This window comes from Crocodylus siamensis, chromosome 1, assembly GCF_052110815.1.
Source record: "Crocodylus siamensis isolate JL-2025a chromosome 1, ASM5211081v1, whole genome shotgun sequence".
NCBI classification, from domain to species: domain Eukaryota; kingdom Metazoa; phylum Chordata; order Crocodylia; family Crocodylidae; genus Crocodylus; species Crocodylus siamensis.
Genome location: NC_143395.1, coordinates 289,328,888 through 290,414,461, shown reverse-complemented (window position 1 = coordinate 290,414,461; position 1,085,574 = coordinate 289,328,888). Strand labels below are relative to the sequence as shown.

The 1,085,574-nt window shown below is 43.3% G+C and overlaps 11 protein-coding genes, 4 long non-coding RNA genes and 1 other non-coding gene across 27 annotated transcripts; 9 read left to right on the top strand and 7 right to left on the bottom strand.

Moving 5' to 3' along the window:
* The first annotated feature begins 31,268 nt into the window (after positions 1 to 31,268).
* Positions 31,269 to 60,970, top strand: LOC149874600 (granulocyte-macrophage colony-stimulating factor receptor subunit alpha-like). The gene is made up of 12 exons (XM_090031662.1): positions 31,269 to 31,421; positions 34,716 to 34,844; positions 34,973 to 35,106; positions 37,985 to 38,117; positions 42,082 to 42,211; positions 42,308 to 42,480; positions 43,267 to 43,403; positions 47,499 to 47,537; positions 48,588 to 48,717; positions 53,932 to 54,031; positions 57,336 to 57,423; positions 60,124 to 60,970. Exons 2-12 carry the CDS (start codon positions 34,760 to 34,762, stop codon positions 60,232 to 60,234), a joined length of 1,260 nt encoding a protein of 419 aa, XP_089887788.1. The 5' UTR covers positions 31,269 to 31,421; positions 34,716 to 34,759; the 3' UTR covers positions 60,235 to 60,970.
* Positions 60,971 to 84,335: 23,365 nt separating this feature from the next.
* Positions 84,336 to 122,548, top strand: LOC149874599 (granulocyte-macrophage colony-stimulating factor receptor subunit alpha-like). 4 transcript variants are annotated; one of them, XM_090064416.1, is made up of 13 exons: positions 84,337 to 84,568; positions 89,897 to 90,015; positions 91,614 to 91,729; positions 91,901 to 92,034; positions 93,736 to 93,853; positions 94,974 to 95,100; positions 96,670 to 96,845; positions 99,638 to 99,786; positions 110,978 to 111,016; positions 112,036 to 112,165; positions 117,917 to 118,013; positions 118,446 to 118,533; positions 119,923 to 122,548. In XM_090064416.1, the coding sequence occupies exons 3-13, from the start codon at positions 91,645 to 91,647 to the stop codon at positions 120,010 to 120,012; spliced, it is 1,233 nt and encodes a 410-aa protein (XP_089920542.1). In that variant the 5' UTR covers positions 84,337 to 84,568; positions 89,897 to 90,015; positions 91,614 to 91,644; the 3' UTR covers positions 120,013 to 122,548. The 4 variants fall into 4 exon arrangements, with proteins under 4 accessions (XP_089920552.1, XP_089920542.1, XP_089920534.1 ...); XM_090064408.1 differs by lacking the exon at positions 89,897 to 90,015 and having other exon boundaries at positions 84,338 to 84,568; XM_090064426.1 differs by lacking the exons at positions 89,897 to 90,015; positions 91,614 to 91,729 and having other exon boundaries at positions 84,336 to 84,568.
* Positions 122,549 to 129,851: 7,303 nt separating this feature from the next.
* On the bottom strand, positions 129,852 to 134,414 carry SLC25A6 (solute carrier family 25 member 6). The gene is made up of 4 exons (XM_090064393.1): positions 134,200 to 134,414; positions 131,871 to 132,357; positions 130,907 to 131,047; positions 129,852 to 130,521 (listed from the first exon to the last, which is right to left on the bottom strand). Exons 1-4 carry the CDS (start codon positions 134,308 to 134,310, stop codon positions 130,364 to 130,366), a joined length of 897 nt encoding a protein of 298 aa, XP_089920519.1. The 5' UTR covers positions 134,311 to 134,414; the 3' UTR covers positions 129,852 to 130,363.
* A 10,134-nt stretch (positions 134,415 to 144,548) lies between these two features.
* Positions 144,549 to 200,906, bottom strand: ASMTL (acetylserotonin O-methyltransferase like). Of its 2 annotated transcripts, none has more exons than XM_090064379.1 (13): positions 200,688 to 200,905; positions 196,882 to 197,013; positions 195,073 to 195,120; positions 194,434 to 194,498; positions 190,844 to 190,905; positions 187,137 to 187,245; positions 176,368 to 176,794; positions 163,625 to 163,787; positions 158,852 to 159,036; positions 155,672 to 155,804; positions 154,188 to 154,331; positions 153,309 to 153,431; positions 144,549 to 144,969 (listed from the first exon to the last, which is right to left on the bottom strand). In XM_090064379.1, exons 1-13 carry the CDS (start codon positions 200,898 to 200,900, stop codon positions 144,755 to 144,757), a joined length of 2,019 nt encoding a protein of 672 aa, XP_089920505.1. In that variant the 5' UTR covers positions 200,901 to 200,905; the 3' UTR covers positions 144,549 to 144,754. The 2 variants fall into 2 exon arrangements, with proteins under 2 accessions (XP_089920505.1, XP_089920495.1); XM_090064369.1 differs by lacking the exon at positions 144,549 to 144,969 and adding an exon at positions 148,584 to 151,338 and having other exon boundaries at positions 200,688 to 200,906.
* TRNAT-AGU (transfer RNA threonine (anticodon AGU)) lies at positions 152,695 to 152,768 on the top strand. Its single transcript has one exon. It is a non-coding gene; the product is annotated as a tRNA-Thr (tRNA).
* A 25,552-nt stretch (positions 200,907 to 226,458) lies between the features above and the next one.
* LOC149874594 (P2Y purinoceptor 8-like) lies at positions 226,459 to 278,782 on the bottom strand. Of its 5 annotated transcripts, none has more exons than XM_090064314.1 (4): positions 278,708 to 278,782; positions 265,607 to 265,706; positions 259,408 to 259,452; positions 226,459 to 232,516 (listed from the first exon to the last, which is right to left on the bottom strand). In XM_090064314.1, exon 4 carries the CDS (start codon positions 232,450 to 232,452, stop codon positions 231,376 to 231,378), a length of 1,077 nt encoding a protein of 358 aa, XP_089920440.1. In that variant the 5' UTR covers positions 232,453 to 232,516; positions 259,408 to 259,452; positions 265,607 to 265,706; positions 278,708 to 278,782; the 3' UTR covers positions 226,459 to 231,375. The 5 variants fall into 5 exon arrangements, with proteins under 5 accessions (XP_089920440.1, XP_089920457.1, XP_089920448.1 ...); XM_090064331.1 differs by having other exon boundaries at positions 265,607 to 265,703; positions 278,708 to 278,777; XM_090064322.1 differs by lacking the exon at positions 259,408 to 259,452.
* LOC149874595 (uncharacterized) lies at positions 238,957 to 245,615 on the top strand. Its single transcript, XR_016444406.1, has 4 exons — positions 238,957 to 239,077; positions 240,298 to 240,458; positions 243,761 to 243,816; positions 244,343 to 245,615. It is a non-coding gene; the product is annotated as an uncharacterized LOC149874595 (long non-coding RNA).
* A 25,745-nt stretch (positions 278,783 to 304,527) lies between the features above and the next one.
* Positions 304,528 to 318,673, bottom strand: LOC149874593 (P2Y purinoceptor 8-like). 2 transcript variants are annotated; one of them, XM_090031660.1, is made up of 2 exons: positions 318,631 to 318,673; positions 304,528 to 306,119 (listed from the first exon to the last, which is right to left on the bottom strand). In XM_090031660.1, exon 2 carries the CDS (start codon positions 306,004 to 306,006, stop codon positions 305,038 to 305,040), a length of 969 nt encoding a protein of 322 aa, XP_089887786.1. In that variant the 5' UTR covers positions 306,007 to 306,119; positions 318,631 to 318,673; the 3' UTR covers positions 304,528 to 305,037. The 2 variants fall into 2 exon arrangements, with proteins under 2 accessions (XP_089887786.1, XP_089887787.1); XM_090031661.1 differs by having other exon boundaries at positions 304,528 to 306,074; positions 318,631 to 318,666.
* Positions 318,674 to 347,626: 28,953 nt separating this feature from the next.
* Positions 347,627 to 355,045, bottom strand: LOC149874592 (uncharacterized). Its single transcript, XR_016444394.1, has 3 exons — positions 354,911 to 355,045; positions 348,722 to 354,568; positions 347,627 to 347,808 (listed from the first exon to the last, which is right to left on the bottom strand). It is a non-coding gene; the product is annotated as an uncharacterized LOC149874592 (long non-coding RNA).
* A 17-nt stretch (positions 355,046 to 355,062) lies between these two features.
* AKAP17A (A-kinase anchoring protein 17A) lies at positions 355,063 to 365,550 on the top strand. 2 transcript variants are annotated; one of them, XM_090064284.1, is made up of 5 exons: positions 355,063 to 355,199; positions 355,692 to 356,543; positions 358,769 to 358,917; positions 361,321 to 361,561; positions 363,845 to 365,550. In XM_090064284.1, the coding sequence occupies exons 2-5, from the start codon at positions 355,782 to 355,784 to the stop codon at positions 364,745 to 364,747; spliced, it is 2,055 nt and encodes a 684-aa protein (XP_089920410.1). In that variant the 5' UTR covers positions 355,063 to 355,199; positions 355,692 to 355,781; the 3' UTR covers positions 364,748 to 365,550. The 2 variants fall into 2 exon arrangements, with proteins under 2 accessions (XP_089920410.1, XP_089920418.1); XM_090064292.1 differs by having other exon boundaries at positions 355,128 to 355,272.
* A 7,800-nt stretch (positions 365,551 to 373,350) lies between these two features.
* ASMT (acetylserotonin O-methyltransferase) lies at positions 373,351 to 388,205 on the top strand. Its single transcript, XM_090031659.1, has 8 exons — positions 373,351 to 373,422; positions 374,944 to 375,118; positions 376,584 to 376,713; positions 377,844 to 377,912; positions 380,302 to 380,420; positions 384,296 to 384,436; positions 387,173 to 387,295; positions 387,994 to 388,205. Exons 1-8 carry the CDS (start codon positions 373,351 to 373,353, stop codon positions 388,203 to 388,205), a joined length of 1,041 nt encoding a protein of 346 aa, XP_089887785.1.
* Positions 388,206 to 480,302: 92,097 nt separating this feature from the next.
* On the top strand, positions 480,303 to 497,276 carry LOC149874589 (uncharacterized). Its single transcript, XR_016439958.1, has 4 exons — positions 480,303 to 481,202; positions 485,195 to 485,275; positions 489,112 to 489,197; positions 497,052 to 497,276. It is a non-coding gene; the product is annotated as an uncharacterized LOC149874589 (long non-coding RNA).
* Positions 497,277 to 542,339: 45,063 nt separating this feature from the next.
* LOC149874588 (uncharacterized) lies at positions 542,340 to 751,753 on the top strand. Its single transcript, XR_016444391.1, has 5 exons — positions 542,340 to 542,464; positions 629,776 to 629,849; positions 674,382 to 674,595; positions 731,015 to 731,181; positions 749,855 to 751,753. It is a non-coding gene; the product is annotated as an uncharacterized LOC149874588 (long non-coding RNA).
* DHRSX (dehydrogenase/reductase X-linked) lies at positions 742,626 to 997,112 on the bottom strand. The gene is made up of 7 exons (XM_090064262.1): positions 996,835 to 997,112; positions 945,053 to 945,160; positions 923,503 to 923,571; positions 844,124 to 844,225; positions 821,621 to 821,828; positions 792,285 to 792,492; positions 742,626 to 743,100 (listed from the first exon to the last, which is right to left on the bottom strand). The coding sequence occupies exons 1-7, from the start codon at positions 997,064 to 997,066 to the stop codon at positions 742,906 to 742,908; spliced, it is 1,122 nt and encodes a 373-aa protein (XP_089920388.1). The 5' UTR covers positions 997,067 to 997,112; the 3' UTR covers positions 742,626 to 742,905.
* Positions 984,839 to 1,068,350, bottom strand: ZBED1 (zinc finger BED-type containing 1). Of its 2 annotated transcripts, none has more exons than XM_090064249.1 (2): positions 1,068,222 to 1,068,350; positions 984,839 to 989,916 (listed from the first exon to the last, which is right to left on the bottom strand). In XM_090064249.1, exon 2 carries the CDS (start codon positions 989,863 to 989,865, stop codon positions 987,778 to 987,780), a length of 2,088 nt encoding a protein of 695 aa, XP_089920375.1. In that variant the 5' UTR covers positions 989,866 to 989,916; positions 1,068,222 to 1,068,350; the 3' UTR covers positions 984,839 to 987,777. The 2 variants fall into 2 exon arrangements, with proteins under 2 accessions (XP_089920375.1, XP_089920364.1); XM_090064238.1 differs by lacking the exon at positions 1,068,222 to 1,068,350 and adding an exon at positions 996,835 to 996,972.
* On the top strand, positions 1,067,455 to 1,068,950 carry LOC149874585 (uncharacterized). The gene is made up of 2 exons (XM_090046288.1): positions 1,067,455 to 1,067,544; positions 1,068,075 to 1,068,950. Exons 1-2 carry the CDS (start codon positions 1,067,455 to 1,067,457, stop codon positions 1,068,948 to 1,068,950), a joined length of 966 nt encoding a protein of 321 aa, XP_089902414.1.
* The last annotated feature ends 16,624 nt before the right edge of the window (positions 1,068,951 to 1,085,574 follow it).

The following is a 1,085,574-nucleotide window of genomic DNA, read 5'->3' as shown; positions in this document are numbered from 1 at the left end:
AGAGAACTGAATGAGATTTTTCAGAAATGTCCAGATAATTTATTCTTCAGAAAATACTTTTTGGTCCTGCAAAACTATTAATGGATTTGAGATAAATCCATATAATACTTTGCCTGTAAAAAAAGATTTAAGGGGATTGAGAAATCCCCTTAAGGGGCAAGGGACTGGGAATCTCTTTCATTTGAGATTTTTAAAAATGAAACCCTTTCAGTTTTCCATTTCAGAATGTACTTACATTTATAATACCTAAGAAGGACAGCAAAACCTGAACACTAAGTATTTTTCATTGCCAGTCAATATATGGCAAATAACATAGAATAAACTTTTTCATTATTAAGGGAAAAAAATGTAATCTATGCCAGGTACATTTTTTCCAGATTTTTCAGTTCAGCTAGGAAACCCTAAATTCTTTCACAGCTTTGCTCAGGACTTCTCAGAGTGTGATTCCAGCTAAATGTTCTGTGTGCGATGATTAAACTAAAGCAAATAAACTCTTTTTTTCCTAATTAAGAACATCCACATTCCAGGTAAATGCTCTTTAACTTATGCATATTGATTTCACATCTTTACTTATATTGTCATAACTTTCCCAAGCATCCTCTTGCACAGGGGTGGCCAGGCTGTGGTACTGTGTACCTCAAGTGGCATGGGTAGCCTCTGTAGTGAATCAGGAAGTAAACAAACAGCAGGGTGGCAAATAGAGCAGGAAGCAGAGCAGCAGCTTGGTCAGGGAGCATAGGACAGGAAGCAGCAAGCAGACCTGCCGGGGATTGGAGTTGCACATAGGTAGGGAGCAGGGCTAATTTGTGGCATGTCTGCCAGAAAGGTTGCCCACCATGTGGTCTTGTAAATAAACCTTTAGAAATTCATTAACTGAGAACTAGAGCAGAATTATACAAATAGTTCTGATAACATACTATCAAAAATAGATTTTACTTCTATCTAGTCCTTCTCAAAGGAATATATGATTACAGAAGATGTAAGCTTTGTTGGCAGTCTCTGGGCAGGACAGAGCAGGGCATGGCTCAACAGGACACTGTCTTGTAGCATATAGAGAAACCCTTTCAAGACTGACCTTCCCAGACTGACCCTTCCTTGGCATTTTATCTGTTCACTTTCTAAAGGATGAACTTATCTGCTCACACCATGTTGTGAAACTGAGAAAACTGACATGATGCATTGTATTTCTTTCTTTCAAATGAAAGCCAGATAATCCAGTTACTTTATAAAACTTTGTATATGGTACCATAATTGTCCCTACATCTCTCACTCAGATATTTCCATTTCTACCCTCCTGTAAGGTGGCATGATTGCTGGGTCTTAGACTGTAGCCTTTCCCTAAAATGGGGCTGGGGTTCCCCCAGGTACCAGCCAGAAAACTGGCAGTATCACAGTTCCTCCCCATTGCTCAGATCTATGTTTAGAAAACTGAGATACCCAAGTCCACTGTATTTCCCACTTCAGCGGCCTGTACCAGAAACGGACAATTTCAAAATCCTCAGGTCAGGTGCTGCCTAACCATGGAAATGCCTCCAATCCAGAGCCACCAAAGCACCCCAGAATTAATAGTGCTAAGCAGTTTGTGGAACACAAGGGTTCAATTAGTCTCATCCTGTAGAGTTTCATACCCTGACTGCCCATGTCCCTGAAGGGTCATAATTCTAACCAGCAGCCTACAGGTTTTTGAAACAACAGCTGTCGAGCCATACCTTCAAAAGATTATTCACAGCTGTGAAGCCACAGTGCAGCAAAGTACCTCTCTGCAGTCCAGAGGGAGGTACTTAAGCCCTATAGAGGGCATAAAGAAAGACAAACCGCTCTTCTCTAAGACATATGCTATTGGTTAGCATCAGCAGCCAGTCAGACTGGCTTTTGTAAGTCCCCATCTTAGTGCCCTACTCTTCCAATGAATTGTTGATGAGTTCCAGACAATAACTCAAAACCTAGACACCACTACAGTTGCAGCATTTGAAACCCTCTACTTCCTTCTGTGGCTATAGCCTTAATCTGTTTTATGCTTTCTCATGCAGCAGCTTTCTACCTTTCTATGTCTGCCCAAGTGCTATGGGCTGCAAATGACTGAACAGAATCTACACTATTCCTCTTTCACTTGACTAATATGAGGAAGTATCATGGGGGGGCAGGTCCAGCTGGAGTCACTGCAAGGCATTAAAAGGGCTGCCATAGTACAGTAAGATCTGTAGCTGTTGTGTCTTACAGTGTTTTCCTTGTACTGTCCCTTTAAGGCCAAAGCCCTCATGTTCAGCACTGTAGGGTTCAGATGCTTTGTGGCAGTTTTGCAGTACTGGGGACTTCCTTTTCTCTGCCATGAGGAGGGACAGGCATTCTTGGTTCCTCTGTCTCCACAGGACTCACAGGTCAAGGCAGAAGCAGAGCAAGTATAAGTTCTGCATATATATACTGAGGGCAATTGTTAGGATCCACCCTGGATATGATTCAGAATTATAATAATAAATACTTGTTAGTTCAACCCAGGAGTGTCCAGAGTGTTGCTGCTGAACTCACAACATATCAGTAGTCTACTCACAAATTTTTTTCTTTCTCTTCCAAAATTAACACTACAAACAAATCAATCTAAGAATTATATTGGTTTGTCTCAAATAGAATTCTTCAAGTGTTACAAGAATATGATCGGTCTATAAGTTTACTGCCTTCTTTACCTTCTTTAAATTAATATGGAGTTAGAGGTTATTGTTTTGTCTTATTTTTAACTTAGGCATTATCTGCTTCTTTCCCACATCCAAGGAGGGCCATTTCATGCTCATAAGCTCGTCTAACACCTATCTCAACAATACAGTTGGTCATTTAAGAGATATTACCAATCGAAACTTGCTTATCACCAGGGATCTTGGTTTTTCATTTGCTGTGGAAAAACATGGATTTTCTCCTTTAAAGGAGAAAAATGAGGATTTAGAGTTAGATGCCTTGATGCTCCAAGATGCTTTTCTCCATAAACAGAGGGTGAAGTTCAGGCATGTAGGGGTATTTCCAATCCTAAACAAAGCTGCCAAGTAAGTATAAAGTGCCTGGTCCATGGTTACAGAGTGAATATGTGAAAGAAGAGGAAACTGAACAAGGGTCGTACAAGAATCAATACCTGTTGCACCCTGAGGATGATTGATGCATACTAAGCACTTACCATATTTTATGGTGTATAGGTTGATACATAATATAAGTCAACCCCGTATTTCTGTAAAAATAAGTGACGATTGTTGTATGACTGGTATATAAGACAACCTCACCTCAGTGTGCAAGGCACTGGAAGCCTTGGTGGGCTCACGGGAGAGGGAGCATGTTGGCAGGTTCCTGGGAAGTTGGATTGAGCCCCTGGAAGCTCAGGCAACACCTGGCCGGCTGGTAGCCCTTTCAGCCAGCCCCAGAGGGTGTTGCTGCCATACAGGGAAGAACCAGGCCTCCCGCAGCTCAGGGACTGCCTGGCCTGGTGGCAGCTCACTTCCTGGCAATGGGACAGGCAGAGAGACTCTGCCAAAAGCAGGATAGGCTCACCATTTGTGTCTTCAGCTGGGTCCTGTGGTCAGCAGCATGCCTGGCACTGGCTGGGAAAGAGCTGGCTTGCCGCAGAGGTAGCACAGAGTGTGGAGCAAGGGCAAGGGGGTGGGGGGAGGCTAGGAAAAATGTGGATTTTGAGTTCCTTTTTTTAACTCAAAAATTGTTGGTTTTTTACCAGAGAAAACCAAGATCCCTAACTATCAACTAACTATCAGCTATCCCTAACTGTGAACAAGGACAGTCCAGTGGTTGATGCTTTAGCCCAGGGGCAGGAAAAATATGGCCCACAGGCTGGTTCCGGCTTGCCAGGCCATTCTATCTGGACTATGGGGCACCTACAAAGTTTAGACAATTAATATTTCTCTGTTCCTGGCTCCCTCTCAAAGATGACAGGAGCCAGAGCCAGCAGCACCCAGGGGAAGCTGGCAGGAGCCAAGACAGCCCAGCCCCTCCACCTCAGCCCTCTCCCACCCCTACCCCACACCCTGAAGTGTCTGCATGGATGTAGCTGCTCCCCGTACACACACCCACATGCTCCCTCACCCCACACCTATCCACCCTCACACACTCCTCCCCCACACACCCACACCCTCCCCTATATACCCACATACTCACAGCCCCCCACAAAACTATACCCACCCCATGCGTCCCACACCCTCACAGTTTACAAGAGTAAGACTTCATTTTAAACTATTGTGTGATCATCTCTATGTACATTACACAAACATGTAAATGAGGACAAAAAGTTTTTTTGAAATCAAATTAATGAACGTGGTAGATGTTTGATTCTTAGAATATAATTTGGTATTTTTCTGGTTCTGAGATGGCAAAAACCCTTGTGAAAAGGAGTATTTCCTGGGGCAAGGGGAGGGACTTCTGGTGGCAAAGGTCAGGGGGGTAGGGGACAGGACTTCCAGTTCCAAGATGACAATCAGGGGGCAGGGCATCTGTCAAGGGACATGGTTACCCATGAAGCCCTTGACAGCTTCCCAAAACTCGGTAAGCAGCCCTTTGCCTGAAACAAATGCCTGCCCCTGCTCTAGCCACTACTTTGTTCTGTCACAGACACCTTGTATGTCCAAGTCATATAGCTCCCCTGTGTTTCTTTTTCACCTTTGTAAAATGGTGATAATGCCTTTTCCCTACATGATGGGAGGAAGTGCATTAAAGATTTTGAGATACCCAGATATATGGTAATAGAAGAACATATAAGTAATGAGGAAAGTTGGTTCCAGCCTGAACGACTGATTTATTTATTTACCCACTGGGAGATCCAGTTTTATGATAGAAATAAAGTGCGCCCATCTGGCTTCAAACAGCTACTCATGTGCAGCCTTACTCTGTACTGTAAGGGGTACGAGTTCAACAGCTTCGTGAAACCCCTGAAGTAGGTGTTGGTTGTCTCAAGGACCACCCCCAAACTCACCTGGCATGACTTTGCCATTACACCAGTGGAGGGAGTAGCCTCCGGAGGATCCTCAGGAGTGATCACGTCACCAGCCAGATGTTTATGGAGTTCCACCTCCCCTACACCGCAAACCTTGCACCAACCTCCGACGGGAAAAGAGGACCTGCAACTGCAACGTCATAGGAGTCAATCCGCTCAGCTTTCCTGCCTGTACCTGGCAAGGTTCTCCCTGATGTCGCTCCTCCGACATCTCCCTTCCTTCTTTGTCCCCAGCCCATCTCCATGGCCCAATACCTGGTATCAACCAGACAGCCGAGCTTCCGTACCCCCTGGGTCAGACGCAGCCTCTCTCCCCGGATCTCTGTCCTTGTCTCCCCACTGACCGGAGATTACAGCACCGTGTTCCCTTGATGGTGCATGGAGCTTGTTGCCCCAAGTTCTCTCCCCTGTCTGGGGTTCAATTTTATTTCCACCGGTGCAGGGAGCTCCCACAGCCTCTGCTGCCACTTCCTGCCCGGGTTGTCTTTGATCGTGCCAACCAAATATACAAACTATTACTTCAGTTTATTTACATAAACTATAAGGCACAGTCTACAAATATAACCTTAATATTCCTTAGACTACCTGGGTGCCCTCCAGGGCAGGGGCCCTACTCCCAAGGTACCACCACAGGAAAGGAGGTTGGGGGAAAGAAAAGGAGAGGGAGACCCCAAAGACTCCTAAGCCCCCCCACTATCACCCAGGAGCAGCCCATGTGGTGCCCCTTCACAACCTTGGGGGGTCGGTCCCCTGTGGGGACCCTATCTCCAGGGTAACTGGAGAGTTGCCTCCCCTTATCCAGGTTGAGCTCTGTTCCCCACCAGGCTTTCCTGCCGCCTGACTCTGCTGCCACTGGCCTGGCTTAAGGGCACATGCACCACTGTGTGTAGTGGGTGCTTTGCCTTGTGCTAGGGGTTGGAGGCCTGGGCAGCCTTGTATGGCACCAGGGCTCGGTCTGCTCCTGGACCCTCTGGGCAGCATTGTCTGCACTGAGCTGCTGCCCCATGCCAGCAGCTGTAGACCCAAGCCACCTCAAGCAGCTCCCAGGGTCTCTCACTCTCTGTGCAGCGCCTCCTGCACTGAGCTCCCAGCCTTGTGCAGAAGTTGGTGACCTGAGCCACCCACGTGGCTCCAAAGATCCTGCTCCATGCACCAACCTCTGCACTGTGGCTCTGGCCACGTGACAGAGGTTACAGACCCAAGCCCCATCATGCAACTGCCAGGGTCTAGACTCCATACGCCGTGCTGCACACTGAGAGTCTAACCACTGGAACTGTTCACAGCTCCCTGCCAACAGAAGTCATTAGGGGTTTTTCCGGGCTACTGCTTCACCCTGCTGAGCAGCAGTTTCAGAGCAGTCATAGGTTAAGGCTTCATGCTGTCTCAGACCTGCACAATTATGCCTTGCCACTAGACCAGTGGTTCTCAACCTTCAACTCACTGGCTGCATGCAGCCCAGCAACACACTGCTGTGGGTCATGTGACATCCTGTTAAAACATTTTTTTAAATGGATACACAGGAAGTACATTGTGTGGACGCATTCAGCATAACACACTGAGAGCTGCAAGTGTGACCCACTATGGCAAATAGGTTGAGAACCATTGTACTAGGTGGTGTGGTAAGCAGGGGTATGGGCCAGAGCTAGGACCCTATCCCTCCTCTGGGGTTGGAGAGGAGGGGAGAGGCGGCATGTAGCTCAGAGGTGGAGAAACCAGCATAGGGACGGTGACTTCCCTGCCTCTGCAGCAGCAGGAGCTGAGCCAGAGCTTCAGGTGGGAGGGAGGAACTCTTTAAAAACTGTTTGAAGTGAAGGGGGTGGAGAGGGTGACAAGTAAACAGAAAGGAGTGACCTAAGGAGTTTAAAAGAGCGTAAGGGCCAAAATCTTGGGGCAATGAAATGGCATTTTGTTGGGCCAGGGGGTGACAGGAGGGGATTCTGAGGAAGGAGTCGGGTTAGGGGTGGCAGGGATTGTGCTAGCTGGGATGATGGCACTGTCCTAACCCAGGAGGCTGGGGGGAAAGGAGTCTTCTTCAAGGATCCCTATAGAGCAGTGGTTCTCAAACTTTTTTTTTGTGGACCACTTGAAAATTGCACTTGAAATGGTCTCGGCGGACCACTTAATAAACTTTTTTTTTTTGTTCTACAAATAAAAGCACACAACTCAGATTTTAATATTAGTAGTCTTACCTTACAAGTACAGATATCCTTGATTGTTCCACAACCTTTCTGCGGACCACCTGAATGGAGCTCACAGACCAGTGGTGGTCCACAGTTTGAGAACCACAGTTTGAGAACCTCTGCTATAGAGCTCACCTGGTGAAAAAATACAGTTTGTTTACTACAGAGTTTAAAAACAGTTAATTGAATTTCATGAGTTCTGGTTGATAGTTCCCTACATCCCAGGGGTTTCCATTATCTTATATGCCTTGGGGGGAGTCTTGCTTGCCTCTCAGCTATTATTCTGAACCCAGGTGGGAAAAATCAAGTCAATAAATTTAATTTTCCACACAGATCCCTAGGCTTCATGCGCTAAACTAGAGTTAAGAGGCAGGGAGACCAGCCAAGCTTTGGAGGGTGGAAGGGGGTAGAGGGGCTAGAAGGTCATCATCCAGTGATGCCAAAGAACTGCAAATTGAAAGCTTTATCTTTGGGGAGCGAGGAAAAATATCTTATCTGGACCTAGATAGAATGACTCACAGATAGTCCATACCCCAAGTGACTTTAAAATGCTTAGAGGGCAGTTAGAATGGATTAACACCTTTTAAAACGTAAATGCTCCCATTTTAAATGCCTTTACATGGAAAGTGCAATGGACACAAACCCCAGCAACGCATGAGAATAGAGACCACTACTTTCAGTATAAAAAAGACACAAAATAAGAGAAGAAAGGTAAGAGTGAGATTAGACATTAGAGTTAGCAAATGCTAATTCTGAGAAATGTTAGTCTTTGTTAAGGTTAACACGTGCTGGTTATCAGTCACATGTTCAGGGTTAATATCATTTAATGTACACTACTCAGACCTACTGCTAGAGACCAGGTGGACAGGGGGGTGGCTAGGGACTGCAAGTCTCCTCCATGCCTGCCCTACTTGCTTGCTCTGTAGTCACAGTTTAAGTCAGGTATCAGATGAAGAAAGGGCCCTCCTGTGCTGCTTGGATCACCCATTCCACAATTCAGATCACCCTGATGCCCCCATCAGCCCCCTGGATCCCTCTTACACCCCATGATCAGCCCATCCACCCCTGGACCACCTCCCCAGCCACAATTGGCCCCTCCATCTCCAGTCTGCTTCCTTGCCACTCCAGTCTTCATAACAACAGCAGTGGCAGCTACTGGGCTCCCTGAAGCCCAGGCCACCCCTGTGCTCCTAGATCCAGCCCAGATCAGGCCACACAGATGCCTGGCAGCACCTTGTCTCCCTGCTCCCCCACTCCCCTCCATTTCCCCCCTGCCCCTCCTTCAGTTGCAGAGCCTGGCTGCTGGATCTGGGTGCACAGTGGCACCATGGTCTGCAGGGACCCCAGAACCAAGCAGAGAGGTTAAAAACACCCTCCTTCCCCCACAACTGGCAGCTCCTCTGCCACTCTTGAGCTGATAAGGTCAGCAGGACAATCATCCAGAGGTGGAAAGGGAGACATCTGACGGTAGAAGGGGTGATTTTGGGGGCAGAGATCTAGGGGTCAGGGGAACATTTTAGAGGACAGAGGGGACAGCAGCCTGACAGCTCCCCAGTCACATTCCCCTCTTTCCCCTGCCCCCTGCCTCTTTCTGACTCCAACCCTGGTGCCCTTCCCCTGGCTGTCCTTCCTTTGGCTCCCCTACCTTCGTCCTCAATCTTTTCCCTCCCTTCCACTCACCCTCAACCCTGTAAGAGTAATTTAGTTGGGCTTCTGACCTATTTGACTAGAAAAACAGACAGAGACCCAAAGTGCTGATACTGCTTATTTCAGTTAAATGTTCTGAAATAAAGAATCCTGCATGCCTTGTTTTTGTCTATGATATATTACCCTGTATACAGATGTTAAGTTTATTTTTCTGTCTGAGAAACCAGAAACTGATAACTATTTCTATAAGCACAATGTTTCACTCTCCTTTAAGTAAACAGCCTGTATATCTGTGTGTGTGTTAACGATCAGTGATTTACTGTCCAAGGTCATATTTTTTTTCCTCTTTCTCTGTCTTAAGTATAAATATGCTTGTAAACTTAGAAAGGGACAGGATAGGAAAGAGAGGTGCAGGCGTGGCACTCTATATTAAGGAGGAATACACATCCTCATCAATTAGCAAGGAGTCAGGGGAGGGGCACTCTGAAGTGCTTTGGGTTACAGTACAAGGCAGTCGAGGGGAAAGAGACTTAACGGTGGGAGTCTACTACAGACCTCCCAACCAGGGAGAAGAGCTTGACCAGGAATTCTTGGGTCAGCTCACAGAGGTAGTGAAGGCTAAGGATGTGGTAGTCATGGGGGACCTGAACTTCCCGGACATCTGGGAACAACAGTCAGCCAGGTCTGAATGCTCACGTAGGTTCCTAGCCAGAATGCAGAACCTCCATCTAACCCAGGAGGTGCACAGCCCCACCAGGGGGGACACCTTGTTGGACCTAGTGCTGGCCATGGGTGATGACCTGGTGAGGGGGCTGCGGGTGCTCAACCACCTGGGCAACAACGATCATCGCCTGCTGGAATTCACCGTCCAGCGCAAGGTGGCAAAGGCATGCAGTAAGGTAGTGGCCCTAGATTTTAGGAGGGCAAACTTAAACAAACTAAGGAGGATAGTCGGAGAAGCGCTGAGGTCCCGGAGGGGAGGGGAGCCAGGTGTCCAAGGAGAGTGGTCGCTCCTTAAGGAGACGATCCTCCAAGCCCAAAGGAAGGTAATCCCAACGAGGATCAAAGGGAGCAGGAGAGCACACAAGCCTCCATGGCTCACCAAAAGGATCCGGGAATGTCTTCTTGCTAAAAAGGAGGCTTACACCCAATGGAAAGAAGGGGTCATCATCAGGGAGGACTATTCTGTAGTTGCTTGGGGATATAGGGGGTTAGTTAGGAAGGCCAAGGCAGAGATGGAACTGGGACTAGCTTCCCAGATTAAGGACAATAAGAAGTCCTTTTTTAAATACATAGGGGGTAAAAAGAAGGTCGCGGGTAATGTGGGGCCCTTGTAGGACGCGTTGGGAAATTTGGTCATCACACCAGATGGCAAAGCTAACATGTTTAACGATTTCTTTGCCTCCATCTTCCTAAGTAGGGACCAGAACAGCCACCTCCCTGCTGGGCCCCCCTCGGGCCCTGGGGGATGCACACCTGGGCCACAGGTTAGCGAGGATTTAGTTAGGGAGCTTCTGGAGGGGTTAGCAGTGGATATAGTCTTCCTGGACTTCCGGAAGGCTTTTGACACTGTCTCTCACCCCGTTCTCATTAAGAAACTGGGGGGCTGTGGTGTAGACACCCACACAGTCAAATGGGTCGAGAACTGGCTGGAGGGCTGCACCCAGAGGGTGGTAGTAGATAGGTCCTTCTCAACCCGGAGGGATGTGGGCAGTGGGGTTCCCCAGGGCTCGGTCCTCGGGCCCGCACTGTTCAACATCTTCATCAGTGATTTGGACAAGGGGGTAAAAAGCACCCTGTTCAAATTTGCTGATGACACTAAGATGTGGGGGGACGTGGGCACACTAGAAGGATGCAACAGGCTACATTCAGACCTAGACAGGTTACAAGGGTGGGCGGACGAGAATAGGATGGGTTTCAACACAGACAAGTGCAAGGTGATGCACCTCGGGAGGAACAACCGGCACCATACCTACAGGTTAGGGAACTCCCCTCTTGTCAGCATGGAGGCAGAAAAGGATCTTGGGGTCATCATTGACTCCAAGACGAACATGGGCCGGCAGTGTGGGGAGGCAGTTAGGAAGGCCAACCGCACCTTGGCATGCATCCACAGATGCATCTCAAGCAGGTCCAGGGAGGTGATCCTCCCCCTCTATGCAGCACTGGTCAGGCCGCAGTTGGAGTACTGCATCCAGTTCTGGGCACACTTCAAGAGGGATGTCGGCAGCATGGAGAGGGTCCAGAGGAGGGCCACTCATATGATCAGGGGACAACGGGCAGGCCCTTTGAGGAGAGGCTGCGGGACCTGAACCTGTTCAGCCTCCAGAAGAGAAGGCTGAGGGGGGATCTAGTGGCCTGTTAGAAACTAGTCAGGGGGGATCAGCAGGCATTGGGGGAGTCACTGTTCCCCTGAGCACTACCAGGAGTGACCAGGAATAACGGTCACAAGCTGGCAGAGGGTAGGTTTAGGTTAGATATCAGGAGGCACTACTTCACGGTCAGGGCGGCTAGGTTCTGGAACCAACTTCCAAGAGAAGTGGTGCTGGCTCCTACCCTGGGAGTTTTTAAGAGGAGGTTAGATGCACATCTTGCTGGGGTCGTTTGACCCCAGTATTCTTTCCTGCCATGGCAGGGGGTCGGACTAGATGATCTGCTCAGGTCCCTTCTGGCCCTAGAAACTATGAAACCATGAAATCCTTTGAAACAGAGAAGTGGGTGATTTCCCATGCTGTATGGAATTCTCCCTGTGATCACTGTATAACCCTAAATAAAGAAAAGCTGGCTCTGTCACTTCTGATTCAACCCCAACGCAAAGTTGGATTTCTTCCACAACCCCATCCCCTGTTGCCCAGTTGTTTCCAGCTGTCAGTCCAGGACTGTAGAGTGCTGTAATGTAGGTATTCCACTCGAAAGCAGTGCCTCCTAAAATACTAAAGGACTGACAATTGATACTTTTATCTCAGATAGTTTCATCTCACCCAGAGTTAACTTTCTCATGCTAAGTAGTACCACTCAAAGATAATCCTCACCAGAAGTAGAGTAACTTTACAATGCCTGAAGGGAACTTAGTACTTGTTAATAAGCTTTGATGTGTGATCACTCAACTTTTAAATGCTTTTAACATGATCTAATTGTAATGTGTAATCTTACTGTAAGAGAAATTTCTAGAATGATTTGACACCAGTGGTACCTGTGTTTATACACACACGTATGCATGCAAGTTTCAGAAGAGTTTCACATTACAGTACTATTGAGTCTCACCTCAATAGTTGTTGTATAAATCCTTGTGATATACAACACTATACATTGCTTTGCATGCATTGATAATTTTTTCAAAGATTTACCCAGGACCAAAGTCAAACTGACCAGTCTGTAGTTTGCAGGATCATCCCTTTTCCCTTTCTTAAAGATGCGCACCATATTGACCCTCTTCCAATCATCTGGGACCACTCCTGAGTTCCACGACTCTTCAAACAGCTTGGCCAGTGATGCTGCTATAAACTTAGCCAGTTTTTTTTCAGGACTCTTGGGTGCAGGTGGTGGGTCCCAGCAGACTTGAAAATGTCCAAGCATTGTAAGAGATCCCAAACCTGTTCAGGACAGATTTCATGTAGCCTGTGCCTTCCCCATGTTCCCTGGGCCTCTGGTCAGGTGAACAGACCCCATTTGATTTCAGGAATACCAACATGAAATATGTATTTAGGACTTCTGCCTTTTTGTGGGCATTGACTGTGAGCTGCCCCTGAGTAGTTAGTAGTGGTTCCACAGTGGAGCTTGATATTTTTCTTGCTCCCAATGTATCTGTAGAAGGACTTTTTGTTGTCTTTTATTCCAATTGCCAGTTTGATCTCCATGCCTGCCTTAGCTTTCCATATCTCGTATCTGCAGGCCCCGGCAATACAGGTATATTCCTCTCTGGTTGCTGAGCCATTCTTCCATTGCTTAAATGTTTCTTTTTTTCTTTTACATTAGCTCCCTAATATCCCTGTTGAACCAAGCAAGTCTATTGCCTCCTTTCCCACTTTTTGCTCATGTGTGAATCGCCCATTTTTGAGTTGAGAGAATTGTCTCCTTAAGGAAGCACCACCATTCCTAAACTCCCAGATCATCCAGTTGCTGGTTGTAGAGGGCCTCTCTACACTTGAGTTTGCCAAAATCTGCCTCCTTGAAATCTAAGACTTCTCTCCTGCTAACTTATTTCCAAGTCTTAGAGTGGATGGTGAACCTAATCAGGTTGTGATTGCTGTCTTCCAAATACCACCAATCCTTAGGTCAGCTATGATGTCCTCCACTTTGGCCAGCACTAAATCCAGAATGGCTTTACCCCTAGTAGGCCTTCTACAACCTGTGTCAGAAATAGGTTGTCTATTGTTGCCAAGATGTTGGCTGACCTGCTGGAGGCAGCTGAGTGATCCTTCCAACAGATATCAAGGTACTTGATGTCATCCATGACAATCATGTCTCTAGTACTAGCTGCCTCAGTCAGTTCTCTAGAGTATTCCTGATCACTCTCATCTTCTTGGAAGAGAGACCTGGAAGACTGGAGGTCATGGGACGATCAGCACCCCAGGCGGCTTGTCCAGGGGCACAGAGGGGCTCCCACTGCTGTGCACACACTGGGATAGGCATGAGGGGCACGTGCACACCAGATTTGTATGCAGGGCAGAAGCAGACCGCCACTGCAGTCTGGACTCTGTGCCTTACTGCCGCCGCCTCAGGAGCTGCCCGACACCATGTGCCTGCCAGCTCCACGCTGCGCTGTGTCCCCTGCCCACCCAGCAGCAGCAGGCACATGGAGTTGCACAGCTCTAACAGCAGTGGCAAAGGCAGTGGGGCACAGAGGCCCAACCCACAATGGCAGCACACCTCCTCCTTTGCACAAATCTGGTGGGCATGTGTCTCCCGTGCTTCCTCTGGGGTACACTCAGTGGTGAGAGTGCCCTCACCCCCTGCACCCTTGGATGAGCCACCGGGGGCTCCAGTAGTCTCATGACCCACCCTGAGGCCCCATTCAATCCAGCCCCTGACCCTGCCTCTGCCCTATTCCCTCTCACACTGTGGGGGCCTTTATCTGCTCTCTTGCCCCTGCCCCACCGCCCCTTTCCCTTCACAGACTAGGACTTGCCTGCCATGCTGGGCAGTGATCCATATGCCTGGACTGGCTGCGAGTGTCTGAGTCTGTGCTCCCCACTCTGCCAACCCCCACTGCAGCCTCCAGAGCCCTTGCCTGGGCTGCCCTGCAGCCCTACCTGCTGAGCCACACTTATGGGGGGCCTAAGCACTGTTAGCCCAGGTCTTCCACTGCCTATGTTGCCGAGTATATCCTGGGTGTTTGTGATTATCTGGGAGCTGAAAGGGAGGAGAAAGGTAAACATCAAGGTTCTGACAAAACTTACCTGGGACATAGACACGTCTTGGAGATGCACAAAAGGACACAGGGTCTGATTAAGGGCTAACTTGGCACATCTACACTTGTGCTTTAATGTACAGTAGACCCCTTTTACTGCACATTAAAGCAGCACATAAAAATGGTGTCATTTTGCTAATGTACAGTAAAATAGGCTACTGTGCATTAAGCATCACTGAAAAAATGTGTGCTTTTGGTAGGGCTCATTAGGGGCCTCTTAATGCACAGTTATTTTGTACCTTATATTAGAGGTACTAAATTTATTGCACAATAGGAAAAGTGCATCAATGGACATATAGATATGCTCACTTAAAAATATTAGGTGACTAATATAGACTTACTTAAAGTCAAATTCAGACCTTGAGCCTGCAAGTCCCTATGTAATGAATAGCATGGGCTGCTGTGTTCCCATGCAACAGGGAGGAAATTTAAGTTAGTTGAGCTTTGAGATAACTGCCATAAATCGAATGACCTGCCATAAATCGATGGCTGCCTGATGTCTTAAGAGAGCTATTGTTAGGCTATGAGTGGTTTTAAGGACTCCTCCAAATCACTATAAAAGAAAAGAGAGACTATTATACACAGGCAATTGCTGATGATCAGGGATCCTAGTTTTCTCTGATTCAAAAAAAAGTCCCCAGTTTTCAGGTTAAAAAAAGTAACCCACAATTCACATTTTTCCGTGATCAAAATAAAGCATCACTAATATATAGAGATATATATAGTGGCATTTCATTTTGATCACAGAAAAATGTGGAGTTGGGTTACTTTTTAAATCAGAAAATTGGGGATTTTTTTCAGAGTAAACCAGGATCCCTGCTGATCATTGATTAATAAATAATATATGTTGACTGAAAGAAATGATTAAGCTTTCATTTTCCTCAAATCACCTCTAAACTCAAAGGGGACCAATTAGTGCAGAATTATGACATTTGCACAAAGAAAAAGATGGCAGAGTAGCAATAGTTACCACACCAACATCCAAGGGAATGGCCCTTAGACCTTTTCCTAGTGATGTCATTCAAGTACATCAAAGGGAAATATATCCCAAAATATATCTCCACTAAATGCTGGAATCCAGTGAAGGGGTGCCTGAAGTAGCTTGCATTTAATTCAGTGCTATTGCAGCCAGATGACTTCCATACAAAAACTGTCTTGTTTAGAGTTACCTTGGGTGTCTCGGGTAGATCAATAGAGCATAATCTCCAGGTCTGATATGCTAATCATTAATCTCAAATGGTGAATAAGCCATATTGCATTAACTGCATGTTGCCATTTGGTATTTTGAATACATACTTCATTTGCCAAAAATTGCAGTTTTAAGGCAACCAAAAGTATTAGGGAATTCTCAGACAGTTTAGCAAGCACTTCGAGATGAAAAAGGAGGAAAAACTAGTAAAAAACTAAGTTTAGCTAAATTTAATTTTGTAAAGGTTAACAATCCCATGAAAGCAAAATATTTTGTATTGAAAAAATTATATTGCTTGATCTGAAATACTTTTTCTCCATTTGGGAGGGGGAGGGGGGAAGGGTGGAAACAACTGCTGTTTCATTTTGGTTCAACTCAAAACTATTTTTTTCCTGTTCTTTAATTCAACCACAAAACAGACAAATTATTTACACAGTGGTAGTGCTGAAGGAAACAGAAAACCTCTTTCTGACTGAACCTGAAATCTTAGTTATTTTAAATTTGACTTGCACCTCTTCAGTACCAATCAAGCAAATAAATAAGAAGGAAAGGGAGAAAATCCTGGATTATTACATTAATACAATGGAGGCCAACCATTTTGGCAGGTGTGCTGCAAATTAAGCCCTGCACCCTCTTTGAGTGGCACTCCAGTCCTCTTCCCTTGTCTGATCCACTGCTCTACCTTCTACTCCCTGCCTTATGCTCCTTACTCCATCTTATGTTCTGCTTTCTGTTCCTTTCCCTATCTGCCACTGTGGACACTTGTACACAGAGTGATATTACCATGTACACATGAAAATTTCCCTTTGTGTGCCTTAATGGGATCATACATTACATGATCATGAGTTTGGGAGATGTTAAATGAGTTTGTATCATTGCGAATGAAACTATATGCCAATGTAGTTTAGTTTGCAATGTTGCAACTTGGAACACTGCAGCCATTAATCTGTCAGCTCACCCCCCAGCTGCAAGAGAGGCAGGCAGGCTCCACCAAAGAAAAGGATTGGGTCGCTCACCACTTCTGCCCTCACCAGGCTCCTGAGACTGGCAAGATGCTTGGGGCTGCCCAGAAAGGGGCTGAATTGCTCCTGGGGCAGTGTGGGGAAGCAGCAAGAGGGTGATTGGGTGTGCTGGCAGCCAGAGAAGGTAGCAGGGATGGTGCACATAGTGCTAGAAGCCCAGGTGGCCTCAAGGAAGGGTTGGATTGGGCACTTCTGAGCTGGGGCAGCACCTGGCCAGTTAGCAGGCCACTTGTGTGGCCCCATGCATAATCCCCAGTGACTTCTTCACCCACCAGCACACCAAGTCACACTCCTGCCACTTCCCCATACTGCCCCAGGGGAAGCTGGCCCATTCCTGGGCAGCCCTAGGTGTTCTGGCAGCTGCAGGTGCCTGCTAAAGGCAGACGCAGTGAGAGACCTGATCCTTTTTTTGGTAGAGCCTGTCCACCTCTCCCATAGCCCGGGGATGGGGGGTGGTATGTGACAGATTAATGGTACAGATTAATGGCCCCCCCGACCATAGGACAGACAGGTATGTTCCACTGGAAAAAAGTAGAAAAAGGATCAGGCCCCTTGCCACTTCTGCTTTCAGCAGGTGTTTGCAGCGACCAGGATAATGCCATATATACAGTGACAGAAATATAAAACCCACCATTTCAATTTAGAGGTCAAAGAATGCAATCCTGAAGGACTAAACCCCTATCACATGTACAAGCAGCTTGTGCTGCCTGCTTCCCCCCGCCCCCGGTCTACTGTGTGCCATACACACAGGCTGCCTCTGCCACTTGTGGCTCACATGCCACAGGCTGGTTACCCCTGCATTAGTACACAGTAACATAACATATGATAATAAAAATAAAGATTTTTCTTTGGTTGTTGGGATGATCTCAAGGAAAGGAGAAATAATCCTTCTAAAATGTAGTGTTCTGCATGCTAACACTGAGTTGTGTACTGGCTTGGCATGTACCTTTTTGCAAAATAAATTATTTTTACAGGTGTGCAAATAGTTTTGGCATCAGTATAATACTACTGATAACATCTTCTATGTATTTTTTTTTATTTTTAATTCTTTAACTATACTATATTCCAAACCTAGCATATTAAGTCATTGCCAAAACTATTTTTTATGTGCATGCTTTAGTATAGTATTCAGCTCGAGGTCTTGAGGACTGGATCCAGACTGCAGGGCTTCTGGTAAAGACCATGGGGCTTCTCACAGGCCTGACCTCAATGACAGGGCTTCTGGCCATGGCTGTTAGCATTGCTGTGTCGGTTAATGTTGCCAAACTCCAGAGTCAAGCCTGCTGGAGACATGGTGTCATTGATGGGGTTGAACACTGCTAATTCTAATTGCCAGCAGTGACTGATAACACAAAATTCTGTGATTTTCACTCCAGGGGTGTTGGCCATATTGACACTGAGGCTCTGGCAGCTGTGGTGACAAGTTTGAATAGCAGTGGTGTTATCTCTTTCCCTGCTGGCAGCTATGGCAAAAAGCCCCACAGACCATAAGTTTAATATCCTTGCTCTAGTACTTGTTGGGCAGGTAGAACTTTACACAGGTTTCCTCATGTTTTACAAAACCTCCCATTTCCTGCTGACTTTAGCCAAAAAAAAAAAAAAACCCATCTTATCATAATGTCATGTTTCCCTTTTTCCAAAGGTGGGAAACATTGTGTTTTTTCCTAGTTTGCAATATGTCTCATGGGTCCTTGGTTAAAAAATGACAGAAGATAATGTAAGTAAAATAAATCAGTTAGAATGACATAACAAATTGAAGATGTCTAGTACTTCTAGTAAACTCTTGAGTGGGTTTCAATTTATGCTGTTATCTTCCCTCTTAAAGCAATCTGCCCCATGTACTCCAGTTCAATCCAGAAATTTATTCTAGAGTTTGCAGACTCTAGACTTTAAAGGAACAAAATCCTAGTGTTGTAAATTACTACAGTCTTGTGGGACTACAATGTGTATGGAATTATATTTGAGCCCCTAACTGGCTTTGCAAGTAAGTCAGTCACTGTTCATATCTATTTGGACTGCTGCTCCAAAGATAATTTTCTGTGTTTTGATCGTATCACTCTTTTTTTGCATCCTTCCGGTAACCTTCCCTTCATGTAAACACAAGACAGTTCTTTTCCCTTTGAAGGCCTACCCACATTCACTGTTCCTATTACAATCTCCCATTCACTATTAAGATGTCTATCCTTCCTGCAATTGATCTACAATACCAGGCTACATTGCCCATTTGCTAAAATCCAGGTCTGTACAAGCAATCAGACTAAATTTGTTGTGGATTTTCTGCTGAACTATTTCCTAATGTACAAGCATGCTTGAGACATTCAAAATATACAGTATAAAAATGCACTGGGGAGGGAGAGCAAGAGGCAGCAGGGAGTAAGAGGTGCTCTGTTTACCAGGGCATCCCTTGGAATAACCAGGAACAATGGCCATAAACTGGTAGAGAGTAGATTTAGGTTGGGCATCAGAATCTGGAACGGACTTCCAAGGGAAGCTCTACCCTACCTTGGGGGTCTTCAAGAGGAAACTGGGCAAGCACCTGGCTGAGGCACGTGACCCCAGCACTTTTGCATGCCATGGGCAGGGAGTCGGACTCGATGATCCATTGAGTTCCCTTCTGCCCCTAGCATCTACGAATCTATGAATCTATATGGCAGACACTAACCTTTTTGGCTAGACAGATCAGCACTTGCTGACACGCTATATCACTGACAGCATGTCTTTTTTTCCTTAGTGTACTTCTCCTTTTCTGCTTCTATAGGCTGCAGATTAGTTCCAGTCACAACTGCATCTCATCCATTCTCATGGGATGCTCATGAGCACAGCAGAGGTAGAGCAGGACATTGAGTCAACTATTTGTAGGGGAAGCAGAAGGGAGCTGTGGAGATTTTTGGTATCCTTAACTTCAAATTAAAAGTAAAGCATTATCAAGCCTGTGTGTAGTTGCATTTTTTTAAAGCTTGCTGTCAGAAACATATCTATTTCCTTCAGAATAAAACTGAAGAGAAGAGCCCAGGCTGCTGTACTTAAACATATTTTTAAACTGTAACCTGACTGTACCCTGGGAAAGATCCAAAGGAATTCTTACTCTAGATATTGTAGTCTTTGTTGAGCTGGCCTAAAAGGGTTAATCATAGACAATTAGGGTTGGAAGGGACTTCAGAAGGTCATCTAGTCCAGCCCCATGCTCAGAACAGGACCATTGCTAACTAAATCATCCTAATCAAGGCTTTGTCTAGCTGGGTTTTTTAAAACTCTAAACAGAGATTCCACAAACTTCCTGGGTAGCCTGTTCCAAGGCTTTACTGCCCTCCAAGTGAGAAAGTTCTTCCTAATATCTAACCTAAACTTTCATTGCTGCAACTTGAGACCATTGTTCCTTGTTCTGCAGCTGCCACAACTGAGAATAGTCTATCTTCATCCTCCTTGCAACCTCCCTTTAGGTTGTTGAAGGCTGCTATTAAATCCTTCCTCAGTCTTCTCTTCTCTAAGCTAAATAAGCCCAGTTCCTTCAGCTTCTCTTCATAAGTCATGTGCCCCAGTCCCCTCACTATTTTTGTTGCCCTCCACTGGACTGTCTATTATTTGTCCACATCCTATCTGTATTGGGGGTCCAAAACTGACCATAATACTCCAAACACAGCCTTACCAGTGCTGAATAGAGGGGAATAATCACTTCCCTTGATCTGCTGGCAACACTCTTACTAATGCAGCCCAGTATGCTGTTAGCCTTCTTGGTAACAAGGGCACACTGTTGGCTCATATTCAGCTTATTTTCATTGTAACCCCCAGGTCCTTTTCTAAGGCTGCTGCTTAGCCAGTCAGTCCCCAACCTGTACCAATACATGATAATGTTCCGTCCTAAGCGCAGGACCTTGTACTTATACTTATTGAACCTCCTGAGATTTCTTGTAGTCCAGTTCTTCAATTTGTCACGGTCTCTTTGAATCCTAGCCCTACCCTCCAGCATATCTACTACTTCCCCTAGCTTGGTGTCACCAGCAAACTTGCTGAAGGTGCACTCCATTCCGGCTTCCAGGTTGTTGATGAAGATACTGAACAAAACCAACCCCTGGGGCTCTCTACTTGATACCAGCCACCAACTACACATTGAACTATTGATTCCTACCCTCTGATTCCAATGATCCATCCAGTTTTCTATCCACCTTACAGTCTATTCTTCTAAACTGTACTTCCTTAGCTTGCTTGCACAAATGTTTTGGGAGACTGTATTAAAAGCCTTGCTAAAGTCAAGATATATAAGGTCCACAGGTCTTCCCACATCCACAAGTTCAGGTATCTCATCATAGAAGGCAATCAGGTTGGTCAGGAATGACTTTCTCTTGATAAATCCATGCTGACTAGTCCTAATCACTTTCTCCTATGATCATGTAATGGATGAAAGCAAGATCAACTTTTATGATACAGGCTCATTTTTTTTCTCTGAATTATCACATTGGGCCCATACCTGCAATCCTAACTCATCTTAAACTCCAGCTGCTTTTTCTGGGTATGGCCTGTGGGAGCTGTCTACTGTAAACAACTGCATTCTGAACAAGCACCATTTATACAATTAGCAAATCCATTACTTTATTTTTTACTTTGTACTTCATTCTTTCAATTCCTCCAGTGAATATTCTTTCCAGGTGGCTTCATTAAATTTTATGTCTAGTTGGTGCACAGAAAAGTATTCTTTCTTTCAACTGGCTCATAAATCTTTTTGCCTTATAAAATCATTTAAACCCAAGGCCTTAATTTTCACAGCTGCTATAGAACCCCAGGCCAACCTCTGTTAATACTGATATTGTTTCACAAGAAGTTAATTTTAAAAGGCTATTTCCTACCCTAGATCCCTGGAGTTTCATCACAGTGCTACCTTTCTGGATCCTAGAGAAAAATTGTTCATCTCATACGTCTTTACAAAGGACTTGACAGGAAGTGCCCTAGTCATGTTGTTGAGTGCCTATAGTGCAACCAGTAAAATCAATTTTATACCATGTGTAAATGGTGTTCCCACTGCAGATTCCCACTTTTGTCTCAGCTAAATTGGAGAAAAAAATCCTACCATCTGCTTATCCACCACTGCTGGCAGCAATATGGCAGATTTCTGAAATGAAATAGTGCTTAAACAAAATGTATAGCTCTCAGGGATCAGGACAAAGATAAGGTTTATTCCAAAGGAGAAACCTCTTTCTTTCCTCCTCTTTCAAGATACAGAAAGATAAGGATTTGTACAGAAAATAACTTGTATCCATCCCAACTCTGAAATACCTCAACTTCTTTCAGAGTGGACAACCCATCCCCTCCAGGATTCCATGAATTTCCTGGTAAATTAAACTCCTTATCCTTCCAAAATGGGTTGGGAGTCAGGGGCACTAGCAGGGATGGAGGATAGTGGGCTGTGGGATAGGAGTGAGGGGTACCAGCAGAGCCAGGGGACTGTGAGTTGGGAGTAAAGGACAACAGCAGAGCCGGGGGGGCGGGGCGGGGGAGGTTGGGAATGAGGGGGGGCCTTGAGTCCAAAAAGGTTCAAAACCACTGTTCTATAGTATAAAAAAAAAGATGCCTCATTCCTCCACCTGGATAAAATTAAGATTTGAGCAGAGCTATTTGCTTTCACTCTTAGACAAATTAATAAGTAGTAATTTAAGCTGTTTGGCACCTTCTCCTCACTCAGACAAAGCAGTTCCCGGGAGCCGAATGCAGATTAGAAAATAATTTTGGAACACTAACCAAAGCTGTTATTTCCAGCTAAGGCCCTACTAGGTAACATCTAAGAACTGAGAAATTGCATTAGTAATAAAAAGGAAGCAAAGAAGCTTGTTGGTGTAAAATGAGACACTGTGCTCAAGTATTCTACAGCAAGAAAAAGTCCCTTAGCTCAAAATATAAACAAATATCTCATAAAGGGTTGCAAGATCCTATCCATTCCATTCTGCAATCATAAGTTAATTAGAAACTAGGGAATTATAAAATCATTACATTTAATGGAAAGAAAAGCAATTTTCAACAGAGAAGCTTCCTGGCACTGTGTACTTAGATGTTTGTAGCTTGACTTGTACAAGTGCACAATTACATGACACATGACTTGTCATGTAAATTATAATATGAACACAGTTACACATTACACCAGTGATTCAGTTAGTCTATAAGGTGCACCCCTACTCTGCCTTCTGCCTTTGTAATTAATTGTACTGTTCGAGTGGGCGGAAACCTAGAATCATTTTGAAATAAATCTACCAAAAATAAGTATTGTGCAAAAGAATACGATAAGTTTCCAAGAACTCTGGGCATTAACATCAGAACTGTTTATTCTATCACAGACCAGCTTTGTGTACAAAGAGGGTGGTTGCTCTTTGAGTGATATAGACTTAACTGTTCTAACTACTCTTTTTTTCCAAGGTCTTTTTAAACATTTCATATGCTGGTGAGGCTTTCTGAAGATTTTATTTCAGAATGATATTATCAACAGGTCTGCTCATTGCCCAAGCTGCTGCCCTTCTTGATTCTAAACTAAAGCACCATTTCCAGGAGACTGTTCAGGCCTTCTAAAATTATTATGGCTCTCTCTTTTGTTTCACAATTACCTGTAAAATAATCAATGGTTGTTCCTGTGAAAGTCAGTAACAAACTACCTCTGAGTGTCAGTGTGGCAGACTATGGGTTTGTTGTAATATTTCTGTTTTAAATGTCTTCATGTTGTTATAATATTGTGTGCCTCAGTTTACCTGTAAAGCTAGTACATGGGGAAAGATTTAATAGAGGCCCTTGTAAGCCCCTGCTCGTCAGAAAGCTGTCTACATGCAGGAGATGACAAGATGGACTTCCAGCATCTACAGAGACCTGAATAACTGTGTTGACAAGGTGGGATTGGCCGTGACACCCAGAAAGACATAAGTATGCCAATGGGCAGGCTATCATAACCAAGCAGTGTCGGCCTGATAGGGGTTGATCTGAAGAGAAACCATCATGGAAGCTTAAGGGCACATGGCCACTCAGGCTGGAGAGGAAACAGTTGAGCTACCTTTGGGGTGCTCAGAGCTCTGTGGGCTTGATTGTGGATAAAGGGGCTGTTTCCCTCTTTGGGGGCGCTTGAGGTGGCCTCCACCCCAGTAAATGCCTTTGTTGAAGAAGAAGTGTTTGTTTTACTGCTTGAAACTTTGGGGTACACTTCTGACTAACAAGAGGTAAAGCCCAGCGTCCCAGGCCTCCTGTTACCATGTGGATCAAGTCTTTTGCTGAAACATACATGCGTACACTGGCAAAACACACAGTGGGGTAGCACCAGGACTTCTCTCTTGGCAGATGAGTGACAGCATGTATATATATTAGGGATGCACCAATAGAGAATTTTTGGGCCAATACCAGTGGCTGATTTTTAACGAGCCATATTGGCAGATACCAATCCAATTCCAATATGCAACCAGGCAGCATGGAGAGCAGTGTCCAGCTGGTAATTTTGTTGTGGGGGGAGGGGCATGGAGGGGCAGATCAAGGCCCCTACATGAGGGAGGGAGTGGGGCTAGGGTAGGTACAGGTGCTGCACAGCCAATGCAAAGCAGGGGATGACACTGAGAGCAGCTTATCCAGGGAGCATGGAGGAGGGCAGGCAGTTCCCACCACTGAACATACCCTGGGAGGGCATGGAGGGCATGTGTCCCTGGATCTGTGTATGGGGTGAGGACAGGCTGCCACTGCAGGCTGGAGCTGGGGTGGTGACAGGCTCTTCCCAATGGAGGGATTGGACCAGCTTGCACTCAGAGCTACAGGGGGATAAGGAGGGGAGGCTACAGCCACCCCAAAATTCACCATAGCCCCCCACCATGAAGAACCCAGCACTGCCCACAGTAGCAGCATGCCCTTGCCCCATGTGCAGATCCAGGGGCACAAACCCCCATGACCTCCTGTGGGTGCATGTAGAAGTGGGAGCTGTCCTTCCCCCCGATGAGCTGCTCATGGCTCTGTCCTCCTCTGCTGTGCGGTACCTGCCCCAGCCCCAGCCTCACTCCCTCCCTCACCACTGGCGCCTCAATCTGCCCCCCACCATGCTCCTTCCCTTACAACAGACTTATCATCCAGACCTGACTTCTCTCCATGCTGGGATTTGCCATATTATTGACTACACCAGCCAAAAAAAGCCAATTGCCAATACAGTCAATTTTCCTTATATTGATGCCAATCCAATATGAGACCGATATATTAGTGCACCTCAAATATATATATATATACATATAGATGCACCTCTCCATGACAGCACAGAGCTGCCAGCAGTGGTATGAGCCTCCCCACCCAGGCCCACTGTGCCATGCCATACCGGGACCTAACCACTGAGCTTCATAGGCCCCCAGGGGAGGGCAGAAGAGTAGGGAGCCCCAAACCTGCAATGGGCAGCCCACACCTCCCCCTCCCCACCATGGGCTCTGTTTCATTGTAAATATATCAATGAAACATTGTGTTCAGCTGATACCTATATATATAGCGGTGTTTCATTTTAATTACATATTTGGGGGGGGTTAATCAGAGAATTTGACATTTTTATCAGAGAATTTGCAATTTTTAAGCAGAGAAAACCAGGATCCCTGGCAAGAGCTATAATTTTTACATTTTCTCACTAAAGCTACATATAAGTAGATGAATTAATGGGTTTAAAGACTCACACAGAGTGCAGTACGATTGCACTTAGGGTGTTTATGCATGTGCTGGCGGGGGGAGGGGAGGACATTTTGATTACAGCAGCTCCCAGACAACTGCTTTAATTAAAATGCTGCAGTGCAATGTGTATTCAGCACCCTGCATTTCAAAATGGCACTGAGGGCACTTTAAACTAAAACTTTTTCAACACCATTTAATTAAAGCACCCTCTCTGCCATTTTGAAACACGGGATGCTGAATAAATGTGATGCCGGAGCATGCTGGAGCATTCTAATTAGATTAATCAATTAATCAAGCCTGCTCTGACATGTTCTAATTAGAATTCAGCAGAGCATGGATACAGGCACCCTTAGAGGCCCTACAAGTGCCACTTTAGATGCTGCATTAAGTACAACTTAAAATCCTAAAAAGTAGAATAGAATATGGCCTTGCTGTTCATAAAGCACTGTAGTCACATTTAAAGCTATATTAATACAGCAACTACATTAAAAAGCTGCATAAACTTGGCAACTTTTCTTTGCTTTGTGAAATACCATGTTAACATTTCAGATGTTCTATTAGGGCTGTCCCAACCCCTCCCTTACCCCAAGTCATATAGACTGCCTATCACCATCACTTATGTTTTGTCTAGATTCAGGTTCAATTGGTTCACCCACATCCAATACCCAACTTCATCCAGGCACTGGGAAAGTACAGAGACTGTAGGGTCAAGGTCAGATGAGAAAGAAGAGCTGGGTGTCACCAACGTACTGCTGATACCTTACTCCAAATTTCTGGAAATCTTGGAAGATCTTCTCATTGCTTTACATCTGAAACCAAGGTCTCCTGTGCATTTTCACCAAACCATCACCAGGTCAGTTCTACATAAAATTTGCAAACAAAGGATTTGTTAATTCAAATTAAATCCAGGTTCTCTCAAATGTAATAGATACTCTTTAATAGTTTTATGTGCAAGTAGCTCTGATGCCAGTACAAAAGTGACCACACAGGGAGTTACTCAAGTCATAGATTTTCATAGATTTCATAGACATTAGGGCTGGAAGGGACCTCGGGAGATCATCGAGTCCAGCCCCCTGCCCAAAGGGCAGGAAGTCAGCTGGGGTCATAGGATCCCAGCAAGATAAGCATCCAATTTACTCTTGAAGGTGTTCAATGTAGGTGCATGAACCACCTCCGCTGGCAGACTGTTCCAGCCCTTGGGGGCTCGGACAGTAAAGAAATTCTTCCTTATGTCCAGCCTGAAACGGTCTTGCAGGAGTTTGTGACCGTTCGACCTCGTCATCCCTTGGGGCGCTCTGGTGAACAAACATTCCCCCAGATCCTGGTGGTCACCCCTGATAAACTTATAGGTGGCCATCAGATCACCCCTGAGCCTGCGCTTTTTCAGGCTAAAGAGTCCCATGGCTCTCAGCCTGTCATCGTAAGATCTGTTTTCCTGACCTCTGATCATGCGCGTGGCTCTCCTCTGGACTCTCTCAAGCTTCTCCACATCCTTTTTGAATTGTGGAGCCCAAAACTGGACGCAGTACTCCAGCTGCGGCCTCACCAAGGCCGAGTACAAGGGGAGAATGATGTCTCAAGAATCATTTTTCCAGAATAGTCATTATTCTGAAATAGTTATTCAGGAAAAATTTCAGCTTTAGATAAACCATAAAATCATTTTTAATTCCCACCTTTTAGCATTCAGTAAAAATCTTAGTGAAAACACTACGGAATCAAAAGGTTCTAGACTTCAGCAAAAGCAAAGGAGGACAAATTTTATTCCATACTTTAGGAGTCTGTATATAGACTTGGACTGGAATAATAAAAGGTAGTAATTAAAGCTGATCTATCAGCAGTTAGCTTGATGCAGTTGCGGGCGGTGTATTTTATATGTAAACAAAGATAAGGATGTTAATTTAGTAAATAATAGAATGTGCTATCATTGTACAAAAATACTCCACAAAATTCCATTTAACACAACATGAACACAATATTGGAAATTGCAAAAATCAATCACAGTTAGGAAATGCCACATACATGGTAGGCTACACTCCCCAAATTTGCTCCTTTGTGCATATCCATCAGTCATCAGACAGTCTTGAAGTATATACTTGCATTGGATTTTTTCACAGAACACTGCATTTATTCATTCATTATGGTCATGGATACATAAGGCAATCAATTGTTTGACTTTGTAAACTTAATTACACACTTAATGAAGGTTGGTGGGTCTTTGTATGCATGGGTAAATTATAGTTTCAGCTACAGTAGTGTAAATTGAGGGTAAGGCCACTTACTGCAGACTTATACCAATATGAGAGAAGAATCTAATTCATATATTCTGTAAAAGACATTGTGAAAGAAGGTGAGAAGAAAAAAGGACCTTACTTGTATAGCATTTGTGAAATCTTCCACTTGGGAATACATCATAGCTTCATTGTTGCTGCTGTGGCTGACTGAGGAATTGAATGACGGAAGCAAAAGAAGCATCTGGCTGGAGTAGTACAAAGGAATACAGCTGTTCTTGCCCAACTCCCAAGATATCCAGACATCCAGAAGCATTGTGGACCTCAACAGATTTGTCTTCTTGTAGGTACTCTTTCCTTAAGAAGATAATATGTGGCTATAGTTAGAATCATGTGATGTGATTCTACTGCCACAACTCCAGAGACTAAAACTAAAGACTAAAAAAGATATACAAACAGAATCAGGTTGGGGGATCTAAAAGTGGCAAAATCATCTTCTTTGTGCCTATCCCAAAGAGTCTACATCTTTACCTTCTCTTCAAATCTATCTGTTTCTTCAGCCCAGCAAGGACTCCCTGCCTTATCCAAGCTTATTTCAGGACACATTTTTATTTTTTAAGCCTAAAATCAAGAAGGATGACAGCTGCCCCCACCTGGCCCTACTACTGCTAGAGGCTCCTTCTCATCCATCCCTCTTTTGCCAGAGCCTATTTTCCCATCACAGTAGTCTTCTACTAATCCTTAAGGCATTTTAGGGAATACCTGAAAGCTTCCCAGATGAGTCTGATAATGTACAGGGCCAGCTGTACCTATATATGTCTCCTGGCCCATCAAGGGACAAGTCTACCTCCTTACAAGGGACTATCTTTTTATTGTATATGTGTACAGCACCTAACAAAATAGGGCCTTGATCTCCTGACTGGGGTCCAAATGTGCAACTATCAGAAAAATAATTATAAACAATGTGAAACACTGTTTTTCATCCTTGGCTTGCACCGGTTTTCCTGATATGCAAGTTTTAGAACATAAGAGGAAACCATACCATTCTAGAAACCCATGTAATAAATCAGCCCTGAAAGTGGTATAAACAAATTTAATTATGATCATATTTATCTTAGTGCAGGGGTCAGCAACCCCCAGCATGCATGCTGAGCATGGCACACAAGGCCATTTTGCTCAGCACATCACTGCCAGCCTGATCTCTAAGCTGCCAGCCAAGAAGCACAGGCTGCTCTCAGCAGGCGGCTGGGAGGCTGCAAGCCTTGCTGCAAACAGATGGGGCTACGTGGGCCAGCTTCAGGCGGGAAGCTGCAAACGGCTGCTCTGGGCTCCGGCACTCCAGCACCTTACAAGGTAGACACTGTGGGTTTTTTGGCACTCCAGCCAAAAATATTGTCTACCCCTGTCTTAGTGTGTTTCAAATGAAAGGTTTCTCTTGTTAAATTGACTTTTTCTTATCATAAAACAAATATGGCCCACATTCCTACTTCTGGCATATCCCTTAACAAAACAATGTTTAATTTTCCTTCTAATTATGCAAGTTTGAATGTCAGCTATAGGACCTGCTTCTTTTCACATGTACCATAGTGGAAATTAGAAGTCATTGCCCTGAAGCTAGTGAAATTTAACATTTGTGAAAACACTGTGAAGGGAGAATGCTAGCTGCTATAGTTCCTATTTCATGTTCAGCCATTTTGTACTCTTGACCACTCTGCAACTGAACTCCAACTAGCTTCAAGCATCAAGGACAATAAAAAGTCCTTTTTCAGATATGTGGGGAGCCGGAGGAAAAGCAAGGGCAACATTGGACCCCTGCTGAACTAGATGGGGCAACTGACGCCCAGGAAAAAGCCAACCTATTAAATGGGTACTTTGTGTTGGTCTTTCATCAGTCCCATAGGACGCCCATGCCCGCTACAGGACAGGGAGGTCCAGGTGAGGGAGATCCCCTGCCCTCCATTAATGCTGACCTCGTGAAGGAACACCTTGAGAAGCTGAATACCTTCAAGTCAGCCAGCCCTGACAACCTGCACCCCAGGGTAATCAAGGAGCTGGCGAGTGTCATAGCCCAGCCCCTGGCACGGGTCTTTGAAAACTCCTGGCACTCTGGTGTAGCTCCTGAAGACTGGAAGAAGGCCAATGTGGTGCCTATCTTCAAGAAAGGGAGGAAAGCGGATCCGGCTAACTATAGGCCCATCAACCTGACTTCTATCCCAGGGAAGATGTTAGAAAGGTTTATTAAAGAGGCCATCCTTAATGGACAGGCCGACGCCAACATCCTAAGGGATAGCCAGCACGGGTTTGTTGCAGATAGGTCTTGCTTGACCAATCTCATTTCCTTCTACGACCAGGTGACCTATCACCTGGACAAGGGAGAAGAGATTGATGTCATATATCTTGACTTCAAAAAAGCCTTCAAACTGGTATCCCATGATCACCTCTTGGCAAAACTGGCCAATTGTGGCCTTGGGTCCACCATGATCTGCTGGCTAGGAAACTGGCTCCGTGGTCAGACCCAGAAGGTAGTAATTAATGGAAGTCACTCATCATGGTGTCCTGTGACCAGTGTCCTTTCTTCCCAAGGCTCTGTCCTTGAACCCATATTGTTCAACATCTTCATTAATGATGTGGACATTGGAGTCAGGAGCAGACTGGCCAAGTTCGCCAATGACACAAGCTTTGGGGCAAAGCATCCACACCTGAAGACAGGAGGGTGATCCAGGCTGACCTGGACAGGCTCAGCAAATGGATGGATGAGAACCTGATGGTGTTTAACACCAAAAAATGCAAGGTTCTCCACCTTGGGAAGAAAAACCTGCAGCATCCTTATAGGCTCGGCAGTGGTACGCTGGCTAGCACTACAGAAGAAAGAGACTTGGGGGTCACCATTGACCACAAGATGAACATGAGCCTGCAATGCAATGCTGCAGCTACTAAATTGACCAAAACACTGGCTTGCAGCCATAGATGCTTCTCAAGCAAATCCCAAGACATCATTCTCCCCCGTACTTGGCCTTGTGCATCCAGTTTTGGGCTCCACAATTCAAAAAGGATGTGGAGAAGCTTGAGAGAGTCCAGAGAACAGTCATGCACATGATCAGAGGTCAGGAAAGCAGACCTTATGACGACAGGCTGAGAGCCATGGGGCTCTTTAGCCTGGAAAAGCGCAGGCTTGGGGGTGATCTGATGGCCACATATAAGTTTATCAGGGGTGACCACCAGGATCTGGGGGAATGTTTGTTCACCAGATCGCCCCAAGGGGTGACGAGGTCGAACGGTCATAAACTACTGCGAGACCATTTCAGGCTGGACATAAGGAAGAATTTCTTTATTGTCTGAGTCCCCAAGGTCTGGAACAGCCTGCCATCAGAGGTGGTTCAAGCACCTACATTGAACACCTTCAGGAGCAAATTGGATGCTTATCTTGCTGGGAATCTATGACCCCAGCTGACTTCCTGCCCTTTGTGTGTGGGGCTGGACTCGATGATCTTCTGAGGTTTCTTCCAGCCCTAATGTCTATGAAATCTATGAAATCTTTATTGAAGCAATCAGTTTTGGCCATCCATATGGTAATCATAACAAATAGAAGTGTGTGTTTCCCAGGTACATTGCACATAATTTTACTGTACTCATTTAATCTGACAAGTTCCTTACCTAAAAGCTCTTTTAGGAACAATCAGTAACAAAAGGTCTTATTTATGAAAGTGAGGTTATTTGTAAAAGATATGTTTTCTAAGTACACATTTACATCTGTTGGAGGATTAACGCCTGGTAGATCCAACAGTGGAAATGGAGCTAGATAGAATGGGAAGGAAGTTTAGTTTACTTTGTTAGTTTACTGCTTGCATATTTTATGCAAAATCATATATGTTGTGCAAATACAGAGATTAAGGAAGTTCAGGAAGCTACAGATAAATGACTGAAATACTTACTCACTTTGTGTCTTGCAACATTTCCTATCAACCAAATAGAGTGGAAAATAACAACTAAGAAGTAAGAAAGACTATGTTGTAGATGCACTTGCATGACTTCAGATTCAAGCCTTTCAAACCTTCCTGAGCTGGGCTACCTAGATATAACTACAACAGTTAAAAGAGATAAAATTGTTTGAAAATCAGGAGGTAAGTCTATTTTTGCTTCATCGGATACTATAACTTACAATTAAAAATATTTATAATGGAAAAAAGAGATTTAAGCTAGGCCTTTTCTTATATTTAGGAGGATCTACTATTGTTCCATTAATATTTTAAAGTGAAATCTGAAGTTAAATTTTTCTTAAACATCAAAAAATGAGTGCTTAAATTTCTAGCATTGCCTGCCACCTCAGGGAAAGACTGTTTTTCCTCATTTGTGTTTCTTTGTCTCATCTGACATGTGTTTTGCAATATTTACATGAAAGTTTATAAGCTGAATTGAATTCTTTTTGGAAAATAAGAAGAAACTATTTGGCTATTGCCTCCTATAAAGAAAGTCAGGTATCACTATCATTCATATTAGTCTGAGCACCAGACAAGTATCAGGACTGTTTGATAACATTCAAGACAATGTGACAACAGTTTTACGTTTCTGGCTAGTAAATTCAAGACAGACCAGTGGAAGAGATGATAATAATTTCAACCACTTAAATACATTTCTGAATTTAAAATTAACCATAATCACTCCTACAATAGCTTTCAGTCAGCATACACCAGTGGTCAAAAAGCAACCAAAATGCATTCAAAAAATGGGATAGAAAGTGATATTGAAACTATTTCAGGGTATTTATTGTAAAACCAATAGTATGCCATAAGTTAGAATGTTGTGTCCTGATCACTCCCAATGCATAGGCTGGAATTCAATTACCGGATGTGTAGCTCCTCATGATGACCATGTACTTGTGCATGCTGGGAATGCATGCTGGCAACAAAGTGTGGCAAAATGCAAGAGCTCCCTGCTTTTTCTTCTAGGACATGTACCCGGGAAGCTGGGTGCCTTCACCCAGGTTGGGAAGTTTCTGTGACTTCCAAGTACAGCATTCTAACCATCACACCACTGGTCAACTCTTCTCCAGCAGTCCTTTAGAAGCTGCCACACTAGGCTGGCATAAGAGGGAGGTGTGAGACAGAAATGTGAAGCCAGGAAGAAGGGAGCAAACCAGAGGGTGTGCAACTCAAATAGCTGTTGGCCTGGAAGGAAGAGGATATTTTGGCTAATTCCATTTTGGGTGTCTAAGGCTGCTCTGCATCCACATGGGTGCATGTTCTGGTTTTCTCTGATTTAAAAAAATCTCCAGTTTTCAGTTAAAAAAAGGAACCCTGATTCCACATTTTTCTGTGATTTAAATGAAATGCCATCAATAGCTAGATAGATAGATAGATAGATAGATAGATAGATAGTGGTGTTTCATTTTAATCATGGAAAAATGTGGATTTGGGGTTACTTTTTCTTAACTGCAAATTGACAGGTTTTTTTAAATCATAGAAAACCAGGATCCTGGTCTATTACATAGTTGCACACAGTGGTCTATATGTGCAGGGCTGCATGTCAAAGAATAGAATTTCAGCCTGTGTATAAGTGTTGTTTTGGACACTTAGGCAACCCATATCACATGTAGACAATGAAATCTGGAAACTTAGATGACCAGAACAGAACAGAATTTCACCCTACAGACCCAGACAGGCCAAATTGTGACAGTAGCTCCTGCTAGGGATGCAAATTTTGTTTTAAAAATTATCCATTTAACCACCTCAAATTAATAGGGCTGTGCAAAACAGCACCATTTTGTTCTGATTTCCATTTTGCCATATTAAAGGGACAGTGTTTCATTTCATCATTTCATTTCATTTTGAAGCACTGTTCCATTTTGTATTATATAGTAGAATATCTCTATACTAGTGATGTTTCATTTGAATCATGGAAATTGTGGTTTTTGGGTTATTTTTTAAATCCAAAAATTGGGTGTTTGGGTTTTTTTAATTAGAGAAAACCAGTATCGCTGCTGATTAGGATCCAGTCCTCAGTCCCCTAAAGGCCCAGTCCACTAAGTGTTCTTGGATAACAATACAATGTATACTAACATGTAGCTCGCCACAGGAGATCATTAGCTAAGCTGAGAAAAGGGGGAATAATATTATAATCATAAAGTATAAAGAATTGATAAAATGATAAAAGAGTGGGTTTTGCCGAAAGAGGATGCACCCATCCTATTCAATGTTTTCATTAGTGACATTAATGCAATGCTTGTTTTGGAAATGTTGGAGATAACACATTGCCAATATAAAGAAGGATTCAATCATTATACCTAAAGAATTAGATCATCTCCCTCTGCACCTCTGTTAGTTTCATGAACCCTAAGAGGGTCACATGTGTAAATGCCGAGACATTTTAGTCAACTGTGCAGTAAGCGTCTCATATAGACATGCCCATAGAGTGGACAATCATGCGTTTGAGGACTAACACCAAGAATTTTTGCTGTAAGGTAAGGACTCATACACTAAAGGCAGCAGAGAAGCAGAGGAACCATAGTGTACTGGTCAATCATAGGAAAACGATGAGCTGCCAACTGTGCTGCACCCATGAAAAAGTTTAATGCAATTTTAGAATGTATTATGCAGGTTATTGCTACTACAGAGAAGAGAAGATTAGCAAGACTGTATGAGGCATTGGTAGGAACATGAAAATTATATTTAAACTGGAAATTAGAAGATTTCTAGTGTTTTAAAATAGTGTTTAGAACAAAGTAGTGGGGCAGGAAACCTGAATTACTTCAATATGGAGCTTGGTAAGTTCATAGAAGTGACAGGATGTTAAGGATAGAAGTTATTCCTGAAGCAGTAAGCTAAACATGTGATATATACAGTATATTTGAGTATTTCATACCTACCTGAAGGGCTAGAAAGGAAAGTCAGTCTCTGGGAAGTGTCTGCAAATCTCATGCTTCAGGGCTTCTGCTCATCACCTAGAAGTGCTAAGAAAAATGCTTTCCACTTTAATTATTTGGCTTCTTTTGGGTGTTTGGGTTTTGCTTTGGGGGTTTGTTTTATTTTTTGTTTGGTTGGTTTCTTTCTCTTTCCTTTGAAGCATGGGACTTTAGCTATGGCTAGACGTAGGTGTTTTGTTGTGGTGCACTGATTCTCCTAATGCTAATGATAAATTTCCAAGTGCCTGACTGAAGGGTTTTGTTTATATACTTAGGATCATACCAGCTCCCAGAGCTGGATGAAAGCAGCGGATGAATTTAGTTGTCTGGGAGGCCCCTTTGAGTCCTATATTATTATGTCTCTAAACCCCAATTCAATGCCTTAGCCATTGAACCCTGCTACTAGTAGGTACATGATAAATGCTTAGATACCTTTAGACAATAGTTAGAAACAGTCTTTTTTCTTAAACGAAATTATAGGAATCTAAGTGCTCCTTGTATCTTTCTTCTCTTCAAGGTTTCGTTCCTGTGTTTTCAAAGGAGAGGGAAAAAAAAGAAATCATGATGGCTGTTCCAGGGCTCACAGTCATGATCTGGTGCATCATGTCATTTTCTTCAGTGCAGGCTGTCCTCCAGTGTACAGACTGTAAGTGAAATACGTTGACTGAGATATTTTAAAAAACTGGGTTTTGTCATGCTATGCCTGAAAAATAATGGCCTCTTCACTTGAAAACGTGGAGAAATCCTATCACATCTTTCTGATGTTCATTTCAGTAAACGACACACCTTCGCTCATTACAAACTTGAGGGTGAATCTGAGAAAACTAGAGATGACCTGGGAGAGCAGTCTCAATGTTACCAAATTCTCATGTACACTGGAAAAGGATCAGATTTTTGTAACTTTCGATGTAAGTTTTCTGCTTACTGATTACTACAAGCATTTACTTATTTTTTTCCCTTTATATGCTTAATTTCTTAAACAAAAATGTACTTGTATTCAGTAAAATTATAACAACTAACAAAGTGACTCATGTTTAAGGACCTCCTGGAGATCTGGAGGTTGCTGGATATGAAAGTTGCTCAATGCAAAACCACCTTTTGATCTACTAACACAGGGGTAGGCAAAATATGGCCCACAGGGTGGTTTCATCTGGCCTGAGGGCACCCACCAATTAATTGTACCCTCCTGTGTGGGATGGCTCCAGCCCCAGCCCCAGCCCCAGCCCTAGCCCCAGTCAGCATGCATAGCTTCTGGGCAGGACCACTGCTGCAGCTGCTGGGAGACCTGCTTGGCTTTCCCAGCCTCCAGAGGCTCCTCCTGCATCCCTACTGCAGTGCTCCCTCTGGGCAGCAGGTAGGGAAGCTGCAGCTGAGTGGGAGTGTGGAGCTTGGGGCTGGCAGGAGTGTGAAGCCCAGAGTCCATGCCCAGCAGGGGTGTGGGAGCATGGAGCTCAGGTGGGTAGGCTGTGAACATGTGTTAGGTTTGTGGGGTGTGACAGAGGGTGAAAGAGTGTGGAGACTCCCCTGCATGCTCCCCCCTATGATGCAAAGCCCTTGCCACTGGTGGCAGCAGGCAGTGGGCCCTCTGGGTGCTTGTGGCCTGCACAGGCACAGCTGCCCAGCAGTGCATGGCTCCAGCCAGTCCTAGGAGCTGCACGTGGCAGCAAGGAGCAGAGCCAAGCCAGCCCGTCTCTATTGCACAGGGCTCCCTGCCACCCACATGTAGCTCTAGGGACTCACACGGCACTGTGGGAAAGCTCTGCATCATGGAGGCGGCTGTCTTCCCCGCTCCTTGCCACCATGTGCAGCTCACAGGACTCCACTGGGAAGCAGTGCCCCTTCCAGCAGAGTCCTGTGAGCTGTACAAGATGGCAGGGAGCGGGGAAGGCAGCCGGCTCTATCACCCCTGGAGCTGTACATGAGCCCCGAACGAGAGAGGCGGGCCAGCCTGGCTCTGCTCCTCACCACCATGAGCAGCTCCTGGAACTGGCTGGAGTTGCGCACTGCCCAGTGGCTGTGTCTGTGTGGACCACAATCATTTGGAGGGCCTGCTGCCTGTTGCTGCTGCTGCCACCAGCTGTGGGGGCTGTGTGCCATAGCAGGAGTGTGTGTGGGGGGTGCCCACACTCCCCTACCCCCATCACACTCTACAAACCCCCCACACCCACACCACCCCCAAAACCCTCCCACATATACACACACTCCTTAATATATCCCACATCTCCCCACACACAGCTACACCCTCACAAACCCCACACACTCACATACCCCACCATACACACACCTCACTCCCCCAACCACACCCCACACTCTCCCCCACACACAATACACAAGAGTAAGACTTTATTTTTGACCTATTATGCAATCATCTCTATATATAGTATTCAAATACACATAAATTAGGACAAAAATATTTTTTGAAAGAAGATTAAAATATGCTATAGTAGATGTTTGACATTTAGTGTATGATTTGGGGGTTTTTTTCTGTTTCCAAGATGGCAACCCCCACCTTCCCAAAGTAGTATTACCAGGGCAAGGAGAGAGAATTCTGGTAGCAAAAATCAGGGGTCAGAGGATAGGACTTCCAGTCCCAAGTTGGTGACCAGGGGGTGGGTGTTAGCCCTGCACTTGTCAAGGCGCAGGGCTAACATTGCAGCCCTTGACAACTCACCAAAACTCATTAAGCATCCCTCCAGCCAAAATAATTGCCCACCCCTATACTAACCTCTGTGAGTAAAATGTAAACCTTTAGGCCATGTGTAGATGAAACAAGAGGCATGTGTGAATGACACTTTAAAGTGGGCTAAATGCTTTTGCACCACTTTAATGGTGTTGGTGTTTGCACGCCTCGGAGGTGTATTGCGCATTAATTCCAGCCGCTGTAGGAAATTCAGCGGTGTAATATGCCTTAAAGGACTTGGGGCACAGCAAACTAAAACTGCTTTGAGGAGTTTTTGTTTACTGCTCCTACAGCTGTGGAGTGAAGCACCGGGCTCCATGCAGCTCAGGGGCTCCGCAGGCAGCCTGACAGTAGCCCGGAAAAGCAGGCTCTACCCAAGAAAAGCAGCAAGTCTGATCTTTTTGTTTCCCCTCCCTGGAGCTTTCCTGTCTGAGCTGCGTAGGTACCCAGTGCTTCCCTCCATGGCTGCAGTGGCTCCCCAGGACTGCCCAAGCTGGGTGCCTGCAGAGGGGTGCTGCCTGAGAGGGCCACTGCTGCTGCAGAGGGATGCACCAGCCCCCCGCCCCCACAGTGCAGGGACTGCTCTGCTGACAGCTTACCCTCCCCTCCCCCCGGAAGAGGAAGGCAAGTCAGCAGGGTGTGTGCATGACACAGGGGTTTAATCAGCCCTAAATTGAAGTGGAGTTTCTTAAAACCCACCACTTCAATTTAGGGCCCCTGTTTCATTTACATATGCCCTTAGACCACAGTATGACTTTTGAAGGAAGAATGGGTGGGTAAGCACAGGGGTCCCTTCTGTGCATGCAAATAAGGGTGTGATGGGATCTAATGAGTGATCCACACAATCACACCCGCTTCCTGCCATGCTACATGTGCATGGGAGGAGGCATGTATGTGGGACTGTGAATCTGATCCCATCCTACCCTATTGCTGGTGCAGGGGGAACCCACTCCCATCCAGTTTTAATTTGCTGCAGGGTGTCTGAGGCACCCCTGAGTCTAGGAGCTCTGTCAGCTGATTCTAGCTTGGGCTGTTCATAGAACAAGAAGCACCTAAAGCAGCAAATGAAAAATAAAGGATTAAAATGAATGTGTGTTACTTTCCAGGCCACTAATACAAGCTGCAGGCTTGAAATTTTAGAAGCAGAAGATCTACCCCTACATAAGGGACTACTATATATAGTTAAAGCAGACTACAACAATAATACATATTCAAGACAATGCAGGTTTATTCCTCAAGGTAATGCACTTGCACTTGTGAAAAGTTTTGACGTTATTTGCAATATTTTTGTGGCAAGTCTCTCAGAATAGGTTTCTATCCTTTATTTCTATATATTATTACATATGGTTTTATAAATCTGCTAAACTGATTCAGTTTTGTAATACATTCTGGTCCTTATTCTGCAAGAATCACTATGCCAGTGAACAAGTCAATGTTTCCAGAGTAAATAACATTTGTCATGATAGTCCCTTACATACAGATCCAAGGGATTTAAGAGTTTATCGATGGGCTTAAGATTAACTACATACAGCCAGATCCAGGGGAGGTGCAGTGATGACATTGCACCGATTGCTGCTCCACTTGAGCTTTAAAACCAACTGCCTAGGAAAGGCAGCACATTTCTATTCAGGCAGTGCTGAGAATATCGATAGGCTGTCCCTGATTCCTCTCCATTTCAACTGTTAACAAACCTCTCTCCTTTTTAATAGGCTTGATGTTTCACTGTCTAAACTATCCTTTCTTCTGCAGTTTTGCAGTCTGATTGCCATTCCTTGTAATATCTCTCTTCTGCTTCACAACCCTAAAAACTGTTTTCAGCTCTAGCTAAAAACTTTAACTGGGATGCGGTGAAACTAGCTCAGGTGTAGAAATGCCCAGCAGTGAAATATCGGAGTCACTGTTAAAATGCTCAAGCAGGCTAGAAGTTGTTTTATTAATCTGAATACGAGATGTATCTTTAACTATAATGACAACAGGACTGATAAAATATCCTGTGATAATTTTTGCCGAGTTTATTGTGGTTTTTTTAACTTAATATATACTCTAGCAAATTACAGCACATACCTGCTGTGGCTCAGGCCAGAAGCCACGGGGTGCTAAAGCATGCCTCCCAGCCACTGCCAACGGGAAGGGAAGAGAAAAGCCCTTCAAGGTTTCCCCACTCCCTGCTCAAGTGGAGGGGGATGTGGCCCAGTATGCTGAGCTTTAACCCCCACTCCCTGGCCCACATAGGACCCCAGTCTGTCTGGGTTGGGGAGTGTGCTGTCCCTGCTAGGCTTATCTCCCACTCCCCGCTCCAGGCCCAGGCCACCAGGCTGAGAGGTAGAGAGGGGGATTTAAACCCCATCCCTGCCTACAAGGAACCCCCACTGGGGTCTGTCTGGTGCAAGGGGTGGTGCAGCCCATGCCAGCCTTTAACCCCCCTGCTACTTGCTGAGGGGCAGTCCCTGCCAGGCTTCCCCCCCTTGAGTGGAGATGGGGGGGCATGGCCACACCCCAGCCTGGGGCTTACACACTGAGGTGGGGAGGTAGGGGGGTTTGAACTCCCTTCCAGTCCCACATGGGACCCTAGACAGGGTTTGATGGGGGGCAGCCCATGTCAAGCTTTTGCCCCCCAGCTCAAGCAAAGACTGGGGTGCCTGGCCAGACCCAACCTGGGGCTGGCACTTTGAGGTGAAGGGGAAGGGAGATTTGAACTCCATGCTGGTCTGCCTAGGGGGTCAGCCTCTGCCATGCTTCTGTGCCCCCCCTTCCTGCTCAGCACAGGGGGAGTCCATGCCAGGGTTTTGCCCTCCCCTTGAGTAGAGAGGAGGGGATGTGGCCAGGCCCTGGCCAGGGGCTCACAAAGAGGTTGGGAAGCCCTCCTTGCCTGCATGGAACCACAGCCTGGGTCTCCCTCGGTGGGAGGGGGCAGCCCTTGCCATGCCCCCATACACTGCTTGAATGGGGAGTAAGGCGTACGGCCACTCCCAAGCTGGGGGGTTTGCAGCATTTGCCCAGGAGGGGCAGCCTCTGCCAGGTTTTTGCCCTCCACCCCCGTACTCACTTTAATGGAGGGGGGGAGCATTGCTACACCCCAGCCTGGGGCTCACACACTCAGGTAGGGAGGGAGGGGGCTTTAAGCCCCCTGCCTCCCTGCCTCAGCATACCAGCCCTTGGCCATGCCATAGCTAAGCCCTCTGTTCTCTGCTCAAGCAAGGGAAAAAATCCTGGCAAGGACTAAAGTCCTTCCCCCCCACTACCACCCCAATCAGGGAGCAAACCACAGCTGGTGTCCAGAACGAGTGAGGGGGCTTTCAACTCTCCTCCCCACATCCACACAGGACCCCAGCCAGGGTCTGCCTGACAGGGGTGAATCAGTCTCTGCCTAGCTTTTCCTCTGCTTCCTGCTCAAGCCAGTTGCAATCCAGGCTGGCACACTAAGGTGGGGATTTCCTCCTCTCTGCCTTATCATGCCAGCCTGGATTGTGTTTGGCCACACACCCCTCCCCTCTGCTTCAGCAGGGAGCAGGGAAAAAGCTGGGCAGAGGAGGGGGTTTAACTCACCCTCCCTCCCCTGTGCCTCTGCCTGCTGGCCTGGTCAGTGTCTGGCCATGCCCCACAACTTATCCCTCCACTTGAATATGAAGCAGGGGAGAAGATTTATGGGCTGCTCGTCCGTGCAAGGCAGTCCTAGCTGGGATTTAGAGCCAGGTTTCCCACCCAGTGATAGTGCTCTGGCTAGGGAGCAGTGGTGGGGCCAGCCCTGCTCTGGTGGAGCACACAGTTCAGCCTAGGGCTGAAAAGCATCCTGGGATGCTGAAATAGTGTTAACTTAAACCAGGCAGGGGTCTGGGGCAAAAGTTCCATGAACTGGTTTGACCTAAATCAGTTAAGTCTCATAGTACATCCAACTAGGTTTTTCTTAACCCAGTTTCAGCCATTTTGAAAGTGGTTTAAGTGTACTGAACTTCCTTTCTGTTACAAGTTTAAACAAAGTTGTGATCATTTAAACTGATTTATGTGTAACTTCTGTCCCTAGCCCTTAGGCTAATGAGCTCTCAGCTCAACTGTGCACTCCTCTGTGTAGGGCTGACTAGGTTCCACATGCACACTGCTCTCTCTTCCCCTTACTCCAGCCTCAAGCTTGTCTTCCTTTTTGCCTTGCTCCCCACCACCCCTCAGCCTCCGGAGGTTTCTGGGAGTTGCAGTCCAAATTGACACTGGAACAGGTTTCCTAGAAAAAAGGTGGAAGCTCCATCTTTGGAAGTTTTCAAAACCCAGCTAGACAAAGCTCTGGCTGGTATGATCTAGTTGGGGATGGTCCTGCTTTGAGCAGGAAGTTGAACTAGGGGACCTCCTGAGGTCCCTTCCAACCTTAACTTTCAATGATTCTATGATTCTAAGACAGCCAGCACCTCTCTTCCGACTGCCCCTTGGTTTCTCCTTCTGTTACACACATTACATTCATGTTGAACTTATTAGTAAAGCTTCTAGTTTAAGTGGAGTAAAATGTGTGTTGTGAAAAATGTGTGTTATGTGACAAAGCACCACACCATCTGCACCTGCCTTTTCAAAATACTTGATCTGCCAATGGGTGCATCAGTCTACAAATGAAATCCTAAAATTGCCTCTTCGACTGCTTGAACAAGTACTGTACACACTAGGGCCTAAGGGCCATTGAGAAAAGGGTAGGTAGTATGACCACTTTCTCTTCCCTACTTGATTTGAGAATGAAAGAGCTTGTGATCTGGTATCACCCTAAATTGCATGCTGCTGTCAGTATGAGGTTATGTGGGCAATTTGGATGGCCTTTATGTCCAGGTGCCTAATTTTTATGTGTTGCAGTGTCCAAGTGAAGATGCCTATGAGGGTGAGTTGATCTGGCCCTGTATCCTAAAGCAATAGTCCATTGTTTTGCAATGTGGGGTCTTTTTTACTTATAGGCCTCAGAGGAACTGTAAATTCAAATGACATTTTCAGTATAAAAGATATGGTGGCATATTCCAATATAAAAAATTATATTGGCATATTCCAATATAAAAGATATGGTGACAAAAAATGAACACCTGCACACTTAGATAACTGAACTATTCAGCTGGAGTCACAGATGCTATTATAAATTTGTGCAAAGATGTACCTGGTTTGGCCATTAGTTTTCTTGCTCTTCACAAATCCAGTGTAATGTATAAATTGACATGTCAACTTTTCTATTTTTTTCCAGGCATGAATGGAACATCTGTGGAAAATTTCTCCTGCACGGTTTACAACCGTTCCTTCATGAATTGCACTTGGAATGCTGGGAGAAATGCTCCAAAAGATACCCAATATTTTCTTTATCAGCAGTTCTCAAAGTACATAGCATTCACTGGTTTAAAGACCATTTCCATTTGGATTTATTTGTAAGGGGATGTTCTCGGTGTTTAATTGAACTATTTTGGTATTTGCAGGTCAGAAGATGAGACAGAATGTCAGCAGTACATAAAAGATGCTCACGGAAGACATACCGGATGTATATTTCAACAAGTTGACAGACGTAACCAGGTTTATTTCCTGGTGAATGGGTCTAGTACAGAATCAGAGATTCAGTTTTATGATGAGTATATCAAGCTGTATAAAACTGGTAAGAAAGAAGTTTCTTTCCACTTTTAAACAAAGGAAGGTAGGGAAGAACCATGCTTTGTTGCAGAATTTTGCTCCAGAATATAAACTTTCCCACCTCATCCCGCAGTTTTCTTAGAAACCCATTTCTAGCTTTTATAATTGAAAAGGTATTCCCAATGTAAACCATGAATAAATGAATGCAGTGGTGAGGAGTCTGCATAAATGTAGAGACAGTCCAAAATAATACCTGTGACCAGTGGGGATAACTCAATTTATTTGAAATGGAGTATTAACTCTTAGACACAATGTTGTAAATATTCTACACTATTTCATCAAAGACTTCGTTAACAGAAATAACTAATGGTCTTTTCCCATAGTCCTGTAGTTCTTGGTCTCCCTAGCTGCAAAAAGCCACAATTATCTAGCTTCTCCTCTTTAAAACTGTGATGCTTATTGTCAAGATAAAAGCCAGACATACTAGCCATTTAGGTCATGGGAAAAAATGGAATTTATTAGGAAAATAAATGCCACAAAAGTTATATTGCTAGCTTTAGCTGACCTTTTTGAAAAATTAAAACTAAAACCGCTACAGAAATTCCCCTCTACTACACTGGGTTGTCACTGAAACTCAGGAGTCTTTTGCAGAAATTTGTTCCAGTTAACCACAAAGTACCAAAGTACAAGGATGTATTCTCTGAGGCACCCTTGCAAAGCAACATCATACACTTTCCTCCTGATACTGATGCTTTATGATTCTTTAAGCTATTGACTCTTTAGGACCTGTAATATCAATGCTTTCTTTCAGAAATTCTCCCCCCTCCACTTCATATCACTGTAAAATGTGTTGAAGATCCACCACATTGTACAGTGCAATGGGAAGACCCCTTTGAGCATAACAGATGTTTTGAATATGAAATTGACATACAAAGTAAAGAAAATGAGGTAAGAGTTATTTTTGGGACAGCTTTTGAAATTGGTATATAATCTATGTTTACACACACAGACAAGTATACACACAACATTTACATAACACTTCTATCCACTACTGAGGCAATAATCATACAAAGTATCATCCTTAATTTTAGATTCAGTCAACTATTCATGTACGATATCATAGTTATTTCCTCATTTACTAATTCTGTTTCCAAGACAAGTGGTACTGGCTCCTACCGTGGGGGTCTTTAAGAGGAGACTAGATGAACACCTTGCTGGGGTCATTTGACCCCAGTACTCTTTCCTGCCATGGCAAGGGGTCGGACTTGATAATCTGCTCAGGTCCCTTCCGACCCTACCAACTATGAAAATATGAAACTATGAAACTATGACTGTCTTCCTATGCTTCAATTGTTTATTCCCAGCCTTGGCTAACTGTGCTTCCATGTGGTATTTCACTTCCTATTACACCATTGCTCCCACTAACCCAGAAAGACTGTAACCCTACTGTGGCAAGGCACCATTTGTGCCTGCCACTTTAAGACCTGGGGCCAAGCAGCCAGCAGGTGCTTAATTGCGGTGGCCATTTTAGAGCTCTGGTTGCCCATGTAATCAGGGCATTTTGCTGCTGGCTGGTGGTGGCAGCATCATCACCTGGCTGTGAGGCTTCATGAAACACAGGAGCTGTAGGGAATGGTCAGGAGGCTCCTGGTCCTGGGCATGACCTAAAACTGCACCCTGCTGGGAATGGGTGGCCTGGTGGTGCGGGAGCCCCCAGGAAATGTCAGGCCAGTTACCAACACAGTGAAAGGCAGGTCAGGGTGCCTTAACTCCAGCTCCCACAACCGGGTGGGTTACCCCCTTGTAGGGTCTGGCAGGTGGACCCCAGAGAGAGAGTGGGGCCATAGATTCAGAAACCTGTCTTGAAATTCCCCCACATTGGCCCTTTTCTAATCTTCAAGAACCTCTCTCGAGTGCCATGAGTTCTCAAGTATCCTTGCCACTGGTCATGCTATGATGTCAGCCAGCTGTTTTAGCACCCCTGGGTGCATTCTATCTGGACCATCTGACTTGTGGATGTCCAGTCTCTCAAGCTGTTCCCTCATAAAATCTTCACCAATTATACATGTTCCCCACCCAGTTCCACACTCATGTAGCTGAGTGGAGAACAAGTTCCCCAGCCTTTCCCCACCCACTCCACACTCACAGAGCTGAGTGAGCAACAAGCTCCCCATTCTCCTCCCAGCATGCAGGGGCTGGGAGCTGTCCTGGTCAGGGGCAGGTCCCAGCCCCATGTCCCAATCAGGTGATCAAGGCACGGGATTTGGAAAGTGCTGCAGGAGTGAGGTAGGTCCCAGTCCCCTGACCTGATCTGCCAATGGGGCAGCTAGCAGCAATCTGGCTGCTAGTTTCCCCACCAGCAGATTGGGGCAGGAAGCTGAGACCTGCCCCTCCCCTGCAGCATTTTCCAAGTCCCCTGCCCCTGATCAGAGAGCCAGGGCCAGGAGTTCCCTGCTGCTGGGGCAAAGACACATTGTCCCCACAGCCTCCTGGCCCAGTGCTGCCTGCCAGCCCCTGGGCTAACACCTAGGGGGAGCTTAGAACTCCCCACAGTGGCAGTAGGGGTTCATTGCAGGACCCCAGGAAGTGGGAGCAGCTTGCTGCCATTGGCAGCAAATCTGCTTCTGCTTCCCTGCACTTGGAGACACCTGCCTAGGACTATTTACTCATGGGTAGTTAACACATTATTATTTCTGTAGGATTTTAGGTAGCAGCACACAACTTAATTGTTATTAAAAAGCAAATAATCAGTTGTTATTTTAGCTGCTGTTACACAATTTTCCAAAATTATTCATTGTTGCATTAGTTTATTATTAATACCTTCCATAACTAGATTCTTATTCTACTTTCCTGGATCCTGTTTGTGACTTAAATGTAACCTTTAGAGGTGCACTGCTACGTCAGTCCATATCATATCAGCACTGATAAAATGAAAAATGATGTTATCAGTAATTGGCTTTTTTTGGGCCGATGTGGCTGATAATGTCACTGATAAATGCTGTGTGCATGCATGCTGTGTGCAGTCAGGAGTGCAGCCTGACAGCTTGGAAAGCAGGCTCTGGCCGGTAAGTCTGTGGAAGAGAAGGTGCATGTGGGAAGGAAAGGGCATGCAGGGGCAACCTGGCACTGTCTCCAGCCCTGAGAGCATAGCGGGCATGCCCCAGGGGTGAATGCATCAGTGGGAGCTGCTCTCTGCCCTCCCCCGGATGAGCTGCTCATGGCTGTGTTCCATGCCCTGCCCCACCCCAGCTGTGCACTGCCTGCCCCTGCTCTAGCCCCAATCCCACTCCCTCCCTCACTGCTGGGAGCTTCAGTCTGCCCCCTCCATGCCCCTTCCTTCCCCAATGCCCCATCCCCCATCAGACTTACTAGCCTGATGCTGATTTCCAAGCTGCCGGACTGCATATCAGCAATTGAATCAGTATCAGCCGATATGGCTCATTAATAATCAGTCATTGGTATTGGCCCAAAAAATTTTTATTGGTGCACTCCTAATAGCCTTGTTGATTAGTGATTGTGTACCAGCTTAAGCATGTATCATTTATAACTCAGGGTGTGTACAGATGTGCCCCATGTACATTTTACAGTGCTGTAATTTAGAGCATTTTTATAGCACTTTAAAGTTACAGCACGCTTAAACATTACAGAAGTACAGTGTTTGGTGTGGGGGGCTCCGAGCGTCCCTGAGCTTTCCAGGCTAAGAGGCAGGAGGTGTGCTGCAGCTTTCTGGGGCTGCAGGAGACTGTGTACAGCAACAGAACAGGTGAACTGGAGAAGGTGGAGCTGGGAAGAGAGGCTGTGAATCAGCTTCGTATCCTACCCCTTGCTCCCCCACCCCCGCTCAGTTCTGGGAGCTGTGGGCAGGCTCCAGGGAACCCTGGCAGCTTTCCCGGTTTCAGCCTGTTCAGCTTTCCCTGCTCCTGGAATACCCTAGGGGGTCTCACCTGCTGGAACTCCCCCGGCCAATGGCGAAAGCCACCAGAAGGGGCACAGAGGGGGAAAGGGGAACTGGCAGAAGCTTGGAAAACATACCAGAGATACCTGGAAGTCTTGAAATGTTACTCTCAGCAGTGTTTTCAGAAAATTGTCTGTATCAAGCTGCAAGACAGAAAAATGAATGCCAGCAAGCAAACACTATCAGCATTGAAACCATGTTTATATGATACCAGCTCCACTGGATAGTATATATCACAAGGATACTTGACAACCATCTCCTAAAACAGATCCTGTACTCCTAACTTATTGAAGGTTACTACTCTAAGGGTGAGCAAAAGAAGAGATGCAAGAACACCTTGAAGGCCAATCTGAAGAAATGCAGTACTAACATCAATACACAGGAGCCTTAAGTACTGAAACATCCTTATTGGTGCCATGATATAAAATAAGGCATTAATCATTTTGAGCAAACTCACTTCACTGGAGGTGGATCAATGAGAGAGACAAAAGGAAAGTATTGTGACTGGACACCACCAGGATCTGCTTTTTCCTCCCAGAACCATCTGCCACATCTCCAGGCAAATGTATAGTTCTCAGATGAGCCTCCTCAGTCATCTCTGGACTCACCAATGACCTCCTTATTTAATTCCTTATTTATTGGAAGGCTGTCATCCTCATATTGAATAAGGACTTGGGGAACAGACCCAATGAAAGGAGAGAGATGAAATTGCCTGTAGAAAAAAAGTGGGGAGGGGGGCAAGGAAGATCTTCAACTGCAGCCACTTGTAGATCCAGGAGATTGGCTTTACTCTTCCTCACGTTCCTCCCCTCCCCCCACCCACAATTCCTGATAAATCAAAGAGGTCAGAGGAAAGTGAGCCCCAGAGATCCACCAAACTGAAAAATCATTATTTGCACAACTCTAGCAGTGGGATGATACTAATATCATTTCTCTAGTACAACCTATTGCATACTCTTCACAGCTAAGCTATTTTACATTCTATTTGCACCTTCTGCTGCACTGGTCAAGCAAGGTAATGCTAATGGAAGAAATTGGCTTGTATTGCATCATAAATCATGTAAAAAAACATTTTCTTTGTTTGTCAGGTTGATCCAAACAAAGGAAACAAAGTTCCTCCTATAATTGTAAGTATTGCTTCTCCCATACTAATTTCCAGTTATGGCTGGCATTGTGTTCAATCTATCGGAGGGTCATTATTCCTAACACACAAAGGGTTTGATGTTAATACTACAAAACTGAACATGTAATGCTCTATCTGTACTCACAAGTTTCTTAAATATACAACATTTTAGGCTTAAGTGATAATCAATAGTTTTGTAACTGGATGCTCTAGGACAAATCATGTGCTTTAGTCAAAGGTAGAACTTTCCACAACAAAAAAGGCTGTTTTATGGGCATAATTTGACACATCAATTTCTGTGAAAGATGGCAAGCTTCCTTTTTCTTTCCCTCCTTCATATCAATTTAAATAAATCTAGGAAAACATTGAGTGCTTGAGACACTTTTGAATGCTTTTGAGTGAGGTTTAAATAAGGAGAACAATCTGTCCTATGAGCCCACCTCAGTCCATAAAATATATGACAAGGCAGGATACATTTCCACCTTACATGCACACACACTTTGATTATTCTGTATCACACACACATATAGATATCGCTATCACAAGGTTTCATGAGCTGTAGTTCACTTAACACATGCCATGATAGTATGTTAACCATTTGATGGCCTCAAGCAATACCATGTGACAGACAGTGAAGAGCATTGGGAGGGTATAGAAAGTTTACTCTTCTTAATATCACCTAACCCTGCAAACCTCTGATAAAACAAACTGATAGAAATCCATCTTCCTTTCTTCTATTTTTGTTAAAGAGCTATTAGCAAGCAAGGGGAATAAGAAGTCTCCTTAGAGCACAAGAATTAAAATGCAGGTTGTGATCTTTCAAATTTTAATGGAGGAAAAATATCTTCCAAAATGAAAAATGTCAGTGGAGGGATGGGCTAATTTATTAAGGGATAGTTCTGGAAGAAACTTGGCAGTTAACCATACTCTTTTTACACCGCGGAATAACAATGCTCTTCATGTAAAGCTCAGATCAGTAAATGCAAACTTGCACATTATTAACATCTATACAGAGATTGAGTATTTTTGTTCCCCATAATTGTTTTGGTTTTAGGTAAATCAGGAAACCTACATATTTGAAAACTTCAATGTGAAGAAAAAATACCTCTTGCAAATCAGAGCCCGTTCAAAAACGTGTCTCTTCAGCGAAAAATGGGGGGAGTGGAGCAAACCAGTTGAGTTTGGTAAGAATGAAAGACTGCATGATCTTAACCTAATTTTATTCCAGTAGTCCCCTATCTACCTCACTTGCCATCTTGTATTCACAGAGGCACAGTTATATTAATTCTGTTAAGCCATTTCTTCTTTCTTTTTTCCAGTTGGTAATGAAAAGAGAGGTTTGGTTTGTCTTGTAATACTGGGGCAGCTCTCATATAGTAGGAGAAGGGAACCCAATGTAAGAACCCAGATGGTTATGACCAGGGATCCTGGTTTTCTCTGAGAAAAAAAATCCCAAATTTTCTGATTTAAAAAAACAACACAAAATTCACATTTTTCTGTGATTAAAATGAAGCATCACTAAATATATATACATGTATGTGTGTCTATATATATATATATTTATATAGAGATATACAAATAGGCTTCTTCTGTCTGTCCAGAGCACTTTGATTAGTTGCCTTGGCAGCCAACCACAATGCTTACTGAAACAACCAATCAGAGTGCTCCAGCAGGCAGAATGAGTGTGGTATTATGATAGATCCTAAGGCATTTCAAACAGATATGCAAGCAAGTCAGAACTAGAATGAAGCACTGGGCCCCCCAGCACCACTGAAGGGTGGGGGAAAGAAGTGGTGAGGGGCCCAATCCCCTTTTTTCCCCCCAGAGCCTGCCCACCTCTCCTGCAGCCAGGGGATTGGGGCGGGGGGGAGGCGAGCTGCCAGCAGGCCCTGATCTGCAGGGGACCCCGGTGCTTCCCTCCATAGTGGCAGCACCCCCGGGACTTCCCAGGTGGGGTGCAAGTGGATGGGTGCTGCCCAGTGGGCACCGCTGCCATGGAGGGAAGCATTGGTATGCCCTGCAGCTCGGGGGCTGCATGACCTGCTGGCAGCTTGCTCCCCAGCTGTGGGAGATGCAGGCAGGCTCCAGGGGGAAGAAAAAAAAAATCAGGCTCCTCACCACGTTTTTGTCTTTTTTTCTCCGTGGATGCAGCCTCTGAGCTGTGGGGAGCCCCAGTGCTTCCCTCCTTAGTGGCAGTGCCCCTAGGGCTGCCCAGGCAAGGTGCTAGATACACAGATACATCACTAGCTCACAGGCAGCACCCACCAAATCCAACAGAGCATGGGGCACAGGAAGCCTGGGTGTGCTTGGGGAAGCTTGGGCTTGGTGGGCTTCCAGCGCCCCGTGCACCAACTCTGCCACCTTCCCTCCATGTGGGACCACCCAGGAATGGGCTGGCTGTCCAAGGAAGGTAGCAGGAGGGTATCTGGGTGTGCTGGCAGCCAGAAGAGATGGTGGGGATGGGGCACTGGAAGCCCACCAAGGCTGAGCTTCCCCGAGCACGTCCAGGGTTGCAGTGCCCCATGCACCCTCCCCACCACCTTCTCCGGATAGGGCAATTGTACACGTAAGTAATATCACTGTAATTTGTTGCACAGCAAACTAAAATACATGGGATGTGTTTTACTTTTCTACATAAAAAGTCATTTAAACTGAAATACGTCACCGAACATATACACTGTTATGAAATGTAATTGTAACATGCCGCCAAATACATACAGTGTTAATTAAATCATTAAAAAGGACAAATAAACAACTAAAAGGGGCAATTTCCTCACATGTTCAAGGGCCCTTAGTCATATATACAAGGGCCTCTTATTCTATGACTATAAACAAGTCACAAGGTCAGACAAAATGTGTATTTATATTCCTAAGCCTGTGTTTACACATGGACACCTTTATGTAGCCTTTTCAAGGGTGAGAAGTTTTGATTCCATTAAAGTATTCAGTCAGAAGATAACTAGAAATCCTGTATTTAAAGAAATACTTTTGCAATAAAAATGTAATCACAAATGTTTTGCAGGTTTCAGCTAGTGTGTGTTAGTGGTGTTTTATTTTAATTGCAAGAAAATGTGAATTTGGGGGGGGGTAAATAAAAAAATTTGGGGTTTTTTTATTAGAGAAAACTAGGATCCCTGGTTATGACTGAAGCAGCAGTTGGTGTTTACAGGCTCCACATTTTCCTCTGTCAGCAGATCATTATTGTGGCCTTTCTTCTTTCTTCTCTCTCCTCTGCCTCCCTTCCTCTTTCTTTGGCTCTTCATCTTCCTCTTTGTCCTTACCAGCCGGGTCACCAACCCAAGGAATTTTTTTTTTTAGTTTTATTAATATCCAATTTTTTTTTACTGTTGTGTGTTTTTAATTGATAATGTAAATGTCACTTTTCTGCTAGGCCCTGCCCTGCCTCAAGGTCCCAGTTAGAAAGTCTGGGTTCACTTTTAGGGGTTTAACATCAACCATAGTAAAAATCTTTGTTTGCCAATAGAAAATTTGCAGTGAAAAAAATGCCTTGGGTTGTCAATCCTGTTTGACTTCAGCAATGCTTTTACACTGTTCTGCCACCCATGTCCCTACCCACCTGGGGCCCCCTACTCACCTTCACACCCTGATGCCCTGCACCATGCAGCCCAACCCTCAGACTTACCCCCACTGGCCCCACTCTTCCCATTCCACCATGGACTTCCAAAGAAGCCTAACTGTGATATATAGAGTCTGGGATACACAAGCAGTGGCACATGGCCAAGAGAACACTACAGTCCCCCTCAGACACCAGTGGCATAGCTGCGCTCTTTCTGATGGTACTTCAGTCAAGCTGTGGCGGCTTAGTGTTTTTATACTTCTTTCTCTTCCTGCTTATGTATCTTTATCTTTTCCTCCTTGCCTCTTCAGTGTCTTTCCCTTCTCCATTCCTGTCTTGCCTCTTCTTCTGGAGGAATCCTCCTAAACCTCTGGGCTAGTGACAGAAGTTACACATAAACCAATTCAAGTGATTAGGAACCAGTTTAAACCTGTAACAGAACAGAAGTTCAATGCACATAAACCAGTTTTAAAATGGCTGAAACTCATTTAAGATAAACCTGGTTGAATGTAGTATCCTATTTAACTGATGTAGCTCAAACCAGTTAATGGAACTTCTGTCCCAGACCCGCTCCTGATTCAGCTTAACTTACAGTCCTCCAGCTTCCCAGGAGGCTCTTTAGCCTAGGGCTGTGCTCTCTGCTCCATGGAACAGGGCTGGCTGCATACCCAGCTACCAACAGGGACTTTTCCACTCCTGGCAGCCAGGAGCCCGATCACTGGGCCATGCCACCTACTCAGCCAGCAGGCCAGCTGAGAAGGGAGTGGGTAGAAAAACAGCCACATTGAGGGCCTCTCCCCATGCACCTGGCACAACCCAGATGGGGATCCAGAGATGGGTGGGGTGCCATTCCCCCTGCACTTCCTCCTCAGCCAGCTGCTGACCAAGCAGGGGGCATGGCCAGGTAATAGGTCCAATTCCTAGCTCCTGGTGCAGGGGGGAGGAGAAATGCCTCACTGGGGAGTTTCCCCCCTCCCTGCTTCCCCCCACACCAGAAACACCCCAGCTGGCTGTCCAGTGCCAGGTGGAGCAGAGGGGAAGTTTCCTCTAGACCCCCTCCTCAACCAGCCCAGACTGAGGAGGGGGCATGGCGAAAGGACCCAGCTCCAGGCTTGGGGAGAGAGGAAAATGCACCCTGCTGGGAGCTTCCCCCCCACTCCTGCATGGAGGAGACACTGGGGCTGTGATGTGGGGTGGAGAAGGGGGTTCCCCCCGGACCCTCCTCATCTGGCCCAGACAGAGGAAGAGCCATGTCTAGAGAGACCAGCTCTGGGCACAGAGAGAGAAGGAGAAACACCCTGTGGCAGAGCACCTTTGATGCCTGCCACTTTAACAGCTTAGACAGAGCAGCCTGCAGGTAGCTGCATTCCCAATCAGGGGTTACATAGCCATCAGGAGGCTCCCTGGTTGAGGAAAAGGGCTCAGATGCTGGCAATAAGAAAAGGCTGAGCAGGGGAGCCAGAAGTTTGCTGCAAGCAGCTGGAGAGGGAACATTGCCCGACTGAAGCTGCTGCTCACATAACATCTTGGAGGTACAGGGCAGGAACTATGGGGATGGCAGGAGATTCCTGGTCCTGGGGCATCACCTAAAACTACACTCTGCTAGGGATGGATAGTGTAGTGGGGCTGCTTGTGGTGGGGTGGTGCCCAGGAACTGCCAAACTAGTTGCCTCCCTAGTGAAAGGCAAGTATGGGGTGTCTTATATCCCCAGCCCCCACAATCTGGTTGATAATCCAGCAGGAAGGGGAGCCAGGCATGTCTACATACACCTGAGCACCATGGGTGTAAGACCCTGAGGCCCCAGTGGAAGGGGTTTGAAAGTAGCCCCAGTGAGGGGGCATAGTGTTGGCCTCAGCAAGGGGGCAGAATAGTAGCCCTAGTGAGGGGGTATGGAGTGCATGGAAGGGTCCTGCAGAGTACGGTTGCAAGGGCAACCTGAAGGACTGCACATGTGAACTGGGTCTGCGTAGGTGGGCCTGAAGTGCTGCACAGGGCTGCAAAGAGTAGAGTTGCCAGTGGGTCCTGAAGGACTTCACACAGGCTGGCCCCAAGAGTTGGATGAAAAGTTGAAGGCCCTAGTGAGAGGGCATAAGTGGAGGCCCAGGCACATGCGAGGATGCCCATGGGAGACTTATGATTTTGTTGCCATCTGCAAGGCATGGGACACAGTATAGGAGAGATCAGAGCCACATATAATGCCCTAGGCTTTGGGGCCCATAATGAGCAGCCTCCCATATTTTATATCAGTTTTAAAACAGCAAGACATGGCAGAAGAGACAGGGCAGACTGCTGAAGACAGGTGGGCAGACCAGCATTGTGGCCAGCCTAGTGAATTCCCCCAGTCATACACCCCAGTGGGGCCTACCCTCCTCCCCCTTGCTTCCTTCAGCACTGGGGAGGCCCCGGCTGAGGATCTGGTGGGAGAATCCCCCTCAAGTCCCCTCCTGAGCTAAATGGAAGCTAAAAAGGGGGAATGGCTGGGGAAATCACCTATGTCCTGGCTCAGTTCAATCTAAGCAGCTAACAGAAACCTGAAAAGATTGAATCAATTCAGCCTCAGGCTTTTTGATTGTCTGTACTTAACCCGAGACTTCATAGAGTGGGTTCTTCTCTGCTTCTGAGGAAATTTTATCTTCCAGATGTTTCTCAATCCCCTGAAAAACACCAGGGTTAAAATATTTTTCAGATTATTAAATGTTGCATAGATTTCATATTTGTAGCCAATATTATTAAATATCAAAGTAGTTATCTGACATCATTGTATAAAAACCCATTTGCTTTGCTAATAATTTCTGACTTTTTTTACTGTCTGCCTTTCAGGTTTCAATGAAGAATATTTGTCCAGTCTTACAATAACGTTAATCTTTATAGCACTTGGAACAATCCTAGTGGTATTGTTTGTCTGTTTTCTCTGCAAAAGGTAAATCTAACTTATCAATACAGACACTTTTTTTTTGTAATATGCACACATTTCCTACAAGCCAACTAACACGTTTATTTTGATATTTATTTTGTTTGTTTTATGGTTTCAGTAAAACTGTGACAAGAAATAAGATGCACGGCAAGGGTTTTCTGGTATAAGTTTTATTGGATCAACTGTATTTTTGAGAGAGATGTTGGACAAGCCTTTAGTCATGAGAGGCCTACTTCTTTCCTTAAGTAACTGTTTTCACTCACATCAGGAGTGTCAGACTCACCTGACCCCCCCAGGCTGCATATGGACCTCAACAAGCCTTGTGTTCTGAATCCATACCCACCTCCAGTGACAAGTGGGGATGGTACAGAGGTTAATGCAGTTGTTACTTGCCCTTTAACTGCTGAAACATGTCCCCTGAATTCTGGGAGAGGGTGGACCCCATCACCAAATTCCCAGCCTCTCCAGGAGACCTGCAGGCTGGATGAAATAGTTGAAAGGTATCTTTGATACCCTTCAAATAGTTGGAGGTATCTTTGATACCTCCGATTTACACCAAATTAAACAATTGCTTTTTTTCAGATAGTTAGCTTAGCCTGTGTCTGCTTCTTTCTCAGATCTGAATAAGGGTACTTTATTCCCAAGCACTTATCCAACATTTCTCCCAACTATACGGTTGGTCCAATAAAAGCTAAACCGAAAAAACAAAAATTGCCTCTCTTAAATTTCCTGGACCATGATGTCCACAACAAAACTCCAACCCTACTCATAAAAAACAAGATAGTTAGGTAGTGCTGTTGAAGCCTACAGGTAGAAGGTCTACCTGTGAGATGCGTAGAAGCATTAATTCATCATTAATAATCAATAACAAATAATTAAAGAGTATTAATTTTACAGCTTTGTTCTCCTGGGTGTCTATTGGCTCTAATGTAAAATAAATATACAATTCTAATATCCTGGCTTGTTAGCATTTTCCATATACTTTGCACTGGTGGCACAGGGTCCAAAAGGCCATCTTGGCTTAATAGAGAAGTCACAGATCTTCTGAAAAAGAAAAGGGAGACTAACCAATGATGGAAGCTAGAAGTAGGCCTCATGGAGAACTGTATAAGATTGGCCCATGCCTGTAGGGGGCAGATTAGAAAAGCAAAGGCAGTGACCAAATTCAAGTTAGCAATCAAAATTAAGGACAATGAGAAGTCCTTCTATAGGTACGTAGGTAACAGGAGGATAACCAGTGGAAACATGGGACCGCTTCCCAATGCATCTGGACATCTGATCACTAACACCAAGGAGAAAACTGAACTCCTAAGTGAGTATTTCATATCTGTATTCCACCAGTCTAAGAATGATAGCCTGCCAAATGCAAATATGACACAGAATACAGGCTTATGATGCAAATATGACACAGAACTCAGATTTATGATGCAATTGGTTCCTGAAAATCGTGTCTTAAGTTGAAATGTCATAACTTGGAACCAGATTTCCCATAGGAACAGTGTTACAAATGGGGGATTAGGTCCTTTAGAACAGTCAATACTGCATGTAGCTGGTAAGTGGTAGAAGGGGGAAGAGAAGGGGCTTGGGGGTGCAGATCAATGCACTCCACAGTGAGGGAGGGACTAGGGCTGGGGCAAGTGCTGCCCAGCCAGGGCCAGGTGGGCACAGCAGGGGGTGGGGGTGGTGGCTTCCATTGCTGCACATTGCTCATCTGGCAGTTCATCAAGCAGTTCCCACCACTGCTCCTGCCTCTGATCTTGGAGGACATGGGGGGTCTTGTGCCCCCAAATTTGCATGCGGTGAGGCGGGCTGTGCTCCGGGTGGGCAGTGGGGGCTATGACAATTTTTCAGATTGCTGCAGGCCCCCACCTTCCCTTCCCCCTCCCCCTCCCCCTCTGCCACTTACCCACTGCACGCAGTATTGACTGCCGTAAAGATGAAATTCCCATTGGAATGGCAAAACAGGGTGTCAATTTATAAACGTCATAAATGACGTTCATCACAATTCAAAGTTGTTAGTCAATGTAGAGCTGGTGAGAGAACAGCTAAAGAGGCTAGCTATCTGTAAATCAGCAGGACCAGATGAACTCCATCTGAGAGTGCTGAACGACCTAGCCAAAGTCATCGCAGGACCACTGGTGAACCTCTTTGAGAATTCATGGTTCTTAGGAGAGGTCCCAGAAAACTGGAAGAGGGCCAGTTAGGCTGATGATCCAGGTGGACCTAGACAGATTAGTTAGAGGGGTGGACCAGAACCAGGTGCTATTCAACACTAAGAAGTGTAAAGTGTTCCATCTGGGAAGGAAAAATCCTCAACAAAATTACAGGCTCAGTGGTGCTACACTAGCTAGCACCGTGTCCAAAAGGGACCTGGGGGTCATAATTGACCATAAAATGAATATGAGCCACCAGTGTGATAATGCAGTTAGCAAAGCAAACAATACACTGGCATGCATCAACTAATACATCTCAAGCAAAAATAAGGAAGTTATTCTCCCACTCTACTCAGCAGTGGTGAGGCTGTAGCTGGAGTATTGCATCCAGGTCTGGGTACCACACTTCAAGAAGGATGTAGAGAAGCTTGAGAGAGTCTAGAGAAGAACCACTTGTATGATTAGAGGCCTGATGAACAAGTCATATGAGGAAAGGTTGACAGATATAGGACTGTTCAGCCTAGGAAAGAAGACTTGGGGTGCATTTGGTGGCAGCTTACAAATATATCAGGGGTGAGGCTAGTCAAACAAGAATTCACCAAAGCAACCAAGGGGAAAACTAGAAGCATTGGTCATAAACTCCTAGAAGAAGGTTTAAGACTGGATATAAGGAAAAACTTCTTCATGGTTCATGTGACCAGACTCTGGAATAGACCCCAGATCTATTGGGTCATATAAACATTATACGGGGCTGGTGAAGGCACCTACCCTAGAGATCTTCAAAAAGAGACTGGATGCATATCTTCCTGTGGTTATTTGACCCCAACAGTCTTTCCTGCCCAGAGCAGGGGGGCTGGACCCAGTGATCTCACAAAGTCCCTTCTAACCCTAAACTTCTGTGAATCTGTGAATTTCCAAAAGTACAAGACAATCAACTTATGATGCCCAATGGTTTCTTTATTCTAGTTAAGATCCTCAGGTAAGTTACAATATCTTAAAATAATTCAACATCACAATTTAGTTAATGCATTGTTTCCTTTTAGCCTAACAGAGAAAAATAAGATCTCTCTCTCCAACATACAATAGAAGACCAAATATATAAACACATTCTGTGCTAAATCTGTTCTTTTCATCACTATCCCTTTTTGTTCCCATAGGTACTGTAATTTGAAAAAAATATTTTCTCCAGTACCACAACCAAGAAATAAATTTAACACTCTTTTATTTGATGAACAACCTATGCAGGTACAGTTTTTCCATTTGTATGGCATTTGCTGAATCTATCACATCATGGAAGTAATGGCAGAGTTTTCAATTCATAAACATCAGCATAGCTGGTCATTAATTCTTTTTTACTACTTTGCTGTGGTATGTACTGATAAAGCAATTATCTTCAGCCACAAAATAAAGGTGGAGTTAAGATTTTAGATGGACAGGTAATCTTTTGCCAGTTCTCTCAAGCTAACTTTTATGTCTCAGGGTAAAACAGACGTCACCTGATGTATCATTTGTGCCACCATAATTTTTATGGTGCAACAATGCTGAGGATATAGACATGACTACCCTTTTTGTGACACATCAGAAATGAGACAAAAGGTTCTAATAAATTATGCTACTGCCTGCACTCTCTCACCACACCAAGCAAGTGCTCTGGGGGCTTGAAGGGCCCAGTCTTGTGCACCCAAGGCAGATCCAGCCCCAGATCCAGCCCTTACCTGCATTTTGGTAACCTGTCTTTCTACCTTTAAAGAAACTCAGCATGATGGAACAATCAACACTTGTAATCTGTGGATACTGACTGCGTAGTACAAGGAATCCAACTTTTATAAATCTAAACATGAGACAAGGGCAAAAATATAAAGAACAGTATTTAGCCAAGACTCCTGTGCTATATTTTCATTATATTCTTATTCTACAGCAAGGGTAGGCAACGTTTTTTGGCCAGAGTGCCGAAAAACCTCACAATGCCTACCTTGGAAGGTGCCAGAGTGCCAGCATGCGAGAAAAAAACAAAATGAGGGCAGGGGGTACATGACAGGATGCCCTGCTTGTACCCCTTGCCCCCCAGCCCAGGCTCTGTGGCTGTCAGCAGCTACCCAGAACCTGGGCCAGTTGCAAACATCTGCTGCCTCCCTGTCCCGGCCCTGGCCCCAGCTGGCTCCCAGCCCCAGACCTGGCCTAGGGCTCCAAGAAGGCAGGACATACTGGCAATGCTCCCCACTGTGCTGCCCTCACTGCTTCTGCAAAGAAGCTTTGAAACCCAGCATGGCAGGGCACAGCAGGGGGCACAGAAAGCTGCTTGGTCTGAGCTCTCTGCTGCCCTGCCACACTTCTCCTGTATGCACGGGAGCAGTGTGGGCAGCAGCGCTGGGTTGTGCCTGCAGGGGAAGTGTGGCAGAGGAGCTCGGAGCAGGCAGCCCCCTGCTGTGTCCTGCCATGCCAGGTTCCAACGCTGCTTTGCAAAAGTAGTGAGGGCAACACAGCAGGAAGCACTGCTGGTATGCGCTGCCTCCCCAGAAGCCGGGTCTGGGGCTGGGAGACAGCTGGGGCCAGGGTGGAGAGGCAGCAGATGTTTGCAGCTGGCCCAGGTTCTGGGTAGCTGTTGATAGCCACGGCGCCCAGGCTGCTTGCAGCAGGGCTTCCATGGGAGCAGTCTGGGCTCTGTGGCTATTAGCAGCTACCCAGAGCTGGGGCCATCTGCAGCCGAGAGGCTGCAAACAGCTGCTACCCTCCCGCCCTGGCCCTAGCTACCCTCCCGCCCCAGCCCTGGGCTCTGGGAATGCAGCAGGTGCCGGCACTGCACCCATTGGGGCCAGGGCTGGGGAGGCAGCATCTGTTTGTAGCCTCCAGGCTACAGCCAGCCTCATGGAACCCGGGCTGCTCCCAGCAGAGCTTGCAGCATCCTAGATACCTGCTGGGATCAGCCCAGGCTCCCAGCTGGCAGCAGCTACCCAGAGCTGAGGCAGGCTGCAGCCAGGAGGCTGCGAACAGCTGCTGCCTGCCCGGCTCCAGTGCATGCTGAGGAAAACGGCCTCACACGCCATGCTTGGCATGCATGCCAGGGGTTGCCAACCCTTGTCCTACAGTCTTCATCCAACACTTATTAAAGTTATTTGGGATGTTGTCAAATGGGATGTCTGTACAACTTCCACAGAACTGCTGAAAGCTTTAAGCATACTTCAGCTATTCATCCATCCCTGGTTTGCACGAAGCAAACCAAGCAATGAGGCATTGAAGTTATCCTGTGAGTTTCACCTGCTGATGCTCTTGAGATTTCTGACACCAGTATGCTTGAAAGTGGCAATGGGGGTTTGGTCTCAGATCAGCTAAACTTTCTTGGGCTAGGCACATGTAGAGTGGGAGAAGGTGAACAGGCCACACTTGACAGTGGCACTGGAAATAATATAGACATGCCCTGGATTAAAGCTGTAGTGTAGCAACCACATAGTTTCACTCTGCCTACAATTGACTATAGTAACCAAGTCTGAAAAATCAGGAAACAGAGTTTTGCAAGCTGAAATAACTTTTCCCCCTATCTCTGAGGTCTGCTGGGGAAGTTAATTTATGCATACAAAGTGATACTTTTATTTTTACTCAACTGGACATAAGTAGTTGATGTTATGCCCTGTTCCTTCACATGGCAATTGTGTGGGGATTTGAGATTGGGTTTAAGATAGATGATGTGAATGTACTGTCTTTTGGGAATATCTTTTATATTGCAAAGCATGTAAAGTTGATTTTTGCCTTTGGGGGACTATAATACTAAGGTACCTGTAGTAGCTTTCTATTTAAGGGTTACACTCTGATTTACAAGATATACATGGCTAAAGAAAAAAATGGTGAAGTACCACTAATCATTAATCAAATCAGTTGAGATTACAAGAGTTAAATCTGTAGCTACTCTCAGGCATGAACTTAATGCCTATCTTTTTCTGATTTCAACAGAAAGAATATGAGGATATAGAAATCAAATATGAAAGTGAAGAAATAGAAATAACTGCTGTCGAAGAAATGGCATTGCCTCCCAAAGAAAAAGGAAGCATTTGCATTCCCTAATTCAAACATTAGCATAAAACTTTGTGACCCTAGGATATTTTGTATGACTTTTCACACATTCTCCTTAGTTTTCACATGGATGGTAGCACTGAGTACTGTACTGATCAGCTTGTCTGTCACTGTCATTGAATATACGTTGCTTTTAGTATGTCAAATTTTAACTTTTTCAGCGAAAATTTTCCATTTGGGATTTCTACCTCAATGTGAATATCCCCTCTACATTTCAATAACAAATTTTCAGTAACTTATTGGTATGTCTTTAGGGGAAAAGATATGTTGTTCTGCCTACTTAAAAAAGAATCCTGTAGAAATATCAGAATCAGGCACATAAATTCTACCTAGGACCTGCTTTAGGGCATGAAAGTCCTTTATTGGACCTTTTCGTAGGTGACTGTTACAGAAATAGCTACATGTCCTTCCACCAGAGAGAGTCTCTCTAAGTGCACCCTCTCAGGAGTCAGGCCTTGTGCTTTTACATCCTAGACCAGGATCTGGCTACCATTCTCTGGATATCAACCATTTTTAGTTGTGGCCCTTTTTTAATAACTTCAGAAAAATTATATTAAAAAAGGTTGACTTTGAAGACTTTCTTTTGAATAACTCAAGAGACAGGGAATGCCAGAATAAAAGTTCCCAGTTTACCTTTAACTTGCCTTCCATGTGTGCCTCTTTCCACTCCTAGTCTGGATGCTACTCACTGAATGGGTAGCTATTCAGTATTTTATTTAAGCCTCATTATTCCACATCCTTGTAGCTCTGTGCCTTCCAAGCATTAATGAACTCATCTGCACAAAAGCTCTTGAGAAGCAGGCATAGAGTATTGTCATTTTTTTTTACAGATGAGAAATTGAAAGAAATGAAAGTGGAGCAGTTAAAATTGTTGACTACCTGCAGCTTGAGTGCCTAGCTCAATGGTTTTCAACTTTTTTGAGATTCAAGGCACCCCTCAGAAAATGGCCACTCTTACCTGCCACTCATTTTTGTTGCAAAAAATTCAGACAGAACACAAGAGATCAGCATGTTTTTAACACTGTGAATTCCTATTTGAAATCTCTATGTTTATCTTGTGAAAAAGGTTTGCACACCTAAAAGTGCTTACATTGCATGGCACCTTGCAGCACACCTAGAAGGATTCATAGATTTCATAGACATGAGGGCTGGAAGGGACCTCGGGAGATCATCGAGTCCAGCCCCCTGCCCAAAGGGCAGGAAGTCAGCTGGGGTCATAGGATCCCAGCAAGATAAGCATCCAATTTACTCTTGAAGGTGTTCAATGTAGGTGCTTGAACCACCTCCGCTGGCAGACTGTTCCAGCCCTTGGGGGCTCGGACAGTAAAGAAATTCTTCCTTATGTCCAGCCTGAAACGGTCTTGCAGGAGTTTGTGACCGTTCGACCTCGTCATCCCTTGGGGCGCTCTGGTGAACAAACATTCCCCCAGATCCTGGTGGTCACCCCTGATAAACTTATAGGTGGCCATCAGATCACCCCTGAGCCTGCGCTTTTCCAGGCTAAAGAGTCCCATGGCTCTCAGCCTGTCATCGTAAGATCTGTTTTCCTGACCTCTGATCATGTGCATGGCTCTCCTCTGGACTCTCTCAAGCTTCTCCACATCCTTTTTGAATTGTGGAGCCCAAAACTGGACGCAGTACTCCAGCTGCAGCCTCACCAAGGCCGAGTACAAGGGGAGAATGACGTCCCAGGATTTGCTCGAGAAGCATCTATGGATGCAAGCCAGCGTTCTGGTTGCTTTTCTAGCCACAGCATCGCATTGCAGGCTCATGTTCATCCTGTGGTCAATGATGACCCCCAAGTCTCTTTCTTCTGTAGTGCTAACCAACGTAGCACTGCCGAGCCTATCAGGAAACTGCAGGTTTTTCCACCCAAGGTGGAGAACCTTGCATTTTTAGGTGTTAAACACCATCAGGTTCTCATCCGCCCATTTGCTGAGCTTGTCCAGGTCAGCCTGGATCACCCGCCTGTCTTCTGGCGTGGATGCTTTGCCCCAAAGTTTTGTGTCATCAGCAAACTTGGCCAGTCCACTCCTGACTCCAATGTCCACATCATTAATGAAGATGTTGAACAGTATGGGTCCAAGGACAGAGCCTTGAGGGACCCCACTGGTCACAGGGCACCACAATGAGTGACTGCCATCAATTACAACCCTCTGGGTCCGACCATGGAGCCAGTTTCCCAGCCAGCGGATCGTGGTGGAGCCAAGGCCACAACTGGGCAGTTTGGCCAAGAGGTGATCATGGGATACCAGATCAAAAGCTTTTTTGAAGTCAAGATATATGACATCAATCTCTTCTCCCTCGTCCAGGTGATAGGTCACCTGGTCATAGAAGGAAATGAGATTGGTCAAACAAGACCTACCCGCAACAAACCCGTGCTGGCTATCCCTTAGAATGTTAGCCTGGGCCAGTCCCTCAAGGATGGCCTCCTTAATAAAGTTTTCTAAGATCTTCCCCAGGATAGAAGTCAGGCTAATGGGCCTGTAGTTAGCCGGATCCACTCTCCTCCCTTTCTTGAAGATTGGCACCACATTGGCCTTCTTCCAGTCTTCGGGCACTACACCAGAGCGCCAGGAGTTTTCAAAGATCCGTGCCAGGGGCTGGGCTATGACGCTTGCCAGCTCCCTCAGTACCCTGGGGTGCAGATTGTCAGGGCCGGCTGACTTGAAGGTATCCAGCTTCTCAAGATGTTCCTTCACGAGGTCAGCATTTATGGAGGGTAGGGGATCCCCATCACCCAGATCTCCCTGTCCCATAGCAGGCATGGGCGTCCCATGGGACTGATGAAAGACTGACGCAAAGTACCTATTTAATAGGTTGGCTTTTTCCTGGGCGTCAGCTGTCAGTTGCCCCATCTGGTTTAGCAGGGGTCCAACATTGCCCTTGCTTTTCCTCCGGCTCCCCACATATCTGAAAAAGGACTTTTTGTTGTCCTTGATGCTTGAAGCTAGTTGGAGTTCAGTTGCAGCCTTGGCTTTCCTGGTTTGCTCCCTGCAGGACCGGACCAGCGCAGAATAATCCTCCTTGGAGGTGAATCCCGTCCTCCATCCTTTGTAGGCTTTCCTTTTTAGCTGCAGGAGGTCCGCTAGGTCCCTGGAGAGCCAGGAGGGCTGCTGTGCCTTCTTGCTGCCTTTCCTCCGTGTTGGAATAGATTTAGCTTGTGCACTGAGGATCGCTTCCTTGAGAAGCAACCACTCTTCTTGAACTCCCATCTCCCTGGGGTCATGGTCCCTGAGGGCCTGACCGACAAGCCTCTTGAGCTTGTCAAAGTCGGCTTTTCTGAAGTCAAGGACTTCTGTGTTGCTGACTGACTTGCCAGCTTTACGGCGGATGGTGAAGGTGATCAGCTCATGGTCGCTGTCACCCAGCTTCCCATCGATCACTAGGTCACCTATTAGGTCGTCCCCCCATAGCCAGTACCAGGTCAAGCAGCGCTTTGCCTCTCATTGGCCCATAGACTTCTTGAGTCAGGTAGAGGTCATCCACACACGAGAGAAAGCTTTGCAACTGCTCAGGTTTTGCTGAGTGATCTTCCCACAAGATATCCGGGTAATTGAAGTCACCCATGACAACCAAGGTCCTGGAGCAAGTGGCCTCGGTCAGTTCCCGGGCGAACTCCTGGTCAAGCTCAGGACTTTGAGTGGGAGGTCTGTAGTAGACTCCCACCTTTGTGTCCCCTGTGCCGTATTCCCCACGAATTTTTGCCCAGAAGGTCTCTAGCTGTCCATGCCGGTCACCAACATCAGCTTGCAGGGACATGTAGCTTTCCTTGACATACAGAGCTACACCCCCGCCCCTTTTGTCAACACGATCCCTCCTGTACAGGGTATAGCCCTCTATACCTGTGGTCCAGTCATGGGTGGAGTCCCACCAGGTCTCCATTATCCCAATGATGTCATAATTCTTTGCACTGAGCAGGAGGACGAGCTCGTCCTGCTTGTTGCCCAGGCTCCTGGCATTAGTGTACAGGCAGCCAAGTGTCCTCTTGGGGGCTCTTGCCTTGCCCACAGATTGTGCCAGGGCTGGGGCAGGGGTGGTCTCCCTTAAGTGCCTTGGTCCGTTGGCTTTGCAAGGGCCACTCAGTGGGCCAGCAGTGGCAGTAGTCCCCCCATCCCCCAGCGGGCTTAGTTTAAAGCCCGGTGGAGCAGGTCAGCCAGCCTGGCTGAGAAGAGCCTCCTCCCCAGGGGAGAGAGGTGGAGGCCATCTCTTCCCAGCAGCTCACTGCCTCTCTCGCCAAAGAGCGGGCTGTGGTCATGGAAGCCAAAGCCTTACTGATGACACCAGCTCCGCAGTCTTTGGTTCACTGCGTGGATCCTCCTCTCCCTCCTCAGCTCATAGCCCGAGACTGGGAGGATCAATGAAAACACCACGAGCTCCCAGACCCCTAAGCCCCGCTCCCAAATCCCTGTAGTGCCTCATGACCTGGCTGGGGGTGCTCCGAGCCGTGTCATTGGTGCCCACATGAATAAGGAGCATGGGGTAGTGGTCCGTAGGCCGGAGGAGCTGCGGGATCCTCTCCACAATGTCTCAGATGCGGGCCCCCGGGAAGCAGCAGACTTCCCGGGCTAAGGGGTCGGGGCGGCAGATTGCCCCCTCAGTGCCCCGCAGGATGGAGTTTCCCACAACAAACACCTTTCGCTTTGTCTTGGGGAGAGCGGGGGCAGTAGCTGTGGTTGAGCCTGGGTTGCCTGCGGGAGCTGGCAACTGAGCAGGCTCTGCTGGGGCTGCAAAAGGTGTGAACCTGTTGCTAGGCTCCGGCGAGGGAGGGGCCTTGGTGCAGCGGGCCTTGGGGCCCTTGACCACCTTGGTCCATGCCCCTGACTGGGCAGAGCGGGAGGTCCCAGAGTCCTCCTTAGTCGTGGAGGGAGACGGTGCTCTCCCCTGCAGCTCCCGGGGGAGAAGGGCCTGGCAGTAGGAGTCTATCTCCTGCTCGCAGTCCCTGATGGCACGCAGTCTCTGGACTGTGGTCTGGAGCTCCTCCAGCTGGCGCGCCAGGGACCCCAGTAGGGAGCAGACCCCGCAAGGGGAGGTGGCCATGCTCCCGGGCCCCAGAGCCTGAAAAAGGGGCAGGCAGCCCCTGCAGCCAAGAGCCAGGGGCTCCGTCTGCGTGGAGCCCGGAACCAGGGGCTCCGTCTGGGTGGCCGTCTCTGCGGTGCCCAGTGGAGGGGCCGCAGAGCCCGAGGGGACCCGAGGGGTGCGGCGCGTGCCCATCCGTGTCATGCCTCTGGTAGGCTGGCTACGGCTGGGGCTGACTACTCTGTGGGGGTCGCAGGCAGGGTCTCGTGCCCTCCCGCGCCCTCTCCTGCGCGAACTCCGCGCTAACTCAAGCACCTGTTTACGCAGGATCTCAAGACACCCTAAGGGGCCATCACACTGTGGTTGAGAATCTCTGGCCTAGCTTGAGATATCTAGGGTCCAGTTGTACTACATACATCTGCACTCCCTTTGTACAATTAAAACTGGGTTAGCACATATATGGTTCATATAAAGAAGTGGCTCAATAGGTATAGTTGGAATGTTCACGATTAAAATTTAAAAAATAAATGAAAGGGAGAAAGATGGTATTTATATAATTTAAAGGCTAGCTTTAAAAATTGCCTGATATCTTAATTTTAAAGAATATTTTGTTTTTTATAGTCTTTCAGGTATTTCATATGGTTCAAAATATAAATCATATCTCTCTTATGGCCTTTAGCCTACCTCTTATATGTTCCATTATAAAAATAATGCTGGGGTTTGTTTTCCACTTTTTTAACTCATTTTTGGTGTGAATCTCTGGACATCTTGGGCATCTATACTTTTGCTTTGGAGTGGAGGTGGGGGGCAGTGCTTCAAAATGGCTATGGGGCAATTTAAGTAAAGCTTATTTGATGAGCTTTACTTAAAACACCCCCGCCACCATTTTTAAACAGGGGGACACTGAATACACATGATGTGGAGGCTGCTGGATTAGTTGAGTCTGCTTTGATGCTTGCTAGCCAATGTTCCCTCTAAGCTATGTGGTATACATGGCCATGCAAGCGCACCCGGCAGTGTGATATGAGCACGCCTGTGTGACCGCGCACACCACACAGCTTAGAGGGAACACTGTTGATAACTAGCATGTGTCGGAGCAGAGCTTTGTAACATGTATAGGTGCCCATAAGTTACATCTCTTTTCCTATAAGAGCCTTCCTTTAAGGTGTTTAACTTTAATTTAATAGATACATTATCATAGAATCATAGAAGTAGGGGCGGAAGGGACCTTGTAGATCGTCAAGTCCGACCCTCCTGCCTGGGCAGGAGAAAAACTGGGCTCCAATGACTCCAGCCAGTTGGCATCAAGCCTCTCCTTAAAGACCCCCAGGGTAGGAGCCAGAACCACTTCCTTTGGAAGTTGGTTCCAGCTCCTAGCCGCCCTAACTGTGAAGTAGTTCTTACGGATGTCTAGTCTAAACCAACTCTCCAACAACTTGTGTCAGTTATTCCTTGTTATGCCGGGGGCGCAAGGGGAAACAAGTTCTCTCCAAACAAAAGGGAAACAAAAGGTTTTCCGAACTATAATATAAAAACTTTGTAAAGCCTCATTTCTCATATATCTCCTATAGTTTCCATACTGTGTTCTCAGAGAATAACAAACTGCTAAACATGATACTTAAAAAAACAAGTAACACAGACTGAGATTTATAGCAGGGATCAAAAAGATGCAAGATCTGTTGAAGTTGCTTTTAATAACTCTTCCCCCACAATTGTAAAAGCTTGTTTCTTCAATAGAATTGAAAATACTTTTCCAAATCCACTGATTTTTTTCAGTGGTGAAGACAGATTTTGAGCCTTCCATTCATGGGCTGGAAACAACGTGCAGCGCATTATACAGTAGTTCTGATTAGCTCAGCTCAGCAGCTATGTGAGTGTAACAAGGTGTCTATACTTTCAAGAAGGAACAGTCAGCCCTACTGAGAGAGCCCAGCTGCAGGACATTTGAATGGGCAAGGAGTGTCCGACTCAAGGCTTTATAAAGCTCCCAGAAGAGTAAGCAAGGAAAGAGGAAGTGAACTGTTAACAGGACAGCTTGCTGCACAGAGGGGCCAGGCTTCTGGCCTAGGACCAGAACCAACAGGCTCCCCTCCTTGTGCCCAGAACAGGGTTGAAGGGTTGTGTTGTGTTTGTGTATTTGATTGCTTGTTTGCTGCTTAAAGGTTGTGTTTTATTTGGGAGGACTGCCTGAGAAATGCCTGCAGGAGCAAAACCCACCTGCAGAATCCAGCAGCCTAGGCACCCTGCTTACAGCAAGCCATCAATGTTAAAAAAACACATAAAATATATATAAATAAAATATATATGCCTGGATGCATTGTGGCAAACACTTCATTTCAAAAGAAAAAATAAGTCTAGTAGTTAACTTATACCACAACTGACAGAAATAGGTAGTGAAGGTGCATCACCATTACACATAGTTGCAGGAAAGTGTGATCCAACACATGACACTAAATAATAAAAAAACTTTGAATAGCATTTTGTTTAAAGAGCCACAGAGTGTTAGTTGAAAAACATCTTGGCCTCAGATGTATTGCTCCGTAAGGGGCAACTAGAATGGCAGTTTACTTCTGATCGCTATAATACGTAACTATTCATTTATTTCTTTAACTAGATTTATACCAGGCTATCTCCAAAAGGGTTCAAGGCAGCTTACAATCCAAAAAATAAAGTTATGAAAACAGAGATTGAGCCCTGACTCATTTCCCTCCTCACCCCCATTCCCTCTAATTTCTCACTCATAGATTTCATAGATTTCATAGACATTAGGGCTGCAAGGGACCTTGGGAGATCATCGAGTCCAGCCCCCTGCCCAAAGGGCAGGAAGTCAGCTGGGGTCATAGGATCCCAGCAAGATAAGCATCCAATTTGCTCTTGAAGGTGTTCAATGTAGGTGCTTGAACCACCTCCGCTGGCAGACTGTTCCAGCCCTTGGGGGCTCAGACAGTAAAGAAATTCTTCCTTATGTCCAGCCTGAAACAGTCTTGCAGGAGTTTGTGACCATTCGACCTCGTCATCCCTTGGGGCGCTCTGGTGAACAGACGTTCCCCCAGATCCTGGTGGTCACCCCTGATAAACTTATAGGTGGCCATCAGATCACCCCTGAGCCTGCGCTTTCCAGGCTAAAGAGTCCCATGGCTCTCAGCCTGTCATCTTAAGATCTGTTTTCCTGACCTCTGATCATGCGTGTGGCTCTCCTCTGGACTCTCTCAAGCTTCTCCACATCCTTTTTGAATTGTGGAGCCCAAAACTGGACGCAGTACTCCAGCTGCGGCCTCACCAAGGCTGAGTACAAGGGGAGAATGACGTCCCGGGATTTGCTCGAGAAGCATCTATGGATGTAAGCCAGCATTTTGGTCGCTTTACTAGCCGCAGCATCGCATTGCAGGCTCATGTTCATCTTGTGGTCAATGATGACCCCCAAGTCTCTTTCTTCTGTAGTGCTAACCAACGTAGCACTGCCGAGCCTATCAGGAAACTGCAGGTTTTTCCTCCCAAGGTGGAGAACCTTGCATTTATCGGTGTTAAACACCATGAGGTTCTCGTCTGCCCATTTCCTGAGCTTGTCCAGGTCAGCCTGGATCACCCGCCTATCTTCTGGCGTGGATGCTTTGCCCCAAAGTTTGGTGTCATCAGCAAACTTGGCCAGTCCACTCCTGACTCCAATGTCCACATCATTAATGAAGATGTTGAACAGTATGGGTCCCAGGACAGAGCCTTGAGGGACCCCACTGGTCACAGGGCACCATGATGAGTGACTGCCATCAATCACAACCCTCTGGGTCCGACCACGAAGACAATTTCCCAGCCAGCTGATCATGGTGGAGCCAAGGCCACAACTGGGCAGTTTGGCCAAGAGGTGATCATGGGATACCAGATCAAAAGCTTTTTTGAAGTCAAGATATATGACATCAATCTCTTCTCCCTCGTCCAGGTGATAGGTCACCTGGTCATAGAAGGAAATGAGATTGGTCAAACAAGACCTACCCGCAACAAACCCGTGCTGGCTGTCCCTTAGAATGTTAGCCTGGGCCAGTCCCTCAAGGATGGCCTCCTTAATAAAGTTTTCTAAGATCTTCCCCAGGATAGAAGTCAGGCTAATGGGCCTGTAGTTAGCCGGATCCACTCTCCTCCCTTTCTTGAAGATTGGCACCACATTGGCCTTCTTCCAGTCTTCGGGCACTACACCAGAGCGCCAGGAGTTTTCAAAGATCCGTGCCAGGGGCTGGGCTATGACACTCGCCAGCTCCTTGAGTACCCTGGGGTGCAGGTTGTCAGGGCTGGCTGACTTGAAGGTATCCAGCTTCTCAAGGTGTTCCTTCACGAGGTCAGCATTGATGGAGGGTAGGGGATCCCCAACACCCGGATTTCCCTGTCCCATAGCAGGCATGGGCATCCCGTGTGACTGATGAAAGACTGACACAAAGTACCCATTTAATAGGTTGGCTTTTTCCTGGGCGTCAGCTGTCAGTTGCCCCATCTGGTTTAGCAGGGGTCCAACATTGCCCTTGCTTTTCCTCCGGCCACAGAGAGGCTCCTTTTCTGCTCCGGGGCTGCGTGGAGGCTGGGCTCAACCTGGATAGTGGTGGCGGTGGCCCGCTGGGTTTTTCTTCCTGCCTGCCTTCTTCCTCAGCTCCCTGTAAACCACACACACCCAGATCCAGCCTGCGCATACCCACCAAACCCCACAGCTTCCCACTTACCCACCAGCCCCACCAGAGATTGCCTGGAAGCTCCCCATAGAGGAAGACTGGGCAGGAGGGAGGAGGCAGGGTGGCAACTGTCAGGCAGCCATGAGGCCCAGCAGAGTTGCAGCAATCCCAAACTGGCATGTAGAGAGCTGCCAGGCCCACCCACTATGCGCAGAAGCTCCCTGCTCTTCTGCCAAGCCCAACCAGCACCCCTTCCCTGGCTGCCCAGCAGCATCCCACCCCACTGATCCTCCCTCCCCCATGCCTCCTATTCCCCATTCACATGCCTCATCCCAGCTTCCTCTGCCCTTAGCTCCCTTCCCCATACCCCTTCCATTCCTGCTCCTCCTGGCTCCTCTCCACCCCTTCACTCTTTTCCCTCCCCATTCACGTGTTGCAGTCTCCAGAAGTCTCCAGCTGTCAGTCCACAACTGCAGAATCCCAGAGAATATCAAATCCATGCAGGTAAATGTGCCTCCTGGGATGCTGGAGGACTGCAAATAAGTCATTTTATCTCAGTGGAGTAGCCAGAAGTTAAAGTAACTCGACCTAGGTAACAGGGTTCAGAGATAACCCTCACCCTAAGTGGAGTAACTTAAAGAGACCTAGAGGGCACTAGGCACTTGTGAACAAGCCTTAAAGTGTGAACACTCCCGTTTTAAGTGCCATTAATATGCCATTTAATATGGGGATGAGTGCCTTTAATATGATCTAACTGTAATGTGTAACCTCACCCTCATAGGGGGGTGCACTGTCTCATGTTTTATCCTCAATAACTGTGTAGTTAAGGCACTTCCCCTAGAAGCCAAGGATATGGGTTCCAGTCCCTGTAGAAATAAAGTTTATAGTTTGCTGACACTCCCTAATTTGGAGAAGCTGGGAACTAAGACATGGTCTTCCAGTGAAGGAGCTATTTTTTTATTGGAGCCAGACAAAGGGTCTGCAGAGAGGTTGCCTACAGCTCCATGATAAAACCTGGTATATAGTTCTCACTCATGTACGTATGGCTCTGTTTACTGAACCTGGTGATCGCTACACGAGTGGCAAATGAGACAGAATTTAATGCTCACCACTAGTACGGCAACTGCAGAGGGAGTGAAGGACTCCCTGACCAGGTAGACAGGAATAGGTCCTGTGACCAGAAAAGGGGAAAGACTAGGGAGTATAAAAGCTTACATTAGGGAAGAAGGGGCAGTCAAGCCCAGACTTTGGAAGACAGTGCATTGCCCTTGCAGAATTGAGGAAAGGTCACTGATGCCAAAGCAGGGAATAAACCTCCACTGGCATTTTTGGTTCAAGTAGCAAACCTAAGGGATGAAACCTTAAGTTAGACTGTGTCCATTTACTCTAAGCTCAGAGTGAGCCTAAATTGGAATTTAAATTCAATGGACACCGGTGGACTGGAGGCAACTAGAAGGGGAGATGAGGCCACAAAACAGGATGCTCATCATTCTGTGAGAGATACTCCCACCTGATGAACAGGTCAAAAAGGAGCAGCCATAAGAGCCTTAAGGCTGCAATCTAATCTGGGTGTCTGCCACTGTGGTTTAGAAGTTAGGCTGTGTGTTTGCCAAGTCTGGGGCTCCGAGTTGTGAGACCACAGAGGGCAGAAGCAAGGAGGTTGCTTATGGATTGGGCCAAAAGCACAAGTTCCCTAGAGACTGAGGGCCTGGAATGGGCTGGGCTCTGGAATCAAGCTGTATAAATTACAATAGAGACAGGATAGCCTGCAGGAGGAAATAGTGAGCAGCAGAACTGCTGCTGGCCCAATGGGATGTGTTTTCACCTCCCAGAGTATCTTAACAGCGAGGTATGGAAAGTGAATTGGGACTGGCAGAGCTTTATGAGATGATAGGATCTGCAGTAGCAAGATGGAGCACTCCTTCCACTTGAGTCCTGTCACAGGCAAAGATTTGAGTGGCAGCTAGCAGGCTCTTTAGCTCCAAAATAAAATCTCAGGTGTAGTTGTTCTCATTCTGTTATGACTGTTTTTTGACCCTGAGTGATGATCACTACTACAGGCACTGGGCCCCGACTTTGAATTCATAACTCTTTGATTTCCTTGTATGGTGTTTCAATAACCACACCACAGATCAGGCATTACTCAGACCCTTGTTTAGCACTCCTTTTGATGCTGAGCTACTGTCTTTGCCAGCAGCCATCTCACTGAAACACATGTTCTCCAACTTACTCATTTCCTCCTGAACCCACAGATCTGCCTTTCCTGGTTGCCCAGGAGCCTAGCTTCAAAAAAGATCCAGAAAGGGACTTAGATAGTGTCTAGCTTGAAGTATGGTAGATGAAGCGCTGTGCTGGCAAAACAGTGAGCTACAGATTCAAGCTCCATATGGAAGGAATGTCTAGAACCCCACTACCACCACCAGCTGCTCATGGACTTCTTTGGGACTTGGACACCATGGGTGTGCTGGTACATACTTAACATCAAAATTCAGGACCCAGCTATGCAGTGAAATGAATGTGTGTAGGAGAACTAGGACCTCCTCAGGTAGGAACATAGGTGTATGGTGCTCTGTGTTCATCAAAAATATTACACTTCAAAGTGCTAGGTGCAGGATGTCTCCAGTGTCTTGGGGCATGTCCATGATGCCTTCAATGAGATAGGGAGATGTGCTAGGGAGACCTGGTGCTCCTCCAAGCGCCCTGCTGCTTTGGCTAGTCAAACTGCTTAGCTGCAGCCTCCAGCTGTCCCCTGCCTGGAGGCAATTCAGCCTGCTGCTCCAGTTGCCTGCCACCACCATGCCTCTCCCTGGGGCCAGAAATACTGTTTTGCTGGCTCCTCACTAACATGGAGCTTTAAGCTGCTCTAGACGTGCTGTGGCATTTCTGACACACCGCTCCTGAAGCTGCTCTGTGCTGCAGTAAGCTCAGGATGCTGGCTGTCCCTTTCTTCCTCTCCGTCTCCCTCACAAGAATGAACCATACAGGACTAAGAGAGTAGTGACACCAAGAGGGGATGAAGCCTTATGCTCTATGGCGAGAGGTGTCCGTAGCAAGAATATAAATTGGTGCTAGAGTCACGTGTTTCCTTGGTGCAAGGGTTGGCAATATGTTTCCACTGGGCACCAAAGTCTTTACCTAGCTCTCTGCCATGGGCTGCAAAGAAGGGTGCTCTGGAGGCACAGCTGGGTGCTATCTCATCCCCTGTGATGCTCCAGGCCAGGTCAGACCTTCCCAGCCAGTATCCAAGCCCAGTCCTGAGCCTAAAGGGTCCAAAATCAAGCAATACACCGTGGGGAATGCTTGACCCCAGCTCACCGCATGGGCATCAATTCCAAACTTCTTCCCAATTTGGGATCCTCTAAGTTGGGAATTATACTGCCCTGGGCTTGTTGTACAGAGTCCCAGTATCTGTGGGCTGATCCCTGCCTTGGCTAATTCTTGTTTCTTTTATGAAGGATGTAAATAACATCCTCATCCTGTGAACCCAGTGGGAACAAGCAACAGAAGACAGTTTTGAAATCTGAGCCTGCTTTCGAGCCACTCCTGTGCCCAAAAGAAGCCCTGTCCTCGCCAGTGCTTCTCCAGCCTTCACTCTGATATTTTTGCATAAACTGAAGTGAACAGGTACAAACCACTCAATGCATGAGCCCCTGCATTTGCAGTCAGTGCCCAGAGAAACCCCTCTAGCCTCATGGCTCAGTTTCTTGTTAGGCCTTACCATACTGATCTGTGTATAGGCAGGGGCTTCTGATGTTTTAACTGTCTTACCCACTAAAGCAGGAGTATGGCAATTATTTTGGCTGGAGGGCCACTCAGTGAGTTTTGGTGACCTGTCAAGGACAACATCCATCTTTCTCTCTTCTCTTTTCTCTCTCTCTCTCTGCCTCTCTCTCCCCTCTCCCCTCTCCCCCCACACCTTTCCTCTTTCAGTCTCTGTCTCTGTCTCCCTTCCTGCCTCCCTGCATCCCTCCAGAACCCAGCCAGAGCTGTAGTTCACTAGAAGCCCTGACACTCAGCTGTAGAAAAGACAGTTTTGAAATCTGATGGGGATTTCTGCCACAGAGGGTGGGTGGGAACGTCAGCTGTGGAGACTGCCAGCAGTTCTACTTGGGACCTCTGAACATGCTTGTGGCATCCACAGCTGACACTGCTGCCCTCCCACTACAGCAGAAGCCCTTGCCTGGGTCCATAGCTGATGCTGCCACATCAAGAGCTGATGCTGCTGGGCAGAAGCAGTCCTGGCCACGCACCTGGTGTGGTGGAAACAGCTCTGCCCACCTGCCTGGTGCCACGTGGAGGAGGCTGCAGCCAGAGCTGGAGCCACCAGCCGCCAATGGGCCAGATCCAATGTGTTGGTAACCTCCCACCTGCGGGCCAGATCCAATCTGTTCGCAGGCCAGATCTGGCCCACAGGCCATATTTTGCCCAACCTTGTGTGCAACTTAATTGCTTCTTCCAATTAGCATGAAGGAAATACAAGCAGGAACCCCATAATTTTGAATCCTAATGATGCACTAAGAAGATCTGGGAAAGTGACTCCAGGAGGGCTGTATGTGAGAAGCAGGATTTGTTTTCATATCTTTTACTACATGAACTACATAGTTGTGAAAGGTGTTAGACACATTTCATGCTCTCCCTCAGAGCTCAAGTCTTGGAGACCTGAGGAAAGGCATTTTGTGCTGGAAGTAATGTCTAACTTCCCTTCCAATCATAAAGAGGTTCAATAAATGATATTATTAAATATGCCCTGCTTCTGAGACATTACCTGGACTATCACGGCTACAAAAACACTTCACCACAGTCCAGGAGAGGGAGGGCTGACATGGTCACAGCAACAAACAAGAAAAATGATTTTAGCTTTCCTAATTTTTATTTTTGGTGGGTATTTTTGGTGCCTGTGGATTTTCCCTTCATATAGCTAGCCTGCCTTGTAAAGAACCTACCTTCATTACTAAAAAAACATGAATACTCGGTATTTGAAGTTGTCTTGGGGTCTTCTACTCGGATTACCCCACAAAAATGTTTTGCAGTAATAATGGCTTCAGAAATAAGAATATATATTAATTAAAAAACAGCTGTTACTTTTTTTTGCATAAACCATGTACCAGTTTCAGATCCGGGGAAAACTAGGAAGTTACTCAAACTGAATGTGACTCAATTTTACCCAGAAAAAAAAAACCTAAATATAAACTAAAGAAAAGAATTTGGTTCTGTTATCTTACTCCTTGTTGTGTAACCTGAATAATAGAATAGGGTGAAAATATTTCAGGAAAATAGTTTTGTTTCTAAAATATATAGTTTTCACTCTACCAAAGCTATTCATGAATTCAAATCAAATTTGGCAAATACCGCTGGCTCCAAAATTGGGAAAAATTGGGAAGTCACTATATTTTTCATTTTTTAAATGTTTCTTTTTCATTTAAAAAAATATTTTTATTTCAAAACATGACTAAATGGGATATTTTAAAAGAAGGAAACAAAGTATTATAAAGCCTGAAGATGACTTTCTACAGAAACTTAAAAACATAGACCACCTACCCAGCAACACCCTCCTAGCCACCCTGGGTGTTACCAGCCTATATACCAATATCCCACACCAGGATGGCGTCCAAGCCTGCCTTACATATCCACAGGAACAAGATTACAACTCAGAATACAGACCCAAAGATATTACTGACCTTATACACTTCAATCCTCACACACAACAATTTCACTTTTAATAACCAGCACTTCCTCCAGAAGATGGGAACAGCTTTGGACACCAAAATGGCCCCACAGTATGCCAACCTTTTTATAAGCCACCTGGAAGAAGACTTCCTCAAGAACTGTACCATCAAACCCTTGCTATACTTAAAATATATTGATGACATCTTCATCATTTGTACTGAAAACTTGCAATCTCTGATTGAGTTCCATCAGAAATTCAGTAGTCACCATCCCTCCATCTGGCTCTCTCCAGAATACTCCAGCACCAACATCTCCTTTTTAGACACAATGATCAGTATCCAGAACGATAAATTACAGAGCACGTTATACAAGAAACCCACAGACCAACATACATATCTGCATAGAACCAGCAATCACCCTAAATGCACCAAAAAAAGCTGTGATATACAGCCGAGGCCTCAGATACCACCGAATTTGCACTGAAGAGAACACCTGGGATTGCCACCTCACCTATCTTAAAAAGACTTTCACCCATCAAGGACACTCCTCCTGAGAGATAAATTGCACATTTGAAAGAGCCACCCAGATACCATGTGAAGAACTGCTGCAGTACAGAAGAACCTCTCCCTCCCACAAATCACACACCACTGGTTATGATATATCACCCCTCCCTGGTTATGATATATCACCCCTCCCTCAAACCCATACAGAAAATCCTCGAACAATTGCAACTCATAGAAAGAGACCCTATTCTTAAAGAGATCTTCCCAGAGCCACCCATCCTAGCCTTCAGACAAGCACCAAACTTTGCCAGCCTCATCACCAGAAGCAAATTTCCCCAGACCCAGACCACACCAAATGGATCCAGACCAGGCCATGCCAAGAAATCCAAAACCCGCCAACACATCTCCACCACCCCCACAATCACTACACCTCACAACAGAGCCATCAGCATTCCTGGATCTTACAGCTGCACCTCCAGAAATGTAATATGTCTCATCCAATGCACCAAATACCCTGACAGAAAATACATAGGTGAGACCAAACAACAGCTGCACACCAGAATGAATGCATAATGGAAATCTATCAATGGCGGGAATACCCAGTTACCTGTGGGGGCACATTTCTCACAAGAAAACCACTCTCTCTCCAATCTCTCAGTCCTGATCCTCAAAGGAAACTTACAAAACACTTCCCAGAGACGAGCCTATGAACTTCACTTCATCAACCTCCTGGATACTAAAAATCATGGACTAAATATAGACATTGGATTTATGACACATTATAACCTGCCTGACATCTGACTCCCCACGTACTTCTCCACTGTTCATCCCCCTTCTCTCTCCCTTCCCCCCCCAGCCTGTCTCTCACCCATTGACTCCTCAGTCTACATCTTCACTGACTACCTGTGCTGTATGCATACCAGCCCAGCCTCTGGCTTCTTTACTTCGCATTCCATCCAGGAAGAGCACATACCAACTGCTGAAACTTCCTCAGCCTGACGAACGGTTTTTGAACCTGAAAGCTTGCTTAAAAATTGTTTTCCAACTATTTAGTTGGTTTAATAAAAGATATCAGATTCACCCAAAGAACTTTGTCTGCCTTGGGAGAACTAAAGTTTCTTTTTTATCTGGGTTTGTTGTTATCTTTCTAGGTCTGCCTGCTACCCAAAAATGAATTATGTACACAGCTCAGCTTTTAGCACTCCTCTTCCTCTGCTCAGATTATTACTCTAGTTGCACAGTGCCTCCATAAACCAATGAAAAGTGCTATACACTACAAAGAAATCCCTATGTAGGAGACTAGGAATCTTCTCCAAAAGTTCTTCAGACATTGTGCATTAAGTTGTATCTGATAAAATGCATAAGTTGTACTAGGAGACAGTATAAGAATACAGGCTTCCAACCTTCTTCTTCCCCTCCCAGGGCAGTAACTCAAAGTCAGGTTCCCTCTTACTGGTTCTCTTTCTGCTCCCGTAATTACTTTCGGCCTAGGAGCTTCTGTAAGCTGCTACAGTAAAGTCTCTTCCTGGGGAACATGCTGACATCCTATTACTGATGCAAGCCAGGAACTGAAACCCTAAAGAAATGAGGAAATAAAACACTGAAAAAGAGAAACTATCTATCTGGATTGTACAGATAAAAAATAAAGCTTCTACTTAGGGTCCAACAGAAAGTCAGCCAAAAGCCAGACTAGGCATGAAGCGATGTATCTCTTCACAGGAACTCCTTTGGTAAGATGTAATATGTGGCTATCATTGTAAAGTGCTGCTCTGTTAGGGGTGTAAATGGATTTAAGTGCCTAAAAGCAATCCTGTTCCACCCTGCTGCTAGAGTCTCTGAAAAAACTGAGTGCTGAAGCGTACTGTTATAGGTTACCTTAATACCATTCTAAATCTGTGGGAAGTTATGCTGTCTTAAAGTTAGAACAGATTCAGAGCAGTCACAGGTTAAGGCTTAATGCTGTCTCAGACCTGCACAACTATGATTTTCCCCTAAACAGCCTGCCCAGCATGAGCATGGACATCGGCAGGAGCTATGGCGTGGGAGAGGATGAGGAGAGTGGCATGTAGCTCAGAGGCTGAGAAACCAGCATGGGATCTGTGACTTCCCTCCCTCTGCAGCAGCAGGAAGGGAGAAAGGGGTGAGGGTGGGAGGGGAGAAATCTTGAAAAACTGTTTGAAATAAAGGTGGAGAGTGAAGTTGTTACTTTAAATTACCCATTGCCAAATTAAGAGTGAGACTTCATAAAGGGGGATAAAGCAAAATGCCATGTATATTGATTACATAAATTAGACATAGAGGTTTGGACACAGCAGTCATATAGACACACAAATCATCACACAGACACACACAATACAACCATTCCATTCAGACATTATAGGTACCAGCAGCAGTTGTTCAATAATGGCACTGGGTGGCTGGACCAGGCCTTAATGAGAAAGAAAGATCCTGGGGATAGCAGCTTTGGAGCAGGGTGAAACAGACATATCTGTGCTCTGATGAAACAGCAGTTGACAGAGAGACTCACTCAACTTGCCATTTCTTAAGTCTTCTTTTATGGGGATTGGCATCCTTTGTTTCAGCACTTTGGGGCTTTTCCATACCCAGCTTCTGTTTTTGCAGTTGTTCTTTGTTCATCTTCAGCTTATCTCAGCCCGAGGTCAGTTTGGTCATCAAAGTTGGTATCTTAGACTGGAGTGTTCTTGCTGCCCATCTGGCAGGATGGGTGCATTCCTCCTCCTCGTTATCTTCTTTGTGCTTGGCCTCAAAGGGATTCTTCAGCTATTCATTAATTAGTTTACTGACTGGTAACTTACATTTGGTGCCTTCTTGCTTACATAAACAGTTAAATCTTCTTTTCCCATCTCTATGCCATTCTCTCACTATTCACCGTTTTACACATACTTGTACATAAAGGCTATGCAGAGTTCATTCACTTATGTCAAGCAGAAGGATACAAAATGGAGTTTTCAAGTTTCTTACAGGACAAGACTAACATGGCAACTATAGGCCCATTAGTCTTACTTCAATCCTGGGGAAACTCTTTGAGAAGATCATCAAGGAGCACATCTGTGATGGACCAGCAGCAGGGATAATGCTCAAGGGCAACCAGCACGGTTTCATTAGGGGCAGGTCCTGTCAGACCAACCTGATTGCCTTCTATGATCAGGTCACAAAAGCATTGGACGCAGGTTTCACGGTAGTCTTTCTGGACTTCAGCAAGGCCTTTGACACTGTCTCCCACCCTGTTCCTATCAAAAAATTAGGTGACTGTGGCATTGATGCCTACACAGTCAGATGGATTGCAAATTGGCTGAAGGGTCGTACTCAAAGGGTAGTAGTGGATGGGTCTTTTTCGACCTGGAGGGAAGTGGGCAGTGGAGTCCCCCAGGGCTTGGTCCTTGGGCCTGCACTGTTCAATTTCTTTATTAGTGACTTGGATGATGGGATAAAAAGTAGCCTGTTTAAATTTGCTGATGATACCAGGATTTGGGGTGAGGTGGGCATGCTAGTAGGAAAGGACAGATTACAGCAGGACCTGGACAGGTTACAGGGGTGGGCTAATGAAAATAGGATGGGTTTCAATACTGACAAGTCCAGGGAGTGCAGCGGGAACCAGCAGCACACTTATAAGCTGGGAAACTCCCTTCTCGAGAGCACAGTGGCAGAAAGAGATCGTGGGAGTCATTATTGACAGGGAATAATGGCCACAATGGGTAACAAGGAATAACAGCCACAAATTGTTAGAGAGTAGGTTAAGACTAGACATCTGAAGGCACTACTTCATAGTCAGGGTGGCTAGGATCTGGTACCAACTTCCAAGGGAAGTGGTGCTGGCTCCTACCCTGTGGGTCTTTAAGAGGAGACTTGATGTCTACCTGGCTGGGGTCATTTGAGCCTGGTTTTCTTTCCTGCCCAGGACTGAGGGTCAGACTTGATGATCTACAAGGTCACTTCTGACTCTATTTCTATGAATCTATGGTTACATTTCACTATTATTGCACTCTATGTTAACATCAGCTACATTAGTTCAGTTCCTGCTACAAAGTAAAGTGAGAATAGTGTAAAAAAAATCTTTATTTTAAAATTAAAGGACCAAAATTTTGCATGCATCACAGACAATTGGGATTGGTTGGGAAGGGGAAGGGGAGTTGGGTGAGGGGTAGTGAGGGGTCTTGTGGCTGCGATGGGGGAGCTGTGCTGGCCCAGGAAGCTGGGGGAAGAGAGACATAGCCACAGGTCATAGCACAGGTCTGAGAACCAGCATGCTCATTGCATGGCATAGCACACACCAGGGCAGGGATGAGAAGTTTGTAGGACCAGATAAACTGAGACACAATGAAGTGGCCAGCCATCCAACAGGAGGGGGAGGTGGAGGTAGAGGGTCCTGGCTGGCACAGGGAGGGGTGGCACAGCCATTGGCTGTGGTGACAGTGGGGAAGCGAGAGGGCTGGTACAACAAGGAAGAAGGAAGGTTGAGCATCATCCCACCTTGGTCTCCTATAATTCTTTAAGGTTATATAAAGAGTTTTTATATCAGTATTTAAAGCATTGATATTTTATATCAAATTCAGGAAATGGGAAAAAAACCAAGACTTTCTCATGTGTTTATGAACTATGGGTGGTGGTAAAGGGCTGGGCCCTTAAGAGGCCCTGGCTGAGCCCAATAGATTGGGCCCATGCCTGCCTGCTCCAACAAATCCCAGCAGCACTGCCTTCTCCAGGGAAGGCTGCGGATGAGGCAAGATAAAATCAGGGGTAGTGTGGGAGGGTCATGCACCCTGGGTGGGGGGTGTAGCAGGATGCTTAAGGCATCTGCCCCTTTCAGAGGCCATAGCAGCCTGTAGGTGGGGCCAGAGCTGAATATGGGGTAATATGACCCCAGGAGCCCATGGGTGGTAGCTAAGACTCCCCTGATTGAAGGAGGGCTAGGATTATGTAGGATATAAGCCCAGACCCTGCAAGCAGCTGACAGTGAGATTCTGGAAGCTGGTGAGGACATATTGCCTGGCAGGAAGGCTGCAGCTCCTCAATGCCAGCAGGGAGAAAACAGTAAGAAGCCTGGAGGTCTGGGAAGGAACCATAGGGATGGAGGTTTCAGAGGACCCAGTATGGGGTCTGTAGCCCTGAGAGAGGTACTGCATGTCTGGGGACCTATTTAGGGGTCTGGATGAGCCCAGAGTGGGGGGCTGTGTTTGTGTGACATGTGGAGGGATCTGGAGCCTAATGGGGGGTTGAGTGTGGGAGCCCAGAGACCAAGGGAAGAAAGCTGGGTCCAGAGGGCCTAGGGGTGAGATGGACCTGGCCAAGAGGTCTGGAGGTCTGTAGTGTGTGTGTGAAATGGGCTGTATTTAATTCAGATTTGGCCTGAATCAGGGACAGAGATTCAGTTCATTGATTCAGATCACTGTCTCTGTTTCTATTTGGCCGAATCCAAAACTGAAGATTCAATGCTGATTCAGAAAATCAACGATTTGGCCATAGACCCAACTTTAAATGTTTTTTCTACATACCTTGAGGTACCAACCATGGCTTATGAATGCTGCAATGCTGGGGCAGATGAAGCGTCCTGCAGGAGTGCGGGGTGGGGGGGAGGGGAGAGGTTGGCGGCAAACCCAGAAGTGGACCAGAAGTACTTCTGGTCCACTTCCAGGCGGGTCTGCTGGGGATCACATGAGGGGGCCCTCCTGCGGCCCCTAGCTCAGCAATCAGCCATGGGGGGACTCCAGGTGCCCCCCCCCCAGACCCAGGAGGCACCAGTTGCCAAGCCAGGGAGGTGGGGTGGGGCAGCAAACTCCCCAGCAGACCTGGAAGTGCACTTCCGAGGCTTCTGGGGCTTCTGATGTACTTCTGAGTCTGCTGCCAAGCGTGCTGGGGAGTCCCCCATGCTTCTGTGGGAAGCTCCAGCAGCCCCACCACTGCAGCATTCATGAGCCACCTGGTACCTTGAGATATGTAGAAAAAAAAATTTAACGCTGTGTCTATGTCTGAATCACCAAATCTTTCCGAATCTCTCTAAATCAATTCAAAGGGTTCCAATTCGATTCAGAGAAATTAAAGAGTCTTCTGATTTGATTCAGGTTCAGAGATTCAGCCATCAAATTGGGCCAAATCTGTGCTGAATTGAATCAGGGACCAAAGCTTCACACAGCCCTAGTCTGTAACCCAAAAGGGGCAAGGAATGGGGTTGGATGCCCATGCCCCAGGAGGGGCATGTAACATCAGGATTGCCAGGGCAGGATAATATGGAGGTGGGTTCTTGGTGTGACTGACAACTGCACCCTACTGAGCTTTGTGGTCACAGTGGTAGGGCTGCTTGTGGTAGGGTAGCCCCTAGAACAGGTGTGGGCAAAATATAGCCCATGGGATGGATCCAGCCCAGCAAGTGACTTCATGCCACCCAAGGATTGTTGCCTATCAGTTCACTGTATCTGGCCCAGCCCCAGGCTTTGCCTGCTGTGTTGGCATGGGAATGAGCAGAGCTCAGCCCCACGAGGGCAGTGTGTGCTGCACTCCTGCCCTCACCTGAGGGACACCCCAACCCTAGTCCTGCAGGTAGAAAGTGGTGGTAGTGAGCAAAGTAAGGGTGGAAGCAGTAGGGAGGAAGGTACAGAAGCAATGCAGAAGTGGGGGCAGGCAGGTCAGCAGGGGAAGCAGTGGCAGCAGTGGGAGTGCAGGGCCTGGGCTGGCAGAGTCCACCTGGTTCCATTGCACAAGGCTCCTGGGGCTCGCATACAAGTTCCCAGGTTCTCCACCTGAGCCATGTGCCTCTGTGGGGAGCTCTATGCGATGCACTTGATGGCCTGGACCTACTCACTACCTTGCACAGGTCATGAGGAATGACAGGGAATCAGGCCGGCTCCCCCCTGCTCCCTGCCACCCCAGTCAAGCCCCATGAACTGCATTTCCAGCTTCAACTTTGGGGCTTCCCTCAGCAACACAGGGTTTGGGCATGTGAGTCCCCATGATGGAGCCAGTAGCCTGGCCATGTGCAGTCCTGGGGCTCACCATTCCTGGAGCTTGCCAGGGGCCACACACACCCCACCATACACATGCACGCATACTTCCCCATGCACATCTCACACCTACACCCCCCACACACACACCCAGCCACCATCCTCTCTACACACCCCACATCCCCATACCCACAGTTCCCCCACAACTTCCTTCCACACACACACTGCAAATCCCCCATACCCACCCACCCTCCCACATCCACATCCTCCCCCACAACTGCCCCCCACACACACACCGCAAATCCCCCATACCCACCCACTCTCCCACATCCACATCTTCCCCCACAACTCCCATGGCCCTGTCCCACATAGTGAGATTTGGGGGGGACTCAGTTCCCCTCCCCGCTCTCCACCTGAATCTTCCATAGTTTTGTCCCACCCTAAGAAGGGGGATGATGAGTGCTGAGCTGACAAGATCATGCAGTTGCCTGCAAAAAGCCATGCCAAACCAAATCCCAAGGCCCCTATTCCATCGCAGTGCTCCCAAGCCTTGCTGGGGTCTGTCCTATGCCTTTAAGCTCAGCACAACACATGGGAAATCTTAACTTAAGGTAAACTGAATTTAATTGAACTGGAATTTTCCATGCCTGTCTGGCCCTTTTCCCCTAGATGAAGGGAGGAAGGCATCACCACAGATAACCCTGGCAGCAAGGGGTGGAGGCTTCCCCATCACCACAGATAAACTCTGGTGACAAGCAGTTGAGCTGCCACATGGCAAGGACGAGGAGTGCAGGGAGGCATGGTTCTGCAGGCTGCATGCTGTTGCTGCAGTTAACCCTCAGTGGCTTGATGCTGGGAGCAGAGCTGTTGGGCTACAAGACCGTGGAGACCACAGAAGCATGCTTTCCTATTATCCATGCTCCATGCCCTCACTGCGGTTAACCTCCTATGGCTCTGAACTAGGGGACAAAATCAAGTTAAAAACAATTTTCTATTTGCTGCTTTTCTGTGGCTCACTCTTAAAGGCAGAATGACGGTGTTGCAAAAATAGGTGTATTGATAGATTGTTCATGTTGGGCAGGAGGAATAAGATTGCTCATAAATTCCTAAGTCTACTTTGAAGTTCCATAGGTGAAATAGAATCTGCCCATAGGTGTCTAAATCCTTAAACACCTGAACTAACTGGCTGAAGATGTAAATGCTCTCAGGGCTGGAACTAACAGTGGTGGAGCTCTACCTGCTTTGATCAGTGGCACAATTTTTTCTCACTAATCCAAACACCAACTGTATTCCACTGTATGGGTGGACTGTGTTGAGAGTTAAAGGAAGTTGAGAGTTAAGGGAAATAGTGACTAAGTAATGCTGTCACAAGACTTCCTATTATGTAAGGAAGAACTAAAGTTACTACACAGTGACAAAGTAGAAACTATATTATTGCTCTGCCGTTCCAGCGTCAGACCTGAGCATTGCAGTCCTCGCATCATTCTTGCAACATTCTGTTAAATGAAATAAAGGAGTTTTTGAGAAGGTAGGAATTTTTGTCTATTTATGATTTCATCTGCCATAAATGTTTTCAGTGGAATAAATGTCTTGAATGAGCATACTTTTTGCTTGAGAGAGGCTGAGACAAAGTATTTAGGATCTGTTTATATTTTCCCATATAACTGAAATATTTCTAAGAAATCAGTAAAAGAGTACTCAACTTTTCAACACTACTGCAATGTCCAATAAAGATGATGCCAAGGCTTTTTCCACTGTGCATTGCTCTATTTCATTCAACACCTTTCTTTTTTTTAAGCCACAGTAAACCATAGAATCATAAAAAAATCAGGGCGGGAAGGCATCTCAGGACGTGATCTAGTTCAACCCCCTGCTCAAAGCAAGACCATCCCCAACTAGATCATCCCAGCCAAAGTTTAGTCTAGCCAGATCTTAAAAATCTCCAAGGATGGAGATTCCACCACCTCTCTGGGGAACCTTTTCTAGTATTTTTCTACCCTCCTAGTCAGAGAATTCTTCCTAATAACTAACCTAAACTTCCCTTGCTACAACTTGATACTGTTGCTCCTTGTTCTGTCATCTCCCACCACTGAGAACAGTGTAGCTCCATCCTCTTTCAAACCCCACTTCAGGTAGTTGAAGGCTGTTATTTAAATCTCTTCTCAGTCTCCTCTTCTCTAGACTAAATACAAGCCCAGTTCCCTCCAGTCTTTCCTCATAAGTCATGTTCCCCAGCCCCCTCACCATTTTTGTCACCCTCCACTGGACTTTCTCCAATCTGTCCACATCCTTTCTCTGTTGGGGGCCCCCCACCAGTACTCCAGATGTGGCTTCACCAGTATTGAATAGAGGGGAATAATCACTTCCCTTGATCGGCTAGCAATACTCCTACCAATGTAGCCCAGTGTGCCGTTAGCCTTCTTGGCAACAAGGGCACACTGTTGGCTCTTATTCAGCTTATTGGCCATTGTAACCCCTAGGTCCTTTTCTGCAGAGCTGCTGCCCAGCCACTTGGCTGTACGGGTGCATGGGATTGCTCCATCCTAAGTGCAGCACTTGTCCTTGTTGAACCTCATAAGATTCCTTTTGGCCCAATCCTCCAATTTGTCTAAGTCACTCTGAATCCTAGCCCTACCCTCCGGCATATCTACTACCCCCCTGCCTTCTCTCCCCCTCCCCCCAACCCCAGCTTGTTGTCATCTGCAAACTTGCTGAGGGTGCACTCTATGCCATCTTTCAGGTCACCAATGAAGATCTTGAACAAAACTGGTCGCAAGACCAACCCGTGGGGCACTCTACTTCATACTGGCTGCCAACTAGATATTGAGGCATTTATTACTACTCTCTGAGCCCAATGCTCCAGCCAGTTTTCTGTCCACCTTACAGTCCGTTCATCCAGCTCCCTACCTCCTTAGCTTGCCTGCAAGAATGTTGTGGGCTATATCAAAAGCTTGCTAATATCAAGGTAAACCATATCCCCTGGTCTCCCCACATCCACAGAGCCAGTCTTCTCATTATAGATGGCAATCAGGTTAGTCAGGCATGACTTGCCCCTGGTAAATCCATGCTGACTGTTCCTGATCACCTTTTTCTCCTCCAAGTGCTTAGAAATGGATTCTTGGAGGATCTGCTCCATGATTTTTTCAGGGACTGAGGTGGAGCTGACTGGTCTGTAGTTCCCTGGAACTTCCTTTTTCCCTTTCTTAAATATGGACACTATGTTTGCCTTTTCCAATCATCCAGGACTCCTCCTGATCACCATGAGTTTTCAAAGATGATAGCCAAAGGCTCTGCAACCTCATCAGCCAACTCCTTCAGCACCCTCTGGGGCATCCCATATGCCCCCATGGACTTGTACACGTCCAGCTCATCTAAATAGTCCGTAATCTGTTCCTTTACCACTGTTGGCCTCTCACCTCCTCCCCAAATTGTGCTGTCAGGTGCAGTAGTCTGGGAGATGACTTTGGCTGTGAAGACTGGGGCAAAAAAGACATTGAGCTCTTCAGCCTTTTCTGCATCCTCTGTCACAAAGTTGCCTCCCTCTTTTCAGTAAGGGACTCACACTTTCTCTGATCTTTCTCTGGCTACCAACATACATGTAGAAACCATTCTTGTTGCCTTCACATCCCTTGCAAGCTGCAACCCCAGTTGTGCTTCGGCCTTCCTGACTTCACCCCTGCATGCCCGAGCAATGGTCTTATATGCCTCCCTATGTATTTGTCACTTCTTATATAAGCTTCCTTCTTGTGACTTAGTTTACTGAAGAGTTGCCTGCTAAGCCAAGCTGGTCTTTTGCCATACTTGCTCGTCTTCCTGCACATCAGGATGGCTTGTTCCTGTACTCGTAGTAAGGCTTCTTTAAAATACAGCCAGCTCTCCTGGACTCCTTTTCGCATCAGTCTGGCTTCCCAGGGTATTCTGCCTTTGATTTCCCTGAATGAGTCTAAGTCTGCTTTTCTGAAGTCCAGGGTCTTTACTCTGCTGCTTTCTTTCCTTCCTTTCCTTGGGATCCTGAACTCAATCATCTTGTGATGCCCAAGTTGCCATACTGCTGCCCAAGTTGCCATACACTGCTACATTCCCAACCAATTCTTCCCTGTTTGTGAGCAGCAGATCAAGAAGAGCGCAGCCCCTAGTTTGCTGCTCCAGCACTTGCACCAGGAAGTTATCCCTAATGTTCTTCAAACACATCCTAGGTTGCCTCCACACTGCTGTATTGCCCTCCCAGCAGATGTCAGGGTGACTAAAGTCCCCCATGAGAACCAGGGCTTATGACTGGGAAACTTCTGCTAGCTGTTTTGAAGAAGGCCTCATCCACCACTTCCTCCTGATCGCAGTGGTCTATATCAGACCCCCACTCCAACATCACCCATATTGGTCTCCCCTCTAACCTTAACCCAGAGGCCTATCTCCAGTTTCATACTGGAGCTCTGAGCAGTCATACAGCTCTTTTACATAAAGTGCAGCAACTCCTCCTCTTCTCCTCTGCCTGTCCTTCCTGAACAGCTTGTATCCATCTGTGACAGTGGCCCAGTCATGTGAACTATCCCACCAAGTCTCTGTTATTCCAATCACACCATAGTTCTGTAACTGTCCAAGGACTTCCAATTCTTCCTGCTTCTTTCCCAGGCTCTGCGAACTCGTGTACAGGCACCTATGGTAACTAATCAATTGCTCTGATATCTCAGGAAGTATGAGAGCACCTTCCCTGTTGCCCCCTCCCACTTGCTCTTCCTCCAGGTCTCTCACTTCCCCACTTAGCTCAGGGCTTTGATCTCCATCCCCAGGCAAACATAATTTTAAAGCCTTCCTCACTAGTTTAGCAAGCCTGTCTGCGAAGATGCTTTTCCCTCTCTTTGTCAGGTGGATCCCATCTCTTCCCAGCAATCCTTCTTCTTTGACGATGGGCTGGTGTTCCAAGAAGCCAAATCCCTGCTGGTGAAACCACCTGCATAGCCAGGTGTTGATCTGCAGGATGCACTCATTCCTGCACAGGCCCTTTCTCTTGCCCGAAGGATCGACAAGAAAACAACCTGAGCCCCAGACCTGCTCACCATTGCCCCTAGAGCCCTGTAGTCACTTTTGATCTCCTCAGGGTTTCCCCTGACAGTATCATTGGTGCTCACATGAATGGGCAGCATAGGGTAGTGGTCAGAGGGCTGGATGAGTCTCAATAAACCCTCCATGACATATCTCTGATCTGTCAGCATACTTCCCAAGACAACAGGTCAGGTGGGCAGATGACTCCCTCTGTCCCCTGCAGAAGGGAGTCTCCAACCACCACTGCCCAGTGCTTTTTTTGGTGGCGGTTGTCTCAGTTGTTCCCACCTTGGTGAGGCCTGGCCTGTCCTCCTCCACCAATGAAATGTGCTCTTCCCTCTCTGTTGCCAGGCTGCATATAAGTTCTCCGGATGAGCTGCTGGAGTTCTTCTGGAGAACAAATGCTGCTACCTCAATGGTTTAAAAAAATCTAATGGAAATTTATAGAACACTTTCCCTTGCACTTGGTAAGATGGATATCATTGCACAGGCTGTATCTGGGGTCAGATTCTCATCTACCTATTAGGCATATAAGTGTACTTACGCTCCTAAGTATGATCCTGTTCCAACCTACTCAGGTCCCTGAAAAACAGGTATCTGTTTCTCTTTTCCTTTCTCTTCTTTTTATTATTACTTTTTAATGACTTCAGTCTTAAAGGGTTATATGACAGTAGTATGTTACAAAAGCAGAGGCTTTGGTGCATTCTCACCACCTGAGCTGGGTGGAATAGTATCACGCACTGAGATTTATGTCCATTTATATACCTAATAGATGGAAGTGAGTATGACCCATTGTACTCAGATACAGGAGGCAGTTCAATGTTTGTTTATAAATCCTGGCTCTTAATTTCACTTAAGTACTATAATATTGAACATTTCACATCATGGAAATATGTAAGTGTTTGTTTCTACCACATGTGAAGATAAAAGTTTCCCCATGCCATTTTAGAAAGCTATAATAGATAATCTGACTTACTAACTGAACTGCATAACTGTATTTACCCCACCCTTCTTATCTTACCGTTAGCCTTGATGCCCTACTTGTCCCTCTCTTTCTCTCCCTATTCTTCTCTACAATTTTCTCCAACATATAGAATAGTTCTCTCAGATATGTGTGAAGCAGGTTGGAAAACAGAAAGCATGTGTTCTGTCTAATTTTTAAAACTTTCTGTTCAGTTTTTCTGCTCTGTGTTAGTCACATGGACCCTTCTGTAAAGTCACATCCTGATAACCAACATTCATGCTATGTAACAATGACTCCCCAAAAGGAAATGATTCGCACTTTTTTTTTAATGTATGCAGTAACATCAAGTTCAATGTCAGACATTATAGCTGTCTTGACCTGGGCTCAGTTTCATCTTGCAGAATAGCTGTTCTACTTTTCCAGTTATCTGGGTACTCTCAAGTTATAACAAAGGTTTCCAGCATAGCATGATGGATGGTTATGTCTGCACTTCAAAATGGAATTGGATTGTAGCCTGTTCTTTTGAAATGGTTGCAAGTTGTAGTGTGGAAAGGTAAAATCATTCACAGAATATAGCCTTGTGCTTACTTTTTCTGTAATTCAAGTGTTCCCTGGGGAGGTTAATCATCATGAAACCTTAACAGATTTGTTTTCATAATAGGGGGAAAATATGCAATAGTCTGATCTGTTTCCTGGTAGAAATTCTTCTAAGAAGAAAAACACATTTGACAGAAACAGATATTGAAAGAAGAAAGACCCATACTGTTCCAAGAAGGAATGTGTGGGTTTCTATACCAGTGAAATAAAGAACCTTTAGTATTTTATGATCATATTTGTATCTGAATTTCCTAGATTTCATAGATTTCCAGGGTCAGAAGGGACCTAATCAGATCATCGAGTCCAACCCCCTTCTCTGGGGTCAACTGACCCCAGCCAAGTGCTTGTCTAATCTCCTTTTGAACACCTCCAAGGTAGGGGAAAGCACCACCTCTCTTGGAAGCCCGTTCCATATTTTGGCAACCCTAACCATAAATAATTTCTTCCTGATGTCCAATCGAAATCTATTCTCTTTCAGTTTATGACTGTTGTTTCTAGTAACTCCAAGGGGCACCCTGGTAAACAGAGTAGAAGAGCGCGCCTGTTTGCGGGGCCTGTTCGTGCGGCTCGGGAGTGTGGCTCCCACCTGGTGTGGCTATATAGGGACGGGAGGGGAGAAAAACCCCTTCCTGATCCCCTACAGCTAGCCCAACTGGCCCAGTTCCCTCCCCTGCCCCAGCTTACTTGATTGCTGCTGCTGGCTTCTGCTGGCTCCTCACCCACCAGTATTGCCGCTCCACTCAGTAGGGTCGGGGGGGGAGCCAAGGGCTCATGCGCACTGCTGCACACGTGTGCTTCCTTTGGCATCCTGGCCTGACCCAGACAAATTTTGTCCTGCGTATCTAAGAGTATGTCTATCCATCAGCATGTCTTGGCACAAATACCCTGAACACGCCCCATGCACCTGATCCTTTTCACATGCTCCAAACCCAAAAATTCAACAATCAGACTGATATCTCAGATTCTTATATAGCCCTTATGATAGTACAGGAGTACATCACACACTTGACAGTATCCCTGATGAGAAGGAAAAAGCTATTAAACTTTGATGCAGTGCAGAACTGAGACATAGAGGGTGCATCTACACATGCAATTAGGGTGGCTGAATAAACTTTGATGCAGTTCACATTTGCACATGCACCTGAAACCATAGCATGTTTAGCTAGGGCATGAGCAATCCTGGTTGGCAGGGAGCCTGCCAGCCTGGGGATGCTCTGACCTAGCTCAATGTGCTGCAGAGGGCTGGCTGGGGTAGGAGGTGTTTTTGGTGCTGGGCTTACCAGCAGGCAGCCCCTGCACTGAAATACCCTTGTGCCCCAGCCAACCCCATCAAGAATAAATACTAAAGGTTTTTTACATGTGCATTGCAGTGGAGTAAATAACTCCACTGTAACATAGTACTTGTGTTTAGTAGTACTATCCTAATGGGGAGTTGGTTATAGCTCCACAGTAAACATCTCATGTAGATGCATCCAAGGAGGCTAAGGACAAAATCATATTTCCCCATGACACTGAGGTGTGTAACTTACAGAGATATGTAAATTTAATTTTTGGAACCTACGCACAACTTGGATTCCATGTAGACCTGTGCACAGAGCTGCCAGGGGTAAAATGGTAGTGATAAGCAAAGTGGTTGTGGGGTTAGGGCACCTCCCTGGGATACAGAAAACCCATATTCTAGGGCCTCGTCAGCTTACAGGGTTTGAAACTGCATCTCCTACTTCCCAGCAAAGTGCTCTAACTACCATGTGTCAATATATCAGGCATTGCCCCAAACTCCCTTCAGTCATCTCTTTGTCACTCTCCCATTGCACTTTGTATTTTATATGCACTACAAAAAAGGATTTAGAGCACCAGGAAAGTTTCTGCAGCCTTTGAAGCAGAATCTTAGCCAGAATTCAGCTCCTTTTCTTAAAAACAATCAAGTTTTACAGAAGCCCAAATTAATCCTAACATCGTTCCTTTTCTTCAGGTGTTATTCCTGTCTATTCCCAAGCAACATCATGGTGATCACTTTAGGTGTGTCTGCCATGATCTGGTGCATCCTGCCATTTCATCCAGTGCATGCTACTATCCAGTGTACATACTGTAAGTGAAATCCTTTGATCTGAGGCATTTGAAAAAATTGAGTTTCATTTCATTTCACACTTAGGATATTTGCAATGAAGCAAAGGTTGGTTTTCTGTGCCATGCCTTTGCACCTAAAAACTTTGAGAGAACTTACCACATCTTTCTGATATTTATTTATAAAACTTTCAGCAAATGAGACAACCTCACCCATTACAAACTTGACGGTGAATCTGAAAGGACTAGAGCTGACTTGGGACAGCAGTCTCAATATTACCAAATACCAATGTACTATGAAAACAAAAAACAGCTTTGTAGAAAAAGAGGTAAGTTTGCTACTCACCTCCTGCTAGAAACACTTACTTATGTCTTTCCCTTTTATAGCCTTAATTTCTTAAACAAGAATGTGTGTAGGACTGGTCAAATCTCAGGGTGCCTGTATATGTGCAGGGATGCAGCTCTGATGTACTGTAACTACAGCATGTTGGAGCAGACTCGATTAATTAAATCTGCTGGAGCATGCCAATTAGTGTGCTCCATCAGCCTTTGTGTCTTGTGTATTATTATCCCTATGCTTCAAAATGGCGGTGAGGGCACTTTAACTAAAGCTTGCTGAATGAGCTTTAGTTAAAGCACCCCCCACCACCGTTTTGAAGTACAGTACACTGAATACATGAGCCCCTCTAATTAAAGATCCCACCCGGGAGCACTTGTAAAGATGCATTTAATATTCAACAAGATTACTCATTTTGTTTCCAAGACCTCCTGGAGGTCTCTGTATGTAGTTAAGAATGAGGGACAATATTCAGAAAAGGAGTGATTCTGAAAATCACTGGGATTTTCAGTGAGCAAGACAAGGCAATGACCAACTGAGCATCCCATTTAGGTCCAGCAATATCATTGTGATGCTGTGGGAAAGGGGAGAAACAAAAATTGCTTGATGTCATATTTGCATCGTTATAATAACAACTTTTACTATAGAACAAATGCCAAACAAATAGATGTCCTGACCCTTTGTCATGCTACATTGGTAGCATGACAAAAGCTACTGATAAATTGTGCCACTTCATTATGGCCATCTCCTTGGTCTATGGTGGTAAAATGTCAGAAGCCCAGAGCTGTCTGCACTCTCCCAGCACCCTGGGAAGGAGTCCAGGACTTCAGGTGCCTGAAGTCAGGAAAACTGGGTTAGATTGGTTCCCTCAATCCCCTGGAGCAATCCCCTGGAAAAGCCTTGCTTTTCCCACCTAGAAAAATGCACCTCCAGGGCACATCTCTGCAAATGGAGTAATGCCAGCATGGGACCTAGTGAATCCTGGGCACCCTGTGTCTCCATGCTGGGATCAGAAGTGAACCATGCCTCATGCAGAGGCATGGGTCAGCATTAATCTTGCCAGGGACTGGGGTATGAGTTGGGTAATCCCCAGCATCCCATGCCTCCATGTGAAGCTGATGCTCTTTGTTGGGTGACACATAGATCCCACCACAGTTGATCTGCTTCAGCTTGGCAATATGTTTCTACCCTAAGAGTTTAACATGGTGCAAGAATTACTGAGTGACATTCAGTGTTTTGTGTGATGCAGGAGCTCAGTCACATGGTTACAATGTCCCATGTGGGAGGGGCACTGTATGGAGCAGATTTTCTTTTGCCCTTCCAGAAGAGAAGGGAGCACACTGCTGCTATCCATAGTTCCCTACAAAATCTGCTAAAGCTCTTTAATGAAGGAGTTCCATGGACTTTAGTGGGAGAGAAGTATTGGGGGAGCCAAAGAGTAAACTGTTCACAACCCTGGCACCAATGCCTGTAGTTCCCCCTGGATTTCTCCTTCAGGAATTAATGCAGCTGGGAACAGAGCAAATATAGGCCTGGACCCTCACAAGACTTACACACATCTGTAACTTTGCCCACTGTGAGCTGTCCCACTAGCTGCAGCTGGCATTTTGATTGGGTTATTCCTGGGGCAATGGCCACCTACAATAGGAATGGAAAAAACAAAGGATTGACACAGATGTATGTTGTCTTTCAGGAGGACAAGAAAAACTGCATATTTTCAGGGAGGCCTATACATGAAGGAGCAATCTTTAGAGTTGAAGGAAACTATGACACGGTCTCATATTCAAGTGAATGCACATTTATTCCTGAAGGTAACTTTCAGAGCACTCTGCAGGCTAAAGCATCTGGTTAAAAATGACTACCCTATCTAAGGGCAATCAGACAGACAGACCCCACCCAGACCCTGCACCACCGCCCCCTCCAAGGAGCAGGGCTTGTGGGGAGGCCAGCAGTGCTATCCTCACTCCCCCCTGCCCCCAGCCCTACTCCTTGGAGGTGGCAGCAGCATGGGGTGCTGGCGGAGGGGGCTGAAGGGAATGGTAGGGATAGAGTGGAATGGCAGAGCGCCAACATAACTGCAGGGGTGTTGGGGATGGAGCAGGAATGGAGTGGGGTGGACCAGAGATGGAGGGGACTGAGTGCTCCCCCAACTCCTTGGAGGCAGCAGCAGCACAGGGTGGTGGGGGCATGGCATTGGCCTCACCACCCCTGCTCCATCCCCTCTGTCCCTGCCATCATGGTTGTGCTCCATCCCCACCATAATTCTTGACAGGCAATTAGCTAGATGGTGGTGGGGATAGAAGCACAGAGGTAGGTAGCAAGGCCAGTGCCGTAATGCCACCACCCCACACCATTGCTGCCTCCAAGAAGCAGAGCCATGGATAAAGTTAAGGCCAGCAGTGCTGGCCTTGCCCCCCGCCATCCCCACCATCATGGCAGCACTCCAGACGTGAGGGCCAGACACAGGGCGGCAGTAGAGCAAGGCAGTGGGTGGTGCTGGCCGCCACGTGCAAGCCTCCCCACCACGCCACCACTCGCAGTACAATGTGGTGGGTAGTGGCGCTCCATTCTTCCCCATTCCCGATCATTGTTGACAGGCAATTCACTAGTTTCAAAATAAAACTCTGACTACAACCGGGATCTTCACTGAAGCAACTTATGATTAATATGAGCCATATTTCAACTGTCATAACTTCATCTGCAGGTAATAAGTATATATGATGCAATTTTTAAAAATATAGTATCTACAATCAGGGGCTTAAACTAAACACTTGAAAATGCTAATGTTCAAAACCTCTCAGGGTCAAACTAACATAAACAGAGATCTGCTTATTTTGACCATTATTTTGCTCAGCCAATTAGTTTTCTAGTTTTCTTGGTTAATCTAACCAGTAATGCATAACTAGTCATAAAATTCTCCTGTGCTCTTAGGTTTGAGTGGAACATCGGTGGAAAATTTTACCTGTATGATTTATAATGTTTCCTTCATGAATTGCACTTGGACTCCTGGCAGGAATGCTTCAGAAGATACTCAATATTTTCTTTACCAGTTCTCAAAGTAAATGATTTTCATTGGCTTAAGAAAATTTTGCATTCTGATTTGATAGATGATGTTTTCAGGGCAAAAAGTACTCTGCCCATTGTGCCTGTAAAGATGCACTTGGATGGCAGATTCTATCCTGGGCAAATGCTGCTTCCCAGAGGTATAAGTTTATGATTTATGATAAATGCCATTTATGTAGATTTATCTCAGATTTCACTATGCATAGTTAGGCCTGGCGATTTACACATGTTCAAAAGCAATCCAACATGAGAAAATGCCATCTAACCCAAATCTACCTGGGAAAGTTAAAGGATTCAGTGCAAATCTCTGAATCATGACTAGAAACTATTTTGATAGAGAAAGAGGGAAAGCGACAAACTGTTTGCCTAACAGGCTAGCGGTTAGGACACTTGCCCAGGAAGCATGAGCCTATACTTCTAGTCCTCTCTTATCTTTTTTTGTTTGTTTGTTTAAACCTACATCTCTCACTTTTAACAAAATGTCCTAAACAAATGGCAGGGCCAACTGAACCTCCACCTCTCCTACTGAAGCTGGCCCTCTAGAAAACCAACATGTGAAAAGATGTGGGGCACAAGGGGTGCAGCAACATGAGATGCTTTGCTGAACATTAAATTAATATAATGCACAGTAAAGTGTCACTGTCTACATGTACACAGCAATTATTGCATAGCAGATTAGTCTCGTCTGCCATTTTCTAAGTACCTGTAGATACAAGTACTGGAAATTGGTGCATTAAACTAATGTGCCAAAGCACACATGTAAACACTGACCGAGTGAAAATTGCTCCCACTTAGCTTAGGTAGCAGGAGGCCACAGGAGATAGGGAGAGCTGTCCCAGCTCAGTGGGACACCGCCTGCCAGTCCCATGGATATCAGGGCCCGTTCAATCTCCATGGGGCAGAGAGAGCTGTTATGGTTGCTGGCACAGCTCTCCCATCCCGTGGAGATCAGGACCAGCCCCCATGTCCCCTGCCAGCCCAGAGCTGGCACCTGGGGGAGCCTGGAACTCTGCCCAGAAATTTCAGGCACATTAATTGCATGTAGATGCAACCAAGGAGAAAGAGAAGAGGGAGGGATCTTGATACTTTGGCTATTGAGGAGAGCACTAGCCTGGAAAGGAGAAATCCATGGATTCTGGCTCCTGCTCCTAATGCTGCGCTAAATTTGCAATAGAGAGCCACTGGATAAAATGATGTTAGACTCCTGTTTCCAGGGCCATCTGTCCCAAGCACGAGGCTTTTGGGTAAATGGTGGGTGTGCTCTCTTCTTTTTCTTTTGTCAGTCTCAAGTTGTACCTTTACACCAATCAAAGTTTTGAAGAATTACAAAGAAAGTATGCTCTTTCTCTAGATGGATACCTAGCCATATTGGGCAAAGCTAGTCACACAGATTGGAATCTTAAGTAAAGTATGGATGTCTAAGGCCTGTTCTGCCTCCCAGAGGTATGAGTGAAGCTTGCAAATCTGGGAAACAGAATGAAGGTCAAAGTGCTACATGGATGTGCCATAGGAAAAGTAGATTCTTGCCCTTAGTGCTTTAACTGAAACTATTTGGTATTTGCAGCAAAGATGAGATGGAATGCCAACATTACATAAAAGATGCACATGGAAGACATACTGGATGTAGGTTTCAAGATGTGATGATAGAAGACACTAATCCGGTTTACTTCCTGGTGAATGGATCCAGCAAAAAATCAAAGATTCAGTTTTATGATGAGTACATCAAGCTCCATGAAATTGGTAAGCAGGAAGTTTCTTTCCACTCTGACACCCAGCAGATAGAAGAGAGCCTGCCCTATGTTTTAGAATTATACACTGCTTTCTGCATATCCTTCTGCAGCATCTAATGAAAGGAGCTTCAGCCCATGAAACCTTGTGCTAAATATATATCTCCCTGATTTATCTTTAAGGTGTAATTTGACCCTGCCTTCTACAGCATTCTTCTTCAGCTTTCATTTATAGTGAGCTGTGTTTTCTAGTCTTTCTAACTATAAAGATATAATTCCAAATTGTAACCAAGTACAAATTAATCCAGCAATGTTTGCCTAAATAAAAAATTAGTTAGGAAAGGCAAGAGCTTTTTAATTTGTTTGGAAATACACATTGTACTTCTGAAACTCAGTGGTGTCACTATTCTCAACTACAGTGCCCTTCATCCAAGTACTGAAAAGGACTGAAAAATGTCTTACCCAGAATATACACTTACCCAGATTTAATGTAAATAATGCTTATAAGCAGGGATCCTAGTTTTTGCTGATAACCTGAAAATTGGGGATTTTTTTAAAGTAACCCAAAATCCACATTTTTTTTATAATCAAAAAGAAACACCACTGTATGTATATTTATTTATTACTAGCTTTTCCTTTTTGATTATGGAAAAATATGGGATTATGGAAAAATGTGGATTTTGGGTTACCTTTTTTAACCCGAAAATTGGTGATTTTTTTTTAGCAGAGAAAACCAGGATCCTTGCTTACAAAGTACCCACTGTTGTCAGTAGCAGTCCTGGAACCACCCTCATTTTCAAGGCTTAGCTCTCAAATTATCACAACCTGTGAAAATCAGAGGGGCTACTCAGTTTGGGGGCTGTTAATACAAAGCATTATTCACATAATGCATATGAAGCATTATTCACAGTCCTGTCAGTACTGTGGTATTAGCACCCCCAAAGGAACTAGCTTTCTATCATTTTCAAGGTTTTTAATTTACCTACATACCACACATACCTTTTCTCCAAAAATTAGCCCTCCAAAACTGGGGTGCACATTTTAATTGAGGAAGCTGATTTCCATGCCAGAATGGAAGCATGAGGATGCTGTAATGGCTCCATGAAGGAAGGTCAAATTCTATTTAAATAACTTCTAGCTATTTAAAACATATTGTGGCTGCCCATCCAAAAGCTGTTGCCAATTTGGTAATGGTCATCACATGGTTAAAGCTTGAGCTGCATAGTTTGCAAGACGAGAGAGAGTGATGCTGAAGAGAAGACTCTGACCCTGCTCCATGCATGGAGGCTCACATAGGCATGATGCAGGACAAGTGATTTTTGTTTTCTTTTGTTCTGCCTTCCCAAAACAAGGTGTGTCTTATTTGGAAATGTGTGGTATGCAAGAAAATATGGTAGTTATAATGTAGGAAGATACAGTTACTGTGCAGGTAACTAGAATGCAATTAAATTGCACAGTAGATAGTGAGGCTGGATGATGTTGTGCTATCGGTTTATGCCATACTTCCCTGATTGCCCCAAAGCCCAGGGACTAAATCCTATTTCATTACATGAGCATAAATGGTATGTACACAGGCACGTAACTGCAGCTTTTATCACTTATGCATAGCTTCTGATTCAGCTCCAGGCACACAAGCCTACTTGCCCCTGCATATCCTCAGTAGGACTGTACTCAGAGAGGGCATCTGTGTGGTGAAATAGGATCACCCCTGTATGTGCAAAAGAGCAGGTAAGTCCCAAAAATCTAGTCACAGAAAAGCCACAACAAGAGGGGATTAGATGCAGGTTGCAGCTCCAAACCTTACTAGTTAGAGTGCTTGTTCAGGGAGCAGAATGTGGTCCCTCTCACTCTTGGAGAGTCTGAAACTTCACCACTTGCTTTCCAAAAAGTGCCATAATACAGACAGCTTTCAGGCTCCTCTCCTGCCGTCTTCCTGAAGCTGGCCCTCTGGGCAACCAAAGGAAGAAGACACATGGAGCCAGGTAAAAGAAAACCAAGCAAAGTATATATGGCTCAATTATATGGATGCTATTGTAGGTGGGAAGGGATCTTAGGTTCTAACATAGGCCTTTCCTTCCAAATTTAAAAAATTTCCCAGGGCTGCTTGCTTAATGAAAAGGCAAATACAAGATGCAATAGCCCAGTTTTAAAAAGAGGTCTGAAGAGGATCTGGGATATGTAGAGGCTTCAGCCTGCATAGTATGCAGTGCAGGTTCAAACCCCCTGTAGATGAGACAGGCCTAGAACCCCCTGCTCCCTGGACAAGTATCCTCACCATTTGGCTTCTGGGTTAAAACATGGATGGGTCCTCCATCTCCATTTTACCTCCAGCTGATATGTGTTCAGAGTGATGGTATCTAACTGCAGGGAGTTGTACATAATTGTGTATAAGTGCTAAAAGCTGCAGTTACGTAGCCATATATATGCCATTTAGGATTTAGACCCAAGTGTCACTGTGTTAAAAATGTCCAGCTCTTCACTTCTGAGATAGAGATCTAAGTTGTCAATACCACACTCAGTTGCAAACTAGAAATGTAAGCTTAGAGTAGAAGTATCTGAATGTAATATAAAAATAAATACCACAAAGCTTACTGGGCTGACTGGACCACTGAATTTCATAAAATAAAATAAAGCACTGGAGAATCACATAAAGCACTGTAGAGACTTCTGTTAAAAATTGCTCCAGTTTAACCTAGTATAGATATATATTCACTCATACGTGACTGCAGACCAGGCTGCTGACCGTATCTTTTACCAAGGCAAACTGGTCCTTTATCAATTGTAATATAGATGGTTCTGTTTCAGAATTTCTTACTGCTCCAACAAATATCACTGTAAACTGTACTGAAGAGCCTCCCCTTTGTATTGTGGAATGGGAACCGCCCCGTACAAGCAAGAAAAACAGGAATCATTGTTTTCGATATAACATTGACATACAAAGCAAACCAGCTATGGTAAGAGTAATTTTGCAGATGATTCTCAACGCTAGTCTGTCCTCTGCATTCACACACACAGAATACATAAGCCTCTCTCTCCAGTCCTGAGTTATTCCTCATGTGTAGCATTAGCCTTCCTTTTAGATCCAACCATCCCAAATGTTACCTAGTCTATTGCCTCTTTTGCTAACCCATGGCTGTCTTTCTTAAATGGCAATTATTTATGCTCACAATATTCTTTCTTGGCTTTTTTTATTCTCTTATTCTTATATTCGGGGGGAGGGGGGGATGGTGATTTCCCTTCTGGTAGTCCATTTCTCTCTCTCACCATTACTGTCCCCTTAATAAACACCCAGGTCCTGGGGAAACCTTAAAATAAAGTTGACACTACAACTTGCTTTTCCTAGGGACGTTTGAAAAACTCATCTTGCATTCTGTTCACTATCCCAAAATGTGAAAATGTTGTTTTTACCTCTCTTATCCATAGATTCTTCCTGAGCTTCTGAAACCTCATCCTTTATGAACTGGGAGCTTCCTGAGTCCCCTTACCCATTAGTCAGTCTACCCATTAGACCTTATCTACTATTTCATTGAGTTGGTCAAAATCTGCCTGGTATCCTTGTTTAATTGCTCCCATGCCTTCCCTTTCTTAAAATGCCCTGGGTCCCTGTGGCTACCTCAGGGTTTAGGTAAAGGACAAAAGGTTAAATCAAGGCTACCCAGCGGAGAAAGATAAAATTAAGGCTATGACAGGGCATTCGTAGATCCAAATTCTATCCTGGGGAAAGCAGGTGTTGTTCCTCACAGGAAGTGCTCAGAGTTGAACCTGATCCATGGTGTATGAGTCTCTATTAAATGTCCTAGCAAATTGGGAAAAGCTTGACAAGTGATAGAATGTGCAAGAAGAGAGCTTGGTTTGGAAGACATGAGTCAAAGGGGCCAGTAAGGGAGTACTTAAAATATAGAGAGTTCTGCCTTTATGACTGTATTCAAACAGACCTTAAAATCCTAGAAGTATAGAAAATGAGGGTTGGAAGAGACCTCAGGAGGTCATGTAGTCCAACCCCCTGCTCAAAACAGGACAAGCCCCAACTAGATAACCCTAGCCAGGGCTTTGTCAACCTGGGTCTTGGAAACCTCCAAAGATGGAGATTTCACCAGTGCTCTAGGTCACTTTTTCTGATGTTTTACTACCCTCCTAGTGAGAAAGTTCTTCCTAATATCTAACCTAAACTTCCCTTGCTGCAACTTGATTTCATAGATTTCATAGGCATTAGGGTTGGAAGGGATCTCGGGAGATCATCGAGTCCAGCCCCCTGCCCAAAGGGCAGGAAGTCAGCTGGGGTCATAGGATCCCAGCAAGATAAACATCCAATTTACTCTTGAAGGTGTTCAATGTAGGTGCTTGAACCACCTCCGATGGCAGACTGTTCCAGACCTTGGGGGCTTGGACAGTAAAGAAATTCTTCCTTATGTCCGGCCTGAAACGGTCTTGCAGGAGTTTGTGACCGTTCGACCTCATCATCCCTTGGGGCACTCTGGTGAACAAATGTTCCCCCAGATCCTGGTGATCACCCCTGATAAACTTATAGGTGGCCATCAGATCACCCCTGAGCCTACGCTTTTCCAGGCTAAAGAGTCCCATGTCTCTCAGCCTGTCATCATAAGATCTGTTTTCCTGACCTCTGATCATGTGCGTGGCTCTCCTCTGGACTCTCTCAAGCTTCTCCACATCCTTTCTGAATTGTGGAGCCCAAAACTGGACGCAGTACTCCAGCTGCGGCCTCACCAAGGCCAAGTACAAGGGGAGAATGACGTCCCGGGATTTGCTCGAGAAGCATCTCTGGATGCAAGCCAGCATTTTGGTCGCTTTACTAGCCACAGCATCGCATTGCAGGCTCATGTTCATCTTGTGGTCAATGATGACCCCCAAATCTCTTTCTTCTGTAGTGCTATCCAATGTAGCACTGCCGAGCCTATCAGGAAGCTGCAGGTTTTTCCTCCCAAGGTGGAGAACCTTGCATTTTTTGGTGTTAAACACCATCAGGTTCTCATCTGCCCATTTCCTGAGCTTGTCCAGGTCAGCCTGGATCACCCGCCTATCTTCTGGCGTGGATGCTTTGCCCCAAAGTTTGGTGTCATTGGCGAACTTGGCCAGTCCACTCCTGACTCCAACGTCCACATCATTAATGAAGATGTTGAACAGTATGGGTCCAAGGACAGAGCCTTGAGGGACCCCACTGGTCACAGGGCACCACAATGAGTGACTGCCATCAATTACAACCCTCTGGGTCCGACCATGGAGCCAGTTTCCCAGCCAGCGGATCGTGGTGGAGCCAAGGCCACAACTGGGCAGTTTGGCCAAGAGGTGATCATGGGATACCAGATCAAAAGCTTTTTTGAAGTCAAGATATATGACATCAATCTCTCCTCCCTCGTCCAGGTGATAGGTCACCTGGTCATAGAAGGAAATGAGATTGGTCAAACAAGACCTACCCGCAACAAACCCGTGCTGGCTATCCCTTAGAATGTTAGCCTGGGCCAGTCCCTCAAGGATGGCCTCCTTAATAAAGTTTTCTAAGATCTTCCCCAGGATAGAAGTCAGGCTAATGGGCCTGTAGTTAGCCGGATCCACTCTCCTCCCTTTCTTGAAGATTGGCACCACATTGGCCTTCTTCCAGTCTTCGGGCACTACACCAGAGCGCCAGGAGTTTTCAAAGATCCGTGCCAGGGGCTGGGCTATGACGCTTGCCAGCTCCCTCAGTACCCTGGGGTGCAGATTGTCAGGGCCGGCTGACTTGAAGGTATCCAGCTTCTCAAGGTGTTCCTTCACGAGGTCAGCATATATGGAGGGTAGGGGATCCCCATCACCCGGATCTCCCTGTCCCATAGCAGGCATGGGCGTCCCATGGGACTGATGAAAGACTGATGCAAAGTACCTATTTAATAGGTTGGCTTTTTCCTGGGCGTCAGCTGTCAGTTGCCCCATCTGGTTTAGCAGGGGTCCAACATTGCCCTTGCTTTTCCTCTGGCTCCCCACATATCTGAAAAAGGACTTTTTGTTGTCCTTGATGCTTGAAGCTAGTTGGAGTTCAGTTGCAGCCTTGGCTTTCCTGGTTTGCTCCCTGCAGGACCGGACCAGCGCAGAATAATCCTCCTTGGAGGTGAATCCCGTCCTCCATCCTTTGTAGGCTTTCCTTTTTAGCCACAGGAGGTCCGCTAGGTCCCTAGAGAGCCAGGAGGGCTGCTGTGCCTTCTTGCTGCCTTTCCTCCGTGTTGGAATAGATTTAGCTTATGCATTGAGGATCGCTTCCTCGACAAGCAACCACTCTTCTTGAACTCCCATCTCCCTGGGGTCATGGTCCCTGAGGGCCTGACCGACAAGCCTCTTGAGCTTGTCAAAGTCAGCTTTTCTGAAGTCAAGGACTTCTGTGTTGCTGACTGACTTGCCAGCTTTACGGCGGATGGTGAAGGTGATCAGCTCATGGTCGCTGTCACCCAGCTTCCCATCAATCACTAGGTCGCCTATTAGGTCGTCCCCCTGTAGCCAGTACCAGGTCAAGCAGCGCTTTGCCTCTCGTTGGCCCATAGACTTCTTGAGTCAGGTGGAGGTCATCCACACACGAGAGAAAGCTTTGCAACTGCTCGGATTTTGCTGAGTGATCTTCCCACAAGATGTCCGGGTAATAGAAGTCACCCATGACAACCAAGGTCCTGGAGCAAGCGGCCTCGGTCAGTTCCCAGGCGAACTCCTGGTGAAGCTCAGGACTTTGAGTGGGAGATCTGTAGTAGACTCCCACCGTTGTGTCCCCTGTGCCGTATTCCCCACGAATTTTTGCCCAGAAGGTCTCTAGCTGTCCATGCCGGTCGCCAACATCAGCTTGCAGGGACATGTAGCTTTCCTTCACATAGAGAGCTACACCCCCGCCCCTTTTGTCAACACGATCCCTCCTGTACAGGGTATAGCCCTCTATACCTGTGGTCCAGTCATGGGTGGAGTCCCACCAGGTCTCCGTTATCCCAATGACATCATAATTCTTTGCACTGAGCAGGAGGACGAGCTCGTCCTGCTTGTTGTCCAGGCTCCTGGCATTAGTGTACAGGCAGGCAAGTGTGCCCTTGGGGGCTCTTGCCTTGCCCACAGATTGTGCCAGGGCTGGGGCAGGGGTGGGCTCCCTTAAGTGCCTTGGTCTGCTGGCTTTGCAAGGGTCGCTCAGCAGGCCAGCAGTGGCAGTAGTCCCCCCATCCCTCAGTGGGCTTAGTTTAAAACCCGGTGGAGCAGGTCAGCCAGCCTGGCTGAGAAGAGCCTCCTTCCCAGGGGAGAGCGGTGGAGGCCATCTCTCCCCAGCAGCTGGCTGCCTCTCTCGCCAAAAAGCGGGCTGTGGTCATGGAAGCCAAAGCCTTCCCGATGACACCAGCTCCGCAGTCTTTGGTTCATTGCATGGATCCTCCTCTCCCTCCTCAGCCCATAGCCCGAGACTGGGAGGATCGACGAAAACACCACCTGAGCTCCCAGACCATTGCTCCTTGTTCCATCATCTGCCACCACTGAGAACAGTCTAGCTCCATCCTCTTTTGAACCCCGCTTTAGGTAGTTAAAAGCTGCTATCAAATCCCCCCTCAGTCTTCTCTTCTGCTGAATAAATAAACCCAGTTCACTCAGCCTCTCCTCAGAAGCCATGCTCCATCCCCCAAATCATTTTTGTTGCCTTCCACTGGGATGTCTCCAACTTTTCCACATCCTTTCTATAGTGGGAGGCCCAAAACCGGACACAGTACTCCAGATGTGATCTCACCAGTGCAGAATTGAGCAGAATAATTATTTCCCTCGATCTGCTGGCAACGCTCCTACTAATGCAGCCCAGTATGCTATTAGCTTTCTTGGCAACAAGGGCACACTGCTGACTCATATCCAGCTTATTGTCCACTAAGTGGACTTTGCACTTGTCCTTGTTGAACCTCATGAGACTTCTTTTGGCCCAATCCTCCAGTTTTTCTAGGTCACTCCAAACCCTAGCCCTACCCTTCACTTTATGTGCTACACCCCTCCAGCTAGGTGTCATCTGCGAACTTGCTGAGGGTATAATCCATCCCATCTTCCAGACTGTTAATGAAGATACTGAACAAAACAGACCCCTGGGGCACTTCATTTGATACTGGCTGCCAGTTAGACATCAAGCCATTGATTATTACCAATCCAGCCAGCTTTCTATCCACCTTACAGTTCATTCATCCAACCCAACTTCCCTTCTTACAGCCTGAGTCCTATGGACATTACAAGAAAGAAACTCGATAGGAAAGCACAAGAGGACAACATTTGGGAAACTGGGCTAAAAGACCAGACTTTCTGACTAAAGAATAATTGAGGGGGTTAATTATGACCTACTGGGTGCACCTTACTGCGTACCTGATTAAGTACCATCTACATGTGTGCCCATTTTAGGGTGCAGGAAATGAACTGACTCCACTATAAGCAAGTACTGAATGAAACAAATATTATCCTATGGCAGAGTCACTTAGTGTGCTGAAAAGCATGTGTAGACAGTGACTGGGGCTGGCTAGGGCACAAAAGTGCTTCTGAGCAAGGGCTGCCTGCCAGCTAGCCCTGTGCTGTAGCACCTTTGGCAGGTCCAGACAAGCATGGATGTGTGGTATCAAGCACCGCAGACCTCTTGGCACTGCACATGCTGCACATGCAGGTGTTCCCTGAACTGCTAAGTTGCAGCACAAGGGAGGGGGTTTGACCCCAGGAGATCCTGGGGTCAAAAAACCCATTCTTTAAAAAGTAGGGCAGCACATGTGGTGGCAGTGCATGCCATCCAAAATCAGAGCCTGGCTTGCTAGAGCCACACTCTGGCTCCTGCCCAGGCTCCCTGCTGCAGGATTGCCATGCTGCAGCTTCCAGAGGCCCCTAACACTCCAGGTAAGGGTGCTGGGGTCAGCACAGTTGCTGGCCCCAGGCTCTCCAACCCCACCCAGGGCAACGTGCTGCATATCAGAAGGTGCCTGGCATGGGCATTCCAGGGGGACAAGTAGCAGCAGCACACATTGTGCTGCTGCTGTTTGTCGTTGGGGAAACCCCTGTTCCTGCTGGTGGGGGCGAGTCCTTTGTGCCCCAGCATCTTCACTGTCCTCTGCCACCACTAGGAGCCCAGGGTTGACTCCCATGCCCTCTGCCAGCCTGGGGCTGCTCCACCCTAGTTCAAACAGCTGTGGTATGCAGGTGCACGTGAAGATGCTATGCCCAGGGACAGCTGACTCTGGCACAAACTACGCTGGAGTTTATTGCTACATGCTAATTACATGTGTAGATGCACCCACTGAATATTAAGTGATTAATTTAAGGGGCTAATTTAGACCTACTGAAAGACAAAGTCAGATCTGAAAGTCCTTGCATGATAGGATTGCTGTGCACCAGTGCAAGCAGGCACCAACTTTAGCTTTGAACTTACTTTAGCTTTGAGACAATCAAACAGAATGACCACATGATGGCAGCCTAGCACCATGAATTGTATAAGCAGGTCTAAAAACTGTCTGATTTCAGCTACTTTCTGTGAGAGAGAGCTAGAGAACTAATCTCAGATCCAATTGTTCCCTGATGTGGGGGAACAGCCTGTAATACAGGCTTTGAATTGTGCAGTTTAATCCCACCTCCATATTTGGGCTCTGTCCCAACTCTGCAGAGTCCATTCCTTCTCCAAATATCTCAAATTCCTTCCCAGCCTTTCTTTGTGCAAAAATACACTGCCTCATTATAACATCCTTCATTTTCCCATCCTCCCAGTACCCTTGCTAAGTCGATTCCGTTCCAATCTTTCCAGCAAAACCTCTTCCAAAGCCCCATCCCCTTGTGTGAGTGACAGCATCATTCAGCTAAATTTTCCACGTGTCTTCGTATGGAAGAGAAAACACTTGGAATTGGTTCTTTAGGCCCTCACTTGTAAAACTTTCTCTATGCCTATAAGCACTCCCCTGACCTCTGTGTTGGTGCATTGCCTGGGGCTTCCAGCATGTCACAAAGCTTTCTGTGACCTTCATTAAAGGGGGTCAGTAAAGGGTCAGTTCCTTATTCCAGACCAATGTTAGACATCTATTCTGTCTTTCTCCTCCACCTAATCCAGCAGCACAAAAAAGGCTTTTTTTCTCTCAAATGTAATAGGTAAATCAGATTTACTGCTACAGTTTAATTTGCATAGTTTATTCCTAGATGAGAAAAATAAATGAAAATAAAGAACTCTTCACCATTCACCACATGTAGCAGCTACTCTGTGGGTGTGTCTACATGTGCATTAGATCTGAGAGCAGTTTATTCATGAGTAAATGTTCCCAGGTAGGAGTCTACACATGTAGGAAAGTGGGAGAAGATTTGCTGCTCCTGCTTCCTGGGGCTCTCTAATGGGCCCCTGCTGCCACCAGGGGGAGCTCTAGGATTCCCCTGGGTGCTAGCCCAGGAGCTGGTATGGAGCACCACCAGGGGACTTGGAAAGAGCTTCAGGGGAGAGGCAGGTCCCAGCTCCCTGCCCCAATCCACCAGTGGGGCAGCTAACAATGAGCTGGGGGGGATTACTTGCTATTAGCTGCCCCACTAGTGGATCAGAGCAGAGGACTGGGACCTGCCCCACCTCTATCACCCAACTGGGGCAGGGGGCTGGGACCTGCCCCTGAGCGGGACAGTTCCCAGCCCCCACTCCGCAATCACAGTATGTAGGCTAGAGAACCTGTTCCCTACTCAGTTCTCTGATTGTGGAGCTAGGTAAAGAACAGACTTCTCAGTCCCAGCTAGCAGGGAGCTCCCAACACCAGCTCCATGGTCATGGGGCCAGTGCTGGGAGATCCTGATATCCCAGTGCCAGCTCCGCAGTCACTGAGCTGGTGCTGGGAGGTCAGGATCTCCAAGCACAGGCCCCGTGAACATAGAATCATAGAAGTAGGGTCGGAAGGGACCTTGTAGATCTTCAAGTCCAACCCCCTGCCTGGGCAGGAGAAAAAACTGGGCTCAAATGATCCCAGCTTGGTAGGCATCAAGCCCCCTCTTAAAGACCCCCAGGGTAGGAGCCAGCACCGCTTCCCTTGGAAGTTGGTTCCAGATCCTAGCCGCCCTGACAGTGAAGTAGTTCTTATGGATGTCTAATCTAAACCTACTCTCCAACAAGTTATGGCCATTATTCCTTGTTATGCCAGGAGGTGCTAGGGGAAACAAGGTCTCTCCCAAACCCTTCTGGTCCCCTCTAGTGAGTGTATAGACTGTCACCAGGTCCCCCCTCAACCTTCTCTTAATCATGGAGCTGGTGCTGGGAAATAAGGATCTCCCAGCCCCCCCACTCCCAGATCACAATTGGGAAGAAGGGGCTGGGAGATAAGAAACTCCCAGCCCAAGTTGCCAGTTCCGATCTCGGAGTGGGCCAGGGGCTTGAAGCTCCCTGCTGCTAGGGCAGGGAGACATAGTCCTTACCTGGGCTCTGGTGGCCAAGCCTGTCCTGGCAGCAGGCAGGTCCTGGAGGCAGGGAACAATTTCCCACTCCCTGGTGACTGACTGACTGGGAGCAGATTTGAAATGGTGTGCAAAATGGACCATATTCAATTCAGATTCAGCCCGAATCAGGGACAGTGATTTGATTCATTGATTCGGATCACTTTCCCAATTCAATTCACCCGAATCCAACGATTCAGTGCTGTTTCGGAGACTCAGCAATTCAGCCATAGACACAGCTTTAAATATTTTTTCTACATGCCTCGAAGTACCAGTCATGGCTCACGAACACTGCGAAGCTGGGCTGGATGGATCATTGCACAGGAGCACGGGGGGGCCCCCCTGAGTGCTCGGCAGTGAACCCAGAAGTGGACTGGAAGTACTTCTGGTCCACTTCCGGGCCTGCCGCCGACCATGTGGGGGACTCCCCCTTTCACCCCCTGGCTCAGCGGTCAACTGCTGGGGGCCCCCAAATGCCCCCCCAGACCCAGGAGACTCCGGTCACTGAGTCGGGGGGTGGGGCTCCCCCTGTGCTCCGGACTGGAGCGCACTGGAAGCAGACTGGAAGTGCTTCTGGTCCACTTCCGGGTCCATTGCTGAGTGTTCTGGGGATTCCCTCCCCCCATCCCTCCACTCCCGTGCTCCCATGGGATGCTGCATCCACCCCAGTGGAGCCCCCTGGTACCTTGAGGTATGTAGAAAAAATATTTAAAGCTGTGTCTATATCCAAATCATCAAATCTTTACGAATCAATTTAGAGGGTTCCGATTCGATTCAGAGAGATTAAAGGGTCTCCTGATTCAATTCAGATTCAGAGATTTGGCTGCCAAATCGGGCCGAATCTCTGCTGAATTGAATCAGCGACTAAAGCTTTGCACAGCCCTACAGATTTGCTCCTGGTCAGGAGTCTACATGAGTCCTACTGCACAGTTAGTGATCGCAAGTAAATTTGCTACTTGCATTTGCAGATAGCAAATCTACTCGTGTTTAGCAAGTATCATTATGATACTGACCAAAATGAGAGAAGCAGGGCATGTTTATACATCACCATATGGTAACATTGTTACTGCCGTGTTCTAGTACTTCCTTTTGGAAGTACTAAGCATGGTGCAGTACAGGCTGTTACTGCGCCATGCAGGTAGCACATGTTTAGATTGAGGGAAGCACATGACTAGCAGCGCACTATAGCCAGGAAGCATGCCACTATGGTGGCATAACTGGCAATTACATGTAGATGCACATGATTGCTATGTCACTGTACAGCACCATGCAGTGATGTAGCATATTGTACGCCTGTGTGAAGTGGGTAGTATTCGCTTCAGATTTGGATTCAGACAATTCAGAGGACAGTGATTCAATTCGGTGATTCAAATCATTCTCCCAAACTGATTTGACTGAATCTGATTTGGCTGCTGCTGAAGCACCCAAATCACATAGGTCCCATCTCCTACCTACTCTCAATGGCTGTCCCAGCCCCATTCACTGGCTGCTGCCAGGTGGGGGGGTAATTCCCACTGCCCCCCACCTCATGGGGGCCTCTGCCATGAACCCCAGGACTCCTGCACACTCCCCCAGCTCCCCCATGGCTGTCCTGCCTGCCCCAGCTCCAGCCCTTAAACAAATTAAAAAATACCCTAGAATCACTGGCTCCTGCCCAGCATGGGGTAAAGGGGGGTGTGATCCCCGCTGCCCTCCACTGCACTGTGCTGCATGGGGAGCTCTGCACAAGTCCCCAGAAGCCCCGAGGCTGCTGTAGGAGCCAGTGAGTAGAGGGGTTTTTCTTTTTTTTCTTTTTTCTTAAAGTGCCAGAGCTGGGGCAGGCAGGGCAGCCATGGAGGGCATTAGGGGAGCAGTCAGGGATTAGCAGGTGCTTGGGAGGGCTGGGGGAGCAGGCAGAGGATGTGGCCTGGCAGGGGCCCCATGGTCCCCTCCCCCAGTCCCGCCTCCCCTGCCCCCTACTTACCAACTCGTCTGGGTCTGGCTCCCTGCTGCAGTGGGCAGGGACTGCCTGAATCACTGAAGCTCTTCGAATCTTTTCTGAATCAATTCGGAGAGCTTTGAATCAATTTCGACTTATTAACTGGTCCCCTGATTCAATTTGGATTCGGAGATTTGGCCACCAAATCAGGCTGAATCTTCTCTAAATTGAATCAGCACCAGAAACTTCACACAGCCCTAGTGTATCACTATGTCGCTGCAGGGTGATGTGTTAGATGCACCCACAGAGTAGGGTCTACATGTGCAGAATGGTGAATAGTTGTTTATCATAACTATTTCTTCACTGTTTCTCCCAACTGAAAAATCAAGCATTCAAAGACGTCTAGTAGAGGAAAACGAATGAGTTTTTTATAATAACACTTACTGTATAATCATCAGCGAGCCTGGTTTTCTCTGATTTTAAAAAAATCCCCAATTTTTGGTTAAAAGAAAGTAATCCCAAATCCACATTTTTCTGTGATTTCAATGATATGCTGCTAATATATAGATATGTATATATTGGTGTTTCATTTTGATCATAGCAAAATGTGGATTTGGGGTTACTTTTTTTAAACTGAAAATTGGGGATTTTTTAAAATCAGAGAAAACTGGGATCCCTGATAATCATCACAGCTTAAATATGCCATATGTTACCATGGGCCAATCAAGTAAAAGAAGAAGAAAAGAAAAGAAATAGCTGGATTATTAGGTTTACTTGGTAATAAAATAATGATAAAGTAAAAATATATCTTTTGTTGTCAGGCTGATCCCGCAGAAAGGAGTGATGATCCTCTTATAATAGTAAGTCTTCTATTTCCATAAGGATCTACAGTTTTTTGCTGCCTTGATCTATACACTTATCGCTGTGTAAAGTATTATTACAAGCGTGCAAATAATTTTCATGCCCAGGTGACAACTAAATATTTAATGCTTTTTATTATATACTTTTATTTACAAAATTCTGAAAAATTCCAGATCACAATCAGTGGATTTGGTAATAGAGATGCTTCAACACATTTGATACTTTCTACACACCTAATTTTCCACTAATTTCAGAAGGCAATAAAACATCTTTTGATTATTATCTGATCTTGCATTTAGTCGAAGAAAAGGTGACAACATGGTTTGTTTCCTTCTTTTAAGATAGCTTAACTAAAGACACAGAAAAAACTTGAGCTCATATAAAGCACTGGTGCTCTATTGAGGCACAAACATTTGCCATAACTCCCTTCTTTAAGTAATTTACTTTATATATACTGCCTCAGTCCAGAAAACTATCCTAGACCTTAGAGGAATTAAATCCCAGCAAGAGAACTATAGATTTATAGAGTAACATAGATCTTGTGGGTCTATACAATATGTATGGGATAGTAATTATGACACTTTAGTGCCTGAGTCTTAAAGCAATAATGTGTCACAAACACAGTGAGGAGTATTAGGAGAATGCAAGAATTTACTTCTCACAATATCACCTAACCCTGCAAATCTCTGATACGACAAACTGATAGAAGTCCATATTCCTTTTCAGCTTCTATTAAAGAGCCATTAGCAAGGAAGGGGACCAAGAAGTCTCTTTTGAGCACAAGAATTAAATTGCAAGTTGTCACCTTTCAAATTGTAACGGAGGAAAAATAACTTCCAAACAGAAAACAGTCAGTGGAGGGACATGCTTTGGAAGAAACTGCATATACCCACACTCTGTTTACACTAGGGAGAAATGGTCTTCATGTAAAGCTTGCATTAGAAAATGGAAAGTTGGCATTATTAATGTCTATGCAGAGACTGAGTACTTTTTTTCCTCATAATTGCTTTGATATTAGGTAAATGAGAACACCTACAGATTTGAACATTTTAATGTGAAGAAAAAGCACTTCTTGAAAATCAGAGCCCGTGGATACAATTGTCACATAAGTGAAAACTGGGGGGAATGGAGTGAAACAACTGAGTTTGGTAAGAATGGAAGACTGCGTATTCTTGACCTAATTTTATCCCAGTAATTCCCTATCTATCTCACTTGCTATCTTCCACTCACAGGGCACATCTACATGAGATGCTTTACTGTGCATTAGACTAACTTAATGAGCAGTAAAATGTCACCATCTACTCGTGCGCAGGACTTACTACATAGTAAATTAGTCTAATGCACAGTTTGCTAGTACCTGTAGATACAGGTACTGGATCAGGGGTGGGCAATTATTTTGGTTGGAAGGCTGGCTGCTTAATGAGTTTTGGTGAGTTGTTGAGGACCACAAGGGTAGCCCTGCTGCTTGACAGGTGGCTCTACATCCTGGTCGCCATCTTGGAACCAGAAATCCCACCCCTAACCACTGAACACTGCCACCAGAAGTCCCTCCCCTTGTCCCTTCAAAATACTTCTTTTGGGAGGGGAGGGTTGCCACCTTGGAACCAAAAAAACAAACAAACAGTTAAACACCTACTATAACATATTTTAATGTTTTTGTATAAATATTGTTGTCATGATTTGTATTTGTGTAGTGTATATAGAGGTGATTGAATAATAACTCAAAAAATAAAGTTTTACTCTTGTGTATTGTGAACATGGGGTGTGGTTAGGGGTGTGTACATAGTGAAGTGTGGGGAGCATGTATAGTGGGTTTGTGATGGGTGTGCCTGTGTGTGTGGGGACAATAGGGTATGTTGGAGGGGTGAATATGTGGGGAGATTGTGGGGGGAGGGTCTGGGTGTATGAGGTTTGTGGGGGAGTGGAGATCCACACACTCCCCCCCCAGCACACAGCCCCTGCCAGTGGCAGGAGTAGCAGACTTGGGGTGCTCATTGCTCATGACCAGTGCAAGCACTGCTGTTGGCAGTGCCTGGCTCTGGCCAATATTGCACATGGGGGTGAGAAGCACAGCCCAGTTGGCCCACCTCTATCATGTGGGGCTCCATGTGGCACACATGCAGCTCTTGCACTCATGCACCATTGGAGGAAAGCCCCACACAGTGGAGCCAGCTGCCTTCACCACTCCCTGCCACGCAGGCACTGGGACTCCATGGTGAAGCAGAGCCTGGGGCTCCCCTCCACTTCTGCATGATAGAGGCATCCAGCCAGGCTGTGCTCCTTGCCCCCATGTGAAAAGCTAGCTGGAGTTGCACAACTCTGGCAGCAGCACCTGCACTGGGCACAAGTGCCCCAACCACCCCACTTGGTGCTGCTGCCACCACTGGTGGAGGCTCTGTGCCATGGGTGGGGAGTGAGTAGGGGATTCCCACACCTCCCCACCCTTCCTTAAACCCATCCCCTACCACCCCCTGAGCACAGGCTCTGCACTGCTGCCAGCCCAAATCCCATGCTCTGTCTTCCTGCCCAGGTGCAGCTTCCCTTCCCTTCCTGCCCCCGCCCCTTCCCTAACCAGTGCCTGGAGTGAGTGGGACACTGAAGAAACCAAGCAGGTCCCTCAGCAACTATAGCAGTGACAGCAGCAGCCCCGCTTGGAAGCTGCATGCTGGCAGGGCTGGGGCCTTCTATGCACAAGGGTGGGAGCAAGCCAGAATAGGATATGTTGCAGGGGTGTGTCTTTTGTGGAATAGATGATGCGTTGGCAAGGGACGGGGGGACATGTACCCCCCCGAAATTGTCCCTTACTGGCTGGGGAGTGGGGAGCACTGGCTGGTGACTCCCTGAGAAGTGCTGGTGGCATTTCCAGTTTTTGCCAGCCAGCAACATTTCTGGGTTGCTGCTGGCACTTCTGGGATTGGCCGCTGGGGGTCCCCCCGCACTAGTGATAGGCCACTGGTGCCTCCCCTAGAGCCAGAAGGCACCAGTCGCCCATGATATGTGGGTATCTCATTCCCACCCTCACAGGCAGAAGGGCTGGGTGAGGTACAATTAATTAGTGGGCGTCCATGGGCAAGATGAAATTGCCTGATGGGCTGAACCAGGCCCATGGGCTGTATTTTGCCTGCCCCTGTACTAAATTAACGACACATTAGCTACTGCACAGTAGTGCATATGTAAACACTAACAGGTCCAAGGAGGTGATACTGCCCCTTTATGCAGCATTGGTTAAGCTGCAGTTGGAGTACTGCGTACAGTTTTGGGCACCATACTTCGAGGGATGTGGACAACCTTGAAAGGGTTCAGAGGAGGGCCACTTATATGGTATGGGGCCTGCAGGCAAAACCTTACAAGGGGAGATTGAAGGCCCTGGATCTCTTCGGCCTCCGCAAGAGAAAGCTGAGAGGTGATCTTGTGGCCTCCTACAAATTTACCAGGGGAGGGGACAGCAAGGAATAGGAGATGCTCTGTTTACCAGGGCACCCTTTGGAGAAACTAGGAACAACAGCCACAAACTGTCAGAGAGCAGATTTAGGTTACACATCAGGAAGAACTTCTTTACAGTAAGGGTTGCCAAAACCTGGAATGGGCTTCCAAGGGAGGTAGTGCTCCCCCACTACCTTAAGGGTCTTTAAAGGAGGCTAGACATGCACCTTGCTGAGATCGTCTGACCCCAGCGCTGTTTCCTGCCCAGGGCAGGGGGTCAGACTCGATCTGCTAAGGTTCCTTCTGACCCAAACATCTATATAACTGAAAGCAAATCTACCCGATTGTGACACCAGCAGGGGGCTAGCCTTGTACCTGGGGCAGAGTCACATGGCTGTGATGCCTCTGTAGCTGGCTCAGACTGGTCTCCAGATGCCTGGCCTGACCCCTGGGGCCTATGCCCCTAGTTGTTGCCTGCCCCTGGGTACCATGTCTTTCTGCTGTGGGCACAGGCCAGCCACAGCAGTGCTGCAGACCCTGGCTCTGCCCCCTGGGGCCTGTGTCTCCACTGCCTGGCCCCCAGGCTCCATGCCTCTACCGTGGGCATATGGCAAGCCCAGATGACACCCGGAGTCCCTGCCTGAGGCCCGGAGGCTCTTAGCAGCACCTGTGATGGCAGCGTCCCTGACATCAGAGACATCAGCTTGGAGCCCCTTCTGGACTAAGCAAAAGATCTGCGACCTCATAGTGGTCTGAGGTAGGGCAGACATGCAGTAGCAGTTCGGCTAGACTACTCAGTCAAATGTCTATATACAGGAGGAGATGGCGGCCTGCATGTGGAAGCATTGCCAACAATGGTCCGAGCAACAGCACAACGTAAACGTCAAGGCTGTGCAGACTCAGTGCATCAACCTCATGGATCACAACCTCCAGTCCAGGGCTGCCCGCAGGACTATGTTCTTCATGCAACAGCTGGACTGCATCCTGGGTGCAAGGGACCTTGACGAGGGCTGAGAGAACACGAAGGCTAGCTCTTTCTGCTTGTTCCCCATTGGTATACAGGCAGCTAAGGCCCCCAACTGACACCCTCAATTTCCTGAGACACTATGGGAGAATCATTCTGTTAACATTTTCAAAAACAGTTATCTTAATGTCCTCCACATGGGAGCTTTCCTGTGTGCCAGTCCCCAGGCATACTCCACTTGGAGTTTCCCCACCTCCCAGTCACTTTAAAGCCCCGTTCAGGAGATCAGCCATCCTGGCTGAGAGCAGGGACTTACCTCTCCACATGAGGTGCTTGCTGTCTAGTTCCAGGAGTCCTCTCTCCCTGAAGTGCATGCTGTGGTCAAAGAAACCAAAGCCTTTGTGGTATCACCACTGTTGCAGGCATCTGTTTACTTCTTCCACACAGCCTTCCCTCTTGGGTCCATGGCCTGCAACAGGGAGCACAGAAGAAAAAACTACTTTAGCCCCCAGCCCCCTGTAGTCACTCATGACCCAGTTGACTACTCCTGGCCATGTCATTCATTCCCATGTGGATGAGAAGCATGGGGTAGTAGTCAGAGGGATGGACAAGCTTGGGCATCCTCTCCGCAATGTCCTGGATGCAGGCCCCAGGAAGGCAGCAGACCTCTTGGGCCAAGGGGTCCAGACGGCAAATAGAGGCATGGAGGGACCTCAGGAGAGAGTCCCCACTACCAGGTGTCCCCTCCTATGGGTGGGAGTACTTACCTCCGGAGTACTTACCAGCCCCTTTGTTGGGCTTCTGTCAGGCCCAGGCAGCAATCACACAGAAGGCAGCAAACCCACAACAATCAGGAACAACCAGCAATCAACAGTCACTCAGCAGTCATCTGTCACTCCCAGCCTCTCAGGGCACACACCACACCAAACAAGCAGTCAGCACAACCAGATACAGGCAGCTGGATCACTTACCTTTCCTGGGCAGGATCTGGTCCCTGGCTTCTCTCCTCCTTCCTCCTCTTGCCTCCAGCAACTGCCAGCAAACTGCTTTCCCTGTTGGCAGGCCCTGTTTGCTTGGCAAGGTGTGTAGCATGCATGTTCCCCAGGGACAAATAGTAGTAGCACAAGGTGTGCCACTGCTTCTTGTCTCCAGGGGAAACAAATGTCCACACTTGTTTGGATGTGGCCTTGTATATATGTTTTCACCCCTAAAGGTGCATGCCCACAAACCAGAACATGCATTTCCCTGGGGACAAGTAGTAACGGCACATATTTTCCGGGACGTCATTCTCCCCTTGTACTCGGCCTTGGTGAGGCTGCAGCTGGAGTACTGCGTCCAGTTTTGGGCTCCACAATTCAAAAAGGATGTGGAGAAGCTTGAGAGAGTCCAGAGGAGAGCCACGCGCATGATCAGAGGTCAGGAAAACAGATCTTACGATGACAGGCTGAGAGCCATGGGACTCTTTAGCCTGGAAAAGCGTAGGCTCAGGGGTGATCTGATGGCCACCTATAAGTTTATCAGGGGTGACCACCAGGATCTAGGGGAACGTCTGTTCACCAGAGCGCCCCAAGGGATGACGAGGTCGAATGGTCACAAACTCCTGCAAGACCGTTTCAGGCTGGACATAAGGAAGAATTTCTTTACTGTCTGAGCCCCCAAGGGCTGGAACAGTCTGCCAGCGGAGGTGGTTCAAGAACCTACATTGAACACCTTCAAGAGTAAATTGGATGCTTATCTTGCTGGGATCCTATGACCCCAGCTGACTTCCTGCCCTTTGGGCAGGGGGCTGGACTCGATGATCTCCCGAGGTCCCTTGCAGCCCTAATGTCTATGAAATTTATGAAATCTATGAAATATTTGTGCTGTTGTTAGCTGTCTCCAGGCATGCCCCTGCACATGCACTTTGGCATGCAGCAAATGGCCCCAGATGGGGTAAGGGGTTGGCTTCAGCAGCCTTACCTGATATCCTGAGGGCCTCCTGGGGCAGCAACGATGGTAGTCTGACTGCTTGTAGCCTGGCTGGCAGCTGGAGCACAGCTCTGGCTGGCCATGTTCTGGCTACTTGTGGGGCATGCTGCTGCCAGGCATGGCGCGCCACTTTTTTTGGTGTGGCTTTTTTAGATACCAGGATTTCCCAGTATCTAAATTTGCTGCTGCACTGCAAATATGCAGCACAGCAAATGGATTATCATGCTTTGTATGTGTTTTGAGGTACCTCAAAGGGCTTTGGGGTACCACAAATCCTACATTCCCACTCATGGGGATGCAGCCCAACTTTTCTAATATTCCACAGCAACACACAGCATCCTTAAAATGATCTCCTAGCACCCCAGGATGCTGTGGCACCTTTGTTGAGAATCACTGCTGGAAAGTAGCAAGTTAAAGGATTTTAAAATAACACAGATTTTATACAATTATTCATTACTATCAAGCACCAAAGTGTTATTTGACTTCACTGTATAAGAACCCATTCACTATGCTAGTAATAACTAAATTTGTGATTACCTTTCAGGTAATGATGAAGAATCTATGTCTTTAACCATAATAGTTTTAATCTTTATACTTGGAACAGTCACAGTGGCACTGCTTGTGCTTCTTTTCTCCAAAAGGTAAATGTAACTAACCCTAATCAATTGCAATTGTGTCTGTTTTATTTATATGGTTATTGTTAATTTTTTCACTAGTACTAAAGTTTGCTGACTTGTCAAAATTTTCATCCACTTTGTGCTGATGTAAATGACTTCAAAAAGTACAGGGCAGTTGAATATGAGACTCAGTATTTCTTTACTGGAGTAAAGTTCCTAATTATACTTAGAAGCATGACTGTTATTCAGTAACAAAATAAATAACATCAATCAAAATTTGAGATAATTTAAGAATATCACTCCACTTTAAGTTAATCTAATCAATTTTTTTATTACCCCTGTTCTTTATCTCAGGAAAGGAAAATAAGAACATTCTCCAAAATAGCAGAGAAAATATAAGCACGTGTTCTATACTAAATCTTTTCTTTTCCTTACCATCCTCTTTTTGTCCCATAGGTATTGTAATATGAGAATTTTTTTCCCTCCTATTCCACAACCAAAAAACAAATTTAGTGAACCTGCAGCCACTGATTCAAAAATACAGGTGTGTATATTTGTGTGTGTGTGTGTGCTGCTTGCATTTCAATTTTTATATATTGTAGGAATTTCATGTGAAGTAATATTTGGTGTTGGATGGAGTGTTTCATCCTAGAAGTGCTCTTACTGTAGTGATGATAAACTAGTAATCCTTCACTACATATCTCATCAAAAGTAAAGACTGAATTATTAGATTTTTACCTGGGTTGGTAAATTTGCCTGTAATACCAGATTGATGTCTGTGTCTTGAAGATATCCAGAAAAATACAACACTAGCCAATGGATCTGCTAGAATGACAAAAAGTATACATGTCACAATCTTGATTTAAAATATGGAATTAAGTGAAAGAAATAAAGGCAAGTCTTTTGCCAGTACTGATGTATTTTATCTTAATTACTGTCTTAAATTTAATTTGAATTTTACCTGACTAAAATTCTACTTTACCTACAGTATATGTGGATTAGTTTCTACTATAGACAACTAGGAAACAGAAAGAGAGATCACCAGGGATTCTGGTTTTCTCCGATAAAAATTCCCCAATTTTCAGGTTATAAAAGTAACCCAAAGATCCACATTTTTCCATGATTAAAATGAAACACCATTACACACATGCGCACATGCACTTGCACAAACACACGCACACGTACTGTTTCATTTTGATCATGGGAAAATGGGATTTTGGGTTACTTTTTTAACCCAAAAATTGTGGATATTTTTTTTTTACCAGAGAAAACCAGGATCCCTGGAGATCACAAGCTGTGAGTAACTTTCTTTTTCATGTCTTGAGGAATAGATTAAATCACTTAATGTCCAAGTCAACACCTTAATTTTTATTCCGTTTCACATAATTAATTGAGAGACAGTCCTGTGCTCTAACTCGCCAGTAGTCCTGAAATAATCACAGTTGGGTCTCAGGATATATATTTACACCTTTTTGGAAACATCCGATGCACTGCCAAGTATTTCATGCCCATTTTGCCATAAGGTGGGGAGGAAGGTGTTATGCTATTCAATGTACTTTTTCCTTTTAATGGACAAACTATGATATACAGGCAACCCCTGCTTAATAATAATTTGCTTAGTGTTATTCTGCTATAACGCTTGTTTTTCACTGATACCTGATTCCACTTAGGCTCGAAAAGTTTCATTATAATGCTCACAATTGCCATTTGGTTTGTCAAAAACTTTCAAAAACTTGTCAAAAAGTTTCGCTTAACGTTATTTTCTGCTTAACGCTCATTTTTTCAAGAATCAGTTGGGAGTGCTAAGCGGGGGTTGTACCTGTACAAAAGAAAAATGAGTCAAAAAGGCACTATTGAATAAACAGGAGCTGCAAGGAGTAAATCTGTTCCTAATCCCATGTATGAAATACAAATCTTTTTCTTCTTTCCACAGAGAGAATTTGAGACTCCACCAATAAAATATGAAACTGAAGAAGTAATAACTACTGTGGAAGAAATGTCTCCATTTCCAAAAGCAAACTGAAACATTTGGATTTCCCAGCTCAGACAATCAAGATACCCTTATGGCAACTGCAAGATATTCTGTGTCATTTTTAATGGATGGTAGAGCTATACATACATACAATTGCCTAAAACTTTAAAAACTTATTTTCAGTTGCTTCTAATTTTACAGTGAGCACTGGCAGAAAGCCGTGGCCGTTGCTATGGGAACCTGGCTGCAGGCTCCCAGCCAGCAGCTAGCCCCTCCCAGACCAACAGTGAACTTCTGTTTGGTCTGGGATTATTCTGTAACTCAGAATCCTTTGAAGAAATCAGTCTGAGTTACAGCTGGGAGCTGCACTTGTGTCTGCAACCTTGGAACAGTTTCAAATGTAGGGGGAAGTGGGGGGAGCTGCTGCTGTTTCACTCTTTTCCCTGTACACTAGCCTGTAGCAATGTGGGTGAGCTGTATTGCCCAGCTGTAACCCTGGATGAAACAAACGTAGAGGTTTGGCTACGTTTATGCATCTCCAGCAAAACCAAGGAAGCGATTCTTCCACTCTACTCGGCTTTGGTGAAACCGCAGCTGGAGTACCACATCCAATTCTGGGCACCACACTTCAACATGGATGTGGGAAAACTTCAGAGAGTCCAGGGAAGGGACACCTGTATGATCAAGGACTTGCATAGCAAGCCATATGAGGAGAGGCTGAAGGACCCATAACTATTCAGGCTTATTGTGAGCCGTGAGCCCCTGGGCCATACTGGGAACTGCACTGCATATATGAGCAGCCTCCTTGCCCTCTAACCTGGAATTTTGGGTCAACATTAGGATGCACCAGGGTTTACAGGCCTCCCATTCTTAAATTTCCTAAAATATATTTAGGAAATGAAAGCAAGAACTTGGAATCCACAAAGATAATGGATTGAATTTAATGGCTAACTAGGAGTCCCATTTTAGGAATTTGTAATGCAGCCATTTTGGGAAAGACAGACAGTGGACTTGGTGGTGTAATGAAACCCCGGAAAATGCAGCCATGCAAAATCCCTGTTTTTTATTGAGCATCTTCACAGGATGTGATGTAAAATACAAAGCATAAACAGTTGGACAACATTCCAGAGAGAATGTACACCTCATCATCCCTAACACTGTGTGTATGAAAGTTGGATCAAAGATAACAAGGTAAGGCAATAACCTGGTCCCGGGCCAAGAAAGACTGTGAGAGGGAGGTAGCTGGCAGGAAGCCAGGAGACCCAGGTGTGGAGAGGCCTCTACAGAGGGGCAGAAGTTTAGGGCCCAGCCAGGCCATGAAGCAACCAACAGCACAGAGGCCTAGGGTTGTGGATAAAGGGGCAAAGACAGAATAAGGGCCCCTGGTAAAAGCTACAAGGATGCAGCACGAAGCTGACAAGCCCATAGAGTGGCGAGGAATACAGCCACAAGTGCATCTCAGCGGAACCTGATCTGATTGTACTTTACGTTGGGTTTGTTTTGAGTTTTCTTTACAAGAACTTCCTCAGCACAAAGCTGCAGTGAGTCCAGTTATAGGGAGATATGCCTGTAGCCAAAAGACACCCAAAAAGGAACTGTCAGCCAAGGTCTCTCATCCTTGTAATGGCAGGACATGCAAGTGAGAAGCAACCACCCTTCTAGCCTTGGATGTAGTAAGGGTGGGGTAAAGGGGAAGTTGGAGCCCCATGAAGAAACCAAAGGTGTGGGACCTCATAAGCTATCTGCAGGAACTGTCTCCCAAGAACATCGAGTCATGGCAAGCTAGCAGCCGCTACCAGAACCTGCAGGTGACACTACTTAGGATCCCACCCTGACGTCACACAGGTTAGGGCATCAGTTAAGAACGGAATTAAGCCCTACAATACATACTTGTGATAAGGTACAATGGCTTTCTGAACAGTATCCCATAGCAAAATATGTGTTCTATAGATGCTGTGCCCAGGTTAGTACTAAAGATCAGTATTTGTCCTCCTCTTTCACCCCAACTCCAAAATAATCCTTATATGAAATAGAGATGCAGTTTCCCTATACTGGAGTAATAATGTCCAATAACTGTAAAAGTCATGGTCTGAGGCTGACTAGCTAGAATATACACACACTTAGGTTTTGACTGTGCAGGAGATACAGAAAAAGTCTTTTAAGTACACTACATACACCTGCACCGTTCTGGCTAGTAAAAATGTTCCATGTGGTGAAATATAGGATAGTTTCATAGTTTCATAGTAGCTAGAGTCGGAAGGGACCTAGGTAGATCATCTAGTCCGACCCCCTGCCTTAGCAGGAAAGAGCACCGGGGTCAGATGACCCCGGCAAGGTGCTCATCTAACTTCCTTTTAAAAATCCCCAGGCTAGGAGCCTGCACCACTTCCCCTGGAAGCTGGTTCCAGGCCCTAGCCACCCTGACTGTGAAGTAGCGTCTCCTAATATCTAATCTAAACTTACCCTCCGCCAGCTTGTGACCGTTATTCCTGGTCACTCCTGGCAGCGCACGGGGGAACAGGGACTCCCCCAATACCTGCTGATCCCCCCTGACCAGTTTGTAGCAGGCCACAAGGTCCCCCCTTAACCTTCTCTTGTGGAGGCTAAACAGGTTCAGGTCCCGTAGCCTCTCCTCATAAGGCCTGCCCTGCTGACCCCTGATCATACGAGTGGCCCTCCTCTGAACTCTTTCCATATTGTCCACGTCCCTCTTGAAGTGTGGCGCCCAGAACTGGACGCAGTACTCCAGCTGCGGCCTGACCAGTGCCGCATAGAGGGGGAGGATCACCTCCCTGGACCTGCTCAAGATGCATCTGTGGATGCATGACAGGGTACGGTTGGCCTTCTTGACTGCCTCCCCACACTGCCGGCCCATGTTCATCGTGGAGTCAATGACGACTCCAAGATCCTTTTCCGTCTCTGTGCTGGCAAGAGGGGAGTTCCCCAACCTGTAAGTGTGGTGCCGGTTCTTCCTCCCCATGTGCAACACCTTGCACTTATCAGTGTTAAACCCCATCCTATTCTCATCCGCCCACCGTTGCAACCTGTCAAGGTCAGCTTGTAGCCTATTGCACCCTTCTAGTGCACCCACATCCCCCCACATCTTAGTGTCATCAGCAAACTTGAACAGGGTGCTTTCTACCCCCTCATCCAAGTCACTGATGAAGATGTTGAACAGTGCGGGCCCGAGGACCGAGCCCTGCGGAACCCCACTGCCCATGTCCTTCCAGGTCGAGAAGAATCCATCCACTACCACCCTCTGGGTGCGGCCCTCCAACCAGTTGGCGACCCATTTGACCGTGTGGGCATCGACACCACAGTCTCCCAGCTTTTTGATGAGGACAGGGTGAGAGACAGTGTCGAAAGCCTTCCGGAAGTCCAGAAAGACTACATCCACAGCAACCCCTGCGTCTAATGATTTGGTGACCTGATCGTAAAAGGCCACCAGGTTGGTCTGACAAGACCTGCCACTGATGAACCCATGTTGGTTGCCCCTGAGCATGCATTCCCCCGCAAGGCCCTCCTGGATGTGTGCCAGGATAATTTTTTCAAAGAGCTTACCCGGGATTGAGGTAAGACTAACTGGCCTGTAATTTCCCGGGTCCTCTTTTTTTCCCTTTTTGAAGATAGGGACCACATTGGCCCTCTTCCAGTCCTCCGGCACCTCACCAGAGCACCACGAGTGCTCATAGAGCCGCGCCAGGGGTCCCGCAATGACCTCGGCCAGTTCCTGTAGAACCCTAGGGTGAAGATCGTCCGGACCAGCGGACTTGAACACGTCCAGCCTCTCCAGAAGTACCCTAACTAAGATAGAATTGGGGCAAAGGGTAAATAAAAAAAACCCAGTCAGATTCTTATTTATAATTCAATACTAAATTATATTACTAAAATATATCTGAAAACAGCATTTTCACTTAATTATCTATATTCTTAAAGGCTTTGTGTTGTGGGAGTGAGAAGAACTTTAGAGCTATATGGTAAAAAACATCCTGAAGGCTTATAATTTTTAAAAGAGCAAAGATATTTGTGGATGATACAATAAACATATCAGCTCTATAGCTGGGATAATGTTAGACAAGTTTTCAAAGGAAGTTTTGGATTTGAAAGTTTATCTAGCTTTATCCCATCTATACAGTTGGTCCAATAAAAGATATCTGACATTCTGTACCACATATGGTCACGCGTCCCAGGTACGTCTCCTACATGCCGAGATCATTGTTGTTTCACTTCTATTGATTACCTTCTCCCCCCACACCTCCCTTTTATTTTTCATGCAATACAAAATCATACACATATGAACCACGTACAACCCCTGCCGGGGAGTTTCTGTTGCCCAGTGCTTCCTACCACACTTGAACAGCACACGAAGGAAGCCCCACAAGCAGTGCTGAATTATGACATGCTGAGGTTCTAAACTTTACCCAGTTTAAGAGGCCCCATATGATAAAAATAATCAATGAAATTCCTGAAAATGGATTTTCATGAAGTTTTAAGATTATTTCTGCACGAATTTATGAATTCAATATAACAACTATAGAGCCATATATATGCATATTTTAGTCATATTAGAAGGAAAATGTCCAGTTTTTTTCTTATTTAGAGGCCTCATATTGCAAGGCCCTAAACTGTAGTTTAAGTAGTTTAAGCCTTAATCTGGCACTGCCCGCAGGGGGCAGGGAAGGCAGCTGCCTCCAGCACGAGGTTTCCTCTCCATGCTGTGCAAGTGCAGCAGGTAGTGCGGGCAAGAGACCGCTTGCAGTCCCTGCTGATGTGCAGTGCTGGCCACAGCCACATGCCACTGGGCATCAGCACCTGTGCCAGACAAGAGCACCCCTGCTTGCTGTTGTAACAGGGTCTTCCCAGCATGCACCTCTTGTACCTTGATATGGAAATGAAGGATTTTGAAATTAAACAGCCCTCAACGCTGGGAATTGGGACCCAGTGGGTAGTAAACGTGCAAAGGACAAGTTTAGGGTGCCTTGCCCCTTGCATTGGCATGAGCACTGCTGGGCAGCATTTGGGTCACCATGACCTTAAGAATCTGTGTACTCCGAGTCTTGTATATTAGTTGAGCTGAGGCAACTAACCTGTTTGGTTTTCCAAACACATACAAAGCCTCTGGTTGTTTTTGTTACAAATTCATTAAAAACAGAGACTGGATCAGGAAGCCAGAAATAATTGACCACAAGTGGAGATTTAGCTTGTAAAGCTAGTGGCAGGCCTCTGGATAATGACAGTAATCCTGCTTCATACTCATAGTTTCATAGTTTGTAGGGTCGGAAGGGACCTGAGCAGATCATCTAGTCCGACCCCCTGCCGTGGCAGGAAAGAGTACTGGGGTCAAATGATGATCATCTAACCTCCTCTTAAACACCCCCAGGGTAGGAGCCTGTACCACTTCTCTTGGAAGCTGGTTCCAGACCCTAGCCACCCTGACTGTGAAGTAGCGCCTCCTGATATCTAACCTAAACCTACCCTCTGCCAGCTTGTGACCGTTATTCCTGGTCACTCCTGGCGGTGCTTGGGGAAACAGTGACTTTCCCTAGCTTATAACAGGCCACAAGATCCCCCCTCAGCCTTCTCTTTTGGAGGCTGAACAGGTTCAGGTCCCGCAGCCTGTCCTCATAGGGCCTGCTCTGTTGTCCCCTGATCATACGAGTAGCCCTCTTCTGGATCTTCTCGATGCCGTCGACATCCCTCTTGAAGTGCGGCGCCCAGACCTGGACGCAGTACTCCAGCTGCGGCCTGACCAATCCCGCATAGAGGGGAAGGATCACCTCCTTGGACCTGCTCGAGATGCATCTGTGGATGCATGCCAAGGTGCGGTTGGCCTTCCTTACTGCCTCTCCACACTGCCGGCCCATGCTCATCTTGGAGCCAATAATCACTCCCAGATCCCTTTCCGCCTCCGTGCTGACAAGAGGGGAGTTCCCCAGCCTGTAGGTATGGTGCCGGTTGTTCCTCCCGAGGTGCATCACCTTGCACTTGTCTGTGTTGAAACCCATCCTATTCTCGTCCACCCACACTTGTAACCTGTCCAGGTCTGATTGTAGCCTGTTGCATCTTTCCAGTGTGCCCACGTCCCCCCACATCTTAGTGTCATCAGCAAATTTGAACAGGGTGCTTTTTACCCCCTCATCCAAATCACTGAGGAAGATATCGGACAGTGCGGGCCCGAGGACCGAGCCCTGCGGAACCCCACTGCCCACGTCCTTCCAGGTCGAGAAGGACCCATCCACTACCACCCTCTGGGTGCGGCCCTCCAGCCAGTTGGCAACCCATTTGACTGTGTGGGTGTCTACACCACAGCCCCCCAGTTTCTTAATGAGAACAGGGTGAGAGACAGTGTCAAAAGCCTTCCAGAAGTCCAGGAAGACTATATCCACTGCTACCCCTGCATCTAATGATCTGGTGATCTGATCATAAAAGGCCACCAGGTTGGTCTGACAGGACCTGCCACTGATGAACCCATGTTGGTTGCCCCTAAGCATGCAGTCCCCTGCTGGCCCCTCCTGGATGTGTGCCAGCATAATTTTTTCAAACAGCTTGCCTAGGATCGAGGTGAGACTAAGCAGCCTATAGTTTCCTGGGTCTTCCTTCCTGCCTTTTTTGAAGATGGGGACCACATTGGCCCTCTTCCAGTCCTCCGGTACCTCACCAGAGCACCACGAGTGCTCGTAAAGCCGTTCCAGGGGACTTGCAATGACCTCGGCCAGTTCCTTTAGAACTCTAGGGTGGAGATCATCTGGGCCTGCTGACTTGAATACATCTAGCCCCTCCAGAAGCTCCCTAACTAAATCCTCGCTAACCCGTGGCCCAGGTGTGCCTCCCCTGGGGCCCAAGGAGGGCCCAGCAGGGAGGTGGCTGTTCTGGTCCCTACTTAAGAAGATGGAGGCAAAGAAATCGTTAAACATGTTAACTTTACCATCTGGTGTGATGACCACGTTACCCATGTCAGCCTGCAAGGGCCCCACATTACCCAGGACCTTCTTTTTACCCCCTACGTATTTAAAAAAAAGACTTATTGTCCTTAATCTGGGAAGCCGTTCCCAGTTCCATCTCTGCCTCATAGCAGAGAGGTACAGATTGATGGGCAAGTGATAGAAGAAGATCCTGAATTCCTCTGGGTCAAGCGGTGTACCAGCTGGCTCAAGAGTAGTGCCATGACAGATAACACAAAGCAGGTGGAAAAGCTGTCAATCAAAGACTGTACCAAAATGCAATTGAGCAAGCTGCAGGATTAGTACCAGAAAACAAGAGAGCAGCAGCAGCAATCAGTGGGAAGCCTGCTTCAAGCTGTGCGCATGCTGGGTTGAGTAAAATAGACTCAGGGACCTAGTCAAGAACACGCATATAAAGGTCTCAGTCAGAGACTGTCGCACATTGGTACAGAGGACACTGCATGGCTACGGAACACAGCTATGCTACCACACAACGGTCAAAAACAGAACTTGCATCGTGTCATATCAATGATATGAAATATGTGATATAGTATAGAAAGTAGACATGCAGTATGTAATAAAATTAGTAGAAATAAAAAGTAAAAGATAAAATTCCCCACCCCCCAAAAAAAGGCATGACACAGAGAAGATTAGTCTGTCTTTTTGACTCCACATTTACGCCTGACCACTGCTGCTCAACCTAGATGGGCAAGCCCAGTGCTGGCGTGCAGTCGGGGCTGTCACAGAGTGGAGGCCGACATGTTCAGGGGACCAACCAGGGGCTCCCATGTACAGCCTATATACCACCCCCCCCCAGTTATACCTCACAAACACAGCACCCACTGTGAAGTGAGTGGAAGATGCCAAATGGACCATGCTCACTGGAACTGAAAGTGAAGAAATACCATATGATTAAGTAGTACAGAATTCTGTCTGTATTACCATTGAATTATATGGAAAGTGGTGTTTTCAGATGGAAATATGCTTACTACACCCACTGTAAACTTGAGAGCCATCAGACACAGATAGTTTCATCTTTACACAGCACTCCAAAGGAAAAAAAAAAAAAAAAAAAAAAAAAAAAAAAAAAAAAGAGATTCCTCCCAATATACACCACTTACAACCTCAGCAATACTGCTGGAATACTTCTGCCTTCAGTTAGTTTAAATACAGCTGTAAGGTAGTAAAGCTATTCTCTTCACACAGAAGTCCTGTCTCTTGCCGCTAGCCGTTATACGTGCTGTATTAAGAGCAGCAGCATAAAAAGCTCTAAACTTCACTGTCTGGATTTTGAATGGGAAAGGGGCCAAAAACAACCTGTAAATTAAATTTCAATAGCATCTCATCTAAACAGCAAGTGAACAAGCTTGTACATCAAGGGTCTTGTCCCCATTTGTTAAATCTCCTACATTGTTCACACTGCTTTTGCGGTCTTCCCACAAGCGAGCATTAAATCTGTGTACAAAGATCTGAAAATTGAGGCCAGATCTCCCTTAAAAAAGCACCAATTTATCAAATCAAACTCCATGCAACTACAGCATACAAAATGCTAGATCAATATGGGGATCAAAATACTCTTCTCCCAAAGACTGTTGTCCCAAACCAAATCCCTTTTATAAACGCACTGGACATATCTACATACGCAATTAATGTGACTGAGTTTACTGCACAATTTGCACTGGAGTAAACTAATCCAAGCACAGCATCTACGTATTTAAGTACACTAATTTACTGTACTGTTGGATACTAGTGGTTGGTGACAGGACTATTGGGCAGTGCAATAAGTTAGGCTACAACAGACCAATTATGGCATGTGTTTAGATGGCAATGCTTTACTGAGCAAATTAGTCTACTGCACCCCCTGGTTGCTGATCAAGCCCAACCCAGCTTAAGATACCAGACAATAAAGAACACACGCAAGTAAATAACATTTCCAAGCAGCCATAATACCTTCTAGTGACCTAACTTCCCTAGTCCAGTGAGATAAAAATAACGCCCCCCAAATCCTATAAAACTAAAACACTCATTTTTAAAACTAATACTGCTCTGTATAATTTAAAAGTTGAACTGTTCATTGCTCTGTACTTAATGCAGTCATTAATTCTTCCAAAGCATGAAAAAACACTTTGAGCGGGGGAGGGGGGGGAAGAGAAGAAAAGAGATATTAACTTGTAGTTCAAAGATGACCGCCTTTGGGATTACCTAGACAGGGACCCCAAAATGCCTTCTTGAGATCCTTAGAACAATCATTACATTCCTTCATTATGGGTACATCTACTCATGAACATTACTGCCAGGTAGACTAATTAGCTCCACAGGAAAGCATCACAGTCCACATGTATGCTGGTACTAGGTTGCAGTAAATGCATTAACTCCCTTTACTGTTCCCAGCAGTAGTATCTTACAGTGGAGTCATTAAGTGCAGTGAAACACACACGTACATGTGGCAGTTGGTGGTAAATTGTGCCCAGTCAGCCCCTCCACCTTCCAACACCAAGACCTGGAGCTGACCCCCTATGCTCCCTTCTAGTCCAGGGCTGCTTCATCCTGGCTCAAACTGCTGCTGCCCCAGGCGCATCTGTGAGCACTATGCCTGGGAGCAGCTGACTCCAAGACAAACTGCTCTAGAGTTTATTATGTTGCATTAATAGTGGAAAGCAGTCGAGGACTAGGACTCCTTTGAAAAGCCATAGCCAGCAGTCCAAGACACTCCTATCAAAGATGGAAATGTACAACCATTTAACTGACCCTATTTGTATATAAAAGGGTTCCTTGAAGATCTCGCATATATCAGGCATAAAAACTAATGTAATAGATGTACTGTTTTACAATCCATTGATTTGCCTGGCACAATTACCATGTCAAAGGAGGCATCTTCTCCTATGATTAGCTTGCAAGCAATTTCCCAAAGCAGACCAAAACCGTATATAAATAGTAAGTTTACCAGTGTCTGAGTAAGTATTGTTTATTGTTTCACAGCAAAATGCCCCAATTTAAAAACATAATTGCTAGATGTTCAGCTGTGCAAAATGGTACATAGTGCTCGAGTACAAGTGGAAAGAGACATGATTTGTTAACAAGTACTTCTCAAATACAGTTTTATGGTCATAAGATGGGACTTGAAACTAGAGACCAATCCAAAAAAAACAAAAATTTAGAAACAACAATTGTTGCCTAAATTGCTTGGTCAAATCAACCATTTTGGGCCCAGAACTAGTGCTACTGACCCAAATCACCAATATGGAAAATTTGCTGGGCTGAACTGTCAGTTTCAGTGCCTTTATTGGAAACAAATCTTGCAGTGGATCAGTTCCTGGAAAATTTCTAGCCCCATCTACAAACATGATCTGGCCCCAATAAATAACACTCAACACAGGAATTTCTTGGAGGTCAATGGTCCATAATGGTACAGCTTTCTACATGATCTGCTAAATTTTGTTTCCAAGTCTAGTTAGGGTCTTTTAAACAAATTTCTTGAATTCATCATACAGCACGAGCACAAAGGCACCCCCCATTCCTCGGAGAACATTAGACCATGCGCCTTTGAAGAAAGCTTTTCCACCCTCGTCCCGTGCGATCTTCCTCCAACAATCAACTGTTCCTTTGTACATGATGTCAGCTGTAGAAAAACAAAAGTATTTTATTTGTTTGCAATTTACATAATTTGGGGCTGGAACAACCCTTATACTTGGTTTCATGCACCATAAAGTTGTTTCCTGTTTAAGCAGAACGCACTGATATAAATGCAAAAGACATGCAAAAGCCCCCTAACAAGTCTGATTTCCCACCTGCTCTTTTGAGATACTTAAATCCATCATGATCCCACTCCTTTTAGACACTAAAGAATCCTCCCCTTTGAGTTCAGCTGTCTTGGCTATTGATATTTTTAGCAGATGTGAAGCCAAGTAAAAAACACAATAGCCAAGTGTCATTTTGGTAATATATTAGATTTATATAGCAGACAGCAGAATAATTTCAGATTACAGGGGAAAACTGAAGTTTACCTCCTTTACGCCCCGACTGCATCATCATTCGACGTCGCACCGTATCGAAAGGATAGGAGACAACACCAGCCACGGCAGTCACCGTTTGTGCAATCATCCAGCTTATCACAATGTGAGTGTTCCTGGGATCTGGGAGCATTCCTGCAATTAAGATGCCACAATATAAATTCGTGTCTTACACCCACTCATAAAATATTAAACAGGTGCTTTCCTAAGAACAGCAACAGTAATGGCATCTTCACCAACTACAATCAAAACAAAAGGGTAAAGCAACTCATCTCCTGTGAAAATGTTAGACATGCATAAAGTGCAACAACAGAACTGCACTCAGATTGCTTTACAGCAGTGAAGAATATTCTGTGTCAGTAGTTCAGATTAAAAGGCACAAAGTCCCGAGATAAAATTATCCATTAGAAATATCTCCTCAAAAGTCAATTGTCCCACACTTGAAAATGCCTCAATTCTAATATCTTTGAAACTATGTGCAAGTTGATGAAGGAGAATATTCCATTCTTCAAGGCAGTTGTTTAACCACCAAATTAGGTCAACAGGAGACTTTATGATGTGAATGTAACTAACTATATAACATGTTAATTACTAGGGTCAATTGAATCAAGTTCCCTAAAATTGCTTAAACCCATTTAAGAGTGGGGGAAGGGGACATTTTCCTTTTGCTAGAAGCAGCTCTTAAACTTTGCAAACCCTAACACCATAAAGTTGCATCCTGCATTTTCACAAGGGTCTAGCAAAGTCAGCATTATTCATTACTACTTCAATACTACTCTGAAGCTTTTAGCAGGTCTATCAGAAAAATACTGGTTTCAGCACTTCAGACAAATAGCAGCAGAAGTATTTCAAACAGCCACTTGGCTCATTATATTGAAACTGTGAGCAGGCACTCAAAGTCAGCAAATGTCATCATTAAGACTGATAACATAACCTACAGTTGCTTTATAAAATTTACCTTTTGCTGTATCATAGATTCCAAAGTAAGCCGCTCTGTAGATGATGATACCCTGTACTGAGACATTGAACCCTTGATATAAGCCACGCAGACCATCAGACTTGGTGATTTTGACTAGACAGTCCCCAAGGCCAGCAAATTCTCTGTCGGCACCAGCTTTTCCAACATCAGCAGCTAAACGGGTTCTTGCAAAATCCAACGGGTAAACAAAGCAGAGAGAAGTGGCACCAGCTGCACCACCAGAGGCCAGATTACCAGCAAAATACCTCCAGAACTGAGTGTGCTTGTCTACTCCACCTAGGAACACCTGCTTATACTTATCCTTGAAGGCAAAGTTGAGGGCCTGAGTGGGGAAATATCTAATGACATTTGCAAAATTTCCACGCCAGAAGGACAGCACCCCTTGTTCTTTTGGGATACGCACTACGCAATCAATGATGCCTTTGTACTGTTTATCAACAGCAATTTGTTTACTTGCATATTGTACCTGCCAAAAAAGAAAAAAGTGTTATTGTTTTGACCATAAGGAAAGCTTACTTGCAGAAAATACTGCAAGTTCAGACCAGGTTCCATATTCATACTGCAATACCAAAGAAATGAGGATTCCCAAGTTTGAGTGGCCTTACCCAATTATTTCTCAAAGCACGCCTCCATTGACCACCACAAACTACTTTTACAATCACTTCTGAAAGGGTAAAATAGGTAAAGTCAGATTGTTACATAAAGTAAATAAATAAAGTGAAGCTACTGCTAAGTCTAATTTTATAATGTAAATATTTGCATTAGGGGACCACCACACAAATATTAATGCTTTGATTTGCCTCACCAAAAAAGGAAATTTAAGTAGTCCAACGATAGCAACTGGTCCTCCTTCTTAAAAACATGAATTAAAAAAAGTTCAGATTTATTTTTCCCTACTAAACACAGGAGAAACAAAAATCAGGACTTACCAAAGCAGACACCAAAACTAGTACAATGCTACAATCAAGTGCAAAACCCCAGCATTTAGGGGTGAAGACATTTCAAAGTTTAAAGTTCTTTAGAAGCAAGCTGAGGTGGGTTAGTTCAAATACTGGAAACCTTTAATGCAGTGTTTCTTAACCTGTGGGTCATGACCCAGAAGTGGGTCACAAGAATATCCGAGGTCACAAACAAACTTTAAAAATGGATTCTCCCTTAATGGAGAAAAACATGGGAAAAATAGCTTCTCTCTTTCAGGCTGACCTAGTTCCAGCCTCCGAGGGAGATTTGGGGCTGCCTGGGCACCCCCGGATCCCCCCCCACTGCCCCATACACTGGGGGACTGGGGCCTGGGGCAGAGCAGCAACAGGTCAGGATTAAGGGGGACTGTCCATCTATATTTACAAATGGGTTCCCGTACAAAAAGAGGTTAAGAACCCCTGCTTTAATGCACTTAAGACACTTGACCCCTAACATTCACCTCACAGCAATGAGTATGTCAACTCCTCCATCTTCTGCCTGACTTTAGACTAAACAGGGGACTAACTTCCCCTCTTGCCTCCACCTTGACCCAGTTTATCCTGCCAATGCCCCGGGGGCTCCTCAATAGCTTTTATCCCCATCCAAGGCAAGAAGGGCAGAAGCAAAGAGAAACTGCCATTTTCCCCAAGGTCACAAGAAACCAGAAGCAAGACAAGGAACTAGGACTCCTGCCCTGCAGCAGCCCCCTTGCGTCACAGTGCAGCTGGATCTCACACACCGAATGGAAAAAAAAGGGAGCGAGAGACAGCTGGGAGGGTGTTTCCCGCGGCTCCACAGCCCTCCCTCTGCTTCCCAAGCAAGGCAGCTGCTCTCCGCAGGGCCTGCAATCCCCCCTTCCCTCATCCATGCCCAGGCAGGGCTGGGCTGTAGAAGCAGGCCTGCTTCGCTGCCGCTGCGGCCTTTATGACGTCCAGAAAAGGCAACCAATCAGCGGGGTGGGGAGGGGGAGGGCGCCAAACGCTCTGGAGCTGCGGAAGTGGGGTGTCTCCATAGCAGCCAGAGAGGGAAGAGGGGCTGCCGACGGCAGACCCCGTGACTTAAGAGCCTCGCGGCAGCCTCGGCAGTCACGTGACGGCCGGAAACATGGCGGCCACCTCCCCCTCCGCCGGACGGAAGGGGAGCGGGGAAAAGAACCTCCCCCATCAGGCAACACGTCAGAGCGGAACCGGCTCCCAACAGCCACGCGCAGCTACCCACGTGACCCCCGTGCCGGGCCTAGCGCCCATCGTTCCCGCCGGCGCGAGCGGCAGTCCCCGCGCTTGCGTGGGCGCGTGGGGAGGCGGGGGGGAAGTCACGCGCGCCCCGGTGTTCTGCACGCGGCGCCGACCTGCAGCAGCAGCTTGACCCGCTCGATGGGCGCCACCGCCGTCTTGCTGATGGCCGCGGCCACGCCGCCCGCCAGGAAGTCCTTGAGGAAGGAAATGGCCTGGTCTGCCATGTTGTCGCTGGCTGCCGTGGGGTTGTGGTAGTGGTGGTGTGGGGGGTGACACGCACAGAGACACCCACGGCCGCTCGCGCCGAAAGGACCTCCCTGCCTGCGCGCATGAGCTAAATGCCCGACGCCGCCGGCCCCGCCCTCCGCCGCACCCCATTGGCTGCGCAGAGGGGGGCGTGGCCGCACCGGCCTCACCGCCCCCCACCCCGTGCCTCTGACTTGTCTGCCCAGGCCCCGCCCCGCTCCCCGCTGGCAGCTGCCAATTACTTCTAGCCCAACGCTGGCGCTCGCGGCCGTTGGCTCCGCCCCTCCCCCCTGCAGACAGCGGCTGCCCGAGGCGTCTTGGTGTTCGAAAGCTTGCGAGGAAGAATTGTTTCAGCTATTTGAGTTGGCCTAATAGAAGATACCGGATTTACCCAAAGAATCTTGTCTGCTTGTGTCCTTAGGCCGATAGGGATACAACCTACACCCCTGAAAGGGGCTCGGGGTTGGGGGACCCTGGGGTGCTGTGAGACCTGCCTCAGGGTGTGCCCTGCCCTCCTCACACACTTCAAAGCAGAACGCGGGCTTGAGCCAGCGGCTGTCTTGCCCAGCTTCCGGGTCTGGCAGGGCAGGACCCCAGTGACCATGGGGTTAGCTCTCATCAAGGAGCAGAGTTTCACTTAGCAGCATCCACTGACTCCCAGGACTCATTTGAGGGCCAGTAGACACTATCTACTCTGCTCTGCTCCATGACTGGTCCCCATGCTACAATCCCTTGGGACCCGTTCTGGATCCCCCTTGGCACTCATTAGCTTTTGACCTCCGCTCCTGTCCCTGTTTTTTATTGTCTGTCCCAAGGAGTCTGCTGTCATGGTTTCCTGTAGCCTCCCTGCCTGAGGGAGGCTGGTAAGAAATTTGGTGGGCTAGGCTCACGTGATTGAAGGATGACAAATAGGCCTGGTGTGTCTGACAGGGCAGGACCCCTGGTGGTCCCCCTGTCCCTCTTCTGCTCACGTCAATGGGCAGAGTTTCACTAGGCAGCATCCACTGGCTCCTTGGACCGATTTGAGGGCCAGTGGGCTCTGCCCGGTGTGCTCTGCTCCCTGTTTCACTTTGGCACCCTGGTTATGAACCTTTGACCTCCACTCCTGTCCGTTTTCATTGTTATTTGTCCCAAGTAGTCAGTAACACGTCACTTGTGGCCCCCAGTAGTAAAGGGAGCTTCTTGGTTCCTTGGTGGGAAGGGCCTGGGCCCATGAAATCCCTCCATGTGTTAAAGTTCTATGTCCGACAGAGCAGGACCCCCCGTGACCGCCGAGTGGTTCTTGCCGTTCTCTGCTCACAGCTCTGGGCAGTTTCACTAGGTGCCGTACACTGGGTCCTTGGACTTGCTTGCAGGGCAGTGGGTGCTGGCTGGGGTGCTTTGTTCCATGTCACCTTCCAGATCCCTTATTTTGGACCTGCGGCCTCGCTCTCTTCCCTATTTTCTTTTTTTACGTCATCTCAAAAAATTAATTGTTGCTTTCTTGGTAGCCCCCATTTTAAGGGAGGCTTGTAGTTTTTCTTGGTGGGCATTGGCCCACAATCCCTTGAAAGCAGCAAGTAGGCCTGTGTCACGCAGTTGATACGTACCCTTTAATGACATGGGGAGGGAGGCTAACCATTGCTTTTTACGCATTAACCCCATGTTAACCTTACATATCAAATAAGCCTGTCTCTGAGAGTATAGGACCCACTGACTGGGGCCTCCTTTCCCACCTCCACTCATGTCTCCACGTAGAGTTTCACTGGGTGGCGTCTACTAGCTCCCTGGACTCCTTCAGGGGCCACTGGGTGCTGGCCAGGGTACTGTGCTCCTTGTCCCCTCTCAGCACACTCATTTTGAACCTGTGACCTCACTCCCACTCGTTTTCTCTTTAATTCCCCAAAATCAATTAGCATGCACCCAATAGCTCCTCCCCCCCAGAAACAGGGTGGGGGGAGTAACTGTTGCTCTTTGGGTGAACATTATGGGTCAAATATGCCTCTGACAGTGCAGGACCCTCAGTGATTGTGGGGCCAACTTCCTGTCTCTTCTCCGCTTACATCACCTAGCAGTTTCACTGGCTCCTTCGACTCGTTCAGGTGTGCAGTGGGCACTGGCTCCTTGTCCCCTTCTGGATCTGTCATAATTTATCTATGACCCTCACTCCTTTCCCTATTTTCTTTTTACTTGTCCCAAGCAGTTAGGTGGGATGCCTACAGTGTAGCCTCCCTTACTAAAGGAGGCTTATAGTTTCTCTACTGGGCCTTGGCCATGGACCCTTTGGCACCCTTTGACAAACAGACCTGTCTCCAAAAGCAAAGGGGACCATGGGGCCATCTTCCTGTGCCTCCTTTGCTCACGTCTCCAGGCAGTTTCACTGTGTGGCATCCACTGGCTCCTTGGACTCGTTTGGGGGGCAGTGCACTGCAGCCCCCTTTTGGAGCACTCATTATTAATCTTTGACCCCCACTCCCTTCCCTGTTTTCAGATTTGTTGTCCCACAAAATCCATTGTTGTGTCCCCAGTAGTCCCTTTAATTAAGGAAGGCTTAAGGAGTTTTCCTGGTGGGCTTAGCCCACCCTTAAAATAGCATAACAAATAGACTTGTCACCAACAGTTTTTGTCTCCTCTGCTCATGTTTCCAGGCAGTATCCACTGGCTCCTTGGATGTGTTCAAGGGCCAGTGGATGCTAGCCAGTGTGCTCTGTGCCACAGATCCCCATAGAGCACTCATTGTATCACATGCATTCCTGTCCCTCATTTTGCATTAGTTGTCCCAAGACTGTTCCTGCAGACTTAGTGACTGACCCCTTCTAGAAACAGAGGGGATTTCTGTGTGCACTCATCATGCCCATGTTTTGTAACAAATAGGCCTGTCTCCAACAGTTCCTGTCCCTTAGCTATTCATGTCTCTGGACAGTTTCACTGGCTGGCGTCCACCAACTTCCATTTGGGGGGCAATGAGCAGTGGCCAGTGTGCTCCTCTGCTCAGTATCACCCCTCTTGCAAACATGATCTAAATTTTGTTTTGTTTTCTTAGGCATGCACATTGTGGTGCAGTCTTAAAAAAAACCCTACCAAACAAAAAAAACAAACACTTCCTTCTTCCCCCCAGTAATATGCACATTTTCTCTTTGATGCTAAACATTTCTTGATAAAATCATGTAACCCATGAATTTATGTTATTCCACTGTCATAAAGTTTAACTTTTTAATTTAGAACTTTTGTTTCTAATGTGCAATTTAAGTTTTGTCAGCAGTCACGTGCTATATATATTTTCTTTTCTAGCAGTCTTTGGCTCAGTTCAGGAAATGAGGCCGTAAACTACAAATCTAATTTAGCTGCATATATACTTTATCAGCATAACAAGATATTCAGGGGGTGATCAAATTTAGTATGAAGCTATCTCAGTTTAAATGCTTCATTATGGTACAGGATGAGACAGTTGCCCACCAAGTTAATTTATAGGCCTGGACAACAATGCACTCTATGCAGTCTTGATGTGTAATCAGATACTCAGCTGCATGAAGCTCACTGCAGGATATGGGCCTTTGTTGCAAACTTACATGACCTGTATATGTCATCAGATCCCACATAACTACTGAAAGTGATATTTTTAGCTTAAATGCCACATTTCTATCTAAAATTATACCTATTTTTAAAAAAAATAAGACCCAAAATTAGTGTCTCTCTATAAAGGTTTAGCTTACTTTTGCATTTAGCAGCGCTTTGTATATCACTAGTTTCACTAATTAGCTTATATGGAACTTTCATACACTGAAAAACAAAACAAAACAAAACAATTTTTTAACATAGAAAAGTAGGATTGCAGAATAGCAAAAAATTACAGTTGGATAAATATCTGTAACCACTGCCAACACATTCACGTAATTTACCAGATTTCAAAATGACTGTATCCCTTTATGTAGAAGGTTGTATAAGTATAGAGTACTATGCACTTTGCCTGTACTCTGTCCTATCAGATGATGCACAACATGCATCAAAGCATGTAAAGAAAAGTGTTTTGAATTTTACTTACTGATCTTGCAGCTAGACTCACTGTGTCTGTATAGATTTAATTATGTGATCAACATTATACTGTATTATTTGAGAAACAATATGTGACTATGATCAAAGACTGAAAAACATATTCATAAGGATAGCCCATGCAGCCTTAACTATGGCACTTTCTGACTTTTGAATGCTTAACTATGACACTTTAACATCCTCCTAATATAATGCTCTATAGGAGTTTGTAGTTTTTTTGTTTCTTCTTGATAAAACCAAAACTATGTTTAAAAGAACTTTATTTTCCAGGCCATTGAGATTTTGTTAGCTTGCAAAATGAGAATATGGAGTAAATTTATGCCATTATAGGGAACTTTTGGGATAGACACAACTGAATGTCCTGTCCCATGCACTTTACACACTTAAATGGCATGTATGAGGCCACATAGCTGCCATTTTTAGTACTTACACACAATTTACGATTCCATGGTATATCCCTATTCTGAGGGCCCTTACTGTTTTATACCAATAGCCTAGCATTTAGAGCACTTCCCCAGAAAGCAGCAGACCCAGGATTTAGGCCCTCAAAAGGGGGGTTGAATTAGCTTTTTACTAAGTACTCTAACCACAAATTAGGCATTATTGACAGCTTAGTTCCGCCTTTCTCTTGAAATCAAGCCATCGTAGAAGCAGTTGCAGGCCAGATGGGGGAGGCAAAACTCCCCTTCACTGCACCACCCAGGTGAGCTCTGCCGCATGTGCCCCCTCCCACCCCCCCTCAAGCTCCTGGGACCTACAGTGCAGGCAGCCCCCTCCACATCCTATTTTTCTGTCTATCTGCCTGGCCACAGCACAGCCCTCCTGAGCCTGCTCAGTGGCTGAGTGCATGCTTGTACACACAAAAATAAAGTGAGCGCAGCCTCACAAAAACCTACGCATCTCTGATTTAGGCTGTAAGGTGCAGCTCTACACTGCCTTCTCCCTGACTTCAGACTAACCCAGCTAAGACCTGTCTCTAAATCACAAACTGTGCATTAGTGCCACAAACTGCAGTTACACAGTCTCATATGTGCCATTTAGGTGGGTAAAATGAACTAGGATTTATCACTACAAGCAGTTATTTTCTCCCAGTCTAGTCTACCATCATTCTTCACTGTTTCAGTACACGCTATTCTAAAGCCATCTTTTTTTCAGGCCCCCGCTTTTTGTATCTTTATTTTCAGCTTCTTTTTCCTCCTTTCTAGATCACTGCCCCAATCACTCTTATCCTTCTTACTTTCCCCCTTCCACCTCCTTTCATTCTCTTTCCTTCTGTGTTCGTACATCTAATTTAGATCCTCTGGAAAATCTGACTGTTCCACTCCACCTTACAAGATTTAGGCTTAACCACATGAAATTCTGATCCATATTATACAGGCTTGCTTGGACTTGGGGTAGAAGAGCTTGGTTATATGGAAGGAGAAGAAACAGGAAATAGATACAGAACTGACACGCTTCTATGAAGGGCATTAGGGAAATAAACAATGAAGGTTTCCTATTAAATACAGAAGATGGAGGGGGAAGGAGGGAACATGAGATGTTTCTACTGTGATGCAGCTATAAAGGAGGCACCATCATGGCCAAGACAAGTGTTAACACAAAGGTATTATGTCCCAGGGCATACAGAACATGGTCAGTAAGCACCATGCAAACATGCATCAGTCCATTCATGTATGGTAGGAACACCTTGAATCAGGACGTCCCTCAGGCTGAAATATTTTTAACATCATTGTCTGAACAGGTCTGGCTCTCTTCCATTTTCTTTTCCTTTTATTTCTGACCTGGATTTCTTTATATATAAATTGGATTTCCCCCCCTTTACTATAACTCTGTCATCCACTTTCACAAGCCCACACATGAAGTAGTACTATCAGAGGTGAGCTGCTGGCTGATATTAAGCAAAATGAACTGGTCACCACCCCTCTTCTCCTCCAATCGCTACAGCTTCAGAGTTTGTGCTTTGCCACTAGTCTGCTAGTTCCAAGAAATCTTATAACATGCAGAGAAGTCTGTCTTGAGTTTGCTATGGAGAACTGATATCCTAGTTCTCCTTTCCAGTTTTGTTGGGATTACACAGTCACAGCAGCATTTGACCCCGATTTCTTTACGCTCTTAGCTAACCTCTGTAATATTTTACAGTGTGTAATATGTAAATTCTTTTCTGGGTAATAATTCATGCATAATAGTAAGTATTCACTGGATCTCACAGAGCACTGGCCAGATAAGTTTATCTGAGCATAACTTTAATCTCCTTTCTGCAATACATATATCTCTGCACTATTTAATGTCCATGCCATCTATGTGTTGATTCTGGAATGAATGAATGAATGAAAGGTCAGACAAAAAAGCACAAAATATATTTGCATAGGGGGATGCTCAAAAGGAAAGTCCTGTCACGGCCACCTCAATTGCATCTTTTTGCTCTTAAGTGCAGTTTTGCCATGAAAGGACGTGATGTCACCCAAGGATTTTTCCACGGACCTCAGCTGTAACATATCTCTACTATGTCAGGGTACTTACCTTAGGGATGAACTTTGTACTTAAGACGCAAGTTTAATTTTACAAAGGTGAAGAAATAATTGCAGGAGCTATGACTCAGTTTCCAGCTGCCTGCACACATGATATGTTCAGGTGAGGAAAGTGGAACAAGTTCAGTTGTATATAACCTGTAGGTCTCAAAACTGATAAGCATAAATCAAGGGGGGGTCTATGGGCATAATACAGAACCATATGTAGTACTGGTAATGGAGGTGACATGGAAATACATATTTAGAGAGAGAAGAGAGTCAGAGTTTGTCACTGCAGTGCTATGCTGTCCTCATGATTTAGTTTAATCACATTAAATATGACATGACCTGGAGACAACCACTTCCACTATGCATTTCCTAGGGCTATTGGTAAGACTTTAACAGAAAGATGCTTATTTTTGACAAAAATCTTTTGTAGAGTTTCAATTTTAACTTGAAAAATCAGTAAATTGATTTTTGAATTTACTAAGTCCTATCAACTAGTCTGATTTTTTAAATAAGGACTGATGATTAAAAGCATTGCATTCATCCCTGATCGATTCATAGATGGCATGGACATTAAATGCTGCAGGGATGAAAATGTCAATGATGAAAATTAACTGTAGGCATAAAGTCTTGTAGTAAATTTTATTAGAGAAATAACATTATAACATTAATATTTTTATGTAGCTGATATAATATACTACAGATTTCCAAAGTAATTTAGTTCCAGACCCAGATTGGTACATTGTACGCTTTACATAGGACCCAACCTGACTTTAAGTACTTATGTGCAACTCCAGATCCAGCAGACACAAAGCTTATTAGGCTTCTTTCATTCAGCACCTCTGCAAAGATCCCTAGGCACCTAAATTTAGGTTTCTGTACACAGCTAGAACAGCCCCAGGCTGAGCCAAATTCCCACCATGCTCTGTTATGATCCACAATGGGGATGGGACTCCACCTAAGATCCTAGAGAGGCCCAATCTTGTTAGACACTGTCAGAGTATACCTAACACACACTGACAGCACTAGCTTCAGTAGAAAGTGCAGCGATTTATCTTTTTTTATAACCAGTTAGTGGTTAAAGCACTCACTCAGGAAGTGGGAGACTGGGATTATAGGCCATCCAGTTACAGGACCAGAAGATGAAGAAGCAAGAACTGTTTATTCATTTTAGATTAAACTAGTGGTTCTAGACCTTTATTTAGACTTGAGGCATCTTGCATTAGATTCAAGGTACCTGCTAGAATGTGTCAGCTCCTAGCTTTCACTTGTTTTTTGACTATGGAAAAATATTAGAACAATTGTTCTGTTGCAAATAATTTAGAAAGACCACAGTGGGTCAGAATGTTTTTAACATTGTGGATTCTTGTTTGAAACCTCTCGGTTCATCTTGTGAATCGTGTGTAGGAGTTTGCTCCTGAGGGCACCCTTAAAAGAATATAACAACCTCCTGGTTGAATCATTGCATTAGACAATCTTTGGATAAAATAAAAAAAAATATTCCTGAAAACAGGGATCAGACTTCAGAATTCCTCCTTCTTCACTGAATGGCCTCATCATCATTGAGCCATAGCATCAGGCTCCCTCCCGTTCACCTCCTTCTGCTCCCATGACTGCTGAGATATCCCGGGCTTGTTTTAATAGGGCGGGAAGGGAGGAAAAAGGGGAGCAATGGGAGCTTTGAGCCACACTAGGACCTGGTCGTTAGGGTCCTTTCTTGGAGGTAGGGGATGTGCATTTGTATCCTTCAGGCTAAGGAAGGCCTACAACTTAAGTTTCCCCACACTCAGTACAAGTGCTCCAATCACTAAGCAATTATTCAAAATGTGGGCATCCTCCCCAGCTACTAGACAACTACCCTCAGTGGAGGTCTGTACATGCTAGAACCCAAGGCACTAGAGACATCTAAATATGCAACCTTGACTCAAGCACTATGCTCAACATACCCATGTGCTTTGCGTTTCCTACTGAATATTGTACATGGCTTAGCATAGGCAGTGCAAGTTAATTAACTCTCCCCATGTAGGCATTCCTGACACCTACCCCCATCTATTTGGGGCACCCTCTTGGGCAAAGTGTCTATGAGGCTGATCTCGTTCTGGTTCTAAATTGATATTTATCATGGTACTGCTACCATTCTCCCACCTCCCCCACCCCAAGGCCTACAGCTCATGAGATAGATCTGGCCCACAAGGGAGCCTTGGCAGAATTCCAACTGTAAGGGCAGAGGCTGGCAGTAGCACCAGCCACCTAAGACCCAAACTGGGTTATTTCAGCCCACCACTCAAACACACTGTGAATCTCTGCTTTAATCTAATTTCACTTCCCTTCCCCACCCCGATTGGCTCCATTCCTCTTTTTAGATCATTCTCTCATTCCTACTTCTCATCTCAAAGCTTCAGATCTACCTCACTTCTTCCTTCTAATCTTCTATTTATATAATTCGCCCTCATTATTTTCCATATCTATTTTTTTTCTTATCTTTTGCTGTTCCCTTTTTCTGTCTCTTCACAATCTTCCCCTGGCCTACCTTGAAAATGCAAGGATCAGTACTTGTACCCATTCATCTTTTACCTTATACTGTCTTCCACTTGCAGGTCTTTTTGTAAGTCGCCCCCCCCCGCACTGCTGTGTTTTTGCTTAAAGTCGTTTAAAGACTATTAAGACCACGTAGAAACCATATGGACACAGGGGTGCATCTACACATGCAATTAATGTGACTGAATATACTCCACTCAGTTTGAGCCAGAGTAAACTAATCCCAATGTCACTGTCTACATGTGTTTAAGCATGGTAATTTACTGGGCTGCTGGATACCACTTGCATCTGACAGGACTATCCAGTAGTGCAGTGAATTAGTCTGCTGCCCCCGCCAAGTTTTGCACATGTGTAGACAGTGATGCTTTATTGCACAGCAAATTCATCTACTGCACAGTAAAGCATATAGTGCAGATGTACTCAGGGGTTCCAAATGACTGCTTACTAGCTAAATTAAAACTTAAATGTTTACTATTAGCAGGGATCCTGGTTTTCTCCAATTAAAAAATCCACAATTTTTGGATTAAAAAAAAAGTAACCCAAACCCCACATTTTCCCATGATTAAAATGAAACAACGCTATATAACTATCAATTATTGGTGTTTCATTTTAATCATGGAAAAATGTGGATTTTGGGTTACTTTTTTTAAACCAAAAATTGGGGAATTTATTTTAACAGAGGAAAACCAGGATCCCTGGCTATTAGGTTCTAGTGCTACTGAAGATAAGAAGTCCTACCAGATAGCTCCCACTCACCCATCATTCCCTACTTTAAGCCTTTCACCCTTGGTGAAAGCATATGGTAGCATGAACTGATTTAGAAATAAGGTCATTCTAATCCAGGAGTGGGCCAGATGCGGCCCGCCAGGCCATTCTGTCTGGTCTGCGGAGCCCCAGATTAATATTAATCTGCCCTGGGCTGCCTGTCATAAGGCCCCCGATGGCTTGCCAAAACTCAGTAAGCGGCCTTCTGCCCAAAATAATTGCCTGCCTCTGCTCTAATCTGACTCAACAAGGGAGAAGGGGTTCATTAATAATTCCAAAGTTACAATATAATCAAACAGCCACATAAGAATTGTGGGTGATTTCTGGAAGTACTAGCAACTCCATATGATCAAAACATCACTGCTGTGAAATGAAGAAAATAATCCTGACATTTTATTCACATTTCAGAATGTTTATAATTTTCAGTTCTTGAAATACAGTAATTTATGAAATTTCTGAAGTCATCTATTAATTACGTAAGATGCTAATGGAAAACCAATTATAGATCTACATAATTAAAAAGAAAGACATCAGACATGACTGGTGTGCCCCAAGTTAATTGCTGAATAAAAATTTTCTAACACTTGGTACAAAAGATAGCATCTAACAAATTTCCTGTCAGTATAATTTTTACATTTGTGAATCCATGGTGTTCTAGTAAACTTTGGTATTCAGATCCACTTCTCTCCTTTCCCTCTGTCTGCACAAGCATGTTTAAAGACTGCAGTAAAGCCGTGCTTCTGTTTTTCTTCTCATCATCCAACACCACTTCAGACAGCAGAAGACCACAGCCTAATTTAAAACAAAAGATGCCAGAATTCTAGTCTGTGATTAGACTGAAAAGAATTGCAGATACCATGAAAAAATGTAAAAGGTACAATACTAGTAGCTTTTTCAATTATTCACTCACAATTTTCTAGACCAAACAACTATACGCAATCAAGCTATTACATACGTTAATCCCTTTAAAAATGACATCTCTTCAATATCAAGGGAGTAAATATAGCTGGTTATTAAATCACATTTGAATCTCTCTCCTCTCCTAAGGCAGACATGTGCTGGACCTGAAGTGAAGGTTGTGAGAAAAAACAGAAGTCACACTTGTTCCTATTTTCTCTGAAACAGCCATTACTTAATTTTTACACTGTAGTAGTTAGTGTCTAAAAGACAAAATGGATGGAGGGAAGTATTTTGCTAGGTAGCGTACATACAGAAAATAACTGTTCAATAGAGGCCCTCTCCACTTTTGCTGTGGGGATCAGGCTCATTGTGCTAAGCAAAGATCCTTAAAAAAATCCCCAATTTTCTGATTTTAAAAATGAAACACCACTATATATATATTAGCAATGTTTCATTTCGATCATGGAAAAATGTAGATTTGGGTTACTTTTTTTAATCTGAAACTTGGGGATTTTTTTTAAAATCAAAGAAAACCAGGATCCCTGGTGCTGAGCCAATGGTTCTCAACCTTTTTTGTACCAGGACCTACTTGTCAACATTGATGGCCAGTCCAAACCCAGTACCCCTCACTCACAACCCACTCCCCCACCCCCCAGGCCACCAGTGTGTAGGGGAGGAAGGGGAGGCCCATGGGGCCCCCAAGTAGCCCCTCAAAGGCTGGAGCTCTGGCAGGCTGCAAGGGAAAAGCCACGGTTTCCCACATTTTTCTCTTTTAAAAGAGAATCCATTTTTACAGTGTGTTTGTGATCCTTTCATATACTCTTTCATATACTCTTTGGGTCATGACCAGGGATCCGGGTTTTCTCTGATAAAAAAAAATCCCCAATTTTCGGATTAAAAAAGTAACCCCAAATCCACATTTTTCTATGATTAAAATGAAACACTACTAATATCTATATCTATGTTAGTGGTTTCATTTTAATCATGGAAAAATGAGAGATTGGTCAGATTGGTATAGACTGGGGGGTTTTGCCTTTCTCTGTGGCAAACGGCTTGGTCCTCTTCCTGGGATCCCCTGAACACATTCTAACAACCTTTATAGCAGAGCCCCTCCTTTACTTCTTTGAGTCTTGTCTTGTTCCAGGACTGACTGTGTAGTTTTGCTAATAGGTTAGATGATGGATTCATCTAGGATGATCCTGCCTCAGGCAGGGTGTTGGACTAGATGACCTCTTGAGGTCCCTTCCAGCCCTACTTGTTTATGATTCTATGAGAGTATTTATTTGACCACATAGCCTGTATGGCTAAGAGACAATGTATGAGAAATCTTTTTCCTCATATCACAATTTCTCTTTGCCTCACTGGCCAAATTCAAAATTGCTGCTTCTGATCACATAGGTTAGATTATCATTGCTAAACAACTGAGCTTGCTTTGACTTAAAACAGCTGAAGCAACAACCTGGACAGGAAGACGTGAACAGAAAATAAACTAAATTTGCTAGGGGGAATAACTTCAAACAACAGGGACACGGAAATGCCATCCATAAAACCTTGACAAAATATAGTCAAGAAATAAATACACTGCCACCCTGGGTATGATGCCCATATGTGGCAAAAGCTGCATGTGGAAGGGGAGATTTATAGTTAAGGATACTTTTATAATAAAAATGAAGTTCTTCTTTGGTGTTGGCTATGCAGGAAGTAAACCAGATCCTCATAATGCTCTCTTCTAGTCTTAACATCTATTAACCCAGATTGTCATGGCTTGAAGGCAGTAAATCTTTCAGGCAGTGTGCAGAAACACATGTATAGGATAGTGGCAAAAATGAATTTTAAGTTTTCACAGCTGACAAAAACAGCATACATTTTGAATGCATTAAGATAAAAACGTGCAGTGCATCCATTTAATATACAGAGAGAAAGAACACAAAAAGAGTGATATTGAACAAAATATATGATGTCTCAAGTAAAAGAGGATGATGACCTATGTGTCGGTACCACTTCAGATCTTCTTACTAAGAACAGCAGCTAATAGTGGTATCAATTTCAACCCAATTTGTTTTAAATTTGGTCACTCAGGAAAATGAACATGGTAACCATCATCTCCTTGCTACCTCAACCAGACTAAATTTGGACTCATGGGCTGTGTCCAGATAAGCATGGATGTGTTTCTCCAGGAATGAGTAGCAGTAGCACACCTTGTGCCACTACCGTGTATCCCCCAGGAACGCCTGTGCATGTAGCAGGTTAGCCTGGGTGGGGTAAGGGAGGCTGGGGCCAGCAATTTTACTGGGGGCTTCCTGGGGCTGCAGCCGTGGCAGGAAGCCTGGCTGGCAGCCAGAGCATGGCTCTGGCCAGCCAGGCTCCAATTTTGGATGGCATGCCGCTGATGCCACATGCGGTTTTTTGACCCCAGGATCTCCCAGGGCCAAACCCTCCTCCTCCATGCTGCAAGGTAGCAGTGCAGGGAACGCCTGCATGTACAGTCTGTGGCACCACATACCGTACGTCTGAGCTTGTCTGGACGCAGCCCTGAAGGTTTTTTATTTTTGGCTCCAAGCAGCTGGAGTCCTCTGACAAGAAAGAACGATACAGTAGCTTTGTAGTGTTGTTCCTATCAACTACTCTAAGTCCTATCATCAACTGTAACAAGGGAAAACTACCACTAAATTCAGTGGTAGTAGGTTTTGGTTGATCAACACTTTGGTTTGGGGATGTCAGTGTTTCTTGGTAGGGAGGGTTTGGACATGAAAGGACAGGCCTTCCTGGGCAGAATATATTAACTCTTTTCCCAGAAACGAAGTCTTCAGTTCTACCCTTAATGCTAAATAAGGCAACTGGATGTTGGAAAACACTAGGGAGAAGCAACCTATGGCATCAAGGTGATGGTAAGGGAGTCCAGAAACTTCTCTGCTGCTCATCCAGCCCAAGAATCAGGTAACAAATCCAAAGTTGAAGTGGAGGCCAAGAAAAGGGAGGTTAACCATTAGACCACCCTTCCTAAACTCTGACACTGGTCAACTGATACTGAGATATCCATCACCACAACCCCTTTGGTCTCCTTGATAGAGAAAATATTTCACTTCTGCAGTGGAATCAGTATGTATAATTCAGTAGAAAAGTGGAAACCGAAAAGAAGACGACATTATACTATCACTTCAATCACACTTCACTCCCTAATAGTCTTTCCAATTTCCCTGTCTCTATCCCTTACTTTAATCTTATTGTTTTGCCGATCTCTTCCACCTTTTGCACTGATCCCTTTGGTGTCTCAGCCACAAGGAAATATTAACCCATTTTTCAGCACTGTATTTCTTCTATGCTGTTTATAAAAGATAATGGTAACTCATCCCACACTCCAAAGTGAAATTCAGACAAATGAGCTGAATTCAGATGAACATACACATGAGATCACATATACAGTTACATTCATGTCAATGGGTGAATTGCATCATATCAACACAGGTATTCTTCAGTCCCATAAAGCAATTTACCAAAACAGCAAGAAGAGAATAAGCAGGCTTTATTGCTGGTATCAGTTCAGACATGTTTTTCCCCCCCAACATAATCCCTCATTACAGGCAATTAAAGTCTTCCTCATCGTGAATGTCCCCAAATTATCCATGAATATAATCACTGTTCAGACAGCTTTTTCACAATAGAAGACAACACTAAGACCTAGTCATTATATCAACAGTGAACAGACACAAAATTCTGTCTAGGAAGCTGCATATTTATGTCTGCAATTTGTGACAGACCATCTGTCTAACTTCTCCCCAATTTGGGATACTTAAACTGATCATACAGTCCTGCCCCTAACTGCTTTTACCATGCCTAATTTGCTGTTGTGCACATCATAATTCCAGGAATTCATTAGGAATCTTGGGTGCAGACTGGGATTATGAAAAGCAAGTGAAAACATTAGTAATGTCCTTTCCCACTCTGCTTTCTGAAAGGCAGCAGTGCATCTTTTGTGCTTGTCAGCAAATATCCCTTGTAACAGTGTGAGCACGCTCTGACAATACAGACATCACCCGCAGTGCAAAACGTATTTTCCTGCAACCCTCATTAGCCACCCTTTGTCAGACATTCAAAAGTAGTTAGTGAAAATTATTTCATATGTGCCAGTTGACATAGAAATCCACTTGTTACAATGGCATCGTGTCTTTGCTAAAATGGATGCTTCCAAGGTAAGTTCTCTATTTTTAAAAAAAAACTTAGTATTGATGCTCTTCTAATGTAAATACTTAATCTCAATAAGTGAGTATGCAATACTCAGAGGGTTCTGATTTAGGTATCTGACAGTAACAGTATTACAATCCTGGTGTTTGCCTGCATCAGCAATATGCTGTATTTAAACACAATTAAACTTCTTTTTGTTGCAAGAATAACACTTGAAACTTGTTGGTATGATGCCTTTACTGGAATGAATCCTATTTAAATTTATACCAGTTAGAAGACAGAAATAAGAATTTTTTGTACTAGAGAGAAAGGAGTTTTAGACTTGTCTAGTAGCTAGACATTTTGAAAGAGGTCACTTGGTCTTTGAAATGCAATGCTTGCACTGCTTAGACAAGCGTTGCAAAATTTGACTCATTTACTGCTAACGGTGAATAAAGATTCTTATGTGGAAGAGACTGCTTGGTACAGTGGTGGCCAACTTTTTGGCAGGAATGCCACAAATGAACTCTGCACCCTCTAAGGGTCTCACCATGATCCCTTTCCCCTGACTGCTCTTTCTGCCTCCTGCCCTGTACTACATGCCCAATCTGCTGCTCTGCTTTTCTTTTTTGCCCCATTTGCTGGTGCCCTGTCTTCCTGCCGTAGGCCACACATGTGGCAGGCTGGCCATGCCTGGAGTAGTACAACTTGACAAGTTTTTACAATGATTTTGCATGGCTGTACTACAGATTGTAGTATGACCCCTATTGATAAGGCTGACTCACCAGCTCACCTTTGCCCTGCTCAGTGCTCAATGAGCAAAGTAACTAAGTTACTGACAGGCATTTATGGTACAAGATTAACTTGAAAAGACAAACTCTGCCAGACAAATCTATGTAATTGTTGCCCTTGTTCATAGAATCTTTAACAGCTGCTGAGCTTGACTGTTTAGAGCAGGCAGAGCCTCCCTTTCATCCTGGCTGAGTGGGGATATTGCTATGGAAATCTGCTGCAGCAAGGTCTGAAGTTGACTATTGTCTTAGGCGAAGCAATATTTGAGAGGAATGATTCCGGCTCTCAGTTTGAGAATGCGTGTGTTGGACAATTCACTTCTAGAATTTATGAAATTGCAATTTCTAGAGAACTGCAAATCTTCAGTCAACAAGAAACTAGTGACTTGACAGTTGTGTGGATTTTTCAAAAGTACCACAATGCCCAAGGAGCAGGTGCACAGAATATTAAGACCCATCTCAAAATACCACCCTTTGTTTTGTTTTTATTTTCATCTGCAAAAAAGACATGCATCTCAGGGTTAAATCTCCCTCTTCTACTTCTGATCCAAACAGCAAAGGAAATTAAGGGCGGGGAAAAGATCACCAACACTTCAACACCCCCAAATTTCCATTGCTGGTAAAGTTGTTTCAAAACACTGTTTTTGTGAAAACAAACAAAATGGCTGATAGCAACTAAATATGCTGCTTAGTGAGAGAGAAAACTTCCTTTAGTTTTAAACAATTTTCCAGAGGACTGCAGCCAAAAAGTGGGCTTACAGTTCACATAGACATATCCAGGCTAACTTGAGTTTTTACAGCAATGTAGTTGCTGCAGCAGCAGAGAACTCACCTAGGCTGCAAAACCCACCCACACAGCTGGGCAATTACACAATGCTGAGCTCTGTGCTGCTGGAGCTACACAGTTGTCAGTTTATACTACAGGCTGCATTTCTGGATGGGATACAGACATATCACAGACCATGAGAAATTTCATACAAAGTTCTTGACATAGTAGGCAGTTGGCAAAACAAAGCATACTAGCGGATAGTTAATACATGTTGTCTAAACTATCAAAGCTTGGTACCTCAGTTATTTGTAGCATAAAAAAACTAATGTGAAGAAAGTTTTCTGAAACCCAGAATAGTGTCTAGAAAGTTTCCTGTGATCTTTATTTGTACACTGGTGAAGCCATATTTTTCCAACAACTGCTTATATTCAGAGGCACTTCTCTGCTTGCCTTCAGTCATACTGAGGGACTGCAGTACAGCTCTAGGAGGGTATATCTTCTCTTTGTTGAGAACAATTTCTGCCACTAGCAAGGCACTTCCTGCATTTCCAAAACAACCAGAAATGGTTCAATAAGATATACTAGTCTTCAAAACATCAACAATGTCATTTCAAACACTTATAAACAGCAGGAAGTGTTCCTAATGTTGATGGGTTTTACCTACAAACTTTTAGAGGACATTTTCTTCCCATTTAAAGAAACTCTACCAGGGTGAGAAGAGACTTATTTTGTTGTTGAAAAAGGGGGATTGTGGAGCATTATCTCAGCCAAACCCTTCAGATTACCTCCTGATTTTGTGCCTGATGTTTAGTCTAATTTTTACAGGAAGCAAGCTATTTCTTATTCATTTGTCACAGACTGGTTTGAGGCAAGAAATTTATTCCAACATGGTCTTGCAGGACTGTCTTGAGGTATTCTGCATGGTCCAGATAAACACCTACTTCACAGGAAAGTGTTCAAGCCACTAGAGAGCCACACTTCCTTTTAGGATACAGAATTAATATAGCATGCTAGATGGTTTGGCCATGAGCAAGCATTCATTTCTAGTGGTAGAAATTTTGGAGAACTATCCCCCCAGAAGAAGTAATGTTTCTGGGAGAAGGAGTAGTATAGGTGCTCAGTCTGCAACTGCCCTCTCTTCCCTGCTTCTTGTACCTTTCCCAGACTGGGGTGATCCCGGTCTGGGGAAGGCATGAGAAACAGCGGCTCCTCTACTCCTCCCGTTCGTGAAAGAATGAAGCAGAGAAGAAAGCTCCCTGCACTTCCCTAAACGGGACACCCACCACTCCATGACCCTCTGGTAGAACAGTAAGGTAGGGCAGTAGGGCAAATCCCTTCCCCCACCCAATCCTCATCTCATTAGTCCCCTGCATTTTCTCCAAACTGGGGTGACCCCGGTCTGAGGAAGGCAGAGAAACCTTTCCCTGTTGCTCGACTCCTGGCAGGATCATGAGGTGGCATGCAGTAGCTGCTCCCCTCACCTTCCCCAGACAAGGTTATACCAGTCTCAGGAAGGCACGGGGACCATTTCCATGGTGCTCAACTCCCCAGGGAGAAGTCTAGTGTCAGGGGAATTCTTTCCTGTGGTAGAAACTCCCCCATAGGAGAAATCTTTATTACTGAGAGAGGGAGATCTTTCTTCTGCAGAAGGCATTTTTCCCCAAAGGAAAAACTTGATGAATGCCTGTACACTTACGTTTCTACATGAAGCACAACAATTTTCCCAATAGAAATGAAATACCTCTACATGGCTCATTTTATGGTTGTACTCTTTATTATCTTTAAAAGATCTTTTATGCCATGCATAGGATATTACAGTGCACAGGGGAGGTTCATATATTGTGTTTTATATATAAAAGAGGTACTTTTATATACAGTGTTTTTATATATAAAAGAGGTGCCGTGGCTTAGTTGGTTAAAGCACCTGTCTAGTAAACAGGAGACCCTGGGTTCAAATTCCAGCGGTGCCTTGAGGGTTAATTTCATTAGCACCCAGAATGACAGGCACTTTGTACATTCAGAGGACAAGCAGTCTCTGCCTGAAGATTTCACAAAAGTCCAAGTTTTCTAAAAGTTTATGCATATGTTTTAATTGAAGGAGCGTAAGTAATTGCATCTGTTCAAAAAACATTCGCTCTTATGCACAGGGAAAAAAATGCACAAGCTTTAGTGTTTGCAGTTATGGTCTAAGGCACTTAGCACCATACTAAAATTTCTGGGATAGGGATACAATCAAAAACAGATATATTTATATATCAACTTATAAAGCTATACAGAAACAAGTGCATCATTTGTATAATGCATGCACTGAAGGCTTTTTGTTTCTTTGTCTGGTAATATGTTGTGCCATTATGATATGCATGAAGGCTTCTGTTTTAGGATAGAGAAGAGAAAGTTGACAGATTCAAGCATCTTTAATTGGCAAGTGTCATAAAAGTTCTTAAAAAAATTTCAGGGTATTAAATATCCTATAACCTTAAAACACCTCACAATATGAAAAAAATTCTTACCTGGTTTGCAAGCAGCCGATATTTTGCTTAACAGCATGTGAATCTTTTCATCAGTCCAGTCGTGTAGAATGCGGGAAAGAATATACAGATCTGCTTCTGGAAAATTATCTTTGAAGAAGTCACCTGTTAAAATATGTATTTGGTAGGTACAATTCTACAATGCACACTGAAAACTGTTCAGAGAAAAAATTGTGTATAGTAAGAACTCTGTTTGTGTACAGAGTGAGTGTTAAGATAGCTTAGGGTCAGTTTAGTTTCAGTGCATATGGGCTATGGACTTCCTGCTCTGTTTAGCAAGTCCATGGACAACTTTAGAGACAGAAAGCAATCTTAGTTTGCATCCTATAATAAAAGTAGACCCAATGGAGGTGATAGACATGGTTCTCTGAATGATTGAGGAGAACAGCAATCTACATTTTGGGAAGCTCAGAATTGGTAAAATCAAGGTTACAAGGACAAGTTGTCATGAATAAAGACTTCAGTGGAGGTAAACTAAAGGAAATGGAATATATAGAAGATATTCTGATTTTCAGTTATAGAAAACAGATTCATTAACATGAATAATTTATGGACTCCTAAGTCAAGAAGAAAGGTGGCATTTACTTAACAATACTCTTGTCATCACCTAGTTAATTCTGCAAATAGGGAGTGCCTGGTCAAGTATCCCAGTGAAGCCCTACTAGTATTACTTAATTCATCCACGTTCCCTACTCACAGCCTACTTTTTTCTTCCGCTTAAACATAAGGCAGAGTCCTCTATGATATCTTTACTTGTACCAAGGTGTAGGCTCTACCTACCCTACTGTGGGAGTCAGCCAGGGTGACTTATGCTGCAGTGCCCTATGACTGGAAATATCAAAGTCCAGTAATTGCACTTACCGGATGTGAATGTCACTGGAGCTGTATGCTGTCTGACAGGTTGAAAGTGAGAGACATTTGCAATGACTTCTGGAAGGTCAAACACAGTCACCTTGAGGTTTGGGTATTTTTGAACCAATTCATTAGCCAAAGCTCCAGTACAACCTGTGGAAATTAAAAACAAATTAAGGAAAAAAAACACACAAACAAATAAACAAAATATCCCCCTTGTATTAGTAGGCAGTTTAAAGCTTATATTGTTCTTTACTACAATTTTGTAGGGGAAAGAAGGCAGGTGATAGTCTAAGGGACACAGCACTGTCATAAGATTTGGGTTTTACCTTTTACTTTACCACTGACATACTGGGTGACTGGACAAGTCAAATCATTTAGCTTCTCAATATTCCACTTTCCTTTTTCAGAAATAGAGATAACGGCACTTGCCCCGTTGACGATCTACACATGAAAAGAGCTATACAAAAAAACCATTCATTATTATGGTTTTTACAAGGGCATTTGACAAGTGGAATGTGACACGTGCTATCCTTAAGATGCAAAGAGTAGGGTCTCCAGCCTTTACTGCAGAAGTCCACTGGTAAAAGCAGCTCTAGCCTTGCTGTTTGTGTGTTTACACCTCTAAAGTGCTGGGACATTGATAGGAACAGCATTCCTTCTTATGCTGCCATCTACAGGGCTCTGAAGTAATATGCCCCAGAGAACGTCTGGTGCCCAATTTGATGCCTTTATGGACTGGAATTGGTACATCCTAGTTCTGAGCTATGGAAAAAAAATCAACACAAAAAACAAACGCCATGCAAGTGTGATGGCCATCTTATTTTGTTCAATTTGTAATTTTACTCACTGAAAGCCTGAAATCTTTTAAAAATTCAGTGGACATTTGAAATTTGTTCCATTTAAGTCTAGGACTTCCACAGTGCTTTCCAGCAGTAGGTCTCTAAGTTCCTTATGCAAGCAACTGAACACTTTGCAGATTACAGAGGTCAAAACTTTTGGAGATGATTAACAATTTTAAGCATCTAACTCAAGACGTTTTAAAGGGGCTTACTTCAAGAAAATACTAAGAAGAAAGCCATTGCAAAACATCAAGTTTGGCACTCAAAAATGTTGCATGATAAGTAAAATCACTGATCACTTCTGGAAAAAAATCTGAGCCTAAATGTTTTGTGACGATTCCAGAATAAGATTCCAGTGGTAGGTCTGAAAATGGAACTATCTGGTCCTTTAACTGCTGGAACATAATGTTACCCATTGGAAAACACTTATTAGCTGTACTCAAAATTATTTTTAAAAAAATACTCAACTTCCATGTCAGCTTCATTCTAGCACATCTATTAAATTTTACAATACAATGCCAAGCTAATAACAACAGAAAACCTATCAGTTAGAGAAATCAATATTTTTAGAACTTAATTAAATAAAGAAAATGGAACTGTGATACAATTATTTTTCATTGGCATGTTGGTAAAACAGTACCATAGGCTTACCTCCTAAATCACAGGCAGATCTAAACTGGGAAAGATCAAAAGCTGTCGCCACATCTTTTGCTGTCAATTTGGCAATACTGTGCATGGCTGCCATAAAACGTTGCTTAACTTCCATACTCTGGTAATAAGAGTCCTTAAAAAAGAAGTCAAAATTAAATAGATGCCTATCCAAAGCTGTAGGTGCTTCTTTATTTATTTATTTGGGGGGGGGGGGGGGGCGTAGATGCATAGTTAACACTACAAAGATTAATTCAGTAGGATGCCAGCCAGCAACCACCTCCAAACAGCCCTTTCTATCTCTTCATTGCTATGGTAAGAATATCTTTGAGTGCTTTGCAAAATCCAGACTATATGCACCTTTTGCTACATCTCCAAAAAGACCACCACATTCAGCTGAAGTGCCATACAGACCTCCCTAATTATAACGAGGGAGGACCAATGGCTCTGTTGCTTGAAACTACAGCACAGAAAAAGCATGACAAACCTTCTGATGCTGACAAGAAGCCTTTTTAAAACAAATAATATACCTTCATATATTAAATTAGTAACCATAATTGTATAACACCTGGGATAGCCAGGTGTTTTCCTATTGTAAGATTGTTTTCAAATCCTTTAACATTATTTTGTTTTTTTGTTTCCTACCAAGCTTCCAAAATGATTTCTCTGAAAAAAGTAATAGGTTTTTTGGGGGAGGTTTTTGTCAGCAGGACTTCTCTTAGCAGGCAGTGTGTAACTGGAAGTTACACAAAGAAAATAAATGCTTTAAGTGGTTTCCATAAGCCCCAAGAAGACTTTTAATAGTACAATTAGAGTAGATTACAATGTTGTACTTGTATACAGTTTTAGACAGTTTAAGGCAAAAAGGAAAAAGAAAGCTCTAAACTGCTTATTTTATCCAGATTCCTGAGCAGGTTTTGTAGCCGGCACTGAACTTCATGTGGCTATGGCTACACCATTACCAGCATGGAAGTTAACTAGCTGAAGAATCCCTACAAATGGAGGTGTACCAATACATCAGTCCATATCATATCAGAACAATTAAAAGGACATTATTGGCAATTAGCTTTTATTCAGTGATGTGGCCAATAATGTCACCGATAAATGCTGTGCACATGCACCCAGGCATGGCATGCATGCAGCCAGGAGTACAGCCCAGCAGCCTGGAGAGCAGTGTCTGGCTGGTAAGTCTGTTGAGGGAAGAGGTGGAGGGAAGATAGGTGGTGGGTGGGGGGAGGGAGAGTGAGGCCCCTGCAGTGAAGGAGAGAATGGGGCTGAAGGAGGGGCAGGCCCCCATATCTGTGCATGGGGTAAGGGTGGATTTTTTATGTGAAAAGTTAATTTCACCTAAAAGTGAAACCAATTTCAAGGCCTTACACAAATTTTGTCCTAGCTATTTTCCAGCCCTGAAGTCAGTGGGAGCTACTCAAAACCTAGGAAAAATAGAAGCTGTGAATCCCATCAAGCCAACAAGCTTCATCATCCTCCACTCAGTCGACCAGCCTCCACCACACATGCTACTACATGCTTTTTACTTCATGCCCCAGTCATAGCACTCTTCCTATCTCAAATGCATAAAAAGCAAGATAAAATATGGCAGAAAAATGTCAGGGAAACATCCTTTTGGGTTAGGGTACAAACAAGCAAGGACAAACTGAAGCTACTTTCCGACCTGCTAAACTGTGTTATACATAAGGCCTAAATTACCATATTTAACTGAATCCAAATCGAGTTCCACCCCCCACCCCACCACATTCAGTGTGGGGTAAATAGCTCTTATCTTGGATTCAAGTACAAGGTTGGGGGTTAGGGGGTAGGCAGCTGCTGGAATTCCTTTTGTGGACCCGACCCAGGTTTGGAGCTGAAGTTAGGCCCCCAGAAGCTGCATGCTGCCTCTCCCCCTATAACCTTGTACTCAAATTCAATCTGAGGGGCTTTCTCCCACATCTCCTGCCATTCTGATGGGGCAAAAAAACCCCTCATTTTTGATCCAAGTAAATTCTTATATTATAAAAGCCTTAGTCTGTCAGTCTGTCCATAACTCTTTATTCACACTCTTACTGGCTGGCTAAAATAGCCAATCAGAGTGCTCTAAGAGCATTGGGACAGGAGACTCCACAGTAGAGCACTGCCATGACAACAAGGACACGGGAGGAGCTGGCCTTGCTCCCCCACTACAAGGTGACGAAAAAGGGTGGAGAGAGCAGACCGGCCCTGAAGTGGCAGATGGGGAGGGTGGGAGGAGAGGGCTCATTCCGCCACAACCAGAGAGGAAATGGGGTCGGGGTCAGACACGGGGCTTGGTTTCCATGTGCGCCTCCCCTTAATGGTGGCTGAGCTCCGAAGCAGACCTGAGGTGGCAGCTATGGAAGAAACGGCGCGGGGGGACAAGGCCAGTAGCACTGGCTTCTCCATCCCCCCAGCCACCTGAGACAGTAGGGGGTTAAGGTGGGGCAGGAAATGGGCCCGTACAGAGTGCAGCAGGGGGGAGGAGGAGCAACAGGAACAAGCACCAAACGAGAAGTGGGGGTTGGGGATGGACATGCTGCATCCTTCCCTGCCCCCACCCCCCAAAGAATGGGACCAGTGGCAGGATGGAATGGGGGACCGGACCCAGATGGGGGGGGTGGGAGCAGACACGGGGCTCTGTTCCCCCCCCACATCATTCTTGACAGGCAGTTGGCTAGTATAGTATAAATGAAATGGGAATGGAACGCACACTTGAGAAACAGCTGAAGCACAGAAATCCATAAGTCTTCTAGAATCAATGCAAAGTAAGTTTATCAACACAGATAAAAATCAGAGAAGAGTATATATGCAAATCAAAGCTGATTCTGACCTCAGAAGCAGAGTAAAGGTCAAATGTTGGCTGAATAACATTACATAAATGGTGAAATATTTCATCTAAGCGAAGGACCGGAATTTTGCATAACAGACTTTTGGCAAAGCAGCAGTATATCTATATTAGCCATTGTTTTTGGTAACTATATAACGACATCCATTTTTTGTGCCCAAGTTTAAAAAGACCAGGAAATAATATTCTAAGAGTCCTACTCAATTATGACATGCTCATTCTACATTCTCAATCCAGTTTTTGGGGTGCTCTGATTTCCTGGACTTAAAATTACTTTGATTAGTGCACAGATGGCATAAACATAAAATAAACACCCAAGCCTTCATTACCTGAAATAAGTTCTCGGATTTTTTCCCAAAAGCCCGATAGTTCTGCATGGTTCCCTCTTTAACAGCAGATTCCAGATGTGTAAAGAGAGGCCAAAGATGGTCATTTGAGTGGATAATGTAGCCATGAAGTGAGTCCTCACTGTCTGATGCCAGATATATGTTTGCTGAATCTGTATTACTGTAACCTTAACAGGAAGGGAACAAAACAAAACAAAAACCCCTTACAATTCGTTTATGATGCTAAACATTTAACTAAAAAAAAAAATCCAATTTTCAGCTGGTATAAGTTGGCACAGCTCCACTGACTCCAAGAGCTATGCAGATCTATCCATTTCAGCTGAAGACCTGCCTCCTGATTTGCATAATCAAAGTGAAAAAAAAAAAAGACTGATACAGTGTAAAGCATACATTTGATTTTCATTGAAATGTTATCTAAATTGCAGCAAGTTCAAACACAAAACAGTCATTTGCATTCAAGATACCATTTTGTGTTACAGATTTAATGAATTCAGACTTATTACAAGGGGTGCACTGATAAAGATTTTTTTAGGCCAATACTGATGGCCAATTATTAACAAGCAATATCAGCCAATACCGATCAGATTACTGATATGCTGCCCAGAGCAGCGTCTGGATGGTAGGTCTGATGGGGGGATGGGGCTGAGGGAAAGGGTGAAGGGAAGCAAATTGAGGCCCCCATGGTGAAGAAGGGAGTGGAGCTGGGGCTAGGGCAGAATTAGGCACTGCCCAGCTGAGATGGGATGGGGCAGGACAAAGCCATGACCGGCTTATCCAGAGGGATGCGGGGAGGCAGGGAGTGGCTCCTGTCTCTACATGCACCCCTGGGGGAGGCACTGGGGGCACATGCTCCCCTGGATCTATGTGTTGGGCCAGGGCTATGATCAGGGTGAGTGGTGATGGTGCAGGAAGCATAGGGTTTGGGAGGGCTACAGCAAATTTTGGGGTGTCTGTAGCCCACCTCTAACGCCGCCACCACTCACCTGCCCTGAACGCAGCCCCAACCCAACCCCCCTGCTGGAAAAAGCCCCGAGCCTGCAGTGGCAGCCCACCCTTGCCCTACCCACAGATCTGGGGACACATGGCCCCCATGCCTCCCTCAGGGGTGTGTGAAGCAACAGGAGCCATTCCCCTTCCCTCCCCATGCCCCCTGGACAAGCCCTGCCAGCTTGAAAGTGCCCATCCCTGCCCCTTGCTCACTCCCTCCCCTCACTGCAGGGGACTCGATCTGCCCCCCACACCCTCTCCTTCTTCCATACGCCTTCCCCCCCACAAATTTAACGACCAGATGCTGCTCTCCATATTGCTGGGCTGCATTCTTGGCTGTGTGCATGTTGTGGCTGCATGCGTGTACATAGAATTTAATCGTCGAGTTTATCAGCCACATCAGCCAGAAAAAGCCGATTGCGAATAATGTCAATTTTCCTTTTATCAGTGCCAATATGGTGTGGACTGATGCATCAGTGCACCTCTACTTATTACTGTGGTGGGCTTCTGTTCTGGTCCTTAATGTGTTCCCAGGATATTTTCATTTCAAGATCACTCCTTTTTTCATGAAGATTTTGAAACCCAGTGAGCATCAAATACTATCCAAGCAACTATAGCATTCAAAAGTCCTAATCAGGGTTGGGGGTAGGATAGTCTTAAGCAGTTGTGAGCTATGCACTGGCCAGGCATGGAAAAGAGGGTTGGGGGCGTCTCTCATATTTTAGTCCTCAAAGCTGAGTGGTTATGAGTCTTTTCCTGCCTAGGTGAATGCCCTGTTATAGGCCGCACCTTACAGGAAGGTTTGAACCTGAACCTCTAAATTGCCAGCACAATGCATGAACTAGCACACTACTAGTTAGGCCAGCAGTCATCAAGGTTTTGGAGCCACGGGTCAAATCAATGTAGGTCAGGTGCCAGATGGGCTGGTGCTCCCAACCATGCCCACTACTACTGCTTCTCGCCACTGGCCGGTCAGGACAGCATAGGCCAAGACCCCACCCCTGAGAGATGTCTAGAAGCCCAGCCCTCCTGCTTTCTGGGCTGGTATCCCAAGCACTCAGCTACTGCAACTTAAATTCCTCCTCCTCATACCTGTTACTCATGGATTTCTGCCCATTTACATTTTGTAACCTTGACATACTTGTTCACAAAGGTTAGGGACAGAAGGTACAGTTTAAGTGATCAGAAACTGTCTTAAACTTGTAAAAGAACGTAAGTTCAGTTCACATAAATCAGTTTCAAAATGGCTGAAACTGGTAAACCTGGTTGGATGTAATATCCAACTTAACTGACTTGGGTCAAACCGGTTTATGCAATTGCTGTCCCTGAACCCTTCCTGGTTTAGGTTAAACCACAGTTCCCTAGCATCCCAGCATGCTTTTCAGCCCTGAACTGGGCTATACTGCCTGCTCCAGAGAGGAGGGCTGGCCCTACCCCTTGGCTCTGTAGCCAAAGCAGGGGAGAGGAAATGGCCAGACATCAGCCAGCGTGGCCCCCTAAGGCAAAGGGAGCAGCTTATTCACCCCTCCCTCCCCTCTCCCACAAGGGTATAGCAGCCAGGGTCTTCCTGGCCAGGGTATAGCAGACGCTGTGAGGTTCCCTGTCTGCAGCCTCAAGCAAATGGGGAGAGGGAGGTGGATTTAAATCTCCCCCTCTGTCTCTGGGCTCACCAGCAACCCTGGCCCACGGAGCAGCACAGCAGCCCTCATCAACCATTTCCCCCACTCCCCACGCCAGTGGCAGGGAAGGAAGCTTAGCCAGAACCAGGCGGCATGTCTCCCCCATCTTCGTGCCTCACCAGTGGCTGCAGCTGGGGCTGTGGAGCTGAGCTGGGTGGTGCTGCTGAGTGGAGGCAGGGGCCCAGCCTGGACTGGGCCACAGGGCTGGGCCCTTCACAACAGGCTGTGGCTCGGGTTGGGGCCACAGGGGATGACTGGCCAGATTGCTCCCACCTCTCTGTGCCCAAGATGGGCAGAGATGTCACAGGGCCACAGCCGCTAGACAGGGCCCTTCCTAGTGGCTGCGGCTCTGTGATAAACTGGCCTGGCAGCACAGGCATGGGCTAGCCGACTAGGGGGCTGCCCGGAGGTGCCAGTGAGCCCCAAGCCCGGCAGCTGCCTGCTACAGCCGCTGCAACACCCCCTGCCCTGTGCAGTACCTGGCAGCTGTGGCTGCATTACAAGCTGAGGGCTGGCCAGGGCCCAGGTGGGTTGTTGTGGCCCCCCTGCCTCTAGCTGCTCCACTGCTGCTGCTGCCCTCCCGCATGCACCATGCTGGGCGTATGGGTCGGAAATTTCAGCCCAGCAACTTCTACCCAGGGCACGGAGTTCCAGCTCTAGCCCCGACTGCCTTTAACCCACTGCACCCACCCACAGGGCCTGCCTATCACGCAGGCAGAGCAGATAGAGTTCAGCGGAGATCTGAAGCTGGAGTTCCATACACTGGGTAGAAGCCAAGGGGCTGAAGCTCCCCCTGCCCTGAACAGCACTATGTGGGGCCACACGAGCCACAGCTGGTGGTGAAGGGAACAGAACAGCCCTGCCAGGTCCGGTCAGCTTCTCCGTGTCCCCAGTGGCTGGTCCCTGTCCCACTACTACTGCTGCTGTGCTGCTCCAGGCCGTGGGCGACAGGGGAAGCTTTAGCTCGTGGCTTCCACCCAGCGCATGGAGGTCCGGCTCCAGCTCTCAGCTGCCTTCTACCCACTCTGTTCACGCAGTACGATGAGAAGCCCCTGTGGGTGCAGCTGATGGAAGGCAGCCGGAGCTGAGCCAGAGCTGGGCAGAATTTTCTCAGTTCATTAACATCAAAACCTCATAAGTTGTTTTTGTGCAGCTCTACAGTAAAGATAGCTAGAGGTAGAGCACTTGCCTTTGGAGGTTCTTCCTCCTCCTTTTTCCATTATGTGATTTATTCATTCACAGTTAAGCTTCTTGTGATCAGCATTTTACCTTAGGACTTTCTTTTTCATTTTTCCTACAAAAAAGAAACAGCTGAGAAGGTTCTCAGGTGTCTCCTTTGTGGGAAATCTTTTCCAGGTTTACCACCAAGGCAATGTGTATGCAAAAATTTAACTTTGCACTGCATAATTTTAAGGCAGATCTTTTAAACACTGCCTGTTTGTTTCTTAAACACTAGCAATTTATAACTGCTGAACTTAGTTGCTAACTATAAGATGGCAGAGTCTGAAATTCTTCCCTCACTTGCATCCATCCTATTTAAATAATTATTTTTTTTACTAAGGTCACATTCAGCAGAATTTAGCTCCCCGTTTTACAAATTCTAGTAATGAAACCTTATGCAACCCTGAGGAATAGGTATTAACACTCATGCAGTGGACAACTATTTACACAGACAAAACAGAGATGGTTGAAGCGGATTATGGAAGAGAGGCTAAGAGGTTGTTAATGTTGATAAAAAGTGAGAATGAAAGTGCTAACTAAAACTAGAACTAAGCAAAAGACCCTGCAAATAGGAACTACTGGCAGAAGTGAATTAACTAACAAAACCAGAGGGGGAAAAACAGATGCACAATGCCACCTAGGTCATTCAGGTCCCTTCTTGTGACAATACAGCACTGTTGTATGTTTTTTTAGGGTTCTGCCCAATCTACCCAGCAACAAACAGTAAACAATCAAGTGATAAATGGCAAACTTTAAGTATAATTTTTCCAGAATCGCGCATAACTTGAAACTTTAGATAATTAAATATGAACTAATCCTTCTTCCATTTCTCTGTCCCCCACACATGAATTGGTTTTATTTAAGTTACCTTGAAGGGTTTTCTCCAGCAATCCAAGAGCAGCACAAGCATCAAGCAGTCTTTCTGTTCCACACACAGAGGCATTTATTGTATTTGCAACATCCACAGCCTGCAGTACACCTTTATTCTTCAAAAGATCGAACACTTTGAGCTTAGAGGCCACAAACAAAGCCTGTGTATATGAAAAAGTATTAATAAGTTAAATTTAAAACTAAAATTTGCCAGAGAAACACACAGGTTTGGTCCAGTTCGGAGATGTAGACCTTACAGAAATCACTGAGTTAAATCCCCAAGTAAAAGCAAAAACAATACTCTAAGGAATTCGATATTCTAAAACTTGCTTGAGTCTACCTTTAGGTCAAAGTCAAATTTAATCTGGATTATTTCTCAGTGAAAATACCTCCCCTAATATCTAGGAAATACGCCCCAATCTATTTAAATAGTTACATTTATTCCATACTAATTTTCTAAGACAACACGTCGCTGCTGCATCTGGAAAACCTTAATGCTTAAACTGTATAAACTCAGCAAAGTAGAGAATTTTCATAGTAAGCACAATGTACAACTTTATAGCTGAATTTAAATTCCATGAAAACACAGGAGCTTTGATGAATGGCATTGGGATAATTAAAACAATAGGAAAAGGTCAATATAATCAAGAGAGAGAAAAGAAACAATATTTTATATAAGAAAATCAAGCAGAAAGAATTAAGTTTAAATAAGGCAGAGTCTTCAAAAAAATCTCTCCAACATGCTCCAAACATGTTTGGTTATTTTTGCGTATGTGCATCCCTTTTCTACATTAAATTTTATCTATCATTTAGTTGCTCATTCACTCAATAGTGCAAGATCCTTCAGTAGTTCCTCACAGTCCACCTTAGTCTCTTTGAACGCATGTCATCTGCAGATTTGGCCACATCACTATTCACCCCCTTTTCCAGACACTTTATATGTTAAACAGCACCAGTCCCAACACTGACCCCTGGAGAACCCCACTACTTCATTACATCCTGCAAATTGACCATTTATATTCAGTCTTTGCTCTCTATCCTTAAACCAATTCCTAATCCATGAGCAGATTTTCCCTGTAATCTCACGACTAAAACTTCATTAAGAGCCTTTGATGGGGAACCTTTGTCAAAGGCTTTTTGGAAGTCCACCTGCTTACTGACACCCTCAAAGAACTCCAGAAGGTTGGTGAAGCATGATTTCCCTTTGACAAGAGCCATCCTGATTCCTCCAACAAGTCATTTTTATCCATGTACCAAACAATTCTTTTTTCTTTTTCTTCTTGTTTCTACCAAATTTCCAGGAATAAAATTTAGACTCACAAGCCTGAAGTTCCCTGGGGTTCCCTTACAGCCCTTTTTGTCACAATGGCAATCCTCCAGTCCTCTGGTACCAAGGCCATGTTTAGTGACAGATTGCCTACTACAGTTTCGAAACTGCCAAGCTCCTGTGTGAGTTCCTGAGGACCTTAGGGTGAAGGCCACCAGGTCTTGCTAATTTCCTACTATTGGGTCCATCCACATGAGCACAGACGTGCATTTTGCAGCATCTCATAGCCCTCTGAGATGCTGCAAGAGACACATGCTGGAATGAAAAATGTAACTCGCGTTGCAAATAAACCCCTGGATATCCAGGGGTCAAAAAAACCATGGAGAAAAGAAGTGGGGCAGGGCACAGTCCCAGACCATGCCCTGAGGCAACCAGAGGCTTGGTCTTCCAGAGACGCTCTGGTAGCCAGCCAGAGCGTCTCTCTGGTTGGCCCTCGCCCTGGTGCTGAAGCACACTGCCTGCCCGTGCAGGACAGGCAGCATGCCAGTCACAGGGAGCTGGACCTGGGTTCCTGCCAGTAAGTGAGAAGGGGGGAGGGAGGGAGACTGGAGAAGGGAGGAGGGTACCGTGGAGGGACCCCTGTTAGCTCCGCCCACTCCCCCAGCTCCCTGACCCCATCCCCCCACCCGCTCCCCCAGCTTCCCAATCACTGCTCTGCCTGGCCCCATCCCTCATCTGGCCCCCAATCACTGTCCTGCCTGGCCCCAGCATCCCAGCTATTAAAAGAAAAAAGAAAAAAAACCCCACACTCACCGGCAGTAACAACTGCCATCAGGGTCACTGGGGTCATGTGGCAAAGCCCCCTTCCCCGCCCCCAGCATACGGCTGGGTGACAGTCGCAGCAGCCCCAGCTGCCCAACACTTCATAGCCCTGCGGCAGGGCTCACGGGATGGGGCAGTGACAACATGGGTGCCAGGTGGCTGCGCGGTTGGGGCTCTGCCACAAGGCCCCAGTCCTCACAGCCCCTGCTACTGTGAGGCAAATGTAAGGCTTTTATTTATTTTTTTTTAAGTACCAGGAAGCTGGGGCAGGGGCAGCCATCAGGGGACCTGGGAGTGCAAGCAAGAAATGGGGCCAGGTGGAGCAGCCATTGAGGGTCTGGGGGAGCAGGTGGGGCAGCCATCGGGGTATAGGAGCCAGCAGAGGATGGGACCAGGCAGGGCAGCAATCTGGGAGTCTGGGGGAACAAGTGGGGGTGGGGCACATGGGCCCTGCAGGGGACATGTGGCCCCTGTGGGGGGACTGTAACTCCTGTTGGGGGGCTGTGGCAGCAAAACATAGGTATTTAGAATCAATTTTATTATGATGATAGAAACACTGGTACATCTTCCAAACTGCTTTAATGCTATAGAAATATCAATAAAACATTGCCCTACTGATCTGTCTCTCTCTCTCTTCTCTCTATATATAGTGGTCTTTTGTTTTAATTGTGGAGAACATGGATTTCAGGGTATTTTACAGAGTGACTCTGGGATTTTTTTTAAAATCAGGGATTGTTCAGTTTTCAAATAGAGAACATCAAAATTCCTGCTAGGAAGGCAAGTGCCAGGACGCAGGAAGAAGAGCCTGCTCAGAGCTGGCACCTTGGACCCAGCTGGAAGTAGCTGACCTCCTGGGGCCAGGAGGATGTGCTTTGGTAGTTCAAAGCAGGCTGCCACACTGGGAGCATCTTTTGAGTGATAGCTGCCCAGATGGCTGGGGAGGGGGCACACACAGTAGTGCCGCATGAAAACTAACTTTGTAGTCACAGCCCACTGGCCCAGAGGGGCAGATGCCTCATCCGGGTCTGGCAGGTGCACAGCAGGTCACAGCCCCCCCCCCCCAAGACTGCTGCAGTGGGTAGAGGGTGCAGGGAGCTCTCAGAGCTGCTTCGTCAGTCCAGCTGGCACAAGGCGTAGTGTCCCCAGGTACCAATTGGCTAGGCCCCAGAAGCTCCTGAGAGCGCGTAGCCCTGAGCTACTTGTCAGGGCAGCTTTTTGTTCCGATGGAACCAGGACAAAGCAGGTTTTTATACTGCTGGTGACAGCACAGGTGCTGGCTCCAGGCCCCAACTTCCCCTGGCTTGCTGATCCAGCCAAGCAGGGTTATTTTGCCCCACACCAAAGTGCATGTCCAGACGCATACACTGAAGCAAAGCACCCTGGCTCAAATTTGTACCACTTCTATTTGAGCTGCTGCAAGCGCATATGCTTGCATGTGTGAATGCCCCCATTTAGTTTATTAGTTTCCTCTACAACCTCATCTACTCAAACTTCCACTTGGATCAGCTACACTAACTCAATCCTTAGAGGAGTGAATCTGGCAAGGAATCTCTCTAACATCTTCTATAGCAAAGACAGATGCAAAGAATGCATTTAGTTTCTCCCCCGTGTTCCTCCCATCTTTTAGTGCTCCTTTTATACCCTGATTATTCAAAGGCTCAAATGAGTCCCTACCAGCTCTTTAGCTTCTAATGTACTTAAAGACATTTTTATTGTTACTTTTTGTGGCTCTGACAAGTTGTTCCTCAATTCTGCTTTTGATTTACCAGAGTTTATACTTTTTTATTTTCTGTATTAGGATTTGACTTCCATTTTTTTGAAGGAAGCCTTTTGTCCAGTTATTGCCTCTGCAATTCTGCCATTGAATTATACCAGCGTTATTTTGGTCCACCTTTTTATTTATGGTATGTATTGCTCCATGCATCCAACAGAGCATTCACAAGCAGCATGGGCACTTGCTTAAGAGTTCTTCACCAAATTACAGGCTTCTTTTAACCTCTAATTAGCTTCCCCAATTTCAAAGGGAAATTATGATAGTAGCCTTTCCTTCTCATCTCCCATCCTACACAGGCATCAGTCCCAATTGCACTGTGGTTACTATTGCAAAGCAGCTCAGTAACACTTACCCCTTGCATAAAATCCTGTGCACTAGTTAGGAATAGGTCAAGAATGGACTTTCCTCTTGTAGTCTCCAGGACTAATTATTCCAGAAAGCAGTCTTTTATAATGTTAAGAAACGTGGTCTCCACCTCCCGGTATGAGGAGAGATTGACCCAGTCTGCTTGTGGTTTGAAGCGATCAGTTACTACTGTAGGGTTTTTTGGTTTCTTTTTTTAAAATTTAGCAGCCTCTCAACTCCCTTAGTATTTCTAATTGGCTGCTGCTGCTGCCGCCACCGCCACCACCCTGGGGGGGCGTGGGAGTCAACAGCATATCCTCAGATGTACTTCTTTTTTATTGAAAATACAACATTCCTATCCACAGAAATTCTATGGTATGCATTTTATCATTTTTTTTAAAAAGCTTACCTATTTGATTCAAGGCAATTTTTGATGTAGAGTTACTCCTGCACCAGTACAACCTATACCATCATTGCTACATAACTTTTGATTTTCCCCTTGATTTTCCTCATTCCACCATGTTTCATCCCACCTCGATTTCAGACCGAATCATGAAAATGGACTTAAAATGTAGTGATTAAGAAGTCATGCAATTTGCTATAGAATAACTGTTAATGTTAACATCACCATACTTTTTTAATTTTCCAAAGGAGTACGAATGTTGTGGCTGTGATAAGTCCAAAGAATATGCAAGGAGCAAGGATATTTCAATCTCTTGGTGGACCTTCTTTCTGCCTGTAAAGCTTACCTAGACCAGTTCTACAGTTGGAAGAGATAGTAATAAGAGATATTATCAAAACACTTTGATGCTTTAATCTTCACAATATTTTCTCCATCTTGCAGATAGAAAAAAGTGGAGGCAAAACCATCTTTCTCCATATTGCCAAATCTTCTCACAGCCTTGGGAAACATGACATCCACAGCGACATCAAACCATGAGTGGCTGCAGACACCTTTCCTTCTCCCCACACTTGACAATTAGTAATGGTCCCTGCGAGGCCAAACTCCAATATATTCCATCATTTATGCATCTCAGCTTCTCTCTAGATATAAACTTTCCTGATGACCTCAAATGTAACTCGAGTTTTGTTGAAAATTTGGAATATTACCTCCTGCTAGCCATACACAAAATAAAGCAAATACACAGCATCTTCTGTAACATGTTAATCCGAAAGTGGAAAACTTAAGATACTGTTTCTTTAATATCAATGCCTGGCATTAATACAATAAGATGCTGAAAAATGGTTTATTTTAGAAATCAGCGATGCCTTGGCTTCTTCATACCTAGCTGGATTCGCTAGAGCTGCTGGGATGAGCCCAACTCTATACTAACTCTAATTCTGCGGTGCTCAACCTATCTGGCCCGTGGTGCCTGACAAGTGGTACAGGGCTGGGCCATAGGCTGGATCCAGCATGGCATCAGTTCACATGGCTAGTCTGCAGGTATTATCAGGCTGCAGAGCAACCCTGCATCCTGGCCCAGCCTTGCACACTCAGATCAGGCTATGAAGTGACCCTGCACACTAACCCAACATGCACAAGCAAGATCTGGCCTGCAGGGCTCCCTGTGGGTTCAGCAGCAGGGAAAACAGCAATTAAACACTGCCACCACTCCCCCTGCCAACAGAATTCTAGACCCATTGGGAGCCATGGGGCCTGATATTTAGCTGCTCTACTGAGGTGTTATTTACTGGGTCTATCATAGAATCACAGAAGTAGGATCAGAAGGGACCATGTAGAACATCAAGTCCCAGCCCCTGCCTGGGCAGGAAAAAAAAAAAAAAAAAAAAGTGGGCTCAAATGACTCTAGCCAGGTAGGCATCCAGCCTCTTCTTAAAGACTCCCAGGGTAGGAGCCAGCATCACTTCCCTTGGAAGTTGGTTCCAGATCCTAGCCCCTCTAACTGTGAAGTAGTTCTTACAGATGTCTAATCTAAACCCATTCTCCAACAACTTATGGACATTATTCCTGGTCATGCCAGGGGGCGCAAGAGGAAACTGTGTCTCCCCCAAACCCTTCTGGTCCCCCCTAGTGAGTTTATAGACAGTCACCAGGTCCCCCCTCAGCTTTCTCTTGTGAAGGCTGAACAGGTTCAGGTTCCGCAGTCTCTCATTGTAGGGTCTGCCCTGCTGTCCCCAGATCATGCGGGTGGCCCTCCTCTGGACCCTCTCCATGTTGTCCACATCCCTCCTGAAGTGGGGCACACTGAACTGGACACTACTCCAGCTGTGGCCTGACCAGTGTCACAGAGGGGGAGGATCACCTCCTTGGCCCTACTTGTCGTGCATCCACAGGTGCATCTCAAGATCAGGTTAGCCCTGCCAACCGTGACCTTGCATTGTTGGCCCATATTCATCTTGGGGACAATAAATGATTCCAAGATCCCTTTCTGCCTCTGTGCTCTCAAGAAGGGCGTTTCCCATAAGTGTGCTGCTGGTTACTACTGCCCAAGTGCAGCACCCTGCACTTGTCAATATTGAAACACATCCTGTTTTCGTTAGCCCGTCCCTGTAACTTATCCAGGTCTTGCTGCAGTCTTTCCCTCCCTACTAGCGTGCTCACCTCACCCCAAATTTTGGTATCATCAGCAAATTTAAACAGGTTGCTTTTCACCCCATCATCCAAATCGCTGATAAAGAAATTGAACAGCGCAGGCTCAAGGACCGAGTCCTGGGGGACTCCACTGCCTATTTCTCCCCCGGTCAAATATGACCCGTCCACCACCACCCTCTGAGTATGACCCTTCAGCCAAACTGCAATCCGTCTGACTGTGTAGGCATCAATGCCACAGTTGCCTAGTTTTTTTAAAATGAAGATGGGGTTCGAGACAGTGTCAAAGGCCTTGCTGAAGTCCAGAAAGACTACATCCACGGCAACACCATCATCCAATGCTTTTGTAACCTGATCATAAAAAGGCAATCAGGTTGGTCTGACGTGACCTGCCCCTAATGAAACCGTGCTGGTTGCCCTCGAGCATCATCCCTGAGGCCGGTCCGTCGCAGATGTGCTCCTTGATGAAACTCTCAGAGGAGTTTCCCTAGGACTGAGGTAAGACTGTCAGGCCTATAGTTGCCCGGGTCCTCCCTCCTCCCTTTTTTTAAAGATGGGGACCATGATGGCTATTTTCCAATCATCTGGCACCTGGCCTGAGCACCACGAGCGCTTGTAAAGCCATGCCAAGGGCCCTGCAATAACCCCTGCTAGCTCCCTCAACACCCTGAGGTGGAGAGCATCTGGATCCGCTGATCTGAACACATCCAGCCCCTCCAGAAGCTCTCTAACCCAGTCCTCCCCAACCTGAGGCCTGGAGGCGTTCCCCTCAAGTCAGTCTTGCATCACAGTGGGGAAGTCCTGGTCCCTGCACAAGAAAACGGAGGTGAAGAACTGGTTAAAGTGGTGGTAGCGCCAGAGGAGAAAGCAGACCTGATTGCCCAGAGGATCTTGCAGGGGCCACACATTTCCCGGTGCTTTCTTCATCCTCCCTATATATTTGAAAAAGGAATTTTATCATCTTTGATTTTGGATGCTAGTCCTAGCTCTATGTCCACCTTAGCTTTCCTGACAGCCCCCCTACAGGCCCAAGCAGAGGAGGTATACTCTTCGGAGACAGCACCCCCCTTGCACCAGTTGTACGCTGCCTTTTTGGCAAATCAGGCATTCCCGGACACCCTTGGTGAGCCAGGGGGGCTTTCGGGCACTCCTGCCCCCCTTGCTTCTTGTTGGGATGGTCACCCCTTGGGCCCTGAGTATTGTCTCTTTAAAGACATGACCACTCATCTTGGGCACTGAGTTCCCCTGCTCTCGGGAACCCCAGCGCCTCTCCCACTAATCTCCTCAACTTGTTGAAGTTGGCCCTCTTCAAGTCTAGGGCTACCGCCTTGCTGCACGCCCTCGACACCCTGCGTTGGATGGCGAGTTCCAGCAAGCGATGATCGCTATCACTCAGGTGGTCAAGAACCTGGAGGCCCCTTATAGGTTGTCGCCTCTGGCCAGGACCAGGTCCAACAGGCCATTTCCTCTGGTGGGACTGTGCACCTCCTGAATTAAGTGGAGGTCCCGTATCTCGGTCAGAAACCTCCTGGAACGGAGGTTTCTGACCTGGCTGACTGTTTCTCCCAGCAGATGTCTGGGTGATTTAAATCACCCATGACAACTACATCCCTTGCCATAAGTGCCTCTGCAAGCCGGCCTGAAAATTCCCTGTCCTGCTCCTCCTCTTGGTTGGGGGGGGGGGGTTCTATACTAGGTTGGGTCTCTCTTTTCATTTAATAGAGAGGTTGGGTCTCTCTCCCCACAGCCCCTTGTATCTTGACCCAGAGCGCTTCAGCTTGCCCCTCCTCTGACCCTGGTATTTCAAGTGCTCAACCTACTCCAGTCTCTCTGCATTTGGAGAGGAACCCCCTCTGCCATTTTTAACAGCTGCAGATGTCACAATTGTAGCTCTCTATTCACATCTCTAGACAATTTTGTTCTTCTACCTGTGATGATCTAATCATATCATCATCATCAACCCATCTCTCTTCTTTCATGGTCCTCCACTATTCTACCTTTTAAAACAAGAGACTTGGCAGCAATTCAGTATTTTTCATCTACCTGTTTCCAGTCACAAGACTATTAGTGAAAGTGAATTTGGCTTGTGCTATGCTACCTGCATGTCTTCATGAAGAATGTGGCAACGAGTTATGGCACTTTAATCATCACCTCACAAGACAATGTTTCAGTAACAAATAAATAGAAAACAAAAACATGGAGATAAAGGAGTTTCTTAGAAAAGGCTACAGGAGAAACATTAATGGATGAAGGACTGAAGTAGAGTATGATGGGCGCTACATACATTTTAAAATACACATTAAAAATGGGCAATTTAAAAATATTTCTTCAGCCAAAGTTAATTATTAGGTCACTAAGGTATAGTTGTCTTGATTACCCTATAAGAAGTGTTACTGTGCCAGACAGGGAAATTCAAGTCAAATAATTGTACTGTGAAAGCAGGATTTAAGCTGTGCTTTAAGTACAAAAAAAAAAAATCACAACAGATCTCAACTATGCAGTCACTATTGACATACCTATTATATTTCTCACAAGGTTTAAAAGTTGCCTTAGTTAAGATTTTGATTACTGCTAAATAAAGCAGACATTTTGTGAAGGGCTTTGGATCTCTTCCCAGCAAACGCAACTAGTCATCAGTTTGAAAAGTTACGCAATTAACTTACTTCTGGTATGCCCCTGTCCCCTCCTGATTCTATTTTTTCCATGGTTGTAAAGTAAACTGTACTGGTACATCTAAAATCAGTGGGAATTCAAGAACAAAGTTTAAGCCAAGCATTGCAATTTTCTCAAATTTAAATGTGCTAGTTTCATAGTTAGTAGGGTCTGAAGGGACCTGAGCAGATCATCAAGTCCGACCCCCTGCCATGGCAGGAAAGAGTACTGGGGTCAAACGACCCCAGCAAGATGTTTGTCTAAGCCTCCTCTTAAAGACCCCCAGGGTAAGAGCTAGCACCACTTCTCTGGGAAGCTGGTTCCAGATCCTAGCCGCCCTGACAGTAAAGTAGTGCCTCCTGATGTCTAGCTTAAATCTACCCTCTACCAGCTTGCGATTGTTATTTCTAGTCACTCCTGGTAGTGCTCAGGGAAACAGGGACTCCCCCAGTGCCTGCTGGTCCCCTGCAACTAGTTTGTAACAGGCCACTAGATCCCCCCTCAGCCTTCTCTTGTGGAGGCTGAACAGGTTCAGGTCCCATAGCCTCTCCTCGTAGGGCACGCCCTGCTGTCCCCTGATTGTGTGAGTGGCCCTCCTCTGGACCCTCTCCATGTTGTCCACATCCCTCTAATTTTCTAAGATTCTATGAAAAGCTATTAAATGAAGAAGTCAACAGCCTCACAGAGGGCATATCTACATGTCTTCAATATCCAGTAGCTTATTTTAATGTGCATTAAAGCATTGTAAAAGGAAGTGTGCGTTTGCTAGTGAGCAAAATAACGCTAATATTTTAGTATGTTAATGCACTGTTTTCTAGTACTTCACAATGAAGGGTGCATTTATATCTGCATTTTAACGTGCATAAAGCATCACTATAAAACCCATATTATTTAGCCTATTTTAATGCTTATTAGCTACTGTGCATTAAGCCTCACCTAAAAACCATTTGTGTTTATAGCTGTGCTCCACAAAGGCAGGTGGGGAGGAGGAGGAAGAGGAACAGGACACATGCTTTAATTAGTGCTGTTCTGAGAGCTGTGCTAATTAAAGCATCCAGAGTGTCACATGTATCAGTATCCCTGCACTGAAAAGTGGCATAGGGACACTTCAAGCTTTAGTTAAAGTACTTCTATTTTTCAGTGTGGGGATACCAATACATGTGATGCTCAAATCTGCTGCAGCATAGAATCATAGAAGTAGGGTCGGAAGGGACCTTGTAGATCTTCAAGTCTGACCCCCCACCTGGGTGGAAGAAAAACTGGACTCAAATGAGTTCAGCCAGGTAGGCATCAAGCCTCTTCTTAAAACCCCCCAGGGTAGGAGCCAGCACCACTTCCCTTGGATGTTAGGGCGGCTAGCATCTGGAACCAACTGCAAAGTAGTTCTTGCGGATGTCTAATCTAAATCTACTCTCTAATAACTTGTGTCCATTGTTCCTTGTCATGCCAGGGGGCACTAACGGAAAGTGTCTCCCCCAAACCCTTCTGGTCCCCCCTAGTGAGTTTATACAGTCACCAGGTCCCCCCTCAGCTTTCTCTTGTGAAGGCTGAACAGGTTTAGGTCCCACAGTCTTTCATGGTAGGGTCTGCCCTGTAGTCCCCGGATCATGTGGGTGGCCTTCCTCTGAACCCTTTCAATGTTGTCCACATCCCCCCTGAAATGGGGCACACAGAACTGGATGCAGTACTCCAGCTGTGGCCTGACCAGCATCACACAGAAGGGGAGGATCATCTCCCTGGCTCTACTTGAGATGCACCTGTGGATGCACAACAAGGTCTGGTTAGCCCTGCCAACCATGACCTCGCACTGTCGGCCCATGTTCATCTTGGAGTCAATGACTCCAAGATCCCTTTCTGCCTCCGTGCTCTCAAGAAGGAAGGGAGTTTCCCATTCTATAAGTGTGCTGCTGGTTTCTAATGCCCAAGTGCAGCACCCTGCGCTTGTCAGTATTGAAACGCATCCTGTTCGTCAGCCCACTCCTGTAACCTTGCAGATCTTGTTGCGATCTTTCCCTCCCTACTAGCATGCTCACTTCACCCCAAATTTTGGTATCATCAGCAAGTTTAAACAGGTTGCTTTTCACCCCATCGTCTGGATCGCTGATGAAGAAATGGAACAGCGCAGGTCCAAGGACCGAGCCCTGGAGGACTCCACTGCCCACTTCCCCCCAGGTCAAATATGACCCATCCACCACTGCCCTCTGCGTATGACCCTTGAGCCAATCTGCAATCCATCTGACTGTGTAGGCATCAATGCCAGTCACCTATTTTTTTTAAATGAGGATAGGGTGGGAGACAGTGTCAAAGGCCTTGCTGAAGTCTAGAAAGACTACGTTCACAGCAACACCTGCATCCATTGCCTTTGTGACCTGATCATAAAAGGCAATTAGGTTGTTCTGACATGACCTGCCCCTAATGAAACTGTGCTGGTTGCCCTTGAGCATCATCCCTGAAGCCAGCCCATCACAGATGTGCTCCTTGAGGATCTTCTCAAAGAGTTACCATGCTCCAGCAGACTCAGTTGAGTCCGCTCCAATGTGCTGTAATTACAGCACATCAGAACAGACTTTCCGCACGTGTATAGGAGCATGCTCTTCAGTTAATGTGCATTTTCCTAGTACCTCACAATGGAGGGTGCCTATACATTAGCTGGGAGGCTGCTCCAACACGCTGGAATTCCAGTGTGTCAGAGTCAACTTGATTGAGTGTGGCAATTACCATGCTCCAGCAACCTCCTGTATCATCATCCCCATGTTTCAAAATGGTGGCAGGGGTGATTCCTCTAAACCTCACCATTTTGAAGCACAGGGACTCTGATACATGAGATGCTCTGGGCACTTTAGAACAGCTGTTGGAGCCACTGTAATTAAAGCCCGCCTGGCACTCCCAAAGCTATATATAAACACCTGGAAGTACTAAGTTTGATGCGGAGACACAGAGACCGAGTGTATCCACATTCCCTACAGGCACTTTAAAATGCCCCTCAGCTTCTCTCCGCGTAATACGTCTTTTGCCTGCTGGATCAGATGCATACAAGTCAGTCCTGAGGCCCCTCCTGTATTAAACAGCTTCCCACTGGAATGTGCACTATGTAAATACAAATAGTGCAGCCTGTGACACTGGTGTAGATAGAGCAACATACACATAGGTATATCAAAGAGCTGGCCTAATATGCCAGGGTATTTGCCAATGTTTTATTTTTGAAAGCCTCTTTTCTCATGCCATTTAGTAGTTTCCACAGCTTTTATTGTTAGAACCTGTATATGTATTAAAAATTAGTAATATGAATTAATATTTTAATGCTAAAAAGAGTATATAAGACTGGTTTACCTTTGAAGCTCTAAATCCATCCAGAAGTTCTAAAATTTTAGATGGGAATTTATCTGGATTTTCCATCACTCCATTCTGATTTTCCACAGGCACCATGCAATTAGGCTTGATGATATTACTGCTTCCAGGGCTGCAAACACCTCCTGAAGAGTGTGTTTTACTTCTGTCCAATTTGATAGCACCTTTATACTGTAGGGGACTTGAAGAATCATTCTCCTCATCACTTAGGTTCTCAAAAGTCTCTACAGACGGGATAGAGTCATGCTTTATATGATGTATAGTATGTTTGGGAGGTGGATAGTACAGCTCTACTAACTTTTTGCAGAAGTGATTCAGAGGAAATCCCACCACATTTAAAAAGTCTCCGTGAACGTATTCCACTAACATTCCACCAAGGGCTTGGATTCCATAGCCTCCAGCTTTGTCCCTGGCAGAAAAAAAAATGCAGTCATGATAACAGTTAGAAGGAAGCCTAGCAGTAACTAACAGCATCAGTCACAGATCTCAGTTTGTAAACATGCCCTCACAAGAGAAATAGCAGAACTTTGCATAGTTTGAACCATCAAGTTAACACTAGGGATGGATTAAACCAACCTGTAAGAGGTCAAAGTTCAACATTTCAGCTTCTGAGTTGCAATAGAAATACTGTGCTCTATCACTACAGCCCCAACAGTTCAAGTACAGAAGGTATCAACATCTATCAAGCTTTTCAGCCCTGTGTAGCTCCAATGAAATCAAGGTGGCTCTTGTCCACTATCTATTCTTAATCTTTATTTAACCTAATTAAAAGTCATTTTGTAGATCTAATTTCAGTGTCCGGTGCATAGCACTTCAGATTTCAATGGGCCAAATTCTACCCATGGAAGCAGGTATGCAAGTTTCACTAGATCAAATGCACCCCTAGAAAATTCCATCAATAAAAGATCCTCTTGGCCAATACCAGTAGCCAATTATTATTAACCAACCATATCGGTCAATACCAATCCAATAACCAATACTTAGTATATTTAGCACCCTTTCTAAGTGTAGGGAAGCCGATACAGGAAACATAGCAACACTTTAGAGTGGTTCTGAGAGCAGCTCCAATTAAAGCACCACCCCTCCCCATTCATAGAGCACATGTAAAAGTGCCTGTACTAGTTGCAGCAGACAGGGCTAGCTTAGCAGTGCCTGTGACTGGCTGTGCAGAGCCCTTCAGCCCCTGGCCTATAACCCCAGCCTGGGGACAGTTGCCAGAGCTTGCCTGGCTGCTCGTAGCTGGGTGGTCTCTGGCCCAGGCTCCCTGCTCTCCTCCCTCTGCCCAGGGCAGGGCCATGTGCAGGGGTGACTGGTGCCTCCTGAATCTGGGGGGGGGGGGGGGGGGGGTGTCACAATTTGTAGGTGGGCCCAGGGCAGCCCGAAAGCCCCATATCCACTCCTATACTTCTGTGCCACAGCTTAGTGGTGGGACGGGGGGGAGCAGGGCACTGGCCTGCATGTCAAAAAAACTGCCCCATCCTGAAGGGTGCTGAGTCAGGGGCCAAACTCAGGGAGAGCACATGCCTACCCCCACCATGCTCCTCCTACCACTCACCTGTGGCCATGGGACTGAATGGACCCAGCCTTGGGAAAGGCAGGACTCTGCTGCACACAGCAAGGGGGAGCAGCTGCCTCGGCCGCTGGGGCACAGACCCCCAGGCACTGCAGGTTGAGTCACATTAGGGTGGGTTAGGCAGCTCAGCTCTGCCCAACCTTCCCTAGTCAAGTCTATGGCATTTGGTGCCTTTTTCAGCAGCTACCCTGGCCCTAACCCCAGCCCAGTCTGTGCCGTGCCACACCAGCACTCAGCAGCTGCTCTACCCCAGCCCAGCCTGGCTCAATAGTGAAGGGATGGGGGTGTACCCGGGGTCAACCTGGCTCACAGGAGGTACCTCAACTATCCAGGGTCCCCTGCCAGAAGGCATAAGTATCAGAGAACATCTTTGGCTTCAAATGTCCAAAAAGAGCAGATAGCCAATAATGTAAGTTTCCCATTTACTGATGCCGATTTAATGTGTACCAATTCATCAGTTGCTTCTCTAGAATTTTCTCCACACAAATCCATGGTGAATTAAGCTCAGTGACAAGTTACTATAAAATGTTTTATTAAACAGCAGTCACAAAGCCTGCAGAACTCTGAAGAGTATATTACCTGGGACAAGCTTCTGCCATTTTTATACACAGTGTACTCTTTTTCCTTGAATTCAGTGCCACCTGCACAATAAATTACTATTTCATAAGACTAAAGTTGATGAACTCTAGCACTTAAGTTTGAGCAAGATAGGCTCCTGACATTTCACAATATTCTCTTTCCAAATTGTCCACTCGCCAACAATTACTGGAACAGTGAGAAATCAGTAAACTAAAGGAGTCAGCCTCACTGGAATTGTGATATTCCACACAGACCATGGGATCATCTGTCCTTCATATGGTTTCTAGACATCTTTAAAAAAAGACAGTATTTAAAAATAGTTTTGTTGACTATATGAACATTTGTACAGTACTTTGAAGATAAAGTGTTTTCTGTAGGACTGTTATTTAAATACTAATATTAATGACTAGTATTAACATTAAAACTTATTTTAAAAGGAAATAACGCAACACTTCTGAAAAGTGTATTGTGCAAAGACATTACACTGTGGCAAAATGCAAGTGTTACACTGACCGCCTACACCAGTAATACTGTTATGCCAGAACAGATGCAATAATTCATACAACATGACCATGAGAATACCCTTCTCTGCTTCTATAATTTTAGACTCATCACCAGGAATCCTGGTTTTCTCCAATAAAAAAACCCAAACAAACAAACACCCTTCCTCCCCCCAATTTCCAGGTTAAAGTAGTAACCCCAAATCCACATTTTTTCCCCTGTGATCAAAATGAAACGCCTCTATATATGCATTTCATTTTGATCATGGAAAAATATGGATTTGGGGTTACTTTTTTCTTTTAACCAAAAAATTGGGGATTTTTTTTTTTAATTAGACAAAGCCAGGATCCCTGCTAATCATCTCCCACTATAAAAACTATTGATTCAAACATTCGATTAATAGTGCTCACAGTTCACACCTGCTGCAGTGCCTCAGCACCTTCTTGTACAGAACTGCATGCAATGCCACAATATCACCTAAACAGAAACTGCATTCAAAAGATGAGAGGTCACGTGGTTAAAACATGACTTTTGGTTAAACTCCCTCCCACTCATTTCCTAAATAAAACTCCTCCAGTGCTAAATTTTAAGTAACTGGTAAATATTTATACTTTCTAGCTTTGATAGTGAAAGACTTGCACCTCACCGACATTTGAAACTAGATGCAGTTACTGATATGTGGCTAATCATAAGCATTTTTTCCTCATTTAAGGTCAGAGGCAGCATATTATAACAGTTCAACTCTATTAGATCCTGCAACCAATAAAATGCCCTCAAGGCCCTGGTTTTCTGAAAAACAAAATGTCTTTTTGTTTTGTGTTTAATCCAGTATACAAGTATCAGTGCTGTCAACAAAATACTCTTTACTGACTGCCCCCTAGATCACTATTGAAAAATGTAACCCATGATCTAAGTCACTATCTTCCTACAGGCAAACCAAAGGAGACAGGATTTACATTTCATAAAAATATTTCTAAAGCTGTCTGAGAAATATGGTAGAAAATACTCTTTTTGTCATTTGTTCAACTAGTAAATCTTGCCCCCTTAAAACTGTTAGTTCCAATGTACTCCAACTGCTTAGCAAAGGGCAAGTGGGCAGGACAATCTCTCTGCTACATTGGCCACTGCAAAAGGCTATAGTGGACAAGCCAGATGGTAGGATAATGTACTACCTGTCTCAGTCTGACTGAGACGTTTTAGTTTTTGAGCAGACACAATATTAGACTCCAGAATCCCTACAAGTTAAAGTTAGGTTCAGAATTAACTGTGGTTTGAAGTGGGTACAATTCCCCCGATTTCCATAAAGCTGTCCTTAAGCCTACACTCCTTGGGAAGACAGGCTAAAAACCTAAAGCTCTCTCTTGCCAAATCTGCACTATGAATTTTAATTACACACAGGGTTTGAAGAGTCTGCTTGCCTACACTAGAGGCAAACAGGAAATGTTTTCTGGAGATAACACACATGATGGGAGGAGACCCAGATCATTTCTGTAAAAACTCAGTTTCATTACAGGAATTACTTATAACAGTTCCAGTACTTGTACAGCAACATCTCAGAGTTTTCCTAAGGCGCAGCACAATCTCACAAGATTTGACTGTCACCATTCAAAAGTCACAGACCACAAGTCATTAGCCTACACCCTGCAAGCTGTACCCAGCCCAGGGAGCCATTTGATCCAACCTGCAGACACGGGGTTTTGGCAGCAGGAGCTTTCTCTGTGTTGCCACAGGGAGAAACGACACTGGTGGCTGGGTCCTAGTGACCATCTCTTCCAAGTGCTCATATTATTTTGCATGCATTTAATAGGTTGCCATCTTTAATTTCTCCAACAAAACCAGAGATCAGGCTTCTACTCCTTTCCATTACACAGTTTGAAGCTGGACTGGCTTGTGCTAGAGGGAGAAGTAGAAGAGATGCTATGAGCTTCTGACCTATCAAAGCACTCTTGGACACTGGGTAGTAGCAGAGACAACCATGCTGAAGATGTGTTCACTTGCTCTTTCAGAGGCATAACCATAACATGCATTTCTCATGACATGCCTGATATTCTAGCTAAAATTGCCACGAATTTGCCCCTCAAGGTCACAGTTTAATCAGCTGTATAGGCAGGGGAGATTAAATCAAAGTTTCCAAAAGCATACTTCAAATTTCTATTCTAATCTGTACTCTACAAAATGTATTCCCCCTACTCTTAGGCAGCTTAAGTGACCACGCATTCTTTGCAACAGACTGCTAATGCCTTAGGTTTCTTCCCCCACCCAGGAATGAATATGCTCCTGCCCAAACTTAAATGTTCTGGTTTCAATGGAATTTACATTGGTTCTTTTCACTCTAATAAATATTTATTAATTAATTTTGTAGTCAGTTGCTTAAAGCAAGGTTAATGAAACATGAAAGTTGATTTTAATGCAAGGTGACTTACGGAGTCAAGTCTTCAGGCCCAGATGAGCCATGTTTATTGAACCACCCTACGGAACTATCATAAACTAGGTGAAAGCCACCTTTAACTTTCAGAACTGGAGTCGGCTGGAAACCAGGTCTGCTCCAGGTGCTATAAACTGCCAGACAGACAGACAGTTGGACACACCCATTCACCCGAAGCATGTCTCCTGTAGCGGAAGAATCCGGCAACTGTGGGCATAGAGCTGGCAGAAATGCATTTCCGATGCCTTTACATGTCAAGAACAGTTGAAAAGAAATAGAACTGAACTGAAAAGTCAGATCCACGGCTAGTCATAAGAAAGTTTAATTGATTAAAATAACTAAAGTCAAAACAGTGGACAGCATGATCAATGATATGGGGAACAGCTACATATAAATGCCATACCTCTCACTTGGACATGCAGGGCAAGTTAAGCTTGGTGCTTAGCTTATTTACCTCAGCAACATTTGTTATTTATTTATTTATTTAAGTGCAAGATGGCATACGATTGTTCTCTGTAAATACATGAGGAAAGGGGAAGACTTAAGCTAGCATGCAATACTAGTGCAAGGACAAATGGGTCTAAATTGGCAGTGATGAGAAATATTTTTGAAAATTCAAGGAAGTTCAACTATCAGAGTTTAGAAATGGTACAGCAGTAAGAGTAAAAAGAAAGCTACCTAATTAGTGGTAAGATGGAGACTGATCAATGTACAGAGGAGATTGTATGCCATGACTGTATGAATGAGCAAGGAATTGGATTTAGTGCCTTACAGTTAGAGAGAAAGAGTTGGGCTAGGTCTTGTGGGAAACCAGAAAGAAAAAAAAAAATCTTACAGCATCCTCACACTGCTAAGGGATTCTATACCATCAAGTACCAAGCATTTCAGTGGACATGGTCTACACATGTAACTGATGCAAAGCAATAAACTCTGGTGCTTTTTGCACCAGTTTACTGCTCCTGAGCACCATGTCTTGATGTGCACCTGGGACCACAGCACACCAAGCTGGACTGAACAGCCCCAGTTCACAGGAGACCCTAGGAGTCAGCCTGCCAGTCCAGGGCTGTTCCGACTGGCTGAACGTACTAGAGAGGCTGGCTGGGGCACAAGGGTGCTCCAGTGTGGGGCTAGCTAACAGGTAGCATGCCCCACTCCACACTGAAGTATCCTCATGCCCCAGCCAGCTCTATCAGCATCTACAAGCATGTGGCTGTGCACTAAAGAATGCTGCTGCAGGATAGTACTTGTAAATACAAGTACTAACCTTCAGTGGAGCTAATCAGTTTCCTGCAGCCTAACAGGGCTGCACATGTAAGTGTTGAGACTTTACTGGACAGCTAATTAGAAAACACTGCAATAAACATCTCATGTAGATGTGCCCTGTGAGATGTTCCACACTTTCAAGACCCATTCTAGTAATGAACAAGTTTCACTCCAAAAGACATAACAGAAGCAAGCATATAGCCAGTTAGCATTGAGTGTTCCAGTTATGCATCCCCTGACAGAACTCTTAAAGGAGACAAAACACTTTCTGACTTGCACTTGTTAGTAGAGAGCATGAAAACAAGCCAGGTTCTATTCTGTAGCGATTGTCTAGGTCAGTACTGACAACAGAATTAGGATCCATAGAGAGCTAGAAAAAAAGTGCTTGCTTAAACTCAGTGTGATAAGACTTGAATTTAACCCCTTAGGTAGAAGACTTGAAGGGACTGTACTAAAATTAGTGCATCCATCTTCTATGTTTAGATTTTAGACTGGTAACACCTGCAAAATGTTACTATTTGCCTGCCCAGTCTAGTGGTCTCATTTGGTATTAAGACCCCTGTGGACAATTATCTAGATGACCAGAATCAACACTGCAGATGGCACTTTTTATTTGCAGAGGGACTGAGGGTTAAGTGAGGCTAGAGGCTGAGAAACCCTTCCAAGCCTAGAAGCAGTCCATTTACTAGAATATAGAAGAGGTAAAGCCCAAACTATATGTAGTGAGCCCACTCAACAATCAGAAATTTGGCTGATGCACAGACAGTTGATAAACTTTGGGCAGATCTCAATACTGTTTTATTACCAACTCCAAAGCTGAGTTGGTCCAATCAACTTGCAGGTTATTAGTGATATACAGTTCTCCAACAACAGTAAAGGGACAAGCCCTAATCATGTGTAAGCAGCCAAGTATAATCTGGTGCCACACTAATTGGTGTCCATGTTTAAGTGGCGAGTGCCTTCTAATGTTGAAATCAATGGGATTTTGGCAGTTTACATGGCTCATACTGAACAGTGGTTGGACTGTTTAGGTGAGTTTGCTGTGTTACTGCATGTCAACTATATCTTGTAAGCAGAAAACTTCAGCCTTTTAAGGGACCTGACAAATGTTACATTTATGGTGCAATTAATGGATTAATCTCACCATATATTGTAATGCATCATGGATTCAGCCAATTTATGGCACAATAAAAATGTAACACTTTTGTAGCTGGTTTTGACTGCACTTTAAAAATTGAAGGTGTAGCACGGGCCAGACGTGTGACTGCCCAATTTCTAGTCCTGATTTCTGAGCTGAGCACTGGGATTGAGGACTGGGTCTCAGGGTTCAGGACATAGTTGTTCCCTGCCTGAGGACAGGGTTTGGTCAGGAGACCTGAACCACAAGCCAGGGCTGCCCTGTGCCCAATCCTAACTTGACACTCAGAGCTGTGTCCAGGCAAGCAATCGAGCATGGCTATGTAGTGCGTGGCACCACAGACCCACCTGCAGTACCACAAACACACTACACATTCAGGTGTTCCCTGAACTGCAAGATGCAGTGTGGGAGGTTCTTTTGTTTGCCTGTTTGATCCTGGGGTCAAAACACATGCAAAAAAGAAAAGAAAAAAAATTATTTACTTATTTAATGGGGAAGCAATGCATGCCACTCAAAACCAGAGCCTGGCCGGCTGTAGCAACACTTCAGCTGCAAGCCAGGCTCCAAGCAGAAGGATTGCCATGGTTGCAGCTGCCCAAGGCCCCCAGGACCCAGCTAAGGCTGCTGGGGCAAGCACAGATGTCGATTTCAGCCTACCCTACTCTGTGTGGGGTAACTTCCTGCACACCAGATAGGTGTTCCCCAGGGACAAATAGCAGCACAAGGTGTGCTGCTGCTTCTTGTCCCCCAGAAAACAAATGTCTACGTTTATGTGGGTATGGCTGAGATGAGCATCAGGACTAAGTACAGGGCAGCTTTGCATTCTGGGACACAACTGCCTCCTACCAATTGCTGGCTTAAGCTGGGAATAGCCCCAGGTCTAAAAACCTGAGGCTGGGGAGAGGCACTTGAATTTTGGGTACCCTGGGTTTTAAACAGTTGGGCTGCACACACGCAAGGCTGCCCACATGTCTCTTAGACCCAGGACTGCCCCGTGCCTGACCTTGTAGCTCAGCTGAGCATTGGGACAGGGCATAAGACAGTCCTAAGGTTCGAGACAAAGCTGTACCCTGCCCAGTCCCTAGACTGATCCCAGGGACAGTAGCTGGATGTGGAGCAGTGGCGGGCATCATCACATGCAAGCTTCCCCTGTTCCCCATGTCCAGCCAGGCAGGCTGTGCCTGTGCAGCCAACATGTACCCCTGGTTGACAACCCATTATAGACCATCTCTGCAGCTGTTCCAGTTTGGGTTCACCTGTTCTGAACATTGCTGGCCAGAATTGTACACAGTATCATCTCACCAGTGCCTTGTACAATGGTATAATAATTCTATGTCTGTATTGGAAATCCCTCGACTGCTGAAGCCAAGATTGCTTTTTGCCCATCATGGCTACACCACATTAGTAGTCTACTAATACTGCCTGATATTGCTTCCCCCCCATCATTTCCAAAATGACAAAATTCAGTTTATAGCAGATTATTTTAATCTAAATATACAACTTCAGACTATTAATAGCTATAAAATTTGGATAAAATTTATGTGGTAAATTTCTGTTTCTATAACATCCTTTCCATTAAGCATTGTTGCTTCCATGTTCTACACTACTGTCCATACTGAAGACTGGGGGAAAAGTCCTCTTTTAGTTTTTTAATCATATGCAGATGATTTAAATCTCAACCCCCCCCTCCCCCCTTCTGTTACACTTGTTTCCTTGGGCCCTTGTTATGTATATAGTTGAAAAGGAGTGTTGCTACTCATTTTAAATATTCTTGCAAAAAAGCAAAAAACTCAACTTCCAGCTATTACCACTCCCATAACTATACCTGCTGACTGCTAAGGTAGGATACAGACATTCAGTTTCTGGAAGAAGTTACCACTATTCTGGTAGAAGCCACAAGTCTGCATCCATTCAAGCTTTTTTTTTTTTTTTTACTAGAGCAAAAAATGGAAGTGCCAGGAAAACAATACCACAACAACAAAACAACAACAAGGTAGAAGTAGAAGACTACCTTGCACACTTTCCTCTGGGTTAACTCCTCCTGGGGACCAGGAGAAAATGGAGCTAGGGGAAAGGCTACTATCCCTTGCAGAATGCATGGGAGGCAACTACTCCCACCCCTCCCATAGACCAAGAGAAGGGAAGAACAGCTTGTAAGCTGCTCCCCACCCAATTCTTACTCTCAGGTTCCTGGAGTGAGAAGCAAGCAGGGGCCTTTACCCTACTGCTCCATTCCCCTGGGAATGAGGGGACTGAAACAGCTTATACCTTTCCTCAAACTGCAGTGATTCTGGTCTCAGAAAGGTGCAAGGAGTAAGGGAGAAGGCGTGATTGCAGGCTGAATGCCTGTTTTGTTGCCCCCAACAAATGAATTTCTAGAGGTAGAAATTTCCACCACTCAAAGTGAATGCTTACAAGCAGCCTAAGATGTACTTCTCTTTGTTAATGGAGTCCTTCTCATCCATTTTTGTAAGTTCTCTGCTTATACCCAATACCATTTCTGAGCCAATTATCCAAGCAATTAGCTCTGGAGCTCTTTTCCACAATATTGTTTTCTTTGCTCGAGATACACATTCCAGTTTTCACACATTTGACTTGAAAGAATTAAGCCATCTCCCCTTGCAAATATTTGGGCTGTTTAGTCTTGCCAACTTCAATAACTAGCTCATTTAAATTTTTCTTGAATTAGTTTCTTTATAGAAGAATCTATCATGGAACGTTACAGCTGTCCCTGCCCACTAAAAGCAAGTCTACAGACAGACCGCATCACCTCTAGTTGTTTCAGTTACTTTGATGCGATTCAGTTCCACTGAATTTAATAATATATCATTTTTACTTCCCAATATCTTCAATGGCATTAGGCCCTTACACTGGTAAGCAACTCTGTAAGAAGATAATTAGCTAATGTCCATCATGTACACGCATTTCTGTAATATACAAAATACAAATTGGCTTATTGCAGAATATTACAGTATTTAACTGTGCTGTCTATTGCCTGAATTTTCAAATGAAGGGAGTATTGAAAGTGTTCCTAGAAGTCTTGGGGAGAAAAAAAATTATCGTTAACAATTTTTAAACTGGGAACTCCTGTACTAGTAAAATACTGAGAACAATATCCACATCACTTGCTTCACACAGAGCATCAGCTACTGTATAGAGCTATGACCAATTTCTTCAGAACACATGGCAAAGTGCTTCTATATAATTGAGTCTCAGAGCCCTCTAAGGCCTTAATTCAAGTCAATGCTGCTGGCTTCCACAAAACTACTTACATTGGTTCTCCACTGTGAATGTATTCCCATAAAAGCTCCTCAGATAGGTCAGCAAATTTAACTTTTGTCTCTTCATAGAAATCGGTGACTTCAGTCTCTAGACGATTATCTAAAACGTTAAAAACAAAAATTTGATAGAAATTAGAATAAAAATGATAAAACAGGCAGTGTTTTATCTTTAGCCTATACTGTACCAGTCACTGTTTACCTGACCAAAAAAATAAAATTGAACTATTCCCTTTTAGAGACATTATATATATATGTTGATGTTCCTAGAATTAATGGGAACAAGTAGGGAGAAGGGAGGGAGATAAGTGGACCTATGCGAGTCCAAAAAAAAAAAAAAAAAAAAAAAGTCAAAATGAGTAGAACTCTACCACCTCTTTTTCTGCAGGTTCACCTCACAGCATCTCTCTACCCAGAGAAGTCATTATTTGTCAAAATCTGGATAGTAGTAGCTTCTTCCTAAATGGGATGCTTGCAGAATTAATTCTGTTCTTGCATAACTATTGGTCAACTGCTGACATTGACAGCACATCTCACTTGAACAAAGTCACATTCATGGCACATGTCCAACACCAAGTAAAAGAAATACAGGTTTCCCCTTGCTTTATACGGTATATGCATTCCTGGAAAACTGTGCACAACTCAAATTCACATAAAGGGAACCCACTTTACTATGTAACAAATAGGGATACGTTCCAAGACATCGACTGTACTGACCCCTAGACCCATTTCTACCACTTTTACAAGATAATTTTGGTGCTCTCCAACAGCAAACAGTGCCCACTGCTTGTGTGTACCATCATAATGGGGATGGCAACTACAGAATCACACATCACAGACCACAAGCAAGGAGTACGGATCCATGCAGGAGATTGTGGTCCCTGTCACTCTCACAATGCACCACACAAAGTAGCCATCTGCAGGTTTCCACCACACTGATTGCATAACAGTGAATTTACCTCACATAATAAATGTTGGTATCAAGAGGGTGATCACATGAGAGCAAATTCACACATAACAAACCTGCATAAAGCAAGGGAAACCTGTACAGCAACCACCCTCTAACACCATAGATGTCATCAAAGACCCATTATATCCAAGAGGGTGCTACATAACTGCAGCTGCATGCATATGCATACAACAGCTGGATCAGATTTGCTTTTATGCAGAAGTCCCCACTGACTAATTGCTTCCTTTTAAAATGTAACATCCCCTCTCCCCTTTTTAAACCTTGCCTCAAGCTGGTTTCTAGAGCTGGATGGGGCAGGGGGAGGCTGTTTTGTTTTTTGTCTGAGACAGCCTACAAGTTTCACATATACTGGTATCAAACCAGGTTCTTATTTCTTAAGGCATGTTGATTTCCTTCCCTTCCCCTACCACATCAATATCTCCTTTTCATTTGCAGTGCAGAACTCCAGCTAGCATTCTGATAGCAGCAGAAGTTGCTCAGGCAAAATATGCAAGAGATCTGCAGCACAAGTCATAGTGAGGAATTTTATCTAAGGCTATAATGAGTAATGAAAAGTTTAAGAACATTTCCCATAAAGCAAACCTTGTTTGTTTGTAACCATCTGGTTAAAATAAATACTGTGCATGTGTAAGTATATATTGTTGATAATATATGAACAGAATATACATTTATAAAAATCTGACTGCTGTTTAAAGATAACAATTCAGTAACTAGGTTTCCAATGACCCACGAACTGAAAAACTACATGCTGTAAAAAGATCTTGTCAGCTGTAGTATTTTGGGAAGTATATTCATTTGAGTACACAATATTTTAAATTACATTCTACTGTGACTTAAAAATTCATATGTTTAGCAGACTCTAATGTAATGCCCTCAATACTACAGGACTAGTCTTCCTTACATATTACTAGCATTTTATACGGTTTGTATTAATCCCCTCAAAGTTTTTGGTCTGTTGTTAGACAGGGCTCTTGCCTACATCCGCACATTATATTCATAAGAGTATGGGCCTACTGACAAACTTTTGTTTTCAAAGATTAAAAAGCAACCCCCCCCCCCACCCCAAAAAAAAAAAAAGCCCCAAAGCCACCACATCCATTCTAGGGAATGAAGCTTCCATAAGTGTTATACAGAATCTATAAAAACAGAGAAAAAGATCTGGTCAAAATTCAGCAATCTGATCCTCATAAAGGGAGTTTCACTAGCGAACGACCTTCTCAGTTTTTAGACCGAGTTGTAACCAAGGTGGGGGAGGAGAGGAAATCAAGCCATGGAATAATACAACACAGAACAGTTTAAAAATAGAATCCCTTATTGGTCAGATTTTTTTTGTGATGTTAAACAGATTTACTGTGATGTTAAACACAAAATGGTCCAACTCAAGTCTTACAGAATTAATGTCTTAATACACTGCCTTTTATTTAATCTAGCACCCAAGGAGATTTATTTAAAAAAGGACTACTATTAAAAAGAAAACTATTAACAAAGGAAACCTGTTTCTACTAATCTCTTTCTACCATTTAAGTATTGAAAACACTAGATAATCTTCATGTTATGTCTACTCTACGGAACCACAATTCTCAAAATAAGCCAAACAAACACAAACAAGAAATTAACTATGGGCCAGATTCTACCGCCTCTCACATGTTCTACAGGATCATACTCCCAAGTCTAATCCAATACCCAGAATAGCGAAAAAATATTCTTGTACATTTAGCACCACTGAAGTGACTACTGTGCCTCATACTCCTTGGATGAAGGCTGTGCAAGATGTACAAAGTGTTAGCAATAAAAACCTAGGATTCTGGACTAGCCCAGGGAATGATACAACACCTTGTTCGACGAGTGACAAAAAGATTTTAAATACTCGTAGTAAATCAAGCCAAGTTAAGTGAGCCTAAACAAAATCAAAGTCCAGTAATTAGCTATAAAGTGATGAATTCTCAAACAGGTGACAAAGAGGCAGTCTGTTTCTCTTCAACTTCTCAAGTCAGTCGGGCTCTTCGGCAACTGGTGTCAGAGACTTCTCACTCTTGAAGCGCATGAGCTGTTTTACTGCCTTTTTATACCCTTAGTTTAGCATCCTCAAAGCATTCTTTAGTTGTGTAAATCAAGAGCGTCCCAAGCAGTAATTGACAGGAAAAGCCTGCTCATTACTGTTATCAGGAATTTTTAATTTGAATGAGTTAACCTCTTCTTACCGAAGAAGGTATCCAATTTGAAACATCAAGAAACTGATTAACAGCCAGGAAAACCATTCTAAAAATCAGGAGGAGACATTACATAATGGAAAGTGTCTCTTCCTGCACATAAACATGAGTTAGTCGCAAAAGAAATATTTACCATACTAATTAATCAAGGATAGATATTTCATATGGTTACACACCAGACAACCAAGAGTCTGCTTGAAATCATTCTGAATATAGCAAGATAAGCTGGAAGAGATACTTCATTATTCCTTCTTAGATGGCCTAGCCATGAACTTGCATCCTTCTGCGTAATGCAGTTAGCATTACTATTCTGTATTTTAACTTTTAGTAGGCCCAAGCTTAGCATGAGTTCCGGAGTCACTCATTATAAAGTTTGTGTTTTAGTGGGGCTGTTTATTTAATCAACTGACAAGGGGAGCAGAAATAGACCCTCTACCAAAAGACTCTAACCTCCTATTTAGGCTATGGATGCCTATAAAATACTTGGACTTTTATAAAGTGCATCTCTACTCTGTAATTACCTTTACTGTTGCAATGAACAATAGCCACTCCTGTAAAGACACTGTGTTCCTTCCCACTCAGCCTATAAAAAAGGAAAAAAAAAAAAAAATTACAATTCAGACAATAACTTTATGAAATCTGTCATTTGCAAAAAGTCTTAATAATACAAAGATGCATTACTTATACCAAAGTTGGTTGCCCAGTGAAATAAGCAAGGCCTGGAAAACTACAAACAGCGCTATGATTTCCTATATATAATATACAGGGCTTGGATTTATACTTCTTTCACCCCTCAAAGTGATAAAGAGGCAAACCCCCCCAAAAACAACAAACCCCCCCCCCACTATGGAAGGTTTTTAGAAACTACCAAATCCAACACACAGGTTACGTCCCCATGAGTAGGAACATGCATCTCCCCAGCGACAGCAGTGGCACCCGAGTTGCCCCCAGCAGTCTTACCTAGGGTCCTGGGGGCCTCCCATGACTGCAGCAATCTGGGCACCCAGAGCCCAGCTGGCAGCTAGATCATAGTTCTGTCTGTCCAGGCTCTGGTTTTGGGTGGTGCACACTGCAGCCACACACACCATCCTGCTCTTTTTCCGGCATGGGTTTTTTAAATACCAGGAATTCCCAGTATCCAGTTTTGCCACTGCTACAAATATGAAGAATGGCAAACAAGCAATCACAAGCACCATGTGCATTTCACAGTGCCTCAAAAGGCTTTGAGGCGTCACACGTTCCTGCTTGCGGGGATGCGCCTAGTGTCCCAAAGGGATAAATGCCTGCTGGCTCTTCAGGGGTTAGATAGCTGGTGATGTCAGCATTTACAACGCCAGAAGAGATGCAGCCATCCGACAAAATAGAAAAAAACCCCACATTATAATTTCTGTAACCAGATACCAACACCTAGGTTATACAGCCTTTTTTCGTGCCAAGTAGTACATGAGCGAGTATTCGCATATATTTCAAATCAGCCTAATGACATGGCAGGTTACCGCTAAAAAAAAAGTCAGTAATCTATTTGTAGGGGACCCCAGAACCTCACATTTCTCCCAATGTACTGTCTCTTGTACCAAGAAACAGACTGAGGTTGCCCTGGAATAACTCTTTACCCCAAAAAGCCTCTATTCCACTGCCCTTATACTAGACCCCACAGCTACAGTAAGGACTCTGACAGCTCTAGCTTGTGAAAGAAATGTTAGGTCCCCCTTTGCATATAAAGAGCTAGTGTGAATCATCTGAAACTCTCTACTGACTGCTTATGGAAAGAGTAGACAGAAGAACAGAAGGATTTATTACATAGAAGAAAAGTTATCCAAGGAATCTCTCTGGAATTCAGCTAGTGATTCCGCCAGCCCTGGCTCCTGGAACCCCTGAACCTCAAAGCCTGGGATCAAAAAGCCCATGATTCTCTCCTACTAGACAGTAAAGAGCCTCCAGGATAGCCCCTAACATTATACTAGTTGCTTATGGAGTCATCAGAAGCCTCCAGAAGGGTCTTGTCTTTGAGACGTCTGGTATTCCTCCGCTAGTGATGGCACATCTCCCTCAGCTGCCTTTCATATGGGGGAGTTGATTTTCCCATTACAGGTAGGCAACACCGAGTGCCAATTCAGTAATGTCTCCTGCTTGTATCCAGGAGGAGCAATCACCTTTAAATATACATCCCTAAGTTCCTCAGCTAAACCATCTCCAAAACTATGAAGACGTACATAAACCGCATAACAATCTACATGGTGATAAGTGATGTAAATGGATACAACCCAACATATTCTTTCCAACAAGAACATGCATGCCATATCTGTACAACAAAATATTTGTGAAACCCCACGGACCCCCAAAACATAACTGGGACACAAATATCTTCACTCACTGTTAGGGGCAATGCTTTTAAATTAGGCTCGAGTTGGTGGCAGGGCAGCGTGCAAAGCCAAACTTGCTGTTTTATAGCAAAAGGATTTTATTCTCCAGAACAAGCGATGGATGTTTCTCAGGGAACGCTGAGCTTATACTTACACAACTGCTAATAAACTTAACAAGTAGCTGATCATTTTTGCTTTTTATCTATGAAGTGTAGCCATAATGTATATTAATAATGCAATATTAGAAAAACAAATATGGAATACCTTAAGATGATCTTTGACACAATTAAAAAAAAAAAAAATCAACTAAAATATTACACTGAGTGGTGTTAAAGTCAATGGGATTACTTGAGAAATGAAGTATTACTCCATGTAAGAAAATCTGCAACTGGCCCTTTAAAAGTCTGTATGACTGATCATGATGATTAGTTTACACAAACCAAACAAGAATTTGTATTAATAATACTGACAGAATATTAACCCTAGAAGGGATTAACTGGGAAAAAAAAAAAAGTTTCAGGTATACTGAATGGATATCTATGTTTTTTAAAAGACCATTTGTGGTGATAGTAATGCAAATGAGAGGTAATCCAATTCTGAAATTCTCTTTTGTAATATGATTATGGGTTTTTTGTAAAATAGAACATTGATATAATAAAGTTACATAAATCATAACTGTCTCACTATTGACAAGCAGCATAGAAGTGTTAGATGTTTGTTATGGTATATTTTGTGCAGAATTGCAAGTCCTCCAAAATAGAAGGACACCAAGTTATCATGCAAGGCAAAGTAGTTTTCTTCAGATAAAGTACAAATCTAAGTTCTCCTTTAAAGCATCAGAACAGGATAAACAAGCCAACATTAGAGAGATCAAATAAGAACTACTGTATTAGCTTATCACAGCTTCCAGGACTGTGTAATTAGAGCTTAAAAATGGCAGTGGTGGCCTTAGAGTTGCTGGGGCCCTGGGCAAGTCATTTGGGACCCCTTAGAGGCTTTAGTTCTGATGACCTACAAGCAAGTCAGGCATTAGTCGCAAAATTTTGGGGCCCCCGGCAGTCGCACAGTTTGCCCTCCTCTAAGGCCGCCACTAAAAAAATGGCAACAAACTTTAAAGAAACAGCTTGTAAATGCAAGAAAGAGGCTCCAAAATGGAGAGTATGGCATCATTAAAACTTAAGGGATCAAAAGTGTTCCACAGAGAGGAATGGAGGCCCAAGATTACTGGAAAGATTCCAAAAATTGATAAGAAGGTATAACAAGGTAAGCAAAAAAGAAAGTTTTTCTCTTGCCTAAAGTACAATAAAAATAAAATTTGCCGATATACAGAAGAATACAAATAAACAAGTTCCTGATTAGCTTTCTCCAAATTCCTCACAAACACCAACTCTGTATGCAAGAGAAAGCAAGGGTCCAATAACTAAACATCTGCTTCATTTTAAGAGGTTATAATAGATTAGGAAAACAGTAAAGATAGGAAGAAACTACATTAGTTAACTTTATAGTTGAGATGTCAAAAGATCAGTTAGAAGAGTCAAAAGAATGATTACTATATACACACACACACCCCCCCCCAATAAAAAACTCAAAAAACCTCCTTTAACATATTACTACTTTGTGATAATGCAAGTGGTAAGTTTTACATACCTGCATGTATGAGTTTAGAGAATCTGCACATCTACAACCACTTTTCAAAGCATTATTTTGAATAGCCTGACTTGTTTAACAGCCTACTGAAAGCTACAAACCTTGACAGCATCCTGTATGCATCTTGTTTATCAATTGGTTTCTCCAGAATGTGTTCATCAACAGTCTGAAATGGAAAGACAAAAAGTTCTGCCTCTCTGCTGAAACAGGTTTCATTCCATGGCATTACCTGGCCCCCTAAGCAATATCAGCCAACTAAAGACCTGTCAACAAACCTTGGAGAAGCAAGCCCCCCCGACCCTCCTCCTTTTCTGAAAATATAAAGCGGATATCAGTCCAAGCTTTCTTTCCTTCCTTTGGCAGTTAGATCTGTAAAGGTAAGAGGATAATTTAGCCTCTACTAATATTGTCCTCCCTCCTGAGGCTACCAGTAAAAGAGAAAGTGCCACTTAAATGGCACTGCTAAATAGCCACCACAGGACACTGAGCATCATCCTCATTTCCCGATGTACACAGTCTCATAACCAAGTGCCTCTCCCCAAATACAGAGCTCAGTGTGAATTATGGAATAAAAGTCTCAATAAAATCCAGGTGGGGACCTACTGTCTGTCACTTGGTATTAGAAAGTATACAAGAGAAATAATGTAAGACTGGAGGGGAAGGGGTGGGGGGAGAAAAATTGAGTCGAGTCATTCAAGTGCACCACAAATGAGAAAAAAAGAACGAAACAGAATTCTTACCACAATAGTGTCTGCTCCTATGACAATATCTGGAGTTCTAAGGTGTTTCTAGAAAGGCAGAGAGAATATTTCTAAAAAAAGACTGTAAATCCACAGTGGAAAAAACTGTTAAAGATACTGATTCATATTACCATCCATGAGAAGAACCAGTGGTTTACTCTCCCACATTACTTAGAGTTGTGCAAACACTAGTCTATGGAGGAGGTCTGGACAGGTGTAACCAAGACCAGCATTTTACCTACAGGAAGTTATTGGTAAAAAGTACATAAAGCAAAGTGCTCAATTTGATCCACAGGGTTCATGTGGAGTTTCAGGATGGGCAGTAGAAAAATCAAATAGTTTTTCCCGTAAGCCAAGTAGACTGCAAGTCACTAAGATTAAATTTGGGGTCTCCGCAATTCCAGTCATGTTTGAGACCAGAATTGCCATTTTGGTACATATTACTAGCACAGTGCTCAGTCACTCAAGTTTAAATACAAAAAACTCACAATAAACAGAGGTTCCTCCCCACCCTTTCTTCTTTCCCTTTCTTGAACTGCAAGCTGTTTTTGCAGTCCAGTTTTGTTTTGCTTTCCTATACTTTATTTTTGTTAATTCAAATACTTGCCCTACAATTTGCCAGATTAAAGCTAAAATATAGCTAGGACTTGCATTTACTTATTTGAGATGGAGACAACTCTATATACAATATACTGTTTAAAGCAGCTTGCTTTCATATAATGAAGAGGATCTAGTCTAACTATTAAAGTAGAAATAAAGAATATATCTGCTAGGAAGAACACAGCCAAGTCTGGAAAACAGTAACTATGGTTTAATATAAAGCAGTAGTATTTTTTAAATTTTGCAAGTTTTAACTGGAAATTTTGCAATTACAAGTCTACTATCTGCTAACACAGCACACAACCTAAAAAAAACAAAACAAAAAAACCAGACATAAACAAGTACTATTTGAGTAACCATTTACCATGGAGCTATTGCAATATTTGCTCTGAGAAGCCATTTAATTTGGCAACAGGGTTTATTTGAAGTTTTCAGCATCCCCAAGTTGACCCCGCACAGAGGGTCAGTGAGCCACTATTCCTATCTTCCAGGATAAAGGTCATGAAGGATATGTTGGCAAGTCCAACAGGATATGACGTTCTATAATCAGGTTTTTCAATTAGCTGGACTTCAGACTAGGTCATGGCACAGAAATAGCCATACTTGCTGGCTGAGCATATTACAGGGTAATGGATCAAATCAAGTATCCATAGCAATACTATCCCAGGGTGTTGTTGCCTTCACTATGAACTTTACAGAGGGACAGACAAGATGCCTTTGCTCACGTTGTTAGGAGAGAGAGCAAATGTTAGTTTTCCCCCTTCATTTATGAAGGCTTAGACTGCTCACTCTTGTTACATCTCTTATTCAATGAGATTTCAAGATGCTGAGGAACTAGGTATATTGTCAACATGTCTTCGGTGGGACCTAAATGAAACTGCATCTCTAATCAAGTACCTGAAAAAGACCAGCACACAATCTGCTGATTTTAAAACTTAAACCAATTGGTTGTAGGCTCTTGAAAAGAATGGACAATTACACCTCTGCAAAAACAGCAGCAGACACTCTACAAGCTGAAGGCTTTGCACTTCCTCCTGCCAAGACTAATCCATTTCAGCTGGTAATTGTCAGCAACAACATGCAGGAAAAATATCAGTCCACCTTAAAATGAGTCAAGTGCGCTTTGAAATGAATTTATCGATGCATTCAGTTTAATAATAGCTACAACACCCACCTCACAAAAGTTGATTACTGAAATAAATGACTTACTACATGCATTCTATTTGCCACTTCAAGTGCCTTCTGCTTTGCTGTTTCTATTGCATACTTATAAGGGGTTGCAAAAGATGACTTCTCAAGCGTCTCTTTAAACCATGATGGAACCACCTCAAATCGGAGGCCCTACATGATAGAAAGTAAAAATAGAGCAGTGAGCCTCACTCCAGTATATTAGAGGGAACCTGCAAAAGCAAGAAATTAAATGAGTGAAATAAATATGGTTTTTGCTTGGTTTTTTTGTTGTTTAAGTAGTACTTAATCAAGAAGTATTAATAGTAAGATAGAGGTGCATAGAAGCCAAAATAAATTTACTTGAGAAATATTACAGAAAGCCTTCTGGTTTACCATGTTAAAAGGTCAACTACAGATTGCCAAGCATCTTTAAAAATACAGATAATTTTTTAAACTTATATTACTACTAGTTTTTCTTTATTACTACAAATCTACTGAGAATTTCACAGTCCAATACAAACATTGTAAGTTTTACTCTTTAAGTCAGCATAAGGGTTTATTTTTCCTTATTTTATAAGCTATGTCCATTGTGTCAGCAATACTCAGTAACCTGTTGTAAATTAAAACTTTCAATAAGCAAACAGCTCCATATAAAAGTGAAGAAATACAATCCAGGAAAGCATTCAGCTTTTACATTTGGTATGCATGCAGTCTTTTTACTTCCATCACCTATTCATTTAAGCACGTACAAAAAAAAAAAAAAAAAAAAAAGCCTGTTCTGGTAGGATCTTCTGACATCTTCCTGTATAAGATTTGTGTTCTTTCCAATTAAATTATATTGGTTTTATGGCCTTTAATGAGCATTTCTTTAGCCTCATGTGTTTATTTGTGCAAAAGGTTTTTTTAATAGTTTTATAGTACATCCTTTAATGGAAACGGGAATCCAAAATATAGAAGCAGACATTCATAACTAGATCACATACATGTAGCTTTATCACAGCAACCTGCTCGCTTCACAGGTTTCTTTCTTGAGTCTGTAGCTTTGAGGCAAGATTTGATCTTGTTTTACTAGTGACTTCAGTAGGAGCAAGACTGCACTCAAGAGACTTAAATCACTGTATGCAACAGTTCTTTCACTACTTCAGTTCACCCATTTCTTCCTAACTTACTCTCATATCCCTCTTCATCCCCATGTATCATGTACATTCCAGCATTTCTTCCACCAAGTATACTAATAATGAGCCATCTTGATTAGATGAGATACATGCGTTTGGCAACTGCTATATTCATGTAACCTCCCTAACTCAAGGTCTTCCCAATGAGTTTCTATTTGTTCCATTTACACCACAAAGGCTGCTGCTTCAGAGTGTGTTTTTCTAAGTACTATGCACTTTGAGACTACTAAAAAAAAAAAAAAAAAAAAAGTAATATAAAAACTGGTGGATTGTCTTTCTTGATTATTACTTCACCTGAAGTCCCATTCATTTTCAGGTGATCCCCAGAGGCAATAAGAGTATCTTTAGCACCATAGGCACGAATCCTTAACACACTGAAGAATCATTAGCCACTATACCCTATTAATTATAGGAGTATTGTTTCAACAAGTCTGGGACTTGTCACTGCTGGAATAATTACTGCTGCAAAGTAGTGCAAGACTATGTGACTGGTCCTTTCATTCATTTATGTATTTTGCTGTATTACCCAAAGGTTAATAAGTGTATGGGATACATTACCAAATAGATAGCAAAGAACAAAACAAGGCTGGAGAGAGAAACTCAGTTCTAGAGAACAGATGATTGAGGGACAGGGGCATAACCCCCCCAAAAAACAACCACATTAAAAACACACCTTCCCCCCAAAAGGAAGGAGGAAAAGCATACGTTTATTGGAAGTGTTGACATATGCACTCCTAAAAATAGAAACATTAATTGCTGGTAGGCAAAAGTAAAACCAGACCATCTCACAGGTTACAGCAGCAATCATGATGTGCTCACCAGGATGCCCAATAGGTTCAAATATAAAAAATGAGAGCAAGTACTACAGCACTGTATAACGTAAAGAGGGTTCCCCCTCACCCCAGCCCTGAGATTCCAACCCACAGCAATACAAAACTAGTTTACTGGGCCACATCTTCAAGTGCAAAGAATCATAAATCTACCCATTAACACTGACTAACACGTCCAGTCAGTCATTACCACCGATTATGGACCTGGCATCTTATTTTCTACCTTCACACATTTCACTGACTACAGGTTATACGGGTGACTGGCTCAGAAGATCTCTCCCCCCTCTGGCCTGGCAGCTCAGATCAAGACTGTCCTGCTGATAACCCACCTGCTCCCTTGACCCAACAAGCTCCATATGTTGCACTTTGGGCCCAAGAACCCCAGATCTGCACAATTCCCAGAGCTTCCTTCCTTATAGGATCAAAGAGTGGGATAGCTGGCAAGGACCTCCAGGAGGTCATCTAAATTCTACTCCACACCCCTGCCTGAGGCAGGATCATCCCTATCCAAACCATCCTATATAGATCAATAATCAAAACACCTTAAAAAACTACAATCAACCCTGAAACAACACCACAAGACAGTGACATAACCAGCCACAGGTAAAAGCAAGAAGAACACAGCATCCTGCTTCTGTAAAAGGTTGTCAAGAGATCTCAGGTGAAGAGCTACTCCCTGGCTATAGAGTCAAAAAGCCCTCACAGCCCTTACCACTCTGACCACAGGGTAAAATACCTTCCTGACCCCAAATATGACAACCAGCCTGACCCTAAGCAGAGGGGCAAGACCCTCAAGCCAGGAACTTGCAGCTTTACATCCCAGCAGGAGCACTGGGACACCCAAGGGCAGATTCAGGAGGGGGGAGGCAGCAATGTACTTGCACCTCCCTCCAATTCCCGCTCCACCCAAAGTTTAAAACCTGTCAAAGGCAGCAGCATTTCTAGACCGATAGAGCCGAGGAAACTACGTAACCTCATGCCTCATAACCGTCTACCTGATAGCTTCTAAACTCTTCCACACGTATTAGATTACCATATTTCCAGAATCAAAAAAAAGAGGACATCAGAAGGGGGGGAGGGGAGGGAGCTGGCACTTTGCCCACTGCACCCAGTCCGAGGCATTCAAGCTGCTTGGGCCCAGGAAAAGTGGAGGCAAAGCAAAAAAACACTGGACGTTTGTCCACATTATAAAAACCCTCCCAGACATGAGGAGAGGGGCGCAAAAAAAGAGGATGTGCCCTGGAAAGCCTGGACATATGGTAACCCTAGCCGTTAAGGACCCTTTCTCCCATTTCAGCATCTGGGTGTATGCCTAGTCAAGCTAGTCTGTCTTTTGCAACTCTGCTGTCTGCCAACCTCTCCTGGCCACACAACTCTTATTCACACCCCTGCAGACTGTTTGCAAGGCATCCCAATGAAGGCAGAATAGCTGTGGCTTCCATGCAAAACCCAGCAATACACCGCCATTCCCGAAGCTTCTAGCTTCTTTTTAACTGGAGAAAGATACGTGTTGCACTAGGGCCTTGTCACACATGAGTTTTGGGCAGCTCCCGGAGCTCTTCACCCCTGGACAGCCTTGCACCTGGATGTGGGGAACTGGGCTGAAGTCCTTGTTGCGCGGCTCGAAGCGACACCACTCCCGGGCAGGCTTTGCTCGGACCCGGGTCCCTAACTCGTGTTGCTGGGCTAGAGCAGGCCGCAGCTTAGTGCGTTTCTCAACCCCAGAAGTAGGCCGCAAGCACATACACGAAAGGGTCAGGAACCAACTTTGAAAACGGATCCTCCTTTAAAGGAGAACAACGTGAAGGGAGGTGCCAGCTAAAGGGCAAGGGGCACTCACCACGCTGCAGAGGATCTCCTGCCGGCGCGGAGAGGCGCTGGCCAGCACCACCCGCTTGCTGCCCAGCTTCCCTAGCACCGGCTTCAGCGCCATGCCCGCCAACAGGCCAAGGTAAGCGGCGCGGGGGCAGGACGCGTTTATACGGCGCCGAGCGGAGTCACCCACGCTGCGACTGCCCCGCCCCGGGCTCCAGAGACGCCAGACTGCCCGCATGCGCATGCGCTCTGCAGAGGTGCGCACGCTCGCTGCCCGCCTGCACACGCGCCGATCATATTTACGCACACTCCCTGCCTGCATTCGTACTCACACGCACGCTGCCCGCCTTCACCGCCCGACGCTCCTCCGCCCATAATCACGTCTACATACAGACACAGCCGTATATTCACACACAGCAGCGCGCCCTGCCCGTGCTCTCACACCCATATTCGTATATCGCCAGCGCAAGCGCTGCCTGCGCTCGCACACATTGCCCGTGTTCATTAGACCCCTGGTTTAAACTCGAGCACTCCCCGTTCAGAAAATGCCGGCTCGTAGTTTTCCTTTCTTTTTTTTTTAGTTACAGAAAAATAATAAAGTAATTGATTCTTCTGTTGCAAAGAGCTGAGAAAACCAGTGTGCCCTGCTGCAAGTTTTGACCCTATGGATTTTGTGTGGATTTCCCCTGAGTTTTTCCTGTGAATCCTGTTTGTGCACACTTGAAAGGATATCAAGGCACCCTGGTTGAGAATCGTTGTGTATTCACACATGCACGTATATGTGTGTGTATGTGTGAAATTATATATAAATGTGTGTGTGTGTGTGTGTGAAATATAGACACCTGTCTATCTTTTACACACACACACACATACATATCTATATATATATTTCACACACATAGACATATATATCTATATATATTTCACACACATACACACACTCCCTCCCATCTAAATCCTCCAAAAGCATTGGCATGGATTTTCAAAAGCTGGAGAATATAAACCTTCTTCAGTACCGAGCCCAAATGTCTCGCCTGTTTGAAGACAACTGTGGGAAGTTATCATAGTCCATGTAGATACACCTCGGTAGAAATTCTTTAGAAACACGAGATAACCTGCAGAAATAAGCAGGGAAACTATGCATTTGAAAAAAAAAAAAACAACCCAAAACACAGTGCAAATGCCTTGTATAGTTTTTAGACATACAGAAAAAAATGAAAGATGTGCAAATTTGGTCTTTTTTTTTTACAGGAATGACATTTTGAATGAGGGGTTCTAGATATTATCTGTAATTCCTTGTAAGCTGGCCTGTGACCTCACCCCTGAGCTGTTGATAATTACTTACAGTCCATCCCATGACAATGAGCCAAACTATTCTTATAGAATAATTTAATTCATTCAGAGATTTTAAGGTTAGGGGAGACATTTGAGACAGATGAATGCTTTTATACTGAGGTAGCCTAAATTAACACAAGTCTTGTGAGAGCTTCAGGTTTTGGGGTGGAAACCAGCATTACCTGCACAAGGGTGCAAAGTGCAACACCTCTCCCTATACCTTCAACTAATGACGATGATGGGTCAAAGAGACTGCAGAAATATATTCACAGTATATTTCAGTTGGCAGTTGTGGGTTCACATGAAGGAATTAAGAACTGTTAGAAGCTCAAGTTTTCTAACAACTCATAAAAGTCAATGTTGATACCGAGATGTAGTGGCATAACAGTAGCAGCACGGGTCCCACAGTGGGTGCTGCTTGTACCACAGCTGCAGTGAGTGCCATGTGTGGTGCCATGTGCGGTGCATGTCCTAGGCCCCATGCACAGGGTTGGTCTGGTGGCATGTGAGTCTGCTGAGACTCAGGCAGCGCTAGGGGCAATAGGGCTCTGCAGGCTGAATCTGGCCCTCAAACCATATTTTTGACACCCCTCAAATCAGGGAAGCAATTTTCCCCCCCTTTGTCTACACTCCTATTTGTCAGCTATCCTCTTGATTTGCAGTAGGATTTTTTTGCTTTAAAAAATCATGCAGGTAGTTGAGTTTCTATACGTTCTGGAGTCTGTTCCATAAGAATGCAGACACCTCAGACAAATAGAGGAGGTAACTGAAAGACTATAATTTCTCTGGTAACAAAAGCAGATAGCTTATAGAGGTTCCTTTAGGTGAAAATCACGAGAAATTTTGCCCTTATTATGTTTTGTCTATTGCTTTAATTTTGAAAAAGGGCATAACTTCTAGCCTTCTTTGACATATTTTGTCCAGAAAAGGGTTGTATATTTAAGTGCACTACGAATGCAAAAAGTAACAAATAAAACATTTTAAAGCCCTCCCTCCTGTTACTCTATCTAGCTGCTAAGTTAGTTATGAAGGTTTACAAAGTTCAAAAAACTCTATGTGAACGAGCCAAGCAATATCACAAGTAAGCTAACACAGGAGGTGATGTGACAGGTAATCGTTATAAACTACTCAATGGCAAATTTTCAGAAGTTAGAGGAATAAGTATGAGACTCCATGAGTTGACTGAGATGAAGAACAATGACACCAGTAGTTATCAGAAAAATACCTATCTAAGCTGGCTGAGCTGGTCAAAGTTTAGCTTGTCCAAGGTTAGTTATGAAACTGTTGACTTTTTCAAATGCCCACTGTATTTTTAAAAAGCAGAGTAAGAACTGGAGCTCTGAACTGCAGAGGTTTATCCTGTATCCTAAGATCTGTTATTTTAGTTCTATATTCCTGCTTTCTTTTCTACATTCTCACACCCACCTCATCTGTAAAGTGTGAGAGAGGATCAAGTTCTACTCTTCTCTACAGCAATATAGATTCAGAATAAATTTCTCCAGTTGAAATTTTCAGTTGCTTTACTCAGATATACTGTCTCTACAAGTTCTAATACTTATTGTGCAAGGGAACTATAAACCCCCCTGCTCCTTCCCCATCTACCCACACTTCCACAATAAGCTTGCAGGATTCCAGTGAAGTCCCTATAGAGGAGAAATATTACATACTAAATACAAGATTCAATTTTTCAGGGAAAATCTTCATTATAGAAATCCAGACTTTTTAAAAGACATCCTACAGAACCCTGAAGCCTTGTAATTGCTCATTAGCTGTGTCCTCACTATTTGTAAAAAGAGTAATCATTTCGCTTATGTAATGTATAGGGATGTTTTAAGAATACATCAGTACACCAGTATTAGAGACAATCTATCTCTGGACAATCTGAGCCCATTTTTAAAAGATCAGCTCCAGGAACCTCACACTCCCTTCTAGTTAAAAAGGATATTGTTCAACAGAACTTAAATATTAAAAAAGTGAGTTTATTTATGAGATTTACATCCTGCCCTTTCCAAAGGGCTCAGAGCAGCTGACAATAAACAAATGACAGGATTCACCAACACCCCAAAACGTGAGAACTCCAGCTCCTCCTACCCCCAAACACCACCTCCCTGGCTGTCTCACCCAAGTAAACCCTCCCATCAATCTCAGCTACACGTCCCAGCCACCACTTGCATCCAGCTACAAGAAACCTTTCCCCCCATTACTCCCTGCCTATCCCATTCCTACCACCTTGCCTCAGCCCCAAAGGAGATCCACCTCCTCATTCTTCCCCGATGTCCTCTCCAAGCTTAACGTAGTCATTTTCAGTCTGTAGATTTGTAAACATTAGTGTCCAAAATGATCTACTGTCCAGCTAGATTTATTTAAGTAGTTGTTCTATATTGGAGGATTTTGTTTTGCTTGTTTTTTGTGTTTTGTTTGTTTGTTATTATCAAAAAAAGCCCAAGCCTCTGATTAATTCCTGTGGTCATGGTGAGTCTGGGAAGAAAATTAAATTATCTTAGAGAAAATCACTTTCACTAGATCCATTTTCACTAGATATATTTGTTTTGCGTGATGCCTAAGTGAATTTTGTGAAACTATTTGCAGTCACCAGAATGTATTCTCCTTTTGTCTCCTATCTAAAAATCAACCAATACAAGTCTGATGCATATATATTACCTTTTCATGTTTCACACATTTAGACATTCTTGTGATAATATTGTATGGATCAATATATCTTAGGCCCAAAGGAACCTAAATGAACCATTTCTTAACAAAAGTATTTATACTTAATAGTTTCCAAACTTGGAGTTGAAACCTTAAGTAGGTTATAACATATATGAGTGGATTACAGGTCCAACAGAACTGTATTTAACGACAATGTGGAAATAGGAAATCTCCAAAAATGTATTAATCAAATGTTATAGATTCATTTTAATTAGCCAGTTCTATCATTATAGTGGGATATCCAATATGAGCTGTAATTGCTGGTCCAGAGATTTTTCTTTTCTGTAAACCTTGCTGTTATAACCCACTTTAGATCTGAAAAAGTACTCCAGGAATAGCAGGAAATCCCTCTTTCCCAGAGTGTAAGTGGTGGTGGCTATGTCCAGCCATCTTTTTTAGAATCAGCATGTCTGTGTAACCAGCTGCAGGATTGGATTAGTTAGCATCTGAATAAGTTGTTCTACAGTTGTGTTTACAGCACTGGTTAGTAGCAGATAACTGACTTGATTCCTTGACATTGTCTTTTTTGAAGCCTGAATGTTTAAAATAGAAAGAGAGGTCATATGGACTAAGTACAGATAATCAAAAGGCCCAAGGCTGAATTGATTTAGTCTTTGCAGGTTAGTCTAAACTGCAAAAATTAAACTGAGAAACAACTGTACAGACATTCATTTTTGATTCAGGAAATGCAGCCACATGCCGGCAGTAGCTCAGGCGAGAAGCTGTGGGGTACTAAATCACAGCTCTCTGTGATGTAGCCAGCATGGGATGTGTGTTCTCTTTCACCAGATTGTTCATTATTTCACCTTTGCTGATCACAGAAGCACATAATAAAAGCACATAAACTTTAAGGTTGATCACTTCCTGTTCACATGGTTGTCACCCTTTCTTTTTTCCTGATATTTATCTTACAACAACATCCTTTTGCCCAGAATGGACTGCTACTTCACTTGTAGCAAATGATTTTTTCGGCAAATTTTCCTGCTGTACTATGGGATAATTCTTTTGCATTTGTATTTTTTGGTTTGATTAACTTAGTGAATTGTTATCTTTGTTCCTCAGATTTATGGAGCAGAATCCTACTTAACTTTACATCCCCAAATGACATTTACTGAACTATAAAAGTGCCACTTTTGGCACTTATTCATAATTGTGGAAGCCACTTTTGTATCACCAACAGACCATTCTCTACCTGGCTTCTTTTACAATTCTCTCTCTTCACTTGCTTGCCATGCCTTTCCTTTTGGGAGGTGGGATTTCCTGACTATAGTCAAGATAGTGGCTGGGATTACTTTACAGGATTCCTCCACTCCTACACCCTGTGATCACCACATCTTAAATGTCCTGGGCATATGCCATCTTTGGGATCTAATATTACTCTTCTTACCAGATGCAAGATTCAGTAACAGTAACAGTTCACTCCCCTTTCTCATTTACTTATTCTAAGGCTGCTCTCACCACAGCCAGGTGTGAAACTGTCAGATTCGCTATCTTATTCATTTATTCCATGGCTGTTCTTTCCACAGCTGGGAATGAAAATGGTCCAGTTCACTTTCTGAGATGCTTATTCCTCAGCTGTTCTCTCAACAGCCACAGTTAAAGCAGTCCAAGTCACTTCCTTCCTCACTCATTCCCTGAAGCTTGCCCCTTTATCCCAGGCTGTCCCAGGGAAGAAGTGCCTGCCCTCTCATCTCTTGGTCCAGCAAACTCTCCTCTTCTTGCTTTCCTTCCCTCAGGAAATATAACACCAAAACTGGCACTCACCAAATCACCGCTCACAATTAATCCAGGACGATGGTGTTGCCACTTCATTCCAGTACGTAACTGTGGTGCCCCCAGCTGGTGCTTGTGAGTATCGACCCACTCCATGGTCTGGGCCCCCGACTCGCCTGCCATGACTTGATGGAATGGAAAAGGAGGGGTTCAGTGGTGTTCCTTCCCCCGACCCAAAGGTGGGGATACTCAGGAGTTCACCGCGGATGTTCTCAGGGCTCCGCCTCCCCTACATCCCATCCACTCACCAACCACATGGGTCTTTGTGTTACCACACCAGTGCTGGGCCACAGCCCATCTGTTGCCCTGAGGGGCCTTCACCTTCTCTAAAGTGGATTGGGCACACACTTGGGGATTCAGCCTGCCCACCCATCTTCCTCTTGGGTCCACCCCGATCCTTGCACCGGCCCTGAGGCCTCAGATGGGTGCTTTAGAGCTGGGGTGGATAGGCCGGTTGTGTTCCCTTATGGAGAAATGCCGACTGTGAGCCTCTCATGCTCTGGGACTGAGGTTTATAATGTCCTGGGTGGCTTCCAACTGCTGCCCTTGCCCGTTTACAGAGCTGGAGAGCTGGTTTGTGCTAGTGTCTAAGGCCTCAGCCAGCCCAGAGTCTCACCAGCTGGCTACCCCCCCCCCACCTCATCTGGCTTCTGGCGGGGTTTTTGAATCTCCTGTGGTGGCAGCCTCAGCTGATATAATCAGCTGGCCACTATCCAGCTTAATCAACAGCTGCTTGAGGAACTGGTGTAACACTGGCTCATGCAGCTCTTTCTCCACCCCCATCTGCCTCCTCAGTAAGTTTGCGGTGGCATCGGGGTCCCTATTCCCCTCTCTGGGAGCATTGGGGTCTGCCCCCAGCACTTCCAGCCCTCAAGGGTGTATGTCGCTTTTAGATGTCGTACAGCTTCAGCCCCTTCTTGATAGGTGCCTTGCTTCCAAACGACGTCAGGGTGAGATTGGGCTCTGGTGCCACCTAGATGGTGTGGGTGCTGCTCCTACTCGCTTGTCACGTCTTCAGTGTTCTTTTTTGGGGAGGCAGTTCCCTTCAGGTGGCCCCCAAAGCGAAGAGGTCTCGACCCTGGTCTTTCTTCGTGGGGCTCTGAACCTCCCCTTTATCCCACCTTTATCACATCCATGGCCTGGGCAAACGCTGCACCCTTCAGGTCTTCCCCGGATGATCTTTTTTCACCCAGACTGCCTGCCTTGGAATGGGCCGGATCTTCTCAGCCAGCACAATCTTACCCACAGCAGTTCCTCAGCTTTGGGTTGGCTTGGGCATCTAAACCTGCCCCGGCTTGGGGCGAACTGGAACTCAAAATAAATCCAACAGAAAATATCCGGCCTTTGTCAACGGACCCCTGGGACCCTGTCTCTCAGTGCCCTCTTGGTCACCCAGAAGTGGGGGGAGAAAGAAGAAGGGGAACTTGCCTGTCCCTTCCCTCCTAGTAGTTGTTGGGGTGGGCAGCCACCCTGTGCCCCACCCTGATCCGTCTTCCCAGTGTAACCACCCCCGGGTCTCAGCTGACCTGCAATTGATCTCCTGTTCTTCCCAAGCTGGTGGGGCTCGTAGTTCCCACACCAGTCTGTACCTTCCTCCCTGCTGAGCTGCCTGTGAGAGCTAGCAGCTCCTTGCCATCCCCAGCCACCATAACTGCATTCCCTACAATGGCTGGAGCAGAGTCCAGTGGGGAACACCTGGATTCTTGACAGTGTATACCATCCCAGCCCTTCAAGTGTGGGATCTGATACATACAATCACTCTCACCCTGTCTCAGGTCAGGTGCTACTGCTTCTACTGTAATAAGCATCAAGGTAGGTCCCTTGTTACAATAAATTACTATCCTATAAGAATAAGAAGTTAATTCCCCAATGAGAGAGGGTGTAGTAAATCACCCCAGAAGCAAGATAAAAAAAAATTGGTTTATTAGTAACTCCCCTGTAGTTTGTGTAGAACCCTTCACCTTCCTTTTGCTCTCCACCACTGTGCAGCCCACTCCCCCAAGCCAGTCAGCTCCACTCCAATCCCACTCTCTTTTCTCTTTCCTGCCCATACCAGTGGATCCTTTCTCTATGGTACCTTCTCTCAGCCAGTAAGTTTCTCCTGTCTTCCTCACCAGTAGCTGCTGGATCCTAATTAGTTAACATTCACCCAGGGTGTGATTCCCTTTCCCAACTGTGTTTACTAAGAAATTAACTTTGCCCTGTCCCTGACCTGACTCTCTCCTGTACTTGCAACTTTGTAACATCAAAGAAAGGGGGCTGTCTTTGCCCTGTTACACCCCACCAATTCACAGTCGACTTAACTCCATTCCTTCAAAGAGGGTCAGAAAAAATCTTTTCAAGGACAATGTTGTTAATCTTTGAGACATCTTCCTTTAGGAGTTTCCTGTAGAAGATGGCTTTCTCAATGCACAACTAGGAATCTCTCACTTACACATGAATATTCCTGACCTCACAAAAGCCTGCTCACTTTACTTATCTCGTTCTCCTAGAGAGTAAGAGACTAAGGGTGAAGTTACATTACACTCCGGCCATCCTAAATCTGTGGAATGTTAAGCAATGTCAAAGTTAAAATGTGCTTGTAAGGAGGGGCATGGCTAAGAGCCAAGACACCTGGGGTCTATTCCTGCTTGAGGGTGAAGGAAGGGGGCTGGGAGGAGTGCTGGGTTGCTGGATTGCTTGATTTATCTCTGTGGAGTAGACTAAAGTTACCCTAACACAAGCTAGGTAGTACAGCCCAGAGTTAACCCTTGCCAAAAAGGATATAACTTTGGGATGCTCAGGGTGGTATTACAGGTTACCTGTAAATTATTCTAAAGGCACTTAAAATGGGACAATCCATACATTAAAGTATGTTGAACTGTGCTAAGCACTCTCCAAGCCTCTTAAAGCACTTTGGGCAAGGGGTTATATTTGTGCTAAGCTAGGATATTGTTAGTTTGCTTCACAAATATAAAGCAACCAATTTTCAGTCATCCAGCATCCCAGGATGCATGGCTTTCAGCCCATCTACCACTGATAAACTGTCCACCCTCCCAAGCTCTACTGCCAAGGAATGGTATTGGCCCCAAGAAAACACTCCCACTTGTTCCCAGTGGGTATGACCTCAACCCGTGTGGCACCATGCTGCCAGCTCCAAAGATACCAGGATCTGGAGACATGATCCAGACCCCTGAGCTGGGGGCCCTTCAGAGCCTTTGTCCTACATTCAGGCAGGTCTCCAGGAGAATCTGTGGGCTTGTGGGGGTGGGATGTAGCTTCCTTCCCTAGCTTTGTGCATTCCTGAGGGGAAGGTGGAGCCAGCTGGGCTGCTAAGCACAGAGCATGGCGAGACCATGGAGCCTGGGGATGGATGCTTTCCTGGGCTTCATGCTCTCATGGTGCTTAGCCCCTGCCACTCCACTCTCAGAGGAGGGATAGAGTCCTGTTTTCCAGGCCATCTAGTGGCAAATCACAGTTGTGCAGGCTGGAGGTGGCATTGAGCCAGAATGTGGAACTGCTCTGAAACTGTTCTAACTTTAACACTGCCTATTGTTCCATGGATGTAGAATGGCTTAAAGGTAACCTGTCAGAGGGCACTTAGTGTGAATTAACAAGCTTTAATGTGTCCATAGCATGGTCTAACTGTAATGTGTGTGTAAATGCACTCTAATGGCCCAGGCTAGAACCAAGCTGTCTCTCCTCTCCCTTCTCCCACACCTCTCCCTCCCTTCCCCACACCCCCACTATCCAGAGCAAAAGGCATATAACCTTGTGGCTTGTTTTCTTTCCCTTAACCTCACATATTTCCTTCTCTTGGCTGCCCAAAAGACCAGCCATCAAATGGATGGCTGGAGAAAGGGACTGGATAATGGATATCCCGTGGCATTTTGTCACACAACTCTAGTTTAATCATATGCATCAATAGCTACCTAAAGTTTGTACATTAAAAATCAGATCAATTTTAGAGAGGAAGACCTTAAGGGAAGGTCCCACACAAAATTAGTTGATGTACAACTGAATTAAAAAATTAGCAAAATATTAAACAAAAAGATAAAACACTAAGTGACTATTAATTGTTTTAATGGTGCCAAAAGCAAATTATACAACTGGGTTAGTGCCATTTAGATGCTTAAAGAGAAAGAAGGGTCTGCTCTTGGACTTATCTAAGAATCCCTATCTGGTATTTTAGTGAGGTTATGGGTCTGGTGCAAGTTAAGGGTCTGACTGACCAAATGTATCTTATTTAAAGGTCAGGCTAGTGCTAGATGCACTAAATTAGCATCTGTGAGTGATTAGGTCTACAGTGTTTTAGCACAGGGGTGGGCAAAATACAGCCCATGGGCTTGATCCAGCCTGAAGCGGTGTGGCAGGGTGGGACCTAGGGGTGCCGTGAGCTCCCCTAACGCCCCCTACCTACCGTGCCAAATCGGTTTCAATGCACCCTCTTTATCTCGCCCGCCACATCTTTGATGTTAATGTAGTAAAAGGGAGACTGCCTTTTTACCCTCTTTGGCACGGTGCCCTGAGATGTCCCAGTCCATGCCCTGCCTTCGGTGACATGGTGCACTCTAACCTCTGGGGCTACGCGTGGGCCCTACCATCACCCGGGCCCTCAAAGGCTCTCTGCCTTGTCTCTGTTCCCCGTGCCCTCACGGACACTCCCTGGCCTGTCTCAACTGTCTGCTTGCGCTCTCTCGGGCACTCCCTGGCTTCTCCTGTGGCTACCACCCGCTCTGGGGCCCTTGTCTGAGCTCTCCCGCCCACGCTGGGGCCTGTCTCTGCACTCCCGCCCGCACTGGGGCCTCGCCTCGCGATTCCCTGCCCGCACTGGGCCTTGCCTCGTGATTCCCGGCCCACACTGGGGCCTTGCCTCGCGATTCCTGCCCGTGCTGGGGCTTTGCCTCGCGATTCCCACAATCAAGGCTCAGGTGGCCGTAGCCATGCCTAGACCCCAGACCCCCTTCTCGGGTCTTACGCCCCACTGGGGCTTCTTGCCTGTGCCCGCACCAGGGCTTTCCCTGCAATACTATCCACAGTGGGGCCGGGGTCAATACACCCCAAAACGCGGTGCCTTCTCCGCGGATAAAACTAATATATCCTGGTTTCCGGTGCTACTTCAGGGAAGCAGCCCCACGATGTCCAATGCCACCCGCTCAAAGACAACCTCCACCAAAGGCATCGGAACTAAAGGAGCGTTTGGAGGTTGTCTTGGATTCACTTTTTGGCAAACAAGACATGAAGTGCAATACCTCGCCACTTCCTGCAACAGTCCTGGCCAAAAAAATCTTGCCTGAATACAGGCTTCAGTCTTGTCCCTGCCCATAGGGAGCAGGGACAAGACTTCCCCCCATAGGGAGCTCATGAGCCACCTTCAATAAAGCTCTTTGATACCGCCGAGGCACCAGCAACAGTATGACTTCCCCTCCTTCGGGCTTTCCTTGTTCCAGGAGATCAAACTTGGTACAGGAGATCATTTCTTATCTTGAATCTTGGTGTCGTCTTCATCAGCTCCAGCCATAATACCTCACTGTTTCGCTGGGCCAAGTGTTCTTGCAATGCAGACCAAAAATCTGGCTCCCGACTCTGTTCCAACTGGAAATGTTCATCTTCCCACAAGTGTGCAATGTCCACCTCTTGTTCAGCCCTTTCCTCGGGAGGAAGATGTTTGGTTGCATCCGCGAGCACTTCAGCCCTCTCCCCTGGCCTCATGCTGGTTATCTCTTCCAACAACTTGGGCCAGTCACAGCCCAGTGCTACTGGATAGGGTAAACACTCAGCAACTCCAACTAGTATCTGACAGGTCCTCTTGCCTACTTGTAGGGTGGATGCCACCCTGTTGATTTCAAGGGAATCCCCACACCAACATTGCACCTTTACTCGATCCGCTACTACCCTTTCTTTTCTTGGTACTATGTCACTCTGCACCATAGTCTGTAATGAGCCTGAGTCTAGCATAGCCTGTACCTTTTTTCAATCCACTGTCACTTCCATCATAAGTGCAGGTGGCTTGTCTCCTGCCTCAGCATCACCTCTGGTTCTATAGCCACATATCCCTACTCAGATCATTGGTCATGGGTGGGTGCTTCCAATCGTGTTGGCTAACAGTGTCTGTTGTCCTGCAGCATGATCCTGTAGGCCTTGTGTTGTTAGACGTAGCCGGTTCTTGACTTGCTGCTGTGACTCTGGATCTGGGATTGGCGTCTGCTCCCGTTGCGTGCTCTCGATGGACCCAAGGGCTCTTTTCCTCATACAGGCAAACGACAGTCTTATGATGCATGCTGCCGTATGAAAGTTTCCTTGGCAATGCACAATTGTGACAGGTGCCCCTTTGGGGTCCATCCACTGGTGACCCCGCCCACCTGTTAGAGGCCAACCACCCGCCTTCTCTCCTGCCATGCCTTGTGTTAATTGATTAATTAGAAGATGTTAATTAAGTGGGAGGCTGCATATTTTACTGCCCTGAGGCAAAGGGGGCATTATCTGCAGCTCCTTTCCTCCCCTACACCACAGCCCAAGCCTCACAGATGGTACTCACATCATTTAGTCTGGACCTTACTCTACTCTGTCCCCCTTGTCCTCCCTGGGCTCTCCACGGCCCTGTCTTGCTCTATGCCTCACTGGGTAAATGCTGCCCCCCCGGGCTTCTCAATGCCCCCCCTCTGGGGCTGGGGTCTACATGCTGCCATGGCTCCCCTATGAGGCCTCCTCCAACCCCTGATAGCCTCACCCAAACCTCCGGTTCTAAACAGCAAACACAAAACACAAGGTCCTGGGGTATAATATAAAAATCTAAGATGCCCGGCTAAAACATCATTCAATCCCTACCAGGGAATTCTCGCTCCATAAGAGCAATCAGGAGCTGCTCGTGCAGTCAGGCTTCTCCCCTTTGCTTGCTCCAGCAGAGCTCTTTCTCCCTTGACTGCTAGTGGGGAACTGCCAGCCTGGCCTCAGCCCTGGGGGCTTAAATGTGAACCAGGCCCTGCCTCTTTCGGTCAGCTGACTGCTGGCAGGTGTGGGTCACCAGCTAACTCTGGTTACCCTGGTAACTGGCAGCTGGGGCTCCTCACTCACAGCTAGGGCTTTCTTTAAAAGAAGCAGGGCACCTAAGTGCTCTGCAGCATCCCCCATACTCACCCACCTGCATCCACGCACACACCCACACCCTTCCCCCATGCCCTCCACACACACCCACAGCCCCCCCAGACCCCATAACCACCCACCCCTCAATACCCCACACCCCCTACAGTATACAAAAGTAAGACTTCATTTTGAGCTATTATGCAATCACTGCTATATACACCACACAAACACACACAAATCAGGACAAAAATGTTTTTAAAAATAAAAATAAAATATGTTGTTGTTCATGTTTGATTTTTATTATATAATTTTTTTTTCTAGTTCCCAGATGGCAAACCCCTTTCCCAAAAGGAGTACTTCTAGGAACAAGGGAAGGGACTTCTGGTGACAAAGGTCAGGGGTTAGGGGGGTGGGACTTCTGGTTGCAAAATGGTGACCAGGGGCCAGGGCACTTGTCAAGGGGCGGGGCTACCCTTCTGGCCCTTGAAGCTTGCCAAAGCTTGTTAAGTGGCTCTCCACCCAAAATAATTGCTTGCCCCTGTTTTAGCTGTTCTGTCACCTAAATGACTGGATCTATCATTTTTTTCTCCTACTAATACAGTAAAACATATAAAGAAATGTTTCACACACTCTTTTTTCCAGTATACCCAAAATCATAACCCCAAGATCAAGAGCTTGACCAGGAGTTCACCAGGGAATTGGCCGAGGCCGCACGCTCCTGGTCCATGGTTGTCATGGGAGAGTTCAGCTACTGGGACATCTCATGGGAAGAGCACTCAGCCAAATCCTAATGGTCACAAAACTTCCTCTCATGCGTGGATGAGCTGTATTTGATACAGGAATTCTGCGGGCCGATGAGAGGTAAAGCACTGCTCGACCAGGTTCTGGCAATGGGCGACGACCTTATCAGCGACCTAATGATCAAAGGGAAGCTGGGTGACAGTGATCACAAGCTGATCACCTTCAACATCCTCTGTAAAGCTGGCAAGTCAGTCAGTAATACAGAAGTCCTTGACTTCAGGAAAGATGACTTTGACAAGCTCAGAAAGCTTATCAGTGAGGTCCTAAGGGACCATGACCCAAAGGAGAGGGGAGTTCAGGAAGAGTGGTCACTCCTCAAGGGAATGATCCTGGATACACAAGCGAAATCTATCCCATCTCAGAGGAAAGGCAGCAAAAGGGCACATCAGCCCCCCTTGCCTCTGCAGGGAACTAGAGGACTTCCTACATCTGAAAAGAAAGGCCTACAAAGGATAGAGGATGGGATCCACCTCCAAGGAGGAATATTCTGCACTGGTCTGAACGTGCAGAGAGCAAACCAGAAAAGCCAAGGCTACGACTGAACTTCAACTGGCTACAAGTATCAAGGACAATAAAAAGTCCTTTATTAAATATGTGGGGGCCCTGGAGGAAAAGCAAAGTTGGGCCCCTGCTAAACCAGACAGGACAGTTGACAACTGACGCCCAGGAAAAAGCCAACTTGCTAAATGGGTATTTTGCATTGGTCTTTCACGAGTCCCACGGGATGCCCCTGCCCATTACAGGATGGGAAGGCCTGGTTGAGGGAGATTCCTTACCCTCCATCAATGCTGACCTTGTGAAGGAACACCTTGAGAGGCTGTATACCTTCAAGTCAGCCAGCCCTGACAGCTTACACCCCAGGGTACTCAAGGAGCTAGCAAGCATCATAGCTCAGCCCCTGGCATGGATCTTCAAGAACTCTTGGTGCTGTGGTGAAGTGCCCAGTGATTAGAAGAAGGCCAATGTGGTGCCTATCTTCAGGAAAGGGAGGAAAGTGGATCCAGCAAACTACAGGCCCATCAGCCTGACCTCTATCCCAGAGAAGATCCTAGAAAAGATTCTCAAAGAGACCATTCTCAACATACTGGCCGATGGCAAAATCCTGAGGGATAGCCAGCATGGGTTTTTCATGGGTAGGTCTTGCTTGACCAATCTTCTTTCCTTTTATGACCAGGTGACCTATCCCGTGGACAATGGGGAAGAGATTGATGTCATATATCTTGACTTTGAAAAAGCCTTCAATCTGGTATTTCATGATCACCTTTCAGCAAAACTGGCCAACTGTGGCCTCAGCTTCACCACGGTCCGCTGGCTGGGGAATTGGCTCCATGGTCGGACCCAGAGGGTGGTGGTTGATGGAAGTCAATCGTCATGGTGCGCTGTGACCAGTGGGGTACCTTAAGGCTCTGTCCTTGGGCCTATAGTATTCAACATCTTCATTAATGATGTGGACATTGGCATCAGCATCAGACTGGCCAAGTTCACCAATGACACCAAACTTTGGGGTAAACCCTGAGGACAGGAGGGCGATCCAGGCTGATCTTGACAGGCTCAGAAAATGGGTGGACAAGAACATCATGGTGTTTAACAAGAAAAAATGCAAGGTTCTCCACCTTGGGAAGAAAAACCCACAGCATGCTTATAGGCTCGGCAGTGCTACGTTGGCTAGCACTACGGATGAACGGGACTTGGGGGTCATAACTGACCACAAGATGAACATGAGCCTTCAATGTGATGCTGCAGCTAGTAAAGTGAGCAAAATGTTGGCTTGCATCCATAGATGCTTCTCAAGCAAATCCCGGGACGTCATTCTCCCATTGTACTCAGCCTTGGTGATGCCGCAGCTGGAGTACTGCATCTAGTTTTGGACTCCACAATTCAAAAAGGATGTGGAGAAGCTTGAGAGAGTTCAGAGGAGAGCCACATGCATGATCAGAGGTCAGGAAAATAGACCTTATAATGAGAGACTGAGAGCTATGGGACTCTTCAGCCTGGAAAAGTGCAGGCTTAAGGGTGATTTGGTAGCCATCTATAAGTTTATCAGGGGTGTTCACCAGGATCTGGGGGAACATCTGATCACCAGAACACCCCAAGGGATGACAAGATCAAACCGTTTCAGGCTGGACATAAGGAAGACTGTCTTTACTGTCCAAGCCCCCAAGGTTTAGAATGGACTGCTGCCGGAGGTTGTTCAAGCCTTCAAGAGACTTTGAACACCTTTAAGAGACATTTGAATGTTTATCTTGCTGAGATCCTATGACACATGCTGACTTCCTGCCCCTGGGGCAGGGAGCTGGACTTGAAGATCTTTTGAGGTGCCTTCCAGCCCTAATGTCTATGAAATCTAAATGTCTATGAAATGACCCTAAACCCAGGGGAAAATGCTTTAAGAATACTTTTGTTTTCAGCACTGGCATGCTGGCATATTGTTTTTTTCTTTTCTTTTTTTTTTCTTAAACCACAAATCAGTTTGTATCATTTGTTACCACAAATGTTGTAATACAACTTGCTCTGCTTCTAGATTGTACCAGTTCCTGCAAAACAAAATAAAATAAAACCAGGGCACAAACAATACCCCTCCCAAAACCACAGATCTTTGTTCTTTATAATGGAGTTATACAGGTAAACTGTTTAACTGACTTAGTCCACAGCCTGCTGAGTGACCTTGGATGTCAGTTTCCCTTCTGTAAAATGGGGATAATAATTCTGCCCTTTTTTTGTAGAATGATTGGAGACCTAGGAATGAAATGGGCTAGATATTATTATTCAGTTTTGTAAATTATCATTCTAATCTACCAGCACAAGAAATTCAAGAATTAGTCCTTAAATAGTAAAAATGTCAAAAATAATAATATTACTCCCTACAAAAAAAATCCTTCCACACAAGAAATTTAAACAAAACAAAATATTCAGAGTTATTTTTTATTTACATCTTACATCTTAGAAATGTATCTCTTGGTTTTCCACAATGAAAATTATAAACTTTGAAAATAAAATCAAGTGCAAGTTTAATTATATTTTTGGCAAAATTAAACAAGTATCTGACTGTAAAACCAATTTGAAAACATTGTTTTCATTCTTAAATTAATCAGAGATAAGTGTTAAAATAATTTATTTTGATGTGCTATTATAGAAAACAATTTGAAATAAACAAGCTTATTCTATCTTAGTCAGGCTTGCCTTTTCTGCATTCTGATGTAAAAAGGAAATCAAGGTAAATTCAACAAATCTTTTGCAAAAGATATTGATTGCAGAATATTTATTGGTTAATCAGTAATACAAGTCCTACTTTAAAATGACTGACTAGCCCTTAGCTTCTTGTTTCCTAAATATATAGGTGGCAATATAAAGTCTAACTTGTTCTGAAATGCATATGCAAGTTAGTCTTTAAGGGCATTCATATACATATCTTTTTGTCCTGGGATGTGCCAGATATCCATCACTTTGGAGTAGATTTGATTAACCAAGTCTGCTCTGCACACAAGCTGATGTGAAATGCACTACACAGTGTGCAGTTGCATAAGCAGTGAAATGTGTGTCAGCATGTAGAAAATGGCAGCAGTGCACTTTTGAACTAGAGCACCTCTGATGTGTTTTAATTCAAAAGCGTGCCGCCGCCATTTTCTCAGTGCTGACATGCATTTGGTCACTTATACAACTGTAAGCACCCTACGCCCTTACATATATAAAAATGTCCTAAAGTGCCAACCCTGCCCTTCCTTCTACTAACCTCAGACTAACAGGGCTAACTACCTCTGCTTAAATATCTAGTTTAGATATATAGCTTTTTTCAGATTACCAGTGGAGGGCAGTATATTACTGTTCTCTTTGTATTTCCTATGCTGTCTAATCTTCAAATAACATCTATCACATAACTGTAATGTTTTTCTTTTTAATATCCTTGCAAAAGATCCCAATAAAGGTGCAACTCCTTCCAACATTTGCACATATGATTAATTTTAAGCATGCCAACAGCCTTACTGAATATATCTCAAGGCTAATAATGGGTATGCAAACATACTTAGAAGTTGTGTGCTTGCAGGGCCATAAGCAGCTACTTGACAGCTTCATAGATAAATTGCTTTATTATCTGGATAGAACACTGATAAAAGCTAGGTCCAAGAAAGCACTTAAGCCATGGAAAACTTTAAGCACACACTTTTATGCTCCATACTGGACACATCTACACAAGATGTTTACTGCAGAGTAGACTTATTAGTTCCACAGTAAACATCTCACCTATAGGACAATATTTATATTTCAATATTTAAGTATAATGTCTCAATATTCCTTACCGTGATGCTATATCTGACCATGGACAATTTTCCAGCCAGAGTGGAGACAAATGACCAAATGGATGGTAAACTATTTCATCTCAGCAGACTCTGAGCCAAAACCAAGACCACCCTGACCTCAGTCATTGAGCTCCAGTACACTGGTGATGCTGTAGTGTGTGGTTACTCAGATGCAGACCCTCAGACAATTGTTGACATCTTTACAGATGCATACAAGAAAGTGGGACTGATGCTTAACGTTCAGAAGACTAAGATCTTCCATCAACAAGCTCCTAATGATAGTCCCCAGCTCCAGTAATCCAAATCCATGGTGAGACTCTGGAGAACATTTTGTATTTCCTGAACCTCAGATGCCATCTAACAGAAAGCTGACATCAGTGAAGAAATCCAACATCACCTCAGATGTGCAAGTGGTCACCGGAAAGAAACAAGTGTTTGATGATCATGATATCAGATCTGAAACCAAGCTCATGGTTTATCAAGCAGTCATGATCTCCCACCTTGCTGTATGGAGCTGAGTTGTAGAAAATGAATAGGAGACATCTAAAGTTGCTGGGAAATGACCCTCTCAGCAGCACAGAAGTGGAAAGGGATCTCAAAGTCATAGTGGACTCCAAAATGAACATGAGTCATCAATGTGACAAAATCATCACCAAATCTAACCACACTTTATCATGCATCAGCAGGTGCATGACAAATAAAACCAAAGAGGTGATACTTCCCCTCTATGCAGCATTGGTCAGATTACAGTTGAAGTACAGTGTCCAGTTTTGAGCACTGTACTTCAAGAAGGATGTTGATAGACTCGAGGGTGTCCAGAGGAGGGTTGGTCAGGGGCTTACAGGACAAGCCATATGAGGAGAGTCTGAGGGACCTGGACCTCCTTAGCCTCCACAAGAGAAGGCTGAGAGGTGATCTTGTGACTGCCTACAAATTCATTAGGAGGACACAGCAAGGGATCGGAGATGCTCTGTTCACCAGGATGCCTCTTGGGGTAACAAGGAACAATGGTCACAAACTGACAGAGAGCAGATTTAGGCTAGATATCAGGAAAAACTTCTTCATGGTAAGGGTGGACAAAATTTGGAATGGGCTTCCAAGGGAGGTGGTGCTCTCCCCTACCTTGGGGGTCTTCAAGACAAGGCTAGATAGGCATCTGGTTGTGGTCATCTGCCTAGGCAGGGGTTCAGACTCGATGATCTGTTGAGGTCCCTTCTGACCCTAGCATCTATGAATCTATGAATCCATGAATAAGCACCATCAATGCTGCCTGAGGAAGATCCTCTGAATCCAGTGAAAAGACAGATGCACCAATGTTAGTGTCATCCTGCAAGCAAATACCACAGCTATTGAGGCAACGATCATCTGGCATCAACTTCACTGAGCTGGCCGTGTCATCAAGATGTCTGACTCCAGACTCCTGAGGCAAGTTTTATCCTAACACCTCAGCCAAGTTGTATGCTTAAGAGGAGGCCAGAGAAAGCACTTCCAGGATGTCCTCAAGGCCAATGTAAAACAAATGCAACACTGGTGTCAACTCATGGGAGACTATTGCCCAGGACCACCCCAAAGGGAGTGGGGAAAGCAGGAGCAGCAAAAACAGTGTCATAGATCGAATCAACAATCCAAAGCCACCGAACCATACAGAAATGTGTCTCAGCTGCAGTAGAGTCTGTCGTTCCCAGATAGGCCTCATCAACCATCTTTGGACACAGATAAAATGATCATGGAAGACAAGCATCCTCAGCTCTGAGGGATCGCCAAAGAAGAAAAAACATCTCATATCTATATGTGCAGCCCTACTAGGCTGCAGGAAACTAATTAACTCTGCAGCAGGGTAGTACTTGTAAATACAAGTAGTATTCTCCTGTGGAGTTTTTTACAGTAGACATTGATGTGGCTGATTGGAGCACTAGGGTGCTTCAGTGTGAGGGATGCCTGCTGGCTGGTGCCAAACTGTAGCACACTCGTGCCCCAGCCAGACCCTCCTCAGCATGTTGAATCAGATTAAAGCAGCCCTGGGCTAGCTGGGGCTGTTCCTGTCAGGCTCAATGTGCTGCAGGCTTGAGTGCATGTGTAAACGCAGTGCCTGGGAACAATAAACTATGGTGCAATAAGCACTGTTGTTTATTGCTTTGTCTTAAAAGCATGTATAGACACACCCAATGAGGTCTAAAACTTTTTTAAGTATAAAAATTAAATTAGATCATCAGAAAACTTACACTGAATAAGATTAATTTAAAAATATAATTTTCTGGAAAGTTTCAAGGACATTTTATCAGAACTGTATTTATTTGAAAGAGTTTAAAAGTGCCTTTAAAAAAATGTATCTCTTCTCCAAAACTTTATTTCCGTGTCCCTTTATTTCCGTGACCCCAAGACTGTATCCAGGGGTCAAAAAAACTGGCAGGAAAAAAAAAAATCAAGCAATGTACACTCAGGAAGCATGCCCTTGCAGTGCAGCGAACACCAGACTGTGTGGTATGTAGCGCTGCAAATGTGTTTGTAGCACCACATACCGCACAACCATGCTTGTCTGGATGCTTCCAATGTGTTTGTAACCCGAGTAACCTGTTTGTTTAGCACCTCATGCTGTTTATTGCTTTCTTTTCCTCTGAGGTTTCCTATCAGATGTATATCATAACTTGCTTATAGACTCTACTTCCTGGTCCACAACAAATCTGTTGTTTTTAGATATATGTCTTGCTGAGAGTATCTGCCACCAGTGATAAGCAAGGATGCTGTTTTTCTCTGATTGAAAAATATCCCAATTTTCAATTTACAAAAAGTAACCCAAATCCACATTTTTCCATGATTAAAATGAAACACCACTATTACATAGATACATATATGGTGGCGTTTTATTTTGATCATGGAAAAATATGTATTTTGGGTTACTTTTTTTAACTAAAAAATTGGAGACTTTTTTTAAATCAGAGAAAACCAGGATTCCTGGTGATGACTTTTCTGGGCAGACTCATACCCTCATATCCTAGTCCTAAAGTCTTAACAAATAGAGTTTCAAGAGCTTATCTAGCAGTGTCCACTTCTGAGAGGCCCAAGAAGGAGAACATTTGTTCTGATCCATTATCCAGTCCAAACTGGCCAAACACAATGAACAGGTAATATGCCCCAAATGATGCCGTATTCTACCTAGATATGAACTTAGAAAAGGCCTGCTTTTTAGAACCAAATTGGGCCAACATGCAGGGCAAGCAATACCACAACTCTTGATCCCTCAACCTTATTGGGCCCCACTATCGAAGTTGGCCTATGAAAACCCCTTAGGAGGGCACACGGGAAAGGCAAAAATGGAGGCTAGACTAACTAAATGGTGTTTTTGGCCATACCTATACAAACAAGTGGACTGGGCTTGCCCTAATTGTCAGTGGGTCAGCCTCTGGAAGCCCTCTCAGGCTCCATTGCAGCCCATGGTGGTAGCGTTGGACCCGTTTTCACAGTTAGTGCTAGACAGTTGGATTGCTACCAAAAAGTTCAGCGGGCCACCAGTTTGTATTGGTACTGACTACGACACTCAGTTTCCAGATGCAATTCCTCTACATACTGTTACAGGACCCCTCATAGCAGAGGAACTATTCAAATGGGTATCAAGGGTTGGCATCCTCAAAGAAATAATTACAGACCAAGGAACAAATGTTATGTCCCATGTCATGCATAGCCTGTGCCAGGTATTTAAAATTCAGCACCTACGTACAGCTGTGTATCACCCCCAAACCAAGGAGCTGGTGGAAAGATTTAATGGGACCCTGAAAAATATGTTACACCAGTGCACCCAAGAAGAACCCCATAAATGGGACTTCATAGATTTTAGGGTCAGAAGAGACCATTAGATCATCAAGTCTGACCCCCTGCTCTGGGCAGGAAAGAGTGCTGGGATCAAGTTACCCCAGCCAGGTGCTTGTCTAATCTCCTTTTGAATACCTCCAAGGTAGGAGAAAGAGCCACCTCTCTTGGAAGCCCATTCCATATTTTAGCAACCCTCACCATAAAGAATTTCTTCCTGATGTTCAATCTAAATCTACTCTCCTTCAGTTTATGTCCATTGTTTCTAGTAACCCCGAAGAGCATCCTGGTAAACAGAGTATCTCCCTGCAGGGAAAGAGGAGCCTTCTGGGGAAGAGATAGCAGTGGGGGAAGAGAGAAGCACGCCTTGGGAGCAACACTTCCAGAGCAGTTTCTCCATGAGAATATAGCAGCCCTGAGAAAGGAGGGTCAGCGTGCCAGATGTGAAAGGGCAGACGGAGATAGAAGGTGAAGCCTGGGACAGCAGGCGAGCGGGGGGTGGATCCCCAAGAGCAGGCTCTGAGCAGGAAAGGGAGCTTAGCCATGCTCTACTGAGCAGTGAGATTGCAGCTTAAGGGATGTCATTGAGAGGTGTGGTGCAAGGGGCAGGAGAGCTCCACCTGAAATAAGCACACTGCAGGAGAAGCAGCTGCTCCTAGCAGGTTCCAGTGGAAGCTGGGTTTTTTCTTTCTTTCTCTTTACTTAAGTAGTAATTGAGGTAAGTGGGACTATCAGTGGGTTTGTGGAATGAGGGTGTCAGAGTGGCTATGACACCACCTGAAACTGTTAAAGGGACAGAATTTGTTAGAGCTGCAGACTGTGGCTGGAGCCCAGCAAGAAAGGTGGTAAGAACTATCAGAGAAGCAACAGGTTGAGAGTGAGAGAGAGGAATAAACCCTGGGATTACAAACCCCAGAAAGGGCTCTTTTTTAACTATTTAATTTACAATTCCGGGCGGGGCATCTTGAGATTGGGACACATCAGGCCCAACCACAATAATAGGCAGGACTTACCTGATGCAGGTGGAAGCCAGTGAGTCTATTTTCATCTGGGTCATTGAGTCATACACAGATAGCACCTAGAATGAAAAAAAAAAAGAAAGAAAGTTATCTCACTTAAGAAAGTCTATGATTGCAATTAGCAACAAAACATCTGGGTGGCACTAGGACAGGGTGTGGGGGAGGTTGGAGCCCCAGAAAAAATCCCGACAGTAGCTGCCGGTGACAAACTATAGTTGGCTATGACCCAACATCAGGAAGAAATTCTTTATGGAGAGGGTTGCCAAAATACGAAATGGGCTTCCAAGAGAGGTGGTGCTTCCCCCTACCTTGGAGGTGTTCAAAACGAGATTAGACAAGCACCTGACTGGGGTTACTTGACCCCAGCGCTCTTTCCTGCCGAGAGCAGGGGTCAGACTCGAAGATCTAATAGGTCCCTTCCGATCCAAGAAATCTGTGAAGTCCCATTAATGGGGTTCTTCTTGGTCTTGGGTACCACCTCCTGACTAATAATATCACAGGAATTTAAAGACATGGAAGGTGAGCGTTGGAACATACTGTAGCAAAGCAATGCTAAGCAACAACAGTAAGAAGGGATTAGGCCGTGAATATCCAAGCTGCATTAGACTTACGTTTGACCTGAAGTAAGACCCTTACAGTCTTGCTGTAGTTCTTGCTGCTCTGGAGAGTTGTAGTACATTTGGACTGTTGCCTTGCCTATAATACATCACAGTCTGTGAATTGGCTCAAGGTTTCACAGCTTCTAATATGTATGAGCAGAATCTGGAAAGATGGTTGGCCACTTGCATAAATCTTATTACATCCTTTGGTTTGAGCATTTCCTTAATGGCTCTTACTTTCTCTTGGTCTAGCCCAAGTCCTTCAGAAGTCTACAGACATCCAAAGTGGGGGAAATCGGTTCTCTTGATCTTCTGATTGGTCACACCCAGCCTAATAGTTCTCTCCTGCAGCACCAATTCAAAAGTTGCTGGAACTTGGTGCCATGGCCCCGTATTGTCTCTTCCTTTACACTTCATTTTCCCTCAGTAAGAACGCTCACAGCTCCAGTATTGAGATCAGGAAGTCTCTCTAGTGTCTATTTCAGTTTTCACAGAAACGTCTTTAAGCTCAGGTTGAAACCCATATATATGTGAACCCAGCAGTATGTTACAGAAGGTAGTTTAGTTCAGCATGCCCGAAATCATTCTGGAAAATGTATTTTTTCCCATGGATAAATTAGGTGCCATTATCTAGCTTGTAATAGATAGTGATATCTTATTCACATTCAGTTACTAATTTGGGATCAATGCAGATTCTCAGTATCCCTTGTGGTTATTTCACCACTGTTTGCTGATCCATGCTATGGTTGTTTCAGTGCTGTAATTAAACCTCTTCTGTCCAACCTTGTCAGGTCATTCTGCAATCAATTCACCAAATTTAATGCTACAATGCAGTTTAGTAGCCTCAGGAAGTTGGAGTTGGTTTCAAACTGTTTTCCCCAAAGGTAAGTATCTCCTTAGAATATTTAAATATATGTTTAAAAATTGTATTTGTTGGTGAATACTGAACACAGCCCATTGTGACTGTTTATATTAGGGGCAAGCAAAATACAGCCTGCAGGCTGGATCTAGCCCTCCAGGCCATTCTATCTGGCCCATAGGGCCCCTACAAAAAACAACTATTACTAACCTGCAGCTGCCCCTCTGAAATCCAGCAGGAGGCATGACCTTTCAGAGCTTGCATGCCATTGGACTGGGTGGGCTCTGTGCTTCCACCTCCATGGGGCTCCCAGCACTGCAGCTGGAAACCCTATGTGGAGGCAGCAAGCGTGATGGCATGCTGCTGGACAGCTAGTGAGTGGGGAGGGGAGCTCCTACCTGCAGGAGGGGGATGTTGGCTTAGAAACGGTATTTAAAGTTCCAGACTGCTGACACCTAAGAGAGAGAGCTGCGGAGTGGAGCCTGGATCCTGATCAGATGTACCTTGACTCTGATGACAGCCCTAGGATTGGTAGATATAGAATTGCTTGATTGTTTGTATTGTTGCTTTTTTGTTATTACTCTGTATCAATAAATTCGCCTATTATCAACTGGAATGGGACCCACAAGAGGTCTGGGAACCCTCAGGGTTCACGGAGGTCCATCAGGACCATGTCTATTTGGATGTGAAGGCAGCCTCCCTATATTATAATTACATCAAGATGTGGCAGGCAAGAAAAGAGGGTGCCCATCAGGCCAAACTGGCATGGTTGAGGGGCCCTAGGAGATCACGGCCATCCTTGGAGACCCCATCCCTTGACAGCAGGGTATGGGTATGAGGGAGGGTGGGAGGTGGGAGGACCACCCACACACTCCCCCAGAGGGTGCGCAGCTTCCACTGTCAGCAGCAGCCACAGGCAGGGAGCTCAAGGCACTTGTGCCTGGTGCAGGCACTGATACCCAGCAAGGCGCAGGTCCATCCAGCGCTGTGGGCAGGGGCAGGGAGTGCAGACTGTTCGTCCGCCCCTAACATAGGGCCTCCACACAGCACTCCTGGAGCTCCTACCTTTACACTGGGGGAAGCCCCACAAGCCAGCTGCCTTCGTTGCCCATGCCATGCAGGTCCCTGGACTGCTGGGAGCGGAAGGAGCCCTGCCCACTGCTTTCCCAGGGAGTCCAGTGTGGGGCTTACCCTGCTGTGAGTGCAGGAGCTGCAGGTGCACGATGTGGAGCCCCTGTGATAGTGGCAGGCTGGGCAGGCTGCACTCTTTGCCCCTGTCCATAGCACTGGCCAGAGCTGTGCCCCACTGGGTGCTGTGCACCACATGGGGAAGTGTGTGGAGGGTCCCCACACCCTTCACCTTCCTTCACACCCCCCACCCTGCCTCCATAACTCCCACTGACACACCCCAACATACCCTATGCCTCCCCACAGCCACATGCCCTCAAACCCCCACACCTCACCATACACCCCACCAAGCAAACGCCATACACAATATGCAATAGTAAGACTTTATTTTTGAATTATTATGCAATCACCTCTATATAGACTACTCAAACACAAATCATGACAAAAATATTTTTTGTAATAAAATTACAATATGTTATAGTAGGTGTTTGGCTTTTAGCATATGATTTGGTTTTTTTCTGGTTCTAAGATAGCAATTCCCCCTCCTAAAAGGAGTATTTGCTGCGGGGGGGGGGGGGGGGGGGTAAGGGGAGGAACTTCCGGTAGCAAAGCTCAGGGGTTAGGGACTTCCAGTCCCAATATGCTGGCCAGAGGACGGGGCAACTGTCAAGGGGCAGGGGTACCCATGCGTCCCTCAACAGCTCACCAAAACCCATTAAGCGGCCTTCCATCCAAAATAGTTGCCTGCCCCTGCACTAGGGCTTTTACTTAAATATTTGTATCTATCAAGTGTGGGAAAAACCAATCCCTGATTAACATAGATATGCTGACAAAACTTGTAAGCACACATCAGGCTGATGCCTCAGAAGTTGCAGGAAGGCCATTGGCTTGGGACACTGGGGAGCTACAAGCAAAGAACTGCTAACACGCCCAGGGAGCTTCAGGTTCCAAAGAGTGAATAAAATATACCAGCATAAGCTGAGAAGCAGGAAAAAAGTATCAGAACTGGTTTAGTAATTAGATGCTTTCAAGCAAAAGGAGTTAACTCCTCCCAGCCTCGTCAGGGAATTGCTGCAGGAGAAAGACTAGGAAGACTGCCGTTGCCTTAACACAAGCAGACACTGGCCCAAACAGGAGGTTGAGATCTATCAGAGAGGAGTTTGTTGTCAGGCCTTTGTTGTTTTGTGGCATCTATAACTCTCTTTGTACTGTGTTATTTCTTATTTTACCTGTCACATGGTCTATAAACTATGTATTTAGAAACCAGAAATCCCCTGCTAGGTAGACTGAGGAAGTAATGTATCTAAGCAACCAGATGTTTGAGACCACTGTGGCATGACAGCAGTGTTTAAGGTGACTTGCAGCATCCCACTAGCCATGAGACGAATAAGAAATGGAGTCTGCACCTGAGAATATGCCTGAAAGAGGAAGAGCTAGCATGCTCGTCACTACTAAGACCCACAGAGTTTGAAAACGTGTAGGATTTAGTGACTGACTCCACCCACTGCAGACTAGTGTCTATCTAGTAATCAGGACTGTAGCAGGATGTGACAGTGTCACCTCTAAAGCCATTTTTTATTTGATACATTAAACAATGTGTTGTCAAGTATATTGGCACTATTTTTATGTTCCAAAGAGATAGCAAAATTCACAGCTATATAGACTTAATATGTGTTTTTTCCAAATGGTAGTGAAAATGCATTGTTGTGTAGATCCTGTGCAGAGAGGACAGTCTAATGGGGAGTCAATGACTTATTTTAGTGGTATTCTAAAATCTGTTTTTTGAATTTAGTTGTGGATAGTGTGTACAGTAATGTCAGCCCCAGCTTGTAAAATGTCAAGAAAATTAACAGAAAGGCAAAAATCTCAGTCACCAAAGGTGCTTAGGAAACAAGAGAAACCATTGAAGGAAACAGAAAAAATAGAAAAGCATACAGAAATAGAAAACAAATACCTATTACTTCATACTTCCTCTGCCTGTATAACTCCAAGCTTTAAAGTAACCTACATATGACATAGACACACATAGGAAACAATTTCCAATCATGTTTTTTGCCCTTGTTTTGTATTTATTTTATCACATGCGCACACAAAATGGCCGAAGTACTTTACAGCAATTAAAATAGTAGATCACACAATCCTAGAGAAAAAAATAGAAATCTATACAGTTATCCTGACACGACCCCTCCCCATAAAATTATCCCAGCCACCCAGAAAATAAAACAATCAAATATCTCTGAGCTGTCTGTATTCCCTCAAATGAAGGTGCCACCTACAAGGACTCCTCATTAACATACCAAACTATCCAATCACCTCAAGAGAACTGGTTTCAAATCATGCTTCACATAGAAAAGTTGGTAAACTTTAGGCATTTTATCCAAAAATTCAAATGATAGCAGTCATGGTAGGCCAACGTATAAAGCCTCATCCAATATTCACAACTGTCAACCAAAAGTCTCCTAAATGAGCTCGCTCAGAGTTAAATCAACCTCAGTTAGAATCTACAAAGATATTGCTGAACTGTTTTGGCTCAGTTTTGTGGGAAAACTAGCATGTCTCTGACAAAAGTGGCATAAGCTTCTTTCCCCAAGATGAAACAAAAAAAATTTTGGTGAGTGAGATCGGCTCAAGGGGGACTTTCCCCACTTCCCCCGGGTCAGGGAGATCGGCTGTTGGGCCCCCCAACGGGTTGCTGACTGGTGTTGGCAGGGCACGTGCCTCCCCTGACTCAAGAGGCACCAGTCACCCATGGGTCTATAACTTTGTGGCATTTCACAAAAGACTTTCCAAAGGTCAAAGGACAATACCCTTGGTTCTTTGAATGCATCAGTTATATATCTACTAGGAAATTAGCTTCACAGTCCACACCACCCAGTCCAAAAGGCAATATACATAGGGCCAGGTTCTGCATTCCTTATGCAGCGAAATACTCTCTTTGACTTGAATGGAAGTTTCCCTGAGCACCTAGGGTACTCCCTAGGGGTGGCCTGTGGGCCCTTGCCCAGCCACTACTCCCCTCATCACTGCCTGTGATAGCAGTTGAAATCTCAGGGCTCCCTCCTCTCTTCTCAAGCTTCCACTTTTGGTGCCTGCTCCCAGGAGCAGACAACATGCAGTGCAGTGCAGGGAGCTGAGGGTAAGCCTGGGGCCATGCAGGTCCCTGGTGCAATGGTGGCTGGGGAAGCATCTGCACAGGTATATGATGTAGAAGTGAGGGGGGGCACCTGCATGCCCACATGTTATATTGGGGATACATCCATATGGCATGCAGCCTGGGAGGCCTGTGGCTCACCTTGTCTAAGGCAAGTAATATTTTTACAAAGTGTTGTGCATGTATTATATTTTATACATCTTATTTTACTTTCTTTTTAGAAGTAGGTGTTGGATAGCTTCCTACGCATTCAAAAATGTCAACTTTATATGAAACACTTTAAAATATCACTAGAATATTATATGAAAAATTCAGATAATTTTCGAACAAAATCACTATATGCATTGTTTTTCATCTTGGGGATAATTTCCACTGGTACTTCACTTTTTGATTGGGGATTAAAGGCAGAAGGAAATCCTTACAAAGTTAGATACAAGTTTTGTTTTGTATTTTTTGTTACCTAGCAAATATAACAAAAAACGGACTTTAGAGTGTTGGCGGTGCAATAGTTTAATGATAGAACAAAGACATATTCATCTCAGGAGGACTGGGTTCAAATCGTGCCTTAATTGGAAAGTCAGGTAGATTGCAGTGATCTGATCTTGAAACTGTTGATGAAAGGCAGGGCTTCTGTGTGATACCTTGTATTAGACCATTTGAAAAGTTGGGAGAAAAGCCCAATAAGATTTTTGGCATCAAGGTTTTTTTCTCAGGTCTGAGAAAGATGCAGGTTCAGTTGTGCGGCAAAGCTTGCTTTTCCTTTTGCAAGAATGAAACCAAATTTTAAATAAATAATTAGGAACAAATATTTTGGGAAGTTTAACAAAATCTTTAGTTACCATGTTTCCAATAATTAGTCAGTTGCAGATCTGGGTAAAGTATGATGCAATGTACTGCAACACAATAGGTCAGGATATTGAAATAAGTAGTTCTGAACATATCATTGTCCAATAATCCTGAGTACCTAATTAGTACCCAGGAAAGTGGTGCGTGTCAACTGTCCAGACCCTTTCTTTCGTTCCTTTTTTCATTTGTTTGTTCATTCCTTTATTCTTTCTCTTATCTCTCTCTCTTTCTCTCTTTCTCCCTCCTGAAACAAATGCAGTTCCAATATGGAAAGATCAAAATCAAACATAGTGATGCCAGGACTTATGAGAAGAGTTTAGAGACAGGATCTTCAGGTGGGTTATATCAGCCAGATGACCATGAATGGCAATATTCCCATTTCAAATTGTTAAGAATCTGGGCCATAAACTTTGAGAAAAGTGAAAATGCTGTCCATAAATTAAATAATGCAATATTCTCATGGTTTGTAATGGGAATTTAGTTTAAGGGGACCACAAAATTTGTTGTATTTTAAATTGGTATAAAACAACCTGAGTAACAGCAGCAAAATTATTACTGTAGTGGGTTGGTGTATGAAAATTGCTACTTAAACTATCCATATCTCACTTTCATAAATGTCAGTTTTTAAGAATGTTATGATGTAATCTGTCTAGCAGTTGGGGCATTGATGTGGCTTAAGGTACTGATGTTGGTCTTCAATAGTTTCTTTGTCCTACGAGATATTGTGATATTTGAAATTGAAATAAAAATATTAACCTAATTAACCACTTTTAAGATTAATGTGGTTAGTAAAGGATGTGTAAAAGTCAAGAGTGCAAAATATCAGTGTTGTGATGACTTCACAGTGGCTATACATAATGCATTCATGATAAAATCATTCTTTTGCTATTACAAGATAAGAAAGCAATATCTAAATATACAATATACACGTTATTTACAAAGCTCTCTCTCTGTGCAGAGCTCTGTCTCTCTCTGTGACATTCTAATATCATTTTTATACAGTAATTTTAACTAAAAACTGGGAATAATTAACCTTTGAAGGTTTTTTGGCTTATTGTTTGCTGTCAAATCATAGTTACACTCCATAAAATAATATCTTGCACTTGAATCCTTGGAGTTTCACTGGATCATTTCTCTCTTTGGATGACTTTGGTTCATCTTACTCTGTCTTATGCAGTCCTGTGTGTTTTCAAGATGAAATGGTAATTTAAGACAATGCGTGAAATACCTTCTGTTTGATGTCACTGGATTCCTGTTGCTGTGGGAAAGGTTTTTGCAGGGTACCAGGTAAAAATAGTTTTCATGCTACTTTTCCACTTCTGGGGTCGATGGTTAAAAAACACTTTCTTGCCTTTGCAAACATACCTTAACTCCCTCTATCCCTTCCATTGGCCCACTTGACATTGACCTGGCTGACATTGTCCTGGCAGAGAATAAACTTTCCCTCCTGATATCCATGTTGTCACTGAGTGATACTTTACGACCAAACACCTGTTTGAATTTTTGGTAAAATTCTTTGGATGCAAAGTAGTAAATGAAGGGGTCAAGGCAATTGTTCAAGCAACTGAGGCACAGGGTGAGCTTGTAAGCAGGGTAGAAACTCTTGTTATAAAAGATACGGTTGATCATATGTACGAATAAAATAAAGTTATTAGGAGCAAAGCAAGTGATAAACACCAAGAGAACTATTCCAGCCAGGTAGATGGATCTTGTTGTTTGTCTGTTATGATGGGTGTTAGAGGTCTGAACAAGCTTCCGAATAGTGCCAATGTAGCAGGCTACAGTCACGATGAACGGGATCAGGAAGAGGAAAACAAACAGGGTGAGAAGAAAGACTGCCCATTGTAACATGCTGGGTAGCATGTCCCGTTTAAGAACATCAAAACAAGTTACAATCTTCAGTTCTTGCACATTGTAGGTTAGGTCTTTGGTTGCCAGTGGGTGCAGGGCTATCATTAAAATGATCCATATTCCAATGCAGGCAGCAAATGCATATCTCTTCCTTCTCCACTTAATTAACTTCATAGGATACACTACACCCAAGTACCGCTCTATGCTGATGCAGGTCATGGTGAGTATAGAAGAATACATGTTGGAGTAGAACATCACTGTTACTAAGCTGCACACTTTCTTACCGAAGATCCAGTGGTTGCCCTTTATATGATAAATAATCTGGAAGGGGAAACAGCTTGCCAAGGCGAGATCTGTGATGCTGAGGTTAATCATGAAGATCACTGAGGGTGTTCTGGGTTTGATGTGACAACACAGCACCCAAAGTGAGAACAGATTGCCGGGAATGCTGATTAAAGCTACCAAGCTGTATACTATTGGGAGGGTGTACGTAATAGCTTTATTCTGAAGCATTGCCACAGTATCATTGTCCAGGTGGTTTGTGTTATTATTCATCATTCACAAAGAAGTTGTTGATTCTGAAAATCCTGTTGGCTCATATCATGAATGTTCCATTAAAAATCTAGGAGAGAAATGGAAAGGATAAAAAAGAGATATGTCAAAATAGTAGGTAAAAACAAACTCTTCCTATTAACGAAATGTAAAAAGTAGCATAATTCAAGTTTGTGTTTCAGTTCAATTTTGGATTGAACTATATTTTATATCAAAATGATTTCTTAAAAATATTATGTGTGCAGTCCAAATACTATTAAAATCAATGGCAAAACTCCTATTAACTTTAATTTATCCTCAAAGTTCTGGTTGACCTTTGTATTTTCAGCAGCATCTTCCTGGTTCTGTTCAACTAAAGCCAACCTGCCTCCTTTGGATTAGAATAGCTTTACCTCTTACACCAATACTTTCCTGCTTTTGTCCAGTTCCATAGCAATGCAAATCAGTTAAGTACCAAGGATTCCACTTACCTTAAAATGGAAAACTGTTGAGTTATTGATTTTTAATACCTTCAAAACATAAACAAAAAAGGTAGAAAAGTACTGGCTAAGAGCGTGCACACTCTAGCTTTCACAAGATGCAGTTTACCAAATAAATGAGGAATGGTACGATAAAGGTTTGGATTGGCTTACAGGACAGAGGCATTGGCCAAACTAGAATTAATAAGTTACATTCTAATAAAAAGAAAAGTTGAAGGTGTTCTACTATATCCAGCTCTGTGTTTCCAAGATGAAAGTTATTAAAACAGTATCTTATTTAACAATAATTGTTATCTGATAATAGGGATTTTGCAAAAATCTCAGTCATCTCCTCTAGCTTTGTAGGCTCCAACCTACATGACCATTGGCTTTGTCCTTATATAGAAAGTTTTCCTTCAGCAATACTATCACCTATGTCATCAGGTTATCACTATTTATTTCTTATACTAGAATAGCAGCTTGGTGTTTTCTCTTTATTATATCTGTTTTTGTTTACTTAGTATGTATTTTTTACATTATTCTGTGTGATTTTATGACCCCATGACCAAACACATCCTCCTTTTATGTCTCTAGTTGACTAATCTGAAAATTCATTACATAATGTTGAGAAGCAATGTTAATGTTTCTCCATTTAAAACTTCAGTAGGGATTTGCTTAGTATTAGATTCACCATCTATTTTCCTGAAGTTACCTGTTTCCAAAACAATTCAAATCAGTAAAGTTGTAGGATTAAAGAGCAAGGAGATTTTTTCCAGAATTGTGAGAAAATATTGACTCTCTATGTATATATTTGTACAAATAAAAACCTCCTTTCTCAAATGCTAAAAATATATAGTTCGGTCACCAAAATGCATTTTATAATTGTGCTGGTATTTCAGTGGCAAACACATTGAAACTGTGATTGACAAGAGCAGTGATTCTTACCTAGATGTCTTGAGATCCTTTCAAGGGTGCATGCAATGTTAGGTGTGCAAACATGATTTACTAGATAAATATAGAGATTTCAAATAGGAATTCATAGTTTCAAAACCATTCTGTGGGCTTTCTACATTCATTGCAATAGACAAATTGCTCTTCTATTTTTCTGTAGGCAAAAAACTAAGAACTGGAGTTTGGAAGGCATGTCCTGAGACTATCAAAGCATGCCTTGAGTCAAAAAAGGTCGAGAATCACTGCGCTAGAGAAATAGAACAATTGATCAACTGACTTAGGATTTTTCAGTGAGAAAACAAAGAGGAATCATTGCCAATCACCTTGTTATCTGCACTGTCCAAAGGCAAGTGTTTAAACAATGAATACAATTTGTATTTTTATGAAACATTATATGGATTGATTTATTTCATTTTAACTTTTGATGATAAAACTGCATGGGTCTTCTGAGACACTCTGCAGAGTCTGCATAGGAAGAATTATTTTGATTCCAATTGTTTTTGGCCATTGATATACAAAGACTTATGGTATTTGAATCCCAAAATCTGTTTTCTCTTTTAAACTGTAACATCATATAAAGATAGCAGGTGGTAGAAGGAGGTAAGATATCTTTCCCTCCAATTGACAGAAAATGCAAATCATATAGTGAAGGAGTACGCTGAAGCCCTAGAAATAGATACAGGATAAGACAGGGGGTTTCTTGTCACGGAAGAGTAGCACTGAAAGAAATATGTCTACTTTCTTCATATTAAAAGTGCTAGAGAAAACAGATGTTTTTCTTTTTACACGTTTGTTCTTTTCCTGTTGTTAATGCAAAATGCACCTATGAAAATTGTAACAAAAACTGCTGAAAAATGGTATTACTGTTTAATGAAAAGTACCATGATTTTTAAACACGGTACACTAATTGCTCTATCCAAACTCAGGTTAGAGTATGAAACACCATGTTTCAAATCTTTTTACAAGACAAAAATTCAAAATGTTTCATTTATAATCTGTCAAAACATTCTATTTCAATATTCTGATCCATTTTATGTCAAAATAAAATGTTTTATATAAAAATGTAAAAATACTTAATGTTCTTAGCTTTGATATATTTGTGAGACAAGATGCAGCAATCAAAAACACAAAGGGCAGCATATGAGTATAGGAAAGATCAAAAAGGTGTGGAAAACTGAAAAAAAACCTTAAAAAATAGAAAATCTAGAACAAAACAAAAGAAAAAAAAGATTTCCTTCAATGGAATATTTGTTGAAAAAAATTGTTAATGTGAACATGATTTTAAAAAAGACCCTTGCTTTCTACACAATTGCATTTTTCAATGGAAAAAGTTGTATTGACTTTTTTCTTTTTGATTAGGATTGATATAATTAGTGCCCTATCAGGGTAGCGTAATTTAGGAACATGAATTTCTATTGCCATATGGGATGATGGGGCAATATTTACATGCATCTGTCTGATTCACTGATGTGATGTACCCATTTACAGTTGGGTCAACTGTGGCAGTACTTGACAAAATCCCACCCAAAGCTTGGCTCATGCCTCTGGAGCTATAGTATGATGCCTTAACTGCTCTGCCACTATGTTCCAGCAATAGATTTTTTTTTCATAGCCTGATAAAGTAAGCAATTGGACTGAACAGGAAAGCTTAAAATTTAAGCAACAGACAGGCATGGCTATTGGTTAAAAAGAAACAAATCAACACTATGCTTAAAGGACAGGATGTAGAAGGTAAAGCATCTGCTGAGGATTTGATTCTACATGGACCTCTCTGATTACTCCCTTGATAACACGACTCTGGGCAAATATTGGAGATATGGTACTCAAGTGAATGGATTTTTTTTCCAGAGGAGGAACAGAAGAAAGGTCATTGTGCAAGGAGAAGTAGCAATACTTTGGAAATACTGGCTAGAGCAAGGGTTTCTTCAAATGAGGAAAAAAACACATCTTAGTCACTGTTCTGGACCACAGGATTGTCAGTTTAGGTTCTGATTAAACTAAGTTGAAATAATTATTTTAAACAAAAGAATGTACCATATTCTCTCACATACACTCACACTTTTTTCCCAGTGCATGGGGGGCATGGCAAAAAAGAGCAAGATGAAAAGCGCAGCTGTGCCACAAATTTCTGCCTCAATCAATGTAGATCCCGACTCGTAGAGAGCAGAACAACGAGCAGGCTTGGCTCCCTAGCTGCTGCTACTCAGGGCCCTGCCACATGCTCAAATTAAAGTTGGATTGCAACCAGCTATAACGTTGCCACACATTTTCAAGTCCTAACTTTGTAGCTGTTTGGCTACAATTATAGCTAAACATTTTGGACATTTTGATGGTGTGAAAATTACTTTGCATATGTGGCCAGTCTCAAATTACTGTGTGATTAATCAGTTAATTGTGTAATATATATTATGTGTGGCTGGGGGCTCAGTTACTGCCAGGAACTCTTTTTTTCTTTATCTTTCATTTAAAAAACAAGGTATATAGTCTATTCTGGTGCATGTTTTATAGTCTATTTTGGTGCATGTTGTATGTGAGAAAATATGGCATGTTATCTGCTTTGCTGAATAAGAATAGACTTACCATGATCATGAAAGTTAAGCATGTGCTTTACTGAAACAGGGTCTAAAATAATTGGTGCTGCTTTGCCATGGTAATAACCTTAATCTGATGAATTTAACTTCTAAAACAAAGGCTACAATATTGATTGAAATCACAGGCAGTGATGTTGATCACTCCAGGAATTGGTTACTGAGGCTTTGCTTTTCCTCGGGAAAATGATGTGTTCTTACGCTTTGATAGTTATCTCAGTAAAAAATACCAGCAGAACCTGTGCACTGTAGTTTTTACCTCAGTGTAGCTAGACAAGATAAACAGAGGTAAAAAACTCAGAAGCAAGAAGGATTAGGATTGGCCCTATCAACGAACAATTCAGTATAAATTATCCATGCCTTGTCTTCTTTAAGATTTTATATCGTAATGATTATTTGAATGTAAAAGAAAAACAAAATGCATCTATTTTTGCAATGAAGACATAGCCTGAGAAAATTACCATAGGAGCCTTGAACCTGAGCCTTTTCCATGGTAATCTGGCTACAAGCTGGCCTTACCTAGTCAGTATAGCAGCTGTTTTGCATTACTGCATTCTGCTGTTCTTCTGAAGTCCCTTTAGGTGTTTCCTGGGGCAGCTCACAAATGATGGAGTCAACTGAACATATGATTGTCTTCTTTTCCTTATAATATATTGTGCAGGTTTTTTTCCAGTTCTAATTTAACTAGATGGGAAGAAAACAGGACTCTAAATTGTTTCTTGTTCTACAAATGTAGTGTTTTCTTTGTTTTTCTCTTTGAGTTTTCTATTGCCCATCTCCTCTGTATTTCTTTATATATTTCTATGCCAGAAGCAATGCTGCAAGTTTAAGGATGCTTCCCATAACATGTATTGGGAATTACTCACTTGCACTGGGCTTAAGTTGTATTTTGGCATGATTTCTGGCTCTTAACATGCGATTCCCTTACAGAAGTACTTCTTTTCTGAACTCACCGTTTATTTCTGAGTCCCTCTTGGCCTAGCTATACTTTCCTTCCTATTTTGCGACACCTGAATTCCTCTGGCAGTGATTTTGAAGGGGGCATCTTCCTGGTATCTGTGACAGAGTTTGGTGAGGCTTGGTTCCTTGATCTGGCTCAGTAAGATCAGGACCTTCACATCAGGTGGAAGACAGTCACCCCAGTCAGATGCTCTAAGGTATTTAGATGCCTAATCCCCACTGAAGTCAATAAAAGGTATCTAAATACCTTTGAGGATGTGGGCCTAAACCTTCTAGGAACTTATGCTGCTGATTTGTACTAAGGTTTCTACTGCCATTTACTTCATACTGGGTGTCTCTACACATGCATTTTAATACACAGTAGACCATTTTATTGTGCATTAAAGTATCACATAAAAAACCACGACATTATGATAATGCACAGTAAAACAGTCTACATTAAGCATCATTAAAAAACATACACATATGCTACTGTGCATTAGTGCAACCTAATGCACATTAATTTAGTCACTTATATTAGAGCTGAATCATTTATACATAGCTAAATCACTTATATTAGAGAGCACTTACACATGTGTTGGACTTTTGATTAATCGAGTCTGCTGGAGCACATAAATTGATGCACTCTGGCAGCCTCTCACATAAGGTCTATCAGAGGTGCATCATGCCTTCGCAACGAGAAAATGGCAGCAGTGAGCTTTGAACTAAAACACATTTGATGCGCTTTAGTTCAAAGCGCGCCACCGCCTTTTTCTCGGTGCTGAGATACTGCACTGCTGATACACAATGTGCGGGTGCTTTTAATTAGCATGGCTTGCCAATTAAAAGCATCCAGTGCTACAACAGAAACACTTGGAAAAATGCCCGTAGGTATCAAATTGAATGAACATTAGAAAAGGTGCATTAATATGCATGTGTAGACTCGCCTACTGTTTCGTAGTGTCTGAAGTATTGAAAATGTCTGCTGTAATCAAAGCTCTCTGAGCCTGTGATTTACATTGTATTAGAAGGGCAGAACTTTTAATTGCCTGACCTTCTTTAAAAAAAGGAAAAAAATAAAAGGGCATGTCGTCTTATGTTGTGTGCACTGTCCATGGATTCAGGTGTGCACTTCTGGAAAAATAATAACATTACATAGCTAAATTATTTCTTACTGTCTATCTTTTGGTGTCAGAAATCAAATCAATTCCCTGTTTTATTTTGCATTTAAGTTTCTTTTGAGTAAAGTACAAAACATGAATAAAGAAACCAAAACATAGATTTCACTCCAAGAATGGCCACGTAAGATAGCTAACTTGAAGTTAAAAAGTGACATAAAGTCCTTCTGGAGATAAAAGTGGCTTTATGTTTTACCTCAATGTAGTGAGTCAAACTGAACCTCGCTGGGAGTATAGAATTGACCTCAACCAGCTACGCCAATGTGAAAATTTTGGAAAAAATGATCGAAGAGACCCTTCTTGACGGGCTGGCTGATGGCAACATCCTGAGGGATATCCAGCATGGGTTTGTTGTGGGTAGGTCCTGCCTGACCAATCTCATCTCCTTCTATGACCAGGTGACATATCATCTGAACAAGGGAGAAGAGATTGACATCATATATCTGGACTTTTAAAGAGCCTTTGATCTGGTATCCCATGATCTCCTCATGGAAAAACTGGCCAACTGCAGCCTCAGGTATGTCACAATCTGATGGCTGGGGAATTGGCTCTAAGGTCTGACCCAGACAGTGCTAGTCGATGGAAGTGAATCACTGTGGCACTCTGTGACCAGTGGTGTCCCCCAGGGCTCCACCCTTGGACCTGTACTCTTTAACGTCTTTATAAATGATGTGGACACTGGTGTCAGAAGTGGACTGGCCAAGTCCAGTGATGACACCAAACTTTGGAGTAGAGTGTCCACACCCGAGGATAGGCTGGTGATCTAGGCTGGCCTTGATAGGCTTAGAAAGTGGGCAGATAAAAACCTGATAACTTTCAATACAGATAAATGCACAGTTCTCCACCTCAGGGGAAAAAAACCCACATCATGCTTATAAGCTCAGCAGTGCTACGCTCGCTAGCACCATGGGCAAAAGGGACTTGGGGATCATGATTGACCACAAGATGAACACGAGCCACCAGTGCAATGTCACAGCTGTAAAGCAAACAAAACTCTGGCTTGCATCTACAGATGCTTCTCAAGCAAATTTCAGGATGTCATCCTCCTGTTGTACTTGCCTTGGTGGGGCCACAGCTGGAGTACTGCATCCAATTCTGGGCTCCACAATTCAAAAATGATGTGGAAAAGCTTGAGAGATCCCAGAGGACAGCCACACACATGATCAGTGGGCAGGAAAACAGACCTTATGATGAGAGGCTGAGAGCCATTGGACTCTGCAGTCTGGAAAAGCGCAGGCTCAGGGTTGACCTGGTGGCAGCTTATAAATATATAAGTAGTGTACATCAGGATCTGGGGGAATGCCTGTTCACCAGAGTACTCCAAGGGATGACAAGATCCAATGGTCACAGACTCCTCCAAGACCATTTTAGGTTGGACATAAGGAAAAACATCTTTACTGTCCAAGCCATCAAGGCCTGGAATAGACTCCCTCCAGAGGTGCAAGCACCTATTCTGGACTCTTTTAAGAAACATTTGAACACTTATTTTGCTGGGATCCTTTCACCCTAGCTGACTTCCTGCCCCTGGGACAGGGGGCTGGACTCGATGATCTTCTGAGGTCCCTTCTAGCCCTAATGTCTATGAAATCTTGTCAGTGGAATCTTGTCAAAGGAAACAGTGTCTTGTTTCCATTATTATCTGACATCAAGGTAGGCCTCTTGGTGTAGAAACAACTTATTTTTGCAGTGAGGACATAACCCTAATGTATAAATATTACCTCTTCCCTTATAATACAGAACTGAGAACCTGTGCAAGAAACCTGCAAGAAACTGAACTTCCTGACTATAGCAGTTCAAGAAAAACATCTATTTTTGCAAGAGAAAACATATAATTCTGTCTCATAAAATGTATTTCACCTGTCAAAGTGAGAGGAAGGAAATGGCCATTTGGAGACAATGTAAGTGGTTAGACTTGCAAGAGCTAACCAAACAATTCTTATTAACTATGGAATTTAAACACACGGGAGGGTAGAAACACCATGAAAAAAAATGTACAAATCTGATAGCACTGCTGAAGAAGTAGCATAAACACCTAACTTTAAGTTTCCTGTGTCTTTCCTGGACCTCTTTTGTTTCCACAGATCACTATTTCACACCATTCAGAATTTCTCAGAAGTAGTTTTTAAAACAATGTCTATTTTTGCTAAACACTGAGTCAGCAACATTGAGAGCTCTAAGCTCAACATGGTTGCAGCAGCCATAGCTGTTTTATACATCAGGCCAGTCAAATTGCTCAGAGCAAAATCCACAGTCACACAATCTCCATGTCTGTAGGATCCCTGTCTATACAAGAGGCCAGATGCTCGGCAGGTATAAATCTGATGTCAGTGGAGTCAGGCTGATTTACACGAGTTGGTGATCTAGTTCTCAGACTTCTATTGTTGCCAGGCTGGGAATTTCTAAAGAAATGCCCTCGTATTTGTCTGTGAATTAGGTGTCACAGTCAGAGGCATAACAGGGCAGCTCTGTACCTTGGGCAGCACTAGCTGCAGTACTAATGAATCAGCTGTTGCTGAAATAGGGGCTATTTTTGAACCTCCCCCCCCACTACGGTGGCACCCAGGATTGTTGCACTGGTTTCCTTCCCCTCTCCCCCTTTTAAGTTACACTACTGGTGACAGTTACATTTTTCATGTTGTAAACTGAATCACATTAAACTAATGCCAAACTGTACCTACATGTTCTTTGTCCTATTGACACCTGACCCATGTTGATTTAGCTTAGCTTGTCTTATTGATAAGGAGAATTAAGCAAAAGTGCTATAGGTTTCAGTAAAATTAAGTATACCTACAAAGCTTTGAACAATATCCAGTGATGTAGCTTCATCCAGTGATGGAGGTTATAACTTCCAATGATGCAGTTTATGATCTTTGGCTTTCCTATGAGTATTCACAGACGTTAGTCTTTAACTTAAATTGTTTTTTAAATAGTTTTAGCTAAATCATTGTAAAGGAAACCCCAAGTAGATCAGAGTAAAAATTGGAGCAAAAACACATATTTTAGCACAACAGGGACTAATTTCATTTTGTCTTAAACCAGAAATTAATGCTAAACTGAAAAAAATATATACTCAACCTGAAATAATATCCACATAGTAGTTTGTTCCCATTTAACTGCTTGGGTTTTACTTCACTTTTAAAATGATGTTGCTTTCTCATGTGGACAAATCCCAAACTAGTGCAAGTTTGGATACAGACAAGCTTTGTCATTGTGGACCTACAGCTTTTCCACACTGGAGCCTTTGCTGCTCTAGCTGTGGCAGCACAGCTACTCCAGCATGGTAGAGTTGTGTCATAAGCCAAGAGAAAGAGTTTTTTTATGATTGTTACACTACCTCAGCAAACGTTAGCTAAACTGACAAAACCCTCTTCTGCCAACAGACTGTACCCAGACCAGAATTTGCCAGCATACTTATGGCAGCTAGGGAGTGTGGTCTTTTAATACTGATAGCAGACATAGTTCATCCTGGCAACACATTGCAGAGTAGACCTGGCTTTAATGCAGTGCAGGTTTAAGTGACTTGTACCTCCTATAGTCATTTGGGTTTAAAACACTACTAAATACAATGACAGCCTCTTACACTGACTTTGCACTCAGGTCTAAATAATAAGTTCTAACTTTCATATAGTGCTTTCAATCCATAGATGACAAAATTCTGCACAAGGGAGGCAAGTAGCAATACGAGAGGGTCCAGAGAAGGGCCACTTGCATGGTCTAGGGGCAGCGGGCAGACCCTATGAAGAGAAGCTAAAGGGCCTGAACCTACTCAGTCTCCACAAGAGAAGGCTGAGAGGAGATCTGGTAGCCACTTACAAACTCACCAGGAGGGAGGCTCTGTTCCCACCGAGGTTACTAGAAATAATTGCCACAAATAGTGAGAGAGAAGGATCAGGCTGGACGTCAGGAGACATTACCTTACAGTTAGGGCCTCCAGGCTCTGGAATGGGCTCCCAAGCGAGCTGGTACTCTCTCCTACCTTGGGGGTCTTCAAGAGGAGGCTGGACAGATATTTGGCTGGGGTGATATGACCCTGGCACCCATTCCTGCCTGTGGCTGGGGGTCAGAGCTTATGATCTGTTGAGGTCCCTTCCAATGCTAAGAACTATGATACTATGATACTAATATTTCCATGATACAGAAGGAGAAATCAAAGTGCAAAAGAAACAAAGGCCATTCTGTAGGTCAGTGGTAAAGCTAGGCCTGGAATGTAAGACTCCTAAGTAGCAATCCAGAACCCTGTCTGCTGGGATGCACTTCTTGCAAGATGACTACAAATGGAAAACAATGCAGAACCAAACCTAAGTGTTCATTTGTTCTTTGTGCTGAGGCTTCACAGAAATAGACTTCTTCAGAGAAAGCTTCTGAAGTGAATATAACATTTTGGAATGGCACTGAATTAAAGTGACATTGTGAAATTTAATGTTCATGCTGTGCTTTTATAATGCAAAGTTCCATTTCAGAGCTCAGCTTAATTAACATATTGCATAGTTCCATATATGTTTAAAAAGTTTTTGTGTACTGTCTACATCCAAAATCAACAATGGCTTCCGTTCTGTAATTGCTTTGTACGACAAAAGATGTTATTAGATATGTGTGATGCAATCAAAAGGAAGACGTGTACTTTTTTATTTCCTTCAAGATCTCAACTGCCTGTTCCAAAAAGTACGAATTTCTAGTTCAGGATACCTATAGGTAGTTTTGGGAAAGACTTTGAAGAAAGCCTCAACATTCTTGGAAATCTCCCCCACAATCTTGTATTTATGCTGTATAGTATAATTACTATTGTAGTATTTTTATTTTAACCTTCATACATTCCCATGGGGTAATTTCCTACCCCAGACGCATATTTTCTGCAGTAACTTAAAGTTAATTAATTCTAAAAACTTTTCTTTGTAGGACATTGTCACCTGCACCACAGTGCAAAATATCCCCAAAGAACAGCCAGCTTACATGAATAGTTAGCTCTCTGTGCCCAGAAGAGGTCCAGGAAAAACTGCCCAGGGTAACCTGTTACCCCAGGCATGAATGTGGTTTTCCATATGGGGTAACAATTTACCCCAAGCCCATATTAAACGCATTGAAGTAACCTGTTACCCCAATGCAATTTCTGTATAAATGACAGGCATAGACCTGTGGTCACTTTGGACGGATGCATCTGAAAGTTCAGCATTCATTCACACCTGATTCATGTCTTCTTCAGGTATCCATCGTAACTAATGGATGGCGATCCTCCACTCTGCTTGTGCAGAAGATGTGGTAATCCCTTTTGCTAACCACTTGTTTGCAGGCAGCAAGGCCATCAAAACACCCCGGTCCCTTTCCAAAAAAACCCTTTGTCACACCCAAATCCACTTCTGCTCTCTTTTCTCATGGCAAAACTCTGCCTCACCTGCCCCTTTCATAGCATACAAGCTAGTTTGCCCTGTGCTTGTGGGAAGTGAGGTCAAGGAGCAAAGGGACAGCAGAGAAGAAATACAACAACATCATACTAAAATACAGCATACACTATGGAGTTCCCTTCAATGATAAGGGCTTGACACCCCCTATTCCCCTTTTACCTGCTTTTAATAAGCCCCTGCATGTGTGGTTTCCAAACAACATCCATCCACATTTGGCTTGCCTGCAAAGGATGGATGGTGGTCTCTGGCTTTTGTGCCCAGGAGGAGAAGGTGCTGCCTGTGCTGCCATAGGGCAGGATGGAATTGCTTCTGTGACAGCATAGGTGGGCAGGCTTGTCTTTGATTGTTATATGCATTCAGCAGTAATCAATTTTTTTCTGCAGTCCAGAGTGAGAAGACAGTGCATATTAAGTACTGAAGCCTGTCTTGCACAGGTAACCAGAGATGACAGTGACACATCCACTGATCAAATCTTATCCCAAGGCAGTGAGGATGCTGACTTTGTTCCAGACATGAGAGACAGTTCAGAGCAAGAAGACAGTGTGTCTATGGAAGTTTCATCCAGCTCGGATGAGGATTAGCTGGTGCCACAAGCAGAAGTGGTGCCAACACTTCCAGTGGGAAAGGGAAGAGGACCAACCCAGGGCCACCGTGGAAGGCGGAGGAGAGCTACAGCAGGACATGGAGCAGAACCACTCCCACCACCCCCAGAAAACATTGCAGATAATGACACCTTTGAGGAAGGAATGGCAAATTGTGGGGAAAGATTCCACAGCAAATATCATCGGAGAACAGCCAAGGACATAGCTCATGAAAGTGCTGGGCCAACAAGAGAAAGTAATTAAGACACAGTGGTGGAAATGGTCTACCCACTTCTCTCACAACAGATCCTGACTGTTATCATAAGAGAAACTAAAAGAAAAGCAAAAAGAAGATTCAGGAAGTGGACTGATAGCCATCCTGAAAATAGAAGAGAGTGGAAAAAGCTGGATGAAACAGAGTTGAAAGCCTACATTGGCCTGCTGCCACTGAGTGATCTATACCATAGTGGTCACAAGGCACTGGAGGAGTTGTGGGAGCAATGTACCAGGCATCCTTGCTTCCGTGCCACCATGAGTTTAAAACAATTCTGCCAAATCAACAGCTACCTGAGATTTGACAACAAACTGACACATGAGGAAAAGAGAGCTATGGACAAGCTTGCTGTCCTCAGAAATATTTGGACACAATTTGTGGAGCAGCTCAGGAAATGGTATATTCCAGGAATACACCCAACGGTTGATGAGCAGCAAATTGTGTTCAGGGGTTGCTGTCCCTTCAGACAGTATATGCCCAGCAAGCCTGCCAAATATGACTTGAAAATTTGGTGGTGCAGTGATGCACCAATATCATTCCCCCTGTTTGGAGACATCTATCTGGGCAAGGAACCAGCAGCTCCATGCCAAGGTGATCTTGGTACCCAGGTCATTGATGTAAGATAGGAAGGAATATTGCGGGTGACAGTTTCTTCAAAAGTACTGAGCTGCAGAAAGACTGCTACAGCAGGACTTGACCTATGTGGGTACAATTAGGAAAAACAAGGCCAATATCCCAAACAAAATTTAAGCAAATTGAAGAAAGAAAACTTTTTTACTTTTGATGGGGAACTCACCCTAGTTTCCTATGTTCCAAAGAAGTCCAAAGTTGTGCTGTTGCTGTCTTCAGTGGGTGAAGAACAAAAAAAGCTGGACATCATCCATGACTACAATAAAAACAAGGGTGGGGAGGATAACCTTGACCACTTAGTCCGTATGACCAGCTGCAGATGTAAAATCAACAGGTGGCCAATGACACTAGTTTTCAATATGCTGGATGTGGCTGCCATTGCCAGCCTCATCATTTCGCTAGGCCACAATGAAAACTGGAAGCATATTAAGAATATGGCACTTTTTTTTTTTTTGCAGGAGCTTGGAGAACAGTTGATCAAAGAACGAATAAAATGAAGATTGATGGATACATGTAATCTGTCTAAGTCTGTCAAGTCCGATATGACTGCCCTAAATTACAAATTGCCACAACGTACCCCAATAGAACCTTCTGCAAGCATGAGTGGACATTGTGTTTCTTGTCCAAGGACAGATGACCACAAAACCTGTGATATACTGTGGTGCACACAATGCAAAGAGTGTAAGCGATTTGCTTGTGTGCACCACAGTATATCACTGCTGCTTTGTGAGGAATGCAATATTTAGTTAAAACAGTTAGGAAATGTTTTTGGAAGTAATTGTTAGTTTGAAAACAGTGTGAACTGCAGACTTAGCAAATTGTTCATTCATGTTTTGAAAATAAAAAATGTTTACATTTTGTCCATAGTTCTAGTTAAATAATATTTTGGGTTCAAATCATCATAAATACTCTTTCAAATAATCTGTATGTTTAATAAATAGTTTTTGTACATTTATACTGTTGTTACTGGTTCCATTTTGTTCACACAGGTAGGGTAGCAAGTTACCAAATGAGAACAACTATGTCGAATTGTGGAGTAACAAGTTACCCCATGAGAACAACACTTAGGGTTTCATGAGAATGGATGAGGGTTAAAATCATTTTAATTTTTCATTTCCCTCTGTTTTGTAAAACTCTTAAGTATTTCCTGTCATGTTCTTGAGAAAGCCACTCAGAAATACACACACACATTTACAAGTTTGTCTTGATGATACAAAACTCATAAATAACATTATTTTTTTCTTTTTCTTTTCTTTGAAGACAGGCTGTGACAGTACTGAACTGTGGTTCATTTAAAGACACAATGGAGTTCATGGAATTGTGCTGAGGTAATTGAGAACAAAATGCATAATGAATCCTAGCTCCACATGCAAAGGCTATTATAGGATCAAAACTAAGATCTTCAGCATCAGAGATGAAGGCTTCTAGATCCTGAGCTGAAGGACATCCATGCTTTCAGTGCAAAAAGGCCCAGGTCTGCTCTTTGCTGTGAGTGGTAACTATGAGCATGTCCATAATATATTTAAGTGCTAGGAAGCACTGCTGTAAAATATACCTTACCCTCTCGCTCCTGCTTCACATGCTGCCAGCTGAAAAACTGTCATGTAGTCAATGTTTAGTGAGCACAACACAGGACACATCCAACACTACTGTCAGGCTCTCAGGTTTAGTTGTACTATGAGACCAGCTCTGGCTGCACCCTGTGGTGCTCTACCAGCAGCTATGTAACATTTTTCTTTCAATATGTGACATGCATAGAGTAGAAACAAGTGGAAAGGGCATTTTTCCATAGTAGTGTGACCTGTCTGATGCTGGGTTGGCAGCCTTATGAACCAGAACCTTGGGCACCTCTTGAACTCCTGTGGACCTTGTTGAGTGAATGTGTAAACATTAGGGGCTACAGACTATACAGGCAGGATAGAACAGGGAGGAAAGGTGGGGGTGTGGTGCTCTACATCAAAGAGCAATACACGTTCTCAACTAACAGTTTGGGGGCAGAGGAGGGGCAAGCTGAAGTGCTCTGGGTCAGAATACAGGGGGGTCATGGGGAAAGGGACTTAACAGTCAGGGTCTACTACAGACCACCCAACCAAGGGGAGGAGCTGGACTGTGAATTCTCGAGTCAGCTTGCAGAGGCACTTAAGGCAAGGGATATACTCGTCATGGGTAATCTAAATTACCCAGACATCTGCTGGGAGAAGCAGTCAGCCAGGTTGGACCGCTCATGAAAGTTCCTTGCTGAGATACACAGCACCTCCACTTCACCCAGGAGGTGCACAGTGCCTCCAGGGGGAATGCCCTCCTGGACCTGGTCCTGGCCACAGGTGATGATCTGGTAAAGGGACTCCAGGTTCTTGACCACCGGAGTGACAGTGATCATTGCCTACCGGAATTCACCATCCAGCACAGGGTGTCAAGGGCCTGCAGCAAGGCAGTAGCCCTTGACTTCAAGAGGGACAACTTCAACAAGTTGAGGAGATTGGTAGGAGAGCCACTGGGATCCTGGAGGGTAGTGGAACTGTGTTTCCAAGATGAGTGGCTGTTCCTTAAGGAGACAATCCTCCAAGCGTAAGGGGTGACAGTCCCAACAAGAATCAAAGGGGGCAAGAGTGCTCAAAAGCCCCCCTGGCTCACCAAATGCATTCAGGAATGCCTGAAAGCCAAAGAAGAGGCATACATCCAGTGGAAGGGAGGGGCTATCACCAAAGAGGAGTATACCTCCATCGCTTGGGTTTGTAGCGGGGCTGTTAGGAAAGCTAAGGCAGATACAGAACTAGAGCTAGCATCAAGAATCAAGGACAACAAACAGTCCTTTTTTAAATACATAGGGAGTATGAAGAAAGCACCAGGTAATGTGGGGCCCCTGTGGGATATGCTTGGCAATCTGGTGGTTGCACCAGAGGAAAAGGCAGACTTTTTTAACAATTTCTTTGCCTCCATTTTTTTGTGCAGGGACTGGGACTCCCCCACTGAGATTCAGGACAGACTCAGGAGAGAGTCCGCCAGGCCTAGGGTCAGGGAGGACTGAGTTAGGGAACTTCTGGAGGGGCTGGATGTGTTCAAATCAGCAAGTCCAGGTGCTCTCCACCCCAGGGTTCTGAGGGAATTGGCAGGGGTTATTGAGGGGCCCTGGCATGGCTTTACAAGCACTTGTGCTGTTCTGGCCAGGTGCCAGATGACTGGAAGAACGCCAATGTTGTCCCCATTTTCAAAAAAAGGAGGAGGGAGGACCCAGGCAACTACAGGCTCATTAGTCTTACTTCAGTCCTGGGAAAGCTCTTTGAGAAGATTATCCAGGAGCAAATCTGGGAAGGATCAGCAGGGGGGATGATGCTCAGGGGCAACCAGCATAGATTCCTTAGGGGCAGGTCCTGTCAGACCAACCTGATTGCCTTCTATGATCAGGTGACAAAATCTTTGGACACAGGTGTCGTGGTGGATGTAGTCTTTCTGGACTTCAGGAAGGCCTTTGACACTGTCTCCCACCCCATTCTCATTAAAAAGCTAGGCGACTGTGGCATTGATGCCTACACAGTCAGATGGGTTACAAATTGGCTGAGGGGCCTCACCCAGAGAGTGGTGGTGGACGGGTCATATTCAAACTAGAGGGATGTGGGCAGTGGAGTCCCCCAGGGCTCAGTCCTCAGGCTCACACTGTTCAATCTCTTTATTAGTGACTTGGACAAGGGAGTGAAAAGCACCCTGTTCAAATTCTCTGATGACATCAAGATTTGGGGTGAGGTGGGCAGGCTGGAAGGGAGGGACAGGATACAGCTGGACCTGGACATGTTACAGGTGTGGATGAATAAGAATAGGATGGGATTCAATACTGACAAGTGCAGGGTACTGCACTTAGGCAGTAAGAACCAGCAGCATACCTATAGGCTGGGGAACTCTCTTCTCGAAAGCGCAGTAGCAGAAAGAGATCTTGGAGTCATTATTGATTCCAAAATGAACATGAGCCACCAATGTGAGGATGTGGTCAGTAAGGCCAACTGCACCCAGTTATGCATCCACAGATGCATCACAAGCAGGGCCAGAGAGGTGATCCTCCCCCTCTATCTGACACTGGTCAGGCCACAGTTGGAATACTGCATCTGGGTCTGGGCGCCGCACTTTAGGAGAGATGTGACCAGCATGGAGAGGGTCCAGAGGAGGGCCACTCGCATGACCCAGGAACAGCAGAGAAGACCCTATGAGGAGAGGCTACGGGACCCAGACTTCACAAGAGAAGGCTGAGAGGGGACCTGGTGGCCATCTATAAACTTACCGGGCGGACCAGCAGGGAATGGGAGAGAGTCTGTTCCCCTGAGCACCTCCCGGAATAACAAGGAATAACGGCCATAAGTTGTTTGAGAGTAGGTTCAGGCTGGACATTAGAAGGCATTATGTCACAGTCAGGGCAGCTAGGATCTGGAACCAACTTCCAAGGGAAGTGATGCTGGCTCCTATCTTGGGGGTCTTTAAGAGGAGGCTTGACAGTTACCTAGCTGGGGTCATATGAGCCCAGTATTCTCCCCAGCCCAGGGCAGGGGGTTGGACTTGAAGATATACTTAGGTCCCTTGTGACCCTACATCTATGAATCTATGAATCTATGATGGGCAGCCCTTCTCCTTAATTGAGTGGCCAAGATTCAGGTGGTTCATGGCCCTCATGGCCCCATGCTACCAAGTGTCTGCATGCATCACCTTCAGCAGGATGGTGGTGCCCCCCCTGTATGAGGCATTCAGGGGGATACTTGAGGGAGGAGCTTTGCAAGGCAGGACCATAGGTGGCCTTATACTTCAACTCAGACATCTGAAGCAGCTGGGGTGGAGAACATGCATACCTCTCCCTCACAGAGCACTGTTGCGACCAGTCAGGCCATTGGTGGGCTCTCCTTCAAGCTGAGGTGATGGATGGGTCCCACACGGCAACTGAGATCATGGGGGCCATGTACCGCTTGGTCCAGGGGTGGCTCATTGGGCAGGGCAAGCTCACCTGCACGATCATGGTCACCGACAGTGGAGCCAATATGGTAAAGGTGGTCCTGATGCCAACTTTGTTGGCATCTGCTGTGTGGCACATAAGTTCCACCTCATTGTCAGGGATGCCTTGGAGGGGGACAAGGCTGCTGGTGAGGGCACCAGTACCACCAGTAAGTTCATTTCAAAATTCAGGAAGGTGGTAGGCTACTTCCTCCAGAGCATCAAGGGGGACAAACAAGCAAAGCTGAACATCCTGCAGCACGAAATCATGCAGGATATGGAGACTCGGTGGCACTTCACATACCGGATGTTCGAGAGGCTGGTGGAGCAACAGAGGGCCATCCATTAGATAGCCTTGCTTGGGGAGATTGGGATCAGCAGCCCCCTTAACAGAGCTGAATGGGATACCACCTCCTAGATCTTGGTGGTCCTCAAGCTCTTCCTCAAGGCCACTGAGACCCTCAATGCTGGCAATGCCCTCCTTAGCCAGGTGATCCCCATAGTGAGGTAACTTCAGAGCCAAATGAAGAGCTTCCAGGGGATCAGTGTTCCTGGCTGGGGCAAGCTGTTGTCACCAGATGTTGAAGCACTGGTGAGGCAGCTGAAGGAGGGCATCAGGAAATGGCTTGATCCCTTGCACTCCAGAATGGTTCACATGCTGGCCACCATGTGTGACCCAAGGATGAAGGGCAGAGTATGTAGCAGCCAAAGCCTGAATCAGTGGATGGAGGTGCTGCTGAAGAGAGTCAGGGAGGCGGAATGGTGGAGGTGGGGGGACATGGAAGAGGAGGATCCACTGTCCCATGCTATCAAGGGATGCTAACAAATCTACCAGCCAGTCTCCTCCTCCACCACAGGTGCTGCCAATGTGGGTCAAGGGCATGGCTTCCATAGTGGGGTCCAGAGGCACCAGACTGCACCATCAGGCAGGTAGCACTCAGGCCTTGGTGGCTGCCTATCTTTCTGAGGATGTGCAGCCACTACTGTGTGACCCCTTGGCCTACTGGGCAGGCTGCAGCCAGATGTCGCTAGATTTGGCCACGGTTGTCTGGGAACTCCTATCCTGTCCACTAACCAGTGTTCCAAGTGAGAGGGTGTTCAGCATTGCTGGGGATGTAGTGACACCCCACCACATCTGCTTGGATCTTGGTTTAGTGGAGCAGTTGGTGTTCCTCAAGGTGAAACTCCCACTGCTGGGGTTCCCCAAGTTCCAGGTGCAGGCAGAGTGAATGCTGCCCTCCTCACCCTGTCTGCATCTATTTCCTTTTTTCATTTTTGAAAAGCCAGTTAATGCCCTGCTCTCAGAGCTGAAGGGGGCACTCACTGCATCACCAGCCAGAAGGGGAAGAACATGTCCCTGCTGAGCTTCCATGCCAGGATGAAATTGGAGGTATGAGTTGGGGCTATGGGGAAAGAGGAGGCCCAGGTCCTGGGCATGACCACTAAAACAGCACTCTGCCAGGGTCGGTGGGGGGCCTGGTGGGACTCCTGGCAGGGTGGCAGCCCCAGGAAATGCCAGGACTGAGGATCCTCCTGGTAAAAGGTGGGTATGAGGTACCATAACCTCCAGCTACCACACGCACGCACACAGTCCTGGTTGGGGAAAGCCAAACCCATCACGTCTTTGACAGGCCTGAGGCTTGCTGGTTGCAGTGAATCCTTAAAGATTGTCTACTTAAGAAATGGCCACTCATCTTGGACACCCAGTTATGAACTCAACTTAGCTGCCTGGGATGCCAGCTTTCAGGTTGAAAAACCCTTTGTCAGGCAGAGGAAGCACCTGCAGTTGGTCTGTTTGTGTGCTGTTCCTGGATGAAAGGAATAATAAAGAAGCCAGAGGCTGGCATGCAATGTAGGCAAGAAAGGCAGTCAGTGAAAATGGAAATGGAAGCATCAGGGGGTGAGGGACAAGTTGGGGGAGGGGTGGGGGATGTGGCAGCACAGGTAAAAATGGAGAGGTACCTGGGAAGTCAGATGTCCGGCAGGTTGTAGTGTGTCATAAATCCAATGTTTATATTGAGTCCATGAGTTTCTGTACCACTTGGCTTTCTTCATCAGGAAAGAAAGGCTCTGTGACAGTTTGGCCGGCTGAGATGCTATTCATGCTACTGTGCTGCTCGCTAAGTTACTTTATTACCTGTTGTCATTTAAAGTGGTAGACAGGAATGAGGCTGTAGGGGAGGAAGAGACCTCATTGGGGCACACTACCAAGTCATGTAGAGGTCTCAGTGCCAGTGAGGGCACGCCTTAACACATACACAGTGTCAACCATGTCACAAGTTTTGCTTGTCAGCAGCCTGAGGTGCAGTTTCCCACAATCCCCTGTACCTATCTCCTTGAAAACTGGCAGGCTTCATGGCCTCAGCAGGGATAGCATGCCCGCAGTTTTCACCCTGTTGTGCCTTAACACACACGTAACACGAGTTTTGCTTGTCAGCAGCTTGAGGTGCAGTTTCCCAGAAACCCCTCCACCTATCTCCTTGAAACTTGGTAGGCTTTGTGGCCTCAGCAGGGGTTATCATCCCTGCAGTTTTCACCCTCCTGCACCTTCACACTTACAAGTGACATGAGTTTTGCTTTCAAGACTTTGGAGTGCTGTTTCCCAGAAACCAATGCACCTATTTCCTTGAAACTCAGCAGAATTCATGGCCTCAGAAGGGGCTACCATCTCTGCAGGTTTCATCCAAATAAGAAAGGACAAAGTTATAGGCAGTTTTATGCTTCCCCATTATAGCCTATGGGCAAAACGTCAAACCAGTGTCAAAACAGTGAAACAATTTTGACTAAACAAAATGGAACAGCTGTTTCAAAATGAAGCAAAACTCAAACCAAAACTCTGTTCTGTCAGAACATTGAAATGGAAGTCAAAACAGAACAGTGCTGTTTCGCACAGCCTTACCAGGGATCACCATTGCCACAGCCACCCCTGTTTGGGAAGCTAGTACTGAGCTCATGCCACTGGCACAAGTGCAGCAGCCTCTTTGTGAAGAGGTAAGCATTTGCTTCCCCACATCACATCTTTCCCAGAGTGCCAAAATTTCAAGTGAGGCCTCTGCTGATATTACGTTTTGCATTTTGATTCTTAAAATACAGCTGTTGTACTCTGCCTGATAGGCAAGGGGTTTTGCAGGTCTTTAGCAGGCCCTGGCCCTGGAAAAGTTTATACAAGTACTGAAACACTGGCATGTTAGAGGAGTTCCAGAGAACCTAATGAGTCAGATCTGCAGCTGGTATTAATTCTCACGGCTCCACTTCCACATGTTTAAATGAGCAGGGGGTTAATATGTGTGACACTGCAGCATTTTAATTACAGTGGCTACACGGGACAGTGAGTGAGCTTGGAATGTGTCTGCCCCCAGCACCTGGCACAGCTTTCTCTGCTCCACCCACCTCCATCCTGGGCAAGTGCCCAGCCTCCCTGCTGGATGCTGCCCATGAGAGAGGTGGCACGAGGTCTGGGGGCTCTGTTTAGCCTGGCCCCAGCAGTCAGAGGCTCGGTCTTGGACAAGGGGAGCCAAACAGAGAGCTGAGCCCCTGTCTGCATTGTGCCCAGCTTGCCGGGGCTGAGCTCAGCAGATCCCCCAGGACCTCATGCTGCCTCTTCCATGGGCAGCATCCAGCAGGGAGGCTGGATACTTGCCCGGGACAGAGGTATTTGGAGCAGGGAAAGCCATGCTGGGTGCTGGAAGCAGACACAGTCCCAGCCTGCCTGCTGTCCCGAGTGGAAGCCCCAGCATGGGCTTTTAAGGGCACCTGAATCCTGGGTGGAAAGCAAGGCATCCCATCCCAATGACAGGGCTGCATTGCCGGGCCAGCGAACTTGGCCTCAGGGAGAGGCATGGGGGAGCTGCTATCAAAGGCCCTGCTTGCGCTGTGCTGCCAACTTCCCCTGCAGGAAGTTGTGGGGGGACTTTTCCCTTGTGCTTTGACAGAATCCCTCGTGCCTCCTACCCCCTCTTCCAACTAGTCCCCAAGTCAGTTGGCATACCAACAGGGACTGCTGCTCCTGGAACCACTGCTTCACCTCCAGCGTCTTCGCCTTGCACCTCCCACCACATCTTTTCTTGGTAGCACCTGGTGGTAGTGTGGGGCCCCACAGGCTTGGCTCTGGCCCGCTCACTCACATAGACAGCGTTAAGGTGCCTTAACCTGTGGGTTATTAATTGTGTCTAAATTTGATACTTGCTTTATGCAAGTATTAAATTTAGGCAGTTAACCTAAAATCTCTGTTTTTAAGGCGCATGAAGACCTGTACACATGTAGTCCTGCACATAGTGATCAGAAGAAAATGAAATAAAATCTTTTTTGGTCTGAATGATGCAACTGTCTACCTCTTATTTATTATCATCTTTCACAGTTTACTTGTAAGACTGACTGCTTTACGTTGTCCAAAAATTGCTTCCTCTTTATTTTCTTTGAGACAAACTCATGGCAGATGGGCCAAATGTGGCATTTTTGTCTCATATATCACTTAAAATTATTCTAGCACAGGTTTAGGGAAAACACAAAATGAAATGTGCTGTGAGATGATGAAATTCCAGGTGCAGAAGCCTATGAGTCTGATGGAACTAAATTGTTGTGCACTAGTCATGTTTCTTCAGCAGTTAATTCAGTGCGGCTGTATTTCTTGGGCAATATGTGGGTAAATCATGGGAACAGCTGGAGCACAAAAATGCAGCTGAAGGTGGTAAGAAATGCCAGGAAAGGTAATACTTAAAAGAATTAACCAAAAACAACCATGACATGAGAGCCACATACAGGCATTATGTTTCTACCGGGAGAATCACTGCTCCCCTGAAACAGAGCTTCTCTTGCTAGTATGAAAGTCTGTACACTTGCCACCTGTGTGATCAAAGGTGGAACTGAGCACCCCTGCAGACTGGGATGGTCTCCATGTGGAACGATTTCTCTCCTCCCTGTTCTTTGGAGAAATCCAGCTGCAGCTTCTCCTGAGCCCTTCCTAGACCCAGCTCACTGGGAAAGGCACAGGGATCAGGGGAGAGAGGGCATCTGCAGGCCAGAGTACTTGTATCTTCCATCCCTTGGGAAGATATTAGGAAGAAATAAATACCTGTCCATGGCCAAAGAAAAGAAATGTGAAAAAGGAGGAGAGACTTATTGGTAAGTATTAAAGAGAATAATACAATAATACAGATAGGCAAAATGGGAAAAAAATGGTTATCCCAAGTCTAATGCCTATTTGTTATGTCTACTAAATAGAACTGCTCTCAAGTATACCTGTATAACCCCGCTGAAAGCACTGATACATTGGGACCAGGTGAACATATGTATTTTGAGGAGGAAAGTGTTACTGTGACTTCTGGACCTTAAGTAGTGATCATAATCCAGGTAACTGAAAAAAATATAGTGTTCTGTCACGCTATTTACTGTCCATAGCTTCAGACAATACTTCTCACCCTTGTTTTCAAAGTCCACTACTTTTGGTGACTGTGCTCATCACATGAGATCTCTTAGGGTATATGCAGACAAAACTGGGGCCCTAAATTGAAGCAGTGGGTTTTAAAAAACACTGCTTCCATTTAGGGCTGATTAAACCCCCATGTTGTGCATACACCCTGTTGACTTACCTGCCTCTCCGGTAGGGAGGGGAGGGTGGAGCAGTCCCTGGGCTGCGGACGCGTGGGAGGGAGGGAAGCTGATGCTTCCCCCCACGTGGCACCCACCCACAGGCATCTGACTCAGGCAGTCCCAGGAGGCACCACAGCTACAGAGGGAAGCACCAGGCCCCCGCGTACCTCAGGCAGGCAGGCTCCAAGGGGAAAACAAAGATCAGGCTTGCTGCTTTTCTTCGGTGGAGCCTGCCTTCCTGGGCTGCTGCCAGGCTGCCTGCAGGCCTTCCTGCAGAGCTGTTGAGCTGCACGGAGCCCAGTGCTTCACTCGGCAGCTGTAGGAGCAGTAAACTAAAACTCCTTCAAAGAGTTTTATTTTGCCGCACCCTAAGTCATTTAAGGTGCATTACACCACTGAATTTCCTACAGTGGTTGGAATTAATGCGCAATATGCTGCCAAGGCGTGCAAACACCGACACCATTAAAGTGGTGCAAAAGCATTTAGCCCACTTTAAAGTGTTGGACACACATGCCTCTTGTTTCATCTACACACAGCCTTAGGCTATATAACAGCTGTGGTCCACAAGGTAGCTTTCAGTGCTTATCTTCCTATAGTTTCTCATTTTGTGTGTACTCTTACTTCGAGACATTTAACAGTCCTATTTTTCTGTGTCCGGTTTAGTTAGCAGTACATATATGTCCCTTAGCTGGATATGATCCTGTTACTGTAGGAAGTTTCTCTGTTTCACCAATAATTCCACAGGCAATCAACAGGATATGGACCATGGTCATGCGACACAATGGCTGACTGCCTTCACTCTGTGGTCCCCTGATGTTTGGTACACAGATCTCTAGAACAGTCATGTGTTGTTTACATCTTTTTTAATATGAACAACTAAGGACATGCATATTGTCTGTTCACACTCTACAATACACAGGAGGAATAATTATGACTCAGTAATCTTAAGGCCAGTTCTGCTGCTCTTTCATTTATGTTACTTACACTGGAGTCAATGGCAGTTTTATGTCCATGATGATTCAAAGGCAGCACAAATCTGATAGGCACTTTGGAAATAATTTTGAAAATAGATAAATCACTAGACTGCAAAATTTAGACTGGAATATTTCAATAAGACAAGAAGGTGAAAAGGGAGAAGGGAAAAGGACTTTTCTCAGAGGCACCTCATTTCCTTCAAGGCCTTTTTTGCTAGTCGCTCAATATAGAGACTAAGAAGACATATAACAGTATAACACGATGAAAACATAACCGCCCACTTAGCAGTAATTGTTTCATTCTCTTGCAAATACGTCTTCGATTGATGATATAGGCCAAAGTTCACTTGTACTGAACTATGCTAAAGCCAGGCTAAACTAATGCTTTTATATTTTAAAGAGCAGAGTGTTCCTTAGAACTCTTGCTGAGATAAATTATGTATATAAATTACCTACAAATCAAGAAAGGAATCCCATTCCTTCTAGTACTGAAAAAAAAATATGTCAGCTAATATATTATTCATGGAATAGTATCAGAGTCCAGACAATGCACTGATGGTGTGGGGCTAACTGAATTAATGGAGCAAATTATACTTTCACTGACTTCAGTATGACTTCCAATGCATTGTCAGGTAAGCCTTATTTCTGCTGATGTAAGAGATAATTTCAGACATACTCTGTCAAGTGGACTTAAATGTTTTCAAGGTGCTGTCATTGAACAGGTGCTGATTTTTTTATGACTTGAGATTGAAAAAGAAGGGCAAAGATGCAGAGGTTGTGAGTGTTATTCATTTTTTAATTAAAAATTATACCTTAATGTTAGTTTAATCATTCTGTGATCTTTGCATGTGATTTGTCTGGTCCTACCTTGAAAATTCAGTTGTTGAGACTACCACAGTGTTTGTAGCAGCAGAAAGATAGGATCTATGGGACACACCCTGCTTGCTTAGGTTGAATTTGTGGTTTGTACTCTTTAATTTTGAAGTGTACAGAATAAGACTGAAAAACAAAATGAGGTATGAAAATAAGACTAAGTTTCAAGTTGCGTAAGGTCTCAGGAGCTTCAGAATCATTCTGTGATATGGAAATGCTTATAGCCTGATATAGAAAAAAAAGCCTAATGTGCTAAAACACCAAACTTTTAAGTTTCTGATCCTATATGTGCCTGCACTAGCACCCAACCTCCTTATTCAGCATATGGGAAAAGTTAATTGCCTTATAATAGTGATCTAAAAGACCCACAAGCTGAGTGAGGATTGCCTAGTGTTAGGAAATAGCAAGCCTAAAGGCTTCTTCTGCTGTTTAACATCATCTTCAGGGCTGCTGGCTAGTGCCTTCATTTAAGAAGGAAGCAGAAGCCTTGGTCCTTGTCATGAGGGTAGACACCTGCACATTTTCTTTGAAAGAATTGAACAGGATTACTATTTATAGCAGTGGTCTTCTAAACCAATGCTTTAATGGTCTAAGCACTTGCCCAGGAAGTAGGAGACTTGGATTCAATGCCTTCTACAGCCTGAAAGGATTCAAACCCACATCTACACTCCCCAAAGAGTACCCTACCCAAAGTCTGTTGGAGACAGTGTTCATTCTCCCTCCAGACACTGGACCACAATGGAGAAAATGGAGGCAGCATCCATGGCGAGCAGGAGATAGCTCTGTACTCTGCTCAAGAGCTTTAGCTACAAGGCCATTACACAAAAGGTATATCACAATACTAACGCATACATGTTTTTAAAAATAAAGTAAGTACCTGAGAGATCTGATCTGGATGGCAGATATGCTGTGAGAGCACGTACTTGACTGTGTCTAGCAATGGTGTTTCGTCTTCTAGTTTCTAGATCCTGACTGGGCTTAAGTAAGAGGCAGGTACTGGCTGCTCAGACTGGGGCAGTTCTGAACATGAGCAGAAGCAGAACTATAGATGCCAGGGGAACTGTAAGGTCAAACAGGAAGGAGTGTCTGCAGTCCAAGGTTCTCTATTGCTGTAACCACAAGTTAGACTTCATATTAAGTTGGGGCCTCAGGAAATAATGGAAAGATCATTTTGATAAAAGTGAAGAGCATTATATCATTGAAAGATTATTTTTTCTTTTTAAAATGTCATCTGCTCCTGCTATTCAAAGAACAATCCCCATGGTTGTTTTATTCCAAGGTAAAGGAAGCCTTTAGGTAATAAACTAAAACAATGATTCTCGGCCAGAGTTCAATGGCACCGTGGGGTACTGTGAGATCCTTTTAAAGGTGCTGCAGGGTGCAGTTCAATATTAGCACTGCTAAGTGTGAGTCACAAGATAAAGCCAGAGATTTCAAATAGAAAATGATAGTTTCAAAAACATTTCTAATCTCTTGTGGTCTGCTTGAGTACCTTGCAACAACAGAGTTGCTCCATTATTTTTCCATAGTCAAAATACAAACAAAATTCAAGAGCTGACCTTTTCCAAGTGGTGTTTCGAGTCTAATGGGAGGGTGTCTTGAATCTGAAAAGGTTAAGAACCACTGCATTAAGAAAATGATTTGCTTGCCTTGAACCTTATGAACTGTTTTTATCAGCACAAAGTAGATGGAAGTTAATTTAAAATGAAACCTGGGTCTCTATCAGAAAAGTAAAAAGTTGAAAGCAGGTCTTTCTCTCCTAAACAGAAGATTTAATTTCTCTTTTTAATCTATATCATTTACTGGACCATAAAGGAGACTTTACTGTGGGAGTTTCTTCATTGCTGTGGTCCTATTTCCCTAGCAATGGATGCAATGCTGCTAACAGGACTTTGAAGCATCCTCCAAAAACCCAAATCTCAACTTGGTTTCAATGAGAATGGAAATAGGCCAATCCCAAGTACTGTAATTAGAAAATCCTGTTATTTGTCTGTCTTTGAGAAAGTATTAAGAAACATCCACATTAGTGATTTTCATTTTTCTTTCTTTAGGGATTTTGCTTCATCTATAGCCACAGGACTTTCAGTAGAAGTGTTAGCCTACCATTCCACCATGAAACAGGACTGTGTGATATGGAAATATGTATATTATTTCTGTAAACATCTTCTATTTTAAACTCTTGATACATGTCTTTAAGTGCAAAGAGTAAGCTGTTTTAGTAAATTAATGGTCTATCTAAAGTTTATGTGTAGATGATTCATAAGAGGCTAAGATTGAATCTGTATGTCAATCTAAAGGGCTAGGGACAGAAATTACGCATAAACTGCTATAATGATTGCAAATTAGTTCAAATCTGTAACACAACAGAAGTTCAGTACAGATAAGCAGCTTTCAAAATGGCCAAAACCAGTTTAAGGTAAACCTGGAGGGATGTAATCTCACACTAACTGATTTAAGTTAAATTGCTTTATTGAACTTGTGTCCCAGCACCTCTCCAGAGTCAAGTTAACTCACAGTCCCACAACATCCAAGGTGCTTTGCATCTCCCACACAAACCTCCTCCCACCCCACTTGTAGGGAGGGCAGGCTAGCCTTGATCTAAGCTGTTTGCTCTAGCCAAGCAGGGTGGTATGCTCTGCAACTTCTGGCCTGGGTCACTGCAAGCATGTGGCTGCTATTCTGGAATCAAAAAGTGAATTTCTGTTCACTTCCTTATCTACACAGCTTCAGCTAACCTGCAAAGATTGAATTGATTCAGCCTTGGGCTTTATGGCTGCTTGTACTTAGCCTAGGAAAACTCTAGCAAAAACAATTCTTCGTTAAAAAAATGACAGTCTGTTAAAAAGGGGAATAGCTCACAGTGGTACCAAAGGGGAAGTGATAACCATAACACCACACATAAATAGATTTGAGAGAGAAATTATGCTTGAATTTCACTAACATGGAAGAAGAAGTTAATCAACATTTGGAAATCTAGAAGGTTATCCTAACGTCTTATAGAAGAAAGCCCACATGATAAAAGCAAAGACAAGAACATGCAAATATAAAGGTTGAGATTTCTATAGTAGGGCAAGGAATTATGTGTAATTGAAGATGTAAGTCTGAATCTCTTACAGGACTGAAAAATCTCAACCAAGGTCCCTTAATCAAAACATATAGTCAATGGGAATTTCAGGAGAACAGCTTTAGGCTGCTTCCTCCCTCTCTCTTTGACACATACACACTGAGGAAGAATAGGAAAGCAGAATTTCAGTCTTTAAAAAGACATTTGTTTAATTTTTTTCTGTTTAAGCAAATTTTTACATTTTATGAAAGAATCTGGGCAGGAAATCTCATTTGTTATTAAAATCTTTTCTAGAACCAGCTGTCAGCTGTGCAGGTAAGCAATGCTGGAGCAAGCAGACATACTAGATACCAAAGATAAAAGGATATGCTGATTAAAATCACTTCCTCAGATGAAAAGAAAAAAGTTTTAAAAAGTTAAATTTGCTGTTCAGCTCAAGTTCCTCTTTCTTCCCCTTTCAATTCTCTGAAATGTTTATAGAAAAATATCAAAAACAATATTCATATGTTGTTTCCTCAGTTCAAGCTTTCTATCCCTCCTACATTTATGGAAATACTAAGATATACTATAAAAGATACTTTTGCAAACTACAGTTGTTTTTAAAGCATTCTGTGATGCCAAGAGATGGATGACATTACAAACAAACACAATGAACTATTTTACTTCCCAGCTACCGGGCAATAGAAAACTACTCTCCTTTTCCAAGCATCACAGAAAACAGAAAACACATAGAAACTCATCAGACAAAAAAACTTAATGTTTATACCATCACAACAGGAAATATTTTGAAAGGGCCATGCTAATCACAAGACAGACCACTTTGTGAACAGTGAACATGTGTTTACATTAGGTTCCTATTTTTAGGTCATATCACGTGCATACTGCCTGCTCATACTGTTTGTATTTTATGAACAACAAAATAATGGATTACCATTGCCTTAAATAGGTGCAGGATCTTACTTTATGCCTATCTGGCTAGATTTACCACATTCAAATTCATTTTTTCAGTAAAGAGTAAGGCTAGTTTATTATAATTATAGGTTTCTCTTATTTGTCACCCCTAGCTTTAGCACGAGAATTCCAGTCTGGCTTCCATCTCCTGTGCAAACAGGGAAGGGAAAAAAGAAGGCAATGCTTTCCTCTTTTTGTCACATGGTGTGAAACAGCAACAGTGATGCTGTGACTAAGAGATACCACTTGGAATATATGTTATAGATTACAAAAGTAATGCATTTTGTTTTAAGATTAAAGGAATTGTCCATAGCATTGAACATGCCTACAATGTGTGGACATCTGTGAAGATGACCTGTCTCAGTATGCATTGAGCTAAAGCTAAACGATGGGCAAAAATTAAACAAAGGCATTACAGTCCTTCTCACAGCTTTCTGTGAAAATAGTCCTTCTCCAAATCATACAGAGAAAGCATTAATTGACTGGGAGGGCAACGTATTGCTAGAACCCTGGCATAGACTCAGGAACTGGCAGTGAGTTTAATTATCAGATATCCCAGAGTTTAAATGCTGAATTGGCTGCTGACTTTTTTGTGATTTTTTGCAAAGCACTTTCCCTCTCCCATTCTTCAGTGGGGAATGACAAGTTTGTTTACATCTTCTCATGGGAATGTGTGAGGGATGAATTAATCAGTGTTTGCTTGGACCAATGCATCCCTATAAAAGTTTAGGGAAACAATAAGGCTAGGGATAGACATTATACATAAGCTGGTTGAAGTGATCAGAAACTGGCTTGACTCTGTAACAGAACAGACGTTCAGCGCACATAAACCAGTTTCAAAACAATCGAAACTGGTTTAAAATAAACCTGGCTGAATGCAGTATCAGGCTTAACTGATCTGGCTCAAACTGATTTATGCATTGCCTGTCCCAGACCTCTTGCTGGTTTAAGGGCTCTCTACTCCACCCAGCCAGGCTGGGCCCATCCCTCTGCTCCCCAGCTGGAGCAGGGACAGGCAGGGGTGGGGGTCTGGCCAGGGAGGGGTTTAATTCCCCCCTCCCCATCCCACCGCCGGCATCTGATGAAGCCGCCTGGAGCCAGCACCGGGCTGCCCTGTGTCTGTTCTGTTGCCACCACTGCCCCGTGGGGCAGCCAGAGGGTGGTGATGCGGTGGACACACAGGGCAGCCCAGTGGTGGCAGCTTCGGGAAGCTACACCTGGAAGTGCTGGCAGTGGGACAAAGAGGGACTTTCCCCCCAGCTTTGAATGTCTGTCCCCTACCTAAGGATTTTGAAATTACTGGGGTACATAGTACCTGTCTTCCTTGTCTGGATAAGCACCATGCCTAATCCCCAGGGGCCAAAAAAAAAAGATGTATTGCTTACCATGAGTTGAAGACTTTTGCACACATTAGCACACATTAGCTCCCTTGCTTAAAAAGCTGATTCCATGCATAACTGTTTTCTGGCCAAACTTTTTCTCATTTGTACTTGCATCAGGAAGAGAAAGAACTTTATGCACACTTTTAAAAATAATTGACTGGATTCACTCTGGCCTAGGGATGACCCCTGCTAAAGGTGTTGGGTGCACAAACACAAAAGTCAACAGAGACTGGAGATGTGTGCTAGCTAAAACAATAGCTGATGAGTTTCTGTGGGCCTCCGGAAGAAACTGAAACCTCAATTTGAAAACCTTATCATCTGCATAACTATGCATTCAAATTGCTCTTTTGTTGTTAATGGGATTCCTAACATTGTACAGCTAAGTATGCATGTGTGCATATATAACATATTTTATGGATGAGATCTACAACTCTTCTCCTACAGCATAATCTTTTCAGATACTACGGCAACTCTTTGTGGCAACCACATGAAACAAGCCTGAGGGAAAACATACCAAAGTTAGGGTCAAATGATTTGAAATGTCATATTTTTAGTTGCCTAATTTCAGGCTCATTAAAGGGTACTGATTTTCATGGGATGAGTTCAACATGCTAGGCCCATTTAGGGTGTTCTAGGTTGGGCACCCAACAACTGAGGAACACCAAATCTTGAGTCACATTTGAGAAATCTTGCTTTACATGAAATATATGAAGAGGGTTTTGCTTCTGCCTAGACTGCAGTAAATCAGTAACAAGAAAAAGAAAGCAAGCTGTACAAACATTGAGGTATATTTTTTTCTGGCTGTCTTTCTATGCACATCAAGTGCCTAATATTACACAACATCAAAAAGCCAACTTTCTCTTTTCTTTGTACACTGAGTGTGGGTACTTTTGATTTTTTATCTTATTCACACCATGACTTCCCAGTAAAATTTAAAAGCCACAAACACTCAAACTTCACATGACAAAAAAATGACTGCTGTCTTAACAGTTGTTGTTTGAAAACTAGAGGGTCATGGTTAGTCAAAGAGTCATGCTTAGTCAAAGCTATATCATACAAGGAGTCCAAAAAGGCATTTGATTTGGTCAGAGTGCAACCCAACACAAGACCTACCCTATACTATGGGCTTTATGTAGTACTTGTTACATTTACCACAGCCCTGAATTGGTGCTTAAACTTCTTTGCAATGCCTGGACAGAAATAGGTGCCTAAGAATATGATCCAAAATACAGCATACTGAGCAAGGAACTGCCTAAGGTAGACTATGGCAAATAGCTGAAGTGCCATATATCTCATACATACAACTTCATGAGATTGCATAGGGCCTCTCTCACAAAACACAGCAGGGGGAAACAAAAGCATCACTGCCTTTGTTTCACAGCAGGGGGAAACAAAGGCATCACATCCAGTGGCTAGAGCCCAAGATATGGGAGTCTTGACTTCAATTCTATCTACTATCAGAGGAACTAAGCCAGCATTTCCCAGATGAGCAGATTAACCATCTGACAATAGGGAATTCTAGGGTACACAAATACTCGCTTTACACTAAGATTTTGAAGTATGCATGGCAGCGTGGACAGGGGCCCACATCTTTCCCTGATGGGGGGAAAAATGGGTCTTATCAGAGGTGCCTGCTTTTTTGCAGACATGTGGTTTTGAAGTTCTTTTAGCTAGAGGCAGAGGCAGTAGCTTTGCTGGATTGGTTTACAGAAACCAAAGCCAGAAGGGGCCACTGATAAGCATGAATTGTGAAGCCTGCAGCCTAGGAAGTATATGGTTAAAGCACTGTCATCAGAGATAAAAGAGGCTGTCGAAGGGAAAGAAAGGTTGAAAGTTAAAGGGAGTCCCATAGGATGAATGTCAAGACCCAGAAAAGAGCGTGGGGACTTCAGAGAACTGTTGGAGAAAGGGACTGAGAGTAGGGCCCTGAGCAGAAAGCTGCTTTTGCCCAGCTTAAGATTGACATTGCAAGTGCCCCCGCCTTTGCTTATCCAGTCCCTGGCCATCCTTCTGTTACACAAATTTCCCGTGCTGAAAAAGCAATTGCAGCTGTCATCCTGCAAGAGGATCTGGCAAGTAATAAATTACACCCTGTTGCATATACTTCTTGCATGTTAACCACTCATGAGCAGCAATGGGTTGTTTGTGAAAGAGTATTTAGCACAAATACGAGCTATCCAACATTGGGAGTATCTTATTGGAATGTCACAAATCTTTTTGCAGTCAGTACACTCTCTTTTAAGGTTCATCTTATCAGAAGAAAATGGTGAGGGTCACATATCTAACACCTGGGTTGCACAATGGGCATTATGGCTGAATATGAAGTTACATTTCAGAAAATTCAAAAGCCAGCAATAGCACCTTTTGGTCTTTTGGTGCAGGTTTCTATGCATGAATGCCCTCTGCCACCTCTGTTTCATGCTCAGCCATTGGTCTCTGCAGGTCATCTGCAACAGGGCTGCTGAAAACAAAAGACTGGAGTCATTTACTGTCTTGTTTAAGCAACATTTAATTATGCCTTACAAAATTTAACAACTGCAACAGAATGGACTGAGAATAGGCCACACATGAACACCTTACAATCTACATAGTTAGAGCATTCACCCATAAGGTGGATGTTTCAATTTCTCAGTCAGCAGAGGGACTTAAACCTGACATTTATGGAAGGCATTGTCCCTTGTGCCCCCCTCACAGGAACCTAAATGATTCACAAGGAGCTAAACCCAGTGATTAAAATACCAGTAGTCTGCATTGGTTCTGGTGCTTAAAGACCTCCTTCCTGATGCTATAGCTGAGGTGGAGCTGTGATAGTAAGTAGGACTTTTCAGAAGAAGATAGCACCAGGTCTCCATGGAGGTGAGACTACTCAGCATGGAGGCTATGGAAAAGATAATGCATCCAGGGGCTGTATTGCCTTTTCTACTGAAGCTGCCTCCAGCCCATCTTCTGGGTGAAGCCCATTCCCTAAAGGGCCAGTGCCACAGAGGCAATGGGGTCTCATGCTTCCACATGAAGCCATCCAAGCCTTTGCACATATATCTCAGGATCACCATGACTAGGGAAAAATATTACACATAAACCAGTTTAAGTGATCAGAAACTGGTTTAAACCTATAACAGAACAGAGGTCCAGTGCACGTAGATCAGTTTGAAAATGGCTGAAATCAGTATGAGATAAACCTGGTTGAATGTATCAGACTTAATTGATTTGGGTCAAATCAGTTTATGCAATGTCTGTCCCAGACCCCTTCCTGGTTTAACTTAAACCAGAGTTCCCCAGCATCCCTTGCAGCCCTGGGCAGGGCTGCCTGCTCCACAGCAGAGCTGGCCCCACCCCTCTGCTCCCTGGCTGGAGCTCTGGCAGAGACTGCAGGCACAACAGTTTCTGCTTGGCTTCCCTGTGTTCCCCTACTCCACCTGCCCCACCACTCCATGTGGTATGCCAGCTAATACCGAGAACTGTCTGTGTAAGGGAGGCAGAACAAAGCCAGACAGAACAGTGTCCACTTAGGACTTTTTGGAGCTAATCAACAGTTCAGCTGGTAATTTCCCTCCATTCCTTCCTTGGGAAAAGTTGTATAAGAGCTTGAACTAATGAAAGAGGCTTTTGTTTTCTTGATGGGGTGTTAAATGCTGCTATCAACTCCCTACTGAGCTGATCAGGAGCAGTGAGGGGAGGGGATCCCTCCTTAATCAGAGCATCCTGCCAGGGCCTGGCCACACCCCCCTCACTCAGCCCCCACCGTGGCTTCTAGCCTGAGCCACTTCAGGTACATGCCTGCATTTTCTCAGTGCAAAAGGAATGTCTGTACGGTTACAAACCAGTTCAGCCTAGCTAGGTTAGACTAACCTGCAAAGATTGAATCAGTTCAGGCTCAGACTTTTTGAATGTCTGCCCCTAGCTGTTATGGCTGGTGAATTAGTCTTTTTAAAGGGGCTCCTGCCCCTTTTGTTGAAAGAACTCTTTGCCCTGCCTCTGAAGCCTGTACAATCACAACTTTGCTTGGTCAAATGTCCCTTGTTTCACAGATTCTTTTATGCACTGTTTGCTCTCACTGATTTATTTTAAAATCGTAGATTAATCAATTATAAAGAATTGTTTTTTCTACAATTGGCTTGTCCCAGTCTGTTCTCTTTTCAAGTTCACTGACTGGTGAACAGCAGATTAGGCCCCAGGCCATGATGTATTAGACATTTTGGCTGTATCTTCTTTCAAGTGTCCTGCAACAGACAGACTAGAACAGAGAAGAAGGGGGTAAATTCTCTCCTTATCCCTATTAGGGGCTTAAAATGAAAGGGGCGGGGGAGTGGGTGGAAATCACAAGAGATAGACATGGAATTCCAACTTGCAGTTCTCAGTTCCTGCCCCTGTGTTTTGTAATGCACTCCACATAGTTTGCAGCTTAATCAGCCTTTCATGCATTTTAGAGCATCCATCACAGTAGGTAAGTGGAAAACAGATGTATTGCAAGTATTTCAAATATTTTGCTGGCTTATCTCTTACTTTTACTCTGGCCTTCCATTGAAATATGTTCAATATCAGGAGCTCGGATTAAAGACAATATATACAGATAGCACATTTATTCCAGCCACCTGCTCCCAGGGGTATTCCCTTTTAAAGCTGGGTCCCCAACCCCACTTCCTTTTCAGACCTATTTATGCTTTCAGAAAAGCTTAATGGGACCTAATATACATGAAAATCCAGCTCACTAAATCATATGGCAGGATGGATCAGCCAAAGCACTCTGTACCTCAGATATCCTCTGTTAAATATCATTAGACTCCCAAAAGGCACGTGGAGCAAGGCATGTGGAATAATAGCTCTGCACATGCTATATAACTCAATACAAGACCTCAGCTACCTTTCACAACTTCCTTTCACTTCCCACAGTACTAATGTATAATTAGAGCATATTTAAAGGGCTAAATCCAATTTCATTGTGTATGCCTAAAATGCAAGGATGCATCTAGGTAACTGCATTTTGTTGCACTTGCAAACAGCTTGCAATCTAGCTCTGCACACACAAAACTGTGTGCACCCACTCGGCATTCTCTGTAGGGCTATCATCTAGCTAGCACCTGAGTGGCACAATAGGATTACACTGAGACGTGTGCAAATCCTTACATTTTAGTTGGGAAGGAGAGGAGGTAGGGCACCGCACACCTTTAAGCCCAATAACATTCTGGCACTGTCCCTAAGGAGAAGAGAGTCAGACCCTAGACGCCGCTCATTTAGATGGGAAGTATCTTACGCTTCCTAAGCCATTATTCTAACTACCACAGGCCAGACAATGCCTAGAGCCCTCTACAGGTCTTGTCTTGAAGTTGACCTATTAAGTGGCTGAGAGAGAGAAATACATTAGTTAGTGGTTTTTGGCTCAAAAAGAGAAGAGGGCAGAGTTACTTTAGGAGACAAACTTGATAAAATTTCCCTTCTCACCAAAACCACTACCACTGAGTTTTCACAGACTTCTTTCTTTCAAACATTAAATCAGCTGGGGAAATGAGCTATTAAACCATTCCCTGTGGATCCACTTACTCGGGAAGAAAAACAAATAGACTAAAACAAGGAGAGAAATTATAGTATAATGTTCAGTCATGAAACAGCGCATCAAAGAGTTAAAAAGAAGGGAAGAGAACTAAGGAAGTAATGATTGCTTTTGAATGTATTGCAAATCTGAGATAGGTTTCGGAACATACAGAACAAAATGTATAGATGATTAAGGAAAGCTAATAAAGTAAGTTAATTTGTAGAGCTAATAGAAATGGTAAGGTCCACTTTGGCAAATGAAGTCCAGCAGGTTAACAAAATAACAGGTGCAAGTTTTTCACTCATGCCTGAATCCTAAACCAAAGAGATAATTCTAATAGTAAGTGTTAGCCAGCTTCTCTGGTTTTTTCAGGAACTTTTTAGGAAAATTAATAATATTTATAGATGAATACATTTTAATATTGGATAAAATACAGAATCAGAGGGAATCGTTAAGATCCCTTATAACTGACCTCAGCATTAGTGTCCAAAAGTCGGTTGGACTGCCATTGTCAAACGGGCAAAAGCAGAATGCTTTTAGGAGTAGTTGCATGCTGATATATGTTTGTTACAAAGATGTTATAAGCTCTTCTGCAGCAAGTTTACTGTATACGGCTTTGTTCCCACTAAGGAAATTAGTAATTTCTTGCCATTGATAATGATTCGGCTTCAGGAGTGTTAGTCTTAATATAGCTGTGCTGTTTTAACACCATGCTAAGAGCATTAGAATTCTCAAAGCAAATCTAATCATCACAGGCTTCAGTCCTGCTGTTGGGTTAATCTCTATCTCACATTGATAACTACAATACCATAGTACAAATGATGGGAAATGTCTAAAAAATGTCCCTAGTTTTGCATCAATAGAGAAAAATAAAATAAGCAGTTGACAGAATTGAGATCTCACTTTTGCAATCTCTTAGGCTCCGATGTACAAATGCATTTTGAAGCTTAGGTGCCATTAGTAGCACCCACATACTTAAGTTTTTAAGTTTTTACTCCTGGGCAATCCCACAGTGATATTTACATGCATAAAGTTAAGTACGAGTATTTGGTTTGCGGGATAAGGGCTTAAAAGGCAGCAATTTAAATCCATCTATGCTCGGCAGATGTATGACAAGAAAAACACACTTACACTATGTGGCTTCCTTGGTAGAGGGACTTTCATTTACTATATGTCTGCCTAGTACTGAACACAACAGGACCCTAACCTGTTTAAAACTTCTTTGATACAACAGTACCAAATAACAATGGCCAGCATTATCCAACTGTTTTTAAACCAAAGTCCACTATGAATTATATGGCAAGACATTCCTATCTCTCCAAAGGGACAATTCTTCAGAATTGACCTACCTATACTAAGAGAAAACACCTTCACTGAAGAGAATGTCATACAGAAGCACAACCGTATGTAACACATTGTCAATCCAGAGAAAGAGAGAGAGAGAGATTATGGCCATGTCCAGACCCATTGGAAGTCTATCTGCAACATCACACACCACACATGTAGCTGTTCCCTGTGCTGCTACCTTGCAGCCCAGGAGGTTTTTTTTGACCCTGGGAAATCCCAGGGACCCAGGTAAGGCTGCTGGGGTCAACACAGTTGCTGGCCCCAGCCTCCCCTACCCCATCCAGGGTAACCTACCACATGCCAGAAAGCACGTGGCATGGGCATTCCCTGGGGACAAGTAGCAGCAGCACAAGTCTAAACTCATTCCCACTGAACTCAGTAGAAACTTTGCCAGTGAGAGAAACTAAACTCCTAAAAAAAGTCTATTCTAATTTTGTGTATAATGCTTCTTTCCTACAACTGAGATTTCTGATATTAGCCAAGATAGGGTAGTTATTTGCTGTGGGTTTACTTTATCACGCCCCAAAATGTGATTTTGTATTAATCTGACTCTAATATTATTATTATCTAGTATTTATAGTCCAGTGGCTTTTATAAGACAGCCAGGTTGGGCCTCCATTTTGCTAGGTGCTAAGGAAAGATAATAAACAAGAAGAGTTCCTCTTTCAAAGAATGTATAATATAGCTATAAGTAAGTGGGTTGGGGTGGATGGAAGCAACAAAAATAATTGCACGGAAACTGTGTTGAGCTAGGCACAGCAATAATCACACAGGAAGTACACAGAGTCTGGTTCAAAGAAAGATTTTCTGTGTCTCTTCACCCAAGATAAAAAAACAGAGATGAGTATATTTAGTTAGACTGTATACTCCTATATTTAGGAGACTGGATGCACACTTTGCTAGGGTTATTTAACCCCAGCAGTCTTTCCTGCCCAAAGCAGGGGGCCTTGGACACGATGATCTCATGAGGTCCCTTCCAGCCCTAAACTTATGTGAATCTGTGCATCTGAGTTACTCTGTTGGTGGACTACAATGTGGGGGTTTGAGAGTGGTGGCACAGAGTACAGGACCTCCTAAGGTGCCTTCCAGTACTGTTTTTATGATGCTTTATGGACCAACACAGTCTAGAGGTCCCATTGAGCATCTAATGCAGGAGTGGGCAATTATTTCGGACAGATGGCGGCTTACTGAGTTTTGGCAAGCCATAAAGGGTTGCATGACACGCAGCCAGAGGCAGATAAATATACATTTTCTAAATTTTTAGGGGCCCTGCAGGCTGCATAGAATAGCCTGAAGGGCCACATCCAGCCCACAGGCCACATTCTGCCCACCCCTGATCTAATGGATAAAGATCAAGCAGCAAAAGGCAGTTACAGAGTACCTACCTACCTGCTATATTAAGGGTAAAGATATGACATGCTGGTTTATATAGTGCTTCACATAAGCCACCAAACACTGTCACATAATAATGATTGTTTATTAACAACAGGGGCTGGATGGAAGCTAAGGTGAAAAGATCTGTAGCTTGTTGTGTACTCCCCCCAGTTGCTGGCTAGTGAAAACCATTTTGGAGTCACATTTAAAGGTTTGCTAGTGTGTGTTTATGTCCTTTATTCTTCTCTTGAAGCTCCCTTGATATGGTATGGGTGGGCACAGACTAGAGCAGCTCATCTGCTTTACTGGCTGCTTTAAATTGCATCAAGATCTAGTTCAGTCATCAAGGTTGAAAGAAGAAAGAAATGTGGTCAGAAAAGTCTATGCCCTCCTTCATCCTTCAAGAGAAAAATAGAAGACATAAAGGCATATCAATAGAGGACAGAATAGCAGAAAAACAGAATGTCCTCTATGATGGCCACCCTAGTGGCACTCCTTACCCTCCAACAGGTGTCAGTGATGTCATTAGCTCCTGCAGGAGAAACATCTGACCTCAAAATCAGGTCTTCACTTAGAATTAAAGGGCAAACTAGGTTTCAAAAGCTTAGTTTGATAAGGCATTTATTTGTAATTGTATAAGGTACTACATACGGTATTTAACTAATGGCTTTGGCTCACAAAAGGTGTTTTGTATGATATACCTTTATTATATATGTACCTATAGTATGTATGTGTGTGTGTGTATGGATATAAACATACATGCATACTATATGGATGTACACACACATACACAATTTTTATATTAATATAGTATATTGTTATAGATCTGTATCATAGTTTAGTTCAGCTAATAGTCTTGATCTGGCTCCAAGAGGACTTTCAGTGTGTTGTACTAGCATTCATCTTCTGGCAGTGGCAAAAATGAATGATCTGGATTTTGATGAGAGGGGATGTTTTGAAGACCTGTAAGACTACCATTTATTACTGTTCTGCATAATTGGAGGACCTAGTGGGGAGGAGGTTTCTAAAAACACAGATAATACAGATAAAACACAGATAATATCCTCCCTTATTTATTGTTCAGAAATGCCTGAGATGTTCTGATACTGCAGTGAAGGCACTCCTGTATGAACTTAGATACATAAATGAGGGGCTGAGGAACCTGAAAGCCAGGGTTTTCCTGGAGACATTAGGTGGGAAGACAACTAGAGACATGTCTACACTACAGTGGCAGTGTGTTCCGGCTGGGATGGTGGAAAGGTCTTGAGCACACATTATGCATGCACTTCCATTGACATACTTCAAGCTTAAAAATGCTACCTTGAGGCTTCTCAGGGCGTTTCTCCTTGGCCTCAGGCATGCTTGAAAGTGATCATAAAGCAGGCTCATCATGCATTAAGGTATTGACAGTGGGAGGAGGTAGGCAGGACACTCAGGAATGTCCTGATCACTTCAGTGTGCACCTGCTCTAGGAGTCTTGATATGCTGTCTTAGAGCTGGGCACCTTGGAAACTTTGGGAGTTGGGCTTCTGACTCCCACCTCCTACTTATTTGCCAGGCAGTCTGTGGGTTGGCTCTTAGGAAACCAGACAGGTTTGAAAACATGCATTGCAGGCAGAGGTCCATCAGCAAATCTCCTGGCTTTTGTTAGAATTTGGTTGTAATTGCTGTGGTCACTTGGAATGCTTTGATTTCCATGAGCTGGCGTTTTTTTAGACGATTGCAAAATGTTTGGCTTTTTCCATTGTTCAGTGCGTAACCTCATGCAATATTTACAACACATTCATTTGAATACTGAATTGCATGTTTCCTCATGGCTATTTCTACACTGCTTCTTTCTATGGCAATGTAGAGCTTTCCTAATATTGGGGAACTGACTTTCACAGCATTTCCACATGTAACGTGTGTAGGGGGGATTCTCATGACCATTTTAATATAGGGAGCTGGGGTGCAAAGAGCACGAAATGCCTAGGACCTGATTTTTTCAGAGTGCTGAAATTTCTATAGCACCTTATGGTCCCAAAGTGCTGCTTCTATTGACTTCACTTGCAGCTGTGAGTACTCAGCCCTTCAACACATCAGGCCCCAGGTGCCCCATATGAGGAAGTAGAAAATGAGGAACTCACAATTTGCAGCCACCTGTGGAGGAACCTGGTGACCTGAGATCATTGTGATACTTTATTTTGAAGCACCTGGCACCAGATGAACCTCCTAAGTGAGGGGCCAATGGGAGAGCCAAGCCCCCTCAGACCACAGTCTGAAAGAACCAGCATGCTCTAGCTAATAGGAAAATTCAAAGGATAGAGCTGAGTCTTCAGTCCCATGCTCCCCTCGTCCTCCCCTGTTATCCTACTCAGGCCTACAAGGAGGAGTCTCTACAGACCGGAACCTGCCCCTGAAGTAGCGAGGTGCCTAAGTTTGAGCACTTTGTACACATTTTTGTTGTTATTTTGTTGGTTTTTGGATTTGGCTTTCTCCAGCAGCATGCATGATCTGTGGGGCAGAAGCAGCAATAGAAGTTTTCAACAACATGGCTTAAAATGTGGTATTCTAGCATGGACAAAGAAATCCATTTTCCCTGGACCTTGTTTTGAAAAATGCTAGAAATATTTTTGCTGAACTTTTCTAAAAATATTTGTTATAAAGCAAACAATAAGCAGGGGGAAAAAATGGAATTTGAAAGAGCTGTAAGCAACTGACTTCTGGGTCACATAATAGAAACAGTTTGACAACTTTTGACAACAGTTTGACAACCTGGAGGATATGTACCACTACGGGCACTGCTACATCACTCATCATCACTCCTTTGGTGTTATTTCCCCATCTTGAATGGATTCCAGCAGGTTTCTACATAACTGCTGGTGATAACTGATGTTAGTTCAGTTGAACATGTTGTGTGCTAATGGGGAGAACAAGGATTTACCTGGTAGCCGTGTTTGTCTGAGACAAAAAGACGTACAAAAAACTAGAATTCTTGGTTCCAAAATGATACCTTTTATTAGACCAACTGGGAAATAGCAAGAACATTGTCCTTTTCTGCAAGCTTTCGGGATCAAAGTCTCTTCATCAGGCTCTGGGAAAAGTACAGATGGTACAAGATGGTAAAATGTCCCCATAGGTAGGAAATTAACTTCATTTTTGCATAGAGGGAGCTGAAATAGAAGGCTGTCCCTCTCATGGACCCAGAGGGAGACAGCCTTCCATCTTCAGCTCCCTCTGTGCAAAAATGAAGTTTGGTTCCTACCTATGGGGACTTTTTACTATCTTGTACCATCTATACTTTTCCCAGAGCCTGATAAAGGGATTTTGATTCTGAAGTCTTGCAGAAAAAGGACAGTTTTCTTGCTATTTTCTAATTGGTCTAATACAAGGTATCATTTTGGAACCAAGAATTCTGGTTTTTTGTATGGGGAGAACAAGCGCACATACAGGAGCATTTTGATCAGTTGGTTCTAAAACACTGGCTTTTCAATAATGTTGCTTTAATCACTGTCTCTTGGAAATTGTTCCTCAACCTTATAATGGTAGTTATTTAACCATTTCTGTAATGTTTAACTGAAATAAATCCTTGCTCAATTCCATCCTTAAAATGCCATGCTCTAGAATACCCCCTTACTCGATTAGTAACTGTCTATGTAATATATATAAACTATTATGTATGAAAACTAGCTAGAAATAATGCAATCCTTTCCACCTGAAAAAATGGGTTCAGCTTACGGCAGCTCCCTAGGGAACTGGTCTTTTATTGATTGGAGCTGATACTTCCACAAATAGATTTTACTCTGTGTACCTGTGTAAAGTGCAAGAAAGAGCGGGGGAAAGTCTTTACAAATAATCTATGACTGAGAATCATAGTTTAAAAAAAATAAAATTTCAAGATATATCCAAGTGCAAAGAAGCATTGAGACCACTTGCTAGCAGAGTTTTAGAATGTGGCACTTTTTAGAAAGGTCAGCAACCACAACCGAGACCAGATCACTGAAAAAGCTGATCGGCCAAGAGGTGCTTTCTTCTTGTCCTTTTGAATGTATCCTTTTCTTGTGTTCATATTAGTTGGAATGAGCATGTGTTCTGGAAGTGTCTGGTAAAGGACTGTGTGAAGAAAGGAAATTAAAAGGTATAATGGAAGGCATGCCTCCCCAGAAAGGGAGAATCAAAGTTGTGGTCTTCAACGTACCATGAGTTTTGATAATGAAAAAGTATGTGTTTTGGCATTTACAGTTTTGCATCAACTGTGTTGTACCTGTAGTCACCTTAATTGCTTTACAAGGAATATCTCTTATATGTGTATTCATTTTCTAGGTATGGCATTTTAATGCTTAATTCCAAGTTTGTTTCTAGTGTACGAACCTATGGAGCTATAATTAACTAGAGTGCATCAGCAGCTAACGGTTAACTCTTCTCTACTGTAGGAAAGCATCTGACAGGAAAATATAGCTTCTCATGAAAAAAGATGCATGAACACCTAGCTCTGAGATAGTAGGCTTATGTACTCTTGACTGTCTATCAATCAAATTTGTCTGTACAGCATGTGAAGTTAAGTTATAATATGAATACTAGTTAAATTCAACATTTAAAAATGACCTATTATATCAGATCTACTCAGAATCCACTTCTTTTCCAGGTTTTGTTTAGGTGGTCGGTGCTTTTAAGATACACTGATCAACACTGAAAAATGAGGCGGTCATGGGAAGATTTCAATCAGAGCCCCAGTTGAAAAGCTTCCTAATTAAAAAATACATGAAAAACATTTCAAAACACAAACAATTCAATGGCATAAAAATTAATCCTGTGTAAACTTTGACATTGATTAGAATTACATTTAGAAAAATACCTGGATTACTCATTTTAAACCCATTTTTAGAATGCAGCCCTAAGTATGGAATCACTGTCAGATTTCCTCCACGTGAACAGTGAGCCTGAAAGTGCTTTTTTTGGAACCAGAAAGTCACTATGTTATTTACCACCAACTTCAGGAAAAAAAAAATAGCAACTATGTGTAAATCAAACACATGATTTAAATATCATTGAGATACAAAACTGGAACTTTACAGTGACATTTGTATTAAATCATTTTTTGGAATGGAAGCTTTCTTTTAAATCTGTATTTAAAGAGAATTAAATGCTCTTAGATAATGTCCGAAAGCAGGAAACAAAAAGCACGGCAACCAACTGAACTCATCAATCTACCAGTCATCAGAACTGCAGTTGTCAGCGGTGTGGCCTCTTCTGCATTTCTGTTCATTTTTAAACCAAGTGACTACTGTGTAATTATCAAGAGACAATAAATGTGGAACACCACTGTTATTTTAGCAGACTTTAAAATGCCCTTTTGCTTAGTCCAGTGACAGATTGTCATGAACAAGCCATGGGTGTCCTATTCCCCACATCCTGTTGCAAGAGTTGTATAGAGAGAGCCAGGGATGGTTTATTTCATCATGCTAACAGTAGAATATAAGAAATATTATGAAAACCCTTCCCCCTCTCCAGTCCCCCCTCCAGCCATAACCCACCCAAAACACAGAGGTCTTTAATGGGTAGACCACATTTACCACAGTCAGTTCCCCAGATAGATTTGATTTTCATTTTTGTCGCTGTGTTTAAACTGCTTTTTTCTCCAGTGCAGGGTTCTTTCTCTCCCCTTTTCACACCATCCCAAGTCATTGATCCCAATTAAGAATAAATTACAAAAATATTTAAAAACTACTGGGCTAATTCATGTGCTTACAGTTACCAATGAAATAAAAAAATACATAGTTAATTGCAGGCACAGAAGACACCATTTGGAAATGGTCCTACGAAAGGAAGGCACAAGACTCCTACGTGATTTTGGACCAATCTCTTAGGCTATGTGCAGACTACAATCAAGAAATGTCCGTGTGTAATCAAAGGCGAACTAACTTTAATCTACCTAGCGCTGGTGGGCTTCAGTCCAGACAGTACAAGGCTGGCTGGGATCCTGGATACTAACTTGGATGCTGTAGTCTGCCCTGCTGGTACCTGAGGTAACTAGATTACTGATAATTTTGTATGCTTCTATGCGCGCTATAATCATGCATCAGAATGCTGTAGATGTATCCTTAATCTCTTGATTCCCTTTCTGTAAGGCGATACTGGTAGCACTTTACCTTTCAGTTATGGTAATTGTATAGTAACATATATATATGTAGGATAGATATGCCTTGGGAACCCACTGAAAATTGATCTAAGTCACTTAGATGTTTTTCCAGATTTTACTTAGCCCCTATTTTTTGTATATTGTTCAATATTTAACACCCAAAAGGCACTTTTTCCAAAACAGCAGCTCCAGACAGATAGCTGATGTCTAAATATTAAAACATTATGAGCAAAGGTCACTTTCAACATTTAGCCTGTGGTAACTGGAACATATTCAGGAATCATTAAAGAGAGTTAAATCTTACATTTCTCTTGATGATCTGCTAGGCCTACAAGCAACATTTTTAATTTTTTTACCGTAGTAGTTTCACTAATATTCTCTTCTGAAGGACAGCAAATGAAGCATGCAGGTGAGTACTGTACCCTGAGAAGCTATGTGCTGCTGTCACACTGTCTGGATTACATGTTTATACCATAAGGCTGCCAGTAAAGCTCTTAGTAAAATCATATCTTTTTATGATATGCATAATATGTACTAATTTCAAAGGGCAGGGAGGGGAGGTTTGTGTCTGCTGTAAGCCTCACTGCACATCTCAGTCTTAGGATGAGTATAAATCAGGACTCTGCAATTATTCAAGGTATCTGCCTGGTTCAGTTAAAAAACTCGGCACAAAATTCTTCATTTATTACTTACCAAAGCTAAAAATGGATTTTCCTTCTATTTTTAAAATATTAGTTGACATTCAATACAGCTATTACTGTTCTTCTTACCAAAAGAAAAATACACACCCTTTATCTCTACATTCTGACAAGTGATTTATGCCGAATTCACATCTTTAATTCTAATGAGTTCTCGTCTGCTGCTCTACCTCCTGCAGTAATTGTGAGTGATAGCAAAGTTATGCCTTATAATAATTATTTTATTTCTAAAGTCCATAGTCATCAGATGTATATAGCTCATCACTATGCAATGAACTTTGGGCCTTTTTCTGTGAATAACAAACATGGCAAAATGAACCAATCTTTACACTGCCTACTGAGAAAATAATTTTAAAAATAAGCAAGAAAAATAAGGGAAAAGTTGTCTTTCTTACCTGTTCCAGGCTGAACTGTGGAGCATGAAATGCCTTTAGATAATAGAGAGGGTTTGAGGTTCCACTCGCTCAGTGTTCTCAGGAAGTGACCATATATTTATGCAACCGTTAACTGTTTCCTCACTCAAGAAGGGAAATTAAGCATCTCTCTTTCAATTTAAAAAAAAAAATTGGTAATAAGTCCCACTTTTTTAAGTATAGTGTTGTAGTGCTTGACATGTTCTGTACCTGATTTCTGTGTCACAATGAAATATGAAACTTGCAAGAAAAGAGATGAGTCTTACTAAGTAGGTAAAGGAAAACAAGTATAGCTAGTGTACATACTTCAAAGTGAAAACCATGAAGTGTTCAAAAGTGGCAAATTAGTCAGTTAGAAGCCTTAGATGTTTTCAGAAAGACTTTCAACATTCAGGAGCCTTAATCTCACAGAAAGTCAATAGCATTACAGCTATCGAGGCCTAGGCCCCATACAAGGACTTTGGCTACGCTGAGAGTTGCAGTGCATAAGACTTAGATGCCTTGTCACAGATCCATTCCCCTGAATCAGATACTGGGGCTCTCCATGTCATGCCTGAAGAAAGTTAGATCCACAAAAGCCAGTGTGAGGGGTGGAGAGCCATCCTAAGCCAGTCAAGTGAAACTCTGAGGACAGGTTTGTGTCTAAGTCCTAGAGATGGTGGAGGTCTGACAGTTTACTTGTGGTTGCAAAAAGGTCCTTCCCTCCATGCAGGATTCCCAGGCCTGATCTGTATGTGTCTCTTTAAGGTAGGTGTCTATGCTTTCTTTCAAACACAAGTGCAAAGTGAATTAGCATCTCTCTTTTGGGATATGGCTGGAAGGAGAGTAAATGCAGGTGCCCATTTTTAAACAATTGTCTTATGGTTAGAAGTTTAAAACCCACAACCCCTACCTTCCAGCAGACTGCCAGGATATCTGGTACACCAAGGGACCAGGGGTTTGAATTCCCTTTGGCTAAAACTCTTCCAGCCTGCATAGACTGGAATACATGATTACTCATTGGGTTGGAAAAAGAAAGGGAGAGTGTGGCCCCATTGTATGGTGCTTACCAGGGAAGGGGACAATCTGTATCCTAGTCCTGCTTCAGAAATCTTGTTGATGTGTTTCTACATTAAACTGTCTTTGGATAAAATCCATAAGTACTTGGCAGAGCTGGGACTGGAATCTCCCTCTGCTGGGTGATTGCCTTCATGCTAATATTGTCTTCCTCTTTCTGGTGCAATTCATATTTAAATACTCCATGTACTGTAGTGTGCAACAATGTCAACAGGTAGGTGTGAAAGTGTTTCCCCCGCCCACTCACCCAAAGATCTAGACTTGTGGTTAGGTGTTCTCCTGTGAGATGAAAGATGTGGACTTGATGTGCTCACCTCACTTATAGGAGAGAAATTAAGCCAAGCCTTCCACAGCTTGGCTTAGTGCTCTAACTAGCAAGCTACTGATAAGGGCCTGAGTTCCTAGAGTTACTTTGAAGAGCAGTGTTTTTGGAAACGTTGCTTTAAGCATTCTCTCTAGTAGGGAAACTCCTATGTTCTCTTGTCACTTTCATTTCCAATAATGCATTGTTCAACTTCTAGTTCAGCCATTTGCCATAGACAGCCCATGCTTGTTTAACCCTTGAGCACTAGTAAGGGTCACAAGAGCCCTGTATTAATAGGGGTCATAAGAGTCCTGTATTCATTCCTGCTCAGGGCAGGGGGTCGGACTAGATGATCTGCTCAGGTTGCCTCTGACCCTTCTTCTATGAAACTATGAAACACATAGGACAGGTCTGAAGTTCCACGATGTGTATGTTCAGAATCTGGTGCGTTCTTTGTTTTTGTTGAATAAACCGCTGTTATGATGGATGACATTCTTTAATATACTCAGAGTTTAGCTAATGCCAGACCCAGGGGTCTCTACTCCCACCTTTGGAACTTTGATCAAAAGTCCACTTGACTTTATTGGGCTTTGGAGGTGGGTTTTTTTGATGCAGACTTTAGACCTGAACCTGGGATGCCTGTAATAATGATAGGAATTTTGACAGGGAAAACAGTTATCAGAGTGTTTTGTATGGAGGACAGGAGAAGGAAATGAAGTGGAACATATTTGGTCTAAGAAGCCATGTAGCCACATATGGGTGCATATAGTTTAAGCTATACATTAAGAGGCTAATATTAATATTAATCAAGTAGTCTCATCATGATGCCTCTTTTCACATAGGAACAGACCCTTTGTTTTTATAAACAAGCTCTTACATACGCAAAACAAATGAGGCTTCTAGAAAAGCTATTAACACTCAAACTAGCCACCAGAAGTAGATTTCAAATTCACTTTATGGGCATGTCCACACATGCAAGCATGTGCACTTGCAGCAGCTCAAATAGAAGCAGTGCAAATTTGAGCTGGGGCTTTTTGCCTCAGCGCATGTGGTCAGACATGCTCTTTGTTAAGAAGCAATTTGTGCCACTTGAGGCAAAATAACCCTGCCTGGCTCCTCCCAGATCTGTAGCCAGGGGGAGCTAGAGCTTGGGGCCAGCACCTGTGCTGTCCCCAGCAGTATAAAAAGACACCCTATCTTGGCCTGATCTGTACAGAAAGCTGCCCTAGCAAGCAGCTCAGGGCTACTCACTCTCAGGAGTTCCTGGGGCCCAGCTAATTGGTATCTGGGGACACTATCCCTTGTGCCAGCTGGACTGCTGCAGCAGCATCCCAAATCCATTTTTAAAAATACCCCAAAATTCATGTTCTTCTACAATTAAAACAAAAGAGCACTCTACACACACACACACATATATATATCTATAGAGAGAGAGACAGAGAGACAGCGATCAGTTGGGCAATGATTTATTGGTATATTTACAATATTAACGCAATTTGGAAGCCTATCAGTATCTCTATCATTATGATAAAAATAAAATCTAAATAACTATATGTGTTGATGTATGCTTTTGGTTTTCTTCACATATGATGGGTATGTGATGGGGGGACATGGTGTTTGCAGGAAGGGGGTGAAAAAGAGTGTGGGAGAAGGTGGATGGGTATGTGTGTGTGTGTGTGTGTGTGTGTGGAGGGATGTGAGTTGGTGTGTGGGTAGGTGTGGAGCAATTGCTGGAGGGACTGTGGGTGTGGGGACCTTGTGGGGGGGCTGCTCAGGAGGGGTGGGTCTCCTGGCCCCCATAGGGTGCAGCCCCCCTCCCACAGCACATGGAATGCCCCACCCATAGGGCCCCAGCTCCTCCCTGGAGGGCCACAGCCCCCCTGCCCAGGACCCATAACTTACTTTTCACAGTAGCAGTGGGAGTGGGGTGCTCTGAGCCTGCTGCTGCCAGCTCCTAGCTCTTGGGGACTGTGTGCTAGGCCCAGCTGGGTCCTACCAGCCCTGGGGACCCTCTGCTGCCCAGCCGGGCTGGTCCTGTGACAGCAAGACCTGGTACAGCATACGGGGACCATGTTCCAGGCGCAGCTGGGTCCTGCCAACCCTTGGGACCCTCTGCTGCCCGGCCGGGCCAGTCCCTTGGCAGCAGGACCCACCGTGGCACATGGGGACCACGTCTGGGTGCTGTGGGCCCTGAAGCTGCTCGTGCTGGCCGGCTGGGCCAGTCCCTTGGTGGCAGAACCTTGCATGGCATGTGGGGACTGTGTGCCAGGCCCTGCAAGCCCTGGGGACCCTCTGCCACCAGGCTGGATCAGTCCCTTGACAGAAGGACCCAGTGCAGCATGTGGGGACTGCGTGCTGGGACCAGCTAGGTCCTGCTGGCCCATGAATGCCACCCCCCTACACACTTATCTTGGACAATACCGAGGGCCAGGGGCAGCAGGAGAACCAAAGCCAAAACCAGAGCAACTCTTTTGGAGGACTGACTCCCTGCTGGGTCTGGGCATGGTCTGGGACTGTGCCTTGCTCCGCTGTTCTGTGGAGCAGGGGTTTTTTTGATATTGAGGGGTCTAATTTTCTCCCTGCACTGCAAACTTGCAGCCCGGGGAACATTTTTTCATTCCTGCATGTGCCTCTTGCCCCACCTCAAAGGGGTTTGAGATGGAGCAAGAGGCACATGCATTCTCATCTGGACACACCCTATGTGTCTGCAGCAGGGCACTGTTGGTGCCTGACACTTTAAGGTCTGAGACAAGCAGCCAACAGGTGCTTGATTGTGGCAGCCATTTTAGATCTCTGGCAGCCTATATAAATGGAGCAGTTTGCTGCTGGCAGGCTAGGCAGAAACATTGCCTGGCTGCAGGCTAAATGCTATAGCTTGGAGATAAGGGCAGGCACTTAAGGGGATGGTTTGGAGGCTCCTGGTCCTGCATATGACCTAAAACTTCACCCTGCTGGGAGTGGGTGGCCTGGTGGGGCTGCCAGTGGTCCAGGAGCCCCCAGGAAATGCCAGGCCAGTTACCACCTTGGTGAAAGGTGGGTCAGGGTGCCTTAACCCTTAGCTCCCACAACACTGTGGGTACAAGGGGGCCAGGTATGGCTATGGCCACCTGAGCTGAAGGAGGGTATAAGACCCACACAGGGCCAGGCATGGCCATGGCCACCTGAGCCCCTGCCAGGGAGGGAAGCCCAGTGGCCCCAGTGAGGGGGTGGGTGTGGAACCCCAATGAGGGGGAAAACCAGATGGATGGGAGCCCAGTATATGCATGCGTGAGAGTATAGAGTTGCCTGGTGAGGGGTGTGGGGAGGAATTAGCCCAGGGTTCAGCCCAAGGCCAGGCCATGCACAGCATGGGAACTCGCGGGAACTGAAGGGACTGTGTAGCAAAGCCAGTATGTGGGTAACAAAGCCTGATGGCCCAGAGGGGTTGCTCAAGGAGGAGGAGAGCAGTGGAGTATGGCCCAGTAATGGGCCATATGCCAGAGACCCCATTGAGAGAGGGGCAGAATGGAAGAGGCCTCCTCTAAGAGAGGAGGTGGTATGAATGTGTGTATGCGTGCAGCCCAACTTTAGACTCAATTTGCTCTGGTCTCAGGCCAGGAATAATATTAACCTGGATGCCATCTGCAAGGCTTGGGCTGTGGTGTAGGGGAGGATTGGAGCTGCAGATAGTGCCTCTGGCATTGGGGCAAGAATGGGAAGCCTCCCACCTAATTAATACCATAATTACATATCATCAAGGTGTGGCAGAAGAGGAGGTGGATGGTTGACTCAGAAACAGGTGGGTGGGCCAGTGACAGACCGGCCCCAAGAGCCGTCTGTTACAGTGTCCATACAGAAGTTTTCCAGCTGCAAAAAACTGGTGGCATTTATGCATAGTCTGCAATTTCATCACACATCTAAAGTCCACACAGCTACTGAGCATATTCAGTAGGGTTAGTACTAGCTGGGGTATTATACAATTATGTGCACATGTACCTGAGAATAAGTGAGCGGGGGGGAGCTGTTTTATCCCTAATCATTGGGTGTATCTACACATACCTATTAATGCACAGCAATAAACTCTGGAGCCCAGGTGTGCATCTCCACATGTGCCTGACATTGCAGCATGTAGAGTTGGATCAAAGCAGCCCTGGCTGACAGGGAACCCCGGGAGGCATCCTGGCAGCCTGGGGCTCCTTCCTGCAGCTCAATGTGCTACAGAGGGGATGGCAGAGGAATAAGGGTGTTTCAGAGTAAGGCTAACTGGCAGGCAGCCCCTACATTGAAGCACATTTATGTCCTAGCCACTCAGGGCAGCATCTACATGTGTGTTGCTACAAGTACTAAGGTGCTGTGGAGTAAATTGGTTTACTCCAGCCTAATAGGGGTGCATGTGTAGGCACCAAGGGGTTAGCTGTACAGCCAAGTAGCTAGTGCTCAGTAAACATCTCATGTAGATGTGCCCATTGAGTAGTTAGGACATTTGCTTAGGAAGTGGGAGAACCTAGTTCTAGGCCCACCTTATTTAAAGGCAGCTTAAGCCTATACCTCTGTGACTTCCCAGTACAGAGCTCCAACTGTTGGGCATTATCCAGCCTTCCTCTTGAAGCTGAGACACTGTATCTTGCATTAGTAATCACTGAATAAAATCAATGGAGAGCAACAGTGAACTTGCTGCTAACCACCATGACCTGCTCCCTTCCAGAACAGTAAGCATGTCTACATGTGAATATGCACACTTCTAAACTTAATGCACCTTGTCCTAAGGTGTGTTAATGTGATTTAGGTATGCATCATCTACACATGCACACCTTAAGGTGCATTAAAAGTGTCTCCACCCACCTCCATCCTTGACAAGCACCCAGCCTCCCTGTTGGACACTGTCCAAGGGGAGAGGCAGTATGAGCTCCTGGGGGCTCTACATGGCTCAGCCTGGGCATGCTAGGTGCAACATACTTGAGGGCTCAACTGTGGATCAGGCAGGCCAAGGAGAGAGCCTAGCCCCACCTGCTTTGCACCCAGCCTGTTTGGGCTGAGCCATACAGAGCCCCCAGGAGTTCACACCACCTCTCCCATACACAGTGTCCAGCAGGTAGTTTGGGCTTTTGCCGGGGACAGAAGTGGGTAGAGCAGGGAAAGCCATGCTGGTTGCTGGAGGCAGATGCAGTCCCAGCCTGCTTGTTGTCCCAGGCAGAAGCTGCAGGCTTCTAAGGGCACCTGAATCCCAGGCAGGCAGCGAGGTGTCCTGCCCCTGCAGGGCTGCATTGCCCAGCCAGAAAACCTTCCCTGAGGGACAGGCCCTACCCACACTGTGCTGTCGCAGGGGAGGCCTTTCCCTTGTGCCTTCTGCCCTCTCTGCCCACTTGGTGCCTTGTTGGTTGACACACCAACAGGGACTGCTGCTAGCGGAACCACCAGCTCCAGCATGTGTGCCTTGGAGAACAGCATCTACCGTGTCATCTTCTTGGCGGCATCTAGCAGCAGTGCAGGGCCCTGTGGGCTCAGCTCTGGCCCACTCAGTTGACACAGACAGCTTTAAGGTGCCTTGAGGCATCTACATGTGGGTTCAGGTGCCTAAATTTAATATCTGCTTTATGTGGGTATCAAATTTAGATGCAATTAGCTTAAAATTGCCCTTTTTTAAAGTGCATTAAGGGCATGTACATGTAGACCCTCACACTTAATATGCCTTAAAAACGGTGCCTTACATTGACATATGTAGACATGCCCAGTATCTATCTCACTAAGCCATATGCCCTCTGGCATGTTTGTTTCCTGCTAGTCCCAGATACCTCTCTCTCTTGGCTGCCCAAGAGGCCAGCTTTAAGAGGAGGGCTGGAAAAATAGTTAGGTAATAGCTTGGTGACTTATTCAGTATGGTCAGAAGGATCTAGTTTCTCTTTCTGCCTCAGCTATTGGAGGTAAAACATGGTAGGGTCTTTTTCACCCCAGCAACTTTGGCAAGGTAAAATTCTGTGGTTTTTGCATAGCTGGCATATAAAAGTCACACATCTGCCTAGACAGGCCATGTGCATCCTCAGCAGCCATGTGGGTGCTTAGACATTAATGGTGCACATGGAGTAGAACTGCAAGCTGTGTATGAGGGCCAAATATGCCAGCTATATGGCTGGAAAACTGCCATTTGGACAGCAGTGTAAAAAATTTGCTCTGCCTGAGCAAGCTCCTTCCTTTATGTGTGTTTTCTTTTGGATTTTAATATAGAGATTAAAATCATGACCCTAAATGACTACTTTACCAGTGACTTTCAAATGGGCCTAATTTTATCTCCTTATTATCTCCATATTTCCAAGAACAAAAAACCCCTTATCTTATAGGCACAGTCCTGCCCATCAGTATTTGTTTTGGCCTCCATCAGAAAGATGCATAGCTATGTGCAACTTTAAACCCATGCCTAATTCTTTGGTCCTCACATGAGTGCAGTGGGAGTATGTATGCTTTTGTGCTTTAAATTAAGCACATGCTTAAGTGTTTTGCTGGGTGGAGGCCAGACTGTTCAGCCCCAAGTCAGTTATTTTTATCTTTGTTCTTAAAGGGCTATGTGCAGAAATCTCAACAGCACTTTGCATAAAGATGTCAGGATATGGCCTCAACAGTTATTCTCTCCTTGAAAGCTTCTGGTTTCTGCCAAAAAGCTGAATCAACTGTCAGCATTCTCAGTTACACTGAGCTTAGATAAACAGAAAGCATTTTCAGATTGTTAGCTCCAAGCAGCCAAGCACCTCTGGCTATCCCTCTGCCCCCTAAGCGTGAGATTAGCTAAAATCATGATTTTTTTCCCCCCGCTTTATCTTCTGGAGCCTTTCAGCTACATGTAGTTCGTTTTCAAGCCTTTCCCTGCTACCATATAATGTTTAGAAACTTGCTGCTTTTAATTACAGAGATAATTATGTATTGATTTGGCTCCAGGATGTAGAATTCCACAAGAACTTCAAATACTGTTCAGCTTACGCTAAAACTTCAGTAACTGTAGCAGTGCTATTTGGAAATAATTGCAAGAAAAACAGTTTGGTGGATTAATTTTACAGAATGCAGCCACTTGCAGAAAAAATTCTGTAAAGATTTGGGGCCAAATTATTATTCATTAGCTTAGGGGTGCTAAAGATTTTCACATTATGACTACTGCTTTAACATTATATGAATTCATTAGCTTTGGATGAAACCCCAGTGTTTTTGTTGTCAATTGTAAAATTCAGCCTAACTTTAGTAGGATCAGAATATTACCTCATGAGTCTTGCTGGAGTTGAACAGAAACAGCATCATGAGAGGGCCTTTTTTCCGTCTTCGTTAATTGATTTGCATTTTTTATTAGTCCACCATCTTAGAAAATGCGGACATCATTGTATTTGTGGTGGACTTACCAATACAGCCTGGCATGCCAGGCTCAGAGAATCTTTGTTGTGATTGGTGGAGCCCATCCATCAATCAGGTAACTGCTGGGAAGGGGCTGGCCCTGGCCCTGCCCCTGCTGGGGCTGAGGGTGCAAAGAGCCCAAGACCTGATTATAGCCTGCATTTTGCAGGTCTCATAGCACACTGGGGGAGGAGCCTCTGGAGTGAATAAAAGGAACAGCGTTCTCAGCGTGCAACACAAGCGTCAAGGGACAGAGAAGAGGAGAGGCAAAGAAGAGCTGGTGTGAGCTGGCCAGCGGGCAGAACCAGTACCCTGAAGAGCCAAAAGATGCCTCTTTGCGAGTGGGACCAGCTGTTTGAGAAGGCTCAGGTCTGCAACCCCTGGCATGAGGCCAGGGACCCCAGTGCATGCAGCAGTGCATGGAGCCCCCAGACCCTGGGAGCTTCATGAGGCACCTTGGGTCTTCAGCCCCCCTGGTGTGAGGCTGGAAACCTGGAGCTGGCAGCAGGGTGCGGAGCTCAACCCAGGGAGCTGCTTGAGGTAGCTGGGGTCCACCCTTTCCTGGCATGCAGGCAGGACTCCTGCGCACACTCAGTGCGTGGCTGGTCCCAGGTGGGGACCCAGGCCTCGGAGCCACAGAAGGTGGCCTGAGTCCCTGACCGTGAGCACAAGGCAGAGCCCTTGGTGCACGTGATGGTGCATGGGGCCACCTATATTTTGTGAGAGATCACATTATATGTTGTGAACATTTTTATCTATGTATTTGATAGTTCAGTAGAGTGTTAAGTATAAACCTGCAAAGGGACTCTGCTGGGATCCCATCCCTGATGGTTATATACACTTACCTGGGTATGGGTGTGTTTTGACTGTTGTTTCATTGGATTTATACATGCTTACCTGTACCTACCTATTGTTTGTCAGTCCCCAGGCTGTAGCAGTGCATGGGATTCTTCTGTCCTAAGTACATGACTGCACTTGTCCTTGTTGAATCTCATGAGATTTCTTTTGGATCCAATTTGTCTAGGTCACTCTGAATCCCAGCCCTACCCTTCAGTATATCTGTTGCCCTGAGGGGTCAGGGCAATGCTCAGGATCTCAATATTTCACTGTTAGACAGGAGGGCATGGTGTACAATTGCACATATACAAACACACAAATCAATTAGGTGCATACACACACACACTACTAGCTCAGGCACATACACATCCAAACCAGCCTAGGCACATGCATACCTATCACCAATTCAAGCACATACACTATACACCCCAAAAGTTAGGCACAGATCACTAATTTGTATATCATGCCATGCACATGCACACGCACATATTCAAAATAGCCAGTCTCTCTTGGGTAGCCAAGAAAGAGAGGTATCTGGGACTAGGAGGAAACAAACACTCCCAGCAACTTTCACTCCTTACGCTTCTACTTTCTTACTGTAACCTTTCCCAGGTATCCCAAGCACACATGCGTGCATACATGTGCACACACGCACAACTTAGGAACTCACCTGTGTGTATGCGTAGGAGGGTGGCATGTGTGGAATTAGTGAATACACATATATAGATATCATTGTGTGTGTGTGTGTGTGGTATATGAATTAGTAATCCATGTATGTGTATTGGATGTGCAGGTATTGGTAACTGATTCTGTCTAAATTTAGTGTGTGTAGTGTGGATGGGCTTAAACTGATGATAAGTGTACATGAACCTAGACTGGTGACTCAAATGTTTTCTTTCAGTCTGGCAGGGCACTGTGTGTGCCTGCCACTTTAAGGCCCTGGAGCTGGCAGCTTCCATGTGCCTAATGAGGGCAGCCATTTTAGGCTTAGGGCTGCCTATATAAACAAGGCAGTTTGGCTGCTGGAGGGCAGGTGGTAGCACTGTCTGGTTAGAGGTCTGCTGAGTTTCATTTGAAGTTAAGGAAGGAGCTGTAGGGGATGGTAAGAGGCTCCTGGTCCTGGGTATGACTGGGTAGTGGATGGCCTGGTGGGGCTCCCAGTGGTGCAGGAGCCCCCAGGTAATGCCAGGTCAGTGCTCACCCTGGTGAAAGGCAGGTTGGGGTGCCTTAACCCCTAGCCCTCACTTTTGGGTGGGTTGCATACACCTGAGGTAGTTGTGGGGGTGCAAGCCCTGAGGAGGAGAGTTGGAAGCCAGGTGTGGCCAAGGCTGCCTGAGCCCTATGGGGGTTTGAGACCCTGAAGAGGAAAGTTGGGGCCAGGCATGGCTATGGCCACCTGAGCCCACCTGTGGAGGGAAGCCCCAAGACCCTGAGTAAAGGAGGTGTTATGAGCAGTGTGGAGCCCCCAGTATGGGGGGGGCTGAGAGAGAGCTGAGTCCTGATCCCTGATTCCAGTAAGTCCTCCAATGTGGGGAGGCAGAGTTTGGGTTGAATATAACACCAGTGGTAGTACCATGACCTGCCTGGGGGGTGAGAGTCCCCTGTGAGACCCTGAGGCCCCAGCTGTGGTATGAGGTAACCCTAGTTCCCCACCTCCATGGAGGAGGACCCAGAGAGGGGGACCTGGGGATAAGAGTATGGGTCATACGTGCTCTTTTGAAAGGACCTGCATCAATCTCACTTCTGGCTGCCTACATAGCAAGAGGATTGTACATGTGGCCAGTGTATACAGTATTATCTTGTATGCTAGGTAAATAGGCAGTCTCCTAGAATGTGGGAGACCCCTTCTTTTTTGAATCGGGTAGAGAGGAAATTTAAATACTGCTTTCTGAGAACCTGTCTGAGCAGCCTACCTAATAGTCTATAGTAAGACCAGACCCCTGGTCTTTTTTTGTTTGTTTGTTTTGAATGGCACCTATGCCATTCAAAACAATAGTACATCATGATATTCTTGTGTATCTAGCCCAGAAAAATCTAAACATCTTATTTTCAAAACACCAAAGCAAACTGAGTGTTCCTCAAATATTCTCTTCATTTTCTATTAATCTGTTTTTTGTTGTTGTTTGTTTTTTATTTATTCCCCCCCCCCCCATTCATCCAATATTCTTTGTTTCTCACTTGAAATGGGAAGCAACTTCATGGTCTTAAGGCACCAGGATCACAAAGGTGGCCTCTTTCCTCTAGAGCCCCATGCTATAACATGTCTGCACTAGAGAAACGTAAAATTAGGCCTTGGGATTTACAGGAAAATATGATAACACTGATTGAGCAACTATTAATATTGCATCAATAATTTTATTTCCAAGTGTGACCAAATTTCTAAGCAAAGTGGCCTGTCTGGAGGTGGTTTATGAAGCTAACTAAATTGTATTTCATTAACAAAAAACTGTGCCATCCTGATGGAAGGGCACAGAAAAGACTAGCTTTATTATGAAGGGCTAAATAAATTTCCCTTTTCTTATAATTGTGGGAACCCCCCTCCACCCCTGCCCCCCCGACTCAAAACAATGAATTTAATACAGATCCACTGTGTAAGGGGGGAGCTGTTTCCCTGCCTTCTGTGGATCCAGCTTCATGAGAACTTCAGTCCTTCAGTAAAGGGACATCTTGTTGTTATTCCTTCTCTTATGCATACATTAAGGAAGCTAGGAACTGCTCCCAGTAAGCTAGCACGCCTAGTTAGAAAAAAATCTCCCCATTCTTTCCCCTGTTTATCTATTCACAGCAAAGTAACCATCTCAGATTTTCTGGGGCAATTTTGAATTTTGGGGCTGTCTCAGTGTCCCATTTGCCAAAAAATGGGACTCATGTTTCAGATTTGAAAAATTAGTCTCGGGGGTTAAGTACAGACTATCAAAAAGCTGGAGGCTGAATCAATTGAATCTTAACAGGTTAGTCTAAGTTGCATAGTTTGAACTGATAAGCAAGCCAACAGGTATTCATTTTTTATTCTATACAGGCAATCGCATCCTTGCACTAGCCCACGCCAGAAGCTGGGGGGTGCTAGAGCATGCCTCTATCCTTGGGCCAAAACTAGCCCACCCACCCTGTTAGGGGGGAAGGGAAAAGCATCCTGGGATGCTAGGGGACTGTGAGTTAACTTGAATCTAGAGGGGATTTGGGACAGATATTCAATGAACTGATTTAACCTAAATCAGACTACATCTACCCAGGTTTATTTTAATGGCCATTTTGGTTTTGGCCATTTTGAAAGTGGTTTATGTGCACTGAACTTCTGTTTATATTAGATTCAAACCAGTTTGATCACTTATACCAATGTAATGTGTAATTTCTATCCCTAGCCAGGCTGATGCCAAACAACATCAAGTTATGTCTGCTGAGAGGACAGAACACAATGTTTCCTGGTGCCATGGGGATGCAGCTCTATTACTTTCAGATCAGAAAGTGCTCATGGGCTGTCTCTTGGAACAGAGGGAGTATAGCCTCAGTCATGAGAATCACACTCTGCTGAGAAACGGAGGTAAAGCAGACCACTCTATCTCCACTGCAAAACCAAGGTAGTTGCCTTGCACTGAGGTTCTCATGAATGTGGCTGTGTTATTTCTGGTTTGAGAGGTTGGCTGTGGGTTACCACTCAGACAGAGTAGTACAGCCGTGTGAACATATGTTAATTCCGTCAACAGTGCTACCCTATAGCTGATACATTAACTAGAACCAGAAGCCATATCATATACTGGTTCTGGAGGCCAATAAAGTATCCAGAACTGTGTTCTGAATTTTGGTCTCTAAATCAAGGTGGGCACCTTAATTCATAGTGCTTTCCAAGTACCCCTAGGGGTATGCATACCTCAGTTGACAACCTCTGTTCTAGGAGAACAGGATTTAAATTTCCCCTGTCTGATTCAAAATAGAAGGTCTCCTACATCCTAGGAGAGTGCCCATATTCCTAGTTTGAGGTAACCTGAGGTCAAGCTCTGTCAGTTGAAACTGTTCTGTTCTGTCTTTTATATAAAATATTATTAACATGAAGACAGAATAAAAATAACTTGTATAGTTTGATGCTTCTGTGGGACATAGAAGACCTTAGGTCAAATTTTCTCTTTGAATTGGAAAGAGAGGGGATTTGAACCTCGTATCCCCCAGCACAAAACAGTGATATCTTGAGTCCCCTGAAATTAATGGGAAATCTTCCATTGACTTCAGTGGAGCCATAAGTTCACCATGTCTCCAGCTGTCTGTTTGTGGCAAAGCAGATAAAAAAGCACAAGGCAAAGCATATGATACTTGGACTGATTCCATGGTTTGCTGAATAGCTTGATGTGTCACCATGAGCTCCTAGAGAGAATTAAGCTAAAGTTTTCCCAATTTCAGCATAAGCAAAGGAAGTGATTTAGGATTTTTCTAAATGACAGTTTATAACCTACTGTAAAAAAAAACAAACAAAAAAAAAAACCTGAGCTCACTCAGGCCAGCCATATAAGCCAGCCACACAAGTATGGAACTCAGCACAGACTAATTAACTTGCCAGTTTAGCTCCTTGGTAGTGTGCCTAGATTGCTTCTAGCACCTGGCCAAGCTCAGGACAAATGCATGTGTTGGTATATATCTCTGCGCTGCACTGCAGTCTGCAGCAAGGAAATACTCTGAGCTGATAAAATCTCTCAACGGTAACAGAGAAAGCAAAACAAAGACAAAAAACAATCCTATCTTCAAGAAAGAACCTGGAGGATGACCTACTAAAATCCCCAGCAAAACCTACACAAGTAGTGGACTAAAAGCAAAACCTTTGGTAAAAATCTGCTGGGCATGCAGACCAGTTTACCTGGACAGCACTTAACTTGACAAAATGAAACTTCAGAGGGACTTTAGACCAGTATCTGCAAACTATTATGAAACTAACATGTCAGAAGATGTTAGGACTCAGTGCTTTCCAAAGCATCATTGTCACGGAGTCACAGAAGTGCCCCATGACTGTGAGGGTGATTGGCAGAGCTGCCAATCACCCGGGCAGCTCAGGTGCTGGTTACCAGGGCAACCAGGCGGGTCACATGGCCAGAAGGGGTCAGGGCCAGGCCTTTATAAACAGCTTAGGCCAGAGCCTGACTTGCAGTTCCCTTTTGGCTGCCGTAGGAGCAGGAGCTCTGTGGCTGAGCTGAGTGGCCTGAGTTAAGTGGTCGCAGCCTTACCACACTAACCGGCTGCGATGATGCGGGGAACAAGATCACCCTGACGGGAGGTAGGACTGAGAGCCCTGGCGGGGCTTGGAGTTATGGTTAGGCGTATGGAGCCTCTGTGTTTATGTTGCAGCCAGATGGCTTGAGGTTATGTTACAGTTTGCACCGGAGGACCAGGTGAGGCTGTAGGGGAGCGAGGAGGCCTCACGGGGGCTCCCCAACAACTTGGGGGTTCCCAGTGCCCAGTAGGGGCACAGTTGCCAGCAGGGCACTACTGTTGGTGCTGAAGAGGCACCGTATTGCGCCAGGGAGGCGCGGTGGACGGGGTTGCCGACCTCGGCCCATAAGGGTGGTGTTTGCCCAGTTGGGCAAACGGACCCAGAGCAGGGTCAAGGGGACAGGCACGGCAGCGAGCGCCTCTGCCCCTAGTGCGAGGCGTGCAGTGTCAGCCCTAGAGAGGGCAAGGCCCCAGAGCGGGGCAGAGACGGAGCGCGAGGCGTGCAGTGTCAGCCCTAGAGAGGGCAAGGCCCCAGAGCGGGGCAGAGACGGAGCGCGAGGCGTGCAGTGTCAGCCCTAGAGAGGGCAAGGCCCCAGAGCGGGGCAGAGACGGAGCGCGAGGCGTGCAGTGTCAGCCCTAGAGAGGGCAAGGCCCCAGAGCGGGGCAGAGACGGAGCGCGAGGCGTACAGTGTCAGCCCTAGAGAGGGCAAGGCCCCAGAGCGGGGCAGAGACGGAGCGCAAGGTGCTAGGCGTCGGCCCCTAAGAGGGCAAGGCCCCAAAGCGGGGCAGAACAAGCGGCGAGAGCGAGCCGGCCCAAGGGCGCCGGTAGATAGGGCGGCGAGAGCGCTCTAGACCCAGGGGGAGCCAGCTATTAGCTGGACGCCGGCAAGAAGCCGGCCCAAAGGCGCCGGTAGAGAGGGCGGCAATAGTGAGCCGGCCCAAGGGGGAGCCAGCGATTAGCTGGACGCCAGCGAGAACCCGGCCCAGGGGGCGCCGGTATTAGGTGACGCTAGCGAGCCAGACCCAGGGGGCGCCAGCGATTAGCTGAACGCCAGCGAGACAGGCCCGCAGGGAGCGGGCTGGAGATAGGAGCCCGGCCCAAGGGGGCACCAGGTGGGCGAGGAGCCCCAGGGCCCGAGAGAGAAAGAACGAGGGCACCCGAGGGGCGAGGGACTATACAAACGTCCCCCAGAACAGCTGCGAGGCTTGGGGCGTGCTGAAGGGGAGGTTTGGAGGCACGCATAGCCCTTAAGGTGGGGCGCATATAGATACCCCATTCTGGAGTAGGGACCGGAACATCAGTACTGTACACTAGGGAAACAGGCAGCCTCCCATACTACTTATTGGTCATCAAAGTCGTGGCGGGCGAGATTCTGAGGGTGCTACGTTCACCCTAACATGACAGTAGGGGGCGCTAGGGAGTTCACGGCTGCCCCTAGGCCTCACTCCCTCACAATCATCTTAGCACTGAATTCATATTCCATGAATGATCCTACTGACTTTCTGAGGTGCAGTGCTCTTTAATAAGAGTGCACATTTTGTATTATAATTTGGTCCTTGCAATCCATTTTCAATAGTTGTTACATTTTCTAGTCAAATGCCTGTATTTATGTGTTTGTATACAATTATTCTGTTGAATATTTAAAGTAATGTTGGGGTCGGAAATTGTGATGTTCAGTTAGACACCCCAAAGTTCAGAGGCTAAACAGAATGGTTTAGGGAAGGGTTATCCAGCTCATGGCTAGAGGGTCACATATAGACAAGGAGCCATGGGTATGGCTTGTGTGGGGTGTTACCTCTGGCCGCTTAGATGTTGGACAGTCCTGGTTTAGGGCTCTAGGCCTTATAAATGTACATCTCTTCCTTTCTGGTTTCACAGAGGAGCCCTTCAGAATTTCCAGACAAACTTACTTTGACTTTTATTGACATCAAAATCTGACATTTTTTTTCCCCCAAGTCTTCAACATTTTTTCCCTTCCAGTTTTTTAGGGAAGGATCTCTTTTTAGTTTCCAACTTAATAGACCCCAAATGCATGTTGACTGCCCCATATATTTTCTGTTTGAACAATGTGGCCTTGTATCTTTATCCTGTTGCTGCTGCAACATTTTTAACCAGTTCTGGGCCTGAGATATGAGGGTTACATACTGCAATGCACTCTAGACTACAACACTTCAAACCCACACTGTATTTAAAAAAGTGAACGTGCAGTAGCAGGTGGACCGGGGTACAATCCTCAAGTAGTTGTACCAAAAAAACGAAACAAGGAATTTGAGAGTACAACTCCTTCAAAAGAATGAAACAGGAGAATAAATGTCATTACTTGGGGATAGTTGTGCCTCAGTAATGGAAGGAGTTCATTTAAAGCTCCTGCTTGCATGCTCTCATTCAGGTGTAAACTCATCTTAGCTTGCTTTGCATTTTTAAGCTAAAACCAACTGAAGTCACTCTACATATCCAAGGGTCAAAAAAAACCGTGCCAAAAAAAAAAAAATCTTTTTTTTTTTTTTAAATGAAGCAGTGCACATGGGGGGGGGGGGAGAAGCATGTGCCACTCAAAACTAGAGGTATACTCCATGAGCCTGGATCACTGCCCTTGGATGCCCCCAGGTAAGGACGGTGGGGCCAGTCCAGTGCTATCAAGGTAGTGGACTTTATGGTGAGGGAAAGGCTGTGACCTGAATGCAGAGAAAGAGGAGCACAAGCTAAATGAACAGTTCCTCTGGACTAAAGATGGCAGAGTAGTGTGGGACCCTCCAGACCTGTTTCTGGGAAAGAGTTAAGGAAGTAATTTCACGTATTTATTTCATTTAGTTTTCTGTCATCCAAAAATGCAGACCTCACATCCATACATTTCAACACTTCAAAAAATGTTTGTTTTCATTCAGATTGGGGTTGTGGTTGAAATGTCTAGCTTGGAGAGATTTTGATTGCATCTAACTGATCTTCCCACTGTTACTACTTATCTGAAGTGCTTAAATCAGGTGTAGAAAGGCCTGCATTGGGTATGGAACTGAAATTGACTATAAAAATCCCACGGAAATAAGTAACTATTTGCATAGACTTCTATGGTCTTTGGAAAAGACTCTAATACTATTTACTTGTCATGTTCCTGAGTGGCACTTATGCATAGCTTGGGATTCTGTTCCCACTTGTACTGGGAAGGAGGGTTCTTCCATCTTTTCACTGCAATGTTAGGGCATTCACCCAGAAGTCCTGTGTTTTAGATTCTTTGCACCCAAGGGAGTGTTGAACCTGTCACCTGCTCCCCCAGCAAAATGCTCTAATCAGCCATAATAGTCAGACTGGCCCACTGCATCTTGCATTTAATAAATATCCATTGAATAAATGGGATTGGCTAGTCTCAGCTCCTGTGGAATTTAGGGCTCCTTCTCTTCCAGAGTAACATCCATTTTACTAAGCCACTCTCTCTGTAGCTTGCTTTCTTCCTGAGGCCATACATCATCTTCTCTTGACAGCACAGTGGACCAGCTTCAAGTCATGAGCTGGAAAGTGTCCAGGGTAATGACCTCAAAGTTGGAGTACTTTTGCTGGGAAGCAGGACCCAGGTTTAAACCAATTCTGGGTGGTGTGCCCACAGCATTACACACATGCCTAGGGAATTTCTATTCTGGGCAGATATTGAGCTTAGTGGTACAGCTTATTGTTCATGCTTAGTAGGGCAGTATGGGAAGAGGGGAACTATGTTAAATCCCAAACTGAGTAAAATACCAAAAACAGCAGTTACCTGGCTATGTTAAGTGCCAATTGGGTGGATGAAGAGGAAGTATGATCTAGCCCTAAATCCTCCAAACTGTAATTCATGGTGAAGAATTAGAAATGATGCTGCAGCTTTTGTGCTTACATTACATACGGATTCATTCAATGCTACGCTTGCATCATCTCAACACTATTGGTAAACTGCATACTGCTGTAGGAGCTGATTTGAAAGCTGGCACATACTTGCTGACTAATTCCTGGCCTACTGTTTAGCAGATTTCAGTTTGATTAATCCTGACACCTAATTGCAGGTTTTTAACAGCTAGTTCCTGTGGCCCCATTTGGAAAGATATATTTTTGTTCTGATTCTTGTTTGGGCTACACCCTTATCTTCCCCTCTAACAGTGTGAAGAGGCTGATGAAATAGACATAAATGTAATTTACCAGTGCTCACAATTTCATAATATTTAATACTTGCAGAGGTTTTCCTAAAGTAATGTGTAGTTCATAAGCTCAAACTTAATGCCATAGGACTCAGGCTAAAAAGGGCAATACATCTCACATGGTGATAAATACAACCAGCTTAATGGTTGCAGAGATATGTAAATCACAGAGTGGGGATTGCTGCATTCTAAAGAGGACTTTCTCCTGTGGGAAAATGGGCAGTGTTGTCATCACTACATTTCCTGGTGACTTGTGCTTAAGGAGGCAGCCAAGGGCTTGACAGGAGCTGGACTGGAAGTGACTACAGTGGAAATGCTTCAAGGCAGTACATTCTATCCAAGCAGAACAATATTCTGAACTCTCTCTTGTGCTTATGCAACTGTAATTCATGCTCCTTCTGCACATGCATTGCAATAAGTACATGATTAGAAACTATTTTGCCATGCATGAATGGTCCTGCTCTAGAAATGAATCAGGATTGTGTAGTGAAGGAGACTGTTGTCTGCTGGACCCCTCTTCATCTGTAACTAGAAAATGAGGGTGTACACAAGATTTCAGAGAGAGGATTTTTATGACTAAGATAGTTAAATGTTGTCCTAGAGAATTAAATGCAGCCTCTGGTTTTGCAACAGGTTTTGGGTCTTAAACTAAGCTTGTCATAGGTAGGCCCCTTTTGTGCATTTCTCTGTGTTGTGAGTAATTGACTTAAGACCTGGAGGCTGACTCACAAAAGGTCTGAGGTCAGACCACTCTTGCGTCCCACCAGACACCAAGTGGCAGGACCTGCTTGGCGAGGGTGTGTCTGGGGCACCCAAGTGGCTGAGTCTGTACTCCACCCTCATCCCACAAGCCACTGGGGACCTCAACAATGGCTCTATGGAGGAGCCACCAGCTATGGGCATGTATGTGGTGAGCTTCACAGACACCCCTGTCTCCTGCCTCTTCTGTGGGCAGAGGGAGACTCTGGCGCGCACAACCCTCGGGTGTACCGGGCTGCAGCCCCTCCACCTCCAGAATCTCCTACTGAGGCTCCGGTTGAACTTTACCCTGCACTTTTTTTTGTTTTTGGTCACCCCCCATCCATAGCCCCACCAAGTCCCAGAACCTCCTGGTCAACCTCCTCCTGGCCCTGGCCAAGAAGGCCCTGTACTTGACCAGGAAGGAGGCTCTGGCTGGGAAGGTGCCTGGAGACTGCAGGGCCACTTTCTTTTCACTTGTCCATGCATGTTTCCAAGCAGCACCAGTGGGTAGCATCATCCACTGGCTCCTTGGATGCCTTTAAGGACTAGTAGGTATGGCCTAGGGGGCACTGCTTGGTGTCCCCCTCTGGAGAACTTCTTTTCATGCTTTGAACCTTTGACCCCCCCCCCATCACTTCTACCCTTTTCTTCCTTAGTTGTCCCACTAAAGAAAATAAAATTAGTTGCATCTTTCAATTTTTGGACCCACACAGTGGGGACTGTTACTATTAGTTAACTAGGTGGGACTTAAGGCCCACAATCTCTGGAAGATCTAAATAGACAGAAGGTCTGAGGACCTGTACTGCCTTTATGGAATGCTAAGCACTCTTAACTGCAACTGAAATCAATAGGAGCTGTGCTACCAATCTATAGGCTAGGGACAGATATTACACATAGACTGGTATAAATAATGGGAAACCAGTCTGAATCTGTAACACAACAGAAGTTCAGTGCACATAAATTGCTTTCAAACTGGTTTTGGCTGTTTTAAGATGGATGTAGTATTAGGTTTAACTGATTTAAGTTTAAATTGGTTTATTGAATTTCTATCCCAGATCCTCTCCAGATTCAAGTTTAACTCGGTCTCCTAGCATCCCAGGATGCTTTGCATCTCCCACACAAACTTTCCCTTGCAGTCTTGGCCCAAGCTGTCTGTAATCAGCTAAGCTTGGAGGTGTGCTCTAGTGCCCCCCAGCTTCTGGCCTGGGCCACTGCAGGCATGTGGCTGCATTTTCAGAATCAAAAGTGAATGTCTGTTCACTTGCTTATTAGTTCCATCTAGATGGGTAGGCCAGCCTGCAAAGATTGAATTGATTCAGCCTGTCTGTACTTAGCTGTAAAGTGCTTATAACATGTTTAGTAAAGCTGGCTGGACCCTTTTTTTTTTTTTTTTTTTTTTTTTTTTTGATAGAACAGTTTTCTATCAATAACTTTTTCTTTCAAAGAAATCAAAATGCTTCATGGGTACATGGGGAGCTCGCTGAAATGCTTGATGAGATCAAGCAGGCAGACTATCTGTCTAACTTGCAGCCTGCCACCCAGTCAATCAGATGGCTGGTGGGCAAACTGGCAGGAAAACAAACTTCCTAGCTGCCTGCTCCTCGGGTTGTTCAACCCCCAGCTGGATGCTTGTTGAGCATGCTGGTTCCCAGGCTACCCACCTGGCAGGCAAGCATAATGTCCCTCAGTCAGAATGTCCAGTGACCTGGCTCTGGAAAGTCTATGGCTTATGCTTTCTGGGTAGATACCCTGACCACTCAGTTTTGGGGGCTAAAGCATGGCAGGCATTTACCCAGGAAGCAGAAAACCTGTCTTCCTAGCATCACCCCTTTGCTTAAAGGTAGTTGAAACTTGCATCTCTATGCTTTGTATCACAGTGTACTAATCACCACATGACAGGTCAAACATTCCTCTATTTCTCCTTTTGCAGATGAGTCACTGTGAGGGGAATGTCCTACTTCATTAAAAACTAGGACTCTAGCTAGATTCCCAAGCAACTTCCTTTCAATCGCAGCACATATTTTGCTGACCAAAACAGTTCTTCTGGCCTGAGTGTGTTTTCACAGAGTTCTTCTCCTGGATGAGTTGGCCATGTCAGGAGAATGGGAGGAGACTGTATCCCCAAGAATATTTTCTACAACAAGATTTGAGATGGCTCTAGAAAGCATGGTTGCCCTCCATGGTCATACAACAACATGTGCAAAAATTGTATGAAGTAATTTAACATCAGCATAGAAAGCTCTGAGGAATGTGCAGAATCCCATCCAATCTGGAGGGGAACGTCTCTGCCACTAGGTGCAGGTCAGCGTGAAGTGGCTTTGATCTGAAGAATGAAAGAAAAGCAAGAAAGAAGAAAGCAGCATGCTGTAAACTTGGACTCCCAGACTACGCATGGATCTGTGAAAGATGTAACAAGCTGTGATACTGAAATTGGGCTTATCAGCTGCAAGTGAATTCATCGGGCACCTGCCTAGACATCTTGTGCGTATACCATGATCCAGAGGATTGATGGTTGCCTATTACTGTCAGGGTAGCATGCACATATCTGTGACCATGCCCAGCCTGGCTGAGTGCACTTATGTATCCGCAGCATAAAGCAGAGCTGAAAGTGCCCAGCCATGTGCCTGGGTACCAGGAACTTTAAAGGGCATCTCTCAGACATTTAAGGCAGGGAGGTATAGTGTGGGACATGGTCCAAGATATGGTTCCCTACTGCCTGGACATATGCTCTAGGTTATGGCTGATTGCCTCCCCTTAAAAGATCCTTGATGGCAGGCAGGAACTTCAAAGAGCTCCTGAGCAGCCTGAGACCAGCTTCAGCGTTCTGGAGATAATCTTAATTATGACAAGTCCCTAACTTTTGAGTGCTTGGTTTTTACGGTCTTAAAACTATGTTTTCAACATTAGTTTTCATGTGAACAATTACTGTACAGGCACACATCTGAACAGGCAGGGTTCTTCTGCTGCTAACACAAGTTCTCTAGCCACGCTGCATTGCTCAGGTGCTGTTAAGTTACACAGGGAATCTCTGCTGGCCTGAATCATATTTACTGTGCCATGTGTCATCATCTCTCCCATCAACAAGGGTTGTGTCAGGACCTGGAAGAATTTCTAAGAAACTCTTAGAATGGGAGTATGGTAGAGCACTGCTTCACCTTTCCAACACTTTAGAAAGCCAGGGAAGTCCTCCCACATGCTCTAACTGTTACTGAGGCAAGTATTCCAGCATTATGATGCAACCACTGGTGGAGACGTAGTAGAAAACTGAGTCTCGCATCTCTGTCAGATGTGAATATCCAGCTGTGATGATGGGTAGTGTATGTTTGGTCACCTACTTGCCTACAATGAAAAGGACATCTGTTGGAGGCCAAACCTTCCTGGCGACTTGGAGCTGTGATGATCCAGTAGCATAAACAAAAAAGACCATTGCAAGGTGATGTACACTTTTGACCCAAGCTTGTCCTCTAGAGTGCACATGAACTATGCTAGGGATATAGGGCCATATTTTTCATGCACTAGTGTATGGGTATTACACTCAGTCTGGAGGCATCTCACCACAACCATTCTGCCAGATGCAGCACTGGTTTGGTTTTTTTTGTGTTTTGAGTTCTCATTGCTGTGCTATTCAACCACTCAAGATGATATACAGCTGAACCAAACATACACCTTGGGCCTGTTGTCTTTGCGGCAAATATTTCCAATTTCTTGTAAAAGGTTTTAATTTATTTTGCAATAATTACTAACTTGTTTCTTACTCAGTAACTGTAAAAGCACAGCAGGAAGGAAGCATCCCACCCATCATTAGTCTATCGTTCACCATCTCTAAAAGGTGTCATCCTAAACTCTTCAGCAAGCCATTTTAATGCAATAAAAATAAAAAGTGCTGCAGATGCTTTGAGGTTTGTTTAACATGAGATATAACCTTTATGTGCATTAAAGCACTTGCTTTTTGCAAACAACATGTCCAGACATGTTTACTGATTGGCGGGGGGTGGTGTGAATAACCAGGGCAAAGAAGCACACTTTGTTTTGCTCAGGATAACGGGTGAACTATTTTTTCTTTAACCAAACTGCCAGGACTCACTTTCCACATTATTTCCCTCAAAATTAGTGAGAAAAATTGAAGTGAATGTTTTAATGGTGAGTGTGGCATGTGAATAAATAAAGTCACTGCCTTGATACTTTTCCCAGGTAGAAGAGTTTATCACCTATTTTAAAAACAGGGAAAGTGAGATTCAGAGGGCAAGTGCTTAATGCAGTTTGAAGGACTCCCTACTGGAGCTTGGATTAGATCTCTAGCTTCTAGTTCTATGGTCCAAACAGTTTGTTTCTTACAAGTAGCTTATCTTATTGCTTGCCATCATAAAGCAATACTTAGAGATGAGGGCCATATTCTCAAGGTGCCTCAACCTGTGGTGAACTGCTCGCATTTAAAGTAATGCCCCTGAATTGTGTTGAGTTATTCCAGGTTTACAGCACTGTAAATGAGAGCAGAACCTGCTCCAAGCTCCATGTCTGCGCTTACACTTGTGCCTGCCCAGCTGTACATGCAAAATTCTAAACATATTCGTTCACACAAGCACTCAGATGTCTAAGCAGGGGAAGTTCATATGCTAGTTCCTAGGTGGATGGGCTATGGGGTGTAATCCTAAAGCAAGCAGGCTCTGAAGTAGCGTGAGAGTTGCTAGAAATAGGGGGAGGAGACTCTGAGGTAGTTGCTAGGGCAGGGAAAAGGATGTAGCTGAGAACTCAATTTGTATCAAACATTTGTGTTCGTCCTTCCTTCTTGTGTCCCTGTGACAAGTTATTTAGCAGAATTTGCAGATTTGACATGGCTGCACCGTGAGTGCTGCTTCTATGGCCTTGAGCTTGCAACTATGTGCCTTAGTGTCCCAGCTCCTACTTGTGCTTGTGAAAAGAGAAAATCAAAGGTCTGAAGGAAAGGGGTTGAAATTGCAGGGTTTGGTGAGTAAGATCGGCTGCTGACTTGCACTGCTGCTTAGTTCCTCTTTGGTATAACATAGTTGGACAGCCATGGAGTAGTGGGGAGTGGGGTAGAAAAACAGCTAACAGAATATAATGGTAGCCTTTTTCAGAGCATTCAGTCTGAGCAGAGCTGTTGCACTAAAATAGCTTAGGGATGCTGCATGACCTGTGCCCCCTTCAGCTGCAGAACTGAGGAGGGAAGCTCCAAGTGCAAATCTGCCTAGTTTGAACTTACAAAAAAACCACTTGCCATCTGTGGGCCTCCACAGAAGTTCCCTGAGGTTAAGCTGTGAGTGCCTCCCAGCTTCTGCTGTGGTAACCCCTACAGATGGAGGGGAGCTTAGAGCCAACCTCTGAGTTGTGATGGTAAATGAGCGTGTGGGCCAATTTTGGTGTGTATCAGCAGGCTGGAAGGCCTGAGCCTGACTCTGGTAGGTTTGCCTGAGGGTAGGTGGCTCAGCAGCCTAGGTTAACAGAAGTGCTTAAGGTACATGATTCAGAGGCATGAGTTTTTTTGAAACCAGTGGCCCATCGGGGAATGACATAGCTAACATTGTATCTAGTCACCTATGACTCCCCAGCTTGAACAACCCAGCACTGGTTTGCAGCTGGATTGATTGTGGGAGCAGCATTCAGCACAAATACAGACACAGGGTGGTCTCATGCCTCTGGAGGTGTAGCAAGATACTTCAACCACTACGGGCTTTTGTATATGTGCTTGCACCACAGCACTGGGCACTTTTAAAAGTGCCTGGGGCTCCGACACATGCATTGGTATAAATAGTGAAACACGTGTCAGTGCTGAGAAAATGGCAGCAGCGCACTTTTTAACTAAAATGCGTCAAAAGCGTTTTAGTGCAAAGGCGCGCTGCCACCACTTTCTCAGTGCTGATGTGCATTTTGCTATTTATACAAATGCATGCGGCACAGCACATTAGCTCGCATGCGGAGCAGGATCAATGAATCGAGTCTGCTCTGATGTGCTGGATCTCTGGTGCACTGGAGCAGACAAATGTATGTGTATAAATGCCCTATAGTACCACACCTCAGTGCACATACTGTGCTGCTGTTGAAAAAGCACAAGCATTATGTTTCAAGGCTGAATATACCAACAGTGGAAGTACCAATTGCGGAAAGGAAATAATATTTGCATGGACAAATTAAGCTTTGGCTGTAGGTCTTTTTACTTTTCTTTATTACAAAACTGTGTTCCTCTTCACTCCCACTTTTGACAACAATGTGCATCTTTTCAGGCTCAACATATTTCTCTCCCTTTCACCCCCCAAATTTGATATTTATTTTATTGTTTTCAGTCAGAATTAAACACATGGGATATAAAAATATTCCTGTATTTCAAAAAACGTGTTCCAAGGGAGGGCAAGCCCCCACACTCATTTTTTTTCCTTGTGTATCTAATTTAAATAATTTATGTCCCATCATGCATTGTTGTTAAGCTAAGGGATATTTGGGGGTTTTTTTCCCCCCCACCAAACATCTTGAGCCATATTACATGCCCCATTTGTTTTCAGAATAATATAAAGCTAGTTATGATAAAGTTCCCTGGGGTACTTTTTCTCTATTTCATATACTCTAACGTTCCAAGGTGGAACAGCTGCTTTGCTCTCAGGACAACCTTATCTAATGAATAATACATTTTGTTTCGGATCCAAGGCATTTTAATTCTTCACTGTATTTCTCTTAATGTTATTGCCATACTTTGCTTTTCACTAGACGTCTCGGGCAAGCATCTGCAGATCTTCCTTCGTACCTTCCGTCGAAATTCTTTGGAACAGAAATAGTAAACAAATGGGTCAAAGCAGCAATTGAGGCTGTTCAATGCCAGGGAAAGCTTATATTCCACATAAACAGTCTTTTCTTGGGCAGCATAGACTAAATGCATGATTGTTATCACAATATTAGGCACATAACACACCACAAATATTGTAAGCAACACCATTATCAAATATACTGTATGCCTCTTAGTTTCAGTGAGTTGCGAGGAAGAGGAAGTAAGAAGCGTTCTGATGATTGCAGTGTAGCAGAAGCCCATAATCAGTGAGGGCACAAGATAGAACAGAAGGACTTGAGAGCCAAAATAAGCAATGAAATAACTCTTGGAAGGCAACATATGTCTGGGCAGCACATCAAAGCAAGTGACTATCTTCAGCTCGTCTACAGAGATGGTTAGGTCTGTCTTCATGAGTGGAATTTGCAGTAGCAAAACAAATGCCCACATAATGATGCATGCCAGGAGAGCTGTTCTAATGGATCTCATTCTCTTGTATCTCAATGGACATACGATTCCTAGGTACCGCTCGAAGCTGATACTTGACATGGTTAAAAGGGAACAATACATATTCCCATAAAATAGCACAGTCACAACTTGACATAAAACCGGCCCAAAGTGCCAGTTATTTCCCTGTAAATGGTAGATAGCTTGAAAAGGTAGGAGGACGCTGTACAACAAGTCTGCAATTGTTAAGTTAATGGCAAACACAATGGCAGAAGACCAAGGTCTTGAGTAATAACAGAGGAACCACAAGGAAATTGAATTGAGAGGAATGCTGATGGAAAAAATGGAAAGATAGAGGACAGGCAAGGTGGTCTGGAGCATTTGGTTCTTCAGCATCTCTATCGTGGAGTTTGACACCATGTTTATAGGATCAATTCAGTGATCTCTTCGGGACTGGAGCAACTGGAAAAGCTTCAGATGTCTTCTCCCTCATAAGAAGAAAATGGAACTGATATTAAACCCAGGTGTTTTTCCTTAAAAAAAAAAAAAAAAAAAAATAGCACATGATCTTCCTTTTTATTTTAAGAGCAAGTAAATGTACACATGAGAAGTCCTGATTTCCCCCCCCCCCCATCCATTTAATGCATGTATGATTCAAGTGGCACTTGGGGAGAGTGTGGGGTTAATTTTTGGCATGCCTGCCAAAGGTTTGGCCACCACTGAGTTAGAATGTGTAAAACTTACCTTACTGCATTCATATGCGTTTTGCATTGTTTTAGGGTAATGGGGTCCTTAGTCAAGGGGTACTTTATAAATGTTGGATGCTTACCTTCAATGGGATTTAACTAGAATGCATGAGAGGGGAGCGGATTTCATTAATTGAGTCTACTCTGCATTAGAACCCTCTAGCTCACTGCAGCATCACGTGTATAAGCCCCTACGGGTTCAAAAATGGCTGCTGGGGTACTTCAAGTAAAGTTTGTTGATTGAGCTTTAGTTAAAGCATCCTGCAGCCATTTTTAAATGCATGGAGGTTTAGTACACATGACACTGTGGCATATTAATTAAAGTGGCTCTCTGGGACCTGCTTTAACTAAAATGCGCTCCCCTACCCCTGAGCACATGTATAGGCAGCCATTTTGAACTACCTTTTTGAGTATGGGGCCTAAACCTGTAATAAAACAATGGCACTTTAAACCCAAGAGGCTGAATCATGAGTGGTGCTGAGCACTTGTAACTCACATTTCACCATCTCTGCTATCAACATTATACAATGAAGACACGAGGCCAAGGGCAGAATCCTAAAAAATCCTGAGCATTCCTTGAAGTCTATGGTATCTGAATGTACTTAGCATCTTGTGAAGCTAGGCCTTAAGGCCAGAGAAAGTACAAGCATGTGCCACAGGGGCAAAAATAATGTAGCCCTTTTTCTTGCCCCCTTCACAGGTTTTAGGACTTTGTTAGTCAACTTCCTATTTGAGAAGAACTCATAGACACAGAGCCTGGATATTTTATTAGTTTATTTTATACTGTACACATCAGCACTGGAGAAGAGATGGAAAATTCTCATTCATGCAATCTCTTCATGCAGGGGTCTAAGAGTCGCATCCATTCATTTCTTTCAGGAAATAATGCTGTCTCTGCCTCGCTGGTCCTGATTAAATAGATAAAGGCAGTGTGCAAATTCCTTTGCTGCTTACTATCATTCCCTCCATTTACCCTAAAAGAAAACTGTGCAACAAACTTATACTCACAAAATCTTCTTGATAGTTTGAATAGTGCCCCAAGGTAGGTAAAAGAATGAGACCATGAGTAACAGTGCCATCTGGTGACTTCTGAAACAATATTCAATTGGTTCTCAACAAAGGTCTTTTTAGCAATAATAGTGTTTTGAAATATTCACGGCTACAAAAGGCTGATGGAATTGTCACAGAAGTCATATGTGGTTATTCTTAAATGCAAAATTAAAGAGAAAGTACAAGCCTAATTCTGTTCCTACTGAAGTCATTGGAAGCAGTTCCCTGTATCTAGGACTCTAAGTAATTTGAAATCTGAGAACACTGCCTAATACTGAAAGGGTTTAATATATTTTCTGTCAAAAGCACCCATGAGTGGGCAAATGAATATCAAAAGTTTTGGGGAGTAGAACCCCAGGTGATGCATGTTATTATAGCTCCTGTAAAGTTCATGAAGGAGTGACCATTTATAGCAGCTGAAGATCTACCTGTTGGTACTAAGTGAGCTCAGTTCTTCTTGATGACTTAGCTTTCACTAGAATAGGATGGAGCACAGTGGTCTAGTAACAGCATGGCTCAACACCAGTATTCGCCAACGGACGCCACCCATATTATATGCAAGACACATGATGCACATGTTCATTTTCACTTAATGTAACTAATAAAATCTTGTATGAAAATGAAATGATAACTTAAACCTGGCAGCCAAATCATAATAACAACAACTAATAATGGTTTTATCTGCAGGAGCTCTGCACTTCTGATTTCCTCCTAGAAATGATGCTGTCTGTTGTGAGTGTTAACTTGGTGTGCTCATTTCCATGGTATTAAACAGACAGTTTATGAACTGTAGGCACATACAGCAGCATACAAAAATCAATATCGTCTTCTTTTTTAATTTAGCAATTTTCCATTGCCTCTAATAACTAGGACCTTACTATGTGCCACAAGTGACTGGGAGACTCAAAGGATAACAAAGTTCTTAAACAAGCAAAGTTTTTGAATACACATAATTTTTTTTAAAAGGAAGGCTAATGGATCAGAGACCCTGCTTCATTCATTGATAAGGGTCTGAGATAGCTCTGTTTTCATTCTTTATGATATATTATGTCCTACTATATAAGCAAAGATCCTTCTACCAGCCACCTTAGACTCTTTGTTATTTATTAACACATGAGGTGAACCCACTGAGCGCTTATGGATTAGCAGAGTGAGAATTGCAACATATCTACTTGACCAGCGGTGAATACTTTTTTGATAAATCCTGTTGGTTATTTCTGTGACTCCAGTAACCACTCATATCTCAGTATCTCACAGACATTAGCAGGATGGTTCCTCTGCTAATTACTTTACTTTGCTCTGTGTTTGCAGCTGCTATGCATTAATGCTCCCTCATAAATTAAAGTTATGCCAGGGCCAGCTGAAACAGAATGAAAGAGCTTTTTAGGGAATTGTGATCGTCTTGCCATCATTTTGTCTCATGAGCTTCTTAACATCACCCGATTTCTGTCAGGAGGCAATGAAGAAATTGACCATACCTCCATATTAACTTTGTGAAAATAATATTAGCACATTCTACACATGAGACAGTGAGACATGGTTGGCTAGGTTGTGACTCGAGGCATGAGAAGGAGAAAAGAATACTTCTTACACTTTACTTTTTGCAGATTTTGGTGCAGAGATAGGTGGGTGTGTGGGAAAGGGCTAATAGCCTGGTTTCTGCACACACTGGCCAAATATTGGCTAGCAGTAAATTCCTACTGTTAAGAGTCAAGGAAGTAACTTGGATATATTTTTTTTAAGGTCTTGTATTCACTGCAACAGGTAGCTGAAACTACTCAACTCATAGTAGCCTAGTTTCACCAAATGATGTCATGGTTAGTGTAGAGGCATTGGATTAGCAGCTGATGAAAACTGTTAACTCATGCTCTAACCAGCATCTCCAGCTTCATTGCAATGCTAATTTAAAGGCCAGCATTCAACACTCTGGCTGGGTAGCTAGCTGGGTTTAAAGTGCCAGTTAACTTGGGATAGCGGGGTTTTGTTGTTGTTTTTTTGTACATATGTGGATCAAGATAGGTATAATACTCAAATTATATCACAAGTTAATACTTCAGTTAAGGCAAGCCCCTGAGGTGTGAATTGGCCCAAAGCAAAACACTCAAAAAGGCAAACGATAGATGAAGCATGGTAAAAACTACTGAGTATATGAAGATGCTATTGATAGCATATTGAGCACATTGCTTTTAAAAATGGCCCTCAATCTTTTTATCTGGATACAAAACTATGCTTAAGGTATGCAGGTAGTTTATTATAGAGTGAGCCCTAGATGAATAGTGATAAAGAGTGAAGTAGAAAGGGCTGGGTTTTTTTTCAAGTTCTCACAAACATTAAATGATTTCCTTTCAGCTCGTGCACAAGTTAGGATGCATTTAAAACCTGAATTCCATTGGTTGGAGTCCGCTGCTACTTCAGAGGCATAGGCATGAAATATTGTTTAATTTATTTAATCACCTTTAAGATCAGAGATTAAAAAAAACAGAACACATGGGAAATAAGATGGTAATTAGGTAGCAATATTCTGTGCCTGTTTTGATAAACATTTTTAGATGAAGACAGTATCACCAGTTGCAATAATTCAGAAATCCTTAGATTGATGTAAAAACCATGAGATTGCTTTAAAAGTCTTGAGATTTAAAAAAAATATTTTGTGATTTCTTTATTTTCCTTAGGAGGGTCCATATTTTCAAGCTTTACTCACATGGATTAGAAACTGGCTTTTTTAAAAAGTGGCAATTCTCACAAAAGCATGTAATTCCAGGAAGTGGAGCTTTCAAAAGGACCCCAAATATTGATAAACTTGTATTAAAGGAATCAGAAGAGTAGGTCATACTATGGAAGACCCACACTAACTTTAGATTCTAACAAGAATTCCCTTCACAAAAAATTCTGTTACATTGATTCTGCATTAAATCAATGGACAAAGCGCCCAGCAACTGAAACTCATTCTGTTTATTCATGGACTACTACCACTGAAGAAGAACCTTGTCTTTCAGAATTAGATATTAAAAATATGATAAAAGTAATCAGAAAGTTAAATCCTCAAGCAGATTCACTGGCTGGGGAATGAACATATGAATGCGATTCATTATATCTAAAAATACTTCTCTGGCAGATGCCATGCTGCAGCTGAAATATACAATTGCCATGAGAGAACTTGTTTAAAATTGGCAGGAAAACATGGAAAGAAGTCAAGAGTCAACTGTATATACAATTATATTAAAAGAACCTGATGAAAGTTTCAATGTCAAGCGCTGCAAAACTAGGAAACTTCAGACTTAATGTTCCCTGTGCAATATTAATTCAACTGTCTCTGGCATAAGCTCCCATCCAATCTTTTGTTACTTGATGACATTCCATCTTTTCTACAATATGCCTTCCTCAAGCAGTGTGGCTTATCACTAAGATCAAGTCACCATCATAACTCCTCCTGGGGGTTTGGGGGTCACTGCACCTCAGGCTACTGACAGGCATAACTCATGACATAGGTGACACTGTGTGTGTTAAGGTGCAGCAGGTTGAAAACTGCAGGGGTGGTGGCCCCTGCTGAGACCACAAATCCTGCCAGCTGTCAAAGAGATAGGTGCAGGGGGAGTTTGGCTTCTGAGGCCCTGCATCTTTGGCTGCTGACAGGCAAAAGTCATGACATGGGTGACACTGTGGGTGTTAAGGTGTAGCAGGGTGAAAGCTGCAGGCCTGCTAACCCCTGCTGAGGCCACAAAGCCTGCCAGCCTCAAGGAGATGGGTGCAGGGGTGTTCTGGGGCCCTGCTTCCTTAGCTGCTGACAGACAAAACTTGTGACATGGGTTCTCGTGCAACTGACTTGTCTCTTGTCTGCGGGCAGTAGATTGTTTATATTGATTATTTTCCCTCCTTAGTCTGTGGTTTAGTAGGTGTTAAACCATGCTCGTTAACTCATTATGTAGTAAGTAGGTACTGTGCATTGAGCTGGTCACTGAGTGAATCATGATTAATTGGTAACTAGTAACACAGTAGCTTAGCAGCCAGGCCTGCAGTAGTTAACCCCCCTGTTCCCCAAGACAGACAGTTGCACAAGCAACCATGTCACAGGTTTTGCCTGTAAGCAGGTTGGGGTGCAAGGCCCCAGAACTCAGAAGCCCTGCACCAATATCCTCAACAGCTGACAGGCTTCATGGCCTCAGCAGGGGCTACCATCCCTGCAGCTTTCACCCTGCTGCGCCTTAACACACACAGGGTCATCTATGTCACAAGTTTTGCTTGTCCACAGCTTGAGGTTCAGTTCTCCCCAAACCTCTGCACTTCTCTTCTTGAAATCTGGCAGACTTTGTGGCCTCATCAGGGGCCACCACCCCTGGAGTGTTCACCCCAATGTGGTGTAACACATACACATGACATGAGTTTTGCTTTCAAGAATTTGGGGTGCAGTTCCCCACGAATCCCTAAACCAACCTTCTTGAAACTTGGCAGATGTTATGCACTCAGCAGAAGCTACCAGTTCAGGAAGTTTCATCCAAATCAGAGACAAAACAATGAAGGTATAGATATTTAATTGATTCCCCATTATACCCTATGGCAGTATCTCTGAGGCAGCTCCAAAGCTCTGGAGCTGCTTGGGCTGGATCAAAGCGGGACCCCAGTCTGGAGCTCCAGATCACATTGCTTGTATCCGAAGTGGCCAGATCTTAAGCCAGATCAAATAGCTGCCTACTTGCACAGGCCTACTGCCTAGGGTCCACCAGAACTGATTGCCCAGGAAAATAGAAACTTAACTACCACTCAGGTTGGATTTGGCAATTTTCTATTTTAATCAAAGGGAAAACTGCAACCCTGTATATCTAGCAATAGGCAGTGCTATTATGACCATATCTAGCAATAAATGATGCTGCTATGACCATATAACAGCAGCACCTGTAAGATTTCTACAATGACTGAAAACAGGATGTCCAACCAATACAGCGAACTCCTGGTTTCAAAGAAAATTCATACTACGCCAAAACTGATCCTGATATAAGAATGTCTAGTTTATTCTCTTTTGTAGTACAGGCAAAAACCACTATGACAAGGTACATCTATGATTGGTTTCTCTTTTGTTGCCCTTCTCTGTGGGGTTTTACAATAGTATTCAAAAAGAACTTTTTTGTATTAGTCATTTAATAACTGTAAATATGTATCCCATTCCCACCTCGGTTCTGGACTGAATACAATGCTGATGTGGAAATAGCATTTAAATTTCAATCTTGAAAGGTTTATGCCTTCCAAGAATAAGTGGGAGAGCTTCTGGCATATTCTTTGGTAATGAAAGAGTTGCCAGTTTTAGTTAGCAGAGAGGACAATGGCAATACCTGGGCTCTAGAAAGGACATTAAAGGATTACTGAGTCTCTTTGTGTAGGCAGAAAAGTATCTGCCTTACAGTGGAGCTGGACAAGCTGTCAGGCTTTGAGGTTAGTCCTGACAAGTCCTCCCGTCAAAGGAAGGCTATTCAAAGGAAGTGTTGGAGAACAGAGGATCCAGAGAAAAAAATGACTTTTCTGATTAAGAGGTCTTTTGCAGAGGTTTTGTGATGACAGAAACTGTGCCAAGTCCCGGTCAGACTCACAGGACTGGTGGAGTGAGGCCTGTCTGTAATTCTAGGCCATTCTTTCCAGTAAACTTCCCTGGAAGCTGGAAAGTAAAACCCTGCTTTTGCTGGACTCTCAGAATCGTGGTGGGTACAACCCTTTATTCAAAACTTGGCTTGTAATGGAAACCTTGTTTTAACCCTAGCATGAATGGATGGACCAATAATAAACCATTAAAAATACACTGTCAGGAATAGTTGTAGAAGATGGAGTAAATAGGGCCTTACATGCAGTATGGAGATGAAAAGATCTAACGCCCCATGACTTTATGCTGATTCCATGATTAAACTTGTAACCCTATTTCACATGCAGGAGAAAGGGTGTACTTTGCCTCTCCTCTTGCTGCATGTTTCTTGCTGACGAGAACAGAAAGTGCTCTTAGGAAACTTCTCTGCTGTACGTCACCTGTGTGCCACAGAGAAAAGCAGAACTAGATAATTGCAAAATACCCTTTATTGCAAGATCATCCTATCCTTACTCATCCTTTCAGCTACACAAGGGTGGCCCCACTATTTCCCAAAACGATTCATGCAAGCTTCTTCCCAGGTGCCCTGTCAAACCCCTTTGGAGCCTTGAGGGACACCTTGTTATAGAAACAAATTTATGGCCGCATCCAGATGAGCACAGACACGTGGTATGTGGTGCTACAGACCATCTGTGGTGCCACACTTTGTATATTCCATCATTCTCTGTGCTGCTACCTTGTAGTTCGGGGGGATTTTGTGACCCCAGGAGATCCCAGGGTCAAAAAAAAAACCCACACAGAAAAAAAGTGGGGTGGTACACGTGGCAGCAGCATGCACCAACCCAAACCAGGGCTTGACCGGTTTGAGCCACACTCTAGCTGCTGGCCTGGTTTTAGTTCCTGCAGTGGTTACAGCCCCAGGAGGCTCCCAAGGCTGCAGGGGCCAGCACAGTTGCTGGCCCCAGGCTCTCCTACCTTGCCCAGGGTAACCTGCTGTGCAGACAAGCAGCAGTGGCACAAAGGTGTGCCACTGCTGCTTGTCCCTGGGGAAACAACTGTCCATGCTCATGTGGACATGGCCTACAGTTCACAAATTTTTATTAGGAAATACCTATTCATTGTAAAAGAGCTGCACTGACTAAATGGATGTATAATTGACCAGTTTAAACTGATAGAAACCCCTGACAGCCTCCCACCTTAAACTAGTTTCAAACTAGTTTCAAGGTAGTTAAAGCATGTCTGCATAAATGTCTTGCACCAGTTTATTTAGATCAATTTAAAAAATCAATGTAGTTAAACCAGTGTAACTTTTTTTCCAAGTGAAGCCAAGCCACTGACAACACTACAAAGTGAGTATATCACATTATTTAACAGAATTCACATCTGCTTCATACACATGTATAAGATATGAAGTGGATGGAGAATCGCTATGATGATGAGTGTGAAGTCTACTTCCTTCCATATATAGTACACTCTCAATTCACAGTTGAGAATTTGTCTCTACTGAGAAAACACCGCTTTTTGTGGTATAAACTCCTCTAGAGGAGACAAGGCACAAATCATTTTTAATTTGCAAAATCTACTTGAGTGGAGCCCTACTTATTACTGACCTTGGTTAAATATATTCAGGTAAAAACAACCACTTCTTTCTCTCCACTAGGACTTCACATTGAGATAACTTGATCAAGATAGCTATTTCACCTTTCTTCTAGTGAAGACATAGCCTGATACCTAGAATTTTGATCCTGAAGTGACCTGCTAGGTCACTTTAATTCCTGATTAAATTACATGATAGTATATGTGCACATTCCATAGTTTGTAATGAAGGCAGGCTAGAGATGCACCTTATAGACTAACTGAATCAAAGATGCATACACGTTTGTGAACAGGGGTTCACTTCATGTTAAGCTCTTCCTAACACCCTACAAAATCATACAATATTTAATTGCTGTATTTAGATGCACATATGCTATTATAAATTAGTTGCTCGAATTACTTCCTAATGAGTAGACACTTCAAAGAGTTTCGCTTTCATCAAAACACAGAATATACTTCCATAATGTACTGGAAAGAGTCACTAACACCTGAGTTCCTGAAATGAAGGAAAGCAAGTATTGACATTATTTTTGGCTATTATTACCTGCTCCATCTCATTTAATTGGTAGATTCCTTTGCTTTCTCTTTTAGGAAATCCCAAATTCAGTTGTTTTGATGATATGAAGTCCCAGAACATTTATCCTCCAAAAATCTGCCACAAAATCCACTATGTCCAGTGAAGTAAACCCTTGCTATTTCCAAAAAGAAAAGCAAAGAATTGTGTTCCAGGTTGATTCTGAGTCTCTTCTTCTGAGTGCCGAGTCACTGGCTTTGCTTTGCACTAGAATCTAAAGTATGACCTCAGCAGAGCTGGCTTGGAAAGTTGCTGGGAAATTTTGTGTTACTTTTTCAATTTGGTTTGTTTACAATCAGACTGAAAAAAACCATTTTTTTAAATTTCCCACAAAGAGGAAATTCTGAGAAAAGCTTATCTTGGAATTACTGAAAGAAAGTGTTCCTTAAAATAAAGAGCTCCTCAGTCTGTGCTGCAGTTTGGTGATATGGTTATACTGTCGTTTTCACTTTTACTATGAGCCTTTAAATTAACAGGATTATCAGATTCATGAGCAGGGATCCTGGTTTTCTCTGATTTAAAAAAAACCACAATTTTCAGTTAAAAACACAGTAACCCACATTTTGCCACAATCAAAATAAAACACCACCATATACATGTCTATATATTAGTGGTGTTTCATTTAAATCATGGCAAAATGTGGATTTGGGGTTACTTTTTTAACCAAAAATTGGGGATTTTTTAAAATCAGATAAAACCAGGATCCTTGTCCATGAGACTGCTGAGGTTTTCAGGATCTGTGGCTCCTGCCCTGTGGACCTCCCCAAAATGGCAAGCTCAGGCTCTGAGTCCAGGTCCCACAGGAGGAAACCTGGAAGTTCCCACCTCCAGCTGCCTGGCTCCTCTGCTATCTTCAGGGCTTCCACATTCCCTGATGGAGCTAGGTGGTGTAAGCCGTGGGCAGAGCTGGGACTCCCAGAGCATCCAGACTTTTGGCTGCACAGCAAGGACCTTGGGAGCCCTGGCCAAGCTTTCTACTTTAGAGAAGTGGTTGCCTTCAAGGGTCTTTGGCTCCATGACCATCTCACTACCTCAAGGCTCCAGCACAGACCAAACACCAGGTGGACCACCTCAGGAGCCCAGCATCTATCGCCCTAGGGCAGCCCTACCAGTTGCACGAGCTAAGAGGTATGAGTGTTTCGGGCCCTGGGACAGTCTGAAAGAATCCCTGTAGGATCTTATTAGAACTTGGATTCAATAAAAATCTATCAAAGTGAAGGTGGTTCCAAAAAAATATTTTGAGTTGAATAAATCATCATTTCCCAAGAAAAATGTGGGCAAAAAACTTCCAGGCAGTTTTATCACCTGCCTGATTGATTCTTCCTCTTTGAGGCACTGACAGCAGAACTGGGAGTTTCCTGGCTCAGTCCCTTGCCACTTAAGCTATTCACATTTCCGCTGTATAGGTTGGAACAATTTTCAGAATAAAAATCAAACAAGTACCTCCGGGCATAAACTGGAAGAAGCAAAATATAAGCATACCATATATGTATGTGTGATAATGCACACTCCAGGTTTTAAAAAAAAACCCAACTGAAAAGGGGAAAAAAGGGGACATCTTCTTATAGAAACAAATCTATGATTCACAGATTTTTACTAGTGCTAAAAAGTAAAAATAGCAGACTGAGACACTGAAATTCTCAGCAAATAAGAGAATACCCTGAAATTGAATATCAGAACCTTCTTCCATCTTATGCCAAAGTAAAGGTTCTAGAGAAAGCTTCTGACTTTTTTGTGTAATTTGTCAGGCGCATTGTCAAAAGAATAATAGAAACTCAAGAAAAACACAATAAAAGTTCTGTGACCTAGTGTGGTTTAATTTAAACTAACAAGTAATCCTCCTGAGGCGGCAAATAGATGAAGGAGGCCAGAGGTCAAACAGATTTATGTAGCATCTGGTCAACAGAAAAAAAAATCATTTACAACAACCTTTGATTGGGAGGAACACTTTAAACACATTTTATTTTCCTGGATTCTAAATAGCTGAAAGTGATTCTCCAAGCTTCTGCAACTTTTTTAAAAGGGAATTCCTTTCAAAGTTATTCAGTATCACGTAAAATAAAATTTGTATTTACATATGACACAGGACTAAAAAGACTTCATTTGCTAACGAAGAACTAAGAACTCACTAGAAAATCTGAAATGGCCTGTCTGATCCTCCTCTCATTACATTCAGGGAGGGTTTGCTACTAAGTTCAGCTGGAACAGGACAGGACCCTACTGTTAGATGCTCTTAAATCTAGTGAGCTTGGTTTTACTGGATATTTGATAGTGAGGTCAATAAGCTGAAGGATCACAGAGAAAACTCTCAGGATTCTGGAAACTCAAAAGAAACGTCTGCGGTGTCTGAGATTAACAGCAGCATTATTTTTTGTGATCTTTGCTGATCACTTAACAGTTTTGAACATGTAACACTTGTCTTAATTATATTAATATCTAGCAATGAATATGCATCAGCACACTTGATTATGATATACTAATCATATAAACATAACATTTATTTATTGTATTTTATTATTTTAGGGAACCCCAAAATGGCATAAGTACTACATGCACACACAAAGTGTTCATATCATTTTGAGCACTGTAAAATAATTTAAAAACATTAAAAATAATACTGCAATTTTAATACTATAATGCCCGTTCTATCAGTGAAACAAATAACAGCAATGATGTGGCAGTGATGCATTATCTGGGATATATACCAGTTACTTAGTAATGAACCAGATCGGCACAATCAAACAAAAAGTTTGTTCTTTTTGATGTTTAAAAGAACCACAAATTTTGAACACTGCTTTATTTACACTAGTGGTTCCCAACTTTGGCAGGCCCATGGGCAACAATATGAATCACAGTAAGGAACGTCAGGCAACATCATACTTTATTCTCCTTGGCAATCTGAATATAAGATGTAAAACAAGGTGGCCTGTGGCCATAAAGAATAGTAGAGGATCTCTTGAGCACGATGCTGGCCACAGACCATACAGCTGAGGAACACTGATTTAGAGTACCCGCACATAACTCAGTACATATGGAAATTTCTGGTGGGCATGCACAGTAAAAAAAAAAATCCCATGATATGTACAGATCACTAGAAATCCTGTACATCCCACAGGACCTCAACAAGGGCTTGAATTACTGTTTATGTGTACACACGTCATAGTATTTGCAAGAACAAGTACATGCGTATAGAATTTATGGTGCATGAGTAAAAGCAAATATTTTGCATTCTGTGGACCAAATCCAAAGATGCTATATCCTCAAGCAGTGGTTTTTAGCAAAAAACAGTTGATTTCAAGGGGAGTCTGCCTGATCAAGAACAGTGTAAAAAGTTCTGAGTCAGGACCTTAGGATATGGTTTTTTGTACTAAAATACAAAAAATAATAATAACTTGAGCATTTACAATCGAGCACTGTGAATCAAATATTCCCAGCATTTGTTGCTTGACTCTAGGAGGAGGAATAAGTATTGCTTCTATAAGGTACTTATTGCCAAAAGATTAATATCTTACCTGAATATCAACAACATCCGATTACCTGAAACATTGCTGTCTGAATGAATGAACCGTTTGTTGCAGTGGTATGATAAGAGCTCATATACTGTATTGCGACACCTACTTCCTTTTTTTCACTAGTGATATTTTTCTTTCTTTTAGCTGGGGGGAGGGTCACATGAAATTGTTATTTTTCTTAGCTGGGGGGTGAGGTTACATGAAAAGTTTTCTAAAGGAGTAAACATTGGCCCAGCCATGAAAAAGAAATACTATCACTGGCACTGTGATATTCACTCACTGTATATGACAAATACTTGATTTATTATGAAAGACACTTTTCCAGTGTTACATGCTGCTTTGTAATAATGCCACAGTTCTAACATTTCTTCAGTATCTTATGTGAAGCTTGTAAACCTGTGAAGTTTATTAGACTATTCAACATAAAGCCCCCTTACTGTCAATGACTTGCTCAAAGCTCTAATTGAAGTAAAAATCCTTGAGACCCCAAAGAAAGATTCACAAAATAAACATATTCCCAACTCAGTTCGCGGTCAGAACCTAAGTCCTTAAGCATGTCCAGAACACATCTAGGCTGTGTACAGATATTCATTTCTAGCAGAAGAAATGTTTTGTCATAGAAAAATAGCCTGGAAGCTAGATTGCACAGACATCTTCTAGCTCCTGGGAGGAAAGCTCTGGGCTGGCCTACGTGGCAGCGTACCTTGCAGCTGGGAACTGCAATATCCAAATAGTTTTGAGGGTCTGGAGATAATTACGTAATGCCTGTTGGTAACTAATGAGTTAAATACCTACCTAATACTGAATCTGCTGCAGTGACAGAGGTTACATAAATGCAACTAGTTTTGTCTAGATCTAATTTCCCACCAATGTATTTCTTTTTACAAAACACTCTATGTCTAAGCCAACATACTGCCACTGACAGCTTTGCAAAGAACATGGCGACAGGCAGCCTGTTGAAGCTGGGTGTGCCATTTGGGTACAAATTCAAGTCTTCTAGCCCAGACAAGTTCAAGTTTGCTATACATTATCAACAATGGCAATATGGTAAAAAAGCATCCCCATGTTGAACAGTTAGCCCAGAAAAATGTGGCATCCACCACCCCCACCTGAAACTTTCAGGTCCTTCAAACTGTGGCTAACACCTTAATTTCCACCCTTTAACTTCCTGTCAACATATATAGCTCACCATTTTTAGGTGCCTTTCCTGTAAAAGACAGCAGTATCAGTTGTCAACAATGTAACAACAGTCCACTAGCCAATAAGAAAGTTACAGGTAACATTTTCACTAACTTCAACACAATCATAGAAAGACTTCTTACTGGTGCATTGGGTGACCCTGGGTTCTCAGTAATACCAATTATGATAATTTCTGACTTCTGTGCAGTCACTAATGGATTTTATTTTTGTAATAATTCTGTGAAGTAGAAAACTAGACATCTTTTAACAGGAGAGAACTGAAGCACAGGATAGATTAAGTAGTTTGTCTAAGGTAACACAAGAAGCTTGTATGAATTGTACAAAAAATTTCACTCATGTGCATGTATGTTCTTTAAAAATACTATACCTCCTATATTGTGCTTTTCTGCAGCAGATCTCAAAGGGTATGTCTGCACTGCAGACAGCGACTGTAATGCAGACATACCTAGTAGGGCTGTGTGAAACAGCTGTTTCGTTTCGACTTCCATTTCACCATTTCAAAGGAACAGTGTTTCATTTCGCTATTTCAAAGCACTGTTCCATTTTATTTAGTCAAAACTGTTTTGCTGTTCCGACACTGTTTCGATGAGTTTTGATGTTTTGCCCATAGGCAATGGGGAATCATGAAAATGCCTATATCTCTGTCATTTCTTGTCTGGCTTTGAAGAAAATTGTAGAGATGGTAGCCCCTTCTGAGGGCTTGAAGCTTGCCAAGTTTCAAGGAGATAGGTGTAGGGTTTCCTGGGAAACTGCACCTCAAACTGTTCAAAGCAAAACTCATCACTTGCTGGCAGCGGCAGCTTGCTGTCATCCTGCACGCAGCTCTGGGGGCCCCAGGAGGGCTGTGGAGCTGTGCCAGACTCCTCCTGGGAGGTTCAAGGCCCCCAGATCTGTGTGGTGGATGACAGGAGGCTGCTGCTGCTGCTGCCTGGGGCCAGTGGCAGCATAAGTCTTCCTTGGTGCCCGGTGCTGGGGTGCTTGGGAAGACCTGGGAAAATGATCAGAGAGCTGTGGGAAAGATCAAGGAGCTGGAGAATCCAACCAAGAACTGGAGAATCCAACCAGGAACCCCAGCTGCCAGTTCAATTCCTTAGCTCTCTATTTCCCCAGGTCTTCCTGGGGGACATAGGCCCCCAGATCTGCATGTTGGGTTTCAGCAGGCTCCTGCTGCAGTTTCAACGGCATCAGAGCAGTCCTTTCCCCCTCCCTCTCCTTAGTTTCTGTTTAGCTGTAAGCAAACTGGGATTTGAAACTCGAAATGTTTGGAAACTTTCAAAACATTTCGAGTGCCCTTGTTTCACAGCTGTTTTGAAGCCTTTTGTTTTGTTTTGATTTCACTGTTTTGAGCTCAAAACGTGTTGAAACAGCTTTGAAACAAAACACCTGGTGAAATTTTTCACAGCCCAAATACCTGGCTGGCTCATGTACTGGTAACAATGTATTTTTAACAGCATAGAGCTCCAGACATATTGCAAAACATGTCTTTGAGGCTGGGTAAATACTCAGGAGTGAGCTCTGTGCTGCTGAGATTGGATTATCACCATTACCTGCACAGGGACAGTAATGTAGGCATATCCACCCAAAATACTTTACAAAAGAGACAAGTATTTTGTAGATGTGGAAAATGATTAATCAATCTCTTCAAACATAAGCATGTTCTGAGTCAGAACATACCAGATTTTACCACATTTTACATAGGTCCTACTATTTTTAGACACTAGGCAAGCATCATGTAGGTGGCCAGTCTGTGATACATAGGCAGCTTCTGTGTGTAGCACATAACAGATCAAGGAGAGGACACAGAAGCAGATAGGGAAGGAAGCAGAGAGCAGAGCAGGAAATCAGCCAGGGAATATAGAGTACAGAGCATAACGCAGTGTAGTGGTTTGGGCAGAGGTACAGAGTCAAAGTGGCCTTTGGGGAGGGAGTAGAGCTAATTTGTGCCACACATGCCAAAAGGTTTGGTCCCCTGTTGTAGGATATGTCTGTGCCACCTCTGAACCATGCTAGAGGGTACTACAATGAAGCACGCCACCCCCCTTCCACATGTGTTGCCTTGCTAAATGGATATAAGGGGACTGCTTTGATGGAGTGCTAGTCATGAACCAAAAAGCTCTCCCAAAACAGCAATTGAGTTGCTGGGCACCCAGTATCACACAGCTCTGTTACATCAGTTTTGGCAGGTAGTAAGCCCAGAGGGAGCAGCCTTCACTCTAATGCTGTTGAGAGGTGGTATAGATCTACAGGATATGTAGGTGTCATGTCCTACCAGATACTTATCCAGTATCTGTTCTTAAAGATAGCACATGCTTTGTAAAATGTGCTATAATCTGATATATACTTACTTAGAACATGTTTTTGTTCGGTGGAAGAGATTGTTATTTAGGTCTTGCAACTTGTAAAATGATACTTGCCTCCCTCGTTAAATACTTTGGGTAAGCCTACACTTCTGTCACTTTGTAGGCATTGGTAACAATCCAGCTCAGCATCCTAAAGCTCACTTCTTTCTCCCCCACCTGAATATGTACCCCACTTGTAGGCTGGGTTTTGTAATTAACAGCCTGTGTCTATATGAGTGGTGGACTCATAAGCATAAGCAAGTTTTAAGTGACTAAACAGTAACCACCGTTACTGTGCAGTACCATCCCTCCATGTTTTTTTCCCAGTGCTATTGCACAGTAGCAACAAGCTACTGTGCAATAGATCATTTCTACTGCACAGTAGGGGTGTGCAAAACAGGCCGTATTGAATTTGGATTTGGCCCAAATCAGGGGACAGTGATTCGATTTGTTGATTCAGATCACTGTCCTGTTTCCATTTGGCCAAATCCGAATCTGAAGATTTGATAGTGATTTGTAGAATCAACGATTCGGCCATAGACACAGCTTTAAATGTTTTTTCTACATACATCAAGGTACCAGGTGGGGCTTGTGAGAGCTGCAATGGTGAGACGGATGGAGCGTCACACAGGAGTGTGGGAGGGCCCCTTGTGTGCTCAGCTGATGACCCCCCCCATGAACCTCTGACTCAGCAATTGGCCACAATGGGACCCTGGGGGTCCCCCCAGGCCCAGGAGGCACCAGTCCCCAAGCTGGGTAGAGGGCCAGGGTCCCCCGCATGCTCCACGGTGGACCTGGAAGTAGACCAGAAGTGCTTCTGGTCCACTTCTGGGTCCACTGCTGAGCGCGCTGGGGACCCCTTCCCCTCCCTCCCCACCACTCCTGTGGGACACTCTATCTGCCCCACCATCTCAGCATTCATGAGCCACCTGGTACCTTGAGGTATATAGAAAAAAACATTTAAAGCTGTGTCTATGTCTGAATTATTGAATCACTCTGAATCTCTCCAAATCAATTCGGAACCTCTGAATCAATTCGGAGAGATTAAAGGGTCTCTTGATTTGATTCAGGTTCGGAGATGTGGCTGCTGAATCGGGCTGAATTTCCGCTGAATTGAATCAGCAACTGAAGCTTCGCACAGCCCTACTGCACAGTAGTGTTGCGTCATGGTTAGTGCCCGGCAGTGCTACTGTGCAGTAATGTCTTTTCTAGATGTGCCCACCAGGGGTGATGCATGTGGGTCCACCCCCTACTGCCATCAGTGCCTGCAGGTGGTCGCCAACCCCTGGTCAGTGCTCACCACCTGCTGCCGCCAGTGCTGGCAGCATCTGCAGGAGCTCCATGCTTACCGCCACCATGTTCTTGCCACTGCCAGCGCAGCTGTGCCCCCCAGCTGCCAGGGGCATGCATCGTTCATGGTGCCCATAATGAGTTACATTCCACTGTAACAAAACTGAACTTGTCAGGCAGTAGATGACAGACCACAGCAGCCAGTACCTACCTAACGTTACATAAAAGCCTTCAGGTTTCCTCATCCTCCAAAGCCCTTTCAAGGCAAGATGAGGGAATGAACTGAAGTGCACTGTACTCGGGCACAGTTCAATGCCCTACCAGCTTTACTTTTCATTTCCAGGGAGAAACCAAGTTTGAACACCTTAACTGTTCTTGATCACAGTGCTCTTCAGTTCATTCCCTCATCTTGACTTGAAAGGGCTACTGAGAATGAGGACAATTGTAATATTATAATCCTGAAATAGTATTAAGACCTCATAGCAGGGTGAGGGAAGTACATTAGAGGTACTTCAGGACTGAATCATGTGCCCTAAACTTAGTATTTCACTAATTTCAGGATTCAGCTAATGCTGTATAATTTCCTTGTGTCATGCCTATCGCTACTATTCTATTACCATTATTTGTTTATCTGTTTATACTTTGCAACCAGTCCTGATGAAATCAGTGAGGCTTTTCATGGAGAAAGGTGTTGTTCAGCATGGCTATGACTGTCAGAATATGACCTTGGGAGTTGGAAGCACCTCTTATAAAGCACTGAACACACTAGAAAACATGAGCCATTTCCTTAGGGGGTGTACACTGGACAGCTGAAAACAACATAGATCAGATGTGCTCAGCTCCTGGCCTGTGCACAAATCTGGTGCCTGGTGCCAGGTCTTCTGGCCTGCAAGGCTCCCCGCAAGTATGTGGGGAGCCTTGAAGGCTGTGACGCCATGCACTAGATAGGGCATGCAGGGCAGTATGGGGCCCAATTGTGGTGTGTGGGGCCAGGTGGAGGCAGTGTGGGGCCCTGATCTCCGTGCATGGGGCTGGACAAGAGGAGGTGTGAGGCCCTGGAGCCCAATCCTGGTCTGCAGAGTCTGATCTAGCCCACTGACCAGCCCCTTGCCATTCATATGGCTTGTGGGGCCTGAAGGTTGAGCACTACAGATATAGCTAAATTTTGACACAAGCTGGAGTTTCAAAGCTAAACCAGAGACAGCTGAAATGAGACTAAACAGAAAACAAGAGGACAGAGATGTGCTGTTATTATATGGGTATGATTCAGTTGCTGGAGGCCTTGTGGAAGAAGTGGGTTTCCAAGAGAGATTTCAGTAAGGAGAGGATGATGTGGAAAGCTACTAATATTTGAACTTCCCCCTGATTAAGACAACACTCTTGTCTGTATTAGAAAAAAAAATCACCAGATTAATTAAAACAGTAACAAATCAATCTAGCTAAACTAATACAAACGTCTAATGTAGATGCACTTAACTGATTGATCCTCACTTAAATCAGTTTATTACACTTCAGTAGTTTACTGGCACAAACTAATAAGATGGTTTAAGTAGGGATTAAGCTGATTTAATGTGTCTGCATTAGGATTTGCATTGTTGGCCTAGTTAATCTGGTGCATTCATGCAACTTCAGACATGCCAACAAAACCTCAGAAACACATCAAAAGTAAAAAGGTTCAACTGATTCCCTCACACACCCCATTTTCATTACTTATATTTGCAGGAAACTCTCTCTGCTTCCACCAGGTGCAGATTTTAATTTCACAGTAAAACAAAGGAATTTACTTGTTTCTTGGCCTACATATACAACTCATTTTCTTCTGAAGTGCCCTCATAAGAAATTAAACAGTAATATCAACAATAGTTCCTCTTGTATCAGTAACTGAGATATACTTCTGTGTATTTAAAAAAATAAAAGTACTTAATCTAAACAGAGTTGTGAGACACTTTTTTGACTGAAGCACAGGTTTAATGATGTGCAAGGAGAAATAGATTCAGGGATCTTAAGGCTGGAAAAGATCTTTATGATCTAGCTGGGCCTTCAATATATTATAGGCCATAGCACTTCACCCCAGTGATTCATGCTTGAATTCAATACATTCTGATAGAAAGTCATTAATAAGGGATTGTTTTTTCTCCAATGGCTTTCACATGCTATTTCTATGGAATCAGTATTCTGTTAATTTTGATAGCAAAAATGATCCCAGAAAGTCAAATACAGGCAGTCGTCAGACTTATGACACAATTGGTTCCTGAAAACTGTGTCTTAAGGCGAAATGTTGTAACTCAGAACCAATTTTCTCATAAGAAATGATATTATAAATTGGGGGTTGGTTCCTGAACCAAGGCTAGGTACCCTATTTTCACTAAAAATACCCCAGAATTTTGTACTTAATCAATTATAGATGAGTAATATAGCTACATTAATGTATTTATACTGTAAAAGCAATCATATTGATTTGGAAGGACTTCTTTGAGGTGACGTTGCTGGATTTTTTGAAAGGCTCTTGGTTGGACTTTTTGAAGGGTTTTTGGCTGGAGTGTTCTCAGGAGTCTTGGCTGCAGGTTTTTCTGGTGTCTTCTCTGCTTTCTTAAAGAAAGTGTCCAAGGACAGATGTTCTCCAGGGAGATGAGCGATGCAGTGAAGTTGTTCACTGGCGTGCCGTTGCATCAGATCAAGCATTGTAAAGTCGAAACTGATGTAATAAAATTGAAATAGGGTGTCAATTTATAAATACTGTAAGTGAGAAATGTTGTAACTCAAAACATTGTAAGTTGAGGGCTGCCTGTATGTTAATGTGATCCTGTCACTGTACAACATTAAACAACTAAACATTGTTCCGGATTTCAAGTCTGGAGACATCCTTACTCTCATGGGAAACATGCAGGAAGATTGATGTCAAAGTCTGAAATATTTTTGATTAGGGTGCACAACAGAAAAAGGGTACAAAACAAAACAGGGTACTTACAAATTGAAATAGGCTGGTTATGCAAAACAAATTTAGTTAAATCCTGTTCTAACAAGCAATCCTTTTAGTATGGAAGAACAGGTTGATTCTGTTGATGAATTTTGATGTAATCAGTGTGACAATATTTACTTTCCTGTTTTTGATAAAACAGACAGAAAACAGGAGGATGGAATAGCGCAACTTTTGCTGATATTCTCAGGATACAAAGGGGCTGGTCACAGGCCAATGATCTCAGTGGGTAGGTTAGCCATGATAGATGTTCCTCTGTATCTTGGCTCACTTGCCCAGCCTGTTATGTCATCTGACTGTTCTCCTTTACTTGTCATTCTCATGGGTGACCAAGCTAGATGTGTTGTCTCATCTTGCTCTGCTGATGCTGTGAAGTGCAATTGGTCTCAGAATCACAGGAAGGGCTGACAGAGAGAGGGAGGATAGGAGAAAGGCAGTGGAGAGAATGTAAGAATCACATATGGAATGCAAAGATAGGGCAGGATTTCCCATGCACCAGGCTAGGGTTCTTGATGGTCTGGTGATGGTGATCAGGCATCTTCATGACTGTGCTGGACTGGATATCTGATAGTTGAGGTTGACCAACAAAAAACAGAATCTCCGGAGTCTAGCAAAGCTCTGTTGGCCTTTCCTGGGGAATTCCCAGAAGTCTGTTTATCAGTTTGGTCCTTAAATTTTCTCTCTCTAAAATTCTGGTTAGGAGAGTGGATTAGTCTCTCTCTCCATTATTTCATACTTCACTTTTGACTTGGCTCTATGACAGGACTTAATCTTAACCCAATACTTGAACTGTATAAGAAGCATTTCTTGTTTGGATTATTGCAGTCTTTCTGTTCCCTTTTCAAAACTCTTCAACTTAAGTTTATTGTTACACTTAAGATTTTTGTAAAACTTTAGGAACTTCCACTTACTGCCCACGGTTGAGCTTGCAGAACATACATATAGACCCCAATTGTTCCTACTGCATCTAGGAAAATCTTTCACATATCAGTCTGCTGTTGGGAAAATGGGTCACTCATGCAAAACCCATTTTTCTCTGCCCTTCACATACATTAGTGTGAGAAGCAGTAAATACCACAATGCTTCTCATAATATAAGCCTTAAAAGTATCACTTATCATGACAGTATTAGCTGAAATGATAGCTGAAAACTCACTTTGTGAACAAGAAAGACTGTCTGCAAAGTGAGAACTTCAGTGTGTCAAAAATGGTTTCCATTTCAGTGCGGAAAGAAGCCAAAAACTTTCACATGTTTTGTAACAAACCTGGAGAAAGGAGAACCTGGAGAAAGGAGTCTAGTGGTTTAGAGCACTTTGCTGGGGGAATAGGAGACTTCCTTTAGGCAGAAAGGGAAACTGAACCCAGGTCTCCCACATTTCTTGCATGATTTGTCCAATCACAGAGAGGTATCAGTTTCTTTTGTAATGAATGATAGTATCATTTTTTCATCTAACCATGTTTTGAAGGAAAGCACTGATCCACCCCCACCCCTACACCCATTCACTGTGGTCTTAGGCATGTATCTTCTAGCAAAGATTCAGAGCTGTGGATCTCAAATGGAGGGAGGCTCAAAAAATCCCCCCTAGGAACAAGATTTCAGACACATTCTTTTTCTTGTTTTTTTTCTATTGGCCAGCTTATGTACTTCCTATGTACTTATGTACCAAGTTCCCTAATGTTAGGTGTTGCTACTCACCAGTCTCTTTGCAAATCAAGATAATAGTGACTTTTGATAGTGCAGGGAATTAAATTTAGGTCTCCTGAGTCCTATACTAGTACCTTAACTACTAGATTTATTGCCATCCACTATTTTGCTCATAACATACTTATATAAGGGCCCAAACCTGGCATTACACTGAAAAAAATAAAAAAGATCTCAGTATTGACAAATCCTGGATTGTCTAGCAGTGATCAGATTTTTGGGGTATCGGCCCCTCATTAATTTACAAATACTAGAATTGATGAAGTGATGTTGTAACTGTGACGGTCCAGGAAATATGCAAGAGAGAAGGATTTTTCTTTTATTGGATATAATCTTTTATTGGCCCAAATATCACAACCATGCAGTTGGTTCAATAAAAAATGCCATGAAGAGATTCATTAGCACTGGAATTGCTTTTAGGACTGAAGCAGTGTCACTAGACTCTGAGAATGTGTCTCAGCGTTCAAAGAATTCTTGATCCAGTGTGACGAACCTTGTGACATGCTTGCACAATCTTGCCAAGTTGCTGTGAGTGAGTTTGCCCCATGTGAAATATTCAGTATAGTAGAAACGTAGAACTCCTTTTTCACAGAGTGAATATTACAGGTTTGAATGTTCCTTAAAAGCTGAAAAGTGACTCTCTGAAATCATCCTATTACTCAGTTATGCCCCTGATACCAGTCTAATAATGGTAAGCACTAGAATTCTGAAAAGCTTTCGGTGTTCAGCAGCTACAGAGGCTATCTATAACTGAGTCAAGAATAAACAGTTTAATGCTTTATTTTCCAAATGTATTTCCTTAATTTGCCCATTAAAAACCACTAAAAAATACAATATACTTGCCAGCTGCAAGTCAGCATTAGCTAAAGAAGCTATCATCCTGACTTATAGTTTTTATAGTTTACTATTCTGTGTAGCTTTTGCCTACAGTGCATATCACAAGCTAAAATTAAATTTAAGAAAACAATTCTTGCACAGTGTACATATAAAACATGCAGTATTGCTCATTGACATTTTGAATATAGTATGTACAACTGTTTTGATCTCAGGCAAGCTCAATGTTTTAGATTTAATATCATAGAAATCATTGTGATATGGGAGTGTCTACTTAACATATTCTGTAGCTAAAATATATTAATTTCTTTACCCATAATTGTTTATCTGTAAATTGCCTATTTAAAACAATACAGGTTATCTGATCCAGAGTTGCCATATAATGTACTTGCATGTGTTCCTGTCTTTCCTATGAAGAACTATGCCAGTAAATACTGGACATGTCTACACAAGACACTAACTTCACAGTAGCCTAACAACACTGTGCAGTAGTGTGCTGGGCAAAACCTGTGTTCATAGAATCATAGAAGTAGGGTCAGAAGGGACCCTGTAGATCTTCAAGTCCGACCCCCTGCCTGGGCGGGAGAAAAGACCGGACTCAAATGAGTCAGGTAGTCATCAAGCCTCTTCTTAAAGATCCCCAGGGTAGGAGCCAGCACCACTTCCCTAGGAAGTTGGTTCCAGCTCCTAGCCGCCCTAACTATGAAGTAGTTCTTGCGGATGTCTAATCTAAATCTACTCTCTAATAACTTGTGTCCATTGTTGCTTGTCATGCCAGGGGGCGCTAGGAGAAACAATGTCTCCCCCAAACCCTTCTGGTCCCCCTAGTGAGTTTATAGACAGTCACCAGGTCCCCCCTCAGCCTTCTCTTGTGAAGGCTGAACAGGTTTAGGTCCCACAGTCTTTCATTGTAGGGTCTGCCCTGTAGTCCCCAGATCATGCGGGTGGCCCGCCTCTGGACCCTTTCATTGTTGTCCACATCCCTCCTGAAATGGGGCACACAGAACTGGACATAGTACTCCAGCTGTGGCCTGACCAGTGTCGCATAGAGGGGGAGGATCACCTCCCTGGCTCTACTTGAAATGCACCTGTGGATGCATGACAAGGTCCAGTTAGCCCTGCCAGCCGTGACCTCACATTGTCGGCCCATGTTCATCTTGGAGTCAATAATGACTCCAAGATCCCTTTCTGCCTCTGTGCTCTCAAGAAGGGAGTTTCCCATTCTGTAAGTGTGTTGCTGGTTTCTACTGCCTAAGTGCAGCGCCCTGCACTTGTCAGTATTGAAACGCATCCTGTTTATGTCAGCCCACTCCTGTAACCTATCCAGGTCTTGTTGCAGTCTTTCCCTCCCTGCTAGCGTGCTCACCTCACCCCAAATTTTGGTATCATCAGCAAATTTAAACAGGTTGCAATTCACCCCATCGTCCAAATTGCTGATGAAGAAATTGAACAGTGAGGCCCCAGGACCGAGCCCTGGGGGACTCCACTGCCCACTTCCCGCCAGGTTGAATATGACCCGTCCACCACCACCCTCTGAGTACGACCCTTGAGCCAATCTGCAATCCATCTGACTGTGTAGGAATCAATGCCACAGTCGCCTAGTTTTTTAATGAGGATGGGGTGGTGTTAATACACTACTGCGCAGTAGTATTAGGCTAAGCATCACTATAACAGCCATGTGCTGGCACTAGTGTACAGTAGTGCAAGTTACTGTGCATTGATTTAGTACTTGGTTAACCAAATACTAAATTTAATGTGTAATAACTACTGCACATTAATGAACATGTAGATGCGCCCGTTGTGGGCCACATGATATTAGTTTTAGGCATCATGTGGCTTACTGATTTCTGTGAGATGTAGTAACATGGCAATGACACAAAGAAGTGCACTGGACTTTCATGATCTTTAAAATGTAGGAGTATATGGGAGTTTAAATAATTAGCTGTTATTAAGAAGTCATTTGGCATCTCCTGTTCATCGTGAGCAAGAAATTCTATAATATCTGTTATCTACCAGGGGTTGTTTAAATTTAAGTCCTGAGCTGGTCTTCCAGAGCCTTCAGATCCATTCAATTTAAATATTTTTCCTGCACAGGAATTCTTCAGTGGTAAGAGACCTGTAGCAGCTCCTGCCCCTCTTTCTCTCACAAAATTCAAGTTATTTCTATTTTCAGAATATAGGATACACCAATGGGAAAAGGCCCCTAGCCAGGGCATCCCTATACCCCACTGTTTTCCACTTATCAGAACAGCCACTGGATACCACTAGCAACTGGTACAGTTTAGACTCTCATTCTTCTCTAAATGGTATAGTGAGACTGACTTGTGCTGAGCTGACTGAGGCTCAAGGCAGCTGAAAAGACTGCAATAAGGCTAGCTGTGCTTGTTCTCTCAAATACAGCTTCTGCTTAGCACATCTTGTTGGGCTAAAGAATCAGGTCACTGATGTCTTGATGAATCTATCAGTATAATAATGCCTGTCTTTATATTAGTATAATATGGAAAAGAACTGATAAACCACACAATCATAATGGGGTAAATCAATGTATGGGTATGTTTCCCCCCTCTGTGCAGTAGTGTGCTACTGTAAAAACAACACCAGAACACTGGAATAGTAGAAATCACAAGCAGGACAGACCTATTAAGCAATGTACTTTTCCCCTTTGCCTGTGAAGCTTCATTTCCACACTCTAAATTTTGGTTATGTTTTTGTCCAGTCTAACTTTAAATGGCTCAAGCATTATAGTCTCCTACAGAAGTTTGCTACTTCAGATGCCAAGAGACCTTGCAATCATGACATTCAGAATGTTTTCTCTTTCTGAATCATGTTCTCTAGTTCTTAGTTATGACCCCTTGAAGCAAACTAAACTATTTTCATCCTCAGAATAAGGAATGTATTATATGTTTGGAGCATTGCCAACTTCATTGAAAGCCTCTGTAGCTGAGAATGACAGTGCTGTGGCTCAGGGTTCTTGAGTTAAGTGTGGTGAATGTGCAGATGACAGTATATACCAGTAATTATAGGAGGTAAATGAAATAGAGATAAGTGTAATTTTGAAAGACAAATGTTGATAGATTCCATTTTAATCATGCAATTTCATACTTTTGACCAGGAAAAAAGAGATTACTCCTAATGATATCCAAATAGTACAGTAGGAATGTTAGGAAGAGCCAAGTTTTAAATGAGCCATTAGGTGTGGCAGGAAACTGCCTTGGAGAGGAGAGATGTAATTTCAGAAAAGTCTCTTGCAACAGGATGAAGGTGGTCCAACAAAGGCTATTGTCTGATAATACTATTTTCAAAATAGAGTTATAACCTGTATTTCCTATGTCTCATCTCTTTCCTACACGGTGCTACTTAAAGTTCAGGGTGGTTCTCACATTCTTTTTCTCTCTTCCTTGCCCATATCAGATCTTATCAAAGCTCTTGGCAGTCACTGATGCTGTGGTTTCAGAACATTTCTCTCTGCTGCAAAAAAAAAAATAAATGTTTGTATGCAATGTTTTTGACTTCCTTCTCCATGCTCTTCATTACATGCAATTCAGTGGTAAAGTGTCTTAATATTACTCTATCAGTTGGACTCACTTTGCTTTCTCCTCAGGATACACATTTTGAAATTTACTTATTAAGTAATCCATACCTATGCCTATGTTACTGGCCAGCTCCCCATTAGATGCAAACAAGAAAAAAATTATTGCTTTAACTGTAGATACCAGCATAAAGCTGAACTCCAGTTATCTCTCCTTCTCATTATATATACTTATTAAGTTATATTTTGCCTATGTGTCTCTTTACATGGCTCATAAGAAAGTGTTTGGTTTTGACTCAGTGAATTATAAATTCAGAACCATCAGTTAAAATTTACAGTTATTAAAGAATTCAACAATCTGTGTGAAGGGCCCACATTAATTTAACACCAAACTTCAGTTAGTTATAGTAATAGGATGCCATTCAAGCTAATACATTTCACATGTGTTGGGATTTGTCTCTAAAGACACAAGCAGCATAGCTAGAAAGAAAAAATGGCATACTCTTGAGATAAGTTAGATGGATATTCACAGTTTGCATGATCAAAACACGGTATGCTAAGGACTTTTCAATGGCAACAGTACTTTTCATTATCCATCTTCTCTGGCTCTCAAACTCCTTTGAATAATAGTAAAACTTTGCAATGTTCCTGCAAGGAAGGAAGCCTTGTGATAGTCCTTTGAAGATACAGGAACTACAGCACATACAGGATGGTGTAAATTGCCTTGGTCAAACAAGAAATCTGTTGGAGAGGCCAGATCAGAGCACAGTCCAGTGATCTGACTAGAGAACAGAGTATATTCAGATAACCAGGGGCTGCAGTTTTCATGCTATAATATTCAAAGTCATTGCTCATGTTGAAAAGGCATGACGCAGCAGTGGGTGCAAGCAAAATAGAAAGCACGTTCCAGATTTAGACAATAATAATAATAAATCACCCCTTGGCCTTCAACAATGTTTGCATTAGCACAAAGGATGTTTTATATTCCAAAAATTATATAGTTCCTAAATGGAGCAGGGGGAGGGGGAAGGGGGGAGGCATTATAAAGACATTTTTGGCAGACCTTGTTAAATGTAGTTTTCTATATAAACTTACTGCAAATCTTTTGTATTAGGCAAATAAATGAGATTTTTTTCTTATTCTTGATCAAAAGCTTTCCCCAGAGGAAGATGAAAAGAAATCTAAAGCTTCATGAAAGAAACTGAAGAGGATCTTACTTCCCAATGGGACAAAAGTTGAGTTTGCAGAAAGAAAAGGACCCTGTGGAAGAATGGAAACACAATCAAACATATTAAAAATGGCATTTAAGTTTTAGATTTACTCTTACTTTACACCATAGGATGTACATTCTTAAGTGCATTACAGTGTACATGTATTTCTGTGGTAGAATTAAACTGATGTATTACAATAGCACTTGTAATCAGGTTTCTTTCAAGTCATTTTTATTACAGGGGTTTGGAACAGGCTACCCCCCAGAGATGGTACAATCACCCACCCTGGCAATCTTTAAAAAGTGTCTTGACACCCGCCTTGCTGGGATCGTCTGATCCCAGCAGTCTTTTCTGCCCAAGTGCAGGGGGGCTAGACTCGATGATCTGTAAGGTTCCTGCCAGCCCCTAATATCTATGAAACACAGACACATTCAGTCCTGACTGTCTCAGGAGCTACATGAATGGTCAGTGACAAACAAAGATCACAGCTTATACAATGAGTGAATTGTGGCAACCACTTCCGTTAAAATAATAAAAAAAATAAAACTTGTGTAATATCTGAGAGAGAGACAGACAGACAGAAAGCCAGAGTTCACATGTTTTATTGTTCATGATTTTAAGAGAAGCATACTCAGTGCATGCAGTTTAAAAAAAACAATGACCTTGATAATATTTCCTGGAAAAGGCCAGGTGATGGTTTGGGAGCTAACATCTGAAAATCTTATATTGTGTGAGATATCTTTCTTTGAACTCATTCTCAGTACTGACAAAAATTTTAACTCTTTGACTGGATTTAACTCTTTGACTGGATTGCTGCCATTCTAGTGTTCTTAGGAAGTTTTGTAAAAGAATCAGGATTTTTCCAATTTTTTCCAGTGGCCACAAGGATGTTTTCATGTAGCCATCTGCTGAAAATTTTGGCACGATATTACTTTGCTTAGTTAACTGACAAGTTCTTTCTTTTGTTCTAGGAAAATTAGAAATACTACCAATACTGAGAAGTTTCAGAAAAGGCTAATTATAACTGATATATTCTTTTCATAATTGTCTGAGCTCATGTATAAGTTCTTGACTTTGAAGGATAAAATTGCAAGGGGTAGCAGCAGCAGGAGATGAGGGAGCATGCAAACAGGAGGAGAGGAGAGGTACTGCTAAGGGTGGAGGGGAAGGGAAGGTGGGTGCCAAGAGTGGGAGGAGGGAGTGAGATGGGAGGGGACTGAATTATTCCCCATTTTAGGGACTTCTGCTGCTTTTCCTGTGGCATGGTCAGCCTGGGGGAAGAGGTGAAGGTGGAAGCTGGGAGTGGGGGTGCAGCCATTCCTGTTGCTGATCACTAAATCCTGGATCTGCCCATGGTCACTTTAAAATGTTGCTCACAATAGGAAGTTCTGTTTAGCTAGTTTTCTTTTCACTTCTAAATAACATAGTCTTGCCTCCTGTAGGAGTATGTAAGATTTAGGGTAGCATCGAGGTATACCAAGGACTTGATTGTATGGTTTGGATGTAAACTTGACCACCTCTGGGTATAGGACTGTGGCAGGGCACTGTGTGTGCCTGCCACTTTAAGGCCCTGGAGCTGGCAGCCTCCAGGTACCTAATGAGGGCAGCCATTTTGGGTTCAGGGCTGCCCTTATAAACAAGGCAGTTTGGCTGCTGGAGGTCAGGCAACAACATTGCCTGGCCAGAGGGCTGCTGAGTTTCATTTGGAAGTAAGGGAGGAGCTGTAGGGGAAGGTCAGGAGGCTCCTGGTTCTGGGCATAACCTAAAACTACACCCTGCTGGGAGTGGGTGGCCTGGTGGGGCTCCCAGTGGCGCGGGAGCCCCCAGGAAATGCCAAGCCAGTTACCACCCTGGTGAAAGGTGGGTTGGGGCACTGTAACCCCTAGCCTTCACCTTTGGGTGGGTCGCATGCTATTGGAGGTAGTCATGGGGGTGCAAGCCCCGAGGAGGAGAGTGGAGAGTTGGAGGCCAGGTGTGGCCGAGGCCACCTGAGCCCTGCGGAGTTTTGAAATGCCAAGCTGGAGAGCTGGGGCCAGGCATGGCTATGTGAGTCCCCCGAGGAGGGAAGCCCTGAGACTCTGAGTAGAGGAGGTATTGTGAGCAGTGAGAAGCCGCCAGTGTGAAGGGGGGGCGTAGCGTGAGAAGCCCCCAGTGTGGGGGGGCAGTGTGAGAGGCCTCCAGTGTAAGGGAAGAATGGTGGGGTTCAGCCAGAGAGTGAGAGAGCTGAGTCCTGACCCCAGTAAGTCTTCCAATGTGGGGAGGTGGAGTTTGGGTCAAATATAACATCTGAGCCCCAGTTGTGAGGGGGCAGCATGGGAAGCTCCAGTTGTGAGGGGGCAGCAATGGGAAACCCCAGTAGAAGCCCCAGTGTGAGGAGCAGAGGGATGGAGTCCAGTGAAGGAAGAATGGGGGCTTAGCCAGAGCAAGAGAGAGCTGAGTCCTGACCCCAGTAAGTCCTCCAATGCTGGGAGGCAGAGTTTGGGTCAATATAACATCTGTAGGAGCACCACATCCTGCTGCCCAGGGCAGGAGTGAGAGTCCCTTGCGAGATCCTGAGGCACCAGTTGTGGTGTGAGGTACCCCCAGCTCCCCATATCCATGGAGGACCCAGAGAGGGGGACCCCGGGAAAAGAGTACGGGTCATACATCAAGGCCTGCCAGAGCTTCCCCTGACTGGCCCAGGCGGAGGCCAGGACCAGGAGTGTCAGAAGGGCAAGGAGACCCACTGAAAGGGATGCCCAAGAGCCAGGGGCCTGGGGTCCCGACTGGCCTGGAGGTGTGCCGGGGCTAGTGTGAGCCAAAGGTCCCAGTGAGGGGACCACACCCAAAGGGGAACCAATGGCAGGGAGATATGTGGCCTGTTATGACGGTGGCAGAGTCTGCCTGAAGGGAGGAACCCAGGTGGGGTCCCACAATAGGATTCTGGGCCCCGTCGTGGGGGACTGGCGTGTGTGAGAACATCATGAGGTCATCTGCAAGCCTTGGGCTGTGGTGTAGGGGAGGAATGGAGCCGCAGATAGCACCCCCTAGCAGCAGGGCAGAAAATGGGCAGTCTCTCGCTTAATTTACATCTTTATTAATCAATTAAGATCAAAGCGTGGCGGGTGTGAAGGCAGGTGGTTAGCCCCAGAACAGGTGGGTGGGCCGCATGGAGAGCAGCCCCAAGCAGGCCCTTGTTACAAGGACCATCTTATGAAGGAACAACAGAATATATTTAACCTAGTGCAGACACCATTTCAATGAGATATGCTGGAAACATACAGAAAAATCATTAAAATCATAATTATATCAATATGGTAACCCCTGCATTTAATGGAAGTTCTTGAGCGAAAGAAGCACAAATCAAACCTTTTCAGCTAAGTACAGACAGTCAAAAAGCCTGAGGCTGAATTCATTAAATCTTTGCAGGTTAGTCTAACTGCTAAGCAAGTGAATAGATATTCACTTTTGATTCTGGAAATGCAGACACATGCAGTGGCCCAGGCCAGAAGCCAGAGCGTGGTAGAGCATGGCTCCCTGCTCACCTGGAGCAGACAGCTAGAGCTAACCCACCCACCTTGTGAGGGGTAAGCTGGGGGATGGGGGAGATGCAAGCATCCTTGGATGTTGGGAAACTTCGGTAACTTGAATGTGGAGGGGATCTGGGACAGAAGCTCAATAAATCAGTTTAACCTAAATCAGTTAAGTCTGATATTACATCCATCCAGGTTTATCTTCAACTGGTTTCAGCCATTTTGAAAGAAGTTTATGCGCACTGGATTTCTGTTGTGTTACAGATTTGGACCAGTTTCTGATCACTTATCCCAGTTTATGTCTAATTTCTGTCCCTAGTTGCTAAGATCTTGACAGTGTAAGATAAGAAAGCACAGATTCCCAACCCTGTATGTGAAATGCCAAAAATCATAAGTGATGTACACTTATACAGAGCTAATAAAAATCCCAAATTATTTGTGGTAAAGCAAGTAGCAAATAATAATAATAAAAAACCCCAGAATAGAATGGAAAGAAGGCAATGATCAGAAGGAAAAGCATTTTCATTTCATAAAATTTATGACAGAAAATGTTCAGAGGTTGCTTCCCTGGATGACGGGCGGACACAGGTGACTTAAAAAAAATCACCTTTGCGTTTTCCCTGAGCTATCCCAAAAGCTATGAAAACTTGAAGTAGCTCCTCAACAGGGCTACTTTGTTACTAGACCCCTGTCAGTCTCTCTCTTCAGATTCACAAGTTCAGTTGGGTGGGATGACTGGAAAATGAAGGAGGATGGGAACCCTTTTAAGGAAAATAGCGTTCTACAGGAAGGGTGTTGTTGATTCACTGGGTATAATGCTTTGCACAATCTCTGTCATAAAGCAATGCTCTTGCATAGTGTTAGGAAACTGTGTACTGCTACAGGGTGTGTCCTTTGCTGCGCTGTAAAACTGGTTTTCTGATCACTTCTGGTTGTTCGAGACCTATTTAAATATTTGGGGTTATTACAGGCTACATGAAGATTAAAAAGAGTTTATATCTGTTGTGCTGGCCAAATTGCAATTAGAATTTTGCATACCTGAAACGAACTCTGTTCTAGAGTCTCCTGGATTAAAGCCAGAAAGAGCCGGTGCAGTATTTCATAAAATGTGCAGTTTCAGTTTTATTACTTAAGTATTACTAAATACAGTATTATTCTTCTCTTTCTCTTGTTCAGTGTTATAATTGAGTAGTGTTATAACTGGCTGTTTAAATCATTGCCATGACCTACTGTAGAAGAGACTGCATTTCAGAAAGGTTTAATAGTTCTAGTATGCTAAACTATAACTTACTGACAAATTTTGGGGATAAGAGGTACTACATAATATTAGCTACTTTTATTAACTAAAGGAATTTGTCATAGTCTGTTGAAAAAGATTTGTGGTAATCTATACTCAACCAAATTTGGGGATAAAGGAAAAGAGGGAGGGCTGTATCTGAGTTGTAGCCATATTCTTGAAGTTTGAACTAACTGCACATGAAAACAAGATACCATTTGCTTAAGATTGAAGATAAGTGTATCTGACATCCTGATACCAGAACTTTTAAAAAAACAAATATTGCTAGACAGGATAAGACAGTGCGGTTTGATCTGTCCCCACCTACCCCAGGGAGCAAACCTCTACTACCCAATAAATGCTCAAAATTGCAGCTTTCCAGTCTCTTGAAGCTGAACCCCTGGACTTGTATTTAGACTTTGTTGTATGAAAAGCAATAGAGAAGCTTCTGTTTCACTGGGAAAAAAGGATCCAGGTGTACCCACTCCATCCTAGAGCAGCAGCCACCTCACTGAGCTACACTGCTTCTAGTTTATGCTTTTTCTTCTGTCTCAACATCTCTCTCTTTTAGCTAACCAAAAGGTCCAGCTTCAAAAGGAGCTGTCTATTTGTAACATTCAGAAAAGCTTGGGCTCTAAGGCTCACCCGGGAAACAAGTAGGCCCTATTGTATGGGCACTAGTGGGTGACTATTACAAGAAAATACTTGGGACAACTAAAAAAACAGGATAGGAGTGTTGTGTAGGTCAGAGGGTCAAAACATGAAAATAAGTGTGCCTGAGGGGGACACCGAGTAAAGCCCCCTGGGCCGTACCCACCAGTCCTCAGAAGCATCCAAGGAGCTGGTGGATGTCGTCCACTGGTGCTCTGCCTGGAAACATGCATAGACAAGTGAGAGGAAAATGGCCCTGCAGTCTCCTGGCACCCTCCTGGTCAGAGCCTCCTTCCTGGTCAAGTACAGGGCCCACTTGGCCAGGGCCAGGAGGCGGTTGACCAGGAGTTCCTGGGACTTGGTGGGGCCATGGATGGGGTGACCAAAACCAAAAAGGTGGGGGGGTGAAATTCAACCAGAACCTCAAGAAAAGGTTCTGGAGGGGGAGAGGCTGCAGCCCAGCACACTCAAGGGTCATGTGTGCTAGGGTCTCTCTCTGCCCGCAGAAGGGGCAGGAGACTGAGGTGTCCATGAAGCTCGCCACATACACGCCCGTGGCGATGGTTCCATGGAGAGCCACCAGCTGAGGTCCCCAGTGGCTCGTGGGATGAGGGTGGAGTACAGACTCAGCCACTGCGGTGCCCCAGTCACGCCATCACCAAGCAGGTCCCACCACCAGAAGGAGGACCTGATGTCTGGGTAACTCAGAGAGATAGTTTCAAATCCTCTCTGGACATGGCAGGGGATAGAATCTAGGTTTCCCACTTCCTGTGCAAATGTCCTAATTACTCGGCTATTAGGGCTAAAACAGGGGAGGGTGTCTAACACTGGTCAGGGTTTTGTTGCTGAGAAGAATGTTGTGATACACCTAACAAGATATTCTATGCCTGTATACCCATGCAGTTAGACAAAAATAACTGGTATAATGCTAATAAAAAGGCCTGTTGGAAACAAATACAATTTCTTGTCACCATAAACCAAAACTGCTCATAGTAAATTGCAAACTATATTCCATGTGGTGATTTGACCTTCATGCTTTGTCTGCACTTTCACTCTGGTGGTTGAAACCACCCACAGAGCTTCATGAAAACAAGCATACTCAACAGATCTAGCAATAAGGAAATCTATCTATCTGTCCATTTATAGAACTGCCTACATCTGTACACTCTGAACATCAGCCACAAAGTAGAATGACACAGTGAATCGTTTTGTCTGTCAGCTTATTTTAACTGTGGAAGAACAAAAAGATGAACAGATAAGAAAAAACCTAAAGCGTGTCTGACATCAGTCATTGTATTAGAGGACTGAAGGGCAGCAATCATAGGATCTGTCTTTAACAAGAGATGTAGTAGGGATGCTTCTGAGAATTACAGACCAATAAGGTTTTCTTTCAGTCTCCAGAAAATTGGTGGAGACGATAATGAAAAACAGATGGCCTGTGAGTTTTACACAAAACCAGTTGAACTCATTGCCACAAATTCTTGTTAAGGTAAAGAGTTTAAAAGGACTCACAAACAGTAAGACCTGTTAAAAGATGATAAGAAAAATCAATAGGAGATATAGATAGAAAAGATGCATGGATTCTTGCCTCAGGGCATACATCAGCTGATGATAGGTTGAAGATAAGAAGAAATATTTTCATAGTTGTTAGGAGGTGGAAAGGATCTTACATAGTTTCATAGTAGGTAGGGTCAGAAGAGACCTGAGCAGACATCAAGTCTAACCCCCAATCATGGGTAGGAAACAATGCTGGGGTCGAACAACCCTGACTAGGTGCTTATCTAGCCTCCTTTTGAAGACCTCCAGGGTGGGAGTGAGTACAACTTCCCTTGGAAGTTGGTTCCAGATCCAAGCCACCCTGACAGCGAAGTAGTGCCTTCTACTATCTTAGGATATCTAGCCTGAATCTACTCTTGGTCAACTTATGACCATTATTCCTTGTTACCCCTGGTAGTGCTCAGGGGAACAAGGACTCTCCCATAGCCTACTGGTTCCCCTTGGCCAGTTTGTAGATGGCCACCAGATCCCCTCTCAGCCTTCTCTTGTGGAGGCTGAACAGGTTCAGGTCCCGTAGCCTCCGCTCTTAGGGCCTGTTTTGCTGCCCCCTGATCATGTGAGTGGCCCTCCTCTGGACCCTCTCCATGCTGTCCACATCCCTCCTGAAGTGCGGCGCCCAGAACTAGATGCAGTACTCCAACTGCGGCCTGACCAGTGTCACATAGAGGAGGAGAATCACCTCCTTGGACCTGCTCATGATGCATCTGTGGATGCATGACAAGGTGCGGTTATCCTTCCTGACTGCATCCCCACATTGGCGGCCCATGTTCATTTTGGAATCAATAATGACACCAAGATCCTTTTCTGCCTCTGTGCTGACTAGAAGGGAGTTCCCTAGCCTGTAGATATGCTGCTGATTCTTCCTCCCCAGGTGCAGCACCTTGCACTTGTCAGTGTTGAATCCCATCCTGTTCTTATCTACCCACCGCTGTAACCTGTCTAGACCTAGTTGCAGCCTGTCCCTCTCCTCCAGCATGCCCACTTCTCCCCACATTTTAGTGTCATCCACAAATTTGAACAAGGTGCTTTTCACACCCTTGTCCAAGTCCCTGATAAAGATGTCGAACAATGTGGGCCCGAGGACTGAGCCCTGGTGGACCCCACTGCCCACATCCCTGCAGGCTAAAAAAGACCCATCCACCACCACTCTCTGGGTGTGGCCCTCCAGCCAATTTGTGACCCATCTGACTGTGTAGGCATTGAAGCCACAGTTGCCTAATTTCTTAATGAGAATGGGGTGAGAGACAGTGTTGAAGGCCTTCCTAAAGTCCAGAAAGGCTATGTCCACCACAACACCTGCATCCAAGGATTTTGTGACTTGGTTGTAGAAGGCTACCAGGTTGGTCTGACAGGACCTGCCTCGAATGAACCCATGTTGGTTGCCCCTAAGCATGATCTCCCCTGCTGGTCCCTCACAGATGTGCTCCTGGATAATTTTCTCAAAGAGCTTCCCCAGGACCAAGGTAAGACTAATGGGCCTGTAATTTCCTGGGTCCTCCTTCCTCCCTTTTTTGAAAATGGGGATCACATTGGCCCTTTCCCAGTCCTCCAGCACCTCGCCAGAGCACCGTGAGTGCTCGTAAAGCTGTCGCAGGGGTCCTGCAATGACCTCTGCTAATTCCCTCTGGGGTGGAGATCATCAGGACCTGCTGATTTAAACACATCTAGACCCACCAGAAGTTCCCTGACTAGGTCCTCACTGACCCTGGGCCTGGTAGATCAGTGTGTCCAGCCCGCCTGCACTTGGGCAGAAAAGACTGCTGGGATTAGACGACCTCAGCAAGATGGGCACTAAGACACTTTTTGAAGATCACCAGGGTGGGTGACTACCACCACGGGGGGGAGCCTGTTCCAAACCCCACTCTTACTATGGGCTACCACTCCCCTCCATGGTATGTCCCCTCTGTGGGGCCCAGGCCATCTGCTTGTTAGAAATATTATTAAAAATGCATTACGAATAGTGTTGTTAGAACAGCACAGCTGCCAGCTCTCCCTGGTGGGAGGAGGGGATAGAGGAGAAGCTACCAAGGGCTCTTTGTATTAAGGTATCACTCTCTTTGTTTTGCAAATTTACTATCTCTTTGTTACAGTAAAGCATATACTCCTTAGTTTTCTCATGTAGATAAGAGTAATTGCAATTTTTAATGATCCTGTCCTTGAGACAGAAAGAGGGTTTGAACTTTTGGTAACCTGAAGAGCTTTCTAAGCATGCGTGATCAACTAATGCATATAAGCCTATCCGCCCCGCATACGTAAGTAGTTAATTATAATGCACATGGGACGTATGAAGTGACGTATTTACATATATGTTTGTATGAACCGAAAATGAGTTGTAAGAGTTCCTGCTTCTGCACACGTGCTCAGGAGAGAGAGGATAAAAGCCAGCTGAGAGTTGTCCTCAGCGGGCGGAGTGGTCCTTTGTTTCCACTCCAACCCTATTTGCAAATATACCTTTTGTGTTGCTAATAGAGTGTGTCTGAGAGTTCTTTGCCTCCCGAGAAATGAACCGCAGCCATTTCTGCAACATGCTGCTGCCTCCACTACCACACATGACCAATTTCAATCCTCAGTGGTAGTGAGGAGGGGCTAATTTAGCAGCATAGTAATTTAGCATGTGCTATAGGGAGAGAAGGGGGATCCTCAAGTAAAGGAACCACAGAGGGGATCAGCAGCATGGTATGGAGTGGAGAGGGTGGGGCACTAAGATGCTTTTTGAATATCACCAGGGTGGGTGACTGTACCACCTTGAGGGGGAGCCTGTTCCATGCCCAAACACCAGGGCAGCCCAGCACCAGGGTAGGTGACTGTACCACCTCAGGGGGGAGCCTGTTCCAAACCCTTGACACTCGACTTGTAAAGAAGTATTTTCTTATGTAGCAGGCTCACCTTTCAGAGCTTGGGTTGAGTCCCAGGCTTGAGATCCTGCTGTTTTGGTTGGTGGAGCCCATACGCCAATCAGGAGGCAGCAGGAGACATAAAGTCACACCCCTTTCCTGAGGGGAGGGGCAAAAGAGCTCTCCCGGACCTGATTGAAGATTGTAAACTGTCAGGTCCAGAAGACTTCAGGGGCAAAGGCCTGAAGCATGTAAAAGGAGCTGCGTGCCCAGCACAAGGGCAGATGCAGCAAGTGACTCAAGAAGAGCGGAGCCAAGAAAAGCTGGGGAGCTCTCCCCCATTGGGCAATAGGCCGAAGGCTCCTGAAGCTGCCACTGGGGGAGTAGCCTTGGGAGCAGTGTGAAATTGCTCGGGCTGTTGACAGTGCACAGGGACAAGGTGTGGAGACCTGGCCCTGAGGGTGGTGTGAGGCTGCTTGGGCCCATCACGGTGCATGGTTTTGTGCATGGAGCCCAGGCTTTGGGATCTGCAAGCAGCAGCTTGAGCCTGCAACCCCAGCAGGGCCAGCGGGTCTCACAGTGTGTAGGGCAGCGCATGGGGCAAAGGCCTTGGGGCTGCAGTGAGGTGGCTCAGGCCCCATCTCCCAGCAAGCAGCCAGGTCCCATGGTGCGCAGGGCAGCACACGGGCCCCAAGCCTTGGGAGTCAGGGAGCATCGGAGGCTGCTTGGCTAAGCCACCCAGCATGAGGACAGCTGGCTGGAGCCTGAAGAGCCTAGCCTGTGCTAAGAGAGCCCTCAGTGCTGAGCCAGGGCATGGTGACATGGTAGTGCTGCAGCATGAGGCCCAGCACCCAGGAGCCAGCAGCAGTGATGCAGCAGCTGAGATGAGCTGAGTCCTCAGTGCCCAGAGCGGGCACAGGGTAGAGAGGAGCCCAGCAGTGCAGGAGAGGCCTGGAGAAGCGCTCCAGCAGAGGAGACCCCATCAAGCTGCATCCTGACCACCACCACCTGAGGGAGCCTGAGTCATTGGGCCTTTGGGTCCCACAGGAGAAAGACATTTGGGGCGGGCAAACCCAAAGGGGCTGGGTGAGCAGCCCCAACCTAGTCAAGGCCCTAAGGGGAGGGGCCCCTGGTGCTTCCTGGACACCTCCCAAGGGTCCCCATGGGAAGGAGGACTATCTCTTGCCATGGGTCAGGGACTATATTAAGGAATAGATCCTGTTAAGATTGTTCATGTTTGCGCCTTATATTTTGTAACTGAAATGCTGTATTGTGATATTGTAAATAGTGTTATTTAGGGTTTGACCTTGGTTATTAGTGTTCTCTGTGTAAATATATGTATATGATATTTAGTTTTATGTTTCTGTATATTGTATATAGTTAAGAACTTTGGGGTCTATGGAGGAAAGAGGGAACTGTTTGAAATTCTGGCATTGCTCTCACAGCACCCCCTCCTGCCTACCCATCCTATTCAACTGAGAATAGGGAACACCTTTGGGTGTACCTGGGATACATTTATATCTAGTCTAAAGTGATCTTCAATCACCTTGTACCCATTATTTCTAGTCCTCCCCAGGGGGGCCTTGGTGAATAGTCCCCCAGGCCCTGATGTACTCCCCTGATGTACTTATAGGCTGCCACCAAGTCCCCTCTGAGTCTTTTCTTCTCCCAGCTGAACAGTCCCAAGTCTTTCAGCCTCCCCTTATATGACATGGTCTCTAGGCCTCTAATCATGCCCATGTACCTCCTTTAGACTCTCTCGAGCTTCTCCACATCTTTCCTGAAGCATGGCACCCAGAATTGTATATCCTCATTCATGGCAGATTTTTTTCCATGATTACCCACTACAGAATTGTTTACACCTGTCTCTGAATGATCTAATCTCTGCCAGAGATAGGACAATGGACTAGAAGCAGCACAATCTGCTCTGACAGCTGTCCTGGCATTCCTAGTCATGCTACATATCTAGCACTGCTCCTGAGTCTTGGGACAGCAAGGAACCAAAGGAAAGAAATAATAAACCTAGTTAGGATTTCAGGCCCATAAAAATCCAGACATATGTAACTCAGGGAGTTCAGCCCTTTCCTGAAATGTTCCCCCGCTTAATCAAGACCTTCATATGCTCTCATGAACTGGAAATGGAGTGCTAAAAAGAAAAGGCCAGACAGAAATTAGCTAAGTTTTAGAAAAAACCCAGCACTGCATAAACAAACAAACTTCACCACTGGGGGCAGGAACAGATCAAGTCATTTAACATTATTTGAGCAGATATTTGGAAAAAAGGGGAGCGAGAGGAAAACATAAAAAAGCCTGAAAGAGATTTTGTTAAATTAATGATGAAACCAAATACCTCAAGGAATCCAGGGCTGCCCAGTCCTATAATAAGTTTAATATTTATCGTAGTGCTCTGCAACCTACTTCTGTTTCCTGTACTGAAGAGGAAGCATCTGATTTCCCCTTTCCAGTTGTGCTGGCTGCATGTCATTAATATTGCATGAAATGCAGTATAATCTCTGCCACAGTGTAGATCAGAGACCAGTAACCATGGGCTGGAAAAACCCAACTCCAGTCCAATGTGGCCTGGATAGCTTCAGCAGCACATGAACAGCAAGGAGGCTTTCCCTATGCCCACACCGAAGCCAGGAAGCTAAGAACTGAGCCTGCACCAGAGCAGGGGGCTGGAGGAAGAGGTGGCAGTCACTCCCAGTTTGCTTGGCCCTGGCATGCTCATAGGGAGCAGTGGTGCAAATGCAGCTGGAAAGTGCCTGGCTCCTTCACAGCTCCTCACAGCCCTGCTCTAATGTGGTTACAGGCAAGAGCAAAGGCAAAGCCCTCTAGCTCTACAGACAGAATCCAGCCCATAGCCTGTATGTTGCCAAACACTAGAATAAATAATCCTACTAAAATTATGGAAGCCTGAACTGGGAGAACATAATTTAATTATAGTGCATGCAAGTGACATACAGGGTGCATCTACACATGCAATTAATGCAAAGCAATACACTCAGGTGAGTATTTACAGCAGAGTTTATTGCTCCTGGGAGCACCACTTGAACATGCACCTGGGACCTCAGCACACTGAGCCAAGGCAGAGCAGCCCTAGCTCACAGGGGGCTCTAGGGGGTCAGCCTACCAGCCCAGGTCCACACCATGTTGAGCCAGGGGGGAGCAAGGGGCTGGCTGGGGCACAAAGGTGCTCCAGTGTGGGGCTAGCCAGCAGGCAGTCCACACTGACGTACCCTTTTTGCCCCAGCCAGCCCCATCAGCATCTACACATGCACTGCTTTTGTAGACAAGTACTATCCTGCTGTGAAGTTTATTAGTTTACTCCAGCCTAACAGGGGTGCATGTATAGACATGTGACAGAGCTAACTAAACTACTCCACAGTCAACATCTCATGTAGACATGCTCACAGAGATACATGAGGCCTGCTCTATAAACATTACCTTTTTAACTGGAAGTAGTATAACCACCATAACACACTGTCATGGTCCAGCAGGCAGGCTGGCCCACCTAGTGCGTAAAGCCAGACATAGACCTGGCTGTTGCAGGGGTAAAGATCAGAAGCCACAAGTCAGGAGCCAAACAGGCAAGCCAGGATCAGGAGCTGGAAATCAGAAACCTAGTTACCAAGTCTGAAGGAAAAGTCACATGGAAAGGCCCAAGAGTAAGTCAAAGCAGGGTCAGGAGTCAGGTGACAGATCTGCAGGGAGAATCCAAAGGCTGAAATCAAAGAGCAAGCCAAAGACAAGGGAAACAGGAGCTGGGTAAGGAATTGGGAAGGAAGCTTCTTGGAGGCTGAAGCCAATTGTGCTGTACAGCAAGGCTGAGGTGCTGGAGAAGTTCCTTAAATGCAGCTCCAGAGCCAGTCAGAGAAAAGGGGGTAGGGGTCAGCTTGCCTTGATTAGCAGTAACTGGGTTAGTATACTTAAGGGCTTTAGGGCAGGAGCCTGCCTGAACCTTACTGAGCTGACCTGGGTGTAGTACAGGAGCCTTACACATGTCATGGTAGTGTAAGAGTGATGTTGCAGCCAAGATGGTCTAGAAATTATGCTAGAAACAAGGATTTTGTAGTGTTATATCTTTTATTGGACCAACTGCATAGTTGGGATAGAGTTAGACAAACTTTTGAATGCAAGACATTTTTCACCAGGTAACCTGATGACCAATTGCCTTCATCAGACATCATCCTAAGAAATTAATGTGTCATAGATTCATAGAAGAGTAGAACTGGAAGGGCCTCATAAGCATAGATCCTGGTTTTCCCTGATAAAAAATATCAAATTCTCTGCCAAAAAACCCACAAATGCTCTAATAAAAAACACAAAATCTGTGATTAAAATTAAAGGCCCCCCACAGCCCTGCTGATGCCCCTCACTCCCCACCCACAGCCCCCACCAGCCTTGCTGCCCCTTGCCCACAGCCCCTGCTCCCCCAGCCTTGCTACAGATCCGGGTCTGTAGCCCCCTGCCCCTGCTCCGCCTGCTGCGGTCTCAAGCAGGGCAGCTCCCCGCTGCCGCACACACTCCCACAAGTAGTGGGGACCAGGACCCCCAGATCTGTATGTGGGGCAGGCGCAGGCTGCAGGCATGGGCTCCCTCTGAGCTTCCTTGCCCCGGGACCTCCGCAGCCCTGTAGGCATGACTTGGTGTGGCTGGGGACAGCAGAGCCATGTGGGGATCTCCTTGCTGCTGTGAGCTCCCTCCCGCTGCCCTGGCAACATGCCTCCTGCCACTGCTTTCTTTGAGAGGTGCAGCCCGATGCTACTGCCCTCACTGCAGCCCCGTATGCAGGAGGCGCGTCACCAGGGCAGCACAGGGCAAGCAGCAGTGAGGAGATCCCTGCGCAGCTCCTCTGCTCCTTGCCACACTGGGTCATGGTGGAGGAAAGCAGGGTGGCAGGGAACAGCTGGCCCGCTGCCTGCCTCACGCATAGCTTTGGGGGCATGGGTCCCCCTTGCTCTCTGGGAGTGCATGCAGCAGTGGTGAGCCTGCTCTCCCCCTGACCTGGACAAGCCACCTGTGGCCCCATCCTGCTCCCCGCTGGAGCCCTGCAGGCGTGCATTGCAGCCCTGAGCCCCAAGCCTCAAGTCCCACCCAGCTGGGCAGCAGCCCCAGCCCTGCCCAGCTCCCTCCCTACAGGGGTCTCAATCCCTCTCTTCCCCCATACCCCTACTTACCTGCTGGAGCTGCTGTATAGGCTGCTCCAGGGCCACGTGTATGTCCATGCATGTGGTGCCTCGTCTCAGCACCCTCCTCTGCCAGCCTGCAGGGAGCTCACTGCAAAATGACAAAATCCGCGGGTTTCTCTTGTAAAACAAGAAATCCGTGTTTGCTTCTGGTAAAAGGTAAAGCCTGTGGTTTACTCCATTTTTCCGTGGGAAATGGAAAACCCGGATCCCTGCTTAAGAGGTCTTCTAGTCCAACCCCCTATTCAAGACAGGATCATCACTGTCTAAATCAATGGTTGGCAATGTTTTAAAGTGCTGGGCTGGTGCTTGTGACCCCATCACTATCCTAACCTGCCAACCCCTTACCATTACTATGGGCTACCACTCCCCTTCATGGCATGTCCCCTCTGTGGGGCCCAGGCCATCTGCTGCTGCCTCCACTATCACACATAACTAATTTCAATCCTCAGTGGTAGTGGGGAGGGGCTAATTTAGCAGCATGGTAATTTAGCAAGTGCTATAGAGAGAGAAGGGGGTTCCTGAAGTAAAGAAGCTGCAGAGGAGATCAGCAGCATGGTGTGGAGTGGAGAGGGTGAGGCTGGGCTGAATTTTGTGCCACTAATCCCCTGCACTGCCATAGACCAGAACCAAGCACTTCCAGCCTGTGGGCCACACATTGCCAATCCCTGGTCTAGACTTTCCCAGGCAAGTATTTGTTTAATCTACTTGTAAAAACTTTGAAGGTGGAGCTTCCACAATCTTTTTAAGGGTGCAGGCAAAAGTACAGCTCCCCATTGTAATGGAAAATACTTTGCAGGAAGATTTGTGAGTTAAAACAATCCCCCAGACCAAACAGAAGTTCACTGTGCATTTCAGGGGGGAGGAGAATCTAGCCACCGGCTGCCAGCCTGCATCTGGTTTCCCCTAGCAATGGCACCTCCTCCCTGCCAGCCCATGCTGTTTTCAGAACAGGAGGATCCCCAACCTCAGGAGGTTTCCAATACACCAAACTCACCCTCCAGTGGGGGCTGAAAAACCCCTCAGACTGAATTCCCTTTGATCCCTTTCCCCCACTCCCATTCTGAAAACAGCTAGGAGGCTGGCAGACACATGCTACAGAAAAAGCTGTTTTGAAACACCTTCTTCTGAACTCTCATACAATGAGGGTTCAGATTTTTGCCCAATTGGCCATTTTGAAGTGGTCTGTAGCCATGCACTTGTGCTTGGTCATTGCTATAGACTGCTTTCTGTGGCCATATAGGGCAAAAATTGTCACTTCTGTCTGTGCCCTATAGAGGTAATCTATTTCAATGGTTGATCAACCTCAGAGTTAGAAAGTTCTTAGTTTCCAACCTAAAATTCCCTTCTTGCAATTTCCCTCATCCATCCCCTGTGGCCAAAGAGAGCAGTCTATTACCATTCTCTTTATAAACACACTTCATGCCTTTGAAGATTCAATTAAATCTCCTCTGGTCTTCTCTTCTCCATACTTCTCTTCTCCGATTCTTCCAACCTTTCCTCATCAGTGAAGTTTTGTGGACCTTTATGCATTTTTGTTGTCACAACACCTGTGCCAACAGGCTCTGCCTTTAATCAGAATTAATGTAGTCATGACATCTGCTGTTTACAGCTCATTGAATTGTATACAGTATAGTAATATGAATCACGACAGGAAACTGTTGCTTCCACGTAATTTCTTCAGATCAGCTTTGAGGTTCTCAAACCAAATGTGATCATTAGATATTTGATTATCCTACTAGTTAAGCACTGTACACTATTACATTACTAATTCTGTTCCAGCAAGTATCACCACACATACTAAGTACAGGGACAGGTTACCGGGGTGGGTGGATGAGAATAGGAAGGGATTCAACACTGACAAGTGCAAGGTGCTGCACCTGGGAAGGAACAACCGGCACCATACCTACAGGTTGGGGAACTCCCTTTTCAGTACAGAAGCAGAAAAGGATCTTGGAGTCATCACTGACTCCAAGATGAACATGGGCCGGCAGCGTGGGGATGCAGTCGAAAAGGCCAACCGCACCTTGTCATGCATCTACAGATGCATCTCAAGCAGTTCCAAGGAGGTGATACTCTCCCTCTATGCAGCACTGATCAGGCCGCAGCTGGAGTATTGCGTCCAGTTCTGGGTGCCACACTTCAAGAAGGATGTGGACAACATGGAGAGGGTCCAGAGGAGGGCCACTCACATGATGAGGGGGCAGCAGGGCCGGCCCTATGTGGAGAGGCTACGAGACCTGAACCTGTTTAGCCTCCAGAAGAGAAGGCTGCGGGGGGATCTAGTGGCCTGTTACAAACTAGTCGGAGGGGACCAGCAGGCACTGGGGAAGTCCCTGTTCCCCCGAGCACTGCCAGGAGTGACCAGGAATAATGGTCACAAGCTGGCAGAGGGTAGATTTAGGGTAGGTATCAGGAGGTGCTACTTCATGGTCAGGGCGGCTAGGATCTGGAACCAACTTCCAAGAGAAGTGGTGCAGGCTCCTACCCTGGGGGTGTTTAAGAGGAGGCTAGATTCACACCTTGCTTGGGTTGTTTGACCCCAGTACTCTTTCCTGCCGTGGCAGGGGGTCGGACTCGATGATCTACTCAGGTCCCTTCCGACTCTAGAATCTATGATCTAGTCTCTGATGACTTTTATCTAAAGTAATGCAAAGTATATATTAAACCATATCCCTAGGTGTAGCTGCCTTAGTTGTTAAATGATATCACCACATTCCCTGTAAACGAGCATTAAATTTCACAAGGAATAACTAACATGAGATCCTTCAGGGGAGTTATGGGCTAGCAGGAAAAACTTGCTGGCTTGTTATAAAACCAAAAATATGCATTGTTGTACAATGTATCCTGTCTCAAAGTACTTAAAGTCTACATATACAGTACAGGATGTACTAAGAGACACAAAACATAGTGCTGTCAAATAATTAATTTTCCTTCTCTCTTCCTTTCCTCTCTCATCAGAAGCAAAGTTGCTAAACGCAAAGTGGTACAAAACTACATATGGCCAGAAACAGCTTATGCTTCATCAAAGGATGGAGCTGCAATACAAAATCTGAGAAAATTATGGCAGAAAAGATCATTTAGATCTTTTAGTCTCATGTTAATATAAGATTGTCTATAAAATCTTTTCACAACTTCGTTCTGTCCTTTGTGATCAAAGACCTAAGGAAGAAAGTCTTGCATTTGAAAGCTTATCTAACTTTAACTCAACTACCTAGTTGGTCCAGTAAAAGATACCACCCTAAGAAATCCTCGCCCCTCATATAATTTCTGGACCATCATGGCTATGGCCTTACTCTTATACTCCAGTCCTAACAGATTTACCTACCTTATAGATGTCAGGCAGGGTCAAGGACATCTGCCTTGCAATTTTTTTTGCTTAGTGTCCTATATCTATGTTGTCCCCTATGCTGCCTACCTGTGCTACATAGGCATTTACAAAGTGTAGTCCTTTAAAAGTGCTAGACAACATCTGTGTAATTCTAACGATGTAACATTCTAAGGCTAAATCCTCAGTAAGCAGTGTGCTAAAATGCGAAATAGCCTACGTGTTTTCCCTGTTCAGTGACAGTTTTTAAATATAATAGACTACTACTCAGAATTTAGATAATCCTTTCCTGTTCTTATCACCTAATGCTATTAAATCAAATTGATAATAAGCATTAAGAGGACTAAATTGCCTTTGTTCAGAACTATTTATCCCAATAGTGTAGGACATTCTTCAGTGAGACCACTTTCAGAATCAATTTAGAAGCAGAAACATGAAGATTCTTGTGAAAACAGTGGCATAGATACCTCTGAGGTTTTATTAAAGCTAACAAGAGCACCCTCTAGTGGACTTTCCACTTTCGACTTTTTACAAATCGACTTTTTCTGATAGATGAATGCCAACTGTCAGATTTTAAAATTTTAATTCCCCAAATGATGAGATTTGCACTAATGCTCTGATTTTTTCTTCCTTTCTTTGTCTGCAAGCACCATAAGTAGGAACAGAGGTTTTTTCATTCTTTGGTAATGGGGCAGCGTTAGCTGACAAAGTTTCCAGCTCCTGCTGGGATTGTGGTGGATAAAGTAATAATTAAGATAAAAACAAATGTGCAAGCCTTACTCTGCAAACATAATTATACAATAGTATAATAGATTAGCATTCTTTTTCTGAATTTGTGAGACCCCTCATGGCCTGTTTAGAAACTGTCAGTATGTAACTAGACTGTGTTTGTGTGTGAATATTTGTTTTTGAGCTCAAGCTGTGCTGGTGTACTTTCTGACAGACAGACTTTTGGAGTCTGAAGACCACCAGATGCAACAAAGTTAATAGATTTCTAATTAAAACTGAGATTCTCACCTAATCACTTATCTCTAGCAAATGAAGCTATAAAGGAATAGGAAACATGACAAGAGCTGCAATAAAATTGTGAAAATGATCTGTTTTCTGTGTTTGTAGGATGGGTCCCAATCCTTTCTTTGCCTTTTGGACATTATTTTAATATATTTAGTACTAACCAGCTTAAAACAAGTTTACTGATACTCCCCAACCCTCTTTCCCATATACACCACACACAAAAAAGTATTCCCAACAATTTATTCTTAGCGTTGACAGCAGAAAGTCAATTTGTAAACTGACTTTTACAAACCTCATGTATATTGGATCTTTTTCTCTGCCATTTAGTTTTTGAGCCTGGGGTGCTTGCATACTGCAAGTTTTCAAACTTTTCCCCACAGTCAAAATGGTTAGAAACAAACTTACAAATAAATAAATGAAAGGGGTGGGAATCTCATATTACCATACACTTGTAGAGTCTCAAGCTTCAAGAAAATTACCAATTATTTGAAGTGAAGTATGAGGGAGACAACCTCATCTAGGGCAGTGGCCTCCAAAGTGGGGTGCATGCACCCCAAGAAGTGCAGAAGACAATCCATTGGGGTGCAGGAAGAAAATATTAGAACTTCTATTTATATTTCTATAAATATACATATATTGGGGGTGCGTGCTCAAAACTTTTTTACTGATAGGGGTGTGCGATCAAAAAAGTTTGGAGACCACTGATCTAGGGAACTGTAGTGGCTTATTCCTCCTCTAGCCTGGCCCAGTCATCCCCATCAGCTGGTCCAGTGCTCCTAGGCAGGCAAGCTATAATCCTCTCGCCCGCTGCAGCTGGGCTCTCACCTCTGAGCCATGCATCCTGTTACAGGGACATAGCGCTGGACCAGGACTTAGGAAACTCAGTTCTTCAGCAGGCCTGCTGGCTGAAATAGGGAATTCATTTCACTGCCAGGTCCCCTTCTCTATAATGGGAATAATGATACCGACTCCCTTTGCCAAGTGCTTTGAGGTCTATGGCTGAAAAAGAAGCAGCAACATGGCCTCTGGTAGATGCTGACAGTTCATCCCACACGTAAGTCAGACAAACAGGAACTACCACAGGGAAGAATGGGGTGTGGATCCATCTCATGGAGAAGCGGGAAGCCATGAACTCCCCTGGGGAATTTGCTGCCGCATCGGGAGCAGCTCTGGGAAATTTCAACCTACAATAGTGTCAGGTTTGGAAAGTGCAGGAAAACAATGACAACCTGGGGCTGGGCTCACCGTATCAGTGGAACCAGGTCCCCATCTCATTATGCATGCAGATATTTTCAACTCCAGAGTGTACTGAGTTTACCGCCGTTCAGGGAGGTGGACGTTCTTTGCTTTTCTTCGGGCTCTGGTTGGTTGGTTTGCTCTATGCAGTACCAGTGCCCAGGGTCGAGGTGCTTCCCAGGCATCCCAGCTTGCGTGCCAAGCCTTGTACTGGGGTTATGGGCAGAAGTTTGGCCAGAAGGGAACGGCTGGTGCTTCTTCTATGGCAACATCAGGTAGGGGGGAGAACAGGGGCACCCTGGTTCAGAGCCCTACAAGCTAGAGCACCCCCTCACACTCCCTGCACCCCTGAGGCTACTACTGCTGGGCAGCACCCCCTGCCACCCACCACACAAGCGCTCTCCTAGGTTCTTTCTCTCCCTCACCCCTCCTGTAGGAACCACGCTCCCGTCCCCGCGCATGCGCACAAACGCTCGGGAGGGTCTCTTTCCTCCGCCTCCTGTAGGCACCACTATCCTGTGCCTGCGCAAAAGTCCTCCGCTGGGGCTCGAGTGTGCGTTCTCTCGCCCCCACCCCCCTCCGTAGGCATCGCTCCCTCATACCACGCCCGCGTGTGCGCCCAAGTCCTCCGCTCGGGCTCTTTGACCTTCTTCCTCCGCCACCCAACTCTCTTCCTCCCGGCTCCTGTCCCCCCTCCGGCCGCGAGGGGCCGCACTTGCGGAAAGCTGAGGTGCCCGTGGAATCCTGGGGGCCAGCCCGGAAGCGGAAGCTTCTCCTTCTGCCCGAGAGAGGGAGCGGGGGAAGTGTCTGCGCTGTAGAGCACCGGCGCGCGGGAGAGGGAGGGGGCGATTTCCTTTCGGGTCCGGCGCGCCGGCGGGACAGCCGACGCCGGTGAGTGGAATGTCGTGGGGGGGGGCCGCGCTGCGAACTTTGCCAACGGCCATCAACCGTCATTGGGGGCGGGGTGAGTCTGGCGCGCTTCTGTCTGCACTTAAGAGTAGGCAGGAACTTGCCCGACCCCCGTTGCTTTGCCTCCCCCGTGCCTGCTCCTGCCCTGGCTGCAGGGAAGGCTAACCAGAGCCTGTTCAGCTATGTGCGTCCTGGGGGAAGGTGCCATGGCGTATTAATGCTCACGGGGGGTGGGGAACGGCAAGCCCAAGGTCAAGTGGAGGAGGCATGTGTCACCCTCCATCCTGTGCCTGGTGCAGGGACGGGCCAAAATGAAACTCGCCTTGTGTGGTGGCGCTAGCAAATGTTCAGCTACAGTTGCTGGGATGAGGTGCTGCCGTTTCCTGCTGGTCAGAGGTTCCCATTTAAACTGTGGTACCGTTTTCCCAATACGCAAAATTGTGTTGGATTGAGTTGAGTGTTCGTGTTCTGCAGATCGTGGTGTGCCCTCACCGAGAAGACCGGGCCATGCCTACTGTTGCCAGCAGCTGGCTCCACACCTGAGGTGCCTGCCCCAGCGCAGCCATGGCAGCCGCCACCATCGTACACGACACGTCAGAGGCGGTGGAGCTGTGCGGCACCCATGGGCTGTACCTGAAGCCCATCACAAAGATGACAATCAGCGTGGCACTGCCCCAGCTGAAGCAGCCGGGCAAGTCAATCTCCAACTGGGAGGTGATGGAGCGGCTGAAGGGCATGGTGCAGGCCCACCAGTTCTCCACCTTGCGCATCGCCAAGAGCACCATGGATTTCATCCGCTTTGAGGGCGAGGTGGAGAACAAGAGCCTGGTAAAGTCTTTCCTGGCCTGCTTGGACGGCAAGACCATCAAGCTCAGTGGCTTCTCCGACATCCTCAAAGTCCGAGCAGCCGAGTACAAGATAGACTTCCCCACCAGGCACGACTGGGACTCTTTCTTCCGCGATGCCAAGGACATGAATGAGACGCTGCCAGGGGAGAGGCCGGACACCATCCACCTGGAAGGCCTGCCCTGCAAGTGGTTTGCTGCCAAGGACTCAGGCTCGGAGAAGCCTAGTGAAGACGTTCTGGTGAACGTGTTTGAGAAATTTGGGGACATCCGCAATGTGGACATCCCCATGCTCGACCCCTACCGGGAAGAGATGACCGGCAGGAACTTCCACACCTTTAGCTTCGGAGGCCACTTGAACTTTGAGGCTTACGTGCAGTACCGTGAGTACGCAGGTTTCATCAAGGCCATGAATGCCCTCCGAGGGATGAAGCTGATGTTCAAAGGAGAAGATGGCAAAGCAGTGGCTTGTAACATAAAGGTGAGGAGCTGCATGGAGATAATGTGACAGTTTTGAAAGGCTCCCGAGCTTGTTAGCTTAGGGCCTGCATGGATGAAACCAGGAGATCTATATAGTTATTCACCTGTAGACATGGAAAGGTCAGAGATATGACAGGATCATGCAGGAACATAAGAATTGCCATTGACTGGGTCTGACTGTAGGTCCGGACCTTGCCCGGTGTCCTGTGTCATGCTGGCAGAAAGGAGATGCTGAAAGGAAGAGGGAGCACGGTCATGACCAGGGATGTTTTTTTTTTTTCTTCACTGTTCCCTTCTCACTTGCTACCATTTCAGGTCTAGGCCATTCTGATTCAGAGGCTTCACCTATCACTTCCATGCTCAATAACTACTCATGCCCCTTTCCTCCAAGAATTGGGTCAATCACTTTTTGGCATGATGGAAGTCACAATGTCTTCAGGTATAGAAAAACAAAATAGGAATTTTAGGTTAATTTTTTTTTTTAGAACTTTTTGTGGCTCTTCTGGCTCTATGGTGTTGACAGCAGAGTGACTTGATAGGTAAATTTACACATTAGATAAAAAGTATTTTTTATTTATTCCTAGTTTTCCAATGATCCAAGTGACTTGTATAAGCAGATGGAGTGAGATGGATAGGTTTTATGTAACAATTACTTGTGTTGATTAACAGTTGCCTCGTTAGACCTCTGCCTTTTCCATTTGTGCACAGATGACACTCCCAGATTAATACCAACAAGCCTGCTGACTTCAGTATTTTGTGCATTTATAACAATTTAGAAAATTGAGGCCACATTTCAAAGCAAGACTAAATATCTAGTTCTGCAGCACACTTATGCAAAAAAGAACCTTGAACTTGGAAAGCACTCGGAATTATTTTTCCCTTTAAAATATAGATACAAAATTGTGCCTAGTGGATATCTACGCAGCCAGTTTGTGTAGTTGCACATTTCTCAATCATATATGAAGCTGATATGCAAGCAGCACTTGTAAAGTTATTACCTTGCATAAAACTTGACTTACTGGTATTTATAGACTTTGCTAGAAAAGTAAAAGGCAGAGTAATTCCAGTCCTAATTTATGGCATGCTTCTAGTCCACACATAACTAATTCTGGCCAGTAGGGTAAAGTGTTGCTTTCTTTACCTATTTTTGCAACCTTCACTGCCCCATTAGGTACATTTTTGGAGCAGCTGCTTCAATATGCTGTTTGGTGGGTCACAATTCTAGATACAAGCATGTTGAAAAACATCTGTGTTCAGTGGTTCCTAGAGACAAAAGATGGTTTTCTTGGCATTGGTGAGACTGATGACTATGTAAGGGCATTGAGTCTAGTCTGCTTTTTGCTAGTTGCAAATTCAAGTTTAAAATTCGCATCTAAGTTACAAATAACTATACTGAAGATGAAAGCATTAAGTAGTTCAGTTTTAGGGCAGAGTCACTTTTCTGTGGTTCACACATTATTTAAGTCTTTTAGTTTGGCTAAGCAAGACTTGTTTTTGGGTGGTTTAATCTGAAAATCATGCACTTTTCATATAAACTTATTTTTTTTATAAAAGAACTTGATCAGTTAACACTTCAAAATGCATCTTTTCAACTTCAGGGAAAAGGTTTGATTATAAATTAAGCCATGCACTAAACTTCTCATGTCCTATAGACTTGATGAATCCCTAAGCAAGAGTTGATTGTGGGGTGGGGGGGAACAGACAGTGTGGTTGCATCCCCCTTTGGTTGTTTAGTGCATGCATAGTGAACTCTCCAGCTCATCAGCCCAGCTTCTGACAGACTGCCTTCAGCATAACTCCAGACCCTTCAAGTACTACCACCACTTGCCCTACCTTTTTCACTGCTGCAGAATTCAGTGGTGGGCAGGGGATGTGTCTAGCATTCACCGTCTGGGCTCTACAGCCAATTCAAAGTGTCAGGTCCAGTAGGAACTGTATCAGCAAGCTGGTGAGCACAGGAAGTTTGCTGTCCATATGCCACTTAGCCAAAGGGGTATGTGGCTACTTCTCCCCATCTCCTTCCCCCTCAAAGTCTCCTCTTTTGGATTGGCCCAATGTTTCTAAATACCTCAAAAATGCTTTTCCTAACATTTCTTGTAACAGTTTTGTAAACTCAGAAAAATTCTTGGGCCTCAGGGATTTTAGTTTTTGGGAGATAGTGGAGGTAAAATACTGACATTTGGACAGACTGTTAGAACTCACTGGTCTTAACTGTGTTCTTTAAAGGTATCTTTTGATTCCACAAAACACTTGAGTGATGCATCAATTAAGAAACGTCAGCTTGAGCGGCAAAAGCTTCAAGAGCTTGAAAAACAAAGAGAAGAACAAAAGCGTAAAGAAAAAGAAGCTGAGGAAAAACAGAAGGAGGAAGAAAGGTAAATCTCCCTTAAATAACTTTTTAATATTTCACATGACAACAAAATACAGCATGATTACATGTCCTTCACCATGTTCTTCTCATTTCCCTCAAGTGAAAATGCACCTTGTCTAAATCAGTTTGTTTCAAAATGATTGCCTTTGGACCTGACATCTTCAGCCCATAAAAAATAGGAACATTTAATTAAGTTTTATTCTCACTTCTTTCTTAATGTACTCCTTTTTGTCCTGTTTGATTGTCCATTGTATCTGTAACCCAAGCTTTAACGACATACTTTTAGGTGTACCCCAAAACCTTGTAGTCATTCTGTCCTCCTTTAGTGGGAGGTTTTAAATGTCTCTCTTAGTTTTAAACCTTTAGGATGGGATTTTAGGCAATGGGAATTAGGATACTAGAAAGGTTAAGCCCCTCTGATTGTAATAATAAGTCAACCAGAATTCAGTCCATTTATATTAACTTTCCATAAAGTTATCCCTTTTTATTTTATTGGGGGGAGGGGGTAGCATTAAAATACTGGTACATCTCAAGAGCTTTTACTTCTGGAAAACCACAGTCACGCATGTTTCCCCACATCTCATACCACCAATGTGCTCTAGCCCTCACTTGGAAGGACTGCCTTTTGGGGTTAGAATAGATCAGTTTCCATGGCCAAGCCAGTCCTTAGTGCCCATGAGATTGTATATTGTAGTTTAAATGTCATCGCCTGGAAAACATTGTTTTTCTAGGCCTCAGTTGTTCTGTTGCCATCATTCATGAAAAACAGTTGTACAGAATGACAATAACATGGTTATTTTGAGGAGTGTGTAGTTAATAAAAGATTTAGTCAAATTTTATATTTTTTTGTGGAAATGTGCTTGCTAGAGCTGGCTAGTTTAAATACTGAAACTAGTGGTTTTCATTTAGATTATAAGTAGGGATCCACTGAAAGCACTATTCAGTTTACACAGAAAATGCAAAATCAGGCATTTTCTGCAAAAAAAACCCCCATTTTTTTAAATACAAAATAATGGCGAGCTCCACAAAAAATCACAGGCTCACTGCAACAAAAAATAAACAAACAAAAAAAGCCCATGCTTCTGATCATGGAGCCCAGGATGCTTGCAGCAGAGAACCTGCAAGCAGCTGCTTGCCATGCTGCCTGCTGTGAGCAGCCCAGTCTCCACAGCAAGGACTTGCCTGGGCCTGGGCCTGGGCCAGCTGTGGCAGGCAGTTGGGAAGCTGTAGGTGGCTGCATCAGGCTCCACTGAGCCCTGGCCCAGCTTCTTGCCAGCAGTGGATGCATGTGTGCCTCAGGGCTTACAGTGGGGAAGGAGCTGATTGGTGGAGGGGCCCTGTCTGCGCTGCTGCTTGCCCCTTGGTAGCAGAGAGGTGAACATCGCAGTTTTAGATGTGCCATGGTTTTTGCTTCCCGCTGCTGATTGGCAAAGGGGCCCTGGTAGCCACATTGCTTTCTGCTGTCTGGACTGGATGTAAACCACAGTAAATTTAAAACTGCAGTTTTCACCTCCTGACCATCAGGAGCGAGCGGCAGGGCTGACTGGGCCCCTCTGCCAGTCAGTGGCATGGTGGGCTTGGGGGGAAACGTGAGGTTGCCGCACAGCGTGCTTCCAGCACAAATTCCAGTCCTCCCTAATTACAGGTACACCAGCGAAACGTGGAGCATTAACCTGGGGGTAGCAAATGCTGTTACAGTTGTATATACTAGGGAAATGTACCCCACACACAGGTGTTCATCTTTTGTCATTTAGATGATAATTTTTCAAGAGTTGTTTTTCAGCATTCCTTACTGAAGCAAAACTTGACTTTGGTGGAAATTTTTCTAGTTAGGAAGATGGGTCATCTTGAGCTGTTGACTGTTGTGCTTATGTTAAAGTGGATTTCTGCAGCCACAGGGTCAAGCTTTTAGGTGTCTGTTTCCAAAGACTATTCCATTTACTTATGCAGCTGTTCTTGAAAATGTTGTCTTTGTTATTATCTACAATTTTGTATTTTTTGTCTCGGAAGGATACATTATCTAGTCAGCTGATGATATTGTTGTATATATGGTTTCATCAGTAAAATATTTTATTTTGCTTTCATTGATTCTATGTTTGATGTTTAGGTTTTACTTATCCCCATCTCTAGAGTCTGACATCAGCTTAGTTCTGATGGTTTTGAGGGAGCGGAAACATTTACAAATGTTCACTGAAGGTATTACTACACTTCCTACTTCTGCCTGGTTGTGTTAGTAATCAACAATTTAAAAAATATTGTTAACCATAAATTAGAAGATGTCTTTTCATATTTTATACACATATGTGTGCGCGCACATGTGCACAAATGCACATGCATTTTAAAATGTATGTTACCAAAAACCTAAAATTGTGCCTATGACTAACTGAAGGAAAAAATCTCATTTTAGGAAACAAAAGGAACTCGAAGAATATGAGAGAGAGAGAAAACGTGAAGAAAAGTTACGCAAAAGAGAACAGAAACAAAAGGACCGTGAACTGCGCAGAAACAAAAAGCAACTTGAAAAAATGCAAGCAGAAGAACAGAAAAAACTTCAAGAAAAAATAAAACTGGAAGAAAGGAAGCTTCTGCTAGCTCAGAGGAATCTTCAGTCCATTAGGCTAATTGCAGAGCTACTGAGCAGAGCAAAGGTAAACTTTTTTGACATCTCTGTTCACAAGCCAAACTGCTGAATTTTTGCATGCTCCAGCAGTCAGTCCTTGTTACATCATTGGCTGTAAGTTCAAGCAGCTATCTTGAATCCGTAAGACGGTTATAGTATGTATCGGTTTCTTGAAGGGACAGAACAAAAGAAGAACCTGAAAATACAGTCTTGAAGAACATCTTACAACAATTTCTCTTGATGCATGCCTTATTTCTGAAACTGCAGGATAAAGATGTGCTGAACATGTTAAAAGGAACTAAACAGGGGTATAAGACATAGGAGTCAAGTTCTCATGCATAAGTTATTAACAGTTAATGTTAGAAAAATGCATTGAGAATACAGATAATACTTTGTTAGAAAAATATGCTTTTGTATTGTCCAACTGGCGTTAAGATTTGATTGTTAAGTCATGTCCAAATCCATTGTCAATGTTATATTCCCATATATTCTGTGAAAAAGGATGCACAGGTCTCACTTGGAAGAAGTCGTAAACATTTGGGGGTAGTAATAATGTGTGTAAATTATTTTAAGTAAGTAGTAAAAAAGAAGCACAGGGCAATACAGAACTTTATTTCTTGTTTCCATCATATCAGGAATTCAGTGCAGAAAAGTGCAAGGTAACTGCATCTAGGGGGAAGGAACCAGCAACACACCAGTAGGCTGGGGAACACCCTTCTTATCAACACGGTGGCAGAAAGGGATCTTGGAGTTATTGTTGACTCCAGGATGAACATGAGCTGCCAATGCAAGGAAGCGGTCAGTAAGGCTAACCGCACCTTGTCATACATCTATAGATGCAGACAGGACCAGGGAGGTGATCCTTCCCTTCTATGCGGTGTTAGTCAGGCCACAGTTGGAGTACTGTGTCCAGTTCTGGGCACTGTACTTCAAGAGGGATGTGGCTAGCATTGAGAAGGTCCAGAGGAGGGCTATTCGCATGAGGCAGGCCCTACGAAGAGAGGCTAAAGGGCCTGAACCTATTTAGCCTCCACAAGACAAGGCTGAGAGGGGATCTGGTGGCCATTTACAAACTCTCCAGGGGGGACCAACGAGAACTGGGAGGAGGCTCTGTTCCTCCAGGCAACGCCTGGGGTTACTAGGAATAATGGCCACAAATTGTTAAAGAGAAGGTTTGGGCTGGACATCAGGAGACATTACCTTTCAGTTAGAGCGGCCAGGCTCTGCAATAGGCTCCCAAGTGAAGTGGTACTCTTTCCTACCTTGGGGGTCTTCAAGAGGAGGCTGGACAGATATTTGACGGGTGATATGACCCTGGCACCCGTTTCTGCCCAGAACAGGGAGTCAGACCTGATGATTTGTTTAGATCCCTTCCAACCCTAAGCACTGTGATGCTATGAACTTGTACTGGAATGTGTGAATTGTTAACATACTAACACAACATTCTATTTCATCCATCAGGTTGCAGTGTGTGCATCACTTTGGTGTTTCATATCCCCACTGAGTTAGAGTTTAATCTCAGAAAAATACATCTGGCATGAACAGTAATGTAATGGGCCACTTCTGTGCCCTGGACGGTGATGCTGCAAGTTGCAAGGGCAGTGGTCAGGGTTTTGCTGCTGTGAGGGGTCACCTCCTTATTTTGCCACCAACATGTAACCAGTAGCCATTTAAAAACAAATTTTCAGTGGCAAAAAAGGCAAGAGGATTAACCCTCCTTGACACTCTGCCCCCTACCTTGCAACACTGTTTCTGCTGGACACTGTCACTGTGTGGTATAGACCCATTGCTGCTGCTCTGCCCTCCCCACTGCTGGCATTGGAAATACTTCATGGAAAGGTGGTGGGGAGAGAAAAGATGGGAGGCTAAGGCTCCATTTTGGTGACTTTTCCTACACCTCTTTGTGCTCGGAGCTTATGGTCCACTTGCCCATCCTTTGTTGCTATGCTGCTGGGGATGACCCTTAAGAAGAAACCTAATCTGAACTTCCCCAGAAAACATTTGTCTAATCTCTGCTTAATGAAAGACCTTTGACCTCTCTCTTTAATCTAGAGATTAAATCTTATTACCTATTTGGCAACTAACTTGGTTGATTCTATTTTTCCAGTTTTATTTCTGAAAACAGTGCTTTTACTGCATAGTTCTATAAACCCATTTTTAAATAGCTTTCATGTTGGCAGCCAAACTTTGTCCAGAAAACAGTCTGTTTTACTAACTTATTGTTGTTATATAAGTGTAGTGCATCTCGGAGAGGTGAGCACATTTATGAACTTTCCAATCAATTTTCTTCCTGCCCTTTGGTGTCTTTTAGGCAGTAAAACTTCTAGAGCAAGAACATAATGAAGAAAAACTCCGTCTTCAACAGTTGGAGGAGAGGCGAAGACTGCAAGAGGCTGAACTTAGACGTGTAGAGGAAGAAAAAGAAAGAGCACTAGGATTACAGAGGAAAGAAAAGGAACTAAGGCAGAAGCTATTAAATAATCTACTGAGCAAAAAAATGGATGAGTTACAACAGAACAAGGAGGAAACAAAGGTATCTCAGTCTGGCTTTTTGAAAACTGCATTGGGTGGGGTTCCCCAAACTCTGTCATCCAGCTGCATAACATCTACCTCGGGACAGTCTGTTGCATGTAAGCTAACTCAGGTCTGTCAGAGGGAAGTAGTATCCCATGAAAGTGTGAACTCTCAATCCAAGTATTTAAATGGAAATCTACACAGTGAAGCTCTTGTCAGGGAAAGCAAAAAATTTAATTTCATTAATACTGAAAGCTGTTCTGATAAGAAAAGCTCAGGTGTACTTTCTTGTATTCCTTCTAATAACCAGCAACACAAGAGTATACCAAGCCAAGACCAAAATATTTGCAGGAAGGGCCTGCACTGTGAACAAGGAAAGTGTAACAGAGAGCCAAGTAGGGGGAGTATTGACACATATACAGATGATGGTAAGGACAAAAGAGAGAGGAGCAAAACCAGAAGAGACTTAAGTAATCAGGATGAAAAATCCAGTAAAGAAAGAAGACTCCATAAACACTCTAGTAAAAGTTACAGCCCTCACCGAAGAAGTATAAGCCCAGATCCTACCCGTTATAAGAGGGCCTTCAGTAGTGAGAGTAAACGTGTTGAAGAGAGAAGTCACAGTCGCAAAAGCCTCAGCAAGAAACGAAGACACCGAAAGAGATCACTGAGCAAACAAAGAAGTACTTGGAGCAGGTAGTAGAGGGTATAGCCTTTTCTAAAGGCTGTTACAGGACAGATTAGGACCAGAAGGTCCTATGTGTGACTACTATGGAAGGAAAAAAATAAAAAACAACTTTTAGATACTGGTGAATATCTAACTTGAATTGTAGTTCATGGAACCAAGGTACAGATAACGTTTTGTTGGTGTTTCTTTGTGATCTGTTGTCTTTTTTTTTTTAGATTACCACAATAATGAAGGTATAACCACTTGTGCTTGAGTTTCAATAGGTCTTAACAGTCAACCTAACTATGTTTTCATTCACTTCTAGTTTTCTAAATCTTCTCATTAGAACATTTAGGTTTCAAAATCTGCATCACGTCTTCTGGTTTAAGAGAAATATGCAAGTGCCAGCTATCAGGAATTCCAGGTTTAGGAAGTTACTGTATTCAAAATATTTGATTAAACTTTTTCTTGTAAATTTAATGAAACCGGACGTAACAAAGCAAAACGTTTGCTAATTGAGCCAGGGGCAATATTTTTGTATACTTGCTAGAAGTTTTACAAAATACCTTTTAAATTTGTGCTGTAATGCTTCCATTTTTCATTGAGATTTGTATACTTGCTGTAAAGCTGCAGGACCCAGATGACTGTGGCATGTAATGCCATTGATATATTTCAAAACTTCTTTCCATTTCAAGTAGGTTTACTAATACACTTCTAGGATACTAGGAAATAGTAGTCATTGGAAAAATGGTCAGAAAGCTGTTTTCTTCTTTAAAGTGTTTAACTTCTTAATTATTCAGAGTAGTTTCAAATCAATTAAAGACTTGTTTCAAGTATATATGTGGTTAGATGTTGTTTTTTTCAAAAGGGGCCTTCTTGCTAAATTATTTTTACTTGCAATGTTCATATTCAAGGCTGCAATATACCTTATTAAGTAACTTTTTATAATATTTTGCTTCTGCACATGCAGCTCAGGTATATTAAAAAAAGTTGTAACTTTACAGTGAAAGAACAGGTTGGCTTGCATTTTTATGGTGAAATTGAAGAAGCTATTTCCAGTGAACCAGAATTGCTGTTTTTATATGTCAGTATATTAAAAATATACAAAACTACTATATTCAACCTGTGTGGCTTGCTTTGTGAACATTACCTGATTATGTACTTCAGTAATCAGTCTGATGCTTCTTTCTAGTAGACGTTTCTGTAACATTCAACTAGGCTATCTATTATATCAGATCACTAACTGTAATATCTGCTCAGTTACCACCTAAAATATGCCTGTTTCCTGGAGTCAGTTCAGAAAATGCGGGTGAACTGCATGCTATGGCATGTGTTAGCGTCTCATCACACAAAAAATTAACGCTCAAATAAGGGATCAGCTGAAGATGCGCTGCTCTATAGTGCCTTAGGGAACTTGTGTTCCCTAGGATTTATTTTTCATACGTTCAGGGATGGTGCAGTCCAGTCTTGCCCCTGTGACTGTGAGCAGGGAGGGACGGAGGAGATGGGAGGGGGAAGCCAGCAGCCTTAAGCTGTCCATTGGGCTTTGCCCAGTCTGAGCTGGAGGGGGTTAGGGGTGGATTGGAGCCCTAAGCTGTCCCAGCTGGGTTACTGAGGAGAGCCGGGTTGGGTCTTGCAAGGCAGAAAAAAACGTTAACTAAGAGTTTAATTTGTTTGAAATGTAAAACTGACTTTTAAAAAAATGTGATAAGAACAGTTACAATTTTTTTCCTGTTGAACTGCGAGGAGGCTTTGTGAATGACTTCATATCAGAAAGGTATATGTTGAATCTGCTTATCCTTGGCCATCTGTAGCAGCTTTAAAAAGGATATCTCTTCTCATTTGGAGTTTAATCTGCCTGATCAACAAGGTCTTAGCTAATTAACAGCCACTGCTGACACTTCAGAATACTGACATTTTTATTTAAAATGTCAAAAAAGCTGGTGGGAAGAAGAGTCCCACAACTCTGAGAAATAGAAGGCACTTGTCCATCCAGCAAGAAAGCTGGGCGGATGGTAAAAGGTCAGCAGGATATACAGCAGGTTATAAAGACAGATGGACATAGCAGTAGCTAACTGGAAGAATGTTCTTACTCATCATTTCTAGACATTCTAATGCAGTGATTTTCAATCGGTACCATGGCACCCTGGGGTGCCTTGAAATCCTTTAAAGTACTGCAGGATGCATCACAATGTTAGCAGTGTTAGGTGTGCAAATACAATTCACAAGATAAACTCAGACATTTAAAATAGGAACGAATAGTTTTTAAAACCCACTGAGTTGTGGTCTGAGATTTTTTGCAAGAGAAGATTTGTTTTATTGCTTTTCTGTAGTCAAAACAGAGAGCTGACATTTTCTGAGAGGTACCTGGAGTCTACCAAGTTGTGCCTTTTGACTAAAAAGGTTGAGAACTACTGTTCTAACCTTTAAGGGGAAAAGCTATCTAACAACTTGTCTGAATACTACCTTTGGATGCTAATGAGACTTGGATGAAACACGCGAAATCTTAACACACTTAAAAAAAATTGTGCTGTCTAGTCCAGACAAGGTTCATAGAATATTAAGTCTACTAGGCTGAATTCAGTATTTTAAAGTGAAGGCTGTTATAAGTTGATCCAACATCCAAAGGGGTGGCAGGATAAATGCTGCATATATGGCCTCAAGGCGTGATAAGCCCCAAAATTACAACCATGTCCTGAAGAAGAATGTATTGCATTCAAAAGCTTATGTAGTTTATTCTACCCATTCAGTTGATCCAATAAAAGATATCACTCAGCAAAATCATTGTCTTACATATTTCTTGGACTATCATGGCTTCAATATCACTACAACTATCCATTCTTGTGGCAATTTTCTTAGTTGCAAATATTACCCAAGCACTATGGTATAATAATTCCATTGTGCTATTAGCTTGTACCAAATTTAATAAAAGTTTTAAGATTTAAAGTTCAAGGATTATACTATATTTTGTTTGAATAGCTTTGCCTACAGCATGTTTTAGCACTATGCTAAGATGCTAAATTATGTATTCCAAGAATGATAGCAACCTTAATTTTGTCTTCCTGACTTTCTTCATATTTTAACAGGAGTTTAGAGTTTAAGCCTCAGTAACAGTACATGGAAACAGCAATGCTCCATATGTTGCTTTTCAAAACACCATCCGGGCTGGTGCAGGTATCGGTAATCCTTAGCCAGTCTCCCTTCTTGTAATAATCCTATTTGGTGATTATGTCTCGCATCCTCAAAAACAGTGTTGGCCGTAGTAGAAAAGCTCTTTCAATTGGGTTTAATCAATTTTATGGTCATTTTATCACCAATCCTCCCCTGCCTTAACTTAGGTAAAATGACCATCAGGCTTGTAGAGAAGCACTACTTTAGTGATTAGTTGTACACCTAACCCTGTGGTTATTTAACCAAGCCTACAATAAAAATAAAGTGTGAAATATTTTAGGAACAAAAGACTGGAAGATAAACTACCTCAGGCAAGTGAGTGAGTCTCTCATTTGCAAGCTATCCCAAGAAATTGCCAAAATTACCACTTCTTACTATCACATGCAGCAGCAAGGCACAGTTTGGAAAACACTAAGAACACTAACATACCACAAATAAAAGGTCACTTCCAGTGCCTGGATTCTGCAATGGCTCAAGAAAACTGTAGCAAAAGAATTAATCTCACACTACAAAGGAAGGTAAAAACCAGACTGATTTATACTAGTTTGACTCAGAAGAAAGATTTCTTCCTGACTTCAGAACTGGTGAGAGGTACAGCCCTGAGCAGAAAACCAAGACCTTACACCTATGAGCCTTTTCACCTTTAACAAAAATATAACTCATGCTATCATAATGTCTTGTTCCTGTAACAGGGCTACCTGGAGAAAAGCAGCTTACAAACTGAAGGCCAGGAGTTATCAGCTAATGGACTCCTTATGTTTAGTTCAAGTGCTACAATGCTGCACAGTTTGGAAAGTGCCTCAGTCCTGTTTTTTTAAAAAAAGCAGTAGCTAGTCCATATTCTGAAAAAAAAAATCAGTGAAGCTTTATGCTTGTTTAGAGTCCAACAGACATCAACATGATTCCTCACAAGAACAACAATCCCTCCAATGAATCCCTTTGCAGGATTGAACTTTAGTAAAGAAATATTCTCTTCTCAGTTTTCAAAATTTCCAAATAATAGTCTCTGTCCAGGAGTAATCTGGGGGTTATCTGGGGTCAAGGAAGCTGTATTTGAATGGGTTTCAAATTGGGAGAATGGGTAAGGTGATGTAAAATACTGTTTCCTCTTTAAAAAAGAATCATGCAATATCTTTTGAATAGCTCTAATGCCAAAAGAATGAATAAAACTTGACAAGGGACTGATGACTAGGAATGATAAAGTTTAAGTGACATTTGGGAAGGAAATGGCTTACTGAAGAAGCTACCATGTGCTTCAGTGAAAATTAATTCTGATTTGACCACATACAATGCTTTACAAAATCACACTTGGTGCATGTGCGGAAATATTTTAATCTGTGCTCTATCAATATCATAAAGGCAGATGAAATTCACTTTGAGTATGATTAACGAATGTCATTACATACTTTGATACGTAGCTAACATTTGTCCTCCAAAGAAACCTTTTTATACTCAGTGTAAGGCAAATAGAGAAAGGTAAAGACTCTCCAGTATCTTGTACATCTTAACATGAATGTCACAGAGTCTGAAATGTGGCATACAAATGTATCTTATGATGGTAAGAAAATGTTATATTTGCTATTTGGTTGGTTGATCATGTTGTTACCGATTGTATTGCATTACTGAGTTAAAGAGCAAAACTTTTGAGGGCATCTGTCATTTTTGGGGCTTACCATGAGATATGAATATTTAAACATGTTCTTTTGAAGTAGGAGACCACAACATATAACCATCATCCCATCACTGTCCTGGCAGTATCCTAGCTTTCACCTTTTTTCAGGAGGTCCATCTATTCTCCTTAAACTTCAACTAAAGAGGCAGCACATGCAAAGGCAGATTTGGGGAAGACAGAAAATTGTTAGCATTCTTCTGTAACATAGTTGCATCTTATGTAACTTGCTGTAGTGTGTTCCAAATTAGGCCTAAACCTAGTGATATTACTGAATTTCACCAAAAGGAGATGGAAGTTGAATTAATTATAACACACAATTATCTAGGCTCATGCACAAACAATTGTTAAGTTATTTCACAATTTATTGTTTATCTTCTGTTTTACATAGTTCATTCTCATAATGTCATGATAGAGAAGCAATAAGCCAGAATAAGGTAGGAGTTTTACTAGGTAAAAGATAATGAATTATTTCAATTGATTTAAGAAATTTTGTAACAAATTTAAGCTGTCTAAAGCATTCTGTAAAAGACTTCAGATGAAGATTTCATTGCCTAGATTTCTTAATCATGACAATGTGTTAGAGTTCAAACCATGCTGCTTATTTTAAACGTTTTAAATAAAAACATGATAAATATATAAAACTAATTTTTACTAATGAAAAAATGTAATAATATACTTTTATGATAAAGAAGCTCATACATCCAAATCTTTGCTATAAAACCAATGTGAAATGAAAATCTTTAAGGAATACCACCCCAAACAACCATAGGCTGCTTAACTATTGAGTAACAGTGAGTGCATCTACATGTGCAGTTAATGCAAAACAATAAACTGTGGCGCATATCACACCGGAGTTTATTGCTCTTGGGAGCTGGATCTCCACATGTGCCCGAGACCGCAGCATGTTATCTGGGTTGGAGCTGGGTCTGGTTGGCAGTAAGCTGAAGGGTCAGCCTGGGGCTGCTCCACCTCTGCTCAGTGTGCTGCAGAGGAGCTGGCTGCATCACAAGGGTGCTCCAGTGCAGGTAGCCCCACACTGACACACCTTCATGTCCCAGCCAGCCCTGTCAGCACTTACATGTGAGTTGTTGCACAGTAAAGAACTTTGTAGCAGGATAGTATTTGTATATATGAGTACTAACCTACAGCAGAGTTAATTAGTTTCCTGCAGCCTAATAAGTCTGCACATATAGATACCGAGACTTTACTGCAGAGCTAACTAGGCATCTCTTCGGTAAGTGTTTCATGTAGATGTTCCCAGTTTGTATATTATGAGAATTTTAACCTTCTTACTAACTTTTATCACTTAAGTGCAAGAATAATCAAATGCTAATACAGAGCTGGTTTATATGGCTTCATTTGTTGGTATAAGCTATTGGTGATGGAGTGAGTTAAGTGACTTTATATTATTACCAAAAGATCTATCCAGTAATGACAGAACCATTCAGGAGTGAAAAGACAACATAAAGGATCTATTCTCACTTTAAAAAATGTTTCTACAGAGTAGTGCCGATGGAAAAGGAACAGAGTTGTAAAAAGCTGGCCATAGGGCCAGAACAGATGCACAGCAGACTGACCCATGGAAAGGAATTTGCAGATGGAAGCTGTTGCTCAAACTAAACCAGCAGGCATCTCCTAGCATGGTTTTGCACAAACTGGTATGCTATAAAAAATTGATACCAAGGTACTGGAAATTTCCAAAGGCAAAGTTGCAAGAAGCTGTAAAGAAAATGCCTTGTTTTCACTCAGCTGGGAAAATAACTGATAATTCTGGCTAGACATTTCAAGTCTTCACCAGAAGAGTCATGGGATGCTTTGATTCACCTAGATCAGCTTTGTCAAGGAGAGAAATGAAGGTATGTCAACCTGGGGAAACTATAAAATACCTTGGTATTGTTCAACACACTGGTCCAAAGGCTAAATCAAGAGAGATCATGAGTAGCCCTGCTTTTCCTTGGCTAGTAAGTTTCAGTCCATACCAAGTCCTCAGCACCCTTGGGGTGGCAAACACTCAAGCATGCACCCTATGAAGCCTAGCATTGTGGCACTGTACTTGTGGGATGTCCATGGGATGGCTTCACTGCACTTTCAGGTTTGTGTATGTGAGTGGGTGTGGGTGAGTAGGTCATATTCAAGTGTGTCCCTTCCCAGGGACAGTAAGGACATGGTGTCAATGTACTCTAGGTGTACCTTCTGTTTCAAAGGAACCAAAGTCTTATACACTGACAGCTATCCTGTTAACACTTGTCTTTTAAGGCTGTGTCTCAGGAGACCACTAGAAAGAGGATAAGAACACAGCTGTCAGAGCAACTTGCATGAATTACCTGATGAATTTTCCATCTGTCTCAAGAAACCAGTCACTGCAACTACAAAGCTGAACTCATTAAGCCATCTTTATGCCTATTCCATTTATACATGTATCGTTTACCCAAATGATGACTTGCTTATGTTTAAATTAAATGCTTCCAACTCTTTGAGGCCATGCAAGAAATAGATGGGCATATTTAATGCGGAACAAGATAATTTTGAACTCAATGTTAAGTTATTTGTATGAAATTCTAAATTTTGCATTTGAATGACTTGGTTGAACTGAGGTGACTAATCTGTAGGTTGCCATGTTACGACCTGACTTAAGCTTGAGCTATGTATGCACTGTAGACAGTGATTGACAAGGAAATAAAAAAGATATTGAAGTAACCAAATGCATTAAATGTTATTTTGCTGTAATATATTTTTGTTAAGATGCTCAAATAATTGTAAAAAAACCAAAACAGCCATGTCAAAGAAGAAAGTTAAACTAAGGTAAAGAAGTGACACACGCCAGTGTTAAACAACATTCCAAACTGGGGAAGAAAAGGAAATGATAAACCCTCCTGCAGCTAAGACAGCCTTTCAAAATCAGAAGGGAAGTCTGCAAGACACCTGGTTCAATCCAGTTCCTAAAGTTTCGGTGAAGCAAAGACATTTCAATAAAACCAATCAGATACCGTTTATTAGAATATTACAACCAGGCATCTAGAAATATTGGGCATAGACTGGAGGAAAAGTGGACTTCTCCCAAGCTCAGTGAATAAAATAAACCCACTCAGCAAAAGTTCCCAAGGGAACAGAGAAGCCTGGCCAGTGGACTTGTTTCTCCCTTGAATCTGAGGCTAGGTGTAAGCATTGTCTTTATTGATACAAATAAGTCTTTGCTATTATGTACCATAATAAAGTTTTTGAGTTATGACTGGAATGGCCTCTATGGTCCTCAGTCTCACTGTCACCTACAGTTAAAATTTAGAGTAAGAAGTTCAGTGATTGGGAATAAATAAAGATCAATAGTTTAACGGTTCACCTTGGTGTCAGAATCACTAATGCAGAATAGTTTAGAATAAGGACAAACCTACATTTTGAACAAGTCTGCAGTAAGAACATGAATTGAACTATTCTCTTTACACTTGATAAACCATAACATCCTATGCAGAATTCAAGTTCTGATATTGTAAATGCTTTTCTCTAATTGTTTCTATTTTGCTTTCTGTAATTTTTCATTTTCAAGTGCAATTTCAAGTATAATTGCTGGTGCTTCTCTACTCTGCGCCTTTAAAACAGATACTCAAAGAACAATGATAAACCTAAGAGAAGTAACTGTATGAAGAAAATTCTTTGAGTAATGTGTTTTGTAGCACAGCTTTGCTTTCTCACAACTAATAAGATTAAGTCAACTACCCAGAGTGATCTGTGCCTAGTGGAAAAGAGGCTTATTTAAATAAAGAAGCCAAGAGGATCTCTCACAGAGTACTGAAGGAAAATGGACTCTGCAGAAGACCTTAATTATCCTCAGATCTTATTTCAATACAACCATGGATTTTTTTTCTCAAAGGTAAGAATTACAAATAACACTTGGATAAGATACTAAAATAAGGATGGTAGACAGTTTCAAATATCCTTTACAGGCTTAATTAAAACCGTGAGAAAGAAGTAGACTCAATAAAAGTGATCCGAGTTTTAAATAGGTATAGAGGAAATTTTTAGAAAAAATTCAGAGAGATGTCAGAGACCATTATGAACAATTGTTTGTAATCCCCTGATTTTAGGAGGTCTGGGCAAATTGAATATTTACTTGAGCTGTCTGAATATAAAGCCCTACAAATAAGGTTTTGCTACGTAAAATTGCCCACAACAGAATTTCTCCGAGACATTGTTTTAGATGTTTGCTTTGGATGCAAATCTCTGGGTTAGATTTTGCAATGCCCAGCATCAAGCAATGAGGTTTTAGAAAAGCATTCTTGTCTCTATTTAAAGCATTCTTTAATTAAAAGCATTCTTGTCTCTATTTATCTATAGTTGCTAAGTAGCAGACAATACATAATGCCTTAATTATATACTTTGGCAAATTACATTAATTGATAGGTGGGGTGAACTCATCTAGTTTATTACTTTTCTTTCCAGAATCATTATGGAAAGAAAGCAAAGGTAGAAACTCAGTGATTGCATCTATATTTTTTGTAAGAATTCTTCAGGGCATTATTTCAATAAGTTGGTAATATATCCTGCTTTGTCAAAAGACAGTGTGGCAAAATAAAGAACAGGTGTCATAGGAAGAAATACTCAAAGACTTTCCTCTCAACTGTCATTGAAAGGGAAAAAATATGAGCCAGCTCCAGCAGAGTTTTGTAAGCACTCAGGGAAGTGGTGTGTGGCCAACACCATTCAAATTTGTGATCAAAACACAATTTAAAAGCATCTCAAAATAGTTTAGTTTCAGGCTGCATAGAATTCTCTCTCAAAGGGGCTGGGAGAATTCTGGGGGTATTCATAACGCATTGTGACAATCATGGGGTTAGTACTGCCACCTTTTTACAGCATTTTAAAAGGATTTGTTTTAAATAGTGTATAAAATCTAAGAACTATGACTTTGTTAGCCATAAGTGATACGGTTTAACTTGAGCTTAGGCAATGTAGCTATGTCAAAGGGATCCACGATTGTTCTGGCTTTTATATACAAGGCTTTTTCCTTTTTTTTTCTGATGTGTCACCTCTTTGACCCTTTCCTTATAGAACAGGGATTTGGGGTTTCCTATAGTTCTATAAAGTCAAGAAAATGTATACACAATACCTGGGCTTCACATACAAGTATTTACTTGATAGCAAGGAACAAAAATGAAAAAAGCAGTACAAAGCAAGCACTGGTATCAGTGCTCAAAGCAACTGCAGTTCAGTCACAGCATTTTCTTAGCTATAAAACATTTTAATGGGGTTTCATCATTGTTTTTGTAAATTACTCTTGCATATCAAGCTGCTGATCAATAGGTGGTAGGTGATCAATAGCTACTTATCAGCGATATAGCTGCTGATAATACTTGCTCTTATTTCAGCCTCATGCTCCTTTATTTGCTTCCAGACTATGTTTACTGCCTGTGAATTGGGAGTATTTGATCTACTGCTAGAGTCAGAAGAGCCCCTATCTTCAGATGTTATTGCTGGGCGCTTGGGTACCAGTACCACTGGAATGGAAAGATTACTTGATACCTGTGTGGGGTTAAAGCTATTAAGAGTTGAACTGAACAGTGAAGGAGGTAACACTGTCTCAAAGGGATGTGACTAAAGATTGGTTTTCAAGATTTTATTTAACACCAGGTGGGAGGCTGAGCTGTAAGATCAAAAACAAAAATGTCAGGATGAGACATGAGCAGCAACATGACTTCTGCTGCAATTGAGTTCTAAAAAACGGAACCGGGACGGTGGCACCTGTCAGCCCAGTGGGGCAACAGTGGGGGAGAGGAGGAGAGGCAGAGGAACAGAGCACCCCTACCCCAACCCTGGCTGCCAGGCCCTGTTGTGGGGAGCCAAGGGAAAACCCCCCTTTCCCACACAGCCAGGAGGCTTGGCTCCATCACTGCCACAGGTGGGAGGATTCCCTGGGGCCAAATTCCTTGTCCTTGTAACTGGGCATGGCAGTACACAGGGAGCTGGGCACCAAGGGGGACTTCTCTCTAGCCCAGCACAGAGTCCCCAGCCTGTGACTACCCCCTTCCAAGGGGAATCCTTCCCTCCCTCTCCCCGGGTAACTGGGAGGCTTGCTGCTGCCACTGGGAGGGAGATAGGGAGGATTCTCCTGGACTGGGTGCCTGCCTGCACGGCTGGGCATAGCAGGATGGAGGGAGCCCCATACCTCAGGGGACTACCCCATCCCAGAGGACTGCTCTCCTCCTCCCACTTGTAGAGGTACAGCCAAGGAGCAGCCTGGCCACACAGGAGAGATGGAGGGGGATCCGCTCAGCATGCAGCTTCCCCTTGAGCAAGGCAGCCCTGGGGTGGGGGACCCTGGTTCAGGCCAAGGAAGCCCCGCAAGGCATGGGTCTTCCCCTATGCCACCACACCCAGCTATGCAGGCCAGCAGCTGTCCTGGGGGAACGCTGCCCCCACTCCTATCTGTGGCAGCAGCAGAGCTAAGCTGCCCGGCTGCTCCACTTACCGGGTCAGGGCAGCTCTGGGCTGGGGGAAGCCGGCGAGGGATGGGGCTCTTCCCATGCTCTGATTGTACATCTGGGGGAATCCCCCCCGCTCCCTCCTGTGGCAGGAGCTGAGCTGAGCAGCTGCCCACTTGCACAACAGGAGAGGGTTCCCCTTGCATGGGGCTCCCCACAGCAGGCCAGCCCCAAGCTGGGAGACCCTGGGAATCGCTCTGAGGTGCAGGGCTCGCCCTCTGTGAGCAGAAGTCTGGTGTGGGGGTCTGGCACTGGGATGTGAGGGGGCAGCAGGGGCTTGTGGGCATGTGCTGGGCAGTTAATCAGGGAGGGCCCCCGCTTAGCTGGGCTGGGCTCCCTGATGGCTGGGAGGAGTGCTTAAATCTACTTTGTCTTCTGACTTGTGGCAATGCAGGCCTCTGCCTGCCTTTCCTAAGTGAAAATTGAACATGAGTTCAGTTCATTATCGGTTCCAGCTATGCAGCGTAGAGAAACCTCTGAAGATAGGATGTATTCCACCTTGGGCTATTTGACTGTCTGTACTTAGCCAATGTGTCTTCTCTTGTTCTTTCAGTCTTTTACAGAAACACAGAAGTTTCCAACCTCTACCTTGCAAAAGCAAGTCCCAAGTCTCTGTACCATAATATGATGTACTACTCCAAGACTGTCTACCTGTGCTGGCACTATTTGACAGATGCTGTGAGGTAAGAAAAGGCATACTTATGTCACGGTGCAAAATTACGCTCCAATGTTGCAAGAAACCACTTTGCTGCATTGTGAAGCTGCTTCTGAAAAGGTGTCTGGGGAAACAAGAGAAAATGAAGACACTGAGTGGTAATTGCTTGGAAAGTACTTTGTAGCACTAAGTATTATTATTATTATTACTGCATGTGCTCATTTTTGCCAGAGGATGAATTCACTGAAGAGTCCAGAAACAGACTATTTTACTATGCTTATTTCCTGTGCCCCAAGGGGGGGCGCACTTAATCATAACAGCTTTTGCTGAAGGAGGCCCTCCGTGAAGTATGATAATGAATAGTGACAGTGATGGATGGCTGCACAATCCCTAATGGATTCCATTGCAAAGGCAGAAGAAAATGAAGAGGGATGGCAGTTTCTATTGGATCCGCTTCACTGTGGGTGCTAATGCAGTTATATCCATATACATCAGGTGGGGATTTGCCCACAATCTTTGGTATAAAAAGTATCAGTTGTAATCCTTCATTTTAAGTGATGTTCCAGTATAAATATGCCATAACAATAAATGAAACATATCTTTCCTTTCAGAATCTTTCGTAAGGCTCTCAGGTTCATAGAAAAGTGGGCTGGAAGGGACCTCTAGAGGTCATCTACTCCAGCCCCCAGCCTAAAGCAGGATCAGTCCCATCCAAACCATACCATACAAATCCATACTCTAAACTCTACATAAGACTATCCTCAACCCTGACACCAAGTTGATCTAACACCCTGACATTCCACAGGTATACCAGGGGAACCACAGCAGCCAATGTCCTGCTTCTATAAAATATTGTCAATATACGCTCAAGAGGTACCAGCTACAAAGTAAGGCAAAAATCTGGACAGTCCATACCAATCAAACACGGGGTAAAATTCTTTCCTGACTCCAAGTATGGCTTTCAGCGTGGTTAGGGTGATCAGAAAAAGAAGCAGATATGCAATGACACAAGTACTTTCTTTGTACCATAATGAAATATGTATATTAATAAGCTTATGTTGCAACAGTTATAGACAGTTACAGACCAAAATAAAAACAAATCAGTATACATTTAAAATACAAAATATAAGATTTTACTTTTTTTTTTTTGTCCTAAAGAGAAGGGAAAAATCAGTATGAGAGAGCATTTGGCATTTCATCGAAAGATCTCTTTGGGGCTGTCTACAGGTAATAATTAATAGAATGCTGGGAGTTGTATGCTTATCTTTAACGTGGATGATGGTTTTCTATTAATTTCAATTATGAAATATGATAATGCTATGATAATTAGTTCCATTCATATGAAAAATCCTGTAGTACCCTCCATTTTAGTGGTGTCCAGTTCTGAAGCTCTCTGGGATTTGCAACATACTTCTCATCTTCTTATGTAAGCACAACATTTGTATGTGCAATCCAGTGTGAAAAAAGTCATGGACACCATTCGTGACAATGGAAAAGTCTGATTTAAAAACATCTGGGAGCTATTAGGTTTAGCAACAAAAAATTGGTAACTGATAAGTGCATTAACTATTTTATTTTACTTCCTCATTAAAAGGTTCTTACCTTACTTATGGTAATAAATTCCTTGTTGTTTTTTTTTAAGCTGTAGAAATATAAATGACATTCTGCAGTGTCAAAAATACCTTACTCTGCGCACAGGATAATAGCCAGAGTTTAGTATTTAAGCCAAGAGTTACAGAAGTATTATATAATACTAGACCAGGGGCAGGCAATTATTTTGGCTGGAGGGCCACTTAATGAGTTTTGGTGAGCTGTCAAGGGCCACATGGGTAGCCCTGCATTGACAGTTGCCCTGCCCCCAGTTGCCATATTGGGACCAAAAGTCCCGCCCCTAACCCCTGACCTTTGCCCCTGGAAGGTCCTGCCCTTGGGCCCTTCCCAATACCCCTTTTGGTCGGAGGGGGGTTGCATCTTAAAACCGGAAAAAAAAAAACAAATCATACACTAAACATCAAACACCTACTATAACATATTTTAATTTTATTACAAAAAATATTTTTGTCATGCTTCATTTTGCATAGTGTATATAGAGGTGATTGCATAAGAACTCAAAAATGAAATCTTACTCTTGTATATTGTATGTGTGGGGTGGGGCGGTGGTTGGGGTTGTTTACATAGTAGGGTGTGGGGATGTGTGTGTATGGTGGGGGATTGTGTATAATGAGGTGTGAGTATATGGTGAGGTGTGGGGAGTGGGGGTGGGGCTGTAAGGGGGCATGACTATGTGTGTGGGGGCATAGGGCAGTGGTCTCCAAACTTTTTTGATCGCGCACCCCCATCAATAAAACATTTTTGAGCACACCCCACCAATATATGTATATTTATATTCATACACCCCATCAGTAAAAATTTTTTGAGCATGCACCCCCAATATATGTATATTTATATAAACAGAAGTTCTAATATTTTCTTCCCACACCCCAATGGATCGTCTTGTGCACCCCCTGGGGTGTGCGCACCCCACTTTGGAGACCACTGGCATAGGGTATGTTCAGGTGTATATATGTCAGTGGAGATTGTGGGAGTAGGGTGGGAGATGTGAGAAGGATGGGGATGTGGGGATCCCCCCACACTCCCCAACATGGCGCACAACTGCAGGTGGAGGGGCTTAGGGCACTTGTGCCTGGTGCAAATACTGGCACCCAGCAGGGCATGGTTCTGGGCAGCACTGCAGACGGGGGGGCGGTGAGAAGCACAGTTTGCCCGGCCCACCTCTATTGCAGGGGCTCTGCATGGCATGCCTATAGCTCCCATACTCACACTGGGAGAAGCCCCATGCTGGACTCCAGGGGGAACCAGGGGGTGGGGTTCCCTCCACTTCCGGTGCACAGCAGGGTCGAGGAAGGCAGCCAGCTCCAACATGGGACTTCCTCTGGTGTGAGTGCAGGCGTGCTGCACAGAGCCCCTGCAATACAGATGGCTGAGCAAGCTGTGCTTCTCACCCCTGCCCACAGCGCAGGCTGGAACTATGACCTGCCAGGTGCCAGCACCTGCGCTGGGCATGAGCACCCTGAGTGCCCCACCTGCGGCTGCTGCCAACATTGGAGGCTGCGCTCCATGTGGGGGAGTGTGGGGGCGTCCTCACAACCACAGCCTGCCCAGCCGAGCTCTGCACTCCTGCCACCTCCCTGGGCATGGGCTCTGCACTGCACTGCCCAGCTGCATCTCTACCACCCTCACCATGCCTTGCTGCTTCCCTGCCCGCCACCCAGAGCAAGCTGGATGCTGGGGAAGCGAAACAGGTTCTGATGGGGGTGGCTGGACTCCCGCCCAGAAGCTGCATGCTGGCAGGGCCGGGTCCTTCCACCCACGAGGCTGGGAGGAAGGTGCAATAGGGTATGTTGTAGGGGTGCATACGTGTGGGCACCTTGCTCCCACCTTTGTGGGCGGAAGGGCTGGGCAGGGCACAATTTGCTGATGGGTGCCGTGGGCTGGTTGAAAGTGCCTGGCATGCCTGATTCAGCCCGTGGGCCATATTTTGCCCACCCTGTACTAGACTATAGACAGCATATCATAATGTATTTGTCCTACAAATAATATTCTGTCATATGACTAGATCAGAAGAAGAGATGATCAAATTCATGTATGGTTTGAATGAAATATGGAGTATATGTGGTAGAGATGTAATTGCTGCATTTGACCTTTCACCTTTCACCCACATTTATGATCTAGGAGGTAAGTGTCATTACAACATTGACATTTCTCCTTTTTAAGCTATGGAAAAATACTGCATGCATGAAGTATTGGAGTAGTGGAAAAGCAGGACAGATTTGATTGCCTGAGTAAATCAAAAGAGGAGATTTTTATATTTTGCTGGAGATTAGAAAAAAGATATGGGAATGGTAAAAGCATTTTAATGCTAAATGATTTTTTTTGTCTGAAGAGCATCATATATCTAAATAGCAGCTTATTTTCTTCCTTGTTGATTTGTCAGGTTTTCATATTTCTCTTCTCCCATTGCTTAATGAATACTGCCAGAGCAGCTTCCAGGCTATTCTCCTTCACTTTAATCAGTGTTTTTAGGTTGATAAATTGCCCATTCACTTCTGATCCCCAACAGCGTTACTGTTATAGCTCTATTTTACTCCTGTCATTATTTGTAGCACCAGGCAGTCTTCATCTCTACTTTCTTAAGTGGGAAGGTTGGTTAGTTGGTTGCTTTGGACTTTTTCAGGGTGAGGTTTTTTTTTTTGAAGGGGTTGAGTTATTTTTGCTTTTCCATTTTTCAAAAATGTAAAAAACAAACAAAATCAGGTGAATGTGTCCTGGATACTCTGATCTCTCAAACTTTAAAGGCTTGTATTAGTGTCCAGACAGATAGTATTTTTCCTTGCAAAGATTTTATGACTCATATCGATAACTTTTTACTGGAGCCTTGAATAATATGAAACTAACCTCTGCCAATATACAGCAAGCTCAGCCCAGAAATGTGACTGCCAGAATTCAGCAGATATTTTCAGTTGCTTCATCCTCCCTGTCTGGTTTATGAAGCTCCCTTAGATGATAACGTTTTCTTGAGTGAATTTTTTCATAACTTTCATGCTCTCGGTTCTAAATCAGTCATAGTGAGAAAATTCGTGGACTTCAGAACAGAAGTACCTAGCTGAATCATGTTCCATGTACATGCTTTGTTCTTCCCTTGAAAATCTGTAAAAAATATTGAGCTTTTGCAAAAAATAATTTAACCACTATTAGGAATTAAAAGACAAAACCTTGTTTTGGAAACAGACAGTCATTCCTTCAGTAGGAATGCTTTAGTGTTTCTGAATCTTCCTGCATTCCCTGGGAACTCTGAGTCAATGGTAGCCCTGGGAGATCTAGCATCCAAGCTCTCCACTGCACAGGGCTGTCAAGGAACCCGGGCAATCCCACAAATCTGTTGTACAGGCTATTGTAGAGGTAGGATGTTGATGAGCAAGCTGGCAGGAAACCAGGCATTTACATTTGCCAGATTTTGGTCAAAAGTTTTTTGTCAGAACCAAATAGGACATAAATATGCAAAAAGTCAAGGATTTTTGTGGGTGGTATCTTTTAGTGGACCAACTGCATAGCTGGGATAAAGTTAGATGAGCCTTTGACTACAAAGAAGTATTCTTCAGGTCTTTTGGTATTTGAAAGCTTGTCCAATATAATTCCTGGACCATCATGGCTACAACACCACTTTAACACTAGTATCATAGAATATTTTCTTTTTGATACTCAGTAGGCATGTGTACACCTGCATTAATGCGTCATAATTACAGTGCATAAAGTTAGTACCTGTTATTACTAATATTATAATTACTATTATTAATTACTCATATTATTATTCTTATTATAATAATTAGTACTAACTTCATGTGCCATGATCAGCACTATTGTGCAGTAGTACTGGCACACATCTTTTATGTGATCCTAATGCACATTAGATGAATTCTCCTGTGCAATAGTACATTAATATGGTTTTTACCATGATGAGCTAATGTGCAGTAGAATTAGTCTACTGCACTTTTAGCATCTCATGTAGATGTACCCAGTAATTTTTCATAGAAAATAAATGTTGTCAGAAAATTCAATCAAACTCTAATTTTAAGCAAGCATATTCTGAAACTCTGTGTGTTCAGAACAGTGCAGTTTTCCAAAACTGTCCCATTGCAACTTTAATTACAAGTTTTTACTTCCTCCTGCCATTTCCCATCAGCCTAGAAAATTGCACAATTGTGCTGTTGCTTTGGGATTTTAGTTCTCTACTTCTCAGAAGTTATTCAGTATTTTTATTAAAAGGGAATTGAAAAATGTTGTTGGTTGCTGAATGTATCAAGTCTTTATTTAAAGGAAGCTGTAGAAGTTGTCAGGCTTGCCATGAGTTCTAATTTGTCCTCATCTATCCTTTTCTCTCTTTTCATTGTCCATGTAGGAAAAAACTTTCCATGTTCTTTTTGGATCCGATTCAAAATCTATAGGAGTTAGTAGGAACCATTCCAATGATTACAGTGGTTTTTGCATCAAGCTGCTGTTAAATAATCAATGCACAGAGATTCATGCTTATGACTAATTACATAGTACTTAAGCCCTGTGCTTGTAGGATGATGGACAGAAAACACACAGCAGAGCAGCCAGTTTAGCATTAAGTTTTTCAAGGATCTGTTATTAAAGGGAGCAAAACATTAATATAAAACCTTGAGAAAACCATATCAAATGAAAGCCATTTAAAGTGAATGTCAATGCACAGTCCCTTGCTCTTTCTTTCCTTTTTGTGGGTTGTTCTACAATCCAAACAAAATCTAATACTGAAAAATATTGCCCCATAAATACTATTTTGAATAGTGAACAGTAAGTTAGGCAATGCATTGGCAGCCCTTGTATCTTTCATCTTTAGATAATCTGGTTATTTTGGCCCTGGATGAATATGGCATTTCTCTTATATAACATTATCCATTGTTAGAAATGAAATGGGAGGTACATAGAGGTTTTATTAAGACAGCTTAGAGAGAAATGTTCAGAAGATTCTTGCTACAGCCAGCATGATAATTATGATACTCTATGCCTTGAGGAGAGAGCCGTGATCTTGGGTCTGTTTTTGGAACTGCGGCTGGACAGATCATTTCATTACTCTGTGCCTCAGTTTTTCCATCTGTAAAATGGGGATATCAATAATGACCTCATAATCTGTTTAGATATTTATGTATGAAAAGGGCTATATAAATTTTGGCTATTATTATTAAGTTAAAAGATTTCCTAATTGCTGGAGAAAGAATTATTAGTCTTATAGCTAACAGTGACTTTTAACATGGTAGGCCACTTATTCCTTAGCTTTTAGTCGTATCTACTTCTAGTGGAAAAAATTTCAAGATGTAGGGGGGTGGTAAGGTTCATAATTAAAGACATCCTTGTTTTATGGAGTTTTGAGCAGATCCATCTCTCTTTAAAAAAAAAAAGTCAAGATTTCATGAAAAATAATGAAATATTTATTGTTATGAGTAGCTATCCAACAGTTTTCTACAGTTTTTGTTTAGAGAAGCCTATGTTTTCAGTAATAAAAAGCAAAACCCAAAGAAAATCAATAACTGTGGACTGCTTTTTAAAAGCTGAAACAAAAAATTGGTATTTCATGAAAATTAGTTTTCAAAGAGAAAAATAAATCTCTTTGTATGCAAGTATTTAACCAGTTTTATTTGCATTATATTTCATTGATTTTTAAATACAACTGTTTAGAGTCTAGTATCAAAAACACAGAACTAGATGTTGGGAGATCTGAATTGTATTTCAGAGTAGACAAGAGATTTTCTGAGGAACATTGGGCAGGTCAATAATCTTTTTTGTATTTTATAAAATCATAGTGTTGGAAGGGACCTCAAGGGTAATCTTTTCCAGCCCCCTGCGTAGCTGCAAGATTCACTATCCCGAAATCATCTGTTTCCTGTTTTGTAAGATATGGATAATAAACCTAACTTAGAAGGTGCTCTGAGGCTGAATTCATCGTGGTCCATATTTCTTAGGATGATGTGATATAAAAATCTGTCCATGTATGTATGTGAACTTTTACACCTCTTATTTTACTTCCCTATGAGGATGTGCAGGTGGTTTGGCCCAAGAATGTATTTCCTTGTACCCAAATTCTACAGTCACAATTTATGACCTACCTAAAGTGGCACAAGTGGCAAAGGAGCATTTTATACCCCCAGAGGAACATCGGATAATGTTCCATGAAGGTAAAGTTGGTTCATTTTGTGTGTGGTCATGTGCAGAGAAAAAAATTGTTGAGGGATCATGCTTACGATGGAATTTAACTAGCAATATAAGCATTTTTCCTTTATTACTCACTAGGGTGATGCTGAGTTATACATTGGCAAAAATGTACACCCAAATGCCCCATTAAGCAACAATGTAAAAAGAAAGCGAGAAGATTTTTTTCTGATATCATATGGTAGACATGGTACACATATGGCTTCCCCAAGTTGTGGTAGGTCTAGAGTGAAACACGGCTGAGAGTAGTAGTAGGACTGTAGAGGTGCAGAAGAATGCCCATGTTACATCTGAGGAGATACAGGCTATTATCACAGAACCTACTTTTCATTGTCACCCTGAGGGCACCTCATTTAGGTCTCAGTTTTTTAGATACCACTTTCCTTGCTGTGCAGTCTCCTAATTCTCTCCCTCCAGACTGGGGTCTTTGGCTGCAAACCCCTGAAATTCACTGGGATTGCCTTAGCAGTTCTGATGGCATAGTTCAGTCTCTGCAGTCCTGACGTGTTAGAGACAGCCAAAAGGTTTTTCAGTGCATAAAGCAAAATACTATTCATTCAGAAGGAAAAGCATTTAAAAGAAAGTAAGTATTAAAACAATTAACAGTTTGCATGCTGCCTAGCTGCACAGGTTGTCACTCATCCTCCATCTGGAGACCCTAGCAGGTGTTCAGTTCTTCAAAATCCCTTGCACGACCAGTTCCTCTTGGTCACGCTCAGGGGCCTGTCAGTTGTGTCCACTTCCATTAGGTCAAGACTTTCATTTTTATTTATAGATATAAATGAGAGTCTTGACCTAGTATAGATACAGATTTTTATAAAAATTAACAGGTAATAGGTTTCAAATTTTTCATAATCTCAAAATATATGTTACAATTGTAAGGTTAACTGAACATTGGGAAACCTTGTTCTAGGTAGCTTATTTTTCACTATTTAAATAGAAACATTTTTTTTTCTGCAATGAGAAAGCACGTAACTGAGACTAGTGATCCAGTGGTAAAGAAGTTGACAAGGAGGGAAGACTTAGAAACAAAGAGAAATGTGACAGGTGATATACATCCACTGACTGTGATGGGAGAAGGTGAAGCACACAAGGAGATACTGGCAGAGACATCTGTTCAGCAGCACAGAGACAGAAAGAAAAAGAGAGAATGCCAGTATGGGTTCGGTACCCAAGTAGATATCCAAAGGTCATTACCAACTATCCAGTACTGGTAGATTTGCTCAGTTTGCTGGCAGTAAATCATCAGGGGTAGGGACAGACATTGCACATAATCTGGTTTAAGTGATCAGAAACTGGTTTAAACCTGTAATAGAACAGACATTCAATGCACATAAACCAGCTTGAAAGTGGCTGAAACCAGTTTGAGATAAACCTGGTTGAATGTAGCATCAGATTTAACTGATTTGGGTCAAAATGGTTTATGCAATGTCTGTCCCAGATCCCTCCCCGGTTTAACTTAATCCCTAGCATCCCAGATACTTTGTAGCCCAGGGCAGGGCTCTGCTCCAGAGAGCTGGGCTGGCCCCTGCCCTCCCTCACTGGAGCTCCTGCAGAGATGGCAGGCACAGCAGCCTCTGCCTGGCTTCCTCCTGTCCCCCTCTCCCTTCACCACTCCCTGCTCAAGCAGGGATCCCACTCTCCCAGAGCATGGCCCATAGCCAGCATGTGATATGCTAGTTAATACTGAGTGGTGTCTGTGTAAGATAGACAGACAATGTTGGCTTAGGGCTTTTTGGAGCTAACAGGTAGCTGGTAATGTCCCTCCATTCCATCCTTGGAAAAAGCTGTTTAAGAAGAGATTGAACCAATGAAAGAAGCTTTTGTTTCATTTTGATGGGCTAATAAATGCTATTAACTCCTGGTGTAACTCCCTGCTGTGTAAGTAAATGCCATGTAACTCCCTGCCAGCTCCCTCACTGGTCAGCAGCAGTGAGGGGGGAGGGGGAACCCCTTCCTAATCAGTGTCTTGCTGGGGCCTGGCCATACCCCTCCTCCACTTAGCCCTAAGGAAGGGAAAGGAGGGCTGCTCCAGCTCCCCCTGGCTTCTAGCCTGAGCCACTGCAGGCATATACCTCCATTTCTTCAGTCCAGAGGGGATGTCTCTCTGGTTACAAACTGGTTCAGCCTAGCCAGGTTAGACTAACCTGCAAAGACTGAATCAGTTCAGGCTCAGACTTTTTGAATGTCTGTCCCTAGCCCTTTAGGTCACGAATGCCTCTTTAGATTGGAGGCTATTTTAAGTTGAATTAAGTTGATTTTCAGCTAAGTGAAAACTAACCTTTTCTTTATGAAGAGGCCTACACCTTTTTTAATTGCATTGTGCACATTAATTTTAATTTGTTTGGAGAAAGTTTAAAACACTAAAATATTTTCCAAAGTATTTGGTATCTCTTTTAAATGTTTTGATGCTCTAATATCCAAGGCCATATTTTAAAAAAGGAACAAACATCCCCCACGCTGCCAGACTGCACTGCCATTTTTGTTATTCAGTGTTAGTGACTACTTAACATTGACTAAGGAAATGAAAAATGAGGAAATTAACATGGCTTCCCACCAAGTCCCTTGAACAACTTTGGAATTGTACTGCTTGCAATGCATGAATTTAAAATGCTTGCCTAATTAGATAATGTTTTTCCTTTTTTTCCTTTTTTGTTTTTTGTGGGGGGGGCACACTGTTTATTTTGTTTTTTTTGGTACAGGAGATTTTTTTAAAGACCCAGTTCCAGAAGCTGACCTCTACATTTTGGCTAGAATCCTGCATGACTGGCCAGATGACAAATGCATGCATCTCCTTGAAAAAATACACAAAGTTTGCAAGCCTGGTATGTTTTCCTCTTTGAAAAGCAGGGGCTTAACACATCATTTGTTTGAGGTATTATTTTAAACAGCCATTTGGATGAAGGGCTTTTAGTGCATGATGAATTTGTGATGACCACATTAAACAACAAGAAAAATGATGATGATGACAGAAACAATAATCACAGGTGGTTTCTAAGTTTGGCCACTTCACTATCCACATATGGAGGCAGAATTTCACATGAACTTAAAGATGAAGACAGGTGACATTTTGATACAGAATTAGTGGTTAGAATTCAACAGCTATAATACTTTTTTGAATCAGGCCCTTTTCTCCCAATACAAGTTAGATACTAGGTTATCATTAGGTACCTGTCTGCATATTTATGTGCTTGGAAATATCTTTGAAATTATAGCTTTTAGGACCTGGTCTTTAGAGATGCTGAGTAATCACAACTCCAGGTAATTTAATAAAAAATAAATTACTTTTGAATCACAGTTATTTGCTTCCCTTCACTGTCTGTTTTGTAGGGCACGTAGTAATAGAATGATGCATGCAGCTCCTGATGATACCTTATTAGCTTTTATAGCAATGACACATGATTTTACTTTTAGTAAAGTCTGGTCTCTAAGTGGTTAGTTCATGCTCATGAAGTTGGAAAATAAGCTTTGGTTCTGTCCATTTATAAATCAACATATGTTTTAAATCTCTTTATTCAATCAGGGGGTGGAGTACTGGTGGTTGAAACACTTCTGAATGAAGACAAAAGTGGACCTTTGGATACCCAGGTCTATTCTTTGAACATGCTGGTACAGGCTGAAGGGAAAGAAAAAACATCATCCGAGTACAGCAACCTTCTCAGGGCAGCAGGCTTCAAAGAAGTTCAAGTCAAGAAAACTGGAAAGCTCTATGATGCAATTTTAGGAAGAAAATAATTGTCTGTTTCTTCTTCTCTATTGTTAGGTACAGAAATGGCATAAAGAGATAAGCTTTTATTAGGCTGCAATAGTCATCCCAGCTCCAGTCAATTTCTTTGTGCAATAATACAATGTTAGCACAGTCACTAATTACATATGTTGAGCGTATATGGATTGACAGTCTGGCAGCTTGAATACAACTTTCCTTTCACTGTGAACCCTAAATGGTTAGGAAAAGAGACGTTAATACACATTTAACAAAAAGCATCACTTGAAAGCAATGTATTGTAGAACATTTATACTTCTTGCTTTTTATACAGTTTATACTGTGTCCAATTTTATACTTTTTCTACTCTGCCCAAGTTTAGCTTGTTATTTTGAAGTTTAGTTTATATTTTGTTTCCTTCCTGAAAAAAATATAACTTACCTCTGTATTAAAATCAGATCCATTTAGATTCTATGGGAGTCCCTAAAATGTAAAAAAAGCAACTTCTCTCATGTCAATATTTCATAGAGTTATAGAGAAGTAAGGCTGGAAGGGACCTCCAGAGGTCCACCCCGCTGCCTGAGGCAGGATCAGGCCTATCCAAATCATCCTGTACAAATTATAATCTAAACTCTATGTAAAACTGCAATCAACCCTGACACAACACAGACTTAAGACCCAATTTGTGACCTTCCAGTTTTATTGAATATTCCTGAATACTGTTTCAAGCCATAGGAGCAAGGGGTAGCCAATGATGATGAAAGGTAACAAATTAAAAACTAATAACATTATTTGTTCACTATAGTACACATTTAATCTCTGGCACTCATTAGTATAGTGTAACCACTAAATGCTCTGATAGTCCCCAGACAAATATCATTTACAGGGTCCCATACCCCTTGCTGGTTTAAATTAAATCAGACTCCCCCAGCATCCAAGCATGCTCTCTGCACTGGGTGGGGCTCTCTGCTCTACAGCAGGGCTGGCCCCTCCCCTCTGCTCCCTGGCTGCAGCTCTAGCAGAGGCTGCAGGCATCTGTCTGGCTTCTACTCCCCTCACACTCTCTGCTAAGCAGGCATTCCCCCTTCCCTCACAGACACCTCTCAGCATTAGCCAGCAGACCGCATGCTGGCTACCTCCAAGCTGTGGCACATGGGGCAAGGGTAGAATCAACAGATAGCAGGTAACATCGATCTGTTTTCTTAATGGGGTGATAAACACTGAGTTAGAGGTGATATGATAAACATTCCCTGCTGAGCTGTTTAGGATGGGGGGTGGGTGGGGGGGAACCCTTCCTAAGTGCAGCATCCTGCTGGGGCCTGGCCACATCCCCCTCAGCTTAGCTCTGTGCAAGGAAAGGGGGGGGCCTGCTCTGGCAGCCCCGGCTTCTAGCCTGAGTCACTGAAGGCATGGGCCTGCATTTGTGGGATGTCTGTCTGCTTACAAAACTGATATAGCCTGGCCAGGTTAGACTAACCTGCAAAGATTAAATCAATTTAGGCTCAGGCTTTTTGAATGCCTGTCCCTAGCTCAGAAGTCATGTGCCTCAGTGCCCTAACCATTTTTGTTGCTCTCCAATTTGTCTATATCCTTTCTGTAGTGGAGGGCCCAAAACTGAACCATGGTACTCTAGATATGGCCTCACCACTGAACAGAGGGAAACGATCACTTCCCATGATTGGGTGGCAAAGCTCCTACTAATGCAGCCCAGTATGCTGTTAGCCTACTTCACAACAAAGGCACATTGTTGCCTTCCCAGGGGAACCTACCCATCAGTTTCTTGAGTGAGTCAAAGTCTGCTTTCTGGAAGCCCAGGGTCTGTACTGTATTGCTCTCCTTCCTTCTTATTTTCAAGGTCCTGAACTCTGTCTTGTGGCAATTGCTGCCCAAGTTGCTATCCACCCTAAATTCCTCACCAATTCTTCCCTGTTTATGAGCAGCATGTCAAGAAGAACATGGCCCCTATTTGGCATCTCCAACACATACACCAGGAAGTTGTCCTCAACATTCTCCAAAAAACTTCCTGGATTGCCTGCGCGCTGCTGTACTGTTTTCCCAGCAGGTATCACAGTAATTGGAGTCCTCCATGAGAACCTGGGCCTGTGATCAGGAAACTTCTGCTAGCTATTTGAAAAAAACATCATCCACCTCATCCCCTTGGTCTGGTGGTCAATAACAGACTCACCATGACATCACCATTGGTGCTCTCCTTCTTTACCCTAACCCAGAGACTTTCAACAGACCTATCTCCAGTTTCATATTGGAGCTCTAAGCAATGATATGGCTCAGAGCTCCAATAATGTATGGAATGGCCCTTTACATAAATGGCCCTTTACATAAAGAGCAACTCCTCCTCTTTTTTCATGCTTGCCCTTCCTGATCTTTTCTGATCCTGATCCTTCCTTTGTACCCATCCATGACAGTGCTCCAGTCATGTGAGCTATCCCACCAAGTCTCTGTTACTCCAATCATGTCATAGTTCTGTGACTATGTGAGGACTTCCCATTCTTCCTGATCATTTCCCAGGCTCTGTGCATCAGTGTACAGACACCAGAGGTAACTAACTGATTGATCCACTTTATCAGGAAACATTAGAAGGCCTCCACCGTTGCCCTATCCTGCTTGCATTTCCTTCAGGCACTCACTTCCCCATTTACCTGAGGGCTTTGTTCTCTATCCCCCAATGAAGCTAATTTAAAGCTTTCTCACTAGGTTAATGAGACTGTCTGCAAAGATATTATGTGGTAAGTTTCCATTTCTACCACCATGGAGAGTGCCCCAAGTAGTATCACTGGTGGTGTCCTGGATCTGACATGCAACGATAGGCAAGGCAGACCCAGAGGACATTTCCATGATAGTATACTCATATCCATTGAAACTCATCCCCAAAAAGTACTATGCCATTGTCAGCATGTGCAGTTCTCACAATGTTTGGTCCCTGGTGTCTGAAATTTCAGCTGTACTGTAAAGTGACGTGTCTTTCCCCAAGGTTGAAGCTACATGCTGGTAACTTGGTTTGCAAGATGTTATACCTAGGCTTTCCTGTTGTGGGTTCAGTAAAAACCATGTAGGGTTTTCCCAGCTCCTTTCTTTGATTTCAGCAGTGTGACCAAAATCCTTTCCAAACTCCTGCAATGTGTGAGGTCTAACACTTCTGTGGGCAACATTTTAAGTAGGATGTCAGACTTTTGGTACCTTCTATGGTATGGATTAATATGGTTATTGGTATAAATAAACCCATTGATTCACTCTGCCATGAGAATGTTTAATTCTCTCAGATCACCTCTTTTATTCCTTAGGGCTGTTAATTTCTCACTGTATTCTCCCTGTACCTCTTTCAGTTGGACTTTAACTCTATTACAGTCTGATTTATGTAAGGTTAACTTTCCCTGCAAGATAATTGTTGCCAGATCTAAACCCAGTAAAACACTGAATTCATAGCTGCTAAAATGAAATTGAGATCCTTCCTCTAGGATTTTGTCTGCAGTTTCTTATAGATCTGTATCTGTTAAGATTCCAGCTGCATGGAAGGAATCCCCTATGCCCAGCTACATATGTAGCTACCTATTTTCCCTATGTTACCTCCATAAGCCTTTATATGCTATGTTCCTGAAGACCTCCAGATGTGTCAATAGCTCTGGAAGGAAACATTTGCAGCTCTACACATATCTGATTTCAGTGGGCTTAGTCCCTAAGTCTCCTACCCCACTCCTAATTGGCTCATCAAAATGTTTCTGTCTGAAGACACCTCATGACTTAGTTTCTCTGGGGTACTAGGAATGAGTCAGGACACCAGAGACTGACAGTGTTTTGCTATTTTTCAGAGAGCCCACTGATTGCAAAAGCAAAATGTGCTCTGAATACAGCATTCCAAATATTCTAAAACTTTTGCACAAATGGCTACAAGAGGTGGCCAGACACAGTCACAGTGAGGTCAGCAGCAGATCAACACGCTTATGTCAGCTGCCTTTGCTGAGATCTGTTGATGGCTGACCTCTGAGTTCAGGCTATTCCTTTTTATGCACAGTTTTCAGACAAATCTCTGACCTCGTTTGTCTAAAACTAAACAAGGCCACTCTTGTGGTTGTTTCTGACTGACTGAATTCTCTTTATACAGGATGTTCACATCTTCCAGTTTTTACATAGGCCTAAGTATTCCACACTGCTTCTACCTAGCAACTTTATTTTTATTTAACAAAGCTACCTACTTAGCATTTTATCTGATAAATTTTACTTTTTACAACTGCTGCTGCTAGGTTTCCCCCTTGATTCCATTTTCCTGATATCAAATGTGTATTTTTACTAAATATGTTTTACCCATAATCCTAGAGGATTTAAGTCAGTATAGTGATGCTCCTTGTCGCAGGACACTGAGATGTGCCTGCTCCTTTAAGGGCAGTGGCAGATTAGCTGGAGAGCGCCACAGCTGCAGGTTGCCATGGGAGCAGGTTAATGAAGGAATTCGCTGGCACCTGCACCTGCATCAGCTGGCCAGGAGGAGGCAGGGCCCTGGGTACATATAAGCCCCAGGGCTGAGGCCAGCAGGGGTTAGTTCCCAGGCAGCTGCCAGGGGAAGGAGCTCCTGCAGTGAATAACTGCTCAAAGATGCCGTGGCTGCCTGATATACTGCTTACAGGACTAACGGGGCTCCAGGAACTCATCAGGTATCCTGGGCTGCAAGGCACTCAATGCCTGTGGAGAAGTTTGTCTCTCTTAAAGAGACAGAGTGCACCCTGGACTGTTTGTATTATGTTATAGCCCAGGGGCTCATTTTTTTGTTGTTGTTTGTACACCGGTGGACCGGGATGAGGCTAATTGGGGAAGAGGAGGTCTCATTGGGGCACACTAGCATGTACAGCCCCAGCACTGGAGAGGGCACAACAGATACAGGACATGTAGAGACCCCAGCGCTGGGGAAGATGCTGCTACAGGGGGTGTAGAGACCACAGCACCAGAGGGCACTGCTACAAGGGCCCAGGGCCTGGTGACAACAGGAGGCCAAGCTAGACTGAGGCCTCATGACAGGGAACAATATTTAAATACCACCTGTAAGGCATGGGGCAAGGTAAAAGGGAGGCTTTGGAGCCATGCATCTAGCCCATAAGATTTGGGGTGTCCTGCAATGCACCTACTTAGAGCGGGACCCAGCAAGGGGTCTAAGAACCCACAGGGTTTAGTGGGGTCCATCAGTACTGTGACTGCACAGCAACTTGAGGGTAGCCTCTCTAGCTATTATTGAAACCAACAAGACATGGCAGCCAAGATTAGAAGGCACCTGCAGGGTGAAGCAGGCACTGTCATGAAGCCCTAGGGGCATCATGGCCATCCCTGGTGACCCTGCACCATGACACACATATATAAGAAGACCACAGCAATGTATAAGCCTGTGAGGGACAGACTAGAAGGGAATCTGTGGTACCATACTCAGATGACAGAAGTGGCCCACTCCATGCTGGGTAGCTTCTTGCTATGTGGCAATTCCTACCTGAAACACAGGCAAACTCAATGTGGATACTTCCTAATTTTTAAGTATTTGACTTTGCAATGTTTATGTAGCTTTTTTATATGTAGTCTCACTGTGACTTGACATTTCATTTAAAGGAGGCTACATATCAGTACACTGAAACTGAGACTTAAAATCTGATCAGGGATTATGGTGATGGAGTCTTTTTTTTTTTCTTTGAGTAAAATCCTGCTTGGAGAACTGAGGTCTTAAGTCACCAATATCAGGTCCTATTAAACTGACCAAAAGAAGAGGAGGAGAAAAACCCCTCTAAATTAGAGTCTTGGGGCATTTGTAGACAACACATTAAAGTGGATTAAATGCCCTTTTGCACTGCTTTAATGACGTTGCTGTTTGCACAAGTTTACAAATTTGGCGGCATATTGCACCTCAAATGACTTTGGGGCGCAGCAAACTAAAACACCTCTGAGGAGTTTTAGTTTGCTACCTTACTGCTGTGGAGGGAATCACCAGGTCCCGTGCAGCTCAGGGGCTCTGCATGCAGCCCGACAGTAGCCCAGGAAGGCACTAAAGGGGAAAAAAAATGTGGTGAGCCTGATCTTTTTTCTTTTTTTTTTCTTCCCTGGAGCCTGCCTGCCTGAGCTGCATGGGGGCCCAGTGCTTCCCTCTGTAGCTGTGAAGTCTCCTGAGACCTCCAGAGCTGGATGCCTGTGGGTGGGTACTATTTGCGGGGGACTCACTGTTGCTACAGAGGGAAGCAACAGCACCCCCGCAGCTCAGAGACCTCTTGGCCCACTGGCAGCTTGCCCTCCTCCCCTCTCCGCCGCTGGAGAGGCAGGTAGGGACACGAGTGTACAGGACATGGGGGTCTACTTTGCCCTAAATTGAAGCAGTGTTTTTTAAAAAAACCTGCTTCAATTTAGGGAGAATTAAACTCCTGTGTCATCTACAAATGGCCTTGGCTGCTAAATACTGCAAGTCTGCTAAACACTACAAATACAGAGGTAAATTTTGTTATACATACACACACACACACACACACACACACACACACACGCACACGAATAAAGTGCACATTCTGAAAAACTGTGGACAGTTGCATGTCATTTTCTTGTTTTCTAGAATATCCTCTAGGAACCTAGGGATTTCAAAACTCCTAAGCAAATGAATAGATGTCATTACCAAAAATTGAAAAAACTGTTTTCTGGTTTTGTTGTTGGTGGTCTGAATATGTGTCTACACTTTAGAATTCAAAGATCACTATAACCCTATTACCTAATTCTCATGTTGAGAAACCAGGGCTCACTCCCGATATAGCTTACCATGTATTTATTTGGAATAGAACATCATTATGAAGAAAGACTGAAAGAGCTAGGATTATTTAGCCTGGAGAAGGGAAGAAGACCAGGGGAGGGAGGGGGATTAGATAACAGTCTTATAATACCAAGAGGGTGATTAGACAAAGGATGGAGATGGGTTTTTCTGTGTGGCTGTAGGGGCAAGAATGGAAGCAATAGCCTCAAAATACATCAGGGGAAATTTAGGTTGCAAATTAGGAGACTATGACTGTGAGGGTGGTCAAGCATTAGAACAGGCTGCCTATGGAAGTTTTGGATTTCCAGACTTGGAAACTTTCAAAAGCAGATTAGGAAGACACTTGTCTGGGATGATTTAGTCAAGGGTGATCCTACCTGTTGGACTAGATGATCTTGTGAGGTCCCTTCCAGCCCTCCTTTCCTATGATCCAATGAGCATATTATTTGTCCTCTAAGCACCGAAGGAAAGTATAAGCAGGTATCTAACATTATTGGGAAATGAGATACTCTCCTCATGCATATATAAAACCTTGCATATTGGTAATTAGAAATATGGGCAAATATTGCACTAAAGGGGCTGCTATAATATAATAACTCTTTATTATAATCAAATCAATTACTGTTAAAATAATGAGCCAGTAAAAAGCAATAAAATTCCTGTGCACCAAATGATAAAATTTAGTACATTACAATGTAAAATAGAACATTTTATTCTTTAAATTATGCATGAAACTATTGAGCTTAAAAAGTTAATTCATCTCAATCAAATTTTGCTCATGCTTTTGATTTTTATGCACTCATTATTGTTCTTGCCCTGTTAAAGAAATGTTAATTATCTTTTACCTAGATGTAGTTATGTCTTCTGCCATTAGGTGTAGCTATTGGTATATTCTTGTTATAATTTAGTACCACTCGTTTTGTTATGCATATAAAACTTCTGAGAACTAAACAATTGTAGGTGATTATAGCTAAAAATATTTGAAAGCACACGCATGTCAGGTACTAAGGAGAAACATAAAACTAGTCTTGAAAACCAAGGGTAATAACTTTCCTCTGTGTTCAACGGGAGCAAACAGGCATTTTGTGTGCAAATTTTGGTCATGAATTATGTAAGGAACATGGTGGAGCTACATTTCATAATCCTGTTGGTGGTGATTGTTGCCAGCTGGCATATGTGAAACAGCACCTCTGAAGTCTATATTTCTTTATCATTTATCATGTGATAACAGCCAGGCTGGGACTTCCCTTTTTTTAAGCATTTACAGATATAATCCCTGCACATTGTTTGAACAGTTCTCAAGACAGTTTACAGCCTAAGGCCCTAATGTAGTCAGGACTTTTAAGATGATGTTTAACTTCTCACACAACAAGGAGTCTAGTTAAAACACATACAGGGATGCTGGTAGGACTGGCGGCCTAAAGATTAAGTTCTACAAGGTGAATAAAACAAAAAGGTGTATAGTGATATCATCAAAAACACAGGAATCCCTTAGAATAGACTAGGTGTACATGTGATTCATAGTTAAAGTCTGCAGTTCCGGCTACAGATATTATTGCAAGGAGCCTCATCACTAGTCACAGCTGAGTCTGGTGTGAGGCACAGCCGGAGAGTGATTTATTCCCCTTTGCAATATGATTCATTGCCAAAGCCTGCAGACCAAAATACAAAGCAGCACTTAATACTTCCTGCTTTTTATGCCTGAAAATGTGCTTGATTTCCTACTTGTCTGACATTGAGTCTAATTTTGGCTTGCCTTCTGGCTCTTACACTTTAGTTTCTGATTCTTCCTGGGTTGCTTATTCTTGAGTTTTGGCTTTAACTGCTGGTCCAGATTGCCCGTACCCTGGTTGTTTCAGCTCTTGGGTCATGCACTGTAAGGTATGGTGAACTGAGAATTTCTTCCTATTACAATAAGTTATCATTAGCAGTGCAGAGACCCAGGTTTGATTCATTATTTATTTGTGTACATTTTTATTTTTCACTTGCTCTCAGTACTTTACAAAATATATCAATAAACACAACTGTTTTAACAGGTGCTGACCCAATTAAGTTGCCATGTGCACAATGTTCATTAGCTCTCCCTTGCCCCGCTATTTATTTCATCTGTCTCCAGAGTACCAGAATAAGACTTGCAGCAGGGAACTTCTTGTTGCAGGCACTAGGTTGGCCTGCACCTGCAGAAGGTATTCTGAGCTGATTAGTTTCCTCCTTGTTCAAGGCAGTACTCATGCTCCCTAAGTCCTGCTCTGTGGAAGAAGGTTATTTTAACAGGGTTAGATGGGCTGCTTCTCTTGTTGCAGCTTATGGCATTTTGAGTGAGCCTTGCCACTGAAGGGGCATATCTACACAAGATGCTACGTTGCCATAGCAATGCGCAACAGCAATGTAGCATTAGTGGGCACAAACCATGATGCTGCAGCTACGTCGCAGTAGAAACATGTTCCCTTGCTAAGGCAATGTAGCAGCTAAAAGTAACCGTGTGCCACCAGCACAACACAGTATGGGCTGTTACTGCACTGTCATTTAGTACTACCTTTTGGTGCAATAACAGCAGCAGCTTATAGACATGTATAGATGGGCCCACGTTTGATTATGTAACTTTTGCCTCAGGTGGAAAACATGGTGAGCCAACTTGACAGTGTGGTAGGAGGTTTTAGCTGTTGAAGCTGAATACTGTAGCTGTATTACATGATTTACTACTTGCCCTTACACTTGTATAGGGCATTTCACCAGTCAATTTCAAAGTACTTTAAGAAGAAAGTTGCTCTCACTGCCAACAGTTGACAGATGGGGTGCCCAACGCACAGAAGTAAAATGACTTATCTGAGGTTCACCACAAGCTGGAGATACAACTGGGATAGAATGTAGGCTTTCCGAGTCCCAGTCCTGTTGTTCTACCGCTAAGCTACACTGTAATTACAAACTGAACTGGCTTGCTTTCATGAGTACAGTAAGTACCCACCCTGCACACACTGCAGATGACTGCAGATTTTGCCTTGATTGGCTTAACAACGTTTTAAGTGCATTTCGTTGTAAAACTAGCCTTTGCTAGCCACCTTTCTGTTTTGCTAGTTAAATGTAGACTGGTTTATACTGACATTTGGCTGGGATGGAATTTTGTCCTGTATTAATATTGCCTTATTTCTGTATAATCCTATGATGCTCTATTTTAGCTATGTTAACAGTGACTGTTTGAAGCAACTCTTTAGCTGCTTAGGCCAGTATTTACATGTGGGCAATAGATGCCTTACAGTGGGCACATCTACATGAGGTGCTGTGGTACAGAAGCAATGAGCTACTGCACAGTTGCTAGTTGCTACTGTGCAGTAGTGATAAAAAAAAACTGTGCAGGGATGGTACTGCACAGTAATGCTGGTTATTGTGCAGTCATTTATTACTTGGTTAAGCGAGTATGCGTATGCGGCTCATGTAAACACAACCAGTGATACCCAGTAGTAGATTTAGAGTAATGTGCTGTGGGTTTTTTTTTTAAATTAATATGTTATCTGGGAAATGAGTGAATATTCCTATAGTAATATTTATTTACGTTTTTATCTTCAACTGAGTAATATAGTGCTAGCCACCTACCATATTAGTAAAGCTTCTAATTTCTTTTTAACTGGAGAAATGTAGTGTAGCACATCACATATAACACAATACATATCTGTGCCCCCCTTTTGGAAAATCTGGTTCTGCCCATGTGCCCTGCCCACTCACTCCTGCTATATGTGTGTGCCAAATCTCAGCAATGAGGCAAAATTGCTTCTGGTGAGCACATGAGGAACATGCGAATCAAAACACCTGAGACAGTCTCACTTCAGAACTGCTGCTTTGTTTGTAGTATCTGGCATGTTTCTCACCAGTGCTCACAAGTTTAACACAGAGAGGGATAGATGTGTGCTTGATATATCTAAATCAGGGCTTGATATCTTTCTAAAAACAAATGCTCCAGTCCAACCATAGCTATTGAGTTTGATGCAAGTATTATTGGATGAATTTCTGTAGCTTAAATTATGTGTGAGGTCAAATTAGATGGCCCTCTATCTTTAAATTTGGTGGGTAATGATGAATCATAGTTCCACTGTGGAGCAAGCCTTTTTTTTTTTTTTTTTTTGCCAGGTAGTAAGCTGGCTCTATAAAGATATGCTGTCTTGCAGTAGTTTGAGATTTCAGCTATTCCCTACCCAAACTGCTGTGACTATGTAGTGTTCTTTACCTGTGAGTTATGAGGCATGAAGGTGACTTTGCCTGTAGCTGCTGCATCTGTGTAATTTGTTCTGAATGCTTGCTTGCTATCTAAACAATGAGAGGCGTTTCTTCCTGCAGCAACTCTGCTCAAAAACAGAATAATAAAATGCAGCTGACTGAAAGCCATGATCATTGTTGCCTGCCTGTCTGACTCAGTCTATTTGTATTTAAGGCAGGGAAAATGCCAATTTTGCTTATTCAACTATGTTGCTGGTAGGTGTTATAAGGCTTTGGCCCCTTTTTGGCTGGTGCCTTGCCCCCTAGTGATGTCAGGGTGAGATTGGGCTTTGGTGCCACCTAGATGGTTTGGGCAGTGCTCCTGCTTGCCTGCCACATCTTTGATGTTTGTTGTTGGGAAGGCAGTTCCCTGTCGGTGGCCCAAAGGGGTCTCAACCCTAGTCTTTCTTTGTGGGGCTCCAACCTGCCCTTTACTGCAGCCTTACCACATCCATGGCCCGGGCAAACGCTGTGCACTGCAGGTCTTCCCCTGGATGATCTCGCCTCTTCCACGCTGCCCGCCTCAACATGGGTCGGGTCTTCCTGGCTGTCAATCTTTCCCATGTTGGTCACTCTTCTTCAGGTTGGCTGTCAGGCAACTAAATCTGCCCTGGCTGGGGCTAACTGTAACTGAGGAAAACTTAACTGAAACTTGTCCAGTGTTTGCCAATGAGCTCCTGGGATTCCATCTCCCTGGACCCACTTGGTCACTTGGGGGGCATCTCATCTGTCCCTTCCTGCCTAGCAGGTGTGGGGACAGGCAGCCACGCTATGCCCAGCCTCCATCAGCTCTCCCAGCGTGATCTTCCTGAGGCTGGCTGACCTGTCTCCCCAGCACCACAGCTGCATCTCTGGCTGCTTTTTGAGCAGCCCATGCCTCTCCAAAGCCACACCCCCAGGGCTCCCCGATTCACAGACTCAGGCAGCTCCAGAACTGCTGAGTCTGTGTCAGCATCTCTCCCCAGCTACCGCTTATCTTCATCCCTGTGGTGAGTATCAGGGCACACTGGGCAGGGGTTTGGGATGTGTTGGGTGGGCTTTTGCCTCCCCTCTCACAAACTATAATGATCATGTTTACTTCATAAGTAGTTTGGAAGAAATGGAAGTATATGACAAGAATGATCCAAATACTTTATGCAGGCAAGGTTCTTTGGGTAGACATGATATTTTGTATTAGACCAACTAAATAGTTGGGGGAAGTCCTTTGCAAGCTCTCAGGCACAAACACCCTTCTTCAGGCATTTTGCGCCCAAAAGCTTGCAAATAACTTTTTTTCCAACTATTTACCTGGTCTAATAAGAGATATCACATCTACCCAAAGTACCTTGCCTGCTTATGTCCTTAGACTAACATGGCTACAACCAACACCCCAGATATGAGTTGTGGGGGAAAGTATAATGTCTCCTCGTTCCCTGCACTGAGGTGCCCTTAAGCACATGTGCTGGCATAAACTTTCTCCTTACTATCTTAGAAAAACAACAAAAAATGGATGTAGAACATCAGGCACATCTTATTATCTTTCTGTAACCCTTGTCCTCTCACATGCTTCCCAGCTCCACAACTATCTGCTGGCATTCTTGCTATGTAAAGACTAATTTAATTGTCAGATCTGCAGGACAAGGAGCAGTCATTTCATACGTCTGTGAAGTCTCATAGAGTTCTATGAATAAAGAGAAAGCATTCAGTCTTTTGCAAAGAGTTTTGACTAGCCAGTATGGCTGGGTCAACTATGATGCAAACAAGCATTTGCCACACTTGGCTTAGGTTTAGGTGGCTTACTTTAAGTTGCCTGTACTTAAACAGGGAGCAGTGTGTGCAGGTTTACTGCTGCTAGAAGCGGTATGGGCAGCCCAGGTTATGTAACTTGAGGGGGGGCAGGGAGGCTGTTAGGTCCTGGGGGAGCGAGAGTTAGTGGTCCACAGGGGAAGAGGTTGCCTGGTGGAGGGAGAGATAATCAGAGGGCTAAAAATACCCCAGCCAGGGTTGGGAGTAGAGGTAGGAACAACACAGTCCTGGGGCTAGGATGAGCAGCTGGGTTTTCCCAGTCCTGAGACTGTGCTGTTAACATGTGCAGGTATATGTTAGGTCTAGTTAAACCTTTGTAGATTGGATTAAGTTTTTATTGATCTAAAGTTAGAATGAACTAACTTCCTCCTAATTTACCTCCTGAGGTGAACTAACTTAGATTGGGTGCACCATTTTGGGGGTAGTTTAAATCCTGTGAACGCCTGATGACTAGTCATTTAGATCAACCTAACCTTGGTTAGGATCAACCTCGGTTAGGCTGATCTAAATGTAATGCTTTTATGTACCCCTAATAAAAACAGTTTATTTAAAAGAACAACAGCAAAAATCTAGCCTAGAATGGACCACAGCATCACAGCTACCAAAAAGTACAGGTGCCACACAATCCCTGTCCTAGGGAGCTTATTATATAAAAAAAGAACCAATTTACAAGTACCAGAAGCCAGAGATGGGCAGGGTTTTTAACCCCTGACGGGCATGCCCATGGAGTGCTGGCACATGTAGTTCATATGTGTAGGTGTTCTTTTCCCTGAAGTAGTCTGGTGCCAGGTGCAGCTGCAGCATCTATACAACATTTCTGATTATGCAACTCGCATGCTATCTCGCACCCTATTGTATAGGGTCAGAATCCTGTTTCTATTGACATCAATGATTATGTGCCTTTGAAGGAGAGCATCATTAGGCCACTTCAGTAGATAAATCAGTCGCTAAATGTTGAACTACTCTGAATTAATTTATGTTGGGAATTTGCCTTGCTGTATATGTCATAGACTTATTACTTAGTGGCTCGGAGATAACTTGGATAGGCAAGATATATAACTGACTCACTGGCATGCCCTTTAGACATGACAAGGTTCAGAGGTGTTGGGATTTTAAAAACAGGTTTGGCAAGTTGGAATGCATATCAACAATTAAATGAATGCAGAATACTGATTCAGAGCTTGTTATGGTCAAACATTTGAAAAGTTAAGTGCAAATCAAAGTGTGAAATATGGTCAAAGACATTTCTCAGAACAGTCACACCTTAAGTGCTTCTCTAAGATTAAGGAAAATATCTCCAGTTATCTCTACTGCTACTGTTCAGATGCCTTTTATTTCCCCTTGTGCTCTGCGAGGAATGTACTCCGAACATTGTGTGGTTCATTATCCAACAAAATATTCCTTGGCACTCGATTATGTTATGTGGCAAAATAAATAGCTGAGCATGCTCTATGAGAATATTGTGAAGGCAACATTTGAGAAAGATATGCCTTGGAGGACTGGGTCCCAGACCAGCTCAAAAACAACATGTGATTTTCTAGTGAGGGTTTACGTGCTATTCAGGCTGCATTCTTTATTGTGATATATACCCTCAGTTCAGTCTCTCCTGTTCTCATTCCTTTCATTCACTTTGCTACCTCTTGTTTCTTCATCCCTTTTTTTCCATCTGAATTTCATCTCTCCCCTCACCCTTCAATTCCTTCATTTCTTTTTAAGCAGATGAATCAAGGTGGTTTGGGGTTTTTTAGAACATTTTGAAGCTTTGGAGGCTAGTCTGGGGTAGCCCTTAGTGACCATGGATGTCCAATTCCCTCTCCTTTTGACCAGAATCTAAGGAGTTGGGTGGGAGAGTGTTGTGAAATATGAGCCTAAATGCAGGTGCATCTACATGTGAATTAATGTGCTCTTGTGACAGCGCATTAAATTTAGTACTTGTAATAACAGGTACTAACTCAATGTGTAGTAACTGGTGCCAGCGCATGGTCTTTTAGTGAGGCTAATGTGCAGTTGACTAATTCTACTGCACATTAGCATGGCTTTTGCCACGATGTGCTAATGCTAATGTCTACTGTGCACTTAGTGTCTTGTGTAGATGCTCCCTGCGTATTACTGAAAAGTACCTGTTCTTCTCACCCCCAAATAGTCAAGTTCTTTGCATGAATCTGGTCTTGGACAGCCCAAAAACAAGAACCTGGAGCTAAATTCTACTTTCTATTTCACTGTCATGAATCTTGAGTAATTCCTTGCTACTCTGGATTTATAGTGATGTAATAGCCTAATACTACTGCACAGTAGTGTCATGTCACAGTTTTTGCCATGCAGCACTACTGTTGCACAGTCAGTGCCTCATGTAGACATGGACACAGAGTAGTAACTAGCCTCCAATAATGTCTAAGCTTCTTGAAAGCTAGACTTGTCTTTATAGCTGAATTACAAACATTAAAAAAAAAAAAAATGCCTGCTCTGCAGACAAGGAGTGTCTCAAAAAAACACACCTGATTCTGACCTTTCCTTTATTGCTTCTAAGAATATCACTTTGAAGAGCAGTCACCCTCATCAAGATTACCACTGACCCTTGGCATTCAACTCTGCAAGGTCTGAAGGAAAAGTTGCTTTTTTGGGCATCTTCCATGGTAACAAAAGTCTGTGATTTGCTACTAATAAAACTTCAGCATAACTTTCTAGCATGTCCTTTAAGCCTATTACTCAACTGTATGTAATAATAATATAATTAGAGCTTTCAGAAAGTCCAGAAAAGAGAAGGCGGGGGGAATTAATAGCAGCTTTCATCTACCTGAAGGGTAGTCCCAAAGAGGATGGCACTCTTCTTAGTGGTAGCGATGACAGAAAAAGGAACAATGGTCTCAAGTTGCAGCAAGGGAAGTTTAGGTTAAATACGAGGAAGACCTCACTAGGAAGGTAGTAAAACACTTGAACAGGCATAAGCGGATTAATGCATGAGCTGGTGTGGCCCAGACCCAGGGGCCCGCTACATGCCTGGGTTCCTGGGGAAAATTGTGGGTTCTGTTTGCAGGCAGGTAGCATTCAAGCCTGCAAGAGGCTGCTTGGGGATGCTGGGAGTGAGACCCAGGGAGCACCACATGCCCAGACAGCATGCAGAGCAGCTCCGTGCAGGTAAGTGTAAGAAGAAAGAGGCATGGGGGGGTGGGGCAGATCAAGGCTACCACAGTGAGGGAGGGAGTGGGTAGGGGCAGAGGCTGAGGCTGGGGGTCCTTCCCAGTCAGGGCAGTGTGTGGGACCTGGGGCCAAGGTGGGGAGTAAGATGGAGGCACAGGCAGCTTGTGCAGGGAGCATGGAGGAGGAGGGGGGCAGCTCCCTGTTGCTGTGCACACCCCCTAAGGGAGGCATGGGGGGGGTATGTGCCCCCATTTGTGCACAGGGAGGATATGGGCTGCTCACTGAGCTCAGGACTCTCTGCCCAATTGCCTTTGCCTTGGGAGCGGCACAGTTGTTCCCCTCATTGCCGGGTGGCCAGGGAACACGGGACCCCAGGGCAAAGGTAGCATGGTGGAGAGTCTTGAGCCCACAGTGGGCAGCCTACATGCATCCTCGCCCCACTTGGCTTTGCTCTGCTCTGGCCATGTGGGGCGGGGGGGAACAGGGAGGAGAGGTGGGAATGGGTCACGCCTCCCCCAGACCAGCTGGTTCCACCCAGCGTTCCTGATGGGCAGGGGCAGCGTGAGACTCTTCCTGGTGGGGAGGTCTAGGCTGGGGCTGGGGCTGGGCTTGGCCAAGCTGAGGATTTGGGAGGGACTATAGCCATTAAAAATTTCACCTTAGCCTCCCTGTAGCCACCCTCCAAGTACTGCTGCCGCCCGCCCGCCTGCTTTGTACACCTGAACCCACCCCACTCAAAGCCCAGAACCTGCCCAGCCCCCACATTGGGAAGAGGCTTGCAACACCCCTGCCAGAAACACCGTACATTTGCAGGCTTACCTGCATGGGGTGAATGAGTGGCAGTGCAGATAGGGTGGCTATGGGGGGGAGCTATGGTAAATTTTGGGGTGGCTATAGTGCTCCCAAACATCCCCCTATGGAGGCCTTCCCTGCCCTTGGCAGCAGCAGCACCAGGAGGGGAAGGGGCCCCTCCCTGTGCTGGAGCCCAAGGCCTCAATAAATCTTAATCTGTCTCTGGGAACAGGTTACCCAGAGTGGTTATGGAATCTCCATCCTTGGAAGTTTTTAAGGCCTGGCTTGACAAAGCCCTTGCTGGAATTATCTAGTTGGGGATGGTCCAGCTCTGAGCAGGGGGTTGGACTAGATGACATCCTGAGGTCCCTTCCAACCCCAATTTTCTATGATTACCTAAAATTATTCATGCCAGTCTTCATGAGTAGTACTGAGTAATTCTTCTGGGTTCATTCAGGATAAAGAAAATGATTTTTTTTTTTACATGAGAAGGCTCCTCAGAGTAAAGTAAATGATTGCCATTAAAGGGAATTTCTTTCCCTACTGTTTCCCTAATTTTAAGCAACCTTCCCTGATCCAATAAAAATGTCCCATGAGGTCGCCACATTGATGGGCATTGGTTAATTTCTTTGTTGTAAAAGAGGTCATTTTTGAGCATGTAACCAGTGTGTTGGCGTTGGTGAGGAGGGCTGCAACAGGAATCCAGGTGTTGGTTAAAAGCCTGTTTGTTGCAAAGGGGGAAGGTAAAAGGATGAATGGCCCAGGCACTACAGATAAATATCTTATTTCCTTTTCATCTCTATCTCAGTTAATGGGTATACTAATACTCTTCAGCTTTATTCTTGAGTTATGCTATACACTTAAACATATTCATTAATACAAATCATGCCCTATCCCACCCCTCCCCCCTAAAAGGGGGAAAAAACTTCTGAACCCTAAGTTCCTACAGTGTTACATTGGCACGACCCCTAAACTCATTTTGAAAATCCCAGCCTAGGTACTTACAAAGGATCCAAGTTATAGCTGATTCACTAAGTCTTCTATTAGCATCACAATGCAGAACACTAACACTTAATGTATGGTGTCATAGTTCCATAGTTTCTAGGGTCAGAAGGGACCTGAGTAGATCATCTAGTCCAACCCCCTGCCATGGCAGGAAAGAATACTGGGGTCAAACGACCCCAGCAAGATGTTCATCCAACCTCCTCTTAAAAACCCCCAGAGTAGGAGCCAGCACCACTTCTCTTGGAAGTTGGTTCCAGATCCTAGCTGCCCTGACCGTGAAGTAGTGCTTCCTGATATCTAGCCTAAACCTGCCCTCTGCCAGCTTGTCACTGGTTACTCCTGGCAGTGCATGGGGGAATAGTGACTCCCCCAGTGCCTGCTGATCCCCTCTGACTAGTTTATAACAGGCCACAAGATCCCCTCTCAGCCTTCTCTTGTGGAGGCTGAACAGGTTCAGGTCCCGTAGCCTCTCCTCATAGGGCCTGCCATGCTGTCCCCTGATCATGCGAGTGGCCCTCCTCTGGACCCTCTCCATGTTGTCCACATCCCTCTTGAAGTGCGGCGCCGAGAACTGGACACAATACTCCAACTGCGGCCTGACCAGTGCCACATAGAGGGGGAGGATCACCTTTTTGGACCTGCTTGAGATGCATCTGTGGATGCATGACAAGGTATGGTTGGCCTTCCTGACTGCCTTCCAACACTGCCGGCCCATGTTCATCTTGGAGTTAATGATGACTCCAAGATCCTTTTCTGCCTCCGTGCTGACAAGAGGGGAGTTCCCCAACCTGTAGGTGTGGTGCCGGTTGTTCCTCCCCAGGTACATCACCTTGCACTTGTCTGTGTTGAATCCCATCCTATTCACATCCGCCCACCCTTGTAACCTGTCTAGGTCTGATTGTAGCCTGATGCTTCCTTCCAGTGTGCCCACATCCCCCCACATCTTAATGTCATCAGCAAATTTGAACAGGGTGCTTTTTACCCCCTCATCCAAATCGCTGATGAAGAAGTTGAACAGTGCGGGCCCGAGGACCGAGCCCTGGGGAACCCCACTGCCCACGTCCCTCCAGGTTGAGAAGGACCCATCCACTATCACCCTCTGGGTGCAGCTCTCCAGCCAGTTGGTGACCCAATTAACTGTGTAGGCATCGACACCACAGTCCCCCAGTTTCTTAATGAGAACGGGGTGAGAGACAGTGTCGAAAGCCTTCTGGAAGTCCAGGAAGACTATGTCCACTGCTACCCCTGTATCTGATGATCTGGTAATCTGATCGTAGAAGGCCACCAGGTTGGTCTGACAGGACCTACCACTAATGAACCCGTGTTCATTGCCCCTAAGCATGCAGTCCCCAGCTGGCCCCTCATGGATGTGTGCCAGCATAATTTTCTCAAACAGCTTGCCTAGAATCAAGGTAAGACTAACTGGCCTACTCTGTGCATTCTCTGCTGGTGTCTGTATCCATTCTGTGGGTACAGTCTTCTAGATCTGCTTGTTCGACTATATATGCTGCTTATCTAAGGATCTCATTTCCCATTCCTCTTAGAAAGTTTCCCCAGGCAATTCAGTGCAGATTCTTTCTTGCTGCTCAGGCCTAGTCTGGGCCAGGTGCCAAGGAGGCTTTCATTTGCCTAGGGCAGGCACTCATGGGATGTTTCTGGACTATTCAAAGAGAACTTACTCTAGCATAACCTGCTTTTAATGTTCAGGCACCAGATATGTAATTCCCTGCAATTTCTTCATCTCCTACCTACCCCCTCCTCTAATTCTATTTTCCCCAACCCCAAGTAGAAATAACAGGCAGGCAGCTCTGCTAGTACTAGCACTTTATAACAAGGGCTATAGGGTGGATAACTTTGGGCTTCATGAATTTTAATTATTTATACAAAGTATAAAGATGTATATCTGTGTTCTGGTCTCTATTCCAATAAATATTTACTGCAACAGCCTCAACAGAAGAGATTGAGAAAGGGTCCTTCCCCTCCCTCAAATAAACCAAATACTTTAGTGATTTGGCATTCTCCTGAGAGCTTTGAAACCCACATCTAAGTCCATGCTCCAAACTGGACGGAGGGAATTTGAGCCTACTTGCATCTCAAGTGAATGTCCTAACCATTGTTTTTTTTGTTTGTTTTGTTTTGGGTAGAAATAAATGCTCTGTTCAACTCATATAAAATTTGTGTTGGGAGGAAAACAGATATTCAAACAGCTGTATATACAGTCATGGTAACTGGTTGTCTTTTACACTTCCAAGAAGACTCTCTGCTCTTCAGAGCACCTATCCATCATCTTTTCGTGGGTATTCTCCATTTTATCTAATGGCTAGTCTTCTGAAAAGGGAACAGAGACCTTAATTTCACTTAACTTCACTTTTCAAAGCATTTGCTCTATTTTACTATTTTCTTTATGGCCTCTTCTTCTTTTGCCTTCATTTATGGTCTTTCTGCCCATAATATACACCTCACTATAGTTCAGGGGTCTGCTTAAGCTATCAGGTGGCCTCTGATAGTTACAGTCCAAGCTGCTCAAGCAAGCATTTTGAAGTCCTGTGTTCCATGTAGAACATTCCTTTTTAACCTCGAAATTCACTTCCATGTAGTTTTTTTTTTTTCTAGTTTAGAAAGCAGTCATTGCATATCATGGTTAGGGGTGACCACCTTTTCAAAATGGAAAGTTTATAACAGGCCCACCTCCCCCCCAGCCTCCAGAGCCAAATCGAGTGGGGACAGATGCTGGCTGCCTTCTGTGGGTTCAGGGCTCCCTGCCCTGCTGCCTTTCTCCTGGAAGCCCAACAGCAGTTGTGAACCCCTGCCTCCCTGGCAATAGCACAGGGCACAACTCCATGCTGCCGCTGTCCCCACTGCTGCCAGGCAGGCAGGGAGCACCTTGCCATGTCAGCATGACCAGCAAGTGACCCCTGCATCTGCCCCACCCTGCATATAAATTGGGGGGGGTGGGGCACATGCCCCCCCCCCATGCTCCTTACCTCCTAGATGAGCCACCCATGGTTCCAGCCTGCTCCAAGCTCTGGACCCAGGCACCACTCTTGCTGGGAAGCATCCCCAGCCTCTGCCCCAGTCTCTCCCTCACCATGAGGGCCTTGATTTCCCCTCCACCCCCAGTTTGCCCCCTCCTCCCCATAGACTTACTGGAATGCTGCCAGCCTACAAAGTGATACCTGTTGCTTCCTGAAGATCCCTGCATGAAACTGCAAATCCAAGACAAATGCTGCCCCAGAGTCATACAGCCTGGACCAGGACTTGAGGTTCCCATTCTGGGACTGTCCCACCAAGTTAGGGATGAGTGGTCACCATAATTGTGGTTGCTTTGGGATCATGTTTGTGTTCATGCTCATGGTCTGTATGATTGGTGGATTAACTTTTTCCCTTGAGGAGTACAACAGAACTTCATTTTCCAGTTAGAAATAGACACTAGTTTTTCAGGGAGCACAGCTAAGGCCAAGAGCAAGGGTGAGTTTTGCAGACTACTCCTTCTACTCCTCTACTCCTGACAGGTCTGTCAACTTTTTGCTTCTTTATATCATTTGATAGCATTATGACAAAGTTCATTACCCCCCAAAAGAGGATATTTGAGCATTTTATTTTTTTCAGATGATATAAAGAAGCAAAAACAAAGCTGGCAGTACTTTAAAGGAGTAGAGTTCTGTAAAACTCTCCTTCGCTCTTTGTTTTATCTGTGCTCACTGAAAAAATGAGGTCTATTCCTAACTGGAAAATGAAATTCTGTTGCATTCCTTTAGGTGAGAACTTAGTCCACCCATCATATGTGTAACAAACATAAAAATGGAGTGAAATATTCACTTTGTCACAAAGATACCTGTAGTAGATCCAATTCCTTTCTACTTTCCTATTTCTCAGTTCTTGCCTAGAGATTCAGATTCCTGTTTCCAGAAGCTGGGAGGAAGTTTATTTCGTCTTTTGCTGCACTGCATATGTACAAGGTAGCGTACCTCAAGAAAAAACAGTTCTAGAGTTATGACAACTAGGAATTATTGCTGGTAATGTATACAGATTTTTGTAAGTGCTCCCCAGGAGGACACAATGTAGCAAAACCTTCATGGACAAATCCTTTTTATAAGACTCAAAGGATGTGGAAGTGCAGCCTTGTGGAAAATGCACTATGCTTTTGGGGATGTATGTTTGATTCCTGACTCTGTCACCAGTTGTTGGGTGACCTTGGACAAGTCATACACCCTTCCTGTATCTCCATCCATAATAATGAAAATGACATTGGGTATTTTGCAAGAGACTTCAGATGTTTATGGATACAAAGCCTGGTGATAGCTGGTGTTAGACCTACTTGCCCAGGCTCCATAACTTATGACATCACAAGTGTATTGTCAATTATAGTAGATTTTGCAGAACTGCAAAAGGATAGTGTTGTCCTTTCTGTCACACCTTGTTTGAGCAGGGAAACTCTCAAAAGTGTTGTCATTAAAATTAATACTTTTCCAAAGAGGAAAACTTTAAGTGAGTTTTATTTATTTATTTATTTTAAATGTCCTGTTAAAAAACAATGAATAAGTCTGCAGCTTAGTAAATACTGTACTTGGCTAAGCTGGGACGCCTTATTTGAAGCTCTTATTTCTGGGGCTCAAGAGAATAAATTACATCTGTTTGCATTCAGTTCATAAAGTAAAGGTTACTCTTGTGACCATAGTGAGATGAAAGCCTGAAGTCCAAGGTGGCAGTAAACAGGAAAGTGTTCTGGCTTGCCAAGATTCTTTTGTGCTGGCCTTGTTACACCATTGGATTAATAAACCAATCCAAAGAAACACTCCTGTGCATCGAAAGATTAAATTTCAATGAAGAGCCAATTGGTTAAAAGGGAAAAATAACACACAATGGGACCATTTAATAATGAATTCATCTTAATTAAAAAGGAGCTGTAGAAATCACTTAAATGCATGTTTGACCTTGGTTGTTCTGCTGTTGGTAAGAAAATGTCAGCGACTTCCTTCCAAAAAGGAGCAGTTAACACAGTTGCCATTCGGTGTAGCTATAGTTTGTTTGTTTTTTTATAGCTAATCATACAAACATTCTGAAATAATCATTAGTAATGTTCTCAAAAAAACAGCAGTATCTGTATGATTTTAAATAATGCATCTTTTAATCACTTGGTACTTATATTGAAGAAATTTGCTAAATATGTATGGTTTTTGAACTCCAACATCGATATGTGTGAAGAAATGTTTATCTGTTTTTAATCGTCTTGCTGGAATAAACTTTTTTTTTTGAAGTTGCAGTGTTCTGCAGGTGTAGAAAAATAATCCAGGCTATGATTATTAGACATGCCCTGTACATATACTCTCCTGTTTCCCATGGTTGAAGTAAGGGTACTAGATTTGTACGGCCGTTCGTCTGACCTAGCATGGCACTTCTTTTCTTCTGAAACTGAGCGTACAGATTGTGTTAGACGACTATGTGCACACAGTGTATGCAACTTGCAGTTCAATTTGTACAGTCAGGTGTTTACAGGTGAATGAAGGGGATAAAGAATGAGATGCTCTTATTTTACCACCAATATGGGGCACCCTGGAGTACAGCATTTAGGATGTCTTTAAAATAGAAAGGGGCAAAATAAGGGGAGCAAGCTGTAGGCACCCAGCTTAGCAAAAGTTGACAATATGTATTCCAATATGTATTCCAAATACATGTTCATTTACCAACTCATTGAAGCTTTAATAAAAATTAAAAATAAGGGACATGTACATATTTGCGGGACCCAATCTACAATCATGCAACATACTATAAACTGTGTGATCATAGATTGGGTTCCTGCCTGTGCACACATGCACTAGTGCCAGGAACAACACTAGGAACATAAGTAAGTTTGAATGTGGGGATGAGAAGGCAGGATGAGGTTGGTTTGGGAGGGATTTTGGCAGGATCGGGGGGGGGGGGGTTGGTGGGACTGTGGGTGAGGGGTGGAAGGGGTTGGTGGGTCTAGAGGGAGGTCCTCTGTCTAGAGGTGAAAAGAGGTCAGAGGGCTAAAAATACTGGGAGGAGGTGGGAAAAAATCGTAGCCCTGGGGCTAGAGCTAGAAGCTCAGCCTGGGGTTGCACTCCAAATATGCACAGATATTATATTATATCAGGCACAGGTTAGCCCGATACACCTAATGCACCTTCTTAGGTAATCCAAGTAAGAATGGGCTGGCCATTTTCTGCCTAATCTAAACTCCCTGAATATATGTACAGATTGGCAGTCAGACCTGACTAGAGTTAGGTTGATCTAAGTGTAACATCTGTATGTACCCAAGGTCATTTGATGATTTAGGTGTATAACACTTGTCTTCATTTCTATCATCAGTCTCTCTTGCTTGCTCCTTCTTGTTTGAACCTCAGGCTATTAACTCCTTTGGGCAGGGGCAGTGTCTCTTTAGTTGCACTGTAGACCTCAGGCATGCTTCTAGCATCTGTGCAGAAGCCTAATTCTCCAAACTTGGATTGTTAGGTGAACTTTGAACTTAGAGTCTTCTTGAAGCCTCAGGTTGTGTCTTGTCTTTTTAAAAAGGAGCAAAATATCTACCAGGAAAATATTTGAGCATATTTCTTGGTGCTTGTTTAGATGTGGGGAAGGAAGGAGGGAAGTTTATGGTATTGACCCTACTTAGGCATATGTGTCCAGTGTTTTCACACTTTCCCCCAGGACTGTCAATACATGTTAGTGTGGCAGGCTTGCAGGGCTTTGTTCGGCTCTCCAGGCTTAGAAGACCACAAATGTGATTGGTGGGGCAAAACCCACCAATCAGAGATAGGCAGGGGAAGAGCCAGGAGGAGAGTCCACTCCTTCTCTACTCCAAAGTGGGGGCAGGAGTGGACTTAATTAGGAACTGCAGTTGCAGCCCCCCTAATTGGTTCATTTTCGATCTGGAGGTGGAGCCGAGAAGGGGATATAAGTAGCTACATGCTGAGCATGTGGGGGAGTCTGAGTTGGCAAGAGACAAAAAAGAAGGAAGGGTCCTAGGGCCAAGAAGAGCTGGGAGAGCTGCCCGGCAGACATATCCAGCTGCTCAGAAGAGCCCAAAAGATTCTGCCATTGGATGGAAGTGGTCGGTGGTGCAGGCAATGATGCACAGAGGGTCTGCTAGGTATCAGAACCCTAGGAGCCACAGCGGGGTGACTCGGGTCTCCAATCCCAGCACAAGGCCAGGCTGCAGTGTAGATGATGCTGCATGGAGGGTCCATGAGGGATCAGGACCCTGGGAGCCACAGCAAGGCGACTCAGGACTCCAACCCCCAGCATGAGGCCAGGCTCAGGAGTCAGTGCTACTGCAGGGTGAGTCATTGCAGGGCATAAGGCCCAAGAGATGGAGGGGCTGGCAGTCTGGGACCCATTCCCTGCAGTGGGTAAACAAGGGCCCCAGGAAAGGAGTGGTTCCTGATCATGGGGAGCAGCATTCAAAGCGGCACAGCCCTGGGTATGCACAAGGCACCCCAGACCCACAACTCCCTCTGAGAAGGATTGAACCCCTGGGATGCATGAGCAAGTCATGCCACTCCCCTGAGGCCTGAAACTGAGCTCTCCCTTGAAGAAACATCAGGCCAGGGAGCTTATGAACACTGCCCCACCTGGCTCCTAAGGACACGTGTGTCACTGGGGAAATGGGTCTCCGACTGTGGAGTGACACTTGGGGAAGATAGGCTCAATAAAGATGCAGGAGGAAGAGATCCCCTAGAGAAGGGTGTAAGAGGGGCTCAGGCAGGAGCCCTGTTACTTAGGAAAAATTGGGCAGGGTTGACCTGAGGATGAACCCTTCCAAGTGGAGGGACTCACGCACCTCAAAGGGGAGCAGGTGGTTAGCCTGCCAAAACCAGCATAAAAGCTGGTGGCAGGAAAGACTTGTTGCCTTTGGGCACCAGAGAATGGACAAGGAACAATCACGGTCACAGTGGAGAAGATGCCAGAAGCTGGACCTGTGACCTAAGAGGACACTGAGACCGAGGGACTCCGGAAGATGGCAGGTCAGACACAAGACTGGTCCCTTACTGGTAGATTGCAGCTGTTCCGGTGAGTCTGGAAAAGAGCCAAGGCTCTGTGACGTGGCTTGGTGGCAGGAAGGGGAATCCCAGAGTGAAGAAGGTGTCTTGGGCTGAGACACAGGCAGGGGGAAGCAAGCACCAACCCCTGAGATGGTTGGGACTGTTTCAGTGCCCTAAGTGTTGGCACCGACAGCAGGGAAGCAGCCAAGGCCACTCCCAGCTCAGGACACTTATAAAGAATAGAGAAGCACGGTGAGCACATACTGCTAATGAGGTAATTAGTGGCAACAAGTAGGTAAAGTAACCAATTGAAGGAGCATTGGAAACTTTTGAATCCATAACCTGTGCACTCCTCACCAATGAAGTAATTGGTGAGGTGACAGATGCTGTAATACCTATCAAAATACAGAGACTAAACCAAACCCTTTGAGCATATAACATCCAGGTGGCAGTTATTAATCTTGAACATCAAAAGAATACTGATTTCCCTCCTTTTCTTCTTTATCCAAGTTGTGGCAGGCAAGTACAGAGGAGATGTATCTGAAATTGCCCAACCTGCTCACAGAGGGGAACCACTAGAGAACTCTTGCGTCTTATATTTTGGAGTGTTATTGATTGTTTGATATACACTGTGCATTTTGGAGGGTTTATTAACTGTATGCCTTGTATTTTAGAGTGCCATTTATTGTTCTATTTATCTGTTTATATCACTTGGGACCATTATGCTTACCATTTGTATTTGTGTGTGTACATAGTTATAGTTATAACCTATAATACTCACTTTAGTTCACTATATATATCTATATTAGATTTTGTACCTGGTTAAGACATTGCTTTCTGTCCCTCCTCTATTGAGACATAATAAGTGGGAGGGAACAGTGAGTGATTGCAGTTTACTTCCCAGCATGTGTGCCCTGCTGGCCTTCCCCTTCTTTTTAGGGGGGCGGGGGGTCATTTGGGTGACATCCAGGTTACATTAGTTTTCAGCTGAATGCCCCCAACAGATTTTCTTAATATGTGAAATGCCTCCTACACTACTAGAATAATTTTCCTTGAGAACCAAATTTACCCTCTGCTACCAAATGTGCAATCAGTTTGTATATCTTTTATGTGGCTCTTCCAAGACTTTATAAGGTTGAGAGAATTTCTATAACATTTTCTGTGAGCGGGGAGGAGTACAAAAGAAACCGAGACATTAGGAATCTTCTATTCTATGCAAATTCTAGGAAATGTTTGGTTTTTTACTTCAAAGACATAATCCCAAAGACATGGCAGTTCCTTAGAAGGGTGAATTTTCTAGGGTGTAGTGTGATGCATCTTGAGCCTCTCAATCCTCTGAAATAACTGCTGAGTACAACAACTAGTTCAAAGCACACCTAAACTACTGCTTATGACCAGTCCTTCTGAGCGAGCACAAGAAGTCTACTTCTTTCCCTCATTTTACATCTGCACACACAGTGGCTGCTGTTTCATTCCTTGCCCTCCTTAAAGCCAAGCTGTGGTAGTTTATCTCCTTAACTACTAAAGAGAATGGAAGTGTATGTACTGTGCCATTCATCAAAATGCAAAGAATATTCTAACCTATGTTTCCCCTATTATTATCAAAGGCATTTTTGCCAGGGTAAGGTACCATGTCTTCATGGCTTCACGCTGGTTATCCCCAACTACAACCTATCTCCAGGATTTGGCTTCACAGCGCAATCTAGTCATATGTATAAAATACACTGGGAGTGCAACCCTACAGGATATAATAATAGCGCCATTACTGTGACAAGCAAGAAAAAAAAAAAGGCACATGGTGGATATGATACCTCTGCCAGTAGAAGCGAACCAGCTAGCTAAATATTAGGGCTGTGTGAAGGTTTGGGCGGGGATTCGATTTGGAGGAGATTCAACTTGATTTGGTGGCCAAATCTCTGAATCCGAATCAAATCGGGACCAATTTAAGGGTCTGAATCAATTCAAAGCTCTCCAAATCTTTGGAGATTTGGAAAAGATTTGGAGAGCTTTGATGATTTGGGCAGTCCCTGGTGGCTGCAGCAGGGAGCTTCAGCCAACTCCCAGCTGGTAAGTACTAGGGGCTGGGAAAAGTGGGGCTGGGGGAGGGGACCATGGGGGGACCCCTGCCAGGCTCCCCCACCCTCCCACTCCTTCAGCCCCGCCATGGCTACCCCTGCCCACCCCAGCTCCCAGTTCTTTAAAACAAGACCCAGTGCTCACCAGGTGCTGCTGGGCAAGGGGGTTATTCCCGGCTGCCCCACACTGCTCAACACTGCATGGGGGGCTCTGCATGACCTCCCCCACTTCCCCAGCCCCCCCCATGGGTGCCCTGCCCAAGACAGCTCTGGCCTTTTGAGAAAAAAAAACCAAGAACAGCCCCAGGACTCACCGCTCCTGGTGCAGCCTCAGGGCTGCAGAGGCTTGTGAAGAGCCTGCCATGTGGCACAGGGCAGTGGGGGCAGCGAGGATCCCCCTCACCCGCTGGGAGGAGTGGTGAGTTTGGGGGGGAGTCAGAGTTTTTTTTCTTAAAGGGCACGAGCTGGCCCAGGTGGGGCACCTGTGGGGGGGCTGAGAGAGCAAGGGAGATGTCAGGGGGCTCATGCAGTGCCCCCCATGCAGCGTGGGGCAGTGGGGCAGCAGGGATTGTTCCCTGCCCAGCAGCACCCGCTGAGTCAGGGCTTTTTTTTAAAAAGTGCTGGGAGCTGGGGCAGCTGTTGCCAGGCTGGGAGAGGGGCGAGGGATGGGCCTTGGCCTGGTTGATTCAGAGATTTGGCAGTAGCCAAATCTTTGAATTAGATTCAGCTGCATTGACTTGGGACAGGGATTCGAGTCACCGAATCGAACCTCTGTCCCCCGAATCAGCCAAATCCAAATCTGAAATGAATACTAGCTGCTTTGCACAGGCTTACTAAATACAGTGTTAAAGAAAAATTAAGGGAGAGTAAAATAATTTACTCCTAGTTTGTAGCCTGGTTACATAGTATAAAAGAAGCTGAGAGAATAAAAATTGGGTTAAGAAAACTGGCCTTTGTAACTCCTAGATACCCACTACAAAGTGGTTTCCAAGCAACCAGATCATGCAGATAGCCCCAGGAGTACCAGATAATAATACATGAATTCTAAGAGATGCAAAGAGGAAGAGGAAATGTTAAATCCTGCCAGAGTCAGACTGAGAAATCACTAGGGCAGTGGGATCACTTCATATAGTTCCTGCCCTAACTCTAAAGTAGAAGGAAGGATAAGTAGATCTTTTTATCAAGAATTTATTTCAAATCCATAACCATACTGAATGGAAAGAACAATAGAAAAAGCAAAAATCTAGATGAGCTGTGCATTCCATAGCTTGTCCAATTAATGTATTGTCCACTGTCGTCAAATGGACAGTGGCATACAGAATTTGGATATCTTAACGTGTTCCCTTCTTCAGCTACATTATTATTCCTACACCACCATGCCTTGCAAACGTCTTGCTGTGTTCTAGCATTTTTATACATTCCAACTGATATTTTACACACACTTCCCTTGCTTTACAACTGGACTGTTAGCAAACTCCGTATTTCAGTTGACAGGTACCTACTATCCTGTTGCTGTTTAAGATGGGCTATTAAAACTACTTTGAAATAGGCAGACAAGGTTCTTTGGGTAGATGTGATATATGTCTTATTAGACCAGCTGAGTAGCTGGAAAAATGTTCTTGGCAAGCTTTCGGGCACAGTCACCCTTCTTCAGGCGTAGGGAGTCTCTACTCTTCCGAGACTCCAAGAAACGAGGGAAGCTAAAAGTGTGGCAGGATGTCAGTGATTATGTAAATAGGTAGAAATTAGAAAGACAGAAGGTAAAGCAGAGAGGTAAAGTAGAGAGGGGAGGGGTAAAAAGCAGGGGAAAAGGCTGAAGGGAGACATTACAGTGATAGAATATAAGGTAGAAAAGAGGCATTCAGTGAAAAAGGAAATAGTTGGAGATTAGGAAAAGAGCAATGTGACAAGTGTGAGAGGATGTAGTGAAAATATAAATAGGTAAAAAGTAAAGCAGGGGAGGAAGGGGGAAGAAAGCAGGGGGAAAAAGGCCAAAGGGAAACACTATGGTGGTAATGATACAAGGTAAGAAAGAGGCTCTCAATTAAGAAGGAAATAGTAGGAAATCAGGGAGACAGAGGGCAAAAAAGTAGGGGAGGGGAGAAAAGGGGGTAGGGAAGAAGAATGCAAGGGGTCAGGTCAGACAGGTACCTGGATAATCAGATGTTAGGCAGATTGTAATGTGTCATAAAACCAGTGTCTATATTGAGTCCATGATTTTTTTGTATACAGTAGATTTATGAAGTGAAGTTCATAGGCTCATCTATGGAAAGTGTTTTGTAAGTTCCCTTTGAGGATTGGAACTGAGAGATTGGAGAGAGAGTGATTGTCCTGTGAGAAACGTGCCCCCACAGGTAGCTGGGTATTCTTGTCTTTGATAGATTTTTGGTGTGTGTCATTCTGGTATGCAGATATTATTTGGTTTCTCCTGCATATTTTTCATCAGGGCTTTTAGTGCACTGTATGAGATACATTAATTTCTGTAGGTGCAGGTGTAAGATCCAGGAATGCTGATGGCTCTGTTGTGGGGTGTAGTAATTGTGGGGGTGGTGGAGATGTGTTGTCAGGTTTTGCATTTGTTGTCCTGGGAAGGTCTGGATCCATTCAGTGTGGTTTGGGTCATAGGGAGTTTGCTTCTGGTGATGAGGTTAGTGAGGTCCGGTACTTGTTTAAAGGCTAGGATGGGTAGTTTGTTGAAATACACATTCCTTTTTCTAGCAAAACATCCACTGTGACCCTGCAAGAGTAAGCCTTAAGGGAGAATCATTGATATGCAAGAAAAATATAATTGATTCATGTGTGAAGCACAAAAATTATATAACAGGGTACATTTGAATGAAGGCTGTGGACTGACTAGTTTTTTTTTTCTCCACAAGGTGAAAATAGTTGTGATATTGCTATTTTCTATGGACTAATACTGGTAAACTGTAGAATAAATCTTTGTTTTTGATCATGTGATACAAATGTGCACATGGATATTATCATGAAACTCCTTTTAGAAAGGAAATAATCAAATCTAATATGTTGTCACCTAACTCATACCTAATTAAAATGATATGTATGCAGGAGTTGTATGCTACTAAGCTCTGCTGTGAGAGACCTTGCCTGTTCAGCTTTTTGTCACCCTGGCATTCTACTTTGCATGCAGTGTCTATACAGGTTATTTTTCTCTACTTGAACTTGCTGGACAAATGGTCATTGAGTTCAATAACCACAAGGCTCCTTAGGAGTCCTTTGCCCATTTGAAGTCAGTGGCAGCTGCTGTTCTCTGCTCAGTTTCTTCCTTTTTGAATCCCTCAAGATCATAGCCTTTCATGCCACATGAGGTTAATTTGACTGTGCACACATCAATGTGAAAGTTCACTTTTTATGATATTTGACCTGCTGCCAATGTTGAAATCTATGTACAGCTTCTTGCAAACTGGTTTGAATGATCCAACTAACTATCAACATCAGACTTGACCAGTTTGCTCTCTGCACTCCGTTCTACTGTACTGGAACTTTAATCCTTTTGTGGTTATGTCCTTTAATAGCGTTGAATGAAGGAACACTAAGGAGAATCAAGTAGACATCTCACTTTTGTTTTAACTTCTAGATGATAAAATGTTGCTTTGACTGAAAGTAAATAGGAAACCTCTACTATTATAGCAATGTAATGATGCTTGTTTTATCTTAGTGCAAAATAAAGTATTTGAGGGGGTCAAAAACTTCTGAAATGTTTGAAGCAATTTCCAGCTTGGAGAATGTACGAAATCCAAACTGGATACATGGGCAATCTAGAATTTTGACACGAGGGGTGCAGATGGTGAAGCACGTTATCATCACATATACAACAATACTTTTTTTCCAGTTAAAAATAAACTGGATGCTTTACTGATGTGCCTAAGGACCTAGGACTGCATTATTTAGTTTAAAAAGCAAAAAACAAATGTAACTTAATTGGAATGAGTTAAAACAGTCTACAAAATAGGAGCTTCATTACCAGGAGCAGTTAGTAGACAGCTGAAATGTAGAAGAAATGCTAGCTTGTCTGGTGGAACATCAAGACCATTAAAAAGAAATGAACACCCATGGAATGAAGACTTTGTAATCTACTAGATCCCTTCTAATGTGACATGAAGTCAATTGACTCCCTCAGCACTGCCTGATTAGAAATGCTGCTGCCACTGCCAGGCAGTTGGTTTTAAACTTTGGATGGAGCAGGAATCAAAGGTGGATGCAAATGCACCCCACCTGGATCTGTCCCTGACTATATACGATCTTATATGACTTATTGAAATACTCTGAAATTATTTCCTAATTTCTGCACAATTTGATGCCACCCAGGAGCTTGATTTAAAATGGAAAAACCCTTTCAACTGCTTTGATCATGTTTTAAAATTCCCTTTTCCTTATTCTTAGGTAAGAACATGGGAGTTACTGGCATCACTATGACTGTGGCATGTGTATACTTGAGTGATGGGCTGGCTTCACAACTGGAACCATTTCAAACAATTGGATGTGGAATTGAATTAGTTGATCCTTTAATTTTTGAACTGGTAACTTTTGAGCCTGTAAAACTACCCTTATGTAGTTTGTGTGTGGTTTTGTTTTGTGTCTCTTGTATTGCAAATCTGGTTTCTTGAGAAGTTTGCTAAAAATGTCTCTCTCTGTAGTGGCAGTCTCTTTTTGCTTAAATAACCTAATCAGATACTGACACACCTTAATAGTTAGAGTTTTTAGCTGAGGAAAGTGGGAAATTATAATATATTGTAACTGATTTTGCCACCTATTCAGTCACTAGGGTTCCAACCTTAGAAAAGTACATTAGTGCCTGATTTATATTCCTCTGGGTTCAGCAAAGTACTTAATAGGACTTAAGCATGTACCCTGACTTCATTAAAAAAACTCAGTTTATAGCTTTTGATTTTAGGTCAGGACCTGTGTACCACTCAGTCTCAGCAGTCCAGTTCAGTTATGGGTAACTGTCCTGTCTGGATTCTTGTGTAACAGCTTTTTTTTTTAAACCAAACCATTATTTCAGATAATCAAATGGAGAATCTCAAAAGAACAAGCTCTACCACAACACTTCCAATTTCTTTTGATGCCAGCAGGCTGGAAATATTTTATGAACATATACTCCTCTCTGCTGTTTAAAGTGAGAAGCTGGTCCAAACTGACTATATTGCTTTGCTGGAAGATAACTTTCTATTTGCTAGCAAGACTTTAGCTAGGTATCACTCCAGTTGTTAAAAATGGCATTGTGATATTTAGTATGGAAGACCATGTACTGGATTTTCATGGACTGCCACAAATGTAGTGTGTACATGAAGCAATGTCAGTGAGAATAGCTGAGACTTTTTTTTAAATGGCTCCTGGCAGGTGAAAGCAGCAGAATAAAGCCATGAGTAAATCACTTTTACAATGAGGCGCAGCCCATATCAGTCCAAGTTTATATACTCCTGGGTTTTCTTGTCTATTTCTTAGGAACATTTCAACAGCTAATAGAGAACATAAATCATGTCCATTTGAGTGTATATCTTGATAATGGTTTAATTACTAGTTATATCTCTGAGCCTCTAATTCTTCTGACAGGTGTTTTTGTGTTTTTTTTTTCCCCTCTCGAGATTACCGTAACCAGGTTTTTAAGGGAGTATTTTGAGTAAATGGGTAAAGATTAAATGAGGGGGTTTTTTTAAATTGCTTTGGTAAAAGTGAGAAAAAGTAATAGAAAATGGGGACAGAAATATTGCAGTATTGGGTAAACAGACAGAAACCAATTCATAGACAGAAACCAATTCACTTTATACTAGCTATATTTCAACCTGTCCCAAAGGCTTTTTCTGGATGCTGTGAATGAGTCAGTGTAGGAACTTAGACACTGCTGAATGGAATTTAAGGAGAGCCTGCAGGATCTTAATAGAGTTATATACAGCATATGTGGCATTTCAGAAAGCAGGATTTTGTTTAATCTGGAGTCTATCTAGAAATGTTTCAAACAAATTATTGCAAAGCTGGACCCTTCATTAAGTAACGCTATTATATATGTGATTGTTTACATCCATACCAGCTCTAGACTAATGTAATGTCATTATGCAACTCCTCTAAAATCAAACAGCTTACATAAGAACCTGGAGTCCGGTGAATTTTGGGTCAACCTCCAATACAATCCTTGTTGCACAGTGGTGAGAACAAAGCAGAGCAGAGCAGAGCAAGAGAGAGAGAGAGAGTGAGTGTGTGTGTGTGTGTGTGTGAGATACTTGGATGAAAACAGAAGTTTTTAAATCTGACAACTTGACAAGAAAGCTGCTACAGAAGACATTATCTAGGTAAATGTTACCTATGCAAGTCAAAAAAATGTTTACTGGAGTGTCACAACTATTTGTTGACTTTAATTTCCATGGGTGTGGAATGAAACAGAAGTGAAGTAGGCAAAAAAAATCCAGTTTCCTGATTTGGAAGAAATAGGTTGGAGAGAAGCACAAGGGAGGCAAAAAAAATTGAGGGAGGAAATCAGAAGCTGCAGTTTGCAAGGGAAATGGGAAAAAAAAACAAACTTATAAAGTGGGTCAAATTCAGTAATTGGTTCTATCTGTGTAAAACCCTAGACTTCAACCAGAGAGTTATAGACTTGCCACAAAGATGTGCTCTAAGAATTTAATTGCAGAATTGTTTTTAAATACAATAAACAAAAGGATAGGATGTGGTATGAGTTTGGAATAACTGTAATATTACGACTTCTAAGATGTATGAGTGTTTTCTTTCGCATTCCCATACAGCTATTCTTTATAGCAAGAGAGCCCTTTGCAGGAAGTGGCTTATGGTAGAAAGATTTATGATAGAAGAATGCCAGAAGTATTACCATATTCAAGGAAGGAGTCAGATCAGATTGAAGGAATTGTAGTGCTATTGGTCTTCTGTCCATAGCTGGGGAGGTTCTTCTTGACAGACTCACTTTCCTCACTGAGATTCTACCCAAAATCACAATATGTTTACAGATTACTCAGAGGTACAGTGGATATGATCTTTGGGTGCTGACAGACATGGGGGGGGGAAAACAAAACAAAAAAACCAAAAAAACATTGCTTTACCAGAAGAGATATTACATCAGTTTGACCCAGCTCCTCAGCATCTGTATAGCTCGCACACTTCAGTGGGATTTTGGTGCATTTATCTAACAGTTGATTGAATCAGCTATTAGATAATAGCACCACAAAGCCCCACTGAAGAGAATGACTAGACAGATGCTGGGCAAGCTGGGTCAAACCGACGTGATACCTTTTTTGGGGTGTGTGTTGTGCTTGGTGCAGGGGCACATTGAGCTGAAAGTAAGGCACAGGTTTCATTTTTCCATGTCTATAAGCAGCCCACTGACAGCTTTAGTGCAAGTACTGAAAGTAACACCAAGATGTTTACATGGCATTGACATGGATTCAATCAAGAGAGAGGCTATAGGAAAGATGCTAATGAGTTTTGGATGCCTGCCCAAATTTGTTGCCATTATCAGACTTCTTTATGATGACATGACAGCAACTGTCCTAAGCAATGTCTTGGAAATGGACCCCTTCATTTACAGAACTGGAATCGAGCTAGGAAGTGTGCTTGTATCAACACTCTTTCCCATTTGTATCACTGCTTTTCCACCACTTATTGCTGAAAGCCTTCCATCTGGAGTCAATACCCAGAATTGCATGGTCAGGAATCTCTAACATTAACCAGCTATGTTCCAAATCCAAGAAAACTAATACCTCTATTACTGATCTTCAGTATGCTGATGATTGTGTCATTTATGGTCACTCAGTGGAAGAGTTCCAGGTCACTCTTGATCACCTCTCTGAAGCATGTGAAATTCTTGGACTCACTGTCAACTTCACAAAAACTAAGATACTTTGTCACCTCTCTCCAAAACAATTAGCTGATCACCCATATATTACAATTAAAGGGCAATCCTTGGAGAAAGTAGAGTATTTTCCCTACCTGGGTAGCCACCTTTCCCAAAAAGTATGGACAACAATATTCAACACGAGAACCTGCCACTGCTGCCTTTGGATGTCTCTGAAATTTCGCCTTCAATGATCATGACATCATGACCTTAATCAAACTTGTAGTCTACCAGGCTTTTGTCACTCCTATCCTGTTGCATGGGTATAAAACTTGGACAACATGTTGGAAAGACCTGAAGGCCTTGGAATGTTAACATTAACGATGTCTTCAGAAAATCCTCCAGGTCAACTGAAAGGAAGGAAGAAAGAGCATTGGTGTTCTGGCTCAAGCAAACGTTACCAGCACTGAAGCCATACTTATACAGCACTAGCTCCATTGGACAAATCACATCATAAGGATGCCTGACAACTGGCTCCTGAAACAGGTCCTATGCTCCCAACTCACCAATGGTCACCGCTCTTAAGGTGTGCAAAAGAATAGATTCAAAGACACCTTGAAGGCAAACCTGATGAAATGCAATATTAATATCAATATTTGGGAGATTTAAACACTGAATCACAGCTAGTGGTGCTGCGATGCATGGCAAGGCATTGATCATTTTGAACAAACTTGCTTCACTGTAGAAGCAGATAGATGAGTGAAACAAAGGGAAAGAGTGGTCACCTGATATCACTAGGATCTATTCCTTCCTCACTGAACTATTTGCAATCTCTGCAGTCAAATATTAGGATTTCAGATCAGCTTCCTCAGGCATCTCTGGACTCACCAATGACTTCCCAATTTACTGAAAGACTGTCATCCCTATATTGAAGGACTGATGATGACAAAGGGCCTCCCCAGTGAGAAATGCCAATTGGCACCATTCTGATTCTAATCTATAATAGACAACTCTATCCTGTCTTGGCCATATGGTAGAATATCCTTTGGTTTTTATTATAATTCAGTAAAGGATGTCTTATCTTTCTGATCATACCATTTACCAAGGAAAGCTAAGACCATGGCAGAAAATATCCTTCTAGATTCCTTCAAATCATATCTTTATAACTGTGGAACCAACTACATCTTTACTGTGATACATCTACAGAATTGATCACCTCTTAAACCTGGGTTTTAGATAACTGATTTCTAAAGATGGCATATTGTACTCCTAAGTGCTGGTAGGGAAGGAAGTAAGCAAAACATTGAGTCAGGGGGTCGGACTAGATGATCTGCTCAGGTCCCTTCCAACCCTAGAAACGATGAAACTGTGAAAATATGTAGGTAATCACTTATGGGTGCAGGGTGTGTATATGTGTGGTTTGGCCCACCCATACAGTTAAAATGAAAGCTCTTTGCATACATCAACCTAGCAGTCAACTATCAGTTGCTCTTCCTTTGAGACTGTTTGTTTATTTGGTTTCCTAAAACCCATGCTTCCCTGCAAGGACTCTGAAGCTACACAACTGACAGTGTGGCATCTTTTGTGACCCGAGGATAATATTTTAGAAGGTGGAGGAACAGAAACCTCTCTTTTCTAGCATGCTCCCTTCCAGATTATGCTCTTGAATATGAATTATAGAATATGAATCCTATAATTAAGAAACAGACATCTTTTGAAACAGAAAACAATGACATGGCACTGTTTTTGTAGTACACCAACCAGTACTACACAGGCTCTTTGGAAGAAAGAGGGCAAATGATGAGGTGATTCAACACCTATCAAAGGAGGATCTAGAAGATTTGATAATATCCGAGAAGATTCTCATAGCTCATAATGAGACAGTGAAAGAGGAATGGGTGGTGTATCCACTGGGCCTCTCTCTGCCTCAGTCTCTCGCAGATAGTCTCCCAACAGATAAACTTAATCTGGAGCATGTAAACCCTGTATTTTCTGATAACCTGGGTACTCCACTACAAGTACTGTCCATATCACTGCATACAGGACTGCAGACCAGCCAGAGAACCTCCATGAAGACTGGCAGACTACCTGGGTTCCAAAGCAATTCAACAAAAATAAAATTCCTGTTACTAGTTTTTAATATCTTTAAATGGAAGGAAGAAAAATTGTACAATTCCTGTGGATATACTGCACTACTTGTAGCTGAATGGGCTATATTTACCTCAAGTTTGACTTTATTCTTTTCTTTTTTGTCCTGAATAGGTGCGGGTCAGAAATCAATGAAATCACTGCATCAGAGACAGCTGTGTTGCAAGAGTCTGTAGCAGAACCATGAAAATCAATGAAAACTCGTTCAGTGACTATCAGCTAAACCACTGGGTATGTCTGTTTTTTATCTTCTCTCTCTCCTCCCACCCCTTCTCAATCTCTGATTTAACAACTCATATTCAAAACCTATCACAGATTCATTAAAAGATATACTAGGATTCAGGAATTTGGCTATAATATTTAGCTGGTCCCTCGTGGTGGCATGGAGGAATATCAGTTATGGGTTTCAACAGACCTAACTAAACAGTGATAGTTTGTTAGAAATCTGGTCTGAGAAGAGAGCAGAGTGGTGGGAACTGCTCTGGGGGCTTTTCATTGCTGCCCCCTTTTGGACTGGTCTAGGAGGGGAGGGGAGCAGCGAGACAATGCTCCCCACCTCTTCCCCAAGTCAGGGCATGTCTGGTCTGGGTAGGAGGCTGGGGGCTTTGCCCCCTTTCCCTCCACTCCCTAGGGGGCTATGGGTACTGTCTTTGAAGTGCTGCACTGGGAAGCTCTGCCTTGCATGGCACTTGAGAGCCCTGCATCCACAGCCCCACTCATGAGGTTGTGAGTGCTGGCTTTGAAATGAAGTGGAAAACAAACAAACAAACAAACCATTAAAAAAAAAAAGCCACCCTCCCTTCCTTACCCCAGGCAGGACTGGGAGGAGAGAAGCAGTCTGTTCCCCATACCTTCCCTAGTCAATCACTGGTCTGGGGAAACAGTGGAGAGCAAGAGGGGGGGGGCAGCTGCAGGCTGAATGCCTGTATTGCTGCCTCTCCTGGCATGGTCTGTGGGGGAAGTGTCTCAAAAAATGACTACCTGTTTAAAGCCAGCATTTGGGGCTGTTTTCTGTTTTGACTGGGGGAGAGGAGGATGGAGGGGTTTGTTTATTAAAAAATAAATAAATAATAATAATACATGAAAGCTCACACAGAAGTCTTTGTACTACTGTCCTTTCTCTTTCACCCCTAGAAGTGGGAGGAGAACCAGTTAATCTTTTCTTTAATTTTTCCTAGCTTTTTTATTATGTGGAATATAACATATTTCTCTAACTCTGGACTTGATTTTAGAGTTGGCTGAAGTTTTTAAGTAAGGCTTTAGCAACTCAAATCAGGTTTGGTTTGTTTTATAGTAAGAACAAATGTCACGTACTGTTACATGCATCTTCATGGGTTGTTTAGGGTTCTGAGGAGAACCTGCATCTTGGGCTTTCTGTGCAACAGTTCATTAAAGAAGGTAATAGATGCCATATAGTTGCTATGTTTATCTTATGAAAGGAAAAAGGTATCTAAAAATTTATTTTATATCCTATGATTGCAAATTGTAGAGCACAAAGCTTATATTTAAACCAAGGTGAAGCAAAAACATCGTTTTCTGGAGAGGCAGAATGCAAAGTGAGCTTCATTAACTACTGTAAAGAAAAGGCAGAATGTAACACAAGGGTTATGTCAAAAAGGAATAAATGGCAATAGGAATACATATGCAAACAAAAGAAAGGATAATTGCTGTTGGTAAACTGTGCATTTGGTCTTACTGTAAAAGCAAGAAAGGAAAGAACACAATTGGTGCCTTTGCAATTTGGACTTGACATAAACTGCGTAACTTTTATTTGCTCCACATTAAATAACAACATAATTGCATGGTTGTCCCCTTCAGTAAGTACCCAAATAAACTGAGAAGGAATGGGTTACATGGAAATAAATGATGTTACAGATGGTCACTTTCTCAATTTTCATCTGCAGGCTCATGCCCACAAATATTTATACCTACATTAATGCAGAGAAACAAAGGCATTGCTGTCTTTTTAAGAAGAGTATATAAAACATAGGACCTCTTGGCCTTGAGTATGGGCTACTCCTGTTACTTCCTGTCAAGGAATCTCTGAAAAGACAAACTGGCAAATAAGTTGGCTTCTAAAACCAGAAGACTCCCAGCCATTCATTCCCAGGTCCTTTTCTGTTTCCTTCAGTCCATTAACAACATGACCCTTGGCTGTTGCCTTCCCTTTCTCAGGAGGGTGTTCTCAGTGTAGAGGTGGAGAATAGATAAGGTAATGCTGTAAGACTCAGCATTAGACTGCTTGTAAAGGTTTTTGTAGATCTTAGTACAGACAACGAACCAAAGGAGACAGCACTCTATGCTACACAGCACTTGTAAGAGGCTTCTTGTTTTAATAGCTGTAAAGATTCCTGGGCATTTTGGATGACATGGGGAATAGATTTTTCCTGTCTACAACTTCCACAAAATAAGAAATTCTTGAAGGGTGATACCTACCTATGAGAGAGGATTTTGCACTGGCAGGAATAACAGACTTCACCCATATCTGGTGGGAAACTTGTCCTATCAGCATATTGGGGTGGGACTCTGCTGCAACACAAACTATAAAACTCCTCACAGCCAACAGTAAAAAATCACGGTGATCCTACTTCAGGAAGTCTCTCCTCCCCAGTATTTATCTGCTCAAGTCCCTGTTCAGAAAACTTTTTATACATGCAGTCAAATTTGACTTCCATCAGTTCTAAGAGTTCACCTAAATATTTTGTAAAATAAGGAATGGGATGCCTAGCAGTTGTTAAATTAATCTGGAACAAGTGAGTCTTTACAAATATTCAGATGTAAGCTGAAAAAGATTTAAACATTTTTTTCTCTCCTCAGTTCTGAGTTTGACAGATTTAGTAATTATACTACAGTTAATCCATTCAACTCCAGCAAGAAGAAGAATGTAACTAACACAGTGGTCAGGCTATTCAAAGAATGAAAAACTAATAACTAATTATCAGCAGATACAATGCTATAAATTTTAACACTGTCAAGAAATTCTGCAAAACCATTGTGAGCCACGATGATCTCTGAGGCTTACTGTTTAGAACATTAGGAAAGTGATTATACATTTATTATTCTGGCCAAGGGAGAGAGAACTCTAGAAGCAGACAAGGTAAGATTTACTGATCCAAGCCCCCACCCCCACAAGCCCTCCCTGAAGCTGGAACATAAAAGGAACAGGTTCAACAAAAATGATGGAGAGAGAAAATACCTTCTCAACATTTTGCAGAGACTGGAATACAACTCTGCGGCAGGGCAATGTTGGTGTCTGCTGCTGAAAGGGCTGAGTCAAACAGCCAGCAGGTGCTTGATTATGGTGGCCATTTTACAACTCTGGCCGCCTATATAAACAGAGCAGTTTGCTGCTGACAGGCCAGGCAGAAATATTGCCTGGTTGAAGGGCTGTACAAAACATCTTGGAGGTAAGTGTAGGTGCTTCAGGGGATGGCTTAGAGGCTCTTGGTCCTGGTCATGACCTAAACTGGCACCCTGCTGGGAGTGGGTGGCCTGGTAGGGCTCCTAGTGGCATGGGAGCCCCCAGGAAATAGTGGGTCAGTTACCACCCTGGTGAAAGGTGGGTCAGGATGCCTTAACCCCAGCTCCCCACAACACTGTGGGTACAAGGGGGCCAGGCATGGCTATAGCCACCTGAGCCTAAAGGGGGTGTAAGACCCAGATGGGGCCAGGCATGGCTATGGCCACCTGAGCCCCCACTGAGGAGGGAAATGCTGTGGCCCCATTGAGGGAGAAACCAGAGGGCTGGGAGCCCAGTATGTGTGTGTGAATGTGTATAGAGGTGCCCTGGGAGGGGTCAGGGCAAGCTTGGCCCTGGTTGGGTAATTGGCTGGCCACTACCCCAGTGAGGGATGTGGGAGAGGCCCGAAAGATGGTATGTCTGCCACCCAAGGTGTGCTAAGTAAAGTCTGTGGCCAAAAGGGCCTGGTCCAAGAGGGAGCAAGGCAGTATAAATTTTTGATGTGTGAAGGAGACCCTGTGAGAGGGGGTGGAGTGTGAGAGGCCCTAGGGAGAAGAGGGTGGTATGAATGTGTGTCTGAGGCCTGACAATGAGAGTTAAGCTTAGTCCGACTGTAGCCTGGGAGAATTGTTCCTTGGATGCCATCTGTAAGGCTTGGTCTGTGGTATAGGGGAAGAATGGAGCCCTAGCTAGATTCATAGATTCTAGAGTTGGAAGGGACCCAATGGATCATCGAGTTGGACCCCTTGCTCCTGGCAGGGAAGAGGACTGAGGTCAGATGACCCCAGCCTGGTGTTTGTCAAGCCTCCTCTTGAAGACCTCCAAAATGGGTGACAGCACCACCTCTCTTGGAAGCCCATTCCAGACTCTGGCCACCCTTTATTGTTTAAAAAAAAAAAAAAAAAAAATTCTTCCTAATGTTTAACCTAAATCTGCTCTCCACTAGTTTGCACCTATTATTCCTAGTTACTCCCTGGAGCACTCTGGTAAACAGCACATCCCCAATTCCCTCTTGTCCTCCCCTGGTAAACTTATAAGCAGCCACAAATTCACTCACTGGCCATCTTTTGTATAGGTTGAAGAGATCCAGATCTCTCAACCTCTCCTCATAGGGTCTTCCCGTCCCTGGAACTGATTGTTCCTTCCAAGGCTAGTCATATGGGTGGCCCTCCTCTGAACCCTTTCCAGATCCTCTGTGTCCCTCTTGAAATGCAGCACCCAAAACTGGACACAGTATTCTAACTGCAGCCTGACTAATGCTGCATAGAGAGGGAGCATCACCTTTCTTGATCTGTTAGTCATGCATCTGCTAATATGACAAGGTACGATTGGCTGTGTTGATGGCCTCTTTGCACTGCTGGCTCATGCTCATCTTGGAGTCCACTATAACTCCAAGATCTCTCTTGGCCTCTGAGCTGCTGAAGAGGACATCCCCCAACCTGTAGATGTGCTGGGGATTCCTCCTTCCTAGGTGGAATACCTTACATTTATCTTTGTTGAATTGCATCCTATTACATTCTGCCTATTGATCTAACCTGTCCAGGTTGGCCTGTAACTGCTCCCTGCCCTCTGGTATATTAACTTTGCCCCATAACTTGGTATCATCTGCAAACTTGAAGAGGGTGCTCAACACGCCCTCGTCCAAATTGCTGATGACAATATTAAATAACACTGGTCCAAGGACCAAACCCTGTGGGACTCATTTCCAGCTTGAAAATGAGCCATCAACCACCACTCTCTGGGTGCAGTCCCTAAGCCAGTTAGTCACCCACCCGACTGTGCAGGCATCCACTCCACAGCCTGTTAGCTTCCCTATGAGAATAGGATGTGAAACTGTCAAAGGCCTTCCTAAAATCCAGGTAGATGACATCAGCCTCCACTCCTATGTCAAGGCAGTGTGTGACCTGATCATAAAAACCTATAAGGTTTTTCAGGTGGGATCTACCTGCAACAAACCCATGCTGGTTTCCTTTCAGCATTGCTTCTCCTGGTTTGTTTGTTCGTTCCCAGGGATAGCGGTAAGAGTGACTGACTAGCCTAAAGTTACCTGGTTCCTCCCTTATAAAAATGGACACCCCCTGCTTCCACTGCCTATATATCTTTCTTTGCCCCCAGTATTTCCTGAAGCTCCCTGTTACTAGATAGTGCCCCCTGCCATTGGGGCAAGAATGGACAGCCTCCCACTTTATTAAAACCAATTATAAAGCAACAAGGCATGGCAAGAAAGAAGGCAGGTAGTTGACCCAGGATAGATGGGCGGGGCAATGGCAGACCAGTCCTGAGGAAGACCCCTGTTACAATCTCAAAGCAATGAGATTGGATTCCTTGCATAGTTGCAACTACCTGTATTAATGAAACTATCTATCATTATTTAAAAACGTAATCGTGTTGCATTCAATTCCCAGGGCCAGATTCTAGTGCTCTGAATCATACTGAATAACGTCTGCCTTCCCTTAGTGGTAATATTTCAAACAAATGTCTCTACTCATGGCATCTGTTACTGTTCCATGTGAATAAGAGTATTGGAAAACAGTCACCAATTATGGTGCTCATCAGATCTAAGAGAATTGCATTCCCTTCCTGCATGCTTTTCCTGGTGACCACCTAATACCTTTCATGAACACTTTAACGCTTCAAATTTTCACTTAAATTCCACCTTGCCAGCTCTTTCCTTCCTTGGAACTGATTGTTCCTTCCATTGCTGTTCTACTTTGAAATTTTCAAAGTTATCTTGGGGAACTGGAATGATTTTCATTAAGGACTTTGAAAACCTGAGCCATCATCTTGTGATATGATTCCATAAAAATGATGACAACCAAGGAAGGTCCCTCCCCATTGCCTGGTCATCCTGGTGTCCCCTGCCAGCCTGGGAGTGGCTGCAGCTGTGGCTGTGAACTTTGGTTGAAATTGGCTTCATGTGCAGCCCAGCTGGAGTGGGGCAGAAATTACCCTGGATCCCCTTCCTATCCACCCTGGGTGAGCTGAGGACAGCGACAGTATTGGGCAGGGGAGGGGGGAAGTGGGAGAGGACAGAACGTGCTGCTCAGCATGAAGGTAAAAGGAGGGAGAGAGAAGATTGTTACTTCCTTGAGGAAGGGGATCCTCCTGTGGTGTGGTCTGTGCACCCTGGTGTGTGTTATGGGGAAAGGAGGTGGGCAGCTGGGATGCAGCCATACCTGCAGTGTAGGTTTATAGTTTCCACACTCCCTTTCTGAAATCCTGGATCCACCTATGGACAAAGGTGTAGCGATCTTGTTGAACAAAACACTCAATGTACAGACTTCAGATGTGGACAAAGATGGTGGGCTTTTAGCTGGAAAGGCCCCAACTCGGACCATGTATGTGTCTCAAATATAACATATATATGGACCAAATGCATCTAATGATTTTTTTAATGAGATTTTTCTGTAAATCAGTGCTCCATTAGAATTGGTTCTTGTAGCAGCTGATAGGTCTGAAGTTCAACAGCTCATGGCTGTTGGGCCATCTCCAACATGCACAATCACATCTTGATCACATATAAAAAAAATTTAAAATTAATATGACTTTGTTAATCAACAGACTTGCAGGAATCAGAATGATAAAGACAACAGTCATGATTTCTGCTCATGCTCCTCTGAGAACAACTTGCTTCTGAAAAAGTTTGAAGCTAACTTTCTATTGCCTTAAGTTCTGACAAGAGATAAAGATTTCCCTTGAAAAAATAATCTACCAGAGAGATCCTGGTTCATTCCGAGATGTTCTAAAGCCTCTCTTATTCTTCCCTACTTAAGAGACAGGAAGGGGGATATTTGAGTTAGTTGATGGAACTGCTGGAAGTAGTGTTTAGAGAAAGAACTTTCAGATACATTTTTGTAAAAAACCTTAAGCTATTCATCTTCAGTGGCTGCATTTACTGCGCAGTAAGCATCTTGTGTAGCATTGCAGGGCACAAACCATGACGTGATGCTACTGCACGTTAGTAATGAGCTACTGCACAGTCGGCATCACCAGGAAGCAATGTGGTGACACTACTGTGCAGTAACACTAGTTACTGTGCAGTCATTTACTACCTGGCTATGCCAGTACTAAATGACTGTGGACTACATGAGACACTGACTGCACAGTTGTTAGATGCAATCAGTGTGAAGTAAATAGGCTTACCTTAACTCAAGCTGAATTTTAATTGTTTTAGGCTCAAACAAGTACACCAAAGTTGAGGCCAAATGGGATCATTTCTCCCTTACAGATTAAAGAGGAAGTCTGAAATACTATCACGTAAATGAGAACAAAGGCATTTTACTAATCGAGGAGATATCAGTCTGAAATTCTACTAGGTGTTGTACGATAGCAATTCACTACCAGACCCAGAAGACTTGGATTTTTTTTAAATTCTTCCACAAAAAGAGGAAGAGGCCAAGCTAGCCTCTTTTCCTTTTGCCAGAAAAAACTAAAGTCATGGCTGTTCGTGGGCCAGGATAAGGCCCTTAGCTCTGGCCTAAGGAACTAACCATGCTAAACTGTTAGTTATATGTTGTCCTACAAAAAGGTGCCTTACCGCCTTCTATGAGGGAAGTCTTAATTTGCCTAAATTAATATTGTTCTTTACATTAAGAAAGAAAAAAAATCTTATGGTAAATCCAACACGGAAGGTCCCTGGCTTTGATCTCCCCCAACATTCATGGGTAATTTTAAACCACATCCACAGAAGCCAGGGGAAATGCAGATATTTGATGCACAAATGGAAAATGTAAAAACTCTCCAGTATGTGACTGTGGTCGCCCAGAACAGGCTATAGAACATACAGCTACTCAATGCCTGATCCACAAATATGAAGAAGGTATCACGGTGATATGCTTCTGACAATTCTCTGGCTCAACCACCCAAACATAAACTAAAATTATAGTTACATCAGCCATACAAAAGAAGTGCTAGTTGAAAAATAAGTTGGCTAATGGACTTTTAAAAAGTAACAGGTAATATTGTTCATCTCAATCTAAATTTATTAGAAATGATACAGGTGATACATAATGGATTAACAGTATAGTTTGTTGGCATTTCAGGAACCTTCATGTATTTGTTTCATGCTATAAAAAAAAAAAAAAAGCTTTTGTTACAATGTAATGGAAATATATTTATCCTCAGTAAGGAACAGATATGTTAAGGAAATTATTTGGGGGTAAAGCTGGTATATTTCTAACCCAATTCTCATTTCCTAATAAATAACATAATAACCATTACCCTTTGCAGGGAATTCATGCCTATTTAGTTTAGTAGAAGAACTGCTTAAAGAACATCTTGGTCTCTCTTAATGAATACAAAGGATGAAAATAGGGATGGGGGGCTCAAAGCTCTTGTACGTAGATGACTGTCACGGGTGGGGCCTAGGAGCGGCCGTGATCTCACTAGCACCCCCTGCCATGTCATTCAGGCAATCCAGCACCCTCTTCTCGCCCGCCACATCTTTGATGTTATGAGTTCAGTTATGGGAGGCTGCCTACTTGCACCTTTGACACCGTGTTGATGTTATTCCCCATTCTGAGCAGGGTGCCTCAATGCACCCCTGCCTTACGGACAATGTGTGCCTCCTACCTCCCCTTTAGCACGCCCCAAGCCTCGCAGCTCTTTCTGGACATTATCTGGTCCTTAATCTTCTACGCCCTACCTGGCGCCCCGGGCATGTCTCGCCACCAGCGGCCCTCTCCGGCGCCCTTGGGCTCATCACACAACCAGCGCCCCTTACTCCTGATTAGCCCAATCGGGCTCCCTAAGGATGTTCTTCCCACCGGGGTCGTCAGCCTAAGCCTTTCCTGGCCCCTTTGGGTTCCCGTCAACACTAATTATCCAAATCCTATCCCCAGTTGGGACTCAGGTGGCTGTAGCCATACCTGGCCCCCTGGACCACTGTCTGGATCTATTGCCTCACTAGGGGTTGGCAGCCTAAGCCTTGCCTGGCCCCTCCGGGTTCCTGTCAACACTACTTATCCACTTAGGCTCAGGTGACCTAAGCCTTACCTGGCCCCTTTGAGTCCTGTCAATAATAAATATTCAGATAAGGTTCTGGCCGCCTGAGCCTTACCTGGCCCCTTCGGTTCCTCGGGGTTCCTGTTATCCTGGAAACCCTCCGGAACATCATCTAGGCCCGCACCCCTCTTGGGGCAACTGTCAATAATCTATGCCCCCTTGGGGTTGCTTCTTATTACATGTGCCCCACCTGGGGCCTCTCTTCTACACGTGCCCACACCCATGGCTTCTCAGCACCTTCTCTGGGCTCTCTATAGCAACTGACTCTCCCTTGTCGGGATAGTCGCCTTTACAGCACCCACCCTAGGCTTTTATCCGCATAGCTCCCACACCCGGAGCCCAACCCAAGTCCCTACAGGCTTCGTCCTGGTGCTACGACCCTTGGGCAGGGTCCTCTACCCTGCTCGGGCCTCTCACTATTGCCCACACAGAGCTACTTGCTGTGCTGCCTTGGCACTGACCAGCTGTGCCATCCCAGGCACCACTCATCTGCCCACACAGGGCACCGGGAACCCCCCAAACCACTGGGGAGCTCCCATGAGGCCCCTACAGCCTCACCCAGTCCTCCGGTGTAACCATAACAAAACCATGAGCCAAGCAGCTGCAACACAAACAAGAAGCCTACCGGCTTATAACACAAAGCTTGCACTCACTCGGCTCCTTAGTCATGGTCTCTTATAGGGTTATAGTTGCCCGCATCACTGCAGCCGGTCAGGCTGCAACCATTGACTCAGGCTGCTCAGCTTTCCTGCTCCTGCTCCTGCAGTAGCCAGAAGAGAACTGCTTTCTGGGCTCTGGCCTGGGCTGTTTATAAAGGGCCGGCCCTGCCCCCTTCCGGTCACATGGCCCACCTGGTTGCCGCAGCAACCGGCACCTGAGCTGCCCCTGGAGCTTGGCAGCTCCACTTCTCCACTTCTTAGGAACAGGGCACCTCGGTGCTCCTGTGACAATGACACTCTCTTATTTGTTACAATCCCAGACTAATGGATTTCAAATACCCCAATTTCTCTTCTAGCCAGGCAATTTGCCAAGGTTAGCTACTGTTGTAGGATAAGTCAGAAGCAATGAAGACCTCATTAAACATATCTGGAAGTAGACCCGCTATGGGGACATCCAGAATACAAGAGAAGAGACAATACTCTAATGCCCTGGCATCCAATTCCCCAAGGAAATAAAGCCATAGTCGAGGTTAATCTAGCTCTATTCATTATGCAGTCAGTAAGCAATTTAAATAAATGGCAAGTTCCACTTCTTTCCCTTCAGGGAAAAATAAGCATAATTAAAACAAATATGCTTCTTAGGATCCTGTTTATTTTGAATATCCTTCCTATTATTCTTGCCCCCTCCCAACAACCAAACATGTTGAAATCCTCAGAAGAGATTGGAAACAAATGCTCAACCTCTTTACAAAACTATAATTTCCTACAAGATTTGGTGGTTCTGAGATTCCCCAACTTTAAACATTTTCATCAGGTCATAATCTTTAGTCGGATAGCACAATGCTTTCCTCCCCTGAGTTGTAGGTCCCCAGATTGCCTCCAGCTGGAATCGGAATTAGTTGTTCCTTTATCCCTTGCCTATATCCCTTGTTGTGTATGTGGACTGCTGCCAGTTCCTTTGGCTCATAGGATTTTTTAATGACTTACTAAAGACAATACAGCATCTCCTATGTATTCAGCCTTCTGTTTTGGGGTGATCCAAAAGTCCTTACTTTGGCAAAAAGCATACTGATAGTAAATCCATCCATTAAAAACATTTTTTTTTCTTTCTTTAAATGGGTGTCTAAAGTCAGGCTTTTAAATCTGACTGTGGGTAGGCATTGAAACAGTGGCTTGGCTTCTAAAGAGCTGAGCGTCTAGGAGCCTGCCACTAACTTCAGCAGTACAAAATGTTCAGCAACACATGCATCCATTCACTCATAAATGTGCATCAAAGTATACCAGGAAATAAATTATAAAACGGTGAAAAAATATTCATGCAGCAGCAGGATCCCACAACCACTTGTGTACAACACCCTGCCTAGAAATGCAAGTGTTCTCACATCAAGCTGCCCTCCACAGCCCCAACACCTTGTGCGCTTACAGACCGAGGTGGTGCACTCATGGACTGCTACACCTTAGAGGGAAATTTGAAAACCATGCCTTCCTTATTTTGTAGTATTAAAGGGATAATGCATTTTAGAGATGATGGAGTAGCAACACATCTATTTCAAACATGCCATCTGTTATTAATTTAGCTCTGATGCTGGTGACATACCTGATGAATTATTGTCTTTAAAATTATCTGAATTACCAAGGTCTGTAGGCAAAGCTATATACATATCTGCCCAGGAAATTTGAATTAAAATAGATTTCTTTAGAAGAGAAATGGAAGGGGAAATGAAGTTAACAAAAGTAACAAAAATGTTGGCTTATTCAGTTATTTCTCAGATCTTCATGTTTAAAATTAGTCTATCAGAAAATGATATGGAGGATGCTTTAGATCTGCCACTTGTTAAAAGCAGGTGCCACTAAACAAGACAAATGCTAATGTTTGTGATTCAGCAGGCTCTAAATTAACCTATACCCTGTGGGAGTGTTCCTTGTTTGTTTCTCTGTCTTTCTGGGAAACTCTGTTTTGTTTGATAGCAAGAAAATAAAATTCTGCAAAGAGTCACAACTAATGATTGGAACACGCAGTAATTTTACCCGCCATATAAACAATTATCTCCTTGGGGAGGAGAGGGTGTTTTTCCTGGTGGAATTTGAATAAATGTATAAATATTTAGATCCCATATTTGCAGAAGCATGGCACACCCCTTCAGTGACCTGGACAGAGGAGAATGGGGGATTATACTGACCACTGGGGAGCAGGGAATTGGAGGAAAGGAGTCTAACCTGTCCTATCTCGCTGCACTCTGACAATAGCTGTAGCATCTCCATGGAGAAGGCTCCTCAGGGATCACTGCTAGTGTCCAGCTTAACCCCACCCTCTACCCAGACTGGGGCTGTGACTGTCCTGGTCCTATAGCTCAGCAGAGCAGCACTTCAGCTCCTATGGCAGTCTCCTTGGGAGGCACCATTGTGGTGCCCCCTCTAAGCCAGTGCCCAGAACTGGTGCTCCACTTACTTCCCCCTCTAAGTACACTACTGTACACTTATCCATTCCCTTCCTCATCCACTTGTCTTACCCATCTCTTTCCCATATATTTTAGTTCCTTCTTTGCCCTTTAAAAATACTTTATATCAGCTATACTCTCACTTCTAGTGCCTTATTTAATTTCCCATTCTATTATTGCTTCTTTCAGTATCTCTAAACCCAAAAGAAGAGGAGACGGGATAAGACCTAAAATTTGTTAAGATTTTTATAAACAAATGACTACTGAGTTAGTACTGAAGGTGACCTGGAGAATGAAGTTAGCAATGAAGATAAATTGGATGCCTGTTATCTTTGGATAGATATTTGATGCAACCTATTATGAAGCATTGCTGATATAGCACCCAAGAGCACCCCAAGAGATGACAATGTCCAACAGATGCAAATTCCTGCAAGACCATTTTAGGATGGACATAATGAAAAACTTCTTTACTATCCAAACCCCTAAGGCCTGGAACAGACTTCTCCCAGAGGTGGTGCAAGCTCCTACTCTAGACACTTAAGAAACATTTGAATGCTTATCTTGTTGGGATCCTTTGACCCTAGCTGACTTCCTGTCCCTTGGGCAGGGGGCTGGACCCAATGATCTTACAAAGTCCCTTCGAGTCCTAACATCTATGAACTCTATAGTCATGGATATAAAGATCTTAGGACTAAAGACTCAGAGGAGATAGTGGATTTCAGGCAAGGATTTGGAGACAGGCCTAAAAGGAGGGGGTGGGGGAAGAAATCTGTGGGTATCTCAAGATTTGCAGACACATCTTAACTAGTGTAGGCAGACTGCTAGATGAGAAGGGTGGCCACAGGAAATATAGAGAAGTAAACTGGTTAGTCAAGGAAAACCTGAATGGAGGGACAGGTATGCTGAAGTACCCAGGGGAAGATAACAGGCAGAAAATGTGAAAAGAAGAGTAGCTGGTCTGCTAAAAGATAATGGGGATTAACCGGAGACTGGATCTCCAGAAGAATAAGAGCAATACTGAGACAACTGTGAGAAAAAGCATACAGAAGATCTGTAGTCAGAAGAAAAGTAGTAGGAGAAAGGGCCAGGATCTGCCTTTTTCTGATGTGTATGTGTTCTTTTTTCCTTTTAACAAAAATAAGAAGAATGAACAGACCTATCAACAGAGCGCATTCAGAAAATAAAAGGATGTGTTGTTTCTCAAGGAAATGAGGCTGACGAAGATCCTGATGGAAACGGGCAAATATCCATTGATTATCATTATCAAAAGAAATTACTCTTCCAGGTTCCTACCCTAAAAGATCATGGAGGACTAAGCCAAGGCAAAACCCCCCCCCCAAAAAAATGAATTGGAGGATTGTTATAAAAAAATAGTTCTAATTCCTCAACTTCAGTCTGATGTAAAATTGGATGTTATGGTTAAAACATATGCATACTGAAATACTAGTTTTGATTGGTATAGATTTATTTAGGAGTAACTGTTGTTCAGAAAACATAGAAGTAAAGGTTATGAGGCATGTTAATTATATTAGGTCGTAAAGGAAAAAAACAGAAAAAATTAGATAAAACAGGACGAGTTTGAGTAAAGAAAGTTCTACTAGTGTACTGCGAGGAGTCTTTTCTAAACCCTAAGTGTTGGATTTGGATGTATAGAAATCTCTGTAATATGTTATAATAGATAAATCCTACTGGAAACCATGCCATTATTATCACTAGTCTTCAGGCATAGATTAGTGAACAAATAGGAGTGATAATGATAGATAGGATTGACTCTCTTTTTGACTTTGGTTTTGGTATGTAGGGAGGACCCAGACAATGGAAACTTGGGTGGATCACCAAGGAAGCATACAAGGAAATTGCAAAAACTTGCAGAGACAAAATCAGGAAGGCAAAGAAAGAATAAGCTGCACCTGGCAAAGGAGTTTAAGAACAATAAGGGGTTCTCTCAGTATGTTGGCCAGACAGACTGGTATGTTGGCCAGATCAAGGAGGCTGTAGGTCTACTGTTAAATAGCCGGGGGGACTTGTAACAGAAGATGCCAACAGGGTTGTGCAATTTATCAGGTACTTTGCCTCAGTCTTCACAAAAATAATTAAGCTTCAGCCAGACACCTAATAAGGATTATTTGGATAAGGAAGAAGAGATGCTGAGGGATGAGATAACAAAAGAGGCAGCCAGAGATCTTTTGTTGGGTCTGAATAAATTAAAGTTAGGAGGGCCTGATGAACTTCATCCTAAGGTCCTGAAGGAACTGGCAGAGATGATCTTGGAGCCCTTGGCAATATATTTGTGAAGTCATGGCAAACAGACAAGGTGCCAGAGGACTGGAAAAGGGCCAAAATAGTGCCCCTCTTTTTTTTTTTTTTAAAAAGGGGTGGGGGGGGAGAAGGACCCAGGAAGCTAAAGACTGGTTATCTTTACCTTGGTACCTAAGAAGTTACTGGAACATATCCCAAAGAAGGTTATTTGCAAACTTCTGGAGGACAAAAGGCTGATCACACGCACCCAGCATGGATTTACTAAGAACAAATCTTATCAGACTTGATCTCATTCTTTGACAAAGTAACTACTTGAATGGTTGAAGGTAGTGCTGTGGATATAGTGTATCTGGACTTCTGCAAGGCTTTAGACAAGGTCCCACATGACTGTCTCATAAACAAATTGGAGAAATGTGGGCTGGACAAAACTACTATATGTTGGATAGATAATCTCGATAACTGCAAACAAAAAGTAATTATAAATGGATCAACGTCAGAATAGCTGGAGGTTTTCAGTGGACTTTCAGGGGTCTGTTCTGGTCCCAGTGCTGTCCAACACATTTATTAATGATTTGAATGCTGGCAGAGAAAGCTACATGTGCAATATGCAGACAACACAGAACTGGCAACAGACAACAGCCATTAGTCAAGGATGATCTAGGTGTAGCTGTGCCTATGTTCTACTATGGATATTTACCATGCATCTGGGCCTTGCTGTTTGCTTCAAGAGGTTGGGAAGGAATATCCCATTCCCCGCTCCCCCCTCTTGCCTTCCTGTGCTGCTACATGTCAGTTTTTTTTATACCTTCCTCAGTTGCATTGGGTGTTGACTACAGCCAAGGCTTGGTGAGGTCATGCACATAAAGCCTAATGACAAAAATTTCTGCTATGGTCTGGAAACTTACTTGGAAATGACAAAGAAGGATGACTGGGGTGTGTTAGTCACAGAATAACTGAAGGTCATCAATGTGCTGCAGCCATGAAAACAGCAAATGTAGTCTTATGATGTACCAAGCATGCTATTTCCACTAGAGAGAGGGAAGCATTAATGACATTAATTGTACAAGCCAACAGTGTGGCTGTTAGTTGTACAAGCCAACAGCATGCAGAATACCATGTAAAATTCGGGTCACCCTTGATCATGAAAGATTAATTCAAGCCAGAATGGATGCAGAAAACTAACTAGGAATGAGGGAGGAGAGGAAATTGTTCAGCAGAGGAGGTAATCTTTTAGAGATCCTCAGGGGGTTTCTGGGATAACTGGGGGAATGCAGATCATGCCTTACAACAGGAGAGCAAAATTTGGTTTGTTTAACTTAGCAAAACAAAGGTTAAAAGGGGATGGGATTGTTATCAATAAACAGAACAGGGAAGGAGAAGAGAGAGTCAAGCTAAGGGATAATGACGGCAGAAATGCAAATGGATATTAATATGACTGAATAATATAGGCAACAAATTAGAAAGAAACATTTTGAGTGAAATATTGTTCCAATAGGAATACCGAGGGCAAAACACTAATTAGTCTTAAGATGTTGCTTGATCAGTTTATGAAAGGAGTTATATGACATGGCTCCCTGATATTTCAGGAGACTGACGTTGATGACCCAGGACTCTTCCAGTCCTGTATTTCTAGAACCTGCAACATTTTATTGTAAAAGAATACATTCCTAGCTAGGGAAAAATCTGAGCTGAGTAGTTAAAGCATAAGCATGCTTTTGTTAAGCAGAGAAGTCAAATAGCTATTAATAAAGCTAGACAGCTTAAGCATGTAGATCTGAGAAAGATAGCTGGAATGATCTCTAGGCTTACTTATATTCTTTACAGATATCTAAGCTCAGCCTTGCTAACTGAGAGGCCAATTATAAATGCCAACACATCTTGACTTGATAGGAGGAATGGATAAGGATGAAGTGTCTGGTATCAAGGTAATTCTGATTATTAGCTGTTTTTGCTTTGGGGCAGGAGAGAGGTGTTATTGACCTGAGTTTCTTTGTTCTTGCAATTGCCCTATACAAGGCTTAGGTATAATTTAGACTGGAACACTTTAAAGGTAAATGCATTCATAATAAATGCAGAGTTCATTGTAGGGGGAGGATTTCAATATAAGTCCAAACTTCTACCCTCTTTTTACAGCAGACATTTTCCTGTGCACTCTGATCATTCATGTTGTTAAGTACTGCAGTAGCATCTAGGTAATTACAGTGTGTAGGTTTATATGGTGCAATTACTAGACTGTAAATGCTGCAGACTGACAATAGTGTGTATTTTTATACTTTTGCAGATAATGGTCTATTTTTTTTAAATCAATTTTATTTCACAGTGTGTGCCAATCTCTTATTGTGTCTCTGAAGGCTCAGCTAGTGGCAACTGCCTGAGAAATTTTTTAGAGTACTTAGTCAGTGGGAATAGTCTGTTATGCATGATGGCTAGCTGGCATACTTTTTTCCTTTCTGTCTTTAAGGATTATCTTTAAGATTTAATGCGGAGTTACAGTAATATTCTTTTCATACCACATATAAAATCTGTTTCAGTTTTTACTAGGATAGTAAGAAAAGCTTTAAAACAGTGGTCTCTAACCTTTTTAAGTAGGAAATAACTTTTTGGCATTTAAAAGCAGCCCAAGACCTACTATGCACTGTGTTCCCCCTCACCACTTCCCCCTCCAGTCCTACCCAGCAGGTAAGTCTGATCTGTGGAGAAGGAAGTGGTGGGTGGGGGGCAGATCGAGGCAGAGAGAGGAAAAAATTATATTGGGGCATGCCTACTCATCAGGTAAGTCCCACCCAGCCAGGGCCTCACTCAACTTACCCCTGGTTCCTGCCTCCTGAGGCACTGTCCTTCACCATGGGGGCCTTGATCTAGCCCCCGCACCTTCCCTCCCACACAGACTGACCTGCTGGTCTGGGACACGCATGTGCATGCGCACGGGTACTCAGTCCCCACCACCCCAACCTTCGATCAACTCCAAGAGGCTCCGAAATCCAACAGTAGATTGAGATCCACTGGTTGGTGACCACTGCTTTAAACTATATGGGCATGGATAGACATAATATTTAGGGCTCTTTAAGTGTATTTAAAAGCACTATAAAAAGTAAGCAGGTAAATATGTAGCACTATATCAATATAAATTGTTTTGGCCCTATTTTAAAAATAAAACCGTGAAGTGCTTCAGAGCTTTTTTTCTTTTTTTTTTTTTTCTTTCCTCTCATCAGCAAAGCATCACAACCCAGCAGGTTCCAACATTGCTTTGCTTCTCATCCTCCCCTCTTTTCCTTCTGACTCTGCTGCTGTGGGTTCACAGGTATGAAAGCATGCCTTTTGCACTATTGTCTGGAACACCACCAAGGATATTTGGCTTCTCAAGAGAGGTGTAAACTTTCTTGAGCAGCTATTCACAGACCAAACATGTGACACCATTGAAGAATGACTCAGTATGTGAAATGTTTTACCAGCTGCATGTGAGTAGAGGCCTGGACCTCATTTACACCTAGGACAAGGAGTCCCAGTGATAGAACCATTGAAACCAGGCTGTTTTATCAATGGATCACAGCAGAGATACCAGTTGCATGTGTGAACTGTCATATATGCGTATGGAAAGACATAGTATTTATAGCACTTTAAGTGGTTTAAGAAAATTGACAACAGTGCCAGTCGAAGACAGACATTGATGTCCTAGATTGGGAGGAAGCTCCAACCCAAGTGCTGGAGGAGTAGCCCCAGGAAGGACAGAAGGATCCAAAGAAATCCTTCCTCCTCTTCAGGGCTATTGTGTAAGAGGATAAGATAGACTATGAGGATAAGACAGCTTGTGAGGGTTTAGCAGGGTTGTAGGCGGCTGGCCATGCAGTAGGCCATTAGGCGCAATCTGGGGGTCAGCAGCATGGGGGAACAGGTTACCAGAACGTTGGGTCAAGGTATAGGTTGGCAAAGCAGAGATCTTGTGGTGGTGGGGAGTGGGGCAGAGGGATGGGACACTAAGTTTCAGAGGAACTAAGAGGGCAGATCCAAGTAACATAGTCCAAGCTGTAAACCAAGGTCAGGAGTCAGAGAACTGGTGCTGACTCCTAAGGGAGATTCAAGATGGCAGTTAAGGAAGCTAAGCTGAGTCAGGATGTCAGGGAAACCAGACAGGAAGCCAGAGAAACCAGGGAGAGCAGGGCCAGCCCTGAGGTTCAGGGGAGATCCAAGATTAGGGTCAGGGAAAGACAAAGCTGAGTCAGGAGCTAGGAGAGCCAGAGAGCAGTGAATGTGTGGCATGCCAGCACAGACTGAGGCTGTGAAGAGCTGCCTGTAGCCTGAGGCTGCAGGTGTGCTTATAAGGGGTGAGTGGTGCTTTCAGCAGCCAATCCAATAGCAGAGAAGTGGGGTAGATATATTAATCAGGTGTGATAACTCAGGTGCTTGGCCCAGCGGAGCATACCTGATCAGAGGCTCTGACATAGCTCGGATGGCTCCAACATTTGGGTATCCTGATGTCCTCCCAGTCTGCTTGGTGCCAAGTGTATGGGCATGGCTGGATCTGCAAGACCTAACACCTTCCTGCCATAATTCCTCCTACAGCATTTGCATCCTATGTGCAGTTACCTTTGGGGAAAGGTCCTGCATTTACCCTAACTTTCTGAACTCTCTGCAAAATCCTAAACCGCTTTCATTTGGGTGTACATGAATCTCTTCACGTGGCCACTTCCTGGCTGGCCAAGTGTTTAAGAGGGACATCACCTGATAAGGAGCAAAAGTGGAAGGATGCTGTGCCGGAAGATAAAAGTGGCGCAAGTGAAACTGGTGGGCAGAGGTGCCGTGGGAAAATACAAAAAGGAAAAAAAATGGCTGAGCCCAAAGGAACCAAGACTGACAACCTCATTGGTGTGGGCATGCTTTATAACAGTGGGCTGGGACCGATTGGGCAGCAAGAACCCTGGGGCAAAGATAAAAAGCCCGGCGGAAGACAAGCAAGGGGGACCGGAAGTGGTGTCCCAAGCTGGCCTGGAGGGGCCAGAGAACACAAGCAGTCCCAGTGAAGGGACCTGGTTGTTACCCCAGGAAGGGATCTCCATGATGGCACATGGCCAGAGAGGGCCTGAGGATTTGTTTACAGAGCCGACATGGACTGAGGAAGCTGGCAGCAGAGACTGGAGCCTGGCCGGACTTGGTGGAGCCAGGATACAGGTGAGATGGATGGAAGGCAAGTACCAAGCCTGGGGCGGAGGTGACGCATTGTGGGACAGGCTGGTACTGAAGCTGAACAATGTGCAATTGGAAAGGAGGGAGGCCAGGGGAAATGCTCGGGATAGTAGCATCTCCCACAGCCGGCGGCCATCATATTCCTGGAACCCAAGCACCAAAGAAGGCACAGGGTATCAGCCTCAACAATGCAGATGACGACATTGAGGTTGGCGTTAGGCAGGGTGTAGTGGAGGTTGGAACCCCATCAGGAACACCTGAGGGGAGGCGCCAAGGGGAGACGGGATCAAACATCATCCTCCCAATCTGAAGACAATCATCATCAAAGACATGGCAGGCGAGGCCCCCTGGTGAACCAATCCAAAGTTGTTCCCATAACCAAGCTGTTTATCCCTAAGAATAATGGCGAGGCTTGAGAGGAATCCCCATATGAGACACACCAGAGAGAGGCATGGAAGGGTACGGGTATAAAGGATATTTGGGATCAATCATGTAATTTTATCCATCTCATATTCTTGTCCATTTGTGACGGCTGTAGCTTAATAACTAATCTTTGTTCTACCCCTTTATGAAGCCCTACCATTGATTTGCTCTGTGTGCACTGATTCATTCAGGTAGATCCATTCAGCGCACCTAGTCAGCACACATGCAAGGCCAACTTGTGTCTCTCTCAAATGGATTGCCTCTACCCATGCCAATTCAGATCTGCCTCACTGCTGAGGTCTGGCAATGGACCAGAGGCAATTAGTTACCTGCCTAAAAGCTATATACACAGTATTGTGCCTGCCCAACTATAATCCATTCCTATGAGTTATTTGTGTGATCCTGAAGAAATATCACCTGGGAGAGATTAGCTGATGGAAACCAGCATGGGACCCTTTTTGTGGACAGAACCTCTCCAGTCCTGAAAAAATGGGATTCCACTTATCAGAGAAACTTCATCTTTGATATCCTTAGCATTTTGCTTTTCATTCTGTGTGTAGAAATGACTCAAAGATGGGTAAATTACCATTCTGAAATAGCATTTGTGGGATAAATGCAATGTAATATATGTACATATTTTGTGAAGCAAAGATGCATGCATTTTTGTGACAATGGTAAGATTTTACTCTGTCATCATTTTCTTCTATTGCTCATCTACCTAGATGCAGAGGATGGGTTTTTATGTTATCATGAGCAATGTGACTGAGGTGACCTTGTAGCATGTGAATAATGCTCTTCAGTATGGTCTTATATTTTATTATACGTTTTCTTGATGCTGCTAGAAGAGACATCATTTACTGGATATGAAAGAAATATCCATAAAGTATAAGCAACAAAGTGGATTTGCATTGTAATAAGCAAAACCAAAGCTAACCTTAGTGTGTATGGGTGAAGAAGTTAATATATGACCACAGTACTAGAAACCTACATTTTTATAATAGAAATATTGGATTTGTTTGGAAATAATTTTAATAGTTGTATTAGATTATGGATGGTTATAATACCTTCAGTTGCAAGACTTTTCTGCAAACAGTACCTTCTTCAGTAAATCCTTTTGAATTCCTCTTTATTATATGTTCTTAAATTTATTTTCCACTTTACCTCCAAAAAAAGTGTGGGTGGTTTGAATGATTTTCCTCTTTAAACAGAATCAATCTAAGCATCAAAGGTCCCTTTTGTACTGCTAGTTACACAAATGTAAAATGACCCACTGTATAGCTGGCTCATTTTGAATAGAGTTGTTCTGAAAAGATAATTGAACTGCAGAAGATGTACTCTGACAGTTAATAAAGGAAATAACATATAGACTGCTTTGCAGAATACACACTGAATCAATATCTTCATCAAGGAATTCCCATATTAAGCTGAGGCTTATCACTCAGCTATACCTCATTAGGAATAACATGAATAACCACTTTAAACCTCTGTTTATCTATGTAATATATAAAAAGTGATGTATATCTGATTCTTATGAACTGATGTCTTTTAACATTACACCTTCTCCAGATGAGGACTATAAAGGGATTCTTCATTATTTTTAGTTTTGTATTCTATTTCGAGTACCTCTTGGGAATTTTTCATGGGGAATAGCCTGTGAAGCAGGTGAGGACTTGAATTTAGGATAAACTAACCACTCTGTATTAATTTCCTGCATAGACACTCTTGGTCCATTTTTATCGAAGGGTACCTGACTCCTCTTAATATACAAGGCCAGGTACAGAAGTTACACTTGCAGCATGACAAGTGCACAGAAAGTACTCTACAGCCATAACTGAATAGGTGGCCAGGATAAATGGGGGGCTGTAGAAATGGTGGCTCCCACTCTTAAGATAACCCTGGATGGATGTGATATCAGAGTTCAGCACTGTAAGTTAGAGCACCATAACAAACATCTGTACCAGATCTCACCATGACTCATTTTAGGTAGCATTCTGCCAGCAACCCATGGACCTCTGTGGCACCTTGCTCACCCTCACTCCCAAAACAGTGCTCTAGCCTCAGCCTGAGTTTGTATGCTCTGCCCAAGCACCGGGCCAGCCCTGCCTCTGAGTTATCACTGACAAAAGTCAGCAAAGCCCCTGTTTCCAATCCCATACCTTGTTCACTTTGGCTAGCTATGAGTCACTTTCTGGTATTATCACTTGGTTGGCACATCTATATATACTATTAGTGTGCTCTTTTACCCTCCTACAGCAGCCGGGGGGGTTCTAGGCTTCTGGAGGAGCCAGACCCAGTGGGGTCTCTAGGGTCAGGCTTGGACTTCAGGGAGGAAGGAAGGGGCTTCCCAGGCAGTGGTTTCCCAGCCCTGCAGCTGTTTCCTAGCCCCCTGCCCTGCTTGGCCAGTGGGGCAGCTGGCAGCAAGCCCCAAGCTAAGCAGGGAATTCCCACCCAACCTGGGGTTGGCCACAAGTGGGACAGCTGCTGGCAAGCTTCTGGCTAAGCAGGGAAGCAAAGAGCTCCCCAGTCCTAGTGCTGCTCAGTTCTTGGCTTCTGTGGGGAGCCAGGAGCCATAGAATGCTGGGATGGGGAGAGTAGGGCACAGAGAACTACAAACAAACTACCCTGTCCTGATGCTGGTTGGCTCCTAGCTCTTGGGGGTTGTGGGGAGGGAGCTGGGAGCTGAGCAGTGCTAGGACCAGGCCCCCTGCTTGTGTGGCTGACTGAGAGCAAATTTGATCCTGGTCAGCATCTACATGAGCACTACTGCACAGTTAATTTAGTATGTGTATTTGCAGGTACTAGCTAGCTGTGCAATAGGCTAATTTACTGTGCAGTAGCTGCTGCGCATGGTTACATGATGACTCTTTACTGTGCAGCAGATTAGTCTACTGTCTAGTAAAGCATCTTGTGTAGATGTGCTCAGTGTTTGGATTCCATCTACCCCATGTGGACATTTGTAAAGATTGTAGCTTTTGATTAAATGCTGTGCTGTTTGCTGGACACCATATTCACACAGGGGGCTGTAGAAGATGTTCATTTTGTACAGGGTTGTTTGAACCCTCTGTATCCAGATTTCAGTCTGTTTAGCTTGACCCATGCTTTTCTATCAAGGTCATGCTCAATGAGGCTTTGTTTGGTGTTCATATAAAACATCATAGAATAGATTTGAGACTGGATTACTCTGAATGATCATTTTATTTCCATTCATCCTACCCCATATCTAAATTTACCGCAACACACAAGGTCATAGTACCCGGCCTACCAGGCTTTCCATAGGTTCGAAAACCTGGCAGCAGGGGAGTGGTTAGGGTCTGCTTTCTTATGTCACTTGGTCTAATGCACAAGAGTGCAGGGAATGTAAGTTGTGCATCCTGTTATGAATCTCTGATCACTGTTAACTACAGTGTTGAGCTTTTTAGTGTGATAACTTCTGGACAGGAGCACAGTAAGTTGATGAGACATATACCACTGCAAGAGCAGCGGTTCTGAGCATTTTGAATTTTGCATACCATGTCATGCTGGCTAAATGTCTTAAGGAAGCTACCTGTGCTGAGACTTTACTGCTGACCTTCTGAATATGAGGTTTATAGGTGAGGGAACATGTTCTACTTACTCCCGACATAACCATGGGCAATTAGAGTAAAGCCTAAAAGTTGGAGCACATCCACATCCCTCCTGAAGTGCAGTACCCAAAACTGGATGCAACATCTGTACTTAGCCCAAGTGTCCATGCAGGAATTATTGACCTGTAGATTCACGCTTTAACTTACTACATAGGAGTTTCCTCCTGGAGACAAGCTCTTAGTTTCATATTAAGGTCTATATTCCTTCAAGAGAGCCAGAGAATCCTCTAGAGTTTCTGTTTGTGGATCTGTAAGACTTCCTATTAGAAAAATTTTCACTTTGCCAAAATTTCATTATTTGAAATTTTCCATGATGGTTTCTTACCTTAATAATGTTTTTATTGTGTGTGTATGTCTTTTAAAATTCATTTTTTATATTTCTATGTAATGCTCAATATTTTGCTGCAAGGATGTCAGCTTCCAGTCAAACCATATTACACTAGCTATTGATCTGTGCTAAATTTTCAGACCCACTAAAAATTCTCTTGAGAGAGAACCTTTAACAAAATGAAAATTATTAAATCGTGTTATAGATCTGGGGGAAAGGGGAGGGAGAACAGTCACAGCAGTTAAGTGTCTGGCACATCCAGGAAGAGAAACCACAAGTGAAACCTTTGTTACCACAGTAAATGAAATCTTATAGATAACTGCATTAAAGCCAAAATTTCACCACAATCTTTGCATTTCCAGTCATGAGCCTCAGTGGGGCACTTTGCAAGTAAGCAAATTTGTTCTGTAAAAACTAGGTTAAAAGTATTGTCCAGAAAACTTTGATTTTGACTTTTCCTAACCTTTCAGTGCATGAATTTTCAGCTTTAACTCTTTAAATATTTTTTAAAAGCAGTTTTTCTATATTAATGAAATATTTTATCTCTGCAATGGACAGATTTTAACATTGGTGAATTTCAGAATTTTGAAAGCAAGTAAACTGATGGGATGCATGGAACAGGAATTTAGGTACTTATAAAATAAAATGATAGATCCAAGGAACATGAGTATCCCTAGAAAGACTCATTATTAATACCACATTTTCCTGCATACATTTCCCCCCCAGATCAGATCCCCCACTAAATGGGGATGAACACTAAGCAGGAAAGCTGATTTTTCAGACCAGGATAGAAGCACCCTGCTTTTTCCTGCTTCACTGTGTCACAATTGTGAAGCATCACTATTTGGGCAGTGGAGGGGGTCAATTGACTTAATGGTTCTTTACTCTAGAGGTGTTAACAATAGTCTCTTCTTTTAATGGTCTTGGTGTTCCACTAATCAAACTAAACTTTCCCTGGCCAATTTTGCTTTGTGCTATGCACATCTTATATTCCAGGAGAAATATAGATTTCATATATTTCATAGATATTAGGGCTAGAAGGGACCTTGGAAGATCATTGAGTCCAGCCTCTGGCCCCAAGGGCAGGAAGTCAGCAGGGGTCATAGGTTCCCAGCAAGATAAACATCCACGTTTCTCTTGAAGGCATTCAGAGTAGGCGCTTGAACCACCTCTGGCAACAGTCTATTCCAGACCTTGGGGGCTTGGACAGTAAAGAAGTTCTTCTTTATGTCCAGCCTGAAACGGTCATGGAGGAGTTTGTGACCATTTGACCTTGTCATCCCTTGGGGTACTCTGCTGAGCAGGCGTTCCCCCAGATCCTGGTGAGTACCCCTTATAAACTTATAGGCAGCCATCAGATTACTCCTGAGCCTGCGCTTTTCCAGGCTGAAGAGCCCCATGGCTCTCAGCCTCTCATCATAAGGTCTATTTTCCTGATCTCCGATTGTCCGTCTGTGTGGCTCTTCTCTGCACTCTCTCAAGCTTCTCCACAACCTTTTGGAATTGTGGAGCCCAAAACTGGACACAGTACTCCAGCTGCGTACAAGGGGAGAATGACGTCCTGGGATTTTCTTGAGAAGCATCTATGGATGCAAGCCAGCATTTTGCTTGTTTTACAACCTGTAGCATCACATTGATGGCTCATTTTCATCTTGTAGTCAGTCATGACCCCCAAGTACCTTTCGTCCATAGTGCTAAGCAGCGTAGCACTGCCGAGCCTATAACCGTGCTGTGGGTTTTTCTTCCCAAGGTGGAGAACCTTGCATTTTTTGCTGTTAAACACCATCAGGTTCTCATCTGCCCAGTTCCTGAGCCTGTCAAGGTCAGCCTGGATCACCTTCCTGTCCTCAGGTGTGGACACTTTACTCCAAAGTTTGGTGTCGTTGGCAAACTTGGCCAGTCCGCTTCTGACTCCAATGTCCACATCATTAACGAAGATGTTGAATAATATAGGCCCAGGGCAGAACCCTGAGGGACCGCACTGGTCATAGCACACCGCAGTGATTGACTTCTGTCAACCACCACCCTCTGGGACCGACCACAGAGCCAATTTCCCAGCCAGCAGATCGTGGAAAAGCTGAGGCTGCAGTTGGCCAGTTTTGCCAAGAGGCGATCATGGGATACCAGATCAAAGACTTTTTTTAAGTCAAGATATACGACATCAATCTCTTCTCCCTTTTCCAGGTGATAGATCACTAGGTCATAAAAGGAAATACAATATGTGAGAAAATATGGTATATTAAACTCTTTGGGCTTATGTGTGAAGGTGAAGCTTACACTGTCTGAAGCATATATAATTTTTCATTGTATGGAGACAGATGCAGCTAGTATAAAGATTTATGTGTGTTTTGTGACATCAGGGTTTCTTGAGAGATCTGGAAAAACAAATCCCAAGCTTATTCTGATTTGAATGCAGTGTTTTAGGATGATGATTTTTTTCTGATGTCTCCATTTGAAGTGAGATGGTGGTGTTTAACATAACAACAAGTACTATCATTAACATTCACTAAGTGTTAAACAAATGTTTAATTCAGGTGTTACAGTAAGTGATCCCTCTGATAGATGGGCACTTGGTGTTATAACTGATTTGCAAATCCTAAACACAAAGTTATTTACCTTAATAAGTTTCCCCAGCATACTTATGCACCTAAGGGATTTTCAAAGGGCTAAGCTGAGCTATTTGTGTTCCTTAAAGAGTCATTTTGGAACTGCTGTGAACATGACTACAAGGTTAGGGGTGAAGGAATACAGGATGGGAATAAAGTACTGAGTTGTTAAACTGTGACAAGGCACAGGTTATTTTTTGGTGCCGGATCCATTTTATGGTGTCTGCTGTAGGGAAGAATCAAAGACTGATATAGAAAAATGGAAAAGGTGCTAAGGAATTTTTTACCTAATAAAAATGTAAGAATGGACATTGAGATACTATTTATTGGTAGAGGGCAAAGAAATATTTCCAAGATGTTTTCACTGTTCAGGGGCATCATTATCATTGCTTTGGACAATTGAGGTTTTTTTCACCTGGGACTCTGCTGTGACATCCTATGTTTATCAGACACATTGGTCACACCTACACTTTGATTTAATGTGCAGTAACCACTGTGTATTAATGTAGTATTTGTATAATCTAGCACTAAACTATGGTGTGGCAACAAGAGTTACAGCACAGTAGCATTGGCACGTGCTTTTGTAGTGATGCTATTGTGCAGTAGCTTAAAAATACTTCTCAGTGGTGTATTAGCACTGTTTGTGGTGTGATGTGCCGCTGAGCAGTATTATTAGGCTACTGCACAGTTAGCGTCTTGTGTAGATGTACCTATTAAGTACTTGGAGGCAAGATGGCAGCATTAGATTCTGCCATGGCTGGTGGTAGCAGGGGTCGATGTTGTAGTGGGAGAGGAGTATAAAAGGTTTATAGTTCTGTAGGGGGTTGTAATGTAGAAGTGGAACTCTGCTAAATGCACAGTATATTCATCCCACTGCTGGTACCTTGGACATTGTAAGTTGGACTGCATTCAGGTGGGTTAAACTGACCTTTTCCCTAGCAAGAGCAAACTGCCCTTTAGCCCAAGCATTGTACAGTTTCTGCCTACTGCTTTCCTTGCAGTAACTCTTGGCTGTAGGACAACTGCATCTCCTCTGAAAATTATTTCCTCTTCCTTCTAACATGTATTTTTATTGTTTTTCATACATGTGAGGATGCTTCTCCTTAGTTCTATACTAATGTACTCTTTCAGTCTTCTAGACTTCCACATTGATGATTATGTCTACATCTGTTCTAGTCTGCTACACCCAGCAGTTTGCTTAATAAGCTGTTATATGACTCAGTCACCTATAGCTGCAGCCTGTTCTTCATGACTGATTTTTTCCCAATTATTTAATCCGTTTACCAAATCCAATGTTTAACTTCCCTTAGTTATGGTAGAGTTACCTGGGGCATTTTTAAATGTTGACATTAATACCATCACCATTCCCGTATTCTTTTTTAATTTATTTAAACTTCACAGTTAGAAAAGGTGATATAAGTTAGTGTTGCTCTTACACTATTTACACATACATTTATTACTATGATCCTTTCTATTTTTTCTTTGTAATCATTACTATCCTATCTAGGATCCCTAATCATGGTCACATCTGTGTCTCTAAATTCTTATCTTTTTTATTTCTCTCCCTTTCTGGATTTCTTACAATAAACTTGGCAGAGGCACCATTAATTTGGAGGAAAATGCAGTGTGTAGCTCCTTTACTAAATGTGTATAATTCACCCATTAAGTTAATTGACAGGATTAATATTTTATTATGAAAAATGTCTTGTAAGAAAAATATGCATTATTAAGCATTATGAATAAATTGAGTTGAGGGAAATTTATTTTACAAAGAAAAGGAGCAGATTTTAGTAAAACAGTGTCTTTCTTTTGAATCATAACTTTAATAGGAGCTGCCACTGACACAACCAGAATTTCTTGACTTTCCTTGGATGATACATGACTGTGCTAGTGAAGTCCCATGTAAAAAATCTAATGCACTATTGAGAGTTTGTTTATAATATTTACTCTTAGACAATGTATTCCATCTAACTTGCATAGCTCTAATCTCACCATTTTTTCCTCCTTCAGTGTTGCTTAGATTTTCTTCTGCTTCACACCACTTCCTCATGGTCCACAACCATTTGTCTTGGAAAAACAAAATCCAGTGGTTGGCTTAAATAACCATAAATCACAGCCAACAGTAGTGTGTAACACAGTAAACTGAACCAATAGGTTAGACCATCTTATTTAATAAAGAGCTGGTTGGGAATCTCTTTTTTGGCACAAAAAAAAAGTTTTATAAAGAAAATTACTATTCTTTCAACCCAAAATGCTTTAAAAAAGCCTTGTAGACTAAATTAACTCTAATCACAGGTGCACTTGGATAGAAATCTTCTATATCTTATGGTGTGCTTCTGAGGACCCACTCTTTTTTGTGGTTCCAGACAGCCCCACATTCCAGACTGCCCCAGAAAGGTATTCCTAGGATTTTTAGATATACAAGCCAGCTGGCCTCCCTGTTATCCAGATCCCAAGTAGACAGGCAAATTAGATGGCCTGGGATTCTAGGGGTACCTATAGACATGCTCATTTACTTACTAATTAAAAAGCTCCAGTGTTGCCTTACTGTCTCATGTATTAAACTCCCATGCATTTCAAAATGGCCATGGCCATGTCATCCTCCCACTGTACTCAGCCTTGGTAAGGCTGCAGCTGAAGTACTGCATTCAATTCTGGGTTCCACAATTCAGTAAGGATGTGAAGAAGCTTGAAAGAGTCCAGAGGAGAACCACATGCATGATCAGAGACCAAGAGAACAGGCCTTTTGAAGAGAGGTTATGAGCTATGGGACTGTTCACCCTGAAGAAGCGCAGGCTTAGGCATGACTTGGTGGCAGCCTATAAGTACATAAGGGGTGTGCATCAGGATCTTGGGGAATGATTGTTCACCAGAGCACCCCAAGGGATGACAAGGTCCAATGGTCACAAACTCCTGCGAGACCATTTTAGGCTGGACATAAGAAAAAAACTTATTTACTGTCCAAGCCCCCAAGGCCTGGAATGGACTCCCCCCCAGAGGTGGTGCAAGCACCTACTCTGGACACTTTTAAGAAATGTTTGAATGCTTATCTTGCTGGGATCCTTTGACCCTAGCTGATTTCTTGCCCCTTAGACAGGGGGCTGGACCCGATGATCTTATGAGGTCCCTTCCAGCCCTACAGTCTATGAAATCTATGAAAGTCTATGGTACACTTCATCTAAATTTTGTCAAATGAGCTTGAGCTAAAGCATGCCATGGCCATTTTGAAATGCACAGGGGCTTAATACACATGACAGTGAGCCTTTTTAATTAGAGCAGCTGTCCAGGAACTGCTGTAATTAAGATGCCCCCCTCCACCCTTAAGCATGTGTATAGGCAGTTGAGAAGTCTGAATGCCAAGAGTCTTGAGGCTAACAGAAAGAAGCCAAAGTGCAGCATCTATTTTGAGCTCCATGCTACTATGTCTACAGTGTTTACAACCATTTTTCCAAAACTGATGATACCTGGGGGACACTTTTTTTCTGGATTAAAATTAATGGCACATTTTTTCCTGACTTTCAAGACACCCGTTGAAAAACACAGAGATGGATCTAAACCCAGGCAAAACATGGAGGGAGGCTTTGAGGCTAAAATCATTGAGAATCACTGCTCTAGCTTGTGCCAGGTAAGGGTGGTGGAGGTAGGATCTCACTGCTGCTCTTTCCAATGTCTGTCCCCTCCCAACCTCTGGCCTGTTCCCAGGGTGCAAAGGCAGTCCCTGTTGCTGAGGCTGCACCTGATGGGTCTCACACACCGATGGCCACCTCTATGGCTTCTCCTGCTGGCCCTGCGAACATAGGAGGAGTGGAAGGGATGAGCTGGACTGCAAAGTGCAGCTCCCTTTGTGCATTTTCTGACCACCTGCTCACAATAGAGTGCATTGCTGGGAGTGTGGAGAAGGCCAACACAGGGGCAGCCTGGAGGCATCAAAGGGTGGGGAAGGTACCAGCAGTGGCAGCTGTCTCCAGAGGAGCAGCTGTTGGCATAACTCTAGTAGTTGAGGTAGACACCAGGTGCCAGATTTGGAAAGGAGAGCAGTTACCCCTAACACCATTTGCAGTCACTTGTTTACAGTATGTGAACCAGCTCCCCTTGAGCAGTTTGTTGTGTAGACACACAAGTTCAATGGTAATGAACGCCATATAGGTACCTACATAAAGACAAGGCTTTGCCATGTGCTGATTTCCTGCACAACTTTATGAATCAATGCTTTAAGTTCAGCCTAACCAATTGTAAAGTTTGGATTTCAGAGAACACAATGTGAAGATATTTCCTTAAATCTGTTTTCAGTAAATCTCCTCAACTTCCTTGCTTATTCCTAGGGAAACAACAGAGTATTACCTATTGCTAGAATTAGATAGAAACATGGAATTTGCATAAAGATATATATCTGCAACTAAAAATAGTATTTCTGTCTTTCTAAAACAGAATACAGGTTGCATGACAGTGGGTGTGTCTACACATGCCCCTTCAGCGCCGATGTTACTCTGGCATCATTTCGTATTTCCTTTAAAAAGTACTAAATGGCAGTACAGTACTAGCCATTACTGTGCTGCACCAGCAGCACATGGTTGTTTTTAGCAGCTGCATCACTGTAGCAATGCACTATAGCAAGGGAGCGCATTGCTATGGTGAGATGGTTATTGCATCATGGTTTGTGTCCACCGATGCTACATTGCTATTGTGCGTTGCTACAGCAATGTAGTGTATCGTGTAGATGTACCCAGTAATTAGTTTGGGGCCTACTAAATGTATATTATTAAGGAGAGAGCAGCCATTCCTCCAAACCCTGCATCTCCCCAAGCCTCCCACTAGCCCTCCCTGATACCACCAAAGCCTCCTGGACTCCAGCAACCCCACTGCAGATTCTGCTAGCCCCATCCTCTGATCCTCCCAAACCTCCCATGGACACTGCTTGTCCCACCAAACTTTCCCAGACCCTGCCAACCTCTTCCCCGCTGCAGATCCAGCTACCCCCACCCCACCAATTCCCCCATGTGGACTCCACTTAACCTCTGATCCCCACAAGCTCCCCTACTAGCCCCCTTTTCCCATTCTGACTTACTTGAGATTGAGTGGCCATTTTTAACTTGATCTAACCTCTCCGAATGTCTGTACATACCTTAAGTGAAGATTCCTAATCGAATCTGGGCCTGTGCCACAGAGTTTAAATGTTCCATACCAGACATTTTAACTTGATTGAGTTCTCTGTAGAAGGGAAATTACTGGAATGACCTATTGGGTTCTGAGATTTCACTGAGCATGCTTTCGATCTTCATCCTGAAGAGCGACAACTAGAGTTCTTTCCTGTTTAATAGAGAGGCTATAAATGGAACTAAAAAGTGTCTGTCTGAGGAGTGAAGAGATGTAGTTTTGAGTAGAGCAGCTAAAATTATTCACCAATTATACACATTTGGCCCTCATTGTCCATTTGTGTGTCATTCACTATGCAATTCTTTCCCCTGCAAATCTTAACATTGACTCAAGAATATTTGCCATAATGTATGGATCACTTTCAAATGCTTGCATTTGCAAAATTATCATTTTTTAAAACAGTTTATGGTATGTCACTGGACATCTAAATCATATGATATTCTTCCAGCCAGTCTGCTTGGGTGTAGAAACTTTTAAGGAGAAAGTGATTAAAATGTACTTCTGTTATAACAGCCTTGAGAAATTGTAAAATGTTCCGGTCTCACATTCAGGAATAAACAGACAATGAACAATAGCAGGACTACCTCCTAACATGTTACAATATTAGTGAATCCCTTCTAGCATTATTTGATCAGGCCCTTTTCAGATCTGGTGAACACCGTTCAGGTGAATAATTCTAGTAAGAATGTCTACACAGTAAAATAAAATTCAACATAATCTGTTTCTTCCCCACCTGACTAAATTTATAACCCCCATAATTTTCCCAAGTTTGTTTGTTGGGAAGACAAACCTCCCTCTCTCTAAAGTGCCTAGAGTGTCTTATGTATCAGCATCCACACGCTTCAAAATGGTGGTGGGTGGGGGCGCTTTATTTAAAGCTCATTTGACAAGCTGGCTGGAGTGCAGCAATTACCATGCTCCAGCAGACTCAGGTAGTTGTCTGCTCCAACACACTCTAATTACAGCATGTCAGAGCAGGCTCCACACTCGTATATAGGCACCTACTATGGGAATTGGTGGTCTTCTCTATATCAACACCAATGTTCCCTCTAAGGAGTAGCGGTCTGTGAGTGCACCTCCTTGGTTCGTGAGCATGCTGCCTCAGTCTGGCATGGGACACGTATCAAAGTGGCCTGGGGCCAGGGGCTGGAGGTTGGGGTTGGGGCTGGGGCCTGGCACGGGCTCTGCCAGCTCTGGAGAAGTGCTCCACTCCCCTGCATCAGGGCTGGGGAGTGAAACACTTCCCTGGAGCCGGCGGAGCCTGTACCAGCCTCCATCCCTGCCTTGCCTCACCTCAAAGAGGAGCCGCTGCCTGTCCTGAGTGAGGCTCCACTGGCTCCAAGGCAGGGATGGAGGCTGGGGTGGGGGCTGGCACAGGCCCCACTGGCTCCAGGGGAGTGCTCCACTCCCCGGCCCTGATGTGGGGGAGCAGAGCACTTCCCCAGAGCTGGCAGAGCCCACGCCGGGCTCCCGGCCGAGCCTCTCCTGGTGCGCAGCCTTGAAAAGGCTGTGCACAGCTACACTTTTAGTTGTGTACAGCTGCGCATGCGTGTACTTTAGAGAGAACCTTGATCAACACAGAAGTATTTAGTAGATTAATTGGCTAGTGCATAATTTTTATACCTGTAGTACCATTTCTATTTTGACCAGGCAATGATGTGGTCAGTATCTGCAGTATCAGCAGTTCTTTATGAATTCTGAGCACCAGTAGATTTATAATTTTCAGGTCTAGCTTGGTCATGAAAGTCTAAATAAACATCATGCAGTATCCTCCTATGTTGGACCTCAGATTTTACAAACAGACTCTGTTAAGCAAGTGCTCCTGAAACTTCTGGAGCTGTAGAACCAACCAGCAATATAAAGTCTAATAGGACCATATACTGTTGAAGACTGTCTAAGCTGCATTTTAGCAACATGGTTATAGTTTTTCTGATCTGAAAACAATCGCTTTATGATGCACAGCTGAAAGCATCCAATATCAACAGTAGCGTATTTACAGGTAATAGGAGACAGCAGAAGTGACTTTCCATATTTCCTTCCCTACTAGAGGCAAAGTGAAATGAATGCAATAACAATGAATGGCTTAATTCTTGTGCCACAGGATTCCTATGCCTCATTGGTGTTTTTTACTGCTGGAAACTCTCGAAGTAATTTAAAAAAAAATGTTTCCTGATACCAATTCAAAATCTAGTTGTGAGACCATCAGTTGTAATATCAGATTAAAGGTAGCATTTTGTGTAAAATGAGAGGATTGACCAAGCAAGTTATTGGTCACAACCATATATGCAGGTATGTGCAGTTTGGGGTGCCACAAACTATACACATTGCATGTTAAATTGTGCATGGTGCTGCTAATTTGCAGCGCGGGGAGCAAAATTTGCTTTCATTTCCAGTACCAAAAAAACAAAACAAAAGAACCCCCCCGCCACACACACTCCACAAAAAAAATCTTGCACAAAGCATGCCAAAATAGCATGTGCCAGGACAAATGCAGAGATGGAGGAGCAGGCAGCCCAGGGTCCTGCCCATCTTCAGGCAAACTGCACCCCAGCATGCGAGCTCAGAGAAAGGAGTAGGGCTGCCTACTCCCCTGTCTCCGTGTGCCACTCCCTGGCTGCCTGGGGCACAGAGTGCCTCAGTTCAGATGTCGCCTGTGCCCCAGCTACCCTCCCCCCACCACATACACTTCCCAAAGCACATGGACCCTGGTTGGAGCAGCCTGCCAGGAGAAGCTGAGCATAGGCCGTTTCCCCACAGTGGGATAACATGTCTTGTAATGACGTGCAGTGCACATGCAGGGGCGTGCACTGTGGCACAAATTTGTGCAAGCACATGCCCCTGCTTATCTGGATGTGCCCATTCTGGCCAAGCTGGAAAATATTTTGAAGGTATCTGGTACTGGAATCATTCTTGTCTTTCTGCATCTTCACATTCAGTAAAACATTCATCAACAAAGAAGTTTTAAGATGTCACTTACATCAAGAAGCAGTGGACAAACTTTCACTGAAAAGCTCAGTGTCTTAAGAGTACATAATGTAGTATGTGAGGATGTAATGCAGTTTAACAGCCTCTTGGAATCGTAAGTACACAAGAGGGAAAATATCCTTATTTGTCAATATGGTTCCAATGGAGCAACTATTTTCTGCTCTCAAATAGCCTTAGGAAATCAAATAAAGCGCTCAGATTCTTATGAATGTGTGCAGTTTATTGTTGAAAGACAGAATAATTTCCAATCATAGTGCATATCATTGTTAATGCTCCATAAATTTGGTATTATGGAACATGATATCTCAAAATGTATTAAGCTAAAAATATATACATTACAAAGACATACTTCTACAAGTAGTGGTTGGGAGCAGAGAGTTGCTTTTGTATTGAAAGAACATGGGTTAAAATATGCTTTTTTTTTAACATGACTACACTGAAAAACACTTACATACCTTTAGTAGTTTCAGACAGGGAGATACTCACCTACTGAACTGGAACAGCAACATTCCCCTTTTCTTTATTGTTCTGATGAACATTTACTAAAATAGCCTGGGAGAGGTTTGTCAGTGTTTATGTAAAATGCCTTGTCCTGCTACCAGGTTTAGTCCTGCTGAAGAAGAAGTGAGATAGGTTTTGAACTCTTACTCAGTGGGCATGTCTATGCAAGACATCTACTGTGCAGTAGACTAATTAGCTGCACAGGAAATGTCTCTGTGTCTACATGTGAACCCCTACTAAGCCTCAGGAAACTAATTCACTCCACAACAGAATAATATTTGTAAATAGTACTATCCTGCTGTGGAGTAAAAAACTCTGCAGAAGGGCATGTGTAGATGCTGCCCTGGCTGGTTGGGGCAAGGGGGTGCTTCAGTGTGCCACCTATCTGCTGACTAGCCTCACACTGAAGCATGCTCATGCCCCAGCCAGCTCCTTTGCAGCAAGTCTGAGCTGGAGAAGCAGACTCAGGCTGGAAGGCTGACCCCTGGGGTCCCCTGCCAGATGGGGCTGCTTTGACCCAGCTCAATGTGCTGTGGTCCCAGGCACACATGCAAATAGTGTGCATGGAACAAACTCTGGAGCAATAAGCTCTGGAGTGTATTTCACGACATTAATATGGATGCACCCTGTAAGAACCTTTTAATTCTCTCCTAGTTTCATCTCCCCTTTCCTTACCCATCCTGTACAAAAACAGAAGTGGAAGCAACCCTTCAAGGGTAGCAATGACCTCGTGTACAGACTGAGGAAGCACACTGTAAACTGTTCAAAATGAGCCAGCTCAGATCATCTAAGGCTGGCGAGAATCCTGATTATGTTGAACTCTTTGGTAATAACTATAAATTTCAGGAAAGATGGGGATATTTTTGGGTTTTTTTTCTAATTTTTTGTTTTGCTAATTAATTTTGTATTTATTTTTGTTTTATTTCAGGTTTAGCACCTGCTTACACACCTGTAAATGTTGTGACTGCTGTGTTCATACCATCATCTCTGAAGAAGCCAATAAATTATTTTAAAATATTTACAAGGAGAGAATCTCAGACTAAAAATGCAAGCAGTACATCAGCAAACATATGTTTTATGTTCTTGTTCTAACCCTCTAATGAGTGAGTAGTGATTTTTGACAAATACCAAAAAAACCCAGCCTGTTTCTGTTTGCACATTATTTTTATATCTGCCATACAGAGTGCTACTGGAACAAAATATGTAATTGGGTGCAAAGAAGCATTCTGCAATGGAATTCACAGAAGTTTATTTCTAGTACTGTGTGCTTTAGAAACTAAAATTAACATGAAGATAAAACCTTAGAAGGTGAATTCACCTTGTAAGAGGTGAATTTCTAAGGTGCAGGGGTAAATAGCTAGACTTCATAATGCCCATTTAAGATTCAGGCAAGAGCTCTCTTCACCCACTAAGAACATGGGATTCATGGAGAGCAAGCAACATGGAGCCTGACTCTTTAGCTTAGTTGACTCTGGTTAGGAATAAGGAGACCAGCATGGAATAAGGAGACCAGTCCACTCCTTGGTCCCTGGACTGTTTACACATTTTATATTTTAAAAAATGTCATTAGATTTAAAAAAGAAGAAACTAAAAGTAGGAATCACAACCCAGGTTTGCTTCCTAGCTGAGTACCCTAACAACAAAGTGCAGCCAGGGCCCCTGCCCAGGGGGCGCAGCCTTCCTGGGGCTTGTCTGAGGCCTCCACCCAGATGGAGCCCATGGGGGGGCTGGCGTCCCCCAACCACCTGGCTTGCTGGAGCTGCCCAGCAAGGCCTGGGGGGGCAGGGACTGGGGACCCCCACACCTGTCCTGCAGGTGCCCGCCTTAGGGTCCTGGAGGCGCAGGTGAGGGAGCTTCAGGAGGAGGTTAGCAGGCTGAGGGGAATCCGAGAGGCAGAGGAAGAAATTGACAGATATTTTTTTCCCTGCAGGGTTGTACAACCAAGGAGGATGCACCTCAAGAAGTGCCCTCCACTGCTAAGTGGCAGATGGTCACCTCCCGTGCTAGGGCTGCTTGTAACACGGCAGCACCAGTTCCTCCAGTCCAGCTGGAGAACAGGTACGAGGCCTTGGCAGCCCTGGAGGAGAAGGAAGGAGAGGACGAAACCAGGGAGGAGGAAACTCCACACTCCCCACGTCCCGTGCAGGCTGAAGGAGACAAGCAGGCCAGGAGGAGAAAGTGTCGCATGATCATCATTGGCGACTTCATCCTGAGAGGTACAGAGGGCCCCATCTGACGCCAGGACCCCTCGGCATGCGAGGTCTACTGCCTACCTGGAGCGAGGATTCAGGACGTGAAAGGGATGCTCCAAACCGTAATCCAGCCCACCGATTATTACCCCATGGTCCTAGTCCATGTGGGCACTAATGATGCGGCCAGGAGATGCCCTGATCACCTGATGGAGGACTACCACGCTCTGGTGTGCGTGCTGAAGGAGATGGGTGCACAGGTGGTTTTCTCTTCTTTCTTGCCAGTGAGTGGACGTGGCAGACGGCTTGAAACGTGCATCGTGGAGACCAACTGGCGGCTACAGGAATGGTGCTTCGAGGAGGGCTTTGCCTTCCTCAGCCATGACCGGCACATCATGACGAGAGACATGGGCTCCACCTTTCCCCTAAAGGTAAGCATGTGTTCTCTTCTAGGTTGGCGGACCTCCTCTGGTGGGCTTTAAACTAGGCTCGTTGGGGGAAGGGGAAGTTGAGGGCGGAGGAAACATTGGATTGCCAGACCAAGCAACACCCACAACTACAGCCCAGCCTAGACCAACGAGCGAAATGAATAAATAGGTAAGCGACAGGGGCCAGGGCTGGGACTAGGGGGTCAGTACACACATCCATAGGAGGCCTCAAATGCCTCTACACAAACACTCATAGTATGGGAAACAAGCAGGAGGAACTCACCCTCCTGCTAGCTGACACCAGCCCTGACATAGTGGGGATCACTGAAACATGGTGGGACTCAACGCATGACTGGGCGGTGAATGTCAAGGGCTATAGGCTGTACAGGAGGGACAGGATAGGAAGGAGAGGTGGGGGCGTGGCACTCTATATTAAGGAGGAATACACATCCTCGTCAATTAGCAAGGAGTCAGAGGAAGGGCACTCTGAAGTGCTTTGGGTTAGAGTACAAGGCAGTCGAGGGGAAAGAGGCTTAACAGTGGGGGTCTACTACAGACCTCCCAACCAGGGGGAAGAGCTTGACCAGGAATTCTTAGGTCAGCTCACAGAGGTAGTGAAGTCTAAGGATGTGGTAGTCATGGGGGACCTGAACTTCCTGGACATCTCCTGGGAAGAGCAGTCAGCCAGGTCTGACCACTCACGTAGGTTCTTAGACAGAGTGCAGGACCTCCATCTAACCCAGGAGGTGCACAGCCCCACCAAGGGAGATGCCTTGTTGGACCTAGTCCTGGCCACGGGTGATGACCTGGTGAGGGGGCTGCGGGTGCTCGACCACCTGGGCGACAGCGATCATCACCTGCTGGAATTCACCATCCAGTGTAAGGTGGCAAAGGCCTGCAATAAAGCAGCGGCCCTAAATTTTAGGAGGGCAAACTTCAACGAGCTAAGGAGGATAGTTGGAGAAGCGCTGAGGTTCCAGAGGGGAGGAGAGCCAGGTGTCCAAGGAGAGTGGTCGCTCCTTAAGGAGATGATCCTCCAAGCCCAAAGGAAGGTAATCCCAACGAGGATCAAAGGGAGCAGGAGGGCACACAAGCCTCCATTGTTCACCAAAAGCATCCGGGAATGTCTCCTTGCTAAAAGGAAGGCGTACACCCAATGGAAAGAAGGGGACATCACCAGGGATGACTATACTGCAGTCGCTCAGGGATGTAGGGGGGCAGTCAGGAAGGCCAAGGCAGAGATGGAATTAGGACTAGCTTCCCAGATTAAGGACAATAACAAGTCCTTCTTTAAATACATAGGGGGTAAAAAGAAGGTTCCGGGTAATGTGGGGCCCCTGCAGGACATGTTGGGAAATTTGGTCGTCACACCAGACGGCAAAGCTAACATGTTTAATGATTTCTTTGCCTCCGTCTTCCTAAGTAGGGACCAGAACAGTCACCTCCCTGCTGGGCCCCCCTCAGGCCCCAGGGGAGGCACACCTGGGCCAAGGGTTAGTGAGGAACTAGTTAGGGAACTTCTGGAGGGACTGGACGTATTCAAGTCAGCCAGTCCGGACAATCTCCACCCTAGAGTTCTAAAGGAATTGGCCGAGGTCATTGCAGGACCCCTGGCACGGCTTTATGAGCACTCGTGGTGCTCTGGTGTGGTGCCGGAGGACTGAAAGAGGGCCAACGTGGTTCCCATCTTCAAAAAGGGGAAGAAGGAGGACCCGGGAAACTATAGGCCAGTTAGTCTTACTTCGATCCTAGGCAAGCTGTTTGATAAAATTATTCTGGCACACATCCACAAGGGGCCAGCTGGGGATTGCATGCTTAGGGGCAACCAAGATGGGTTCAGCAGTGGCAGGGCCTGTCAGACCAACCTGGTAGCCCTTTACAATCAGATCACCAAATCATTAGATGCAGGGGTAGCAGTGGACATAGTCTTCCTGGACTTCCAGAAGGCTTTTGACACTGTCTCTCACTCCATTCTCATTGGGTCCTTCTCAGTCTGGAAGGACGTGGGCAGTGGGGTTCCGCAGGGCTCAGTCCTCGGGCCCGCACTGTTCAATATCTTCATCAGTGACTTGGATGAGGGGATAAAAAGCACCCTGTTCAAATTTGCTGATGACACTAAGATGTTGGGGGATGTGGGCACACTGGAAGGAAGCAACAGGCTACAATTGGACCTAGACAGGTTACAAGGGTGGGTGGACGAGAATAGGATGGGATTCAACACAGACAAGTTTAAAGTGATGCACCTGGGGAGGAACAACCGGCACCATACCTACAGGTTGGGGAACTCCCCTCTTGTCAGCACAGAGGCAGAAAAGGATCTTGGAGTTGTCATTGACTCCAAGATGAACATGGGTCCGCAGTGTGGGGAGGCAGTCAGGAAGGTCAACCGTACTTTGTCATGCATCCACAGTTGCATGTCGAGCAGGTCCAAAGAGGTGATCCTCCCCCTCTATGCGGCACTGGTTAGGCCAGCAGTTGGAGTACTGTGTCCAGTTCTGGGCGTTGCACTTCAAGAGGGATGTGGACAACATGGAGAGGGTCCAGAGGAGGGCCACTCACATAATCAGGGGACAGCAGGGCAGGCCCTATGAGGAAAGGCTACCGGACCTGAACCTGTTCAGCCTCCAGGAGAGAAGGCTGAGGGGGGGATCTAGTGGTGTGTTACAAACTAGTCAGAGGAGGACCAGCAGGCATTGGGGGAGTCCCTGTTCCCCCAAGCACTGCCAGGAATGACCAGGAATAACGGTCACAAGCTGGCAGAGGGTAGATTTAGGTTAGATATCAGCAGGCGCTACTTCACAGTCAGGGTGGCTAGGATCTGGAACCAACTTCCAAGAGAAGTGGTGCAGGCTCCTACCCTGGGGGTTTTTAAGAGGAGGTTGGACGAACACCTTGCTGGGGTCGTTTGACCCCAGTACTCTTTCCTGCCATGGCAGGGGGTCGGACTAGATGATCTACTCAGGTCCCTTCCGACCCTAGAAACTATGGAACTATGAAACACGGATGTAGCACCAGGCACTCTCTTGCTCCAAGATTCTTGTCCATTTTCTGTGCAAGTGGGCCAGCCTCAACAGGAAGAATTGAAGAGGACTTCCTTGTCCAACCCCAAGACTCTGCTATCGCTTAAGGTTAAGGCAACCTGCTAGGAAGTGAAATATGGGTTTGAATCCTTTCAGGCAGAGTAAGGACTAGAACCCAATTCTCCCACTTGCTGGATGAGTGGAAACAATGATAACTGCACTTCAACTATTGGTATTTTATATAAAATATAAGCACTGGGCATGTCTACATATGCATTGGTGTCCAGTGGTTACTGCACATTTAGTTTAGTAATTGTTACAGTGGAACAAGCTCCCTGGGGCACAGTGTTCCCTGGCAGGCCCTGAGCAAGCACCCAGGGGGAGCCTTGTGGTGGCAGCAGGGGTCCATTGCAGGGCCACAGGAGCAGGTTTTTGCCATAAGTAAGAAATCTGCTCCTGCTTCCCTGCATGTGTAGCCACCTGCCTGGGAGTGTTTACTTGTGAGTAGTTTACTCATGAATAAATGGATCCTGGATCAAATGTATGTGTAGAGGTGCCTAGTCTGTCTTATAGAAAGGTCTCAGTTTGAAGGTATCAAGTGAGAATCAACCGCTTGTTTTCTTGTTTGTTTGGTTTTTTATTTTCCCCATTTTTTCCTCACAGCAGGCCATCACCCTCAGTTAAAAGAAATATATATATCTTCTCATTTGAATTTGTAGGCTTTAACTTTCAGCTGCAGTTTTTTGTTCTGCCTTTCTCCACTGGATGGAAAACCCATTTTGGACCTGGTATTTTAACTCATGATGGCACGTATATTATGTAATGTAATCACCTCACAATTGTCTCAATATGCTATACATGCTGAGATCTTATTATAAGGTATTTTCTTAAGTATTTTTTGGAGCTTTTCTGCATTCTCCTCTTTTTCAGTATTCTTTTTATTAGAGGGACCTGTGAACAGCGCACACATTTCCGCTACTGATCTCAGTAAGGTTACATACAGAGATAATATGTTAAATGTGCTTTCTATTTCTTGTTTCACTGTCCTCAAATTTCATTAGGGTTTTGGGGTTGCGGAGCTGGTGCTGGTTGGTAAGGGTCTCCCAGCACCGGCCCTGTGGTCACAGACCTTGTGCTGGGACATAATGGTCTCCCAACCCCTCACTCCCCGATCACGATCTTGGAGGCAGGGGTTGGAGCTCCAGGGGTGGAGCATAGTGGCAGAGCCCAGCCCAGCAGCAGACATCTCCCCGGGGCCAGGGAGCAGCCTCCCACCCCCTGGTAGATGACTGACTGGGAGCAGATTTGCTTCCGGTTAGGCATCTACATGAGCGTTACTATGCCATTTGTGGTGGAGCACCATCGAGGTGCTTACCACTTAATGGGCTGCTGCAGGCTATGGAGGAGCCTGTATGGTGCGCAGCAGGGAGACCCCTTTGTGGTAGCCCTTATAAGGGGAAAGGCGTGTGGCAGAGCACTTTGGATGTCTGCCACTTCAAGGCTGAGAGCAGGCTGTCAGCAGGTGCAGGCCAGTCCTGATGAGGCAGCCATTTTAGACCAAGACCTACAGGTAGGGTGGCCAACATAGAGGACATTTCAGTTTTCTGCTACTCTCCTTTATTGATACGAAACTCAGCACCTTTATGTCATCTTGAAGAGAAAAATACAGGACATAAAGGCATCCAGTTTTATTTCAATAGAGAACAGAGGACAACTGGACTGTCCTCTATGATGGCCACCCTACCCACAAAACTGAGGCAACAGTCTGCTGCTGCAGCCAGAATAACAACACCCAGCTGAGCTGCTGCTCATAACACCTTGGAGGTGAGGAAGGAACTATGGGGATGGTAGGAGGTTTCTGGGGGCCCAGTGGGATCCCAAGTCCCACAAAGAAGGCTCAGGCCTAGGGAGAGCAAGACTCATCCTAGAAAGGGGCTAACAACTTGCGGGTCTATGCAGGGGCTAGGTAAGCCCCTGATTTAGAACAGGCAGGCATGAGGCCTGGGGCTCAGGTGAGCCCAGTTGAGAGTACAGCTGTGTTATTAAGATCTCTGGGGCTCTAAGCAAGTCCAATGTGAGATGGCTGTATGGTGGGGCCCAGAATGGGACCCCTGTTGTCTCAGGTGGTCAGCTACTGTGGGGATGAGACCAAGAAACCCCAAATGGTCAATGCAAGAAGGTAAGAGCCAGAAGGCCAAAGGGCAGTTAAGCCTAACATGAGGGGCAGGCCTGGGTCATGATAAGCTGTCTGGCACCCTGACTGGCCTGGAGGCTGGGCCAGAGCCTAAGGAGGCTGAAAGTTCCCTTGATTTGGGAGGGGGGGGGAGGTGGGCACACATCACTGTCAAGGGGAAGAAAGTCTCAGAGAGACAGTAGGCTAAAATGAAGGAAGCTGAAATTCAGCCTTTGGATGGGAGGCACCCAATGTGGGGTTCAGAGAGTTGGGCCAGCAAAAGGCAGCCAGCAATAGGAGGCTGCAGTAGAAGGTCTGATAGAGAGAGCAGCCTGGGAACAACATATGGTCCAGTAGGGATAAGACCAAGGCATGTAGGCCTGCATTGGTCCTGGGTATGACTGAAAACTGCACCCCACTGGGGAAGGATGGTCAGGTGGTGCTACTTGTGGTGCAGGAGCTCCCCAGAAATGCTAGGCCAGTCTCCTCCCCAGTGAAAGGTGTGTGGGGGGGTGCACCTTAAAACCCCAGCCCCCACATCCTGGTGGGTTACATGGGCTCCACCCTCCCCAATACCTTTGTGGGCATCACATATACTAATTAACTTATGACAGCTCCTGCAGGCTATGGGCTCCTGGCTCTGTTCATTCTTACAACAGCACTTCTCTGGGCTATGAGCACTCTGGCCCTCTCAGTTTCCAACTGTGGCCCTCCTAAACTTTGGTCCTTTTCCTTAGACCCTGGCCCCAATCCTAGGCGAGTTGAGACCCCTGGGCTCTCAGCTTCCAGCTGTAGGCTTCCTTGGCCTTCTCTCTTCCTGAGCCCTGACCCCACTCCTAGGCCAGTGAGACATATGGGCACCCTGGCCCTACCTGCTCCCCAGGCCCTCCATTCTCTTCCTGAACACTTAAGCTCCTGCTCACTTTCTGGGCCCTCTGTTCTCTCTCTGCCCCCCTGGCCCTCCATTATCTCTCTGCCTGGGTCATCTGGGACCTCTTTACCTCCCTTTAGTCTTTTCCACAAACCATCAGTGTTGCTTATCCCCACTCAGATGTTAACCAGCAGCCCTGCCCAAGAGCTTCTCTCTGCAGTTTACAGTACTAAACTGCCTGCCAAGCTCCAGCTCTGGGCTTAAATCCTGATAGCTCAGCCTCTTTAGGCTATGTGATTCCTAATTGCCCCCTGGCATACCTGCAGACTGCTTCTCAAACAGCCTACCTTCTCCTGAAGTAGCAGGAGTACCAAGCCTCTTGTTACACATACATATATATGGCAGATATCGCTATTAATTTTTTTTCTCTTCTAAGGACACATTTCTACAGTGGCAACTGCAAGCAGTTTGTCAAAGATGTTTAGTGTCTGTGTAATATAGAATTAGGAAAATCTGCACACTCATCTTTACAGAATAGTCATTTAGACTTTGCTGTAATACCTGTTCTTCCTTCTCTGTCAGCATTATATTATATTCTTCCTCCCTTCATGCCATTTTTATTGAAATGAGATGTTGATCCTGAAAACTAGTGATTATGGGTGGGCAAAAGGTCCCATGGATTTCTATCTGTATTTGCATAGCTGTAAGGAGCCTGTCTGTATTGATCAAACTGTATGACCCAGCTATGAAAAGGAAAATCTTTGGGGAAAGTAGAAATTGTGAGCTTCATTCAGTGAAGGATTCTAGATGTTGGGAATCTTACAGAAGTAGACCCTTGTTACCTAAGGCAGAGGTGCTTTAACCCCTGGCCCACAGGCCAGATCCTGCCCCTGGTGCCATGTCATCTGGCCCATAGATCTCCCCACTGATGTGTGGGGAGCCCTACAGGCCACAGCCCTGTGTTCCAGATTGGGTGTGCAGGACAGTGCAGAGCCCAATTTTGCCATGCAGGTGTTGCAAAAAGCGGTTCGTTTCTTTGGAGGCCCGCAAAAATCACATATACACAAACATCAGCCAGTACAAAAGGATGTATTTGTTTGCAAACAAGGTCAGAGTGGGGCATTGATGCCCAAATCAGCTTCTGACAAACTAATTGTGTTTGCAAGCGGAATTTATTTTCTCTCTCCTGAGCACGTGTGCAGACACCGGAACTCTTACAGCTACTTCCGTTTCATACAAGCATACATGTAGTTACATCATTACATACATCGCATGTATAGTATAAGTGGCTACTTAAGTATGCAGGGCGGAGAGGTAAATATGCATCAGCTCATTAAGCATGCCCAGAAACTACAACAGTTCGCCAAAAGTTCATACCCCAAGGCCACAGTCAATTGAATTCCAGCTTCTGTATCAGCATGAGAAAGGCTAAGGCGGGTGAGGGGGAGAAAGGAGCCTTGGGCAGTATTTCTTTCTTATCAGGTGCAAGATGCAAGCTGCGCATTTCTAACAATATTCCATTTCTAACACAGGGACAGTGCAAAACCCCCAGAACCCAATACTAGCCTACCCTCCCAGGGTCCTGGAGCCTGATCCCAGACTGTGGTCCAGTGCTATGCCACTTATCTGGCTCATGGGACCAAAACCCTGAGCACCATTTACATAGAGTAATTTGAGCCCAAATACATAGCTACCTAATAACTTTGTCTCAAAAGTAAGAGAGCAACTAGTGAGGGGCTAAGACATTTCTTTACCAGTTCTATTTGTGTCCTGCCTTATATATCTAAATCCTTTATTGTATCTAATCCTCTATCTTCTTTTCTGGATTGCCAAGTATATTTTACATCATTGGATCCTGTAAAACAGTATTTTAATTTAATATGTTCAGAGTTTGATTTTTGTTGCATTTTAAGGCTCCAGAGGGTAGGCTTTCAGTTGGTGCAGATTGGCATAGATCCCCTGAAGTTATTTTATACTAGCTGAAGACCTACCTACAAGCTGTTTGCAATTCTTGTTTCATGAATTTACTAGGATTGTACTGCCAAGCATTCATCTTAATTGTAGCTCACCTTTGTTCAGCCACCACTATTTCAGGTAGTGAACTAATGCTGGAGTTTCTGAGTGTCATGACAAACTGCACACAGTTTGAAATGGTATGAAAAGATAATCATTTTATAAATCAAGTCAGAGGTTTAGATTATATAAACTGTGAGAATGCAGCTTGAGTGGTTAATCATAGCTCCAGAAACCTGAGCCTCATTTGTAACTCTAAGTTTTAAAAATGCAATCACTTTTCTTTCTTTAGAACAATTACGTGGTAAAAAACCCACATTTTGTGAAGATATATATTTTTGTCTCTTTTTGACTCATGTTATCTGGCCAGTTTTCAGCCCAAGTAATATGAATGCATATATCAAATTTCCACTGTAATTTCTAGTTGTTCTTAATTTTTTCTTGTAAATCCTTCACTTCCCCAGCCACTTGAGAAACTAACCAATACTAGCTGAATTTGAATGGTCACTTATCTTCTCTCTCATATGTAATGCTGTAAAATATCTTCACTTTTTTCTTGAGAAAAGGTGATATAAAGAGTATATACAACATAAGCTACATAGATACATTTCTAAATAATATGCATCCACTGAGGACCTGCCTTTTGGAATCCGCTTTGCAACAAAAATCAATCTAGAGAAAAATCTAATTATAGTGTTATTTTACAGCACTCCAGTAGTGCTGTACACAATAGGGCAATACACTTCAAAATCAAAGTAAGAGGCTTAGAGGTAAACAGAAAAATGGAAATCACAGCCATATGATAAATGAATGTGTTATGGACTTTGACTGCCTCATGTGAACTGAACCTACAGATCCATTTCCCCAAGACTTATTTTATCATTTCAAATATTCAGAGTTAGGCTGGTCAAGGACTCAGACATGAAGGATTTGGTCTTGCTCCAGTGATAGATTTAAAGTCTAATTTTTTAAGAACATTTGGGGATAACATTTAGAACTTTCTAGTGATGTAAAGAAAATTTCCCTTTCTTTGGACGTCTGCAGCACTTGCTTTTAGCTTTGCAAAGTCCTAATATAGTAGACTTTAAAACTACAATATAATATCATACAGAAAATATATTGTAGAAATGACTGATCTGTAAAATGTATCTGTTTGAAAGCCTGACATTTTTAACTGTTTTAAACAGCAACATTATACCACCAAGTCTTGCCTTACTTTTCCCTGACTCCCACAGCTGCCAATAGTGGTCCTGCTTCTGTTCACTACTAATATGACTTAGCTATTTATTATTAGGATACTTCACTTCCCTGGCAGTTAGAAACCTCACTGACCATAACAACACTGAAATAATTGTGGGTTACTGCTAGAGCATCTAGGTTCTGATCTCTTTCCTATCAGAGTAAATGGTATTGTGACTGACACAGCATTGGGGAAAGGACTTGCTGTTGCTATTTGGTCATAAGTCCTAACTGTTTGAACAGTACTAAATGGAATAACTTGTAGACATGGATTTCTTCATTTGTTATTTAGTTTTGCAGTCAAATATCTTTATGGGAGATTAAGAACCAGGACTCTTGCTGCATTGTTTTTATCAGCTATCTTGCTGATTTTACTTGTTGTTAACATTCTAGCAACATTTTTGGTATACTTTTTTAATATATTGTCTTTGGTGTAATTCACTGACTCATCCCCCAATGAAACAAGAAAAGCCCTCCAGGGGTGCTCAGGAGGAATATTAAACATAAGCAATCTAACTTAGCTGATTTTGATTTCCCCCCCTGGAAATGTCAGATTTGAAAGTTCAATGAATTTGTTGGCAAGGGATATATGTCTTTGTTAGATTTAATTTGAACTTGGATGTATGGTACATTTATTATTGCCCTGCTGCTGCAGGTCTAGAAAATACATAACCTCAAGTCCCCTGGAAGCAGTTCTCTAACTTCAAACATAGCTATTCAGCTCCTTCCTGGGATGGGGAGAAAACAAATGGGAAGGGAAAGAATTGTTCATGCCTAGAGTTGAACTGTAAGACTACCAAATCTAAACAAGGTTTTTAAAGATGAGTTTTCCTTAATGATACATAGCAAAACAAAGTGACCTGGAAACCAATGACCTTTGAAAAGAAATACATTTAAAATAAATATTAAGCCCAGGGAAACAGATGGATTCCAGAAAGTTGCAAATTTTGATTTGTAATAGCTTATTTAAAAAGAAGGCTCATCTTCCTCAACTTGAAGAACTCTGCTCTTTTCTATTTCCAATCTTTCACTAGTGAATTTTGATATTTTTCCCCTCCATAATCCTAATGCAAAAAGACAGTTTTAGCTGCAATATCTCTCAAGTTCGGGGGCTATAAGTTGAGGATAAAACTAGAAAGCTAGCAGTTATTTTTCTCCATGCTTTATTTGATTAAAATTCTGCTTTGAAAATACTTTTTTTGGTTTAAATATGTGGTCATGTTCCAAGTACAGAGGGCAAAACATAGAAGGCCACATTCTGCCCTGTAGGTATCCAGATATCTACAGTCTAGCAGCTACAGTCTAACCGGACCGTGTGACCATGAACTGTCATTCTAATTCTTAGAGAAAGACAAACCCTTATATTTGGCTCAGTTTCTCATTAGACAGTGTCCTTCTGAGTCTGTTTTCACGGTGTCAACAGAAAAGGATATTCAGAAGTGCTAGCCACTTCTGATTCCCAGGGGTCTCTTCAACTGATGTACAGGGCCCAAGAAAAAAATTACTGTGAGAATATTTTACAATATGTCAGGTAAACCTCTCCCTGATCATCATCATCTTTATATGTCCCAACCAATGCTAATCTTTCAGTAATTCTTAAGTCCCAAAATATGTGTTATGCTAAAAAAGTCAAAAGTCAAAAGTCAGTTAATTAAAATGCAGGTGGCATGGCCCAATCTTGTATATTTCCTCACTAAATTATCAGCATTTGATTTTGAACTATAGAAACGTATCTCTACAAAAGGAAATTGTGCTGTCTTTTAAGTACTTCCTTAATACAACCTTGTCTCTGCTTTATTGGAAATATAGCTTCTTTACAAGTGAATGGCAGTACCTTTTTGATTGGACTAATCCTTCTATCTAACTATGACCTCAATTTTAAGCAGAAATTTAATGAACTTTCTGTTGGTACAGAAATGAATTAATTCAATTAATGGATGATTCTAATTAACAGAGAAAATTAGGATCATAGGATTGGAAGGGTTCTCCTGGAATCTAGTCCCCTATAAATACCACATAGTTTATCTAATAAATAATTAAACTCCATCTTTAAAGTAGTTAGGTTTTTTGACCTTACTCATGGGTGACTGGTGCCTCCTGAGACTGGGAGGAGGCACAGTTTGTGGGTGGCAGCATTGGCAGTGTTGGTAGCAGGGTGGCAAGTGGTGATGACCCGCAGAAGCAGTGGCAACACCAGGCGGGGGGAGAGGGGAAGGTGACAACTGCCTGCAGAAGTCAGGTGAGGGTGGCAAGCGACGACCGCCTACAGAAGCTGGCAGTGGTGATGGGAGCAGCAGCCAATATCAGGGGGATCACATGGCCCCTTGTCCCTCCCCTACCAGTTTCCTATGACCTTACTTATTCTGGATAGCCACGCTAGAACCTGATTCCTCTGATGGTTAGGAACATCTTTTTAGCTTTAGCCTAAAATTATTAGTGGCTACTGCGTAGTCATTTGTTCCTGTACAAACATTGTCTTTCAGCTTAAATATCCATTTTCTCTTTCTCTCTCTCTCTCTCTCTCTGTTTACCTCTCTGAGGTATTTATATAGGGAAATTAGAACTTGGTCTATGCTTTGCTAGCCTAAACAAGTCAAGCTTATCATGTATTCTTTTAATTTTATTTGTCTCTAGAAGCTTCTTTGCATCAGTTCCACATTGAGTACATCTTTCTTTATTGTGGTGAACAGAACTAGATTTGGTAGGGGTGTGCAAAGCACACCCTATTCAATTCGGATTTGGATTCAGCCTGAATCAGGGACAATGATTTGATTCATTGATTTGGATCACTGTCCCAATTTGATTTGGCCAAATCCAAATCTGAAGATTTGATGCTGATCCAGAGACAAAGGGGACTGGTTTATGAACATACCTTTACATACCTCAAGGTACCAGCCTGGTTTGTGAATGCTGTGATGCTGGGACACATGGAACATCCCACAGGAGCATGGGGAGGGAGACCCTCCACATGCTCGGCAACGAACCCAGAAGTACTTCCAGTCCACTTCTGGGTCCACTGGAGAGGACACGGGGTGCCCCTGTGCCCTCCCCTGACTCAGTGACCAGCCACAGGGGTCCCCTGGGTATCCACCCCCAGACCCAGGAGGCATCAGTCACCAAGCTGGGGGAGTGTGGAGGCCCACGTGCTCCTGGCAGACCCAGAAGTGGACCAGAAGTGCTTCTGCTCCACTTCCAGGTCTGCTGCCAAGTGCACTGGGGGGTCCCTTGCACTTCTGTGGGACACTCCATAAGCCCCAGCATTGCAGTATTCACAAGCTGCCTGGTACCTAGAGGTATGTAGAAAAAACATTTAAAGCTGTATCTATGTCCAAATCTCCAAATCTTTCCAAATCTCTCCGAATTAATTCTGAGGATTCCAATTTGATTTGGAGAGATTAAAGGATTCTCTAATTCAATTCAGATTTGGAGATTCAGACACTGAATTGGGCTGAATCTCTGCCAAATCAAATAGGGACCAAAATTTCACACAGCCCTAATACTTGGTATTCCAGATGAGGTCTCACCAGGATCTTCCTAAAATGTCTTTTAATATTTCTGTCTCTCTACAGAAAATAAGTCTTCTCCTAAATCCTAGGGTTGCATTTGAATTTTTCATGATCTCATCATGTTCTGGTATATGGTTATCTTGTTATTGACTAAGGCCACCATCTTACCAGGCCCAACATGCTCCACCTGGTTTCACTCTTCAGGAGGCAATCCAACTGAAACTAGGAGCAGTGTAGCTGTATTTGGCTGGTTCTTTAGGGCCTAATTAGTTTGGGGGTGGGATAATTTACAGTGTCACTCAACAGTGTTGATTAAACTACCCAAAGTGTCTCACTGATATGACTAGAGTGGAGCAATATTGAATGCTTAGGGGCAGTGCTACCAGGCACTTATCATATAGGTAAGGGTTGTACCCGGGCTGTTTTTTCTTGTCTATCTCCAACTGGTGAGCTACCAGCTATACCAGAAATCATAGAAGCATAGAAAAGTAGGGCTGGAAGGGACCTCCAAAGGTCATGTCATCTAATCCCTAACTGAGGCAAGATCATCCCTATCCAAACAACCCTATACAAATCCATAATCTAATTCTTCATATCAATAACTAATAACCACTCCTTGTTGTTAGTCCTTAAAGCATATGACTTTGCACATTTAATGAGTAAACTTTATCCTATTTCTGTTATGCCAGTCCACAAGGTCATCCACTTCTTCCTGTATGTATTCCTATGCTTCTCTGTATCAATAATACCTTCTAACTTTGTTTATTCAGCAAATTTCATTTTCACATTGTGCCAAATTTATTAATAAAAATTAGTCAATTGCCCATCAAGAATGATGGTGTGGCAGAAGCAGGTGGGAATGGAGTTCCATGACCGCCCCCCCAATCCTGGGCCTGCTCCCTGCTTCCCTCCTTGTGCTTGGGGTCTGGGCCCATTCCCCGCTTCCCCACTGCAGTGGCAGGGGGAGGGGAGGAGTGAGCCTGGACCAATGTGAGGGAGGACCAGGGCTGAGGGTGGGGAGAAGCTGGGCTACCATGGTGGGGGGGGGGGCAGTGGGCCTGGGCCAATGCAGGGGAGGGAGGGTGGGGGAGGAGTGGGCCCAGGCCCAAGGAGGGGAGGAGGCCTGCTCCTCCCCTCCCCCCACTGCTGCTGCACTGGGCCAGGCCAGGCCAGGCCTGCTGCTTCCCCCGCCCCCCGCTGCTGCAGTGGGCTGGCTACTCTCCCTGCTTGAGCTTACTCCTTCTCCCCACCTTGTGTTGGGCCCTGGCCTGGACCTGCTCCTCCCCTCCCCCCCACCACCACCACAGCCCAATCCTTCACCTACTGCCACCACGTTGGCCCACATCAGCCCTGCAGGCAATGATGATGGGAGTGGGGGGAGGCAGCCTGAGGTCAGCACTGGTGGCCTTGCCCCCTCCGCAGCATCCCAACCCTGGTCCCCACCCCTGTGCCACTTCTATCACTGTCACCTCCAAGGAGCAAGGCGGGGGGTGAGGCCAGCTCCAGTGGCCTCACTGCCCCACTCCACTCCATCATTGCCACCTTCAGGGACCATGGCAGAGGGGGTAAGGCCAGCAGTACTGGCCTCACCCCTTCCTGTTCCATCTTCTCCATTGCTGCCGCCCCAGGGAGCAGGGTAGGGGGACAAAGCCAGTCCCCTTTGTCCCCACCATCATGGCAGCTCTCCACTGTGCCACCACCTCCTGTCTGAATGCTTATTTGCACTCTGATTGGCTGTTTCAGTCTGCCAATCAGAGCACAAATAAAGCATTATGGACAGACAGACAGACAGACAGACATATTAAAGCTTTTATAATATTAGAATATTGAATGAATGTAATTGTGGAGCGATTCTACTAGGAATGCATTTCCCCTTACTATTTCCTAATGTAGCTGTTTTCTTACCCATCTTCTCCAATGTAATTTCTCAAGTGGTACAATATCCATGTGTAACATCAACCTCAAACTAAAACAGTACTCGCTGGGTGTATCTATACGTGACACTACATTGCCATAGCAACACGCTATGGATATGTAGTGTCTGAGGGCAAAGCCCATGATGCTGCAGCTACATCACTGTAGTAATATACTCTCTGGTTATAGTGTGTCACTATGGCAACTTAGTGCATAAAAATAATGGTGCATGGCACACACAGCACAGTACCGGCTGTTACTGCAGCATCTTTCAGTGGAAGTACTAAATGACAGTGCAGTAACAACAGCACCATAGCAGCAAGCCAATGGCACTTTATCGTGCATCAGCAGATGCATGACAAATAGGTCCAAGGAGGTGATACTTCCCCTCTATCGGGCGCTGGTCAGACCGCAGCTGGAGTACTGCGTGCAATTCTGGGCGCCGCACTTCAAGAAGGATGCGGATAACCTGGAGAGGGTCCAGAGAAGGGCCACTCGTATGGTTAAGGGCCTGCAGGCCAAGCCCTACGAGGAGAGATTAGAGAAACTGGACCTTTTCAGCCTCCGCAAGAGAAGGTTGAGAGGCGACCTGGTGGCTGCCTATAAGTTCGTCAGGGGGGCACAGAAGGGAATTGGTGAGTATTTATTCACCAAGGCGCCCCCGGGGGTTACAAGAAATAATGGCCACAAGCTAGAGGAGAGCAGATTTAGATTGGATATTAGGAGGAACTTCTTCACAGTTCGAGTGGCCAAGGTCTGGAACAGGCTCCCAAGGGAGGTGGTGCTCTCCCCTACCCTGGGGGTATTCAAGAGAAGGTTGGATGTGTATCTAGCTGGGGTAATGTAGGCCCAGCACTCTTTCCTGCTTATGCAGGGGGTCGGACTCGATGAAAATAATGGTGCATGGCACACACAGCACAGTACCGGCTGTTACTGCAGCATCTTTCAGTGGAAGTACTAAATGACAGTGCAGTAACAACAGCACCATAGCAGCAAGTGTAGGTACACTTTGATATCTGAATCTTACCAGACTTTTCTTATACAGAAGGATGTCTCCAGCCATTTATAAACAGCTACATAAATATTATGAAATAATAGAAAAACATGGTGGCTTGATAGTGGTTCATATACTGTATAAAATATTGTATGTTCTTGTTTGATTATTTTTTATAAATTTAAAAATAATTCAATTTTGTTCCATGTAGAAATTGAAGCAGCAATAACCTTTTTTTATTGTTTGAGAAATACGTAAGAAGGGGTTTAAAAGGATTTTAAAAAACAATTGTATATTTGTCTTTAACTTTCAGGTCAGGGAACTCAGGGAACTCAGCAGAGTCTTTCCTTTGAATTCAGTAAACTTTATATCAGGCTCAAAACAAAAAGCCTGTCTTAGTATTTAAGTATTTTCTCTTCTGGTCTCAAAGGAAGCTAAGGTAAGATCACAAAGAGGGGAACAGGGAAACAAAATAATTGAATAATACAAATTTCTTTCACCTCTAAATGTGCCCACTAGTGGGTTAGAAGGCCTCATTGGCTGTTGTTTTCTATTCCCTGCCTTACTCTGATCTTTTTTACTTATTTTATGTGTATATTGACTAGAAGTGGTGTTTTCCAGAACCACTAGGCAAAATGGACTTTGCTACTTTTATATTATTAGTCCTACTTTTTGCCTAACCTCCAACTTTAGTTTGGCAAGTGGTTTCAGTAAAATAAAAAATGACCTGTGATACAATTTAGCCACTATAGTTAGGGACAGAAGTTATACATAAACCAATTTAAATGATTAGAAACTGGTTTAAACCTGCAACAGAACAGAAGTTCAGTGCACATAAAACAGTTTCAGAATGGCTGAAACTGGCTTAAGATAAACCTCGTTGAATGTAGTATCAGACTTAACTGATTTAGGTCAAACTGGTTTAAGAAACTTCTGTCCCAGACCCCTTCCTGGTTTAAGTTAAATCAGAGTTCCCCAGCATACTATCATGCTTTTCAGCCCTGGGCTGTGCTGTCTGCTCCAGAGAGCAGGTCTGGCACACTGCCCTGCCACCACCCACCCTCCAGGCAAACCTCAGCTAGGGTTTGGGACCATGGAGGGAGTTAAACTCACCTTTCCTTGAGTACAGAGTTATCCTGCTCTGCTAAAACTTAATGCCGGCTGTGACTGTGGACTCCACATCCCAGAGACATCTAGAAGCAGGAAGAGGAAGAGATAAGCAACTGTGAGAGCCCTGCTGCTGTGATTGTGAACTGCAAATCTCAGAGACCTTGGGGACAGGAGGAAAAGTAAGTGAACACACAGCCTAGGTTGCAGTTATAATTCTTAAGTTTATAGTTTTTCAGAGAAAGAACTATTCCTGTTCAAGTTTTTATGAATTCAGTGCTACTACCTTCCCCCACCACCCCACCCTCTTGCCCAGGCAGAGCATGGGCTGGGGCTTGGCCATACCCCTGGCAGTGGCTGGCAGGCATGCTCTAACACCAGTTCGCTGCCCCACCTCTCCCCCGCTCTGGGTTGAGCCACTGCAGGCATATGGCTGCATTTCCTAAATCAAAACATAATGTGTTCATTTGCTTATCAGGTCAGTCTCTGCAGTTTAGATTAACCTGCAAAGACTGCATCAATTCAGCCTTGGGCTTTTTGACTATCTGTACTTGGCCTATGTAATTACTTTGAACAGATAAACTTCCTCAGAATAACAGATTAACACAGGATGGTCAGTTGGAGGCAGGTACAGGAAGTGTAGTGAAGTATTATGTATTTTTATTTGCAATGTGATTAAAAGTCTTGATTACGCTTTCAGTATTATGGAGAAGAGCTATGAAGCTGATGCTTAAAGTGGTTCGTTTCTCTGGAGGCCACTAAAATCACAGACACACACTCATTAGATGGCACAAAAGGTGTATTTGCAAATAGGGTCAGAGCAGAGTCAAGAACTCAGATTACTCTGAACCCACCAAGGAATTTTGCAGGCTGTGTTTATCTTTTTCCTCCTGGGCACGTATGCAGAAACAGGAACTCTTACAGCTCACTTCCGTTTCATACAAGCATACATGTGGTTACATCACTACATACATCGCATGTATATTATAATTAACTACTTAAGTATGCAGGGCGGAGAGGTAAATATGCATCAGCTAATTAAGCATGCTCAGAGACTACTATAGGTCACCAAGAGTTTAAACCCCCCCCTTTCAAGGACACAGTCAGTTGAATTCCAGCTTCTGTAATCTGCATGAGAAAGGCTAGGGAGAAGCTGGGGGAGAGCCTGCGATTTAGTATAAGAAAAGCTGTGGCAAGGCTGGGCAAGGAAAAAAGTCCTTGGCAGTGTTTCTTTCTTATCAGGTGCAAGATGCAAGCTGTGCATTTCTAACAATACTCTATTTCTAACAATATTCCATTTCTAACAAAGCCTTCTTTTTGGTTAATGTAAAAAATGTTTTGTATTGGTATAAAGACATTTGCAAGAACAATTAACATGCAGTTTTACCTTGAAAACTTCAATTTTGCATTTACTCACACTTCTTAACAATCTCATAATCAGGGATCCTGGTTTTCTCTGCTAAAAAAATCCCCAATTTTCAGATTTAAAAAGTAACTCAAAAACCATATTTTTCCATGATTAAAATGAAATGCGGATATATAGATCTATCTATCTATCTATCTACGCATTTTATTTTAATGCTCCAGTGTGGGAGCAGCTCGAGCGGGAAGTGCTAGAGCTGAAGAGACACCTGGCCACTGACCCAACCAACCCCTCCATCTGTGGAGAGTGTCAGGAGAGGGGGGAAGAACTTCATGCTCTGGATGACCACCGCACCTGTGATGCATTTATCTGCTCACGCGTCCAGCTCCTCCAGGAGATGGACCATAACTCCTACTTCTTCTACACCCTGGAGAGGAGGCTGGGGCTAAAAAGTACATCACCTGCCTTCTGGCAGGCAATGGCACCCCCTCATGGATCCAGGTGAGATGCGCCAGCACACGTGAGCCTTCTAAGACGAGCTCTTCTCCCTGAATCCAACTGATGCCAAAGCATGTTGGAGCCTGTGGGAAGGACTCCCACAGGTCAGGTAGGCTGGTTCATCTCACCCTGGCTGAGTTTTTGGCTGTCCTCTGCCTGATGCCTAGGAACAAAGCAGCAACGGACTGACCGCAAAGTTCTACCGGGCCTTCTGGGGCTTCCTCGGCCCAGACTTTGCCATGGTCTGCACTGAGTCCAATGAAAATGGGGAGCTCCCCCTGTTGTGCCGGAGGGCTGCTCTGACCCTCCTGCCAAAGAATGGGGATCCCGGTGACCTGAGAAACTGGCATTTTGTGCGGGTTCTCCAGGTGCTGTACACCTCTGCAGAGTGTTTGGTCAAGCTCAACTGGACCCTGCTGGAGCCCATCCCATTCAGGTGAGGGGTGCATCAAGGCTGCCCTCTGTCAGGCCAGCTGTATGCCTTGACCCTGGAGCCCTTCCTCATCTTCCTGTGGGGGCAGGTGGCAGAGTTGATGCTTTGGGAGCCAGCGGTGCAGCTGGTCCTGTCAGTGTACGCTGACGATGTACTCCTTGTGGTCCAGGACTCAGGTGACTTGGTGCAGGTGGAGGCCTGCCAGGCATTGTACTTAGCAGCCTCCTCTGCCTGAGTCAACTGGGTCAAGAGCTTTGGCCCGACGATGGGTGACAGGTGGTAGGTGGGCTCACTCCCACCCACTCCTCACAGGATCCGCTGGAGTGCAGGCTTGCTGCTCTACCTGGAAGGTCTACCTGTCCCCAAGGAAACCTTCCCCCCTGGAGAACTGGCACCAGCTGGAGGCAAGGATGGTGGAGCAGTTGTTGGCATGGGCAGGACTCGTGACATTCCACCTTCAGGCCCTGCAGCAACTGCTATAGAGTGTTGGTAGCCACACGGCATGGGGCCAACTGGGGCATGCCTTCCTCTCCTGCTTCTAGGGGCTCTTATACCACTGGCAGCTCCTCAGCCTGTGGGGCTTCTCTCTGCAGGACTTGCAAGGGCTGCCAGAGCTCTGCTGGGACCACCTCCAGACTTGGAGTCTCATCTCCACTTCCAGGTCCCCTGTGACACTCGCCCAGCTGGAGATGCCAATAGTGGAGGCACCTCAGTTGCAACAGAGGCTGACCCTGAGTTGGGTCACCTGTATCGGAGACCTCCTGGTCTATGATAGGCAGATGTGGGTATCAACTCTGTAGTAGGATATTGTAAATACAAGGAGTTTTTTACTCTGCATCAGCACATGTGTAGATACTGCCTGGCTGCCTCAGGCACAAGGTTGCTTCAGTGTGGGGGCTGTCTGCAGCTAGCCCTGTACCAAAGCACCCTCGTGCCTTAGCCAGCCCCTCAGCAGCACATTGAGCTGGGGGAGCAGCCTGGGTTGGCAGGCTGACTCCCCTGCCAGCTGGGGCTACTTCAACCCAGCTCAACGTGCTGCTGTTCTGGGTGCACATGTAGACAACGTGCCTGGGAGCAGTAGGCTCAGGAATTTATTCATGTCCATAGTATGGACATGTAGGTGCATCCCAAAAAATAGAAGTGTTAACGGTTCCAAAAGATTTAGAGTGGAGTAGAATTGTATTTAGGCACCTAATAGGTGGAATAGCATCTGGCCCTATATCGTATGGTTGCCTGCTTTATTGGAGGATTGGATTTAGTGAAGCAGTAGGTCCCTTTCATTCCTATATTTCTACACAAATAAACAATCAAATATTTCCTAAAGTTCACTTCTGTGTTCTCTTCTAAAGGGTATGGCATCAGATTCTGAGTCCTATTTTTTAATGATCCCTAATAAACAAATTAACAAGAAAAGTTTGGGAAAATGTTTTGTTGTTTTTTTAATTTTAGTGATTTACTATGCAGTTCAATATATATGCAGTTACTCTGAAGAAATTTTATATTATAAATTTATTTTTGGAAAGGCATTCCATTAGAGGAACTGTAAAAGCATATTACTTAAGAGCCCCATATTTTACAGTTTAACATTATTATGAACATGCTGTCTTCCTAATACACTTCTGCAGCTCCCACTCCCACACACACATTCTAGCCAAATTTTTGGTCTTGTGGATAATGAGTAATGTAATGTTTTTGGAGGATGAAAGAGACAGAACGAAAGCTTGAATACATTAATACATGAGAAACAGAAGTTTAACAAGGCATCTGGTGTGCTATTTATTTGGGACCTGAAGGTGTGCCTTTTATATTATGTTCAGAATGCATACAATTATTGTTATTAGCTGGATAATACTTATACATGCCACCACTCTCTATTGCAGTTAACAGCTGATGAACTGTCATTTTTACATTGAGAGAGAATTACATTTTTGGAGTAAGATAAGCCACATTTTCTCCTTGCTGTAAGTATTAAGTTGCAAATACCAAGGTAGAGACAACTTTGAATTCCTAATTGGACATATTTATTACAAGTTTGAGATATAAACCAACACTAATACTGTGCATGCATACAAAGCTTTTTAAGTATTTGGTTGTCTTTCTTGATGTTCTCAATAGTAACTGGTTGTGAGGAAATCCAATACCTCGTTTACAGTCTGTCTTTGGTTTTGCCTCCTAACTGAGAGCCTGGAAGATGTGCCAAATGTAAGAGGAGAACAAGGAAGAGCAGTATATCCATATGGAAAATGCCATACTTGTACTCAATTCAAAGAGTATCAAAATAAAGATTCTGCTTCTGGTAGGCCAGCTTCAAGTGAACGTCTTTGAGTTCCCAGCATAACTAATTGTGAGCCAAACTAACTGCCAGGAGCAGCTTATGAGCTTTTTTAAGTGAATGGATCACATGGTAAATTCCTGCTTGGAATACTAATGGGAAAATAGGACTTGAATTTAAAATCAGGTGCAGCAAGCAGCTGTGGGCTAATTCATAAATACATACATTTGTAAAAGGCCTAGAAGTTGAATTCAGGCAAGAAGCCTCCTTCACAATTTTTAGACCTACGTCTTCCTTCTTAACAGGAAATTCCCTTTGCCCTTGTCATTTTCTGACTGTGCCTCAGTCTCTGCTTCCCCTCCAAAGACATTGACCCTCCTTGGCCAAACTTCTTAACCAAACTTCAGGTCTGTCTCTTTTTGTTACAAATCCAGGCTCCTTTTCCAATAGTCTCCTCCATGAATGTTTCTGATATCCTGCAGAATTGCTCTATTGACAAATGACACCTGATGCTTTTAAAAAGCTAGGAAAGGGGTAATGAAGAACAAATCCCGCCTCACTGTAATCTTGCTCCTCCCAGCTGTGGCAGAAACTGTGCCATTTAAGCTTCTTTTATTCTTTAGTTTTTGTATCTCTGACACACAGAGAACATATCTGACTTAAAAAATTAAATGAGAGCACTGGTTGCTTGCTTCACTTAGCAGAAGCTACCAGCCTAGTAAGGTCTATAGGCTTTGTCACCCACTCTGCTTGACTCCTTGACAAAGATTTTAAATGCTCACCTTTTATGTTGCAGGGAATTTGCCAGACAACACATGGTATTTAATACAGGTAACAGTGGGATCTACACTGCGAGGTGCTGCTAGAACTGCGAGGTTCTGCTAGAAGGTTGTCAAAACTACAGACAAGATGGAGGCTAAGAAAGCCTATTGTTCTTTGATAATTCTCAAAGGCATACTAGCTGCTTCATGGAACGTGGAGAGAGACAGTAAAGTTAGAGATTAGATTACAAACTTTTCATGAGTCACAGTTAAAGAGTAGTAATTTAATGCAAGTAAATATCACACTTGGAGTTAACCCTTGCATGTGAATTTTTCTTGCCTTATATAGCCTTGAGAAGGTGGATTCCTCAACATATCTCTCTGCCACAAAAAGAGAATAATTGTGCTCTCTTAAAATAGTCTGTATACACTATAGCAGCATGAACACTAGAATAATCAGTTTTACCATATGCCCTGAACAATTAATGAGGCAACAATGTGCTTCTGTTGTGAAGAAGGCTAACAGCATGCTGGGCTGTGATAATAGAAGCATTGTCAGCATATGGAGGGAAATGTTTATTCCCTTCTATTTGGCACCACTGAGACACATCTGGAGTATTGTGTCCACTTTTGCCCGCCCCCCCCAAGGGATGTGGACAAATTGGAGATAATCCAGCAGAAGGCAACACAATTGTTCGGGGGCTGAAGCACATGACTTATGAGGAGAGGCTGAAGAAACTGGGCTTATACAGTCCTGAGAGGAGACTGAAAGGGATTTAATACCTGCCTTCAACTACCTGAAGGGTGGTTACAAAGAGGATGGAGCTAGACTGTTCTCAGTGGTGGCAGATGACAGAACAAGGAGCAATGGTCTCAAGTTGCAGCGAGGGAAAGTTTAGGTTAGATAGTAGGACCAAAATTTTTCACTGGGAGGAGGCTACCCAGAGAGGTGATGGGATCTTGATCGTTAGAGTTTTTTAAAACCCAATTAGACAGAATCTCAGCTGGGATGATGTATTTGTGGGCTGCTCCTGCTTTCAGCATAGGGTAGGATTAGATGACCTCCTGAGTCCCATCCAACCCTAATTTTCTATGATTCTTTGATTTCAAAATTAAGGCCAAGTCATCAGGTATACAAGTTGTTATCTTTCTATTGACTTAATATACCTTTTCAGAAGATCTGGCTCACAACACCACCCTCCCCCTCAACCCTCCCCACCCTCTCATTTCAATTAAAGGGAGATTTCCATTAAGTGGCAGCCATAGCACTACCACTGCCCTGCTTTGTGGTGTCAAGCATGTAATTTTATCTGTTTTGGCCAAGTACCAGCATACCAGGCAGAGTGGCTTAGTTTTAACACTAATTTAGAATCCCTACTCCTAAACTGAGAGAATGTAAATTGGTGCAAGAAAATCTGACTACAAATAAGTACTTTTTTTTAGCTCTGTGCAGCAGCCACTAGGGGGTTGGAGAGGCCTAGCATTCCATCCAGCCCAATTGCAGGGTGCATTACAATCCCCTCTAGTGGGTCACAGAAGATAAAGGAGCAACAGAAGTTTCATTCCATAAGGAATCAGGAGAAAGAGAAGAAAACATAGGGGATATAGCATTTCTGACCATTTAAAGGGGACAAATTACATCTGAGAGATGAACAAAAGCATTCCTCCCTCCTTCAGTCCCTGAAAAATAATTAATGCAAAAGATAGTTTGCCACTGTTTGCAACTTGCAATAAGGCTAAAATGATGGGTTGTTACAAAACTCACCACATTACCTGTTTTTAAGTGACTTGTGTAAAATCACATTCTGGCACCTAAATCCACACAGGTGCCTAAAAGGTAGACTAGAATTCAGTCCATGGTTAAACCAGTTCACATATCCCAAAAACATTATTGCAGCTGTTGGTCAATTTACTACATCATTGCCATTATAGCATTGTTCTTATATATGCTTTTTGAGAAATAGTGTTAGTAAAAAACTAATAAGGGACCTTATTACCGTATTTTTCCACATACAACATGCCTCAGAATACAATATGTATATTTTCAAGACAGATCTTCCATTAACTCACCCTCCTTTTTTCTGTTTAGGCTATGAAATAGGAGGGGAAAGACCAAAAGTGGCTAGCAAACAAAAAAATTGGTACGAGAAGAGTTAGCTTAATTAGATTAGTGGAACATTGAGATCATGAAAAAGGAGAGACATCCTTTCTCTGAAGAGACACCTTGACAGGTAATACTTGTGGAGAACAATGAGCCATTAGGTCAATTGACTCCTTCGGCTGCCTAAATAGTAATACCATAACTGCTGCATTGTGAAGCAGGAATAAAATCAAGGTGATTCTATCCCAGCAGAAAATTCAAGCTTCCCAGCTTGATATATACCTCTCAATTTTGGGGCTGACTCTGGAGGAATGTGCTACATGCAAGAAAAGAGGATAACTGCAGCCAATGTATGTGCCTATGAGGGAGGAGGAGCCTTAATGGATTTGTATAAAAACAGGATTTTTTCCCCCCCTAAGTGCTATAGTCTTTCCACCACATTTAAAAATAACTAGAGATAGTTATTAAATGTAGTATAGGTATCAAGTTACAACCAGGGGACTGATCTAAGTTAATCCTCAGAGTGCTTGTTCAGCTAAAGTTGTGCTAACTAGCCTGACTTCTGAATGCGTACTAAGCACTGTAGCAAATGCCTCCCTAGATGAAATCCTCCTGCAACTCTTCATAACGTATGGGACCATTTTGTTCCTTTGTCTTCTCCAGAAGCATGGAAGAACACATTTGCATTTGGAAATGTGTTACTGTACAATGGACTCAGCATATTCCCAGAGGAACACATTGAGTTTCAGGTAAGGTAAAGCCAGTCCCCCATATTTCCTTCCATTGGTTAGTTCTTTCCTGGATTTCAGATATAAAATGAAGGTGTTTGAGCAATGAAAAGAGTGGAGATGATCTGATGTGAATCAGATCTTGGTTATTGACCAAAAACTGAACAAGGGAACTCTGATAAGTTAAAAGCATGAGACACTGCAGCTTCCATTTAATGTCTGAAATCAAGGCCATGCCTACACTAGAGAGTGTTTGCTGGTACAGCTATGCACATACAGCTATACTGGCACAACCCTTCTGACGGACACACAATTTAGGCTAGCCACAGATTTTTTTTTTGCCTGCAGACCTTCTACCTTTCTAGGAATTAAATCATTGGTACCGGTAAAAGGACTTTTCATCCTGCATAGCTGCATCTGCATTAGGGACAGGGGTTGTTCCAAGTTTAAATGCATCATAAAGAATCAACCTCCTAACTACTGTTTATAATTTGGCAAAAATTCCTAGATACAGACCTGACCTCTGGCTTGTGTCTCCGGGGACTGGGTTCACAGAAGGATGTAAGCAGTGCTTACCTCCTGCCATGGGAACCCTAACTTTTTGCTGATTCTTTTTAAGTAACCTGAACTTTTGTGTCAACAAGAATTTATGTGTGTGTATGCATGCATGGTATATATGTGTGCTTCACACACACACCAAAGTCAAACTTTTCCTTTATATTATAGAGAATGTTATAGAGAAATAGCATGTTGGTTATAGTATAGGGGCCCTTCAGTTTGCATCAGTACCTTTAATGAACTGTCAGAAAATCCCTCTCACACTGAGCCAGTTTCTTACACAAGATAAGAGGTCACAGAAGTTTATAACTAATACACACAGTCCATTTAATTGTTTCAACTGCAAAATGCATCAGAAACAAGGTAACTTTTTTCTTTCCCTATTTGTTGTGGGCTAGACCCCCCAGTTCTTACTCACATTGAATAGCAGCACCTTATTCTAGGAACAGCCTCATGGATCTCAGTCTGATTATTTTTGGAGTGTGATAGTGTTCCATGTCAGGAAGGGTGCTAGAATCGGGACTTAATTAATTTGTGCCAAACATTTCAAATGGTTGTGTGTGTGCCAGTCGTCCTTTCAGAGCCTATTTTCAATGACAGTTTGCAGCTGCTGTTACCCAGATCACAGGTAACCTTGTCGGGAGGCTACCAATAAAAGAGACGGAAATGGGTCTACAGCCCAGCCTTTTATTTGCTTGCTCTTTAACACGTGAAAAAAACCTATTTATTCAAAAGTCTGTCTGGCTACCCATGGCAGCACAGCATAGATTCTCATCTGTACCAGCTGGGGAGACACAAGAGGTAGGGCAAGGGTGGCGTGTAGATTGGCAGCAGGTCCTCTTGAATTTGCTGAGTTCTCCAAATTTCAATCCAGTCTATGCCCAATATTTACAGGTGGCTGGTTTTAATATTTTAACAAATTATCTCTTTTTGGTTTTACTTAAATATCTTTGTTTCACTGAAACTTTTGGAACTGGACTGAACCAGTCGTCTTGTGGACTTGGAAGGGGTCGGTCAGTTGGAATTTATATCCTTGGGAAAGAGGGTGGGTTTTTTGTCTCCTTTCCTTCCTCATTGTGGACTGCTGTTCTTATTTCTTCTTCACCTTAGATTATAGCTTCTCTGACAAGGCTGTTTTTGTTTTTACAAATTATGTAAGAATTTTAACAAAAATATATCTAGCATAGCAAAATTACCTCTAATACACTTGGTTACATCAATCACTACTACTATTACTACTATTTTAAGATTAAGCTATGATATAGTATATATGCATTATTTAGTATACATGCATTATTTATTGTATGGTCTTCCCTTATTTCATTTCAGGCCTTGTGCTTTGTTTAAGTATGCTTGATAGCTTCCTTTCCTATCTGACCAAATTAGTTGTCACATCTACAAATATTCACACTGCTGTCACTCAGAAAGAGGCTTTGGGCCTTCTGCTTAGCAACTGCTCTGCAGCTTAGCCTACGACCCTTGAAAATGGTCAAGACTTAGGGTGGCCATCATAGAGGACAGTCTGGTTGTTCTCTGTCCTCTGTTGATATGAAACCAGGTGCCTTTATGTCCTGTATTTGTCTTTTGAAGAGAAAAAAAGAAGATGTAAAGGTGTCGGATTTTGTATCAATGGAGGACAGAGTAGCAGAAAACTAGGCTGTCCTCTCTGATGGTCACACTATCAAGGCTGAAAACAGTGGGGGTAAATTAGGATTTTTTTAAATATTAGATTTAGTTACAGCAAGGTACCCAGATTTATACAGGGTACTGATTGGGGTAGCCTCCCCTGCAGAGGTAGTACTGAACCACTTTGCTGCCATTCTGCTTCATTTTGCCAGTGGGCCACCTAGATGTCCTCAGTTTCTGGTAGGTATCCCAGGAGAAAAAGCCCATACTTGCAGAACACCACACCGGCAGTGATGATTGGCTTGTTGGACCCAAACAATCACACTCTGAGAGGCACTTCCAGCAAGGTGCTAGTAATATAGCTGAAGTTGGTTTGGGGTTTTTGTTGTTGTTGTGGTTTTGGTTTTTTTGGATTATTATTTTAATAGAACAAACAATCCTCAACATTCGCTCACTTAATGTCAGGAAATATCAGCTCTACTATTCCATAGCCAGTTTGTTTTGTTCTTTCCTGCTGATAAATGCTGCCTCCTGCATTTTTTTTTTCTATTTTAAAAGAAGTTAGATCCTTTCTCAGACTGCATCTAATCCATTTAGTAATTCATATAATTTTCTTTACAACACAAAGTTATTTCACAGAATGGTAGTACAAACCCTCCCAGCAGAGTTCTCCCTGCACCTGCTGCTGTCCTACCACTGCATGTTTCAGTCCATTGATTCAGTATTTTGTCCAAATATTGTTCTCTTATGACTCTGCATGTGTATGCTAGTGCAGGATTCAGATGCCTAAACAGCAAAGAACAAAACAGCAGGAGCTTCACAGGAAAAATGGAGCAAAAAGATCAGGAGCCTAAATTTGTCTTGTAGAAACTTAGTGTGGAGAACTAAGATATGGCTAAAAGCCAGTGACATATCATGATATATAAAGTGCATAATTTATCATTCAGTGAACACAACCAGTTTTCTTATGGTAACTAGATTAAGTAGCTGTTTGTGACATTAGTTGCAATTCAATCTATTGAATACTTTAACAAAGAAATTAAATCTGGTGAAATGTCTCTGTTCCCGAGTTAGGTGGCTGGTGTGCTAAGATCACTACTTTCTTTGCTGAGCAGTATCATTTCATTGTTTTCTTTCTTATGACCTCTAGTTGGTCTGTGTTATCACCCTGCTGCCTGTAGTCTCTCTGTTTCTGTCTCTTTCCATCTCTCTCAGATTTTAAAATCTTCTGGGTAGGGACTGTCTGTATCCTACATGTACAGGGCTTTGCACCAAGAAGGCCTGGCTGATCATAGTTACTGCACCACTTCTACTCCTAGCTCAGCATGCACAGGGTGAAATCTAGAGAGGGATTTTTGTTGCCTGCCAGCTTAGATAGTGCCTAAAAATTGGACACTTGGCTCCAGGTGGGTGACTGGAAAAAACAAAACAAAAAACAGTTGTCTACTCTCTATTCAATGGAGAGAGCTCAAACTTAGATATCTCTGTGCATCAGTCATGCTGCAAGTGCAGGACAAACATGTGGGCCTCCAAGTGATGAGGAAAAGTACTGGAGCAAGCAAAAATAAAGTCAGGCCATAATAAGGAGCATAAGTAAAGGCTAAAAAACAAAGAGACCTTGAGATAAATGTATCGAGAGACAGCTGGAGAAAACACGTTTAGTCAAGCAAGACTCCAGGGTGAATTTTTGTCAGACTTCCAAGAGTGTATTAAGGGGGGCAGGCTGATCTGTGTCTTTTTCTCACAAGTATATAACAGAGTCTGCACCCTGCCTCTGTTGAGAATTAGTTGCCCTTGCTTCTTCTCCCGTGGCCATGAAAAATAAAGCGCTTCTGTTAGCCAAGCAGTGATCCTATCATGATTTTCACATCACAAGTAGCCACTGAACAAAATGTTCCCTAGATCATCTTTTGCAGCTTAGGTACATAGAATCTCCCTAAAAACTATTTTGGACATCCCAAGTGCCTCTCTGGATTTTATGCAAATTGTTCAGATGGAAATAATTATTTTTGAAAACTTCTTAGTTGTCCAGAGTCATTTCCCAAACAATTTTTGAGTCTGGAACCTATTCCCAGTGAAAACTAAGAAGAAGGCTGGATTTTCTTATGAGGTTTGATGTTGTTTCTTGGACAGTTTAGGCACATCTACATGAGATGCTTTACCGTACAGTAGACTAGTCCACTGCACAGTAAAGCATCACCAACTACAAGTGTGTGGCATTTACTGCACAATAAATTAGTGTACTGTGCAGGTAGCTAGTACCTGTAAATACAGGTATTAGATTAACTGTGCAGTAGTTACTGTGCAGTAGAGCTCATGTAGACACTGGCTGGGAGTATATTTGCTCCCAGTCAGACACACTAGCAGGAGGCACAGGGAACGGGGGAGTTCTCTGTCCCCAGTCCAGGTGCTGCTCAGGTTCCTGGCTCCCCCCTGGGAGCTGGGAGCTGATCAGCACTGTGATAGGGTCGCTCTCTGCACTCTTCCAATCCCAGTACTGTGTGGCTCCTGGCTCCCCACAGTAGCCAAGCAGCACCAGGACTGGGGACCTATCTGTCTTACTACTCAGCTGAGGGATCACTGGCAGCTACCCCAGGAGTGGAACAGCTTCCAATGAGCCCCTGCTGGGTGTGGAAGCCCTACTGGGCATGGGGATCCCTGGCAGCTGTGTGTCTGGATGTGCACAGGGCCTGGAGAGCTCTGCCAACTGCAGTGGCAGATTTCTCCTGACACCGTGCACACCAAGAGGGGTCCTGATGTGCACAGGACTGGGAGACAGCTGCTGTTGCAGCTGTCGGAGCTTTCCTGGCCCCATACACATTGGGACCAGTCTCTGTGCCTCTTGTCAGCCCCTGGACTAGTACCCTGGGCAAGTCTGGAGCTCCCCCTGGCTTCTGCAGGGAGGCAGAGCAGGACAGAGGCAGACCTGTAGTGGGCTGCTTCCATTGCAAGCATATTTGCTCCCAAAAGGATGCATGTGTAGATGTGCTCCCAGGGAAGGCTTATTGAACAGTATTTTACTGCACAGTATGCCAATATTGAATTAACAGCATGTGTAGATGCACCCACAGGGCACGTTCAGATGGGTGCAGTCATGCGATATGTGGCACTGGAAACACGTTTGCAGCTCTGCATACCATGCAATCCTTTGTTCTCTGTGCTGCAAGGGTGCACTGCACAAGTGTGCACTGCACTGGGTTTTTTCCATGGTTTTTTTTTGACCCCTGGATATTCAGGGGTCAAAAAAAATATGGAAAGATAAAATGGTGCAATGCACACTTGGCCAGCACACGCTGCTGAAAAGCGGAGCTGGGCCACCTGGAGCCATGCTGCGGTTGCCAGCCAGGCTCTATGTAGCCAAATCACTGTGGCTGAAGCCCTGGGAGGTCCCAGAACCCTAGGTAAGGCTTCTGGGGCCAGCACACTGTTGGCCTCAGCCTCCCCTACCTCATCCAGAGCAACTTGCCATGCACCAAAGTGCACGTGGCATGGGCGTTCCCCAGGGACAAGTAGTGGTGGTGCAAAGTACACCATTGCTACTTGTCCCTGGAGAACCAAACATCCATGCACATCTGGACATGCCCACAGATTACAAAAAGGGGCCAAGTCAAGGTTGTAGAGGCTACCCTTGAACAAACTTTTAACCTAATGCAGTGCAAATGCAAATGTGTTTAAAAGCCTGTATAATTTTTCCAAATCAGGTTTGATTTGTAGTGAACAATGAAAGGCACACCCAAGAATTAAAGAATGTTATCTTTTATAAACTTTCAACCAGTATCAGTGCTACTGATGGGGAAAAATACCATATTTGTCCTTAATGGAAAAATAGTATATTTTCCCACTGACTGATGCTTGTAAACAGCTTAACCATTTTTTTAATTCTCTCATTACAAAAACATATGAATAAATGAATTGGACTAAAGAAGTGTACCTAATCCTACTGAAAATTAAAGCTTTAAGCAATCAAAAGTGATACCTTGTAATAGAAATGTTTAGGAAATGTTAATGATAGATTTCACTAGGCCTAACAACTTTGGAAAGATGATCATTTATATCTATATCCTACCTATCTATAATAAAATGTGTGTATGTATGTGTGTGTGTGTGTGTGTGTGTGTGTGTGTGAGCGTGTATGTGTATGTATATATGTGCTGGATGATCTAATATCATATATGTACTAGATCAGTGGTCACCAACCAATAGATCTCAATCCACTGATAGAACTCAGAGCCTCTTGTGGTAGATCTTGGAGCCTCTTAGAGTTGATCCAAGGCTGAGGTTGGGAACTGAGTGCCTGTGTGCATGGACATGTGTGCCCCAGCCCAGCAGGTCAGTTTGTGTGGGAGAGAAGGGGCAGGGGCTATGTCACAGGACATGCAGGTGCTCTGTGCCTGAGAGCAGAAATGGCTCAGGAGAGAGCCCTAGCTGTGAGGGGTGGTGGGGGGAAAGCCCAGCTGCTAGTTACTAGGGCAGCCAGAGTCACAAGTGGTGGTTGCTAGGACAACCACTGGGGAGTCAGCTGACAGGAAGGGGCATATAAGCCCCAGGAGTGAGCCCGGGAGGGCAGTTCCCCACTGACAGTCAAGGGGGAAGGAGCTCGGCCAATGCAGACAGAGGGGAAAATCCTGACTGCATGAGCAGTCCCTGTTTGCTGCTATGGGTTGGAGTATTTCCTGGTAGGGATTGAATGTCATTTTAGCTGGATGGCTTAGGTTTTATGTTATAGCCCAGGGGCTTTGTGTTTTTGTGTTCGCTGTTTATCCGGAGGACCGGGTGAGGCTATTAGGGGTTGGAGGAGGCCTCATAGGGGCTCCACGGTAGTGTGGGCACCCCAGCAGGAGAGAGTGTGGCACTTTGGGGGCACTGACCCCAGACCCAGAGTGAGGGGGAAGAGTGAGAAGCCCCAGAGCAAGGGGGCAGAGAGAGTGAGGGGGTGGCCAGGAGCCCCAGGGTGAGGGGGTGGCCAGGAGCCCCGGAGAGTGAGGGTGGTAGGAAGCCTCACCAAGAGGGGGCGCAGCAGAATGCCAGGAAGGTCCTTATCATAACCATGTCAGTACCATCTGTGAGGCTTGGGCTGTGGTGTAGGGGAGGGAAAGAAGCTGCAGATAGTGCCCCCTGGCACCAGGATGTATAAAATGGGCAGCCTCCCATTAGTTACATCAATTAATTAATCAATTAAGATCAAGGCATGGCAGATAAGTAAGCAGGTGGTTGGCCCATAACAGGAGGGCAGAGTCACCAACAGAGAAACTCTAGTAGAGATACTTCTGTCACATCCTGTCACTGGCTAGTTTTGAGGCTTCTGTGGTGAAGGATAGTGTTGCAAAGGCAGGAGCAGGGGTAAGTTGAATGGGGCCCTGGCTAGGTAGGACTTACCTGCTAGGGAGGTGCACCCCCAAATATTTTTTTCTCGATCTGTCCCACCCCTTTCCCTCCCCACAGACTTACCTGCTGGGCAGGAGGGAAAGGGGAAAGTGGGGTGGTGGCACACAATAGAATTTGGGTTGCTTTTAAATGCCAAAGGTGATCTCCTACTTTAAAAGGTTAGAGATCACTCCATTAGATGATCCAATAGTCCCTTCTACACTTCCTTTACACTTTAATTGCTTACATCTTTGAGATTTGGATCATAATCTAAATACACTCAAGAAAAGTACATAAAAACAAAGATATACTTCTTTTATATTAAAGGGCTCCAGAATTTCAGAATGCCACCTGTAAGACAGCAAATGGAATGGACACAAAGCAGTCGTCGGGATCATGGCATGATGTATTGCACAGGATATATGCCAATAAAGTTCTTGGTAGCTTCTTAGCTGTGTCATGCTACCTCAAAGAATATATTCAAGTTTTACTTCTTTTTGCTTTGTTCTTAGAACCTTGTCTGTTTTGTGACAGTAAGTCTAACACAGTGAAACATTCAGCACAAGAATTATTTGCTAAGTAATATTTTAATAAATGTTCCATATCATATTCAAGTCTCCTTTTTTAACACACAGACAGCTAGCTATCTGACAGAGATGCCCAGTTGTTGAAAAAAAGGCAAAGCTGATTTGAAGGGAGTGGGGGTGACAGCAAAAGCAGGTCAATATATAAACTGCATGTTGTACAAGGAAAACTTATAGTGGGAAACTTAGAGCCAAAATTAGGGCAAAATTAGTTACTACCAGTAATTAGGGATGGGAAGACTGAGAGAAATTAATGTTTAGATTCTCCATCTCTTTGGTAAACATGTTCCTGAGAATGGACCTGACATTGATTAGCAGGGATCCTGGTTTTCTCTGATTAAAGAAAAAGATCCCCAATTTTTGACTTTAAGAAAAAGTAACCCGAAATCCACATTTTTCCATGATTAAAATGAAATGTCACTATACGTAGATATATTTATGGTGGTATTTCAGTTTGAAAAATGTGGATTTGGGGGGGGGGGGTTTAACCTGAAAATTGGGGAGTTGTTTGCTTGTTTGTTTGTTTTTTAGAGAAAACCAGGATCCCTGCTGATTAGTAATACGTTCTCTAATTTTTACTACACTCCGATCCTTCAATCAAAAGATTATTCTCTAGTATTGGGACTTCACCTTCTTAGGAATCAGTTGCTAACTTTTTAGTTAGTTTCCCTTATGCCTGCTTCATGTTTCTGACCATCCTAAATGCCTTCTACCTTCCATTTGAACTCTTAATTAACTACAAAGCCTACCTCTTAACTCTTATGGAGAAATTGGGAACTATAAGACTGGATAAAAAGATTCATAGAACAAAGTATGCAGACACGACCTGAGGTATAAAAGAGTTATCTGATTTCATCACATCACAAAAAGATATCAGAAGAGCTATCTTAAGAGACATTGCATATGTACATATATTACATTTTGATTGACCTAACTAGGGTTAGGTCAATCTAAATGCCTATCTGTGCAGATATTAAGGGTGGTTATATCATGCCAAAATGCAGCAAATGCAATTTTAACACCACAATGATGGGCTTTAATTCTGAAAAGTGAAGAGCACTGTAGCTATTATCTAGCAAAATGCTTAGCCCATGCTTAGCTTTATGAAATCAATAGGACTGCTTATGTGTTTAAAGTTAAGTTCTAGATGAATAAGATTAATCTTCACACAATTTACTGACAACTAAAAGAAATTACACAGTAACCCCTGAATGCAATAACCTCAAATCTACATGAAATTTAAAATCATTAAACCAAAAGATGTTGAATAAATAGTTCAGAGCTCATGTTCTTTTTGCAGAAGAGGATATCTCTTTGCAGAAGAGTCAACTCAAGTTACTCCTGTCAAATTAGCTTAACCCAAAGGAGAGCAGACACATTGCATATTTCTGTATCATTTTCTGAGTGCACTTAAAACCATTGCTGAGAACCATTCACTCCCTTGCTGCATGCACTAAACCCAGAAATGAAGTAGTGAAGCTACCTTGAGAATATCTCCTATACTTCTCCCCTTAAGCTCCTAATCTGTACTTCACTTGTGACCACTTGTGTGAGCACTACATCACTGCTTTATTTCCCAATTTGGTGCATGTGATATCAGAATAGGAGGATGTGGTGCACTTCTCATCACTGGTCTGGGTTGCATGGGGGCAGCCTGACCCACTATACCCTGCTTCTGATCACCATGGTGCCCTAGGTGAACTTGCATACTTGATATGGGACCCTGAGCTTTGACACTGCAGGGAGCAAACCTGGGCTGCCCAGCAACCTCTGCCTCCACTTGGAGCGCTACCTGTGGCTGCATTACCCATCCTGCAGCCAAAAAGGGGAGCACCACCCACACTGATGCATGGTGTGTGAGTGGCCCATGCCCACCTAGCTGTGAGGGCATGAGCTGCCCAGTAAAGTTTTGCACTGTCTCACACCTCCATGTGTGGTGTGTGGTTGAAGCTGGGGCCCAGAGAAGTGTGAGTGGGCTGGGAAGAGGCTTGGTCCAGTGCCCTCCCCTCAGTGCAGGTTTTACCATGTGGCTGGGACTGCCATAGCCAGCAGCCCTGCTTGCTTCCAGCTGGTGGTGGCAGCCTGTGACTCCAGATAGACACTTTGGACAGCAGGGTGTGGTGTGCAGACTCCCAGAAAGGGGCCTCTGCAGGGAGGACCTGGGGCTGCTGGCAGCTGATGGTTACATGGCTGTCAGTGCCTCATGGCTGGGGATGAGGCTGTAGAGCTGTCAAGCAGGCACTGGCCTGGTCTTCTCGAGCTGCTGGTAGAGGCTGCAGGTGGGGAGCTCAGCAGGATGGGCTGCTGGCATCCTGAGAAGCCCTCCCTGGTGGCACTTCACTGTGGGTGCCAGGTCGGGTTGAGAGCTCAGGAAGGCCACCCACACTTCGGTACACAGCTCAGCTACAGCCTGGGTCCTGGGGCATGAGGATCTCTGTCATTTGCTGCATAAAGGGCATGGCCTTGTGGGCACTCTCTCACCAATGATTGTGGTTGGAGATGGAAACCCACTATGCCCGCAAGTCCTTGACCTTTATGTAGTGCTGCCACAGCGGCCTCTCATGCACATGGGCTTTGGAGCACCTGTCCCGCACAAACTAGCACTGCACCTCTGCCTTACCCTGCAGCACCATGAGGTCATCAGACACTTCCTGTGAACAGTTGGGGTCCTGGGTGGTAGGCACTAGTGCTGGCAATGGTGAGGTCATTGGGGTTCCCATGACAGCTCTCTGGACCGCTGCACTGCTGTCCTTGTTCTGCTGGGCCTGGGTAGCTGCCTATACTGCCTAGCGCAGGGGTCCAGTGCAGGACTGGTAACCATGTGGTGAGGCAATGCCCCACAGCACCTGCAGGCTCTGTGCCAGCTGCTGGGAGTGGGCTACTGGCAGCTAGCCCTGGTGGACAGGAGCTGCCCACAGCTGGGTCTGGGTGCCGACAGGCCTGGCAAGAGCCTGCAGCAGCCTGCAGGCCTAGATGGTGTAGGCCTGGCAGCCATGTAGCACTGCAGTGCCAGGCAGTAGCACCAGGGTGCAGGCAGGCTGGTGTGGCTAGCCTGCAGCCTACCCAGGGGGACACAGGGACCTGCAATGACCTCAGGATGCCCATGTGTGCTCCAGGGCTCAAAATATTTGTAGGCTTTTAAGAGCTTCAGGCTGGAGCAGGAAAGGCTCAAGCTCTCCCCCTAGTGTCAGGGCTGACAGGAAGCAAATTTGCTCCTGGTTGGTGTCTATACATGCATTACTACACAGTTACTACTTGTGAGTAAATTTGCTACTTGCATTTGCAGCTACCAAATTTACTCACAAGCAGCGTCTTTTCCTGTGTAACAAGTGTGTGCACGTATAGACATGCATACGTGCTGTGCAGTGAACTACACTACCGCACAGTAAAACATCTCATGTAGATGCACCCAGTATAATTTGAATTCCCTCCAGATTTACTGCTGTGTTGATTAAAAATTGGCTGATATGTGGATAATAGTGATTCCACGGCACCTGACTTTAATATATCCATCTCTTCCTATATTACGTGGATAAAAACCACCAGATTTGTTCCCAGTCAAATTATCCACTCTTCCCAATCTAAGTATATGAAATAGGTTAGATTTCTCTTTTCTTATGGACTCAATTTTATTGCTTTTATGCGCAATGAGGAAAAATGGTGGAATTAGAGCATGGCTTCTATAAAACCAGACTGCAATAAAAATACTGTCGTGAACTAATTAGACCCCCTCATTTGAAAATTATATAAAGGTCTTCCTTTAAGTAGCTAAAAATGATTTAGTAGCTTTAAACAATATCTCTTTTGGGCCTAGTACGAATTCATAACTCTTCCTACTTGGCATTTTTCCTATATGACTTCAATAACCTTCACATTTCCACTGTTGATTGTTGAATTCATGTTTCATTCAATAAATCATTCTGTTCCATGGCAGCGTTGCTTGTAAAAAAATAATAATCCAGAATTAGGTTTATATGGCTCCATAACATTGTAATGTACTTTATTATTTATCTGAATGAAATCCTGATGCAGTGAACCCAATTTAAAATTTGTAACGTGGCTAGGATTTTATCCATAGATTTCAAAGGCCCAGAAGTGCCCCACATTGTAATATGACCTTCTGCAGAAGCCAAAGACTTATATCTTGTTGTTGGTTTAGAGCATGCCTTCCTATAGAAAGCTAACTAGTCTCAATATAAAGATTCAAAAAGTAAATTTACAACTCCGTGTAAACTGGTTGCTTTTTTAACTAAAAACTAATGTGATTTCATCCAGTTAAAAAGAAATGGAATTTTATACACACACACACACACTTTCAGGAATAACAAGGTTACACACACCTCTCCTTTCTCTCTCTCTCTCTCTCTGTCAAACACACACACTTTTAGCAGGAAGCGGGATAGCTGAAAACTGCTCAGGTAGCAAAATCTCATTACACAAACTAAGTACAGCTATTCTTCACAATACATTACCTATTTGATCCCCTGGCAAGAAACTAAAGATTGTCTGCTGCCACTTGTTCATTGCTCCTTTGCTGACTTATAAGGGAATCAGACACTTGCCCTCCCTTATAATCAGGGATCCTGTTTTTCTCTGATTTAAAAAAAAAACCAACCCGATTTTCAGGTTAAAAAACAGTAACACAAAGTCCAAATTTTTCCATGATTAAAATGCAATGATACTTATAAATATGTGTGTGTATGTGTGTGTGCATGTACGTAGCAGGCTTCCTTTTTGGAGCTTGGATGGAGTCCCAGGCTTGAAATGTTGCTGTTTTGACTGGTGGAGCTTATCCCCCAATCAGGAGGCAGCTAAAGCAGTTCAGTCATGCCCCTTTCCTGAGGAGAGGGGGAGAGGATTCCCCCGCCCCCCTGTAGACCAGACCTCAGGGGAGGAGCCCTGGAGCATATAAAAAGAGCTACGTGCCCAGCACGAGGGAAGCACTTCTGGGAGAGAAAGAAGAGTGGGGCTTAGAAAAGCTGAGGAGAGCTGCTCAGTAGGGCGAAGCAGTAGCCCAGAAGTGCTCCTGAAGACTTCCATCAGCAGGGAATGTTGGACGGCTCCAGCAGCTAGGCTGTCGTTGTGCAGCACGGCGCATGGTATCCAGATCCGGGGAGCTGAGTGAGGCAGCTCGGGTCTGCAACCTCTGGCATGTGGCCAGAGACATGGTTCACAAGCCGGGGCATGGAGTAGGACCTTTGGAGCACTTGGGCGGCTCAGGTCCTCAACCCCCGAAATGAGGCTGGGAGCTCGGTGCAGGAGGTGCTGCACAGAGGGTCCAGGAGCGGACCGAGCCTGGTGCTGCACAAGGCAAAAGGTTGAGTCCAGAGAGCCAGACAGTGATTGGGCTATTGACCCAGCTGACAGGGCCAAGCCAGAGGCCCCAGAAGCCCTGCATAGTGAAGCCCTGTTCCAGGGGACAGTGACCCCCCACCAAAGCCCACTGCAGGTGAGAGAGTAGCCTGGCACAGAGGACGAGGACCACCCTCCAGGCCTGGGAGCCATGAGTTGCAGGGAAAAGAGGATTCCCACAGGGGAGGAGAGTCCCCCCGACCCCTGGTTAGTTATGAGCTACTAAAAGGAGAAGTCCCACTGAGAGGGCCCCCTTAAAGTTACTGGCTTCTTTGTAGGGCTTGGGAAAAGCCCAAGGGCATTGGGGTATCCCCTCGGGATTGTTTGTCTTTGAGGTTTATCTGTTTCAGATCAGATACTTACCAGTGACTTACTTGTATCTGGAGCACTGGTATAAGGTTTTATGTCTGTTACCCAGAGAGTATTTTTTATGTTACTTGTTTAGATATCTTATATATACATACATTGTACATATGTTTATATCCATGTTCCTTTCCCTTGTGATAAGTTAATGTAAATAAATGTGTATATAGTTAAGTCCCCTGACTGTCCTGGCCTGGTTCTGTAGGGACGGAGGGAAACGGAGAGGTCTGCAGTTCCCACCCCACAGTGTGCTCTTATTTCCAAGAAGGCTAATCACATACTGGGCTGCATTGGTAGGAGTGTTGCCAGCAGACCAAGGGAAGTGATTCTTTCCCTCTATTCAGCACTGGTGAGGCCACATCTAGAGTACTGTGTCCAGTTTCGGGTCCCCCACTTCAGAAAGGATGTGGACAAATTAGAGAGAGTCCGGTGCAAGGCAATGAAAATGTGGGGTTGTGGGGAACTGGACATATTTAGTTTAGGGAAGCGAAGACTGAGAGGGGATTTAATAGCAGCTTTCAACTACCTGAAGGGTGGTTCTAGAGAGGATCGAGCTAAACTGTTCTCAGTGGTGGCAGATGACAGAACAAGGAGCAATGGTATCAAGGTGCAGAAAGGGAAGTGTAGGTTAGATATTAGGAAGAACTTTCTCACTGGACACATCTACACAAGGCACTTTAATGTACATTAGCCTAATAATAATGCACATTATGGGTATGCTTCTACTCATGAGCACCCTTACTGCACATTAAAAATGGCTAATTGAGACACATATCAAATTTAGGTGTGATTAGCTGATGCGCATCAACGCACATGTAGACACAACCTGGCACTAACTTTAGTGCCAGGTCAGCCACTAGGGGGTAAGCCTGAGCCCAGCCCTAGGGCTGGCCGTGTCTCCTCCTTTAGGACTGGGTTGCTCTCTGGCAGCCTCTAGCTGCATGGTATAAAAGTCTGCAGCCATTTTTTGCCTTGAGGCATACACCATACCAGGAGCCTGGACAAGCCTCTTGTTGTGTACAGGAGTCCAGCAGGCTCTATGTGCACACCTGGACAGGCCACAAGCTGTCTCTGCCTAGCCTGTCCCTCTCTAGGGCTGCTGCTTGGCCACAGGTGAGTGTTGCAAAGGGCTGAAGCCCTTGCCCAGCCCTCAGATTTCCCCCCAGAGCTGCTGGCTGTCTGTCTCTGGTAGCAGGTCCAGTACCTGCTCCCTACTGCTGCTCACCCACAGCAGCATCTCTGTGCAGGTGATGTGGTGAAGTGCCTCTGCCACACAGCTCCAAGTTCCTGGCTATGCCCCTGTCCTGAGTGCTGCTGGCAGCTGTCCAGCATTGGCCATGCAAAGACAGCTGCACAGGGGCCCAGGGAGTTGGTCTGGGATGACCATGTCATCTTCATCCTTGTGCTCATCAAGCCCCGGTCCCACCCAAGTGCACACACTGATCCTAACTGTTTGGGCCTCCAACTGGACTGTGGAGGAGGTGTGCGACCTCATGGTACCCTGGGACTGTGTTTGATGTGCAGATGCAGTTTGTGTGGGGTGGGAGCTTGAATGCCCACATTTATGAAACCCTTTATGAGGCCAGTCACACACCATGGCCATGGACACAGGGTGCAGCTGGTGACCCTCACCAATGGGGAGGCCTGCAAGGAGCCACTGGCTTTGCTAGCTCTGGATACATGATAGGTCTCACACTGGGGGAGGGTTCTCCCAGTCCCCACCTTGCCTCTGGCCCCTGGCCCTGGTCCCTGCTCCCACACCCTGCCTGGTCCACCTGCACTCCCCTGGCCCTGGGTTTCCCCCCATCCATAACATACAGACAAGCAGGGCACAGCTCAAAACTTTAATAAGCAACCTGTGTCCCCACAGCTGGGCAGGCACAGGCCTCTCACATGGCAATGCTTGTGGCAATGTCCTTCTCAGAATTTGGGGACAGGGACATGTTGTCCTGCCACAGGTAGCCCTCCAGGTGGTGGCACAGGTTATGAGGCAGCTGGGGCTTGCCCCCGTGCTGTCATAGCTCAGGGTCCCAAACCAGGAGTGAAAGTGTGCCCAGGTCACCAGGAGGATCAGCAGCAGCAGGGCATAGCAGCTCAGACACCCCTCTAATTGCACAAATAGCTCATTGTGCACCATTCAGGGCACATGCAGCAGGGGCATATTGAGGGCACAGCAGGGATCTGGCCCCAGGGCACCTCCCTAGAAAGGCCCTCTGTGGGGAGGGCAGGGCACAGCAAGCCCCTCACCACATTTGAGGCCCTCACATGCCCTGAGTCCAGGTGCTATGGGCTGAGCAGCAGTGTGATAGAGTAGCTGGCCTGCAGAGAGATGGGATGGGTGGGTGGGGGAGGCAGGCTGCCTGTGGCCAGCACTCAGAAGGCCACTGGCCCAAGGGGAGTGCACAGGGATGGGGGAGCTTGGGGGCAACCACCTGGGCCCAGGCCTACTTACAATGGTCCTCAGGCATCCATGCATGGCTGACCCCCCATCTGAGACCAGGCAGCTCATGGCCGCTGGTGCAGAGCATCTTATCTCTGAAATGTTGCAAGCTCTCACCAGCCCAAGCAGGAATGCAGGCTCCAGGTTGCTGCCACCCACTGCTAGATTGCCAACAGTGCACCTAGATCCTCCTGCTCCAGCAGCTGTTGGTGGTGGTGAAGGAATGTGGGGTATGGGAGCAGGCCTGGTGGGTGGAGAACGTTATCCAGGGAGAGGCACAGGACTGGGCACAGTGAAACTACTCAGCCCACATTGAGGTCCTAGAACAGCAACACCTGGAACAGCTCCAGGAGCAGGGGAACACCAACTGCCAGGCCACAGACACCCTTCTGGTCCTGGTAGCCATATACATGTTCCCCACTGCCCACTTCCCTACTCATGGCTCCATACGGCCCCTGAGTCCTGCCCACCATGCTGCAGCAGGCCCCTACCTGGGCCTGGGAGGAGATCCTGTGGCACCTCCTGCCCACCAGACCCCCTGGCCCAGCCTCTGCCTTGGACCTGTTGCCACCCACCTGGGCCCAGATCAGCCACTCTCCCCTGTACCATGCAGCTGAAGACCTGGCTGCACATAAGGCTGTCACCTGCTGGGGTCACCATGGCTCCCAGACCCACAGGGGAATATCTAGGGGCTGGGGTGTTGGGCACCTGCCCCAGGGCTCTGTTTCCTATGCTCTGCCCCTCATGGTCCCCAACTCTGGGCTTGAAGACCAAAAATATTGCATATAGTTTTCCATTTGTAAGTAGGTTTTTATTATTGGTGGGTTGGGTGGGTGGTGGAGGGACACTGTTGGTTGAGGGGGAGGGAGTTCTGTTTGTTGATGGGAAAGAGGGATGGGGTGGGTGTTGTGAAGGTAATAAAGTTTTTTTTGTTTTACCCATATGCATGTTCTGAGAGCGGTGCTGGGGGTGGACAGCTGGTGTGTGGGCAGCGTAGCAGATGTACTGGAGTGGACAATGCAGGAGAAGGGGGTCAGCCACAACCTCCTGTAGCTGGAGCCCTGGCCCCTGATGGTAGGTGTGTGGCTCTCCTGGGGCCTGGGAGGATGGGGGCCGGCTGGGGCGAGCACCATGGCCAGCAGGAGTACAGGGCTCTGGTCATCACTAGCAGGGGCCAGGCTGGAGCAGCAGGGCATTGGGCATCACTGGTAGAGTCAGGTGGAACCAGGGACCAGGCTGAAGCAGCCCTGGCATGAGAAGGCAGGATAGGAAAGGAGGGAGCTGCTGCGTGCTGCCTCTGTGCTGGGCATGTGACTCCTGGTCAGGCAAGGGGCTGGCCAGGGATATCAAAGTTTCCAAGATGGCTACCAAGTGCTGGCAGCTGGTTCTGGATTCAACATGACTGCCAAGTGCTGGCAGCCATGTGGCTAGAGGCTGGAGCTCCCCCTGGTGACCAAAGGGGCACATGGCAGGGCTTTAGGGAGTTGGCACTAATTTTAGATTTAGTGCCAAGTCTCTGCATGTGTAGACACCTGTCAAAAATCGCTTCATGTGCATTAGCTTAATAGGCATTAAATTTAGTTGCACTTAAATGCATGTGTAGATGTGCCCACTAGGAAGGCAGTAAATATTGGAACAGGTTACCCAGAGAGGTTGTGGATTCACCATCACTGGAGGTTTTTAAGACCCAACTGGATAAAGCTTTGACTGGGATGATGTAGTTGGAGCTGGTCCTGCTCTGAGCAGGCGGTTGGACTAGAAAACCTCCTGAGGTCCCTTCCAATGCTAATTTTCTATTACTCTATGATATTCCAGATTTCATGCTGAACAAAAGTTCACTTGATTTTTAAAAAAAATAAAGAGTGAGAAGATGTGAATTCTTGCTAATATATTTTAAAATAGCAGAATATTAAGATCTACAGGCACTTCTCTATTTGTTTATAAAATACCCTTAGAAGGTAATATTTTTGCAATAAGTAACATGGTGAATTGACACGTGATATGATGAACCAACCTTCAAGCGACAAATTGCATTTGAAATTATTCCTACAAGCAAAACATTTTGGTAATGCAAAATAATTTAACTCTGTGGAAATCATGCATCAAAATTCTGAAAGCATGCAGAATATTAACTTGGATGGAAATGGTCATGCTGCATTTAATGGTCATCACTACTAAGAAAACTCTGAGGTTTGACAAGCCTTGCATAGTCTTTCAGTGTTCTAAGTTGTTTTAAACTATTTCAGAATAAAATTGGACACGGGCACACACACACACAATCTTGGAATAGAACATAAGATGGTCTCTTCATAGCACATCTTCAAGTTTTTAGACTTTTTAGGAACACAATATCCATAACATCTAGTGGTGTTATTTGCTATAACTCCAGTGAAGGAAAAGGAAGAACTGATTAAACTAACTATTGCTTTTTATAGACAAATGTATCTTCCCATGGCTGGAGCATATACTGCCTCCTAACAAGTTGCCTGTGTAATTTGCCATAGTATCCTTTCTATTTATTCCCAATGAAAAATAAGGTGATTTGGTATCAGTAGGTGCACAGAGACTTATGATTCATGTAGTCATAACCTTGAACTTTTTAAAAGCAGTTTTAAATGTTTTTAGAAATATTTCTTATTCTTCTTAGTATTCATTAATCTTTATTTTCTGAATATAACTATTTAATTATTTTGCCTGAGAAATAGAAATGTGATCTCACGAAATCAATAGTCTCTCACCAGGTTCATAAAAATATTAACAATTTTACTTAAATATACTGTACCAACCTAGTACACTAAATTCTCAAAGTAACACAAATTAATACCAAGGAACTTTCTTCCTAATTCAGATACATTGTCAATGAATGTTCTTAAGACTTCCCACAGCTCTACAGTGCCAAAGTCCACTTTTGTGTTTGCCTGTTCAAGTTCAGTAGGGATTCTTTCTACTTCCTTCCTCCACAGTACTAGTAACATTTCATCTTTGCTTCACAATTTATTATGTAAACACAATATACAGCAATAAGAATGGGAATATTTGGCTCACTCAAATCCAGCCTAGTCATCACCAGGGATCCTGGTTTTCTCTGATTAAAAAAAAAAAAATCCCCAATTTCCAGGTTAAAAAAAGTAACTCAAAATCCACATTTTTCCATGATCAAATTGAAATACCGCTATATATATGTGTGTATTCATGGTGTTTCATTTAATCATAGAAATAGGTGGATTTGGGGGTTTTTTTTAACCTGAAGATTGGGGATTTTTTTTTAATCAGAGCAAACCAGGATCTCTGATCATCATACATCTCCAGTATCCTTTCAGTCTGCTAAATGCATATTCAAAAATTATTCATTGCCTGCTCAATTTTTAACTTGCTGCTTTCTAGATACATGCAGTATGACTTCTGGAGCAGAAATGCACAGAGTAGGTTGGGTCTTTAAGAAGTATAACTGGCAATCTGCAGGCATGTAGCTCCCTTCTGTAACTCATGGCACTTCAGAGGAAGTGCCATGAGTTACAGTGATCCCCTGGACCCAATTGGCATTCACTCTTGGGTCCCAGGGTTTGAGTGATTGAGCTGCAGTTTATAGGAGGTGCAAGTCTACAGCCACTCTTCCCTAGCCCTGCCCCTCCCTCCTTCAAGCCTCCAGTGCTGTCTTCAGAATGGGAGGAGGGCAGGGAGTGGAGGGATCTTAGTTTGGGTTTTGTCCAGCCAGTGATGGAGGGTGTAGTGGGTAGATTTGAGCCCCTTCCACCTCAGGTAGGGGCAGGGCTAGGAGAAGAGTGGCTTCAGACTTGCAGCCACTCTAAACTGCAGCTTAATCCCCTAATCCCTGGGACCTTTCCCCTTTCACCTCTCGAAAAGACTCCAGTCCACCCACCCCATCCTCCACTGGAGGCTGGGGAAACCCCAGAGGTGACTACCTCCCCTCCCTTTTTGTCCTCCCATTCTGAAGACAGCACTGGGAGGAGAGCTGGGCTGCATCAGTCAAGCCCTGCTCTGGCATGCGTTGACACAAGTTAACGATGGTGCTCTGCTTTGGAGTGCCTTTATTTGAACCCTCATGTAATTAAAAGTTTTCATGGGATCGGGTCCTTTAAAGCACTCTGCAGCCATGCTCTTCTGTAAGGGCACAGCTGTAGAGCACTTCAGGGGGCTGAACACATGACAAAATGGCGTTTGTGTTACCAATGTGTATGAGCTTGCCTGTAGTTTCTCAAAAGTCCTCTTTTAAAGAATAGAGCAAGAACTCAAAAGCCAGGAGCAGGATAGAATAGAGAAGTGCATTCCTTCCATTATCCCACTACAGTTCAGGAAGCCTATGGCATTTGATCCCTTTAATTTCCTGTACATTCCCTAGAGTCTCAATCCTGGTCAGCCAAACACAATTTCTTGGTTTGCAAACCTAGATGACTATCACCTTCATCATATATTTATCAATATCCAATGTTTTACACAACTCCGAAACCATGGCCTTCAACCTCCAAAAGTCCTATAGTCCTAAAATCATATAATGATCTGATTCTACCACTTGGTGCTTGAGACACAGACCCAGAAGTTCTGCTCCACCATGTGCAAACCAGTTATCTGTAAATGCTTTTCTAACCCAGTGATTTCTATTAATAGTTTTCCTCCTCAGTATTCCTATTGTTAGTTGCAGCAGTCATTCCAGTTCCACAAATATGGAAGAATCTGGCACCTTCTCTTCAAGCTAGATATCATAACTTGCCATCCAGGGAAATGCCAGAAAGATATCCCAGAGCTTGAAAACCAGCACAAGCAAAAGCAGATCATAGAATGCAATGGAGGAATTGTGGCAATTAAATATATATTAAAAAGCAGACAACTTTAAGATTAGGGGGTGGAACAAAGGGAGTTGTGGGTACTTGATCCCACAGTTCGATGAAAGCAGTTCAGGTTTCCCACAATGCATTGTGAAATTGTCTCACAGGACAGTGTTCCAGATTGTGATGCACAGGATACAAATGCTAACCTCATAGCACAACACTTATTTGGCCAATATGGCTTCGTCTGTATGATAATATACTGTAGAAAAGCAAAGACATCCAGATGTGCATGATTTCTAGTAAAATTTCACTGTAAGCAGCTGTATGCCAGCATAACCACAACCAGTGAAACAGTTTATTACAGATATGGCCTTAGGGTGTGTGTAGACAATACAGGGGCCCTAAATTGAAGTGGTGGGATTTTTAAAACATAGTTTCATTTTAGGGTCAATTAAATCCCTGTGTCATGCACACATCCAACTTTCCTGCCTCTCCGGTGGCAGGGAGGGTGAGCTGCTGGAACAGTCCCTGGGCTGGGGTGGGGGACGGGACCTGGTGGTTCCCTCCACAGCAGTAGTGCCCCCCCACCCCCAGGTGGCATCCACCCACAGGCACCCAGCCTGGGCGGTTCCAGGAGGCACTGCAGCCGTGGAGGGAAGCACCGTGTCCCCACGCAGCTCAGGCAGGCAGGCAGGCTCCAGGGGGGAAAAAAAAAGATCAGGCTCATTGCTTTTTTTTTCTTCCTCTCTTGGGCAGAGCCTGCCTTTCCAGGCTGGTGCCAGGCTGCCTGCAGGGCTTTCTGCAGAGCCCCTGAGCAGCACAGAGCCTGGTGCTTTGCTCCGTGGCTGGCAGAGCAGCAAAGTAAAACTCCTTGGAGGAGTTTTAGTTTGCTGTGCCCAAAGTCATTTAAGGTGCATCATGCCACTGAATTTGCTACAGGGGCTGTAATTAATGCACAGTACACTGCTGAGGCATGCAAACACCAACACCGCTAAAGTGGTGCAAAAGCATTTAGCCCACTTCAAAGTGTCGTGGACACATGGTCCTCATGTTGTCTACACACGGCCTATGATGACATGGCAACTTCGTATCTGTTGTTGGCTACAGAGGACCAACTCTCAGGATCATTATAAATTCTAGTTTATTAGATGGGATGTGAAGTTTTAATAAAATTATAAATGCAAATTCTGGCGGGTTATGATGTGTACTGGTCACCTTAGCACACATACACACACGCACACGCACATGCACACACGCACATATTCACTCACTCATTCAAACCCATGTAGTATAGTATATAGTAGCTACTGTAATGATTGTGAGAGCACTGGTGTTATTATATCTACCTATCCGAGGCCCTGAGGATCTGCTATCAATGGTAAGCTTCCTCCAAGGTGGCATCTTCTCCAGAAGGGGGTCGCTTGCTTGTCCTTCTGTCTCAGTAGGTCAGGTGCTAGAAGAGAGGGAGCCAGTGAGGGCCATGCTTCACTGCCTTTTATCCCTTTCTGGCAGACTTGTGTGATCCCTCAGCATTATCTAGGCTGCCCAATCTGGAGGTCACTGTCCCCCGTGGGTCTTGAGTAGTGCATGACAGCTGTTAGTCACAGGGATCTCTGCCTGCCAGTACATGCAGTTTTGGGAGACAGTTTGTGATTTTGCTTAATTTAACAATGGTATTGTTAAGGGTTGCAGGAATAGTCAATAGGGTGGGTGCTAACTTCCAGGAGTCAGTACCTTGGCTTGATTAGCCTAAAATGGTTCGCAGAGTAAAGTTTTGTAAAGTTTTGTAAAGTTCCTCTGGCTAGGCTATTGTCAATTAACAACCAGAGGCTCTTGCTTTGTCTTCAGTTATCTACTGATTCATACATACTTGCATACATTCAGGGGGGCCAGCCCAATACAGTAATACAATTCCAGTGATTACATTTCCAAAGTATTTTTACAGTGATAGTTCTAGTAACACAAGGTATGATTTTACTTTAAAGAAAAATACATTTGTTAAAAGTTAAAAGGTATAAAATATAAAATACTGAAGGCCAGGGTAAAGAGGAGACTGATGAAATATAAAAATATACTGTGACGTAGTGACGATCAAACACTGGGGACAGTAAGTGAGTTATGTTAGATGCAGTAGACTGATTTAGCATAAACTTTAGACAGTTATGGGAAGTTTGCTTTGGGAAATAGGCTTAATCAAAGTGGGAATGTGTTCACCAGGATATATTTACAGTCATGTTTTCAATGCAGCTTGGGTTGTCTCTTACAGGCCTTGCTTTAAAGTGAATATTTTACTTCTATTGTTTTCTTTAGTGACACTTAGCTCAGTTGATATATAGATGTAGTTTGTAGGTTTCTCCTACAGAAAGCCACTTCAGCTTTCTGGCTTGCTCTGAGCCTTGCCACACCCATGCAATGAGTGTGCTAGCTCTCTGCCAATACTCAGAAGGAAAAAGAAATGCACAAAATGGGGGCTGCAGGCAAGAAGGGGCTTCTTGTTACACTGTGATTTTGTGATTCATTATTTGATCACAGACTTGCTGCACTTCTTTGACTCCATCCATTCATTAAAAACAGTCAGACTTCAGATGGGTAAATGAGATTATTGTGGAACATGTATCTTTTACATAATGTTACAAATGTTAACTCCTATGAGGAATCCCATTGATTTTTAAGACTTGCCAGACTTTTCCCAGAAAGCCAGGAAAGCTTAGATGAATATAGTTCCGCTTATACCGGTGAATCTAGAAAGTACCTCTGAGTCTGCAACACTTGTTTTGGCTCTGATGCTTCTCCAGAAAACAGCAAATAGATTCTTAGATGTATGATCGGAGGGACCTTGTCGATCTCCTAGTCCCCTTGCCCTGGGCAGGAGAGAAGACTGGGCTCAAATGACCCCAGCCAGGTAAACGTCAAGCCTCCTCTTAAAGACCCCCAGGGTAGGAGCCAGCACCACTTCCCTTGGAAGTTGGTTCCAGATCCTAGCTGCCCTGACTGTGAAGTAGCGCCTCCTGATACCTAGCCTGAATCTACTCTCTAGCAACTTATGGCCGTTAGTCCTTGTTACTCAGGGAGGTGCTCGGGGGACAAAGATCTCTCCCATTCCCTGCTGGTCCTCCCCTAGTAAGTTTATAGATGGCCACCAGGTCCCCCCTTAGCCTTCTCTTGTGAAGGCTGAACAGGTTAAGGTCCTGTAGCCTCTCCTCATAGGTCTGCCCTGCTATCTCCGGATCATGCAGGTGGCCCTCCTCTGGACCCTCTCCATGCTATCCACATCCCTCCTGAAGTGTGGCACCCAGAACTGAACACTACTCCAGCTGTGGCCTGACCAGTGCTGCATAGAGGGGGAGGATCACCTCCTTGGACCTGCTTGAGATGCATCTGTGGATGCATGATAAGGTGCGGTTAGCCCTACTGACCGTGTCCTCACATTGATGGTCCATGTTCATCTTGGAGTCAATAATGACTCCAAGATCTCTTTCTGCCACTGTGCTTTCAAGAAGGGAATTCCCCAGCCTATAGGTATACTGCTGGTTCCTACTGCCTAAGTGCAGCACCCTGCTATTGTCAATATTGAATTCCATCCTATTTTCATTTGCCCACCCCTGTAACCTGTTCAGGTCCTGCTGTAATCTGTCCTTCCCTTCTAGCATGTTCACCTCAGCTCAAATCTTGGTGTTGTCTGCAAATTTAAACAGGGTCCTTTTCACCCCGTTGTCCAAGTCAATAGAGAATGAAAAAGGTTGTTGGAAACATATGAAATGACTTGGAAACCAAGAAAGCATTTAAAGAACTTTATTTTTCATTCTCCTCAGCGTCCTTGTCTCCATTGTTGTTATTTGGTATAAGAGAGATTATTATTGCTGTGCTACACATCTTCATTCGAATTACTCATCAAAAAGTTGAATAGTGCTTTTTGTAGTGGTAGGTAAAAAATGTTATTGTCTTAAAAACTAATTGGGAAAAGAATTGCTAGCTCTTTAAGTGTGGGTAGCTCTATCTTATTACTAAATTCTGCATGTGACTAAGTTTCCATTTGATACTAGTTAATTAGTAATTGGCAGGAACAGTCTTGTCTCCACTATAAATGCTTATGTGCTGCCAAACTTATGCCGTTTGTATCAGTGCTCAGCAATAATTCACAGAATGAATCGAAAAAGATTTGTGAACAAGTCCCTTAAATGTCAATATTTTATATCCTTTACTCTGGGGCTCAAATGCTCATGTCATGCTATTGCCTGCTTGCATGTGTAAGGAGATGGATGAGCTCAATAGCTGGATTATAGAGATCAGCCATCTGGATATGACTTGAGCCCCTGTTCTGTGTTTAATGAGATAGTTTCCATCCTAAAGAAATATGAAAATGACAGTACCTGCCCTTGCTATTTGTTGTTCAGCTCATATGCATTTTTTCAATTATGAGAATTCATCCTAGGAATCCAAAGGGAGTAAAAATATTAACTGAGATCAGATACACTTGTACTAGAAACGAATGGGAAATCACAATATTAACATGATCTGTACAGTTAATATACCTTTTGAGCTTTTCCTTCAAAGACATTATGGTCTTCCTTTTTTATATGTATGTATGTGCACATATGTGCCCATAACATGCTGGGATTTAATGCAGGAAACAATATTTCTACATGTAACACTAGACTTGTTGTTATGCTAGGTTAACAAAATGGAATTACTAAATAGTACCTAGATGAGCTCAACACATTCTGTTAAACAAGTGTAAAACACTGAATGTAACATGGACTTTAGATCTTGATTTTTTGGTCTATTTTTGTATGTACATGTAAATATACAATATATATCCCTACCATTTGTGATATGGATTTGAAAGTAAAGAAGACTTCATCACTATTGGTTTCTTATGGTGCTGTCCTTGAAATAAATGCAGAATTATAGTATAGTGGGGTCACAACAATACTTTTTCCAGATAAAGTCTATGCTCTTATGACAAGGCTGTGGTTGAGGTGCTTTTGGAATATTTTGAATATTCCAGACAAGCTAGGTATCATTTTAAAACATCTGATGCTGGAAATTTTTTAATAAAATTGATTGCATTAAAATGAATACCTGATACCTTTTCTAAATGTATAAGCATGTATAAATAATAATTAAAATGATCAGGAGTTTGGTGAGATAATGAAGTAATGCATTAGTCTTTATTACATTTTTGGGACCTGATACCCAAAATGTAGTTTAAGATCTAATCTAGTCCCCACTGACTGGAAAGACAGTGCCTGGTATCACTTATGCAAAATGGGTATAAAACATTAGTTATCATGTGGTAGCACTTGTATCCTCTTTGCACTCATGGGGCATGTCCAGATGAACATGCATGTGCATTTCCCCAGGGGCAGCTAGCAGCAGCACATATTTGTGCTGATGCTTGTTGCCCCTGGGGAATACTTCTGCGCTCCAGCATGGGGCAAATTGCCCTGGGTGAGATAAAGGAGCACCTAGGCTGGCCCCAGCAGCTTTACCTGGGATCCTGGGGCTACAACAGTGGGTTCTGGGTGCACAGAGCCTGGCTGGCAGCCAGAGTGTGGCTCTGGCTGGCCAGGCTCTAGTTTCGGGTGGTGCACACTGCTGCCCTGTGAACTATGCTTTTTTCAGTGCACTTTTTTTTAATACTGGGATTTCCCAGTATATATGTTTGGCTCTGTGCTGCAAATGCGCATCATGGAGAACCAAATCACATGAGTGAGGTACATTTACAATGCCTCAAAAACCTTTGAGGCGCCACAAGCACATGTGCATGCTCATATGATCATGCTCCAGTAGACAACTACATAAATTCCAAGGAAGTGGATAACATGGTTTATTATTTTCATTATTGCCTTAGTCTCTGAAGGCTGTAGTCAGGAGTGAATCTCTGTTGTGCTGGGTGGCATACAAACATAGAATATGAGATAGTCCCTGCCCTGTAGAACTAATATTCTAAATAGGCTAACCCCCATTTTACTGATGTACAAAGAGACTGACTACCTTGTTATGGAAGTGTATGGCAGAGCTGAGAATTTAGCTCAGGTCACTTAAATCCCACTCCAGTATCTTAATCACACAAAAAAGAACCTGTACAGTTCAAAGAAGTTTGTATGTTGAGGAAATAATGATACTCGAGTTCATATTAGCATTTCTTTTTCATAAACTGGCTCTTTTTCATATCTTGCATGGCCCTATTGCCTTTTTTTTTTTTCCTCAGACTCCTCCCCATTTTCAATCAGTGTCTTATGTCAATGCACTTGGAAGGCTCATTGGGGTAGTATGGATAAGTCACACCATAGAACAGAATCAATGGGCTGGGAGGGACCTCAAAAAGGATAATTTAGTATGATGCCTTGCACAAATGGTTCCTAAACCATTCCAAACAAATACCTATCCAACATCTGCTAAATAACATCCATAGATTTCATAGACATTAGGGCTGGAAGGGACCTCGTAAGATCATCAGGTCCAGCCTCCTGCCCAAGGGAAAGGAAGCCAGGTAGGGTCAAAGGATCCCAGCAAGAAAAAAAAGTCCAAAAAATGGACTTAAAAACTTTTAAGTGCAAAAAGTGTTTCTTAAAAGTGTCCAGAGAAGGTACTTGTACCATCTCTGTGGGGAGACTGTTCCTGGCCTTGAGGGCTCAAACAGTAAAGAAGTTTTTCCTTATGTGCAACCTAAAACAGTCTTGCAGGAGTTTGTGACCATTGGACCTTGTCATCTCTTGGGGTGCTCTGGTGAACAGGCATTCCCCCAGATCCTGAGGCAGCTCGTTTTTGTCTCCCAAAAATGTTTTTCTTCCTTGTTTTGGGTTTTTATTTAAATCTGCTTTCCTACAGTATAAAATCACTGCCTCATGTCTTGTCCTCTGTAGCAAAGGCAAACAGTTCTCCTTCTTCTTTATGTCAGCCTTTCAAATATCTGAAAATGGCTATCCGATCTCTTTAATCTCCTCTTTTCCAAGCCAATCATCTCTTGTTGTCTCAGGCTTTGCTCATGCAGACAGCTTCCACTCCAACCCCTTCCTACCTTCAAGTCATGCAGAACCAGAACTCACGCAAGATGAAGTAATTGATGATCAGAGCTCTTAAGATGCATGAGATGGATTTGTGATCATTGTCTTAAGGATGAATTATTAGAATTTGACTAGCCAGTATAAAATATGTGAATCAGAGTCTGCTGCTATCCTTAACCTTTTTGGTATTGCATATTTGGATTAGCAAGTCCTATACATTTCATTTTTTTTCTTCTGGTTGCTATGGCTTTACAAAGGAGAATATGAATAACCAGTCAATCAAATGAGTCTGTATGGGCAGCAGAAATATCATGCTGCTGATTTCCATGAAATGTAAACAAGATTAAAAACCTCATTCTTAAAATAATGACTACAATGTGAATAGAAAAAAAGGAATTTCATTATAATTCATTGTTAGGCTAACAGCCATGAGCAGAATAAGAACAGGGTTTAATAGTAGATGCTCTACTATCCTTCAGATACTAAGGAGAGAAAAAGATAAATAGAGTCTTTTCATGCTGAACTATATTGTTGAGCAAGGAGTAGGTAAAAGGAAAATATATGAGTAGGAAGCATGTACAGAGAAATTAGTCTAAATGAGGCAATCTTGAGCTCCTTAAAGTATGGCCATACAATCAGTTATCCTCAGAGCAAAGGAAGGAGGCTTTACCACCTTTAGCACCACATTTGCTCTGTGGTGTTTGTCTGCATGCCATACCTGGTGGTAACTGGAAGCTGTCCCTGCAGTACCTTGTCCTTCTTTCATTGAAAGTGAATTTACTCTGGTTTATCTTCCACTTACAGTGGAGTAAAAGTGTGCACAGAAGCACTTACCATGGAGCACCTGATGCATGATTTACCCCTTTTTACCTCACAGGTAGTTGCTTGTTTGTCCCTATCATTACTTAGATAAAACTCCTCTTGAAGTGAATAAGAGCTTTGCCATAAGAAGGATCTGAGAATCAAGGCCAGCATAAAATCAAATTCAGCTGTATCGTTTTTGTAATTCAAACACTGGAAGAAAGACATAACTCTAACCCAAAGGAAATCCTGAGAAAACCACTGAGTACGTTTCCCACTAATGTACTGTACGTGAGGGAATAAGTGTACAACAAAACAAACCACTTAAAAGCAAGCCATGACAGAGTCACTGCACAGAGGAACTAGAACAGTCTTACATGTATGGTATATAGGAATACAAAAGGACAGGGGCAATTGTCATTTTACTATCTTTTATAGCTGCTATTACTTTGGCAAGAAGACCGAAAGAAGATATTCTCAATTAAAGCAGCTGTACTATGAGGCCTACAGACCCAGATTCTGTGCTGCTTACTACTTGTTTAAGCCCGCGCAGTCACTTTCCCAATAGATAAGTGTCTTAGAAGAGTGGTCCTTTTTCACCTGGCAAGGCACTTTGCAATCTCATTCTCTCAATGGGAAGCTGAATGCACCTGCAGAACAGGTAAGCATGGGAGATGCCAACAAGGAGCCAACAGAAAACACACGCAGGTGTGTGTGAACCCTGCAAGTGTTTGACTTTGGCCTGCACAATGTACATCACTACGCTTTCAAGCTCTACAGCACCAGGAGGAGGGAAGCCTACCAATGTTTTGCCTGCTAGACTAATGGTTAGTCTCCTCATCCAGGAAATGGGACCCTTAGGTTCTTGACCTTGCTCAGCCTGAGGGGATTTCAGTTGGTGCCTTCTGCTTCCTATGAAAGTAGCCTCCTGAAGGACCCAAGTCTTCTCTTTTGTTGAAGCTGGGTCACTGGGCAGAAAAAAATGCAGAAGCCATGGGCCTAGAAGGAGAGCACGTAAGGTGAAGCTTGAATCCAGCCAAGTAAGTTTAGCACTCTTGCAGGAGAAAGAAAGCCATGAGCAGTGGCCCTTACTTCAAATGCTTTTATACTTAAATAGCAGATAGCAAACCCCCCAGTTCTTTTACTTCAAGAGGACTGTCTACCTCACTAAGTTAGAAACACCTTTACTTGTTCCCTTCCTGACTCTGGCTTGCTTTCTATTTTGCTCAAAAGCCCAGCTTCAATAGGAAGTGTAGATGGCAGCCTCAGACCTGCCTTGTCCATAGCTTGGTGCAGAGAGGACTTTTGTCTTGAAAAGTAGGAGATCTGGGCTCGGTTCTTCTCAGGTTGAGTGGGACCAAGAGTCCTGATCTCCCACATTTCAGGAGAATCATGGAGCCATGAGTTTATTGGGTATAACGGGGCTGCACCATCCTTCTTGGATTTGGGGTGGGGGGGTGTTGTTTTGTAGTAATTTAGGCATATAAGGAAAAGAGAAAGGCATGGGTATTAAAGTAGATGTATTAACAGTTTTCAAGGCATTCAAGCAGGTGACAGAGAGTCACAATTAGAGCCTTAGATACCAAAAATTTGCTTAATTGTTACTTATATGTCTTAGAGGCAGAATATGATCTAGACTGGAGTGTTTACACTTAAATTTCTGAAAGTAAGTGCTTGCAGACTAACCTTAACTTGTGCAAGAATAGGTCCAGAGTAACAGTTACTCACAAGAAACTCATAGCTATTCAGAATTTGTAAGGGTATTGTTACCTGTTACCTATCCCCCACGTTAAAGGCTCTTAAGACAGGGAATATCCACACATTAAGGCCAGAAAAGGTGAGGTAAGTATGCTCTGAGTGTTTTGGAGATACTCCTCTTTGGACAAGGAATATCTCTAGCTCATTTTAGGCAGGTTGTGTTACAGTAATATTAGACTGCTCCATGGGGGCAACATGAGCTGGTAGTGGTCCTTCAAAATCCCAGGATGTATTATTCCCAGCCCCCCACCACATGGACAACCTGTCCTCTAGAGCAGTGGTCTCCAAACTTTTTTGATTGCGCACTCCTATTAGTAAAAAATTTTTGAGCACGCACCTCTAATATATGTATTTTTATATAAATATAAATAGTTCTAATATTTTCTTCCCGCACCCCAATGGATTGTCTTACGTACCCCCTGGGGTGCGCACACCCCACTTTGGAGACCACTGCTCCAGAGCATTACTACCCCAGGGTGTCAGCTGGGGACAGCTGGCAGCCAGGGGAATCCCAAAGAAGGTACAAATTTCCCCCTTTCCCCTTTGCACTCAGAGGCATATCTCCTCCCCTCATGTCCTGCTCCAGGGGCTCATCAGCGGCTGGCCTGAAGAGCAGCATCAGCAAATGGAAGCAGAGAGCACCTATCTTTTACTGCTGCTGGAATAAGCCCAGTTTCTGGAGCTTCTGGAGCAAAACCAAGGCTTCCCTTGCCCCCTGTACAGTGCTGGCAGCTGCATGTGGGTAGGGAGCCAGAAGTTAGGGAAGAGCACTGGTAAGAGATGGAGGTGAGCTCCAGGGGCTGGGGAGAGGTGGGGTAGGGAGGAAAAGGAGCTGATGGAGATCTGGGAAGCAGGTGCAGCTTTGCAACTCCTAGCCATGCCCCCGATCACTTCTAGTGGCAAGTCTGAGTAGTGCAGTCAGAGTATTAACCCTTAATGTGTGGATGCTTGGACAACATTTTAACTTCAGTGCCAGCTAACTTAAACACATCAAAATTATCATACGTAACGCCACCCTTAGATCACTTCCAACACTTTGAACTAAATCAGAAATGAAAGTAGTCTTGACACATGATTCATGTTCCATGTTCAGCTCCCATGCAGCATGAGATGGTGCAAGCATTTATATGCTTCAGTTGTAGCAGCTGGTATGGTGGCTGCTATTTTTGTGCCTGTTCCTCTAAGTCAGTGCCCAAAGCTGGTGCACTGGTCATTCCTCCGTTTAATTATGCTACTGATTGTTAATGACTGGTTTGAAATGCCATACTGAAAAAGACTGACAGAATAAAAGACAGTCAGGATATATCTGCACAGCACAATATAGCCATATAGAGATAACCAAGCTAGTTCTGCATGAGCTAGCTCAGGTACCAGAAGCATCAAAGATGTGTCAGTGCCACATTCCACCTGAAGTAAAATTGGCAGGCCAAGTAGGGGCTCTTGATACTGAGGCCACCCATCACCCCTTCTTAAAGAACTAGCTTGTGTGTCTCTGCATGACACCACCATGTAGATAAATCCAAACAATGTCCTGTGCGTCTCTGATTAGCTTTGTCTTGATTGCCACTTAGCTTCCATTTCAAAATGCTTTGTTTTGGTTTTTTCTTGTATTTCCTGATCAATAGATTTCCAAACTTTGGCATCAGTTTTCCACTGAGTTTGCCATGTGACAAAGAGACAAAGATCCCAATGACTGAAACTCCCAAATTGTGTTTAACATTTTACTGTTTTACAGTGATAAAGTCCGGTAGCACTTCTGACTCCGTGGGCCCATTTATTCCATTGACATTTTCATACAAGACCCTCAGGGATGCAAATCTTCAGCAAAATTAGTGTCTGTACAGATAACAAAGTTTCTGTTTACCTTAATTACTTTCTTTTGAGTAACAAATAACATTTTTGGTTTATTTGGACTGTATCACAACTAAATGGTTTTCTCTGACCTAGGATTTATCAGATTAAAAACATGTTAATGTTGAAACTGAATGCAGCAATGTTGAAGAGTTTGAACCCTTCCTCCAATTACTTGTGGATGAAGGGAAATTAAATATTCTGGCTATCCATACAATTCAGTAAAAATTCTATTGTATTGTACAGTTAATCATTCTTACATATTCTATGATACCATTTTATTTTAGGTATCTATTAAGCAATGCTCCATTTCTGCTGAATGACAGAACACCTTTGGGAATGGAAGTTAGTTCCACATGCATACCAAATGAATTTGTTATGACCACTGTTATTATGCCAAGCACCAAATTAATTCATGAGGGTCAGGCACTTAAAGTATGATTGTATAAACACTGCATGATACCCATAAGTGAGGCTCTTGTCAGCATGAGCAGAACAAATATGCTCTATGTTTTGATAGGTCAGGAAAATCCATACAAAAAAAGAATTTATAGCAAACTATTGATGTCCCTGTTTTCTTTCATAATCTTCTTTACAAAATGTAATAAGATTTTCAAAATTTAAGTACCATTTACAACACAGTTTGAAGTGTCCATTATACTCTAGTACTCATCATTGACCCTGTTTCTTGTATGTTATTTTTAACTCTTACCACTCTGACAACCGCCAACACCATTAAATTAAAACATTGGGAAAGCTTAGAAATTCACGATCAAAATTAACTTTATCTTACATCATTCAAATTTGGCCAGCCTTACACAATTCAAATTCAACCTGAACCTTCACAAAGTTTAAATTAGAATCATTGCAGTTTTAATGCTTTTTTTCTTGATTTTCTGTCACAACAAATTTGATTGGCTCCACTGCTTTAAGATTTGTCTTGCTATTTAAGAACTTTCCTTCCAGAATGAAAATGCTTTGATTATAATTTCACTCAACACATCATGGTCCGTATACCTGCATAAGTGAGTACATTCATTGATATTAGAATTACACCTTTGTGAAAGTGAAGTCAGTTAGATCAGCATTACTATAAAACCATTAAATACGTGCAAGAAGGGAAAAGAGACATGAATCAAAACTAAGAGCTATTACACAAAAGGAGAAAGAGAGGGAGATTGCGTCTCCATGCACAGAGTAAATGATCCAATATTAGGAGTAATTGCCACGTAGTCATATACATGCCTATTTTTGTTACATTTGCTACTAGAACAAAAGGACAAATCCAAATTGATCACTAAGGTACCATCTAAAAATTCAAGCACCCGCATCTCAGGATGACAATCCTGATTGATGGAGTGGAGACAACCAGGAGGTTCATTCAGTAGTAATCTGGGGAACTGGGGACTTAAGCAGAGCTTAGGCACCTCCCAGACCAATTTGAATTGTTAAAGAGCATGAATAGGACACTTAGCTGGCTGACCTGAATAGCTTCTACTTAAACCCTCTTTAGGCACTTGATATGTAGATTAAGATCTGGCCCTAAGTAAATAAAGTAAGTGATTTGTTTAGCTAATGTAACTTCTTTCTTTTTGGAATATCTGTGATGGATTGTGTTTTTGTCAGATTCCTGCCATTTTATTAATTTATCAGCAGCTAATCACTACGTTCACCCTATGTTGTTTAGTATGACGTTAGCCACTTATCCACAGAGTCAAAGATGACTCGATATAGTGCTGACAACGTGATTCCCTTGTGTGGTGTTAGCTGCAAAAACTGGTATGAGTTTTTGGGTAGACCCTTGATGATGTTTATCTGAGTAGATATGTCATGTTCGGTTGATAAGAACATGACAACAGTCACACAGAATCAGAACACAGGTCCAACTAGCCCAGTCTCCTGTCTCTCACTGTGGCAGGAGAATGGATACTAAGACAAAGGACATTTGTGCAGTGATGGACACTGATGGATCTACCCTGCATGAATTTGTTGTTTGCTTGGGTTTTTTTATCCTGGTTAAATTATCAGCCTCTACAATATCTTGTAGCAGTAAATTCCAGAAGTTTGTTTGTTTGTTTGTTTATTAGTGTTATAGTCTTCCTTCCTGGCAAAAGCTCAGTGCAGCTTGTGATCAAAAACATAATAACAATAAGCAGCAAACTAATGTGTTTTGTCTCTTACTGTAGCATTGTAACATAGCAGGTAAAATACAATGTCTGAAAAGTAACTTAATTTTGTTTCTTTTAAAATGACTACCTAATCATTCTATTTGATGTCCCTTAGTTCTAGTATTGGGAGAGATAATAAATAGTCAATTTATTTTACTTTATCATATCCCTCTTCAATCATCTTTTCTCTAAGATGAAAAGTCCTAACCTGTTTAGACTCTCCATGTATAGAACCTCTTCATAACCGTGATCATCCATATTGACCTTTTCTGTACCCTTTCTATTTTTACTAAATCTTTTTTTTTTCAGGGGGAGGGGAAGAGGGAGGGGATAACTGCATTTAGTGTTCATGATGTGGACATACCAGTAACATATACATCATAGTATTTTTTGGTTTGCCTTTTTGACTGATGCTGATCATTGGGCTTTTTTTCTTAGAACCATCCATGATCATTCCAAGATCTTTTTCAGATAACCATGAAGTAATATGAATGACCCTCTAGCGCACATGTTGGAATGTGTGAATTTAAAATTTGTTTTCCGTGCTTGCTAACAAAATCTGACACAAAACTCAGACAAATGTTTTTGCCAATAAAACAATCAGTTTAATGCTAAATTCTGTCTGTTTCTTTCCATGTGTTTCTTTTCTTTCAGTTTTGCATTTAGCTTACCTAGTATCCTTATCACAGTAAAAAATCTGTTCAGGTTTTATGTGGCATACTGATGGCATTGTGCACCACCATACTGCAGTCATAGACACATTGACTGATCAGGTATTTCCTACTTGTACTGATTTGGCAGTCCTTGAACAATAGCTAATTATCAGTGACAAACTTAAGGGCCTTGTCACAAGTTCATTTGCAACAGTTGTAAATCATTGGAATGGTGGTGGATTGGAGGGTGGTGTCACATGTTCACTTGCAACAGCTGCAAATTATTGGGATATTGTGACCTATTAAAGCTAGCATGTGTTCAGGACATAATCCTTGCCTTAAAAGGAATAATTTTGCAACATTAAGAGGGTACTTGCTACTGCTTGATGCGCATCTGCTTAAGTTTGAACTGTTTTTAGTAAGTGTTAAGTTGAACATGTTACACCACTGAAATAGGATGGCAAGAATGGGGATAATCAAGGTTCATGAAAAGAGATGTACTGTATCGGAGCATAGCTCTCAAGGCAATATCTATGACAAATTTAGCTACATCCAATTATTTGGACAAAACTAATGTACAGTGAATCCTGTTTTTTTCCCCCAGTAAATGTGACATCAGTATGTTAGATGCTGCTGCTGATGTTCACATTTATGGTTCACAGTTGAGAGATTTTTGACAAGGGGAAAGCATCGCTTTCTGCTTTTGTCCAACTAGCTGGCAGTAATTAGCCACAGCTGAGTAAGAGACATATATAACTGCAGGCACTAGCAGTTAGAAAACTTGTTATGCCACTTCCTTCTCCTATGGCTGAGGAGAGAGTTATGCCTTGTAGTTCAAGACATACAGTAACTACTGTATTATGGTTAATTGATTCTGATGACTTTTATGATATTAAAGTCTCCTTTAAAATAAAAGAAAGCAATAAGCAAACTGTGAAGAATAGACAGACTATCTGTGAATCTCTGACCATGTAGTTGTTTCTGTTAACAGAATAACACCTTCTCCCTGCTAACCTGTTTAACACTAAATGAGACCTACATGCCTTTTCCCAGAATTTAATTCCAGTAGGTCTAAACATTTGTTTTTTTCAAGTCAGTGACAGGAAGCCTGATTAGAATACATAGTCATGATTACATATAAGTTACTAGATTCAGTGGTACTATCTAAATAAGCATGAGCTTTTTAATTATATGGGCTGCTTGAGTCTTTACAAAAAGCACTGAAATCATGGAGTTTGGATGGAATAAAATGGCACAGACAGACATTGCTCCTCTACTCTGCCCCTGCATAATGGGTGGGTGTGATTCCACTGAGAAGCAAAGACACTCTTCTCACCAAGTGCTGCTGGTGGCAGTGGCAAAAGTGGATGGGGAAGGGGGCACTACACATTAGGAATCCTGCCTTCACGGGGCACCAGCTGAAAGAGCTGGTCTGGTACAGGAAGGGGCATCTATCTTGCTTTGAAGGAGTAAAGGTTTTGTTGATGCATCATGTGCTGCCTTGGAATCCAAAGAGGAATTTTGGCTTTCCACTAGGGGGATACAAAATGGGCTGTATTTGATTCATATTCAGCCCAAAGCAGGGGACAGTGATTCAATTCATTTATTCAGATCGCTGACCTGATTTGATTCGGCAGAATTTGAATCTGAAGATTCGATGCTGATTTGGAGAATCAGCAATTCAGCACAGACCAGGGCTTCATAGCTTCATAGATTCAGCCATAGTTTTAACTGTTTTTTCTACATACCTTGAGATACCAGGCATGCCTTGTGAATGCTGTGATGATGAGGCAGACGGAGCATCCCACAGGAGCGTGGGGGGGGGTCTGCATACTTGGCAGAGATCTTCTGCCCCCATGTCCCTCTGGCTTGGTGATTGGCTATGGGGGGGACCCCAGGTGCCTCCCCAGACCCAAGAGATACCAGGTGCCGAGCCGTGGGGTAGGAGGAGGGTCCCCCGCATGCTTCATGGCAGACCTGAAAGCGGACCGGTAGTGCTTCTAGTCCACTTTCAGGTCCGCTGCCAAGCATGCTGGGGACCCCCCCTCTGTGCTTCTGTGGGATGCCCCATCCGCCCCACCATCTCAGCATTCATGAGCTGCCTGGTACCTGGAGGTATGTAGGAAAAACATTTAAAGCTGTGTCAATGTCTGAATCATCAAATCACTCCGAATCTCTCCGAATCAATTTGAAGGGTTCCAATTTGATTTGGAGACATTAAAGGGTTTCCTGATTCAATTCAGATTTGGAAATTCATCTGCTGAATCGGGCTGAATCTCCATTGAATTGAATCAGTGACGAAAGCTTTGCACAGTCCTACTGTCCACCTTCATTATTGTTGGAATCCCTGTGCTATTCCCCAACTAATACACACAATCAGTCATGTTTTATGTCCACCATAAAGGAAAGGCTTCAATTGCCTCAGAAGAACCACCACAAACAGTTACTGCCCAGAAATAAAGAGAAAAAAATAAGACTGTTAAAACACAAGTGAAGACCAGAAACAGCTTACAAGAATCTGGGAACTGTAAAATAAAATCTTTTCTCAGAAAAAGGTGGATTACTAAGGTTAAGAGCTACTTCAGTAAAGAAAGCCATAAGTGTCTAGTTCCAGAACAAAAGAAGCATTTTGAAAGCAGAAAGATGATTTTTCCTTCTAACCAGAAGAATGGGAGGTTGAATCATACTTGGTCCTACATGAAATATAAGCAGTTCAAAGTAACTGTAATCTGAAACTCAGACTTCAGATTATACATCGAGCAGTACCTTCCCACACAAATATTACAGTCAGACTGCTGGCTGAGGATGGTATTCACACTGGATGTGTCTATATGAGATGCTTTACTGCGCAGTAGAGCTAATTACTGCACAGTAAGTATCTGCATTTACATGTGCAGATGTTTACTGCACAGTAATTGCCTTTAATCATGAGTAAATTTGCTACCTGCAAATGCAAGTAGCAAATTTGCTTGTGATTAGTAATTGCACAGTGGCACACATGTAGACACCTGACTTGGAGCAAATTTGATCCTTGTCAGCCAGGCAGCAGGGGGAGGGATATTGCTCCCTGCTCCCAGGAGCTGCCTGCTGCTGAGGTAGGCTCTCCCACCAGAACCTGGGTGGGGACAATATCCCTGTCCCAGCAGCAGGAAGCTCCCAGTCCCTGCTCTGCAATTGTGGGGCTAGGGCTGGGAGATCCTTATTTCAGGGCCAACTGCAGGGATCTCCGAGCCCAGGCCTACAACCATGGGACTAAGGCTGGAACATAAGGATCTCCTAGCCCTGGCCCCATGATCACAGAGTGGGGGCTCGGAGCTCCTGGCTGCCAAGGCAGGGGGACATTGTCCCTACTCAGGTTCCAGTGGCAGAGCCCACCCCAGGAGCAGGAAACTCCCAGGAGCAGGGAGCAATATCTCAGCCCCTGCCAGAAGACAGCTGTCTTCTGGCCCCTAGGCTAGCACCCAAGGAGAACCTAGGGCTCCCTATGGCTACATCAGGGGCTTGTTGCAGGGCTGCAGGGAGTGGAAGCAGTCTGCTGCTAGAAAAAGCAATTCTGTTCCCATGTCCCTGCACATGAAGACATGTGCTTGGGAGTGTTTATTCTCAAATAGTTTACTTAAGAGTAAACTGCCCCCAGATAAACTCCCCACTGAGTAGTTAGTACCAAGAATCTGGACCTGAGAAGACATAGGAGACAACCAAAACAAGAGGTCCTTATGCTGAATACATTCAATATATGTCTTGCAACTGCCTTCTATTTCTTGCCTCTGTCAGTCTTGTGCCCATGAGACAACATCAAAGTTCTTCAGCCTTGTGGAATAAGAGGTGGGAGCTCATGGAATTAAGTATGGTGTGGAGTTGTCAGAGTTGACTATGGAGAGTTCACTTAGTATAAATAGGGTAGTGAAGAGAAGAAAAGGATATAGCGCATTAAAAAGACGCCTCCCAGGTATTTATGAAAAACAATGTGGAGATATACGAAACATTTTGTACACATGAGTTCTAATAAGAGATTGTATTATTTATCTGTCTCAATTCTATAGAATACTTTATTGTTACATGCTTGTGAAGATTCATATTCATTCCCTTTGCATACAAAGGGGCAGCAGCCAAAAAAAACAAAAAAAAAAGGAAAGAAATTTGTGAGAAAAAGAAGTTGACAGTCGTAGTCTAATTCACTATATCTTCCAGTTAGCAAGGATCCAACGGCAAAGGACTGCACATAACTACTTCTTGAAGTGCTCAGAAAATAAGCATTGCATAGGCCAAGTCAAATTATCTCAGATTCTTCGTAACAGATTATTAAAGAAGGTTCTTGTTTTACTGGTCTTATTTGTATGGTGAGCAGTGCTCTGTTCTAATTTAGCATGTAGCTGACTTAGGTTGATTTGTTCCTGGATTCTGTTGATTTAATTCTTGTAATTTAACTTGCATGAGAAGATTTATAATGTGATTCTCCTGAATGCACATTATCTTAACCATCACTATTAGAAATGAATTTGCTACCATGCACATTATTAACAGTGAGATGCTGTTAAATGGTGTAAGGCAGAAGTTTCTTGACATGTTGTGAGGTATCTATTTTTCTTATTTGTATCCAATTTGTTTCTGGAACTTAGGTTGGACATAAGATTCCTTTTCTTTCATTAAGTTGCCATTCTCCTTGTTGCTCTATTATGACTGGAAATCTTTACTTCACAGCAGTACATGAATACTATTTGTTTCTTTGTTCATATTAGTTTGTTTATAATGCTTACAAGTATCTATTTCATCCTCATCTATGCAAAATGAATGATAAATATATTGTGTTTTCCCTAGGGCCATAATAATTTAATTAAAGCTTAGGAGATTAAATTGAAAGTTAAAAATTCTAAACGTAAGTATGTTTTGATTGCCAAAAATGTAATGCTCAAAGAGCTTTTTGTTCAGAAAGAGAAACTATAAATTAGATTTAAAGTGGATACAGTGTATAAGTTTGGAAGGGTAAAGGTTCACTAGGGTTGACCAAGGAATTAATATCTGGATTTGGAACCCTAAACCACTGGGTAGGTTTAGGATTTGAATTTTTGACTTATCAGTTTTATAGGTGAAAGCTTTATTTAGGATCTGAATTCAAATCCAAAGTGCAATCTGTCCTGAAGTTCTCCCATGGCTGATTTTAGTGGTGCTCCAGAAATGATTTTTCCCTTCTTCTGCATTTTCAGGTCATCCTGTTTTGAGTAACTGTTTTTACAGCCTCATGTTTCCTCTATTGCACCACACCCAATATTTCCCCAGGAGCCTATAAAGGGTACCCTATGGGATTGTCAATAAATAAAAGAAACTAACTTGTCTTTCATGCCCCAGTTAGAATTTCTTGCACTTGTAATTCAGAGAAAACGGGTATTTAACTTGTGATCCAATCACACTTATTCTGCAAATCATTAGGATGCAATAAGTCTGTGATGCCATTTTTACAGAATTATATTTCAGGGGAGAAACACCTTAAGCCATTAAAAAGTCCCTAATAAGAAACAGCCCTGCTACCTTCTATTTAAACTATTTAAATAGGCATTTAAATGTATTTTAATGTGTATATGATGTTGGCACACTATTAATAATATTGTAATTGAAGTACTGTTTCATTGGTGAGTATGGGTCTAAATAATGCATTCATTATTTACTGCATATACATTTTACTTTTAAAGGTCACAACACAAAAGAAAAAAAAACTTGGCTGCTTCTACTTGATACATAAATGGAGCCTCAGATTTTTTCCCCTCAATGGAAATAACATACCTTGTCTTTTCTGTCATGTTTCTGTAGGGCTTCACAGGTGTAACTAGGATCCAAAGTTATTCTATTGATGTGTATCTGAAAATGGCCTTTTAAAGTCTTCCAGGGTTTCTATTCATTGAAGTGCAGAGTGAATTTCCCTTTATTCACCTCTGTGTATTTCTACCTAAATGGCAACATCTAACAAAAGCGTGTTTCATTGCCGTGTTAGTTTGAGCTGTAACTCAAACCTTGTATTTAATTCAACTCCTCCTGCTCACATCCAAATATTCCTAGGTCGAGTTAAGAGGTATTAGGCTTGAGCTAGATGGCCCAGCAGGGAGAGCTGGGTTAAAGCTCAAATGACACTGAGGCTATGGCTTTGTACTGACATTCATTTTCTTCTGAGAGAGTTGCTGCTCCCCTAAGAGAAAACATAAGTGTACATGATTTTTCTCCCAGAGTAAAAATGGCTGCTCCAGAATAAAAATTAACCAGGGTTAAATCACTCTCAGGAGAGTTTTTCTGAGAGAGGGAATATCTGTATAGTTTACTATTCTAGGAGAAGCCACAGCATCATCCTCTAGCATCCCAGGATGCTTTCCTCCTGCACCCTTCTTCCCTCACCCCTCCTGGAAGAGTGTATTTCTCAGGCTGTTTTCTTACTACTCCAGCCATGCAGGGAGTAGAAAACACCTCCTTCACAATCCTGCATTGTGCTGCGGAGAGACAAAGGCTGACCATGAGAAATTTGGGTCAATCAGGGCTTCCCTGCACGCATCTACCATTTTGTCACCAGGCAGACAGAGGGAGCTTGCAGAGCATGCTGAGATGTGCGTATAGGCCTTGGATATAAGGGAACTCAAATCCACATTTCCCATCTTCAGGCAGAATACCTTCACCACCAAATTAATAATTCTTCCAGGAAGGAAATTGTTTACCCCTTTTGGAATCTCTTCTACTATTCAGAAAAAAAAAAATCAAGATCCATTGAAAGGCAGAAAGTAAATGGGAATAAGTGAGTGACTCTATAGCCCTGAGATTATGGTATACAGCTGAGGGAAGTGAGCTCCGGATTCTGCTTCCTGCAGCCAGAACTGTTTGTGACTTGTAGTCAGTAACTATTACATGGCACTTGGCTTCCCATGTGAATGCCCTAACCAAGCCACCAGACAAAATTATATATCTTTTCTGCATCTCTCCCATCTAATGAATCTTTATTTCTGCAATCTGGAACAGCTTCAACAGGAGGGACAAAGCATACCTTAAAAGAGCCGAAACCTGGTGGCTTGGGCTCCCTCTTGTGTGACAGAAGAGAAAATTCAACTTGTATCCCTTGTCTGAGATGAGTGGTGAGTCCTTGTATAAATGAGGGTGCAGCAGCTTTTTCTAAAGTATGGAGAAATTACTGTGCATCAGCTGTGTATCTGCTTCTACACTGTGGTAAGTAAAAGCTAAAGGTGGTCAGATTACTCCTACATGAAATCCGGCTAAATACACACAGTATAGTTTCCATTTACCATGGGACAGGATGGACAGAGAGACAATTACTACAGCACAGCTGGCGTGCAGCTAAGGGCATATACAAGCATTCACCACTACAAATTTTTGCACAGGAAAGAGTCCAGTCCTCTCGGTTCCCAGGAGGAGGGGAATAGTGAAGAAAGCCCCCTCCCCATCCCCCCATACCTTCCTCAGAACAGGGAGCCCTTCCCCAATGCTTGCCTCTTCCCAGGACCCAAGTGTAGCAGCACCTGCTCCCCTGCTCTTCCTAAGGAGACACCTTCCTTGTTGAAATGGGGAAGATTTTTCTCTTGAAATCAGCATCCTTTCCTTCAGGGGAAAAATACCTACACAAATGCCTGTATTCTCACAGTTTCTAACAGGAGAATGGTATTTCCATACCGTAAGTTTTCCACCTTTTAATTCAGTATGATTTGTTCATATGTGCATAATGTCAGGCATGAGATAGTAGGTGCTCAGGTGGAGGAGTATTTTGAAGGTGGGTCTCCCACAACTTGGGTGAGTGCTTTAACCATTGTGATAATGTTAAAAGGGGGCTGTTGCCATCACTTCCTCATTCTTTTGAGGGAAAGGAATGGCCTCCCTCCCTAATTCTAGCAAACAGTAGGAGCTTTGAAGCCCTTAGATAGCAGGGCTTAAGACAGGGGCAGGCAATTATTTTAGGCAGAGGGCCACTTTCTGACTTTTGGCAAGCCATCAAAGACCACATGACAGGCAGCCAAGGGAAGATAAATATTAATATTCTAAATTTTAAGGGGCCTCATGGGCCAGATAGAATGGCCTGGCAGGCTGCATCTGGCCCTTGGGCCGCATTTTGCCCACCCCTGGCTTAAGACAACATTTCCTACTGGCTAGCTAGGTGGTTCCTTAATCAGTGTGTTGGCTCCCTTTCATGGCTCCCTTTCTTAAATGCCTAAAGCTTTCTTTGGATGAACAGTGGTCTGAAAGAAACTGAAGCATCTAATTCAAGAATATGGATTCCACTGTCTGGCAAGAGCTGTTGATGTTCCCTTTTCTAGGTTAGCTTATGAGTTTCACAGGAAAGGTAGTACTTGGTAGTGCTGTTTCAGAGCTGTTTCAGAGCTCGTTTAGCACATGAACATTTTGCAGTGTTTGAGGCTGGGTCCTTTATACATTCCCTATAATTCTAAATTAGTTGCATGTATGAAAATGACTTGCATTTCTATTTGGTATGTGGAAACTGAGTGCTATGAAAAAGTGCAATTACTGCTAAACTATTGTTAAAACATTAAACCATTACTTCCTATTGCTGAATCCTAATTTCAAACCTTCATACATTGGACAATACAAACTCAATATTCATTGGTAATATGCTTCTCTCTTCCAAATGGCTGTTTTCCTGCCAAACTTGAGCTTTATATTACTTTTGGTTTAATTCTTGTTTAGAAAGTTTCCAAAACTATTTTATAATGTGAATACCTGTCCTCCCACTAAATGACTAGTATCCTTTTCCTCAAAGCTAAAACGATTTACCATCACTCAAAGACCAGTCTAGGGATTCAGCCTGTAGAAAGTTTGACCTTTATACTAAGAGTTTTGTGTGCAACTGAAAAGGCAAGATTAGAATAGAAATATCAACCTCAGTGTATAATCAGCTGTTCTCCTTTTATTTCTTTTTTCCACAGATACTTTTAGACTGATGGCTCATGTTTAGCTGATCATCAGGAAGACAGCACTTTTACTTTTTGATAATATATTCATTATTTGTAATGAATGGGCAAATATGTATACAAAAAATTCCTGTTTCACTGTTTCCTTGTCTATCCTTTCCCCCTGTCATCTTCCCCAATCACTTTGTTTGGTACCTTTTGTCAAAAACCAAAATGGTAGCTTGTTAAATCTAAACCAGTAGCGCCCAACCTTTTGGCGATGTGGGCTGGAAAAGTGGTGTGGGGTCATTCTGCAGGTCAAATTTTGTATTGGGTCAGTCCATGAGTGTGATCCCATGTGCTGGATCTAGCCATGTGCCAGTCCAACCTCACATGCTGTATCTGGCCACATACCAGCCCAACCCCCTGCATCAGTTCTGGCCACATTGCCCTGATCCTGCATGCCCAGAGTTGGCTGCAGAGTGACCCTATGCCAGCACTACCATGCCCCAGCATGACCTACGACCCAGGGCCAGATTATCTAGCTAACAAGGCCCAGCAAAGAAATTGGGCAGCAGGGGAGCAGCAATTTACTCTACCACCACTCTCTCAATACTAAATTTCTGGATGCATAGGGAACCTGAGGGGCCTGATGACATGGATTCAAGTTCTCAATCTAGCCTGTGGTCTGAGGATTGAGTACCTTTGATCTGAACACAGGCAACATTGATCCAACCTTTTAGTTGACTTGGTATAAATAATACTTTCAAAATATAACACTGATAACTGACATATATTTGCCATTAATTTTACCAGTAGGTACACTGTTGTGGTTTGAGCATCATTGCAAAATGCTATATCAATTAGTATTGTTAGTCTGACTGTAGTAATGTTCCATTATAGATCAAGTAAACTAGAAGCTAGACAAGGAGTGAGTGACATCAGGAGCTAGGAAACAGATTGGCTGACAGGTATATTTGCAGAGGGAGTTTTCTGCATCTGTGTTTTAGACCTCTTTTTTTTACTGTAAGATTGCTGGGAAAAGAAAGGGAAAATAAATAATTGTTTAGAGGGTACCAGAAGAGTTAGTGAAATGGCTGTGAAATGTTGTAACGCGAAAGCCATCATTGCCGCTTCCTCTACCTGTACCTCTGTAGGTCTGCTCAAGGGGCAAAGGGGTACAATCTAAGATGTGCTTTCTGGTGCCTTCCTTAGGAAACAGGTAAGGGAACTGCAGGAAGAAGTGTGTAGGCTGAGAAGTATCACTGAACACAAGGATTTCATTGACATGATGCACATGGAAACTTCTAAGACTGTGGAAGTGGTCTAGCCAGAGAAGGTAACAAGGAAGACCTGCACAGTCAGGAAGTTGGAGTTTGGCAGTCAATAACTTCTGGCAGCAGACAGTCCTACACTGCTAAAACCCAGTTATCAAGTAAACTATCAGTACAAAGTCCTTTCATCAGAGGAGGAGACTACTGCCTTGGTGGGTGAGGCCAAGCTATACACCCTGAAGACAGGTATGATCAAGACCCCCACCACCAGTGGAAGCAAAATGTGGTGGCGAGTGGTAACTCTTCTGTTGCAGACAGAGGCATCTTTCCACTAATGGAAACTGTTTTCTTTGGAAGTCTTCCACCTGTCAGAAGCCTGAATCTGAAACATTATGGAAGTCTTGTTGAGACTCATCTGGCCCTCTTTCTACTAGCTCATGCTGCTCATTCATGTTAACAATAAAGATGTGTCAGGGGTGACCCTGAACAGATCAAAAGTGATTATAGGGCTCTGGGCATAGAGATGAAAGGGGCAGGGGCTCAGATGTGTTTTCATTGATATTTCAAGTCAAGGGTAAAGGCCCAAGTAGGAGAAACAGCATCTTGGAGATTAACATCTCATAGATGGCTTCATAGACGCTGTCACCTGTAGGGTGTTGGCTCTTTTGCCCATGGGTGGCAATCCAAGAAGAAGGACTGCTATGCAAGTCAGTCCACACACACAGTGACACTATGCAGTGAGGCACCTACATGTGTGTTACTGCACAGTAAGTAATTGGGGATAAATTCAATACCTGCATGATGCAGGTATCAAATTGACACTCTAATTGGCAGAAGTCACCATATTTACTGCGCAGTACAGATGTAAACTTGTACAACTATGAAGGGACATAAGGCAACAAAAAGCATTCTACAAGTATGTTAAATAAAAGAAGACAATTTAAAAAGGTACGTGTCTGTTACTGAATGGAGCAGATAAAAATTAATTCTGACTTTTGAAAATTAACAGTTTGGCTCTTATATCCCCTTTTTGGGAATATTTCATTCAAAACATTTTTTAAAATGCTACAATATTTTTGGTGTCTTTTCCTACTCCAATATTTATTTCTATCCAATTTTCATGGCAACCTTTGCCAAAAGCACTTGTTAAAAGGTTTTTAAAAGCCTTGAAATTACTCGTTTGTGTTTGGCTCCTTGTGTAGGTTCATACTGATCCAGATGCCTTAATCAATAAATTGTTGCCTCTTGGAATTAAATTTACTTTTCTTTAGTTCCAACATATCTGAATAGCCAAAAAAAAGGACAAGAAAAAGGCATGAACAGGCTAATTTAAATTCAAGTGTGTTGTGCTGAAATCAGTAAGACCTCAGATGGGAAGCTAAACATTCTAACATCAGTTAGAAGGGCCATTTAATAATAGATGCAGACTTCCTTTTTATTGTAGACTTGACAAAAGAGCTACAAAGAAGAGATTTACTATTTTGTATCTGTGACGGTATCAGAAATCTATATAGGAGACCCTCACCATTCGCGGGGGATACGTTCCGGAGATCCCCGCAAATGGCGAAACCCACGAATACTGATGGGCCCCCCCCATAAGACCCCACAGCCGCCCCGTCCTCCCCCTCATTATTCACAGGGGTCCCTTGCAGCACCTAGGGACCGATCCCTTCCTCCCCTAGCACCGCTGCAGCTGCTCCAAGCACCGCTACGACTGCCTCCGGCAGTGGCGGTGGACAAGATGCTGCTGCCATCGCCTCCCTCCCTGGGATTTCATTTTAATCATGGAAAAATGTGGGATTTCGGTTATTCTTTTTTAATCTTAAAATTGGGGATTTTTTTTTTTTATTAGAGAAAACCAGGATCTCTACTGATCAGGGGCTTACCCAACAAAGGGATCTGGCAATTATAAAAGAAATGATCCATGACTATTTTGGAAAGTGGGAGTTTGAGCAAGGTAGCAAATGGAAACTTCTGCACAGCATGAAGATGCATATGCACACACAGAGAAAGAGAAAGAAATAGCCCATAATTTATGTGGGAAGTCAAACTCAAAAGGGATATCTTAGACATCCTGGAGCATTCTTGGGACCAAAGTATTTTCCAAATCAACAGGGAACAGAAGCAGAGGAGTCTGTGTAGGTATTCATTATTTTGTATAGATTTGTGTATTTCTTTTGTTAGATGGAGTAAAAAGCAATTTGTTTCTGGAACCCACACAAAAGCTTTCAGCTTTCAGCTTTATCCTGAAAAAATAAATTAGAAACTTGGAGGTTCAGAATTCTTGGGCTGGAGCTCTGGGAAAGGGCATGCTTAATGTGCTCCAAATGTTGGCCTGTGTCCTAATGGCCTGAATGGCCTAAAGAAGCTGATTACTTTTTATTACAAGGTTGGAAGGAGGTACAAATGGGGTTCCCCAGGTGTCTGTCCTGGGTTCAGTATTGTTTAACATCCTCAGTCATGCTTTGGAAAATGTGATTGAGTGCACACTCTAACAGGGCCCCCTAATGCATGACACAGTATAGTGACCTACAAGCAACAGAACTACAAACATGCTTAAAAGAAGTCCTATGCCCCATTGGAAATGGAGTGTGGTGATTGGAAGTGACAGAGCCAAAGGGGGATGTAAACAGGACTTCAGAACAGAAGGGGCAGTCCGGCCCAGGCAAAGGAAGAGAGAGGAGCTCCCTACACAGAAAGAAGGACCTGTCCTGTATACAGAGGTGTAAATAGGCCTAGAAGGGCTGAGGAAGCATGGAAATAGCCAGCAGTAGAAGGGGGCAGAGGCCTGCGGGAAGGTACCTTGGACAACTGATGCATTTTCATTAGGGATTATTGTTGTTCCTTTAGCTGCAAGGCATGGGATGACTAGGAAGGGAGTAGTGAGGCCACTGAGAGATGCCAGGTGAGGCCACTCAAAGGTGAGGCCATTGACAGCACCGTATAGTACATTGATTTGGGAGCACTAGCCCTGTGAGAGCCAAGTGAGATCACCAAAGCCTCTTGTGCCTGTGAGCTGAGCAGGCTGATTAAGGCTCTAGGTCTGAGAAGAGTGGAGCCTAATGGAGGGAAGAGACTCCCTGCGGAGAGACTGAGCTTGTTACTGGTTGAGCCAGACAGAAGTGGCTCATTGATGAGAAGGGGGAGAAAGGCATTTGAAGTATCATTGGTAAACTGAAGGCTGCCTCCCAATTTTATCATAAGTAAAATCATAGGTATGGCAGGTGAGTACAGGGTAGTACCCTGGGCAGCTGGAGTGCCAAATAGGTTTGGGTCACCTGCCAGAGGGTGCCAGAGCTTCCTTAGAGTTGGAGGCCTATTATAACACTTAGCAAATTTGCAGATGACACCAAGCAGACCAGAATTGCAGACATCCTGGAAGGTAAGACTAAGATCCAGAATAACCTAGATAAACTGGAATAATGTTCTGAAATCAGTCAGATGAAATTAAACAAAGAAAAGGTCTTGTACTTTGAATGGAAAAATTGCATGCATAAGTACAGACTAGGAAAGGTTGGCTAGGTTGCAAAACTGGAGAGAAGGACCTGTTGGATAGGCCTGTTGTGTGACACTATGGTAGTCCACATAAGTGGACTTTTCTTACAAATATATTATGTCATTCACACATTCAGGCTACCATGAAAAAAGGGCAAATTCCTTAAACCCAGCAACCCAATGCTTGGAAAAAGAAAATTTAATTTAAATTAATCAGTGTGAGCACATGCTTTCAATGTCATGGTCCTGAAATTTAAGCCCACTCTTAAGAGCTTTGATGTCTCAAAACCAACATGCTCTGAACCATGCATGATCAAGCCACAGAAGACAAGAAATAGACATCCCCACGATGCCATTTTTCCAGATTCTTTTTCTAAATAAAGCCAGCCTTTTTCTTTTAATCAATCATGGAGATAAATACTTCCATTGCCTCTCTCCTCAGTGTTCACACACCAAGTGATATTCATCAAGTCCTCCAAATAGCTTGCCAGGAGCTATGAGATTGAATCAATAATTCCAGGCCCTGGAAAGAATCTCTCTCTCTGTCTCCATGTATTTGGGGTTATTTTTAATCATTATGAGACAGAGACAGGATATGTTTAAAATTATGTTGAAAATGAGGATCAATACCAGCTATCTAGGTCAATTATTGGATTACATTATTGAATTCTTTTCATCTCTGTCCATTACATTTGCTATATACGCATGTGACAGACTGACTATGTTTGTCAATAAAGTAGTATTTAAAATCTAGACAGTTGAGCCGGGGAAAATCAGATCTTAAAATACTTTACCCTTCCAGGGAAAATTATCTTAATGCACAAAGAATATAGCTCATCAGAAAACACTTTATCTGATGGGTAGACACTCTGAAAAAGCAGTCCCTGGAGGTCTTTGAAATGCAGGCCCTGAAGTGGTTTGTAAAGGATTTGAAAGACATTCGTAAACTGAACAGGCCAGCTCTCAGACCTATCCAAGATAAAGACCCAGAGAAAGCAGATAGTCCTAAACCCTCTCTCCCTTGGTCTCAGTGAATGTGTATCTGCTGCATGAAACAGTGAAGGCCAAACTTTTTGGCAGGCTTGTCACAAATTATGCACCACACCTTCCCAGGGTGCCACTTCGGTCCCATTACCCTTCCCCCTATTTCCTACTCCAACTGCCACTGAGCTGCCTGGCCCCTCTCTGATCTCCCGTGTGCCACACAAACAGGCTGCTGGTGCCACTTGTGTGTGGCCACCCTTGCCCTAAAAAGTGAGCTATAACTTATGCATCTGGACAAGCAAATGGACATAAAGTATGAGGCAGGGAAAGTGAGATCTTCAACAACTACAGAGAAGGACTCTTACTCTCACTTGCTCTCTCTCAGTCGCTGGAAACAGCCTGGCGGCTCGAACTCTGATTCTGGGTTCATAGCCCCAAATTGCTTCTAGTTTTCCTTATACAAGGTATCCTTGTACGTACATTAAGCAAGCTGTTTCTACATTGTTTTCCCTGTATTTTTTTCCTGTTTTATGTATGAAACTTGCACACAATAAGCACATCAACATGAGATGTTTACTGTAGAGTTGACTAGTTAGCTCCACAGTAAAACATCACCATCTACATGTGCGGTGCTATTAGGTGGGAGTAAACTAATTAACTCTGCCATAGGATAGTACTGCCAGACATAAGTACTATCCTACCGCAGGGTTATTTTCTTGGCCACAATGCACATGCAGACACTGACAGGGGTGACTGGGGCATGAGAGTGCTTCAGTGCAGGGGCAGCCTGACAGCTAGCTCTGTACTGAAGTACCCTTCTGCTCCAGTCGGCCCTTCTGCAGCATGTTGAGCCTCCTGGGGACCTCTTGCCAACCAGGGCATACTGTAGTCCGCTGCCCTGGCTCAGCATGCTACAGTCCCAGGCACATGTGCAAATGCTGCACCGGGGAGCAATAAACTCTGGCACAAACCGCCGCATTATTCAGCTGCATTCATTTCAGCTGCATTATTTCTATATGTAGATACGCTCAGTCTGTCCCAGAGTAACAAAAGCTCCCAGTGACCTTGAGAGAGACACACAGAGGTAAAATGAGATTCAGGAGCCTTATATCTGACTCCCATAGCCAGAAGGTCATGTTCCTCGTCAGATGTATTCCAGATTGTCTGTGGCAAGCAAAAAGCCAAAGATATACACGAACCAAGGAAAGGGCGAGGGCTGGCAGTAAGAACAATTAAGAATTTTTCAAATCTCTTAATAAATACCTCAGACAAATATCAAATAAGGTTTTTCAGGGCCTGCTACACGTTTAAGTTAAAGCTGGATGGAAACCAGATATAAAGTTGTTATACATTTTCAAGCACTAACCATGTCACTGGTTGGCTCTTTTTATAGCTGGGTAGTGATTTTTATTGTGTGATAATTGCTTTGCATGTGTGGCTGGCCACACAATTATTAATTATTGCATAATTAACTAGTTAATTGTGTTAATATGTCACATGTAATAGGGTTCTAAATGTCACAGAAGCACACTTTTTCTGTAAAATGCTTGTCCGAAGAAGTATCTTCACCTTCATAGAATTTCCCCCTTCTGAGCCAATTCTTGCTATGAATATCTCGTCATGGTGAAAGCAGCATGGCATGAATCTTGATTTAAAAAAAGAACACTTTGAGAGTTTCAATAACATAAAAGCAGTTTATCAGTTTGAAAGAAGGTAATAATTCAGCCTATGAACTGTGTGTCTGCACTTTATTTTCTAGTTTGATTTGCTTCCGGGGATAGAAAATATGTTTTCTTTCTTGTTTGTACAGTATAGAGATCACTGCCCACACTTAAGAAATCATCAGTGACAGCCATACAAGACTGTATTTAAAATATTAGTCATTTAATGCAATTTGAAAATAAAGTACATATTGCTGACACGTTGTGAATTTAGGATAGATACTGGGTTTGGTTAATCTCACAATGTACATATAGCCTCTTCTGTGAATGAATGATAACATTGCTCTAAAGGTCAAATACAAAACTTCAGAGGGAATAAAACCTCAAACATATTTTCTTTGTTAGTGAACATTTCATTTATGTTGCACAGAAGTTGCCCTAAGGTTTTCTTGCTGTCCTTGCCAAGTCAACAAGCAAACAATTTGAAAATGATTAATATTGATTTTACAGATGACTCTGAAGTTCTGCTGGAATTCTCTTAGTCTTTAGCAGAAAAAGATATTAATTGTTTTGGACAGAGGACAATTAAGTCAGTACATGTGAACCCAGAATATTGATTTAAGCTGTCTCTCCTTTTAAAATTATTCCAGATACTTGTATTTACCCAGTTTTATGTGTATAGCTGAGAAATAACCATTACACTTGGCAATCTCGTTAGTGATTCAATTAAGGTCTAGTCAACCAGAGGTGAACATCAATGGACAATATGCAGGGAATAACATAGATTCCTTAATCGATACCAATGCATCCTATTGTACTGTGTCCTAGATTATGCTTTCTATAGAAGAAATTTGAAATACTTGAGATTTGAAAACGAGATCAGATTACTTATGGGGCTGTTGCTATTTTACATTTAGGTGTATATGTTCTGTATGTTACAGAGATCTGTTTTATCAAGAGAAAAGTGTTAACTTAAGGCAAATTGGTCTATTCTACTTCCCCTACACCCTCACCACAGCTAAATAGGGCTGTTCCCCTGAAATTTTCCAGGGTCCAAAGCCATTCAGAGACACGTTTTGATGCTGCTACAATGCATCCCTGCCCCCCACCATTTATTTCTCTAGCAATTTGGCTTCTTGCCAAAGCCTACTTGCTTGACCATACTCTCATATTCCCCCTTATGAAACCATGCCTTTGCATTTAGAAGACTGTGATGAAAAAGGTTAAGTGGGCAGAGTTCCAGCCTGCAGGTCTTATGGAGTATAATTTGGGATACACTTTAGGGCTACACTAGAATACACGAAGGGCCTAGCTGCCTCCCTGTGTATTGGTACCCATATCATGTACCCAGTCTACCCAGGCTAAAGCCTTAATGGAAACTGTAGCAGGGCACCAGGGTGCCTGCTACTAGCAGTAGGAATAGGGCTGCTGAAGCTCCCTGAAGCAGCACAGATGTGGGTTGCTGAGGCAACCAGGCTGGTCACATGGCCAAAAAGGGGGCAGGGCCGGGCCTACATAAACAGCCCAGGCCAGAGCCTGAGAGGGAATTCCCTCCAGACAGCCGCAGGAGCAGGAGCTCTGCGGGAGAGCTGAGCAGGCCGGGTGAATGGTTGCTGCCTGACCACGCAGGCCGGCTGCAATGATGCAGGGGAAGAGAGAACCCTAAAGGAGGTATGGCTAAGAGCCAGTGTGGCACAGAGTTCATGTTGTGTGCCAGAAGGCTCCTTGCGGCTATGTTACAGCCGTTTGGCTCTGGGCTTAGTTATGGTTATACCGGAGGACCGGGTGAGGCTGTAGGGGTGTGAGGAGGCCTCACAGGATCTCCCCTATAATCTGGGGGTTCCTAGTGCCCAGAGGGCACAGCGAATGGTGCCAGGCAGGCACAGCTGTTTGCGCCGGTGGGGCGCATGTTGGGGGTGTTGACCCCGACCGGAGGACCAGGTGAGGCTGTAGGGGCATGAGGAGGCCTCATGGGGGCTCCCCAGTAGCTTGGGGGGTTCCCAGTGCCCAGCGGGGGCACAGTGAGCAGTGCCATAGTGGGCGCAGCATTTTAGAGTGCCGGAGAGGCGTCCGGTGAGTGTGGGGTTGGGACCCCAGCCTGTGAGGGCGGTTGCCCAGTAGGGCACATGACCTGGAGGAAGGGTCAGGGGGCCAGGCACAGCTACGGGCCACCTGAGCCCCGGGCGCAAGAAGCACGAGCGGCGCGAGAAGCGCGGCACGAGCGCGAGAGGCGCAGCATAGGCCCCGAGAGGGCGAGGAAGCGCGAGAGGGCATGGAATAGGCCCCAAGAGAGTGCAGCACAGACGCGAGAGGCACGGCATGAGCGCGAGAGGCGTGGCACGGGCCCCAGAGAGGCACGGGATGAGCGCTGAGAAGGCGTGGCACGGGCCCCAGAGAGGGCGGGAAGCGCTGGAAGCGTGGCACGGGCCCCAGAGAGGGCGGGAAGCACTGGAAGCGTGGCACGGGCCCCAGAGAGGGCAGGAAGCGTGGCACGGGCCCCAGAGAGGGCGGGAAGCGTGGCACGGGCCCCAGCGAGGGCGAGGAGCGCTGGAAGCGTGGCACGGGCCCCAGCGAGGGCGAGGAGCGCTGGAAGCGTGGCACGGGCCCCAGCGAGGGCGAGGAGCGCTGGAAGCGTGGCACGGGCCCCAGAGAGGGCGAGGAGCGCTGGAAGCGTGGCACGGGCCCCAGAGAGGGCGAGGAGCGCTGGAAGCGTGGCACGGGCCCCAGAGAGGGCGAGGAGCGCTGGAAGCGTGGCACGGGCCCCAGGAACGATCAGTCTCCTACCAACACTAAGCCCCGGAGAAGGCTTAGCGTGGTATACGTCCTGGAGAGGGGCAGGCGTGCGGCATAAGCCCGGAGAGGGGCCAACATGCAGATTGGGGCCTGAGCGATAAGAGCTCAACAGAGCTGAACAGAAGCCCGGGGGGGGGGGGCGAATAGGCCCGGGAGAGGGCGAGAGAGGAATAGAAGCCCAGGAGGGGCAAGTATATGACATGAGAACATCCAGTACAGCAGCGAGGCTTGGGGCATGCTAAAGGGGAGGTTTGGAGGCATGCATAGCCCTTAAGGCTGGGGTGCACCGAGTCACCCTATAAGGGATGGGGAATAGTGCCAGCATATTACTGTGAACAAGGGAATCGTAGGCAGCCTCCCTTACAGAACCATAACAGCAAAGACGTGGCAGGCGAGACAAGAGGGTGCTAGGTCGCCCATGTGACACAGTAAGGGGGCGCAAGGGGGATCACAGACGCCCCTGTGCTCCGCCCCGTGACAGAAACATTACTACAGGAATATTTTATGTAAAACAGAAAGAATCCTCTGTCTCCTGTCATTTCTATCCTCACATCAAAAAGCAGGATTTTTTCCAAAGCTGAGAACCAGCATGGGGGTGGGCTAGGATTCTTACTGAGGTTGATTAAGATTCCTTGGCTACCAGGAATCCCTGTGCCCAGGACAGCTTCCCCCAAAGTGGAGTTGGGTGGGCCACGATCAGCCTACTCCAACTCCCCCTTCTCCCCCCCCCACTGCACAGTGGCCAGCATGAGCTAACACCCCTTCCCCTGCACAGCAGGGGCATGGTGTGGGTTGAGGTGAAGAAAGAAACAGCCCAGGCTCAATGAGAGGGATTTTCTTATCACTTAGTCTATTTGCATGTCAAACTTTTAGTTGGCAAACTTTGGCAGATCACCATCACCTGAGGTCATATCCCCCCCACCCCTGCCTACAACCAGATCCCTTCAATACTTGTTCCCTCTTCTGTCCTCTACCCCCCAAGCTTGTCCCTCTTCTCTGTTACTCCTGTTCCTTCTAAACCTATTTTTGTCCCCAGCAGCATGTTCCTGCCCCCTTTGATCACCCTCTGCTTGCCATTGCTCTGTCTGACAGTCATACTGCTGCCTCTTTCTGGGAGTGCAAGTGGCTGCGGGTCAGGAGTTAGGGGTACCAGCTGGGTTGGGAGGCTGCAGGTTAGCTAGAAATGAGTGGCTCTGGCAGAGCAGAGGGCTTCAGGTTGAGAGTGAAGGACACAGGCAGGGCTGAGGTTGGGCAGTGGTTTGGCTGTAAAGCATGATCATGTTTTCTGTGTGATTGTTATATATTGTGTCTCCTGGAAAATTGAAGAGGACCATTTCCCATCCCCCTTCAGACCATTACCTTAAGATTTCTCAACAAAACCTGTAAAACCAGTTGAGTGACTCTGGCCGAATCCTGGAGTGGTAAAATCTGACAGTGCGTTGTCTTATCAGCATTTCAGAGTAACCCTATTTGCATGTCAATTTTGGTTTCCCTGCAGCTCAGGTTACAGCTCTCTCAACCTGCCTTGAGGCAGACCTCCGAATTTGGCTTTCCAGGAGTTTGAACAAATACCAGCCCAGTTCAATAAACTATTCTGTGATGTGACTGTTCTAGGGCCAGCAATATTATTGTTTTCTTGTCACTTACCCCATTAGGAATAGAGGAAGCCATGCCCTACCAAGCAGTTCACAGAGACAAATCCCCATTCCTGCATTACCTTCCATTATGCCAAAAGCCTATTCCATGATTAATTACCCAGAGCTACCCAACCCGTAGCACATGCACCCAATGCTACATGTTAGGGTTCTCTCCCAGAATTGTCAATGGCCTGCTTAGCTGTGACTTGCACTTGCCAAGTTGTGCACTTTATTTTTTCTGCTCATCAGTCAGCAATCCCCCATTTCTGAGGTCCCAAGGATCTGGCTTTTGGGCTGAAATTACAGATTTAAATCCTTTCTGGAACATCTGACACCAGGCCTGTGTGTCACCAGGGGACTCTCCTGGACATTCCTGACCTGAGTCTTGCCTGGCCCAAAACACAGCTTAGCTGTGCCAGGCTGCCAAATGACAGCCCCCCAGTCACAGTGCTAAGTATTGGGATCCAAATAAGGAACTGGATTTGGGGCTGGGAGTATGGCTGGAAATCATTCTTGGGCCACCCCATACATTGCTAGTGCCCTTCACTCCTCATCTGCAGCCCCCTACCCTCCCAGGAGCAGTGTGTAGTGGGTCCTGGAGGGACCAAAGCCCCGAGCTACAGGCCATAGCTCGGGTTCTTTCTGATCCACCTCCAGCGTGAAGCCAGGCAGCTCCATGTGCAGACGGCACATGAAGAATCCTGAAAGCACTAGAGCCTGGAGCTACAGCTATGAGCCCAGGTATTGGTAGCTGAGTAGTACAGCTTTTGCCTACCATGTAGCAGATCTGGGTTTGATTCCTAGCCAGGGCATCAGAGGATTGAAGTGCCTCCACCTCATATTTTGGGAAACCCTACATCAAGTCTGTTGTTGATTTGCCTCTGTTATATGTGTATATTCACCTAAAATCCCTTTGACTCCCCTCTGCTCCCCTGCTCCCCCCCCAGAGTGCCCAGAGGGGGGATACCATTATCTCCCAGCGTGCCCTTGCCCCCTGCATATGTGTTATATTTCACCCTGTTCTTTCCCTATTAAACCCATATATGGTTAAGTTTTAATTGGTCTCAGCTCTACTCTATAGGGGATAGGAGGAGAGGTTCTCCCCCATTAGCAGCTACCCCTCCCATAGAGCACTAATACCTACTAAATACCTTCAGTTGGAGAGGGGGTACTTCAACTGAGTACCACCTGGGTTACATTTATCACCCGAGCTACCTCTACTCTCCCAGCCCAGCTGGTACCCCTCACTCCCAACCTGCAGTCCCCTGCCCCCCCAGCCCTACTGGTTCCGCTGACTCCTGACCTTCCCCCCTCCAGCCCAGCTAATGTCCCTCACTCCTGACCCATAGTCCCCTGCCCCCCACAACCCTGCCAGTCCCCCTCACTCCTGATCTGCCCCCCAGCCCAGCTGGTGCTCCTCACTCCTGACCCACAGCTCTTGAACCACAGGGAGGCAAAAACCGTGTTAAGTTTAAAACCCTGGGGGGTCTGCCCATATCCTTAGACTAATGCTACTACAACCAAAACCCCTGTCGAACAAAAAGTAATTTTAATTAACCTGAGTTTTGAACTGCCTGACCCATAAAATTTGATCTTTGCTATGAAGTGCATGCAAACATAGGGAACAAAAAAGTTGTATTTTTCATTAATCTGAACCTTGAATTAAATCACCAGTAAAAATGTACAAGATTAGCCCCTGGAGTCTTGTTGCAGTATTGCGATAAAAATTTCCATGGATTACCCAGTGAACCCAAGTGGCACCTGGTGTTGAAATTGTTGCAAAGCAGGGAAAATCCCATTTTCAGAGGTAAGATCCACAATGAACGTTTAAAACAATAAAAAAACCCAACCCTCATAGAAATTCAGGAACTAAAACTGAAACATGTCGGAGATGTTTTAAATTACCACACCAAAAAAACCAAACTAAAATAATGAAATCAGCTAATTTAGCTAGCTTAATGGCGATTTTTGTCATGTGGACAGAGGAAAAGTGTAACATGGAAACAGGAGAGGTATAATGTGGACAAGCGCCCCGTAGAGTCCAAAGAAACATAGAGGGAATTGTATTGGCACAATGAGGACTGTTTGTTTTGGAGCTGAGCAGTCTTCTGTGCTGTTTGGGACATCAGCACTCTGACACCTGTCTTTTTGAGAAGGAAAACACCCCTATTCCTGGAAGCTGACAAAATAGGAAGTGCTCTCTGTGGTGGGGAGGCTACAGATCACCAGGGAAGCCAGGGACAAACAGGATCCAGGATCTTAAGCCAGAGTCTTGCCCCTTGAGAAGCTACATGAAGGCTGGCTTCAATAGCATCCTTTGGGAGAAGGAAACCAAATAAAGCTGCTTCTTGAGGGTCCAGTCCTATTTCTTGGGTTTAATGCTAGTCATGTCTGGAGCAGACCTCAATTCGTTGGTGCTAAGCTTTTGTGGAAAGTGTCACTGTTTCAGCTCCTGGCCTTTTTGTGACACATCATTTACTCTGGCCAAACAGAAATTGTGGTTATTGGTTCAGTAAGGGGAAAGAAGGAAGATTGTAATCCATTGAGTCAACCCAAATTTCTTCCTACCATATACTGTCTTATCTTTGGAGGTTTTATATATTAGTATTCTGGATTAACCCAGCAGCTCCTGCCTTGCTCTGGCTAAGTGGGTCTAGACAATCCCATCGTCATTTTGCATTTCTCATTTAAAAACTTACTTTCTGCATCTCTGCCTATCTTGGCTTCCTCAGAAGTTTCTATCTGTTGGAATCAACTTTTTCACAGCAGATGCATAGAAGGCAGTCTCATTAAAATAATTCATATCCTGTTTTCACAGTTGCAAACTCACCAAGTAACAATTTTTCAGATTCTTTGTTTGAAATGTCAAAAATGAAAGACAGTTCTCAGAGGCAGAAAGTCTGATTTTTCACACAAGGCACAAATTGCTAGTTTTACACAGTTGTGCTCTGTGGTAGGTGAAACAAATATGTTTTAGGGACGACATCATTCCTGCTCTTACATTGAAATGGAAATTGTAACACTTCTGGTGTCCATGTATTTATTTATTTATTTGCTAATTGCAAAGAGAGCCATGTTTGATGTATTGTATGTATACAAAAAGCATACATATGCACATTGTCTCCCCCTTTCTACTTTCCATTGTAGTGCTCAAAGTAATAGTGCAGGTTTATGAACATATGTCAAGACATTTTTACAATGTTTTCATTTTTCACCCTGAGACAGCTTGACCGTAATAACAGAGTTTAATAAAGCTGCACTGAGTGAACACAAGAAGAGATCACATCTTAGTGTGGACAATGTAAAATGATAAAGTAACAAAAATTAGTTATTAATATTTCATTATTTATCTTCTCATTTTCAAAAAGAGGAAACATGTTAAAATAACGCTTTACTTAAAATCCCAAACAAGAGTAATGTGGATTTCTTGCTAACTGAATTACTTTTGTAAATGAATAACACTGGAAATTTAGAACCAGGAAACATCTGATCAATGCAGTTTTGCAGTATAATGATGCACAGTCTCTCACCTGCTGAGGAAACACATTGTTATTTCAACAGCAATGAATATGAAACTTTCCAGTACTATTATGGCAGATGTCACCAGATGGCACTGTTACATGTGGTATTCAAAGTTCTTGTTCTTAATATGAACAACTGTTGAGGCTTGGTAAGAAATGCTTATGTAATGGTGTTAGTTTCTGTTATTCAAAGATCTAGATAGTGATTCTTGGAGAGAAGCCTGAGCAATAAGCAGACAGTCCTAGTCTCTAAGGCGCATCTACACATCACTGGATGGTGATGTTGCTACGGTGCCGGGCTTCGGTACTTCCTTTTGGAAGTACTAAAGCACAATGAAGTAACTGCTCGTACTGCACTGTTCGTATGATGCACAGTTACATTTCAGTATTACGGAGTGTGCCACTATGGTGAAGTAGCTGCTGATCACATGTAGACTCGCATGATAGCTACATCACTATAGCATGCCATATGGTGATGTAGCACATCGTTATGGTGAGATAGGGTGATGTGTAGACATGCCCTAAGTAAATCCTTGAAGCAGAATTTCTGCATGGGAGCTGGTCATTAGAGTAGGGTTGATATGTGACAAAGAAGGGATTGCTGCATGCTGTTTAACTGTCACTGTTCTGCAAATACTTCATATATGGGGAAACAGAACATTTACCCTGAGAATACATCCAGATACTGCTCTTCCCTGTTGCTGACTCTTGCTTGACCAGATCACTTATTAAGACAATTGACCAACTTAACCATCAAGGCAATGTTGTCAATGCATCTGAAGTCTCAGTGGTGTGCAAGTGGATACCAGCGGCAGCTGCCTCTTCCATCCTGTCTATCAGTCAATCCATACCAGCAGTAAATAGTGATGAAGACTGGATCCAGAATTGTCAAACTCCTCATGGAAACTGGGAAACTGTGCTTTGCATCTATCATTAACATTAATTCAAATAGAGCTTTCCATTTCTTCATAGAGTTCTTCTATTATAGCATTATTTTCCCATTAACGGTGAAAATAATCACCTCATCAGATCCCATAAATGTTTCTGCACTACATCAAAGGCCTGACTGAATATTACAAAAAGTACTGTTCATTTCTTATTAAATCCAGACATAGCTTAAAAAAGAAAAAAGCTTTTTAAATGCAAGGGTCTAGTTGATAATGAAACAAGGTTTAAAGCTTTGTCAACTCAAGGTGCACCACTGATTCAAGAAAGCACGAAAGACTTTCATTGGTACTGACAGAAGCCCAATACATGTATAGTTGCCACTTGTATCTTTTTTATCCTTTCTGAACAGAAGAAGAATAGCATCTTTCTGCAGGTCATCAGGATTGATATTAGTGTGCCAGGTTATATGGAAGGCTCTACCTAAATATGACACAACAGTAATCTCACCTGCCAGCAACAACTTGGGAGCAAATTTAGAAATTCCTTGTGCTTTCTTGTATTTCAGCTTACAAGCTTGCAATCAATTCAGCTTCTCAGTTGAAAGAAGATTGCTTTACTAGAGTTTCCTACTCCTTTTCGAGTCAGAGGGACAGTAAGTGGACAGACAATCGAGGAACATCTTAAGATGATCTTCCAATCAGTATAGCTGATTTGGCAGGCTCTGGTTAACACAGTCATCCCAGTTCTTTACTGGGCAGGGAGGCTTGACCTTGCATTGTGGAAATCATGCTCAGCAGCAACCCAGTCTGTACTGGCTGCCATAGTGGACAACCAGCCTGCCATATATTTCTTGGGCAATGATGCTTTGATGTAGAATTCATTTGACCTAAACAGAAGTGCCTCTGAACATTCTAGATGTTGCCTCACTTTTATGGGTTTCATCTACTGTTTGAAGGGACAAGGTGCCAGCATCAGGTTGGCAATCAAGATTAATGACTTGCAATGACTTTCTCATTAATGGGCTAAAGGAATATAGACTAGATGAAGGTACTGTAAGGTGGTTACATAACTGGATGGCTCAGTTTCTAGTTGGAAGGACTTCTCCAGGTGTCTGTCCGAGGTCTGGGATTGTTTAATATCTTTATTAATTATTGGGATGATGGGACTGAATGTACACTTAGCAAATTTCCAGATGACACCTGGAGGGCAGGGCTAGGATATAGAATGAATAAAGTAGAAAAAATGGCCTTTGATCAACCATATGTATTTCAGCAAGAAGCGCAAAGTCCTGCACTTGGAACAGAATAATTGCGTGTATAAGTACAAATGACTGGCAAAGCTGCACTACTCAAAGGACCCAGGAGTTATAGTGAACCATAAGCTGAATATGAGTCAGTGACGTGCTCTTGTTGCAAGACAGGCCAGCAGTATACTGGGTGGTATTAATAGAAGTGTCACTTGCAAATCAAGGGAAGTGATTCTTCCCCTGTATTCAACACTGGTGAGAAGTCACCTGGAGTACTGTGTCCAGTTTTGGGTCCTACACTTCAAAAAGGATGTGAACACATCAGAAAGAGTTCAGCACAGAGAGACAATAATGCTTAGAGGTCTAGGATGCAAGATTTATGAGAAAAGCCTGAAAGAGCTAGTCTGGAGCAGAGAAGACTAAGGGGGAATTTGATAACAGACTTCAAATAACTGAAAGGCAATTAAAATTATTGATAGCATGGATCATGGCTATAGTATGTTACTCTCTCTGTTACGTGGCAGTGTTCAATGAATTCAGTGTCTGTAAATTCTTTTGCCTCAGTAATTATTCTTGGACTCTTCTGATATGAGCATTGCTACTCTGCTGAGAATAACAGGGCCTTACAGCCTAGTTTCTCAGTACAGGAGAAATAAGTGACATTGAGTCTTGGTATTTGCTGAGTGCAACCTGCTTTACTTACATACCAGCAGCAGTCTTTGAATGGACATTGTTAAACAGCATGCAGGAAATATTTCCTGTCAAATATTTCACCTCACTAATGAAATCTGAGTTTCCAGAGCAGCACTGCCCCTGGAGATAATAGACATCAGGGAGAAAAAAAATCTGGCTTTACGTATTTCCCCAACATGAATACATGCACAACAAACACTAAAAGCAACATGCACCATATGAATGTTTGGTTTTACACTAAAACTTGGAAGAGAAAAAAGATTAGAATATTAGACACCTTCTAGTGACATACACATAATAATATTAGACAAGAGGTACAGAAATGTGATTTTTTTATGACTTTTCCATATTCAGACAAAACACAACCATTGCTGGAAGACTAAGTAGGTAGAATAAGATCTTATCCTCACTGTAAATATAGTTGATATCTATAAAATAGATATTATTGTGTAATTAAGTGAGATGACAAATTAGCAATTGAAAAAATATGTTGCTATTCTTAGGGCTCTTAAGTTATCTCAGCTAGAAAATACACACTGTACATAGATATCTGTTATATTAAATCCCTTTCTCTTGTAGGAATGTTGTATTCAGCTCCTCTGCAATAAAAACAGCACAGCCTTAGAAAACTTATCAAAAATAAAAAAGGCAAGACCATGCCTAAGAAGTCATTAATGACTAAGTGGACATGTCTGCACAAAATCCTTTCCTTGAGATTAGAGCAAATTACTGGACAGTAAGTGTCACCATCTGCAGATACACCTACATTTGCACACTACAGTCATTTCCTCTAATTGTGAGTAAACTTGCTAGCTATAAATACAATACAAACTTACTTTGGGAGTAAATCCTGCCCAATACAGCTTGTGTAGAATGGCCAACCAGGAGCAAATGTGTAGGAGGAGGCGGGAGATTGCTACCTGCCCCTGGGAGCTGCCTGCTTCCTGGGTGGGCTCCATCACTGTCCCACCAGCAGGGAGCTGCTAGCCCCTGCTCTGGTCTCACAGTCCTGAAGTGGGGATTGGGAGGGTTTTATTGTTCAATTGTGGAGCAGGGGCTGGGAGCTCCCTGCTGCTGGGGCAAAGGGGACATTGTCCCTGCCCAGGCTCCTGTGGCGGAGCCCTCCCAGCAGCAGGCAGCTGCCAGGGGCAGGGAGCAATATCCCCAGCCCCTGCCAGGAAACAACTGTCTCCTGGCACGTGCCCCCTATATATATACTTTAAAATATTATTTTTGAAAGTTGCATATTTGGCAGTTGAAATTTTAATCTTAGAATGATTGGTTCCCTTTAGGGATAGGGAAGGGTAAACTGATTAAGTAAAGCAGGCCCTTTTTTCTATACCTGGCAGGTGAATCTTTATGGTTTGAAAAGGTTTGGTTCCCTTCTCAACTTTCTGCATGTTCTGGTACTAAAGTACTAAGATATGGAAAACCAGCAGTGTTACACTACAGCTGATTTTGCCATATATTAATTCTAACTCAGTGATATTAGTGTGCCAGATTACTATTGTGTCATGATTTTGTAAACCCTTCCAAATAATCTCACCAGTCACCAACAACTCAGGAGTGAAGTTAGAAACACCTTTGCCTTTCTGTATTTCAGCTTTCAAGCTTGCAGTATAGGAACCATTTACTCTCATCAGATTTCAGACTAACTTACAAGTTGAAGAGTTGTGGGAAAAAATCTGAATTGTCAAACATTTGCCAGACGTAATCTCCAAATCTTTAAGATTTGACGTCCACTTCTAATTAATCCTACAGGGGAAATGTAGCTCTGATTTGCTTCTGGATTCCATTAATTTGTTCCCCTCCCCTTTCAGAGGCATGTCTGCCAGACCCTACCAATGGAACTGATCAAGGTAGTAAATCCATTTTCCAACCTTTTCATCTGTAGTAATCTGTACACTGTAGATCTGACAGCACTATGCTGAAAAAGGCATTCTCCTCCAGAACTAATAAGCATATTCCTTGGATACAAGTGTTCATCTAAAACAGATTTTGTCCCCAGACTTTGATCTCTTGCACTGCTCAGACTACATTTTTACCTTTTATGTGAGCGTTGCCAATAGCAATCACTTTTGATGGGAAATAATCATTTTAAAATGTATCCTTTAAAAAGTGGTGCCAGTTGAAGTTAATGTGAAGGTAGATGGCTAAAATTATTTCCAAAACTAACCTTAAAAAAATACTCCCATTTCCTATTGATAGATTTATTTTACACATAAAAAAACCTCATGTAATCTAGACTGAACTATATATGCTATCATTATTTATATTTCAAACATGATTACATGAAGTGGCTCCATTGAGCCACTGCAGCTCACCCCGGCAATTCTGAAATAATCTTTTTTAAGATATAAGGCTTTCAACACAATTTTGCCTCAAGATTTTTTCAAAGTTGTCGTTCTTGCAAATGAAATATAACACCAGAATATTGGGCCACTGTCTTCTTCCTCATACGATGTACTTTGCTATACATTGATTAACTTATTCCCTATGGAAAGAACACTTAAAAATGAGGCATTTTTGTCAACGTTCACAGTTAATATCTTTGCAGCATAGAGACACTGCAGCATTTCTGATGAATTTGTAGATGATTCTTGCCATACAGCAAAGCAGGTTTTTGCTTGATTAACTTACATGCTCAGTTTAAAATTCTTGTTGTCAAATCAGACCGGAAGAAAAATCAATTGGTGTATGATTTGTCACAAATGCTTCTGACACCTATATCATGAGTCATTGCAATGTTCCCACCAAACTAAGAACATTTAGTGTTCAAAGAAAAAAAGAAAAAGGGAATATATATGAATATGAATTCTTAACAGCTCCTGGGAGAGCGAAAAAATACTTCAGGCTAGTTCGTTCTTGCTTCATAAAAGTAAATTAAGAAATAACTCAAGCTCACAAATGATTTTGCAATAGTGGCAAAAATATACTTTTCTCTTGTATAAAACAAAGCTACTTTTTGTCTTTGGAGTGAGAAAAGTAAACTTAGCTTTGGGAAAGATCCTGAATTGATGGCCCTGGAGAATAAAGACTTTATTCAGGCCGCTGACACACTATGTACAAGGCTAATACTAGCTATGCTCAGACTATTCAGGTACATATCAAAGGGTGAGAGGGCAGTCTGAATATGTACATTCAGATCCTTAGTTTATTTTCTGTAACAGCTATAAAAAAAACCAGTGGTTATACTTTTGGTGAGGGTGATACTTACCTGTGTATTCACTAATAACTGAACAGAGACTGGTTATTTGATATGTTTCAGAGAAGTTATCAAACAGCAGATGATAGAAAACTTAATGCTTAACTGAAGGCCACAGAGGCCACATGTACATGAGATGCTTACTGCACAGTAGCTTGTTACTACTAAGCAGTAGTGTTGACAGGTAGGAACCATGATGCAACGCTACTGCACAGTAGTAACAAGCTACTGTACAGTAAGCATCACTAGGCAACCATGCCAGGATGCTACTGTGCAGTAATGTAGGTTACTGTGTAGTTATTTAGTTCTTGGTTATACAAGTACAAAATGACTGCGCAGCAGCAACTGTGCAGTGGGCATCTTGTGCAGACATGCACACTGTCTATTAAATGCACTGTTTCTTTACATTTGTGTTAAGGCAGAAAGAGTGCTATGCATACATAGGGAAACTAACATTGGTTAGACATTCTGATAAAATGCTTTCTCCTCAATTTGCAGATTCATCAGAATCAAAATGTTTCACAAAATGGTTCAGTGTTGACAAAGCCCTTTGGCCCCAGTAGGGGTTCTAGTAAACATGTTCCTGTTTCCAGTCCACCAGTCCAGCTCCTTGGTAACCCACTAAGCAAAGTTGCCACTTCTAGTCTGTCAGGCAATCTACTGAGGCTTCCAGAATTGCAAGCTCTACAGTCCCTGAAACCAATAAAGCGAGGGTCCTAAAAGGCTGCCCAAGAAGGCTTCAAATAATATATTAGTATCACTGTTGGCTACCACAGAACAGAAAGATGAAACTGAATAGAAACTAATGAAAGCCATTTCAGTGAGCTACCAAGGCTCTGCTGCCAAACACCCAGGATCTTTTATGTTAATTTTTGTCATGGTTCATATTTTTAAAAATATAAATGAAACTAAAATGGAGTTTCCAGGTCAGCTGTTATTGGAGGCCTCTATTCAAAAAATATCTTTTGATATTGGCAGTCAACTGACTGTCAATTTATAGTCTCTTTGAGAAGGATGACACCCTGTAATTCGGTGGCAGTAGCCTTTGCTTTCTTATGTAGCTGTTATAGCCTATTGGGTGACTTTTCTTGTTTCCTTCCAAGAAGTCCTTGAAACAAGGGTTTTTTGTGATACCGTACTTTCTCACATATAATGTGCCCCTGAATATAGTATGTACCTTGTTTTTTAAAGGCAAAACTGAAGAAATAACGATTGTTACAGAGTTGGACTGCATACAGCAGGGACAGAGACTAAACTTCAGCTGACTCACCAACCCTTTCCTGTTAAGTTAAGCTGAAATCCCAGATGCTTTTGAAGTCTGGACTCTATTAGGGGAGCTATGATTTTTGAAAAAAAGCTAAAGAGTTGCCAAGGCTGTGAAATAGCAGGAAAGAGACCAGGGGCAGTTAGCAGGCAGCAAAATTGCCCTAAGTAAGGTTATCTTGATTAGTAGAACATCAAGACGATTAAAAAAGAGAGACAGCTGTTACCAGCAGTAGAGTGAATACCAATGAGCCATTAAGTCAAATAACTCCTTCACCTACCTAAATAGTAATGCAATAGTTTCTTTACTATAGAGCAAGAATTGAAGCAGGGTGCTTCTATTCCAGTCAGCAAATCAGCTTCCTGCTTAATATATGCGCCCCAAATTGGGGGACAGGTAATTTTGGGGGAAAAGGTATGTGTTATATGCAAGAAAATATGGTAAAGCTTTATTGGACCAACTGTATCGTTGGAAGAGCTAGTGGACAAGCTTTCAGGCATAATAGGTGCTTCCTCAAGATGCCCTTTACAGTAGTTCTGCATAATTGCCCTTATAGGACTTTAAATTGTCAGCCATTATGCTTAACCTACAAGGAGGCCACTAATGGTGTTTAAGTTATTATTAGGTGCAGTTCTTTGTCATGTTCAGCATACTGTTTGGTAATGGAACAAATGCAAAAATGCACAAATTGGACTAATAAATTGGACTTGAATAAAGCCACACTGATTTCAGCTGACCTCAGCTCCCCTAACTGTTATTCTTCTGAGTGAGAGAGTAATTTCTTTCATTTTGGATGATCTTACCATGGGAAGTTCATTCTGTTATTTATATTTTTATTTGTGTGTTTGAATTAATTATATATAATGGAAGACTGTTTCAAGGTACTTACAGCTAGATAGCTTTATAAATCAAAATCCAAATGTATAAAACAAGTGTCTCTATTAGTGTGCATGAAAATTAATAGGTTCGATAGCATAGAGATTATACAATAAGCTAGGCCTTGCTTTTCCTTAAGCCAATAGCATCAGTGTTAGGTAAGCATTTCAGTGTTTAAAATGTCTTTACAAGCACCTCACATCTACATAAAACAATAACCTGAGATAAGATGCTAAAAAGTGTTTTACAGAAAGCTTAGTAGGTGATAAATGCAGAAACTAAGCCAAGGGCAAGCATATCTATGATGACTTGTCATAATTATTATTAGCTTAAAGATCAATTAACATCATAAAACTGATATTAATTGTACTAACCAGTACAGTATGCTCCTGAAGGAACTACTGTAAGAAATTCTACTGGACTCTCTGAACAGCAATGAATTAATTACCAGTCATATCTTCATTATTTTAAATAACCACAGATGCCAATGACATCAGAGAGAGCATTAGGTTTGAAGCTTTATCATCCCTAATAGACAGAAAAGGGCAGACAGAATAAGATGATGCTTTGACATCAGCTATTTCACTTACAGTCCACAGGGGCATGTAATACATCCTAGCTCATGATGTGATAAGAAAACAAAGAACTAGCATTTTTCACTTTGTTGCTAGTGACCTGGATATTTTCCCCAAGAGTGTATGACACTTAGGTTATAGTGATTGAAAGTTCAATGATTTCCGCTAATGACCCAAATAATGACTTCTGAATACCAGTGATGGATATGGTATGAAAGCATTTATAGCAGAAAGGATAGGAGCCTTTCATCTTTTAAATTGCCTCTGGACTACCCAAAATCTATAAAGGTGCATCCAAAATTGAGCCTTTAATAAGGATAATTCTGTTCTAATTACATTGAATTAACCAACCAGCATGATCACAGTACAACACTGATTTGTGATGATATAGTGTTGTATATAGGTGGTACAGAGACCACACATTCACATTACATTATCTCTTTCTGTGCTGTTTTCCTGCCCCATTTTTCTAAGACATACAGAGTGACACTCCTTTAATTCTTATGTCTCAATGAAGTTGCTACCTTTGATAGAGTATAAAGAAATGTATAGATCTGACCCTTGGGGTTGTTGAGCAGAAAGCCAAGTCATGGAAAGAAAAGGATTGAAGAGAAATAAAAAAAGGATAATTTGGAAGGTAAAAGAATGCAAAGGAGAAAAGAAGGGAGAAAGTATGATGAGCAGGGATCCTGGTTTTCTCTGATAACAAACAATCCACAATTTTCAGGTTAAAAAAAGTATCCTCAAATCCACATTTCTCTGTGATTAAAGTGAAACACCACTATATATACATCTGTGTATTAGAGGTGTTTCATTTTAATCATGAAACAATGTGGATTTTGAGTAATTTTTTTAGACCTGAAAATTGGGGATTTTTTTTTTAATCAGAGAAAACCAGGATCCCTGCCTATCACTCAGGTTTAGCATCAGAAAACAAGAATGAAAATAAGCTCTATAGGTCAGTTTTTAAACAGAGCAATAGACAGTACCTTTGTTCTTCCACTGTTGGGACCTGCTTGGTGATGAGATTAATTTGAAGATCTGGTCACCTTATTACGGTGCCAATACAAAAACTGAGCACTTTTGCAAATCTGACAATATAGGATCAGCCCGCCTGTTGCTGACCACCCATAAGTACTTTACAAACCATTAAGTAGCTTCTGTGGAATTAATTTTGAGAACCCCAATGTAGAACAGGGAGACAGTGGGATAGACGGCACAGGGAAGCTATGGAAACTCCTTCACTTGAGGTTTTCCAGAAAAAATTAGGTGAACACTGGTCAGAGATGATGTAGGAGTAGCAATGCCTGGAGAGCCCTATGAAGAGCAAGAGTTGGAAGCTGAGGAACTTCTCCCTCCCCACCTCCTCCCCCCCACTCATGGATCCCTGAGAGATCATGAGAAAAGCTCTGCAGCGCAGAGCAGGTAGAAACTGAAGAGTACCATGCTCAGCAGCAGGAGCATGAAGCAGAGCTCCATAATCAGCTTAGTGAGGAAAGAAGCAGTGTTAAATTTTAGGAGGGGATGGGATGATGTAATAGGAAAGTTCAGGCTCTCTGGTTAGTGTATATGATGGATGGAGTTGTGTTTGCAGTCTTCAGATTGCAGAGCATGGTGAAGAACACTTTGTTTTCCCATTCTTCTGGGTTTTACTGGTTGCCACATAAAGCCAGAAAGGAATTTTTCACCCTCCAGTTGCTATAGGCAGTAAGGCAAGGGAGTTGTTTTGTTTTGTTTTGTTTTTTGCCTTCCTCAAAAATTTTAAGGGTTGGTTGCAGCTAGGTTTGGGGATTTTGACTGGGACTTGCAAATGATCCACCTAGACCTAAAGATTAAAATACTTATAATTGCTCAGTTGTGAAATTGTCTCTTTGTATTTTATTTTGGAGATAATGAGTTATGGTAGCAAAGAATAAATCAGAGTCCATCTCCCACAAATGCAGGAAGAAATCTGCCCCAAAGATACTTGTGACAGAAAAGTGAACTCCTTGCCATTTGAAAGCCTTTCTTTTTTGGGAAATGCATACTTTGTAATAAAGCAATACTTAAAGAGGCAGAATTGTGAGCTTTACCAGTCTGGCTGTGCTTGGTTTCAAAATATATTCTTGTTGTTCACAGTCTTCATGGGTTTCAAAGTTTAGTGTTTTAGTGATGTTAAAAAATATATATATTTAACCCATTTGTAATAGTATAGCTACTGCTCACAAAAGAACTTTATATAATTTATTTTTACCTACCAATCTAGCAAATGAGTTTTTAATTGATATCAAAGAATTCAAAATATTTCCATCATCTAAACTTATTATTGTCATAAATTAGTCAGATAGCAATAGCTGTGTATGGTCATTACGATGTGTAAAGTAACGTGAACTATGCAGAAGATAGGGGGCTGCCTGAAGGTTTTTCCAGAATTCTGATTAAAAGGAATATTTGATCATTTAAAAGTAAGATAGTAAGGAATGCAATACATACAAGATTTAACTAAACTTTCACATCCAGGGTTTCTGGGTGTTTGGAATGAAATTTATCGTTGGCGTTCAAATCAAATCTTGATTGCTAGGAACCAAGAACTTGGGATGAGTCTTTCAGAATATCTTATAGAAGACTGAGATCAACATGATCACAGAACATGCAATAAAGTTAAATTAGGCATAATGCAAGATACATTATTTGACTTTGCTCCTTCTTTATTATGTTTAGTAATTAGTGCCCTAGATACCTGTTTTAATTATATTTCATGTGCATACTTTCAATACCCAAAACTTATCAGTACATAATACTGTACCTAGCACAAACATTTTTGCATCAGCCTATGAGTGAGGTATTACAATTAAGAGTACATATTCCCATTCAGCTAAAATCATGACATTTAGAATCAATTAGCACTAAATTGAATTAAAATATCCATATTATGGATAAAACATAAAACATTTTATATTTTTATGAGACAATTCAAGTGACTTTATGTGAATATTACAAGATTTACAAGCTATAAAAGTTGCATATTGATTTACTTTGTGGCAAGTCCCACTAGGTATAAGGCCTCCAATATATGGAAACAAAATTTATCTTTGCTCACCAGTTTTTATAGACTTGTTGCTATAGTGGTTGTGGAAACAATTTCTGAAAGGGAGAAGAAAGGAGTCATAGTTTCACAGTTTCTAGGGTCGGAAGGGACCTGAGTAGATCATCTAGTCCGACCCCCTGCCATGGTGGGAAAGAGTACTGGGGTCAAACAACCCCAGCAAGGTGTTCATCCAACCTCCTCTTAAAGACCCCCAGGCTAGGAGCCAGCACCACTTCTCTTGGAAGTTGGTTCCAGATCCTAGCTGCCCTGACCGTGAAGTAGCGCCTCCTGATATCCAGCCTAAATCTACCCTCTGCCAGCTTGTGACCGTTATTCCTGGTCACTCTTGGCTGTGCTCGGGGGAACAGGGACTCCCCCAATGCCTGCTGATCCCCCCCTGACTAGTTTATAACAGGCCACTAGATCCCCCCTCAGCCTTCTCTTTTGGATACTGAACAGGTTCAGGTCCCGTAGCCTCTCCTCATAGGGCCTGCCCTGCTGTCCCCTGATCATGCGACTGGCCCTCCTCTCGACACTCTCCATGCTGTCAACATCCCTCTTGAAGTGCGGCGCCCAGAACTGGACGCAGTACTCCAGCTGCGGCCTGGCCAGTGCTGCATAGAGGAGGAGGATCACCTCCTTGGACCTGCTCAAGATGCATCTGTGGATGCATGCCAAGGTGCGGTTGGCCTTCCTAACTGCCTCTCCACACTGCCGGCCCATGTTCATCTTGGAGTCAATGATGACTCCAAGAACCTTTTCTGCCTCCGTGCTGACAAGAGGGGAGTTCCCTAACCTGTAGGTATGGTGCCGGTTGTTCCTCCCCAGGTGCATCACCTTGCACTTGTCTGTGTTGAATCCCATCCTATTCTTGTCCGCCCATCCCTGTAACCTGTCTAGGTCCAATTGTAGTCTGTTGCTTCCTTCTAGCGTGCCCACATCCCCCCACATCTTAGTCCAGTTTCTGAGTCTCTGCTTTTAATCTTTGCAGGAAAAGTTAGAATCTATTATTTCATTATTAACACCATTATTCACACCATTAACACTATTCAGGACAAAGGCTGACAGAGACATTGTATCTCTTAAATAACCAAATTTTAAATTAATTTTAGTCATAAACTAATTGACAAGTTTACTTTTAAGTTGCCATTTACTCCATGCACAGTGAGTAAGTGTTTATCGGAAGTTTTTTGTTCTTCACTGATATTTCAAAATAAATGTCTGTTTGTATTGCTGAGGAGATATACTCAGTTGTGTACTAGCTTTAGCTTTTAAATTCTGGTTCTATTATTTTCAGTACTTGGAAAACCAATATTTGCTTTGTTTTATATATTGTTTTGGCCATTAATTTTCCTCAATATGCAGCTATCTTTTTGAAACTTTGCATTATAAATAATTTGAAACTAGTTCTGGGTATAGACAAATTTGGTGTGTTTCAGTTAATGAGGTCTTCAGATTTATAAAGGATTATTTTTAAGTTATAAAATTTTAATGTTTGGGTTCATTACATTAAATTTTGAAATACAGTATGTTCTTAGGCCTCCAGGCCAAACAAGAATGCTTCAGCTTCATCAGTAACTTCTCAGAAACAGTCATGATTGATCTTTTGATGTGAAACCAGAGGGAAATAACTATCTAGGTCACTTGAAAAACATAAATGGATGGTGTACGCAAGGGAATTTATATTTTATATTTAAACCAGAAGCTCACATAAAACAGTTTCTTGCAAAAACTCACATCATTCTTATATATTTACTCCGTTCTGCTGCCAGGTCCTGGCATCATTTCTTCTAATTACAGCTATATATTCCTTACCCCCGGGGTGGGCAAAATACAGCCCATGAGACAAATCCGGCCCTCCGGGTGACTGGATCTGGTCTGCGGCTGCTCTACATGGGGCCATGCCTTATTCACTACTGCTAGGGCAATCTGTACTGGGCTCCCGTTGGCACCCGCTGGCCCAGGACCTAGCCAGCATGCCACTTGTGCCAAAGCTGTTCCTGGTATGGCTGCAACTGGGTACTGCTCTGTACCCCCGCCTCCAGTAGTGGCTCCTGCTTTTGATCTTGCCCCTACTTCACTGTGCTGCACTGGACAGACAGTTTCAGCTGGGAAGCTCCCATGAATGATACATGCCCCCAGCAGTTTAGGGGCATGGCAGCAGCGGGAGCACGGTGGTGGGGGTGGGAGCACAGTGGCAGTAAGTAGGAGCAGCTGCTGCAGATGCCGCCAGAGCTGTCAGTGGGGTGGGGGGAGGGGTTTTAAGTGCCAACCAGGGGTCAGCGACCACCCACAGATGCCTCCAGCAGCGTCAGCAGTGGCCAGCAGGCTATCAGAAAACAGCCAGGATCTGAAGCCAGAGCCCCATACACTTGCTGGAAGCAGCATGGCACAGTAAGGGCAGGAGCGAGGGGAGGAGCTGCTGCTGGAGACATGGGGTGCAGAACAGTACCCAGCCAGTTGCAGCCAAACCAGGGACAGCCTGCCAGAAGCTCTCCTTCTCCTGCCCCTGCTGCACCATGCTATGCTATGGCACGCCATGGCATTCTGGGTGGGCAGATGAGCAGCTTCAGCTGGGTGTTTTCTGCCCCAGCACCAGGGCTTTGACTTCAGCTCCCACTTGCCTTCCTGGGAGCTGGAACCAGAGCCCCATGTCCTGGGGCAAGAGCAGGAGCAGCTTTCATCGGGCTGTTCCCAGGGTGGATGCAGCTAGCTGAGTGCCACTCTGTGTCCCTTGCCTCCAGCAGCAGCTCTTCCTCTCACTCTTGCCACACCATGCCACACCACTCCTGGTAGGAGCTTGGGGCTCCAGCTCCAGATGCTGAAACTGGAGGCAGGGGTCGCAGAGCAGCACCTGGCCAGATGGTGGACATTGGTGGCAGCGTGGCATGGGCTGCCCTGGCATGAATGGGTGGGGCTCAGCCCCATGCAAGTGCAGTGGGGGCAGCTCTGCTGCATGTGCCGCCCACCCCTCCGCAGGCTTCCAGGACCTAGCACCCAGGCATCCCCCCCTTCACACAAGATGCACATGCCCCACTCCCTCACACCCCAGAAGGCAAGGGCATGAGATTCCAGCCCCTCCCACCCCTCCCACTCCATTCCTGAACACGGCTCCCGTCTGCCCACAGCCCCATAGGGAATTTTAGTGAGTTGTTGTGAGGTGGAAGAGGCTGGCGGTGCTGACCCGGCCCACAACAACCAATCAAAACTCCCTATATGGCCCTCAGGCCCAAATAATTGCTTACCCCTCCCTTACACTGATTCAAGTTCACTCATTTCAGAAGTGTGTAGCATATATTCTGAATTTGTGACTTGTATCTAACAAACACGTACACATAGCCATAGTCCCTTGTTTCCATTCTTCTTTCCATTCATACATTAGATACCCTGACTGGCAGTTACTTGCATAGTGATAACCAGGAATCCTGGTTTTCTCTGATTAAAAACAATAATTCCCAATTTTCAGGTTAAAAAAGTAACTCAGTGTAGCCTGTGTGGTATGCAGAAAGGTACCCCCTCTCCAAATAAAGTGATGGTTAGCAGGTGCAGATATGTTGTGGGACGCATGTCTACCTAGTTGTATGCAGCTCCCCTCCTCTTCCTACACCGCAGAGAGCCAGGACACTCAGTGAATCTTAACTATGTACAGGGTTAATGATGTTAATAAAAAATTTGCAGCTTACAATCATCAACTTATACACACACACATATATATTGACAGTTATGAACTCACCTAAACATACTCTAATTAACTCTAAACCCATGCATAGGCCTGGTTCCCTATGGCCTTCAAGTTAGACTGCAGCCCTGCCCCTCCTTCAGTGCCCTACAGGCCTGAGGAGCAGGGCACACTCAAGGATAAAACAGGTGTTAGTTGATGGATCAGTAACAAAATGACTGGCAGTGATGGACTGGGAGATGCCACAAGGGCTGGGGGGAATGATTGGGGAGCTGTGGGAAACGATAGGGGGCTGGGGGAATGAATAGGGGCTTCCCACCAGCTCCCAGTTTGATTCTTTTGTTCTCAATTCTATCCCCCAAGCTCCCAATCATTCCCCCAGCTCCTGTGGCTTCTTCTGGGGCTGCCAGCACCGCAGCAGGGGGGCAGCCAGGAGAGCAGCCGGATGAGTCGTGGTTTTTCCTGAGGCTGTTGGCTCAAGCCAGTGGTTTTCTGGCTGCTCCCCCAGCTGCTCCCACCGGCACTACCTGCCTGTATAGTCTATGGTCAAATAAGATTTGGGACCACTATTCCTCCAAATCACTGAATCTGAATCCGAAGCAAATACTTTCTGCTTCTCACAGGCCTACTGCTCAGTTCTTTCAAAGAATACCTGTAGATGCATACTTACAAGAGTGGGTTCTGGGCTCTGGATCCCAAGCTCCTTCACTGTGGCCACCAATTCAAGTGTGCAGGCTCCAGAAGAGCTAGGATTTCAGGAACACCTCTGTCCTTAGCATTTCATATTGTTTAGCTGTAGGAAACTGCCTTCTTTCTGTGTGGTTAGCTGCCCTAGTGAGGTGTTTAAATATCCCAATTGCTGTATATGGACCCTAGGCACTTAGCTTTGGGTTCTGGACTCCACTCTGGGACCCAGACACTTAAAAAGTTAAGTAAAACAGCACCCATTTGTAGATACTTACTTCCTTTGCTGAATTTATCCCTGAATACATGTATGGTGCTATCTTTTGAGACATACCAGACAGACATGCTATGACCCCTTCACAAAACTATAGGGTAAATAGAGAAGTTTCCACTAAACTTAATATCAGTTTGTTAAAATCTTTATTAATCCCCTTTGTTAATTCCTTGTTAAGAACCAATCTACATGGAATTCATTACTAGTGCAACTTTGTCATTTAGGGTGTTATTTTTTATTGATAGAGCTGTACTGGTAAAAGTCCCCGGTGACTGTGGATACACCTATAAAAATACACAAAGAGGTACTTTATAATAATCTATAGTAGGGGTGGGAGCATTTTATTACTCGTATAGTAAAGGCAGTACAACTTTTGTGATTAGGCTATTCATAAGAACCAGGGATGTTGTGTAATTGTTCCAAGGTTATAATGGTCACTTAAGTGGCTTTACAGCTGCCTCCAGATCACTTGGAAGACTTGATGCAATGTATAAAATTGTCTTTTAAGTATCTGGGACAGACGTGATTAATTTTTGCCCACTAATTCTGGAGATATAAGATGTGCTTTCAAAAACCCTTAAACTCTGTTCTAATTAATTATCCGTTGGCATGTAGATGCTTTGGAATTGCCAATATTGGACAAGTTCCACTTTCTTTGCAGTGTGTGATAAAGTATCACAAATAAGTTGGAATGCAAACTTGGGATAGATGTTGAACTTCTTTAAAATCATTCAAGTCTCTACTCCATTTACTATTTGATTATAGTATATGAACTGGAATAACTTCAATAGGAAGCACTTAGTGTAGTCTAGCACGTGTAGCAGGGAAGATGGAAGACATGGGTTCATAATCCCTCAGGCAGAGGAGAGACCTAGGTTCTTTCATCCTGGACAAGTCCCCTACCCAGTGAATTATTGGGTTAAGGGTGGTAGCTGCCTACTCCTTTGGTCATGTTATATGTGGGGTTAGACATGCTTAAACTATGCCTGGTGGATCAGGCAAGTCAGATTGGTAAATGGATGCCTATTATGTGAATCGTGTCAAGGCTTCGGTGAGACATAGGAGCCAAGCAGATCAGCACTCTCAGGACTCCATGTGTAGAGGGCATTGTCATGGAAACGGTCTGGTCCTGATAGACTTCTGGTAACTGTAGTGTTAAGCTGTAACCAAACAGTCATTTTATGAATGTCTGTAATGTCTAAATTTTGAACTGGGAATTTTTATCTCGTCTCCTCTCTTCCCCAATTTCACCAAATTCCACCCTCTATGAAGTATATAGACACCCCCTTTCCTTTTAGAGACTCAGGTCCCCCAGAGCTGCTTGCATGCAGGCACAGTGAACCTGCTCTTAACCCTTATCATGTTTCCTGTAAGTTAGAGCTCTCTGTACAGGATGTGTTCAACAGCAGCAGCTGCCACTTCTACCTTCCCCCCACTTTATTTTAAAGCAGGCTGTCCAACTTCTAAGTGGCCGGCGGCCAGATGCCCCATGGATAGTACCAGCAGGAGCTGTATGCCATCAAGCTCCATCAGTACAAGCCACAGGCTTCTGGTCCACCCCTTGCTCCTCTCCTCCCATAGGCATGCCTAGCCCCAGAGGCTGCACCAGTGCCCTGGTCCCTGAGTCAGGACAAGAATTGGTAGCTGGAAGGAGAGGGAGCCTGCAGACCTAGGCTGCTGCAACAGCTACAGTAATTGTGGGAGCAGTGTCTGGGTGAGAGCCTGAGGGCTACAAATTAACCTCTGACTGTCTGCATGGAGCCCGTGGGCTACCAGTTCTATACCCTGTTCTAAAGCACTAAAGCAACAATTCCTAAGGTAGGGATATGCCTCCCCCCCAACTTTAGTAGGAGAAGAAATTAATAATCTGTCCTTAGCAAACAGCTATACTGAGATGGAGGCAGATGGAAAAAAACCCTAAACCAGCATAACTTATAGTGGGAGTGTTTTACTTCTAATTCTTTCAGGAATGTAAGAAGATTTAAGGCCAATGGGCTATATCTGGTCTATGGTCCTGATAGAGGCCAGAAATTGAAGAAAGGCACATTTACAATGTGTTGTTGGAAGGGAGCAAATGATAACCACAGAGGCTGCTGCCCCTCATACTGCCACTCATGCTTCTACCGCCACTCATCCCACTTTTCCCACCACATCTGGATCCAGCCCATGGGGAACACTTCAGGAGGATCTGGCCTGGGGAAGCATGGGTGATGTTTACCCCTGCCTACTAGATTGGGTGAAATGATCTTGGTTTAGGGGGTTATACCATATGTCTGCTACTTTCTTACACCAGTGTAATGCTGATGACATCAGTATAAATGTGTCATTGCTTCATTCCTTGAGCTATCGTTTCCCCTATATTCAGTTTTTAGTTGTTATATTAACTGAGCATAACCAACACAGAAACATCTGCCTGAGTTGACAGAACACTTGAAACAATGACTCTGAGTAGTGAATTGCCCTGTTGATTTAATAAGTACCAACTCAGATGCCAATGATAATAATTGAAATGTCAACATTAGTGTTGCCAACTTTTGCAGTATCTGCTGTTTTTTATTTCAACCCTAGTTCCAGGGCTTGTTAGGAAATTTCCTGTAAGTAGATTAGTACAGAAAAGCTTGATAGCATGGAACATGTGCGCTGGGCTGAAAAAACAGAAGGCAAATAAAAAGAAGCCCACATTTATTTATTTTTTTAATCTCATCTTTTTTGAACAGCTGATGTTGGCAGCACTGCATTATTACTAACTATTTCAGTATACTTATTGGTGGTTGTGAGCACAGGCATATGCAAATGAATATGTAGGCTTTTAATACCTGACAAGACTGCCTGAGGTATACAGTTCTCTCCATTTTCCCAACGGAGGATACAGCTTTCTAGAAATTTGGAGACAAAGACCTAAAACACTGTTTCTCAACTTTAGGGTAACATGAACTTGTAGGATGACCACTTTGCCTTGCCCATCCTGCTAAATGCAGAGGAACTCTGGCTAGACTGAACAAGTTTTCTCAGCTTGGAAAAAGTTCCCTTGGTGGAGAAAGATGGAGAAAAACCACCCTATCCTTGGGTTGGATCTGCTCACTGTCCTTGCCTGGGAACTGGTAAATTGCACGTCACATCTGGCAGAATTGGGAATACAGCCTATGTTTATCTACTGAGAACATTTTTGTGAAAGTCTATATTAGAAAATTTTACTGGCATAGCGATGTTGATTACCAGTGTGGGAAAAAAATTCACATCTGTACCTGACACAGCTATGCCAGAAAAAGGCCTAGCATTTGAGTCAGATACACTGGCAAAAATGTCCTTTCTTTCAATGGTAATATGATGAGTGGTGACCGACCCCAGCACCAGGCCTGGGCACTCACTCTTGACTCAATCCTGCTGCTGCCACCACCACCACTGCCACCCAGGGTACAGACCCTAGTTTTTTCATCTCTGTTTGCCAATATTGCTTGGGAATCTTATTTCATTTTGAAAAAGAACTCATTTGCTGGATAAACTGCATCTCGGCTACTCGGACTTGCCAGTATGACTCTCCAGCAAACCCTTGTAAGGGTTGACAAGACCTTAGGCGTCTTTTGAAAATGAACAGTTCTACATTTAGCTAAAATAGTAACACATAGACTATTTTTCCTTCTGGATAGTTATTCTTTCATGTTGAGTAAAAAGTTGTATAAGCCATTGACAAAATGTGTGGTCCCTTTCTTGTGGTTGGTCCACTTGGGGAAATAACTTGCTTCTGCTACCGTTTTCTTTTTTATCTCAAGCACTGTGGATTTAATGATCATCCATGTAAGGCTTATATGAGTCTACATAATGAAAATTGTTTTAGTTCATTTCATTTATGTCTAGGAAATTAGGGTGCAAACTCAGAAATCTGAAAGGGATGACAATAAAATTGCCTCTTCAATCTTAATTAAATTAAATTTGTGATCATTTGGTACAATTCAGTTTTAAATTAAATAAGCACACACTTTTCTTCTCTGGGATCTATACTCAGTTCAGTGTTAAGTATGGATAGTGAAAGGGGATGAGAGTTACCAGGAGAAGAATGGGTCATTCACTTATGCTCTATGTCCTGGGCTGGGATGTGGGAGTAGGGGATTCTATCCTGGTTGTGCCATAGAGCTTCTGCGATGACAGAAAATTACCTTGTATATGGTTACAGGGGTCTCAAGCTAACTTTGTCAGGGGCACTTTAATGCAGTAATTTCTTAATGTTTGACTGCTTGGCATGCAAATTTTAACATTCTTTTAACTTAGGTTTTAATTTTTTTTCTGGAAAAAGTTACATGTAATTTATTATAAAACTGCAGCTTTTCAAATTCTGGCCTCTTTTTGTTTTCAAATTGCTGCAATGCTAACTTTCTATATAGAATGTTTTATTCTTTATCATAAATTGCAAAACTCAACTTAAAATGGGTTTTAAACTATATGCTACAGTTATTTTTTAGGCTTCCATTTTAAAAATTATAAGATTATTGTGTCTTCCACATGACTGTCTTGATCTCATCCGCTGGAAAAGAACAAGATCTCTAATAACATTTGACGAGTGTATGCTATTGTGTCAAGATATGCCACAGGAACTGACAGGCTACAATCCAACTTAACCTTAATGTCTTCTGATATCCCTGAACCATTATGTCAAAGACCCAATGATTGTATTTTTTATAGCTAAGTAGCCCTTGATGGGAAAGGTTATGTGGCTTTTACACCATTACTTACCTGGATGTTTCCAGGTTGCTTAATTGAAGTGCAGATCCTCAGAAAAGAGATTTAGATATTTCAATATGAAAATATTTGTAACGAACAGATGCATTCTGAATTAGTTACATGGATGTTATGTGCTGCGCAGCAGAACAGAAGCCTGATCTGAACTTTATTTTCATGGGCTTTGGAAGAAAATCTGGCCATTTTTCTGAGTGACTTTGGAATAAATGCTTACAGCTGAGTTAAATAGTGGATTTAGTTCACTGTAGGTCAGTATGGATGGAATGAAACACGACATTGCATCACGCCAGCTTGATAAGATTTCCTGCCATAATAGAATGTGTGAGATACTCTTCAGTAATCTCAGCAAGATGTTAGAGAGAAGCCTGGCAGAGCTGAGATAAAGTGTGCACGTCCTACAAGCATCCTTTCTAGAAATTCACCATTGTGGTGTAAGAATTACATTGGCTACAAAAGTACTCTTCTGACACACGGCTTTTGTTATGGCTGTAGATACTGCAGCCTTGTCTAGTGACAAGTTTATTCTTATTGATGCTTCCTAACATTAGATTTCCTGGGGAAATAGGTTTTGGTGCAGGAAGAACTGGAACCCATGCATATCCATCCTTCCTTCTTAAATACCTTGCTTCTGCAAAACACTGGGACTCAACTTCCATTTACATCATCAGAGGCCAATCTTTTTGGCAGACATGTCACAAACAAGACCCCACATCTTACCCTAGTGCCACTCTGATTCCCTTCCCTGGCCCAATCTGTTGCTCTGCTTTCTACTCCCTGACCTGTGCTCCCTGCCCAATCTGCTGCTCTGTTTTCTGCTCCCTGCTCTATCTGCTGTTGTGCTGCCTGTCCCTCTATCTGATCTGCTGCGTGCCACGCAGAAGCTGCATGTGCCATTTGTAGCACATATTGTAGGTTGGTCACCCTGGTTTACATGGATGTTCATTTACACTGCTCTGCTTCTGTGAATAACATTTGTGTCTACTTTAAGGCCCTTTAAGTTGCTAGAATGGTGGAAAGGGCTTTCAATATAAGTATATGTCAAGTCTCATATATTTATGTAGATGTTACTAAGTCTTGATGCTTAATAGTAAAAAACACTATCATTATATCCTTTGCCTCTCTCTGAGGCTTACTGTTAGACCGGACTCCATGTGGCACCCAGTGACTAGGGAGACAATGATCCAATTACTCATGGGTTCTGTTACTCATTAGCCAGTGCAGACAGGAACAAATGCTACGTGCACACATTGCTCACAACAGCTTTGTTCAGAATGGAAACAGCTTTGGACTAGCTCCCAAAAAAACCAACAAAAAGGGGAGCCACTGTGAACAAGTTTTTTCCTACATTTATATACTTTGGTTTATATTCATTAACAGTCATTCCACCTCTGTGCCTCCTTCTGTTCCACCCATTTCTCCTCCCATCTCAAGCTCTGCCTCTGTTTACTGTTTGCTTCATTCACATGTAATTGCCTATGCATTTTACTCATCTACATGCCTTTTTGCTATGAGCGCATGTCTAAGACTTTGTCTCCTTTTCTTCGGTCAATGGGCGGACTTTGATCAAAACCTGGAAGCTTCTGGAGGCTTCTTCACCAGTCACCATTCACCTTTTTGCATATGTTTATTTCAGATTCTGTTACCAATTATGTGTTGTTTTTTCACATTCCAGTCTGTTTTTCTGTCTCAGGTTGTACCATCTTCCACATTCCTTAAGCTTTACCTCATTTACAGCACACAAACTCACACAGACTTACTTGCTGCCTTTACTCAGAAAAATGGTTAACACAGTTAAGATGGTTACTTAGAATAAGCAAATGGCTGGCTTAGATATCATTCTGCCTTGTGGTCAGCAGCTTTTGCTAGGCCACAGGTAAAGCCTTCATTCAGCTGCAGATTCAATGCTCCCCAAAAATCCACATATTGTTACCCTAAACACTTACAATGGTTAAGTTCATAGCTTAGTCTAATGCTAAAACTGTCTAGATGTGCAAGACCTTTGAGCTGCTCAGTGGTGAGGGGTAGGGAAGAGTGTAAGGAGGCTTCCATTCTGCCATTTATTCTTCCATTCCTGCACCGAGCTGGTGCATTGTAATAATACTATTTTTACTTTGAGCACAGAAGCCACTGTCATGTAGAGCCAATGAATTCAGAGGAAACTGTGGCTCCTTCCCCTTTTCCCATTCACTTGGGATTTTTGAATGTTTAAAGACTGAGTCTGGACCTTGAAACCATTATAGCAAAACATTTTCCCTTTTTTCTCATCGTTCTTCTTCTGGCATCAGCATCAGCAGCACACACACAAAAACACAGGCCACAGATGACTCTTTGTCTGAACGTTTGTCAACACACAGTTCTTCTTTCAGTGCTGCCATCTGGATCCTTTGGCAGTTCCACAGGCAATCATGTTGTTGGCTCTAGGGCTGCCTCTGGGACTCTTGAGTGGTTAAGATGCCTTGTCAGCTCAGATGCCATTTATGTTTTGACTTGACTTTGATCTTTAGGAGTTTGTGCAAAATTATCTACCTGGGGAAACAATGTTTTTTGTAACTTTCCATGGTAAGCTATGCAGGAAGGATTTTTAATGGGAGGCTCTCTCCCTCTATCTACATATAGGTGGTGCATAGAAATCTGAATGCTGTATTTGATATGCTTTTAACTTATAAATAAAACACATCCATTCTCTAAGTGTGCATCTCTACTCCCTTCTCAGTTCAGTGCATACAGGGGAACAGTGAATCCATTATATTGCTTTTTACATTATCTAGCAAGTGCTAGTATTGGCCATTCTCCAGAAATACCAACATGTTGTTGCACACCTCTGAAGCTAATGGGAAATTCACATTTTTCCAGGAAGGAAAGCACTGTATCACTGCTACTGGAAAACCTTTCTGTTTCTAGTACATCTAATGATCTCCACTTTGCTTTTGTGAAGCAATGTTTACTTTTTTTTTTTAATCTTACATTTTTAAGCCCTGTTTGAAATTTTAGGATCCATCTCTACCCAAATGTGTAGACGTACTTGGGGGAAGTTTTATTCCTTGCTAATTTGCAGTTACAAAGTCAGATGAGGGTTTGGTAAATATGGGTGCCTATCCACGTGCTCCAGTGCATTCTAATTAGAATGTGTTGAAGCAGACTCAATTAATCGCTCAATTAATCTAATCAAAATGCTTTAGCATGGCTGCAGCAGCATGTACATTAAGCCTGCATGGGTTTAAAAATAGCCTCTGAGGTGCTTTAACTAAAGCTTGTTGAATGAGCTTTAGTTAAAGCATCCAGCAGCCATTTTTAAACATATGGTGACTTAATACAGGTGAAGCTGCAGTATTTTAAATTAGAGAGGTATCCAGGAACCACTCTAATTAAAAAGCCCCACCCTTGCCTCCCAACCCCTGAGCATGTGTATCTGCAGCCTGTATTTCCAGCTGTGCCAGACCTGAGTTTACAATACAGAGTTTGGGGGGCATTACCATTCTTTGGAAATTTCTCTCTGGCATGCCTACTGAATGAGTCTCTCTATAGCAAAGAAGACAGCATAAGAAGCAGGAACATTGACTTTTCCTTGAATTAATTTTGGTTTGTTGCTTGAGGAAAGGAACAGCAAGCAATCTGATCATTGTCACTTTTCAGCTAGTATGAAGGAATGACTTCTAAGCTGTGTAAATTCATTGAAGCTGATCCTTGGCTGTTGTAAACTATCATAATTCTAGTGACTACAATGAAGCTTTGACAGTTGACACCTGCTGAGGATATGCAAGATATTTCTGAGTTAAGATTTTTTGTCTTGTAGTGCATCACCTCACAGTATAAAGCGGGAGTAAACTGGCAGTAGGAGGCTGTTAGCTCTGGTTGTGTAGACCAAAAGCAGGAATCCCCTCTTCAGCTGCCCCGCCCCTGCAGTGTGGTCAACAACTACTGCATTAACCCTTTCACACCTGATGCTGAATTAAAGCTTTTAAAATGTTGTTCCACAGCAGTAGTTGTGAGAAGGCTAACTCAGAAGTTACTGTTGCAAATACTCGCATTGCTTTGGTATTTCACCAAACCAAGGGGAAAACATGCAGATTCACAGGGGGTATTGTGGGAATGACCACCTTCCTACTGTTGATGCTGAGCTGGTGTGTGACCAACTAGTAAAGCTATACATTTATAAGTCAGCAGGACCAGATGAACTCCCCCTGAGAGTACTGAAGGAGCTGGTCATTGAAGGACCTCTGGTAAAACTTTTCCAAAACTCATGGTGCTCAGGGGAGATCCCTGAGGATTGGAAGAGGGTCAATATTGTGTCCATCTTCAAGAAGGGGAAGGGGGAGGACCTGGGCCACTATCCCAGGAAAAATACTAGAAAAACTCATCAAGGAGTCTATGTGCAATACGCTTGTAGAGGGTAGGATTCTGAATGACAGCCAGCATGGCTTTGTCACAGGCACGTCTTGTCTTATCAACATCGTCTCCTTCTATGATCACATCTCACCACGTGGACAAGGAAGAGGAGGTTGACATTATATACCTAGACTTCCAAAATACCTTTGATCTGGTATCCCATGATGTTCTCATGGGAAAATTGGAGGATTGTGGGATTAACTGCTCAGTAGTTAGGTGAGTAGGAAGCTGGCTGTGGGGTAGGACCCAGAGAGTTCTAATGAATAGATCTGTGTTGTCTTGGGGAGAAGTGGTCAGTGGTGTCCCTCACAGGTTTGTGCTTCATTCAGTGCTTTTCAACATCTTTATCAATAATTTAGACATGGGGATGAAGAGTTCACTGGCCACGTTTGTGGATGATACCAAATTATGGGGGAGTGTGGTCCTGCCTGAAGATAGGCTGCAGTTTTAGGTGGACCTGGACAGGCTGGAGAGTTGGGTGAATTGGAACCAGATGAAGTTCAACACTGAGAAGTGTAAAGTGCTCCATCTGGGGGCAAACAATCCACAACATACCTACAAGCTATGTGGTGCCAATTTGACTAGCACCATGACTAAAAAGGTCCAAAGGGTAATAATTGACCATTGCATGAACATAAGCCATCAGTGTGATGCTGTAGCCAGCAGGGCAAACAATACTCTGGCATCCATCAACTGATGCATCTCATGTAAAACCAAGGAAGTGACTCTTTCACTGTATTCAGCACTAGTGAGACCACAGCTGGAGTACTGTGTCCAGTTCTGGTTACTGCACTTCAACAAGGATATGGAAACTCTTGAGAGAGTCCAAAGAGCTACCCATATGATCAGAGACTTGCAAGCCAGACCATACAAGGAGAGGCTGAGGGACTTGGGTCTCTTCAGCTTAAAAAAGACAAGGCTAAAAGGGGACTTGGTATCAACTTAATGCTACATCATGGGAATAAATCAAGAGCTCGATGAACAACTGTTCACCAGGGCACCCTTGGGGAAAAGCAGAAGTAATGGCCACAAACTCCTGGAAGACTGTTCCAGGCTTAATACTAGGAAAAACTTCTTCACAGTTAGGGTGTCCAGACTATGCAATAAACTCCCTCCGGAGGTGGTGCAATCACCTACCCTGGAAATCTTCAAGAGGAAACTGGGTGGTCACCTTGCAGGAGACTGGGCGGTCACCTTGCAGGGGTCACTTGACCACAGTTGTCTTTCCTGCCTAGTGCATGGGGGCTGGACCCAATGTTCTTGCGAGATCCTTTCCAGCCCCCTTACAGTCTATGAACTTCACATGGGGGAAGGGGAAAGGCTGATGAAGAGACTCTGGGTCTTGTTACATAGTAAATTTAGGTGGCTTCTGGAGCTCTTAATCCTGGGATTGGCTGCACGTTAATACCTTTAAGTAGTTTAAAGTGCTTGCTATTTGGCTCAAAGTTATGCCACTCCAGGGCAGGATTATTTCCAATCTGCTTAATTTTTCTCCTGTTCCATTAAGGTGTGGTCACTCTCTATAGCTGTTTCACCCAAGCTGAAGTTCTCCAGCATCCCAGGATGAGTAGCCCCTTCTGAGTCAGGGTGAGCAGGGACACCAGGTCACAACAGGGCCAGGTAAGGTGTCTTGCCTTCCAGGGACATTGGGCAGAGTGCCCAGCAGTTTCAGTGCCTCCTGATGCTGCATGGACTAACTTGCTGCTCTCACTGGCAGTGATGTGGGGTGTCATTTCCTCAGGAAAAAAAGTATTGTGCCCTTCTGAGCTCAGGTGGTGCCCAGTTGGCCAGCAGGCCAGTTGCCAGCAGTACCAAGGGATGGGCTCCAGAGAAAAAAGGGATCGGGTCCCTCGGAGCTCAAGTAGTGAGCCAGTCTTGGTGTTGGCAGGAGGCTGGGTGCTCCAGAGCTGTGGCACTCTCTCTGCCTGTTGGAAGCAGCAAGCTGGTCCTGCCCCTTGTATATTAATTGGTGTTGGCTGCTTAGATTGCAATGAAGCAAAGAATTTAGGCACACTAATACATTCAGAGTGCCAGACCATTATCACCCAGAGCAAACTTTTTAATTTTTTGGCTGCCTCAATTCTGCTTCCTGTTCTTCCACAACAGACTAAAATGTGAAAAGTGAAAAATGTGAAAACTTTGTGACTGATGGCACTGACTTCATTTGCACTAAGATACATTTTACATAGGCTCCTAGTCTTGCCCCTAATCACCAAGTCGTTAGTGGCAAGTCACAGCTGTGCAGGTGAAGGGCAGTCAGAGATGGTTTTTCGCTTTAAGGTGTGACTGCTCCACTAAGCCAAACAACACTAAGCTAATTACCATATGTGTCACTTACAAGGTAAAATGTAACAAGGCCACCTGTCTCTGATCCTTGCAGCGGGAGCCTCCATCCCCTGGGTGAGCCCATGCCTTTGCAGGTAAGACTCTGCTTGCACCTGTTCTTCTGTGTACAGCCTTCTGTATACAGCCCATTCTGCCCAGGGTTCAGAAATAGCTACCTAGATCTATGCCTCACAGAGCCGGAAAACATTTTCATCCCCAGAGGTCTATAACCCTGGACACCTGAAGGGGGATTTCTTGGAAGACCAGTCTGAGCCATAAGCAAAGTGAATGTCAATTCAATTCAACCCTCACCCACATTAGTATGTTCTTTAAGCTATAGCATCTAGAATACCTTTCTTCTGAGCCTCCTTAGTCCTTTTGAATACTCTTTTATCTTAGTGAAGTGAGACAAAGCATAATGAGACTTCAAGACTTCTTGGGGAGGTGGTCCTCAGAAAGTAATAGGGACGTGAAATACTGTGGAATCTCTTTGAACAAAGTATTTCAGTTTTCATCTGAAAACTAGACATTTAGTTTAATTATTTTTAAATGGAGAGAAAAAAAAAATCAACTTCCCTACAGAAAATGGGCACAGTTAGTTGAAAATCCAGCTGTCATCCGAAAAGCCATTTCAATGAAAAAAAATTTTAGCCAGCATTAATTCTCACTGGGAAGGAACATAGAAACATGTAAAACTTGTCTTGTAAATTTGAAATAGGCTCTATGCTGAGAAATCTTTTATCCTACATACTTTTTACATTTTCTATTTAATCTTCATAAAGCCTTGATTCAGAAAAGAACAGAATAAAATCTTCCAGAATGCTGAAAAAGATGACACTAGCATCTCATACCAAAGAAAACCAATTATTTCTAGCAGGACCTTCATTTAGAGGAGTAATTTGCAAGTCACATGGGAGGGTTTGATCTCTTCATGTGAAAAGGGTAGGACTGTGTTAATTTCAAGCAGAGACAATCACATAATTAATTTACCCAGCAGGGAAACCAAGTTCACAGAACAAGTCTGCCCAAAGCTGTTAGTGCCATAGAATGACCTCTCACATCTGATTTTATACTGTAATAAATAAAGGGTCAGCTCAGCATCTCTCTGCAATTAAATCTTTACTAAGTAAACATAATGAAACAACATTTCTTCATTTTTTTCTAGTGCTGCTTAACACAAGTGTCCTGAACTTTGGTTTTTGTTCTTCTACCCAAACAAGACCTGTAGCATCCCAGGATGCTTTGCACTACCTGCACAAACTCCCCTTCCCAGAGTGGGTGGGCTAGACTTGGCCCAAGCTGTCTTCTCCATCCTAGCAGGGAGGTGTGTTTTATTGTCCCCTGGCTTCTGGCCTTGGCCACTGCAGGCATGTGACTTCATTTCTGGAATCAAAAGTGAATGCCTGTTCACTTGCTCATCGGTTCAAACGATGTAGCTTAGACTAACTTGCAAAGATTGAATCTTTTCAGCTTCAGGGTATTTGTCTGTACTTAGCCTTGCAGAGCTATATCTGAAACTTAGAATCTTTGTACCTTGCAAGAAGGAAGGGCTTGACTTCAGGAAGTTTAGGTGAACATAGCAATCTCTGATCTCAGGGTGTCAAAATGTTGAAGATTTCAGCTAAGCAACTAGAATGAACTGGGAAGAGGGGGACAACTGTTCTTTCAAAGCAGCCTCCTCTCTTCCAATCAGTGCTTCCTTCCACACTCACCTAAGTTATCTTCTTTAGGGAACCTGCCTACAGTTTCCGCCCCCATACCAGCAGGAATAGCTGGCCTGTTCTGCTTTGCTCCTTCATGTTTCCTTCTTCTGAGGTCCCTATCATTGAGAACTCAGTTTCCCTAACATTATTTCAGTTTTTTCTATCTTCCTCCCTCAGCACACACATTATTGTGTCCAATAGCTGTCTGACAGAGGCATAACAGGGCTGTTCTGCACCCTGGGCAGCAACACTTCATAGGGTAGAGTTGGGTGTCATACTACTGGCAGCAGAGGCACAGCCAGGCATTAGCCTTGAGCCTGGGGCCTCAGCCTAACTGGTGCAGCTGCTCATCCCAGTCTGCCAACTCTTCAGAAGAGCATTACAGCAGACAGAGGTGGCCAGAACTCTCCATCTGGGCCCAGCCACACAACCATTCCTTGCCGTTGGAGTGGTCAGCCAGGGCCAGATGAATCTTTACCTCTTCCAATATAAACCCCTGACCTAGAAAAGGAAGTGTCTTGGCAACAAGGCTCAACCATAAATCTAGGCTGCTGCACTCTTGGTTTGTGCCTCTACTGACTCTCTGATGGATTCTCAAACTATGTGACCTGGCTTCCACCCAGACCCTGAGCTTGGCCTTACCTTTTGGCTCCCTGACCCAGTTCTGGTTTAATTTCCTGGATACCTGATCCAGCTAGCCTCCTGAGCCCATGCTCTGCCTGATCCTCTGGATCTCTGACTCTGTCCCCCAGACAGACCTTCTGGTTTCCTAGCTCCCCTACACAGACTCTGCACACTCCTCTCAGATCTTGGTTGCTTATTCTGACCTTGGGTGACCCCAGATCTGGTTGCCCATGGCCCAGCATGAAAAACACCTGCTGTAGTGGTGGCTATTTTTGCACTTCCCTCGAAGGTGGTGCCAAAGAATGCTACCCTCATCAGCCCTCCTCGATTCTGCTACTTCTGCCCTGCTATAAGGAGGCAACTTAAATCTTGATAGAGATACGGCTTTCTGTTCCAATTCCTACTGGCCTTTTGGGAGCATTGTCTAAAAGATTCAGAACCGTGGTCTCCATTTCATTCTTATGCCCTTTAATTACAGGTCATTTATAAAACATGGCCAAATCAGGACTCTAGAGAGCTTTGTGATAGCTATGACATTTGGGATGTGCGAATTGAAGGTATTGTCCTTTGAATCTATCAGTTTTTGGGTGATTCAGGTGCTACAGAGCAGCAGACTCACTGTCATCAAATTATTTTTGTACATGAAGTTTTTTGAACATGAAACGTATTTTTTGTACTCCTCAAATTTCTCTTTGCATGGAATTCTTTCCACATATTTCCAAGCCCTAAATAAAGGGCCTGTGAAGTGTAAGCAGAGAGAAAAAGGAAATGAGAGACAAGGCTGAAATTGAGAGACAAGGCTGTGAGGCAATTCATTCTGAAGAATATTACAGACTAAATGACGCTGGCTATGTTCTGTGTGTCATTTGTTTGGTCTTATAACTTTCCTTCTGTCTTTGTTATATCATAATCTAAATTATATAGGTGACAGTCTGTTATTTTCCATAAGGAGCGTATAAAGATTCTGAACAAATACATAGACAGCTGGCCTATTTGCAAAAGAAATCAGCTCCCTTATAGGCACCTAAATGAAGTGGCCAGTTTTTAACAAACACATAGCATTCCACAGCTTCCTCCAAGAAAAAATGGAAACAACTGGATGCTGATCACTTCTAAAACTCTTGTCACTTCTTTCAATTATCCAAGAGAGTTGGTCACCCAAAGCTAATTGATATTGAACTCAAGGGAAAGATCATTATTAATGTAACCCTGGGAGTGACACTACACACGCCCTCACCTGAATAGTGGGATCCTGGGGTACCCGGCAGCCAGTAGCTCTGCCCAGCCCCTCTGGGAAGCTGCTGCAGTGCCCCCGAATGGAGACCCTCCCCTTCAAGCACCCTTGCAGACAATTCTCAAAATATTTACAAGATTTAATTATTTACAACATAACAAATAACCATTAAATAAATACATTGATATACCAACTAATAAACCCTCAAGAACTTATTTACACAGTCTCTCACTTGCACACGGTGTCCTGGGGATCCCATGTGCACTGCCCCTGGCAAAGTGTCTCAGGGAGTGGGACTGTCTGTGTCCCTGCCCGTGGTCTGTGGATGCTCCCTGGTGCTGGTGTTCGTCTCCATGCTTGTGGGGTGGCTGGCATCAAGGGTCCCTGGGCATGAGGCAATGGCTCCTCCTCTGCAGTCCCTGCAAAACAGCCTTCCCCTGCTTTTGACCCCCTTCCCTGGCTCATCAGGGAGCAGTGTCTGAGCTGCAGGCTGTAGCAACTCTCCTGTCCCGCACAGTCTCACAGTCCAGCAAATGCAGCCCCTCCCTGGGCTTTTCCTGTCCCTGTCAGGGAAATCAGAGCAGACTCGGGCAGTCCCCCCTGCCCCCCAGCTCTCCTGTGCTCACCCAGCCGGTCACTGGGCTGCAGGCGGGTCTTCCCAGGCTTGGAGTCTCCACAAGCAGCCCCTCTCTGATCCTGCCACCACAGGCTCCTGGGCCAGAGAGAGGAACTGCATACTGTATCACTCCCGAGGCAGCCTTTTCTGCTGCTCCACAGGGCACTCCTAGGGGCTGTCTGACGGACCGCTGCGTTGAGACTCTGTCTCCGGTCTCCAGCCTGTCCCTCAACCCCACTCTCTCTCTCGTTCCCTCCCACAAGAAAACTGCTCCCCCCTTTTATCCAAGCCTCTCAGCCAATCCCAGCCCAGAGCCCTTCCAGGGCTTTTGCTAATGGCTCTATTTCAAAACTTTGCTGGGGTTACGTCACCCCTCCCACTTCCAACAGGGCTGCCTCCAAAACAGCTTCACTTGCCCTCAGAGCCTACAGTGTCCCTGCTGGGATAAACGATAAACTCTGTATGTCTGCCAGGCAGCCCTTTCCATTCTTTCAGGTGGGTCCATTTTTTAAATGCTGCTACTTTAATGAGCTTTAATTAACATTTGGTCATACCAAAGGAATTCTGAAAATCTACCTGAAACTTAGCATCTGTTAGCTACCCATCAACAATCCGATGTAGGTTATGCACTGAGGTGGTGAGAAGGAGCTACTTTTCACCCTATGATTAATTCTTGTCTCCTTTCACTGAATGACCATGGGCTGATCCAAAAACCAGTCCAGTTATTGAAAACACATCTATTGCCTGGATGAGATCCTAAACGTGATCCTTTATACCACAGTATCTGAAGTAGCATCACTTACACAGTCACATAATACAAAAAAAAAGAAGGAAAGCAAAAGTGCAATTATGAGTAGAGGATCTGATAGCACAGTGATTAGTTAATTCATACATGTTACTGTGACTCGATTCTTTGTTGTTTCTATATCAAATCTAGTAACTGTCAGCTTATAAGAAGCCAAAAAAATGAGAAGGGACATTTGTTATACACAGCACCTTCAAGTTTGAAGGTTTTTATTTGATAAAGGGTACCATATAGTTAACAATAACAGCAGAGAGAGAAAGTAGAGGTAAAAGTGTATCCCTTTAATTCAGGGTTGGCTGACATTTCAGAGCCTAAAAATCAGAATCCATGGTCATGCCAGTGGTCATTAATTTTCTCCTTTGTGGTCTCACCTTTTGCATTCTGTTGGCGAGCTGTGTTCCAGGTGTTGAATAGGCTATGTCAGTGGGTTGGTAAAATGAGACTTCAGTGAGATATAGAATCCACATAAACATGACAAATCGCAGTGACAAGATGGTATTGGTAGCATGGGCAATAATGAAATGAAATCTTCATAGAAAACAGAGTTCAAAAAGCAGTTCTGTTCAAAGCTGTTAGTGCCACAGAACAGCCTCATACATCTGATGCTATACTAGTGAATGCAGATGGTGCTGTATGCTGCAGGCATTAGGCAGGTTCTCCTGTTGAATCACATGTGTTTGGTGGGGGAGGGAGAGCAGGGATTGGAAAGAGAACTGGGGAGAGGACTGAAGCAAATTATCAAACATGACACCACCATTACTACTCCTGCTGTCTCATCACAAATCCCACAGTGGCTGACCCATTTTATGTAAAAGGTATAATCACAATGACAATAGCAATAAGAAACAGGATTCTCTTATAAATAGAGGTAAGAAGACAGACCTCCTATGTAAGACACTTTGACATTTACTGACAGCAAATGTGATGAAAGAATGAGATACTATTAGGATGAACCATTTTAAGACACTGCAGCTTTTAGATGTTTAAGAAAAGGAAAAATTCACAAGGGACCATGTTGGACTATGCCTGCAGTAAGTTTTGAACATTATTTTAAAAGTGAAAACGCCGCACAACTACCGGTGTTCTGGTAGTTCAGTTGCATTTAATAACTTCCCCTTCTTCTTTTCCTAATGCTTTCCTTAAAAAAAATTACACTAAAGATGTGCCAGTTCATCTTCAGGGAGGACAGAATGGCAAATTGCACTGACAAAGTATAGTAGAACTGAAATGCTACACTGGGGTAGCACTTTAATAAATGTCCTGCCTTGCCAGGCAGAATGCAATGGATATTGACCCCAGAAGGAACCAGAGTTCTCCTGTGAAAAATACACTGCTAATTAGGGAAGCATATATTTTTATAAAGAAAGTACTTAGCAAGGAATTTTTCCCCAAAGAGGTTTTTCATTTCTTTGTTTATTATTTTCATTCTGTACATTTTCCCTCTGCACTTTACAAGGAAAAATAGAAGGATAGTCAACAGAGAAGTCTTCACTATCAATTACAGCGATTCAGGGATTATTGTTGCTCTGTCTATGCTATAGTCAGTTATCAGGTTTAGCACTTTGAGTAAAGTTCACTTCAGCAGAGATGGTCCAGAGGACAAACTATCTACCATATAAGTAATACTAAATCCTGAATTAGGGAAAAGGGAGCTTCAAGTGCTACTTGGGTCTCTGCAAAGACCTTATATTTAAGAAGATATTTCAGCATTAAATGGGCTTTAAGTGTTATGTGCTAGGGACCGATGCAGCCCCCCACTCACAGGAATAACTTGGAACCATGCAGTTTCTAATGCCCAGTTTCTTTGGTTCATTTCCATTCTATTCTGTACAGTGTATTCTGCTGCCTTTAGAATGGCTGTATATAGGTACCTTCTCATAGGCCGTGTCTACATGTGATGCTATGTTGCCATAGCAACATGCTACCGCAACGTAGTGTCCATGGGTATCTACAGATGACACATGTGACCAGCAGCTACTTAGCTGTAGTGGCTCACTCCCCTGTTATAGAGTACCACTATGACAAAGTAGCTGGTAAAAAGAACCATGCACCCCACGTACGGTGCAGTACAGGTTACTATGCTGTACTTTAGTACTTCAAAAAGGTACTTTTGGAAGTGCTAAAGCATGGTGCAGTAACAACATCACCATAGGGCAACATGTAGATGTGCCCATAGTGCATTAAGCAAAGAGACTAACATTTGTCAGATGTGTTTTAGTGACTTAAGTAGTGCACAGAGTGATAAGTGGAGCTACTTATCCAGGGTTAGTTACACCCTTAATTGTGTTTAAGTTTGACTGAGTTATGAAATGAATTAAATGACATGGTTGCCTGTGTTAGCAAAAGCCTAGACAGTGACATCACAAGTTCCCTTCCAGTCCTTTGTTCTCATTGTTCATTTTGTTTATACTGGCTTTTTAAAATGGTCACAGCCTTGGTTGAGTCCCCTCTTCTGGCCACTCACCTAGTTTCACTGTTGGGATCCACAGACAAGATCCATATTATTTTAAGTTCTATAAGATTATGAAAATGTTTCTTTATGAACTATCCTTCCTTCGGAATCTGCACCACACGGTCTTTCTGCAGGCCCCAAGACTTGTGCTGACCTCCTCAAGACCCACCTTGTTAGCTTAAGAATATCCCTTCCAGGAGCTCCAGCCTTATGGCTACTCCAGTTTAGAGTTTAACTGTTGCATGGGTAATTAATAGTTGCAGCACATAGGCTCTGTAGAAAGATTTTAGCAATAAAACATGTTATATGCATAGATAGATTAAGCACTATACAGATGTAGGCAAAAGAAACACTTATATGTCATTCTTCATCACCCATAAGTATTTCTTCTGGTTGGATCATAGTCCTTTCAGGGTTCCAGATCTGGTTTAGAATTCTTTCTGTTTAGACGTTCTTGTTATCAGACTCACTGTCCACCAAGAGGACAGTTATTAAATGTTAATGATATCTCCTGTTTTGTAACATTTTTCAGAGAAGATGCACAATACATGATAGTTTCTTTGTAGCCCAGTTTGAGTAACACATATAAGTCATAATAACAAAAAGAATTAATAAAATGTACATCGAAAGGTCCCCCATCCAGATCTGCAGCTTTTGCTTGCATTTGTGGAAGTACTACTGTATAAATACTACACAGTGGGCATATTTACATGAGCCACCTACTGTGCAGTTGTTACTGCACAGTCATTTAGTGCTTGCATAACCAAGTATCAAATGACTTCATAGTAACCAGTGTTACTGCACAGTAGCATCCCAACATGGTTGCCTAGTGACACTTACTATGCAGTAGCTCATTACTGCTGCATACTAGCTTGTTACTACTGCACAGTAGTGTCATGTCCACAGTTCATGCCCAGTGAGGCTACTGTGCAGTAGTAATGAGCTACTGTGCAGTAAGCATCTCATGCAGATGTAGCCAGTGGGAGCACCTACATGAGAGACTAACTGCATAGTAGCCAAATAACACAAAGCAGTAGCACATCACAGCACCAACAGGGCTAATATGCTACTGTGCAGTATTATTAGACTACCATGCAGTAGCATCACTAGAAAGGTGTTCATTGGTGCTACTGCACAGTAACTCCAGTTACTGTGCATTTATTTAGTACTTGCATAATCAATCACTGCACAGTACCATCTTGTGTAGATGTGCCCAGTATAAATCAAGGTTGCAGAAGTGGGGCTTTGTAATCTGCATAACTGTAATGTTAAGGGTGTGCAGTTATAGTCATGCTGGGAAGGCAAAGGGGGGATATATCTCCCATTAAAGTCATAATAAAACAAAAAGCATCAAAGATCTATTACAGCCTAATGGCCACTAGGGAGAATGTTGATACACAAAAGACAGAGATGTGGCCAACATCATATCTGGCCACTTGTGACTCCACAGCATGAATGTCAGATACCTATTTACAGCTGGATCAACTGGTGTTGGCCTCTGTCAAAAGCCCTGAGCAAGACTCAAACTCATACTTTTAGAAACTTAGAAGAACACCGTACTGTTCTGTCACTGCGTCTCTGAAATGATCATCGTCAGGGAAGACTACTGCCTGACAACTGAACAAACTGAACTTCAGTTCTATCAGTAAAATGGACTCTGTTAAAGAGGTATTGTGGTTTTCTATATTCAGCTTGTCACTGATTTACACATCATGTTTGCCCTGGTGGAAGTAGAAAGATGTTCTCCCTCCTAGATCCATAGATTTACCTTGGACTTCAACAATTCCTGTAGGTTCTTTCCAGTTCATGTATCAATTGAAGTCAAAATCAGAACAGACCACATTTTCCCCTTTAACACCCACGTCTTCATTTTGTATCATTAATACTGCTGCAAATCCTTAGAAGGAACCTGGTGTTGCACAGGTAAACCCTTAGAAAATGACATGAAGACAGTAGTAGTCATACCCCATGTAATAGGAAATAATCTAATCTGACCTCAGTATGATATGCAAGATGGAAAGCACCATGTCTACAGTGAAAACTTACCATATAGCACCATGAAGCATGCCACACTTTTCTGAAAGGGCTGCCTCATAAATCAGAAGCATCATAACTGCAGCCACAGGGAACTTCAAGTAGACCTATTAACCCACTTGGGGAAGTGTGTGAATGTGGTTGTACAGCTTTCAGTTTAGGAGACAGCTTGCCAGTAGCAGCCAAACTTTCCTGAAAGTGCCATCACTGGGCACAGTAAATTTACTGTATAGATATGGGTTTAGAACTCAAAATGTGGAGGCGTCCAGGAAAAGCATTTTTTTACTTTGAAACTGGGGAAATTTGATACAGAAATCAGAGATACACTGAAATTTTCTCCTGAACACACCAGTACCCAACTTTCAAACAATAATGCTATTGATCTGCAATCACTTTTTTTTTTTTGTCTTTAGACATTCCCCTTATTCAGAGCTATAATTTTGCCTAAATCTAAGGCAATTGGTTTAATTGTTTGGGTTATCTACATTGAGAAAAGTAAAATATATATTTAGAAAATTGTATTGATTTTTACACGTTTAAAACATGAATGGATGAGATTTGTCAGAAGTTCAAAAATAAATGCAAGATGTCTAAGAGAATAAAACAGGGAAGATTGAAACCATTTTACAAACCAAGGAAATGAGATAGCATGATATTTCAACCAACACCTGACAGCTGCTGGATGTATCAGGTGTGTCCTGATGTTTTGTTAACATCAATGGAAGGCAGTACAGCAGTTAGAGTAGTGAGTTAGCAATGAAACAGTTAACTGCATATTTAATTTTAGCAGAAACCCCATAATTCAATTTAATTCACTAGACCTATAATGTCAGACGCTGAGAACAAACAATTTTAGTACCTGTAAAAATAGATGTTACAGTTAATTAATAATTATCATTCTAATGAGCCACATTCTTGTCATGAAGACTGTTATCTGTGTCCTATGTCCCTTTGGCTTTAGTTGTTGTTTTGTTATTAGCAGTTCCTTAATACAAGGATAACAGTCTTCCAGTAAATAGGGAAGTCATTGCTGAGTCCAGAGCTGAAAGAGGAGCCTGATCTGAGATCTGTATGTTCGACTATAGGGGTATCAAATGGTTCCAGGAGGAAGTAGTAGATCCTGGTGATGTTGGGTCACAACTCTTTCCCTCTGTTCCTCTTGCCTATACATCTCCAGAATAAGACAAATTTGCTCAAAATGGTTGATGCCTTGCCATAAATTATGTGCCATTAGGGACAATTCAATGCTTGACTCTCCTAGGTATTGATGTTAATATTGCATTTCTTCAGAGTGACCTTCAAGATGTCCTTTAATCTCTCCTTTTGTTCATCTCCAGAGTGGTGAGCATTGGTGAGTCACAACTGTAGGACCTTTTGGGAGCCAGTTGTCAGGAATCTTTATGACACGTCCTGTCCAATGGAGCTGATGCCATACATGCATGACTTCAATGCTGGTGGTGTGCAAAACTCGTGTTCATTCTTCTCTTCTTCCAGTATGGAGGGTTTTCTGAAGACATTGCTAATGTAATTTTCCAAAGCTTTCAGTTGTTTCTGATAAGTCCCAAAATCCCTTTAGTAGGAATGTGTAGAAGACAGTCTATTGAGGAGAACCAACTTGCCGGAAGGCTGAGTCACTGATTTCTAAATGACAGATTATTTGATATGCATTTATGTAAAAGTCCTTGCAGAAATTGTCTAAGGCCCTGTCTACATCAGTAGTAAAATAATCTCTTGACTCACTTGGGAAGGTATATCTTTCATTCTAAGCCTGAATTACAGAAGAAGAGACAATACTCTTGCTTATGGAAGCAGGAAAAATTAATATGTAAAGCATCCAAAAATTACCTAAGCTTGCCTTCCTAACACTGTCATTACCTAAAATGATTCTTTATGAAAAATCTAAGCTGCAATTATTTCTTAAATGTCCACTTACCCATAGAAATTAATCTAATCAGAGAGAACAGAAACTATCCCGTGTGACTTAGTAACCAGTCATACAGTAAAGATACTGAAGTATAAACCATCTAATAATAAATATGCATATAACCTATGAAGAAAATAGCCATAAAATTCTGAGTAGCAGACACATTTACAGAAAAAGTTAATCTGCAGATAGTATGTGGCAAAAAGTTTTTAAAAAAAAGAAAGTCCTTTAGCCTCCATTTGCAATGTTATAATACTGCATGAGGAAGTAAGCGTAAAATGCACTGAAACCAATGGTGTTTTATACTGACTCATTAGTGGTAGCAGTAGCTATATAATGCAAACTGGCATTTCTCTCCCCGCCACCATGTGGTAGCAAATATAGTAGATGCAGGGTAACATTACACTTCAGTTTCTGGCAGGGATAATAGTAGAGCAGTTTATTAAATAGTTCAAACAATTTATATTTCTACTACACTAGAGCTACAATTACCAAACTATATAAAAACTATGTTTTGCATGATCAATTAAGAGAAGGCAGGTAGTGCAAAACAGTGGCACTGTAGTAGAGACAGAAGAAAAATAGAAGCGAAGGTAAAATTATGTAAGGAGAACAAAGAATGCAAATGAGAGAGGGAATGGAAGAGAAATTCATGAAGGACCTGGATTTTACTTTTGACACTGATGCTGCCCTCAATCCAACAAAGCGACTTAAAATATTTATTTCATTTTAAGCATATGAATACTCCTATTCAGTTAGAGGGACTAACTGTGTACTTAAATATGTGCATGTGCTTAAGTGCTTTGCTGGATCTAGCTCTGTGAGACCTTATACTGAACCTGACTTAATTTAGCTGTGTCCTTCATGTGTGAGGAAGGGACTGTGTAAAACCACACAACTCCAGAAAGAGTTAGGGAAAGTAAAATCCCTCCTTGAGCTTGTGGCATATGGAGACATCATAGGACATCCTAGTTTCCTTGGTGTTCTTGGTCTAGTTTTTCATCTGCTGCTGCCATGGGCCATTCCCTCCTTATCTCTACTCATGCCTCTGAGACCTCTTTATGACACTGCACATGTATTAAGTATTCTTTATATATTGAGATTGCTTTCATGATTTCAAGAGGAATTGGTGTTTTTCTGTATCCATTCTCTATTCTCTCTATGCCTATAAGACTCCCTTATATAGCAATGTGCTCAAGTGGCTGAAATATCACTGATGGCCAAGTTTTAACAAGATTGCATGGATGAATGCAGTTTTGTGATGATTGAAACATTTTTTGAAAGATAAAGTTTATTTCAAGGGAACAATTTAATACATAGATATATAGATGCTAGGGTCAGAAGGGACCTCAACAGATTATCAAGTCTGATCCCCTGCCTAGGGAGGAAAGAGTGCTGGGGTCAGATGACCCCAGCCAGATGCCTGTCCAGCCTCTCTTCTTGAACACCTCCAAGGTAAGGGAGAGCACCACCTCCCTTGGAAGCCTATTCCATGCTTTGGCAACCATCACTGTAAAGAATTTCTTCCTGATGTCCAATCTAAATCTACTCTCCTTCAGTTTATGGCTGTTATTTCTAGTAATCCCGAGGGGTGCCCTGGTAAACAGAGTATCTCCTATTCCCTGTTGACACCCCACCCCCTGCCCCCAATGAGTTTGTAGACAGCCACAAGATCACCTCTCAGCCTTCTCTTGCGGAGGCTGAAGAGATTCAGGTTCCTCAGTTTGTCTTCATAGGATCTTACCTGAAGGCCCTCAACCATACGAGTAGCCCTCCTCTGAACCCTCTCAAGGTCATCCACATCCCTCTTGAAGTGTGGCACCAAAAACTGGACACAGTACTCCAGCTGTGGTCTCACCGGTGCTGGATAGAGGGGGAGTATCACCTCCCTAGACCTGCTCATGGTGCACCTACTAATATAAGAAAGAGTGCAGTTAGCCTTACTTATAACCTCGTCACACTGGCAACTTGTTGATTTTTGCATTGACTATCACTCCAAGATCCCTTCCCACTGCCATGGTACTCAGAATGGTACTTCCCAGTCTATAGGCGTATTGGAGATTCTTTCTCCCCAGGTGCAGCACCATGCACTTATCCTTATTAAACTGCATCCTATTCTGATCCACCCACTTCCCCAGTCTATCCAAATCCACCTGAACTCTCTCCCTACCCTCTAGTGTGTTTACTATACCCCATAGTTTGGTATCATCTGCGAATTTGTACAGGGTGCTTTCTACACCCACATCCAAATCACTCATGAAGATATTGAACAGTACTGGTCCAAGGACAAAGCCTTGGGGGACACCACTGCCTACATCTCTCCAGGGGGAAACCAAGCCATCCACCACCACTCTCTGGGTGCATCCCATAAGCCAGTTTTTCACCCACCTTACTGTGAAAAAATCTACATCACAGCTACTCAGTTTGCTTGTAAGAATTGGATGCGACACTGTTGAAAGCCTTTTAAAAATCCAAGTAAATAACATCTATCTCCACTCCTGCACTTTGTGACCTGGTCATAAAAAGAGACCAGGTTAGTCAGGCAGGATCTGCCTGCTACAAACCCATGCTGGTTGCCCCTTTATTACCCACTCCCCCCCTCCCCCAACAAATGTGATCCTTTATTTTTCCTAAGGTCTTGCCAAGAATAGAGGTGAGGCTACCCAGCCTATAATTACCAGGCTCAAACAGTTGCACCAGTGGTTTCACTACGACATCAGCCAATTCCTTTAGTACCCTTGGGTGAAGATCATCAGGGAACAAAGAAATCATCTAAGAGCTCTGCTTTATCCATCCTATCTGATACGAGTTGCCCATGTCCATTCTGTAGCAGCCCTAGGTTACCCTGCATGTTCCCTTTGCTCCCTGTGTACTTAAAGAAGGCCTTTTTGTTACTCTTAATCTTTGTTGCCAACTTGAGTTCAGTATCTGGTTTGGCCTTCCTCACTGCTTCCCTGCAAGCATAAGCCAAGCAAGTATACTCTTCCTGGGTGGCTGCCCCCTGCTTCCACAGCCTGTAAGCCTCTCTTTTCCTCTGAAGGCTCTCCTGAATTTCCCTGCTCAGCCAAGAAGGTACTTCGGCTTTTTTACCTCTCTTTGTGTGTACTGGGATGGTAACCCTCTCTGCCTCCAGGATCAGTCCCTTCAGGAACTCCCACCCTTCTTAGACTCCTAACTCACAGATGTGATTATCCCTCAGTCCCACTCTAATTAATCTCCTGAGCTTGTTGAAGTTGGCCTTTCAGAAGTCTGGCACTTCTGCCCTACTAGTTGACTTACCCATCTTTCACCAGATAGTGAATTCTACCAACTGGTGGTTGCTATTCCCTAGGTTACCTTGTACCTGTAGCTCCCCTAACAAGTCCTCCCCTGTGGCCAGCACTAAGTCAAGTAAGACATTTCCCCTAGTGGGACTGCATACCTCCTGTGTTAGGTGCAGGTCCTGCATACAGGTTAGGAACCTACGTGAACAGGCAAACCTGGCCAACTGCTCCTCCCAGATGTCTGGGTAATTTAGGTCACCCATGACAACTAGGTCCTTTGAATGTACTACCTTTAAGAGCAATTTTGAGAATTCTAGATAACTCCTCCTGATGGTGTGGGGGTCTGTAGTAGACCCCCATTACCAAGTCCCTTTCACCCTTACCCCCTTGTAATCTAACCCATAGGACTTTGATCTGTCCTTCTTCTGTCCCCATCTTTATTACAGAAGATGTATAATGTTCCCTAACATATAGAGTAATGCCCTCCCACCCTTTTTTCCCCAATCTATCCTGCCTGTATAGCCTGTAGCCCTCAATGCCCACTGCCCAGTTGTGAGTGGGGTCCCACCAGGTTTCTGTTAGTCCAACCAGGTTGAAATTTTTGTCTGCAAGCAGGAGTGCAAGTTCCCCTTGCTTGTTTCCCATTCTTCTAGTATTAGTATAGAGAGACCTAAGCCAGCCAGTAGGTGCCCTTAGTACTCCCCTATCCTGATTCTTAGTGGTCTTTGAGGACCTGCTCCATGATCTTTCCAGGTATCAAGGTTAGACTGACTGCTCTATAATTCTCCAGATCCTCCTTCTTTCCTTTCATAAAGATGGGCGCTATATTTGCCCTTTTCCAGTCATCCAGGACCTTTCCCACAAGTTCTCTAAGAGGATACTTAATGACTCTGAAATTAGCTCAGCCAATTCCTTCAGCACCCTACCATACATCCCATGTGGCCCTGGAGACCTGAAAGCATTTAGCTTCTCAAAGTAATCCCTAACTTGTTCTGTCATTACCCTAGATTTTTTTTACTCCCTCCCTATCTTTGCTTCCACTTGCACTTGTCATCTGGTAGATGCCCCTATTTGTGAAGACTGAAGTAAAAAAGGCATTACATATTCAGCCTTCTTTGTATCATGTGTAACTAGATTGCCCTCTGTATTCCATAAGGGAGCTATGATCTCTTTCATCTTCCTGTTACTGCTTAGATAGTTATAGGAACCCTTTTTATTGTCTTTTGTGACCCTTGCTAATTGCATCTCAAATCGTGCCTGGCCTCCCTGTGCAAACTGCACAAACATATAATGCTGTAGAAATAAATTAGTAATAGGGTACATCTGTACATGTATATTAATGTGAAGAAATAAACTCCGGAGCTTATTGCTCTGGGCATGTCTTCGCATGTGTGCCTGGGACTGCAGCACATTGAGCTGGGTTAGAGCAGCCCCGGCTGGCAGGGGAACTTGGGGCTGCTACCCTCAGTTCAACATATTGTAGAGGGGCTGGCTAGGTTTTGAGGGTGGTACACTGTGGGGCTAGCTAGCAGGCAGCCCCCACACTGAAGCACCCTTGTGCCTCACCCAGTGGGGTCGGCATCTACATGTGTGCTGCTTCATATGAAAGAACTCTGCAGCAAGGTAGTAAATACAAGTACTATCCTGCTGCAGATTTTATTAGTTCCATGTGTCCTAATAGGAGTGCATGTGTAGACACTGCAATGTTTACTGCACAGTTAATTAGGCAACTGCAAAGTGATCATCTTGTATAGACATGCCCAGTAAGTACAACCTAAGATGAGTGAATATCAGAATTGTGCCCTAATGGTCACCTTTATACTCAATCCAACCACTTACAATGTTCAATTTAAGAAAACACCCTTCCTGTGTGAAAAAAGATTGTTCAAAATTGGTCTGAAAGAAAATAAGATACAGAACATTTCTCTTTCCTCTTTTAGCAGACCAACTGAAATGCTTTGAATTGATGTGATCATAGGCACAAAGTATATAGGGGCCCTGAATTTTCTGTGTAGTTCTCTAAGGCAGCTTGCAGATGTTAACAAATACTGGTACTTTAATTTAAACTTGGTGTGTTCCTGCGCCAAGCCCAGTGCATGTCCAAAAGACCTGACTCACTCAACATCTGTATAAATCAGGCACTATAGTGGAGCATTTTTGGTGCTTTTATCTAATAGCTGACTGAATCAGCTATTAGCTAAAGTGCCCAGTCTACACAGACTCTGTGGAACTCGGTCAAAATAATGCACTGCTTCTTCCGGTAAACTTTTTTTTTAAGTCTGCAAACAGCCCAAAGTGTTTTAGGTTTATATATTGAAACACTAGAAGGCAAATAGGCTCATAAATAAAACAATAACATACTCTACAAGTTACTCTTAGAAATAAGCTACAATCTATTTATTCATATTAGGTATTTTTGTGTCTCCAAAATAAAAATACCTTAATATGAAACAATAACAACTGTTGCTACCATATAATTATGGCAATGTTTTAATGGTCCCCTTTCAGCAAATTTCTTGGATTCATTTATTAAAAGACCAATTCCCTCAAAAGACATTTCCTACTCCTTTGAACAGTCTGGAGACAAGTTTTATTATATTGGAATCAGAGTTCCTTTGTGTTTCAGTGCATGCTGTGTAAAAGGGAACATTAGTTCCTTTAGCATCCACATGCTTGACTGAACATTACAAAACTTATTCCTTCTTTTACTCGGGGTCTGAAAATGTACAGGTGTGAGTTCATCGCTAGCATGAAAATGAGGTTGTCTTATTCTTCTAATTCAGTCCCTATTAAATGGATTGCTTCTAAATGGTCTGTACGGTGGTGAAGCAAGCCTTGTGGTGAATTCAAACGATGCTGGCAAAGTCTATCGTACTACCAGGCTGTATTCCAAATAAATTCTTTGATTTGAAGCAGTACACTCATTTCTATTGCCAATTCTAAACTAAATTACTGTGTACTATAATCTGGAGCTATAAATAACCATGTAATAATACAGCAATTGCTCACCACTCTCAAATCAATTTCTGGTCAATACTGTAAAATAATAGAATGAAATAAGCCAAAGCTGTAACTCCAGGGATTTGTAATTGAATTGTACATGGGGAGCTGAACACTTAAAAACATTGCAGTAGCTTTTGCATTTGAAAACATGCAATAAACAAACTGGGAGGAAGCTAATGTATGTACAACATTATGGGTGCATCAACAGAAGACATTTACTGTGCAGAAGACTAATTAGCTGCACAGTAAACATTGTATGTCTATACATGTGACCCTATTAAGCTGGAGTAAATTAATGCACTCAACAGGACGACAGGACTTGTAAATACAAATACTATCCTCCTGTGGAATTTTTTACTCCACAACAGTGCACATGTAGACCCTCATACCCCACCATGTCCCTCTGCAATACATTAAGCTCAGTTGGAGCAGCCCTGGGTTGGCAGGCTGACCACCCAAGTTCCCTGCCAGCTGGGGCTGCTGCAACCTGGTTCAATGTGCTGCAGGCCAGATGCAAGTGCAGACATGTGCCCAGCAGCAATTAACTCTATAGCAATAAGCTGCAAAATCTATTGCTCCACATTAATAGGCATGTGTAGATGTGCCCACTCATGAGAAGACTCCTGCCCCATTAAATGGGAAAACTTTTGTGATTAAATAGTACTCAGAATAAGTATGGGTGGAAGAATCAAGGCCTAAGATAAAGAATGTCTTTAACATAAAAATTGTTCTTCTGTAGCCTTCTTATTAGGCTTAAGTAATATCCGTGCTTTCCATAAGTACTCTTATTTCCCAGTTATCTTTTTCTGAAACTGTGTTGCTAAGGATAAAGTCTTGGAGACATATTCTGTTCCACCTAGTCTACCTTACTGGACTTAATTATCTAAGTGGAATTCTATTCCACCCTATTCAAGTCTCTAAAAATCTATTAATGCATCTACTTTTATGACACATCATCATCCTACCTTTAAGAATTACTTAGTTATAAAAAAGCAGTGAGGAGAAGGAGGGCTTAACTACCTTTTGCATTAATAGTTTTTCAGGGACTCAGGCTGGGTGCAATAGGATTGTTCTTAGTAGCCTAAGGACACATCTACATGTCGTTGTACTGTGACACTGTATGGCACTGTGCTTTAGTACTCCCTTTTGGAAGTACCAAAGTACAGAACAGTATAGGTAGTTACTGTGTTGTGTACACAGTGCACAATTAGATTTCACTTTGTAAGTCTCTGATCACTGCTACGTCCCATATAGGTGCGCTATATTGGGGGAGCATGCTGCTCTGCCAACATAGCTGTCAATCATGTGTAGACCTACATGATTACTACGTCACTATAGCACACCATAGGGCGAGGTGTAGACATGCCCTAAGTCCAGTAAAGTGAAATAGGTGGAATAGAATCTGGCCCTTGGTTTCTAAAACTAAAACTTTATTACAACTTTCAGCTTCCAGTGATATCTGAGCTAAAATGTGATGAGGTCTATGTCAAACTGGGCACAAAGTCAATCACTGCCTTGTCAATTTTCAGTGTGATCCTTGATAAAGCTAATATTATGATGGTGTGGAAAAATTACTGAGCACCATGACTTTGAGCAAATAATCAGCTTATGTCTCAGTGCTTCCCTCTTCTACTTCTCTTTTGTATGGCGTCAGATATCAATTTCCAAATCTATGAGCCGTTGTCTGATATTATCACTCAATGTTCAGATTCCATTTGCCCCATCTTGGCATTTATAAAGATTGCAGTTTTCAGTTGGGGGCTACTGTGGCACAGGTACTAAGGCACACAGTTAAAAACCCGAAAACCACAAGTTTGCAGCCACAGTAGAGGTACTCACAGGGCAGCTCTCACACAATTCAGTAAATCTGAGAGTTCTGCTAAATACCTTGTCATGAAAAAAGATGCTTTCAATTAAGTGCTGTGCTTTTTGTTGGACACCACATTTCCTCAAGAGGCTGTCTAAGATGTTCATCTTGTAAAGTGTCCATATCCAGATCTCAGTCTGTTCAGCTTGACCCACACTTCATTGGCCATGCCCAATGGGGTACTCATTTGGTGTTGGCATAAAACACTGGAGGAACAGGTCTCTCCTTTCCCACTGGTTGGCGCATTCCATTGCCACCCATAAATTTGGTTCAGCATACCCAATCTCTTCCAGGAGCTACATATATAAACAGTTTATGACTTCTCAAGCCTTCATCTATTCAAATCTTATAGATTCATAGATTGTTCGGGGCTGGAAGAGATCTTGCAAGATCATTGGGTCCAACCCCCTGCACTAGGCAGGAAAGACAACTGGGGTCAGGTTACCCCAGCGAAGTGACTGTCCAGTCTCCTCTTAAAGATTTCCAGGGTAGGCAATTGCATCACCTTCGGAGAGAGTTTATTGCACAGTCTGGACACCCTGACTGTGAAGAAGTTTTTCCTAGTGTTAAGCCTGAAATGGTCTTCCAGGAGTTTGTGGCCATTACTCCTGGTTTTCCCCAAGGGTGCCCTGGTGAACAGTTGTTCACTTAGCCCTTGATGTACTTCCCTGATGTGGCAGTAAGCTGCTACCAAGTCACCTCTCAGCATTCTCTTCTTTAGGCTGAAGAGATCCAAGTCCCTCAGACCTTCCTCATATGGCTTGCTTTGCAAGTCTCTGATCATATGGGTGGCTCTTCTCTGGACTCTCTCAAGCTTTACCAAGGTCCTTATTGAAGTGAGGCACCCAGAACTGGATGCAGTACTACAGCTGCCGTCTCACTAATGCTGAGTAAAACAGAAGAATCACATCCCTGGTTTTGCTTGAGGTGCATCAATTGTTGTATTCTTGCATATTGTTTGCCCTGCTGGCTACAGCATTGCACTGATGGCTCATGTTCATACTATGATCTATTATTACCCCTAAGTCCCTTTCAGTTGTGGTGCTAGTTAGTTTGGCGATACCGAGTCTATAAGTATGTTGGGGATTGTTCATCCCCAGATGGAGCACTTTACACTTCTCAGTGTTGAACTTCATCTGGTTCTAATCCACCCAACTTGCCAGCCTGTCTAGGTCTGCCTGTATCTGCAGCCTATCTTCAAGCTTGACCGCGTTCCTCCATAACTTGGTGCTGTCTGTGAACTTGGCCAGTGAGCTCTTCACCTCCCCATACAAACCATTAGTAAAGTTGTTGAAAACCACTGGACCAAGCATGGACCCCTAAGGGACACCACTAGCCACTTCCTGCCAGGATAACACAGATCCGTTCATTAGAACTCTCTGGGTCCTACCCCACAGTCAGCTTCCTACACACCTAGCTTCTGAGCTGTTAATCCTACAATCCTCCAATTTTCCCATGAGAATATCATGGGATACCAGATCAAAGGACTTTTGGAAGTCTAGGAATACAATGTCAACCTTCTCTCTTATCTAGGTAGTGAGTTACCTGGTTGTAGAAGGTGATGAGATTGGTAAGATAAGTCCTGCCCATGACAAAGCCATGCTGGCTGTCATTCAGAATCCTACCTTCTGCAAGCATATCGCACATAGACTCCTTGATGAATTTTTCCAGAATTTTCCCTGGGATAGAAGTTAGGCTAATTGGCTTATAGTTGCCTGGGTTCTCTTTCCTCCCCTTCTGGAAGATGGGGCACAACATTGGCCCTTTTCCAGTCTTCAGCGGCCTCCCCCAAGTGCCACGAGTTTTGGAAAAGTTTTGCCAGAGGTCCCACCATGACTTCAGCCAGCTCTTTCAGAACACTCAGATGAAGTTCATCAGCTCATGCTGACATATAAATGTCTAACTTTTCTAACTGACCATGCGCCAGCTCAATGTCAATAGTAAGAAGGCAATCAATACCACCATGGCCATTCTGTACCATATCTAGTATGATTTTCCCCTTAGTCCAGTGAAATACCAAAGCAAAGTAGTCCTTGAGTTCAGTTTTCTCCTGAGTGTTAATAGCCAGCTGTCTTGAGTTGGTAAGCAATGGCCTCATGCTTCCATTTGTTTTCCTCCTGTTCCCTACAAACCTAAAACAGTACTTTTTATGGTCCTTAATTTCCAGTGCTAGTTTAAATTCAGTCACTGCCTTAGCCTTTCTAACCTGCTCCCAACAAATGCAGGCTGTTGTTGTATAGTCCTCCTTGGGGACAGTCCCAAGCTTCCATTGTTTGTATGCCTCTTTCTTCTTTTTGAAAAGGACCATGATATCCCTATGAAGCCAAGAGAGCTTCCCAGCTCTTCTGCTACCTTTCCTCTGCATTGGGAATGGTCTTCTTTTGTGTTTCAAGGATTGTGTCCTTGAGGAGCGACCACTCTTCGTGTACTCCTTTCACCTTCGGTTCCTAGTCCCACAGCATTTCCCCTACTATTGCTCTGAGCCTGTTGAAATTTGCTTTTTTGAAGTCCAAAACTTTAATCCTGCTAGCTGATTTGCCTGTCTTGCGAAGGGCAATGAACATGATGGTTTTGTGGTCACTCTCACCCAGGCTACCCTCTATATTCAGGTTGCTTACTGGATGATCTCCTTTGGTCAAGACCCATTCTAGAAGAGTGTTAACTCTGGTTGGCCTGTGCACTTCCTGAGTGAGGTAGAGCTCTTCGATACAGGTCAGGAAGCAACGCGACTGATCTGACTTAGCCGAGTGTTCCTCCCAAGAGATGTCTGGGTAATTGAAGTCACCCATGACAACCATGTCCTGTGCATGCTGCCCCTGCCAGTTCTTGAGAGAACTCCAGATCAAGCTCCTCCCCCTGTTTTGGCGGTCTGTAGTATACACCTAGAGTTAGGTCTCTCTCACTGCACCCACCCTGTAGTTTGACCCAGAGGGTTTTGAGCCACTCACCTTTGAGGTTGTTGTCAGCCTCCAAGAAGGTGTACTGCTCCCTCACTTAGAGAGCTACACCTCCACCTTTATTCCCTACTCAGCTATGTTCCAATCATGTGAGGAGTCCCACCAGGTCTCCGTAATCTCTACTAGATGGTAATGCTCACTGGCGAATAGGAGGTCTAGCTCTTCCTGCTTGTTTCCCACGTTCCTGGTATTAACGTACAGGCACCTGAGTCTTCTGATTGAGACCCTTGATTTCCTGTCACGCTGAGGAAGAACCATTTCCTCAGTTCTTGCAAGAGTGGCTCTCTTAGTGTCCCTGGCTTCAGAGCTTTCTTGTGTGTCAGTCCCTGGGCATGCTCCAATCAGTGTTTCCCTGTCCTCTGGGGATCTTAGTTTAAAGCCCTGTCTAGAAGATCGGCCACCCCAGCAGCCACGTCTGTTTGTGTGCTCTGTTGTGGGGCTCCCTGGGGGCCTCAGCTAAGTAGGGACCCTGGGGGGAGGGGAGTCCCAGTCAGCCAGCCCATCCCACCTGGCATGGCCCCTGGTCCCTTAGCTGCAGGCTCTGTGCTGAGGGGTCAGTGATGTCCAGGTGGCATTGGGGTCTTCAGTTAACAGTTGATGGAACAGATGATTTTCATCACTTCTGACTTGTTTTTCCAATAATGATTTTAAGGTTTATCTTCTTATATCATTTAGTCTAATGCCTGAGAGTACACGGAGTACACCTGTGTGTGTGTAAACTGTGCTGCCTGTTATAAGTTTCAGCGCACTGTTAAATATAGTGTCAAGCTCATTAGCTTGACAACTTTTGAACTATATAGGAACACAATACTCTGCTGAGACATATACCATTGCAAGTGCAATGGTTCTGAGCACTTTGAAGCTGGCACATCATGTTGTGCTGGTTAAACATCCTAAGGCAGAGACTTTACTTCTGACCTTCTGAATGTGATGTTTTTAGGTGAGGGAATGGTCTAATATGACTCAAAGGTAGGTTGGGTATGCTCATGGGGAAGGATGTGGTTGCCTACTCTTATATGCAGCATGCACTTGGCTTGACGATGGTCCAGGTGGAAGAGTGATAATACCGATTTATTGATTCTCAACTTAAAGTGTCGCTTGTGGAGATAGTCAGCAATGAGTTCCTTGTCAGTACTCAGCATCTTTTCCAGTTTTGTCATGTCAGTTCCTTTGGCTACTATGGTGACATCGTCAGCATACATGTATCACTTAGAAGTTGTATGTGGGAAGTCTGAAATGTATACATTAACAAGTACTTGTATTAACACTGACCCTTGGGGGATGCTATTATTCAGAATTTGTACTCTGCTCCTCCTTGGTAGTGAATTTGAATGATCTGCTGGAAATCAAGTTCATGATAAAAGTCAGGTACCACAGAGTGCACTTTATATTTGAGGCCTTCATGCCATAGATTATCATATGTGGCTGTAAGGTTGATAAAGACTGTTCCTGTTTTCTACTGCATTTCAAATCCATTTTCTATGTCAGATGTAAGTAATGTAACTTGGTCAGTGATATACCACTTTTTCTGAAAGCCAGTTTATTCTTTTGGGAGCTGAGGATCAATAATGTTCTCTATTCTATTCAGGATTATGTGCTCCATGAGTTTCTATGTAATGCACAGTAAGTGGTGAGATGGTTCGGTAGCTCTTTGGATACTCTGGTGGTTTATTGGGTTTCAGGGTAGCAAAGACGTTGCTTTTCTCCAGATTTTTGGAAGTCTGTTACTTTCTAGATTGGTCTGAAGAGATTAATAAGGCATTCTGATTTCTGCTAAAAAAAAAAAGAAAAATTAACTCATTGAGAACTACTGGAATATCCCAATTCTTGGACCATCAGGCTAGTCTATATGAACGTTTGTTGTGAAGTGTAGAATATGTCCAACAGATGAAACATCATGGGTGGGATGCCACACAGAAGAGCTGCAGCAGATTGCTGACAGATATCATATGTGGCAATTCTGTGTTTTTTTGTGGCTTTCAACCAAAAATGACTGCCACTCCAGGCACTCACAAACACGTGCTCCCTCAATGTCAGTCCTTTATCAGTTCTGGATCTTGTGCAGTGAAAAAGAAAAAAGCCAGAAAAAAACCCTGCTCTTGTCCCTTACTAAACAGGGCTCCCATTTTGCTTCCAGGCCTCAAGGCAGTCTGCCTAGAGGGATCCTGCCCCTTCCCTAGTTGGTGCCAGACTATCCTTCCAGCCTGAGGCCAAGCCTATTTACCCCTTGAGCCCTGCCCCTTCTTGCCACCCTGGCCTATTAGCTGGCCTGAGCACAGGGGCTGCTCCTTAGTCCCAGCTCTGCCAGCTGCCTTTGCCTGGGCCACAAAAACCCTTCTCTTAAAGGGCTCTCTCCAGTTCTGCTGGCTTTGTAGCCCTCCTCCAGTAACAGGGCGAGGTTTCCCCATCGCATAGTCCAAGCGTAGTTATGGCTGGAGGATATTTCCCTTGGCCATGGCTGGCAAGATTGTGCCTTGGATCTTTCTGAGCTGTTTCTTCTTGGACATAGTGGATAGGAAAATCCCAGTCACAGGTGTGCCTGAGCTGTTTGCTATGGAGAGCAAAGGCTTAGCAAAGAGGAAGTGTGGCTGCTTTCAGAATTATTTCAGGGACACTCTTTAGTGGGACTAGACACAAGGCAAAGGTCTAGTTTGCCTTCCTGTATCTGAATGTTAGACTGTTGACAGGCACCCATAATGAATCTAGTTAAAGGTATACATGGCACACTTTGAACACAAGCAATGTCCCAACAAGCAAGCAAGGTAAAAGGCATGAATACAGCAGCTGACTGCTGTACAGGTCCCATAGAAATGTGGGAATTGTGAGAGTGTCTTCCTGTCATGCATTGGGCTTGTCAGCCCCCTGGGGAACCACTGCATCTGACTGGCACCTCTACTCCTCTGGCACCACCACTGTCAACTACAAGGGGCCCCATGACAATGATGATTATTTCAGGAGTGTCCCTCAGATCTTTACACCTGGCCCTTTTCTGACTCACCACAGTTGCTTAATTTATTGATGAGGATGGGGTGAGAGGCAGTGTCAAAGGCCTTAAAGTCTAGAAAGACTATGTCCACGGTGACATCATCTTCCAAGGATTTATTTACTTGGTCATAAAAGGTAATCAGGTTGGTCAGGCAGGATGATGAACCCATGCTGATTGCCCCTGAGCATGTTCTCCCTTGCAGGCCCCCCACAGATGTGGTCCTTGATGATTCTCTCCAAGATCTTCCTGAGCACCGAGGTGAGGCTTACAGGCATATAGTTACCTCCTTCCTCCTTTTCTTGAAAATTGGAACCACATTAGCCAGTTTCCCATCCCTCGGCACCTGGCCAGATGACCACAAATACTCATATAGTTGGGGCAAGGGCTCCGCGATGACCCCTGCCAGCTCCCTGAACACCCTTGGGTGGAGGGCATCTGGACCTGCAGATTTAAAAATGTCTAGCCCTTCCAAATACATCTGTGCTGACTGAAGGCCTGACAGAGCTATCCCTGAGATTGTCCCTACGTCTGGTAGGAGGGATGTCCCAGTCCCTGTTCAAGAAAACAGTGGCAAAGAAACTGTTGAAAATATTAGCAAGGAATGAAGTTGCTTCAAAAAGGAAATTGTTATTTTTGGTAGGTGTCTAGCTGCTGAATATTTCATTTGCCCTCCATAAGCACTATTAACACTGATCCTTAACACTGATCCTCTCCATGCTTCAAGGGATTATCCTGGAGTGGAATCAAAACCACAGAATAAAGTGTATGCATGGCTGAAAGTAGAATGGCAGTCAAGAAACTTCTTGTATTTAATATAAGCAGATAAGCTGGGATCAGTAAGCCAAGAAACCTAGAAAAATCTTCACATTTCCTAATCACTATCATTACTTTGCTGAATGGGAGCTGCTGATCAGTTACAAAAACACGTCACACATTTTCCTCACATTCTTTCATGTGGTGGATTTGTCAGATGCTTCATACATTTGGCAAATGTATCGCTTTCACCAAAATATGAAAGGGTAAAAATAGAAATTGCATATAGGACCCACCCAGTTGGTTGTCTCTCATCTAGTATCACTGCATCTGTCCATGTTTCATATTTTCATAGTAGCTAGGATTAGGAGGGACCTGAACAGATTATCTAGCCTGATCCCCTGCCACGGCAGGAATGAATGCTGGGTTCACAAGACCCCAGACAGGTGATCATCCAACCTCCTCTTGAATTTGCCCCAGCTAGGGGCGAGGACCACTTCCCTGGGAAGTTGGTTCCAGATTTTGGCCCCCCTAACTGTAAAGTATTGCCTTCTGATCTGTAACCTAAACCTGTTCTCCATCAGCTTATTACCATTGTTCCTCGTCACCCCAGGTGGTGCTGGGGAGAAAAGAGCTCTACCTATTTGCTATTGATCTCCCCTGAGGAGTTTGTAGACAGCTACCAGGTTCCCCCTCAGCCTCCTCTTGCTGATGCTGAACAGGTTCAGGTCCTTCAGTCTCTCCTTGTAGGGCCTGTCCTGCTGCCCTCTCACCAAGCAGGTGGCCCTCCTCTAAACCCTCTCCAGGCTGGCCACATCCTTTTTAAAATGCAGCGCCCAGTACTGGATGCAGTACTCCAATTGTGGCCTGATCAAAGTCGCATAGAGGGGGAGTATCACCTCTCTGGACCGGCTTGAGATGCATCTGTGGACGCATGACAAGGTATACTTGGCCTTGCTGGCTGCCGTCTGGCATCGGTGGCTCATGTTCATCTTAGAGTCAATAATGACTCCAAGATCCTGTTCTGCCTCTGTGCTTTCAAGAGGGGAACTCCCCAGCCTGTATGTATGCTGTGGATTCCTTCTCCCAAGGTGCAGCACCCTGCATTTATCTATGTTAAGCCCCATCCTAGTCTCATCTGCCCACTTTTGTAGTCTGTCTAAATCAATTTGCAGCCTCTCTTTCCCTTCAAGTGTGTCCACCTCACACCACATCTTAGTATCATCAGCAAACTTGGACAGCGTGCTTTCCACCCCCTCGTCCAAGTAGCTGATGAAGATGTCAAACAGTGCGGGCCCGAGGACCGAGCCCTGGGGTACCCCACTGCTCATATCTCACCAGGTTGAGTACAATCTATCCATCACTACTCTCTGAATGTGCCCATCAGCCAGTTTTTTACCCATTCAACTGTGTAGGCATCAATGCCACAGTTGCTTAATTTACTGATGAGGATGGGATAAGAGACAGTGTCAAAGGCCTTCTTAAAGTCTAGAAAGACTATGTCCACAGCAACACCATAATCCAAGGATTTAGTTACTTGATCATAAAAGGCAATCAGGTTGGTCAGGCAGGATGATGAACCCATGCTGATTGCCCCTGAGCATGTTCTCCCTTGCAGGCCCCCCACAGATGTGGTCCTTGATGATTCTCTCCAAGATCTTCCTGAGCACCGAGGTGAGGCTTACAGGCATATAGTTACTTGGGTCCTCCTTCCTCCCTTTCTTGAAATTGGGACCACATTAGCCAGTTTCAAATCCCCTGGCACCTGGCCAGATGACCACGAATGCTCATATAGTTGGGGCAAGGGCTCCGCAATGACCCCTGCCAGTTCCATGAACACCCTTGGGTGGAGGGCGTCTGGACCTACAGATTTAAAAATGTCTAGCCCTTCCAAATACATCTGTGCTGACTGAAGGCCTGACAGAGCTATCCCTGAGATTGTCCCTACCTCTGGTAGGAGGGATGTTCCAGTCCTTGTTCAGGAAAACAGTGGCAAAGAAACTGTTGAAAATATCACCTTTCTTGTCTGGTGTAGCCACAAGATTACTGTTTGTGTCCTGCAGGGGCCCTACATTGCCTGGTGCCCTCTTCTTGCTCCCCATGTACTTGAAAAAGGACTTTTTGTTGTCCTTAATCCTGGACACTAGCCTGAGCTCCATCTCTGCCTTGGCCTTCCTAATAGCCCTCCTACACTCACAGCCTGAGGAGGAGTAGTCCTCCTTAGTGATAACTCCTCCCTTCCACTGGTTGTACACCCCGCTTTTAGTCCCCAGGCATTGCTGAATGCCATTGCTGAGCCAAGGGGGTTTCTGAGCACTTTTACCCGCCTTGCTTCTCTCAGGGACTGTTATCCTTTGGGCCTGGAGGATCGCCCCCTTAAGGCACTACCGTCCCTCGTGGACTCCCATCTCCTCTATCTTCTGGGCCCTCAGTGCCTCCCCCACTAGTCTCCTAAGCTCACTGAAGTTGGCCCTTCTGAAGTCAAGGGCTTTAGCCTTGGTGTGAGTCCTTGACACTCTGCGTTGGATACTGAAATCCAGCAGGTGATGATTGCTATTGCCCAGGTGGTCAAGCACCTGCAGTCCCCTCACCAGGTCATCCCCTGTGGTCAGGACCAGGTCCAGCAAGGCGTTACCCCAAGGAGTTACCATGGCCAGTAATAAAAACTTCACAGGAAATTACAAGAACCCATGGTGGAAAATGTATAAATTATTTCAACTACCAGGGGAGGTTTCCTTCTAAAACCCATTAATTAGTACCTGGCTTATGTCTTGAAGTACGAGGAATTATGTTTTCTTAAACTGTCCAAAGATACATGGTCAGAACCCAGTCACTTCACTTACATGAGTTTTTCTGTTGATTTCAATAAGAATAAGACGTTACTTGATTTGCAAAATGTGCTAGCAGTACCATATAAATGTCAGTAAAATGTCCTGAGATATGGATTGCATTAAATGACAGAGGTATGCACTAAGATCACTGTGGCACCAAATAATACCCAAAGGGGATTCAGTTATCTTGCTTGAAATATGCTGCAGCCTGCTTATTGGGGCCAGATGCAGACGTGCAGGCACATGCAGTTTAGGGTGCTGCAAACTATTTTGTGGCACCAGAAACTGCACCCACTGCATATTAAACCATGTGTGGTGCCACTAATTTGCAGTGCTAGGGCAAAAATTGCCACTGGGATTTCCCAGCAGCCAAACAAACCTCTCCACCCCCTCCCCGCCGTAGAAAAAGCATAATAAACTGGGATAAATGCAGAAATGGGGAAGCAGGCAAACCTTCAAAAATCTGTGCTGCTATTATTTGTGCTGCTGGAAACACAAACCCCTGCTCATATGGACGTGGCCCTATAGTCCCTAGTTTGCTCCACAGGCCAGCATGGAGAAGGGGATCATAGCCCTGCCTCAAATTTCTTTTGATAGAAGAATAGCTCAGGAGTCGAACCATCCAGCCCTGCTCTGGCTACCCAGAGCAGTGCAGAGCAAAGTGTGGGCATTTCTCTGCCATGGCAAAGCGCCTGAGGCTTGCCACTGTGGCACCACAGACTGTCTCACCATGCACTGCTTCAGGTAGGCTGGGCAGCATAGGCAATAAGGGGAAGCTGGAGGGGCTGGGAGCTGGGCCTGCAGAGGCTTTCCCATAGCCAGAGTCCCAGCCCCACGAGCTTTTAAATCACCACCCTCACCATCCACCTAAGTGGTGTGGGGAGGCAATGAAAGTCAGCATGATGAAGAGCTGGGCTGGTACACCCAGCTTCTGGATGCACTGGCTTTTTACTGGCCACCCCGCCACTCAGCTAAGCAACCTGTAGGCAAGGGGAAGCAGGTAAGAAAAGTGTTCCCAGTGCCTTTCTGCTCCCTGCCTGCTTCCCTTCCCCCAGTTGCTCAGCTGTGTGGTGGAGGTGCCAGCTGAAAAGCCAGCATGCCTAGGAGTTGGTGTGCAAGATTAGCTTTCACCTGGCTCACAATCTAACTTTTAGTTCCAGGGAACAGTGGCAAGCAGCTTTTCGGCATGGGCCCATTGTTCCCTGCCGCCCTGTTTCCCTCCCCCACAACAGGGATCTCTTTACCACTGTTTGCCCCGTGCTGCCCCAGTGATGCGCCTCCTGCACATGGGGCTGCATCCTTCAAAGCAGCAGCAGGTGAAGGGGGCGCATCACCAGGGCATTGGGGGGGAGATCCCTGTGTGGCCCCGCTGTCCCCAGCCATGCTGGTTCATGCCTGTAGGGCTACGGAGGCCCCGGGGCAGGACAGCAGGGTGGGAGCCCGCACCTGCAGCCTGCTTCACATACAGATCTGGGGTCATGGGTCCTCCCTGCTCCCTGGGAGTGGGCATGGCAGTGGGGAGCTGGCTGTCCCCCAGATGAGCCATCCGTGGCCCTCTCCTGCTCCCTGCTGGGGCCTTGCAGTCATGCATTGCAGCCCCAAGCCCCACCCAAGTGGGCAACAGCCCCAGCCCTGCTCAGCTCCCTCCCTACAGTGGCCTCAATCCCCTTACCTGTTGGAGCTGCTCTGTTGGCTGCCTGGAGCCATGTCCATGTCCATGCATGTGGCGCCCTCTGTCTCAGCACCTTCCTCCTATTCCCTCCCAGCTCCCTGCAGGCTGGAACTCTGCCAGCCTGCAGGGGCTTTGCTGCGGCAAAATCTGTGGGTTTTTCTTGTAAAATGAGAAATCCATATTTGCCTCTGGTAAAACAGTCAAATCCGTGGTTTACTCTGTTTTTCTGGTGGCCAAACGTTAAAACTGAACATTTTGCAACTTTAAACAAGTATGTTCTGTAATAGATCAGTGACATAGCAAAGCAACATTAACTGGGACAATGTTAAGTGAGGAGTACTTGTGTGTGTGTGTGTTTATCAGTTTGTATCACATCTTGTACTGGATGAAGGGAACTCAGAGTACTCTGCTGCTGGGCTGCTACCAATTCTTCAGTAGACCAGGAGAAAGACTGAGGTCATCGGCACCCCAGGAATCTGAAATTGACAGTAGGCTGCCCTAGTGTGGCAGACCAAGGTTATATTAAAATATACTCAAGAGATCCAAGGAAGAAAGGCATGCCCCCTGCTACAGGGGAAGGCAGAAACCCCTACACTCTGTACCAATATGACCAAAGGGTAAAATTCCTGACCCTGAGTTGAGGGGGAAGACTGTCTACTCAGAAACCTCTTGTTTTAAGTCACAGCAGAAGCAATGGCACGCCTCAGTCAAAATCCCCAGCTTTGACTGCAGTTGAAACCTATTGCTTCCGAAGAAGGCTGGGTTTTTTTTGGTTTTTTTGGTTTTTTTAAACCCAAGTAGCAGCAGGGAATGAAAAAATTAGCTCCTGGCCCCATGCGGCAACTGGCAAAGCCTAGAAGCATGGGAAATACTTATTGTAGAACATAGTCATAGCTATGCCCAGACCCCAAACTTTTCCTCATTGTGACCCCATTTCCTCATCCTGACCCCTCACTCTTAACCCACAGCCCACCCCCCACCCTCCACCCCTCCCCGCAACCCCATCTGCTGATGTGACCCCACTCAGGGTCACAGCCCACATTTTGGGAACTGCTGGCATAGATCAACCCTGACAAGTGCCTGTCCAACCTCTTCTTGAAGACTTCCAGTGATGGAGGGTCCACAGCTTCTCTAGGAAGTATATCCCACTGCCTCAGTGCTGTGACAGTGAAAAAGTTTTTCCTGACACCCAGTCTAAACCTACTTTGCTGCAACTGTACATAGCCATTGACAGCAAGACCTGTGATTCACCTTGGAATCTGGGCAGGACAACAGAGTGCTATTTCCTGTTCTCTTTTTTCCCTGTCTAAAGTTAGGACTGATTTGGCCCTTATGATAGCAATAATTGTTTTATATGATCAAAACAAGTGTGAAACAGATTCCCATCTTCACTGAATCCATTCCTTCCTATGCACATGGTCCAGCACATGCTGTCACCTCCTTCCCCCATTGTCTATTCATTCTTGGCCTATTTCAGTAATAATATAGACATGATTCTAACAGACTTAGGTTGAGTGTCACATCACCACTCAAGTAGTCACATTGCATGGCTATAAATTAATATAAATTCAGTGCAACTACAAACAATCTGACTGAATCAGTCATGGTCAAGATTTGTGGTTTATTGCAGTTATTTCCAGAAAACAGGCTAGTAATTTAGTTTTTACTCTCCTCATGACAATTAAGAAGACAGAAGTAAAAGCTGTAGTTGAGTAATCATAGGTGATAAAATGTACACAGTGATAAGATTAGTTGCAGTAGTATTTGGTGTACTCTGAAATGTCACGTTGTCTTTTTCATTAAATACTTAATAGCTTGATGGGAAGCAATGATTGCTACATGTTAACTTGATAAATACTTTCCATCACCACTATAAATCAGCTTTCTGAATAGGTTTCATTCAACCAATAGAGCAGAGACATCATTTCAACTTTGGAGCCATTCATCTCCATTACTTCGTTAATATGCTGTACCATTGCCACTTCTCCAATCAACTGAAAAATATCCTGAATAGCAATAAGAGGATCATCACCTTCTAAAATAATTGTTTGATCAGGTATGAAGCATCTCTTTCATATGGAGCCTTTAAATTAATGATTGGGTGTAATTAGACTAGTTAAAAGTCAGAAAGAAGCAAATCATTCTTCGCATAATAACCTGCTAATTACTGAGTGCACAAAATGGGTTATGGATAAAGAGGAGTTTGCTATTACAGTATTTTAACAGACCAACCTTCATTCCCCTCTTGCTTCCTGCATTTATTACAAACAATTTCAGAACTCTTTTCAAGCTTTATTGCATTCTGCATTTTATTATACAACTATGAAGAACATACAATTTTAGTGTCATCAGTATCTTTTCCCTTTAGAGGGATAGCATACAGTGATTTCAAACAAGCATGCTAAGCTTGTTGTATTTCACAGAAAAGTTAAAGCTTTGCAATCAGCTTTGGTATAGAATCTGGACAAAAACAAGTATTTTAAAGATGTTGCATGAAATGCATAATCTAAAATGTTGCTGGAAGAAAAACTTAATTTTCAAAGTTTCTATTTCAGAAGCCATCAACATTTCATTTTGAAATTTACTGCAGGTAGTTTCGATCTTTTAATTATTTTTATGTTATTTCATGACACTTCATTATATTGCAGAACAGTTAAGATGTTTTAAAATGGGCAGCCCCATGGTACTGTTTGGAACATCCTGGGCCTGATTATATCCCACCTATTAGGGATGCAATAGATACAGAAGTGCAATTCTATTCCATCCTGCTTGAGTTCCTGAAAAGCAGTTAATGCAAAAAGTGAGCGGGTTCTTCTCTTCTTCCTCACTACTTTTTTTTAATCTCAATCATGAGAGTGAGATGATGGTCTCTTACAAAAGTAGATGTGTTAATGTATTTTCAAGGACTTGAACAGAGTCAAATAGAATTGTACATTACACGTCTGATAGCTGGAATAGAATCTGTCCCAGCTGCCTTCATATTTCTAATCCAGGTGCCATTTATTTGGCTGTGATAAAGCAGTATGAAGCACTCTGCTACTACCACTGATATGTCATGAAATACAAATGAAAATTGTAATGTTTTAAATGATATTTTATTATTTTCAGAACAAACATTCGTTGTTTAAAAATATTTCCCATTGCCTATTCATGGAAATTCATATAAGTTCATGAATATTTTCAGCTTAGTTTCAGCAGCTTTTTCAATGAAAAAAGTCATTTTGACATTTGTTTTCAGAACAGCTCTTGTAATCACATGACTACAATATGGGACAGAATAACCGAGCACATATGCAACTTGCTCTAGCCAGACAAATTCTTTGCTTTTGCCACAAGCACCAATTCAGCTCCTAATAGAAAAGCTAAGAATGCTTCTCGAATCTGTCAGATACTCTTTGGGCTGATTTCTGCATGTATTTTATGTACTATATTACATGTAATAATATTGCGAGTAACAAACTTCAAGGGATGGTGTCCTGACTTGCTGAAATCACTGGAAGTTTCTCCATGGACTTTAGTATATCTAGGATTTAAGGAATTCACCCCAGGGATTTAAGGAACATGTCGGGAATTTGAGAATAACCGAAAGATTGTGACAGGTTTTGAAACTTGGATTCTAGACTGCTGAACAAATGGGTATACTCAGTCAACAACCTATCAGATTGTTATATGCCATGTGATCTGACAGTTTGTGATCTGTGGAAGTGATACATTGGGAGATGAATCTTAGATCCAGCTCCACCTCGGGAATTTTGGAAGGGATTTTTGTGGGTAATACCTTTTACTGGGCCAACTGCATGGCTGAGGTAGACTCAGACAAACTTCTGTATGCTCGGCATTCTTCTGCAGGTCTCAGTAAGGAATGTTTTTACCCTTTCTAATTCACTTCCTGCCGCTCAGGCACTCCTGACAGTGACTTCATTACTATCCAATTATAGTTCTGAATGCTTTACCAACTAGAATTCCCTAGAGTTTGGGAACCATAAGAACTGATTTTGGATTGGTCTCTACTACACCCTGCAGGATAGGGTAGGTCAGAGCTGTCCAGCTTGTAAGAAGCTAGGGCCCTCATGCTGTGCATGTGCAGGCTATACCACTTGGGGCCATATGTCCATGGGCCACACCAGAGCAAGCCACAGGTGCTCTGGGCCACATGCTATGGGGACATCACCCTGCCACTGCATGACACCATTACACACCCCTGCCTCTCCCACCACTGCACTGTGCAACCACTCTCCCCCTCACACCATCATGTTCCCCCATTCCACCCATCTTGTTGCACAACATGGATGGCCCCAGACTGAGACTCAGCTCCCCGGACCACATGCTGCATTGTTCCACCCTTGGGGCAGGGGCAAGCTGCAAAAGCTGGAGGAGGAGTGGGGAGCCCATAGACCAGAGCTGCTGTTGTAGCTGGAGCACTGAAGGAAGCAACAGCCAGTCAGGAGCCACAATTTAACCCCTTGCAAGCCTCATGCAGCCTGAGCATAGGGTCAAAACAGGCCTGGTATAGGGATAACCTATATGCTCCAAGCTGGGCAACAGAAGCAGTTCAGCCATAGTAGTGCAGGGCTCAGTGAGGGTGCATTTACTTTGCTTTCTGTTTCATGACTTTCCATACTTTATTTCTAGGGGCAGAGAAAATCTGTGTTTAGATCCCAAGAGGGTGTCTGTAGCAAGAAAGAATGTTACAGATAGGATTGGGCCTTGGTTAGGTATTAAGTTTTATACAACCTGAATTATAAAAAAAACCTAAAAACCCCTTTCAAATATTGAGTTCCATTAAGAATAATTCATTCAAGACTATGACAATATCTCTAGCCAAGAAAATATACAAGATTGACTGAAACAACTGTTTTAAATATAAATAATATCATTTGGAGTATCTGTTCCATAGTCTATAAATATAGAACCTAAATTCTCAGTGAGCGTATCTACACTAGACATAAACTGCGCAGTAGCCTAATAACACTGTGCAGCAGTCTGCCAGGCTAAAACCATGCTAGGACACTACTGTGCAATAGTATCAGGCTACTGTGCAGTAAGTGGCACTAAAAACCTGTGCGCCAGCACTACTGCACAGTAGCACAAGTTACTGCGCATTGATTTAGTGCTTGGTTAACCAAATACTAAACTTAATGCTCAGTAACTACAACACGTTAATGAATATGTAGACACAACCAGTATGTTACTGAAAAGCATTACTTCCGTTACAGAAAAACGTGTGTCTATAGATTAACATGGTCATATGCATTAATCATGTCATGTATTTTCATGCTAAAAGCCCATGAATACCTGTCACTGCAATCTATCTGTTTTCCTTCAAGTGCCCATAAGTAGTTTAATGACCCTTACTGCAGACACAGGACTGTGAAACATCCATCCATCTTAAGAAGCATGACAGAGGTTGAACTATTGCTGGTTTTTCAAAAGCTTAGATTGATTACTCTGTTTCTGTTATTACTCACCTAAAAATTTAGGTAAAAAGCACCTCCAGAATGTGCCAGGACATCAACCTTGAAAAGTCAGTATTTATACTGGCAGGAAAAGAAGCACATTTTTGAGCTCTAGAAGTATTTACCTAAAAGCAGATCATAGGTTCTGTCAAAGTCACACTTAGTGCACTGCAGAGACAGGTTTTAAATACACTTTTGCCTCATTTCATTTTAGGAGCTGGTATAACCCCTGGCACAAATTAGAACCTCCTACCAGTTGCTCAACTTTTACTAGCTTCAGCATAGATCATTATTCTGACAGGAGTGTGGTAGGGCCCAGTCATAACCCTCCTTCTGCCAACATGATCTTATTCCAGCTGCTTTAGGGGGTAGCATTCTTACAAGGAGGAAAATCCCAGCTGTCTCTTTCAGAGTACTTTTACTGTCCATTCATAGCGTGCAAGCATCAACAAACCACTTGGCTTCCATCACATGGGGCTTCCATCACTTGGCAGAATCTGGCCCATCAATTTTCTCATTCCTTTTTTCTTCCCCAGATTTATTATGGCTGAGGAATCATTTTGACAACTGAGACAGACGGGTCTATAAATGACAGCCCTTTGTGTCTCTATGGATTCTTGGCACTCCATTTTACTGCAGTTTTAATGTGAACAGTAGGTTAAATTTCACCATCTGCTCCCACCATCTAATTCATATTTAAACTGGCTGAAAAGAAAAAAGATTGAAAATGCCTTAGTAAATGCTTTTGTATGATTAAACAAGTCTTGTCCACAAACTTCCGCCAATGCTCAGCTTCAATAGTGCACTGTTTTTATATATTTGCTTCAACTGTCACTACAATAATAATCGAAGTAGAAAACCACTCCAACATATCAAAGCAGGTACTTTTGTTTGTTCCCACCAACCCACAGCAGAAAGTAAAAAAGTCAGGATATAAACTCCATTAGGAAATTGCAAGGTTTATATGCCTATCTCCAACGTGTCATGTTAAAAATAAATGCCATTACCAAATTTTCGTCACTTTGTGGCTGCAAGCAACAATTAGCAAGGCCTGGGATGAAGAACAAGACTTCAGTAAAGACCTGTATACACTGAAATCATATGACTATATTGACAGGATACATGCAAAACCTAACTGACCACAGGACTAATCACATCATTTACGAGCTCCCCTGGGAAACTCACTAGCCATAGGCTTGGAGGAACATCTGTACAGTCCAGCCCAAAGTAACAAGAGGTGAGGCAGGTTGCCATGCCTCTGCTGCAGCAGCTTCGTGCTCCCCTAAATTCTCGCACTACTCTGGGTCAACCTGGAGGAGTGCAAGGAGTGGGGCTGTTCATTTTCAGGAAGCATTCCCATCCTGAGAGAATGCCCTCTGCAGAAAATCAGCTGATTGGTGGGATGAGAGGGCACCCTCCCAGGGTGAGACCCCTCCCCAGCTATCTGTGTCAGATGCTGTTTTTCAGTAGTTACCAATTGCCACTTAACTACCTGCCCCTTCCCTCTAGTGACCCTTAGCTAAAGAGCTCCCCTGGGAAACTCACCAGCCATATGCTTGGAGGAACACCTGTACAGTCCAGTTCCTAGGCTATATTTCTATGGAAGAAATTTCTTCCAGTAGAAACAAACATCTGTATACAGGCTTTGTTGACTATATTGGCCAGATTTGTTCAAGCAGCAGCAAGAAGACCATTGTTATTAAGAAGTTTATAACATTTTTTGAACTAAATTTTTATTTCAATATTTCTTCCTCTTTTTTCTTAATATTTTATAGAAATATTATTTTAAGCCTCCAAGGAGCTACCTTTCCTAACTAGAGTTCATGTGTTATGTAACATGAAAATGGCCACTTTCTGGGATTTGGCTTTAAATAAGAAATTCAAAATCTTGTCAACTGTCTGCTCATGCCTGGCTGCTCTCAGGGTTTCTACTGAAATATGCTAGTCCACTCCCTACATTCATTCTCTCTTGAAAATGTCAAAGACCTCCTTTATATTCAGCTGGAGTAATAATGAGTCAACAGAACCCAGTGAGCAAAACTTCGGGACAGACTTGTCTGTTTCTAGCAAACATTGCCCACCTGACAAAATTATTAACTTATTTCCATATAAGGTACTGAAATCTCATTGGTTTCAATGACCTACAAATCACATATGGTATATGTGCACATGTACACATACCTTCCTCTCTGTCTAGATACTTACTAGGCCTTATGCTTTAAGACTCCAAAATCTGATCAGAGTCCATACAAAGCTTCTCTCTTCCAGTCTCTAAGGCCAGGGACAGAAGTTACACGCAAACCAGTTTAAGTGATCAGAGACTGGTTTAAACTGGTAACAGAGCACAAGTTCAGTGCACATAAACCAGTTTTGAAATGGCTGAAACCAGTTTGAAATAAACCTGGTTGAATGTAGCATCAGATTTAACTGATTTGCGTCAAACCAGATTATGAAACTTCTGTCCCAGACCCCTTCCTTGTTTAATTTAAAACACAGTACCCCAGCATGCTTTCCAGCCCTGGGCTGGGTTGCACTGTGCTGTGTCCCCTCCCTAGCTGGAACAGTGAGGGCTGTCTGACAAGCCTGGTCAGGGATGCAGCCTAGTCTACAGGTAGAGTCTACCCCCTCCCCAGTAAATGCCATCTGGAATGAGGGAGGGGGGTTAAACACCCCTTCCTGTGCTCAATCTCACTGCTAGCTGCAATTGTGGACTGCAAATCCCAGAGACATCTGGAAGCAGGAAGAGGAAGTAATGAGTAACCCTGCAGAGTCCTGTTGCTGTAATTCTGGACTGCAAATCCCAGAGACCTTGGGGGCAGCAGGCAGACGACGTGAACACACAGCCAGAGAGCTTTGCTTTAGTGCCCTGGGACTTCTGGCCTGAGCCACTGCAGGCATGTGACTGCATTTCCTGAACCAAAAGTAAATGTCTGTTCACTTGTTTCAGTTTAATCTGTGCAGCTTAGACTAACCTGCAAATACTGAATCAATTCAGCCCTGGGCTTTTTGACTGTCTGTACCTAGCCTAGCACACTCAGCTACAGATCCAGCATCATCTTCCCAAAACTGGGACCTGCAGCCCAACTGCATGATCCCAGGGAGTGATGCTTACTCTCCAAACTCCCCCCATGGTATCTTGCAATAATGCACTCCCCAGACTCCAGCTGTGTGGATGCTCTGGAGCTCCAGTTTAACTCTCCTGGTAGTGTTAAGCAGACAATTTTTTCCTGGGTTTCTAGAACTCCACTATCCCTTTTTTTGGAAACAAGTCTAACAGGGTGGTCTGGCTTTTTAAGAGCAAGCCGCCAGCCCTGTTGAAGAAGGGCCTTTTGGTAATGAGGGAGCATCCCACTAGTAGCTCAAACCCTAGAGGAAAGCGCAGGGAGGAAGCAAATAGGGTGAAGGAGCAATCTGCAGGCAGGAGGAAAACTGGAACCCACATAGCATTGCTTCAGGAATGGTATATGCTACCGTACTGTGCCCAGAGCTAAAGATCCCTCCTACTGCCTAGAGAAAGGCAAAAGGCTTTTCTCTTTGCCTATTTGGTTTTTTTGGTGCAAGGTTTGTTTTTGTATTTATATAACTGGCTGAGGAGCTCCTTAGGGAGCAAAGCCTGCCTGGAAGGCACCCAGATCACCAACCTGCTAACAGCAAAATAGAGACCACTCTAGATGAGTAAATCCAACATACAAAAACACACTTCATTTTTTTTTGCCACTTTGAAGCAATAAAAATATTTTAAAAATTCGCCTCTACCAAGAGTTCTTATTCCTTTTGCCTGTAGACCAACATGGCTACAATCTGTATCTGTGAAACATTTCTATTTGGCACCTGGGCTTACACTTAGCCTTCAGACCTGCCTAGAGCCCTGTCCTCATGCTAAGTTGGTTTCAAAGCACTGGGCATTTTCCTAGCACTGCCAGCCTATCTAGCAGTGAATTGGGAAGGCCTCACTGAAGAGGCTGAGGTGAAACTATGATGGTGACCCTGGTGCCTGCCCAGCCTTTCCCACCATGGTCTAGTCCTAAACCAGGCACCCGGCAGCTTCTACTCTGTGGCACAGATGTGCCATCCCAGACCCACACACTCATGGGGGGGATACAGTACTGATCAACCTTGTGAGCAGGGAGGCTGCCTTCCTCCTGCAAGCTCTTCAGAGGTTGCTCTGTGCTGGTGAACTCTTCCCCTGGCAATGGCTGGCCTTTGATTTCCTGCATTCAGTGCAGGGACCCCAACCTCAATGAGGAACTTTTCTTTTTGGATTTTTGGTCACCTCCGCTGGGATACCCTCCCACCATTTCACTGTAACCTTGCCCAGGCCTGGTGGGCCTGCTTTTAACTAAGACCCCAGAGCAGGCAGCTGGTATTTCCAAAGCTGCTGCAGGAACTTTGATCCATAACCTGACCCTGCAGCAGGGGGCTCCAAGCTTTGCCTCCAGAAGCCTCATGGTTTCCTTAGACTGGTAGCACACAGTCAAGCTAATCCGCAACTTCCTCAATTGAGCCTGGTCCACCTGGCTCCCATTAAAAGCCCTTGCCAACCAGCTAGATCTGCACTCTGTCTACTTTGCCTCATACCTCTTGGCTGAAGTAAGAGCTTCATTCCCCACAGATGTACTTGCTGCCCTGGACACAATGAGCCCCTCCCTGATGGCAGCTTACTAGACAGACCACCTCCACATTGCTGCCTATTTCTCCCGCCAGGGGCAGTAATGAAAGTGGTGGGCCCATTACCCTACTGTCCCTCCTCTTGCTCAGCAAGAATAGTGGTGGTATGTGCTTTGAGAACCTGTCTGGGAAGGCATTGTACATGTGGACAGTCAGAGTGTGTCATGCCCATATCCTTACCACCTGCCCTGATACTTCCTGGGGAGCGTGCCTAGTGGTAGCTACACCAGAGCAAGCCCATACAACCTGGTACACCCTGCATAAACTGCCCTTTGCCAAGAGAATTGGTGGCCTCCACTGGCAGCTGCTGCATGGGATCCTGGGCATGGGCACCTTCATCCATCCCTTAGATCTGGTGGCATTAACAGCCTATCCTCTCTGTAAAGATGAAGTGTGGGACACTCTTTTCCATTTCTTACTGGACTGACCCAGGCTGTGGCCAGTCTTTGCTGCCCTCAGTGCTCTCTTTGGCATGCTTCATTTGGATTTCCCTGAGGCTGTTTACACTTTTTCTATCCTGTAATAAGCAGCTGAGAGAAGAATGATCTCCCTGGCCAGTTTCCTGCTGGGATCAGGCCAAGATGGTGACCCTGAAAAGCCACAGAGACCAGCTTGCAGGGGCTGGCTTTGACAGCGCCTTCCATCTCTTCTTCTTGATCCAGGTGCTCATTTCAATTAAGTTTTGATACTTCACCTTACAACAAAATGTGGGCCAGTTATATCTTGTTGGGCCATGGAGGGTTCATGGTGGAAGATGAACCGCTAGTCCTAAATGTGTAATCCCATGAAGGTCATTGAGAGGAGTTTCAATCCCTGGTGATATGAGTGTTTTTATTACTGACAAATGTTTCATGTTCAGTCCCTGTGGAGGCCACACACTTTTTCACACACTGGATCCTTTTGTTTTTCATATTATTATAAGAAAGGTTTAACAAGTCTCTCGCTTTCATCAACTTGTTTTGACTTTGGATGGTCCCACAGTTAACCAGACCCAAGCCCTGGCATACCATTTCCTATTATACAAAATCCATTTCCTGCTCTCTCCATCCCAAACCCTCCTGTGTAACTCTGAATTCTCCTCTTAGTCTCTCCTGTGACATTTTTTTAAATGGCTGCTTTGTCATCCTGTCCCTTTGTCATATTTGGGAATTTGTTGTTAACTTATCCCGCCCTACAACTTCTTTCTGCTCCAGGCAATTTCCCTGGCATACGTATTGTTCAGAGTATGGTCATTATGGTTAATAATGCTCCATTTTTCCTAGTGGTGTCATTGGTTTTCATTACAAGCTTTGTCAGGAAAAGGTGGGTTCCACAAACATTCATTCTGTAGTACAGAACTTTTATAAGAATTTAATAATTGCAATCAGAATATCAGTTAGTGCTCAAAATTGCACACATATGGTGTAGTGATAAAAGTTATAATTTAGGGAGACAATATAGAAGAGTTGGGAACTAGGAGGTGGTTACTGAGTTAAGTAGTAGTTGTTAGCTGCCTATAGAGAGATAAAGGGTATGTAGAAATTGCTCCACAAATAAAGTTTATTAATTCTTCTCATTTATGAACACCTGGGTTTATTGAACCTGTTGATAGCTACAGATGAGTTCCTAAGTCATCCCAATCCACAAGGATATCTGTTCTTCATTAACTTAGGAAAAAATGTTACCATTTGTTCTCAGTTGTGTCAGGTAGAAATAAGAAATGTTTCTGGTTCCCCAGAGTCTATGGCAGAGAAACTAACAAGTTTATTAAACATCCCTTTTTATAAGTACTCTAATATTAGAATTGTAAGGAGTGAGCTTCCAATCCTGTTCCCACTAAAATTTGTATCAAACTTCCAGCTGATTTAGTGGAGGAAGGTTCAAACCCAAACTGTACAGTATTTGAAGAAAACCATATTACTGTATACATCAACAAAACTTTTGGTCTATTTTCATCTTGACAGTTTCTGTCCTGTATGAGCTATATTTAGAGACTGAAGAGTGACACTTTTAAGCACTAATTGTGAAAGCCAGCACTTGTCATTTGCTGCTCCGCTTAAAACAGTTCTTCTCTGAAAAGTAACTGTAAGCATGGCATTGTGTTATTTCATCTTCACTACGTCTCAATGATTTCTGTATTAGTTACTGTATTAGTTACCAAGCTATCTCTTCCAGTTGCTAGGCCTGCACACTCCATTTGGATTGGGGAGTCTTTTCAACTAGTCTGTCAAGGCCACTAATAAAGTTTCTTCAGAACAAATTAAACGAACTGAGACATTTCAGTGTGCCTGCAACGTAATCCTTTTGCTGTCGATAGACTTTCACAGGTGTAAGTGATGAAACACCGATGAATAAATTTGACTGAATGAGACAGCTCACTTTCCCTTTGTTGGCTTGGGACTGAAAGGCAAACTTGAGTAAAAGTAAATGAGGGTTTTTTGCCAGTGAGTGGATAACATTCTTAAGAAACAAGAGGAACAGTTCTGGCCTGACCTTTTCAATACATACAATACATACAGGGATACTACCTTTGCAGCTTCAGCACATAAAATTAAACCATGCTTGAAATGTGCACATGGATGTGCACACACACTGGTAAAAGTTTGTTATTACTCATTTTTAATGATATTTATTTATTTACAACTAATTTACACAATTAATTAATTCACAATGGATCTTTACAGTGTAGTTGCATGAGTTAGATTTTACAGTAGCACCCATTTCTGCATTTCTGTGCATCATTATACTTAAAAAAACCCAATATCTAACATCACTAAAAAGAGTAAAAGACCAATAAATAACTATAGAATCCTCTTTCGGGAACTGGTTGTTTCTTTCTATAGTTTATATCCTCTTGGGGAAGCATACAGATATTTTCCAAGGGGATAAAAAGACAACTTCCAGGCAAGTTCATCTAGTGTAAATAGGCGTAACTGATTGATGTCAGTGGATTTCTGTTTACTAAAATGGAGCCATGCCAGTTTATACAAGATGGAGATGTGGCCCTTTGTCTTTTGGCACAAGACTTTTGTGATCTGAGACTTTCTGTAACTTTTTTGAGATCTTGTCCTTTGTCTTTTGTCTTTGTCCCAAAGCACCTGTTCTTTATAACTTCTTACACTGAAGCAAACAATCAATTGACAATAACCAACTATTACTCCTGTTTCTAACATCTTCTCATATTTAGGTGCGTTCTTGGATGTTTCTACATATAATAGAAAGAATATGGGATCTAGTGCCAAATCTTATAAGCATAAGTATTTTTCCTTCCTTTCTTTGAGTTTTAGCTCTCATCCTCTCATGGGTTTGATTCAATATTCCAAGAATTACTCTTTCTTGGATAGCAAAGTATTCCCCTTGACAGTTTATCTAAAATAACTCTCACGGTATTTCTTTAACCTTTCAAGTAAATTACTCATTGTATGTTGCAGGCAAGGCAAAGAGCCTTGCAGCTGAGAAATCAGATAACTAAAACCTTCAATTTTAGATTCTAGTAACCTCCCCATTCCTCTTATAGCAGACAAGATAATTTGCAAAGAGCCATCTCTAGCTTATGTAACTATAGGCAAGAATCTCCGCAGAGTTTATGGCAGGGTCTGAAGGAGGCATTCAGCTATCTTGAAAGAACCCATGCTTGAGTCTGCTTTTCCTTACAGCAGTGAAAAAAACAGACTTCTACTGAAATAGTTACATGAGTGTAGAACTCCAAATTAGATCCCTGGCATTTACAGCTGCTTTCCATAATGCCCTATCTACAGAAGCAAATTATTCAGGATTGTCTGTCTGTGCCAAGGGCTTTTCTGCTTTCTCCAGCCTTGTTAACACCAAGTGTATGGGATGCAGAAATCTGTCATTATCATATGCTTCTAACATCTTAACTATAGTCACTTTTTGCATTCTGTGTATGCCATGTGGTTGTTCTTTGCTATCAAACCAGAATTCTTTAGGAAAATGTTCTCTTTTCCCTTCAATATAAGTATTTGCACTTATTTAATTTGCTAATAGATTATGGGGCATTTTTGATTGTATCCACCATCAACTCTTAGGTTGCCAAATAATTTAACAGCACAGAAAAACATGAGACATTTGTTCTGAGGTTAAACTGCCCCCTTAGAATGATCTCTTCTCTTGAAGTGAATAATTTCTTATCAGAGATAACCTCCCGAAGACAATTTGTTGAAGTAGCTGCACAATACATGCACATGCAGTACCTACTAACTTCAATGACATTTGTGTGTATTACCAACTCCCAGAGTGACAGAGCCCATGAGATGTAAGTTGAATGGAGAATTAACAATAAAATAGAATTTGAGCAGAAGGCTCTTCTTGAGCAATTGAGGTGGCATGGGAATGGGTGGCCATAGTGCCCCTGCCCCCTTCCCCTCCCCAGGCCTCCTCCCTGTGTGGGGCTTACTGGCTGGGTTTGGCAGGCAGTCCTAGTGGTTGGACTCCAAGCCTGGCAGCAGCAAGGTGATCTGGCTGCCTGTGAGGTACAGGGGTGTGGAAACCTGATACTTGACCACATGGGCAGAGGCTGGGTCAGGCCAGGGCTCTGTAACACTGCTGCAGCCAGCATTTGCCCACCACAGCAGCACAAAGTGGCCAAGGGCAGGCAGCAGCTGGCCCAGAGAGCAAGCCAGGGGACTAAAGGCCAGACAGGGACTGTTAAAGAGCTGCCTGTGCCCTGTGCCTGGAGGGCCCCCCAGCCACGCTGCAGGAGGCTGGCTCCCTGGTGGTCTGGCTGACTGGGGAAATTTGCTCTCAGTCAGTGTCTACACATGCGCTATCGTGCATTTAGCTAATACACAGTAAATCTACTACCTGTATTTTCTGGTAGTAGATAACCACTCATTAGCCTATTTTACTGCACAGTAGTTTAGCGCATGGTTAAATAGCTTTCCTGCACTGCAGATTAGTCTACTGTGCAGTAAAGCATCTTGTATAGATGCACCCAGTAAACACTGAGTAAGCAGCTCAGGATTTAAAGCATGATACAATTCAAAATAAAATGAACATTAGATTTCCCTTGATTTGACTGGGCTTAGAGTCAGGTTCTTTATCCTCTAGGAGAGGAAAGGGACAGTATTTTTGGCCATCCCTGGATCAGAGATACTGCAATGGAGATGCTCATTGTTTCCCTCTCTTTCTCTGTATACACACTTAGAGACTGACAGCAATCTGGCCCACAGAGCAATGTACTCCCAGGCTGGCTGTTACTGTTTTAAGTTGTTTTGCATTAGAGACATGTTTAATGTTGTACATCCTAGTTACTCTAGTTGAAATGTTGTTGAGCACAGTATGATACTTATTATTTTAATCATGTTAGGCTCCATTTGGGAGCTAAATTGTACACAGTTATTCTGGGCTTTTTATCTTTTAGATTCAATCCCCCCACGCTTAGGAGGATGAAAGGCTTTAATGAAATGGGCTGTGTAGAGTATGCCACAATAGGAACTAGCAGAATGTAATTGTTTCCTATTATTGTAAGACTCAGGTAATGATCTGGTTTTCTCTTTTTCATTTCAAGAAGCATATTTATGGACCCAACTTTCTTTATTCAGAACTCTCAGGCACATACAAGCATTTGTTTTGTAGAATAACTTCTAATCAAATAGAGTTCTTTAAAAAAAAATAAAGCATGCAAAATGCCTAGCTCATCAAATGACAGATCAGATAGGAAGTAATCCAGAACTGGGATTAAGAAATGAGAGCAATAAAAGATTTATTTTTACTGAAGAATTGGATCCTATCACACCAAAAACTTTTACAGAGGAGTCCCACAGACATCACTGATATAACTTTTAAAAAATCAATAGCACAATATGACCCATGGTGATTTTCCCCTCAGCTTCAAATTGAACATGAACCTTACACAACAAGTGAAAAGAGTTTTAACATGTGGCCAGAACAAACATTTCCCTTAGCATATGGATAGCTAGCCCCTTTCCAAAACTCGTAAGAAAGAATCATATTTTCCTTTTGGCCTAAGTAAGGGTAAGATGTAGGGTAAGTTTCAGTGAGGCAACTTAGGCCTCCAGTTGAGTTTATGGGGGTGGCAGTTAGGAAAAGTAAAACTCTTTTTCCTAATTGAACAGACTTGGTTTGGACATCAGATCTAGAGAATAAAGCATAAAACCCTCCAGTTCTATTTTACAGAGTAGAACCGTGCTTTAAAGAATGTATAATTGCTGTTTATCATGTAAAGTATTGTCCCATTGTTACCTTCTGCTCTCACCATCAGTTTACTGCATCCACCTGCTATTTCATGTTATACTTAGCCAGTTAGCTATTGGGAACCAGAATTGTTTCCTTCTTATGTGTTTTCTTTTTTTTACAGTGCCTATCATAATGGGACCCTATTCCATGATAGTGTCTCATGGGTGCTAACAGTGTAAAAATAACTTGTAGTCATTCACACTCCAAAATAACATATCACCCAGCATTCTTTTAGACATTGAACAGAAAACCGAACATACAGTTTTAGATCTGTGCATAAACATAACATAAATTAATTCCATATTTAAATAAGTATTGGCATCAGAACGCAATTACAAAACGAAAGAAGCATATTGCTTTGAAGGAAGAGTTCATTATCAGGTTTCTTAGGGGGGTATTGCAACAAAATTGGGTAAAAGTGTGGGTTTTAGAATTTTGATAAGTGACCTGAGAAAAATTTTTTAAGTTTCTCAGAAAAGCCAATTGATTGAATGAGATCAGTTACCAGACTTGAAATTCAGGCTTAAATAAATTGTATTAGAAATATTCATGAATATGAGTAAACTCGTGTAAACAAAAAAATCAAGAAACTGATGAATTTTGAAATTCATGTAAACCATAATGACCTTTTAAAAATGTGTTATATTGGACTATTATTCGCTTATTTTATTTTTGTTATGAGATCACCAAACTTTTCCTTGGCAATCAGCTATCTCTTCCAGGCAAGGGTCGGAAATTTCCATCCAAAATTTCAAGAGAAAGCTCCATAATAGCGTTTAAAAAAACTAGGGCACTTAATGAGTGTCATTAAGAAACCAGGACATTCATACAAAACTGCAACACTTGATGACCTTGCCAATGACTTCTGTTGAATTAAGCAATTAAATAAGAAAAAAATAGGTATGCAGTCTTAATAAAACACATTTTTGGAGAGCTAAAATAATCACAACATGACACACTTCCCAAAAACCCCGCTTCTTTGATTCAAGTTTTAAGTAGAAGTGACTGCATTCATATATTCGCATTCACTTAATTTAGGCATGCAGATAACTGAAGCATAGAGACAGATCAGTGTTTATCTAAAGCACACAGCTTGTAAGACATTGTTCATGCAATAAATTAGACACACACTCCAACATAATTGTTTCTGGATTAAAAGAGCTGAAAAAACCCAAACAGTTTCTATTGCACAGGTGATTCTTTGAAACCTGATTGAATGTGTTCTCTTTAACCTGGCTTGGATGTGAAAACTAAATCCACCTGTGGTTTGGCTTAGCTATGCCTCCAGCCTCTTTAGGAGAAGGGGTTTTTGAGTAGCATTTATCAAACAAACTGAAGAAGACAAGGGTACAGCTGTATGTAGGAGGGTAAGTGTAATGGCTGGGAAATCAGTTTGTGCCCAGCTTATGAATTCTAACTTGTGTTAGGAAATTCTCTTATCATAAGAGGATTTAGTGTGTCTACCATGTGCAGTCTGTGCTATGTTTGTCCCTGGTCTGGTAGATACTACAAGAGGGGAGGAGTTCTGTTTGACTGTAGGCCCACTTAAGGTAAAAGGAGACTTACTTGGAGGAGAGAGTCAAATTCCATAATTTACACCAAAAAACCTATGTTCAGAGTCTCCCAGACTAGAACCTACAGAACATCTTAGTATGGTAAAAGCACTGATGTGGGAAACTTGCATAGAGTTTGTATGTCCTGATCTATACTTTTTTTAATTTGGATAGCCCAAAAGGTGTAACTTGCTTCATAATCCTGAGAAAGGTCTCTGTTCTGTGCCCCTGAAAAGTTACTTGCAAATCCAGGTTGGTCATTTTGGTGGTGTTCTGGGAAGGGGTGCACTTAAATCGCTGGATAGAAGTCTGCTGCTTCCCGGGGGCCTGCATCCGAGACATTGAGGAGAGGATCCCACAGCTCCTCTGGCCCGCAGACCACTATCCCATGCTCCTTATTCACGTGGGCACCAATGACACGGCTCGGAGCACCCCCAGCCAGGTCATGAGGCACTACAGGGAATTGGGAGCGGGGCTTAGGGGTCTGGGAGCTCAGGTGGTGATTTCGTCTATCCTCCCAGTCTCGGGCTATGGGCTGAGGAGGGAGAGGAGGATCCACACAGTGAACCAAAGACTGCGGAGCTGGTGTCATTGGGAAGGCTTTGGCTTCTATGACCACAGCCCGCTCTTTGGTGAGAGAGGCAGTGAGCTGCTGGGAAGAGATGGCCTCCACCTCTCCCCCCTGGGGAGAAGGCTCTTCTCAGCCAGGCTGGCTGACTTGCTCCACCGGGCTTTAAACTAAGCCTGCTGGGGGATGGGGGGACTACTGCCACTGCTGGCCCGCGGAGCAACCCTTGCAAAGCCAGCAGACCAAGGCACTTAAGGGATCCCACCCCTGCCCCAGCCCTGGCACAATCTGTGGGCAAGGCAAGAGCCCCCAAGGGCACACTTGCCTGCCTGTACACTAATGCCAGGAGCCTGGGCAACAAGCAGGAGGAGCTCATCCTCCTGCTCAGTGCAAAGAATTATGACGTCATTGGGATAACGGAGACCTGGTGGGACTCCACCCATGACTGGACCACGGGTATAGAGGGCTATACCCTGTACAGGAGGGATCGTGTTGACAAAAGGGGCGGGGGTGTAGCTCTCTATGTGAAGGAAAGCTACATGTCCCTGCAAGCTGATGTTGGCGACCGGCATGGACAGCTAGAGACCCTCTGGGTAAAAATTCATGGGGAATTCGGCACAGGGGACACAACGGTGGGAGTCTACTACAGACCTCCCACTCAAAGTCCTGAGCTTGACCAGGAGTTCGCCCGGGAACTGACCGAGGCCACTTGCTCCAGGACCTTGGTTATCATGGGTGACTTCAATTACCCAGACATCTCATGGGAGGATCACTCAGCAAAATCCGAGCGGTTGCAAAGCTTTCTCTCATGCGTGGGTGACCTCTACCTGACTCAAGAAGTCTATGGGCCAACGAGAGGCAAAGCGCTGCTTGACCTGGTACTGGCTATGGGGGACAACCTAATCGACGACCTAGTGATCGATGGGAAGCTGGGTGACAGCGACCATGAGCTGATCACCTTCACCATCCGCCATAAAGCTGGCAAGTCAGTCAGCAACACAGAAGTCCTTGACTTCAGAAAAGCTGACTTTGACAAGATCAAGAGGCTAGTCTGTCAGGCCCTTAGGGACCATGACCCCAGGGAGATGGGAGTTCAAGAAGAATGGTTGCTTCTCAAGGAAGCGATCCTCAGTGCACAAGCTAAATCTATTCCAACACGGAGGAAAGGCAGCAAGAAGGCACAGCAGCCCTCCTGGCTCTCCAGGGACCTAGCGGACCTCCTGCGGCTAAAAAGGAAAGCCTACAAAGGATGGACGACAGGATTCACCTCCAAGGAGGATTATTCTGCGCTGGTCCGGTCCTGCGGGGAGCAAACCAAGAAAGCCAAGGCTGCAACTGAACTCCAACTAGCTTCAAGCATCAAGGACAACAAAAAGTCCTTTTTCAGATATGTGGGGAGCCGGAGGAAAAGCAAGGGCAATGTTGGACCCCTGCTAAACCCCCTGCAGATGGGGCAACTGACGCCCAGGAAAAAGCCAACCTATTAAATAGGTACTTTGCGTCAGTCTTTCATCAGTCCCATGGGACGCCCATGCCTGCTATGGGACAGGGAGATCTGGGTGATGGGGATCCCCTACCCTCCATAAATGCTGACCTCGTGAAGGAACACCTTGAGAAGCTGGATACCTTCAAGTCAGCCGGCCCTGAAAATCTGCACCCCAGGGTACTCAAGGAGCTGGCGAGCGTCATAGCCCAGCCCCTGGCACGGATCTTTGAAAATTCCTGGTGCTCTGGTGTATTGCCTGAAGACTGGAAGAAGGCCAATATGGTGCCAATCTTCAAGAAAGGGAGGAGAGTGGATCTGGCTAACTACAGGCCCATTAGCCTGACTTCTATCTTGGGGAAGATGTTAGAAAAGTTTATTAAGGAGGCCATCCTTGAGGGACTGGCCCAGGCTAACATCCTAAGGGATAGCCAGCACGGGTTTGTTGCGGGTAGGTCTTGTTTGACCAATCTCATTTCCTTCTATGACCAGGTGACCTATCACCTAGACCAGGGAGAAGAGATTGATGTCATATATCTTGACTTCAAAAAAGCTTTTGATCTGGTATCCCATGATCACTTCTTGGCCAAACTGGCCAGTTGTGGCTTTGGCTCCACCACGATCTGCTGGCTGGGAAATTGGCTCTGTGGTCAGACCCAGAGGGTTGTGATTGATGGCAGTCACTCATCGTGGTGCCCTGTGACCAGTGGGGTCCCTCAAAGCTCTGTCCTGGGACCCATACTGTTCAACATCTTCATTAACGATGTGGACTTTGGAGTCAGGAGTGGACTGGCCAAGTTCGCCGATGACACCAAAATTTGGGGCAAAGCATCCACGCCAGAGGATCGGCGGGTGATCCAGGCTGACCTGGACAAGCTCAGCAAATGGGCAGATGAGAACCTGATGGTGTTTAACACCGAAAAATGCAAGGTTCTCCACCTTGGGAAGAAAAACCTGCAGCACCCTTATAGGCTCAACAGTGCTACGTTGGTTAGCACTACAGAAGAAAAAGACTTGGGGGTCATCATTGACCACAAGATGAACATGAGCCTCCAATGCGATGCTGAAGCTAATAAAGCGACCAAAACCCTGGCTTGCATCCATAGATGCTTCTCAAGCAAATCCTGGGACGTCATTTTCCCCTTGTACTCGGCCTTGGTGAGGCCGCAGCTGGAGTACTGCGTCTAGTTTTGGGCTCCACAATTCAAAAAGGATGTGGAGAAGCTTGAGAGAGTCCAGAGGAGAGCCACGTGCATGATCAGAGGTCAGGAAAACAGATCTTACGATGATAGGCTGAGAGACATGGGACTCTTTAGCCTGGAAAAGCAGTCTCAGGGGTGATCTGATGGCCACCTATAAGTTTATCAGGGGTGACCACCAGGATCTGGGGGAACGTCTGTTCACCAGAGCGCCTCAAGGGATGACGAGGTCAAACGGTCACAAACTCCTCCAAGACCGTTTCAGGCTGGACATAAGAAAGAATTTCTTTACTGTCCGAGCCCCCAAGGGCTGGAACCATCTGCCAGCGGAGGTGGTTCAAGCACCTACATTGAACACCTTCAAGAGTAAATTGGATGCTTATCTTGCTGGGATCCTATGACCCCAGCTGACTTCCTGCCCTTTGGGCAGGGGGCTGGACTTGATGATCTCTTGAGGTCTGTTCCAGCCCTGATGTCTATGAAATCTATGAAAGGAGCTTTTATCTTAGGGGGACACTTTAGCTTTTTTGCAAAAGGGTAAAAGGCAGAGAGCCTGAAGATAGGAAATGTGTCAGAAAAGCTTCTGGAAAATACATATGCTTCATCCTACTCAGATTAAAAAATAAAGGTTAAGAGCACATACAATCTAGTCCAGTGTGGCAGGACCCATAGAGCTTGGCAAGTGTCCAGCAGAGACAATGTGAGCTGGTTTTGAACAGCAAAATGAGTTGTTTGAGGTGGAGTCTTATATTTTAATGTGAGATCAGGGCAAAGTTATAAATTGTACAGAAGTGCAACCGAACTAATGGGTTATATGAAAAGGAACATATAAATTATTTCTATGACATTGTGTGCATTATGGATAGGCAAGGTAGCTATGCTTATCCATATACTGAATCAAGATCAGTCACATGACATGTTTGTCATGTCACTTTGACTAGTCGCACACTGTGAGGTTGCTGGTTAACTTAATGAAAGATAGGTTTAACAGAAACCTTCCCAACCTAGATCGTATATATCGCAAGCACTTGAGGGGATGTCCAAGTGGTGCTCTTGACTCTCGCTTGCCACATCTTGATGTTAGAAGAAGATCTATATTGGGATGGGTTATTTCTAAGCACCACTAGACACAGGTCTAGGGCCGGTTTCTCCTGAGGCTGCAACCTGCCATACAACCCAGTTCAGTGCTTCCCAGCAATTTCACCAGCTTTCATTAATGGAAACTCACAATAGTTTTTCTTTCCAGTAATTCACTGCTATTTATTAACTTTCTTTTCTTTGTATTTTAGGTGTTCTCATGCATCTTTGATGCAACAATGCACTTCAATACCTGCAGACTGCCAGACTCCCTTGTCTGGCTCAGGTAAGTAAGCTTTCCAGTCTCTCTACAGTTAAACCCTCTCTTTCTTGAAATCAGAAAGTAAAAGAATTCAGTCTGAACAAATGAAACCAATCCCTTCTGGGCTGTAGTCTCTAAAATTCCTTTTTTCTTCAGGCAACATAAGTCTATTAAAGTGTGTCCTGTTTCTTTAATTCAGCAAAGTGAGTCAGGTATTCTACAATGTTAGTGAACTGTGTGGACACAGGCTTGGCATGTCCAAAAATAAGAGAAAGTAAAAGGAAAGGTTTTACTTGTGCTCGTAGGGGCTCAGCTGCCTGCTTCTGGCTAGCCCTTTCTCTCTGTTGCATAGTTTTGTCATTAGCACTGTGCTCCTGGCAGTGCTTCTCCAGCTGGTCGCTCCTGGCTTAATGTAGTTCCTTGGAGCTCCTTAGCCAGCAGGGTGCTGGCTCATTGCCACTGTGACCATCCTGGCCCTCCTCCTGGCTTCCAGGACATGCAGTGCTGCATGTGTTTAAATAAATTAATGTTTCATAGCAATCCTAAATATATTCCTCATAATGTTAGTTCCTGGTTATGTGATGGATTTTATGCAACATTGTATCTCTATTTTTGACTCTCCGCTTTTTTGAGAGATTAGACTCTGGCATTTATCTCCTCTCCAAGACTAAATCCAGCAGTTTAAGAAAAGCAGTAGTTATTTCTTTCTTGAGTATTTTTACAGTCTTAAAAACTTGTGTATTTGAAGTACAAGCTCAACTCCTGGCTTTTCACTGTGAGAAGATTTGGCACCAACCTGGAGCTGTGGTTTAGTGTTCACAGTATTGAGAAAAACCATCTCTCAGTAGGCAGAGTGCAGAAATATGTCAGACCTTCCAACCTGATAATGAAGAAGTTTTTATTGCTCATTTAATTTAAACACTCATGGAACAAAACACAGGGGCTTGAACCTGCATGTGTTCAAATGCCACTGTAGCATGACATTTCTAATTAAAACACACTAACTCTGATAGAACATTGCAATGGAACATTAGTCACTCTACAGCAAAAATTAGGCTATTTTCCCCCCAGATAGCTTGTTAAGCAGGCACAAAAGTATAAGTAATTTTAAGAACAAAAAAAGGTGTAGATAAGAGGTAAGTCTCCTGTAAATTATCAGGTGCTAACATACAGGATTATAATTTATCTAAAGCTTTACATTGATCTATACAAAACACTAACCTGAACTTTTCTACCCAGGAGAACTTTTACATTCATTTCTCCAATGCCTGATGAAGGGTGTTTGTGCCCAAAAACTTGCAATTAAAGATTTTTTTTTTTGCAAAAATCTTGATGGTCTAACAAGAGATTTTGCCTCCTCTAAGAGCCCTGATTGCCTTTTCCTCTAGATCAATATGGCTATAACCTGGATACCTAACCTGAACTCTGAGATCTGATGAAAGCATCAACTGTGTTGGTTTCAAGTTGTTACTCTTCAGTGACTACTATAAATCCTGGAGAGCACAGAGACTGGAATTAACAGCAGTTAGTGATACCTCAACAGCTCTTGGCAATTGTTTACATTCTGAGTTTAGCAGCAGGCACTTTAAGGGGCAAAAGCAGTCTCTCTGTTAATTGCAGTAACTAGTACTTGCAAGGAGGATTTGATAACAGTCTTCAAATACCTGAAGGATGAGTATCCAAAGGATGGAGACAGGCTTTTCTCTGTCACCGTGAGGGACAAGATTAGGAGCAATGGTGTCAAGCTTCAGCAGGAAATATTTAGGTTGGAGATTAGAAGTAATTTGCTGACTAGAAGGGTGGTGATGTTTTGGAAGAGGCTACCTAGAGCAACTGTGGAATATTTATTGTTGGAAGTTTTCAAAAGCAAGTTGGATGGACATTTAACTGATATGGTGTAGTCAGGGATGTTCCTGTCTTGACGCAGGGCTGGACTAGATGATCTTGTAAAGTCCCTTCCAGCCCTTCTTCCTTATGATCATCTAGCCTGTGGTGCTGCCTATGAATCTCAGACTGGACTAGCCTGCAGCATGTGGTGTGCACTGAAATGGCCTCACATGCTGCAGATGTGCATGGTGTGTGGCATGTATTTGTGTGTAGCATCTGGGACTTTTCGAGGGCACCCACTGCATAAAGCACCTATGCTGGGCCATGGGCCTGGACCAGCACGGGTGCCAATACTGGGCGAGACTAGCATAGATCCTTTCTATGCTGGAAGAACCAATATAATAGTTTTTCCTCCTCGTATTAGGCAACTCATTTAGTCTGGAAACTACTAAAACATAAATACACATCAGTTGTGACTTCACATCCTCATAGAGCTGAAGTAGATTAAAAAGGATGGCAGTTTCCCTCAGCTTTGAGCCCTAATACTCAAATATCCAACCACTGATGTCACTATTCAAATAACACATTAGAGGTGCCATGGTTGAACAAGTAAACTACCTGTGCAAGAGGTTCTTTAGAACAAATGTTTAAACCACATCACTCATCCCCACTTGGTTGCTGTTTTTAAAGCACTCTCCCCAAAATTCCCTACGCATGTCCTTACAGAAACCACTGAAGAAGCAACGGAGTTATTTCAGTGAGTTTGCCACTGGAAAATATTTACTAGGGACTGCTAAATGTTCGGGTACCAGGGAAGCCTTGGCCTGTTGCTGGGAGAAGGCTAGGGAACAAGTAGAGCTTGTGGAGACCCTTTAATTATACAGTCTTTGTGGTTTGAAGGGGCCATAATGCAGATAAAAACAATGCAGAAAGAGGAGACAGGGTTTAATCAGACCCCAACAGCCCTGCTACAGGTGCCCCAAAAACCAAGCATGGCTGAACAAACCAATAAAACAATACTGGGCTTGTGCCGAACGATAGGCCAGGCTGGCCAAAAGGAAAGGGACTTACCAGTACAGGAGACTTGCCCTCAGGCCAGGAGGATCACTCTAGCCCTAGCTGAGGGAGGATGTGGACCTCCCAGACACACCATTGCAGAGCCTTGGGTGGCAGTAAGGGGAACCCTGGCATGTAGGTGGAGAAGGCTACCCTTTTTTTAATTTGATCAGGATGATCTTGAGTTCAGCTTATTCCTTGTTTTGTGAGTGCCCAGATGGGTGGTGTCTTTTGTTTTGCTGTGGTAGAAATAATAAATACTGGAGGACAAGATTGTGGTGGTAAGGGTGGTTAGCAGACCACACCAGGGTGCTGGAAAGGCACTCCAGGTTTGGACTTGCTGGGGCAGGGTGTTATAGACAGAGAGAGAAAGGAAATGAGGGAGACTGGAATAAGCAGCTAGAATCTGAGCCCTGGGGAAGAGGTGGACGCCAAGAAGCTGGAACAGAGCAAGTGGGCCTTGGCTAGAAGCCTACAACCAGATCAACCTACAGACTGAGGCAGAGAGGGCTGAAATATGCACAGGAGAGTGAAGGACAACCAAATAACACCTGTGAGGCATGGAGGTGGCTATAGGGGAGTACAGAGGCCACAATTAGAGGACTAGGATGACCCACAGTGGGCATCACAGAAGCCCTCAGTGACCAACCTGCTCCCCCACCCCACCCCACCCCCGTGGAGCAGGGCAGGGGGCAGAGGGCAGGGAAGGCAGGGGGAGGGGTGCAATATATCCTGGGGTGCCAAAAAGTGATCTTCACCATAAAAAGGTTGGAGACCACTGCTTTAAAGGGTAAACAAAAATAATGGCTTAATGAGATGCATTGAAGGGTCCTGAAACTAGTACCTATGCTAGTTGAGAAAAATAATCTTTATGTTATTTTCATTAAGTATTTTGAATTATTTATTTTTATTTTACTTTGGAAATGTAAACTTTTTTTTAAATAACAAATGTTGCTCTTGGATGTAGTGCGTATTACGCATGTCTACATATCCAGTTAATGCAGATGAATAAACTCTTGAGCTTATTGCTCCAGAGGTGACCCAGGGAGCCAGCCGGATGGCCCAGGACTGCTTTGACCAGGCTCCATGTGCTGTGGAGGGGCTGGCTGGGGCATAAGCAGCCTTCAGCGTGGGGCTAGCTGATAGCCCTGCACTGAAGCACCCTTGTGTCTCAGCCAGTCCCCCCAAAAGCACATGGAGGCTGGCCAGAACAGCGCTGGGATGGCAGGGGACTCAGGTGGTCAGCCAGCTAGTCTGGGCTGCTCTGACCAGGCTCCATGTGCAGTGGGAGGGAGGGGGCTACCTGGGGCATGAGAGTGCTTCAGCATGTGAGCTGCCTCCTACCTAGCCCTGCACTGAAGCACCCTAGTACCTCAGCCAGCCACAGCACCATCTACATGTGTGATGCAGTGTACAAAACAATGCTGTTGTAGGGTAGTAAATGTGTTTAGCCAGACTATCCTGCAGTGGCATTTATTAGTCCACTGCGATCTAATAGGGTTGCATCTGTAGACAGTGACATTTACTGAGGAGTTAATTAGTCAGCTCTGTAGTAAACATCTTGTGTAGACACGCCCACAGATAAATTAGAAGGACCATACTTTGCCTGACTTCTCACTGTCTACCTATAAATAGCATACTCAGCATTATAATAATGTAGAGAACTATACAGTATGATGTGCTTAATTGCTTAAAATTGGACCCTATCCCTTTGCATCATGCACTATACATCTGCTTTGTTAGATCAAGAGAGAACTGGGCAATAAGGCTGGAATTATATACAACTGTCCAGTCTTATTACCATATAGGTCTCAGTATATATGTTGACCCCACATATATATGGGGTCAACAAGCTACTTCCTCCTTTGAGAAATTAAAGTCTCTCTTCCTAATAAACAATTTTCCCCCATATGTGAAGCAACTCGTAGTTCTGTTGAGCCCAAGAAATACATTGTCTGCATCACAGGGGCGGGAAGGGCAGTGTATTTTGGATTGTGCCACCTCTGCCTGATGCTGCCTACATTCTGAGTTGTGGATCTGCACAAGTCACTGAATTAGAGGCCCTATTCCTCTTGTCTAATTCCTCCCTACCCATGTGAGTGAGAGAGAACATAGTGGTCCCAGGAGAGGATCCAGGGGGGTTCAAGCAAACTGGAAAAATTATAGTGTGACTCGGAGCCTGGATACACAAAACACTTACTCCAGTACAAAACAAGAACATACCAGACATGTGAAAGATAGTTCTGCAAAGATGGAACTTGATTAAAATCCAGTATACTTTTGCCCTGTGTAGGTGCCATATGTCAGTTTCTGTCCTGGTATAGCTGTCTGCTCAATGCAAATAAGGTTATTCATGGCTTTCTAGCTGCCTAGTGGCTAGGTTCTTTAATGTTTCCTACTAGGGCATGTACCCTGGGAGGATCTGGCTATTTCTAGGCCTCAGATATCAGTATTTCTCAAACTGGTGACAAAATAATGTAAATTCCAGATGTTTAACATGTGGTACCCATGCCCTTGGTCATCTCTCTAGAGCAGGAATGGGCAATTATTTCAGCTGGAGGGCTGCTTAATGAGTTTTGATGAGGCATTGAGGGCCACAAGGGTAGCTCCATCCCCTGATAGGTGCTCCATCCCCTAGTCACCATCTTGGGACCAGAACTCTTGCCCCTAACCCCTGAACTTTGCCACCAAAAGTCTCTCCCTTGCCCAGAAAGTGCTTCTTATTGGGGGGGGGGTTGTATATTGTGTGTATGTTGCGGGGAGGGGATGTAGTTGGGGAGTTTGTGGGTGTTGGTGGGGTGGGGTAGGGTGTGGTGGGATGTGTGTGGGTGGGGTGTTTGGGACACTTTTGGGAGTTTGGGACAGTGTTGGGTGTGGAGTGTCGGTATGCTGGGGGTGGGGGATAGGAGGGGAGTGTGTTTGGGAGGTGTGTGGGGTATAGGGTGTGTGTGTGGGTATGGTGGTGTGTGTGGTCAGGGTATGGAATTTATGGGACAGTACTGGCTGTGTGAGTGGGTATGGTGAGGGATTGGGTGTGTGAGGGGGCATGGGTATATGTGTGGGACGTGTGGCTGGGGTGCATATGAGTTGGGTGTGTGCATGTGGGGGGGGCTTCCCCCACATGGCTTTCCCCCCACCAGCTCTTTGTGGTGTGGCTGAGCCCAGCCCCTCTGCAAGCAGGGGAAGATGGAGGGGGATCAACGCTACCTGCCTGGCTTTCAGCACACTACAAAGGGGTGGGAAAGCAGCTGTCATCGTCGGGCAGCAAGAGAAGCCCCTGGGAGTTGGGGGTGGGGGGCAGGGAGCCACTTCTGGCAGTACTGGTTCTCTTGGTCTCTGTCCCATACCTGCCTGGCAGGGCTACAGCCAAATCTGTGCTGGCTTCTGCTGTTGCTCAATCCCACTTCCATGTCCCTCAGGACTGCAGCAAGTCCACCCTGGCTCATGCTGCTGCTCCCACCCCACCTGCCTGTCCCATGTCTGCCTGGCAGGGCTTTGTGAGCAACCAAGTTCTTTCATGCCCTCCCTCCATTCACATGCTCCCCTGCCCAGCCATGCATGAGCAGCAGACAGAGCCTGCCCCTGCCCAACTCGCCTCAGCGATGCAGTTTCCCCTCCCCACCTGTTGCCCAAAGCGCTCCAGCAGGAACAGGAGGAGGAGTTGCTGGAGGGTGGGGGAGCCCAGCACTTCCCTGGGCAGCTGCAGCAGCAATCTTGCCTGGAAGCTGAGCCTGCTGGCTGGGACTGGAGCCCTTCACTGGGGGAGGCTGGAAGCACAGGCCACGCTGCCCCAGGTGGGAACAGGCAGGACTCAGCCCCATGCAGAGCGCATCAGGAGTAGCTACCAGCCAGGCCTGTTGCATTTAATTGGAAGGTGTCTGCCTACAGGCTAGATCCAATCAGCTGGTGGTCTGAATCTGGCCTGCAGGTCATATTTTGCCCATCCCTGCTCTAGAGAGAACTATGCTGTGAAACTCTTTGAATGCTTGGAGAGGGAAGTAGGGGGTCAGTTCTGGGTTCTGATCCTGGGTTCAGATAGAATCGTATGAGCTGAAGTGCATCTGTCTGTTTAATGATTAATCCCTTCAGGTTGGCACTCAAATGTTGAGGCCCCCAAACTTACTTATGAAAACTTTGGCCTATATGTTTGTTTGTTTGTTTTAATGCATAAATCAACTCTATACAAGAGAACGTACAACAAAGCCAGCTGTCATTTAGCAGTTAACTCTGCCCCTGCTTTTCTGCCTCTTTTTCAAATACAGTATAAAATCCAGAAACATGCTAATTAGGCAGTTGAGGTTGGAAGGAAGCACTAGTTTCACTAGCTTGATGGTTCTGGAGCTAGTAGAGTAGTAATCGCAAAATCTTTCTTTCCTTATTTCTTTCTTTCTTTCTTTCCTTTGCCTTAGTTTCCTAATTTTCCCCAAGCAATTGGGTCTCTGTATCATTCTGTCAGGTACAGTGCGGGGTATCACAAAAGGCAGACTGTCTGCCAACAAAATTAGTAACCAAAGCTACCTTGCAACCCAAGAGCATCAAGGGGATTTTGCAATCAAGAGAATCTGGAATCTGAAGTGGAATACTTTAAACTAATGATAAAATATAGCAAAAAAATGTACCTTCAAATGTCAGCTCAAATATGGCCACATATGGCAGTGTTGCATCACATTCATTTCTGTTGCATCATGTAATTCCATAGCATCATTTTTATGGTAATGCCTTTTCTTGTTTAAGATAACTTTGTATTTGAATCAAAATTTTATGAGAGAGAATATTTTTGCTCCCACCAATAGTCTCCAGAAAATGAAGCTGCTTCCCTACTATCTTTAGAAAGAGGACCAGACTATTATATTTATTGAGTGACTCCAGAGACCACAGTCATTTGTCAAATTCATCTTTATCCAAGTAGTAACATTCATTTAATCTCTACAAAAGCAAAATACTGTGGTTTATAGAGATGGAGTGCAAAGCAATCTGCCCTTTAACTCAAAACCAGGATTTACACCAAAACGCTGAACCTATGCCGTCTCATCTCATATAGCCATTTCAGCCCTTCTCTGCCACTTTCACAGAAAACTGGAGACATTAATTGTAGCTACCATATTATTTCATTTCCTCCCTGCATCACCATCAAAGCCAGCATTAAGGAAACTTCTCTATGGTATGTGGTGGTGGATGGATGGGTTTCTCTGTCAGCAGCCTTCCACGTGTATTCCACCTCTGTACTGGAGTAATCTGAAAAGTCTAATTAATCTGGTCAAAATCTTTAAGTATATTGCCTTTTTTTAAAAAGAAAATGGTACCTATTTGTTTTCTGGGAGGAATAATATTGGTATGAGGTTTTTTATATTTTCTGATGCAAATATCCAGGTTTTCTTCATTACAATGACAACTCTAACCTCATATTTTTTAGTTCCTGCAACCCATGCTGCCCCCCCCAATATAATCTGAAATTATTTTCCTACAAAAATTATATTTTATGTATACAAAATTTATAATAATTTAACATACATAATATACATGCACATATATTAGGTATTTTAAATCTTATTATAAAATTTGTATATATAAAATATGATTTTTTTGCAGGAAAAGAAATTCTTGGTCCCCTCTACTGGTGAGGGGCTCTCTAGGGCTGGATGGATTAAATTTTAAGGAAATGAGGTGCTGAGATTTTTGTACTAGGAATCTTTTGACAGCCCTAGTCCCCAGCTGCAGCACTAAATACACAAAGCCTTAATGACGGCTAAATTAAGTACAAAGCCACAGGAGATTTCCCTTGTAAATTACCCTTGTAAATGTAAGTATCTCCTGCTGATTAAATGTCCTGTAAACATTCTTAGACAGTTACTCATAGAGACTGATTGTACAGTAGGACTAAGAAAAAACACCTGCTTGACTGAATAAGACATTCTGGAAATAATTTTTTGGCCTTAAATGCAGTAAGATTGAAGGGGGGGGGGCAGGGAGGAGAGGTGAGTGGGGCACCCCAAAAGAAAAAACCATTTTTATCTTGGAGGTGTCATGTTCTTCTTTCTAATCCAAGCAACATCTCACAGCTCTGGTTTATTAAAAGTGTTTTAATTTGTCTGTTTCTCCAATGTATGCTTGGATACTCTTCTAACTTCTATTGAGTACAAGAAGCTCTCACTGATGTTAATAGAGTCATTTTTAGATATTTATTTTTCTCTGAAGAACTATTTTCTTTGGACATTTTTGCTATTACTTTTCCTATTACAGTCCCTTTATCCTTTTCCCATAGATATGTAAAAGATGCCAGGTACCATAGTAAATATATACATACATTTTTCAGTGGAACCAGTCCTAACTGTCTTCAGTTTTTGGATGCCCATCTTGGACCACCAAAGATGCCCAATTTGGACACCCAAAACTGAGAATCACCATTCCAATTACACATTTTTGAAAAACAACTCACAGTGTGTAATATATGCCTTGTCATACAGCATTAATATTGCTTATCTGTATACCTCATCATGGTTGCACTAAGTGCATGAATTTATTCATGGCGTTGTACAGAAACCACCTTGTTGGAGCGTACCACCTTGTATGTGCGTAACATTTTAGAAAATTTAGTGAAGAAATATCAGGGAGGAAAAGGTACCAGAGAAGATAAATAGGATGATAGACTTGTCAAATGATCAACTGAATGTGATGTACCTCTAATATGCTGAGTTAAAAAGCACTAGTACAATCAATGTAAAGTTGATGGTAACCTCTCTTTATTTTCACACTGTAGATTATATCACTGAAATGACTTATCTTTATTTTTTTCATCCCACTCTTGGTAGTTCTCATCACACAGCATTCTATCAGGGTATATCTACAATTTCCTTTCACCCAGAAAATCCTTTTTATACTATTAGAGTTTTTCTAGACAGGAAGACAAATGATGGGCATCCTGTCAGCCTGAGACCAACATATTTTCTGTATTTGTTCAAAGTGGTTCAAAGATGTCTTCTATCTAGCTCACAGATTTTAGGCAGATCTCCTAGATCGACCCACAGTGGCACAAGAGTATGTTGTTGTTGCTGTTGCTTTAAGGCTGAACTCAAATGCAGATGTCCTTTCTGGAGCCTTAGATGAACTGGCAATCATCTAAACGTTTCAGCTTACATATCTCTCAAACAATGTAACCATTCAGGCAGAACTACTTTACTCTTACTCCGTCACAATTTTCTCCTTGTCCTCAAGCTATCCTCTAGGTGCTACTCAGCTAGACTTCAGCTAAAAATTTGCATAGATTAGAGCACTCTGTTCTTTTATGATTCATGAAGATGTACTGACCCATTAACATCAGTGAGGATAAAATCCACATTTCTTTAATTTAAATAAATCTCTCATATCTGTATGACTGCATCATTCTGACATTCTTAATGTTGCATGTGCTTGGAAAAGGTACATTGATATGAAAGTCAAGGAATATTTGAAATGACAAAAAGTACAGTAAACGGGACTATAATTCCTACAGAGCACATCTACATGAGATGTTTACTACACAGTGGCCCGATTAGCTGCACAGTAAGCATCTTGGCATCTACACATGCACCCATATTAGGCTGGAGTAAACTGATTTACTTTGCAGCAGGATGGCATTTGTAAATACAAGTATTATCCTGCCACAAAGTAAAAAACTGTGGTAGCACATGTGTAGATGCTGCCCCAGCTGGTTGGGGCATGAGGGTGCTTCAGCAGAGTTTATTGCTGTTTGCATGTGCACCCAGGATTTCAGCATGTTGAGCCCGGTTACAGCAGCTTCAGGTACCAAGGCCCTCTAGGGGTCAGCCTGCCAGCCTGGGGCTGATCCCCTCTGGCTCAGTGTGCTATGAAGCGGCTGGCTGGCACATGAAGGTGATTGAGTACAGGGCAAGCGAGCATGCAGTCCCCATGTTGAAGCACCCTTGTGCCCCAGCCAGCCAGGATAGTGTCTACACATGCATTGCTACAGAGTTTTTTACTCCATGGCAGGATGCATCCTGCTGCAGAGTAAATTAGTTTATTCCAGCTTAATAAGGGCCCACATGTAGACATGTGACATTTAGTACACAGTTAATCTATTACACAGTAAATATTTTGTGTAAACACACCCATTAATTATAAGTGTAGACATGCCCACAAAATAGCAAACAGACTGAGACCACTTGAGATCACACATTTTCTTGATAAAGATAAGTGTTGACATGATAGATCTCTGTAAGGCACCTGGGTTGGTACTGTATGGCAATTTGATTAAGAAGCCAGAATGATCCAAAAGAAATTTGGCCCACATTTAAAAAAAACAGACTTGGTAATGGGTAAATCTCAACCTGTAATATTAACTAGGGCATCATTATTAAGAGACTGTCTCAAGTGGTTTGTCAGTTGCCTGGAAGAAAAGATGTTATCAGCAATGTTTTCTGATAACACATAGAGCTTGGGGTAAATAATTTTGTAGCATTCAAAATTGCTTGATAAATTAGGGTTTCCACTACAACCAAATGGAAGATAATAGGAGGGAAGACTTCTCTTATCCTACATTCTGTCCTGGGCAGAAAGAGATGGAGGGAAAGATGGTCATTCAGCTGAATATAATCTGCTTATGTGATGTTGTGAGGAGAGTGTTGAATATGTTACAAGAATATATCAAATATTGCCACAGAATTTGGCACTGCTGCAACCACAGCTGGAATATGCTGTCCAGTTCTGCTGTCAATGATTCAAGAAGGATGTCAAAACAGGCTCAGTAAAGACCTATGAGAGTTAAAGAACTAGAAAACATGCTTCATAATGATAAACCCAAATGGCTCAATCTAATGTATTAAGGAGAAGTTTTAGGGGCAATTTGATCATAGTTTATAAGTATGTACACTGGAAATAGGTGAATCAGTTTCTAGTGAGAGTAACTAACCAAAAGACTAGTTTTACTATAGGTGGATTCTCCATTACTGGAAAGTGGTGTGACTTTTATTTATTTTTATATTTATTTTCAATCAAGAAGGATGTTTGCAAAAAGATTATATGTTAATTCTAACAAGAATTAATTCAGAGCAGTTTTATGGACTACATTGTGCAGGGCTAGGCACAGAAATTACATGCAAACAGGTATAAGTGATAGGAAACCAGTTCAAATCTTTATCATGACAGAAGTTCAGTGCATATAAACCACTTCTAAAATAGCTAAAACCAGTTTAAATAAAACATGGATGGATTTAGTATCAGACTTAACTGACTTAGGTTAAGTTCGTATATTGAATTTCTGTCTGAGATCCCCCTCCAGATTCAAGTTAACTTGCAGCCCTCCAGCATCCCAAGATGCATTGCACCTCCTTCAGCAGGTTGAGTGGACAAGGCTTGGCCCAAGCTGTCTGCTCCAACTGAGCAGGAAGGCATGGTCTACTGTCTCCTGGCTTCTGGTCTGGGCCACTGCAGGTAAGTGCCTGCATTTCCTTAATCAAAAGTAAATGTCTGTTCACTTGCTGAATGGTTTAATCTACACAGTTTACACTAACTTGCAAAGACTGAATTGATTCAGCCTTAGCTTTTTGACTGACTGTACATAGCCCAGGAGGTCAGATTAAATGATTGCATGGTCCTTCCTGGCATTATGACTTAAACATGTTCTACTGAGTATAAAAATTGAGTTACAGAACAAGGTTTGGAGAGGGATACAAGCTTCTCCAAATATAATTTGATCAGATCTAGGCTTTATGCTCAGGTTTTTGTAAAAGTAAGGGCCACAGCAATATACAATATGAAGGCAAAAGAAATTTTAAAAGGTACTGTAACTGGGATATGCACTGAGTCTAACTTAAAGGAATGTCAATGTAGGTGTTTGACTTGGATCTATTTCTAGTTAGAAGGACAAGTAAAATCCTTTATTGTATTAAAACATAAACATAGAATGTATCAGGTACATGTCCTGGAGTTTTGGAGTGTGTGTGTGTGTATGCGCGTGCGCATGGGGGGAGCTACCATCAATGAAAAAACTTGAATTTGAATGTAGATATCAGATATTGTCAGTGGCAAATTATACAGAAGTCACTTCACTGTTATCTTTGCAGAAGTCTGGACTGGGTAGCCCTAAGTTTTGGTCCAAAGTATGGGAGTGAAAAGATTCTATGCAGAGGTCATTCTTTGGATGCCTTCAATTACCTTCTCGAAATGGAAGTGCTTCTAAACCTAGAATTCTATCATGGGTCTAAGTGGTTCACTATAATAAAAAGATCTGAAAAAAATCCCTTCACTTATCACTAACATAGGACCAGGTCTAAAAGATTTGGGGTTGCATAGCAACCCGAAGAGGATTGACAAAAACCTTTGGTGGCATGGAGAAGGGACAGAGACCCCTGGATGCAGTGGCCAGAGCAACACTCCTTAGCATCACATCCTAGCAGTACTCCTCACTGACCAGGGCATCACCCCCCAGTCTCGCACCCCAGCAGCTCCAGAACAGAGCTCCTTTCCCAGCACTTGCTACTTGGGTGGTATAGCTGGCAGACCCTCTAGATGGCAGCCAAGGGTGAAACTCATCTTCCAACTGACTGCACTAGATGATAGCTCCACAGGTTGGTTTGTTGGTGACTGTGACTGAGATCAGGATTGAACTTATAGTTAAGGGTTAATTGTTTGTTTGTTTTTTTCTTAAGATGTATGCTTGGTCCCCTTTTGTCCTTGTAATATATCTTGTTTCACACTTGCGAGTAGGGAAGTATGTTCACATTAGAATGCACATTTAAAATTTCTGGCTGGGGGCTCATGCTATATTTGAAAAGTGGTGTAAAACTGCTAACGCTAAATACAGACAGTCAAAAGGCCGAAGGCTGACTCAATTCAATCTTCTCAGGTTAGTCTAAGATGCACAGATTGAACTGATAAGCAAGTGAACAGATATTCACTTTTGATGAATGCAGCAGGAAATGCCTTCAGTGGCCCAGGCCAGAACCTGAGGGGTGCTACAGCATACCTTCCTGCTTAGCTGCATCAGACAGCTTGCACCAAGGCTAGCCCACCTACCCTGTAAGGGGGGTTTTGCAGGGAAGGTGAAAAGCATCCTGGGATGCTGGGGGACTGTGAGTTAACTTGAATCTGGAGGGCATCTTGGACCATCTTGAACAGAAGTTCAATAAGCTGATTTAACCTAAATTAGTTAAGTCTGATAGGTCCATCCATCCAGTTTTATCTTAAATCAGGTTCAGCCATTTTGAAAGCAGATTATGAATTTCTGTTGTGTTACAGATTTGAATCAGATACCTATCACTTAACACCAGTTGATGTGTAATTTCTGTCCCTAACCTAAAGGTGAGCTTGGTCCTTGTTACTGTTATACAGTGCCTAGCAGAAAAGTTACATTTGGAAATCTCAGAAAGCCGAAGTTTGAGTGGTGCAAGGTAAGATGCACTGATGCTGATATGGTTTTTTCTACTGCTGTGCATAGAGAGAGCATGGAGCATCTCCAAAACTGAGAATCTATTATCTTCCCCAAGCAGTGAAAACAAGGAAGAGTTTAAAGAAGTATTTTTTAAAAACATGAGAGGGAGACAGGAAGAAAGAAACACAAAAGGAAAGAGCCTCACCAAGCAGTCAAGGAAGGAGATCATGAAGAAAATCTACAACCTTTGATCAAGAAATATTTCTTATTCCTTTCCTTTCATCTCCTTTCCCCTGCCTTAACTCAGTTGTTAGCTCTGCTCAATTTGGTGAATATTTACCAAACATTCCACTCAAAGCATGATTGGACGTTGCATAATTTTGGGGATTTTTTCCCTTTGTGGCTAGGATACAATGACGATTTAAAAAATCATTTAAATGTAACTTAGTCATTTCATGTGATTATAATATTAACTATTTCATATCCAACTTCCACTTTTCACCATTATTAAAATAGCAGCTCACTTAAGTATTTATGGGTGTGTATGTGTAATATATGTGTGTGCGTATATGTGTGTGTGTGTGTATGTGTGTGTATTTATTCAATGAATGTTTATGTAAACAGATAGGTCAGACCTGCAGTCCACCTTTCTTTGATTCAGGTGCAAGTTTATCATTCATTTACCTGTTTGAGTTGTGAAGTTATTTCACAGCAACTGGACACTAAATAGTATAACTCATCCATGCAGAAGTGCTGATCACAAGAACAGTGACTCACCGTTTACATAAAACACGAATTCTAGCCTTATGCTAAGAATAATTCAGTCCATCTATAAAAGGGTTGCCCACAAATAGCTTCTGCCCTCTAAATATTTTCTACTTGGCTGGAGTTCTCTAAGGCTGGCTCTTTCTTTTACCCTTTTAAAGTTCAATGATGACAGAGAGGTCAGAAGTACCAGCAATAGTCAGAACTATGAAAAAAGCATTGTTTTTTATCATTTCTTTGAATTCTCTTGTTCAAGGAATTCTCCTGTATCTCTCCTCCCCGTGCAATGAATTTTAGGAATACATTCCAAGCATTCCAATTTTCTCTACCCTCATTTGTTATTTCTTCAGAGTCTACCACAGAACTGAATTTATTTTTACTATATTTAAGCCAGAGTGAAGTGATGTCTGTGGAGGAAGATGACGAGCCTGATATTTAAAGGGAGAGAATAAAATCACCAAGACACTTCACAGAAAGGGTGGGAGAGAGAACTTAGTTGCAATGAATCAATGTAACCAACCGAGTTGCCCCATCCTTGTGAGCGTAATCAAAGAGGTCTCGGATTAGGTGAGACCTCTCTTGCATGAAGCAGTGAGTACTACTGTAATGAGGATGGCCAGTAGATAGGGTGATTATACGGGACAGTGTGAAATCCAGGATGCTGCCTGCCCCTCTCCTCCTCCCCTCACCCTCCACTATTGCAGGCTACAGGTTGCAGGGAGCCAATGCCCGTTAATGACTTTTCTTCCCAGGTATTAACAATCACCTGTGAAATAACAATTAGTATTAATAGGGCTTCCTAGTCCACCATTCCTGCAACTGTGCTTCTGTTCCCAGGACCCTCTTTTTAACTTTCATTGGGCAGCCAGGGCTAGCCTCTGAAATCCAGGACTATCCAGGCCAATCTGGGACATATAGTTACCCTACCACTAAAAGACTTTCCAATTAACGAAAGTGGAGCATCCGTTCCAGCCCCATAATACAGAAGTTTCAAGAAGGCAGAATGTTCTGTGAAGAATAATCCAGTTGTCTCTCCCTTGCGAACATCATCCTCTGTAATATAAATTAAGGCCAAATGCTGTCTGGTTTGGATAAAAAAAGAATGAATGGACCCATCCCTTTGCTTATCATTCAAACTCAACATGAACACTTTTTAGAGTTTCAAAAAAAAAGCAGAGTTTGTTGTCGTTCTCTTAGATTTCATGTCCCCCTCAAAAAACCTGCATGGGTTTGACAGGGGGTTAACATTTTTGTTTTGTCCCTATCTATTAATCTCTCATCAGCATCTAACTACTAAGCTACTTCTATGCATCACTGAAAATTCATAGATTCAGTTCCCCTTGTGAAATTTAGAGGGACAGATGGTTAAATCTGGGAGACATCTATGGAAAAGATCTGGATTTTTTCTTAAGAGCCATCCATTCCATCCATTGCAATAAAAAAGAGCGTTTTAGCACTCATGAAAAAAGCTTAGCTGCTGCTCCTTCTCTCCACAGCTGGCTGAAGTTTCTTTTTATATAATTCATGTGGTGGCTACATTTTAGTAGTCTAGAACTCCATATAGTTCAAAGAACTGGTCCTGTGAGGTGTCGCAGGTCTGGAAACCAGAGAAGTAGAGGACTGGGGAAATGTGGACATGAATCTGAATCTCTGTTGGGCAAAACTCTGTCAGTTCTGTTCATATACAATTTTTGCCATGTAGTAATACACAGAGCCCTACATATCTTGGGCTTTTAGTATAGTCTACTGATTTCCCCCAGTAAAATCATTCTCCCATTAAAAGTCCTCTCTCATGAGACATTGAAAAGGTCTGACATTCTCTTACCACATTATTAAAAGATATACTATTAAAGCTCTTCAGTTATATCTTTTGTCAAAATGTTATTACGGAAATGCATTTTATTTAAATGCACTTATTAAACCTCTAAAATAAAACTTGCAAAAGGTTTTCCCAGCAAAGAGGCAAATGTTGACAGATAAAATTACTACATTTATAACTGGACTATTGTTTCTTCTCTAAAATGAGGAACAGGCGTGTATAAATTACATCTAAGTTACATTACATGTAATAATTAGCTGTTCTTGAAAGAGACAGTGTATGGTTTGAGCTGTAGCACATAAGATCTTTGTAGATGATAGTATGGTTGGCATATTCTATTTTAGCTACAAGTTCTGCTTTTCTATTGAAAACTTTTATTAAAGGATGACTACTAAATAAAATTGAAATGTACTGTGCATAAAGCTTGCTATATTAGTAGTACTAACATGAAAGTGTATCCTGCTCATTTTGTACCATCTATATGAACTCTAATCACTACCTTCAATCTTTTATAGATGTACACATATTACCTGAAGCGTGAGAGCCTCCCTATGTCTGAAAATTAAGTTTTGCATATTTAAATTCTAACTTTTTAGTTAGAGAACCAGGCTCAATCTCTGATCTCAGTTGCTTCAGATGTTCTTTTGTAGCTCTCTTGTGTGTATAAAACAACTGATAAAATATTCCATAAAGTCAGACAAACAAGTATGTTAAGTTAATGTTCAACTGTTTGATCAGCCTCGTTTGTATTTGATTTGCTAAGCTCTCATGCTTCTTTATGTACCAAAACCTGACCTTCCTGTCTGTAATTGGTACATTGCTCTATTGATGTTTTTATAATGAAAACTTAGTCCTGTTCCTGAATGACAGGTATCCTCATCACCAGAAACAACTGCTACAGCTTGTAGCAGCTGACCTCCTTGTGGATAGCCTCTGTAGAATTGAATTGGCTCTACAGGGTTAAGCATTGAAACAACACTGAGACTATACTGCCCTTTTACCCTAAGGTTTTGTCTACACTGAAATCTATATGTATGATTGCAACAGGCATAGCAGAGGTAGCTTTTAACTGGGAAGTGCTGGAACTAGTACCACATAGTACTTCAGGCCCAGTGAAGAGTGTGGTAACCCTCCCAAGGCCCCTAGGTAAATAGCCAGAAGTGGTAGGGGAGTCTATAGCTCTTATTTGCTATAACCACACTGCTATGAATACCTGAGATACTTCAGTTAAAGTTAGCTCTAATATGTCACCATACCTTTAGACTGCAGCATCATAGTCCCTCCAGCAAATGTACAAAATACTATAATATCAGGGAACGTGTGGTGGTGGTGGTGCTGCTGCATATGCTATAATTGATCTGTGGGTGAATGGAGCCCAACTTGTAACACTTAAAATAAGATGTTTTCTTTTGAGATTAATACATACAGTGGCAGTTGTGACATGACTGACAAGGGCAGGGAGGGGATCAGTGAGTTTGAAAAGGCAGGAAGGACCTTGAAGGAGTTACTTTCCTAAATTCAATCCAGCCTGAGAATTTAGAGAAATCTCCAGGCAGAGGAAATGCAGCTGCAGTTCTGCACACTCAGAAAAGAGCTTGCATTGATGGAAGCTGAGGTCCAATGATTAAGTGCTCCAAAATTATATTAATTTTCCACCTAATTAATGATTAGGACTTTTACAGAGATTTCCACTATTCTTGATATTTTCTGATATCTTGCCATCCAGTAAACTTCACTGTTTGCCTTGATAACTGTTTCTGTTTATAGTCATCTGTGATCCAATTCACAAGAGCTAGAGTGGCAATGAATAACAAGAGTTGGCACTGGACCCCCATCTCCTCTCAGTACAATTTATACAGGGTCGTGCACATTTTACATTAAAGCACTGGTGCTCATCAGAGTTTGGATAGAAATAATTCTTTTTCCAAAATCCCTTCCTTGAATACAGTGTTATTATATTAAGGACACACACACCTTATTTCACTTGGTTACTCCCTTTCCCCATTATGTAGCAAAATGGAACTGCTGAATGTCGGAGGAAAAGATGAGTTGGCATTTGTGGTGACCAGAATGTCAGGTTGTATTGCAGTGCGTGCCTACGAAATCTGTTAAGACTGCACTAAGTGTTGAAACGTATTGCAGCTGACAGAGAAATACTGCCCATAGGCAGTGTGCAGGGAAGCCCAGGGCAGATGCTGTACCAAGAGACCAGCTAAAACACAAAGGAATCTAGGTGAATAGAATTAAGATTCTGGATCTGCCCCAAGTGGTGGACAAAGCCTCTAACCTTCTCTTTTTGAGTAGGGATTGGAAGGCAAAAATATAAGAACTGGACTGATTCAGCATGAATCATAAATCATCTGTCTATAATCATTTGGGTTATAGACAGCCAGGGTATAGAAGCAGACTCTGGGGACATACAGGCATTACTTTCAGGTCAACATAACCAGGGTTAGGATAATCTAAATGCTGGCTTGTGCAGGTGTTCAGAGGACTAAATTTGGCCAAAAACATGTTGCACTAACTTTAGATGGAAAAAGTGTTAACCTGATCTAGGAAGGGGTTAACTTTAATCTAGTCTGCACATGTTCGCAGCACAGCCCTGGGGCTGGGAAAGTCCAGCCACCTGCCCCAGCCCTGGGGCTATACTATTCCTACCACCCTCAGACTTGCAAACCCCACCCCAACCCAATCCAACCAGTCCTTCACCACACTGTGAGGGAGAAAAGGGGCCGGCGGATTCTGAGACTCCTTTCCCCGGTGCAGTTGCCGTGCAACACCCCTCTCCAACCCTGAGTACAGGGCGTGAACCTACCTCCTGCAGGTGTAGGGAGGAGGGAGGGGCCCGGACAGAGAGGGCCGGTATAAAAGAGACACCAGTGCTAGGCAGAGCCCCGGTGGAACCAGAAGAGCCCAGCAGGGAGACGGACGCCGGCAGGAGCTTGTTCGGGCAGATGCGTGCCATCCGGTGCCGCGGCCGCACTTTCTGGAGCAGGGGTAAGCCCCTTGCGGGGTTTGTGAACCCGGGCGGAGAGCCCAACAAGCTAAAGGACTAATTTAGTGGGCCAGGAGCGATTGCCACCCGACAGGCGCATATACCGTAAAGCCCTTAATAAAGGGGCACTCAGATGGTGAATTCACTGCAGCAGCAGTAAGGGACTGAGCGGTCTCACAGAGCCCTAAGGAGGGCTGAAGAACCCCTTTGGGGGAAACAGGGGAAAGAGCGGTGGACTCCACTGAGGACTAGAGTGAGAGTCCAAGCTTAAGAGCTCCGGTTCGGTGCTGTGTTTGTGTTGTCCTTCTGTATTTTGTTGTGGATTAATCCGAGGGAGGAAGATCGGACTACATGACAGACTCATAAGCAACGGTCACATTCCCGGTGATACGGGCGAGGGTGTAGGGGTGGCGGAGCCCTCATCAACGCAGGACCCTGAGAGGCAAGGAGTCTCATTTTTGGACTGACATGCGTCGGACAATACAACTGAACCAGATTACCATCAAAGTCATGGCAGGAGAGTTAGACTCATGAAACCTACAGGTGAGCAACCCTTAACCTCAGGAAGCAGTCCCCAGTGTAAGGAGACCATGGTTACCCTGGAACCACGACCACACACACCCCAGGTTACCTATCTCAGGCTGCATGTGTCACTCCTGGCAGTGGCAAACATCTGTACATGTTTCTCTCAGTCTAAGTTTAGGCAGATGAAAGTATGCCACCTAAACCTAGACAAGGTGTAGTGAACAATTTCTCACAATCTGTAGATGCTATTAAAACCATCAGTATGAAAAACAGGAAAATGCTGGTTGCCCATGGGAAGGCAGGATTTGCTGGCTCCTTGAAATCAATGAAAGACACCCAAGTGTCTTTTGGAAATCTGGGCCTTCTAAGAAAACAGAACATATTTGGGGAAGGAAAATTATCTGTGAATTTGTGGCTGCTTTGTTCCCTGTCCTATGCACTGACATCCAGCACAGGTCAAATGGATTTAAAGGTTATTACCCACATTTCCTTTGCAACTTACTAGGAAGAACAGGTTAATATATACCGGCCTCATTCTTGTCACTCTCAATCTCAGTTTACTCTCTCATCCCTTAGGCTAGGAACAGACATTCAAAAAGCCTGAGCCTGAATTGCTTCAACCTTTCCAGGTTAGTCTAACCTGGCTAGGCTGAATCAGATTGTAACCACACAGACATCCCAGAAATGCAGGCACATGCCTGAAGTAGCTCAGGCTAGAAGCTAGGCTGTGCTAGAGCAAGCCCTCCCTTTCCTTCCATAGTGCTGAGCTGAGTGGGGGTGTAGCCAGGCCCTAGTAGGACCTGTGATTAGGGAGCCCACCCCCCTTGATAACAGAGCATTTATCAGCTCCATTATCAGCATTTATCACCCCATCAGAAAACGAACCCTCTCTCATTAGTTCAAGCTCTTCTTAAACAACTTTTTTCCAAGGAAGGGAGCATGCTAAAGAGGGACATTATGTTGATTAGTTACAAAAAGTCTTAAGCTGACACTGTCCTGCTTCCCTTTGTACTGTCTGCTACATCACGGTCCATAGCCAGCATGTGGTCTGCTAGCTAATGCTGAGAGGTGAAAGGGACAGGGAAGGAGGGAATCCCTACTTGAGTAGGGAGTGATGAGGGGAGCATGGGGAAGGGAAGATAGGCAGATGTCTGCAGTCTGTGCCAGAGCTCCAGCCAGGGAGAAGAGGGGAGGGGCCAACTCTGCTGTGGAGCAGAGAGCCGAGCCCAGAGAGCATGCCGGCATGCTGGGGGAGTCTGGTTTAAGTTAAACTGGGAGGGGGTATGGGACACATTGCATAAACAGGTTTGACCCAAATCAGTTAAGTCTGATACTACATTCAACCAGGTTTATCTCAAACTAGTGTCAGCCATTTTCAAACTGGTTTATGTGAACTGAACATCTGTTCTGTTATAGGTTTAAATCAGTTTATGATCACTTCGATCGATTTATGTGTAACATCTGTCCCTAGCCTTATAGTTCTGTATACAATATGAATAGGATTAGGGCCTGTGAAGGACAAGGAGAGGGATCTGCGTAGCATGAGGAACATCTGGCAGATGTAGACCATACATTCTACTTATCACGGAGCCTCTTAGTGGCTACCTCCCTACCAGGCAACAAGGTACAAGAATGAGACTGCATCCCACTTCTTCCAGCACTAACGCTGTAGTTTTAATAATCTTTCCTTTTTCAATCTTATGAGATGTGTATACCTTCTCAATCTGGCAGTTCACATTGTCTTTCCATGGACAGTATTAAAATAACTTATATTGTCCTGAGGTGAGCCACCCTGGCAAGCATGAATACAAAATGTAGCCATACTGCCCAGTGAGACCCCAGAGATACAGTGCTAGTATAAACCTCAACAGCAAATTTCCCAAGTCAACCAGCTGCACTTCCTAGAGCAGGAACCCACAAAGAACACTCTTATTTCTATCCAGAGATACAGATTGATGAACAGCAAAGAAAACAGCTGCCACCTGGCTCAACGGAGTGTGAAGTGTTTATAGCCACACTGATGGGGCTGGAAGATCAGACTATTAACTGATTAGTATGAGAAGAGCAACAGGATATCCCTGAGTTAGCTAACAGGGAGGAATGACTATGGCTGAAAGGAATGATTCATAATACATGAAATATGGAAGAAAGTGTATGCAAAATCATGTAGATTGGAGGAATAAAATCAAAAGGGTAAATGAGGTAAGGAAAAGATGGAGAAATATTAGAAAAATTGTAGCTCGTAAGGTGGCACATCAAATATGTTGATCTGTGTGTGTGTGTGTGTGTGTGTGTGTGTGCACGCTCATTTCTGTCCTCTGCCCTAATCTGCGATGTGTGGTGCTTCTTGTCCATTTAGATCATAGACTTTTCAAGGCAGTGACTGTCTAATTATATGTTTGTAAAGTACATAGCAACTCCATCATATTTTCTCTTAAAGTTAAAGCGCTTAGAGGCTTTTTCTGTAATAAGGGAAGCTCAAGTCTCCAGTAGCCTGTCAGCTACAAGCCTGTCATACTGGAGCTGATGACTCCTGCTGACATTCACACTTTCAGTAGCCTACAGTACAGTAGGGAAATTGTCTTAGAAGATGTAAAGATTGGAGCTCTTCCTTCTCTAAGTAATATAAGGAATGACTGCTCAAACTCAAAGTCAGTGATCCACTGGTCTGTATCCTGGCTAGCAGGAGTCAATGGTCCAAAAGAAATTTTAATCTAGATGCATCTGAGGAAAAGGTATCTATGTGAAAGGTGTTGGTTGTAACAAAAGAGCTTCCAGTAAATGGTTAGATTTTCTTTTCTTTTCATTTCTGTTTGTTTTTGATTCTAGGAATAGTTGACATTTTTCAAATGTTGAAGTTTCAAAAACATTTGGTTAAAAGAAAATTAATTCAGTTCAACATTTTTATTTATTTATTTATTTATACTAGGATTGTTTCCAGTAACTCTGGAGCTAATTGAAATATTTCTAATCTTGAAAATTTTCTTATTTTCATAAAGTGTTCTGCCAGGGGCTTTTTTGTATATTTAAGTATATTTGGAAATACGGTTTAAAAATAAAACCATGGTATTCTCTCTCTCTCTCTCTTTATCAAGATATAATCACTTCAGAGTAACCAAAACGGTCCTCCATGACTGCATTTCACTGCAAAGAAATTAAATCAAAGAGCCCTACTCCTAAAGGTGTACCAAGAGACTGACCTGATGCTTGGAAGATGGTTACTGCATATCACATCTAGCATGATTATGTGACTATATTATAGTTAAGGGAATCCAGGAGAGAGAATGCCAGCATGCAGACAATCCCCTGCCAAACTCACACAAATGTGCACACACACATGTGTGCAAGTACACCCTCCCATGCATGCATGTACACACACGTGTGTATACACCGCCCCCCCCCCCCGACCCCACAGCTCCCAGGAGCCCTGATAGTGGGGCAGAACAGGACAGCGTGGAGGCCCACAGCTGGGCTCCATCTCCCGCTTGCAGAGGCTGGACCCAGCTGGGAGCTCTACCTCCCCCACTATCCCTGGCAGCTGCCCAGAGCTACCAAACACAGCTTGAGCCTTGGCAGTGGCTGCAGCAGCAGGGCACGAGGCTGCCAGTGGCAGGCAGCAATCCCAGCTGAGGAGCAGTGCCCAAGCTATCCCTCCGCCCCCACATCTTCAGCTGTAGTTCAGCAGGAGCTAGGCACTGCAGGCAGCAGCAACCTCTGCCTCTGCCTGCAGCAGCCAAATCCAGGACTTTTGCTTCAATTTAGACCAGCAGGTCAGGACACCAGGATGGACTGAGAAATCTGGGACTGTCCCAGCCAACGTGAGGCATGTGGTTACCCTAAGCATAAGAAAATTAATCTACATGGCCATGTAGCTACTCTTGCAAATATAGTTACTTCATAGAAGATGCAAGCGTTCCTGTTAGGATATTAAGTTATTCTAGTACAGTCCCCTTCCAATGTCTCTGTTGGGCAGACAAGGCAATCCCCACATGGCAAAATGAATGGACACTGATCTGATATCAAGTCCAAAAACATACAAAAGCCTGGGGCAGAATACTTCTTAACCTCCCTGGGCAATTCATTGTTGATATCAGAGTACCTATTCTTAAAGAACAGAACTTTGAAAACTGACTTAAATGCAAAATTGATGAATAAAAAATCATCCACGGACTGGATTGTATTAAGCATAGTCTAAACGGGAACTACAGTTACTTCTGCCATTATCTGGATTAACTTTGATCCCCATCTCCCGATGGGTTTTTTTGCTTTGTTTTTCTCTTCAACTTCCTTTGCCTCTCTTAGCACCTTCTACTCTCCTTCCTTTCTTTCACTGCCCTGTCTTTTGTATTCTAATCACTCTTTCTGTTTGATAGTTTGTTCTCTGCATGTCCTTGCATCTGATGGAGAACAAACACCATTGCTCATGAAAGTGTATGTATCTCTGATTTTAGTTAATCTATAAGGTGTGTAGCAGGGTGCTAAGGTGCCTGCTACTCATACAAGGGAGATAACTACCCATGTGCAGGTTGCTAGGGCAACCAGAGGGAGCTAGTGACCCACACCTGCCAGCGGTCAGCTGACTGGAAGGGGCAGAGCCTGGTTCACATTTAAACCCCAGGGCTGAGGCCAAGTGAGCAGTTCCCTGCTGGCAGCCATGGGGGAAGGAGCTCTCCCAGAGCAAGCAGAGGGGAGAGGCCAGACTGCAGGTAAAGCTTCGAAACTGGGGGAAGGATGGAGCACCTCTGGTGGGGCAGGAATAATGTTATAGCTGGATGACTAGGATTTATGTTATAGCCCAGGGGCTTGTGTTTTGGTTTGCTGTTTTAACCGGTGGCTTGGGTGAAGCTATAAGGGGATGGAGGTGTTAGAAATATTATTAAAAATGCATTATCAATAGCAGATTTAGAAAAAAAAAAAGAAAAACACAGCTGCTACCCATCCTTGTCTCCTTAATGGGAGAGGGAAGGGGGGGGTGGAAATTGAAGGGAAAAGCCACCAAAAGGCCCTTTGTACTAAGGCATCACCCCCTCTCTGTCCTGCAAATTTACTATCTCTTTGTCACACTAAATCACACTTTCTTTTATGACCCCAAATTCCTAAGGCTAAGATAAGAGCAAATGCCATTTTTGCCTTCAGGATGAACCTTGAGTAACCTTGAGTCCCATCCACGCACGCGTTATAACCTAATGCATATTAAGCCTACCCGCCCCGCATACTTAAGTAGTTAATTATAATGCACATGGGACGTATGAAGCGACATGTTTACATGTATGTTTGTATGAACCGGAAATGAGTTGTAAAAATTCCTCCTTCTGCACACGTGGTCAGGAGAGAGGGGATAAAAGCCTGCTAATGATTATGCTTGGGGGCAGAGGGATTTGATCTTTTGTCTTCTCCCTCTGACCCTATTTGCAAATATATACCTTTTGTATTGCTAATAAAGTGTGTCTGAAGCTGAAAGTTTTTTTCCACCTCCCAAGAAACGAACCACGATCTTTTTAATTCAACAGAGGAGGCCTCATAGGGGACCCATGGCAGCAAGGAGCCCCAGAGAGGGCGCAGAGGGAGACACGGCTGCAGATAGCCTGAGCGCCAGAGAGGGCGCAGAGCGCGACAGTGGCTGCAGAGAGCCTGGGGAGGACCAGGGGCCAAAGGGTAATGAGGCCCAACAAGGGAGAAGGCTAGAGCCTCAGAGTCTAACCCTGTTTGGTGGGTTTTGGACGAGGAGGCCTAGCTAGAGAAAAGAGGGGTCAGACCCAGGTGGGCAAAAGACCCCAACATACAAAATAGGTGGTCTCCTGCTCGCAAGAACAACAACAATAATTTCCATCAAGACATGGCAGACGAGTAGAGGGTGGGACAAAAGTGCTCCAAAACAGAGTCCAAGGGCACCCCACGTAAAGCGCAGATTAATAGGGAAGATGGCGCTGGGTAAGGTGACCTGTTACAAGATGCAACCCTACATTGCCTTCTATTTGACTTCAGACTAACACAGCTAACTGCATCTATTATGATACGAGAGGCATGTGAATCTGTAGTGGGCAAAGGAATACTTTTATGTCTAGGGATGGATCCAGAGAGGTGTGGAGGTGCAGCTGTACCCCTCTTTGACTGTACCTTACGTGAGCTCTCAGGATGAGGACTGCCTGCAGATCCTGTTTTCACATGGCTTCACACCATAGAGTAAGGAGCTGCCACCACCACTTGTCCCGTGCTTTCCCCTGCTGTTGAATTCAACTGTTTCAGAAGGTTGACATTTAAAAAGCTTTAAGATGATTTCATAGATTTCATAGACATCAGGGCTGGAAGGGACCTCGGGAGATCATCGAGTCCAGCCCCCTGCCCAAAGGGCAGGAAGTCAGCTGGGGTCATAGGATCCCAGCAAGATAAGCATCCAATTTACTCTTGAAGGTGTTCAATGTAGGTGCTTGAACCACCTCCGCTGGCAGACTGTTCCAGACCTTGGGGGCTCGGACAGTAAAGAAATTCTTCCTTATGTCCAGCCTGAAACGGTCTTGCAGGAGTTTGTGACCGTTCGACCTAGTCATCCCTTGGGGCGCTCTGGTGAACAAACGTTCCCCCAGATCCTGGTGGTCACCCCTGATAAACTTATAGGTGGCCATCAGATCACCCCTGAGCCTACGCTTTTCCAGGCTAAAGAGTCCCATGGCTCTCAGCCTGTCATCGTAAGATCTGTTTTCCTGACCTCTGATCATGCGCGTGGCTCTCCTCTGGACTCTCTCAAGCTTCTCCACATCCTTTTTGAATTGTGGAGCCCAAAACTGGACGCAGTACTCCAGCTGTGGCCTCACCAAGGCCGAGTACAAGGGGAGAATGACGTCCCGGGATTTGCTCGAGAAGCATCTATGGATGCAAGCCAGTGTTTTGGTCGCTTTATTAGCCGCAGCATCGCATTGCAGGCTCATGTTCATCTTGTGGTCAATGATGACCCCCAAGTCTCTTTCTTCTGTAGTGCTATCCAACGTAGCACTGCCGAGCCTATAAGGATGCTGCAGGTTTTTCCTCCCAAGGTGGAGAACCTTGCATTTTTCGGTGTTAAACACCATCAGGTTCTCGTCTGCCCATTTGCTGAGCTTGTCCAGGTCAGCCTGGATCACCCGCCTATCTTCTGGCGTGGATGCTTTGCCCCAAAGTTTGGTGTCATCGGCGAACTTGGCCAGTCCACTCCTGACTCCAATGTCCACATCATTAATGAAGATGTTGAACAGTATGGGTCCCAGGACAGAGCCTTGAGGGACCCCACTGGTCACAGGGCACCACGATGAGTGACTGCCATCAATTACAACCCTCTGGGTCCGACCACGGAGCCAATTTCCCAGCCAGCGGATCGTGGTGGAGCCAAGGCCACAACTGGCCAGTTTGGCCAAGAGGTGATCATGGGATACCAGATCAAAAGCTTTTTTGAAGTCAAGATATATGACATCAATCTCTTCTCCCTCATCCAGGTGATAGGTCACCTGGTCATAGAAGGAAATGAGATTGGTCAAACAAGACCTACCCACAACAAACCCGTGCTGGCTATCCCTTAGGATGTTAGCCTGGGCCAGTCCATCAAGGATGGCCTCCTTAATAAACTTTTCTAAGATCTTCCCCAGGATAGAAGTCAGGCTAATGGGCCTGTAGTTAGCCGGATCCACTCTCCTCCCTTTCTTGAAGATCGGCACCACATTGGCCTTCTTCCAGTCTTCGGGCACTACACCAGAGCGCCAGGAGTTTTCAAAGATCCGTGCCAGGGGCTGGGCTATGACGCTCGCCAGCTCCTTGAGTACCCTGGGGTGCAGATTGTCAGGGCTGGCTGACTTGAAGGTATCCAGCTTCTCAAGGTGTTCCTTCACAAGGTCAGCATTTATGGAGGGTAGGGGATCCCCATCACCCGGATCTCCCTGTCCCATAGCAGGCATGGGCGTTCCATGGGACTGATGAAAGACTGACGCAAAGTACCTATTTAATAGGTTGGCTTTTTCCTGGGCGTCAGTTGTCAGTTGCCCCATCTGGTTTAGCAGGGGTCCAACATTGCCCTTGCTTTTCCTCCGGCTCCCCACATATCTGAAAAAGGACTTTTTGTTGTCCTTGATGCTTGAAGCTAGTTGGAGTTCAGTTGCAGCCTTGGCTTTCCTGGTTTGCTCCCTGCAGGACTGGACCAGTGCAGAATAATCCTCCTTGGAGGTGAATCCCGTCCTCCATCCTTTGTAGGCTTTCCTTTTTAGCCGCAGGAGGTCTGCTAGGTCCCTGGAGAGCCAGGAGGGCTGCTGTGCCTTCTTGCTGCCTTTCCTCCGTGTTGGAATAGATTTAGCTTGTGCATTGAGGATCGCTTCCTTGAGAAGCAACCACTCTTCTTGAACTCCCATCTCCCTGGGGTCATGGTCCCTGAGGGCCTGACCGACAAGCCTCTTGAGCTTGTCAAAGTCGGCTTTTCTGAAGTCAAGGACTTCTGTGTTGCTGACTGACTTGCCAGCTTTACGGCGGATGGTGAAGGTGATCAGCTCGTGGTCGCTGTCACCCAGCTTCCCATCGATCACTAGGTCGCCGATTAGGTCATCCCCCGTAGCCAGTACCAGGTCGAGCAGCGCTTTGCCTCTCGTTGGCCCATAGACTTCTTGAGTCAGGTAGAGGTCATCCACGCACGAGAGAAAGCTTTGAGACCGCTCGGATTTTGCTGAGTGATCTTCCCACGAGATGTCCGGGTAATTGAAGTCACCCATGACAACCAAGGTCCTGGAGCAAGCGGCCTCAGTCAGTTCCCGGGCGAACTCCTGGTCAAGCTCAGGACTTTGAGTGGGAGGTCTGTAGTAGACTCCCACCGTTGTGTCCCCTGTGCCATATTCCCCACGAATTTTTACCCAGAGGGTCTCTAGCTGTCCATGCTGGTCGCCAACATCAGCTTGCAGGGACATGTAGCTTTCCTTCACATAGAGAGCTACACCCCCGCCCCTTTTGTCAACACGATCCCTCCTGTACAGGGTATAGCCCTCTATACCCGTGGTCCAGTCATGGGTGGAGTCCCACCAGGTCTCCGTTATCCCAATGACATCATAATTCTTTGCACTGAGCAGGAGGATGAGCTCCTCCTGCTTGTTGCCCAGGCTCCTGGCATTAGTGTACAGGCAGGCAAGTGTGCCCTTGGGGGCTCTTGCCTTGCCCACAGATTGTGCCAGGGCTGGGGCAGGGGTGGGCTCCCTTAAGTGCCTTGGTCTGCTGGCTTTGCAAGGGTTGCTCAGCGGGCCAGCAGTGGCAGTAGTCCCCCCATCCCCCAGCGGGCTTAGTTTAAAGCCCGGTGGAGCAGGTCAGCCAGCCTGGCTGAGAAGAGCCTCCTCCCCAGGGGGGAGAGGTGGAGGCCATCTCTTCCCAGCAGCTCGCTGCCTCTCTCGCCAAAGAGCGGGCTGTGGTCATGGAAGCCAAAGCCTTCCCGATGACACCAGCGCCGCAGTCTTTGGTTCACTGCATGGATCCTCCTCTCCCTCCTCAGCCCATAGCCCGAGACTGGGAGGATCGATGAAAACACCACCTGAGCTCCCAGACCCCTAAGCCCTGCTCCCAACTCCCTGTAGCGCCTCATGACCTGGCTGGGGGTGCTCCGAGCCGTGTCATTGGTGCCCACGTGAATAAGGAGCATGGGGTAGTGGTCTGTGGGCCGGAGGAGCTGTGGGATCCTCTCCGCAATGTCTCGGATGCGGGCCCCCGGGAAGCAGCAGACTTCCCAGGCTAAGGGGTCGGGGCAGCAGATTGCCCCCTCAGTCCCCCGCAGGATGGAGTCTCCCACAACAAACACCTTTCGTTTTGTCTTGGGGAGAGCGGGGGCAGTAGCTGTGGTTGAGCCTGGGTTGCCTGCGGGAGCTGGCAACTGAGCAGGCTCTGCTGGGGCTGCAAGAGGTGTGAACCTGTTGCTAAGCTCCGGCGAGGGAGGGGCCTTGGTGCGGCGGGCCTTAGGGCCCTTGACCACCTTGGTCCATGCCCCTGACTGGGCAGAGCGGGAGGTCCCAGAGTCCTCCTTAGTCCTGGAGGGAGACGGTGCTCTACCCTGCGGCTCCCGGGGGAGAAGGGCCTGGCAGTAGGAGTCTATCTCCTGCTTGCAGTCCCTGATGGCATGCAGTCTCTGGACTGTGGCCTGGAGCTCCTCCAGCTGGCGCACCAGAGACCCCAGTAGGGAGCAGACCCCGCAAGGGGAGGTGGCCATGCTCCCGGGCCCCAGAGCCTGAAAAAGGGACAGGCAGCCCCCGCAGCCAAGAGCCAGGGGCTCCGTCTGCGTGGAGCCCGGGACCATGGGCTCCGTCTGGGTGGCCTGTCTCTGAGGTGCCCGATGGGGGGGCCGCAGAGCCCGAGGGGACCCTCGGGGTGCAGCGCGTGCCCATCCGTGTCATGCCTCTGGTAGGCTGGCTACGGCTGGGGCTGACTATTCTGGGGGGGTCGCAGGCAGGGTCTCGTGCCCTCCCGCGCCCTCTCCTGCGCGAACTCCGCGCTAACTCGAGCGCCTGTTTACGCAGCCTGTTCGCGTGGCTCCGGTCGCGTGGCTCCCTGGGGGGCTGGGCCAAGTAGGGGCCTGGGCGGGGGCTTGACCCGGCCGGGCTCCAGGCAGCCGCCTCCTCCCAGGGAGCGAGGAGTTAACCCCTTCCCACCACGAGCCCGCTTACCTCCGGCTGTGCTGGGGGTCGGCAGGGGGCTCTGCGGCTGCTGAGGGGGTGTCTGGGGGGCTTCAGGGGAGCGGGGGCGCAGCGGGCTTCACCCGCGCATCTCTCACCGCTCTGGAGCCTAACTGAGCTTGTTTGTTCCCCCCCCCCCCCCTGTTTGGCGGGCCCTTTTAAACTGCGCGCATGCGCAGTGGGCCTGCCGTTGGGGAACGCTGGTTTCTCAGGCCAGGGGGGCCCTGCCTGGGATTTGGGGGGCCCTGCCCTACAGGAGGGGGACTGGTGAGTACCCCACTCCTTCTCATCTCTCCCCCTGGGGGGCTGGGCCAAGTAGGGGCCTGGGCGGGGGCTTGACCCGGCCGGCTCCAGGCAGCCACCTCGTCCCAGGGAGCGAGGAGTTAACCCCTTCCCACCACGAGCCCGCTTACCTCCGGCTGTGCTGGGGGTTGGCAGGGGGCTCTGCAGGCTGCTGAAGGGGTGTCTGGGGTTGTTTTGAAATGAAAGCAAGATTTGTTTTGAAATGAAATATTCAAATCTAATATAGGTTATATGCAGTGCAAAAGTGCTTTTCCTGTATTCACTAACTTGCTGTGCAGCACAAAATTCTCTTTTGCCATTATGATTATAGAACAGAGAAAATGAAGATGTATTATCAAAGTGCTAGAATAAAGCAGCTGTCTCAGAGCTAAGCCATTTGTTTAATGTGTCATTAAAATCCACTATTTGCTTCTTTTAGCTCAGATCAGTTTAATGTGAGCAGTTTCAAAAACCTTCTTTAATCCTAACACTAGAAGCGGTTTGACACATTCCCGCCTGTATTGTTCTAGAGAATTGTGCTCCAAGAAAAATCTCTTACCCTGGAGGTTTTTCTTTTTCTTTTTTTCTTTTCCTGGTCCAATTTAAAGTCTTCCCCCCTCCCCCTCAACCTTTTCTGGTCACCTTGAACTTATGGAACTTTAGATTTTTGGTGTTTCATGTGCTGTATTTTTCAGAACTAGCAGGGGACTTCTACACATGAATACTTTTAATTGGAGTGTGATCAAGCCACCAGGACAGCATGAAACATGCAATATTAACCTCCTTGTGACATGGACCAAATCTGTCCATGTGCTGTAACAGTACCTAGCATGCCAGGTCCCTACTTATTTCCAGAGCCTTTGGTTGATATTGTAAAATAAATATCCATTCTAACTAATAATACATTTTTTTTTTTCTTTTGAAGGGAATCAAAAGACATCAGAACCCTCAAAACAACATAAGCCAATGCATAGTAGCTGGGTCCAAATGTTGCACAAGCATGTTCAACTATCTAATAGCTACTGACTCGTGTGTGTGTGTGTGTACAGTTACCTTGGGTGATAAAATTATTAGCAATGAGCGTGTTTAAATCTAGGTTTACTTTGTTTCATGTCAAGGAATGTGTGTGTGTGTGTGTGTGTGTATGTGTGTGTATGTATATATGTATATATATATGTGTGTGTGTGTGTATGTATATGTATGTGTGTGTATATATATACATGTAGGTATGTGTGTGTGTAATATGCCTCACCTAAGTAACTTTTGATTTTTTTTTTTTTTAATAATGGTGGCCCTTTTCCTCACTTGTCCCTCCCTAGATTTATTGTCCTCTCTTGTTTTGTTTCATCTGAACATCCGTTCGGAAGACACTTGAACATATATTTAATTTTGCACACTTAATTTTTCCACTAACTGAAATGATGGCTTTATACATAAAGTGAAATGTGAATGTAGAAGATAAGGGCCAGCAACTGAAAGTTACTTGGGATGTGAGCTATCTTGATTTATATGTCTGTGTAGCTGTCCACATGTTTGGGGTTGGGGCATATCATAATTATTATCATATCAATAGTACAAGCCAAGAAGTAACTAGTTGGACTAGATCTGCTCAGGTCTCTTCCGACCCTAGAAACTATGAAACTATGAAAATATGAGCAAGTTGGATAAAAAAATGTTCCCAGTAACTGTTAGAATTTGGCCAGCTAAATGTTTCCAGACACTTATCAGAAAATATTCTATTGCTAAAAACTTGGAAGTATATATGTCAGAATGTGGTCAGAGGTTAAAAGAAGGTTGTTCTGTTTTATGATGTCATTCAGTGACTTGAGTATAAAACTACTGGGAACACGCTTTACAGTATATGAAAGTCATTTTGTATTGCTCTTTGCCTGCTTGCAAATTTATAGATATTGAAAACACTTGACTGGTTTTGGATGGTCTTATGCTTCACTTAATCAGGTTGTCCCTTCTGTTGTATTTCCCCTGCTTATTAGATATCTGATAAATTATCTCTTATTCTATTTTTATTTACATGGGAGTTTTTCACAGGTCTTTGTTCTGTCTGCTGTCTAGTCTATATGGGGCATGTCTACATGTGATGCTACATTGCCATAGCAATGCGCCACGGCAATGTAGCATTTGAGGGCAAGAACCATGATGCTGCAGTTACATCGCCTTAGCAATGCGTTCTCTGGTTATAGTGCATCGCTATGGCAACGTAGTACCTAAAAATAACCATGTGCAGTGCGGATGATACACTATGGGGTGTTACTGCGCCATCTTTTAGTACTTCCAAAAGGAAGTACTAAATGACTATGAAGTAACAAAGGTACCATAGCGACATATGTAGATGTTCCCACTATGTCTGCTTTTTTCTCAAAAAACTAGAAAATAAAGTATTTTTGGCTACTTTGTTCCCAGAAGACTGCCTATATCCCTCTCAACAGTGCAGTTAATCCAATAAAGATATTATCCACAAAAATCCTTGCCTCTCACTTCATCAGAGTCATTCTTCTATAACTTCTGAAACCTTTGGTTATGTCTCTTGTGAGCTCACATGTCCTAAAATGGGGGGATAACATTACCTTTGATGTTGGTTCCAGTTGACAATTTCCAGTTATTTCTAGGGCTTTTTTTCTAGCTGAGCTTAGGAAAAAGGAAACTACATGAATGATACCCCAAAAATACATTAAACTGTTCTTAATTCATGTGCATTACATGAGTCGTCGAATGCAGGAGTATTACTGCATCATAAGGCACAAAGGCATCAAAAATGGCTAGAAAAAGAAGAATAGAATAACTTTCTTAATTCGGAGCATGTGAACTGACTGACCACATAGCTACAACTGCTACAGATACATGGTTCTTTATATTCTATTTCAAGTCAGTCCTCTTGATAGAGACTCTCTAACTATTCCCCAGTGTCTTGGGGAATATTTCGTTTCTCCTAGGAGACTCACTGCTCTCCCAGGAGAAACCCTGAGTATACAGGACTTTACTCCCAAAGCAAAAATTGGCTGTTCCAGGAGAAAAATAACCTGGGAACAACCAGGCATAAATCACTCATGGGAGAGTATAGCAAATATCTGTATATGTTTTCTTCTGAGGGAAGCCACAGCACAGTTCTCTAGTATCCCAGGGTGCTTTGTTCCTGGACCCTTCATCTTTTCCCCGCTTTCCACCTCCCCCCCACCAAGAGGCACTGAGTTGTTCAACCTGAACTTGACGCTTCTGCTTCAGCCAATCAGGGAGCAGAACATACTCCCTTCACAATCCCCACCTTGTTCTGCAGGGAGACACAGCCTCTTTGTGAAGCAGTCTGGGTGGGCCAATCAGGGCTTCTCTGTGCACTGCTGCCATCTGTTGCCTGGCAATCTAAAGGAGTTAGCAAAGCACACTGAGGTGTGTGCTCAGGAGCACCCTGCCTGCATAGTGTCAACACTGGAAGCTCTGTACTCTTCAGGGGCTCAGCATTCAAATATCTGTTCAGGCATCTCTGAGTAAGTCTTTCTACCAAGGGAATGAACCCAGGAGAATACTGAATACAGCACTGCTCTACTATTCTTTGAATATGGGTTATCCGCATATGTTGGGAATAGATGCTTATCCCTATGAGATATCTTTATGGTCTATCTTTTTTCTGTCCACAAAGGAGAAACAGTTTCTCTGGCAGCCTGGTAATGTTCCAGCCTTTTTTTTGGTCTGGAGCTAGAAGTAACTAGAGGAGAGAGAGATCATCATTCCCAAACCAGACTGCCTTGTGATAGGAAAACTGAAAATCCCGAAGGGTTCCCCAGCTCAGACTTTCTGCTGTGGACTGGTTAGCATGCTTTAGTTCTGGAGAAACCAATGTAGAGTAGCATATGTGCAGTGGCAGTTGTTATGAGTACCCTGAGGGATGGGCCTACAAGTATTGTCTGTCTAGTTAGTCAGGTCCACAGAACCCTTGAAGGACTGCCTGAGTACTGGATTTTGCTTTGCTTGATTTTGCTTTTAATACAGAGCACAACTGGAGCACAGGTTTGCTGAGTTGGACTTGATAAGAAACACCGAACATTGAGTTTCATAGATGTTAGGGGCTGGAAGGGTCCTTACAGATCGGTTCTTGTAAGTTTTTGAAAGCTGCTCCTGACTTTCTGACTGCCCTTTACTAGTCTCATCCATCTGTGAGCATTGGATCTAAAGTACAGTGGAGCATCTCAAGCTGTTTAAGAACGTATGTTTTGGCGGACCCAATAGAGGACCTCAATGATCTGACAGATTGGCTGTAGCAAGACTGGGAGATTTCTTAATAAGATAGGGAAACGGATTTTCTCTCTCTGCTAAGTAGAGTATTAACTTGTCTCCTCTTTGTCACCTCTCCAATATATCCTTTCCCCTTAGTACCTTGTGCATTCAGTTAGCTAGCTTAGTGCAGAAGAGGTTAGAATATAATGAACATTAATGAGTTTCTGCAATGAGGGGCTACAATCTGGTGACCCATATAAATATTACAAGCAGCAACTTGAATAATGAATAATACAGAATTGAAGACAACCTGTTCTTAGCTATTTGGTCTTTGAATATCTTAAGTTACTTGTGAATTGATGTGACATTTAGCAAAGGTTTAGCACATCCGGAGAAAATTAGTGGACAGCAAAAATCAAGGATGCTAGCTCAGTATGTAGGACACTAAGGCTTTTAAAACATCTTTTTAAATTATGTTTTTTAAAGGGTCTTTCCTGCCTCATGCTGCTATGTAAATTTTGCACTGCTTATTTCTTTTGACTATTATGTGACACAAAGCTAGAATGAACAGTTGGTTTTTTTTCTGTTTGATGTGTATTTGGGGGTGGTATTAGGAGAGTTGTTTTATTTTTGATACTCAACAGTTCAAGTATTTCTGAAATTTTGATACTGAAAATTATACAGGCAGCATAAATTTGTTATTTTGAAAATAGGATATCATTCCCTCCCTAAAAACAAACAAACAAACAAAAATCCCTAGTTCTACCCAACTTGAAGATATTTCCAAGTATTAGTACAATTTTTCTAACATTTCTGGAAAAATAAGAACTGCCCCCCCGGAATAGATCAGTATTAGATTTCATTCAGGCAAAGTTTTCCAAATAGTGACAGGTAGGTCTCTGGAAATGCTTTTGTGTTTTGTTTTGTTTACATGTGAAAGAAATATCAAGAACACTGCATTTCTTTTGAAAGAACTCTTCCCTTTCCGAGTGAAAAATGTCTAATAATTAAAAAAAAAAAATAATTTGTGAAATTTTGCCTGCTTTGATTTGCATCTGCCCCTGTGTCTATTGCTTCCTTGCTGTAAGCATCACTAGGCAACTGTGCCGGGATGCTACTGCCTGGTAACGGCAGTTATCGTGTAGTTATTTAGTACTTAGTTATGCAAGTATTAAATGCTTGCACAGTAACAACTGTTCAGTGGGTGACTCATGTAGATGTGCCCAGTGAGAAGAAAAGATAGCTTGGGGCAGCTCTAACAAACACTACTGAAGGTCTATGTGGGAGGTGCCCATTTGTGGGTGGGCTGCGAGGCCAAAAATAGCCCAGTGTTCGGGAGAGGGTAGGAAAAGCACAGCCTGAGGGTTGGGGCCAGGAGCTGGGCTTTCCTAGCCTGAAGGGATGTGCTGGGAACTGTACAGAAGTTCAGTTAGATCAGTCTTGTTGGACATGAGCTAAGTCAGATTACCTCAGAAGCACACTTAACTTAGATCAGGCCAGCCATTTTTAGACCAGTCTAACTGTCCTGAACTTCTGTACAGTTTGCACATAGATCCATCTAACTAATGTAAGGTCTGCACCTGGACAAACTAAGTTAGGTCAGGTGGCTATTTTTAATATGATCTAACCTCCCTGAATGTCTGTATGCAGCTATATTCAGAGTCAGTTTATTATAATTCAGTTCTTGTGACAGCATTGTCCTTTAAGTAGCTCTTCTTCCTTCCCAGTATATATCCTCCCAATGGATTTATAAAAATCAATTGGATCCTTCTCAGACTTTTGTTTGTTAGGCTTAACAAGCTAGCTTCTTCAATCTCATCTCATAAGATGGGTTCTCCATTCCCATGTTCACTCTATTGGCCTTTTTCTGCACTCACATTGCTTCAACATGGTTTTTTGTGTTTTTTGAATATGGGTAAGCAGAACTTTACTCTGATCTTTCCAAATGAGGTCTCTCAGTTGTATTGATAATTTCCTATCTCTACTAGAACCACCTTGCCTACATTCTAGAAACATATTAGTGGCTCCTTGTCGTCTGTGACCAAAAATGACATTCAGATCTCTCTCTTCCTCATTCATGTCTAACTGGTGGGCTCTCAGCATGTCACAGAAATGCTTGTTGTTGGTTCCTAACTGCTTGACCCTTAATTTTTCACTACTAAATTCAATTCTAGTTCTGTTGCTCTAAATCTCAAGATCATCCAGTTCTAACTCTCTGATACTCCAATACTCCGTGTTGCCAATGTCTTTCAACCTTGTGTTATCAGTAACATACTATTTTATTTCTTAACAGCATAAAAAGTAAGTGATTTGTCTCAAGACCCATCCTTTTAATAAATCTCCCCTACGAATATTTTGCCTTTTTTAATAAAAGCAAAATCCTGTGTCCAGTTTTTTACTAATTTGGTTGGGGGTTTCATTACTAATTTGGTTGGAGTTTTTTTGGGAGGGTGGTGGGAAGACAGCTGGTGTATCTTTATTTAAATTAAACTGAATCAATGCGTGATCACTCAGTTCAGGGTTAATATCTGTGACCAGCCCTTCTAGGGTATCCTCACTGCTTACTGAATTTAAGTCTAAAATAGCATCACTTCACTTTGATTTATTAATTATTTGGGAAAGAAAATGGTTACTGATCAGATCCATAAACATCTGGCTCTTATTGTTATTTGTAACATTTGTTATCCAATCTATATTTGAACAGATAAATTATTGTATAATGACTCAGTTCTCTGTGGTGTCAGTGAAAGGGACAAATATAGCCATTTTGTGTGTGTTGTAATCTGACCTTTCTCCAGGGCTCTCCGCTATTTATTACTGTATCCCTAATACATCCCTCTGGTCCTCTCTGACAGGTGTGGAGGACCAGGGCTCTATGATCATTCTACATTCCCCAACCCCCCTTTTTTTATAACAAACAGGATATGACTACAGCTCATTAAAATGATTAACAAACTATAACCTTTAAGACTATTGACACTGCTATACCAAGTGACCAATATATATACATAAAACTATAAATGGATATTTAAAGGTCAAGTCTGTGGAGGTCTGCTAAGTCTTCCAAGTCTTGATCTAACTTCTTTAGCATTCCTTTCTTTAATTGAGCCTTCCTGTTGATTTCCTTGAGGAGGAGGTTCATTTTCATCCTCTGATTGTGTCACTTTTGGTAGTTGATCCTCTTTATGTTGAGGTGAACCCTGTTTCTCTGAAGGAGGCCTTTTGGAGTCTCCATTAAGTAGGACCTAGAGGTGTTTGCCATATTTTGGACAGTTCCAAACATTTGGGAACTTTTGATCCAAACTCTGTCCCCTGGCAGCAGCTGTGAGTGTTTTTGCTCTGTCTAATATCGAAGGATTTTTGCTGCTGGAGTTTTAGTGCTGCATCTCATTTCTTAAATGCTTGTAGATTGGGTCATCTAGGGTTAGGCTGCATCTTTACTATAGGTAACAGCATCCTTGTCCTGTGAGCAGTTCAGCCATTGAGAATCCTGATATAAGTGGTGTAGATCAATATGTCAGAAGTGCCAGATATGGATCTCTGGATTTACAACGCTGTTTCAGAGTCTATACTGAATCACAGAATTATAGAATCATAAACATTGGGGTTGAAAGAGACCTCAGGAGGTCATCTAGTCCAACCCCCTGATCAAAGCAGAACCAGGCCCAGTGGCCACATCCCAGATGTTTCATTCCCTGGGGACAACTAGCAGTGGGATACCTGTGCCACTGTTAGTTGTCCCCGGGGAATGCCTGTGCCATGCACCCTCTGGTGCGTGGCTGGTTACCCCATGTGGGGTACGGGAGGCACAGTTGCTGGCCCAACAGCTTTATCTGGGGTTCTGGGGGCTAGAGAAGCTGCATCTGCATCACTCCTGCTACTTGTTGGTTGGCTGGCAGCTGGAGTGTGGTTCTGGCTGGCCAGGCTCTTGTTTTGGATGGTGCATGCTGTCCTAGTGTGCACTGTCCCACTTGTTTTTTCTGTGCAGGTTTTTTTGATCCCATGGATCTCCAGGGATCAACTCCCCCCACATACACATGCACACACACTGCAAGGTAGCAGTGCAAGAAATAACTGAATGTGTGGTATGTACAGGTCTGCAGCATCACATACCACACAGCTATACATGTATGGATGCAGCCAACTAGATCATCCTAGGCAAGGCTTTGTCTAGCTGGGTCTTAAAAACCTCCAAGGATGGAGATTCAACAAACTTTCTGGGTAATCTGTTCCAGTGTTTTAATACCCTCCCAGTGAGAGAGTTTTTCCTACTATCTAGCTTCAACTTCTCTTGCTGCAACTTGAGGCCATTGCTCCTTGTTCTGTCATTTGCCACCACTGAAAACAGTCTAGCTCCATCCTCCATCCAAGCTGCTATTAAATCCCCTCTCAGTCCTCTCTTCTCTAGACTAAATAAACCCAGTTTTTTCAGCTGCTCCTTATAAGTCATGTGCCTCATCTCCTTTGTTAACAGATTTGCCCATCACTTTGGGGTGTGCTCATTTATTAGGGATACATTTCTAGGATCTTTATAATTCTATTAATGTGCTGCTTGTGTTACTTGTGTTTCTATATGGAGCCGTATATCTCCTTTCTGGAAGTCCTCCCCCCTGCAGTGGAGCTATCTTGCAGGACTCCGTTTCAATGGTGCTGGGTTCCTGCAGTCACCAAATCAGTCACATACACACACTAATGTGACACACCTGACCCGGCTGGGTTGATCAACACAGACAGGCTGACACCTTCATATGCCAGAAATCAGTTCATTAAGATAACAACAAAATGCAGTCAGACACAAGCACATAGTTAAACAGAATACCTCTGAATCTGGCTGGGTGTCCAGCTGACACCCTTATGGGCCAGCATTCAGTTTATAAGGGCACGTCTGAGCCAAACTGGGTCAATCAGCCTGTACAAGCTGATCCCCTTATGTGTTTCAAACTCAGCACATCCCAATCTTTTGCCCTAACAGTCCTAGTAGTGGTAGCCTCTTGATGAGCAGACCCCACAGTATTTCTGGGCTTCACAGGGATCTTTGGCTTAGGTAAAGGAAGCATTGCTGCAGAGCAAGTGGGGAAAGGAAGTAGAGAAGGAAACATACATCCAGTTACTACCAGTTTGACTATAAAAGTTATTTATTGCTAAGTATATGAAATATGTAATGGTACTAGTAGTAATAGACATGCAAAGGAAAACAAACACAAACAATTACAATACTACTCTGGTTTCATTAAGTATTTGGGGAAACTTAGCTCAAGCTTAACTAATACAGTTCAAGTTCAGAAATCTATGTCTAGAGAGAAAAGAGAGAGAGAGCACGCTGGGATCTCACCAGTTCATGGCACTCAGGTTCTAATACTGACAGGTAAAGTTCTTAGCACAATCCTTGAAGGGAGACAATCTGTTTCTTCCAGCTTCTTGGGAACAATAGCAGATGGTGTCAGAGAGATTTCTTCTCTTGAAGCACACTTTGCTGCTTTTTTACAGATCTTTATACCCTCAGTTCAGCTTCTTCAAAGCATTCTTTTAATTGTGTAAATAATTGTCTTTTCTATTGACAAGGGGTTATCTGGTTTGGAACATGTCAGAAAATGATTAACAACCAGGAAAAACATAAGGTTGGGATACCGCATTGTTTCTTCAGAAACAACAGATAGCTTGCAGCATCAGGGTTTTGAATTTTTACCTGTTGTGAACAAACCTCAGCTTAGCATGACTTTTCCAGATCTTACTGTAGTCTTTTCATAGTTTCATAGTTTCTAGGGTCGGAAGGGACCTGAGTAGATCATCGAGTCCGACCCCCTGCCATGGCAGGAAAGAGTACTACCCAGCAAGGTGTTCATCTAGCCTCCTCTTAAAACCCCCCTGGGTAGGAGCCTGCACCACTTCTTTTGGAAGTTGGTTCCAGATCCTAGCCGCCCTGACCGTGAAGTAGCACCTCCTGATATCCAGCCTAAATCTACCCTCCGCCACCTTGTTATTCCTGGTCACTCCTGCCAGTGCTCAAGGGAACAGGAACTCCCCCTCTGACTAGTTTTTAACAGACTTAAGGTGATTACTTGGAGTGTTCATAAACTTTGTGGGGAGGACTTCCACCAGTCATCCCAGGAAAAGTGTGACTGCATTTGTGGTCAGGGCTTCAATGGGCTGGACGCTGTAATAAACCTTTAACCATTGTTCAAATGTTGCCCGTAGCCCCTCTGACTCAGTCTCTTACCTCAGCATTCCCTATCCTTCATATTAGAATTGATCTGATAAATGCTGAGCTGGGTGTGTGTAAATATGGGTTGATTAGCATTTGGCGCACAGATTCCCCATCATACAGTGCTCCCCTGCTTCTCTGATCCCAGAATTTACTGTGGTCTTTGTGTCATGCTCTCTGTCCTCCATCTCCCATTTAAATGAATTGTCATCTGGTTCCATCTTGGATGCAAATGAGACCTAGGGGAGTTCTTCATTCTTGTCACCCTTATCTGGAGGGCTTTAGGTGTGTCTCCCACTGCATCTTCATTGTCTTTCGTAATCAGCTTTTGTTCAGGTTGTGGAGGGGGAATTCTTTATGAGTCAGACAGGCTGCGTCCTGTGTCAGGGTTCCCCAAGAACATGGAGCTGAGAGGTAACACCTTAACCATTCTTTTTGCCCTCTACTGGCCTCTCTCCAATTTGTTCACATCTCTTCTGTATTGGGGAACCCCAAAATGGACAAAGTACTCCAGATGTGGCCTCACCAGTGCTGAATAGAAGGAAGAATCATTTCCCTTGATCTACTGGCAACACTCCTACCGATGCAGCTCAGTATGCCGTTAGCCTTCTTGGCAACAAAAGTACACTGTTGGCTCATATTCAGCTTATTGTCCACTGTAACCCCTGGGTCCTTTTCTGCAGAGCTGCTGTCCAGCCAGTCAGTCCTCAGCCTGTATTGGTCATGGAATTGTTCCATCTTAAGTGCAGAACTTTTCTTTCACCTGTACTTATTGAACCACATGAGATTTCTTTTGATCCAATCCTCCAATATGTCTAGGTATCTCTGAATCCTAGCTCTACCCTCCATCATGTCTGCTACTCCCCACAGTTTGGTGTCATCTGCAGACTTGCTGAGGGTGCACTCTATGCCATCTTCCAGGTCATTGATGAAAATAGTGAACAAAACTGGCCCAAGACTAGCCCCTGGGGCACTCCACTTGATATTGGCTGCCAACTAGACATTGAGCCATTGATTACTACCAGTTTTCTATCCTTACAGTCTATTCATCCAACCCATACTTCCTTAGCATACCTGTGACACTATTGTGGGAGATCATATCAAAAGCCTTGCTAAAATCAAGTTATACTGTATCCACTGATCTCCCCACATTCACAGAGCCAGTTGCCTCATCATAGAAGGCAATGAGGTTGGTCAGGCAAGACTTGCCCTTGGTGAATCCATATACTGACTGTTCCTAATCTTCTTTTCCTCCAGATGCTTAGAAATGGATTCCTCAAGGATCTGTTCCATGAGTTTTCCAGGGACTGAGGTGCAGCTGACTGGTCTGTAGTTCCTTGGATCCTCCTTTATCACTTTCTTAAATATGGAAGCTAAATTTCCCCTTTTCTGATCATCTGGAATTTCTCCTGATTTCCATGAATTTTCAAAGATGATGGCCAGTGGCTGTGCAATCACACCGGCCAACTCCCTTAGCAACCTCAGGTGCATCCCATCCAGCCCCATGGACTTGAATATGTCCAGCTTTTCTAAATAGTCCCTAACTTGTTCTTTTGCCACTGTTGGCTGCTTACCTTCTATCCAAACTGTGCTCCCAGGTACAGTAGTCTAAGAGCTGACCTTGCCTGTGAAGACTGAGGTGAAAAAGGCATTGAACACTTCAACCTTTTCACATCCTCTGTCACTGGGTTGCCTCCCCCATTCAATAAGGGGCCCACACTTTCCCTGATCCTCCTCTTGTTACTGACATGCTTGTAGAAACCGTTCTTATTACCCTTCACATCCCTTGCTTGCTACAATTTCAACTGTGCTTTGGCCTTCCTGACTTCATCCCCACATGCCCAACCAGACTCTACTTATCTCTCAGCTTTCCATTACTTTGAGGATAGTAGGGCCTGCTAGTGCAATGTTGAAAATAAAAGTTCTTTGCAAACTGCAAGAATAACTCGGAGGTGAACTAAGGTGTATTATCCAATATGAAGACTTCAGAGATGTCATGCCTGGTAAATATAAACTTCAGTTTTTGTACGATTGTGCCAGTTAGGTCTGTGTAAGTTAAGCCAAATCAATATATCTGGAAAAATAATCAACTATAATAAGATGCATGTCATTTGCAGAAAAATAATTCCATTCATACCTGTTGCCAAGGCCTATCTAGTATCTTTGAAGCAAATAAGGGCTCTAGGGATGGGTTTTTTTTTTTCCTTTGTTGCATTCTTCACAACCTTCTACTAAAATTATACTCAGCCCAGACTACTGTGAGAGAGAAAGAGTTACAGGGCTCAAAAGTACAAGGGCTAAACAAAGGGTCAGTAGCCCCAGACCCACAGCCCCAAAGAGCCAGGCAGAAACCCTCCTTACTCAGGTGTTTCTGGAGGGGAGGGGCTGTGAGCGCCAATGCTGGTATAAAGAAGAGCGTAGGACGACAAAGGGGGAGAGCGTAGAACCAGAAGGAGAAGGACCGAGCTGACGCACGCTGCAGGGGACATTCAGAGCAACGTGGAGAGCCAGTAGGAGACTCCTGCAGAGAGTGAGCTCCCCAGAGGGAACTCAGAGCGAGGACTGCTGACCCCTGGTGCTTAGAACTGTTTGTTACCACACCGGGAGCCCGGAGCCTAGCAGAGGTTTTGTACTGTAAAGTCCCTAATAGAGGGTCACTGTAGAATTGTAAAGTCCCTAAAAGTGGCACAAGCCAAAATGGTGTCACAAATGCACTTAATGGGATGAGGGGAATCGTGACAACCTCAATAAGAGGCTCGGAAAAGCCACCCAAGTGTGGGCAGGGGACAAAAAGAAGGACTGACCTCACAAAAGTCTATTCTGTTTTTCACTCAGTTACAAGGAGCTGGAACCCTAACCCAGGATGGAAGTGCCTGGTTTTGCTTTTTTCTGTTGTTTCTCTTCTGCTTGGGATGGAAGTCATGCTGCGGGACCAAGTGGCTGATCGGAACCTGGTGGAACGGGTGAGGGTGTAGAGGTGGCGGAGCCCTCAGGAACGTAAGACCTTTGCGGGACGACTGTGGGACTACTAATGGGACTACACATCCAGGTACTGAACCAACTCCTTTAACAACAAGTCATGGCAGGAGAAATATGGGTAAGTAGATCTTCAATTAGAAATGGTCTCACAATAGTTGGCCGGCAGGTGGTGTCCTACAGGTCTGCAAGTGAAGGAGATACTTGACAACTACCATATAGAGTGTTGTTCTCTTACCTTGCATTTGTTTATACCCTGGTGTCCTTTATAGATCCTTGAAAGCATTTATTCCCAAAGTACCTGAGGTATCACAATGCATTTTCCTTTCAGGAGCAGACCATCAGCTATGGAAGTTACATTGTCTTGCCAAAATGGTGGTAGGTCTTTTGGAAGTTGCATCCTGTGACCCCATCAATTTTGACAGAAATGAACTAATTTTCTGACAAGTGTTATCCTTTTGTTGCTTATTTATAATTTGCTAAAAACTAGACAGAACATGACGTGCATGTGTTTATATATGCAAATGGGGTGTGAATATAATATACATGAATACACACACACACACACATTATATATATTTATTAAAGAAAAAACTTTGGAAAAATATATAGATTAGAAATGTTATATAATTTCCAAAGTGTGTATATATTTTTTTTCCGAAGTTTTTTGGAAGAAATAATTTTGGAAAAAAATAACTTTGGAAACGGCTGTGTATATACATAAACAGCTGTTTCCAAAGTTATGTCTTCTGTTGTTGGCTGCCTAACTGATGCTCTAGATAGAGTGCCTGCAGCTATGAGCAGATCCATAGTATATGTTCAGTAGCGAAAGAAAATTGCATTATTTATTGTCAAGATCTCTGAATTTTGAGTAGAAGGTCATCCAAGGCTTTGGATCCCAGCAATGATCTGTTTCTATTTTAAAATTCAGGCCAAGTATGTAAGACTCGAGCCTTTCACAGGCCCAAGTGTCTGTCAAGGCTGCTTTTTCCACTTGAGCATAGTGTTGCTCAGTATCTGAAAGATGTCTTGATATAAATGCAACAAGCCTCTGGTGTCCTTTTGGCTGTGTTTGAATGAATACTGCTCCTAAGCCAAATGAAGATGCATCTGCTGTGACTACCATGGGGTAATTTACTGAATACTGTACTAAAAGCTGGTGTTGCCAATGGTTCTTTATTTATATTGAATTGAATATGCTCTATTGCATATTTCCCCCAGACCTATATATTGAGTTCTGTTAGCTGTGCTAAATTCAGGAAAAAATTTCCAAAATACTTGACCACAGCTAGCAATTTTCTTATAACAGGAATGTCTTGGGATTCAGATAAGGCAAGCAATACAGTTATTTTTTTTTTCTGGGTCTGGCTGAATTTCACCTTTGCTAATGATATAGCTAACAAGTTCTATTTATTTATTCCCCATTTCATATCTTGCATTCAAAGTGAGACCAGATTGTTGGAAGTGTCCCAAAACAGTATGTACATGTTCATCTCGTTCCTGTTTATTTTTGCCATGTACCAACACATCATCTGTATGGCAAAGGATGCCGAGCAGCTACATAACAATTTGAAACATTTGCTTGTGGAAATGCTCTAATGCTGATCACATGCCGAAAAGAAGCCAGTTTAAACAGCATCTCTGAATGGGCTAATAAATGTAATTAATAGTCTAGATTCTTTAGCAAGGGATTTGCTAAAACTCTGCCCTCACACCTAATTTTGGGAACAGTTCAGCTTCTGAAAACTGATCCAATATCTGTTCTTTTGCAAAAAACATGTGTCTCTCTCTGCATACATTTTTGTAAAGTTGAGTACAGTGCACACAAATAAGAATTTTGCCATTCGGTTTTGATACTACAATTACTCCTGCTGACCAGGCTGTGGATTTATCTGTTTGGGAAATAAATAGCATTGTTTCCATCCTTCCTTAATTCTTCCCTGACTTTTTGCATAGGAATGGGGACACACCAAGGTGCTGTTAGAGCAAACAAAATTGGTGATGGCACCAATTTAATTTTATACTCCCCTGGGTGCCATTCAGTAATGTGTTTTTGCTACTGTGCATTCAGTTTAATACCTCTAATAAAGATACTTTGCACAGGAGCAAAAGCAAACACTTTTTAGTGACACTTAATACGCAGTAGCCTACTCTGCTGTGTGTTAGCATATTAGAATATTTTTATGTGCCACTTTCATGCTTGGTAGAATAGGCATTAAAATGCACGTTAGATACTCTCCCTGACAGCTCCCCTGGTCCTGTCAATACCCGAGGATGTTCTTGTATGGTTTCAGTTTTGCTATTAACTGAATCCAATTTCTCTACTAGGTGTAGTCCTTGTATTGCTGGAACTGTTACTTGTACCACATCGGTAGGTTGTGATAATTTTTTTCCTCTTTTTTTCCAGTTTCCCTTTGAATTCGGTATTATTTGCTCTTCTGAGACTTTTATCTGTCCTATACAGATCTCTGTCCCAGGATTGATTGTAATCTTCTGCAGAGACAGCACTAACTGCTACTTCAGTATTTAGTTTGAATTTATTGATTCTACCATTGAGAGCTATATTAGTGTACCAAGTTGTTGATTATTCTATTGAGGATATTGTTCCTTGATGGTTGTCATTTCCCTCTCCTGAATTATTTCCACTAATCTGGATGGCCTGCACTATTAAAGTTTCATCACATTTTTGCTCTATTTTTGTATTATATCTTAGATGCAAGAGTCCCTTCCCTCTTTGATTTTGTCTCTTTACTATATTATTGTTCTCTGATGAATTTTTAGGTACACTGTTAGTGTATTGAAGTCATACTTCTTTTCCTTTGTTTCTTGCATCTTATCTTTTGTTATGGCTCTTGCTAGTGTAAGTTCTATCTAACTGCACTTGTGCTGAAAAACTGGCATATCTGATGCTACAACAGTTCTGTCTCTTGCGAGTTCTTTCAAAACTCCATAACTGCAGTGTTCAGCAAAAGCATGAACTGCAGTAATAAAAGATTCAGCTGTTCCTCCTGGTTCCTGGTATCTCATATTAAATGTGGCCCTTTCATACATAACATTTACCTATAAAATGGCCATCAAAATCCACCTTCCCTTTTTTTATAGTATTTCTTTCTGTATAATGCTACCCCACCATGGTTACCTCATGATCATTCTGTACTTTTCATTACCTGTACTGAACCTGCAGTTGCTGGTTATCTTCATAACTTTATTCCCTTTACTGTGAAACAGCTACCCATCTCTGTTTCTTTGCCAGCTCATCTTTTCCTTCCACACTTTCCAGTTCAGCAAGTATGTTCTACAGCTCTTCCACCAGCTAGAGTTAGCTTCTGTCTTCTGCCTTGTCCTCATGCTTTCATAGGTAACTATTCTAGCTAGCGGCCTACCCTCTAGTCTTGTTGATCAGAAGGTGCATGGAAGTCTTCAATTATCGCTGCAGCCTCTTTTCCCCTCCCCTGTGTTATGCAGAGATTCAGCTGTTCTCCACTGATTTCTCCAACTGTATCTAAAAGTATCCTCTCATTCTTGAGCTCTGCCAGACATTTTCTGTATAATAGCTTCAGTTAGATACCTGTTCAAGGACAGTGTGCACATCACAGCTTCTGGATCCAGTATTCTTTGCCATCTCTTCCATTTTTCAGGTCATCTCCACTGCTGTCTCAGTAGTTACTGCTTATTTTTTCTAATACCTACCTTTTAGAAGGAAAAAAATGGGAAATGGCTAACTCTGCTGACAGACTTCCATGCAGATCCCCCTGTTTCCTGCTCTATATTGACTGACAAGCCCTAATTACTGGCTGGGTTCTCATTTTACATCTTCTGCCTGGGTCAGCTTTGGGTCTCCCTTTTTAGGCCCAGAAGTTGACCTTCCATCCAACGTGATCAAGGCATGGACCCTCCCCCACATCTGCAGTTGCCTGGTCTCTGTCCTACCTCCAAATCACAGTCCCCCAAAAGAGTGGAAATTACAGACTGCATATCCCTTGTAAACTGAAGTCAAAGCAACAAGCAATAGATAAACTAATTCACTTGTGTACAAGAAACCAGGACTTCCCCTTATTACTCAGAACAAGTCCCACAATAACTCCCCATTTGCTACTAGGGCCAATATTAAAAGTGAAGTAAGCCCTCAAAACTATCTACTGCCCACTGAAATCCCTCAAAGTCTCACTAAATGTATGGGCCTTGGACCATGCCTTGAAACAACACACTCATATTCTGTTAAGTCAATGTGGGTAATCAACAAGGATCCTGGTTTTCTCTCATTTAAAAAGATCACAATTTTGGGGTTAAAGTAACCCAAATCCACACTTTTCATGGGAAGATATGGATTTGGGGTTACTTTTTTTAACCTTAAAATTGGGGACTTTTTTATCAAAGAAAACCCAGATCCCTGGTACTCAGTTTCTGCATCTTTATCTTGCCACTGGCTGTGCCCTGATGCCCAGGACATGCCTCAGTTGCATTCATCTGGACAACTCAACCATCCATGCTAATCTCAACAGTTTTATAACAGGTCTTGCCTACTCTGGGGTAAGCAACTTTGTTGCAAGAATGCAAACCCTCAACACTCTTCATGTCTTTTACCCATATAACTCACAACTTCTGTATAAGAATAGCGATACCAATGACTAAAACTACAGGGAAGATAAAAGCTTTGTGGTTTGGATATATTGTATGCATGTGTATCAAAGGACGTTATAGACTGAAATCAATCTGAGGTGCACTTAAAAAATTAATTGCAGAAAGTGCATGATAAAGACTGTATTTTTATAGCACACAGCTGGGTATTGCACTTTATTGTGGCACTGGTGAAAGAAGCACGACTAGATGTAGCACGACAAATTTTTGTGTTCTCTTTCCCTTCAGCCTTATCTGGCAGGTACTCTTCTGTTCCTATTAGTCTTCTCCATTTTCCCTGTCAGGAGCAAGGGAAAAATATCTCCTAAAATGCCACTTCAAGGACAGAGAAAATAACCCAGCAGCTCTTCCTTTTAGAAAGTGGAAGAAGAAAGCAAATACCTTGACTCCTTGAGGAGTGGAGAAGACACTCCTGCCAACTCCCTTTCCCCAATTTCTTCAAGGCAAGTGGGCCTCCAATTGCCTACTGAGCCCAGTTCTGCAGTATTCGTAAGAAAAGCCTTAGATGGACTTGTATAAGTTTGGGAGTTTCCAAGATGATCTGAACTAGTAAAATGGTCACAATGTGTAAAATATCTTCTCAAAACTTCAAGGCTTGCCTTTGGTTTTGGCCAGTTGGTTTAACTTCTTATAACCTTAAAACAATTGCTCTTTGGCTAAGTACAGAGGTTCAAAAAGCCCAAAGCAGAATCATTGTTAAATTTTATGCTTTATTCTTTGTGCCCCTGAACCCCAGGGATGACCGCTGCTGTGATCCCTAGAGTTCAGGGGCCTGTGAATCCTTAGGGCTCAAGTGTTTTTCAGTGGGCATGGTGCAATGGTTGGGGAGCAGATATCCCTCCCCCCCCCATGCAGGCCTACCACCCCCACAAAGCCAGCATAGGTGGAGGGGGCCACCATCACTGTCCAACCCCCACTAATGACAAGCACAGGCAAGCGCCTGTCAGCAGCGCTGGACAGTGGCTGGGGGGGAGCAGATGCCCCCAGTACAGGGGCCCAGGCCCACTGTGCAGACCCTAGATGGGAGGGTAGGACCAGGGTGGGGGGCTCCCTTCCCCCCTCCCCCATCCCCTCCTCTCCCCTCCTGCACCCAACCCCATCGCTGAGAGGTGTGGCTGTCACAGAGCAGGGGCCTGGATTTGAGTGTGTGTGTGTGTGTGTGTGAGTGTGTGTTTGTTACACATCAGGGCTCAGGATCTGTGTGAGTGTGATCTGTGGTATGTCTCACAGAGCAGGGACCTGGATCTCTGCGTGTGTGACAGAGCAGGGGCCTGGAGTGCATGTGTGTGTTTGTGTGTGATGGAGCAGGGGCTTGGCTCTGTGTGTGTGTGTGTGTGTGTGTGTGTGTGTGTGTGTGTGTGTGTGTCACAGATTAGAGGTCTGTATCTGCATGTGTGTGTGATCTGTAGTGTCTCTCACAGAGCAGGGGCCTGGATCTATGTGTGTGTGTGCACGTGTGTGATCTGTGTATGTCACAGAGCAGGGGCTTGGATGTGTGTGTATCTGATCTGTGTGTGTGTGTGATAGAGCAGGGGCCTGGATATGTGTGTGTGTGTGTGTCTCACAGAGCAGGGGCTTGGATCTGCATGTGCATGCGTGTGTGTCAGAGCAGAGACCTGGATCTGTGTGAGTGTCAGAACAGGGGCTTGGATGGGTGTGTGTGTGTACATGTGTGCCTACATGCATGTGTCTCAGAGCAGGGGGGCCTGGACCTGTGTGTATGTGTGTGTCACAGAGCAGGGGCCTGATGTGCATATGTGTGATCTGTGTGTATCTCACAAAGCAGGGGGCTTGTGTGTGTGTATGAGCTTGTCCCTGCCCTGTGAGGGGAAGGTTAGCAGGAGCCTGCAAAGGATCCTCAGATGCAAGGAAACTGTGACAACTTGATTTGGGAGGGAAACCAGTACTGAAGTTCAATAGACGGGTTTAACCTAAATCAGTTAAGTCTGATACTATATCAGTCCAGGTCTTGGACCAGGCTCCACCATTCTGAAACCAGTCTGTGTTGAAGTTCTATTCTGTTACAGGCTTAGACTGGTTTCCAATCACTTACATCAGTTTATGTGTAACTTCTTGCCCTAGCTTTTGTGTATAGGTCTGGTATGACACCAAGTGAAACATGATCTTTTTTTTTTTTTTTTTTTACAAATACTGACAGTTCTCTTATGAAATGCAGGGGGGTGGAGGTGGAAAATTAAGCTGCTAGGGTTTTTATAGTAAAGGCAAGTCCAGTACTGGGGGGATAATCAAGGACTGTTTGGTAAGACATGTTTCTGAATCACAGGATATAGTTAACAGTGTATCACAATGTGTTCTAATTTTCAAGTCAAGCTGAATCATTGTATCATTAAACTAAATGCATAACTACCTTTAGTGAAATAATATTTCTTTAGGGAGTTAAATTATCCCTTTTTCCTCTTTTGATTTTCTTTTTTCTTTGCTGTGCAGAAACATGTATCAGAACAAGATCTGTGCAGCAATAAACCTTTGCCACTGGCAGGAATCTAGCAGTCACAAACAATTAGTTCCTTCTGTGAATGGTCCAAGGTTAATTTTAGCCTCCTAAACTGTCTACTGCCAGATCTGATAAGTTTTCTCCTTTAGCTCCAGCTGTCTGGTCCCTGATGGGATTTGGCTACAAGGAGGATGGCATTATCAGCCCATTAACCATCACTAGCAGTGGAACTGTGAGGCTGATGAATATTGATCACCTGTTCATAGGGTTATCAGATGATGCTGAGTGAATCTGATGCTTGGTTGTTTCTTTGGGCAGCTTTTATTTTTTTTACTGGCTAAGAATGCTTTGTTCTATGTTGCTCCCCATAGGAGATAGAGAGAACTGTGGGGGAAATATTTCAGTTTTGTCATCAACAGGTTACATATGGGAGAAGACTTTAGGTGAACTCTTTTGCCCTCTGGGGTCAAAATCTAGATGTGCGCTGTGCAGTTTTAAAACCTCTCTGTGACACAGCAAATGTTTTTATTAGGCAGACAGAGAGCAGCCTAGCTAGATCAGAAGCCATGGCCCATAGGCACCATCAGGGGGTTTATACCGCACTATTTAAATTAAACCCAAAGGTATTTTGGATTGAAGCATGTGTTTTTACATTTTTGGGCAACTATACATGCATAGTTTTCTTCCCAATTCTGTAAAGGCATTAAAAAAAATGAAACAAAACAGCAAAACACATACATGCACACATAGAAGTCATGGGAGAAAACTAACTTAATGGTCTTAATGGCACATTCCAAATAATGTAATTCTGGTCTAGAGTTGTTTGTACATATCTATGGGGCAGACCCAAAATAATTAATGGACTATGTCCTGATTTAAATCTATTTAAACATATTAATAACATAAGAGTAAAAAAAAAAAATCTGTCTTCTTAGGTTGACTAACACATCTGTTTCATTTAGGACAGTGGTTCCCAACCTTTTTTTTCTGTGACCTGCTGCAGAGTGCAACAGCAGCTGGCTGGAGGTGGGAAGCTCCTGGCACACAGCACACCTTGTCCTTAGTGTGCAGCGCCACCAGCACTGCCCCCATGACCCTCATTTGAGTCATGACCCAAGGTTGGGAACTGCTAATTTAGGAGGTCTGTTGGGTAAAATCAGTGAGGTTATGATGCTATGGACAAACTAAAACAGTTGCTTCCCGGCGTCGTATCTTCTTAGGAAATATAGAACCCTAAAAAGGAAGAATAAATTAAGTGTAGCATTACATAACATGAATCAAAGAAAAGAGGGTTGGCTTAAAATATTCCAAACTCCTTGTTTTGGTTTCAAGTCTGCTCAAGGTTAAGCAATAACTGGAGGAATAACTACAATTTCTGCTTATAGTATCAGTTTTACCTTTTACAAGGAAGTGACAAATGGATTTTTTAGTAATTTGAGCAATGTTGTTGTCTTCTCTGCGAGTTTGTGGTTCTGTGGGAGAGAAGAGCATTGGAAAGTTTCTCAAACTTGGTTTTATTTCCAAGTGTGAACTGTTCTTTATGAAGTTGTTTCACAGCTGCTTATTGCCAGGGAAATACTCTCTGCAGTCAGGATGATAGATCTTTTTTTTTTCACTCCAGACATGAAAACAGATATCGGCACTTTGAAGACAGCAGTCAGAAACAAGGGTGGCTAAACTTGTAGTGGTGTCTGAGGCAGAGCTGGTTAAAAGTTTGAGTTCCCATTATATGGGATATTTTATAACACTGGGGTTTTTTAAGTTCTAATTTGGAATGAAAATGTCCCAAAAGTCCCATGTAAGAGAAAATCTTAAAACATATTTTGTTTTGAAATGATCAAAAAGCTTCATGAAAAATGTTCTACACAAAACTGTGGGAGAGAGCCTAAGTAGAGTTTCTGGCTTAGATCTTAGGGCTGACAGGTAGCTGGGAGCCTGGAAACCCTGTGAGAGAGAGGTGTGATATGAACCTCAGTACCCAAGATCCAAAGTTCTTAATGTGTTACTCTGGACTTTCAGGGAAAAGTGACAAAGTCTCAACTAAAGCCAGGTTTCTTCTGATTTCTTCCTCCCAGTACCGTGGCAGGAAGCCTGGAAGCCCTGACATGGCAGCTATCTCCCAAATCTATGTACTCTGAAAGCCCTGGGGCCTATGACCTGTCATCCTTGGTTCTGGATCATAGAAGCCTGGTCCCCTTGACGGTTAGCCTGGTGACACAGCAAGACACAAAACAGCTTCTACCAGACAGTACCCTGCCTGTTTTTCACTAGAAGCTTATCAAAGCCAGTAGATTTCTGGACAAATTATTTTGTTTCAACAAACTGGAATTTTCCAGCAAAAGTAGCTGTGCTTATCCTCCTCCCTTCCCCCTCCTCCTTCTCCCTCCTCTCCTCCCTGCCCCCACAAAAATCTAGTCTTTGGCATATATGCCCAGTGCACAACAGAATAATATTAGCAAAGCAAGATATTAAATGAAAAATGTGGCAGGTTAAAGAGAAAATAATACCAAGGGAAATAAGGGCTGTTTTTAAGTTGTAGATGAATTACAGTGTGTTCTTCATGTGTAGTCAATATAAGTACACTGAAAGGAAATCTTTGATGCATAATAGTGTAAATAGAGACAATGTCATGGCAAATTACATGCATTCACATTTCATTGAGGATGATACTTCGAGATAAAGCTGTGTGGCACTGAGTAATTTCAATTCATAGGTTGACAGGAAATATGTAGGGTTTTTAGCTTACTTTGACTTACAGTTTGAGGCTGAATGAGCACAGGTGATCAAAATAAAACTACAGGCAAAAATGCCAAAAGTTTAAGTTCATTCAAGACTAACTTTTTGTGTGATTTCAACCAAAAACCCTGCTCCCTGCACATCTGTTCAGAGAAGAACTATATCAACCCTAATCCCATGTTGCATCACCTGTACTTCTTAAGACAACTTGGAAATCAAGCCAAATCAGCAAAATAAACACTTAGACTATAAGTTGGTCTGTGTTGAGACCACATTTCTTAAGTATTTCCAAAGCATTTATGCCCAGACTCTCAACAACAGAGGAGTTTGACAGCTAAATAGCGTTGAGGATCTGGATCCTAACACATGATAGAAACTATTGCAAATTATTAACTATAATACAATTTTATTATGCATAAGATCTGCAGATGACCTCAAAGCTACCAAATATGAAAGTCAAAGGGTTCAAGAGAGCATTTGCTTGAAAACAAATTTATAATCAATTGCTTTCCCTCATTTGTAGACTTTCTGAAGTGAAGAGCAGTATAATATCCAAAAGAGATCAAAATTACCTCAGTGGACCAAAACAAGGCACCTCTAGCATTTGTGCCACCACCTCTTTAAATTTAGTATATTAGGGTTTATCTGTACTGAAAAATTATTTCAAATTAAGTGTTGGAGTGATGTTGTAGCCATGATGATCCACAAAATATGTGACAGGCAAGGATTGGACAATAAACTGAATGTGAGCCAGCAGTGTACCCTTGTTGCCAAGAAGGCTAACAGCATACTGGGCTGCATTGGTAGGCATGTTGCTAGTAGATCAAGGGAAGTGATTATTCCCCTCTATTCAGCACTGGTGAGGCCACATCTGGAGTACTGTGTTCAGTTTTGTCCCCCCTACCCCCCCCACTAGAGGGGGACTAGAAGGATGTGGACAAATTGGAGAGTCCAGCAGCAGAGGGCAACAAAAATGGTGAGGGACCTAGGGGACATGACATATGAGGAAAGGCTGAGGGAACTGGACTTATTTAGTTTACAGAAGAGGAGACTGAGAGGGGACTTAATAGCATCCTTCAACTCCTTGAAGGGGGGTTCAAAAGAGGATGGAGCTATACTGTTTTCCGTGGTGACAGATGACAGAACAAGGAGCAATGGTATCAAGGTGCAGAAAGGGAAGTTTAGGTTAGATATTAGGAAGAATTTTCTAACTTGGAGGGTAGTAAAACACTGGAACAAGTTACCCAGAGTGGTGGTGGATGCTCCATCCTTGGAAGTTTTCAAAACCCGGCTAGAGAAAGCTTTGGCTGGGATGATCTAATTGGGGCTGGTCCTACTTTGAGCTGGGTATTGGACCAGATGACCTACTGAGGTCCTTTCCAACCCCAACTTAGTATGATTTTTGTGGGTGATACCTTTTGTGGCACTGATGAGATTTATACAAGTTTTCAAGTGCAAGGCACTCATTTTCAGATCTGAGGGGGGAAAAAAGGCAGAGTTTATGTAAAGGTCTGTGTAAGACTCCATAGGTAAATAAATATGTCTGCTGGGCTGTAGAATCAGAAAGAGAGAGCGATTCCCAGGGATAGGCAGAAAACAAGAAAGCTGTAGGAAAAAGGATAACTTGTTTAGTGGAAGATCAAGACCATCAAAAGGGAAGAGGGTCACTAATATCTGTAGAGTGAGGACAGATTAGCAGGGATCAGATACATTGTAGTGATCCATAAAATCAAAGCCTCACTCACTCTCTCATTCTTAGAATTAAGCTACTTTATGAATTTTTATTCCTAGGCTTACCTAGTGCTGTACTCACTAATCAGTACAGTTATATACATTTCACAAGGTGCATACACACATACTAAGTTGACTTAAAATAAGGTGACTTAAGTAAGTTGATTTAGTTAGCCCATGTTGGCGCATACACAGATACAGCTCCTTGACATGGTGGAAGCCATCCTGTGAGCTAAGTTGATTTAACTAATGAAACTCAAGATAACACACTGTGGAGGTATATTATCTTTCACCATGTTTAAGTCAACTCTGATTCCACATATATATGTGTATGCTCTAACAGTTAAGTCAACTTAAAAAAATTAAGTCAGCTTAATGGTCAGAAAGTTAGTACATGTGTATGTACCCACAGAGACCACAAATTCTATTCAATTCAGGCTAAAAGTGTGAAGGAAATGAAAGGTCAGTGACCCTCACATCATTGGGTTTGTAACCTCTCAAAGCATTCTTAGAGCTCTGCAGAACTAGCTTATGTTCACAAAGACAATCTAGTCATACCTGCTGTGCCAGTGATTGTAACACTGGATAGCCAGAGACTACTACATAGCATAGAAATAATGTGTTTCCCACACCATGAGCCCTCCCTACCCACTTATTATTACTTGGGTTGCAGTAATACCTAGGAGGCCCTGAATCAAGGTAAGTCCTATTATACTTGATGCTATACATGGACTGGACCAACTGGGTAGCAGGCCCCTTAGTAGAGAGGATGATGCAGTTGTCATCAGCACCTCTTCTTCCCTTTGCCTTGACTAATGCTGAAATGAATTAGTGTTTTGTTTCCTGCCCCTCACCCTCTTTCCAATTGAACCATATTTTGGAAATGAAGGAAAAGAGTAATATATGTTTCTAGCCAAAGTGCAAGCTATGTACATGTTGGGGTAGGACAAACTCTTGACTTATACCCATCAGCCTTTTCACAGTTCAGATGCACAATGCACTCAAATCCAAGATGAGGGGCTTTTTTCTCCTCATTTGAATGTGGTGAAAAACAAGCAATGTGGGTGGGGATGGGGCAGCAGCACATGCTGCTGACTCACTGGGGGATCAAGAAGCAACATGTATCAGGGAATGGGGCAGCAACATGCATGAAAAGATTTGAAACCAGCCCGAGTCAGGGAATGGGGCAACAGTACACATGAGGGATCAGATCAGGGCTTGGGTAGCAGCACACCTGGGGGATCAAGAAGCAGCATGCTTGGGGGATTGCGTGGGGGATCAGAAAGCAGCATTTGCTGGGATCAAGAGACAGCAGCTGTCAGTGATCAGGTAGCAGCACAGGTTGAGGATCAGATAGGAGCAGGGATCTGGGGTAGACAGTGTGCAGTGGGGATCAGGTGACAGTGTGTGTTAGGGAGCAGGTAGGGAAGACAAGTGGCAGGAAGCAAGGTGCAAGGATCAAGCTTCCACTCCCCTCCCCCCACCTTTGGTTGGGGAAAAATTTAAGGTGAACCTCCAATAATTAGATTCTATAAATAGCAGATTTTATAACAAATTCATAAATAAATTGGAGGGTCAGCTTAAATTCAAAGTTGCCTTGGATTTAAGTAAATACAGTATATTCATTTTTCTTCCATTGTTCTGTTCTGCATACTTTCCTCTCTCTTCTTTCCTTTCATTCTTTTGTTTGGGTGTGGGGAAGTACTTGGGTCTTTGATTTCATTTCTCTCTGTTGTTTAAGTCCTTCATAGTCTCTTCTATTTAGAATGTGAATGAAATAATATTTGAAGTAGAGCCTAACTTGCAATGTTACAAAGCCATTGTAGGCTCAGAGGGGAGTTGTCCCTTGAGACTCAGAACTGCAGAAGGCAAAGATTGTAATGTACCTCCCTGCTAGAAGCCCTGGCATGGTGTGAGAGGAAGAGGAATGACTCAGTGGGCGCATTCAAGATAAGACACTATGTTGCCATAGTGATGAGCTATGGCAATGTAACGTTGGCAGGCACAAACCATGGTGCGGATGCTACATCACTGTAGTGATGAGTTGCATCACTGTAGCTCATCACTACAATGACATAGCATCTAAAAGTAACTGGGCGCCATTGGAACTGTACAATAATGATGCGTACTGAGCAGTCATTTAGTACAGCTAAAGCAAGTACTAAATGATTGTGCAGCAGTAAATGCGCAGTCAGGAGCATGTGTAGGGGTGCCCATTTAATTGCTTTCCTGTTTCCTTCTACTGATTTGAAGTAAGATAAAGTGGGCCCCTTCCATCTACATTAGCCATCAAGTAGGATACAAAGAAGGCGTTTCATCTTTCCTATCCATTGTTTGTAATAAGAAGTATCAGAGAAGAGGGGTAAAGTTCTGAATCAAAGTGGGACTAAAAGTTTGGGTATCTTTTATTCAGCTATCAGGTGATTAGGGCCTTACAAGGACATTTTCAAAGGCATTTTTAGACCTCAAAAGGGAGATAGCATGTAACTTCCATTTGGGCCTTTGAATATTGCCCATTTTTGCTCCACCAACTAAGCCAAAGTTCCTATGTAAACTGAAGTTAGAGGGGAAAAGGGTGTTCACCCTTTAATTTTAAAGAGAAAGATGTTCACCCCCCACACCACCCTGTGAACATTTATTTACAAGGTCTTCCTTCATCCATTCATTTTAGAGAAACTTCTCATCTCATTTCCATCCAGTATAATCTTGACTGAATTTTGAGTGGCTTCCTGAATTGCGTAGCATGTATAGATAACAGTTATGACATGTACTATGAGGATCTGATTAGAATAAAAATAAGAATGTTATTTGATATGCTGGCGGAGATAGTTTCCGGATCCATCTGAATGCCAGGAGAAGAGATTGTCACGAACTAAAGTGTGGAGAACTTCAGAATTGTAGTTGCGTATGTTTGCTAGAACGAGATTTCCGGTTCTGCTCCAAGCTATGGTATAATACAAGGGCTTATTCTCTGTATCACTTGCTATTTAGATTGGTTGCTACAAAATCTGGATATTTCCAGGAATTCAGCAGTGTTTGCTTATTTTCTCTTTTATTCATTTAAACTATGCACTGTATAATCCTAACACATACTGGATTTATGAATTTGGAGTCATAAATATAAACTGTATTTTCTAGTTTCATTTATGGCCATTAGTGGTAATTATTTTTCATTCCCATGCAGATATGCAGTAGCTAAATTTACAAAGGCCCTTGCTCCTAGCTGTGCTTTCAATCTGTTATTACAATTACAGTATATAATTGCATCACTTTAAAGCCTTCATATCTTGCTTATCTACTAAAAGCCACAGAAGTGACACATTACAATTCTGACTGTGACCACAAAAGTACAATGGGGTGGGGGAGGGTTTTCTTCAATGACAAGCTTGCTTCAGATTAAGCACAAATCACTGATAATTTTGGCAAATTGTGTTCAGCTAATTAAATGTGAAATGTGCACCTACAGAGCAATAGAAATAATAATGCAAGTATAGTATAATACTTTGACATATTGCAAGTAAGTACAACAGGAAAAATGAATTGTATCCATTTGGTTGTGTCTGACATTTGATTTTACCTTTGAAAAGTTGCTCAACTTTAAGTTGTAGGTGGTTTAGGGCAAGAATGATATTTTGGTAAAGACTTCTGCAATACCTTCCTTTCTGAGGTCTCAGTTATGATGGGAACATCTAAGCCCTCCACAATGTGTGTGTGTGTGTGTGTGTGTGTGTGTCTCAAATGTATAATAACCACAAATGTGATCATTTTTGCTGGTACAATTATTTGGGCCTATGTTAAGAATTTTAGCTATTTCAGTGTTTTTGGTTCTCTCTCTTTGTAGTTTATTCTAAAGTGAATTCAAGTCATGTGTGCAAAATGGCTTCCTGGTAGGATACATCCTTTGTATTACTGCAATACCTTGAGGGTAGGCCCCTGTTGAGCCAGCCAGTATGTGAACAATGATCTGTCCCTGCCCCATATAGCTGACAGTCTACAGGAGTATGGACCACAGATAGAAATGAGAAGCTACAGGCAAAGAGAAATGGAAACAATACCAGTCAGGAGAAATGTAGGTCAGAACACTACAGCAGCTGGAGGTGGGCAGATGGCAACATGGCAGCAGCAGTCAGGACATTTGATTCCCTGGGGCAGACAAAACTGACCCCCACCTCCCCCACTCTCTGGCACATAGCACCCTCTCCCCTTCCCCCCCCATCAAATGGCAGAGGGGTTTTTTCCCAAGGTGCAGACCTTGGTAGCTACACCTCTGCCAGTCAGCATGTTAAGCAGCAGTCACAGCATGCTAGCTGTTAAGCTGTCAAACTTCTTATAGGTAACACAGCAGAGAAGAGTTTTAATGTGAGAATTGCAGGAGGATAATGAGGCAGCTCTATGGTTATTTACAGCAAGTTTCTCCCACACATAAGAGGAGGCATGGGGCAAAAGCTCATTTAATTGGTTCACATCTTATTTGGCTTTAATGGCTATCATTTCAAGTTTAGGCAAAGTCTTTTGAAATTATTAAATTTTCTGTCTTAAAACTGCATATTTATGTAATAAACTGGACAAGCCAATTGGTGATTACAATAGATAAAAAACTGTGTGTAGCATAAACAAGCTTAAAAAGAGGATGCTGTACATGATAAGTACTGATAGAGCGATCATGATAAACAGATATTTGGAAAACTTGGGGAATATCATTGTAACTGGATCTGGGGAGGTCTGAAGTGACACAGAGCTAGTGTTACAGAAAATTTAGAACTGCTCCCCTTCCTTGGCTTTCATAGGCCAGGCCTCTGGCTGCATGCTGACTTTTACATCATCTAAGGAGACTGACCCAAATAATGTCAAAAGTAAACTTTTAACTGCCACTACCCCATACTTTTATGTTTCTTTTCATACTGGAGTAAAATGCTGCTGAATTAGGATTTGGCTGTGAATGGCAGCATATGGATGCTATGTGAACGTCCCAAGAGGTGGTACAGGTTTCAAGATCTCTACCTGCTGTTCACTTGCCCTACAAGTATAGAAGACAGGTTGTGAGAGGCCTTTCTGTGCAAGGAAGTATAGGAAGGGACTGTGGTATAAGCTTCTGACAGGGGCAGATTGATAGGTGCTACAATGGCATAGTTGCACTCCCCTTTAGGATTAACCTGCAAGAGTAGCAGCCAGGGACTTTAAGTGCCTGAAACAAGTAAGAAACCATCTGCACCCCCATTACCCCTGTGCTCAGCAGCATTTCCCCCTCCTGTTCCCTCACCTCTCTTATCCACTGCTTCTACTTCCTCTGTCCCCAGGTCAGCTGGGATTTGGACACCTCCAGAGCATCTCTTGTACCACTACAGCTGGGCTTCATAGGCTCATCCTGGGACAACAGCAGTGGCAACGATGGCAGTAATCCCCTCAGGTGTTCTCTGCCAGCCCAGAAACAGTCTCAGGGCCAAGGAAACTGTCCTGCTGCTACTGTCCCTGGCTGAGCCCAGCTCACCACACAGTAACTCCCCACACCCCTGGCTGGAGCAGGGCAGGAGTGGCTGGGATACTGGCAGGCAGATGTAACCACCCCTTTCTGTACCCATAGGTACAGAAATAGGGAAGAGAGGGGAGGTGCTGCTCAGCATAGAAGGGAAAGGAGGGAGGCCTGCAGAGGGAGGGAGATTTTTATTTGACTCAAGGCCTAAAAAATATCTCTGGATGCTACTTCCATGATGTGCTGTACTGCTGGGGATGACTGGGGGAGGGGAGGCTGAGAGTGGAAGATGCAGTCACCCCTGAAGCATTGGTTCTCCTGCATCCACCTTTTAAAATCATGGCTCTACCTATGGTCCATAGAGATGTTGTAGTCAGGGAACAGAGGCCTGCTCTGGCATAGAATAAGAATTCAGGAGAAAAGGACCCCAAGTCATCCCTCACAGTAAATAAATACTTCCAAGATTATATGGCTTCTACATTTATATTCCTATTTTTTGTAGTCTTAAAAGCTGTTAGTGCCATTATTCCTGCTTTGTTCTATCTGGAGGTAGGTCTAATATTGAAGATGAAAGGACAGAAATATGTAGAAATGATCCTAAGATTCAGAGGCCTAACTATGTGTCTCCACTGATGATCCCCAAGTCCCTTTCAGTTGTAGTGCTAGTGAGTTTAGCACTGCCAAGCCTATAAGTATGATGTGGATTTTCCCCCCCTGAGGTGGAGCATCTTTTCCCCTGCACAAGGTGGAGCACCTTGCATTTCTCAGTGTTGAATGCCATCAGATTTTGATCCGCCCACCTTGTGAGCCTGTCCAGGTCAGCTTGAATTGCAGCCTATCGTCTAGTGTGACCACAGCTCCCCATAATTTGGTGTCATCAGTGAATGTAGCCAGTCCACTTCTGATACCTGAATCCAGATCATTTATAAATATGTTAAAGAGTACTGATCCAAGTATGGAGCCCTGGGGGATGCCACTAGTCACCATGCACAGTGACATGGTTCCATCAACTGTAACTCTCTGTGACCAACCAGGGAGCCCAAGCCATCAGATTGTGAGGTTGTTGAGGCTGCAGGTCTCCAGTTTAACCATGAGGATTTCATGGGAGACCAAGTCAAGGGCTCTTTTGATGTCCAAGTAGATGATATCAACTTCTTCTTTGTTCAGGTGATGTGTCACCTGGTCATAGAAAGAAATGAGGTTGGTCAGGCAAGACCTACCCACAATGAAGCCATGTTGACTATCTTTCAGATTGCTGCATTCCATTAGCCTGTTGTTGATGGTTTGATTTTTTTTTTTTCCAATAGCTTTCCAGGGTTTGAGGTCAAACTGACTGGCCTGTAATTCCCTGGATCTTCCTTCTTCCATTTCTTGAAGATAGGTACCACATTGCCCCAATTCCAATTTTCAGGAAGCTCACCTGAGCACCATGAGTTCTCAAATATCCTCACCATTGGCTGTGCTATGTTATATACCAGTTCTTTTAGCATTCTTGGGTGCATTCTATCCAAGCCAGCTGATTTGTGGATGTCCATCCTCTCAAGGTGTCCCCTCATGAGATCTTTGCCAATGAAGGCTGTGTGTTCACCCTTGCAATCATGTATCTTGATTGCCAATACCCTGGCAATCATGTATCTTTTTTGATAGGGTGATCCCCTTGAGCTGGTGGAAGACTGTCACAAAGTAATCAGTAAGGAGACTAGCTTTTTCCTGGGTGGCGGTTGTCAGCTGCCCCGTTTGTTTTAGCAAGGGTCCAATGTTGCCCTTACTTTTCTTCCAACTACCCACATATCTGAAGAAGGACTTCTTGTTGTCTTTGATTCCTGTAGCCAATTTGAGTTCAGTTTCAGCCTGACTTTCCTGGTTTACTCCCTATGGGTGTGGGCCAGTGCTGAATAATCTTCCTTGGTGATGTTACTTGACTTGCAACACTTGTAGACATTTCTTTTCAGATGCAGGAGGTCCATGAGTTCCCAGTTTAGCCGTAGGGGTCACCCAGCCCTTTTGTTACCTTTCCTACAGGCTGGGATGGACTTCCCTTGTGCTTAAGGAGCAACCAATCATTGTGGACTCCCCTCTTTGTTAGATCCTGGTTTCTCAGGACCTCAGCAACCAGCCTTCTGACCTTTTGAAAGTCAGATTTCCTAAAACCTAGGATTTCTGTATTGCTGTCTAATTTACCACTTTTGCGATGGATAGAGAAAGTGATGAACTCATCACTGTCTCCCAGCTTCCCTTCAGTTCTCATGTCACTCACTAGATCATCACTTTCAGCCAGTACCAGAACCAGGAGCGCCTTACCTCTTGTTGGCCTGTAGACTTCTTGAGACAAATAGAGTTCATCAATGCAGGTGAGAAAGCTACATGACTGATCAGATTTGGCAGAGTGCTCCTCCCATGAGATGTCAGGGTAGTTGAAGTCATCCAGGACAACCATGCACTGACCACATGTAGCCTCTGCCAGTTCTCCTGCAAATGCATGGTCAAGATCTTCCTCTTAGTTAAGAGATCTGTAGTAGACTTCTACCAATATATTCCCCTTCACCACGTTCTCCCCCTGTAATCTGACTCAAAGAGTCTTGAGTCGCCCTTTTTGGGTGCCAAACTCCACTGGTAGGGAAGTGTACAGCTCTTTCAGATAGAGAGCTACACCCCTGCCCTTTCTAGCAACATGATCCCTCCTGTACAAGGTATAGCCATCTATACCTGTTGTCCAGTCATAGGTGAAATTCCACCAGGTCTCTGTTATTCTTATGAGAACATATTCATTTTTATTTAGCAGGAAGGCCAGTTCCTCCTGTTTGTTCCTCAGGCTCCTGACGTGTGTACAGGCAAGTAAGCCTGCTATCAGAGGTCCTGGGCTTCCCAGCACTCCTAGAAGAGTCCCGTCCCTGGACAGGAGTGAGTTCTGCTGAAAATTCACTTGTGTCCCCTGTGCTGTATGACTTACTAATTCTGCAGTTGTCGCTTGGTGGGCTTGCACTGGTGGTTGTCAGCTCATCCCATGACGATCTTAATTTAAAGCCCTGTCAAATAGGTCAGACATTCTGGCTAAGAAGAGCTTCTTCCCATTGGAATGAGGTGGAGGCTGTCCCTTCTCAACAGACCAATGCCTCTACCTCTGAAATGTGGGCTATGATCAAAGAAGCTGAAGCCTTCGTGATGGCACCAGCACTGCAATCTTCTGTTGACTTCATAAATTCATCTCTCCCACCTGTGTTCATGACCAATAACTGGGAGGACTGTGAAAAAAACTATCTGTGCCCCCAACCCCTTCACTCCTGCCCCCAAAGCCCTGTAATCACTCATAACCTGGCTGGATTGCTCTGAGCCTTGTCATTTGTGCCCACATGGATGAGAAGCATAGGGGTAGTGATTGGAGGGCCAGACAAGTTTTGGGGTGGCAAATTGCTCCCTCTGTCCTTCTCAAGAAGGACTGTCGCCCATGACAGTCACTCTGCGTTTCTTCCTTGGGGTGGCTTGGGGTTTCCTTTCTTCCTGTAGTGCTAAGTTGCTGGCTCAGCTAGTTCTACTGGTGCTATGAGGGGTTCATATCTGTTGTGAAGTTCCAGGGGGGTGGTGACCCTGATGCAGGGTGCCTTTGGGCTGGAGATGAACTTTGTCCAAATGACCCTGGCTGCACTTCACAGGGACTCCTCTTGTATGCTGTCATCTTGCTAGCCTTCCTTGCTTCTCCTTCCTCATTCTTCGGGCAAAGAGCCTGGTGGTAGGCATCAATCTCCTCTTTGCCATCCCTGATGGCACACAGCCTCTGCACTGCAGCCTGGAGCTCTCCTGTCAGGCACTCCAGGGACTCTAATGTGGAGCACACACCATAAGGGGTGGGGTCCTTGTTTCTAATCCCAGATGCCTGCATATGTGCCAGGCAGCCCCCACAGTCAAAAGCCAGGGACTCTGTCTGGGTGGAGGCTGGAGCCATGTGCTCCATCTGGGTAGAGGCCTCTGTGGTACCAAAAGGGGTACCACAGTCAGTTTCTCTTTTTGTCCCAATGAGGCATTGTAGTGAGGTGGGATTCAATGTGTCTGTGTCCCTTCTCTGGAACTTCAGTTGGGCCCCAGGGGCAACCCCTTTGCCTTGTCAGAGTTGTACCCTGTTATCTCACCTGCCACATTTTCAAGTTGGTATTGGACAGGGAGGTTGCCCCTAGAAGGCAAAGGGGGTGTTGGGTGATAGAACCTTGTGTGGTCAGGGTCACCATGGCCCTGTCCAAATTTACTGTAGCTGCACCTGGTTAGCTTTGGGTCTATTATCCAGGACCACAGGCTTCCACGACAGTGGGATGTGTCCCGGCTCAAGGCCATCAGCCTTGGGTTGAACTGTCTTCTCTATCTTAGTCAGCTCAGCCAGGAAAAGCAGGAGGAGGTCTGTGGTATGTGCCCTGAGCCTGAGTACCCAATCCCTTTAGTAACAGGGAGAGGGGCCCCATTATAGGCATCCACTTCAGAATATCATATAGTTCAGGTTTTTTAGAGCATTCTTGTTGAGTATGTGGATGCATAACCTTGCTCCAAGCTGAGCAGAGATTAGATTTGGCCTGGATGCACATATTCCAGCTGGATGCTGTTACAATAGGCCAGAGGTTAATATGATAAATCTGCTGCCTGTGTTCTATATGAAAAAAGACCTAGCTTATGTGACAACTTCCAGGAGAGGAATAAATGGTTCTGAATCCTAAGTGGATGAAAGCATGTCCCTCCATCCTGGGGTTAGGTGTCTCAGTCTTGGAAAGGGTTGGAGCTTAAGATTCTTGCCTCTCTTTGATATTTCCCACTGGCTAACTTGGGCACTTCTGAGAGGCTTGAAACTTATCTAATAGCTGCTGAGAAAGTGCTGTAATTTCTAGGATCAAAGCTAGCCACAGGAATAACTGTGCAGAAAATAGTTCAAGTTTCATTAGACTGGAAAATGAGAGAGAAGGAGAAAGCATGACTGTAGCCTAATGGCTATACACATACCTGGGAATGGTTTCCAGCCTTGCCTCCAAAAACTATTTATGTATTTTATATTATGAATATATGAATGTTATGTTATGCAATTCAAAAGTCCCCTTTTCTGTATACCATATTGGGACTTAGCACCTAAGTGTTGCCTGTGTCTTAGTCTGGGTCCAGCTCCTTGACCCTATTTATTTAGATGACCTGATTATTTGACTACAGGCACCCGCGCTTAAAGCTGCTTTGCTTAGCACTATTTTGCTATAACGTTCATTTTAAATTGATACCTGATTCCACTTAGTGCTCAGTGAGTTTCATTATAATGCTTGTAGTTGCCATTTTTGGTCATTAAAAACTCTTGTGGTCGCCACTGTGGGTCATCAAATACTTTTGGTTAGCTTAAAACTCATTTCACTTAACGCTCAGTTTTCCAAGAACCAATTAAAAGTGCTAAGTGAGGGTTGACTGTACATTTGGTTCTGCCTCATATCAGTCCCTTAGAAGCAAACAAACAAAGCAAGTGAGTTTTAACTTCCCCCTAAACACCACATTGGCATGAATGGGTTGCATTCTGATTTTACATATGCCCATGCAACCCCTTCAAGTCAAAAGTGTATTCAATTAGTTAACCAGCTACTTAGTTTCAGTAATGTTATACTGATTTGCACACAGTAAGAGCATGGGCTGTGATATGTAATGTTAAGCTGCCAATAATAGCAGCTGAAAGCTTCAGGGTTGATTTAAATTGTTACAAAAATTGTTGTGTTCCAGTAACAGAGTTAAATAAACTTGGTTCTGGGTGTCACACATCAGATAGTAACTGTCAGAACAGTTTTTTTTTGAGAACTCCCATTGTGTCCTCTAGGATTCTTGCCTTGCAGGTCTGCAATGGTGAGAGAACAGGATTAAATTTGTGAGCTGAGTAATTTCCATTTTAAATTACAATAGTGGAACTGACAAAGCTGTTCCTGGAACCTAGACACAATCGCCAAGCTAAGTGAGTGAGCCTTTGCTCTGCTATGGTTCTAAGATGTTTAATGTTTTCTTAATTAAAATGTATAAATAAATCCTATTGGAAACCAACTCCTGTCTAGGACATGTCTTGTTATTAATTAGAAGAAGACAATGTCCTTAGAAGTAGGGCAGGAAAGACAAAAATACTACAGGATAGTTGACTTATTTTCTACTCCACTCTGTCCTTTTGTTTCCCCTGTTTGGACATTGTAAAGTATGTTTCTCTAGTAGGAGGTGGGAGGTGAATAATCCTTTTATTTTTGCTGGGGTGGCAAAGAACACCTTCCCATTAGGTAGCTTCCACCAGTTAATGCAGTTAACCAGTTAACGCTTATGCTAAAAAAGCAGGCCCAGTGATATGGCCATCCTTCACTAAGCACTTTTTAGGCTGAAAATAGATGCTGCACAGACTGTGTGTGTGCAGGGCTTTTCCTGTGTGGGGAGGGAAGGAGGACAGGGGCAGGGAGGGTGAAGGGCAGAGTAGTGAAATAGTAGGGTGCAAGTTCAGTAAGATAAAGGACTGGGCAGCAGACAATGAAAAGAAGGCTGAGATCATAGAGAGCAGGAAGCAAACATACAGACAGCAAGAGGGCAAGAATAGGAGAGTAAGGAAGACAGCAGGTAGAATGTAGTAGTTTTATGCACCTATGTATTTACAAGTCCTACCCTGCTGCAGAGTTGTTTTGTATGCAGCATCGCACATGTAGACACAGACAGCTGGCTGGGGGTGGTGCCTGCCAGCTAGCCCTGCACTGAAGCACCCTTGTGCCAGCCCCTCTGCAGTATGTTGAGCCCAGTCGGAACAGCCCTGGCCTGGCAGGCTGACCTCCCGGGGCTCCCTGCCAGCCGGGGCTGCTGTGACCTGGCTCAACATGCTGTGGTCCAGGTGTACATGTAAACCATACACTTGGGAGCTTCTCAGGAACAATAAATGACAGAGCAATAAGCTCCTCTGTTTACTGTTGCCCTATAAATGGCACGTGTAGACACACCTACTGATTACCAGTAAATGCCGTAAGGGTGATCAGATCACCGGGGTAACCAGTTAAGATAAAAACTTCTTGGATAGAAACTTCTTCCATCACTACAAGCTGCCCTGGGGATAACAGACAGCATGACACTAATTACACAGTTAAACAAAAGCAAATGAAAATAGGAGGAAAACTAAATCATTCTCTTTCACAGCTATTGCAAACCATGTGCATGTGATTTTTTTTTTTATTATATTTTTTTAGATATCTCCTGCTTTCTCACAATAGGGTTTCTCACAAACCCTCTCAAATCAGAATATTTCATTTTTTGTCAGAGCAGTACATTCTCTCTAAAAAAACAAAACCTAAATTCATGGCCATATTGCCTACAGGAGCAGACAGCCGCGTTACTGTTTGAAAACTACTAAAGAGGGCCAGTTTGGAATCTTTTAAACTGGTAAAATATGCCCACAGAGAACACTGATTCAGAGTTTGGCTGTTAGCGTGCTGAATACTTAATGAAAACATATGTAGTCAAGTTGCATAAAGATATTCGAAAATCACATATTACCTCATATCTCACTTATTGTTTGCATTGATGGTAAGCTACTCTGAGCACATGTCCTATATGCACCCAGGCCCTGATCTAAAATTGAATTTATGTGCTCCAGTCTCAACATCTTAATTGCTTTGTCCTCAAAAGGTGATATAAGAGCATAGGTTTCCCCAGCAGTGCGTAGGGGGAGATAAGCACTGCAAAATGGAATTCACAAAAGTCAGTGTCTGGAGTAGTGAGCTGCCTAAACTAACCCATAGAAAATACTAAATTCAGGGGTGTCTCTCCCATTAGGCCACTCTTTGAGATTTGGCTTCTTTGCTTCATTCAACAGGGTTGTGCAACCTTTTCAGTTGCATCTCTGAACCCTCTCCTAAATGTAGCAGGGTCTACATTTGCTCTTTGTGTTTGTGGGCTGTTGGTGGCTGGGTGCTTTCCAAAACTCAGAATCGCTGCTTTCTTTCAATTCCTGGCCAGAGAAGGGGCTCCCTTTCATTCAGTAGCTCAGTGGTTAGAGCACTCACTCAGGACAATATTCCAATCTCCCATCAGCCTAAGGACATCCAACTCAGTATCTTCTGGTCCTAAAAAAAGCACATGAATCACCAGGCTATCGGTTAGTTGGCAGGGGGGTGTGGCAATTTCAGCTTCTCCTGTTGAAAGTGTTACTTTTTGCATAAAATAGCTAATTAATAGTAGGGCAGACAGATTCAAACCCCTGTGCTTTTCCTGCAGCATTTTGAAGCCCAGTGCATTTGTATGTTTTGTTCTGCATTTTATTTCATTTGTTATCCACCAGACTGCTACAGCCATAAATCTTGTGCTGGAACTGTTTTCCATATAAGAATAATAAGTAGGAAGCTTAGTGCTCTGTCCTACATACTGACTCACTCTGAGCAATTAGTATGTTACTCTACCAGAGTTCCCATGCTAGGGACAGAAGTTACACATAAACCAGCTTAAGTGATCAGAAACTGATTTAAACCTAGAACAGAAGAGAAGCTCAGTGCACATAAACCAGTTTCAAAATGGCTTAAAGTGGTTTAAAATAAACCTGTCTGAATGTAGTATCAAACTTAACTGATTTGGGTCAAACCGGTTTATGAAACTTCTGTCCCAGACCCATTCCTAGTTCAAGTGAAATCACAGTCCTCCAGCATGCTTTCCAGCCCTGGGCTGGTCTGTCTGGTCCAGAGAGCAGGGCTGGCCCCTCCCCTCTGCTCCACAGCTGGAGCAGTGAGGGCTGGCTGACAAGAGAGCTTGAGGGGCAAGCCTGGCTGGGGATGGAGCCTAGTCTGCAGGAATAGGGATGGGGACTTCCCCCTTGCAGGCAAGCCCTGGCTGGGGGCTGGGGCTAGGGAGAGGGGTTAAAAACCCCTTCCCCTGTTCAAATTTACTGTAGCTCCAACTGTGGACTACAAATCCCAGAGGCACCTGGAAGCAGGAAGACGAAATGATGAGCAACCCTGCAGAGTCCAGCTGCCATTATTGTGGACTGCAAATCCCAGAGAGTTCAGGAGCAGCAGGAAGAGGAAGTGAACGCACAGCCAGAGAGCTATGCTCCAGTGCCCCCTCAGCTTTTGGCCTGAGCCGCTTCAGGCACATGGCTGTATTTCCTGAATCAAAGGTAAATGTCTGTTCACTTTTGTTTTAAATTAACTCTGTGCAGTTTAGACTAACCTGCAAAGACTGAACTGATGCAGCCTTGGGCTTTTTGACTGTCTGTACTTAGCCCCTCATGACAATTAAATATACTGTTCTTGTCATTAAGATAGTGTCCTGGTGGTCACATTTTAAGTTCCTGAAAACTTCAGAGTTGACTCTCCACTGTAGTTTATAAATAATAATGTATATGTCTTAAATAGCAAAGAGCTAATACTTAGTCCACCTAGATCCAAAAGAAGAGCCTAAGTATTTGAATGCTGAGCACTGCAGTGCCTTATTATTACACATCTGGCCCCTGCTGTGGAACTTATAGCTCTGAGAGAGGTATCTCAGATCCATTTACAAGATATGAATTGGGTACCTTGGAAATAGGATTCCCAGAAAAACATGCCAACAGGAGACCTGCCTATGCTGCCCAGTAAGAAATGCTCTTCTTGGGAGCTTACCCATTTTGCTCAGCACTATTTGGAAGGAGGAAATGAACATGAGTTTTTGCCATCCTGACTACTCCTGAGCTCTGACTACTCCTGAGTTACCGAATAAAACGAGAGAGGCCATGCCATTATCTTCAGCTGTATTTTGAAATAAAATTGTGGCTGGCATTTTGTGTGGAGCACAGCACAGTAGGAACACATACTAAATTAAGTTGCTTTGGCAAAATAAGCAGGGAATTGTTTCATGTATAGATCCCACCAACCCAAATGTGTGTTAGGTGCCACACTGATCCATTCTGAAGAGCTTCAGGACATGCACAGGAGGAAAACAAAGAATCTGAGGAACTTTAATGTTGAAGATGGAGGTGCCTATGGACTTAAATGTTTCAGGAGTAGATGACAGGTAATTGGAGTAATGAGAATCACAGTTTGGGACCTATATAGAATTTGTTTGACCTATGTAGAATCCCCTTCTAGATTTGGGCTGAATACTTGTAGGAGACACCTATGCTTAATGAGTGCACATGGTTTTTCATAAGCTCTAATGTTTATTGAAATTATACTGCCTTGCTTTTTGTCCCTTTTAGTAAAAAAAAAAAAAAAAAAAAAGTACAGGTCATAAAGAATTAGTAGAAGAGTTAGATGGATGCTGTCTGAATAACTAAGTATGTCCTGTATTGTTGAGGGCAGGAAAATTGCAGGAAAATAGTGCCATCACTCATGTTTATTCATCATCTGCTTCTTTCCTCCCATCCCCCATGTTTTCCTGTTACAAAACATATTTTGGTGTAAGGATGGTACATGAAGATATGTTTTCCCCTGCACACAAGAAATGCATCACTTATGAAGTGAAGTATTACAGTTTTTTAGTTTTCCAAAACATCACCGTTTTACTGTAGATTTCTAAATCCTGTGAAATATTTTGCTAAACATTTTATAAGTTATTGTAATAAATGAATTCATTTGCTGCTTGTTTATTCTCTTGACAAACGTTTTAACAATATGAAATAGCACATACAAGACTAATTCAGCTTAATGATTTTGTTTATAGGAGGTGGAACAAGGTACAAACTGTCCATTTTAATTAGACTGTAACTTTGTACTTTTCCACTAATGCTGTAGCCTGTCTTGTGGATGCAGATTCATTTATTGTTCCAAGAGGCTTAATGTTATTTAAGACGCAAATCAAAATAATTTTCCCTTTCATTTCTTCTTGAGTCTAATATGGTCCATGCAATATTAATATAGTTTTATTTATAAAGCTTCTTAAATATTATCAAACTCTGCCAAAACAGCCTGTGTGCTTGTACAAAACAAACAAAACTATAAAAGGACAATTAAAAATCTTCCTTTTAAAACTCAGGGAAATGAACTGGGTATTCAGTTACTGCAAAACATGGTACCTCCACTAAAATCACTGGAGCTTTGATTTATACCTGATAAGTATATGGGTTAGAATAATTAAGAGGAAAAGCTGTAGTGGAAAAGCTGTAGCTGTACTTATTATGGATTCAGGGGTTGTATTTTATAGGCATATAAAGAAAACAAAAAAGGCAAGGAGAAGTAACTTGAGATTTGCTGTAATTTTTACCCCAGGGCTCACCAGAAAATATACATGGCTCTTGCCCCCTTAAGTAGTAACAGAGAGGGTGGATGAACAATGCTACTACCACTAATTAAAAAAAAAAGATCATTTTTTGCTTTAAAAAAGGGGGGGTTTGAATAAAAATTTTAAATCAGTTTTAGAAAATGCTCATTTTTTTTCAGGCGTATATTTTTTTTCTCTTCTTCCTACATTGACTTTCTAGTCCTCTCTCCCTCCCTCTTTTCAATTAAAAATAGGAGGAGGAGGAGAATGAAGGGAAAGTACCAGTTTGTGAAACTGAAGTATTGAAAAATCTGTTTTAGAAAGTGTCATAAACATTTCACAAAATATTTGAAGGAATGAAAAGGTATCATTTTTTTCTTATATTTTTCATTAAACATACTATTTTTAAGGGGTCAGTGCCAGATGAGTATTTTTGAGAGCAAATGCCTGTCTTGTGAGAAGCTGTTGCTGCTACTGTTTTACTGTGGTCCTACCTACAATCCATAATCAGAGGTCAGAACCCCCTTGTGCTAGTCACTGCACCCCAGTTGTGCATTTCTACCTTTCAATTTACAAATTGGATTAACACACAGTTTTTCATATGCTAAACAGAAAGGACATCAGCAAAGCAAAGTGAAAGTCTAGTCAGAAAACCTTGGCAAACAATTCAAGGGCAACTTGTTCACAAGCTAATCTAATCATTTAACTTCAATTCAACTTGAGCTCTCTTGAATATTAGGTAGCAGCAATCACTTTTAGTATGCTGAGACAAAAGACTTCCATCAAAGCCCAACACTGACATTTAAAAACCTGAGGTAAATGAGAATTTGCCTGTGATCTATCATTTTCAAAAAGTTCATACAAAGGATGTATAAACAATTTGTTGAATGAAGGGGACCTCAGAAGTTTAGGTCAGTTGATTCTAATCCTGTGCTGTTTACAAATGAATAAAGGCTCCATCACCTTTGTTAAATACAGAGAGTTTACTCATTGTAAAAGAGAGTTTAGTCATTTTCTCCTCTTTTTTTTTTTTTTTTTTTACCTTTATTAAGCCTATAGCTGATGCTGCAATAATTTTAGGACATCTAATATTAATCCTGTTCAGGATGTATTATTAAAAAAATAATAATTGTATGTTATCCAAGTGTCATTCTGTGCATATGTTAGCAATTGTTTATGTGCTGACATTCTTTAGATGTACTCTGTGTTTGTATTGATGTTGCATCTAAGAATTGAATCAACAGCAATTTATAGCAGTTTCATAGTTTCTAGGGTCGGAAGAGACCTGAACAGATCATCTAGTCCGACCCCCTGCTATGGCAGGAAAGAGTACTGGGGTCAAACGACCCCAGCAAGATGTGCATCTAACCTCCTCTTAAACACCCCCAGGGTAGGGGCCAGCACCACATCCCTTGGAAGTTGGTTCCAGACCCTAGCCACCCTGACCGTGAAGTAGCGCCTCCTGATGTCTAGCCTAAACCTACCCTCTGCCAGCTTGTGACCGTTATTCCTGGTCACTCCTGGCGGTGCTCGGGGGAACAGTGACTCCCCCAGTGCCTGTTGATCCCCCCTGACTAGTTTATAACAGGCCAAAAGATCACCCCTCAGCCTTCTCTTTTGGAGGCTGAACAGGTTCAGGTCCCGTAGCCTCTCCTCATAGGGCCTGCCCTGTTGTCCCCTGATCATGTGAGTGGCCCTCCTCTGGACCCTCTCCATGGTGTCCACATCCCTCCTGAAGTGTGGCGCCCAGAACTGGACGCAGTACTCCAACTGTGGCCTGACCAGTGCCACATAGAGGGTGAGGATCACCTCTTTTGACCTGCTTGAAATGCATCTGTGGATGCATGACAAGGTACGGCTGGCCTTCCTGACTGCCTCGCCACACTGCCGGCCCATGTTCATCTTAGAGTCAATGATGACTCCAAGATCCTTTACCGCCTCCGTGCTGACAAGAGGGGAGTTCCCCAGCCTGTAGGTATGGTGCCGGTTGTTCCTCCCCAGGTGCATCACTTTGTACTTGTCTGTGTTGAATCCCATCCTATTCTCGTCCTCCCACCCTTGTAACCTGTCTAGGTCAGATTGTAGCCTGTTGCTTCCTTCCAGTGTGCCCACATCCCCCCACATCTTAGTGTCATCAGCAAATTTGAACAGGGTGCTTTTTACCCCCTCGTCCAAATCTCTGATGAAGATGTTGAACAGTGCGGGCCTGAGGACCGAGCCCTGCGGAACCCCACTGCCCACGTCCTTCCAGGCTGAGAAGGACCCATCCACTACCACCCTCTGGGTGCGGCTCTCCAGCCAGTTGGCAACCCATTTGACTGTGTGGGTGTCTACACCACAGCCCCCCAGTTTCTTAATGAGAACGGGGTGAGAGACAGTATCAAAAGCCTTCTGGAAGTCCAGGAAGACTATGTCCACTGCTACCCCTGCATCTAATGATCTGGTGATCTGATCGTAAAAGGCCACCAGGTTGGCCTGCCACTGATGAACCTGTGCTGGTTGCCCCTAAGCATGTAGTCCCCTGCTGGCTCCTCCTGGATGTGTGCCAGAATAATTTTTTTGAACAGCTTGCCTAGGATCGAGGTAAGACTAACTGGCCTATAGTTTCCCGGGTCATCCCTCCTCCCTTTTTTGAAGATGAGAACCACGTTGGCCCTCTTCCAGTCCTCCAGTACCTCTCCAGAGCACCACGATTGCTCATAAAGCCGTGCCAGGGGACTTTAGAACTCTAGGGTGGAGATCATTCAGACCAGCTGACTTGAAAACATCTAGCCCCTTGAGAAGCTCTCTAACTAAATCCTCGCTAACCCTTGGATGAGGTGTGCCTCCCCCGGGGCCCGAGGGGGGCCCAGCAGGGAAGTGGCTGTCCTGGTCCGTACTTAGGAAGACGGAGGCAAAGAAATCGTTAAACATGTTAGCTTTGTCGTCTGGTGTGACGACCGAGTTTCCCAACGCGTCCTGCAAGGGCCCCACATTACCCGGGACCTTCTTTTTACCTCCTATGTATTTAAAAAAGGACTTCTTATTGTCTTTAATCTGGGAAGCTAGTCCCAGTTCCATCTCCGCCTTGGCCTTCCTAACTAACCCCCTACATCCCCGAGCAACTACAGAATAGTCCTCCCTAGAGATGACCCCTTCTTTCCATTGGGTGTAAGCCTCCTTTTTAGCAAGGAGACATTCCCGGATGCTTTTGGTGAGCCATGGAGGCTTGTGTGCTCTCCTACGCCCTTTGATCCTCATTGGGATTACCTTCCTTTGGGCTTGGAGGATCGTCTCCTCCTTAAGGAGCGACCACTCACCTTGGACACCTGGCTCCCCTCCCCTCTGGGATCTCAGCGCTTCTCCAACTATCCTCCTTAGCTCGTTGAAGTTTGCCCTCTTAAAATCTAGGGCCACTGCCTTACTGCTTGCCTTTGCCACCTTGCGCTGGATGGTGAATTCCAGCAGGTGATGATCGCTGTCGCCCAGGTGGTCGAGCACCCGCAGCCCCCTCACCAGGTCATCACCCGTGGCCAGGACTAGGTCCAACAAGGCATCCCCCCTGGTGGGGCTGTGCACCTCCTGGGTTAGATGGAGGTCCTGCACTCCGGCCAAGAACCTATGTGAACGATCTGACCTGGCTGACTGTTCTTCCCTGCAGATGTCCAGGAAGTTCAGGTCCCCCATGAATTTAAAGAAGGCAATTTCCAAGAGTAAAATGTACAAGGGTAAAATCGACTCAGCCCAAGGTTGAAATGCTGCTTGAGTCCTGTTTAACCCTATTCTGAGGATTTTGCATGCACGTTCAGGCCTAGGGTTGTTTCACTTCACCATAGTTAGGCAATGAAAACACCGATGGTCTTAAATGCAGGGTTTATAGACCATTCTAAAACATATCACTACTCTAAAAATCCTTTTAAGCTGCACTAGTTAAGGTTCAAATAATCACTCTAGGCAGCTGTTCCATACTCAATAGTTCTACACCAAAATACCTTAACATTTGACCTACACTATTATAAGATGCTTGCGTTTTTATCTACCGGTCTTGCAAACTCTTGTCTTCATTAAGAGAGCATAACAGTTTTCATTTTTCTTCCAACCAAAGGGAAGCGTTTAGGCAAACAAACCGGGATAACAGATCCTCTATTACAGAGAAAACAGTTAAGGAAAGATGCAGTTTTCATAGCTTAAGATGTCAGGCGTTTGTTATGCGGAAGTTCTGATAAATAAAATCTGACAGGGTCAGAAATGGATGTGCCATCTTCTCTCTCCCACTATGCTCTTTATGTGTGAGTGTATTTCTTTGATGTAAGCCATTAGCATGCCAGTCTCTAGCCACAAGGAAGAAATATAAGTGGTGCTAGGATAATCCTCCAAAAATATTTCTTGACAGTGCCAGGGGACTGGGATTTTTTGGCACCCAGAACACTGCTACAAAACCCAGTGATGTGCCTTTCCCCCCCGGCGATTCACTGTGACAGACTTTTACATGGAATTAAATCTCCCTAAGCAGTTTCCTGTGCTCTGATGATGGGCAGAACAGCACAGATGATAAGGAAACATGACTGGAATACAGACACAGCTGTACTTGTTGTTTGGCATCAGTACAGAGATAGGTATTTGGCTTTTTTGGCCATGAAAGAACACAATGCTCTCTGTGAACTCCCAGCTCACTTCATTTTCAAAGGCGAAAAACAGCAAGCTTGAGAATGTGCATAAAAGGGGCAACAGACTTAGAAAAGAAATGCGGAATATCCCAATCTTTCTCAAAGGCAAACTTGCTATTTTTATGAGCTTGGACCTTTAAGGCAGCTCAGCTCTTTCACAAGTCTATTGTTGCTATGCGAGAATGCTCCCATTGTGGGAAGTATTTTATCCAGTAGCGGCTCTTCCATCTGTGCTATGAATTCATAAATGAGACACAATATAGAAACATGTCTTTTTAAAGAGGTTTAAAATAGAGGGGCCTAGTGTCATAGCTTTTGCAGAATATAAAAAAACCACTGCTTTTCTGGTGGCTGAGCCAGGTGGGGAGTCGCTACTAGGATAAAAGATGGTTCAGATGCTAGAAACCAGGCAGTATTCTGTAGGCATCTTTGTCCAAAATCATTATCTAAGGGGAAAATAACTGTGCTACTTTCATGCCATCTACATACACAAACATTTTTCATAGTTATGAAACTGAGGAGAAAGTTGGGTTTACAGACATTGTCATTTGATTGTTGTATAAACTTGCTGTATTGCATGTTTTTTGGGATAGCATATGATCTATATGTATTATGCAGATCAGGAGAAAGGGGAGTTTGCAACCTTGATTTTTTTACATGTTTAGCTCCCTACTCTTCAACTGCATGATTTTTCAATTAGAGGTATAATCAAGCCTTAAATTTTTTATTCCCCCCCAACACACCCTTTTCCCTCCCTACCTCTAAGGTGAAAAGCTTTCCTTACCTTCTGATCTGGGCTGATTTTAGCCTTTTTCTTTTTGCCAGCTAACTATTTCAGAGAGATCAGTGAGGAATGCAACAAAAAGAATTCAAAATTGGCCTCGTTGCCTTTTTTTCATCACCCTCCCTTTAATCATCAAAGAGTCTCTCTGAAGAAATTTGTATTTTACCCTGGATGCCTGCAAGGAAAGTTCTGCTTTTGCTCAAAAGATTTATAATTCTGTGTGTGATTAATTTATTTTCCCTTCTTTTAAGATCTTTCTGCTGCAGCAGGAGATTTAATATGTGAACTTGTTTATATGTGAACTCACAGTAGATGCTAGAATGCAACAGCATGGAAAAGTTCCACACAAATATCTGTAGGTGAGCAATTATGTCTGTGCTCAGATCTCCCTCAAGTATTTGTTAGGAAATAATGAATCAGGACCTAACGGGCACAATAAGCCAAGTGAGAGAGCTCTGGAAAAAGCAATTTCCTTGTAGACAAAAGGGAAAGGAAGCTCCGAGATGGCACAGCCTAGTACCTGGGACAGCATTTTAGTATGGGAGGACCTAGAGTTAGGCTCCTAGTACCAGATTCCAAAATGTTAGTGCTTGGCTCGTTGAAAGTGGAGGAGAGAGGAAAATGCTTGTAGATTAACCAGTGAGCCACCTACAGTCATTATTTTGGCATGCACTTGTTTAGAGCTATCCGCTATGAAACACGGAGGGCTGGGCTTGCCCACCCTATGGCACCTCATTCTGGATGACAGAGAGGTGTACCCATTCACTCAGGATCCACAGCCCAGAAGCATCCCTTGAGAGTAGGCACCTAAATGCTTTCTTTCAAGGAAGGGAGCAGAGCAGCATGGCATGCTGTTGTGAAACTCACTTTGAATGAAACAGTGATTCTCAACCAGGGTGCTGTGAGATCATTTGAAAGGGTGCCATGAAGGGTGAGGAGATCAGTGCATGCTCAGGCTTATCTATGTCCAGTTGCTGCCCTGTCCCCACTGCCTGCTCCCATTGCAAGGAATTAAGCACTGTAATAAATAAATTAGTTTTTTGAAATGGGGTGCTGCTCAATTCATAGTAGTTCTGGAAGGGTGCCATAGTCAAATGATGTGCGCCTCAAGTCTCAAAAGGTTGAGAGCCACTAATATAAAAGGCTAGTGTTAAAACAGTCACCCAGGATATAAGAAACCCAGCCTGAAGAATGTCTAACCCTCCACTTACAACTCCCTAAACCAGGGGGCAGAAATGTTTTGGAGCAGGGGGATCCTTTAATTGCAGCTTAGGTCTGAGCATGGGATGCTTCTAACATAGCCCATGCTGCTGCCATAGCTTCTCCTGCGGAGATTGTTTCTGTAGGATGGATTTAGTCAGCAGGCTGTAAGTTAACAACCTTTGCCCTAGAAAGGGCCCTAACTTCTAGAATACAGGATATTATTGTGGTGTAGCCACTCTCCAATTCTATTCTTAAAGCTATGCCACAGTATAGTAAATTATTCAAGATTCATGAGAGCACATGTATGTATGCATGTACATATACATATACATATACATGAGGGGGAGAGCAAGTGGAGAGAGTACAAGACAGAGAGAGCAAGCCTGATTGTAGCATGGTGATGAAAACTGTGACAGGCTCATAACCACTACACTGCCAATGGGCATGCTCCACCGCCTTGGCTATGTCACTGAGGTCCACTCACATGCTGTGACTTATTTTAAAATGGGATTTTACCTCTGGAGGTGTTGTTCAGTGGTGTCCCTGGGACCTGGGGTGACTCTGCTGGCATGTCTTCTGTGGGGCTCCTCCTCCCCTATATCCCACTCCTTTCCACTCAGGTGTTATGACATGATGATGGGGCCCCCTCCTCCTGTGTCAAGGCCCAGTAACAAGGATGCCAGCAGGAGGTTTGGCTGCAGCCCTGTAGGCTAGTGAAAATTGCAATATAATAATTCAGCTGAAATAGCTTAGATGAGGCAATGGGCAGGCATTGATGCCACCTCACTGAGTGTTTTTCTTTAACATTGATGCAGGGTGCACCCTTCCCCCCTTGTGGCCTCACACCCCTTTGTTGTGCCTACATCTTGGTTTGGATTCCTTCTGGCCAAGTGCTGTAATGTTACAAGGTGTGTTTCTCCACACCTATGTGATGCTTGTGGCGGTGTCAGTTCCCTGCTGGGAGGCTCTGGGTCCATGGACATTTGGCTAGGATGTGAGGTCCAAAGGGGGGTCCAGTGCCAAGTCCTCCCCTTGGCAGCCTCTGATAGTACCCACCAGGCTGCCCTCTCAAAGCCCCAGCTGACCTGTGCACCCATGTGGGGATCATTGGGGGTGCTGTAGAGTGGTCAGGGCCACTCAACTCGTTAGCTGAAGTAGAGTGATTTAACACCTGATTTAACTGAGCTTTCTCAGTCTTTCTGGGGTGCTTAGCCATTGGGAGAGCATCCGGCTTCCTTCTGGCTGTATACCCAGTGTCTGGGTCTTCCCTGGACACTTCAGTGATAGGATGGGCAAGTGCTGCTTCTCTGGGCTTGCTGGCTTTACAAGGATGCCCCATGTCTCTTCCAGCCATGGGGAGAGCATCTAGTTCTGCCACCAGTGCTCCCACAGGTCTCTCCCCCGGCTCCACTTCTGGGCTTCTTTTAAGCCTGGAGCCTTTGTAGGCAAGACCAACCAGCATGGCTCCCTCCAGCCACATGGTGCCAGCTGGCTCATCTGCAGATGAGCCACCTGGACACTAGTGCAGCAGTAAGCAGGGTTTGAGCCTGCCACAAGGAGAAGGAAGGAATCCTGAGTTTTGATCCAAGCTCAGCACTGCTTCTGTCTTTTTAATGAAACAGTCATTGGATAAAATCTTGGCACTCTCCTTGGAGAAGAAGATGAACGCAGAACTCCTTTCAGGTGTTAACCACTTAACTTCAGAGTCAAACTGTCTTTGTTGTTCTTACACTCTTTCTCCTCCTTTCCCCACCCCACTCAGTTAGTCCTAAACTCTTTCTTTTACAATGGCACAGCTTGAACAAGGGCCTCTAACAGTTGGAAGGTGTGCGTTTGAATCTGCTCAGCCTGAGGCAAAAGTGTACTAGCTACTAGGCGACTATATAAAAGGCTGAGTGGCACCAATGCTACCACCATTCAATGTTGGGATGTAGTTTGGTCTTCGGTTTATGTATAATACTTTTTTTCTTTGCTTAAAAATCCTGTGTTCTCTAAACTTCTGGGAGCTGGATGTAGGGATTTACTTCATTCCCTTGCTTTAAAGACTGGACACTTAGACACCACTGTATATTAAGTAAATAAAAAATACACACCTAAAGTATGTGAGCTTCATTTCCAAGATGAGAAACAAGGCAGAACCACTCAGAACCTCAAATACACATTTCTCCAACCAAAAACATGTAAAATTGAGTTTACTATACTTTTTTTTTTGTAATTTCATTGCTAATTCTCATTTACTCTAATTTTAGTCATTACGATAACCTTTTTTCAGTAGTTTTCCTTTTTCTGCAGCTGTCTTTACAGGACATAAGTTTTCACTTTAGATTTTCTTACCCTTTTTCCCTGGTTTAGGGAGTGTCATGGATTTTGATTTTATTATAATCTGTATTTGGCACTCCTCATTCCTGTTTACCCATCTCTTATTATAGACCTTAATTTGTTTGTTTTCATTTCTCTTTATAATTTGCTTCTGTAGTTCTCTACTTTCCTGCTGTTTATTGTATTTTTTTACTTCTCTCCATTTTTCTTTGTTTAAACTTTTTCCCTCTCCCTCTTCCTATTTTTTCACTCTAGAGCCCCTTCTCTTTATCTCTAGCAGTGCTTCCCTTCTCTTCTATTTTTCATCAACCTTCATTTCATTTATTTCCAGTGATACAAACAGCTGTCAATGACAGTAGAATTGCTGCTGCTGAATATATGTAGGATTAGATCAGACATCCATCACTTAAGGATTGTGTAGGAATAAACTAAATCAATACTTCCACAATGTAGTGGGAAGGACTAGATAGTCCATTTGAGAATAACTCCTTAATATGCCAAAACACAGGTTCACTGGGGAATACAGTAAAAGAAACCTTAAAGTTTCAGAGTAATAGACTACCATTCTCTTGTCACAACACATAGTCATCAAATCTGGATGCTGCTCAGCAAGAAAAGCTTTGCACTATAATATATTGTACCACAATTATATTCTGAATCTTTTCCATTACAGTTTATGGCAAGATTTTTCTGCATTAAGCTCTGCTCCAAGTAGCAAATGGGGTCACCAGTGTCTTGTGGATGATCTCATAGTCAGGAAACATTCATACTAGATTTATGTCTGGTTTAAAAATGACCCCCATCTCCAACCCATAGTATTAAATTCTTCATCTGTATCTCATGGCAATTGTTTTCCATGAACATGCATAGTATGACCCAAAGGATGGCAGTTCAGGTATATGTTCTTTATCCCAAAGCCAACACAGCTGACAGGGGGGAGAAGGATAGCAGTATCTTGATTTCTTCAGGCCTACATAGAGTCACACTCAGAGAGTTTCAGGTTTTCTGAACAAACAACTTTAGGAATAGGGAAGAATACATGCCTTATTCCTAGGCAGACAAGGTTCTTTGGGTAAATGTGATATCTTTTATTAGACTAACTAACTAGTTGGAAAACATGTTTTGTACAAGTTTCTTTAGGGTGTTCATGCCCAATGATAGCTAGAAAATGATATTTAGAGATTTGCTTTTAGGAATTGGTTTGTAGGTAGAGTAGATTGTATTAGTCAATGGTCCATGGAGATGGCAAGGGTTAATTGTCACAAACAAACTTTTAGAAGTCAAGGTTTCACAGTTTAAGGCAGACACCATGTCTGAAGTCAATGGGTACACAGGCTGGGAGAATGAAGACATGTGCTACACTGTAACCCGTAATATTAGATAGGGTTACCACATTGGCTAAGTTACAGCAACCAGCTTCAGATCCCTTGGGATTTCTGGTTTTGGTGTGGTGGACAGACCAAATTAGGAGGGCTGGGCATGCCCAAGTTAAGATGCTGGTAAGTGACCAAATTAAGATGCATACATGTGATGGGTTTTTTGGAACAAAGAAATATGTTGCCAGAACAGAATGTGGACAGTATAATGACCATAGGGAAACTAGTCAATGCTACCTGGGAATCAAAAATCATCAGGAGGAGAAAGAATACAAAAGGAGAGATTTCAGACCAGGAAAGGGTCCCCAAGGGGGGAACCCGAGGCCACCATGGACAGAGGGCATACCACCAACCCATCTAGCCTCCCCCCTGGGGTAGGGAGTGGACCTCTGCCTTCGAATCTTCAGGCTGCTGACATTCAAGAAATAATCATAGGGTGAAGCTCACCTATTGGCCAGATGTACCTACATTCCCTCTGTGACAACCCTAGGCCTGGTAGATATAGAATTGCAGGGGGCAATTTTGTTTGTCTTGCCTGTATTATTCTTATCTGCTTGTCACAGGATGGGGTCCCTAGGGATGGCTGTGACACCCCTAGGGCTCTGTGACCATGCCAATCTTGCCCAATGGGCACCCTTTTCCTCTCCTGCCATGTCTTGTTGGCAATTGCAATAAATAGGGAGGCTGCCCTCGAGTTTGTGTTTGGGCATGGTCCTGATGGACCCCACTGAACCCTGTAGGTTCTTGGAACCCTTTTAGGTCCTTCTCAAAATTGTTGCCTCAGGGGACACCCTCAGCTTTATGGGCTAGATGTGTGGCTCCAAAATGCCCCAAGCCTTGTAGATGGTAATTAAATGTTGCCTCTGGGGCCTTGCTATAGTTCAGCCTCCTGTCATCACCAGGCACTCCACAGCCCTGTCTCTACATCCACACTGGGGTCTGCTCACCCCCTCTGTCACTGCACCCCCTGGCACTGGAGTCTGCTCACCTCCTTTGTCACCGCACCTCCTGTCACTGGGGTCCCCACACTGTAGTGGGCCCCCAATGAGGCCTCCTTCTTCCCCAATAGCCTCAGCCCAATCCACCAGTTTATAAACAGCAACAAAATATGAGCTCCTGGGCTATATAACATAACACAAGCAGTTCAGCGTGTGCTCTGTCCCTTCAAAGAGTCAAACTTCCCCCCAGCCTTGTAGGCGAGGGTACCTGGTGAGCTCCTGGAGCCCCATTAGTCCTATATGCAGCATATCAGGCTGCCACAGCATCTCTGGGCAATTCTTCCCTGGAGGCTCCTTCCCCTGGCTGCTGTTAGAGAACTAACCCTGCTGGTCTCAGCCCTGGGGTTTATATGTGCCCAGGGCCCTGCCTTCTTCTGGTCAGCTGACTGGGTGCAGGTACAGGCTAATTCCTTTGTAAGCCTACTGCCATAGTAACCTGCACCTGTGGGGTTTCTGTCTGGCTCTTGGGCCCTCTCCCTAGGCACTTTGTGTTCTTACAGGAGCAGGGACCTCAGTGCCCTGTGACACTGCTATCACTGTGTATCCACAAAATGTGCCTATTATCAAATGGAAGAGGACATGGTCAGTCTGAGGTTTGGGGTCTGCCTGGAACAAGATATTTGGATCATAGATCCAGCACCAACACCTGAAAGCTTGTAAAGAACAATTTGCCAATGATTTAGTTGGTCTAATAAAAGAGATCACATTCACCCAAAGTACCGTGTCAGCCTAACATGGTTATAATCAACAACCTGATCCTACTTGTACACAGTCATGTTAGGCATAGGGAATAGAGACAAAGATGGGTTTTGCTCCTTTTATATCACATTCTTCCTATATCAAACCCCTCCTCATCCAGGGCTGACTTCCATCCATACAAATCTAAGGAAGCTCCTTGTCATTCTGGATGTTGTTACAGACAGCCTAATGTCAATAGCTTAAGTACTGCAGGGTCAATTTACTGCTAAATGTTCCAATTGCCAAATGATGTTCCAAAATCAAACCTGTTAGAAGACCATTATTGGCAAAAGGAATTTGCCTTGTTGAAGAAACCTAGGGGAAAATATCCAACAGCAAAAAACTGCAAGTGTGTATGTATGTATTAAATTATACAATTACAAATGTGTGTGTGTGCATATGTGTGTGTGTGTGTGTGTGTATGTATGTATGTATATGTATACTTATATAATTATAAATGTAGATAATTATATAAAATATGTATTTATAATTGGAAATACACTTGTCAGGCATTTGTTCATGACGGGGAGGCTGAAAGGCTTCTTATGCTGCGAGGTAGCCTCTCTTCAGTTATTTAGTATATGATATAGCATCATTTTGATGGGGTTTTTTTACTTCATTTCTTTTGTTAGCTATTAAGTAAATGCCAGGGAAGGACATCAGTTCACAAACGTACACAAAAGGAGGGGCACATAAATAGCCATGGCACTATTTTGGTGAAGTAATTGGAGTGCCTGTTGTGCAGCTCCAGTCATTGGCAAGTCTTCTTGTCACAGGCTTTTGTTGAACCTATGCCTGTACCATTGTGAGGTTCTGCCTGTACTACAAAGACTGGGGCAACATAATAGGAACAAAGGACCGCAAGGGGCCAATCACTGAGTCTGATCTCCTTGCTGTCCTATACAACTAGGTCATGTGACTCTGGTCACAAACCTACTGAGCTCAACTTTAAAATGAATAAAACACTTCCGATTTTTTCTTTTTGTTTGCTGTAGTACTCCTGTTTGAGGGCATGCACAAGTGTACATCAAAAGATGAGAGGAAATGTAGGACACGTAGCAAAACTGTTCCAACTTTAACCCTGCTTCATCCTAAGTTACAGTTGAAGTGATTTAGCTCACTTAAATCATTATAGGCTAATGCACATATACCAGGGCATAAGAGCTGTTGTGTGCTCCTGAGCAGCAGTTTCCCTTCACCTTTAGAAGCTGTGCCAAATGTATGTTTGTTTTTGCCACTGATTCTCAACTAAGGTGTCGCTGCGCTGTGGGGTACCTTGAGATCTTTTCAAGGGTGCTGCAGGGTGCCACGTAATGTTAGGACTGTCACGTGTGCAAATGTGACTCACAGGATAAACCTAAAGATTTCAAATAGGAATCCAGAAAATTAAAACTATCCTGAACTGTTGTGGTGTATCTGAGTTCTTTGCAGCAGCAAAATTGCTCCATTATCTTTCTGTAGTCAGAAACTGAGTGAAATCTAAGAACTGATATTTTCAAAGGGGTGCCTTGAATCTAATGAAGTTGAGAACCACTGCCCTATGCTCTGAGTAGCTGTCCCAAGCCCAAGCTTCTCAGATTCTTATAAACCACCTCCTAATTTCCAGCTTAAATGTAATCAGAGCTAGTTTATACCATTTGTTCTCTTGCCAGTACTTGTGTTACAACTTGAAGAGCCTTTCTTCCTCCTTGGTGTTCACTACCCTGCTGTATTTGACACAGCAATTGCATCCCCTCTCTAACTGCAAAGGGAAAATAAATGTTTTTAATGGAGACCAATGCATAAAATTGCATGCAGGAAATATTCAAGCCCTTAACATCTGGGTTTTGCAGACATCCCACATAGGTGCCATTTGTAATTATCGTTGTCTAGCCTGCCTTTGGAAGAAGAGGAGGTGGAAAGGCAGATGAGAGAGCACAATTAGCATTGTCAGCAACAGCAGGAGACACTAATGCCTAGCCAGTCATTCCTATAACTCCCATGTGGCTCTTTGTTTGGTGAGCTGCTTTTGAAGACTTCAGTTTATGTTCAGCATTCTCATTTCTGCACTCTCTGCATTGGAAATACTGCTGATGTATTGGGAGGCTAATTAAGGTATTTCTTTATTAGGTATTCCAAATACAAATGGCATAGTCTTATTTTTGTAGAGTACATGGCAGAATTGACAGAGGGCCAGATTTCTAGCTTGCCCAGCACAGGTGTGCTCAGCATGTCACCTCTGCAAAACCTACTCCTTGTGATGATCTTACGCATTCATCATGCTTGCCATGAGCAGTAACAAAATTCAGTGGTTTAGTTTTTAGATGTGCAGGGCATTCAGTGATCAGAGCTGCAGGAATTCAGGCAACAGAAAATTAGCCAATGTGAGCCAGTTACTGCAAATAGACTCTTACTACCAAGGTGATAAAGGTGTGTTGTGTTGTGTTTTTTCAATCAAGTTATCTCATTAAGCTTAAGTTGATTGGAATGTTGTTCTTGAAGAGTTGAGCCCAAGTAGAGGCACAAGTTTAACACTAGCAGATCCTACACAAGTAGGAGACTGGATGCTTAGGGCCATAATGCACCTGTGTTATTTTAATGTCTTCATGAGATATCCCAAATTAATGAGTGTCTCTGGAATCTTCATTAATGTATTCAATGATACAAGAGCAAGTCTGATCGAAATGATACAAGAGCAAGTCTGATCGAAATTATACCATTTGATTTCCTACTAATTAACCCCATAAAACAACCCACCAGCAGGTGTGGTCCCTTTAATATAACTGAGTTGAGTCCGAGTTCAATATATTTGTTTTGCCTTCCATTAATAATGACACGCCAAATTACCTAGCAAACTATAATTAGACACAAAGGGCATGTGTAGATGAAACAGGGGTCCCAAAATTGAAGGGTTTTTTAAAACACTGCTTCAATTTAGGGCTGATTAATCCCCTGTGTTGTGCGCACACCCGACTTACCTGCCTCTCCAGTGGTGGGAAGGGGAGGGCGAGCTGCTGGCTGGCGGAGCAGTCCCTGAGCTGTGGGGTGGGGGGCTGATGCTTCCCTCCATGGCAGCAGCAGCCCCTTCCCCCAGGTGGCACCTGCCTACAGGCACCCAGGTCAGGCAATCCCAGGGGGCAGTGCAGCTGCAGAGGGAAGCACCGGGCTCCTGCACAGCTCAGGTAGGCAGGCTCTGAAGGGGGTGGAGATCAAGCTCACCGCTTTTTTTTTTTCCCTCTCTTGTGCAGAGCCTGCCTTCCCAGGCTGCTGCCCCTGAGCTACACAGAGCCCAGTGCTTTATTCTCTGGCTCTCAGAGTTTTAGTTTGCTGCAGCCCAAGTCATTTAAGGCACATTACGCCGCTGAATTTGCTACAGTGGCTGGAATTAATGCTCAATATGCCACCGAGGTGCGCAAACACTGACACCATGAAAGTGGTACAAAAGCATTTAGCCTGCTTTAAAGTGTTGTGCACACATGCCTCTTGTTTCATCTACACATGGCCAAGACAATTGCAGCTTCTGCAGGGGAAGATAATATACGTCCAACTGTGTTGGTTAAACCACAGGCAAATAGCAAGGACACTGGAACAACCTTATACCTCCTCTCTTGTACTGCCTTTCTTTCTCTCCATCTCTTTTTTTCTCCCCCCCCGCCCCCCCTTACATCCTGCTAGTTTTTGCATGCATACCTTCTCTGTAGTGTAACAAAGGTGGTGCCGCTTCTGCAGCATGGGGGGAGCACTGGTGGCCCATCTGCGGTCATCATCCCTGGCGGCACAGTCATTGACCCTGCCCCGTGCATTTTTCTTTCCCAGGGGATGAAACATCCAGTTACATCTTTCAACCTTCTACATGGCAGCTTTCAAGGGACAGCTTTGTAGGAGGTTGTTAACTCACCAGTTTTGCTCAATTATCATACATTCAAAATACTGGTTTCCTAACAAATGAATAACAAACTCTTTTTGCCTCAAAGAGCTAGGCATTGTTGTGCGCCAGTCCTTCTGTAATTATGAAATCAGTTGTGTTCAAGGTTAGGACTGGAAAGGACCATAGTGGTTATAGCATTTGTGGGTGCAGAAAATACACTATAAAGAAAATCACAGGCTGTTTAATGGCACTGGATTAGAAGCCTAAACTGTTTTAAGAAATGATGTTTCTTCATGAAAGATTATCTTCTCATTCTCTTAGCTGACAGTACTTGGTATTAACTCACAACTGAGTGAGAAAATAAAACTTGAAACTAGACAAGACCATTTTTTGATAAAGGGGGTGACCAGAGAGTAAGCAAACAGGGCAAGCAGTTTGCAAACAGCTTGCAGGTCAGTTCAGAAGTTTTTTCCACCTCCTTCTTTGAAGGGGGGGAGTCTTTAAGCTTGGTGAGAGGAAGTAGGGGAAAGGGAATGTTTCAGGACCAAGGAACAGTAAACAGGCCAGTTCACAGGGGAGTTTTTGCTAAAGAAAGCCTGCTTGGAAGCAGAGCAGCAAGAAAGAGGTGATGGATTGAGACCCAGAGAAATGGCTGGAGGACATTGCATTGCCAGAGACAACTGCTAGTGCCTCTGCTTGCACCTGTGAGGTGTCTGTTCAGGGAAGACAGCTCACTGTCAAGGTCTCCATCCAGGTCCTGGTTTGGCAGTGTGGAGACTTCAGCTTAAAGGTTCCTTCCAGTGACAGCTGGGTAGAGGATTTACCTACATTGTGACCAGTGGCTCCTTGTGGTGCCCCTCAGGGAGCAGGCAAGAGAGCTACAGGAAGAGGGCAAGGCTCATTGATTTGAGGACTGCATTGATTTGATGCTGAAAGAGACCTCTAGGACTGTGGAGGAAGGACTGCGAAAGGCAGCACTAGAGAAGGGAGGGAGTGTGGACTCCTAGAAAGGTGGAAGCTTATGATCTCTGGCAATAAGCAGAAATCTTCATCTCCACCAGCAGTTTGCATGGAAAACAAATATGGATCACTAACAACAGAGGAGAAGGAGCACTTCCATTGGTGCAGGAAGACCGGCCAGGTCTCCCCAAGGTTCGAAGGACTGAGACCACTGCCACCAAGAAGCAGCAATGGGTAGTGGTGGTTGGAGACTCCCTTTTGAGAGAGACAGAAGCATCCATCTGCTGGTGTGACCTGTTGTCTCAGGAAGCCTGCTGCTTGCCTGGAGCCTGGATCCAGGACGTCACAGGTTACTGAGACTCATCTGGCCCTCTGACTAGTACCCCATGTTGCTTATCCATGTGGGCACCAATGATCCTGCCAGGGGTGACCCCAAGCAAATCAAAAGTGACTATATGGCTCTGTGTGCATTGGTGAAGGGGATGGGGGCTCAGGTGTTGTTCATTTTGATCCTTCTGGTTAAAGGGAAAGACCTGGGCAGAAGAGGACACATCCTGCAGATCAATGCATGGCTGGACAGATGGTGTCACGAGCAGAGCTTTGGCTTCTTTGACCATGGGATGTTGTTCCAAGAAGAACGATTGCTAGGAAGAGACAGGGTCCCCCTGATGGAGAGGGAAGAGCATTTTCACAGGCAGACTTGCTAACCTAGTGAGGAGGGCTTTAAACTAGGTTTGCCTGGGGATGAAAACCAAAGCCCCGAGGTAAGTGGAGAAGTGGGAGACCTGGAGGAACCAGGAACAGGGGAGGCCTTTTTTATTATTTCTGAAAAAGTAGGGCAATCAGCTAGTTACCTCAAGTGTCTGTATATGAATTCACAGAGCCTGGGAAATGAACAGAAAGAATTGGAGGTCCTTGCGTAGGCATGGAAGAATGACATGATTGGAGTAACAGAGACTTGGTGGGATAGCTTGCATTACTGCAGCACTGTCGTGGATGGGTTCAGGCAGGGGAGAAGAGGAGGAGGAGTTGCGCTTTATGTAATGATTGTAATGATTGCTGAGAGCTCCAATGTAAAGCTAGATATAGGACTGTTGAAAGTCTCTGGGTTAGGACCAGAGGGGAGAGCAACAGTGGGTGACGTTGTGGTGTGTGTCTGCTAAAGCTAGCTGAAGTTTCCTGATCACAGGCCCTGGTTCTTGTGGGGCACTTCAATCACCCTGACATCTGCTGGGAGAGCAATACAGCAAAGCACAGGCAATCCAGGAAGTTTTTGGAGAGTGTTGGAGACAACTTCCTGGTGCAAGTGTTGGAGAGACCATGCTCTTCTTGATCTACTGCTAACAAACAGGAAAGAATTGTAGGGGATGTAGAAGTGAATGACAACTTGGACAGTGTGGCTGTGAGGTCGTTTAGTTCAGGATTCTGACAAAAGAAAGAAAGGAAAGTAGCAGATTATGGACCCTGGACTTCAGAAAAGCAGACTTGGACTTGGTCATATTGTGCTTCATGTCTTCCTCTGTAAAATGGGAATACAAGTATTTTTACTGTCTTATTTTTGTCTGTCTTGTTGATGTAGCTCATGCATGTCTTAAAGCTCAGTGCTGTGCAAGGGAGGGCTGCTCTAGTGCCCCCCAGCTTCTAGCCTGAGCCACTGCAGGCCTGTGCCTGTATTTCTGGGATGTCTGGACAGTTACAAAGTAACAAAGTAACCTAGCCTAGCCAGGTTAGACTAACCTGAAAAGATTGAATCAATTCAGGCTCAGGCTTTTTGAATGTCTGTCCCTAGCCAAAGAGTATAACATTTCTTACTCTGTGTTTGTACTGTTCCATCTACAAAGGAGTCCTGATGTTCATTGACGCTGGCAGGCAAGTGAGAGTGAATTGTTCTTTTCCTTTCTGGCTAGAGTCTTATTCAGGGTCATGCTGATTGCTAAATTTTGTGTCAGAAAAGAATGTTTCCCTAGCTTAAAGTTACACAGACTCTGGAGATTTAGCTTTCCTTTGTAATATGGGGGACAGTCCTTTTTCCTAGGATCTCCTAGGGCAGTGTGAGGGGAGGTGCTGCGGGCAGATCGGCCTAGCTGGCCCTTTGGGAAAGCAGGGGCTGGGCAGGAAGTGGGCTGCCCCAGGACTCCACTGGCTCAGACTGCAGCTGGTGGGCAGGTGGGGGCACCCAGCAGCCCCCAAGGTGCGGCTCCATAGAGATGGGCTGCAGCTGCTCTGCCAGCGAGGGGACACCGCTCGATGCACCAGGGAGTCTGTGCCCAGAGCTGGTGTCCAGCCTCAGACGGCATTCCCTTGCAGACATGGTCCAGAACTCACAATTCTCCCTAAAATGCAAAAGTAATTTTCCATTGTGTTTATTAACTTTCATCCAATATTAGAAACAATATATTGGAAATATAACAACGTGAATGTAATGTTTTAATAGAAATCAAGACTTAAAAGTTCAGGCCAGCTCTAGGCAATTACTATTGAAAACGACTGCTGAGCAATTTTAAAAGTGGCAATTTACAATTGGGAAATAAATATTTCTATTATGCCATCTGGAGATTCTTGGCAAAATAGGTATGCCTTTAGAAAGAAAAAAAATCCATTTCTTTTTTTTCCTTATGATTTTACCTTAAGAGGTATATTTTAAAACTGTAGATTGCACAGTATCTGAGCATCCAGTGCAATATATCACAACTCATTAGCAAAAATCATATTAAAATTACAAGAAGACATGAGGAAAAAATAAGAAACCTATTCATTCATCCGTATTCAACAAATCTGCTGAACTTCTATCAGAGGAAATCCAAATAATTTCCGTTTACGAAAATTAACAATTTTCCACTGACATATAGTAATCGCTCTCTAAATCTCCATTCTTTTAAAGAAAGTTGGAGTAGATGTTTCAATTTTCTTGTAATGCTGTATATAATCAAGCACATGCAAATAACAATAATCATTTTATAATACCCAGTCTACAGACTCAGTATTTCACTTGTCCAAGACCTTCTCAACTGGTGCTATGACGCCTGCCCCTGGCATTTGCAGTAGCAAAAACTAGTAGAATAATGTGAGGTTTTAGTATAGTTTAAGTGTTTCACGGGCAAATGTTAAACAGAGACCAATATTTTCAAGTAATAAATACAAATGAATTGTTGAGGGGGAATATTAAAATTTTTTTGGTGCTTAATGGCAGCCACTCAAATGTGAAAAGGATTGGTATCTTTCTTGATTATATATGGACATTGGGGCTAAGTACAGATGTTCAAAGAGCCCCTGGTGGAAGTACTGTAACTATCACACTGTACTCAAAGTGCTACAAGTTAGAGCATGAACAAACCAAGCAAATGTTCACTATTTGGGGTGACTGGGGGGGGGGGAGTGGGAAGGGGGGGTCAGAGCCTGCATGCACTGGCCACTGGGGATCATACCTCCCAGGAGGCTGCTGGAGTGGCCCCTCTCCCCAGCCCTGGCCCGCTGCCATCTGGCAACCATCAGCAGCAGCTTCTGGGGGAAGACTGAACCTCTTCCCTTGCAGCCCCTGACCAGGCAGCAGCATGCCATAGGGCCAGGGCTGCTGCAGGAGGAGAGCCCCCATACCCCTTCCCCTGTGGCCTCCTGGCTGGGCAGCCCCCACAGCCAGCCAAGTGGGGCTGAAGGGGCAAGGGGTCCAGGCTCTGTGTCCCCACAGCAGTTCTTACATTGTGGTGTGCTGCTGCCTGGCTAGGGGGATTGCAAGAAACAGGTCTAGACTCCGTGTCTGCGCAGCCTCCTTCTCCCTGGGCAGGCAGTGGCGTGCCATGAAGTGGGTGCTGCTGTGGGGAGAGAGACCCTGGACCCTTTCCCCCACAACACCTCTGACTGGGCAGCCATCTCAGCCAGCCCATGGGGGCTGCAGGGGAAAGGAGCCTGGGCTCTGTGACCCTGCAGCTTACCCCTAGCCAGACCACAGTGTGCTGCAAAGCCAGGGCAGCTGTGGAGCTTCCTCTTGGCCGGCTGTGGTTCACAGCTGGCCAGAGGGAGGAGGCGGGGCTGGGATCAGAGACTGTCCCTGATTCGGGTCAGTGACACCCAAGGAGGCAAGCTGGCCCAGCACTTGGGCAGGGCAAATGAATTTTTCCTGGGGCTGGAGCGCAGCCATGCACAGTGCCACCTGGGATGGTGGCTATCATGTTCTAAGTTAACCCTCAGTGGGATCTGGCATGGACATTCGATAAAGTGCTCTAACAGAAAGCACTTTAGATTAATATCTCATCCATTGAAGGTTAACTTGGAGTGCAGTCTGCCATTTTTAAAGTGCTTTAAGGACCATGAACAACTGTTCAGTTATGGGTTTAGAGTGCTTTCTGTGCACTTAACACTTAACGCGTGATAGAGAACAGGAGCACATTCAGCCTTTCCATAATTACAGTGCTATATGTGTACCTGGATCCCAGCTCAGCAAAACATTTATAATATGTACTGTTGAACATAAGCTTAAAAGTGGTTTGCTGACTAGGAATGGCTTGGGCACAGGCTTATGGATAAATGCATACTCAGGGGCTCTGCTGAACCTGAATACCCCAAACACTTGAAATCACTACATTTAAATCATGCAGATTAGAAAAAAATTCCAGGAAAGGGTGAATTATAGAAGTCAAAGTATCATAATTTAATCTGAGTAATGAATCAAATCTGATTTAGAAGAATAAAGCATGAGCACAGTTGTGGAGTATGAAAATGTGAATAAAAGTGTACTGTATGTTATCAGGTTAAAGGATGACCAAGGTCAAAAAAGAATACCATGGTTGCTTAGACAGAGTGAATACTGAAGAAAGTCACAGTGATGTTTCCAGAAATGTAAATACATTAAGAGAATGAAATTTCCATAAGGGTAACACCAAGACACTGACCTTTTTAGTTTCACTCAAGGCTGCAATCACTTTATGTTGCCATCTATAGGGAAATTAAGGTTGGATGAGTTTAGAAAATGAAAACCATTTAAGGCACATCCCCTAATGGCTGGGACTTAAATTTCTCACCTTGCTCAAGAAAATCTTGTAACCTTCAAGCTTCTGCAGAAGGCCATGAGATTTGTTCCTGAGAATACTGAAGACTGAACACAATTGGGATGTGATGTGCTTGGTTTCATTAAGCTTTGGATCACTGCTTTTCCTTTTTCCAGTTTTACCATGTATGGATGTGTCAGTGTGTTACGTTCCACTCTGCCTCTCTCACAGAAGCTGCTGAAATTTCCTGTATGCTTTAAATGTAGCCTATGTGGCTGCAATGAATATACAATATAAAGAGAAAAAAATTACTGGCTCTATTTAATTGCCTCTTTACTGCACATCTGATAGGTTTTTGCAGCAGCAGCAAAGAAGACAGGCGGCCATGGAATCCACTGTGTATTTATATTTTCTCTGTAAGAAATGTTTCCCATATTGTCCTCCAATTTAAATATTCAAGTCCATGTTTTGCATTTTCTTTTCTATCAAGAGAAAAATCACTTCTGACTCAACATTAAAGGTAAAAATAGTCATTTTTAGAACAAGAATGGATGATATAGCTTTATCTTTCATTAAAAACTCGCGGTTGGAGCTGGTAAACATTTTTTGAGGAACATATTCTGTCAAAAAAATCTATTTCCAAACAATCAATTTTTTCCCCAAAAACCATGACAATGTTCAAGTCATTTGAAGTAAATGGGTACTGTGTTTCTATCTTCTCTTTTTGTTTCAGATTTAATTTTAAAAATTATTTTATTTTATTTTTATTGTATTATGACACTTCAACATTATATCAACAAAACATTTTTATGGGGCCATATGTGATATTTCCAAATCAAAAAATTTCAGCTTTCCTTTTCCATAGTACATTTTTAAGTTTTGAATCTTTGTGTTGATTAAGGTTGGTAGGTCTACGTACAATGTTCTCTGGATAGTAAGTGAGAATTGGAACCATATCTGCTATATTATCATGATATAAAACAAGGATTTTGATCAGACAAACTTATTTTAAGATTTTTTTTTCTGTTAAAAAGAGCTCCCCTCTTTAAAACAGGAGAGCTTGTGTTTTTATAGTCAACATTAAGAGTCTGAGGAAGAGGACCCAGAGAGGCAAGAAGGGAATTCCAGTGTCATGATCAGAGTTGTCATGCTAAGTTGATGCGTAGTACAAAACCTTGTTTCTGTCAACTTTGGGAGCAATCATTTACCTGCACACTAGTCTAGACAAGTGACAAAGGGGAAGGAAGAAAAAAGGGACAAGGAAGGTTATATACAAAGAAACTCTGGCTGAAGAATTATTTTCTTTTCTCAAATCACTTTCTGAGTCAAGGCTGGACTTAGATCATTTGCTAAGAAGGAAATGACAGAATTGGCAGCATCTGCTAAAATTTAAAGTACATTTTTTAAATGAATGGAGCTGTCTGAATTTGAGCATTTGAAAATTAATAGCATTCTTAGTTAAAAAAACAACAAAAACAAATTGGGGGGAGAAGGCAGGCAGGTTCTTATTTTAGTCTCTCGGGGTGTTTTTACATGTGCTTTGAGGATGGGAGGTGTTTTAACTACAGTAGCTCTGAGAGCTGCTGTAATTAAAGTCCCTACAGCATCTCATGCATCACTGTCCCCACGCTTCAAAATGGTGGCAGAGGCGATCTAACTAAAGCTCATCAATTATGACTAAAGCTTTAATTACAGTACATCGGAGCAGGCTTCCCACATGTGTACAGGTACCCTCAGACTTGATCCCCAGCTCTCAGTATCCCTTTTACATTCAAGATCAACAGCTCAAAAGTCCTTTCACACACTGCTCTAACAAGTGAACAGTTATGTGGTCTAGTCCAAAATTAATTTAGGAAAGGTCTATGGCTTTTTATTGTGAAATGACAAGATCACAACAGTTATTTCTGGTTTTACAATATATTTATAAATACCAGGCATGAAAGGTACTACTGTTGGCCAGTCTGATTAAAGGCAGAGCTGGTAGCATTGTCTGTAGTTAGGCACTGCATTTCTAACATACTGTATTAGTGGAACTTTTGGACTGTAATTTTCTGTAGATGATGGTTTCTTTTTGGGGAAAGGGCAGCTATTTATATTTATATAGTGCAAAGTGCAGCTGATCTTAGGATAATACATCTTGTGGGATCCTCATTCTGTCCTACTTGGTTTTACATGGTGTGCCAGTGGCACCAAGCTACATTTTTAATTGTGAGTGCCACAGAACCTTGCATGGGGCAGCTTTGAGATCCTGGTAGGCCATCTACTCTAACCCCCTGGCTGAGGTAGGGTCATTCCTATCCAAAACATCCCCTACAAATCCTTGTCTAACCTATTACTAAAACTACACAAATCAAGCCTGTCACACAACTACAAGTATAACAGGGGGGAAAAAGAGTGGTTGGTGTCCTGCTCAAGATCCAAGGAAGAAGTCTATGCTATAGATGAATACAAAAACTTCTTGATCCCAAGTGTGGCAATTAGTCTGACCTTGAGTAAAGAGACAGGTAAGACTCTCCCAGTCAAAATCCCCAGCCTTGGCTGCAGCCAATATCCAGTGCTTCTGAGGAAAATTGGGCAGTGACACCCTGACATATAGCAACAGGAGGGCAACAAATTTCTTCCCAGTCCCTTGTGGCAACCAGCAATACCCAGAAGCATGAGAAATACCCATAGCATAGTATAGGTATCATCCCTGATCAATGCTTATGCAACCCCTCCTGAAAACCTCCAGTGATAGAGTTTGCACAACTTCTCTGGGAAGTTGGCTTACTGTCCTAACAGTGAAGAAGTTTTAACTGATATCCAGTCTAAACCTATTTTGCTGCAACTTCAAACCATTGCATCCTGCACTGTGCAGCAAGAAAGGTGTTCTCCTTCCTCTTTATGGCAGCCCCTCAGATATATATAGACCACTATCATGTCCCCAACTTGATTGCCTTTTCTGTCAGCTGACCATGCCTATTTCACTTCTTGTATGACTGACTCCAAAACCTTTCTCATTTTTTTGCTCATCTCTGAACTTCCCTTGCTGCAGCTTGAGACCATTGCTCCTTGTTTTGTCATCTGCTACCACTGAGAACAGTCTAGCTCCATCCTCTTTTCAACCCCCTTCAGATGGTTGAAAGCTGCTATTCAATCCAGTGTCAGTCTTCTCTTCTATAGACTAAATAAACCCAGTTCTCTCAGCCTCTCCTCAGAAGTCTTACATCTACTGTTTTCCCCGCATCCACTGAACCAGTTATTTCATCATAGAAGGCAATTAGGTTGGTCAGGCATGATGTGCCCTTGGTGAATCCATGCTGACTGTTCCTAATCACCTTCTCCTCCTCCAAGTGCTTAGAAATAGAATTTTTTTAGCACCTGCTCCATGATTTTTTTGGGAGACTGAGGTGAGGCTGACTGAGCTGTAGTTCCCTGGATCATCCTTCTTCCCTTTCTGAAAGATGGACATTATACAGAGGAGTTGCATCTTACACGGGGGTTAAGTTCTAAAGTCAGCACGTAAGGCGAAAATCATGTAGTCAAAATTACTCTTGGGTTTGCCCAGTGATACAGTCCGCTACCTCCCCCTTCCAGTAGTATAGTCCCTCTTTCCTGCCCAGGAAAAGCCTGCACCAAACTCCCACCCAGCCAGTGTGCACAGCTTCCCAGCAGGGCTGCTCCCAATGTAGCTGCTTGGCCCCATGCACAGTGCTGCGGGGAGCAGCTGCAGGCTGGATCCAAATAATCGGCACTCCGGGGCATACACATATGATGAATTCGTGTAAGTTAAATGCTCATATGATGTGACTCCACTTATTTGTCGTTTTCCAATCATCTAAGACTTCCCCCAATCACCATGACCTTTTCCAAGATTATGGCCAGCGGCTCTGCAATCACATCAGCCAACCATGAACTTGCACACATTCAGCTTTTCTAAATAGTCCCTAACCTATTATTTCACCATTGAGGGCTGCTCACCTTCTGCCCAAACTGTGCTGCCTGGTGCAGTAGTCTGGGAGCTGCTACCTTGCCTGCAGAGACCTAGATAAAAAAGGTATTGAGTACTTCAGCCTTTTCCTCATCATCTGTCACTAGGTTGCCTCACCAATTTCCACTACCCTTTTAGTAAGAGTCCATACTTTCCCTGACCTTCCTGTTGTTGTTAACATATTGGTAGAAAACCTTCTTGTTACCCTTCACAACCCTTGCTAGCTGCAATTCCAATTGTGCTTTGGCTTTCCTGACTTCATTCTTGCATGCCTGAGCAATATTCTTATATTCCTCCCTGGTTATTTATCCAAGCTTCTACTTCATGTAAGCTTCCTTTTTTGTATTTAAACTCATGAAAGAATGCTCTGCTATGCTGGTCTCTTGCCACATTTTCTATTCTTCTTGCACATCAGGATGGTTTGTCCCTGTGCCTTCAGTCAGGTTTCTTTAAAATACAACCAGCTGTCCTGGACTCCTTTTCTCAGACTGGCCTCCCAGGGGATCTTGCTCATCGGTTCCCTGAGGGAGTGAAAGTCTGTTTTTCTGAAGTCCAGAGTCCTTACTCTGCACTTTTCCTTTCTTCTGTTTGTCAGGATCCTGAACTCAATCATCTCGTGGCCAGTGCTGCCTGATTTGCCATCCACTTTTACATCCTCCACCAAATCCTTCCTGTTTGTGAAAAGTAAGTCAGGAAGAGCACAGCCCCTATTTGGTCTTTCCAAAACATGCATCAGGAAGTTGTCTGTAACACTCTCCAAAAAATTCTGGATTGCCTGTGCACTACTGTATTACCCTGCCAGCAGATGTCAGGGTATTTGAAGTCACCCGTTGTCACCCATTCTGCATTTGTGCTTTTGATTATTATTTCAGAGCTGTGTCACCTTGCATTTGTCAACTCTGGACTGATGGCTTCTGCCCGGCTTTCCAAAGTTTCAAGATTCTTCTGAACTGAGGTCTCATCCTCTAACATGTTCTCAACCTTCTGTTTTATTACATTTTCAAATTTGCTCAAGAAGATCTCTATTCTAGCATCCAGACAATTAAGAACCAAGTTGAACATCACTGGGCCCGACGGACCCCAGTGGGACTCTGCTTGAAACCTCCTGCCATTTTGATTAGGGTCCCTTTTTGAATTACCCTTTGCTTGTGGATATTGAGTCAGTTGTCTATCTGCCTTACGGTAGTTTTGTCTAGCTCACATCTTTCCAATTTGTTTAAGAAAAGGTCATTTGGGACTTCATCAAAGCCTTTCTGAAGTCTAGATACACTATATCCACTGCAGTCCTTTCATCTACCCAACTAGTTATCTTGTCAAAGAAGGAGATAAAGTTTGTTTGGCACGATTTGTTCATAGTAATTCATGTTGACTGCTGGTGATATGCTCCAGTAACTTCCCAGGTGCCAAGGCAAGGGTAACTAACCTGTACTTCCCCGATCTTCCTTTTGCCTTTTTAAAGTTTACACAGTCATTTAAAAAAAAATAAAAAAACTACTTTATTTCCTTGCCTCCTCTGGGAGCTGGTGCCATGAAATATGTTTCAGTCCTGCAGTGACCTCCTGGGTTACTGCAAATATGTCAATGTGCTATCTATTATTTTTCACACTGTGCCCTTTTTAAAAATCATATCTCAGACATCATCCATCTCTTACTCCCATCTGAGATGCAGGCCTCATGTTTAGTAGCAAATGCTAACTCTTCTTGAATCTGATTCTGTCGTTTCCATGTAGCAGCTGGAGCATAAACAATGTAATGTAATGAACAAGAACAATCTAAAGCCAAAACTGTATAAGAGCCAAAGCTTGCTTAAAGCCAATAGCCTTTACAGTATGCAGGTTCCTAACATCTGTTGTGTGTTGTTGTGTTTAAGCTTTCTAGTGCAGCACGTTAAAGACAGGCAGCTACAAACCCAATGTCAGGTCATGGACAATGTCTTTTGTGGCAAAAGCATTTATATTTCTCATCATGTACAAAAAGAATTGCGTAGACTTGGAAGATAATTGAACTGTAAAGTACATTAATCAGCTATATGTATTTCAGAACTTACCCTCACTCTGTTTAATAAACAGCAGAAAATTTAATTGTTTATATAGCAACATTTTGGAAACTTGGATAGAAGTGATATGCAGAAAGCTGAGATGAGCCTTGCACTTAAAGCAGCTTCAATAACTTTTGTGTGTGAATAATGTTGTGTCCATGAAATGACAGCCCTTATACTTTGAGTAGAGAATTCATTTACAAAAATGAAATATTTAATTAGTTTATGAATTAATTTGTTTAAGACATTTGGAATCTTCTGTTGAACCCAAACAATTGTAATAGTGAAATCATATTTATTTATCAAGCATCCCATATGATTAGAATTTATTGATATTCAATGTGTAGCCTACATTTAAAATTTAGTTTCTGAACTCAATTTTTGTCACTTTTTTATAACAACATTTCTTTTTCCCAGAAACACATTCATCTACAAAGATTTCCTTCTTTTAAAATGACTATCATCTGCCACAGTTTTCATTGGGACTGAAGCCACATGGACCCTTAGAAAAGAATGGCTCTTAAAGAATAGCACCTGCTTCCTTGTGTCTCCAGGAGATCAAAGATAAACTGCCCTTAGTTAAGGTGAGTACCTCTGACAGGATATGGGCCATGTTTCCATGGGGAGAAATATGTAAATGTCTAATCTGATTAAAAATCAGTTAAATTTGACATGGAATTCCAAATGACACTATATAGTAGTCATAAGTGTATATTTCCTGCATAGCATAACTATTAAGTAGTGTTGTAAATGTTCCTTTCCGTATCTTAGCAGGTTTAGGTTTCTTTTAAATTCATTCTGCATTCTCAACTTGCTAGACTTGTAATGCTAGTTTCTGAGATAATTGCAAAACTGCAGTAATTTTGCATTCTTAAATAACTGAAATGAATTCTTAATCCTAACTACAGATTAACAATTTTGCTTGGGAATATAGATTGAAGTACAGATCAGTAGGAACTCTGAGCAAAGTTCTAACTCTTTGGAAGTAGGCTGCACAAATACCAAACTCTGTGTTGTACTGCATGTTAGTTTTCTGCTGTGTGGCTCTACTCATATAAAAGAGTCATGCGAACATGAAGCTAGTGTTAATGTGGTGCTGTAGAAGATCCATGCTGCTCAAGTCCACGCTAACTGTTTTTACGTTTTCACCTCTGTTGGGGTCCTTATACGTGTCCATAATTTCAGTTGCTGATGCTTTGTTCAAACAAATCAAAATAGTCTTTTCTTATTCACTGCTTATAGATATAGGCTAAACCAGTTCAGTAGAATCCAGATGCTTGTAGACAAGGGAAACTAGAGATTGCAGATGGTTAAAAGATCGGTATTCACATACTGTGTTTATTTAGAACTTTTATAGTTATTTTAGGATTCTTTAGCAGAAATTGTCACTTTGGGCTAGTCTAAATAAGTTTTAAAAATTTTTTGTTTTATGGTAGTTTCTCATACTTTGGGCCCTGATCTTCTGCCATAAGTTTAAAGGCTATTCAAAGTGTCTACCCTTCGTTTTTCTCCTCTTCTTAATTTTTCATTTTCCCCCCGAAAGAGGTTTTTCACTCTACGGTCCCTGTGCTTTTTCAATGTGTAAGTTTGGATCCTACTGTAAATAGAACACTTGGCTTGCATGCAAGATCTGTATCTTATAAATGCCAGTGCCTGTTGAAGTCTTCCAGGCTCTTTGTGGTTCTTTGCAGATGTCATAAGGGGTAGAGTGGCCAGGGCTTGTTTACAGGGCCCACTTGATTAAAAATTCATGGCCACGTCCAGATGAGCATGACTGTGCAGTATATACCGCACATTTGTCTGTTCTCCACACTGTAAGGGAGCAGTACAAAGGGGTTTTTTTTTTTGGTCCCTGGATATCCAAAGGTCAAAAAAAGACCTGTGTGCGTGGGTGGGGGGAACAAAGTGGTGGCAGTAGAGTGCACTGCCCAAAACTGGAGCCTGACTGACTGGAGCCATGCTCCACTGCTGGCTAGGCTCCATGCAGCAGGATTGCTGCTGCTGCAGCCCTGGGAGGCCCCCAGGACCTCAGGTAAGGATGGTGGGGCTAGCTGGCTCTAGTCTCCCCTACCCCATCTGGGGTAACTTGCCATGCACCATACAGCTAGAAACTATACAGCAACTTCAAGATGTTGCAATATTGTGGAGTCCACAAGCCATTTTCTCTCTCTGTCTTTTAATGTGCTTAGCCACATGGGCCATGTCCAGAAATGCATGGATGTTTGGTTCCCCAGGAACAACCAGTGGCAGTGCACCTTGCGCTGCTGTTAGTTGTCCCCTGTGAACGCCTGTGAATTTCTAGTATGTTAGTATGGTTCTACTACAAGTGACTGACAAGTAGTATCCAGGCTGCTTGAGTAGTGTCAGGAACACTGGCCAACTTTAGATCAAAACATGGCTCTCCTGAATAGACCAAGCCACTATGCCAAGGGTGTAATGTTCGATAGAGGTTAGTGGATTTCTCCACATGGCTTGTTCCTGAAGTTGGTTGAAAATGCAGTGCCCTGCTGGAGAGTGCTTTGATGTTCAGAGAGAGAAATTTGTCAGCTAACTGATAACAGGTGAGAATATATTGAATGCTCCACTTAAGTGATTTTCTGCAACAAGACAGCTGAGACTACAACGAGTCAGACAGAGATGAGTCCTGTCAAGGTTTTTAAAAAAAGAAGTACCTGAAAATGTGGAAAGTATATGCTGTAGTCTTGCATACCACAGCCCCCCTAAATAAAAAATGCACCTTATTTTTGGAAGGCAGAATGCAGGAAAAATTTTTTTTCCAGACTCGAGGCCAGCTGTGTGACAGCGTAAGTCCACCTGAATGGATAGGCTGTGTCCAGACATTCATGGATGTTTGTTTCCCTGGGGACAACTAACAGTAGCACACCCTGAGCCACTGCTAGTTGTCCCCAAGGAAAGCCTGTGCCATGCAGTCTGGGAGCAAGTTACCCCGGGTGGGGTAGGGAAGGCTGGGGCCAGCATTGTGCTCGCCCCTACAACCTTACCTGGGGGCCTCCTGGGACTGTCACAGCCTTACCTGGGATTCTGGGGGCCTCCCGTGGCTCTTGCTTTGGGCGGTGCACACTGACACAGGTTTTGTTTGTTTGTTTTTTTCCATAGGTTTTTTTGACCCTGGATATCCAGATTAGATCTCAACAGGTGATCTATTCCTCTTGAGGTCCAGCGGTCAAAAAATCCCCCCACTGTGCTGCTCCTTTGCAGCATGGAGAATAACTGAATGTGAAGTTCACATACCTCCACAGCCATGCTTGTCTGGATGCAACCATAGTGTCCAGAAAGTGTGGCATCCCAGGAGACAGTCTGGATGAGGCGGCAGCAGAAACTTCCTGATGTGTCAGGACAGACAGCATTCCTGGTAGATCTTACTAGCGTTAACAGCACACCTTGTGGCCCACCGGCTTACTACACAGGGTGAAGATATTTCCAAATAACCTGTGTAATGTGGGCCATAATCCCCATCTCACTTGTACTGATGCAAATCCATTTGGACTAATCCTTTCTCAGATAGACATCTCCCCATTTATGTCCTACATCCAGTTCTATCTGACACTTTCAACATTAAACTGAATCAAGACCGGGCAGAGAAGCCTTAGGCTGTGCAAAACTCCTTATTGACAGAATAGACAACTGTGCACCTCCTGGGTGAAATAACCACTGCTGGAAATGATCTAGATTCCTCTTTGAAGGAATATTATCACTATATACCTCAAGAGGGAATGTAGGATCACTGAGCCAAGTTGTACATTAGTTTGGAAAAATTGGTTGTTTCATAGTTTCTAGGGTTGGAAGGGACCTGAGTAGATCATCTAGTCCGACCCCCTGCTATGGCAGGAAAGAGTACTGGGGTCAAACGACCCGAGCAAGGTGTTCATCTAACCTCCTCTTAAACACCCCCAGGGTAGGAGCCTGCACCACTTCTCTTGGAAGTTGGTTCCAGATCCTAGCCGCCCTGACCATGAAGTAGTGCCTCGTGATATCTAACCTAAACCTGGCCTCTGCCAGCTTGTGACCATTATTCCTGGTCACTCCTGGCAGTGCATGGGGGAATAGGGACTCCCCCAATGCCTGCTGATCCCCCCTGACTAGTTTATAACAGGCCACTAGATCCCCCCTCAGCCTTCTCTTGTGGAGGCTGAACAGGTTCAGGTCCCGTAGCCTCTCCTCATAGGGCCTGCCCTGCTGTCCCCTGATCATGCGAGTGACCCTCTTCTGGACCCTCTCCATGTTGTCCACATCCCTCTTGAAGTGTGGCGCCCAGAACTGGATGCAGTACTCCAACTGCGGCCTGACCAGTGCTGCATAGAGGGGGAGGATCACCTCTTTGGACCTGCTCGAGATGCATCTGTGGATGCATGACAAGGTACAGTTGGCCTTCCTGACTGCCTCCCCACACTGTCGGCCCATGTTCATCTTGGAGTCAATGATGACTCCAAGATCCTTTTCCGCCTCTGTGCTGACAAGAGGGGAGTTCCCCAACCTGTAGGTATGGTGCCAGTTGTTCCTCCCCAGGTGCATCACTTTGCACTTGTCGGTCTTGAATCCCATCCTATTCCCATCCACCCACGCTTGTAACCTGTCTAGGTCAGATTGTAGTCTGTTGCCTCCATCTAGTGTGCCCACATCCCCCCACATCTTAATGTCCTCAGCAAATTTGAACAGGGTGCTTTTTACCCCCTCGTCCAAGTCGCTGATGAAGATGTTGAACAGTGCGGGCCTGAGGACCGAGCCCTGGGGGACCCCACTGCCCACATCCTTCCAGGTTGAGAAGGACCCATCCACCACCACCCTCTGGGCGTGGCCCTCCAGCCAGTTGGCGACTCATTTGACTGTGTGGGTGTCGACACCACAGTCCCCCAGTTTCTTAATGAGGTTGTTGAGTCAGGGATGTTTTAGAGGATAACAGGGTGATAAGTAACAGCTAAGTTGTATTTATCAAGAGTAAACTGTGGCAACCAACTCTATTTTATTCTGTGACAGCATGAGTGACTACAGCCTCCTGAATCTGGGGGGGAGGGGCACCTGCAGAAACCATGGACCGTGTCTGGGGGAGGCACCAGCTCTACTAGCAGCATCAGTGTTGGACATCGGGGGGGTACACCAGCCCCATCAGGTGGGGCACGTACACCCTCATGCATCCCCTGCCAGTCACCTATGTGTGACAATGTGATAGACCTTGTGAATAGGAAGGGAGCAATGGACAGTGGGAAACTTTAACCTTACTACCTCCTGTCACATGCTCATAAGAAAATTGTTAAAATGACTTTGATTTTTCTTGAGTTACTGTTTAGTCCTATTTTTCTATATCATGAGGTGGGTGCATCAGTGATTTGGATAATAGCACTCAAAGAGTAGGCATCTATGGCTCCGTATTAACCTGACAGCACAGTTGTGGTCCCACTGGCCCAATGACTGGCACAGGACTTGTCCACGGGTATCTGGATTGGGCTCCATGCAGTCTTAGCTTGTCCCTATCAGAATCAGGACCCTGGATCCCTGTGCCACCTCTGCCTGGCTCTGCATGCTGGGATTGGCCTGTGGAGCCCTGGGCCCCATGCTGCCTTTGCCTCTATGCCAGGATCAGATCCCTGGGGCCTTCTACTGGCTCTGTGCACTGAACTGGGTCCTGCACTGACCTGCATGCCCAATCTATCATGCAGGGCCAAGGCCCATGGGCTGGCTGATGGGGCATTAGGGGTTGGATCTGGCCCATGGGCTGGAAGTTGAGCACCCCTGTGATAGGAGGTCTTAAGTGACACCAAGTCTATCCTGGTTGTGGCATTGTTAAATATCCTGTTTAATAACTTATCATTTATAATGGAGTATACACTTACTTATTAAATTAGCAGATACACCAAGCTGGTGTGGTTTTACATGCTTTAGAGGACAAGGTTAGGATTCAAATAACCATGATAAAATAATTATATGAAATTCAGTAATGCACAGTACTATCTCTATGAAGGAACAACCAAATGCAAAATGGAGCATGACCATTTAGGTTGCAGTACTGTATAAAAGGAGTTAGGGATTAGAATGGATCACAAACAGAACAAAAAGAGTAAAATATTTGATACCTTCATTTAAAAAACAAAACAAATTTGGGATATATTAAAAGGAATGTTGTATATGGAAAGTAATTTTTTTCCACTGCCTCTACAGCAATGGTCACCCCTCAGTTGGAGTATTACATCCATGGCCTATTAAGGGGTAGGGAATGGAGGTGTAGTTATACAAGACTCCCAAGTGCAGTCCCTAGCCCCAAATTATCTTGCTCTCTTTTTCCTGTTTCTAAAATGGAAGGTATCCCCCCAGAACATATCAAATTCCAAATTTCTCTCACAGGCCCTGACTGTCTAATTTAATGTACTGTACTTTAAGAAAAATATAGACAAATTGGAAAGGATACAGAGGACAGCAACAGTGATTACAGATCTTGAGAACATAAGTAAAGATTGGAAGAACTGGGTTTACTTAACCTAGGTAAGATTGGGAAAGATTTGATAACACTCTTTCAATAAAAAAGGCTTGTAATGTAAGGATTGTGATCAGTTATTTTTTGAATCCACAGAATACAAGACAAGGAAGTAATTGTTTTAAAATGAAACAACTGAGGAAGGTTTAGTTAACTATTATGAAGAATTTCTTAAATAAGAAGAATGGAACAGATTATCTAGAGAGCAGTGGCATCTCTTGTCATTAATTGGAAATTAGACAAACAGCTACCTGGAATTATTATGTCTTAATCAAGGATTGGAATAGATCACCCATGAGGACTAATCCAGATCCAGATACTTCTGGACCCAATTCAGATATCTGTGGACAGTCCTGTTTTTCTGTGATTTCTTACATGCAAGACTGCAGTAATGAAAAATGGAATGAAATTTAGTTGCACAAAATGCAAAATCATGCACATAAGGGCTAACAAAAATTTCTGCTCTAAGCTGGGAGTTCATCAGTTGGAAGTGATTAAAGGAGGGGAAGACCTGGGTGAAAGACCAAGATGACAATGAAACAGAGGTATTTCTAGTAATGATAGTGAAGTATCAATACCATTGTACAAAGCATTGGTGAGATGCCATGTGGAATTCTATGTGGTTGTCGTCTCCCCATGTTCTCTCAAGAAAGTCCCAAGGAAGATTAATTCAACCTGTAGCAGGTGCAGAAAATGAGTCCTAGAATGATCGGGAGAATGTAAAAGATATCGTCTGAGAAGACAATAGTTTTAATTTGTTTTAGTCTACCACAGGGGTAGGCAACCATGGGTGCCAGAGCATGGCATATGAAGGCATTTTGCTTGGCATGCTTGCTTTCAGGCAGACAGTGGGGAAGGGGTCAGGGCTCCACTGCCACAATAAGGATTGAGCCCCTCACAGCTCCCCTGCCATTCACCTCTGGCATGCCAACATCTTACAAGTCAAGGTTGCAGGTGTTTTTGGCACTGCCCAAAAATGTTGCAAACCCCTGGTCTACCAAAATTGCAAGCTGAGGCTTGATTTGTCCTTATAGATATGTCAGTGGGTAAATACCAATGAAAGAGAAGAGCTGTTTTAGTTAAAAGGCAATTTTGACACAAAGACAAAGGGTACTGATTGATCCCAAATATATTTAGAAGGCTTCTAACTGTCAAAGGAGAGATGTTCTTGAACAGCCTTCCAATAGGAGTAATGGAAGCAAACAAACCCTAACAAATTTTAAAGTGGAGCTTAATAAATTTATTACCAGGATTATAGGATGTGGTTGCTTGTGGCTTAGCCACTTCCAGTCTTCTGTACCTGTATCTTAAAAAGATATCTAATCTTGCCTCTAAACTGTGCAGAGTTGTCTAACTCTCTAGTAAGCTATTCCAGTATTGAATTACCCTCCCTCACAGAGAATGTATCAAACTTCAACTTCCAGTTATTAGACTTCTTATGTAATTTCAAGGCAAAAAACTCCCAAGTATTACAGTATTTTTTCTCCATGTGTAAGTACTTACACAGACTTATCAAGTCTCCTTCCAAACACATCCTTGATAACCTGAATAAGTTGTATACCTTAAGCATCACATTATTGCTTATTTTCTAGCTTCTGGATCATTTTTGTGGCCCTCCTATGAACTGTCTTTGGTATTTCTGCATCTTTCTTGAAATGGGGACTCCAGAACCAGACCCTGTACTATGCTTATGTACAAAGGTATGATTACCTCTGTATGTCAACTTTCTAAATATACAGGATTTTCTAAATATACAGATATAGTCCTCTTTCTAAATATGCAGGATTCATATTAGTTTGTTTTGGGGACAGCATTACACTGAGAACTCATAATAAGATTAATAACTCCTATGTTCTTTCCAAGACAACATCTCCCATCCTTCTCAACATATATCCTTGGTTCTTATGTATAATAGCTTTGTGTATGCCTGCATTAAAATACATTTTACTAGACTGAGTCCATTAACCAAGTGAGTCAGGTCACTAACTTGTCCTCATAATTCACTACCCCACAACATTTTGTGTCATCTCAAAATTTTAAGGTGAGTATTTTGAAACTTTCCAGGCATCACGGGACAAACTTGCCTAGCTTCAATGGAGTTTAGAACATGTGTTAATTTGGTCCTATTTATTTTATGTAATCCTGAAGGTACTTCTGCCAGCAATAATATTCTCTGGGAGTTTCATTGCAACATCAGAATGCTGGCTGGCTAGCAGCCTCACTCCATTCTGTGCATGATCTGTGAATAAATAGAGAAATTTAGTTCCCAGAGTGTCAGTCTGGCACATTTCACAAGCACTACATTCACTTATGAAAAATCAGCCAATGACATAGGGAAAGTGCTATACTGACTGGGTGATAAATGTTTTGTTCCTAACTCTTGTTAATACTAAATGTAAACCCTAGAGCTAGATCATATTGTTCACAGCTCAGGGGGGAAATATGCTCCCTTTTAGGATGACTAATATTTCTGTCCTCTGCCACTTTTTTTCTTTTTCTATCTTATTTTTGTCTCTTTTGTACTTGAACAGAGGTAGTTAGCTGTGTCTGTCTGAGGTCAGGCAGAAGGTAGGGCAGGGGGGCACCTTAGAAATTAGCTGGGTCAGGGTGGCATGAGATTTCATACATATCAATGTACTTCCAACAACCTGGAAGTAGGTCATTGCCTGTGAAAGCTTGTGCCCCTCTGAACCAGTTAGTCTCTAGTGCCATCCTACCCTAACTTCTGCCTTTTCTCTCTTTGTGTCCACCTTTCTTGTGTCTACATTTTTTTCCTAGCAAAAATTCCTAGTCCCTAACTGTGACCCTAACTTCCTCACTCTTTCCTTTCAACCCTATTTAAAAATTAGCAATGGAATGACATTTAAAGTGTTGTTAATATGCTGGTGACATAATATACCAGTACAGTTAAAGACATGGGAACAGGATGGAGTTTATACCACCAAAGTAAGGATTTAGGTTGGCTGAACACAGAAATAAACATGCAATTCACATTTGGAAAGCTTCTTTAGCAATCGTGGACTTGCTATTATCTTTAAAAACAGTGAGTTTCTGAAAAATCTGCCTCTGTTAGGCAGAAAATTATAGACAGAATAAGCATTTACCAGCTACTTTTAATTCACTTTCTAACCGTGGGTTTGTGCAGAACCCATGGATGAAAAGATTGGGTGGTTGACCTAAGAGAACAGCTGATAACCTCTTTTTTGTGTAGCATGGGGCAGTAGAACCAGAGTTTAGGTTTTCATGGATTATAACTCTGGATCATTTAGTTGGACCTCCTGCATTAACATGGTCCATAGGACTTCTTTGAATTAATTACTGTTTGAACTAGAGAACATCTATTGGGGAAAGTCATCTAATCTTGGTTTTAAATTTCCCAAACAATCAACCACAACCATTGGATTCCAGTAGTTTCTTACTCTCACTCATAGAATGGTGCAATTCTGAGTTGATTCTGGTTTCAACCTCCAACCATTTGGTCACTTAAACCAAAAATCTCTCTCTCTTATCACATTTCTGTTTCCTGTGAAGGTGCTGTGATGATCAATTATCGAGCCAAACTCGGCAGCAAGGGTAGGCAGGGAAGCAAGCAACAGAACACAGATGTGTACCTGAGGATGGCCAACGCTGCAGGAAGAAGAGTGCTTTAACTTTCTCTTTGATGAGCTAAACAGATTGATTCAAGGAGGCCATTCACATTGACATGTTTCCATTCTGGACAGCTGCAAGCCACAACACCCATGTGGAAAGCTTTGAGCGATTCAGATCTGAATCTATCCTTTCCAGAACCTGAGCAAAATAATACAACACTAAGCAGTAGTACTATCTTAGGGTTAGGCTCAACATACTTCCAAAAGCAAATAAAAACATTAAACTCCAAAGTGTAATTATTCCTTCTACATGGATGTAATGCCTTTTAATCTGCCTCATGCAGATGAAGGTGTCGGCTGTGTGTATAGTGCACCCTATTTAGCTATGAGACATGAGCAAATGTCCATGACATCAAATGATGATTTAGATGTTTAATTCAACTGGGCAAGGTAAATCAGAAAAATACATTTTGCATAAGGCATAATTATCAGAGCTCTGTGCTGTCAAAAAATAAAATGGATAAGTTTATTAACGTGTAACATAAAATTAATTTTTAAATCAAATTAATAGCTTAGAGGCATAGCTGTTTTTATCCTGAGGCTACCTGAAATACATTTCACTCTCCGCTTAAAGGGAGCATTCAGCTACCACTGAAATGATAATCGGCTTCTTTTCTTTTTTTTTTAATTTGTACTTGACATGTAGATTTACAATACAGTTTTGAACCTGTGGCATATACTAGTCTTAAAGTCTATGAGCAAATCTATGACACACATGTATGTCATTTTATTATCTTTATAATATTCCTTCTGCAAGTAATAAACAGCATAATAGCATTCAGAGCATTTTTAATTAAACAGATTGAATGCTCTTTCTCAGATAACTTATCTGATGAATGTAACAACATTCTTATAAAGTTATTCAGTGATTTTTTAAGATAATGTATAATACTATAGAGCAGTGTTGATGATTTGCACAAATATATTCACAACTAACATTTGTTTGAAGCATTTGATGACTTTCTTTACACAAGTAAAAAATCTCCACGTGCCACAAATCCTGCATTATGTTACCTGCTTTCAGTGACAAAATTGTAGAGGTTAATGGCAACTATTATTCTATTTGGTATATTTGGCATGAATTACATATTCCTCCCCCCGCCCAACATTTCTCCAGCAAATGCATCAGAATCGTGCCAAAACATGGAGAAGAAGCTTTGAAAAACGTTACTGCCTTAAGTTAGACAAACTTGGGGAATTACTGCCCCCGCCCCAGCATACAAACTTTAGAGTAGGCAATATCAGAAAGCAAAGGTGTAACTAGTAAGAGTTGTACTTGGCCGGCATGTCCCAAAACTGGTAGATGTTTTCACATTCCCTTACACGTGCCCTCTCTGCCTCCTGCCTCTGACTCCCCTACTCCAGGTTGAGGCCCACTTTCCAGAGCTACCCTCTGCCACGGAGTGCTTTAACTTTCTCTTTGATGAGTTAAACAGATTGATTCAAGGAGGCCATTCACACTGACACGTTTCCATTCTGGCAGCTCTTCTCTGAACCTTTCTCTCTTTTTTTTCAGTGCCTTACAGCTCCTATCTTAAATCCTTTCCATCTGAAATCTCTGGTTTCTACATAAACCTTTGAATAAGGGTGTTATATACACTTGAGTCCCTTACGACGGATACAGCATGATTATCACAAATGCCAAAAGCCTGAATTTTAACAAGCTGCCACTCATTCTACAAAGTTGCCAAGATTTTTGAAGCTTAGGGAAAGACCGTCACTTTTCTGAAGTGATAAAAATGGATTAAGTTCTATTTGCAAGATATGCAGAGCTTGTTTGAAGTTCAGAGTGATTTAGACATAACCCTCTACAAAGGACAGCTCCTACTTCTTTTATTAAAAACAATAAAGCAAAAAAAACCCCAAAGAAAACCAAAACAACACAGTGATGGACAAGGTTAAATTTTGCTTTTTAATCACAGACTGAAACATCATGGTTACAAAACTGATGGTTAGATTTAAAACCACCACACACACATTTCTGTGGGAATAGTTCCCTCCAACACCATCACACTCCCTAGAAGACTAGGGTTTCAAATGAAGAGCAGACTTGTTCACGTTTGCCTTTGGGACTGAACAGTGAATTCCAGGATGATGGCTGATGCTGCAAAGCATTCACCAAAGGATGTTTGTTGGACACACTACATTCTCCCAGCTCCAAGTGGCTACTTTTAGAGACATATGGATATATCAGAAATCCCAACCATCTTGCAGCTTTCTGTCCAGAGCTTCCTCTGCAGCTCTTCATCATATGATATATCAACAGATTTTGTCCTTTGTTCATTATAAAGATAGGTGCCACCAACCCCTTCTAGCTCTGGTGAAACCGCTGCATAGATGGAAGTTGAGGCTCCTTCCTCTGCGGTCTGTAGAAGGTAGGAAAAAGAAGTAGGATACATATAAATACAGAGCATGTGGTTTATCACAACACTACTATCATCAATTAGCTTCTTTTGTACTGTGTCCAGCTTTATTTTTAAGCAAATCTTGATGAAGGAGGAAAGATTCCTTATTTCTAATCAGTGAAATAGTTGTTGGGAGTTTTTTTGTTTGTTTGTGGAGGGGGGTTGGTTTTTGTTACACATGATCTTGCTTGAGACAGCCACAACACCCACGTGGAAAGTTTTAAGCGATTCAGATCTGAATCTATCCTTTCCAGAACCTGAGCAAAATAATACAACACTAAGCAGTAGTACTATCTTAGGGTTAGGCTCAACATACTTCCAAAAGCAAATAAAAACATTAAACTCCAAAGTGTAATTATTCCTTCTACATGGATGTAATGCCTTTTAATCTGCCTCATGCAGATGAAGGTGTCGGCTGTGTGTATAGTGCACCCTATTTAGCTATGAGACATGAGCAAATGTCCATGACATCAAATGATGATTTAGATGTTTAATTCAACTGGGCAAGGTAAATCAAAAAAATACATTTTGCATAAGGCATAATTATCAGAGCTCTGTGCTGTCAAAAAATAAAATGGATAAGTTTATTAACGTGTAACATAAAATTAATTTTTAAATCAAATTAATAGCTTAGAGGCATAGCTGTTTTTATCCTGAGGCTACCTGAAACACATTTCACTCTCTGCTTAGAGGGAGCATTCAGCACCACTGCAATGATGTCTTCTTTTTTTTTTTAATTTGTACTTGACATGTAGATTTACAATACAGTTTTGAACCTGTGGCATATACTAGTCTTAGAGTCTATGAGCAGATCTATGACACACATGTATGTCATTTTATTATCTTTATAATTTTCCTTCTGCAAGTAATAAACAACATAATGGCATTCAGAGTATTTTTAATTAAACAGATTGAATGCTCTTTCTTGGATAACTTATCTGATGAACGTAACAACATTTTTGTAAAGTTATTCAGTTATCTTTTTTTAAGATAACGCATAATACTATAGAGCAGTGTTGATGATTTGCACAAATATATTCACAACTAACATTTGTTTGAAGCATTCGATGACTTTCTTTACACAAGTAAAAAATCTCCACGTGCCACAAATCCTGCATTATGTTACCTGCTTTCAGTGACAAAATTGTAGAGAGGTTAATGGCAACTGCTATTCTATTTGGTATATTTGGCATGAATTACATATTCCTCTCCCCCCCCAACACTTCTCCAGCAAATGCATCAGAATCGTGCCAAAATATGGGGAAGAAGCTTTGAAAAAAGTTACTGCCTTAAGTTAGGCAAACTTGGGAGATTACTGCCCCCTCCTCCAGTACAGCATACAAAATTTAGAGTAGGCAGTGTCAGAAGGCAAAGTGTAACTAGTAAGAGTTGTACCCTTGGCCAGCACGTCCCAAAACTGGTAGATGTTTTCACATTCCTTTACACGTGCCCTCTCTGCCTCCTGCCTCTGCCTCCCCTGCTCCAGGTTGAGGCCCACTTTCCAGAGCTACCCTCTGCCATTGAGCGCCACTGATTTGTGTCCCCAGTGACAAATTATAGGGCCAAACTCAGCAGCAAGGGTAGGCAGGGAAGCAAGCAACAGAACATAGACGTGTACCTGAGGATGGCCAACGCCGCAGGAAGAAGAGTCTGTACGTTTGGCAGCTACAGGGTCGGCATAGCAGTCACACCAAGCCCTCCCCCCACGCAGCCGTGTTGTCTTCCACACAAGGAAAAGAGGAATGATAGGACTCCTGTCCCTCTCTCCATTCTGGTGCCTCCTGTTGCATCACTTAGTGCCCAGGGCTCATGCTTAGCTCATCCATCCCCAGTGGATAATGCCAGAGGAGGATGAGCCCCTCTTCCCCAGGTGTGCAGGCAATGGATCACAGCTCTGCCCCATTTCTGGACCACACTGTCACTGCCACAAGATCCCAAGCCCTGGAGCAGCTCCCTGCCCACCTGCCAGCCCTGCTGGAACTGGTCTTCATGGAATCCCTGGCCCCACACCATCATGGCCCCCCTGCTTCTGGGGTCCTGCATTGAAACCAGCTGCGGCGATGTGGGCAGGGGCTGCTGGGAAATGGAGTCCACTGCAGGCCCAGTCTGGCCCACAGGCCAGACTTTGTCCACCCATGGTTTAGGGCAAGCTTGCAAGAATGAGAACTTGCCACCTTGTCTGAACTTAACCCTTGCAGAAGAACCTCTACCACTAACGGCTGCAGAGGTCTGCTGGCCTTGATTGTGCAATCTTTCGGTAGATTTCAGGTACGATCCTCACGATGCGAATAACTGAAGAAATTCCACATTAAAATTAGAGCAGGGATTAAGTACCAGAGACCTCATGGTCATTTCTATTTCAATGTCCATATAACAACATATTATGATAATTTGGATGTCAAAGAGAATATCCATGCAATAAGATATTACTTGATACAGCCCGTAGAAAACATTGATTTTTTTTTTAATGTAAAGCACTATAGAGTGGAAAAGGAAAGGAAAAGACAAAACCAATTGAGGCCCAGGTCCTGAAAAGACTTAGGCATATCTTATAACTTTATGCAGTGTGAGCAGTTCTGTTAGCATCAAAGATCCTATTTAAACTGCATTAAGTATAAGCATACTTTTTTGTCAAACCAGGGCTCAACTCTTATCCAGGACTGACTTGTAAAGAGGTTCATGTTTCAGTAAAATTTGTTCTTACCTTGGGTGACTTTTCTACTACTAGTATTACTACTATTATTATTATTATTGTTGTTTTAATTGTTAAAATTGGCAAAAATAAATTTCAGAACAAGTGATAAAGGGCAATTATTAATATTAAGAATTTATTTGACTGGGGAGAAGGAAAGCATTGATTCCAAAGGTACTGCCTGTATTTTAATTAATAATCTACATCTTTAGTAAGTCTATTACTTGTATGATAGTTCATTGAACATTGTGCTAGTGAATTCAGCAGCTCTCTGGAACACATAAGCATAAGAGGAAAATGTGACTCAAGTGTTAGTGGTGATCATTCCTGGGCAAAAATAATGTGGAGTTTTTTGTAACGCCCCCCCCCCCCCAAAAAACAAAAACAAACCAACCCCCCCCCCCCAAACCAAAAGAATGCATCATACAACAAGCAAGCAAGCTACCCCAAAATAAAATGTTACTCTGGAGTTCCAAACTGGCCCCAAGCTTGAGCAGGGTGGAGTACATTGACCCTTATCCTACAATAAAAAAATTGTGTTAAAGTATTCTGTGGACTTCTGTGGAGTTTTGTTAACTTCACTGGGCTCTACACAGACTCAGAGGTGTGTTTGCATGTATATGATTACAGTAAAGGATTAGGATCCTGCTGAGCAGCTACTATGCTATGGGAAGTGCTCATACAAAACACAGCACTTGTGCTGTTTTTTGGTGTGTTTTTTTAAAAGCAGGACAAGAATACTTTTTGATAGATGCCCATAACGAACAGGTTAAGGTAGTACTGCGTGTAGGTTCATACTACAGTGAATTTTTGCCACAAGGCTCCAGGAAATCATTATCAATTTATCCTTTTATATAGCAAATGTTCTTTATTATTTCCCTAACAGAAAGGTAGTTTAAGTGTCAGATTGAAAATAATTGTTTAAATTTATACACTGGGGCTAGTCTTATTTAATGACAGCACACTAGACAGAGTACATTTAGGCATGTCTGCATTAAGTTCATGATTTTTCAGGACTAGGGCCCAATATGTGAACTTTGGTTCAGCTGAAAATATCACTATTTTCACTCATTTGATACTCTAAGAATATATGCTTTAATGTGTGCTTTCATATACCTGATATTCACAGGCTATGCATGACTCATTTCAGCTTAAAAAGAACAGGAAGTAGGACATGAATATGACAAAGAGCAGGACATGATGCCACCCAGGTCCACTTAAATGTATAGATAAAAGTCATGATATTATGAGGTAACCCTTACGAAATTACCTACAGACATGTTATCAGTATTAAGCTACTGATGCTACTAGTCGCATTTGCATCAATACAGGCATATGCTGCGGTAGGTGACATGGGTTAGGCTTCATTTTGGGTGGCAGTATCATTTGCAAGAATATGGTCCTATTGCTTGTAGTGTTGACAGCTAAGAAAGAGCATTGCCAGACACATTGCTAGACTCAACACACAACTCTCCAACACAGCTAATCACATCCACGACCTCTGAAGGGGTCTACATTGAAGCACAGATGCTGTGACAGCTGAAATTGTTATGTGATCTTATCTGCTATTGAAAGAGAGGCACAATCCTACCTTGCCATGAGCATTTAAACAGGAATTATATCTGGTAAGGATGGTCCCACAGAAGTCTATAGTACAGAGCTATGAAAATCAATCAACCTGTGTGTAAACCATGCAGTGTGAGACAGTGGTTGGAGGACTGTCTGATGCAGGAAGGTATCTACACAAACAGTAGAGCAAGAAAAACCCCACAAAAAAACCAAAAAAAACCACCTCATTGAGAAGTAGTCATTACTAATCCAAGGAAGTATAGGCTGTGGTAAACTAGGACACCAATTTGTTTTAAAATGAGGTGATATTTGAATGTAACATGCCTCCTGAGCCTGGGGGGGCGGGGCACAGTTGCATACCAGAAACCGCAGACTGGAAGTGGCCAGCACAGCAAACTGCAGACCATTGACCAAAACACAGATAAAGCTACCTCCACCTCCTGGGCAGGGGGATGGGCCCAAACCTCAACTGTGGCTGCCGTGGGCCCTGCGGGAGGAGCCGTGGCCTCTCCGCCTGGCTCTGTGGGGCCACGGTTTGCCATCCTGAGCAGTGCCGATTCGGGGGCCAGTCTCAGGGGGGGCACATACTCTCCTGTGAGCATCCTACCAGTTGCCTGTGTAACGTGCATGACATGTTACACATATTGTGCAATTATCTGGTTAACTGCACAATAAATCGAGATGGGTGATATATGCAATGTAATAAAAATAGTCCACCAGCCACAAAGATGTTGCCTGAAAAAAATGTAGAACATTTTTATAGTTGGTTTCTCCCAAACTTTAATTTGCATGTGTGCCATGTCCCACATAAAGTGATAGGATTTGGCCGGGTCCTTTAGCATCCCAGGGTAGACTGCTCTTTCTCCCCCCCTTACCCTTTCTGTGATTCATGCTGAATGCTGCTGCCCCATAGTTTCTTACCAGGTGCCATGACTTGCCATCCTTCCCCTCCTATTCCCTGTCTCTGCCTCTCCCTGGCTGATCCGAATTGCCAAATCTTTCCAAATCAGCATCGAATCTTCCAAAGCCAATTCAGCTGAATTGATTCGGGACAGCGATCCAAATCTCCAAATCAAATCACTGTCCTCCTAATCAGCTGAATCCAAATAGAATATTTCCCTATTCATACAAGTCTAATGCTTTACATACATACAGGAGTAATCTGAGAGATGGGAAGGGAATTTATTTAGAAAATGGGTAGAGAGGAAAAGCACACAGCATCTTATAAGGTATTCCATAAGAGCTCAAGCCCTGCCCCTCCCACCAGGCCCTCTTTACTCCACTATTTGCATGGATCTCCCCTGTTCTGCATAAGGGTTAAAGGAGACGTTCCTTCACATGATGGGAGCTCAGAGCTCCCTTTTCATTAGCAGCACAGCTGAAGGTGGGGAAAAAAGAGATGACAGCCCATGCTAACAGTTTTCTGACTGCCCTACTGGTGAGAGCGGGCAGAGCAAATTTACAGGGCACTTTTTTCTGTTCTGGCCCTTAGATTCTGGTAAAGTTCTTGTTAGGATGGTGAACCCTTGCATTTTCCAGCCCTGTGTCTCTTGCTGATTTCTTGCAGCTAGTGCATTGCTTGCTAATACTTGCTTTTTCCTGTCTTTTTTGCAATCTGCTCTTTCTCTCGCCCTTTTCCCTTGTTGAGCTGAGCTGAATCTAAACACTGCAGGGTCTTAGTTTCAAGTTAGAGATTTAACTAGGCACTGTTTACTTAGGGCTTTAAATGGTTAATTGTCTGTTTAATTGTTTAACTGTTTGTTTAATTGTAAAGTAGAGGAACTTAAACCAAACAGGGAAGGGAAACCAATGGGGTTATGAGAATATAAAGAAGGCTTTTGAGAACTGTGATTAAAGATAGTAGGGATGAAGTAGAGGTGGCGACCTTGTGGGTGCAGAGTGGAAAGTTTCCTAATGCATAGGCAATTCCATGTAAATACAGGGATGGAACCATGGGTGTAACAGAAGGAAACCGGGCATGGTTAATGTTAATAAGGGTGAACTGAAAAGTGTAAATGTACAAAACCAATGATATTCTGCGTGGTGTTCGCAGTATTCTGCACTGTGTATGTGCGGTGGCTGCACCTGTCCAAAGTTGCCTCCACTCTAATGAAGCAGTTGAACGCAGTGTGTGCTGGTGCTTGCCCCCTGCTCTGCTCTGATTAATGAATATCAAGATCCCATGGGCAACTGGTTTGTCAAATTTCCTAGTCATTGGGCCTCATGTGGGGTTGAAGTTTAACAGTTCTGGCTCATCAAGCAGGCTGCTGGAGAGCCAGCAAGCTTAGCTCTGAAAATTAACTGAGACAGATATTTATAGATAACAGGATTAAATTCTATATAGCCACATCATTCAAGTGAATACAGGCAGTCCTTGACTTCCATTTGGAGTTACAATGTTTTGCACTTACAATGTGTATAAATTGACACCCTGTTTCAACTTTCTGATGTCAGTTTCAACTTTACAACACTTGATCTGACACCAAGCCATGCCAGCGAGCAAATTCACTGCGTCACCCATCTCCCTGGACAACATCTGTCCAAACTTCCTTGGACACTTTAAGAAAGCAGACAAGGCTCCAGAAAAACCTGCAGCCAAGATTCCTGAGAAGACTCCAGCTGAGAACCCTTCAAAACATCCAAACGAGCCGTTCAAAATGTCCAGCAAAGTCTCCTCAAAGAAGTCCTTCCAATTCAATGTGATTGCTATTTACAATATAAATACATTAACGTAGCTATATTACACATCTATAATTGATTGAGTACAAAATTCTGCGGTATTTTTGGTGAAAATAGGGTATTGGGCCTTGGTTCAGGAACCAGTCCCCCATTTATAACATTGTTTCTTATGAGAAAATTGGTTCTGAGTTGCAACATTTCGACTTAAGACATGGTTTTTAGGAACCAATTGTGTCTTAAGTGTGAGGACTGCCTATACACTATTGACTGTAGGTAAGTTACTTCAGCTTGTGACTCCGGATGTTTATATTGGGTCAGATTGTCACACACTGACCTGTACTCACTGTGAGGAAGGATGTCACCATTCAGAGCTTTAGCTTGTTTGTTTGAACATTTCTTAGGCAACAGAGATTAATTTTAAGGAATTTTCAACATTCAAATCTTTACTACTGTTGTTAAAAAAGGAACATAACTTTATATACAACTGTTTTTCTTTGTGTTAGGAATACCATTTTAGGAAAAGTTATTAAGCGTAGATACCATTGTTCATGATATGGATTTGCTGCAACGCGTCCCAAAGGCTATTTATAGCGGGTCATTTTTTTTTCCCATTTGTGACTAAAGTTTTTTTTGCTCATTTAATCTTTGTTCATTGAGTTTAGTTAAATTGCTTGAAAGCTAGCTCCCACTTTGTTTTTCAGTCACTCTTTGCATTGCTGAGGGGTGATATGTTCAAAGATACAATGGAAATACCAGTATCTCTGGAGCTCTCCAAGAATAATGAACTTTGAACTTGGCTCTGTAATAGTAGAGAAACACTTAAAGAATTGATCTTTGGTACTTCAACCTAATATGGATATAATGTCCACTGGAATGAAAGCAAATGCAGAATTATAAATGTACATGGATAAAACAACCTTGTACAACAGCATGTATCTAATTTTCAGGAACATGGACTGAAAAGGATGTTTTCTTACAGATCTGAGGAACATTATTACTTACAAAATATACTAGTGTCCAAAACTTATACATAGTACCAAAATTTAATGAATACTATTTTGTTTCTATGTACACCGTTTTTTTACCTGAAGATTTTGTACAAAATAATACCACAACCTAGGCAAAGCAATTACAGATTCTGTTTGACTTGAGGTATGGCTACATAATCCATGCAGTCTACAAATACAATTATACTTCCTCAGACAAAACAGAAAAAGCAAAAGATTGAAATTTGCTGCAATGTGTCCCAAAGGCTATTTATAGCGGGTCATTTTTTTTTCCATTTGTAACTAAAGTTTTTTTTGTTTTTGTTTTTTATAGAAAGTATCCCCTTTCTATAGATAATGTCATGTTTTCATTTAAAAGTGTGTGTGTGTTGGGGAGGGGGGCAGGTTGGATGAAAAATTGGGATTTTCCACAAGATGAAACATTTTTCAATCAGCTTTCATTGGAGTTCATTCAGAATGCACAATGTAAAAATGTATTCCTAGTAGCTGTTAGTAAATGCTAATCATTTTTAGCTATGCCATTGTTCATGATATGGATTGGCATGTAATGTAACTCTTTGCATATTCAATATTCTAATGATGTACAATGCAGTAATGGCATATGCATTTGCAGCATCAAAGGATGCTGAGTGTGATAAATAAATATGCTTTTAGAATCTGCCCTCTGCTTTAGCTGAGACCTCCCATATTAATATGTTTTCTGTTGCACATGTCTGATAAGACACTGGATATAGTCTTCTAGCTCTCTATCTACAACCTCTCTATCTGATGAGTTATGAACATTAGTTTGCTAAGATGTATATTTAGTGCTTTCACTAGTGTTTAAATACCAACAGCTTGTCATGCTATGTAAGTATGTATGTAAGTGTCATGGTTTATGCCACATCAGGCGGACTTACAGTAGTACTAATCATGCAGTTGGGTCTTGGAACAGCATGAATCCAGCAATGAGAGCACCACCTTTCTTTCTTTTAGCGTAGGCTCCCAGTGGTGTCCAAACTGGACACAAGGGGCATTTTTACATTTGCTTTGGGAGGGGTGGTGGTCTGCCTTAATTAGCAAGCCACCCTAATTAATAGTAGCCAAGCATCACATGTATCAGTGTCCCCAAGCTGAAAAATGATGGTGGGGTGTCAGTCTTTCATCAGTCACACGGGATGCCCATGCCTGCTATGGGACAGGGAAATCTGGGTGAGGGGGATCCCCTACCCTCCATCAATGCTGACCTCGTGAAGGAAGCTGGATACCTTCAAGTCAGCTGGCCCTGACAATTTGCACCCCAGGGTACTCAAGGAGCTGGCGAGCGTCATAGCCCAGCCCCTGGCACAGATCTTTGAAAACTCCTGGCGCTCTGGTGTAGTGCCCGAAGACTGGAAGAAGGCCAATGTGGTGCCGATCTTCAAAAAAGGGAGGAGAGTGGATCTGGCTAACTACAGGCCCATTAGCCTGACTTCTATCCTGGGGAAGATCTTAGAAAAGTTTATTAAGGAGGCCATCCTTGACGGCCTGGCTCAGGCTAACATTCTAAGGGACAGCCAGCATGGGTTTGTTGCGGGTAGGTCTTGTTTGACCAATCTCATTTCCTTCTATGACCAGGTGACCTATCACCTGGACAAGGAAGAAGAGATTGATGTTATATATCTTGACTTCAAAAAAGCTTTTGATCTGGTATCCCATGATCACCTCTTGGCCAAACTGGCCAGTTGTGGCCTTGGCTCCACCACGATCCGCTGGCTGGGAAATTGGCTTCGTGGTCGGACCCAGAGGGTTGTGATTGATGGCAGTCACTTATCATGGTGCCCTGTGACCAGTGGGGTCCCTCAAGGCTCTGTCCTGGGACCCATACTGTTCAACATCTTCATTAACGATGTGGACACTGGAGTCAGGAGTGGAGTAGCCAAGTTCGCCGATGACACCAAACTTTGGGGCAAAGCATCCACGCCAGAAGATAGGCGGGTGATCCAGGCTGACCTGGACAAGTTCAGCAAATGGGCAGACGAGAACCTCATGGTGTTTAACACCGATAAATGCAAGGTTCTCCACCTTGGGAGGAAAAACCTGCAGCACCCTTATAGGCTCGACAGTGCTATGTTGGTTAGCACTACAGAAGAAAGAGACTTGGGGGTCATCATTGACCACAAGATGAACATGAGCCTGCAATGCGATGCTGCGGCTAATAAAGCGACCAAAATGCTGGCGTGCATCCAGAGATGCTTCTCGAACAAATCCCGGGACGTCATTCTCCCCTTGTACTCGGCCTTGGTGAGGCCGCAGCTGGAGTACTGCATCCAGTTTTGGGCTCCACAATTCAAAAAGGATGTGGAGAAGCTTGAGAGAGTCCAGAGGAGAGCCACACGCATGATCAGAGGTCAGGAAAACAGATCTTACGATGACAGGCTGAGAGCCATGGGACTCTTTAGCCTGGAAAAGCGCAGGCTCAGGGGTGATCTGATGGCCACCTATAAGTTTATCAGGGGTGACCACCAGGATCTGGGGGAACGTCTGTTCACCAGAGCGCCCCAAGGGATGACGAAGTCGAACGGTCACAAACTCCTGCAAGACCGTTTCAGGCTGGACATAAGGAAGAATTTCTTTACTGTCCGAGCCCCCAAGGTCTGGAACAGTCTGCCAGCGGAGGTGGTTCAAGCACCTACATTGAACACCTTCAAGAGTGAATTGGATGCTTATCTTGCTGGGATCCTATGACCCCAGCTGACTTCCTGCCCTTTGGGCAGGGGGCTGGACTCGATGAAACTGCTGCTGCCAGTGGTGGCAGTGGGGGGGAGGTGGTAGCAAGCAGTTGGATACAGAGCCACCACTCTGCTTGGCTCTGCACCGCCACTGCTCTGCCCTAGTTTGCAGGGCTTCCCAAACTGCAGGGCCCAGGGTGGTCGCCCCGATTCACCCCACCCCCAGGAATGACCCTGAGGGACACTGATACACGTGACACTAGAGTCTGCTGCCGTGCATTAATTTCTGCACTCCAGCAGACTTGATTAATCGAGTCTCCTCCAATATACTGGATTTCCCGCATGTCGGAGCAGGCTCTTTTTACATGTATACAATCCCAAGTATTCTAGGCAGGGCCTCACCAGTGTTGAATACAGCAGAAGAGTCAAATCCCCTTGATGTGCAAGTGATGCTCCTGTTAAGGTGGTCCAGTATAATTTTGGCTGGCTTTTGCAACAAGAGCAAACTGCTGATTTATATTCAGCTTATGGTCCCCTATAATCCTTAGTAGTAGCCAGTATAGTGAGCCTAGAGGTGATGTCCTTATACTCAATAGCTCTAGTATTCAGAATTCCTGCATTGTTCCAGGCAGACATATGTACAGCAGGGGTGTCAAACATACAGCCTGTCATTGGACCAGCTCCAGCCCAGTATGCTGCATAGGGCATACAGGTTGGACCTGGCACCTGTTTTGGCAGCTATATGTCATGAACAGTTTCATAGATTCATAGACACTAGGGATGGAAGGGACCTCAGGAGATCATTGAGTCCAGCCCCCTGCCCCAGGGGCAGGAAGTCACCGGGGCCATAGGATCCCAGCAAGATAAACATCTAAATGTCTCTTGAAGGTGTTCAAGTAGGTGCTTGAACCACCTCCGGCGCCAGTCTATTCCAAACCTTCAGGGCTTGGACAGTAAAAAAGTTCTTCCTTATGTCCAGCCTGAAATGGTCATGGAGGAGTTTGTGCCCATTCGACCTCATCATTCCTTGGGGCACTCTGGTGATCAGATGTGTCCCCAGTTCCTGGTGAGCACCCCTGATAAACTTATAGGCGGCTAGCAGGTCCCACCTGAGCCTGCGCTTTTCCAGGCTGAAGAGTCCCAGGGCTCTCAGCCTCTCGTGATAAGGTCTGTTTTCCTGACTTTTGATCATGCATGTGGGCTTGCTCCTTTTCCAATGCAGAGAACAGTTTCCCATCTTAAAACACCCAACCCAATTTGGGGAGAGTGATTTTTGGGGAGAGGTTGCATGCGATATGTGAGAAAATATGGTAATCTAAGTTTCACTGGGAGCTGAAGCAGTTTTCTGGATGAACGGCTTATTTAAGCTTATCCTTCACCATCACTCATCTTTCCTGTTGTTTAACATGTCTCCATTTAAATTAGATTATATATTTTTCAGGGGAGGCAATGTTTCTTCCCTTATATTAATATGACATACAGCACTTATATCCAACCTAGAGTTTTTGTATAACTACTGAGTAAGAATCCTGGCTCAGATGATTCTACTACATAACCACATTACCTCTACTAAGACAGTGAAATCCCAGTCAACATTGCCCAAGCACTGTAAAAACCTACAGCTAGAGGCACTCCCTTCCCAGAACAGAAGGGAAAATTTGATTATAGTCTTCAAATACATGTAAAATGGTTATATGGAGGTTGGAGATGGACTTTTCTGTGTGGGTGATAAGACAAAGAATGATCATCTTAAACTGCAGCAAGAAAAATGTAGGTTAGATATTAGGAAGGACTTTTTCACTCTGAGGGTGGTTAAACAATGGCACAGGCTATGCAGAGAGCTTGTGAAGTGTCCATCCTTGAACATTTTTAAAAGCAGATTAGAGAAACACTTGACTGGGATGGTTTAGTCTAGGATGTTCCTGCCTTAAGCAATGGGTTGAGCTAGATGACCTCCCAAGATCCCTTCCAGCTCTTGCCTTGAGCACTGGGTTGAGCTAGATGACCTCCTAAAATCCCTTCCAGCTCTTACAGTCTAAGTAGACAAAGCAGATAGGATAGGAAGGTAAACAGAAGCAGGGAGAGTATATTTACACTGCAGTAATGCAGATACCCACAGCAATCCAATCCAAGGTCTGAAAGAGCTTCTTGGGGTACCAGAAGCAGCATAGTGAGATTAGAGGTGATGCCCCTGCATTCAGTAGCTCTGCAGAGAAGCCCTGCATGGTTGCAAGTAGATATACCCTTCTGCAGGGGTATCAAACAAAGCCTGAGGGCCAGGTCTGGCTGGTGAAGCCATGTGATCAGGTCTGTAAGTTGTTGGACTGGCTCTGGTCTGGTGCATTGCATATAGCACATGGGCTTAACCTGGCACTGTGCATGCTGCAAGCAGGAACAGGGGGTCAGTCTGGGATGCCACATACCTGCGTGCTGGCTTTGCGTACAGCAGGGTGCTCCCTAGGCTATGTGCCCCATGCTGGCCCCTTGGGGCCCACTTAGCATGTGGGACTCACTGTACGTACAGCGTGTGCTGCTGGTGGTACGCAGGCTGAACCTGACCCTCTACATGGAAAAGGGATTCTGGGGCAGCGGATGGTGCATTCAATGTATAGGCAGAACCTGGTACTGTGAGCACTCTGGCCCACAGACTGGCTTAGGTATGCTCATTGGGCCTCTGGGGCTGCATGAATTTTGACACCCCTGCCCTACAGAAACAGAGTTGCTGAATTCACATGAACACTTCAGCAGTATAGACCAAAAAGTATCACGGTCCTGATCCATCATCTTACACATTAATCAAGTCTATTCTTCTTTTCCACATTTGTTTCATAAAATATTGTCTACTTACTGATATTTCTATGGCCTTTGTTATCATATCATGTGAGCACCTAATTATATGAAAATGCAAAGATTTTTTTAAAGTCTCTCTATCTACACTCATAATTTTAGGCTGACCTATCATTAACCAAGAATATTTAAATCACAGTTCAATATTCACACTAGAGACATGCTATGTTAAGAAACAATGCTGTTATTTATATTAACTGCGCTATTCCTTGAGTCCATAGTTCATATCATTATTATCTGACAAATAACTAACATAAGACAGCTTCTCCCTCTGACAAACACAACAAGCTACTTGCAGTGAGATCTTCTTTGATTTCTAATGGGTAAAACATCTGCTTCCTCTAACAACTTACTTACAGTTCATTCCTTTTGTTGGAACACAATTTAAATATGAATCAAAGCATGAATGGATCAAAATTAAAAGAGGAATCAAAACAACCAACACTCCACGGAAGCTTTAAACTTATAATACTGCCATGCATTGTCTTGTACTAATTTACAGGTCATCCCCAGTTTAGAGAATTCTTTCAAAGGCTGCCAGGTTTTCCGAAACCATAATGATACACTACAGAAAAATCAGTAACACTAATTTACATTTGTAGCTATATTTCTACCAATCCAAGATGTTATGAGAACAAATAGTGTCCTAAACCTAAAAGATTCTTAGTGTTTTTATCTCTAAGCAATTTAATTTTCTGAATTAAGTGCAAGCTGAAGTCAAGCAAAATGACTCTTGCTTGAATTACACTAGTAGGACAGTATACTTGTTACCTGGGATCCCCTAATTTTGGCTCTATTCTTTACAGGCAACACCTGCTTAGAGCTCTTAATTGGTTCCAGATAAAACAAGCATTAAGTGAAACAGAAAGTATTTGCTGACCCAAGATGGTGACTGTGAGTGTTATAATAAACCTTGCTGAGTGTTGCATGAAATCAGGTATCAATTTAAAATTAGCGTTATAGCAAAACAGCTCTAAGCAAAACAGCATTAAGTGGGGGTTGCCTGTATTTACTATGTAATCTTAGGCAAGTCACCTTACCTTTCTATCTGTTTTTCCAGTTCTAAGATGGGATCATTCTTTCTATTATTCAAAGTAGTCAGTAAAATATTCTAAATTTACATTGAAAGAAGTGGATACTATGAAGCAAAAGCTCGAATCAAATATTAGTGACTGTACCAATCTGATAAACCTATGCCCCGGCACCTGATAAAGGACATTTTGCCATGGGCATTATATCAACATTTCCCACAAGGTTCTTAAGAGAATAAATTAATGCATCTTGTAAGATGCTCATGGCAAAATGAGAATGGCACTCCTAATATTTAAGTGATGACAGCAGTGCAGGAAACCTTTTGTAAGCCATGACAAGGTTAAAAAAAAGCATACATTATGTGCAAAGTAGTCAGTGAAAAAATCCCAATTTATATTTAAAGAAGTGGATGCTACCAAGTAAAAGCTAAGACCAAATACTAGTGTCTTTACCAATCTGATAAACCTACTCCCCTCTGGCATCTGAGAAAGGAGATAAATGAGAAGGGAAAATCCTTGTTTTATTTTCGTGTGGACTTTCTAACAGATCTTTCCCCTTTAGCCTCCCCTGGAGTATAATAATTGGCATGCAGCATGTTCTGCAGATGGATAAGCAAAGGCGCATCAACAGCTGTACATCTGGTGCCACAGAACTGTGAGATTTTGTATGTGACTGCCAACTAGGCAGCCAAGTTTTTCTTTCTTTCTTTCTTCATTTTTTTTTTTTTGGATAGCTCCTACACAGTCACTCCACACAAAAGAGACACTAAAATATTGGTATTAATTTTTTCCCCTATGCTCAATGCTTGAGTCTCAGCCACTTGTCCTTCTCTCCCTTTCACTGACTCTGGAATAATCTGGAAGCAGATATTAAACCCAGTAATGTCACATGGGTTGTTTTGACTGGGATGAAGGTTCTCAGGCCCAGGGAAGCATAACAGCAACCCCTCCTGCCCCGTTGCTATAGATTTCTGTTCCCTTTACACTGCAGATCTCCATTTGCCAAGGTCCCAAGATGGGGAGAAAAGGAAGAGACCTAAAATGAAAGATACAAGAATAGCGGCGACAAAGCCTTATTCAACAAATATAAATGCTTTCTGTGACTTCATTGGCAAGTTGAGCATTTCTGATATCAACTTGGAAAGGAAAAAAAAAGACTAAATGTGTATTTAAAAGACTGAATATAAGTCTCGTTTCAAGTCCACCCTTCTGAGGAGGAGAATTAGAGAAACAGACTTGTTTTTAAACTTTATTTGGAGAAATAGGCTAAGGAAGCCAGGGGGCTATTGCTATTGATTAACTGTATCACTTGATTTCTCAGCTTAAGTTACAACTTTAGATATTGGCAATAACTTCTCCAAATAGTCTTAGGTCACCTGGGGATGGAAGGAGGTACATTAAACAATTATAATTCCAAAATACACGTTAAATATGACATTTACTTGTATACCACACTCAATCTTTTTTCAAAAATGTTTTCCAGAATTGGGGTGTGTGTCTTAAATGGGACAGCTTATTTTTCTGTGCAGAATGGAAGCATAGAGATACTTTAAGATGGCTGTTGCTTCTTTTCCATCTAGCAGCCACAGCAAGGACAGATCCAGGGGGGCTGAAACAGTGAGGTTGCATCCCGCTGTGATTCCTGTGCCTCTTCAAAGTTTAATACCAACTGCTTAGCAGCAGCAGCAGCAGCACTTCTGTTCAGACAATGCTGAGGAAATCACTTGACTTCATAGTGCATTATAATCTCCCTGATTCTTGCTAATTGCTCTTCACTCCTCAGGTTTTATCTATTCTCTCTCCTTTTTTACATTCTTGATGTTCCACTAATCAAACTATCCCTTCTTTGGTATTTTTGCTGTTTGCTAGCTATCTCTGGTCTCTCTTCTCCTATTTCACAACCGTATAAACTGTTTTTATCCCTTTTCAAATGCTAGATCTGCCCCTGAAGTCCAGTCTTTAGCAACAGCTAGAGAAAATTTAGCTTTTGGTTGAATACACAAGAGCTGCTGACAATTCAGTTGTGAAATGGTTAAAACTGTAGCTTTTGCCTTAGTATGAAAGAGAAGGTGAGTGAACTGTTAGTCTCTCCCTGCCGAATACAGCCATAACTCTGTAAAGATATTTGTTGTCTTCATTCTGCCTTCCCAAAAGCAAGGTACATCTCTTATTTGGGGAGGGGGAGGAGGGGGAAGGGAGAAGCAGGGCATGTGGTATGCAAGAAAATTATGGTGTATTTTTATTGTTCAAAGTAAACCACTTCACATTTTGAAGTTACAATAATCTATATTAATTTCTAAATTTACTGTCTGTTGAACTCCTTTAAATTAAGTAAATATAATAAATAATATTCAGCCAGTATACGATTGCTGCTAGAATTTTAAAAAGGCAAACCACTGCAGTGTGTAGACAGTGACTAGCTGAACATCTGGAACCAAAGTTTTTTGAAATGTTGAACCAGCTTTTGAAAGCTGTAACCTCTTGTACAGGTGCAGAGAGAATATTTCCTTCATTTCATTTTATTCAGTGTGGTTCAATTCAACAAATAGCTCATTTGAAATGTAGACACTGAGTGGGAGTTTAAAAAGGAAGAAAGCTTATTTTCCTTCCCTTCTCTGAATACAACTTGTCCTGATACCTGGAATGATGTGACAACCAAAAACAGTCACTTCAGTTCACTAGTTAAAAATAATACTGTTTTCATTTAATAAGCCAGGAAGTTTGAAATGCAAAACATCTGACATGTTTTCTATCTATCTAGCCCATTTGAAGTTGTTTTATTTAACAAATACCAGCAATTTTCAAATTCTGGTTTTACACCTTAATTGAATCCCCACTTCCATACAAAAACCATGAAGTGAACCATGGACAATGCTTTGACAGCTCATTATAATTTACCTGATCCCTGTGATCTCCATGTACTCCAGAGGTAATGAGAACCCTCTCTTCCCTTTTGAGTGGTTTTATTCTAATTAGGCTCATTTGTTTCAACTGCCCTTTACTTGTTTTGTAGCTTCGCCTAGTAACTATTCTTTGTTCCACAGATTTACTGCCCTTTTTGCCTTCTTTAATTACATTATGTAAATCAGGGTTGTTCAACTTATAAGTGATTGGGGGCTTCATGCCCTGCAGAATGCACCAGTGGGCTGCATACCCTGCAGATTGCATCAGGGTGAACCGTGGCCCCACCCATCTCAAGCTACATGCTGCATGTGTCCTTCCCCAGCTGCACTATGCATGTGTGGGTGCCATGACCTCAGCCTCAACTCCTCAGATGCAGGCTTATTCATTGCATGGAGGGCTGCACTGCACATGCTGCCCTCTGTGACAGGGGCAGAACATAGAAGCCAGAGGAGGGAGAAGAAGCCCAGAGACCCCAGCTGCTGTTTCAGCCGGAGCAACAGAGAGAAGTGTGACAGGGTGAGAGTTTGGGGGTTGCAAATTAGCCCCTTATGAGCCACAGCCATCCTATGGGCCACCAGTTGGACAGCCCTGATGTAAATGGAAGTAGTAGGTATATTTCCTGGATCATCCCAGGTACATCACCACTGTGACACAACTAGTCTGAATTCCAGTTACCATAGGTTTGGTCAATTCCATTATTACTGGTGACCCTCAGTCCCCAGGAGAGAGCATCCAAAATGAAGGAGTTTTTACACTGTGCTACACTTCAAGGACATACTTGCTTTGCTTAGATTAATGCAAGTTTTGCCACTGAGTTAAGTGGATCCAATATTTTACTTTAAGCATATATAGCAGAGATTTTAAATGTGTCATACAGGCTCAAAATTCACAGGATTTTATACTATAGGTAGTATAAAAAGTCTGGTCATCTTAAAAGACCAACATAAAACACAACTAAACTCCATTTTAAGATAGGAATTTTTTTCATACAAATATTCTGATCAACCTAGGTCCCATATAGCAAACCATTACACAGCCATGTCACTTCAATGATTTTTTTCAATGATGCTGCAGAAATCTAAGTATGCGCAGCATGGAATTCATAAAAACATCTATTCCTCTAGAACAGCTTTCCTATGAAGCAACAAACCTCTGAGGGTATTAGGTCTTCAGTACAGTCCTCATAAAGAATGTAAAATTTTTCCATATATTTTCTCTTTGTGGTACATTTTTAGAATCATTTCAGGCAATTGAGGGGCCACAAATACAAAGGGCCTTGTAAAAAGAAGAGCCACAAATACAAAGGGCCTTGATTAAAGAACACAGAAATTGATGCATCTTCCTTGCAGTAATAAATATGGTGGCTCTAGGCATTATATTTTCTTGCATAAACACCTTCTGCCAAATAAAATGTGCACATTGTTTTTGAAAGGTAGACTGAAGAAAGAGAAGGATCTTTCCTTGTAGTAAGTACCGAGTAGCAGCAGCTATGGAGCCAGACTTGCTCATTGTTCTACTCCTCGTGAGTCCACATAGATTTGAAGATACCTAAAAGATGCCCACTTTTTGCCTGGGTAGTGGCAGCTACTGCTCTTACCATATTTTTTGCATATCATGAGCACAATTTTCAGGAACTGGTTTGGGGGAATAGAGTGCACACTGGATGGGAGAAAATATGGTATATTCTACCAGATTATTATTATTTTTATATTTTCATCATTAGTTATACATTTCTAGATCATAATTAATAAGGCCTGCAGGAACAGTTATGATCACGTAGTCTGATCTCTTGCATAACACAAGCCACGGAATTTCACTCAGGTATTGTTGGATCAAACCTTAAACTCGTTAAATCATGGAGAACACACCAAATACCTGATGGTCAATCTCTTGGACTGCCTATGACTTCTTTTTCTTATGCTAAACTGAAACTAAGGTTCTTAAGCCATTATAAATCATAACTCCTGCACCACAAATGGCTCTTTAGCTTACTATCATAAGATTGTAGGGATAGAATGGACCTCACAATGACTTCTAGTCCAGACCCTTGGACTAGAAAATCCCTGGCAGGATGATCTTTAACTAAACCATCCCAGCCAAGTGTCTATCTGTTCAGGAAGGACAAACAGGGGAGAAAAGTAGGAGTAGCAGCACTTTATGTAAAAGAACCATATGATTGCTCACAGCTCCAGTATGAAGCTGGAGATCAGTCCATTGAGAGTCCCTGGATTAGGGTCAGAGGGGAGAGCAACAAAGGTGATGTTGTGCTGGGGGTCTGCTATAGACCACCTGACCAGGAGGAAGTGGTGGATGAGGCTTTCTTCAAAACAGCTAGCAGAAGTTTCCTGATCACAGGTCCTGGTTCTCATGGAGGACTTTAGTCATTCTCACATGTGCTGGGAGGGCAATACAGCAGTGCACAGGCAATCCAGGAATATTTTGGAGAGTATGGGGACAACTTCTGGGTGCAAGTGCTAGAGTTGCCATGGTCTTCTTGACCTGCTGCTCACAAACAGGGAAGAATTGGTGGGGAATGTAATAGTGTATGGCAACTTGCGCAGCAGAGATCATGAGATGATTGAGTTCAGGATCCTCAGGAAAGGACGGAAGGAGAGCAGCAGAGTACAGCAGAGTAAGGACCATGAACTTTGAAAAGCAGACTTTGTCTCACTCAGAGAATTCCTGGGTAGGATCTCCTGGGAAGCCAGTCTGAGAGGGAGAGGACTCCAGGAGAGTTGGCTGTACTTCAAAGAAGCCTTACTGAGAGGGCTGGAACAAACCACCCCAATGTGCTGGAAGACTAGCAAGTATGGCAGAAGACCAGCTTGGTTTAGCAGGCAATTCTCCAGTAAACTAAATCACAAAAAGGAAGCTTATAAGAAGTGGAAACTTGGACAAATAACTAGGGAAGAATATAAGAGCACTGCTTGGGCATGCAGGGATGAAGTCAGGAAGGCCAAAGTGCACCTGGAGCAAGGGATGTGAAGAGTAACAAGAAGGTTTTCTATAAGTATGTCAGTAGCAAGAGGAGGATCAGCGAAAATGTGGGTCCCTTACTGAATGAGGGAGGCAACCTTATGACAGAGGATGAAGAAAAGGCTGAAGTGCTCAATGACTTTCATCTTAACAGGCAAGGTCAGATCCCAGACTACTGCACTGAGCAACACAGTTTGGGAAGGTGGTGAGCCTCCAGGCTGAAAGGACAGGTTAAGGACTACTTAGAAAAGCTGGATGTGTATAAGTCCATGGGGCCAGATGAGATACCCTGTAGGGTGCTTAGAGAGTTGGCTGATGAGATTGCAGAGCCACTGGCCATCATCTTTGAAAACTCACGGCAATCAGGAGAGGTCTCGGATGATTGGAAAAGGGTAAACATAGTGTCCATATTTAAAAAAAGAGAAAGGAGGATCCACAGAATTACAGACCAGTCAGCCTTACCTCAGTCCTTGGAAAAACCATGGAGCAGATCCTCAAGGAATCCATCTTTAAGCATTAGGAGGAGAAAAAGATGATTAGGAAGAATCAGCATAGATTCAGCAGGGGCAAGTCATGCCTGACCAACCTGATTGCTTTCTATGATGAGGGGACTGCCTCTGCAGATGCAGGGAGACCAATGGATATAGTGTACCTTTAGTTTATCAAGGCTTTTGGTACAGTCTCCCGTAACATTCTCACAGGCAAGCTAAGGAAGTATGGGTTGGATGAATGGACTGTAAGGTGGATAGAACACTGGATGGAGCATTGGGCTCAGGGGTTAGTAATTAAAGGCTCAATGTCTAGTTAGCAGAAGTATCAAGTGGAGTACCCCAGGGGTTGGTCCTGGGGCCAGTTTTGTTTAATGTCTTCATCAACAACCTGGACAATGGCATAAAGTTGACCCTCAACAAGTTTGCAGATGACACCCAGTACTGGGTGGAGTAGTAGATATGCTAGAGGGTAGGGCTAGGATTCAGAGTGACCTAGACAAATTGGGGTACTGGGCCAAAAGGAATCTTATGAGGTTTAACAAGGACAAGTACAAAGTCCTGCACTTGAGACGGAACAATCCCATGCACTGGTACAGGCTGGGGGCTGACTGGCTGGGCAGCAGCTCTGCAGAAAAAGACCTGGAGGTTACCGTGGACAGTAAGCTGAATATTAGTCAGCAGTGTACCCTTGCCGCCACGAAGGCTAATGGTACACTGGGCTTCATTGGTAGGTGTGTTGCTAGTAGGTTAAGGGAAATAATTTTACCTCGCTATTCAGTTCTGGTGGGGCCACATCCGGAGTACTGTGCCCAGTTTTGGGCCCCTCACTACAGAAAGGATGGACAAATTGGAAAGAGTCCAGTGGAGGTCAAGAAAAATGGTGAGGGGGCTGAGGAACATGATTTATGAGGAAAGACTGGGGGAACTGGGCTTATTTAGCCTAGAGAATGGAAGACCGAGGGGGTATTTAATAGCAGTCTTCAGCTACCTAAAGTGGGGTTCGAAAGGGGATGGAGCGAGACTGTTTTCAGTGGTGGCACATGACAAAACAAAGAGGAACGGTCTCAAGTTGCAGCAAGGGAAGTTTAGCTTCGATATTAAGAATTTTCTCACTAGGAGTGTGATAAAACACTGGAACAGGTTACCCAGAGAAATGGTGGAAGCTCCATCTTTGGAGGTTTTCAAGACCCAGGTGGATAAAGCTTTGACTAGGATGATCTAATTGGGACTGGTCCTGCTTTGACCAGAAATTGGAATAGATGACCTCCTGAGGTCCCTTCCAACCCTAACTTTCTATGATTCTATCCAACCTGATCTTTAAAAATGTGCAAAGGAGTCTACAACTTCTCTAGGTACCCTGCACCAAGCCTGACCATCCTGATAGTCAGAAAGTTCCTCCTAATCTCCAACATAAATTTCCTCTGTTGTAGGTTGAATCCATTGATCCTGATCTTGTCCCCTGCAGCCATGGAAAGAAACCTGTTTGCATTCTCTCTCTAATTGCCCTTCAGGTATCAAGTTATCTGAACCTCTTTGCCAAAAATGTTATGAAAGGATTTTTTTTCCCTCTGAATTCATTGAGTATGTCTTCCCTGCCATCATGAATAATGCAGTCAGTGCATGTGACACATGCTGTACAAATGTTAACTAATGTACTCCAGTTTTTTTTCCTTTTGAACTCTAGAACATTTGCTACAATTCACCTGGGAAGTGAATACATTGTATTTGCTCTTTGATTAATACTGATTGCTCATGTTGCTCCCGAGCCAGTCAGGACTGAATGTCACTGCTCTAAAGTCTTTCAATAGAAGCAGATTTTTGAGACCTTACTATTGTCTTTTCCAAATCTTTTCCAATTATTACAGATATAACAGGAGTATTTTTAGATTGGCAGCAGCAATTTGATTATTCTTGTTTTCTCATCAGTAAAACAAACAAGCCAACAAACCAAATACTACTGAACCCTGATTTTACTTTACCAAGTAAACAATTTAATAAAAGTCAAAACCATAAAATGGTTTTCCCCAGGGATTTTCTTTCCCACTACTATTATATTACTCAGCCTCTCCCTTCTCATACTCTGTTGCTACTGCATCCTGCAGAGAAATAAATTAGCACTGGCATGCAGGGGCAGGCTCCGGTCACTTCTGTAACACTGGACTATTGGGTATAAGGAAGACAGTAGGTAAATGAAGAATAGGAGGTGGGAGAGCAACAATTTCAACTGTCATAAAACAGAGCCAATGGGAGGTTTGCACAGTGCTGGTTTTCAGAAGAGTATCAGGTAAAGAAGGAAGAGAATGGAAAATATTTTTCATATTGTACAGAGTAATAGTAAGGCCTCATCTAGAATAATGTGTACAATAATTCTGGCCAGGCTGAAACAGGTACAGATAAGGACTAATAAGATAATCATATAGGAATGGAGACTTGCAAAATGAAGACCGAGAGAGGAATATGATTGTTCTGTATAAATGCATCAGTACATATAAACCCGTGAGGGAGAAAAGCTGAAGGACAATGCTGACACAAGAATAAACAGACATCTGCGGCAGAGTGGGTGAGGTAGAAGAAAAACTTCTGCTAGCACCCTTTCCCTTCCTGGCGTGGTGGCGGACACTTTCCCTGGTAGCCAGAAAAACAGTTGGAGCAGCAAGTGCTGCAGCGCCAGACTTATGCTTCCAGCTGACCAGGCAGGAGCCAGCAGGCTGAATAGCACAGTGTACAGCAGGGGAAGTCCTGGTTGGGGAGGGAAGTCCTCCCAGCTGAAAACTGGGCCCACGGGAAGCCCAGCCCTGGGAGGCTGGAAGCCCCACAGCCCAAATAGGCGACACGTGGATTCACCAGCAGGGATGCTGAGCAACAGCAGGATGCAGAATGCCAGCCCTGACAGGCTGAAAGCCCCAGCTGAACGATACAAAAAGACGCTGGAACTGATGAGTGAGATTGCCAGACGGTGAATGACAGGATTGAAACTGGAAACAGGTGAGAGGCAGCCAAGCTGCTCATACTTTTTGATTTTCATAGAAAACAGACTGTCAGGGATTCCTGGCATGAAACCTGGGGTCCTCGGCTAGGGATGGTGCACAGGCAACACATAGTAACCTGGTACTCAGCTGAAGTCATGGCCACAGCCAGCATTTATACACGGACAGACACATGAAGGCCTGAGGTGGGAGTGGAGGGGTGGAGAAGCTCCCAGTACAGACCCCGTAAGAGTCAGGCCAACAGGCATTTCTTTTGGTGGCTAGCAAGAAAACTGTTTTTCACCAAGGAAAGTACTGCCTCCTGGTGCAACCAGTTCTCCTATTTTTTGTACATCGAAGTCATGGCATGAGAGAGATTAGGTAGGAAGCAGAATTTCCTTGGGGAAGGAAATACTGTAATACCTACTTTTCATGGGTCAAAGCTGTGACAATAAGCTAGCCTTGCATAAAGGAACAACATAAAAGAGGAACATGTTTCTAACCCCCAGAAGTAGAATACTCTCTAATGTGAGAAGCAAGAACAAAAAAACGAACTAGTTTTATGATGGAGCTTAATAATTTTATGAAAGGGGTTGTATGGCATGGTTGCTGGCAAAGGACAGGACTGGACCTGATGACCTATGACGGTGATGCTCAACTTTTGGCTCAGCAGGTCAGATGAGTGGGACAGGGCTGGTCCACTTACCAGATTGGTCATGCAGGACCAGGGATGTGGTACATGGGCCGTCCAGGTGTGTGGGGCCAGGGGGAGTGGCATGGGGCCATTCCAGGCTCACCAAGGCTGGCCAAAACAGTGTGGGGCCAAATCCGAGTGTTCAAGCCTGAGGGGATGCACTTTGGGGTCCAAACTTGTCACATGGTGCTCAACTTAGCTTGCAGGAGCACACTTACTGGCTTGCGGGGCTCTCCATGGGTCTGGGAATTTGACAGCAGGAGAGTGGCTACCACTAGGCAGCTACAAAATTTCTGGACCTATGGGGAGACTTATGGGACAGATGGCATGGCTGTGTGGGATGGTCTGTGGGCCAGGGTTTGAGCACCCTGACCTAGGAGGTCCCTTTCAGGCCTATTTTTGTTTTTCTTTTTAAATAGTGACAGATTTCACAGTAGCAGTAGTGGCATGTTGATGGGGAGGATGATATGGTGTGTTCATATTCTGTGGAATGATGAACCCACTATAAAAAACAGTTTAACAGAGCAGATAAAAATGTCCAGTATATCCAGTAAAATCTCAAAAGGAGGCAATGTAAGCATTAACAAGATGATTGATAGCAAATGGTCAACCTATGATTTCAGGTGGAAAAATGGAAATGTTGAGAAGAAGGGATCTTGTGTTTTGTCATTAAGATTACACCACAAAAAATTTCCCAAAATTTTCTTCTGTGATATTGTCTCTCAAAACCACCATATCCCGTGATATCTCACAGTCTCCTTATTTCATTCCCATATCTATGTCCAGTCTTTTACCTAGACATACTTGATGGACTCTTCTGGGGTATAAGGGACTTTATTTTCACATGCCAGGCTCTGATTCAAAGATTAGACATTTGCACTTCCACAGTTGCCACTAGCCACAATTACAGCTGTGAGAATTAACTTTTTCATTGCATTACACACCCCAGAAGTCTCTGTTGTACTGAGAATCAGAGAAAATTGGGGTTGGAAGGGAACTCAGGAGGTCATCTAGTTCAACTCCCTGCTCAAAGTAGGACTATCCCCAACTAGATCATCCCAGCCAAGACTTTGTCTACCTGCGTCTTAAAAACCTCCAAGGATGGAGACTCTACAGCTTCTCTGGGTAACCTGCTCCAGTGCTTTAAACTACTCTCTTTGTGAGAAAGTTTTTCCTAATATCTAACCTAAACTTCCCTTGCTGCAACTTGAGACCATTGCTCCTTGTTCTGTCATCTGCCACCACTGACAATAGTCTAGCTCCATCCTCTTTCGAACCACCGTTCAGGTAGTTGAAGACTGCTATTAAATCTCCCCATAGTCTTCTGTTCTCTAGGCTAAATAAGCCCAGTTCCCCCAGTCTTTCCTCATAAATCATGTCCCTCAGCCTCTCACCATTTTTGTCACCCTCCGCTGGACTCTCTCCAATTTGTCCATGTCCTTTCTGTAGTGGGGGACATAAAACTGGGCACAGTACTCCAGATGTGGACTCATCAGGGGAAGAATCATTTCCCTTGATCTGCTGGCAACACTCCTACTAATGCAGCCAGATTTAACATTAGCCTTTTTTGCAATAAGGGCACGCTGTCAATTTATTGTCCACTGCAACACCCAGGTCCTTTTCTGCAGAGCTGCTGCTTAGCCATTTGGTCCCCAGCCTGTACCAGTGCCTGGAACTGTTCTGTCCTAAGTGCAGGAGTTTGCACTTGTCCTTATTAAACCTCATGGGTTTTTGTCCAATCCTCCAATTCACTGAGGTCCCTCTGAATCCCATCCCTATTCCTTCAGTATTTCTACTATTCTCCTCTGCTTGGTGCCATCTAAAGACTTGCAATGGGAGACTTCATCACATCTCCCAGGTTGATGAAGCTATTGAACCAACCTGGTCCCAGGACTAACCCCTGGGGCATTCCACTTAACACCAGTTGCCAACTAGATATTGAGCCACTGATTACTACCCTTTTAGCCCAATGATCCAGCCAGTTTTCTGTCCAACTTACAGTTCATACGTCCAACCCATACTCCCTTAGTCTACTTGTAAGAATGTTCTGGGGAAACCATAGGAAAAGCCTTGTTAAAGTCAAGGTATATCAAGTCTATTGCTCTCCCCACGTCCACAGAGCCAGTTATCTCATCACAGAAGGCAAACATGTTGGGTCAGGCATGACTTGCCCTTAGTGAATCCATGCTAGCTGTTCCTAGTCATCACCTTCTCCTCCAAGTGCAAGTGAAGACCTGCTCCATGATTCTTCCAAAGACTGAGGTGAGGCTAACCAGTATGTAGTTACCCAGGTCCTTCTTTTCTGCCTTAAAGATGGGCACTATATTTGCCCTTTTCTAATCATCTGGGACTTTTCTCAAGCACCACAAGTTTTCAGAGAGTGATGTGATTGCAGCAACTCTGTAATCACATCAGCCAACTCCCTCAGCACCCTTGGGTTCATCATGCCTGGCCCACAGATTTCTATACCTCCTACTCTTCTAAATAGTCCATAACCTGTTATTTCACCACTGTTGGCTGCTCACTTCCTTTGCAAACTGTGCTGCCAGGTATAGTAGTCTGGGAACTGACCTTACCTGAGAAAATTGAGATGAAAAGGCACTGAGTACTTCAGCCAAACATTTCTATATTATTTGTCACAAGGTTGCCTCCCCCATTCAGAAAGGGACCCACACTTTCCCTAGTCTTCCTCATGTTGCTGACATACTTGTAGAAAGCCTTTTTGTTACCATTCACACATCCCTTCCTAGGTGCAACTTCAGTTTTCCTTAGGTCTTCCTTACTTCATCCCTGAGTGCTTGAGCAATACTCTTATACTCTTCCCCAGTCATTTGTCCAAGTTTCCACTTTCTGTAAGCTTCCTTTTTGTGGTTTACTTCATTGAAGAGTTCTGTGCTAAACTAAGCTAATCTTCTGCCATACTTGCTAGTCTTCCTGTGCATCAGGATGATTCATTCCTGGGCTCTCAGTAAGGTTTCTTTAAAATACAGCCAGGTGTCCTGGACTCCTTTCTCCCTCAGACTGGCCTTCCAGGGGATCTTTTCCATCAGTTCCCTAAGTGAGTCAAAGTCTGCTTTTTTGAAGTCCAGGGTACTTTGCTGCTTTCTTGCCTTCCTTTTCTCAGGATCCTGAACTCAATTACCTCATGGTTCTTGCTACTCAAATTGCCATCCACATTTCCCACCAATTTTTCCTTATTTATGAGCATCAGGGTCAAGAAGAGCATGGTCCCCAGTTGGTCTCTCCAACACTTGCATTAGGAGGTTGTCCCCAACACTCTCCATAAACTTCCTGGATTCCCTGTGCACTGCTGTATTGCCCTCCCAGCATATGCTAGGGTGATTGAAGTACCCCATGAGAACCAGGACATTTCTGCTAGCTGTTTGAAGAAAGCCTCATCCACCTGGTCTGATGGTCTATACCAGACACCCACCACAACATCATCCTGGTTGTTCTCCCCTCTGACCCTAACCCAGAAACTTTCAACAGGTCTATCTCCAGTTTCATACTGAAGCTCTGAGCAGTCATACAGCTCTTTTACATAAAGTACAACTCCTCCTCTTCCTCTTCTCCCCTGCTTGTCCTTTCTGAGCAGTTTATACCCATTCATGACAGTGCTCCAGTCATGTGAGCTATCCCACCAAATCTCTTGTTATTCCAATCACATCATAGTTCTGTAACTGTCCGAGGACTTCTAACTCTTCTTTCTTGTTTCCCAGGCTCCATGCATTCAGGTACGAACACCTGAGGTAACTAGCTGATTCCCCTACTTTGTCAGGAAGATTGAGAAGGCCTGCCCTGTTGCCCCTTCCTGCTTGTGTTCCTCCAGGTCACCCGCTTCCCTACTTACTTTAGGGCTTTAGTCTCCATCCCTTGGTGAACCTAGTCTAAAGCACTCCTCAGTATGTTTTCAAGCCAAGGTTACCTTCTATGTTTTTGTTTTTAAATAAAAAGCTGGAACACTTCTTAAGAATGGGAAAAAATACTCTAAGGCTTTTGTGGTTCAATAAATACATCCTGTGGGCTCATCAGAAGCTAGGATAATGTGCATTACTATGTGGCTGTATTGGACTTTGCTCCTTAATGATTCAGTTTGGCTTGCTTTTACCACACATGACTTCCTTTTACCATACAAATTAATAAGTTTCTCAGTTTTCTCATTATATTATATTGTGAATCATGCTAAATGGTTCTTGAGTATTAAGCCTTTGTTTCCAGGGCAATTTCCAATTGAATTTTTGCAGAACTGTTGCGTGCTATGAGTTTGCAACTGTCTTTAAGTATGAATATAAAGGCTCAGACTTGAACTGAGGTTTGAACTCTAACTGTGAACCCAGCCAGGCAGCCAGTATTATATATTCAGCACCTACTGTATCACATTTAAAATTCCGCACCTGGGAGTCTCTGCGCTGTTCCACAGGCATCTGATGTTACTGAATATGGACCATACAGAAGAACCAAGAGGTTCCATTCAAGGCTTTATTGTAGTAGGGACTGTACAGACATGCTTAAAATTTAAAGTTCATCTGTTTTTTTGCTCTCTATTCATCATTCTTCATCACCAATGACAACAGGATGCCCTTCTTTTCCTTGAAACTCTTATTTTTGTGCCTCATTCCCTGATCCTACCTGACCCGCCTCTATGCCTGAATAGTGTTGCCACTCAGAGTGCTGGATACCCATCCTTCTTTGATTTGAGCTCTATACAAAGTAGTTATTCTACAAGTGCTAACTCTCAGCAATATAATTGCATCACCCCACTGATTAGAAGCCAAACAAAACTTAGGTATCACCCTATTTGGAGTTTTCTCAGGGGAGTTTCACTTGATGAATATACTCAACTTACCCTGATCATACCCTGCTCCAGTGGCCTGGATATAAGGGCAAGTGAGAGTTCTAGGTCACAGCAGAAGCACTCACAGTGTGGCAGGCAGATTCCAAAGAATCTGCAATTTCTGCTAAATATCTTGTTACAAGGACACAAGAAAGGTAAGATTCCTAAATCTGCAGCGGGATGCTGTCTGTGGTTCCTCAGTGTTTCAGTATCTAGGACAGGGGTGGGCAACTATTTTGGCTGGAGGACCACTTAATGAGTTTGGGTGAGCTGTTGAGGGCCGCACACAAAACCCTTCAAGAGATATCATTTTAACAACTTATAGATAAAGAAAACATATACTAAAAATCAAAGATCTACTATAACATTTTAATTTTATTTCAAATAATAATTTTGTCCTAATTAATGTTTTTTTGAAGTAGCTTATAAAGAGGAAATTACATAATAGCTCAAAATAAAGTCAAACTTGTATATTGTTGGGGGGAGAGAAGGAGGTCTATGTATGGGGGGTGGGTGGGTGCAAGGTTGTGGGGTGTGTGGAGGAGTGTAAGATAGGTGTGTATGTCTGTGTGTGCATGTGGGATGTTTGTGGGGGTATGTGTGGGGGCTTGGTCACAACAGCTGGCTGGGGGTGGCAGGTGGAAGGGACAGGGCAGGGGCACATGTAGCAGAGCTCACCAAGGTGTGTGGTAAAGGTGCATTTTCTTCCCCATCTCTCCAACCAGCCCACAGCTGCCCCCATGGTGCTCTGCATGGTGCTGAGCCTTGGCCGTTCCCATCAAGGGCAGCCCACAATACACCCCCATCTGTGCCTGCAGGATGGCCCTGGACCTGCTCAGCATGCACAGCTTTCTGGGAGGCTGCTCCCAGTGCAGCCGCAGCTGCCCATGTGGTTTGCCTCCCCCCTTTCCAGCAGTTTCTCTTCCTGCTGCTGCATTGCTCCAGGCAGAGGGAAGCTGCAGTTGGGCAGCTCCTGCCCTAGTGTGTGGGGCTCCAGCTCCAGGCCACTGTCCACCCACTCCACCCACCTGGAGCAATGAGTAGCCACCTGTAGGTGACCGAGTGGTTGGAAGGTGGCTGGGAGCTGGAGCTAGAACCCCATGCACTGAGGCAGGAGCTGTCCAACTGCAGCTCCCCCCAGTGGCAGATGGAAGCAGGTGGGGCTGGACCCCATGCAGAGCACTGTGGGGGCAGCTACGGGTTGGATCCAATCAATTGTCAGGTGTCTGCCTGTGGGCCGGATCCAGCTTGCAGGCCATATTTTGCCCACCCCTGATCCAGGAGCTTTTAGTGCTTCAGAGTAAACCGTGCCTTCAGAACCCAGCTCTGTAACCCAGCTGCAGTCTTTCCACTAGCTGGCGAATAGTGTGTTGGAGACTTCAGTAGATCAGCTGTTTCAGTACACACCTTTCACCCAGGCTTTTGTGTGGACAAAAGTGACAACCAACATGAACAGTGATGAAGGGCGAGTTCAGGAGGAAGAATAGACAATATTAGAAAAGAAAAGCACATCAACACCCTGACCTAGCCAACCCTGTATATACTGCCCACAGTACAAACACAGCTGGCCTTTAAGGGGAGGAGAGTACAGGCACACATGCATGTCTGGGGCAGAAAGTACATTTGGTTCTGTGAAAAAGCACAAGACAGCAAATAAAGCAAACCTCATCCCACAAAACATTTGTGACTGCTGGTTTCTTGGACTGATGGCAGTTAGTTTAGTTCTGGTCCCCTGGGAAATTCAAATTCACTGCAATGGCTATACAATGTATTTGTCTGCTATGACCAGAATGTTTCAACATCATAGACAAAGACAAAGGAATGCTCTTTCCTTTCCTTGGTCTCTGTGTTGAGTTAGCTGAGGTCCTGTCCTATGCTGCACTGAGTGCACATGGTAAGGGGATCTAGCTAGTTTTCACCTCCAAGTTGCATAAAGAGAACACAAAGAAGCTTAGAACCTAGAGCTGTTTTCTAATTGGTCAATTTTTATGAAAGTAAAATTAATGTTAGTGCCTAACTAATCATATGAGAGACATCCTTAACAAATAAAAGATAACTGATCTTTACTTTTAAGCTTGTGCTTATTAACAGTGGATTATGGTTGTTTTGTGAACTCTGCAAAGCCCGTAACATAGACAGGAAAAAAAATACAACCCCCCCGCATTTAATCCCTGATGGCCTCTGACAGTCTGTGAAACAAATAGTTTCAATTATTTCCTCCCTGCTAAAGCTCTAGTCCCACTAATGCATGAGGAAGGCAATGTATTGTCTATTACACAGAAATCAGTACAATTGGGATTAAAAGGCAAGCCATGCCCTCTGACTACCAGAAAATTTGATCAGCGTCAACATGTGAGAAACATTTCCTTGCAGCTCTGTCCTAAGATGAAGAAACATGACAGAAAGTAAAGATGAGCAGTTTTATTGGATCTGTAGCTACTTAAAATGTCAATGATTTATTTTCAATAAAAAAAATATCCTGGGACTCCTTCCAGTTACTAATAAACAATGTACAGCTATTAAACATTCATGTAAAAAGAAGCATTCCTTTTTTTTGATCTGAAGCACTGATGCAAGAAAATACTTTCAAAATGAATCAATGTCAATGACTATTTAATGAGCAACAGCTCTATTTTGAGGAAAAGTGTTGGCTTTAATTCACAAATAACTGACACTGTGAAGCATGTCAATCTATATCCACAAGAAATATGCACAGTGGTTAAGATTTCTGCAGTAATATTTGCTTTCAGTCAGAGGTTACAGTATCTTTTTCTCTGCTGTGGTATTGTAAGTAAATTTTTTAGCCTTTAGCACTGGTTTGAAAAGTAAACGATCTCATTTGATTTTTAGTTGATTGCTCCCAGGGCCAGCTGTTGCAGGAATACATCCCAGTATCACTGTGATACTGTGGACTTACCACTCAGTATTGTGCTCCTAGTTCTCAGTCTGTGGAGCAGGTAGTAAGTGGTGTTGCCCAGGGTCTTTCCTCACTCTGGTACTGTTCAATATTTTAATATATGAGGATGGGACTAAGTGCGCACATAGTAAATTTGCAGGTCAATTAGCAATCACTTTGCAGGGCACACATAGGATTCAAGATGACCTTGATAAATTGGAAAAATGATCCAAAATAAACGTGATTCAAAAAAGACACGTGGAAAATTCTACACTTAAAAAGGAACCGTCAGGCACACAGATACAAATTGGGGGACAACGGGCTCAGGCGCAGAACTGCAAGAAAGGACATGGGGTTATAGTGAGCCACAAGCTAAATATGAGGCAATACATGCCCTTTTTACAAAAAATCCAAATAGCACCCTGAGATGCATCAAGAGGAATCTCACTTGCAAGTCATGGGAAGGGATTCTTCCAATCTATTCAGCACTGGTGAGGTCTCATTTGGAGGACTGTGTCCAGTTTTGGGCACTACACTTCAAGAAAGATGTGGCTAAATCTAAAAGAATGCAGCAGAGAGCAACACAAATGATTTAAGATCTAGAAAACATCACTTACCAGGCTTGAAAAACTAAGAACATATAAGTGAGGAAAACACTGACATTGGTTTTGATAATAAAAGAAAAGGTTGGATTTGATAAGAGAGGTTGAGGTTAGATTTGATAAAAGAAGAAAAGGCTGAGGTTGGATTTGATAATAGTCTTCCAATACTTAGATGGGAATGATAAAGAGGATAATGATAAACTAATATTTTTTTTCCACAGAGGACTGAACAAGAACTAACAAACTTAAATTGAAACAAAGAAAATTTCAGTTAGAAATTGAAAAGAATTTTCTAAGAATAAGCACTGAAAGAGATTATCTGCTGAGTTTTTGGCATCTCCAGCACTGAGAGTTTTTAAAAGCAGGTTAGATAAAAACTTGCCTGGATGGTTTAGACAGGGATAATCCTGCTTTGATCAGGGGGCGACCTCCTGAGGATGACCTCCTGAGATCCCTTTTATCTCGGTTTTTCTATTATTGTTGATATTACCTAAGTGAACAAAAGGGGTTGAGGAGGGAGAAAAGGAGAAACGAAAAAAAATCTAAGCTGGAATAAAATTAAATAGAAAAGGAAAAGGCTGCTTGGACTTTGAAAAATAAGGCAACTGGCTCTTCTAGTCTAAACAAATGTTATGAATACTAAATATATGTGATCTACTCCAATGAACAAACAAGATAACCCTGCACAAATTGTTTTAACAAAAACAGTAACACTGATATTAAAGGTATGGCATGTTTCTTTGAGCATAGGCACATTATGCAAATATCTAAAGTAGCATAACTTTGTCGAACCTGCTATACTGATATAACTGCTTCAAAACTACATGGAGCATAGCAGCCTAGTGGGAATTAACTTGAGAAAGGAATATCAATAATAAAATAATGGCTTTTTTCTTTGCAAATGCACTCATAATCTGAAGGGCAGGGCAGGAAACTACTATCAAAGAGCACACATATATGAGACCATAGCACTTTCTTTTCTCAAGCTTCTGGCTTAATTTAAAGAAAAGGTTACTGTCATCTATCATGTTTTAGGTGTTGTTAGTACACCCAGCACTGCATTTTATCACCAGGGAAGCCCCTCTGAAGAGCTGATTTTTCTTTGCTTGGAATGAAGGTGAACTGATTATTTGTCAGTTGTAGCACAAGTGTACCCTTTCTTTTGATTCAAAAGTATATTAACCAGAGAATAATTACAAGGTTTCTGATCCACAGTTTGCACTGACAATGACAACGTGTAGGAGGAAGTTAAAAGATTTTGTAAGCTGTCAAAATTCACAGAGTTTTGTTTCTTCTCAGTACAATGTCTATGTTTATACTGAATTGTTCTTTAATTTTGTTGGTGACTCCAAAGCTACATTGGAGTGATAGGTCACACTTTTGATTAGTTATGTTATGTCTGAAGTCAGGCTGGATTTTTGGCAGTGTGACATCTTACAGACTAACTGATGCAGGAGGGCACGAGTTTTCATAGGCAATAAGCAACTTCATTAGATGCTACCATAGTTCCACTCAGTGTAGGATAAAAAAATAAAAATGACCTGGTTTAGACATACTTTAATAGAAAGAAAAAGTTGACAGTGAATTTTAAAGTGATATTTGAACGTGAAAAAGTATGTAGCCTCTACAGATAATTTAGAAGAATTACACTAAGTATATTAATCTCCTGGATTTTAGATTCATATCTTGTTCTGTGATGATAACATTTTCAAATTGTTGGAATAAAATACCCGCAAAGCTCTGTTAATATAGACTATCAACAAGTACTTTACAGAAATAAATGGTGATGTGTAGAGTAAGGAAAAAAACAAAGAACTAGAGTAACATATATTTAATGAAACTATTTTTTTGGCCGTGACGTGAATAGAAGGAGTTTTTTAAATAGGAGAGAAACATGCATGCCCAAAAATGTACTGATGCAAATGTACTTAAAACACAGTTTTGTTTACCAGAAGAATTATGCCTTTTTGCTTAATTTCCTGGAGTATCACTAAGGCATACATCTCACTGACATGATTCATAGACAGATGTTTCCATCATAAATATAAGAGAAACCCTATGGCCTACTGACAGGAATGAAAAGTGAATGAGGGATTACTAAAATACATCTAAATTTAGGGCCGCTTAAGAGACCTATGTTTCAGTCCAATGCACCATTTATTTCTTGACAGTTCAAATTTTCAATATAATCCATAGGATTTATCTTTAAATCTAGGCATGGAGTCACACTGGAGGGTAAAGATGTTGCTCTGTAATTCTGTGGAGTGCTAACACATCTCTACTGTCATGATAGATCAGTGGTAAGTGGTTTACCATAGGTCTAGGACTGCATTCCAAGGATGCACTAAATGCTGTAAGATCACCCTGCCCCCTAAGTTAGAGTATCCTGGTTTATAAAACACCTTCAAAAACTATGAAAACAGCACGTCTATTTTTTTTCAATGTGCCCACTATGCATTTTCCATATTTGCATGAAAACCTCCACCACCTTCAGTGTTTCAAACTTCAATTCAAATGAAGCAGACTCACCCCAAGAAAACAGAAGGAAAAATAACCTTTACAACTTCTCAGGTAAAATTCTGAATTGAGCTCTCTGCTCTGGTTATTAACAAGTACCAGCTTAATTAAATCAATGAGAGAAGTAGCTTTTACACTTAAAGACACTTCACCAGGCAAAGTCTCCCATATGCCTCCAGGCAGCATTCAACTCTAGGGACCGCTAGCCAGAGCTCATTCGCTCAACTCAAGCTCAACACCTGGAAGGATGTTATCTTTAAGGCAGCTCAAACTTGAACCACAGAGCTCTTGAAAGACCAAGGACAATACAGGCGGTCCTCGACTTACAATGTTTAGAGTTATGTTTCATACTTACAACGTTTATAAATTGACACCCTGTTTCAACTTTCTGACCTCAGTTTTGACTTTACAACGCTTGATGCAATGCAATGCTACGCCAGCAAACAAGTTCACTGTGTCAGTCATCTCCCTGGAGAACATCTGTCCAAATTTCCTTGGACACTTTCTTTAAGAAAGCAGACAAGACTCCAGAAAAACCTGCAGCCAAGACTCCTGAGAAGACTCAAGCCAAGAACCCTTCAAAAACTTCGACCAAGAGCCTTTCAAAAAGTCTAGCAAAGTCACCTCAAAGAAGTCCTTCCAAATCAGTATGATTGCTATATACACTATAAATACGTTAATGTAGCTATATTACTTATCTATAATTGATTGAGTACAAAATTCTGGGATATTTTTGGTGAAAATAGGGTATCAGGCCTTGGTTCAGGAACCTATCCCCCATTTATAACATGGTTTCTTATAAGAAAATTGGTTCCAAGTTACAACGTTTCGACTTAAGATGCAGGTTTCAGGAACCAAGTGTGTCATAAGTCCGAGGACTGCCTATACTTCAAACTGTACTTGGAAACATTCAGGAATCCAGGTCAGCCCTATGTCTCTGAACTGCTGAGTCCCTTAATAATGTACAAGTTGAAGATTATAAGGATTTTCAATGGCTGAACAACCTCCAGTAAACACTGAACTTCACAACACACTGCAGTAACTACAATAAAGTAAATGTATCTTCTTCTGCCACCATATCCCAATTTTCCAGGACTAGCTTGTTTTTTTGGAAAGCATTCATGTCTTTCTTTAAACTTGACTTGGACAATAAAAGCAATGAGGAAAGGGAATGTGAGCAAAGAGGGAAGGACTCCAACAGTAAGAATGGAATGCATAAGAAACACAGGATTGGAAATGATTGTCTGGATCAGTGATACTTAACCTTCCTGCCCCCCCCACAAGGGGATGGAGGGACAGTGACCAGTTGGTTCATGGTCCAGATCTGGTCAGTGGTCCCAATTGAGTGCCTGGGGCCAGAAGAGCAGGCACCAGCCAGTTGTGTGGCAGAGGATGGGGGTGGAGAGGGACAGCCTGGCCCCACAGGAAAAGAGGGCTTGACCTGCCCTCACAGAAGGAGGAAGGGGGCATGGCCTGGCCCCAATCCAGCCCTGAGGGGGCAAAGGGGGTCAGTTCAGTGCCATGGTTTGGGCAGGGGGGAACAGGCCTGGCCTGGCCCAGCCCCAACCCGGCTCAGGGGAAAGGTGTTGCACCCTGTCCCCGACTGGCTGCGTATGGCTTGGGGTTTGGGAATTTGCCAGGGTGGAGGGTGGCTGTATTATTGGTCATCATTCCCTTGCTGCCAAATTTTCTGACCCCTGGGGAGCCCTGTAGGACAGATGTGATGGCTCCATGGGCTGCATTTGACCTGCAGACCAGAGGTTGAGCACCCTTGGTCTGGAAGAGTGGCCTGGTCCCTTGCTACTGGAGGGGCCAGCCATGACAAATACTCCATTTCATAAACTGATGAAGCTCCAGTTTAAACCTAGTTACCTCTACCGCTCTTATTGCAGGACTATTGTAGCACCTCCCTACAGCAGTTACAAATTTTCTCATTTCCAGGCTAAAGATATTTAAAGCAAGATCATACCAATTTGTTATTGTAGCAATATTGTGCGCTGGCATTTGGACAACCATTCCCCGATTTATTTTTGTTCCTGATTTGTTAGTAGATATCGTTATGCATGTGGACACTATTCTAACATGATATACACTGGCAGTAGGCACTGTTAAAAAAGAATTGCCTACAGCTACCACAGAGTAGGCCTTGGAATAGAAAGTCATTTTCAGAGGATCCCGTTGTAAATACTGACTATGGCAACTAGTACTGGCACAATTCTGTGCTACCTCAGCCTTTACTATCTGAGGCTGCAGATGTCTCTAATCTTGAGTATATTGAGCACAGCTGCAGCACCAAACACACTAGCACTGCATGACAGCATTGGATGTATCTGTATTTCCCCTTTGGCTCTGTTGCTTAAACATATCTGCATGTAGTGCCCCAGAGATGACAAATCTGAACACTTCACTACGGACGCACTTTATATTCTCTCACTTTTTAAAAAGCAGGAAATAAATGACTCATTCAGCATTGCACGCTTGACCTAATGCAGTGCAGAGTGGGTTGAAACTTGTACAAAGAGGTTATATAGCCAAGCACAGGGGAATATGTACACTTACATTACATACTCCACATTTTCCTGGCTGCAGATACAAGAAAAGACTACTAATGCTATGCCCTGACTGAGGACTAACTGAGCACTTAATGTCTGGGAGCAGCAGCATTTACACTGCAATTCTATTAGAAAGAGATTTACACAAAACTCTCAGCTTCCCACACTTCAAATTTACTTTCTGAATATATTTCATGTAGCATCAATTCAATGGGGTAGCAAAAAAACCATTCTCACCACTTTTAAGCTCTGTTAGCCTTGAAGAGCTGCCACTTTACAGGGGATCAGATTCAGCTGCACACGTGCCAGATTTAGCCCATATCTCCAGATACCTGGTCCACATTATGAGGAATATATGACTCCCAAGAAAGCCTGAGATATAAATGCCTGCTTGAGACCATGGAGAGACTGAAAAAACAGGAGGGCCATGTCAGCTCACTATCTAGTAATAGTGAGGTTACCAGGCAGAGACTCAGGAAAATGTTAGTCCACAGGGGATAGGAAGCTGGATTTGTATTATTTTGAACTTTTAGTTAAAGGGATAAACATATTCCCCCCCACCCCAAAGGAAGAATTATTGGGAAAGCGACTGTAGTGTGATACGTTCTAAATAAACTAAAGGCACCGGCAAGGCCTGAAACTTTTAAGACCTGGTACAAAAACTTGAGCATTAAGAGTATTGTCTGAAAGCTTTTCCTTTGGGACATCATCTATATAATTACTTACTAGCTTCTAATCAGTGACATATTGTGCAAAGCCACTGAACACTATGAAGTACCATAAATGTTGGGAAGGCATCATTTGAAGACAACAGGCTTGTCATGTAGGACATAATTTAGCTAACAGAACTGCTTCAGAAGGTAATCATCCAAGTTGTCCTCAGGCTACATTTACAGGTCTGGAAGTCAAAAAAATAATCATTGTACTTAGCGTACTAACACATTTGACGTTAACAATAAACACGACACCTCACAATGCTATCCATTAGTCATTTTTTAGATCAGAGCCACTCTTGAAAATGCAGTTTTAATGTGTCATCTTATTTTCAACAGATTAAGTTCCAAAAATGACAGCAGCTCCCTCTCTCTGTCTTTAATCAGCTTAGTACTGTATGTTGCAAGCAATTTCACAGAGATAGTTGGGGAAAGCAATGCTTGCTGAAAGCTCTGCAGATAAAGGTATTGAATGAGGTCAGACTGCACTGCTTTTCCTACATGTGACACATTAGAAATCAAATGTGCTGGGGAGCAGGAGCAGGGGCACGTGTGCCACACGTGTACCCACCTTACCTCGGCAGCGAAGGCAGCAGCTGCGGAGGAGACAGCGGCGGGGGGCAGCAACAGCTGATTTCCCCCTAAGGTAAGTGGGGCAGAGGGTACAGCACAGCTGAGGAGGATCTGGAGGGGAAGCCCTCCAGAGCCCTCTTAGCTCTCCCGACAGGGAGCCGCGCTCCCGAGGCGACAGTGTGCGAACAGTGCGTGCAAACAGGTGCGCTCTGTAAGGGCGTGCCGGCATTTGTGCCGGCGTTCGTGTTTTGCGTAAGGCGGGTGAGGTAGCTGCCCAGAGCAGCACCTCCAGTGAGCAAAAGCAGCAGGTGCAGCTCTGCAGACATGGTGCAGATGTGGAGCGCAGCTGCCAGGGGCCCTGCCTGGGCGCTGCCACCTGCCATGGGCTCTTCTGAGGCCTCCACCCAGACGGAGCTCATGGCAGGGTCAGTGGCCCCTTGCCCCCTGTCTGTGGGGGGGGGGCTCGGTGGGGTCCTGGGGGGGGGGGCCTGGTGGTCCCCTTGCCTGTCCCTCCTGTGCATGACTTAGGGCCCTGGAGGAGCAGGTGAGGGAGCTCCAGGCTGAGGGGGATCAGGGATGCAGAGGATGAAATTGATGCCTATTTCTGTTCTCTGCAGGCCCGGTCACCCACTGTACAGCCCCCACAGGAGACACATCCAACGCAGGAGTGGCAGAAGGTGTCCAAATCCAGAGCTGCTAGGCCTAGAGTGGTGGAAGCTCCCCAGGTTCACCTGGGGAACAGGTTCGATGCCCTGGCAGCTGTGATGGAGAAAGACAGAGAAATTGGCTCCGGCGGGGACGATGCCACTCCCCACATGACAAAGAATGGGCAGAGAGCGAACACCAGCAGGAAGAAATGCTGGGTCCTTGTCATCGGAGACTCCATCCTATGAGGACTGGAAGGTCCCATCTGCCGGCCTGACCCCATGACACGAGAGGTCTGCTTCATGCCTGGGGCTTGGGTTAGAGACATCATGGAGAGGATCCCGGCCTACATCCGACCTGCAGACCAGTACCCCATGGTTGTCATCCATGTGGGGACAAATGACGTGGCCAGGGGCAACCTTGACTGCATTATGAAGGATTTCAAGGCTCTGGGGGACAAGCTTAAGGAGACAGGGGTGCAGGTGGTATTCTCCTCTCTTCTTCCGGTGAGTAGGCGGGGACGGCAACACGGGGCCTGCATTGGCGAGGTCAACCGGCACTTATGCAGTTGGTGCCGCCAGGCAGGCCTTGGGTTCCTAGATAATGACCCATGCTTTCAGGCGGGGGACTTGCTGGGGTGGGATGGGCTTCACCTCTCTCCTAAAGGCAAGCGTGTCTTCTCTTCCAGGTTGGCTGATCTCGTACAGTGAGCTTTAAACTAGCCTTGCTGGGGGAGGGGGCCGCAGGAAGACGAGGAGACACCACCCAAGCAAGACAGGTGACAAATGCAAGGAGTGCCCAGGTAAGAAACAGGGGTCTGGACAGTCTCCCAAATTGGGGGGTGGCACATGCAGCTAGGCAAGGCCTTAAATGCCTATATACCAATGCTCATAGTATGGGGAATAAACAGGAGGAACTCGCCCTCAGAATAGCCGGTTCAGACCCAGACATAATAGGGCTTACAGAAATGTGGTGGGATTCATCCCACGACTGGGCAGTTAGCATTAGGGGCTATAGGCTTTACAGGCGGGATAGAGAAGGAAGGAAAGGTGGGGGTGTGGCGCTCTATGTCAAGGAGCAATACACATCCTCTGCCAGCAGAATGGGGTCAGAGGAGGGGCAAGCTGAAGTGCTCTGGGTCAAGATACAAGGGGGCCATGGGGAGAGGGATCTAATGGTGGGGGTCTACTACAGACCCCCCAACCAAGGGGAGGAGCTGGACTGGGAATTTTCGGGCCAGCTTGCAGAGGCACTTAAGGTAAGGGATGTAGTTGTCATGGGTGATTTAAATTACCCGGACATCTGCTGGGAGGAACAGTCAGCCAGGTCGGACTGTTCCAGGAGGTTCCTGGCTGAGATACAGGACCTCCACTTAATTCAGGAGGTGCACAGTCCCACCAGAGGAAATGCCCTGTTGGACCTGGTCCTGGCCACAGGCGATGACCTGGTAAGGGGCCTCCAGGTTCTTGACCACCTGGGTGATAGCGATCATCGCTTGCTGGAATTCACCATCCAGCGCAGGGTGTCAAGGGCCTGCAGCAAGGCGGTAGCCCTAGACTTCAAGAGGGCCAACTTCAATGAGTTGAGATTAGTGGGAGAGGCACTGGGGTTCTCGAGAGCAGGGGAACTCAGTGCCCAAGATGAGTGGTCGTTCCTTAAGGAGACAATACTCAGGGCCCAAGGGGTGACCATCCCAACAAGAAGCAAGGGGGGCAAGAGTGCCCAAAAGCCCCCCTGGCTCACCAAGGGTGTCCGGGAATGCCTGATTGCCAAAAAGGTGGTGTACAACCAGTGGAAGGGGGGTGCTATCTCCAAAGAGGAGTATACCTCCTCTGCTTGGGCCTGTAGGGGGGCTGTCAGGAAAGCTAAGGTGGACATAGAGCTAGGACTAGCATCCAAGATCAAAGATAATAAAAAGTCCTTTTTCAAATATATAGGGAGGATGAAGAAAGCACTGGGAAATGTGGGGCCCCTGCAAGATTCTCTGGGCAATCTGGTGGTTGTGCCAGAGGAGAAAGCAGACCTCTTTAACCAATTCTTCACCTCTGTTTTCTTGTGCAGGGACCAGGACTTCCCCACCGTGATGCAAGATGGACTCGAGGGGAATGCCTCCAGACCTCAGGTTGGGGAGGACTGAGTTAGAGAGCTTCTGGAGGGGCTGGATGTGTTCAAATCAGTGGGTCCAGATGCTCTCCACCCCAGGGTGTTGAGGGAGCTAGCAGGGGTTATTGCAGGGCCCTTGGCATGGCTTTATGAGCACTCGTGGTGCTCGGGCCAGGTGCCAGATGATTGGAAGATAGCCAACGTGGTCCCCATCTTTAAAAAAGGGAGGAGGGAGGACCTGGGCAACTATAGGCCTGTCAGTCTTACCTCAATCCTAGGGAAACTCTTTGAGAAGATCATCAAGGAGCACATCTGTGATGGGCCAGCTTCAGGGATGATGCTCAAGGGCAACCAGCATGGTTTCATTAGGGGCAGGTCATGTCAGACCAACCTGATTGCCTTTTATGATCAGGTCACAAAAGCATTGGATGCAGGTGTCACCATGGATGTAGTCTTTCTGGACTTCAGCAAGGCCTTTGACACCGTCTCCCACCCCATCCTCATTAAAAAACTAGGCAACTGTGGCATTGATGCCTACACAGTCAGATGGATTGCAGATTGGCTGAAGGGTTGTACTCAGAGGGTGGTGGTGGACGGGTCATATTTGACCTGGGGAGAAGTGGGCAGCAGAGTCCCCCAGGGCTCGGTCCTTGGGCCCGCGCTGTTCAATTTCTTTATCAGCGATTTGGATGACAGGGTGAAAAGCAACCTGTTTAAATTCGCTGATGATACCAAAATTTGGGGTGAGGTGAGCACGCTAGTAGGGAGGGAAAGACTGCAGCAAGACTTGGATAGGTTACAGGGGTGGGCTAACAAAAACAGGATGTGTTTCAATACTGACAAGTGCAGGGTGCTGCACTTGGGCAGTAGTAACCAGCAGCACACTTATAAGATGGGAAACTCCCTTCTTGAGAGCACGGAGGCAGAAAGGGATCTTGGAGTCATTATTGACTCCAAGATGAACATGGGCTGACAATGTGAGGTCACGGTTGGCAGGGCTAACTGGACCTTGTCGTGCATCCACAGGTGCATCTCAAGTAGGGCCAAGGAGGTGATCCTCCCCCTCTACGCGACACTGGTCAGGCCACAGCTGGAGTACTGTGTCCAGTTCTGTGCACCCCACTTCAGAGAGGGATGTGGACAACATTGAGAGGGTCCAGAGGAAGGCCACCCGCATGATCCGGGGATAACAGGGCAGACCCTACAATGAGAGACTGCGGGACCTGAACCTGTTCAGCCTTCACAAGAGAAGGCTGAGGGGGGACCTGGTGACAGTCTATAAACTCACTAGGGGGGACCAGAAGGGTTTGGGAGAGACCTTGTTTCCCCTAGCGCCCCTGGCATAACAAGGAATAATGGCCATAAGTTGTTGGAGAGTAGGTTTAGATTAGACATCCATAAGAACTACTTCACAGTCAGGGCGGCTAGGATCTGGAACCAACTTCCAAGGGAAGTGGTGCTGGCTCCTACCCTGGGGGTCTTTAAGAAGAGGCTTGATGCCTACCTGGCTGGAGTCATTTGAGCCCAGTTTTTCTCCTGCCCAGGCAGGGGGTCAGACTTGAAGATCTACAAGGTCCCTTCTGACCCAACTTCTATGATTCTATGAAAAACTCTCTCAAACATGTTAAGAAGCTCTTATTTTTTCAAAGTTCATGCGAGTATTGGACTGATGACATAGTAGCATCTCCTTTTTCATCTCACTAGCTCATTTTAAAAGGGCCGCAGCCAGCAGAATTATAAATTCCACCTCTAGAAAGCTGTCCAAACTCATTCTGGTTTTACTGCCTGTTGTTTTGGATTCATGCAAATCCTCTGTTGTTTGTGTCCTGCATTTCCTCCAGAGTGGTGGAATGTAATAAATGTAGCTCATTTGTTAGCTTGCACTTTCCAACATCAAAACAGGAGCTGTTTCCCTGTAGAGTCATAGACCTACTAACATTTGTAAAGGAAATATTCAAATTGTGTGATTGTGTATAACATACTGGCCTGCAATCACCTGTATTAATTATTTCTAACTGTGGTATATCTAGGGATCTAGATTCATTATTTTAATTTCATACAGTACATTTAACTCACCCTCCCATCCAATGCTATTCAAAACCTTAGCACCCTTTTTTATTTTCACACAGTCAATGGGTACAGATGCTATTGCTTGAGGCTGACAATAAATCTTCTGTACAAGTAATTTCTATAATCTTTCCTCAAATAAGAGCAGTTTGAATCATCTCTTATGCATTGGACCTTTTCCCGGTTATGGATTATGTACTGACTCATTCTGATATTTACAACTTAATTTTTTATTTCTGCATATTCATCAAAAAGTATATTGCCTATGTTTTCAAGGATGACCACTGTGATCTCTCTCTCAAATATATATATATGTGTTTCACAAAATCCATACAGGGGATCTATGGATACATTTTTATGTACACAGGAACTTGTTGGGTAGAGAATATATTTGCAACAGAGAGAGGATAAACTGCAAGCACAAATGATAAATACATTAATTATGCACCTTTGATTACCTCACTTGCATCTGCCCATTAAATTATTTCCACTAGACTCAGTCTGACATACCCAAACCCCCAAGGAGCTTCAGAATGCCACCATTACAACATCAGCTTGAGCTTGATAAGAAAAGTATACCTGTTCTCTATAAACATGTAAACTGTCTACTCATTCTCCTGATTAGCACTTACCTGAGGGTCAGAATGGAGTATATATGACAATGTACCTTTCTTTTTTTTTTCCTTTCCTTTTTTTTTTTTTTTTTTTTTAAAGTCAATGGCTTTAAATGTCCAATGTCCTACATTCCTGCCAGGTTACAAATGGCACTACTGGAAGCTTTGCACCACTGGAAAAGTGGAATTCTTGGTTACTGTAGCTAATTCTCAAAGGCCAGGAATAAAAAAATTAGATTTATGTTGGTGTTATCTATAGAAAAAGCTATTTTAGGTTACAGTGAAAGGCTCTTCTGTCTCTTGTTGAGCTCTTGAATTCATGGTAGCTAAGGCACCAGGATTACAGGCAAAGGGGAAAACCAGGAACTTTCTAAAACACTCCTCAAATACTTAAGTGGAACAAACAGGGTATATGATGAGGCCTTATGATATAAATTTCATTAGCATCTACTTGGCGTGACTGCACTACTCTTGAATGGTGAAATAAATTGAGGGGGGGGTTATACCAGTCATGGTATCATAGAAACATAGGAAAATAGGACTGGGAGGGACCTCACAAGGTTATCTATTCTCACCCCCCGCTCAAGGCAGGATCATCCCTGAATAAACCATCCCAGTCAAGTGTCTGTCTAACCTGTTCTTGAAAAATCCTAAGGAGAGAGATCCCCCCTGCAAACAAATGCTAGTCAAACTATACAGCATACCACACCCACCTGGAATTTTTTTATATATATATTTATTTTTATTATTTTTAATCTGGAATCAGGATTTTCTTTGGAAGCCAATGTCTTTTTCTGCTATTTCACAACTGTACTTCTTTATGGGAATACATTTTCACTGCAGCTCCCTCCCTATTCTTTCCTGCTGGATATTTCAATTCATGGGAAAACTGTGTGGCTGTCTATATAGGTAGCAGCTGCCCAAATGTGATAGCTTAGCAGCAGCAACTATATGACCTTATACCAATGAATTAAAATGTCAAACACCTTGTACTGCATGCCAAAGAAAAAATGAGATTTTAATTAATCTTTGCTATGCAAGGAAAACTTCAGACAGTTTGGGTAAGTATAGCGGAAGCTATGGAAACAGGCCCTCACAACTGAACTGGTCATGGGAGAAAGTGGAACATTTAGGGCCTTATTGCATGGGATACTTAGTATGTGCTAAATCTGTGTAGTATTAAAGGTAGAACATATTATGAGCAGTCATCCATTAATGTTTACTATGATCTCGAAACATGCACAGCTCGCTGACTGTTGATTCCATCCCTGGCACAACGCTGGACTGTTGAACTGGCTCCAGTGTGGTGCCGGGGCTGGGACTGACAGTGGAGGCATGGTACAATAAAGGAGTCCCAAGCTGATGTCACAGCTAGAAGACGACCTGCATATTGCTTGTATTATCTCTGTGAAGTGGTCCAACAACAGCTGAACACGTTACTTAATACAATCTGGAGATACTCCTTGCTCATAAATTCCCAACATCGCTACAACATGAGTATACTTAACATGGGTTTTATTGCTTGACACATGGTTGCTGACATTAAGTAGATTTAATACATGAGGGGTGTAACATGAGACATGGCACTCAGTCAGGTCTCAATGGAAATCCTGGGCATCCCCCTCACCCCCAGTTCCCTTATCCCCTTACACTGTAGTGCTATAAGTATGTTGCAAGTAAGTGGTATATTTTTGAAAACTGATGCTGTACAAGCTGATGCTCTGGTTAAGGTTTGTTTCTTCTCATTTCGTAGGCATTACCGCTATGTATTATGACCAAGGATCTTGGTTTTTTCCGATTTAAAAAAATCCCCAATTTTCTGTTAAAAAAGTAATCCCAGTGTTTAAAATCAGAGAAAACCAGGATCCCTGATTATGACATGTTCACTTTCCACAGGGAGCTATAGATTTATTTATAGGTTCTCTATCTTTCACAGGCTTTACTCAGCAAATTGAGTATGTTCTCCAGCACATACTCCATTACAATGAAGAGGTGGAATTGAGTTTCTATAGGAATCTAATTGGCTAAGTCCCTATCGAAATGAAAGTTAAGACTACACAGCTGTTTGGATAACAGCCTAGTATTTCATCAAAAGATTCCTCACTTTTTAATGACATTCTAAAATGAACATTTGATGTGTATCTTTACAAAATACTTACCTAGAAACTATTTTGTTTATGTTGTTTTCAGGGAAAGACAAAATAATATGTAATGTTTTAGGCAGAACTAGACTGGGAATATTTTTCTCACTCTAAAAAAATTCCCATTTCACACTGGAATGAAACAGAATTTTTTTGGGTTTAGTTTTAAGGAAAAACTGAAGAAAGACTCACTTCAAAATAGGTAATCTATCAATAAAGAATATGGACAAGGAGCAGAACTGGGTTCCAAATAAGTAAACATATCGTGAAAAAGAAATCAATAAATTTAGAGAGGATCTAGTCTGTTATATATCCCAAACTTCCAGTGATGTAGAACAAGGGTCAGAATTCAGAGATAATATTTATTGTCACTCTCTTTCTGGTTTTTTTAATGCAAAATGTACTACGTTGATTTAAAAAAAATACTAAGCCCCAAAACAAGTGAATTCTGACTCAGAAAACAACTTTGCCATTGCTGGATTCTCATTTCTGGCTCTAGGAGCACTACAACTCAAAATCTCTTCTTCACCTTTGTTGCAAGGCAGCATTCCTTTATTCTGTAACCTCATACAAAGAGTAGGAGGCAACCAGGGACTATAGGAGGCATTATTGTTTCAGCTTTAAATGCTTGATTCCCTCTTGTGATAAATCCAAACTCACTTTGTGCATGTCTTATGACATCCTGTTTAGTTTCTAAATATGGTCAGTATAATAATAAATGACTCCCTTGACACAAATAAAGCTGAATGGTATTGAGTCTGTAAATACAAACCAGCACTCAGTTTCTTTCTCAGATCGAATTTTTATTGTGGCTCTGTATGAAATGCTGAGTTGTACTTAAATATCACGTAAAAAATAATGTTATCCAGCGAGCTCTAAAACACAATTAACAAACAACCAAAGTATATGCTAGCACTTTGAAAAGGAAATAGTTTCATAGTTTCATAGTATGACATTCCCAGTCACAAGGTGGGAAACAAATTATTATATGCCTATTGGAACAAAATGGGATTCTCTTTTTTTCTTTTTTGGAACGTGCTGAACTTTCCTGAGTGTTCTCATTATAATTCTGATTACAATATGCTAGTGGAAAAATGAATACTGTACTTAAAAGGACATCAAGTATTTTTTAAAGACAGTTTATTTGTATGTGTTTTACCATGATGCTATCCTTTTAAACTTGAGGCATATTATAAAATAAGAATAATGTTATTTTCATGTCAGTGTTTTAATGCAATTCATTTATTGTGACTGACAACTTCCTCCAGATCTTCCAAGATGATGTATTTTAATTTGAAAAGCAAAACTTTTCCACAGGAATCAGCTTTCGTTTACTTATGCCAATGCTTCTTTCAAAGCTTCTGAATAAATCATAGCCTTTCTATGGACTTGTTCATATTAGAACAATTGTGTCCATGAAACTCCCCAAAATTAAAATTGATTTAGATACACCTGTTCAAACTCGTCATGAAGGTATCACTCAAGTGAACCTGTTTAAGTACATTTCCTGTAGAGGTTTCTACCAATGCAACTGGAACACTTTTAAATCAATTTAGTTGAAGACCTGCACCTTCTCTAATACAAGAGGCCAGATGGCAACAAACCAAAAGCAGTTTCTATACATACCACAGTCATTTAATCATTTGGAGATTAAACCTTTTGTCATCAGAGTTTTTCATTTATATGGCTTCTTTCCTCACGTTCTTTTGTATACAGACATGCTATATACATGCAAGTAATGCCATTCTATATTTACTACTGTGTTTGCAGAATGCGAAAGAATGTGACACAATGTAAAAGGTACTTCCTAGGAATACTTTGCATATTTCAATCCTGAATTAGCAAATGATTTCATAGGCCCTCATAAGGAAAGAAAAACAGGTTAGTGTAAAAATAATTAATATGTACATATTTATTTGTTTTGCAAGAAGCAGGTTTTGTCTGGTAGTATCTTTTATTGGGCCAACTAACTATTTGAAGCAATGTAAGACCACCTGTCAGAAATGCCCTTCAGGTCTTTCCAATTATAAGATGAGCTGATCAAAACAAAACTTGCCTCTTGCACAGGCTTTGGATCATCCCAGCTACCACACAACTACGGCATATGTTTTGCTGCATAGATGGTGGCTCCTTCCTCTTGTTCTTACATGTACTGTCTCTATGTTCTAAATCAGTTTTCTAAAGTGGGAACTGACCTTATCTATTTTGTGCATCTTACCAGTGCAGAAAATGTAATGAATGAAATGTATAATGATAAGCCAGAATACAAATGAAGTTCTGTGCTGACTACAGCTTCACCAATGCACAGCAACAACAGTGAAATTATTAAAATAGCAGTGTACCTTGAAAAATAACGAGGATGTTATCCACTTGACCATTCTTACAGCCCAGAAGACGTGTCTGTACAGGTCAGTATCCACTACTCCAGGGTCTACTACATTAGCAGTCACAAAGCTCCCCTCTGCTATGAGAAGATGCTGTAGTAGATAGGTAAATAATACAAGGGCAAGTTTGCTTTGGGCATAAGCTCCATGAGGCGAGTACGAATATCTGCATACAACAGAGAGAGAGAGAGAGAGAGAGAGAGAGACACAGAGAGAAATCAGAAAAAAAAATGGCACAGTACCGACATCAAATAAACGGCCAGTTTGCTTTTTGCTACATTATACAGGAAAAAAAACAACAACCCAGCAACACACTGAGCGGGCACACGAAGGTACTTATCTTTTCCAGGCAGATTGCTTGCTCTAGTTCTGGTGATTATTCCACTCGATTCAGTGACCGATGCATGGAAATACTTTAGATAAACCTACAGGCTAATAGAAACCTTACTTCAAATAATTGTGGTATCATTTGTATTAGAAATGCTAAAGTATCAAGCTGTAATCTTGTTCCTTTACTATTTATTAGTTATACTCCTGTAATCAAAGGTTTTTTGTGCTGGGCACTATACTAACCAGTAAAACTAATGAAATAAAAGGACAGTATTAGTTGAGGATTAGGCAAGGTTCAAGAGATAGATGAACAGACCCAAGGAGGTGCTGAACAGATGGGAAGAAGTGAAACTGTGTGAGGCATAAACTTAAAAAAAAAATCCTGGAAAATGCCAGGATAGAACAAAAACAATGCACAAAAATAATTGTGTATAATGCAAATGTACAAACCATGGCATTTATGTCAAAACATTTATGATGAGAACTCATATGGCCCTTCTACCACTTGTATGTTGGATCAAAACTGCTTTACATTTTTAAAAGCCAGCTTTCTTTGTAATTGCCAATTACTTATATGTCATTTCATTTAGGCAGAATAAAAAAAAAATTAAACATGCCAGTGTGGAGCAAATTAATAGGCATGCCACTTATAATATACCTCTAGATCGAGGTTTCAGCACCACTTGCACAAATCTCTTTTCCATGACAGTTCTACCTGTGCAATTATTTCAGGTCTTTTTCATTTAATCGCCCTGTGCTTTGAAGACCAGTGGTAATGCTTCAGATGATTTCTGTGTTTCTTAATATGCACAAGACAATATACAGAATTTCTGCTTGAAGCTGTGAGATGTCTGTCCAGGCAGGACCACTCACCATTGAGGCTTCCACCCAGTTCTTGTTTAGCACTGTGAAGACTGCAGCTTGCAGGTTCCTTCTAGTAACTGCCAGGTCGGGTGGGGAGGGGGAAGGGACTACCTACAGTATGAACAGTGCCTCTTTGTGGTGTCCCATCAGGGAGCAAGCCAGACAGCTACAGGAGGAGGTGGCAAGGATCTGAAGGATCCTCTGCCATGAGAACTTCATTGATTTGATGCTGAAGGTGATCTCTGGGACTGTGGAGGAAGGACTGTCAAAGGCAGTGCTAGAGAAGGGAGAGGACATGGACTCCTGGGACGGTGGAAGCTTGTGACCTCAGGCAGTAAGCAGAAATCTTCACCTTCACCTGCAATAGTTTACCTGGAGAATGGCTATGGAGTAGAGGAGAAGGAACACGTTTCATTGGTACAGGAGGACAGACCAGGCATTCCCAGGGTTCGAAAGATTGAGACCACTGCCACCAAGAAGCAGCAATGGGTGTTGGTGGTTGGAGACTCCCTTTTGAGGCAGACAGAAGCATCCATCTGCCAGCCTGACCTTGTCTTGGGAGGTCTGCTGCTTGCCTGGAGCCTGGATGTGAGATATCATGGAAGGATTACCAAGACTCCTCCCAGCCCCTTGACTACTACCCCATGCTGGTCATCATTGAGAACATCAGTGATACTGCCAGGGGTGAGCTTGGGGATATTGACAGTGACTACAGGGCTCTGGGTGCAAGTGTGAAGGGGGCAGGGGCTCAGGTGCTCCCTTGGATTCTTCCAGTCAAGGGGAAGGGCGCAGGCAGGAGTGGGGACAGCCTGCAAATCAATGAAAGGTGTCACCAGCAGGGCTTCGGCTCCTTTGACTAGTTCTACACTCAGGACAGAACAATCCCATGCACTGGTACAGGCTGGAGGTTGACTGGCTAAGCAGCAGCTCTGCAGAAAAGGACTTGGGGGTTACAGTAAGTTGAATATGAGTCAACAGTGTGCCCTTGCTGTGAAAAAGGCTAACAGCATATTGGGCTGCATTAGTAGAAGTGTTGCCAGCAAATCAAGGGAAGTGACACTTTCCCTAGTGAAGCCACATCTAGAGTACTATGTCCAGTTTTAGGTCCCCCGCTACAGAAAGGATGTAGACAAACTGGAGACAGTCCAGCAGAGGGCAACAAAAATGGTTAGGCAGCTGGGGTACAGGACTTTTGAGGAGAGGCTGAGGGAATTGGACTTATTTAGTCTGGAGAAGAAAAGATTGAGAGGTGGTTTAATAGCAGCTTTCAACTACTTGAAGGATGGTTTGAAAGAAGATGGAGCTAGACTTTTCTCATTGCCAACAGATGACAGAACAAGGGGCAATTGCAATTGTAAAATAAATGTTACATACTTATAAATTTTGGTATTTAATTTGGGGCTTTTTATCATGGCAAATCAGAGTTCCTCCTGTCCCTTTAGCTCACCATGACACGGATAGAGCCCCCTTACTCCCAAGCCACAGCCCCCTGGCCTTGCTGGTGCTCCTCCCCACTCACAGCCCCCCTGGCCCTGCCGTAGCCTCTCACTCCCCACCCACAGCCTCCCAGCACTGCTGGTGCCCCCCACCCCTTCTGGAGGGGGCCTCCAGCTGCCAGACCTATGGGCCGTGGGTCCCAGGTCCACAGCCTTCCTCCACCGTGCTGGCAGGACCCGAGCCCTGGTTGCTGCCTGCAGGAGCCAGCAGTTTCTGCAGCCCCAGCAGGGAGTGAAGCCTGGCTCCCTCTCCCCCGTGGGTGGTACCACTGGTGAAGCCCATGGGAGGGGTGGGTGCAGGCTGCCCACAGTGGGTTTGGGCTCCCTGCCCTGCTGCCCTCCCTCTGGGGCCTCTGCAGCTCAGCAGGTGGGACCTAGCATGGCAGAGAAGAGTGGGGCTGGGTGGGGAAGCTCCTTGCCACTGCAAGCCCTGCACCACCCTGGCGAGGTGCCTGCTGCCCACCCAAAAGCAGTGAGGGACACAACTCCATGCTGCCACCCCCACTGCTGCCAGGCAGGTAGGGGGCACTTCTTCAGGGTGGCTGAGGGTTTGCAGCAGCAAGGAGCTTCCCTGCCCAAGCCCGCTCTGCCCTGATGCACCAGTTTCCACCTGCTGGGCTGCAGAGGCCCCCAGTGTGTGTGTGGGGGGGGAGGGGAGCAGGGCACAGCAGGGCAGGGGGCCTGAGCTCACAGCTGGCAACCAACCCCATGTACAGATATGGGGAGCACCTGTCCCCCCCCCCTTACTGCCCCAGGAATGCCAGTCCCCCCCATCTCTCCAGATGAGCCACCTGCAGCTCCATCCCATTCCCCGCCAGGGCCCTGTGGTTGCGCATACTGGCCTCAGGCCCCAAGCCCTGCACACTGCCTAGCCAACTCCCTCCCTCCCTACAAAGCCGCAATCCAACTTCTTGCCAGACTTACCTGTGGGAGCTGCTCTCCAGGCTGCCTGGTGGCCATGTGCATGCATACAAGTACACATGCACATGGCGCTCCTTGCCTGACCCTCCTCCCACTTCCCCAACCCCTTAAAGGCTGAGACTGCCAGCCTGCAGAGAGCTCTTTGCAAAAGTGGAAAATCTGCGTGTTTCTCCATCAAAATGAAAAATCCATGTTTTTCTCAGTTAAAAGAGGAAATCCATGGTTTTTTCTGTTTACCTGTGGAAAATGGGAAACCCAGATCCCTGATAATACATAACATAGTCCAGCCATCACATAGATATCACCTAGGTTTATGACTGAAACAGAATATTTTAAAAATGAAGCACACCACTTCACGTGTTGCTGCATAAAGATAAAGGTTACTCAGTAGTCGTCAAAGTACTGCCCATATTCTGGTCTCAGGCACTCAAAATGTCACCTTAGGATTCAAGTATATTTTAGTCATGCAAACTCAGAGTCAGTCTCTCAGGTCTTAGTAAATCCCCATGGGGCAGAATCACAAAAGGGGTGTAAATAATCTTGAGGCAGCAGTTGTCATTGGCAATCCTCAGTAGTATAGGGCTAGTATAACCAGTGTAGGGGTTTACACGTAGGACAAGGGCAGTAGCTAATGCACTGTGGTTATCCTAGCTAGTGGAATAGTTCCATAAAACCTGATATTCATTCATCTGTAAAAGACACCTATAACTCCCCATTCCCTGTGAGTATCTGGCCCACAAATTCCAAGAGCCTTATTCTCCACTGCCTTGCTTCTTGCATAGTCATGATTACGAGTGCCTCACCAATAGAAAATGCTACCACATTACCACGATAGCCTTTTATACCAGATTGCATGGGTGCAAATGCATTTCGCAAGTTGCAAGGCAGCAGAGAAGATAGGAGGGATTTAAAAACTTGATACTGGCAGCATACAGGTCTGGATGAGCACCACAGTTTGGTCAGCTGCAGTCCATTTCCTTTCTTGCTTTGCATTTTTCAGGGATCTAGTGTTACTGGACTATCTGCAAAAGGAACATGAAAAGCTGTGACATTAAGCTTATAAATAATTTTAGTTGTATTTTTTTTTTCTGAAGCTGGTCTATTTCCCTGTTTGCTGATCTTAATGCTGTTCCAGGCTATTTAAACTGCAGTTTTATCATTCAGATTTAATTCTGTCATTTCTAGCCTTACCTTGGCTAACTAATGAAACCCCGCTTTCCTTCCTCATGGATATGCAGATACCATAGCTATATTCCTCCCAAAAAAACCCAGGTAGTATCTTATACATCAAACAACTTAATTCTGCTTCCTAGCCTATTCATTTCAATCATGATGAAACCTCGCAGCACACTACTAGCTGCACTCTTACACTCTCTCCACAGTTTTGCTATGTCCCTGCTGCAGTATTATGAACAAAAACCCTCTGCTGTATTGATGCACATAATTTACAGTCAATAATCTAAACAATTTCATATTTCCATAACCCTTTCCTTCCCGACAGTTGTTAAAGTGCTTTACAGTGAAATTGTATATACAGTGATATTTCTCTCACTAGTGAAAAGAAATCCCTTCTAGGGGGCATTCTGAATCAGGACACACATACTAACTGAGTAGGGAAGGTAAATAATAAATTACTCACCTGAAAATAAAGGGAAAATTAAGGTAGACTGATTCTAATTAGTCATTTTGACATTTGGCCAAAGGATCAGAGGCAAATCACTCCCTTATTGTTATGAAAATGTCTTTGATTTTTTCGTTGATTACACAGTGTTAGTCCTGTGCTGATTGAAAACACAACAATAACAAAAATCCTTATTTCTGTTTTTTCTGCAGGAAGTGTGCTCTATTATTAGCCAAATTATTTGCAAAAGCACTGTGCACTCCTTTGCAAATTTAGACATTGACTGAAAAAAATGAGATCCTGTAATATAGCCAAAAATGTAAAATTCCATTCTGGGGTAAACACTTGGGGGCTTTGATGAAGATTATATGTTTTTAAATTTTCAGTGGGAGAAAGAAATCCAAATTGGTTTAGTCAGAAAGGTGTTTTTTTCTTGTTTTTTTGGACCCAATAAAATACTGCTTAGATTATAATGTCTGACAAGTCACAGCCCAAGGTGTATATAGGCCACTGAGTAGTGGTGCAATCACACAAGTACTGCTGAGTACACAGTAAGCATTACTTTGCTCTGCACCTGTGAGAAGAGACAAGATCATTTTCTTAACTGAATTTTCCTGTTTGCTTTATGCTATCTCATGCACTCACCAGGAGGGAGCCTGACACACCAACTGACATACAATTAGAACAGTGCTATTTCTAATCTCCAGAAAGTTTTTTTCCAGAATCATTTTGCTTGAGCCAAACTAAGTGCGATGAGTGCATAATATACACAGCTATACTGAAACCTGATTAGTGCTGGGTTTTATAACAGTTGCCTTTGTACATGTCAAAATTGCGACAGTCCCCCCAATCAACCAAATAGACTCTCCAGTGTCGAATGAGTTAATTTGGCTACACAGACTATTGCACTAAATCAAATTACAGGACAGCTGGGCTGCTGTGTATGCCCCATCAAAAACTTGGCAAGTGCTATAAAGTGTGGGTAACATGCTGGGCTTTTATAATGAAAGGCCATGGGCAAACTTTCAATACGTGTCATAGCATGAATTAGTTTCTAACGCACAAGCTGGATCAAAATGACTGCAGTTCCTTAATGATTTATCTATGAACATTGTAATACATGAACTTTGTTTAATCAACAATATAAAAAAATATTATCACTTACAATACTATCCAAGTTTTAAATTCTGTTTTCCTGTAGAGTAGAGGTGCACTGATACATTGGCCCAATATTGGATCAGCACTGATATAAAGAAAATTGACTATTAGAAACTTGCCTGATGAGGCCGACAATGTGGCCAATAAATGCACCATGCATGCAAGCAGCTGCAACACATAGGCAGCAAAGAGCACATCTTTGAGAGCTGCGTTTAGCTGGTAAGTCTGTTGTGGAGGAGGAGGGGGGAGGGAAGGGGCATGTGGGGGAAGCAGATCAAGGCCTCTGCAGTGAGGGAAGTAATGGGGATGGGGCAGGTGTGGGGCAGAGCTGTGGCTCGTCCAGGGGGCACAGAGGGGAGTGGCTCCTACCGCTGTGCACACCCCGGGAGGCCATGGAGAGAGCATGTGCCCCTGGATCTATGCAGGGTGGGGCAGGCTGCCACTGCGGGCTGGGGCCAGCCAAGTCTGTGACAGGCTCTTTCCAGTGCGGGCTGGGTTGTGCTGTGCTCAGGGTGGGGTGGGAATCACAAACTGGCAGGGGCAGTTGGGAGGGCTAGAGCAAGTTTTGGGTGGGGGGCTGCAGCCCCCCCCCCCGTAGCCCCGCTCCTGGCACCATCGCTGCCGGCTTCCAGTGCAGCCCAGCCCAGCCCCCACCAGGAAGAGTCTGGTGCAGCCACGGCCCCAGACTGCAGTAACAGCTGCCCCACCCCACACAAATCCGGGGGCACATGCCCCCCATGCCCTCCCAGGGTGCACACAGCAGCAGGAGACACCTCCCCCTGCTCTTCTTGCCCCCTGGATGAGCTGCAGCTTTGTCCTACACCCCACCCTACCCTGGCTGGGTAGCACCTGCCCCAGCCCTGCTCCAACCCTCATAGCAGGGGCCTCAATCTGGCCCCACGCCCCTTCCCTTTCCCCTCCCCTTCCAACATAACAGACTTAGCACCTACACTCTGCTCTTCAAGCTGCCAGACTGTGTACTGGAAATTAGATTGGTATCGGCTAATATGCCTCCTTAAAAATTGTCTATCAGTATCAGCCCCAAAAATCAGTGCACCCCTACTGTAGAGTGAAATGCAGGTGTCTACAGTGCTCTTTTAAGACTACTAAAATATTTAGCAGTTTTTAGAATATTTTTACATAGATGCTTGCAGAATCTAGGTACATGTCTTCTGGAGATTTGTTATAAATATTAATATTTTCTCTTATTATGATAATTAAACTCAATATCTAAAACATCGCTCATTATCTTTCTGCAGATTTCTTTTGTGTACTACGTATCTCTAACTTCTCTAGTCAATGCTCAGATAATCTACAGTTGTCATTTTCCACTGGTCTAAGTAAAGTTCAGCCCAAATCAAGTAATGGCACACAGGGAAGACACTGTCATGTCTGATCGTGTCTGGTTAGGGAAGAAATCAGAATACATGTACTGGTGCTGAAACCAAACAGCTCAAACATAACATAACCAGAAGTGTCTGGTTAGTTATTTCAAGCGCTCCCTAACCAGCCTGTGCTTCCCTGTGTTAATTTTGTGTACAAGTTATAGGTTTCTTCTGAAAATATGACCTAACTTCAGGTACCAGAATTCAGGCCAGGTACAAACATTACTCTTGTATCAGTATAAGTGATCAGAAACTGGTTTATACCTGTAACAGAACAGAAATTTGACACCCATAGGTTTGAAAATGGTGGAACCTGGCCTAAGGTTTGCCCCACCCCACCAAGTGTGAAAGCGTGTTCTGTTTGCTACCGATCTAAACTATGCCACTTACAGAAAACCATGTACCTGAGATCTATCCACCTCAGGCTTTTTGAATGTCTGTACCTAGCCTAAAATACAGATTTTAGTTGTTATTGTATCAACTCAACAACATATGTAGCAGGCTGGTGCCTTGATACTCCTGTAATGGACACATTAGAAATGTCAGATACTCAGCTGGTTAGAGGAGTCAATCATGCTACATCAGTTTACACTGGTTAAGAGCCAAGCCCTGCATGTGTTAGTTTGTAATGCCAGGATTTCTTGACTAGCCAGTTAACAGCCAGACTTGGACAGTTGAGCCATTCTTGCTAGATACCTCATACCAAAGTACAGTGGAAAGAAAGGGATAAACTGAACGGGCTGCTCCCTTTCTCTGGAATCAGTCACTTTGCTTATGTACTGTTTTTATAGTAGCCTGTATAATGCATGGGAAATACCAAGTTACTTTTTTGCTCTATTTTTGTATTTGTACAGTCTGAAAAGAAATAGTAAAGCACCATATTATAAACATTACTAATAAAAATTAAATTAGAATGAGTCTTGCCAGCAAGAATGAATAACTTTTTAATATGTTTAGTGTTCTCTTCCTAATATACTCAAGTGACCCATTGAGAGACTTATTTTTACTTTTCTGGTCTGGACAGGGGACAAACTTTGGAATTTATGCAGGTAGGTAGCAAAGGCAGATTTTTTAAGGGAGCTGTCACCCTTCAAAATCTGTCCTTTATAAAAAAAAAAGAAAAGGTAGGAAATGACTGGTCTGACTGGCTTCCCCATTTCTTATCTGCTTTTAATATTCATGGATCTTTTCCACAATAATTAAGACTGTCCACACTCACAGGAAACAAACCCATATGTAGATGCTGGCACAAGCCCGTATTTTTTTAAGCAGCAGTTTTCTACAGATGTAATAAATTCTTGTTAACACCTAAAGTAAGTCAATGAAAAATGTGAATGGTACACATTTGTCAAGCCCAAATCCCGTGCAAATAAATCAGAAAGCCAAATAGGAGCTTTGCTACAAGTCTTTTGTAAGGGGCAGATCATTGTTGCATTCTCCAAGAAGGTGATAAGCAGCCAGAAAAATCACAGTCCTGTTTCCTTCTGCATCTATAGGGAGTCATCTACTTCAGCCCTCCAAGGGCAACTCTCTCTGGAGGCTTCACCCTACTTTGCAGTGGTAGTTGTGATACGGGAAGCCTCTTCAGGTAAGCAACAGGACCCCTTACTCTACCTTTTCAACTTCTGTGGCACCATAACCACAAACTGTCTCAGAAGTAATGAAAAACTACAACTAACTCTTGCATAATTTTACAGAAAATAAAGTAACCTATAATTTTAGTGACCCTATTTTAAAATTAGCTGCATCTTCATTGTAGCTTGGTGCCTCAAAATGCTTGCTACATATTCTAGACTTAAAGACTTTTCTTTTCTTTCTGGCAACTGGAAGGCTCTGGAAACTTTTAGTAAAAGTTGGAAGATTCATGTGATCTGAAGAGAAACCAAGGCTCTGGAGAGTGGTGCTGAACAATAAACTATTACCAGTGCACCTTACCAAAAGGCATACAATGGATTTTCAGAGGATCACATAAAATACGTTAGTCACAATCCATAAAAGAAGCACCCTTGTAACATAAGTTTTCATTTCTGAGTGGGGTTGAGCATGCTTACTCTCATGGATTTGAGTGGAAGGGAGGGCATCGAGCATCTGCACGATATGCTCAGCATAACAAAGGATAAAGCTAAGCTGTATGAGCAGAGAGATCCAGGCCTGACTCTCTTATCCTACAGTTTTTTTTAAATACACCAACATATACAGTGGTAGCATTTATAGTGTCACTATCTGTTGTAAGGGACAACAGATATATTCAGTCTCTGAAGTGGTCAACTTGCACCAAAACTCCCTCAATTTCCTCTACTTTCTTTCTTTTGGTTTTTATAATTACATTTCAGAATGTGTTACCCAGGATATGCAAAATATAACTGAGAACTCACAGGTGTGCATACTTAACAAACTTAGGGAAAGAATGAGCAAGGTAACAGAGAAGAAAACCATCATCTAAAAGCAGTCAAGAAACCCTTCTCCAACCCCTTGTGAGATAGGTGAAAGGAGGAGAGAATGGAGCTCAAAATTCAACAGGTACAGATATAACTCAATAGCTTGAGTGTTTTTGGACCAGATGTCAGAAAAGATGTGGGATTTATATAAGTGTTGGAAAACAGAAAAAAAAGCTCAAATGGGGGATTTTTATTTAACAGGCCAAAATGGCAAAATTTTGATGGACAGTAATAGCAATAAAATAACATGTTTTGATCTTCTTATTCAAAATGATATTTGATTCGAAGATTGTTTGGTTTGTGGCCTTTTTATCATACATGTTTTGCTTGACCTTAAGCTGTTTATGGAAGAACAAAATTATGTTCAATGCGCATAAAGCTACAACATTTCCAAGGTCTCTGAAGTTACCACATCTCAGAAGTCTTAGAAGTGCCATTTATGATTCAGCTTTAGAACAAGAACAAAGCAGAGGGACTCAGGTGCTCTGTGACCAGCGTTTCTAACTGCTAGCACAAGAGGCAGGTGAAAAATGATTGTTGTTGCCTTGACTTGTGCTGCTAGTTTTAAATTTCTAAATATTCTCTGTAACTCTATAACAAAGTAAGTGGACCCCTGCATTATTTGTGATTGAAAATCAATTAGTGGTAAAAGAAGTAGCAAGGTGCAAAGAGAAGATAGGATGGACATTTAAACATGAGCAATTCAATCAAGGCCCATACCCAAGAGAATCTTTTGGCAGTAGGACACAATAACTTATCAAAGGTTAAGAAAGTTTCTACAAGATATTTAAAAGAAGTTTTTCTTGGCTGATATTGAAAATTTGGTCCCTTATTCTCTACAGAAGCTGGAGGGAAAGACATATAGTATGGCTGCTGCAGCTTCTAAAGCTGCAGTAGCTCCCCTGGCTCTTCAGCTCCTAACCAGAGCCCCTCATGTCTGTTAATGACAGCATTCAGCATGGGGAGGGGGCGATTTAATTAAAGTAGCTTTCAGAAGCCACTTTAATTAAAATGCTTGCAGTGTTGCATGTATTCAGTATCCGGTGCTTCAAAATGGTAGTAGGGGCCTCTTTAACTAAAGTTCATCTGATGAGCTTTAGTTAAAGCGCCCCCATCACCATTTTGAAATGTGCAGAATTAATTGAGTCTGCTAGGAAGGGATTCTAATTAGAATGCATTAGAGCAGGCGTTGGGAATGTGTATATGTGCTCTACTAGTTTGTCTCTTAAACTAAGTAACTTAAACCTAAGTTAGGTCCCATGAGTGCTTGTTTGTGCCCAAGGGGACCCCATGAAAGACGTGTCCTAATCCTAACATGGGTTTTTTAATCCCATCCCTCTGAACCTCAGAGTAAAAATGAACCTACCTGAAGGGAGGTTTGAAAGAGGATGAAGCTAGACTGTTTTCAATGACAGTAGATGACAGAACAAGGTACAATGGTCTCAAGTTGCAGCAAGGGATTTTAGGTTAGATATTAGGAAGAATTTTCTCACTAGGAGGTTAGTAAAGCACTGGAACAGATTACCCAGAGAGGTGGTGGAATCTCCATCCTAGGAGGTTTCCAAGACCCAGCTAGAAAAAGCTTTGGCTGGGATGATCTAGTTGGGGCTGGTTCTGATTTGAGCAGGAGGTTGGACTAGATGACCTACAGAGGTCCCATCCAACCCTAACTTGCTATAATTCTGTTACATTGTGTTTGTGGACTCACTACCTACAGGATTACGTGTTTCTTTATAAGGAAAAACAATTGACTGTAAACCTAGTCCAAAGTGAGGAAGGAGTAGAATTTCTGTAGAATTGTTAGTGAGCGAGCAAGTGAGTGAGTGAGTGAGTGTGTGTGTGTGTAAGACTGGAATAATTCATCTAAAAAAAACATCAAAGTATTTTTATTTGGAGATGTTGCTGCAAGGCCTCACAGGAGTTTCAGTTCATGGACCTCAAACTTCCACTCTTGTCCACAGTCCAGGTGCTCTGGCAAACACACCACAGGATCTATGTACATGTTACACTTAGATAAACCTAATTAGGGTTAGATTAACCTAAATGCTGGTCTGTACAGATTATCAGAGAGGTTAGATCAGGTAAACTGATCCTAAACCTGCTAGACCCACCCCAATCCTGCTCATCCCTCCCCCAACCCTGATTTACTTTGATTGTGTTCCCAGTTTGGCTCCATGCACCAGTGAATATTTGCAAAAGTGGGGATTTGTGTATGATCATGTGGCTTAAAGTAAGCTGTGTGATTGTAAATCGCATCTTAGAAATGCCTGCGCATACTCACAGTCTTCACTCTCTTGAAGACTTAAGGTAGCCAGAATGTATTGTGGGAGATATACTCTAGCCAGGGGACCCTCCATGCAGAAGGGAATGAGAACATGGGAGATAGAAGCTACAACCCCTTAGTCACCCTGGTACTAATTCCCCAAATCAACTTCTTAAGGCTTTTCATTTTTCAGTGGAAAATGATGTTAACAGAAAACAAACAATTTTTGCAACAAATTCTGTTTGATTAAACATCCAATTTTCTGTTAAAAATAAAAGTTTTGATGAAGGTTTTCAACCATCTCTATTTGACAAGCAATTAAAAATACAAAAATATTCTAAACTAACCTTACAGCTGCATCATTAAGCACCATTTCTCTAAGGATGATGGCCTGTTCCCTCATTTAACTTTAAAGCTTCACAGGGAAATGTTTCAGATGCAATAGAAAATGAATCTTCTCTTACCCCTCGTTCACCACCAAACCTTTGTTGCATATATATGTGTGTGTGTGCATATATGTATACAGCTCTCCCCATTTCACATGTGTCACAATGTGTTCTTTTCTGCAGGCAAAAAGTGGGATAATAATTTCTCCCATTATTTTCTTATAGCTGCTTTCAATAATTCCTTGCAACAGACCCAACCTTCCATTTTCCCTCATGTTATTTATTTTAAAAGAAATTTTTCAGCTGTTACTCACAAATTACTTACTGGTAATTCTAAATCTGGAAAGAAAGGAGATCTATATCCCACTTGTTCATGAGAAACAACTGCTCCACTTTTCCTTTTTCGTGGGCCCAGCACTTATTATCTATGTATGTACAGGGGAACCATGTGTTCCAGGCGAACTGGGATGGTCCTGGCTTCTAGAGTCCAATCCCATCCAACTGGTGAATAATCTTAGAGCATCTGGTAGGGATTTGGAGTGGCATGGAGTGCCAAGCAAGTGGGCAGACTGGAATAGGTGCCACCCTGCTCCAGTCTGCCCACCTTGCTCCCACCCAGCAGCAGCAATGCCTGTCTGCCTGCCTACTGGGTGCACCATGCTACTCTGCTTCCCTGCCAGGCTCTCCTCTGGGACTTTTGACCAACCAGCTGGGACCAGACTACAGAAGCTGGGACTATCCCAGTTTGCCTAGGATGTATGGTCACCCTATGTATGTATGTATGTATGTATGTATGTATGTATGCATGCATGCATTTTACATGTTTTTTTAGCAACAGGAGTTGAAATACTCTTTGAGTCCCTCAGTTGCTGCTTTTAGTTCTTTTTAAATATGCTGAGTGTCCTCTGACATGCATAATGTTTTAAGGGGCAGAAGTGGAAATACAGTTAGAGCAAGAGGGATTCTTCTTAAGACCTGCTGCTAAGAACTAACAGAATGTTGCTTGCCTCTTAAAAACTGCTGGAAAAGATTAGGCCAGTTGGTCACTCCTAGGAGAAAAGAGGGACTTAACTACACTAAATATTCTACACAGCATCCCAGATGACAGAAAAAAGAGTGTAAAGTCAATGGGAGGTAGAAGATTTTGGGGGAGGTGCTAAATAACCCATTTGAATAAGTGCCCAGAACCTGAACTCTGAAGCTCTTTGAGGTTCACTGAACTTGTATGGCCTCTTCCACTCAAAAGCAGAAGTTTAACTGTCCTTCATTGCTCCAGAGTGACAATCTATTTCTGCTCCACATTCCTTTCCAAGTCCCTTTTCCCCTCTACTTACTGTCAAGCTATTTTATTATATTGACTTTCAAATTACTGATGACCTTTATTGCCATTTCAAAAAAAAAAAAAAACAACTCAGAAAAAAATCTTGCCTTCAAGAGGCATCCACTCTCTCTTTCTTTGTAAAGAGTTGTTTGTCCACAGAGCAAATTGTGGAGTAAGGTTAGCAGCAATAGCACAACACATCTCACCAAAGGCATTGTATTTCTTCCTATCATGTTAGAACTTCCTATTAAGCTTGGTAACTCTTCCTAGGTGCTAAGAATTTAATATTGTGATGGATGAGAGAGACACATTAGTAGGTCGTAGGTTTGCAAAGTCTGGCATTGTATCAATGACCTCCAGGCTGATGATAGTTTCATAGTTGGTAGGGTCGGAAGGGACCTGAGCAGATCATCGAGTCCAACCCCCTGCCATGGCAGCAAAGAGTACTAGGGTCAAATGACCCCAGCAAGGTGTACACATCTAGCCTCCTCTTAAAGATCCCCAGGGTAGGAGCCAGCACCACTTCTCTTGGAAGCTGGTTCCAGAACACACCACTATTAGGATATGCTAGGATAAGAATATGGTAATAAATTTGATTATTGCATTTCATTTAGTGTTGAAATCTTTGCTCATGTTCCCCCAATGGAGACATCCATAAATTGGATTCAGCAGCAACCTTTATGAGGGCTAAGCCATATGCTGCAGTTCTAACAGGGTGGATGAACTGAAATTGCATTTAGCAGATAGGTGCTGACTATATCTTTGGGATGAATGAGTGAAGTAGTGTGCTAATGTAACAGGCCACTTAGATTTTAGCTTAATTTGCTCTATTTATGATTTATCCCTTTACAAGAATGCTAATTTTCCAGGCCAGTTAAGTCAATTTTTAAATTAAAGGCAATTGCTGCCATGTTGCAATAGGGGGCACAGCAGTAGATACTTTTGTATTTGCATAAAAAGTATTCTGTAAAAAAGTCTGAATTGTGCTTGCCTAATCTATAAAAATATGTTGACTATTTGAAACATTCCAATTTTATATCTGAAAAAATAATCATACAATTATTATATAAAGATTTGGAAGTGGATTGTGTGAAGGGCAACTTTAACTGAATAAAGCACCAATGTAGTGTCCCTCCTTTGAAAGAGGCAACGAGAAGGACCTGAGGAAGTACAGCCCAGTTAGCCATACCTCAATACCTGGGAAGTTACTGGAGCATATCCTAAGGAAGTCCATTTGCAAGCATCTAGAGGAGGAAAGGCTGATCACAATGGATTTATCAAGGACAAAGCATGTCAATCAATTTGATCTTTGACAAAGTACCTACTAGGGTGAGTGAAGGGAATGCTGTAGATACAGTGTATCTGGACTTCAGCAAGGCTGCTTTTGACAAGGTCCCACATGACCTCATAAGCAAATTTGAGAAATGTGGGCTAGGCAAAACTACAATTAGGTGGATAGATAACTGGCTCACCAGCCACAAGCAAAGAGTAATTATAAATAAATCCATGCCAGGAGGTTTTGAGTGGAGTCCACAGGGGTCTGTCTTGGGTCTAGTGCTGTTCAACATGTTTGTTAATGTTCCAAATGCTGGCACAAAAAGCTCCTTGAGCAAGTTTGCAGACCACAAGAAATTAGGAAGGATTGTGAATATGTTGGAAGATGGGAGCACAATTCAGAAGGAGTTTGACAGATTTGGAAAGCTAAGCTGGAACTAACAGGATGAAATTCAGTGCTGACAAATGTGAGGTGCTAGACCTTGGGAAGAATAATCAAAAATATAAATACAAAGTGGGTGATATCTGGTTGGATGGCAGCACTATAGAGAAGGATCTGGGCGTCTTGGAAAATCACAGTGTCATCATAAATGTGCAGTGTGCTGCAACTGCACAAAAGGAGAATACAGGTTTTGGATGCATCAGTAAGAGCATTAGGTAGTCATGGGAGGTGATAGTGCTTCTTTACTTGACACTGGTTAGGTCTCATCTAGAGTACTTTGTACTGTTTGGGCTCCACATTTTTAAAAGGATGTGGAGAAGTTAGGGTTCAGGGCAGGCGACAAAAATGATACACGGCTTGAAAGGCAAGTCATATGAAAAATGTTGAAGGAACTAGGCATCTTTGGTTTGCAGAAAGGGCACTTAAGAGAGAACATGTTTGCAATCTTCAATACTTGAAGGGCTGTCATAGAGAAGAGGGAAAACACCTTTTCTTTTGCTGCAGTGAGTAGGGCATGGATGAATGGCTGGAAGCTGCAGAAAAGTAAGTTTAGATTGGGTATCAGGAAAAACTTTTTCACTGTTAGAACAGGGAGGCAGTGGAATAGAGTGCCTAGGGAAGTTGTGGAATCTCCATCACTGGAGGTGTCCAAAAGGAGATTGGACAGGTGTTGGTCAGGGATGATCTAGACATAGCTATGCCTACGTTTTGCTAGGTGTACACCTCATGTTTCTGGGTTTTGCTGGCTGCTGCATGGGTCTGGGAGGGGATTTTTTCCCTCTTGTTGCTATGTGCCTCGGGGATTTTCTTAAATCTCCCTCAGAGGCATTGGGTGTTGGCTGCAGCCAAGGCTGGGGATTATGACTGGGATGTGCCAGTGCTTCTGCTGGGACTTAAAACCACACTTTCCCAGCTAGAGGGCCTTGCCTCTCTGCTCAGGACCAGACCAATTGCCGTGTTCGGGGTCAGGACAGAATTTTATCCCATGATCAAACTGAAATGGACTGTGGGTTTTTTTAAGCCTTCCTCTGTAGTGGGAGACATGGCCCTCAACCTGGATATTCTTGAGCATATTTTTAATAACCGTAATACTATAACACTACAGTCCCTCTGCTTTACCTGTGCTAGACTAAGGTATTATGTCTTGTGTTGCATCTGTTGACTTTGTAATTTTCTAAGGCGAGCAACAGACATTCAAAAAGCCTCAGCCTGAATTGGTTCAGTCTTTGCAGGATAGGCTAGGCTGAAGCAGTTTGTAACAGCACTGACATCCCCTCTGGATTGAAACAGTGCAGGCACATGCCTGCAGTGGCTCAGGCTAGAAGCTGGGGGGTGTTAGAGCAGTCTTCCACAGTGCTGAGCTGAGGGGGGCATGGCCCGGCAGGACACTGATTAGGGACGGGTTCCCCCACAACCACTTCCCCTGCTGCTCCTGACCACTAACGGAGCCAGTAGAGAGTTGCACAGCATTTGGTTACAGAGCAGGAAGTTACACAGAGAGTAACAGGGCATTTAGCACCCCATCAAGAAAACAGAAGCCCCTCTCACTAGTTCAAACAACTTTTTCTGGAGGAAGGAACAGAGGGACATTACCAACTGAGTTGTTCATTAGCTCCTAAAAGCCCTAGGTATACACTGTCCTGCTGCCTTACACAGACACCTCTCAGCATTGGCTAGTATACTGCACGCTGGCTACAGTCTGGTCTGTGCTGTGGGAGAGGAGAGTGGGGAATCCCTGCTTAAGCAGGGAGTGGGGCACAGGGAAGCCAGGCAGAGGGGTGGGAGAAGGCAGACTTATGGAGCAGAGAGCCCCACCCAGGGCTGCAAAGCATCTGCGATGCTGGGGGACTCTGGTTTAAGTTAAACCAGGAAGGGACCTGGGACAGACATCGCATAAACCGGTTTGACGCAAATCAGTTAAGTCTGATATTACATTCAACCACGTTTATCTCAAACCGGTTTCAGCCATTTTCAAACTGGTTTATGTGCACTAAACATCCATTCTGTTACAAGTTTAAACCAGTGTCTGATCACTTAAGCCAATTTGTGTATAATGTCTGTCCCTAGTTTAAGAATTTAAATATTGGATTTGTATGGGATGGTTTGGATAGCAATGGTCCTGCCTCAGGCAGGGGGTTGGACTATATGAACTCTCAAGGTCCCTTCCAGCTCTTCTTCTCTATAAACACTGTGTTGTCTTTAGTATTTGGTCTTATTAAGGGAATACATTTCATCTTATCAACAGTTATCAAAACATACCCCAAAAAATCATCATCCTGGCCCACCTGCTTAAATGGAACAAACAAACTTCCCAAATAATGTAGAAGTTATAATATCTTGTATCTACTTGACAGACAAAAATCTCCTATCATTACCATTTCTGCATTTTTCTCATTTATTTTTTCTATCTCTGTCTTCATATTTCACCTCTGCAGGCATCTGTGTCTACTAAGATAAACACAAGATGAAAAAAAATCAGAGAATAGTTTCTTTAAAATCCTACTTACTCTCACTTAAGACATTTATATTCTAAATTAAGAAATGTTAGGTGATATGAAGTGTGTTTTTATTAAATGTGTGGGTATTTTAAATTGAGGGCAATATGGAACTGAATCTGCTATGATCTTCCCATAGAAAGAATTAAGAAGGTTTCAAACTCAGTTACTGGAACAGAACCATAAGTTTTTCCATTATTAAACACTTTTAAAGTTGGTTGGGAATATTCCAAACCATTATTGAGAAATGCCAATTTATGAAAACCGAAACTGTTCACATGATATGACTTGTTTTGAAAGCTTCCTAATGTGACATATTTTACAATGCAAGAGTTGAAAATTTCAAAATATCTAGTTTCAATTGGATACTTTTTAAAACATCAAAACATTTCCTGTAAAATGTTTAGCTTTGTAGTTTGAGTTATTGATTTATTGGATTACAAAGAGGGTTATTTTCAAATGATTAGATGTCAAAATAAAAGTGTTGTGAAAGTACTGACATGAAACACTTTGACTGACCATTCCAAATTTGGGGGAACTGTCAGGTTGTTAATTTTTTTGATATTTTAATTTTTTCATTCTGATTAGTGACAAATATTTTCAAAATCTCATAAATATTCATGAATAGGAAGACCAATTTCCTGCCAAGCTAGTGTTGCTGCTTAGTTTCCTGACATGCAGAGGACAAATTCAGGAGGATTTTACGACATATGTTACTCATCCAAGACTGGGAGGCTTCCAAATACTTTTGCTAAGGCCAAGGCCAAGAAAGAAGTCTTCAAGCCCCATTTTCTCTATGGTGGGCCTAATCCTCTGCTATTCAAAGCATAAACTGGCTGCCAATACAGAGGGAAATCAGCTCTCTGATTCTCTTCCCAGGCACAGGCTTCATCACAATCCTGGGTTGTCTACTTGAATAAAAAAGGCCTGCTCACTTTCTGGAGACTTCTGGAATAAATTTCACTTGCCTGCTATTCTTTGCCCCTGACCTGCTACATACACTGTGGATGACAGGGGGGCTGACCAAGGAGTTGTTTACAGATTCTATTAGGCTGGAAGCTTAAGAAACCATCAGTGCCTTTTGCATTACTAGAGCAGAGGAAGGGGAGTTGTGGAAGATAAGTGAGCAACTATCTCCAAAGCTAGGGACAGACATTACACGTAAACCAGTTTAAGTGATCAGAACCTGGTCACAGAACATAAGTTCTGTGTACATATACCAGTTTCAAAATGGCTGAAACTGGTTTAAGATAAACCTGGTTGAATGCATATCATAGAATCATAGAAGTAGGGTTGGAAGGGACCTTGTAGATCTTCAAGTCTGACCCCCCGCCTGGGCAGGAGAAAAGACTGGACTCAAATGAGTCCAGCCAGGTAGGCATCAAGCCTCTTCTTAAAGATCCCCAGCGTAGGAGCCAGCACCACTTCCCTAGGAAGTTGGTTCCAGCTCCTAGCCGCCCTGACCGTGAAGGAGTTCTTACGGATGCCTAATCTAAATCTACTCTCTAATAACTTGTGTCCATTGTTCCTTGTCATGCCAGGGGGCGCTAGGGAAAACAGTGTTTCCCCCAAACCCTTCTGGTCCCCCCTAGTGAGTTTATAGACAGTCACCAGGTCCCCCCTTAGCCTTCTCTTGTGAAGGCTGAACAGGTTTAGGTCCTGCAATCTTTCATTGTAGGGTCTGCCCTGTTGTCCCCGGATCATGCGGGTGGCCCTCCTCTGGACCCTTTCAATGTTGTCCACATCCCTCCTGAAATGGGACGCACTGAACTGGATGCAGTACTCCAGCTGTGGCCTGACCAGCATCACATAGAGGGGGAGGATCACCTCCCTGGCTCTGCTTGAGATGCACCTGTGGATGCACGACAAGGTCCAGTTAGCCCTGCCAACCGTGACCTCGCATTGTTGGCCCATGTTCATCGTGGCACCCTTTCCTCCTCCGTGCTCTCAAGAAGGGAGCTTCCCATTCTATAAGTGTGCTGCTGGTTTCTACTGCCTAAGTGCAGCACCCTGCACTTGTCAGTATTGAAACGCCTTCTGTTTTTGTCAGCCCACTCCTGTAACCTATCCAGGTCTTGTTGTAGCCTTTCCCTCCCTGCTAGCCTGCTCACCTCACCCCAAATTTTGGTATCATCAGCAAATTTAAACAGGTTGCAATTCACCCCATTGTCCAAATCGCTGATGAAGAAATTGAATAGTGCAGGCCCCAGGACCGAGCCCTGGCGGACTCCGCTGCCCACCTCCCCCCAGGTCGAATAGACCTGTCCACCACCACTCTCTGAGTACGACCCTTCAGGCAGTCTGCAATCCATCTGACTGCAGTTTCAGACTTAATGCTTTCCTGACAGATTGCATCCCAGGGTACTCAAGGAGCTGGCAGGCATCATAGCTCAGCCACTAGTAAGGATATTTGAGAAATTGTAGCACTCAGGTGAAGTACCTGAAGATTGGAAGGCTAGTGCGGTGCCTAACTTCAGGAAAGAAAGGAAAGTAGATCCAGGGAACTACAGGCCAATCAGTTTGACCTCAATCCTTGGTAAGATTTTGGAAAAAATTATCAGAGAGACCATTTTTGACAAGCTGGCTGATGGCAACATCCTGAGGGATAGCCAGGACAGGTTTGTTATGGGTAGGTCTTGCCTGACCAATCTCATTTCCTTCTATGACCAGGTGACATATCACCTGAACAAGGGAGAAGAGATTGACATCATATGTCTGGACTTTAAAAAAAGCCTTTGATCTGGTGTCCCATGATCTTCTCATGGAAAAATTGGCCAACTGTGGCCTTGGCTACATCACAGTCTGATGGCTGGGGAATTGGCTCCGAGGCTGGACCCAGAAAGTGCTGGTCGATGGAAGTGAATCATCATGGCACACTGTGACCAGTGGTGTCCCCCAGGGCTCTGTCCTTGGACCTGTACTCTTTAACATCTTTAGTAATGGTGCAGACACTGATGTCAGATGTGGACTGGCCAAATTTGCCAATGACACCAAACTTTGGAGCAGAATGTCCACACCTGAGGATAGGCTGGTGATCCAGGCTGACCTTGATAGGCTTAGAAAGTGGGCAGATAAAAACCTGATGACATTCAATATGGATAAATGCAAGATACTCCACCTCGGGGGGAAGGTGGGGGAAACCTACAGCTCGCTTATAGGCTCGGCAATGCTATGCTCACCAGCACCATGGCTGAAAGGGACTTGGGGGTCGTTATTGACCACAAGATGAACATGAGCCAACAATGTGATGTCATAGCTGGTAAAGCGAACAAAACTCTGGCTTGCATCCATAGATGCTTCTCAAACAAATCCCAGGATGTCATCTTCCTGCTGTACTCAGCCTTGGTGAGGCCACAGCTGGAATACTGCATCCAGTTCTGGGCTCCACAATTCAAGAAGGATGTGGAGAAGCTTGAGAGAGTCCAGAGGAGAGCCACACAAATGATCAGAGAGCAAGAGAACAGGCCTTATGAAGAGAGACTGACAGCCATGGGACTCAGTCCTTCAGTCTGGAAAAGTACAGGCTCAGCAGTGACCTGGTGGCAGCCTATAAGTACATAAGGGGTGTGCATCAGGATCTGGGGGAATGCCTGTTAACTAGAGCACCCCAAGGAATGACAAAGTCCAACGGTTACAAACTCCTCCAAGATGGTTTTAGGCTGGACATAAGGAAAAATGTCTTTATTCCCAAGGCCTGGAATAGACTTCCTCCAGAGGTGGTGCAAGCACCTCCTCTGGACTCTTTTAAGAAATGTTTGGATGCTTATCTTGCTGAGATCCTTTGACCCTAACTGACTTCCTGCCCCTGGGGCAGGGGACTGGAGTCGATGATCTTCCAAGGTCTCTCCCAACTCTAATGCCTATGAAATCTATGAGATTTGAGTCAAACCGGTTTATGCAATTTCTGCCCCAGACCCCTTTTTGGTTTAAGTTAAACCAGCTCCCTAGCATCCCAGATTCTTTGCAGCCTTAGGCTGGACTGGGCTGTGGTCTCTGCTCCAGAGAACAGGCAGATTCCACCCCTCTCCTCCCTAGACAGAGCTCTGGGGGAGACTGCAGGCAGAGCAGGGTCTGCCTGGCTCCCCTCACTGCTCAATGGTCAAGCAGGGATTCTCCCCTCCCTCCCTCAGCATGGACCATAGCCCAACAGACCCTAGGCATATGGTATGCTAACTAATGCTGAGAGGCATCTGTGTGTTACAAATTTCACTGGGACAGGCACACAGGACAAAAGCAGACAGAACAATGTCTGCTTAGGGCTTTTTGGAGCTGATCAACAGCCCAGCTGGTAATGTCCCTCCATCCTTCCTTTAAAAAAGTTGTTTATTTAAAAAAGTTGTTTAAGAAGAGCTTGAACTAATGAGAGAGGCTTTTATTTTGCTGATGGGCTGATAAACATTGTGTTATCACCCTCCTGCTGGTTTTCAGCCATGTCAGTTTGCAGACAGTCTAAAGAAGCGGAGAGAGGGAGATTGGAAAGTTCAGTATCATTAACAGATGCATGCACTGCACACTCCCCTTTGCCTCAGACCGCTAGCCCAGTCTGGCAACACTCCCACCCCTTTGAGCAGAGGAAAAGCCTGAGACAGTGCAGGCCAGAGTAGGAGTTTAATCAGGTCAGTACTGTGGAAAGGAGGGGAAGGCTGTTCATGTGCCCTCCGGCTTCTAGCCTGAGCCACTGCAGGCATGTGCTTGCATTTTTGGAATGAAAAGGGAATGCCTATCCACCTCCAAATTGGTTCAAGCTTTGCAGGTTAGACTAACCTGTAAAGGTTGAATCAATTCAGGCTCAGGCTTTTTGAATGTCTTTCCCTAAGGGAAATCTACAGAGGCCTAGAACCAAAGAAGGAATGGTTATGTGATAGGAAGCGCATAAAGCTATGATTCACTAGATCGATCTGGCATACAGAAAAAATGCATGCTGAAAGGTATAGCCAGCCACAGAGAAAAAAACCCAACAATGATAAATTATACATCACCACACCTGGTCTATGTTCATTTGGCTCACTTTAAGCTATTTGAATGTAGACCAGAACTGGCATGTATAAACATATGTCAGTCATAGGACCTGCATGGGGAAACTGGAGTAAATAACTTGGGATTATTTTACTTTCCCTTTCTTTTTTCCTTTGGCATATGGAATAATATCACTGCCAAGAAAGGAATGTCCCATATCACAGGCCCATGAGAACAACCTGGGATCCAAAGTTTACTCTGACTAGAGGCTATGACAGTATCACGCATAGACTTATCTTCTTCAAACATTTACTAACGCTGGGCAAATCACATTACGCTTCCCTTAACTATTTCTTTTTCTTTAGAGTTTTATTTCACTTGGGTGAATGGAGGAGTAAAGCATACGATGGCTATACTCTATTATTTTGAGAACATAAACAGCCACCATACAATTACTTAAATCACTGTTATGCAAATGCTGGGGGTAACATTTCTTTTAATTAACCTTTCACCTTGAATAAAATAGCATTATTCAAAGTAAGAATGAAGGAGTATGATTTGCTGTATGGCTGTCTTTGTTGGCTCATAGCAGTTGAAAATGGACTGGATCAGAAGAATCACAAAGACGTTCTCTTTAGTATATTCTTCAGCAAAAGCACTGGGAGAACAATAGTTGCTCTTGTAAGTTTCCATTTTCAATAAAACAGATTAAATAGGCTATGCTCTGCCTGCACAGATTAAGCTGTGTCTTAGTTTCATATGCCTGGGGGGGGAGGGAGCGGGAAGTGGGGTGGTATGGTATGAGAGAGTGTGTTTGTAAGGAAGGAGGAGGAGAGCAAGGTGAGGAACCTTCCACAGGAGAGAAATGGGACCAGGGGTGAAAAGGCAAGCGAAAAATAAACAGAGAGTAAAACAACATAGACTAGAGTGTAGAAATGAGAGAAGGAAGAAAAAGCATGCAAAAAGACAAATAAAGGCAAGGAAAAAGATGGAGAGAAAGAGGCTAGAAGGCTAAGATAAAGAAACATACTTAGGTGAAGAGGAATAAAGGTGAAACTGTAAATCATATAAACAGAAATCATATAAACACCTTAAAAACAGAGAGACAATAAGGGCCAGAGGTATATTTAATATGAAGAGGAAGCTACAAATTGATTAAAATGCATCAGGTACAAAAGTGAGGGGCGAATGAATAACAAAGAGAAAATCATGGGACAAATCAGGGCACTGAGAGTTAGAAAACAAGCATGAGTAGGGGAAATACAAGAAAAAGTTGCAACAGAAATTTTATTTAATATCCTTAATGGGCAACAGATCTGATCAAAATTATTTCTTATTTTGGCATGCTGTGCCAAGTGTGGTTAAGATGGTTTGTGACTTTGAACTGAACTGATGAGCTGTGGGCGCAAAGAAAGTGAGATCATTATTATTATCATGACCATCTGTATCCAACAAGGGGCACAAAGTAGGGGTGGCAGGGGGGGGAAATCTGTAATGAAGCAGAGAACTGAACTACTGTCAATGAACCCCCTACTCAGCTCTCTCTGTTGTTTTAAGTAAACTCCTGATAATGTAGGCTCAGACAGTCAGAGACCTCAACAAATTTCACATCACCAACTGCCACCAAGCAATGCAGCTCAAAATTAGGAAACCTTCTGTGTGGAAAAAATGTTTTTGCAGTCCTCTTAATTGTAATAAGAACAAGAGAGCATAGTACAACACTTGAAAACTGTGGCAATTCGGAAGAGCAAATGGAGAGAGAGAGAGAGAAGAGAGGCAGTATTAAGAAACTAACCATTTTGGCTACAGAGACATAAACATCAGGGCTGTACAAAACTTCAGTTCCTGATTAGATCTGGCGGAGATTTGGCCCTATTCGGTGGCTGTATCTCTGAATCCAAACTGAATCAAGAAACTCTTTAATCTCTCCGAATCAAATCAGAACCCTCCAAATTGATTCAGAGAGATTCAGAAAGATTTGACAATCCGGACACAGACAGCTTTAAATGTTTTTTCTACATACCTCAAGGTACCAGGTGGCTCATGAATGCTGAGATGCTGGGGCTGATGGAGCGTCCCGCAGGAGCACAGGGGGGCTCCCCAGAGCACTCAACAGCAGACCTGGAAGTGGACCAGAAGCACTTCCAGTTCACTTCGGAGCATGCAGGCCTCCCCCCTCCCCCCCACCCCCCGAGCCCACCTGATTTGACAATTGGTGCCTCTGGGGTCTGGGGTCCCCCTGCGGCCGATTGCTGAGCCAGGGGAACATAGGGGGGTAAGCAGTGCGTTCGGCAGCAGATGGATGGAGTGTCCCACAGGAGTGCGGGGTGGGGAGGGGGGCACGCGTGTTCAATGGCAAACCCGGAAGTGGACCGAATGTACTTCCGGTCCACTTCCGGGCCCACCATTGAGCATGTGGGGGGCCCTCCCCCACGCTTCTGTGGGACACTCCAGTCACCCCAGCATCGCAGCATTCACAAGCTGCACCTGGTACCTTGAAGTATGTAGAAAAAACATTTAAAAGCTGTGTCTACGGCTGAATCGCTGATTCTCCCAATCAGCATAGAATCAGGGACAGTTATCCAAATCAACAAACTGAATCACTGTCCCTAATTCGGGCCGAATCCAAATCAAATATGGCCTGTTTCACAGCCCCCTAATAAAGGTGCATAAGCTTTCAACAACAACAAAAAAAATTTCTACAGATTTGTGTACTACAGGGACCTGGTTTTTCCTTGAGTAAGTCCAAGGCAATGGTTTTAATTATTGTGCAACTGAACTTCTGTGATGTGGAGTTGTGATGAAACATTTCTAAGGAGCTATAAACATTTGAGCAAAGAGAAGATAGAAAAAAGTTTAGGAAAGATTGAATCTTTTCCTTGTGGGTCCTTTTCCAAATACAGTGCAATTTAAATATAATCTAAATTGTTACAGGAGAGAATTTTGAAAGCAGGGTTTGGTTGGGTTTTTTCGTTTTTTGTTTTAAATAAGAGGCAAAGCAAGGAAAAAGAAATGGAAGCATTTAGGGAGGAAGTATGATTTTATTTACTGCAAGGCTTACTTCAAGGGTTTCTTTTCTTTCCTTTCCTATAAATATATCTTATTTAATTAGTCTATAATGTACAAATTCACCCTACCTTATTTAGTATGTGTGTGTATATAATTTTTTTACATCCATTTACATCCATTAAAGTTACATACTGCTCTATATCACATGACATCTGCAGCATCTTGTGGTGTCAGTTTGTGTAAATGGTACCACAAAGCAGTTCTGTAGAGTAGCCTCCACTCATTCTGTGACCAGGTACCGAGGGCTTGTCTATACAGCTCTGTGCCATCCCCAAATCCCAGGAACATGTTGTGGCTGCCTTAGAGTGGCCCTGAGCATGCAGGAAAAACACACGAGACTAAAAGTGCCTTTGGTGCATTGCCTCATATTCAAGAGTTTGCATGTAGAGCAGGACAGGGTGTGTTTCAGGTAGTGCCCCAGGCTGCAGCAGGGATCCAGACTAGACAGGTCCTCTCTTAAACAGGAATCTCCCTCACTTCAGGAGAACCACTTGGGTGAGAAAACTATTCAGCAATGTAGGGGGACTGTAATCTAGCACTTAGAAACTAAGCAGTGATTCTCTCTCCTTGAAAGAGGCCTGTCTCTTCAGGCACAAAGCTCTTGTCTTCAAACTGCAGTGCCCCTCTTGAAATCATTGACAGACATTTCTCCATGGAAGTTCAGATCTCTCTAGTCAGGCAAAACAGAGATGAAAGTACAAATGATCAACTTCATTCTGCCCCCATTTTCACCTCTGCAACTCCAATGAAATTGGAAGGAAAAGAAGCAGACTTTGGCCCAAATGCTGAATACTAAAAGCACATCAACATGTTTGCTGAAAGAGAGAGCTGAGACACAATGAGCTACACCTCCTCAAATTTAAACCTTTATGTTTCCTTGAGAAAAGTTAATAATAACCATTGCTCAGTGATAAAGTTGATCTTAAACTAGAGCCATGCTATGAGTTCTCTCAATGATAAAGGAAGCATTTCTTACGTACAGACATAGCAGAGCTGCATTTATTTTTACATTCTGCATCCTATTACAAAAATATACTAATTCTATTACCTTTTGTCCCATTGTGCAGTGCTATGTATATCACAGACAATTAATATGTACATCAGATGCTAAGGAGGAGCAATTTCCTTTGGTTGTTTTACAAGTGAGGGATTAAGCCACAATTATGCAACATATTTAGAAAAAAAAAAGGATAATACTGAATGTAATCATACATCAAATAGGAAGCCTTGGCAAGGCTGATATGTTCACAAGTGAAATGTTTGCAGTGAAGCCTAAAACCATTCTGATTTTCAGGTTTTGAGCCAACACAAAATCTTAGGCTACATGATTGCTGTGAATCTTGCTAAGCAACACAGGCAGAGAGATTCATAGAGGTTAGGAACTGGAAGGGACCTCTTAAGATCATCAGGTCCAGCTCCCCTGCACTTAGGCAGGAAAGACTGCTGAGGTCAAATAACCCCAGCAAAGTGCCTGTCCAGTCATTTTTGGAAGATCTCCAGGGTAGGTGGTTGTACCACCTCTGGGGGGAATCTGTTCCCTGGACACTCAATGATTCTGCATGGGAAAATACAAGCAACTCATAGTTTCTGTATGAAACCAGTTGAAACCCTGTGACTTCAATTACAAGAATAAACGTTTTAATTTGCCTGTCATTCACACGTGAAATATTTTGAGTGAAACTCAAAGCTCTCACTCATTCCTAAACCAATTATACAACTTTTAGGCAATTACTTATGGCACCAGTATTAGGGGCTGGGACACGTAGCAAAAAAAGATTTGCCTTTTCTTGAATGAAAAAGAAAACAGACTTCAAATTACATGGGTAAGTGGCCATGTAGCTATTATTAAAAGAAAACGCATTCATATAATTTTGAAATTTCTATTTCTTCAGTGCTTCAGAAAGATTCAAAAGAGTGACACAACCAGGGGCAAGGGAGGGGCAAAGGGGTGCAACTAGAAGGTGGGGTGAACCATTACATAGGCTGATCAATGTGGTTATAACAGGAAAGGATGAAACAAGAGTAAAAGTGCTGTACAGTTGGCAATCAGGACCAGCTGGGTAGTTGCAGCGTCAAATGGCACAAAAGCAAGTAGCCAGTAAGCTGAAAGGAGTAGTAGGGAAGTTGCAGGTTAGTAGTAGAGGGAAGCAGACAGAAGGGCTGCATACAAGGACTGCCATCTGAAACAACACAATGGCTGCCAGTTGGCCGGGTTGTTAGGGAGAAGCTTGTACAATGTGCTTCTGGCTGCTTAGAGAGGATCCGTGTGCCAGCCAATGGAGCTGCCAGGGAAGCAAAGGAAGACAATGTGTGGGCTGGAGAGAAGTTAAATGTGAGCCAGGTAGGTACAGCTAGCCAGCTTTGTCAAGTCAACATTTCTCCAGTAGTGCTAAAACCCTTTAGGTAAGCAATGATTCCAACATGCCCCAGAAGCAGTGCATTTCACCAGGAAGCAGTTGCACTGAGGATCTCCACAGCGACAAGCATCTGCCTATGAATGCCTGACTGCAGGATTGGGACCAGAAATTATGTGAATGCATTAGGCAATAATTATTTGAGTCCAGAATTTATTAGCATTTATTCAAGCCATTTTGCAACGTTTCAGTTGTAAAGAATCGTGCACACTGATCACAGTCAGTCTGGTGTTTTCATACATCAGTCACCACGGTATAAGAACCAAAAGGGAACCAAAGGCTTTCAATTAATAAATGTGGTTATATGGTATATTTCTATCTTACTGATGAATAAAAAGGTTCCACAGGCTAGAAGACTGGTATATAAAAAAAACACAATGTACATTCAGCAATAATTTGGATCAACTTTAATCCATGCAGCTTTATGGCAGATCAGCAAAAAGCATAAAAGAAGTCATACCTGCTTTGTAGATCATTAAGGTGCAGTTCGCCTACATAATGAACAGCTGACGAAACAGAGATGATTCTAGCATTGTGACTGTGTGTTCCTGATAGCTTCAACATATCCAAGAGGAGGTTAGTCAGTAGGAAGTGTCCCAAGTAGTTCACACCGAAGTGCTCCTCAAACCCATCCTCTGTTTTCCTTTCAGGGACCAGCATCACCCCAGCTGAAAGAGAGAGGCAGAACTTGGCTAGATAGTCCACAGTCAGGATAAAATCCTCAACAGTTTGGTTAGGGGATGAGAAGGAAGCTGGAATAAATCTGTCCCATAAATACTATCAAGACTGATTTTATATACATCTATGTATAAGTGCATTTTTTATACATATCCAAGAATATGTATAAACATACGTGAGACTCACTTATATTTAAAAATATTAGATAGAGATAGTCCTAAGCAGCATGTATGTTGATTATTAAATATGTAATTCTGTATGCCTAAAGTTAACTACTTAAATCCATATTTAGACCTTTAAATAAAAGTGGCTCATAATATACTTACCCTTCACACTGCAGTGTCCCATAGACATACCTGAACAAGCTTTGAATAAGTCAGCTCAGGTACCAGAAACATATGCAGTCATGGCTGCATGGATATCTGTGCAAAATAATTGCTCTGCTTCACTGAAAATTTAATTGCCAAACAAATGCTATTAGGCTACAGGATACCTGAAATGAATTATTCCCTGAGAATCATGGACTTAACTGTGGCCCATCTGAGAAAGCTGACATCCAAATTCAAGTCTCAGCTGGCAATGAGTCCTTAAGAGCAGTGGAGTTCAGGCAGGAAGAATGGGAGGAGGAGGTGGCGGGGGAGAAGTGACATCCTGTCAGAGATGATTTCATTTACAGGATTGCAGACGACAGCTTAAATACCTAAGGGTGCCTATACATGTGCAGGGGAGCTCCTCTGATCTGCTGTAATTACAGTGCTACAGAAGACTCGATTAATCAAGTGTCCAGCATCATATATATCAGAGTTCCTCCCTCCCTCTCTCCCCCACTCTTGGAGCACATCTATAAATGCCCTTAGGGTGGAATTACATGTTGCAATTAGCTTAGTTCTTGCCAAGAGTGCTTAAAACTTGAAAGATTGTATGTTCCAGCTTGTTAAATAATGCTAAGTACCCTTTAGGCATCTTACAGTTATTAGAGTTACTGTATTTCCAGTTCCAAAAAAGAGGACACCTGTTATGCAGGGGCAGGAGGAGTGGGGAGGAGGTATATGATTGTGGGGGGCAGAGATATGTCATTGCCCTGCCCCTGCCTGTTCCATTGCCCCTCACTCCCAAACCACAACCCCCCCCTCCCTCCCAGCCCTGCTGCTGCCCCCTGTTCCTGACCCACAGACCGCTAGCCCTTCGCCCAACCTGCAGTACTCCACCTTCTTGGGCCATTCTGGTGCCCCTCACTCCCAGCCCACAGCCCCCTGCTTCCTCCAGTCGTGCAGTGTCTCCCAGCCACCGAGGCCCTGCAAGCAAGGCCACTGGCCCCAGTGCCACCTCCCTGCTGCCCCTGGAGGGCTCTGCTGTCCTCTTCTCTCGCTGGAGGCACAGGCACCAACCCTGCCTTGCTGCAGCCCCAGCGCCCAGAAAGCTTCCCCCACTGCTGGCAGGCCACTCACCCCCCTCAGACACACCCTGCCACGCAGATATATGCGCACACGTATGCACATACACACACATGCAAGGCCCCCTCCCACCCCCACAGCCCGACAGACAAACCTCAAGCCCTGGCCCTCTAATCCTAGCCCTCCACAGACTTATTTGCATCCAGCTGCCAGGGCTGTTCCCACCACCCTGCCTGGCTGTATGCTGGCCACATGCATGTATGCCTTGCCTTCAGTTGCCCTTCCCTGACTTTCCTCCAGCTCCAGGAAGCTCTTTGCTAGGGCAAGTCAGAAAGAACTTTGAAGCTGAGCTGATCAAAATCCAAAACATTTGATCATATTTGTAAAAAAAATGCTCAAATGCAGATCAGAGGATCCAAAAGGAGGACGTGTCTGGGAAAACCCGGACGTATGATAACCCTAGTTGAGAGGCTGCATTGGGCTAAGGAGCCCCAGCATTAGCAGCAGCTGCATGCATGCCCAAGGGTTCATGGTAGGGAAGAGGCCAGGAAAGTGCAACTTTGGCTTCTCCCTAGTTGTCCACCCAGAGATGCACATGCAGCTGCCTCCAGCAGGGTTGAGCCAAGGCTGAGCTGATCTTGGTCCAGCTGTTTGCAGCCTCCCTGCTGCGAGCAGCCCAGATTCCGTGATGGGCGTCAAAGGCCTGCCCAGAGCCCAGACCAGCTGAGGCAGGCAGCTGGGAGGCTGCAAGCTGCTGCATGGAGGTCTGCAGAGCCTCTGCCCTTTTTGCTGGCAGGGGAGGGGCCAGGGTTGCAGTGCCCCAGCCCCTTCTCCACCATGTGCACTGAGGCATGCATGCAGCCACCACTGGCCTTGGAACAGCCGGCTTGTCTGCTGCCTGCTGTGAGCCCAGCAGCAGCTGCATGTGTGCATGGTAGGGAAAGGGCTGGGGCAGTGCAACCCCAGCCTCTACCCCACCATTCACCTGGAGGTGTCCATGTACCCGCCTCTACCAATGAAGATCTGACTTCTTACAGCTCCTCCCACCCCACCAACCCCATCTGCCATTGGCATGCCAAGTTGAGGCATGGTTTGAGGTTGGGGTGTTTTTGGTACTCTGGCCAAAAATGTTGCCAACCCCTGGTTCAGATGATGGTGTTTCATGCATTCATGGATTTTCAGGGCCTTGGATGGGTGAACTGAATCATGCTTAGGCAGCCAAGTCCGTTTATGAGCATGGTAATTGGAAATAAATCTGACCTGGCTGCCTACACCTCACCACCCAAGTCACACAGCTCCAGGAGTAGCTTGGGGCTGCTCAGAATTGCTTCTGGAGAAAGCAGCCAGTGGTCCTGAGGAACCCAGGCCAGCTGGGAGCCTGTGTGGGAAAAGAAACAAAAGAGCTACCTAGAGCACTGGTTTTCAATGTTTTTAGACTCCTGGCACGTGGGAAAGGGCCAGCTATTAGTTTTTGCTCTTTTCTTCTTTGAATGCCTGGAACAGAATAGAATAATTCATGTCTGGCAAACAGACTCAAAAGGAGCACAGCAAGACAAAAGGGTTTTTAACACCTATGGAGTCCTCTCTGATGTCTCTGGGTTTATCTTGTAAGTCATGTTTGCATCCCCAACAGGGCTAGTGCCTCACAGCACCCTTGAAAGGATCTTAAGGCACCCCAGGGTGCTGCTGCTGCTGTACCCCAGTGGAAAATCACTGGCCTGGAAGCCCTCCAACTCCACCTCCTGGGCAGGAGGGCAAAGAAAGAAGGGAGCTTGGGGTGGATACTTCAGGGGGAAGCAGCATGGCACAAGGCCCACTCTTGGGCAAGTTTCAAAAAGGAAATAAAAAAGGGCAGACAACAGGGCTGGAGGAAATGCGGGGGAGGGGGAGAAAAGAAAGTGGGAGAGGGAGAAGGGAAGTGCCCCTGCTTGCCCCATTTGGCATGCCCAGATACTGAGGGGCCATGACTACACTCTACCCCTGCTGGCACCCACACATCACAGTACCCTTCTGCAGTGTGGGGAGACCGTGCCTTTCTCCCCTGCACTCCTGCCTCAGCCTGAGTGCTGCTGTTGCACAGCTCCAGTCCCGCACGGTGCTGACGTGCAGATGGGACAGTGCAGCAGGTCCCACAACTCCTGCAACTGCTGGAGTGGGCACCCAGGGCTCCCCCACCCTGCCCCATCTGGGGCCCTGCACTGCTGGGCACCCTCTTCAAACTTTCCTGGAGCAGCCCCCTCCTCCCCACTCCAGGGCCTGGCCCAGAGGGTGTGCAGGTACTAATGTCCACAGGGTCCTGACTGAGCACATGAGCTGTAACGCTGGGCGAGAGCAGCAGCAGCCGCCTCCTCCCACCCATGGCAGCAGTGATTCTGAATGGAAGAGGAGAGGGTGGCAGCAGGGGGGCCACAGTGGTCACCACAGCAATGCCCCAGTGGGTGGTCACTGCCCACTTCTGTGTCACAGTGAAGCCCTGTCATCATCTCCCCCCACACCATAGGGCAAGTGCGATGGGGCAGGAGGAGCCCTGCTCCCCACAGCTGCGAGGGAGGGATGGCAAGGGGCTGGGGTTGGGTTGGGTGAGCAGCCACCATCCAAGCCAGGTAGCAAAAGCAAGTATCTTGCCTGCATCTGGCATGCACAAAGAAGCGTAGTAAAGCAGAGGCAGAGCAAAATACTGGACATTTGATGACATTTGAAAAAACTGCCTGGATAGAGATGGGAGGACCCAAAAAGGATTATCATTGATTGGTGTTAGTTATCTAGGTTTAAGCATGCTTTTGAGCACTCCACTGATGGAAAACAACCAATTTGGAGTCCTCCAACATCCCAGGATGTACCCTTCCAAGCCTCTCCCACTCTCTTGCTCCAAGAACAAACTTTCTACCCTCCTGAGCTCTACAGCAGCTGGCAAGCCCCAGGAAGGGGCTGTGGAGGCCTGGGAGGCTCCTCAGCAATCCACCTACCCCCAGCAGCCTTCACCGCATGCCTACCACTGCTTCCCTAAAAAATTGCAGCCACCCAGTTGGAAGACACTGTCCCTTTATACTTGAAGGAGCAGCTGGGAAGATAGCAGGAAGGGAGGTGCTACTGGCCCTGGCCATGACTTGAGCTTTGTTCCCTGGGAAGGAGGAAAGGGGGGTGGTCAGCCAATAAGCAATGTGGGGTTACAGGTCTCCAGGTACAGTGGCCTCAGGGCCCACATCTCTTACTATCCACAATTTATTGAAACCAATCAAAGTCTAGAACCTTTATTTTCTGCTCTGTTAACTTCAATCAAATAAAAATGATTATAAAAAAACTAACTTTTATATAAAACCCACCATGCCCATGCTTTTTCCACCTCCAGGCATACTGCTCCCCACTTTTGTTCCCCTTCCTTTCCCCCAAGCAGGGAGATCCCAGGTATGGACCCAAACATGCCCCTGCTCACCAGCACCTTAATGGCAAGTCTGAGCAGTAGGCATTAGAGAGGGTATTAACTCTTAATGCACCACTAATTATTAGCATGTGATAACCTTAACACTAACTACCATTCCTTACAAACTCAAACCTAGGAAGGAAGGGAGCTCATTGTAGAGGGATTTGCACTTCCCCAATAAAATAAATGTGACATTCAGAAAGAGCACCTCTAATTTAATCAGAAGTTAGGAAGGATTCATATTCAGCTCATAGCAGACAAATAGCCTTTTTTGGACCAAGGGAATATTTCCTTGGCACAGGCACCATGGCGGACTGCTTTGGGAAACCTTTTATCGGTCTCCTTGCAACCTGACACCTAGGAGGAACAACTGTGGCAGGAGACAGTATTTCTGACAAGTTGCTACTGCCATTCCAGCTTGATAATAAACCCGAAGCCGGTGGATTTTAACCTATTTTAAACTCAGGGTACACTCAGTAGACTTGGAAAATGCCAGCACTTAGTCTTTTTAACTACAAAAAAGTAATAAAACAATTCTTCTGCTGCAAAGAACTCAGGAAGACCACAACAGGCCAGAATGTTTAATGCCAAAATCCTTTTTGAAAACTCTGGGTTTACCTTGTGAATCATATTTGCACACCTAACAGTGCCAACATTGTGTGACACCCTCCAACACCCTTGAAGGGATCTCAGGGAACCCTGATTAAGAATCACAGCCCTAAGCAAATGTGGAGAGGTCTAGGTCAGGTTCTGAGATCATTATAGCAGGTGTCCTTTTGAGTACTGACACAGCCAAATGCCTAGCGCACAGGAGCAGTGGGGATTTCTGGCTACTGCTGCAATCCAGCAGCAGCTACTTTATTATTTTATGTTGTCTCTTTCCTCTCTCCTTCACTTCCAAGTCAGTCCCCCAGAGTGCTTGCCCCATTCATCCTACCCTAGTTATGCCATTGCTTTCAACCTCTGGGGATACAACAGTGTAAAGACTGAAAAGGGACCTTAACCATCTTTGCCCTTCGCTTCAGCAGCTATGATCCACTACTTCTAGGAGAACCAACCAGGAGCCTTGCTCCCCCATGTAGAGAAAGAGAGTAGGTCATCATTCAGGGCATCATTTCTAAATTCTGTGGCCAATAGAATTCTCTTGACCAGACTCCAATAAATCTTGCTGTTCAAGGACCTAGTTTAATCCCAGAGCAAAGCACAATCATTACTGCCAGGATTTCTTCTCCCTATCATTTTTGTCCTGAAGAGGTAGTCAAATGGTTTTAATCCAAAAACATATTTGATAAACTGAGATATCCTTCAGAGGAGGTTCACATCACATCAAGGCAAATAAAAGAAATCCTGAAATCTGAGGGTATTTTTCTGTTTGTTGAAGAACAACCATTCTAGCCATAAAGCATATGCAAAGCAAACGACAAATGAACTTGTTTGTTTAGGACACAATGTAAAACCTTGTAAGTGTAGCAAGACATCTTTTTTAAATTATTAACCACCCAACATTCAGAGGATACTAAAAGTGGTATTGATTTTCTTTTGCCTAAACACGTCATCAGGTTTACTCAGGGGTCCTGAAAGGTGAAATAAAAGTATGAAGGCTATTTCTGTTTTTCCTCCCTACAACAAAACATGAGATTATTTCACGCCAAAAATATGCAGCATTTCCAATTTATGCCCCCCCTGAAAACTAAGTGAGAAATGTATTCGTATTCTTCTGATAGGGAGGCCCTAAAGTAACCTCTTAAACTAGTTTCATTATAAATTGCTTTGGGATTAGTAGCTCTCTCCAGTGTTTATGGAATAGATGTAAGAGTGGATTTAAACAAGACATGGAAGCATATAGACTGCTGGTGTCGGACAATCTGTGGTTAGAAAGGACACTCTTATATGTTATTTCTTCTGAGTTAGCTGGATTGACCCCAGATACTGTTGTTTAAGATAATACCACCAATACAGACATGATGCTGGAAAATTCATTAATAAGTAAGCTTGTAATGGGACTTTGCTTTGCAATTGGTTAACCATAATTATTGAACTATCCAAGCAAAGGACTGACAGCATTCATAGAACATCACAGTGATTTGAGATCCTTCAAATGTACAAATAAATGATCATAAACAAAAATATTCTGCATCATTAACTATCCTGAAAGACTGTACTTGTAAAGATATAATATTAAAGTCTAGTGATCTGTACTTATATGTACTATTCTATATATAAATACTTTCATTGTCTAGGTTTAATGACAAGACATGATAATTCCATTAACAGCAGATATTAAAAAGTAAACAATGGAAATTTTTATTCTGTTTGAAACTATGCATCTTTGATGAGAAATGTCCTCCGCAGGGATTCTTGTTTTACCCATTTAAAAACTGCAAAGTCTATGATAAAAAACCCCCAAATTCTCCAATTAAAATCCATGTTTTTCTGTGATTAAACTGAAATGCTGAGATATATCAGCTGAACACAATATTTTATTGATATATTTACAATTTTGAAGCAGTTTGGAAGCCTACCAGTGCCTCAATCATTATAATAAAATAAAATTCTAAATACCTATTTTTGGCATTTGATTTTGGCTTTTATTATAGAAAATCAGAGCTTCTACTGCCCCCTTTGCTCAGCAGGACTCAGGTCCAGCTGTGGTTGTTCCCTCTGCTTTGTGACAGTAAGCAGCCCTGATATGCCGATGCCCTGCCCCTGCCCCTGCCCATGCTGTTGCCCCTCACTGCCAAACCACAGCCCTGCACCCCCAGCCCTGCCAGTGCCCCTCACTCCCCACCCACAGCTCCCTGTCCCTGCCAGTGCTCCTTATTTCCAACCTGTAGCCCTCACCCCAGGTGCCCTTCACTCCCAATCCGCAGCCCCATGATCCTGCCACTGTCCATCACTCCCCACCCACAGCCTCCCACCCCCACAGCCCCCTCCTGCCCCCTCAGCCCTGCTGGAAGGGGCCCCCAACTGCCAGGGTACAGGACCAGGGCCAGGGTCTGCAGCCTCCTGCCCCCACTCAAGAGTGCCTGAGCCCTGGCTGCCACCTGTGGGAGGTGGTGGCTGCTGTGGCCAGAGCAGAGCATGGAGCCCAACTCTCCTTCCTGTGCCTCCCCCCCTCCCAGTGGGCAGCACAGCTGAACTGGAGACCATGGGGTGGGGGGGGGAGAAGATGGGGTGCATGCTGTGGGCTCTCTGCCCTGCTGCGCTCCCTTTGGGGGTCTCCATTGTCTAGTGGGCAGGGTCATGTGTGGGAGGGTGGGGAGGCTCAGTGTTACTGCCAGAAGTCCCATGCTAACTGTTCTACCATGGTGAGGCAACCCCTACCCACTGGACGGGGGGGGGGTGGCACAGAGCTGTGCCTGCTGCTGCTGGGTGGGTGGGAAAGGGATGCTTTGCCGTGGTGGCATGACCGGCATGGGGCTCCTGGTGGTGGCACTGAGACTCCCACCCGCCCTATGTCCTACTGTGCTGCATCCTACACAGTAGGCTGCAAATGCCCCCAAGGAGACAGCAGCAGGATAGAAAGCCCCGTGCCTGCATCTATCCTCACCCTGCACATAAATCTGGGGGACATGTGTCCCCACCCATGCTCCTCTCCTCCAGAGTGCATGGAGAAGTAAGGATTTGGCCTCCTGCTGTTCCCCAGATGAGCCTCCTGTGGCTCTATCCTGCTCCCTGGCTTAGCCCTGTGGCCATGAATTCCTGCCCTGGCCCTGGGCCACATGCACTGCTCCCAGCTTCAACCCTGCTCCACTCCCTCCCTCACCATGGAGGCCTCAGTCTGCCCTCCCCTGCAAAGACATACCTGCAGGGAGCTGCAGGAGCTGCTCTCCACACTGCCTGGCTGGACATACATGTGTGCGTGGGCACATGCATGTGGCCCCCTGCCTCTGATTGCCCTCATCCCCCTTCCCCCCCAGCAGCTCCATTGAAAGCTGAAACACTGCCAGCCTGCAAGCAGAAGCCCATCGTTTCCCATGTTTTTCTCATTTAAAGGAGGAAATCTGTGTTTTTCTCCTTTAAAGAAAAAATCCACTTTCTTCCACAGTGAACATAAAAACTCGATCCCTGCTTCCCAGGCACTGCTTTTACTGTAATTTCCTACAAAGTAACTAAGACAATGGTGCTTAACCACCAGCCTGTGGATCAGATCTGAGTTCTGGATCATTCAGTCCATGGGGAGCTCTGCAAGCTAGATAGCATGGACCTGCACTCTGAATTATGCATGTATGGTGCCTGATCTTAGCATGCAGGGCTGGATGGGCAGTGCAGGGCCCTGATCCCAGTGAGAGACCGGCAGAGGAGGTGTGAGGCTCCAGGGCCTGATCTGGGTGGAGTCACCAGGCCTGATTCCTGCATGTAGGACCCTAATCAGGATGTGTGGGGCCAGGCAGAGGCAGTGCAGGCCTGAATCCAGCCTGCAGATTGGCCCCATGTTACTCCTCTAGCCCCAAGAACAAAAGTTTGAGCACCAGTGGTCTAAGGCTAAGGGAAGAGTGAGTGAAAAGGCCTATGCTATATTAATAGGGTGATGACTGTGTTGGTCTTATCTCATGATGCACAAGGCATAAATAGGAGGTTTAAGACTGGAGTAATACATGATGCAGGTCAGACTCAAAGCATCTTTTAATGGTTGTTACTAACCGTTCCTAGTAGTCCTTCACTTGCATGAGCAAAAGCTTCACTAGAAGTACTATAAATAAAGCATTTTATAAATACTTCATGATACTATAAAATGTTATTTCTAAAAGCTTCAAAAACCAAAAAAAAAAAAAAAATCCTGAATTCAAGAAAGTTATATTTAAAATGAGCTACTTCTGTTCAAAACATATATATATGAATGACATATTTAAAGGACAGCTTAAGGGATATAGCTATATCTATGGCAGTGAAAGCTGTAATAAAATGTGAACAAAAATTCAACTGTCACGTGCGCAGTTTTGTCACCGACAATGCTGCAAACATGGCAAAAATGAGAAGATACTTAGAAGAAGAAACAGAAGGATGCTCCTTAATAACATGTGGCTGCAGTGCCCATTTAATGAATCTTTTAGCCAAAGACTTAAGTACTTCTCCAGGAATAAAAGAAAATGTTGTTGAAGTCGCAAAATACTTCCGTAACAACCATTTTCCTTCAGCTTCACTGAAGAGAGCAGGAGGATCCAAACTAATTCTCCCCCACAATGTTCGATTGAGTTCGGTGGTTGATTGTTTTGAACAATTTATTAAGAACCGGCCTATTCTCATAAACCTCATAAACATTTGTGAAGAAAACTGTGATAAAATAGATGGAAGTATCTCATCCAAAATATCTAACATTGGATTAAAGAGGAATGTAGAGGATATGCTCAATATACTGAAGCCTATATCCATAGCCTAAAACAAACTTCAGAGAAAATGTTGCTGCATTGCTGATGGTGTTGTGGCAGCTGAAAAATATGTCTATGTGATAAAACTGCTTGCTGAAGGCTTTATGAAAATTAGACCAAATGTTTTTCTGTATTTGTTTAGATATTAAGGTATAAGTTGCTGCTAAAAGCCTAATTATAGTTTAAGATGTAGTAAGCCTTGTATAAAGTAAGGCCTAGTAAATTTAGCAAAGCCTAGAAGTAGTAAGGCCCTGTGGCACAGTTAAAATTACCTTATCAAAGGAATGCAAGGCTTGTACTGCTATTGGTCAGTCTAAGAACAGTTAAAAAAAAGAATCTAAGTGGTCATACGTTATCAGTGTCCTTCAGAAGCTATAAATTAGCTAAAATATTTGGAAACCATTCAAAAGGAAGATGCAGCTCTGTGAAAAGGATTAGTTAGCTGTTGCCTGAATCAGTGGACCTGTGGACCTTGAGGAGCCCAAGAACTGCATTCCAGGGTCCTTCCCGGCACCCCTCAAAACAGCATTGTTTGGGAATGCCTGACCTCACCGAACTTTGTGAAAAGAGAAGCTTGCTGTGTATCAGGCATCAGAAGGACTGCCAATAAGTTGCCGACGCGAATTGCTTTTGTCTGTCATCATTTGTCTTGTTACTACGTGTAGTTGTGCTTTTCTTAAGTCGATAAATCTTTCTTACCTTTCTACCCCTGACCACACTCTCAATCTAAACCCCCCACAGGCAGCTGGGACAGCTGTCAAAATTTGGAAGGCGCTTCAAGAGACATTGAAAAAAGAAATACCTAACCAGAAAGGTAAACTGCAGGCAATAAAGTAGTAAATAGATCAAGCACTAACTACACTTCATTTTCTTGTAAACAGTCTCAACCCCAGATAAAGTAAATGCCTAACTTATGAAGAAGATGATGCTGCCATGGCATGGGCATCTCAAAGTCACTCCTCAGTTATGCCAGTCATAATAAATTGCAGGGCTGGAGGGGAACCATTTAAACAGTGCATGTTTACTGATGATGTTTTGAACAAAGCCACTCCCCTGAACTGGTGGAAATCATTAGCCAGGCACCTGGAAACAGAGTTCCTTCAGTTGCTAAGCCAACTTTTTACAGCAGTAGCTTCCTCTGCAGGCACAGAGAGAATATTTTCATCGTTGGGTATTATTCACTCAAAGCTAAGCTAACTCGACTGGGAGTTGAAAAAGCAGGAAAACTTGTACTTCTGTTTCAGTCTATGAATAAAAATTACAGTGGGAGTGGGAATGAGATCTAATTGTAGAATTTTTAAAGACAGCGTACGTTTAGTGTTGTGATGACTTGCCTGTTAGACTTAATAACATTTGAAAATTTAAAAAAAATGTTTAAGGACAGATGTTGTAAAACACTGTATTGAGTTGTAAATGAACATGTTTTAGTGATCAGATTTGCATCATTGTTTAAGAAATATGTAACGTACCACTGGGAAACTTGATTTAAATCAATGATGTAAATCAGGGTTTTCTCTTGGTGATTTAAATCAGTCCACCCTGCAGGGGAGATTTGCTCAGTCCTGAGCTAGAACATGCGCAGTCCAATTGAAAAACAAAGGATTTCATCTGCTAAAAATCTGAGAGAGCTCTACTGAGCACAACCAAATTGCAGTTTTCACAATGCTCACTTTCAGACACAGATCAGGTATCTTCTCAGACTAATGTAACCTTCTGAACACGTATGCTGTACTGAATATAGACATTCTTATAATTTAGATAACTAAATGGGAGAGCTCCTCTTTTAAAAAAAACTGATGATCATTAGAGAAGCCTAAATATAAACCGGCTTTCCACTGTCACTAAGTCTGACACTCTGTAGTCCTACAAATATTTGGTGATGCAAGTATCTGTATACTCTGTAATAAATACTGGTTTGGGGACTTAACCATTAAGCTTCCTGGTCTGTGAAACCATTCAGCCTAGCAGAAGAATAAAGCAGATATGTTTAAAATGTACTTAAAAGCATATTCAGCATACAAGAAGACAACTGACTATTTAGGTTGAAAAAAAATCTAGTGGAAAATAATACCAGCAAACCACTCCTGTAAATACTTATACTAAACAGCCTAACTGTCAGGCCCTTTTTGTAACCATAGCACATGGCAGGATTTTTTTTTCTGCATTTGAACTGCATACTACTATTCTTAATTTATTATTTTCATTGCTACAGTGCCATTAATAAAGCAAGTTATTTTCAGACATATTAAGATATAGTCCTTGTCCCAAAAAGGTCTTATAATCCAAAAAGATTATGGTGTCAACATGAAATAATTACTTGCAAGACCTAAATGATAAATTTCCCCCATGTAATATACACATGTGGTTAACCAAGATTTTATCAACTTATTACAAAACTCCATTATGATGATTTTTAGTTAGGCTTTTTTCTTATAGTAGGGCTTGTGCATAAAGGGGACCACATTTGCATTTTTAAGACACGTTTTGATTTTTATTCAGTTTGAAAACCAGTGGCTGAACATGCACAGTGTGGAATGGAAGAAAGGTGCCTGGAAGCAAAGTAAAAAGCATACAAGAAAGAGTTGACCTTTGTTTGCCAGATGAAATCATACATGTTTTCAAACACTTTTTTGTATGATAATACTCAGATTCCCCCTTAAGTGAGGAAGGGGGGACATGGAATTGCCTCTTAAATTACTCCAATTTTAAATACTATATGTTTGGCCCTGGATTTTCAAAACAGCCTAAAGGGGTAGTTAAATATCCATATTCCACTGATTTTCAATGGAACTTAGACATCTACCTCTCAGCATCTTTGAAACTCCCAGGCTCAACGCTTTACATAAAGTTCTGAATAGATCCCCGAGTTATGGATGGCAGACATCTTATCAAAATTACTCAACTGCTCAGTACTCTAAGTTCCTACTTTGCTCCAAAATAACATAGGTAGCAGAGGCATAACTGTTAAGATTGCACCCTGTGTACAAGCCCAATTGGCCCTTCTCTCCCCACTGCCCCAGCCTGTGGAAGATGTCACTGATGCAGAGGGAGGTGCTGTCAAATCCCGTCTCTGCTAGGACATCACTGACTGGTAGTCTAGACTGTTTTACCCAACACGGCAATTAAATTAAAATTTCCCATATTAAATATTGTTTTAATACACATTTAACTTTTTTCATTATTGTTTATGGTCCTACAACTTGCCAGAATGTACTCTGAAAGGATGGGTCTATTATTGGGGTCACCATTGTGAAACACAAAATATACTGTATGTTTACATGTAAATTGGAATGGGATATATTTTAGAGATGCACCAATACATTGGTTCAATATCAGATCAGCACCGATATAAAGAAAATTGGCTGTGTCAGAAATCGGCCCGATGTGGCTGATAATTTGGCCAATAAATTCCTGTGCGTGTACGCAGCTGCAGCACAGCATGAAGGCAGTGAGGAGCACAGCCTGGAAGCTTGAAGAACCATGTAGAGCTGGTTGTAGTGGAAGGGGAGGGGGTAAGGGGAGGTGTGTGGGGGGACAGATCAACACCCCCCCATGTTCAGAGAGGGAGTGGGGCAGGAGTTGGAATAGGTGCTGCCCAGCTGGGTTGAGGCAGGGCTTGGGATGAAGCCACAGCTCATCCGGGTGCCTTGGTGGGGTGTGCCACCCAGGGCAGGGTGGGTAGGCTGCAACTGCGTGCTGGAGCTGGGGCTGGGCTTGGGGTGGGAAACAGCGGTCCTGGGAGGGGGCTACAGGAGGGCTACAGCCACCCCAAATTTTGCCATAGCCCCCCATAGTCCCTCCTCCTTGTACCATGACTGCCTGCCCAGCACAGCCTCAGCTCAACTCCCACCTCCACCCATGTGTTGGGAAGACCCAGGGCTGCACTGGGTGAATGGCGGTGGTGCTGGGAAGGAAGGTTATAGGGGGCTATGGAAAAATTTGAGGTGGCTACAGCGCCCCCCTCTAGGCCCCATCCAGCACTGCCATCACCCACCTCCCCCAAGCCCAGACCCCACCAAGAAGAGCTGCCCCGTACAGACACAGGTGCACGTAGCAACAGAAGTCCCCCGGACAAGACACAGCTCCATCCCATGCCCACCCCACCTTGACTGGGCAGAGTTTGACCCAGCCCCTGCTCCTGCCCCACTCCATCCCTCACGGGGGGGAGGGGGGGGTGGGTGTTGATCTGCCCCGCTAAGCTGCTTCCCTCCCTGATCCCTATCTACCACAACAGACTTACCAGCTGCACACAGCTGTATTGGAAATCCAATCGGTATTGGCTGATATGCTTCCTTAAAAATCAGCTATTGGTATCAGCCCCCAAAATCTCTATTGGTGCACCCCTAAAATATATACATACCTACACACACACACCCCTCTGTATATTTAGTTCATATTTGATGGGTGTGTCTACACGCGATGATATGTTGGCTTAGCAACAAGCTAGGGTGATGTAGTGTCCACGGGCATCTACATGTAACCAGCAACTACTTAGCCTTAGCAACAGGCTCCCCCAGCATAGCACACTGCTATGGCAAAGTAGTTGCTAAAAATAACCATGTCCTACATGTACAGTGCAGTACGGACTGTTACTGCACTGTGATTTAGTACTTCCAAAAGAAAGCACTAAATCACGGTGCAATAACAACACTGCCACAGGAACACGTGTAGACATACCCAATTTGAAGCAAGTAAAACAACACGGTAATCTGAGAAAAAGAACTAATACATTAGTAATCCTGTGAAACACATTTTTTTCAATTAAATATGAAACAAGATAAGACCCTTGATCATAGAATTCAGGAACCTCAACACACACTGAGTAGAAAATTCTATTAAAGTCATTTATATTCTAATCCAAACCATGCTCTAAGCATCCACAACCCCTCATACAGAACTCAGAGGGAGAATTTTCATTAACTCCAAAGGGCCTTATCCATATATCCAATAAGAAATCTATACATGAATGAACAGCAAGACCGAGCCCTTTATTTTAGCTGATAAGTCTTTGATTATATAGATCCTAGAATGTTTTGATTTGTAAGAAACATCTAGGGAAATGTGCCCTAATGAATTATGTTACTTTAGAGAAATACATTAGCATAGTATCCCTAGATAAGGGACTGTACCATTAGAATTTCATTTTTCACAAAACACCTAATATCAATGCATATTATTTTACTTTTAAGAATAAAATACTTTAAGAAAAACAGGCAATACACATCTCATAACACCACATGCTATCAAGAGCAGCCCAAATTTAATTAAGTCCTTGTTCTAATGACTTAAATTTTCCTGTCTGAACACTGGAGATGGAAATGGGGATGGAGGGGAGGAGACAGCAGTGACTGAATGCAACCAAACCCTAGGCTCATAACCAGGGATCCTAGTTTTCTCTGATTAAAAAAAAATTCCCAATGTTTAATTTAAAAAAGTAACCCCAAATCCCCAGTTGGTTAAAATTAAACACCACTAATACACACACATATGTGTGTGTATATTAGTGGTGTTTCATTTTAATTATGGAAAAATGTAGATTTGGAGTTACTATTTTAAATCCAAAAATTGGGATTTTTTTTTAACCAGAGAAAACCAGGATCCCTGTTCATAATTATCCCTTTGCCATAAAAGGCTAAGGACTTTACAGCCTTAAAATCTATCAGTAACTAATGTGCTCTAAGCATAGAACAAATCACATTGCCTGGCCTAAGGAAAACATTCAATGAAGACAGGCATGGAAAGGAAAAAAGGGAGGGAGCTCTCTATCACTATAAATGGCGACATGTGCCTAATTATGCATTAAACACTCATACAAGGTCAAAGTCGATGGAAGTCTTTCAAAAGCCTTTGGATCAGACTGTTACTGTGCTGTAATCTGTTCTGACTTTCCCTTTTCATCCAACACATTTAGCATTTTACTGTAAAAATAACACCAAACCTAAAACTCTGAATTGTTTACAAGAGTTTCAACAGACACTGAACAGAAAAGGAAACAGTTTTTAGAAAAGGAGGCCTGGTGATTTCCCATGTGATTGTCATGGGCTACCTAATTACAATACAGGAGCTTTTAGACCAGCTCTGATGATGATTATTTTTGCAAGTCTGCTATCACTTTAGTAAAGGCAAAGTTAAGCCATCCATATCATTACAGCTTCTGAATAGATTTTCTTAAAACACCAAATTTATCTTGGCAATTGAAAGATCATGAGTTAAGCAAAACATGTGGATCATGAACATGCAGACTTGTGCAGAGAATGTTTACTTGAAGTCTTTTTATTTACTGTATTTACCTGAATATAAGACAACCCTGAATATAAAATGACCCCCAATAATTAGATTCTATATATGGAAAAATTGTAAATTTGTTATAATTTTCTAAGTATGGAATCTAATTATTGAAGGTTTGCTTTGAATTTTTCCCTCTGTGAATGCTATAGCAGGGAAAAATCAATCTGGGGGCGGGTCAGGTAGCCCACCTGCCCTCAACCCAATTCCCCCTCCCAACTTCGCCATCCTGCGGCCCCTTCCTCCCTTCTGCAGACCCTGCTCTCCCTGAGCACATGGAAGTGAGACAAATTTGAAAACACTGACTTTGAAATAAAATATGTTTGTAGTATTTTTTGTATAGGCAAGTTACTATGGGCACACATAGACTTAGTTCATCCAGAATTGATACATTTTACCTTTTTTCAAACTGCAGCAAATTTTTGCACTTTTAAGTAGCACTTTTGTACCTCCTTATATAGAGTACAAACTAGGCAGCATATTAGTCCAAAGACAAAAGGCTTACAATTCACCATACAGTTCATTAGGCTGAATCCCAGCAGAGTCAACAGCATTTCAAGCCATGCTGACTCCACTGCTCAGTATGTTTGTGTATTCCAGATATCCTCCATAGAAAATCCATGCGGTAATTAGCTCCCCACTCATGACTGGAACCAGGTGTTGTTGCCACAAGTCCTGGGATCCTTCAAAAATGTCTATGCAGATGAGGCTCAGGACAATCTGGTGTGCCTTCACTTCATGGAGGGTAGGGCCATGCCATTCATATGCGACAGGCTGAGAGAGGGGGGAGATAGAGGACTTCAGGATGAACTGTTTGGGGCCTCTTTTGATTATATTTGCCAGACATTTAACGCTGACGAAAAAACAGGAATAACTGAAAATGGGAAAGAAAGTCGCAGCTCAGCTGCGGGGGTGAAAACAAAATTGAAATGTATGCAATGTAGTGACTTACCGTCACCTGAAAAAGAATCAGCACTGAGAGGGACTGAGCACAAAGGGCACTGTCCTTTATGTTGTTCAGATGGGTAGCACGAACTTATTGTTATAGTAGGTTCTCACCAGTATGTTTGCCCAATATGGCCCATGTGTTTTATAGTAATACTTTAGTATTGGCTGCATTTAATCAACTTCATAATTAGTTTCCATTACTATGCACATGCTGCTTTTAGCAGCACATTAATGAATACACACATTATAGTGTGTATAATGAGGTTTTCTTATAAGTGACTGTAAGGTGAGGGTTTTTTGCCCCATGCTGATTGGGGGAGGGGGGGAACCTCATCTTGTATTTGAGTAAATATGACATTTATTTGTATTCATTGCTCTGAAATAGATCAATTATGATTTTTTGTAGACACAGGCTCTCATGTGTTAAGTAACAGTGCTTAACTCATGAATGTCATATGCCCTGGAGGCCGGGGGAGCACGGTGAGCTCCTGTAGGTGGTGGCAGCACTGTCAGCGGTGGGAGCATGGTGGTGGCCAGTGGGGAGCTCCCGCAGGCAGCTGCAGCACTGTCGGCGAGTGGTCGGTGACCATCTGCAGATGCCGTTGGCAGTGTCAACAGTCACCAGAGCAGTGCTGGCAGTGGGGGGGGGGTGGTGAGCAATGATCACCCGCAGGTGCCACTGACAGTGTCAGTGGTGCCTTTTCGCATGGGGTGCACCACCATGCTCAGTGAGTGCATGTGCACCCGTGTGCACCTCCTACGCATCACCAGTGGCTTAACTCATCAGTTGTGCATGTCGCTTCTAACAGCCAATACAGAATTAGTTGAGGTGATGTGTCTCTGCCACAGGCACGATTAACATTCTAGGCATTGTTCAGGTAATCCCATTTCTTGATGTTTACTTTACAGAAACTGACCCCCGTGGAAAGTCAGTTAGGGCATTATCTAACTATCTGTGAGAATTTCTGTGGCTTGCAGTTCAATCTTAGTACCTGCTGGTATCACTTGCAATCCATGTTTAAGCATAGGCCATGTGCTCTTTGGAGATGAACTGCAAAGTTCCATGGAGGTAATAAAGAACTTTCACAGTTTAACTCACTTAGCAACAGGCTTGTGATAACATAGAGGATGCTATGGGTCTGAAAGATCCATTGTACATGACTGGCCACTCTTTCTAATAATTGATTGGCATTGCATCCTCTTTTCAGGATGCAATGCCAGTCAATAGGTAAAGATTCTTTACGTTGGTTAGTCTGAAGTAGTTGGCGATGCTTTGACAACATTCACTCAACATGAACTTTTTTGCATTTGCAAATTTCTCCAATGCTGGACACACATTGTTCACTGACAAACAGCAAAAGGCCAGTATGGCTAACCTGAGTGTTAATGTACTGGCTCGCCAAAGAGAGTTAGCCAACTTCCAGATGATATTACATTGTAAGTTCACTTTTACCTTGATCTTCTTGAAATGTACCATGTATGGCAAAAATCACATCAAGGTGAACTAGGTCTGAGAAGTGGGCCACTCTTCTGTTATTTCATACTCAATGTCCTCACATTCCACAGGGGGAGGGCATAGTCTTAGTTGGGACCAGTTTACAGTTGGTTTTCCTTGTAGCATCTTAATAAAGTTGCTAAGTTTGTTATCAGGTAAAACACTCACTTTGAGCTGTCACACAGAAGTTGTCTGCGTATATGACATTTTTGGTACTTCGGTGAATTGGCCGATTGTTGGCATGTAGGTATTAAACAGTTTTGTGGGAGATCGTTATGCTGTTGATGCCAGCAATTTTGCTTTCTATCTGATTCTAAAAAGAACCATTTGTTCTCAAGTGAAGTTCAAATGAGTTAACTGAGATGCATATCTTTATTCATCTGCAATAATTTGGTGAGGAACTGGTGACTGATAGTGTAGCATGCTGCCGAGAGGTCTACAAAATACAGCTCCTATGATCAAATCTTTTTTGAAACCATCTTCAATATGTCGTATAAAATTGAGCAGCTGGCTTATGCATGATTTCTCTGTATGAAATCTTGCCTGCTCTTCAATTAGAATCTCATCACATGTTATTGCAATATGGTACACTATGAAGCTTTCAAAGAGCTTATGTGTATAGGAGAAAAGTGAGACAAGTCAAAAAATTCTTGTTCTCCAGTTCGATCTGACATTATTGAAGCATACTTACCACCAGCATTTTTTAATCTTGTGAACATTAATTGATATAACATCTGTATGATTAACTAGTTCCAATTTTCAATCCAAAATATTTTAACTGTTTCTTCTGAATGACATCAAAAGTTGCTGTTTTACTTCAGTTAATTGATAGCTATCTTAAGGTGTGCCATTATGAATGGTTTGGTGGACATGGGATTAGGATAACATTATGGGTAATGGTAAAAGGCATGCTGGTTGTCTATTCTTTTCAAAACAAGAGGTGAACCTCTTGGTTTGTTGCAGTGTTGTAATATTCCTTGCTTTCTTGAATCACTGCACATGTGCATACTGCAGCCCATGTCTTCCTGCTATTAAATGTCATAAATGTTTTCAGACAGTATCTGCCAAGGTTTTTGGCATTCCACCATCAAGGAGGACATCAGTTCTTCTCTTAGAGCAGTGGTATCCTCCACAAAAAAGATCTAAATTCAAATTCCTGATTGTGTGTTCATGCAGGTCCACAATTTTTGGAGTCAGGCTGAGTATATATTTAATTCTACAGCCTTGAGCAATATTCATACAGCATTTGTGAACCAGGCATATTTACTCAGAGGTTCCATCTGCTCAATTACTGCATCATAATCTTCTGCAAAGCCCTGCCAGCCCTCCTTTTTGAAGCTGAAATGGTGATAAAATGGCATCATTTTCAGGGCTACAACTGCATTTATCTTCAAGCAAAAGAAACAATGTTGAAAGTGTGGGAATTTTTCTACACGATCTCACTAATTTAGTGTTAAAGATCATGAGGTCTGTGTTGTATCTTCATCCTCTGTTGAAGGAATTTGGTTGCTTTGTATTAGGCTGAGGTGTTGATTTTTGCCATTCATTTTGGTTGCTATCCATGACCTCAAAGAATATTGTCGCAATTGAAGTTGCCAGTGACTGCCCAGTACTTGTCATAGCTAATGTTAGTGGATCAGCAAGAGCAAAATTTTTGCCTGCTGGTTAAACATGACTGTGTTTCTGGCTAAATAAGTTGACAGGATCTCAATGATGTCATTGTCAATGATGATACCAGACTAGATAAGCATGGTGCTTCTGTATTATTTGTATGGTCTTTCAATGGTTAGCTCTATTTCTGGTATCCGGGGTTGGCACCTGCTAGCTCCCTAATGTACTTCTTGCAGCCATACAATTTAGCAGTCAGATTCAGTGAGCAGGTTGTGATTAGGTCACACTTTGCTACTGTAAGCCTTTAACATTTACAGACATGATTGCCAGTACTGGCACACCAGTGATTTAATGCCTGCGCTATTAATGCTTTACAAGTGGATGGCAGAATAATTTGGAAGTCGTTTGAAATTTCAAGTCTCTTTATAATAATATAAAGTAAGATACCAAAACCACTTATGTCTATTACGAATATATATTTTAAGATATTTGGCGTTCCTATAATAAAAAAGAAATCTTTGTTTCCCACAGAGTTAACCAGCATAAATGTCACCACTTTAAAAATGAGATGCTCACTATCATGTTCTCAAAAGCCATATTTAGACCTTGATCCTGTGAACATATTACCAAGTACAGTGGTCCTGGCTGAACAAACTCAGTGGAAATAAAGTAAAATAGTAATAAGACTGCTCAGGATTTTAAGTGCTATGATCAGCAGTGTGTTTGCAAGATTATGTTTGCTTCCTCTCTGCCTTCACTGTTGCTTTACAATCCATTTCATATATGAGTTTGGCCTAGCAGACAGAGTCTTAGAGTAATTCTCAAGCAATCTGAGTACTATTCTCAACAAAGCCAGTAGCCTGCTGAGTAAGCCTACGTTATTTTGCCTCTATATGAATCAGTTTACACTTCTGCAAAATGAAGATAATAATGCTGAAAATCTTCATGAAGTGTTTCTTATTATTTATAATGTTCCTGCTCAATTGTATAATTATATAGCTTTTGGCCTAATTCCTTGAGGTTTCGCTGAGACTGAGTGATAATTTAGTAATAATTTAATACTGAGTGAGTGATAATTTGCTTTTATTATCAACAGCTCAAGCAACACATTTATACATGTATATAGCAACTCTTTTAATTGAAGCAGGTGAAATTATGTGTCCATCATCAGTATAGGACAAGTGTCTAACATGGAGGAAAAGGGCCCCTTTCCATTTCTTCTATTCTGCCTTGTCTTTTTATTGAGGAAAGATCCATGCAAAGAGTTGAGAGGAAAGAAGTATAGAGTGTGTGAGAGGAAAGAAGCAGAGAGTGTTTGGGAAGTGTGGCCCCAAACAGATTTACATTGTTTCCAGCCCCCTCTTCTCACCCCACCCGGGTTAAATATGTATGAAAAAGTTATTTTATTGGAAAAGTATCCCAATCCTAATGATTCAAAATCTTCAGTCTCCAATAATCATGAGAACTTTTTTGAGAGCTAGCAAATATTATGGGGTTTTTTTATTTGCTTTCTGATTTTTCTTTTTTAACCTTTAGGTTTCTCCATGGAAAATAGGAAAATATCACAAGAATTGGCAATACTGAGATATTCACACTGAGATAGTAAGTAATCATGTCTCTTAGATTGTACTGTAGTGGTTAACAATCATCTGCTGTCAACAGTTTTAAATGTTTCATCTAAAATGTGAAGCATTGGGGAAAAAATAACATGTTAAAGTTAAAAGCTTCTAATCTTTATAAGGGCAGAAGAAAATGAACTCACCATTATTCACCAGGACATGGAGTGGACAATTCTTTACTTTAAACTGTTGTACAAATTGCTGTATGGACTTCATAGAAGCCAAATCACAGTGTATAAACTCCACTGAAAAAAAAACAAGAGAAAAAAAAATCTAGTGAAGTCAGTTACAGTAAAATAATTTACCCAGTATGACCCCAAATCTTCAATTCTCTTTTACTGACAAAAGGATTGTTAACAAGTTGGACCATCCTTAAGTTCACTTTGATATATACAGGTTTTCCTTGCTTTATGCTGTACTTGCAGTCCTGGAAAATGGCACATAACTCAAATTTGCATAAAGGGAACCCACTTTACAATGTAACAAATAAGGATACATTCCAAGACCACAACTGTACTGACCCCAAAACCCATTTCTACCACTTTTACAAGACAATTTTGGTACTCACCAACAGCAGACCGTACGCACAAGCACAGGGCATAATGGGGATGGCAACTATCATAATGGGGATGGCAACTACAGAAACACGTCACAGACGATGAGCAAGAAGCACAGATCCACACAAGAGACCGTATTTTGGTGTGAGTCACTTTGACTGTGCACCACACAAAGCAGCTAACTGCGGGCTTCCATCACACTGATCGCTTAAGAGTGAATTTACCTCTGATGCAATTAATTTTTGGTATAAAAAGGGTCATCACATAAGAGCGAATTCACACAGACAGAACCCACATAAAGCAAGGGAAACCTGTAAAGATTCTTCAAGGGTTGTTTTCTTTTCTTTCCTTTTATCTTCTTCCTCCTCTAACTTTTTGTTGCTGTTGTTGCTCTCTCTCTTCATAAATAATAGGAATGACAAGTATGGTCTTCCATGGACTTGCTAACTTATCTGTTGAAGATCTTGGATCAGGTTTGAGATCTCATAGCAAATATGAATTGAAAAGTTGTTGAATCTTCAGCAAAACCATCTGCTATTCAACATATTAGTCAGACATAGAAGCTAACTGTTACAAAATTAACACACAATGAAAACCACAATAATGCCTCCCCAAGAGTCTTAAAATGGTTTAATTAAAATAATTCCCCCCCCCAACTATTCAAATTCCAGGCTGAATTCTCTTGAACATTGTATGGAAAACAAGATAAGGGATTGCATTGTGAAAAACACACACTCATACCCCCCTACACCAACATTTAAATAATCAGTTGTTAAAATGTGAACATTTCAGGTATACAATGAGGTACAGAATTATAGAAAAGTAGAGCTAGAAGGGACTTCATAAGGTCATCTAGTCAAATCCACTTCTTTGAGGCAGAATCATCCTCAACTAAACCATTTCAGCTAAGTGTCTAACTTGCTCTTCAAAGTTTCCAGGGGTGGAGATTCCACAACTTCTCTAGTAGACTGTTCCAATCAATGCTTGACCACCCTCATAGTCAGAAAGTTCCTCCTAAACTCCAACCTAAATTTCCAATTGCTTCTAGTCCTGTCCCTTATGACCACAGAAAAAAGCCCACGTCCATCTTGTCAATAATTGCCCTTCAGCTTTCAAAGACTTCTCAAATCTCCCCCAGTCTTCTTTTGCAGGCTAAATAACCCTATTTCAGTCTTTCCTCACAATTTTGTCTTCCAGGCCCTGATCATTTTTGTCACTCTGTGCTGGACTCTTCCAAACTGTCCACATCCTTCTTGAAGCGTGAGGCCCAAAACAGGACACAGAACTGCAAGTAATGCCTCACCAGTGCTGAATAAAATGAAAGAATCAATTCCCTTGATTAGGAAATTACACTCCCGGTAATACAACCCAGGATGCTGTTGGCTTACTTTCAAACAAGAACATACTGTTGACTCATAATCAGCTTATGATCTACTGGAACCCTCAAGTCTCCTCTGCAATAGTGCAGCCTAACCAATCATTCCCCAGTTTGGATTTGTGCATGCAATCATTCCATCCCAAATGCAGGACTTTGAACTTGTCCTTACTGAATCTCATCTGATTGACTGCATAAAATTTCTTCAGTCTACTCAGGTGATTATGGATCCTACCCCCACTCTCTAGAGTACCTGTAATTTCACCTAACCTGGCGTCATCTACAAATTTGCTAAGGGTACACTCAATCCCATCATCCAAATCATTAATGAAGATATTAAACAATACTGGAACCAGGACAGACCCCAGGAGAACTGCACCTGATACCTCCTCCCAACTAGACATTGAGTCATTTATGAGTACCTGTTGAGCACAATGATCTAAACAGTTATATATCCACCTTGTAGTATTTTCATACAGTCTCTATTTCCTGAGCTTTTTTATGAGAACTTGGTGAGAAATAGTGTCTTGCTAAAATTCACTGCTCTCCCCTCATCCACAGAGCCTGCCACCTTATCACAGAAGAAAATCAGGTCAGTCAGGAATGATTTGCTCTTGGTGAATCCATGCCGTTTGATCCTCATTCACAATGGATTCCTTGAGGACCTACTCTCCATGATTTTTCCAGGCATCAAGGTCAGGCTGTCTGGTTTGCAGATCCCCAGATCCTATTTCCTTCCTTGCTTAAAGGTAGGCACTATATTTGCCCTTTTCCAGTCATTTGGAACCTCACCCAATTTCTATGAGTTCTCCAAGAGCCAATGGCTCTGAAATTACTCTAGGTTACACTCAGCCATTTTCTTCAGTACTCTAGGTTGCATCTCATCCAGCTCTGCTGATTTTAAAGCATCTAGCTTCTCCAAGTATTCTTTAACCTCTTGTGCCATTATTCTAGACCAGGGATGTCACAGATCTGGCCAGAGCCTTGTCATCCAAGCCTGTGCTGCCCATTGGTCTTGAAAGTGACCCACAAGCAGCATGTGGGCCCTGCTGGATGGCCTGCACACCACATGAAGAAGGCACTCTGGCCACACTTCATGTGGTGCCTGCCCGGCACACCTTGGCTCCATCCTGGAATGGCTGTCGCACACAGCATGGCCCCACAGCCCGAGAACAGCAATGTGTGTAGCACAGTCCCACAGCAGCCAATGGCTAGTGTGGGCAACTGAGACCTAGAGCACCTGCCACATGCAGCATGGCCCCAAAGTCCTAGGGTGGGCACCACATGCAGTGTAGCCCCAGAGTAGCAGAGGGACCTCTGTATGTACCATGGCCCTGCAGCCCCGGAGTGGCCGGAGCAGGACTGGGCTGCACATGGCATCCACTTTAGAACATGTGCTGAATCTAGCACGCAAGGCTGGTTGGTGGGTTCAATCCAGTTGGCAGACTGGACACATGCTATTCATATGGCCCATGAGGCCAGATAATTTTGACACCCCTACTCTAGGCTGTTTGTATCTCCCTTCCCTATCTTTGCCACCAATTCCATTCATCATCTGGTAGCTGCCCCTATTTGTGAAAATGAAAGTAAAATGGGCATGTACTCTTCTCTGAATCATCTATAACTAGACTGCGTTCTCAATTCAGTAAGGAACTTATAGTTTCTCTGGTCTTCCTTTTAATTTTGACATATTTGTAGACTCCCTTTTTACTGCCTTTTTTGTCCCTTGTCAGCTGCATCTCAAATCATGTCTTGGCCTTCCTAATTTTATTTTTGCATGGATGTGCTATAATGTTACACTCTTCCCTAGAACTATGACAAGCTGAAACCAAGCTGGTCTCCAGTCTAGCAAGGCTATCTTCCCATTACATATGCCTTCCATTTACCTCATCCTCCCATTGTATAGGGATAATTTGCTCCTGCACCCTAAGATGATCCTCTTAAAGTACAGCTAGCTTTTCTGAGGCATGTCTACACAAGCTATTAATGCACAGCAATAAACTCTGATACATATCACACTTGAGTTTATTGCTCCCAGGTGCACCGTTTGAAGATCCATCCAGGACCACAGCAAGTTGAACTGGATCAGAACAGCTCTGGCTGGCAGGGGACCCTGGGGCTCAGCCTGCCACCCCAGGGCTGTTTCTGCCTGTCTCAACATGCTGTACTGGGCACGAAAATGCTTCAGTATGGGGCTAGCCAGCGAGCAGCATCTACCTGTGCATCTGCACGTGCATTGCTCCGCATGAAAAAACTCTGTAGCCAGATTGTACTTGTATTTACAAGTACTAACCTGAAGTAGAGTTTATTAGTTTCCTGTGGGCTAATAGGGCTGCACGTATAGAGGCCAAGGTGTTTACTGAAGAGCTAAATTAGGCAGCTCTGCAGTAAACACCTCATGTAGACACATTCCTGGACTCCTTTTCCTCTCAGGACTTGCCTATGAGGGGATCCAACCTACGAGTTTCTTATATTTGTTAAATTATGCTTTCCTAATGTCCAGCATCCTTATCCTGCCACTCTCCTTCCTTCTTCTGCTTAGGATCTTGAACTCTACCATTTTGTGGTCACTGTCACCCAAGTTACCTTCCGTCTTCACATTCTCAATCAATTCCTTCTTCCTTGTGATTGTTAAGTTGTGAAGAGCTTTCCCCCCTAGTTGGCCTCTCTACCATCTGTATCAAAAAGTTTTTCCCAACACACTCCAAGAATTTGCTGAGCTGCTTGTGCACTTCTGTGTTTTCCTCTCAGCAGATATCCTGATAATTGAAGCCCACCCCCCCATGAGAACTAAGCCCCGAGATCTGGAAATGTCCATCAACTGTTTAAGGAAGGCCTCATCCACCTCTTCCTCATGGTTTGGAGGCCTATAGCAGATGCTCACTATGACATCCTCCCTGATTCTTTTCCCTCTGGCCTTTACCTAGAGACTTTCAATAGGCCTACCTTCCACTTCATACTGTACCACTGAACACATGTACATTGCCTCTTCTGTTACCCCATATGCAACAAGCTCAGGATCCTTCCTTCCTAACAGGCAGCTTCTAAAGAGCCATAGAGCTTTCACATATGGTTTTTGTAAGTTTTAATTAAAACAAAGAAACAGGACTTAAATGATTCTCTGTAAAGTATGTGGTCTTTCTTCCCTTGTCTAGTTTAAGACAAAACAGTCCTTACCAATGCTATTAGAAATGACTAACAAACACACCTTTCCCTCATCTTGGCCTGCCTCTTTCTCCCCTCTCCACCCACAAGTTGCTCATTTCAGCCAAAGGTTTTATGATACCATAACATAGGTTCTGACGTCTCTACTGGTTGTCTGCACTGAGTGCATAGTGGTTAAGCCATGAGCCCTGACTGGAAGCTCACTGGAAGTATGGAAGTTTAAATAATAAATGTTATTATTGTAGGTATGCAAATCTCAAGGAGAATATTTCCTCTAGTTGTACATAATAAAAGTACATCCTTGTAATAACCTTTGTTTATTTTGGCCATAGAAAACATTATTGCACTGAAGTTGTCTTGGTGAATTTATGCAAATTATCAGTGACCTTTAGAATGAGTAATTTGCTTGCTGTTAAAATATATGTGTCAGATATATTCTAATTTGAACCCCTTGCAACATGAACAAAAGCTGTCATTGAGGTCAGCACTGATGTCAATAATGTCTATATACATTCAGGTCTTGCCGTCTTCTTTAATTTTACCAACATACCGTATATGGAACTGGTGGTGAGACACAACAGGCAGTACACATCTAGGGGATTATTATTGCACACTGCAGATGGATAATGTAATTCCTTCTTTGGCCTTCATGCTGTATAAAGCCGCATAAGCAATGCTGTAACCTCTCAGATCTTACTGCTTAGAAACTAATGCACTGTCATAATTCTGACAAGTGTTGGCTACCAGCAAGATCTTTGCTTTATGTGAGCAAATAAAAGCATCAACATATAATTTCAGAGCAATAACACTACAACAGATTCAATCAGCTCATTTCCTGCAACAGAACAGAATTAGGAAAAGAATGGTTGTCTTCAAAATGGGAGACATGAACAGATGAGTAACCCCCTTTTGATATGCCATAGCAATAAGCACAAGGGATTTGGGATGCATAAGGTGAAGTAGACTTTTTTTTTTTTGCAAAAATATATATCACAATGCTGCTACCAACCTGTCCAATGGCTGCTATGCCTCACTCAGACCAAAATAGTTCATTACAATTTCACTGTACACATTCCTGTCACACTATCTACACTGTGCTCCCACATGTCTGTGAGCTCATGTGTGCATCACCATCACCCTTGCCCATCACGATGATGATTTTTACCACCATTATTGTTTTGAGCCACTGTGCAGGATGCAGACACTAACATGCTATAATGTCAAAAACCAACTATAAAGGTGTATATATATACCCTGCCTTCTGATGAACTTCAGACTAACATAGCAGGTGCCTCTCTCAAAACCAATTAGACAAGTGGCTTATACAGTTCATGTGCCAAAAACAGCGCTCTTCCTGACAATCAGTATTGTTTCAGTCTTTCCTTGGATACCCAACAGTTTGTTGAATCCACCTGTTCTCTCTTCTCTTAGACTGTAAAGTCTTCAGAGAAAAGGTTGTGTCTAGTGCAATGGGATATTACCACAATACAGTTGCTCCTGAATATTAACAAGAACAAAAATGACTACTATTATAATTGTTTTTATTTTCTTGAAGATCATTTTTGGGAAAAAATAGAATACTGGAATTTGGAATATAGTGATTTTTTCCCTCATTTTAAAGTCATTAAATCTGAAGAAATGTACATACTTTGAAAAAAATAATGAACTAATCCTCACAAGACTTTGGGCAAGGTAGAGGAATCTTATTTTTAATTTTCCTTATATGGCAGACAGATTAGAGGTCGTAATACAACACACTTCATCATATGAATGGAACTACTGGCAGAATAAGGGGCTATTTCAGATGAACAAGTATGTCAGAAAACAGTCCTGTGTGATTTCCCCAAGCTCATGCATTGGATCAGTTGGGAGAGCTGAAAATAGAAACCAGCTCTTTTCTTCTCCATTTTGTGTTTTTAGTCTGAATAGTGAATTAAGAATTACATATTTAGAAACTAAAGAATATCACCATCTTATTTAAAGCACGTACAAATTTATCAACTAAACAGATTTTTAATACTCTGTCATCAAACCCAAAATTTAGCAGCCAAGACAAAGCAAAGGACTGAAAGATTAACTAGAAACGGACCCTTGCTACATGACTAAATAAACAGAAACCACAGCGAGCAAAGTTTTCTACATATAGTAGATCTAGGGAAAGAAAGCAAATATTAGTAGTAAAGGAATGCAAACAAAGTCAGTACCTTCCCAAATTACAGCATATATATGCCCATATTGATATTTAGTCAAAAATTATTTCTAACCTTTCTCGTTTACTCATCTATTAGACCTCAGATCATTCTTGTCCTTATTTATTGTGAACAACAGTAATTTTCCTTTGGGTTTTACTAGCACAGTACGCCTATAAAACTACTTGGCCTTTTGCTCTGCTGTGTTTCTTTAAAATGTTTAAAAGAAAATAAGAGAATAAAAACATGGAAACTGGAATCTAGAAATGCAAACACCTGAAGCCAATAATCCTGAAACATCATTGTTTCTAACTATGATCTTATTCACTGGTTCCTTCTACTAATCTTTCCTTCAAAGATATTTGCATCTACAATGACAGATGTGCCTGTATTTCTTTCCACTGTGTGGGTATGTCTGTCATTCTTAACAAAAAAATATTTTCAAACAAAGTAAAGCAATTATTCCTTTGTCAAGTCCTAGCTAAAATATTCACACAGCATGAAAAAAAGATTCTACTATCATTTTGCTGTAATTCGAGAACTCTTAACTCAATTCTCAGAAAATTAATAATTATCTATAAATTGTGTATTATTCAGAAAAGGGTAGGTAGTTTTAATTATATGCTTAGTCACATACAAAAGCGTGTATTTATTTGATATTGTTATCACTGTTGATGCTTTGTCTGACATAAAAATTGTTTGACAGTGACTATGTACGACCGACATGACAATATTTATTCTGTTCTATTCTAAACTCTCCCTCTTTCCCAAGGATATAAATCCCAAATAATTGACGCCTCCCAAGTCCACAAAAGATCTGGTTTCAGTCCAGCTCCAAAAGTTTCAGTGAAACAAAAACATTTAAATAGAACCAACTAGAGGTCATTTATTAGAACATTAAAGCCAGCCATCTATAAATACTGGGCATAGACTGAAGGGAAATTTGGAGAACTCTGCAAATTCAAGAAGACCTGCTGCCAATGCCACCCTCCTCCCACTTCTCGAACCTCCCCAGCCAGGATAGGGGAGAATCTGTGTTGTGTTGTTGTGGGTAGCCAGGTAGACTTTAGGATAAAGGTTTATTCTCATGTTTTAAGGTACAAGCAAATCCAAGTTTTGTGTTGGTTGTTTAATATACAAATAAACAAATAAATGTTCATACTTAACCCTGCTTAAGAACCGGTAGTTGTCTGTTAAAAAGAGCAATTAAAAAAAATAAATCAAACTACCAATTCTTCCACATACATCCTTGACCTATTGTATTAAAACAAAGGTGGGAGGGAACACTTTTCTGGATTTAAATTTGTGGGAATCACTTTCATTAACCAGCAATGGGCAGGAAATTGTCTTTAAAAAGTGACATTTGACTTGCCAGGTTTTACCTCCCCAAATTTAACTTGCTGTAATGTGTAGCAGGCAACCATTAATCCTCTGGATTGTAGTGTAGGGGTGTGTGAAATGGGCCATATTCAATTCGGATTCAGATTTGGCCCAAATTGGAGATAGTGATTAGATTTGTTGATTCGGATCACTGTCCCTGATTTGATTCAGCCAAATCTGAATCTGAAGATTCAATGCTGATTCAGAGAATCAGTGATTCAGCCATAGACACAGCTTTAAATGTTTTTCTACATACCTCAAGGTACTAAGCGTGGCTCATGAATGCTGTGATACTTGGGTGGATGGAGCATCCTACAGAAGTGCAAGGGGGACCCCCCACATGCTTGGCTGTGAACCTGGAAGTGGACTGGAAGTAGTTCCAGTCCACTTCTGGGTCTGCCGGGGAGTGTGTGGGGGAGCCCCCTTAGCTGATAGTTCGCTATTATTCTATGCACATTTCTATAATAGACCAAACTTCTTAGCTGCTTTTCTGATTCAGTTAGTCAGTTTAGTCTGAAGGTCGAGGTTCTTGCTGACTGTAGAACCCAAGTAGCAAAAACTGTCAACGATGCCAAAAGATTTATCCTCCAGAATGATATCAGGTATTGGTTCTTCCACCCCTTAGTACATGATCAGTCTTCTTGAGACTACCTGCCATCCTGAAGCTCTTGCATTACTCAGAAAACCTGCCCAGGAGATTCTGCAGGGAAGATTCACTGTGGGCAACCAAGGCCACATCATCCACCAACAGGAAACCTCTCAAAACTAGTTCTTTCCCTTTGGTTTTTGCTCTTAACCTTGCAATGCTGAACAAGCCTCCATTTAATCTGGTTTGAAGATAAATGTCATGATTGCTGTCCTTGAATGCTAAAGATGCAGGAATAAAAAGTAAAAGCCAAAAAACACAGAGGCTAAGACACACCTCTGTTTCACATTGTCATTGCTGGCAAAGGCGTTTGAGTCTTTGTTTTCATACACCACAGCTACCTTCATACTTTGAGTGAATGATGTTCAGCAGTTTGGGGGGAAATCCCAGTTTCTTCAGAATAGTGGGTATAATAGTGTTTAAAAAAACAGACCACAGGAGAACTGAATTGCATAATCCATTGAGCTTCTTGGCTATCAAATAAATCAGTTCTACCACATCTTTCTTCTATACTAATCAAAATAAGCAAAATTCCAGAACATGAGTGCTATTTTCAACACTAGTAACTCTCCACTCATTCTCAACATAGTACATCATTATAAAAGAGTCTCCAGATCTGTGACCTTTCCAAAACATCCAACACAGAATAGTGGTGCCAAAAGGAAGTGGTTCATATAAAAGTCAAGAACTATATGAGCATGACTGACCTTTGATCTACTTATATTACAAATTAAGTTTTATTTTCAAATTTTTCTCCATCCGAATTTATATATTGGAGGTACAGTATTAATAAATTAATCAAACATATATATATTCAGATCATAGCCTCTTTTTCTTCAAATATTTGTCAGATATCAGATATAGATAGATAGGTAGATAGATAGATAGATAGATAGATATTTGAAAAAAAAAGAGGCTATGATCTGAATATATATATCAGACATCATATACCAAATAGATGAAGTGGTAATACCAGTAACCTCAGGAGTAACCCCATGGTGAAAGGGAGGTTTCAGCTGCCTATGAAAAAGACATGGTATGTTTAAGTCCCTGCTTTGGGCCTATATCATAACAGCCAATAATAGCAGGTAAATGATATATTTGACATTCATTCTTCTGGCTGCCAGAAAGTAGTCACAATTTCCCTCCCTCCAAATCTATTCAAAAGCCTGCTAATGGCCAACTATGTCTATCACTTAGATCCCTCTCTGCTGTGAGAAATAGAGGAAGTTATACTATCAACCTTGTAGTTGTGGGGATTCCCACCCCTTTCCCATATTTTGACCTCATTCCCAGCCTGCTTTTGAGACTACCTCCCACCTGAATATCTTTGATATATGCTTTTGACCTTGCTGATGCATTAGACTGAAAATGATATGTTTCACAGCTGTCCGGGATTCTGAAGAGAGGCAAACTGAAAACTAGCAGTGCCTTATGTATGGCAATAGAGGCATTTGAGCCATCTTTTTGAAGGCTTGAGAAGACTGCACCTTAATGATTAATATTTATGACGTTCCCTTCATAATCATAACAGAAATTTCAAGTCGGATCCCTACCCTAGATTTAGCCCTATAGGCATTGTTGGAGTGGCATAAAGGAAACGTTGCTGGACACAATGGGCACTCTGTCATAGGAGAATCTCATGCTAACAGAGAAGGAGAGATAAAAAGCAGTGAAAGCAAAAAACAAACAAAGAAACAAATAAAGAGAGAGAAAGGGATCGGTACACATTTCCTTCCTCTTACATTTCTGCGCATCGCTGGTGAATGCATTTTTGAGTACTGAATGTGGAGGTTTTTTGTTAGAAAAGTTAGCAACCTGTAGATCCATCCTGCCCAATTCTGCCATGACAAATTCATGACTGTGCAGAGGGCCAGCACAAGAGCTATTATATGCATCATTACCATCTTATGTAAGACCTCAAAATAGGGCTCATGTGGGACATAAGTGTTATATTCCCTTCCTATAAATCCTCTCCATAAAGTATTGAGTGTACCCTGAAGGCAGAATTTATTTGCAATTGATGCACAGAAAAATTGCTATAAAAGAAACCATGCTTTTCCAATAATCTTGTGAGCTTGTTCTCATGGCTACTGGGCAGTCCAACAAAGTACACAACTTAACAGAAATAGGTATTATAAATTTAAGATATCCAATGTATTCCTTCTTATCAAACACCTAAATCGGTAACAGGTTTGTCCACCAATGTTCTAATACTTCTATAAAACTATAGGAAAACCACAGCTTATCTTTACCCTTTGAGCAGTTGAATATGAAAAAAAAAGTCAGCATTCATCCCAAAATACACACCATTAAAGATGATAAAATCATCAAAGCAGACTAATAACACAATACAAATATACTTCATAGCCACTAGAATCCTACAGTCTGCAGTATTCAGACACAGGGCTAACTCCTCAGGAATAAATTGGTGTAGTTCCACTGAATCAATGGAGCTAAACTTAATCACATCAGGTATGCATCACCCTTATACATAGAAAAATCACATCTAATATCATTTCTTTCAGTTTTTCCAGTGTTAGAGTTCCTAATTCCACGTCCACTGGGGCTACAAAGCAAGAGAAAACTAAAGATCATCTTTTTAAGTGTACAGATACATGCATAAACGACAGCTAGACAAGAAATAAGGTGTCTAAGTTAGATGGCAACAAAAACTTCACAGCATATTATGAAAAGTGAACACTTTGAAAACTAGCCCTCTTCAGGAATTCTATACTTACAAAATGTTTCACTTCTATAAAAACAGCATGTAGTTTGTAAACGTATATGAACTTCTCAAATCAAAAACCCCATTTTCTGAAGTCCAGCAAAGTGTCTAATCTTCACTGAAACCAGTTTAACGAAGTTGAGGCTTAGCTATCTTCCTTATTTTCCTGTGCAAGTCTTCCCCCTCATCCCACTTTTCTCCCAAAGTGAGCATTAGAATTTTATAAATGGAAAAGGTTACTTGTATTTTTCTTGATATACAAACAGAAGAGTTCAACCTTGTCACAAGTATTCAGTTTTGGACAGACAAGGAGCAGAAGATGTTCTTAAAAAGGTAGTGGGGGTGAAAGAAGGGAGCTCCAGAGAAGGTCAATGTGGTTTTTGGATTATCCAGTGCTGAAATAAGTGATGTTACAGAGCCCACATACTACTCAGCAATAGTCTAGAACAGGTATAGCTAACCACTGTTACCACTGTCCTCTTTTGCCCTAGAAATGACTATGGAGAGGGAAAGGCTTTACTGAAAGGTGAATCAGGTAAGGCTTATTGTAGGCATGTAGTCCATCAAAATTTTATCTTGTGCTGCTGATTTGCTTTAAATAAAATTACTTTCCTATGTGCATTACCGTTGCACATTTAGAAGAACCACCACCATGGATTTCACTAGGTGGGTTATATTTGAGAGTTAACCTTAATATTTGTATTCAGGGTCCCCCCAAACAAATCTTGTACAGTGTGCTGTACAGAGATTTCTCTTTAGATGCCAAAGGAGTAAAAAAAGTGTGAAGCATTACAGAAAGTCACTCCTGATATGTAGTCTTGTAGTCAATTCTGCTTATGGTTCTTGCAAATAAACAACAGTTGCCAGAGGACGTTCATTTTTAAGATAAGAAAATCATTATATTATATGAAGAAAGCTTTTCTAATGACTGCACTGCCTGGGAACAACATGAACATTTATCTATTTTCCAAACTTTGTAACTTTATCCTAGAGGCATAACTGGCCAGTACTGTGTCCAATCAGTACTGTATCCCTCCACACCCTGCTCCTTCCCTGCTGCAATGAGAAGGACACAGCAGTGGTGATGGCACAGCAGCAGTGACCAGTGGTCACAGGGGAGATGTGCCATCTCCCGCAGCAGCAGTACACCAATGGCCACTGCTCCTTCTCTACGCTCCTGGCTGCTGGAGCCAGAGTAGCTGCAAAGATGCTGATGGTGTAGAGGGAAGAGATATGGGGGATGGGAGGCTGAGGTGCCCCCCTACTTCCATACTAGTACTCCACCCCCAACTTAGGCAGTGTCTGGGGGTTGCAGCTTGCTCGCTCACCCATCATTATGCTACTCATTTATCCTCCCAATGCCACAGTAAAAAGCACCCTCATTTGTATACAACTATTCTTGTAATACAGCTCTGCATCACCACTTATATTCAATTCTATACTTTCTGAGTGCACAGAGACAAGTTGACAGCAGCTTCACTTTGTAATACATCAAAGATGAAAAATTATTATGAATTTTGAATTAAAAGAAAGACCCAATTAAGAGGAGTAAGACATTTCATAATTCTAGGCAGGAATATCTGAAGGGACATACAGAACATGAAACCTTTCTGTTCCTTATCTAACATTGATAAGAGGCACAAAAACTGTTTTTCCTTTAAATTATCTAAACGTGCTTCCTATTCAAGGAAAAAAAATGCTAAGACACTACTTTATACATTCATTTTTTTCCCCTTTGGTTGCTGATATTAGTAATAGTTTCACAAGCATAGCCATATTAGAAACAAGAATCTAACACGGGAAGAAGCTTTGGGCTCTTTGTTAATAAACTGTAGATAATACATTAAATAGTGTAGGAAGTTGTTTTTTATACAATCTTAATTCCATGTACAGGATATAAAATCAAAAGAGGTCTCATTTTCCCAGACTTGTCCTAGGTTTCTTATGTAACTCAATCATAAGACAGGACAGGGAGAAAATAAACATATATTTTTTCACCATTGTACTTTTCATCATACGTGTACCTTGGTTTAAAACAATTATCTACTCTTTCTCCCTCTTCCTTAATATGTTACAACTGAATAGTATATACCAAAGGAAAGAACAGCATTGCAGCCAGCATTAAGGAAATGCAAAAAAAAAAAAATCATCCTGGTTCTGGCTTCCTAAATAAGCCTGACACACAGGCAGACAAGCATTACAGTGTAAATATCCTTCATTAAATCCTAGTAGACAGGACAGTTGTGGAACCAATATGCAAATTCCAACCTAATTTCTGCAATTTAGAAGATGTGCAACCTAGCCTTGTGGGATACAAAATGAAAACTTCAGTCACCTTCCTCCTCCTTGTCTGACCCAAGGGAACTTTTAGTTCTTCCCAGACAGTAACAAAGGAATATCTAGGCTAGTCCTGTCTTGATGCTGCCAGTGCAGTATCTTAATATATTTATCCTCTCAGGACTCCTGAGGAAGAGAGGTACTGTTATCTTCATTCTAGAGGTATGGAACCCAGGCACAAAACAGGATCCCCAGAGGGCCACAGGAAAACTGTAGAGGTTGTTCCTATAGAGGTACAAAATTAGGCACCAGCTGTAGAGGCTGTTCCAGCTGAAGCACCTTCCTGAACTTCAGGTTAGTGCCCTAACCACTGAATTATGTTTCCATTCTTTCACTGGGGACTATTATTGTTTTTGTATAATCTCATAAAACCATTCATATTTCAAACATCACATTCATGACACAAATCCTTGGATGGCAAAGAGAGCAGATTTCTCTGAAGTTACCACCATCTGGCAGAAACTCTTCTTCCCTTTTGCTGTCTTTATTCTACTAGGGAACAAATACAAAAAAATATACCAGCTTGACTGTGGAAATAATAATATCCCTCCCAAGCCAACACAAGTTGCAGCTTTCACTTCACCAAGTCAGCTAAGCATATTTTCATTTTTCCTTGAAAACACTTGAGCTCTCCAAGTCCAAGTTCCAGGATGCCACCTACCAAAATCCAGAGTCTTGATTGAAGCACTTAACTTTTCTATACAATCATTGGACAAAGTTAGGCATCTCTGACCAGGATCAACAATAATGTTTAATGCAAAAGGTACAAACAGGTCCTGCATAAAGGGTGAGGGAACCCAAGAGTCGCCTCTCCCAGGTAAAGGCTCCTAACTTGGGTTTATGATTTCTACTTTGAGAGCTAAGTAACTAAAAACAGGAATGGAAACACTGGGTGGATCTACATGTGTGTTTACTGTGGAGTAGACTAATTAGCTCCACAGTAAAGCATCACTGTCTACACGTGTGCTGGTATTAGGGCACAGTAAACTAATTAACTCCACCATGAGATAGTACTTTCAGGGACAGTACTATATCATAGTAGAATGATTTACTGTTCTCAAATGCACATGTAGACCGTGCTCAATGGTGTAAACTGCACCTTGTCAGCCCAGCCAGCTGGGTGCCTACTATGCCCTAGTTCAAACTGCTGCTGTCATAGGCACACGTGTAGATGCTCTGCCCAGGAGCAGTTTAGTTAGGCTCGAACTGCTGCAGAGTTTATTGCATCACATTAACTGCATGTGTATATGCTCCCAGTGTCACCACAACTCTGTGGATCTGGGCTTAAAGGGTTTAGAAGCCTATCTCCCCTTCATTTGGATTCCAAAATTACCAAATGCACCACCATAAATGAAATGCCTGGATGACAGCATACCATCCTTAGCAATGCTAAGGACTAAATGGAAAGATTACTGTTCTCTGACCTGCAAAAGAATCCCTCCCTCCAGAGCTGGGCTAAATACATTGGCAAGGGTACTGCAGGCATGTTGGAGTATTTACTGTCATTAACAGAAATTCAGGTTTCAGCAGTGTTCATCAAAAATATTTCACTATATATACATATATATATTCTACTAAAATAGAAATGTTTGATTCTTTCTTAAATGTTCCCCAAATGAAACGACTCTTTCTGGGTAAACTTCATATCACCTGGGTTTTTTTGTTTTGTTTTTTTGTTTTGTCATATTTCTAATGAAAACTTCTGTCATTAGGAGTGGGTACAAGATGATATAAGAATATGCACAGTCTTGAGAGAGCACAAATTATTCAAAATCCATAATGCTCAGTAGAACACTTCCCTTTAACCAGAAAGAAAATAACAATGAAACTAAATAACTAGACACAGAAGAGAGCACTGTATGACTCCCTGCTTTGCTGACCTGGGTTGCACTGCTTGAAATCAATGGCCAGCATTAGCAGGGAACCACTATAAGAGATAATTGCTTTGAAACCCTAATCCTGTAAATGGCACTACAGAAGAATGATCAGGTTAAAAGTAACAGAAAACCAGAGTGGAAAGTAGGAAGAGAAAAAGAAAAGCAGAACAAATAAAGTAACCAAAACTTCAAAAATCCAGTTAAAAAGTTCTTTTAAAAGATTTGTTCCTCTGAAGCTTTAGATTTAATACAAAAAATATAAAAAATAATAATATGCTCTCTCAAATGAATAAGAAATATTAATTTGCACAGAAGTGTAAAAGAAAGGCAGCATAATCCAGTAAATGGGACAGATGTTGAGCTAGGATTTAAGAGGGAGCCAGGCCTGACCCTGACAATAGCTTGCTTGTCCTTGGGAAACTTTTACCTGTCCAAACCTCTGTTTTCTTTCCCACCCTTTACCTGTTTAGATTATAAACCATCTGGGGCTGGGACCATCTCTTTCCAAATGCACTCACGCAGCTCTGGCACAGAGGAACTCAGATATCATTTGGGTGCTTTAGTTAATACTCCAGACATCATAATAATAACCATAATGCTTCTATTGCACAATCTCTTGTACACATAGATGCAAAAGCAAAAAGAAAAAAAGAAGGAAACATCCCAGTTACCTTTTCTGACTCTCAAGATGTGTTACATGCATGATCTTCATGCATATCACTATGGCTCAGCTTTTATCTTGAGAAGCCACAAATAATCCAGAAACCATTGTAATAGCAACATAATGCAAACTCTCCATGCAACACTTTTCAATAATACATTTTCTTTTATTGCCAATTCTTTTAGTTTGGCAACAATGTTCTGGAATTTTTCACTTTCTTTTTCTAGATTTGACTGCTACTTTGTCATCTGAATATTACTAGTCTTCTGCCTGACTGAGTATGAATTAGATACAGGTAATGGGTGCCAGGTCCAAACTAGGAAAGAAAGAATTAGGAAAGAATATATATATTTTTTTCCCTAGGAATAATTATAATGGGAGCAGAGACAGTTTACAAAGACTTAGGAGGAAGCTGGAGATTTTTATCATCTTTCAGAAACCAAGAAAGGCAAAGTAGAGGTTTGTAGCTGGTAGATTGGCCCACTGTGGTCCTCTTATAAGTTAAATTAGCCAATTGCCTGTGGCGGGGTGGAGACAGAGGCCCGTGTCTGCCTCCCCCCATGCTTCGGGTCTGGCCCTACTCCCCACTCCCACCTCCACCCCAAGTCCAGGCCTGTTCCCCCCGCACTTCAAGGCCGTTGTCGAGGCATGGTGGCAGCATGCCATCACCGTATCCGCCTCCCACGCTACCTTCCCTCCCTCTCTCCCTGCTTTTGTTGGGGCCCGGCAGGTCCACATCCCCCGCGTCTGGCCCCATCCCCACTTCTCATCCAATCAGGGGAGGTGGGGAACAGGCCCGCTCCCCACCCCTCTTTCATCTCCTGTGTCCTTGCCATCATGGCATCACTCCACCATGCCATCTCCTGTCTGAACGCCCTTGGAGCACTCTGGTTGTTTCAGTCAGCCAATCAGAGTATGAATAAAGCATTACAGACGGACAGACAAAGGCTTTTATAATATTAGAATTCCTGGATATGGAGAGAATTCTACAGCATCTTAAAATGCCTTGGAAAATATTCATATAACATTTTTCAACATTTATAACTAGTGCATTATTCCCATTCATATTTAATCAATATTATTCTTGACATGTCAAGTTGCTGCAAAGTTTGGTAGCAGCTGAACTGTTGCAGCATTTGGGTTCAGGATACAAGAGATTACACAGAACACTGATAAGAAGTTACAGAAACCATACTTTTTTTTATTGTCAGTGAAGGTGCTCCTTACATATATGTTTATGGTTCCATCCTTTGGTGCATCTTGGACAGGGCATTTTAAGTTCCCTGCTTCTTCATCCAGATCTTGTATAAAATAGGATAGGAAACAGCTGCTGCTAGTGAGCTACTCCTTCCCTTCCCTCACAGCTGAGATGGCACAGTGCAGCTGACTTGATGCCTTAGAAACCATGTAAACTATGCCTGAGAAAAGACTGGGGCAGCATGCCTTCCCCATGAAGCCAAGGAGAAACAGGCACTGAATTACATCTCAGAAGGATGGTTTGGTTTCTGTTTCGCTCATGGGCACCACAGCTGTGAGTTGCCCTTTCCTTGGGCTGGTTTGCAAAGTGATAATGATTCTTTCAAGTACTATTTCTGGTACAAAAGCAAATCTAATTAGATTATAATAATACCCACCATCAACATTAGCACAGTTTTAAAAGACAGGTAGAACACTGGAAAGCTCCTGCCTTTAATGAGAAATTACATATTTTTCTAAGGAGCTCAGCTGCTTCATTGTTTGGTTCTTTCAAAATGCTTGGATGCCTGCCATCTACGCTTTGTGATTGATTGCTATTTAATTTCACTAGTTGTTCCTAATCTTTTCTGTTGATAATTCAAATCTCTGGCATGGGGCAGGTTTTCTCAGATCTCACTACCTTACACTGGGGTAGGTATTTCACCATCTTCTATTGTGAAGATTAAAACAAAAAAATTATTTACTCAGTAATTTCCCCATCTTCCTTGATTACTCTTATACAACAGTGGTTAATGGTATTTGAAGAAGCTTACACTCGAAGAGTATTGCATTAGTTCTTAAAGGAGTCTTCATATATGAATAACTGAACTTTCAACATTCTCTGAATCCAACACCAGCCTATCAGCTATGGACCCCTCCCCAGTGTATTCTGCAGGAAGGTTCTCTTCAATATAGAGATGTATTCTTAGAGCAGACAACCAAATGTTCTTCAAGGGGGGAGTTAAATCTCAGATAAACCACTTCTGTGACCAGACACCCTACCTACTGGCCTACTAACCCACCTGACCTCCTGTAATAGGACTGGGCCCCAGGGGTGGCTGTATGATTCCTGCCCAGCTCAATCTCTAAGATACCATCCCTTTAATTTCTTTCCTGCCACACCTTGTTCATATTAACAGATTGAAAAAGGGAGGCTGCCCACAGGTCTTAGAGTGAGCCCATGTCAATTCTCCCCATTGGAGCCCCCCTCTCTCTCTGACTCTGCTGGTCACACCAATTTCTCCCATTAAGTGGGCCCTCCTGCCCCACATGTGCCCCAGGGCACCCATCACCTTATGGGCTAATCATGGCTTCCATACTTATTTTACAGCAGTGCCCAGGTCTCACAGAGTTTTTTGCATTATCAATCAAGTGGGACACTTGAGTGGGACAAAGTCATCAGGCCACCTCAGGCCTTTACTTCCTTTTGGGGGCTTTGGCCTTCCTGGCTTCCACCCCTTTCCTCTACCTGGTCCCTTAGCCAAGGCCTACTATACTGGACCTGACTTCTGGGCTCTAGTCCCTTGTGTTGCCCCGCAGGGCACTTATCTCTTTATAAAATAATTTTATTCTGTATCTTTTAAGACTGACTTTCAATAGTACTTGGTGTTTACTTCCACTTTAAAATAACCAGCTTCCCAGAGAAAGAGATGAACAAGAATGACTTTAACCTTGTTAAGCTGTTTTGCAAGTCATGAAAGAGAACGTAAATTATCACAATTTTTTTCTTTTCCCAGAAACAACTGCATTCCTCGGCCCTCTTTGTCTCTTGCCTCTGCCAAACAGAAACATGAAGTAAAACCCAGGGACATTTGGACAAGGTAGAATATTATTTTGCTGGTGTGCCATATCAATTTGCTACACCATTTCATTCCTTTGGTATAAAGAACTCATTAGGGTTTTATGGTGCTCTTAACAATTTCACACCTGTCATCAGCAGGGATCCTGGATGTCTCTGATCAGAAAAAAAAAAATCAGGAAAAAATCAGAAAAAAATTTTGGGTTAAAAAAAAGTATATATATATATTTTTTTTCTGGTGTTTCATTTTAATCAGAGAAAAATGTGGATTTGGGGATACTTTTTTTAACCCAAAAATTGGGGGGTTTTTTGGTTTTTTTTTAATCAGATAAAGCCAGGATCCCTGCTCATCAGAAAATAACACTAAGACATTTACCTTGCTTTATTCCAACTGATCAACTTTTAGTGAACATTTTCTAATCATTATTCTTTAATATTTTTTCTGTCCTTCTGTCTACTTCTGCAAGGATCAGTTCTTTAGAAAAAATGCAGTCTACTATGACACACGTCTATAATTTATATTAGTGAAGTGTAAGAATGACTGCCAATGTCTCCTGAAAAACAAAATGCTCACTGAGAATGTCAGTGAAGATGAGAAAACAGGCTCGTTTTAAAAACTGAAGTTAAAATCTAAATAAGGAAAGAGCAAACTAAAATCCTTTTGGAGATAGCTTAATGCTATATATTAAACATAATACAGTTTATAACAACTTGAGTTATAACCAAAGGTTAGGTTGTAACTCAAGTTATCAGCTGGTAATGTGGTTAGCCCTATGTTACTATTCTTGAGTTCCATGTCCTCACTTCCTCATAAGTGTCAGAAAGATTTCTGGGTGTAAGATCCCATATTCTTAGTGCAGCAGTTAGCCAAGCTGAATCATGATTCTGAAATAACCGGTGTCATAACTAATACAAAAAAAAAATTGAGTCTCCTCTCTGTTCTTCAGTAGTTCAATCAACAAGTCAGAGAACCAGCATCCAGAAACTATAAAATAGTTTATTCAAAGTTATGGTAAAATTTCTGCTAGATGGTACATTTGTTGCATGTTATATACAAGTACTGCATGACACACAACATGACAAGTGGCCACATGTTAAAATTATCACTAGATACTTTCAAACCACAGAGTTGTTGCTGTTTCAACAAACAATTCCTTTGAGACTGATGCACCATTTTTATCCAGGGATAAACTTTAGTTTCCGACATGCTTTGGTTTGACGCTGTGGGCATATGGGTTCCCTCGTCTCCCTTTGTCAAGTTTCAATCACTCGAACCTCTGCTTCATGTTCCCTCCCTCTTTCATGCCACGTTTTGATGTTATGATAATTTTTGGGAGATTATCTACCTGACAAGGGGCTGGTCTTCTGCAGGGCTCCACCTCCCCTACATCCTACCCCTTTCTTTTCAGGTGATGAGTTGTTATTCACTGTAGACAGTGAGTGGGAGTCACTGGAACTCAATTCCTCCCTGACTTGGTTCAGTTCCTTGCTCCACAACTCGTTGGTGTCCATCTCCTCCAGATAAGTCTTTCTTCAGGATTAGATCTTCAGGTCTTGCCTATGATTGCCTTACTTGTTCCTTCTCTCACACTCCCCTCACTGGTGCCTCTGGCTCCTCCTTCATAAGGCTCTATGTTTAGGGGTTATATCTGGGCTGACTGGATTGCTCCCTGCCTGGCTCCAGGACTCTTAGGCTAAATGGCTTTATAGGGTTCAGGTGTATGGTTTAGGGCCCCAATTCCTTGCAAATCAAATGCAAAGGGGATCCTCCTTTCTCCAGCTCTCTCCCCCTAAGCTCAGGACTACTGAATCAAAAAAGAAAAGAAAAAGAGCAGGCTCTCATCCACCGCATGCCTTTGGTATGTGCTCTCAGATGCTATAAAGAAAAGTTTTGGGCCCCCTGGTTCCACTCCCTGGTTCAAATGTCCAGCTAGGCTCCTTGCTGTTAGTTCAAACCTGCTGGATATTTAAGTCAGCCAGTCCAGGCAAATTCCACCTTTGCCTGGACTACCTCTGTGGCCTTTGAGGCTAACCCCAGCTCTGTGGGTCTGTTCTCACCCTCTTACATGGGTTTGGCTGCCCGTCTCCTGAGGAACTCCACCTGTGTTTCCTCTGCCCTCCAGCTAATGGGGCTATCTACCATCATTATTCTTGTTGGATGTGCCAGGTTAGTTTTTCACTTATAGTCGCTGGATTGTGGCATCCCACAAGGGCTTGGCTGCCTGGGTCTCCACTGCTGACTATCTTCTTCCTTTCACTGCTGCACTGCCTTTGCTCCAGGAAATGCCAAACACCACACTTCTCTCAGTGCCTCCCTTTAAACAGCTTAGGTTTCTTACCAGGCCAGTCAGCATACTGCTCCAGTTTCCCCCCAAACCTCTTCTCCGGTGTGCCAGGGAAGCACAGCTCACCTGGACCCAGTGGGGCAAGTCTCCCAGCAGTGTTTCATAGTTGGTAGGGTCGGAAGGGACCTAAGCAAATCATCAAGTACAACCCCCTGCCATGGCAGGAAAGAGAACTGGTGTCAAATGACCCCAGCAAGGCATTCATCTAGCCTCCTCTTAAAGCCCCCATGGTACGAGTCAGCACCATTTCACTTGGAAGTTGGTTCCAGATCCTATCCACCCTGACCATGAAGTAGCGCCTCCTGATGTCTAGTCTGAATCTACCCTCTGCCAGCTTGTGACCATTATTTCTAGTCACTCCTAGGGACTCCCCCAATGCCTGCTGGTCCCATCTGACTAGTTTGTAACAGGCCACTAGATCCCCCCACAGCCTTCTCTTCTGGATGCTGAACTGGTTCAGGTCCCTTAGCCTCTCCTCATAGGATCTACCCTGCTGCCCCCTGATAATGTGAGTGCCTCTCCTCTGGACCCTCTCCATGTTGTCCACATCCCTCTTGAAATGTGGCACCCAGAATTGGACACAGTACTCCAACTGCAGCCTGACCAGTGTTGCATAGAGGGGGAGGATCACCTCCTTGGACCTGCTTGAGATGCATCTGTGGATGCATGACAAGATATGGTTGGCCTTCCTGACAGCGTCCCCATACTGTCGGCCTATGTTCATCCTGGCATCAATAATGATTTCAAGATCCTTTTCTGCCTCTGCACTGATGAGAAAGGAGTTTACCAGCCTGTAGGCATGCTGCTGGTTCTTCCTCCCCAGGTGCGGCACCTTGCACTTGTCAGTGTTGAAACCCATCCTGTTCTCATCCACCCACCCCTGTAACCTGTCTAGGTCTGATTGCAGCCTATTCCTCCCTTCTAGCATGCCCATATCCCCTCACATCTTAGTGTCATCTGCAAATTTGAATAGGGTGCTTTTTACCCCCTCATCCAAGTCGGTGATGAAGATGTTGAACAGTGTGGGCCCAAGGACCGAGCCGTGGGGGACCCCACTGCCCATATCTCTCCAGGTTGAAAATGATCCATCCACCCCTACTCTCTGCGTGCGGCCTTCCAGCCAGTTAGTGACCCATTTGACCAAGTAGGTGTCGACGCCACAGTCCCCTAGTTTTTTTAATGAGAATGGGGTAAGAGACAGTGTCGAAGGCCTTCCTGAAGTCCAGGAAGACTATGTCCACTGCTACCCCTGCATCTAAGGATTTTGTGACCTTGTTGTAGAAGGCCACCAGGTTGGTCATAGAAGGTCACGAGTGCTGCCAGTCCTGCAGGGGTCTAGCAGGGGCTGCATCCCAGCCCCTGCTACAGTCACACAATACTTGCATAGAATGTGCAAAAATGTAACTTCTGCCAGGGGCCTAACAGAGAACCTTCCACTAGGGAGAGTCACTACTGACTGTCCCAGCTAGCACAAATGCTATGAGGGCTCCACCTCTCCCCAAAGTACAAAGTATGTAACCACATGCAAAGCTCTAAAAGCTATCTGCATAACCTCTGCCCATGTGGGTGAGATGGTGGTATTTCCGCTCCATTCCTAAAGCCAAAAGCCTATAAGTAGGGCTTTAGCATTGACCCAGTTTTCATGTTCTCCTTGAATTGTGAAGTTAGATTTGCCCACAAAGAGAGCATATACATATTTTACTCAAATACTATAACTCCTGCACTTCAGGAATGGAAAATGAGACAACTCAATGTAAACTAAAGGTATAAATGATCACTGTTGTTTTACATCATTGAAATTCTCTTTGGAAGCAACTGCAAAAACCTCAATGTTTTCCAAATGGGCATGTCATTTAATGTCAGCAATCTAAACAGTTCTCATTCATCTCAAACTGCTAGCAAGAAACCATATATTATAAAGCATCATAACCAAGATGCTTTAAAAAATCATGAAATTGCTGAAATTGTGAACAACCTTCTTGCTTCAATGTCCAACGAGTCATTTCTTATAACATAAAAATATGACAAGGTTAGAAAAAAGTGGAAGAAAAGTGCTTTTCTAAATAAATAAGTCCCTTTAGATTCTTAACATGTACTTACCATCTAATGAAATTCCTAAGAAGCAAAAGGATGAGTTGTTATTTGTAAGAAAACAGAAATAACCAAACAATGACACACTCAGTTCAGCAGATATTACATCTTCCACAGCTGTCTCTCCACAATTATGCATTTCTCTGAGAAAACATAATATAGTAACATGCACAACTAAGGATGAAATGACAGAGACAAATACTTAGCAAAAAAATCTGTAGAAATATCAGATTCAAAACAGAGCACAGAACTCAGGGCTGTGGATTTCACTGTGGTGGCCACATGCCTGTAAATTCTGTGAATGTAGCTCAAGGTTTTGATCTGTATGGCCTCTGGCCCTCAAATGAAAATAAAAATAGAATTATTATTGCATTTGTACCAGAAAATGCATTGTGCATGGAAAGAATTCCATTTTAAACTTTTTAAAAAAGTTGTACCTTTGAAAAATCATGCAAATATTTGAATCAAAGGACATTATCGGGAACTTGTGGATGATTCCTTTACCAGCTATAAAATGTATCCCACCTATCACTGATGTGCTAAATAATTTGGGGTTTTTTGTAGTAATTGAGAAAATATTTTTTCTAGTGTCTTGGTTCTACAAAATTTCTGTGGTGTTGGGGATCAGACATGTCAAACTCTGAAAACTAAACTGCCAAATTTCAGATAGAAAGCTCGGAAGGCAAAAATTATAAACAATTCTTACGTGATGGATAAGAATTTCTTAGGGTGCTATCTTTTATTATTCCAACTATATAACTGATTCAAAGTTAGACAAGATTTTGAATGCAAGACATTCTTTGTCAGGTCTCTGATCACACATAGCCAGGCACAGCATAGTGAAACAGCAAAGGGGAGGGTTTTACTATGCTGTACCTAACTACCTGTGATCAAAGACCTGACAAAGAATGCCCTCCATTTGAAAGCTTGCCTAACTTTATCCCAACTATATAATTAATGCAAAAAAAATATCCCCCTAAAAAATTCTTCTCTCTGACATAATCTCTGGATCTTCACTCTTACACTACCAAAACCATTCTTATGTAATCTATAAGAAAATATATTACTATTCGTCTGCCACAAGTGAGTGGCAAGTCCTCATATAAGGACTGCTATGACAGTATTAGAAATCAAATTCATTAAATGTAACAGATTCCATTAAATTCATTAGGAGGGCTAGGGGAAAGGTTAGATCATGTTAGAAATAGCCACCTGATCTAACCTAAGTAAGAATGGGAGGGCAGTGGGGTGATGGGGCATAAGCAGGCTGGGTGAGGAAATTAGAAGCCTGCAGGGGTATAGGAGGGTAGGTACAATCTGCAGGTGGATGGAAGAGCAAGTGTGTTCCAAGGGGGATTGGAGGGGGCAGATGGCACCCATAGGAGATAGTGGCTTACTTGTTGCTCAGCTCCCAGCAGGAGTGAATACTGATAAAACCACCAGCAACAGGAACAACTTCTGGGGTGAGGGTTGGGGCAGGGGGAGGCTAGCTACTCCACATGGGGAGGGGGGGAGGGGTTGGGGACTCCACATGGGGAGGGGGGCACAGTTCCAGGGCTGGGGGCAGTGGCAGGGCTTTCCCAGCCCTGGAACTGCACAGGTAACTGTACAGAAGTTTCATTCACTGGTCTAACCTAGACCAGTTAAGTTTGAGTGTACATCAATCCAGGTGTAGCTTAGACCAGGTTTGGCCATTTTTAGACATGTCTGTTCATGGAGAATTTCTGTACAGTTATGGGTTTAGACTGATTTATGATCATTGAGACCAGTTCTAAGTGTAAGGTCCATATTGGGGGTGAACTAAGTTTGATCAGGTAGCCACATTTAACTCAATCTAACCTCCCCCTGCCTCCTGCAAATGTCTGCACTTAGCCTGTGTCTCCTAGATGTACAGAAAGCAATACAAATACATTTGAAATATTAGATTCTAGGACTTTGTACAAGTAACAGCTGGCAATTAAACCTATTTTTGTGCTATGTTTTTTAGATAGCTTTTACTGCTGTCATGTCAAACAAAATGGGGAAAAATCATCTCCAGGATTAAAAATCTTGGGTTATTTATTAGTAAAATAAACCTTTACTGAATTCATTGCTCTAGATGAGCCTGGGCTGCATGACTAAAAGCTAATATCAAAGCAGTAGACTGAGCCACATTGGAAAATTTACCATTAAAATCCTTTAAATATGAACAGGGAAAATAGGAAAATTGACAATGACAGCTTTGAAAAAGTTTACTTTCAAAGATATCCTTCACTGGACAGGGACAGTCTGACTCAGAGTGAAGTCACCAGTATAAACCCAGAACATTTCCTAACTCTTTTTAGGAAGAATGGAATACACAGATCATTACAGGGGTGAGAAAGAGTGGATTTTTAAGACAAATTTAACAACGACTACACAAACAGAGAAAAAGGAATGAAATATGACAAAATAAAGTAGTGATCCGGCCACAGCGACAAATACAGTAGCAGCAGAATTGAAGCCACGTAAACTATACAGCAAAGTTCTGGGTGTTTCTTTATTCTTCACCTGTAATTAACCAACCAAACCAAAGCACAGCAGAGTAATCAGTAAGAATGACTCAATTATATTTAGAAAGGCTGCCCTTACAGGAAACTTGCAACAAGATCTTGCGACGATGTAGACAACAGGAGAGAGATTTTTTCCTTTCTTTTTTAAAAGTGGACAAAACCCTAATTTTTCTAAATTATTCTCAGTTATAAATCTGAAATTCATTATTATCCTTAGTGTCCATTACTCAGTGTGCTTCATTATCTTTATTAATAGCTGAGTAATGATAACATCCCTGTCATATACAAACACATACTGTGCTTATCATAAAATCTTTTATGTACTTCCTATTTTTGCTAAATCGTACATAAACTTCCATGCATCTTCTGTCCTAGCACCAGCTCTTTAAAATTATCTTCTAAATGGTGTCTCTCTTTTTTTTTTGTTTCCACATTTCAATATTGTATTGGCAGAGATGTAAAATTTCTGGGAATTTAATTGAAATATATGCAGTATGTATTATCTTATCTATCTACAGTTGCTTTAAGAGCACAACATATTATGTATAACATATATTATGTATAACTTAATTAGCACATAAACTTGTAATGTTTGGTATACTTATGCCATTTAAAAGTCTAAATGCCATACTATTATTACTATTAAATACTAAGTCATTTAAAATAATTATTTGTAATTCTTGTTACAGATGGAACTACAAGCTGCTGCACCCTAAGGTACTTATGTATATCTTAAGTTTTTGCCAGTTCATGAGAACTGGGAAAAAAACAAAAGTTGAAACTGGAAACCATCAAAGGTTTTATTATCTAGACTTAATAAAATCTCCCCCATATAGTCAGCACTCCAGAAACAGAAGAAACTCATATTTTTAGAAAAAGAGCTTTGAAAAAAAATCCAAGACTGGAGACAAAATTCAGCATACGAAACCAATATGTCATTTAAACATACAACTATATTGTTGAAAATATTAGCATTACAAGTTTCTTTTTCTAAATCAGACTCAGTTTCTGAAATATCAGTACTTTCTGATTTTGAATCTGAACCTTTATTTTTATTTTCATGGACTTCAGAAAACGGAAGGTTTGCACAGATTGAAATAAGCTTCTCTACTCTTTCAAGTTTATTTCTTGATTTGGTGTGTTTATTTCCAAACATAGACCAGTTTCTTTCACATGTTGCAGAAGATGGAGGAATCTGAAATGGACAAGAAGCAAGTAGAGTTGGAGGCTGTGTTGTACAAAGGCCTTGCCACCATGTTGCAGGAGGAATATGCTTGGCAGAATCCCAAACTGCAATCCTGGACCAAATACCTGACCCAGTTCTTCTGAACTCTGCAACATTTGAAAGTACCTTGCCAACATCAAGTCCATTTCTTTTTTTGTAATCCAGTCATATACAGTAGCAGTGCTATCAACACTAACTTTTCTAACTTTGAATCTTGGATCCAAAAGATTTGCAGCAGCGTGAATCAGCTGACAACAACATTTCTCCTGCCTACAAATGAAGTCTTTCACTTTTTCTTCTTCTATACTCCCTAAGTGGAGATATAGTTACATTATCAAACACAGTTGATTTTATCTGGGCCATTAGGTAAAAAATGTCTGACAAAAGCACACTGTCTGATTCAGATGCAGTGATTGCTGAAGAAATTGGCTTTAGAATCTTCAGGGAGTTATGCAGCTGGACACAGAAGACATCCTAATCAGATACAGTGTTCCTTACTATTCGGACTACTTTAACATCTTCAGTTATCGCTGTTTCTTGAAGAGTTTCTTTGTTCTTTAGTAAACTTTCAAATGAGATCACCATCCCATCTAGTTTTACTACAAAGCTTGAGTGTACTCTTTTATTCTTCCCATTCTTTTCTTCCTGCTTCTTCTTAAAGATTGCAGTTACAATATGAGTAGATGTTGCATATTTTATAACTTCTTTTGAAAAGGCCTTCAATGTGATCTCCCATGATGCCCTTATAAGAAAACTGGGGGATTGTGGGCTGTCAGAGTCCACAGTCAGGTGGCTTGGGAACTGACTAAAGGGTCAAAACCACAGAGTGTTAGTGGATAGGTCTGTAGTATCTTGGCAGGAGGTGGCCAGTGGTGTCCTGCAGTGTTTTTTTTCAGAATGACTTGCAGTTGCAGTGTGGAAACACTTCCATATATTAGATGTGATGGTCATGCTATGTTGCTGAGGGGAAAAAAGTAGTAATTTAATAGCTAGGTTACATATATCAACACTAAGCTACAGCATGTGAATAAAATTAATAATTGATGGAGGGAAGCCCACCTCGGTAGGATAACAGTGAACCACCCCTTCCCTCAGACCTCACCGCCAAGGTAAGGGAAGAAGGTGATTTGCTCAGAAAGCATGAGATTGGTAGGAACTCCATTATGAATTATATAAATTATGTAAATATCCTAAGAGAAAATACAGTTTAACAGACAAAACTCAAAGAAATTGAAACAAGACATCTACTTGCAGCTCCTTTGTGTTGCTAGATACAATTTGTTAGGTATTTCTGTGGATCTCAGGGTCACAATGTCCAGGAGCAAGAAGGTTCCATTCCACCACCAAAATCTTTAGGTTTCTTTTTCCTCTGAGGCTTTGCTACCCACAACAGGACTTCAGCAGTTTCTTCACACAATCAAGAAGGGCAATGAGCTACTTGTTTCCCTGTCACAGGGAGCTGCCAGTGTTCACTCCCAGTCCCTTGAGGGGAGAGGTGACCAGGTTGAGGGGCCTAGAGCCAGGACTCAGGAGAAGGAAATATTACTTTGCCTCCACCAAACTCTAGATCAAAGGTCACCAGAGGAAGGAAGGCTACAGGCAATGCAGAAATACACAAGCAACAATGGCTCTGGATCCTTCCTTCCTCCTCCTTTCCAGATGGCAGTGCCCTTTGGGTGAACAATTACATCTTGGATTTGAGAGTTGTATTGTGTCTACCTTATAGAGGAATTGTAATGGTCTAATACTTTAGACTGTCTTACATAAAACAGCTTCATATTATATAGTTATTAGAAATCATTTTGAGGGAGTAAAAGGCAGCTGTAATAAATAATATTTGAAAACCTTGTCTTAAAAAACATTTCATTCATCACTCTAAAAGAAAATATTACATAAGAGATTTTTTCCATTTGTCCCAAAATTTCTAATTTTTCCATTGGAATAAAAGGGGGAAGCCCTTAGAAAAAATGGGGGGAAAAAGTTTTTTCCCTGAATTTTTCCAGTTTTTTTCTAGGCCTTCATATCTCTATCTATAGGCACTCTCAGTTCCACATAAATGATCTATGGTTTAAGTGAGTGTGTTTAATTTTCTCTGTACCAGCATTTAACATTTTCTACTGTCAGATTACTGCAGGGGGAAAAAACAAACAAAAAAAAAAAAAAAACACTTTTGCATTTTTCAGCCTGGTTCTTATAACAACAGATTGAAACATCATACTACAGAGACTTATGCACATGCTTATTGTATCTATTGCAAGAAGTTCCAACTAGCTTGGACTGAACATGAACAAAGCTCATTTTTGTGCATACTTCTGGCTAGCCCATTTTTTCACTTTTTCCAGATGTGGAAAAACTGCATACACAGAGAGTTAAAATGGGGTTAATTGTCTGTGGGCGTATCTACATGTGCAATTAATATGACTGAATAAACTCCGGTGCAATTTAAGCTGGAGTAAACTAATCCTGAGGTCACTGTCTACATGTGCATTTAAATGAGGTAATTTAGTCCACTCTCAGATAGTACTCATGTCTGACAGGACTATCTGACAGCACTATAAATTAGCCACATCAGTCCAATTGCCACATACATGTATATGGTGATGCTTTATTGCGCAGTAAATTAGTCTACTGCTCAGTAAAGTGCATGTCAATGCACCCTGTATGTGCATTCTTACATCATAATAAGCAAATCTTAATCTCGGTGAAACAAGACTAAATTACCATGGTATAGCTTTCACTTATATGGAGTAAGACAAGACACAAGGATAGTTACACCGAAGTCTATTATTCTGCAGAAAATCCCCATCCCCTTTTAATTCATTGTAAATTGTTTTCCCCTACTCTCTACTCCCCTTTGGATTCTGATCAACTCATCTTTGGCACTGGTCTTCACTCTAAGTTTCCGCACACTGTGCTATATATTCTTTCTCCAGGTTTTTGAGAAAAAAAATAGCTGTAATACTAAATAGCTGTAATACCAACCAGTATCAGGGTATGATACTGGAGAGGTTTTGAGTCTCCTGGGAGCTTTCTTCTGATAAAGCTCTCATTGACTTTAATGAGTCATGTGTGACATGTTTAAACTCACATAAATAGGGTTGCGCTAAATGTGTTTTCTTCTCTTAATGAAATTCCATTATGTTTGAAAGCATTTTAATGAAATGCATACAGGAAACAAGCATGAGTTAGTTGAAAATTAGAGTTAATTATACATGAGTTCCAAGTTTTGCATGCAATGGACTGAATGGAGTGCTCCAGAAGTATATCATCAAAAGTTTGAATGCTAACAGCAACAAACAAAAGCTTTTCCATCTTTTTATAGTCTAATAAAAAACTGTGAATTAGACCATTATTAGTTAGAAAAGGTCAATATGTGACTACTTAGCATTAAATTACTTCTTCCCCACTCCCTTAAGCCCTTAAACTCATTGATGAGATTTTCTAATGGGCTCAGCATTCACCTTTCTCCCCACTAAAGTTAAATGGACTATTACCATTAGCTTAGATAGGATAGGAGTAAACCACCATTCATATCTTCCAAAAAATTTCCACAGTAAATGTTTAGATTTTTAAATGTCTCTGTTTTGATGCTTTATTATGTAGCTCAGTAGTTTTCAACCCTTTTCGATCCCCTTCAGAACTTTTCTGAATTTTGAAGTACCCATATTGAGAATCACTGAGCTAGAATCTAAATTCAGAAAAGGTCTGGATTGAGGACCATTGATCTAGCTGGTGCCTGTTAAGAGCTGTCATGGCAGGATCCAACTCTGTCAGGCCCTGCTGTTTGCACAGTCTGCCCCCTCAACCTTGATCTATACCAACTTCTAAAGATATACCAGAATTATGGACATTGAAAATAAAAATATTAATAACGTATAGTTTAAATTTGTTGGAAGAACCTTGAGAAACAAAAGAAACCAGGATTTCCACAATATGACATTTGTGACATATTCCACATAAGAATTCTTCAAAGTATATAAGTACTATGTTTGCAATTCTACTTCTACTTAATGTATAACAGTGAAACTATTCAGGCAAACCTTTAACAAAGTACCTGATTAGCTGAACTTTCTGTTAACCAAACTATACTTTCAAGAAAGTGCCAGTCCATCTAGTTGTCTCTAAATGCCAGTCCATCAAAATTCACCTTTAACATTAAATGGGCCCTAGAATCTCATTCAATTCTTCCTGTATTGAACCCATTTATTTATCTTTGTTTAAAACTTTTTCTCCCCCTTAACCCCCACTGAAAAAAAAATCTTAGCTTGGTTTTAAAACCAGAGATGGAGACTCAATTACTTTCCTTGCCAGTTTGTTCCAAAGTTTAATCACTCTCACAGCCGAAGACCATAGAAAGACGGAAAAGCTTTTGTTTGCTGCTGTTAGCATTAAACTTTTGAAGACAATACTTTTATAATTTTAATCTATCTGGTCTTAACTAACTAGCATAAAATAGAAAAACCCTCCTTGTTCATCTAGTCCAGTTCTCACTTCTGTTAGGCAACCTCTACTATTCATATACTTATCTAGCTCTATCTTGGAACTACTATTTTTTCTCACATGCAACATGCACCTTTTCCCAAAAATCAGCCCCCCAAATTGAGGTGAGTGTATTAAATGGGGAAGCTAATTTTCTGCCTGAGATAGAATCACCCTGCTTTGATTCCTGCTCCACTGTGCAACTGGTTTTGCATTACTGTTCAAATAGCCAAGGAAATCATTTTACTTAATGGCTCATTGTTCTTCACTCTACAGGGCTAAATATAGACAGTAAAAAAACCTGAGGCTGAATCAGTTCAAACTAGGCAACTTCCTCTACGCTGCATACACTGAACCAATGACCAACTGAACTTGACATTCAGTTTTTAATTGGGAAAGGCAGGGGGAGGCCTGTACTAACCCAAGCCAGTAGACAATGAGTGCTAGAATACATCTCTCAACCTGCTGGTTTTTGCCAAGCCAAGTGTCCCCAGCCCCCTGCTATCCCCCACAGTGAGTTCAGAAGCCCGTGTGCTGGCCCACCTCAGGGAAGCCTCCTCCTCAGGAGGTTCCCTCAGCCCCGGTTCTCCAGCTCATGTAGCCCTGGGGAGCACCCCCTCCCCCTTCCCAGCTGCTGACTGCTTTAGCTGATGCTGCAGAAGCAAGGGAGAAGTGCTTCTGGCCAGGTGCCTGCCTGTGCAGCCCAGCCCAACCCCAATTCTTCCCAACCCCACCCATTTACCTAAGCTGTTGGAGTCTCATGGATAACCTAGGGAGCAAAGGGAAATTCCTTTGCTCCCCTGCATTAGATTTGCTTCAGACCCACAGCAACTAAGGCAATTTCCCTCTGCTCCCTCAAGCAGCCTGAGACTCACAGGGGCTAAGGCAAGGCTTGGGAAGGGACAATTCCCCTCAGCTCCTGGGGCTGCCTTGGGCTGGGGGACCCTGGGCTGCGGTAGGGGGGAGCTGCCCAAGGCAGTGGTTCCCCAGTGCCCCCATGCTGGGTTGCATGAGCAGGCACCCAGCTGAAATGACTCCTCCCTCCCTTCTGTGGCAGCCACTGAATGAATCAGCAGCTGGGAAGGGGAAGTGGGGATGGTTGCCAGAATCCTAAAAGCCTGCATCACAGGGGCTTTCCCTCCCACCATGTGCTGTGAAGACCCTGGGTAGGGGATGCTGGGGGTCTGTTGCCCTGGCCTCCCTCCCCACTTGTCCCTATGGACTGACAGACACAGGCAGGAAGCAGGTTAAGAAGCAGAGGGGCAAGGCTGTCCATACTCCATTGAAGAAAGCAGCATAGCCCCAGACTGCAAACCATCTTGGAATGCTGGGGGACTGTGGGCTAACTTGAACCAGGAAAGGATCTGAGAATTCCATAAACCAGTTCAATTTAAATCAGTTAAGTCTGATACTACATGGAACCAGGTTTATCTTAACCTGGTTTTGGTCATTTTGAAAGCCATTTATGTGTATTGAACTTCTGTTCTGTTACAGGTTTAAATCACTTAAACCGGGGATGTGTAACTTGTGTCCCTAACCCAGGTGTTAATGATCATCTCTCATTTTTAATAGTCTTGATATTCCACTAATCAAGCTAACCTTTCTCCAATCTATTCTGCTGTCTACTCGCTGCTTCTGGTCTCTCTTCTGTTATTTTATAGTTCTGGGGACTCTTTAGTTCCTTTGAAAATCATAGATCCACCCACAGAGTCTAGTCTTCAGCAGCAGTTAGGGTTTCTACTTTAGTTAAGTAGAAGAGTGTGGGGCAGCTGAAGATAAGGCTCTGTCCCCAGTCTATGCACCCATAACTCTGAAAAATCTTTTTTCTTCATTCTGTCTACCACTAGTTGAGAATTATACTCCAGAGCATGTATATTTGAGAAAGCACAGTAGAGTTTGTATTTTTGTTCCTTTACTTCCAGCTTCTCACGACTTGCTCTCATTATGGCTTTCCTTCACTTGACTAAACCCTTTGATTAAGACCATATGCTATTTTCTCTTTTGAAGTTTGGAAGCTGAAGGGAATGAATTCCTTAAGTCTCACTAAAAGGCATTGTCCAGGCCTAGACTCATTTGTGTAGCTCTTCTCAGCATACTACCTAATTCTTCAATACCTTATGCATGTAAAAGACAGTGCATTTTTTGCTGTATTGAGTCTTTCCTGAATGCTATTACAACAACAAAAAATACATATTCAAAAACTTAAGGTTTGTAATACAAAGTTCACTAAGTCATGTTACACTTGATAGAATTTATATTTATGCATACTTGTTTTCCTCATCTTAAGGTCACATTAACATTTGCTCTTACATTCATTTTATTTATTTTTTGCTTCTGGGAAAAAGAAAACTAGTTGAAAAGAAGAATTAATGGGAAACTTTATTGAGGTATCCTTATTTGTGCACAATCTCAGCCATAAACCAATCTTCTAATGGCCACAAAGGCAATTTGTTTATTGTGTAAACAGGTGATGTTGAAAATGGTGTATTATTTTCCAAAATAATGAATCAATTTTTCTCAGCTCCCCCACCCCTCCCCAGCAACTATTAAACAGGAAAAATGTCAGCTGAAGCCAATTCTGAATCACATGAGCTCCAAGCATTTCAACTGAAACATATTGTGAAAATATATTCCACCTCTTTCCCATTTGTGTAGCTGAAAACTCACAGACAATATTTTTTTCTTGACTTTTTCAGAATAATTTAGCCTAGGACAGGATCAAGCAAGGAAAATTTCATCTACAAAGCTAAAGTAATTCCTTCAAGAATGATATGACGCACAAGAAAAGGTGAAGGGCAGAGGGTTAAACAGAAATGCACCTTAGCTACTATGGTAGCAACTTGGTAAAACTGCAGAATGCCTTTTGTACCAGCAAGAGTGCCTGTTGAGAAACTAGATGTAAAACTGGCACAATAAACCAGGATCTACTCTTCTTACTGTATTAACACAGTAACAGAAATAATTTAATGATGGTTTTCTTCTGCAGGAGTATAGGTACCTATGACCTAACTAGAGACAAAACATATACCCCCATATGGAAATTAATCAAATCTGTGCTCAGGAAGCACTATGAAATAGGAAGGTCTATGGTGAACTTAGAATCACATACTCTGCAGGGACTTTCCAAATCCTGACCTACCCTATACACAGTGAAAACAAATATTATTTCTGCTTTAAAAAAGTCCTTTGCTCCTGCAAAAGAAGTGTCAGGAATTACCCCTCAATGAAGTGCCATATGGGTGACAGTGGGTGTGTCTACACATGTGCTTTAATGCACAGTAGCCTATTTTACTACACATTAAAGCATCGTGTAAGAAACCATGCTATTATACTAATGTGCAGTAAAATAGACTACTCCACATTAAGCATCACTTAAAAACTGTGTGCGTTTGTTGCTGTGCATTAAGGTGGCCTAATGCACATTTGTTTAGTACCTCACACTTGGAGGTACTAAATTTAATGAGCTCTAGGAAAAATGTCTTAATGCACCTGTAGATGCTGATGTGCCCAGTATGATTAAAAAGGAAACACTTTTAAGGAATACTAAGAGGTAATAAAGTAAAATAAGAAATAAACTTGAGCACTGCATTCCTTAATTTCTAGTGATCATCACTATATGAAAGCTACAATAAAATAATTTTAAAGCAATCGTAGCTATGAAAATATATTGTGGACCTGGATTGCAGGGTTTTAGTAGCATTTTCCTAGCAGTCATTACTGAAATTAATTCATAAGGCTTGCCACAAGATGCTGATAGGCCATAGCTATAACACGTTAAGCTGTTATTAAGAATTCAAAACATGAAAATCGAAACAGTCACTTCCTTATGTATGACTAGGACATTTATTTGCCTGTTCCATAGAAAACTTAGTAGTAAAAGAAACTAGGAATAAGGGAGAGAGCCAAGCAATAAAACTGACTGATTGCCAAATACATAAAAATCCCATCTGCAGCTTTCAAACATTTTATCAGAAGTGGGAAACTGCCTCTCTAAGGTAACCAAACAACCTGGTTAGACAGGGCAGAAAACTTGATATTCAAAGATGTAAAGCCAGGCTAGAAGACATACCTAATATAATCAGTGGCTTGATCAAAATAGCATGTACCTTTATAAATCTGTCTGCTGTTTACATTATCAGACATTATTCAGCAATGATCGCTTTTCATTATTCTTAGATTACATCAAATATACAGAACTATGCTACCAATCATATAGTCTACATTCTTTTCTGAAGAGCTGCATCTCAGACTCTTGGATTTCAGTTTACTACTGTTAATTTTTTATAATTACAAAACAGTTCAAACACCATTATTTTGTAGAGAGAGAAAACTGTATATGCTTATAATTTCACATTTCTAGTCCCTTATATTATATTTATTGTCTATACTGTATGTTACACAAATATTAGAATTAATAGGATTAATACAGAAACGTAATCACAATTGTTATATTCACAGAGAAAATGTATAGCTTAATGCTTTCATATTTAACATGATCATCAGGTGATATCAACTGATGTTATCAGGTAAGAAACATAACGTAAGAAATATAACAAGATAGTTGGCTAGGTATTTGGACCGATGTCTTGCAAAACAATATATTTGAATTGAACAAATTGAATATTTCTTTCAGTGAGAGACATCTTTACTAGGAAATCTGAGCTAATCCATAGCATCTGACCAAGCAGGCTGTTGTCTATGAAAGCTTGAGCCGTTTTTAATGAGTTAGCTCTAAGGTCTCCTCTACATACTACGCTTATTATATGATTAATGCTAATCGCAGGATAAATCACAAGGGTGCTACACATGTACCCAATTTAAAGCACCGTAAATGGCAAACCAGCCATAAAATTGTTGCCCTATGATGTAGAACAGTTTTATGACTGGTTTATGTGGCACCTTAAATTGAATGCCAGGCTGACAATCAACTGATTGTTAGCTCAAGCCGGGGACTGCACTGGGGTCTGGAATAAGCCCTGGTATGGTCCCTGCTGGTGCAACCATCAGCTGATTGTTAGCTCCAGCCCCAGACCTGAGCACTCGTATTTCAACTTGCCACTGCTGATGGAGCCCAGGATCATATTCCCAGGCTCTTTCTGTCCTAGCAATTACGGCATGATCAGGATCTGATTTCCAGTCCCCAAAACTGCACCTCTTACCATGCCAGGAGCCTTAGGTGCCACTGTGCCCTGCTTTCTGCCTAAGACAGATATATGAAGCTTCAGCTTGTGTTGTTGCTAGGGCGGTACCTGTGGAGTCTCCTCTTTGCTCATGGACTCAGTGCCCCAGTGACTGCATCTTACACTGGATCTCAAATTCTCATGTCTTTTTTTAAAACTACATCACACTGCAAACTGCAGACTCAACCCAAATTATCCAATTTATTATGACCTTCTATGTTTCGACTTTCCAATGAATACCAGCTTGGTTCTTCCTCAGATATGGTAGCCTGTATTCAGCCATTTACTGCAACATTTTGATGTTTTCCATCCATATTATTTCCCTATATGTCTACTCTCTCCTTACTGCTATGAACACTACTTTAGGCCTCACATTAGAAGAATCCTCACCTATGTGCCTAAAGCACAGGCTCATATTTTTCTAATTTAGGATGTTTCCCCATATCTAGTTTTTAAGCTGTAGTCTTATAGACTGGTATACATACCCCACTGAAATGAACAGAGCTGATGGAGTGTATAAATGCAGCCTATGCACGTGCTTGGAAGATTTCTTCACGGCACTGCACAAATATTAACTAACCTAAACTGTCCTACAAAGATAGTTCCAATTTAAATAGGTAATAAGCAGAGTGTCCAATGAATCCTACTAATTCTCAATCTAGTGGTATGTTTAGCAATATAGAACCTTACAGATTAATCTTTTTTTCCACAACAGTTATCATATGCATAAACAAGACAATGATAGCTACATAAATCAAATTGACAGCACTCTCTCACCTTTGATTTACACAATCTATTTAGGGCTAAAACACATCATATAATGGGTTAAATTTTTCATATAGCAGCTGCAGCCATGCCAAGACATTTCCAAACTCAGAGCTCTAGGCTATGACAACACATTTCCGTGATTACCATGGAACACTAAGATAAATCCAAACAGGTTTCTTTTTATAAGCCACATGTGAGCAAAAGCATGTTAATGCAAACAATTCTTCTTAAAGTCGTGTCTTTACTGACTTGTATAAATTCTTAAGATGAGTAAACATGCCTTAATGAAGAACGTAAGAAGTGCTATACTAGGTCAGATCAATAGTCCATTTAGCCCAATATCCCGTCTCCAAAAGTCACAGAAGTGGATGCTAGAGAGAAAGCATTGAACTGGATATCTCTGGAGTGATCTGTCCCTTATTCATTACCTTCCCTGGCATTCACCATTATTGCCTAAGAGATATCAGAGGAAACATCTTCAACCATTCTGTTCAATAGCTATTAATAGAGCTATCAAACAAGAATTTATCTAGTCCCTTTCTGAACCTGGCTATGTTACCTACCGCTACCACCTCTTGTGGCAGTGAATTCTAGAAATTAACTACACATTGTGTAAAAAAATATTTTCTCTTGTTAGCTTTAAACAGTTACCTACTAGTTTCAGCAGGTGCCCCCTAGTTCTAGTATTTTGGGACTTGGTGAACAGCAGTTTCCTGTTCACCTGGTCCACCATTCACAATTGTATTGACCTCTGTTATATCTACCCTCAGTCTTTTCCCTTCCAAGCTGAAGAGTCTTAGCATTTTTAGTTTTTCCTGGTATGGCAATTGAACCATACCCCTGATCTTTTTGATTGACCTTCTCTGTACCTTTTTCTTTTACATCCTTTTTGAGAAGAATGAGAACTGCACACAGTATTCAAGATACAGGTGCACCGTGGATTTGTATAGGGTCATCAAGATGTTCTCTGTTCTGTTTTCTATTCTGTTCTTAATGATGTCCAACATTTTATTGACTCTTTTGGTTGCCACTGCACAATGAGATGATATTTTTAAAGAACTGTCTACAGGGACTCCAAAGTCTCTTTCTTGAGTTGTAACAGTGAGTCCAGAACCCAGCACTGAGTACTTATAGTTGAGGTTATTTTTCCTTGTATGCATTACCTTGAAGTTTATTTGCCTTTTAGTTGCCCACTCCCTTAGGTTGGGATTTGACTACCCAGAATAATTTGGGATTATGTGCAAACTTGGACATTTCACTGTGCACCTCCATTTCCAGGTCATTGATAAACATGCAAACCTGGGACCAGTAGAGCCATGTGGGACCTCATTTTTTACCTCCCCCCACCCCGAAAAGTGACCATTTAACTCTACCCTTTGCATCCTATCTTTTAATCGGCTCTTGATATATGAAAGAACTTTTTCTCCAATCCCATGGCAATGCAGTTTTCTTAAAAGCCTTTGGTAAGGGACCTTGTTGAAAGCTTTTTGAATGTCCAAATATACAATGTCAACTGGATCCCCTTTGTCCACATCCTCCTTAATACCCTCTAAGACCTGCAGCATATTGGTGAGGCAGAATTTCCTTTTACAAATCCATGCTGACTCTTCTCCAGCAGATCTTATTTGTCCATAGATTCTACCAACTTGCCAGGCATGCAAGTGAAACTCACTGGTCTGTAGCTTCCAGGATCATCTCTGGAGCCCTTTATGAAGATAGGTGCTATGTTGGCAACCATCCAATCCTCTGGCATAGAAGCCAGTTGTAACTACAGGTTACATACATTAGAGATGCACTGCTAGGACTGCTAGGAAAATGCTACATTGGTCCAACATCAGGTCAGCACCAATATAAAGAAAATTACTGATGTGGCCGATAACGTGGCTTTTACTGATGTGGCCAATAATGTGGCTTTTTTTTGCCTGATGTAGCCAATAATGTGGCCGGTAAATGCCCCGCCACAGGGAGGTGGGAGGCAGCTTCTGCCATTGCGTGCACCATGGAAGGCCATGTGGGATGTGTGCCCCTGGACCTGCATGTGGGACGAGTCAGGTTGCTGCTGTGGGCTGGGGCTGTGCTGGGTTCTTCCTAGTGAGGGCTGGGCCAGGCTGCGCTTGGGGTGGGGTGGGCAGCAGCAATAATGAATTTTGGGGTGGCTGCAGCTCCCTCCATAACCCCCCTCTCAGTGCCACCACTGCCTGCCCTGAGTGCAGCTTGGCCCAGCCCCCGCCGCCAGGAAGAGCCCGGTGCCACTCTAGCCTGAGCCCACAGCAGCAGCCTGCCTGGTCCTGCACACAGATCTGGGGGCACATGTCCCCTCCCCCCCATGCCCTCCCCCTCCCAGGGTGCTACTAGGAAGGTTTGATCTGGCATGGGAATTTCCAGTATCTTCTGTGGTAAATACAGATGTAAAGAAATTATTTAGTTTTCATGCTATGATCTTATCATCCCCAAGTGAACCTTTTATACCCTAGTCATCAAACGGATAGGGTCTGGAATTGTTTCTCCTCTTGTGGATTCCAACATGAGTTATTTTATAACATAGTCATTTGTCACGCACACAAATTTTATCTATACATCTTGCCCTAATGACGTGTTTACCTAGTCTATGTGAGGTTAGTTGAAGTCTTGCATTATTATTGCTTGATCCATTTTAGCAGCTTCTCTAATTTCCCTGAGCATTTCATAATCACCTTCACCTTCCTAATCAGGTGGTTGCTGATACAATCCTAGTACTATAATGATTTTATTCAAATATGAAATTTCCCCAGGCCGGATAATCATACATATGTGTATTCCATACTCAGTAAAATAAATTGCGTAGCCTCCATCCTTCTGTTGGACTTCTCTTTGCATTTTTTAAATCGCTAAAACTTAACCTGCTGACTTGAGAAATGCTTGCAAACTGCCTTGTTAGCTCACTCCTCTGGTTGCTTGGGGGATCTCCTTCTGTGCTTACCTGGGTCTGGGCTGCTCTACCCCCTGGTTAGGGCCTTGTCAGGCCACAGACAACAATCACTCAGCAAGCAGCAGTCACTAACTGCTCAGAGATCACCCAAACAAATGTTCACCAAGTACACAAACAAGCCAAATTCACCAAGCTCACTTACCTTACAGGAGCAGAATCTGATGCCTGGCTTCAGTTTCTCTTTTTCCTCTTGCCCCCAAATAATTGCTTGCAAACTGACCTGTTTGCTTTCCCCTGTTCACTTACATTAGGCCAAATATGAAAAAGAGGACTCAGTTGTGCCATTAAGGCAAGAACTTCAGAAGAGTCTGAGTGTTCAGAACACCGTGCATACTGCAGAACCCTTACAAGAGTATGTAACATGCCCCCTCGGGCTGTTTTCATTCTACAATCTGATAAGGCTGGCCAGGTAATCTCAATAACCCTTGGTCCAAGGCTTATGACCAATTCAAATGAGTAGATTGTTACTTCTGCCTACCCAATTGTAGTATCAAAATTATGTGGCAGCCCGTTATACTTAAGAAGGTTTCTAGTGGGGTCTCCCTGTTTTCTATAGTAGGTGTACACACACACATGCACACAGATAGTAAGGTCCTGCAAAATCATACATAGCTAGAAAAGACAGTTATTTGGAACTGAAGTCAACAAAGTTACAACAATTTAATAAACTCTTTGGTGTAATATGCAAAAATCCAAATCACCACCAATGGTTGACAGCTGTGGAAGAAGAGTTGTTTCATCTCTATCCAGCAGAGGACAATGGTCCATAGGTCTAGGTACACACACACACACACACACACACACACACACACACACACACACACGCTAATTTATTTAATATGCTTATAGATGCTGTAGAATATATGTTAAACGCTGTTTGACAGTCAAAAGACCTCATTTTGTACATGTGAATGACCAAGTGAGTGGTCCACAAACATTTCCCTCAACTCCCGCAAAATTAAAGGGAAAGTAGAGAAACCGTATGGTTACTGTATGCCACTATAGCTTCATGTAAAATCAGAACACAATTTAAAATGAAAAATCTGTTTTCTCTCTTTATAGGACTATCTGACATCATCATTTGCTTGCAAAAGTATGGCCAACAATCATTTATATTCCTGCTATGGTTACGTTGCTTCCACAACCAAACGCCACAAAAAATAAAAAATCTTATTATGTGCAGATAGAAGTCAAATTGGGGAAAAATTCTAATACAAAGCATTTCTGAATGACATTTGAGAGCTCACCAACATTCCTGAATAGATTAAATTAGCATTTTTCCACATTAGGACTCTGTCACAGAAGACAGATCACGATACAAACCTTTTTCTCCATTTCATTCAAATTAGCTCAGGGATTTTCTTTACTTTGTTGCTTCACATTAATGGAGAATAGTGATAGAGCAGCCTGTAACTAGCCAGGTAATAGGCAAACATCAAAACAGGCACTGAATAAATACTCCATTGACTGCATGTCTGGTTCATTCCTGCACAGAAAGATATACTTCTTTTCTTATTTATTTTCTCTTCCCTTTGTCAGAAGAAATAGTTTCCTGAGCTTCTGATTTGTGTGGTTTTTTGGGTTGTTTTGGTTTTAGCAACATTTTTTTCATGATAAACAACATAAAGTAGGTCCATAGGCCAAGAAACCAAACTTTTCATCAACATGTAGACTAGATTCCATGACTAATTCCAGAGTCACAAATTAATGAGTGGTTAGAATACCAAACTATATGCACAGCACTTTTGGAGTTGTGCAGATAACAGTGGGTTCAGTTAGTGTTAAAGCTGCAAGTAACTAAGAATTATGGCTTGCAGAATTATTCTACCCTTATCAGAATAGAAACATGCAATGCCCCAGCATTGGTGCACCCAGGCAGTATGGACAGTTTAAATGACAGATTTAACATATTTTATATTACATGTATGGAACACATCTCTCTACTGCTTATGTCCTTCTTTAAGTGCTCAGGCCTCAAGCAATTCTGAAGGCAAAAACAGTCTTTTCAATGATATAGTCCACGGAAGGGTCAGGATATTTTTCACATTACTAATCCTTACATCCTGCTCATCTAAAGAATTAACCAATAGCTAACTTACTTTTAAAATTCTTCATCGGTAGAAATGTCTTTGCAATTTAACAGGATATCAGCTATACTAAATAAAACAATCTTATCTGTATTTTACTGGGGTTTTCCAAGATTTACAAAAAAACTCCAACTTTTATTATCATCAGTAAAACATATACATATCCTGGGCTCCCTATCTTTTCATGGGAAAAGGAAATGGTTTTTGGAGGGTTTTTTGGTTTTTGCTGGGTTTTTTTAAACAATGCTGAAACTCGCATTAAATATTTGTTGTGTTCAGTGCAGACAAAAAGGTTTTTTGGGACAGGAAATTGCGATTAGAAAGTTAGGATATGATACTTTTGACAACAGTGATTTGGACAAAGACAGCAACAAGCCAACAATTTATATGACAGATCAAAGCAACTGAAACAGCTATAGATAATGATAGATAACAGAAAGGCTGAGCATAGCTATTATCAGAGCAACGTGCATTTATGCAAATGCCAGCACCAGTTCCCAAAACTGAACACATTGTGTACATTAACTTTTTTCCATGGACTTCAGTAGATGTTGGATCATGGCCCCCCTGGGTAAGTCTGTTTGAATGTTGAAACAGTCAAAATGCAGCAGAAGAAAAAGAGATGCAAAAAGAAGCAGGAATAAAATATCAGAAAGAAAACACAGAAGATTTTGGAATGAAGAGGAATCTGTTGAATGAAGTGGCACAGAGCATATCAAAACACATTTTTGGCTAGGTAACATGTTTATGCTCTGCTGTCGATGTGCTGCCAGAATCAGGTAATTTGCTCCAACCAGACTGGCAATAGACTGGAGACAGACAAGACATTTTGCCAGTGTATCTTGTCAGGCAATAGTGTGAGACTAAATGTCAGGAATTCTACGAAGTGGAAGCGTGACAAAGAACTAGCAGGAACCTTTGAAACAACAAAAAACTGAGGTCAAAAGAAGTGAACAAGATGCCATAAGTCCTTCTCTAAGTCACAACTGTAATAGTGGAAGAATAACTAGCATTCAGACAACTGACGGGACTAGAGAATTAATAAATAGAAATAAAGTAAGCTACGAATCAGAAACTTGTAGGGAAATGCCTCAACAAATCTATTGTTTATTATTCCCTCAAAAGGAAGAGTCAAAATTGATTTTTTTTTATTTGAGCTAGAGAGAGATGCTTTTATTACTTCAGATGAGAGCACAGGGAAGTAGAGGTGCACTAATATAATCGGTCCATATCATATCGGCACCAATAAAATTGACGTTATCATCAATTGGCTTTTTTGGATGATGTGACAGATAATGTCGCCAATAAATGTCACATGCATGCGTGTAGCCACAGTATGCACACAGCCAGGAATGCAGCCCAGCAGCTTGGAAGGCAGCATCTGGCTGGTAAGTCTGTGTGAGGGAAGGTGCGATGGGGAGGGAAGTGGGGGGGACAGATTGAGGCCCACACAGTAAGGGAGGGAGTGGGGCTAGGGCTGGGGCTGCACAACCAGGGCAGGGTGGGGCATGGGATGGAACCATGGGCAGCTCATCCAGGGAGCATGGGGGCAGCTCCTGCTACTGTGTACACCCCTGGGGGAAACATGGGGGGCATGTGCCCACCAGTTCTGTGTGTGGGGTGAGGGTGGGCTGCCCACTGCAGGATCAGGGCTGGGGGCTGCATCAGCCTCCTCCCTGCAGGGGGGCTGGGCTGGGGCTCTACCTGGGGCAGGGTGGACAACAGCGGTGCTGGGAAGTGAGGCTACAGGGTACTACAGTGAAGTTTGGGGTGGCTGTAACCCCCCTTGCAGCCCCTTCCCAGCACTGCCATTGCCCACCCAGTCCCTTTGGTGGGAAGAGGCTGGCACAGCTCCCAGCCCTGAGGACGTAGTAGGCAGCCTGGCCTCACCCCACGGACAGATTCGGGGGTCACATGCCCCCCCATGCCTCCTCCAGGGTGTGTGCAGCTGCGGAAGTCACCTGCAGGTCCGTCCCACACCTCATCTCCTCCTGGCTGTGCTGTATCTGTCCTTGCCCCAGCTCTACTCCTTCCCTCACTGCACAGGGCCTTGATCTGCCCTCCCCTCACTCCAACAGACTTACCAGCCAGACACTGCTCTCCAAGCTGCCCAGCTGCATATCAGCAATTGGATCAGTACTGGCCAATATAGCTGGTTAATAATCAGCCATCAGTATCAACCTAAAACTCCTACAGGGGAGTGATATGCTTCCTATCATATGTTTTTAAGAGCTCAAGTACTTAATGTTCTGAATATGAAGGGTGCAGATGACATTATTATGATGAAGAAGTCATACAAATAAAATGGCATATGAACCATATGAACCTATATAAATACTACAGAAGCTATCAAACTTAGTTTAGTGAGTGTAAAGCAGGCATATGGACAATGCAGAAGGGTTCAAATAAATGATTGTGCAGTTACATTTGTTTGCAGCAGATATTTATGGACCTGTGACCATGACTACACAGCATTTCTGTACAGCACAGAATCCTAGGCAGAATTTTGCAGTAGCTTTGCAAAACATAATCAGTATTTCTGGAAAGATGAGAAGGGAATCGGATCATATATATAAAATAATAATAAATAAATACATGCATAAATATATGTGTGTGTGTGTGTATACACATACACACACATGCACATATATTTCTGCAGTCAGCTTCATTTTATCTGTGGCTCTCTAAAGCCTTAGGAAAATAAAAATGTGTTATGCAAAGCCTAGGCATGATTAGAGCATTCATACTGTTCCTTTGACTGCCTTGGCACCAGCTTCTTTTCTCTGATGATTTTGAGACAGGATGGAGGTTTTGGTTTGAGTCAAAACACTATGTTAAAGACTGAAGGCAAACTCCCTGGAAGTCTCTGGCACCACTCAATGGTTACATTATTATTTTTAAAATATGACCTTGTATCTTTAGGAAGTTCATTTTTCATTGATGGAAATCTTTACTCCTACTCAAACTGAAAACCAATTGTAATCAATGACATTATTCAAATAGCAAGGCATTTACCAATGTTGAGTAAAGGTGTAAAAATTAGGTCCCACATAATGATAGTTACTATTATTTTTTAAATGTTTATGTTCACTGTAGTTCCACTGAAGGCAGTGAGAATTTTGCCACTGGCTGCAATAAGAACACAACTTAGTTCTACTGCTTAAACATTCAAGACGCCAGACATTAAAGACATCAATTTCTTTGAAACTCCACTGTGCATAATGCAACAGCTTGGATACTCGAACATAACTTTAATAAAATTTAGTTCCTTTTGGCTTTGTAAACTTTGTTCTTTAGAATATGGGGCCTTATTCTGTCTCCATCAAACATGCATTGACTTTACATAGAACAATTCAAAACAGTTTAGCCTAAATACTCCAAAACCATTTTTATGAGAAAGGTCGGCTCTCTAGAATTAATATTTCTCTTCTATTCATACGCAACTCCTAGTGTCATAAATAGTTTCTCTAGAGAAAGAAAAAGGAAATATCAGATATAGGATATTCAAAAACAGATAAAATTCTTAATCCAGTACCACATTAGGAATATTTACCATCATTTATTAAATAAACAATTACTTTGTCTATTCAAAATAAAATTCACTAAAATTAAAGAACCCTTTTGGCTTGTATAAGTGCACAAGTGCCATAAGAGACCTATCTAGGGTTGCATTTTCAGCCATATAATGCTGTGTATATGAATTAGAATAGAAGAAGAAAAAAGAGGAGGCTAGAGACTTCAGAGGGTAAAACACTTTAGATGAATAATTTGCAACCCATCTATATGACACAGCCTGTGTAAATCCAGAAGTACACAGCTGCAGCCTTAGGGATCTGCCATGCAGCCAGCTGCGGCTACTATTCGGCATCTGGGTCCTTCGACTGGCATAAAACATGGGGAAAAAGGTGAGAAATGATGGCCTGAATATAATCTCATCCCCTACCAGTTTATTTTTATTTTTAAGATGGCAATTTTTTGAGGGGCAAAAATAAAGACAGCATACAGCATAGATATTTAAAAGCAATGTTAAGTGCTAAACCTGCAGTTGTTCTGGCATACCATACATACAACATTTCCATTGCCTGGCAGAGTTAGCTAAAACCATTAATAAACTATAGCTGTGAAATATAGGCTGTGAAATATTGTACGCCAATAAGTTGACTAATGAGGCAAATGCTGACTCTGAACAAGATGCATTGTATGCCTGCATTCTTATCAGCAGTTTTATTAATCTCTATTCTAAATGATTCCAACTAAAGACAGAAGAAAGCAAGAATTTGTGCAGAGAAGCAGAAGCTAAAAACTAGCTACTGCTAGCCACTAGCTACAGAAGCTACTGCTTCTGCTTGCATAGAAGCAAATACAAGAACTTTCCCAAGATCTGCTCTGGTTAAGGTAAACCTCTTTTTTTGTTATTCTTCTAATAGATGATGACTATTATTATCATCAACTAGAGTTGTGAAATACAAGCTTGTGAAATATTGTACAACAATAATGTGACTAACAAGGCACACATTAATTCTGCAAAAGCAGCAATATGCCCACTTTAGTATGTACATAAATGCAAATATAAAGAAGAAAAATAGCTTGCTCAAAACTATAGAAGCTTGTTAACAGAGCTTATGATAAAAGGACTTTCGATTCCCAGACCAGAATCTTTCCATGAGACCATTCAGTCTCAAAATGGACAGGGGTACCAGGTTTCTCCATTTAAGAATTTAGGATAGTAGTTCTGGTCTGGGTGCTTTCCAAATGTAAGTAGTATACACTAAAATAGGTAGTCAATCCTTCCAAGTTTCTTCTGTGTTGGATGACAGGTTCCCTTTCTTTGGATAACACTTTCTCATGTGTATATCTAACCTGTATGACCTTACTCCCATTTTCACAGTTAAAAGTCTTTAGTTACAAGTGAAACAAGATCCCCAAAAGTTTACCATTTCTCCAGAAAGGAGTTGTCAACTTTCCCCATTTTGGCTCAATACTGCTTACTAGAAAAGAGTTTGCATTGCCCTCTATTTAATACAAACCAGAATTTGGGGCAAATTTACAAAGAACTGTATCTCATTATACAATTATTCCTACTGGACTCAATTTCAGCTCCCTTCATCATACAAATAAGACATTATTTGTCTCATTGATTGATAAGTGTTCTCACTGATTTCTTCCTGGTCCACAGACTTCAACTGAACAACTCATGGACTAAGATGGAACTCATGATGGTAGCAGAACCTGGTCTTAGTTTGGAAGGTTAATTTAAGGTCCTGCCTAAACAGGGGAGCTGTAAAACTGCAAACCTCCAATGTAGCTGTTGTGCTAGTCATAAAATAGGGACTTACTGAAATGTCCTGCTTTTGAAAAGAAAAGCCAGTGTTAAGGTAGGGTTGCACATTGTCATTGTACATATAGTTGTTAAACAAAAAGATATTTACCCCTGCACAAATATCCCAAAATAGAGCTTCAGATTTTAAAGAGGTTTTAAAATTCTACTATTGGAATTGAGGCAGCTTTTCTGCTTAACCTTGGACAGCTATCTTATGCCAACTTGGAAATGACAAGTCTGAAAGCTCCAGAACACCTTCATCTAAATATATGGAGACTATATATCTTAAGCGTGTTGCAGGATGCAACCTCAACTACAGAATCATGACTATCACTTCAATAATATTGTATTATGGATTGTCCAAAGTACCCCCCTAAATCCCACTGAATTTCAATCAGGAGTCAGATGCCTCATTCAGGCAGTTGGAAAGTCCTACTGATTAAGACAAACATAAAATGTTTTGCTATAAAGAATATGGACAGAAGTATTTTAAAAAAGGCTAAGGCTCCTGTCCATACCTTTTATACCAAGACATTGTACATTTTTCCTAATCAATCAGATTTTTTCCTATTAATATAGCTCTTAGAATTTCTACAGAACAAACCACCACCACCACCACCACCACTACAGTAACAGCTAAAAGCCCCAACCACGTTCAGCACTGAACAACACAGAAACAGGCTATGCCCACCAAATATCGAATCTAAATATGAAGTAAAGGTAACTAACAGGTAAGTGAGATACAAAAAAGAATTCTAAAAACCTAGGGCAGACATGGGAATCAAGCCCAGACTGAGTCTTACTCTAGTCCCTTAAATACAGGGCCATATACCTTAGTACAAGCACCTGTTATACAATAAGTGAAAAGCATCATGTCATGCATATTTTGTAAGGTTTATATTGCAGACAGACACCTGGGTTTCTAGTGGAGTAGCAAGACTAAATACCTTTAAGTACACTGAAATGCATTCAAATATACTGAATATTAGATGTTTTCAAATAAATGCATTGAAAAACCAACCTGTTTGATACAGAAAGACTTAAAAATTACGAACAGGCTCTGTCAGATCCTTATCTGGATCATTGTACAGACCCTTAATTCTGACATCCTCATACTGAATACTGTTACTGATGCCCGCCATTCAAGGGTTTAAGTGGGGGAGTGCATTTGTTTTTAGAGGGAGTTGACATATAATAGTTTTGTGCATCTCCTAAAGTATTTTTCAATTTTATTTCATTTGAACTATCAAGTCCGCCACACTCTGTGCTTTACTGATAAACTTAGCACTTTGAAGACCTTACCTATGATAACGTGACACACATCTATCACCTTGGAGAACCTCACTTGTGATCTAAGACTACTGAGATTGTTGCAATTCAGGTTATAGCCCTATTCCAATTCCTCAAAACGTGACTGAGGTCTTCTAGTAGAAACAGGCTGACAAAGGCTAGAAATTCTTCTGAAAGAACAAGCAGACGGGGGAAAGGAATTTGGCTTCTTTTTTATTTATTTATCACTTAATTAGTTATGTTACATAAGACCTTAAACCTGTATTATGGTCCATTATTAGTCTCTTCTTCACGTTAAATAAACCTTATTCTTCCAGCCTTTCCTCATAAGTCTTGCCTCTCAGGCTCAGGCCTCTAATCATTTTTGTTGGTCTATGCTGGACTCTCTCCAAACTGCCCACGTCCTTGAAGTGTGGGGCCCCAGACTGGACATACTACTCCAGGTGAGGCTTTACCAGTGCGGAATAGATTGGAAGAATCACTTTTTAAGTTGAAAGTGACACTCCTATTAATACAGCCAGTTTGACTTTGGCTTTTTTTTTGGCAACAAGAGCACACTGTTAGCTCATATTCAGCTTATGGTCTACTATAAGCCCTGCGTCCTCTGAAGTACTGCACCCTTGCCAGTAATTCCCTGGTGTGTATTTTGACATGCAATTATTCTGCCCCAAGTGCAGGACTTTGCACATGTCCTTGTTGAATCTCATCTAATTGATTGTGGACCATTTCTCCAGTTTGTCCAAGTCATCCTGGATTCTAGTCCTACTCTCCAATATAACTGCAACTCCCCTGAATGTAGTGTTGTCCACAGATTTGCTAAGCATGTACTAGATCCCGTCATCTAAATCTTTAATGAAGATATTAAACAATACGAGATCCAGGGCACAGTCCTGGGGAACTGAACTTGATACCTCCTCCCAACTATACATAGGAATCACTCAGTGGGATGAGTCATGGGTTGTATTATGCATGAAGTCAAACTTGATAATCATAATGCCCTTTTGGCCTTACAATCTATACATTAATTCTTAAACAAGTTCAGTCCTGACTTTGTCAAGGTTTGTACAAAAATGTACAACCAAATTAAGAAACTTATTTTTCTCTCTTTTTCTGTTCTCAGTTTCTCTCCCCCATACTGCCTTTTACAATTACACATTCTCTTGTGACCAGTATCTCAATCCTGCTTTTTCCTTCCTGTGCAATTCCTTTCCCAGCCTGTCACCATTCATTGGATCAGCCCTATGATCGTGACGCAACAACCACAATGAAAATAAATCTTCATTTACTCTCTCTGAGTTAAAACGACTTCTTTTAACTCAAAACATCACCCTCTATCTCAGTAGTCAGCAACCTTTTCAGACCGTGGACTGGATTGACCCAGTCTGGGTCAGAGGCAGGAGGGCATGCACTAACCACTATGGCAGCATGAGAAAATGACTTTTGCCAAAGGACATTGCTGCTGAATGTCATGGAAGTCCTATGTTTGCCGGCCAGATCAAAAAGCTTCCTGGGCCATAGCTTGCTGATCCCTGCTCCAGCTAAGTATTTTTACTTCATGCTCCTCTCAGTTATAAGGCATTTATTAAAGCAGGGGCAGGCAATTATTTTGGGCAGAGGGCTTCTTACTGAGTTTTGGCAAGCCATCGAGGGCTGCATGACAGGCAGCCCAGAGCAGAGTAATATTAAATTTCTAAATTTTTTAGGGGCCGTGCAGACTGGATAGAATGGCCTGGCGGGCCACATTTTGCCCACCCCTGGATTAAAGCAAATAAGGAAAATGAGACAAAAGATCAGAGCAGCAGTGTGGAGAGTGGAGATCTGTGCAGCAGTGTGGAGAGTAGAAGGTGCAAAGACTAGTATATCTGTCTCAGACACTGGGAGACAGTTGTATGGAAACATTGGTATCTTCTTGCTCTAAAGATTCACCCAAATGAAGCAGATATTCCACAAGTGTGGCAAAGACAATACAGTAGCACAAGCTTCTCAAAAGGAAGAGTTGAGTGAGAAATATGAAAAGTCTTCCTTTATTGATGGATCTTGAAATACTTAAGGAGAAATTTATGTCTCATATCTCCCCATGAGTTCCCAAAGTACAACCAGCTTCAGGAGCATCTGTCAAGAAACCCAAGACTTCTGGTTCCATGACTGAGGATTCTACAATGGGAAAGTATAATTTGGTCCTTGCACTTAAATTCACACCATTTCCAAAGGCAGGCTAGCAATGCCAGTACAAGCACCAAGCACTCTCCTTTAAGTCTGTATCGTCTCTGAGTCAGTGTTCTGTTTTCTCCTGCCAACTCTTAATTAAAGCAGGTAAATAAAGCAGTTGAAATTGGATTTTGAAAAATCAAAATTCCCAAAGATAAGCTTTCATAGACATGCTACTGCAGAAACAAAATATTATTTATTTAGTGAATATTTGTTTTCCATTAACATGAGGCAAAATTCATTCACAGCCATAATGGATTATAATTTGTGTCTAGCTTATGAAATAAAATTCAGTTTACAGGCACTGTTGAGAAAATGTATAATACCAATATACAGTAAAAGTCTGAAACAGAAAAAGTCTAAAGCACAGAGCACACACAAAAAAGGAAGACTCATTCCTTTTACTTTCAGAGGGTGAATTGTTCATATAAATAAAAATCCTTCTCTCATTCCCAACCAGCGCTCTCCTGCCTCAAATCCTCCCCTGCCCTCCCTGTCCTTCCAATGAAATCCACTAGGACATGCAGTGTCCTTTTAAATCAGTTATCTGCTCCTCTCAGAGATGAAAGAAAAACCCAGTATTTCTAGGGCTGTCTGAGGGTAGAACTAGGAGTAACAAAATTATTTTTTTTTTAAAGGGATAATTAAACTGACTTTCAGATTTTTTTCTGTGAGATCTAGTTGGTTCAGGACAAAAGGAAAGTGGGAAATCTCTATTGTTCATGAATGGTATGAATCCTCTAGGCAAAGCTGGGAAAAAAAGACAATAGACAATCCTGAATTAGGGGGAAGTGGCCAGGATAATATTTTTTCCTGTACCAATGATTCGTGACTAAAATTTTCAAAACTAGTGGCCTAAAGTACTATATCTATTAGTAGGATCTTTTTTTAAAAAAAAAAAGGTAAAAAAAAAAGAAAACTTGGAGAAATTCACTTCAGTGAGTTTTGTGGTGGCTCAGAATTTCTGAGTTAGACCTCTTTTATTTGGGATATAGTTATAGTATGCTTAAAGCAGCCCAGTTTAAAATCTGAATTTCTTATTTCTAAAGACCTGGATAAATAGTTTTGAGACCAATTAAAATTTTAGGATAGACTGCAAGTGGAACAGTATCAAGCCCAAGGGCCAGTATTTTCAAAAGAAGAAGTTTCAAGTATGTTAGTGTACAAATAAATGGTGTAATTTCTCAAAACTGAGGAGCACCAAAAACTTCCCTTAAGCTCAGTAAAAACCATAGAAGCCCCAGCATTTTTGAATGCGTGGACATTTATTTAGGAACTTAATTTAGTCGCCCTCTTTATTTAGACCTTATTTCTGAAAAAGCTATGTATTGGTGTTCAAAATAAATAGCAAGAGGAATTACTGGAGAAAACCAACTAAGCAAACTATTTCTATGTATGTGTCACGTGGTAAGAAATACTATGAAAGTACTCCATGCTTCTAAAACTAACACAGCCTTTAAGAGAACTATTTATTAGGGCTGTGTGAAACATCAGTAGCCGATTTGATTCAGAGGAGATTCGGCCCAATTCAGTGGCTGAATCTCCAAATCTGAATCGAATTGGGACACACATTAAAAGATCCAAATCATTTCAGAAGCCTCTGAATTGATTTAGAGAGATTCAGCCATTGACCATACAAGCAGCAGTCCTCAATGACACTGGATACAGCTGCCTCCAGCTGGTAAGTCTGTTGTGATGGGCCGGTGGGGAGGGAAGGGGCATGGGGGAGGCAGATCAACACCCCCACAGCAAAGGAGGGATTGGGGCTGGGACAAGGTCCCTGCCTCCTCACACCCTTCCCCCACCAAAACTTGTCTGCTAGAGCAGACAGCACAGTCCACCCCAGGGCTGGAAAGCTGGGATGCTGGAGGACTCTGATTTAAACTTGAACCAGGAAGGAGTCTGGGACACAAGTTTCATAAACTGGTTTGACCCAAATCAGTTAAGTCTGATACTACATTCAACCAGCTTAAACCAGTTTCTGCCATTTCAAAACTGGTTTATATGCACTTAACTTCTGTTCTGTTACAGGTTTAAACCAGCTTCTGATCACTTAAATCAGTTTATGTATAACTTCTGTCTCTAGCCAAAATGGTGCTGTTTTCTATCACCAGCACTTAAGTCACATTTCTCCAGGATAATACTGCTATTTACAGATAATGGTGGAATGATATTATAATTAGTTCCAGAAACCAGCTGAAATTGAACCAGTCTTGTTCTAACAGCGTAGCTGCAAATATGGTAACTGAATCTCTTGCAGACTTTTCTTCTGCAGCACATGTATATTAAGAGACTCTGGACCTTCTAAAAATACTGCAGGGTATCTTTCTCTTCAGTAGTGTTCCTCAATCATTCTATAGACTGCTCCTCTTTTCTGTCTTAGGTAGCTGAAGAATTGGGATATAAAATGGTTGTTTCCCATAACTGTTGCATCATTATCCAGTAGCTGGTCATTCTTGTTTCTTTTCATGCCATGTTCCATAGTACATACAGCATGATGCCTGTATGCTCAGGACAGTGACAGACCAATTCACTATTCCCTGAATTCCTTTAGCTTGAGTCTACCTGTTGTCCTGCACTTGCTCATGTTATTATTTTGTCTTTCCCTTTGGGAGCATAACTGTCCTTGCTATTTGAAGACATTTCTCTAGGGTAGCCTGTCCCCAAGTTTGGTGGTTTACACCCCACTATAGCAGTTAGACGTTCTCCTGCCCGTATCCCCTCAATTTCATCTGCTGCCACGGCTTTCTTCCACTGCTGCTGGGGAGCAGAATCAGCAGCAGCTGTCAACAGAAGAAATTGATGGCCAAAGGAATAAGTCAGCACTGCTGACTGCTCCATGGCTGCAGTAGGATGAAAGGGACACATAAGCAGAATCAGCAGCATCACTGATACACGCAACCCACTAGGAACTTTTAGGACTCCCCAAGGGGGTATGCTCCACACATAGGGATAGATCAGGTAGAAATGCACTCTAAGATCTCTCTCTCAGACTCTCCATAATTACAGAATAATTAAGTCTCCAAAGTTACACATAGCTGTTAGAGTCCTCTGCTCTGAAACGTATATGTCTATTCTTCTTCAGCTTCCAGGCTTCATTTAAAAAGAAAGAGACCAAAAGCCAGTATCTTCTACAATCTCCTTCTTGCCTGGGTACACAGTGGTCACAAAGCACCTTTGTCAGCCATTCTAGTCTTTCCAGCATTATTGCTTTCACTCCTGTCCCATCAATCCTGTGCGCGCACAGATACACTTCTTGCTGCAAGGGACTTTTTTGCCTAGAAACTCAGCATTCCAATGATCCAAGTTCCTCATCCTATCTATTTGCAGGCTTTCCTTTGTGGACCTACTAATTACACTCTTCCTTGCAGTCAATCTCAGTAGACTGATACCTGCCACCATGTTTCATAGCTTTTTGATGTTAACACCAAAACAAGAGGATTCCATGTCTGCAAAAAGAAACTGGCTCTTAATAAGAGATCTACAGAAAAATATGCTACAAACAAAGCTAATATTCATGACATATATACAGGCTTCCCAGTGTCTCCTCTAAGGCTTTTCTTTCCTGTAACCTGTGCTTCTTTGCTTCAAGTTCAATGCAGGTAGCCCCAACTGTTTAAAAAAAAAAAGATTAACTAGAGGCAAAAACCACTGGTTGCATCTGTTTATTTGTGCATTTAATATTCTATATACATGTAACTAGTAAGTCAACTCAGGTTTTTAAAGTTTCACTGAATGTTTGTTTAGGCTCTGAGGAGAGCTGCAGCTGTCTTTCAATCTGCACCTGAGTCTGAAGAAAGGCTAATGATAATGTTCATCAGAAACAAAATAATTTCCTCTCTGCAGCTACTCCTAAATAGCTTGATGCTATCTAGGGAAACAATGCGGCTTAGTTGCATTGTACTCAGACAAATGGATCTCTGCCACAACTTAAGACTTTTCTGTAAAACTGGCTGAATAGACAGGTGGTGAAAGTCGCTGACAGCATGAAAACATTAAGCTTCGTCAAGGCTAAGGTGGATTGTCTGGTACTGTCTGAAGAACCTAACAACACTAGGTAATTAAGCAACACTAGCTGGATAAAATGCAATGCTGGTAAGTGTAAAGTATCAAACAACGGAAGAAACATGTTGAACTGTAAAAAGGCTAAAGCTCTCTAGTAGTATAACTTTTCAGAAAATGCATAGATCTTGAAAGCTCACTAAAAATGGTCTGCTAAATGCATAAAGTCAATGGGGGGAAAAGTAAAAGTAAAATGGAAAGTGTTCTTAAAAATATGAAACTATGTTAAATGAATCATTTTCATCATTAAAAAGACAGGAAGAAAAAGAAGTCATTTGGTGAGAGAAGGGCAAGAAATTATCGCAAGTAAAAGAGGAGATTACCATTATCCTCTACAGCACCGATAACTTGATTCATGATTGAGGCCCCTAAATGCTACAATATTTTATAAATACTAATAGGTGTTTTTCAGGGCTAAACCAAGTGGTAATATAAAGAGACCCAACTCTCACTTCACTCAAAGTTGTGTCTGCTTGTACCAGTATTAAATATACTAAATGAGAGTCAAGCATTTTGCCCAGTGATGCCACTAAGCCCAAGAAGCAATTCAGTTAAATTCATGGCCAAGAAGTTTTAAAACAGAAACCTTTAAGCAAACTCCCAGGTCTAAAATGAACATATGGAGTGATTTTCAATAGTGTTCCCATTGAATTTTACTATATATTTGGCACTTTTGAAAAATCATGCCACCTATTTGGGTTTAACACCTGAACTTCAGGATTCTAGTTTTGAAATTATTAATAATTTACTGTAAACTCATTTAAACTTCATAATAAAAAAGAAATACAATTATATACAATATGTAATTGAGCCATAGATCTCATTGCCTCAAGATACAGACATTTAGCTTAGCAATTTATTTTAAGTATTAAACATAAATGAATAAGAACAGCATCTGCACATACACCTACTGTGATAGGAATTATAAAGGGGCCACAACACTTTATGCTTCCCAGCATAAACTAATAGCTACCTGGGATCAAAAATTCTCTCTGCCTGTGACAGTACTGAATAATTGTCCAAGTGAAGAGTTGAAGTGCAGTCGTTCTTCCATGCCAGTTATGGTGTAACCCACTGCTGATCACAATCCTTGCTGCAGAGCCCTTAGCCCCAACCCTGCTGAGGCATACTCAGTTTAAGAGCTATGGACAGCATTTGGAAGAAGCAGCTCAAAGCAATACTTCTCCTCCTCCTGGCTTCCCTCTAAAGTAGCAACTCCCAAGACTTCCTACTTGCAGTCTTTTTACCAAACTCCCATTCCTTTGTTTCAGTCCTTTGGAGGTTTGTGATCTCCTACCTTACACAACTTACTCCTAGTCTGCTGATGCTGAGCTCTCATAAATGCAATCCTTCTTCCATCTGGGCTGAAGCCTCTTATCCCCAGCTGGTATCAATCATCCATCAGCTGCAACTGGAGAGGTAGCTGCTCCCTTCTTTAACTCTTTAGTGCAGTGGTCATCAACCTGGGGATCCTGAGCGAGAGGTAGATCCCGGAGCTTCTTTTGGTCAATCCTGGGCTGAGGGGACAGCTGGGCACACATGTATGCACACACCTGGTGCCCCCAAGCCCAGCAGGTCAATCTGTGGGGGAGGGAAGGGATGGGGACCAGATTGAGGCCCCCTCAGTAAGCAACTGACTGGCTGGGCTGGGGTCCAATCCCACATCTGTGCCACCGTTGTGCTAAGCCATGCCCACCTGGCGGCCAGAGGAACTTGGCATTGGGCCCTGACTCAGCCAGGTCTGGAAGTCTTCATGGCCCATGGGCACGTGGGGGAGGGGGCTCCAACCACTGGGCACAGCCCGGCGGAGGCCTCGGGAGCCTGTGTCCCCCCGACTTGTGCTCCGGCTGCAGCACGCAGCCTATAGCATCAGCAGCCTCCTCCTGGAGGACAGGTGAGGGGGGCACGGGCCCCTGGGGCCTCTGGAGCACAGGTGGGGGGGCACAGGCCCCTGGGGCCTCTGGAGCACAGGTGGGGGGGGCATGGGTCCCCAGGGCCTCCGCTGAGCTATTCCCACCAGTGGGAGCCCCTCCCCACATGCCCCTAGACCACGGAACTCTTGACCTGGCTGGGCCAGAGCCCAACACCATGTTCATCTAGTCGTCAGGTGGATGCAGCTCAGTACAGCAGTAGGATCATGCCCTGGCCCAGCCCGGCTGAGTCACTGGGACACTTCACAGTCCAGGGTCATGCACTTACCCTCCACAGCCCCGGGTAGGAGATCCTGGGGTGCCCTTTACTTTCAAAAAGTGATCTTCACCATAAAAAGGTTGGAGACCACTGCTTTAGTGGTATTCACAAGGTGTAGTGTATGAACCCCATTACACAGCAATATACACCAAATCCTATTTCCTTAAGCAATGGTTGGTAAACCACAGGACGTTGATTTCTTACTCAGAAACCCCCTAGTGTACTCCTTCAGTCAGTGCCTTCTTCAGGATCAAACACACCTGCTTCTTTTAGCTCATCCATTCAAATCAGGCTGCTTGCAACCAGCCTTGCTCTCTGCATTTTGAGCCTCCAGAGCAGTTCTCAACCAGGATGGCATATCACCCAGGAGGCCACAACAGCCTCTGAAGGGTGCCACTGGCAAAGAGGAGATAAGAGACCTAAGTGCAGGCTTTAGTGAAGAGATGAGTACAGGCTCTTCCATTCCAGCTGTTCCTTCTTTCTTCACTCATTGCACCGCAAACACTTCCCAGATGGCTCTTTCCCCACCCCTCTTCAAGTAGATAAGCACTATAACACATAAATGAGTTTTTGAAGTGGGGTGCAATGCAATTCACAAAAGTTATGAAGGTTGTCTCAGGTCTTAAAAGGTTCAGAACCACTGCTCAGCCATCCTCTGAGCCACATGTTCCAACCAGGCAGTTTATAGCCCAGAGCCCTATAATACCCATATGAATGGTTATCGACCTGTATTTCCTCTTGTTATCCCAATGGAGAGTTCTCTCCTATCTTAACAGCTCTTAATAATGGCCCATTGATATAAACACAAAAATAAACGAATATACAATATTCATTTAGCCATGATAGTCTAAGAATTATGCAAGAAGCAGGGATTTTTGTGGGTGCTATTTTTTATTGGACCAACTGCTTGATTGGGCTAAAGTTAGACAAGCTTTTGAATGCAAGGCATTCTTCATCAAGTCTTAGGGAAGAAGCAGTCACAACAATGATTTAAAAACAGCATGTAGACCGGTGGAATTCGAGGAGATTTTCCCAGGGGTAGTGGATAAATAATTAACAGAAGAAAAGAAGCTTGATTAATAGAAGATCAAGTCATATCAAAACAGAGGAGGGTTATTCTCACCTGTACCATGAAGAAAAAATTTCAAGTGTCAGGTAGATTATAGTATGACATAAAATCTATATTGGTCTTTGCTCTTAGTGTTCAGACAACTTATGAAGTTTTGTTCCTGAGTTCACCTTTTAAAGATGTTTTGTAAAATTTCCCTTGAGCATTATGTCTAGGGGCAGACATTACACATAAACCATTTTAAGCAATCAGAAACTGGTTTAAACCTGTAACAGAACAGAAGTTCAGTGAACATAAACCACTTTGAAAATGGCTGAAACTGGTTTGAGATAAATCTGGTTGAATGTAGTATCAGACTTAACTGATCTGGGTCAAACTGGTTTATGTGATGTCTGTCCCAGATCCCTTCTTGGTTTAACTTAAAACAGAGTCCTCCAGCATCCCAGATGCTTTGTAGCCCTAGTAGAGGTATTCAGCTCTACAGCAGAGCTAGCCCTGCTCCTCTGCTCCCTGGCTGGAGCTCTGGCAGAGACTTGCAGGGAGAGCAGGATCTGCCGGCACCCCCCACTCCCTGCTGTAGCAGGGATCTCTCCCTTCTCTCTCCCATAGCACAGACCATAGCCAGCATGTGGTACGTTAGCTAATGTGGAGAGGTGTCTGTATAAGGCAGACAGGACAAAGACAGACAGGACCATGTCTGCTTAGGGCTTTTTGGAGCTAATCAACAGGTAGCTGGTAATGTTCATCCATTCCTTCTTTGGAAAAAGTGTTTAAGAGCTTGAACTAATGAGAAAGGCTTTTGTTTTGCTGATGGACTGATAAATGCTGTGTAACTCCCTGCTGTGTAAGTAAATGCTGTGCAGCTCCCTGCTGGCTCCCTCGCTGGTCAGAGAAGCAGTGGTGGGGGGCGGGTCAGACCCCTCCATAATCAGAGCAGCCTGGTAGGGCCTGGCCATTCTCATCCCCCCTGCCCCCAGCTCAATTTTTTTCCAGTTCAAGAGTAAATACTGGTGTGAGCTCTCCCCCAAACTCTTTATAGTACTTGGTGTCAGAGATTTCTTTCTTATTCTACCTACATCTTGAAGATATATTGAATAAAATTTAGTATTTTCACTCATAAATAATAAAATAGTATAATCTGAAACTACTTCAAAACAAATACAATAGGGATGAAAGGACCAGAATATCAAGATGGAATGGAAAGGAAGGACAAGGGTGGCAAAGACATTAGGAGGGAATGGGGTCTGAACAATGGAACGTATCCCAAAGCCACTGAAGTTCAGGAGGGACTTTTCAGTAACTTCAACCCAGTGAATCCAATAGAAGGGAAAAAAAAGATTGCATAAGTAATAAAAACTTATGACAGTCTGAGGGTAGAAAATCAGTTTAGAGAACACAAAAGATGCCACTGTATGAAACAATCTGGAGGGGAGAAGTTAAAAAAGAAAAAGAAAAAAACCTTACAAAAACCACAAGAACCCCTAAAGACCACAGATACAGAAGGAAAAAAATGGAGTTTGGGAAAAAGTAAAGAAGAAAGATAAACAACACAGCAAGTTATTTTCTTCCATTCTGAGAAAGGTTGCATTAATGATATTATGATCTAACAGGGCTTTGCTTGTTCTCAATTAAAAATGAATTGAAGTTATTTCTACTCAACCAAGGATGACATGATACCTCCTCCCAAGACACAAACACCCTATGGATAAAACATGTTACCCTTATTTGCCTTTTTTTGAAATTTGACATCTATGAAACTTAATTAATAGGATAGATGCCAAAGCAAGGATATCATCACCAGGATTTCCCAACCACAAAAATCCTGTGCAAACTGATGGAATAGCTTGTTTCCCCTGCCTGTGTAAAGTGTTTATGACACCATTTAAGAATCCAATTGAACAGCAACTAAATGAAACCAAAAATATTGGATGAGGTGCACAGACTGGCAAGCCACATAGTTCCTATATCAAAAGAATGACCAATTTTCTGACCACACAATCACCATTAAGTTAGGATCAATTTTAAACTGGAAATGAAACAGCACAAGAAGAATATAGGCAGTTCCCACTGATACTTACAACACACTGGCATTCAATAAACACAGAGAATATACAGAGACCTGTAAAAATACATCAATAGCTACCACCATTCTAAAAAGTACATGATCGTAAGATGTTAAAATTGCTCGTTCACAAAGGAGAGGAAGGGGCACATTACAACAATCCAAAGAATACAAAAGAACATTGCTGTTTTTCAGAAAAAGCTATAGATCACAAAACAAAGAATGGAAAGAAAAATATAGGGTTATTTATTTAAAGTGAGCAAAATGTTTAGGCAAAGCAACAGAACAAGCCATAGGCTACCCTGAGAGTTTAAATGGCTATTAAATAGGCTTGTTGGATGAGTGAGCCCAGCCTGTAGAGATGTGATTTGCAAATATATTCAACATTTACTGCAGGTAATAGGTAGGGATCTACCTAACTCATGGCAAGACAAAGTAATTACATGGCTTGGTTGCAGCCTGAAAAACTGGTATTTCACAGTGGCCCCGCACCTCAGTGCTGATTGGTGGAAAAGCCCTGAAGGGAGGAGGGGGTAGCCACTACCTTTACTGCTGACTGTCTTTTGTACCACCCTGCCATATAGTGCCTTTCCCTCCCAGGCAGGCTATAAGGCCAAGTAGCAGCAAAAGCAAAGACCACTGCCTCCCACTGGAGAACCAGCATTTTATTTTTAAGTTTTTTGTTTTTTGGTTGATATCCTCAGAAATCGCAGCCAATGAAATTTTTCACAGCAACTATGGAGATCAGTTTTTTGCAGTTTCTATGAAAACTGCAAAACTGTGATTTAGGTAGGTCCCTAGTAATAGGGCTATCACACTCATAAAAAAACGCAACACACATATGCGTGCGTGCACACATTTGCACATCTGCTTCTGCTCCTTCAGCCATTAAGGCAACAAAACATAGTAAATCTGCCCTCTTCCATTGTTGCTGCTCCAGCTTTAAGAGTCCCCTAAAGGAAAAGCGATTGCTACATGTAGGCTTTCCTGCCACCTACCTACTTATCATCATGGGCAAGTGTCTTTTTCCAATCCAAAGCAAAGAAAATTACTTTATATCAGGTGGGCAATTATTTCATTTGGAGGGCTGCTTAACAACTTTTGATGAGCTGTCAAAGGCTGCAAGGCCCCTTAAAAGGTGACCCAATCCCTGATCACCATCTTGGGACTGGAAGCCCACCTCAACCCTGGACCTTTACCACTGGAAGCCCCCCACCCTTGCCCCCAGAAGTACTCCTTTTGGGAGAGGACTTTGGCTTCTTGGAACCAGAAGAAGAGCAAAACATATACTAATAAATACAACATATACAATAACTTATTTCAATTTTACTTCAAAAAAATTTTTGTCCTGATTTATGTGCGTTTTCATAGTGTATACAGTCGTGATTGCATAATAGCTCAAAATAAAGTCATACTCTTGTATATTGTGTTCAGAGAGATGGGTGTGAGGTGTGTGTGGGATGTGGGGCAGTGTGAGGTTTGTGAAGGTATACAGGAGTGTGGGGTTTTGGAGGGGGAGTTTGTGAAGGGGCATTGGGGTGTGGTTGTGTGAGTGTGGGGTTTGAGAGGTCTGTGGGGGGACAGATGGGCTTGAGGGGGGTGCAGGAGTATGGATAGGGTTTGTGGGGAAGCCCACCACATGCCCCCCATGGCACACAGCACCCACCACTGACAGCAGCAGCAGCAGGAGGCAGGCCCTCATGGCATTTCTGGCCCACAGAAAGCAGAGGCCCCTGGTGGTGCATGGGTCTGGATGAATCCCAGGAGCTGTGTGTGGTGGCACAGAGTCTGCCTGGCCTGACCCACTGATGTGTGCTCTGGAGCCAGACCAGCTGGGCTCCATGCCAGCACATGGGGATCCCAGTACTGCAGGCAAGAGCTGCAGAACATCGGGCTGGGCTAGGCTGGGCTGGGTCAGCTCTATGCCTCCATGTGGGGCTTCCGGCACTCCAGCAGGGAGCTACACATGGAGGCACGGAATCTGCCCGGCCCAATGGTGTGCAGACTGGGAGCTATAGGCAGTCCATGCATGCAGTGCCTGGGATTTAGCTGAAGCTGCATACCTCCATGGTGCTCTGCCTGTACGTGGTCAGGAATGCTCCCAGGGCCTGCCACCTGTTGCTGCTGCTGCCACCTCTGCTGGCAGGGACTATGCACCATGGCAGGGGGGCCCACATCCACCTACAACCCCCCCTACAATTCCTACATGCACCCCCCCCCCCCCTTCTGCAGGCAGGAGCTTTCCTCCCCACTCATCAGCTCTCCAGTTGTATGCCATTGTGCTTGGTGCCTCTATGTGGGGCTCCCCCCAGTCTCTCCCCCCAATCCAATGGCTCACAACTTCTGAAAACCCACCTCCCATCAGCTTCCAGAGGGGCAGCCATGGGCCCATAATTGTTTTTTTTTTTTTGGAGGGGCCTCATGGGGCAGACAGAATGGAGTGGCAGGCTGCATCCAGCTTGCAGGCCATATTTTGCCAGCCCCTGTTTTAGATCATACATCAGAAGCAAAAATGGATGTGAAAAACTTCATGCAATTCAAATACAATAGGGACAACACTGTGGCAGTTACATAACCACCTTAATGTGCCAAATATAACCAAGCATACATCAATCCATTAAAGGAGAGTGTTTGAAAAAAAAAAAATCAACCTTGAACCTCCACAAATCTGAAAAATCACAGATGTCATTAAATCACAGATGTGGCTGTTCCAGCCTCCTCTTACCCCTCCCCAGGTTTACCTCATTCAACCTTCCCTTCTTTGCACCCTTCCTCTTACTCTCTTAGGCCGCATCCCCACAAACAGGAATGTGTGGTTTGTAGCACTTCAAAATCTATGCAAAATTATGCAGTGCATGTTAATCTATTCTCCATGTTGCATATTTGCAGTGCGGTGGCAAAATTAGATACTGGGAAATCCCAGTACGCAGATAAACCTTGCCAAAAAAAGTGGTGCAACATGTGGCAGCAGTATGCGTTGCCCAAAACTGGAGCCTGGCTGGGCAAAGCCATGCTCCAGCTGCCAGCCAGGCTGCATGCTCCCAGATCACAGTGGCTGTAGCACCATACTGACCCTAGCCTCCCCTACCCCACCTAGTATAATTTGCCGCAAATATGTACCACTGCTACTTGTCCCTGGGAAACGCACATTCCCACTCATGGGGTAATGGCTTTAGTGTTCTTAGTCTCTTCCTTACTCCCTTTTGGTATTAGTTCATGCCTTCCTGCAGATTTAAAATTACAGTTAAAAATGACCATTTCAAAAAAAGAATATGGGACTAAACTCATGTTGTTCACCTCTCCTTTAGCCCACACCATTTCCTTGCTGTAGTCTTTTTCTGCTCTCTTGTGTATTTTGATCGTGAGCAGTTAGGGACAGAGGCCATGACTTGCCTTAATTGCTGCCTGTGACAGTGGTGCCTCCCTGGGGCTGTCTATTCATGGCCCCGCCACACCGATCCAGGGCCAACCACTCACCTTCTCGTCTGCCATGCCTTGTTGTTATTTTGATTGATTGAAAGATCTTAATCAAACAGGAGGCTCCCTATTTTTGGTCTTGGTGCCTTAGGCTCCTGTCCTCCCCTTATACCGCAGCCCAAGCCTCGCAGATGTATCCAGAGTTGTTCAGGTCTGCCCTGCTCCTTGCCGCGTGGACGGCCTCTGGCTTATCCCTCCATCTGTACCCTGGCCGGAGGCTTCTAGCTCATCTCAGAGTCCGCGCCCCTACCGGCACCCTCTAGCCTGTCCCGCACTGCCTGCTCCAGGCCTTTTCACCCGTGCCAACTCTGGGGCTCCTCACTGCCCCCTAACTCCGGAGCTCCTCCCTGGCCCCCTTCCTTTGGCTCTGGGCTCCTCACTGCCCCCCTAGTTGGGGCTCTTCACTGCCCCCCTAGCTGAGGGGCTTCTTGCTGCCCCCTAGTCAGGGCTCTTCACTGCCCCCCTAGCTCCGGGGCTGGGCCAATGCGCCCCAAACAAAGCTGTGCCCCCTCCAGTGCCAGGAGACCCCACGCTATAGTGGAGCTCCTACGAGGCCTCCTCCAACCCCTTATAGCCTCACCTAGTCATCCGGTGAAACAGAAAAGAGAAAACGCAAAGCCCCTGGGCTACAACATAAAAGCTAGACCGTTCTGGTCAAAATACGAATCTCTCCCTGCCAGAGCGAGAGAGAGAAAGAGAGAGAGAGAGAATGCATCAACCCCCAGCAGGAACCAGGGGATGTTCTGACCGTCAGAGTTCTCCCCTTTGTTCTGGCTGAGTTCCTCCTCCCTCGGCTGCCGGAGGGGAACTGCCCTCCTGGCCTTCTGCCTGAGCTTAAGAAGGGCTAAGCTCCACCCCTTCCTGGCTCTAGGTTTCCCTGGTTGCTAGGGCAACCAGCACCTGCGCAGTCCTGGTGACTGGCAGCTGCGCTTCCCCCTTCCCGCCACTAGGGGTCTCTCCCGAGCCGTTTCTGCTCTCAGTCGCAGGGCACCTAAGAGCTCTGCAACAGTGCCGCATGCTCTTAATTCTGACTTGGATATTACCATAAGACAAAATACCTAAACAAGCTGAAATTCTGTCTGTACTTAATAGACCAATTTCAATGTTAAAATAAGCAACTGATATTTTTATTGGATTTACATTTTAATAATCCCCCCCCTTTCTCAGCAATGTAAATCTACCTCCCACAGTGATGTAGTATCCCTCTGACATCTGGCTATAACAGAACAATTAATACTAATGATAAAAATCTATCTTTTCCTTTCTCTTTGCTAGGCATTGGTCATAGCACTTAAATTTTAAAGGCTTAATTCCTATCTGTTTGAAGCCTGTGTTCCTAGAATAATGCTCAAGGAGACTGTCACCCTGAAACTAATCTGGTCTAAAAAAAAGGAAGAAGATTTGCAAGATATTTTAAGTATGATCCTCACCCGTATTTCCTGCCAGTTTTTTAAATTGATTTTTCCATATTTTCTAATTTCATATGTGATTTTCCATCCTCTCTCATGTGGCATACTGGTACAGACAACAGAAGGAATTAATGAAAGCCCAAACTTTGCAAGCTGTCCCACATGGCTAGATGTCACAGTCTCTACAGTTTCTGTGATGTTGTTCTAAACAACCTGCACCTTTCCTGACCAGTTTTGCAGGAGAAATAGGCCACAAAGAGGCATTACATTTTTGACCAGGAGAAGAGTCTTTTTCCTGGCACAGACAAAGAATGTACAAGCATTCAAAGCATTTCTTGCAGAAGAGAGCTGGCTCCCCAAGTCTGCCAGGACAATTTCCCTCCTCCTTATCTAACTTGAACAGCTGTATACTTCTCTCAGTGCAGAAAGAAACCCAATATCCCACAGTCCTCTCTCTGTTCTTCCCCCATACTTTTAAGGAACAGGCACAGCCAAAATTCCCTTGGAAAATTTCCCGCACCCTGATCAGTCAAACAACTGGTGGGAGAGGGATGTGCCATTCTCCTGTAGCTGGAAATTTCTCCTACAAGGGAGAATTTCCCCATCTGCCCTTCCCCACATTCCTCTGGTCCAAACTGGGTGGAGGGGAGAGTGGGAGACAGCTGTACTATTGTGGAGCTGGACACCAGGAGCTGGGCTAAAGCTGGGGGCAGGTGTGAGGTAAAGCTAGGGGCAGGTGGAAGTAGGCCACGAAGGCTCAGTTGCATGGCACAGATGGTGATTTAAAAGTTGATGGGGCCAAGAACCAGGATCAGGGAGGCCCTCTGTGGGGCCACTTCCCCATGCCTCCAGCCTATTGACAGCCTGCCCCCATCCCAGGCAGGGGAGAGGGCAGGCTGCCAATCAGTAAGCTCCTGTAAGGGAAGGGGTGACCCAAGGAACAGGCTTCTAGTGCCCCTTGCCAGGGAGCTTGCCTATGTAGCTCTCTAGCCAGGATGCTGGAATGCATGTGTGCTCCAGTTCCCATGTTGGTTTTCTGGCTAGGGATTAATGCCTGTCCATGGCCACAGCAAGACTGGTTGTACACAAAATCTAACCTACAAATCTTAGTCCTCAGTTCCAGACCACTTCCCACATCTTTTCTGACTCTCAATATCAGACAGAGCCCAAACTCCTAGCTCATGCTTTATACCATGTGCTGAAGGAAATTAATTAATTCCCCATAGCTGGTCTTACAATTCCCTGGGTTCAGGTCAGGCAGCTATGGTTGTTGTAGCTGAAGAAAGGGAATTAACCCATTCACTGCCAACTTCTAAACACTTTAAATAATAAAAAGCTAGGAAAACTTAAAGTAGTGGGGGGAGGGGTTGTTTGGTTTTTGTTTGTTTTTTTTGGGGGGGGGAGGGCAGTTGTTTCAAGGCAGCATGACCATAAAAGGGGTAATAAAATTTTAAGTAAAGATTCAAAATATAGCATTCTTATGTATTGGAAATTCTCAGACCTGGTTGGCATCAGAATGCATACTTTGAAATCTGCCCTTTGCCACTTTACCAATTAGGTCAATTTATCATATTTGATAAAAAGGACACTTTTATGTCCTCTATTTAGATAGGGAGAAAAGGGAAGAGAGTAGTTTCAATATGTCCTCTATTTAGAGGACATTAAAGTATCTGGTTTCGTATCAATATAGGACAGAGTAGCAGAAAACCGGAATGTCCTCTATGATGGCCACCTTACCTGTGCACTAGCTTGGTTTCCCGATCCTAGTGTGTGGCACCAAGCAGGGGCAGCACACAAGGCCCTGAGCCTGATCGTGGCATGTGGGGTCTGATCCCAGTAAGCAGGAGACCCCGAGTCCAATCCTGGCATTTGGCAGGGTCTGATCCCCATAAACAGGAGCCCAGGGCCTGATCCCACTGTGCTGGCCTGGTATGGGGACTGATCCCAGTGTATGGGGGTCAGCTGAGGCCACACTGGGCCCTATGTGGACACATGGACCAGCTCCATGCCACTCATTTGGCCTGCAGGGCCAAAAGCTTGAGCACCACTGATATAACCCAAATGTGAATGTTGCCTGGTTTCAGCATGCAATGTACATATTTCATACAACCCCACTTCAGTGTGTGATTAAACCTGAGGAAATGCTTATATTTCTTATCGAAAATACTCTCTTCCCTTTTTTCCCTATCATTCAGGCAACAGGCTTTCTTATATGCCACCAGATTCCAGGACAGAAAACCTGAAAACTGCACTGTTTAATAAGGTCCATGTTCCAGGAAGTTTAGAACCTATAAAAACCCAAAACTGTAGATGTAAGTCTGAGCTGAGTAGAGTGCAAGACAACTCATAAAAGACAAAATCAGATTCCTAGCCGTGCAGATACTACACCCACACACAGACCTATAACATTTCATATTTGGGAGATGACACTGCCAAGGATTATTTTTCAACTAGGTCAAACAAAATGTTTGAAAGATGATTTGATTTATTTTGTCACCTTGAGTCACATAGGTTCTGAAGAGCTACTCCTCTCAAGCAGCATGAAATCAATAGTAATCTTGGTTAGAGAACATAGTGGCAGACAGAATGTTAAATAAAGGACTAAGACATGGCTGAAGACTATGAAAGGGAAATAAATCAGATACTTGTGATGGTTAACATCACCCCGCCCAGAATGATACAGCAAAAATGCAAATCCAGACATTAATATTAGGAATCTGATGCAACTCATGTTAGATGTCAAGGACCTATGAATCCCATTAGCAGGCTTTTCTCTTATGACAGAATCTTATGGTCAAAGGGAACACAAAACACTGCAAAATGAAGGCTCAACTCTCATAGATTTCTTGCAAATCTTTAAACTGTTAGATAAAAATGTAGAAGTGCAGCAGTCATTAAAAAATCAGAAGTGAGGCAAGTGTTATATTTCATTTAACTTTGAAAACTTTTATTTAAAATGAAAAAAAAAACCCTTAATAAATGTAGATTGATTAGATTTTCTGTTCACAAAGGGAAAAGAAGGTACTTCTTCCCACCACAAAGGTGAAACCATTGGCAATACTTTCTCGCCCTTTCTCCCACATTCATCCACTGTGCACGTATTCCAACATTGTTATCCTGTGCACTCCAGCCTCTTTTCTCCTAAAAGCTATATACATATCTGTTTCTTCAAGCTGGGAAAGAAAACACTCCTCTACAGAGTCCTTCTGACAGCCTCCGAAGACTGTATTTTAGTCAGAATGTATTGTCATTTCTTATTGTGATAGTAAGAAGCCTAGCAGCCTCAGTCACAGATCACATCCTATTGTGAGGTGCATTTTACAAACTCACAACAAAAGCGTAGCCCACCCTCAAAGACCTTATAGGCCAAAGAGCATTATTTATTGCATATACATTCAGCCAGGTTTTGAATATTCACCTCACCCTTCAGGGATAAAATATTAAGCCTCAGTAAAATAGAATTATTTTGGTTTCCATGAAATTCACACTTACTCTGAATTCAGTCACAGAATTTAAGTTTTGTTTCTTGTGGCAGCAAAGAATATCTCAAAAATGTGAACCTAATATAATCAAGGAGCAGATAGAAGGATTACAGTGAGAGGGAAATGCCTTTTTCTTTTTCTGTTTTTTGGGACCCAATAAAAATTTTGTCCTGGAGAGGCAGAATCTGAGAATCTCTCTCATTGCCTGCTTGTGACTAAGTTCTCACATGTGCAAGAAGAGTGACAGGTTTTGAAGGGTGTCAAATCAAGTCCCATTACTATTAAGACATATGTCTCATACCAGACCTCCAAGGATCAAAACTATGTAAAGGGTGACACAGGAGTATTCTCAGGGCTAGCATTTTTTTAATTGCTTTTCTTCTAGTACATTTTTAGTAAGACAACACAGTTATTAAAATTCTAAGATTTGGTTTCACTGGGGCAGGATAAGACAGTAAGGGTAACACAAAACATCTGAACCATCAGAGTAATATCTTTGTTACTCGGCTACTGCTACACCCGTGCTCTTCATTTACCTGGGTGAATTTCATTTTATTTAATGTTTTAATTAGAAAAAATAAACAAATAAAAGATAATCAGGTTTCCTCCTAGCAAAGCTTGCTAATGAATTTTGTTTCACATTTCCAGTGGAAATGGGAATTACAGATATGGATGGCCATAGCCTGTGCATGCATTTTAAATACATGATATGTTTGAAAGATTCTGCCTCTATATCTCTTCTCCAGATCTACATCTCATTTTTCTCTCTATGAACCATATTCATAACACTATTAATGTTTGCACTGCCACCCTATTAACATGACATCTTCATTTCTTAGATGATTTAAACAAATCACGGAAAAGTAGAAAATTCTGAAGTTACTTTAAATGGCATTACACATTAACTCTAAAAAAAATGATGCATTTAAAATTCAAAGGAGGGCAACAACGCATGAGAAGACAGACTAGTTAATTGTAAGCTTATTTTCACATTACAGTGCAACATAAAATGGATTAAAAGGCAGGGTATTTGATGTGCTGAAATATTTATTTCTTAAAATATTTCTCCCATCAGAGAATTTCTCACTAGATAAATGCCCTGGTTCAGCTACAGCAGGGGTCTTTAACTTAAAGGTGAATGAGATAAGGGGTTCCAGGGCTGCTTCTCTATTCCTTTGCTATTACCAAAAGGCTCTTAAAACCTATTGTACTTTTCCCCCTGACCTATAAAGAGTTACAAGTTTAAATGTACCAGTTTTCCTTGTAACTAATGGAAACAGTTGATTTAACTTTAGAAGAACACAGCAAGACTATTTCTGCATGTCTATGCAGGGTTATTGCACTTGACATTAAACATCAAAACAGAAAATCCCTATACATTTATGTACTGTCCTGCCCTTCTCTTAGTCTGGAAGCTTTCCTTCCTTTGGGAACCCCGCAAGCATTGAGTAGACATGCACAGGTATGACTGAGGGCAGAATTTGACCTGCAGCAATTTTAGTACTAGTGTTGATGCACCAGCAATAAAAAGCAAAGGGTATTTACACATTCATGGTGTCAAAACTTTTATACAGCACTACATTATCATGTATTCCAATTTTTTGGAATACACAAAGATAAAATAATGTACATTTATCCTATCCCTGCACACCTATAACACACTTCTCAGTCACAGAAATGCTGCAATACCATCGATCAGTTTTGGTGATCAAATGATACAATAAAAAGGGATGGCAACATCTAATGGGACAATCCACAGGGTGACATTTCTGTGTATGTTTTAACATAGCTATATGTCCAACAAACGTATGGGAACATCATTGCAGAATTAATAATCAAAATGGAGACTCCCTGCTAGGGACAAAAGCTAAGTGGAGGTTCAGTTTTATAGAACTGAACCTCCAGTTAGGACCCAGAAGTCCTAATAAGGGGGAAAAGGTTTAGAAATACTAGAAGGTAGATCAATTGGTACTTCTATGTTGGATTCATTCAGAAATCAGAAGCTATGTTAGTGCAGGCAACAACAGCAAGATGTTTGGAACAGAACAAGAGAAATGCTGTAGCTGCAGCAAGAAATTTTCAGAGAAGCTATTTTCAGAAAGATCTAGGGCAATCCATTGCTTATTTCTGAATCATAAAATTGTAAGAATTGTAAGACTCTCAAGATGAGATTATGTCTGTATATATAATTTTACATGATTTGTTAAAATATTTACTTGTATTCTTAATATTAATAAATGGTATCTAGCTGGAGGCTAGAAAGCACCACACTGACATTCCAATTTTGGAAGTAGAAAAGTATGTTCATTCAACTTCACTTGTAGTTACTAAGCATTGAATGGTTTCTAAATGTATGAAGCCTATTGATTCTTAGCAATGTATAGGTTTCTGTTGCTAAAATCTTTGAAACTAATTATCTTTTTAATAACACCAGAAAAATATAGAATAACTCTCTTGACTATTTACTCTGGGTTTACTTCTGTGAAAATGAAAGCTGATGTTGGTCTTTAAAGTATAAAGAAACAAATACAACAAACTGATACATGAACACCAACTGAAGCGCCAGTATATGCATGACTGTGGATGAAATCAGAAATTACTAAAAGCTTATGTGTAAATATGTTTTTCCACTTAGCACAGTATCAAGGGAAGGTCTCAGCTGCAGTGTGAGAACTGAAGTTATAGCAACTAGGTGTCAAGGGAGAATTGTAAAAGTTAGGGAGAAAAATCAGGGAAACAACAAATTAAAATTGCAAATAACCTGAAAAGGAGAGGACTGTGATTGATTTCTGTATAATAGGGGGAAGCACCTCATGGAGCGGTACCAGAGGCGCAAGTCCCCAAGAGATGTCCCTGGCAGTATCAGGGAACTGAAGGAAAGCCCGTATGGGGCAGGAGGTGGTCTCCATGCATCAGCAGGGGTGGCTACAATGGAGCAGGGAACACAGCACCAGCTCTGTTTTGTGAGTTTGTGCTCTGTGCGAATTGGCAGACATGCCTGAGCTGATGTCATATCTGGGTGTCCTGTGCCAACAACAGTAGTCAGGGAGGAAGCAGAGAGACAGCGCAGGGAGCATGGTGGCAGCAAGACAATGGCAAGTGTTGCCAGAGCATGGGAAGAGACCATCTTCCCAGACTGAAAGCCCAGAGGGGCTTTCAGCTTCAGAGGGCCTGATGCCTGAAAGGAATGGCAGGAGCAGAATACCAGGGATCCTGCCTGGTGCAGCAGTTACAGTGGCCTGGCTTTTCCACCTGGAAAGCATAAATTATGCACAAAACTTAGGGCAAGGTGAACACACTGTTTATTGTCTTTTTTAGTTTTCTCTCTCTCTCCAAGTGGGCTCTGGGGCCATGCCAGTCAGTTTAAGTTAATGAGAGAAATTAACATGCTTGATAAACTGAACTTTAAATTGATTTAGAGGCACTTGAACTATTTACTTATAGAAGGCTTGATTTACTTACGAGTGGATGGAATTAATGAACTGACGTGGTGAGGCTGAGTGGACTAGTAGCCCATGAACTGATGCAGAATCATGTAAAAATTTTATTTTATTTGGAAAATTAATTTATCCATTACCTGAAAGACTTAATGAATCCTTGGTGAACCTGGTAGCTAAGGCACTCACACATTATGCTGACTACCTGGGACCCACATATTGGGTGACCGGATGTGGCACCCAGCTGGAAATACAGTTGGCATGTGGAAAGGAGAAGGGTTGGAGGAGCCCCAAAACAACTACGGTATGTGCAGCTCACAAGGGCCACTATATATGACCAATGACCCTACCTTTAAATGTACAAGATCAAGGCATGGCAGGAAAGTTGAGGGGTAAGCACAGTAAGCAAGACACATTAAGAGCAAAATTGCATGGCTCCAGGAATTGGCCCTCCAGGAACAAGAGTCCTCAAGCATTCCATGATGGTTTGTACTAGAACAACTCCTCACACTCACCCAACATTTATTGTGACAACTAATTCAGATTAAAACATGATCCTAACACATGGAATATAAGACACATAGAACTGACTGGATTTTCATTTGAAAATGTAGTGTATGAGTGGTGTACCTGTGCTGGTCCAGTGATTATGGAAGCAGAAAGTATTTGTTAAGGTCATCTCTTTTATTTGACCAACTATGTATTTGAGATAAAGTTAGACAAGCTATCAAATGCAAGACATTCTTCCTCAGGTTTCTCTGAAGCTGTGGCAGAAAGAGAAAATAAAGACTTGCTCTATCACAGGTGAAGGATTTCTTATATTAGTAATAACCATCCATCAGCTAATGGGTCTCAGCCACACCAGAGAAGGACTGTACCTTCATCTATCCTTCAGATGGTGAGAACTACATGCAAGCATCTAACCTGGCTCCTCCTACAATTTGTATGGGATGGCTGACACTGTCAGGTGGTAGGATATGTGCTCTGCTATGTGTAGAGATTCCTATTAGCTGTATACAAGGAATGCAAGGGAGGGGAGAACATTCTTCATTCCTTCCTTACACTTACAGAATTGTCCATATATTAATAGAAAGGTAATTTTATCAGGAGTAAGCATTTCCAATTTTAATGATGAGTAATTCCATAACTGTGAAGTACTTTGACAAATACCAGTCACCTATTCAACATACTTCCCTTCTGCCTCGCCACAACAGCCTCCTCCACTGGCTCAAAGGGATATCCCTCAAGATTTCCTACTAATAAGAAAAAACATTTTCCTTTTCTTTTGGGATGTGACATTCAGGTGAGTAAATAAATAGCATTCATGCCAAACATTAAGAAGCTCCCTGTTTCCTAGTCCCAGTTCCTAGTCCCATTCCTAGAATGCTTGAAAGTTAATTATGCAGAAGATTATCAAGATAACCAATACTATAATGATGCAGTAGATAAATGCCTTAAATTACAGTTTTTGACTGTTGACATGCAGCCTTCTCCAGCTCATAATATTTATATACTATTTCAAAGTAATAGCAAAGAAACAGTAGGCCAGGTTCACATGTGACAAATAGCAAAGTGGCTGGGTCAGATTCTACTCTCAAACTATGGAGTAACTCCACAGACATCATGTGATCTATTCAAATTCATCCAAAAGTTTGAAAAATTCAATGAATTCAATTACCAATGAAGCCCACTAATGACTGTGTGACATAGCCCTCTCTTGTACCTCGTCTATAAGCAATGAGTCTCCTGCAACCTCATGCAGAGAGTCTTAGCTCCTCAGTCCAAGCCATAGAGAGAACTGTACTTTTAGCTCTGGACCCAAGTACAGTTTCTAGTATGTTGGTTGACACAGCAACTGTCACATCAACACAGATGGGGACTTCTTTCCAACAAGCTTATGTTCCTAAAAGATCAGTTGCTGAAGATTCTAGGCTTTCTTTAACTTCTTACATAATAAGTTCTTGGAGCATTTCTCTTTATGCATTTCTATAGCACTCAAAGTAGAACCTTACTGATTGTGGTTGATTGTGGGATATTGAATTTTTTTTTAAGAATAATTTCCACCCCTTATTAGGCAATATAATCTGAATGTAAACCCCAGGAAGTATGATCACTCTAAATCAACAGACAGACCACTCCAATGACTCAGATGCTGAGCATGTGTCGGCTGTCAGAGTAGCACAAAGCATATTGATTAATGTGTCTTAAAATACACCATCAATCCAGAGGTAATACTTCCCCCCACCCAGGTTTCAGCCAGTAATCCTGGCTTTTACAAAGCTTCCACCAGACTACCCCGACATCTTTCAGACAATTTAGGGAAGACTAGGCTTGATATTTTTGATATTTCTAAGTGGGGGGATGGAACAGAACAGGGTTTTTACACACACACACACACACACACACACACACACACACACACACACACGAGCAAACAAACCAAAAAGAAACCTATTTACTTCACATACTTCCAATGAAATCCTGACCCAGCTGTAATCAGTGAAAGCTCTGCTATTCACCTCCATGGGGCCACAATTTTTCCCTTTCTGTTTATTATCCATCGCAAATGTTATTCTCCCTCACCTCCCTCAATGCTTTTGTTTCAATGGCCCTGTTTGGAAGGTTAGGAAGACCTCATACTTCTAACCATTCACATGGAAGTCTCATCAATACAGAGTGATTATTGTAACAAAGATGGATTCTACACTAGGGCTAAAGGTTCTGTTTCAGGTCACAATCCCCACACTAGATGTCACAAACCCCACAGAAATTCAATTATAATGGCTGGTCTTGGACTTAAAGTTTGCCCAGCATAGAAAAAAAATGGGAATCACTATTCCAGGTTTATTTGTACAACATACAGTAGCTATAAATAAAAGGACTCCTCAATATCACATTTTCAGAATTAAATACATAAGTTTCCATATTCCAAACCAACCAGGATCTAAAATTACTGAGGTCTCTTAAATCATTAGAGCTGAAATACAGGCCAAACTTTCTATGTATAAAAGTCAGACAGATATATCATCTTTAGATACAGTCTCAGCTTACTGTGTCAAAGTATTCTACCAAATGTAGGTTGAAGGGTTTATCAGTCAAAATCAGAGTTTCATTTATGAAGAAACTTTTGATTAGAATGCCAGGAATTTCTACAATCGCATACATGGGATAAATATGTATTCAAATTGGTACAAATTTCCCATAAAATTCAGTCAAAGTGATTTTGGTCTCTCTCTCACAAATGAAAGTTGTAGTAAAAGGTTTAGAAAAAATGATAATTGCCCTAGCCGTTTTATTATTCTTAAATTTTAATTTATGATGCTTTTAACTATTGTATATGAATCCAAATCTATGGGTAAATATTAAGAGAAATCATAAAAATCAAATTTTAGTCATTGTTGTGCTAAAAATTATTTTAATTATTTCAAACAGCACAACAACAATTATTAAACAGGCACTAAATAGAACCAGATTTTAGCAGACATCACAAAGATCCTAAAGAGGGCGGAGTTCAATCATACTGCACGCACCACTTTTTCCAAGAAATTATACAGTGAAGTACACTCAGTGAGTCATCACAAACCACTTTGAAAACACCAGGAACACCACTCAGTGGTTTCAGGACATAAAAATAATGGATACAACAACTTCCACAACAAAATCACAAACACAAATTGCACAAGGAAGAGTTTGCAATATGCCTTTTCTCAAAAATAAAGCCAGAATCCTCTCTGGCTTTCCTACTTGATCACTCATTTGGATGCTCCAAAAATCACATCACAGAAGTAATCCTGGAAGCTCCTTGGTGAAGCTGTTAGATATTATTTCCAGATGTAAAAAATCCAGTCTTCGTTTGCCTGAACATTACTTTCTGTTCGACTGCTTTAGGATTTTCTTCATTACAGTTACCATACATCTGGATTTACCAGATGTGCCCACTTTTTGGGTCCTCCCATCTCCGTTCAGGTGTTTTTTTTACACAAATGTTGGGGATTTTGCTCTGCTTAGCAACAAAGTTTTCCCTGGGACTTCCTGGCTTGCCCTAGAAAAGAGTTGCTTGGGGGTAGGGGGAGCAGAAGGAAGACAATTGGAGGGCATCACATGCACATGCTTGCACTCATGCACATGGCCAGCATGCAGCCAGGAAGGGTGATAGGAGCAGCCCCAGCAGCTGCATGCAGGTAAGTCTATGGGGAAGGGGGAGTTGGAGGGCCAGGGCTTGGGGAAGGGATACGTGGGGGGTTGTGGAGGGGATGGGTGTGTGAGGAGGGTACGTGTTTGCTGGTTCTGGGGGAACCTGTTCAGGCTTCAGGGCTGCAGCACAGTCGGAGAGGTGGAGGAAGCACCTACCACTCCAGCAGGGAAAGGTGGCAGAGGGGCCCTTTGGGGGGCAGCAGGGAGCTGCATGGACCAGTCTGCAGTACTGGAGCTGGTGCCCTTACTTGCAGGAGCAAGGCAGCTTGGAGATGCTCCAGGGCTGGGGAAGAGAAGGGGGATGAGGGTCAGGAGTGAGGGGCACCAGCAGGCCTGGTGGGGCTGTGGCTCAGGAGTAAGGAGCACAAGGGGTGGGGGGGGGCGGTGACTGTGGGTTGGGAGCACAGGGAACAAGCAGTGACAGAGGGCTGTGGGTTGGGAGTGAAGGGAATCAGCACGGTTGGGGGGGCAGGGTACCGTGGGTCAGGAATGAGGGGCAGCACCAGGGCTGGGGGGACCTGTGACTTGGGAGTGAGGGCTAGGGGCAGGGCATGGACATACCAGTGCCCCACACCACAATCATATTAATCCTCCCCCCCCACCCCACCACCAGCCTGACAGGTGTCCTCTTTTGAAACTGGAAATATGGTAACCCTACCTTCATGATCAGAAGAACTTTGCTCCCAGTGCATGAAGGTTTACAAACTGGAAAATTGCAATGTTAAAAAAAAATATTAAAAAACACCCCAAAAAACACCCTAAAAAAACCAACCCAAAACCAGAAGTGTAATGAGCCAATGCTACCAGATTCCTAAAATGTCTTCATTCTTCTACCAGACTTTAAAAAATGCTTCTATAGGTGCAATTGCAAGGATTCTGATGGATACAAATTATGCACTTTACACAGGATGAATTTATTAAGGTCCAAGCTTCTATATTTAGCAGTTCAAGACATAATAGAAACGTTTTTCAGACATATCTAAGTGTGGTAAAAACACAGTTTTTCAGATCAAAGGTACCAACACTCTCCCAGTCTCAGACCCTAAACCATATATTCTAGAGAAAAAGCTGCTCCTTTTCACTCCTGGCAGTTTTGTTTATTTCTCTTGAAAGATTTTTTTTTTTTGGCAGGGGGAGGGTTAATACCTTTCTAATATATTTGAGCTCTAGTCCTGTGCCACCTGGAGTCTTCTACAGGACCCCATATGTTTAGAATCTCTTCTCTATTTGCACCCACCCTTTTTCATTGGGCTCTTCTTTCTGGGAAGGATGAATTTTAAAGCCCTGCAGTGAAAAACACAATTAATTGTCATCTTCCTTCCCTGAATTCAGAATGACTAGTGCCCTAATCCTTGGCCCACATATAAACACTACACACATGCATACAAACAAAGAACGTGACCTTCTGCAGCTAGCATGGGACCCAGCAAAACCTACAACCAGCAGCATTTCAATGACCAAGGTAAGGATAAATGTAAACCTTTTCATAAAAATATCTTGGATTTCTCTTAAAAGACACTTAGACATAGTGAAGAAGGAATTCATTTCCCAAAACTTCACACCTCCCAGAAATATGACCAACACACCCTCATTTTGTTCGCACATAAGTACTATGAAAAATAATTCATCTCTAATTCAGGAAGAAAACTGCTATGCCATATAATCAGTAGGTGCTTTACAAATGCACACAGTATAGTACCTTTTTCATTCAAAGTTTCTTCTTTTATTTTCCTCACAGCTTCTTGGCCTTCATCTTCATCATTTCCAGCTGTCATAATCAAGAAAACACAAAATTAATAACACAATCAGACTGTGGAATACTGTAATAGTAAGAGTTTTGTTAATAGCAAAAGGTTTGCATGCTGATTCCATAGGAGGCCAGTGAAGCGGCACATAGCCTCTTGCTCTGTGAGTGTGACCGAGCCATGTACCTAGATAGTAGAATGTTGTGATACAGTGGAATGTGGTAAACACCAGGTGCATTGGATCACAACTCATACCCATTTTCCTAGCTTGAGATAAATTTGTTTACTTCGGACTATATAAGCTATATATTCTTAAGTTATGGGGGGTTCTTCAGCTCTGGCAAGAGTCCTGACTTGTGCGGAGCCCCGACGCAGGCTATCGCATCCCTGGGATTGGGACACTCCGGGGCCAGGGGAACCATGCAGGGTGGCAGCTGCCACCTAAGGCCAATGTGAGGTGACCATCCTCTCTGCTCTGTTCTATTGCCTGCCTCTGCGAGTATCCTTAAATAAAGCTTTGCAAGGATGAAAACAACCATGAGTACGTCCTTTGTTCAAGCGTGGGGAATCTGCTGAACCCAGTAGTTCATTCTAAGACAATTGGTGCCAGGAGTGGGGTTCCCCTGACATTTGGCATGGACCTATTTAAGAGGCTGCAAAAGGGGGAGGGAGAGGAATCAGAAAGAAGGATGCCAGGTTGGCCCGATACCGGGTTGTGGTATGGGGTAGCAAAGGCACTCTGTAAACTGAGTCCATCTGTTTACTGGAGTAAGGAGGAGTGCCTTGTAACTCCCACCGAGGTGCAACAGCGGGTTGAGAAGGAGCTTAAGTCTGAGGGGGAGAGTGGTGCTAGATGCACCATCCTTTGGGTGCTCCTTACCATGCTTGAATGTCTGAGCACACAAAATGCCTGTCTACAGGAACAGCTCGATCAAGCTGTCCATTGGCAGACACGTCTGAATTTGAATGAAGCAGTATTGCACGAGTTATGTTTTAAACAACTTGATTCTGCCTCCCCAAACTGTTCCTCCTCCCTGCTAGAGCTGGCCTCCCAGCTGTCTAAACTGGAAGAAGCTCCGGCGATGACAGGGATACTTTCATGGGATGCTAGGAGGATCACAGGTTGGTGGATAGATCTGGAAAAGTAGGATGGGCATATATGAAGTGATGAGGTCAAACATGCTGAGAGTTTGGATGATGGCGAGTGCCAACGTGCATTTGCATGACCAGTCCTTTACTATCGTACCACCCAGGGACCTGCAGGAGTCAGTAGATCCCAGGAGATCAGGGGGTACACAACAGTGGAATCAGGTACCTTAGCAGAGAAATTTCAACAAGGGCCGAAAGAGGGACTGAAAACATGGATTTTAAGGATACTTGATGAAAGTGGTGCACATGTAAATGTCACCATAGCTGAATTGAAGGCGTTAGGAAATCTAACAAGAGACACTTTATACAATGCTACAATGCATACTGCACGCACCCCAGCGGGCATCCATGCTCTGCTATTAGATTGGTTTATAGAATGCTGAATGGACAAGTGGCCAGAGAAGAGATCATGATGACCCAGAGCCACGGTCTTTGTGGACCATGGAGGAGAGACTGGGGATTTTGCAGGAAGAAGCAATGCAAAATTGGATGTATGGGGGTCGAGTAGGGAATGGTCCTGAGTGTGACCTAAAACTGCATGCTGCCAGGAGTGGGTGGCCTGGTGAGGTTCTCAGTGATGCGGGAGACCCCAGGAAATGCCAGGCCAGTTGCAGTGAAAGGCAGGTCGGGACACCTTAACCCCTAGCCCCCACAACCGGGTGTGGGTAACCCAACCTGGGAAGGATCCTATACCCGCTGACTGATTGGGTAGCACCTAGGGGTGGAAATTGCTACCATTTGAGACCCAGGGACCAATTGAAAGCAAGGGGATTATAACCCTTAGCATTCAACCCAGATGACAGCCCATTGGGACGTTGAAGACACTGTTGGGTAGACTGCTTGGCTAGTAGCCACCTTCTCCCTGCTGACGACATTAATCGGATTGGTACACACTATACAGCAGAGCCTCTTTGGAAGAAACTCATTTTTGCTATGCATCACTTTAACTTTGTCATGTACTGTTTTGTGCATTTATCTTGCTTGTATCTCTATAGAGACACAGACTCCGCGGCTACCTACCAATACCATGGGGGATGGGTAGGTGCAACTCGGAACCATATTTCTGGCAATTGTATATGCCCCCCCCACCAATTTGTATTGTAGCTGTATGCTTGTTATTATGGACATGTTTTTTGTGTCTGTGCATTCGGTCCCTCACCCATCTGTATAACATCCAGCGTATACAAACTGCTTAGGACGATTGCAAGTTAGACCTGAAATTCTTGGTGGTCTGTCTCACAATTGAAGGGTGGACTGTAATAGTAAGAGCTTTGTTAATAGCAAGAGTTTTGCATGCTGATTCCATAGTCGGTGGGTGTAGCGGCATGTAGCCTCTTGCTCTGTTAGTGTGACTGAGCCATGAACCTAGATGGTAGAATGCTGTTATACAGTGGGACATGGTAAACACCAGGTGCATTGGATCACGACTCATCCCCATTTTCCTAGCTTGATATAACATTGTTTACTTCAGACTATATAAGCTGTATATTTTTAAGTTAAGGGGGGGTTCTTCAGCTCTGGCAAGAGTCCTGACTTGCGCGGACCCCAGCACAGGCTATCGCATCCCCGGGATTGGGACACTTAGGGCCAGGGGAACCATGTGGGGTAGTGTCTGATGGCTAAGACTGATGTGACGTGACTGTCCTCTCTGCTCTGTTCTATCGCCTGCCTCTGCGAGTATCCTTAAATAAAGCTTTGCAAGGGTGAAAACAACCATAAGTAAGTCCTTTGTTCAAGCACAGGAAATCTGCTGAACCCAGTAGTTCATTCTAAGACAAATACCCTGTCATTCCTCTTTTAAAATTAACCGTAAGTATAACACATCACAACCAGCCACAAGCTAACAAAAAGTTGCAAGTGAAAAAGAATGATTCATTGGAATCACACTGGCAGTGGCTTAAAAAACACCATAAAATATGCATTGCTGTTCACATATGATCTGACTGTTTTATTTAATTTCATCTAGTAATTCCCTGAAAACAAGCAGCTGCACGCTTGAACAGCTGGACATACCTTTGTAAATTCAACTGAAACATTTCATAGACTGATTCTGAGACAGCCATAAACAAACAAGCTTGAACTGCTTGGCACTTCTTTTTTCCAAATGAAAGAGACCTGATAATTGGCTAGATTCTTAGTAAATTTTGTATAATATCTGGCTCTGTGCATAGACATGGTGTTTATTATCCTAAGGGAAAACTATGTTAGGATATCAAATATGAAGAAGAGACTACACCTTCACATCATTAAGCTGGATTGTACAGGTTGCACTTAAACACCATTTGTTGTCTGTCAATTGATTTGCACTAGCATTGTCCCCAAGATGCAATCCATTGTTCTTGGGAAGTTTTAAACTTGACAAGGGAATTTACTGTTCTGTTTTTCCATGCAAAGATGCAACTTCCATAGCACCCAGAATGACATCCTACTTTAGTTAGATGCATACAGTGAGGTCCTTAAAGAATTTTGTAAGTTCTAGTCTCTCTTCCCTGCATATGTGGGCTTTATGTCCATTTTCACTTGATTCATTTCATCCTTCTGGTTACTATGAAACAGAAGGTTCCCATGACATATCCAAAATCATAGCTCATTCTAGGGGCTCCCCAACCAGTGCTGGAGGGTGGAGTGGGTGAATTGGAGCCTCCCCCACTTCACCTCAGAGCAGGGAATAACCCCTTTCCTTGTCCCCTGCAGAAGAGGGTCATGCTAGCTGGCCTCTGGTCCTGCCCCTGCCCCTGCCCCTGCCCCGGAGCAGGGGGGAGGGGTGGCCATGATGGCAGCAGCAGCCCCTGTCATGGTATCCTGGAGTGCAAGCTACTGCAGACTGCATGGGGTAAGTGGCAGTCACAGCACTGGTGGGCTTTGGTGGGCTATGGCTTCCTTCCAGTCCTGGTTCTGCCACTCACCCCATGCAATCCATGACAGCTCTGACCCCCTGTTTGTGGCCCCACTACCAGGAAGAGGCTCACACTCCCCGGACACTTGACAGGGCCCTGGCCCCCTCACCACTCCGGTGGGCAGGGTCAGGGGCCTGACCAGAGGCCAGCTAGCAGGGCCCTTAGGTGAGGGGGCAGGGAGGTGTGTTATTCCCCCCTCCCCATCCTTCTGGCATCTGGCAGAGGGGACAGGAGGGGGGTTATCCTGCTGCTTGTTCCATTCAAGCAGCAAGTGGCAGTGGTGGCAGCCAGGGCTGGCAGACCACAGCTGAGGTTCTCCAGAGGTAGTAGGGATAGAGGGTGGAATAATCCCCATCCCTGCCCCCGGGGCCATGCCAGCCAGCATTTGGCTATGCCCCAGCCCTGCCACAGCAGCAGTCAGCAAGGGGGGTACACCCAGCAAACCCCAGCTCACATCCATGCCAGTGGGACAGAGAGAGAGGAATTAAACCCCATCCCTGGCCAGGTCACTCAAGGCTGCTGCCAGGGCTGGTCACACCTCCCACCACGGGAGCAGCCAGCAGAGAAATGCAGGTCCATGGTGGGGGGAGGGGGGGGAAAATAAGCCTCTTCCCTGTCCCCTTCTGGGGGCCAGTATCTGGCCAGGCCCCCAACCCTGCCTGTCTCTATTCCAGCTATGGAGCAGAAGGGTGGGCCCAGCCCTACTCCGCTGGAGCAGAGAGCCCAGTGAGCATGCTGGGATACTGGGCAAATCTGGTTTCCCTTAAACCAGGGAGGGGTCTGGGACAGAAGTTGCATAAACTGGTTTGAGCTCAGTCAGTTACATCTGATTACTACATTCAATCAGGTTTATCTCAAACCAGTTTCAGCCATTTTGAAACTGGTTTATGCACACTGAACTTATGTTCTCTTACAGGTTTAAACCAGTTTCTGATCACTTAAACCTGTTTATGTGTAACTTCTGTCCCTAGCCACAAGAGTTCACATTTTCACCCAACCGACAATTTTTGAAGCCATCTGTAGCAGTGCACTTGTGTTTGTTCGCAGCTATAAACTGCTTTTTGTGGCCAAAATGAGTAAAAATTGTCACTTCTGTCCGCATCCAGTGTTCCACACTATATCCCTTTGAGAAAGCACTTTTTACCTCAAGCTCCTCAAGACACTTTATACCAGATTTTATATGTTAAATTGTTGATGCAGGCACAGGGGGGAATGTGATCACAGTAAGCCAGACCCACAGGGAAGCAGGTTGAAGCATTCTGCAGAAGCTGCAGGTGTGCTTGGCCAAGTACAGAAAGTTATTGTACTTGCTTGACTGGAGACAAGAAGTCCTTAATTGCATGAAGGAAAATGGTTCACTGTGTTCTAAAGCCAGCTGGACACATGCAACTTCACCATTTCAAGTGTTAACAGAGAAGGCAGGTTGCTTATAAACATCTACAAGTGTGTTGACCTATAACTGGCTGGCATAGATTATAAAAGATTATAAAAAGAAAGAAACAGACTATTTCAGTATCTGGAGGATTTCTTATTTTCCCATCTAGGATTTCACAGAATATAAACTTCTAGCTTGGTTCTTGACCCTGGATATAGATGCAGCATCAACAAAGCTTCGCATGAAACAGCCATATTTGTGGAACTCTGTACAAAGGAGCTATGGACAAGAGAGAAACTTTCCTCACTGTTTCACCCTAAGTGATTCCCTGCAGTGGAGGTTCAAAAATCAATGAGTCACAGTGCTGGATATAGCTGTGCTACAAACTGATTTCTGTGGAAATCCCTGTGAGGGTCTCATCTTTTCATTCAGCATTAGTCACACAGTGAACATGCTTATTAAAGCTTCCAGTCTCTTGACTAAATTCCCAGTTTGTTTGCTCAATTTGTTGTTAAAGGAACTCGCATGGGTTTTTTTGTTATTATTATTCTTCACATCATTTCACTGATACATTTTTTTTTTTTAATTAAAGTTAGTGCCTCCAAATGAATTCAGTTCATTCTGATTTGCATATTGTTAATTTAAAATGATTGCAACAGAAGAACTATTTTGCTGAACAGTCACTTCAAATCTGTGCTCCCATATTAGCTTGACAGGCTTTAAACACCTGGTTCTGGAAGCTGAGTGTCATGAAACTTAACATTGCCACAATCCAGGTTGTTTCTGTATTTCAACAGCTCACAGCTTTTGAAATGACTTTTGTGAAAGACAATCCTTTAGAGACAAATAAAGGGATTGGATAAGGAACCAAATCCTTACAGAAAGTTCTAAACAATGTACAATCTTACTGTATCTTTTTGATATACAAGTAAACTGCAGAGAGTTTACTTAAAGTGCTTGCTCATGTATTATAGGAAGAAGGGTGGTAGGAACACAAGGATTAACTGCCACATCCCATTACGACTTCCCCTTTCTTCCCCAACCCTGTTTTCAGTAATTTTACTATGACAAATCTGGTATACTGTGACAGACCATTTAGTATAAAATTTACCATGCTACCTCTTTGCTTCAGGTTGACGTTTTGGGGGTTTTTTTGGAAGTCTGAACAACAACCCCCCGACCCAGACATTTGACTGAACAAACCCTTCTCTCTTCCCCCAAGACTGAAATTCAGTATTTTAGTTTCTTAGACTTTTTTTCCTCAAGGGGTAGGGGGAACTGTAGCCTTTACCTTTTATTTAACCCCAAGAAAATTCTGTGAAAATTTGGCTGGGTTATAATTCTACAAAATAGTCATTCCTACGTGCTCCATTAATAGTCTTAGTCTTTCAAAAATCCCATTTGTACAGAGAATACTCCCAACCTACAGCAAGTCCTATGAATTGCTTCCAAACTATTATGAAGGTTTATGGAAAAGAAAAGATGCTCCCCCTGAAATACCCTTCAAAAATGTATTGTTGTGATAGCTAGATAATAAGTCCTTCCCTGGACTGTCTTCAGACCTACACTTAAACCCATATTGATGGCAAAAGGCTCATACTTTTATTTCAAAAGGTAGAACCCCTATGGTTCTCCTTCATTTAAAGGTGAGTTAACTAAAAACTAGAGAAGTATTATAAGGTCCGCTTTTGACAGAGTTGGGGATAGATCCACATACATGCAAGTATCTTCCACTTAACCATGCTGCTACTTGGGCCTTGTCCACATTACCTCATGCTCTGCCAAGGAGTGCTGCCATCAAGTACATTCAGCCTCATACCAGGTGCACTAAGTCCCAGAATGGGCCAACACAACTACTTTAGGCTACAAATACATGTTGCCAAATGTAATGGATCAGCTGTGCGGCTATGTATCATGGCACAGCTGATCTGCTTTGCTGGGTGAACACATCACCCCTTGTCTTGCCCTCTGCAGCACAGGACAAGGGCCAACATTATCTCCCTGCTTCCCCAAACCCATAGTGCAGCTCTGGGACAACAGGATCAGTGGGGTTTTCCCCACACAGCCAGCCCCAGCGGAGAAGTGCTTTTCCTTGCTGCAGCAGGGAAAGTGAGGAGAGCGCAGAACGAACATAGATAGCTACTTAAGGAATAGCATACACTGGGCTGTTCTGTGCCTTTTCTTACTTATTTCTTCTCCTATGCCATATAACAATGAAATATATTCAGGTAAGATTAACTGAGAAATATATTTTTTCCAAAAATAAACTAGTCATGAAAATTCACAAAATAACTATGCAAAATAAAATACGATTTACATAAGATGAAAAATTATTTTTCTCAGAAAAATACTAAGGCTAGTACCATAATAAGCAAACTTCTGAAAATAGTATGCAAGCTTTTAATTTAAAAGTCCTCCATTCATCATTCATATGTACAACTCTTGCATGTCAAAACATTTGGTGCCTGACCCAAAGCTCACAGTCAATGGAAACCGACTGACTTGAATGGGCTTTGGATATGATTCTATGGTTGGATTTTTGCCATCTTGATTACATTAAACAATACCTAACTGTGAAAGTCATTTCAGTAATTTCAGTGGGACTTGTCACAAAGTTAAGCATGACTCAATTTGATTTGGAGTGACAGAATCTGCTTATAAGAAACCACAGCATCTGGTGACGTGAACTTCAACTCATGAAAGATTGTGATATATAATTATATACATATATACACACCAACACATAAATTATACTCATATATTACAGACTCTCTCTCCCTCTCTGGTTAGTTTATAAAGTGTAAATCTTCCCTGCCTTCTACCTAAGAAATTCAACAATGTAAATGAACATTTACATTGAATAAATGTATGCATTATCCATACCCCATATTCTAACGTGCTCTTTAAAAATTATTTTAAAATTTATCTGAAACAGAAACTCTCTTTAAAGGGATAATTTTCAAATCATATTCACTGTTTACCTATAGGGTTGACTGAGCCAGATGAAGATGAAAGGCATTTTCTAGCTAGCTTTGTGCTTCATAAATATAAAAGGATTAATTATGTAACTTCCTAGAGAAATTGGTAACCAAAATTGAGAGAGAGAGACAGACTTTCTTGCAACTCAGGTAAAACAAGGGAAAATGCTTCAAGGTATTTAAAAGATATTTAATTCATGCCATATAAGCCTGTAATTGCCTAGGGGAAAATAATAAAAGAAATCTTATGCACCCAAGTAAGTAAAATTAAACTATTACAGACTAAATACTTGAAAGAAACAAATGCAGAAAGAGTAAGTTCCTAAGAAGTATACTAGATAGATTTAAAATGACAGGAATCTGGCAGTGCAGAGGGGACATCCATCCATCTTGACTCAAATTCTTAACAGGCATGATTTTTGTATAGGTACTGCAGGGCTTCAGTGTGCAACTAGAAACAAAATACTAGAGCTGTCTAACAGTAGAGCAACCCCTGGTGGGGTGTATAATGTTTAAAGCTCTCTCTATGGCAAAGGCAGGCAATTATTTCAGGTGGAGGGCTGCTTACCAAGTTTTGGCAAGCCATCAAGGACCACATGGGTAGCCCCACCCCCTAGTCGCCATCTTTGGACTGGAAGTTTCACCCTCTAAATCTTGACCTTTACCACCAGAAGTCCCTCTCCTTGTGTAGCATGAACTGAACTAATGTAGTTGATGTTAACATAGAGTGTAATAATAGTGAAATATTACCATGTTAGTCTTGTCCTATAAGCAACTTGAAAACTCCATTTTGTATCCTTCTGTTTGACATAAGTGAATGAACTCTGCATAGCCTTTATGTATGTGTGTGGAAAAGGGTGAGGGAATGGCACAGAGACAGGAGAAGAAGATTTAACTGTTTACGTAAGCAACAAAGTGCCAGATGTGTAAATTATCAGCCAGTAACTAACTAACAAACGGCTGAAGAATCCCTTTGAAGCTCAAGGGCACAAAGGAGATAACAGAAGAAGAAATGCTGCCATGTGGGCAGCAAAAACACTCCAAGGCTAAGATAAGCTAAAGACAAAAGAAGAACATCTGCAAAAACAGAAGCTGGGTATGGAAAACCTCCAAAGTACTAAAACAAAGGATTCCAATCCCTATAAAAGAACATTTTGAAAATGCCAAGTTGGGGGAGTCACTTTCTCTACTGCCATTTCATCAGAGCACAGCTATTATCTTCAAATCTGCTATCTTCAAATCATCGTTATCTACTCAATAAACCTGAGTTGACCACCCTGGGCCGATACTGAGCAACTACTGCTGGTAACTATATCTGGTGTATGTGTGGATAAAATGGTTGTTTTGTGTATGCCTGTGTGTAATGATGTGTATGATGATTTATATGTCTTTGTATGAATGATGTGCCCAAACCTCTACGTCTAACTTACGTAATCAATAAACACAGCATCTTGCCTTACCCGCCTTTATGAAGTCTCACTTGAGCAATTGGCAATTTGAGTAACATTTTTGATGTAGACTGCAGGCAGGAGTGAATAAGGTTCTATGTTATGGTTATTAACCAGTTGTGTGTTATCTGTATAGTAAGTTTTGTATATGTGTTTATCTATCTGAAGGTGTGCACACTGCCCGCTGGTGGAAGTGCCGGGTATAGTGGTCTTGGATTAGACTGACCATTTAGAAAAATAGAGGAATACCTGACTACTTGGACAAGTTGTTTGATTTGAAAAGCCCACCTGTGGATTGTGGATAATTAGAAGCTCACGTTGTGGGTTATGGACTGCCAGGGTAGTCCAGACCACCTAGAGAGGGGTCCATTGTTTTGGTTTTGAGTTTTGTTTTCGGACTTGGTTATCTTGGAAATTAGACTTTTTGACACATTTTTACGGATTAATATACTGGATTTGAGTATTAACAAATGGTAACTAACTTTAAGCAGCAAGAAAAATACAGGAGATGGAAGTTAAAATTTTCAAAAGAAAGACAGTAAAGAGTGAGGCAGATGTGAAAGATGTCAAATATTGCCTAAATATCTGCAAGATATGAGTCTTTTAAAACAAGTGTTGCAGTGATTTGAACATAGCCCATGGACCAAGCAGGCAGTAAGAGACACCTGTACCACTGCAGCTTAGGTCTGCCACTGGCTCCCCCTGGGTCCTACTGCCCCTGGTTCCTGTCATCTTTGACAGGCAGCCAGGTGCAAATAAATATTAATTTTCTAAATCTTTAGGGTTTCCAGAGGCCAGACAGAATGGCCTGGTAGGCTGAATCTAGCCTGTGGGACGTATTTTGCCTACCCCTGCTCTGCGGAAAAAGCCTAAGTCCTTCAAACACTACCCCAGGATCCCTTTTACCATCACAATTCCCAATATGAGGTATCTTAGGGGGGAGGGGGTGTCCTGTGTCACCCTATCCCAGAAGTTAGCATCCTCTTTCTTTCTCAACTCCATTCCGAATAGCAGTTTACCCCTCAATGCCATTGTAAGTTTAGTGTTGGAGCGATGTTGCATCTGTGAGGGCCCAGGAAATTTTCAAGAGGCAAGGTATTTTAGGGGGAATACCTTTTACAGGACCAAATATAAGAGTAGGAGATGTTTTTGACAAACCTTCAAGCACAAGGCACTCTTTGTCAGGTTTGTAAGGCTACCTGGTTGTGCTATTCCTTCCCAAGCATGTCAAGTTAATTTTGGGAAATAGAAGGGGCTTGGCAGACCATTTTAAGGCACACAGGGTAGTAGAAGAGTCCTAGCCCATCATTTACATTTCACAGGCAAGTGACAGGAGGCCTTCAACATGACCCCAGGTAACCATGCTACAGGAACAGTGTTTCATAAACTCTAATGTACAACTGTGTTATGGACTATAGTTTGATATTACAGTAATAGACTCTGCATGTGGATAATCTCTTTTAAAAGTTGCACAATATAATTATTAGCTAACTTACCTTGCTGCTACAGAAAATGAAAGGTTTTAATTAGATGTTTTAATTAATGCACCTCTTAAGGGCAGCATCAGTAGGATTATCATCTTTATTGGCAATGAACTGAAGTAAACAGAGGAGTGGAGTGGAGACCTTATAGGTACTGTTTCTCCAGGGATCCAAAACATCAAGTTTGCATTTTAGGGATTATAGTGCCATGTGAGCGTATATATGATAGTCTACAGCAGGTAACATATGCCCAACAGATAATCCCTGCTCTAAAAGAGCTGTTAACCTAACACTAAGCAAGTTCTGGAAGACTTCCACATGGGCTAGCATGAAAGGACACGGAGGATGCTTGATGGTGTTTTGTGGGAGGCCCTTCTGTTTGCAGAAGAAGCCAGGAAAAATACCTGCAAGGTCAGGAGTAAGTAACGTTGACAAATGAACAGGCACGAGAGAAATCTGAGCACAGCAGAGTAATAAGGGTGGGAGTGTAAGAAGAGTTTAGGGACAAGATATCAGCAGGGGTGGAGTTGTGTTCAACTTTGAAAGTGCAGATGAGAAGTTTTAACTTGACAGAAAAAATGAATCCTTCACAAAAGCTCTTTCAAAGAGTCTGGAGGGAAATTATATGGAGAATCTGATAAAAAATGAGATTGATAAAATGCCTGGAAACAGAGGAGAATGATTTGTTTAACATTTTATTAAGGAACAGATTGATAACCAACTGCTGAATGAAATCTGATCTGTCTTGTAGCACAATTATCTACCTGAACAAAAAGTACTCTGAGAAAACAACACTAGTGGTTTCACATCTAGAGGTCTTTCTCCTAGTTCAGATTCATCACCTATATTTCATACCGAGATTAAAAAAACAGAAAATTAAAAAAACAACAGAAAATAATATCAGTGGCATGAGGCAAAGATCTGAGCTCTGAGTGCTCCCTTGAAAGGTATAGCTAAGACTGGGGAAGAAAAAGGAAATCATTTACTAGAGAAAAAGAAACATATTTCTCTAGCTCTGGGTGCTTCAGCTGCCTGAGAGTTTAGATGAAAGACCACCACTCAAACTGCTGCACTAAGATCCAAAACACATTTTCCAGTTGCTTCTCCTACTTCTACAGTGATAACATGGAATTTGATCTGTTCTGTATAAATTTTATGTTAACTAATACAAACTCCAATTTCATTAGAAAAATTTTACGTGCAGGAAAATACAATCTATCCTGTCTTCAGGCTTCTCATTTCAAGCCATCTCCAAGCTGTCTCTAAATTTCAGCATGATCTAAAATGCAAGATAACCTACAAGAAGAGTGGTTTGAAACTGTGAATTTCCAATAGAATAAATGACCCAGTGTCCAGAGCTATACTACTATGGCATCAGAGTTTGAATAGTTAAAGTAGTGGAATGGAAACATTTCTACATGCTTATAAATTTGAAACTTGAGTTGGAATGAATATTACAATAATAATACAATCTACAATAGATACTAACTGCTCTATTATAAAACAACTTCTACCATAACTGATTCTAGTCATTCAGAGCTTTGTAATAATATATCCAGCATTTACAAGCATTGATGGAAAAATGTGTAGATATCAGACACACGGAGAGAGAGAGGAAGCTGTGCCTTTGCCTCATTAAACTAGATTGTGCAGTTTAAAATTGATACTACTTGTATCAACTGCTTTATCACAGTGTTGTCTCTAGGACACAATTCTTTGTTCTTGGTAAAATTGACTTTTGACAGTGGATTATCTCATTCAGTCTATTCACCCAAACATATATACTTTCCAGTAGCATCAAGAATGTCTAAGGGCTTCCTACCAAAGTTAGATGCATGTATTGAGGTCCATAAAAAAAAAATTAAATTTTTATTCTATTCTTCCTTCCCTATGGGCTCTGTAGCTATTTTTATATGTAATAACATGCTTGGAAGGGGGAAAGCTCTTTTCGTTTCCCTTTATTTCTTTGTTGCTCTTCATTAGGCTAGGAATGCATTTTGTCCATTTTTCTTTATTTGTTCATTTATCCTTCTGTTTATGGTGGAAGAATTCTATCAAAACACAGGCTATTTTGACATGTCCAGTAATATAATTAGACTCTTGATTACTTTAATTTCTCCAGGAAAATTGTTCCACAAGAAAGCAAGCTTAGGTACCTTGCTACACTTCATTCCAAACTTTAAGTAGCATTGTTCCCCCTAAGAAATATCTGTTCTTGGCCAGGTGCAGAGTCATAACATTCTTTAACTGGAGGCAAAAACAATTGGCTTCATGAAGGAAGATGGCTCACTATGTACATAAAAGCAGCTGCAAACATGCCACTTCATTATTTCATATGGCAAAAGATGAAGCAGCTTGCCTGTAAATTCCTCCAAGTGTGCTGGCCTACAACTAGTCTGTGTAGATTGGATAAGCTTTTGAATTATGCAAGCACAAACCAATCAAGTTATTCATTTGATTTCTACAATTCAAAATTCTGTAATAATTTACCCATATATTCACTTTCATCTAGTTTTCTCAGAATGCTTTAGAAATATTAATGAACTAAGCCTCCCATGCTGCTGAAAAATGAGTGAACATTATTATACACTGAGGCACAGTGAAGGGTAGGTACAGATATTACACATAATCCAGATTAAGTGATCAGAAATCAAACCAAACCCATAACTGTACAGAATTTGGGGTACGTAGACCAGACTAAAAATGGCAGAACCTGGTCTAAGATAGTTCTGGATTGATGTGCATTCAAACTGATTTGAATGAGGTTAATCCAGTATATTGAATTTCTGCACTATATCCCCCATTGAATCATGTTAGGTCACTATCCACCAGCAACCCAGGCACCGCTGAAGCTCCTCACAAGCCCTCTCTCACAGGGAGGTGCACTACCACTCAGCCTGTGCTCATCTGCTCCAGGAAAGTGCCCAGCAAGCCCCACCCCCAAGCTCTCCCAGAGAGGAACCAGGAAAACCTGTGTCCCCCAGCTCCACCTCCTGTCTAAGGCCAGCTGACAGCTACAGCTGGGTAATGGGGCAGGGGCACCTCTGCTGCATGAACCTGGTAGCCAATCACAGGTAGCCCAGCCACTGGCTGTGCTCAGCAGTCTCCAGCAGCCCAAGGAGCCCGCTGGGAAGCATGCAGAAATGTCTCTAACTTTCAGGCCTTGGCTATTACAGGCAGCTTCCAACAGGTGAACATTTGTTCTGTTTGCTCCTGAACTAACCTAGACCACTTACAAAAACCCATGTAAGTTAGATCAATTCCACCTTCGGCTTTTTTAATATTTGTACTTAGTCAAAGTTACTTGCCCAATATCCCTAAGCAAGATCTCCAACAAAACCAAGAACAGAACCCCAAGCTTCCAACCTTTACTCCCCTCTTATTTATGAAAATTGGAGATTTCTTTTTATTCAGAGAAAACTAGGATCCCAGTTTATGATGTACCACATCTGCATTTAAGATTTCCACTTAAAAGATTTTGCATATGCACTGTAGTATATCATCAGATGTTCACCACTATCTTATTTTGCAAGCACTTTTTTAAAAGTGCTCAAGTAACATTGTAATTATTATGGTCTATATACAGGAAGCATCCATAGGAAGTTACTATTCATCAGGAACATTTGGAACAATCATTTGCGCTATATATAGAATGAAGGAAATAAACAAGGTACAGTATATAATTTAAAAACAATACAAAGAATGTTTTTGAGGCATCCATTGTACACGTACACAGAAATTCCAGGAGAAATAGTACTGTCATTCTGAGTTACCCCACAATGACAGAAGAATATGGTTTTACCTGTAGACAAAGAATTGTCTTCAAGAGAAGCCAAAGGCAGAAAAAATACAGAAAAACGGTAAATGATTTGAAAGACTGCGTGTGTACAAAAGAAGAGGGGGCTTATAATGGAACTTTTTGTAGCCTTCACTATAGTGCAACTGGCATAGGAAAATATTAGAAGTGAGAGGTAATTTCAAGGCAAATCTGGACTGAATTTTTCAATCCTCATAATAAAAATAGAAATCTCTTGTCCACCTTGAAAACTTGATAATATTCATGTGCTGCTTGTATAACTCTGTAGTCAATCCTAGGAAAATATGCCTAAAAGTCAAGAAAAAGGCTTTCCTGAACAAATTAGAGCTCAAATATCTCCCATCTAGCTAAAGAGATGGAGACTATTAAGTACATACACACTTACATAGCATATATATTTTCTGTAACTGAAATGAAATAAAACTGCCTTCAAAAATAAAAACCTGCACTTTTCAGATAAGGTCCAATTATCCATTTAAAGTCACCTTTTAAAGTCACCTTTGTGCTGCTAACATTCTGTACTACACTGGACTGACTTTGAGCATGAAAAGTTCAACTTAAAAACTTGAAGTAAATCAGAACGGAAAGGCATGCTGTCTTGGTTGCTGAACCTAAAGCAATTTAAAAATGCTGGGCTTGTCAGTGGAAGGTAAGTTGAAGTTACAAATGTGTCATTTAAGTGTGTGTGCGTGTGTGTACAGATATGTATGTACAAATGCATATACATTCATGAAATTGACATCCTTTCAAATTTACAGAACACTGAGATATTATGGGCTTGATCCTCCACTGTCTTGCACTTTGTTTTCACATCTGTACACTGTGTGCACTGTGTGTAAAATGCTGCCAGGTCACATGGCTGAATCTAAGTTACTGACATCTGCCAAGGACTTTGACAATCTCCATTAAAACATACTATGCAAAGTACAGCAGACAAGGTTCTTTGTCTGCCTATGTCCTTAGACCAATATGGCTACAACCTACACACCTATCCAAAGTACTATTTTTTATAACAAATATTATCTCATATCATAACTTATTTCTCAAAGTATAATACAAAATATAATCTCTAGGCTTGAGTACTCAATTCCATGAATAATCCTACCAACTTCCATGGGATAAAAGATACTACAAACTGTGGCTAATGTTATCACAATCTGACCCAAAGTCCTCATGAGATTGACAAAACAAATCAATTCTGTAACACTTAGTTGATCTTTTTAAAGTTAGGAATTTTAAAATTCCAGCAGGTAATATTTGCCATGTGCCTTCCTGTTCATTCAATAGGTAGATAAGCTAGAAAGATGGAGGTACATCAATTCCAAACCACTTAGGTTTAAAACCTCAGTTTTAAAATTAATTAAACCATTTTTCTTCAGTTGGCTACTGTCAGAAAGCTTACCGAGATGCAACAATTAAACACAGTTTGAACATGGTTTCACTATACTGGTAAATCTAGAGTATATACAATTGCCTAACAAGTCCAATTTGAGTTTTACTTAATGTATTATTAGCCAAGATATAATTTACATCAAGCAAATCCTATCATTTAGAATCTTTCAACCCTAACTTTGTCTCATAAATTTTTAATGCCCAGTTGCAGCCTTGTTTGTTAGAAAACAATTTTCTTTTGCAAGTATTATTCATTTCAAGAAGAGATAATATTTAGAATAGGAGTGCATTCCATGAAGAGAATGTTTAGAATAGGAGCGAGTACTTACAAGGTTCATATATAAAAAGAGAGAGAAAAAAAAAGTGCCTTGAAGTAAGCCAGGCTTACAAAAAAGTTGTTTTGCATCTCCTTTCTAGCAGCAGGACCATATGGATAAATTTTATAAGCCCTTACAGGTTTTAAGTAGACAAAACTGGCTTTAGCTTCAGATCTGTCAGTTCAGTCCCTGTTCCTGACAATTCACCCAGGACTGCCATATTAGATTCAAATTTGAAATGCGGTAGAGAGTTAGGCCCTGAGACTAATTTCTTCCAACAAGTCATTGGGATTTTTGCAATTTCTCTCTTACTAAGAGCCATAAGATATAAGATTTCTGTTCTAGACAGCAAGAACTGTATGTACGGAAAAATATCCTACATCAACAATGGGAAAGTGTCAGAATCTTTTCTGTAGTCACAGATTTGTTGTGGATAAAGTCTAATCACTGGGCATGAGCTTTAATAATCATTAGCCTATTTTAATGTGCACTGAAGTGTCACAAAAAATGTGCTTTTTAGTTAATGTGATTAAAATAGGCTAATGTGTATTTTTCTAGTACCTAACAATGGAGATACTAGATTTAATGCACATTACCTAAAGTGCATTAATGAACATGTAGAAACACCCATTAAGGCCAAGTAGAGAGGTTCAAAAAGCCCGAGGCAGAAGTGATCTGATTTTTGTGCTTTATTTTAAGTGCCCCAACATTAGGTCGGGAAGGAACAGAACAGACATTGGCCTTTGGGAGAGGAAGGCACAGAGTGCCTGCACTGGTCAGGCCAGGAGGGTGGGGGCACTGCTGGAAAATACCAAGCCAAGCTCAGCCAGCAGGCCAGATTGGCTGCTGGGCAGGGGTGAGTGCTTCTGTCAGCCATAAGAATCTATCAGCTGCAGCTACGGTGGGGGTGGTAAGGGGCAAAATCCTGGCATCCAAGTCCCTATGCCTGCACCCCCACATGACAGAACAGCAAGAGGAGGGGGGGGGGGCTACTCCCCTGCAACTGGAACAGGGGGGAGTGCCCCCCCCCCACCGCCATGCAGGGAGCCAATGCAGAGACACGGATGTCATAGTTTAACACATGCAGAGCTACAGAAGCTCTCTTCTCCACCTCCTCCCCATGTATAACAACCAGCTCGGAGCAGCCAAGTACACCCAAATTCCTGGGTGCCACCCTATGAGGAGGAGGTTAGCATGGGGGGGCTTAAAGTATCCTGGGAAGCCAGAGGGCAAAAAACTAAGGCGATTTGCTATAGGATCTGAGACAGAAGTTTGATAGACCAGTTTAACCTAAACTGATTAAATCTGATACTACATCTATCCAGGTCTACTTTAAACAAAATTCCACCATTTTGAAACCGGTCTTTGTACACTGAACTGTTGTACTGTTACAGGCTTAGACTGCTTTCCAATCACATATACTGGTGTATATATAATTTCTGTCCCTAGCCTAAGTGCTCTACTGTCAATGGTCTGATGAGAAATCCTGGTCTTAGTTAAGATCATGACAAAAAAAAAATCTCAGTACCTTCACTGGGGCCAAGACTTCCTATGGCTCCATTCTCAGTGTCCACAAAATTAAAGTACTCACTTAGGACAGGGACAGAAGTTAGACATAAACCAGTTTAAGTCATCAGAAACTGGCTTCAACCTATAACAAAACAGAAGTTCAGTACACATAAACCAGTTTCAAATGGGCTGAAACTGGTTTAAGATAAACCTGGCTGAATGTAGTATCAGACTTAACTGATTTGGGTCAAATTAGTTTATGAAACCTCTGTCCCAGACACCTTCCTGGTTTAAGTTAATTCAAAGTCCCCCAGTATCTCAGCATGCTTTACAGCTCTGGGTTTTGCTGTGCTACCTGCTCCAGCAAAGAAGGGTTGGAGGGTGGGGGGAGAGAAGACAGCTCCCCAAGTACAGAGCTGCCCTGCTGCTAAATTTACTGAAAATTACTCCTGGCTGTGATTGTGGACTATAAATTCCAGAGGTACCTCAAAGGAGGAAGAGGAGTGATAAGTAGCCATGCAGAGTCCTGCTACTGTGATGCTAGACTGGAAATCCCAGAGACTTTGGGGGCAGCAGGAAAAGGAATTACTAAAGAGCTGTGCTCTAGTGCCCCCTGACTTCTGGCCTGAGCCACTGCAGGCATGTGCCTGCATTTCCTGAATCAATGGTAAATGTGTCTAGACGTTTCTCAGTTTAATTTTTGCAGCTGAAACTAACCTACAAAAACTGAACTGATTCAGCCTCAGGCTTTTTGACTGTCTATACTTAGCCTTAATGAAAAGGTAGACTTGCCATTTTAATTAAACATTGTAAAGAACATAGGCAAGAAATTGGTACAGGAGTGTTGTTTAGATCTCCTGGTTATGAGAAACAAGAGAAGAGAAAATGGCAAAATGCATACACTACTTCCTCCCTTCTGCAGAGGCCGCAAGGGGTCATAATGAATGCTCAGAAACACCTTGTGGTTTTAAATATCCAGGTTTGTCTTCTGAGCTGACAGCTCTGTTTGCTTTGAGGTTTGTTTTCTCCTCTTTTTTGTTTATGGTTCTTATATTGTTTCCAACATATAAGCCCCAGTCATTAACAGCCAATAGCTTTCTTTGAACCAGCCACACACATTTCTGGCAGAAGCCAAATGGCAACTTGTATATCAATCTGGGGCTGCCTACACACATTCAGGAAGGGTAGGGGGAGATTAGATCATGCTAAAAATGGCCACCTGATCTAACTTACTTTGCCCAGGTGCACAACTTATACTTAGGTCAATCTAAGTGCTAACTGTACAGAAGTTCAAGAAGGTTAGATTGGTCTAAAGATCAAAAAGTTAACCTTCTCAAGAAGGTTAGATTGGTCACCCTACCTCCAGACAAACAATTCTTCCCATGGTCCCGTCTCCCCATCTAGCCCATCAAACTCCTATCCTGCAAGTTACACCTGGTGCCAGTTTTATCAGCATTCACTGATGCCAGGAGCTGAGAAAGTAAGTTGGGGGGGGGGGGGGAGTGAAATGGGGGGAGGGTTGTTTGTGGGTGGGGAGGGCTAAAAATAGTCCCTGGTCTCAGGGATTGGGGGAGAGAGCCTCCCCATCCCCCCAAGCTCTCCTGCAGACCCTGCCAGCCTCCGGATCCCAGCAAACCCTCCAACCTCAGCAATACTGCTGCACACCCTACCTGCCCTCCGGTTCCCTCCCCCCCCGCCCCCCAATTCCTCCCATGGTCTCTGATAGCCCCCCAGTCCCCCTGATCCCTTTCATGGGCCCCACTTCCCCTGAACCCTTCCATGGACCATGCCTACCCCCTGAACACCCCCAGGGCCTCCAGAGCCTGCTTGTCATCTTGAGCACCCCAGCCCCCTTCCCCCCTGCTAACTCCTCTGCCATCCCAATTTACCTTAGATTGGGTAGCTATTATTAACTCAATCTAACCTCCCCAAATATCTGTATGCAGCCTTGATGTCACCCAGGGACAGAGCCCCTCATCCCCCCTGTAAATATGTTGCTTATCAGTAGGGCCCTACCAAATTCGCAACAGAAGTGGGATGCACTGGAGTTCTTTTAATCTTGAAAGTTCCAGTAGATGCTGCTCCACCACAGATTCATAGATTGTAAGGCTAGAAGGGACCTCAGAAGATTGAGTCCAGCCCCCTACACCAGGCAGGAAAAACAACTGGGTCCTCTTGACGATTTCTAGGGTAGGCAATTGCACAACCTCTGGAGGGAGCTTATTCTACAGTCTGGGCACCCTAACTGTGAAGAATTTTCCTAATGTTGGTCTAAAATGGTCTTCTAGGAGTTTGTGGCCATTACTCCTGGTTTTCCCCAAGGATGCTCTGGTGAACCATTGTTCACTGAGCCCTTAATTTACTCCCCTAATGAACTGGTAAGCTGCTACCAAAAAAAACCTCCCTCTCAGCCTTCTCTGAAAAGGCTGAAGAGTCCCAGGTCGGTGGAAGGGCCCCATTTGTGGCTCAGTTCTGATAGGCAGGGAAGCAAAAGGCACCAATCAGTGGTAGGGAACATGTAGGGGAACCTGCAAGATTAAAATGAGCCACAGCAGAGCCCACTTCCACCATGAATTCAGTAGGGCCCTACTCATCAGAGACTATCACCAAACATCACAGGGACTCTTAGAATGGCCAGGCCTGACTGCTCAGAGTAACTGCTGATTCTATCAATTGAGTAAGCTTCTTCCCTCTAGTGGAAATCCAGTCAAGTACATTCTCAGTGCTTAGGCCAGGGTTCAGCTCTAGTAATTTATTCCACTGAAAACAACAAGTACTCCCTCCAATCTCTACATTAAATTCTGTAAATTGATTTTTTTAAACAAGTCTTAAAAGTTTCCCTGTTAAGTCAGAGGAGACAACATTAACATGTTTTAGTTTCCTCTCTATCCAAAGCAAAACAAAATTTTTCCCTGGGCAATTTTTTCTATGAGAAGATTCCAGGAACATTTCTTAAAATGACTGCAATATAAACTGTAAGACAAATATTTAGAGGAACTAAGCATTAGCAGCTCCCTTTAAAAAGGTTTGCAGGATTTTGTTTGCAAGTAGTCAATTACTGCTGAATATATATTTCTTTAACATTAAGATTTAGTTTCTGAAATATAGTGTATATTTATATTAACAAAATAATGACAGTACCTATTATAACATGCATATCAAGTCTTGCCAAATGCTTCGCAGTATGATAACCAATTCCTCCAGAACCTCCAGTCACTATAGCAACTTTTCCATGTTGTGAAGGGAAAACTATGTGAAGAGAAAGAAATAATTATGGTTAATGCACAGTAGCAATATGGTTAAGGATTTAAGGTACATTTTTATAGAAATTCATTTAATGGACCACTCAGCTTTGGCCAACAAGCAAGATCAAAGCAGTCTGGCACACAATAAAAAATGAAGCCCTTACCTGTTACCATTATTAACTATACTAGGATTTTCCAATATTAATATTTCACAAAAGATTGAAATTGATGACATGCAAATGATAAATCTCCAACTGTAAAATTTATGATAGCATTTTGTTACCCAACAATAATCTGTCCTTAAAAAAAATCACCTCAGCAATGTCTATTGTCTAAAAGACAGCATGGCACCTGTTAGAATTCAATTTATGGGCTGTTTATTTCATCAAACCTGCATGCCAGGAAAAGCTTTAAAGATAAGAATTTTTCAATTAGCAGCATGCTATCCTGCAGACTCTTTGGATGACAAGGGGAAACACTCTGGTTTTGCTTCATTAATCACAGAGGGAAAATAACTTGAGGAGAAAAACAGCAAATGCAAATATCCTGAGTCAAGTCAAGTTCCCAACACCTCTTCTCCATTTTCCATTGAGTACAGAAGAAATATATAACCTCCCAGAAAAAAATGAAATTATTTTCATTGCAGATTTTCTTCATATGAAAAAGATTATGCAACTGCTTGCTCACATGAGTAATCAAAGGAACTCATATATGTGGGTGAAGATTACACAACCTAGCCTTGTATGAAATGTCTCACTCTACCAATAAAGAAGGAGAGAATTTAGCCAAATAAGGAGGAGAGTTAAAGTCATTACTTGTTCAGATAATCTGTTTTGGGCAGATATAAATTACAGAAAGTTTAAAATAAAATCAGAGTGTGATTTAGGGCATGGGCCAGAAACTTTTCATGCCATGGGTTGGAACAACATGGCTCAACTCTGATACAAGCTGGGTGGTTTTGAATATGCATCATCAGTGGGAGGTTTGCCTGCACCTGTGTCAGGGTCAGATAGGTGAGATCTAAATGGGTGCTCCTTAGCTGAGGCGCAAGCACAGCTTCTAGTCTTAAGTCCACAGTGCACTGGGCCCAGGAACTGGGAGCACCACCACCTCTGCCCTTCCTTTCCTAGCTACAGCATGGACACAGCTGAAAGCTGCCCAATCCCAGCTCAGTTTCCCACTAGCTAGAAGCTGTACATGTTCTGCAGTCATGGGGGAGTGGTGAAGAGAAGTAGCTGTGATGCAGGCACAACTTCCAGCTACCCAGTCCTAACACAGGTGCAGGCAGAGGCAAAGCCCTCCAGTTCTGCAGGCCATATGTAGGGGCTCCACAGGCAACTTCTGGTCCCTGGCCATATGTTGCCAACTCCTGATCTAGAGTGTGGGGAAGTTTCCATGTGATCCCACTGTGGTTTTCATAATGTCAGTGCTAGATACTGTACAGGTTAAACTGTTGAATATTTCAACCTATAGGAATACAATGTCTCTAGGCAATGAGGTAGATACCACCATCTAACTGAATCTCCAGAAAGGTGCAAGTCTTGATTTGTCTAATTTTTATGTTGCAAAAAAAATAAATCCCCTAAAGTCTAGTAATAATCCCATATAATAATCATCCCATGTAATAAATCATAGAGGTGTAAGGCCGGAAGGGACCTCAAGAGATCGTCTAGTCCAACTGGGGATCAAACTTAAGACCTTGGCATTAATAGCACCACACTCTAACCAATAAAACTTGTGATGCTACTAAAGGATTATTAAGTATCAATTGTATCATATTCTCTTGGCACTGCAACTTATACGATGTTTCTGACAAGACCCAAAAGCTAAACTAAACTTTGTCTTGTTCAATATGTAGGTATAGAAATTGTGGATGATAGTAGAAAGTCCTTCAGAGCAGCGACTAGAAAACATCATTGTAATGTCACACAGCTCTAACTAGGACTACCCTGAATCAGTTAAAGATGTCTAAGAACAGCAATACAGAAAAAGGCACAGGAGAACAGATCAAATGGATCCAGAACAAATGGGAGTTTGTGAAACAGGAAGAAAACAAGTACTTGAATAGAGAAGTTCTTCACAAAGCAGCCTCCAGTACAGATTAAAGGGGCCGTGTTCTCTAATATATTGCTCCAGTTTCACACCAGTGAATAAGTGACCTTGGGACTTTCTTTAGTGATGAAGTAAGAGACAGCACTTCAGTTTTTAAAATGTAGCACACATCAGATACACCTAAAGCACAAAGCGGTCCTTTTAAATACATAATAGTGTAGTTCATTCATTCGTAAACTATATTGAAGACTACTTGCAACAGAGAAATCTATCCCTACACTTTACCATTATTTCTCATCATAGGAATCTGAAAAAAACAATTGTGGGTATGAGGCTAATGCCTCTGTTTTTTTCTATTTTATAAAGTGCCCATTCAGTATATGTAAGCATATTCTATTTTTCATTCATTCTCTGCTATTCTTTCCTACTTCAACTGCAGTGAAATTGGAAAGGCAATTCCTTAGATGAGACTGTTTTCATTTTAACCCTAGTATAGTATTTTCTTCCTAAGCCTTGACTCCCTTTGTTCTGCCTGGCAATCCCCCCCTTGCTGCTGCAGCAGCGGGGCTGAGGCACAGTGAAACACTGGTCAGCATGGTCCCTGTGGTGGTGGGGGGGGGGGGGGGGGGACAGAGAGGGGGCATTATTCCTCCCTCTAGTCCTACTGCCCCCAGGGGACCACAGTGGGGTCTGACCACTCTGACTGCCGCTGCCCCCTCTGTATCCATGCATGTGACAGGCTGTAGGATAAGAGCCCTCTGCCAGATGCCACAGGGAGGTGGGGCATAACCCCCTCACTGCCCCCTCACCTAAGGGGCCTGCCAGCCAGACTCTAGCTGTGCCCCTTCTCTGCCACTGCAGCAGCGAGCAGACAAGGCCCTGATGGAGCAGCAGCCCCTGCCTTGGTTTCTAGGCAGCCTGAGCCTCTTCCTGGTGGGGGGTGTGAGCAGGGGTCAGTGCTGCCACAGACTACATAGGGCAAGCGGTGGCACCAGGGCTCAGAGGGGACCATCACACCCCAGCACCACCACTACTGCTAGTTTGAGCCAGCAGGGGAAGGGATGGTTGGGGGATGGTTGGGGTGTGCAGACCCTGGCTGCAGTCACCCAGGGGCAGAGGCAGGGGGGATAACCCACCTCCCTGCCCCCCTGCCATGCCCCAGCCCTGTTGCTGCAGCAGTGAGGGGTGAGTGCCAGGGGACCCCAGCCCAGAACCATACTGGTGGGACAGGAAGGGGGGAATTAGACCCCTCCTGGCCAGCTCACTCAGAGCTAATGCCCGGGCTGGCCTTGCCCCTCCCCCACAACTGGAGCAGCCAGCAGAGACATGCAGGTCCACGCCACTGAGGCAGGGGAAGGGGGGGTGAGAAATAAACCTCTTCCCTGCCTCCTTCTCAGGGCCAGGGCCAGCCTTGCCTGTCCTTGATTGGGCTGGGGAGCAGAGAGGTAGGGACAGCCCTGCTGGGTTGAAGTAGAATGCCCAGCTCAGAGAGCATGCTGGGATGCTGGGGGACTCTGGTTTAAGTTAAACTAGGAAGGGGTCTGGGACAGACATTGCATCAACCAGTTTGAGCTCAGTCAGTTAAGCTGGATACTACATTCAACCAGGTTTATCTCAAACTGGTTTTAGACATTTTGAAACTACTTTATGTCCACCAAACCTGTTTTGTTACGTTTAAACCAGTTTCTGATCACTTATATTGGTTTGTGTGTAATGTCTATCCCTAGCCTAAAACTGCTAGCACCCCCCCTGAAAATAAAAAAACACAGAACAAAACTATTAAGCCTAGCTGACGTCAACCTCCACCTCTATCTAGCTACCTACCAAAGAAAAGCAACTAGCATCTTCCCTCCAGTACAATTTCATGTGCAGGAAGCTCTGTAAACAATCCAACCATCATAAAGCATGATTTTCATTTCCAGGAGAGACCCAGGTTTTAACTGGTCCCTCAGTATAAGGACTTCTTCATTTTGTGCAACAATTTGATCTAGGTATAACTAAAAAATACAGAGCATTCTCCTAGACAGGTGGTAGTGTGTGCCAGGTTTTGCTACAAATAGAGAGATACTCTATGAAGGTATTAGTACTTTGTAATGTAATATAGTTATTTATTTATTTCACTCACCTTTCTGCACCTAAATAGATGAGATACATTCTTTTAGTTGTGGGTAATTCTATGGACTTCAACTATAACATTAAGGACTTTTATAGCTATAAAGAATTGGGAATGTCCCTGTAATATCTTAAACCTCTTCTGATGGATGAACTAGATCAAGTTGAAGGACCTGTCTGCACATTGAGTAATTCTAGAGTAAATATACTTACACTACTTGGGAATGGAATAAGCTAAAGCAGAAAAATAGCTGCTTATTCTGGAATGATTACACACACACAATTATTCCAGAATAACTACTCTGCTTTAAATTCACAGGGGCTAGGAACAGACATTGCATTTGTTCAGAGAAGTTGTGCATGTGCTTGTCCCAGAACAGAAAAGTCCATCAGGGTATAGCAGTGCATTCAGCCACTTGCTGCTTCAAATCAAGCTCCAGCTTTGAAATGTTGATTGCATTTCTATAGCCCTTAAACAGCACTATTAAAATTTTTGTGCAATCGATATTATAATATAAAACTAAAATATCAGTCAGTTGCCTCATATGTTAGTCTCCTCTGGTAATACTTCAAAGTGTCTTGTTTGAGGGAAAAACGGTCAAAATAAAATGTTCAGGCTAAAATATTCAGGCATTCTAAATCCTAAGGGGAACAAAAAACTTCCCCCTCAGCTAAAAAAAGCAAGTCCCTCTGAAGAGGCAAGGTCATAGCTGTCACACTGTCTTTAGATTACAGTTGGTTTGAAGTGAAATGCTTTGACAAGTTTATTATGTAGCACAACAGTACCAAATACCCTCAAATACAAGGTCTTCATGCACCCTGCATATTAGCAATCACATATTAAACTATAAATCTTTTATTTACTTCATCTCCCTTAAATAATGATTAATACGGTAAATGATGAATCTCAGAAGTATTTGGATTTTGTTTTGTTTTTGGCCAAAGGAATAATTTATATGCAAATACTATGTCTGCAGGGAACCAAAAAAGATATAAAAGAAATAAGATATAGAAAGGTATAAGGAATATTTAGTTTGATGACAGAATGACAGGTATCAGCTTCAAACTCATTCCTGTCTGGCAACATTCAGACTGAAAGGAAGGCAAACAGATAAGAGTTGTTGCCAATCACAATATAATGCGATGTGACACAGTACAGCACAATCAAGTTTTTCTAGTCGGGTAAAGGAATTGATATAGTGAGTTCAACCAACAATAGATTATTTTGTAGTTACTCTCAACCTTAAACATTCAAAATCAATTTCCTCAATTTTTATTTACAAAAATATGCTAACAGTATAGAATATAGAAATGTTTAAATGGTCTAGTATATGAAAATTAATAGGCACTCTTATTCCAGGTGGCTTCTGGGTAATTCTATCTAAATTACAGTTCTTAAAAAAAATAGCTAATGCATTTGGCCTGTAGAATAAGGTCTAGCTTTATACAAGGGCTATAAACTGAGCCAGAGGTTATATATATATATATATAAAAAAAAAAAAAAAGAGCCAAGAAACAAAATAATTATTCCAGAACACAGGAAAAGCACATGTCCACTTTCCATAGGCAAGTGAAAATATACCAGTCAACAGCCCCACCATAGAGTGGTAAAAGTTTCAATTTCTACACATTTTTAAGATTTAAAACAGAAGTGTGTAGTCCTTATGATTATGAAGCTGACTTTTCAAAAGTACACTGATGCATCATGGTCTTCTGATAACTGCACACAGATGGCTCGATTTCATTGCTCCTCCCCTCAATGTTAGTTCTGAGGACAGCAATCCAGGCCAGAAATGCTAACTGGAAAAAAAAAACCATGCTCTCCTAAACTTGGGAGCCAATCTTTTAAGTTGCTGACTCTTTGCTGTTACTGACTTCATTGACAGAGAAATAAATGTTGCCTAAAAGCTTACAAGCACTAAACACGAGGAACTACCTATTCTGGGTTAATTGCCTGTGAGATCTTTAGAAGTGCCAGTGAAAATAAAATAATAACAAAAAGGAGCAAATGCAACTCTGCTATTCCATAGCATTTGTGTGACATACATCTTCTGCATATGTGTTGGGAGAGGCAACATTCAAAGCAGGGGTATAAAACACTAAGACCAAAGTTAGAAATTCCCAAGTTGTATCCCATTTTGTCATGCATGAGTAAAGTTACTTAGATCCAGATCCGCAAAGTCATTTAAAACCACAACTCCAATAATCATTTTGGTTATAATCAATAGTTCCAGAAGAGAAAAAAACTCCTTGTCCATTCTACTCATGAAAAAGGTGCTGCTATAGAGAACTTTGTTTGCATGGCCTGTCTACTCAAAATTCCTTCAGTGAATCTTCAGAAAGAACCATAAATACACCTCAGTAAAGGGAGAGTTAACTGAGGTTGGGGAGAGGGTTCTTATTTTACAGAGAAGTCATTTCCCAACAATCCTGACCTTGCTCAAAGGTCCTCAGTGCTCTTGGTTTCTGTCCCGAGGGGGAGGGAGAGAGAGAGAAACAGCAGCAGAGCAAGGTGGGCCCTTTTGAAAATCTCCCTACTCAGAAGTTTATTAAAGTTGAATTGCAAAAATGAGCAAATCAGCTACATCTCCAGGAAGAAGTAGAACAGCAGCCAGATGTCCAGAAGAACATTTGGCCTCTCACTGATCCAAACTAGGCATGTCTATACATGCACATTTACTGCACAGTAACCAAAATTACTGCTCAATACCCAAAATTACTGTACAGTACAGGCATGCTTCTACACATAAATGCCCCTACTGTGCAACAAATATGGTGATTTACCCTGACTTGAGTGTAAGTTTAATATCTGCATCATGCGGGTATCAAATTTACCCGATTAGTTACCGCACCGTAACATACAATGTAGATGCATTACTGCGCACTAACCCAGGGGGCCTCCCTGCTGGGTCTGCCGAGGCACTCAAACTTTTGAAATCCAAGACAACTGTAGCAGGGCTGGCAATGAACAGCACTGTAGCACTCTCTTGTGATTGCATAACTCCTGCCTCCTCCTGTTCTTCCCTCCTTGCCTGCCATGTTTTGACATTGTTTAAAAAAGGTTGGGAGGCTGCCCTAGGCCCAGAGGGAATCCAGTCCATAGCCAAGTTACCCTCTGTCCAATCTGTCAGGGCTCCATTCAAATCTATTGGTGCCTTCGAGCACCAAGTGCCTTAAGAGCTGTGTGTTCATGGCCACCAACTGCCACTATAGCCACACCCACGCCTCACATATGTTATGGATTATCATCTAAATTAAGTGATCTAGTCCAACCAAATGTTCAGCCTGTCAGGCCGTAAAATCTTTGTGGGAGCTTCAGTCTTCCCAGGCTTGATGCCTTTTATCTAGTTGGTTTCCTGGCCACAGGCCCAATATCTGAGGACCTCATCTTACAGTCACCATCCCTCATAGGCAGAGGGAGAAAAAAAATTATTTGGGGAGGGGGGAGGCTGAGCATGTGTCTGTGCCCCCCACCCAGCAGGTAAGTCTGTGGGGGAAAGGGCTGCATGGGGGACAGCGTGGGGCTGGGGCAGGGACAGGCCCTGCCTAGCAGAGTTGAGGTGTGGGACAGAGCCATGGGTGGCTTGTCTGGAGGTGCCTGGCACAGGAGGTGGGGGTTAGCACCTGCTGCTGCATGCATGCTAGGAGGCATGGGGGGGGGGGGTGCCCAGGATCTGTGCGAGGTGGGGTGGGGCAGGCTGCCAGTGAGGGCTGTGTCAGGCTCTTCCCGGGGGGTGGGGCATGCTGTGCTTGGGGTGAGCAACAGTGGTGCTGGGAGTAGGGGTTGGGGGGGGCTATGGCAAATTTTGGGGTAGCTGTATCCCCCCACTCCCAGCACTGCCACCACCTGCCTCGAGTGCAGCACAGTACAGTGCAGCACAGCCCAGTCCAGTCCAGTCCAGCCCCCCCCACCAGGAAGAGCCTAGACTGAGCCATGAATGGTTTGCTTGGGAGGCATGGCTCCTACTTCTACGCATACCCTGGGAGATCTGTGTGGGGCAGGGCAGGCTGCAGCTGCACTTCTCCTCCCCCAGGTTGCCACTTTATCTGAGTAAAATGTGTCTCAGGCTCACACATGTTTGGCCTTAGGGCTAATAAGCCACTCAGTCCTCCCTGATTCTGCTTAGGTCTGTGCTCCATAGCCCTTATCTAGGCTGCTCATTTGCTTATGCAGCAGTCTAGTTGGCTGTATTTCTCCATCTTTAGTAACAGAGGCCTTTGGCTCCCTGTTATGGCAATCCTCAGGTAAAGCTAACTCTTAACTTGCACTTGTTTTTTGACTGTAGAAAAATAACAGAGCAATTCTTCCCTTGTAAAGAGCTCAGAAACACCACAGCAGGTTCCACACTATGGATTCCTATTTGTAATCTCTAGATTTATCTTGTGAATTGTACATAGGTGTTTGTACACCTAGCAATGGTAATATTTAACCTCCCCAATATAAGTATCTTGCAACACCCTGGTTGAGAATCTCTGAAATAGGATCTAGGGTAGACATTGTCAGGGATCTCTGAGATCATGCAGAAAAGTGGGATAGAAACAACTTATAAATAGGATTCTAATAAGGTTTTCTTTACCACCACCCATGAGGAGAAAAAGGGCAGTCTAAGACAGGAACTAAATGCATTTTTCCTGTTCATCTCCTGAGACAATGGCAAAGGAAGCTTAATGGAACAATTTGGTCACATAGTCTGGTTAATATTCTCAAATCTTGTATTTAAAGATACAAATCCAAGCCAGCTTTGACACTAAATTATTAAAATATTGAATTTGGCCATAACAAATATGCCATAAGGGAAAATGAAGAAACTCAGAAGTTATGAGGAATCTTCATGCTCCTACTTCCTTTACTCCCACCTTCAATCCTAGAACTTCGGACAAGAATAGAAGTCTAGCATCCGTATTCCTTTAGCTGAGGCCTGCCTGAAAATAGGAGATTGAGCCATATATACAATAGACATGCAAAAAGCAAATAGCTCAACATGCTATCAAAACTTACTAAAAGCTTTATGATACTATAGGCAGAATTTAGTTTCCTGGTAGGCAAAGTTCTCACTGGCATCAAGATGAGTCTCCAGAAGTAGTAGGGTTTAAACCCCCAGAGACAGATACAGCAGTGACACTGAAGAAATAAAAAGGCATGGTTTTATTCTCCCTGAGTGAAGTTAGTGCTTCTAAAAAAGTTAGGTACAGGGCAAGCAAGATGCAAGAAAAGCTCTCCTACTGCATTTCAGACCTCATCTCAAACATCCCTGTTTCAGCCAGTTTTGCCTGATAGGCCCAGGCCTTGAATACCAAAGTTGTTTCAGGTATCAAGCAAAATGCTTTGACAAGCCACTGGAAGGACCTTTGTACAGCACTTCCTGTTCATATTGTACCAGACATGCAGATTTTGCTGAAGAGTGAGGTGACTTTATTATATGGATAAACAGTAACTAGCAACTCTAGGGAGACCCCAAAACTCCTTTCAGCTATAAGTGAATTAAGGGATTTGTAGCCAGACATACAGATTTCAAAAGCTTGCAGAGCACAAATGTTGCTGCAGTACCTCATTCCTAAGGAGTAAATATAACATTCAAAACACCTGAAGACCACAATATTAAATGAATTCCTGGAGATATTTCCAGCCATAGAGCCTGGCACAGGAAAGGCACTTTTCAAAAACTAACACTCAGCCTAGTAAAATAAGGACAAGGAGTAGGTGGTGTTGCTAAAGGTGTGAAAAAGTCTGGTAATTATCCAGTGTACACAGGAAATCAACACCCTGCATGCTACAGTTTTTTCAGAAATTTGCTGAAAAGGTGAAGAAAGAGACCTCAATATTAACACCGGGAAGTATGCAGCCACTCCCAAATAACATGTTCTGTAAATGTTTGATAAATGCCTATTTCTCATAACAAGAAAATACAAATCTCAAGTATATAGAAAAAAATATGAAGGCTCCATTTGCTTTTTATTTATTATTTTACATTCTACCTCTTATTTTCATATTGGAGCTCCCCTCACGGGGCCTCTTCCTCTTCTCTTTCATAGTTTCCAAAGCAGAGTTACCCAGGTGTACACAGGTGTACTTTTAGTACCATAAATGAAACTGTTGAATATATTGTAGTGAAGTTCCTATCCATTTCTGTGACTGGGATAGTGCATTGCATATATTTGAAAGACATCATTTTACGTAAAACTTCCCTCTGCTCTTTGAAGTAACGTCCTTTTGTAATTATGTTTCTTTCCCGTTGTGAAATAGCATCTGAAAAAGGAGGTGGTCTTAAAATATATACCTAAAGGTGTTTGAAACAACTCTGAAGTATGTATTCTCTCTAGAGTTGGGTTTTTACATCCTGTGAAATTTTTCCAGGTATGGAAATCAAGCCACAGAACGATTAAATAATTTGCCTATGATCACAAGAAATTTGTGGCAAAAGCAAGGAGTGCCAACTTGCTATCTATAATTTAGCACCATCACTATCACAAATTAAAACTGTATTGGACAAGACACTACAATTTATACTTTAGGGCAGAGGTTCCCAAACTTTTTCTTATTGTGTACTTCCTTCCAGATTTACCAGCTGCCTGCATACCCCTACCAGCATATGTTTTATATTTTAACTCCTTAAATGCCAGTGAGTATTATAATGATAATTAAATCTGCCATTACACTATTTCTCCCACGTACCCTTGGTGATGACTTGCTTACCCCCAGGGGTACACATACCACAGTTTGGGAACCCCTGCTTTAGGGAATAATCCCTCAGTGAAAAATATAATGGAAGTTAAAAGATTTTTCTTCTCTCTAATTTCTATGACTGCATTACCATATTCCTAGACAATTTAATATATATTACAAATTCTAGGTATTCAATGAAGCATCATCTTTTCAGTTACTGTTTTTACTGCCTTTAAGTTTGAAACCTTTCCCTTTTCTACTCCTCTGCTAGTAAAATAAGAAGGATTTTAAAAATTCAGTCACTCCTTATTTTGGCTGCTGATGGGAAGCCACAGTTCACCAACCAATGAACATGCATATTTCATTTTAACTGTCAAATAAACTGCCAAATATGAAGAAAGAGTTACTGTTTCTTTAAATCCTTCCTTGTAGTTCTACACAGTAGCCTTTCAGTAAGGCAGAAACAAAATTTATTAAAAATACTCATTCATCATGAAGAGTTAGTGGGGTTTTTTGTTTCTTTTTAATTGAGGCTCACTAGAAATGATGACCTGATCTATTCTTATTCAAGCTCATTAATTTCAGTACCAGGAATGAATGGGGCAATTAAAATAAAAGTTCAAACTTAGGCCAATTCCTAATAAAGTAACATGGAGAGACAACTAGAGTTGCACACAATGTGTACACACAGATTTCAGCAGGAGTGATGTTTCAACCCAGTCTTCCTCATTCACGTAGTTCTACTGATCATGTACATAATCCCAAATGGCTTAAACACCACTGAATTCAGTGAGAATATTTTTGAGCCTGCTAACGTGTTACAAGTACAGGTGACACTCACCATTCGTGGGGGATACGTTCTCATATCCCCCGTGAATGCCGAAATCTGTGGATAAGGCACTGCATTCATGAACACAGTGTCCCCGGTGGCTAGGGATGGGCAGGGGGAGAACATGGCTCTGGTGGGAGGGCAGCGGCAACAGTGGGAGCCTGGCAGCAGCATGCACAGAGCTCCTGAAAGCTTATAAAGTGTATTTAAAATGCAGGTTTGGCATTCATGAATATTTGAAACCATGAATGCCAAACCCGCAAATAATGAGGGTTTCCTGTAGTGTTTTCTGGAGGTTCTTCACCATAGTATAAATTTCCTGAAGTACTCCAGACTAAGCTCCTCAATCTGCCTGCCTGTCTTTAAATAAATATCCATTGGGTACAACATCCATTGAGACAAAAAGTGGACCAATAGGATAGCTAAGGAGACAGCATTGCAGAGCCAGGTGGTCAGGGAACCCCCTAGAGGATGTAGGAAACCTGGGTACAAGCCCATAATCTAACATAGCAGTGATGGCCAACATTGGCAACTTTTGGCACACTTCGGTCTAAAGAATGAGACAGTGCCACTCTAATAATCAGCCACCTGTCACCCAGTGCCAGTGAATCCCATCACCACCGGGACAGGACAGCACTGAATTTGGCAACACTTGCCTTGCCCCTGTCCCTCCCATGGGGCCAAATGTTTGAGACAGCATTGACCCCTGACACCCAGCCTCCCCAAATGCCACTTTGATCCCCACACTCTTCCTGACAGCTTGCCCAACTCCTACCACTAGTGCTCTGTTTAAGTCAGTGTGCCAAATGAATGGCTTCCCCTACTACTTGTGGCACATGCTACAGATTAGCCACCACTCTAATTTGCATACAAAATGGAACATCTTTAATGGAAAAGACTGAATAGCACTCATACCATCCCCCTCCACCAAGAACAGCTCGTGATTAGATAATTCACCTGGCATGTTGCAGAATGGCAGAGTATTAATTTGAACCAAGGTCCAGATATGTGCCTTCATCATCAGCTTATTAACTACTCTGTTACCTGCCTCTTTTTTGTCTTTGGGTGGCGGGGGTGCAGGAGGAAATTAAAGTGATGCTGTATTCATACCACTGCAAGCAGGGATGTTTTTCAAATCTCACATGGTTTTGGGATGAAAAAATATCTTTGGTCTACTTACAACTCCAGCTCTTCAAGGGAACACAAATATATTCTATCTAGCTATCTACAGTCCTTGAGTTTAAAACTATCCTGTGAAAAACAGGTTGAACAAGAATCTGTGTGAAAGCATTATAATAATTCAGGGAAGAAATAGCTTATGAAATCACATTCAGTTAAGGAGCCACAACTAAATCCCATTCAGATCTGAACAGAACAGTTGGTCAGGCTGTTTAAGATCAACATCTACTGAATCACCTCTCTCCCTTAAAATGGGAAATATCGCTATCATGTCCTAACCAGACCCAAATACACAGAGCTAAAGTCACACTTAAAACTACTTCTTTTAAAGAGTAGATTATTCCATTACCATTAAAACTATCATATTCACTTCAAGCAGGCTTAGTGCTGCAGTTCCAAAACTTTTATTTGGCTGCCATCTCTCAAAATTTCTTCTAAACCATCATGTTACTGTATTACATTTTTAAAATTGAAATGAGGGAAGGCAGGAAAATATATGGGCAACTTACTGTGATCTCATGGGCCAGTTTTGGAACAAGTGGTTTAGTGTGGCAGGTTTTCCCTATTAAAAAAAATTAATACAAAATTTAAAAATTATGACTTTGGAGGCAAACTAAGAAGTGATTGAAAGTTGCTGGAGAACCTCACTTTAAAAACTATGTAATCACTGCTGAACTGAAACACTTGTTATAATATACAGATCTCTAACTGATTCTAATTGTTGGAGTGGTACAAAATGATTAGAGATTATTGGGAAGAGTTCATTAATAGGAAATTTCACACATGAACCAATAAGTATTTAAAAGTGACACTGAGACAGAGTATCTCGATTATAGTTAAATGTCAGAAAGACTTTATATTATAAAATTCTCAAATTGACAAACCTTACCACAGCATGAATACTAATGTAGGTTAGTTATCAAGCTTCAAGCATGGGAGACTAATGCATGCCCCCACAGTGATGGGTGGGAGAGGGGGCGGGGTTCCCACACCCCCAGTCTCACTGACTAGCACGCAATCACTGCGGCCACTTCCAGGAGTGCCCTGGTGCTTCCACTCCTCAGCTGGCACTCACGGGGGAGCACTGGCACTCCCATCTGCACCCTCATCTAGAGGTGCTGCCCAGCCAGCTCTGGCCACGTTTTCTGCCCCAGCTGCACAAGTGGCCAGCAGGGCAGACCCCAGCTAGGATCCCCATGCCAGTGGGAGAGGGGAGGCAGGGGATTTAATATAACACCTCTCCTCTGCCCCTACCCCTGCACACTAGGACCGTGCAAAATTTTGCCAGCTATTTCAACACTGTTTTGATTCATTTCAAGTTTGAAACAGTGAAATCAAAATAAAGTGAAAGGCTTTGAAAACAGCCTCAAAATGAAATGAGGGCAGTTGAAACATTTCAAAATGTTTTGAGTTTCAAAGCTGGGCTTACTTGCAGCTAAGGAGAAACTAAAGAGAGGGAGGGGGAAGAGGGGGTAAGCACTGCTCTGATATTGACTGTGTAGCTGGCCAGTGACTTTCCTGAGATCCTTTCCAATCCCATTGCTCTGGGGGAGGGATGGAAAAACAGCATAAAAAGCAGAATTGTTTGAACTGAGCTTTCTGTGTGCCTTTACACTTACAAGCAACGCAAGCTTTGCTCTGAACAGTTTGAGGTGCAGTTTCCCAGAAACTCCTGTACCTATCTCCTTGAAGGTTGTCAGGCTTCATAGCTTTATCAGGGGCTACTATCCAAGCAATTTTCATCCCACTGTGCCTTAACACAGTCACAGATGTCACGAGTTTTGCTTGTCAGCAGCCTGAGGTACAATTTCCAAGAAACCCCTGCACCTATCTCCTTGAAATTTGGCAGGCTTCATGGCCTGAGAAAGGGCTACCATCACTGCAAGCTTCATCTGAATCAGGCAAGAAATGTCAAAGTTATAGGCAGTTTTGTGCTTCCCCTTTATAGCCTACGGGCAAAATGTTGAAACAGTTTCGACAAAACGAAACGGAACAGTGCCTTTGAAACAAAACAAAACTCAAAACAAAACACTGTCATATTGAAATGGAAATCAAAACGGAACAGCGCTGTTTCGCACAGCCCTACCACACCATCTCAGCTGCTTCTCTAGCAGCCTACTTAAGCATTGCCATCCCAGTCTTCAAGTTAGTCTCTGGTAGTAAATTTGGTTCTCAGGCTAGCAAATGTCTGGTAAGATGTTCAGAGGCATATTTACAGAGCACCCCTTGATTTCAGAGCACTCTTTTCTCCCTGAGAGATCATCTGTCACTTACCCTACAAGGAACACAACTAGGAAGTTTTGTATCCTGGGCAACAGTGGTGGCTAGGCTGGGTGGGGCAGCAGCTGACATTTTTGCACCTGCCCTCCCCACCCCAATTCAGTGCCTGGGACTGTTACCCCATTCATGCATCCCTAGTTATGCTACTGTGGCCTCTAAAAAAGCAAAGACTCCCTTTACAAGCTATTCAAACATTAGACTTGCACGCACATAAATATCGTCTCCGATTCTCCAGGCTGGGGGAGGGGAGATTCTGGACTCCACATGCCATTAACTAATCATTTCTATTTTCCTGGAACTGGGAAGGTTCCAAGTTGCAACTGGTATGACCAAAGCTCAAATACCTCTCTCACGAGCATACAGCAGATGTAGCAAAGCCAGAATCTAGCTCTTGCCCTTAGCAGTAGTTAATAGTCTCATCTTAATGCTTTCTCTGGAGAGGATGAGAAGAAAGGAGGTGGGAGGAGTGTCACAGGCTAGATGCTACTTTCTAGTACATTCAGACAGAACCTAATGAAAGTTTCTCGGTTATTTAAAACAAAAGTAGATCACCAGAAGAAAAGTCAAAATGGTCATTTCGGAGGACACCTGTACATGACACACAGGATTTTTGTTCCAACTGACGGAATACTAATGTTCTGTCCTGAGAAGGGCAGGAATACTGCCTTGGATAAAGTGTCAGATTGAGTCTAGGTTCTTGGGTCTTCCACAAAAATTGTGGTCAGTCATAAACCACTTTTAAAAATTTCTTTGTGCCTCAATTCACCATCCTTAAAAATACAGATTATACTTTGAAACCAGGCAGCAGTGTTGCAAGGATAATTTCATTAATGGTTGTGAGGTACTCAGATACAAATAATTCCAGAGAAGTCAAAAAAGGGGACAAAGTAGCCAGTTATAAGGTTTAATAAACACTTCACCAATATACTTCCAGGAAATCAAATAATATATATCATTTGAAATCATACATTTCTTCAAGATGAAATCTATCCACACCTTACTGACCACATCTCCCAACCCCACAGCAAAAAGTAGTAGGCAGCTCTTTTTCTAGGTCCTATTCAATTTTTTATGTAAGCACATTTTTATAAGTGGGAGAGAATTATAGAAGGATCAGTTTGTATGCTGATATGGCTATTCTCCAGTGATTATTTGCCATTGTACCTTTGACCAATGGACAATCTAAATATTTGATGTATTCAACTTTTTAAAGATTTTCATGTGAATTCATGGGAATTGGATCACGCTTTGACTAGCAGAGATGCAGAACAACGGAAATTCAGATTTAGATGTGGAAAATGGAATTGCAAGTCACTCATTCACAGTGACTATTAGTGTTTTCACCACTGGCTGGGATCACCAGTGATTACCAGTGTGTCTCCCGTCTCTGTGGTCACAAGGTTGCATAATAAAGGTATTGTTCAGGTGTTACCAAGCTGAATATCATATAAAACCTATTTAATTCTAATACTTACCTGGCAGGGGAAATACCATGACCACTGAGAGTTTTTCTAGTTGCTGGGGGTAACCACTTTTCTGACATGGGGTAGTATGCACAGAGGTAATGTATCGCAAACCTCCCACTTGCTGCTCGAGTGAGAAGATCTTGCTTTATGTCCACTTTATGGAAATGAGAGACTTCTCTCTAGCTTGCTCCTGCTGCCATATGGCTGAGGGTAAGTGAAACTTGGGGGCATCTGAACCCTAAGCCTCCAGGCTTGGGCCTGCACATAGGATGCCTGCCAAATGATTTGGAAATATCTGAAGCCCCAAGTGGGGGTGGAGGATGTTTGCCAGTAGTAGAGCCACTTATGGTTCTTGACTGACTCACAGATTTGGAATTGATTTGGCCGATTTGGCTTAGAACGTGAAAATATTAATTTTTTTAAATTAAAATTTAAGAGCAGTTTATTTTTGTGATTAGCAGACTACTTTTAAGTCATAAGATACCTAAAAATTTTGTTTTCTAGAAGTGGAATGTTTCCTTCATTTAAGAGTCCTCAAGAGTCCTCTTATATGAAAAGAAATGGATCCTTAGGACATTTGGAAACTCTTTTAGGATTTGTTAACCTAGAATCAAAAAAAAAAAATTTAAATGGGTGTCTATTTTCTTTGTCCATAACAAGGTTGCAGTAACTAGTGATTTACAAGGTTTAAAACTAAAATATGTTTATTCCCTAATAATATGAAAACTTATCTTAAAATTAAATGTTATAGGTCATTAATTTAATGCAGATTCACTGGATTTTGAAAGTTAGTTAATTTACAACAGCCACTATATTGTGCATACCCTGTAATTTCTTTTCATCAAAATTGTCAACGTTTTTGAATGTGCAGAATTACTATACAGATGAAAAGATCCCAAAATAATGCCTTGACATAAAGGACTATCATCCCATAATATCTATTATTCACTATTAATATTTCAGTTAGAATGTAGCTTACACTTCATCTAGTGAATGGTTCCATTTCATTGGTGAAACCCCAAAAAGGAGTTAAGAACAATGTTTAAGGAATATGACTTGATTTGTTGACTATTTCTTACTTGAAATCTCTGCTATAAAAAAAGAAATCTTAAATTTGAAGGCTCAATTCATTTAATGAAGAGCACATCATTTTGTTAAAAAGTGAACTCTCTTATCCTACTAGATTTCTGAACCTGAAGATTCAGATTCAAAATCTATTTCTATAGTAATCAATGGGATGTTTGCCCAATGGCACCATGATTGCACACCAGATGTTTTTAAGCAAGCCCAAATCCAATTACTTGTTTAGAGATCATTTAATTTTAAGCTATCCAATCTACAACAGTATTTTCCACACCCTTCTCCATTCAAGGAATGCTTCCTTTGTAATAGGGTTTCTCTAAGTAGACAGTGACCTTTTCACCACCAATTTGCAATGCAACTGAAAAAACCAAGAACACCTAAAGCTCGTGTAACTCTGATGCAGTGGATAGCTGTTATAATTTTAAAATTAAAATATGTAAAGTTTATCCTACACATTTTTACATTTTAAAATTGTTTTGTGTTTATCAAAATGCTAAATAGTGTCAAGCAGAAGTAAATCAAGTGTGATAAGGCTTGAAAGGGAAAAATGTCTGAGATCTACAATAGACTGTATGTTACAGTGCCTTTCTGTTGCTTCCAATCTCCCTCTCTGGGGATTTTCCCCTGAACATTGCATGGCTGCATTTCAAACATTTGCCTTCCATCATGCACTGAGTTTTCCTTGATTATTTGAAAGATGTCACACCCTCATATGCAGTACTTCAGATTTCATAAATTGATTTTCATACGGCTCAGACCTCTCTTTAAATCACAGGCAAAGTAATGTGCAAACAGACTGCTCAGTTCAATTATACTTTGCTATCTAGTAGAGAAACTTGGGCATTGTTTTATCGCTCTCAATACATTATCTTCTCAACAGGAAACACCATAGTATAGTAGAAAAGATGCAATGATTTTTGGGTTAGGAGAAAGCTGTTAGCTACTTCAGGCTATAGTTGCAGTTCAAATTTATGGACACAGAAAAATGTTCAGGACCATGCTCTGCCTCGAGGTGCTTTAAATAAAGTGACATGAGTTAGAGAATCCCCCCGAACCAAGATATTTGCCTGTTGGAATGGGGATCAAGGCTGCTTCACCTGTTAGAATGAGGGGATGGGGACCAGTGTTGCCTGCACAAGCTCTCCTGCCCAGCAGGCAGGGGTACTCCAGCAACCACCCCTCTCCCTAGCCCCGACCGCCCTCCCAATTCCAGGATTGTCAACATGGAGAGAGGGAAAAACCAACAGGAGTAAGCTCACAGTTGGGCTCTGCCTGGCCTGAGCTGGAAGAGTGTGGGGGGTGGATCAGAGCCCTTTTGCTTTGTGGGCTTCCCCCAATACCCCATCCAGGAGGCAGCGAGGTCTGATCAATACCCCCCTACCTCAAGCTCAGCAAAACTCAGCCAGCAACTCACTGCTGCTGGCTTCTGCCTTCCTCCTCCACCTGCTGACAGGCCTGGGGGCAGGGTTGGGCTGCATCAGCCCAGCCCCAAATGCATGAAAAATTAACCTTAGAGAACACAAGTTCCCTAAGGCACTCTAAAGCAGAGTGCCTTCATCTGGTACCTCATTTGAAGGTTTTTTGTTACATGATTGGACACTTTAAAAGTGCTCTGCGTGTATCGTGGCATGGCTGTAGAGTGCTTTCAGGGGCCCAATCACGTGAAAAATGTAACTTCTGCCTGTGCCCTGTGTGAACAAGTATATTTTTTTACCCATTTGACCTTTTCTCAATTTGATCAGGACCAAGTTTGATGCATTTGGCACAGAGAATCTTTTAATGCATAGGGTTAGGAAGAATCTCAGATTTTCCTGGTTAGCTTGATTGGAGTTTTCAATAACTAGCAAACAAAAACAAATAAAGGGGAAGGAGCAGAAGAACAGTATGCGGAGAACAGAGAGGGTCTGGAATTAGAGAAGTATGAAGGAAGAAAAAGATCAGTACAGATGAAGTGAATGAGAAAGTGTTTTTTGGAATCATGTGTGCCATGGTTTTACTTCCCAGCTGTCCAAGTCTAGTTCCACACTAATAGCTTTGACCAGCATAGCTTAGTTGCTAACAGATAACACGGTTACACCCCAGAGTGACATATTTGTGCCATAAAATGTCTCCTATTTAGACACAGTTATAGCTTATTCCATTTAGCAGATGAACACCCTGGCAGAAGTTATATCAGCAAAAATGAAGTTCTTTGCCACTACAGCAAACACAGCCAAACTAGTAAAGCATTTAAAGTTGAGACTTGGCCTAAGCAAGACCAGTTTAAAGGAAATGCAGTTGCCTATAGCCAAACCAATGTCCTAGGGAAGTAAGAGTAAAAACTGAAACACCTGCCAAAACCATGCCATTACCATCCTGAAGGGAAGCTGCTCTCAAAACAGCTCACAGCCCCAGGTTCCTTCTGCACTATTTGCCACTATGGAATGGGTAAGTAAAAACATTCAGTGTCCTATCCTCCTAACTGTGACTGGCCTAAGCTACTGAAATGCACTTCATCAGACAATTGCAGATTTTAGCATCAACCCTGATGATTTTGTAACCTCCAGATTATCACTGCAATACATTGCAGCAGAAATGGTAATGCCAGCCCTGAAAAATCTCCAACTGGTTCAAACTACAGCAACCTGACTAAACGTAATTGCTCCACCATTGCAGCTATTATCCAGCTGCCCAGTTTCAAATTCATGCTGTCAGACCTAGTTTTCAAAGCCCTCAAAGGGCTATGCCAGGGATCACCAGTGACTGATTACCAGCATCTTCCCCCTCTCTGATCACAAGCTTGCATAATAAAGGTGTTTTTCAAGAAGAAAAAACAACGAGGATGAAAGTAGTGACAATAGGTTTGGAGATTCCTCTTCTACTTCAGCCTCACTGCAGGATGATCTAGAACAGCAGTTCCCAAACAGTGGCCTGCAACCCCAAGTGGGGTGACAGCTTCTGGAGATGGGGTCGTGGGGATGGGGAACTGTGGGTTGGTAGGGAGGGGCCATGCTGAGGAAGTGGGGTCTTGCTGAGGAAATAGGGTCATAAATGGAGTCATGCTGAGGAAAAGTTTGGCAAACGCTGATCTAAAAACTAGGTCCAAAAAATCTAATATCACTCCTGCAAGAAATCAATAGAAACAATGGAGTTAAACCAGTACTATGACAGATCCCAACACATTTATCTAAATAAGGGTCAGGTCCAGTAGGCTCAATGAACAAGAGAACTGCAAATGCTCTCCTTACTATCTGCAAACAGGAGTGTCATTTAAGTTTTATTTTCTTAAAATAAAAAAGATGCCCTCTTTCCTATTAATATTAACTAAGCAATTGTAATATGGGATTCACAAAATGTATTCATAAATACAGTTAAGAGCACTAAAAGCAATACTATCATATTAACAGGGATATTAATGAATATAAAGGAAAGCTGAAATAGGACAGGAAGAGAAAATGACAAAATATGTTGTGTTCATAGTGACAAGTTTTTTCTTTCTTTTAAAAAGCGTCTAAAAAGTTTGCACTTAGGCTGTACAAATGTTTTACTTTAGTTAATCAAACTGTATGTGCAAAATAGTAACTACTTTGGAGCTATTTTGTTCCACGTAACATATTCAGTAAAATATTACTGAAACTTATTTGTGCATTGCACTGATACTTCTTTGCAGGCAATACTGTCAAAAAAGTATATCTTATTTACATTTAGTATACTGTTGACTAGTTAAAAAGATACTTCAATATTTTTGTAGGATGAACGCTGACCCTTAGAAGTCAATTGCAACACTCACTTCTTGCTGATTTAAAGACACTACTCCTGCTTCTACAAGAGTTAACAAATTTCAAAATATTTTTAAAAAATAAGCTAACAATGACATATGATTTGTTTTTTTTGTTTTGCTTTGCTGTTGTTTGGTTTTGAAATACCACCTCTTTGGAAAGAGAGACCATTTTTACATTATATTGTACTTCACTGAGCATAACAAAACTTTAATACCAGTTGTTGTCTGGGACAACTATACAACAGAAAATATTATACGCATAGACAGTCTGAGGAGCTATAAGCCAGAACCATGCCATTATTGCCTGGGCTGTCTTGACTGACTTTAAGCAGGTAATCTTGAATTTATTGAATATTCAAAACCTCCATAACTTCACGTTTTCAGTTTGTAAGAAATACAAATTATAACCCAAGATTTCAAGACCATAATACACTGTTATTCTGCTTCCTGCCCCACATGCCCTGCCTGATCTGCTACTCTTTCTGCCTCCGTCCCTGTCTGCCATTGTTCTTGCCTGCCCCTGCCCTTCTGCCATGTGCCACACAGATGCTACGTATCATCAATTAGCCATCCCTTTTTAAGGTTTAATTATATAAAACTTTCCATCCTACCAACACAACCCTTAGAGAATAAAAGGTTGGGGGTTTCCATATTATTTCCCAGGATTCTTTTTGTTTGCTTGTTTGTTTTTCATGCAAAAAGAGGGGCAATTTTAAGCTAATATATTCTTCTCATTCCAGCAGATTCTTTACCATACTGAATAGTGCTAATGATTCTGTGTAGACACTCTCCTGGGCTCTGAAATAGCTGAAGACGACTCAGAAATCAATCTTTCTGAAAAGCCTCCCATTACAGAAGCATTTCAGAGCCAAGATTTATAATCTTCAGTACACAGCTATGTTCAGGAAAAAAAAAATTAGAGTGTTCTTAGGCATTGCATTGTCTATGAACACCAACTTAGGGCCTTGTTCCACCTTATGGTGTGGTGGGTGTTAGTGCTAACTTGAGCGTGGAGCAGTCACACTGCAGGGCAGCAAGGGCCTGGAGGATTGAAAAGTAAGAATCCCTTCCCCCTGCCCCTGGGGCTCACCCCTTCCCCTCAGAGTTCCCCCCTGCCTGACCCACCCCCTCATCCCTGGGACATTACTTATTTGTTGCTACCTACACTGTGTCTCAGGGGAGCAGGCAGAGAAGGGTTTACCTGTCTGCCTGACCACTGCTGCTGCTGCCAGGGTGCTGTTCTTCTGGCCCAGAGAGCAGCAGCTGCAGCAATGGTGGTAGGACAGGCAGGTTAACCTTTCTCTGCCTGCTTCCCAGGATAGACCAGGCACAGGTGGCCACAAGGAAGGGGAGGGGAGGGGGAAGCAGTGAGCAGGGACCTTAAGTGTTGGCAGGGGGAGGGCAGTGGGCCCCATCAGGACCAGCAGGGGAGCGGAATGGGTGCGGTATTTACACCAAGGTGTAGTCTAGCATGGCCACATCTCAGGACAACAAAAGCTGGGTAAAACGGATCAAAGATAATACTGCCCTAGAGTGGCATCAATTTGAGCCACATAAGGACTGCTTAAAACCAGTTTCAAGTGTTAATGTGCAGACAATCCAGCATTTAAGAGCTTCAGGAGCAGTCCAAAACTACCATGCAACAAAGCCCTTACTGTAGCATCAAACCAACTGCTATAATGTCAATTAAAGAACAAATATTGTAAAAGACATCTGAACTCTAATTCTATTTAAACACAAAAAGAAAAGCCCCAACACAACAACAAAATGGCAGAATTGATTTCTGATTTTATAAATACCCTCTCTTTTCTATTCATTTTGAAAATGAACTAAATATTACCTTTCCAACAATATTTCATGTAGAAAAGTGAAGCCTTTTTGTCCAAAGTAGACTTTGCAAGACTAGATGTGTGCAGCTGTAATTCACTAAGCTTATCTTCACACAGTATGATAAAAGACACCAACTAAAAATTAGTAATGCTCATAAATATCCCGTAATTTAGAAATTGCCAAAGGGTAACAATGTTTGAAATTAACCATTTCAGAAAGTGCAAATTGCCACCAGTTATTTCTGCAACTTAACTTCTATAAGTAATGGGCCAAACATATCAACTATCAACCGCATAAATGTAGGGACACCAGTACAAGATAGTCCAGAAAATTATACTTTCGCTGGGTCTCATATGTTGAATAATCTACTTGTATCAAGAAAGTCCACATTGTTATTCCAAATGGCGTAAGTGTAGGTGTCTGCATTACAGACAAAATGCTCACTTATCTACTCATAAAACAAAAACAAACAAACAAACAAAAAATGGCACAGTATTTGATCAACTAAAACAGAAACTGATGTGTTAACATGCGGCTCCACTTCCAAAAGAACTCTAAAAATATAACCATGGGTTTTCAGAGTGCTCTCCTCTGTCTTCTGGTTTAGCAAAATTTAGCCTAGACTGCAAATGCAAATTTAGCCTGAACTGCAAATAAGGCTGTGACAAAAGCCATTCTGGGGCTTTTAACAAGTGATGGTATCCATCCATGTCCACATTAGTTGCACAAGTGGAGGGCTTGTTGTTCTTCAGTCATGATTCTGTAGTTGCTACTCTGAACTTCATATACAATTCCTTTTTATGATACTCTAATTGAAATACAAATCACATTTCACTCTGTTAGCTGTGTTAACTCAGTGATAATAGAGATACAAATATCATTTTCTAAATTATCCATTTAATTGTTTAACCGATATAACTGGAGGTCAACTGATAGCTCATACCTAGTTTAGTGACCTCTGCCAGTAATGGCCCTGGTCCCGGCCCCAGCCCCAGCCCCAGCCCCTTACATCTACTCCTGGCACTGTGTGGGAACCAGGGACCCACGGGCAGGGGGCACGGCTAAGCCGCTAGGGGGTGCTGCCCCACTGCAAAGCCATGGCTTTCTCTCACCCCCATGGGCAAGGGCAGGGGCTGAGGATGAAGCTGTGGGTGTGGCCTTCTCCTGTGCCCTGATCCTGACACTACATGGAAGGAGGGAGGTGCTAAGCCAGCTACAAGGATCAGGCAAGAACATTCTTGCCATAGCAGCAAGACTTCTGGCCCCATGGTGGGTCTGCCTGGCTCCCCACAGTGGTGGGGCCCAAGCAGAGTAACAGGCTCCTTGCACCTCCCATCGCACTTGTGCCACTGTGGCCCAGAGTCAGAAGCCTCCTCAGCACTACTGAGCTGGACCCTTCCCAGCTCGCCCCAAAGGACAGGGAGGTCCCTTCCCAGTGGGCAGCCTCTGCCAAGTGTGCTGCATCCTTTCTCCTCCACCCGTGGCCACACGGGGCCTAGCCCAGCCCCGAGATGGGAACAAGTGCATGGCTAGCTTGTCCCAAGGAGGTGCCTTGGCAGCTGGAGCAGGCAGCACCATGTCTGAGGGATTGCTGCTGGCTCTCATGCAATAGGAATGCCATAGGCACCTGCTCGAGGAGCTGTGATGCAGCAGGGATCCCAGGGGGAGTGTTAAGGCTGTGACAGTGGCCTCCCCAACTGGAATACCCCAGGGCTGCACTCACCATGTGAAGGGGCATCAGCAACCCCTCAGACCTGGCACCACCTGCTCCAGTTGCTGCAGCACCTTCTTGGACTGAGCCAGCCATGCACTCAACCCCACCTCAGACCTAGGCCAGGCCAGGCCCCGTATAACCACAGATGGGAGTGGAAAAGGCACACTGCACGTGGTAGAGGCTGCCCCACTAGAAGTGGTCCTCCCCTTCCTCTGGGGCGAGTAGGGCAGGACCCAATTACTCTGGAACCAGTTGTTCTGCTTGAGTAGATCCTTAACTTTGACCTAGAGCCCATCACAGACAACTGAGGTAATATAGCCAATGCTTGGGAAAGAGCATTAAGTAGCAGCAGAATGAGTGGGAGAGAGGATACAAAACTAGAAAATGGTATGTGAGGAAAGCAGTAGTAATAAAAGCAAATGCAGCCAGAGGAGAGAAACAGCTTTGTTTTGCTTCCTCTTTTACTGTGCTATACTGTCTGGTAGGACCAGCACTATACCAACATGCTCCATTGGCATGGGACCAAAAAAAAAAAAAGACCATAATTTGCATATATACAATGGTGTAATCCTGAATTCTGAAATTAATTGATGCTTTAGCTGCACAAGCTCTAAAAACAACCACTATGTCTTCCATCTATACTATTAGGCACTCACATAACTACTTTCTGTATGAATATCAAGAAGTAAAAGAACAAAGAATGGAATGCCTTGTTCACCCTTATACCCAACTGAAATCACCCTTTATGCTCATCAAAACTATTTAACCCAGCATGGAATCATCTCCACTAATTGAACAATACTGAATAAAATAAATTATCATTTTAGTATATATATAAATAATTAAAATAGCACAAGGAGTAGTACAGTTCTGTTCTGTACTGACATAAGCTATGTATTGGAATAAAGCACTGGAAGTATATTATAAACATTCCAATCCTGTACTCATCTTCAGACAAAATTCTCATATCAGAAGTAACCTCCCCTGAAATCGACAACATGTTGTTTACAATAGGTCCTAAGCATCTTTGCAATTCTTTGCAAGCTTGAGCCAAAAATGCGTCAGACAAGGTGATATATTCATTAGACTAAGTAGGAAGAGATTTTAAGGTGAATTTTGAAATGTTTTTAATTGTTTACACATCTTGCTTTCTTTGCTCCTTCACTCACCTTTGGACAAGAAAATAGATTTAAATTTCATACACTCATTCACATATTAACACAATGCTACTATGTTTGGTTTTCCTCCACTGGACAGGAAAGTCTTTCCGCAAATGTGTGGGAAAATATTTTATCTTTAAAAACCAGTTTTATTAAGCCTAAACTTGGGGCCTAAAATATGAGTCTCTCTTTGGGCCAGTATCATATAATGGGCATTAACATTTGGAATAACCCAAGTCAGAACAAAACAAAATACAAGGGAAGCAAAAGCTGGCTTCATGTCTGCTGTAAAAAAATTATTCCCACATTAAATAGCACCAGGGAAATATGCATCATTCCAGTATTAATATGCTTGATCTCTCAAAGGTTACCAGTTTCACAAAGGCCAATGTAAAATATAAAAAAAATAGGTAGCTCTGGATACATTTAGACACTCAAATTAGCCTGATTTTCTGAAGTGCAGAGAAACAGGAGATTCCTCCACTGACTTACTTCTTAGGCACCTTTCAATACTTCAGCATGCAACAAAAGATTAAATGTCTACTACCATTCCTGAGGCTTTCTGAATAAGCACTATAATGCTCACTTCACACAATTGCTGACAGAAGGAGATAAATAAATAACTCTAAAGAGAAAAGTCCATCCGATCTCCTTCACTAAAACATTTAACCTTCAAAAGGCAAACAATTTTAGCAATGGGCATGCCACACAGAGGCGACAGCAAAAGCCACAATCACAAATGTAATGTTGCAGGACTTGGAGATGGACTACAAGGATCACCAATGGGTCTGCAGTGAAAATTAAGCAGTTACTATTTAAGTGGCACATTTCCCTTCCTCATGGCAGAGAGGGATGTGATGATATAATTTACAGGCCACAATGAACCTTGCCTCTGGGTTGAGTTGCATCTCCTATCAATCTCAGCATAATCCCCTAGTTTTGCGCAAGGGACAAAAAGTGTACACAAAATAATAAAGACAAAAGTTCACTGAATAGTTTAATATTTTCTATGGGCTTGCCTCTTTGTTTTTAATAGCAAGCAAAACTGGCAGAGTTTCTTGCACAGTTCCAGGGAAACTAATTATCCTTCAGGCTGTTCTAATGTTCTTTACTATACAGGTATGTGGATCCACTTCACTGTAGGAATTCCTCCCATGTTCAGATAATAATACATGCAATATTTTTCCTTGTCAGTACACATCTAGAAACTCACTAGCAAAGTTATAATTTATGCAGTCTCTCTCCCTCTTCCTCCTTCTCCCCCCTCCTTAACTCTTGCATGTGTCCTCAGCAAGTGTAAACATCTTTAGAAAGATATATACACTACATTTGAAGTTCTGCCTTGTGCATCATGAAAAAAGTTATTTCTTCAGCGGCAAAGGCATTTTACAAAGTGAATCTGTTTATTTGGAGAGAAAAGGAATTAAAATGATTAGAGATCAAACAATAAATTAAGAAGTGTCATACTAACTTATCCTTCATTTGCTACAGCTACTTTACAAACCAGTGGCATTTCTTAACTCTTACCATTGTAGCCAAAGTACTGCTTTCATCACATTGCATTCTACATTAACACATCAGTGAAGCTTGCTCTAATTTCTTCCTATAAACATGCACAGGAACACAGATTTATTGAAAACAAGGTTCTTTGGGTGAATCTGATATCTTTAGTTGGTCTAGTAAAAGATATCAGATTCACCCAAAGAACCTTGTCTGCCTATGTCCTTAGACCAACACGGCTACAACCTACACCCCAGATTTATTGAAAACTTTCAGGCAAGCTTGTTGAAGCCTAATATAGGAAATATAATAGTAAAGAAAAATCGTGAAAGTATGCTGTACAGTATGTGTGTCCCTATGCCACTTCTGTCTTGCACCTGAAATGTTCATTGATTTCTTTTTCTTCTATAAAATCATAGCATAGCAGGTAATGCATCAGGAGAGCTGGAGTGAGACTATTATTAGTACTGGGTCATGAGAAAGAGTGTAATGTGATGACATTTTGTTCTTCTCTTTAGCTGATCTGTTTCTAACTTGGCCACCAATGTCGTATGTGAAATGTGTAAATCAACTCATCTCTCTATGCCTCCTGTCCTAACGTTTTAAGGCAAATTCCTTGTCTGTGCCGTATCTAGTATGATACCCTGATCTTGATCCCTCTAAATGTTATCATTTAAATACTACCCACCTTTTTTCAATTAGCTATTCTTATAATATATGTGTCTTTGCATGTGTAGCCCACAATTTTTTTTTTTTACTTACCAAACAAATACTGTTAAAGAACTGATTTGCATGAGTCTACCTTACGGAAAAAAGTGTTTCAAACTGAAATGTTGTATAGATGCAAAAAAATAAATAAATCTAGATGTCAAATAGATGGGTTTTTAATATTTCTTCAACAGTAGCTGCTTTTAATCTTGCTTCAGTGACAGAGCCATTTTCCCTACTGACAAATTGTGGTGAAGAAAATTAGCATCCTCTATTTTCTAATGGGAAAAAAACATGGCTTTTAAATGAAGAGTATAATTTGCCACCACCTTGATACCATGGACAGTTATTTACACTTGTGGAAAACGTTTGTATACACATTATTACCCTGCTTTATTAACAGTTCAGACAAATGAGTAAGTATACAAAGCGGAAGGTAGAAAAGAATTACACCTAATATTTCAAAATGTAAATACCATATTTACTCAAATCCAAGAGGAAGTTTTTCACCACTGTGCTACATGGAAGAAAAAGAAAAATCATCTTGGATTAGAGAATGGCTCAGTATAGGCAACTGCCGTGACTTTGGCTCTAGCTCTAGCTCCAGCACCAACTCTGGCCCTGATCTGGGGAAGACTGCACAGTGCTGGAGGGGAAGCATGGGAGAGAGTCTGTGGTGTGGGGGAGACTGTGCATGGGGTAGGGGAAGTGAGGAGGAGATGCTGAGGATGCCTGGCCAGGGCTGAAGCCACTCAGGGGGAGCAGGCTGCATGAGGGACAAAGTGGTGGGGGAGCAGGCACCACAGGATGGCAAGTGGCACAGGGGAACATACACCAGGGTACACCAGTGGGGGGCAAAGGTCAGGGGGCAGGCTGCCTGCCTCCCTTCCTCTACCATGACTTTCCCTGCTGCTTGTCCTCTTTCCCCTGATTTTCCTAATGCAGTGGTGGGGCACAGGAAGAGGAAGGGAACAATTTTAATACGACCCTCCCATAAATAAGAAATACATGAAAAGTTATAAATTTGTTATCATTTCCCATGTACCAAATCTAAATCATTGGGGGTTTATCATAAATTCCAAGTTGTCTTGAATTTGCATTACAGACCACTTCATTAACTTGTTTCTTAGTAGCATTAGGGTACTTCAGGGGTGGCCAACCTGCTGCAGGGATACCACCATTACAGAGGCAAGTGCCACCATTAGCCTCTCCATGGCACATAGATCAGGAAGGGGAAAAGCAGCACAGTGGCTAATAGAACAGAAAATAGACAGTAGAGCAACAGAACAGGCAGAAAGCATAGGACAGAGCGCAGAAAGTAGAGCAATATTTCAGACAGCAGGAAGTGGGATCAGAATGGTACTCAGGGGATGCATCTACATGTGTGCTTTACTGTGGAGTAGCCTAATTAGCTCCGCCGTTAAGCATCACAGTCTACACATGTGCTGGTATTAGGGCTCAGTAAACTAACTCCACAATAAGATAGCACTATGCTCGGCAGTACTATCTTACAGTGGAGTAATTAACTGCATTGAAACACACGTGTAGATGCTGACTTCAAGCATACATTGCACCTGGTCAGCCCAGCCAACCAGGAGTCTGCTCCATCCTGGCTCAAATTGCTGATGACCCCAGTGCACATGTAAACACTGTGCCCAGAAGCAGTCTGCTCCACCTGGAACTGCTCTGAAGTTTATTGGTTTGCATTAATTGCACACGTAGATGCATCCAGGCAGGGTATGGAGCTAATTTCTGCCACACCTGCCAAAAAGGTATAACAGATGAATGCCAACATTTATCTACTACCTGAAACAAGCAAACCTAGAAGGAAAATTGTAAGTTTGGAGTAATGACAGCTTCACAAATGTTCCTTCCTTATGTATAAAACTCGATGTTTTTAGATAGAGCTTACTTATCCTTCAAATTAGACCTTGTAATCAGACACACTATGATTCCACACACTATGTTGTTGCAGCCAGATAATTCACTATTGAGAATGTACAAGTATGCCACACCAGAGAACCAGTGCAAAGAAATATTTAAACAAGCATTTTTCCTTCAGAACCTCCCTGGAAGGCCTTTTTCCATAAACCAAAGAATAAATTACAATGACAAAACACTATACTCTTCTGTTATATTTCACTATTATGTTATTATTTAAGACTCTGCCTGCATTCCACAGAACAGCATTTTGAACCTAACATACAACCCATGAATATTAGTATGAATAAACTTTGAATGTTCATAAATATGTTTGGTTTATTGAAATGTCAGACTTTGAAAACACGAAACATGAACAATTTAATATTTTCATCGCGCACCATAAGTTCAGACTACCTATCTAAGCCGAAGTGTAGCAAAAGACAAGATGTAGGCAATCATTTTAAAGCTTTTATTGTAGGAACACGGAATAAAATCATAGAATCAATGAGTCGAAAGGGACCTAGACAGATCATCGAGTCCCACCCCCTGCCATGGGCAGGAAGGAGCACTGGGGGTGGCAGGGGTCGTAAGACCCCAGCCAGGTGCCTATCCAGTCTCGTCTTGAAGATTTCCAGGGAAGGTGAGAGCACCACCTCTCTGCAAAGCCTATTCCAGGCTCTGCCCACCCTTACAGTGAAGTAGTTCTTCCTAATATCTAACCTAAACCTATCCTCCCTCAGCTTGTAGGCATTGTTCCTGGTGACTCCAAGGGGGGCCCTGGTGAACAGACTGTCCCCAAGTCCCTGCTGGTGGCCCCTGATAAAGTTGTAGGCAGCCACAAGATCCCCCCTCAGGCTCCTCTTGCAGAGACTGAAGAGATTCAGGTCCCTCAGCCTTTCCTCATAGGGCTGGCCACGGAGGCCCTCAACCACACGAGTGGGGACCCTCTCCAGGTTCTCCACGTCTTTCTTGAAGTGTGGTGCCCAGAACTGAACACAGTACTCCAGCTGCAGCCTGACCAGCGTTGCGTAGAGGGGGAGCAAGACCTCTCTGGACCTGTTAGTGATGACCCTGTTGATGTATGACAGGGTGCGGTTGGCTCTGCCTATTGCTTCATCGCATTGGTGACTCGTAGTCATCCTGGAGTCAATCCTGACTCCAAGATCCCTCTCTGCCTCTGTGCTGCTGAGAGGGTCAGCCCCTAACCTATAACCATAATGCTGGTTCCCTCTCCCCAGGTGCAACACCCTGCACTTGTCCTTGTTGAACCGCATTCTGTTCAGATCCGCCCACTTCTCTAACCTATCCAGGTCTGCCTGGATGTGGTCCCTGCCTTCTGGTGTATTCACTTTACCCCACAGCTTGGTGTCATCAGAGAACTTGAACAGGGTGCTCTCCATATCCTCGTCCAGGTCGCTAATGAAGATGTTGAACAGCACCAGCCCAAGGACCGAGCACTGGGGGACTCCACTGCCCACACCCTCCCAGGTCGACTTCGACCTGTCCACCACCACCCTCTGGGTTCACCCCTGGAGCCAGTTTGTTACCCATGTGACCGTGCATTTGTCAATGCCACAGTCCCTCAGCTTGCCCACCAGAATTGGGCGAGACACTGTGTCGAAGGCCTTCTGGAAGTCCAAGAAGATGACATCAACATCCTCCTTCCCATCTAAGCTCTTTGTTACCTGGTCATAGAAAAAGACCGGGTTAGTCAGGCAGGATTGGCCTTGTATGAACCCATGCTGGTTACCCCTCAACATCACTTCCCCTGCAGGGCTCTCACAAATGTGGCCCTTGATAATTTTTTGAAAGACCTTCCCCGGGATAGAAGTGAGGCTGACTGGCCTGTAGTTGCCAGGCTTTTCCTTCCTCCCTTTCTTGAAAATAGGGACCACACTGGCCCTTTTCCAGTCCTCAGGGACTTGGCCTGAGCACCAGGAGTCCTTGAATAGCCGTGCCAATGGCTCCGCAATGACACCAGCCAATTCCCTCAGCACCCGCAAATGAAGGTCATCCCGGCCTGCTGACTTGGACATCTAAGCCCTCCAGGTAGTCCTTAACTAGGTCTGAACTAACAGTCGGGGGACTCGCATCCTTCCCGGGCCTCTCTACACTATCACCCGAGAGCACCCCATTGTCAGTGGACAGGAACACAGAGGCAAAGAACTTGTTGAAGAGTACTGCCTTCTCTCGCGTGGCCGTCACCCACTCCACTCCGCCCCGCCCCGCCCCGTAGGGGTCCAATGTTACCCCGAGACTTGCTACTTATATACTTGAAGAAGGACTTTTTGTTATCCTTAATCCCAGAAGCTAATCTAAGCTCCAGCGCTGCTTTAGCCTTCCTCACCAAATCCCTACAAGCTCAGGTTGGGGGTATACTCCTCCTTTGTCCTTGCCCCCTACTTCCACCACCAGTACGCTTTTTTCTTTGCCTTCAGGCCAGCATGGATATCCACACTCAGCCACGAAGACTTCTTGGACCCTTTTCCCACCTTCCTGCACAGAGGAATTGCGTCCTGCTGTGCCCCAAGATAGCCTCCCTGAGGAAGAACCACCTTTCCTGGACCCCCATACTAGCTATCCCCTGGGCTCCAAGTGCCTCCCTGACTACTGCCCTGAGCACATCGAAGTTGGCTTTCCTAAAGTCAAGCATTTGCGCTGTGCTAGTTATCCTTCCCCACCTTTCTCTGAATAGCAAACTGGATCATTTCACGATCACTGTCCCCCAGCCTCCCTTGTACTAGCACCAAGTCATCCCCAGAGGCTAACGCCAGATCCAGTATGGCATTTTCCCTAGTGGGGACGAGTACCTCCTGCACAAGGTGTAGGTCCTGTACGCATAAAAGGACAATTCCTTCTTGAAATATGTCAAATTGTAGCGTGTCTGGCATGAAGTCAATCAATACAAGTCAGTGAAAACAGCCATTTCTCACTCTACCCCTACTTCTACCTATAACAAGCTTACTGTGTCATCACATAGCTCTGATGCTATACCACTGCCAAAAAGGAGCTGTATAACATAAATTGATACATGTGGTACATGCATCTCCAAAATAATGTTGCAACCTACAAAAGTCAAATGGCTATCATTAGAATAGTTAAAAAACCAACAGAAATATCCAACTAGAAGTGTAGCAGACAGCATCAGGAGCTCAGTGACTGCATATATGAAAAGGTGTTCATACAAGGTACAAGACTCGAGACATCCAGCACGAAGGCAAACATGTTCTGGATTGGGACTTTCCTAATTTTAAAGTGATGGTCAGTATACTTTAAGAGAAAACAATCAAGAACACAGCTTACATTTTTTAGTAAGAACATGGCAAACTAATTAAAATAATCCAAATTCTAGGGAAAAGATTCTGTTTTAGGGTGGAAACAGACATCATCTTTGTGACACCATAAAACTTTTTATGGCAGCATAAAATCCAAGGAAACAGATGTCTATGCCCCTTGTCACATCCCAAAAGCCCAAAATTGTGTGTCCATGCCCTTGGGACCACAATACTGGTGATGGACCTCTGTTTGCTTGAAGGCAGGAGAGTGCAGTCAGCCCAGGGCCACCTGCACTCTCCAGCAATCCCAGACAGGTTCTCCCAGGGCTTCAGAGACCTGATCCAACATGCCCCAGGAATTCCCATTGCCAGGGCACACCACATGGGGCCCCAAAGGCCTGGGATCACTAGCCCAGGTTATCCTGTTTGGGATTCGCCCAGTGAGCATCTGTACAAGAGTAGAAACCATGGATTTCCCCATTTGCAGTGACGTGCATCCAGGAAATCCCCAAGTGTTCTTCTGCTGGTGTCCACACATTTCTACAAAAAGGGGAAACCCCCCGGATACTCCCATCTGCAAAAGGGTGCTCCAAGTATTGTTCTGAACATCAGGCCCCAGCTGCTCCTAGGAGTTGTGGGCACCCAACCCTACAGGACAATAGGCAATGTATGTTTTATCCAGTTAAGCAGATCAGTTGTCCTGGGACACATCCCAATACAATTGATCCACTTCACTGTTCAATGTCTGTTTACACCTTTAGAAGGAACCAACACACACAAATAAGCAAATCACATTTTACCGACCTGTCAGCAAACATGCTCCAAAATATATTGATTTGAACTATTTTTATAAACTATCACAGGATTCAGAAAAAAAAAAAAAATACTTGGTTGGCATAGCAAACAAAACAAAACAGATAGCTTTTCTATCCCAATATCATGTTTTTAATGCCCAATGACTTCATACAAAAAATATTTCAAATTATGAGAACCAAAGGATCTCAAAAATCTAATTTTACTTTCAGTATGTGTTTTGTTTGTTTACATTATACTCAGCCTAGGTTTGAAAAAAATTGGATTGGACAGTTTCATTTTGTTCTCATTAACAAAGTAATATTTTAAAATATAATTACATTATTTCTATTTATTTTTGTTCTTCAAAACCACATGCTTACGGAACTCAAGGTTAGGACATACATTAATTTACTTTGTTCCTTTATACAAACTCTCAGGGTAGTAGACTAATTAAATCACAGACAGAATAGAATTAACCATTACTTGTTTTTCATAAAAATTGTTGAAATATGTTTTCATAGTTGGAGATCCATCTTTCATGCAAAATATTGAAAGTTTCAAGTGAGCCACAGAGCTAAAATGCAGTCAATTTTTCTTGGGGGTGAACATTTGGTAGTAAACTATATAAATTATAAATCCCACCAATGCCTCAAGTAAAAAAAACATACCAAATAATAAAAACATTTTCAATCCGGTTTTCTAATGATTTTGAAAATTGCACATATGAAAAACAAAACGTTTAGAATAAAAACAAGCAAGATGCAACATTACATACTGCATCCACACATGAAATAAAGCAACAGTTTTTGGTTCAAGGTGATAAATCTTTTGAACAACCGAGTATGAAACTGTAATTTCAATTATATATATCATTTATATTTAAATATATTTTCCTCTATCTGGGAAATTACTTGTACATATGACATTTTTTCTCACAAACACCTATAATAGAATTTTTCTGACGGCATTAAATCAATCAAGGAAATTAAGAAGCTTCTAAATTTAGTGATTTATAACTGCATTTATGATTTATTTAGTCTTATCTACCACTTCAGAATATTAAGAGAGATATCTGCAATATTTATTTTCATTTTTAATTATGTATGTATCCCTGGCATTAGACAAAATGAAGCGAGATTAGCCTACCCAATATTGAAAAACCACAGTACATGAAGTATCCACTGATATCTATAGTATTTCTACAAGAAAAAAAGGACTACAGTATCAGCCACCCAAACAGTAAGAGCATCACAACACAGAGCAGAGTAGAAGCTACATTTCCAAGTGAGAGTTTATACTTCCAAGTGCCAGAGAAGGCAGTCTTCTCACATGAGTTATAAAAGCATGAAATTTGGTGAGTGCAATGTCAACAAGGTCAAATTAAGGAGTATGTATAAAAGCTATTTTAAATTAAAAATGAAGTAAGAATTCAGGATAATTCTTTTAATTCTACCCCTAAAATACTGAACTATAAGATTTACTAATGTTCACCATTATGTTATTTTCTCCAACCATGCCTTCTATCCATGCTGAGCCCAGTTCTCTACCATTATACACCTCATACAGAAATTTGGGCCCCAGTCAGCACTTGAACACCTGCGCCATGTCTTGAAGAGGTTCAGCACAAAAACCTGTAGCCAAGCTGGAATATTATGAGACAAGCCAGCCAAGATGTTTTTTAACCGCTTGTGCTCTTGAAGCAGTTGCAGGGGTGGGCAATTATTTTGGGCAGAAGGCCGCTTATTGAGTTTTGGCAAGTCCTTGTGGGCCACATGACAGGCAGCCCAGGGCAGATAAATATTAATTTTCTAAATATTTAAGGGCCTTGTGGGCCAGATAGAATGGCCCGGCGGGCCGCATCCTGCCCCTGGGCCACATTTTGCCCACCCTTGAGCTAAAAATAGCACTGAGGGACCTCTTAGACTGAAAACAGCCACTTGGGGCTATCCACTGCCATGGCTGGAATCTCCCTATCACTTAATGGTGTGGCAGGCATTAGTCGCTGTGAGAAGCTGCTGGAATATGCCAGGGAAAACCTGCTCTGGCCAGATATAGCATTTTTCAAGTGCCTTTACTTTGCTATTTTAGCCAGAGACTTATTCCTTAGCTATAAAAAGGGGTGCATGCATCTTTTATATCATTTGAACGTTCACTTGTTTTGGAGCTGCTTCTGATAATTTATCTATGCTCCAGTTTTGCAGCATTCTTCAACTTCTTTCAGTATTTTCATTTACATATTGCAGTGAAACAATACCAGAAATTGTTCTACTTAGTATTTAGCTTAGACTGTCTCTGCTTCTTTCCCAGACCTGAGGAAGGGCACTTTGTGCCCAAGAGCTTAACAAAAATCTCCCCCATTTGTACAGCTGGTCCAGTAAAAGTGTTATGAAAAACAAAAGAAAGAAACCCCTTGCTTTTCATATTTCTTGGACCATCACAGTTACAATAACACTCCAAGCCTACTGCAGTATGCATGTTGACATCCTTCAAGAATGAAAATACTTTTTCAGAAACAGGGCCTATATTTGTGCAAAGTACAGGTAAAATGCGTTGCTTCATCAGAATGACCATTTTCACACAAGTGTAAATAAGAAGACAGGGTGCACAACATCAAAGATCTGGACCATGAGTTCAGTGGGCATAAACAATGATTTTAACAGTGTTGGAAAATAATATGCCCAAATCTGCTTGCTAGCCCTCTCATACAGGCTAAAAGGCCCACAAATACATAGCAGGCCTAATCATCACAGAAAAATACTGCAGAAAAGTACCTTCATTTTTGAACACTGACCTTTACATTTGACAGTGAGATAACTTATTACCTCCTGTAAGGAAACAGGAAAGCAGTGTTCAGAATCATCAGTTTAACATTTTAATTGCCGAGTGAACCTTACTTGAATTTTTTTTTTATAGTTTCCCTTATATTTTGAAAAGGGACAACTCATATTAGACCAACTGTTCTTAAAGTATGCCATAAAACTTAAGACCAGTTGAAATACATACATTTTTTAATTATGGTGACAATTTTATTTTAAAAATCCCCTTTTACTCCAATCATAGAATACTGAAAACCAGAAAATGACAGTGGCTAAAATAAATGTTCAAGCTGACAGAAATGTTTTTACATAAACAGAGAGCATAAAACTCAAAGCATATAGAATTTTTTTCAATCCAATGGAAAAAATGTAGGGATACAGTTATAATGCAGATAAAGAAATGCATTTTGATACAAAATACTGCAGATGCTACTGTATGTTTACTGCCATTTAAAATAACAGCAACAACTTTATTTTACTATAATTGTTTTGTAATTTCCCACATTCCTATATAAGAAAGCAAATTCTTTACAGAAAAGTAGTAACCCAGATGTAGTATAGCGAGGCACCATATTTTGTCTCAGCTGACAATAAACCATGAAAGAGCCAGGTGAACCAAGTCTTCTTGACAAAAGTAAGGGTAGCCAATACCAGTGTTGTAACACTTTAGAAGATCGATTATAAGATCTTCAGGATGATTGGTCCTCTATAAAGAAGATATTAAAATGGAAATAACAGAAGGAAATATTGAGGTGTTTTTTCCTTCAAAATATTCTTTACTAAGTTTTCAATTATTTCAAAAGAGGCAAAACGGTACATTTTCAAAAGAAAATATAGCTAATACTCTAAACTTCTCTATCACTGCCTGATTCTCACATTTTGCATATTAAGCAAAAAAAAAGTACAAAAATTTCCCAGTACTGCAATCACCTATTCAGCTGAACAGCTAAAAACAGTAATGTAAATAGGGCTTACATAACCTAACATTATCCAGTTTAACCATTTTTGTGTCAAGCTCATGTTTTCCAGCAGGTTTAACTTGTACAATTGTAAAGACAGATCAAGTGATGACAACCATGTCTAAACTAACACTTCCATCAGCTTCAACTGGTAGACAGTTGTTATAAATTTTCATACACCGAATTACAAGATGCCAGACAATAGATAACCGGGTCCAACAGAATTACTCACAAGCGATACGTTAGTGTGTGATTTAAGGAAAGAGTAATTCTTATCTAAGATACCTTTACAACCCCTAGCTACAGTAGTCTGAGAACCTCACAACCTTTAATGGATTTATCCTGCGAAGCAGGGAAACATTATCCTGATTTGCACAGATGAGAAACCGAGGCATAGGTGTCAAACAGAAAAGCTGTCTTAGTACAGAAAAATTTAAACTAGTACTCCCTAACCACCAGACTATTCTTCTTCTAATTAGATTTTTCACCTAAACATAAAGTTAGCCATTGTGTAAACTCAACTATCTTCTTTACCCATATAAAATCGTTGGCATAAAATGTGAAGAGTCAGAAACTAAAGAGAATGTTTCACTGATAAGAAAGATTATATTTAAAAAGTAAAAAAATTTGTGGGTACAATGCAACTCTCGCTATCCTTGTGTTAACTGTACAGGGCCCAGCACAACTGGATGCTAATTTTAATTAAGGTTTCTAATTTCTATTATAATCCAAATGTATACAGAATTCCAGTTATTCCAAAACTTTAAAAGGAGGCATCTATTACATTTTACGCACCACACTTTTCTATAATTTGAAAAACAGGGTTAAGACTGGAAGACTTAAGCATATATATCCTGCTGAAAAAAGCTTTTTCAGCTTTGATGATTTTATAGCTCCTTTTAACTCTTCTAATTCACAAAATACATTCTTTCAAAAAACATAAACAGCATTTTTATACCACCATGTAGTCTTAATGTTGAATGTAGAATATTTAGTTTAGTAGCCCAATAATTTGTCTTTTAATCATAATATATTTCTTTAAAGAAATTTAAAAATTCACATTTTTCAAACACAAAATAAATCTGAGGTTGTATTTCTGTCCACAGCTCCTTAATTTTTCTGTGTCCCCAAAAGCAACAATTTCTGACCATATGTGGATACAGCTTCCAGGAAATATCAATTTAAAAAGTCTACACCTATTGCATAACCTTGTAATATATACTAATCCAGCAATAGATGAAAACCACCTATATTTTACTCATCTTATGGAAGTGTATAGGAGAATGCAACTTGGTTCCCCTCTACCCCCTAGTACACAAAGAAACAGGTTTTTGTATACTGTTTAATAAAAGCTATATACAATCCTTACCAAGATAAACTGTCCAAACTTGTCAGTAAGAGAGGCATTTTTTGTCTTGATATCTGTTTAATCCAAAAAGATTTTTACAGAATATTTCAGTAACTTACAAGATCCAAAGAAAAACATACACATAGCTTGAAAAACTTAAAACAAGCTGTCCTGGTTGCTGGAGTTCCAGATCATAAAGTGCTGAATATATGAACACACATCAGACAAATAAAATAGTAGCTAATTTATTTCTCTGGTTTATTTGACAATATTCCAAGCTTATAACATTAAATAAAAACTCACATAGACAATGGATAGGACTAACAATGGCTTCTTTAGAACACTGAGACATGTCAAATGAACAAATTACAGTTTTATTTTGGATACCAAAAATTAAAAGGCTAAAGGGAAGAGAACAGTGCACTGCACTGGTATTGGTAAAACTGATTTGGGGCAAACACGTTGCATTGCATAATAATTTTAGCCATGAGAAGGCGAAGGAGGCAGCAGAAGTTGGAGACCGGGCAGCACTGGGGAGAAGTATTTGGACCTAGAGGCTGATCATCATCTTTATACCAACATAACTCCACTGATTTAAAAATGTAGCTACTTATAAAGCACTCTAGTGAGGGAAGAGACTTCAGCTTTTAGCATTAATAGCTGCAGAGTCTTTGGGGCCAAATTCAGTGGTAACAAAGTGGTGTAATCTACTTTGAACGTGAATGCGAGTTAAATCAGCTGATGTTAACTGGATGTACATACTAAGTTTATCTTATGTACCAATAGGGTATATAGAAAACTCAAGCTAAAAGAAGAGGGGCCCCTTTAATCTTCCTCCCCACACCTTAACTTATTATTCTTTTGTTCCCTTCATGGGCAAACTACACTTGTTTCACATATGCTTCAGATCCAGACTCCCACTACTTTGCACTTTCTGTAATCATGGACCCCTGTGCAAAGTGGATGCAAAGCAATGCTATGTATTAATGATGTATTTTTACACCTGCTGTGCAAACATAAATAACTATGCAAGGTGCAGAGTAGGAGATTGATCGGGTCCATCCATCCAAGGTCTATTACTAGTTATACTACTAGATGCACCTGTTTTTCCTGAGCTAAAACCTGCCGGGTATTTTATATCACTTTACTGTTCACTTTCCTTCTTGTTTCTAAATTCTCTCCCCCCACTACTCCCAAATGAACACACATCTCAATTGATGAGCACTGTAATAACAAAATCTAAATATATACAGCTTGGTAATACAAATAGATGACCTATTAAATACCACTGATATTTTCACTTTTAAAATTTCAGTTATGGCCATCCCTATTATAAAACCATGCAGCTATAAGGATAATCAAGATGAAAAATTCCATACAACTATCCCAGAAAATACACTGAGCAGTTTTTGGTGGGCATCTCTCTAAATCAGTGCTGCATAAGATAAATCAGATACATACACATGTGCACATTTTATCTTTAGGTTTTATACTGCTGCCCATCACTCTGGTATCCAGCAGTCACATACATGTGTGTGTTGCCAGACAGTCATTGAGACTACTATAACAAAGTGAATGTTTCTCTTCTCTGAAACAAGTGAATGATTCCCAAGATCACATGATGCAGAGGAATTTCAAGGGGCATCCCAGTTTTACCCTCATGTTGCACTGTAAACTAATGAGAATTTGTATTTTATCCAATGAGAAGACACTGAATAAATCAAGTTGCAGAATGAAACAGAAGGAAAACAATCTTGCCTATAATATCAGTTCCAAGAGTCCTCCCCTATGCATAATCAGAGAATGCTGGCCAACTCTCCACAGTCAAAGAGTGGACCGTAGCCTAATTTGAGCCTTTATTAAACTTTAGTAAAAGACTGTTTGCTAAGTACTTTAAAAGATGTAATATTTAGGTATACACACACAGGGGGAGCTAGTGCAGTATACAATGATTATTTGGAAATAGTACCCAAAATATTCGAGTGGGCCAGACTAATGCTCTCTCTCCTAACTAGAGACAAAGCCAGGGGAAAAAGTTTGTAAGTGCTGACATGATAGGAAACATTTTAAATCAAACAACTTGTGTAGGGGTCTTTTTCCAGGTTGAATACACAAAATTAAAGCTTACTTTTTTGAAAGGCTCTTTCTTCCTTCCCTGGGCAATGTTACCAATTAAATTAAAAGGTGAGTACTTCATAAAACAAAACTCTTACTATATAGATGGCCCTTGCAGTTTTACAATCTCTAGTCTTTCTCCATTAGTAGTTGGCCTGACTCCTTTGCTCCTTTTTACCTTGCATAGCCACCTTGTACCTGTGCAAAGTGATTATAAAATACCACCAATTTGATTAGATTGTAATTTGTAATCGCTTCATACAGCTAAAGGGAACTACAACAGGGTTTGTCTACACTAGAAAGCTTTGCCACTTTGACTATATTGTATCGTTATGTTTATGCCACTTATTCCAGCCTGGGAAGTGATGCAAGATATACCAACAGTGCATCCATGCTGAAACCTGTACCAGCATCACAATATCAGTTAAAAAAAAACAAACACACAAACACACACACACCACAAACTCTCCTAACTGACAGTTTTATCAGTATACCTCTTCTAGCATAGACCAGGCCTAAAGTATGAGGTAGTGAAAAAAAAGAAAGATCAGGCTCAATTTTTTTAAACTTATTTTGTAGTCTCTTAATAATTATTTAGGTTTCTGCTGATCTAATTTATGGGATTTTAAAACAGCCTTAAATTTAGCACAATTTAAAACTTTGGACTCCTAACCCATGTAACCACTTACAAATGTATTTATATATATTTAAAACTTCATCAGTTCAGCAAAGCATTCCCATTATGGAAAGCACAAAACACGTGTTTATGTCTCATTGAAATTAATGGAAATTAAACACTTGCATAAGCACTTTCCTGAAGTTGGGGCCATAATCAGGAATCATGAATCTCTGTCATACTCACTTACTTGTTTCAGTGCTGTATAATCCCAAGTCATTTACGTTTTAAGATAGTGAGCAACACAAATATGGAGGCTTAAACAAAATCTATGCCGAGTATTTACAGTATCCATACCATCAAACAGATTTTTTTTTTTTTTGGTAACTTAAGAAAAAAACCTTTTCTTTGTTATTAAATGTACCACAGTACTCCTGCTAAACGAACCCACTGTCTCGGATATTAAAGAAATTGCTGTTTACATTTACCGAGTCATTTAAATTAAAAATTTGTTCCTGTTCCAAGCCCCACTCCCCTTCATCTTCATCTTCAGGTTCTGCTTCAGACCCGTTACGAGTGTTCTCATACAAAAAGATCTGTTCATCAACATGAGCTGGGGCTAAACGGTTCCTCTTAGCACTTACAACATTAGCAGAGGAACCAAAGAGGCGTTCGGGGAAGACCCTTGTGGCCAAAATACACCAATATTTCTGAAGTACCTTTGGTAAAACAGGAAATAATGCTAGTCTGTCAGACCACCACTTAAGTGGGTCTTCATTTAAACCAAGGACCTTTTGTGACTTAAAGTTGCTCAATTCCTCAACAATCTGAGCATGCCATTCCTCTTGGTCTTCCACACCTCCTGTCTGGCAAAAGATTTCAGCAAGCATGTTATTGATTGCACTGGTGGGAGGCGGGGTAGAAGAGATGATTACTTTCTTCACCGGTGGTTCTTCTGACACCGAGAAGAACTTCTCTTCAGGCCTAAATGTGTTTTCTTTCACTTTTTCCAGAAGACTTTTTGCTTCCTCTACCACTCTATTTTCAACTTGCTGCCGCTCAAATGCTGAAAGGAAAGGTAGTTTTTTGTAACGAGGATCCAGGAAAGTTGCAACATTGAGAAACATGTCTATTTCAGGTGTGTGCTGATAAGTTGTTGATAATTCTTTGGCTATGACTTCCTTGGCCATACTGATTTCTTTCAGATCAGTCTCTTTGATGTTCAACGTGGTATTCAGAAGCATGTGGAGGAGGGGTTTCACCATACTTATTGTTGGGTATTTTGATGCAGACATCATCTCAGCAACCTGCTTGAATGGCTGTAATAGTTCCACCAGGCCTTCAATTGTATTCCACTCACTAGCTTCCAACATCAGATGGTGGTTATTGCTGTCCTCCACAAGAACAGCTGCAATTACAAACTGTTGTTCCTTAAGACGTTGCAGCATGGCAAGGGTGCTTCCCCACCATGAAACACGATCACTTACAAGCATGCAGTGAAGAGCATTTTGCTGCTTTTGCTTCTCACTTAACATATACATTGCTACAGTGGACTGCTGGAAGTATTCCACCAGTTTACGACACCTGGCAAGAAGGCCACAGAGTTTTGGAAGCTGAAAAGCTTGTTGTATTCCTGCATTAAAAGTGTACCCCAAACAAGGCATTTGTACCGGAATATCTAGGAGGGAGCAGGCTTTCACAATGTCTTTACCATAATCTGTTGTAGCACCAAAAACTTTTGTATTGATCCCCCATTCAATGAAAGTTTCATAAAGGACGCGGGTAATAGTCTCTGCAGTATTTTCTTCTGGCACTTCAAATGTTTTTAAACACCGCGAGTTAACAGCCAGGCTGTTAGAAGGGCTACTGCTGAGAAAATGAACTGCAACAGTTACGTATGATCTATTCTGGTTTTCACTCCTCCACATGTCAGTGGATATGCCACACCACAAAACTTCAGTGAGTTCTTTTAACACAATTTCTCTAATAGCATTATATTTTTCAGGAATTGCTTTTGTACAGAAATATTTCCTGCTAGGAAGTTCATATCTGGGATCAGCTGTTCTCAAGAGGGCTTTGAATGTGGGTTCATCAACAATAGAGGCAGGATACATGCCCTCACAAATTAAGCTAATCACAGCAGAAGTCAGCTCTTGATGCTTTTTGTTCTCATAGTTGTGGTTGGTCTTCATAATTAAAGTATCTTGAACAACCTGCTGCGATGATTCTGGCTTCAGTTTTGAAAATGCAGTAGCAAAGGCTTCCCTCATTTGTTCAGTGTTACTTTTCACAAATTCGCAGAACTCATCTGGGTGGTTTTTCTCAAGGTGGTATGAGAGGTTGGATGTGTTTCCTGAATAAGCAATCTGTGCCATGCAAATGCGGCAGTAGATCTTCTTCCACTGTAATATGCATCCTTCTGCATTGGTATCAAACCCAAAGTACTTCCATACTTTACTCTTTGCACGTGGGTGAGCCACTAACTTTAGGTCTGATGGGGAACCTTCTAAGCTTTTATTCTCCATTGCTTCTTGGCCACCGTCCCACCTTTTGATCCTTCACTCATTAATGAGTACCTGATAAAGGCAGTAAGATAAAGATACAATGAGAAAGCACAAGTTTGATCACACTCAACAATGTGAAATCAGTGCTTCTTTGAATATACCAAGAAACCTACCTTACTAATTATATTTGCAAATTTAAAGATGAGGTTTGCAGGAAGTGTGACCTATAGGAAAACCCATCAGAATATCAAAAATAAAAGTGTTCTCATATATCAAGTTGTCCTCTAACTGAGCTAAAACATCTGAGAGAACAGAGTTCCTGGAGTGACAAGAATTCTTGGCAGAGTAGGTCAATGAGAGTTTAAACTGTATTGACACATGTCAGATCATCTACAATAGCATCCTCCCTCCCCTAAATTAGGGTTGAGTCAATATTTCATTGCACAAGTTACTGAACTGTACTGTTAATATTTATTTTAGCTGACACCCGATAAACAATAAAACCTTTGCTCTCTGTATATCTGCTTTGAACCAAGTTGTTAGCTTGGTTTGGCAGTGAGGGATATTTTTAAAATCATACACTGCAAGTTACAGAGCTGATCCCATTGCACTAAAATTAAAGACTATTTTCCAATAGATTAAGTGAAGGTAGGATCACATACTTTATGCAGACTAACAGTGGGTAATTAAGGATTTTTTTCAACTCTTTCCAGAGTTAAAAGTCATCTCCTAAACCATAAATTCACAATTGTGGGTTCCTCAAATGACAGAATTTTTAATTACAGAAGAGGAAGGCAGGGAAGCATTGTAAACATTAGTAAGCACCGAAATGCATACTATGAAAATAAATTTATTTTCTGAATAGCTAAAAAATACATCTTGGAACATGCACAGAAACTCTGCAAGGTTACACCTACACTTTTGCATGGGTCAGAATAATTTTTGCCACAAGTAAAACAAAGCCGCCGCTCCCTTCCTCTATAGTACAGGCCAGCTGCCAGCCAGACCTTATTTCTCTGCACTAGAAAACCATACTGCAGAGCTGCAAGACACTGTGTAGACACCCATTTCTCTACGACACTGTGTAGACACCCATTTCTCTACCTTTTCTTTTTCAGCTGTCAAACTAGAGTCATACCAACAGACTCTGAGAAGAGCAAACAGCCACTTTCTTGAGGTGCTCTATAATGGTATAACATGTATAAGTAAGGAGATACAAAGGAAGCCATCAGGGAAGGGCAGTACAGCTTCCACAAAAAAATTGAGGGGACTAAACATTAAGAGTGCCTCATCAAATAGTGACTGCTAAGGTTGTTTAACAAAACAATAAAGAAGTGGGGGGAAAGAGATATTCCCCTTATTCCTCATCTGTTATTTCACTTTTGCCAAGAAACCAAAAGAGAAATTCCTAGGGAAATTATACAAGCTACTACATTTTTCATGACAGGTTTTCAAGCATGCTATAATGGAACATCCCAAATACAGTTTGTCCGAGTAATTCTTTCAATTCTGTTTTTGCTGCTGCAACAGCACTTAGAATATTTTCATTCTTTGTATCTGTTCTAATTATTCTGTAATATTTTTTTAGATTAGTGAAGATAATGTTACAGAATGTTATAGTATGTTTTGATACAGCTGCTGGTTCTGGGTTAGGGGTTTTGGCAAATGTCCTGTATAAATTCTTCCAAAAATTAATTCTGAAGAGTGCATCAGGAGATACAAACCCCTGTTTTAAAAAACACAACAAGTGCTGACATATCCTTTCCTTACACTGCTACAGAGCTTTTCTGGTGGTCAGTATGAATCATTAACTCTGCTTAATTACATTATATAATTCCAAGGAGCTGTATATTAACAGCTGCATGTTTTGTATTCTCACATTACTTGAAAATAGTTTTGCAAGTGAGGGTTGTATAACACATACACGCAGAAGCTGGTTTTAATAGTTTTATATTATACAGTCACATAATATATCCCATCACAATTTACCAATAACATCACTTCTAGGAAACAGCACACTTAATAAAAGACATGGCGTGTCTTTAATAATATAAATTAACTTCAAAGCAAGGGAGTGCCCCAGATTTACTCAACCCTTGATTTCATGGGTGTATGATTTTACAGTCTATGTAATATTTAACTATAGTAGTACACTGACACTGCAACAGTTAAGGATGTGCAAGAGTAGCATAATCTTAACTGCAACTCTGTAGGCCACACTGTCTTGTCACAATGTTAACATAGACAGATGTTCTTCACTGCTATAGTGTGACTGGTGCTGTCAAAAGACTCCTACATTCAACTTCAAGAACAAGTAAATTCTCTCCAGGGAAGTCTAAAGCCACTATACTACGCTGGACAAAGCCCACTGCGGTTGAAGCACTTTGGGAGTCTCCCATGATATGCTTCAGTGTTCGACAGGGAGCCAATTAACCACCTTTCTATTTAGGTGGCCAACTTTCCATTGTTAGCCTTCAGTTGCTGCAAAACTCTGCAATTCCCAAGAAAAAAGGCTCTCAAGCAAAAACAAAAAATCCACAACAAAACAAAACAACCTTCTCTCCCTGGCTTTTGGTCTTGTTAAATTCCATTCACATTTAGCTGGATTACAAATGTGCAAAGCCACTATTCCCCTTCTCTTGTCTGCGCAACTCAAAAACAGTTTAGCAGTAGGCCAAAGCAATGACTGAGCAACAGCATTCTAAAAAGTTGGGCTAACACTGTAGCAGCATACGGCACTGGCTTGGGAGATAGCATCTGCTGTGGCAATGCAAGACATCCATGGCCTCATCTCATCCCACAAGTTCAGGAGAGGGGATAAAACCAAGCTGAGTTTCAGTCAACCACCTCGTGGTCCAAGGCCGTGGGACACTGTCACCATCTCCCAGCACCCTCCCAGGATAACAGCATTCTCCAGCTATCAGGTGATGATACATAACTAGTTCTGTGCAGTTATAGCTTTTAACTATTCCCATACACGTTAAGGATTCAAACCCTGCTGATGATGCACACAGAAGAGTAGCTATATAGAAATACAACTGATATTTGCACCTTTCATCTTTCCTTAAGGAGGGCGGGGGGGACGGGACAATGGAAATGCATGCAAAAAATCGCATCATAAGAAAGCTACTTATGTTATAAAGGAAAACATGTGAAAGTTAGAAAACAGCAAGCTTATAATTGCCTATACACCCTTAACTCCATTCCCTAGTGCCTATATATTACGATGCAGTCTTTTGACACTAAGTTTTCTCCATAAAGTCTCATGCCTCATTCAGTGGTAGGCAACACATGATCTAGTGTTTCCTGACTCTTGAATTTTTGGCGACCTAAAAAAAAATGCTCCCCCTCAAAACTAGAAGACAAAAGCTAAGTAATTTCATTGTATTTATACACACACACAACCTACATAGAATCTTTCATCTGAATGGATCCCACAGACTTTTCTAAGCTATAAATTGCTTCACCCAACACTACTACTCAGCATCACATGTGAAAAAGCTCTGTAATACCTTAAAACTATTGTTATTTTAGGCAGTGTGAAACACCCTTATTCTGTCTTTGATATAAATATTTCAGAAAACCACAATTATAAATGTTACAAGAACTATTTGTCTTCTTATTTGCTGTGTATTGACTAATTAGAAAGATATTTGGGCCAATTAAAACTATGTGATATTAAAAACTTATTTTAAGATATACAACTTGGCCTTCTAACCTCTAAAGAAAGTACTTTATTCAAAGTTTTCTCTCTCCCTGAAGTGTCAAACATTAACAATATATACATATTTTTAAACAGAGTACAAACCATAGAAGGTTAAGTAACTCTGTACCAAAATATAATGAAACACTTTATACAACAAAAATTCAAATGTAGCACTAGGAGAAAAAAAATCTTTAACTGTTCAAAAATATCAGAGAAATTCCAACTCTGTGACACAACTGCTAGTATCAGTGACAGCATGATTTTTAAAGAGGAAATAATGAAGTGACTTACGATAGGCTAGGACAATTGATATAACAATCAACTTTAGCTCTTTTTTCCTGCAAATTCATTGAGTAGATTTTTATTTTAAAACCTAGTTATAAGGCATCATCTCACTTTACAGCAAGTTGTTTGTACCTTCAGTTATTTTTCAATCAATCAAAACTAAGCACTGAAGGAAGGCTATGCATGCAATAATTTTAAGGTAACTATTAGTTATCTTAGTTCACAGATTACTGTTAACATACAGATCTATAATTAGGCTATTTATGCAATAAGTACTAAATGTTGTTTATATTATACATACATGCTGTGTAATACATATATGCACACTCCTATATTTTCATGCACTAATTTCACTTAAATGTGAAATCAGAATTTAATTGACAAGTTATATTTTATTACATCTTGTTAACATTTTCTATGTTGCAGGACCAAAGCTGCAAGCAAACCACCTGCTACTTCTGTCCAAAAAGAGGCTGAAGGTTGCAACTCTGTGTTGCATATTTACACTTGTGTTCAGTTCCCAAATCTAAACATGTATTACACTAAGTTTTTGCCCACAGAATTTAGCTTATACCATCTAAACTGTTCCGAGTACCCAAATGTTTACAAATGCCTAATCTTTAACTATAGCATTTGCCAAATTTTAAAGGTAACCACAAATACTAGAAGTCATCTTTTTTTTTTAAATAGGTTAAACTTCAATGGGACAATATCACACAACCTTGATTAACATAAGAAACAAAAAGAACTAATTTAATTACATAGTTTTCTTCAGACTTCAGCTCCCAAATGCCTTACTATGAAACTTTAAAACAACTTTTTCTTTTGGAAATGAATACAAGGGCATAAGAGGACTGCATACACACTAACAGGAGTCTTAATTCACCAGTATACAACTTCACAATGGAACTATCCCAAGATAGTTTCTACCTCGGAGATGCACCCATGATAAATTACAGCTAAGAACTTTGCCAGGTCAAGTCACTTGGCATTCCCAATTCTAGAACACCAACCTGAGCAACTAAAAGCACAAGGCACATGCCCCTTTAAATCTCTCTCTCTCACACAGTGAGGTCAGATGGCATTCATGCTGTATTGTTGTAATCACAATTTTGAGAACTGAGAAAAACAGAAAAAGTTGCTAAAAGTTTTCAGGTGCAGCATTAGCTTCCTAGTTCACAACCTAGAAGCTGCTTCATTCCTTTATGCCAATAAGTGTAGCTGAGTTTGATCCTAGATTTAAGTATGCCTATGCTAACAAATATTTTACTTTCACTTTTAGTGCTTTTTTATACTACTGTTGCTGTTTTGAAAAAGGCTAGATATTAGCCTAATGCCCATACAAAAAAATCCTTATCAAGACTGGTGCTTGTATTTTAAAATCCCACTGTTTCAAATTCAATCAACTTTTGAGCTTTTTGTTAGACATTATCTGAGGTTATGATAAAATAAAAAGTTGGGTCAAACTTTGTTACACTGTTTCTGTCCAATTCTAAATGATTTTGAAAGCATTACACACAATAGGCATAATACCCAGCTTTATCCTGCCAAGAAAAAAAAACCCTAATGTTAGAAATATGCTCAGCTGACAAAACAGTAGGCACATCTGCCTGAATTTTTTTTTCTTTCTATCGCCTGCTTTCCTTTTAAGAAAACAAAGCCTAAATCTGAAGCAATTTATTCAGGAATGAAGAAAAGCAGAAGATATATTATATTGCCCAATGGATGCACATGAGGAAATCTGTCCCGTTCCATCCTGGCATTCATTTACATTTTACTCTATTGCCTTGTCCTTCCATGTGTCAATTCGGATCTCACTTTTATGAGACATTTCAGATAAACCTCTCACTAAATCATACATCCACAACCACAACTTATTTGTGGCAGTCATACTTTTTAAAACCTCTGTCAGGAGCACATCCATAGCTTGTCAGAGAAAGTTAGGTGAACCAAACTTCCGAGGCTGTATACAGAGTTGCAGCAAGACTATAGCTCCTTACATTTTGGTCTCGGGCTTTCCAAAGTGGCAAAGACCACTTGACAAGAAAAGTTTACACAAATGGAAACTGCTTCTGCGAGTTTGCTAAGACATCTATCGTGTTGATATCAGGAATGAGAAGGTTCCCAGACTTTTGTTTCCTGGAAACCTCAAACTTCCCTCCTACACATTGGGCGAGAAAAAGCAGAATATTATTACTACAGGGGTTTTTTGCTGTTGTTGTTAACCACAAAAAAAAAAAAAAAAAAAAAAACCTAAAAAAAAAAGTTACAAGCCACACGGGTCACAGGAGTTCAACCAAAGCACCTCAGAGCAAAGTAGGAAGGCCAGGGAATTGCAACTTCCCCCCCCTCTGTTTTCACAGTTGCCCCTGGCAAGGAATGACAGATGAGTACTCGGTCTACAGAAAGCAGACAGGATTGTGGCAGGGAACAGCAAAATGATAAGGCAGCGAGGGTGAGGGAGTCGAATCAGGTCAGAAAGAGCACACAGGTAGCGGGACACTGGATAAAGTCCAGGCTGAATAAAGCAACCGGGTGACATTCACTTGTGGGGAACAGCAGGTCAGGCAGGTGTGGGGCAAGGCCAGAAAGGCAGGGAGCAAAGGGCAACTTGCGGGAGAGAGCACAAGGCATCAGGGGTTTCTCACCAGCTCCTTCCCCACAGCACCCCCAAGCGCTGCGCAGCCTTCGTCCATGCCCTGAGCCCCAAGGAGGGATGCAAGAGATCCGCCGGGGGAGTCGGGGGCCAAGCCAGGGCGCTCGGTTTGTGACAGGGGCTGGAGGCGCACAGCCCCACTCCTGCCACGACAGGGCCACAGCTGCCTGGCTCTGCCCCCCACCCCGAGGCGGCGGCGGCAGCAGCGCAGGGCGCAGGCACCCCGGGCTGCGGAGGGAGGAGCTCCCCCCGGGCTCGGGACCTCGGCCAAGGTCAGGGCCGAGCCATGCCCCCCGCCTCCCTCCCTCGGCCCGGCCCGGCCCGGCCCCGGCGGCGCTCTCACCTGGCGCGGCGGCGCGGCGCGGGCGGAGCAGCTGGCGCAGGGCGACGCCGAGGCCGATGCAGTAGAGCCGCAGCGCGGCCAGCGCCGCAGACAATAGCGACATGGCTGCCTGCCTCCCGCCCGGGGCGTGCGCCTCTGCCCGGCCCGGCCCTGCCCGCCCGCTCCGGGCCCGCCGAGCCCACGCCCAGCGGAAGGCCGAGCCGCGCTCCGGCTGCGCCGCCCGTCTGGGCATGTGCGGCGCGCGTGGGGCGGGGCGGGGACAGGACAGCGCCAGCCCGGCTCGGCTCGGTTCTGTCCGGGCTCCGCCTGCGCGGGCTGCTGCGGCCTGCCTGCTCCCCGAGCACGGGCGGCCCTTCGGGGTGGGGTGTGGCTGGCCCCATCGGTGTGTCCCTGACCCTCGAGTTGACCACCGGCCCGGGGCTGCTCACCGACCAGCTCAGCGTTAACTCCTGATTGTCGACTGAGCCACTGACCCACGATCGTGGACCAAACGATTGTAGAATTGACCGTCTAGACCAAACCATTGATCCACGATGGTTAATTCGACCAATGACCCCGATCTTTGATTTGACCATTGACCCACAATCATTGACCAATAGTCGATTTGACCATTTGACTCACAACAATCATGATTTGAGCCACAATCATAGACCAAACAATTGATCCATGATCGTTGATTTGACCATTGACCTTTGATAATTGATTTGACCATTAACCCACAATCATTGACCAAACTATTGACCCACAATTGTTGACCAAACAATCATAGATTTGACCCACAACGATCATGATTTGACCATTGACCCACAATCATAGATCAAACCATTGATCCATGGTTGTTGATTTGACCGTTGGCCCTTGATCTTTGATTTGACCATTGACCCATGATCGTTGATTGGATTTCATACATTTCATAGACATTAGTGCTGGAAGGGACCTCATAAGGGTCCAGCCCCCTGCCCAATGGGCAGGAAGTCAGCTAGGGTCAAAGGATCCCAGCACAATAAGCATCCAAATGGACCATTGACCCATGATCGTTGATTGGATTCCATAGATTTGATATATTTCATAGACATTAGATCGGGAAGGGACCTTGTAAGTTTGAGTCCAGCCCCCTGTGCAAAGGGCAGAAATTCAGCTAGGGTCAAAGGATCCCAGCAAGGTATGCATCCAAATGGACCACTGACCCTTGATTGCTGATTGGGTCATTGACCTATGATCATTGATTTGACCATTGACCCTTGATCATTGACCAAACCATTGACCCTTGATCATTGATTTGATCATTGACTCGTGGTCGTTGATTTGGCCATTAAGCCATGATCATTGGCCAAACCTTTGGTTCTTGATCATTGATTTGACTAGTGACCCTTAATCTTTGGTCAGTACCTAGGACTGTTGACTGGCCCAAGCACCACTGGCAGGTGTGTGGCTGGGTGGGGAGGTGCTCCACAGCTGGGGCTGGGATGTCCCAGTGGTGACAGCATGGTCCGGAGACAAGGTAGAGCCATGATCCATCGCTTACACACCCCTACCCGGGGCATGCGGGCAGTGGATCACAGCTCTGCCCCAGCTCTGGACCACACCATCACCCACGCAAGATCCCAGCCGTGGAGCAACTACCCACCCAGCCGCATCCCCTGCCAGCACTGTTGGGGCTGGTCTCCATGGAAACCCTGGCCCCATGTTTCAGCCAAAATTTCATCTTGGACCATAGGAATCTTGAGTTATCTTTTTCACTTTTGTATCTGAGATAGTCATACAGATAGTCAGATAGTTCACTATTTAATGTTTAGTTTGAGTGTCTGCCCTATAGTTTAGAAGCATTACCCACAACCTTCTAACATTAGATGACTGTTTCAGCACCATGACCAGAATAGCTTGCTGTTGCTGCTACGGCTAATCTATAAATTGTCCTCATTTTCTCATTTTAAAGGTTCAATTTAATTTTTTTCCATGACTAGCACTTGCAATAAAATGGCAAGTCTGTGTTTCTGTACTCCTGCAGTTAAATGGGAGTATTTCACTAGAATAATTATAATACATATCACTTACATAGCATTTTATATTCACAGGTCTTAATTTTTTACAAAGGTGTCATCATTTACAGTTTTCAGATGAAGAAATTATTACATCAGGAATGATGGTGGTAATAATTCTATAAAGGTAAGCATTTGATATTTCATCAGACTTCCTTTACATGAGTCTCTTTCTCAGGGGACTGTGCCCAAGTTCTTGGACTTCATTTAAAGTGGAATAATCTGTTCCATTTCAAAATAAATATAAACTCCAAAAAGTAGGTCTGATTGACAAAATACTGCTTCATTTTGACATGTAAGGTACATGCCAGATTTACCTCCAGGTGCTTCCAGTAAATCGCAAAAAATAAAAATATAAGCACAATTGTATCAAGACAGAAGTGTTAATTTGTCACAATGTATCCTAAAACAATCTCTTTTCCTCTTAGTCACAGAAATTATGCAGTCATAACATGGTAATATAACAAGTCAATCAGAAGCAGTAACAATGCAAGGAAACTTAAAATTAGGAATGGTGGCATCCAAGCAGAGGTCTACTATTCTTTCAATGTATTTAAATAAAGACAAATCAAAGCTTGGACCTCTTACATAAATGTTAAATTCTTCAGACTTCCTAAAAAGTGCAACATTACTCTCTGACACTCTATTACAGTGTAAAGAAATATACATATCAAAAGCATATCAAAAGATAATCACAGAGCTTCTCTCTAACTTTCTCTACTTTCTCTTATTCTCTGTGCAGGGTCAGTCAATCTGCATTTAATCAAACCAAAGATGTTTTTCTTTTCCTCCATTCAGGAAATGCTACAAACCTAAAAACTAGACTCAGGCAGGCTGAGAAGATATAGATTAATAAAACCACAGTCTTACTAGCCATTTGGCCATCTCTGATGGTGTTACAACTATTCATGAATTCATAGTCAAGGGTGAGCAGAACCCCATAAAAATAAAGACATTCTTTGAACCTCATGTTCAATCTTTTTTCAAACAGTAAGTAGGAAAAAAAGAAATAATGGATGTCAATAGGATTTAAATGCTTTTGAAACATTATCTTCTGTCTTTTCTCTTTGTTATTTAACTGATAAGACTTTTCTTTTCACAGTCATTAGCTGCAAAGGCAGCTAGAACCTCTCAGCTGCCTTTTTTCCTTTGTCACTTTAGGAGAGCTAGAAGAAAGTTGAATCAGTTCTGTTCTTCTTGTTCCCCTTGGTTAAATGAATTCAAAACTGAACTTTTAAGTGGCAGTTTTTGGCCAGTGGTTACCTGCAACTTGCTTCTGTTATAAAATCTTAACTAAGCACTATTCAACATTCTCAATGTAGAATGAATAGAAAGTAGCTATTGCCCTGCAAATTGTATTAAGGCAAGCAACCGCCTGCCTCTAAGCCATATCTAGTCCATGGATTTGGCCTATGGATATAAGGCATCAGTGGTGTTCAGCAAAAGGGATTTCCCTGAGGCCATGGCAGAAAGAAATGGTGGTGGATAGGTCCTAGCACCTGCCTACCCCTGGCCAAAGCTGGTTCATTCCAGCCCATGGGCTGTAAAGTAGGGGTGTGCAAAGCGGGCCCTATTCGATTTGGATTCGGATTCAGCCTGGATCAGGGACAATGATTCAATTCGTTGATTCGGATCACTGTCCCTGATTCAATTTGGCCAAATCCGAATCTGAAAATTCCATGCTGATTTGGAGACTCAGCAATTCAGGCATAGACACAGCTTTAAAAGTTTTTTCTATATACCTTGAGATCGCAGGCATGGCTCATGATCACTGAGATGCTGGCATGCATGGAGCATCCCACAGAAGCATCTCCTCCATGTGCTCAGGAGGCAAACTCGGTCCACTTCTGGTCCACTTCCAGGTCTGCTGGGGAGCGAGCTGGCTCACCCCCGCCCCCACACCTCACTGGCTCAGCAATCAGCTGCAAGAGGACCCCAGGTGCCCCCCCAGACCCAGGAGGTACCAGTTACTGAGCTGGAGCAGGGGGGCGCAGGGGGAACCCCTCCAGCACATTCCCCAGTGGATCTGGAAGTGGACTGGAAGTGTTTCTGGTCCACTTCCAGATCTGCTGCTGAGCAGAGTGGGGAGCCTCCTATGCTTCTATGGGACACTCCATGCACCCCAGCATCGCAGCACTCATGAGCCCCTGCACCTAGAGGTATGTAAAAAAAACATTTAAAGCTATCTTTATGTCCGAATCTCTGAATCTTTCCAAATTGATTGGGATGTTTCTGATTTGATTCGGAGAGATTAAAGGGTCCTCTGATTCAATTTGGATTAGGAGATTCAGCCACCAAATCAGGCTGAATCTCCAGCAAATCGAATCAGGGACCAAAGCTTTGCACAGCCCTACTGTAAAAGTTGTCAGCTGCTGCTATAGAAGGTATCCACACAAAAAGTTGGTGTGTTGTACAGAGGCAACCATGAATTTTATGTAGTTTTTCCACTAATGTTAGATTTCCTCCACTGATTTAAGCAGAGGATATACCAGGATTCAGACTGTAACATTATTTTCAATCTACATCAATGGGACCCCTTCAAGTTCTCCTGTCTGCTTTTCTACATTCACTACTTCTTCCTTGCTTTCTTTCAAAATCAGTGGGAATCTGTGCTTTAAATATAGTAGCACAATTAATCCCGATATGTTCTACTATGAGGCTGGGAAATGTACCTAAGTTTAAGATTGATCTGGGGAACCTTAAGCAGGCCACATAGCCTTACAACTTTACCCAACATATTGGTATTCTAATGATATGACAGCAAAGGAATTTGCTAGTTTATTAATCAGCAAATGAAACTCATGCCTTATCCATTCCTTAGAAGTCTTTCAATATGCCAATGAGTAGTGAACCAAGGACAGTTCATTGGTGGGCATGTTTTATCTAGACTCCTGAAAGGCCTTTGACGATATCCTTCACAGGAATAAAAAAGCAATGTAGTTATGGGATGATAGCTAATGTAGTTTCACTAAGCTCAAGTACTGCTCAGCAGACAGCAATCAAAAGTGTAAAAATAAATAGTCTTCATCTGTGTGAAGGGGTCAAGGCCCCGGGGGGCCGGAGTCGGGCGGAAAACGGTGGAGTTCCGCATAACTTCTGGGTGCGAACCCGGATGTGGGCTCGGGAGCCTTTCCCTTCCTGGAACCCGGACAGATTCGGGCTGGGACCAGCCCAGAAGGATAAAAGGAGCCCCCCAACCCCAAACAGAAGGAGGGAGAGGCTCCAGCAGGAGCCTACACCGGCGGCAGCGGAGCTGGGAGCCGCGGAGCCGGAGACGGCGGAGACGGGAGCTGTGGAGCCGAAGGCAGCGGAGCCGGTGGCAGCGGAGCCGGTGGCAGCGGAGTCAGTGGTAGCAGAGCCAGCGGCAGCAGAACCGGTGGCGACAGATCCAGAGGATCCGGGTAAGAGGAGCCCCAGAGCAAAGGCCCTTCTCTGGTGGCTGCAGGCCATTTGGCCACTTAACAAGACCCGCGGGGTTGGAGGTAAGCCCCAACGTGCCCCGGGTCGCGAGCGACAGGCGGTAGGGGTACGTTGACCCCAGGGCCACAGGAGGCAATGGCACTCGGCCTAAGCCAGGTACCGTGAGGATTCATAGGGTCCTGCAGCGGGAGGATGGAACCCTACTGCGGGACAGGTGGACAGACTAAGGGACCCAGGGTCCCCGCCCGACTGCGGCCAAAGGCTATTGGGCGTAGGAAAATAACCTCCGCCCCAGAGAAACGGGCGGCTACGTGTGCACTGACTTTATATTATTGTGTTTTGTTGACCTTGTGATCTACTAGGGGCTAGCCCCGGTAAGGAGCCACCCAGGTGGCGACAGCCCCGGAGGACTGGGTGAGGGTGTAGGGGAGGAGGAGCCCTCAGGACCCCTGGACTTTAGAGTCGGGGAGTCTCGTCCGGACTGCTCGCGTCCCCAGACGGGTGAACCCCCCAAGATTCCATCAAGTCGTGGCAGGCGAGATTGGCGGAAGCACGACACGGACAGCGGATTCCCCCTCTTCTCCAGGGGCCATTTTGGGAACACGGGGGACCAGCACCAGGTAGTCCACCCCATCCCTCTACAATCTGATATCAGGGTATTGCATAGTACTTTGTTCCATACTAGTTCAAATATTTATCAATATCCTGGAAAGGGAAATGAGCACTGACACAGCAACATGTGCAGGCAATGCATGTTAATTAGCATTGTCTAGGTCGTAGATCAACATGGGGAAATTGTAGGTCAAAAAGACCTAAATGAGAGAGAGAAGCAGAAAACACAATTACAAATGAAATGTAGTATAGGTAATTGTAAAGTAAAACATGCTTGAAGGAAAAATTAACTGTATCAACTCCAGAAAGGGAAGTCATGCTAGGCAATTAAAAGATACCGTGGTCAGAAAAGGTGACATAAAGAATTATATGGTGAATTAGACAATGACTATTGAAATTCTTTTATATACATAAATTTTGCAACCTCATCTGGAACACAGTGTTCAGTACAAATCATTCCATATCCAAGCAGGTATCGCTGAGCAAGTGGTATTCAAAGAGTCAGGAAAATGAAGAGGGGTATGGAGAAAAACCCTCACATTTAAAGAGACTGAAAAGAGTAGGGTATGATAAAAGTATATAAAATTGTGAATGGCTTAAATTATTTCTTGTTCTCCCTGTCTCATTAATAAAAAACAAGGGGGCACTCAGTGGAATAAGAAGTTAGGGAATTCTAAACCAATTTAAAGGATTTTTTTTTCATACAACATATAAGACAGTGAAAATAATTGCAACTGGAATTTGCAAGGACTTAATACATTTTTAATTGCATATTTATGTGGCTGTCAAGTATATCTATAGTTATAATTTATGATAACAAAAGTGTGGAAGGGATGCTATTCCTCATACTTTAAGCTAATAAATAACCAATGGAGCCCAGGATGAGCTCTAACCAGTTACCCCCAACTCTGCCTACTGCATATTTACATCTTCCTGGGTGCATCTACATATGCTTTTAAGGTGATTGAATAAACTCTGGCATACTTTACCCCAGAGTTTATTGCTCCTGGGCATGCTGTTTGCTTGTGTGCCTGATACCACAGCAGACTGAGCCACGACGGACCAACCCCAGCCCCAGCCCCAGCCCCAGCTGGTAGGGGCCCCATAGGTGAGCCTGTCAGCTTGTGTTTGACAGTACTATCTTACGACAGACTTAATTAGCTTGCTCCATCCTAATAACACCTGTAGAAGGTTACGTTTTACTGTGGGGCTAATTAGGAAACTGTAATAAATAACTCATGTAGATGTGCCCCCTCTGAAGCATCTAGTACTGTTGTAAGTGGCAAGAAACTAGACTGAAAGGCCCTTGGGCCTGATCCATTATGATTATTTCTTTATCCCTGCATTGAGCTACAACGTGTGTGCACACACACACACAGACTCATACTCACTTTAAAATATCCATTAAGGTTATATGTGTTAAATTAACCTTTAGCTAAAGTAGGAGCATGTTTGAGAAAGGCCCACTTTTTGTCATCTGTTTTTGGTCTGCAGCTCAGCATGACTTTACTGGAGAGCAGTCACATTTGAATTTCCAGGTCATGAAGAAGTTTTCATTTCATTTGGGTATTTTAAGTAATAGGAGTACTACAGAAAAAAAACCTAACTTTTATCCACAGACACCAGGTACAGAAATTAATGCTTATTGTGCAGTAGGCATGCAGAAAGTACTCTACAGCCGTCACTGAACAGATGGTCAGGACACACAGAGCACTGAAAAAATAATGGATCTGGCTCTAAGATAACTCTGGACTGATGCGGCATCAAACTTGAGTGCTGTAGGTTAGAGCACTGTAATGAATATCTGTACCACAGCTCATCACAATTCACAGTAGGTGGCATTCCACCAACATCCCATAAAGCATTGCAGCACCTTGCTCACCCTTTCTCCTAGGATGGTGCTTTAGCCTAGTCCAGAGCTCCTGTAGTCTGCTGGAGCACCAGGCTGGTCCTGCCCCCAGGATCTCGGTGACCCAAGGTGCAACCCCCTGCTTGTTTCCTCCAGCCAGCTACAAGCCACTGTCTGGTATTATCATTCAGTGTGTGGATTCTATCTACCCTGTCTCATTATTTGTAAAGATTACAGCTTTTGATTAAGTGCTATGCTCCCTGCTGGACACCACATTCACAAAGGGACTGTCCAAGATGTTTGTTTTGTAGAGGGTTATTTTGAAGCATCCGTATCCAGATCTCAGTCTGTTCAGTTTGACCCACACTTCTCTGTCAAGGTCATGCCCAATGGGGGACTCATTTAGTGTTGGTATAAAATGCTGTAGGAATAGATTCTAGACAGGATTCTAGACAGGATTAGTCTGAATGATCATTTGATTCCATTCACCCCACCCCATATCTAAATTCGGTGCAGCACATAAGGCCATAGCACTTGGCCTGCTGGGCTTTCTACAAGCCCAGAAACCTGGCAGCAGGGGAGCAGTTGGGGTCTGTCTTGTTATCCCACTTGATCTAATGACAAAGAGTGCAGGAAGTACATCTGTGTATGTGTAAATTGTGCAGCCTGTTATGAGTTTCTGCTCACTGTTAAGTACAGTGTTAAGTTTTTTAGTGTGACAACTGCTGGACCATACAGGAGTACAATAATCTGCTGAGGTCTTTACCACTGCAAGTGTGGTAGTTCTGAGCACTTTGAAGTTGGCACACAATGTCGTGCTGGCTAAACATCTTAAGACATCTACCTGTGCAGAGACTTTACTGCTGACCCTCTGAATGTGATGTTTATAGGTGAGGGAACAGTCCAATGTGATTCCTTGGTAGCTTAGGGTATGCTCATAGGGAAGGATTTCATAGACATCAGGGCTGGAAGGGACCTCGGGAGATCATCGAGTCCAGCCCCCTGCCCAAAGGGCAGGAAGTCAGCTGGGGTCATAGGATCCCAGCAAGATAAGTATCCAATTTACTCTTGAAGGTGTTCAGTGTAGGTGCTTGAACCACCTCCGATGGCAGGCTGTTCTAGGATATATTTGCCTACTCTGATGTTCGTCATGCTCTTAGCTCAACAGTTGTCCATGTCAAAGTATGATTATACTGATTTATTGATGCTCCCCACTGACCTTCTGCCTCAAACACTGCCCACCAAGCCCCAGGTCACTGGCCTGGAATGAAGCAGAGGTGCCACTGCCAGTACTCGCTACTATTGTTGGGGGTTTTGTCAGTCTGTGTCACACTGAGTGACCATAAATCTGGTAAATTGTCAACTAGCCACCCCATCCCTTGAGGTCACATTGCTTTCCTGAGAAAGGCCAGAGTGTTGACATGAAACTAGTTTAGGCAAAACAGCACCCAATCAAACTCCAAAAGACACTGAAACCTTTTTCCAAGCTCCAGAGCCAAGGTGTAACCAACAGTCACAACTGCAGGCTTTTGCTGGCACATCTCCAGGCATTGTGTGGAAGAGCACCAATGCTGGTAAGGCACAGTGGGAAATAGGAATTTTCCCTAGCAAACCCCCTCCCCCAATCCCTCCCTCCCTCCCTCTCCTCCTGGAGAACCAGAGAGGGCTCATCCCTCCAGGCCTGGACACATCAGTTCGCAGCCCTCCCAGGCCTCCCACAGCAGGGAGATAGAACCCAGGAGTCCAGGTTGTTTTCAGCTGGGAAGCAGAATGCAGGCATTTCACAGCATTGCACACCATGGTCAGTGCCGAGTTGTGAGCAGCTGCGCTGCTTCTGGCCCCCGGCAAGGGAAAGCATCCAGACAGGGGACTCACCATAGGTCCTTCGGCATCTCCCTTGTCTGCAGACTCCACAATTGGATGCAGGAGGCCCAGTTGTGGAGCCTGAGATTCTGGATCCGGGATGTTGGCCAGAGACAGTGCATAGATGGTGCTAGCAAAATCAGGATGGAAGGGACCCTCAGTGTGGGCAGCTGGAATGGACAGATTGGTGACTGCTTTCACCTGTGTTACCATGGTACTTGAACAAGGCATCCTGGCCCAGGAACACACTACTGGGTCCGAGAATAGGATTTCCACATGGCAACGTGCTGTCTGAAGGAGGCAATCCTCACCACTAGGGAGCTGAGACAATCACAGTTGCAGGATTAGGATAAAAGACCACTTGGGATCCAGCCATGACACCTCTGAGTAGCATCAGTGCCACCTCCCACAGGGAGACTATAGCCCAGGCAGCCTGAGTTGTGGGCAGTGCTGCCCTTGATGCAGGACCAGAGGAGCCTGTGGCAGGAGACCCATAGCACTTGAAGCCCTCTGGCCACACTCATCTGGGGAGGGCTTCTGGTCCACATAGGTGAGAAGAGAGTCAGCCAGAGCTTCACAGATCTGGACAGTCTGCCATGGTGTGAGGCTGGGGACACACACATCATTGGGAGCCTCGCCTTCTCCACCATCCCTGTGCTTTATGTGTTTGTGGTGCCAGGCCTAGTCTGTAGTTGAAGTGTCAGAGGTCCACCTGCCCATCCATAGGTCTTCATGAGCCAAGGCAGGAGGAGTTACACTGGGCTCCCAGTGAGGATTGGGGGGTGGCAGGGCAATGGTATGATTCTGAAATTGGGGACCCCAGAAGCATGGTGCCCATTATAACCATGAGGAATGTGGAGTTGCACAAGAGGCAGGCATCATCTTCATCAGCTGTGTGAAAGTCGGTGGGCCAGTTGTGCCCCAGACACCTGGGTCTATGTGGGGTGGGAGAGGGAGGGGTACAGACACACACACTCACACACACAGAACCCAGGCATCCTGAACACAAACACACACACACACACACACGCACACGCACACGCACAACCCAGGCATTATGACAGCAGGGGTTTGGGGGCGTGGTGGCCTGTGCCCAGCAGCCAAATGGTGGTTAGCTCGGCCATTTGACTCTACTTGGGAATCTTTGGCATCCTGGGAAGCCCACAGGGCATGCTGAGAAGCATGTGAGAGCCCTCCCTGACTTCTAGGCTCAGGCCATGCAGGCATGCTCTGAGCCTCCCCCGCCTATCCAAGGCTAACATGTGTTCTTCTTGCTCCCCACCTGGCCACTTAGACTAAAGCTCAAGATTTAGAGCACTTCCACCTCCGGCATCTTGAATGCCTGTACTTAGCTACAGCTGTTAAATAGAAGTGGGACAGTGATATCTGTCTACTTTATAACCTCATTAAACCATTTTCATTAAAGGAATAGCAATACAATAATAAGATTTATATGGGAGAACCATAAAACATAATTTTCTGAGGCATGAAGTCACAGCATGATGCAAATCCTATTAAAAAGTTTTTCCATGATGAGCCCAGATATAAAAATGAAAGACAGGCATAAAAGCAAATATACACATTTTTTCTCAACTGGTTTGCATGTACTTTACAGTTTCAACACCTGAACAAACATAAATCAACATGAACATTTTTCTGGACCCTGCTTTCTTTAGACAAATTATCTAATTTAACAACCTAGATCCCAGATAAATCTCCTCAGAAGTAAACTTGGGGGACATAGAAATGAAAAAAACTTCTGTGTGGATTTGTGGAATAAAATTTCTGTGGCCATAGAGAAGGAAGGTTATCCTGAATTTAGCAGTTAACAACACTTTTTTCCAAAATAGCAGTGAATCATTTAATGAATGCTCTTTTGCAGATCTGTAAATAAAATGGCCTACTTTTTAAAAAGCATATCTTTATTTGGGATTATTGATTAATGTGGAGCGAGACTTTTTTCTACGCAAACAATACCATCATAAAGCATACAGAAATGTTCAATTGAAAGCTTTATGCGCATGTGGGCACCCTATAGATCATTTTCACTATATTGCAATATTACATGGTGATGCATTGGAAAGAAAACCTTTAATGTTAAGAAACTATGGCTAACATGTAAATTTTTTTGTGACAGTTGAATTATGTTTCTCCAATCTAGCTATTTGAGGATTAGCATTACCAAATTAAAACACATTACATTTAACTGATACCGAATTACACCGCACCAAGCAAATGGTAGAGAATCTTTAACTGGTTAAACATTATCTGGCTGACCTGCTCCACCGGGCTTTAAACTAAGCCCGCTGGAGGACAGCGGGACTACCGCCACTGCTGGCCTGCTGAGCAACACTTGCAAACCCAGTAGGCCAACTTACTTAAGGGAGCCCACCTCTGCCCCAGCCCTGGTACAACCTGTGGGCAAGGCAAGAGCCCCCAAGGGGACACTTGCCTACCTGTACACAAATGTCAGGAGCTTGGGGGATAAGCAGGAGGAGTTCGTCCTCCTGCTTAATGCAAATAATTATGATGTCATAGGGATAACGGAGACCTGGTGGGACTCCACCCATGACTGGACCATGGGTATAGATGGCTATACCTTGTACAGGAGGGATTGAGTAGATAAAAGGGGTGGGAGTATAGCTCTCTATGTTAAGGAAAGCTACATGTCCCTGCAAGCTGATACTGGCGACCAGGGTGGATGACTGGAGACCCACTGGGTTAAAATCCATGGGGAACACAGCAGAGGGGACACAACAGTGGGAGTCTACTACAGACCTCCCACCCAAAGTCCTGAGCTTGACCAGGAGTTCGCCCAGGAACTGGCTGAGGCCGCATGCTCCAGGACCATTATTGTCATGGGTGACTTCAATTACCCAGACATCTTGTGGGAGGATTACTCAGCAAAATCCGAGCAGTCGCAAAGCTTCCTCTCATGCGTGGATGACCTCTACCTGACTCAAGAAGTCTATGAGCCAACGAGAGGTAAAGCACTGCTCGACCTGGTACTGGCTACTGGAGATGACCTAATCAGTAACCTAGTAATTGATGGGAAGTTGGGCGAGAGTGACCACGAGCTGATCACCTTCACCATCCGCCGTAAAGCTGGCAAGTCAGTCAGCAACACGGAAGTTCTTGACTTCAGGAAAGCCAACTTTGACAAGCTCAGGAGGCTTGTCAGTGAGGCCCTAAGGGACCTCGACCCCACGGGGAGGGGAGTTCAGGAAGAGTGGTTGCTCCTCAAGGGAGCAATCCTCAATGCACAAGCTAATTCGATTCCATCTTGGAGGAAAGGCAGCAGAGGGCACAGCAGCCCCCCTGGCTCTCCAGGAACCTATCAGACCTCCTGAGGCTAAAAAGAAAGGCCTAGAAAGGATGGAAGATGGGATTCATCTCCAAGGAGGAATATTCTGCACTGGTCCAGACCTGCATGGAGCAAACCAGGAAAGCCAAGGCTTGGCTACTAAGGCAACTAAACTCCAACTAACTTCGAGCATCAAGGACAATAAAAAGTCCCTTTTCAGATATGTGGGGAGCGGGAGGAAAAGCAAGGGCAACATTGGACCCCCGTTGAACCAGACTGAACAACTGACAACTGACACCCAGGAAAAAGCCAACCTATTAAATGGGTACTTTGCCTTTCATCAGTCTTTCATCAGTTCCATGCGATGCCCACGCCCACCACAGGACAGGGAGGTCCAGTTGAGGGAGATCTCCTGCCCTCCAGTAATGCTGACCTCGTGAAGGAACATCTTGAGAAGCTGGATACCTTCAAGTCAGCCGACCCTGACAATCTACACCCCAGGGTACTCAAGGGGCTGGCGAGCATCATAGCCCAACCTCTGGCACAGATCTTTGAAAACTCCTGGCGCTCTGGTGTAGTGTCCAAAGACTGGAAAAAGTCCAATGTGGTGCCAATCTTCAAGAAAGGGAGGAAAGTGGTTCCGGCTAACTATAGGCCTATCAGCCTGACTTCTGTCCCGGGGAAGGTCTTAGAAAAGTTTATTACAGAGGCCATCCTTAATGGACTAGCCAATGCTAACATCCTGAGGTTTAGCCAGCATGGGTTTGTTGCAGGTAGATCTTGCTTGACCAATCTCATTTCCTTCTACGATCAGGTGACCTATCACCTGGACAGGGGGAAAGAGATTGATGTCCTATATCTTGACTTCAAAAAAGCCTTTGATCTGGTATCCCATGATCACCTCTTGGCGAAAATGGCCAATTGTGGCCTTGGGCCCGCCATGATCTGCTGGCTGGGAAATTGGCTCTGTGGTCAGACCCAGAGGCCAGTAATTGGCTGGGCGAACGTTTGTTCGCCAGAGCGCCCCAAGGGATGGCGAGGTCAAACGGTTATAAACTAGACCATTTCAGGCTGGAAGTAAAGAAGAATTTCTTTACTGTCCAAGCCCCCAAGCTCTGGAACAGCCTGCCATCAGAGGTGGTTCAAGCACCTACACTGAACACCTTCAAGAGTAAATTGGATGCTTATATTGCTGGAATCCTATGGCCCCAGCTGACTTCCTGTGCTTCGGGCAGGGGAGCTGGACTCAGTGATTTTGAAGGTCCCGTCCAGCCCTAATGTCTATGAAATCTATGAAAATCTATAAAATCTAACTCAGGGCCATCCATCTTCCTCACATCTGGGGGCTGCATTGACACACCAGTAGGAATGTGCAAAGCTTTGGTCCCTGATTCAATTCGGCAGAGATTCAGCCAGATTTGGTGTCTGAATTTCTGAATCTGAATCAAATCAAAGGACCCTTTAATTTCTCTGAATCAAATTGGAACCCTCCAAATCGATTCAGAGAGATTCAGAAAGATTTGACGATTTGGACATAGACAAAGCTTTAAATGTTTTTTCTACATACATCTAAGTAGCAGGTGGCTCGTGAGTGCTGTGATGTCAGGGCACATGGAGCATCCCATAGAAGTGAGTGGGGCTCCCCAGCGCACTACCCAGTGGACCCAGAAGTGGACCAAAAGTACTTAAGGTCCACTTCTGGGTTCACCACTGAGAATGTGGAGCCCCTCCCCCCCCACACTCCTGTGGGACACTTCATCCACCCCAGCATCGCAGCATTTCACAGGCCACACTGGTACCTCGAGGTATATAGAAAAAACATTTAAAGCTGTGTTTATGTCCGACTCGTTGATTCTCCAAATCAGCGCCAAATCTTCAGATTTGGATTCAGCCAAATCAAATCAGGGACAGTGATCTGAATCAACTAATCAAATCACTGTCCCCAATTCAGGCCAAATCTGAATCGAGTGGGGCCTGCTTCACACCCCTTTAATTGTACAGTGTCTAAGTAAAATGGGATATGATAATGAGGATGAATCACATTTAAATTAAACTTCAGTCTTTAATTGATACTGCAATTAAATAACCATAAACAGTATTACTTGTATAATAATTAACAGCTAGTCTTATCATTAGACCTCAAAAAATTGACACAAGTACTTGAGGCTCTAAACTGGATTCACAAATTTTTGGAGAATCATATTCTGACAATAGTCCAGGTTAACTGCCTGCTTTCTCCAGTGGTTACAGTCATTTTCTTTCAATTGATCCTGTAGACTGCATATTTTTAAATTATTCTACTTCATATATATTCGCAGGTCAGACTATACATTCCATGAACATTCTTATAGTTCCTCACAGTCAAGGGTCAAGTAATGAAGTTCATAGTCTGAGACTTGCTGAACTCTGTTACTGTTTTTAAGGAGGTCCGCACTGATCATATTTAGATCTCTCTTTATACTGATGAAAACAGTATGATGAATAAAACAAACACTGTTCACAGGGACCTAGTTTTCCCAGGGTCAGAAAATAATCTTCAGTTTCTTCTACCACTGCCACAGCACATTCAGTTTTGTCTTCATGGCTTCTTGGCCTGCTTTCTCTTCTTGGTTGGCTACAGTTTAATGATATAACTCATAACTTCTGACCCCATTTGTTCATCCCTCGATTTTACAATTTTTTGCACAGCTGTTTTTCATTTAATTTATTTATGGAGCACTGCAGAAGAGCCCAAATCCAAATCACTAGGTCTATAATCAGAACCATAACTAAATTATGTAACACTACAAGCATTCACTTATTAAAATAATGGGACAACAAGTTAAGATTTAATTTTCAATGTTAAGGTGCAAATAACCTTCTTAGAGAACTGACAGCCAGCTATAATCACAAGAATGAGGAATCCACTTAGATCATAAAATCATAGGAAAGTACAGCTGGAAGGAACCTCACATTGTCATCTAATCCAGGCCCCCTGCACAAAGTAGGATCATCCCACAGAAAAAAAAGCCTATCTCCATCCTCTCAATAATTGACCTTCAAGTATTTGAAGACTCTTATCAAATTCTCCCCAGTCTACTTTTCCATGCTAAATAACCCTACTTCTCTCAGCCTTTCCTCATAAGTCTTGTGTGCCTGACCCCTGAACATTTTTGACACTCTGCTCCAGACCTTTCCAAACTGTTCACACCTTTCTTGAAGTGGGGGGCCCCAGACTGGACACAATGCACCACATGAGGCCTCACCAATGCTGAATAGAATAGACCCATGGTTTTCAACCCTTCTGCATTTGTGGATCCCTTTGGAAATTTTGAATGGTGTTGCAGACCCCTTTGAATGGTTAAGTGTGGATATTCACATACTTTTGATGGATCATAGTTATCTTTTATGGACCCCTTAGACATAGTTTGCAGATCCCTAGGGGTCTGCGGACCACAAGTTGAAATCCCCTGGAGTAGAATAATCACTTCCCTTAATTTGGAAGTGATGCTCCTGTTAATACAGCCAAGTTGATGTTGGCTTTTATTTCAACAAAAGTACACTGTTGGCTCATGTTCCATTTATGGTCTATTATAAGCCTCACATCCTTCTCTACAGTCCTGTACCTTAGTCAGTAATTCCCCAGTTTGTATTTGTGCAAGAGTGCAGAACTTTGCACTTGTCCTTGCTGAACTCATCCAACTGACTGCAGACGATTTCTCCAATTTGTCCAGGTCATTCTGGTTTCTAACCCTACTCTCCAGAATATCTGCAATGCCACTGTAATAGTAAGAGCTTTGCTAAGAGCAAGAGTTTTGTATGCTGATTCCATAGTAGGCAGGTGTAATGGCATGTAGCTTCCTGCTCTGTTAGTGTGACCAAGCCATTGAACCTAGATGGTAGAATGTTGTAATACAGTGGGATGTAGTAAACACCGGGTGCGTTGGATCACGACTCATCCCCATTTTCCTAGCTTGATATAACATTGTTTACTTCAGACTATATAAGCTATATATTCTTAAGTTATGGGGGGTTCTTCAGCTCTGGCAAGAGTCCTGACCTGTGTGGAGCCCCGGTGCAGGCTAGCGCATCCCTGGGATCGGGACACTCTGGGGCCAGGGGAACCATGCAGGGTGGCAGCTGCCACCTAAGCTGATGTGAGGTGACTGTCCTCTCTGCTCTGTTCTATCGCCTGCCTCTGTGAGTATCCTTAAATAAAGCTTTGCAAGGGTGAAAACAACCATGAGCATGTCCTTTGTTCAAGCACGGGGAATCTGCTGAACCCAGTAGTTCATTCTAAGACAGCCACTCAACTCGGTGTCCTCCGCAAATTAGCTAAGCATGTGCTTGATCATGTTGTCCAAATTATTAATGAAGATATTAAACAATACCAGACCCAGGACAGACCTCTGGAGAAACTGACATGATACCTCCTCCCTACTAGACAATGATCCAACCAGTTATGTATCTCTAATGAAATTGCCCTGTGCATTTCATAAGGAACGTATGGTTTCTCTTACCTTTGACATACCATATTTACTTGAATCCAATACACGATTCTTTTCTCCAGTCAGTGTAGGGGGAAAAAAGCTGCATTTTGGATTTTAGTACTTGCTCAGGGCAGGTGGTAGCTCAGCTCTGTCTTTGGCCCCAGGGCCAGGGCCAGGGCTGAAGCCAGAGCTGAGCTGTTGCCTGCTCAGGGCTGGAATGGCTCGGTTGGCAGGGGAGGGGACACATAGCTGGGGGGAATGCAGGAGAGACCATGGGGGGAGGGGGAAACCTGCAGCCTTCCCCACACCTTCTACCACCCCCTGCCTGACCTCCCACCATTGCCTTTCCCCTGTTATGTACTGTGATGTTGTAATGGGAACTACAGTTCCTTCCTCCAGCTGCCCCCCTGCCCACTTACCTTCTGTTCTGGCTCCGATCCATTCAGCCCTGGCCCAGCCCTACTGGAAGCTGCCACTGTTTCTCCCTGACTGGGGTGGGCTTGGACCTGGTGGGGCCACCACTACTGCCAGAGAGACAGAGTTGCAATAGAGGGCAATGGGGTAGCAGGCAACAGAGCAGGGTGTAGGGAGAGGCAGGCTGCAGGTGAGAGCAGGGTGTCAGGGAGGCAGGCTGCAGGGGAGGACAGGTAGGGTTGGAAGGCAAGTGGTAGGGGACAAGGGCTCAGGCCACTTGACTCCCCTGCTGCCTGCTCCCACACCACCTGCCTGTTCAGGGGTAGGGGTGGGGTGAATTTAAGAAGACCCTCCTATAATTACATTATACACATGAAAATTATCACTAATATATATATTATTGAAGTCTAGAATCTAATTATTACAGGGACATCTTAAATAAAAAGTCATCTTGGATTAAGGTAAATACAGTATTTGTAGACTTTCTGGTTATTGTCTTTTATGTCCCTTTCATCTCAAATTGTGCTTTGGCCTGCCTAATTTCTTCCTGCATGCCCATGTGATACTTTTCTATTTTTCCCTAGATAACAGGACACAGAAACCAGTGTGATCAGGAAGATGACATCGCCAGGAAATTCCCAAACATGGAGACAAGACAGTGAATCACAGATTTTAAAAAGGAACCTATCTAAAGTGAGCTTCCAGATCTTAGAAAGCTAACCCATCAATATATCAACATTCTTTGTGCCAGCTACTAAAGTGTGATGTACCAATGGAAAGGCATCTGGGATAATTTTGAAAGCAAACCAAGTGCTGTACTGTCTGGCAGGAAGGAAGAATGAAGAGTGAAGCAGATTTGGAAAAGTGATTAGCCCTGATTCTCAGGTCTCATTGTCAGGGGCTCTGATCAGGCAAACCAGCCTGGGCCCAGTGCTGTCAGGGACTCTGAGCACACAGGCCAGCCTAAGCCAAGTACTGCAATAGCCACACTGCAGCAAGTCCCAGCTAATGAATTTAGTTTAGGAGCAGGGAACCTCCTGATTCACTGCCAGGAGCATCACCTATCCATTTTGCACTAGCTGGGGCTTTGGGTTTGCAAGCCAGTCAATAGTTCTGCTGTGTCAAGCCTTCTGTTTCTGGCCCTGGTTTTTGGCTTGTTTCTGGACTTTGGATTTGGATGTCCCTATGGCTCTAGAGTCTATTAAGTACCATGGCAAGGAAGTTTGGCACCGGGGGAAAAGCCAGCAGCAACAACCCACCTTCGCCTCATGCAAAGATCCAAGGGGCACATGCCCCCACATGCTTGCCTTGGAGTATATACAGCAGTGGGAGCTGCCCTTAACCCATCCCCACACCCCTCTGAATGAGCTGCTCACAACTCCATCCCATACCCTGCCCTGGCTGGGCAGCCCCTATTGGCGCTCCTTTGCTGCAGTGCCCAGGGCAGTCAACCCGCTCGCTCCCCCCCGCCTTGCTACGGCACTGGTTCTATTTTCTGACTCTTGACCCCAGTTTGGCTCTTTTGGGGGGATTTTGCATTGTCCCTAAAACTTATACTCAGCATCTAACCCTAAGATCCTGATCTTAGATTGTGTTGTGGACTCTGCTTCTGGATCTTCCTCTGGTTTTGGTATATGGCTCTTCTCCTATCTGCCAGCCCCAGGCCCTGCTTTCACATGGCAGCCTAACCATTTGGCCAGACTTCTGCCTATGTCCTGGTCCCTGACACCCATCTCCACAGCAATGGAGAAGGAGCCAAATATGAATTTACATTACCTTTACGCAGTTTTTTTTTTCTGGAGCAATCATGAACCTACAGAACCCTTCTTTTGAGTAAGAGCACCCTCAAATCCATTTTAAATTATGTTCTGCTTTTCATTATCATCAGAAAATGAGGTGTAGCTGGAGTGGTTTACTTTGGAAACATCTTTCCCTACCTTTGCCCCTTCTTCTGCTCCCATCCTCCCCACAGCCTGTAATATGTAAAGGCTGGGGCCTGGAAGTTCTCCTCACATTACCAAACCAGCAGAAAAGAGCCTTAGCATAATTAAAAATAAATTGCTCAAGCAAACAGGACTAGCAGTATCCTTGCTACTCATTCAACTGTCTCCTGTCAAAAGGGACCTCATGTCTAGCATGTGTCACAACCCTATTTTCTCCCCTTTAAACATAGTCCTTTCCTCCTAGCATTTACATTGTACTTGGTCTGATTTTGTTTTCTCCTGCTCATTGAATACATCTTTTTATTCCTCGCTGTGTTCCATCTCTTATATGCATCAGTAGTGTTTATGCCTTTCTGTGATTTGCTCTGCCTCCAGTCTAGCACTGCAAAATGCCTTTTAGACCTTTTGATGGTTGCTAGAGTGCTCATGCTTTGCAATGTTTCAACAGTAGCTGTGACGATTGTATGGTTCCATTGTTTGTTTTGATGCTGTATTTTAAGAGTGTTTAGTTTCTTTCTTTTTTTTTTAAGATAGCAGGGTTTTTTTCTGGGTCAATGAATGGATTGCAGAGCGGCTGGGTGTGTCCTGGCTAATTGCACTCTTCCCTCTGGGTGGTGCTGGAAGGACCTTTTTGGAGAGCGCTGGCTCTTTCTAGAAACTGGGGGGATAGGGAGGAGGAGATATGAGAGAAGGGAGCCAGAGAGTGCATGGGCATGCACGTGCCTGTTTAAGTACGTGCTGGAATGCAGCCCAGTGGAGTCCACCGACTTGCTGGTGTGAATCCCTAGAGTAGAAATGGAGGGAGTCTGCTACATGGGGAGTACAGCTGAAAAGGCTGAAGCAGCGGGGCAGAGGCAACCTAATGGCTAGTAGAGAAGCTGAAACCTCCAGGGACAAGGGGGAAGTTTGCTGCAAAGGCAGTGACAATTCCTGCCTGCTACTAAAACCAGCTGGGGACAGAGAAGTAAGCACTGGCCAGGTGTGAAAATGAAAAATGTTAGAAATTAGTTTGTTTTAAATTTGTATTTTATGTTCTGTATTCCCCAGTTATGTGGTAGTGTTTTCCCCTAATTATTAAAGTCAGTGTGTTTATATACCTGAAATTTAGCTCTCCTTTAATTAGGTCTCTCATCTTTCAGGCAGTTTGCATCCTTATGGTCTTAGCCAACTTGAGGTCTCATCACAATAGTCAAGGCAGTTGGGGTTGTTATGTCCAACACCAACATGTATCTTAGCCACATAATTAAATTCTAAAGCCAGCCTGTTCAGGAAGAAGCAAAGTGATACAGGTAGACATGCAAGAAAGGATTCCTTTCTTCAAGAGGGATGATTGAACCCAAACACCTTAAAAATATTGGAAATCAAATCCATACCACTACAGTTTAATTACACCATCAGTCAAATGGACTGTATATACTCTACTCTTCTTACAAGGCCTATGGTTTAATTGAAAGGCTGTTCCCTAGTCCTTTATTGAACTGAAAATAGGTCAGAAACAGCTTGTTTAGAACAGCTTTTTTTGCAGGGGGGGCCTTAGCACCTTTGGTATGGCACCTTAGGTATGGACTGTTTTTTGGCTTTGCCAAACACCAACAAACTGCTTAGATCTCAAATATGTAAGATGATAGAATAATTTGCCCTTCTAAATCCATCACTAAATCTTTTATCTAAATACATATTTTGCTACACTATAGTTACAATTGAAAACACTCGAGCATGGGTGCAGCTCAGTGATATCCAATAAGTTGGTTCTGCTTTTAATTTCCTTTACTTCAGGTTGGTATATCCCAAGGAGATGCTAATCAAGTCACTGATAAAAGCCACATTTATCTGAAAGTATTTCTGGTCAATATGCTTGCACTTCATACTGAAAAGAGGCTGCTTATACTTCTTCAGATAGCTCACATATAGGGTTTAGGACAGACATTACACCTAAACTGGTTTAAGTGATCAGAAACTGATTTAAACCTGTAACACAGGGGTTTTCAACCCTTTTGCATCAGTGTACCCCTGGCGGCCGGTTGAGAAGGAAGAAGTCCCCTGGCAGCCAGTCAATGAGCTGGGGGGGATCCCTCAGCAGCCAGTCAGCAACTGGGGTAGGGGTCCCCCAGCTCCCAGTGGCCGATTGGTGACCGGGGGGGGGGGTCCCCCACAGCTGATCAGCAAGCATGACAGCAGCATGGTGGTGGCAAAAGTGGTGGCGCCAGAAATGCCGGTTCCAGAAGTACCCCCTGAGGCTATCCCAAGTACCGCTGGTTGAAAACTCCTGTAATAATAGAAGTTCAGCGCCTATAAACCAGTTTCAAAATGGCCAAAACTGATTTAAGATAGACCTGGATGGATATAGCATCAAACTTAACTGATTTAGGTTAAACCAGACTATCATATCAAACTTCTGTCCGAGCTTCCCTCCCAACTCAGGTTACCCCATGGTCCTCCAGCATCTCATGATCCTTTGCATGCTGAAGCTGTCTGCTCCACAGAGCCTGGTTGACCCTGTTCCCTGGACTGTCATATTGCTGAGACAGAAAAGCCTCTACTCCTCAGCCCTGTTTCTTGCTTGCACATGGCAGGGGCAGTCCATGGGAGGGGAACTAGGGGAGTGGAGGCCCCTGCCACATGGCACCCCCTAGTTGTGCTTGCTTGATTTGGAAGGGGGAAGGCCATGGGGTGAGGGGTCTCTACTCCCCATTCCCTGACACTGACCAGCTTGTCTGACAGCCCCCATGGCTCCTAGCCCTGTTCCTGCTAACCCATGTCAGCCAAGTCAGGCAGTGCAGGAGGAAGGGTGAGGGAGTGATGGATGGCCCAGCTATGCTAGCTTGGGGCTAGGGCTGGGCCTATAGGGGCAGGGGCTCTGCTTCTCCTTGCCCCACTGCTGCTGCCCAGCTGGGCTGATACAGGCAGGCAGGAGCCAGGTCTGAGAACCATGCCAGGACTGTCAGTGGAGCTGTTCAGTGCTGGGCATACAGGAGTGTAAGAACCTACCCTGCAGGCCCAGCTTCAGCCGCCCCAAACCTAAGCAAGCACAGCTGCGGGGGGAGTCTACACTCCCCTGCTCTTCCCCCCACCCTGCTCAGCTCTGCTGACACCAGCAGATAGGAGCAGGACTGAGAGCTGTTCAGGCTGTCAGCTGAGCCAGGCAGCATTAGATGGTGGGGAAGCAGAGGCCCACCACCATATGCTTCTCCCCAGCTAGCACAGCTTGGGGTGGGTGTCCCCTTGTCACTGACAGGGCCGCTGGTGTGTGTGGGGGGTCAGGGCTGGGGAAAGAGGCCCAACTAGGAGCGCCCCCTGCCTTTTGATCTGGCCACTGCAGGCATCTGCACGCCTCACCCCCACCTGAGAATAAACAAGTTCTGTTCATTCCTGGTTCAATCTGTGCAGCTTAATGAAACCCGGGTAGATTGAATATAGTTCCAGCTCAGGCTATTTGAATGTCTGTACTTAGCCATAATGTTTAATACCAAGAAAAATAAAGGTGAGTTTAGTAAATAGTGGCTGGCGTAAACAATATTACACATTTTACATGCCACTTTTTATCTTGATCCTAAATTTAGGATCCAAATCAGTTGAAATATTTAGTATTAAATAAATAAAAAAAAGCTTAAGCTGACATCCTTGGACCAGTGATGTTCATGTTAATGACTGCAGAAAGCTGGCTAGTTATGGTACTGGTTATGGTGTTTTCCTCATTTCCAAGTACTAATTAACATTAAAATACAAATAAAATTACACTGAATATAATCCTGATTTTGTTTCCATAAAGACTCTGCTAGCTATCACTAGCTGTAATGTGTATATGCTTTCCAGCCATCTTGTTCTGGTATCAGAGGGCAAGACCATTCCATGTAGTGACTGATAGTAGCAAGAACAAAATTCCAGATGGAGCTTAAAAAGTGCCTTATTTAATATTGTAAAATGACTTGGATAACATCTGCCATCTGCTTAGCAGAAGAAGGCTCTGAACTCATGTAATTTTCTGTCCACACTTTGGGACTATATAACCTCTCTACCAATTAAATCACAACATCACCAGACATACTTTGCAAGTAATTTTTCTCTGCACTTTCTAGTTTTGGACTTGCGTTCTTCCCGGTGACAAAAAAAAAGAAGAAAAAAAAAGGAAAGAGAAAGACAGAGGGAGGCTTTACAAATAAGTTCTGAAGCATTTGAAATGTAAAACTGTTCTCAGCCCAGACCTTTCCTCTTTAATTATCTCCTGCCGTTACCTGAAATTTTCAGAGCTCTTTGAGTTCTGTAATAACTTGTTTTGATTTATGGTTATAAAGGTTTATTCTTGCTTGGGGGAAGAAAACTTGCTGATTGCTTCTGTCTTGCTGCTGCTGAATCACTCCACAAGCTTAAAATAGGTGACTCGAATAATTTTTCTAACTATTTTTTTACATTGTTTAAAGTAAACATATGATAAGAAGAATGTTAGTCACTTCAGGAAATTCATCACCAGTGAAACACATATACCCCATAGTTGTTCAGGTACTCATTTGTGTTTTTTACTTCAGCATACCCACAATACATGTATATATACCTTATACTAATAATCAGGGATTCTGGTTTTCTCTGATAAAAAAATCCTCAAATCCACATTTTCCATGATTGAAATGAAACACTACATATGTATATATATAATAAAACGTGGGTTACTTTTTTAACCTGAAAATTGAGGACTTTTTTTTATCAGAGTAAACCAGGATCCCTGCTGATAATCTGCTGGTTTGAGGGGTTTTTCCCATTACATAGAGTCACCTATTTATTTTATTCTGTTTATGTATTATAGTCTATTACCTTGTTTGCCTTTTTTATTGCTGCTGTGTCTTGGGCAGATGGTTCCATAGATTCATAGATTGTTCAAGCTGGAAGAGACCACACAAGATCATCGGGTCCAGCGCCGCTGCACTAAGCAGGAAAGACAACTGGGGTCAGGTGACCCCAGTGAAGTGACTGTCCAGTCTCCTCTTGAAGATTTCCAGGGTAGGTGATTGCACCACCTCCAGAGGGAGTTTATTCCACAGCCTGGACTCCCTGACTGTGAAGAAGTTTTTCCTAATGTTAAGCCTGAAACGGTCTTCCAGAGGTTTGTACCCATTACTCCTGTTTTTTCCCAAGGGTGCCTTTGTAAACAGTTGTTCGCTGAGCCCTTGATGTATTGCCCTTGGTAGTGGTGGGCTGCTACCAAGTCCCCTCTCAGCCTTCTCTTTTTTAGGCTGAAGAGGCCCAAGTCCCTCATTCTTTCCTCATAAGGCTTGCCTTGCAAGTCTCTGATCATATGGGTGGCTCTTCTCTGGACTCTCTCAAGCTTTTCCACATCCTTGTTGAAGTGTGGAAAACTTGACTGGCCCAGAACTAGATACAGTACTCCAGTTACAGCCTCACCACTGCTGAGTAAGGAGGAAAAATCACTTCCTTGTTTTTGCTTGATATGCATCGGTTGATGCATGCCAGAGTATTGTTTGCCCTGCTGGCTACAGTATTGCACTGATGGCTCATGTTCATACTATGGTCTGTTATTATCCCTAGGTCCCTTTCAGTTGTGGTGCTAGTCAGTTTGGCGATACCAAGCCTGTAAGTATGCGGGGGATTGTTCGTCCCCAGATGGAGCACTTTACACTTCTCAGTGTTGAACTTCATCTGGTTCCAATCCACCTAACTTGCCAGCCTGTCTAGGTCAGCCTGTATCTGCAGCCTGTCTTCAAGCTTGACCACATTCCCACATAATTTGGTGTTGTCTGTGAACTTGACCAGTGAACTCTTCACCCCCACAAGCAAATCATTGATAAAAATGTTGCAAAGCACTGGACCAAGCATGGACTCTGAGGGACACCACTGGCCATTTCTCACCAGGACTACACAGATCCATTCATTAGAACTCTCTGGGTCCTACCCCACAGCCAGATTCCTACCCACCTGACTGTCAAACAGTTAAGCCTGCAATCCTCCAATTTTCCTATGAGACCATCATGGGATACCAGATGGTCAAAGGCCTTTTGGAAGTCTAGGTATACAATGTCAACCTCCTCTCTCTTATCCAGGTGGCAAGTTAGCTGGTCATAGAAGGTGATGAGATTGGTAAGATAAGACCTGCCCACAATGAAGCCATGCTGACTGTCATTCAGAATCCTACCTTCTGCGAGCCTATCACACATAGACTCTTTGATTAATTTTTCCAGGATTTTCCCTGGGAAAGAAGTTAGGCTAATTGGTCTATAGTTGCCTGGGTCCTTTCTCCTCCCTGTCTTGAAGATGGGCACAACATTGGCCCTCTTCCAGTCTTCAGGGACCTCCCTGAGTTCCACAAGTTTTGGAAGAGTTTTGCCAGAGGTCCTGTGATGACTTCAGCCAGCCCTTTTAGTGCTCTCGGATGAAGTTCATCCAGTCCTGCTGACTTATAAAAGTATAAGTTTTCTAACCGATAATCATGCACCAGCTCAAGGCCAACAGCAGGAAGGCTGTCATTCCCACCATACCCATTCTGAACCATATCTAGTATGATTTTCCTCTTAGTTTGGTGAAATACTAAAGCAAAGTAGTCATTCAGAAGTTCAGTTTTCTCCTGAGTGTTGGTAGCCAGCTGTCCTGAGTTGCTAAGCAATGGCCTCACACTTACATTTGTTTTCCTCCTGTTCCCTACATACCTAACTGTCGGGGGCAGCGTGCATCGCTGCGTGTCTCTGACACCTCTCCCCCACCCGGAGACTGCCTCCCGCCAGCAGTGGGCCACTCCTGGATTCTTGCACGCCTCCGACTCTCCTGCCACGACTTTGATGACTCTGGTTCAGTTTTGATTGTCCGGCGCATGTCAGTCCAGGACCGAGACTCACTGTGGGCGCAGGGTCCCGCGTTGCTGAGGGCTCCTCCTCCCCTACACCCTCACACATTCCACCGGGACGTGACTGCCTATCTGGGCAGGTCACGCAATCAGGATGTCAGTCCCATCTGTTTACAGAAGGAAACAAAGGATCAACACAAAAGATTATGGCCAGGAGTTCCACGGGTTCGGTGGGCTGCTTCAATCTTCAGCAGCCATTCCCCTCTCTTCTCCTGTATGCCTCGGGGTTGGGACCCTCTTCCCACTTCCCCACGAGTGCTTCAGCCCTCTCTTGGGCTCCCCGAGTTCGTTCAGCCCCTCCCTGCCAGGATGGCCGATTCCCCAGTTGGGCTTGCTCCTCTCCTTGGGAATATACGGTACCTGGCCCGGCCGCTCCCGGCGGCTTCAGGCCGTCCTCGGACTCCCCGTACCCAAGTTCCCAAGCTCCGCCGGGGTTGATCCTTACTCCAGAAAGTCCTGCAGTCCCCACGGGCGGCTCGCATCCGTGTTTAGGAGCTTTCTCCGGCGGTGGCTCCTCCGCACGCTCCTTCCGGTCCCGCCGCCCCTTTGTCCGGCTCCGGCGCTTCCTTTATGCCGCCACCATCCATTCTGGGCCTTCTTTCTTCCAGGGACCTGAAAGAGGTGAGTTTCCACCCGGCGTGTTGGGCCTGTGCCGGACGGGCTCGCCTGATGGCGCCGGGACAGGGTAACTTAGAGCCTACTGGCTCCTTTCCTCCCTCACACTAACAAAGGACTTATTGTCCTTGATTTCCATTGCTAACTTAAATTAAGTTGCCACCCTAGCCTTTCTAAGCTGCTCCCTATTAGTGTGGGCCATTGTTGTATAGCTCTTCTTGGGGACTGTCCCAAATTTCCATTGTTTGTATGCCTCTTTTTCTTTTTTCAAGAGGACCATGATATCCTTATTAAGCCAAGCGGGTTTACCAGCACTTCTGCTACCTTTCTTCCACATGGGAATGGACTTCTTTTGTGCTTTGAGGACTGTGTCCTTGGGGAACAACCACTCTTCATGCAGTCCTTTTACCTTTGGTCCCTGGTCCCACAGCACTTCCCGCACTAGTGCTCTGAGCCTGTTGAAATTCCCTTTTTGAAGTCCAAAACTTCCACCTAGCTAGCTGATTTTCCTGCCTTGCGATGGATAGTAAATATGATGGTTTTATGGTCGTTGTCGCCCAGGCTACCCTCTATATTCAAATCACTCACCAGATCTTTTCCTTTGGCCACAGCTAAATATAGGAGAATGTTACCTCTGGTTGGCCAGTGCACTTCCTGAGTCAGGTAGAGCTCTTCAATACAGGTCAGGAGACAACACAATTGATCTGACATAGCTGAGTGTTCCTCCCAAGAGATGTCTGGGTAATTGAAGTCACCCATGATGACCGTGTCCCATGCTCACGTTGCCTCTGCCAGATCTTGAGAGAACTCCAGTTCTAGCTTCTCCCCCTGGTTTGGTGGTCTGTAGTATACATCTACAGTTAGGTCTCTCTCACCATGCCCCCTCCACCCCTCATAGTTTGACCCAGAGGGTTTTGAACCATTCTTCTTTGGTGCCAATGTCAGCCTCCAAGGATGTATACCGCTCCCTCACATAGAGAGCTACACCTCCCCCTTTCTTCCCTACTCAGTCCCTTCCGTAAAGGGTGTAGCCCTCTATGAGTATGTTCCAGTCATGTGAGGAGTTCCACCAGGTCTCCTTAATCCCTACTAGATCATAATGCCTATTGAAAAGTAGGTGGGCTAATGCCTTCTGCTTGTTCCCCATGCTCCTGGCATTAGTGTACAGGCACCTGCGTCCGGCAACTGAGACCCTCAATTTCCTGTCACATTGAGGGAGAACCATTTACTCAGCTCTTGCAAAAGTGGCTGTCATGGTGTCCCCAACTTTGGAGCTTTCTTGTGTGCCAGTCCCCAGGCATGCTCCAGTCAGTGTTTCCCCACCCTCCAGGGATCTTAGTTTATAGCCTTATCTAGAAGATCGGCCTTCCTGGCCAAGAACAAGGACTTACCCCTCTGCATAAGCTGGATGCTGTCCCTTCCCAGGAGTCCTTTCTCCTTGAAGTGTGCACTATGGTTGAAATGATTTTCCTTTAATACCATCCAGATTCTTTTCCTGATCATTGTGCTGGATATTGCTACTTAGAACCTACTTCCTAGCTTGGCACTCCCTCTCACACTAACCAATTTATGCATGTTCATACAGATGTGAATCTGCCTTAGGAATCTGCCATCACTATTTATATATCAGGGAGAAGAGCTCGACCAGGAATTCTTAGGTCAGCTCACAGAGGCAGTGAGGGCTAAGGATGTGGTCATCATGGGGGACCTGAACTTCCCAGACATCTGCTGGGAGGAGCAGTCAGCCAAGTCTGATCGCTCACGTCGGTTCTTAGCCAGAGTGCAGGACCTCCATCTAACCCAGGAGGTGCACAGTCCCACCAGGGGAGACGCCTTGTTGGACCTGGTGCTGGCCACGGGTGATGACCTGGTGAGGGGGCTGCGGGTGATGGGCCACCTGGGAGACAGTGATCATCGCTTGCTGGAATTCACCATCCAGCGTAAGGTGTCAAAGGGCTGCAGCAAGGCAACAGCCCTAGACTTTAGGAGGGCTGACTTCAACAAGCTAAGGAGGATCGTTGGGGAAGCGCTGAGGACCCAGAGGGGAAGGGAATCAGATGTCGAAGGTGAGTGGTTGCTCCTTAAGGAGACGATCCTCCATGCCCAAAGGGAGGTAATCCCAACAAGGGTCAAAGGGAGCAGGAGGGCACATAAACCCCCATGGCTCACTAAGAGCATCCGGGAATGTCTCCTTGCTAAAAGGGAGGCATATACCCAATGGAGAGATGGGGTCATCACCAAGAAGGACTATGTTACAGTCGCCCGAGGATGTAGGGGGGCAGTCAGGAGGGCCAAGGCAGAGATGGAGATAGGACTAGCTTCCCAGATTAAGGACAATAAGAAGTCCTTCTTCAAATACATAGGGGGTAAAAAGAGGGTCCCGGGTAATGTGGGGCCCCTGCAGGACACGATGGGCAACTTAGTCATCACGCCAGATGATAAAGCTAACATATTTAACAATTTCTTTGCCTCTGTCTTCCTAAGTAGGGACCAGTTCAGCCACCTCCCTGCTGGGCCCCCCTCGGGCCCCGGGAGAGACACGCCTGGGCCAGGGGTTAGCGAGGAGTTAGTTAGGGTACTTCTGGAGAGGCTGGACGTGTTCAAGTCCGCTGGTCCGGACGATCTTCACCCTAGGGTTCTACAGGAACTGGCCGAGGTCATTGCGGGACCCCTGGCGCGGCTCTATGAGCACTCGTGGTGCTCTGGCGAGGTGCCGGAGGACTGGAAGAGGGCCAATGTGGTCCCTATCTTCAAAAAGGGAAAAAAAGAGGACCCGGGAAATTACAGGCCAGTTAGTCTTACCTCAATCCCGGGTAAGCTCTTTGAAAAAATTATCCTGGCACACATCCAGGAGGGCCTTGCGGGGGAATGCATGCTCAGGGGCAACCAACATGGGTTCATCAGTGGTAGGTCTTGTCAGACCAACCTGGTGGCCTTTTACGATCAGGTCACCAAATCATTAGACGCAGGGGTTGCTGTGGATGTAGTCTTTCTGGACTTCCGGAAGGCTTTCGACACTGTCTCTCACCCTGTCCTCATCAAAAAGCTGGGAGACTGTGGTGTCGATGCCCACACGGTCAAATGGGTCGCCAACTGGTTGGAGGGCCGCACCCAGAGGGTGGTAGTGGATGGGTTCTTCTCGACCTGGAAGGACGTGGGCAGTGGGGTTCCGCAGGGCTCGGTCCTCGGGCCTGCACTGTTCAACATCTTCATCAGTGACTTGGATGAGGGGGTAGAAAGCACCCTGTTCAAGTTTGCTGATGACACTAAGATGTGGGGGGATGTGGGTGCACTAGAAGGGTGCAATAGGCTACAAGCTGACCTTGACAGGTTGCAACGGTGGGCGGATGAGAATAGGATGGGGTTTAACACTGATAAGTGCAAGGTGTTGCACATGGGGAGGAAGAACCGGCACCACACTTACAGGTTGGGGAACTCCCCTCTTGCCAGCACGGAGACGGAAAAGGATGTTGGAGTCGTCATTGACTCCACGATGAACATGGGCTGGCAGTGTGGGGAGGCAGTCAAGAAGGCCAACCGTACCCTGTCATGCATCCACAGATGCATCTCGAGCAGGTCCAGGGAGGTGATCCTCCCCCTCTATGCGGCACTGGTCAGGCCGCAGCTGGAGTACTGCGTCCAGTTCTGGGTGCCACACTTCAAGAGGGATGTGGACGATATGGAAAGAGTTCAGAGGAGGGCCACTAGTATGATCAAGGGTCAGCAGGGCAGGCCTTATGAGGAGAGGCTACGGGACCTGAACCTGTTTAGCCTCCACAAGAGAAGGTTAAGGGGGGACCTTGTGGCCTGCTACAAACTGGTCAGGGGGGATCAGCAGGTATTGGGGGAGTCCTTGTTCCCCCGTGTGCTGCCAGGAGTGACCAGGAATAACGGTCACAAGCTGGCGGAGGGTAAGTTTAGATTAGATATTAGGAGGCGCTACTTCACAGTCAGGGCGGCTAGGGCCTGGAACCAGCTTCCAGGGGAAGTGGTGCAGGCTCCTAGCCTGGGGATTTTTAAAAGGAAGTTAGATGAGCACCTTGCCGGGGTCATCTGACCCCGGTGCTCTTTCCTGCCAAGGCAGGGGGTTGGACTAGATGATCTACCTAGGTCCCTTCCGACTCTAGCTACTATGAAACTATGAAACTATCTTCTTGCTTTGCATGTGTTAAATTGACTCCTATACAGGAGGCCAATACAAGGCCTATCTGAGGACCTATACAGTGCTTTTCTGGTTCATAAAGGCCTTTTGCAGTTACAGAAGGAGGAGATATATTCTCCTTTTGTTTAGCATCATGTGTGTAAACTGAAATGATTTCTTCTTTAAATAAGATGATTATGTAACCAGAGAACGCTACTGGCTTCTTTGCAGTTCTGCTCCTAATTTTCCCCTCCTGTTTCCATGCTTTCAATTAAATCCACTGACAAAATATAGCTAGTAAATAAACATTATTATTGGGCAAAAAGGGTTACCTGCATCTAATATGTCATGGGTGGTTTATGGAACCTGAGTTAGTCAGCTAAGTTCAGTAACAGTGTCTGCATTCCAGAAAGTGTCATCACAATTAGCACCTTTTGGTAATTCACTGGGAAACTGAATAATACACACTGGGAGCATCTACACGTGCAATTAATTTGACTGAATAAACTCTGATTCAGTTTGCCCTGGAGTTTACTGTTTCCAGACACCATGTTTACATGTGTGCCCAGGATCGCAACAGGTTGAGGCAGGTCAGAGCAGCCCCAGTAGGCAGGGAACTGCAGGGGTCAGCCTGCCAGCTGCTCCCACCCAGCTCAATGTGCTGCGGAGGGGCTGGCTGGAGCATGTGGGTGCTGCCAGCAGGCAGCCTTGTTCCCCAGCCAGCCCCATCAGCATCTACAAATGCACAGTAAGTAATACTCCGCAAGGTCATACTTGTGTTTACCTCTGCCATGGGTTAGGACTTGTAAACACTTGGTTTCCTCTAATAAAAAAAAATCCCCAATTTTTGGTTTTAAAAAAGTAACCCCAAATCCACATTTTTCCATGATTTCAATGAATCACCATTTTATATATATATATTTATATATATATATATATATATATTAGTGTTTCATTTTAATCATGGGAAAATGTGGGATTGGGGTTACTTTTTTAATCCAAAAACTGGGGATTTTTTAATCAGAGAAATTACCAGGGATCCTGGTTTAATTTCCTGAAACCTAATAGGGCCACACATGTAGACACTGAAGGTATTTATACACCTGCTCCAGGAGGCAGGAGGGGGCAGCTTTGAGAGCTGCTCTAATTAAAGCACCCAGAGTGTCACGTGTATCAATGTCCCTGTGCTGAAAAATGGCAGCGGAACTTTACTAAACTTTACTTAACTAAAGCTCATCAAATGAGCTTTAAAGCGCCCCCACCACCATTTTTCAATAAGGGGATGCTGATACATGTAACACTGGAGTCTGCTGTAATTACAGCATGTCAGGGCAGCCTTGATGTATGTGTATAGGTGCCCTGAGACTTTACTGTGGAGCTAATTAGTAGGCCTGTGTGAAGCAGCAAGCATTAGCTTTGGATTCAGATTTGCCCAATTCGGAGGGACAGTAGTTCAATTCAATGATTCAAATAACTGTCCCGATTCAATTTGGCTGATTCGGATTCAGAGGTTCGGCGCCGATGCAGAGATTAGGCCATAGACTACAATGGGGAACCATTAAAGTACCTATAACTGTGTCATTTTTTGCAGATTCTACTGAAAACAGTAGGGATGGTAGTCCCTTCTGAGGGCATGAAGCCTGCCACTTTTCAAGAATACAGGTGCAGGGGTTTCTGTGAAAGTGTACCTTAAACTGTTGAAAACAAAACTCATATCACTTGTGTGTGTGGGGAAAGATCACAGTCACTGGCCAGCTACAGCTGTCAATATCAGAGCAGTCTTTCTCCTCCTCTCAGCCTCTTCCATATATGGAAGATGACCCCATCCTCATCCCTCTTCTCAGTTTCTGTTTGCTGCAAGCCTTCCGAATCTCCAAATCTCTCTGAATAAGTTCAGAGGTTTCCGATTCAATTTGGACCTTTTAATGGGTCTCCCAATTCAATTTGGACTTGGAGATTCAGCTGCCAAATCGGGCTGAATCTCCTCCAGCTCCAATTGGCTACCGAAGCTTTGCACAGCCCTACTAATTAGGCAACTCTGCAGTAAATGTCTTGTGTAGATGCACCTGCTGTGGAGACCAGTATAAAGCACTCCCAAGCCAGTAAAAATCATTCAAATTCCATATGGGATGCATAATAATGGAGGAAATAAAGGGCTTAACGTGAAGCTATGACCTTACCTGTCATTGGTTTTCAATATAATAATAAATTTGTAACAAGCACATTAAAAGGTTAAACAGAGACTTTCCAGCAATGATTCACTTAAGACATAATCCAAAATCCATTAAGTCCTCTATGAAAATACTACCACTGAGTTCAGTAGCCTTTGGATCAGACAATTACTGCAAGTATATGTTTATTAAAAATACAGATGCAGATGTGAATAAGTAAGATTTTGCCAAAGTAGGGGTGAGAGTGTAAGATTATAATTTGACCCTTTCAGAAAATAAAATAAAAGCAGCAACTTAAAAGACATTAGATCACTGTTCATCAGAGAAAGCAATAGGATTTTCAGGATGAGAAACAGCTCCAGTTTCATTCCTCCATTCTAGGGTGGGGTGGGGGTTGAAGCATAAGTCCCTTTTTCCTATATTTTGGGGTGTTTCTCCCATTGAGCTAGTCTGCCCCTCAATTATAGCAATTGAAAAACAAAAAACCCACCAACAACACTAAATACTGTTTCTTACCTGGAATGATTTAGAGGTCTCCTTTCTATAATCTGGAGGGTTTTTTGCTATGTATGTAAATTGCAGCAGATTTCATGTGTACATTTCAAGTCCATGTAACAATTTCTCTCTTTAAGTATTTATCTGTAGTTAAATTGTGGGTTTTTTCACTGAACATTGACTCTAAGAACAAGGCATCATGTAATGACCATGTTACTACAAGCTAAATTATATCCTCAGTTGCCTTTGTAAAGCCCTATTTAATATCTGTAGGGATGTACAGGTGTAACTCTGGGCATAATTTGGTCGGAAGAATCATAAATACTAGTAATAACGTAGAAGCTACAAAGATACGTAGTTACCTTTGAGAGCCCCTATCCAGTTCCTAGGCAGACAAAATAAAATGCTTTTGTATCTATGAACTCAGCAAATTTGCCAGATATGAGGTCTTTCACCCCAAATACACTTAGTTCTCCCATGGGGATGTACATATTTCTAAATCCACACATTTCAAAAATACCTGTTTGAGCACAAAAAAGGATTTCAAGTAACATTCAAAAATTTGAGCAAGCAATATTTAAATAATAAAAAATAAGATTATCAAAAACATACTGTCTCCTTGACTCTATCACATAGTGTTATTCTTATTATTCTTGTTATTGTTGTTCTTATATTTCTTTCAAATTCCTTCTCCTACAGGTATCATGCTTCCATAAATATTTTTTCTTTTTTAATAAAAATAGTGCTTTTTAAATTCATAGCTCCTGAACAACACAGAAAATAACAATTCAATTATATGTTGCTATAACTAGAGACATTTAGAAATATTGTGCTGCTAGAGAAAAAAACTTTTAAATATAGTCTATTATGATCACACTGGGCAAAATATTTTTAATTCTAATAACCAGTGATTCTAATAAGCAGAAGCAAAGTAAAAAGCCAATATGAAATCCCAACAAGGAACTTTGGAGTGAATATGTTTCATTTTATTTTACTCATTTATTACTAAAAACTTTAATCAATACACATAACACAGTTAAAATATGAACTTATAATAAACTTTAAAGAATGAACTTTATAATGCAAGTAGTAACTCAAGAGGTGTAAGCAATGAACTCAGGGCCAACTTACAAACTTAAACCATGCAAACTTATAAACTTAGAACCAAAGAACTTACAACAAGCTTTAAAAATAAATTGATAGTTGCTAGAAACTATAAACTTAAAAAAATACTTTAAATAATGCACTTCAAAAAATAATCTAACCAAATGGTACAGTCCAAACTTCTAAAACCATTATCTGTCTGAAATATTCATCCCATTTTCAAGACCCGTACCACTTTCTTTTCTAAAGGAGGGATGCTCAAAACTTGCCTTATGGGCCATATCTAGTGCACAAAGCCATGTCGCCTGGCCCGAAGGGATCCCCATGAGTCCAGAAATCTGGGAGCGAGGAAATAATGGCGATGAACACTGCCATCACTCTGCCACCAAATCGCAAGGCCTGGCCAACTGGGCATGGCTGTTCTAAAGTAATTTTTTTTACAGTAATATTAATAATTTGTATTATCACTTTGTTCCAGTACCCAAAGAAAAACTAAAATACCACCCATACTTCAGCACAGGAAGGCTGATCTCTTGTTTCAGTTAAGTCACAATTGTATTTGCAGAAATGTTCTTGAAGTTTGTGCCAATTTGAATCTCATCCTCAATGTTTTCTTTGCTCAACTCAATAATGGCAGTCAACCCAGTCAAAAGTTTGAATGATTCAAATGGAGAATCATTTTCAGTCTCATCTTCTGTACAAATTGTGCTGACAATTCTAGCTTTATGGAAGCAATGTCATTTGGTGTCAATTTTAACAGATGGGACTAAGCAGTGTGCATCACCATGTCACTCTGTTGGCAATGGAAGTGGCAGAACCTTGACTTTCATCAATTCCCATGAATATATGGCCATGTACATATTTTTTTTCAATATAAGCTTTTTGTTCTTTTTATAATGCCTTGGTCAAGTCAGTCTAGATCATGGCTGTACTGTCAAGAAAAAATGGTATTCTATAGTACTACATATGGTGAATACACAGTAGAACAATTTAACAATGATACAGTCTTCCAGCCATCTTTGTAAATTTGTGGTCCATCTAATTAGGAATTCCTTGAAAATTGATCTTGCCATCAATGCATTTTTGTTTGCTCTGAAGTCAACTGGTAGAGTCCTGTCCCCACAAAAGCAATGTATTTTTTTGCTCTCCCTGACAACCAGTGGATTTTTTTTCACTGCCTGACATACTACATGTTCAACAGTAAGGGGTTGATTAGGCAGGGCTCAAAATAAAAGGCCAGTTTCATCTGTGCTGAAAATATTGTCAGTAGAATATTGCAGCCTGATACCTACCTTTCTCTTAACAGTGTTTTTGCAGCCTGCTTTTCACCATGCAACCCTTTCATTACAGCACAGTGTCTTTCTCTCCACCTGTTCAGCCACCTTCAGCAGGTTTAAAATCACTATGCCTAAGTTTTATTTTGAGGCTTATTGCCTTCTTAACAAAGATATAGCTGCTGATAAGTTAGTTTTGCTGTTGTGCATATGATAACTAATGCATGAATGCTTCTTTTAGGTCACTGTTTTTCCCCACTCTTCTGATTTTGCAGTGATTATTGATGCTCTCATTGTCAGTAGACTAAAGATTAACTTCTAACTTTGAAGTTCTGTTGAGAGTGGACCATGAGATGCTGCTTTCCTTTTCAGCATTAGCATTGGCATAAAATGTATTACTACATATAGTTTTTTTTCCAGCACTCGGTATATTTTACATGTACATAGTGCTTTACACCTGTAAGGTATTACACAAAGATTAATTAATGAATCCTCATAGTGTTTCTGTAGCCAATTTCAGTGGCCAGATTTGAATGGAAGCAAAAGAAATCCTGTATTAGAAATTATGTAACTACTGTCTCATGGGCTGACCAATATGTGCTGACTTAGTTTTCTATTTCTCTACTTTGTGAGTGTCTGTCTCTACTTGTTGTCCTAAATGTGCCTTGCAAGCCCTTTGGAATAGGAACCATTTTTTTGTTATCTATTTCCTAGCACAATGGGTCCTGATCCATGATTTGAGGCCCCACAATCAATACTACTAATAAAAAATAAAATATAATTAATCATAATAAGGTAAATTAGAGAGTATTTTTCTCTTATCCCAAGGCAATTAAGGTTAGGTCTTTCTAAGTACCACACCCATAAAACTCCAGTTCATATGAATGGTATTATGGTTGCCCAATGCCTCTAATGAGCATGTTCTTGGTTAGTGTGTTAAGCCCTTAAATCTGAAGGTTTCTTTCCTTTCCACTTTTTATTCTGTTTTTCTGTAAAGGGTTGTGCCATCCATATACATACCCGGTCCATTTTGGAAACCTACTAATCCCTCAAGGTAAAATCCTGGAACAAGTAGAGTCAATGGCAAAACTCCCATTGACTTCAACAGACTCCAGATTTCAATTTTGGTCTTGGCAAAATGCAGTATTAGTGAGATTTTTACACCACTTATATCTAATCTGTAGAATGATTTCCTTTCACAGTTTAAACTTTTTTTTTCTCAGATTAATTTCATTATGAGGAAAGGCAAATAGGAGCGACCAATTCACTGTCCCAGTGCTATTCATTACTTTACATGTATTTTTCATCTTCTCTCCTATTCTTTCTTGTCTAAATTTAACAGGTCCATTTTTTCAGTCTCATATAAAAGGCTTTTCATACATCCTAGCAATTTTTCTGCTATATTCTTTTTGAGAAAAACTGACCAGAACTCCCTTAGGATTCCGGCAGAGGTTATGCTGCTTGCATAACTGAATTGTAATGTTTCCAGCACTATAGCCTATAAAATTGCCACCCAAAATAAAGTATACTGTAAATTCAGTATTTTCAAAGAATAAAGGTAAGTAACTGAAGAGCTCATCCCTCTCTCACTGATGTCAGTGGGAATTTGCCAGTGAGTTTAGTGTGAGCAGGATGTAACCCCAAATTATCAGTTATAGGGACTGAAAATCTCATCATTGTAGGATAACGATTGACTATTATTACACTCATGAGACAGAGTTCAATTACTGGAACCAAAATGAAGAAGAAGGAAAAGAATGAAGACAATGAGACTATTCCTCTCCTGAAAGGTGGATCTTGAAAAGCAGGTTACTAACAGCTGATTTTTCATGTCTTAGCAAAGTAATATAGTTTGGTCACAATTTGCCATAGTGAAACCAGTATAAATTTCCTGTTTCATGGCTCCTTCATGGTAGCACTGAGCATTAAAGTATTCTTCAATTTGGTTTAAAAAAAAAGAAGGATGTTTTAGACAAAATCAGAAATACACTACATTCTGTGATCTATTGCAAAGTTAAGTCGCACTGTAAGCACTGTTCTTAGGAAAACATGCTATTAATAACCTTGTACGATGGCTGCTGTCTTAATACACCAAGAACTGAAACAAAGACCTCTAGAGCTGAAAGTATGTCTCTACAGCTGCTGGACAGATGTACAGATCTATGAATTTGCATAATTAAAATGCTAACCTGAAGCTGCCAAAGAAAGTATTCCCCTTAAAAATCAATTATGTATGTAGCTGGGAACATGTTTAGATTTTGTTTGGATGGGAGGTTGAACAAATGTATTAATTTGAGATTATATCGCCTTCCTGTGTTATAATCATGAATAGGGGCCACCTTTTGGTCCTAGTCAATGGGAGTTTTTTCATTGGCTTCAATAAGAGAAAAAGCAGATTTAAGCAGCTTAGTGATACAAACACAAAATACAATTGTATATAAAGAGATTCTAGCAGTCACTTCACCCAGGGCATATCTACACATTTACTTGCTTCACCCAGGGCATATCTACACATTTATTACTGTGCAGTAACTATGGCAACTTAAACCAACTTCATGATGCAGGTAGCAAATTTATACCCAAGTAGTTATTGCTCAGTAAAGCACATGTAGCAACCTTACTGCACAGTAACCCTGTTTGTATGGACTGACTTGCGCTGACTTTAGTCCCGAGTCAGCCCACACACAGCATTACTGTTCTATAATGCCTGCACATGTAGACACAAGCATAAAAGCTGCTTTGTGTGCAGTAAATTACTGTGCAGTAAATGCTAAATCACTTACAAAGTATTTCACAAGTGCTACAGATGGTAAAAGTTACAGCCACAATGCAGGTAACAGCACATTGTTCTGGCTTGTTTTAGGAATATTCCAGTGGGGAGAGGAGAAGGAGTAGGGTTCAACAGGAAGTTTATTAGTCAGGCATTTTTATATATTCATATACTATTTCCATCCCTTATCTAAAAGGAACTGTGAACATCTCCTGCTGCTTCCCGCCTGCAGCTTGGGGCCTCTGGCTACAGCTCTCATCTTCCTGTCTTAATACATGTCATCAGGCTTTGCTTCCTGTTGGAATTAACACTGAAGTGGTAGCCTCAAGAGATCACCAAACTGTCCAGTTCACATCAGTAGGGAGTCTGAAACATTTCAGGTATGTTTATATTAGTTCTTGGTAATTTCTTAAAGATACATATTTTGATTAAGTAGTTTCCTTTCTACAAGCATCTAATGCAGCAGTAAAAATCATTATCGTTTTCTTTTAACCTCCCAAAAGACTCACAAAAATCAGTTGTCTAGAAAGCAGTAATTGTATAGTCTTTCAGAAAAGGTCAAACAAAACAGGACTGGAGATTTTGGGTTTACTTTATGAAATTACGAATTATGACTAGGGGGCTATTTGCTTGTACAAAGGGCCTTTTTTTGTCCTCAGTACTGGCTTTATTGTCCAGCACACACATAGTTAATACTTTTTAAGAGAAAATAATATATATTTTTCTTTGACAAGCAGTCTGACATTTTTAAAAGGTAACAAAAACCTCTCATCTTGAATATACTCTGCAGTGTGTCTGGAAAACCATTTAGCATCAGCTTTAGAAATGTCAGATTTCTGGATTAAGCAGTTTGGGTTCTAAAATCCTTTCACTCTAAGACTACCACATGTTAGAACCCAAAGAATGAATAGCTTCTTGCTCATTCTGGGGACCAAATTACAGCCTTTGGAACTGTGTTGGATGGAAATCTAAAATACATAATATTTATTCCTTGGTCACTGCTGTATGCCACCTCACCAAAGCAACCACGTGCTTCATGCTAGTGGTTCATTGCACAACACAGTTGGCAGATCACAGCTAACATCAAATTTAACTCACATTTTGCTTTGGAAAAAAAAATATTTACAAGGTGCTTGTGGCAGGCCTAGCCTAGTGGGGAAGGGAGAAGAATCATGTGCCCCAGCAACCAGCTAGCCTGCCTCATACCCCTTTTCTAGCTCCTCTGATCTACCGCCCTCTATCTCACCTGCCATGCCTTGATGGAATCAATTAAGCAGGAAGTGTCCAGAGTCTGGAAGTGGGGAAGGGGTTTCCATTGGGCAACTTAGCTTCCCGCTTTTACACTTGTCTGGGCCCTGACCTTCACGGCCGAGGTCTGATTTCCTCTATTTGTTCCCTTCAGCCTTCAACTCTCCAGTAGCAGCAACTGGGAATTAGATCCTGGGTTCCCCAGCCTAAAAGGGGTTATATCTCCTCTCTCAGTGTATGACCCCACACTTTCAAAGGGTGAAAACATGCAGGGCACTTTAAGACGCCTGCAAAGCAGCCTTCACATCCCCTCACCATCATTTTCAGTCCTCTGGGTGTCTATTACAAAACATAAGGGAAAAAATCTCCCTGCTTCAGGGTAATGGACACAGTCTTTAGTCTGGGCTTTTCCCCATGAGCCTGCTGCCTAAATCACTAGAAACAAAAAGGGAAAACCACAACCAAACTCAGTCCCCCATCTGGGGCTACTTAGAGTATCTATTAGTGCTTTCTCTCCCTCCAGTAGGAACCCTCTTGCCCTCTCTCTGATCAGGGCTCCCCTGCCCCTCCAGCCTGAGGGCAAGCCTATTTGCCCCCTGAGCCTTGCCCCTTTTGGCCAGCCTAGCCTATTAGCTGGCCTGAGCACAGGGGCTGCTTTTTAGTCTCAGCTCTGTCAGCTGCCTTTGCCCAGGCCACAAAAACCCTTCTCTCAAAGGGCTCTTGCTGGGTCTGCTGGCTTTGAAGCCCACCCCCTTTGTAGTCCTCACTGGAATAGGGAGAGGGTTCCCTGCTACAATGCTACACACTGAACCTGCCAAAATGCAAATTTTAATTTAATTAATTCTTAGTTAAAGGCCAGTTTGCATTTGGCTGTTGTATAGGTGCACAGGTTGAAGAAGCTGGAGGAAGTTTACCTCTTCTGTATACTCCCAGAAAAATAATTGGGCATTTCAGGCCTTCTGCTCTTTGGCCAGATCCAGATGTGCAGGTACATGATGTTTATAGCACCGTGAACTTCTTTGTGGTGCCAAAAACTGCACCCATTGCATGTTAAGCCATGTGAGGCACTGCTAAGTTTCAGTGCCAGGGCAAAATTTGCTACCAAGATTTCATGGTAGCAAAACAAACCTCAAAAAAAAAGAAGCGGTGCAAAGCATGCCAAAGTGGCATGTGCCGGGACAAACACAGAGATGTCAGCTCCCCTGTCTCTGCATGCTTCAGCAGAGAGGCACTGCTGTGGAGCCCCTGCACTGAGGCACGTGGAGCTCCTGTGCTGAGGTACAGTGTTGTACCCCAGCCATCCATAGAGCAGCTCCACAGTTTGCAGAGATGTGCTGCTCGCTGTCTGGCTGGGGATAGGCCAGTTTCAGGGGTATCTCAGTTTCAGGGGTTGCCTGCCAGCTACCCCCATGCTAAGGCACGCTGTGCCCCAACCCCCTTCCCTGCCCCTACTGCCCCCACCCCCACGCGCAGCACATAGAGTAATGAGACAACGTGTCCTGCTGCAAAGTGCACAGGCAGGGGTGTGCACTGCAGTACAAAGTAATGGCACAAATTTGTGCTGCTATTAGTTGTGCTGCTGCAAACACATGCCCCTGCTCATGTGGATGCAGTCAAACTTATGAGGGCATAAGGTACTTTTACATAGACTGAAAGGAGATGGAATCACTTTTACTCCCCCATCATACATGACAATCAGGATTGCTATCCAGGAGGAGAAAAGAGAGCACCTATATCATATGTAGTGTCCTAATTTGCTCCAGAAGATTCTACTTCCTGGTGTTATTAGGAATTATATTAATTTACAACACCTCTTTTTTCTAACACTTTGAAATGTAGTATGAAGCTGAAATTGCCTGTTCAAAGAAAAGTCTGAAAAAGGTGAAGTATTTAGTACATTCAGTTAGATTTTTTCTTCTTATGGGATAATCTTTGGAGGTGTGTGTGGGAGTTATGTTTTATTATCCCCATTATCCCCTTATGTTTTATTATCCCCATCTCATAACTGGTATACATACAGCACTTAATTCTGCTTTCCTCATACCATTGTGTAAGAGAAACCCTGACCAAAATCTTACAGCCACCCCATATCGCTGCTATACACTGAATAAACACAAAATGTGTGCTCGTGAGGGTAGAAGGAGGATGGAGTTCCTCAGGTTTTCTTATCTCTCTGACCTCCTTCCCACCCAATGTCTAAAATCTATCTATTTCAAATTGATGGTGATAGGATGGTGCATAGTGTCAGGGACTCTCACCAGGCTGTTAGGACCAGGCTGAGACAAAAACCTCAGCAGCCACACTTGCAGTTAGTTTCAGCTAATTACCGTTGTCGCAGTTCAGGAACAGAGAGCATCCTGATCAGCTGCCAGGAGTGCTATCTATCCATTTAGCACTAGCTGGGGCCCTGGGCCTCCAGGTCAGTCAACAGTTCTGCTGTGGCAAGCCTTCTGGTTCCTGCACACTGGTTATCCTGGTTCCTGACTCAGTTTTTGGCTTTTTCTGCACTTTGGCTTTGGATTTCCTTGTGAATTTGTTTCCTGGTTCCTGACCCCAGTTTGGCTCTGTTTTTGGACTTCACCCTCTAGATTGCCCCATGCATTTGTCCTCGGCATCCTGACCTTGGGCTGCATTGTGGACTCTGCCTCTGGATTTCCCTGTTTTTGGTAATATGGCTCCTGCACTGACCAAGCCCCAGGCCCCTGCTTTCCCCCAGTGGTCTAACTATTAGGCTAGGCTACCTACACCACATCCAATTACAAATGGCATCCACAATGAAGTGGGCATGTGAAACTTCCTTAGGTAGTGCTACTTTGATCAGACCTGAATTGTACAAAATGGGTAGTCAATGGGAAATCAATGGGTAGTCATGGAGGTCAGTGGGACCCCCAGTGTAGGTTTAGAGTGTCATTTGCACCGAACTCATTACAGGATCTGGGAGCTGGTGATTTTCCCTGTCTTCCCACCTCCTCCCCCCCTGAATTCTGAATGACTAGAATCCCTTTAATTTAAGTATTGGAATAACAGTCCCTTTGTATTTAATTCCTGTTCTCCCCCCCACACCCCCCCCCCCCAAAGATTATCCCAAAGGAAGAAAAAATCTAACTGAATGTACTAAATACTTCACCTTTTTCAGACTTTTCTTTGAACAGGCAATTCCAGCTTCATACTACATTTCAAAGTGTTAGAAAAAAGAGGTGTTGTAAATTAATATAATTCCTAATAACACCAGGAAGTAGAATCTTCTGGAGCAAATTAGCATTTAACATTTTCCTTGTGTAAATCATTCTAACCCACTTTTGAGCTGTGCCTGGTAGCATGGGATTGCTAAGCAACACCACACATGCAGGTCAGCTGCCACTTTGTGATTCTGCCAAAGTCAATTCTTTCAGACACACACCGAACCTTTAGGTTTTTTCTTCTTTTTTTTTTAAAGATTATTTCATGATTTAGGATTAAGAACATTTATGATTGCATTTTTTAAAATTTAGCTAAGTAACCTACTGTAATGATAGTTGCTGCTTAGTTCAAAGTAATGTTGCCACTGTTGTATGCTATTTAGTGTGTATGAGCATCTGGAGGTAATGAATGGTATATCTTACACTATTATAAAGAAACATGGTATCAAATCTAGCTTGATTTTAATTATCAAATGTCCTTTCTCTCAACCTGCCTGTCTTCCCTATTTTCTATGTGAAAAAACCCCCTCTGATTTTGATTTCAAATAGAACTCAACTGCTATCCTAAAGTAGGAAATTAATCATTCTAATGCCTGATAACTTTGTCACACAAAACCAGCTTGCTATACAAAAAATGTCAGTCTCCATAGCTTAACAAGCTGACCTGAGGAATATAGTTAGCAGGGACATGTTCATTCAGAGAAGTTCAGGGCTGGTGGTGGCATTTTGTCTTGCTAAACATCCAAGCAGCTGCATGTAAGCAAAGATTCACTGGCTCAAACCTAAGCCAGACAGAACCTCATTCTTTGGATCACAGTTGATGCAGAAGGGTCCTTTGTAAAGACATTCTATGAAGTGATGATCCTGTTTTATGTGTCTCAGAGCAAGGGTGTCGATGGTACAGCCCATGGGTTGGATTTGGCTAGCAGAATCATGTCATCTAGCTCAGGGGGCTGCTTATGCTTGCTTCAGCTCAGGAAGCTGTGGCCATTAACACTGCTGCCACTTGCTCTGCCGCCAAGCCTCTGTCCCATGGACAGCCCCACAGGCCAGATGACACAGCTCCATGGTCCATATCCACCCTGTGGACCAGCCCTGTCTTCTGTATCCCACTCACAGACCATTACCTATCCAGCCCATGGAGCCCGATGACTGTGGCACTGCTGTTTTAGTGGGTCTTTCACAAGCATTCAGTACCTAACAAAATATTACCCTGAATGCATGTAAATTAAAAACAGAATTATTAAAAATCAATTTTGGATCTATAACAAACCTTTCTTATTTCAAGTGAATCATTAAAAGTCAACAAATCTATGTAAACAGCACCTGAAGTGGAAAATACACAGATTTGGAAAACAGGTAACCTAAAATTATGTAAATACATTAGAACTGGCAAAATAATGATTTATCTCAAAATGTGACAAGATAGGGTGAAAATAAGATTAAAATCTGTATATATACTTTAGGCCTTTTGTATTTGCTTTCTTAATTTTGAAGGTCTCAAGTGTGACTGAACCCCGTTTTCGTTCTTTATCTATGCAACTGGAAGGGTTAAAAATGAAAACTTTTCTTTAAAACGGAAGCAGAAATTCTGATTTAGTCAAGACACCAGATTTTGGAGTTTGCAGAAAACGCCAAGTATCAAAAAAATAAAATTGCTAGAACTGGCTGGGCTAGCCTCCTACTAGGCAACATGTTCTCTTTTACACTTTAACCAAGTCCTCTGCTGCCTGTTTAATCCCTTTGGATGCCTGAGTATACTTTCTTGGTGAGCTATATTGTTACACCTTAATATTTTAATGCAGTAGGGACTAACCTTTTTGGCATGAATGTCACCAATTAGCCCTGTGCTGTCCTTGAGTGCCACTCTAATCCTCTTTTTCTGTCCAATCTGCTGCTCTGCTTTTGGCTCCCTACTCTGTACTCCCTGCCTGATATCCTCCTCTGCTTTCTGCTTCCTGTCTTATTGGCTGCTGTGCTACCTGTCCCCCCTCTGATCTTCCAGGTGCCACACACAGAGGCTGCCCATGCAACCTGGGCCACTGGTTGGGTTTCCTTGCTTTAATGTGATCCATTCTCTGTTACTGGAGAATGTTTTGAACAGCTGAAAGGAAGACTGGAGGAAGCTGTCATCTCAATGAAGCTGAAATTAATCAAGTGCATATACTCCTGAAGGACTGCCACTAGTGGGGCAATTACGCATGGTCAGAGTGGGCTTTTTTGTATGAGTCCTTCAGCTGGTCCTCATCCTCATCCACAGTCAGCTCTGTTCAGAGGCAGAAAGCCTCTTTAACTCTAGGCAGTGTTGTAAGCCTGGTTCTACTATTCCCATTTTCAAGTAACTCTGAATACAACACATTTGTTGGGTCTTTACTAACAGTTAAACCATTATCCATGTTGCTTAAAAAGCTTGTAACAGATATTTTCAATAAGATGTTATTTTCCTGCTGTAGACAGGCCACAAAAAGATTGAGAAAAAGAATATTAAAAAGATGAACAGTGTTTTTGCCAACTTTATCTTTTACTGTAAAAAGTATACATTTGTACTTTACAAATAAATAAAATAAAGAGATGGAGAGATAAGAATGTATTGTACTTTCCCAGCTCCTAACAGCCTCCCTGTGTGGCTCTCCCAATGCCCCTAACAAAATCCTAGATCTCTTCTATCTTTTCTTCAGTATCCAACTTTAAATTGCACAGAAAACATCTGTGGGATTGAAAAGGTGGGAGAAAAAAGTTATGTCTATACATGGCTTCATAGAACATAGTGAGTTAAAAATTCTGAGTGACATCTTGAACAAAGTAGGAGGCAAAACTACAATTAATTTACATGGGACCAGGCATTTGCCCTTGGACAGGAGAGGACTACAGAATGGAATCTGTGTTGGTACAAATCCCAAATGATAAGAATACAAAATGGTTGTACGATTGCCTCCAAGATGAAGAAAATGATATAGCATATGGGAGATTAAGCTGTAGGTAACAAGGTAGAATAAAAGAGTAATACTAACAGACTATTGGCATATAAACTGGACAAATGTCACAGTGGGATGTGGTTCTTGACATGCGTAACAGCTAATTTTGCAGCATGCAGGAGGAGTCATTTTGTGGACTCATTCCTAGGTGACATACAAGAGCTGCTTCAAAGAGAATGAGTACTCAAGCCCATAAATAACCATGACTGAGCACGCAGGAGAAAATGACCATGCACAGGCAGCAATGAAGGACTTGCATGTGAATGAATTAATTCTGGCTCCAACCAAACCTTGTTGTGTTCATTCTTTACTGAGGAGAGCAAATTTTACCTGTAAAAGTATCCAAAGAAAGCAAATTTCATAGAGGCTTGCATATTTATGGGAGCTATATTTTAAGTCTGCACGGTTTCTCCTGCTCTGGTGAAAGCAACAATACCACATGACTAGCACAATCAAAAGTAAACAAAACATCTTGAGTGAAATTTCAATCAACCTAGAGTAACAGCTACAAATAAATAAATAAAATAAATTGAATTTATTGAGATTAATTGAATAACATGTAGAGTAAAAAAATATTGGCTATCTTGTGATAATGAAATGGGGTTAAATACACTGAGAAAATTATTTGCACTGAATGCCCTACTGTCTGCTTACTCAACACATTTTGGCTTTGCTGGGATGCCAAGTGCCACGTGTCTCTCCTGTAACAGTTACATATTGGACCGCTAGATTACATATTGAAGCTGAAGTTCCTTCTTCCAGCCACCAAGGTTCTGCTGTAGTTCTGGGTCCTCGGGACTCTTTTGCCCTCATTCCCTGTGATCACCAGGCCAGAATGGAGACCCAACAAGTACGAAGAAGTAGCAGCTCCTGTGCAATGCTGATAGGGAAGCAAGAGGATTGACGGAGGGGGATCAGAATGTGGGGACTGAAAGGCAAAAGAACGAGGGAGATCAGGTTCCTCACAACCCCATCATCTTGTGTCTTCTATCCCCAAATACTCTCCCTTGCTTTACCTCCCTCTCCCAACAGCCTCCCAGGCTGTCATGCTCTCATGTCAACCCAACAACCTCCTAGTTTCCCCCCATCCACCAGTCATACTCGCAGCCTCTCCACCATAGCAAGTATCCCTTTTGCTCCCAAAGCTCACTGAATCACTGTATTCTTCCAGTAACCTCTTCCATGACAGCTTCTCAAACCAACCTTAGTCCTCTCCAACTGTCTTTACTTCCACTTCCCACAACCGAGGCATTTTTTTTACTAGGTGTCCATACAGGGATTTTGCTTTGATGTTTATCATCTACAGGATGCTGTTTTTTTGCAAAAGGTCAGATAAATTATAAAGTATGAGTTATGGTTATACTGGCTCTTCAGCAATCCTACCATAAAGAAAGAATCCCTGCCTGTTTCCCCCTCCTTCACACATGCCACTTGCCAAAATGTCATTTTTAGTACATGCAAAATCTCAGTCTTGTTCATTCTCCTGAGAGTAGCACTGGGTTGTTAGAACAAGGCAGCTAATAACTTTGAAGATTTTATTTGTTCCATAATGGGTGTATTCAGATGAGCACAGATGTGCTGTATGTGGTGCTGCAGACCCATCTGGGGTGCCACACACCACACATGCAGGTGTTCCCTGTGCTGCTTCCAGGGTAAAAAAAAGCACCTCACCAAAAAAAAACAGAGCAGCTCATGTGAAGGTAGCACACGCCACCCAAAACTAGATCCTGGCCGAGCACAGCCACATTCCGGCTGCTGGCCAGGCTCCTTGCTGCAGGATCGCCTCAGCTGTAGCTGCCTGAAGCCCCCAAGACCCTGGGTAAGGCTGCTGGGGCTCCGAGAAAACCTGCCGCTCACCAGAGCATATGTGGCATGGGTGTTCCCCAGGGACAAGTAGCAGCAGCACAAGGTCCCCGGGGAAACACACATTTCCGTTCATCTGGACACACCCATTATGATGATCTGCAGTAGAAAAACAACAGCAAAACTGAACCTTTTGCAACTTAAAAATGTCATCTATGCTTCCAGGCAACATGCCTTCCTATTCTGTAAGAGAAAAAGTTCTTTCCCATATAAGAGTTGATATAGTCATTACAAAGCCCACAATCTGTTCAGTGTAAAAACTCATTTAATGATGGGTGCATTCTATTTTTATGTTACTTCTCTCAGTCACTGGCTGTAAAATTTTGCCACAATTTTGATCACCAAGATTGCCTGAGTTGCAGCTTGACCAACGGAGTTAGCTTCTGAGGAGGTGCAATTGATGAAGGCCACTCAGGTTTGGAAACTACTCATTCCCCCATCAAAAATAATTCAGCAGAGGCATAGCCTTCAGGTAATGCTGCAAAGTTCCTTTGTGTGGGTGGATATTTTGCAGTCTATATAGGACTATGGATCTGGGATTTGGGAAGGAAAATCTGGATTTTATTTATAGTCTTAAAATATGACTGCATGAATGGTGTGTGTGTGAGGGAAGGAGAGGAATGTCAATCTCTGCTTATGACGTAAATTTGATTAGCAAATCCTTTCAAACCCAGATATCTTGTGGGGTAATAACCTGTTACCTTTTCTGTTGTTTTTGATGCTTTCATAACAAAGGTCTAAAGAAAACAAAAGTCTTCCCCTCCCTCCCTTCATCCCTTCCTTCCAACATCTCTATACTTTTTTTTGTGTGTGTGTTTTGGTGACAAATTAAGATTCTTTGTAATTTTAGTATGTAGAAAACTAAAATGAATACTATACTTTGGAATCCTGGCTTATTGATTTTGCCATTAACTGCAGTGGAGTCAGGATTTCCCTTTGAGGCTATGGTACTCAGCTGAATGCAATATTATGAAGTAGTATACAGTATACAGTGGCTGCTGTTGAATTGCAGAAGAGGGAGGAGGGAAGGAAAGAATAAAGGCAGCAGGTTCTGGAGCTGCTTGAAAGCAGGGACTCTGGGAAGATGTCATGCTGGTGGGTTTGTAGAGCACAGAGCTCCAGCAGGAGCTGTATTGATATGCTGGTGAGCTTTGACAGCTCACTGACTTCCAGGATCACAGCAAGAGACTGTGACCCTTCAGTTGTGTGGCAGATGTGCAATAAGGTCTCTTGACTGCTCATGTCACACAGCCAAAGGGGCTATGGCTGCACCCCATTGCTGCAATCCTGGATCTGACAATCATAGTATAAAGAACTTCCAGTTAGAGTTACTCCTTAGAATGTGATTCATATCAAGTGAAATGATCTTTCTTCAGCAACTTTAGCACTGAAATGAGTCTATGACCACTTACAGCAACAGAAATAGACCTCCAATCCCTTTGCTTCAGTTGTTTGAGTGTCTCCAACATGAGCTAAAAGAAAAGCTTAGTTCACTGTCATGGCTTAGTTCAACAGTCCAGCTGTTCTCATACCATTGAATAAAACAGTAATGAAAAAATATGTACAACACATAGGCTTGATTATTTTCATGTATATTTTTTATGATGAAATTTAGATATAGGACTTTCCTGTCCACCCCCCTCAAAAACTCCCCAATGACAGTATAAAAATAAAACAGGTGAAATTTATGAAATGAATAATCCCAGTTGAATGCAAATGAACTTCCCCAACAATGTACCATTATTTTGAACTCACTGGGCATGTCTACACATGGATTAATGCACCTTTTCTAATGCATATTAAATTTAGTACCTCTGGGTGCCTGTACATGAGTGCAGAGGCTGCTCTGATGAGCAGCGCATTGGAGCAGATGGAGCAGACTCAACGAGTTTGCTACAGCGTGGTAATTACTGAGCTCCAGCCAGCCTCAGACTCTTGCGTATCAGCATCCCTGCACTTCAAAATGGTGGTGGGGGCATTTTAACTAAAGCTCACCAAATGAGCTTTAGTTCAAGCACCCCCACCACCATTTTGAAGCACAGGGACAGTAATATATGAGGTGCCATACCGCTTTAATTAGAGTGACTCTCAGAGTCTCTCTAATTAAATCATCACACCCCCTATCCCTGGAGCATGTGTAAATGTACCCTCCAAAGTGAGGCACTAAGTTAATGTGCTTTAGGCTGTGCTACTGTGCAATAGCACTTTGCATGCTTTTTTAGTGATGCTTAAAACACACTCGACTATTTTACTGCACATTAGCATAATGTCATGATTTTTTAGATTACACTTAAATGCACAGTAAAATAGTCTACTGTACATTACAGTGCATGTGTAGATGCACCCACTTTGTAGGAATCTTTAACTCACAAAAAAATTCCGAGATTTGTGTTTTCATCATCATGGATGCAAGTACAAAACAAAAAACAGAGATTCTGATATGATAATCATAAGTTACAGTTGTTAATCTTGATGTAATTTCCAGTGGTAAAATTTGCTGTGGAGACTAAATAGTTTTCAGTCTTCCTAAGGTGTATTACATACAGGGTGCATCTATGTGTACTACTAAGGGTATGGGGCTCAGCATCTACACATGTCCGGGACTGCAGCATTTAGAGCTGGGGCAGAGCATCCCTGGGCTGTCGGGGGACAGAGAGTCATCCCTTGGATCTGGGTGGTGATGTCGGGTGGCAGAGGGGCTGCCAAGAGCCAGGGGTCTGGTCCTGGCTGGCTGAGTTGGCTGGGCACAATTTGTCCCTGGCAGTCACCATCCACATGAGCATATGATCACAGTTAATTACTCTGTCATACAATAGTACTGTCACTGACTGATTAGTCAGCTCCTCAGCAAGGTGCATGTGTAGATGTATCCACAGTGGAGCACAGAGGATAGCTGTAAGATAATTACTCAAGTGTGTCCTTTTAATCAACCGGAAGATTTTGAAGATCTAGCAACGTAGTTTCTAAATCAGATTTTGTCTGAAAAGACCAACTGAATGAAATCAAAAGTTAAAGGTATTTTCCTATTTCCTTTTTATTCTATTTATATTTAGAATAAAAAGAAGGCTGGTGTTGCAGTTCTTTGTCATGGGAACCTACTCAAGGCAAGTCCTGATGCAATTTTAAGGATTACCTTTGAAAGATTGGTGATCCCATCTGTAATCCTGCTCTCCAAATTTAAAAGGGAAAATCATTAGTTTCCCACTCCTGACACAGATGGAAAGTTAAGTTTCTTTCTTTTTATATCACGTCACTAATAAGAACCTTGTTTTTGTCTATGCCAACATGCCATGGTTGATCATTGCCTTTGTCAGGCAGTTTCTTAATTTCTTCTGCAGCCTTCTGAATTCAACAAGAATGTTTCTAGATTTCATTAGTGCTTCATCCATTTCTAAATGTGTTCGTTCATGCAATTTTAAACATTCAGCAAACACCATCTGTTCGTCCATATTTAAGAAAAGAGCTTGAAGGTCAAAGTTATCTTCAACCACTCTGGCTTTCATATTTTAATAAAATATAATCTTTAGTTTGGGATTTTTCTTAAAACTTGAATATGACTACCAGTGGTTTAAAAACCATGGTTTATACCCTGGGCAAACCCTGTGGAGGAGTGGGGGTTGGGGAGCAGGGCTGCAGTTTTGAGCTAGAGTGTGGCGTCATGCATGGGTTCCAAGGGAGGAGAGCAGGGGGCACAGAAGTCTTACCCCAAACAGTACCTTACTTCTACCACCACATGCTCTGCTTGTCCCAGCTCTTGTTCTTAAAGCAGCCGCAGCAGCAGCGGCAATGCATCTATCCATCAGCTGCTCTGCAATAGCAACATTGTGGGACTGCTTTTGCCTGCCAGGGTGTAGACTCCACTGTGGAAGTGGGGGGGACATTTTGGCATACCTCCTAAGTGGGTGCCCTAGTTACTTTACTGGTAACTATTCTTTCCCATTATTGAAAAGAATAACTTTCACATTAACACAAATAGGTTCATTAAAAAGAATGGCCTATGGAGGGACCAGCATTATGGTTATATGTTAGAGGCTGACCCTCGCGACAGCACAGAGTCAGAGAGGGATCTTGGAGTCATTATTGACTCCAGGATGAATATGACTCGCCAATGCGGTGAAGCAATAGGCAGAGCCAACCGCACCCTGTCATGCATCAACAGGGGCATCACTAACAGGTCCAGAGAGGTCTTGCTCCCCCTCTACGCAGCGCTGGTCAGGCCGCAGCTGGAGTACTGTGTCCAGTTCTGGGCACTGCACTTCAAGAAGGACTTGGAGAACCTGGAGAGGGAGGGCCACTCATATGGTTGGGGGCCTCCGTAGCCAGCCCTATGAGGAGAGGCTGAGGGACCTGAATCTCTTCAGTCTCCACAAGAGGAGAGTGAGGGGGGATCTTGTGGCTGCCTACAACCTTATCAGGGGCCACCAGCAGGGACTCGGGGACACTCTGTTCACCAGGGCCCCCCTTGGAGTCGCCAGGAACAATGGCCACAGGCTGAGGGAGAATAGGTTTAGGTTAGATATTAGGAAGAACTACTTCACTGTAAGGGTGGGCAGAGCCTGGAATAGGCTTTGCAGAGAGGTGGTGCTCTCACCTTCCCTGGAAATCTTCAAGAGGAGACTGGATAGGCACCTGGCTGGGGTCTTACAACCCCTGCCACCCCCAGTGCTCTTTCCTGCCCATGGCAGGGGGTGGGACTCAATGATCTGTCTAGGTCCCTTCCGACTCATTGATTCTATGATTCTATGATTCTATTATTTAAGAGGCATGCTACATACTCTGGTCATGGGCAAGAGTCCTAATCTTTCTGACCAACAATGTACTTTTATCCTGTCAACAATTGCCTTTTTTGTCTTTTAAAATGACACAATTTTCTAGTGTCAATAATATTCTCTTCTGAGTGTCCATTAAGATACCAGTAGTGTAAGCAACTGTTTTTACATTCACCTTATAAGTCAGAGACTGGTATTCAAATACCATTCACTTTCTGAAATAATGCATTTTTTTAAATTATTAAAATATCTCTTAGTAACTATAGGCCAGTTAGTCTCACCTTGGTCCTTGGGATGACCTTTGAGAAAATTATCAAGGAACACATCTGTGGGGGCCCAGCATGGGAGGTAATGCTCAGGGGCAACCAACACAGGTTCATTGCGGGCAGATCCTGCCTGACTAACCTTGTTTCCCTTTACAGCCAGGTCATAAAGTCCTTGAATGTAGGCATTGAGGTGCATGTCATCTACCTGGGCTTCTACCAGGTACATGTCATCTACCAGGCCTTTGACACTGTTTCTCACCCCATTCTCATAATAAAACTAGGCAACTGCGGCATTGATGCCTACACAGTCAGATGGGTGGCAAATTGGCTCAATGGTTGCACCCAGAAAGTGGTGGTGGACCGGTTGTTTTTGACCTGGAGGGATGTGGGCAGTGGAGTTCCCCAGGGCTCAGTCCTCAGGCCTGTGCTATTCAACGTCTTTATCAGAGACTTGGAGGTGGGCATGCATCAGAGAGGAGCCCATGCTAAAAACAGAGGCAGCTACCCTAGACCCACAGCCCCAAAGAACCCGGGTGAAACCCTTCTTGCCCAGGTGTTTCTGGAGGGGAGGAGCTGGGAACTCAAACCACAGTATAAAGAGGAGCCCGGAGCAGGCAGGAGGGGAGAGCGCAGGGCCGGAAGTAAGGGAGCCAGCTGAGCAATGCTGCAGGAATCTGTGAGAGCAATGTGGAGGACTGACAGGAGGCTCCTGCAGAGAGGGAGCTTCCCCAGAGGAGCTCTAGAGGAAGGCACGGTGGAGTGGCAGGGTCAGGAACTGCCTGTGATCTTGTCGGCAGCCGGCAGAGCCCGATGGAGAAACGTTACTGTAAAGACTCTAATAGAGGGGCACAATCGAAGCTTGGTACCATTGTGACCCTAAAAGGGGTACAAATAATTATAAATGATTACCCCAATGAGATGAGGGTACTTTGATGACCCCAATAGAAGGTGCAAGAGGTACGTTCACAAGGGCATGACCAGGGAAAGGAGAGAGTAATTGCACCAATGTGGTTTTGGGGTTTTTTTTCTTTATTGCCAAAAGATGGTTGACAGTACTCCAGGACAGGAGGTATGGAGTCCTTTCTTTTTTTTTTTTTGTTAAGGTAAGGGTCCTGGGGAAGAACACAGCAGCTGAATCCAAACCTGAGGGCACTTAAACTACTGGTGGACCGGGAGAAGATGTAGGGATGGTGGAGCCCTCAGCGTCATAGGACAGCGGATAATGACCAGGTGGAACTGCACATCCAGGTACTGAACATACTCCTATAAACACCAAAGACGTGGCAGGAGATAACATGGGTGTGTGGATCTCCGTCTATGGCTCATCCCTCACTGCAGCTGGCGGGCTGAGGTCCCATGAAAATACACATCTAGAACCTCTATCTATATATGTGTATAGTCCTCTGGAGGAGGAGAAACAAAGGAGGAGGTTGCAAAGACTGTTGGGAGGGTGAGCTACCCAGCTGGTCACTTGACAGCATAGAAAGCACGCTGTCCAAATTCGCTGATGACACAAAGATGTGGGGCGAGGTGGGCACATTGGAGAGAAGGGACAGAATCCAACTAGATCTAGACAGAGGTGGGTGGATGAGAATAGGATGGAATTCAATGCAAACAAGTGCAAGGTACTGTATCTAGGGAGAAGGAGCCTGCAACACACCTATAGGCTGCGGAACACCCTTCTCAACAACACAGTGGCTGAAAGGGATCTTGGAGTCATTGCTGACTCCAAGATGGACATGAGTTGCCAATGCAAGGAAGCAGTCAGTACGGCTAACTGCACCTTGTTGTGCATCTACAGATGCATCACAAGCAAGTCCAGGGAGGTGATCCTTCTCCTCTATGCAGCACTGGTCAGGCCGCAGTTGGATTATTGCGTCCAGTTCTGGGCACCACACTTCAAGAGGGATGTGGCTAGCATTGAGAGGGCCACTTGCATGGTTGGGAGCAGCAGGGCAGGCCCTATGAAGATAGATTAAAGGGCCTGAATCTATTCAGCCTCCTCAAGAGAAGATTGAGAGGGGATCTGGTGGCTGTCTATAAAATCACCAAGGGGGACCAGCAGAAAATAGGTGAGGCTCTGTTTCCCCTGGCACCACCTGGGATAACAAGGAATAACAGCTACAAATTGATTGAGAGCAGGTTCAGGCTTGATATCAGGAGCCATTACTTTACGGTTAGGGCTGCCAGGCTCTGGAATAGGCTCCCAAGGGAGGTGGAGCTGTCTCCTACCTTGGGGTTCTTCAAGAAGAGGTTGGATAGATATCTGGCTGGGGTATTATGATCCCAGCACTTGTTCCTGCCCAGGGCAGGGGGTCGGACTGGATGATCTGTTCAGGTCCCTTCCAATCCGAGAAACTAGGAAACTATCTCAGCATTGTTTTTATTGCTTGTTCTCAGATTAAGGCACAATGTTCACCAACACCATTATTTTAGGCCAGCATGACCTCAAGATGAAGCACTGGACTGGGGCTCAGGACAAGTACCTTCTTTTCCTAGTTTTGCCACAGATCTGCTTGGTGATGATAAGCAAAAAAGTTCACTCTTATGTGTCTCAACTTCCCTATGCATAAAAGTGGTATAATGACATATAACAGAACACTGTATGAGCTGGATGTTATTTCTGATAACAGCTTCAACTTACATCCTGCTGTACAAACAAGTAGGCAGGTCCCTGCCCAGCTGTTTCTACTTTAATATACTTTAAAATATGTAATATAAATATATATAAATAGAATAATAAAATTAACACTTCAGTCTTACTTATTCCAATATATGGGTCAATCCTACTGTCCTGACTTGGGCAAATTTCCCATTTAAAGGTTGCCAGTTTTTTCTGAGGACTTAGCAGATCTTTCTTCATTAGACCCTAGCTTCGTAAAGAAAAGGTTGTAAACAAGTAAATCCTACATGACTATGAAATCAAAGGATGTCAGGGTTCGTGAGAATTTTTTTAGAAAAAAAAATGTGCTTTGTCAAATTGAAGTGTAAACAAAACATAGAAATCATTTTCATATGTTTTCACCTTTGCTTGCTCTTTATCTTTCTTACTCTGAGAGATTTCTGTCCACAAATTTTCATGGCCTATGTTTTTGTGATAGAACGTTTCTTTAGCATGGCTAAACACTAAAGCACATACGCAATAAAACTGAGGGATATTTCAAGGAAAGCTACAGTTAATAAATTAATTGTATTCTATTTTAGAAGTATTCCCACATTTATATGACAAGTTTTTAAGTGATTAAATAAGAAAGTTAGTTTGAAAAGGTTGTCTAAATTGAGATGCCTATCTCCTTATATCAGTACCAAAAGGAAAGTTAAATCAGTTGGAGCTATCGGAGGTCAGCATATCTGAAAATCAGGCCACTTTCAGTATTGTACCAGCTGAGAATTCTTCAACATTAGGCTAATCCTCGTCTGCTATTTTAAAGCAATTTAAAGCCATTGTTGTTCTTGGCCATGTCTACATGAGATGCTGACTGCACAGTAGCCTGTGACTACTGGGCAGTAGCATTGTGCGGCAGGAAGCATGACAGGATGCTACTGTGCAGTAGTCATGAGCTACTGTGCAGTCAGCATCATGAAAAAGCTGTTCCTTGGCACAACTGCACAGTAATTCCAGTTACCGTGCAGTTATTTAGTACTCGTCTAAACAAGTACCAAGTGACTGTGCAGTAATTACTGCTCAGTCAGTGTCTCATGTACATGCAGCCCTCAGGCAGCAGAAAAAGGGACTTTAAAACTGCTTTAAGGAAGCAGCTGAAGATCCCCTTGGTATAGGAATCCTATCCCAGCTTTCTTAATTTGGCCCCGACTTGCAATGCAAGGAAAAGTGCAGCAGGGGTTTGATTTGAGGAAAGAATATGCTAGATACAACAGAGTGCATGGTTGACACATGATGTGGTCTAGTATACCTGGCCAGTGTAGCAAACTTTCCAGCAAGTGACCTACTGAAACAAGCTAGGGGAGCCCAGTGATTCCTTTAATTTGCATCAGAGGCTACTTTGGCTTCTAGCAGGGCTCCTTGGAGAAGAGTGTAAAGACATTTTGACCTTATGTCCTCAGACATGACAAGTGCTGTTTTGGCATACCTCCAACTCTAACCTTTCATTTTCCAGGGCTATCAATATAGCTTTTCTTACAGTTTCTTAAATGAAAGGGAAAAATTAAAATGAAGAGAGACAGAGAAGTTTAAGTGTATTTAGTGCGGGTAAACAGATGCAGAGGGAAATAAGTTTTATTTCAAAGTCTATGTTTACCAACAGACAATAATACAACAACAACAATAATACAATATGATATAATATATCATACTTGACAATACCCCTTTTTAACGTGTACCTAAAAATCCTTGGTGAAAATGCTAGGTGATAAAGTTTACAACCTATCACACCAATTATTGAAGAAGCAAAGAAAAATTGTTAAAAAAGAACTCCTTACAGAAATGTGTAGGACTCTTGGATAGTTGCTTATATTAAGATTTGCTTTTGCCATTGAATGTATTCTATTTAACTTTTTACAAATAGAAGAGTAAAGGTCAGATGTCCTCTCCTAGCATTATCCTTCAAACAAAAGACAGAACCTGGGAACTTCTTTATAAATCATTACAGCAAGAGATTGGGGATTGTTTGTATATTGGGTTAATTCATTAACCTTTCAAATTAAAAGACTTAATTTCCAAATCTAGGTTACAAGTGAAACTAATTTTGGAGTTCTCAACCTGTACCCTAGCAGAGATCTGTCTACTATACAGCACAAAATCACTACGCAAGCCTATAGAAACATCAGTGTTTGAAGAAAGCAAGCTTCAAGTCTGATTATATTCTTACTGAAACGGCTTCAGTGGGAGCAGGACCTAGTTATTAGGTTGGTAGGGTGCTCCACATTAGGCTTATAAAGAATAAAGAAGCTTTGCCAGAACTCTGCCTGAAGAGTGCACTCTATCCTGCATACATCCCATATTTGGAATTCCCACTGACATGAATGTGAGGACTGTGCATGGCCCTTAAAGTCCCAGTTGTGCATTCAGCCCTAGCTAGTGCTATCATATTAATATTCCAAGGCAAATCCTACCTCACACAACTAGTCCTACTGACTTGTGTGGAGGAAGTGAACATGCTTTTCATCTTACATGAGTACAAAATTCACTCAGAGGAAAAAGAAAAAAAGAACAAAAGGGGTTGGGGGTCACACAATTAAAAAACCTGTTGTTCCCCACTCTAGAACTTTAGAAACCAGAAAAATATTATTAAAATTACTGTCACTTACATATCATGGGAAAAACAGTGATGTGCACAAGCTTGAATCATCCAAAATCTTTACTGAAAATGGCTTGCAATTTTCTATAGCACATCATCCCAGAAGTTCATGAGGAACACTTGATTTCTTTTGTGAGCTGAGGATGTCACTTGAATCAAGCGGACAATAAATACACTTATACAAATGTGTACACTCACAACATGCATAATCCAAGTTTACAGCTTGTGTAAACTCACAGCTATGATGATTTCAGTGTTGCTATTCAGATTTACACCAGCTGAGGGTCTGTCCCAGAATGGCCAGAATTCTTGTCTCATTTAAGCCAATACAACCCCATTCACATCAATGGACTTCTAAAAGTGCGATTGGTAATAGGATTTGTCATGAAAAACATGTAGAACTTTAGGAATTTCAAGAACTTGTTACCTAGCTTCCACTTGCAGTTGGGGTATGGAAACGCATGCATTTCTCTGCACCTGGCTTCATTTGTAACATTAGCATTGTATGGGAGAAATCCTGTGGTAGGCAGAATGGCTGCTGGTAGATTGTAATGAATATACACTGAACTTTGATCTTTGGGTACATATGAAGTCCAACTTGCAGCATCAACTTACAGCATTCAGTCTCAGCATTTGTTTGTTTATTGGACTTAAGGGTCTCTGGGACAAGACAACACTGAAACATTGCTCAAATTCTTGCATGTTCATAGAAGTTCTTGAACAGAGTTTACATAGCTATATTAATGATAGCTTACCCACATACCTTTTTTTAACACTGTGCAATTCTCAAAATAGGATGTAGAATAGAAAAGGTAGAATCAGAAGGGGAATGAAAGTGATCAGGGGCATGGACCAGCTGTCATTCCCAGAGAGCCTATATAGGCTAGGCCTTTTCAATTCAGAAAGGAGAAGGCTGATGGGGGGCATGATAGAGGTCTATAAAATCATGAAAGGTATGGACCAACAAGTGACCAGGGAACTGTTGTTCACCAAGTCCCAGAATACTAGAACAAAGGGGCACCTGGTGAAAAACTAGCAAGATTAAATACTCTTTTATGCAACACATAGATGACTTGTAGCATCACAGGAGTGGTGAAGGCAGATAGCAGAACCAGGTTCCAAAAAAGGGACTGGATAAATTTATGGATGACACATCTATTAATGGCTGTTGAACAGAATGGTTGAAGATATTTCCTCTAGCATCTCTAAACCAATAATGCTGGATGCTGGGAAGCGGGTAGATCGTTTTAAGATACCCGATTCAATACTCCCCTTCTATAGCATCGACTTCTGCCACTATTGGAGACAGCATACTGCGTTAGATCAGTGATCTGGCCCAGCATGATATGTCTTACATAAAATATAAAAAGACAACTTGATACGATGCTAGAATGAACCGTATGAGCTTGATGGTTCATATATTATTTGGTTTTGGAGATTACAAAGTTTACAAAGTTTGCATAAGCCAGGGATCAGCAATGTTTTTGAGCAGAGTACCAAAAACACCCACAGCCTTCACTTGTAAGATATTGACATGCCAAAGGTAGGCGGTGGGGATGCCACGAAGGGCCTGATCCTTGTTGTAGCAATCCAGTTCCAACCCCTTCCCTGCCATCTGTCCCAAGGCGTTCATGCACGCGGCATCTGCTGTGAGCAGCCCAGGCCGCATGATGGTCAGCAGAGGCCTGCCCAGAGTCCAGGCAAGCTACGGTAGGCAGCCAGGAGGCTGCTAGCAACTGCACTGAGTCCATAGAGCCCCGGCCTAGCTCATTGCTGGTGGTGGGTGCACACATGCCTCAGGGCTCTAGGAATGCCCTTGGAAAGGCTTCCAGGGGCTCTAGGAAGGCCCCTGCTGCCCACCATGGAGCCTGGATTGCTCACAGCAGATGGCAGGGAGACTGCAAGGAGCTGCACCAGGGTCTGCAGAGCCCTGGCCAACTCATTGCCAGTGGGAGGTGCATACAAATCTCAGGACAACCAACAGGGAGCTGTGAGAGATCTAGTCCTTGTTGTAGCAGTGCAGCCTTGGTCTCTTCCCTGCCATCCACCCTGAGGTACACATGCCAAGCAAAATGTCTCTGCATGCTACACTCTGGCATATGTGCCTGGGGTTGCGAACCTCTGGCATAAACCATATCACAGACAAACATTCTCTTCTCTTCCTTTTCCTTTTTAAGAGCTTTCTAGGCTTGCAAGCCTGCAGAGCCACAAATAAAGCCAGTGTTGAAATCTCCAAGAAAACAATTTAAGTATTCAAATATGCAGCAGTCATTTTGTTCCCAGCTCAAAACATCTTTCATCTTGATTTCTATAATTGCAAATAAAACAAATCAAATGAGACATATAAATATTGGCATCTCTCAGTCTTGCTTCTCATGACTGTAATGGGTGAATGGCTTTGAATCTCTGAAGTATCACGTGAAAACCAGAGTTTGCATTTCTGATGGTTAGCTTACTTCAGCTACATTTTCTGTTGTACTGAAAATAATTACCATAGTTAGTTTGGTAATGCAATTTATAAGTACATTTTAACACAGGCAGAGAAGTTTGATATAAGGTTATGCCAAACAAGGGTTCAGCATGCATCCTGATACCTATCTTCAATAATGTCATTTTGCTTCAGTAGGAGGGATAGCACAGAAAGTTACACCATTTCACAGCATTCTACTTACATACATAAGGAAAATACAACTGCCATCTGTACTCTGCAATTGTAAGGTCAATACTTAGCTGCATACTTAGAAAAAAATGTAAGGTCTATATGTGGGTTGATGGTTTGATGGAAGGATTGATAGCTCTCATGGATTCCTCCCTTTTTAATAAAGCAATTTACACTTGAATCTAGTTACCTGCAAGTTCCATAAACTACCTGAATGAGATGTACAGTATGCCTAATGTGTTCTGAGGGGCACTGTGCACCTGTAGTAGAAAGCAATATCAAGTCAAAAACAGTGTGTATCCTGATAAAACAAAGTGATATGCAGCAATATGCTAAACGCAAAATAGCTAATGATCGGGGTAATTAGGATTTGTTATTCTGTAGTTCCCAGCAATATACTAAGTTCTGCACAGGGGATGTAAGAGGTATACAAAATATACATAATTCTAGTCCCTGTCTTCTAGTATTGTAACAAGTGGCAGCAGTTTCCTTCTGTATAACATTACAGGGATTCTCTGTTCCAGTGATGTAATGCTGGAACTATGGCTCTGGATCACTTCTGCTCTACACTTGGGCATAGCAGAAGATAGGAGTTTTGTGGGGTGGTTGGCTTATGTGAACTGATAACCTGAGTGAGGTCAGGATAACTAAGGCTGCTGTATCAGAATAGTTAGAAAATCCCTGGCCTTGGTCCAGATACAAACATTTTCAAACACCAGTGTACCTGCTTTTTGACTATCTGGCCTTGCATAGATTAAGAATCAACCATGGGTACATTAGAACAAAACAGCCACTACATATTCCAGTATAAGACTGTAGAACCAGCATGACCCATTGAAAAAAGAATTCAACTAGAGTCTTGGGCACGTGTTTCCTGTTCTCAACTCTGCTACTGATTTTGGAAAAGTCACTTAACTTCCCTATGCCACAGATTTCCCACTTGCAGGGAAATGCCAGGGGAAATGCCTTGCTGGACTTGGTCCTTGCCACAGGGGATGACCTCGTGAGGGGTCTACGGGTACTCGACCAGCTGCATGACAGTGATCACTGCCTGCTGGAATTTACTATCCATCACAGGGTGGTGAAAGCAAGCAGCAAGGCAGAGGTTCTCGACTTTAGGAGGGCCGACTTCTGTAAGCTAAGATGATTAGTAGGAGAGACATTGGGGTCTTGGAGCTTCAGTGAGATGGGGGTCCAAGACAGGTGGTTGTTCCTCAAGAAGACGATCCTCCAAGCCCAAAGGGAGTCAGTCCCAGTATGCACCAAGGGGGGCAAGAGTGCTAAGAAGCCCCCATGTCTCAGCAAAGGCATCCAGGGATGCCTGAGGGCAAAAAAGGAGGCACACAAACAGTGGAAGTAAAGGGCTATCACCAAGGAGGATTACACCTCTGTTGCTCGGGACTGCAGAGATGCTGTTAGGAAGGCCAAGGCAGAGATGGAGTTAGGGGTAGCGACCAGAATTAAGGATCATTCTCTCTTTTTCAAATACATAGAAAGTAAGAAGAAGGCACTGGGTAAAGTGGGGCCCCTACAGTATAGGCTTAGCAATCCGGTGATTGTGGCAAACAAAAAAGCTGACCTCTTTAATGAATTCTTTGCCTCCATATTCCTGAACAGGGACCGGTACATCTCCCCCACTAGAATTGCAGACGGACCCAGGGGAGGCACTGCCATGCCTAGGGTCAGGGACAACCTAGTTAGGGAACTTTTGGAGGGGCTGGACATGTTTAAATCAGTAGGTGCAGATGCTCTTCACCTGAGGGTCCTGAGGGAATTGGCAGGGGTCATAGCGGAGCCCCTGGCACAGGTCTTTGAGCGCTCGTGGGGTACTGGCCAGGTACCAGAGGATTGGAAAGGGGCCAATGTGGTCCCCATTTACAAGAAGGGGAAAAAGGAGGATCCCAGCAATTATAGGCCAGTCAGTTTTACCTCGGTCCTTGGGAAGACCTTTGAGAAAATTATCAAGGAGCACATCTGTAAGCGCCTTGCAGGGGAGGTAATGATCAGGGGCAACCAGCATGGGTTCATTGAAGACAGGTACTGCCTAACTTGGTTTCTTTTTATGATCAAGTCACAAAGTCCCTGGATGAGGGTGTCGGGGTGGATGTCGTCTTCCTGGACTTTAAGAAGGCCTTTGGCATGGTTTCCCACCATATTCCCTTAAAAAAACTAGGTGACTAAATCAAAGTGGTTTAGAAATGGGCATTGTTATAGCAAAGCCTCATCTTTCTTATTTACCCTTTACAATCAGTAACTGTACATTCCGCAATTCTGAATTCATATTTCAGTTCATTTACATTATTTCAGTCAATAGAAATTTGTATCAATGACTGTCTTTCTGTATGTTCACAATGTCTTTATTTTATCTTCGCTGATACTGAGATTCCATTAACCTCCCACTTAGCTGTAATCCCTATTAGGCTTGCCAAAATGGTTTTACAGTATGAAATAAAAAACCAAAGTCATTAGAACTGAGATTGATTGTCAACTTAGTTTTAATCTCTGTTATATGCACCCATCTCAAAAGGGTAGTAGTAGTACGTTAACTTCAGAAGCTCATTAATTGAAAGTGGCTTTTAAGAAACAAGCCCAACAAGTCAGCTACAGTTTCAATATATTTTCCCTAAAGACCATACTTAATGAAGTCTGTACTTAATTATTATTGTAGGTATAGTAAATCTTTTTTCGGATCAGTTTGTCAAGTATTCATTTAGTACAGTTCATAGTATATACAGCCTACAATAGAAACAGATTCTGATTAGCAAAGAAGTTTATTGTAACGTAATACATTTATCTTGAAGTGCCAGAAACCTGAAATCTACTATGCCACCAAAAAAACAATGATTTTTTCTTCACTTAACACATGTACTCTTGTTCTAGTTGCATTAAAATATTTAGTTCAATAGATCATGTAGTAAATTTACATGTAAAAAGTTTGCTGTCTTTAAAGATCTGACCAAGTTAAATAATTGTGTAGCTGGCTTCACTGTGCATACTGGTCGTCATTCTTGTTTTCCAAAAGACTTTTTTTCTTCCTCTCCACATATGCACACACTGTACAAATTGTGCACTATGTGAAAACTTGTGTGTGTGGTATGTGTGTGTTTGTGCAGAGACTTCAATCATACATTTTATGCAAATTTTATTTCCCGTTCATAGTAGGGTAACAGCTTTTTCCCTTAACACACAAGTCATTCTTCCTTTGAGGTGACTCAGTAGCAAAGCTCCCAGTGACTTTAATGAGAAAAAAAATCTGAAACAACAAAGTGTATTTGATATTAATGTACTTTTCCTCTATTACATGGAAAATATATACATTTCTAAAGAACAGTAAGTACAATGTATGTGCTTTCTCATGCAAATGTTTCATTTAAAGTTCCCCTTTCTTCTTTTCCTGGTTTTCTCTGAAGCATCTACAACACTCAATTTTAAGAGTATGTGTGTAGGAGCAAAAAATAGACTTGAATTTTAAGCCTAAAGGAACAAAATCGTCTGAGTAAAGAAACTCAGGTAGCTTTAGAGATATAGGTTTCTAACTCAATCCCATAGTTATCTAAAAAAATACTTTTTGTAAATGGAAGTGACAATTCTCATCCTTTGAGATCAGCAGTCTGCTGTACATTAGTTGCAAACCTTTCAAAATTTGAATTCTCTGGAGTCTTCCTATTTCCATCTTGATGTAAAATTCGTCTCTATTCTTGCTTTCCATTTCTTTCTCTGTGCCTCTTAAACATACAAATAAGCCAATCTTTTCTTCCTATTTCAGATTAAATCTAATCACAACCATAATTCAACATTTTTATTCCATTTGGATCAAAAAGAAAAAAAGAAAGTATCTCTATCAGTATGTTTCTCCTTGTATGCAAGTTTAATTAACAGCAACATGTGGAACACCAAGAAGTATTTCTGAGCTTCAAAAACACTATATCAAAGTATTAGAATTAGAGACATAATTCTAAACATCAACCAGTATAAACTCCTGCAGTACTAAGCCTGCATCTCTTTACTAAGGGCCAGGCTTCTGAATGTGTTTAGGCATTTATTCCCCACTGATGATAATATGAGGTACCACTATACAGATATACAAAGCATTGTAAAATATATATCAAAAGCAGTACCCTGAAACAAAAAAGCTATTTTAAAAATAATTTCCACTCAAAAAAGAAAAACAGTTTATTATACTCTTACAAACATTTCTGCATGTACAGAAAGCTTTCCAACAGTCACATCACTTTGTCAGCCCCACTTTAGGAAAATCAATATGTGCAGTTTGTCTACAAACATTGTTATGTACTAAATAGTCACAGCTCAAAATATCAAAGCTTAGGAGCAAAAGCAGAGGGTGGAAAGCAGAAAACACGCAAACATCAAAGAAAAATGGGAAAAGTTAGCTATTCTTTATCAGTTGAGAAATGTCAGAACAACTTTTCAATATACCTTTTATCAAATGTTCTGTCTCTAAAGCAGCATCAAACCATTTGGGAGTTAGGGAGCATGCCAGACAAGTACAAAGTGCTATTTACCTGATGTGGGACTTGGTAAGAAAATATCTAATCTTCAGATGAAGGGCAAACATATTTGCATTTGAAAACACTGTAAGTCATTTGGGATTTTTATTAAGCCTATTAGTGCCTGATCATTAGTACTGAAGAATGGGTAATAGGTGCAACTATGCTGGGCCACAAGTTTAATACACCTGCTGAACTGACAGTGTTCCTGTGATACAGTCCCAATACCTGGCGTTTAGATGGTCCCTCTCCATTTTCAAATTATGATGCAAGCATTATATAATAAATCCTAACAACACCTCCATGAGGGAGGTTATCCATATATAGGGTCAGATCTTCAATTAAGACTAAGTGCTTGTCATATCTACACATCTGCAGTCATAGGTTTTAAAGTCACAATCAATCATTATGATCATCCTGTCTGACCTCTTAAATGAGAGAATTTCACTGGACAGTTCCTGCATCAAAGCCATAACTAAACTGGGATTTGGGGCTGTACAAAGACAGCTTCAATCTCATTTTGCTTTTTTCTAATCCTGATATGGCTCTGTGAAGAATTTGTCCCCATGTGCTGTGTAATAGCAGTCTCTGGGCTGCTTCAACTTACCAGGCAGTGCAATTGCCAAAAATACAGTTGAGAATTCATATGGCTTATTTGTATGGCATCCTGGCCCTTCGGCATTCTTTGTCTGCGCCCCCATTTTCCTGCTATGCTACATCATGGAAGAGAATGATGCAAGAGCCTCCCTGTTAACTCAGTGCCTCCAGATGATCAGGGATAGATTCTCTATGGACACATTAGGCAATTGCGCAGGGTGGTAGAACTGGAAGGGCAGCATTTCTATGGCAGAGAAGGTCGGCAAAAGGATAGAATGACAATAATTATTTCTACTAGGAGAGTGAAATAGCTAGGTTTGACCCTGCAGAGAGTTATCGTTGCACTGGAATGACGTTCAGTGGGCTTTTTATTCAGCTTTTAAGACAGATCATGCATGTGATGCAATGCCAAGCAGGAATGCTGCAGAGAATCTGTACCCATTTTAATCCCAGGGTGCAGACATGGAAACAGTGAACTTACAAAACTGAGAGGTTCAGTGCCTAATCTGACCCATTACCTTTTCAGATAAAATTCCCACTGACTTCAGTGGAGCTCTTATCTGAATGAGTGAGTGAAGAATACTGTATAGAGTCCTATGGAACTTGTCCAAAAATATATAGCAAACCTGAAACAGAGTCAAGATAAGCACTCAAGAGATCCTAGCCCCTGAAACTATGTTACATCATGCTGCTCTGCAGTAATATTTATACTGTAAAAAGACAGAAATACTTGTACATTCTCAATGTGGGGTGTGACAAGTCTTACAGTGTTTTTGCCCCAAAAAAATGAAACGTTACAATAATTTATTTAAGAAATGTTCTTTCCATAGCATATTAACATAATTTTTGTCTAATAACTCACTTTCAATGTCTTTTGTAATCACAATGAAATTTCTGTTGGCCTCAGTTAAGCAGTTAGCTGAGCTAAAGATGGCAGGGGGTTCTTAAATACAAATTATGAAGTTGTATGTCTATTGTGGCTTGATAAATTACATATCTATTTTATTCCAGTTAACTTAATATCCCAAACTAATGTTTAGGTCTCATTTTGGGGATAGGAGAGTAATACAGGGAGACAGCAATGTGGTAAAGGCTGTTGAATTGTGCAAATACAAACACAATTCCTCAGGGTATTTATTAGAAAATTAGAATGGACATCAGAAAGGAACTTTCTCCAGACTTTTTAGCTAGAAAATAAATCACATTAGGTAGCCCTCTGGAACTAACTCTTCTTTTTGGGATACTTTTTTGTAGTTCTCTCAAATGAAGCTGTTGTTTCTTTTTACAAATTCATCCTCATAATTGTGTATTTAGGGGGATACCCTGATCTCATTGAAGTCTCTGCCAAAACTCCTGGTTGGCTTAAATGAGGCCAGGATTTCACCTCTATGTCAGGAGGTAGTAATGATGATGTTCATGTTCTTACAATTTTGATGATAACCCATCTATCTTTTAATCTATTTGACAGTCTGTCTGTCTGTTAATTCATGGTAATGAACAAGTATATACAGTAAATGCTTGTGACTTTGTCTACTGCATCAATAGATCAAATATGAGGATGCTTATTCAAGGTAAGTTTTGTTTTTGTTTTTTTTTAGTTTGGAATATGTTCTGTCTGTTTACCAAGCTGAAAAATAGTCACTAAGAATTAAGGAATGTATAGTTTCCCCCAGTTTGAAAAACAGTTGTTAGAAAAATAGATCATGAGTGTTATCTGTTGGAAATTATGTTATTAAAATAATAATTGTAAGCCATCTGAAGACTTGAATGGTCACACAATAACTAGATGCACTATTTCTGGGCCTCTACAAACTTGAATCTGATGAATACTAGTTATAAGCAGACCTATAAAATCATGGAAAATGGCTGTGCCCTAAGTATTAATTCACATATTCGCACTTCCTGGCTCAAACATACACACATTTATATTTAAAAAGTCAAACAACATCTGTGTTAACTTGCCAAACTCAGTCCTGCAGTGTATATAATAGTTTGACACTGATTTTGTAAAACAACAGTAAACAGAACCATTACTGTAATCTTTCCCTCCTTTTGTGGTTTAGGCAGAAGATATGTTTTGGAAGAAGTCAGATTATACGGCTTGGCATGCTAAAGTGTAAAGAACTACTTAGGTAGGAATTAGTTGAAAAAAGTGCAGAATTTCAAGGAAGAGGGGTTTAGGAGGTTAGGCAGGTAGTTTTAGCTTCAGGTAATTAGGTGCCTGTAAAGAATCATACCCATCACCACTGGGAAATGCATTTGTAACCTTTTTTCTGCTCTTCAGAATTTGTTGAGCAACAGACATTTCAGTGTGAATGTGAGACAAGTAAACAAATGCATTGCTACTGTAGTTGCAGGGCAAGTAAACACTGATGTCACTGCTGCTATAATCATATTAGTAGAGTGAGTTGATGGTAATGTCGAGTCTGATCAACTAGCAAGATCAGGAGATTTTTTAAATGCAATTTGAGTATGAGCACAACTAAAAAGGAGAAAGGAGCCTATTTTAAGACACGAGCTTTTCAACAGATTCCCTTTCAGATAAGTACCCTGTTGCAAGAGTACTCTTTCAGCTACAGACATACAATGTCAAAGCATCCTGAATCACACAGTTATGTTTAAACTATACTGAGGTATTTTTCATTGAAGCCAAGTTCAGGTTTCCCTTATACCACAACCCACACACACGCAGCATCAGAATACATCCAAGTCTGGGAGATATGTATTGTAGCTAGTGTACTTGCATTCCTAAGCGCTATTCTCTCAAGGACAAAAACATCAGATTCTGAGCATTTAGTACCATTTTCATTTCAGTCACGCTTTTTGAAAGATAATGTCCCTGTACCTTTCAGTAAGCTGATGCCCCAGAATTATAGCACCCCATGATAAAATTACACACAGTAATGGCAATAATTAACAATACGTAAAAGTCATCCATGTGTGTGAAATAAAGGGGTGATATGTGTTCCCTGTATCTTCCAAGGGCACCTGATATGCGCATTCACTGATCACACACTTTTTTTCAGCATATTCTGTGACTGGCCACTATGTTTGTTTCACCATTAACCCTTTTGCTCAGAATAATAGTAGGCAAATTTCAACCTTAGATGCATCATTTGGTGAACCTCCAAACACTTGCTCTTGCCATTCAGAAGTTCCAATGCACATTTGGATGTTTCTGCCTAAATACATTCCTGGGGGGAGTGAGGCATGGGGGAAGAAACCTTATAAAAACCCTTCCGTATAGTCTCATCATGAAATAGACCTACTTGTACCCTGTAAATATTATATATGTCCTCCCTCATTTTCAATTACTTGCATGATTTTTCCCCTTCTCATTGATAAAGCGTTTGCTTTTTTGTCCCATGGGCTCACCTTTATGGTCTGTTTAGCACTGCAGCGACCTCCTGCATACCAATGTGAGGCTGCAAAGCCTTACTTTCCCTCCAGTTCTATCCCTACAGCCATCCACAGGATACATTTCCCCAGAAGTAGAGCTCAAAAGCAACCAACACAGTAAGCCAGGGACCCTGTTTATCTAGCTCTGCATGATTTTTATCCCTCCAGTGCCCCAGCCTAAAACAGGATGAGCAGACTTAAGCAAGTGCCGGCAAGTGCAGAAGATACGGTTGCCTTTCATTGCATTTGATCCAGATTCACGATCACAGTTGCAACAATCGTAACAATCACGATCATAATGATAAGAAAGGCGATAAGGATAACAATAATGATAAGAATGATATTAAAGATAATGATCAGAATGATAATGATGATAATAAATAAGGATAATGATAATAATTATGATTATAATATTAAAGATAATAAAGATAAAATGATAATAAGAATGATAATGAGAATGCTACTGATCAAGATAATGATAATGATAAAGTGAATAATGATAAAAATGATGATAAGAATGATAATGATGATGATAAAGTCAATAATGATAAAACAATCATAAGAATGAAATGCATGACAACGATGCTAATAAAGTTAATGCTAAAATGATCACGAGTGTTAAGAATGATAATGATGATGATAATAAAGTCAATAATGATGTAAATAATATTGAGTCAATATAATAATACTGTCAATAATAATGATAATAGTCAAAAAGTCAACAATAATGATAATAACAATGATGATAATAAAGTCAATAATAATAAAAATAAGAAAGTTTATGATAATTAAAAGAACAATTAATAGTTATAATGATAGTAGTGAAGATGATAAAATGATAATGCTAACAGTGATACGAGTGATAATAATGATGATGAGAATGGAAACGGTGATGGTAGTGAGGACGATGCTAATAGTAATAATATTAATGACGATGGTGATGGTGATGATGATCACAGAATCATAGAAAGCTGGGGTTGGAAGGGACCTGTGGAGGTCATCTAGCCCATGATGAGGAGGAGGAGGATAATAATGGTGGTGGGTGATGTTGATGAGGACGATGATGATAAAATCACAGGGTGGGGGGAGCGGTCCATACATAATGGGCCAAGCCAAAAGGCAGGTTCTGTCATAACTACTAGCGTTAGTCGTATTATTCTTGCTGTAGTTGCTGGTGCTGCTGTTGTAGTTGTGGCCACAGGCGGTCACCCCAGCCCGAGCCTTGCGCGGGTCAGAGGTGCTGCTCCCAGGCTCGCGGGCTCCCCGCCCCCGCCCCATCCAGCCCGAAAAGTTGTCCCTCGCCCCCCGCGGGGGTCGCCCAGCCCCAGGGACTCACCGGCTCCCCCCGCTGCCTGAAGGTCACGCTCGGGCCGGTGCTGCGGGCTGCGCTGGGGCCGGGGCCGGGGCCGGCTCGGGTGGGTGGCGGCGGGCTGGCCGCGCGCCCTACGCCGCTGCCCGGCCTCCCCCCTCAGATGCCGTGGTCGCAATCCACATCGCGGCAGATGTACCAGAGGATCACGTAGAGGATGAGCAGGATGGCAAAGATGAACAAAGCCACCAGAATCGCCTTGGTCACCGGGGAGATGAGGGACTGCATGTCACCCGCGGCCGGAGCAGCTGCAGCCAGGCAGGGCAGAGCGGGAGGCAGCCCGCACCAGCCGCGCTCGCCCCGCTAAGCCCCGCGCAACGGCAGCGGCGGCGGCAGCCGCAGTGGATCGTGCCGGCCGGGGGCCGCGGCTGGGCGGGCGCGGGGCGCGGGGGGCGCTCACAGTCCGGCGCTCGCCGGCCCCGGCTGCCGGGCTCCGCGGCGGGGCGGCGGGGGCGCGGGGCCGGCCATGGGCTCCCGCGCCCGCCCGCGGCCGCCGCGCGAACTTCGGCGGGGGACCCGGGCGCGGAGCCCGGAGCGCCGGGCGGGGGCAACCCTGAGTGCCGGGCTCCGGGCTTGTGTGTGTGTGTGAGAGAGAGAGGGGTGTCGGTGTGCGCGCGCGCGCGCGCGCGTGTGTGTGTGTGTGTGTCTGCAGCGCAGGCAGCGGGGCTGCTGCAGACTGGGAACCTGGGTGATTAGTATTCCACCCGGCCCCCGCCTCCTCCTCGCCTTCACACTCCCCCCTCCACACGCACACACAACACACGCAGCCCCTAGTGCCTTGCTTTTCTTCTCCGCAACGAACATACACACACGCACACCCTCCCTTCTCCCCCAACAAACGCGCACGCACACTGCCCCCCAGTCCCTAGTGGTTTGACTGCTTCTCTTCTCCGCAAGGCGCATACACACGGGCGCACACCTTCTCTTCTCCCCGCAGCACACCCATACGCCCGCGTGCACACACGCTGTCCCCCCAGAGTCCCCAGTGCTCTGACTGCTTGTCTTCTCCCAAAGCTGCTTGTGCAGCAGGGAAACCTCTGCTGTTATTGCCTGGGTTGTGATGATAATTACAGGGTGGTGTGAAATGGGATTTTCTCCCCTTCAATTGATATCCCTGCTTCCCCCCACCCAACACACAGCTTTATTTTTCACTGGGGATTTGACTAGTAGGGGGAGAAGCTGGTTGAGACTTACCTCTGTTTTCTACCTAAGTGAACCTAAAAAAAGAAGAAAAGAAAGAAAAAGTAAAGGCTCTTCACCCTGGCTGGCTGGCAGTTCTCAACCTGCCAGGAACTGAAGTGTGGCACCATGGCCTTTGAAATGTGCAGCACAGGCACCCCAAGGCAGACACTGCCAGAACAGCTGAAACTCTCACTCTCTCCCACACGCACACTCTCTCTCCTTAACTGCAGTGCTTTAATTCGTCATTCAAATGACCCCAGCTTTGCATGGAGCGGAGGCCAAATTTAGGTTTAAAGTGAGTGGCACTTCTCACAGACAGATCCTGGGCCTGATGGGCATGATGTTCAGTCTCTGAACTGAGGCAGGGCATCTGTCTGATTCCCTCTCTCATCCCAGGGCTCTGGCTCAAGTGATTAATTAGGTACCCTCAAGAGCAATCCCATACAAAAAAGGGAAGCAGACTGATAAGCTTGCCCCAAGTCACGCCAGTCATTCGGAAGACCAGCAACGACACACTGGCTTTGACACTTGCCACTCAGCATTTTCTGTCAGAGCAACAATGAGAACAGTTGTCCTTTGTGTAGGTCAGAGCCAAAGACGTCCTCAGAAGAAGGGTTCACAGCGGTTCAGTTCTGTGCATCATGGTACCAGAAAAATACTAACAAATTGGAGGAATTCAGAGAAGAGCAACACATTCTTGAATTGGGGATCAAAGCTAATTATAACATAGATACATATAGAAGGTGATCTTGGTGTGGGGAGGAGACCTGCTAGTGCTTCTACAAATATTTCTCCTTCAACCAGGAGGAAGAAAAAGTAATTTAATAGAGTGCATGCATGGGATATAAGGAAGAGCACTGTGATCAAAATAACAAAGGGAAACTGAGGGATATGTAGCAAGAAAAATTTCCCCAACAGTAAAACCTGTGGGATAATGTCCCCGGAGAAGCAGTGGATGCTTTGTTACTTGGAGCTTTTCAGATCTGATTGTTTTAGTCTAAAAAGGACTATGTTATGGTTGAACCTCAGGTCACGTATGAATATGTTGTTTTTACTTCTGTTTATAATCCATACTCCTTGGATGATCATGGGTAGTAAGTACTCTCAGTACCCTTCCTGTAGCATGCAGGTGATAACAACATTCCCTTGCTTCCATTTGTGTATGTCTCATCTATTTAGCATATAAGACCTTTCGGGCAATGTCTGTCTTACAGTGTCTTTGTATAGTGCCTTGCAAAATGGTGTCCCAGTCTTGCTTGGAGCTCTCAGCTGGTACTGTAATGCAAAACATCAATCAAATCCAGCATGGATTCAGGCTCACCTTGTTTCATTATTTTATCACAGATAAGACTGGAAGAAAATTGCCATTTCAGAGCTGGAAGGAGTTATGTTCTGGAGGTTTGGGGCATCTGGATATTAATACTCAATCTGGTATCTTCAAACTTCACTTGGATTTGGAATGTTTCTTTCAGTGGAAGATGTAATTCTGGGAAGAGTTCAATAGAATGGCCATTTTTCACCATCTGGCAGTCAGTGCTTATCCTATACTGTCCTCAGAGAGGTCTTTGTCCATCTGACATCAGACACAAAGTAGTCCATTGGCATTGAGTATTGGTTAGCCTGGTATATGAAGTAGTGTTTGTTTGATACAAAAAATTAGATGGAATGTAAAACTTGAATAATGTTTTCTACTTGTATATTTCATATGTAGATAGGGCATGACTGATGAATTAAAAATATGTCCCCTCTCTTTGTTGTATGCATATATCACTAGCAGAGACAGCCAACTCAGGAAGCAAAAGCTAAAGTATATTACCAAAGCTTCACTTAGTTAATAGAGCTAGTTTAAAACACAGAAGTAAATAGAAACTCAGGTTAATTTGAAGTGGAAGAGTGGAGAAAAGGAAGCAATTTATGCTGAATAGGAAAGGACAATACTAGTAGGGAAAAAGATAATTTTCAGCTTGTAAGATGATATTACATTAAATATATGGGAGTATAACATAAGCTATGAATCATTGTCTTATTTAACTTTTCAGTTATCTTTGAGACTGAATTAGAGCAAATGAATGCTTACAATGACAGGGCACTCAGAAATAACGTGGCTGAGGGTAACTTTAGGTATACTGAAATCAAATTCAGTCTTATTACCCCCAGCACGTTTACACAATACAAAGAGTAGGAAGATCCCATACCACATGGTTCTGTCTTGCTGAGTTCATAGAGAATCTTGGCCAAAATAGCCTGACCCACCTGCTTTCCTGCCACACACTCTTTCTCTCTGCTACAATGTATCCAAAATCCCAAGACTGAAATATAGTAATTAACTGAAACAAATGTATTCTTGCAAGTATGACAAAGCAGATAGGTGTAATACATCTTAAGTCACTACAACACAGTGAATGTTGCATGATGGAAAGTCCCTCCATCCTGATCCCAACTCTCCTAGGGAAACCTGAAGACAGTCTGTCACCTGAGCTGTGCTGTGAAAGCTATAGTTCTGCCTGGGTGTTGAAGTTTGGGTGTTGACAGAGTTTTGTCCTGGTTTCTGATGACAATTGAAAGTTATTTTCCCCCGTCCATAAATCCCAGAATGGCAGCAGTACAAAACCTACAGGTTTTCCTGCAGTGAAATTACCTGTTTAAAAGGGATTAGGTGTAATGTGCTGCCTCATGTGTCCGACAGAAGCCTGATGAGTTTAGATGAAGTAAATGAAACTTGAATGAGGGCTCCATTCTTTTCTAATTTATAGCAGCTGCATATGCAGAAGTCTTGCAGCATCAGTGACATTACTCCTGATTTACTTCTGTGCAAGAGAAAGAAAATGTCGGGCTCAGAGAGTTGAATAAGAATGCTTAGATTCCAGTTATGCTGTTGCTGTAGGTTCTCTACACACATAGGTCCATCTCATTCATTTTCTCACATAGTTCACATGTACACAAACATGAGGGTGTCTCTGAGGAAGTAAAAATATATCACCTCTTCATGTTTTACATGTTGGCATTGATAGGGACAGCCAACACAGAAAGCATAAGTTAACTACCAAGTATGTCGCCAAATCTATTCTTACTTGATAAAACTAGGACTAGGGCTGTGTGATTTCACTGGGACTGTGTGAAGCACAATTATAAACAGAAATATTCTGCTTTGTGAAACTGATTTTGAAACAGAACCATGTCCAAGACGCTCAGTGATCAAGGGTTCCTATTTCCTCCTCTGGCAGTCTTAGCATTGATTTCAACAGACCCCGAATTTTACCTAAAATTTAGAAATGCACAGTAAACTCAGTGAAAATAATGTATTGTCTTGATAATAATCCAATAAAAGAAAACATATTTTAAAGAAAATGAACAATGAAAGTTGTCAGCCACATCTATCTCCAAGCCAGAAAATAGCTTCCCCTTCCAGCTTCAGACCAAATCAGGAGTAAAATGAAGAATGAGGGCTTCATTCTTTTTTAATTTATAGCAGCTGCGTATGCATAACTCCTGCAACATCAATTACATTACTCCTGGTTTACCTTAGACTGGAGCAGAATGATTGAATTCATACGGTACCTTCCCCCCTCTGACTTCACGAGAGTTCACACTTTCAATTCTGATTCTGTTCAAGTCAATTGTAAAACTCCCAAAGAAGAAAGTTGATTCATTTTATTGGTAACAGGATTTGAAGACTTTCACTTCTTTCCACTGGTTTTCATCAATCCAAACCTAATAGTGACAAAAAAGATCAAAAGATGTACCTGTTACTACATAGGGACTGAGTTGCTAGTTTTGGTTGTTTTCCTAATGGACAAATGTCTACATCAGAAAAAAATCAACTCAAATGGTACTAATCAACCTTATTGGCAGTTTAAGTAGAAAAGATCAGATGGGCCAAGTATGACGACTACAGATAATCCTACAAGCTAGGACTTAAAGGTATTGGCAATTCTTACTTATTTTATAATTTAAAGATAACTATCAGTCTCTTCACATAACTGCTGTAATGGTGAAGTATAAAACCCAAATAGACCTAGCAGATTTCAGAAGTGTCAAACACTTTTTTTTCCAGCAGAGATGGGAGATAAGCTATCAATGGTGTTACAACAAAAGTGGAGATCCACAGGGTCTATATTTCAGATGAAACAAAGTTAACAGATCTGGAAAAACCAAATAATACTGTTCAAAATTATTTGGGGAGATAAAGTTTAACATAAATAATACAAGATAATACAACTGGGGAGGATTAATGCGAAGTAGAGATGTACCACAGGAGTTTATCTGCAGAGAAAAAAAAGCTGGCAACAATGAATAAAAAAAATAGATACAACTTAATGATGCAATATAATTATTATGAGGGCTAATTCATATGTAGAATACTTAGAATTTCTTGTAGGTCAAAGGGGTTATGTAAGCTTGTCTAACTTTATCCCAACTATGCAGTTGATCCAATAAAAGGTATCACCCTAAGAAATCCTTGCCTTTCACCTAGTTTGTCAATTATTTTGTCTTGCCTATTATCAGACAGTGTTGTATTGGTTACACACCCTTGCTCATTCTAATTTTCAGTGTTGGATATTAGATCAGTCAGGGAAAAACAGCTACAATATTGCTTGGGGATGTAAGAGTATGGCTCTATCAAATCCAGAGGTCAGATTAGGGAAGAAACCAGGTCCTGGTACTCTCTCCATCTCTGCAATCTCTACACACAAAGCAAATCCTTCCCATTTAAGGTAGAGAGTAGAATTGCCTAGCTGATCCCAGGAGCACTGCTTGGTCTCACTTCAGAGAGTCTCTATGCTTATTTTCTTCTCCTTGGGTGGGGGCTAGCTTGTTTCCTCCACACACAATCTTTTTGTGCTGCCACTTGATGCCATCTATGAAACAGGAAGGTAGGAGGTATTGTTAGTTTTGTGCTGTCTGGCAACCAACAGTGATTGGCAATACCAAGCAGATCCCCTCCTGTGACCCCTGCTTTCCCCAGAGGAATTTTAGACTGCGGCTGGTTAGGACTTTGCTGGTTTACAATTGTGTTTTTATTTGTACTAACAGACCAAGAGGGCAAGGATGACTATGCTTTGGACTGGGTGCAGGAAGCTGATACAATTCCTGTCTCTGTCATCCATTCATTATATGACTTGGGCCATTTGCTTAATTCCTGAATTCATCTGTATTGTTTTGAAATGTTTGTTACGTGCAACTTGGTGAACTGTTTTTTAACAGTACTGATTCTTATTTGAAATCTCTGAGTTTATCTTGTGAATCATGCTTGCACACCTAACAGTTTTAATGGTGTGTGGCACCCACAGCACCCTCGAAAGGATCTCCAGGCACTCTGGTTGAATCACTGGACTAGGTGAGCCATAAGGTCCCTTCTAACCTAAGGGTTCACCTTCCACATATCTGAACACACTGCTTGACCAATATGCTTCCTAGCTAAGGATCAGTTACTCTTTTAAAAAATAGAAATATTTTCTGAAATCACTGTACTTATCCGAGAAAATTTCTTGGCATACCTTAGCTGCATTTTTGGTTAATCTTCATTTTGCTTGCCAATGCTATCAACAGGGCTTGGAAAACATGGAATCAACACAGCAAGGTGTGGCTAAGGAGAAAGAGGGAAGGTGTTGTTGTACCAAACTATTTTAATGTTTTACACTTTGTGCCTTTTGGCACAGTGGATCAGAGGAAAGAACAGAATTGCCTGAGTTAGCATTGAGGCACAAAGTCCATCCTATCCTGTAACTCTATCACATTTTAAAGGGGAATTATTGTTTGTGTCTTCCCTCTGCTTATTGGCACAATGCTCAGAAATGTTCTCTAAATACTATAGACATTTTTCACTCATTCTTTGTAAACCAATCAGGTTTTCCTCCTTGTACATAAGCAGAGAGAATAAAACAGAGAGTTAATTAAAGTCTACTATAGATTGTTTAAAGCAGTGTCTCCAAAGTGGGGTACATGTAGCCCAGAGGGTGTGCAAGACGATCCATTGGGGTGCGGGAAGAAAATATTAAAACTTCTGTTCATATTTATATTTATATAAATATACATATATTGGGGGTGCGTGCTCAGCATTTTTTTACTGATAGGGGTGCGCGATCAAAAAAGTTTGGAGACCACTGGTTTAAAAGACAAACATCTTCATATTTGAGGAACCCTAACTTAAAGTCACTCTGGATGCAGATTCCTAGGTATCAGGATCTCTTGCTATCAATATCTTGGGGTAATGAATTTTTGTGAAATTATGTTCCTAAGACATGTCTTCTGGGCTGAAATATCTCTACAGAAAGTCAGCATCAGAGCTGAGCTATTTTTTTTAAATATTAGGGTGCTAGGTAAGTATCCATTTGATAAATACAAGAGAGGAGCAAAAGAAGGAAATGGTTATAGACCTGAATACAAAAGATTTCAAATTGCTATATCCCTACTTATCTACAGGACATATTCTGACATAGTGCTAGATGGGAGGTTACATTTTTACTGTATCTTGGGAATGGGTCCAGGAAGACATTTATGAAATAAAGTTTGGATATCATGGGCATCAAGATAGACCCCGTTCAACTTAAACTAATTTTTCTCTAGACATCAAGTGATAGAATTTCAGGGTTAACAGCCCCACTCACCCACACAATCAGATAAACAACTGTGCTTGAATCAAACAATGGAGCTGTCATTTAAAGAGCAAGAAATATGTCCTTAAAAAAAATGAGTGCCAAGATACAATGTGAAAGAGATCAATATGACCAGCAACAGGCTGTAACGTGGGTCTATTTTAAAAGACAAAGAGATATGTGTTCTATAGCAAGTGAATTCATAAACCTGCCTTCTATCCAGTTCCTGATAGCACAGTAAGTAGAGAGAGATCAACTCTAGTGATTTTTAAAGCTGTTGCTCTTTAGATGCATAAGCAGTCATCATTTTCTAACACAGTGGTGCCCAAATGTCTGGCCACCAAAGGCTGAATGAGTAGCATGGGGCTGATCCACATGCCAGAACCCATGTGGGGTTGGTTGACGGGTGCAGTCCACTGCACCAGCCAGGCCCTGTGCACTAGATCTAGCTTTGCACCACCCTGGCCCCTTGCAACTGGATCCTGCCATATATCCTGACCTGACCTCAGTTAATTCCATTGAGTTCATCCTTATACAAATATTGACAAAAATGCTTGATATCAAGGGTAGGTCAAATGCAAGCCCTTATAGGGGAAATTATCTATCTGATGATACATGGCAACACCAGGACTTCAAGCATGACCTCCTATATCTAGCATTTGCAATGTGCAAACAGTCTTCAGGATATTATTATTATTCATCTTTGTTGCCAGGGCCTGTATTAGGCAGAGGCAGAGAGCTGCATTTTCTGAAATACATTTTCAACAAGAAACAGCTGAGAGATACAAGAGGTAGATATTTAATACTTTCTCAAAAGGGACAAATAATTTTTGAGAAGTATTCTTTTCTATTTCCAACACAGGAATTCAAAACCTTCGAAAATGGAAGAACTACCCCCGCGGAAAAACAGCAGCAAAACACTAGAAGTAACAGATGTAGATTTCTGCTCTGTAAATGCTTTTAAGTTTTTTTGGATTTTTTCTCTCAATTTCACACTGTGTTTTTCTTTTAAGACGTGAGACACCTTGTGTTAATTTTCTTTCCAGGCTCTCCCTTTCAAGAAGACTTTTCAATACCAATTATGTGTGTAATAGGCAAACTTGGGAAATATGGTTAAAAAGTGTGCACACAGCAGCCTTGCTGTCAAACTCTAGTTCTCCTGTCTAACATTTGATGAAACGGAAGCAAAATGACAAATGTCACACCTCAAAGACTATCTTTCAGTTTTGACAGGCCTAGTCTAGAAAACTTAAAAGGTTTAAGTGAACTTTATAGCAAGTGATGTAGTTAAAGCTGATTTCTCTCTTTAAACTACATAGCATTTTAGCTATATATTGTAGTTCCTGTAAGATATCACTTCACTCCATGGACAGAGTCAATGCAAGATGTGTATGTACCATGGAACCACAAAATAATAGAGTGAGTGGCTATTAAGATCATATAAATCTTGTGTTTAAAGCAGGAACTTTCTGTCGGACTTATTTTCTGGACAAGAATGCCCATCTCAACACTGAGATTTTTTCTGGGAAAAAATGTCAGTTGTTCTGAAAACTACAATTTCTACCAGGAAAGTCAAAATGACAGTTTACACCAGCTACCTGCCTGGAAGGATTATATTCATCTCAGATTCAGTGAAAATAAGAGGAGCTTTCTAGGTGCGCTGCCAGAAACTGAGGGCCCCAATTCTCCATTTCCTTAACTCTCTGCATGCTGCCTCCATAAAAGTCAGGCAGGGTGGAAAGGAAGAGCCAGGGGGGGTGAAGATTACAAGTCTCCCAACCCAATGCTCAGCTGCTTCTCTGACAGTTGGACTCAGGAGGAGGAAGAGAAGAGGCATACTATTGGGCTGCTCAGCAATGGTGTAACTAGGGTAGGGTGACTGGACCCCATCTTGGAGGAAAGGAGCACAAAAAAGACTCATTACCACAGCAGCACAATTACAATGGTACCAGTGTGTGTGGCAGCTGCCCTGGGTGCCCCGCTACATCGCTATACCACTTCTGTTCAGCTACTGTCATCTCAGACTTGGTCAAAGAGGCAGAAAGTAAAATTGACAAGAGCCAATTTCCAATGCAGGAAGTGGGAATGTAAAAAAAAATAATTTCATTTCTCCTGAAAAGAAGTTTTATCTTCTGGAATTACCTTCCTATGAAAACTTTTCTTTTTTATTTTTTTACTTATCCTGATGCAGGAAGAATTTATTTTTCAAAATACGATTTTTTTTTCCCTCTGGGAAGGAATTTCAGTTTACTGTCAACTCTACTACAGATAAGCCTCTGCACAAGGATGAATTTCAGATACTAGATGATATATGATGCCAGAGGAATTCCCCAAAAGAATTAGCAACTGCAATACAGAAAGGGTAATTGAGTAAGATTATCATAAGCCTTCACTTGAAGTTTGAGGCTTGCATTAGATCTGCACTGATTAATGAAGTGATAATAATGCATATTTGGGAAGGAGGATGTTTCAGGGTTATGGGCCTAATCTAGGATTTAGGACAACATAGGTTCTTTTCTCTCCTCTGCAACAGATGGCTTGTGTGGCCTTAAACAAGTTACTTCACCTCTTGGTGCTTCTGCTCATTCCCAATGTGAAACCTGAGGGTGATAGCAATTCCCTACCTCAATACGCAATGAGGTAGGATTGTGTATTGTGAAGATTAATATATGAAAAACAATGAGCTGCTTAAATATTACAGTGTTAGGGGCCATAAGTATAAAAGGGAGATTGATATTATAATGTGGGGAAAGAAATAAGTCTTAGTAGGAAAACTTAAAGGAAAAACTGAATAAAATGTACAAACACTTATGGTATTCTGATAATAGGTGAGGTGGAAACTGCAGGTCAGATTTAATCTGTAATCAGCTCTTGCTTCCTTTGTCCTCAGCAATTTAAATAGTGGGTTGAAGATGCTATAGTAATCACTGGAGTTAGTGGATATTGACTCCTGCTGTTCTGACCTGTCCTATGAACTATAAAAAAAAAAAAAGTTCACTCTCTTACCCTTCAGGTTAGTCTAACCTGGCTAGGCTAAATCAGTTTTATAACCAACAGACATCTCAGATATGCGGGCACATGTCTGCAGTACCTCAGGCTAGAAGCTGGGGGGGGTGCTAGAGCAGCCTTCCTTTCCTTTCACAGCAGGGAATTGAAGGTGGCCTTGCCAGGCTCTGGCAGGGTGCTGTGATTAGCCCAGCATGGGATTGATAACAGTTTTTATCACTCAGTTAAGAAACCAACAGAGGGACATTACCAGATACTTGTTGATTCTGCCTGTTGATTCTACCTGTTGATTCAGCACAGACTGGAGCCAGCATGTGGTCTTCTGGCTAATACATAGACACCTCTCTGCAAAGCAGAAGGGAGGGGGGAATTGTGGCTTAGCAGGGAGTGGGGAGAGGAGGGGAGAAGCAGCCCACAGTCTCTGGAGCTCCAGCAAGGGAGCGGGGGGGCGGGTAGGCAGAGAGCCCACCCAGCTCAGAGAGCATGCTGGAATACTGGGGGTGTCTGGTTTATCTTAAACCAGGGAGGGGTCTGGGACAGACATTGTATAAATGGATTTGTGCCAAATCAGTTAAGCCTGATATTACATTCAACCAGGTTTATCTCAAACCAATTTCAGTCATTCTCAAACTGGTTTATATACACTGAACATCTGTTCTGTTACAGGTTTAAACTAGTTTCCGATCACTTAAACTAGTTTATGTGTAATGTCTGTCCCTAGCCCTCATGTTAGTGAGGCTGAATCCAAGCCTGCGAATAAATCAAAGCCCACCAAATAAGGAGGAGAGCTGGTTTCAACACAAAAAAACAAGCTGCTAATTCTCATGTCTCACAACTCCTGTGCAATGCTACTTTAACGCAAGGCTTAAATAGTGTTTACTTTGGGTGTAAAAGAATGCAGATTAAAAATAAACTAAAAATGGCACAGGCATTGAGTCTGTTTAAATGTCTACCAAATGTATTGTTGCAAATACTGGAACAAACCAAATTTTATTCAAATAAAAAAAACCCAACCTCTGAACAACATAGACCACTGGTCATGGAATGATCAGATGTTCTTTGTACCCAGGATAAATTAAATCCAGAGGAGAGGCTGAGCTCTACTGAAATGATCTATTATGAAAGTGTTACATTTGCATAAAGCAAAGATAAAACTAATAGGCTTTCCTCGCACTTGAAGTGATTAAATTAAGTTCATCATTCCCCTTAAATGAGGTATAGAGTCTTCCAGGATCCAGCGCAGAATTTAGTTTTCCATCGTACTTACTTGTATGACTTTCAAACCATTCTTTGCCTCCCTTACCAGAAACATCATTTTATGCTGGGTAAACATTTTATCAATACCAGCTATTTATCTGACAAAAATACTGAGAGCTACTTAGTGACTGTATAACAACAAGCAGTCAATTTAACTGTTAATAAGCGTTAAAACACAAAATGTATTTGATTATTAGCTTGCTGGGAAAAAGAATGTAATTTTGTTCTGTGTTTATATAGTACCTATCACAATGTAGTCCTGGTTCATGACAGTGAATCCTAAGTAGGACCACAATGCAAGTAACAATAAAATCCATTTTGACTTTTTGTTACTGTCTAAAATCAAAATATAAAAGCAGAAAAAGTCAGGTTTTAGAAACATTTAAATTCCCATTGTAATTGTTTTATTCTAAATTATTCTGGAAATGTAGTTATGACTATGATAGCATTATCACTTCTCTTAGCCTGATCCTACATTATTAATGTCAATGAAACTTTTACTATGAATTTCAGGAGGAGTAGAATCAAGCACTTACTGAGATTCTCTTATATCTATTTGCTACTCTTGAATTCTTCATGTGCACTTGTTCTCTCTTTCCATGTCTATTTCTCTCTTTGGTTAGGTGCTTATATCTCTTCCATGTGGTGTGTAGCATTTGAATGCCTCTACAGCATCTGGCTAAGTCTTAATAAACTGTTAAGCTAATAAAAACTTAGTTGTACATGAAGGCTGCTGCGTAACAACAGTTTTAGAAGCATGTAATAAGCTTTTAGTTAGATAAGAGTGCTTTTACTTAGATAATGCAAGGAGCGAGCTCTTGGCGGGGAAAATAGATGAATATATATTTCCAAATAATGCCGGGTTAACTTCTAGTCCATTTCCTCTTGTCTGATAGCTCCACCTAATGGAATTAACAAGAACATGACTGCCCTTAAGGCTTCCTACTCACAACCAACATGTACCTCTTCTGTTTTTTATTCATTGACTTTATGTCCTGGCCTTCCTAATAAAGGCTCTGGGCAACTTACAGAAGAGACCAAACAACTTATAAAACAAGTGAACAAGAGAATAAAACAGGAGAAACAAATTAATTTATTGGAGTCAATAGAGTTTTGAAATACATTATAGTACAACCCCTGCCAAACAAAATCCCAGCTTAGCTTTGCCTGCTAAACTCCTGCCTAAATAGAAAGTACTTACAGCACTTCTGGAAGATATTCAAGTTCAGGTTCTGGAGGGGCTCAAAGAGGAGGGAATTCCAGAGCTGAGAGGCAACTGCTGAGAGTGATTGCTCACGTTTTCGCAGAGCAAATTTTGTATACTGATGGTATTCACAGGAGGTTGCTCATAATGGGGCATAAGGGCCTCTTAGGTATGTGAAGCCCAGGCTATTCAGAGCCCAGCACCTGTTTTTATTTTGGTATGTATCAATGGTTTGGAGTGCATCCTTAGGCTTTTGGAATATAGTGCAGCCACTAAGCAGTTTTTCTGTGTAACAAATGCTTTCTATTATTCTATGCTCAAACATCCTATGGTTCACTGCAGGTTAGTTTCTCATTAAAACAGGCATCTTCATTAAAGCTAAAATGAAATAAGTATCAGAAATTTTACCTCATTTTATATTTGCACCCCCATATTCATTCTTGTTTAGCTTGTCTATAGTAAAAGGTTCTAATCGTCCTGCAAGCTGCTTTGGATTGGCAGAGCGTGGTACTAGCATAGAGCAGGACCAACTTCTATATGGTTCTGTTGGGGCAGAAAGGTTTGTCCACACACAAAAGCTTACAAGATATCAATCGTTATTCCTCAGCTCTGGAACTCCCTCCCCTTATAGCTTGCCAGAGCCCAAGCTTAGGCATCTTCCAGAAGCCCTATAAGACTTTCTATTTGGACAGGAGTTTAGCAGGCAGGGCTAAGATGAGATACTGCTTAGGGGGATTTTACTATACAGTTTATTTTAATACTCTATTGGCCCAAATTTGGTACAGAATATTCAGAAAGGTAAATACCATGTAGCATCTCTGCAGCAGTACACATTCTACTTATCTTATTCTTGTGAGCATCATGCCTTCGGTAGGGGCTATGTGCTATACAGTCTGAGGGCAACACTGAGCTTAAGCATTCCCAAAGGGGGAGCTAATTCCTGAGATTATCCTTGATTATTCTACCTTACAACAAATACTCAAAAGTAATCAGTAAGACTCACAAAATGCAGGAGATAGCTAAAAATATCATGAGGCTACTTTTAAATAACAACTCTGAGATTCTTTTGATTTAACTATTATTTTGGGGTCTTTACAGTCACTCAAATAACATTTTCTTTGCAACTGTAGAACTGGAAAGCATCATGTTTTCTAATGTAAGCAGAATTCCTCCCCTGATCAGAGGCCTCCAGCAGTCAAGGCTTCAAGAAGAATATTGAGCCCTGAGAGATCTGTAATAAAATGATGAAGATGGTTACACTGTGGTAGGAAATGGGGAAGTTGTGTGTAGATTGTTTTTTATAATAATTACATCCCTCAAATAATTGAGTTGATTTTAGCCCACCCAAAGATACACAATTAAATCAAATGGTGTTTTATAAAGGAACCGTGCAGGTAAAGCAAAGCAGGTAAGAAGAGTCCTTGAAGTAAACATGCAGAAGCTGTTCCTCGGGGAAAAGCTAAAGGTTTACTCTTCTCAAGGGGAAACCTAGGGTCACAGGAAAAGTGTTGGCCTAAAAAAGAGCAACTGTACATAAGACATTAGGCATGCCAGTAGACATAGACTTACTATAAATGTATCATGCCTTGCATCAGAGCCCTTAAGCATCCTCTGCTTAAGACAACTCCTAAACTGGAAATGACTAGCACTGCTGAACACCAGGGTCAATTAGCCTTCTTACAGCACCACTTAGATGTAATCAATCACAATCTGTCAGGTTTTAAAAGCAGATCTCCCACAGAAGCAAGGTATATTTCAGGGTATCGTTTGGGAATGTGTATACTGACCCTATGCCATGCCTAGACCACTTCTGCAAAACCTGTCTCACCTGATCATTTTCCATTAGTGTGCATAAAAGCCCAGAAATGCATACATGTTTTTTGGTTTGCTTTTACACAGTCTGGGCATTACCTATTGCAACTATACATAATATTTATAGGCTTAAATGGATTGAGTGTCTCTTTTAAGTTTTGCTAACTAAAACTAGTTGTAGTGAAATCTATATTGTCTTCACATGATTGTATAGGATGTGATACTGTCTGATTTGTCACAGAGAAGCATAAAATAATTGGAATAACCCCTAGCATTTAATCCTGTCTCCCTAAAATAATCTTTTTTTTCTATGCAATGTAGTATGTCTATTTTTCTTATTGCAATTTTTTTCATTGTAAAACTTTGGTTTAATAAAGATAGGGGATTAATTCAGTAATACCTATATCTTCGTGAACAAGGAAATACTAATTTCTGGAACAATTTAGTTCTCTTTGAAGAACAAGGAGTCTAAATTTAGATTGGTGTATGCATTTAGAGGATTAATATTACTCAACTTGATAACTACATCTGCCACATTTCAGAATAAAGAAGAAACCAAACAGTAGATTAAGTAAAAACCCAAGAAAGAAGAGGGGAAAGGGTAAGCCAAATTTTACAAGATTTTTTTCAGTCCCCCCAGGATCATTTTGTCTGGGGCAAAGTTTTCCACTTAATGAACCAGGGATCCTACCCCTGCAAGCTCCAGGTTCCCATCTGGGATCCCAGACCTATTTAAATGGGTACCTTTTGTGTCTCGAGTCAGGGCAGCAAACAAGCTAGTTGCCAAGCTGGTTCTGGTTACCCGAGTGGGCCTGGCTGCTAGTTTCCTTGATACTCCCAGCTAGCCCCAGTTGTCTGCTGATACCTTTTAGCAGTGCCCAGGAGACTGCTCAACAAAACAGATGCCTCTATGCCTAGTCTGGGTATTTGACTTCCTGTTCCTAGTTTCCAAGCTCCTGCTTATTTGATCTCAGTTCTTTGGGTCCTGCTTTTTAGTCACTAGTTTCCAGTTTCCTGGGTCATGTGTGTAGGTTTCCTGGCTTTATTCTTGTTTCCAGTTCCCACCTGCTTGTCTCCTTGAACCAGACTTGCTGGTTCCTGACCCACTTCTTACTCCTGAGTCCAGTCTTTGTTCTCTGGCAGCAGGTTCCTGGTTTGTGGCTTTATTCTGGACCCAGGGCCCAAGCTACAGTTTCCTGGTCTGAACTCCTGGTCTAGCAACTCCGGTCTCAATTCTTGATTTTTGTTACTGACTTTTATGGCTCTCTATCCATGGTGACTGTCTGTGCCTCAGTTCCTAACACACCTCAGACTCCTGTCCCCCCTGCTCCTGATCATGACTAGTTCAGAGCCTTCTTTCCTGATCTGGGCTTTTTCTGATCCTCTTGGTTATGACCCTTGAGGATCCAGATTCCTAAATACCTATGTCACAGTCATATCTGACACTTTGCTTCAGCTGAGAATTGCTGCCCTTGGAATTTTACCTTAAATGAGGGCTTCCTAACAGACAGCTCACGCACTCTATAGAAAAGTCAGGTGAGGCTGAGGCTATGTGCACTGAGGTCAATGGGAGCTTTTCCACTGGAGTGATAAGAGATTGATTTAGGCCTTACCTTTTAAGCTTATATTCTGGTTGTAACTAAGAAAATGCATCTAGCCTTTTGTCTCTGTACTTTCCTCATCCTCACCATAAAGGCAGCATTTTTTCTTCCCTCCACAAAATAAGACTAGATAATAGTAATTTAGAGGAGTGCCTATACATGTGCAGTAAAGCTGCTTCAACAAGCTGTAATTACATACATGTTGGAGCAGACTCAGTCAAGTCTGCTGGAGCATAGTAATTACTGCATTCTAGTGTCATGTGTATTGGTGTCCCTGTGCTGAAAAAATGGCAGTAGGGGTGCTTTAAAGCTCATTCAATGAGCTTTAATTAAAGTGCCCCCACTGCTGTTTTTCAATGTGGGGATGCTGGTACACATGACATTCTGGATGCTTAAATTAAAGAGATGCTCTAATTAAAGCCTCCCCCTACTACTTCCTGGGGCATGTCTATAGACACCTGACAGCATCAAGTTGTGTCTGGTTTTTGTTTTTTTTTGAAGTCATGTAGGAGAAAAGCGGTACATTTGAAAAAAAAGAGAATAATGTAATAATGTTTATTCTGATACTATCTCCTTACCTTCCCTACAAACTGAAGGGAAACCAGTGAGGTTCAAAAAACCATCCAAAGGATGGTCTTTAATACATAATAATAATTTTTAAT

Bases quoted from the DNA above. Each gene is read 5' to 3' on its own strand.
- ASMTL (XM_090064369.1), bottom strand. From the start codon at position 200,906: ATGCGCATGCGGGCAGTCTGGCGTCTCTGGAGCCCGGGGCGGGGCAGT. The intron at 153,432-154,187 runs GTAAGTGCAATT...ATATTTTAACAG, and splicing joins TCCAGTGACATTCACATCCG to GTGACTTCTTCAAAGATAAT. The intron at 151,339-153,308 runs GTAAGAATTTTT...TTGGAAATGCAG, and splicing joins ATCGGCTGCTTGCAAACCAG to GAAGTGCCTTGCTAGTGGCA.
- AKAP17A (XM_090064284.1), top strand. From the start codon at position 355,782: ATGGCAGCCGCCACCATCGTACACGACACGTCAGAGGCGGTGGAGCTG. The intron at 358,918-361,320 runs GTAAATCTCCCT...ATCTCATTTTAG, and splicing joins AAACAGAAGGAGGAAGAAAG to GAAACAAAAGGAACTCGAAG. The intron at 361,562-363,844 runs GTAAACTTTTTT...GGTGTCTTTTAG, and splicing joins AGCTACTGAGCAGAGCAAAG to GCAGTAAAACTTCTAGAGCA.
- SLC25A6 (XM_090064393.1), bottom strand. From the start codon at position 134,310: ATGGCAGACCAGGCCATTTCCTTCCTCAAGGACTTCCTGGCGGGCGGC. The intron at 131,048-131,870 runs GTAAATTTTATA...TCTTAATTGCAG, and splicing joins AATCTATGATACAGCAAAAG to GAATGCTCCCAGATCCCAGG. The intron at 130,522-130,906 runs GTAAACTTCAGT...GTTTTTCTACAG, and splicing joins GCAGTCGGGGCGTAAAGGAG to CTGACATCATGTACAAAGGA.
- LOC149874594 (XM_090064314.1), bottom strand. From the start codon at position 232,452: ATGATGAATAATAACACAAACCACCTGGACAATGATACTGTGGCAATG.
- LOC149874600 (XM_090031662.1), top strand. From the start codon at position 34,760: ATGATGGCTGTTCCAGGGCTCACAGTCATGATCTGGTGCATCATGTCA. The intron at 54,032-57,335 runs GTAAATCTAACT...TTGTTCCCATAG, and splicing joins GTCTGTTTTCTCTGCAAAAG to GTACTGTAATTTGAAAAAAA. The intron at 57,424-60,123 runs GTACAGTTTTTC...TGATTTCAACAG, and splicing joins TTGATGAACAACCTATGCAG to AAAGAATATGAGGATATAGA.
- DHRSX (XM_090064262.1), bottom strand. From the start codon at position 997,066: ATGCCCAGACGGGCGGCGCAGCCGGAGCGCGGCTCGGCCTTCCGCTGG. The intron at 923,572-945,052 runs GTACTGTCATTA...TGATTATGACAG, and splicing joins TGATATGCATGTTATAATAG to CTGGAAATGATGAAGATGAA. The intron at 792,493-821,620 runs GTATGACTTCTT...TGTTGTATGCAG, and splicing joins CTTAATGATCTACAAAGCAG to ATATTCGTACTCGCCTCATG.
- ZBED1 (XM_090064249.1), bottom strand. From the start codon at position 989,865: ATGGAGAATAAAAGCTTAGAAGGTTCCCCATCAGACCTAAAGTTAGTG.
- LOC149874593 (XM_090031660.1), bottom strand. From the start codon at position 306,006: ATGGTGTCAAACTCCACGATAGAGATGCTGAAGAACCAAATGCTCCAG.
- LOC149874599 (XM_090064416.1), top strand. From the start codon at position 91,645: ATGGTGATCACTTTAGGTGTGTCTGCCATGATCTGGTGCATCCTGCCA. The intron at 111,017-112,035 runs GTAAGTCTTCTA...CTTTGATATTAG, and splicing joins GTGATGATCCTCTTATAATA to GTAAATGAGAACACCTACAG. The intron at 112,166-117,916 runs GTAAGAATGGAA...ATTACCTTTCAG, and splicing joins GAGTGAAACAACTGAGTTTG to GTAATGATGAAGAATCTATG.
- LOC149874585 (XM_090046288.1), top strand. From the start codon at position 1,067,455: ATGCATGACAACGATGCTAATAAAGTTAATGCTAAAATGATCACGAGT. The intron at 1,067,545-1,068,074 runs GTAAATAATATT...CTGCTGTTGTAG, and splicing joins ATAATAAAGTCAATAATGAT to TTGTGGCCACAGGCGGTCAC.
- ASMT (XM_090031659.1), top strand. From the start codon at position 373,351: ATGGACTCTGCAGAAGACCTTAATTATCCTCAGATCTTATTTCAATAC. The intron at 384,437-387,172 runs GTAAAGTTGGTT...TTTTTGGTACAG, and splicing joins TCGGATAATGTTCCATGAAG to GAGATTTTTTTAAAGACCCA. The intron at 387,296-387,993 runs GTATGTTTTCCT...TTATTCAATCAG, and splicing joins ACACAAAGTTTGCAAGCCTG to GGGGTGGAGTACTGGTGGTT.